General features: G+C 36.8%; 19 protein-coding genes, 2 long non-coding RNA genes and 3 other non-coding genes across 50 annotated transcripts; 12 read left to right on the top strand and 12 right to left on the bottom strand.

Annotated features, from left to right (window-relative positions):
• Nucleotides 1-80873: 80873 nt before the first annotated feature.
• Nucleotides 80874-102342, bottom strand: LOC121734722 (putative ATP-dependent RNA helicase DHX57). Its single transcript, XM_042125322.1, has 18 exons — nucleotides 102211-102342; nucleotides 101976-102132; nucleotides 101239-101387; nucleotides 100148-101114; nucleotides 99484-99693; nucleotides 97088-97367; nucleotides 96200-96301; nucleotides 95248-95432; nucleotides 94755-94909; nucleotides 93725-93907; nucleotides 92999-93249; nucleotides 92389-92636; nucleotides 92056-92130; nucleotides 91653-91859; nucleotides 89289-89363; nucleotides 87794-88037; nucleotides 82612-82700; nucleotides 80874-81906 (listed from the first exon to the last, which is right to left on the bottom strand). The coding sequence occupies exons 1-18, from the start codon at nucleotides 102276-102278 to the stop codon at nucleotides 81763-81765; spliced, it is 3789 nt and encodes a 1262-aa protein (XP_041981256.1). The 5' UTR covers nucleotides 102279-102342; the 3' UTR covers nucleotides 80874-81762.
• A 17439-nt stretch (nucleotides 102343-119781) lies between these two features.
• LOC121734622 lies at nucleotides 119782-143844 on the top strand. The gene is made up of 6 exons (XM_042125212.1): nucleotides 119782-120124; nucleotides 139066-139245; nucleotides 139856-139977; nucleotides 140327-140567; nucleotides 141099-141361; nucleotides 141608-143844. The coding sequence occupies exons 1-6, from the start codon at nucleotides 119980-119982 to the stop codon at nucleotides 143666-143668; spliced, it is 3012 nt and encodes a 1003-aa protein (XP_041981146.1). The 5' UTR covers nucleotides 119782-119979; the 3' UTR covers nucleotides 143669-143844.
• A 166-nt stretch (nucleotides 143845-144010) lies between these two features.
• Nucleotides 144011-212546, bottom strand: LOC121734623 (inositol-trisphosphate 3-kinase B). 2 transcript variants are annotated; one of them, XM_042125214.1, is made up of 6 exons: nucleotides 212022-212546; nucleotides 149428-149607; nucleotides 146866-146938; nucleotides 146484-146611; nucleotides 145286-145537; nucleotides 144011-144987 (listed from the first exon to the last, which is right to left on the bottom strand). In XM_042125214.1, exons 1-6 carry the CDS (start codon nucleotides 212379-212381, stop codon nucleotides 144640-144642), a joined length of 1341 nt encoding a protein of 446 aa, XP_041981148.1. In that variant the 5' UTR covers nucleotides 212382-212546; the 3' UTR covers nucleotides 144011-144639. The 2 variants fall into 2 exon arrangements, with proteins under 2 accessions (XP_041981148.1, XP_041981147.1); XM_042125213.1 differs by lacking the exon at nucleotides 212022-212546 and adding an exon at nucleotides 193926-194465.
• A 39163-nt stretch (nucleotides 212547-251709) lies between these two features.
• On the bottom strand, nucleotides 251710-303982 carry LOC121734823. Of its 4 annotated transcripts, XM_042125446.1 has the most exons (7): nucleotides 292650-292661; nucleotides 287427-287433; nucleotides 278733-278789; nucleotides 276837-276958; nucleotides 275964-276182; nucleotides 274863-275135; nucleotides 251710-251861 (listed from the first exon to the last, which is right to left on the bottom strand). In XM_042125446.1, exons 4-7 carry the CDS (start codon nucleotides 276951-276953, stop codon nucleotides 251784-251786), a joined length of 687 nt encoding a protein of 228 aa, XP_041981380.1. In that variant the 5' UTR covers nucleotides 276954-276958; nucleotides 278733-278789; nucleotides 287427-287433; nucleotides 292650-292661; the 3' UTR covers nucleotides 251710-251783. The 4 variants fall into 4 exon arrangements, with proteins under 4 accessions (XP_041981380.1, XP_041981378.1, XP_041981379.1 ...); XM_042125444.1 differs by lacking the exons at nucleotides 287427-287433; nucleotides 292650-292661 and adding an exon at nucleotides 303908-303982; XM_042125445.1 differs by lacking the exons at nucleotides 287427-287433; nucleotides 292650-292661 and adding an exon at nucleotides 303881-303945.
• Nucleotides 303983-307448: 3466 nt separating this feature from the next.
• On the top strand, nucleotides 307449-317314 carry LOC121734893. The gene is made up of 3 exons (XR_006036798.1): nucleotides 307449-307459; nucleotides 315931-315942; nucleotides 317233-317314. It is a non-coding gene; the product is annotated as an uncharacterized LOC121734893 (long non-coding RNA).
• Nucleotides 308624-319180, bottom strand: LOC121734890 (nuclear RNA export factor 1). Of its 2 annotated transcripts, XM_042125522.1 has the most exons (11): nucleotides 318975-319180; nucleotides 318862-318943; nucleotides 318105-318686; nucleotides 317645-317835; nucleotides 317345-317454; nucleotides 314976-315012; nucleotides 314020-314267; nucleotides 313177-313345; nucleotides 312354-312518; nucleotides 311396-311532; nucleotides 308624-310036 (listed from the first exon to the last, which is right to left on the bottom strand). In XM_042125522.1, the coding sequence occupies exons 2-11, from the start codon at nucleotides 318917-318919 to the stop codon at nucleotides 309937-309939; spliced, it is 1797 nt and encodes a 598-aa protein (XP_041981456.1). In that variant the 5' UTR covers nucleotides 318920-318943; nucleotides 318975-319180; the 3' UTR covers nucleotides 308624-309936. The 2 variants fall into 2 exon arrangements, with proteins under 2 accessions (XP_041981456.1, XP_041981455.1); XM_042125521.1 differs by having other exon boundaries at nucleotides 318862-319180.
• Nucleotides 319181-326048: 6868 nt separating this feature from the next.
• On the top strand, nucleotides 326049-489279 carry LOC121734891 (serine/threonine-protein kinase minibrain). 5 transcript variants are annotated; one of them, XM_042125525.1, is made up of 12 exons: nucleotides 326049-327045; nucleotides 359639-359760; nucleotides 361042-361143; nucleotides 472960-473148; nucleotides 475618-475765; nucleotides 476931-477104; nucleotides 477780-477892; nucleotides 478852-479061; nucleotides 480590-480675; nucleotides 481148-481277; nucleotides 482537-482666; nucleotides 486394-489279. In XM_042125525.1, the coding sequence occupies exons 1-12, from the start codon at nucleotides 326982-326984 to the stop codon at nucleotides 486495-486497; spliced, it is 1572 nt and encodes a 523-aa protein (XP_041981459.1). In that variant the 5' UTR covers nucleotides 326049-326981; the 3' UTR covers nucleotides 486498-489279. The 5 variants fall into 5 exon arrangements, with proteins under 5 accessions (XP_041981459.1, XP_041981457.1, XP_041981458.1 ...); XM_042125523.1 differs by having other exon boundaries at nucleotides 359639-359814; XM_042125524.1 differs by lacking the exon at nucleotides 326049-327045 and adding an exon at nucleotides 353321-353614 and having other exon boundaries at nucleotides 359639-359814.
• A 4169-nt stretch (nucleotides 489280-493448) lies between these two features.
• Nucleotides 493449-493520, top strand: Trnah-gug. The gene has a single exon. It is a non-coding gene; the product is annotated as a tRNA-His (tRNA).
• Nucleotides 493521-494065: 545 nt separating this feature from the next.
• LOC121735071 (uncharacterized protein CG43867) lies at nucleotides 494066-871101 on the top strand. 6 transcript variants are annotated; one of them, XM_042125746.1, is made up of 30 exons: nucleotides 494066-494355; nucleotides 544377-544404; nucleotides 582307-582611; nucleotides 589848-589992; nucleotides 790426-790488; nucleotides 842227-842322; nucleotides 843721-843909; nucleotides 844302-844412; nucleotides 844915-845082; nucleotides 846437-846536; nucleotides 847318-847469; nucleotides 847854-847979; nucleotides 848882-848999; nucleotides 849210-849401; nucleotides 851723-851915; nucleotides 852499-852868; nucleotides 853180-853320; nucleotides 857557-857701; nucleotides 858756-858868; nucleotides 859210-859383; nucleotides 863115-863234; nucleotides 864002-864159; nucleotides 865040-865217; nucleotides 865696-865851; nucleotides 866256-866430; nucleotides 866677-866848; nucleotides 867410-867539; nucleotides 868118-868249; nucleotides 868826-868906; nucleotides 869610-871101. In XM_042125746.1, exons 3-30 carry the CDS (start codon nucleotides 582460-582462, stop codon nucleotides 869913-869915), a joined length of 4356 nt encoding a protein of 1451 aa, XP_041981680.1. In that variant the 5' UTR covers nucleotides 494066-494355; nucleotides 544377-544404; nucleotides 582307-582459; the 3' UTR covers nucleotides 869916-871101. The 6 variants fall into 6 exon arrangements, with proteins under 6 accessions (XP_041981680.1, XP_041981679.1, XP_041981681.1 ...); XM_042125745.1 differs by having other exon boundaries at nucleotides 859210-859404; XM_042125747.1 differs by lacking the exon at nucleotides 844302-844412 and having other exon boundaries at nucleotides 859210-859404.
• Nucleotides 518634-519936, top strand: LOC121735072. Its single transcript, XM_042125752.1, has 3 exons — nucleotides 518634-518763; nucleotides 519295-519723; nucleotides 519829-519936. Exons 1-3 carry the CDS (start codon nucleotides 518642-518644, stop codon nucleotides 519878-519880), a joined length of 603 nt encoding a protein of 200 aa, XP_041981686.1. The 5' UTR covers nucleotides 518634-518641; the 3' UTR covers nucleotides 519881-519936.
• Trnam-cau lies at nucleotides 694422-694493 on the top strand. The gene has a single exon. It is a non-coding gene; the product is annotated as a tRNA-Met (tRNA).
• Nucleotides 871102-872454: 1353 nt separating the features above from the next.
• LOC121734684 lies at nucleotides 872455-874793 on the top strand. The gene is made up of 2 exons (XR_006036778.1): nucleotides 872455-873156; nucleotides 873573-874793. It is a non-coding gene; the product is annotated as an uncharacterized LOC121734684 (long non-coding RNA).
• Nucleotides 874794-875013: 220 nt separating this feature from the next.
• On the bottom strand, nucleotides 875014-902337 carry LOC121734804 (indole-3-acetaldehyde oxidase-like). 2 transcript variants are annotated; one of them, XM_042125420.1, is made up of 16 exons: nucleotides 902248-902337; nucleotides 894382-894551; nucleotides 893467-893627; nucleotides 892742-893127; nucleotides 892247-892467; nucleotides 891886-891988; nucleotides 888250-888377; nucleotides 887702-887986; nucleotides 886929-887213; nucleotides 885280-885767; nucleotides 883373-883556; nucleotides 881595-881790; nucleotides 880697-881481; nucleotides 877153-877345; nucleotides 875883-875996; nucleotides 875014-875193 (listed from the first exon to the last, which is right to left on the bottom strand). In XM_042125420.1, exons 1-16 carry the CDS (start codon nucleotides 902288-902290, stop codon nucleotides 875123-875125), a joined length of 3813 nt encoding a protein of 1270 aa, XP_041981354.1. In that variant the 5' UTR covers nucleotides 902291-902337; the 3' UTR covers nucleotides 875014-875122. The 2 variants fall into 2 exon arrangements, with proteins under 2 accessions (XP_041981354.1, XP_041981355.1); XM_042125421.1 differs by lacking the exons at nucleotides 893467-893627; nucleotides 894382-894551; nucleotides 902248-902337 and adding an exon at nucleotides 893337-893400.
• Nucleotides 902338-906677: 4340 nt separating this feature from the next.
• On the bottom strand, nucleotides 906678-908893 carry LOC121734970. Its single transcript, XM_042125636.1, has 2 exons — nucleotides 908590-908893; nucleotides 906678-907252 (listed from the first exon to the last, which is right to left on the bottom strand). Exons 1-2 carry the CDS (start codon nucleotides 908678-908680, stop codon nucleotides 906807-906809), a joined length of 537 nt encoding a protein of 178 aa, XP_041981570.1. The 5' UTR covers nucleotides 908681-908893; the 3' UTR covers nucleotides 906678-906806.
• A 2781-nt stretch (nucleotides 908894-911674) lies between these two features.
• On the bottom strand, nucleotides 911675-919251 carry LOC121734967 (tethering factor for nuclear proteasome STS1). Of its 2 annotated transcripts, none has more exons than XM_042125632.1 (3): nucleotides 919227-919251; nucleotides 916560-916753; nucleotides 911675-914700 (listed from the first exon to the last, which is right to left on the bottom strand). In XM_042125632.1, exons 2-3 carry the CDS (start codon nucleotides 916750-916752, stop codon nucleotides 913832-913834), a joined length of 1062 nt encoding a protein of 353 aa, XP_041981566.1. In that variant the 5' UTR covers nucleotide 916753; nucleotides 919227-919251; the 3' UTR covers nucleotides 911675-913831. The 2 variants fall into 2 exon arrangements, with proteins under 2 accessions (XP_041981566.1, XP_041981565.1); XM_042125631.1 differs by lacking the exon at nucleotides 919227-919251 and adding an exon at nucleotides 918915-918939.
• A 12425-nt stretch (nucleotides 919252-931676) lies between these two features.
• Nucleotides 931677-937131, top strand: LOC121734962. Of its 3 annotated transcripts, none has more exons than XM_042125622.1 (5): nucleotides 931677-932213; nucleotides 932782-933077; nucleotides 934269-934351; nucleotides 935200-936552; nucleotides 936865-937131. In XM_042125622.1, the coding sequence occupies exons 1-5, from the start codon at nucleotides 932102-932104 to the stop codon at nucleotides 937043-937045; spliced, it is 2025 nt and encodes a 674-aa protein (XP_041981556.1). In that variant the 5' UTR covers nucleotides 931677-932101; the 3' UTR covers nucleotides 937046-937131. The 3 variants fall into 3 exon arrangements, with proteins under 3 accessions (XP_041981556.1, XP_041981554.1, XP_041981557.1); XM_042125620.1 differs by having other exon boundaries at nucleotides 932779-933077; XM_042125623.1 differs by having other exon boundaries at nucleotides 932769-933077.
• A 35025-nt stretch (nucleotides 937132-972156) lies between these two features.
• LOC121734955 (pyruvate carboxylase, mitochondrial) lies at nucleotides 972157-1009012 on the bottom strand. 5 transcript variants are annotated; one of them, XM_042125603.1, is made up of 26 exons: nucleotides 1008939-1009012; nucleotides 995449-995687; nucleotides 994893-995041; nucleotides 993438-993578; nucleotides 990244-990359; nucleotides 989963-990057; nucleotides 989347-989515; nucleotides 988758-988864; nucleotides 987455-987579; nucleotides 987004-987213; nucleotides 986537-986627; nucleotides 986117-986252; nucleotides 985398-985501; nucleotides 985060-985138; nucleotides 982679-982729; nucleotides 981307-981556; nucleotides 980903-981050; nucleotides 980106-980365; nucleotides 979378-979592; nucleotides 978901-979111; nucleotides 978051-978257; nucleotides 977559-977667; nucleotides 976944-977069; nucleotides 975281-975442; nucleotides 974093-974168; nucleotides 972157-972897 (listed from the first exon to the last, which is right to left on the bottom strand). In XM_042125603.1, exons 2-26 carry the CDS (start codon nucleotides 995536-995538, stop codon nucleotides 972725-972727), a joined length of 3600 nt encoding a protein of 1199 aa, XP_041981537.1. In that variant the 5' UTR covers nucleotides 995539-995687; nucleotides 1008939-1009012; the 3' UTR covers nucleotides 972157-972724. The 5 variants fall into 5 exon arrangements, with proteins under 5 accessions (XP_041981537.1, XP_041981535.1, XP_041981539.1 ...); XM_042125601.1 differs by lacking the exon at nucleotides 985060-985138 and having other exon boundaries at nucleotides 985319-985501; XM_042125605.1 differs by lacking the exon at nucleotides 982679-982729.
• On the bottom strand, nucleotides 972224-972330 carry LOC121735117. Its single transcript, XR_006036816.1, has one exon. It is a non-coding gene; the product is annotated as a U6 spliceosomal RNA (small nuclear RNA).
• A 382-nt stretch (nucleotides 1009013-1009394) lies between the features above and the next one.
• Nucleotides 1009395-1032644, top strand: LOC121734959 (zinc finger protein 658B-like). 4 transcript variants are annotated; one of them, XM_042125615.1, is made up of 5 exons: nucleotides 1009395-1009669; nucleotides 1010223-1011672; nucleotides 1012110-1012263; nucleotides 1015348-1015494; nucleotides 1032281-1032644. In XM_042125615.1, the coding sequence occupies exons 1-5, from the start codon at nucleotides 1009526-1009528 to the stop codon at nucleotides 1032420-1032422; spliced, it is 2037 nt and encodes a 678-aa protein (XP_041981549.1). In that variant the 5' UTR covers nucleotides 1009395-1009525; the 3' UTR covers nucleotides 1032423-1032644. The 4 variants fall into 4 exon arrangements, with proteins under 4 accessions (XP_041981549.1, XP_041981548.1, XP_041981550.1 ...); XM_042125614.1 differs by lacking the exon at nucleotides 1032281-1032644 and adding an exon at nucleotides 1019307-1019544; XM_042125613.1 differs by lacking the exons at nucleotides 1009395-1009669; nucleotides 1010223-1011672; nucleotides 1012110-1012263; nucleotides 1015348-1015494 and adding exons at nucleotides 1025627-1025954; nucleotides 1026109-1028188; nucleotides 1031362-1031515; nucleotides 1031864-1031995 and having other exon boundaries at nucleotides 1032281-1032347.
• A 4197-nt stretch (nucleotides 1032645-1036841) lies between these two features.
• LOC121734960 (zinc finger protein 260-like) lies at nucleotides 1036842-1043425 on the top strand. 2 transcript variants are annotated; one of them, XM_042125618.1, is made up of 6 exons: nucleotides 1036842-1036856; nucleotides 1036985-1037271; nucleotides 1037478-1039005; nucleotides 1039525-1039678; nucleotides 1040653-1040799; nucleotides 1042949-1043425. In XM_042125618.1, exons 2-6 carry the CDS (start codon nucleotides 1037113-1037115, stop codon nucleotides 1043079-1043081), a joined length of 2121 nt encoding a protein of 706 aa, XP_041981552.1. In that variant the 5' UTR covers nucleotides 1036842-1036856; nucleotides 1036985-1037112; the 3' UTR covers nucleotides 1043082-1043425. The 2 variants fall into 2 exon arrangements, with proteins under 2 accessions (XP_041981552.1, XP_041981551.1); XM_042125617.1 differs by lacking the exon at nucleotides 1036842-1036856 and having other exon boundaries at nucleotides 1036915-1037271.
• Nucleotides 1043426-1046155: 2730 nt separating this feature from the next.
• LOC121734963 (UDP-glucosyltransferase 2) lies at nucleotides 1046156-1088850 on the top strand. Its single transcript, XM_042125624.1, has 8 exons — nucleotides 1046156-1046235; nucleotides 1058176-1058261; nucleotides 1080153-1080281; nucleotides 1080937-1081120; nucleotides 1081422-1081605; nucleotides 1082669-1082982; nucleotides 1084411-1084639; nucleotides 1087413-1088850. Exons 2-8 carry the CDS (start codon nucleotides 1058257-1058259, stop codon nucleotides 1087976-1087978), a joined length of 1611 nt encoding a protein of 536 aa, XP_041981558.1. The 5' UTR covers nucleotides 1046156-1046235; nucleotides 1058176-1058256; the 3' UTR covers nucleotides 1087979-1088850.
• Nucleotides 1088851-1090100: 1250 nt separating this feature from the next.
• On the bottom strand, nucleotides 1090101-1101507 carry LOC121735006 (sensory neuron membrane protein 1-like). Its single transcript, XM_042125673.1, has 11 exons — nucleotides 1101483-1101507; nucleotides 1100126-1100265; nucleotides 1099665-1099822; nucleotides 1099098-1099248; nucleotides 1097571-1097828; nucleotides 1096563-1096774; nucleotides 1095089-1095255; nucleotides 1094664-1094782; nucleotides 1092723-1092848; nucleotides 1091199-1091340; nucleotides 1090101-1090215 (listed from the first exon to the last, which is right to left on the bottom strand). The coding sequence occupies exons 1-11, from the start codon at nucleotides 1101505-1101507 to the stop codon at nucleotides 1090109-1090111; spliced, it is 1605 nt and encodes a 534-aa protein (XP_041981607.1). The 3' UTR covers nucleotides 1090101-1090108.
• Nucleotides 1101508-1102727: 1220 nt separating this feature from the next.
• Nucleotides 1102728-1121921, bottom strand: LOC121735004 (sensory neuron membrane protein 1-like). The gene is made up of 9 exons (XM_042125672.1): nucleotides 1121805-1121921; nucleotides 1120500-1120657; nucleotides 1114631-1114781; nucleotides 1109490-1109747; nucleotides 1108882-1109093; nucleotides 1106677-1106962; nucleotides 1105950-1106075; nucleotides 1104721-1104862; nucleotides 1102728-1102915 (listed from the first exon to the last, which is right to left on the bottom strand). The coding sequence occupies exons 1-9, from the start codon at nucleotides 1121919-1121921 to the stop codon at nucleotides 1102809-1102811; spliced, it is 1557 nt and encodes a 518-aa protein (XP_041981606.1). The 3' UTR covers nucleotides 1102728-1102808.
• A 19216-nt stretch (nucleotides 1121922-1141137) lies between these two features.
• Nucleotides 1141138-1153223, bottom strand: LOC121734953 (probable aldehyde oxidase 2). The gene is made up of 16 exons (XM_042125599.1): nucleotides 1153181-1153223; nucleotides 1150819-1150988; nucleotides 1149532-1149692; nucleotides 1148247-1148638; nucleotides 1147874-1148097; nucleotides 1147687-1147789; nucleotides 1147484-1147611; nucleotides 1146730-1147020; nucleotides 1146366-1146653; nucleotides 1145773-1146272; nucleotides 1145474-1145657; nucleotides 1144978-1145173; nucleotides 1144020-1144786; nucleotides 1143487-1143679; nucleotides 1142002-1142112; nucleotides 1141138-1141208 (listed from the first exon to the last, which is right to left on the bottom strand). Exons 1-16 carry the CDS (start codon nucleotides 1153221-1153223, stop codon nucleotides 1141138-1141140), a joined length of 3822 nt encoding a protein of 1273 aa, XP_041981533.1.
• Nucleotides 1153224-1153433: the final 210 nt, after the last annotated feature.

Genomic DNA, 1153433 nt, shown 5'->3' with positions numbered 1-1153433 from the left:
CTTTACCTTATTCCCTATCCCTATTCTCTTCTGCTTATTCCCTCAGCCTATCCCTTCATAAAAAGACCAAAAACGCACTTGCAACTCTTCTGATGTTACAGTGTCCATAGGCGACGGTAGTTACTTTCCATCAGGTGACATGTTTGCTCGTTTGCATCCTAAAGACCTAACAGATCCCCTCTTAAAGGCTGGCACAGCACTTGCAACTTTTCTAATATAGCGAGTGTTTGCCCCTTAATTTCATAAAAACGTAATATTATGTGGTCATTTTTATTAGATAATCCCGTAACTCAATATAAATAATATTAAAATATATAATTATTATGTTCCTTTTATTATTCATTTATTACTTTACTTTGTAGACCCTAGACCTTAAATCGTCTTAAAAATATGTAAGTTCAAAGCATAGTCGACAGTCGTAGTCTCAGCATTTCTTTCCAAATATTTAATTTTAGGATGTAAACAACATCGGTTAGTTCAAAGAAGAACACCTTCTATACAGGGTGTAACAAAATAAGTGATAATACTTAAGTGTATGTACGTGTTCCTTGTAGAGAATTCACTGTGAAAGTAGCAGCGCTAAAAGACCAAAATTTTTTTTTACTTTTGTATGGGGAAACTCGTGACGCTCAGGCCCTTGCCCGTTATATTATTATAATAACCGTTAAGTATATGTATTACTAGCTGTTGCCCGCAACTTCGTCCGCGTGAATGTATGTTATTAAAATCGAGATTTAGAAAATTGAACATACATCTACGACTATTTTAGTTGGATCTATTTATTATTACACACGAAATTGTTAATTTACATCAAAGACCCAGGAAACTTGAAGCTCAGATACTTATCGTTTCGAAAAATTCTTTCTTTGAAGACCGCTTGGCGTGGACAGGGGATGGGGGCCACAGTAGGTATAGCTAAATTAATATTGGAATTTGTTGTGGACTGTTGCCAATAATAATTGTGACCAAATCGCTTGAAGGCACAGATTAAGTTCCTATAGCGCTGTCCACGATATCACCGTAGTATGCGACATCAGATTTACACTGTAGGTTGTCTAGCAATGTTATAGTTATTTCGTCTTGGCAGAAAAAACTCTCCCAGAGAACATGATGAGAGGTTTATTCAAACATACTGCCTTCGGTCGTACATATTCTACCATTTCTACCTATGTGCGCGACTGATGCTAGTGACTTACATCCGTAAAGATTGACTTTAAAATTTCCATGGACATTCCATCCATCCAGGGTTTGGATAATCGTTTACGAATATTAGGAAAAGTTTTAAAGATCGACCTTTGCTAGAATTGGTAAAACTTTGTCGTTGTCAATTTCGAGGAGTTCCTTCAATTCCATTACTTATCAAGTCACTGTTTTTAGTTCCGTAGCCAAAGGGTAAAAACGGGACCCATAAACTAATAAAAAATGGCCAGGCCACCGATTTTGGCTAATGTGACGAGTTTTTAGATTCTTCTCGTGCGGCTGACACATTATATTATTATCAAGTATTTTGTCGCGCTTTAGTGCAAAATTTAGGATTTTAGATTTAGGGCTGAGTATGTAAGGTTAGAAACTAGACTCTACATGAGATCTCACTACTTTTTGACACCACGAAGTATATTATGTTCTCATCTTGGCAACATTTTTACATGAAAATGTTTTTGGTGGGATCTACCTTTTCTTAAAAGTACTGTACTACATTTATTTTTATATTCAGGCAGGCATAAAGTTAGAAGAAAATAAAGAATATTTAATAAACTATGTGATTTTTATTATGAATTAACATAATTCCACATATAATCCGGGAAAAATTATAATGTACCATAGCTAAAAAACTGAGCTGTCAAACTCTCTCAGTCACGCGTCTTGAATCCGGGTCGATCCAGGTATTGCAAGAATTTTGACAGGTCGCTATTCGCTAACTAAGGGGTCATTAACTGTGTTGTTGATTGGTAAAAACTTTGATGGTAGCCATTAAAAAACTCAGAAATAGATTATTGCCTATAGGTATATACAACTAACCAATTTTTTAAAATAATCTTTAAAAGTGTATCTCCGCACAAAGAGACGTTAAAAATTGTTACTAACTTGTTTATGTCAAAATCGTCATTAAATTAGCTGTACAGTTGGGTAATAATCGAATCACTGAAAAAACCTTATAAATTTCTGCCAAGCCTTGGCAAAATTCTGCTATAAACAAGTAGCAAAATTAACATCAGACTACTTTTTTAGAGTTTAAAGTCTAAAAGTTAGTAGAAAAGTGCGGCCGAAGAACCTTGATAGTTGGGATCCGTATGCAAATCACAGCGCAAGCCAAGTACCAAAACACTTTTGCTTTCGTCGAAAGTTCACTGCATTTTTCACTCTCCTCGAGGAAACTTTCGCTAACTTTGAAATACTTCAAGACGGATGACCTTATATAAATATAAGACATTATCAGCTTTGCGCAGTCAACAAGCCAAATGAATATTTTACGTTTTTGAGTAATGTACACAATATTACTGAAAAACAAAAAAATATATTTTCTATGATATTTGGATTGTATTTATTTAAGTAATACAATTTTAGCCCGTTAAATAATTCAATATATACACGTAATGCAATATTGAATTTTATACCTGGTTAAAATTGTAGTGTAAAATAAACACAATCCAAAAAATCCAATAGAAAATAATAGTACCTTAGTAGGTCTACCTACTGACTGCCGATAGATAGAATATAATAATAATTTCAAGTTTTATAACAGTGTAAACTTTGCTAAAATAATTATAATAATATTACTAAATTTATATTATCATAATATAGTACGATATTATAATAACGAAATGTTAAAATTCCTTCTGAAGCGGAACCTCACTGATTTTGCTTATGGTCTCATCAGACTGTTCTCGTTTGTTTATTATGGTACATTCATTCATAATGAATGTACCATTCTTATAAAATTTAGTATGGTACATCGTTTTTATTATCCTAGTTTATATTATTTCATTTCTTTTACAAAATTTCATAAGAATCGCTGTGCTGTACAATATACAGTTTGGTTTTTCATTTCATAAGAACAATAATTCGTAGTTTGATATACCTAAATAACTGCACCGAACGAGAAACAAAGCTGCTTTAATGTTGCTTTAAAATGTTAGAATTGGGGTACCGGTTTACGCCCGTTTCGCTTATTTGAGTTGCAACGAGCGCCATCTATATTACTTTAGTTCACTCTACTCAACAACAGATGGCGCTTTAGCGTTTTCTAATAAGAGCGCGGCATACTATGGCAGGTCCCATTGGCGTCCTTTATTATAGCTTTAAGTTTTAGTTACCAATGAGACTCATCATACTTTGGAACTTCATAGATTATAATATCTGTAATCATCACAAATTTATTAATTACTACCAATTTATCTTATTGTGAACAAGTGTAGTGTACCTTTAAAATATTTTATTTTATGGATTTCTAATTTAAGCACATAGTCGTGCTATAACTGTTAGACTTCAGCCTCGAAATCTAGTATGACGCGCGCCGCTCGCCACACCGCTACCTCCGAGGCCAGTTCCTCCAGCAGATTGTACCCATACTTACTTTTTTTTAAACTCAGCAGCTGATGATGATGTGTCCCGCAACGAGATTGTTGTCAGTGGTGTTTCCATATCGAGGCGTGACAGTTGACAATACGTGACACATCCACCGCTGGACCCGTGTCACGCTGACTGTACGTGTGTGGTACAAGGTATAGGATGTAGCGAGGTGTAAGAAGTTTTGTTATTGTTTTGATATAATAAAAAATAGGCACAAAATAAAGTTATAAAAAAGTAGGCACAGAATCAAATGAAAATTATGACATTTTATATTACGTTTTGTGACGCGAATATCCGTTTGAACTTTATCAATTTGGATTTTCAATAATTGTAATATTTCTTGTAAAAATACTAATTATAAGACGTGATATTAGTAATTTTTACAATAATTATAACATTAATTTATATGTTTTAAAATATTATATTAAAACCTGTTTTTTTTTGTCGCACATCACTTTACTACGCGCGCTATAAAATGTTGCCTCTCAATACTAAATACTCAAATGTTATAGTTCTGAAATCTGAGTACGTCATAACTCATATAAATATCCTCCCCAGCTACCTTATTTTCATGAATAACACTTCGATTGGCATAGTCGAAAACTTTAAGACCGGTTGTAACTGTCTCGTCAAAGTTTCCACATTTCTGCTAAACGTACGCGCCGCATTTTGTGTACTTTGCGGTGTGGACATGTGCGATCATCTTTACAGTATATTTTTCATCGCCACCCGCCTCTCCCTTGTATCACACCACAAGCACAGGGTTATTTCGCCGGGCTGTGCAAACAAGTCCTGTCATGTTACAGACGTATCAACCAATTTGTGGACATTTGTTTGAATATTGCTTTTTTGTTGACTCGCCGCGGCCGCCGACTTTTTACGGAAAAGTTTTTACAAGTCAAACATGTTAAAGTTTTCCTACTGCAGTACCTATAAGGGTTCTGTTAGCGATGTGTCGTTATTAATATAGAATTAAAAAACTACTTAAACACTTTATTGGGCTCTTTTTTTTTAAGAAACAGGTGGCTAAAATATTGATGGACATCTAAAAATACTTTTTTAATTTCCTCAAAAAGAAAATCAACCTGAATCTTAGTAATTGAAATTGTGTATTAAATATTACATCAATTTTTGTCTAATTAGATTTTTGTCTTATTAGAATATACACATCATAAGCGTCAGCAAAAATGGCATGAAAATAAAATTTATGAAAATCCATCCACCAATTAGCTAATATTAACGTAGCCAAAAAAATTACTTTGTCTCCTAAAAGAAGCATCAATATAATTAATTAAATGAATTAATAATTAAAACGTGCGATATAATATTATCATTTTTATAATCACTATTATAATTTAATAAATAACTAGCTGTCCCGACAAACATTTCTTTGCCATATAAAGTATTTCGCCCGTATTATTTTATTGAAGTGACTAAATAAGTATGTCACCATGGCAACGTCCATCGCTATCCCGTCGCACAAACAATAGTCGCCGTCAGTCTCGAGTTGTAAAAATTTACTATTATTTATTCAACAAATGCACTTATCAATATAAAAAGTACCCAGTAGCCGATTCACAGACCCACTGAATATGCATATAAAATTTGGTTAAAATCAGTAAAGCCGTTTCGGAGGAGTACGCGGCCTAACATTGTGACACAAGAATTTTATATGTTAGATTATACTTAAAGTACAGTGTAAAAACTAGATAATGTTTTTTTTTACCCTTGGCAATATTACATTTTATGGAAATTATAAATGATATTGTAAGAAAAACAACTTATGATTATGACCATTCTTTCGGCACAAATCTATTGCAATCAATTTTGCAATTTTACTTCAATTGTATCTTTTCTAAAAATTTTTTGAGATAAGCTATTGAAGTAAACTGTGATTTTATATTTTAAATAACGAATTGTATAGCTTCGAATCCACCATTCAATAATCGTTTTTTTTTTCATCGGTCAAATGGAAAGGGGCTTGGATTAATTTAAACAGTAACAATACAGCAAACTGGGCCTAATTCGATCCTCGCCAACGCTCAACGATATCTGCGCCTAATGTATGCACGGAGACCCTTCGTGCCTCGCTTACGTAGCTACCGATTTTAGCTAAGCAAGTGGCAAGCAAGTATACAAGGTGTAACAAAACTAACTGATAATACTTTTGTATATGTGTCACTTATATAGAGTTTACTGTGAAAGTAGCACCTCTGAAAGATCAATATTTTTTTGGGATTTGTATCCAGATCTTATAACTGGATAGCTCTTATATCTTCAAACAAAACGTTTGGAAATAGTTCATAATTTTCAAACACCATTTGTCTAAGATGTCAGTCAGGTAGGTTAACACGTTACACCAACTTACTTTAACTTTAACTTTAATCATAACAAAATGTCAAATGAACTGTCAAATTCCTAGTAAAAGTCCATAATGGACGCCATATTTGACGATAACCATAACCATCCAATTCATGAGCCATGCTTCGGCACGAATGGGCCGGCTCGACCGGAGAAATAACACGTTTTCACAGAAAACCGGCGTAAAACAGCGCTTGCGCTGTGTTTCGCCGAGTGAGTGAGTTTACCGGAGGACCAATCCCCTACCCTATTCCCTTCCCTACCCTCCCCTATTCCCTTCCCTTCTCATCCCTACCCTCCCCTATTACCCTATTCCCTCTTAAAAGGACGGCAACGCACCTGCGGCTCTTCTGATGCTGCGAGTGTCCATGGGCGACGGAAGTTGCTTTCCATCAGGTGACCCGTTTGCTCGTTTGCCCCCTTATTTCATAAAAAAAAAAAAAAAAAAATATATATATATATATATACTCGTGCCGAACTGAATAGCTTTACCGCGGTAAAGTCCGAGTGCCACACGTATTTTTTTTTATGAAATAAGGGGGCAAACGAGCAAACGGGTCACCTGATGGAAAGCAACTTCCGTCGCCCATGGACACTCGCAGCATCAGAAGAGCCGCAGGTGCGTTGCCGTCCTTTTAAGAGGGAATAGGGTAATAGGGGAGGGTAGGGATGAGAAGGGAAGGGAATAGGGGAGGGTAGGGAAGGGAATAGGGTAGGGGATTGGGCCTCCGGTAAACATATATATATATATATATATATATATATATATATATATACTCGTGCCGAACTGAATAGCTTTACCGCGGTAAAGTCCGAGTGCCACACGTATTTAAAACGAAAATGTTTTTCCACTTTTGTATGGGCAAGGGCCCGAGCGTCACGACTTTCCCCATACAAAAGTGAAAAAAAATTTTGGTCACAAGAAACACGTACACACCCTAAAGTATTATCACTTATTTTTGTTACACCCTGTATATATATTGGAGAAAAAATAATTTGAAAGCCAATTTGTCACTCATATAAGCCAGACATCATGAGTTCAAATTTTTATCTCCAACTTTTGAAAAAGAAATTTTTTCTCTGGCTTCATACTAATATGACCACCTCATCATAAGAAAATCGTTATAACTTCTAAACTATCTGCAGCATTGAAGTAAAAGAATTTTAGAAGATAAAAACTTCCTCTATGTATTTAAAATAAAAAAGAACCAGTTTAATCTGCTACATTTTCCTCAAAAAGCGATTAATAAAAAATACACATTTTTTTTTTCTTAAACTTGGGTTTTTCTATGTTTAATTCCACGAAATTTATAACATATTGCCTATGTAAGCGTAGTCCTCAAATTCAGCTATCTAATGAGACCTTTTTTTTATCTTCATAGGATATTTACATGTGAAGTACTGGTCAGATTAGTGTGAAAGCCCGAGAAAAATTAAAATGGCTGCCATTTTACAACCGTGAGAGAGAGAGAAAATTTTAGAGCCAATTTGTCGATAAAATATGCCATAGATCATGACATTAAAGGATCGGACACCGGTGTCGGGACACATTGTATATATATATATATATCATACTTTCACAGCGAACTCCATAATATAGGCCATACACACCCTAAATTATTATCACTTAGTTTTGCGACACGTTTTGATGGAAGTCATTTAAATCCTTTTTTCTGGGATTAGTCCCAGTTTTACAGTACTGTGCAATAATAAAAATATGACCCATCCACCAAAGCTGAGAAGCTCGCCCAGTTTATTAAAATAATTTGTCAATTTTTATAATAATGATATTGTTTTGAAAAGCGTAGAATAAACTTAATATTTTGTAGGTTTTAAAACCAACAAAATAAAATTTTGGTTTAACGTAAAATTGGCAAGTGCAAAAATCCTGAACCTTAACAAAATAAATTTCCATTTTATTTGCTAAAAAGTATTCAAACCTGCGTTTTCATACTATTATTATTTCTGTCATTAGCAAAGATTTAAATTAAAATAAACAAAAAGATATAAATATATTAAAATAATTTACCATTACAGCTCCTTATGCAAGTATTGTAAACGCAGCATTAGCCGACCCTTGCGGGCAGTTCTCCCCGTGGACACCCCCTAACAACCTTGAGTAGCAAAAAACATTATAACCACACACTCTCAACCCAAAATACACCCTAACACAACTACATTAGGTGCACTTTCCATTTCAACTAGCGTGATTAATGCTCATGCAATTGAAAATAAACTTTGTTTTTATTGTATAAGGTGTAATTTTGCTTGTGTTGTTCTTATGGGCAGTTCGAAGGGGGGCTGGCTAGCTCGACCCCCTATCGGCAGATTGTTTAGTTGTGATTTCGATTTTATGTCGTAATTTTTGGTAAACAGCGATTCATTAAATTTAATTTAATGGATATTACTTTTAGTATAATTCTAATTTAATTTCAAAACTTTTTATTTTAATTGATAATTATTATGATTATTTTGACATAATACGAGCTACATATTTCTTTGTTTAAAGGTATCGCAAATAGTAGTTTTTATGAAGAAGAAAAATCTACATTCACAGGTAAGTTAAACAAAATGTTTTTCTTTCTTTGTTTTATGCTTTTTTTAAGAGTTTTACTCTTTGCTTACACAGAAACAATGTTCGGAAACCGTATATTTCTGTAAACATGTTTTAATACCATCTTTAATTATTGTCTTCTTATGAAAGTACAATTTAGTCATCAAAATCAGTTTAGCGATTTTACAAAGAGCTTATAATAATAATATAATCAGACAGACAGGTATGATAGACGGATAGACTGACAGACAGATAGACATGCTTTAATTTTTTTTTTGTGTGTTAGTACACGAATGCTTAACAGAGTCCTATTATACTATGTGATAATATATAATGTGATTATAGTATGGATTTTAATTATCTTTTATTACCACACAGGTAGTCAAAATATATCCTTTCGAGGAACTTTCTATATGTCTTAAAATTTTATTAACTTTTGTATGCGGCCCTGGGGTTAGTTCGGGAACAAATATAGCGACCCGGGGACATTCAAATCGTAATAAACTGGCCGGGCCACTACCCTACCCTACCTACCCTCCTACCTAAGAAGGGACTAAGAAGGGACAGTTTTTCATTTCGCAACGTGTTTGTGTTGTGGGTATGTCTTAACTCTAACATCATCATCACTATTATTTTTAAACGTAGTCCGGTGGTTTGTAGGTCACTTTTGAATGGTCGTGGTTCCCGTGTTAGGACACAAAAAATGCTGTTGCCAAGTTTGGTTAAACAAAGGCGGGTCTCTTGGTCATCAGTCATATGAGTTTATGAGAGTTAGGAGAAGAAGTGCTACTGTTCAGTATTTACTATGAATATTATATCAATTATTATTATTAACAGCAAAATTAATTAGTCAATATTTAAAAGTTTTTCAGTCAAATGCATTTGTGAATATGCTTTTGACTGAAAGACTGAATATCTATGGACGCTTCACACCACGTGAGTCTGGCCCCGTGTCCTCCTGGTACTTAACCAGGAGGATTTGTGTTACAGGTACCAGACAACGGAAATATATTTAATACTTTTATAATAATATGTATACATATATTTAAGATTTTTATTATATCATACACATATTTAATACACATCCAGACCCGGGAACATTGAAAACTTTTTATTCCGCCGCGCCGGTGGGATTCGAACCCGTGACCCCCGGCTTGAGCTGCCACACACTCAACCAATTATTGAGCCACAGAGGTCGTCAAGGAATAGATAAACTGCAGTTAAAAAACCACAAGAAAGAGTGCATTAAGTTGGTTAAATCATATACTATGGCAAAGTTAGCGATTTTTACATTCAATTTAAATTCTCTGTTACAGTAGGTAGCCCTGCGGAGGGCTATTTATACGGGACAGTCCGCCCAAAGGGCTGTTATTGTATCGGGACGCGGCCTGGACTTAACGGGCTTACAACCTTCAGGGCATAGGGTTTCGTAGATATGTCCTAAAATAAGTAGTAGTTTGTTTTGAGAGATGAACTTTATGTTGTTAGAATAGTTTCTTATTATTGTTTTGCTTACACACTTAAGTCCGAAATATTTATAGATGAATCACGCGATCCATACTAATATTATAAATGCGAAAGTGTGTCTGTCTGTTACGTATTCACGTCTAAACCACTAAACTGATTTTTCTGGAGATACTTTTAGTGCCGGGAAAGGACATAGGATACTTTTCATCCAGGAAAATGTAATCCATACTAATATTATAAATGCGAAAGTGTGTCTGTCTGTCGATCTGTCTGTTTGTCTGTTACCTCTTCACGCCCAAACCGCTGAACCGATTTGCCTGAAATTTGGCATGGAGATACTTTGAGTACCGAAAAAGGACATAAGATAGTTTATATCCCGAAAAAATGTACGGTTCCCGCGCCATAAACGAATTTTGGCTCAACGGAGTTGCGGGCGCTTAGTCATATTATAAATTAAGTCAGTTTGAAGTTTATCATTGTTTGATCTAAACGTAGAGCTACATGTGAAATGTAGCTCTACGTTTGCCTTTTATAATTAGAGTAATGCAACGATACAAAATACAACTTAGCCTATCTTATCTTACTAATATCCACCTGAAAATATCTTTAAGGTTTGTTTTTACCCGACTTTCCCAGAAGATGTACTAAACATTATTTATATAATATTATATATTTTATTAATAAAGTTTAGTACCTCTATTTTGAGCGTGTGTTACACAAACACACACTCAAAATAGCATACTCTTTATATGTATACTGCTTCTAACAGCTCTACACTCTTTAAAGTTGACGAATTTAAAATGGAGCAATGAAGGATCAATAGATATAGAATAAGATTATTCTTGACTCATGGATTTCACATGCATCACATAATATCACCTTTAACCTAACAACTCCCAAGCGGTCGAATTCGACCGCGATAACAATTATTATAGAATAACAATAGATTTCCAAGAATCTGCGATCGAGGGATTAAATTGCAACAAACATTCAACAAACATCTAACTTAATTCGGCATAATCATAACAAAAGTATCTTAATTACAAGCAAAATAGCCATATCTACTCTACCTAGCTCTGCCTAGCACATTTACAATTGTAAGTGTGTGAGTGTCCCTTACCCACACAGCCACACAAAGGTCAGTCGCCACAACCTTCTTATATTTGTCTAACAGGACCCTGCTCGCTACCCTAAACTTATTATATTGCCTGGCCTTAAGGCGTCACGTTTGTATTTCTAATATCAAACAAGATAGATAAATAAAATATCGTAACAAGACGTCATGTCATTACCTAACTACGACTTACTTTTAATCATTCTTAGGGCCTTCACCACTTTCTAATACAGTGCCGTATAGGTTATCCACAGCTTTTTGACAGATTCTCCATACTTCATCTGTCAAGTTATGTGGTGGATAGCCTATTCGGCACTTATCAGGAAGTGGTGGAAAGGCCCTTAAACTTTTAGACGTTAATCTTTAATTTAACAATTCTAAAAATTTACCAAATAGGTAAACTATAACATTGTTATTTCGAGCATGAAACTCTCATAAGAAGAGTTTGTTAAAAGTTTCAAGTATCCATCCATTTGGTAAACTTTAATTTACACGAACTCGATCTATTGTTTCAATCTATCGCTAATAAATGAACTGTTATGAACTGTTCCTAATTGGAGTATCTATATCTATTAATTCTTTCTATATCTATTAATGCTTAAAATTCATACTTCCATACTAATATTATAAATGTGTCTGTCCGACGGTCTATCTGTTACCTCTTCACGCCCAAACCGCTGAACCGATTTTACAAAAATTTTGATGGACATACTTTGAGTCCCGGGATAGGACAAACAATACAAGCTAAGAAATTCTGCAAAGTTTCTTATATTTGCGTTCAGTAACATTCTCATTCTGTAACATTTGCGATGGCTCGAAACGATCGATCGCCTATGTACCTTTTAACTAGTTAAGGCTAAAGTAAATAAGCAAATAATTAAATCAGTATGTAGGCTGATCGCGGGTCATCCTGCGGGAACCGAACTCCGAGTCCCGGGCGATACAGGATTAATTACCGGGAACGTGCCGTCGTGCCGTCCATACGATACGTACAGTCGGACACGAAAGGCTTTATTATTATATATTTATAGGTGGACGACGTTCAGTTCGTGTAGCATCAGAGAATTCAATTAAAAAAAAAGTGAAATAGGTTATTGTGTGGGGTTTTTACAAGACTAGAACGAAATATATGTATGTAACGACATGGATCCACTCATTTTGGATTTTACCAATTATTTTGCACTTGTTCAAAATTCATTTTTTTTTTTAATTTTTAATTCTTTACACACATTATGTACAATAATATAAAATAGTATAAAATCTAGGTAGCGTACATTACGTCGTCTAATCCCATGCTAAGTAAAATCTTGTGTTATGGCAATCAGCCCACGAGACTAGTTTGTAAGGAGAGCAAATTCGATTTGTTACTTACTCAAAAATCAAGCCTACTTTCCATGCACTTAAAATGATTAAAGTATAACAGAAAGTGAATTTTACATACATTTTCAATTAAAACTATGAAGCAACTAAGTACTTATTTCTCCATAAATTAGTAATGTTTAAACATCAAGTTTTAGACAATATAATCAACTTTAAATTTACAAACATTCATAATAGTAAAACTTCTGACTATATTATCTTTAATATGTTGTGTTTATGTTCTCTTACATATTGCCATAAATAATAATATGGATTAAAAAAATATATTTTCCTGATAATAATAATAACATCAAGTTTTAGACAATATAATCAACTTTAAATTTACAAACATTCATAATAGTAAAACTTCTGACTATATTATCTTTAATATGTTGTGTTTATGTTCTCTTACATATTGCCATAAATAATAATATGGATTAAAAAAATATATTTTCCTGATAATAATAATAACATCAAGTTTTAGACAATATAATCAACTTTAAATTTACAAACATTCATAATAGTAAAACTTCTGACTATATTATCTTTAATATGTTGTGTTTATGTTCTCTTACATATTGCCATAAATAATAATATGGATTAAAAAAATATATTTTCCTGATAATAATAATAATATCTATGGACGCTTCACACCACGTCAGTCTGGCCCCGTTCTAAGTACCTGAAGGACTTGTGTTACAGGTACCAGACAACGGAAATATATTAAATACTTTTATACTACTTATACATAATACATTTAAGATTTTTATTATATTATGATACACTTATTTAATACACATCCTCTTACCCAGGAACTTTTGAAAAACTTTTTTGTTCCGTTGAAACCAACTGAGGCACGGAGGTGGTCAACAAACACATCGGTCGTCAAAATACATCTATCTCTTTATCAGACGGTTGTGTGTGCGACAGTACACACGGAAGGTCCAGCGGTGGGGAAACTGAATTACCCATCATTCTGATTGAGCGTTCGAGAGCGCCCATTAGTGCACATCTACAATTATACGTCGAATTACACGTATATTACGTTAGTGTCTAGCAAGAAACGATTCAATAGCATTTTAAGATGAGACCTGATGCTATTAAATACATCATTCAATAGCATTTTTATAGTAAAAGCAGATTTTGTTGGATTCCTATGATTCTAAATGAGCCCTCATCCGTGCAGATGACGTATCATGTTACTGTATATCCGAAGCGATACATTCAATAGCAATTTTAGGTGAAAAGATGACTCCCATTAGTGCACATCTACAATTATATGTCAACATAAGCGTATATTACGTTACTGCCTGAAGATATTATATTGATATAACACGTATAACAGACGTTTAATAGCATTTTCAGGTTAGTTCAGATACCACAACGAATGAAAGCACAAAGCGTAGGTAAAGCATATAGAAAACCTTCCAAATCAAGCGGCAAGCAGAACGCTGCGTTTACAACGTCATGATTTTTTTTCGTGTCCCATAATAAATAAACATTTATAGTTAAGGCGGGGATTAATCTCAATCCAAAACTATAACTTTGCACACAACCAAAGACCAAGCGTATACGCATCGCAATAAGATTCATTTTAGCTTAGCATAAAACTGTAGTTACTCGAGCGGATCTTCTCTATTTTTCATGTTTTTTTTTAAATATCTTTGGAAATAAACATTAAGAAACAAAATTGTTCGGTTAAGGATATTTTAATATAGATTTACTAACAATTTATTTAAATAAAATGTATAATTATCCTAGTTAATACTTATATTTCGATGAAATATATTTTTATCGGAGGTGAGTTTGTAAATTAATTACAGCCAAAGTATTACGTTTTATTAAAATGTTTATGGTTTAAGGTATCTTAAATATTGTGCTTTATATCTCATATTTTTTAACACTTCGTTATTATATTGGAACTAGGTAAACCGGGAGTCACGGAATAACAATTTTGGTTTATCGGATCGGATCATATTAAGAGTGTGCTACGCGCCACATGTAAAATGGTAAATTGGAGAATTCGTTTATGTATGATTTTTTTAAATACAATCTAATAGTTTAGAAGACTATTCAATAAAAAAAACAAGTATTTCCTCTGTTTCCTTTTAATATTGCATAAACATTTGTTCTTCATATTGCCCTCTCACACATTAATCCGTTAAGCATGAAATATTCACCAGGTATATCCCGTAATATTTTCCTTAATGAGTCCGTAAACACGCAATTAATAGTTGAGTAACACAATCGCGGGCCCACGGGATGACCTCATTAATGATGTTAATATGGAATATTCCGGATTAAATATTATCTTCATCATCATCAGCTTGTGTACCAAGTATAATTTACTTGGCGCTTTGCAAAAAAAATGTGCTTTCCGTTAATAATTTCCCTTAAAATTGTTATAAAAGTATTTATTTCAAATCAATACTTTTATAACATAACACAAAAAAAGAAAGAATATTTAATTCGTTTCTAGACTTTACAAAATTTAATGTAATTTGTTTATCTATGGCCGCAACTTTTTAATAAAATAAAACAGTACGTACCTAGTTTCATACGACGTCTTGGCCCCTAAGCATTCTCGTAGGAAACAACAGGTCGTTCAAGTAGGCAAATTGGTGCCAAATATTAAGGGTGAAGCCAAACGAGCGTAATTTTATGAGTCGTGAGTCGCAGAATTTCGGTTGGCAGAAATTCTGCTGCGCATTCAGTTTCATACAAAATTCCTACTTCATTCACACGAGCGTAATTTTGTGAGTCATGATTTGTATGAAAAATAATTTACGCGACCCAAATTCTGCGACTCACAACTCACAAAATTACGCTCGTTTGGCCTCACCCTAAATATACAGGATGTAACAAAAATAAGTGATAATACTTTAGGGTATGTACGTGTTCCTTGTAGAGTGTTCACTGTGAAAGTAGCAGCGCTGAAAGACCAATTTTTTTTTTCACTTTTGTATGGGGAAACTCGTGACGCTCGGGCCCTTGCCCATACAAAAGTGAAAAAAAAATTTCGTCTTTCAGCGCTGCTACTTTCACAGTGAACTCTCTACGAGGAACACGTACACACCCTAAAGTATTATCACTTATTTTTGTTACACACTGTATAAGTACACTTTAAAATTTATTCAGGAATCAAACGATTTAATTGTCAAAGCAATAAAACTCCCAAATTCCTACATCACAGTGTTGCCATCATACATTTTTTATCTCCCACTTAGTGAACTATCGCGGGGCGGGTGATGGATGGTGATTCAAAGCCCTGAGGCCGTATCGGTTACTAACTTGCTGTAGACTTTTATCTCTAGAGTATTCTAATATTAATCATATTGATTATGGGAAACTTGTATAAACGTGGCGACGTGAATTTGCGAAAGCGGCACGAATGGGTTTTCTTCATTGGTTGTATTAGAACATGGCGTCAGCACGAATAAGTCGGCTTGATGTACTATAAAACATATCATCGCAAATAAGTGATTGCGTCGGCACGAAAGACCGTTGAGTCGACTGGATTAACCTCGCTGACTGACGTAAAACAAATAAAAATGTGATTTTAGGTCTTCGGTTGCCTTATGATAGGGGATGCAATGCATTTTTAAATTAACTATTGAAATTCATAATTGGCAGACCAACACCTCGGCAAGTCTGACAATTTAATGGGCATCTTCGTGGTAGTAAATAAAGTTCATTTTCGAACTAACCTCATTCAATTACACGTCATAATTGAAGACGTTAGTGGAAGAAGCAGGTAAGTAACAGTTAAAAAAATACTGTTATTTCCATAAATGGAGGCTTTAGGACTGCAAAAATGATTTGAAATCAAAAACTGTAGATTCTATGTGTAGCCAGATATATTATTAGCTAGATGATGAAGTAAGTTACAAAGTTTGTTGAAATTATAAAGGAAAAATGAGTAATTGTCTTTATGTCATGTTAGTTATCTGGTTCTTCCGCACACTTTATGTTATAAAATGTTAGTTATATGATTCTTCCACTCAAGTCTTTTTACGATGTGGTGTTATAATATTTCGTGTTCCTGATCCCCAAAATCTCTTCTCTTTGGCCTACTTAGTAGGTTACCTCACTCTGTGAAACTCATTAAAATGTTCGTAGCACGTCTACGAACATTTCGTAGCACCGATATGTACCATCGAGGAAATTGATTCATACATTTTTTTTTTATGAAAAAAGGGGTGCAAACGAGCAAACGGGTCACCTGATGGAAAGCAACTTCCGTCGCCCATGGACACTCGCAGCGTCAGAAATGCTGCAGGTGCGTTGCCGGCCTTTAAGAGGGAATAGGTAAGGGTAGGGATGGGAAGGGAAGGGAATAGGGGAGGGTAGGGAAGGAATTAGGGTAGAGGATTGGGCCTCCGGTAAACTCACTCACTCGGCGAAACACAGCGCAAGCGCTGTTTCACGCCGGTTTTCTGTGAGAACGTGGTATTTCTCCGGTCGAGCCGGCCCATTCGTGCCGAGGCATGGCTCTCCCACGTACATGGCGGGCCTACGTCATTTGGTCGGGTTAATTCATTTCAACGTTAGCCGTGATATATTGGATTAGTTTAATATAACGCGACAAAATTACGTAGGTTCTACATGAATCAACTTCTCTGATAGCATTTCACATTTTCCGAGAGCCAGGTCTCTAATGATACTGACATAGTCATAAACCTCCAAATTGTCATATTATATGTATCAATAAACCGGCTCGCACTTAACTCCGGCGTTAAGGCTGTAACGTTTTACACCGCGCGGCCCGTAGCATATTTTATTGCGGGTTACCGAAATGACCCTTTGATTCCATAGATGTAAGAATGGCTCTTTTCTATGAAAATTTATTTTTGTAATGAAAATTCATCCATATCAAGCTATCAATTATATTATATTATTATTATATTACACCAGCCAGGCTGGCTATCGGTGGCGCAGGAGCGAGAACAGTGGAAGATCCTGGGGGAGGCCTTTGCCCCGCAGTGGGACACTATAGGCTAATTTAAAAAAATGCACATTGTATCATTACAAGGTGCGCAATTTAATGCTCGTTTCTCCTCCCTCACTGATGTAATGTACCGTAGACGTATAGGTAGCTTCATTTCGTGTACATGATATTCATTTTATATTTACCAAATCTAGACATACATATTATCATCCTAAAGTATCAATTACCGGGTTATATCATGTCGTGATTCTCGTTCATTAATTCTTTTTTTTTTATGAAATAAGGGGGCAAACGAGCAATCTTCCGTCGCCCATGGACACTCGCAGCATCAGAAGAGCTGCAGGTGCGTTGCCGGCCTTTTAAGGGGTAACAGGGGAGGGTAGGGAAGGGAATTACAGGGGAGGGTGAGGAAGGAAATAGGGGAGGGTAGGGAAGGGAAAAGGGTAGGGGATTGGGCCTCCGGTAAACTCACTCACTCGGTGAAACACAACGCAAGCGCTGTTTCACGCCGGTTTTCTGTGAGGACGTGGTATTTCTCCTCTCGAGCCGGCCCATTCGTGCCGAAGCATGGCTCTCCCACGTCAATTCGAAAAAAGTTAACGCCTGGTTTCATGGTTTTGAGTGCAGTGACGACTATAATTCCGCCCACTCAATTTTTTTCCACTTCTACAGTTTCTAAGAGCAAAGGGCCGGTCCCGGGAGGCTCCCGGGTCTGATGGACGGACCGGGCTACCCGACCAATATAAATATTTGACGATGGCTTGCGACCCACCTTCACGTTGTAAAATAATGGTGAGTACATAGCGTTTGGACATTTTGTTACTACTTTTATAAACGTGTCATGTTTTCGTTAAAATCATTTACTTATCTTTCATATTACTATATTTCTCACTTATATTATAAAGAAGTATAATAATAATAATAATATAATAATATCTATGGACGCTTCACACCACGTCAGTCTGGCCCCGTGCTAAGTACCTAAAGGACTTGTGTTACAGGTACCAGACAATGGAAATATATTTAATACTTTTATACTATACATATATTTAAAATTTTTATTATATTATACACATATTTAATACACATCCAGACCCGGGAACATTGAAAGCTTTTTGTTCCGTCGGCGGGATTCGAACCCGCGACCCCCGGCTTGAGCTACCAACGCGCTCACCACTGAGCCACAGAGGTCGTCAGAAATATGTTTGTGAGTTTTACAACGCAGATATGTAAAAATTAAGTGAACAGATTGCAAAAGCATGATAGTAGTTTAGGCTCTACATAAAGAAATTTAAGCTATCCTGAACAAGTATATATTATAGTTAACGTAACGTCTCCGTGGTCTAGTGGTATAGAGCGCGGCTCTTGACTCGGAGGTCGTGGGTTCGATTCCCGCGTTGGGAGCATGTTATTTCAAAGTTTGGTTAGGACAATGCAGGCTGATCACCTGATTGTCTGACAAGTAAGATGATCCATGCGTCGGATGGGCATGTAAAAAGTCGGTCCTGCGCCTGATCTCTCGCCAGTCGTGTCGGTCGTCCGTCCCACTGGGTTATGAGAGTAAAGGAATAGAGAGTGCTCTTGTGTACTGCGCACACACCTGGTCACTATAAAAATTACTCCTGCGTAGCTGGCCTGGTTTCAATGAAACCGGCCACCGTCACCGAAACCGGTGTGGGAGCTATTATATTATAGTGTGCCAGTAAAATTTTATTTTCTGTTCTACGTCTGATATTCTTTATAACGTCTTAACTATAGTATTTACAATACCATCTTAATATATGCAAATGAACATTAGTGCAACTTACTAGAAATATCTGCTTAGCCATTGCAAAATATGTAACAGTTGTAGGTTTCCTCTCCCTCTCACTCTTCTTTGCCTTCTTTCATTGTAAAGGCGTTTGTAGTGTGTATCTGTAAAAGATAAAATATTATGAGTCAAAGTAAGTAACAAGAAAACTTAATATTTATTATTTACCCTACTAAGCCCAATTAAGGATTATGTTTTTCGAGACTGTTTAACGGCTTAATCGATTTTACGCTCGATATATACGTCTTCATAGAATTATATTTACTGTAAGAGTGATATTGGGTAAACCCACTTGTTTAAAAGTGTCAATCCATATTGTTACTAAAATTAATAACGAAGCGAAATAAAATGTCATCAAATCAAATTACTTTTTTCCAACAAAATATTCAGGCTTCACTATTCCTAAGATTACTATCGCTTTAAAGTATTCCTTTAAAAAAATAAAACCAACTTTGACAAATATACGTGTGAATTACCGCCTTATCCTGGTATCAAGCTATCCCGGGTAGTCCCAGGAGATTCGAAGAGACCGGGACAGTCCAAAACTCCTGACCCTTCCTTTAAATATACAGGGTGTAACAAAACAAACACTATAATACTTTAAGGTATAATAAATTATATGAGTCCCCTGTATTAGAGTCCACTGTGAAAATAGTACTTTTTTTTAATTTTTGTATAGGCAAATTCATGACGCTTGGGCGCTTGTCTATACGAATTCAGAAATCTCTCTCAGTGCTGCTATTTTATAGTGAAGTCTATTTGTTTAACTACTATTGAATATCAGTGCAGCAGACTCGTAGTCGCTGCTAATGCTGAGCTGTGTCCAGTTTTGGCGTTACGCAATATACGGTTAAAGACTTTATTTCTCAAAAAGAATTACAATAATTCACTTACTTGAGAACATTGACTAATAATTAGCAAACTTATTCTAGCGCAAGACACAGCTTATATATAACATAAATAATACTTATACTTACAGTTATTATAATTTGAACACATCTTTCTGCAATTTAGGTCAAAGAAATTCGTTTGACACACGGCACATAGTATTAAACAGAATAAGTCCCATTTTTTGCCTTCATACGGAACCCTAAAAAGGTCGGTTATATATCTAAACATTCCGAAACGAGCGTAACTTTACAACATTAGTTTACAAAATTCCCAACTCGGTATCTCACAATGCACAGCGTGTAATAGAACAAAGTAATAATATTTTACTTTATGTGTTCCTTAAATAAGAATAATAAGTATAAGAATACGTTTCACAATCTCACAATGCAATATTATATGACAAGCGACACATAACAATATTATGCTAAGTACTCACATACGGCTTTGCTCGATAGTTTTACTCCAAATCGAGCAATAACGTGTGGACCGCAAAACTGACAGCTCGAAGGCTCGCTTCGAGCCGGCTCGACGGAATTAAATCGTCAAATATGTCATTTCCTTCGATTCGGAGTAAAACTATCGAGCAAAACCGTATGTGAGTACTTAGCATAATATTGTTATGTGTCGCTTGTCATATAATATTGCATTGTGAGATTGTGAAACGTATTCTTATACTTATTATTCTTATTTAAGGAACACATAAAGTAAAATATTATTACTTTGTTCTATTACACGCTGTGCATTGTGAGATACCGAGTTGGGAATTTTGTAAACTAATGTTGTAAAGTTACGCTCGTTTCGGAATGTTTAGATATATAACCGACCTTTTTAGGGTTCCGTATGAAGGCAAAAAATGGGACTTATTCTGTTTAATACTAGTCCACAGGATCTCAGTAAGGATTTTTAGTATAGACTTTAGAGAGGGCGCAAAGAGGGTGTTGTATCCTCAGATATATTATGGCTTGGAGTCCAAGCTCATGACGTTTGTATAACGACTTTATTGCATTATACATTCTTAAAATTGGTAGCAATTTTGGACTCCAAAAGTGGGACTCAATATTTCTTGTGGACTCAATTTATAGTTTTTTAAGAAATTACTAATACAAGCTTATTATGGTTTCACAGACCACGCACGACCTCTCGAAGAGTCAAAACGAAAAGCACGGTGGTTAGTGTTATATGTGTGTGTGGTCCATAGTATCAAAGTCTAACTATTTTGATTTTTGACCATTATTACTATTTTACTATTACATTTCGCAATTATTTCAGAATTTCAGAAAAGTACATATGGACCAATATTTGGACGTCGTATTTATTTCCAACAATAGCGTCCCTTTTTCCAACGGTATATTAACACATAGACCCTTAGTTTTTATAGAACATACAACGAGCCCTTAGGGACATACTATGTTTACGGGCTGTCAATGAAGAACTACCGCCATTGATATCAATGTTTTTTTGTTTTCCCAAAACGGCCTTACGAATTGTAATTTAGTGTTAGGTACGCAGGTAACGGCCGGTGAAGGGGGTTAAGATGTATTGATATCTGTTATAGGCTATTAACCCTTTGAGAGCGAAGTAAAAAAAAGTGAAAAAAAAACCGCTGTTTGGCGTCACTTGAACCGTGTGCAATGTGTATCTTTGACGAATAAATTATATTTATTATTCAGCTTTGTTTATTTATTATACAGCGTTCTTTTCCAGATAAAGTATAAAGAAAATTAAAATTATATCTATAGTCATAATTATTTGACTAGTTAATTTCTATAAATTATCGCTAAACAGTTTGTTAGTTTTGAAGCGCTAACTAATCTGACAAAATACTGTACCGATTTTTAAATTATACTTCGACAAAGATATAGAGTGAACTACGAGGAAGGATTTCAGGAATTATCAGATTATAGTTATCATTGATAACTATAATATGTTCTGAGCCGGTTTGTCTAAGGAAATAAATAGTTTTGGTGGGAACCTTCTTCTCGCATAAGTACCCTACGTCCTTCCTCGTAGTTTACTCTATATCTTTGTCGAAGTATATAATAATCGGTACAGTATTTTGTCAGATTAGTTAGTATCAAGAATAAAATATGACATGTATTTTATTGATAAGTATAATAATATGGTCTATTATTATAGATATTCTATAAGACTAAAAAATCTATAACTAATCTTCAACAACATAAAACCTGCACATCGACAATACTCGACAATTTTATCAATATCGCCAGCCTAGCGATATTGATGAAATTGCTAGCTGGGGGTACGCGTATGCGTTTGAAATGTAATATTACGCGGATTGCACATGCAAGCTGACCGGGATTTCAATACAATATGTCATATGAATGTTTTATTCACTAGCTTCGGATTATGTCTCTGTCTGTCTGTCAATAACTTTTTAAGACTCAAAATTTTGTAAGGTATAATACACACACTGGCAAAATTAGCGGAACATGGGTAAAAAGAGCCAAAACTTGAACTCAAGTGGGTGGGGCTGTCTGAAAGCCTTTATTATAGCTTCTAAGCTCATTCAAGAAATAAAATATTGAACAAAACTGGCAAGTTGACAGGTTTTTATAGCAATTATGCCCTAATAAGTGTTTTTCGATTATTGACGTTGTAAGTGTTCCTGATAAGAATGGCGTTTTAGCGGGGTGCAAGGTATGCTCAGCTCATTTGATTGTTTGGTTTTTGGAAGAACACATTGCTTAGATACAAAATTAGTGATTTCCCAGCATCTGCGACAGCTAGAGCTGTAACCACGATAGAGAAAGGTCACACCTACCGTTCGGTCAGTCAGGCCTTACGTGTGTCGGCTTCCGTGGTTCATCGTAACTTTCAACGCTTCAGAGAGACTGGATCTTACGTTTGGAGACGAGAACAAGGCAGATGTCGGGTGACAATGGTTCAGGATGACCATTTTGTAAGGAAACAAAACTTAAGAAATCGACCTCAAACTGCTATGCAGACACGAAACCTGTCGGAACAGGTCCAAGTTGAACGTGTAAGTGATTGTACAGTAAGAAGAAGACTCAAAGAAGTTAAATTAAACTCAAAAGTGCCAGCAAGGGCACCAAAACTTGAGACAGGACACCGAAGAGCCAGGCTAAGATTTGCGCGTGAACATCAAAATTAGACAAGTGAGTGAAATCTTGTGCTGTACAGTGATGGGAGCAAATTCTGTGTACATTGTATTGACAGGCGATAAAGAATGTGGATAAATCATAAGGAAAGCTACAGGCCATCAAACTTACCGGAAACAGTGGCCTATGATGCAGGCTTCGTAATGGTTTGGAGTTGCATATGATTTGGAGCCCGCATGGAGCTAATGATTATAGATGATGGTACTTTGACAGTACAGGGCTATAGCACCGACATCCTGGAACTGCATGGTGTGCCTTTTACACAGTTTTAGGTAGTAATTTCAATTTTATGTGCGTCCATAGAGTAAGAAAATCGGGCATTATTACCTAAACGATGCTGGCGTAGCCCAGGTGGAGAGGCCAGCGTGGTCTACGGATGTGGATCCGATTGAAGACGTGTGGCACATCAATGGGTGAACGGTACGAGTTAAAACTCCAGCTCCAAAATGTGTCCAGGAGCTCGAGTTGGCGCTACTGGAGAAGTAGGAGAATATCCCACAGGAAATGACTGACAATTAAAATGCAAGCATGGAATGGCGTATCCAGGCCCTCTTGAGATCCATAGAAGGCATTACACGCTTTTAACATGGCATTTCTTGAATAAAAATGGAGAATTTATCTTAAAAACTTACTACTGAAATTTCAAAGATTTTCTTAATTTTTTGATTTTTTTCTATTTTTCCCTTTTTTATGCCCTAAATTTATATAAAATTTATTTTTTAATAATCAATTAGTAAATAAATAAATAAATATATAAAAATCAGTGAACAATTAAAAAAAAATGAAAATTTTGTTATGTTCCTCTAATTTTGCCGGTGTGTTTATAATCTAGATATAATTTGAGATTGCGGCCGCATTCAGAGACATTTAGGGCCTGTTACACTGCTCCCTGATAAGTGCTGGATAGGCTATCCACCACTTAACTTGACAGGTAAAGTATGGAGAATCTGTCAAAATGTCGTGGATAGCCTATCCGACACTTACTCAGGAAGTGATGAAACAGGCCCTCAATAATTTATTTAAATAATGTATACAGTTTATGTGAAACTATATTCATTAAATTGAGCTTCAGTGTACATTAAGTATCTCTCTGAGCTACTGGCTATGTCGCTTATGTGAACAAATTCGAATTTCAGAAAACCTCATTTTACTGTATTTTTGTTTTCTAAGTTACAAGGCAAATATACAAACAATTTAAAAATCATTTAAAAAATCCAACGCATGTGCCAAACACAAAATGGCAGCTGGCGACTGACCAATACGAACACTGGACGCTGGGGCCGGTTCTACCCCACGTAACCCCTAACCGGCACGCGCACACAGGTTTGGACCACGGATGCTTGGTCATGGTCATTTTGACCGCTAAGTGGCCGAAGCGTGCGAGATGAAAGATGAATTTAGTTTGGGGTTAAAAGTTTTGTTTGCCTTTTAACAGGTATTTAGGATGATTCCTATACAATGGGATGAATATTTCACTTTTGACACACCTCGTTAAATACATATAGGTATAATAGGGAGAGGTGGTGTTTGAATATTTTGTGGTTACTGCTTGGTTGATTTTAAAATAAACATTGAATAACGTATTTTGTAATGAATATTTAAAATGTGTTTATTAAAACTTATCGCTACGTATATCTATCAATAGATATGCCGAATTGATAGTTTATGTGTAGAAAATGTATAAGTACCTACATAGGAAAAAAACAAAAATGAAAAGTTTTTTAAAATACTCAATATAATGAAAAAAAATATTTTTTTTAAATTGACCGAGCTTTATTTTAAACATTACAAAAATATTTTTTTTTAAGTAAGTACATAATAAAATTATTATTTTTTCTAAATTTAAACCCTTAAAGGGCCCACAATGTTTCAATTTAGGTTCTGTTCTATTTTTAAAACAAAGTCTCAAACTATCGTCCTCGGAGGCGCGAGTGCAAAGGGCCAAGTCCTCATAATCCCGCCCTAATGCCCTGTCCTCTGCAAAGGACATTTCCATTTATTATTGAGCACTTAATTTATGTGTTTTGTTATGGACCGACGGCCGAACGTACAACTGTTCACGACAAAGAAGTATCAGAATAACTCCAATCGAAAACAAACCGTTATTCATTGTAGTAGGATTGAATTCGCCTTCCCATTAACACCACATACGACGTCGTTTCGAAATTAAATTACTATTGTTCTACAGGACGTTTTAAAGTTATTCCTGGGATACGAAAAGCATTTTTAATTCAACTCTATAAAGACGATTTTCTTTCTTTATTTAATTGTCGCTTAAGACCTTTCGGCGATTCAAAAATTTAAATTTTAAAGGATTCTTCCGAAGAATCTGTTCGAAATTCAACTTTATTGTTTGGGCGTTGAGTCCAAATTTAGTTTTATGGTATAGATATAAGACCTTCTCAAAACAGTAATGATCACTTAAGAATTGTTTAGACAGCGTTCGTAGCAATCCGTTCGCTTCAGAGGCAGGTTTCTTTAAGGGGTGAAATGACATTTGGGATAAATACCAAATCCCCGGCTTTGGGGGTCATTTTTCAAAGTTATCGACTTTGGAATTGCAAAGTTGCTGCCCAGTTGGCCGAACAAATTATTTGAAAGTGGATTATTCAATTTATGTAAATATTTTATATATAAATTTCTATTAAACGTGTGTTTATCACCAAACTGCTTCTTAGCTGTTGGACTTGTTGGACCCAAATGAATAAATTTTGTTTGGGTGGCGACCCAGATGATTTAGATTTAGAAGTCAGTCATATTCAGAAATATCATATTGTAAGACAACGGGTCAGCTAGTAGATATAAAGTTTGACAATAAAGGCTACTTATTACAAATTTTAAGCTAGTGCATAGCTTTTATCACGGGTTTGGAGCGCGGCGACCGAATCAAGAAATTCCGTAACGAAAGAAACCTAACGCGCCCCACTCCGACCGGCACCCACTCCGCCACAGCGATGCGGCGTTGCATCGCCTATCGTAACGGTGTTTGTGTGCGTGCGATTAGACTTATGCGAATTATAATTGCATAAGTTGATATAAAATATAGCATTTTATATCAACTTATGCAATTATAATTCGTAAAAGCTTTACCGCGGCAGTCCCCGAATGTCATATACGTATTTTTTAGGGTTCCGTAGCCAAATGGCGAAAAACGGAACCCTTATAGATTCGTCATGTCTGTCTGTCTATCTGTCTGTCCGTCCGTACGTCACAGCCACTTTTCTCCGAAACTATAAGAGCTATACTATTGAAACTTGGTAAGTAGATGTAGTCTGTGAACCGCATTAAGATTTTGATACAGAAATGGAAAAATTATTAAAAATTTTAAGGGCCTTCATAGTACAACTGAGACAAAAACAAAATTTTTTCACCTTACCTATGCGTGTGGGGTATCTATGAATAGCTCTTGATAAATCATGTTGGGGTTTCTTATATAATTTTTTTCTAACCTGAATAGTTTGCGAGAGAGACTCTTCCAAAGTAGTGAATTGTGTCCCCCACCCCCCCTAACTTCTAAAGTAGGGGCATGATAAGTCTAAAAAAATATATGATGTACATTACTTTAAAAACTACCAACAAAAATTGGTTTGAACGAGATGTAATAAGTAGTTTTTTAGACGTCTTAAATGGTAAACCTTAAATTAACTTTCACTAAATCAACCGAAATATAAAAATAAATAAAAAAAAACCTTTTAATTTCATAAAAATAAACCTTATTGCTGCTGCGGAACCCTTCATGGGCGAGTCCAACTCGCACTTGGCCGGTTTTTTGTTTCACATTTTCATCGTAATGCAAAACACGTTTGTGCTTAAAGCTTATGCTAAATAAATAATTCTGAGGGCATTAGGTCGACAAAGTCGTACAAACAGACGGAAAAATATTAATTTATATACATAAGTGCCCTCGTAATGTTCATGTAAATAAGAACCCTTCAAACCGCACAGAGCTTATGAAAGCATAAAAAATCAAAAAATTCATGTGAACCAGAACACATGTAGAATAAACAGATGATGTAGGTAGATACTTACAAAAATATGAAATTCACCACAACATTTACTGGGGACGGAGAATTGGGTACCGACAGCAAACAAAATATATTCATCTAATAAAGTTTTTTTTTTTTTTGGTTAGGTTAAATACTTTTAATTAATTTTTGTTATTATTGACTCTATTTGAAGAAATATCAATATTATTTTGCGGGATCCTATAAGTTTGATAGCACAGCGCTGTCGCTGTGCTATTTTAAGTTCTATTTGTAAGTTCATTCTGTAATTACAATTATCATAGATGTTAAAATAGAGATAGTAAAAAATAATAAATTAACATATTATTATTATTTTCACTAAAGTTCAAAAGCATGCACCAGACGTTTTAACAACTTTATTATAGAAAAAAATATTATTAACTAACCCAACGGCCTCGTTGCATCAATCGTATAGTAATTATATTTATCGTTATAACGTTTATAAACTATAACTTAATAAAAATATATGAATTAGAGCGGGTACACATTGGGCGTTTTGAAGTGCGCGTTAGGCGCGCGCTTTGCTAATGCGCGTTTTGAGAACCCCGGATACTATTGAAGCGTACAGATGCAAGAGCGCGTTAAGCGCGCGTTTAATGCACGCTTGCATGCACGTTTTGGATACGGTCAGAGGGCATGCACCGCTGGCATGCCTTACGTGCGCTGTTGACTGCGCTATAACGCATGCCCTTGACGAATAGCAAAAGGCACAGTGTGGACAAAGCTAATGTGTAGCTCTTAAAGCTATTTTGTGTGTAATGTGACGTAGCTACGGAATTTCGTAGACATGCTACGATCTCGTAGCACAGACTGTTCTTTTAATCGTTTATGTCTTTTCTACTTCAAAAGTCTATTAAGTACTAAAAGTATTTTACGAATTTCATTGTAAGTATTTCCTACAACATTTGTCATCTAGTGCCCTCTTTATACCGCAGTCAGTATTCAGTAGTTGGATTTTTTTCGATCTTGGGCTAGCTTCAATTCTGGTTAGCTGTTGTAGTTAATTCTAATGTGCTTATATCATTGATCAATTTTCTTCTTAGTCCACCAGCAGGTATTGTAAATAATAGTGTTGTAAGAATGTTCACTTAAGTAATAAATAAATAAAATCTAATAAAATATTATAATTTCTGCCGACCGTACCTACTCGCTCGTCCATAATGCGAGTTGATAGGTAGATGTATTAAAAATAGTATACATTAGACATGAATACGACATAATATCATACATTTCGCCCATACAACCTGTAAAGTGTATGGGATTACTCGTCATGACTAGACTTAATGCGATAGGACTAGGATTTTGTTGAATTAGAATTTGATGTGATTTTATATCTGGCTTAGTGTTATATTTTATTAGTAAAGTAATTGTTTATAGCAATATTTTAAAGTAAAAATTTGTCATACGCGCTAAAAATGTATAGTCAGGGAGCCCTAGAACATTTTTTTTATTACTATCAAGCTAATTTTTTGTGAGTAGCTTCATTTTGATAAGACAAACAACATTTTTATCTGCGAAACATCTTGAAAGTGGTAGCTAACAGAGATAGAAAGGATTCCATACTTTGATTTAATGGTCCTAAAATATGGATTGATCTATTTGTAAGACAATGTTACTCTTTTATATAACTATTAACCTACAAATATACAAAAAATCTGCTGGTTAGGGTTCCGTTTTAGGGTTCTGTAATCAACAAAACTAGTCCCCAAAAGCTGATAAAGCGTAAACATGTGATTGACAGACAGACGACCAAGACGATTCATACGTGGGAGAGCCATGCTTCGGCACGAATGGGCCGGCTCGACCGGAGATATACCACGTTCTCACAGAAAAGCGGCGTGAAACAGCGCTTGCGCTGTGTTTCGCCGAGTGAGTGAGTTTACCGGAGGCCCAATCCCCTACCCTATTACCTTCTCTACTCTCCCCAATTCCCTTCCCTTCCCATCCCTACCCTCCCCTATAATTACCCTATTCCCTCTTAAAAGGCCGGCAACGCATCTGCAGCTCTTCTGATGCTGCGAGTGTCCATGGGCGACGGAAGTTGCTTTCCGTTAGGTGACCCGTTTGCTCGTTTGCCCCCTTATTTCATAAAAAAAAAACAGACCAGATACACATTCGCAGTTGTTTATTCACATATTATATTAACATAAGTGTATTCCTGTAGAAATTATGTATTATCAGGAAATCCAACATTTTTCAATAATAAAGACTAACTTCGTGTCCTTGTATAATCGCATCAAAATCGGCTTAGCGGCTTAACCTTAAGAGGTGACAAACGGACAGACACATTTTCGCATTTCATAATAATATATACGAAAAATCTACAGTAAAAAGGTTTTGGTGAATTTTCAAGACTAGACAGTTATTTATATCCCAATTTCTACCACTATTTGTAACTGAAAAATCCAACCCTAAAACGCAGTTTCGTCAAAACATTACCACGTCCCGAAAACCGGCGAAAAACCGGACCCTAACTACGTGCAATTTATATCACGGGTACGGGTACGTTTTAACCCAATATAGTCCTAAGTAAACTTTAGGTAAACTGTGTCCCTTCGTCGGCCACATTCTAAATAAATAACATCTAATGGGGTACATTCATCAGGCGTTTTTAGTCCGGACCCCTGTCTGCTATCCGGTTGAGGGTTAAAGTAGTATAGCTTCTATTTCAAAACAATAGAGGCTATATTCCTTTGAATATTTTCGGACAAATTACGTTCATAAAGTACAGAGATTAACACTGGCGAGTGCAGATATGAGGGTGGACTCACCCCCCTTTTTGGTGCGTTTTTTTGCGAGGTGGGCGAAATGCATGAAACGGTGGACAGTTTTTTTTACCTTCTGTGATGTTTGGGGGTAAAATGAAGGTAGAGATTTAATTTTGTGTGACTTTGAGTTAAGGCATTTGCTTTAACGAGTTTGTTATAACTTCCTTAGAATAAAACTTACTTACTTTTTATTAAAATTAAATACTAATTAAATTTACTTTCACCTGGACTGCCAGATTTCTACACGGTCAATATAAAAGACCTGAAAAATGACATTCAATAATTTTAAAACTATATGGGCAATGATCATGAAGATCATTTCACAGAAAAAATATGGTATGCCATGTATTGTTCAATGGCGTGCCTTCATTTTTTACTTAACTACGTATCGTCACATACAACTTTTTGTTATATACTTATATAATATTATCTAACTTTTACTGCCCGGAGCAATTCTAAATTGAGTTACTTAGGTGTAGACGTGTTTTGCTTCGACATACATTTTTATAATTCTTATACAGTATCCAAATCGCAAAAATGTTAGTTAATATTAAATCAAAGGTTTTAATTTATTTGGCGAGTGTATGCTCAAACCAACTCGTAACAAGTTATGCTGTATTTTACCAACTTCCCGATCGCTTCGGTGACAATCATGCAGATATTAATTCGGACAACGTATCTATACTAATATGTATTATAAAAATGCGAAAGTGTGTCTGTCTGTCTATCTGTCGCCCAAACCACTAAAAAGATTTTGCTGAAATTTGGTATCGAGATACTTTGAGTCCCGGGAAAGGACATAGGATACTTTTTATCCCGAAAAATGTACGGTTTTTATTATTTTTTATTTTTTTATTTATTAAATAACGGGGCAAACGAGCAAACGGGTCACCTGATGGAAAGCAACTTCCGTCGCCCATGGACACTCGCAGCATCAGAAGAGCTGCAAGTACGTTGCCGGCCTTTTAAGAGGGAATAGGGTAATACGGGAGGGTAGGGAAGGGAATAGTTGAGGGTAGGGAAGGGAATAGGGTAGGGGTTAGGGGATTGGTTCTCCGGTAAACTCACTCACTCGGCGAAACACAGCGCAAGCACTGTTTCACGCCGGTTTTCTGTGAGAACGTGGTATTTATCCGGTCAAGCCGGCCCATTCGTGCCGAAGCATGGCTCTCCCACGTATAGCATGGCTCTCCCACGTGTCCTACGCGATAAACGAGTTTTGACACAACGGAGTTGCGGCCATCATCTACTACGAAAATGAAACTTATAGTTATTTGGTAAGTATGTGAAATTAACAAATGGCTATTGATGTGTTGAAGAAAATAAAATATTAATGTGACCATTTATTCTAGTGATTTATCATTCAATATTTTATATCTGCCGACAGACATCTTTCATTCTGAGATACATTTATTCCAGCAAAAAATATTACTAAGCACGAATATTAAGTTTCTTTCGTGTATCGTTTGATACCGCTTTACACATTGTATATAATATTTTATAATAAATATATGCCTCCACATTTCACATGCGCCATGTGGATCATAATAATTGCGGCTTACGTTATTATGCGAGGAATAGGAATATGGATTATACGGGGAAGAAGCAAAATAACAAGATATTATCCAGGTATCTTTAGCTAGACAGATAAGATGACGACTAATCACAACGTAAATATCGAAAAATGTCCCAAACAATCATCAATATCACTGAAAGTGTTGTCACCGTCCAAACCAGCTGCCAAAGGCTGGAGAGGAAACGCTAACTGAATGGAACTGAATTCCTCCGTTTGTAGACCTCCACACCGGACCCAACGGAATCTACATTCATGATTATTCCGCCTCTGATATGACATCTATATCGACGGCATAAGGATCATTTCACAAGTTCCCTAACAACTTGAACGGACTATAATATTTTGCCCGCAAGTCCAACAACTAGTCCGACGAAGTCCGATATATCTACACAGAAATGTATTAGCTAAATGAATAATATAGTCCACAGTACGTAAGTCTGAGCATATTAAATCACACTCGAAAAAGTGAAGAAGCTTAGTTTTGCTTATGGGTACTTGAGTAGGCACGTGTAAATAAAGTAACCTGAGTAACATAAAATATTAAAGAGTATTCCTTTGCGGTAATACATTCAATCCTAATGAAAATCAATTTTGTATATAATTATACTAATTTACGTAACATAAGCCACTGAAAATATACTCATATATGTATTATATTATGATAAAATCTACCTTTTTTTCTGCGAAGGTGATCTTATCAAGCCGAAATAAGACACCGCCTTTTGTTTTCATTGTGCGCCAACCATTACGCGACGTGCGCTACAAAAACAAAAGAAAATGGTTCTATTATGTGAAAACAACCTCGAGACTACGGTTATACTCATCCGTGGACTGAATTTATATATTCAGTACTCCCATAACCAGAAACCGTTGACATATACATCGCCACACGTGAACCCCGATCGCCCCTTATTTTCTTCAACTCCGCGGGGCGGGGGGGCTCAATGTATAATGGATATGCGAACATATTCGGTATATCCAAAGTATAAATTTCGACGGTAAGCTATCGACTTAGTTTTTATATTCGCAGGAATCGCGGTGCGAATGTTTTGAAGACAAACACGCGATATTTTGGCCATCGAATCCACGTCAATATTTTTGGATATACGCGAAACGTGAAATGGATACATGGAATAATGGTAGGAAAACAGATGATCTTATAAAATTTATCTACAAATAATATGAAAATCATGATCTCTATTTGATAGAATGTGGTAAAAAGTAAATATTTTTAACAAGAAAGTACATTATTGGATAAAAACCAAAACGCATATTTCAAAAGATACTGGAATACACCTTCTTTTAAACATAACATATAAAGCACTAATATCGCGAATATATTAGTATAACTAGCTGTCCCGGTAAACTCTGTGTCACTTTAAATCCTTCCCTGGACTTCTACGAATATTTTAAGACTAAAATCAGCCCAATCGGTTCAGCCGTTTTCGAGTTTTAGCACGACTAACACAATTGAAAATCCATTTTTATATATAAGATGACGTATAGATAATAATTTTTCCCATTTATTTATTCCAATATTTAAATACATAAAATCACAAAACACATAAAGGTATTCGAAAACGTTCACAAAGGCAAGCACTTAATGCCTTGTACCGAAACCTTAATCTTTTTGTGTCTCTAATTAAATTAACAAAACCCAGGCGGGCGGAAACTGGACACGCACACAGCGGCAATACGCACACAGATAGAGTATACAGTGTACGTGTAGGTGTGTGAGTGAGATAGCCGTGCGTGCTGTGTGTGTGTTTTAGTTAAGGGTCGTCATTTCTCCTGGACCCTCCCAGTGTCCGCAGAAAGGTGAGTTAAGATAGATTTATATGGAGCTGCTAGTATTTTTACGTAGGTACTTGAATAATAATTTGTGAACATAATATTTTATTTTTAGAGGTAAAATATTACAAAAAAATTCAAGATAACTAGTGTATCACGAGAAGTTTTTGCAAAAAAATTACATAGAAGCAAACACAGAAATAATGGCTAACAAAGTTTAGAACTTGACTTTGTAAGCAATGTTTTTAACACTTTGCGTAAAATCAAAGGAAAACGTTAAATTATTGTAATAGCTCATGTATAATTATAACATTAATTATGTCTAGGATAAAAATAATAAGGCACATTTTCAATTTCATCTTAGTTTTGTCCAACATTTCCTTTTACGTATTTTTTCCAAATTGAAAACATAAAATTCAAGAAAATAAACAAGATGTACCTTTTCCATGGACTGAAATTAAAATCTATCCAATTCACCCAGATGCAGGCAGGTCTTATGAATAATATTTTTTTTCATATTTTAATTATTATGAATAATAAATAAAATAAGATGTGTTATCATCTCTACATAGATGTTACAGACAAACAGACAGCCCCCAACATCCTCCCTCGGACTTTAATATTGATCAGTGTCCGGCCGCGGTCAGGTAGTCTGGCCGGCGGCGCATGCGTCTTGATACTTTGTTGCACACACGTCTTGATACTTGCACCGTATTGCGTATGTTCTGATAAATTTATTTTTATTTATACAACATACTATTATTTGCAATAACGTGACTTGATACTTTATGTTTCATATTATGTCTTGATATTTGCTTCGTATAGCGTACTATGCTTTGTTATATTTTTGATAGTTGTTATTTAATATACTTATAGTTTTCTTTATTATGATGCCTGTGAATTGAACACACGTAACACGTCTTTATACTTGCAGTGTATTACGTATGTTTTGGTATATTTTAGTACTTGCTATATATTTTATACAACCTACTATTCTTTGCAGTGACGACTATAATATTATAGTGTCTTAACTCTTAACACTTTGTAAATTATATCAAGTCTTGATACTTGCAGCGTATTGCATAATATTTATTTATTTATTATTTATTTATTATTTATTTATTTATTTATTTTATTGCATAATAATATGTTTTGTTTTATTTTTGGTAAGTATTCCCATATTCATACTTTTCCTTACTACATCGTACATATTTACAGTCTTGGTACGTTGTAGCTACTATAAAGATACGTATGTTTCTAGTTTTGTTTTTCGGTAGTTGTATATTTAGTCCTTTTCCTTACAATGGCTAGTTAGGCTACTGTAATGGCCGTATTGTTTCAGTAACTGTTGTTTTCTTTTTTTTTGTTGCGTTTCCTGATTGTAATGGTGCTTCCTCACCGGGCGCATTTGCGTGTAATGTAACATTATAGATTCGACTTTGATCATTACATAACAATACTACCTCCCTAACTGATGAGCATTCGCGTGTAATGTAACATTATAGATTCGTCTTCAAAGTAAATCTATAATGTTACATTACACGGGAATGCTGTAAATAGCATAGCAAGTTGACTTCACTGTCACGTAGCATTGATGATGCGCATTGTAATGCTCGGTTCTCCTCACTAACTAATGTAATGCCCGACTCTGTAACGTTACAAATTCAAGCGAATGTTCAGCATTGATGTTACAAGTTGTAACAAGATATTATACACATTGTAACATTACAAGATGCGCATTATAATGCTCGGTTCTCCTCACTCACTGATGTAATGCTCGACTCTGTAACGTTATATTACAAGCGAATGCTCAGCATTGATGTTACAAGTTGTATCAAGATATTACACATTGTATCATTACAAGGTGCGCATTGTAATGCTCGGTTCTCCTCCCTCACTGATGTAATGCTCGACACTGTAACGTTACATTACAAGCAAATGCTCCCGGTGAGGGAGTACCTTTAGATTCTTAGATGTTGTTGTATTTTGTACACATAATATTACTATCATTCTTTTGCGGGTATAAAATATGTATACTTTAAGCTACACAATTTTTAAAAATTATATTTACTAATGCCGTAAAGTGTATTCAGATGAAATTATACAAAGAGTGGTTTTGGTGGATACGAATATTCCCTGAAACCTGCACAATATTTAGTTAGGTACATTATATATTTTTATATCAGAAAATATTCTCTACAAACTTTGTAACTAAGAAACAACTACAAATATTTAACTACATACCTAACTACCAAAACCCTACCTTCCTCCGACGAATAAAAATAAAATCATCAACAAAAAAGCCATTTTGCGAAACATCCCAAAATTAAATATACCAGAATCAAATAATATTACCTGGCCAGATTTAATATGAAAGAGTCCGTAAATTCCGTATCATGTAAGAACACTTTCAATATTGGAGGTATCCCTTTGCCGTAACAAGGTTTTATTAGATCCCACTAAAGGCACAAAGGTATATGAAACCCCTTTTTTCTACCTAACTTCAAATATATTAACTGTCCCACCTGTAGCCGATGTCTGAAATTTTGGATGAGGCTTCTAAAATTTTAGACACAATTTTCAAAAAGGAGAAAAAATAAGCTTGAAAGATGAAAAACTGTTTAACAGTAAATAAAATAACGAATTCCTATTAGATTGCACTCTTTAAAGTTTATTTACTCCCAAGTACGTAATAATATATTATAGTCAGCAACACAAATTTATAAACACTTAAGATTTAAGTATTTAACTACAAAATGATAGATGAACTACGCCAATTCTTTGTTCCACAATTTACTTTGGTTTTTGTCGAGATTACACCTTCTAAATGTTGATGTTCTAAAAAAACATGTTGTTTACGACGTATTAAAAATGTATCATTATCAAAACCCTCTAAAAATGAATGCCACATCCAAAAACATACAGTCAACGTTGGCTACGTAGCGCGGATATTTTGTTAGCCTTGAAAATGTGAGTATTCCCGCACGGGGGTTGCCCGGTTACCGGCCACGGAGCCCGGTAACCGAAGGGAAATACCATACTTGGATATTATATTTTCCGGTAAATATTGTCCTCATACTTTTAATAAATACTATACTTTTTTCCCATACTCAACAATATTATGAAAATATTGTTATAAGCTGACAAAATATATTAGATACCAGCGGGGCTAAAATGGTCACATTTAGCAATTCCTCTCAATCAATTCAGCAAATGAATTGTCAAAACTGTCAAACTGACAAAATATGTCAAATCTGTACAAAAATACAGAAATGAATTGCAAGCAGAGTTGCATTTTGCGATTTTAGAAAAATGAATCATATTATGATTCATATCATGATTCTTCAAAGCGATCATTTTAGCCCCGCAGATGACGCCCAAAACTCCGATGAGCTAAACTTCGAGTACATTTTTCCGGGATAAAAAGTTTCATTTATCCTTTCCCGGTACTCTAAGTTTATCCATACTACATTTCAGCAAAATCGGTTCAGCGTTTAGTTTGGGGATGAGACAGAAACTTTGTCATTTATCATGGGCGTACCCAGGTTCTAGGCCAGGGGGGGGGCAAATTACCCAGGTTCTGGGCCAGGGGGGGGGGGGGGGGCAAATCAGATTTTTTTTTATAAGCTAGGTGTTTATAAAGAATAAAAAATTAATAATTTTTAGTGTAGTAAACAAATGGCAAAAATTATCATAACATTCATAACATTGTCCTACAAATAGAACAATCCATATTTTAGAACCATCAATTCAAAGTATGAAATCCTTTCTATTTCTGTTATCTGCCACTTTCGAGATTTTTTGCAAATAAAAATGTTGTCCGCCTTAGCTACTCACAAAAAATTTGCTTGATAGTAATTAAAAAAAATATATCTTGGGCTCCCGTACGTATTAGTAAAATTGTATTGTACTAGTAAAATTGTATTGACAGCTTAGGTACTGCAATCACTATCTCTATACGAAAATATTTTTTACTCCATGCTCAAATTTTCCTTCATGATTTTATCAAAAAAATATTCGTACTAACAACATTATCCGAATAAATCTGAGATACATCCAATTTATTCTCGCAACATATTTACTTGTTACCCCTTTACATAATAAGCTTAATGCGTAAAAATAAATGTCCAGGAGCAAACAGGCTAACTAGACCAGTGTAACTAGATCTCCCCGCCCCCTCCAACTCCCCCTAAATCGGGTAGTTTCGGGGGAAAATAATTGTGCGGCAGGGGTCAAGTAATGCTCGATTATTGGATTCGCATCATTTGAGTTCGATGTTTCGACTTCGAATCTGTTACCGAGTTATCTTTTCCCGAAAATTCTGAACTGTAACTTTATTGCCTTAATAATCATAATATTATATCGCATTAATTGAATTAGGAGTCCGTGTGTCTTTTACTAGTAATAACTTTATGTTTTATCGTTGCTCGAAACTAAATCGTAGAGCAATTTGTTTGTGGAAATATGCATAGAGGTCGCAAAGGAAGATCTTCCGACCGAGCGAGGTGTTATGCTCGGTCAGGCCGAAGCCCACGTTATACATTTGCTGCAGCTGTCGTATATTATATACCGACGCGCTTAGAAAACTTCGATAGCGCGATGTAGGAATGTTAGGCGAATTGTGGGTACCGCCACATGTTAATCGCGCCATTTCTGAATCTCAAAGTACCTACATAATCATAATCAGTGGCTTAAGCGTTGAGTGGTAACATATAATATTAACAAACATACTAACCTTTAATTTTATCATTTTCTGACCAATTATAAAAAGCGACCTAATGTTTAACCCAAAAGAAAAATCGCGTTTATACAAAACCCCAATGGCTTTAATAAAACAATATCGTATAATTTATCGTTCGGCCGCATCTCTAGCGAGGGGGGTAGGGGGGTAGCCGCCCCCCCGGGTCGGATGACCGCGACATTTGTTGCCTGTCTGCCCCCCAGTAGTTTTGCACGCTATTACCTAACTTTATTGACTGCGAATTGCCCCGAGTGTGTATCGATTTGAGTTTGGATATATTTAATTTAATGCAGTTTGGTAGCGTCAAATTTGCTGATCTCCTTTAAAAAGGAGGTTCGAAAGTCGTCATTTCAATTCCTCGTAACTATATAAATATATAAAACTCAAAGGTGACTGACTGACATGGTGATCTATCAACGCACAGCCCAAACCACTGGACGGATCGGGCTGAAATTTGGCATGCAGGTAGATGTTATGACGTAGGCATCCGCTAAGAAAGGATTTTGATAAATTCTACCCCCAAGGGGTTAAAATAGAGGATGAAAGTTTGTATAAAATAATAGTTGTTAACGCGAGCGAAGCCGCGGGCAAAAGCTCGTTAGTAATAAGCGGTTACAGTAATTGCTAAACAATGCAAAATGCAGCAAAAACAATAGGATTAATAAGTGTAGAAATAAGGATTAAAACAATTTAAATTAAAACAATTAGGATTAGTAAGAATAGGAATCAACATTTTACAGTCTATGTTTATAGTTGTTTTATTTCACTTATAATAATATACTGTCAATTTCTTTTACTAATCTACCAGTCATGAATTATCGCCACTATACAGCCTTTATTGAATGATAAGTATTAGGCAAAATTCTTAAAAATAGTTTAATTTTTTTTTATATTTTCAAGTTTTGGGTTGCGACATAATTTCTTAAATTAATAACGTAAAAAATATTTTTTACGCAATTTATTATGAATAATTTATCAAATATTATCAGTAATTCAAAATATTTAATAATTTATTTCATTTTCTTCACATCTTGTTAAAGAATATATTTTTTGTATTCGGTTTTACCTTATTCCATGTCCAAACTCATTCCAAAACAAGTTTTACTCCATTTTTAAAGATTAGGTACGTTATAAATTAGCCCAAAGCTCGCCACCAACCCTTTAGCGTTATTTACAATCGATATGTACAGTGGGGTGTGGGGTTGTGGGGTGTGGGGATGGGGTGTAATGGGGGCGGGACTGACCACCACCCCCATGGCCGGAACACGGACACATTTGTAGCGTATTCGATAGAATGCAATATGCGGCGCTTATAATATTTTGCTTCTTGAATTTCAGCTGTTTTATTGCTTTAAAGATTTATTTTGAATACGTTATTCTGTAACCGCATTACTTATAAGTTATAAAACGTTATCCAAAAAATATCTTGTAAAAGTATGTCTTAATACATTTTAAAGACCTCATAGAAACATAATAATATATTATTATTATATTTATTATTAAACTGTTGATACGCATTGAATTTTTAAACAAATTAAAAATGCCTTTTAACACTTTACAGCTGCTTACAATACAGAATAATTTCTCTTTAGATTATTGTTTTAAATCGTATATCTTTAAACGAGCAATTTTTGTATACATATATGTATATATATAATTGGAAACTCGGAATCGGCTCCAACGATTTTCATGAAATTTAGTATATACTTAGGGGGTTTCGGGGGCGATAAATCGATCTAGCTAGGAATCATTTTTAGAAAACGTCATCTTATTCGTGTTTTATCGAATACTGAGCAAAGCTTACAATGCTTATTCGTAAATAAATAAATACATAAATAAATAAAGCTCGTTCAAATAGCTAGTAAATATAAATCAATATTTGTTTGGATTTTGGACTACAATTAAATCAGCATTCTATATTGAACTTGCCAGGCTGGTTTTAAACTTATTTTTATACAGACAGAAAATCTTCTAAAGCTTGTTATATCCTTATTTCAATTATTTACAACATTTTTAAATAAGTATTATTCAACTTAAAGTAATTATAAACATATCTAAGTTATAAGTACATTAGCCGCTGCACAACATAAACACAAATAAAACCTTTTTCTGCATTTGTAATAACAATTACACGGTAGTTAGTATATTAATCAAATTGTAGAGTTACTCTACACCTCGCAGGTACGGTGTATCACGCAATTATTTTTCGAACGCTTTTTCGATTTCCGTCATCAAATTTCATATTTAATTACAATAATTGGCAATTACGACATGTTGAAACTAACGAGCCCGACATGTTAAAAATAATTGGACCAACTCGAGTGTCTCGAGACATATCTCGAGCTATTGTCCTGAAAAACGAATATCACATAACGAAGTACGATCCCGACTTTATATCAAATATCACAAATATCACGCATGACGCCTCCCCCCTCCTCCTCCCTGGGGGGGCAATAAAAAATAATATATCGGAATGGAACCTCCGTGGATACGTCCGGCCTTATTGAGTTGTTTTGTTTGAAATTGTTCGAGACAGCATTATGCTTATTTGTAAATTGTTTGTAGGCGTAAATCGTGTTTTTGTGTTTTTTCTCTGTAGTGGAGATTTTTATCTTGTATACTTGCAAATATTTGTTTTTTGGAGAAAACCCGTAAACAAAAAATATTAATGGAAAACTCAAAGTAACCAAAGAGTTCGACTTGCTTACAAAATTATTAAAACCCAAAATAAAATAGATTTTTTTAATGATAATCACAAGTAATTTTCATAATATTTTAATATTTAGTTCAAGTAACAATTTGGAAAAAATTTACAAAAAAATTTTTGCACATAGGTTTGCAAAATTAGAATATTGCACGTGAATCGTAATACCTAATATTATAGTTATTAAATTACAGCATTAAACCAATTATTATTATTTATATGTACTTAAAAGTATGCAAAAGTTATTTCATAATATTGCGAATATTTCGCAAATTCGCAAAATAAAAAAACACAAAATTACTTACCTAAGTTTCACAAACAAAACCACTTATTAACACCAAAACTTTAAAACCATTTTTGCAAACAACTTGCTAAACTAACTTCTTATCTTAAAATCATTTTTATTTTTTTTAATATTCGGTAGCGGGTTAAGATGTAGCCTGCGCACACGCATACTTAAGACTGAGTCAGGAAATCCGACCTCACGGGTCAGGTAGCGACGAAGGGTTAACTAACAAAAGGTATTATTAGAGGGTTAAGCACAAAGACCGTCTTAAGGTTGAGGTTAGACGCGTGAGTGTGGGACTTCGTTTTATTATTTCCTTGTTAGGCTGATTATAGTTGAGAGAATCTCCGGAGCATCTATTAGTAGTTTCTATAATAGATTTTCTAATTACAAGATTGATTTTTTAATGCAGAATATTTCGCAAATTTTATGACGGCTTTTTTCAGAGAATTTCTGCAAAAAATCAAAATTATTCTTGTAGGCACTATTTTCTACAAAAATTTGTAAAGGATGGTGGGACCAAAAGTATTAGGTACTTTTGGTCCCACCATCTACTGCTGCAAAATAGCTTCTGTCAAAAAGACAAAAATAGTGTTTAATAATACGTTCTGAACCAAAGGTCTCATCTTGCCCTACCATGCGTCTATGCCAGCGCGGAACACCTAGTGCGAAATAGCTAGGAAGCTACGCGACTTATTTAACACGATGTAGGTACCTACGCGAATAGTATTTTATAATCCTTCTAAATTCTGAACCAGCTCACCTCCATTTCTGTCAACTGGTTACGCAACACTCGCGGTACCTGGCGTGGTCTCGTGAGAACTGTCAATTTTTGCAACCCTCAACCCTTCCAGCTAATGTACCTGAAACATCCCGACCCAATAATTCATTACCGACAATGCCAAACTCTATTTTTGTAATAGTAATTCCATTGTAACCCGTTGTCTGCCACCCTTGCGAATTTACACTAACGGTACGCGGGGTAAAAAGCGCCAATAAATCAAAGTTTAAACTGATTTTCGCGCTCACTGTGAAATTTTTAGTTTTAAGTAGTTAGATCTCTTTAGTGATTTGGTTATAGAAGTAAATTACGTAACGACAAACATTTAGAATTTGATCAAATTAAAAACCTTTTAGATTTTTTTTAATTATAAAAGAAATATATTTAAATATATATATTTATATATATATAATCATATTTAAAATTGAAATAAAAAATATTTAAATAAGCTAATTCTTATAACTCTTACATTATAGCCACTTTTGTACAATCAAAAACACTTACTTATATACAAAAAACCTGCCCCAAACAGAACCCTATAATAATTATTTGTTAAAGATAATATCAATAATTGCTTTTTATTCATTAATTTAGTCAAGAGCTCCCTGGATCTAAGATCAGATAAGATACAAGGTACTTGACGTACGTAGAGAGCCCTTACAAACGCCCAATTACTCCTGCTAATGCACGATGACTGATAACAGAGGTATTATTGCATGAAATGAGAATATTTGCATCTGGGGGCACGGGAGTGCCCCCGCCAAGATGAGCCAAGCGAAGCGCGCAAGGGCACTACCTACCTTTTCTCGAAACGTTTCATCGTATTTTTTAACCCTCGTAACTTTGATTTGAATAATGACAGATAGTTGAAATTTTAAAGATATAGTGACATGGGTATAGTTATTAAATGCGCAAAGTTTGAATATCGTAGCTATTATATTTTAGATTTTACAGGTGTCCAAAAACCCACAATTTGGTCACTGACTCACCGATCATCAAAACTGTTAGGGTACTTCCTGAAGTCTTATAAAGCTGAAATTTGGTATGTAACATGATATTAGTACTAAAACAACAAAAAAATTATCAAACCCAACTTAACCTATATCCGTACCATTATAGAGCAAAATTAGGCAAAAATTTGATTTTTTTTTATGGGAGCCCCCCCTTAATTATTTATTTTATTTTAATATGATTATTATATATTAAAGAAGACATATAACTAAGGACTTTGAGAAAAATTCAAGTACCTACCTGTTGCCATTATTGATATAGAGCAAAAAAGGGCAAAAAAAATCACGTTTGTTGTATGGGAGCCCCCTTTAATATTAATTTTATTTTATTTTTATTAGTATTTGTTGTTACAATGGCAATCTTAATATATATATTTCTTGTGTGCGTGTGTATGTGACTGAACTCCTCCTAAACGACTGGACCAATTTTGATGAAATTTTTTGTGTGTGTTCGTGGAGATTCGAGAATGGTTTAGATTTACAGTTTGGTCTACTGGAAAATGTTTTTTCAATTAATTTCTTATTTATAAGGAGTTGTTGATTTTGGAATGTTTTACATTAGATCCGGCGGACGGCGCTATCATCGCATTCAATATTATTCTATTTCAATTTTAGTTTGTCCTGACAGATGGTGCTACGATTAATTTGAAAAAAATTTTGTTATTCAATTCATGTGCTGATTAAAATATTAAATAAATAACACATAGGCTACAATTTTAACCGACTTTCAAAATGGGGGAGGTGTTATGTTCGTTTTCTTATATTCAACGATTACTCCGCCGTTTGTTAACCGATTTTCAAAATTTTTCTTTTAGTATATAGGGTATCATCCCAATTTGGTATTATATTCAGAAAAGTGGTGATCTGATGAAGGATCCATAAGTAATCGAGGGAACTCCTCAAAACTTATAGGGAAACATATGGTGACTTCGGTTTCGTGAGAAGTATTCTAAGCATATGCTACCAACAAGTAAGATTTTGCACCGAGATATACCTGGTATACCGTGGTTCGGAAGGTGCTGAGAGAATTCCTGATTCTTTATAGATACAAGTTTGGGAGTTTCGGCGTTGTTTTAAGAACAGAAAGCATATGCTACTATGCAAATTACATTCTTCATCATCATCATCATCATCATCACTACCATATTATACCATTTCATAATCTTTTAGATCGAGACTCGAGTTTGTCAAGCGATAATTAAAAAAAATCTATATCTACCTAATATTATAAACCTGAAGAGTATGTTTGCTTGAACGCGTCAATCTCAGAAACTACAGGTCCGATTTAAAAACTTATCTCAGTGTTAGATAGATCATTTATCGAGTAAGACTCATCATTTATCGAGAAGGTTATATTATATTATTACTCTAAGACTAATACGACAGAAGAAACTCAGGAAAATGTGGGAAAAACGGGGGAAATATTTTTTATGGGAAAATGTACCTACGGATTCTGTAAAATTTCTAATTTACGCGGGCGAAGCCGCGCGGGACATCTAGTAGATATATATAATCTGTGAAAATTTCAACTCTCTAGCTATGACCGTTTTCGAGTTACAGCCTAGAGACAGACAGACAGACAAACAGACAGATGGATAGACGGAAAGACAACGAAGTCTTAGTAATAGGGTCCCGTTTTTACTTTTTACCCTTTGGGTAGGTTGGAAGGTTAGGAACTTGGCTCTACATGAGATCTCACTACTTTTTGACACGACGAACTATAATATTATTATGTTCTCATCTTGGCAACATTTTTACATGAAAATGTTTTTGGTGGGTAGGTTACTCTAAGGATTCCTTTTTAAAATGTTTTTTTTAATAGTGCTATGGACATTTATAGAAGAAGTTTCACAAAAAACTTTTTTGTACAAGTATCCATACTAATAATTAGAGATGTGCCGACTAGTCGCCGACTAGTCGGTAATGCCGACTATTCGGCCACTTTTGTAGTCGGCGACTAGTCGGCGAAAAGTCGGCAAAAAGCGCCGACTAATCGGCTTTTTACTTTTTTGCTATTATTGAAATTACATTAAAGAAAAACCTTGGTTTAAATTATTTATAATGTGTTCCTATCACACTCAATCAGTGTTACAAAATTTAAAATTACTATAGTGAAGTGTTTCTAAAATAACTTGCTAGTAAAGAAATTATTTTTGTTATTATAATTTTAACAACAAATTATATATGTATTATTAAATAGAGATTTTATGTAATGACAACATGAAATATTTAATGAAAATCATCAACTGCATCATAAAAACAAAATAAAGTAACGTACTTACGCGAAGTAAACATAACACGATTTGACACGTTTGCAGGCGGCGTGTGCGACTTACCCGCGAAACAGCAGTGAAAAATGTCTAAGCATGTCATTGAACACTGTTAAATCTAAGAATGTTAAAATCTTTGTATCCTTTCCTCAGTATTTAACTTTAACAATGAATTATGTTTTATCTGTTTATTGCATAAACTTTTGTACTTAGTAATATTGTAAGTTCGAACTGTACTGATGATATAAATAATTAGTATTGTTAATGTCTTGTTCTCATGTAAGTGGATCAATATCCAAGAATTTATTCTCATTAAAGATACAATTATCTTTAATGAGAATAAATTCTTTAAACCATAGAAAAAGCGTTACGGAAACTTCCGAAACCATGATCGGTCTGGCCGACTAGTCGGCCGATTAGTCGGCTTCTTTGCAGCCGACTAATCGGCTAGTCGGCTAGTCGGCCAAAGTCATGATCTCTACTAATAATATTATAAATGCGAAAATGTGTTTGTCTATCTTTTAAATTTTACTAAACTTTTGTATGAAGATACTTAGAGTCTCGGTAAAGGACATTATTAACGATTATTAATAATGTCCTTTACCCTGCGCGATAAACAAATGTTGGCACTATGCCGTTGGGGGTGTCATCTATAATAGGTAATATAAGCAATATATTGTTCAACAAAAAATATTTTAATCATATTCATACGAAAATCACTTATTTGAAATAAGCTACATCGCACGCTCTGCTTCGAGGCTAATATTAAAATCGATCATAACCCTAGAATGCAATACCGAATCCCATATACAACAGCACACTAGATACTCTGCCCATCTGCCGCAGACACCTCATTATTCCCTGCATATTAAAATAGACCCCTATGCAAAACTACATACAAAATTTGGCGAACGGACCCCATTGTCGTAGATCAGGTATAAAAATTGCAACATTCAAATTAATAAAATAATAAAACTAATTCAATCCTAAGGGGTTACGTCTTTTGTTCGTTTTAGAAGGGGTAAGAGCGGCATATGCTTCGTTATGCAATAAACTCTTTGAAATGCCTTTGAAAGCCGCGAGTGCAGTTTTGAAAATTTTAGCACTCGTTGCACCTGCCTAAATAATAACCTAGAAATAGACATAGAAATTGATAAAAGAACTTTATCCAGATGAGTAAATTAAATATTATATATGTATCTATCTACTTATAACTAAAATTTTTACAGTTAACCTGAAACTCAGTAAAAACTTTGATTTACATATTTGCGCTTTTTCCAGCCGTAACGTTATTGTATCTCAGTCAAGTTAAATAATAACGAAAAAAAAAGGGAAATTATACTAACCAGCAACGTTTCTATTATGAAAAAAATAAATAATAATATTTTTCCAAAGTTATCTCAAAGGTCATGGGAATAAATCCCCAAAAATTTCACAGAGATTAACACTTAACCATAAATTCTGTCGATGGGGTAAAAAACGCGATCGCGGAATTGGGGTTAAATCGGTGTGTTTTGTCAGAAATAACTGTACTGTGATATATCACTACACTAATTATGTTTGTATGGGGTATTTGTGACCCTCGACGTGTGAAGTGTTGTTATGGGGTAAATTGATTTCCAAATAAACAAAAATAAGTGTTGAAACAAAAGTGGGTTAAATTGATACGTGCATTTAGTTACAGCTTGATGAGAAACTGCCACGTTCAGAGACATTTAATGACGATTAAACTTCAATTTAATGAAGAGTTTGACAGTATGGAGCTCATATCAAAATCTTTATTTAATCACAGTTAAGTACCGTAGTTAATATTTATCTCTAAGTGCGACAGTTAGAGATGATTTCTTGATAAAATAATGAAAGTAAAGCTGCAAAGAAATAACCATATTCTAAATATAAAAAATATTACTTAAGAATCATTTTTGTTAAGTTCTGTGTTTACGTTAACTATAATATAATAATACTTATCTTAGTCATTAAATTTCTTATTAGTTTAAAGAACCATCGCACTGATAACTAACTCTACAAATTGTAGTCGAGTAAAAGATGTAACTTTATTTTAATAATATACAGAATAAAAATTTCAAAAATGACATAACAGTACAATCAACAACAATTTTAACAATAAATGTAATTTTAAATATTAACGCTAGGTGATGTCGCTTAATTTTATCTCTATTTTTTTAAAGCCTAAAATGACTTTCGAGAAATCCAAAACACACAATTTGTATTTGTTTAAAATTTGAACAAAACCACGCCGTTATACTCTCACACGTTACCAATAGATACATTTCCGTTCGCCAAAAAAGTGTCATCATTTGTAACAAATCATAAATAATAACAAACGAATGGCAAGAGTTAAAAGGGGACTCTTCAAATAAAAAAAAATCACAATAAACTACTATTTAGTGTTTCGGTAGCTTACACCGGCCCGACACTGTTTTTTTGTCTGCCATTGTAACTTTTTGCGAGAGTCAACGAGTGCATTTTTTTCTTTTTTTTTTGAAAATCCTATTTCTCGGATTTAAAAGGATTTAGACACTTTGTTGTGGCAACAATGACGTTTGTGGAGCGATATTTGTTTTGATTTAGTGCTGTAATATCCTCACGAATCGCTTCAAATTCAAAATAAGTACACGTATAAAAGTATAATAATTATTAATAATCAACATGAAAGGAAAGGAAATGTTTTTGCATCTGATTAGCATTAAAACATCTAAACAAAAAAAACTCTACAATATCGGGGTAAGTATAAGGGTAATTATTATTACTTATCTATAGTGGTAAATTAAATGTCTGAAAGTTGCTTTATACTCTGAATGCATATTATAACAACAAAAACTCAAAATAAACGAGAGGACAAAACCCCAAACACACAATGACAAAACTCAAAATTGCCATCGCAAAATAAATCCGAAACTATATTTTATTCATAAGTAGCAAAAGTCGGATTCCAATCATATCCCCCAGCGCAATCTTCCCCAAAACTTGGCTTATCAACATTCGGACACCATAACAGGCCTTTTCTGGCCTCATACATATTTTAGGGTCTCACCCTGCCTGGTCAACTGTCAAGAATGATTTGCTGTCTTCCACCCCAGCTAACGCCCCCATACAACAGACCAGGATCCGAGACCCCCCGACGATTCGAACCTCGATAAATATTTGGCGTTTTTATCCAGGTTTGGGAGGCCAGGATGTACCGGTCGGGTGGTTAAGGCTAGGGGGCGTTAGAAAAGTTAGATTATCTATTTTATTCGGACGCACCGGTAGGGATATCTGGAAAATATGGCTTCCTATTTGTATAGATTGGGTTGGAACTCCATGTGTTGTTTATATGGCTTGCCTGTTTACGAGCACAGTTTATGGACATCATATTTCTTTCATCGGTTGCCTGTATTGTTTACAATTTCAAGGATCAATGGTCGATGTCATTTTCACCACAATAAGGCAATAACCATCACAAATGATGACAGTAATTTTCTTAAATAAACTTTCAGTACAGACCAAGCACAACTTTAAGGATCACTCGGTAAAAAAGCCGATTCCTAGCCACACTAAAAAGCCCAAAAATGAAACCTTTACGCACCTTGTGTGTGGCCTGCAGTGCTATCTACTTACTAAGTTCATTTATGTATTATGTATTTAAACATTATTTATTCCGTTGCCACTGATCTCAATCTCCTAATGAATAACAGTAATTATTACTAATTAATATGATTACTATATTTCATCTGTCGTTGGTCAAAGATGTATTATTACAAGGATAAAAGGTGTATGATGGATGCAAATACCCAGCATTATATTAAAAGCTGACAATAAACGTGACTCCTTCGATGAGTGTTCATGAAAGAAGACAACCACTTTCCATCAGGTGATCCGCGGTATCTATATAGATCCGCGGTATCTGTATATTCTGCTGCATTAAAATTTAAAATACATCTAAAAACGTAGCTTTTCCTTACCGTTAGTAACATGCATAAAAATACATGTTAACGACAGTAAGGAAAAGCTATGAGGTTCAAACTTTTAATACACAGTCACCACGACATAATGGAGCAAACATCCAACTATTAACCTACCCATTTAAGACGTCGCTACCAGATAAACGTTTTACGTGCACAAACAAGCTTCTCGATTTATTTGGGTAATGTGACACCGGCACTGGTCCACGGATTCGGCAAATAGCATCGGCTCGGCAAACAACGACCTACTTCGGTAGTAATTCTTTGCCGAAATACTGAAAGCTAGGACTCAAAGATGGCTGTCTAGTAGGTATAGACATTGTAATATAAGACATAATATGCACCTAATGAATAATAATAAAATTATGGTTATGTATTGTCTAAAATCTAAACGTCCTCGTATTTAGAATTTAAAAATTGTAATTAATTGTATTGAGATTTTAAGTCCTTATCTTGGACTCCAAAACTGCGAAAACCTTGTAATGTAATTCTCATAAGACAGGATTTTATCTAATATACAATTTTATCTAATATAAAACTCAAAGGTGACTGACTGACATGGTGATCTATCAATGCACAGCCTAAACCACTAGACCGATCGGGCTGAAATTTGGCATGCAGGTAGCTGTTATGACATAGGCATCCGCTAAGAAAGGATTTTGATCAATTCCACCTCCAAGGGGTTAAAATAGGGGATGAAAATTTGTATATAATAATACTTTTTAACGCGAACGAAGCCGCGGGCAAAAGCTCGTTAATTACTAAAATTGCAACTGCAACTTACTTAATTTTGTAGATTTCTGGGGCTCGACGATTATGATTTTGTTTCTGCTTGAAGTATTATCAGAGTACCAGCAGCTAAAAACTCACAAAGATTTTATAATATCAACTTGCACTAATCCTTTAATTTACTCCTTCTTTAATGAATTAATTATAGTTGTTACCGCCACTTCCTTGTAGGTATGGCCCAAAGAGCCCACATCCAAACAGACGGACAGACTTACCGTTGCACAAGACGAACCTAACGGATACTTCCTTGTTAACTGTTAACCCTAAAATGTGCAACCTTACCCCATATGCAGTTAAGTCAATATAATCCTTCCGCGTTCTCACGGACCCATCTGCTGAGTAACCCTTTAGAACCTGGGTCGATTCGGCAGGTGACGGCAGATGCGTTATTCGCGTGAAATTATTTCTCTTAGAAACACTTTTTATCATCTCACGATACCTGATGAGGTGTAAAAATTAATAGCCCGAGATCCGTAGATAATGGTATTAAAAAGCAATCTGTTGATTGGAAGTTTCTTCTTTTGTAAGAATGTGTAATAATTGACGATATCTTAGAACTGATTTTAATAAAAATTTTGGGATTTAAAGTCTTCGGCTTATTATTAAAAATTATACTCTTTCCAGGAGTAAATATAATTATTATTATTTACTCAGGTCTTTTACTTTTTTGTGCAGCCTATCCATACTATACTATAACCATACATACTATAACTTAGGGCCTGTGTCACCACCCGTCTGATAAAGTGCCTAATAGGCTATTCACAACTTTTTTGACAGATTCTCCATACTTGATCTGTCAAGTTAATTGGTGGATAGAGCCTTGTCAGGAAGTGGTGAAATATGGCCCTCAATATACTATCCATACTGATTACTATATAATACATGTTAGTAATAACTAATAAGTAATATAAAGTTAGGCATGCAGATACTTTCAGTCCCAGAAAAGGACATAGGATAGTTTTTATTGCGGAAAAATGTTACGTTTTCCACCACGCATCATCTAGCTAACTAACATTATTAACTCAAAGCAAACCAAAAGGGCCCATTTAAATTATGAACGTTTTTACAAACGGCCAGTAAAGGCATTCTACAGAAGCTGAGCCACCCACAATACATGTCAACTAGCACACAAATACCACTTCAAATAATTAATCCTCATTGAAAACATCCCGAGCCCTCGAAATGTCAAAGAGTCCGGAAATAAACTAACCGCCTATTCTTTGCGCTTCGAAAAGAAAAAAAAACTACAAAGGTAAAAAAGGGTTAGCGGCATAAAAAGTATAACAGCCTTAGCTGTTACGGCAATTTTGCTCGCGAGGAAATTAGATATCCTTCCACAATGAAGACGGGTCGCTTTGACCCCAACGGGCTTTGTGTGTGTGTGGGAAACATGTATTGACTTAGCGGTTAAGTTTCGGGTGTTTGATGAAAAAGTTTTTGATTAAGTTTAGGAGTGAAATAACTTAAATACTATATTAATCTCCAACGTTTTAATGTCTAATTACTAAAAACTTGCTCCTATTTACATTCATAGATATAGCAATAATTAGCGAGCCCGATGCAATATAATAATTATGTATGTTTATTGTTTATATTTGTCAAAAGCGGGAAGTAAATAATTCAATAAGGTGGTAAAGTATTCTTAAATTTACAAATTTTCCACATAATTTTATTAATTTTTGTCTCCCTAAAACCATTCTCGTACTATAAGAAATATTCTAAGAAAGAATTAGCGAAATCGGTATAGCTGTTCTCTAGATTTATAGCGACGAGCAACGTTCAGCGATTAATTTTTTTATTGCAGATTTAAATTTTTAAACTTTACACATACCTACTTATGTGGTGTTAACCTCAAATACTGGGCGTTAGTGACGAGTGTCAAAAAAAAAAAACATGCTTACTTAATTCAAATTCAAGAAAATGCACTCGTTATTTTGCGGTAGTTTAACCTTTTGGGTGTCTGACGCAACACAGAATGCGGCACATAAAAGTTGCAGTGCGGTCGCTTCGACCCCTAATTTCCCAGCGGGTACCTTTCAGCGGGGATAACTAATGCTCGCCGGACGGTACTGTTTTCCGCTAGTAACGTTTTTGCTGCATTTTATTGTTAAAAATACTTTGGCAGCTCACCAGAAACACTTCGTGTAGGGAATTAATTAGTATTTTTGCGTATTTTTTTAATAAGTAGGATAACGCTTCGTGTAGGTAATTTAATCAGTATTTAGTTGGGTATTTTTTTCTGTTTAATAAATAAGACATATTTTTCAAAGGCATTTTTTGCGGAAGCTACTAATTCAAATTAGAAATAATGAAATTTAAAACTTCAAAAGAAAAAAAAACATAAGTTATATTAATTGTTCTCCAAGCAATCTTTTGAAGTCCTCTTGGATACTCTAGCAAACCATACTTAGAGTAGGCCGATGCCTGGCTATAATAAACAATTATATTGTTAAGTTCAATTAAAATATAATAATATGCTTTATAAAAGTATATGAACGTAAAGTTATTGACGTATGATAAGTAAGTAAAAAAAAATGTTAAAAAAATTGTTTGAAATTGCCAATTCTAGGCCACGAAAAACTAATGATACCCATCGACTGAATGATAAACTGCCAAAAAAACTAGGCATAATCGAATTACTGCTACATATCGAGGAATCGCGCTTAGACGTATCTATAATGTTATATTGATGATTCTCCAACAGACTGATTAATGGTACCGCGATGTAGACTACAATGAATATCGGGACTGCGACCGATTTAGGGTTAAACTTGTGCAATCTCTTCGAACATTTCGCTGCACACTGCGCGTTTGATTAGAACTTTTATCAATACTTGTGAACTAAACCAGCAATGTATAAAATGTAAAGCAATAGTTTAGAGTATGTGAAAGAATATAGTAAAAGTTGGAGTACAGGGTTGTCGCCACAAACATGACTAGTGATTTCGTCTTTATTATGTTATATAAAAAATGTTTGATAAGCTTTAGAATATTTTATCTTTATCGGATTTTTATTTAAAGGAGTTTTTGTAGATGAAGAAATGTTTATTAACATAATTTGAAATATTTACAATCAAACTGACTTAAGAAATTCAGTAAGTTATATCAGGACTAGCGACCCGACTCGGCTTCGCACGGATATAAAATATATAGGTAGTAAAAATAATTAAAATCGATTCAGGAGTTTTGATATTCATTATTACTACCCCTCTAGGGCCGTGGCCCGCATTGGTCGGTACCGCCGCGCCGCAAAAGCTACGTCTCGCAATTTTTAAATAAGTATGTAAGGTAAAAGCACTAATGGCAGACGCTTTAAGGAAACATGGAACATTTAAATGTTGTAAAATATATATTTATCAAAATAAAAGATTGATAACTTCTGCCATGTCTTCAGTAACTCTTACAAAATAAAACTATTATGATTATTCACTGACAAATCAATTAAAACATAAATTATTGGTCTTTTTGTAAACTTAGTCATAACAACTAATAGATGACATCACAGTAAACGAACATCACTAATAGTAGACACCAATATTAACTAATAGTTGACATAGAACATTACATTACATTTAACATTTTTACTATTATTAGGTCTTTATTTGCCGTTTCTTCAAAAGATTTCATTTACTTCATCATAGTAACTACATGCATATGAAATATTATCCACGTTGTCCCCAGATTCTATCCATTCTTCTTCCATGCTAAAACTATCTTTCCTTTTATTTTTATTTTTCATATATTTTTTCCTAGCAAATTTATTTTCAGTCTTTAGTCTCCATGCTTCTTTTGCCTCTTCTTTTTTCTTCTTTCTTTTCTCAGCTCTCCTTTTTCTTCTTTTTACTGCTAAAAAACTAAAGCAATCGATTTTTAGATCAGACAAGGTCTAATATGTCAATTTTTTGGTACAGTAGTTCTAATTTGTTAGCTTGTTAATAGAATTATAATATTTTCAGAGAATATTGATGATATTTTCAGTAGAATAAACTACAAAATAACTTTAGTATGTATTGCAAAATGATGATATGAGTTCCATGTCATCTATTAGGTTTTTTACATTTTCAAGAACTAATAGTAGACACCCTTTATATTGTTAGGGAAAATGGATAAAAAATCATAAATAGACATTAATTAGTGTAAACAACATGACCATTAATCCAATGAAATCAATAGAAATTACAAAAAATCAAATAAATGTATTCAAAACCTACGTGCAAAATTTCGCCTTCCTTAACTATTTGCTAAGAAACTGCCGAGCGCGTGTTGACGCGGTCACATTTTTTACGAAAACTGATCTCATTTTGAAATTTTGTTCCCGAAGGCACCCCTAATATATTTTTTCACGTCAACAGATAGCTTGAGAAGCTTATAAAATTTATAGTGTTGAGAAAAAATTAGACTAATTCTTATTTTTATGGTATTTTTGTCGTAAGTGTCATCTATTAGTTCCGAGTCTACCATTAGTGCTTTTACCTTAATATCTTGGAAAATATTCATTTAAATCATATGCTGTATAGGGCTATAATATAGATCTTTATTCAATCAACAAAGTATTTAAAGTGTTTAATTAAGTAAGGATTAATGCCGTATTGGTTAAAATCGCTTCGAAAATTAGCCATTATTTGTCGTTAAAAATAAATGACAAAAAAACTGTTAATGTGGGATATCTATAAGAGATAGACATATACCATCGCGGAGTTTTCTGTAGACCTTTTTAATGTGTACAATACCTGGTTCATTATTTTGATAAATCTCGTAGGGTTCAGCCTGCGTTTGCAATGTAAGCGGAAAAAAATCTAATTAGGTATTTACCACATCACATTAGAAACCCTAACAATAACAGACTATTTCTAAACTATTTAATGAATGTTATTATACTTATAAACCTTCCCCTTGAATCATTATATCTAATAAAATTAGATAACGCGGGAACCGTATATTTTCCCAGGATAAAAAGTTTGCCCTTTCCCGGGACTTAAGTATCTGCAGTCTACATTCTACATACCAAACATCCAAATCTGTTTAGCGTGAAAAGTAACTGACAGACAATCACACTTTCGCAATATATGATTTTTGTATGAATAACACCTTCATTGCTTTTTCATATATCTTTAAAAAAAAAAACAAAAAGTATTTTTTTTTAAATTGTAACCCATCTCACTAGGTTAATTGAAATAGATACCAACGTTAGCAGATGACGCTACATAATGATGAAATAGATTGAATCCATTATATCAGCCATTAAGTATGATAAAACTCAGGCAAGCTGTCGCTAAAATCAATGGGTTAATGGTTAACCCTTCGCCGCTCCGGTGCCAATCGATTGGGGCCTGCGAGACCCAATACAATGCACATTTTAAAATTTAAAATCCGATATCTGTAGTGAACTTTTTTATGTTACGATGCATTTTTAACCCTTCGGCTGTCTATTGGTGAGTGGTTTCCAAAGTGTTTAAAATATTTAGTTTTTGTTTTTGAAATGTATTTTATATTAAAATTAAATCCACATATTTTATTGGATTTTTTTTAATGTAAGTATCAGACAATTTTTTTCTTGAAACTGAAGTAATAATTTAAATAGGTACATTTTATGTCTTATTCAAATGCTAACATATGCTTTATGAAATTAACTTTTTAAATAAGATACCACTGAATGAAACATGTTTTTCATATAAGGCAAACCTTTGTTTCAAAATATTAGAAATGCGAAAAATAGGATTTTCTGTATTCTAAACTCTAATAACAAATAAATGTTTAATCTTGAGTTAAATTCTATCAGACCAATTATTATTAGAGTGACAATTTTCAATTCACACACTCAAATCGTCAATACAGTTTGAAAGCTACTGGCAGGGGATTGTGTAACGCGCGGTGTCTGTACGTGACAATTTAAACAAATTCTAGGCCATTTGGCTTCTGGGGTCGGTTTTTTTTGAGTACTTATTTTGAATAAAAAAAACTGCCATTGAACGCGGCCACCCGGCCGCATACGGGTGGTACTTTGTCCCTTATTTGCGTATGTATTTTATACGTGGGAGAGCCATGCTTCGGCACGAATGGGCCGGCTCGACCGGAGAAATACCACGGTCTCACAGAAAACCGGCGTGAAACAGCGCTTGCGCTGTGTTTCGCCGACGAGTGAGTTTACCGGAGGCCCAATCCCCTACCCTATTCCCATCCCTACCCTCCCCTATTACACTATTCCCTCTTAAAAGGCCGGCAACGCACCTGCAGCTCTTCTGAAGCTGCGAGTGTCCATGGGCGACGGAAGTTGCTTTCCATCAGGTGACCCGTTTGCTCGTTTGCCCCCTTATTTCATTAAAAAAAAATGTTTATGTAAAAAAAATTGAAGAGTAAGTAACCCTGTCCGAACTTTTTGTATATCTCTACCTAATTAAAAATCATAGTGAACTCTTTACACTTAAACCACCGAACAAATTTTGATGAGTATTGACTATTGAGTATGCAAGATACTTTGTGTTCCCGAAAAGATCAAAATGAGACTGTTTTTATCCCGGAAAAATCTAAGGATCTCCGCGATATATCAATTTCGTCTAAACAAACTTGTAGGAAATATCTAGTATGAATTACCTTCAAAAGGATACCTTACTATTGATGATAGAATATAGATATCACTTAATCTAACTAGACCAAGCTAGTCTAGAGCTCTAAGTACTCAAAGCCTCAATCCAGTTTTAATATTCCATGTATCAGAAAAGCTATTGAGTATTGTAAGAGCAAAGAACGTAAATCTTTGAAGTACTCACGTGCATATTTAATATCGGTGAGTGAATGAGTAAGTGTGTGAGTGAGTGAGTGATCTCCTTACAATACGAGCGGTAATCCAGCTCAGCCCTTTTATGTCCACAGCGAGATTTAAAAATCGAATATGATTCTGTGACGTCAGCGAGGAATTAAAAATGGAATTCATCATTTTTGTAACCAGCCAGGATTTTTTCAAATAGGTACTGTACCATCGACAAAATTGATTCACAGGCAGATTGACCTCTATCATTTGGGCGGGCTGTGCCAAAACAATATTAGATACAATACTTTGTCTCCTTGAGTTAATATTATGATTCGACCAATTTAAGCAGGTCCGTCATCTGCTTATGAATAAATTTCCTATCAGTACATAAAAGAGTCACAAAGTGTCTTGTATTGTAATTGCACATAATATTTTAATATAATAACAAAACAATTATTAAACCTTGCATTTTCAAAACTTTATTAACTTTATGGATAAAACACGTCATATGCCTACAAAAATTTAGCGTAAAAGAGCCGATTCACGAGTATTCCAGTACGTAGAATTTAATATACCGTCACGAGCTAATAAATTACAGCTCAAGACAAAACTTCGATACAGATTCGTAACGATTCGAAGTGAATTCTTAACCGTATATGCCATCAGTCACGGCCGCCCATACACTGTTCTCTCGGAGACCATTTATAAGGGGCCGACAGACCAATTTATATAAAACATAAAGAGGGACACAAAATAATTGAATGTAAAAAATCGTTGGCGCCCAACGTGGGGCCGGAGGGCGTTACGGATAATTTTAATATTAAATGACGCACGTATGGATCTGATCACAATTTGATATAACTCATTGAACCGTATATTTTTGTGAGATATTTTTTTTTCTAAAGAAAAACAGTTTCCAGTTTAGTTTTTTTTTTGTCTTCACGTCGTTAGTTACGCGAAAACAAATAAGGTGAAGACGTAAACACGAAATATGCGTGTAATATCTTGATGAACGTATATGTTTACGTTACCAATTAAGCATCACATAAAGTATTACGACTAATATGAAATCGTCATTTTTTTAAGTTTTCTACGTGGTAGAGCCATGCTTCGGCACGAATGGGCCAGCTCGACCGGAGAAATACCACGGGCTCACAGAAAACCGGCGTGAAACAGCGCTTGCGCTGTGTTTCGCCGAGTGAGTGAGTTTACCGGAGGCCCAATCCCCTACCCTATTCCCTTCCTTACCCTCCCCTATTCCCTCTCAAAAGGCCGGCAACGCACCTGCAGCTCTTCTGATGTTGCGAGTGTCTATGGGCGACGGAAGTTGCTTTCCATTGGGTGACCCGTTTGCCCCCTTATTTCATTAAAAAAAAATAGGATTTTAAGAAGGAAGTCATCGAAATATATTATTATAGTATCATTATCAAAATATGATAATGTAAATCAAAAATTTGTTTTAACTAACTTATAACGGCAGTGCTCGTTTTGGCACAAAAAAAAAGTAACAGTTGTCGAAAAGTCGGGAATAGGAAAAACGCTCCGTGACAAAATCCGTAAGTGCTTAAAAATATTAAAATGATAATGATGATCAACGTATCAACATAATATTGTACACCATACCTGTATAATATTACAGTATGATATGAGGGAGTTATCCGGCCAGTCGGCTTGGCAGAGATCTTGTAACCTCTGAACTGTGAATTGGATTGGACGGTGTTATGTTAAATGTGTGCAATGTGCATGTATATTTTTATTTTGTTAACTCAAATTAATTCAATGTGTGTTATTACGTTGTGTCTTTTTATAAAACTTTGTAAGTAACTTTGATAATTCTTTGTCTTAGCAAGAAAATTGATGTTCCGTTTTATATTCATTGTTGTGATATTTATGCTTCCGTACTTCCAAATAGTAGCGGGCAGGATAAAATTAATATAATATTCACACACTGATTTTTAAATTGTACAAGATTAACACTTTAATATTAATTATAAATGCTATTGTAATATTATAAATCTAGACAATAAGAACGCACCATAGAATAAACAAAAAACCCTAAAACATAAACTCAATCCGGAACTATCTTCACAACTCTATTGGGATCAAAGAATCGCATTATGTAATGCGTTCAATCAAAATTGGAATAAAGTTATAGTAAAGCCTTTGACCCCCTCTCTTGGCCGGGCGCCGGGCTGGTTCATATCTTTGAAAAATCCCATATCCCCTACAAAATCACACGGTAGTCAGCACAAACCGTAGATACGTTTGCTGTATGGATGTAGTTTAACTGGAAGGGATATATTTATATTTAAACATATTTTTTAGGAGTTTAATGTTTTTTTTCTATATTTTGTTGTTTACTAATAAAATTGATTCAAAAATATGAGCGCTAGATTTCTGCTCATTCAAAAACTTTATTAAAAGAATTTAAATAATTTTATTTGTTATAGTGATTTCACCATCATAAATATTAAAGTAATCTATGTATTGCTAATTCATTATAGCTATAGGTCTACCAGAATCTGATAGCAAATTTTGACAGCAGATTTTCAAAAAATATCCTTGATCATTGCATTTATATATTTGCATGTTTCACACACAGAATCAGCCGCTATAAGAAAAAAAAGGATCAAAATGTTTTATTCCAATTACAACGGTAATGCTAGAGTCAATTTACTTACTCACTTTTTGCCATCAGATTCTGGTAGACCTATAGTAACTACTAGAATAGACAAAAAGATATAATTAAAAAAAAACTCTAATCGTAAATACTTATTTACATCTTTCTATAAGTTTTCTCAATAGAGTTAACGGTATATATAATATACAATATCATTCTACTTCATCCATATTTAATTTTGATATTCCGATGGCAAACGCGTGTCGCATCCAGCAACTACGAGATCCCAACTATATTGACAATGCGAAGTTTTTTATACATTTTCTGATACATTTCTTGGCGACTGCATCAGAGGGGTCGAATGTTGTTATGAATATAGAGTGCGCTTTAATAAACTACTTTATTTCACAGTTGGTTTAATAGTAGGCGTGATACTTCCTTTTTATATTTATTCTAATGTTATGAAAATTGTAAAAAGTTGTCTGTCTGTCTGTTACCTATTTAGGTTTTACGGTCAATTAGTTGAGTTAATTTGGAAGAATATGGAGGTGCTTTGTGTCATATAGTTTTTATTGCAAAATGTATGGTAAGTGCATAGTCAAGAATTTCAGAGAAACGAATCTGGCAACATCGTGTAGTTAATAAAATAGCTATTTTACTTAATAATACCCTTTGTTTTAAGCTTATTAACGATCCTTAATGGAGGTACAAAGGTAGTAAGTCTTTAGCACTTTTTTATAATAGCACTTCGACTACAACTGAGCCATTACATGTTTTTTTAAGAAGACGTTATACGTAAACGAAGGAATTCGATATTTTGTATTTTGTACCATTTACACCATGTACCGACACTTATCGTTGTAGTCTAAGAGCTGGCAATGAAAGTAAAATGTATTTTCTGATTAAGAATATTTATCTTATCTTTACTACAATATTAATAATGTGAAAATGTGTGTTTTTTTAAAGCGTTTATTAAAAAATAATACAAAAGTAGCTTACACTAATATATCGCCAAACTAAAAAGTTGTCTGTCTGTTACCTCTTCACGCTTAAACAACTGACCAGGTTTCAATAAAATTTGGTTACAGCAAGATAGTTTTATCGTAAGAAAATGTACGGTTCCCGCGCAATAAATGAATTTCTACGCAACGGAATTGCGGGCGTCATCTAGTAGCTAATTTTGAAATATCTATACATATTATAAAACAAAGTCGCTTTTTTCCCTCATGTCCCTTTGTTCCCTTTGATCTCTAAAACTACGCAACGGATTTTGATGATTCTTTCAGTGTTAGATAGCCTATTTATCGAGGAAGGCCTAATGTAGCCTATAGGCTACATTTTATCACGTTAAGACTAATAGGAGCGAAGAATTAGAGCAAAATGTGGAAATGGCTAACTTGAACGCGCTAATCTCAGGAACTACTGGTCCGATTTAAAAAAAATATTTCAGTGTTAGATAGTCCATTTATTGAGGAAGGCTATTGGCTAATACGCTAAGACTAATAGGAGAATGTGAAAAAACGGGGGAAATTATTTGAAAGGGCTTATCTCGCGAACTACTGGAGCAATTATTATATTGTTATTTGGCACAGATAAGAAGTAGACCACGTGAAGGATCATAGGCTATCGATTTTAATCATTTTTTCAGTGGCTATGTATTTTATACGCGTGCGACGCCGGGGCGGGTCGCTAGTACAAATATAAAAACTTAATTTCCTTACATTTTTACATCAATTTATGAGATCCCAACACTAGCCATAGCCTATCCGTATCTCCTGGACTACAACGTAAGAAACGTAGTGATCGGAAGGCAGTTTGTGCGTCAACTCACGTCCCTCGTATACAGCTAAAAGCCTCGTTCTTTATGGCATTATCGACGAGCGCTGTTTCGCGATTGCGTTCAGATCGTACGTGGCTATGGCCGTCTAACGCTTAGACTATATTACATTACAATGTATATAAGTAGTGATTATGATGGCTCTTGCTTAAATCGAATGTCCAAAAACACAATTGTACGGGAGAGCCATATGAAGACATAATATTTTATTTTTTTATTTATTTAATATTATTAAGGTACAAAAACAATTAATGAACTAACTTATTTACAACGAGCTTTTGCCCGCGGCTTCGCTCGCGTTAGCAAGTATTATTATTTACAAACTTTCATCCCGTATTTTGACCCCTTGGGGGTAGTTTTGATCAAAATCCTTTCTTAGCGGATGCCTACGTCATAACATCTACCTACATGCCAAATTTCAGCCTGATCCGTCCAGCGGTTTTGGCGGTGCGTTGATAGATCACCATGTCAGTCAGTCACCTTTGAGTTTTATATGTATAGATGGTTAGTAAGTTTATAGTAATACATTCATTAATCTAAATATTGTATATAGCATTGTGATATAATATTATTATATCTTCAAATGGACCTCCTGTAAATTTACGATAATTTACGTAGGAGGCATCGATTTGCTTGCTTGATGGGATAGCCCTTGAGCGGCTTGTGCCCGGTGTGCCCGGTGTGCCCGGCGTGGGGTATTCTGCCTGAAGTTATATTTACATGCGTTATTGATTGGCTAACGTCATTAATAATTAACAACGCTGTTGAATAGATAAACTCCTCTCAAAAACCTCAAAAATTGGCTGTAAAAGTACTTAATAAAAAAAACCGTAAAATATATTCCTGATAAAAAGTAGATGTATTGAACTATAATATTTTCTTAAATATATCTCACACGTAAGTTTCCTTCAAATAAAGTGGAATATAGAAGAAAGCAAAAGATCATACCGCATACGTCACATGTCTGATATCACGCATTAATATTACGAAATTTGACTCGTCTCGGGCTTCTTACCATAATATCATAAACATTGCTCAATAACCCGCAATGATTAATAAAACCTCCAATATCCGAGATGCTGGGTCAACACGACCGTAACAGAGGTATACATTATTTTATTATCTGGAGCCAGCCAAGACGGCAATATCGACATATAGATTCGATTTTCTACGTGAATTCGTCTGACGGCCTTCATAATGCGACATATAAAACTGGGGTCTTACGGACCCCAGAACCAATTTCGGGTTATGACCCGACGACTCTCTGATAATATTCTCGGGTTATTAGGTTCGGATAGGAGTTTTTACTATGGCTATTTTTTCTGCTGACTCCTTTTACGACGCAGGTACGTGTGTTTTACGCTGATCGTGCTTTGTTTTATTGTTACTGTTAAAGTTGGCTTACTGTTTATGACTTCTAATTGTGAAAGGTTTTCTTTATTTTTTGTAATAGTTTTGTGGTATCGCGTAATAATAAGCAGTTCGTAGTTAATACTCACCTTAGTGCCTTATCACACTGGCGATTAGCGAGCGATTTGAAAGCGACGCGACTGCGCAGCGCACACGCCGCGACTACGCGGCGTGCACGTCGCGACAGCGCAGCGTTGGCGCGGCGTGGCGTGGACGTCATTTTGTACACTCGTCTACACAGATTATTATTATACTTATATAGTAGACTCGTCTAGAGAGTGACGTCAGAATCCATTTTGCTGCTGAGTGTCCAAAACGCCGAAGGCAAGCTGCGTGCACGCCGAGCAATCGTGGCGTCATCGTGGCGTGTGCGCTGCGCAGTCGCATCGCTTTCAAATCGCTCGCTAATCGCCAGTGTGATAAGGCCCTTACACAGATTATCAAAAAAGAGTAGACGCCACGTCGCCCGTGGAAATAAATATGGGTCTAATAAGCCACCATTCAATCTCGATTACATTAATTAGATTAGATTTAGTTTAGTGTCCAGTTTCCACTCTTTCTTGACAGACTGTACTCAGTATAAAGTAGAAAGGAGCATAGGCTAGCATAACCCAAAATTTAGTTTCTTAAACTTATGCTTCCATACTTCCATACTAATATTATAAATGCGAAAGTGTGTCTGTCTGTCGGTATGCCTGTCTGTCTGTCTGTCCGTCTGTCCGTCTATTTGTTTGAAGACAGTACATTCACGTGGTTTTCCACGTGAATGTACTGTCTTCAAACAAATAGACGGACAGACGGACAGACAGACAGACAGGCATACCGACAGACAGACACACTTTCGCCTATAAAACACTGCGCTTAAGCACAGAATAATATATAATATTAGTAGTACCAAGCTTTAAGTAACTTTGTTGGGCGAATATTTAAGTACAACAAAGTAAGCATAAAATATTCTGTGTACAGGCAAAAATCTCTGGTAATCGGCCATTTTGCATAATAAATTCATATATTATTCACAATCCGCGCGAACACGTGAGTGTGTACTTATCGGTAATAATGGACTTCCTCGAGGCAAAGGTGCGTAACTGTAAAATTTCAACTCTTTTGTTTAATAAATTTCATTGGTTTTTATACCTGTGTAACTTCTCTGCCAATAAAACATGTAGCTTTGTTGATAGACTATGTTTTCTCTTTTCAATTTCTTTAGGAATGCCAAGAAATTTTGTTTGCGCCTTTTACAACAAATATCAAACCAAATAAAAATTATAAGTTTTATCAAATTCATCGTCATTTATGTTCATCAAATTCATAACCAACCCAAAATACGATACTAAGTAATCTTACATCTACTATTTTTATTTTGGTTTCTAACAAATCCAAAACTCTTAATTTGTTCAGTTTCATCGTCGCGTAAAAGGAGTCAATTTGAAGGTTACACAGCTTCTACTCTCCCGGGCCGCGGTCTTCGAAACGCGGCAAGTCTCCGGCAAATCCTGGCCGCCATTATTATATTTTTCCCCTTACGTTGCCAAGGTGAATGATACGCTCTATAAACGAATTCTATTTATTTTTATCTTTTTTTGGGACCCGGAAAATATTGAAGTTCACAACCACCTAGTGGTTATGATAGTCCAATGATTTTACATTCAAAACAATGATCAATAATAATTTTTATTACGGTACATTTTTCCATGACAAAAACAGCCTTTTATCTTTTTTTTTAACACGTTGAATTTTCGTTCCCAGCGTAGGAAAATCTTTAGTATGACGGGTAAAAAGTATTCATTCACAATAATTCATAGTTTCTTCGGTTTTCGTCATACATTTTCAGGGCTGATACCTTATAAATATTAATTCGGTTTCATAATTCACGCGGGGTCACAGTGCGTCGCAGCCCTGGCTGTTACATACGTAATGTTATAACTTATTGGTTTGGGTTTTCAGTACATTTTTGATACACTCCAGATGTCAATCTGGTTATTCTCGACACAACAAATATTTCACTCTTCTTTTTAATCCACTCTATATTTAGATCCCAAAATAATTTTAAATGACATGAAAAGTATCTAACAAACATATTATTGAAAGTGTAAAATTTCTCCCTAAATCAAGTTAAAAAAAATCGGCCAAGGGCGAGTCGCACTCGCGCGCGAATGGTTCCGTACCGTTCAGTACAGCAATTCTTGAATATATATATACAAGAATTGCTCGTTTTATATATATATATATATATATATATATATATATATATATATATATATATATATATATATATATATAGAAAATGTCTTTTTATTCGTGTTTTATCGATAATCGATAAACAGAAAAATATGACATCCTGACATCTATTGGCGAATAATAATACTAAAATAATCGGTTATCCAGGTACTTATTATTATTATTTATTAAAGTACAAATTTAATTAAGCATTTTGTGAATATTCCATGTGCCTATATTATGTTGTCATTATTGATTACGAGCAAAAAAAGGCCAACAAAATCACGTTTGTTGTATGGGAGCCCCCTTAAATATTAATTTTATTATATTTGTTGTTATAGCGGCAACACAAATACACAATCTGTGAAAATTTCAGAAGTCTAGCTATAGTGGTTCTTGAGATACAGCCTGGAGACAGACAGACAGACGGACAGACATCGAAGTCTCAGTAATAGGGTACCCTTTGCGTACGGAACCCTAAAAAATATATGTTTTCTGTGGAGGCTAAGAAAAGCACATATTGGAGAAAGCCTTTAAAACGCCTCACCTCGAAAAATTACTATTTATTACAGTTACGCCTATTGTAGTTTCACCTTTTAATTAATGTAGGTTTATTTTGTTCATACTTTTCTTCGGTATTTTCCTTTTAATGTTGTTCTATCTCTACATGCCAGTACACCTAATTGCCAGTAGCTGGCATCACTGGGACTGGCACGATGGGTTTATTTCCTCGCTGGCGTGAGCGTATCCGTGTTTACATCGGTAACAAATGTCTAACATCAGCTACCGACTACCCGTTACTTATCTTGCCTAGCCCGCCAGGGTTGTCGACGCTGAAAATAATAATTAAATAATGTTAATGTTAATAAAAAATATGCGTTTATTGCAGGTATCAAAGACATACAAAAATGTTATAGATATGTAACATCACCTAATACAAAATTAAACGAGTATTAGGAAATATACCCTTATCTTGAGCATAAATAAAAGTTAAAAACCCAATTGTTAGATAAAAAATACAAAGACACAAGTATTTAAAATATTTTGTAGTACATGACATTGTTTTTATTTTATGACACCTCCACATTTTTTTTGAAATGTTTGAACCTGTCACTTAATACTTGTTTACCTTACACTTGAAATAAATATAAATTCAATAGGTGCACTATCAGAATAAAAATATAAAACCAAAAACAAAATTACCATACGACCTTTACACTCCATTCACAGCATCCCCCGTTACACTTTTAATCTTCAGGTCATAAGGTCATTCCCAACAGGTTTTGTGATACAAATTTGATCTTTTCGAGTCAAAATCTCAATAAAAAAACTGGTTTTTTATACAGATTTTATCTCGGGTCAAGTAACATCCCAATACGATAATTTAAGTATTCAAAATACCCTATTTTAAGTTACAAAAGATTTAAAAATTATCTATAGGCAGCATCCCCTTGCTACAATTTTGATCTAACGTGAGGTCAATTGACCTTTGATACAGATTCCATCTCCTGACCACTTGAGTCAGAGGTCAAAACAGGTTTGACACGCGCCTATTGATAGGTAAATTGTGATGATTTTTTAAATATTTATTTCCCCTTTAATGCAGATGAGGTATTGAAGGTTTATGATAATGATGTTTTAATATCAATTTAAGCTGCATTGTAAGTATTTACAACACGATTTGTTGATAAATTAATTTGCCAAACAGTTATAGCCCTGTGAGATTAATTCTACAGGGTGTAAAATAGAAAAAAGAGTACACCTTAGGTTATGTTTTATTATGTAGGTGTCCCAGAATTTACTGTAAAAGTAGCAACATTAATTGTAAAGTTACTTTTGACTCTAATTTTATGAAAAAACACCAAAATAAACATGTCATTACTCCTTACTAATTGAAAAATAATAACTCTATTAGAGCTTATGAATTATCAATCATTTATGTTACACCCTGCAGAATTAACTCTTTACAAGAAAAACATCCACAGTCCACACCCTAAAGTATTATTATTAAAGTATCTCTTAGTTTTTTCCACCCTGCATAAAACGAAGTTCAAACCTCTTTCGCAAAAGTCTTCAGTGGCAACCCTAGGTAAGCATGTTACAGTTAAACGCGCCATATGTATGTTTCAGGCGCTGACCAAACACCCTCCCCCGCGCCCCGGGGCGACCGCCCGGACAGAGGAGTGGAGTAGTTTTACCACTAAAATTATACACATAAGATATAAAAAAATTGCAGTTACACTTACTGAAAAACTTTATTATTATATTTGTCTATTATAACCATTATAACAGTTGACTTTTTCTACTCCTAAAATACATCCAGCTTTCAGCATTCAAAATAACGTATGAGACGAATTATTTATTTTTTCTTACATACTTATTAATTTTTTCTTACATGATTCCTATCTATAATAGTCATCCAATAAAGAACAATTATTAGTAGCTTAAATGAGGAAATATTCTCTCGGCCGCTCAGTACTGACAAGTAGTTAGTAGAATTAATATTATGGGCCTCAAGCGTAGTTTTATTAATTGTGTTGATTACTTTATTTCGAAATTGGTTACAAACTAACACTATAAGTTTCCTACTTTTTTATTTCTAGCGGTGTTGGAAAGTAGTCCTGCAAAAAAACAGATATTTTCATTTAGCACTTTAATAGTAAGACTAAAAAATATCAAAGCAAGCGATTCCATGTCCTCTATTCTGATACAGTGTCCTCCGCACATTTAGCAAACTGATGTCGGGAGCGATCCGCCTAATGCACGCACCATTTCGTTATCCGCGCTAGCCCCGACCCTGGTTTCACCCGGAATTTGTCACCCGGGTACCCGGATATACGGATACCCGGATGTACGGACAATCACACTAACGTATAACCTTATAACTTAGAAGTTAAGTATAAAGTAGTATACCTAAGTTCTAAGTCGAATAGGCTATCCACCACTTACTTAACTTGAGAAATAGAAAAAATTGAAAAATAGTACCTATCTAAGTAATGGAGAATCTGTCAAAAAGTTTGTGGCTCCGGCACTTATCAGGAAGTGGTAATCATAATAAGTGACGAATAGGCTATCCAACAATTAACTTGACAGATCAAGTATGGAGAATCTGTCAAAAAAGTTGTGAATAGCCTATTCGGCACTTTACCAGAAAGTGGTAAAACAGGCCCTAGGTCTAGTAAATATTTTACACGCAATTCTAATCTTTAAGGTTGGCTCTACAGCTGTTCCATCTAATGTAGTTGGCCTTTATCTCGTGTTATAATATTTTACAGGCAAACCAAACATTTATTACTTTTTTTTTCAGATATTCCCAATATAGGTAGGTAACTGGTAAGATCTCCCTTAATTTATTGTCTAATCATAATTAACATGCACTTCGAGTATTTAAAATACTTTTCTGCAAATCGTTTTACGTATATCTCTCCCTAAATTTTATTTGTTATCATAATAAGCTTTTACATACAAAACAATATTAAATAGTACGGTACTTTAAAAAGATAAAACCGTCTTAAAAATTTTACGTAATTGAGAATTAAAACCTGTAAGTATATCAAAAACTACTCAACCGATTTTGATGAAACTAAATTATATTCCCTAAATTGAAACATAAATAATACAACAAAAAAAGAATTAAGTACTCAAATCAGACTTCTAGTTCTGGATATATGCGACCACAGACATAAAAACATACATTAGGTACATATTATACTTTTGAAAGGCACATTTGTTCAGATGCTGATATAGACTAACATATTCTACGAAAACTGGTCAGTTCTGTAAATATTACATACATCCGCGTCGAATTGATACCCTTCTTTTTTTGAAATCGGTTAGTAATTTATTTCTACAGATCTTCGTAATGTAGCCGGCCCTTAAGTCGGGTTGGAATCCGTAGCACGTATCAGTTTAAGCACCCGTCCCTAAGTTTAAGGTCGGAAGGACCGAAGCCCTCCCAACTTGTATTACCAGCAATGATCATATTTCTGACTATTTGTATATGCGTATAGAGATTACTAAGTATTTAGTAATCTCTAAACGTATGTCTTAATAACTTTGATCATGCAAAAAATCGTTTGCCGCGGTGACTTTTCTTAGATGAATTTTCTCTAAGCCAATTCCAAATATCATCGAAATCGTTTCATCATTTCATTAGTGTTATTATTTATTTTATTTTATTTATTTCCTTACATCATGAAACACATTTGACATTTTTGTTGATGTACTTGCAAGAGTTGCTAAAGGTCAAAGGTAAGGTAGTTAATTATGTTAAGTATTATTTTTTTGTTCAATGAAACAATACCACTATAGAGACAAAGAAAAGTACAGTTTGCTAAAAGCTATACCTTTAACTCTCTCAATTTTACAAGTCAAAGATTATTATTTATTAGATTAAGTACTTACCAACAGCGTCATTTTGTTACGAGTATGCATTAAAAGAGTATCTTAAGAAATATCTAATCTTTAATCAATAATAATCATAATATGTTTCTACAAACAACTAAAAACTAATCTTAAATAGGCCAGCTGCAGGCAGCAACAGACAAACTTTCTGAAAACTTTATAATATAAAAAATTGTGAATGTACCTTTTCTTCCCTAAATATTAGGATCATCTTGAATGTAGACAACATTTTAAACAACTAGACTACTTACTCGAAATCGTAGGTACAAAATTACCGTCCAATCCAAAAGGTATAACCTGAACAAATAAAATGTATAAAAACCGATAGCCAACCCCGCCCAAACACAATGTGTGTCGGCCAATGGTCAAACGGTCAGTAGAAAGAGATAGAGAGATGTGTATCACGTGTGTGGAAAAGAGATAACTGACAACCCTACTTTATTGTGTCGCAAATATTTTTATCGGAGCGAAACATGGCTGCCGATTTTTTTCTTTTGAATAATTATTATTCACACTGTCCAAAATGTTGTTATAAATAACTTATCCAAAGTATTTAAAAATAGGTGTCTTGTTCAACATAAATTTATAAGAAAAGTATTTTCACTTTTCAGGTAAGTAAATCAGAATAAGAAAAAGTTTACAAAACTTTTAGTTAGCCATGTTCGATGGATTTTTAGACACGTACCTACATTGTACAAGTCGATATTTTTGTTAGCAAATCCTAACTATGTTGGATACTAAATACTGTAAAGTGGTCTAGTGGTATATTATATAGAGCGCGGCGCTCTTGACTCAGAGGTCGTGGGTTCGATTCCCGCGTTGGAAACTTGTTATTTCCAAGTATGGTTATGACAATGCAGGCTGATCACCTGATTGTCTGACAAGTAAGATGATCCATGCGTCGGATGGACATGTAAAAAGTCGCACCTGATCTCTCGCCGGTCGTGTCGGTCTTCCGTCTCACTGGGTTATGAGAGTAAAGGAATACAGAGTGCTCTTGTGTACTGCGCACACACTCGGGCACTATAATTTTAACAATTATTTAAAAAAAAAATTACTCCTGCGTAGCTGGCCTGGTTTCAATGAAACCGGCCATCGTATTACTGTAAAGTATAGTATAAGTAGGTGGTAGGTGTACTGAGTATAGGCACAGAATATATTATTATATAGGATAATAATAACATATATTTTATTATACTGTACGTACTAAATACTACACAGTATAGTATAGTAGTGTGTAGGGTAATATATTTTTCAGGCGGGTGGGGATTACCGCAGAATTACTATTGATTCGGGAGCGCCCGCCTGCCCGCCTTTCAAATGAGCACATCCATTTACATCCACATAGAACTGATACAACTATAATAATAATATTATGTCAGAAATTGAAATTGTTATATTGTTCAGACAGTAGTAGGTACACGTCTTGAAAAGACTTAGGTACTGCGGAAACTATAATTTGGCTTCGGTTAATTCCGTCATGATTGATTATTTAAAACAAAATATTATTATCTAGGCAGTGTTCACTAGGACAAACTGCCTAGATACAAGATCTTGTGTTTAAGAAGGTGTTGCGCTAGCAACACCTTCTTAAATACACACTTCTTGAAATTTCAAAAGATACAACTTAACCTTTAAAAACATATATTTTTTTCCTAAAACAAACTTCATAAAATAGGGGTGTTTACCACCAGGTGTCGCTATGTAACTGGGTATATCGTGTCAAACAGGCATACTATCGTGACACAATATATCGTGACATATTATGACGGTATTTTAAATTAGACCCTAAGGCTACATAGCGGTGCCTGGAGCCGATAAAGCCGGGGCGAGTGAAATCGCCCCCGCTATGGAGGTGGAAGCCTAGGCCTGTGGGCGGCTGATCGGGGAATCACCGCCCACAATATAGGCCCCGAGGAGATAGGCTCCCCCGGTGCCCGGGGAGCCTCTCGGTGAAGACAGGCGGCAGCATAGGCTGCTGCAGTGATTGTGGTGTCAGAAGCGGCAAGCGCTGCGGAAGACGTGGTAGAATGCGTAGCGATCCCGCTCCTCCGCGTGTAGTGTTGACGAGGCACGGGGGGGGGTTTTAGTCGGTAAACCTCTGCGGAGGGAGTCCGACATACCCCTGCCCTTTCCCCCGAGAGGGTGGGGGATGCGTAATGCATTTCCCCTCCTTTAAAAAAAAAAAAAAAAAAAAGGCTACATAGCGGCACCACGTGGTGGCAAATAGAACATCAAATACCCCCATTCTAATCGGTCTAAGCTAATCAGTAATCATTATCGTTAATGCAGCACAGCTTTTCCAAGTATTTTCGGTAAAACGCTGACTGAACCGCTGAAAGCTTATTTGTTAACAGTCCGTGAAGTCTTGAGAAGTTAAAACTTAATTTGTTTTTTTTTTTCAATTTACGCACAACCTTAGAAAATACACATTCAAAAGTTCTATTATAATTATAGTGAAATGGGTGTTTATTTCGATGAGTAACTTCCAGCAAACCAAAAAACAATTCCCAGATGTTAGAATCTAACATCTATTACTTAGATGTATTTTAGCAGCTCTATAGAGTTCCCAATAGAAAGTTTGCGAGGCCCAACCTGAATTTATTAAGCCGGACCCTAGAAAGGTTTGCCGTATGCAGATAAGGGATTTATTTAGCGGAAAGGTCCGTCCCGGGTTATCCCCACTCCCCACGTTGCCCACTCTGCCCACGCCCGTTTGCCCAATGGCCAGGATTGGGGAAATTTATCGCCGGCTTCCGCTTGATTTATAGTGGGATAGTGTGGGTAGTGAGACATCAATGCGGTCTGATAAAGTTGTAGATTGGCGATTGTTAGATTTAATTAATTTACCGATTAAATATTAATTATGTTTTTTTAGGGTTCCGTACTCATAGGGTAAAAAGGGACCCTATTACTAAGACTTCGATGTCTCTCTGTCCGTCTGTCTGTCTCCAGGCTGTATCTCAAAAACCGCTATAACTAGATTTCACATTTAAATTTTCACAGATTGTGTATATCTGTTGCCGCTATAACAATAAATACCGTACTAAAAACAAAATAATTTGAATATTTAAGTGGGGCTCCCATACAACGAACGTAATTTTTTTTATTTTTTGCTCGATATCAATAATGGAAATAAGTAGAAGACACTTGAAATGTTCACAAAATACTCAGTAGTATTCATATTTTAATAATTGATTGTAAACTTTAAATAAAATAATTAATTAAGGGGGGCTCCCATACAAAAAACATTTTTTTGTCTATTTTTGCTCTATACTGGTACGGAACCCTTCGTGCGCGAGTCCGACTCGCACTTGGCCGATTATAGTTTATTTTTATTATAATTTAAGCTGTCTACATCAAATGCATTTTTGCTAGTAGTGCTATGTCTTCTCAGTTGTGTGACGTGTCTTGTATTGCTTAGTTTCTATTCCTTTTGATTTTCACTAAAATTTTAATTTTAAGCTGTAAAGTCTAAATAAAGTCGGCAAGAAAAACGGATAACATAAAAAATATACTTAGGGCCTAGGTTTCCCCACTTCCTGATAAGGTTAGTAGTAGTTGTTAGATAGCCTTATCAGAAAGTGGTGAAACAGGCCCTTAGTGTTTTATGCGATCATAATTCGTAACTTTTACTGTTAATATTTTAATACTTTTTTTTCTAATGCTTATGGTAATGGAAACGATGGTAACGAACGGCGAGCAATAAGTACCTAAGCAAAGTAGGCGCCCGCGAGCGTTGGCAAGCGACGTCGAGCGACGACAAGCAACGACCAGTGACGGATTAACCCTTAATCAAATTAAGCAATTGCCTAGGGCATCACGTCTGAGGGGGCACCAGAAGAAGCATAAAAAACAGTCGTCCTTGGGGCATCACGTCTCACGTCTCCAAAAACCTGTAACCTGTTTTTAGGTGGTAAAAGTTTATAGACCGATTCTAGTTTACATACGGATACGGGGGGGGGATAGCGGGCGATGGCAAGCAACGGTAAGAGTTGGCACGCAGTGGTAAGCGATGGCAAGCAACGGTTACAGTTGGCACGCAATGGTAAGCGTTGGCAAGCAATGGTAAGAGTTGGCAAGCAATGGTAAGAGTTGGCACGCAATGGTAAGCGTTGGCAAGCAATGGTAAGAGTTGGCACGCAATGGTAAGCGAGGGCGAGCGGTGTGTAGCAAGGGTCGGTAAATGGCGCCAATTACGCGCCGGCCCGAACGTGACGCGATTCAAAATGGCCGTGCGGGACGAAACTTACGCGGTTGGTGTTGTGAGGACACGCATTGCGTTATTTTGAGTCTGTCGTTTTTTACGGGCATTTTATTATTTGTGATATGCAAAATCTTTAGTTGCGGAAACAATTAATATCCTACGTCCAAATTTCATCCAAAATCCAACTAGGTGCAGCTCGAAAAGATAACAGGCAGACTGACACGCATTTTTTATAATATTATTATTAGTACTTATAGACTTTTATTAATTAATTTCCGATTGGAATCTTACATTTTTAACGACTTCCTTTTCAAGTTCCAACCAAAGATACAAAGCGGCATTTTAGGGTTGGTTTGTGACAACGCCATCTATTATTTTGAAAACAAAATACATTGATTTTTAGTTTCACGCTACTCAACGCTAGATGTCACTTCAAAGTGCGACAAAGTGACATCTATTGAGGAAAAAATATAAAAATAATAAATCAATAATGTATATGGCGCTATTTGGTAAAGATTTTGTTTAAAAACCTCAGAATACAGAACAGCTGTATTCTGAGTTAAAAACTTAAACGAGTATAATATTTCGTAGAACTTAGCTCACCAATAATTCTAGAAATAATTTTTAGTTTCCAGGTATTAATAGCCTGCTGTTTCTAATAGATAACCAAAATAATATTCATGCAGTCATTACTCTTGTTTCATTTTAATGGCGATTAGCTCAAAAAATACAATAATAAGGAATAAACCTGAAACAAGACAACTCCACACATTTCTATCTTCAACTTCGGACTGTCCTATCCCAAAAGTTGTCCCTATACACATGTACTCGTAGTCGGCAGCACGTGTACTTTACGACCGCACACTATTGTAAGCGGCCGAGAATGTTTTTGCAATTTTTTCCTCCTGTGAAAAATGTCCACACTTCGTTCTTATTACCATAGGCATACGGTCGAAAAGTAACGCCTGCGTCGGACGTTGTATTTCGGCCAATATGATTGATATACCTCATATATAACGGTCAATGTTATTTACCCTTTATAAATTGTTTGTTGATAGTAACATATTACCTATTTGTTGGGATGTTATGGCGTGCACGAGATTAATATAGTAGGTCGTTGGGTACTGAATTCGTATTATTTAACTTTCAGAAGAATTTGTTTTAGCTCTACAAGTCGTAGGCCGACTTGCGCCAGTCTGGGTTAAGTTAATCATAGATCAAAAACATGCAACTTTACGATCAGCAATAATATAGACTGATGCAAGTAGTCCTCTAACTTATTTTGTAGCTTGTTGTAAAATGTTTCTTTGGACATTTTCGCAATGTTAGGTGATGTTGTACTTGACCATTAGCGCTGACATTGAAGTATCGAATCAAACCGCTTCGACATACTTAATATTATTATTAAAAAACCGCTTACCCCCTCCGCCGTCCCTAAAAAAATGCAGTATGGCGCATCTGTCCACGTCAACGTGGGTGGTCGCCCGCGATGACGACCATCATGATGAATATGATTAAAATAACAATATCTTTAAAAAATGTATCAAAGACGTTTGTTTTTATAAATAGAATTATAATATATGTACATCTCGGTCCATCAGCGCTGGTGGTGTGCGAACGGTCGGCGTAAGGCTAAGATTAGCCCCAGGATACCCTGAAACAAAATACTTGCAAAGTACTTAGTTTGTGAAGACAAAAATGTGAAAAAATACACTCAGCGCTTAGTACTGTACAGTATAAGCGCCATCTAGTTGCCATGTTAAAAAGTTTCTAACAGCGCGCCATGCCATTGCCATTGGAAACGCACCATACGTGCGAAATAGGCCTCTTGGATATCTCTAGTGACGCGGCGAGTGGCAGATTCAGGCAATACGTGGGTGTCAGAGTGCGATCAGCTGTGAAATACGGTTTACTAGTTAAAAATGAAAACACGTTGTAAACGTTAAAAAGTGCTCTGCATAACGAAAATATGGGCGGTACCGGGTACGAGGTATTGTTGTGTTGTAGGGTGCAAAAAATCCCAATCTCGGATTCGTGAATTAACGTTTTATTCGTTTCTGAGACGGAATTGGGAAACGTATCGAAATCAACATGCCGATTATTAATCATGCTCAAATCTAAATCTCACATGAATATTTCTAAAATATCACGTGCAAGTTTTTTTTAATACCATTGTTTTATGTACGAGTAATATATTGTACTTAATTGAAAAAACGATATACTTACTTAAATAAAATTATTGTCGGTTCAATATTTATTACCAATTCCTTCAATTTTCACTTTCGCATTTATAATATTATAATACTAATATACTAATTACTGATATTACTAATTTACTAATAATATTGTAAGTGCGAAAGTGTATCTGTCTGTTACCTCTTAACACCTAAACTGCTGAACAGATTTTGGTGAAATTTGGCATGATAACTCCATAATATATTCATAAGAGTCCCGAAAAAGGACAAAGACAGTGGCGTAACTATAAGATCCGGGGCCCGTGGCAAATTGATGGGGCTCTATCAGTAAAAATCGTCACGTTTATAATATACAATATTATGTACTTAAAAATTTTTGCCCATTTGGGCCCGTGCTATATTGCCAGCCCTATATTTACGCCACTGGACATGGGATACTTTTTGTCTCGGGAAAATATACGGTTCCCGAATCCCGCGCGTTTACTCCGTTGTGCAAGAGTTATGGCACAACGAAGTTACGGGCGTCATCTAGTAAATTTATTATATTACATCTTAATCATAAAAATCAAAGAAAAATTTCTTTTATAATGAAATACATCTGCATTTTCCATTTTCATTTTGCATGTATGGTTGAAAAGTTGCTGAAAATATATTTGTTTAGTTTATTCAATACATATCTCCACTTTCACGTCACATTACCTACTCTGGTCTGTGGTATTACTTTTACACGGATGATTCGTTCTCCATCATCATGGATTTCGAAGACTTCATGAACATGATTGCTTTGGAATTAGTTTGTGCTCTATAATTTTTAATTATGTAAACAACCTGTTTTTAGTAATAAGTAAAAACTAAGAAGATGATCTTACAAATAAATAAATACACAGTAAAAAATCATATTCAATGAATTTGAAAGAATATTTCATGATCGTGTATATTTAAGTAAATATAGATTTCGATAAGTACTGATTTTCCGCGGAAAAAGTCTGCGGAAATATTATGAAGTCCACAATCAATAATAATTTGGCTCATTACTTTTTATTGTGCTAAAAATATAAACAATTAACAAAAAAGTGCAGTGACTTGTATGAGAATCATATGAGATAAAAATAAAATGAGATAAAAATAATGGAAATGTTTAAAGGATAGCCGTGGTCGTATGTATGCCCTTTATTATATTAATATAATATAATGAATCTGTTTTGCTCTAGTAGGTGGCATACGACCACGGCTATCCTTTAAACATTTCCATATCCCTATAAACTGTTTTCTTGTTTCGTACTTTTTAGAGCTTGTTTTAGTAGTCGGGTTTTAGGTTTTTAAACTTTATTTTTATTTCAATTATTTTGGGGCTAAGATTCACTCGATCTTAAACTATCCAACACCTCAAATGATCGAAGATCATGAGGATGTTTAACAATTTATTTGGTTCTGTTTCACTACCTGTTGCCCGCGACTTAGTCCGCGTTAGCATAGTATAATAATTTTAAAGGAGAAGAGAATTTTCTAAATTATTATTTTTTAACAAAAAATTAAAACCGCCTGCCAAGGTAAAAACAAAAGTAATATTCTTAAAAATAATCTAAAAAGAATCAAATAATTCTTATTCGTTATTATAGTGCCGTCTTCAGACTTCGCCTAAACCTCAACTATTTCTGTACTCAATCTTCGTACTTTTGAAGTCGCTACCAGCCCGGAAAATTTCTGAGATCCTTGACATAGAACTTACGCTAAGGTAAGCTGGTACCGACTTCAAAAGCATAAAGATTGAGTACAGAAATAGTTGAGGTTTAGGCGAAGTCTGAAGATATATAAGGAATAAGAATTATTTGATTCTTTTTAGATTATGTTTAAGAATATTACTTTTGTTTTTACCTTGGAAGTCGGTTTTAATTTTTTGTTAAAAAATAATAATTTTACCCTTTTTAGTTACCTATGAGACCACAAGGCTATATTACTTATAGCTTGTTGTCGAGTTATACATATTATTACTAGCGGTCGCCCGCGGCTCCGCCCGCGTGGATATCGGTTACGGCTGCAAAAAGCGTACCCAGGAAAGAGTCGGTCAGCAAACTGATTCTCAGGTCAATTCACAGACTGCAACACTGACGTCGACGACGCGGACGCAGTTATTATCCGAAGGGATGCATATTATAGTGCACACTGCACAGATTGTCTTCCTCCCGCACGCGCACCCCCGCTTGGTGACGCCCACTATCGTTATATTTTCATTTCGCCATAATACATAATTAAAACTAAACGTCCAATTTTAATCATTCAAAGACCAAATGTTACCTACATAAACCGTACTTAGTGATGAAATAATTTATTTTCATAAGGACTAAGTGCATAAGTAAAATAAACGCGTTGAAATGTTGTCCAAAAAAAATTCAAGATTTTTTTTTTCTTCCGAGTATTGTCTGCGACCATATAGGTAATTAAATGATCAGATATAGCCCTCCATATAGGTAATTAAATGATAGTCAAAAAGTGTATGTTTAGTTTAGGGTACAATAATTTCACATCAATTTATAACTTCGTTCCTATCAAAACTCAACACTGATGACGCGACAACATTTCCCCCCACACCATTTTGATATAAGCAACATTTACCTCCGACCCCCCCCCCTCTCCTACCACTACCCCCCCTCGATCCTCCCCTTCCTATTCCCATCCCCCCTCCAATCCCGATTTTATTATAATATGTATTTGATAGATATTGTATTGAAGTGATTTATGAATTCTTGCAATTATCAGGTGATTGCTCGTAAACCCGTGAGAAATTGATAATAATGTTTACATATTTGAAATGTGCTAATAAAGCTCTTTCTTTTGATACCCCACACGAAATTGTCAGGAAAAATATTTTTTTTGTTCTTTACTTTCAGTCCCCAGATGGTGCTACAGTCAATTTAACGTGATGTCATGTCGCCTATAACCAGCGGACAGTCAAGAGGCTTCTAACAACACCTCATTTGTCCAAATGCGTTAAGTAGTTTTAAAGTTACGAGGAACAGATGAACATCCATATCCACATACATACATAGATACATACATACATACATACATACATACATATATACATACATACATACATACAGGCCAAAACCCTCCTTTTTGCTTCGCCGTAGTCGGGTAAAAAGCGCCTGTGAGTTTCCGCCGTCAACCGACCCGCGGCTTAGCAACGATATCCAAGAGGCCTATATGGCGACGATCATTAGCTATGTCCACACTGTGCACTTTCATCTTCAATTTTCGTCATCAACTTTCATATTGGCGCATTCTATAATTGAATGCGTCAAGGAACGCAACACCAATATTGTCATTTTTGAAGTTTTGAATAAGGTCAGAAGGCATGCTTCGCGGGCATGCCTCACGTTCGCTGTTGACTGCGCTATAACGTATGCCCTTGACGAACAGAAAAAGGCACAGTGGAAATTAATTACAGCTCGACAAGGCTTTATAATAGCTTTAAATATGAACGTGGGTGACATTGACGGGAGCGCTGCTGGTAAGGGAGAACTGTCAAACACATGTCATGATAGAAGCGTTTAGTTCCTTTTCTCGCCACGTTCATATAAAGCCTTGTCGAACTGTAAATAAAGATAATTGAGGTTTAAATAAAGTTCTCTGTGGAAATAGCAAATACAAAGAGAAACAAAATTGGCCAAGTGCTTGTCGGACTCGCGAGTCACGCACGAAGAGTTCCGTGGGTACCCATTTAAGAGCAAAAACAGGCAAAAATTGTATTTTTGTATGGGAGCCCCCTTTTATTTTAATTTTATTATTATTTTATTCCCACGTTTGTTCTCCAAGGAAGACGCAAGATTTTACTTATAGGGTACCGTGATCGATTATAAGGGGCAGACAGTGAAAAAAGCTCCAGAAGATCACAACAAGACACCTTAGGAGTTAGGGTCAATTTATAATAGCGCAGAGTCGAAGCGAAGCAAATTCCCAAATACTGAATTCAACCTTAACTCCAGAGCGTAACGCATATATTACTTCTTCGAGGCCAATCAGCGTTGGTCTGGCGCATTCACGCGAATTCGCGCGCATAAATTCTCAGAAGTAATAAAGTGCGTTAACGTCTTGGAGTTATGGTTGAATTTGTTTTGTTCAGTTTTAATAATTCGCTTCGATGCGCTTGACTCTGCGCAAGTATAAATTGACCCTTACCATTCAATTTGGGGAGCGTGGCAAGATCGTGTATTTTTCTCCGAACACTCAGTGGTACAATCTTGTAGAAAATTAGTCGCTGCATGGGCTCCTATGGGAAATGCATCTGTCTGAAAAGGCCAAGTGTCTGGTAAAGTGTCTTTGAATTATTTCAATTCTCAGAGAATAGATGACATTGCATATTTGATGAAAACCTCAAGTCTTCTTCTTCTTTTAAAAATGGCCGCCTCGGTGAGTTGCCAATGTCAGAGTGGCTTAAAGGACTTTGCTCTATGTAGCGAAGGTCTGGTGAAGTAACAAGACGTGTACGGTTACAAAACAAAATTACATATTTACAGGAGTTGATTAACCTAAAACAAACACAAACACAAATGTTAGTAGAGACATCACAATCTTATATTGTTAACAAACCTCAAGTCATGGCGAACAAATTACGATATTTGACAATTAGTTTTTTTTTTATTGTTTGACACTGACAGATGATTAAATGTAGTTTTTTTTTTCTCTCTGGATAGTCTAGGAAACTTTTTTCTATTGTTATTAATGAATGTGTAGCTATCTTCTAATAAGGCTAATATAGAAAAATGATAATGTTAAATCCCTGTATTAACTAAATATTTATAATAATTTTTGCATGCTTCAAAAGCAGAGTGTTTGATACTGTATATAACTATAAGATCTTTGTAAACAACATTCTTTGCAAATAAATGATGATTATGATTATTATGATTATGAGATGATTGAGCATAGATAAGAAGGACTCCATACCGAGCTTTCGTACTCGAAGCTCCTCTGTAATTGGCAAAATAGGAATCCCTTTTTTACAGAAGTATTTTTGATTGATGATTCTGTGTTATAAAAGTTGACCAATCGTGTTATGCTATGGGTAATTCAAAGACAAAGACATGATGAATACTGACATTGAACTTTAATTCTTAGCTTTAGTCGTTGCTGAGAAAAATCGATATCGCTACAGCTAAATTATCAAGGCGTGTTTTATAAAGATTAAAATATGAAATACCAATGAAATTGTAGCAGGAAAGAAAAAATGCAAAAGACGTGAGGAAGTAGGTCACCGAAAAAAAAATAAACAAATATTTCTTATTTCAAAAATTTATTATGCATCACAGTGGTTTAAAAAAATATAAATTATTTTAGCGCATCACGCAAATTTCTCTAAACGTATACTAAATTAGTATTTATAGTAATACTATTTATATCCATTTTAAGATATCAATAAATATGGTAATCACTGCGTATACTATACATATACATTATTTAAACATTAGGCTGTTTATACACACGCCGCAGCGGCCGCTCCATTGCTCACCTTGTAAACAGCCTTACTGCGTATATTTGCTATTCGGAACTAGTTGCAAAGCTGTATAGATAAAAATTCATTATAAAACATCATCAAAGCAATTATTTAACATTGTAAAGTTAATTAACAAGGCAGTGTATTTTTTATTTGCACGTTAAACATCATACTTAGATAAGGCAAACTGTATTTAGCTTTACAAAAATTGCTTCGTAAGATAATTGAGATTCAGAGCACTTTAAGGCTGGCAGATTTGTAAAATAAGGCTTCGTTATTACTTTAGTCGAAATCATACATATCTTGCATACATGTATCACAATACTTATGATTTGTAATGAGGGTTTTAAAATGTTTTCTACCGCAACAGAGCAAACCCGACTTAAACGCAATTCAGATAAAAAAAGTCTAGAAAACAGCTGTGGTAAAAATTGTAAATGTTCGCAAAAAAAATTACTAGCAGGCACTTCATATCTATCATTTGTCACGAATATTTAAACACTGAGGGTATTTGAAACGTAATTCGTTGACGACCGTGCATAACAAATGGCGCTGTAGTCTCATAATTTTTGAAAAGCAAACTTCTTGTGTTGCATCTTCTAAAATATTAATATTATAACATAATATTAGTAACAGTTTTTACAGAATTAAGCTATTATAATAGAATTATTTATCATTATAAACTATTTAATAATTATTTATATTTACTAATCTTTCGTTATAATTTGAACTATAGTTTTTATAATCTTATTTCCCTTTTCATAGTGCAGCAGGTTTAGCGAGGGGTCGTTGATTTTCTCTTCCAGTAAGTTGATCAACTCTACTCGTATAGTTTTCAATATTTCTGCAACCTGTCAAAAATAAATAATTATTTTATAATACATAATAATATGTCGTATACTATAAGTAATATAAAAATATATACTAACTATTTATATAATATAATATATAAATGCGGTAAAAAATTTGTTTGAAAAAGATTATTATATTGGCAACTATGGGAAAATAAAACAAATAGGGATGATGACAAGGTCAGATTTGCGAATTTTGTTAATAAAATATAGAAATAACGGTAATAAATAAGTGTTAGCAAAATTTCAGCTTGATAACTTTTGTATTTTTTTTTTTTTGTTATGCGCCTTCAAAGTTGGATATTCAAGTCAATTTTTTTTCAATTATATTTCTATTTGTATACCATTCGATAACTTATTTTAAAGTAACTTTAATTGTTATAAACCCACTATCATAAACGCAATAATTAATATAGCTATCGAACAAAGTTCTCCCGCGATGCCTACAAGTAACTCTACGGTGACGTCATAATAAACATAGTAAAAGGAGGGGAAGTAAGTTATATTCATACAAAGGCACCGCGCGCGGCTTGTATGTGTGCGCCATAGTATCAATGCGTCGCCACGTACGGCACACAACAAATTCTCGGCGGTACCAGCCTCTAAAACTCGCCGAGAGCCAAATCGGTTCAGCGGTTTTCGCGTGAAGAGGTAACAGACAGACAGACAAATGCATTTATAATATTAGTATGGATTACGCCTCACCTCATGTTTTTCCACTTGAAACATGATCCATCCGTCTTCTAACGACACTATAAACGTCCCGTTGTGTAGCTCCACGTTTAAGTTGCATCCTGGAAAATGAATATTACGTGTTATTTTTTTATAAAAATAGGGAAACGAGTATACGAATCTCCTAAGGCTCAATATATACTAGTGCAGAGTCGAGGCGCATCGAAGCGAATTATTGAAACTGAATATAACAAATTCAACCTTAACTCCAAAGCGTTAACGCACTATATTACTTCTGAGAATTTAAAAAGGCGCGCATCCGCGCGAACTCGCGAACAACGCTGATTGGCCTCGCATAAGTAATGTACGCGTTATGCTTTTGCGAATTTTCTGTGTTTTTGGGAATTCGCTTCGCTTCGACTGTGTGCTATTATAAATTGACCCTAATTGAAAGAGATTACCGTCGTCTACGGACACCAACGTAGGAATCGTAACTTTCGTATGTGCATTAACGCAAATGCTTTTAAGAATGTTTACTAATTTCTCTACATCATTTAATCATATACTGTTTTTATTGTTTTTTTTTTCAAGAGCCGTTATAAGTTATAACTACACAGTCGCACTACTGCTACTGATTTCGGATTTCTTACTGATACGTTTATCCCGTACGGACCGTACATTTTGTTGCGTGGAAAAGTATCCTATGCACTGACCTCCATTGTACAAGTACGCTGGACCTATGACACCCTTTGAAATGACTGCTGTTTATTGTGTCTATTTGAAGCGAAATCAGGGCCCCCAGTGAGGGTGAAGAGTACTAAATTTGACGTAACCACAACCAATAACAGTTGTCATCACTAGTATTAGTTTCAAGTACTCCCACTACTGCTATCAGCGCCAATATGGCGACTTTCCAACGTCAATTTTACGTCAGATATAGTTCTCTTCCCCCGCATTGGGGGCGCTGATTCTGCTTCAAATAGGCACAAAAAACAGGTGAGTATCATAAGTCCAGCGTACTTGTATAATGGAAGTCAGTGATCCTGTTGTGGACACAACGATGGCAAGGGTGGCGAACATATTTTAGAAAGTTAAGTAGTGTATTTCTAAGATATTGTTAAAGTGAAATCGCCACATGTTCGGTCCCTTTGACTGTATTAGGTTCGTTAGTTTTAAAATACGTTATTGTGTTCCTTAAAAATTAGTAACGAGTAAAGCTGTTTCTCTTAAAAAGTAATAAAGCATTGTCTTTGTCAGAACAATAAATAAAGGATATTTAGGAACAGACGTTCGGCAATATCTGAGAAACTAGCGTGAGAATAGAATTTTAGAAAGCTAGCAGATGCTTAGTTTATTGTCTACGGTAGATTTATTTATTTGATTATGTGTATTGGAATATGTGTAGAGTACAAATAAATAAAGACTAGGCTATCGTATGTAATATGGAACACCTTTGGGGTTAGATACGAATGTGATTAATTAGTACACCTCTGAATTAGATTTAATTTGTATAATGTATATTAATCTAAGACTCTGATCTGTGAGTCATGATATTATGTTACGTAGATTAAGAACATAATATCATGGTATTGAAATTGTTGTATTGCATATGTATTGAATAATTATTGTGTATGTAATTTGTATTGTGTAGTGCACAGTGCCATAGCAATGGGTAGGAAAGAGATAGGTGTACGCTGAAATGGTATCTCCGCACGATAGAAATAAGGCGGGGGCTTCTGCGTATATCCCCGCACCGGGATAAGTGGGCGGGGTCTTCTCCCTCTGCGCTAGCGCATGGCGGGAGTGAAGCTTAGACGTATAAATAGGCCGGTCGGCGTTGCGTCGTGGCGTTGCGATAGAATAGTAATTGGGCATTGGACTCATACGGCAACTACGACTCGAAACTCTGACGGAACTTGGTCAGAGAACACCATTCTTATCGGACGGATATAAATTGCTCCGATAGGTCAGATTACGGGTGTAACGAGTATAAATATTGAGTAGTCCGCCCTTTGCCTTGGTACAGTGCACAAAGTTTAATTTTAATATAATAAATCGAAGTGAAGAGTTAAAAGTGATTTAATTTAAAGTCATCAAAGCTCAAATATAGATATATAAATAATATCAACAAAAATCATACAGTCCACAATATTGTCTGGTCCTTCGAGCCGGATGAAGAAGAACGAGCTGCTGGTTAACCAGGAAGAAAATCAGCCCTTCAAAGCCGAAGAATAGTAAGCAAGTTGTCGTCGGAAGAATAAGAAGAACGAAGTACTTGCCAGTGCCAGTTTACCAAGTCGAAGAGGTTTGAAGCAACGGACGTCTAGCGTTGTAACGTTGAATCCGTCGAACGACAACGTCTATTCGTTTTGCCGTTGAGTCCACGCAACGTCTGTGTGCTGACTCCGCAAAACTTCATCCGCGTCGTGAACAAGCGAGGAGGCGTGTAATGGAATAGTCACCGCAACACCGAACGGTTGCACTACGTGACGTCGAGTGCGTGAACGACGCGTCGGTGAATCGCAACGAAAAAGCGTGCCGATTATCGACTCACGTAGCAGGATGGTGGTTACACGCAGCCAGGGAAATGCAGCGGGTGAAGAGGAGTGTCAAGACACAAGGACGAGCAGGTCGGAATATGAGTACCTGCAGCCGGATGCAAGTAGAGCAGAATACGAGCGTCTACGCCCCGGCATAGAAAAAAGCCCAGTACCTGCGACAGTGAGCAGGAGTGAGGCGGAGCGCCGTCTACGGTCACCGACGCAGTCAGTGGCCTCATACAGTTCAGCGGCTAGCGTCAGAACGAGAATACAGCTAGCAAGACTGAAAGCCGCTGAAGAAATGGCAGCTATCAGGAAAAAGGAGCTGGCCATTGAAATGGAACAATTGAAAATTGAAATGGAACAGTTGGATATTGAAGAAGAACGTGTAAAGATGCGTTTGGAAAAAGAAATGGCAGGCATTCTACGTAAGCAGAAAAAAAATGCTTGAGGACGCGGCCACGAAAGAAGATCGACCACGGGTCGCCGAAACAAACTCGGTCGCCTCACGGGGGGAGAAAGCAAGCCAAGAAAATCAGCAAGTGCAGCAGTTAGCAGAGCCAGTCGCTGCTCGAAATGAATCAGATATCGAGCAACTGGACGATGTTATCGGAAGAACGGCGAGAGCGCAGGCTCTTCATAGCGACCCGCCAACGTTTACCAGTTCGATAACCGATTGGCTAGCCCCTCAGGCCTCGTATGGTGACACAACACAGACGTATAATGTGTTACAGGCTGGAAACATACAAAGGCTAAGGCGCAAAGCAGAACCTTGCGGACTCGAATTGTGTGTCCGTCCGCATCATAGCTCTCAGCATGCTGAGCTGCAACAGAGGGCACAGGAATCCAAAGATGCACCTGAAAATGACAAGGTCCTGCACGTTATCGAAAGAACGAGCCCAATCGAAGACGAAGAATTACTACAAGAGAAAAATTCTGAGATGAAGGCATCGGACGTTAGCGACCGACCACGGGTGAAGAAAGAAGACCAGCGAGCCCTGGAGATAGTCACAAGGACTATTAGACCGACCCAGGAGCGATCGGAAGCTGGACTCCCATGGCGTCAAGATGAAAAGAAACTCCCTCAGCGCTATAAAGCGACTCTCCAACAGAAAAGCACAAAGAGGAAGATAAGTGCCGATCCTGCGTTCGCCGGATATTATTTCAAGCGGCGCAAGTTGAAAAGGTTTACGTCTAAGTTGGTACCCCGACGCGAGGCGCGAAAGAACGAGCGACCAATCCAGCGTGGTGACGTCAGAAAAGTTAGCACGTCACCGCCACGCAACACCCGGTCCGAAGGATATCACCGAGAACACCGCACCGGGACCAGATGGAGAAGTACGGCCTGCTGTCGTCCAAACACGGACGAGGATGTTCCGGGGGCCTGGAAGGAAGCTGGTGCTACGGGGAGGAGAGGCTACGCAAGCTGCGCCGGGGGGAGAAATGTTGTGGACACAACGATGGCAAGGGTGGCGAACATATTTTAGAAAGTTAAGTAGTGTATTTCTAAGATATTGTTAAAGTGAAATCGCCACATGTTCGGTCCCTTTGACTGTATTAGGTTCGTTAGTTAAAATACGTTATTGTGTTCCTTAAAAATTAGTAACGAGTAAAGCTGTTTCTCTTAAAAAGTAATAAAGCATTGTCTTTGTCAGAACAATAAATAAAGGATATTTAGGAACAGACGTTCGGCAATATCTGAGAAACTAGCGTGAGAATAGAATTTTAGAAAGCTAGCAGATGCTTAGTTTATTGTCTACGGTAGATTTATTTATTTGATTATGTGTATTGGAATATGTGTAGAGTACAAATAAATAAAGACTAGGCTATCGTATGTAATATGGAACACCTTTGGGGTTAGATACGAATGTGATTAATTAGTACACCTCTGAATTAGATTTAATTTGTATAATGTATATTAATCTAAGACTCTGATCTGTGAGTCATGATATTATGTTACGTAGATTAAGAACATAATATCATGGTATTGAAATTGTTGTATTGCATATGTATTGAATAATTATTGTGTATGTAATTTGTATTGTGTAGTGCACAGTGCCATAGCAATGGGTAGGAAAGAGATAGGTGTACGCTGAAATGGTATCTCCGCACGATAGAAATAAGGCGGGGGCTTCTGCGTATATCCCCGCACCGGGATAAGTGGGCGGGGTCTTCTCCCTCTGCGCTAGCGCATGGCGGGAGTGAAGCTTAGACGTATAAATAGGCCGGTCGGCGTTGCGTCGTGGCGTTGCGATAGAATAGTAATTGGGCATTGGACTCATACGGCAACTACGACTCGAAACTCTGACGGAACTTGGTCAGAGAACACCATTCTTATCGGACGGATATAAATTGCTCCGATAGGTCAGATTACGGGTGTAACGAGTATAAATATTGAGTAGTCCGCCCTTTGCCTTGGTACAGTGCACAAAGTTTAATTTTAATATAATAAATCGAAGTGAAGAGTTAAAAGTGATTTAATTTAAAGTCATCAAAGCTCAAATATAGATATATAAATAATATCAACAAAAATCATACAGTCCACAATAGATCCTATGTCATTTCCCGGGCCTTCCATACTAAATTTCATCAAAATCGGTTCAACGATTTAAGCTTGAATATGTAACAGACGGACAGGTCACAGGGCATTAATATGGACAATGTTGGCGACTCACCTGAAAACAACACCAGCGGTAACTGCGGCACCATGGAGACCTCCCTCACAAACACTCTAGACGTCTTAACTTTTTCCTGATACACCAAGTAGGGGCTGGTGAAGTGCCTCTCAGTGGCGGCTACACAAGCCGGGTGGAGGGCAACCGTCGCGTCTCGAGTCACGAAGCGTAACTCCCGCGCGTTGGGTTGCACCGCCACTGCACCCCCCGCTGACATGTGGAAGGATTTCTCTGGGGTTAGCACCTAGAGATAGGAAATTAATGTTAAATAGCTAAACAGAAGATAATAATATAATTAATGTTTCTCAAATAGGAGTTGATATACAGGTTGTTTCAGTAAGGCTAAGCCGAACTGGGGTGACTCAGGAGGACTTTCTAAACAACTTTTGTTCGACTTTTAGAAATTCCATAGTAAAAAAGTCACGTGACCAACAAAGTTTCTACTTTCTACGGAGAATCAATTTTTCGTAAATTTTCAATTTTTTGTTGTTGTACAGGTCATTCACCTCCTTTCGGCTTAGACCCAGTTTCATCAAGCAATGTTAAATAAATAATGGCTTGTTAAATCAGTTAACGGCCTGTTAGAGCTATCGAGCGTTCCACCATACGCTAATGTCATGTCAAATTGCCTAACACGGTGTTAAATTTTAATTCCTGCTGGGGAGGTCCGTTAATATTACAACAGGCCGTTATAATAGTCAAAACAACAACTGTCAAAGACAATATCCAATATCAATAAAAGAATCTGTTTTGACTTTTGAGTGTTTCCGCCATGTTTCGCTACATCCTTACATATTATTTATTATTTTTTATGTTATGCATAATTATTTATTTTCATTTTGTCAAAAATTCAGCCCTCGGATTTTCCTTGACATTGCAAATACACTGACTTGTATCAAAATTACCAAACCGAAATAAGTAAATAAAAGTTTGTATCATGATTCATGTTTTCAGCTTTGACAGATTATAATTATGTAAATTAAAAAAAAAACTTTTGTAGTGTAACAAATGTATGCGATCAGTGATATTTTAATTTGGTCGCATTATCTACCAGATGACGTATTATACGAATAAGGTGAAAATGACACATTGCAGCCAACATGTCGTATTAAACTTGTACATTGCAATTTCGTCGCCTTATAACAAGAACGAACGAATTGAATGTTATTCACTCGTTGTTCACTTAACATTGCATTTACTAATCCGCTCTTAAATTTTTACTGTGGGACATAAGTATTTTAACAGTCTGTTTAATTTTCCAAGGTCCGTTAAGTAATGCCTTGTTAGGATTTAACAAACAGAGGTTGGTGAAATTGGGTCTTAGTATACCTTATTTGAAACACCCTTTATAAAACAAGTACTTAACTGAAAGAAAAAAATTTTGAAAGTCAGATATTTTCTTTATGAGCTGCTTCTGACTGTCTTGATAAAAAATCCAAAATATGGTTTACAATAAACTATAAAATATCATAATGTTTATGATCGTGTAACTTACCTTTACAACATTTGGATAGAGAGCTGCGCACAGTATGGCTACCAGTAACCTGTCGTTGTTCCCGTTTGAATTTAACTGAAATGAAACAATAGTTTTTTTTTTTTTTATAATTAACAAGTCACTTTATTACTATGCGATGCACCAATTATTTGTTTAGCTCAGCATTAAGCTGCGTTTCCACTGGAGATGCGTTGCGAGGAATGTGTTTTTGAGAACCAATAGAATCGCTGCGCTTAGCGAGGTCAGGCAAATGAAGACATTATAATGATTCTCAAAAACACATTCCTAACAACCGGTGGAAACGCACCCTTAAGGTCTAAAATTTATTTTATTTTGGAACGAAGTTCCTTATCGCGTGTTCGGCGTAAATCTGAAGGCTAAACAGAACGATATTTGACCTTGATTTGACCTCGACACTTTTTTATTAGTACCTGCATGTTAGGGAAAGAGGGCGTTGATAGTAAGTATTACTGTGCGTCAGCTAGATGGCGTTTTTTTTTAAAATAAACAGCGACGCGTTTTTAGTATTCCTGGGCGTCAATAGATTTTTTATTAATTTTTTGACAGGGTGCAATTAAACCTACCTGCCAAATTTTTTTGGGGCTTAGGTATCATTAGGTGAGTCCATTAAACCAAAAAAATAGGGTGTTAATTTTTTTACAATAACATATTTTATCCCAAAAAAAATCGATGCACAATGGTCACTTCAAAAGTTAATAACGCACAGATATCCAGTCGAGTCCCGTTATGCGTAGGGGTAAAGCGGGGGTGACGCGCGGAGTGGGAGGCGGGAGGCCCGCCGCACGCCGGTCGCCGACCGCCGGCGACCGTTTAGTACCACGCGCGTAGTTGTATAGGTAACACGTAATTATTTTGTTTGTCACGGAGCCCCCGGCCCCCGCGCTTTAATTAGTGTATGTTAAGCCCTGGCCACACTAACGTCAAACACCGTTAATTATCGCGTTAATTCTAAAACATGTTATAACATTATCGCCTTTAATTAGTGGCATGTAAAGGCGATAATGCTATAACATGTTTTAGAATTAACGCGATAATTAACGGCGTTTCTCGTTAGTGTGGCCCGATAGTTACAATGTACCCTAACCACGATCGAGTATTATGAAATGTGGAGGCATAGGTGGAGGTGCCACATTTTGAGTGGCGAAAGTTTACGCGGAACCCAGAGACTGTACGAGCAAGAAAGCGTTCCTCGTCTTCGTAACAGCTGATTGATGATTCTCGAATACAGCAGCTGTACCCTGAATCTGAATCGCGAGACAATCAAAGACTCGGATTATGGACAGTTCGCACTTCGCAACACCGGCACACGCCTAGCCAGCCTCGAAGACATGCCTCTGACGAGGTTAGAAGTGACAAAGTTGTGCTTAACAAACTTTTAAAGTATCGTAACAAACTTTTAAAGACAATGTGAAAACGCGCTAGACTTTGCTTAGAGCAAAACGGATTGCAGTTTGAACTACGCTAATTGTAGACAAGATGGAAGTAAATAAGATTTAGAGGTGGGTTGTTTTGTTTTTTATTTTTTTATTAGTTGTACTGTGTACATAAGTTAATTGAATTTTTAAATACGCCTAAATGCAAAGGATGTGGTTTAGATTTATTATAAATTTAAAAAGTGCTTATTTTTCGTAATTAAAAAGTTGTAATTTTCGATTCTTTTGATATGTATCAATTAATTTTATTCTAAACATACCTGTCTACGTCCTTTACATTTGACGGTCCTAAGTTCGTCAAGTATGAAGTACTTGTACTATTATCTATTCTGTGGTATGAAGGGAAAATTCGCAACTTATGATAATAACAAGAATGAAGTGACGGATTAGCCCCTAATCAAATTAAGCAATGGCCTAGGGCATCACGTCTGAGGGGGCACCAGAAGAGTAAAGGTTCAAAGACCGATTCTAGTTGAGATACGGATAGGGGGGCCCACAGGCATGGATTGCTTAGGGCATCAAGTAGTCTTAATCCGTCACTGCAAGAATGTCAATGGAAGGGCGGGGCGGGGCCGGGCCGCGCATGTGTCCATATTTTGTGCTGTTTGGTAGGATAACTTTCGGAGGCTATTTCTCAAAATTTTAGTACTGAGTGATTATAAAAGAAGAAATACTTGTATTTTTATTTTTAGCAAGGATCAATATATCCAAATTTGGCAGGAAGGTTAAATTGCACCCTGTATAATATATTGTATAAGTACAGGTTATTTGAACATAAGAAATAACTTCGTTCCATTCAGGTGTCCCTTGACACCTCTCAAGTTTTTTTAAAAGTGTTAACCAAAATACTTTATAGCGATAACAATAATTTACAAAATAGCACCATCTATTAATTATCATCAAACATTACCTCTTCTCCTGTCAAACTAGCCACACTATCTTTTCTCATCTTCTTTCTGAGGGCGGGCATGTCTGGCACGAAGCCAATAGACGCGAGTAGACCGAGCAACTGATGTTTGATGTCTCCCAGCATCATCAACGTTTTGTGTGAGAGGAAATGTTCCTTGGCGAACACGAGGGCCGCGTGAGAACTCGACTTGAGCGCTTGTTGCCACCTCTGAAAAAAATATTAGCATGTTAAAATAATGGCATTTTATAATGGAGTTAATAACAAAAAGGTTATCATAATCAGCCGACTGTTAAAAGGGTTGGTGTAAATATTGAATGAAAAGGGAATGTTATCTATGGTCCAAACAGCTAGACTCATCAAAAATGTTCACACAATTTTTGACATTTAGCACGAAGCAACTTACTCTATAAGCTCTTAAAGTTGTCAACTGGTCACTGTTAGACATCGCAAACTCTCTTCTCTTAGCATCGGCTTCAGACTGAAATGTAATATGTTACTATTATACTAAGTAATTTATACCAAAAATTATTTTCAAAGTAAGCAAAAATATAGTTTTCAGATAAAGTTTTCTACTAATTCACCATAAATCTTTTATTTAACAAAATGGGCCAAGCAAAGACAATCAGACCTTGTGTAGTTATTCGCTGAGTATATTTTTTTAATATTTACAGTTTTATGCTTTTGACCATCGAAATAATATGTTTTATATTATCTAGATTAAGCAATACAATGTTACCTTTTTTCCAAAAGGCGCAACAAACGGACTCTTGTGGCTCAAAAACGCCGCCATAGTCAACGCCGAGTCCACACAACAGAATATGGCACCAAACAACATCAGCTTGCCAATCCGGACGTCGACTGGCAACTCTGCCAAGTGTTTGCCAAGCGCCGTTAGAGCGAGTGACTTGTCCAGCGCCCCTACATCTTGAAGACGTGTTAAAGCGCCATCTATGTTTGACTTTACTGGCGGTTCTATCGTTTTTCCTGTAAATAGATAAATAAATAAAATTATACTTTATCAATTATCTATAAAACAAAGCGTTTAATGATAGAGTAGGACAGCAATAATATTATGTGGAATGCATCGTTTTTCAGACATGTGTCATTTCTATAAACAAATAACAAAAATGAGGGCCATTTTTTCCACACATAAGTAATCTATTTTCCAAACGTGTGTATGTATGTATGTACATTCATGGAATAATTATACATTGTAAGTATAGTATAAATGGCCTACGTTATTTGGTCGGGTTAATCAAATCAATGTAAGCCGATATCTTTAGACTGAGTTTGTCATAACACAACCAAATTACGTAGATCCTGCATGCATCAACTACAGAACATACCTAGCACCTCATGCACGCTCATGCCTCTAAACAGGGGCAGTATTTTCAGCTTGAGCAGCAGTTGTTCGAGCGGCACCCGGTGGATCTCCGGTACGGGTTGGTCGGAAAGATGATGGGTGTAACGGTGTGAGGTGTACAGATGCACGCACACTCCCGGCATGACGCGGCCTGCTCGCCCCTTACGCTGTTTCGCGTTGGCGCGCGACACCCACACGAGATCCAGGGATTCCATATTGCGGTTGGAATCGAATCTGTAAATGTTGAGTATGTTATATGTATAAAATATGTTGGTAACGTTGCCTGTTCCTTCGGTTAGGCACATAAAATGAAAATTACATTTTTTATGTACACACGAAGCGTTATCTATTGCCACTTATCGCGCAACTTTGTACCATCGAGGAAATTGATTCCTAGGCAGTTGACAGACCAACGTCATTTGGTCGGATCATGTCAATAATTCGATGATTGTGATCTGTTGGCTGGGTTTGACGTAACGCGACCAAACTACGTAGGTCCCCCATCTGCCTAGGAATCAACTTCTTTGATAGTACATACATTTTCGTAACGTAATATTGGAAAGTGAGGAATCTCTTTAATATAAGCTGATGATAATCTGTTGTAAATTTTTCTATCCTCTTCTAAATTTGAGTAAGAATATTGATACGCTATGATTTTACTAACAAGGCGTTGAAAGTCATATATTTTTTAAAGTTACTCATCCTTTACCTCTTCTCCTTCATGCGACCACAATCAACGACGAACACACAATCGTCGATAGTAACAGATGTTTCCGCGATGTTTGTCGACAGTACAATCTTACGGACGCCGGCACGAGGCGTCTTGAATACCAGGGACTGTTCCTCGCTCGATAGTGTTGAGTGTAGCGGCACTATTATGTATTTTCCTGTCCTGAAATAATTCAATAAATAGCTAATAAAAATTCGATAGTAACTTGAAGTATAGTCCTCCAAGAAAGTGAAGAAATTAAAAAGTGGCAACATTTTAGTGCCATCCCTTTCAAATCAATCTAAGAACAAGGGAGACACTACGATGTTGCCACTCTTTAATTTCTTCACTTTCTTGACGGACTATAGCTGTTCCGACATACAGTTGGTCTGTAGCAAGTTAATTACTTTATTGTTCAGTTTTGTAAACATTTTCACCGTTCGTCTTCCCTGAATGTACACGATTGTTTTAGACCAAATTCGCCAATTTGATTTAGACCTTCTTGACTTTTAAACATTTTAGATTGCAATCGAATTTTATTCAGAAAATAAAATATATGTTGCCCCCCGATTTGGTAAAAACTGGCAAGTACTTTCATATCGAAAGCCAAAAGCCCAAGACACTTTGGGTCGAAGCTTTTTTATATCAATTTATGAATGCTTTAACTAAGGAATACTTTTATTCAGTTTATCAAAGTCAATTTGAAAATTATTATTAAACTAGATGATGCCCGCAACTCTGTTGCGCCAAAACTTGTTTATCGCGCGGGAACCGTACATTTTCCGGGATAAAAGTATCCTATGTCCTTTCCCGGGACTCAAAGTATCTCCATGCCAAATTTCAGCAAAATCGGTTCAGCGGTTTGAGCGTGAAGAGGTAACAGACAGACAGACAGACACACTTTCGTATTTATAATATTAGTATGGATACATAGTAAATGAAAGTTAAAAAGTTTATCCCCGTGTTTTTTCGTTTATTTAAAATTACTATAAGTAACCATTTTAAACTTAAAACACAGTATTATACTTACTTGGGACTAAAAGTGTGACTATCCACCAGCTGATCATGTAGCGACATGATCTCTGCAATGCCGGGCAGGAATATCAAGATAGCACCAGTTTTCGGCCACTTGTGATCGCCGGTCACTATGTATGTCAGCACATGTTCTATTAGTTCTAGATTTATCTGAAAATATATAAAATTCATGAAAGTATATATTCTGTGGTTTTAGAAGGGAGGCCCCAAAGTTTTACATTATAAAACTCCCAAAAATACAAATATATAATATGAATAAAATATTATTATTCGTTGTCTACTACACAAAATATAATTAACACGTAGTTTAAATAATAGTAAAAATAATGTCTGTCACTAGATGGCATTTCCACCTGCAATACTTACATAATAGCTTACTCTTCTGTATTCCATAAATTAAATAAATATATTTAGCAGTATACGAAATACAGATGACCCGATCTTCAAGGAATAAAAACTCTTAACTCTATGAACGAAAAATATCATACCTTTTCAGTGTCCATCAAATACAGATTCTTACAGGTTTGCTTGCTACAGTGACTATACCGGGCCACCATCTGCGATATGCTCAGGTTCTCATCACGGATGGAAGCTTTGGGAGGCTCCGTAGACTCGGAGCGGACGTCACATGTCTCTAATTCTGTTTCCAAGTCGGATTTCTTGTCTCTGTCCGCTGTAAATGATATTTTAACTTCATTAAAAAGGCAGTTTGCCACGTGGCTAACCAATGTACAACTAACATCGTTGTTATTTTGTTAAGTCGACGCGGAAAAACATCAAACGCCAAAAAAGGAAAGAATAAAGGGCCATCCATAAACTGCGTCACACAAAATTTGGACGATTTGAGTGTGCTGCATTACGCCTGTATAATGCTTTTTAAGCTTCCTATAATAAAGTACTGTCACGTTTTGTATGACGATGTGACATAATATGGATGACTTAAGCGTGCGCCCGCGAGGCGTGCTTGTTTCAAGTCATCCCATAGAGCAGTGGTGCGCTGAGCGGGTCAGCCGTCGCACGATGAGTATGACGAGCGCACGGCGCGGGCGCCCGCGACGGGCAGCCGCACCGTGCACACGCTCAATGCAGCGAACGCCCTTAGTTTGTGCTTAGTCATCAACATAATATATTAGTTTTGAATCCTAATTTTTTTTTAACGAAATAAGGGGGCAAACGAGCAAACGGGTCACCTGATGGAAAGCAACTACCGTCGCCCATGGACACTGGCAGCATCAGAAGAGCTGCAGGTGCGTTGCCGGCCTTTTGGGGATTGGGCCTCCGGTAAACTCACTCACTCGGCGAAACACAGCGCAAGCGCTGTTTCACGCTGGTTTTCTGTGAGAACGTGGTATTTCTCCAGTCGAGCCGGCCCATTCGTGCCGAAGCATGGCTCTCCCACGTATAGATCTAACGATTTCTAATTTGTAATGTAAACAATACCTTTTTTAACTTTCCTCGCAAAGGGACCATTTTCTTCCATAACATAGTTGCTGATTTCCATAATGTCTTCTACGAATATCTGTTCTACTGGGAATGTTCTGCCTAAAACAGTTACATTAGTATTTTAAAATATATCCTTATCGCTACATATACACATAGCTGGGCATTAACTCGTTAATCCGTTAATCGTTAATTAACGAATTTAACATTTTGATTAACGGATTAACTTTTAAGTTAACTTTTAAAAATATGAACGGACTGGTTAACTTCAGTTAATATGCAGAAGTCTGTTAATCTTGATCCAATGCCTACTATTTACCGCACGGCACCGCGGCGCGGCGCGAAAACAGGTTCAGACGAAACAAAAATAATACTAGATATACATTTGCAGGCGCATGCAAGTGAGAAGATATTTGATTCGTTTTATCATTTCATTATTCAGCGCCAGTGCTTACAGAGAGAGTGATTTGTTTATCTATAATAATTATTGTATTCTAATTTCTACCTAGAATACAACAATTATAGAAGTATTTTGTTTTGTCCCTAACCTGTTAACTTCCAAAACCTTAAACCAACAGGTTTTGTATGTACACTAACGCAACGTTACAACAAGGCCATATTACACATATTAACGGATTAACGATTAACGTTAACTTGCGTTAATTCGTCCGCAATGTAACGCTTTAACGTTTAACGAAGCTAACATTTTTTTAACGGAGTAACGATTAACGAAGTTAACTATTTGATTAACGGTGCCCAGCTATTGTATCAAAACTGTTTTTCAACTAAAAGCAAAATATAATATGTATGCAAAGAAATATGATCATAACAACAAATTAAACAACCTAAAAGGAAAACTCAAGAGAAAAATATACAGAAAAATCTGACCTGGTATCTCCAACACTGGAACCTTGTCAAAGTAATCCGAGAACAGATCCGCATTCAATGTAGCGCTCATGAGTACAACTGTCAAGTCCTTTCTCACTTTGATAAGGTCCCTCAAGATGAGCAGTAGGAAGTCACTCTCTTCTGACCTTTCGTGGACTTCATCTACTATAATATGCGTGACGGATTGTAATTGAGGATCGTATTCCAGCCTTCTCAACAAAATACCTGTTGTGCAGAAAGTAAGTCGCGTTTTCGATGACACTTTACTTTCTAGCCTGATCTGGAATTGATATATGCTGTTACACAAAATCCCTTGAAACTTGTAATGAATGTATAGATAAAACCTTATTAAAATTAACACAATTTGTTTATGTTATACATTTGATCTAACCTTTTTAGTTTTTAGGTATTTAATCTTATACTTACACAACAATGTAAGTTTTCACTGAAGAGAGAAAATATAATATTTAAAACAATATTTTGCTAATAGCTCCCACACCGGTTTCGGTGACGGTGGCCGGTTTCATTGAAACCAGGCCAGCTATGCAGGAGTAATTTTATAGTGCCCAAGTGTGTGCGCAGTACACAAGAGTACTCTCTATTCCTTTACTCCCATAACCCAGTAAGACGGAAGACCGACACGACTGGCGAGAGAACAGGCGCAGGACCGACTTTCTACATGTCCATCCGACGCATGAATCATCTTACTTGTCAGACAATCAGGTGATCAGCCTGCATTGTCCTAACCAAACTTGGAAATAATATGTTTGTAACACCTCCGAGCCAAGAGCCGCGCTCTATACCATTAGACCACGGAGGCATTATGCAGTAACGCACACGTCCGCGCTGCGCGTCGTGTGCGTTACTGCATATAATTGCATACGTTCTATTTCCACGGACTAAAAAGTGCGTCATGGATAGTCTGTTGTCTGCGATGCGCCTTATTTTTTTTGTATTTTATGAATAAACTCCAAAACTATTTTTATTTATTATTAAAAGGCTAAGGCCTATTTCAATGAAATTAAGCACAGTTTATACTGATGATACATTTTACTGTGGTAAAACATTATAAATGCAACATCTATGATACATTTTACTGTGGCAAAACATTATAAATGCAACATCTATGCTACGAATAATAAAAACTAAGGAAACGTAACTCCCATACTTCAACCGTTTTAAATTTGGCCCCTTTTCGAACACTAAAATATGACAATTCAGATTTTCGCCAAGGTCGTATCCCAGGTAACGTATCATAATATGGCGCGCCGGACGACAGCCTGCGCAGTTATTGTCATTGTCATAGTTATGAAACAAATAATTGTCAAAAGCGGATAGTATTATGCAGTATACACCAAGCACATCTACTATCACGAAGAAACGAGCACATAATTATTATTTTTAAATCAAACATTTTCCTCTGTTACATAAGACATCGATAATAGGTAATTATAATATACATGTAATAATTATGAACAAACCTTGTGCGACTCGGGCGAATCTAAAACTGTCCGAGCACCTAGAGAAGACGTTTTCAGATTACAAAAATCTATGTGCTAAATTATTACAGAATTGAAATTAAAAACTTACGTAAATTTTGTACAGTTTATAACTCACAATAATTAATATAATATTTTTATAACAGTTAGCAGTTTTTTTATTAAAAAAATATTATTACATTGTTTTTTTTTTTTTGTTTTGTTATAAAAAAATACCCATATCATCTTATAACGCATTTAGTATAATGTCAGCCAGACCCTAAAATTTTATAATTAAATTGTTACATCTTGCATAACACTGTCCATGACAACTTTGTAAAAATTTTGTAATTATATAATTTTTTGATTATTGCACTTTTAGAATAACATGTAAATTTAATAAGACAAACACAAAGAGACCAGCTTAATTTTATGCAAATACCCAAGCATCCAACTTAAATAAACTAATCTTTTTTGGGTCGACAAAAATACAAGAAATTTAAGCATAGTTTTAAACAATTTACTTACAGATGAAGGGTTATTCCTGTATTAAAAGTCGTATCTGTATGACTTCTACACCATTTCACAGGGCATTTAAGCATTTTAACAAAAAAAATATTGTAAAAAGCTACATAAAAAGTAAGTATACAAACCTATGTAAACAAATTGTAAAATGAGTTTGACAAAATTGTCATGTCAACCTGGTTGAATGTCACTCGAGTATATATACACGTAAAATGTGTACCGAACACATGCATAAATATGCATGTATTCGGGTCACATTTTGTAGCCTTTTGGTGCACTTTTTTTGACCGAGTTACTCTTCCTTAGTTTTTATTATTCGTAGCATCTATGATACATTTTACTATGGCAAAACATTATGAATTCAACATCTTTGACATCTTGGTAATATCTCACCTGATATCCAACAACCTGCCCAGTCTTCTCCACTCTCTCATCAGCAACCCTGTCTGCGACACCAATAGCCGATATTCGTCTGGGCTGGGTACAGATGATCTCGACATGGTCCCGCCCACCATGGTTAAAGTGGTCCAACCAGTCGTCTAATATGTACTGCGGCACTTGGGTACTCTTGCCACAGCCCGTTTCTCCGCTGATAACAATCACCTAGAATAGGTTATACGAGGAAGGGCCTAAGTAATCAAATAAACATGCTAGCTGCGTAAGTGGACAACATTTGTGACGATTATAATCATGAAAAAAGTAAGTGCATAAAAAATTACTCTTGCGTGATATTTGTTTAAATTTTAGATGAAGCTAATTTTTATGATCCAGGGGCCGTACTACGAAACCGTTTTAAAACTCAAACAATCGTACGAGAATGCCGCGTCCTACTCTAATAAACGAGAAATGATGTTGCTAGAGCAGGACGCGGCATTCTCATTCGGTTGTTTCAAAGTCGAGTCTCAAAACGGTTTCGTAGTACTACAGTCAGTAGTAGTACTACAGTAGCCTACAGTCTTTGAGGTTAGCTTGATGGTTAATAGTAGACTTGGAAACAGAGCATTAGTGATTTACATAGAACAAATATCCACTTGTTATTCTATAACTTAAAAATTACCTGAGATTTTTGCATTGCCTGCAATATCTCCTGTCTTTTGTTCCAGGCCGGCAACTTTTTTCTGCTATTCATCATTCTATTATACCTATCATTGTCTGGTTTTTCTACCCATCTCCTGGCAATTTCCTTGTTTTCTCTTAAGATTTCTTTAAAATTAACATTTGCTCTACCATTTTGAGGCTGTTTTCTATTATAATGTGTCGGTTTTAGTTCTTCTATGGTATTATTTTCAACTAATTGTGGGAATAAAGCATCTGAGGCTTCTGGAAAAGTTCTAGTGTCGAATTTCACGAAATTTAGAAGCTCCTCCTCATTATTCAATAATTCTACTAACGAATATATACTTGGGATACCATCTTGTGCTAATGTGCGTGCTTCATCAAACAATTTTGCTGTAATTTTCAAACAAACAGTCTCTGGGATAATATTTCTATTATTTTCTAGTTTCAGGAACAAGTACGGAGGTTGGTAGGGATATGCAGTGTCTTCAGAAAACCTTATTTCTAATTCATACAAAATACGCTCAGTGTCACCATTTTGTTTGTAACTTGTGTCTTCTACATCTGTCTTAGATTCATGTAGAAATTTACACTTCGAACCAAATCTACAGGGACCTTTAAGGTACAGTTTACAGACCTCTTTCTTTTTCGTTTTGAAGTTGGTGTTTTCTTTTTTCTTTGGTATCTGTACATCCTTATTTTCATATGCTTTCGTTAAGTAGTCTAAGCTTAGTTGCACTCGCCACACATTGTTGTCTATAACTCTAAATCTGTTTTCGTAAATGGATTCTAGGACAGCTTTTTCATCTTTTCTCATCTCCAGAAGCTCATTCTTTGGAGGAATATCACTTGGCTTGTCTTGTAGATCGATTTTAAAGTACTTATAGAATAAAATCTCTAAAGCTTTGTCTACACTCTCTCCAGCTACTTGTAATGCTTCCGCACAGTGGGCTTTATGGAAATTATATCTGAAATTAACATCAAGAAGATGGTGTAAATAACATTTAAGTAAATTTAAAAAGTTGAATATAATATTAGATGTAAACCTTTAATTAAATGACAAAATATATATGGAAATAAATGAAAGCTTACTTCTCTAATTTAGCTAAAGCAAACTCTCTAAGTCGAGCTTCTGAAGTCTTAATGTCTGGTTTAATATTTAGAGAATAGTCACAGCCTCCCTGTAGCACCAGATTTCCTCTTTCCATCCAAAATCTGTTGCTGAGGCTTGAACCTTTGTCCTGGAAATGTTAATGCCAAATTAAATCAAACCAAGTTTATTAAATAAATAGACCACTTTCTAAGTAAAAAGGTAAATTATTATATAATACACTGTACAGTCTTGCCCTTGTCTGATGTTGCCTGACAAACAAGGGCAAAACATTGTAGGTACTTATAGCTATTATTCAGGTATAGTATCTTTTTTATATTTGATTCAGTATAATATTATTGTACTAGCTGTGCCCCGCGGTGTTACATGCGGTTAACAGTACCTAAAATGTAGCCTATTTGTTAATCCAGGGTATCAACTGACTCCATACACCAAATTTTATTAAAATTGCTCCAGCCGTTTAGATGTGCAGAAGTAACAAACATACAAACTTTCGCCTTTATAATATGAGTGTGATTGTATATGTCGTAGGATGATTTGATAAATCCGTGTTTTCGCGAAATCCCTAGAATTTACGCGAAAATTCGATTTATCAAATCATCCTACGATGTCGTAGGATGATTTGATAAATCGAATTTTCGCGAAAATTCTAGGGATTTCGCGAAAACACGGATTTATCAAATCATCCTACGACATATATAAGGGTTCATTTAATTACCTTGTACAAACCAGCACTGCCAAGTTTAAATTCAGGGCCATGGATAAACCTGAGCGTATCCAGTACCAACTTTTGTGAATCAGCGCTAAGGCGAATAGTTTGTAGTTCTACTTTCCGGTTTGGATGGGACTCCTCCTGTGGTTCCTCCTTTTGCTTTCTGCAACATTGTAAGAAAGACACCTCAACATCACATTGTGCAACAAAACAATTTTATAATTCAATAATATAATATTACCGTATTCGCGCGTCCACTGGCTCCCGTAGGAAAAAATCTGCTGCCAATTCTTTGCTCTGGTGGTCCATGTTTAGTGCCAAATTATGAAATGAAAATAAATAATAACAATGAATTAATAATTTACAGGTTAGAAAATTTCAATTTTGTGATGACACGTAAATGTCAAAATCTGGACAACAGCTGTCAAATTGACACAATATTTTTTTTCTCTTAACAGCGTTGAATGCCTCTAAAGTGAAAGCTGATCGGCCATAGTAGGTATCTTTGTAAAAAAAAAATTATTATTATAAGCATAGACTTAATTATAAGTGTAAACTTGTATAATACATCGAAATACAATACTATATTTCAATAGTTTAACGTTAATTACACTGGTCCACAAAATTATAACTTTTTTTGCCACACGAACTTTGTGATGATTTTTGATAAGTTAGAGCATTGGATTAATTAATTATTAAAGTACAAATACAACTGAGTATTTCGTGAATATTTCAAGTGTCTATGTGTTACTGTTATTAATATCGAGCAAAAAATATCTAAAATATCACGTTTGTTGTATGGGAGCCCCCTAAAATATTTAATTTATTTTATTTTATTATTTGTTGTTATAGCGGCAACAAATATGTACACAATTTGTGAAAATTTCAGAAGTCTAGATATATTAGCGGTTCTTGAGTTACAGCCTGGAGACACACAGACAGACGGACAGACATCGAAGCATGGGCGTATCTAGCTAGCGTAAACCGTAACTCCAAAGATGCTAATGATAATGGTAAAGCCGATAATGATAATGGAGATGACGTTTTAAATACCTTTTAGAGTACTCTTTGTCTGGAAAAGTACGTCCATTGTCCGATCAAGTCGACATCGGCACAGCCGTGGTTAATCCCTGGATTAAAAATTACACTGGATTAAAAGATTATGAAGAATGTAAGATCAAAGTTGATTGCCGGACATAACGCGTAGGCTCTTTATGCCTTTATTAGTAAAACCTTCACGCAAATATTTTGTAAACTCTAGCTAAAACGCTCTTCGTTTTTGAAGGGGATTTCCTTATCCATTTTTCCATATCACCTAAATCGAGGTAATTCCAAGTTTTGTCTCTAATTTTGAAATGTATAGGTATTGTACTGTGCCTATATTATTTAGTTACATACTTAGGTAATATTCGTGATCAAAAATTTATGCTTATAAATAACTATTTAATATTATGTTAAATCTTTTTAAACAAGGCTTCAAAAATCAAAACACGTGTTACTCAAATCAAATTCAGACGAGTAGGAAAAATTAAGGAAATGTAATAGGTATAAAAAATTAGTTACGTCACGTGCAATAGCCTCGATCTATGCTAGATCTTTCTGGATCAAATTATATTTTCGTTAATTTGATGTGACAACGTGATGTTGCAATTTACCACTCAGCTCCGTGACCATCAGACGCTTAGATAGATGGTTCCTTCGATGACGTAACTAGAAAATCTAAAATTATTGCAAGAAAATTAAGTACTTATATAATATTCTTTTAGTAAGATTTTTTTTTTTTTTTATTGTTCAACTACCTTCACCAGTTTAAAACTAAGTGCAGCTCTTTTATCCTTATAACCAAGTAACTCTTTTCATTGCAGCTACATTTTACATGAAAAAAATGCTGATTCAAATTTCAAAAGCAGGTTTTTTTTAGTCGAAACATTTGCCATCATAGCCATATAAAGTTGCTTACCTATTAATTAATATCACTGACCTCTATAATACACTGGACAGGCTATGCCGTACAAAATGACAGCTATTTCTTATGCCGTTTTGAAGCGCCGCGGTGAGCGTACTGTAAACTAATTTATATAGAAAACTAGCTGTTGCCCGCGACTTCGTCCGCGTAGACTTCAGTTTATAGCGCGCGATGTCAACAAAATTGGTGTCAAATGCTTTTATAAAAAAAACCCTGGTACCCCCTAAATCAATACAGCTGTCCAGTGTGCACACAATAAGTATTTCATTTTTTTATATTAAACTTTATATTTTATGCCAAATTTTAAAGCTTATTTAGCCCCCCAATTACACAACTTTACCCATAAACTATTTATCATTGATAGGTTTAAGGTTACGGTTATTTAATACCTATCGTAGAATAGATCAACAATCGAAAAAAATCGAAACTTAGATGGAAGATGATACCACCTCTTATAGAAAGACTTTTGAGCAAGCGTCAGCGCGATGTAGAAGACGCACGGCGCCATCTATTATGAATTTTTGGAACTAACTTAATTTGAACCATTTTTACGCATTTTCACCCCCTTACAAGCCTTTTTTTCAGTAAAAAAGTAGCCTATGTCCTTTCTCAGGCTTTAGACTATCTGTATACAAAATTTCATTACAATCGGTTCGGTAGTTTTGGCGTTTGGCGTGAAAGCGAGACTGACAGACAGAGATACTTTCGCATTTATAATATTAGTATATATTATGTGCACACTGCACAGCTGTTTTTGGGTATTTTGATTAATTAAGGGCCGCGCTACACCGGAATGGCAGCGGCGAGGCGAGCACTTTCAGCGCTGCCATTCCGGTGTAGCGCGGCCCTAAGAGGGGTACCAGTTACCAGGGTTTTAAAAAGTTTTTAAATTTGACACAAATTTTGTTGACACCGCGCGCTATAAACTAAAGTCCACGCGGACGAAGTCGCGGGCAACAGCTAGTTATGAATAAAAACAATATATAATAAAGTAGGTATGATTAGTTCTGTTACAATAATGAAGTAAAAATAAAACGCCATCTGTTTTCATATATTAGAATTAAAATGCTGATTGCATTGATATATTTTCTGGATGGAATACAGGCCAACACGGTACACTCGAACTCCTTTATTTAGCGCCTTCTGTTGTCAACTCTTCATTTTATATGTTCTTTATTTTATGTGTGTGTTTGTAACTTTGATGTGCGCAATAAAGTATATTCATTCATTCATTCATTCATAATGCATGCATTTCTAATATATTATATTAGAAATGCAGTAGGAGTTCTATAAGATAAGATAGATTGATTATTAATATACCAAGTGATAATATTATTAAACATATTATTCTAACGTATTAAAAACTATAAACAAAAACATAATAACTAATTATAAGTATGATTAGTTCTATGTTACAATGAAGTAAAAAATAAAACGCCATCTGTTGAATCGTATTAGAACTAAAATGTTCATTGCATCGATATATTTCTGGATTTTTTATAATATTATACATAAAATATATTCAAGATTTTTGAAATATTATTTTAATACACATCCAAGACCCAGGAACATTGAAAACTTTTTGTTCCGCCTGCGGGACTCGAACCCAGGACCCCCGGGATGAGCGCTGGCCACGCGCAATGCGAATTAATTTTCATCGATATTTTCATGGAAATAAGATATTTTCCCACATCAAAATGTAGCCTATGTCCTTTCTCAGACTCTAGAATAACTGTGTACAAAATTTCATTGCAATCGGTTCAGTAGTTTTGGCGTGAAAGCGAGACAGACAGACAGACAGACAGAGATACTTTCGCATTTATAATATTAGTATGGATGACAACCGCCATTTGCAAAATAGTAGTTCCAAGTACACTCACTACCGCTTTCACATAGCAATCAGCGCCAAAATGGCGACTTTCAAATAGGAATATTTTATTGATAGCGATCGCCTGTCCAGTGTATTATAGAGGTCAGTGATTAATATTCACTCATTCTAAAAAATCTCGAAACAGAAGAATCAGTACAAGGTGTAACAAAACATTGTGATAGTACTTTAGGGTCTGTATAAGTCCCCTGTACGGATTTCACTGTGAAAGTAGTAGCGCAGCAAGAAAAACTTTTTTTAAACTTTTTTATGGGAAAACTCATTGTGCTGGGGCGCGTGCCCATACAAATCTCAAAAAAATTTAGCTTTTTAGCGCAGCTATTTTTACAGTCAACTCTATACCAAACTTGGTACTAGTTATGAATATATTATGTGACCAAACCATACAGGGAACCCATACACACAATAATTTTCACTTTGTTATGTATTAGGTAGGTAAGTCATTGTAGGTGGAAGATTATTTTGTTAAAATGCCGTTCATGTCACCCATTTCAATATTATAATCTTCCCTATCAAAAAGGAAATATGTTACCGAAATGATAAATCATTTCCAGAATATTTCGTCAATGGAATATGCATGCAATGACTCTTCCGTGCATTGTATTTGTCATTTGAATGGGCATTTTCGTGTACCGCATAGGAAGAATACAGAATTCTAATTTCAAGGTTGGTCATTTGAAGATTATCGTGGCTTCAAATCGGAAGTAATCAGTTGAATCCTAATCGGAAACTTAAGATGGGAAAGTTTAGCCCAGTACCTAAGGAAAAATTACATACCCAAAGGAAAGTGTCTATACGAGAGATTTTATTTATTTTTATTACAACTAGCTGTTGCCCGCGACTTCGTCCGCGTCAACATAGTATAATAACAAAGATGGATAGTCCGCTAACAAATATAAAAAAAAGTAAAATATAACCTCCTCCTTTTTGGAAGTCGGTTAAAAAGTAGCCTAAGTTACACCTTACTACATCAGCTATCTACCAAAAAAGTCCCAGCAAAATAGCTCCAGCCGTTTCAGAGATTAGCCGGAACAAACAGACAGACAGACATACAGACAAAAATTGTAAAAAAAATTGTTTTGCTGTATGTAGCGTATATAGATTCATATGCATGTAGTAAAAAACGGTTCTTTCAATATTACAAACAGACACTCCAATTTTATGTATATGTAACTATACAGGGTGTAACAAAAATAAGTGATAATACTTTAGGGTGTGTACGTGTTCCTTGTAGAGAGTTCACTGTGAAAGTAGCAGCGCTGAAAGACCAACATTTTTTTTCACTTTTGTATGGGGAAACTCGTGACGCTCGGGCCCTTGCCCATACAAAAGTGAAAACAATTTTTTCGTCTTTCAGCGCTGCTACTTTCACAGTGAACTCTCTACAAGGAACACGTACACACCCTAAAGTATTATCACTTATTTTTGTTACACACTGTATAGATACCAAAAGTTGTTAAGACTATACGGAATTTGGAAGTCGAAAAGCAATAGGGTAGTTATAATAAGGTTAGCCGTAAGGCAGAGTTAGATTTTTGTTGTGTTTCATAATAATACTTATCTTACTTTTGGAAAATACTTACAAAATCGCGATTGTGTTGTTTGCAAAGGTGCTAAATAAGACGATTATTAACCTCTCATCTATGTGGTTTTGGGTTTTCCAAAATAGAATACCGCTGAATATGATTTGACCCCAAAGCCAAGATCTCCGGAAAAACTACGTGAACCAAAGTGACGTGTAGGCTTTCACACTAACGCCATAATCCGCGCGATAAGTCGACAAATATTTGTGACACATGACGAATCGTACGAAACTCAAGGGCAGATAGTGAATGTTTGTAAACTATTGCTATGGGTATTCATCATGATTATTATCTCTTACTGCGGCCTAGGGCAACTATATTATCAGTCTATGGGCCGGGACACATAAACACGACACGACGTCGTGTCGTACCACGATGCGGCGTCGTTTCACGATGCGACGTCGCGTCGTGGGAATCTACGACGAGCATCGTAAAAAACTACGTCGCGACATCGTAACGTGCCACGATACACGGCACTCGCGATGCGTCATCTTTGAATTTTGAATAACACCTGTGGCACTGACACAGGAACGCATCGTGAGTTTCTACGACGCGACGTCGTGCCGTGTATCGTGGCACGTTACGATGTCGCCGCCGCGCCTCATCGTGGTACGACACGACGTCGTATCGTGTTTATGTGTCCTGGCCCTAAAGGTGCCGGTTGGCTGCGGACGACATGAAGCAACCGCAGACGACGTGTCGTCGCGACACTACCGGTTTCTATGACTGTATTTCTATGAAACACCCTCCGCTGCTTGCGACACGAAGCTAGCGACACCTATTCTGAATAGAAATGCATACATCTGGGTGCACGGGAGTGCCCCCGCCAAGATGAGCCAAGCGAAGCGCGCAAGGGCACTACCTACCTTTTCTCGAAAGGTTTCGTCGTATTTTTGAACCCTCGTAACTTTGGTTTGAATAATGCCAGATAGTTGAAATTTTCAAGATATATTGACATGAGTAAAATAATTAAATGCGCAAAGTTTGAATATTGTTACTATTATACTTAAGATTTTATAGGTGTCCAAAAACCCACAAAAATGGCACTGACTCACCGATCATCAAAATTGTTAGGGTACTTCCTGAAGTCTGAGAAAGCTGAAATTTGGTATGTAACCTACTATTAGTACAGAAACAACAAAAAAATTATCCAACCCAACCTAACCTATCCCGTCCCCTTGATATAGAGGGGGGGATGTTAGTATGAGATATAAGTTTCTTGTGCTAAATACAAAATTAAAAATAGAGTATAAAATACTTCTTGTGCCAAATAAAAAAATACGTGTTAGCCATGTGAGACCACTGACTCACAGAAAACCGGCGTCAAACAGCGCTCTCACAGAAAACCGGTGTAAAACAGCGCTTGTGCTGTGTTTCTTCTAGCGAGTTAAGCGGAGACCGGAAGCCCAACTGAACTATACCTTATTCCCTATCCCTGTTCTCTTCTGCTTATACCCTTACCCTATTCCTTCATAAAAAGGGCGATAATGCACTTGCAACTCTTCTAATGTTACAGTGTCCATGGATCGTATGGACGACGGCAGTTGCTTTCCGTCAGGTGGCCCGTCTGCTTGTTAGTCCCCCAATTTCATAAAAAATCGGCCAAGTGCGAGTTAAACTCGCGCACGAAGGGTTTAGTACCACAATCGAGCAAAAATAGGCTAAAAATTGTGTTTTTTTGTATGGGAGCCCCCCTTAATTATTTAATTTATTTAAATTTTATTATTGATTATTAAAGTACAAATATAATTGAGTATTTCGTTAATATTTCAAGTACCTATGTGTTGCAGTTATTGATATCGAGCAAAAAATAGCAAAATAATCACGTTTGTTGTATGGCAGCCCCCGTTAAATATTAATTTTATTTTGGTTTAAGTATTTGTTCTTATAGCGGCAACAGATATACACAATCTGTGAAAATTTCAGAAATCTAGCTATAGCGGTTCTTGAGTTACAGCCTGGAGACACACAGACAGTAATAGGGTCCCGTTTTTACCCTTTGGGTACGGAACTCTAAGAAGGGAAAGAGAACTTTTCTCTCTAAAAAGCCGGCAACTCGGCGACGATAGTTACTTTCCATCAGGTGACCTGTTGCTCGTTTATCCCCTAATTTTATATTTAACCGATCCTGACAAGACACTTGCAACTTTTCTAATATTGCGATTTGCGAGTGTACATCCTCGTTTGCACCTTAATTTCATAAAAACGCATGTGGTAATTTTTATTAAGTACAGAATCATTCTGTAACTCTTTATAAATAATATTATAATAATTATTATAATATTATATTCGTAATTACTTCACTTTGTAGACTCTAGACCTTAAATCGTCTGAAAAATATGTAAGTTCAAAGTATAGTCGTAGTATCCGGCCTCAGCCCTCAGCAATAATTCTTTGCGAATATTTAATTTTTAGGTTGTTCTTGTTAAAACGTCTTACATCGGTTAGTTCAAATATGAAACCTATGCCTAAAAGTTAAAATAAACGGCTATATCAAACATCTTCGCGTCAAACAACAGCGCGATGTAGATAGGTGAGAATTGAAATCTGTTATTGACTAGAGTACATTAACAAGTATATGAAACTATTCGTGCTAGCTATATCGCGATGTAGACGACCAGCAGCGACATCTATTATTATCAATAGAAAAATATCAAAAAATCACGTTTGTTGTATGAGAGCCCCCAATAATATTCAATTTATTTTGTTTTTAGTATTTGTTGCTAAAGTAGCAAGGGGGCGTCCACAAATTACGTGAGGTGTTTTTACAAATTTTCTGATCACCCCCTCCCCCGTGGTTAGATTTCGTGAAATTAACGTAATTCTCGTTTATAAGGTCAATGTATGAATGAAATTATTTTCTTTGGAAACGAATTAGGGTGTGTTGCACCAGAGGCGTTGTTATAGTTATTAGCTAAAGTTAAGGTTATCGTCAAATATTAGGTCCATTATTGACTTTAACAAGGGACTTGACAGTTCATTTGACATTTTTATAGGTAGTTAAAGTTACAGTTAAAGTAAGTTGGTGCAACTCACTCTTAGGTTGGGTTGCACCAGAGGCGTGTTTAAAGTTAAAGTTAAGGTTAAAGTTATGTTTATAGTTATGGCTAAATTTAACTTTAACTTTAACCTTAACTTTGACCGGAAAAATTGACAGATGACAGCTGGTCCAACAAGGTTATAATTAACTAGCGGCCCGGCCCGGCTTCGCACGGGTGGACATTGGTTTTTAAATTATTTTTTTTAAATAAAGGTAGTCAATCTTTAAGTTAAGCAGAACATAAAAATAGTTTACATTATTTAGCCTGCAACTACTATATTATAATTATTATGTACATATAACACATTTTTATTGTATTTTTTTTTTATATTTTTATATTTTAAGTGTTATGTTTGATTATTTTATGCTTACCTACATCTACTATTATATACATTTTGAAATTTTCTATTTGTTTTTGTATAAAGTATTTTTGTTGTACTTTTGCGCTTTATGTTTTTTTACACCATACTTCTTTTTGCGTAAAAGATTCCATTAAAATTGGGTTAAAGCTTCCCTGTAAACGATATTTGATGTTTTATTTTGTGGCAGCAAAATAAATTGATTATCAGCAGCTCCAACTCGGGATAGGCCAACGTATAGTTGACCATGAGTAAAACATTCTTTTCGTAGGTCGATGCCTACTAATTTGAAAGTTTGACCTTGGGACTTGTTAATAGTCAATGCGAAAGATATTTTTACCGGAAATTGAAGCCGTTTAAATGGGATTGGCAGATCAGTTGGAATCATCGGTATCCTCGGTATATGAGCTAGTTGACCAGCTGCTGGGCCGGTGATAATGGTAGCTACAATTAAATTGTCCTTTAATTCTTTAATAAGCAGCCTTGTCCCATTGCACATATTTGGTGGGCATAAATTTCTCAAAAGCATGATTGGAATTCCGATTTTTAACGTCAGTTCGTGTGGTGGAAGTCCAGAAGGATTCAGCTCTGGTAAGTACTAATACCTGCTGATAAGTAGTTTGGCATGGTTTGTACCAGCGCAACGTTACTATTGCATATTTTTAGATTAAAAAGTAGTTATTGTAAGATAATAATAATTGTAGTAGTCAGACATACGATATCGCGGACTTTTACGTTGATATTAATGTCCTCTATAAGACTATAGTGATGTACTATTAGTACATCACTTTGCGATAAGTAAGTATAGTCTATAATTTATAAAGCATAAGCAAGAAGGAATATTTTGGTAGATTTTTCACACAATTATTAACACTTAATACGGTTCCCTTTTTTCTCTCATTAAATATAGCCTATATTCAGCAGAAATAGTGTGGATTAAAAAATATGCATTAATACTTCCATCGTGCATCGGCATCGTGGGTATCGCAGACACAATAGATCTTCAATTGTTATGCTGGCAGCCGGCTGCCGCTATTGGAGATTTATAGTTAAAGAAATTAATTAATTATAATAGTAATCAAAAATAATAGTCATTCAAAACTTATTTTAAAAAGTTCTAAAAATATTACTTTCGTAGTCATAACTTTTAAAGCTTTTTTGAAATTAGGATTATAATAATGAAGCACGATAGTCTATATCAAATCAATAAAGCAGCACCCGGCTGTCGCATAATTATTGAAAATCTATTGTGTCTGCGATTCCCACGATCGAGGTAATATTTACGTGGACTCTCCGGGCGAGTCTGTGGCACTGATAATTAAATCTCTCCCCTACCGCACGCACACCCGCGCATCGCGCCTTGACGCCCAATTCGCAACGTGCAGCAGAAATCGTAATATTTTAATTTCGCCATAACATTAAAACCAAACGTCCAATTTTAATCATTCAAAGACCAAATATTATCTACATTAACTGTACTTAGTGATGAAATAATTTATTTTGATAAGGGTCAATAGCATGATTTAAATAAACGCATTTAAATATAGTCCAAAAAAAATTCTAGATTTTTTAATAAAAAAATGGTTATTGTGCCTCACTCAACATAGATAGGTATAGTGTGTCGCGGACTTTTTTGTAGATATTTAAAAGATCTATAATTACTTAGAACATTTTATGCCTCTATCTTTTATAGTTTAGGCAGCGTACGCAAAATAAGTAACTTTTCTGGTTGATTTTTTAAACCTTGCGTCCGAAAATCCCAAATATCTTACGGAACCTTATATTTTTCCAAAATAAAAATTAGCCTATGTTCAGCAGAAATAATGCAGGATTCCAATGGTAAAAGAATTTTTCAAATCGGTCCAGTAGTTTCGGAGCCTATTCGACTCAAACAAACAAACAAACAAAAAATCAAATCTTTCCTCTTTATAATAGTAGTGTAGATAAACGTGGGCCAGCAACAGCGCCCCCTGCTGGTAAAAGAGAACTGTCAAAAATGGCGTTTTTGTATGATGACAGCATTAGTTCCTTTTTTCGCCACGTGCATTTAAAACCTTGTCGAGCTCTATGGTTATGGTTAAATATGGCGTCTTGATGGCGTCCATTTTTAACTTTAACCAAAGATTTGACATTTTGCATTGTAGTTAAAGTTATAGTTAAAGCTACAGTTATAATTAAAGTTAGTTGGTGCAACCCAACCTTAATGAATGATCTTAATCGTATTACGATTACATTTATACTCCCAAATTAATAATGCGCATGAAAATCTTGAAGTCTAGTAATAGGGTTCCGTTTTTACCCTCTGGGTACGGAAAAGTAATTCACCAAAAAAAAATGAACTAAAAGAAAAACAACATAAACCAACTTACAAAAAGAAATTAAATCCCACCAAAAACATTTTTCATCTAAAAATGTTGCCAAGATGAGAACATATAGTTCGTGGTGTCAAAAAGTAGTGAGATCTCATGTAGAGCCAAGTTTCTAACCTTACATACTCAGCCCTAAATCTAAAAACCTTAATTTTACACTAAAGCGCGGCAAAATATGTGATAATAATATAATGTGTCAGCCGTACGAGAAGAATCTAAAAACTCTACACATTAGTCAAAATCGGTGTCTTGGCCATTTTGTTATTTGTCATGCTATGGGCTTTGAACTTAATATATATTACTTTTCTGTTGTACTTACTAACTTTTATTTTAAAATGGCCACGCCACCGGTTAGTACAGTTTACAAACAGACTTTCGCATATTTTATATTTAAGTATGGGTAGCTGCAAGGGCGTTCCCTGGATTTCAGCTGGGGGGTTTAAGGAGTGAGCACACTGAGACGGGCCGTGCCGGGGCTCATTGCAAAAATCTGCCTCCATACAATTTGTATGGAAGCGGATGCGCGTATCGCACACTGTGTCGGGGCGCAGCGGATTTCCGCTTCCATACAAATTGTATGGAGGCGGATTTTTGCGATGAGCCCCGGCACGGCCCGTCTCAGTGTGCTCACTCCTTTAGTCTATTATCTTATACTACTCTACTTCTCATCACTCACTTTCTTAAAAGTCACTCTCATTTCTGAAAAGGTAAACTACCTAGTAACTGGCACTTAACCAACTTTTATTTGCCAAACGTAAGATACGTGATTCACAGGACTTTACCCCTTTATCGTAAGAATAGTTTAAACAGTTTTATGTCATAAAATTATTTGGTGAAAACTAGTTTAGTGGATAAAGCATATTTCATGTTTATAAGCCAACACGCCTATTTAAATAAATAAAAAGTAGTTTGTCTGACTGTAATCTTTTCACAGATTTTGACGAACTTTTGTCTGCACCTAGTATAATAATTTTTAATTATTAGGCAACTTTTTTTATGCGCGAGCCGCGAGAATATAGATTTATTCTATTCCTAGGTTCCTATACAGTGTGTAACAAGAGAGTTCACTGTGAAAGTATTAGCGCTGAAAGGCCAAAATTTTTTTTCACTTTTGTATGGGCAAGGGCCCGAGCGTCATGAGTTTCCCCATACAAAAGTGAAAAAAAAAATTGGTCTTTCAGCGCTGCTACTTTCACAGTGAACTCTCTACAAGGAACACGTGCACACCCTAAAGTATTATCACTTATTTTTGTTACACCCTGTATAGTAATCTGTGGTGGTTCTTAAATATCGTTCTTAAATCGTAAGTCAAGGACAATATTTATAAGTAGACATCGGATTATATTAGCACGATCAAAGTGCCGAAATATGCATGCAAGTATGCACGACAAATGGCCAAAATATGCACAAAATATGCGCAATCAAAAGTCACTTATTATTAAAATTTATTATTTTTTTGAAGAGCTTTACGTTGGTGACGTAAATAAAAGCGTCAATTTTATAATTTCATCAAATCCAGGATTTTTAATTTTTTATACAGCACCAATAATAATTTTCTACCAACATTTTCCTATTGCAATCTTAATGCCCATGGAAGTTTAAGAAATCGGTAACTAATTTATTCAAATCTTTTACTAATGCTGCCAAATACAAAGATAAATTTTGTTTCTAGAAAGATATGAGGATGGAGCCACATATTCGAAGTGTTTTGATCTATCCTACCTCTGTTTTGTGGTCTCGGTGTGTGTTATGATAGCTAGTTTGGCGACAACGATAAAACTACCGAAATATGCACTATCAACGAAAAATTGTCAAAATATGCACTACCGCCTAAAAAGTGCCATTATATGCATTTGCATATTATGCAAGTATGCAAATGCATACAATCCAATGTCTGTTTATAAGCAAGATGCTTCTGCAACTTCGTTAAAAATACTGAAAACCAAACATTTTTCGCAATTAAGTATATACTAACCGCCGTACTCAGAGTCTGCTCAGAGATATTTAATTATGATTAACCTTCAATTTAATGAAGAGTTTGACAGATAATGTACGGGGCTTATGGCAAAATTATAAATTATTTACATAGGTAGCATTTAAGTAATTATTGTTTCACTCTGAATGCAGCAGTTTAACTTTTTTTTTCGGGACACAAAGTATCTCGGCACGGAATAACATCAAAATTGGTTTAAGGGTTTAAGCATAACAAACAAATATAATATTAATCTAGTTATTCTTCATAATACTTTGTATTTGTGTTTTCTTAATGTATTATCTAGTTAATTTTTTTAACACTTTGTCTGTCTACCTAAAAATGTTATCTGCAACTTACAAGCAATTTCATTTAATATTTTCCCTCATAAATTTTTTATCTACTTACTTGTTTTTATAAATATTGCACAATTAAAATACTTATAGAAATTCTTATTAAATAAGGAAAATTCGCGTTTTATTTAGTACTTCTCTCCTTTTTATGGCATTTAATATTATGTACTTACTTAATTAAAATGTATCTTTGACGTACGTACGATATGAACTAAGTATGTGAAAATTGTTACTAAAAATAATTATTATGAAACTTTGAAATAATTATGAGTTATTTTAGGTACTTTCCAAGCACTTTTTAATATACTTACTTAATATTATTTAGCGTTGAAAATACAAAAGTATTTCGTTACTTATAGCTTTTTTCATTGACGTTAATAGTCTTCTCTATTCCTGATTTACAATATATACTTATTACCTTTGAATTTTTGAAAAAAAAAACCGCATAGGTACCTAATTGGTCGCTGTTAAGCATAATTTATAGCGTCTTAACCCACAATTGTTTTTGTTGTTAAATTTTGAATGCTGTCTTGTTCTAAATCATCTAAAAAACGTAACTGCATTCATAACACGATTGTCGATTACACGAATGCTTAACAGCGACCAATTGAAATTCGAATAAAACAAAGTATTTGTTTCACTAAAATCTGCTATTTGATACAAAAACTTAATAATGAAATACTTATTTTTTTTAGGCTAGTTAAATATCATCATCTGCAGAAAAATTGCCTGCAAATCTAAATATAATTATATAACTCAAAGGTATAAACTGACTGACATAGTGATCCATCAACGCACAGCCCAAGTCAGTGGACGGATCGGGTTGAAAGTTGGCCTGCACGTAGATGTTATGACGTAGGCATCCGCTAAGAATGGAAGGAGAATCAATTCTACCCCCAAGGATATAAAATAGGGAATGAAAGTTTGTATGAAAATTTGTCAATTATAAACCGATCGGGCTGAAATTTGGCATGCATAAAGCTACTATGACGTAAGTGTCCCCTAAGAAAGGATTATGATAAATTCCAACCCTAAACATAGGCGTCAAAAGTAACTTACAACGCTGGTACTTTGTGAGTGATCTCATAATAAGCCATAAGGGACACATACAGTATACCTACACACACTTTTTTGCGTTGAGGAAATGCGTTGACGCATCCCCGACATTCTGGGGAGGGCCACCGAGGTATGTGGGATTCCCTGGGGGGTAAAGGCCGCGCCCGGGGATACCCATTAAAACCCTTCGGTGTTCCTGCTTTTCCGCTTAAGGGGGCGACTGAAACAAAATTGTCGATTATATAATTCATTTTTATACTTGAAAATAAGCCCCGAATTTTTTCATTTTCTAAACATAAATACTTACTACATTATATTTCCAAGAATTTGATCTGAGCGAAAATACAATAACTAAAAATTTTCTCGATTGAAAAAAATCACAAAGATGCATCTAATTTTCACGAATTTTTCATATATTGCCATAACAGTACCAAGTTAATATAACACATTTTATAGAATTATATCATTTTTTACATTACCTGGCGGATTTTTAAAATGTTGTAAATTTATCGAGTTATTAAGAAAAAAATAACTTAGCGATGTTTCCGCGTCGCATATGAAAGACGGGTGTGAGTGTGAAGAGAGAAGGGCGATGTTTGATTTTTTGGGTTAGTCGCCCTTTTAAGGCGGAGCCACGAGATACGAGAAATAGACAACCAAGGGAATAGAGGAGGGTAGGGAAGGGGTAGGAGAGGGTAGGGAAGGGAAAAGGGTAGGATTGGGCCTCCGGTAAACTCACTCACTCGACGAAATACAGCGCAAGCGCTGTTTCACGCCGGTTTTCTGTGAGCCTGTGGTATTTCTCCGGTCGAGCCGGCCCATTTGTGCCGAAGCATGGCTCTCCCACAGAATCATACAAATTACTAACATAAACAGCCATTTTCTTTTGAATTAATGACCATAGGTGATCGATATGATAATACAGTTCCTACGTTCTAAACGGGCAAGGCGGAAGTAACAAGGAAGTAGAGATTGTAGAGCAAATAACATTTAGATAGGGCCATTAAAATTGGCATTATTTTATCCCTTATGGCATTGATTTGAACTTGACTAATGATGTAGTATTTGTATCATTAATCATTACAATACTATTACTAATTTAATTTAGATTAATATAATATGTAGAGTTTCATTTTTTATAAGAATTTTTACTAAAAAAATATGATAGAAATAATATAACTTATTAGTGCTTTAAGGTAAAGCCAGAGTGTATACAGAAAGTAAACTATAGCCCAGACAAAATTGACACTTTCTATCGATCTAGCTAGGAATCATTTTAAGAAAATGTTATTTTATTCGTGTTTTATTGAATAACGAGCAAAGCTCTGTCAAATAGCTAGTGAATATTTATGAGAATAAATAATTTGTAGTTTGGATGTACCACGGATTACTAAATATATCGTAATTCTAATCGACGTAATCTGTATCACATTTTTATAAGCATGCATTGCAAGCAAGCAAGCAAGCATGCATTTATAAGCAAGCACCTACATAAGGTGTGTAAGTCTTCCTGCCTATTTATCATTTAATATGCATTTTTACCATTGTTACTTCTCTCCATGTTTCGTGACAGCTTCACGGTTAGAAACAACAATTTGTGAGAAGTTACGTGGGACACTTTTAGTGTGTAAAAAAGTGCAAACTTTAAATCTCGCTGTATTTTCGACATTTCTGAGTAATTCTATGGCCCATGCGATCATTCGAAATAGATATTTACATCAAACAGCTTTTTGCAGATCAATAGTCGTAAGTCGTGGTGTGATATTATGTTCGTATATCCATTAAGTGATGGCAAAAGTGCCCTTCAAACCAATACTATGTTGACTTATGGCTCTAGTTTAGCTAAACATGATTTTTATTAGTTATAAATAAAACTTACTTAGTTTCCCCACATTATGAAACATGACGCTTACTGACGCGACAGTAATTCGGGAACATTGCTACTGTTATTATATACAGGTCAACCAGGATCATGGCAAAAAGTGAGAAAGAAATTGACTCTAGCAATACCGGGGTAATTGGAATAAAACATTTTGATCCTTTTTTTTTCTTATAGCGGCTGATTATGTGTGTGAAACATACAAATAAAAAAAATATCCAATTATCAAGGATATTTTTGAAAATCTGCCATCCAAATTTGCCATCAGATCCTAGTAGACCTCAGTGCCGTAAATAGCCTTTTTTGCGCCCTGTGCGAGCTTACTTTAGTTTTGTTTTTTAACTGGCTTCCAAAAAGCAGAAGGTTATAATATGTTCGGGAGCAATTCGAAAGAATAAGAGTCTGCCTGGTCTGGCCATTCTTGCGCCCCCCAGAGTCTACGCCCTGTGCCTGGGCACCGGTGGCACCGCCCTATTTACGGCACTGGTAGACCATACTAGCTAGTAGGCCGAGTTCTACTATTCCGGCGAGAGGAACCAACCAATTGATACCTTTAGTTTTTTTACACGGGGAAATACTTCGCGCATCTTCGGCGGATTGGGGACATCGGGTATGTGGGACTCCCCGACGTAGGCTCTACCCACTAACGCCATGGTGCTCCACTCCCCGCTTAGGCATAGTTCCAGGCACGATCAACCCATCAACTCTATCAGCGGTTGTCATGATTTTTAATCTAAAATAGACAGTAGATCGATAAATGCAAAATATCTTTAACTAATCTATTAAGTTGTGATATAAATTATAATAAACTATGGCTAAAGTTATTTGAAAATAGTATAAAGTAATTCTTAAAAAAATCTTCCTCCTAGAGCTAAGGATGTCAAACTTTTTAAATATATTTTCCTAATGATAAACTAAAAAAAAATTTTTTCTTTGTTATATTATTATGCTAAATAGGTAAAATGTAAATAAATAAGATAATGAAATTACTTATTTTGTCTATTTTATATATATTTTTATATTATGACATTGTAGCGAATTGCTGGAAATGTTATCATAATATTATTGCTATTATTTTGCACAACTAAATCTTACAAACGAAGTTTACAAATTGCTATCTCTACAACACGAGCCAGCAAAGAAAGGATTAGATGCCATTACGTCAAGCATTTAAGATATTTGGGAATTTCGCTATCTTATGATGTAACGTCACCCAGACGACTATCACAATCCTTTTAATCTTTTGTAATAAACGCAAATCTTTCTCGCATGTGTAACACACATAGCAACCTTATATATTATCCTTTGCGCTGTCATTATTTAGAGCCTTATAAAAAAGGACGCAGACGACAGCGCGCGATTCGCTTGCGCGCGCGCCGGAAAACTCATTCCGTCGCATCGATCGGCCGCGTCGAACGTTAGATTATTCGAAATTCAAAATGTCACGAACGATATGTGCTGTGTTACCCAAAAGTGTGCCATAATGTTTTTTAGCGACTGTGTGTAATTAATATACCTAGTTTATAATCACAAAAATCTTTCAAGATGATGTCCAAAAAGCAACTGGCGTGCATGCTCGCGCTGCATATAGTGTACCTTCTAGTCGGTGCTAGCATATTCTACCACATAGAGAGTCCTCTAGAACTAGCTCAGAGGGCAGAGGATAAGTTGGAGAGGCTTGAAATTCAAAGTAAGTAACAATGGACACATATTTTATATTAATTGGCGATGTTAGAGCTAACGACATATTGTCTGATGTCCGCCACCGAATCATTACCGATTTAATTCTATTTTAAAGCGATAATTATATTTTATTTATTGTTTACATTGACTAAAAAGTAATACCATTGCATAATGCAATACAGTTCATAAACGCATAATGTAAACACTCGAAAATTCTGCACTGCGCAAAATGATTATTTAAAAATTTAATATAAATATTAAATATCTTTTAAAAATATTTAAACTAAATATTACTTCAAAATAATAAATTCATAATATTATATATTTAGGAGAAAATCTCTCCTAGAAAATTTTACAATCGATTTAGAATTATGCTATACATAAAGGTACGCAAAAATAAAACCTAACTATATAAAATCGATAGATATTATTTTTATTAGATGTTTATCGTGAAAATATGTATAAAAGTGAATAAAAGGGGAAGCTACCTTCAAAAGGCTCTAGAGGCAGAACTCTTCTGTGAATTCTTTCTTTTTGTGATTAAAATAAGAGTTTACATAGAGTCATATGCACTAAGTACATAAGTTGTGTTGTTATTGTTATCAGTTTTCATAACTACTTCAGTGACATTTGTACATCGATCAGGTATCAATAGTGTTGTAATTATGTTATTTCTCAATTGATAATAAGGTTAAGATAGTATTGACGGTTTTATAAAAAAGAAGATGACGCCCGCAACTCCGTTGCGCCAAAATTCGTTAATCGCGCGGGAACTGTACCTTTTTCCGGGACAAAAACTATCCTATGTCCTTTCTCGGGACTCAAAGTATCTCCATGCCAAATTTCAGCAAAATCGGTTCAGCGGTTCGCGCGTGAAGAGGTAACAGACAGACAGACAGACGGACAGACAGACAGACACACTTTCGCATTTATAATATTAGTAAGTGCGAATTTATAATATTAGTATGGATATGGATAATCATCTACTAGTACTATGAACTCTCGTTTATACAAGTAAAAGTAGTAAAAAAGTAGTACATGTTGAGTAGGTTCAATTGTTAAAATTTAAAATAATGTATGAAATGAACAGGAATGGACATTAATTACGAAAAAATAAAAGGTTTCCTACGTTATTGAACCATAGGAACCTGAAAACAAGACTTTTTAAAATAATACTTTTATCTTGAACCTAAAAAAAAAGTACACGGTACAAACTTTTTTGGCTATTTTTTGAGAAAATGACTATAATATTATTAGCTTCGCCTTAAATTCCTCAGTTTTTAAAAGTGTAAATTTTTGAGGTTGTTGGAAAAATGTTGTAGGCTGTTGGTTAAAAAATGTTAGTAACATTTTACTAATTGCTTCCTCAAAGTCAAATTTTCCTTAAGGTAAAAGAGGCGGTTTAGCCCATTTAGTTTAAATAAACTCAAGATATAACAACAATTTCTTTTTAGTGTGTTTCCTGTGTGTGTTTTGTTTTGAAACACTTTAGCGTTTTTATAATGTACAGTGGCTTATAATTGATTCGTAAAAAATACAACAACTCAAATAATTATTATTTAAGATGCGATCAAGATGCGATAAAATCGCGCGAAAGATTATATTAAAAAAAAAGTATATCTACTGTTTATGAAAAGAATGCGAACAATATAAGAAAAGAAAAACACCTCTTCACTTAGAACCATACCAATGCACATAGTTCTTTGTTATACTTCCATGCTTCAAAGGTAAAATAAGATTAAACAAGCGAAAGAGAATAGAGATATTATATCATATTATAATCTTGTGTGACGTTACATGCTAAAGTAATAATAATTATTTATAACGTACCGTATAATATTTAAAAGAAAATTATGAGATGAAAATTGCATATTCATGAGATGAATATTTTAGTTTTTCGAAATATTAATTTCATTAGTGAACATTTTTATTATTTTATACATAATATTATATTTCTTTAAATATACGAGTTGAATAAGTATACTTACAATGTTATATTTTATTCTTAAGAGAGTAGAAGAATCGTCATTAAAGAAAACAACGGGTTTCACTGTGGGAGTGCCGACAGAAGTTAAAATGCACAGCAATATTTAAGACACAAGTAGCACGGTAAAAAGAGATAATATTATTTCTCCTACGCCGCGCCGGCGGTCTATTCTCCTTTCATCTTACGAATTTTCGATCAAGTATAATTTTACATGACTATAAACATTTAAAGCGAGTTTTCTACTCATCCCAAAAAACGCAAGTTAATAGAAGTTTTCACCTTAAAAAACTTTTTTCACCTTAAAAATTCACATCCTTCTTAACTTCTTTGAACGACGGAATGCGAGTATAATTCTATTGTTTAGTTTTTTCCGATACCTATATAAGAGCTATTGATAAATAATAATTGATACCATGTTTTTGATTTATAGCATAATAGTAGGTAAGTGTATAATTTAGTTTACGGTAAATTGTTATATACGCCTCGCTTTCATGCCATGCGAATCATTTATTTTCTATTATATTCCTCCGGCCAAGTGCGAGTCGGACTCACGCAAGGGTTTCAACTTTTATGCCATAACAGAGCAAAAATCGGCCAAAAATTGTGTTTTTGTATGAGACCCCCTTTAATTTTTATTTATTTTATTATTGATTACTAAAGTACACAGATACTTCAGGGTTTTGGGCGTGAAAAGGTAACAGACAGACAGACACACTTTAACATTTACATTATTAGTATTTATACAATATCCATATTGTATAACTATCAATTAGGTAGGTACTTATAATTTTAATTAGTGATGTTTTGACATGATCCATTGACATTTATCAATTATTATAAAAGTACATGATGCAACTGTTGATTTAACATATAGATATAAAGATATTGCACAATTAGTATATTATCCTACTGATTTAAGATAAGGATAGACAATAATTAATTATCTAACAAATACCACCTCACTCAGAGACATTCACTGTACAGGTTTACCGGAGGCCCAATCCCCTACCCTTTTCCCTCCCCTACCCTCCCCTATTACCCTATTCCCTTTATTTTTTAAGGCCGCCAACGCATCTGCAGCTCTTCTGATGCTGCGAGTGTCCATGGGCGACGGAAGTTACTTTCCATCAGGTGACCCGTTTGCTCGTTTGCCCCCTTATTTTATTAAAAAAAATTAACGTTAAGTTTATATTATACTAGGTAACTTGCGCCAAAATTCGTTTATCGAGCGACCACCGTCCTTTTTTTTGGAATAAAAAGTATCCTATGTCCTTTCCCGGGACTCAAAGAAGAACTTTAGCGTTGGTTCTGAAGAGTATCAGACAGTCAAACTTTCGCGTTTATAATATGAGTATGGATTGAGGTAAATTCTACACTTCCTTTCGGAAAGATTTCCCAAGTTTGAGGTGATTGTCGCTAATCGCCGTTATCATTACTGGCTTATGTACGACTATCGTCCAGTAAAACCTATACTATATCAGCCTTGATCTTAAAATACTTAATACCCCTATGCATTAATAGGTATAACAAGGTTGTTAACGCAAAAAACTGCCACTTTCTAAGAAATTATATGTCGTAACAACAGAAAAATCTTTTAAAATTGAGGGTGCAGCCAAACGATTGTTATTTTGTGAGCCGTCAGTCGCAGAATTTCGGTCGCGTATTCCAAAAATAATTTTATTTTTCATACAAATCATGACTCACAAAATTACGCTCGTGCGAATCAAACAGGCCTTTGTATGTAACTGAATGCAGCAGAATTTCTGCCAGCCGAAATTCTGCCACTCACAACTCACAAATTACGCTCGTTTGGCTTCACCCTTAAGTTCGACTTGAATGAGGAAAAATGTCTTCCAAGATGGTTCCTGCAGTATTTTCTTTTGCACGAACGGTTGGCGACATAGTATCTAGCGTCATTTCTTAAGCGTTTTATGAAGTTTAGTTATGACGCTTTCAGATATGTACTAAAAAGAAGTTGATCCATAGGCAGATGGGGACCTAAGTAATTTGGTCGCGTCCAACTCATCCGACCGAACACAGCTAACATTGAATTGACATAAGCCAACCAAATGACGCAGATCCATCAACTGCCTATAAATCAACTTATCTGGTTCATCATTCATGCAATGATGAACCTTGTCATTTCTATTTAGTGGATGAGTTTAAAGAAACCTTTATTTCGTTGTGGAAATGCCTCTACGCATCCCCGGCAGTCTGGGGATGGTGGCGGTGAAGGCCGCGCCCAGGTATATCCACTAAAACCCCAAGGGTGTTCCTGCTTTCCGCCTTTGGCGGAGCCCATGGCCCACGGGATACCCTGCTAGCGAATGCTTCTAAAGGCTCACGTGCCTGGTTATGAGTTAAGTAGTCCATAAAAGTTAACATCAACGTCTGACCAAAATACGAAGTAACCATGGTATTTCAATTAACGCAAAAAATGTAACATTTACATAACTTTTATTGTGCTCCTAATATAACATGTAACTAAATCATCGTTGATACTGAAATAACAAACATTTTTAAACAACAAGGACCGTAAAATATTTTTATTACTAGTTATAATGTTCAAAACTTTGATACACAAATGACATGCTAATAATTTATTATTTTGACTAGGTTTTCATTCAAGAAATTTAATCCAACATAAACTATAGGATTACATCGAAATACGGTTTTCAGTTGCCCGTCTTTTAGTAGGTAATTAATTTTCTGACAAAAGTTTTCATACTTTTTTACATTTTCTTAATTAATATCAGATTTGAAAAGTGATTAATCTTTAACGGCCACAAGACAATAATGATTACTTGATGAAGACTTTGGCATACACAAACAAACTCTATGTTAACTTAAAGATAGATATTTTTAAATTTAGCTCTATATTATTAGATTTATTTCTTTTATTTTCTTATACGCGGAAAAAGTTGCAAAAGTTATCAAAAACTTGTAAACAGACGTAAAAGTTTATTGCCACAGTAAACGTGTGTTAGTCTGTCATTTCTGTTTGAAGCAATTACGAGTATTGTCTGTTATTGTTTTATGATTCTGTAACCTACACGAAACTTGTGCAAGATTAGTTTTATACTAGTGGAAAACAAATTCACAGGTCCGATAATAGTAATAAGGCTGGATTCATACAAGGTTTAAAAAAACTTTAGGGTGCGTATAAAATAAAAATTGTTTTATTTTTGAATTTTGAAACAATTAATGTTCTCAGAAAGTCTACATGGTGCCTACCTTCGGGAACTAACCCGGCGAGAAGTACCGGCGTAAGAAACTCGCACGGGACCCACTTTTTACCAGAAAAGTGAGAAAAATTAGTCTTTTAATACGTATGTGTTCATTATATAGAGTTCACTGTGAAAGTAGCAGCGCTGAAAGAGCAAAAACTTTTTTGTGAGTTGTATGGGCAATTACAGCCCGCGCGCGGTTTGGCGGCTAAATTACGAGATGACAAACAAATGTATGTAAATGGCATTGCGAATGCGCCGCTATTTAAATAAACCGTTACATACATTTGCTTGTGATCTCAGGGTGTAGCGGCCAGTGGCCAACCATTTTGTTTGTCTCTCCTAATTACAGGAGACAATTCAAATTAGCGACAATTAAAATAATTCTAACCCATACAAACGTACAAAGTGTAATTTTCAATAATTTCCTCTGAACAATATGTATGAATTTCGAAACATGTGTAAATCATGCTTATTAACATACATAATGTTAATGTGTGGAATCTTTGTTCGTTTGCATGTAGTATGTCATATACTGAAGTAGAGTTCATAATATTTTTAGATTTATACGTGGGAGAGCCATGCTTCGGCACGAATGGGCCGGCTCGACCGGAGAAATACCACGTTCTCACAGAAAACCGGCGTGAAACAGTGCTTGCGCTGTGTTTCGCTGAGTGAGTGAGTTTACCGGAGGCCCAATTCCCTTTCCTATCCTCCCCTATTCCTTTCCCTTCCCATCCCTACCCTCCCCTATTACCTCTTAAAAGGCCGGCAACGCACCTGCAGCTCTTCTGATTCTGCGAGTGTCCATGGGCGACGGAAGTTGCTTTCCATCAGGTGACCCGTTTGCTCGTTTGCCCCCTTCTTTCATAAAAAAAAAAAAATTAAAATAGAACACCTAAGTATTAAAATGCAAATAGGTGTATGACAGACAAATCTTGAAGTCTCCATGATGGCAACAATGATTGCAACCATGATTACAAAGCTATTTGTATAGGTCTACCAGAATCAGATGGCAAAAAGTGAGAAAATAAATTGACTGTAGCAATACCGGGGTAATTGGAATAAAACATTTTGATCCTTTTTTTTCTCTTTATAGCGGCTTATTCTGTGTGTGAAACATGCAAATATAAAAATTTATCCAATGATCAAGGATATTTTTTGAAAATCTGCTGTCAAAATTTGCCATCAGATTCTGGTAGACCTATAGCTATGTAATCATGGACAATCTTTGTCGAATATGCTCTACAGTCACTGGCTCTTAAGTTCAAAACCAGGGGTTCCCAAACTTAATTTGTCTTCTTGCCTTCTATAAGAAGAAATTATGTTTAAGCGCCCCCTTTGTTTCAATGCATCCAGATGAAATAAATTACCCCCCAAGCCTCTACATACCGCCCCCATTTTTTTCTGGTCCCAACTGCAACTTGCGGTCCGTCTATGGCTAGTCTAAGGCTGGTATAAATAGTCAGTACTTAAGATGCGACCCGGTCTCAAGATGCGATTCGGCTCTGTGATTGGTCCAAATTTTGACAGCCAACCAATCACAGAGCCTGAACCGTGTCTTGAGACCGAGATGCATCTTGAGTATTGACTATTTATACCAGCCTAAGATCAAAAGAAATAGGATCGTTATTGACGCTGCAAATTGTACGGTTTGTAACTGTTTATTGTTGTTGGCCGGATTAAACTGTCAGATACGTTAGGGGAAAGCGCTCTGACCGGACAGCGACCAGACAAGGTTAATTAAATTAAATATATTAGACCCATTACACGTAGTTAAGAACGGTGGCCAGTAACGAAATAACTATGGGTTAATTGATACATGCAAGTTGCATGAGACTGCTCTCTCTCTCTACTACTCCAAGCAACGAGGACTCGGAATTGCAAAGTAAAGGTGGAAGCCCGCTACATGAAGCGGCAGCAGACGACGTGTCGTCGCGACACTACAGCCTGCCTAGCATACGCCAACGAGGTATCTCACTCTCAAAATAATTAAAAACTACTCGTCTCATAATGTTATAATTTCGACATTATTTCGACATAACTCTATAAAAAAAGTGTTATTTCGATGATAGATCTACGCGAGAAAAAATGTTTGTCATGCTCAATAGAGATGAAGAGACAAACCTTCAAGCATCGAGAAAACATGTAGAGTGAGATATCTCGCTAGGCAGGCTGGTTTCTATGTATTTCTATGAATAAGTGTCACTAGCTGCGAAGGGTATGTTTCATAGAAATACATAGAAATCAGTAGTGTCGCGACGACACGTCGTCTGCAATTGTCGCGCGTCGCTAGGTTCCAACTTGTACCTTAATTGTCAAAATTCATATTAAATGCGGCTTAACATCTGACTTCAATTGAAGGTATATTCATACCAATGATTTATAAATGGATTTTTTATTGTCTTAGTAACGCTAAAACTCGAAAACGATTGAACGGATTGGGCTAATTTTAGTCTTAAAATATTCGTAGAAGTCCAGGGACAATTTTAAAGTGACACGAAGTTCACCGGGACAGCTAGTTTAATATTATAATTATAACAAGAAACCGTTTAGCGGTTTAAGCACGATGAACTGACAAACTTTTGCATATTATATATTACAATAGAAATAAATAATACAATTGTTAAGAGAACAACATAGTTTTATTTGGTCTATCACATTAACATTCAGCTGGGGTCAACAAGAGGAAAAGTGACCACCGGAAGAGCAGCAAGTGTGTTACTTGCATGCTGATGGACAGACGGACAAGCTGAATGAACAGATTTTATTATTAGTAGAGGTCAAAGGTATAATTGTGACGGACATAAGGACATTAGCTTTGTTCACACTATGCAATTTCATCTTCAATTTTCGTCATCATCTTTTTATTCAACTTTCGTTTGGCATAATATTCAATAATTGAATGCGTCAAAATCCACCCGCGTCGGAAAGAAAAGTGTCATAGCGTCGCGGGCATGCTTCACGTGCGATGTTGACTGCGCTATAACGCATGCCCTTGATGAACAAAAAAGGCACAGTGTGGACAAAGCTAATGAAATCTACGAATGAGGTAAATATAGAAATCATAGACAGTTGCTCAATCGACAGAGCTCTACATTTTTTTAGAACAAAGGGGGGCTCCTTTATACAGTATTATCAGCGTGTAGGTTAACCTTTTCTGATGTCATAATATTATTATAATATCATAATATATTGTTACATACTAAATGTGGGGGTCATACTTCAGCACGAATAGGCCGGCTCGACCAGTCGACCACCGTCAATGGCCTATAGCCCATACAGTAAAGGCTTATAATAATGTGTATCAAAAAATTTTAAATGACTAAAAGCGTAACTCGCAACTTGTAACTTTTCTGGAGTTGCCAGGTTCCAAGGTCGACTATAGCTAATTAAGAACTCGAGAAAATGAAATGAAATTAATTTTGACATAGTTGAATGTTGTAATATTTTATATTCATAATATTTTGGCCATTAGAATTACGGAGAACAGAAAGACTTTTTTTTATGAAATAAGGGGGCAAACGAGCAAACGGGTCACCTGATGGAAAGCAACTTCCGTCGCCCATGGACACTCGCAGCATCAGAAGAGCTGCATGTGCGTTGCCGGCCTTTTAAGAGGGAATAGGTGTAAGGTGAGGGTGAAGAAGGGAATTGGGAAGGGTAGAGAAGGGAATTAATTATGGCGAACACACGAGTTTTGGTACAAAATCAAAAATTTGTTCTTAAGATCTGTGACTCTGAGTAAAGGAAGTTTTACTTCACTTTAACTAAACTAGAAGCGGTAAATGCCCTTGAGGTAAAAATATAGAATAAATAAGACAATGTAAGCGATGTGAAATCAATAATAGAAATAAATTTACATATTTAAATCCGGAAACTAAGCCGTCCTTCCCTTATACACTGCGCTCAGTGCCATTTCCTCTCACAGCACCTTATACCAACGACATAAGGATCATTATAACACACTGCGAGGTAAAATAAGAGCGAGGCCATATTGCTCAGTTGCGTCGCGTCGCGTCGTAAAGGTTTTCCACATCAGCGTTGCATTGACGCTGCGACTAAAGTATCTGAAACTAAAGCACCAATGGATGCAAGGGTCAAAGTAATATTGACTATTGACTAATAAGAGCGCAGTAGCACAACGTTTTAGCGGAATATGCTTAAAGTCTGAAAGTTTAACACATTCCTCGCTTTGGTTGTTCTTCGCCAATCCATTAAATTTTAAACCATTATATCATCCAAAGCATTCATTTTCATTTTATCACATAAAGGGCTCACGTTTGGTCCGATGGAAAAGCTTAACTGCGAAGCTGTCTATGACATACACAATTACGTCGATCATGACCAATCACAGGCGAATACTCTCTTACGTTGAACTAGTCCATCTGAATAGGCTAGGGCCTATGAACCGCATGATATTAAATTTATCAAACGCGTCGTTGTTGCTGCGACGACGCAAGGCAGGGAGGCAATGTGGCGTCAAAGAGCGGAGTTTTCCTCCACAGGACGTGCGAACTGCCATGGCCTCTGTCGTGATATCGAAATTAGGTCTAATTAGACATGTCGCCTGTCAACCCAGAATAAATATGAATAACATATTTCGTCATACATGATCATACATGATCATACAATACAATACGACCTACGCTTACACGAGTTAACACTTTGCGCTGTGGGTGTCTTTCCGGGGAAAATTTTGTTTAAAGGTTAATTTTAACCCCTTATTACCCTTTTAACCCTTTAATTTTAACCCTTGTTACGCCTTTAACACTAGTTAAACCGCTTAACCTCTAAAATTATATTATCTCATTAAATAATTAAATATATGACATAAAAAACATTAATAAATAAATAAACATAATCAAACATTATTATTTATTATGTTTATTTTTACAGTAGCATTGCCTCTTCTTTGCTGAAATCTATTTTTTTATTAGACTAAAAAACTAGGCCTTTGCATCCATTGTGGATGATTTATACAGTACTTTCAAAGCGAAGTAACCACTCCTCAAATACTGCAGTGCCTGGGACAAGATTTTTAAATGACCGTATGGTTGCCCAAGCACATACGGCACTCTCGCAACATAGTCGGCCTAGTCCAGAGGAAAGAACTAGTCAATACGTCTGGGACCAACTATGGGCGGGTTTCCTTCACCGTACCAGCGTCCGTATTATGTACTTGAGATCAGAAAATGTCTGATTGGTACACGCATCCGCCCGGGATTGAACCTGCACCCTCTAGGAGTGTGAACCAAAGGTTAGATTTAACCACGGACGCTCTTATTAGACTCATTACTAATAGAAACTATAAAACCATGTAATAAGTTATCGTATAATGTTTGTCTTTGTGTGATGCTAACTTTCTAGTTAATATGACAGACAAGACAAGGACAAAAAATTATTAGTAAGCGGGATTTTTGGTTTAAGGTTGTTCTATAATAACGATTTCATTTTCTTTTATTGATAACGTGGAAATAATAATAATTATGTATTATTGATAAATAGTAGGCATAGTTGAGAACAAAAGGTTTCGTAAGCGGAAAACTTACTTTGTAATTAACGACCGATCTACTGGCACTATAACACTTGTTCTATACTCCGACAGTGCACGGAAAAAATACGTGTGGCACTCGGGGACTGCCGCGGTAAAGACGTCGCATAGCATTTTGTATCAACTTATGCAAATCTAATTCACATACGTCTAGCTTCGGCAGGGTGTGCACGCACACCCTGCCGAAGTCTAGTAATGACATAGACATGGAACTAGATTACGTGTGTTAGGTTTTTTCGTTACAATAACCTACCTATTATATCGTACCCGCAACATCCCTGCCTTTAGCGATGAGTGAAACACCATGTTGTTTTAGTGGGTAGCAGGAGTCCCACATACCCCGGCCGATATCCCCAATTTGCCGGGGATGCGTAAAGCATTTCCCCATCTAATTTCCCCATTTAAGTTAAAAAAAAAGGTTTTTTCGTTACGGATTTTCTTGATTTGATCGCCGCGCGCAAAGCCCGAAACAAAATCAAGATTGTCAGCTAAGGGAGATGACGTGTTATTATATTATGTGTAATAATGTATTATGTATAGTTTAACAACTTTTTGATTAGTACAAAAACATTTACTTATAAACAAACTAACAAAAATAATATTTTATACCCTAGACAGAACCACAAGGATTCTTCAAGATGAACAATTTCAGCTATATTATACTTCAGCGGTTTATATTTCATGTTTTCCTACTGTGTAAGTCTCTACTTTTCGACATTTCAAGCGTCTTACGAAATTCGAAAAAAAAAATTATAAAAGCTTTAAAAATATTTTTTTTCAAATTCACTGTGTTTACACATTATTAAAACTTACTTACTTAGTGGATACTATTTATTTATGCAATTAAAATAAGTTTTCGCCATATTTATCCAAAGGGTGGACATCTGTCGTGTTGAGTGCCAAACGTATATTTTAAAGCTACAAGGTAATTCTCAGACTCTTGCGACTATAATGTAGGAATTACTTAACTACATTATGTCAATTGTATAATTATAATTAACACCAAAACAAGAGCAGTTTTAACCAGCACGACTTACTTAAATAAATTAGCGAAATTGTCGCCAAAGTTGTGAATATGCAGAAAACGATTTGAGATCACGTTTTGTCAAGCTGCTTTAAGGACGAACTTAATTGGTGACGTTATCAAATTATCTAAGGCCGAATTCATTTAAAAAGTTATTTTTTTGTATAATAATGTGAATAATTTTTTTTTTGAGGAAAATATTGTAAGAGGAAAATAATATTCAGTTCTAGATCTTATAATTATATTTTAATTTAGAGCTTAATTTTTTTTCTTAAAAAAATCTTATAGTAATTTATGACTTTTTGAAATTACTTAAATTGGGTTATAAAGAAACGGACTTGACAACTGGCTGCTGTGGTGGAAGCTGTGGAAAGTACTACATTCTTTTCATAATATATAGTATATCTAAGATACTAAATATACATAATATATTATGTACTATTTATATAAATATCTGTAAGGTACGGCAATTGTTTCTATGCGCCTATCTACTCATTGAATTAATATTTACAGGCTACTAGCAAAACACTTGTCAATTTCAAGAACTACATCAGAAGTATACACTTGTAATAAGTAGGCGTTGATAAATAATTTTATCTTTCAAGACCAATTTTATTTAGAACTCAAAGTCGAAAACAAGAAAAAAAAGAAAAATAGTTTATTAACAACTTTACATCTGTCACAAAATATACGACAAGTGCTGGCAAAAGTGCTGACTAGAGTTGTAATGGCGCCCACATCTATAGAAGACATAGAAGACATAATATAGAGATAGACACGTAAATAAATAAAAAAATATTTAAACGTAACTATAAAATTCAAAAAATAAATAAATAGATAATATAGTTTGTTATCCCCTCACCTAGGGAATGCAATCTTGATCTTTCAAGATCAAGATTCCACCAAGATCTTGAGTGATTTTCCAAGATTCAATCTTGAAAGCCATCAATCCTGTATTTTAAAATCCTGTTCGCGATCTTCACAAAATAGTCCAAGATTGTAACAAGATTTCGAGATTTTTCAGATTGTTCATACCTGCGCGGCAAAGCGCGAACCACAGATTAGGGTATATATAGTAGACAGATAAGCGTCTTAGAAGAGTTTGACGGCTCACGAATCGAACATTTGATCTATATCCTGTGGTTTGATCTAGCGTCATCTGCAGTAGTTAAAACAAGTAAACTTCACAGGTACGTATGTGTGTGTGTTAGCGTTTTGTATGTGTGTATATTGCGTGTATAGGATAGGATAACAGCAGGCCGCAGCGCAGACAACAGACTATCCGTGACGCACTTTTTAGTCCGTGGAAATAGAACCTATGCACTTGCCAAATTATATGCAGTAACGTACACGTCTGCGCTGCGTGTCGTGTGCGTTACTGCATACATATAATTGCATAGGTTCTATTTCCACGGACTAAAAAGTGCGTCACGGATAGTCTGTCGTCTGCGCTGCGCGTTAACTTGTCAGATTTTTATATTTCAAAAAACTTGAATTTGTAAAAATTGAGTTTGTAAGTTTAGTTTATATAACAATACACAATTTTCTCAAAAACAAATTCTTTGAAACATTACATAGGTAATTATTAGGGAATGCAATACCGGGATACTAATCCCGTTCGAAAATTTAGCGGGATTCCGCGGGACTGGCGGGATTACAAAGAAGCGTGATTCATACGTGTAACTCTGCGCGAGGGGATGCGAGAACTGGCTACAGGCAGCCCACTAAACAATTTACAGTCAATTCACCTATATTTCACTTTAAACGATAATTATTGGTACAATTATTATCATTTCATCAACCAGCTTGGAATCTGAGCGAACTTTTTCAGCTGCTGGCTACTTTGTGTCGAATATCAGGAGCCGTTTGGGAGGCGACAAAATTAATACATATAACTTTTATAAGCTTGGGCTGTATGTATGGAATGGAATCTTCTAGTATAATTTTCATTTAATAAAAAAATCTTTTAATAAAACATTAAAACAAATAGGCATGGTTTTTTTAGTTTATTTAAACTAGTAGCCATTTCCAAAAAATGATTAGTTTTTTTTTACATCTGAAGTCTGAAGTATTTAAAAACCCTTATAAAAAAGTGTCCGACAAAGTTAGTTTCATTTGAATTCTAAGAATAAAACGGGGTCTATCAACTAAAGTCATTATAACCATTTATTTTGAAAGTTTAAGTCTACTCTGCGGGATCCCGCAAATACCGGGATCCCGCGGGATTGTGATGGTTCAGTCCCGCAAATACCGGGATTGAAATTATCTGGCGGGATTTCATTCCCTATAGGTAATATATTACTTAATATTAAAAATACTGGTTACTATCAATTTGCAGCAAAAAATGCATTCTTTTCAATTATTCTGCTCAATCTCGAAAATCCCGAAAATCTTGATTCGAGACCAAGATCTTGACCCGAATCTTAACAAGATCTCGAACTGACCAATCTTGATTCAGAAAAAGGACGCCAAGATCTTGAGTAGTCAATCTTGGTCCAAGATTGCATTCCCTACCCTCACCAGTGGCGAAGCCCAATATGGGTCGCATGTAAAAAGTCAACGTATGTGGCGCAACCCTTTCTGGGCCGCTGTGTTCAAGTGTGCAAACACAGCGATAAAACTACTTTTGTCTTTGTTTATCATATGGAAACGCGTTTATATAGAGCAAGACAGCTAGCAAGCGTCGTTTGAGTTCTCGATAGAGAAGAAATATGTAAACTATATTATCTATTTTTTTTTTTTAATTTTATAGTTACGTTTAAATATTTTTTTTTATGATTTTCATGTTCCACGTGTGTGTGGAAGTGGAACATGAAAATCGACAAACCCAAAATTTCTTTATGTATCAGTAATTTTGTTGCACCAGAAGAAAATTTGACTCCACTGATTCTTTGTAAGATTATCGGATTTAAAGCTGGAAAATGAATCAAAGCCATGAAACGAAGAGGGATATTGTAATTTGTAATACGATGCCGAGATATTATATAATATAATAATATCCAACTAATATCCTAGGTGTAAACTCAAAAATATGAACCTAATGATACCCCATAAAATCAGACCTGCGGGGCTTAAATGGTCGCTTTGGAGAATCATAATATGATTCATTTTTCAAAATCCCAAAATGGTCACTGCTCGCAATTCATGTCTAGTAATTCGTACTAATTTGACATTCGTCAGTTTCACAGTTTTGACAATTATTCATTTGCTGAATTGATTGAGAGGAATTGCTAAATGTGACAATTTTAGCCCCGCAGTAGCTTAGACGCTACGGCAGAATAACAAAGTATATTTATTATACAGAATGTAACAAAACAACAGTGACAATACTTGAGGGTGAGTATGTGTTCCTATACAGAGTTCACTGTGAAGTGTGAACGTAGCAGTGTTGGAAAAGCAATTTTTTTAGTTTGTCAATTTGTATTGACAAACTAAAAAAATTACGAGTTTTTTTTTCAAATTACTTTTGTAAGTTGAAAAAAAAACTCGTTCAGCACTGCTACTTTCGTTAAAAACGATGACGAAATTCGTTATCAAATGTATGGGATTTGACATTAGTCTTCGCAAGCGAATTTTGATAACAAATTTCTTCATCGTTTTTAATGAAAGATGCTTTGTCTAAGGGGGCTAGGGACTCATACACACCCTAAAGAATTATCACTATATTCGTTACATTCTGTAAGTGTTGTATTCATGTAAGAACATTCCACTAAACACAAAGGGCACCAATGTACTTCAGCCGGACTTGGCAATGACCTTCGCGTTGAATCAGTCATTGTACTGATATCTATTTAATGGTAATCGAACTACCACTCCCCCTTTTCATCTATTGATGAATCCGATGAAAAACCACTGCTTCCGTAAACTACGTTAAGGTCCTGTTATAGTCAATCGATATTTAGGGCCTGTTTCACCACTTCCTGATAAGGCTATCCACCAATTAACTTGACAGATCAAGTATAGAGAATCTGTCAAAAAAGTTGTGAATAGCCTATTAGGCACTTTATCAGAAAGTGGTAAAACAGGCCCTTACATGTCTAAATTTTGACTTCGGCTTATGTTACTGATAAATAAGTTTTGATTATACGTGGCAGAGTCATGCTTCGGCACGAATGGGCTGGCTCGACCGGAGAAATACCACGTTCTCACAGAAAACCGGCGTGAAACAGCGCTTGCGCTGTGTTTCGCTGAGTGAGTGAGTTTACCGGAGGCCCAATCGCCTACCCTATTCCCTTCCCTACCCTCCCCTATTCCCTTCCCATCACTACCCTCCCCTATTACCCTATTCCCTCTTAAAAGGTCGGCAACGCACCTGCAGCTCTTCTGATGCTGCTATTGTCCATGGACGACGGAAGTTGCTTTCCATCAGGTGACCCGTTTGCTCGTTTGCCCCCTAATTTCATAAAAAAAAAACTCAAATGTACTATCAGGAAGTTGATTCATAGCCTGATGATGGACCTACATAACACGGTTGAGGTATGCAAACCTATCCGACAGATCACAACTAACTTGATTGATTGATAGGTTCGATGTCTGCCTAAGAATCAATGTCTTTGATGGTATACCTTAATATGTCTTCCACATTTCGTTAGCCAAGTCTATAAATCATTACTACTATCTATTATGAAATATCTATTACAATAACTATGGCTATAGACTTGCAGAATTGCTTTAGAATTCTGAAGACTCTTTCCTTTCCATATTGTATACTTTTGATTATTTCATTGCTAACTGAAATCACTTCATTATTCGTCAAATTATTATCAATCTCATTCATAATATCGTTTGCTTATATTTTGTATAATATTTTAATGTCCTTTGCTATCGCTCCATTTGTATCTCTTGAGATAATCATTTAAACACTTTCTTATCTTAACTAAACTACAAAGCATCTCTTTACTTAACAGAGCATAAAATTGTCGCATGAAAAACTATCAGCCTAATTATCGGCAATACAAATCGTTTTGTCGTGTTAAAGCAATTACTTCACATTGTTAACTAAATCTTCACGAGATTATAACATTGTTAAGTTTAACGTTAATGTTAAATATTTATGTTAATCGTTAAAAGCTACTGTTCGACGACATTTGAACAAACCAATTGTTGGTGGTTAAACTCGCTTTGTTCTTAACAACAGAAATTAAGTCACAATAGCAACATAATATTCTATTTAGCTTCATTCTTTCGTCCACGCTTTTGTGTATAAACAAAGCTAGATGATCAGCAGACAGTCTGCTTTAGATTAGATTAGAGGTTCCCAAAACTCCTTTGTTTTGTGGCCCACTTTGAAGGTATTGGTGCATACTGCGGAACCCCTGTAACAATATTCATAGAGGTCAAGTCGGGTCACCAAAAACATTTTTATAGACCCTCGTTAACAACTTGTGCACCCCCATTTTTTTCCACGCAAGCACCTCCCCTCCCCTGTCGGGCTTCCGTGGACCCCTTGGGGTCCACCTGGACCACTTTGGGAATCAATGGATTAGATTCTTCGTAATAGACAAAAAAATATTATTGTGGGGCTCTGACTGCTTCTCACTATGAAGAGTATAAGATTTCATTAAATTCATTATGTTCTGAAATTACTTTAAAATCTCCGCGTTTCTATTCATTTTAATTTTGTATGATTAAGTACTTACTTTAGTGTCGTAGTTAAAACCAAAATTGTTGAGATAGCTTAAATTATTATTCAGTTATATTCTGAAATGTTCCTCTTCATTATGATTTATATAATTTTTCATCCATTAATTTTAATATTTTAGTGATTTTCTAGTTGTTTCTTATATTTAATTATTATGAAGATGGTAACTATGCAATTAATAATTAAATGTGTTTTCTTATATAAACACTAAAACCTAGCAATAGAAAATATGTTATCTGGGGTTATCTCGGAATACAAGAAATAGTCTATAAGTAACTGTTTTTGTTCTTTCAGTAATTCTGTCAAACATTTAATCCGTATATTATGCTGTTCGTGGATGTTTGTTATGGCTCTATCAATTATGGCTGTGATGGATCATGGAGTACCGCTGAATTTTAGTAGGTAGATAGCTACCAAGGGGCTAGGCGGGGCAGTGCGCCGGGGCCCTCAAGTTCAAGGGGCCCTCGAATCCTTGCCAGAAATCTCGATCTAACTGAACTTTTGGAAATTTCTCCCATTTTTTTAAAATAAATATGACAGGTTGCCACCCCACTTTAATCATAACAGAATAATCGAGAGAAATTCCAAAGTTATGCCTAGGGTGTTCCCCTAAATTCTTTCTTTATGTCTTAATACCTTAATAATTCACAACACTGAAATTAGAGTTATGATATTAGGACATAATATCGAAGGTAGATTAGCTACGCATCATTGTGAGGTATGCAGTACCAGATCGGAAAATGGACAGCCAATTTGAATGATTGGCAAACAGCGTCTTTTCGACCCTAACAGCGAGTGCAAACATACCACTTTTTCTGCACTCCTAATAAATAAAACCGGCCAAATGCTTATCGGGCTACCCGTAATATAGGGTTCCGTAGTGGGGTGGACACGAAAAAAATCATCCCCGCTTGATATGTAGGGGAGGTACTATAAAAAAATGTTTTTTTAAGATTTTATATACCATTTTGTCGGCACCATTAATATATTATGCAACGTACATTCATGCCGAATTACGGCTTTGTAGGCCCTATAGTCTCTGAGCAAAACCACGGACAGACAGACGGACGGACGGACAGACCGAAATTATGTTATTTTATGGGTCTATTGCCTGAATTAAACGATTATTTATTTATTTATTTATTTATAAGGCTGTCTTTCCCAAAGTGGGTGATTGCCCAACTTCGCTCTCGTGGGCAATCGACAACTTATCGGACTTGTTGCACAATATAAAACATTTTGTATATTTCATATTTTTATTAGATAAAACCTAATTTTACATAGCAGTGGGGCCCCATTTTTTAATTTGTTCCAGGGCCCTTGGTTACCTAGCTACGCCATTGTAGAGCCTGCGTCAGTGAGCATCCACAGATGAAGCTAGTAGCACAAATTCTTATCCACCGCAGAATAAATTCATAGAACTTTTTAGTTCTTTATTCTTAGAACTTCTTAATTCTTAGAACTTTTGAATTCCTCTATTGCATTAGGTAATTCTTTTATAATATCTTATTCCAGATCTCCTATACGAGAACTACATACCCGATGATCCTGACAAGCAGGACAGTATACTCCGCAAGCTGTCTGACTACTGCGGGAAATCCATGTTCAACTACACCGCTGAAGATGAGGAGCCGCCTCTCAGATGGGACTTCTACCATTCCTTCTTCTTCTCCTACACCGTCGTTAGTACCATTGGTTGGTTTTTTTTCATCATTCATTCTACTAGACTACTGCTAAAAGTACTACAAATATGTAGAACTATGTAAGACTACATAAGATTAATTATATTATGGGCTACTCCTTTTCAATATTATAATTTATAACCAAAGACCTATGTCAATGCTTATAACCCATTGTTAACACCGAAGGGACCTAGGAGTATGTATCTAAGAATGACTATACTAGCAACTAAAGCTAAACTCCCAACAGCTTGTTAGTACAAGTTATGCAGGAGATTGATTCATATCAGTATTGAGACAGACCTTTAACACCTCCATCGCAGATAAAATAGATTTTCAATTGGTATGCGGCAGCCGGCTGCCGCTTGGAGATTGATGGGTTAATAGATGGATGAATAATATGAAATTAAAAGAAAATCTTTCAAGTATAAAACAACACTACTCCGAGAATTATTACTCTTGGATGCTTAATATTCTTCGAATGTATTAACAACATCTAAAAACTGAAATTGTCTCAAGACTCTAACTCTTCGCCAATATCAACCAATGACCTCATCTAACGTAGCACCTATAAATCTACGTTATACGTCAATCTACGTGTTAATCACGTTGTTTGTATGTTCCAGGGTACGGCAACTTGGCTCCGACGACTCACTTGTCGCGCATACTAATGATATTCTACGGTCTCTTCGGTATTCCCATCAATGGTATCCTACTCGCTAATCTCGGTGAATACTTCGGGATGCAGGTAAATACGTGATCATTTTGAGGAAGTATTCGGCAGAGTAACTAACACAACGATAAAATGCTCCTCAAACTATTTAGAGTTAGGCTTCTAAATAGTTTGAGTAATCGGATGATTTACTAGTATCAGAACAATTGATACTGGTAATTCGTAAATTAGAGGAGGACATATTGGTTTTCACATGCCAGAATATAGTGACTTTAGACAATAATCTCCTTTTATTTAAAGAATTGGCATTCGTGCATAATAAAATGTTTTAATTACTTACGGATTTTGTCGCGGATCACTTTTCTTTTTCGGCTTTAATTTTCAAAAACAAACAATATTTTTAAATTTTTCATTATCATTTCAGCTAATCTCAGTCTATCGCAAGTACAAGAAGAGAAATGAGAAGCGTGCTGACAAACTTGACTTTTTCTTCATGAACCTGGGCATGCTTGGTCAGATATTCCTCTACCTGATACCTGGGTTCCTGTTCTTCATCTTTCTCCCCGCCTGCATCTTCGTCATATTCGAAGGCTGGGATTACGTCGCTGGGGTGTACTATGCCTTCGTTACGTTGACTACTATTGGATTTGGAGATTTAGTAGCTGGTAAGCTAGGTTTTGTTATTAAGTACACATTATTATACAGTACTTTAATTACTGTAATATATTATGTAAGATAAATGTACTGTTACAAATAGGTGGTTCATTTATGTAATACTAGCTGCCCCGGCAAACGTTTCATTGCCATATAGAGTATTTCGCCCATATTATTTTATTGAAGTGACTAAATAAGTATGTCACCATGGCAACGTCCATCGCTATCCCGTCGCACAAACAATGGTCGCCGTCAGTTTCGAGTTGTAATAATTTACTATTATTTATTCAACAAATGCACTTATCAATATAAAAAGTACCCAGTAGGCGATTCTCAGACCCACTGAATATGCATATAAAATTTGGTTAAAACCTGTAAAGCCGTTTCGTAGGAGTACGCGGCCTAACATTGTGACACGAGAATTTTATATACAAGATTTTCTAGTCACAGTTTCTTTTCTATAATATTAATTTTTATTTTAGGCGTCCCTTTATTTTCACAATAGCAAATTATATTGATATCTAGCTAATATTATGTTACAGGCACCATCAACAATGGTTTCAAATACGGCTACTTCTTCGCTTACCAGATATTCCTGATCATTTGGATCACTTTTGGCCTGGGATACATCGTGATGTTACTTGGTTTCATAACCAGCGGTATGAGGTCCGAAAAGGTCCACAAGCTTGAGAGGAAGTTTGCTTGTCAACTGAAGTCCACGCAGAGTAAGATTTTACAAGGGTTCACGAGGGATTTAGCCATGATTAGAAAGATCATAAACGAAGCAAACTTGATAAAGATAAAGGTACTTATATTTTCTTTTTTTTTTCTGAATTAAAATTATTTTTTTTCTAATACACGTATTTTCGGATAATGTAGCATACTACCTGTCTTTTAATTTTTATTATAATTATTTTTGAATTGCTATAATTATTATGTATTAAAAATTGCATAAAATCTGTTTATAACAACTTTAAACTATGAAAAAATGTAAAATAGAAAGCAGTTACTTTTGTTGACAATACTTATGTTCCAAAATTTTTCTTCACAGCCGGTCTACGTTGAAAACAGATTTCCATTATACAGAAGTTCAAGTTGTCCAATTTTAACTTTCGATGTGGAACCAAGGGTGCCAGTTTTAAAGAGGAAACGTGCTAACTCGGAAAATATACAGCTAAGTAAAAAGGATATATTACGTATACAATCAGATACTGATTTACTTGGCATTGACAAGGAAAGAACCTTTACTGCATCAGCTATTGTGAAACCTGCCGAGCTGCTAGCCAGGGTAGTTAATGTCCTTGGCAATTTTGAAAATCACAATAACAAAGGTATTCACATATTCAACGATGAAGACATTTTAGCTAGTGAAAGATATCCACCGAAGTTCAGTATTGGGCAAGATTATATACCAGGCTCACCTTTTCGAACTAGAGCACTTAGCGTGGCTGTGCCTAATTACAGGAAGGAATCAGTAGATAAATTAGACCATGACTATACTTGGACCAACGGTGATAACGCTGAAAAGTATAGAATGGAAGCTAACATACGAACTGGCAAGTTATCATTGCCGCTAACTCCATTAGCCCCAGTAGACAGCACACAGACAAAGAGTTTATTCGCAAGACTGTTTAGAAAACCAAGTTCCAGTGAAAGTCCTGCTGAATACATCAAAAACACTATGAAAGGTCGTCTTAGTAACACACCTGCTTCTAATAACGATAAGGGCCAAGAAAGACGTGGAAGTATTTTCCCGAGCTTTGGGTCCAAAGACGAGCCTAAGAACGATTCAGAAGTATATAAAGAGAAAACAAAGCGTGGTAGACACAGTATTTTCCCAACTTTTGACTTTTCTGAAGACGAAGATGCGTCTGCTTTCAAGGCAAATTATAGCAGGCCTAAAAGGCATAGTATATTTCCAACATTTGATTTTAGCGAAGACACTCATGAAGCAGCAGTGAAGGAATACAAGCAAAAATCTCGATCTGGGAGGCACAGCATTTTCCCAACCTTCGATTTTAGCGATCCAGATGAAGACTCTCAACGCTACAAAGAGAAAACTCGTAAAGGCAGGCACAGCATATTTCCGACCTTTAATTTTAATGATACATCAAGCAACGATGAAGACACTATGGACGAAGATGAAGTTCGAAGCTATCAAAATCGAACCCGAAAAGGTCGACTTAGTTTATTCCCTACTTTTGGAAAGTCAAAGAAAACTGACGACGAAAATATTCCAGAAAGTTCAGATGAGCTAGTCGATTACAAGGACAGAACACGGCAAGGTCGTGGCAGTATGTTTCCTTCGTTTGGCAATTCTAGAAAAACTAGTTCACCGGAGTATCCCAGTAATAATTTAGAAGCAAGCATCAAACAATATCATGAAAAAACTAAGAAAGGCCGGAATAGTTTATTTGCTGGAGATATTGACAGTTACAAACAATCAACGTCGGGTGGCCGAGGTAGTCTATTTTCTAATGACCTTGAGAATTACAGGAACAGAACCAGACATGGTCGGCCAAGTTTATTTGACCCGGACATAAATTTAAGCAACTTACCCGAAAATGAGCAAGTGGAAGTATTAGAAAATACTAGTGTAGCTGACTTGATACGTGCTCTCGCAGTTTTGGAAACAGCAAGCGCACAAACTTCCCCGTTGGAAACGGCAGGACTGAGTCCAGAGCCTAGGCGCCGAGACTCTATTCGGCCAGAAATATCTCATACTACTAGAAGTGATATTGATGAAATGATAGGACCGAGACGAAGGAGGATTTCAGTTAGGCAAGCCGCACCTCAATTTACCCCAACACTAGCTACTGTAGTGGCTGGTGCAGAACTACAAATAACGGCAGCGGCGCAGAGAGAAAATAGGATGACGATGTTGAATCAGCCGCCTCCTCCCTATACAGAGAGCGCAGAAGCTGGATCCAGTAGTTCACCAAGAGCTAGAAAATATTCTCCAGCACCAGTAGATTTAAGCAAATCTAGTAGCGCACCAATACCTAGACTCTTTTCGAGGATACGAAAAGATAGCGCCTCCGTTAGTGAGGAGAGCTCGCGACGTAATAGTTTAACAGACATTGTAATTGAGTCGAATAAAGACAAAACATAATCGAAATGTGATTTTCTAGTGATGTTAATTTATTGTATTAGATAGATTTATTTAATGTTATTAATATTATCTAAGCCGTCCACACGTTGCGCTTTACGATTGCCATTCCTATAATGTAATCTACTTGTGTAAATTACATGTCGAATGTTAGATATAATAATAATTAATTAAACTTACATCTCTATTTCATTTGCCTCCGTTACTTTCGTATTTACAAAGTGTTTTTATCTTGGAAGTAAAAATATATTTTTTATAAATATATTAAAAAATGTAAAAATTAAAAACTAAGAAAATGGAAAGCCTATTCTTATTATTAATTAGGAAGTAAAAACAACATGTTACGTGATATGTTTTAATTAGTACCTCCAAAAAGCCTGATTCATGAACTCTTACCGGTAAACACATTAAACTAGATTTACACTAATATAGTGTACTTACATTAACAACAATAAATATTTATAAAGTACCTAGGCATGATACATAACTGGATTTAACTTCTGCATACATTTCGTGGCTTACGTCAAGATTCAGTCATTCTATATTCATGAATAGATTAATGTCAGTGTATTAAGCTCACATTGTAAATAAATTACAACTAAAATTAAGTAACAACGAAAGAAATGTAATTTCTTTAATTTTCACAAAATCTACAAACAAATCCATATCCTACAAGACTCATCCTATCCACACAACTAGATCTAATACACTTCAGGTCTTCCGACCACTTGTTAGTATTTTGTTCAAATCAGGTTAATTCACACAACAGATCCAAAATTAAGCGTCATATTCAGTTTGCTTTCACCTACTGTAGTATGAGTATTCGACATCTAATCATCTACATGGTTTACAGCAATATTTACATAGTCAGATTTATATACATTTGTACATCATCTTGTGTAGTCAGAAAACATTGCGACTGCAATTCTATCACAAACTATGGAGATTCAACCCCGTCTATCTATTGATGCGGATCAAGTCGCGAGGCTATCTCGCCTCACATTTTTGTCTATACTTAGATTGGAATAACATTGATCTATGTTTCCATTATCGTCTATAACTAAAGTCTCGAATATTGATATTAAATTATTAAGTCCAATGAGGTAGCCATCCTCGTGATTGCCAACCTTCCATGCGGATTTGTGATCGATATTAATACCGTCTGGTACTGGAATTGTTTTGGCGAAGTCGATCATCCATATTGATGCTTTCTTCTTATCGTGGACGAAAAGCAAAGAACTTCCTATGAGTTCGTGTGTTCTGAAGAAGTGTGATTCCGCAAGCGTCGCTTTGATGCTCTTCAATCTTTCCAGGTACACTGGCTGTAATATAAAAAAACAAATTAGAGTTCTAGAAATTTCCTGAATGTAATTATTATAAAGGGACATTAAGGCTAAAAATCATTTTGAATAATTGAATATCCTTTAAGGTTGAGTTATAAAACCAAAAGATATAAAAATATTTAATTAAATAAGTGTAAAGTAATTACTGAGAAAAGAAATGTAATCAAAAAATTAACAATAATAATAATCACAACAGACTTCTAAAAATAAACGATCATTATTATTTTGTTTTAAATACCAAAACAATTAAATCAGTTTGGGCGTTAGAAATACCTACCAATGCATGAGAAAAGTTGCTAGTGAATTCCTTAAAAGCTTTGAGGAGCTGCTCTTTCGTTTTGGTGGTTTTGAAGTCTTTGGAACTACTGCCATCGGCCTTCTTAACTCCGTCTATTCTGAAACCCAGGGTTGATGTGGAGCTAATGGTCTCCCTCCATATCATGTACCTTGGCTTAGTAACACCTTTACTTCTGTGCTCCTCTTCAGTCGGTGCTTTTGGGTCTATCTGGATCATTTTCTCATACATGTCCTGAAATAAATAGAATTTTGCTTTAATATTTTTATGCACGTTTTCAAAAAAATTTTAACATTCTTTGTTTCATAGTTTTGACTGCCTGCATAAGGTAAAATGTTTTTTGGTATAAGGAAAAAGGGTATATTAAAAATATGGTGTCATATTTTATCTGACCAATACGTAACGGTTTTGTAAAACTATTTGCAAAGTGATTAAAATTCTAATTATGAGGATAGAATACCTATAAAACTTATTAATAAAAATATACCACTGGAAAAACCCTCCGGTCATAGGGCGTGTGTGCTATTTACCACAATCAGTATCATTATTAAAGTCATCCACTTCTATTTTTAAATTCTTATCAATTTTGTTTTACTTTTTAGATAAATGCACAATGTTTTCATTTGATTGATAATGAGCTATTATTATAATCTGAAAGTTCATTTACATTATATAATGCGTAAGATATGTAGGAATGGTAAAACATTTTATTTTTCAATTAATTCCTAGTTAATAGTTATTACAGTGTTATATTGCTTAGGTATTGTTTAGGTATTGCTTAGGTATTGTTTTAAGATCTAACTTCGATAAATAGTGAATGACGTAAGGGTAGTAAAACAGTACGAGTAAGACAATAATGCATTAACGTTTGTTTTGTTTTTGGTAATGATATTAGTGATGACGAAAATGACCAAAATGGCGTAAAGGATCATGTTAATGACGAATTTAATTATGATGACGAAAATAATGAGACTAATTATGATAATGATAGCGATGACGAATAATGACCGTTTCTAAAATGTTTATTTATTAATGCAATTAAGTCAATAAAATGAAATTATATCACACTTAGTACGTTTGCTCCAAGCTGATATTAAACCATTAAAAAGATAAAAGGTTTGCTTAACTAGCGTTATTAATTTGTTTTAAAAATATGTTAGGTGTATTCAAGTCTACTTACTTTTCTTAACTTAGTCTTTTCTTTTGCTTTCGCTAATTCTTCTTCTAAGTACGTTCTTACTCCAATCTTGCAGTCCATCACACAGGGGCAATCGAAGTCACTTAGTAGATCTTGTAATTGTAAATAAGCTGATTTCGGTGGTTAAGGATATTTATTGTCAAATAATGTGTGTATTACATTTCAGTTATTCAAAACTAGTTTGTGATGAAAAATGATAGGCAATTTAAATGAACCTCAAACAGATAATTCAATAAAGAACTAATCAGTAATAATTTACAGTAGAAGACATTCTATGTCACATCACCAGTCATTTATTATCTAGTCATAATATTATATAATACTCGTATATGTTTAATATAATATTGTATTGAAAAAAGGATACTTTCTCCGTCATCGCAAGTGACTTGTCCCTTGTACTCAGGTACGAACGGCCTTAGCACATCCTTCATCAGCAACTGAAATAGACAAAATACTGAAATTAGTTATAGCTGAATAAATAATGAAAAACAAACTGATTCACCATGAGCAAAAATAGGAATTAGTTAAAATACTCAAGACACGTCAGCCTTGACAGAAAAGAGATTATAATCGATTCATCTGCTTAAGCTGCTTGAATTTGAATTTGAATTAAGAGCTACTATAAAATAGACAGAAATTTAGACACCGCAAACACCTTACTGTTTTTGTCGTGAGGTCAAAAAGTAAAGCGAGGGAACAAAACAATTAATAAGGGTATAATCGATAGGTAGAACAAATGATTAAGTCATTATAATAATTACAAAATAAAGATAATAGAATTATTATATTGCATCAAAGTTTATCGATATTAAGTAACGTCATTGTGAAAGATTGCATACCATTGTTTTCAATGCATAATAAATTAGAATCTTTATGAGTTGTCTATGAATAAATAGAGTAGGAAGAATGTAATACAATGCAAAAAATTAATAAGAATTATTATTTTTTTCTAAAAAATCACAAGATGAAAATACAGCGTACAAAATAAAACTTTTGAAGAATGTAACTAATGTGACACGAACTTAAAAGTGGCAATGTCTAATCGTAATATTATAGTCGATGAAAAACGAGCGGTCGTTGATCCAAAATCAATTGATATCCAAACGGTTGACGCATTTAACTATAACGGTCTGAAAGTGCCCGTCACGTTGACGTCAAAGCACACCCATTTCGAAAACACACATTTATTTACAATCATAATAATTGCAATTGTGTCGGGCGTATGAACGTAAAATTACAAATGTAAAGAGAAAATATTCGAGGATGATTCATTAAACGTGTCATACTGTTAAAAATGTAAAACTATGTGTGAACTTTGAAGTAAATTTTCAATTAAGTATTTATGTTAAAAAAACGTTTGTGTGCGTAATTTTATATAGCTATATCACCTCTATTGATATTATTTATACTAAATATAATATTGATTGATACAAGTTCTAGGTAAAATATTATTGCAAGTAAAAATTCCCGCGCTAACAACTTTGACCTATCCATACTAGTTGTAAAATCCCAACGCCTCATATGCGTTAACTGTTACAACAGCATCCGTTATAATCGCCTTTAATGATCTTATTATTGTTGGACCTTGTGCTTATTATTTTTCCTAAAAATGTTGCTTCTAGTTTTGCATTTTGTAGTAACTCTTACGTTTCAGTTTTCAGGCAACTTATTAATACCATGTTGGACAGTAAAATTGCAAGTCTTTCTGCCTTTTAGTTGAGATGATTTGAATGACTTATTTTCACTGTATCCAATATTTCGTAGGCATATCTATATTAAGTTATATCACTAATGTCCTTGGATCTTAAGGTTCATCATTTACTTTGCGAACCTACGCACTGCTAGCTACGTTACTCTAATGTGTTAATAATTGTACCGATCAGGGAAATCTAAATTATGAGAGTCATTAAGTAGATCATTAGAGTAAATCCTTGCTATTGACGTCATTTTCTAGTTAACTAAAGTTCCCCTGCGGTTAGCTTTCAGGAAAACCGTAATCTACTGTAAAATACCGACTACCGTTTCCATGAACGTAATTTATGATTTCAATGAAGAGAGCTGCATCAATTCCTTAAATGGTAGTCTTATATTTATTTTCATAATCATGTAAAAAACTTTTGTATTTATAGTACTTTAGAGAACGATTAGATTTTTTTGAACTCTTAATTTAATTTTAATTTACTTTTTTAGTAACAAATTAAATTCTACTTATTCATTCGCTTAAGTGAATGAGTAACAATCTTAGAGATCATTGTAAGGTGTAAGTACATTTTTTGCATTATTTACTATCGTGAGTCAGAACTCGTTAAGCGTTGACGAACCTTATGGCATTCCTAAAATATTTGACGCCATATTTATTTCCATTATAGCCATTAGTCATCTAAAAGACAAAACAGATGGAATATTGTGTTACATGTGATATGAGTCAAATACGGATTATATCTTTTTGGATGAACCACAAAGATATTGTGAATAAGACTTATAACTTTTCGAATGGAAGTGTTTCTACTGAAGAATATGTGTCCCAGGCACTATGCCCACGAAACAAGAAATCTACGACTTTATTTACTTTGGAGCAGGATATTTTATCCAAGAAACTATAGTTATTTCTCCTCTACGAAGACTGGAAACCAGTCATCATGCTAGCCCAGCAGGAAAACTTATTCTTTTCAACGTAATATGGGTAACAACAATGATGCATTTAATAATGATAATACCATAACAGTTGTAATAATAGATGTTATAGTTAAAACTAAATATTACGCTTACGAGAATATTATGCAATAAGAAGCGAGAACCCTTTTAAATCACAACTATAGCAGCAACGATGATGCAATGATAAATAAATACCGTAACATAATACGTAATGCAAGAACCAATACTGATACACTCTTGCCTTGTGATAAAAGAATAACCAGTAACCAACCTGAAAACATTTCTCCTCTTGTGGACTGAGTTTCTTCAGTATCGTGCCCTGTTCTGGACCTGACTTGAAGTTTCCTTGATGACCAGCCAACTGGACCCAGGGGTACCGCTGCTTCTTATACGTCTGGAAGAACGGAGTCCATTGCACGATGTTCCGAAGCTTTCTCCATCTTTCTGATTGCTGGAAAAGAGAAAAAATCTGTTAATATAAGTAACTTAGTTATTGAAGTCATATGATAAGAAGGTAAGATAAGAGGAATCATGGATAATATTCTGTTCTCTTCTAATTTTGAAAGTTCATTTATCAGAGACACTGATATCATAAGGTATTTTTGATCTGAAACAAGTAGTTCTATGATTTCAAAGAATCTATTCATCTTTTAAAATTCAAAAGGTGATTGTAAGTGAGTATGAGGATTTTGTGAATGCTTTTTGCTGCTAAATGCTAAATGCTTTGGTCTCGATAATTTAATTTACGACAGTCTTAAGACAGCCTATTGCTAACATGAGAACAAATATTTTGTATAGCAATTATAGTCTGTCAAAACTTAGGTTTCAAGTGAGCATCAGTCCTCAGCATTACAAATATTTTAAGTGACAACCCTAATAAAGGACCACAGGCGTTTTGCGTCGTCTTTAACAATATTATAGCCATCCTTGACACTTATTAATCCCGACAATCTGTCGAAGGTTTAACAAACTTGCAAGTGACGTAGGTATATAAATAATAATTAATATTGATAACATGTTGTGACGGCCGATGTTATTTCCCTGTTTGTATTATTATTATTTAACGACATTTCAATATTTATTTTTACATAGCCTTGCTGAACTAACGTAAGTGCCATTGTTATCGTAATGGTTTCGTCGATTTCTCCTATTTAAAAAACCTTCTAGAGTTTTGCATTAATTAATCGGTAAGTAATGAACAACTATTAGAGCTTATGACATTGTATACGTAATATGCATGACGAAAGGAGGTTGTATCTAGGCTAAACAGAGTTAGCAACAACAAAGTAAAAGTTTTTTATTACGTTATTGCTTGCTCAACCCTTGTCCTTATTATGAGTTCGTAAATGTAACGTTTCAGAGGACGAGGGGGTTGAAAATTGATGATTAACCCCTAGATTTTCAATCACGTAGAGAAGCCTTTCACCTTTTTTTTTATAAAATAAAGGGGCAAACAGGCAAACGGGTCACCTAATGGAAAGCAACTACCGTCGCCCATGGACACTAGCAATATCAGAAGAGTTGCAAGTGTCGGTCTTTTAGAGAGAATACGCTCTTTTCTTCAAGGTTTGCAGGCCGTTTTGGTTTCATTTTGTTTCGTTGTGTGTGTTTTAAGATTTTAAACTCTATATAGCTTGCCACCATAAAATAATTTATTAGCAATAAATAACGATTAAATAAGGAAAAATAGACAAAAACTACTATCAGCAGTGGCGACAAAAACAGATAGGTGTTAGATGCAAAACTAAGAAGTAAGAAGCAATAAGGTGCGAAAAGCATATAGAGTATTTAAACATTAATATCGCTTGGCTCATCTTGGCGGGGGCACTCCCGTGCTCCCAGATTCAAAATATCCTATTATTACTAGAAAAAATAGTCCTTTTTATTTATTTGTTGTCAATGTTTTATTTACACCATGAATATAAAAATTACACATGCAATAAGACAAATTAAAAAAACTCTTCTTTTTTTTTCATATACCCAAATAACTGACTTTAACATACAAAAATAATTATTGCAACAACATTTTCATTTAATTACCTTTTTCGGGTGTTTAATGTAAGCACAGTACACAACATCCATAAAATCTTGTATGCGGTAACACAAGTCGGCGGTATACATTGTAATTTGTAACCTTATGCACAATAACACTTCACAAAAAAAGTAATTATTCCAAATTTGAAATCTATTTCAGGCGCCAAATTCACTAGGGTTGTCACATGCGAGTTAACACTTCAAACGTCGAGGAATGACTGAACGTGTGAGTGGTTTGATATAATATACATAGACAATATTATGTATGGTCGTAACGCGAGACCGCATCGACGCAGGCGCAGTGACGTCATTAGTTATGAATCGCTGGTTATCCTGGATAAAATCGTATGTATAATGCGAATTCGCGTGATTTCATAAGTAATTGCATTTTTTGAACCGAAGTCGACTTATACTTGAAACTAAGCATGTTATTCTCATAAGTATTGTTTTTGACTAATAAGACTAAATCACTAAATAGGACTCTACTATAAATTCGTGCTAGAGCTTAGTTGATAGACGTGCAAATGTTCAATAAATATTTGCTATATAATATTATAATATGGTAAAGATATAATTAAATAATATAATAATTTAAAAGGAATTAATTGATGACAATGTATACAAGCCCTGTAAGTTATAGCTGTAATATTTAGCGGTACGGTAGAAATTCTAGAGAGTATAAACTTTAATTTTGACCACACATACTGAAATGTAAAATTAGAGTTCAAAACTTTAAATTAGAGTTTAGGATTAGAAATCAAAGGTTCAACTGGATTATAACATAAAATAAGTTTTCCTACATATTTTTAGACGAGTATTCTTGCGATCCATGATCCATCCATACGTATGTGGGAGAGCCATGCTTCGGCACAAATGGGCCGGCTCGACCGGATAAATACCACGTTCTCACAGAAAACCGGCGTGAAACAGCGCTTGCGCTGTGTTTCGCCGAGTGAGTGAGTTTACCGGAGGCCCAATCCCCTACCCTATTCCCTTTCCTACCCTCCCCTATTTCCTTCCCTTCCCTACCTATTCCCTATTCCCTCTTAAAAGGCCGGCAACGCACATGCAGCTCTTCTGATGCTGCGAGTGTCCATGGGCGACGGAAGTTGCTTTCCATCAGGTGACCCGTTTGCTCGTTTGCCCCCTTATTTCATAAAAAAAAAAAAAAAAAAGATCCTTAACAACAACGATACGATTTGCCAATTATTCTTATCTAAGTGAACTACGTGACGTTTAACATAACCACACTCAGTAAGTAACGATGTAATAACTAATAACGTAAGAGTACCTACGTAATACGTGTTCAAACTCATGCGATATAAGATATTGCGATTTGGGAATTCCGTTAAGAAGTATCAGCCGATATGAATTAGCAGAATCGAGGAAGGCAAAAGTCGAAAACGTGCGAATAATTTTCAAATTTTTTTCTGCTTCCTTCCGGTGTTGATGATGAATATTCCTTCTGGGAATTAAAAAGATGAGAATATATTATACTAATTTTTTTAATGGTTCTTTCGTCCGTCATCGGGCATTTCAAATATTATTTCATTTCAATTACTTCACGCTAAAGTTCGGTTTGTAAATTATTAATTTATTTGTGAATAATTATTATTTACCTATAATCAAGAATTATTCTCATTTTGAATTATTGTATCACTTAGTTGTTTTAAGTTTATTATCATTAATATAATACGGGACATAAGGAAGAAATATAAGTATAATACGGGACTTTTCCCTCACCAGACAAAGTAAAAATACAAAAATAATTATCGCCATCAAACATTTCAGAATTGCAATACTTATTTATTAAGTGTAATTTTTTCTTTTCATTCATTAATATTATTTATTAATATTTCTCAAACAATTAAGCGGTTTATGTTGCAGGAGATAGAATAATGGTAATTATATTTTTAATAGCGAGATAACGATCCAAATATGCACAATTTACATACATTGAATGTATAATTGTTGAGCACATCTGACAATAGGCATCTCTTTCTCACTTTCCCGCGGCCCGTATGTGAAAAAGAGACAGAAACACCCGTAGGTCAGCTGATAGTATGTCAAGAACGTTTGTGACGCACAAAATCCACAAGCCCCGGAATTTTAAGTTAGTCGACGATAAATCAAATACCTACAAGTTACTTGTGGCATGTAAATTGGGCGGAAAACGCACGTGTAAAGTGCAAACGTGCATAACAAGTAGGGTTGTCACTTCGTTAAACCTAATTAAAGCCGGATAGTAGCCGAACAAACAAGTTATGAGTCCCTAGAACGGGCGCGTTCAATATTAACCCTAGGCAGTCAATAATATTGCACAATACGTGACATTGCAGAATAAAATTGATCGTCTAGACTATAGGCCCTAGACGATCAATCTTATTGAGCACTATCACGTATTGTGCAATATTATTGACTTGACTCTAGGGGACCGTTTAGTCGAACATTTGTATAAAAGAGCGTCCTGATATTGATATCTCATGTCTATAAGTACATAGGTTTGTCATTACGTGTACTTTCTGTTGCATAAGACTTAAAATCACTAAAAATTACTAGGATACAAAGCTTTACAGTAACAGACATTCTCTACTTTGGGCCGGACACGCAATCAAAAAACCTCTTTCCGACTTTATCCGGAGACGTGGCAACCCTCTGCACAGATGTTGTCAACCATGCGCAATTTTATGACCTGCAGTCAGATCATAAACCATGTCATTTGATAAACATAATATTATGATATGAGAATTTTCCTTACCCAACCAGATTAAAACAGTTACTTTACATATTCACCATACAGGGTGTAACACAACTAAGTGATAATACTTGGGGTGTGTATGTATGTGTCCCTCACATAGAGTTCACTGTCAATGTAGCAGCGCTGAAAGAGTAACTTATTTATTTATTTATTTAAACATTTATTGCACACAAGACACTGTTTACATAAAAATTGACATAGAAAGACGACACAAAGGTACTGCTTATTTCTAAAGAAATTTCTTACAGCAGCCCTACGGAGAGAGATGTGATACAAGACATCAGATAGAGCGTGCACAATAACAAGATTATACTACATCTATATTATAAGTACACAAAACTAATAATAATAATAATAAATACTATACAATAAATATGTCTATAATACATAAATACTATATCATGTATATTTAATAACGTTACTTAACTTTCAGCGCTGCTACTTTTACAGTGACATCTATGTTTGTTTATATTTAAATATTTTTGTAAGTTTTGTGCACAATAAAGTGTATTTGTTTGTTTGTTTGTATGTTAGGGACACATAGACACCCTAAAGTGTTATATCTTGGTCTTGTTACACTCGGTATAATTATCGAGAGAGACCGATCGAATCCTGTCGGACTGATAGCAGATTGATCTAACTAGGTCGACCGGACCACATGTATGGGGGCCTCAACGCACTAAATGGCTCTTAACCATTAAGTCATGAGAGAGTTTACCTAAATTAAGGGTTGTTTCATAAAGAAAACAAGGACAATTTTATAATTAGCACTCATTTTTTTTATTTGGCAAAAATCTCAAAGTTACAGATTTTAATTAAATGTAATTTTTGTGACTGCATACTTTTTACTAACTTCTGAATTCTCACATATTATTAGGATGGCTTCACAGACCACTTGGAATGACTCCAGGGACCACCAGCGGTCCGCGGACCACCGGTTAAGAACCACTGTCAAATTAGTGGTTCTTAACCAATAGTTTGGAGACTAAACTATTATATCACTATAGTGGCATTGGCCTCCAATACGTCATAAGTCATAACAATTATCTTTTCACGCGAAATGAAGTTGTGGATTTTCAAACAATTAAAAATTAAAAGCTGCTACATTTGTAAGAAGTGTTTATTATAATATTAACACATGTTAATATTATAACAAACACTATTTAAGCTAGGTATGAATGACGTTAGAAGATGCTTTAAATACGACGAAAAACGTGAAGCGTAATATTATTATTATTATAAGTTTATAATTACGCACTTTCCCGGAACTCGAAAAATTTATCAATAATAATGTAGTATGATTATATTGATGATATATTAGCTCATTAACTTAATTTCATTGACGTAAGTATGGGAAAACCGAAAATTTCATTTACGCACATAATATTAAAATATCCTACACCTATATCCTCAAATTTCCATGGAGACTCCTATTATTGTAGCTTGTCAAAAAGAGTAGACGCTGAACATAACTTTTAAATCACGTTAAGAGTACAAAACCTTATTATTACAAATTAAAAATGTCTCAGAGCGTTCATATTTCAGGTTTCCAAACGTTCTCTCTGAAAATACAAGGCACAAAAACTACCATTTGATCGTGACTATGTTTGGAAAATTGTTTTCAGCGTCTACTCTTTTTTAACATACTGTAATTCTAAAAGACAATATTATCGTAAATAAAAATAATAAAATTTTGTCACACACACTCTAGTTATAAATATTTTCAGTTTGTTATCTTCTATAATTGTAACTGTTAACATGTAAAATCTATTGAAGAAAATGTTCCGATTGGCCCCACAGGACGGGCTACGCCTATAATTGTATGGATTTGTCTTGGAACTAAAACTGAATTTTTTTCGTAAAATAAATTATTTGTAAAGGCAAAAAATAATACGAAAAATGTCAGAATTCTAGGTTGAATAAATTGTTTGATAGTTGATTGTAAACGATGCATTATTCGTGTATTTGAACTTTTCACACTACAGCACGATATGTGCTAACTGATTTGTTTACAGCTGGCTCACAAGGCGCCGTCTATTATGATACACAATCATCATCGTTCTGCCTACAACCAGACAGAGAAATTCATAGTCATCGGCGGCCTATGGTATTAGGTCGCGTTATGACAGTCGTGAACCTTCGGCTAAGCTTGATTATTATTTGATATTATTTACCTGTGAAAAAATTATTTCTCACTAGCTGTTGCCCGCGACTTCGTCCGCAGCTATAATATTAAAGTAGTTATGTCTGCAGGCTGATATATCTCAAGCATCGCGCTAGCTAGAAAGTTGAAATTACAAAATATGTATGAACAAATATAAAAATTTAAATTATATCCTCCTCCTTTATTGAAAGTCGGTTAAAAGGTAGCCTAAGTTACTCATTACATCCGCTATCTGCCAAAAAAAGTCCCGTTAAAATTGCCCCAGCCGTTTCAGAGATTAGCCGGAACATACAGACAGATATACAGACAGACAAAAATTGTAAAAAGTGATATTTTGGTATAATATGTACCGTATGTACATTCATATGCATGTAGTAAAAAACGGCTCTTTCAATATTACAAACAGACACTCCAATTTTATTTATATGCATTGATTAGAAAAGTTGATTCATAGGCAGGTCAATGTTAGTATTGGTTTTCCACTGCCTATATTTCTGTTTCTCATCAAAGATTTCATAGGTATACATAACACAACATAAAATCAACTTGTCAGTTCTGACCGCAAGCCTTAATTGTACTCTACAGGCTACAGCCAGTTAACCAGTCGCCATCAGAGAAGTTAATTCAGATGGCATTATTGTTCTACGAAAGAGTCCTTTACTTTTTTTTCTAGATTAAGCTATCCACCAATTAACTTGACAGATCAAGTATGGAGAATCTGTCAAAAAAGTTGTGAATAGCCTATAAGGCACTTTTTCAGAAAGTGGTGAAACAGGCCCTAAAATAATAATTCAATCAGATGGTAGACCTATGTTAATTAATTAAAAATCTAAATTCAAAAAGTCTAGTCAAACAAACTTAAAAGGAAGTTGATATAATAATGTAGGTAATAATGACTTTTTTCTGAAAACTTATTTAAATAAAGTAGTTAATTGTCTTCACACGACACTAACCCTTAGTTTATAAATTGAGGAAAAGTGAGTTTACCTCGTTTTTTGGTCGGTTAACACCGCAATGACGCACATGTCAGATCGCCGCTAACCAATAACCATATCTCAGTTGGAACACATGAAATGACAAAAAGTTAATATAAATTAGGAGATAAAGTTTTTTAGAATATTTTTTTGTTAAAATTTTTGTTATGTAACACGTGCAAAATGTTTTTGTGTAAGAAATTTAACTGTTAAATACGCACGTAACGAAATTCTTGATTTATAATGTATTGACTGACGCACTGCAAGGTAGCAACTAGCAACAATGTATTTTACGTCAAGTAACTGAATTTGTAGCATGTAGAGACAAATTCAGTTACTTGACGTAAAGTAATAAAAACTAACAAAAAATCAGACTTTACCTCTTTAACTGCCGCACTGAGAGACAGAGGCATTGAAGTTTAATGATGATTATTAGCTCGTCTGTCAAGCGCCCAAAATGGGCGACTCAGACTATCAAAAGTATTTTCGAAAATGGTTTGACAGTTCGTGACAGGTGAAAGAATATACATACTTCAATTATTTTAATAAAGAGTTTGACAGATAATGTACGGGGCTTATGTCAAAATCTTATTTTAATTTTTTAACTGTATCGTAATTACTATTCGTCACTGAGTACGGCAGTTAGTAGTACTATTTGGGTGCCATTCGCAGAGTAGACAGAATGATAGAGTATGCCGACTTAGAACTGATGTTAAAAAATTTAAATTTGACGTATTATGACGATAATCGTCGCCAGGGTTGTTAAATTGTTACATACGCATTTAAAACTATGACATATTCGCTGGATGTGTTCCTCTTTGGTCGTATTGTTGTTAGTGTTTCGGCACATGCGATTAAAATTGTCAGAATCCAATTTTGAAATCTTTATTTTAAATATTTATAAATAAATTATATCAGCCAGCGCGAGGCACATTCCGTTCATAATCCTAGTGAAACCCGACGAATTTGACAGATATTGAAACCTGTCCGTTTCTTTGCAGTCGAACTACTGGTAGTTATGTCTATTGTGCCATTCGGGAACTAACTCAGCAAGAAAAACCGGCGCGCGGCGTAAGAAACTAGCAAAAAGGTTAAAAAGAAAAGAAGCAATTTTTGTTAAGAACAGGTATTTCACATTACATGTAACAAGTATATAGTATTAGCAAAGCTAACGTTACTAAATTAAAATTGCAAGAAAATTCGAACGCGGAGAGAAAGGCAGTTTTCAGTAACGATGAATACTAATATTAATGTCGAAACAACTTGGATTTTGATTGATGAGCTCAGTATGAGCGGCTTTTAAATTGGTAGCGTTACGCTACCAATTTAAATGTTGCGTATTACCTACACCATCAATAAAGGCTTTAAATGAACGTGGGCGGGGGCGCTGCTGGTAAAGGAGAACTGTCAAAAATAACGTTTGTGTATGATAGAAGCGTTAGTTCCTTTTCTCGCCACGTTAATTTAAAGCCTTGTCGAGCTATAAATACGATGACACACTTTGTTCTAGTTACGTCAAAATGCCAAAACGCAGTATACTACCATGAATGTTACCTAAATTCCTCAAACGACCTGACTAATGGATTCAACAAAGAAATTGCGTTAGATCGCGTGTTAGCAAGAACGACTCCAAAGTCCAAAACTCAAACACGTCACCATCAGACCCCAAAGCGTAGCTGATTCATTTAATAACTTCCAATAATATTTCATAACGAACTTAGCTGTTGGATCACTTAGGGTGGGTTGCACCAACTCACTTTAACTATAACTTTAACTTTAACTACAATGCAAAATGTCAAATCTTTGGTTAAAGTTAAAAATGGACGCCATCAAGACGCCATATTTAACCATAACCATAGAGCTCGACAAGGCTTTAAATGCACGTGGCAAAAAAGGAAAAAATGCCATTTTTGACAGTTCTCCTTTACAGCAGCGCCCCCGCCCACGTTCTTATAAAGCCTTGTCGGACCAGCAACGTCTTTTGTCAAATTCTGTGGTCAAAGTTAAAGTTAAAGCTAAATTAGCCTTAACTATAACCATAACTATAACTTTAACCACGTCTCTGGTACAACCCAACCTTAAGGTAAGTATATTATTTTATCATAGGGGTGTATGACTTTAAGGTTGAGTTACGTCTAACTTATATCACTGATTTTGTAAATATATTTTTAAAGTGTTTTTGCATAAAGTTTCGCTTGTGAATTGTGATACACATGGTATTACGCTACAATTTCCAGGGCCTGGTAATATTAGGGAAGGCATAATTAGGTCCTAGCAAGGGCGACGAGTGACGACACTTGCCTTACTACCTGAATCCTATTATTAACACGGCCCTGTACTAGGCCCCTTACATGAGTTTAGGCACAGTGTTACAATATTGTTAGGGCAATGTCAATTAGGATTCTATAATTTTAGCGGGCGAAAATTCTTTAAAATAATAACTTGACGGTGCATGACGTAAACGAAATGGGTTCTTTCATCATAATTAGAATAAATTGCGAAAAATGCCATTTTAAATAGGGGATTTTCTTTGACGTTTCTCTGCAGACCGCAAATTATTAATTTGTGGTCTCTGATGAATTAATTATGTGTGGTAAATCCCAGATACAATAATTTGCAAGTTTTAACATACTTTTTAATTCTCAAACATAATGTACGTGTTTGGTGTTGATTTTTGGACACCATAATTGTGAAGCACGCAAATCAGGAGGCAGCACCTGCATAGACAGTAAAAGAAAAGTTTTTTCAACGGTTGATAAAGTTTCCGTCAAATGTCAATATAACGTGAGCAACATTTCGGGTTTTGGTCAGATTATTTACTACTAGATGTTCCGCGCGGCTCCGCCCGCGTAATTTAGGAATGTCACGGAAACCGTACATTAAAAAAAATAAACCTATGTCCTCTCACGTGGTCTATTCTTCATGTGTGCCAAATAACATGAAAATTGCTCCAGTAGTTTCTTAAGCAATTAAGCAATCTATATATATAAAAATGGATTTTCAAATGTGTTAGTCGCGCTAAAGCTCAAAAAACGGCTGAACGGATTGGGCTGATTTTGGTCCTAAAATATTCGTAGAAGTCCAGGGAAGGTTTTTAAGTGACACGGAGTTTACCGGGACAGCTAGTTTTAAATAATTTCCTCCGTTTTTTCTACATTTTCCTCTATTTCTTCGCCAATTAGTCTTAGCGTGACAAAATATAGCCTATAGCCTTTCTCGATAAATGGGCTATCAAACACTGAAAGATTTTTTCAAATTGAACCAGTAGTTCCTGAGATAAACGCGTTCAAACAAACTAACTAACTAACAAACTCTTCCGCTTTATAATATTAGTATACTTAGATATTATGTGCTAGTAGCGCCATCTGCTCCGACCTTTGCATAATATTACCTATTGGCGTCGATCATGGACAACCATAGACGAATATGCCTTTTCACACATCCTTAACTGAGTGAATTGTATCCATCATTAACCAATGTTAAGGCGAGGATAAACCCCAATTTGTTATTCCGTGACTCCCGGTTTACCTAGTTCCTATATAATAACGAAGTGTTAAAAAATATGAGATTTATATCTCATATTTTGTGTACAGTGCACAATATTTAAAATACCTTAAACCATAAACATTTTAATAAAACGTAATACTTTGGCTGTAATTAATTTACAAACTCACCTCCGATAAAAATCTATTTCATCGAAATATAAGTATTAACTAGGATAATAATTATACATTTTATTTGAATAAATTGTTAGTAAATCTATATTAAAATCTCTTTAACCGAACAATTTTGTTTCTTAATATTTATTTCCAAAGATATTTAAAAAAAAACATGAAAAATAGAGAAGATCCGCCCCAGTAGTTACAGTTTTATGCCAAGCTAAAATTAATCTTATTGCGATGCGTATACGCTTGGTCTTTGGTTGTGTGCAAGGTTATCGTTTTTGATTGAGATTAATCCCCGCCTTAAGACTAGTCACTAGAGGTTACCCTTGTTACCTAGAATATGCTATATATCGTAAAACACTGTTAAAACGCCACCTTAAAGTTTTATTATTTAACACGATCTTACGTAAACTATAATAATATACATAAAATTATTATCACTTGTTATGTAAAAATTTTGGAGGACACAAAGGTAATATTATAAAATACGTTCATGTATTGCCTTTGCGGTGGGGTTTTTTCTGTTTGTAACATAATATGACAGCTGACTGACATTCTATTGGTACCGGGTGGTAGGATGGTATCAAAAAATTCATATCGACAGTTTTTGAAAACATGAGTCCACAAGGTGGCGCTTTGTTTTTTCCCCCTTTTGGGTATACCCCTAACGGCGAATGAAATAGCGAAAACTCTCATTATTAATACTCGGTTTCGGTGACGGTGGCCAGTTGGAGACCAGGCTAGTTACGCAGGGGCAGGAGTAATTTTATAGTGCTCAAGTGTGTGCGCAGTACACAAGAGCACTCTCTATTCCTTTACTCTCATAATCCAGTCGACACGACTGGCGAGAGATCAGGCGCAGAATCGACTTTTTCCATGCCCATCCGACGCATGGATCATCTTACTTGTAAGACAATCAGGTGATCAGCCTACATTGTCCTAACCAAACTTGGAAATAACATGTTTCCAACGCGGGAATCGAACTCACGACCTCCGACTTCCGAGTCAAGAGCCACGTTCTAAAGAAAACCCTCATTAATGTCTTCGTGGTCCAATGGCCAGAACTTTGCCTTTATCCACTCAAGTGGTCTTGGGTACGAGTTGGTTTGGGCGCCAAGCTTTTTCATTTAATTGATTTGTTGATCAATAATATAAAACTCAACGTAGAGATGATTTTCCTCGTTTTAACTTGCTATCGTCACCTTCGACTATTTGGGACTTATAAGGTCACGAAATCATTATCCTTGCTATGAGTTATATAACTATGTCACAGTAATCATAGGTACGAGCTATCAGACAATCAAGGCTTGCGCGTGGCCAAAATAAAAAGTGACACCGCCATCTTAAAAATAAACGGGAGAGACAGCTGTTTCATAAAATATATTACCAGTGTCATCTAAGTTTTCTGTAGTCAGCTGAACCCGGTTCAACTATCAGTTGAAGAAAATTGTGCGGTTCCCGCGCGATAAACGGATTTTGGCGCAACGGAGTTGCGGGCGTCATCTAGTAGGTACTTTATATGACTGCAAAATCGTATAAACTTCTTTAGTAACAAATTCTATTCGATTATAATCATTTCAATTTTTTTTCACAAAAAACGTTTTTTTTTTGTGACGTGTGGCTTTTTTAAACGACTTAACTAAGAGCCAGTCCACATGGCGCATTGCGTCAGCGTTGCGTCGACGCAGCGTTGCCGTTTGACGCATAGTCGGCCGTGTGGCCGACTTTGCGTCATCGCAGCGTTATTACGAAGCAGTCTTAACGTCAACACCTCCTCCCGCTTCGTCTCGGAGGCTGCTGTCTGTCATATTGTGTGCGTTGCGACGACGTGGCGCGCCGTGTGAACACCTTGATTATATTTTGTATGCAAAACAACGCAACGGCAGCGCTGCGGCCACGCAAGTCTGACGCAACGCGCCGTGTGGACTAGCTCTAAGAAGACTTTCCTCAAACTTTTTTGACCATGACGTTGAACGGTCAATTATTTTTTTTCCTATACTTCCTCAACTTCGAGCAATGAAACTTTTAACTTGATACTTGATAGTTTCCTCAAACTTTTCCTAGTCATCTAAGCCTAGTCATGATGACTGACTAAGTCAATTGTTTGTAATTAACTCGCATGCAGTGACCTAAAGGTCAGACCACTATGACCTGTTAAGGTCGTAGTGTCTCTGACCTGGTGACTTATTTGACCTCGAATCTATTGTGCCTATACTCATATTTTGAATGCCAAAGTGTGTCTACCTGTCACTTCTTCCCGCACAGCCGTAGCAAATTTAATTAATAACTAATTAACTTAAAAATCCACGAAGAAATTAAACATAATAATCTTGATCTAAAACTGGCCATAGACGAACGCAAAATGCAGTTCGCCGTGCGGTCGAACAACAAAGGTAATGTATGGTCGACTGCATGATGCGGTCGAGTTGCAGTCGTGTACGACTTCACGCGATTGCTCTAGACTCTAGAGCAGTCGTTCCCGACGGCAACTTGCGGTCTGTCTATGACCAGTCTTACAAACAAGAATGTTGTTTCGACATAAGCGTTCTCCTTATGGGTTCAATTAAGGACATTTGAAATGCAGCCGTTATGATGTTTAATATTAATGTCACTTAATGAGTGTTATAGGTGTTATAGGCGGCTCCTTATGTGGACACGTCCTTGAAGCTATCTATAGATCAGTTACTTAATATTATACGACGAACTATAGTGGCATCCATGTCGAACATCCATCCATTATACAGGGTCTAATTATCGTAATTGCGAAAACACCCGAATCTATGAAACGTAAGAGCCCCAAACAATGCACTTGAATTTTGCACCTTGTTCAAAGGAAATAGAAGTAAATATCATATAGCCGGTGGCTGTCCGCTGTCACCGCGCCGGTCCGTCAATAAGTGCTATAACTCACCGGGAAGCCATCGCGGCGTTACCTGGGTAACGTCCAAACAACGTCAGACGCCTCTACGTCACTGCAAAGCTGTGTTTTTCTCAAAGTTAAGTTTAAAACAGCTCTTGCAACGACGTCTTCCGACGCTCGGGAGATACAAACGTTGCCAAAAAATTACGAAAATTGCAAAAGAGCACTGTACATTATACACAGAATTTTGAAAGATGTTGACAGTTTACTGTAAATTTTTTCACAAGTGAATAGGAAATAGGAATACGCAAAAAATCAGAGCGGTCGAACTGGTCGAGATAAGACAGTATATATTAAGTCTATGATAAGAGCGCTCGCGCTACTAGCCCATACAGTAAATAATCCGACCAAAATCCGACACGTTGCACACGTCATATCAGAATATTGATAGAAACGTTGTCAAACGTTGGAACAAAGCTTTGTTTACTGTCTGTGCTGGACGCTGGTGCTGGCTCTAGCGTCAAAACATTGAAGTGATATATCCTACTAGATGTCCCGCGCGGCTTTGCCCGCGTAAATTAGGAATTTTACGGAAACCGTACAATATTTTCCCATAAAAAATAGCTTATGTCCCTACTCCCTTCACTTGGTCTATTCTATATCTGTGCCAAATATTGCCATAAAAATTGCTCCAGTAGTTCGTAATTTCTAATATTTCCCCGTTTTTGCCACATTTTCCTGAGTTTCTTCGGTCGTATTAGTCTTAGCGTGATAATATTATATAGCCGTACTCGATAAATGAGCTATCTAACACTGAAATAAGTTTTTAAATCGGACCTGTAGTTCCTGAGATTAACACTTTCAAGCAAACATACTTACTCTTCAGTTTTATAATATTAGGTAGGTACTTATAGATTTTTTTTAATTATCGCTTGACAAATTACTCGAGCCTCCATCTTAAAGACTATAAAAAGTACCAATAACAGGGTCATTATAGGCTTAAGTCATAATCATGGGACGATGCATGGTATAATATGGTAGTGATAATGATGATGATGAATGTAATTTGCATAGTAGCATATGCTTTCCGTTCTTAAAACAACGCCGAAACTCCCAAACTTGTATCTATAAAGAATCAGGAGTTCTTTCAGCACCTTCCGAACCACGGTATACCAGGTATACCTCGGTGCAAAATCTTACTTGTTGGTAGCATATGCTTAGAATACTGCTCACGAAACCGAAGTCACCACATGTTTCCCTATAAATTTTGAGGAGTTCCCTCGATTACTTATGGATCCGTCATCAGATCACAATTTTTGTGAATATAATACCAAATTGGGATATTAGGGTACGGGCACCAGTAGTCAGCCCCACACCAGTAGTCAGCCTTTTCCAGCTAAAAACCTATAGAAATAGCGTTCTATTGCAAATTAACCAATCAAGTTAATTTTAAAAAAAGCTTGGCCTTCTCATTGGTCAGTTCAGAACGTCACAATGACGCTAAGTGGCTGCAAGAAATGGTAATCTGATTCCAATTCGACTTGTCACTAGTCGAGTCAAGATGCGGCTTACGCGCCAAAATTTTCTTAGTGGGCATATAAACCCTATATACGAGGGCTGCTATTTATGTATCCGGAACTGGCCACTTACAAGAACAATATTTAAAAAGTAATTACAACATTTGAAAATATAACTCTTTGGTTGAAGAATACATTTTGTTTCATGTGACTGTCAATTATTTTTCCATTGTGGCGTCATTTTGAAAATTGCGTGTCTTCATTTGCCATGGATTTAACGCGTGAACATTTTCGTGCAATGATTTACTACGATTTTCGGCGTGGGCTAAATCAACAACAGTGCTTTATTCAACTCACCGCAACTTTTGGAGATGAAGCACCATCAAAAACCACTGTTTATCACTGGTACAGTGAGTTTAATCGTGGGCGGTCTATGCTCACGGATGAAAATAAAGAAGGTCGCCCAAAAACAGCTGTTGTCCCACAAAATATAGATGCTGTGCGGGAACTAATAATGCGTGATCGTCATGTTACATATCGCGAGATAGAGGCGTCCTTAGGCATAAGTATGACGAGCATACATAAGATATTACACGAACATTTGGCTGTAAAAAAAATATGTTCGCGTTGGATTCCGCACAACTTGACAATCGATCAAAAACGGGCTCGTGTCGATTGGTGCAAAAAAATGATAAAAAAATACAACCGTGGTACGTCAAAAGCCGTTTATAATATCTACACAGGTGATGAATCTTGGATCTATGCATATGACCCCGAAACTAAACAACAGTCAACGGTGTGGGTGTTCCAAGATGAGCCGAAACCAACAAAAGTTACTCGTGCAAAAAGTACTTTGAAGCAAATGGTCGCCTGTTTTTTTTGAATTAATGGAAATGTGGCTACAGTGCCATTAGAGAATCGTAAAACGGTTAATTCTGAATGGTATACGACCATTTGTTTACCAGAAGTCTTTGAAGAAATAAGAAAGGACAACCGACAACGCAGAATCATATTACATCACGACAATGCTAGCTGTCACACCTCAGCTGAAACAACTCAGTTTTTGGAGGGTCAAAAGATCGAATTGACTGGTCATCCGCCGTACAGCCCTGATTTGGCACCTAACGATTTCTTTTTATTTCCATACGCGAAGAACAAATTACGTGGTCAACGTTTTTCGAGCCGCGAAGAGGCTGTTGATGCGTTCAAAATGCACGTTTTGGAGATACCTCAATCAGAATGGAAAAAGTGCTATGAAAATTGGTTCCAGCGTATGCAAAAGTGTGTCGATCATCGCGGCGAATATTTTGAAAAGCAATAAAACCATATTAAATGATATATGTTTGTTTCTTTTTTTATTCCGGATACATAAATAGCAGCCCTCGTACCAAAAGAAAAATTTTGAAAATCGGTTAACAAACGGCGGAGTAATCGTTGAACATAAGAAAACAAACATAACACCTCCCCCATTTTGAAAGTCGGTTAAAATTGTAGCCTATGTGTTATTTTGATGTATAAGCTATGATATTGTAAAGTTTCATTAAAATCCGTTTAGTAGTTTTTGCGTGAAAGAGTAACAAACATCCATACATCCACACATCCATACATCCATACATCCAAACAAACTTTCGCCTTTATAATATTAGTAGGATTGAACTATGGGCGTATTCCTAATTTAGTGCTTAAAGGCCTTTCTTCACGTTAGACCATGATGGACAAGCTTTATTGGCCACCATGATTGCGCAGCTATCTACAGTATGAACAAAAATCATCGATCAATGATCATAGACTTTAATTATATGCCTCTCCACATAATATTCGTCATCGTCTGTATGTGTCTGCGTGACGTGTTGTTTGGCCATTATGTTTGATTATAACCTAATAAATTATTAGGTTATAATTTAGTTTAAGTTGTGTTACATTGATAGTAATAAATTATAATATTACGCGATAATTTGTAATTTTGTTAATAAAAAACGATTAATGAAATTAATATTTCATACTATACTTATTTATTATTTAATTTCTAACAATATGTCGATAGCAAACGTTGAAAAATAATAATGATCATTCATAAATCATATCCTAGTAGGTATAATAAATATGAATTACAATGCAATAAAAACTATTGGAAATTAATTAATGAACATATTTTATATCTTAGTTGAAGTTGGTGTTAAGGAATTTTTTATAATATCTTCGATTATAAAAAATTTGGAGCGTCGAAACTCGAAAACAATAGTTATGTGACGATAATATGTAATATGTCCCATAGTCGCTGGTCGTTCTTACCTCTATGGACTACTACTATAATAATAGCTCTCACACCGGTTTCGGTGACGGTGGCCGGTTTCATTGAAACCAGGCCAGCTATGCAGGAGTAATTTTATAGTGCCCAAGTGTGTGCGCCGTACACAAGAGCACTCTCTATTCCTTTACTGTCATAATCCAGTGGGACGGAAGACCGACACGACTGGCGAGAGATCAGGCGCAGGACCGACTTTTTACATGCCCATCCGACGCATGGATCATCTTACTTGTCAGATAATCAGGTGATCAGCCCGCATTGTCCTAACCAAACTTGGAAATAACAATATGTTTCCAACGCTGGAATCGAACCCACGACCTCCGAGTCAAGAGCCGCGCTCTATACCACTAGACCACGGAGGCGTTTGGGACTACTACTGGACATGTACAGAAAAACTTTTACCGATTTTGACTAATGTGTAGAGTTTATAGATTCTTCTCGTGCGGCTGACACATTATAATATTATTATCAAATATTTTGCCGCGCTTTAGGGTAAAATTAAGGTTTTTAGATTTAGGGTTGAGTATGTAAGGTTAGAAACTTGGCTCTACATGAGATCTCACTACTTTTTGACACGACGAACTATAATATTATGTTCTCATCTTGGCAACATTTTTACATGAAAATGTTTTGTTTGCTGTTCCTTGAACAACCAGATTCATACAGTTCTAAAATTGTTAGAATACAGATGAACATTCGTACCCACATACATACATACATACAGGTCAAAATCATAACCCACCTTTTTGCTTCGCCATAGTCGAGTAAAAATTGATGATTAACCTCATAAGTCATAACTAATCTAACCGGTAGTTAGTAGCAGTTACCGGCTTCTCGATAAAGTTTACTAAAATTTTTGAAGTTTTCATAAGGCCGCCTACACATAGTAGCCAAGAAGCTGGGCATCAATTAGATAAAAAGGACGGTATATTTATAAAACGGTAGGTATAAGAGAATTTAAGATCGTAAGCACGTTCGTCCTACATTACCAAAAGTGAAACATAACATAATTATTATTAACAGTAATTTTAGCAATAACAATAATAGTTACATTTGCGAAAAATAATTAAACGATATTATATATCGTGTATCGAAGTAAATATCTGTCACTATGGCATAAAAGGCACAGCACTCGCCCTCCTAAAATCGTACTTGTCAAATAGAACTCAGAGGGTTGAGATAAATGGTAAAAAATCTGCTGGTGCAAAAATTGAAATGGGGGTCCCACAGGGGTCTATATTAGGACCCTTCCTGTTTCTTATTTATATAAATGACCTGCCATTCTTAATTAAAGATAAACATGGGATAGTATTATTTGCTGATGATACATCTCTTACATTCAATATCAAACGGCTTAATGCGTGTTATGACGAAGTAAATAATGCTCTCTCAAAGATTGTACATTGGTTTAGTGTTAATAATCTTTTACTTAATAGTAAAAAAACAAAATGTATTAAATTCAAATTGCCCAATGTAAGGCAAACGGAAACCAATGTGGTGATGTTATGGAGCTAGTGGATACAGCTGTATTTTTAGGTATTACACTAGACTCCAAGCTTCAGTGGGACCCTCATATTGCTGGGTTGGCCGACAGACTCAGTTCAGCAGCATATGCAGTAAGTAAGATTAGACAATTTTCAGATGAAACAACAGCACGTCTAGTGTATTTTAGTTACTTTCATAGTATTATGTCCTACGGCATTTTGCTGTGGGGCAATGCTGCAGATATAAATACAATTTTTGTGCTGCAGAAGCGAGCTGTGCGGGCAATCTACAAGTTGGCCCGTAATACTTCACTTAGAGAAAAATTTAAGGAAACTGGAATCTTAACTGTTGCTTCTCAATATGTCCTATCAAATGTATTATATGTTAAAAAGAATATATATCAATTCACGAAAAAATGTGATACCCATGGGAGAAATACTCGTAATAAACATAAGCTTGAAATTCCGGTGACTAGACTTACTAAAGTCAAAAATTCTTTTAAAGGTCAATGTATACGCCTTTATAATAAGATCCCAGAAAGCGTTCAAAATCTCTCAATTAATAGATTTAAAAAAGTTGTTAAAGAACGTTTGTGTACCAAAGCGTACTATAAAGTTACTGATTTCATGAATGATAGTACACCATGGGAATAAGGTCGCCCCCTGCAGAGCTGTTTCATTATAATATGTATAATAATTGTACATTCGTTGTATTTTATTTAGTCATAATGACACTGTTATTTTATAATATATTTTTTGTAATTTTCCATCTTTTTAGAAAAAGATGGCCCCGTGCGAGTTTCTTACGCCGGTTCTTCTCGCCGGGTTAGTTCCCGAACCGGTGGTAGGCATCTGTGTAGCCCCGACGTTCAGAGAATATTTGAAAAAATTTATTCTGAATAAAAAATTTTGAGTTTGAGTTTGAGTATATTATGTATGTGTTGATATAATTTAAATCTGATAAGGCTAAGGTACATATTGGATACTCATTTAGTCAAACTAACCTCATTTGCATACTGTTCGAGATAACTATAAGGATCACTTCACACTCTACTGATATCGCTGCGTTATGCCATTATATTAGTATGAATGTCGTTGCAAGATGTAATAAGGCTCTTTAATAAATTAAGACAGTGCGGCGATGTGTAAAGTTCCCACGAGATAAACGGATTTTTGCACTTCTGAAGTTCTATACAAAATCTAGTACAACAATATTTGTAAAAAAAATCTATATATATAAAAATGGATTTTCAAATTTGTTAGTCGCGCTAAAACTCGAAAACGGCTGGACGGATTGGGCTGATTTTAGTCTTAAAATATTCATAGAAGTCCAGGGAAGGTTTTAAAGTGACACGAAGTTCACCGGGACAGCTAGTAATTTATATAATTGGTTTTACCGGCTCGGCGGCTACCTTGGCCCAACCGCTGTGACGACAACATTATTTCCACCGGCATAAAAATTGCGTCAGCCCTGATTAATGTTTCCTTCAGAATACCAATCTGCTAGCAATTTCCGATTTATCATACTGAATGTCGAAAAAATAGACTCAACAAAAACTGTGACAGCGCGCACGAGTCTGGAAATTATTAACTCTTTGAATATTTTTATTTTTTAATATTTTGAAAAATGAGAAATGAATTTTGGAGTTACTTATCATACTGTTTCATTATACATTAAACTTATAACTTTTATTAACCGACTTCTAACTTCTTACTGACTATACAGTATTTTTTCTCCCTTGTCAAGTGAGTTTTCTAACGGACTATTTTATCACATAAGAAAAAAACATTTTACAATATATGTAACATAATTAATAATATAAATCTGTGTGAATTTTTTATTAGTAAAGGAGTAAGAAAAGCAATTAAGGTATTAGCAATTAAGCAACAGGCGAAAATTGAATAATATCTACGGTCTGTCAAATAGTAGAGATACAAAATTTTGACAGCTTATCTGTCAGAATATTTGCTGTCAAACTCCTGCTGCATTGCTGTCGCAACTCCAACAGATCGATTTTTTTTTCTTTCAAAATTCTCGATTTTCCATAACTTCGCTTCGCTATTTTTTGCACAAAAGTTAATAAGGCCCTTAAACGTAATTAAGGTTACGTATGCAGTAGGTCACTGTCGAAAGTCGAAAGTAGATAATTGGTGATAACCAGTATCGATTATTGCAGACAACATCAAAAGATTGACGAAAACGGTAAATGAGGTAAGTATTACCACGTTGCACTTATCTCTTTTTATTGTCGAAATATCAAAATTATACTAATTTAAAGTTAAATATAACGCGGCCTTATATTTTGTAGAAATATAATAAATAAGACAATAGACTTGTGTTTAAAATGTACCTATTTCGTCTAAATTATACCCTACCTTAAGTATATAACTTAAGATATAAGTACCTATTTAAGTATTATTGATCATGCATCATTTCATTATCGTTTTATAATATTAAACTCTATCTAGAGTAGTCGCTTAAGCACTGATTTTTATTGGTATGTAACTCTATACTCACCAATATCTAAAGTTATCCAGTAACATCTTCAAACAGTATTCATTACCTGAAACAACAACATTATTATTATTTTCGTTAAACCAAATAGAAGAGGCTTACAGTAAGCCGCGAAGGAAGGAGAGGCTTTTTTGTGAAAAATATGTACAGTTTTTTCTAAATTCCCTATTTCCGCAGGCGGAGTCGAGAGGAACGTGTAGACCAGCCTTTCCCAAAGTGGGCGATAACGCCCCCTTGTGTGTGGCGTGTGCACCCCCACAGGGGGGCGGTGTGGGACCCAGAAAATACAATGGGTTGTGTAGAGGCTTGGGGGGTGAATTTTTTCATCAGGATGCATTTTAAATTGAAATAATGGGGCGCTAAAGTTCTTAAAAGTTCTTAAAAGGGTGGTAGACAAAATACAATAAGCTTAGGAACCTCTGGTGTAGACTGTAGTGGTAAAATAAAAAGATATATAGATGACTCAACAAATTCTTTTCTATAGACCTCTGTCATACATCAAGCAGGTATCTATTAAATCACCTGCCAATTAGTTAAAGATATGGAGCCGGTTCCATCTAGTTTTTGCTCAGCCGTCACGCTACGATGCGCATGAGTTGGCTCAAAAACACCGCACTACGTCAATGTTTCAGGGCTATTCTATTGGTACAAACTGTGTTCCCTTGATGACACGTCAATGTCCATGTCACAGATATAGTAACTCTAAGGCCGTGTCTTATGGCCCCCTTACACAATCAAGCAACTTTTCAAGGGATATTCCAGGGTGTCGGTTGAAACTTGGAAGCTTATCAAGTTGAGAATGAAGAAACAATTTTTATTGAATTATTATGTATAAAATATGTTGTCGAAAAACCTTCAAATCGGGGCATAAATAATTTAGTTTTGACTTGACATAAAACATCTCAAAAAGGAAAAGAGTTAACTCAGATGATAACGTGGAGCATTAGAAACTCTCTTTAGATAAAGAATAAGAATACTTTTATTTCCAGCATCACACGAAACATCATAATAATTAAACAGTATTCAGTGGTACAGGAATGGGCATTGTCCAAAAAAAATCGCATGTACTTTTTATATTTTTTTTCGTTAAAATAGGGTATTTTAAGAATATAAATTAAATAATTTTGAAATTCATTGGCTAGTTTTTTCTCAATAAATTTTTAAAGTTTCGCTCTGACGTCATCATCGGCGGCCAATAATTGACCTCTGCAGTATGTTTTTTCCTTTCAATCTTATTTATAATGGCTGGTTCGTCAAATGCAAGTTCTCATTATGTGAAAGCTGATACAAGAAGCTTACCAAAAGTTCAAAACGTAATGTTGGTCGAATTTATTGCTAATTTAACGCCATTGAAGGTCAAACAAAGGTTAAACATATTTGTTCAAAAATATAAGTAACTAATGGGTATTTTTTTCGTTTATATACAGAAAAACGATCACTGACCTTATTCCTCGAAATGTTTTTGTAATGAGCAAAATTAAAAAAAAATGGACAATCCCCATTATTAAGTTACATTAATTATTATATTATAATGCTGTGTGATGCCAAAAATTGGCCCCAGCTCAGCAAACGCAGCAAGCGAGCCCGCTGCACTGATATTCTGCGGGGGCCAATGATTAACTGTTACACTCAGAGACATTTAATGACCAATATACTTCAATTTAATGAGTTTGACAGATAATGTATGGCCTATGGGGCTTATGTCAAAATAGTAATTTAATTACAGTTTGATGATGTAATATTCGTCTCTGAGTGCTGCAGTTAGTACTGCCGAGGATTAAAAATTACCTTTAGGTAATAAATCGTGACTGCAATTATTACAGATAATAATTCGAACGATTTTTATTACAGTAATAAAATTCCATCACTCGATTTAAATAATAATTTAAATTCATTACGTTTCTACAATAACATAATTGTTATTTTTCACGTAAATAAATTATTTCTTTGAAGAAGAAATAGTTATCATTAGTTTTAATTGCATACTCGCCAAGGATTATAATTTATTCAAATAATACAAGATACATTTTATGCTTAGCAAGCAAATTCCAAAAGCAAATTTTGCCGCTACCTTGAACTTTTACACCCCGTTGCTTGTCAAACTGTTTGCTACTCGTAAAGTCCCTTCTCCACCTTGGGCTATCATGGATAACCATAATTGCAACTATAATTATTATTGCGAAGTAGATGAACAATGAACGTCGATCATGGGCGATCATATAGGCGAATATGAGGCATTCATAATTGCTTGTATTGGACGCCATATTTAAATGTGTTATAACGGTCATAACGATCTTTTGACTTGAGTCTTGACTTAGCTATTTACTTTTTGAAGATAGTATATTTTGCTAAATTGACTTTTTTTTTAATAAAAGCCCTAAAGTATTATCAAAAATATTGTGTAAATATTGTGATAATATTTTAGTTCGCATTTTAAAGCAAAAATGGCAAAAGGTAACATTTTTTTCTGTAGTAAGCAGTAGACTGACGTCAACGGCGTCCTAGATACTTCACGAGCGGTAGCACAAACACGATAGGCAAATATTATGAAGGCGATTTTATAAATAGAAATATTATAGTTAACACTTTGAAGTGTTAAAGGATTTAAACTCTAACACTTAACACTAACACTAACTTCTAACATCAAGGAGTATAGAGGCCTCTCTGCTTTTTGGACCATGATGGGTGATTGACACCATGATTGCGAAGCTATGTATAGAATGCTGCATCAATGTCAATAATTATAGGAAATAATTGACGAATATGTCGTCAGTCAGTTTGTGTTGATTATATATATTTAATTATTTAAAACTTGCGACGTTAAACTTACTAATAATTATTAAAAGTTATAATAATATCTTAATATAGTGGAAAAATTGCACGAAAAATTATGTTTCATTAGTGTACAGAGAACACGTCTTGTTTTCGAACACCCACCATTTTCAGGGAGGAAACTGGGATGGTACCATTTTCCACCCTCGGCAAAATGATAAAATGAAAATAAAATAAAGGAAACTTTAAAATTATTGCCAAAAAATATCATGAGAACAAAACAGACAATCCGTCTGACCACAGTTCATAATCCCAATTGGCTTAATTTTTGATAAATGTACTATCTCTGATAGTACATTTATCAAAAATTAAGTCAATTGATAGTTGATTCCTGAGCAGATCGCGGATTTGGTCGCGTTTTATCAAACCCATCCGACCGATCACAGCTAACATTGAATTGGCATAAGCCGACCAAACGGCGTAGGTCCGTCAACTGCCTAGGAATCAATTTCCTCGATGGTACATCGATCTTTGATCTTTGATCTATTAATGTTTGATCTTTGAAATGAAGATACCAGTTTACTGACCGCTAATTCCTAAATAATATTACCTTAAATAATGAGTTATCTTTATTCTCATGCCATGAGTAACATCATAATGAATCAATTTTAATGTAATTTTAATTATATTCAAAACGTCACAAGATTATTAGCATATCGATTTAGGTCGATTGCGCTTTATGTTAATAGTGCTAGTAATGACTACAAGTTAGTAGTTACTAGTTTAGGAATATCGATTAGGCATTGATCGACAAGATAACGCGATTACTAAATAAGAAATAGAGCCTTTTAAATACAGTTTTTATTCCAAGCACGCGAGTTACATGTTAAAATACTTTAACTAGCAATATGCGTTTATGGATAAGAAAATGCTTAACTGACATCGAATTTTGGACAAAAATAAGTGTTGCACTGATAGATCTGCGGGGCTAAAATGGTCGCTTTGAAGAATCATGATATGAATCATAATATGATTCATTTTTCTAAAATCACAAAATGCAACTCTGCTTGCAATTCATTTCTATATTTTTGTAATGATTTGACATTTGTCAGTTCGACAGTTTGACAATTAATTTGCTGAATTGATTGAGAGGAATTGCTAAATGTGACCATTTTAGCCCCACTGATTAATTCAGATATATATTTGTTGCGCTTTTCGGGGTAAGCAATAATTTTACAAATTTTATGATTGTCAATATTGAATCGTTATTAGGAGTAAATTATTACACCTAAACTGTCCCACTTTTTGGTTCTTTAAGGTTTTCCGTTTTAGGGTTCCGTAGTCAACCAAGTTTTGTTGATTACAGAACCCGAAAACGGAATATTATCCAGCTGATTTTTTGTGTATTGATAGGTAAATGGTTATAATATAATTTAAGAGTAACACTGTCCTTCAAATAGAACAATCCTAATTTTAGGACCATCAAATCAAAGTATGAAATTCTTTCTATCTCTGCACTGTTAGCTACCACTTTCGAGATTTTTTTGCAAATAAAATTGTTGTTCCTCTTATCAAAATGAAGCTACACTCAAAAAACTAGCTTGATAGTAATAAAAAAAAAATTGTTCTAGGGAACCCGTCACCCGGACCATGATAATTCATTCATCATTTATAAAAAGATAGTCACTTAAAAAACACTAGTTTTTGGAGAGAAAACTTCTTTAGCGCGGTTATGTAATGTACATTTTTTGGGATGGGTAAAAAACTATGACAGTCCATTTTAAGGCCAGCTGGTAAGGGTCGCTGGATAATCATGATTACCACCATGATTGCGAAGCTATCTATAGCGTCCATTATAGGCATTTATACACAAATTTTCTCTCTACAGGTTAATCATCGCCTACGGTTGTCCATCATGGGCAAACATTAAGAGATCTTATGCATACTAATGTTTTAAATGCGAAAGTGTGTCTGTCTGTCTTTCTGTCAGTCTGTTACCTCTTCACGCCCAAACCACTGAACTGATTTTGCTGAAACTTGGTATGGAGGTACTTGCAGTCCCTGGAAAGGACATAGGACACCTTTTATACCAAAAAATTGAACGGTTCCTGCGCTATAAAGGAAATATAGGCGTCATCTATACTTCACCCGTTTTAACTTGTCGCTAGCGGTCATTAAATCCCTGTCAAAAACTTGTCATTTTCCATATAAAACCACGATTGACAATATCTGACACTTCGTTGTCAATCGCGGTTTATATGGAAAATGACAAGTTTTTAACAGGGAGTCAATGACCGCTAGCGACAAGTTAAAACGGGTGGAGTTTAGTAACTATAAGTAATTTGTAGTTTTAAAATCATTAGTTGCATCTGTCAATCTAGCAGGTATTCGAGGTATGGCACCCGGTATGGTCTGTCGTCGATTGGCTTTCTAAGTCTCATGTAATATTTATTCAATTGCTTTATCAAGGCGGCTGTAAGTAAAATTTTCACTTGGTGTTTTCTTGTTTTTTTTTTCTTAGAAAAACATTTATTATATACCTACGAGTTTTCTAAAACAAAGCTGCATTAATGCATAATTTTGTAAAATTGAGGTACAAATCAAAAGCCGAGAGACTATTTTTGCTGCACCCTATAATCAAGACGACGAGATTAGGCACAGCATTTTATTTTAGGCACAGCATCTTCAATACTAATATTAAAAAGGTGAAGAGTTTGTTTCTTTGAACGCGTTAATCTCAGGAGGTGCTGGTCTGATTTAAAAAATTCTTTCAGTATTAGATAGCACATTTATCGAGGAAGGCTAAAGGCTATATTATATTATCACACTGAGACTAATAGGACCGAAGAAACAGAGGAAAATGTGGAAAACACAGTATTTTTTTTTTTTGAAAGTGCTTATCTCACGAACTACTGAAGCAATTTTTATGTTATTTGGCACAGATATAGATAGGACCACGTGAAGGGACAGACATTTTTTATTTGTGGAAAAAGGTACAGTTTCCGTAAATTTCCAAATTTACGCAGGCGAAGCCGCCTCGAACGTTTAGTTTTATATAAAGTTTTGTACCTTTATTCGTCGCTTAGACTTTATATGGTCGTGTCATTGACGTCACATCACGTAACGATGACCAAGTCCCAAGTCATCTAATGGAGTTGGTCACTGACTTGAATATAATGATGCTATACCATTTATTATGTAATGCGAGTTACTTCCTACATAGATACTAACAATACCTATGAGAGATAAAAAAAAACACCTTGGTATAATGGTATAATACACCACATAATTACCGCTAAAGACAAGCAGTTGACATAAACTTTACATAAAATCATTAACATAATCTGCAATGTTTTCACGCTAGAATGCGGCACCAGCATAGACAGTAAACAAAAAGTTTTGTTCGATTCGACAACGTTTTTGTCAATATTCTGATATGATGTGTATTAACATATAATAATACTCCCACTCCGGTTTCGGCGACGGTGGCCGGTTTCATTGAAATCAAGGCCAGTTGCGCAGGAGAAATTTTATAGTGCCCAAGTGTGTACGCAGTACACAAGAGCGCACTTTATTCCTGTATTCTCATAACCTAGTGGGACGGAAGATCGACACGACTGGCGAGAGATCAGGCGCAGGACCGACTTTTTACATGCCCATCCAATGCATGATGGATCATCCTTGTCAGACAATCAGGTGATCAGCCTGCATTGTCCTAACCAAACTTGGAAATAACAAGTTTCCAACGCGGGATTCGAACCCACGACCTCCGAGTCAAGAGCCACGCTCTAAGCCACTGGACCACGGAGTGCGTCATGTCGGATTATTTATTGTATGTGCCAGCAGCGCCCTCTGCTCCAACCTTTGTTTAATATTCCCTACTAGATGACGCCCGCAACTCTGCAGCGCCAAAATCGTTTATCGCGCGGGAACCATACATTTTTCCGGGATAAAAAGTATCCTAATAATATGGTCCTTTCCCGGGACACATCACACAAAGTATTTCCGTACCTCAGCAAAAACGGTTTTGCGGTTAGGGCGTGAAGAGGTAACAGACAGACAGACAGACGGACGGACAGACGGACAGACGGACAGACGGACAGACGGACAGACGGACAGACGGACAGACGGACAGACGGACAGACGGACAGACGGACAGACGGACAGACGGACAGACGGACAGACAGACAGACAGACAGAAAGACACACTTTCGCATTTATAAAATTAGTAAAGTATGGATTCACCACGTGGTCATTGGAAATTTCACCTGGTATCATTTCAAGTGACAACTGTTTCACATTCGAGCATAAAGTTAATATACCTACCCCCTTACTAATAAACGCTGTATAAGCTTTGCTTTGATTAGTTATACAGTGTTTTGCCTTCTTAAATCCAATTAAAAATGTCACTTGTGTGACAGGAACAAAACACTGTATAACTATTCAAAGCTTATACAACGTTTATTAGTAAGGGGGCTAGTATATTAACTTAATGCATTCGCGCCCACATGACAATGTCACAAGATCCTTGCAGGCCTGTGTTATTACTTGCCGTTAGCGGACCCCTAGACGATCAGTTTTATCGCGCCATATCACAAATTGTGTAATATTATTGACCGTCAAGGATTGATATTGTACGCGCCCGCCTTTCAATCTTGTTGTCAAATAAATTGTTCAATAATAATATGATTTGAATTTTTGTAATGTAAATGCCAAAAAAAATTAAATGAAATAATATTAATATTGTTCAATGATATGGCACAATAAAATTGATCGTCTAGGTGCCCACTTACTTCTCTGAGCAACTATTCCATAAAAGCGTAATATTCTATGATTCATCAACCTTTTTCCTCACTATCTTTTTCATTACAATTCTCATGACATGACGTTTTTACCATTACTGGTACAACTTACTGACGTCTTTTCGTCACCAGATTAGGTAGCTGGTGCAAATCACATTTTATTACTCAGAAGTCGCAACATCTGAGTACTGTGAGTAATACCACAGTAACACAGTATAAAAGTAGTAGAGTAACAGCCTTGTGGTTGTAATCAATTTAGTCAAGATAAAGACAAAATAAAGCACGCTATGTTCCATTGCTGCAATTTCCACTTGGAACAATTTCCACACTTTAAAGTTAAATAAAATCTCGCTAATGTATACCTACGTAGTACGTACGCCCCATAAAGTTAATATACCTAGCGGAATAGAGCAACAATCTCGAGCTGTCAAACGAAACCAAAATTGGTTTTCATCTGTGTGAAAAATATGTATACGTATACACTTATACAAGCATGGTTGAACATGAATTTGATGCGATTAACTTGTCAACTTGCGGCACATGCCGACTGGACGTCAAAAAAGAGAGCTGCTGTCATGTATCACACGTCTCTTTTTACCACGCAGTGTTACTGACATCTCTCCAGCCTTTGTTTCTCTATTCCGCAAAGTATATTAACTTTATGGTACGCCCCATTCAAGTTTAGCATAATTAATATGGTCTACTGTATGTCATGTACATTATTGTTGTATCGTCATAAGTCCTAACCTAAATAAATGGAACTCAGGATTGTTATGTTTCTAAGAAAATGTGACAAGAAACATTATTATTATTTACTTTTAGATTGCAACTAAGAAACAATTGTATTTTTTTTCGAGGGTCACTTAAACCTTCAGGGTCACCTGATGGAATGGATTCTCGTAAAATCAGAAGAGTCGCAGGTGCGTTGCCAGAATCAAAATAATATATTTATATTAAATTCCATCACCCTCAAGGCGGTTAAATTGATCAAAGTTTGTAAAAATACTACACGGGTGACGCCGAAGGCAAAACACTAGTATAATATTTTGGTACACGCTTTTATTATTAAAATAAAGAACTAAATAAATAACAATCAATACACACGTGGGTGCAGGACGCGTCGCCATTTTGTGATATTGTTCGGAAAAGGTCAGCCACATTATCAGCTGCGCAGTTTCGGCGCAAACGAAGTTTATTATTAACTAGCTGTCCCGGCAAATGTTGTTTTGCCATAAAATGATTTTCCCTGTATTTCTGCTTTTCTCTTGAAGTTTTTTCTGATATTTTTTTCTATAGACCTCACGGAGCCCGAGATCTTTCCAACGACTGCAAAACCGTGGAAATCGGTTCGTGCGTTCTGGAGTTATAGCGTCAAGAAAGAAAACCCGACAGATTTTTATATATTAGAGTAGATGACGCCCGCAGTACCGACAAAATTCGCGGGAACCGTGCATTTTTCCAGAAAAAAAACTATCCTATGTCCTTTCCTGGGGCTCAAAGTATCTGCAGACCAAACAGAAATGGGTTCAGCGGTTTAACCGTAAAAAGGTGATAGACAGACACAATTTCGCATTTATATTTAGTATGAACGCCTGGTTTCTAAATTCTGGGGAGTTACACATGAATTCATTTATTCACTAACGCTTTTCATTGGCTAACGTCGAAATTATTAATTAACCAATCAAGCAACCCATTTGAAAATATAAACTCATGACAGAAGAACCTCAGAAACAGTTAGGGGCGCTGAGAACGATCTTAGAAGTTGGTGAAATGGTGTTCTATAATACATGACCAATAAGAAATGAAAATCTTTAAGAAGAGAGCGTATTCCCTCTTAAAAGGCCGGCAACGCATCTGCAGCTCTTCTAATGTTGCGAGTGTCGATGGTAGTTACTTTCTTGCAGGTGTCCCGTTTACTCGTTTGCCCCCTTATTTTATAAAAAAAATACAATCCCACCATCTCTAGTCGTGTTTCTCATTTCTATTTTAAGGTCGTGGCCTATCATTACCTTCCTCCATAATGATAGTGACTAGTGAGCAAGCTATTCCTGTCATTGGATACTTGGAGGGCATCGAAGACGGTGGTCTCGAGTATTTTCTATCATGAATTTCCAATAGATTATTCCGTCCGTAGGAAACCACAAAAATCCTTGTATACTTTATGTCTGTCCGTCAACCGTCACACGATATATTTAAAAGTACATCAGTACATAGGCTCCTTCTATAAATAGATGTATTTATTGAGAGACCACCAACATATAGCGCCTTATTTATTAAACAATGGTGAAGCTACTTCATTTACATAGGCGAACATACATTTTTACTCGTCTTGTGCTGCCAAAAAAGGCTCAGCCTACGCATATTTTTGTAACCTCAACTTTTAGCTCGCTTGCTTCGATCGCAAAGGAAAACAAAATATGACTTTACATCTTTTACCCCAGTAAGGTTAAAACATGTTTTAAAATAAAATAAAACAATTTCAGTGAGACCTGTAGTTCTTTAAAGTGTTAGTTCCTGAACAAGTGGGCATCAATATGTAGGCATTGTAGGTCAATTCAATTCCTGGTAAAATCTGGAAACAAAATAAAATCATTTTTTGGACATAAAGGTCCTTAAAGAAAAGAATACAGTCCAGTTATTAAGTTCTAAACTTAATAACTGGGCGGTAGCCTTTTCTTCTCAAATTTTACTTAAAAATTTACGGCACACTCAGCTGCTTCGATTTATAATATCCGATACGATATATTATGCATTTTATAGCGGATATTCGGTAACAATACGTTTCCTTGTAATTACGATTAATGAGGTATGCACAGTAAGTGTTTCAATTACATTTTGTAATTAAGGCCGAAATGTCACCACAGTTTCCTTGATTCCGTAAACAAATGTACTTACTTGGAAAAATCACTGGTGGTAAAGAATTTTATTTTCCTAAACAAAAATACATTCATATATTATGCAATGTTATAAAATATTAAGATGAATGCATAATTTTAAAATAATAATATCTTGCTAATAGTACCTGACTACAGTGATTTTTAGGGATGTTGATCGGTCGAACCTTAAAGTGCAATAAAGTAAGCTTTATTTTCATCATTAAATCATTTTTTTTTGATAAGGCACACTAATTGTATTCACATTCTGTTGGTTTTACATACTCCTTCCTCCTTTCTATATAATGAACAGTATTCTTGATATTCAAGACCTTTTTTTAAATCAAAGTTATTTTTTTTAATTTATTCATTTATAAATAAAAAGTAATAATTAACAACATTTTCATGTATAAACATTATTATTTAAAGGTTTTGGTAAAGGTCTTGCAAAAAATCATCATACCGTAGACTCTACCCCATCCATACTAATATTATAAATGCGAAAGTGTTTCTGTCCGTCTTTTTTCTGTCTGTCTGTTATCACTTTTTAAATGTTGGTGCAACGGAGTTGCGGGCACCAACTAAACTAGTATTGTTACAACTTCTAAGTCTATCTAAATAACTTACAAATCTGAACAGCTGAATCCTTTATTTTTCGATCCGATTAAATTGTTAATCGGATCGGACGATGTAAAGAGGATCTGTGTCTGGTCAGTACTAACGACTGACGTCACTTTAATTAGAACACAAATTAGAGCACGTTATTAATCAACGTCAATGGTCGTTACAAGGGCATAAGGTCCATATTGGAACAGATACAGCGCCAGACGGCGACAGGGGTTATCAGTGTACTAGACAGACATGCTTGCACTTACGATGATCGATTTGAAATAATACGTTGAAGAAAATTTTGCTTTAAAATAACAAATAAAATATGAATTGTAGACTTGGTACGTGAATAAATTATAAGGAAAAAGCGACATACAAAATGGGAGAAAATGGGTTTTTTTACGGTATTACGAGTACTTTAATAAAAAAATAAGAGACGGGAATCTTTAGTTTCATAACATCCCAACTCTATATTTTGTCTAAATTCTCTCCAGACAACACGGTAACTTTTTAGCCAAGTTGCTGCAATAAGTGGTCTAATTTTCATATCAGAATTCAAAGATTAAAATGTATACACATAGAACGGAACGAGTTTTCCATTTTTTCAATCTAAAATCTAAATTTATAATGCTGGCACACAACTATTAAAGCGGGTTTACATTACTCCAATCCCGTGATCCATCGAGGGCTGGATTTGAATGTAAACTGGCCATTAATACCGAATTAATTATTTTCAGAAAATATCCAGCATTAAATTATACATATTTTGAGGAAGTTAACAAGAAAATCTGGTATGTCCACTTTTAGGGCAAAAAAGTAGTAGTGTCGAAAACGATAATTTTATGCTGTTTTTATTACCATCTCTTTACATAAATCGAGATCATGTTGATTTGCGGTTATATCTAACTGATTAATATCTTAAGCTTATTAACGTCTATTAATAGATTATTTATGATTTGTTTATTCCGAGTTATAAATAAATTACGCATTGAACTTTAATTCGAAGGCCCAATATTATCTTATGAGGAAAGTAAACCGTTTTGATTTGTCACAAGTTTTTAAGATTTAAACAATTGCTACTACTATTAATCCTTTTCCTGTCTATCTAAGAAAGTAGAAAAAAGTTATACAAGTTATAAACCACTTATTTTGTAAGAAGTAAGAGGAAACATACTTGCTAGGCTGTTTTGGCACGTGGTATAAGATAATGCTGCGATATTGTATCAATAATTTTGCATGTTTTATGTAACTTGTTTAGAAAATTGTTGAATTGTAGTGTTACAATTATTGTTGTACGAAATGTACAATTTATAAAAGTGATGTGATACAATGAAATACGATACACAATAAATATATATTCATACAACAACCGGACAACTAAACGCTTTAAAAAATGTAAACAACTATATTTTTGACGTCAAATAATAAGCTACGATTAACTATGTATTATCATTGAGCATAATATTATTATTGCTATTTATAATCTGTGACAATATTCATGTGTAATGCAATGCTCACAATTTTCTGTTTAAACTGGATAATATAAAGTTTTGGAATATAATTTTAACGATTTTCAGCTTCAACATAATTATTTTATACCCTTTATCCCTACAGCCTACAATAGATTTAAAGACAATAAAAATTGAAAAAATCTTGAATTCAAAAACCAAAAAATCTTAAAGTAATAAGACACGAAAAATATATGGAATCACGCACTCTACAAATGTATGTAAATTGTAAATTATGGTAAAAACTTCGTGCCACGGCTTTCTTTATAAAATTACCAGCTGACGCCTTTTTTTTGCCATCAAAATCGATCTATTGCTAGACCGATTTTGATAAGGCTAGGCTAAAAATCATAGAGTAACTTATATATAGTGGGCTAAAAATATCGGAGAAAAGCAGCAAAAAATAACAATGACAGTCACCAGTATAGTAAGTCGGTTAGTGACAACCAGCGTAAGTGCGTGTATCGGGGTTACTGGTTAACTGACACAGTTAACTTTTGAGATAGCGGTTAAAGCGACCTTCTGACAGCGACTTATTGCCAATTATATCGGGAGCTACACATCTTTAGTTCACAATGAACAGCAACGCATCTGTAATTTACTTTTTCCATTAGGAGCTACGAATAATAAAAACTAAGGAAGAGTAATCTGTGTAAAAAAATTTGTCCACGAGTCTACAAAATGTGACCCGAATACTTGCATACTTTATGCATGCATTCGGTACGCAGTTTTGTGTAAATATAGTAGTGACAATTAACGTCAACGGCTTTATTTCGTAAAGAGTGTTAGTGTTTCGTTGCTATTGCTATATTTTAGTGTGCAAAAAGGAACCAAAATCAAAACGGACGAAGTATGGGAGTTACGTTTCCTTAGTTTTTATTATTCGTTGATTAGCAGTCATACTGCCGCACTGAGGGACGAATATTAATTACTTAATTATTGTAAATTTTGACATCTAAAACATACATTATCTGTCAAACTCTTCATCAAAGTTTAATCATCATTAAATGTCTCTGAGTGCGGTAGTTAGAGCTTTATTTTTTTATTCTCGTTTATAGTTAGTAATTAAAGGAAGTGGTAATACTGAAGGGCGTGTAAGAGTCCCCTGTATAGAGTTCACTGTAAAAGTAGCAGTAATTTAAGAGGATACGTTTAGACGTGGGAGAGCCATGCTTCGGCACGAATAGGCCGGCTCTACCGGAGAAATACCACGTTCTCATAGAAAACCGGCGTGAAACAGCGCTTGTCCTGTGTTTCGCCGAGTGAGTAAGTTTACCAGAGGCCCAATCCCATACCCTATTCCCTTCCCTATCCTCCCCTATTCCCTTCCCTTCCCTACCCTCCCCTAATACCCTATTCCCTCTTTGAAGGCCGGCAACGCACCTGCAGCTCTTCTGATGCTGCGAGTGTCCATGGGCGACGGAAGTTGCTTTCCATCCGGTGACCCGTTTGCTCGTTTGCCACCATATTTCATAAAAAAAATACGCCAAGGGCTAGAGAAATGAAAAACAAGTATTTGTAAAATCAATTGCTGCCTCTCTAACCTCAAGCCTCCCCCCGCAGAGCGCGATAGAGACAACACGACAAAAATTCTAATAAAAGAACAGAAAATCAACGATTCGTTGTCCCCTGATTTCTTCCCCATAACTTAACCGATTTAAGTACTTTTTTCATTAGAAATTATAGCAAGGCTTGAGTTGTGTCCCTATGTTTTTTTTAATAATCTACCCAATTTTTTTGTTTGGATGATTGAATACACAGGAATAACCGGCCATTTTTTTTGGTTTTTTGAACGTTCATATCTTTTTTAATAATTAAATTATGAAAAAAACGATAACATAGGGACATGCTAATAGTGGCCATAGATATTCAGGAAAAAAAATATAACTCTACCAGCGGGAGGAAACAGGGGACAACGTTTGTATGGAAAAACGGCTCTAGCGTGTCCTCTTAAGGGTAACTTTTTTTAAACTTTTATATGAAGTAATTCATAACGTAATTCATACTTGTCCAGTGCCCACACAATTTATACAAAAATGCTCCTTCAGCATGCTTCTTTCCTTTGATTATATACTACACTGTGTGTGTGTAGTATATAATCAAAGCTTCTTTCACAGTAAACTCTATCGCATATACATAAACTACACACCGTAAACTAAATATTATTATAACTTTATTATAACAACTTTAATTTAGTTATAACTGTAGATACTACGTCATAATGGTTTAAAATAATGATCATAGTGATCAAGGTACTCAAACTTTTTATTCGCCAAGCAAGCGACTGAACTAACCAAGCCATTTCATCACTAAGGTACTACGGGCAATAACCAGATGAGAAAAACGCCAGTTAACCTTGAGTTGAGCTGTCAGTTAAACTAACCGAGACCCAGAAGCGTAGCGTACTTTATCTGGGCCCCGTATAATTTTTTTTCAAAGCCCTTAAGTTAAAACTTCTCACAAAACAAAAAATCTCAATTTAATTGCCAACTTTTCAATTCACGGTTAACGCAGGTAAAAGGAATTGCTTTTTTAACTTTGTTATTTGTGAATTAAAAATAATATTATTGGGTCACGTTGAGCCATGGCCCTAGGGCCCCATTGATACGGCGGCAGTAGCTACGCCCCTGCCGAGACCGTTCCCCGTGAGTTTTATCTCTACAAACATTTGCGAACTTTGTACACTCATTAGGTATTCTATCTCTTATCGTTTACTGAGACTGCACATATTTACTTGCTACTTTTTCTCGGCTGATCAGACACAGTTTAAAACCTACGTTTAAAGTAGTGTTAATTTAAACCTAGATTTGAAAAGGTAAGTCTTTTAAAAATATTTCTCAAAGTATTGACGTGGCGTCTAAAAATGAGGGAAAAGTGGTATTTTTATGAAGTACAAAAACTTGGCGGCTAACCCATGAAAATCCATTTTTATCTTGATGGAATGTCCACATAACAGGTTACTCCTTTCTGTAGAGGTATACAATAATATTCTGGGGTATCTTGTATACTATAATTGTTTTGATACTGCACTAACTACAGAATAGCACGAGATTTGAGGGTCGTTATACGTTAAAGAAAACGTCCTTAAAAGTATAACGACCCTCAAATCTCATGCTAATTTTAGTTTTTTGCAATAAAGGCGTATAACATAATTAGACATAAAGGTAGGTCCACAGGTAGATTCGAGAATGATGAACATCAGGAAAATTTATTAATTCCATACATAGCAAACAAGTCTTAGTTTTCATGCTAACATATTTTTGGTTTGTTATGAAGCTATGGGTATTTTTTACTTTAACTATATTATACTGTTGTAATTTGTTAATGAGGCTTAGGAAAACATAATTAATTCTTAAGTATTTTAGTTATATTTATGTATTACGAATGTTATGATATTATTATAATTGCAAATAATTTAAAACCTGAGGTTTAAATTATAATGTTGTTGAAGTTATTTGTGGTTTAAAACATGTTTAAAAGTTTTTAACTTCTTTTTAGTAGGTCATTAGTTTCGTGATTAGGTTATAAACTGTTTTATGATAGTCATAATAATATTTTTATGGTAAATAATGCACACGTTGTCCTTGTCAATCGAGTTTGTTTTTTCGGAAAGTGATCGAATCGAAATTTAATATTGTAATAACATGAATATGTATTGATTATTATTTGGGAGTATAAAACTAAACTAGCTAGAGGAACAAAGATTGCTTATTTCAAATAATACACTACTATTTATAAGGGTCTCAATGATTTTTATGAAATCAGCTCTGAAACTACTGACTACTATAATAGTATGTGGACCGCAAGCAACGAATAAAAATCCTTACACAGGTACGGTTGCAATATATTTTTTTTTAAACGAGATTTTCAGGAAGGGAATAAAATAATTTCCTTCCTCAAATCCTAGATTTTGGGCGGGGTCCTCTGTGAAGATGGTCCCTGGGACCGCGCAAGTCGCGCCCCACGTCGCAGACAATACGTGTTTAGTGTTAGTGTTAGTTTTAGTATAATTGTATGTATGTTAGTCTATAGGGTATTTATAATATGGGCCAAGATGCCTGACTTAAATAATTTTATATTGTCCAAACAAAGCTTAGACTGCTATCACACAATTTCATATTTTAGCATGAATCAAAAAATTGTCACGTGCTTTGGACGGATCTGACTGACCTTAGACTGTTTTTTATTTATATATGCACGTGAGTTTTGATCATATTTTATGTATTAGATGGAGATAATTTCTAATATAGGCAGTGATTATCTAAATTAATTGTAACATGAGCGATTGAAGAATTTTATGGGCCTCCCTCGGAACCGGTTGAACATAATTTATGATATTAGAGGTATAATGATTCAGGCCATGTCGATACGCCGCTGGTCCAGTTCTAATGAATCTAGTTTTTGTAGTATTATACTTGATCAACGATTAATTAATAACTAATTACTGTTACAAAAAATATTGAGTTACAGTTGTAAGTATCATGTCAATAGCAAAATAGATTTGTGGGAATAAGCGTGGCCGCCACAAAGGAAGATCTTCCGACCGAGCGAGGTGGTATGCTCGGTCAGGCCTAAGCCCACGTGATACATATCAGCTGTCGTGTATATACCGACGCACTTAGAAAACTTTGATAGTGCGATGCAGGAATGTTAGGCGAATTGTGGGTACCGCCACATCACTCCCCCCCGAAGACCGGAGGTCGAATCCTGAAGTTTTGTCGCTTGAGTCGCCAGTGCCCAGTGAGTTCCAGTGAGTCGGAACTGTAAGCTGCTGCACGGGATCCAGTGAGTCGGATAGCTGCCGTGCGGGGGCCGATGCTACGTGCTGACCAGGAGAGATGTGCTCTGCTTGCTGACCGGTCGGTGTAGTGAGAAAGCCCGATGATGCCGATGCGGAGTCGCCCAGGCCGCGGTACATTGCGGGTTGTGGACGATGTACCCGATGAGGCGATGCTGGCTGGCGCGGTGCGGAGGGGCGAGGAGTGATGATGATGAAGGAGGCGTGTTCTGTCGAGGGTCACCAATGTGGGAATAAGCGTGGCCAATGTGGGAATAAGCGTGGCCGCCACAAAGGAAGATCTTCCGACCGAGCGAGGTGGTATGCTCGGTCAGGCCTAAGCCCACGTGATACATATCAGCTGTCGTATATATACCGACGCACTTAGAAAACTTTGATAGTGCGATGCAGGAATGTTAGGCGAATTGTGGGTACCGCCACAGATTGATGACATGAAAAGTTCGCACGGAGTATGGATGGTTGTGTAGAACTAAACAATCAATCTTGATGCCAGGACCAAGAATCATCATATCAAGATCCAAAATACGTGGTATTAAATATTAATCCTGCTGGTTGCTTCAAAATGCTAAGTTAGCGCTTTACGTTACGCTGCAACTGCTGTTTTCGTCTAGGCAAGTTTGGTGGTCCATTGCCAGGCAGAGAATACAGCTTGTAGTGTCAGTGTCGTAGCCCTAGCATACATCCCTGTCGAGTGGATTTCTCATCTGGTAGAGTCCCAACTCTCATATTATAATACTATATGACATACCTCTGTCAGTCTATAAACCATAGAGGATAGATAGGAGGAAAAATAATGAAATAATAATAATAATCTACCTAGCCGTTTTCGGCTTCAGTGACTTGGTTACGTTTGATTGTGCATAATATCATTATGTTTTGCTCTCATATGGCGAATAATGAAATATCTAACAAGTAACACCCTACTTAACCATGTCTACGTACTACCTACCTAAAATTTATGTCTATGGCTTTACTCAATTTAACGCGTAGATCGCCAAACTCTACCAGCAATTTTCGTGTAGGTAAGGGGTTATTACTCACACATATTTCAGATAACAAGGATCGTCTTACGAGAGGAATTCACGTTAATTAAGTTATTTATGTAACTGAAAAAATATTTGTAGCACATATTTTTTTCTTTTCGTGGTTAAATGTAGAGGATTGGAAACTGGAATCAAGATTAGACTTTAAATCAGGAGTTTCCATGCATGTTTCTTCACGAATTTTCGGGAGGGCCATCGTAAAATATTATGGAAAGGATAAAACGCCGTTTTCCCCCATATTTTCGGCAGAGCTATCTAAGAGAAATGTTATGGAAGGGACATAATATCTTGTTGTTTGCATATATCTTGTTGTTTGCATAAAACTAATGGTAGATTCTTAGATTGTCAAAACAGGGATATCTTAATATTCTCCGGGCAGTGGTTTTATAACTAGTACGATTACAATTTGCATAGTAGATCGAGTTAAATCATTATAAATTTATAATTTGAACTAGGAATAAATCATGATAATTAAAATAACACCGATTAATTATATACAAAATCTCATTTAGATACACGCGGAATGAGGATCCATTGTTTTTGTCAACCGGTTTTTAAACCAGGGGGCGTGATCTGGTTCAAACTGGTTTAATATACTAGTTCAAACCGGATCGAAACCTATAACTTGTATAAAACATAGTAATTAATAATTATCATCATAACTCATACCTCCTTATCTCATCCTAATTAAAATAAAACTTACAGCATTTTAATATACAGCAAGCCTTCTAAAATGAATAGACCTCAATAAATGTACGCTCATTAATAAAGGACCTTTCTAATAAAATAATAATATTATAGAACGAATTTTTGTCATCTTCTGTGATTCACATTGAGTTTAAAAATATTTGACAAACGATCTAACAATAAAACCGCTAACAAAAGTAGCAAGTACACGCATTATTCTGAGCAACCATCTGCTAGGTATAGATTTTTCAAAATTCCACCCCTGAGTGGGGTTTACTTTAAATATACTACACATTTCATGCGGGCCAAGGAAGAAGCTAGTATTGATAGTAATTATTTAATTATTTCTTCTAGAAGCTTAGGGTGGGTTGCACCAACTTGCTTTAACTATAACAGTAACTTTAACTACAATGCAAAATGTCAAATCTTTGGTAGTCAATAATGGACGCCATATATTTTGACGATAACCTTGAGCTCGACAAGGCTTTAAATAATGTGGCGAAAAAAGGAACTAACGCTCTCATCATACAAAAACGCCATTTTTGACCGCCCACGTTCATTTAAAGCCTTGTCGGATCAGCTATCATCTGTCAAATTCTGTGGTCAAAGTTAAGGTTAAAGTTAGCCTTAACTATAACCATAACTTTGACCATAACTGTAACTATCATGACCACGCCTCTGGTGCAACCCACCCTTAGTTAACTGTATAGCTTTAGATGAAGGTAATAAAAACTATTAAAGCTTGTAGTTGTTGATGGTGATCATTGCTTCGAGAAGCTTATACAGGGTGTAACAAAAATAAGTGATAATACTTTAGGGTGTGTACGTGTTCCTTATGGAGAGTTCACTTTACGCCAGTATTATAGTACTCTGTGGTTCACTGTGAAAGTAGCAGCGCTGAAAGACCAATTTTTTTTTTCACTTTTGTATGGGGAAACTCGTGACGCTCGGGCCCTTGCTCATACAAAAGTGAAAAAAAAATCGTCTTTCAGTGCTGCTACTTTCACAGTGAACTCTCTACAAGGAACACGTACACACCCAAAAGTATTATCATTTATTTTTGTTACACAGTGTAGTGGTAATTGTGCTAATAAATCTAAAAGGTGAATTTCCATTCAAATGTCTTAAAGAGACTCCGTTACAAAAAATGAACGCAATAATTAAGCAATTAAGTGAATACAATTAAAATTAAACCTTTATTGTTAATCATCATAAATAACAATCATAGTTTACGCAAAGAAATAGGAAGTCGTGGAAAATTTTGATTTGTCAGTAAGAAACATCCATACTAATATTATAAATTCGAAAATGTGTCTGTCTCTCTCAAACCGCTGAACCGATTTTGATGAAATTTGGTATGGAGATACTTTGAGTTCCAGGTAATGATATGGCATACTTTTTATCCCTGACACAATTCACGAACAGACTCGCGGGCGTCATCTAGTTCTTGATAATCGTATGGATGATGAAATTGGTTTATTATAGGTTTTAGAAGTGGAAAAGTGGTTGAGGCCAGGTTCAGTTCATACGACACGCGAAGAGACGATGTGCCATACAACGATACATAAAGCAACAGTCAACACTAAAATATTGAAATGTCTAATAGCGAAACTGGAAACACATCTTGATAATTTAATTTTGTAGCCTCGTCTTTCGTATTTGTGTACACAGGGAGTATTCGCGTGTAATGTAACATTATAGATTTGACTTTGAGCATTCCATAGCAAGTTGACTTCTCTGTCACGTATAGCATTAATGTTACAAGTTGTATATATATTACACATTGTATCATTACAAGGTGCGCATTGAATGCTCGGTTCTCCTCCTTAACTGATATTGTAATGCTCCACTCTGCGTTACATTACAAGCGAATGCTCCCAGTGAGGGAGCACCTTTAGAGGAATATTGAAGTACGAGCTTTTGCCCGCGGCTTCGCTCGCGTTAAGTATTATTATATACAAACTTTCATCCCCTATTTGAACCCCTTGGGGTTGGAATTTATCAAAATCCTTTCTTAGCGGATGCCTACGTCATAACATCTACCTGCATGTCAAACTTCAGCCCGATCCGTCCAGTGGTTTGTGCATTGCGTTGATAGATCACTATGTCAATCAGTCAGTCAGTCACCTTTGAGTTTTATATATATATAGATTTCGTTGTCAGCAGTCACTGATCCATTCTAATAATATAAATGTCAAAGTGTGTCTGTCTGTCTGTAACCTCTTCACACCTCTGATGAAATGTTGGAAAGGACATAGTATACTTCTTATCCCGGAGCTATACAGCTCCCGCACGATAAACGAATTACAGGCGTCATCTAGTGAACAATATTAAAATACAGTGTACACAGATGCTTAATTGATCTGCATTCCTTGTATATATAGGAATTGAGGATCAAAGTATAATATACCTTTTAAAATGTTCATCTGTAATTCCGTACATATGTAATTAGTTCTTTTAAATATATTCTGTAACCGGCGTACGATCATTTGCAATTCTAATACATTTCGCAACGCAAAAAGTTGCGCATGATTATATGTATTTCGTTAAAATCTCAAAATAATGTTCCTCGTTATAAATCATGAGTAATAATTACATGTCATCAGTCAAAGGTCAAGCTTTTTGACCCATCTTTAACCACGAAAAGGCCATTTGTCTGATAAAATTTAACGACTAGCCCCTCGACTATGCGAAGAATTTTCGCGATAAACATCATTCAAACAACAAAAACCCCTTGAAAGAATTTTGTTTACTATTCAAATCGTGTTTTGAGGCGTGAAATCGGTAATTAGTCGGAATGCCTTGTTTCATAGTAACAGCTCTATGTTATATGTACTGTAGTCTTGGTGGAAATTAATGTTTAACAGTTATCAATCACTTTAACTACACTGTGTTTTATGACTGTATGAAGTCAACTGTATACCTGCCTATTTAAATGTTTCTACTTTCTTATATTAAGAGGTTCTTAAACCACATGCAGTGTTCTCATTTTATTTAGGGGAAACGAAAAAAAAGAGAAAGGTTGTGAATTAACCCTTAACTTTAAGAAGCGTCTAGTTTTCGGCTCAGGTAAGATCCTAAACGATTTTTATAGAAAGTAGCAAATGTAGAGTTAAAATGTTTGCACGATGGTACAAAGTATTGCTTGCGTGTGTTGAATGTTTATCGTCAGACTGAGATACAATAGCGGTCACGGGTTCGAATACAGTAAGTAAACAAATTGGAGGAACATCTGTTTTCGAGTCACGTTCGATCGTATCTTATTCTGTGGTTATTTCTCGTCTAAAACTATATTCCTTCACGACTAAGTTATTTCAGATGCCGATATTACAACAGAATATAACCACGAGATAACATTGTAACCCAGAGAACTTGATAATGTCTTCGTTGCAAATTACCTTTTGCGTGGGCGGCGGCTCGGAGACATCGGAGTCCCACTCGGAGCTGAGGTCATCGCTGGACGCCTCCGTAAAGTCCTCCGTCCAGGGCACCTCGGCCAGGGAGTACTGCATCTGGTCGTACCCCGGGGAGAGGGTAGACGGGCCATATCCGGGCGGCAGAGGGCTGGAGGCCCTGCAGTCCTCGCAATTACAGGGCCTCGGGCCGAATCTCTCGGGGGTCGGCGCTCGCTCCTTCGAGTGGCGTCTGGAGTCCCGCTTCCTCGCGCTCCGTGGTGATAGTCTGTTGTTGCACTGCGGCGGAATGTAGTACCTTGTTGGCTCGGACAGCCTTCTCCCGCTCTCGGGCGCCTCGATCTTGACGGGAGGCATCAGGGACATCTTCTTGGTCCGCGGCTGCTGCCTCTCCGCCTCCTGGTCGTCCGAGTCCATGGTGTAGCTTATGATGGGCACCGTGAACGGGTAGGGGTCTGGACACTCCGGCATATTGCACAACACTACATAGTGGAGCTGCGGGGAGCGACGCATGCGTCGTGCGCGCGCGCGCCGAGAGAACTGACCGCGCGCGCTGGTACAATCGCCGCAGAAATTATGTTTTAATTGTCGATTCGGGCGCCGTTCTATTAGCCGTAATTAATACAATACTGACCGGTTCCCTGAGCGCCGGGCTCGCCTATTAAGGAATATTTTGGCTACGTATTATAATAAAAGATAGAAATGTTGGTCCACACAAAATACGCAATAATTACTTGATTTGGACAAAAATCGTTCCTACATCTTTTCACCGTTCACTTTAGCAACAGCAATACAGTTTTGGATATTTGTTTGGCGCTCGTAGGCAGAGCCGAATCACATGTAGCGCCCCCTGGTGGAATTTTCAAAAATTGACAATTACAATTTTTCTCTACTAACTACTTTCCTACCATCAAGCGAAGCTAACATAGCAAGACTTATCAAACAGCTGACTTATGCCCGGTTCCTATATCTAACGAATCGTCACTGTACATCAGCTACCAAACGTTTTTCACTTACGGGTAACGAACCGTTAAAGGCGTTTCACAAAGTTATTTTAGCTTCTACCTGCTACGAACAGTCGTTAGTAACGCGCTAACCGAAGCCCTCCCGACGGTAATACTGCGTTTTGATATTAAAAACCTACTCATTTCAAATTTATGGTAACCAATGTTTATTAACGGCTCGATCACTTAATAATCACTTAAATAATCCGCGTTTTATTTAATTTGGTTTGTTACGATGAAGAAAAAAAACATTTTAGTAGAAAATGTAGTTTTACCAAGTTTTACCCATTATTGCCAAAGAGAACAAAACGCAAAATACCTATTATATACTGTGATCATTGATTTGACATTTAAAAAAATATTTAAAAATAAAATTTAAAATGCTTAAAATAATGAAAAACTAAAATTAATAAATAAATTAACATATTCCTACTTGATCACAGTAGGCTAACCAAATTTGGAAAAAAGTATAGTATTAAGTGCTTATTCAATTGGTATAAACAAAAATAATGTTACTTGATTAGTTTTTTTTAAATTAAATTTTTATGCAAAATGACCCGGATAAAGGCCAACTTTGACTCTCTTTAAAAAAAAAACTACAAAGAATATCGATCTCGGAGTTTTACTCTAATGTTATAATCAACTATAATATTTTGAAAGAAAAACAAGGTGAAATAAAATTGAGGTTTTTATCACACTATGCATCGTAAGTAGGTTCCTTTCCAGGCACCAAAAGTAAAATAATTTTGATCATTCTATTTTTAATCAACAAATGAAAACAGTCACTACATACATACCTGCAGGTTCCCTTCACTTTTAAGTAAGGGTAGGTATATTATATTTTCAGCAAGTAAGCTTTCAACGCACGGTTTATCCAGTCGAAATCTAAGCTAAAAATCTGAATGATCCTATGATTGTTACCACTATCTTCGTCGGAATCAGATTCATTTCAGTCTGATAAAATTTCTAGATCACTAAGATCAGTCTGATCACTGTCTGAATGAGACATAATGAGTATTTCTCACAATATTAAAGAACACAACAACGTTCAACCGCCTGATTTCGCGCGGTATGTAAACAACTAACGTCTAGTAAACTTGGACGTAACAAAATAATTTATAGAAACGCCACATGCTTCCATGCCCATACAATAACCAAACGGTCCGTTATAAAAGCCCTCCCTACCGCCTACCATCCGCAGGTACCAAGCATACGGTAACTTTGCTTACGAAACGTTTTTTATAGAAACACTTTCGGGTTACGCCTCGTCCTCGAATCTACCATCCGTAAGCAAAACGATTCGTTTTGTGTATATTGGAACCGGGCATTAATATATCAAGACCTTAAAAACGGAAAACCTTTATTGGGTACGCCTAGCTCATACCTGTTTCGAGAATATGGTTATTCTGGTATGTTGAAATAAAAAATCATGAATATTTACTTATAGTATAACTGAAAAATATTTTGTTTTCAACACTTTACTTTGCGCAGAGTTAGTAGGTAACACGTTTTTAATTCCCACGGAAAATTGACGTTTATTTTATTTTCCAGGGGGGGGGGGGGCAGCTACTCCCCATGCCCCTACCTGGGTACGCCCATGGTTATGACTTATGAGTTATGACTTTTATTCAGCATCAAGTCGCGAATGGTTCTTCTCGTTTCGGTGTTACCCTTATTGCTTACAGCATTTTTAGACTGCTTAACATAATAATGTATCTTTACGTTACTCATTAGATGTGGGTACTAGAATTTGTAATTTAATGTCCCAAAGTTCTAGAAATTAGAATAAAAAGGTATGTAAGTTGGAACTAAGTTTTCAAACGATGCAAATCCTTCATCGTAGTAATTAGATATAATAGTCCTTGTACTTTTAAATTATCTATATAATATATAAAAATGGATTTTCAATTGTGTTAGTAACGCTAAAACTCGAAAACGGCTGAACAGATTGGGCTAATTTTAGTCTCAAAATATTCGTAGAAGTCCAGCTCAGCGAGATATCTCACTCTCGATAACGACATAATGTCAAAATCATTTTTTGACATTATCTCGCTAGATTTTGACGACAGATCTACACGAGAAAAATATATGTCATGTTAGGGTCAATAGATATAAAGAGAAAAGCCATCAAACATCGAGAAAACGTGTAGACAAAATTTTCTCGTTGGCCTATGCTGGAAGGTTTTAAAGTGACACGAAGTTCACCGGGACAGCTAGTGTTTTATAAAAACAATATACATGTTATAACACTTAAATAAATAGAATCCTATATCTTCGGAAAGTCGTTCTTTTGAATTATATTACTATTCTTTTGAAAGTCGGTTAATGAAGCTGAGGTTGGTTCTACTAATAATATATATTCTGTGGCTGAGGTGACTCATATATTTTCTGAATCTTATTACCTTATAATGATGCACAGCTTAGCATTCATTAGTCCATTTTATTCACAAAATGCATATACTAACTTTTGTTCTCACGTTATCATTATAACGTAAATGAATTTCGTAAAAAATGCGTAAACTCTATTTACGTCAACTAAATTATGTTTAATGAGGTAGGTACTCGGATTGTTTTTGAAAGCAGACTCAGCGAACAAGGAGTTCGCTCGGAGATGCATGTTTCCTATGAAACAACTGAAATCTGCACAAGAAATCGCAAAAACATAGTGCTATTATTATGCGGATAGATCTAGATCTATAGATACCTACACCATGATTTTGGTGCACCTCGGGAGGAAATAACTAAGGATTATTTACAGAAAATATATTGTGATCGAAATGAAATGCCCTAAAACCTTATTTGATTTTATCAAAAAATTATATTTTTTGAACGAAAATCGCGACGACATTTAAAAGTAAATAGTAAAGAGCATTTATACAATTATTAATTCTTTACTCACAACAATTTGATGCAATGTGCAGGAACCGTAAATTTTTTCGGGATAAAAGTATCCTTTCTAGTTTCTTCACCAAATTTCATAAAAAATGGTTCAGCATGAATCAAAATCAAAGATGACAGACAGACTATTCTAATATTAGTATAGATTATTATTAAAGTTGAAATATAATAAGGTACATATTTCCTAAATATTTCAAACACCTACCGCTTGCCATTATTGAATTATTGATGTCAAACAAAAAAGGACTAAAATCGCGTTTTTGTTTTGAATATTCCAGCCCTCTTAAATATTCATTTTAGCTTGTTTCTATTTGTTGTTATGGTAACAACAACAATACATATTCTTTAAAATTTCAGTTCTCTAGCTACCGCGTTACTTGATATTGTTACGTGCTATCCACTGACTCTTCTACCAGTGGCTATTTATATGGGCCGAGACGAGTTCCAGAACGTACGAGAATTTCCTTCCAAACCTTTCTAGAATGTACCCGACTCCCGTAAACAAGTGTGGAATATTTCTGAAAGCCTAATGTCATCTAGTATCGAGTAGGGGTTTTATGTTGTTTGAGAGTATAATATCCCCCGATAAGTTCCATCGGTTTGACGCTAGATGGCATTATATGTCGTAAGTTCGTAACAATATACACCCTGGAGACAGACAGACGGAGCAAAGCGAAGGGTCTCTTTTGGGAACAGATTCCTGAAAATGACAAAGAAAATATGAATATGATCTGCATAACTATAATGAATATTAAAATCTAATTAAAAACTTGTCAAGCGGGTCAAAAAAGTTACCTTGCTGCAAGTAGAGTTTTAGTTTTTGAACTTCTGGAGGGTGTTATATAGATTCCAGGTGATGCTGCAGCGTCAGATACAAGTGATTGTCATGGGGTAGACCCAGGGTTAAGGGCTATTTAATAAAGCTATTGCAATAAACCCAAACACAAAAAAATATATATTTGAACCCTTCTCATTGAGGTCATAAAATAAGCTCCATATTTTCCAGCAGAGCGGGAGCTGACGATGATGAAATTATTGTAGCTAAGAACTTTTGAAACTACTTTACCGAATTTTAAATCGACTTCAGTATAAATACTTTGGGGTACGTATATTATATTATAATTTTCACTGTGAAAGTAGCAGTGCTAAAAGAGTTACTTTTGAGTTCCATGTTTCTATGGAAAATACGCCAATATGATAAATAATGTAGTATTTCTTTATAATTATTTTATGGCATATTCATAATGTTGGCGTATTTTCCATGCAAAAGTATATATATTTATGCAATGAACTATACAGGGTGTAACAAAACTAAGTGATAATAATTTAGGATGTGTACATGTTCCTTGTAGAGAGTTCACTGTGAAAGTAGCAACGCTGAAAGACCAACATTTTTTTCACTTTTGTATGGGCGAGCGCCCCAGCGTCACGAGTTTCTCCATACAAAAGTGAAAAAAATTGGTCTTTCAGCGCTGCTACTTTCACAGTGAACTCTCTACAAGGAACACATACACACCCTAAAGTATTATTACTTAGTTTTGTTACACTTTGTATAGGTATGGGTAATACTTTATGTTGTTATACATTGTATTATATGTAGGTATTATTTAGAGGAAATACATTTTTTATGTTCGTGAGTACTGAGTACAGAACAAACATCATATTTATATACCTAATACATCATTTTATTATAATACAAATTTCATTAAAGATTTCGTTTATCAAGTGGTGAACATGGCCTCTCTGCTAATCCTTACTCTGTATGTCGAGTTTACCACGTGATCACATTATTTCTGAAAATATTAAAATCGACGATGGCTTGCTATGTAAATATGTACCTTTCGAGCGCCATTTATTGAGCTAGTTGGCCTCAAATTCTAAAACGTCAGTGACCAAAAAAGTAAAAATGATCGTTTGGTGGATGTAAATTATCAAATAGCATCTTATTAGGTAGTCTCTCACGAAATAATTAGGAAAAAAAACAATATTGTAATATTTGTAAACCAAAAATGTTGACTAGGTTCCGAAAAAAAAACAGTAGACTGTACTGACTAGCGCTCAAGACGTCATATTACGGCGCTGTATTGTACTGGTATTCCACTAGTTAGACAAGTTGGACGTATTATAATTATATCTAAACATAGAGATATACGAAAAAGCACTGGCAAATATTCCGAAACGAATCAATGGTATGGGACACGGCAATTCAATACAAATTCTATACCTAAGGAGCTCTGGCCAGTATACTGGGATATATTTGTGAACACACTCTAAGTTTTCTATAATAGACAATCAGTCACTGATTGACAGATTATTGACTGATGTCATTCAATCATTATCTATCAAAACGCCTGTGGATTTGTTGTAGCAAATATTCAAAGCAAAATTTGCTTTTAAAAATCAGCAATTCGTTCGAATTTGTGATCTCAACGATTTATCATTATTATTGTTTTATTTATCAAAAACGAAGACAATGTCTGCCTTCGAAATCATAATTTAAACATTTTGGCATAAAAATATTTTTTCCTGTATTTGTTTTCGCTGAGTGCTAGAAGAAATAAAAATTTGAAAGTATTATTTTTTAACACACTTTTTTAGTGGTAAAATGGATATAAATCAAAATTTTAAGACAATGTCTACCTTAATAAGGAACGTAAGAAACCTACAAAAAATGTTTGAATGCTTATAATTACTTCTGGTCAAAGATTTATCGAAAATAAAAACATGAATTTGCATAGTATAGGGCCTTAAATAATATACGTATTTATAGTTTAAAATTATATTGTGTGCCAAAGCCATAAGCCATAAGGTCAATGATTTCATAAACGATGGCACACCTTGGGAGTAGGATGGCTTCTTGCAAGGCTACTTCTTCATTATTATAGGACTTACAATTATGTATGTGGATATTGTATATAATATTTAGTTACAAAATTGTAAACTTTATTTTAAAAGATTAATTTTTTTCTCACTTTTTTTGGTAAAAAAGTGGGCCCCGTGCGAGTTTCTTACGCCGGTTCTTCTCGCCGGGTTAGTTCCCGAACCGGTGGTAGGCATCATGTAGGACTTTCTGAAAACATTTATTTTAAATTTATTCAGAAATAAAACAATTTTGATTTTGATTTTGATTTTTTGAAAAATAGAAGTGTTCACGTGCTACCCACAGCATAGCCCAAATCTCGAGACAAGTTTAAATATTTTACATTAGATTTGACATTTAATTAAAAATTTGCTTGGTTGAGACGTAAATTAGCATACAGGCTTCTGCATTTTTTTTATCTAGATTCTAGAAGAATTTTTTCGCTTTTTTACAATTTCGTTTGTCCATTTAACCTACCACTTACTATGAATGTTTTTTTTTTTTGAGAAATTGATTTATGAGACTATGGTGCACACGTACAAATATTACTTAATAAGTCTTCTGGAAAAATAAAGAGAAGCTTATTACAGCCAAATCCTAAAACAACACATACAAAAATATGTATATAAATGCTAAATTTCATTTTGTATACTCTACAAAAATGCTACATTTCACTTTGCATGCTCTACAACAGTAATCCCCGATGTGGTCTAGGTCCAGCCCCAGGGGTCCACGCGAGACTCGAGGTCATGTCTTCCTGTAGGGGGCCTACCGGATCCACCCATTTTTAAAAAAAGGGGTCTACGAAACAAAGGACTTTGGGAACTTCTGCTCTACAAAAATGCTACATTTTACTATGCATGCTCTACAAAAATGCTACACTTCACTTTGCATACTCTACAAAAATGCTATATTTCCCTTTGCATGCTCTAAAAAAATGCTACATTCCTTTTAACTGATATTCAATAAAAGGAGGTTATCATGTATGCAGCGTGCAAAACGGATTGTGGTGATATCGTCGGGACAACAACCCGGTACAGTCGGGTGACGTACATATGACGCACGTCACCGTACGTGATAGAGAACGATAGTGCAATAGTAATTAGATGCACCTAGATAGTAGATACAAGGTGTAAGTTGTAACAAAACGGGGCCTGAACATGTTTCACCACTTCCTGATAAAGTGCCAGATAGGCTATCCACAACTTATTTGACAGATTCCCCATACTCCACATGTGTCAAGTTAAGTGGCGAATAGCCTATCCGGCACTCATGAAGTGGTGAAACTGATTTACTTGATTGATTATCACTTACTTTTGTTACACCTTGTATGCTGTATGTCAAAGATTTAGTCAGAAACGCTCCTACTCTGAGCAAAGACTTGGTATGGAAATAAGAGAAGAAACTATTAGAACGATCCTAGACAACGATAAAAAGAGAACACGATTCATGGAATACGCTGAAGAAATATTATATAGAGTTATAGCTAAAGAGAATGGGTCGAGGGTGTAAAGAAAGGAAAAAAAAACACGGAGACAAATTTGGAATTAAAAGCAACAAGAATTTGAAAAAAGATACAATGTTGCTGCAATTAAATAGCAGCAGGAAATTATGATTAAAAAAAACACACTTGTATAAAATAACGGCGACAATTTTAAAAGTAGGTAACAAATTTCAATAATAAATTGTTGATGACATTTCAACAATAAATGATGACTTTTTTTTTTATGAAATAAGGAGGCAAACGAGCAAACGGGTCACCTGATGGAAAGCAACTTCCGTCGCCCATGGACACTCGCAGCATCAGAAGAGCTGCAGGTGCGTTGCCGGCCTTTTAAAAGGGAATAGATTAATAGGGTAGGGATGGGAAGGGAAGGGAATAGGGGAGGGTAGGGAAGGGAATACAGTAGGATATTGGGCCACCGGTAAACTCACTCACTCGACGAAACACAGCGCAAGCGCTGTTTCACGCCGGTTTTCTGTGAGAACGTGGTATTTCTCCGGTCGAGCAGGACCATTCGTGCCGAAGCATGGCTCTCCCACGTATAAAGAACGGTGATGATGATGATGACTATTTAGTCATCATCATCATCACCGGGTTATTTGACCCGGTGAACTTCGTACCACATCCCTCCTAATTTAAACCTTCCCTGGACTTCTACGAATATTTCAAGACTAAAATTTGCCAATCGGTTAAGCCGTTCTCAAGTTTTACTGAGACTAACTTTTAAAATTCATTTTTAGGGTTCCGTACCCAAAGAGTAAAAACGGGACCCTATTACTAAGACTTCAATGTCTGTCCGTCTGTCCGTCTGTCTGTCTGTCTGTCTCCAGGCTATAACTCAAGAACCGCTATAGCTAGATTTCTGAAATTTTCACAAATTGTGTATATCTGTTGCCGCTATAACAACAAATACTAAAAATAAAATAAAATTAATATTTAAGGGGGGCTCCCATACAACAAACGTGATTTTTTTACTATTTTTTGCTCGATATCAATAACTGCAACACATAGGCACTTGAAATATTGTTACGTGCTAGGGTTCGAGGATTTGGAGAGAAAGACCTGGTGACTCTCTTGAAGACTTTATTAACACTGCACTAAACACTAGGTCACAACACTTAGCACTAAGTCCAAACACAAATCACTAGGTCCAATCACTAAGCACTATCACTGTCCTAGGTCGTAGCCAAGTCGCAGGTTTCACTGGTTCACTCACTATTGATCACTTGATGTCGCCTTGAAGATCGCTCAGATTGAACTGACTTGCCGGGCCTGCCTGCGGCTCTTTTTATATGGCGAGACGAATTCCAGAAATTTCCCGATTCACGTAAACAAGTAAACAACCGTGGGAAATTTCTAGGAGGCTCGGGAATGTACTACAATAAAACTGCCGTCCTTGCGATAAGTGCAGTAAGTTGAATTTAATTTAGACCTTATGGACTCAGTCATAAGGTCTAAATTCAAACACGCTAACAAATAAAGGGTAAACACGTAAACAAACATTGGACCTTCCTAGAAGGTTCGAGTATGTACTTGCGCACCACGTGTCCGTATACCATGTACCGTAACACTACTCCCCTCTTAGAGATGCTCGTCCCGAGCATCATTGTTACTGCCATGGTAACGCGCCAGACGGTCTATGTGTACCACTTTGAATGTCCCTCTTGGTTGCTTTTGAATCCTGTAAGTCACATCATTCAATCGGGTAACCACTTTGTATGGGCCGTCCCACTTGGTCTGCAACTTTGGAGATTTGCCTTTTCGGCGAGTTGGGTTATGCAGCCACACCAGTGACCCTTCTTCGAAGCCGCTTGTATTCCCGGATTTCCGGTCGTATCTGGTCTTCATGTTCTCACTTGACTGTACCCCATTTTCCCGAACCATGGCGTGTATATAGCGCATCTTTTCCCTTAAATCGCAGACATAATCTGGTACGGTCTTCGGTTCCTCCGGTGACCCTCCTGTCAAGAGGTCTACTGGTACTCGCAGTTCTCTACCGTAATTGACATACGCCGGGGTAGCTTTTATGCTCTCATGCTCGGCGGTACGGTACGACAGAAGGAAGAGCGGTATATACTTGTCCCAGTCCTTTTGTTTGTCATCTACCAATTTCGCCAAATGCCTCTCAAGGGTCTGGTTAAATCTCTCAACCATTCCATCAGACTGTGGATGGTACGCGGTGGTCCTCGTTTTATGCATTCCCAAAATTCTGCACACTTCCTGGAAGACCTGCGATTCGAAATTCCTGCCCTGATCAGAATGGATTTCCAGAGGCACACCAAACCGAGATATCACTTCTTCGACTAATTTAGAAGCGACTGTTGTAGCTTCTTGGTTTGGTATGGCGAACACTTCGGGCCATTTGGTGAAGTAATCCATGACGACCATAAAATACTTGTTTCCCGATTCCGTCACGGGAAATGGCCCAGCTACGTCAACTGCAATTCGTTCCCACGGTGCGCCAACGTTATACAACCGCAGGTTCCCACGGCTCCGGGTCTGTGGTCCCTTCACTGCAGCGCAAGTAGTGCATTTGCGGCACCAATCCTGTACATCGTCTCGACAATGCAACCAGTAGAATCGTTCTCGCACTTTTGTTAACGTCCTCTTTACTCCTAGATGGCCTCCTGATACGCCATCATGCATTTCACGGAGAACATCCGGTACTCTCGTTCTTGGGACAACTATCTGAAGATGGAACTCTCTGCCGTTGGTCTTCTCCCATTTCCGGTAAAGTATTCCGTTTTGAAGAATCAGACTGTCCCATTGCGCCCAGTACGCCTTAGTGACAGCGCCAGTGGGTGCAACCTCACTCCAGATTGGTTTTTCATCACCCCGTTTCTTCCATGTGATGATGTGCCGAAGGTCGTCATCTGTTTCTTGAGCCTCCCTCATAGCATCATTCTCCCATGGGCCCAAAGGACTTGTTTTCGTTAACTTTAATGTTACTTCATTAGATTCCTGCTTAACACAATGTTTGCAGTCTTCCGAACACGGCCTTCGCGAAAGTGCATCGGCATTCCCATGTGCTTTTCCACTACGGTGTTCCGTCTTGAAGTCATACTCCTGGAGTTGTTCAATCCATCGAGCTACTTGGCCTTCTGGGTTCTTGAATTGTAGTAGCCACTTCAAGGCTGCGTGATCAGTTCGCAGTAAAAAGTGTCTGCCGATGAGATACTTGCTGAAATGTTGTAGCGTCTTTACGACAGCCAAAAGTTCTCTTCTTGTCACACAGTAGTTTCTCTCTGGCTTACATAAAGATTTGCTGAAATATGCAATTACAACTTCTCTTTCACCCTGTTTTTGAGATAACACCCCTCCAATGGCCGTGTTGCTTGCGTCCGTGTCGACTATAAACTGACCTTCAGGTTGTGGATACCCCAGGATTGGTGTTTCACACAGATGTTTCTTTAGTTTCTGAAAAGAATCTTCGGAAGTCTCGTCCCAAATAAACTGTCGTTTATCTTCTGTCAGCCGATGTAATGGCTTGGCTATCTCTGAGAATCCCTTAACAAAACGCCTGTAGTAGGAGCATAGGCCGAGAAATGCCCGCACTTCGGTTTTGTTCTTAGGGGTTGGCCAATTTTGGACTGCTTCTAGTTTCTCCGGGTCCGTCTGAATTCCATCACTGGAGATAACATGGCCGAGATAATTCACCTTACTCCTGAATAAACGACACTTTTTTGGATTCAACTTTAACTTGGCCCCCTCTATTTTGGCGAAAACTCGTTCTAAGTTTCGCAAATGGTCCTCGAAGTCGCGGCCAACAATGATGACGTCGTCCAAATAGACTAAGCAAGCCTCTCCAACTAAGCCTGCCAGTACACACTCCATGAGTCGCTCAAATGTGGCAGGTGCGTTGCACAATCCAAAGGGCATGACGTTAAACTGCCATAGACCTTTACCGGTGGAGAACGCTGTCTTCTCCTTGTCTTTTGGATGAATTTCCACCTGCCAGTATCCAGATTTCAGGTCCAGGGTCGAGAACCATTTCATGCCACTCAAGGTATCCAGAGTGTCGTCGATTCGAGGTAATGGATAGCTGTCCTTCTTAGTGACATCATTGAGACGTCTGTAGTCCACACAAAATCTTGTGCTGCCATCTTTCTTCTTCACTAATACAACTGGTGAGCACCACGGACTGGCAGACGGTTCAATAATCTTATGCCTTCTCATCTCCTCCAAAAGGCCTTCAACTTCTTTTTCCTTTGCAATGGGTATCCGTCTTGCTCGTTGACGAATTGGGTTCTCGCTTCCGGTATCTATCCTGTGCTGAACCATCGACGTTCTTCCAAGGTCGCCTTCCTGACTGGAGAAGATATTCGCGTGGCGTTGTAAAAACTTCTTAGCTTTCATGCTCTGCGAATAAGTCAGATTACTCTTGCAGTCATCGAGTAGCTCAGTCACTATTCCATAGTTGCTGGTGTTTGCTGAGTCTGAGCCTGTGATCGAATTACACTTTCTCATCCAGACAACTTCCTCGCACTTTCCAATGACGTCACCTTTGTTCAAGCAGATCTCGCGATCACCAAGATTCAAAACTCTGACCACAGCGTAACTGCTTCCACTAACAAGGGTTCTTGCCGTCATCAATTTTTGTGCTGATGTCTTGGTAGGTGTGTCTTCGATTAACACGCATCTGTTTGACTTCTTCTTTCCAGCTGGCGGTAGTTTCACCAGCACCCGAGTTTCCGCACGTCCAGGTATTATGACTTTCTTTACACATTCAACTTTCCCGCAGGCGCCTCCAAGGATGAAAATTTCTTCTTCACCACACTTGAAAACTCCGTCAGCGACATTAATTCTGCAGTTATGCTTCTTCATGAAATCCAAACCCAAGATGCAATCATCCATAATCTCAGCCACGATAACGTCATGAGGGTATGAGGATCCCCCTACATTAATCGTAACTGACATATCTCCCAGGACGGGTATTGGCTGACCGGAGGCAGTAAGGAGCCGACAGTTAATTCTCCTCTCGTGTTTTCTTGCGGCTTTTACCAGATGTGGGTTCACTATCGTTCTAGAGGCTCCTGTGTCTAGAGTCATTTTGCAATCCGTCCTGTTAATAGTCCCCTGAATCACAAGACTGTTCCCGCTGCATGCTTGGGAGATAACAGTTATTGGGGCTTCCTCCACGTCAGCCAGTACTCGCCCCTTAGTCCTGGCTTTTATTCGTTTCCCTGATCCCGGGCAGGGGATGAAGCTCCTTGCTTCTTCAGCTCCTCTACTTGTTCCTCGAGCCTTTTCATCCTTGCCATCTGGGTCTCCTTCTGCGGGCAGTTGAGCTGAAGATGGCCCCTCTCACCGCACTTGTAGCACATGGCTCCAAAACTTCTCTTCGCGGGAGCCTTGACCTCCTTAACTTCCTCAGAGACCTCGTGGACCTTATGGGTCTGTCGTATGTCACGGCGAACAGCCTCGACCTCCAAAGCATGCGCCAATGCTTCTTTTAGCGAGGTGTGGTGACGTAGCCTCACTGCAGCTCTGACCTCTAGGTCCCTGATTCCGTCGACAAATGCTTGCACAATGTTCGTGTCGATCATCTTGGAATCGGCTCCTGGGTGTGCCTTCTTGACCAGTTTTTCTATTTCCAACGCCCATTGTTGTAGTCCTTCTCCTGGGCGTTGGACTCTGTCACGCAGTTGGGCACGGAACACGTGCTCCAGGTGTCGCTCCCCGTATCTGGATTCAAGTGCCTCCATCAGGTCTTTAAACCCATTTCCTGTATGCGCTTCTAGGACCGACAAAGCTTGCCCTCTGAGCGCAACTGTGAGAGCGGTCAGGCATTGTTCATCATTCCATCCGTTGGCAGAAGCAACCGTCTGGAATTGCTGACGATAAGCGTTCCAAGAAGTAGTACCGTCGTATGGTGGCACTTTAACTCTTGGTCCTTGTACCACTACGGAAGTTCCACTAGGCGTCGCGATTCCTGTGGTTTCCACGCGCACTTTCCACTTCTGTAGTTCTGTGAGGCCGGTTTTCACATTTTCCATATCCACTCCTAACCCCGTAACTCGTTCGTCCATTACGTCGACATCTTTTCGAAGCTTAACCACCGTGTCACTGACATCCTTTATAGCTCCAAGCGCTTTTTCTTGGAGGTCTTTTTGTTGCTCTTGTGATTCTCGAATCGCTCTGATTTCAGCACCGAGCTTGCGTTCATGTGACTCTTGCAAAGCGCCGAGCTTGCGTTCTTGTGACTCTTGCAAAGCGCCGAGCTTGCGTTCTTGTGACTCTTGCAAAGCGCCGAGCTTGCGGTCTTGTGACTCCATCATTGCCCTTTGAGAATCTTGCAAAGCGCTGAGTTTGCGGTCTTGGGCATCTTGCAAAGCCTGAATTAACTCAATTATGCTTTCTAATTGAGGAGCCATTTGAGGGGCCGTAGAAACAACGGGTATGGCTGGATGGATGGAGCTGGTCGACGGGGCCTGAGCAGGCAGGACTTGAGTAGGTGGAGCCTGGTGGGCGGGGCCAGTGGGCGTGGTCTGAGTGGGCGTGGCCTGGTGGGCGGAGCCAGTGGGCGGGGCTTCGCCCAAAGTGGGCGGAGCCTGGTGGGCGTGGTCAGTGGGCGGAGCCTGGTGGGCGGGGCCAGTAGGTGGGGCCTGTCCCTCAGTGGGCGGAGCTTGGTCCCCAGTGGGTGTGGCCTCCGCAACTCCTCTCTCGGAGTCAATGGCAGCAGCTCGCTGCGCCCTTGTCCTGACACTCCCCTTGAAGTCCTCTCTCGGAGTCAATGGCATCTCCAAATCCCACTTCTGACACCAGTTGTTACGTGCTAGGGTTCGAGGATTTGGAGAGAAAGACCTGGTGACTCTCTTGCAGACTTTATTAACACTGCACTAAACACTAGGTCATAACACTTAGCACTAAGTCCAAACACAAATCACTAGGTCCAATCACTAAGCACTATCACTGTCCTAGGTCGTAGCCAAGTCGCAGGTTTCACTGGTTCACTCACTATTGATCACTTGATGTCGCCTTGAAGATCGCTCAGATTGAACTGACTTGCCGGGCCTGCCTGCGGCTCTTTTTATATGGCGAGACGAATTCCAGAAATTTCCCGATTCACGTAAACAAGTAAACAACCGTGGGAAATTTCTAGGAGGCTCGGGAATGTACTACAATAAAACTGCCGTCCTTGCGATAAGTGCAGTAAGTTGAATTTAATTTAGACCTTATGGACTCAGTCATAAGGTCTAAATTCAAACACGCTAACAAATAGAGGGTAAACACGTAAACAAACTTTGGACCTTCCTAGAAGGTTCGAGTATGTACTTGCGCACCACGTGTCCGTATACCATGTACCGTAACAATATTAACGAAATACTCAGTTATATTTGTACTTTAATAATCAATAATTAAATTTAAATATATTAAATAATTAAGGACGGCTTCCATTCAAAAATACACAATATTCAGCCTATTTTTGCTCGATTGAGGTACGGAACCCTTCGTGCGGGAGTTTAACTCGCACTTGGCCGATTTTTTAATTAATAAATACAGATTACAGGCCTTCACCCGCGGAGGGGTTCTGGATGATTACTTAGTTTAATTCTTACATATTTAGTTACTATTATTAGATAATGTAATAATCGTCTATGAATAAGCGCTTTTTTATTTTATAAATACAGATACGAGGCTGACATTAACACTGAGTGTTAAAAGCGTCTGTAAAAAAAAAGATTAAAAAAAAATACAGATACAGATTGTGTTCATATCAAACTACTTTCTACCGAAATAGAACACTCCCTGCAACTACTACTAATTGTATGGAGGTGGATTTTTGCGATGGGCACGGCCCGTCTCAGTGTGCTCACTCGTATCGCATACTTTCCCATTACATATTTACATATTACATATTTTCCCATTATAGGAAAAGGTGTAAGTTGTAACTACAAAAATCCTAGCCTATACAATAATTATTATTACTAGAGATCGCCCAATGGTCGAAATTCGACCTTACTTGCAACGACATTAGGACTACTACCTATATTTTGTAAAAAATATTGACTTCATCATAGTTTTTTCAATTCTTGTCTCTGGGACTCAGCTGATCTCAGACTGGCCGTTTAAGCATTGTCTAATATTATCTAAAATTAAATAAAAAAAAACAATAATCCATTTTCAATTGTCAACTTGTTGTCAGCAGACTTCAACCATAAATAAAAGAGTATAATTCGTATGTATAGGCTTGTCACTAAAAAATCTGTCATTTTTCCTAGTAGTAGTGTCGTAGTGTGTGTAACGTTTTATTTGTTAAAAATATATATGATAAAAGCATAATTTCAAAATAATATTAGCTCGATGCACTCCTTCACCATATAAACTATAACTGTGCGAAATTTCATGCACCTACGTTTCCCCATTTTTCGTAAAAAGGGTTACAAAGTTTTTCTCTCACGTATTAATATTATTATTATGATCGTCAACTGACATTAACAGCTTTTCAGAAAATATAGTCTCTTGTCGTAATTTTATGAATTCTGAACTCTATATTTCCACACATTTTAACGAGAAGCGCCATCTGTGATTAACTTAACGAACTAACATAAACGATCTATAGATCCAAGGCTCTACGTGCGAGATTAACTTGTAACTAAATATAGAGTTCTCGCGTCTCTACATAGAGGTCACTAGCTGTAGTTTAGTAAACAATTTAAAACAATTGCTCTACAAAATGAGACATAGATTATAGACCTGTAGGGACGTTTTGGCACGTGATTTAACATTATTATGGAAGCATGCGAATCATCTGACACTCTAAATGACACCAGCACTTGTTCATTATTTGGCTACATGAAGAATATACTTGACATCACGAAGGCATACCACGTAACTATAAAACAGCGTCTCTAAAGTCACATTTTACATGGCATCTTTAGTACTGATTTTGGCCACGCTCCAAAACAGCCTGGTAAGTCTGTAGTAATTATTAGTCACATCAATGAGAACTAATTGAAAACAGACGTCTTTAGACGTGTTTTGAATAATAATAACCTTTAAGGCTAAAATCTTAAAAATGTATTTTTGTTTCACTACGCATGACGCAGCCTTGGGCAGAATTTTAATAATCTAATAATAACTAATGTCTATTGTAAAAAAACTGTACAATTATATATGCAGACTCACGTACGCACACGTATAAATAGCTTGAAAAATAATTTAAATATTAAAAATTTAATACTTACAAAGACCATAAAGATTTTCCTGTTTAGTCTATCAGTTCTAGAGTATCTTTCATTCATAATTATTTTGCGACGGAGTATTTTTAATGAATCAACTTTTTATTTTGTAAGATTTACATTCACATTGCGTTTACCGATACAAACCAACACCAAAATAATTGAGAAATTTTCGAAAAAAATCCACATTAATAATTATTATTATTGAAGTTAAAAAAGTATGACCCAATTTATTATTCGTAGCCCAAAAATCAATATAATAATTAATATTATTTATTCATACGTCTGATCGGTAAATAAAACCTTACCTTTCTATAGGCCACAAAGTATTTAATGAACTGAAGGCTAAGATCGACATAGAGAAGGAATCCTTATATTATAATACATTATATAAAAATCAATGTCACTTTTGGTTGTGATTTTATAAGTCAAGAATATCATCAAAGTTTCCATTTTTTTGGCAAGTTTTTTTTTATTATTTTAGCTTATACGTAGCGAAGCACGTATTGGGTGACTAGTAGGTAGATAATTAAAACCTTACATTTCCATAAGCCACAGAAAAAAGTATTCAATGAGCTAAAAGCATCAACATAATCTCATAGATAATAGTAATTGATAGATATATAACCTTACCTTTCTATAAGTCTTATTCTCCGGTCCCGGCAGGTACAGGTCCACGATACCGAGCAGACAGTCGTCACAGCGGCACACATCACTCGGCAGCGACGACATCGAGCCGAAAGAGCTACAGCTGTCCATCGAATCCGTCCTAACCAGCCTCCCCGTGCTCAGCGCCTCCATCTTCGCCACTAGCAGCGTCTCCATGAGAGACCGGGGCTTCCCCGGGGAGCGATTCCGCCGGGGGAAGTCCGGGGATAGTCGCTCTAAAAGATCCGGGGCTAAAGGTAAGTCTGGGGACAGCGCGTCCGCGACTAAATCGGACGAGCCCGCGCGCGACATTGGCGGCGGCGTCATCGTGTCACACTTCCTCATTACACTTGAACACTTACACTTATTCACTCAACACTTACACTTATACCATTATCACGTCATGTCACATTTTGGCTGATTGTCTTAACTCGTCTAATAGCTCATATAGTGCCATAACTCATACTGTTCGGTGGCATAAAGCGACTTTGTACGTAATGTACGTTTTCCTACGTTACGTAATGTAACTCAATCGTGATTTGCCGTAGATAATCGTAATTGTTTTTTTATTGTTTGTTTAACTGTCTTTTGGTTGCTTTGAACCAAATATGAGTTCTTTGTTACTAAAAATAAACTACAGTCTACACCTAAAATACGTTCATTTGTGCTCTACGCTAAAACCACAGGCTAGAACCAAATAATTTTATATAATAATTAAAAGACTTAATAGTCCATATTAATATAACAAAAAAAGGATATGGACGAACAGTCCATAGACGGCCACAATTGTATAATAAAAAATAAAAAAATATATTATAAATGCGAAAGTGTGTCTGTCTGTCCGTCTGTATGTCTGTCTGTCTGTCTGTCTGTCTGTCTGTCTGTCTGTTACCTCTTCACGACCTAACCGCTGAACCGATTTGGCTGAAATTTGGCATGGAGATACTTTGAGTCCCGGGAAAGGACATAGGATACTTTTTATCCCAGAAAAATGTACAGTTAAACGAGTTTTGGCGCAACGGAGTTGCGGGCGTCATCTTGTAACGTATTTTTACAAAGAAAAGCAGGGTGCAGAGCAAATTCATAAACATATTTGTACCAATAACCTATTTTGTTGTCAAAATAATTGGTAACTAGATTCCTAAGTAAGGAAAAACTTACACAGTGTATTGTTATCTTAATGACATATTTAATTAACCCAAATTGTTACATATTTTAATCACAATTATTCGGAACTTGAACGTCTTGGACAGGGAAAACTTTAAAGTCATGACAGTTGATTTGCATTTAAAAGTTTTAAATTAAAAATAATGCACAATAACATAGGTTTTTTCCCGCCGATTTTTTGTTAGGACAATCCAATCGACCCAAAAACCTATCAGTGTCAAAGTATTTAAGCGTGTTTTGCATAGGGAAAATCTTTTGCACACCCCGTATATATTGAGGGATGTGCATATGTGGGACTACCCGTAGGATCTACCCACAAACCCCATGGTGCTCCACTCCCCGCTTAGGCATAGTTCCGGGCACGATAAACCCGCCGCAACTCTGCCAGCGGTTGCCGCATCTGGCAGGCTCACCAGACAAATAATTACAATACATACCCTAGAGGGGAGACTGTAGGATATGTATAATAAAATAGAAAACCTTGCAAGAATAGGTTGGTACAATTGTATAGTTTGCCTCGTTGTTTTGTAATCCGGGTCTCAACATGCAAATGCTTTTAACCATTGTTAACTTTCTTAATAAATAACTCCTTTTGCATTGAATTAAAACATTCACTTTTTTAGGCAATATTTAAACTGAATTACGCACATAACCGCGGTCAACTGACAATAATGTTCCGAAGGTGCCGTTTTAATAAATTCACTTAATTATCTTAATTTCGCTGAACAGTGTCGGCAACACTTGTAATGTTTAACATAAATTTCAGGAGGTACTTATAATGAATAAAGCTTTAAACACATTAAATTATATTAAATCTCTTAAGTCTTAACACCATTTCTTGGCGAATTATCTGCTCCGCGAAGTAAACTGATGTGTGTATTTAGGGGTCACCTTTATGAATGTCAATTCGTGCTATTTGTTTTTGTAGGATAAATTCACAATTAAGAAATGTTTTCAATACACAATATAATAATATTATGTTAATAAAACTACCGATTATGCCATTTGGTATAGATTTTCAGAAGACCCCGGGAAAGGACAACTCATTACTACTTTTTACTGCTCAAAATGTTCGGTATCTCGGCGTTCTCTGGCACTTTTTTGGTCGAGTATAATTTAATACTGGATCATAAAATATATTATTTCAGCAACATTGCCACCAACGTCGCGAGTACGGCAAGGAATAGTAATCACTTCATTAATCTGTGGTATCTTAATACTTCTGTCAAAGCGTGGTTACAACTTACAAGTTACATGATTAACAACGTCAATTATGTTGTATTAAAATATGTAGATGGATATAAAATTATTTATTTCAATATATTAACAGATTTAAGGTATACAAAAATAAAATTTAAATAGCCGCATATAAAACCTCATCCTTTTTTGGAAGTCTCTTAAAACATCTAAGCTTTTAGGTCTTACGTCTTTTGCCGAGATTTAAAGCATCATCAAAATCAGTTTATCATTTTGAGCCTGTTAAGTGACAGAACTTAATCAAAAAACACAAACGAAAATAAACCCATTTGCCCATAAAATACAGTCTACATTACTCTCAGTATGTAAACAAATTGCAAATCGCAATTATACCAACAAAAGCGTGCGGAAACGTCCGGGACATTCATATCCATGATTATGGGAACACTCCTATGGTAATCCGTCAATGCGGACGTCATTATGCAACGAAAACCAACCGCTAACCCGCTTAAAATTAAACCCCGGTTAAGCCGAGTTAAACCCAGTTACGAGTACACGATAGGATCTATATTAGCATGGCTCATTTATATTTATGTATGTATACGTGGATCTCAATAAGGTATCCACTCAATATATTTTACTCAGGTGTCGGTATTTTTACAAGATGCGTGAATTTTTCAAGCGAATTAAATTAAATAATTTATAAAGAGGCTCTAACATCCATTTGCTCAAAACAGATAATTTAATAATAATATTATTCTTCATTTATAATGTAGAGAAGTAGATAGATTATAATTGAAGATGACATTTTCTAAAAATGATTCCTAGCTAGATCGATTTATCGCTATATATATATATATATATATATATATATATATATATATATATATATATATATATATATATATATATAATTGGAATCTCGGAATAGGCTCCAACGATTTTCATGAAATTTAGTTTATAGGGGGTTTCGGGGGCGATAAATCGATCTATGATATAAGATAATAACAACTTAAATTTCTACTCCTTTGCGCTAAAAGGATCAACGCAGGTTGCGTTTTAATGCTATTTGTTTTTAGCAGGCAACTTAATTCAGTTCAGACCGCAACGCGACGAGGCGAGGCGAGGCGTGGCGCGGCGAGGCGAGGCGAAGCGTGGCGAGGCATAAATGTTGTATGGATAGAAGTAGAATTTGGGGTCAAGACAATATTTTGGAGGTAGTTTTGGTAAATATATCGTATGTGATATACAGAGCAAAGATATTTAATTCATAAATAATATGGGTATTGTCTTCTTAAAACATTTTTACGTAAACAAAAAAATGCTTACGCTAATAAATAAAATAAATTATACGTGGGAGAGCCATGCTTCAGCACGGATGGGCCGGCTCAATCGGAGAAATACCACGTTCTCACAGAAAACCGGCGTGAAACAGCGCTTGCGCTGTGTTTCGCCGAGTGAGTGAGTTTACCGGAGGCCCAATTCCCTTCCCTATCCTCTCCTTTTCCCTTCCCTTCCCATCCCTACCCTCCCCTATTATCCTATTCCCTCTTAAAAGGCCGGCAATACACCTGCAGCTCTTCTGATGCTGCGAGTGTCATGGGCGACGGAAGTTGCTTTCCATCAGGTGACCCGTTTGCTCGTTTGCCCCCTTATTTCATTAAAAAAAATATATCTATGGACGCTTCACACCACGTCAGTCTGGTCCTGTGCTATGTACCTGAAGGACTTGTGTTACAGGTACCATGACAACGAAAATATATTTAATACTTTTATACTATACATATATTTAAGATTTTTATTATATGATACACATATTTAATAGGTACACATCCATGATCCAGGAGCTTTAAAAACTTTTTTTCCGTCGGCTGGATTCGAACCGCGACCCCGGGCTTGAGCTACCAACAGCCCACCAACTGAGCCCCAGAGGTCGTCAAATCGTTTAGTGTTCGCTACAACACTACACTACAACATTAATTTATATTCTCTGCAATACATCACCAAGTTTCTAAGCACTTGAATAAATAATCTAAACTGTCGATTAGACTGTTGGGCGTGGCAGCAGGCTCCGCCCATACCGCGTAACTCCGCCCACGACCAGTCATCGACTCCGCCCTTTCTTTGTACTGCCCTTGCTTTCGCTTGTAGGCTTTCATTACCTAATTAGATTTGTTGGGTGGTGACAAATCGGTATAGTGTGGAATATTATGGGGACAGCTATGTCTATCTAGCTTATGTCGCATTTTACCCGTTACATATTTTATCATATGAATTATTCAAGTGGTGAACCACTTGAATGCTTGAAGCTGAAGCTCGCACACGATGCAATACAAAAAAATTTCGCAGCAGCACATGATTCGATTTAATTTTCGCCTTTATAAAAAAGACTATCCGTCGCTTCGCGGCCCAAAATTATATTAATTATAGCAGTATTTTCAGTGTGACACTCGGAAATAAGAGCCCCCGCAGACTGCAGACTTTTAGTCGACGGATAAAAGCTTAGAGATTAGAGCGCCTTCACATTACGTCGCAAGCAGTGCGGCAGCCGCGCTGCAGCCGCACTGCTTGCGACGTAATGTGAAGGCAGCCTTAATCAGTACGAAGATATAGTATGAAGGAGCGAACACTAAACGATTTGTATCAGCCGATAATAAATACTGAAGTAATAAAAACTAAGGAAATGTATCTCCCATACTTCAACCGTTTTGATATTGGTTCCTTTTTGCACACTAAAATATGGGAATAGCAACGAAACACAAACACTCTTCACGAAATAAAGCCGTTGACATTAATAGGGATGATGACAAGGTCAAAGATTAGCGAATTTTGTTAATAAAATAAAGAAATCACGGTAAAAAATAAGTGTTCTCAAAATTTCAACTTGATAGCATTTGTATTTTTTTGTTATGCGCCTTCAAAGTTGGATATTCAAGTCGAATCTTTTTTCAATTAAATTTCTTAATATTTGTATACAATTCGATAACTTATCCAATTAAAAGCAACTTTTGTTATGAAACCACTTTCATAAAAATATTTAATATACCTGTCGAAAAAAGTTGTCTCCCGATGCGTACAAACTACGAAAGACTGACGTCATACTTTCGTAGCACTTTGTATGGAGCGTCTTTTAATGAGATATTTGAATTGTCATATCTTGGTGAATTTTTAAGCTATCAGAGTCTTTCTTTCAACGATGTTTCTATTTTTTAAGTGTCTTTCAATTACCGATAAGAAAAAAAAATAGTCATCATGCCTATTGTCACTTCAATATTTACACAAAACTGTGTACCGAATAAATGCATGAAGTATGTATGTATTCGGGTCGCATTCTGTAGACTCGTGGACAATTTTTTTTACACAGTTACTCTTCCTTGGTTTTTATAATTCGTAGCTGAAACCTCAATTTTGTCAATCGGCCGACTAAAAGTCTGTAGTCTGCGAGGGCTCGAAGAACTATATTAAAACTTAGTTAAATAAGCCTAAAAATATTAGTAACTATCTAAAGCGTCACCAATATTATAATAGTAACAAACGACCGGTCAAATTGTTAATGAAACCTAAAATCGGTTTCATATGTATTAAAATATTTTTTTAAAATTGAAATCTCATCAAATGGAGGCCTTTACCGTAGAACTCTAAACGTATACAAAAAAAAGTAATTACAGGAAACGTCATGGCGTTTCAACGTCAATCACAATTTATTGTGTGTACTTGGAATCGCACTATCCTCTTAATTATGATGCCGTTTCCAGCTACTGGCGTGCTGTGTGGCATCTTTAATTCAGCATCGATCGAACAAATACTTGGTGGCAATTACACACGGTCGACTCGCAAAAAAAAGAAGTAGGAGAAGCGGGGAAAAACATGGCGTTCCCGCCGTTTGCATTTTCGCGCGGTTTATGTGCATGTAGGTTTTATTCATTTTGATTTTTTTTGTCTTAATTGTACACAGCGATTTAATAAAAGAACAGAAATATTTTTATGTTTAATAATAATAATAATTATGACGCTTAAAAATGCCTGACGTACCTGTAAAAAATTCTCGTTAGACGCGTCGGTCTAAACTGATGTTCATCCTATCGCTCCACTAGTTTTTTTTTAAATGAAATAAGGGGGCAAACGAGCAAACGGCTCACCTGATGGAAAGCAACTTCCGTCGCCCATGGACACTCGCAGCATCAGAAGAGCTACAGGTGCGTTGCCGGCCTTTTAATAGGGGAGGGTAGGGATGGGAAGGGAAGGGAATAGGGGAGGGTAGGGAAGGGAATAGGGTAGGGGATTGGGCCTCCGGTAAACTCACTCACTCGGAGAAACACAGCGCAAGCGCTGTTTCACGCCGGTTTTCTGTGAGAACGTGGTATTTCTCCGGTAGAGCCGGCCCATTCGTGCTGAAGCATGGATCTCCTATGTATGATTATTAAAGTAAAGGAAGAGACAGTACTCAAGTGTGCTGCGTACATACTTTGACACTTCAAAATTACTCATACAAAGCTATATCTTACGTAAGAGGCACTATTAAGTATTATACCTTTGACAGTTGGTACGTATTCAAATGATCCAATTACCGCTAAAGGCCATTATATATCCAATTACGTGCAAATTACCGTACAACCTCACAAATTGACAGCTGATATGACGCTAATAACGTCACAATGATAGATGCACGTCACTCACAACGGAACATGCAAAATTACTTGCACAATATGCAATAAGGCTTCACTGACCAAATTGCATAGCTTCAAAATTGCAAACCTTCATACGTGGGAGAGCCATGCTTCGGCACGAATGGGCCGGCTCGACCGGAGAAATACCACGTTCTCACCGAAAACCGGCGTGAAACAGAGCTTGCGCTGTGTTTCGCCGAGTGAGTGAGTTTACCGGACTATTCCCTTCCCTTCCCTCTCCTATTACCCTATTCCCTCTTAAAAGGCCGGCAACGCACTTGCAGCTCTTCTGATGCTGCGAGTGTCCATGGGCGACGGATGTTGCTTTCCATCAGGTGACGCGTTTGCTCGTTTGCCCCCTTATTTCATTAAAAAAAAAAAAAAAAAAGATATTGGCAATTTTTATGAATTGTAACAAAATTATGAGATAATAAAATAATATAGTTATGTATATGTTTGTAGAGTAAACGCATACATTTGTGTTCCTTGTATACAGTTGCCTTTGCAAGTAGCAGCGACGAAAGAGTTACCTCTACATTTCTATGACTTTTGAAACGTGGGAGAGCCATGCTTCGGCACGAATGGGCCGGCTCAACCGGAGAAATACCACGGGCTCACAGAAAACCAGCGTGAAACAGCGCAAGCGCTTTAAAAAGTTTACCGGAGATCCAATCCTTTCCCTACCCTCTCCTATTCCTTCTCTGCCCTCCCGTATTCCCTTCCCTACCCTCCCCTATTACCTTATTCCCTCTTAAAAGGTCGGCATCGCAGCTGCAGCTCTTCTGATGCTGCGAGTGTCCATGGGCAACGGAAGTTGCTTTCCATCAGGTGACCCGTTTGCCCCCTTATTTCTCCAACGCCATGTTTTTTTTAAATAATTTCAGCGCTAATATACTTTTACAGTCAAAACAAGGAACAAATACATACTCTTCTTCGTTTTATTACGCCCTGTTATAAGCCAGTTGGCCGGGGCTCAACCGTCTCGCACTTTGCAGTTTTTTTAGTACAAAGTAAAAAATCTTTTCATTTCTTTTTTCTTTAAGTGTGTAAGTTAGTATTTCGAAAATATAATGTTAGAGAATAATAAAAGTCTTGAATTATACATTGAGCGATATTCATTCGAGCAGAGTTTCACCTTACATGTCTCAAAGTTAATTAGAGAATGAATCAATCAATGCAATATGGCTGGCTTTTATACCATTTTACACAAAAGAAACGAACTTCCGTTGACAATTCAAATATAGCAAAATCATAAAGAAATACAATAAAATTAAGAATGGCTAAGAATAAGTTAAGTACATAATTCTAAATATTAATTAATGTACTTCTCATATTTTAGATAATATGAGAAGAGGAAGTTATAACGGAAGTAAATAATCCTCCCGCCCATTTATAACTAACTAATTGTCAAAATCAAGTACCTTACTTATTAATATTTAAAATATAATAATCACTTATTAAAATTATATATAGTGACTAACATAATATACCGATTAAAATAAATAAATATAATATCATGTAGCTTGTCCATTGACATCCGCTAACAATAATGTTAAGGCTGCGTTTCCACCGGAGCTGAGCTAAGCTGCGTTACGAGGAATGTTTTACAAGAACCAATAGAATCGTTGCGCAGAACGTGGTCAGGCAAATGAAGCATTTCTATTGGTTCTTAAAAACACATCCCTCCGGTGGAATCGCAGTCTAAAACTTAATAAAAAGTGTCCACTTCGGACGAGCGACGTAATATGAAGAAAAAGACTTCAACGGGAGTGCTGCGCGCGTCAAAGACTGACAATTATAATATTAATTTTATTCGCAAAAAGGAGAAAGTTATTTTTTCGAATAAACGATTGTTTACAAAAAATATTTACTTTTCTCAGTTAATTTTACTTATACATCACGATCATAATAACGATAATTTCGGATTTATTTAAGAAAAACAATAATGTTACATACTATATATACCTACTTACATAATAAACATAACTTTATCTTGTTATAGCGTTTATTAACAAATTGTGCCGATTTTCTCAAGAATACCTTTATTATGAACGCTAAACGCTCCATAAAATTTTATTAACTCTGTGACAAATTCAACACAACTTCACCTTATTGTTATGGAAATAAGAATCAAAATTAATAAAGAGGTAATTTTCGCGACCGTACATTTATACCCTCTCGACGACAACGGAGCTTCAATGATGATAATTCGTATTATTTTCAATTTAATAAACAACGACCATTGATATAAAATAATAGATCCACAAGAAAATGTAACTTTGTCAAAAAACGTGGGAGAGCCATGCTTCGGCACGAATGGGTCGGCTCGACCGGAGAAATATTTTTGATTAAGTATATTTTATTTATGATATATTTTTGAAACAGCGCTTACGCTGTGTTTCGCCGAGTGAGTGAGTTTACCGGAGGTCCAATCCCCTACCCTTTTCCCTTCCCTGCCCTCCCCTATTCCCTTCCCTTCCCTTCCCACTTCTACCCTCCCTTCCATCTTAAAAGGCCGGCAACGCACCTGCAGCTCTTCTGATGCTGCGAGTGTCCATGGGCGACGGAAGTTGCTTTCCATCAGGTGACCCGTTTGCTCGTTTGCCCCCTTATTTAATAAAAAAAAAACGTAGATATTGTACCGTGCGTTCACGTGCGTGCGATATTCAGGATACTTATTAGTTTTTAGTATAGATTTAGGCTGCATACTTATATAGCTTTGGATAATAATGAATAAATTAATTAAAAACAATAATAAGAAACAATACTTAATATAACACTCATAGATTTTAAAATTCATAGATTTTTTAGTTTTAGTCTTGATATGTCATTTTGCACATTACAGCAGTATAATTTTTATATCTCAGAGATATATTAATAGTAGATTAGGCGCCTAAACTAGGTATTGTATTTTAACCACTATCTGTATTTCACTAACCACTAACCACTTTATTTTAGGGCACCACAAAAATAACACAAAGCAATATCTATAACAATTTTATATCAAAGTTTCCTCAACTCGGATTGCAGGTTGCATTTAGTTGACAATTTACAGCCGCAGTCAAAACCGCGCCCGCCGGCATACCAAACGAAGATGTCAAGGTGCCAGCGATGGCATGCTAGTATAGACGACAAAAAAGTGGACAAAAACGGTCCAAATTGATAACTGAACACAGTTGCATAGAAATTACGTTATATTATTTCACTATATTGTAAAACAATGATATTTTTAATCATATTCGGGTTTTATTCTACCAATAATATTATCATAAGTTCAGTTAAATTAAAATATATAAAAAAGGGTTTTACACTTTTTCCACATGCAACTTTTAATGACCATACAGTTTAATAGGTCTATCGAAATAGGGAAAATTATGAAAAAATGATCATGACTTTGTTTCTTTCAACTTAATACTTGATTCTTGTAGTAGTGGTAGCAAGTGATGTTCAAAAGACGTCTCTAACATTATCCCAACAATGTAGAGGTGATGCAGATGATTCTTGTAGTAGTTGTAGCAAGTGATGTTCAAAAAACGTCTCTAACATTATCCCAACAATGTAGAGGTGATGCAGATGATTCTTGTAGTAGTGATAGCAAGTGATGTTCAAAAGACGTCTCTAACATTATCCCAACAATGTAGAGGTGATGCAGATGATTCTTATAGTAGTTGTAGCAAGTGATGTTCAAAAGACGTCTCTAACATTATCCCAACAATGTAGAGGTGATGCAGATGATTCTTGTAGTAGTGGTAGCAAGTGATGTTCAAAAGACGTCTCTAACACTATCCCAACAATGTAGAGGTTATGCAGATGATTCTTATAGTAGTTGTAGCAAGTGATGTTCAAAAGACGTCTCTAACATTATCCCAACAATGTAGAAGTGATGCAGATGATTCTTATAGTAGTTGTAGCAAGTGATGTTCAAAAGACGTCTCTAACATTATCCCAACAATGTAGAGGTGATGCAGATGATTCTTATAGTAGTTGTAGCAAGTGATGTTCAAAAGACGTCTCTAACATTATCCCAACAATGTAGAAGTGATGCAGATGATTCTTATAGTAGTTGTAGCAAGTGATGTTCAAAAGACGTCTCTAACATTATCCCAACAATGTAGAGGTGATGCAGATGATTCTTATAGTAGTTGTAGCAAGTGATATTCAAAAGACGTCTCTAACATTATCCCAACAATGTAGAGGTGATGCAGATGATTCTTATAGTAGTTGTAGCAAGTGATGTTCAAAAGACGTCTCTAACATTATCCCAACAATGTAGAGGTGATGCAGATGAGACATAGGTATTTTTTTTACAAAGTGGGTATGATAGACGACGACGATAGAGATGCTGACTGTACATTTTATGAACAACGTGTTGAATGTCGATTATCATCTGAATATGTAAAACACTTGACAAGGAAGACCTTTACGTTTTGTCAATAAAAATCGATTATAATATTGGCGATAACTGACCGATTTTTAACCGAAATCGTAATATTAAGCGCAAAAAATATTGTGTATCAAATGATAATATCAACATAGTAGTTTAAATATAGTTCAATATGTGATAATAATATTATAATCTGCTTCCACTCATTATATTTTTAATTAGGATTTTGTAGGCTAATCACTTGATTGTCTTCCCAAAAGATTAAACACTAGATCCCGCGGTAATAGTACCTTTTCCCGCTACCAAAAGTGTCTTAAGTTATTGTACTTCCCCGTAGTCTACGTCTGATTAAAATTTCAATAATCGTCCAAGTGCGAGTCGGACTCACGCACGAAGGGTTCCGTTAATCAGTTCAGTGTATATAAGTGATCGAAGAGTTCAGTCTATAACGATACGGAACCTCCGTATCGTTATAGACTGAAAAAAAAGTGTATTTTTTGTATGGGAGCCTTAATTATTTATTTTATTTTAATTCAAATTCTTTATTAAGCATTCTTTATTAAGCATTTGAATTTGAATTTTATTTTAATTTTATTATTAAATATTAAAGTACGAATATAATTAGGTATTTTGTGAATACTTCATGTGCCTACCTGTTGCCATTATGGATAACGAGCAAAAAAAGCCAAAAAAATCACGTTTTTTTGTTTTTAATATTTGTTGTTATAGCGGCAACAGATATACACAATCTTTGAAAATTTCAAAAGTCTCACTATAGCAGTTCTTGAGATACAGCCTGGAGACAGACAGACGGACAGACATCGAAGTCTTAGTAATAGGGTCCCATTTTAACCTTTGGGTACGGAACCCTAAAAAGTGGAAAGATATTTTTTTTGATAACGCAGGGGAAACTCTTTATAGATGCCTCGGGCTGGAGATGCTAGGCACATCTCCACCCCGAGATGTGTCTAACATCTCCAGTCTCCAGTCGTCATCATGCTATGCCTAGTTTAGCCAAGCGTGAAAATATAATATGCTAAATCCATCTAGCCTACATCAATTCTATACGCACTGAATAAATATTCTCTGTACCTAATAAAATTACAGATAATTAAAATACAATACTGTAATTACATGCAAAACATGTATAGAAATAAAAACATGCATTTGAATGGAATTTATTGAGTGGCCAGCAGCAAATACCAAATGTTTTTGGCGAAGATATTTTCCTCGGTAAATTGTATGTAAATCGTCGACCCGGCTCATACAATGGATGTAAAGTATGTTAACTATGTTATAAGAAGCTTGGAGGCATTTTAATTATTGTCTCGGTGGAGTTTTAAGTTTTTTGAGCGCATCTTAAATGCATGCCCTTGCTGCAGGAAAAAGTTTTCATTTAGAATACTTTGTTTCCAATTAATACATTGAATTAGCTAAGAATTTAAGTTTTTAGTGTAGAAATAGGGTAAATTAATTAAATATAAATTAGCTTAATAAGTCTTAAGTCTTAAGCAACAGTCATAAATAATTTTTGCCCCAATTTTCGGATGATAAAAACTATTTTTGTAACTACCCTTTTAAGCGTGAAGAGGTACAGCGGGGCTGAAATGGTCGCTTTGTAGAATCATATTATGATTCTACAAAGCGACCATTTTAGCCCATTTTAAGAAAATGAATCATATTACGATTCATATTATTAATATGAATCGTAATATGATTCATATTCTTAAAATTGCAAAATGGTCACTCTGCTTGCAATTCATGTCTACAGATCGACAAGGCTTTATATGAACGTGGCGAAAAAAGGAACTAACGCTGCCATCATACAAAAACGTCATTTTTGACAGTTCTCCTTTACGTGCTCCCCCCCCGCTCACGTTCATAAAAAGCCTCGGCAATTTGTAGTAATTCGTACTAATTTGACATTTATCAGTTTGACAGTTTTGACAATTGATTTGCTGAATTGATTGAGAGGAATTGCTAAATGCGACCATTTTAGCCCGGCAGATACTCTTTTGTATTTATTACTTTTATTTATTTTTTATTATTTTAAAATTTATACCAAGCGTCTTGGCCTAATATACCCTACAGTGGTATTATATTATACAGTAGTATCAATATGGATAGCGAACGTAGAAATTATGTTACTATTTGAAATATCACGTTGGTGGCAACCCTAGTGTAGGTGCAATGTATTTTATCAGTAATGTATCAGCTGACACCGCTTATCTCGATACGATCTATATTTTTCTTTAACGGGAAAAGATATTTGTTGCTTCGTTAATAACACCAATTAACCTGTGGATATCGGCTAGTATGTGTGGTATTTTTTCGATGCTTGTTTACTGTATATCTGCTTATTTGTAAGTTTTTTTTATTAGTTTTGTGGAAATTGTACCTTTTTGCAATTTTAAAATATTCGGCTATATACGCACATTCCATAATAAAAAGTAATATAAATATAGTAGATTAACTCAGTCGTATACTTTAAATCAAATCTATGAAACAAAGTGACAAGGCTAAGTGATTCAATTTTGACCCTAGTTTGTTTGTCACACAAAAAATGGATCAAAACCAAATATTGGAGAGCGATCTCCTTATATAAAACTATTGTGAAAAAAGTAACGGCAAATTCTAACAAAAACTTCTGACAATACAATATTAATACAGTAGATTAAAAATGTTGCCTTTAAATCAAATCATACGGTAGATTAACAGGACAAGCTGCTCGTGCGCTACGTAATTTATTCATTGTCTTGACAGTAAAGGCACAGAATATACATATTAGTAATACCAACTAAAAGTTATCAGAAATCTTGTTAATGTGTGCGTGAGCCGATTCGGGCGATCTAGTATAACGGTGGTCTACTATATATATATTTATATTGCGCTCAGTATGTTTGACATCAAATATATTAGTGGCCAGCTAGCGTTCGTATATGTACTCAGGATCCATTAGATACACACCGATAAGATGGGCTGAACAAATAAAAATGTTAATCTTACTCGCCGTGAGTCCGATTTACTGCACACGGTACTATGTTACTGCCGTAAGGAAAGGCCTATGAGCTATAATGAACCAAAGAGTGGGGCTACCGAGAGAGCAACAACATCGCCAGACAGAGTAATTAAGTAACTTGAAGAAAATTGACGCAAAGTGTTCGTAGCTCTTCCTTACTTTCGAAACATACGACGCGCCGTAGATTTAGATCCAAAGGAAAACAGAACTCCAAGATATTATTTACCAAGTTAGATTTAAGTGTTTTTTGCTAAGATACAGTTTCTGATGTTTTTCCATCGCTTCCTATAAGGCTTGACTTGAGGCAAAAAAGTGTAAAATAAATCCTTCCCTTTTTAGCTTTGGCCTAGCACGATCCATTTTGAATAAGTTTAGCTAGTAGGTACCAACTCCTTTACTATCTATCTATCTGTCTATCTATCCTACATTATCTATCTATCCTACATTGTCTATCTATATAAATAATATGAATTTTTAATTTTGTTATTTGCTGTTTCACCACTTCCTGATAAGGTTATCCACCATTTAACTTGACAGATGAAGTATGGAGAATCTTTAAAAAAAGCTGTGAATAGCCTATTCGGCACTTTATCAGAAAGTGGTGAAACAGGCTCTTAGTCTCGCTAAACTCGAGAACAGCTGAACCAATTAAGCTAATTTTGATCTCAAAATATTTGTTAAAGTCAACGGAAAGTTTTATAAGGGAAGTGATACGAACTTCCAGGGGTCAACTAGTTGTGAAAAATATCTACAGCTGAACATATAACCTCCTTCTTTTTGGAAGTCGGTTAAAAATAATATGTTTGAATAGGCTCTGAAACTACTGGACGTATTTTAATGAAATTAGCATTATTTTAGTAGTGATAAAATATTGTTGGGTGGGACAGTCTTTCCACAAAACAAAATATCTAACGTGAGCGTAAAGTACTACGAACCTGCTTCTAATGTTTGTAGTGGTAAATGTCTCTCCGTGGGATTTCCCTTCCACAAAAACTACTAGTATTGTTTTATAGTGTAACGCATATGGGCAACATCATAGTATAATCTTTTGTAGTACACCACATAAGGTGTACTCATATTTGTTCATCCGACAACAAATCATATTCCGCGACCGGTCTATACTTGTTTTTCCTTTAAACGAACAGTCTTGATCTACGGCGGGTTGGAACTATAAATTCCAGACGCTAGCTTAGGTTAACGTATACATTACGAGGAGTTAACAACCAGCGGGCCTGGGGGGCCGCAGAAAATTGTTAGCATTGTCTAATAGTATATCGAAGATTCAATAAAAAAACTGTAATCCATTATCAATTTGTCAACTTGTTGTCAACAGACTTCAACCATAAATAAAAGAGTATAATTCGTATGTATAGGCTTATCACTCAAAAATCTGTCATTTGTCCTAGTGTGTGTGTTGTAGTGTGTGTAATGTTTTGTTTGTTAAAAAAATGTATGATAAAAGCATAATTTCAAAATAATATTAGCTCGGTGCACTCCTTCACCATATAAACTATAACTGTGCAAAATTTCATTCACCTACGTTTCCCCATTTTTCGTCAAAAGGAATACAAAGTTTTTGGTTCACGTATTAATATATAGATATTTTTTTAACACATTAACACATTTTAACATATACATATAATATTGAATCTTAACATGACATAATGTCTTAGGTTATGTATAGAAAAACTGTAATGTTCTTATTAAGAATACTAATCCATTAAAAAAAAAAACTTTAATATCTAACAACTACGAGAAAAAAAATCTCAAGCTTCATTTGGTAAAGGATAATAGGCTCTAAGATAATTGAGATAATATTATGTAGAGTAAAATGCAGTATCCATATCCATCCAATCTAATATTATAAATGTGAAAGTGTGTGTATGTCTGTTACCGCCCAAACCACTGAGTCAATTTTGCTGAAATTTTGTATGGACATACTTTGAGTCCCAGGAAAGGACTTAGGATACTTTTTATCCCGGAAAATTTTACGGTTCCCGCGCGATAAACGAATTTTGACGCAATGGAGTTGCGGGCGTCATCTAGTGTTTACATTTGAAAAATATTATGACCCTTTTACTTTGACAACAAGATAAAAATATAAGTATTATTTTTGTAATAGTAAAATCCTAAGGAATAATCCTTGTAAAAAAGGTTGCGAAACCCTTCATCATAACGATAAATGAACATTGCTTTAACACATACAACCTGAATTTGTAAATAATGTGGAGATATTAATATGTGCTTAATACTTTGATTGATATTATGGATTGAGATAATAACTGTTTCAAGTTTAGCATAAATACGACCAATAAATTGGTACTGGGAGACGTAGAGTACTTATTTCGTCGCATTCCGTCGAAAAAACTAAGTCAGTCATTGTTTATTCAAATCCATTTCGGAATAGTACCTACTTCTATAGATAATTAAGAGGATACACCAGGGGCGAGAGAAATTGAAAATAGGTATTTGAAAATGTATTGCTGTCTCACCAATCTCAAGTCTCCCACCGCAGAGCGCGATAGAGACAACACGACAAAAGTTCTAATAAAAGAAAAGAAAATCTTCGATTCGTTGTCCGCTGATTCCTTCTCCAAAACTTAACCGATTTAAGTACTTTTTTCATTAAGAATTAAAGGAAGGCTTGAGTTGTGTTCCTACGTTTTATTTTTTTGTTGTATATTTTAGCCAGTTTTGTTTTCTGGGTGTTTGAACACAGAGGAAAATCTGGCCATTTTTTTGGGTTTTTGGACGTTCTTATCTTTTTTAATAATAAAATTATGAAAAAAGGAAAACATGCTAATAGTGGCCATAGATATTCAGGAAAAAAATCATAACTCTACCGGCATTATCCAGGGAGGAAACAGGGGACAACGTTTGTATGGAAAAACGGCGGTGTGGAATCCTCTTAAAGAAATAGGTGAATATTGCTTGAGCACAGGTATATATTTTTCTGGGTTTATTTCATAAAAAATAGTACCTACCTACACTTACAAAATTGACTACGCGGGAGGATATAAATTCCAGCAGCTTTATTTCTCACGAAAAACATCATAATATTGTATAACGTTATTTTCTGTTGCCCAATTTTTCATATTATACTTTCACAGAAATGTTTTACTGTCATATTATCAAAAGTTCACTAGCGCTTAATATTGACTTGCCTAACTAATATTGTCAGAAAACTTCTGTAAAAAATTTATTTATTTATTTATTATTCGGAATAACAACAGCCATCATTCTTATATCAAAATATCATTCTTATACAAAAAAAACCTGAGAAAGCATAATATATAGACTGTAACAAAACTAAGTGATGTATAGTTCGATGTGAAAGTAGCAGCGCTAAGAGAGCAATTTTTTTTTATTTGTATGGGCAAGCGCCCGAGCGTCACGAATTTTCCCATACAAAAGTACGTTACTTTTTCAGCTTAAAGTATTATCTCTTAAATTTCTTATTATACCCTGGTCCATAAGTATGATGTTTTCTAGGACATGCTGTATGTCAAGTACCAGTATTATTATATCAGATTGTAGTAGTCTATCACTGCCATTTCTGGTCTCAGCGCCGCGGGCGACCAGCGCTTGACACGACGAACAAATAACTATAACATCATTTATATTCATCATCATCACTCGAAATCGTAAGCAGTAATTATTAGTACGTACAGAGTATAAATTAAACTACACGACGGTTGCAACTGTTGCGCCAAAATTCATTTATTGCGCGGGAATATTTTTCCGGGATAAAAAGTATCCTGTGTCCTTTCTTGGGACTCAAAGTATATCCATGCCGAATTTCAGCAAAATCGGTTCAGCGGTTTGGGCGTGAAGAGGTAACAGACATACAGACACACTTTCGCATTTAAAATATAAAGAATTTCGTATATAGAAATCTATATCTTATATATAAAAATGGATTTTCAAATGTGTTAGTCGCGCTAAAACTCGATGACGGCTGAACGGATTGTGCTGATTTTATATATGATATTTGTCTTAAAATGTTCGTAGAAGTCCAGGGAAGGTTTTAAAGTGACACGAAGTTCACCGGGTACACAGCTAGTACTATATAAAAATGGATTTTTAATTGTATTTGTAACGCTAAAACTCAAAAACAACTGAATGGATTGGGCTCATTTTAGTCTTAAAATATTCGCAGAAGTCCAGGGAAGGTTTTAAAATGCCACGAAATTCACCGGGACAGCTAGTAGAATATATTATATTGTTTTAATCTATTTCATAATGAATTATAATAGAGAAACTGATGTGTGGTTTTTGAAGTTTTCTTTAATGGAGTTTACCTTTTCAATGCCGTTACAATACCAACCAAGTATGATATTAATATAATTAGAATTTAATAAACTGACTTTCTTTGACTTACTAGTCAAAGTATCACTACTATTAAGTAGGTATATACCTACTCAATGTAGCATATACTATTTGCTAATTATTGTGTCTACATACCTAGCCTGGCTAGTTCTACCTAGATTGACCGTCGAAAACTTTGCGTGACTAGGATTCATAAAATATTATAAAATTAAATACGTAAACTCAATTTAACGCTGCATTCCTCGTGTGTCTATAATATTTGAGATCGATCCAAACCCAGTAATTTATATAACAATGTCGCCACGACTAATGTACGTTGCAGACGGGCGATTTTTGGCCCAATATTATGACACGACAGTTGCTTAAATAAAGCAGAAACGACTAAAGAAATTTCAAATTAAATTACAACGATTGCCACTTTCTGTCTTGCTCGTGCTTAGATCATTAAAACTACAGTACCGTACAAATTTTTAAGAAACTTTACATACATAATATACGCAACCAATCAGCAACCAACCAAAATGATGGTTTCTGTGGGATCTTTTTATTTCGCACATATATTTGCCGGGTACAGCTAATAGTTTATAAGAGAAAAAGTAATTGATAGAAGAAAATTGTCAGCACTACCGACGTTTCTTATCGATACTCCGTCGCGTTTCGGGTTTATTTACTTATCCATACATATTTTATGGACGCGACAAAAAAACGCCCGTCTGCACAACACCTAGAATTCCACAATCGCATATAGTTGATATTTTACCTTTGCTGGTAATATACGGCGTGACAAGTTAAAGTTTTGGCTCGTATGTGCACTGACGGAGACATATTGCTAAGATATATCGCTATATTTCATCGTAAATTGTTTATAAACTTGTTCCTATGAACAGAATGCGCAGAATGAAATAAGTACGACATATGAACTATTTTATTGTGATTAAATTTGGTGACCTCCCAGGATATTATATTAAAATTATTATTTTTAGCAATATACCCGCGAAATAAGTCTAAACCTGTAACTGTAAGTAAATGAGTGCATATTACAAACATAATACGCTAAAATCTATACGGATCTTGTTATGCTGTTTTCATTTTAGAATAAAAAAAATATTAAGTATAAGCACAGCGAAATTATCGCCAACAAACTGTTGTGCAGTTTGGCGATTTTTCATGTATAAGTTACCATTGCAAACATTTTTATTAATAAAGATATTAAAAAAAATTTGATCGATCATACTTAAGTAAGGTTTAAAGTGTAGCATATCAAGTGAGTGCGAACGTATTAATAAACGAAATTGGCACTCAAATAGGCAGTTAAAACTTGAGAGGAGTTTTTCAGTTTGGTTAAACTTTGACTTAAGTGCTACACGCTCTTGAAATCAAACGAATAATTTATAATTGAAGATCATTCAAAGACCTAAGAGCGTGTCAGCCAAGATCGATATTGAGTAGGAGTATGAGAGCGGTTTATCGATACGGGTCTTAAATATTGATTGAATCTTTAAATCATGATACGGCAAATCATAATACAATGCTGATGTATGTCATCACAAATCACCGGAATTAAAACAATGGACGTATTTGTAAACCAAAGAGCTCTATCAATATAAACGGATTGATATGTCATACTATTTTATCGGTTGTTGTATGTATTATCTGGTTTAGTTTAAAATAAATATCTTTTAAAATAATATAGGCCGCGCAAGACATTGAGATCGCTCGGCGAAATTGATGGCACCAATGTTTATTCGGAATATTTAATCTGATATCAGCTTTATACCGACAACTTGCAATATATATTGCAATAGATAACGTCCGTAATATATAGATAACGGCCGCGACTGCCTTGCGCCAAGATTCGTTTACCGCGCTGTAACCTATAATCTATATTATTTTGGAATGAAAAGTATTCTATGTACTTTCCCGGGACTCAAAGTATCTGCATGCCTAATTTCAACAAAATCGGTCCAGCGGTTTGGGCGTGAAGATGACAGATGACAGAATACACTTTCTCATTTATAATATTAGCATGGAAGTATGGATATTATGGATATAACGTGCGAAATAATCCAGTTTCAATAAGGTTTATTATTTTTAATTCACATTTTAAGATGTAGATTTTGCTCAACAAAATTTATTTAGTTTGGTTAATACGTAACTTCGCAGAATATCGTTAACAGATCATATGTTACCTAACATATAAAAATGTAAATATACACTACGTATATGCGAGAATGCGATAAATATGTGGAAAATTATAGAACTGCGTTTTCACACCCTACTCTACATAGTATTTTTTCTGTTATAAGTAATAGTCGATTTTTTTTACCTACTAGCTTTTTTCGGTAAGTGTCCTAAAATTAGTTCCGCAATTTTTGTCTAAAGAAGAAACTGGTATACATATACATGAACTTTAAATATTATTAAAACATTTCATTTTTACTACCGCTTTTTTCTCTCATCTTTATATCTTTCTTGAATAGGCGTGTATAGTGACTAATTTGTGCAATATTTTTATATTATTCTTCATGAGGAAAATCCTAATGTTTTACATCTAACAATTTCAAAGAATACGCCTTCTAAGGGTGTGTAACAGGAAAACTTAATATTACAGAGGAAAAGAGTTCAACGCTAGCGAAGCCGCAAACAAAATTAAAGTGTATTTTAAAGTAAGGCTCAATTCAGGCCGCAACGCGACGTGTAGATGCATTTCTAAATATTTTGTATGGTTTTGACAGTTTTGCAAGACATCTCACGCAATTGAAACCAGTCAATCCAGTACAAATTCGTCGCGTTGTGATCTGAATTGACCCTAAAGCTTCACTACAACAATAATATCATAATATACATACTCGTATTTTTTTACACTTTTGGTGACCAGATTTATTGACACCACAGAACTTTTAATTGCTCATGTTATGCGCAATACATTGAGTACGCTATTTTCCTTCTTAACGAGTGAAACAAAAAGCGAGTTGCCGAAAGAAGTGCCGAGTTTTCAGTCACCAAGCATTTTCACCAACATACATGCTCAAACTGCTCATCTGTAGCATGGACCGTCTTTTTCTCAGAACTCAATAACCTAAGAGCCAGTGATAGCCAGATCTTTGTCATTTTATAAAAAGCTTAATGTTTGCCCGTATACAATTCTTAAAGAAATAAGAACGTCTAGCAACTGTTGGGTTTCGTTCGCGGTTACTTTAGGAGTGCCAGTTCTGAAGGTCTACCTGACCTTGGATAAAGCTGATAGAACATTTGCCAGCACCGTACGCGCCGCAATTCGTATTTCGTGCAGAAAAATGGGACCAGCTTTAAGCAATTTTTTATGCTATTTTCTTCAAGATAACTGTAGGATGAATTCTCAAATATATCCGGTAGTAGAAGACGAGATCTTCTACTACCGGATATATTTGAGAATTCCTTCCCACTGCCAGATACAATTAAAGTATTTGAGATTACCTCTATAAGGGTTATAAACAGGTAAACTTTCAGCTTTTATAAAATTACAAAAGTCTGGCTGTCACTGGATCTTGGCTAATGAGTTCTGACAAGAAAAACGGTCCATGCATGTCTGACGACTCATCTCTGACTACTCTTGTCAGTTATTTGTCCCAATGATTAAGAAGGAAGATTTAATTTTTTACTTACAGATAGTGTTTATATAATATATTAATTTATTTATTTTATAGTTACATATTTTTATTGTAAGTTTTGTATCTAAAATGTTATAGTTACACGAGCTTTTGCCCGCGGCTTCGCTCGAGTTAAGAAGTATTATTATATACAAACTTTCATCCCCTATTTTAATCCCTTGGGGTTGGAATTTATCAAAATCCTTTCTTAGCGGATGCCTACGTCATAACATCTACCTGCATGCCAAATTTCAGCCCGATCCGTCCAGTGGCTTGGGCTGCGCGTTGATAGATCACCATGTCAATCAGTCCCCTTTGAGTTTTATATATACTTATAGATATTTTTATTGTAACAAAAATGCGCAGCTTTCAGCTTTTATAAAATAACGAAAGTCTAGCTGTCGCTGGCTCTTGGGTTACAAGTAATGAATCTGCATTACCTGCTCATTTCGTGATCGTGTAACAAAAAAATGATACCATCAAATCTCCTTTCGATTTGAATATAGATTAGTGCTTGTATCAACAAATATTATGTTTAGAATGTGTCTAAAAAATGAGACGTGCAAAAAACAGGACCAGACGGGTGGCAGACATCTATCTATAATACAAGATGTTATAAGTTATGCTAGTTATATTATTTACAACTTATGAACGGGTGAATCGATTTGGCTAAAAATCAACTACTAGATGATTTGTGAACTACGTATCACCTAACTCCTAAATTTACTTACCGCATAAACCTTCCCTGGATTTCTACGACTATTTCAAGACTAAAATTAACTAAATCGGTTCAGCCGTTTTCAAGTTTTAGCGAGACTAACAAAATTAAAGATTTATTTTCATCAATTTTTATCAATTTTTACTTTTTAAGGACGACGAATGTTTTCTTTTTACGCTTTTGTTGTGTTCTCTGTGTTGCGAATTTTTATTTCGACACTAGAAGACGCCCGCAATTCTTTTTGCGCTAAAAATTGTTTTATAGCGCGAGAACCGTACATTTTTTCGAGATAAAGAGTATACCTATAGAATAATCTTAAGATCAAAATCTACCTTGAATAGACACGTGCATATGACATAAACAAAGTGTAAAACTAGTTTGGTTTCTCCGACACGATGTCATGTCACTGCTAACCAACATTAACTCATGACATGGAACTGACATTTAGCACTTTAGCTATTTACATTGACGTGCCATTATCTCAAGACATCGCACTCTCAAAGTAGAATGAGTCATTTTATTATTACAAATATAAATTAGATGAATTTTTTGTGTCGAATAGACTGCAAGACTACTGGAACAATTTTGATGATAACATCTACATCTATAAGCACAGTATAGAATAAGCCATGGGGAAGGACATTTTATTTTGCGCGCAGGACCCTGTGGGAAACAATACTTAAATATCTAGTTTTTAAATAAAACATATTTTATTCACTTTATATTATATTCCCATTTTATTCACTTCATATTATATTCCCTTACTTTAAGGGTTCCGTACCCAAAGGGTAAAAACGGGATCCTATTACTGAGACTTCGATGTCTGTCCGGCTGTATCTCAAGGACCGCTATAGCTAGACTCCTGAAATTTTCACAGATTGTGTATATCTGTTTCCGCTATAACAATAAATAATAAAAACGAAATAAATAAATATTCAAGGGGGCTCCCACACAACAAACGTGTTTTTTTCGGCCTTTTTTGCTCTATATCAATAATGGAAACGGGTAGGCACTTGAGTTTTTCACAAAGTCCTTTATTATATGTGTACTTTAATATTTAATTATAAATTTAATTATAATATTAAAATAAAATAACAATTAAAGGGGGGCGGGCACCCATACAAAAAACACAAATTTAGCCTATTTTTGCTCTATAACGGAACCCTACGTGCGCGAGTCCGACTCGCACTTGGCCGATTATTTTCAGTCAGATTGGTAAAGTGTGTGTTTTATCCGTATACTATTCTCTCTCACTCTGTCTCTCTCTTTCCATAGATGTGTTCTAAGTGTCCTCTCTAACTTATCTATTCTGCCTTACGTGTTTAAATAATAACTAACTTATTCATCTACAAAGTTATTTTTTTGGCTAACTTCCAGTTTTTCTAGTAACATTAGGAGATTTTTAAATATCAGGATATAATACTTACAAGTCTATTTTGGTGTAGGAAAAACATAAAATATTCGGTCTAACAACAGGAATCCATACTTCCATACTAATACTATAAATGCGAAAGTGTGTCTGTCTATCTGTCTGTCTGTCTGTTACCTCTTCACGCCCAAACCGCTGAACCGATTTTGCTGAAATTTGGCATGGAGATACTTTGAGTCCCGGGAAAGGACACAGGATACTTTTCATCCCGGAAAAATGTACGGTTCCCGCGCGATAATCTAAATTTTGGCGCATCGGAGTTGCGGGCGTCATCGAGTAACTAATATGACGGGACGACATCCGTCGGGCCCGCTAGTTAGAGATAAAATATTAGTACCTTAATTTAATAAAGATTTTGACATAATATGAACTCCACATTATTTCACTGGAAACTTAAATCTGTTCATCAACAGATGCTGAGTATTCGCCAGTTTGCTAGGACTTATAATGTTGAAATTAATATGTTTGATTATGTTTAATGTACATCTATTGTTTTATCAAATAAATTTTCTTACTTTCTAATTTAAGAAAGATTGTGACATAAATTCCATACTTTTTCTGGCAAACTCATCATGAATTAAATATAGGTAATTAATCATTAAATATCTCTCAGTGCGACCGTCAGAAAATGTAGAGTATAAAGATCTTTAAATCTGATTTTATCAAAAACAAAATCGAATCCCGACTGTTGTCAGACGAAAACATTGTAACCATCAGTTTGTAGCTGTCACCACAATAAAAAGATAAAACCTTCCAGTGTTGAGATTTAAGATACCCAGTAACGAGGGATCACATATTTTGATTACCAAACAAATACGACTACTATCAATAAGCCCGATCAGTAGTAGCCCTCTGGAAGGCTTCTGGCATGAGATAAAAGATGATCAGGGCCCTTAGACAAAGTATTTTTCGTTAAAAACGATGACGAAATTCGTTATCAAGATGTATGCGGTTTGATATAAGTCATCGCTAAATGACATTTCGCTTGCGAAGACCATTAGTCTTCGCAAGCGAAATGTCATTTAGCGATGAAAATCCACAATTCCACATTTTGATAACGAATTACGTCATCGTTTTTAACGCAAGGGACTTAAGACTGGGTTGCACCAACTAACTTTGACTTTAACCTTAACTATAACCGAAAAAATTGATGTCGTATGAGAATATGGGTTGTTTGGACGCCATATTTAACTTTAACTATAACCACGACTCTGGTGCAACCCAACCTAAGCTAGGGCCTCAGGTTTTATAAAATCGATATAGACATAGACAACTGAAATTTCATTTTGTAAGGTAAGGATGGAATTAAGTGACCTACACCTATAAAAATATATACGCCTACTTATATTGCGCCTTCGCCATGTGATGTTTAACTCAATATAGCATTTCTTAACTGTCCAAATCAAACTTAATTTAAGAGGATTCCACACCGCCCTTTTTTCCATACAAACGTTGTCCCCTGTTTCCTCCCTGGATAATGCTAGTAGAGTTATAATTTTTTTCCTGAATATCTACGGCCACTAATACAATGTCCCTATGTTTTCTTTTTTTTCATAATTTAATTATTAAATAAGATATGAACGTTCAAAAACCCAAAAAAATGGCCAGATTTTCCGCTGTGTTCAAACGTCTAGAAAACAGATTTGGCTAGATTATACAAAAAAAGCAAAACATAGGAACACAGCTCAAGCCTTTTTTTAATCTTTAATGAAAAAAGTACTTAAATCGGTTAAGCTTTGGAGAAGGAATCAGGGGACAACGAATCGTTGATTTTCTGGATTTTCTGCAGTTGTCTCTATCGCGTTCTGCGGTATAGGCTTGAGGTAAGGGAGACAGCTATAGATATTACACGTACTTTTTTTTCATTTCTCTAGCCCCTGTTGTATCCTCTTAATGAATGATGATGATAATAATTTATTTGATGTACGCCAATTATAATTGGCATACAGATCAAAGAGCACGCGAAGGTTTCTCATAATCACATGCAATCGAAATCGATTATTGCCTTTTGACGAGACCCTAATTATGCAGTCGTCGAACCACAGTTAAATTAACAGTTATAAATTGAAAACAAACAACATGAACCACTTGTGAATTCCTCGTGAAACATTTTAAGCTGACTAATAAAGGCAAAATCTTAAGGAAAATACTTTTGTCTTGGTTTTATTCTTATATCAGTTTGAGATTTTTACATGTAAAGCGAAATAATAAACTTTTCTAAGTGGTTTTATAATAAACGTTTCATTTTTCGTTAAACAAGACTGTTACGTAGGTTTAATATTTGACGACCTCTGTGGCTCAGTAGAGCGTTGGTAGCGCAAGCCGGGAGTCGCAGGTTCGAATCCCGCCGACGGAACAAAAAGTTTACAATGTTCCTGGGTCTTGGATGTGTATTAAATATATGTATGGTATAGTAAAAATCTTAAATATAATTATATATTATGTATGTATATTATAAAAGTATTAAATATTATATTTCCATTGTCTGGTACCTGTAACACAAGTCCTTCAGGTACTTAGCACGGGGACAGACTGACGTGGTGTGAAGCGTCCATAGATATTATTATATTATTATTATTAGATAAACTTCTTTCGGGAAGCTGTCTTGTAAACTCTGTTTTATTTTACTTAAAATGTAACTTCTTCTTTTTCTTCTCTTACAAAGTATGAGCGGCTATAATACCACCAATTTAAATGGTTACCTAACAATGGCACAATTTTTTTTTTGTTTAGTTCTATATTATCCAAATGGATTAAAATAAGAATAGAAATTATCCAACTGGATTGAATTACACTGCAAAGTTAGGATTAGGTCGAGTTAGCCTTTTGTTAACACTTAACTAAATGAATTTTAACAGAGCATGTAGCAACGACCAAGTCTCCATAACATATAAATATTCATTGCAAAATAAACTCATAATATTATTAATTTGTCGTATAATGAATTGCTTTAGGTGCCAATATTACTAACATTTCCTTTTTTGATGTGTAGCAAAAACTTTGAAAACTTTGACTTAGATTGATCATTTTATTTAGCTTGTATATGGCAATCACTCGCAAAGTGCGTTTCGCTTTAGGAATACCCAAACTTTTAAGATAAATAATTCTAATGAAAACAAAACTCTGTTTGGGGAGCTACAAATTACAATGCTATTAACTTAAATGTGTATAAACAAAATGATGAAGATTGAGTACAGAAATAGTTGAGGTTTAACCGAATTCGGAAAAAGGCACTATTAGATAGGAAAAATTATTTAATAATTTTTAGTTCATATTATAAGGATGTTATTATTGTTTTTACCTTGGAAGTCGGTTTTAATTTTTTGTTAAAAATAATAATAACCTTTATTTTCTCTATGTTACAACTCAAAATTAATTGGAAATTGATGTAACTATCCTTCATTAGCCATGGTAATTGTAGGTCCAAATCTATTTTACTAATCAGTTAAATGATGCTCATTACGATAATGATGGCTGCCATAAACCGAACTGAGCCGATCCGTAGCGTGCCTAATCGCTGTCATTAATTTCGACCGCCTCGAATGTTAGGCTAGTACACACTGTAGTTCATTCATTCATTCCTAAAAAAACCGTAGAGCTCGTCCAATTTAAAATGATGCGCCTCTCGTACTACTAACTGTAAAAATATTACACTTATTTATATCAACTATGGAAGTGGTGGGGCGCGTCATTTAAAGTAAGACAAGCTACACACTTCGGGTATGAATATACGAAGAACGATGACACACCATGCTGAAATTACGTCGCGTTATATTGTATGCGTAGCGCATTGCTGACGTAATCATACCGAACTTCGGCCGCGTAACTTCGGCATGGTGACCAGTGGTTCTTAAGTATTAACCGGTGGTCCCTGGAGGCATTCCAAGTGGTGCGTGAAGCCATCCTAATAATATGTGAGAATTCAGAAGTTAGTAAAGAATATGCACTAAGCAGTCACAAAAAGCACATTAAATTAAAATCTGTAACTTTTAGATTTTTGCCAAATAAAAAAGAGAGTGCTAATTATAAAGTTGTGCTTGTTTTCTTTATCAAACAATCATTAGTTTAGGTAAACCAACCAGGTGGTCACCGGCTAGACAAACATTTGGTAAAATGGTCCCTCATGACTAGAAGGTGAAGAACCCCTGGTTCAGACACTTACATTTTCGCTTCGCGGAAGAAATAGAGAAGGATATAATTTCCTCTTTAACGTCGGTGGCCTAATCTCCCTCACAAGTCTTACGAATATTCGATGAAATAACGTATCCCGAAATCCTAGCACAAGTTTACCACTTTTAAAATCCAAATCCATCCAAAAACAGTTTTCTTATTCGTCGTATTGCAAAATCAGTAAATTAATTGAGATTTTTATAGTTCAAAAGAACTTAGGCAACTTTTGCCTAAATAGATACAAGAGAACTCAAAAGTATGTTGTTAACCTTTTAAAGTGCTCTTTTTATAACAGAATTGAAGGTCAATACTAGATAATTCCGGAAATATAGGCTATATTTAATGTTAATGTTTACTATTCTCGTTACGCAACAATTATAGTAATGGCGTGATTATTTTATAATCGTCTTGAGTATGACGTAGACGTACGGATTTAATAGAAGCGTGGAAACCGTTAACTTATTAGTCTTATGTTTTTATTATTAAACATAATAGAAGTAACTGAAGAACTACTAAGTACATAGTGATTACTGATTAGTGAGTATCTGCGTATATTAGTGAGTACTAATTTGCTATGGCCTAACTCGTTTGAAAATACTATAATACATTAAGTGATTGTTAATTTTTTCGTTTTGTCTTGATTATTTTTAATAAAATGAATGTCTGACTTGATCATTCATTCTCAATCGTGTACACCATTCTTAGGTACGTCACAGTACGACACCGTATTAACGTGCCGTACCTAATTATTGGTTTACGTTACGTTACGTTTTTGCGACGCGGGAGATCGCACACAGAGACCATGTGGAAATATATGACAGCTATGGTAAAATATGGCTGACACTTTCCTTATTTACATGTTAAACCGAATAGACGCTTCATAATTAAAATTATTACTTGCCTATAGCTTAGATCAGTGTTTCCCAACCTGTAGTCCACTTAACCCCAGGGTCCGCGGTGTCATCTCTGGACCATATATAATTCTATTTTTGTACTGTTTATTTTATTAAGGGGGTCCGTGAAAACTGTGCTTGACTTCCTATAGGGGCTGAAAAAGGTTGGGAAACACTGGCTCAGATTATTATTACTTTAACAAGATCTTAAGCTTAGATATTATTATATAACAAATTTTATAAGATAAAGGAAGGAGTGCGCTCCCAGAAAAAAGGTGTTTTATCCAACCATCTTTGAAACAGTTTAAATGGAAACAGTAAAAGAGCGATGCCGACGGAGATTTTCGACGTACGGTGAAAACAAGTCCAAATTTTCAACCTTACTCCATTGCAAAAAGTACCTAGTAGTTTCTGCATTTGTCTTGACCGTACAGACAGTATCAGAAAGCTTAAGGGAAATGTCGCATTCTTGTAGAGCTTATAAATTTATCTTTGAATTTTGTACTTACCTAATTTGTTGTCAAACCGCTGAACCAATTTTGTTAAATTTGGTATAGGGATACTTGGAGTCCCGGGACAGAACATACGATACTTTTCATCCCGGAAAAATTTATGGTCCTAGGGCCTTAATATTGTATCAAATAATGTCTTTATCATCTGAGCATAACCGCTGAGAAAAGCTAGTTAAGGATAACTATTAACTATAATAATTATCCTGCCGTAGAATATATGTAATTATTCCTGCTTTCATGAATCATTGACGACCTCTGTGGCTCAGTTATTGGGCTGTCCTGTAGGTAGCTCAAGTCGTGGGTCGCGGGTTCGAATCCCGCCGAGGGAGCAAGAAGTTTTTAAATTATGTATAATATAAAAGTATTAAATATATTTCTGTTGTCTGATTCCCGTAACACTAGTCCTTCAGGTACTTAGCACGGGGCCAGACTGATGTGGTGTGAAGCGTCCATAGACATTATCTTATATATAAAATTCTCGTGTCACAATGTTAGGCCGCGTACTCCTCCGAAATGGCTTTACTGATTTTAACAAAATTTTATATGCATATTCAGTAGGTCTGAGAATCGGCTACTGGGTATTTTTTATATTGAAGTGCAATTGTTGAATAAATAATAGTAAATTATTACAACTCGAGACTGACGGCGACCATTGTTTGAGCGACGGGATAGCGATGGACGTTGCCATGGTGACATACTTATTTAGTCACTTCAATAAAATAATACGGGCAAAATACTTTATATGGCAAAGAAACGTTTGCCGGGACAGCTAGTATTATATATTATAATGAATATTATGGAAACGCTGAACGTCGTCATAAACTCATAACACCGACATCAGAAGCTGTGCACCACATGTGACGTATTTGTTGATGTTGGCGTGATTCATCAGCAGTATTTCAATTACAGTACGGTCAAATCGCAAATCATTATCTACCTATATAATGCCCGAAACTCCGTTGCGACAAAATTGGTATATCTCGCGGGAACAAAATGAAAAAATTTCTGAGATAAAAAGTATCCTGTCCTGCGGGGCTAACATAGTCATATTTAGCAATTCCTCCCCATCAATTCAGCAAATGAATCGTCAAAACTGTCAAACTGACGAATGTCAAATTAGTATGAATTACTAGACATAAATTGCAAGCAGAGTGATCATTTTACGATTTAAAAAAATTAATCATATTATGATTCATAATATGATTCATAATATGATTCATAATATGATTCTCCAAAACGACCATTTTAGCCCCGCTGTCCTTTCTTACAACTCGTATCTCCATGACAAATTTCATCATAACAGTTTCAGCGGTTCAGCGGTGAGGAAGTAACAGACATACACACTTTCGCGTTTATAATGCTTATCGCACAACATCTTTTCATCATTATTTATCTAAACCAGAACTTTCAGCTATAATTTCAGCCAGTTTTACTGAGTGGTAATTGTTTGTGCATAAATTCAATACGGCCGACGGTATACATTTTATTACAATTTTCCTTAACCGAATCGTATTAAGTTATTACATAAAATATTACGTTACAGTTCATAAAAGAATACGCTAGTCAACAGTCGTGTACTTATTTTGAACACTTTTATAAACGTTATTTTTGAAAATCTAACCAAATGATATATTTTCGTATAGGCAAGGAATTAAAAAGTGTTAATTGTTATGAAAATACAGTAGAAAATCGACTAAAATATTAGATAAGTGTTATCAATTAAGTTGTATAGTTTATTTCGACTCTTTGATTATCTCTAAATCTATATTGGTAACCCATCAATGCCCATAACAATTGAAAATCTATTGTGTCTGCGATACCCACGATGGAGGTGCTACAGTTGATCGTGGATTAAATAATCTGTTATCTCTCTCGTTTTTCATGCTTATGAAAGAGAAGGCGCTTTATTTTAAGACAAGATCAGTAATAACACAGATTAGCACAAGTTGAACATGAAAATTTAGACTAATAGAAAACGGTATAGTTGACTTACAAAACATTGGGTGATGATGATGATGTTTACGGTAGACCAGTTATAGTATCAATACACTATTGCCGTAATTAACAACATGGACGGGCTAGATCTCGAGTCTCGCGAAATCCGACGCGCATTCGTCGCAATTATTAGAATCGATACAATTTACTACACAAAATCGATTTACATGCCACCGAAAGTAACGACTACTCAAATTTCTAAAGATTCCAAACACATTGACGTATTTACCTTTGGATACATCGAATTTGCACTAATTATGTAGTATTTTTACTAATAATCACATTGTTTCAGAATGTACACTTTTCGGAACACACATCGCGATTCAAAATTCGAATCTGTCTGTCACATTTGAAAATGGAATACGTGTGAGCCGCGCGAGAGTCGTTTCTCTACTGTCTTAGCGGCCAGTTACATAGCCAGGGGCATTATACTGGACTAATTCATGATTTGAGACTGTGGAAACTGTCATATCAGAAACATCGGTATTTTTTGCCGTGAGTTTTTTTTTTTGCCCGCGGCTATGGGGCTATGGACCTTGATCTTTTGCGTAACAAAAAAGTAATAGACTTTAAAAAACATTAATCAAAGTGTGATTCATCATAATGGATATTGTGATTACTTAATGTATGTGTATTGATATTTTAAAGTACCATGTACCTCTTTCATGTACCGTTAGTAATTGACCACTTTAAATTTAATTTTGTCGCGAGGGAATTGGTTAATAGGCATATTTCTACTAAACTATCCTATACTAGATGACGCCCGCAACTCCGTTGCGCCAAAATTCGTTTATAGCGCGGAAACCGTAAATTTTTCCGGGATAAAAAGTGGCCTATGTCCTTTCCCGGGACTCAAAGTATCTCCATAAGTCCATACTAAATTTCAGCAAAATTGGTTCAGCGGATTGGGCGTGAAACAGGCCCCCAGACAAACAGACAGACGGACAGACAGACACACTTCAGCATTTATAATATTAGTATGGATTCCAGGTATATCTCCAGGATTGTATCCTAGAAGGGATATAGTTTATATTATAGTAAATCCTGGATAAAATCCAAATTATCCCTACACTTTTTTCGTAACTGTCATTTATAAATATTTATACAGTTAAATAGAATGTAAACAAATGTACAATACCATATAACATCAGCCAAGCATTAGTCACAATTCACAAATATAAAAACTTTTGAACTCTACCTACACTATGTAGAGGCATTATAATAGAGAATTTAAATTTCGATTAACGAAAACCTTATGCGCTAAATTAGTACATTTTTTTCAACATTTCTGATAAGTTAGTAACAAAGAGAAATATTTTCTTATTGGAAAAATATATGCAGTTTTTTTTTCATATTTTATTCTAAATATGAAAAAAAAAACTGAGAAACCTGAACTACGAATTTCAGCGTTTTTCAAAATCATAAAGGATAAAGTAATAACCCTCACGTTCCACTTGACGTTAAAAACGATCAAAACGCTTAAAATAGGAGGCATTTTGAGCGTTTTGATCGTTTTTAATATCAGGTGGAACGCGGGGAAAGTTTAATAAATTGTGCATTGCAATCTATACTAATATTATAAAGCGGAAGCGGAACTACTGGTCCGATTTGAAAAATTCTTTCAGTTTTAGATAGCCCATTTATCGAGGAAGGATATAGGCTATATTTTATTACGCTAAAACTAATAGGAGCGAAGAAATAGAGGAACATGTGGAAAAAAACGGGGGATATTATTTGAAAGGGCTTATCTCACGAACTACTGGAGCAATTTTTCTGTTATTTGACACAAATAAGAAGTAGACCACGTGAAGGATTATAGATATGTTTTGTGGAGTAATTTGTCTGTGAGATATATAATTTTGTGAGATATATAGGAACGTTTATAATACTTTTTCACCTAATCCGCCATTACTGCATTTGGTCTAAGCATTAATGTAAAAGGCAAAAGGCAAAATATTTCTTGCAGAAAATTCTATCAAATATCTATAAAAATGCTCCTTATGTCTTTAGCGTAAAGATCTTGCATGTGGTAAAATAAGTGTAAAAGGTGCAGCAAGGCGGCCCTTTAATGTTCTATGCGGCGTAGCTGTCAGCTGTCTACATTATCACTCAAGACCATCCTAAATCGAAAGGTATTTAGGTATAAGTTAATTTTATCTCTTGTTATTATTGAAATATTTATTAAAAATTTCTGAAATCTTATTTAACCTCCTAGCGCATGTATAATTTGTCACTCAACTTTCTACTTGTCTATTTTAGTTCACACTAAACCATACTTGAGTATAAGTACCTATAGGTAGTTCTACCACTCCTACGTCTACTATGATAAGTACACTAGGGTCTCTGTCGCGTCTGTTCACACTTGAACCGCCAAAATGAAGATACTCTCATCGAACGGAAATACAGGATAATTTTTACCCCAAAAAATTTAAGTTAATTTTTACAATTTTTAATCCAGTTACAGTAAAAAAAATAAAAAAGAACACTATCGTAAGAAGCTTGAGTTATTGCCTTTTGATTTCCCCAATAAAACAGCGCGTAGACTGATTGGCGAGCGATTGACCTTTTCGCCCCAGAAAATATTCATCATTGGCATGCGAATACACAAGCGGAATGTATGTGCTTACATTTGTATCTATATAAGTTTGATGTATGATAACAATAATTAAACGCGGCATCACCGGCAAACGTTGTTTTGCTTTACAGGTGCCTTACTCCCGAAACTGATATCGATTTCAATTTGTGATTTCAACGGTTTTTTGACACTTTAGCCATCTAAAATATGTCTAAAAAATGTCAAAAAACCGTTGAAATCGAAAATCGAAATCGATATCAGTTTCGGGAGTAAGGCACCAGGGCGTAACAGAACAAAGTGATAATACTTTAAGGGTGTATCTACAGAGTGTAACAAAAATAAGTGATAATACTTTAGGGTGTTTACGTATTCCTTGTAGAGAGTTCACTGTGAAAGTAGCAGCTCTGAAAAACGAAAAAAATTTTTCATTTTTGTATGGGCAAGGGCCCGAGCGTCACGAGTTTCCCCATACAAAATTGAAAAAAATTTTTGGTCTTTCAGCGCTGCTACTTTTACAGTGAACACTCTACAAGGAACACGTACACACCCTGTAGAGTTTACTCTGAAAGATATAAAGTAGCAAAGCTTTAAGAGTAACTTTAGTTATATGATAACATTTTAAACTTTCCCGTTGCATTATAATTAAAACTTTTTAATCGGGACTTAACGCGACTTATTCTAGTAGTAATGCTACTAGAATAAGTCGCGTTAAGTCCCGATTAAAAAGTTTTAATTCGGGAAAATTTCTCATGGCAACATAAGTACAGAGCAGGCGCGGTCGCAGCCTGAAGTTTTGGAGGGGGTCACTCACTAGTCACTACACTAAAAATTTATCGCTGTAAGATAACTAGAAATTTCCTTTTATTATTTGGCAAGATTTTGAGATTTTTCAATTTGACCTTAGATTTTGGGGGGGTCATGTCCACTGTGAAACCCCCCCCCTTTCGGACCGCGCCTGGTACACTCTTTCATTGCTGCTACTTTACATACACACCCTAAAATAAATATCACCTTACCCTTCCTTTTAACCTTTTCGTAGTGAGGAAAAAATTAACCTACGAGAAATTGCGTAGCTATACGCAATAAAATTTTCCTTTACGTAGTTGCGTAGAGGAAAATTTTATTGCGGCAAAGTACTGATTTTGCACCTGAGCATTAGCTTCTAAATCCATACTAATATTATAAATGCGAAAGTGTGTCTGTCTGTCTGTCTGTTACCTCTTCACGCCCAAACCGCTGAACCGATTTTTCTGAAATTTGGTATGGAGATACTTTGAGTCCCGGGAAAGGACATAGGATACTTTTAGTCCCGGAAAAATGTACGATTCCCGCGCGATAAACGAGTTTTGGTGCAACGGAGTTGTGAGCGTCAACAAGTATTGGATAAGTTTAATGTAACCGTAAGGGTGAAGCCAAACCAGCGTAATTTGTGAGTTGTGAGTCGCAGAATTTCGGCTGACAGAAATTCTGTTGCATTCAGTTTCATACAAAAGTCCTGTTTGATTCACACGAGCGTAATTTTGTGAGTCATGATTTAAGTATGAAAAGATATTTACGCGGCAGAAATTCTGCGACTCACGACTCACAAAATTACGCTCGTTTGGCTTCACCCTAAGTGTATAAGATTTAAGAGGCTCTAGACAGAACAGTGGACGTTTTAACAAATTGCAGCCACTAATTGGCAAATAAAGTGAGTTAAATAACGACCGAGCCTGCAAGTTACGACCGTAGCTAGCGCTAGTAAGTTTTACTACAGACATAAATATTGTAGGACCGTATAGGTTATTAGTTAAATCGATACTAATCCTACTATCCTACTAATATTATAAAGGCGAAAGTTTGTATGTGTGGATGTATGTATGGATGTTTGTTACTCTTTCACGCAAATACTATTGAATTGATTTTAAGGCGACGCCTTGATAATTTGGCTGTACAGCGATATCGATTTTTCTCAGCAATGACTAAAGCTAAGAAATTAAGAGCTCACCTGACTCTAAAAATCAAACATCGTCCTTCTCTCTTCACACTCACGCCCGTCTTTCATATGGCAGGTGAAAAAGGACGGCGCGGAATCATCGCAAAGTTAGTTTTACTTGAATAAAAGACGAACTATAATGATTATGAAAAAAGTGTTTTGAGCAAATTTAGGTTTTATCAATACCTTTTTAGATATTAAAAAATATTACTCGTAAAGAAAAGACAGCAAACTTCGAAGATCCAAGCAAAAATGTGTCTAAAACAAGGTTTTTTGTAAAAAAGAAACTATCGAGCATTTTTTGAGTAATCGTGTTTTCGTCTTGAGCATTTAATCTTTATGAAATGAAGTTACTTGTGTCAAAAAATCAGTTTTCTAGACCTTACAGATTTTGAGATCTAGGTTAAAGTATGTAGTCAAGTTAGGGTCATATGGGCTCTTAAAGTTCATTGTCAGTATTCATCATGTCTTTATCTTTGACTTACCCATAGCATAACACGATTGGTCAACTTTAATAACACAGAATAATTAATCAAAAAGACCTCTTTAAAAAAAGGGATTCCTATTTTGCCAACAGAGGAGAGTGATTTAAGCTTCCAAAATTTGTACATAGATTGGTTCAAGTATACACTTTGATTTGCCCATAGCTTATATGAAATGTATTTATGGTTTTTAAATTACGCGACAAAAACCATTTTGTCGCTTACGCTCTTTCCATTTTTTGCTGTTCCATTTCCATTTTTTGCTTGTTTTCTATGAGAGGCCGGACCGGCCAGAAAACATACAATATGATGGTGTTGCGTGTAAATTACGCGACAAAAACCATTTTGTCGCTTACGCCCTTTCCATTTTTTGCTGTTCCATTTCCATTTTTTGCTTGTTTTCTATGAGAGGCCGGACCGGCCAGAAAACATACAATATGATGGTGTTGCGTGGGATAAAAGAGATAGTATTAGTACATTGTACCATCGAGGAAGTTGATTCCTATGCAATTAACAGACCAACGTTATTTGGTCGAATATGTCAATTCAATGTTAATTATTGTGATCTGTCAGCTGGGTTTGATGTAACGCAACCAAACTACTTAGGTCCCCGATTTGCATAGGAATCAACTTCTCTGATAGTACAACATAATTATTTACCTCTAATATTATAAATCTTTGCCAAACGTTATCAAAATCAATTATAATAATTAGTCCAGTGTCTTTACAAACTCTAACTTTCGGACTAACAAGTCCGGATAGTAAGCACAAAGTACATCATTTTAAATTGATCACTTTTTTTAAGGTCTTGAATGTAGATAAGTACATTGCGCATTTACAATATTAAATTAGAAGTTAAGACGTTTTTTTCGAAAAAGCATCTACATCCGAACATAGAACCTTCTCGTTTTTTGGAAGTCGGTCAAAAAGCTATGTGAACTTTGTAAATGTGATGAATTGTCGAGAACTCTACAACCCATGAGTAACCCAAGCGATGCCCTTCTATTGTTTCTCACTGATAATAATATGAAACAAATCACGCTTAAACATATCAGTATAATAAAGTTTACATGGTTGACGTATTTTACTTATCTTATGTTATACTAGACGACGCCCGTAACTCCGATAGTTTATCGCGCGGAAACCGCACATTTTTAACAATAATAAAAGGCATAAAAAGTATAATGTCCTTTCCCGGCACTCTTAGTATCTCCATAGTCCATACCTCAGCAAAATTGGTTTAGTGGTTTGGGCGTGAAGAGGCAACAGAGTAGACAGACAGTAAGACACATTTTCAGATTTATATTATTAGCACGGATGCCTACAGTTTATAAATTAATTTGTTAGTTATAACACATAATTATGTTTTAGTAGCAAAACTTGATAAGGAGGACACGAAATTCGGAAACGTACAACACCAGATGTAGAATTAAAAGATTGACATAGCAATTATCTTGATTTTATGAAAAGGGAAGGGATCTCTCCCTGAAAGTACAAGAATGTATTAGAAGTTGATAGACACCGTATAATCCGTATTTACGATCAGCGATAGAAATCTGACACACGACAGAAACTTACCAGCGTATAATTTAGGTGCTGTAGTAAATAATATCAGATGTATTAATAATACATTTTATATGACATACAGGTATACCCATTATCATATTCCTGGTACAGAATAAGACCGCTAATATCCTAGCAAAATTTAAAACAATAAGCTTTACCGAAGTTCAAAATATCCGAATCCTCTCTTATCCATACTAATATTATTATTAATACGAAAGTGTATATGTCTGTCTGTATGTTTGTTACCTCCTCAAGCCCCAACCGCAATGTCCGCACGAGAAAGCCCTAATGACCGGTTTACATTATTCCAATCCAGTACTCCAATAATGCGCTGGATTGCTACTAGAACAATGTTAACGGCCATACAAATACACTAGAATGCAATTCAGTTTATTCCTTCAGTTCATCAAAAATGCAAATGGTTAATGGAATCATTAACCATTTGCATTTTTCCCGACGCAATCCAGCCCAGGATTGGATCAGTGGATTAGAAATTGGAATAATATAAACCCGCTATAATATGCATTATGCAATCATGGAAAAGGGCTTATAAATTATGCAACAATAAGTCATGATATAGAGATTTACATTTGAAACGAGCCCTATAGGGTCCACGGCAACATCTAAATTAATTACACACAAACAGACTTTCCGTTTAGAAGTTAGGTTAACGTGGAGGTAGACTTTTCGCAAAAGATATATTAATATAAAAAAAAACTATTATTAAAAGTGCGTTATTTCTTATCCACGGTATTGACTGTTTGTTAAAATTAAAGCTTAAAGTTTTTTCTTTTTTCTATCTCTACCAAAATATTAAGTCATAAAAAAATATTTGTGAATGAATTATTGTGCTTAAAAAATTATAGAAGTGTTTATGATTATAATATTATAGTGTTGTGATCTTACTTAATAATAGTTTTAGTGGAAAATAATAAAAAATAGTTAAGGAAATAAAATAAACATAAAATGTGTGTAAAATATATTTTGTACTCATGTCAAACTCGTCAGAGTACCTAACCAGGAGTTAGGCAAGAGAGTTCTCAACGCAACAAACAGAAGTGGAAGGTGATGATGATTATGGTGATGAGGTGTTGAGATGAAAAAGGCCCTCTAGAAGTCTGAAAACAAAAAAGGGGAAAAATAATATAATACTTCATAAATAAATATAAATGAATATAAGATATAAAAGCTACGAATAACAAAAAATTAAGGAAAAGTAACTCCGTCAAAAAACATGTTCCACAATACCTGACAAAAAAGTGTACCTTAGGTACATATTTCAATACATTTGCAATATTTAGGTTTCCTTGAGCGGTACTAGGCTGACGTTACATGACAGATCAAAAGGAACCAAATTTAAAACGGTAATAGTATGGGAGTTACGATTCCTTAGTTTTTATTATTCGTAGTATAAAAGTAAGTATTTGGCTGTTGAATGTGAACGTGTGTTTACTATCTTAATTTTACTCTAAATACAAATACATTCAAAAGTATTATAAATATTAAAATTACATATAAAGAAATATTCGTATCAACATACTTATAAATAATTTAATGACCGAATAATAAATATATTCTTGTGCAAAATATAATATCTTATTTGATTTAAAAGCTTCGTAATAAAGTCCCTTTCCATACTTTCCCAACCTCACGTATACGTGAAGAAACGTTAATAAATCACGGTTTGACACGTAATATATCACCTCCATATTGTTTTTAACCGCGGTTAACCAGCCTTATTAAAAACCTGTGATCATTGGTATTCCTGGAGCGCATCGGAACCTGCTGCATATCACTGCATAATGCCGTCCACTCCTTTTTGCCATGTCATAATATGCCTTATTGGTAATCCGTACTAATATTATTAATTAGTTTGTCTGTTGTCTCGACATGCCTTAACCGCCGAACCGATGTAGATTAAATTAAATATAGAGATAGTTTTTGTATAGTTTCTCAAGAGACAGTGAACGATTTTTTTTAACCCTCGGTTGGTCACAAAACGTAAAAAAACTATATTTAAATTAATCGTAGCAACTGCTCTCTTTAGGTAGCTTCTTAAAAGGAATTATATTTCAACTAGCTGTTGCCCGCGACTTCGTCCGCGTGGACTTCAGTTTATAACGCGCGATGTCAACAAAATTGGTGTCAAAAGCTTTAATAAAAAACCCTGGTACCCCTTAAATCAAAACAGCTGTGCAGTGTCAGTAGGGTTGCTGAGGATTCCTCTTCCGCTTCCTCATAATGAGGAAGTTCCGCAATATTTTGGGTTCCTCAACCGTTACCGCATCCTCATAAATAAAAATAAAAAAATCCTCTTCCGCTATCGCTTCCTCAAAATTTAAGAGGAATTTATGAGGAATTTCACTGCGCATGCGCGTCGCGTTTTCATCTTTTTTGTGTGCGTGTGTTGTGACTTGTGTATGTTACTGAACTCCTCCTTAATTGCTGGACCGATTTTGATGATTCTTTATTGTGTGTGTTTTGAGAATGGTTTAGATTCATAGTTGGGTCCACTGGAAAATGCCCTTTTAATTATTTTTTGTGTAATGTATGTATCTAGTTATGGATAGACAGGACAAAGACTTTTGGGTTGGGTCCGCTAGTATTTATAATTTCCTAACATCCTCTTCCTCATCCGCTTCCTCATCCGCATCCTCTTCCTCAAAAAATATCCTCTTCCTCATCCGCATCCTCTAAATTTGCGCGTGAAAATTCCTCTTCCTCCTCTTCCTCATAATCACTTTCTCAACAACCCTATTAATGTGCATATAATATTTCAATTTTTTAAATTAATCTTTATATTTTATGCCAAATTTTTAAGCTTATTTAGCCCCCCAATTACACAACTTTACCCATAAACTATTTATCATTGATAGGTTTAAGCCTTTAAGGTTACGTCACTGCATAGATAAAGTACTGATTTAATAAGTAACGTATAAAAAAAAACATACGATAATACCACCTCTTATAGAACGACTTCTGGGCAAGCGTTAGCGCGATGTAGGAGACGCACGGCGCTATCTATTTTAATTTTTGGAACTAACTTAATTTGAACAAATTTACGCATTTTTACCCCCTTACAACGCTTTTTTCCAGTAAAAAAAGTAGCCTATGTCCTTTCTCAGGCTATAGACTATCTGTATACAAAATTTCATTACAATCGGTTCGGTAGTTTTGGCGTGAAAGCGAGACAGACAGACAGACAGAGATACTTTGGCATTTATAATATTAGTATAGATATAATCGCCTGTCGCCACTCGTCTGAGCTCACGTGCATGTGATGCGTTTATTCACGCTGGGGTCTTTAAAGACCCCAGGTGACCAACCGCGTCACTATATTTGATTTCATATTTCCATACAGTTTTCACACCGAAATGGATTTCTTTTGTGATTTTCATAATATTTTATTAATAAATCAATAAAAATCATCGTGTGTTGGTTCTTATTGTTTTATGTCACTTAGAACTTAGACGAAGCTTTCGAAGCAAAAATGCATATTTTGCTACCGAGACCGAAATGATGATATATAATACAATGTACGGTATGTATTGTAATAAAATATGTAATATTCGATAAACAAGTTTCTGCGCATCAAATCCATAAAATATTTTAAAATTAAACATTTAGTTACATCATAATATTTACTCCTATCATAATCTTGCATCAAAATTATATGCAATTCTCATAAGTCATAACTTATTCATATCTGTTTATAAACGCTAGATGCATTTCCAAATGGGCAACCATCTTTATGCAACCCATAGATATAAGACAGATTAGATGCCATCTGGCCGCTCCTAGCGAGCTTATCTATATGACAAATTGCCTAGCTTGTGTATTGAAAAAACAAGTAGTTATGCGAGTCCATACTCATAGCTCAGTTCCATGGTAGGGGCTTAAGAGAGTTAAAAAGACCCCTCCCCCCAAATCCAGGTAATAGTAAATATAAGTTATTAATTTTGCAATATCTGTTACTCCTATTGCTATCCATAATCCTTAATCCCTCCTAAATCTTGTTTGATATGAAGATCTACACTATGCAAAACTTTTTTATGAAAAGACTTACCACTAACACGAGAGTTGAATTCAAATACAACGTTTGAGTTGGCAATATCACAATATAATTTTTCATCAAATAATCTAACATATAAAAATAAGTCGGGTTTTCCTTCCTGACGCTGTAACTCCAGAACGCACGAACCGATTTCCACGGTTTTGCATTCGTTGGAAAGGTCTCGGGCTCCGTGCGGTCTATAGAAAAAAAATCAGAAAAAACTTCAAGAGAAAAGCAGAAAAACTGGGAAAATCATTTTATGGCAAAACAACGTTTGCCGAGACAGCTAGTGAGTTATAAAATGCTAAGCTGAGATTGTTTCATTTTAACTCCTGGTAAATTTAAAACGCAATGATTTTGAACGCCTGAATCTAACTGAGAAGCAACATTCTTATTGTATACTAGATGTCCCGGCAAATTTTGTTTTGCCATATAAAGTTTTTCGCCCATTAGATATTATTTTATTGAAGTGACTAAGTAAATAAGTATGTCACCATGGCAACGTCCATCGCTATCCCGTCACACAAACACTGGTCGCCGTCAGTCTTGAGTTGTAATAATTTACTATTATTTATTCAATAAATGCACTTATCAATACAAAAAGTAGCCAGGAGCCGATTCTCAGACCTAATGAATAGGCTACGAATAATAAAAACTAAGGAATCGTAACTCCCATACTATTACCGTTTTAAATTTGGTTCCTTTTGATCTGTCATGTAACGTCAGCCTAGTACCGCTCAAGGTCACCTAAATATTTCAAATGTATTGAAATGACGGAGTTACTTTTCCATAGTTTTTATTATTCGTAGTGAATAGGTATATAAAAATTTAGTAAAAATCCGTAAAGCCGTTTCGCATGAATAGGTACGGTAACTAACATTGTGACACGAGAATTTTATATATAAGATTATAACATTTTTGCACGGGTCTTAATATTCCTTTAGATTAGTAGTTCTTAAAGTCAGCTGTCTGTGTCAGCCACATTTACCACTCTGTGTCTAACACAAAACCTAACAGAAGTCAGAACTATAATTAGAGTTTTCGGCATCTAAAACTGACCCGGGGCAGGGTGGGCTGATTGGATACAAAAATAGCCGAAGTACGTACTAAATCTAAGTGCTTCTTGGATCACTGGATGACTGGTTTTGTTCTGCTATTTCCGTATCCATTTGGCCTGACCTGCGGCCTGCCTGCCCTCCCCTGGGTACGGAGTACTATTATATTATATTCTGTGCCCTGGGGCAGTTTATAATAATAAAATACCTAGGAAGTTTTAAATGTATATATTTATTGAATTATAAACTAACAACGAAATCACTGAAAATCTTAAACAATTACAATATATTTTTATTTCATTTATATACAAATATAATAATATTATCAAACCAACAATAAATAATAGTCTAACAACCTAAAAAATATTTTATTTTTAATTTAAAAAAAAAGGTATTTCTTTCAAAAAAGCCTATATTTTATTTAATTATTGTCCACGTTATTTTCTTACTTGGCTAAAAGATGGGTATTTTACTACTTCTACTTTACTAACTACGGCAAGAAAAATGATAATTTAACTACCTACTAATGGAAATACGAAATGAAATATAAATTATAATCAAAATCATTTCGTAAATAAACTAAATCAATTATTCAATTTAACAATTTCCGTTTGAAAATACATATTATACAGTGTGTAACAAAAACTAGTGATAATACTTTAGGGTGTGTACATGTTCCTTGTAGAGAGTTCACTGTGAAAGTAGCAGCTCTGAAAGACGAACATTTTTTTTCACTTTTGTATGGGCAAGGGCCCGAGCGTCACGAGTTTCCCCATACAAAAGTGAAAAAAATTTTGGTCTTTCAGCGCTGCTACTTTCACAGTGAACTCTCTACCAGGAACACGTACACACCCTAAAGTATTATCACTTGTTTTTGTTACACCCTGTATAGATACTAATGAAGATTAATCTGATATAAATTATATCAGTAATAATTACAAATGATATGTTTTATTCTGTTATTATTGATTTATTTTATTATCTAAAAAATAAAAATAGGTACTAATACATAAACTTTATGAATATAATATATTTGTTAATACTATATAAATTAAACTAACTTAAGAAAGGGGAGAAATAATTAATAATCATTACATTTTTTAATAATTTGTGGTTTAAATTTTCTAGTCGGAAATTATTATTTTGGGCTAGAATAAAAAAGAATTCAAATAAGGTGGTTTAGTTTCTGAATTAATCTTTAAAACAACAAATAAAATCTTAAAATAATAAAACCTATTAATACTGAATTGATTTATATTAAGTGTGCAAAAAAATGAAATCTAATTAAGTTAAAATCAACTCGTTATCAAAAATCAATGATGTTCTATGTTACTAACGTAACTAGATTGGAAGTTTACGGTAGCAACGCGTTGCCACTTCGAAGATGCCTGCAGGCATATCTCACATACATAATGACATAACGAATATATGACTTGACATTGTCTTTTGAACAAAAAAGTGGTTACGCATTTCTGAGAATCTTTTGTAAGACATTGCTACTCTAGTATTTTAGAAACTCATTGTCAAAAATATCGTAAAAAAATATTGTTTCTGAGTAAGCATGACTGACGTGTGTCAGCATGACTTACATGATAATGTTAATCATGCTGACGCACATTTTTTTTAATTCATGATATTTCTTTTATTGAACTGAAGTTAAAAATACTTTCAATTAAACATTAGCTTATTAATCTCTAGTAAAAACTTATAAATAATATTATTGAAGACAAAAAATAATACTGTAGGTAATAGCAGTGTTTCGCTAGATCTTATTTGTTAGCTTTCTAAGCAAAAAGCTGACAGAAATAGCAACCAAGTTTAAAAGATTATAATAAAAGATAAATTAATTATAATACTGAGAAAATTCAAAATTTTACCTATAGCCTTTTTCTTAGTTAAACAGATGAAACTTTTTTCTTTTTCATAAAGGAATATACAGTGTTCGTAATTTTATTATCTTAAAAATATAATAATTATTATTAAAAGATTATAACTTTAAATCCTATTCTTGTAAGCTGAGCCTCAAAGAATATCACTCGTAAAAACGCACCAGGCGAGTTATATCAAAACTACTATAAATATATAAATTGACTAATCATAAGCCTCTTTAGTTGAGTGGGAAAACGACTTACTATGAAGGTAGTCCATATATTTTTAAACCTTTAATTTATTTATTTGGACTAAATGTGGTGTAATAATCAAAAAGAATTGAACTAGAGTTACAGCTTGGCAAAAAAGAGTGCGTTTTATAGTCTATCAAGAAAGTGAAGAAATTAAAAAGCAGTGTAATCCTTTTTTTTCTTAGATCGATTTGAAAGGGATGACACTACGATGTTGCCACTTTTTAATTTCTTCACTTTCTTGTCAGACTATAAATGAGGGCGCTTTTCTTTATTATAGACATCCCTAGCTAGGTACGCTACGTTTGAATGCAATTTTGACACAATATGTACTAGAGTTGACAAGTAATGTAATGTTGCCATACAGCTGCATATACTTTATTGCCAAGCTGTACATAAGTTATTACAAAAAAAATATTGTTTTTTATAATAACTGGACTTCTATCTAGTATCTAGTATTAGATGGATTATACTCATTGGAATCATCACGCAATCCTACAAGTAGGTGGTAATAAAGTACTTTTTATCAATTCCTTTGTGATATCTTTGGTATCAGATTAAAACACTAATTGTTTTATAGGACTACCTTGAAGTATTTAAGAGCATTATAATGATGTGAAGAGCTCTTATGTCTGGTTTGCTCTAGCCTAGTCTAGTAACAAATAATTTGTATATTCTTTCGAACGATGTAGAGTCCGTTTGAAGTTATTTTACCCCGAATATAATATGTACTAATCCTTAAGTCATTAGCATAAAGGCTAGGCAGAAGTAAAATTACTTTTAACGGACTGTACAACACAATACAACAAGTAGATTTTATAGCAAAAAAAATATCTTGTTACTAGACGAAAGATCAGTGAAGATTAGCCATTAGGGCAGAATCATTACGTCAAGGCATAGGTATAATGACGTCATCATCTTAAGCCGTTATTACAACACACTTTTTTTTGGGCCCGTTAGGGAAAACGTGGCCTTTTGCAAAAGCGTCGACACTTGCATTACTCTCTAAATCCTATAACACTGTTCTAAATTAAAAAACAGTGTGGTGTAATTTCGGCTTTAGAGCTAAAATGACGTTAGCAGGTTAGGGCTAATGTGATGTCAGCAGCTTAGGGCTTGGTCATAATGACGTCGGCGGCTTAGGGCTAGGTCTAAAGTCGTCGGCTTAGGGCTAGGGCTCCTCGTCGCCGCCGCAGATCGCTCAGGAGTCACCTCAATCAGCATTTACGATCTGGAACAATAATTTACTCTTTAATTCTTTATTCTAAACTAAATCAGGGTGAGTCCTGACTCCTGAGCGAGCTGCACGAAAAACCGCGATTCGATTCGATTTTTGAAATTTGACAGTTCTTCTTCTCATCTTCTTCGATCTCGGTTTTTCGATACATTTCGCCATTACGTTATTGCGCCATGCTAAAATTATTGAAAGATAAACGTAGAATTTAAAAATAAACAAAATTTATTCAAAATGTAAAATAAAACGCAGACGAAAGTTCGATTTCTGAGGGTTTTTGTCAGAAGATTATGTATTATAATTATATGTGTAATAGCATGTTTGATTTGTTAATGTTTTGAGTTTTCACGTCAGCCAATCAAAAGCTCTCAAAAAATTTCAGAAACTGGCCATCAATATAAAAAAATACAGTGAAGGCTAATTAAAAATAGGTAAAAATATGATTAAGATTACTTATTAGTTATTACCAACTTTTAAATGATTTGTGACAAAAATTATTATAAGTTTACTTTTCATTATCGCAATTCACAAGTAATTGCTTATTGTAGTTTACGGTTCTGTTAATATTTACAGTGATGTTAGAGCCATGTTAAACAAGACTCGAAAGAGCAATATATTTTGTAAACAAACAGACGTTCGAGTATTCCGTTATTAGTTACTACTTACTGGTTACTATATATTTTAAGTGATGTATGTGCCTACATAGCGATTCTACTGTTTCTTTTATTTCATTAATGGTAATTTTATTAATTGCATGGACATTTTCTCTCATCTCTCTTCATCTCTCGTCATAAACACGTTGAACGAGAGGAATGTTTACCCCGTCCGGCCAAAAATCCCTCTTAAGTTTTATACGTGGGAGAGCCATGCTTCGGCACGAATGGGCCGGCTCGGCCGGAGAAATACCACGTTCTCACAGAAAACCGGCGTGAAACAGCGCTTGTGCTGTGTTTCGCCGAGTGAGTGAGTTTACCGGAGGCCTTATCCCCTACCCTATTCCCTTCCCTACCCTCCCCTATTCCCTTCCCTTCCCTTCCCATCCCTACCCTCCCCTATAACCCTATTCCCTCTTAAAAGGCCGGCAACGCACATGCAGCTCTTCTGATGCTGCGAGTGTCCATGGGCGACGGAAGTTGCTTTCCATCAGGTGGCCCGTTTGCTCGTTTGCCCCCTTATTTCATAAAAAAAAAACCGGCCAAGTGCGAGTTGGACTCGCGCACCGAGGGTTCCGACAGCTTAAAGGTATTATAGACCTGAGTATTTGGTATGAATTTCAATTTAATACCTCTACGCGTTTATGAGGAAATGGGTAGTAAGTTTAAAATTATTAAAAAAATATATATTATGTGATGTAACTAAAAATTTATGGTTTTCGTAATTTTTCCTTTATCTATGCTATAAGACGTTGCTTCGTACCAAATTTCAAGATTCTGAGTTCACGGGAAGCACCCTGTAGGTTTTGATTCCCTTGCAAGTGTCGAAAATTTGCGGCATAAACGGCTGTATCTTTTGATTGCGTTGGCTTAGAAGTTTGATTTTTTCACAGCTTCAAGGGACAGTAGACCTGAGTAATTGATATAAATTTCAGCTTCATACCTCCACGCGTTCCTGAGAAAAAGGGTCTTGACAGACGGACAACAAAGTGATCCTATAAAGGTTCCGTTTTTTCCTTTTGAGGTACGGAACCCTAAAAAGTCTTAACTTGGATTGTCACAATTGGTTAATTGCACAAAAAATATATATTATGTGCTACTGCACACTGCACAGTAAAGTTTGCTATAACATGTTATGAATCTTATATCTTTAAACGAGCAATTCTTGTATATATATAATTGGAATCTCGGAATCGGCTCCAACGATTTTCATGAAATTTAGTATATACTATATAGGGGGTTTCGGGGGCGATAAATCGATCTAGCTAAGAATCATTTTTAGAAAATGTCATTTTACTCGTGTTTTATCGAATACCTACCAAGCAAAGCTCGGTCAAATATCTAGTGTTGATTAAAGCGCTAAGCTATATGTTACATATTTTGACTTATTAGTAATAATTAAATGCGGACCTACGTTATTTTGTTGGGTTATGTAAAATCAATGTTGGTTGAGATCTTCAGTTGAGCATGACATTATTAGGGTCGCGCTACACCGGAATGGCAGCGGCGAGGCGAGCACTTTCAGTGTCATATGATTTTAAACTTTATCTTTATTATTGTAATTTGTAATACATAGTATCGCTTAAGAAATCGCGGCCGCCGACGGTAAATACTATGTAAATATACAATAATGAAGATAAAGTTTAAAATCATATGACACTGAAATGAAAGTGCTCGCCTCGCCGCTGCCATTCCGGTATAGCGCGGCCCTTAAGCCAAATCACGTAGGTCCACCATCTATCTGCCACTTATTTTTTCAAATAAACTTTTTGCAGTTCTGAAGTTCCATTTTCGTCTTTTTCATTTCCTCATTACTTTTGGTTCCTAAATGTAGTGACGTCCCAGTTAGTGCCGTATACCATTGAAATGGCTCGATATTATTTAGTTAATAAGTACGTCCCGTCAGCTAACATTTACGCGGCGCATGATTTAACACCCGACATAGGGCTGGGAATTTTAACTTTTTCAATATTTTTTTTTGTAAGGGCAATTTTTTGAAAGGGTTTAGAATTGGAAATTTAAATTTTTTAACAACATTTAAAATCTTTCCAAACACTCAGAAATTGGTCAAAAATCTCTCTGAAAATTTTAAACGTTATTGTGTATATTGTTATTATGTTATTATATTTGTTGTTAAAGTTTAAGGTTGAATAACTTTTAATATCTATGTTCCTTTAGTATATTTTATGTACTCAAACGAGCTATAATTAACTTTATTACCAAAAAAATATGATATAACATTAGATAAGCAGAAAATATAATTAATTTAAACTTCACCGAGGAAATATTTAAAATTCCTATAAAACGTATTGACGTCAACGAACGAATTGTACAGTTTGTTATTTTATGGAAGATTTTATTACTTATTAATATTAATGCCTTAGATATCAAATAAAAACCAGTGATAAAACTTAAAACAAACTCGATACTTATTCAGTTTTAGTGATAAAAATATTTATTTACTTCTTAGTAAATTTATTTCAATAATGAAAAAGAATATTATTATATAAATAAATTGCCTAATTATATTTCTAATAATACTTATGCAAGCCCTGCGACCCTGCAGTATGTATGTGTGTGTGTGTATATGTGAATGTGTGTGTATGTGTGTGCGGCGATTGACGTCAATGGTGGGTGGGGACGGGGACACAAGTACACAAAAAATTATCAGATTAGGGTCAGTACACACATACGTCCTTAACTAAACGCTTTTATGACTACCAATTTAAATGTTTGAGACGAGCAAATGGTTTGGAAGGACGTAATGTTACGTAAACTTTAAACTTTTCTGATGTGTTATAAACTTTTAACATTATTTTCGAAGAGAATCGTACATTTTATGGAATGAAAGAAGCTTTTCATAAGATGATTTAATCTTATAAAATACTAGCTGTCCCTGCAAACGTTGTCTTGCCGTATAAAGTATTTCGCCCATATTATTTTATTGAAGTGACTAAATAAGTATGGCACCATTGGACGTGGGAGAGCCATGCTTCGGCACGAATGGGCCGGCTCGACCGGAGAAATACCACGGGCTCACAGAAAACCGGCGCTGAACAGAGCTTGCGCTCTGTTTCGCCGAGTGAGTTTACTGGAGGCCCAATCCCCTACCCTATTCCCTTCCCTACCCTCCCATATTCCCTTCCCTCCCCTATTTCCTTCCCTTCCCTTCCCTATCCTCCCCTATTACCCTATTCCCTCTTAAATTGACCGGCAACGCACCTGCAGCTCTTCTGATGCTGCGAGTGTCCATGGGCGACGAAAGTTGCTTTCCATCAGGTGACCCGTTTGCTCGTTTGCCCCCTTATTTCATTTAAAAAAAACCATGGCAACGTCCATCGCTATTCGCTATATTATCCCGTCGCGCAAACAATGGTCGCCGTAACAGTAAATTATTGCAACTCGAGACTAGAGTTGCAATAATTTACTATTATTTATTCAACAAAAGCACTTATCAATATAAAAAGTAGCCAGTAACCGATTCTCAGACCTACTGAATATACATATAAAATTTTGTGAAAATCAGTAAAGCCGTCTCGGAGGAGTACAGGGCCTGTAGACAAGTGGCAAAGCGCTAACGCTGACGCTAACGCTAGCACTACAAAATGTATGCGATTTGACATAAGTCATCGCTTCGCTATCGAATACTAATGTCAAATCCATACATTTTGTAGCGCTAGCGCTAGCGTTAGCGTTAGCGTTTTGCCACTTGTCTACAGGGGCAGGTTACCGTGCTCCTCCGAGACGGCTTTACAGAATGTTAGCTATAATTTTATATATAAGATAAAGTGTACATTGAAATATTTTAGCATTTCTTTGTTTTTATTCTAAAAACTATGTCATATTATAACTCATAATAACATAACTATATTAGTAAAATAACCATAATAAACTACTATACAAGTATAAATTCCAGTTAACAATGCTAAACAATAGTGTAGAATATTTGCCGTAGATTTAGACTAAGGCTAGGGTTACACGATTATGTTGTAGCACGCAGTGAACTTATTAATATGAATTACAAAAGTTACGACAATATTATAGGTACTATGTAATATTAAAAATAACAATCGCGATTCTATGCACAGAATATTATACTAACATCACCTAATCTTATATATAAAATTCTCGTGTCACAATGTTAGTTACCGTACGTACTCCTCCGAAACGGCTTTACTGATTTTTACCAAATTTTATATGCATATTAGTGGGTCTGAGAATCGGCTACTGGCTACTTTTTGAATTGATAAGTGCATTTGTTGAATAAATAATAGTAAATTATTACAGCTCGAGACTGACGGCGACCATTGTTTGTGCGACGAGATAGCGATGGACGTTGCCATGGTGACATACTTATTTAGTCACTTCAATAAAATAATATGGGCGAAATACTTTAAATGGCAAAACAACGTTTGCCGAGACAGTTAATAGTTTATAAAGTTTATAAAAATATTTACTACGTTTGTCTGGCCATAATATTAAAATCATTTTACCGACTTATATGAGAATGGAAGTACTTTCGAGTCCCTGCAAGATTTCTGCGCAAACGCCACATTAATATACGCCTATTATACCATCTAACAGAAGTTATAAGTCATAATACCTATATTTTATAGTACATCATAATGTGACGCCTCCGTGGTCTAGTGGTACAGAGTGCGGCTCTTGACTCGGAGGTCATGGGTTCGATTCCCGCGTTGGAAACATGTTATTTTCAAGTTTGGTTAGGACAATGCAGGCTGATCACCTGATTGTCTGACAAGTAAGATGATCCATGCGTCGGATGGGCATGTAAAAAGTCGGTCCTGCGCCTGATCTCTCGCCGGTCGTGTCGGTCTGCCGTCCCAGTGGGTTATGAGAGTAAAGGAATAGAGAGTGCTCTTGTGTACTGCGCACACACTTGGGCACTATAAAATTACTCCTGCGTAGCTGGCCTGGTTTCAATGAAACTGGCCACCGTCACCGAAACCGGTATGGAAGCTATTATTATATTATTATAATGTGTACCAGCCTTTATCCAGATGCAGTTAGCTGCAGGCCATAATAAGGCATTGTGGTGTTTTTTGCCATACATTAGCCATGCTCTACTAACAGGTTATATACCCATTGTTTGTTTGTCTGTTGTTCACTGTTAATAGCGTATTATGTCCGTTTATCTATTAGAAAATCGCAGCTCTACCCCGGGATAAACATAGAAATTCCACGGAAAATCGGTACTTTTTCGGGATAAAAAATTGTTTTAATCCAGAGCCTAAACTACTACCTTATTATACACTTACTGCCGTACTCAGAGACATTTAATTACGATTAACCTTCGATTTAATGAAGAGTTTGACAGATAATGTATGGGGCTTATGTCAAAATTTTGAAGTAATTACATTTAAGTAATCAATGTTCTCTGAGTGCGGCAGTCACACACTTATGAGTTATGACTTAATAAATTGAAACTTCTAATTAATAATTTTTACAAATAATAATTATAATAATAATAACACTTTTTATCATGAATCAGGAAACTTGGCACAAGCCCGTACCTGAGTCATTTCCCCGGCTAATAGCCGAGACACTAACTCTTCTATATAATAATAATAATAATAATATCTATGGACGCTGCACACCACGCCAGTCTGGCCCTGTGCTAAGTACCTGAAGGACTTGTGTTACAGGTACCAGACAACGGAAATACATTTAATACTTTTATACTATACATATATTTAAGATTTATATTATATCATACACATATTTAATACACATCCATGACCCAGGAACATTGAAAAACTTTTTGTTCCGTCGGCGGGATTCGAACCCGCGACCCCGGCTTGAGTTGCCACACAATCTAACCATTGAGCCACGGAGGTCGTCAAATTTAATACAGAAATAAAATTACAGACCCTACGCAATTTTTTTGAGATAGCGATTAAAAACTTGAAATTGCTATGTCGCATAACTGCGGCTCTAAAATTCGAATGCCAATTTAAAAACAAAGTCGCTTCAGCTTTAAAAACGCTAATGTAAAATTATAATTATAGTACGGGGAGCCCTAGAACAATTTTTTTTATTACTATCAAGCTTATTTTTTGTGAGTAGCTACTAGCTTCATTTTGATAAGACGAACAACAATTTAATTTGCGAAAAATCTCGAAAGTGGTAGTTAACAGAGATAGAAAGGATTCCATACTTTGATTTAATAGTCCTAAAATATGGATTGTTCTATTTGAAGGAGAATGTAACTCTTAAATTAAATAACTATTAACCTGTCAATATAAGTAAAAAAATCAGCTTGTTAGGACCGTTTTAGGATCCAGTAGTTAACCAAGCTTTGTTGATTGAACTCTATAATGGATCCCTAACGAGCTGATATTTTGTATATTGATAGATTAATAGTCAAATAATTTAAAAGTAACATTGTCCTACAAATAAAACAGTCCATATTTTAGGACCATCAATTCATCAAAGTATGAAATCCTTTCTATCTCTGTTAACTACCACTTTCGAGATTTTTCGCAAATTAAATTGTTGTTCGTCTTATCAAAATGAAGCTACTCACAAAAAATTTGCTTGATAGTTGTTAGTAATCAAAATAAAATTTGTTCTAATGCATACAACCATAAATTAAAACTAATGTAACTTTGCCGACAAACAAACGAACACGACAAACAAAAAGACAACAAATAATAATAATCTGGGATTTTTTTTAAAAATAAATTTTTACTAACTCTTAAATAGTTTTCAATCGTCAAGATCGAAAAAGAAACCAAGGATGCACTCTGGGAGTGAAAACTTTAAAAGAAAAAAGAAATGAAAACTTAACTTAAATATAATGTCACTAGCTGTCCCGTTTTGCCATATTTTTTTTTTGTATGAAAAATAGATGTTGGCCGATTCTCAGACCTACTCAACATGCTCACAAAATTTTATGAGAATCGGTCAAGCCGTTTCGGAGGAGTATGGCAACGAAAACTGTGACACGAGAATTTTATATATTAGATTTTCACCGCACGGTGGAAAGAGGGGAGGATATTTTTTCTCTTCACCGCTGCGCCAGCTGACTATAAGTGTCTACTCTTCCTCTGCCTTGCGAATTTTCCACAATATTTCGTATCCTGTTTACGCTTTAACCACTATTTCAAGAAAGGTTTGATTTCGAGTCCCGAGAAAGGACTTAAAATTATTTTAGGTACGGTTTACTAGTAATTTAGTAATCTGTGGTACAGTTTTCAATTTCCAGGCAAATAAAGTAACTGGCTATTCTAGTAAATAACAAACGTTTCTTAACATGGTTATTATAATAATTATTATGATAACGCTATTCGCTTCGCTACAAAGTGTCAGTCAAGAATTTTAGTACGTATTCATCGAAATACCATACTATAGAAAAGTATATGAGTAAAAAAATTGTTCCATGAAATGCACACCAAGGCGTACAGTACTCTAACGGCCGTTCCCAATATTTAATCTATCTCTGGTTTGACATTCAACCGATCGCAGCTAACATTGAATTGACATAAAATATGTCTCTAATGTCTAATGTGAGCTATTTTTATCTCTAGTAGGGCCGAAGTCCGAACCAGAGATAGATCAAATATTGTTAACGGCCGTTAGTTGGTTATATACTCGGATCAGTCATGTTATAATTTACGTTGCCCTAGCTAGAATTTATTGATAACTTTTTTTATATAAAACTAGTCCCGGTGAACTTCGTGTCACTTTAAAACCTTCCCTGGATTTCTACGAATATTTTAAGACTAAAATCAGCCCAATCCGTTCAGCCGTTTACGAGTTTTAGCGCGACTCACACATTTGAAAATCCATTTTTATATATAAGATTAGAGGGTAAACGAGCAAACGGTCACCTGATGGAGAGCGCCACTACCGTCGTAATAAACACTTGCAACATCAGAAGAGTTGCAGGTGTGTTGCCGACCTTTTAAGAGGAAACACGCTATCTTCTTGAAGATTTTCAGGTCGTATTGCTCTGGAAATACTGCTGGCGACAGTTTTTACAGAGTTTTACAGTGCGTGGCAGAAAGTTACGCCAAAAAAGACTGAAGACTGCCACTCTTCAAGTTCACTGGAGCCATATTATTACAAGAGCGGTTATCATTCTATACTGTTGTATTTCGATGTACGTAGACAAGTTGCAATGTAACAAGTATATTAGTCGAAGGCTGCTGTGACGTCAATGAAACTACTTTTACTGCAACGACATTCTGCAGGTTTATAGACAGCCATAGAGCACGTACTTACTGGAGTGGTTATGTTGAGTTGTATGAAAACATAGTACACCAAAACGCTGCAATGCAAGGCTCTGATTGGTCAATACTTCTGCATTAGCGCAGCCATTGGTGCTACTGATGTAGCAAAAGTCTGATATATAATATTATGTTAGTTAACTATATATTAATACGTGAGCCAAAAACTTTGTATCCCTTTTGACGAAAAATGGGGAAACGTAGGTGAATGAAATTTTGCACAGTTATAGTTTATATGGTGAAAGAGTGCATCGAGCTAATATTATTTTGAAATTATGCTTTTATCATACATTTTTTTAACAAATAAAACATTACACACACTACAACACACACACTAGGAAAAATGACAGATATATTTGAGTGACAAGCCTATACATACGAATTATACTCGTTTATTTATGGTTGAAGTCTGTTGACAACGAGGTGACAAATTGAAAATGGATTATTAGTTTTTTTATTGAATCTTAGATACTATTAGACAATGTTTACACGGCCAGTCTGAGATCAGCTGAGTCTCAGAGACAAGAGTTGAAAAAAATATGATAAAGTCAATTTTTTTTTTTTCAAAATATAGATAGTAGTCCTAATGTTGTTGAGACTAAGGTTGAATTTCGACCATTGGGCGATCTCTAGTTGGATTAAAATGATGTTTGGGACAAACATTACACCACTATTACTGTAAAGTGTTGCATGGAGCTTGCTCAATGACAGCAGCTTATAAACATATTTTTATATGTTTACTTATTTTATGGTATTTACTATTTACTTATTCCATTTATCTGTCAAATACTGGTTACACAATATTTGCACTAGGAGGAACGGTAAAAGGAGAGTAATGATTTTAGAATTTTAGCAGTCTATGTACCGTGGTAGTAGTAATACAGTGTATCTATATTCTGAGAAATTGATTGAATAGGCAGGTTTGCGGAATGCGGACCCACTTATTTAATCGGGTTATGTCACACTCACATCAATATAAACCGTGATCTGTCGGCTAGATTTGACATAAGGCGACCAAATTAAGTAGGTCTGCCACCTGCCTACGAAGCAACTTCTCCGATAGTACAATATGTTTTGTCGTAAGTCGTAACACCTAAACGATTGCGATGTAAACTTAACGATTGTGATTAATCGAGATTCGAGAATATGGCGCTAATTGGTCAGCCACCTGAGAGCATTCTAGTTAAGGTTTAGGACAATAAGGGCCTGTTTCACCACTTTCTGATAAAGTGCCTAATTGGCTATTCACAACTTTTTTGACAGATTCCCCATACTTGATCTGTCAAGTTAATTGGTGGATAGCCTTATCAGGAAGTGGTGAAACAGGCCCTTAGTTGTTTAAATAAATTCGATAGATAATATTCTCCTTTCAGCGCCACGAAATTGTGGGTGATGTCTAGTTATTTGTGCTAACGGGTAACATATTTAGTTAAGGCCCTTCCCCTACGGAGATTCCGTAATTTACCGTATTTACAGCCTTATAAACTCATAATTTGAAAGCTTCAAAGTTATAATAAAAATACAGTAATAACCTTCAGTATATCATACACTTTACTTTCCCCGTTTTAAATTTTCTATTTTTGTTTATTATACTCATGATATAAGCTTCCAAAGTAATATCAATTTATTAAAATTGAAGCATACTTTCAGCATCTCCCTAGTATTTACAAATTACGTTTATTTGAAACACACGACAATAGATAGATAATTTAATTAACTATACATATTCCCCGTTTCAAGTTTTTTAAATCAATTTTGAACTAAGATAAGTAAAAAAATAAGATTTTTGTGCGATCTTGGCAACGCGTCAAATGTATGGTCAAGGTCGTTTGCTCGGGGGATGGCCTTAACTTGAGAACCTCCTAGCTTAAACGAGTCTGGGCGCTCTTCCCCATTTTTTTATTTGAAATAGCGCGACTCGTTATCGCCAATCTTTGTAGTTATAATATACGTTTTGGTAGTAGACTTAACTTAAGAGTCTCCTAGTTTAAGTGTTAGCAAACGCAGGGTGCTCCGCCCCATTTAACACGGCGGATGTGGGCATCCGTTATGTTACGCCGAGTGATAAACATTTTATCTAACTCGTTTTATTGTTCCTGTATACGCTTGTGGTGCAGTAGTTAGAAGTAGCGGGTTCGATCGGAGATTGAAAATGTTTTTTTTTTAATTACTTAGCAATTAGCACCTATGAATTTGCTCAAAGTTAAAAAAATTAAATAGATTTACATAAATTAATTATGTATGGCTTCCCGCGTAAAAATGCGAGAAAAAGCAGAAATATCTACCTCTCCAAAACCACCTATGTAGTATGTACATATAAAATGTTATTAAAATACTTGCAAGTTGCAACTATAGAAGCGAAAAAGTTTATTCAACATTGACTCGTCAACGGCATTCAACTTTTACGAGTTAGGCTTGGTTAACACGTCACAATCCTGCACGCTTTTTGCAGTACTACCTAACGTATACCTAATGTGACCATACATCCCGCTTTGAGCGGGACAGTCCCGCTTCAGGCAGTCTGTCCCGCTGTCCCCCGCGAGGCCGAAATGTCCCGCTTTTGCAAGCAGACCAGACAACAATAATTGAAAAGTATTTTTATGTTTAAAATGTCTGTGCAATGCCCATAAAGTTAATATACCTAGTGGAATAGAGCAACAATCTCGAGCTGTCAAACGAAACCGAAATTGGTTTCATCTTTGTGTGAAAATAATATGTGTACGTATACACTTACACAAGTATGATTGAACATGATTTCTATGAGATTAAATTGTCAATGTGCAGCACGTGCCGACTGGACGTCAAAAAAAAGAGTGCTGCTGTCATGTATCACACGTCTCTTTACCACGCAGTGTTACTGATAGTGACATCTCTCTTGCTCAGGCCTTTGTTTCTCTATTCCGCTAGGTATATTAACTTTATGGCAATGCCTCGAAGTAACGTGATTATTCTGCCATATTGTGCCAAATAACATAGAAATTGCTCCAGTAGTTCGTGAGAAAAGCCCATTCAAATAATTTTTCCCGTTTTTTCCACATTTTCCTCCTCTGTTTCTTCGCTTCGTCTTGGCTTGATAAAATATTTTAGCCTAAGGCCTTCCTCAATAAATATGCTATCTAGAACTGAAAGAATTTTTGAAATCGGACCAGTAGTTCCTGAGATTAGCGCATTCATACAAACAAGCTCTTCCGCTTTATAATATGACTAGACGTTCCACGCGGCTTCGCCCGCGTAAATTAGATATTTCACAGAAAAATTATTATTTGGGAGGGGAATTCTGTATTTGTCCCGCTCTGTCAAAAAAATGGTCACGTTAAGTATACCGTATCCGTCTTTACGAATACTAACAACTACACAAACGTGGAGGAAACGTGCAGGTTTGTGCCGTGTCAACCTTTTTTTTTATCGTTGGGGGAATACATTTACGCATCCCCGGGGTCTGGGGAGGACCACCGAAGTATGTGGGACTTCCCGGGGCGGACGTGATATCCGCACCACTGTCCACTACCCACTAAAACCCCAACGGTGTTCCTGCTCCTGAAGGTGGGACTACGGGAAACGCGTGATACACGACCGCAGATGCCGTGCGAACCTGGCCTTATACGTTTAGAACTAGCTTATTCGAGAAATTGATAATTTCAGATATTTCTACACACAAAAATTATTTATGTTTAATAAAAAAGAAATAATAAAATAATTAATTCTAATTAAAAGCATAAAACATACTTAGAAGCGTTTGGATTTATAACTCTATAAAAGTTAGTTCTCAGGCAACAATGAGACATAGTATAATCGAATTAAACAAAGACGACAGATTCCGTTCCCAAACATATTTGCATAGTGTACACACTATAAATTATATTTATACTTTATTATAATTAAATTATGTGAACCAAGAGACTAAATACTCGCCCCGGCTTCGAATTTGTAACACAAAATAACATGTAAACACAAAGACACAAAAAACGCGCTTTTAAAAAAAACAAATTATTGCATTGTTATGGCTCTTAATACGTAGGTTTTGAATTAATTAGAATACTGAAACAATTTTAATTAAATTTGGCGTTAGATATATCAGATCCCGAGAAAAATGTGGGATTCCGGTACAATAAAGCAACCATCACCAAAACAGTATAGTTTTCATAAGACTACAAAATTAAGCCAAAAGAAAGGTCATTTTTATAAGTCAGTAGATTTTCTTATGTCATTTCAGTAATATAGGCATAATAATTATAGTCCTACTGAGTCAGAACTTACAGTTTTGAATGAATTACCAAACTATAACAAAAAGATAAATATGCTACGAAAGTGCTACGCAGGTGCTACGAACGCGATATATTTAAAAATATTTGAATATTTACTATTGTATTTTATGGTTACTTTTTCTACAGCTACAGAATTAAAAAAAAATGTATATCTTATATCTTTAAACGAGCAATTCTTGTATATATATATATATATATATATAATTGGAATCTTGGAATCGGCTCCAACGATTTTCATGAAATTTAGTATATAGGGGGTTTCGGGGGCGATAAATCGAACTAGCTAGGAATCATTTTTAGAAAATGTTATTTTATTCGTGTTTTATCGAATACCGAGCAAAGCTCGGTTAAATAGCTAGTATATTATTATATGTAAAGTAAAATATTTCTTATATTATCTTATCTTATCATAATAATCGTTTTTGTATGGAAATGCCAAAGGATGTATCAAAAACGACTTGACCAATGGTCTTACTTATTGTATTCGTGTAATTAAAGTTTTTTGCTAATACTTATCTTAATAAAAACCAACTGAAGTGTCGTTTAATTGTGTTCGATATTTTGCTATTTAATTATACTATTGACGTCACATAATTAGCACGTATCGGGCTGATTGGCGTCAACTGAATAATTGCGTTTAAAACAGTTTACAGCGCAGTAAAAGTCATTGTTATAGAGATAATAGTTTACGCGACTGCGTCAGGACTCAGGAGGGTTGTGTTATTGAATCGCTTGATTTAAGCTTGAGAAGCTATCATAATTTGATTTATGTTAGGGCGAGCGCTTGCCGTTGATTAAAGACACGACAGTCCTAAGACTGTTGGCAACAGTCTTAGTCAGTGTTTGTATTGCAACAGTCTGTTGCAATACAAATTAGTTGTATCAGAGACTAGACATGTTGTATGTTTGTGCTAATCTTCATTAATTATGTTTTGTATAGCAGACAAACTAATTAAGGCTGTATTGTCACAAGTAAGCGCCACTAGCCTTAGATCCTAGTCCTGTATTATAAACCCCACCAAAAACATACCTGTTAAAATGGGTCCTATCGGCTAATTTTTGGCCTAAAAAAAGATTTGAAATCCAATCCAATACCAAGTTAAAAAATGCAATTAATCGATCATAATCATCTTCATCAACAGCCTGATCCATAATACTTCTAATAATTTGAACTTGGCAGGTTAATTCAATTATATAAATATTATTTAATTATAGAATTAATTAGTATTTACATATAGCACAAAAACCAGCCAAGTTCAAATTTAGAAGTAAAGGATATCCTATATCCAACTTAAAAAGGTCAACAACCGATTGCACAGCGTCATGCAACAACATTACTCGTAAGTCATTCTATAAATTATAAATTAGGTCTACTTGTTACTTACTTTATTATATTTGAGGAAAATTATAAGTAAATAAACGGCTTTTTCTACCAAATATATTATGTAGAGTAAGAGAAACTTTAAACCGTACTTAAAATGTTAACCGACAAGTTTAGGTCTTTGTTCGTATAATAATGTTCGCATATGCAATAATTTCATACGATTAAGATTAACTGGTCTCAAGTCAAATTAAAAAAAAAAAACATATTCGATTGCTCAGAATATTTTTACTCCAGTGTAGATAAAGAAGATTCTTATGTCGTTACCATAAAGGTATCTTGGAGGCAACATTCTTCTGAACAAACTGTAAACAGTATACACGTACTCCCCAATTTATTATATTGACATTAATAACCCGTATTTTGTAGGACGCTGTTTTGTTTTTATCGTTTGATTCTGGTCAATAACTTTAACCTACAGGGCATACATTAAAATACTCATTGGTCAAATGACCCTACCTTTGAATAGGATATATTACTGCAATTTTTCACTCTAGAAGCAGCACCAGCACTGCAATAAGCAATAGTTTTGTTCGACGTCTGACAAAGTTTCTGACAATATTCTGATACGACGTGTGTAAAATATCGGATTATTGTAGGTTTATTTACTGTAACATAAGCTAGTAGCGCCCTCTGCTCACATTTTTGCATGAAATTCTCTGTTGATATGTTTTTATAAATTCTAATAAGAGCAATTGTTATGCAAATAATAATAATTATTATTAATCTTAGCTAATGCCATCTAGAAAGGATCGAAAACCTGATCTTCCACATCTACATTTCAGATTAATTGATTGCCGTGTAGGTGGCAGGTCAGTTCAGTTCGTGCTAAAATAGTTTACGAGTTTGGTTTGCTCAAATGGATCTAGTTTCAACCATTTACTGCGGTTTTTATATCATTGTCTGATACTGCTGGACCATGGTCCATGGCGTCCTATAGAGGTAATCAGAAGTGTAAAACATTGAACAGAACTTCTTTAAAATTTCTTGTTTCAAATGAAGCTACTGTTTCGTCTTACGGTTTTGTCTTTTGACTTTAATAAACGATAAATCAGTGGTAGTCCTAAAGTACGAGAGATCATCAATAGAACTATTGTAGACTCACCTTTTTAGTCTGCGCGGGCTCGAAGTCATCGTCGTGGCTGGACAGCGTGGAGCACGACGAGCAGGCGGAGTCGGCTGACAGGGCCCGGGCTCGGAGCCATCCAACCTCCTCCGGCGACGCGCCGACGGCGTCCGACCAGTCGCTGACGACGACGCTCGGCGTCCGGACGGTTCGGCCGCGACCGTCCACGACGTGCGCCTCTACCAGCGTCCGCTCCCGGCGCGGGGACATGTCCGGCGACGCGCGGGACGCCCGCCGACGAGGCTCTTCCACCTAGAGTTGCCAGCTCTGGTTAGACTTATTCTAGGAGACATTAAGGGCCTATATTCTGTCATGAGTGTTATAATAGCGCGCATGTAGTTCGGTCCGCATGCGGCTGACATGCTCCTGGCCGCACCCGTGCCAGGAAAACATCTAAGTGTGAAATATTAGGATGCGACTTTCATGCGAACCAGATCCGCGTGCGAGCGATAACATGCGTAACAGGAAAACCGCTTTTATTCTTGTTTTTTTTCGGATAAAACAATGTTTTTTTATTTATATGACTTTTTTATATTATTCGTCCGAAGTCCGAACACACACACTTTAAAATATCTGGGCTAAGGGGTAGAAGTTACGTTAAACGCCTTGCAGTCCATATTAAAATTGAAAAAGTCAATGGATGTTTAAAACAATGACCGGCAGACCGCAGGGCGTGCTCGTAGGTCGAGTGTCGACGCGCTATCAAATTGTTCCGCTAGCGCTAGTTATCAGATTTCGAGAGAAATTTGGTTATGTTGACCACCCCCTAACGCTAAGTATGTCCTAGGCTCTAGCGGCCATTAAATTTCACTAACGTTTGTTGTCATCTACTTCCTTGGAGCCTTAGAACTTCGATGAAACATAAGCGCCTTTCAAAATGTGTTTGTTTTTTAAAAGATACATGACTAAAGAACCGCTGAGGAGCGAAAAGGAGCTTTAGGAGGCGCTTGGTGAAAACAGCCATTATTTCCTATTTGGTCCAGTCCATTTCCTAACAAACTACTTTGTATTTATTATTAAGTTTTCTTTCGGGAACTGGGACATTAACATTATCTTTGCTGAATTTCGGTGGGATCCTACCTCGACCGCGGAGTCGTCGCTCGCGTCGCGACTGCGGCGTCGCACGGCCGCTCGGTCCTCGTCGTCGGACGAGCTGATGTCGGGGCTGACGGCACGCGGTGGGCGCAGGTAGTGCATCCCCCCCTCGAAGTGCAGCAGCAGCTCCGACACGCGCGGCTGGGCGCGTGCTGCCGGCTGCGCGGGCGCCGCGCGACTGACGTGGGTGACGCTCCGACGACGCTGCGGGACGGTACGGTACAGTAGTACGACTTACTACAAACTGAACGCGAATCTACGTCCTACGAGCCTTGTAGTCTACTCTACACAGTTTACCTAGTCACAGAATACATATTATGTACAAGTTACCGAGTCTACACAGTCGTGGCTGTGCCGGACGATCGGACGCGGACAGCGCATTGTTTCTTTGCTAATAACCGCGTGACTCAGACACACAGATAGACAAACAGTGAGACAGACACGTCAAACTTATAGGCCCTACTTTTTAACCGACTTCAAAAACAGGAAGTTATCAATTCGACCCGTATGTATGTCATATTTCCAGAACTGCCCAGTTTATCTCAACATCAGCTTCTGAACAAATGTGCCAAATTTCAAAAGTGTAAGTATGTTTTTATGTTTGTGTTCGCATATCTTTGGAGTCCGGAGCTACAAGCCCGATTTAAGTAATTCTTTCTTTGTCGTACTAGGTAAGTATTGTTCAACTTAGGGAATGCTGCAAGTTTTATCAAAATTAGTTCAATAGTTTTTGGGATAGGGAATTTTAATTCTCAATTACGTACAATTTTGAAGTAGGTTAAATTATCTTTTTAATAAAATACAAATTTGTCAGTAAAAATAATTCACGCACACATCTAATATGGCGTATCTATTTACCGGGACGCTGCTGACGGGTGCGCCCGCGCCTAACTTCAGGTAGAACAGGCTGTGGCTGAGCGCCTTCTCGCGCAGCAGCCGCCTGAAGTCCTCGGGGGGCTTCTCCACGTGAGGCATCGCTCCTGAAACATTACACGGCTAATTTCAATATAGTACAATCAATAAAGTAGTTGTAGAACTAAGCGATTTCTGCAGGAAGGGGACCCCTCCCTCCAGCTCACTCGATCGATTACGTCTGAAATTGAATTGACATAAACATGACATAAACCGTAATATTGACATAAAAATAACATCTTGAATCAATTTCTCCCTCATTTCTCCATTTCGTGAATAAATTTCTTTGATGATACAAGATCGCATCTGTGTGAAACAACAAGAAATTGGTCACTGCACCCAGGAACCACGCTACCATTTATTATGTGCAATGTGTGCAATGCACACGGGCGCCATCCTCTAGGGACGCTAAATCGCCATCTTCAGGACCTAAAAAATTTGCCTAAGGCGCAGCGCAGACGACAGACTATCCGTGACGCACTTTTTAGTCCGTAGAAATAGAACCTATGCAATTATTTGCAGTAACGCACACAACGCGCAGCGTGTGGGGCTCCAAAATCCTTTTTTTGCACACAGGCGCCAGAAGCCCTTACGGGGGCCCTGACTGCACCATCACCGAATCCGGGAGTTATGATAATTTATTATGCAAGTATACGTGAGCTAGATCCTACTTAAATATTAGTTGCGATATTTTGCTATAATTCTAAACATCAATTAAAATTCAGACATAATAATTAATAAGATTAAGAGGTTTTATTTATTTCTCATCAATACAAAGTCAATCAACACATAATATTATATTCTTTGATGTCTCCACACCTCTACAGATAACTCTACAGACTGTACAGTCTACAGGAAGTAACATCAGTCTGTAACGAGAGGCTGGTGACGTACGGTAACTGTAGCTACAGTATCAGGTGTCGCTGGGGAAAGTGAAATTCTAGTCGCTACTGTATTGCAGCTCTGTCACGACGACACAATACTATACAATAGAATCTATATATTTAAAACTCAAAGGTGACTGACTGACTGACATCAACGCACAGCCCAAACCACTGGACGGATCGGGCTGAAATTTTGCATGCAGGTAGATGATATGACGTAGGCTTCCGTTAAGAAAGGATTTTGATCAATTCTACCCCCAAGGGGTTAAAATAGGGGATGAAAGTTTGTATAAAATAATACTCCTTAACGCGAGCGAAGCCGCGGGCAAAAGCTCGTGATGTATATGTGTCGTGGTCATACGAGTATCGTAGATTTGATATTCGATTTGCTTGAGTATTTCTATGAACTTGCATTTCATAAAACGTTACACCATACTGCGCTCAAAAACGGGAATTAAACGTAGGAGGAAAGACGGCAAAGCTGAAGTGGGGTTGGGCGAGACACGTAAGCCGCATGCGTTCCGACCGCTGCGCAAAGATCTCAACAGAGTGGGTACCGGAAGACGGACGCCGCCGCCGTGACCGACCTAGAAAAAGATGGTGCGATGAGCTGGATGCATACCAGCCAGGCTGGCCAGCGGTGGCGCAGGAGCGAGCACAATGGAAGACCTTGGGGGAGGCCTTTGCCCAGCAGTGGGACAGCATAGGCTAGGAAAAAAAATGTTACAGAAATAATGATAAATATGATAGCAATTGTTTTTTTTTTTTAAACAAACAAAGCAACTGTCGTCGCCATCATGAAATAATTAAAGATAATAACAATATTTTTCCCAAACATTCGGAGAAAAAACTTACATGTAGTAGCCCCAGACCGATTTTGATGTCGGTGGCCGGTTTTACTGTAACCAAGCCAGCTTAGTCAAAAATGGGTAGAGTTACTTTTCAAGCCTTAAATTACCTTTTTAATGCTTTTTCCTCAAAGTCAAAAAATATCAGACTTCGGCCGCCATACAATCTGAAACAAGAAAAGCAGTGTTTAAAAATTTGGCGAGAGTGACATTACAAAATTGTAACATATTCATTGTACAGCCAAACATAGAATCCCTTTTTTGGAAGTCGGTAAAAATTTTAAAAGACAATGTATTATGGTGGCCATACACCATCCTTCCTATCGTCCAATCGGCATGACGCTACCGATTGGATCAGTTAAAACTGACCGTGTGTGGGAGTGAACTGGCATGAGTCGTGCCAATCCACTCCCACATACGGTCAGTTCTAACTGACCCAATGATCGGTAGCGTCATGCCGATTGGACGATGAGAAGGATGGTGTATAATGGCCACCATAAGCTGATCCAATTTTGTTACCACATTCATCGATCAAAATATGATTTCATCCCATTCACAATTCTCAATTCAATGAAATGAACAATACGATTGTGTATCGAAGAGCTGATGAACGAAAATCACATTCATAATTCATTAAACAATCACGTGATGAATATAATTGTTTATTGTCTGTTTGTCTTGTCGTTTATTAAAGTACCTGGATGACCGAGCTTTGCTCGGTATAGCAAACACTCATTGACTTCGTGTTACTTAATAACGCCATCTGCTGGTCGTTAAAACAATTAGTTGCTCACAAAATAGTATTATTATTCGCCAATAGATGTCAGGAAGTCGTATTTTTCAGTTTATCGATTATCGATAAAACACGAATAAAAAGACATTTTGTGAAAATTATTCCTAGCTAGATCGATTTATCGCCCCCGAAACCCTCTATAATATACTAAATTTCATGAAAATCGTTGGAGCCGATTCCGAGATTCCAATTATATATATATATGTATATACAAGAATTGCTCGTTTAAAGATATAAGATAAGATATTGCCGTAGCTGAACCGTGGAGAAAAGAGCAAAACCTAACTCTATCAGTGATGCTACTTTAACAGTGATCTCTATACAGGGTGAAACAAAACATAGTGGTAATGCTTTAGTGTATGGGTAATTAAGTTCACTGTGAAAGCAGCAGCGCAGAGAGAGTAACTTTTTTTGCTTTTGCATCGGAAAATTCATGACGCTGGGGCGCTTGCCCATACAAATCGCAAAAAAAGCCTCTTTCAGTGCTGCTACTTTCACAGTGAAGTCAATATAAGGGACACATACACACCCTAGTATTATGACTTTGTTTTGTTGCACCCTATAGATAGATAGAAAATAGATGGTCGCTACTCGCTGCTAAGCATTTTATGTAGATACTAACCCATAAAAAAAAATTGAATTTTGAATGCAGTCTTGTTGTTAATGATCTAAAGAACACAACTGCATTCATAACTCAATATTATGTTAATTTTTTGTGGGTTAGGTTAGTTAGTTAGACTGAAGAATACAGAGATACATCATACAATACATAGTTTATTTGCCCGTCACACTGGTACCTAGGTATTTATAAAAAATGCTACCAATTTTGTGTATAATAAAGTACACAAAACTGGCAGTCCATCAGCAGCTGTATTTCCGGATCAATACGACCTGCAAACCATCAAGAAGAGAGCGTATTCCCTATTCAGCAGCTCATCTGATGTTGCGAGTGTCCATGGGCGACGGTAGTTGCTTTCCATCAGGTGACACGTTAGCTTGTTGGCCCCCTTATCCATATGAATTTATACGTGGGAGAGCCATGCTTCGGCACGAATGGGCCGGCTCGACCGGAGAAATACCACGTTCTCACAGAAAACCGGCGTAAAACAGCGCTTGCGCTGTGTTTCGCCAAGTGAGTGAGTTTACCGGAGGCTCAATCCCCTACCCTATTCCATTCCCTACCCTCCCCTTCCCTTCCCTACCCTCCCCTATTGCCCTATTCCCTCTTAAAAGGTTGCAACGCACTTGCAGCTCTTGTGATGCTGCGAGTGTCCATGGGCGACGGAAGTTGCTTTCCATCAGATGACCCGTTTGCTCGTTTGCCCCCTCATTTCATAAAAAAAATGCGAAAGTGTGTCTGTCTGTCTATCTGTCTGTCTGTATGTACAGACAGACAGACAGAGAAGGTGACAGGTACAATAGAATCTATATATATAAAGCTCAAAGGTGACTGACTGACATGGTGATCTATCAACGCACAGCCCAAACCACTGGACCGATCGGGCTGAAATTTTGCATGCAGATGTTATGAGTTATGACGAAGGCATCCGCTAAGAAAGGATTTGGATCAATTCTACCTCCAAGGGGTTAAAATAGGGAATGAAAATTTGTATTTAATAATACTTCTTAACGCGAGCGAAGCCGCGGACAAAAGCTCGTTTTACATAAAAATCAAGTCCTCATACAATTACGCCACGTTAATAACTCTTATCTGGTATTTGCGCTAGATTCAAGACGTGAGACAAACACCCAGATAACGTTTATGGAGCAGAAATTTTCCGCGTCTTCGTATGGTGTTACGAATTATAGTTATTGTGAAATGAAAGGAATTTTCATTTTTGACTTGTAAATTTGCTATCGAAACTGGCTAATGCATTTTGACTAAGCAATCAGAGCCCTTAGCCAACACGTATTCTTTATAGAGTCGCTGATCATTTTGATCGAATGGAATTGACATGATATCCAAACGACATCATACTGTCATGCTCTCGTCAATTTCATACATTTTGGTCTCGACGATTCAACAAAGATACGAACGAACTACGAATAATAAAAACTATTTATTATTCGTAGCGAACGAAAGAACAACTGAAATCATAGATTTCAGGTATTATCAGTTTTCAGTTAGGTACTTGATATTTTTGTTTTAAGCGACTATGCGAATTTTATTAGGTTTAGATTTAGTTAGTAAAGACCAATAACTTACAAGTTTACAAAATTAAAATAGCAGGGTCTACTTAATAAAATATACAACTTGGAGTAATCAAATTAACCTAGTAGTTTCAAAGCTTATACGAAGCAAATAAACAGTTGGTAACATGTTTACATTTTTTGTTAACTTTCAACCAGTTTCAAATAACGTTACAAAACATTTGGAAAAAAACGTTTTATAAACAGTAAACACACTTTCAAAATATTTACGTTTACTTACTGGATCAGGAAGATCTTCTCAAAACTGACCTTAGAGAACGTCAATCAATTTAAACTCTACGTTCTACAAGATTAGAGTTGGTTTTCCTATCGCAAGTCGGCTTCACACACCATGTGACGTCAAAGGCAGCCTTGCACGGTCGCATACTTCGGTTTCCACCATACTAAATTGTTTTGTTTGCTCACAATATAATTTAATTACCTAATTAGGAGACAAAACATTCCAAAATAAAGCGGTTGGTATAGCAGGTATTAATCGAAATTATGTAATATTTTAGCTTGCAATTAGCCCTGAAAACTTAATAAGCCAAATGTCATCACGTTTTTGTTTAATTAAAGTATGTGGGAGAAACTGAAAATCTAAGACTCTGAGAAGGTAAGTTTCTAGCCACTTGCCATCGGTTTATGCGTTTGCTCGTTTGCCAGTCCTAGACCCCCATTCATCAATGTGTAGAATGTAGATCAAAGTAAATTTTAGGGTTCAACACGCCTTCTCTTTCATAAATATTTACAACAAGAGAGACAAAACGACTTAATCCATCAACATTTACTGACGTACAACTTACAAGTAAATACAGCAAAAAGTTTACAATCGACAACTAATATACTACGCTTCATTTAGAGACCTTGTAGACACAACTGCGAGCTGCGGTAGGCCGCTTGTTGGTAAACACTGATTTGTAATTTCCAAGAACTCCGCGCAAAACAATATTTATGAATGAACGGAATCATACCTACGGTATGCATGTATGTAAGTTATAGTAGTGTTTGTTCAGGCATTTTGTAATGGCGTATGTATTTTAATGTTACATGAACATAAAATTTTGCATGTCTAGTTATTTGGGAAGAGGTGAGTGATGAAATGAGAGAAGAAAAATTAATATTTTCAAAATATTTGTACCTTTGCATGGTGCAGTGTTTCCTACCATAAAAAAAAATCTAATTACTAGATGACCAGGAAAACTTGGTATCACTTCAATCGCAATACTAAACTTTTTTTTTTATGATGCGCAGGGGTAACCCATCATGATTCATAGGTGCCCCGGGTTGGGGATGTGCCTCAGTTAGCTGAAGCACCCCGGGGGTATGTGAGACTCTTACTCACTAAAACCAGCAGCGGTTCGCCTTCAGCCGTATAAAGGAGGGGTGTCCCGGATCTAACAAACACAGGACTCCCTCCACGACCGGCCGGTCTACCTCAAAAGGGACCGGACTTCCAACAAACTGAAGCGTTCCTCTCGGCGCCGGGCCTGGCTAAGCCGGGGAGGTTCCCATCCTCTCCCGGAGCCCCACAATACTAACCTTCCTTAAACTAGCACGAACATTTCAAGACTAAAATTGGTAAAATCGGTTCAGCCGTTCTCGATTTATAGCGAGGCTAACAAAATTTTAAAATTATTTTTATTTTTATTGCTTAATTATATTCTAAGGCCTTTAGCCTTTAATAGTTTTTTTAGCTATCAACATTACGAAACTAATCACCAAAGTAAACGCATTCGCGTTAGGCAATAGTTTAATACCTGTGACCTAGTTAGCGCGATAACAGCCTAGACCGCCATGGAATTGGGACACGAGAATACCATAACTAGGTTTTAAATCTTTCTAGAATATGTAAAGTAGGTACTGTTTGTATTGTATACAGTAATAAGTAGAATAAGTTTGAATTGCTAGACTAGATCCTTTTACTATAAAAATATTCACATGTCTGTAGGCGTTTGCATAGGCATACGCCATACCGAACCGAAGTCAGCACATGTTTCCATATAAATTTTGAGAAGTTCCTTCGATTACACATAGATTCCTTCATGGTCACCACTTTTGTGAACATGATACCAAATTGGGATGATGCCCTATAATAATACACCATAAGAAAAAATTTGAAAATCGGTTCATAAAGTAATCATTGAGCATAAAAAAACGAACACGACACCTACTCCTTTTTTAAAGTCGGTAAAAATTGTAGCCTATGTGTTATTCTGATGTATAGGCTATAGGTATTATTGTAAAGTTTCAATAAAATCCATTCAGTAGTTTTTGTGTGAAAGAGAAAGAATAACAAACATCGATACGACCTCTGTGGCTCAGTGGTAAGCGCATCGGTAGCTCAAGCCGGGGGTCGCGGGTTCGAATCCCGCCGACGGAACAAAAAAGTTTTCAATGTTCCCGGGTCTGGATGTGTATTAAATATGTGTATGATATAATAAAAATCTTAAATATATGTATAGTATAAAAGTATTAAATATATTTCCGTTGTCTGGTACCTGTAACACAAGTCCTTTAGGTACTTAGCACGGGGCCAGACTGACGTGGTGTGAAGCGTCCATGGATATTATTATAGATATTATTATTATTATTAAACATACATCCATACATGATACATCCATACATCCTCACAAACTTTCGCCTTTATAATATTAGTAGGATTGGATTTCAATATCTATTTCTTAAAGTAAGGCTCTTAAAGTATAAATTTGCTCCAAATTGAATATTGATGGAAAATGGGCAATGGCAAAATGAGTGGAATTTTTTTAAAGTGAATTATAATAATTCACAATACGCAATAAATTTTCATTATTTCGTTATCTTGTGGCGTGTTGAGGAAATTATAATGAGCAATAAATAATGCACTGCTACTGCCATATTGCAATTTTACTTTCAAATTACCTTTATAAAGAAGAATTCTTAAAAAGAGCTGGCAAAATCGGAAAATGTAAGAGTTAAAGAAAAGTGTTCGATTTTGGTTTATAACTCTCTAGAGATACCAACTCACAGGTTGACTAATATTAATATATTTTAAAGGATGCCTTTAAAATATAAATAGCAAAACTATAGAAACAAATCGTCTGTTTGCAAAACAAATTCATGATATTATTATCTTTAGATGTTATCTACTCTTATCTATATTAAATAAAGAAACGATTAGTTTCCGACTTTCATAGAGTTTGGTTACTAGCTTGTTAAGAAACATAAGCTTTATCTTTTTTATTTTACAACTTTTGTTGTGAGTCAAAAAAATAAATTCCTTAATAACAATATTCTAAAAAAATTAAAACTACATTTTTTTCAATTTTATTTTCGTCTTATTTCGCAACATACACTTTCTCGTGTTGTAATTGTTGCATACATTTCACATAGTGATAGTATCGTCACGGTTTCTAACCTCTAATGCCTATTGCGACGATCTTATCCGACGAAAGTGGAGCGAAAGATTGCCGCCAAATTATTGCCAATAGGGGTTACACAGGGAGTGATGATATGACCGCAGTTTTATAATGTAGATGACGATGGATCTATATAATTTGACTTTCTCTTCTTCCAAAACTAATTAATCCGTCTTTCATCTGTTTGTCTGTATGTTGATTCTTAACGCTAACAGAATTTTGATGGGTATGGTGATACTTTAGGTCTCGGGAAAGGTCATAGGATAGTTTTATTCCGGAAGAATGTACCTACAGTTTTCTAACAATAAATAAAATTCGGCGCAACCAAGTCAAGGAAACCAGCTATTAATTGATGAAAACCTTGCATTGCTTATGCTTATGGAGGACTAGAATTGCAGAAACGGAAAGGTTTTAGTCAATAACTTATCATTTATCAAAATTGCATTGCAAGGATAGTGGTTTCACATTGCACTGGCTACTTGGCGATGCAGATGATAATATTAGCTGTTGCAAGCGACAGGCGATTGTTGCCGATAGTCTCGCTTCGTCCGCTTTGGTATTTAGGAGATTCTTAGCACATACCATATCTTACCAATAAAAAGTAACAAAATTGATAACTACACAATTTGTCTTTAGTAAAATTTTATTTGAAAAAAAGACGCAGAACCGATTTAGATGCGTATGTAATGGGTACATAATGGATCCAGAAGATAACATACGATTGTTTTCATTGCGGCAAAATGTAAAGCTATAAACTTATAGTGCGATTAACAAAATTCAGCGCAGAGGAAGTAGCGGGCAACGTTAAGGCCCAGTAGTCCCTAAAATAAGCAGGTCGATGTCTGTCAGTACGAATATCGACGTTAAGGACATTAAAATAACATCCATATCAGCGCGCCTTGTACAGTGGCTGTTACGCGCTCGCCGCGTGCCTTGATAATATAAAATAGGAGTAAAAACCTTTTGTTTTTAGTATTACACAAATCAAATATATCAAATCGTTTACGTTAGGTTACGACACATATACTACATTTTTGTTTTTTCTAGAAAGTGTGTAATTTAGCCATAAAATGATTTAATTATGAAAAACAGCGTTATAACAGTCATCATTGAGATTTTTTTCTATCGAGCAGAATTTTTCAAATTGTATACTGATATACCTTTGCGTATAGGAAATTTTCTCAATTTTAAAACGGTACTTATTTTATACTTAAATAATGACATTTCCTTTACTAAAAACGTGTTTTTGAAAACCTATTTTACGTAGTTGCAACAACCACAGCGCCTTAAGTAATTTAATATGTATAACTGCATTTTTTACTTATAAGTAACAGGATACAAATTAACATAATGTTTGTGTGCAAAACAATTAACATTTAATTTTGATTGTCATTGCCGTGGGAAGATTATAGGTACGTTAATTAATTATTATGATGCATAATCTGGCTGGCAGTTTAAATTGTTCAATCTATATTTTTTTTCCGAAAAATGTAAGAGGTTCCGAATTTCGCAATATAATACCAAGAGGGTCAAAAACGCCTTCAAAACGTCTCATGCAATTCAGAGTGCTTAGTCGAAATGCATAATATATTATGGCGAAGTCAGATGTCAAAAATGTATAGAATTTGACATAACGCATCGCCATCCAGCGCCATGACATTTACCGATACGTCATGTCAAATCCCATACATTTTTGATATCGAACTTTGCTATCGAAACTCACCAAAGCATTTTGACTAAGCACTCTTATACGACCGTAACTAAAATTAGAAGAATGCTTTCTTTGCTGTAAGCACTAAGCCATATTGTGTTCTTTATTAATCTTCAAAGAACTCTAGAAAGGTTTTAACTTTTAACTTTTAACGTGTCTTGTGAGTTGTGTATATGTCGACGCAATCGTAGCTTGCAAAAAGATAAACCGAATTTGCTATACGTGGGAGAGCCATGCTTCGGCACGAATGGACCGGCTCGACCGGAGAAATACCACGTTCTCACAGAAAACCGGCGTGAAACAGCGCTTGCGCTGTGTTTCGCCGAGTGAGTGAGTTTACCGGAGGCCCAATCCCCTACCCTATTCCCTTCCCTGCCCTCCCCTATTCCCTTCCCTTCCCTACTACCCTATTCCCTCTTAAAAGGCCGGCAACGCACTTGCAGCTCTTCTGATGCTGCGAGTGTCCACGTCCGACGGATGTTGCTTTCCATCAGGTGACCCGTTTGCTCGTTTGCCCCCTTATTTCATAGAAAAAAAAGATATAGTTTTTCAGTCATTGTAATTTGCAGTGGAAATGGATGAGACAACCTAGTAAAAGGTTAATGTTTTTGCAAAACCCATTAATCACATTCTTTTCAAACCAGTTTAACCGTTGAAACAGTAAACTTAATTTATGGTTAAATTAAATTAAGTAAAGAAATCACTTGACCTGTATGCTTTTGTATTTTTTAGCTGTAATTGAAGGCCGGGCCAAGGTTTACTTAATAAAATGGCATAGTATAAAATACATGCAGTAGACCATATTTATACTAGTAACTAGACCTTCCTAGTCGGAAGTACGCACTTAGCATGATTTTTGATAACTTTAAGGAACTAAATAATGGAGTAAGGGTCAATTCAGACCGCAACGCGACGAGGAGGGGCGAGGCGCGGCGCTGCATAAATTTGTATGAATTTAACAGATTTCGATTGCGTGAGACGTCTTGCGAATCTGTCAAATCCATATAAATTTAGAAATGCATCTACACGTAACCGTGCAGGAGATATAGGTGGCAACAATAATTAATATCAAGTATACTGTACTTACCTAAATAACATAGTTACACGTTTCGGATTTGTGACGCCTGCAATAGGCATCATTTTCTTTGCAGTTACTTACACCTGCATAAAAATGCCTACTTCCTACAGTGCACTGCATATTTTATTTTATTGGGAAAACTTAGGTACAGTACATACAAACACAACACATACATAATATTTAACAGTGATGTCAATAACAAGAATAATATATCCGATATTATGTTCCTAAGGGAAATTTTGGTGGCAACACAATAATATATTATATTATGTCTTGTAAATTGTAGGCTACAAGTTTCGATTTGGCTTCAAAGCGTTCCAGTCGTGGAGTTTTTGAGCAGCCCGCCTGAGTTATACTACTATAATATAATATTATACTATAACAATACTGACCTCAGAATCTAAAGGATGTTCGAAAATCTCCCGTTGTATTGCACAATTAATTATTGTGTGCCAACAGCCTCAAGTGCGTTTAGATTTAAGATTACGCAGTTGCAAATCTGTGAAATATGTGGGTATAATTACTGTATAATTGAAAGGAAATGTGTAAACTCTGTAACCTTTTTTCACCAAAAAGACGGTGACAAATCTTGTGCTAGTATATTTTTAGCCCCCGATGAAAAAACAGGTTGGACGAGTCCATCTATCTGTATTCTGTACATCTGTATGTATGTCTGTCCGTGACATAATAGCATCCAAACGAGTGGAAAGCTGAGATAATCGAGAGTGTTCCTACCAATCATCATCATCAACCCGCTTCGTGCTAGAAAATTTGAGTTTATGTACTTACTTTATGAAGCAACTTCCAGTAGTTCCATTGATTTCATCGTTGCATTATCATTCTTGAAACTTATCAGTTTTGAATCGGGGTTGTTTTATATAGGGCCTATTTGAACATGATTTTATTATAACCACTAGATGATACCAGTAATTCCGTTGCGTCAAAATTCGTTTCTCACGTGGAAGTCGTACATTTTTAGTTGTTAAAAGGCTATCACAACTGCCAACTTCGCAGTTACACTTTAACGCTTGTTTTTAATCGCAAAAACATCCACACTGTGTAAAACATAAAAACATTATCAACTGCCCAGTACAGTGTTTTATGTTTTCAGTCATGTGTATTGTGTACACTCTGATAGTGCGATAAGTTTTACAGTGTTGTAACTGTGATGTACTATCGCAGAGAAAATCGGTCACATATTTTATTTAAATATATTACAACCTTATTACTTTTTTTTTTTAATACGTAGTCATGTTCATATAATCCATACTTACTTATTATTATAAATTCGAAAGTGTGTCTGTCTGTCTCTTCGTCTGTCCGTCTGTCCGTCTGTCTTTCTGTCTGTCTGTCTGTCTGAACCTATTTTGCTGAAACTTGGTACGGAGATACCTCGAGTCCCGGGAAGGGATACTTTTATAGTAAATATATTATGATATATATGACATATTCTAATAAAACATACTGTTGACGACGCGACGAACTTTCTTCCAATTATTTTTAAAAAGACATTAGATCTTTAAAACTACTCAACGGATTTTGATGCGGTTTTTTTTAATAGATTGAGTGTTTCAAGAGGAAGGTTTATATGTATAACATATGCATAATATGGTAGAGAAACACTGATAATTTTAGAGGTTTCTAATGTTATGTCGTAAATAAATTCATTTTTTTGCGTTTATATTGCAAACGCTGGCTAAACCCTACGAGATAGATCAAAATAATGTACTACAGTATTGTACACCTTAATAAGGTAAACAAAAAAGTCCGCGATGGTATATGTCTATTTCTTAGGGATAACTCACAATAGCCATTTTTGTTCTTTACTTTTTACGAAAAATAATGGCTTATTTACGAAGCGATTTTAACAATTTACAACATTAACCCTTATCCAAATAAACATGTTTGGAAGCTAAGACATTAAATGTAGATTATAATTGTCTTTTACACTATACAATTTCGATCAATACTTTAGAAGTTTTCAAACGTATAAACTTACGCGGAATCAAAAAATATGTCGCGCGGCGGCGGCCGAGGGACATAGCGGTTACGGCGGAACCGGCCGGGGGCTCTCATAAGCTTCGGGCTTATGTTATTGTAGTAGATAGTGTATTTCGTCATTGTGTGGTTGTGCAGACGGTAACGCAGAGGAGCAACCACAGCGCTTTCTTTCAGATATTCATTGTTTCTGGTTCTTTGGTTTCTGAATTGTCGATAAAAATATATTTGACTTGGTTAGAAAAACGGACTTTTGTTTTTGCTTTGCGATTGGGTTATTTGTTGCTTTGTGGGTATTACTATACGATCATGCCTGGAAGACGTCGTCGTTCGAACATAGGTCGTAGTACAGTGAATGCCAAAAGAGCACGTTCAGCAAGAGATGAAGAATCGTCAACGGAACGTGAGACTCGCCTCAGCCAGAATAGTGATAGAAATCGGATACAGAGAGAAAGAGAATCGTCTGTAGAGCGTGAGGCTCGCCTCAGTCGGAAAATTATAGAATTCGGATACAGAGAGAAAGAGAATCGTCTGTAGAGCGTGAGGCTCGCCTCAGCCAGAATAGTGATAGAAATCGAATACAGAGAGAAAGAGAATCGTCTGTAGAGCGTGAGGCTCGCCTCAGTCAGAATAGTGATAGAAATCGAATACAGAGAGAAAGAGAATCATCTGTAGAGCGTGAGGCTCGCCTCAGCCAGGATAGGGATAGGCATCGAATACAGAGAGCAAGAAAATCATCCGCACAGACACATAGCAACACCGAACAAAACGAACAACCAAACAGCCACAGACCCGAGAGAGTAACTAATTCATGGGTAAATAAAGAAAATTCTGCCAATTTTTGCGAAACTTTTATCGTTTACGCAGCACAATAGGAAAAATCACCCGATTTTGAAACATTCTTCATTGGTGCTCCGCTTCTATTGGTCTTAGCGTGATAATATATTATAGGCTACATCCTACTAATATTATAAAGGCGAAAGTTTGTTTGGATGTATGGATGTGTGGATGTATGGATATTTGTTACTCTTTCACGCAAAAACTACTGAACGGATTTTAATGAAACTTTACAATAATATAGCTTATACATCAGAATAACACATAGGCTACAATTTTAACCGACTTTCAAAATGGGGGAGGTGTTATGTTCGTTTTCTTATATTCAACGATTACTCCGCCGTATGTTACCCGTTTTTTATATTCACAAAAGTGGTGATCTGATGAAGGATCCATAAGTAATCGAGGGAACTCCTCAAAACTTATAGGGAAACGTGTGGTGACTTCGGTTTCGTGAGAAGTATTCTAAGCATATGCTACCAACAAGTAAGATTTTGCACCGAGATATACCTGGTATACCGTGGTTCGGAAGGTGCTGAGAGAACTCCTGATTCTTTATAGATACAAGTTTGGGAGTTTCGGCGTTGTTTTAAGAACAGGAACCATATGCTACTATGCAAATTACATTCATCATCATCATCATCATCACTACCATATTATACCATTTCATAGTCTTTTAGATCGAGACTCGAGTTTGTCAAGCGATAATTAAAAAAAAATCTTTATTTTATTTCTAAAAATAGTTTGACGACCTCTGTGGCTCAGTGGTGAGCGCGTTGGTAGCTCAAGCCGGAGGTTGCGGGTTCAAATCCCGCCGACGGAACAAAAAGTTTTCAAAGTTCCTGGGTCATGGATGTGTATTAAATATGTGTATCATATAATAAAAATCTTAAATATATGTATAGTATAAAAGTATTAAATATATTTCCGTTGTCTGGTACCTGTAACACAAGTCCATCAGGTACTTACCACGGGGCCAGACTGACGTGGTGTGAAGCGTCCATAGATAAAAAAAATCTATACCTACCTAATATAATAACATTGAAGAGTATGTTTGCTTGAACGCGTCAATCTCAGGAACCTGACTGGATAAGTTTTTAAACCAGACCTGTAGGTCTGATTTAAAAACTTATCTCAGTGTTAGATTGATCATTTATCGAGTAAGACTATAGGCTATATTATATAATATATTATCACGCTAAGACTAATACGACCGAAGAAACTCAGGAAAATGCGGGAAAAACGGGGAAAATATTTTTTATGGGAAAATGTAAGGTTTCTGTAAAATTCCTAATTTACGCGGGCGAAGCCGCGCGGGACATCTAGTATAATATATAATATTAATTATTTATAAAGTTCATTAGTTTTTATTGTCTTAATATTGGCTTGCACAGCGTGCCGACTGCCGATTTCTCTTCGCAGTCGCTGAGTTTTTGAACCAAATAAGAAAGTGTCTTATGAGAATTATGAGCAATTTTCTCTGCATTTCCTGCATTCGCCTAACGAATAAGTTTTTTGCTGAAGTGTTTATAAAATAAATGACTTAACTACCAGAGACAGTGTTATGAAACACTCAGATAAGAAAACTTGATAGGCACATTTTAATGTTTTCTTGAGTTTTTCAGATCAAGACTTTAGTTTTTAAGCAAAATGTGATATTAGATAATTAGAAAGAAAACAATGTGCGAACAAAGCAATCACAACTTACAAGTACGCAATATTTTTCAAAAAATATTTCAATACTTAAAGTTCAAAAAAGTTTATTCAAATTCCTCAATCACAGAAATAATTGCGTACCTCCTATGAAAATGACGAAGTCATATGAACTAATTTATTCTAACTTCAATCTTAATTTAAATCATTATATCATAATATCTAGAATAATAATACATTATATATTGTAACATCAACTTGCCACTCAAGTCGCTTTTTTCTGAAAGAAAAAAAATATATATATCCACAGCCGAACATATAACCTCCTCGTTTTTTGGAAGTCGGTTAAAAAGGGTTGTATCATACTTCCAATCTCTTTTCTTCTTAGGATCCTATGAAGATCGGTGGTACCAGCATTAGATCGTTTGATGGTATGGAATATGTTGGGAATATGATGATGGCAGTCGAGGTGTCAAGCCAATTACCATCTATATATAGCACAATTGTCCCCACGTATCGGCCGCAGGAACACTTTACATACATAAGCGGTCACATCTAGATCACAGATTACTCTGGAAGAACCGTCACGGTGGTCTCACGTGATTTAAAGAATGTTAAGAAACGTAGCTGTAAAGCGGGGAGCGAGCTGACGATGACGACCTCTGTGGCTCAGTGGTGAGCGCGTTGGTAGCTCAAGCCGGGGGTCGCGGGTTCGAATCCCGCCGACGGAACAAAAAGTTTTCAATGTTCCCGGGTCTGGATGTGTATTAAATATGTGTATGATATAATAAAAATCTTAAATATATGTATAGTATAAAAGTATTAAATATAATATTTCCGTTGTCTGGTACTTGTAACACATGTCCTTTAGGTACTTAGCACGGGGCCAGACTGACGTGGTGTGAAGCGTCCATAGATATATTATTATTATATTATATTATTATTATTAATGATGAACTATACCACAGAATATACATATATTAGTAGTACCAAACTATACTGAAATCACTGGACCACTCAGACAATTTGGCAGGTGCTGACCCCAGAAAAGCTATGGGCTATCCAATATTCTCGAGAATCGAGATGTGCAAGGATCATTGTGCCCTACCAATTATCCCTTAAGGCTTAAGGAGCTACGGTACCACTGACATACAGACACATTAATTTAAAAAAAAAACCCCTCTGTTTTCATAGAAAATAAGCTTGTTTTGGCTTTACACGTTCTCACAAATGAAGGTTAAGGTTAACATGTCTTAAAATCTGGTACATTTGTAGCAGGAATTCTATTAACCTGATTGCCAATTGATTTTTCTCCTTTCAATTACATTACAAAGCATTAGGTTCATTGCTTTGTATGATGTACCTATCCTCCTACATTTTCCATGAAGATCGTGACCTACAAACATTGTATAGGTCAAGGAACAAAAACAACATCCTCAATAACATTAATTAATTAAAATATATACACTTGTTCAACTGAAATGATGCCACTTTTATATTTACCGTATTTATCCGATTGAAACGATTCATGATTCATATTTATTTTGTAGGAAAATAATATGTTCTGAATAAAGTGTTCAAGTATCCTTTGGGTTAGTTTAGGCATATATTTAGAACGAAATATGTAAGTATAGCTAGATTATGCATACTAGGGTTGCCAGATGTTCGGTATTTAATCGCACAGTCCGGTATTTTCGAGGCCTGTCCGGTAAAAAATAAACGGTCATTTTGAGGAACGTCGCGTCGGTGTTACTGGTAATTTTTTTAGAAGCTCCAACCTTTATTTCGATATGTAAGTTCGTTTCAACGTTTTTTATATTTTAGGTGCAAACGAGCAAACGTGTCACCTGATAGGAAGCAACTACCGTCGCCAGTGGACACTTCTACGAGTGCCCACTGGCGACGGTAATTACTTCCTATCAGGTGGTCCCTCGTTTCGTTCCCTCGTTTCGTCGTAGTACTAGAAGAATTGCAGGTGCGTTGCCGGCCTTTTAAGAGGGAACACGCTCTCTTCTCGGAGGTTTTAAGCTAGGACAGGTAACAGACAGACGGATTTTCGCATTTATTATTAAAGATTCGTGACTCGGTATAAACTCTAACTACATGACGTTAGTACCATACGTTACATAACCGTGAAAAGTTATGGGAACCCGTAGTCACGGAATGTTGCGATTGACGTCTGCATCCGCTATAAAAACAATTTACATTGCTCGCTAGGAAGCTCGTTAGACTGTCGGTCACAGTACCAGACACGCAATGCATCGCATAAAAACGCTTCCGTTATCTAAACCAATTAGTGGAAAGCGTGAAAGACAGTTTGTAGTTAAATTCGCATTACCTTGTTTATTTCTAAATGTTTCTAGAGGTGTTAATGTGGTAAAGAACCGTCGAGAAATACACAGAAATGGGGATTTTACACAAAGGTCGGAGCAGAGGTCGCGAATCCGACCAAAATCCAATATGTTGGAAATATTGACTGACATAATAGACCTGTTATATCCCAGAAGGATAAGACATAAACTTACTCTCTCATGGATGAAAATGAATTGTGGAGCTCTACGTGTGACACGGTCAGGTACCAGGTAAGAAAGTTGACTAAAAATTAGTCTTACTTTACTTATTTTATCATGGCTAATATTTATTAATTTGTAGATTATTGTAATACCTAGTGCAAGACACTTTTCAATGACAAAAACTTTTATCAGACGTTTTAAAAATAACTTTGTTGCTATTTTTTTTCAAAGGCTTTATTTTTATTTTATAAATTAATGTAACACCTTAGAAAACAATACGATATTGCAAGAATTTATTTTCTACTTGCTGTTGCCCGCGACTTCGTCCGTGTCAGCATAGCATAATAATAAAGATGAATAATTTTCCCCTTTTCCCTTATGGTGGCTCTCGACCGGCTCTCGACATAGGCGAACGCGTTGGCCAACGCGTCTGCAGACGCGTTGGCCCAATGTGTAGAACGGGCGTTCGCGCGTTGGCCGTAGGTATTTAGACGTTGGCCGACGCGTCTGCGAGCTTGCCGCGCGGGTCGGAAATGTCGGCAAAAGATCAAAGGACATTTGTCGCAAGCTTCGTGCTCCATCCACACATAGGCCGCGCGATCAGTTTGCCCGGAGTTATAATTATGATAATTATTATAATATGTAATAATTTTTGTATGTAATAATTTAATAAATAATAAGTAGGTAATAAAATAATTACTTATATTATTTTAATATTATAAAATATTATGTAAAAGTGAGTTTATTTCTTTGTTTGTTACGTTTTCTCGCCTTTTATTTATTTATTTCGAGAATACTCTTTAAAAACTTTTTCTTGTCCACATTTACAAAATAATTATAAGCTGTGAATAAATAAACAGCTGCAGCTGTTAGCGACTAAACATCCATTTTGAATCCGTCCGCACATTGGCGCGATCCAAAGCATACTGAACGACCTTCCTATGTGTGGATTACTCACAAACGCCGTTGCAAGCGCACTGCCAACGCGTCTGCAGACGCGTTGGCCAACGCGTTCGCCTATGTCGAGAGCCGCCAGAACGCGTTGGCCAACGCGTCTGCAGACGCGTTGGCCCAATGTGTAGAACGGGAGTTCGTAGAACGGCCAACGTCTAAATACCTACGGCCAACGCGCGAACGCCCGTTCTACACATTGGGCCAACGCGTCTGCAGACGCGTTGGCCCAATGTGTAGAACGGGCGTTCGCGCGTTGGCCGTAGGTATTTAGACGTTGGCCGACGCGTCTGCGAGCTTGCCGCGCGGGTCGGAAATGTCGGCAAAAGATCAAAGGACATTTGTCGCAAGCTTCGTGCTCCATCCACACATAGGCCGCGCGATCAGTTTGCCCGGAGTTATAATTATGATAATTATTATAATATGTAATAATTTTTGTATGTAATAATTTAATAAATAATAAGTAGGTAATAAAATAATTACTTATATTATTTTAATATTATAAAATATTATGTAAAAGTGAGTTTATTTCTTTGTTTGTTACGTTTTCTCGCCTTTTATTTATTTATTTCGAGAATACTCTTTAAAAACTTTTTCTTGTCCACATTTACAAAATAATTATAAGCTGTGAATAAATAAACAGCTGCAGCTGTTAGCGACTAAACATCCATTTTGAATCCGTCCGCACATTGGCGCGATCCAAAGCATACTGAACGACCTTCCTATGTGTGGATTACTCACAAACGCCGTTGCAAGCGCACTGCCAACGCGTCTGCAGACGCGTTGGCCAACGCGTTCGCCTATGTCGAGAGCCGCCAGAACGCGTTGGCCAACGCGTCTGCAGACGCGTTGGCCCAATGTGTAGAACGGAAGTTCGTAGAACGGCCAACGCGTCTGCAGACGCGTTGGCCCAATGTGTAGAACGGGCGTTCGCGCGTTGGCCGTAGGTATTTAGACGTTGGCCGACGCGTCTGCGAGCTTGCCGCGCGGGTCGGAAATATCGGCAAAAGATCAAAGGACATTTGTCGCAAGCTTCGCGCTCCATCCACACATAGGCCGCGCGATCAGTTTGCCCGGAGTTATAATTATGATAATTATTATAATATGTAATAATTTTTGTATGTAATAATTTAATAAATAATAAGTAGGTAATAAAATAATTACTTATATTATTTTAATATTATAAAATATTATGTAAAAGTGAGTTTATTTCTTTGTTTGTTACGTTTTCTCGCCTTTTATTTATTTATTTCGAGAATACTCTTTAAAAACTTTTTCTTGTCCACATTTACAAAATAATTATAAGCTGTGAATAAATAAACAGCTGCAGCTGTTAGCGACTAAACATCCATTTTGAATCCGTCCGCACATTGGCGCGATCCAAAGCATACTGAACGACCTTCCTATGTGTGGATTACTCACAAACGCCGTTGCAAGCGCACTGCCAACGCGTCTGCAGACGCGTTGGCCAACGCGTTCGCCTATTGCCGGCTCTTGATATAGGCGAACGCGTTGGCCAACGCGTCTGCAGACGCGTTGGCCCAATGTGTAGAACGGGCGTTCGCGCGTTGGCCGTAGGTATTTAGACGTTGGCCGACGCATCTGCGACCTTGCCGCGCGGGTCGGAAATGCCGGCAAAAGATCAAAGGACATTTGTCGCAAGCTTCGCGCTCCATCCACACATAGGCCGCGCGATCAGTTCGCCCGGAGCGGCGATGAAGAGTGCACGTTTCCTTCTTGTGGCGAATTAACATCTAACTTGACGAAATGGCGAACAATATGAGTATCGAGAAAACATTTAAATTTATTGGGCCCTATGGGTCTATACAGACGGACCGCATTTCAACTGCAATCCAACCGCAAATTGCAGTTGAAGTGCAGTTTGAACGCAGTTGACACGACTGCAATAGAACTGCAAACCGAACGCGCAGTCGGATTGCAGTTGACTGCAGTCGTGTGAACTTCATACCGACTGCATCCAAAATGCACTATCCCACCCACCCGCACGCTCCACTCTCCCGCGCATGGAATCAGTAGCAGTGCAGTTTGGATGCAGTCGGTATGCGGTTCACACGACTGCACGCCAACTGCAACTGAACTGCAATCCTACTGCGCATTTGGTTTGCAGTTTTATTTCAGTCATGTCAACTGCATTCAAACTGCACTTGAACTGCAATTTGCGGTTGGATTGCAGTTGAAATGCGGTCCGTCTGTATAGACCCTATCAGAGTAAAAACTGCCTGTGGAACCAAAAATCGTATCAAAAGTTGCAAAAAAAAAATAAGGTTATTGGACATTCTATTTTCCTCACGATGTTTTTAGGGTTCCGTACCCAACGGGTAAAAACGGGACCCTATTACTAAGACTTCAACGTCTGTCTGCATTTCTGTCTGTCCGTCTGTCTGTCTGTCCATCTGTCTGTCCGTCTGTCTGTCTCCAGGCTGTATCTCAAGAACCGCTATACTTAGCTAGATTTCTGAAATTTTCGCAGATAATGTACCTATATCTGTTGTCGCTATAACAACAAAATATACTAAGAACAAAATAAATTAAATATTTAATAAATAATAAATATATATTATTAATTATTAATCATGATAATTATAATAAGTAATAAGTAGATAATAATTTTTATATATAATAAATAATAAGTAATAAAAAAATTAAATTATTTTAATATTAGGTATAAAATATGTAAAAGTGAGTTTATTTCTTTGTTTGTTACGTTTTCTCGCCTTTTACTTATTTAATTCGAGAATACCCTTTTAAAACTTTTTCTTGTCCACATTTACAAAGTAATTATAAGCTGTGAATAAATATACAGCTGCAGCTGTTAGCGACTCAACATCCATTTTGAATCCGTCCGCACATTGGCGCGATCCAAAGCATACTGAACGACCTTCCTATGTGTGGATTACTCACAAACGCCGTTGCAAGCGCACTGCCAACGCGTCTGCAGACGCGTTGGCCAACGCGTTCGCCTATATCAAGAGCCGGCATATGTCGAGAGCCGCCAGAACGCGTTGGCCAACGCGTCTGCAGACGCGTTGGCCCAATGTGTAGAACGGAAGTTCGTAGAACGGCCAACGCGTCTGCAGACGCGTTGGCCCAATGTGTAGAACGGGCGTTCGCGCGTTGGCCGTAGGTATTTAGACGTTGGCCGACGCGTCTGCGAGCTTGCCGCGCGGGTCGGAAATGTCGGCAAAAGATCAAAGGACATTTGTCGCAAGCTTCGTGCTCCATCCACACATAGGCCGCGCGATCAGTTTGCCCGGAGTTATAATTATGATAATTATTATAATATGTAATAATTTTTGTATGTAATAATTTAATAAATAATAAGTAGGTAATAAAATAATTACTTATATTATTTTAATATTATAAAATATTATGTAAAAGTGAGTTTATTTCTTTGTTTGTTACGTTTTCTCGCCTTTTATTTATTTATTTCGAGAATACTCTTTAAAAACTTTTTCTTGTCCACATTTACAATATAATTATAAGCTGTGAATAAATAAACAGCTGCAGCTGTTAGCGACTAAACATCCATTTTGAATCCGTCCGCACATTGGCGCGATCCAAAGCATACTGAACGACCTTCCTATGTGTGGATTACTCACAAACGCCGTTGCAAGCGCACTGCCAACGCGTCTGCAGACGCGTTGGCCAACGCGTTCGCCTATTGGCGGCTCTCGACATAGGCGAACGCGTTGGCCAACGCGTCTGCAGACGCGTTGGCCCAATGTGTAGAACGGGCGTTCGCGCGTTGGCCAACGTCTAAATACCTACGGCCAACGCGCGAACGCCCGTTCTACACATTGGGCCAACGCGTCTGCAGACGCGTTGGCCAACGCGTTCGCCTATGTCGAGAGCCGCCATATGTCGAGAGCCGCCAGAACGCGTTGGCCAACGCGTCTGCAGACGCGTTGGCCCAATGTGTAGAACGGAAGTTCGTAGAACGGCCAACGCGTCTGCAGACGCGTTGGCCCAATGTGTAGAACGGGCGTTCGCGCGTTGGCCGTAGGTATTTAGACGTTGGCCGACGCGTCTGCGAGCTTGCCGCGCGGGTCGGAAATATCGGCAAAAGATCAAAGGACATTTGTCGCAAGCTTCGCGCTCCATCCACACATAGGCCGCGCGATCAGTTTGCCCGGAGTTATAATTATGATAATTATTATAATATGTAATAATTTTTGTATGTAATAATTTAATAAATAATAAGTAGGTAATAAAATAATTACTTATATTATTTTAATATTATAAAATATTATGTAAAAGTGAGTTTATTTCTTTGTTTGTTACGTTTTCTCGCCTTTTATTTATTTATTTCGAGAATACTCTTTAAAAACTTTTTCTTGTCCACATTTACAAAATAATTATAAGCTGTGAATAAATAAACAGCTGCAGCTGTTAGCGACTAAACATCCATTTTGAATCCGTCCGCACATTGGCGCGATCCAAAGCATACTGAACGACCTTCCTATGTGTGGATTACTCACAAACGCCGTTGCAAGCGCACTGCCAACGCGTCTGCAGACGCGTTGGCCCAATGTGTAGAACGGGCGTTCGCGCGTTGGCCAACGTCTAAATACCTACGGCCAACGCGCGAACGCCCGTTCTACACATTGGGCCAACGCGTCTGCAGACGCGTTGGCCAACGCGTTCGCCTATGTCGAGAGCCGGCATTTGTCGAGAGCCGCCATAACGCGTCTGCAGACGCGTTGGCCAACGCGTTCGCCTATGTCGAGAGCCGCCATTACCCAAAGGGTAAAAACGGGACCCGATCACAAAGATATTTCATTACCATATCAGTACAGCTGCCTCTTTTCACTTGCGTACGAAGTAGATCGCGGAGAATAAGAAATGACGGAGTAGCAATAAGTCCATGTAATAATTTCCACCTGCTTTGTGACTAAATATTATGTAGTGGCAAAACAAGTGGCATTTATTAGCATCTTTTAAGGCCTGCCTTTTGCAAGACTTTATTGTTTGCGAATATGGAGTTTTTTTACCAAAAGTTGAAAAAGTAACTTTGTAGTTTTTCATGTAAAAAGTTTTAGTATATCTCTTAGGCTTACTTGCGCTGTTCTAGTTAAAAACCCCTGGGAATGTCCTTCCATTTTTATTTCATTTTTAAATCAGGGTTAACTTTATCCTAAAACCGTGCAAGTGGATTTCACTCAAAAACTATGTTTGAATTAAGAACTTAGAACAAGAAAATTAGATATTGCTTAATAAGTATATCAAGAAATCAAAAAATACCTATTAAGGATTCGAATCCTTAATGTGATATGAGAGGGAAATTAGGAAGTAATCGATCACTTCCTAATTTCCCTCTCATTTCACAAACTTCATTTCTATTCATTATAGTTAAAGTTCGTTTCTATGGTCACAAAAACGAAGATTCATTTCCTTCCTTTTGTTCCACTTCCCATGATCCCTATCAAAACTTCCCATCGGTTTTTACTAACGAGATAGTATCTTTATTACAATTAAGCATTTTGAGTTCAATTATTACTGTTTTTAGGAATCGTGGAAGTATCGTAAATATGAATGAATGAATGAATGAATAAGGGAATTTGAAAGAAAATGTTATCTGGGGGCACGGCAGTGCCCCCGCCAAGTCGAGCAAAAAAGCGGCACGGCCGTACCATACTTTTCTCGAACCAATTCAGGCTCTTTTTGACCCCCTATAACTTCGTTGTGGATAAACCAACAAGCCTGAATTTTTAGTTGTTAAGCAAGCATTGTATAAACACGGTATATTTAAAATTTTATTCAATTTGAACGAGTAGTTTAAGAGCTGTAACTTGTTAAAGTTTCTTAATTTTGTCACTGACTGACTGACTGACCGATCACCAAAAGTCTAAGGCACCTCTAGCAGTCATAGAACCTTCAAACTTAGAATATAATTAGTGTTTAGTGTCTAAATCAAGGAAAAATTCAAATATTTCAAAATTTCTGTCCAGTTTTCTAGATACACTAACTTCGTAAATAACTTTGTAATCCCATATAAATGTATAGGATTACAAAGTTACATTTGCGGTTTATGAATAATTGTACCCGTACCATCAATATCTCCGGTTTATCGTCGGTAGAGAGATATCTAGCTAGTGTTTAGTGTCTTAATTAAGGGAAAACCTAATAAACATTTTATAATAACTGCCCAGTTTTCTTCTTCTTTCTCTAACTTTGTGAATAACTTTGTAATCCCATATCTATACATGTATAAGATTACAAAGTTACATTAATGGCAATTTATGAATCATTGTACCGGTTTAACGTGGGAGAGCCATGCTTCGGCACGAATGGGCCGGCTCGACCGGAGAAATACCACGTTCTCACAGAAAACCGGCGTGAAACAGCGCTTGCGCTGTGTTTCGCCGAGTGAGTGAGTTTACCGGAGGCCCAATCCCCTACCCTATTTCCTTCCCTACCCTCCCCTATTCCCTCCCCTTCCCATCCCTACCCTCCCCTATTACCCTATTCCCTCTTAAAAGGCCGGCAACGCACCCTCAGCTCTTCTGATGCTGCGAGTGTCCATGGGCGACGGAAGTTGCTTTCCATCAGGTGACCCGTTTGCTCGTTTGCCCCCTTATTTCATATAAAAAAAAAAAAACCATCTAATAGTTGTAGGTAGGTATATATATATATATATATATATATATATATATATATATATATATATATATATATATATATATATATATATATATGAAGCACTAGCTTTTGCCCGCGGCTTCGCTCGCGTGTAATTTATTCAGTCCCTACCTAGGGGACCTTCTGTCTCAAGTTAGTACGTAAGTTATTATCATATCAATATTAAATAAATAGATCGACTTGGACATCGCATGAAAACATGTATCTTACAATATATACATAATTATTATAATATTATTAGATTGTTTAGTCTATTGCGCTCCATGCGATTGATGCAGGCATGTAGTGCTTTGTGATACTGTATAGTATAATTATACTAAACAATCTAATCATGTGATGTCCAAGTCGATCTATTTATTTAAAATGTAAAAGATTTTTAATATTGAATATTGATATGATAATAACTTACGTACTACTCGTAACTTGAGACAGAAGGGCCCCTAGGTATTATAAATTAACCGACTTGGTATTGCATGGATCTCATAAATTTTTACGGTATAAAAACTGACTTGCGAGACTTGGTTCTTTTACAGGATGTTTTTGATGGGATTAGTTTTATAAATAGGTAAGTAATAAGTAGATATTAAAGTAGGCATTACGTTTACAAAGAAGAACTGTTTAATTTTTGAGTCACACTTAACAAAGAGAAAATGGTAAAAGGGGGTTTTCCGTTTTTCCAACAATAAGGTGACATGGCCTTTGTCATTTAAATTAACCTTTTATTAAGGTGACAAAGACCGATGTGACTAAATATCTGACTAGGACCATAGAAGATTAGAAACCTTCAAATTTTTAAGGTTACTCCTTTATACCTTCCTGACGAAGAACCTTCTCGGGGTAAGAGTATCTACCACCTACTTAGATTTGTAAAAATAGGAAGGTGAATAGAAATAAATCTTTAAAACAGATATGCGAAAAACAGCAATGTAGGTAGTTTAATTTTTTTTATATTCATGAGGCTGACTACTATTTTGATTGAATGTCTAAAATTAAAGAATTACGTCGATAGTTACGTACGTTGACAATAATTCACCGCATTCGCAAAACAATGCTTTAGTTCCCTCACTAGAGAGAGACCGCTATTTAAAAAAAAATGCGCTATACCTTTTGAGGTCAGACTACTCCGCTTCATCATGGATGAAATGGATTTAACACGGTCAGCGGACAAGACTTCTCCATTCATCATCTATGTTTCTGTACATACTATGTAGTAGGTACATATTATTACTACATACTGAGCTGCTAATATACCGTTTTAAGTCATTTAAAACTGAATGTAAACAAAGAAACTCGAGTAAAATGTGCTATAGTATGTCTATATTCTGCGGTTAATAATGTACTTTAAATTGGTAGCATTTTAACCGCTAAGCTTTGTTTACATTCAGATCAAAATGAACCGCACTCTCTTTATTTTACAATCGAGCTAACGTTTCTCGAATTAATAACCAATAATCATAGAAGAACAATAAGTACCGTTAAACAATCCCGATTTCCACTAACCTGCAAGTTCCAATCACTTCACAACACTACACACCCGACAAGTTCGAGGCGCGGGTACTGACTGCGAGAAATGAGAATCAAGATAGTATGCTGTATGTACACAGTACTCAGCGAAAGTGATACTAGATACGGCTATCAAATGACATTTTCATTATGTTTTAACCATTAGGTAATGTGGTTTAGTTTCCTCATTTTTTTAGGGTTAAATGAAACGGTGTAATAATAAAAATGTTTTAATATATGTTCGTTAAGTACTATGATAATTTAGTATGAATTTGACGAGATTTCATTGGTACGTACTTGCACTGGCAGTATACTGGGACTAGGAAAGGAACTCCATGATTTCAGGACATGCTTCAGTTTCGGGTTCATCGACCTTTTTAAAATTTAGCTGATAGCAAATAGCAATGTTCTCATGAACATATCTGCCTGAAAATTCAGAACATTGATAAATATGTTCAGAATTTTCTGGCAGATAGGAAAGGAAAACTAAAAATCCTGAGAAAATGGTTTAAAATGGCTACACAAAAGCTTATTTTACCTACGAATGGGAAATCTATTCAGCTTCGAAATTGCAAAAACCTTAATGTACGTAATGTGACTAGGTCAAATATATTTTGTTACCATCAATATTACCACCTTAGTAAACTGGTGGTAATATTGATGGCAATTGGCAATCGTAAAACGTGTTAAAACTGCACTGATTTAAACCGTTAGGTACCATCATGAGAACTCCATTTAAGCCCACAACTGCAACAGAGCTACTCTTGAAACCCCGTGGTAACCTGCACAAAGAAGACCAGCAGAACGAGTACATGACTCAAATCGTGGATTTTCCGGCGTATAAAGATTTTTGTGATTATTCTCTCAATTTATAGAGGTAGGTACTTATATGTTAATCTGTAGATTAGGGAAATCCGTATTTTTTTAACCCTACTCGTCAGTCGTCTGATTCAAAACGTTCGCGTTATAAACGTTAATGTAGCCGTGAAGTTAATCTAGTTACTAGTGAGTCAGTAGTGCCACAGAATATATATTAGTTGGTAGTGCAAAACTAATAAGTATCTAATAAGTTAATAATTAATAACTATACTAGATATTTGTAACACGATGAGCGATGAGGCACTGCAAACTTAATAGTAAGCATAAAATAGGAAAGGATTTTTAATATCCCGAATGTCGAACCCTGAATTTAGGATCTTGCATCAAGGACACTTATTTAATTTGCTGAATTTAGGTCCCAAAAATCAAAATGTTGCTTCCTGTCATACAAAAATCCTGAAAATGTGAGGGAGAATATGGGACCCTTAAATAGGATCCTAGGTGTAGTATTCTTAAAGGATGATGATGAATGAAAACTCAGCCTCCGATTTTCAGGCTTACAAATGTTATAATCTTGAAAATGGGAGGCTAAATTTAGGACAGGTACTGGTTTCAGATTCCATGCTGCATGCATTAAGTCCTCAATGCATGATCAAAATTCAACTTTCGATTTTCCGGATTTTAAAGTCAGTCCCTGACATTCAGGATTCTAAATTGAGGTTCCTAACTTGTGTGTCTTGACTCCGGTACTTTTATATAATATTCTGTGTCTTGACTGAATTCAGGAACCTAAATACCGTATTTAAGTTTCTATAGAGCTGATTTTACACTGAATTCGGACAGACTTTGGACTCGGCTTCAGTGGATCGTAAATACCCCTATTTCGTCTGTACCCCTAGGAAACGACCCTTGTTACCAGTTACGCTCACGGTTTTAGGTACCTACTAACTTCGTCTAATCTAAAAACCTAAGTTCATAATAAGCTAGTATTTCCGAGCTCACGGTACTAAAGCCTAGTAAACATGCTTTAGTCATCTTTTAGTACTCATATTCTATGTTTTAAAAGCTACTAGTTTGTTGGGACTTCGGCCCTAGCGATGCATTTTTAGCGACATTTTCCGTGTGCGTTGTGCAGTGCAGTAGCTGTGACGCGTCTACCGCGGTCATTGACCTCGCACCTGTAAGGTTCAAAGACCTATAAATATTGAAACAAAGAACTCAGTAGGTACCAACTACCAGCTATACTCACTCTATAGAGTACCATGTTGCCATTTAAGATTCATGTTAAGATAGTGAACCTACTTTATTTGGTCGTGATTTGTCGACTGAGCTTGGTAACCCGACCAAGTTAGGAAGATCGGCGTACGAATCAATTTTTTTTACAGTAGATCCTATTGACAAAGTTGCCGCTCGATCAGGCTCATCATAAAACTCAGTGGCGTCAATATTCATCGAAAAGTACCTACTTCAAAAGTGTATAATGGTAAATGCTCATATTTAACCCAGGGTTAACATTTAACTTTAACCCAGACTGTAGAAATTGGCCTCAGTAATAACTATGGTATAAGTAGGACAGCTATAATGGTGTCTGATAAAATCTTAATTTATATTGAGGTAATCTTGAACAAACAGCGACGGGTGACATGAGCATACATCACCCCAGCAGACGGTAAACATCTGATAGGATATTGGCCTTCCTAGAACGCCTAGAAGACGGAAACTTTCTGTTAAAACTAGAATGGCAAAATGCGCCATCGAAGAAATTGATTCGTAGGCCGGCGGACCTACGTCATTTGGTCGGGTTAAGTCATAGAGTATACATTATAGCAAGCTATAGAGTGCTTCTAACAAGGTATGAACTGTAAGCACGAGTGTGAACATATTTTCCTATATGCGTCTTACGATGGCGCATGGAACATCACTAGACTTGCGTTATACGTTTGACAAGTATCTATAGAACTTCTGCTTACGATCGGCACAACGGGAAACGAGCGATGCGCGCGCTCTATAGATTGCTAATGTATACTCTAAGGGTTAAGTCAATTCGTTCAAAGAGAGAGTTCAGACATAATACGACCAAATTACGTAAGGACCGCGCTACATCGGAATGGCAGCGGCGAGGCGAGCACTTTCAGTGTCATATGATTTTAAACTTTATTTTCATTATAATTGGCCAGCGGCCACGAGCGGCCACGGGCGGCCGTAGATTTTTTAAGCGATACTATGTATTACAATAATGAAGATAAAGTTTAAAATCATATGACACTGAAAGTGCTTGTCTCGCCGTTGCCATTCCGGTGTGGCGCGGCCCTAATGGCTGGTTTACACGTATTAAGTTGAACTACTTTAACTAAAATGTAACTCAATTTTTAGTTATTAATTGCATGTAAACACAAAATTTAGTAACAAGTAGCAAGTTCAAATTTAGTTAAGTAAGTATAAAGTCATAAGTAGACATCAAATTATATGCATTTGCATACTTGCATATGCAAATGCATATAATTATGTAATGGCACTTTTTAGGCGATAGTGCATATTTTGGCAATTTTGGTTGATAGTGCATATTTCGGTATCGTAGTCTCCAAACTAGCTATCAAGACACACACTAAGGCCACAAAACAGAGGTACGATAGATCAAAACACTTAAAATATGTGGCTCCATACCCATTTAAAGAATGCAATACACCCGAAAAGTACAATATCTTTCTAGAAACAAAATGTTTCTTTGTAGTTGGCAACATTAGTAAAAAATTTGAATAAAGTAGTTAACGATTTATTAAACTTCCATGGGCATTATGATTGCAATCGGAAATTGTTGGTAGAAAATTATTATTGGTGCTGTATAAAAAACGAAAAATCCTGATTTTAATGAATTTATAAAATAGACGCTTTTCGATGACCACCGGAAAGTTCTTCAAAAAAATAATAAATTTTAATAATAAGTGACTTTTGATTGTGCATATTTTGTGCATATTTCGGCCATTTTACCATGCATACTTGCATGCATATTTCGGCACTTTGATCGTGCATATAATCCGATGTCTATTATAGTCATAAGTTAAAATTTAGTTGACTACCCATCTACTTAATACGTGTAAACCAGCCATAAGTCCGCCACCTGCCTGTAAATCAACTTCTCTGATAAGTGAATAGTGATACAGAACATTCACAACACAATGCTGTTTGACTAAAGTCTCAAAATAAATCTGTCCCTTAAATAATTCTTATGGGAAACAGTGCTTCTTTGACTTGAGTTTACACTTTTTCAGATCCAAGCAAATCTATCAAATCAAATCATATTTTAACAGAACGAGCTTTTGCCCGCGACTTCGCTCGCATTAAGAAGTATAATATTATATACAAATTTTCATCCCCTATTTGAACCCCTTGGGGTTGGAATTTATCAAAATCCTTTCTTAGCGGATGCCTACGTCATAACATCTACCTGCATGCCAAATTTCAACCCGATCCGTCCAGTGGTTTGGGCTGTGCGTTGATAGATTACAATGTCAATTAGTCAGTCAGTCGCCTTTGAGTTTTATATATACTAGCTGTATAACCGAGCTTTGCTCGGTATTCAATAAAACACGAATAAAATGACATTTTATAAAAATGATATCGATTTATCGCCCCCGAAACCCCCTATATACTAAATTTCATGAAAATCGTTGGAGCCGATTCCGAGATTCCAATATACAGGTATATATACAAAAATTGCTCGTTTAAATATATAAGATATAAAATATATATAAAACTCAAAGGCGACATATATATATATATATATATATATATATATATATATATATATATATATATATATATATATATATATATATTATATTGGTAGAATGGATCTTCGCCTCCTAGGTCTACATTTTTAAATAAAACAAAACATTAAAAAATATCTCTCATTTATTGTATTAACTCTTGCCCTATGCGCAACCAAATCACAGTGTCATAGGCTTTTCTATTATCTCGACCTGGTCAAAACAAGCAACCACATCGCAACCACAGCTAGCCCACACCAGGGGTTCCGCTGAAGGTTTCAGCTGGTTTCAACAACCAGGAGACAAGCATTGTGCAACCAGCCGAGTAATCTACTAAGCCAACACTGCCAAAACACCCATACCCACAAACTCAGAATCAATGTTTTCAAATTTACATTTTTTTTCTTTTTTTTTTTTCAATTTCAAAATTATTTCTTTTTTTCCACAAAATATAATTGTTACAAATTACATTTAACAGTCTCAATTATATATACAAACATTTTACTTTGAAGAATTAATAATTACTGTTAGTTCTTACTATATACAGAGTTGGAAACAAAAAAGAAATTTGAATTTACATATACCACAAAGGTAAGGGTTACTTGTTTCAAGTAAAATGCTACTCTGGTAATCATAAAATTTCAAAAACAGAAATATTTAACATCTGAAGTTAGCCACAAGTCTGCATTTTTTTTTAATTCAGTTACTAACTTCAGACTGATACAACTGGATACAACCTATGTTGTAAGAAACTTTATCTCTACACTACAGATAACATTTTTAGAGCAAACATTTTGACTATTTTATATAAAACAAGGTCATTATACTATAAAGTAATTGAGATTAATTTAGATAATAAAAAATTTGTGTCTTTAGTGCATCTTTTCTTTTTTGACTTTTTTTTCATTCAATTCTGCTTATTTTTGCAGTGTCAATTTTTTTCACAATTCACACAAGAGTTTCAAAAAGTGACGAACAGTTCATTTGATTTACTTTTGCCCATACTGTTGTAGCATTGTATACAACAACCACCTATTACCACAAATTATGCTCTGTTCCTATTCACTTTGTTCTAAGCATAAACAAAATTGTAACTCAACCAAATTATGAACCATTGTGGCAAAAGGAATACTTCTTAATTGCACGATAAATTAGGGACATTTAAGTTGGTACCACAATAGCCACACATCTTTGTTTACATTTGGATCAAAATGAATTGGAACAGAGTACAAATTTCTCATATCATCATTTTCTCAAATGAACACTAAATACAACTTTAGTACAAACAAAACCTTAAATACAACTTTAGTTCAAACAAAACCTTAATTTTACTACTTAACATATATTTACAAGTTTATTCGACAAAATCTTCTCAATCTTCATCTCCAGAACGCTAAATTATATTTACAAAGGCACATCCCGCAGCAGATCAGGTTAGTTTCACTTGACGAATGCCTCCGGAGGTATTTTCCCCTCCGAGTTCAACTGATTGAAGATGAATAGTGCTCGTTGGAAATCCCAAGCGGTTTCTTGTAGGCAGCTGTAAATGATATAACGTATTATTTTCTTGCACTTAAAGTTGCGTAATATGGTATTATGAAACGTTAAAAAACATAATCGTTGATAAAAAACGGTTTTCTGCTGTTGTAAATGAACAAGAATACAAGTTTAAACCAATGCAAATGGTCGTGCCAACAAGAAATTTCATCATGATAGTGTGGCAGCAAAAAACGATACTTATAGATTTTATCCAAATACAGCTTAACAGGCGGTCACAAAAATATTTCTCATTTTTTTATAGACTTCACTCTGAAACTAAATTTACACCTCCTTATTTCTAAGAAAAATACCAACGTCAAATTCAAGGGCGTCGCCAAGGGGGGGCAGGGAGGGGCAGCTGCCCCCCCCCCCCCTAGAGACTCTAAAAAAGTTGCCAAATATAATGCAAACAACGACCACTATAATATTAAAATCTAGTAATAAATGTAAGGCTCGGAGTACAAGTGAAAAGCTTCATGTGCTGTCGACTTTACCTACAATTCATACCTACTTTTCTCATTTATAGAGAGTGAGTAAAGTATGAATTGTAGACTGTAGTAGGTAAAGTCAACTTGCCCCCCCCTGCGCCATCGGCTGGCGACGCCCTTGGTCAAATTATTGACGGCCCCATACAGCCATAAAAAAGATTGCTTGAAGCACTCCTACCTCCAAGGTGCTCCATATTAAAAACACACACCCCCAAAAGTATTATTGCTTTGTTTTTACATCCTGTATGTCATGATAATAATCATATAAGGTTTTTTGCTCTCGCATGTTGAAATAACTTGTTGCCACACCACTTCCCTCATAATGACTTCAGAGGGCGACTAACCCAAAAAATCCAACATCGTCCTTCTCTCTTCACACTCACGCCCGTCTTTCGTATGCCAGGTGAAAAAGGACGACGCGGATTCATCGCCAAATTAATTTTTTCTCAATAACTCGATAAATATACAATATTTTAAAAATCCACTAGGTCCGTTTCTCAATGATAGAATTTTTTACAATGTGTTAAAATATTAACTCAGTTCACGGTTATGGTTATGGCAATAAATGAAAAATTAGATGCATCTTTGTAATTTTTTCTATCGAGAAAAATTTAAGATATCGTGTTTTTGCTCAGATCGAATTCTTGGTAATATAATGTAGTATCAAATTTTAGAAAATGAAACAGTTCGAGGCTTATTTTCAAGTATAAAAAAGAATTATAAAATCGTAAATTTTGGATTAGTCGCCTCTTTAATGCTGTATCCACACATGCCGCCGGCTTCGGTTGCAAGGCAGGCTGAAAGCCGGCGGCAAACCCGGCGGTATAAGCCGGCGGCATGTATGGATGCGCCATAATAATTCCATTACTCACTTGATAGTCCAGTGCTCGTTCATGCCAGTCTGCTGCGCCAGCGCCACTAGCATGGCCCGCTGCGTGTCGTCGTGTGCCGGCGCGGCGGGTGCGGGCGCCGCCGCCGGTTCCACTCCAGAGGAGAATGATCGTTCCTCCTGAAAGATAAATACCGACTTGAAGTTTTTTTTCTCAGAAACACTTTAAAGCAGGCACAATGTTATTCAAACTTTTTGCTTATTGTACTATCAGAGAATTTGATTCATAGGCAGATGAGGGACCATGTAGGTTGGACCCTGTATGTCAAACACAGCTGACAGGTCATGAGTCATAAACTCATGACTAGCATAGAGTTGACATAACGTCCGCCATGTCTCATGAATCAGTTTCTTCGATGCATAATTTAGAGGAAAAATAAGATTAATTTGGAGTGTGAATATGTATATTGAATATGTCTATGACCCCAGACCCCAACCTTTTTTTCATGTGGGCCATAAACATGTTTTGGTCTTAGGCTGCGTTTTCCACCAGAGATGTGTTGCGAGGAATGTGTTTTTGAGAACCAATAGAATCGCTTCATTGACGTGAGCTTGCCATGACATCGCTCAGCGCGGCGATGCTATTGGATCTTAAAAACACATTCCTCACAACCCCACACACAACAACACATCTCTGGTGGAAACGCAGCCTTAGTGTCGCGGGCAGCAACAAAAAATTTTTAGGGTTAAAAAATAACATTCTTCAAAATTAACGATTTAAAAGTGGAAAAAAATTCACGACTTTCACGATGACTTAACATTAGTTTGCCGGTGGGCATGAATTTCAAAATGGTTTAACATCACGCGGGCCACAAATAAAGTCCCAGCGGGCTGCGGGTTGGGAATAGCTGTCAATTGTCATAGACTCTTTGCTGTGCCGAAGTTCCACTCCAAATTGGAACCATATTTTTTTCTTGATAAAATCCTTTAGAACACTTTACCTGCTCCTTAGTAGTGTTGGTGACGAAGAGCATGTCGTTGATGATGGAGAACCCGCCGCTGTTGTTGGGCACGATCACGAACGTCCGGTGAAAGGACCGCGTCGGGTTACCGTTTATATGCGTCTCCTTGAAAACTCCGTTCATCGTTAACACTATCATTGCGGGCTGAAAGAAAACATTATGTTGAACATTTTATCCATCGTAAACAAGGGTCTCGGCCAATCACAGCGAGCCAGACAAGCCAGCCAATGCCATGCCTTGCCGAGGCCCCCACCACTCGCCAACGCCAGCCAACCGTGCCTCGCTGGTGGGGGACAAGCCTTAAATACCTCATTTTGCTGATTTTTGTATTGAGTCAAATTGTTAGCAGAAACTCTGCCCAATTATTCGTGAAAGTGTGATTATTTTGTGCAGTGTGATTAAAGTGAGTGTTCAAATAGTTACTCCGTTTTATTTCACCCTGGTACTCTACACCATATTTGATATGCAAAAGATGTTTAATAAAAATCGTAAGATATGTTTTAACATGCTGTTCAGAACTTGTTTTGCAGCATAAGGCAAATGTAAAGTAAGTTTTATGCTGTGAAATTAGCAACCGTTGAGTTGCTTCGACAAAAGTCATTTTGCAAGACATACAGACAGCCCGTACGAAGCGTAAAGTCAGATTCCAATGCAATAAATCTGCAGCTTTAGGGCCTACATGTTATAAACATCTAGGGTAAGGCGAGACAAAATAAAAAGTGTAAAACAGTTCCTATGCTTTTTAATCTTTAATTCCATAGCCATAATAAAGAATATGTCTTTAAAGAATAAGAATACTCACTGTGAAGACCAATAGATCAACCGCGAAGCCCATGAGATCGTGTTTGGTCTTGGGCAGGTCTGAGAGGAAGGACACTATGTGCAGCTTCCCCGATTTGAGGTATCTCCTTCTGTAGTCTCGTTCTGTTATTCTCATAATATTCCGACTGTTTGATATGTAAGAGTTTAGTCTGCGAAAGAAGTAAAAACGCATTTAAATCTTCGGCTTTTATATAAATAAAAATGAAATTCATAATGCTTACTGCCTTACAACAGTAATGTTAGAGGTGTGCAAGACTAAGATCGCTTGATAAAATAGAATGGAAGAGAAGAGCGTACCAATTTTTGGGATCTTGGGTAGTGCGAAATATGAGCTAGCAGTACCTAAACTAGCAATTTGGTGATGCTAGCAGCTAGCAGGAGTTCCCAAACTTATTTTGTCCACTGCCCATTATGTTTTAGCGCCTCCTTTATTTCCATGGGCGTACCCAGGTTCTGGGCCAGGGGGGGGGGGCAAATTACCCAGGTTCTGGTGCCAGGGGGGGCAAATCACCCAGGTTCTGGGCCAGGGGGGGGGGGGCAAATCAGATTTTTCATAAGCTAGGTAAACACCCCCCTCGGTACGCCCATGTTTATTTCAATAGATGAATATTAGATAAAGATATAACAATATAAATTATATCACCCCCCAAGCCTCTACATAACGCCCCCTTTTTTTTCTGGATCCCACAACGCCCCCCTTAAGACCTTCAGTGGCCACAGGGGGGCGTTATCGCCCACTTTGGGAAAGACTGAACTAGCTTAAGGTAAGTTAATATAGTAGAATAGACACTACATGCACAGAAACAACACAATTTTGAATTACCTGTAAGTCGCAGCATTTCTGTTGTCATTGGTATTATAGTTTGCTGCCATGGACATTATAGCCGACTCGTGGTACGCTTCTAGTAGCTGTTGTCTTGACTCCGAGTCGTATATAGCGAAGTATTGAGTGAGGAATTCCCTCACTAGGTCCTGGCCTGATGGGTCTACGAGGAAGGATTGCTGACGAGCAGGTAAGGAGACGTCCTCTGACACGTCGAAGCCAATAGTAGGGGGTAGATCCACGCCATCCTAAACATGTCAAGATTATGTGGAACTAAAGCTTAATCATGATACCTTAAGAGCTCCCACTAATAACTACGCAAACGCGTCGCCTCGCAAATATCTGCGTCAAAATTCATAATAAAAATGACTTTGCGACGCGAATTCGCTTAAAAAGTCCATTTACAGTCTGTGTTTAATTGGTAATAATAAAATGTCAACATTGTTTCTTCTCTTTTATATAATCCAGAGGAAGAGAGACAGAACATGAGGACAGAGAGCCTTAAAACTTAGGGTCAATTTATAATAGGGAAGAGTCGAAGCGAAGCTAATTTTTAAAAAGTGAACACATAAAATTCTACCTTATCTCTAGAGCGTAACGCATACATTACTTCTGCGAGGTCAATCAGCGTTGGTCGGGCGCATTCACGCGCCTTTTTAAATTCTCAGCAGTAATAAAGTGGAGAATGGATCTTTGGAGTTAAGGTTGAATTTGTTATGTTCAGTTTTAATTCGCTTCGATGCGCTTCAACTCTGCGCTAGTATAAACTGACCCTTAGGGCTTAAATTATATGTTAAGCCCTAAGGGTCAGTTTGGAGTCAGACCTAAGATACAGTAGACATTTAACTGAAGAAGAACCACTCAGAAAAAAAATTGACAGATCAAGTTTTTTCCATAGAGGTTTTAGCAAGTTAGATGCATCTTAAAAATTAATGCAAGCAGACATAAGGACTCACCAGTCGAACGAGTTTGGGGAACTTCTTCCGGACGTCACTGGACACAGAACATGCCAACAAATAGATCATCTGAAACTCTCAAGACGATAAATAGAGCCCAACATGGAGACCACAGACCAGTACCTCGATTCTACTAAATTGCAATGTACCATTGAAGAAATTGATTCATAGGCAGTTGACGGACCTATGTCATTTGGTCATATTATGTCAATTTAATGTAAGTTATGATCTGTTGACTTGGTTTGACATAACTCGACCAATCTACGTAGGGTCGCCATCAGCATATGAATCAACTTCCCTGATACTCCTGTGTGCCTTGACTTGTTTGATCCAATCCTTGTTACATTTGAAACAGAAAAAAAAATATGTTCGTCAGATAAATGTTTTAAACATTGGTTTGACTGGATCAAACAAAGAATGAATCTACATTGATGCAATTTGCAAAAAATGTCACCAAAATAGTGGTTGGTGTACTAACTACTAAGTAAGTACTAGTACTAAGTAGTACTCGTTTGTACAAATCTTGAATCCTATTACTAAGTCTTAAGATCGGAAACAGTTGATATCATTGGGAAATAAAATTCAAAAGTACACCAACTCTGTTGGTGACTGTACAGACATCATACATAATAATTTAATACATTGGCTTGGGTTCCTGAGCAAAGTCACTTCTTACAGCTGTACACAATCAATACAGTATGTGTTAGTACACCTAGTCTAGGTGTACTAACACATAACTGAAAAAGTAGCAATGTGCAGGGCCTTATAGGAAGCACGATTTGAAATAATTAAAGAAAATATTGGCTATAATGTGCATACAGAAATATGTGGTTTGTAAGTCAATGTACTAAATTGTATTATAGATGAGAGAGTGTGTTAAAATACTTTTTGTGACATTTTCATTGACAAAGGTTCGCTTGGTCTGTAGTTCCCATGTTGTACGCCAATTCACAAGTTCTGTATCAAAGTTATATGATATACAAGGCAATAATTCGATATTATTTTTATGAAAACAAAATAGCTCAAATAGAAAGAACTTCATGACTGTAATCATGCAAATATTGGTACAAACATCATAAAATCTAAACTGAAAGTTTGGAAAACTCCCATGGTTCCCATCATGCATAAAATTCTTTCTTTTCTCTTTTACCTTACTTGACTTTGCTCATATCAGAACACATAAATAAGTTAAAACAGAGTTTTGCAAAACAGACATTAACAAAGCTATTCTTCTGTCTTCATGATGATTTGCATCATCGTGTGGCTTTGTGTAAATATGTAGTGTGCGCTTTTCTCACTTTTGTTTGACAAAGCTCTATCTAACTTTTGTATTCTTGAAAGTTAACAAAAATTTAACACTGCAACCTTGAATTCTGTAGCAATGTCTTAAGAAGCTACATTCCACAAATGTTTAATAATAAGCATTGTTAAAGGAAGATGTACAGTGGTAAATTTTTAAGTCATATAACATTTTTAAATAGTTATGATAAACATATTATAAGATGCGATGATAATTGATAACAATAAATACAAAATATAAATGACAATACATATTGAGCTTTGTTTAGGATGAGAATCAATACAGTACAGTGAGTAGTGACACAATATTAAAAAAAATTGGTTAAGAGTTTAGTAAGTTAAAGTTGTAGCCAAAATATCTTTAACAATATTTTTATAAAAAAGTATTCAACATTAAAAATTATTTACTGCTATTTCTGACTACTTTATAAAACACAAGTTTTCATGGATACAAATTACGAAATGTTCATAAAACATTAGAAAACTGATCATTTTTTTTTTGTTTTTATCTGGAATTACAGTACACACACAACAATATTTTTTGTTTTGTCTTGGTATAATAATTTATAGGTTCTTAAGTTTAGTTTTTTTAATAAAATAAGGATAAATAAATGTTTTTCGTTTAAACTTATAAATAAATATAATATTATTTATGATCTTCTTCAATCATAAACTTGGATGTCATAGAAGCAAATAAATTTAGATAGGAAAGCGTCACAGTAACATTAATAATGAATCATTGTCAATCAAGTCCCAAGTGCGAGTAACACTTGCTGTACTCATTAGAATAAAACTGCACAGTTCCATCACAGAAGAGACAAATATGAAAGGAATACTTGTATGAATGTGTCCAGTTTGAAGTAAAAAGAGACACAGGATTTATTTTTGGGACAAACTTTCACAAATAGCTATTAACTAAAACGCATCAAGCAACTGTGACTAAACTGTGCAGTCCAAGTAGGTACTTTTTCTCCATACATGCGTTTATATTGCCTACTACTTCGGAACCTCATGTGTTGCTAAATAATAAACCTTTGAAAACTATCAAGTTACATCAATCCAAACATTACCTGACGTAGATGTCATGGTCACTGAACCTGTTAACCAACGGGTTGCCTTTGAGGTACAGTTCCACCAGCGGCAGCATCTTCAGCGGATCCAGCGAACCGATGAATGGAATCTAGTAAATATAAAATCAGAATCTGTGATTTGGATACAAAGATCTACATCAGAGATAAATTCATATACAAAATAAAGATGACTAATGTTATTTCGGAGAATTTCATGTTGAACTGCACATAAGAACAAATTTGTTTCCAGTAGCTTCAGACATGATATTAGATTCAACAAACTTTTAAGCTTACACTTACCCTGTTATCTCCCAGATACAAGATCTTTAAACATTTAAGTTTTGAGCACAATATACTCAAATGATCTAATCCATGTAGTTTATTGTCGTTTAGGTTTAGCGCTTCTAAGTCTGGAATGTTCTCTGCTATTATATCAATGGCCGTTATCATCACAACTGGTCGGAAAAGAGCACAGAAGACATCTGATAGTTCTGAAAATAAATTGTAATATTAATTTTCTTATCTATATATAGGATTAAACTTTAGGTTGTTTTAGAATTTTTGACTAATTCCTTAAAAACAAAACCTTTATTGATAAAAAGTATAGAGACATAACTCCTCAAAATTAGTACATGTTTAATAGTTGTATACATAATTTATGCTGTACTGTAATAAGTATATTTAAAACAACAAACAAACCAACTTTTGAGCTTTATAATATTATATTAGTATATACATATATACATATGAACCAAATTACCTTCATCAGCATGGAATTTCGTCAGGTCCAAGGCTTTGGTGGCTGCATTGTATCTCTTCACCATTGCCATTTTCATTTTCTCTTTTAGTTCAGCGTCCACTTTCACAGTCGGTATTGAATTCTTCACAATCAAGACCAACTTGAAACCATCAGACATGAATATTTTTCTGTCAGCATAATACAGCTTTTCGGCAATCTTCACATCATCGACATAGAATATTGCAGCATTTCCGTTCACTTTGAAATAGTGCGGAATGAAAACATCCGGAGAAATAAAGCCGAGGATAGCTCGTAGCAGAACATCTTTCTCGTGCTTGGCTCCATAAGGAATTATGATCTGATACCAAGGTAAGAGACCAGGGACGAACTTCTTTTTGGTAGTTCTCGGTGCGGGGGACCCGTGGCGGCCTCCTCGCGACTTAAAGGAGCCTTGCCTGTAGGGCTGCTCCCCATTTTGGCCAACTTCCATGCTAAACGCCATGTCCGCATGGGATTCCCAGTCACGAAACTTGTTTTTGCCTTTAAAGTGCGTGGGTTTAAAACTAACCCTGCGCCTGTTATTGTGCACTCGATCATCGTGTTCTAAAATATTACAAAATGAAAATTTACACTAATAAATAAATAATAACAAATAAACATGAGGAAATGGGAAATTCCAGTGAGTAATTACGAAGTTAGATAACGTGTTTTGCCACATGAGTGCTGTCGTCATAAAATAACATGCATCTTTAAAAATATTGTAGCAATATCAACTTACCAGAGTGGTTATTGTTGTGCTTATTCCAAACATTAGGTTTACCTCCTCGCTTAGGCATGATGGCTTTTTATATTTTACAAATGACACCAAAGGATACAATCACTATGCACGAGTCACGACACTTTCTTGAAGGTTTTGACCTTTTTCTGGATCAAATGTAAACAATTGCTGTTCGCCGTCTCAATCCTTATTGACATCCAAAATTAGAAGTTTGTAGTTCACGATTCCACAATTTTATTAACTCAAAGTTAAAGCAGTGCTCTTATTATGCGCAAGATGAGCTTCTCAACAAGGATACAAAGGAACGCTCAACGCGGTCGCCATGTTGAATTTGACAGGAGTTGACAGACACAAAAAGTCAAAAAGCATCATGGCGGACGGAACTTTTGACATTGGCAGAATTTTGATAGTGTTGTTAAAAATTTTATCGATACTTTTATTTTTATTGATTAATTATAATGTTAGACGTTTTCGACACTCGAGTAATCGACCTCTGAAGCAGATTAAAATTTATACTTTCTGTTTCTATACTATGAAACATAAAAAATTGATTTAAAAATTTTTCTTTCACTAGTCAGAAGTCGGAACTCAGAGCTCTTGCTAAAAACTCTGTAAGAAAATTATTTTATCAAGGCGAGCGAAGCGAGCCCTAGTTTATCCCACAACTACATTTTGTGGTAGGTACACTTTAAAACTATCACGCCTATGGTTTTGTGCTTTAACATAGTAATTTTTATTTATATTATGCAGATGTGTTATCATTAGTCAGTCAAGGTGACGTGACGTGAGCCCTCACACAGTTTGGCTTTTAGCTAGTTAAATTAATGGAACTACATTTTATAACATTAAAACAAAAGTCACAAGAAAAAATATTTACAATATTATTTATTTGCTTCTATTTTTTACTTTGTTAAAATATTCCTGAAACTACTAGGCATCATTATAATACATATATACTACTAGATGATCCGGTAAACTTTGTATCACTTTTCTCCTAATAGAAAAGTGATACAAGTGCAAGTGGTATATCCCACACATTCCCTGGACTTCCACAAATATTTCGAGACTAAATTTAGCCAAATCGATTAAGCCGTTTTCGAGTTTTATTGACACTAACAAAATTTGAAATTCATTTTTATTTATATAGCTTTTAACACAAAATATCTACGGAACCCTCCTTTAAAAAGCTTGTAAAAGGAGGTGTGAGATTACAAGAAATGGATGTCTACAAGAACCCCTACCCAACAGATGAATTTAGACCAGAAAAACCTTGAGAAGTTACTGAAGAATAAGAATTATGTTAATCATAGGATAGTATATAAATAAATTTGCTTTTAGCGTCTAGTTATTCTTTATTAATCCTTTGATCGTGGATTCTTGGAAATCTAATATCTATTGTTATTCTATTGTGTCTCGCTCACCGGTGAGCTTATGGGGCTTGATGGGATAAGCTGTGTCCTGACTCTTTACCCCTGAGTCTCCGAATCTTGGTTAGGTTTATTAAACTCAATACTAATAAGTAGCGTTTGTTTCTCGTCACAATATTATATCGTCATTCGTTGGTCTAGATGTGATAGCTCAAATGTGCAAACTGTCAAACTTTACAGGAGAGACAACTTCGTCTTATAATAAAGTAGCAGTGCTAAGAGACATCTTGTAACAAGCATAAATAATACCTTTAATTATAAATTAATAATATAAATAAATATTATATAAATAAATAATTAAAAATATTGTAATGCTCAAGACGCTTACGGGCTATCACCAGAAACATATTATAATTTAATTTTACTAAAAATTGTTAGTAATGAGTTATCAGTTATCACGTCATCTACATCTGGTGACAAGAAATATAATGTAAAGAGTTTGAATCTTCACCAAATAAATAAAGGGGGTAACTTTAAAAAAAAAAGAATTACTACAAAAAAGTAATGATTTTCACTTATGGATATATCCATACTAATATTATAAATGCGAAAGTATCTCTGTCTGTCTGTCTGTCTGTCTGTCTGTCTGTCTGTCTGTCTGTCTTGCTTTCACGCCAAAACTACTGAACCGATTGCAATGAAATTTTGTATACAGTTATTCTAGAGTCTGAGAAAGGACATAGGCTACATTTTGATGTGGGAAAATATCTTATTTCCATGAAAATTTCGATGAAAATGAATTCGCATTGCGCGTGGCCAGCGCTCATCCCGGGGGTCCTGGGTTCGAGTCCCGCAGGCGGAACAAAAAGTTTTCAATTTTCCTGGGTCTTGGATGTGTATTAAAATAAAATTTCAAAAATCTTAAACATATTTTATGTATAATATTATAAAAAATCCAGAAATATATCAATGGAATGAACATTTTAGTTCTAATACGATTCAACAGATGGCGTTTTATTTTTTACTTTATTGTAACATAGAACTAATCATACTTATTAGTTAGTATGTTTTTGTTTATAGTTTTTAATACGTTAGAATATGATGTTTAACAATATTATAATCCATACTATACTAATATTATAAATGCGAAAGTATCTCTGTCTGTCTGTCTGTCTGTCTGTCTTGCTTTCACGCCAAAACTACTGAACCGATTGCAATGAAATTTTGTATACAGTTATTCTAGAGTCTGAGAAAGGACATAGGCTACATTTTGATGTGGGAAAATATCTTATTTCCATGAAAATTTCGATGAAAATGAATTCGCATTGCGCGTTGCCAGCGCTCATCCCGGGGGTCCTGGGTTCGAGTCCCGCAGGCGGAACAAAAAGTTTTCAATTTTCCTGGGTCTTGGATGTGTATTAAAATAAAATTTCAAAAATCTTAAACATATTTTATGTATAATATTATAAAAAATCCAGAAATATATCGATGGAATGAACATTTTAGTTCTAATACGATTCAACAGATGGCGTTTTATTTTTTACTTTATTGTAACATAGAACTAATCATACTTATTAGTTAGTATGTTTTTGTTTATAGTTTTTAATACGTTAGAATATGATGTTTAATAATATTATAATAATATTATATATATACTAGCTGTTGCCCGCGACTTCTTCCGCGTGGACTTTAGTTTATAGCGCGCGGTGTCAACAAAATTTGTGTCAAATTTAAAAACTTTTTAAAACCCTGGTAAGTGGTACCCCTCTTAGGGCCGCGCTACACCGGAATGGCAGCGCTGAAAGTGCTCGCCTCGCCGCTGCCATTCCGGTGTAGCGCGGCCCTTAATTAATCAAAATACCCAAAAACAGCTGTGCAGTGTGCACATAATCTATACTAATATTATAAATGCGAAAGTATCTCTGTCTGTCTGTCAGTCTCGCTTTCACGCCAAACGCCAAAACTACCGAACCGATTGTAATGAAATTTTGTATACAGATAGTCTAAAGCCTGAGAAAGGACATAGGCTACTTTTTTACTGGAAAAAAGGGTTGTAAGGGTCGTAAATTTGTTCAAAAAATTCATAATAGATGGCGCCGTGCGTCTTCTACATCGCGCTGACGCTTGCTCAAAAGTCTTTCTATAAGAGGTGGTATCATCTTACATTTAAGTCTCGATTTTTTTCGATTGTTATATCTATTCTACGGTATTAAATAACTCAATACTTTATCTGTGCAGGCAGTGACGTAACCTTAAGACCAAATTTCACCAACGACTGTTAAAGTTAATGATCGAATTAGTATCACGTTAGCTGTTTCGTTTTTCATATGAATGAAAGAGAAGACAGGACATTTTAACAAGCTGTTAACACTAACAGACATTGGTGAAATTGGGGCTAAACCTATCAATGATAAATAGTTTATGGGTAAAGTTGTGTAATTGGGGGGCTAAATATGCTTTGAAATTTGGCATAAAATATAAAGTTTAATATAAAAAATAAAGTACTTATTGTGTGCACACTACACAGCTGTATTGATTTAAGGGGTACCAGGGTTTTTTTATAAAAGCTTTTGACACCAATTTTGTTGACATCGCGCGCTATAAACTGAAGTCCACGCGGACGAAGTCGCGGGAAACAGCTAGTCATGTATATAAGGTCAAATTCCGTATTACATACAATTAAATTATGAAAGTACTAAATATGTCAAAACTTGGACCCCCAGACACTTATTATTAATTATAATGTATTAAATATAAATTTAAATTATAATAGATTTTAAAGAACTATACGATATTTAATTATTATTGAAAAAAAATTGTTGTAATTTGACTACTGCAAATGGCGGCCAAGAAAGCTCGGCAAAGCTTTTAATCAAAGACCACACGCGGCCCGCGGGCCACATGCGGCCCGCCGTCTGTCACCTTGTGGCCCGCGGAGCCGAGCACATTTTTATAAAGTAAAAAAAGTTGATACTAAAATTAGCTTATCATATTATTATTTACTATAAAAAGCAAACAAACACTTCTTTTCTTTTACTTTTAAAATAAAAGCTCTAACTAAGCTCTAATAGGAAAAATGAGTATCCGATTTTGACTATTATTCCACTATTATATACTCGTAGTGGAATAAAAGTCAAAATCGGATAAATAATCGGAATAAAATTTGGTAGTGCGGCCTGGGGTAAAATTCTACTTCCGAATTTTGGCCCAAGTGTCGAAAAGGTTGGCCACCCTTGCTTTAAATGAAGGTGGCGAAAAAAGGAACTAAGGACATATTTGACAGTTCTTTTTTATCAGCAGCGCCCCCGCCCAAGTTCATAATATAGTCTTGTCGCAAAAATTTTCAAATTGAAATATTTTCGCAGAGTTACCGGTGAACCCACTTTTTTGGGCTTAAAAAATCGCAAATCGTACAAAGAAATTCATAAGCAGTTTTTAGCCGTTTATCTTTGATACAAAGTTCCCAATTCTGACGAATTCTCAAAAATTGTAATACTTCCGGCAAACATTACGTATGATAAATCAAAATTTTAAAATTAATTATTTCACGTAACTTGAATGAATGAATATACTTTATTACGCACATCACAGTAACAAACACACAAATAAAATAAAAACACAATAAAATGAAGAGAGTGCATAAAGGCGGCCTCATTACTAAATAGCAATCTCTTCCAGGCAACCTTTGGAAGAAAGGAACAAATTGCTGGAGACAGGGTGTTGTGCTAATAGTATTTAAGAGCGCTTGTCGGTAACTTGTCGGTAAGGCATTGATTTTTTTTGTATCAATCGATGCAGGATGTTTTATTCTACTATATATTATTCCGAATTTAGGTCAGAATCTTTGAATTTATATATGTTATATGCATACTTAAGACAGTCTCTTCATGCCCGGTTTCTGAGGTTTTTGGACAGGACATCATTTCATTTATTTGTTAAGATTAAAATAATCTCTTGGCATACCTGACTCATCGTTGGGTTCAGGCAATTGAGTCGAAGGGAGAGGCATTGGCTGTTAGTTTGGACATTGCGAAGGCCTTTGATCGGGTTTGGCATAAAGCGCTGCTATCAAAGCTTCCATCATACGGGCTGCCCAAGAAATTATGTAAGTGGGTCACTAGTTTTTAGCAGACAGAAGCATAAAGGTCGTAGTTGACGGCGAATGCTCGGAAACTCAGTCTGTTGATGCTAGTGTCTCTCAGGGCTGTGTGCTATCGCCTACTCTATTCATACTGCATATCAATGACATGTTACAAACCAACGGAATTCATTGCTATGCGGATGATAGTACAGGTGATGCTGTATATACCGGCTCCCATAACATTTCTCGGCGAAATGTCACTGAGAGTCGAAACGAACTTGTGTCTAAGGTGGAGAATTCATTGGAGAAGGTCTCTGAATGGGGTAGACGTAACTTGGTCGAATTCAACCCCGCCAAGACACAAGTCTGCGCGTTCACCACTAAAAAGTCACCAATGGTCGTATATCCTCATTTCGAGGGCATATCTATAACCATCGCCCCTAGCATTGAGATACTTGGCGTCAACATATCGAGCGAAGTCCAGTTCCGATATCATCTAGAGGCTAAGGCCAAATTAGCCTCGAAGAAGCTTGGTGTTCTTAACAGAGCGAGACAGTACTTCAGTCCGGAACAACGCCTACAACTCTTCAAGGCGCAGGTTCGGCCTCATATGGAATATTGTTCTCATCTCTGGGCAGGGGCGCCAAAATACCAACTGCTCCCTCTGGATCGTATTCAACGAAGGGCCGCTCGAATTGTTGACTGCCATAGTGTTTCAAACAGCTTGGACCCCTTGGAATTACGCCGAGATGTAGCTTCACTCTGCATCCTCAATTGGTTGGTTGTATTACGGGGAGTGCTCTGAGTAATTGTTCGGAATCATACCACCTGCAACTTCGCTATCGTCCCACGCGAAAAACATACCATCCTCATCACCTTGATGAGTGGCAGTCTTCCACAGTGCGTTTTTCGCGTAACTTTCTGCCGCGCACTGTAAAACTCTGGAACGAACTGTCACCAGCAGTATTTCCGGACCTATTCGACCTGAAAACCTTCAAGAAAAGAGCGTATTCCCTCTTAAAAGGCCGGCAACGCACCTGCAGCTCTTCTGATGTTGCGAGTGTCCATGGGCGACGGTAGTTGCTTACCATCAGGTGACCCGTTTGCCCGTTTGCCCCCTTATTTAATGAAAAAAATATATTGTTAAGTAACTTTCTCTATCAGTATAATATAATAATTATATTTTATTAACAAGTCTATTCTGCGGAATCATGTAAGAAAATCAATCATCAAATATAAATTTTCGATATCGATATTTTATACATGCCATGTATGCCTACTTTGCCTAGTGCCTACAAGTTACAACACTATACCATAAAAGTTACAGATTAAAAATCATATTTTTTTAAGCTCTAATGCAAGCCAAAGACAACAATAACAACAATGCTATTTACATTGTTTTTAAATTCTAATTCATTTTAATATACTTATTAATTAAAAATAGACATATCACAATACAAAACTAAATACTGCTAAAACTACCCAACAAAAAATAAAAAGCTACTTTTGCAAAATAGAAAAAGGTTTTAATTTTGCCTAACAAGCTCACGGGTTTTGCTATTTGTGTTTTTAATTTTAGAGAAAGAAAAATTATGCATATTAATACCACTTTTAACAGCCATTTATATATTATAATAAATAATTTGAATAAATTTATTATAATGAACGCATTCTTACACCATAGACTACAAAAAAGTCATAGATAATGTTCGTGTGCTTTTCGAGTCTGCCATGTTTTGTCCTACTTGTCGCGCTTGATCAACGCGTTCGCGATTTCTATTGTAAGATATAATTTTACTGAACGTATCACGGGCTGTGTTTTGTTTACAAATAGTGTTGTTAAAACGTTATAAATAACATAGTCATAATTAAAATCGTTCAATTCCTTTTGATACATAAGTGTATAGTGATGTAGCTCGCATTTTATCAAAATTTCAAATCGTTTACAAGCTTGCTGTGGTATTCATTAGCAGTGTATAATATTTCGTCGGAAGTTTGTATGTTTTTATATAATAAACATCGTGAAGTCGATCGATCGAAGGATATTGCGATGCGACCCACGTGCACATAACTAGTATCTCATGCACATTTGTTATTATTTTGTTAGCGAGTTATAATTCGATTCGAGCTCAAGGATCGGATCGAAGAAGGGAAACCGCGTCTGCCGTCTTGCTCTCGCATATCGCATTTCGCGGTGCATTCATTCATTTTGATAAACTAAAATAGAATTCGGTTTCTAATTCGGATTGATCGTTTCTGTGCGCGAAAACCGGACGGCGCGTGTGACGGAGCGGGTCGAGCGCATCGAGTGCACACGTGACGACGGGCGAGTGTTTGGGTGTCAGTCTGGTAGGGTCGGCGGGCGCCGGGCGGCGGGCGCGCGCTAGAGTCTGCCTGCAGTGCGGCCTGCGGGTGAGGTGAATCACCGCGAGTGTGGTCGTGTGGTCGTGCCGTGGTCGCGAGTGGCCCCGCGGGAGTGAGCATGTGCGCGGCCTGGCACCGATGACATCGCCCGGGCGACGGCCCTCCAGCCAGTGATTGTGTTCCGATATGTCTTTTGGGTTATGAGTGTGTGACAAAGTTGTGGTGCATTGAGGACACTGGAGCCCCTAGACGGAGTTGGGCCCGCCGGGGCGGCCCTGGTGCTTCTCGGGGCTCCTCACGAAGGCAAAATGGCAGCGTGGAACCGCCACCACCATTTCAACATGCTGATGGATGAGAATGCCAAGAATAAATGTGAGTACATCGTTACTTTCTTATTTTTGTGAATGCAAATAGCTTTTATGGTCTTATTACTTTGACACACTTCTTCATCAAGAATGTTGAATATTTTGTTAGTTTTGTATATTCGAGCAACAGCTAATAAATATGAGCAGCGTGGTGTGAAAGGCGAAGTTGTTATTACAGAACAACTGAGCATTCCTGCTATGTTTACATTCGGAATGACAGTAACTTAAGCCTAAAGTTACTTGAAGTGCTTTTACACATTCATAAAAGTTTTGTTAATGACTCAGTTTATCTCTTCTGAAACATGAAGTAAATGCGACTAAAACTTGAGGCAAACCAATTTGCTGACCATGAGCAGGTATATTTACATTCAAATGACACATGCAGTGAGAAATCTATGATATCATATTAAGGAAACCTTAGGAAACGTGAAACATGGTACCTTAGGAAACATACTTGGTTGTGTCTCATTGCTAACATGATTTCTTTGAACATCATTACACAGAAGCCGTTTATAAAACTGATTCAATGATCATTAATGCAATGGCAGAAATTATAAGGCAATTATGATTGCAATTTGTTAATCAACTTTTAATATCTGTAACATAACATGAGCTTTATCAAAATTGTCATTCAGGAATGTTTGAGAGCACATTTTTTTTAAATACCATTTAGTTTGTAAATTTCATAAGTATACGTATTATGTATTATATTTACTTATTTTTGTATAATAATCCCTCAATTGTGGATTCCTAGAAATTGTTTTTGCGGTCGAATTCGACCGTTTGGGAGTTGAAGCCTTAAGACCATGATGTCAGTGGCTTTTAGGGATGTTCCTTTTCCATAGAATGTCTGTCATTTCATATTTCTACACATAAAGGAACATTGTTGTGCATTTACCAAAAGATTTTTATACAGTAACAAGTTTCTCTGAGGCAATTTTAAATAACTTGTCAGGCATGTATCGGAAATGTGAAAAAATGCAGGAACCAAATCAATAAGATGCTGTTTTTCAGAGTCCTTATATATATTTATAATATTTGGCAATAAAAATTATACAATGTACACAACTCTACATGTTAACAATTTTATCTTATATCTTTAAACAAGCAATTCTTGTATATATTATATATATTATACATATACATCTAAAAGCTCGGTCAAATAGCTAGTTGTACTTTATATGCAATACTAGAAATGTTTTCTTATATCTTTAACTAAAGGTTGATATTAAAGTTGCCTAGATAATAATGCCTTTTAAAAATATTTTAGTTCAAATTTAATTTATTGTATTTAAGTTAGTACCAGGTTTTAAGTTTTGAACGATACAATCTCTAACATTAACTCTTTGTTAAGTTTGTAATTTAATCAATTGTTGACGAGTACAAATGCCTAGAAATTCGTTTATAGCACTGGAACCATACTGTATATTTTCCTCCTGTATTATATCGAAATCGGTATGGCACAGGGGTCACCAAAATATGGCGGACCGCGGTCCGCATCAGGACCGCCGACCCATTGTGCGCAGATCAAGCATATTCTTCTTTAAAAATTAATTTCAGTCTCGATCATAAAGTTAATATACTTAGTATATTAACTTTATGGTCTCGATATACTGATGAACTTGTAGCAACAAATTAAATTGACACTTTTCTCATTGATACAAATACACCTTAGTAATTTCCGTAATTGCATTTGTTTAATTTTTTTTTTAAATGTGTGGACCGCGAAGGTCATTTTAATTCTTAAAACGGACCCCGAGCGAAACTAATTGGTGATCCCTGGTATAGCACATGAGCCGAAAGACAGGCCTACCTACATAATCATACAATTTACGTGGTAGGGCCATGCTTCGGTACGAATGGGCCAGCTCGACCGGAAAAATACCACTGGCTCTCAGAAAACCGGCGTGAAACAACGCTTGCGCTGTGTTTCGCGGAGTGAGTGAGTTTACCGGAGGCGCAATCCCCTACCCTATTCCCTTCCTTACCCTCCCCTATTCCCTCTTAAAAGGCCGGCAACGCACCTGCAGCTCTTCTGATGTTGCGAGTGTCCGTGGGCGACGGAAGTTGCTTTCCATCAGGTGAACCGTTTGCTCGTTTGCCCCCTTATTTCATAAAAAAAAATCATAAGGTACTTCTTAGAGTCCAACTGATGATGAAACCGATTAGGTGTAAACGGTCATTTCTTTGAAGTCTATTGTCGATCCCCTGTTCTGTATTGGCACGCAATAAAGCCTAGTTTGTTTGTACCCAGTAACATGTGCCCTTAATGTATCGGCCAATACAATTTTACGTCCTAGCACGTAGCGCGCGTTGTAATTGTTATAGTTTCTTGAAAAACTTACTGGCAAGAGTTACTGGCAAGTAATATTGAAATATGAATTGGTTGGATTCTTGCGTTTAACAAACTTGGGTCTTGGACCAAATGACTATCCAGAGAAATTAATATCAGAGAAAGGGTTTCCTTCGGCGGTAGAAGAGACAAAGTGACAAATTGACATAATAAATCAGTCAGTTTGTTCCAAAAATCTATATCAGTGTCTTTGCTGTTGACATGCTCAGCATGCTGCTGCTAGTCGGATTCTTTGTGGCATATAATAACCGCGCTTTTGTTGGTCGAATACGTTTTTTTTTTTAAATGAAATAAGGGGGCAAACGAGCAAACGGGTCAACTGTTGGAAAGCAACTTCCGTCGCCCATGGACACTCGCAGCATCAGGAGACCTGCAGGTGCGTTGCCGGCCTTTTAAAAGGGATTAGGGTAATAGGGGAGGGTAGGGAAGGGAATAGGGGAGGGTAGGGAAGGAAATAGGAGAGGGTAGGGAAGGGAAAAGGGTAGAGACTTGGGCCTCCGGTAAACTCAATCGCGCTTGCGCTGTTTCACGCCGGTTTTCTGTGAGCCCGTGATATTTCTCCGGTTGAGCCGGCCCGTTGGTGCCGAAGCATGGCTCGCCCATGTCAGTATATAAACAGTTGTAACTTTGATGCAAGTGCGTCAGCCATTGTGTCTAAACACACTAGGCTGAATTACGCTGGCGTAAATTCCGCCGCGTTTAAGCCGCGTTTCAAACTCATACAAAATACGGGCGGAACGCGAGAGACGACACACTATTCCGTCGCGTATTTGTATGCGTTTGACATTTACGCCGGCGTAATTCAGCCTAGTGTGTTTAGACACTAGAGTGTCGTTTTCAAGCTACTGGCGCGAGCGCGGACGCCGTTAGGCCATCCCTGAGCGCGGGTTTACATTGTTGAATGCACATTTCTACCTGAGCGTTTACACTGCCCTACATCTCTTCGACCCGATTTGTTCCGATACACATGTCATGATTTATTCGCTATTGTTAATTATTACACAGGCCAATTGGCTGTCATTTACTTGAAGAAGGTCCGCTTGCATGGATTTGAGCTAAAACCTAGGGATAAATATTTAACATTTCCTAGACCTGCGTAAGTGAGCCTAAGAGGTTTTAAGTTTAAAAACCTTAAAAATTAAAATGCGTTTTGCTGCAAGATGATTTCATGTAATTTATTCAAATTATAGCTCAAGAATAACGTCTCTTTGGTTACGGGGGCTATACCCATTGTAACAAAGTCTAATTTCTAAACCTGAGTTCTAAAGCCATTACCTGATTTGGGGCCTTTTTTGTTTTTAGATGTACTATGTGACCTTATGTCAAATTCAAGACCTGGGTTATAGATTCAAAACCTGTACGCTAGTTCAAGTATTTACTCGAATAATACCTAGGTCTATCCGGATCCGGACGCGATCTATTTGCGAGTGTATTTTGGGGCTATGACGGAACATAACCTCGACCCCAAAACGGTTTAACGCGCTCCAGTCCCCCTAACCTTTAACCCAATTTCCGCGTCCAACCCCGCAGATGAGCCCTGCATTGATGCCCTTATTTGATAATATCATCCGTTGTTGGACGTGTTTAATTATGCTTTCCTGTCCGTCCGAGTTAAGTTGCATTTCAGGGCCTGATCTTACACTTTTTTACATGGCGAAATGCTTTGCGCATTCCCGGCAGATTGGGAACATCGGGGTGGGAATCCCCGGTAGGATCTACCCACTAAAACCCCATGGTGCTCCACTCCTCGCTGGCGTAGTTACGTGCACGATTAACCCACCGCAACTCTGGTAGTGTATGTAGTCAGGTGTAATCAGGCCCTTAGCACTCTAATTTCTAGGTTTCTTTTCGATATCGTCTGTCTTACAGCGGTTCAACAAGGTAAATCACGTCTAAACCTTTTATGAATTAAAATAATATGTTTGTACATAGTAACAGTATGTTTATAGTTTCGGCGCAAACAGAACATCAATATAGGTTGCCGACCGCCCACGCATTCAATATTATAAAAATATGAAATCGATGTACTACCTCGTAAACAACGTTTTTGTGTGTCTCGTCTGGATTACGTTTATTTTGATGAAGCTATATAGGTTACCAACCATACGGACATTTAAAAATCTTGTCCAGGTACTACAGTATTTGAGGAGTGGTTACTACGCTCTGAAAAATACTGTATAAATCATCCACAACGGATGTTAAGGCCTAGTTTTTATAGGCTGTTATAATATTTAAAGAATAGTATTAGAGACAAATCAAGAGTTTACTTTATTTTATCAACGAGTTTATTAGAGAGCTAAATTGGCACAAGTTTAAAGTAATCTATATGAATTATGAAGTATGGTTTAGAAACGACTAATTAATATATTTCCTGCTAGATGCTCAAAACGCATTTTTTTATGTAATAAGGGGGAAAACGAGCAAACGGGTCACCTGATGGAAAGCAACTTCCGTCGCCCATGGACACTCGCAGCATCAGAAGAGCTGCAGGTGCGTTGCCGGCCTTTTAAGAGGGAATAGGGTAATAGGGGAGGGTAGGGAAGGGAAGCGAATAGGGGAGGGTAGGGTAGGGGATTGGGCCTCCGGTAAACTCACTCGGCGAAACACAACGCAAGCGCTGTTTCACGCCGGTTTTCTGTGAGAACGTGGTATTTCTCCGGTCGAGCCAGCCCATTCGTGCCGAAGCATGGCTCTCCTACGTTATGATTTTTTTAATTTGAAATTAAATGAATCCATAGATTCAATTTTATTAGGTACCCCGTACCCTATTGGATCAAGAAATGACTTTAGAACTATTTCTGTTTCAAATTAAATGATTTTACTCATTTAATATTTGAAACAATATTATAATTTTAAATCTTATAATTTTATGTGAGTATTCCCCTAAAATAAAATACTTACATTATTGTGTAAAACATAACCCTCTCGGCGCAGTCGTGCAAAAGGTACACCGAGGGGTTATGTAAAACGATGATGAGTTATAAAAATGTTCGGAAACAGCCCTTGTACTTACCCTTTTCGTGTTTATATTGAGTGCCCTCCAAAATAAACTTTTATAACACAAGTTTATCGCGATTCGCGACCGAAGATATGTAATGTTTTTGTACACAGAGGTAGTTGTTATGTACGTAGAATCTTGTTGAACTATTGTATTTTATTAAAAAAAAAACAGTTGTTATAATGTTTATTCTGTGGCTGTGTTTTATTTAAAAAAAAACGGTCTTATCACAAAAAACTAAACATCTATTGAACAGTCGTTTTGAAACCATTTTGTACTGAATTTTTCTCTAATCAACTGTTCAACAGGTGTTTAAATCTTTTGTAGTAAGACCGATAGTGTATAATATTTACTAATAAATAACCATATTAGTAATAATTTAAAACTAAATATAATATGTGTACAGTTAAATAATATTTATCATTGGATTAGGTATCTACCGGAGCACTTTTCCCGATGCGACGTTTCGGCTGCTTTTCAATGAACACGTAACTCCTAAACGTAAAAAAAACAATTAAGTATTTTTGACTAATAAAAATTCTTACACATAATAATCGAGTGAGCGAATAATCTCTCGCTCTAAATAGTTTCGACATCGATTTATCGTCTCGTTGAGAATACAACAACGTAAACGGTACTTAAAGTTCTCTCTCGAAAACTGTAAAATATAGAAAGTCCGCGAAATATTTCGTACTCAATGATAATGCAAGTTAGTCATTGGAATCATTTACAAGTCCGCTACACACCTAACAATTTATCGTAGCGAGTAATCAGACTCTCCTTTTTATTGCTTTGCTTTAGACTTGCAAAATCCAAACATTTTTTAGATTTACATTTTGACATCATGTCCGGTCAGAATCATTATTCACCATTGAATTTCTATGATATTTATTTGTATCTCCAAACTTAATAGTATGATATTTGATAACTTTACGACTACAGTCAAATAATCCTGATTACTGTATCTTTGGGTCCCTGGCCAATACTCATATAATACTCATGCTGCAGTACTCAAGATACTCGAAAACTCGGAGGCTTATACATGTAGAATGATTGACCATTATATCGTTCCGACAAATCGTCAGGTGTGCAGCGCATTAGCGGGACCGCTCTCTATAAGGAGTGCCGAATATCGAGTATGGTTCCGGTGCTGCATGCTATCAACTTTCATTCACCGTCGTCGCCGAGCTGTTGCCACGCGGATGTTGGCCGCCAGTGGCCGCTGAACTCGAGAGCGAATATCAGAACAGATTGGACACTTCGGAGATTCAGTGGTCACTCATTGTTTGTGTTTTGTTATGTAACTAGAGTTTTAGGTTGTCTGTGTAGTGCCTAATTTGTCACGCGTAATTTTCAAATTACGATCATGCAATAACACATACCTAATACCTATCGATCTTTGGATAAGAAAAAAATAAAGACAATAAATGTTTACGTAGGGTGTCACTTAAAAAGGTTTTATTACACATTTTTGACCAAAATCTTCATAAAATAACAACTTAAATAATCATACTTAGAAGTCCCTGATATTGTTACTTTGTAAGCAATGCAGTGGGTGACAGAATCACATATGTATATATTATTATTATTATAAGCCTAAACTGTCCCACTGCTGGGCAAAGGCCTCCCCCAAAGACTAGCTATAATAATTATTATATTATAGCTAGGTACTAAAATTAACTTAGTACATTTTATCTTTAAAATGCCATGAATCATGATTATTGACTTGCTCCACGCAGGCTGTTCCCACGCGCGGTGCGCGAATATTTTTTGCCCGATAACGGACCGGTCGGGTGAAAGTGGCACCCACGCGCGTCTGAAACCGACCCTCTGCACCGGTGTCTACTCGTTGTCGTGCAACGCGTCATGTAGATGATATCGTGTTTGGAAAGTAACTCGCTATAGTTAAAAGCGAGTAAACGTTTCCCCGATACCTTGAGAAAGGTATCCGTCCATTTGCATTTATCGACCCTATTGTAAGCGTAATATAGGCTTTTTACAAAGGAATATACTTTTCTAAGGCTAATATATAAAGGCAATACTTTTTTTAGTCTGCAAAAAACTTTTTTCATTTAGCAAAAATTAGGGGGGAAGGCACAGTATTGTTTTTAAACCTTTTTTTTAATGGGATGAAGAGTCAGTGGGGAGGGTAAGCGTACAGAAGACGCTATTGGTAGGTCAGTAATCGGATGGGTCGTGATTGGTAGATCAAGATCGGTGACACGTTATTAGTTGCTATTGTACGTTATCGGTGGATATGTCCCTTGCCCTTCCAGTTTTGGCGAATGATCTTATTCAAATTATGGCATGCGCCAGGGTCTATTAATATCAAAATGCGCGCGGGCTCACACTTATCTCACCTTTAAAAGCAGCTCTATGGTGACGAGATAAGGGTCCTGCTCGTAGAGTCCAAGGTAAAACAACTATGAATAGGCACTCTGAACATTGGCATGTTCAGGTGTCAGCTCGTTAGGGCGAAGTAAATCAAAGCCGAATGGATTTACGACTGCGAAATGGTGGGAAAGATGGTTTGCATACTTGTAGCACTGATTTTAAGTAAGTATAAACCATAGAGCAGTGTTTCCCAAACTTGTCGGGACCGCGACCCATCTACAAGAAAGTTTCAAGTTCGCGGCCCACTTTGTGTCATGAAGACAAAAAATCAATAGTTCATATTCTGAAATCTCCAATTATTAAGACATTCGATCAGTTCGACAGACATAGATTTACTAGGTTAGAACCATCCTAGTAAATCTATGTCTGTCGAAGTGATCGAATGTCTTAATAATTGGAGATTTCAAAATATTAACTATTGCTTTCTTTCGAACTTTGATGTTATTTACCTTGCGAACAACGAAAAAAACCCTACCTAATAGACTGAAAATTTTCATATTAAAGATGATTTGGATCATCTAACATTTCGTTGTTTGTTACGGTTTTGAATATATCGAAACTGTGTTAAGATTAAGCTACTGTCGATGATGATGACTACAGCATCTGGCGGTAACGGCCCCGCAGCCGGCCCGTCTCGCTGGTCACCTTTCTCCCCGCAGCGCGCTGTCTAGACGCTCGGTGAATTTGGCGCAGGAATGCGGAACGTATTACGTATGACCGTCGAGATGAAATGTGAAATTCGGTGGGAAAGGCTTGATGATTGTTGATGCCGGTGACTGCTGTTGAGCAGAAATGTCCGGTTCCTAAGGGATAAACTAATTAGTGCCGTCTATAAGGAGACAATGCTTGCAGACTTACGTGGGAGAGCCACGCTTCGGCACGAATGGGCCGGCTCGACCGGAGAAATACCACGTTCTCACAGAAAACCGGCGTGAAACAGTGCTTGCGCTGTGTTTCGCCGAATGAGTGAGTTTACCGGAGGCCTCCCCTATCCCTTCCCTACCCTCCCCTATTCTCTTCCATTCCCATCCCTACCCTCCCCTATTACCTCTTAAAAGGTCGGCAACGCCCATGCAGCTCTCCTGATACTGCGAGTGTCCATGGGCGACGGAAGTTGCTTTCCATCATGTGACCTGTTTGCTCGTTTGCCCCCTTATTTCATAAAAAAAGACTTGAAAAGAATGAAGAACGAATTGCATATGACCATAGAGACGAAATGTGAAATTTGGTGGTAAAGGCTTGACGATTGTTGGTGCTGTTGACTGCTGCTGAGGAGAAAAGTGCGGTTCCAGCGCGTAAACTTATCTTTACTGTCTAGATATTATATATGTATGTATAAATATTATGAAGAGGCAATGTTTGTAGACTTAAAAGGGATGTGGACGAATTACGTGTGACCGTCGAGATGAAATGTGAAATTCGGTGGGAAAGACTATTGATGATTGTTGATGCCAGTGTCTGCTGCTGAGGAGAAATTTGCGATTCCTAAGGGATAAACTAATCAAAACTAACTAACTATTCAAATACTACCTGTTGCCCGCAACTTCGTCTGCGTTTACACAATATGGTCACAATGATTCAGAATAGTTTTCCCCTGCTTTTGACATTTTCCCCTGATTTTTCTCTTCAATTTGACGCAGCGTGATGTCAAGCCTTCCTTGATGTATGGACTATCCAAAACAATTTGTCGTTATTTGAATGCCACAGTATCCTTATTCGATATAGGCTATTATCACGTCGTCTTTATAAGTGAAAATGTCGCACTTAAAGCCCAACTAAGTAGGCACAGGTCAACTATAAATATTTTAAATAAACTCGTAACTTTATAACAAGAACTTGTAAAAGGTGAACTGTTTTTATTTTCTTTAAAATGTTGTTATTTATTTTTCTACGAACTTGATTAAAGTACAGTTGACACTTGACCTATTGGTTCTTAGAAAGTGATAGCGTTTCAACGAGCCTAATGTGCATGCAATTTAAGCTTCCATTACACTCGTGCCAGAAACACTTAAAACTTATAAGCCCGACTGCCTGAAAAAATATTGCAGTCTATGTCGATTGCAGTGCGGAATGGAAAAGAAAAGACTCCAGTATAAACATTCGGTAATGAAATAAACGAATTAAATTAGAGGATGCTTTGTCTGCACACATTCAAATATATTTAACAGGCAAATCTATGAACTCTATCTATTAGTAGAGATCTCCACCTATAATCTATATATATAAAATAATAGATAGTAAGCATTTCTCCAATGCCCATCCAAGCATATAATATAGGCATTGGGCATTTCTTCCATCGCTATTCCCATAGCATTAGTATTCTTATTTAACTTTCGAACTGTGTACCTACTACCTACTGATCTGAAGAGTGCGTTCTGTAAATATGACAAAGTATCAATCGAAATGATAATAGGTTTAATAATCATCCACGCATCACGTGGTCGGCGTGTGGGTCCGATATTCATGAATCACGACCGACGTTTGGACCCACGAGGTCTTGTGTCAGTGACGCTGTGACGTCATCCGTCATACGTTATCAGTTCGGCCCCGCGATGTACAGGATGAGTACAAAGTGAGGCCAGTGACGTATTGTAATATTATGCTACACTATAATATTAATGTCCATAACATTTTTGATGGGCCATTCTATAAAGAGCGATAAAGGAAACCTATTGGCTAAGCCCACTTCTGTTTTCAGGACATGACAATTTTTTTTACTGTATGATATATTTTAAATTCTTTTAATGTACGGTCGCCAACATAGTACCTATAACATTACATGAAGCCAAAATTCGTTTATCGCGACGGAACCGTACATTCTTCCGAGATGAAAAATATCCTATGCCCTTTTCCGGGACTCAGAATATGTCCATACCAAATTTCAGCGATATCGGTTTAGCTGGTCGGATGTGAAGAGGCTACAGCCAGACACACATTCTTAATATTAGTGTGGATGTATGTTGGCTTCTGATATATATTCTACATTCTCCATAAAGTCATGACAGTGACGTTGATGTGGTACCATGGCAACGACACTGTCATGACTTTATGGAGAATGTACAATATATATCAGCTCTACCCCGCTATTCCTGAATGCCCTGAAATAAATTGAATCCCATCCTCGTCGCTAAATATTGTATATTTAAAACACCATTTGTATTTGTAGTAAACACTTTATTGTAAGAATAATTTATTGAAGTCTGGTAAACAACTGTGGTACCATGGCAACGTCACTGTCATCACTTTATGGAGAATGTAGAATATATCAGCATCCATATGCCGTATCCACGTGGGTGGCTCGTATTAGGTGTATGTAACCACTATGTAACTGTTAATCACTGAAACAACTGGGTTATTTTTGTATCTCATTACCTTAAAACATATTTCATTTTTATAAGTAGAGTACTTTACAGTATGCTTACTAAGTTACGTTTCGAAAATTGCTGGCCTAGAAAACTCGAAAAATTTGTTACCACATGAATTATTCCAATTTTACACGTGTAACTAAATGAAATTGAATTATTTGGTGAATAGGTAATAACTATGAGTAATAACTAATAACATACTCGCTATAAAATATTTAAGTAACACTTAATATGTGACAAAAAACAGTTCTTATTTATATTATTTATGGTTTTTATTTCAAAACTTATAGTCTGTCTGTCAAAAAGTTAAGAAATTAAAAAGTGGCAACATCGTAGTGTCATCCTTTTTTTCTTAGATTGATTAGAAAGGGATGACACTACGATGTTGCCACTTTTTAATTTCTTCACTTTTTTGACAGACTATATCTACTGTCATTAGTGTTCAAATCCGTTTCTATTTCTATTTTACTTGTTGGTAAGTACAACTATCCTTTGATCTTTCAAAGGATAGTTTTACTTATACCTTATAACTGGTGAATATTTAAAAGCAACGTGTAATGACGTTTCACGAATAATTGTTATATTATATATAGCATGAAAGATGAAAAATAAAAAATTCTTCATACTATAACCCCATATTAGCAATCTTTCACTTAATAAAAGCCGGCTGGCCGGATTTATATTTTTTATGAGTATGTACGTACGAACTCTGCCGCCATCCTAGGACGATAGGACGCCATGGGGCGCTGCGGCCCATAGGCCATAGCCCATAGCCTATACTGCCTATACATAAATTCAGAGCTGGCCTACGGTAACATTGAAACGAATGACAGCAGAACTTTAAATAGTAGACCTTTGCCCAGCAGTAGGCTCTTAAAAAAAAGCCCGCATAAATTGTGAGGAAACGTCGTGGTTTTGATTTGAGGATAAGCTCTTAAAAAATCAAGTAAATTCTAAATTCAAAAATAGTTTCGTTGTGGTTTTGATCAGCAGTCAGGATAGGTTCTTATAAAAGTTATTTCTAAATTGAAAAAAAGCCCGCGTAAATTGTGAGGAAACGTCGCCGTGGTATTAATGGGTGTTGCAAGGTTCGCCGTCGGCCGAGTCAGCGGGCATCGAGTGTGACGGGACAGCCCTAAAGTGCCCCTCGGTGTCAACGACCGGCCGCAAAGGTTTTTGCGCGGACAACGGTGGTTTATAATAATACGATAATGTCTTAACGCCGCACATTGATAAATATCGTTGGGTTTTGTTTTTGGGCGTTTTGAAAGTGGATGTTCTTTGTGGTGTCTTCTATTTTTAAAAAACCTGGTTATTGTAGTACTGTATATCTCACAAATGGATGCTGATGGACGCCTGCAATGTATTTTAAATTACCGATGGCGATGACTCACCATGCCGAAATTCCGTCGCCTTATATTGTATGCGTTTGACACCATTGACGTAATCATGCGGAATTTCAGCCGCGGAAATTCGGTATAGTGTGTTTAGACATTTAGCTTGTAGCGTGCTGACCTCAAGCCATTCAGTAGTTTTCGGGTGATGAAGTAGTAAACATAATTATATATGTATCTACATACAGATTACAGGGATTCCATTATGAAATTGTGATGTGCTGTTATGTGATCGATTATTACTTATGAGGCAGAATTCTCCTGAAGAAGTAAGGGCCAGCGGGGCTAAAATGGTCACATTTAGCAATTCCTCTCAATCAATTCAGCAAATGAATTGTCAAAACTGTCAAACTGACAAATGTCAAATTAGTACGAATTACTACAGTGCGACAAGGTTAAATATGAACGTGGGCGGTGGCGCTGCTAGTAAAGGAGAACTGTCAAAAATGACGTTTTTGTATGATGGCAGTTTTTTGGCTTGATTGCAGATTGGCGAAAAAAGGAACGTTAGGAAGGAACTTGTCGAGTTGTAGACATGAATTGCAAGCAGACTTGCATTTTGCGATTTAAAAAAAATGAATCATATTATGATTCTCAGTGTGATTCTCCAAAGCGACCATTTTAGCCCCGCAGGCCACAACAATTCGTTGCGGCGCCGCATCGTAAAAATTTACGACGTCGTAGAGCGGCGTCGTGGAAATTTGCGATGCGTCAGCGACATTTCCGATGAAATTTTTGCGTTCTAACAACGCATTGCATTTCTGTGCGATGTTGTTTTTGCGATACGACGCCGCAACGCAGTGTTGTGGCCTGGCCCTAACAAACAGTCTAAATTTCATGACATTTCTAAATAAATATCGCTCATATAATAATCATCTCTCTACACTCTATATTCTAGGTATTCAACAGTTTAAATTAAGGCTACGCTTCTCAAAATGGGCAACCTTTTGAGAAATTTCAGGAATGGTACTTACTTTGTAGGGACACGAAGGTATGTAATGATTTACCAGTTATTTTAATGAAATGTTGAAGGTTAATTAACTTCCTAGGGGGATAATTGAAGACTTACAAAGTATGTAACGGTTGGGAGTACAGGATATACGTAATTATTGTGTGTTGCTACCGAAAACCCGATGATTTGTCTATAAAATTGTAATTCCACCAAATTGTAAATATATGTAGATTTTCATTCGTCGATTCGATTTTTATCAGTCGTCATTTAAGTACATGATAATATCTACTACGATAGTAATATCACGAAAAGAGTAAGGGCCTGTTTCACCACTTCCTGATAAAGTGCCGGATAGGCTATGACAGATTCTCCATACTCTGTCAAGTTAAGTGGTGGATAGCCTATCCGGCACTTATAATGAAGGACGGGCCTACCCTTAGAATAGTGTCTTTGAGTAGTAATTTGTGGTAAAGAATGAATCCTTGTTAGTAATAGGTAAAGATAATATTATAATGTCTTAAAATGTAAGAGCTACAGAAAGACAAGGGAATGTACCTATTAAAAAATAAAGCCTTATTGCTAGATACGTCTGCAAACACAAGTTTTCTCGACGTACATCCCTTTGGCCTCATACCAGGTAAAACAGTATTATTACGTAATATCTTATAATACAACGTTAATATTATTAACTTTACCTTCAATGTTATTCGCTAACGTGCCTGAATGAAGCAAAAAATAATTTCGAAAACGCGTAGGCCATACATAACAATACGAAGCCTACCTACCGCGGTTATTGATGTTGATATAATAATACATATATAACACGACGAAACTGCTGAAGTTTGAACCGATTTTGTATGATACTTTGAGTCCCGGAAAATGACATCTTAGGATCCATTTTATACCTGTACAATGTAAATGTACTTACTCCGCGCGATAAAAGATCTGTGGGGCTAAAATGGTCACATTTAGCAATTCCTCTCAATCAATTCAGCAAATGAATTGTTAAAACTGTCAAACTGACAAATGTCAAATCAGTACAAAATTACAGAAATGAATTGCAAGCAGAGTTGCATTTTGCGATTTTTAGAAAAATGAATCATAATATTATGATTCATAATATCATTATTCTTCAAAGCGACCATTTTAGCCCCGCTGCGCAATATTAAGTTATTGGCAACAACTAGTATTTAATGATTAAAGATTTAAATAGCTATTTAAATAAAATTTACTTATCGATTTCATTATTTAGCCGGTAGTTCTAATATATTTTTGATCCTTTGAGTTATAACTAGAGTATATTATAACAGTAAACAAAATCATCAGTAAGTTCTACTTAAGTTATTGGCAACAACTAGTATTTAATGATTAAAGATTTAAATAGCTATTTAAATAAAATTTACTTATCGCCTTCATTATTTAGCCGGTAGTTCTAATATATTTTTGATCCTTTGAGTTATAACTAGAGTATTTTTTTTTTATGAAATAAGGGGGCAAACGAGCAAACGGGTCACCTGATGGAAAGCAACTTCCGTCGCCCATGGACACTCGCAGCATCAGAAGAGCTGCAGGTGCGTTGCCGGCCTTTTAGAGGGAATAGGGTAATAAAGGAGGGTAGGGATGGAAGGGAAGGGAAGGGAATAGGAGAGGGTAGGGAAGGGAATAGGGTAGTGGATTGGGCCTCCGGTAAACTCACTCACTCGGCGAAACACAGCGCAGGCGCTGTTTCACGCCGGTTTTCTGTGAGAACGTGGTATTTTTCCGGTCGAGCCGGCCCATTCGTGCCGAAGCATGGCTCTCCCACGTATAACAGTAAACAAAATCATCAGTAAGTTCTACTAGTATCGCCCCCGCTTCTGAGTCCATTGACGCATCCAAAGGTTGTTTATTGTTATGTATTAACTTGTGTCATAGTATAAAATATACAGTAGACCATCATCATTATAGACTGCTCGAATCAGACACACGAAATAATATCAAATAGCTTTAGAGTGCAAAAAAATGTAGGAACTCGACGCACGCGCGAAAAACTTGTCTCTATGTTGTACGCATTGTATTTCGATGACATGGCTGTTACGCTACTGTTTATATCCGTTTTGTGGTCGTATCCCAAGAGGCCCCGCGTCGATGACCGCTAGTTTTTGCGAGATGTAGACCACATCACAACTACCTGCAAATTTCGCCGAAAACACAAATCTATGCAAATTCGACGCATACACCGGACTCTTAAAATAACTTTTGCTGATTATCGAGGTGCATTTCAACTCAATTTACATTATAATCGCACCAAAAATTTGTCGAGAACTCGAGCTTGTGAGTCCATACTAATTAATTGCAAAAGTGTCGGTCTGTTTTACCTCTTCACGGATATGATGCTGAACAGATTTTGATGGGTGTCTGTCTTCAATGAAACTGTTCAGTCTATTTTGATGATTCGTATTCGTGTACGATAGTCGTGTACAATATCATGGAAAAGGAATATCGCCATTACTAAGTTGCGGCCTGCGGGCAACCTTAAAGAACAGAATCACATTGTAGGATGCAAATAGGCTAAGTTTTACCTGGATTTAGGACACGTTTTAGGTAACACGTAACGCCGCTAGCTCGCCCCTCGCGATCGCTATCGCCGCCTGTAATTTCTTATTACTGTAAAAGGGTTAATGTTTTATTATTTATAATTTCCACGGAGCGTATATTTTCTGAGAAATCGCGGTGAGTAGGCCTAGGGACAGGCGGAAAATTAATACCACGAAAGGTTTTATATATGTAAAAATAAGCTCGATTTTATGTACCCTTATTATTCGGCCCTATAAACTTGTTATGGCCCTAAGTAACATAGGAATGACGATAACGTTTATTGTTTTGGCCAAGTTCCTCTAGTTTGTTATCTGTTTCCGGACACTATCGCAACAGTTGCGAGAGAAAAATGTTGCTGAGAACTTTGAGTTAAGGAGGAAAACCTCGGAGTACCGTTTTTTGGGTTTTACTAAAACTGGCGAAGAAACTCAAGCGGCCTTTACTTATGGGCGGTTACCATGTCTTTATCTTTAAATACAAATGAGCATTAGGTGATCCATATCAAAGACCATTGATGCCTTTGACATGGATTACTTAAGGGTGTCACAGACAGAGCAGGTAATGTATATTATTGTACATTACATCCCGAGATGTATATCTTTACATTATATTAATGTATCACACACAACAGGTAATGTAATGTATCTTTCCCTATCATTTCAATGGTAGCCGCCCCGCTTGACGCACATTTCAGCTGCCGAGGTGTTATACAGGCTGTTCTTATTTTTAACTGTCGTACCTAAATCGTAAAACTATGGGCGTTTCGAGTTACTTGCTATTAGATTTACTAGATAGTTTATCAGAAGATGATTCGGATTGTAATTGTGATGCGCATTGTTGCATTGTTACATATTGTGCCAAAAACAGAACGATGTGGATTGAAGATATTTGATTGAAAATATAGGCTCTGGGGAATTACAGGCTGCCTGCAGTACCTGCTGTGCTAAGGTGGCAAGTGGCAACACTGTGTGTATCTGTCTATCATATACATATTATAATATAATCACAGAAATTTTTGAACATCCTATGAAGAGAAGAGATGTATAGTAATATACAGAAATATATTGAGATGTATTGAGATGTATTTAGTATTTTATGTATCAAAATATAAATGTATATTTTCATATAGCTCTGTATCTTAAGATACGAAGATGTAAATATATTCATTATAGCTGTTGTGTATGGTCTCCTGACGAATTCTATAGAAAGATGTATCGAGATGTATCGTAATATAATATACATCTTTACATTACCTGCTCTGTCTGTGACACCTTTAATGCTAAAGCCTAAATCCTGTGCCTATTTTGCGTTACATGATCTTAAAGCGGCCTATATCAATATTATGATTGCCATAACAAATCTAATTTTGAGCTGCATTGTGCCATGTAATATTATAAGCGGGGGCCTCTTGCACGTGTTGTGCTGTAATAGTTTTATTGACACCGCATCTACGATGTATCGATTAATTTCTATTACGTCGTATTCTAACCCTCACGCTTCAGGGGCCGTACTTATTGCGCAACGATGGGCAATGTTTTTTTCTACTATGACGTCACGTATGAAAATAACCTTATAAGCAGTGTAGCAACGGTGTCCCAATACGTTATTTCAGTCGAAAAACTCGGTTTAAAAATTTCAAACTCGTTATGCGCATAATGCAACTAAATTATATTTCTCTTTGGAATTATCCCATTACATTTTTGAAAGAAATAATTATAATAATTATGTTTATTTATTAGAAACGAGCAAACAAGAAAAACAATGATAAAATCTTTGAAATACATATGTCGGACCGCGGACGTCACATTTTGTATTTTACTTGTGTTTTTACACAACGAAGTCAATGGGTTTTACAATAATTTGATGTTTTTTCCAAGGTAGAGTTTAAACTTCTCTATATATTTTTTTATTTGTTTATTAATGTTATTGTTCTTTATAATATATCTACAAGCGTTCCATTCATAAGGCGAACTCGTGTCCCGACTCCCGAGCGACACGCGGTGGCTCAGTGATAAACAATTACCAATAACATTGTGTTGCTATTACGATATAATACTATCGTAAGGTCAAACGGCTCAAGATCGATAGCCGTTAACTGAATAATCACAAGCGGAAATCAATCGGCGGTGGGACGATAAGACCCAGATGAGCGTTAGAGGGTTAATTTTTGTTAATTAAGTTATTATTTAATGGAATTTTGACGTTCAAGTGAGGATAAGATAATATGTAGAACTTGCGTTGTGCTGATTTACATTGAAACATGTGGTTCATCATCGAATTTCTCTTCACACAACTGTATCATATTGTGTAAGTATGTTAAACATGTTTGAATCCAAGTTTTTTATTTCGGCCATTTTCGGCTGAACCAATGTGCTGAAATTTTGTGTGCGTATCCTCTAGGTCTGAGAATCGGTCAACATCTATTTTGACGACCTCTGTGGCTCAGTTGGTGGGCTGTTGGTAGCTCAAGTCGGGGGTCGTGGGTTCGAATCCCGCCGACGGAACAAAAGTTTTCTAAGTTCCTGGGTCATGGATGTGTATTAAATATGTGTATGTGTATACCTAGTATAAAAGTATTAAATATATATTATATTTCCGTTATCTGGTACCCGTAACACAAGTCCTTCAGGAACTTACCACGGGGCCAGACTGACGTGGTGTGAAGCGTCCATAGATAGATAGATATTATCCTCGAAAAAATTTTTAACCAAACAGCGTAAAGTTTTGAATTGTTGAAATATCTGAGACCTGCGTGACATAAGCAACGTCTCCATGACTACGTCTGAAATGACAACAGTGGCTCGAGCTTCCCACGCCGTTTACAAAATAACGCCTGCCGGATCTAGTTTATTTATAAAATAGCGCGCGAAAACCTCGCCCGCGGCCGTTAGGAGTCATCAATGATATTGCGCGGGCGCACCTCGCGGGCCCCGCGCGGGTGAACGGCCAGACGGACGCGGCGGCCGTTAAACCTGCCGTCTCTAGTTTACCTGCTGAGTGCTGACTGTTGGCCGGTTAGCGGTGTGACCAGGAAAATTACCCCGAAATTAAGATTTTGCTCTTTATTTTGGGTTAATTTTGAGCTGGAGATATCTCGTTTGCCACCCAGGGATTTAGTGTTGCCTTGGACGCTTCAAGTATGTTGTGACTCTATTTTACCTGCTGTCTGTTGGCAGGTAAGCGGTGTGACCAGGAAAATTACCCTGAAAAGTGGAGCACAATATAGAGCGCATTTTGCTTTAGTTTGAGTTTGAATTTTGATGTATGTAGGTATGTATGTATACAGATGGGTAATGGAAAAATTTCCGAAAGAAAAGAAAAGAAAAATGAAAAATTTCCAATATATTTTTCTAAGTTTTCAAATATTTTTCAAATAATTTTCCAAATTGAAATGTCAACCAAGATTATGTATCCAACAATTCCGTACCCAAAGGGTAAAAACGGGACTCTAGATTACCGAGACTTCGACGTCTGTCCGTCTGTCCGTCTGTCTCCAGGCTGTAACTCAAGAACGGTAATAGCTAGAGAGTTGAAATTTTTTGCTCGGTATCAATGATGACAACAGGTAGGCACTTGAAATATGCACAAAATACTCAGCTGCATTTATACTTTAATAATTAATAATAAAATTTTAATAAATTAAATAATTAAGAGGGGCTCCCATACAAAAAACACAATTTTTTACTATTTAATATAATTTTAATATATAATGGTACGGAACCCTTCGTGCGCGAGTCCAACTCGCACTTGGCTGATTATTACTATTTACTATTTCATTTAAACTAATAATTTCAGTAAATAAATATTTTTCCATTATTTTTCCAATTTTTCAATTTTTCAGAAAAATAAATTGAAATATTTCCGAGCTTTGAAATTTTTCGGAAAATTACCCATCACTATGTATGTAGTGGTTTGGCTCTGGTTTGTCACTTAGAATTAAGTGTTCCAACTTGTATGTTGTGACTCTAGGTTATCTGTTGCCTGTTGTCTAGTCAGCGGTGTGACCAGGAAAATTTGCCCTAAATAAAAAGCAAAATGAACTCTGGTTTGAGTTGGAGTTCTTTTGGAGTTCAAATGCTCAAGACATAACCTACTTGTTAAACTTGTAACTTTCTTCATTTTATATGTAGAGTGTTCTAAATTAAGACACAAAACTAAAGTCAGTATGTACATAATATTATTTATGTACTGCCTAACTGGCAACTGCCTAGTATGTAGTTGGTACCTCAAGGTCTACAATTGTATTTTAATACCTATATACCTTTAACTTTAAAAACATTAAAATGTCCTTCATAAATCTCGCAGTTCAGTGGTGGTTTTTATGGGGGAATCCCACCTTTAACTACGTAATTACTTCACACTTGTTATAATAGCCAACTAAGTAAATAATATGCCACAATAGCAGCATGCTACTGTTTATTTATCGATTAGTATAATAGTGCAAACCATGAAACCAGTCAACATACTATGAAACTAGCTGACCTGCTCGGCTACGCCCGCGTGGCTCGCGCCTCTACAAGACTTGCATCAGTTGCATCACGTCTTTCGACCCCTTAAAACCCCTTTTGCGCATTTAAAAGTAGCCTATAGTTGTTCCCTTAGTATATTTAATAAATTTCTTAAAGAAAATCACATCAAAATCCATTGTGTACTGTGTAGTTTAAAGGATTTAAGCAAAAATAGGGACAGACAAAATAGTAACTTTTAAAAAAAAACTATAATAATTACATAGTTATTTTCTTGTGGTTTGTACCAAAGGTAAGAAAACAATTCCTGACGGGGAATACCCGTTACGTGAGAGTGCGATTGGTCAGTAAATGTCTCAGTTATTAACGACCAGGCCCTACTTATTAAGTACCAGAAATAGTTTAATGACTCAATAAGCAATAAAACGTTAACAGCTTTATTCTGTCGGTTGGAATTATTGTATACAGTCGTAACATGGGGTCTTGCTGCATTAGAAGTAAATTTAAGTGTTCTTTAAATAAAATAGGGAAAAGTGACTATACTAGACTAGGGAATGCAAATCTCGCGAGATTGGGGCTCAAGCCAGATCCCGCGAGTTTATGAATACAATACCGCGAGATCTCGCCAATTTCGAGATCTCGCGAGATTAGCAGTTTGGTGGATTTTTTTGCAAATAATCACAATATTTAAATAAATTGCGCAAAAAGCGTAATAAATATTATAAGTAAATATAAGATTAACATTAATTTTCACGAATTTTTTCAATAGAATTTTATGCATCAAACATTGTTTGATGTATCTGTCCATAATTTTTAAGTAGTAAACTTTGACATACATATCTACTATCTATCAAATAACAATTGAAAGAAACAACCAGTTTTCTCTTCTAATGTGCGCTCTTATAATTATTTTGGAAGTGGCGGTAATATTGTGGACAAACCCGCGGTAAAACGATAATATAGGGAAGTAAAACGTATGGAAATATATGAAGACGCTTTTAAATTTCCGTCGACGATAACTTTTTAACGTGCACGTTAGAGGACATCACGACGTCTACACAGAAGTGTAGACGTCGTGATGTCGCGGTGCGTAAAATCAAAAGGGCGTTTTACGTACCCAACGTTTAATCGTGGTAGCCGGCGTCCACGATAACGTGACGTCCAGAATTATAAAAGCGCACATTATCAAACACAAATATTTTAGTAATAAAACAGTTCATTTATAACTATCAAAATAACGAGAAGTCAAAATTCAGAACCTAGTTGAAAATCACAGTGCACAGTTAGTAAGTTGCTTAGGTCAGCTCCGCTTTGTTTTTACTCCGTGATCGCAACTCCGTCCGTGCCAGTCCGCGCTTCGAATAAGACGTTTTTATGCTCAAGTGCAATCTCGTCAAACTCTCTTTCAGATCTCGCCTTTTTTCGTCCGATATCAATCTCGCAAAAAAGGCCGAGATCTCGCGAGAATGAGATTGCATTCCCTATACTAGACACACACACATAATCTTATATATAAAAATGGATTTTCAAATGTGTTAGTCGCGCTAAAACTCGAAAACGGCTTACCGGATTGGGCTGATTTTAGTCTTAAATATTCGTAGAAGTCCAGGGAAGCTTTTAAAGTGACACGAAGTTCACCGGGACAGCTAGTCTTATATATAAAAATGGATTTCCAAATGTGTTAGTCGCGCTAAAACTCGAAAACGGCTGAACGGATTGGGCTAATTTTAGTCTCAAAATATTTGTAGAAGTCCAGCGAAGGTTTTAAAGTGACACGAAGTTCACCGGGACAGCTAGTCTTATATATAAAAATGGATTTCCAAATGTGTTAGTCGCGCTAAAACTCGAAAACGGCTGAACGGATTGGGCTGATTTTAGTCTTAAAATATTCGTAGAAGTCCAGGGAAGGTTTTAAAGTGACACGAAGTTCACCGGGACAGCTAGTTATTATATAAAGTCTGTCGGTCTCTGGTCTGATGCTTGTTACATCTTCACCCTTTAGTGCACCGGGCACTTTGATATATTTTGGTAAGGAGATTTTGAGTCCCTGAAATGACATAGTCAGTCAAAAATGTACTCGTACAAGTCCCGTGAGATAAACGAATTTTGGTGCTACTTGTGTGAATCTTAAGTGTTATTTATCACATTAATGTAGACATAGAGATTACAAGAGCGTAGAGATGCGACATCGTACAACCCGCGATGCAGACGCATTACGCCCTCTAAGTGCTTAATAGAAAACTCGTTGAATAATTCACGAGTGGCGGACCGCTGATAAAACCCGACGGCGACAAGACGTTCGATATGTAAAGACGCGCGAACATCCCGGGTGTGTTTACCGAACGGATCCCTGCAGTGTTGCCAGTCGCCAGATGACCATCTCGCTTACTTCTCCGGTTTTCCCCGAAAACACTATAAAGTTCGGGTTATAAAGCAAAATTCCTTCATCTCGCTTATTTCCCAAGTTTTCCCAGAAAACACTATAAAATGCGGGTTTTAAAGCAAAATTCCTTGTCAATTCAAAATCATACTAGCTATTTGACCGAGCTTCGCTCGGTATTCTATAAAACACGAATAAAATGATATTTTCTAAAAATGATTTATAGATCGATTTATCGCCCCCGAAACCCCCTATATACTAAATTTCATGAAAATCGTTGGAGCCGTTTCCGAGATTCCAATTATATATACAGGGTGTAACAAAAATAAGTGATAATACTTTAGGGTGTGTACGTGTTCCTTGTAGAGAGTTAGCTGTGAAAGTGGCAGCGCTGAAAGACGAACATTTTTTTTCACTTTTGTATGGGGAAACTCGTGACGCTCGGGCTCTTGCCAATACAAAACTGCTACTTTCACAGCTAATTCTCTACAAGGAACACGTACACACCCTAAAGTATTATCACTTATTTTTGTTACAACCTGTATACAAGAATTGCTCGTTTAAAGATATAAGATTAACCCAAATTTTACCCTTTTACAAAATTCGGGTTTTGAAGAAAAACTACCCCAAAAATTAAAATTTTTATTAATTCAAGATTATGTCATTAGAATTTTCGAAGTGAAACTTTAAACACGAAAATCACCTGGAATTTGCTTTGTTCTTATATTTTTTTTTATGAAATAAGGGGGCAAACGAGCAAACGGGTCACCTGATGGAAAGCAACTTCCGTCGCCCATGGACACTCGCAGCATCAGAAGAGCTGCAGGTGCGTTGCCGGCATTTTAAGAGGGAATAGGATAATAGGGGAGGGTAAGGATGGGAAGGAAAGGGGAGGATAGGGAAGAGAATTGGGCCTCCGGTAAACTCACTCACTCGGCGAAACGCAGCGCAAGCGCTGTTTCACGCCGGTTTTCTGTGAGAACGTGGTATTTCTCCGGTCGAGCCGGCCCATTCGTGCCGAAGCATGGCTCTCCCACGTATAAAAGCTATCTTAAAAAAGCTTTCATTACTGAATCAGTAAAAATACTTGGCGCTGATTTCTTCAATCGTCAGATAAACTTTACCAATGTAATAAATTTGGCGTTTTGACAGATTTTATATGGAAAAAATGACAAAGTGTCATATTTATTCTATAAGGCCCACTTGCGCCAGACTGGGTTAACACGCTTAACTCTGAGTTAAATTATACTTCGAATTTAAATTCACATCATGTATTGCACCACCAAGAGTTAGGAGTTAACCTCGAGTTAACTTCTTAAATTTTTAACCCACCGATGTCGAAGGGTTAAATCAACTAACTCTGGGTTAGTAATATCAAAACTGCGATTTTTCGGTTATGACCTATACAGTACTTTGTTGTGTTCAGTAATAAGTACCGGTTTTATTTTGTGTTTAACCATGATAAATGATCAGTGGTTGTTATCTGTTGATGATGAAGAAATTATCGAATACATTAGTTTGGACTCGTATTACAGAAATATTGTAGAACGGACCGACCGATGTTTAGGGTCCTGTATTTACTCACAAAGAGACAAAGATTTCCATCGAAGATTTCGCCTAGAAAAAGAAACTGTTCTCTTTTTATTAAATAAAATTTAAAATAATTGCAATATACAAATGACCATAAAAAGTAATTCCCTACCAAAGTTTAATAATAATATCATTGGATTAGTGCGTCTTTAGTGAACTCCTTTATAAATAGGTAGACTAGATAAACATTGGACACAAGTGTTTCTTCCCAATTTTTATCATTTTCCGCTTAATTTATTTGCACAAAATATCACAATTCACAACACAATGCGACATAGAACCACGTGTCATTTCAAATCTGACATAAGGAGATAGCCTTATTTAAAGTACTGTGGAGCGAGAGAGAGCACTACACTTAAATTATTTAGCATTCGCTCTATCATATTTGGCTGGATGTAAAAAGAATGAATGAACATGACATAAGCCCGGGTTAGTTGACTCTGGGATAAATTCTTCTGGTGCAATATGTAGTATGAGTTAAAAATTAAAAACGTTAACACTGGGTAATTAAGCCCCGGGTTATTTATTTAACTCAAAGTTTTGGCGCAAGTGGGCCTTAGTATAATTAAAAGTTATCTGACAATTGAGCAATCGTCCCTAATTCATGAAATTATATACCTACAATTATGTACTCTCAACAGAAATCTGGGTTTGGAGTACGTTTTACCCGGGAGGTTAGAGTTTTCCACCCTTCATTTGGAAAAACCTGGGATTCCCCTTAAGGCCATCCCCTGAGTAAACGACCTTAACCATACATTTGACGCGTTGCCGAGATCGCACAAAAATCCTATTTTTTTACTCATCTTAGTTCAAAATTTACCTAAAAAAATTTAAAACGGGGAATATGTAGTTAGTGAATCTATTGACGTGTGTTTCAAGTTTAACGTAATTTGTAAATACTAGGGAGATGCTGAAAGTATGCTTCAATTTTTTTAAATTATTGGTATTACTTTGGAAGCTAATATCATGAGTATAAATAAACAAAAATAGATTTAAGGATATACTAAAGATTATTGTTGTATTTTTATTATAAATTTGTAGTCTATAAGGCTCTAAATACGGTAAATTACGGAATCTCCGTAGGGGAAGGGCCTTAAACCTGGCAGCCCTGCTCCTATCCACCCCGGGCACAGGTGGCGTCGCCGGGCGCGGGACGTCTGCGTCGCGTCTGCACGCTTTTTCATTCTTTGTTTGCGCCGAGGATTTGCATACAATCGGAGGAATTGCATAGTTGGCAGGAGGTATCCCTGTACGAGCTTTTCTTCTAAATGAATGTGCTCTTTTTCTTGTTAACCGTTTATTGAAAAGCCGCATGTGTGGTGCGGGATTCTGGGCGGATTAGTTTCAAGTTCGAAAGATGAATCGGGATGTTTCAATAGCGTCTGAAGTTTGGAGACTGAACTTACCTGACCTCCTAGGTTTTTGTTACTTTGTTTATGTTACGAGTTATTTTCTACTTTAAAAATATTAATTGTAGGTCCAGTGGTAAACAAAAATTAGACACATACTTCAGGGACTTCATAAATCATAGTATTATTTCTGTCTATTAATTGGTGGAAGAGATGTTTAAGTCCCTCGTCAGTAGTCAATGGCTACTAAGAGTACTAAGTACTAACTTACGAGGAAACTATAATTACATATTTCAGCACAAATACATAATGTATTAATCGTATTTGGGTTAAACAAGCGACCAACAACGCAAACTACGCCCTAGGAACAATAACAAGACGGCGAACAGTCAAGTTCGTCCGTTAAACAAAAAGATCGGACCGATATTATAAGTCACGTGGCGGCGAATCGGCGGGTCGGCGAGTTGTGTCGGCGTTAGTCGGTGCGGACGGTCCGCGCGGGGCGGCAAGCTCGCCGATTTCGCCGCCACGTGTATAAACATTGTTGCACAACAACAACGCCGCGTGACGTGCAAGGACGCCGCGATGACACGTACGACAATACTGTGGTTAGCGTTCACGTGAAATTCTGCTGGTGACTAGTGAGTGAGGTGCACGAAAGTGAAGTGTTTTGTGACAGGAGAATGAGAAGTGTTGTGTTTATGTGATCAGTTGATCACTGTGCTCTAAAATGTCTGTAGACGATGAAAATAGTCGATGTGAGTTTTGTTTATGTTATGTTTTTCATGCGTTCTGTTTATTTCTCATCTTGGTTTAATGTAATTGGAATATTTTGAATCTGAAGAGAATTTCTTTGTTACTTCAATTTAAAAAAATCACAAATAGTAGGAAAACTTTGAGTACGACGTATGCTGTTACATTTTATAAGAATAGCTTACCACAATACATTGTTGTTATCCTTATGCAAACATCCGTATAGTTACATTTTATAGTATGTGTCACTATACGAATATGTTTCTATACCATTATAACTTATATTGGACTAACATTTCCTCAAAACGACAGAATGTCGTTAAATCGATTAATTTGTAATTTTTCCCTTAACACGTCATGTCTCGATAACGAAATAACTGAAATTCCGCTTATTGTAACGAAATATACAAAGTTTGATTCAACCATTAGTAAGATATGTAGGCGTTAACGAGAACACGGTTTATGAATAGGTCACTAACCACATCTAATTATAATTGCACATTATGCAATATGTAACCGATCGGAGCGTCCCACACTAATCTATCGAGGCGCATTCCTCGCATACTCGCAGGTTGTCGGCCCGGCAACCTGGCCGGCGGCCGTGACGTAGCGACCGCAACCTGCCTCCCCGAGTCCCCGCAACCATCCCGGGCTATATTTAGACCGAAACGGAGAAACCCCATGCGATAGAGGTCACGAAATTGCGCAGTTGAAGCTTCGAACTCATCTTTGATCTCGCGCGATGCATTAATTATACACGAGCGTATCGATAATGCCTAATGAGCGTTTATTGCCCCCGCGGGTTACGCCGGCTGGTGAAATGCGAGGACAACAACCCTCCAAACCCTGAGGTTATTCACGTTCGATATCAAAGTCAGGGCCAGGTCATCGTCCCTCGAATGAAGTTTTGGGTGCAGACGCAACTTCTTTGAAATTTAAAATAAAAAATATTGTGTCTGTTGCAAGTGGCAACAACTAAATAATTTATAACACGTTTACATGTCTGCGAGACAATCCTTTCATAGAGTCTGCACGTCGCGAACATTTTTCATAAAACCTCAAACAATATTTTGTTGTACTTATTTGAATCTCGAGACTAATATGACCGTTCACTTCAGATTAATGCAATTGACTAATTGCAAAGTCGATCGCTGGCGTAATGCAATCGGAATTTGAAGTATCAACTGGCGAATGTTTAGCGAGTGTCAGTAGGCAGCTGATACGCATGACGCCGGCACGCAGGCGCAATCTGACTCCAACCGGTTAGTCATCCTAATCGGAGGTCAAACGGCAGCTGTTGTGAATGCTGAATGAATACCGATTCGGGTAATCAGCGTTTGACGGTTAAATGTGGCATGTTGTAAACAAACCCTGGTTATGGAGCTGCAGGAGGTGCTTTGAGAATCTTTCTAAAGCAGCCTTAATTAAAGGTTGAATCAATGCTGATGATTATTCAAATGAGTTGGAAGTAACCGAAATAGATGTAAAAACGGCTTTGTCTGAGCTGCTACTTTCGGCAGCACTACCTTTGTTTCAATAGGGGGTCCCTAGTAGAGACCCCCTCTGCGCTACCGTAGAGCACACTGAATATCGAGACTCTTCTCCATATCACCCACCCTGATTATTTTACAAAAATCAGCAGTTTTTCCACAGAAGTGATGATGATGTCCATACTACGCGATCGAAAATGTGCATCTCGTAAATAGTACAGTAACTACGCAGTAAATGCTCACATGTCGTAACACGCGCTTGTGTGACGTGGGAGATGCGGGCGCCGCTCTATAACGAGAATGCTCTATGTGCAGTAAGAGACCGAACTCACTAGAAATGGAAGAGTGAAAGTATCAGATCGGTTCTCTCAGGTCGCACATGAAAAGTGTAGGCTCTATGCTTCTAGGTGTTAAAGCCTTGAATGTTACCTGGAGTTGTTGCTAAAAAGCATCCAAGTAGCCTCTAGCTGTGAGGATTATTAAACGTGAACTCAGATTTGGTCCTAAAAATGTGAGAATTTAAAGCACGTTAACAAAAGTTATAACATCTTGACATTAAACGTGCAGAAAAATGAGTTTAGGCAGGTAGTTAACGAATTTAAAATACAAGAAGTGTGCATGTCATAATCAAATCGTACCCTCAGTAAAACCTTTGTACTTGGGATCTACAATAAATGTGTAATTACGTAGTGGCGTTCTCAATGTTTATATACACTTATCTGATAAGAGGAGAAGGCCGTGGGTGATAAACTACATGTCTATTATCAGGAACGTGGGAGAATGGAGCTTCGAAAGTATTATGTGCATCCTTGATTCTAGTGGTACGGAAGGCACCTCTTAAACCGTTTCCTGAAATTGCTTTAAATATAGTTCCTACTGCCATTAATTTTAAATCTAGGTTAGGAGGATTTGTTGCAGTTGTAATCTTGAATAAATGCTTATTTGACCCTGTTATAAAGTGAAAGTTCCAAAATTGGCCAAAATAACAGCCACTAAAAGCGACAGTGCCGGAAAGGTTTTTGATGCGCAACACGTAGCAAACAATAAGTTCTGTATTTTTTACTCCGAAAATTCAGTAGGAATGGGCATAACTCTAAACGCCTTGTTTAGGTCATAGGTTTACCGTAAGCCATGCAGCCGCTGCGCTCCCTACTAGGTTAACCAAAGCGGCTTGATATTGAGCACTTTCTCTTCCATTCTTCGATCTTAAAGTTTTGTGGAGCCTATACTCGGCACGCAGTCCGCCCCCGCCTCTGCACAATGTCACCTCAAGAAGTTGAAACAAATGAGTGAGCCGAAACGTTATGGAATGTCACATCGCGCCAGACGGGCCGTAAATAAGTCTGTATTAACTTGTCTGTGACCTCTGTACAGTCGCGGACACCCGCCATGTACTAATTTCGTACCGTATTGCCACGTAATAAGGTCGAAAGGTTCACCTGGTGTCCCGACTCCCGCCGACCGTACGTCACGAACTCCGCCACCTTAAAAGTGAATTAATCTTAGTTATATCAAAGTAATCTCGTCTATCAACACGGGACTGGAATGTAATTAAATTGTTTTAAGTTTTTCGAAGGTATACGAAAGGATTTTCGTCCATTAGGCGATGTTTTATTTAATCTTGAACAAGATTTGTATCATAAAGTTTAGGGTGAACTATTAAATTATTCTGGTGCCACAGATCACCATCCCGATTCACGCTGCTCCGGAAGACCGAAGAACAACACGCAAAATATAACAAGTTTTTATCATCTATCTATATATATAAAACTCAAAGGTGACTGACTGACTGATTGACATAGTGATCTATCAACGCACAGCCCAAACCACTGGACGGATCGGCCTGAAATTTGGCATGCAGGTAGATTGGCGCGCCGCGAGTGACCGTTCTGCAAAGATTTAAAATGGGATAAAATATGTCAACAAAAAAATATAACACCCAATTTTTTTTCGTTAAATGTACTCTCCTAATGATACCTAAGACCTGGGAAAAAATTGGCAGGAAGGTTTAATTGCATATATGTATAATATTCGGTTATTGAATTAGTCTAGTGGTCGCTACTCGCTACATTTTTGCGCTGTCATTGTACTCATATGGTAATGGATAAATTAGCTATCGTCCAATAATAGTGACATGTGTTCCAATAAAAGTGAACGTAAGCCGCGATGACAAAGGCGCTTCGAAACGTCGAGTCATAGTCGCGTGTGGCAAGTTGGCAACTCACAACTCACAAGACGCCAAAGACTAAAAGCCCCGGTCCCACGCTCGCAGGTGTTATTTCCACGTCGTCAGCTTCCGAGTAACTTATCAATCTAACTTGATATGACGATACATGACAGCGAGTGCCGCTAAGTGTGGCTCGACAATGTAAGCGCCTTATACTCGAACGGAGCTCTTGAATGGCTCACTTTAGGTACCGAGATGTTTTAACTCTATTTGGTCTTTTCGTGTCTCAGTAATGCAGGTTCCGGCTATGACATTGTTTTCCAAATTGGTACCGGACGCAATTCTAGGTATAGTGTGATTCATATATTGTAGTCATCGCATACGTGAGCGTCTAATTATATCATTGATAACATATCGATGCCGATCAAGGTACCATTCTATTCGGTACCTGCGTCCTTAAGGTCTTGTCACGGTGATAAATCGGTTTCCCGAGTATTTGGGATGTTTACAGCAATCATTATCAACATTATCGGAAAATTGACATTGATTTTAGTAAATAAAAGTAACAGTATCACAGTTTTGATTACGAGATAACCACCGTATAATACCTACACCCGACAAAACACACCGGCAAGGTTAAGACTTATTGTTTAAACAGAACTTAAGGTTACAGGAACTCATTAAAACATTATCATGTCATTAAAATACAATGAAGTTGGGTTTTATAGATATTTTAGAGAACGGCTATATATTATAATAACGGTAAATTGTGAAACAACTGCATCTAAACAAATGAACGGGATACAATAATTTGAACTTTTAGCCATTCTTATATCAATTCATAGTTTAAATTTAAAAACTCAGCCTATACACCACGCATTGCCATAGGTGCTTTGTGCAACTAGCACTGGACACGACTCGGGATGTATGTGGTCAAAAATGTAATTTACCACGATTCTACGAATAATAAAAACTAAGGAAATCTAACTCCCATACTTCAACCGTTTTGAATTTAGTTCCTTTTCGCACACTAAAATATGACTATAGTAACGAAACACCTAACACTCAAATTAACGAAATAAAGCCGTTGACACTAATTTTCACTTCTATATTTACACAAAATTGTGTACCGAATACATGCATAAAGTATGCAATATGCATGTATTCGGGTCACATTTTGTAGACTCGTGGACAATTTTTTTGACACTACTATACTACTACTACACTACTCTTTTTTTTGTTATTCGTAGCCACGATTATATATGTCGCAGCCGACTGGTTTAAATAGCCGTTCAATCAAACAGCTAGCCCTTTGACTGAACAACGCCATTCAATCACACGTCTAGCTTTTAGATTGAATATTTTAGTCGCTCAAAACGTTCAACACTACAGCTGATTCAAAAGCCGCCGTCTAATTGAAGTAGTTCAGCGCGCACCGCTGCGGCGCTAGGTGCGTTTTATTTACAATATGGCGTCAAATAGCAGGTGTTTGTTGGTGTTTGTGGTTGTTTTTCGGAAAGAAAGTAGTTAATAAAGTTACAAGTGTTATTAAAGAGACAAAAATTGTGGAGGCACATACGAGTGAATCAAAATTTCAACAAATATTCGAGGAGAAATTACGGGATTATGAAATGGATGGACGCAGCCCACCGGAAAGGGGGGTTCGGGGAGCACAGCCCCCCGTCAAAACAAAAACAATCACAATCCAGAAAGTCCAAAAGTAGGTTAGGTTAGGTTAGAACTTAGACCACAACACAGAGGGAGCCGAGCGAGCGCAGCGAGCGTGCTGCGGCAGCAGCCGGCGACCGTCGTCAAATAAAAGGGGGGCTCGGGGGGTGCAGCCCCTGCCAAAAGAAAAACAAACACAATCCAGAAAGTCCAAAAGTAGGTTAGGTTAGAACTGTGACTGTGCTGCGGTAGCAGCCGGCGACCGCCACAAAACACGCCTCAGATTTTTTTATTTTTACTTATTGCATTAAACTTTTGGTCACCCCTTAAACTTAATCCGAGAATAATCTTTCAATAAAATACAAAAAGTTTTCCTATTCTCCCAAATTACATATTAAGCTAATGGTCGCCCTAGTTAATTTGCCATAAAACCAGTTGGCTAAGCGTCGTCTAGCTGTAGTGTTGAACGTTGTAGTCAACAAGTCGGCTAAACGACGTATAGCCGTGTGAATAAATGGCGTTGTTCAGTCAAAGGGCTAGCTGTTTGATTGAACGGCTATTTAAACCAGTCGGCTGCGACATATATACAGTGACAAATTGAATGATACGAGTTCCGTCAGGTGACGTCATGATCGTAGGTGACGTTCATCCTGAGTGTTTTGTATGTATGGTCTATGTTCTAACATTGTTCTCTTTGATTCCAGTGGGCGCGGTCGGCGGCGGCATGCCCGAGGCGGCGGGCGGCGAGAGGCGGCACGTGCCCCTCTACGGCCGCCTCGTGGCGGAGGAGCAGCTGGCCTCCATGAGCGCGCCCTCCGACATTCAGGTGAGCGCCCCAGCGCGCGATCCAACCGCTTTCCGCCGCTCCACTCCCACCAAGGTATGCACGAGGCAGTTTCGACTACTGCAACCCCCTTCAGCCCAAAATTATTAATTAGCATGATGCGTAAAGAAATACCATTGGCCTACCCCATGTTGTGAAGGGTAACTTACCTGCACTCCAAAGAATGGCCACTAATCTAATCAATGGGAAAACGGTGAAATGCAAATTCAAAAAGCGCATCGCAGTCGCTGCTAAATATCTGAATGGAAGCGATTTGTTGATTGACGAAAATTTGTGTAGGCCAGAAGTTATGCAATTAATGACTGATAAAAATTCAGTCTGAAATGTAAATGGATGCTTTAAAAATACAACAAAATGTGCAATTATATGCAACCGGAACCAATTAAATCCAAGATTTTCTCTAAGCATATACAGTTGGATTTTGAATAGCTACAATGGTAGCCTCAAATAAATGCCAATACCCCCTCGGGATAGTATAAATTACTTAAATTTCGCCCCATGACGCCCGGGCGATGTAAAAAGAGTGTTCCTAATGGAGTTTTCATTTGGCAATTTCACTGGGATCTTTTAGTATTTCATCCCTAAACCCATTTACAACACTTGACAGACTAGACATTATGCTCAAGAAAACAAATTATCCCTTTAAATGACTCTAATTATGTTCGTGAACACCCTTCTAATATACCCTAAGATGTATTTAGTCTTAGCTACGGCTAGTATAGACTATAGACCATTACATATTTACGACCATGTAAGCGTTGGGTATCGATTTTAACTTTCCATTTTCAAGAAGCAAAATAACTTGAATGTGTCCAACCCTTTATTGTCGTCGCGTAATTTACTATTTACACTGCCTTTTCAAGAATTCCATTGAAATACGAAATTAATTATGGTAATGTGCAGTTCTCGCATGTATTCGCAGTGTTTTTGTCGCGATTTTTCTCACAAAATTGACAGTTTGTGGGAAAACATCCGTAATCTCAATAAACAACGAACTGTCTCGTGTAAGCCTTTTGCCGGTATTTATTTATTGGAATTTTATTTCATCTCTGCTTTCCCCATAAAGTATTATATTTCGGATCAAATTGTTTCGACTTTCGTTTGTACTTTGTAGTTTCGCAATATTTATCATCTAATTCCACATTAGTCCGCACATGCTTTCCTTCAGTAGTTTGCACTTTTATCTTATTGGCTTCTAGCTCTGATGTTGCTTTCGAGTTTCAACAGCTGAAAGTGGTTTTTAATGAGTGTATTATTGTCTAGGCTATGCAAGCTCGAATACCACACCACTTTCGGGACCCCTCGACGGCGCCGTTAAGAAAATTAAGTGTCGACCTAATCAAAACCTACAAACACATAAATGAGGTAAGTTAGTTTTAAATTTTAATTTAGTTATTAACGAGAGGCATATTTTAGTTATGAAGATTTAAATTTTATATTATTACGTAGTTTGAATTACAATGTGTCCTAGAACGGCTGCGGCGCAATACATCAAACTCCAAAGCCTTCAAGAAACGAATAAAAATTAAGGTCACAAAGAAACAGTCGAGATAATTATTCAGTGGCAAACACCTCATCGAGCCAGCACACGTCCACATTCCAGGGCCCGACGCTCATTTCGCACGATTGGAACAAAATGTCATTTAATTATTGTTTACACCGCCCGATACGCGGAAACGATTTCTCGGCCTTGCAGTCGACGCCATTCGAAACTGTCCGCCGCAGCGCCGCTAAAAGTCCGTCTTCTACACTTATAGACTGCCCATGCAACTTAAAAATATCCTCTGCGATTCTAATAACTGCCACTTTTTGTGACTCTGGTGCAGTATTTTTTCTCAGCCAATTAAAGATACTTAGCGTCCTCGCAAAAAGATTGTTTTGATATTTTTGCAACCGTTTGTCGGAATCAATAAGGTCGTTTATTTATCCTACACTCAAGACTGCTGATATTTTAATGCTGTTCTTCAGTTTTGATAACATCGGGTGGTGCGTCGTCTTTCTTTGTGTTTATATTAATTTATCCCTTACAATCATCGTTAATTTGCTCCGAAACATCTCATGAGATACCCACGCTCGTTGATGGCACCACATCAAACGCATTACGATGTGATATTGCATGTCATTGTTCCCCGTCGCTTCCACGCGTTACATCTGACCTCAGTCACGTGGGAGCGAGGACTGCGTAGTATGTGTCGTCACAGACTTCTCCACGAGTCGCCTACCATTCGATACACTTTCACAGTGTTTATCGCGAGTTAGCGTTTGATGTTTTACTGCCGTTTCTGCTTTTGTTGTCGATCCGCTGTTATTGTTGTCTCGAACTTATGACAGCTCGGGTCGGGGATCGTATGTCGAAAGGTCAAGTGCTCCGCCTAATTTGGTCGTATAATATACAAAAATAACCCCCAAATCCTCGGTTAGTCCAACCCAATTATCCGTTATTAAGGGGAACGTGTTCTATTTCGGCTCGGCCGAGGAGCGATCAATCTTCCAGAGAACTCCCCCACGGAATGCTTTCTCTTTATTATTTTAAAACGTTATATTAATAGTTGGACTATTTATATCTGGTCGTTGCCCTATTTGGTTGTTTACATGTGCGCCAAAATGTGACGCCCAATGTTTACTTGTTTAATTTTAGACTTTCTTTATTGTGGTTCGACGATGCGTTGATTCATGTGACCGGTGACGTCAAATGTGCATCACAAAAGATAATTTAGTACTTCATTCTGATTTCTGAAATAATTCAAGGAAATATAAATCCTCTTAAGTTCGTAGTTGACTATAGGGGAAAACTTTATTTGAACCTTATTTGAACCTTAATACTGTATGGAATTGATTATATTGCATAGTAACAGTAAATCCGATCGCGAAATATCTGTTAGTACATGTAAAATATGAATGAAATGTGGTGTCAGTGTGTCACCCACATTATAATTATATAATTTTCCGAGATACACGAAACCTATTATCAGATGTATGTGGGCGTAGCGTCGGTTCAGTAATACATTTTTCATTCAGTAAATATCTGTTGTTACTAAAATGTTATTATATGTAACGAAATATTCAATATTGACTATTATTTACTGTCAATAGTTAGTCAGTATGTAGTTGATATTCTGTTGTTTAACGATACGTGATGGCTTATTAATTTTTATGACTCCTTGGGGTTAATGTTTATCTATGTATTCTCATACATATTTTGTTTGTTTCCTTTTATGATTTTGATGCCAAAATTTCTAGAACTTGCAAAACTAAAGTTCTCTTTTAGGCTTTTTTGAAACTTGCAGATCGATGTTCCAAAAAAACTTTAAAGAGCCTTTTGGAACGTATTAGGGGGCACTGCAAACACCGGGTCCAAAGCTGGCGACTAATAATGTGAAGCAACTGCACTAGATGCAGGCGACAATGACTAACGCGAACGCCGTGGGCGGTTTCGCAAGCCGGTTATTGCGATTCGAGTCAAGGAGAGCCGATATAGATCGGTTACTGACTCCGAATTCGCTGACCTCGATCCGGGATATTTCTGCCGAAACGTTTTATCTGTCGCTAGTTTTTTCCCGAGGTTTCGCCCGCGCTAAGCTTCGATCCTCTATTTAGACCCGGGTTGGAATTTTATAATTTCGACTCATTTCTATGTGGATGATATTATCATAAGAGAGAAAAGCGACTTTAATTTATAAGTCTTGCTTTTTATTTTTAAATCACCGTTAACATCCACTATTAAGTTTTGTTTCCCTCAACGGTTAAATCAATGGTAGATTTATCAAGTTAGCATTCTCACTTATTCCATCACTTTATTTGCTCTATATGGGGAGGATCAGCTGTAATAATGATTGAGAATAATATCAATCAGCTGTATTATAGTACTACTACTTGATTTAGAATTCTAGACCAAGCATTGGCAGTTTCTTTGAGTAATAAGACTAATAACGCCAAAAGGTACATGCTACATTTGTACACATTTGGGATTAATTCGGTCACCCACTAGGCCGTTTTATCTGTGCATTAGGTATGATTTATTATAAGTAGCCCCCATACGTAACGCAATCTTATTATGACCCAGATATAATTAGTCATGTAACAGTTGCGTAGGATTGACGTCATGACAGTTGGCATCATACCGCGTCTTACTTTGCGGGTTTTCCTCCCACATAAACTTACCTATGATAACCGATAGTCAACAACCCCACGTTAAACTTCCTTGTATGGCTAATTATTTTGTTTTGTTCTATCGTATACAATCTGCATGCATTAATATATACAATCAGTTATTTGTATAAATATAATTGCCTATAACTTGCAAGTCTTGCGCTGTATTCGTAATATGAATGACGCATACATTTTCCGCGATAAAAAATTCTCTATCACCTATGTTCTTTTTCGGGACCATATTAAGTATTTCAATCCTGTGTCTATATATTATTTAATACTATTAAAATCAACATTTTTAATTATACTCATTACTACCTGTGGCCCGCATTGGTCGGTACCGCCGCAAAAGTTACGTTCCGCAATTTTTAAATCTGTAATTTCTTCGAAAATATTCATTTAAATCATATTATGCTGTAAAGGGATGTACAATAATATATTTAAAGTATTTAATTGATTAAGGATTATTGCCGTATTGGTAAAAATCGCTTCAAAAATTTGCTATCGTTTGAAGTTAAAAGTAAATGACAACAAAATGTTATGGTGGGATATCCATAAGAGATAGACATATACCATCGCGGAGTTTTCTGTAGACCTTTTCATAACACTTAGTACATTATTTTGATAAATCTCGTAGGCGGTAGGGCCTCTCGCAGCCTGCGTTTGCAATGTAAGCGGAAAATAAGTAATTATTTACGATATCACATTAGAAACCTCAAAATTGACAGTATTTCTCCACTTTTTAATGAATGTTATTATACTTACAAACCTTTCTCTTTAATCACTCTATCTATTAAAGAAAACCGCATCAAAATCCGTTGCGTAGTTTTAAAGATTAAAGGGAACAAAGGGACATGAGGGAAAAAAAGCGACTTTGTTTTATAATATGTAGTGACTATACGTCTTATTTATTAGTATTATCCATATCATTCAGTTCACCAGCCTACTTTCGCATTTATTATATTATTTTCAACCACCAAAACCTATAAAATCTTAAAGTTATCTGCGGGATATACTCAGAAGGAATGCCCTAGTCGATGTAGGATATATTCAATTAGTTTTCCAAGTTCTTGTAGCTTTTAGGCTAAAATCTGTATAGTTCTTTACTGTACTTATTCAAATATAGGCAGTTCATCTTCCTCAGATGTAGGTTGTAACTAATCAAACTACTATGTGCTTAGGAATAGGATCTTGACAGTTATACCCAATATTTACTCTGGTTGTATTTCCTTTTGTGTGGGCAAATAAGCCTGTTGGCATGTTTGCTTTTGTATCCCTTCCTAGTGCATTGATATTTAATGTATTATTGTGTTCTTGAAGTATTACCTTACTAAACATTTAATTACCCTTTTTGGTCCATCTTTTTTCTTCACAAAATGCACCAATTGCACATTTGTATTTAAGTTGCAGTTGTAAGTATAATATCATGATAAAGTAGACGATACCAAAGACAATAAAGATTTTAATGTATATCTATTTAAAAAAAATGTGTAAAAAAGTTCTTCAAATGACAATTTCTCTGGCCTCTACACTAACTGCATAGCATAGAATATTTCCTCGATGCCGCTTACTAACGCGTCCCACATACAGATGTTTTTCCTGTAACGCATACCGCACATACCTCGACATGTCATTCCGTTACATAAAGACGCGGATAATACAGTTTCAAGTGTAATTCGGGAATCAGCTGTTTCGCTCATCTATAAATATAAAGTTTATTTTCAATTGTGAGCAACGCAGTCGTTGAATTCTTTCAATGGGAGGTGTTATTTTTGTGATAATTGCGATTTTTTTCTATTTATTAAAGAAACAGTAATTCTGTTAGAGGCTTGATTTTATTGGAGCCTTGTTACCCTTTTTTGGCATCTCCCACCGTTCCTGGGAGATACCAAAAAAGGTACTAAGGCTTCTTAATGAAGCGGCAGAGGTATGTCGGACTCCCACCGGTGCACCGGAGGTTTACCGACTAAAACCCCTTTAATGCCCTTCTTACCTAGAAGTGCAAAGGGAAGGGAAGGGTTATAGAACCTCTTAAAAGAGAGAATCATTGACGGAACGAAATTTGCCTTTAATCTGGATGATCCTTTTTTTTAACATGGGGAAAGGCTTTACGCATCGCCGGCAAATTGGGGATATCGGCCGGGGTATGTGGGACTCCTGCTACCCACTAAAACCACTCATCGCTTAAGGCAGAGTTGCGGGTACGATACGAGGGCTGCTATTTATGTATCCGGAACTGGCCACTTACAAGAACAATATTTAAAAAGTAATTACAACATTTGAAAATAGAACTCTTTGGTTGAAGAATACATTTTGTTTCATGTGACTGTCAATTATTTTTCCATTGTGGCGTCATTTTGAAAATTGCGTGTCTTCATTTGCCATGGATTTAACGCGTGAACATTTTCGTGCAATGATTTACTACGATTTTCGGCGTGGGCTAAATCAACAACAGTGCTTTATTCAACTCACCGCAACTTTTGGAGATGAAGCACCATCAAAAACCACTGTTTATCACTGGTACAGTGAGTTTAATCGTGGGCGGTCTATGCTCACGGATGAAAATAAAGAAGGTCGCCCAAAAACAGCTGTTGTCCCACAAAATATAGATGCTGTGCGGGAACTAATAATGCGTGATCGTCATGTTACATATCGCGAGATAGAGGCGTCCTTAGGCATAAGTATGACGAGCATACATAAGATATTACACGAACATTTGGCTGTAAAAAAAATATGTTCGCGTTGGATTCCGCACAACTTGACAATCGATCAAAAACGGGCTCGTGTCGATTGGTGCAAAAAAATGATAAAAAAATACAACCGTGGTACGTCAAAAGCCGTTTATAATATCTACACAGGTGATGAATCTTGGATCTATGCATATGACCCCGAAACTAAACAACAGTCAACGGTGTGGGTGTTCCAAGATGAGCCGAAACCAACAAAAGTTACTCGTGCAAAAAGTACTTTGAAGCAAATGGTCGCCTGTTTTTTTGGAATTAATGGACATGTGGCTACAGTCCCATTAGAGAATCGTAAAACGGTTAATTCTGAATGGTATTCGACCATTTGTTTACCAGAAGTCTTTGAAGAAATAAGAAAGGACAACCGACAACGCAGAATCATATTACATCACGACAATGCTAGCTGTCACACCTCAGCTGAAACAACTCAGTTTTTGGAGGGTCAAAAGATCGAATTGACTGGTCATCCGCCGTACAGCCCTGATTTGGCACCTAACGATTTCTTTTTATTTCCATACGCGAAGAACAAATTACGTGGTCAACGTTTTTCGAGCCGCGAAGAGGCTGTTGATGCGTTCAAAATGCACGTTTACCTCAATCTCAAATCAAATACCTCAATCAGAATGGAAAAAGTGCTATGAAAATTGGTTCCAGCGTATGCAAAAGTGTGTCGATCATCGCGGCGAATATTTTGAAAAGCAATAAAACCATATTAAATGATATATGTTTGTTTCTTTTTTTAATTCCGGATACATAAATAGCAGCCCTCGTAGAACCTGCCGCAACTCTACCAGAATCTGGATGATCCTAACAGATTTTTCGCATTCTGCTCACAATTTAATTTTTATGACCGATAACTCCGTATCTATGTCGGTGTTCGCGACTGTACCCAGCAGGCGTCAGTCAGCACACACAGTGCGCCGGGTACACGTCGCGACAGAAGTGAGTCAAGGTGACGCGACGTCATGCTGTTGCCGCGCGGATCACCGTGTCACCTGGCGCCGGCGAGCCGAAGGGAACGGTTGCTAGTCGGTTGGGTCACCTAGATTTTAAGTCCTAGACTATTGTGTTGAGACCTAGGTGGAATGTCTAAAGGTTCCGTGGAGCTTGGAAGTTCCATAGGACTTATAGAGTTGTGATAAACATCGTGGGTATCGCAAACACAATAGATTTTCAATTATTATGCGGCAGCCGGCTGCCGCTTTTGGATTGATGGGTTAAACTTAATTTGGAAGTTGGAACCTAAAAATTATATGACTGAATCTTCGTAAATGGTGTCCGCTGCAATGTCTTGTAAATCGTACATAATATTATATTATCTTACCATCTGAAATTAATTATACATATTAACAGCATCCTCCTGGAATGGGGTTTATTCTGAAAAGATAAAGGATCTAAATTTCAGAATAAACCCCATTCCACGAATTCAAAATTTTTGAAATTTTAGATTAGTTATGAGCGGCCTTCTTTTTTTACTAAAAGTTAAAATTAGTATGAAATTGGAATTAAAATTTCTCTTATTTACACTTTTATCGACTGTTAAGAAACTACATCGAAATTGAAACTTGTTTGTTGCCTTGTACGCTAGTGGTAATACTAGTAATTAATTAAAAAGGCTTTTGAAAAAAATTATACTCATTATTAACTTCCAAATTTGGAATGCAGGTGCTTACAACTTCTTACTATAAAGTTGTATGTTAATATTTCAGTTCATAGGAACAGTTATCAAAACTTAGTAGTTTAAACTTTAAGAACAACTTTAACGACCACATATAAGAGGGCAGCCTCCGTGGTCTAGTGGTTAGAGCGTCGCTCTCGACTCCGGAGGTCGTGGGTTCGAATCCCGCGTTGGAAACATGTTATTTCCAAGTTTGGTTAGGACAATGCAGGCTGATCACCTAATTGTCTGACAAGTAAGATGATCCATGCGTCGGATGGGCATGTAAAAAGTCGGTCCTGCGCCTGATGTCTCGCCAGTCGTGTCGGTCTTCCGTCCCACTGGGTTATGAGAGTAAAAGGAATAGAGAGTGCTCTTGTGTACTGCGCACACTCTTGGGCACTATAAAATGACTCCTGCGTACCTGGCCTGGTTTCAATGAAACCGGCCACCGTCACCGAAACCGGTGTGGGGAGTATTATTATTATTATAAGAGGGATATAATAATATCAATAACTAACTTTAATATTATGAAGATTTTGACAAAAACTCCATAATTTTCCGCCAAAATCTTCATTGAAATAAAGTGGAGTAATCAGTAAATGTCTCTAGTGCGACAGTGAAAATTTCGGCGCAGCAACATTTTTTGACTGGTGCGTGGATTTTACTAAGCTGATTTACAGAATTGGTTGAGATTTTTAATGAATATAACGTAGTTCTAGAAGTTTTATTATCCTTGTACCGATTTTAAATTAGTGTGGACTAAGATATCTGCATTTTATAGCGAAACATAGGTCATACGGTAGTTCGGAAGATGGTCTATCTGTATTGGTGTCAAGGTGGCCCGTCAAGTTACTAATTGCGTTTTAAATTTACTTGACATCACAACCTTCACGCTCAAACCTGAGAATTGTGTGTTGTATCGATTCTTGAAACTGCAAATTGTGATGCGAATTTACTTAACTTTACTGCGACTGCCGCTTGTGGATTGATGGGTTAAAACATCTGAAGTATTGGTCATCAAAGTCATCAAACTATAATTGTAAAGGCGGAAGTTTGGGATTGTGTTTGTTAGTTTTTCACGCAAAAGCTAATTAAGGATTTTGATTAAACTTGTCACTTGACATGGTTGAAGTATATCTATATAGGTACAGGACTGGGTTTGACACGCTATGTATTCTCTAGGCTCCTCCGTGGATAAAATCTCATAAAACTAAAAACTGAAACTGGAGCGCCACTTCTAAAATATAGGTTCTGTGTTATGTTTATCAAAACAGACATAGACTTCAGTCATCTCCTATATTTCATGTCATGAAACAACATCCATCTCTTAAAATTGAAAAATCCTAAAATAACCCGCGTTATTCTTGCAAGTTGCAATACATCATATTTCGATTGTCTCGGAGTATGCCTGGCTATACAATGGGTAACCTCAAGTTCTCTTCATGAAATCGTTCAGGCATTTTCTCAGGTTTACGTGCGAGCGACAACCTTGTCACAGTTGCTTTGGCGGGAATTGGGACGCCTCCGTCCTTTACAATTTGTATTATAATTAACGTACTGACCATGTTCAATGTTCGGCAACAGGGTTGTCGCCATTGAGTTTTGCATTATTTATTTGAGCTATAATGCTATAATCTGTTCTGTAATGATCATCATGATGCTTGGGAATAATAATTGTTGGATATTTGAATCATTGTAGATTATGATTATATGATGTTGTTTAAAGTGTGTGTGTGCATTTGATTGGTTTAATTAATTTATCTGTATTTATTATATATATATATATATATATATATATATATATATATATATATATATATATATATATATATATATATATATATATATATATATATATATATATATATATATATATAGTGTGGAGAAACTTAACAGTTTTTTTACTTTTAATTATTTATTTTTGTACGTTAATTTAACCGGATGAGATAAATAAAATATATTTTGGGGTTGTCAACCCTAATGACGAACCTTGCTGAAACAAGTTAATTCGTTGACGCGGTGATTTATTTTTTATAGAAAAAGTGTGAGGCGAAGGTCGCTGTGTGCAGAATGCAGATACAGTGTTGCGATATTTTGCCACCGAGTGCCGACCTCGTGTTTTTTAAATATTGTAGAGTCTAGAGGTCGTCGATGAATCACAGACATAATAATATTATATGAAAATGCTAAAAATTGTGACGAAGGTGGATTTCCATGCCATTTGAAAGATGATTTTGTAGTTCTAGCCAGTTCTCGATATGATAGATATATGTATTATGATAAATCGATATTTAACCCATCAATCCCCAAGCGGCTGCCGCATAACAATTGAAAATCTATTGACTGCGATACCCACGATGGAGGTGCTACAAAGAGAATTGTAATTTACCAAATTTTCGTTACTTAAAGAATATATATACATAAATAACTCAAAGGACTGACTGACATGGTGATCTATCAACGCACAGCCCAAACCACTGGAGGGATCGGGCTGAAATTTGGCATGCAGGTAGATGTTATGACGTAGGCATCCGCTAAGAAAGGATTTTGATAAATTCCAACCCCAAGGGGTTCAAATCGGGGATGAAAGTTTGTATATAATAATACTTCTTATTAAAAGCTCGTTTATTATAAGACGTTAAACTAGGATGCCGAGAAAAAAAATCGTCAATATTCACTGGGAGGCTTATAGACTTTGAGGTAAATATTGATCGAATACAAACAGTAAACAAATAGTCGCGATTCGAATAAACTGACGAAGCCGCACAAGATCGGCCGTATGACACGCTCATATTAATACGGGAATCCCGTTGTATGTGGAGCACGCAATAATATCGCTAATAAATTAAATAATGACATAATATCTTGATCTATTCAATTACTAATTAATCCTTCGATCGTGGATTCTCGGAAATCTATTGTGTCTTGCTCACCGGTGAGCTTATGGGGCTTAATGGGTTAATTGAAAATCTTGATTGATAAACCTGGATTTCACATTAAAAATCTTGATCTTGTAAGCATCTGAGATGATGGTGCGGATCTCAGAACTGACATGATAACGGACATTCTTCTAGTTTTTTCAGTATAATATGAAGATTTAGGGCCTGTTTCACCACTTTATGATAAACTGCCGGATAGGCTATTCACAGCTTTTTTGACAGATTCCCCATACTTCATCTGTCAAGCTAAGTGGTGGATAGCCTATTCGGCACTTATCAGAAAGTGGTGAAACAGGCCCTTAGGAAAACAAAGTTATGACACTTGTGCCACTGATATTTAAAGTTACCATTTTAAAACACTTCTTTGGAAGATAGAGTGACATTTCATTGCATTTTACATATTGGTATATTTATTATACGGTGCTCAGTAATTCGTTTATCGTGCAAGATATGAATCTTGCATTTGCCGCAGAAAAAAATATTCTGTGTTATTTTCCTAAACGCAAAGCATCTCCATAATCCATAACTAACCCATTAACCCATCGGGCAAATGTATATTATCAATCGGTATCGATTGATGACATTCTTTCGCATGTATGTAAGTCAGGAATTCAGGATGGGCGGTGAATGGAAGCTTCCATAGAGCTGGTTAATGGTTGCTTGGTGACAATATCAAAGTGGACGACTGAAGCTCCTATAGGGTAGAAAAGGAAAAGTGCAATGGTTGATAATAGTGATGACACTGTTTACCTGGGGTATGTGGGTCGAGTCACTCCATGGTTATAGCAAACCGTACCAAGGAGACCATTAACTTGCATAACCGACAATTATTCAAATATTTACCACTCTTCTCGTCAGAACAAAATTCGTTTTATTGAATCTTTCTTTAGATAGATTTTGTGTATTAGGAATGTTTGGGAAGACATGTTTGCTTGTTTGGAAACTTTGTTTTAAACCCTACTGCTTGAACTTGAAAGGTAACTTAAAATTCTATAAAAACAGAATGATTTTTTTTCACATTATAGCATTTTAGGAAAGTTTTACCGAGTAGTTTAAGTTTTCTTAAGCCAACTTTTAAATTTTGTTGTAGAGATTAGAGACTTCGCGCTATGTTTCAATTAATAATCTGTTAACTGTTGCTACTCATTTTATAAAAGTGACGATTGACTGCAAACTTAACCATAATAAATAAAACTATTTACTTATATCATTGTTCTGTTCAGGTAAAGTGTAACGGTAGTACAGATATTGTGTTGCTACGAGAATCCGTTATCAGTAACACGCGTGTGCTGATAACATACCTGTCGTGACGTACCACCGTGACGTGCAGTAAAGGCCCGTTGGTAACACGCTCTTGACACACTTTAAATTATATACGGTAGACTATCGTACTAGATGCAAGGCCGGAGAGTATAGACCACTTTAATTTTGCCGCCCCTATCTACAATCCCCCCCCCCCCCCCCTCCTAGGACGCCATAGGATAGGACGCTGCCGCCCATAGGCCATGATCTATACTGCCTTAGATACATAAATCCAAAGCTGACTAGATGCGTGGCGCGCAGCGTATGCACACATATTATGTGAGTATAGGATGTGAGTGGAACCCCCAAAGGGAAATCTCCAAGATATTAGATTAGGGAGCATACCCATACTACGTGACCTACTTTTTAAGATTTTTTGATGATTGTCTTCCTTCCTTCAAAATAGAGCCTATCTAATTGTTATTTTTTTAATATCTTCAGGAATAGTGAGTCTATTGCCTCTACGTTTTTATTTGATCTTAAAGATCTTTCGTTTTGTGGTCGGTGGATCGGCGGGGTATGGAGTAGTCATTTTTTGCGATTTTTGAAGGGTCGTATTTTTTTATTTATTAGTAAATTTATAAAAAATCGAACTTAGAGCTTTAAAAGATCCCAATATTGTATTAAAAATCATTTGTCTAGAGTTCCAGACGCATTGTCCTGGGAGTAAATTGGGGAATATTATGTTTTGTATGGAAAAACAGTGTCAGCGTTCCCTCTTAATAAACGAACAACAACATAGAATAATTATATCTAATGCAGTATGCAGTAGCAATGTAATCTTTGTCCATCATTTGGCTTTATCTTAGGTACCTACTTATTCTTCATTTTTTAGGGTTCTTTAAAAAATACCGCGTGGGATCAAAAGACATGATTTTGGAATAAATGCAGTTCAAGATTTACTTTATATGATGTAAATAATGAAATAATCCCAATTTATTATTAGGCGATTGTGTTTAATAGAATGATGTCTCGAAGTATTCTCGGTATAATGAGTCTTATTCGCCCCCGGAATTATCATGACAAAGCGGTCCCTCGCTTATTGTTCCAAATTAAGTAATTGTAATTATACAAATTGTCTCCGGCTCATTTGTTAAGTTAGCTGATGCTATCGTGTAGTCGATATTTTCATTATGATTTAGACGCCTGGCCATTGGCCATATTATTTAGTATTTACCATTAATACTAATATTATAAATCTGAAAGTGTGTCTTTCACAACCATGAAGTTAATATACTTAGCGGAATATAGCAACAATCTCGAGCTGTCAAACGAAACCAAAATTGGTTTTCATCTGTGTGAAAAATGTGTACCACTTACTCACTTACTTAATGTATACACTTACACAAGCATGATTGAACATTAATTCTATGAGATTAAATTGTCAACGTGCGGCACGTGCCGACTGGACGTCAAAAAAATAGTGCTGCTGTCATGTATCACACGTCTCTTTTTACCACGCAGTGTTACCTACCGATAGTGACATCTCTCTTGCTCAGGCCTTTATTTCTCTATTCCGCTAGGTATATTAACTTTATGGTCTCAACAGATAGACACAATGTGTGTTTGTCTGTGTGGTTGAACCGATTCAGATGTTTGTTATGGAGATAAATAATAAGAGACGAGACGTATAAATTTTTTTTGCATCAAAATGTAAGGTTTCCGCGTGATATCTACAAAATGCGCAACGAATTCGTCATCTAGTATTTAAAATGTTGCAATTCGAAGCATACTCGATGTTAATTTAACGCATGACCACTGCGTGTTACGTGGACTGTTGCCGCCGGTGACTGGTGGTCGGTGAGCAATGCTGCATGTGTTTTGTCAATAACTACCAGGCAACGTTGATTCATGAATGATTGGTTGAAAGGTTGTAAACATTAGACATTCTGTTAAGTAGGTACGTTATGTAACTGTTACTAATTGTAGAGACTGAAAAAGAAAATTTCTAAAATTTAGCATAATATGGTACGGCGCATATTTTTCATATCAGTTGTCAGAAACTAACGTTTTTGTCTGGAGTACCGACAAAAGTGATAACAAAACAGCAGAGCAGGCATACATCATCACCCCTATGTAGAAAGACGGCACGAATGGGCCGGCTCGACCGGAGAAATACCACGGGCTCACGGAAAATCGGCGTGAAACAGCGTTTGCGCTGTGTTTTGCCGAGTGAGTGAGTTTACCGGAGGCCCAATCCTCTACCCTTTTCCCTTCCCTACCCTCAACTATTCCCTTCCCTACCCTTCCCTATTAACTTATTCCCTCTTAAAAGGCCGGCAACGCACCTACGAAAACCGGCGTGAAACAGCGCTTGCGCTGTGTTTCGCCGAGTGAGTGAGTTTACCGGCGGCCCAATTCCCTAACCCCTACCCTATTCCCTTCCCTACCCTCAACTATTCCCTTCCCTTCCCTTCCCTACCCTCCTCTATTACCCTATTCCCTCTTAAAAGGCCGGCAACGCACTTGCAGCTCTTCTGATGCTGCGAGTGTCCATGGGCGACGGAAGTTGCTTTCCATCAGGTGACCCGTTTGCTCGTTTGCCCCCTTATTTCATAAAAAAAAACCTGCAGCTCTTCTGATGCTGCGAGTGTCCATGGGCGACGGAAGTTGCTTTCCATCAGATGACCCATTTGCTCGTTTGCCCCTTTATTATAAAAAAAAGAAAGACACGGGGATATAATACGCCGTGCCTGCTTTCCACTCCGACGTACAAGTTTTAGATGGTCACTTTTTTTTAACGGGCTTTGGAGTTTGGCCCACCTCACATTCCCACCACTGTATCTCCCGTGTCGCCAGGATCGACAGCGGTATTCAACCACGAAAACCCTTTGATATGATCTCAGGGAGATTAGATGGTCACTTGTCCAGACGCCAGTTTCACATTCTTTACCTATCCCAAAAAAGTGCAAAACCTCGCTAAACAAATTTTCACTGCAATATTTTTTAAACGAAAAAAGTAACCTTAGCGTCACTGCTCTACTGAATGTCAAAATGGCTCTACACAATACCAATTAGCCACATTTTTTGGGCCACGTTTATTGCCATGTCTATTCTATAAGTCTATAGAGAAACAAGCTATTTTAAGTGAAAATTCTTACTGCATCGGATGAATCCCGAATCATTTATTGTTGTCTTAGGATTGTCGGGAATTTTAACCCTGCGTGGGTTAAAGTACAAAAGGTTATTTAAAAGTTGCGGGCGTGTATAATCGCTTATCAACAATTGCCTTTCTGTAATTGGATTTGGTATTGGGGAGACGGGAGTCCGGCACCGCGCCTGAGCATCGTGACGTCAGAGGATTTCTACAAGTGATAGTAGGTATTATTTTAATAGAAATAAAGTCTAAAGTTGTCTGCTATTACAACTGCCCGTCAGGCCGGAGCATTTCAGGTGTGCGCGCGATTACAAGCGTTATCCCTCTGAAAATAAAGTCGGAAACGGCCTGAAAGGGTCGGCTGTCAGTCGGTGTGAATTGAGCCTAACGCGACGGCCGGTAATCTCGTTTGTACGGTTACCGGGCCAATTAGCCACTAGCTCATGTGTCCGGCCGGTTTAAGCTATTTTAGGCGGCTTTTTGTGTCTTTCGGGGTGAAAATTTACCGCTAAAAGTGGTTAAACTCTCTTTTTTGTCATAAATATTTTGATGCCTCCTAGACTGTCACAGATTTAATGATAACTAAACTTTAATTTTATTTTGACCTAAACCATACATTTTCTAATAACTCTTCATTACATTAAGTTCTCATTAAATATCTTTGAGTCCAGTCGTAACTCGTAAAATACACAATACACATATTATTAGTAAACAAAACTAATAAAAGTAGAATGAATTAATTAAATCTGTTGCTATTTGTTACGGAACTATCAAAGAACATCGGATAAAATATTTACCTACTTAACTTTTTACAAATACATTGATAACAAGTGAAATAAATCACTTTCAATATAATACGTGAAGGTAAATAATATAAATTGTCGCTTATTTGTCAATTAATTATGTAACACGTTCTGATTATGTGTTTTGTTATAATAATTAATCACGCGGCTAAATAAATAAGCCAATTTTGTAAATTTGTTCGGTTCGGTTGTAATAAAATATATCGAATTTTGAATTGATTTAAAGACCACAATATCGCGTGGGAAGTATCGAGACAGCCTCAAATTCAAAATAAGAATAACGGCCCCGATTAGTTCATAATGCACTTTTGTTTTTGCGTCAAAGATGAAAGCTTTTGGGATGATGTACCATTTTGTACATCATCCCCAAAGCGGTGTTAATGTAGTATGAAGATACTTTTGGCCTCGGAAAACGATATTAATAATGTTCTTATGTTAGGTTAGTTAAGGTTTTTTTTATAAATATGCAAACGAGCAAACGGGTCACCTAATGGTAAGCAACTACCGTCGCCCATGGACACTCGCAACATCAGAAGAGCTGCAGGTGCGTTGCCGACCTTTTAAAAGCGAATACGCTCTCTTCTCGAAGGTTTGCAGGTCGTATAGGTCCGAAAAGTCCGTGTTTGTAGTAGTAGTAGTTAGTAGTTATTTTTTTTCGAATTTCGCTGCAACGAAGTTGCGGACAACAACTAGTGTTCCATACATTAGGACCTCACACACACACAAACACAAGTCTAGAATACTACGCCTCAATTAGTGTATAATGTTGTCCGTCGGTCGGGTGTATTACAGTAAACCGTTTTCCCAGCGTTCCGTTGCGGTTTGTAAGACGAACCGGCGAGATTTCCTTACCTCTTACCTCCGAGATACAGAATAGGCTTCATTTCTATGTTACGTCACCGCCCACCGGTCAGTTGGAGTCGCGAATTGAATGAGAAGTTTTGGTGTGAAAATAACATTAAAAGGCGTTTACGCTAATTTGTAAATGACTAATATATTGTAGCATCGCATGCGGATACATTCTTTAGTGTTAAAGTCCAAACCCCGAATCATTCCAAAATAATCGGCCAAGTGCGAGTCGGACTCGCGCACGAAGGGTTCCGTACCGTTATAGATCAAAAATAGGTCAATAATTCTGTTTTTTTGTATGTGAGCCCCCCTCAAATTTTAATTTATTTTAATACGAGCTTTTGCCCGCGGCTTCGCTCGCGTTAAGAAGTATTATTATATACAAACTTTCATCCCCTATTTGAACCCCTTGGGGTTGGAATTTATCAAAATCCTTTCTTAGCGGATGCCTACGTTATAACATCTACCTGCATGCCAAATTTCAGCCCGATCCTTCCAGTGGTTTGGGCCACAGTATAGCAATATGACATATCCCTACAGTAGTGAAACGAATGTACTTGCGCAGAGCAACGGAGGGGTACCCGCGGGGAAGCGGGCGGCGCGGGCCCGCGTACACAAACTCGCGGCGTTTGTATACCTGCGCCCACAGGGGTGACGTTGGCGCGTTGTCTACGAATTTTGTGTTGTAAAACGTTAACTTATCTTATAAACAATGGAATATTATAATAAATGTTCAGTGTACGGATGTAAATCTGATTAAAAAAACAAAAAGGATTTAAATTTTCATAAATATCGGCTCACAGTTTACACTAATATTGTGTTGGCCTTGGCGGCATTTATTTGCATCTCTGTTTTATTGTTTACGTTGTAAGAAGTGTAATAAATTAAAAATCTGTCAAATACCCTGTTACATACTAATTATTATAAATGTGTACCAAGAAATTGGTACGTCTGACGTCCCTGGTTTTGAAGTGCTTCTCTTACACCTGACGTGTGATTAATTATTGGATATTTTATATATTCGAAATTTCGAATGCATCTTTATTGTTAATCCTTCGATCGTGATTCGTGGATCCTGGGAAATCTATTGTTATTCTATTGTGTCTCCCTCACCGGTGAACTTATGGGGCTTGATGGGTTAATTAAATTTTTAAATAGAGAACTAAAAATCATTTATGAATAAAGTTTCACGTAAATATCTGGCAGTACGACATAATATGTAAATAATAAATATAACACGCTGATTAAACAGATTAAATGATAACATTTGCATTACAAGCACAATATTTTATTTCCCGTTCCGTGGCAACCCTGGCATATCTGCTAGGCTATTCTCTAAGTAACACGTTAAGGCTGTGCTCTCCGCTGTTATCACGGATGTCGCAGCCGTGACATCGTTCGCTGTTACCACGGCTGTAGAATTCGTATTCTGTAAGCTCTATTAGCTCGTCGACGATGTCTCGGCTGCGGCTGTCGGCGAGGCTGCGGCTCAGATAGTGGACTCGACTATAGATACATTTTTGTCTTAGGAATTTTAGTTATTTTGTCCCGATAAACTCTATATTATTAGAACTTTTATAGTAATAATCATTTGTATTACATATTTGAACCAATTCAAATAGACAAAATTATTAATGCATCGAAAAAATATCCAAAAAGTTGAAAGTACCAAGATATGAACCTCGTATCCATTGAGTTACTCGTCGCATAAAAAAAAAACTCGCTTGGCCTTCTACACTTACGTATGTAAACAAAATATAAAGAATGTAAACAAAAGTGCAAACCAAGGGACATGAAATAGATGAAACTTCATTTAAATACTTATAGCTTTAGTTTTACTGTTTACAAAAAGAATTTCTACTAGCTACGCGATAAGAGTAGTGTACCTCGGCTCGAGTGACCCGCGCCAACCACTTGAAATATTTCGTGGAACATAATATTTCATAAGCATTGAATAGTCTTTGTCTGAGATTCGTGAAAGTTGGATTCTTGTTTCGTAAATCAATGTGGTTTCGTATAAGTGAATAAGTAATAATCTAAATGTGCTACGTAAAAATTAACTAATATTGAATACTATGTACCCGCGTATGTTTAATGTTTTGTACTCAGTGTTCATACAAGCTCTAAGTTAAGTGTAAAAACTCGATAAAAACGCCGTTTAGTATGTAGAAGAAAGTTAGATACTAGAAAGATTTATACAAAACGTGAATTTCAAGATTTTTGTGTGTGGAGTTACAATTTTGTCATTGTCGGGACTCGGAAGTCGGGACTCGGGGCTCTAGCGACTTTTTGAGGTAAGCCGTAAGAGTTATTTTTATAGTGACTTAGCATTTGACTTTTGGTTTAAACGTAAAAAAAATTAAAACAGTGCATTAATTAGGGTGTACATTTCAGTAAATAAGTACAAAATCATACAAAATCTTTGGCGACAGCCACGAAATAGTAGCTTTTCGTTTGACATTAAAAGTTGTAGGCGTTCGCCGAGGCTGTAATCGAAGCTGTAGGCTGTTGAGCTTAGAGAATACGAATTTCTTACATGAAATGTCAAAAAGTGATTCTATATCACCCCGCTTACAGCCGCGCGGCGCTAGTATCGAACAGCCTAGAAAACATAAACAAGTGAATACCAATCTCGATCTCACGGCTGTAACAGCCGATGTAATTACGGCTGTTTTAATATTTGCTCTTAGAGAATAGCACTGCTGCTCAGTACCTGTCATCGGTGGCGGCATCGTGCGACATCAAAGGCGTTTCGTTACTGTAGGGACTAATATTGCTATACTGTGGTTTGGGCTGTGCGTTGATAGATCACTATGTCAATCAGTCAGTCAGTCACCTTTGAGTTTTATATATATATAGATTATTATTAATTATTAAAGTACACATTCAATCAAGGATTTTGTGAAAGTTTCAAGTGTCTACTTATTACCATTATTGAAATGGAGCATAAAAGGCCAAAAAATCACGTTTGTTGTATGAGTTTTGTTTTTAGTATTTGTTGTTATAGCGGCAACAGAAATACACAATCTGTGAAAATTTCAGAAGTCTAGCTATAGCGGTTCTTGAGATACAGCCTGCTGACAGACAGACGGACAGACATACATCGACGTCTCATGAATAGGGTCCCGTTTTCAGCCTTTGGCTACGGAACCCTAAAAAATCATATAAGATGTCGAAACATAGTGTAGTATAATATTTCGTCATTTTATATTTTTTGTCATAAAATAGACTCTATTTCACTGATTTCAGATTGAAACTGATAAGTGATAACTGATTGGGCCATGTTTATTTTCATCAAGCAAGTCGATAATAATTAGAACCATGGATGACTCACGCCAAACTTGTAGATACTTCAAAGTGCCCTTAGCAATAGTCTCGCTATCCTCCACGTCAGGTTGTAAAAATCTTAACGACTCAAGTAGGAAGCTATTTATCAATTAATTGTCTCATTAATTAAACTGAGATTGCTTTTAAATTGATTGCCAGGAATTTATTGCCTTAACACTCATTTTGTTTCAGTGGTTTGTGGAATTTTAATCTCATAATGATCTCGATCCAAATTAGGAGACGAGTCACTTTTAAATGTCAGAAGTTGTTTAAGAACATAATATTATGTTACTTGTTTCTCGGTTTGGACCAAGCCAGACGCAAGGCCGAATATGTCCAGCCTGCCTAGCATACGCCAACGAGATATCTCACTCTACGTTTTCTCGGTGTTTGATGAGACAAACCGTCTCTTCATCTCTATTGACCCTACCATTACAAACATTTTTTCTCGCGTAGATCTATCATCGAAATAAACGTTTTTATAGAGTTTTGTCGAGATAATGTCGAGATTTTGACATTATGAGACGAGTAGTTTTTAATTATCTCGAGAGTGAGATATCTCGTTGGCTTCATGGATCATCTTACTTGTGAGTTGTGACTTGTGAGACAATCAGGTGATCAGTCTGCATTGTCCCAAACTTAGATCGAACCCACGCGTACGAGGTAAGCGCTAAGCTCAGTGGGCCAGAGGCGTTGTAAACCAGTTACGACGTTTTGTCCACTATGAATTCACCAATAAGTGTATTATCGCGGGCAAAAATAGGGGTGGCAAACAGCCCTAACACTGTCCGGTGGGCGCTAATCTCGTTCTCCCAATTAGTCTACGTCTGTGCCAGGGTTGCCACTAACGAAGTGACTACAAAGCCACCCTTTGGACGTGTCTTTCAGAAATATCCAAAGAGGCAGCCATGACTGAATAGATTTAAAAATACGCTTTCCCACAAGGGACAGCTACACAAGAAGCTGTCAACACTACAAGTGTATTTTTTTTTCTGACATTCTGACATTTAAACGTGACTCTGACATTTAAACGTGACTCGTCTCCTAAAGACGAGTCACGTTTAAATGTCAGAAGTTGTTTAAGAACATAATATTATGTTACTTGTTTCTCGGTTTGGACCAAGCCAGACGCAATGCCGAATATGTCCAGCCTGCCTAGCATACGCCAACGAGATATCTCACTCTACGTTTTCTCGGTGTTTGATGAGACAAACCGTCTCTTCATCTCTATTGACCCTACCATTACAAACATTTTTTCTCGCGTAGATCTATCATCGAAATAAACGTTTTTATAGAGTTTTGTCGAGATAATGTCGAGATTTTGACATTATGAGACGAGTAGTTTTTAATTATCTCGAGAGTGAGATATCTCGTTGGCTTCATGGATCATCTTACTTGTGAGTTGTGACTTGTGAGACAATCAGGTGATCAGTCTGCATTGTCCCAAACTTATATCGAACCCACGCGTACGAGGTAAGCGCTAAGCTCAGTGGGCCAGAGGCGTTGTAAACCAGTTACGACGTTTTGTCCACTATGAATTCACCAATAAGTGTATTATCGCGGGCAAAAATAGGGGTGGCAAACAGCCCTAACACTGTCCGGTGGGCGCTAATCTCGTTCTCCCAATTAGTCCACGTCTGTGCCAGGGTTGCCACTAACGAAGTGACTACAAAGCCACCCTTTGGACGTGTCTTTCAGAAATATCCAAAGAGGCAGCCATGACTGAATAGATTTAAAAATACGCTTTCCCACAAGGGACAGCTACACAAGTAGCTGTCAACACTACAAGTGTAAATTTTTTTTTATAAAATAAGGGGGCAAACGAGCAAACTGGTCACCTGATGGAAAGCAACTTCCGTCGCCCACGGACACTCGCAGCATGAGAAGAGCTGCAGGTGCGTTGCCGGCCTTTTAAGAGGGAATAGGGTAATAGGGGAGGGTAGGGAAGGGAATAGGGTAGGGGATTGGACCTCCGGTAATCTCACTCACTCGGCGAAACACAGCGCAAGGGCTGTTTCACGCCGGTTTTCTGTGAGAACGTGGTATTTCTTCGGTCGAGCCGGCCCATTCGTGCCGAAGCATGCCTTTCCCACGTGGACACAGTTTGTGCACAGTTTTTGCTGAACAGATCAAGCCATGTCCGTGTTAGGAGAGGACACGTCGTGTGAATTAACCTTGTATTAGTAAAATTATTTTGACAGCATTCTTATGTATCTGTTCCTCCGTATATTTAATCTGAGCAGAAGTTGTCGATGTTTTTTCCACACATGCATAATGCTTCTCCATGGTTGAAAAATTGATTGAGAAAATATTTCGTGTGAGTTACAAGTTACAACCCTGACCGTCCGATCGTTGCCCGCTGCCGGTAAACGCTGCGTTTTATTTTCATACTTTTTTCTCATTCTGTTTACTTACACTGTCGTACCTATGTAGTCGTCTTACTATTTTTGGATTATAATTAAAGACGCTGTAGGGACCGTTTATTACTTGTGGATTATTTTCGTTGTGGTTGTTTTCTAATGTATCTGTGGTTAAAATTGTTTCTGAAAGTCCATTTTTGTAATGACTTACAGAAAATAGTATCAAGTAGGTATTGCTAACGTGTACTAGGATCTTACATTTAGTAACATGAATTAGGCTAGTTTTGTAAACGTAAACGATAAAGGCATAGGCAAATGTAGCCTGAAGCTTACTCTACATTTTTGTCGAATTTTTCTTATTCGCTCTAGTTGTTTCAAAGTATAATATTCATTACAAAGTAACAATCAAGTCATGCCTATTATCAATAATAGTATGCGATATCATGTATTAATTTCACCCACCATACCAACAACATGCTACGGAGAAAATTGGGAGTTTTTGCTCTGATTGCTATCAACTGCGTAGGTAGTAACAAAATATAGCATTATTGTAATATAGCAATAACAGTAAATTTCTTAATTTTATATCTTTTATGCTGTAGCTATCTTTTACTTTTTATTTTAATTGCTGACCTACATTTTATTATGCAAGAAGTTTTGTTTTATGGTGAACGTGAAACTTTTTAACGTTGTATGACGTTGGCTCCTAATCCTATATTAATATCTGCTTATATTAATCTGTGAAATCTATGAAAGTAAAGGAAAGACAGATGGACAAAGCAAACTTATTTCGTGTAGTTTCAATGAACCCTGAAATAAGTGTTATTCCTAGATAAAAAGTTCTACCTCAAGTTTAAATCCACACTAATATTATAAATGTGAAAGTTTGTCTTTTTGTCTGCAACCATTGACTGCGTCCCGGAAGAGGACATAGGATAGTTTATATTGCGGAAAAATGTACAGTTCCCGCCCAAAAAAAGCGTCAGCGCAACGGAGTCGCAGGCGTCGTCGAGTATTTCTATATTTTAACTCGAGAGTCGAGGCAGAGACACCTCACCCGACGCTGATGATGTGTGGTCGAGCTGATAACGTTCAGAGATTAAGAGGTAGCGGCGGGGTCGTCAAACGGCCGAAGGTCGCCCCGGGGTCGCGGGTGTCACCTTGCTTCCGAAACTTGATCGACGTCGTATCGATCCTGTTCATTCATTATTTGGGACGGATTTTATGTGGATTGTTGCCAGGACGCTTGGACACATGGCCTGGGGTGGACCAATTAGCGCCATAATCCTTAATCGCGTTATCGAAGTTTTGTGACCGAGTTAATATAGCTCAGCTGAAAATGACGGTGGACTTCGATCTTACCGAGCGCGAGCTACCTCGCTTGGTTGGGACATTCCCAATAGAATTCCTTAGATAGAACACTCATCTGAGTTCTGAGAAAGGTTTACCTGCAAAAGCTAACCAGTTTTTGGTAGAAAATTGTACTAAATGGTAGAAATTTTTCATGACGCTGACAACCCTATTTTTGTTTACCAATTATTTAAAAATTTAAAATTACCTGCACTACACCTGATGATGATTTTATCGAAACCGGTCGTGTAAAACATAATTGTTATTAATAAAAGTGCATGAAAAGTGTATATTATTACTGTGAAACATGAATTTCCACCAAGAAGTTACGGTACATTCAATATCATATATAAAAGCTAACCAGGTTTTCAATTAAAGGTAGTTAATTAACTTACAAAAGATTTATAAACGAATAGATATTATTTTAAAGCCAGCCACAAGCTAGGACAAGGATGATGATGATAATGACACAAAGGTATGATGCTTTGACAAGGCTGATGAGTGATGATGATAATGACACAAAAGTATGATGCTTTGACAAGGCTGATGATGATAATGACGCAAAGGTATGATGCTTTGACAAGGCTGATGAGTGATGATGATGATGACACAAAGGTATGATGCTTTGACAAGGCTGATGTTGATGATGACACAAAGGTACGATGCTTTGACAAGGCTGATGTTGATGATGACACAAAGGTATGATGCTTTGACAAGGCTGATGAGTGATGATGATGATGACACAAAGGTATGATGCTTTGACAAGGCTGAAAGGAATTATGCTATGACAAGGCTGATGAGTGATGATGATGATGATGACACAGAGGTATGATGCTTTGACAAGGCTGAAAGGAATTATGCTTTGACAAGGCTGATGTTGATGATGCCACAAAGGTATGAATCGAGAGGCAGACGCGGCTCGCGGTGCGCGGGGCGGGGTCCTCAACATAAACAATATAATTAGAGTCAATGACAGCCGGCGGCCCTGCTGCATGCAAGGCCGCCGTGACTCAGCTGATCGGAGATGCGAACATAGTGATATGGGAATACCATAGTTATATTGTTAGTGGGGAAAGAGTCTGAAACCTTTTTATGCGTTAATCGCTTAACTGTTTTTGATGGGTATGCAGTTGAGTCCAGAAGAGAAACTGGATAGTTTAATTGCGGAAAAATATTTTTTTTCTTCGCGGTAAACAAACTGCTGCGCACTACGCTAAAACGTACGCTTTCGGGCTACTGCCTTCAAAATATAATATAATCATTATGCATCCTCTATGGAAGTGTTTGGAAACCTTCTCTATGTCTTTTACCTGCATGTTTTTAAGTACACCTCTCTGATTGTCAATTTGGTTTGTTTCAATGACTTTAATATAACAACAACTTCTAGGTCGGTTGATAGTTCTCATCTGTTACTGTGCAATAATGAGATGACGCCACAGTCGCTATGTGACGTACAAGCACGGTCCGTTAGCGCGGATCCGTCGAGAGCGTCATAGACATAGTTCACAGCGATTAGCGGAGTGAATTACATTACGTGATGGTGTTCCTACTCCCACACTTGCGCTATCCATGTTATGGTATGTCTTCGTCATATTAACAGAATTAAAACTAATTCTAAAACCTCGACTGCGTAAAAAAATTAATGAATGCAAATATGTAAATGATGCCACATCGAGATTATTTTGTTAAAATCGGACAAGTGGTAAAGTTGTATATTCATTCGTGGGGCTAAATATACAACACACTAAATAAATCGTCTTCGACATCTGTTTGGTTCTGTTGTAATATATAATCGGCTATAAGCTATTGGTCCAGGTTGCCTAGAACAATTTTATTTTTTGTTACTTTTTTTTTATTACTGTCGAGCAAATTTTTTGTGAGTAGCTTAGTAGTAGAAAAAATTAGCTTGATAGTAATAAAAAAATTCTAGGGAACCCGGACTATATTATTGTATAAACAGTGTGATTATTAATTTTTTTTCAATAACTTAATTCACAAAAAAAATGTGTTCAAGTTATTACTAAAACCTTGGTGTTGAAAATATTTTTAGCACTAGGTCGAAGCTGTTCCTGAGTCATAAGTCATAACTCATAAGTCATTACAAAAATAATTACAAAGTTGTAATAATAAAACGTGCTGAGAATAATAACGAAATACGTAATTCCGAGAATACTGACCCTGTAATGGGAAACGCAATATTCAGTATCTACATTGTATAGTTAAAGATAGATAACGATAAGCAACGAAAATAAAAGTGGAGTGGTAAAGTATACTTTTTCAAATTTCGCAATAGCCTGTACTTGGTCACATAATATTGTAACTAGCTGTTTGACCGAGCTTTGCTCGGTATTCGATAAAACACTAATAAAATGACATTTTCTGAAAATGATTCCTAGCTAGATCGATTTATCGCCCCCGAAAACCCCTATAAACTATATAACTATAAACTATATATATATATATATATATATATATATATATATATATATATATATATATATATATAGTATATATATATATATATATATATATATATATATATATATGCGGCCGGGCTAAATTGAGTTATAAGGCGTTATACAGGTAGATGCTATTAACACAAAAGTTTTTCACTATATAAAAGTACAGGTGATGTCAAAAATATGCAAATGACTTTTCCGCGTAGTCGTTAGCTGTATTTTTCTGTGTCATCTCATGGCCTTGCGATGACAAGAGATCCGGCCGGCTAAATGTGGATATAGGCTAATGTGAACCTAGCAACAGTTAGCGGATGTAGACTCGGGTACTGGCGAGAGCCGAGAAGATTGATAAAGGTGAACGCACAGCACGCACGCGCCGACCGCGCCGCATTTTAGAATTCGTTGTATAAAATGATATAAAACCTCGCACATTCGTCCGCACCGTACGCGTCGCATGTACTATGCGGCGCGTTCGACGCTGACAAATGTGCGATTAGCTTTAACCGACCGAGACACATCCTGTTGGATGCTTCTTGCATTAGATCAGCTGGTTCTTCTGTAGAAAATGTGGGATGAGTGGGAATTATGTGTCAATTGGGTCTTACGTAATGTGAAAAGAAGATATTTTTGAAACTTTTGTAACACTATCAGGATTGATACCAGTTTGCAAAATATTATTTATGTCACAGAAACGAAAGAATACACAGTGGGAGGTCAAATTTTCTGATGCCAGAAATGGTTTTGTTTTTTTTTTAAACTGCGGTGGTAAAAAAATTAAGGCATTGGTTTAATAGTGTAATGACTGATGACTGATGCAGGATTGGGTCGCTTTTTGGTCTGCCAACTACAACTGTTCTTTCAAAAAAAGAGTAGTCCCTATGACCTATCCCTTTTCTTGTAAAATAATACATTCAGGTTCATTCAAGAAAGAGTATCTCTAAAAAGAGATTCGTCTTCCTGTCAAAGACTTTTTACATATTACAGGATGTCCGCGTTTTCGAAAGTAAAACCGGAACTCATTATAACCAAGGTAAATTGGATGAATTAGAGAAACAGCTGAGTCGGAAGGACGCGGTGAGAAACAATGGGTCTCCCATTCCCAGTGTGAGTCATCTAATGTGCCAACTACTGAGTCACCGCTGATCTCTGTACGGGTCATGGGTACTATGTAGCTATTTATCATAAGTTTTCGCAATAAAAAACTTATTCACATAATTATCGCGTTTTTGTCATCATGACTTTGAGTTTGCAATTTGTATTAGTGCAGTTTTTGAAGGTGTTTTAAAAATGAACGCGATAAATTCTACCGTTGACAGTAGTCCAAGTATCATTAGCAAAATATATAAGAGATTATAATAATTGACTAAATACCTTGCTACTTGAAATATAAATAATGATGATGAAGTTTTCCTCTATCCAAGTTCCAAACATTTCAAAGTTATTAAAGTCCACTTGATAATTATTAATGAAACTGAATTACCCTGTAAGTTTAATATATGGTTTGAATATGAGGTTAAGTTACCAAGGGCGCCTAGTGCCCCAATATAAATAATATACACTGTATATTATACGGTAGATGAGTAGACCATCTTCTGTAACACCACTCGAATCGGAGGCACGCACACATAAGCGTGATTTTGGACAACTTAAAGTAGCAATAATAACAAAAACTTATGTCTGTGTTGTTTGTTCTCAAGGACTAGCCTGCTCTACTGTATGTTTATACTGTGCCTCATGTAATGTGTATATTTAGCGCCCACTGTTGCGTTGGTAACAGACTCACGACTTGCATTATAATATTAATACGAATTAGTTCGTTGCCAACCCGAATGTTGCTTAAAGGTGTTGCTAACCGACTAGTGATAACCAAAAAATATATGTTTGTTTGTTACATGTTTTTATGTGTGACTAGACTAAAAAGATATATAGATGTTGCCCGCAACATTGTTTGCGCAGAAATTCATTCGCAGTAATATACATTTTCCATGACAAAGCTTGTCCTACGTCCTTTCACAAAACTCACTTTGAGTTTTGCGGATGGGACATTGGATATAGATGAAGTTATTCGTCTTTTACACGGATATTTTACAGGGATAAGAACTATCCTATATTCTATTCCGGATTTCCAAACATATATAAGCCAAGTGCGAACTTTCATCAAAATTGATTCCGTGGTTTCATCGTGAAGAGGTAATAGACACACTTTCGCATCTATGGTATAAGTGTCTAAACACACTAGGCCGAAGTTACGCGGCGTAAATTCCGTATGATTACACCTGCAATGTATTTTATTTAAATTACCGATGACACACTATTTCGTCGCGTTCCGTCCATATTTTGTATGCGTTTGACATTGCGGACGTAATCATGTGGAATTTACGCAGCGTAATTTCGGCCTAGTGTGTTTAGACCATAAAGTTAATATACCTAGCGGAATAGAGAAACAAAGGCCTGAGCAAGAGAGATGTCACTATCAGTCACACTGCGTGGTAAAAAGAGACGTGTGATACATGACAGCAGCATTCTTTTTTTGACGTCCAGTCGGCACGTGCCGCACGTTGACAATTTAATCTCATAGAATTCATGTTCAATCATGCTTGTGTAAGTGTATACGTACACATATTTTTCACACAGATGAAAACCAATTTCGGTTTCGTTTGACAGCTCGAGATTGTTACTCTATTCCGCTAGGTATATTAACCCTCGGTTGGTCGCGTGGGGTCTTTAAAAGCCCGGAGTTTGTGAAAACGCGAAAAAACTATATTTAAATAAATCGTAGCAACTCCGCTCTTTAGGTAGCTTCCTAAAAGGAATTATATTTCGATATAATTACCACTCATCTGAGCTCGCGTACATGTATTGTGTGTTACAGATGTTAACTCACACTGGGGTCTTTAAAGACCCCAGGTGACCAACCGCGTAACTAAATTTAATTTGATATTTTCATACAGCTTTCACATCGAAATAGATTTTTTTCGTCATTTTCCTTGTATTTTCATAATAAATCAATTAAAATGTACGTGTGTTGGTTCTTATTGTTTTATATCGCTTACTAGAAGTTTTAGACGCACTTTTCCAGAAATGCATATTTTGCTATGTACACCAAAATGATGATGATTATTTTTTGGTGATGATTAGAAACTAATTGTTAGTATATTTACCATACGTTTAAAGTATTAGAACAGGAAAATGTATAAGATATACAAGCTTTTGGTGCTGAAAATTTGTCAATGTTTAACATTCAATAGTTTATATGTTATTTGGACTTAGCTTTTTAAATTTCAATTTAAGTTACAGGAAATTTAACTATTATTTCAGATATCTACTCGTTTTACCACAATTTTAAAACTATGTTGATTTTTTTTAATTTTCTTATCTTACGGTTTCCACTTGAAACTTTTTGACTTCTATTTTTAAATTGTGAGTTTCGGTTATAAGTATTCAAAATATAATTATTTTTTTTATTTACTCTGATTAATATTAAAATAAATAACAATAATTTGCAGAAAAAAGTTAAGAAATATATAAATTTATGCCATTTTTATGTCATTTAATTTTCGGGCTTTCAAAGACCCTAGGTGACCAACGGCGTTATTTTAAAAGCGCGACCAACCGAGGGTTAACTTTATGGTTTAGACACTTAAGTATGGATGTTCATGTTGAGGTAACACTTGCATGGAAACTGCAGTTGTAAACAGCAACCGTTATCAGTAGTGTGTAAATGTATTAATGTACTAAGGTCAGTGGAGTGGCGAATACGAGTCCAAAGTCAGAGGTGAACAGCCCGACGTGTAAACATCCGTCCCGATACCACGACACCTGATAGCACGGACAGAGTATGGAATAGCGCAGTAGACATGACGAACCAACGGACAGCTCACAGTACGGAGGACGGATGATGCACAATATATAAAACTAACCAACAGGCCGACTTAGAAGAGTTCTCGTCGTTTGACGTAGTATGTCATATCGTACTGCGCGCGCCTCAACAACGCGTTGCTCAGCCGTTCCTAGCATGCTTATAGCGGACAGACGGTACCGACGACAAATTGACGAATCGACGAGGGCGTCGATTCGTCAATTTGTTTGAAATCGGCCTACTGGTTAGTTTTGTATGTTGTGCCCATAGTATGTACGTTGCCTGTGATACTCTCGTGAAAAATTGGAAGAGTCTAGACTCTAGGTCCTAGAGTCTAGACCCTACACTAATAGTCTTAGAGTCTAGGACTATCAGTGTAGGGTCGATACTCTATTAGTAGATTGGAAAAAATGATAAAATCTGTAGGTTTTATGTCAATACGAAGTTTGGGCTACGTTCGTAAGACAGAATCGCAACAAAGACAAAAACTGTCATAAAATACTCTCTATCCCGGTCAGATTCCTTTCCCCAATTATTATGACATGCGCAAGTGCATCAGTTTCACACACGAAAAACGAGAGGGACAACCAAGGATTTAGTTTGACCTAATGACAAGTTGGCCTGTCTCTGTCCTGACTCCTGACTGTACATCATGACATACGCCCAAGTCTGACTTTTGCCGTATGCCATGATGTCTCTTTGATTCATCCGCGTACAATTTTCTGACCAAATGGCTTGGGAAAGTACAAAAGTATTCTTATTGCTTATGAGTTATGATGACTTAGGCATTGTTGCCAAGCGGTAATATTTTTTATGCAATTGTAGCTTATCAATGTTGTTTATTACTTTGTTGCCATCAGACTCATATTATACTTATCAGTTCAATGATAAAAACGCAGGAAAATTTGTATGAAAGTGCACTCAAGCCTACGTCTTGTTCTTATCTAATTTATACATATTTGCAGTTAGAAATACGAATATTATACAGGGTGCAACAAAACTAAGTGATAATACTTTAGGTTGTGTACGTGTGCCTCGTAGAGAGTTAATTGTGAAAGTAGCAGCGCTGAAAGACCAAAATTTTTTTCAGTTTTGAATGGAGAAACTCGTGAGTCGTGACGCTGAGGTGCTTGTCCATACAAAAGTGAAAAAAAAAGTCTTTCAGCGCTGCTACTTTCACAGCGAACTCACTACAAGGAACACATACACAGCCTCAAGTAATATCAGTTACTTATGTGAAAAGCTTACTTTAATAGCAGTAAAGCTGCGACTGGCTTCTGTAGGTTTTTTTTTGGTATGTAAAAATGTTTGGAGAATGTATGTATAGTAATCAGCATTAAGTAAGAAGCTCCTTTTGGATTCGTTGTAGTCGGGTAAAAAGGTCTGAATTGGTACGTTGTTTCCGTGCGTAATGCGAAATCTAATAAGTAATAACTAATCGCTCTGACACCGCGAACGTAACAAATGACATTGTCTTTAAAAAATTCAGTACACGTTGTCGCTAGACGGAAGCGAACCGATGTAGACTGTTGCTAGCCGCCGGACGAGCTAAGGCTGTCTCTATGATGTTACGTGTAACGGAAACTCAACCGTATCACCTGAATTTAGGGCTCAAATTTACGAGCACTAGGGATGGCGCCACTGGATTTTAATACAAGCGAATTACAGCTTTAAAAATGGAGTGAAGGGTTTAAAATCGTTTGGAGTAGTAGTCAGAATTCTGTCAAGTGTGATCTAACCGCGAGCAGCGTGCGCGCCGGCCTCTGTGACGCAAGCGCGACCGTTGCCTGTTAGTATGCAAAATAAGTTAAATATTCATGTCGCTCGGCCCCGGTATGCAGGGTATGCACTTACCGTTGTACTTCATACGGAATACCGCTGGTGTACTGCTTATCTTGTTCTGTGATCATGGTACTTGGTACTTCTAACATTTCATGATGATAGAAGGCAGCTTTTCAGAAGATGATATTGATGTGCTTGGCATTTGTGGATATATTCCAAAAGCCGAGAATTTGAAAAACCAATAGACTTTAATAGAATAGATTGTGATAAAATTAGATTGTAAGGAGAAATAGTGGAAAATAGAGCACCATTTGAAATACGCGTAAACAAACAGGGACAAAGCATCCGCGGCGTAGGGAAACACATTTAAATATTGTGCTAATTAAGCAGTCTGTGAATAAAAGGCAACAGGGAAAACCCATGTTTACGAGATCCGCCCCATCGGCCGTATCAGATAACCGCCGGAATTCCCGGGAACAGAGGGCGGAATGAGGAAAAAAATCCGTTTATTACACAAAAATTAATCTCTGACATTGTTGGATAAATGGGAACCATAGTGGCCAAGAAACTGAATTCGCATTCGGAACTCTGTCGAATGAGAATATGGAAGTTTCTGTGCGATTGTCATCCAATCTTCGAACACGTCAATTGTTCGCGCTAAGCCGACGGACCACAAGAAAGAATTCGCACGAAATTCGTCCCCGATCGCAAAAATATCGCAAAAGACCGATGCATTCCTGGGACCGCATTTATGCGAGCAATATCTCCGAGTGAACAATGGTCAGGTGATACGCGATTTCCAACCTTTTGTTGCGTGCCCCCAAAGTGGAAATCCCCGTGAAGGGGTCTCGCCGAGGAATGGAGCGATGGCCTGCTAAGAATGTTTGCAGCTGACCTAAGTGGTCAATAATGATCTGTTATACAGTTTATACAAGGTAGTTTCCTCACTGTTTCGCGATGAAATATGGAAAGCCGTATTTTAACACCCACGGCTTGAGTTATTAGCCGTGGGATTTGAATGAGACTTTGTACTGTTCTTTGTTTATGGAAAATATTCATTTGAACCGTTTCATTATTCGTTCAATTTTCAGTTCAGTCACTTCTACATTATTGAAAAGTCTTTGCTTATAGTCCATCGAATAAAGCAATTCTAGAGTGCGTGAGCGGGATCGTGAGATTTTTTTTCGGAAACGTGTACAGAGTAACTAGTTCATAAACATACTAAAAGTCCTGGACACTAGGGGTACTGGCGGAGTGGGGGGAGGGAGGGAAAGGGCCCATTTTTGTGTTTTTCGCTTATATCTCAAAATTGGTGCGTTCTAGAGAAAAACTTTCAAAGAGTAGATAAAAGACCATAAAATTATCTACAAATAATACCTCAAATATTTTAAAAAATTTCTTACCGTTTTCGAGTTACACCTTTTCGAAAAGTAGGGGTAAAATGGGGAAAATGCCTATTTTTGTGTTTTTCAGTCATATCTCAAAATTGGTGCATTCTAGAGAAAAACTTTCAAAGAATAGTCAAAAGACCATTAAATTATCTACGAATTGCACCTAAAACATTTTTAAAATATCCTACCGTTTTCGAGTTACACCTTTTCGAAAATGAGTTTTTTTTAACTTATTAGCTGCTGGTCTATAACTTATTAGCTGGCCCGGCATACGTCATCCTGACCAGTAAATACACCTACCCTATCCCTATTCTATTCCTGCCCTATCCCTACCCTACCCTACACCTGGACTTTAACACTTTAATCTACATCTGACTTACCATCTGATCATCGGGTTCTTTATAAATTCGGTGTCTCACATGATTTTTTTCATTCTTTTAGCATGACTTTTTCATTCATCCTCATTGGTAGGCGTTTCTTGAAGCTCTTCATCATCATTATCGTCTTCTTCATTAAAAGATACGCCGTTGAGGCATTTTCCTTTACTTTGTTGACTTTTTGCCGAATTTAATTAAAAGTGTAGTTGCCCAAAGGCGAAGTTGTATGCTTGGTCAGGCCGAAGCCCACTGTAGTAGTTGTCAGTTGAGGTATATTAAACGCACGGAAATCACAGCCAGTAATGGTACCAAGACTTACTCTGATTGTGCTGAAGTAAATCAAGGTGTACCCCAGGGGTCCATACTGGGCCCTTTGTTATTTGTACTATTTAGTGCAGACTTGCCTCAAAAGGTGTTCCATTGTAAGCACCACATGTATGCAGATGATACACAAATTTACCTCAGTTTTGACCCGCAGGATACAGAGGAAGCTGTTAAAAATCTGAATGCTGATTTGGAGCGTATATTGGAATGGTCTAAGTCTTGCGGACTGGTCCTTAATCCAACTAAGACTAAATTTATGGTTTTAGGCTCGAAGAAACAGGTTGCTGACATTATAGACAAACAACCAGCTTTGTCGATATTTGGAGAAAAGATTGAACGCGTAAATGTTGCTCGTAATCTAGGGGTTGTAATGGATTCGCATCTGAAGTTCGAACAACACATATTAGAGGTTGTTGGTACCTGTTTCTTCCGTCTCAAAAATCTCTACAATTTTAGGCCTTATCTCAGTGAGGACATGCGGATCAGACTCTGTGAGACACTTGTACTATCTAAGTTGAACTATGCGGACACTGTTATAGGTCAAAACTTACTTGCCAGAACTGAAAAGCTAGTGCAGAGAGTCCAGAATGCTTGTGTACGATTTTGCTTTACAGTTCCTCCTCGCGCTCATGTAACACCTTTCATTAATAATGCGAGCCTTCTCAAGATGAAGGAGCGCAGGAAACTACACTTTGCGTCACTGCTTTTCGACATTATAATCACTCGTACGCCTTCTTATCTATATGAGAAACTATCTTGGGCTAGTGATTTTAGTAGACGAACCAGAGCCTCCCAGTACCAAATCACGACTCCACGCCACAGGACTGCAGCATTCCGTGGATCGTTCAAGTATGCTGCCTCCCGCTGCTGGAACAACCTTCCACCTCCTTTTAGGACGCTGAAATCAAAAAATTCGTTCAGTCGTCACTATAAGATCTACCTGCTTAAGACTCAAAAAGAAGTTATACATACCTGAGGTTTATGCACCACGTTCTGCAAGTAAGGTTATCCAGCGGCGGGACGATCTTCCCTGTTCCTTGTGCGTGATATGTGATTATGTTTGTCCAGTACCCACCTATTACTATCTCAACTCTTTCATTTTTATTTTTGTATTGTAAATAATTAATACATAAAACTGATTAGCATCTAAACAATAATTGTAAGCCACGTCACAAACGCTAAAACAATCCATGTGTTTTTTTTTTTTTTTTTTTTTATCCATAGATTATAGAGTATAGACCCCTGCAGCTGTCAAACATTTTTCTTTTTTTTGTTTAAAGGTACATAGGCAACAACCTTTACTATAAATTATAATATTACTTACACCTATTCGTTTTAGAGATATATAGTATTAGTTTTTTTTTTTTTTTTCTCTTTTTTTTTCTTTTTGCATATTGTTATATTATTGGTATACTTAGTCATAAGTGTTGTTTACCCTGTCTATTATGTGGTGAAGTCACTCTTTGGCCCTTGCAGAATACCAGTGCAGCGGGCTTGCTTGCTGCGTATAGCTGAGCTGGGGCCAATTTTTGACATCACATAATATATACAAATGTAGCTTAGGGCTTTTCTCTTTATTATTATTTTTTCTTCTGTTTTGTGTATGTTGTGTGTTGACAAAATAAATGTATTCTTATTCTTATTCTTATTCTTATTCACTCTTCGATAGCGCGATCCAGACTCTAATTGGCTCCCGCTAACATCTCGCTATCTATAAGCGATTACGATGTCAATAAAATAAATAAAAAAATGATGATTTACACAGTAACTATGTACATCTTAAAAACTTTTTTCATTCAACGATATTGCGCGATACCGTCATCACGGCCAAAACATTTGATAACACCGAACCGGTTTCGCCGAGTTCACCTCTTATCTGTCACAAGAATTTGTACAGCGTTGACCGTGTCATAGAACATGTTATGGCTGTTGTGCAACAGTTGACTTTGAGGTTATGTGAATGTTATGATTTTAGTTTCTTTGACTTGGAAGGACGGGAAAATGCAATATAACTCTTCGATACGCTCGAACTCTGCGCTGATACAGTACAAATAATACAATAGATCTGAAAATTACTGTAGATGGCTGATTTGGAAATATTCCGCATTCAAATTGTAGATCTTGCATTGTGTAGATTGTAGAGGCTTTAAGTTATAGTAAGTACTGCGAATACTCAAGTATACATAATATAATAAACTCTATGATGGTTCCTGTTATGCAAATACTAAAATTGTTGGTACAAAAGCTACATCAATAATATGTTGTTAGATAAAATCCTCATCATATTGCACTTGAGACCGCGCAAAAAATCAAAGAGAACCGAAGCAATACAGAGCACACAAAGAGTCACAGATCAACATAATACCTAAAACTAGTAGAACAATCGGGGGCCCGCCCAGACGGGGGGGCAATCTGGGCCCCGCGCACCGGGCCCCGGCAGGGGCCCACGACGAGAATTTACAAACTCGTTAGTACCAGCCGAGGAGCGTGGAGTGCATTTATATTATTTACTCCCGACCATCTCTTGAATTACACTTAATTAATAGTCACAGTGCAGAACAGCAGTATGTCGACGCGTTAAATTTTTAGGGATTTGGAGTAACGATTATAGATTCTTTTTTTGGTGGCCCTTTTACTGGTACTTTGGTATGACATCACCTGTCACCTGAAATTGTCTTTGCTTGGTTGTTGAAGTAATTGGGGATAGTTTTATGTTTTAAACTAATTTTGTAACGGTTTCAAATGTAAACTTATAGTTCGTCGGTACGTACTACGTAGGTAGTGCAGATTTAGATAGCAACACCGAAACGCTACTTTTTTTATTATAGACATGTTTTGTCGTCAATCGTCATTAATTCGTAAACAAACTGCGAAACGAATGACGCAAATCCACGTTTATGTGATGTAACGTTTCTAAGAAAATTTGGCTCTGTGATACTTGTAGGTATCAGTGCTTGTATACAAGCTACAATCTCTATGCGCCTGATCTCCGGTTAGGTCGTATCAGTCATATTATGACCGACTGGGAGTAATTTACTTTTTTTTTAAGTAGAGGGTAATGTACGAGAGAGTGGTACTGCGCACACAAATGGACAGTGTCGGTTTTTTTTTTATGAGTGTAGGCCACTTCATTACCGCCGCCCCGTGTACGAAATCTGCCGCCCCCCCTAGGACGCTATCGCCCCTAGGCCGCGGCCTGTACGGCCTATTTGTAAATCCTGAGCTGCGCATGGACATTGTAAGACTATAATATAATAATAATAATAATATCTATGGACGCTTCACACCACGTCAGTCTGGCCCCGTGGTAAGTACCTGAAGGACTTGTGTTACGGGTACCAGACAACGGAAATATATTTAATACTTTTATACTATACATACATTTAAGATTTTTATTATATGATACACATATTTAATACACATTCATGACCCAGGAACTTCGAAAACTTTTTGTTCCGTCGGCGGGATTCGAACCCGCGACCCCTGGCTTGAGCTACCAACGCGCTCACCACTGAGCCACAGAGGTCGTCAAATATTATAAAAAATATATAACTATAATTTTACTACTTAGGTAGCCCGGCTTTTATAGAACTGGCCACCGTCACCAAAACCGGTGTGGAACGAATTTTGTCCCACATGTTAGTGGCAATCTTGGTTTTCCATCATGGAAAACCAAGATTGCCACTTTGTTGTGGTCGCTTGATTGTGAATGCATGCGACCATAAATAAGTTAATTAATTGGATTGTAAAAGTTATAATTTCGACACTAGCTAGATTAGCGAAAATAGTTACATGTCCCTATGGATGTCGTAAAATTTGATTACTTTTAATGGATTTACATGGAAAAAATAGATTAGAAATAGCGCTATTTAGATTTATGTACGTCGTTAATTACCATCATAATACTCTAAGAGATGAAGCTGTAGTAGTAGATTAATTCAAGCTAAGCTTTAAGCTTAATTTCTTTAACATGCTGTTTAAAAAGGGCTATGTCTTAATAGAATATTAGTTTATTATCAATTACGAAATAATAATGGATTGAATATATTATATGTATTAATAAATAGCGATTATAGTAAAGCAGTAAAGCAGCCGTAGATCGTAGTCGCAGAAAGGTAATAGTTTACCCCGCGGTGACTCGTGGGCGTTTGGTTTCCTCCCACCTGCTTAATTAATTCTACATCCTACAACTGTTATATCTGGTTTAAAAGTTATTGATGTACTAGGTGACGGTCGCAACGCCCGGAACCGTACATATTTCTGGGATAAAAAATTTACATAGCATACTTTGGGACTCAAAGTATCTCCATACCAAATTTCAGCAGAATCGGTTCAGCGGTTTGGGCGTGAAGAGGTAACACTTAACAGACAGACATACACTTTCGCATTTATAATATTAGTATGGAAGTATGGATGAATCAAACTGATATTTTTAGTATCGCTCCATAATACAATGTTGAAACGTGTGTTAATTTTCGTTGGTAGAGTCGCGAGAAACGTAGGCAGTATAGCAGAAACTATTCAAGTCTTACTTAAATATAAACAAGTGTTTCAAATGTGTAATTAAGTTACTTATAACAATTAAGCAATACTCAAGATACAAATAAAAGCTTGCAAATAAAAGTTAAATGTTACTCCACTAGCTGCTCCAAGCTAATTTTCATCAATGGAATCACAATAACTCACGCGTTTTCATTGAGATGGAATTTTTCTCATCGTAAATATTGTTTTATCAATGGATTCTCTTTAAAGTTAAATCATTCAGTATTCGAGATACATGAATTATTATTCCGCCTCGAACGTAAATAAATCATCCATAAATTATAAAAAATGTGATTAATCTCTCAATGGAAATAGAATATCGATTTGCAATTTAAAAATAGAAACACGCGAAATGCTGCGTCGGCGGAGCTCCTAGCTTGTATAAATAGGGATCAGAGTAAACTGTTAACGTCTAAACACACTAGGCCGAAGTTGCGCGGCGTAAATTCCGCATGATTACGTCCGCAATTCCAAACGCATCTTCTATCTTCTATCTATATATATAAAACTTAAAGGTGACTGACTGATTGACATAGTGATCTATCAACGCACAGCCCAAACCACTGGACGGATCGGGCTGAAATTTGGCATGCAGGTAGATGTTATAACGTAGGTATCCGCTAAGAAAGGATTTTGATAAATTCCAACCCAAAGGGGTTCAAATAGGGGATAAAATTTTGTATATAATAATACTTCTTAACTCGAGCGAAGCCGCGGGCAAAAGCTCGTACAGTATACGGACGGAACGCGACGGAATAGTGTGTCATCGGTAATTTAAAATACATTGTAAGCGGAATCATGCGGAAATTACGCCGCGTAACTTCGGCCTAGTGTGTTTTTAGACACTTAGACTTTTGTGTTACTGTCGTTTTGAATTTTGATGTGTGAGGAGAAGAGGGGTATTTTGGAGAAGAAAGGTGCAAGTTAAACGACATACAATGTCAACGACGTATGGCGACATGGTTTCTATGAGTTGCTGTTAAGTTGCTGACCCATAGCTAGCAAGGGAATTTCATACACAGAAACCAGTAGTGTCAGACGGAACGACGTTACTTCGCAGTTTGGCCGTAAGGTATTCAAAATACAAATATATCTTACTACTGTAAAACTGTGTAGTACCAACTTGCACCCTTGTGTTAACATGCGTTGCTTCTGTCGGTCTTATCTGGAAAATAAGAAAACTTCTTGATCTGTATCTTACGTTCATACGAGATCGCTCGATTGAGCGTCCGTTCAAGCGTCTTTACGGGTTTTATCACATCGTGTGGAGTCCTAATTAATAAATAAGAAACTGCCTATGAGCCCGACGGCCACTCGGCTCTAATCCGTTTGCTAATCTCATTTGGTTCACGTGGCGTCTGCGTGGGAGGTGCCGGGTGGAGGGCGGAGGCTTAACTTCCGAGTGCCCCCAAAACGTGCGTCACGCCTGACGTGACGTGCCGCCGAAGGTCGCGACGTGTAGGTTGTTGCCACTTGACGATATGCGAGAGTGTTGACGTTGCGCGATCATTCCATTTTCGAAACGTTGGTATGACTGCAGAGTGCAAGCGTAACTTGTAGAAAGGCAGTGCTAAAATCTTGGCGCTTAGTCTCTCTTATTGTTTTAAGAAGTGTTCTATGAGATATGTGAGCATTTAAAGCAGTGTTCCATTTTCGAAGTGCCGGATAGAGATCAGCTGTAGTCGAAAGCATCTTACCCGGTGCGTTCCACCGAAGGTCGCGACTTGTAAGTTATTTTTTTTATGAAATAAGGGGGCAAACGAGCAAACGGGTCACCTGATGGAAAGCAACTTCCGTCGCCCATGGACACTGGCAGCATCAGAAGAGCTGCAGGTGCGTTGCCGGCCTTTTAAGAGGGAATAGGGAGGGTAAGGAAGGGAATAGGGAAGGGAATAGGGTAGGGGATTGGGCCTCCGGTAAACTCACTCACTCGGCGAAACACAGCGCAAGCGCTGTTTCACGCCGGTTTTCTGTGAGCCCGTGGTATTTCTTCGGTCGAGCCGGCCCATTCGTGCCGAAGCATGGCTCTACCACTTAAAGCATGACTCTACCACTTAAAGCATGACTCTACCACGTAAGTTGTACTGCTTTCAATACTCTTTTTGGTTTTAGTTTTTAAATCATAATTTACTTCATAGTCCTCCGCTAAATTCATTCATATTGGTGGAATTTTCATCATGACGACATCGAAGGTCACGTTGTTGTTGCTACATGACGATAATTTGCGTAGGTATTTCGTTTTTGATTGTGTGTTGTTTTCGGTCGATATTATTAGGTGTGGGCTTTAAGGTTAACTGATGAAGAATGTAGCTGAATCTACAGTTGCGACGAAACGTACGAACTAACTTAGGTTACTTAGGACTCGGTAAATTCAGTCACTATCATCGTTACGCAAAATGGAAACCCTAAGCATAAGATATTGTCGTTAAGGCGACGCCTTGATAATTTGGCTGTAGCGATACCGATTTTTTTCATCAATGACTAAAGCCAAGAAATAAAAGTTCATTGTCAGTATTCATCATGTCTGTGTGTTTGAATTACCCATAGCATAACACGATTGGTCAATTTTTATAACACAGAATATTCAAACAAAAATACCTCTGTAAAAAAAGGGATTCCAATTTTGTCAACAGAGGAGAGTGATTTAAGCTTCCAAAATTTGTACATAAATTGGTTCAGGCATACACTTTAATTTGCCCATAGCATATAATATGAAATGTAATTATGGTTTCTAAATTACGCGACAAAAACCATTTTGTCGCTTACGCCCTTTCCAGTTTTTGCTGTTCCATAGCCAGTTCCATAGCCGGCCTCTCATAGAAAACAAGCAATCTAAAACATATCCAACACGGTTTTTTACTTTAACGCGGCGTCACCTTAACCTCTCTTTTCATATGAATGGATTCAAAGACAGCTATGTCAGATATTATAGCTTAAAATATAGGCCCTAAGCGAAATTTAGCTTCACTCTCACTTCTGACAGGCGGGGTCGCAGCCTGAAATTGGGGGGGGGGGGGGGGGTCACTACACTAATATATATATTTTATCTGCGCCCTCGGACGGTTCTGGGTTGATAGCTGTCTAAGGTCGTAAGGTCGGATGCAGTGATGGTGATGGGATAGCTAGAAATTTCCTTTTATTATTTGAAATTATTCAATTTGACCTTGGGGGGGGGAGGTCATGTCTTCCGTGACCCCCCCCCCCCCCTTCGGACCGCGCCTGACCTCTGAAATCTTATATTAGAGAGTTTAAGTGGTTACTACTATCGATTCTGTACCATAGTCTTTGTTATCCTGAATTTGCATGCCTTTGCAATTCTGGATATTGGATAAATATCAGACTCAAAAGTATCTTACCTGCACATTTTGTTAGCACATCATAATATAGAGTGTTCTAGTAATACGGGCGGCGAGAATGTCACTTTAATATTTCCGGAAAGCGGTGTAAAACAAGCATCAATTAATCAGATAGCTGTGATTCTGGGAAGGCGAGTGGCCAATGTTGACGTGCGCTATTATAATGAAATACACGTTCCGGGAAGTTATGTGGAATATGTGTGTTTGGTTTGGTAAAGCTAGGATTATCCTCTACTATTTATTATATGCATACTAATATTATAATTGCGAAAGTTTTACTCGGACATTTATTCTATGTCCTTTCCCGGGACTCAAAGTAACTATATAGTTTTAATCAAAATCTGTTTGTCATTTTTAAAACATGAAAGATTAACAAAAAGACTTTCGCCAATATAATATTAGGATGAATATGGTTGCTTCGCGGATAAAAATCTTGCTTTTCAACTCATTCAGGTTTACTCATAAAAATGCAGAATATTGATTCATAGGCCTAATAGATATTAGAAAGCTCTACAATCTACATTATTTAGTCGGGTTTTGTCAAGTCCAACCTGACCAAATTATGTAGATCTACGCGTGTGTTATCTCACTGATTGGAATGGATTTGAGCTATCTCGGTTTGTTTTGGAACGTAATTTTTGTACGTGATTTATTGTGTATCGTTGTGTATCTACGTGTCACGTGTTTACATACAGTTACATTTACGTCATACACAACTATTCGCTTACTCAGCAACCTCATTTCTATTGAAACGCTGTAAATACAATCAGCAAAGTATTTCTTTTGTTACGTAAAATGTATTTTTGAAATTCATTGATGAAGTATATCGTGCTGTTTTTGTATGACATGTGTGGCATATTATTGTATGTAATGTGTATAGCCTAGCGGCTTAGCTCTTTGACGAGGCCATGCAAGTCATACGAATATGAAATGAAGTGCGTTTTAACTTTGTCAGAGGTAATATTGAATGTAGTTAATTTTATTTGGATCGATTGCAACCAATTTTCCTTTGAATACAGCCTCCAAAGCTACGGCGCCAATTCGACATTTCTATACAACAGCGATTGCCTACTATCCTCTACTGGGTGCCAGCAAGGCGATCCTCTGGGCCCCGCTATTTTCAGCCTTGCCATACATTCTACAATTACATCCCTCCAATCTGAATTTAACGTCTGGTATTTGGATGATGGCACCCTCGGTGGAGACCCGGCTACAGTTCTCCACGATTTGCAGTTATTAATAGAGAAATTTAAATCAATAGATTTGGATTTAAATTTCTCCAAATGTGAGCTTTTTTTGAATAGCCCAATCGCACAGCCGCACGACGTAATAATGTCTGAATTTAACAATTTGGCCCCTAGTATCAAAATTCTCAGTAAAGAATCCTTCCGTCCCGCCCCCATTTTCAACGACGGTTTTGAGCCTTACGTTTCGGAACAAAAACAAAAATTCGTAGAGTCTTCTGGCAAACTCGTCGCAACAAAATCCCATATGGCTTACCAAATAATTCGGTTTACATATGTCCTGAGGTGCTGCCCTCTATGGGAGTATCCCAACCTTCTTTCCCATTTAGACACCATTTTAAAAGACACAGTAGTGAATATTTTTAACTGCCAAATCTCTGACACCTCCTGGGTTGGGCCCAGGAGGTGTCAGAGATACTACTATCCCGATCGATTCGTTTCGGTGGCTTGGGTCTTAGAAGTGTGTCCAGCGTGTCTCTTCCCGCCTTCCTTTCTTCAGCTCACAGCATCCATCCTCTCTTCATTCAAATCATCACCAATTCTTTTAGAAACATAGGCATTGTATCACTAGCTGAGGCGATCGACGCATGGAAACGTGTTTGTCCCAGTGACGTTCCTGTCAACCCCAACATCCAAAAGAGTTGGGATGAACCCCTAATAAAATTGGCACAGTCAGAGATCCTAAGTTCATCGTCCACTACAGATCGCGCGCGTCTCCTGGCGTCCGCTGAGCCGGAATCAGGTTATTGGCTCCAGGCATACCCATCATCCAATACCGGAACACTGTTAGACAATCATACATTCAACTTATCACTCAGTTTGCGACTAGGAGCTAATATCAGCGAACCCCACCGCTGCCACTGCGGCGCCGCAGTAGACCGCCAGGGTCACCACGGTCTGTCTTGTCGACGCAGCGCCGGCCGCCAGTCCCGCCATGCTTCCTTGAACGACGTGATACGCAGGGCCCTTGCCTCTGTCAACGTGCCGGCCACTCTCGAACCGAACGGTATCGTACGTGACGACGGCAAAAGGCCCGACGGAATGACGCTCGTTCCATGGAGCCGCGGGAGGCCTCTTGTTTGGGAATGCTACCTGCGTGGACACGCTAGCGGCGTCACATGTGACGGCCACAACAAGGGAAGCGGAAGCTGCGGCGGCACAAGCAGAGACAAACAAAAGAAGAAAATATGAAGCACTGGGGAGTGATTACTTTTTTGTACCTTTCGGGGTTGAAACCCTGGGTCCGTGGGGCCCTGGTGCCAAACAAATGTTCAGAGAGTTATCCCAAAGACTGGTTGAGAAAACTAACGAGCCCAGAGCTAGCGCTTACCTCGGCCAACGTATCAGTCTTGCGATACAGCGAGGTAATGCTGCCAGCCTCTTGGGTACATTGCCCGCAGCCTCTGACTTAGATTTAGTTTTTTATATATAGTCTTTGTTTTATATTTTAGCATTATTTATAGCAATTATTACTTATTATTAGAAGCTCCCATTTTCCTTTTGACATATTGCAAGTCTAATTTTTGTTTATTTTTGTTCACAGGTAAGAGACATTTTCATGGATTTGTGGCCACGATAAGTTAAAATTTTAGGGTAAGATGAGTGCAATACTATTTTTTATCGGTTAGTTTAACTCTAAATGCAGTGCTTGTGAGACATAAAACAGGGTAAAGATGCATCATAATAAATTATAACGTACTTTTTCAGAGAGACTCACTTTTTAAAGCGATGTACGCGTCCATAGCAACACGATTTCCCCAAATAAAAAAAGTATTTTTAGCCGTAACCCTCGTAATAATCTTATAACACAAAAGAAACGTCCGCCATACCGGGAACAAATAAAGTTTTCGAGTTAAGTTAGGCTTTTTCTATTCGAAGGAACGGGCAACGGCCCTTGGAATAAGCGAAGATAAGAAAAAGTGCAGACAAACAGCAATTTGTTGTAGTTCGACTGGCGACAGACTCCGGCCCTTATCGGATAGAGTATCGGCCGATAGTGCCGACGCATCGGCTTCGCCCGACAAATCGGCCGACGATCGTATGAACATGTTATGAAGTATGAACACCCGCCGCGTTTCGCGAAATCGCCTACATACGGGGTGCTCAGAAAACTTGTAGAGGTGATTTCGATGGCGACGCACTGTGGTCCCAAATTCGACGCTCCATACTCATAGAACTCGGTTGTTGAAATTCGTTGTTTTTTTTGGCCAGGAACATTGTAGGGCATTGTTCTATTATAAATATTAGGATATAAAACCCCCTCGTTAATTTGTTTGCGTAATATAAGCGATTTAATTTTTTTTTTGTATGGGAGAAAATACTCAAATCCATTTTTTTTCGGACTGTCAACAACTGTAAAGTGGAGATTAACCAGGGGTTGTTGTCCTACATGAGACGCATCCTACAAGCATTTACACTTCTGCCCGTTCTCGCCCGTTTGGAAATAATTTACAGAAATAAATGAACGGGCAGAAGTGTTAATGCTTGTAGGATGCGTCTCATGTGGGACAACAACCCCTTGTTAATCTCCACTTTACAGTTGTTGACAGTCCGAAAAAAAATGGATTCGAAAAATTTCGAAAAATTCGAAAAATGGATGCATCGCGCAAAGCGCTTGCGATTAATTATTATGACAAAAGTCAAAGCCGAATGAAATGTAGCTTCGCTGTCGACATTACCGTATGCGTTTTGTCTCAGTACCCCGTCTGTAAGCGAAATATCTTGAAATGTGCATTTCGCCAAAATTATTATCGAATGCAAGTTGACCAAGAACCCAGTTCAGAGTTATTTTGCCTTTCAATTTTCATGATTCTTATGCTGTCGCTAAAAAGGATGTTAAGGAATTCGACTCTAGTAACGTGACTCATAACGGCATATTATCGAGTAGCGCCACTCCTTGTCTGATACGTGGAAATAGTGATGTCGTCACGATAACGAATATCGATTATTTATTAGGTTCTCGTTAAATTGTGTCATCGAATGCACTTGATGATTACCTGTGAAATTGATAAAATAATGATAGTTAAAGGTACTAACTAGTAAGTAAAAGAAATTCGCGATAAAAACGATCGACCAAAGTAAATTCACTGTTGCTAGACCAATTCTACCGACCAAATTTTAAATTTTGACTTAAAAGAAAAATACAATAATAATGAATAGCCGTTTTACGGCTATTCATTATTATTGTATATAGAACCTTCTCCATTTTGGAAGTCGATTAAGAATTAACAAATAAGTTTTTTATGAAATCAAAAAAGTAAATAGTAAACGCCCTCGATCTGTGCCCGTCCGTAATAATATCAAAGATATGAAAACATTTAGCCGAGAATCATTTTTCCGTCCAATTATCGTTTTTGCCTCCCGTCCCTTTGCGAATAATTTCACCGGAACAAGTGGTCTTTGTGTAATTATTTTAACAATGCGCAATTAAAAATTTGTTTCTTGTTAATTGAATTAATGGTTCGTTACTTAGACTGGTAATTGGACACGATCGTGACATGATTCATCAAGCGACATCGATGTATCCGTCGCGTGCTCCCTAATTCTACTGTTGTGATTAGATTTCACAATTTTGATTCTAGGCTCGTACGTCGAGGTTCGTTATGTCTCGATTTAATTTTATCGACATATCGATATTTTTGCACGTACCTAATTAATGCTTATTAAGTTTATCTATTCCGATTTTCTGGGTTTAAGTTTTAACTTGTAAAAGTAGCTTCACAGACCATGACAAAACATTGAATAACAAGTCACTTTATTTCCTTAGGATTTTAAAAAACGACGTCAAATTCACGTTTGTAAAACTAAAACGTCAGTTCTATGGAAGTGTTGTTTTTAGAAAAGCCTCAGGCGCTGGTAAGCTGGTAAGTTGTCCATTGTTCTTGGCGTCAAGATATTCCACCCTCACTCTTGAGGGGTCAGCTCATTCCCGATGATTCATGATTTTTTTTAATGTAATTATACATTTTACAATTCAATCTACAATTTTTACTAATTACAATTATTAGTTAAGTACAAGAGATTTTGTGTCTCTTTACTAATTTGTATTTAAGTAGTATTTGACCTGAATGTGTGTTATCGTGTTTCAAATATTATCGATGTGTTATCAAGATCATCTTCAATGCTACATTTGTTTTGTTTTAAAGTACCTTCAGACGTAGACGGTACGCCGTACGATATAAATATGGCTCCTGTCCTTTTGTTGTCCAAACTCTAATTGATAAGTGTAGTTCTTACACACGTGTTACAAAAATATTACGTTTTATTACTATCGTAAATACCTATGTCTGCAATTTGTCAACCCTTTGACTGCTACGCAAAAATAACAGCTGCTTGTTAATAAGCGTTTGTCTACCGGACGACCAAAAACTTAAAACCCCATAAATATTTGAACGAAAACAAAAGCTAAGCCTTAAAGTTTCATTGTATTAATCAAGCTAATTCGCCGCTATTTGATGTCGATGTAGTTGAAGAATTGCTGGACATAGTTGACATTCCTGCAGTAACAATGCATACGATAAGCAGTTTTATTCGTATGCCACTAGGATTTGTTTTTGAGTGCTAATATGGGCAGGCACGAATGTTATCTGGTGAAAATTATAATGCGTTGTATCACGAATGCGGTCCGTGGTGATGGGGAGGTAGTGGTGCCCAGGGGAGCGCTCGATCATCTTGGGATTGATTACCCTGGTTGACGCGAAATTAATGTGATATCTCTTCCCCCTACAACTCCCGAATGACTAATTGCTATTAAGAATTGGGGTAAAAAAATCGTCGGTCTGTTGCTTCATGCGTAGCATTATATTCTTCTGTTTTGAAGTTTTTTCTGTCATACACATAAGTAAAAAAGACTCACAAAAATTGCTGCCGATTTTTTAAAATTCAAGACAAAAAAAGCTGAAAAGATGAATACGTATAAATAGTGTTATTTTATGGCCAATATGATGCCTGCTCTATCAGCCCGCCTAGCATACCCCTACGAGATATCTCGTGAATATCTCACTCTCGAGCGTAGTGATATTGTCGATTTATTCACCATGAAAATTTTACAAACATTTATATATTATATAATATCTCTTTTTCGCTAATATGCATACGTCGAGACTCGAGAGATAAACTCGTTCGTTTAAAGTTCGTTAGTATAATACTTATAGACAAAAATAGCACATATAAAAAAAAACAAAATTATCTCTAATTTTGACGACAGACGTACGAGAAAAAATGTATCTGATGTTAGGGTCAATAGAGATGAAGAGATAAACCAGTTAACATCGAGAAAACGTGTAGGGTGAGATATCTCGTTGGCGTATGCTAGCACGGCATAAGTCATATGCCTTCTCTACATATAACATAGTAGAAGAAAGAAAATCTGATATTCAATCTACAATTAACTTTAACTAGGGACACAAGAGGGCCTAAACTAATAGTAAATAGGTCCATTAAACAGTTACAAGTCTAGAATCTAGATAATAGATATTAACGAAGGACCTTCGAGTACGCGTTCCAAACACACCGGATGCAGCAGATACTTAGCTCCATATAAAAACGTCTCAATAACAACAGGTGTTCGAGTTCTTTAGTCACAACATCCGCTTTCGACACATGGACAATTTCTTTTTTTTTTTCATGTAAACACTTTCCCGCGCGGCGTCAATGACATTGTTTTTTTCATTCGGATACATTGACAAAGAGGTTTGTGTTTTGACCTATTTGCCTTCTGTTGTAAGTCCTATATATTAATTGAAATGCGCTTTTTTTGATGTTTTAAATTAACTAGATGAGCATGCAAATAGTAGTCACGAATTTAAATAATTTGAATAGAGTTCTAAGATTAGGTATCTAGTAGCTAAGGTAAAAGCACTAATGGTAGACTCGGAACTAATAGATGACACTTACGACAAAAATACCATAAAAATAAGAATTAGTCTAATTTTTTCTCAACACTATACATTTTATAAGCTTCTCAAGCTATCTGTTGACGAGAAAAAATATATTAGGGACGCCTTCGGAAACAAAATTTTAAAATGGGATCAGTTTTCGTAAATAATGTGACCACGTCAACACGCGCTCGGCAGTTTCTTAGCAAATAGGTTAAGACCCAATTTCACCAACCTATGTTTGTTAAATCCTAACGAGTCATTACTTAACGGAGCTTAGAAAATTAAACAGACTGTTAAAATACTTATGTCCCACAGTAAAAAGCGGATTAGTAAATGCAATGTTAAGTGAACAACGAGTGAACAACTATCAATTCGTTCATTCTTGTTATAAGGCGACGAAATTGCAATGTACAAGATTAATACGACATGTTTGCTGCAATGTGTCACTTTCTTCCATAGTACTATAAAAATAGATAATGCTACCAAATTAAAATATCACTGATCGCATACATTTGTTACGCTATAATAGTTCTTATTAATTTACCAGGTTTATAATTATTATCTGACAAAGCTGAATACATGAATCATAATACAAACTTTTATTTACATATTTCGGTTTGGTAATTTTGATATAAGATAGTATATTTGCAATGTCAAGGAAAATCCGAAGGCTGAATTTTTGGCAAAGTGAAAATAAATTAAAACGTAGCGGAAACATGGCGGAAAGACTCAAAAGTCAAAACAGATTCTTTTATTGATATTGCATATTATTGTCTTTGAAAGTTGTTATTTTGACTCATATAACGGCCTGTTAAATATTTAACGGATCTCCATAGCAAGAATTAAATTTAACACCGTGTTAGGTGATTTAACATGACATTAGGGCATGGTGGAACGCTCGATAGCTCTAACAGGCCGTTAACTGATTTAACAAGCCATTATTTATTTAACATTGCTTGATGAAACTGGGTCTTAGGAAGGCGAAATTTTGCACGTAAGTTTTGAATACATTTATTAGATTTTTTGTAATTTCTATTAATTTCATTGGATTAATGGTCATGTTGTATACACTAATTAATGTTTATTTATTATTTTTTATCCATTTTCTCTAACAATATAAAGGGTGTCTGCTATTAGTTCTTGAAAATGTAAAAAACCTAATAGATGACATGGAACTCATATCATCATTTTGCAATACATACTAAAGTTATTTTGTAGTTTATTCTACTGAAAATATCATCAATATTCTCTGAAAATATTATAATTCTATTAACAAGCTAACAAATTAGAACTACTGTACCTAAAAATTGACATATTAGACCTTGTCTGATCTAAAAATCGAATGATTTAGTTTTTTAGCAGTAAAAAGAAGAAAAAGGAGAGCTGAGAAAAGAAAGAAGAAAAAAGCCTCTTGCAAGAGAAGCATGGAGACTAAAGACTGAAAATAAATTTGATGGGAAAAAATATATGAAAAATAAAAATTAAAGGAAAGATAGTTTTAGCATGGAAGAAGAATGGATAGAATCTGGAGACAACGTAGATAATATTTCATATGCATTTAGTTACTATGATGAAGTAAATGAAATCTTTTGAAAAACGGCAACTAAATATCTAGTAATATGAAAAATGTTAAATGTAATGTAATGTTCTATGTCAACTATTAGTTCATATTGGTGTCTACTATTAGTGATGTTCGTTTTCTGTGATGTCATCTATTAGTTGTTATGACTAAGTTTACAAAAAGACCAATAATATATTTTTTAATTGATTTGTCAGTGAATAATCATAATAGTTTTATTTTGTAAGAGTTACTGAAGACATGGAAGAAGTTATCAATCCTTTATTTTAATAAATATGTATTTTACAACATTCAAATGTTCCATGTTTCCTTAAAGCGTCTGCCATTAGTGTTTTTACCTTAGCTAGATACGAGAAATACGAGCAAAATCCTCCTTCACGTCTTAAAGATTTTCTTTATTCTACTCTATCGAAAAAAAAAAACGGTAGAAATAAAAAATAAAAATACATTATTATGTAATGGATAATGATATGCTTAGATTTCTTACGTCAACGCGTAAACGCTGTTTCCAGGTAAATTAATAAAAGATTAACATTACTCGGCCATTAATTCGGTTGGTGTTGCCGGCGATAAAAAGTGCGCTTATCAAAATGGCCGACTGGCGCCAAAAACGTTATCGCGAAACTAGTTCAACGTACCCATTTGTGTCCGTCAAACCGGTGGGACGCGATAAACACGTAATTATTAAGATTCTATTGATAAGGTAATACTCGGTAATGTTATTGAGATAAGGACTTGTAAATCTTGCATAGTTGCAGAGTGTGACAAGGGAAGATAAAGTTTACATGACGGCTGTCGCCCGCAACCCCGTAGTGCCTAAATTTGTTTAAATACCGAAAATGCCGTACGTTTTTCCGGGATAAAAAGTATCCTATGTCCTTTTCCGGGACTAAAATTATCTCCATACATTTGAGAAAAATCGGCTCATTCAATTGGTACACTTTCGAATTTAATTTTTTTTTAATTTATTTATTCATATCAGGCTACATAGTGTTAAGGTGACGCCGCGATAAAGTAAAAAAGTCGTTTTGGATCTGTTTTAGATCGCTTGTTTTCTATGAGAGGTCGAAGAAATGGAAAGGGCGTAAGGGACAAAATGTTTTTTGTCGCGTAATTTAAGAACCATAAATATATTTCATATAAGCTATGGGCAAATTTTAATAGTGTATGCTTGAACTAATCTATGTACCATCGAGGAGGATTGTGATCTGTCAGCTGGGTTTGACGTAATGCAACCAAACCACTTAGGTCCCCGATTTGCATAGGAATCAACTTCTCTGATAGTACAAATTTTGGAAGCTTAAATCACTCTCCTCTGTTGGCAAAATTAGAATCCCTGTTTTTATAGAGGTCTTTTGATTAATTATTTTGTGTTATAAAAGTTGACCAATTGTGTTATGCTATGGGTAATTCAAAGATAAGACATGATAAATACTGACAATAAACTTTAATTTCTTAGCTTTAGTCATTGTTGAGAAAAATCGATATCGCTGCAGGCTGCAGCCAAATTATCAAAGCGTCACCTTAATTAGGATAAAGCTTAGGCCAAACCTACGCGACTAGGTGACTGCGAAGCGGAGCGTCAAGTTGTCAAATGTGTGATTTGTATACAAAAAACACATTTGACAACTTGACGCAACTTGACGCTCCGTCACTGACGCGTAGGTTTGTTCTAAGCTTTATATAGATTTCGTGCTCTACGCATAGAGAAACTTAGATCTAGTTTGAAAATCACGAGGTAAACGGACTCCTCTGCAGGGACACTCAGGGACCAATTCCATAAGTTTTTAAACAACATAGCGCCACTTAATTTAACTATGTTATATCATTATATAATGTTGTTGTATAGGAAAATATGTACCTACGTATAACGCGTCTATTTTCACATATTGTGTTCATTCATGATGGGATAAACGAAGACATTACATTATGAGGCGTTTCCGGCACACACGGCGGAACAAACATATTATTATAATATGTTATATTATGTCAAATATTGTGCCTGTGCTGAGAAGGATTTCCCACGATGGGGAGGAAAACGGCGTTCTATGCTCCTTCTCAGATGTTTTGTAACTATGACTACGGTTAGGGTTGCCAGGTCGCTTAGCCAAAAAGCCGGACAAAGTAGCCAGCTTGGCCGGACATTTCTACAAAAAAGTCCTGCTATCGAGTACTTAGAATCTGAACTCGTGTAGGAATACGTTCGTAATTTTCTGGTTTATTGAAAACGATTTTACATTTTATTAGGTGTAAAACCTTCTAAAAATAGTAGATTTTCATATAAAATTATCAAATTCAAAGCTCTACAAAAGCCGGACTTTTCTTAATTTTGGCCGGACAAGCAATCAAAAAGCCTGACTGTGTCCTGCTTTATCCGGACGCCTGGCAACCCTAACTACGGTGATCTTTTGACATTGATGATTTCAGTCTATTGACCATAAACAAAAATGTGCCTTCAGGTTCCTTCCATGTTCCTTCTGTGTTTAATTATATTTTTTTCTTAACTTCCATAACCCAGTGGCACAGATTAGCTTCAACAGGTGATGGATTTTCTTATTTGTCAATCAGGCTTGCAATATACCTACTTACCAAATTTTTTAATTTTAAGTATTCCGACTCAGTAGTCAGGTATCTAATATACGACTTCTAAGTGGAGAGCTGAGCTTTAAAGTTTAAACCATTAGACTACGGTAGCGTGCTGAAAAGTTAAATTAAAATATACTGTCTCCCGTTAAAAATACGGGCATTTTCAATATAGTAAAAGTTACGCGTCCACAAGATATCCGCAAGAAGTGAGTTCCGTGTGTGCGCTGTATCGATATTGTGGTGTGTTTTAATAAAAAACTTTTTAAACCCCGCTCGAGCTCGTCCACAGTGTGTGCTCGAGGGAAATAACGTGCGACAGTGTGTGTTTAGTGCATGTAATAAATGTAATTACATTTTTATGCACACACACAACGGACGAGAGGAGAATGATGGAGGAGGCTTTATTGTGGTCAAAGTAGATGTGTAGATTCGATGAATAGGTGAAAATGCCGATGAATTAAATTAATTAAGTTTTTAACCCCGACAAAAGGTGTGTCGGGGGACCGCTAATGTAGGTGTTTGATTTCACATAACATTATGTATAGTTTAAGGGTCAGGTCACAGCGAACCGAATCGAGACAATCAGTGACATGGCGATACAAAATGCAAAAGACACTGTTGGCGGTCCCCCGACACACCGTGACAACAATTATGGACTAAAATATCACTTTACACTTAGGAATTATTTAAACTTAAAGTCAGTAAAATATATTATTTCATTACTTTTTAAAGTTGTTTGGCTGGGGTTTTTTTAAATTTCTTAATTTAATTTTATTAAGATCATCACATAATATGCACTATACACGATTTCAATCCTAAAGGTGTTACAGCATAATATGTTCAGTTCTACAATAGTCAATAACCAACTTAACAACACTCTAACGTAAACCTCTATTTTAAATCAGTATGTACTTGACTTTTATTAATGCTTTTAATATACTTAATATCCCACGAGGTTTGAGGCTATTAAAATGCTTAATAGATTCAAGCGACGCGACGTAACAGACCAGTATCGTCCAATATCGATAAAGCGACTCGAGTCTCGGGTCTCCAGTACTTTTAAATATCAACGACACGCCGAAGGTCGCATTATAAATAAAAAGCTTAAAATTATATAGGCTGATTACAAATGTCCAATCTTCCCATCCTGCTCATCCGCCCTAAGTCATAGTACATATTATTATCTTCTATCTCACCCCCTCACACACATGACCATTAAGATGTAACTGATCGTTTTCGATTATGTTTAATAACGTGGGCGGCTCGGAGCTCAAAATAACATACGATGCTATTTTAATTCCACATACCCTTAAATGTGCTTAGCCAATTTAAAACGTTGTCTGTTTTCGGTGAACACGCTACGGTTGACATCGGCCAGTGTTAATTGTTTAATCAAAAATACCTTTTATATTTATTTCAAAGGCGGCGACTCGGAGCAAATTAGCTATTATAAGAATGAAAAGAAAACTAAATTTGTCTCGTGCCGGTATTCACCTGAGAAAAGACAGTTCATCTAAAAGAAAATGGCGTACGAAAATTTCTCATTTCAAATGTTCAATTCGGTCGAGCCGTAACCTCTTTGTGAAGATTTGAAAATGGCCACTTTAATTTTATTTTAGTTTTTGAATTTCCTAAAACGACGTTCGCGTCTTTATTATAATGGGCTTCGGTCTGTGCCTCGAATATAGCATTTCTGACTCGTCTCAAACGAAAATATCCATCTCATAATTGCGCAATAAAAACTACCTGTCTAGCAATTCTCGTAAAATAATTTTATGCAAATTCCAATTAAAAATAAGCGGCCGGCCGGTCGTAGATTTCCATGGCAACACCGCCTGCACGACGTCCTCACGCGGATTCGCCAAACTCGGGTCACTGGCAATTCATGCTCTCGTCGGCCGTTAACTCAAAAAAAAATTTAGCTCCAAAACAGTCGCATAGATACAGAACAGGTGTCTAGGGGAAACAGGTTGGTGCGCAGCGTGCGAACGTACCTGATGTATATTCTCATAAACAGAAACCAGTTCTCACAGACGTGTGGTATTCGGTTTGTTTTTAGCAAACACTTTTTATTTGCACACCGCAATTGATCACTGGAAGTTTGATGCTGCACCGAGGCTTTTTGCATACACGACAAACAAAGGGATCGAGCCGAACCGACTATCCTCTTGCCGATTGCCCAAAAGCGAATTTCATCCCGATATTGACTTCAGTGTTATTATGAAACTCCACTTCAAAAGTTTATGAGATGTCAGATAAGTCTCCCTTTCTTTCTGTCCCGAATCCTCTTACGTATCAAGAGTACCGTTGCCGTAGCCTGTCCACATCTCCACGTCACGACGTCGTCAACGTGGAACGGTGCGGTAACGTGGCACGGTAGGTACGTTGACGTGACGTGCAAATTTACGTTAACGTAACGTAAAATGCTCATTACGATATAGCAACATTGTACGTCGCCATGCCTTGTAAAACTGCTACATTCTTCACTACTGATCTAGATGTGGACCGCACAATACATATTCTGCTTTTGCTATTGTTAAAAACGGAGACAGAGAAGAAAAAGATTTGACGTAAATTGACACGTCACGTCAGCGTACTGTGTCACGTTACCGCACCGTTCCACGTTAACGACGTCGTGACGTGAAGATGTGGAGTGCGGACAGGCCCTATAGCGGCAAGCGCTTGAAGTGGCTGCCGATTTCTTCCACGTGTAACATCTAAGTCCCTTCCCCTCGTCCGTAGGTACCTCGAGTCGTTAAGAGTCCGTATACGAAATTCTGCCGATTTTGCTGATTAACAGACTTGATTTAACACTAGAAAGACCGGAATTCTGAACTTCCTAGAAAGACCAAGATCGGTCAAATGACCCATCGTATGTTTTTTCATTTTTTTGTGTGTCTTACTATTTTGCTTTTGCATTTTATTGACCATGTAAATATTTATAAATGTAACTAAATTAAATTTTAGAATAAAAATGCAAGAAAATTATTTAAAAAAGCATTTTATAGACCAGCTGCTGATATAATGGACATTATAACGACTCCACAAGATTTATTGGTTTTGTTCCTGATTTTTGAGCATAAAACACCGTTTTTTTTTTTTTCAGATTTTATATTTTCCCATTTTAGCAATAGAATGGTAAAGTTACTCTTATGTACAGTAATTCACGTCTAGAAGCCATGAACATCTTGATGAAAATACCCTAGTGGAGGACAAAACTATTATTTTTTCGTGTCGTATTTTTGGTCACAATATAAAAATCTTTTATCACTAAAGCTAAAAAAGTACAAAAAAATATGCTTTAGAAATGAAATGTACTTAAATTTAGCATAAATGTAACAATTTTTATCATATTTTCATAGAACTACAATTCGCAACCTTTAGTTTGTTATTTGCTTCGTTTGTGTAGGTAAAACAAAAAATAAAATTAACTCAGCATTAATATTTTATCGAAATTCGAACTACTAATAAACCCTGGCTGTGTTAGCTCAACTCAGGCAACAATACTATGAAAATTGACAGGGTTTCATTAGGCAAAACTTGAAAAAGATTACAATATCAAAACAGGCCAGGCAAAAGGTTTTGTTTGCGCACATACTATATTTGTAAATATATTACCATTATTTTTATATATAAAAATGTGAAATTTTGGACCATTTATGTAAATAAAAGTATTTATCCCACTTTTGTCCTATGAGTCATTGACAAGTCTATTTCAGTCGAGTTTTTGTTTGTGTATTGTATTTGAAATCAAATTTCAAATACAATACATAAACAAAACATGATAATAATAAAAATTTTTAAAGAAAAATAAAACTGGCAAGAAAAACCCACTTTCTTTAGAAATCTTACTCAAGCGGTCAATTGACCGCTACGGTCCTTCTAGGTAGGTTGTTATTTAAAACTTTTAATTATTGAGCAATAATTAAAAACACGTTAGCACAATTTAAACAATCGTAAATTATTAAATGTCAGAGAAAAACGAATTTCATGCAACGGTAACAAAAATGTAGCAAATTACAAACGAAAATGCGGTCATTTGACCGCTCCGGTCTTTCTAGTGTTAACAGTTAAAATACAGTATTTCTATAAGTTTTAATGCACAACGTGTAAGATCATTTCAATTATAATATTCTAATGTTGGAGCTAGATTTTTGTTTTTTTTTTAAGTATTTTTAAATAATCCAACTCAAACCCTCGACAGTTTTGTGATTTTTGCTGTAAAAGGTTTAGAATATCACCTGTTTATGGATTGTATTGACGTCTTAACGGTATGAAAAAAATACAATGTACTGTTGAGAAAGTAGTCTATACAATGTTGGAATTACTTTTTACCAGTTTAATATGAAATAGTTGAGTAAAAAAATATGTAACTCGGCAAAATTTTAGAGAAAATGGGCAAAGAATTGCTGTTAATTTCGGCAACTTGGAGCTGTAATTCATAAAAAGAAAACGACAGAAATAATCTATAGATAAAATTCTATCCAATTCGAGAAAAAAGAAAAAAAAAAAGAAAAGCAAATTGTGCCAAAAAACACGATTCAAAACAACCTAAATCTCACATTAGCCCTGCTGCGAGTAATATAATGTGAGATTTAGGTTGTTTTGAATCGTGTTTTTTGGCACAATTTGTTTTTTTTTCTTTTTTCTCGAATTGGATAGAATTTTATCTATTTATATTATTTCTGTCGTTTTCTTCAAAATTTCGGAAAAATTTCGTTTACGGACTCTTAATAAGATTGCGCGTTTCGTTGCGGTCCCATGCGATTTTACACAGAAAATAAAGAAATCATTAGCAGCTAATTCCGAACCAAAACAACTCCTAAACGGGCGGTTAGTGTTTAATTCTCGTTAATTTCTAGCGCGTGTCGAAGATCATAAATGCCGTTTCCGCCGAGAAAAAAGTTAAACCTTTCTAATTGGGGTAACATTAGTTTCGCAATTATAATATGTTTACGTGCTGTAGTGTCGTTACGTTTACGGCCGAGCTTTACACACGGCGGTAACGCTAATTTCTGTATCCGTTATTTTTTCAAGTCGCCGTTTTTCAAGACACGTTCCCAGTACAGGTTCTCACGTAATTTTGCCGCATTAATGAATGGAGTGTAAACTGGGTGATAGTTTCACTTTTAGCTCCATTCAAGACGATTACGGTGTTAATGATGCAAAATTAGGTAAGCCTTCCGTCGTGGAATCCTTTCTCGATGGTTAGTTATATTTGTATCAAAAATTTTGTTTTTGAGATTCCTTCATCTTAGTTTGTTCGTCATTGAAAACATCTTCTCCTTGAAAATTAAATTCAAATTTATCTTTAATGGTTGATCATCATTATAAGCATCTCAATATAACTGCTCGGTAAAAATAGCTAATCCAACATTTGTGTATTTATACTTTGATAGAAAAGAAAACATGAATGAAGCATCTTGTTATTCTTGGCTTTACGATAGGACAGGTTAATCGATTGATCAATTTATAATATTTCTGTCTTATACCACCTTATACTTACGTATAAAAAAGGTTAGGCATGTTCTTATCATAGAACACGTCTAGTTTCTATGTTATATGGTTGATTTTCTATGGCATTGTTTTCAATTGCACACTAAGGAATTAGTATACACAGTTGTTTCACTTTTTTTCTTTAAACTTGCTTGGCATACTACGCTATAAGCTAGTGTACTCGTACCCCCGTCAGAACTTTTTTGCCAACGGAGTCACCATTTTTATAGAGGTACAATAACTAGGAATTGTCCCTTTATCGGGGCACACGTATCGTATAAATCCGGGGCGTAACAAGCAACAGCCACCTCGTTTGTTATAACGTGGCCGCCGAATGTTTAATTCCACGGGAAGCTATAAGTTTCGCGTGCGATTGAATAAGTAAGTCACGCCAGGGCCCGGCGCCGCGTCGCCCGGGTATTCCCCGCAGTACATTGTTGTGGCCTTAATTCATTTTTGTGGTGCTTTCTGCCTTCCCTGTGCTGCTTATGTTTCTTGAATGTGACTGAGCCTTTTGTAAGCAGAAATCGTTCATTTTTGTGGTGCTTCTTGCCTGCCATGTGTAGACCTGTATGTTTCTTGAATGTGACTGAGCCCTTTGTAGGCATAATTCGTGTGATTATGGTTACTGCATGCTTAGTATAGCGTAGAAAGGTAAATAGATCAAATGGACAACATCTGAATGTTCTAAATACTTCACAGACATATACGTTTACCCTGCTACTAATTAAAATATCACACTGTTTTGTCCTAGTCTGTAAAGCATTTTTTCTAACGTACAGGATAATGATTATGATTATACTTTGGATAATAACAAAACACTGCAGTAGTCTGTGTAAGTACAACGTCTGTACATAGTGTTGTTTTATTAGTAGACTACAGGATAATAAAGCAGACCGTTCGGCGAATTGTATTAGATCGTGCTTGGTGGCCATCACATCGATACCGCTGGAGGTGCAATGGCGTTGCTATGATTCATACAATCAGACATACACTCATACCACCATACATGCACTCATACAATCATACACGCTCGAAGCCCGCGGGTTGTATGTCCTCGTTGCGGAAAACCTCTGGGTACAGTTGAGTTTTATGTTGGAACGTTTGTTGCTACTTGCTAATATTGTTTACTGGTGCCGCTTGCCCGCTTGCCACCTTAACGCTTTTGTGGGTTTAGATTGTTTTGTGGTTTTTATTTTTATCCAGCTTCTTCACCTATTGTTTTTCTGTTTGGTGCCGCCATTTTTTCATAGACATAGTCATTGTCACGAAGTTTATACATGATCATTTAAAATTGTCTTTTTAGGTTTCTAAACTTCGTTGACGTGTATTTAAGCGTAGTGCGTTCACCGGTACCAGTTTCTATTTATAGGCCATTTCACCGCATCTTCCCCCTCGCCGGTCCGCGAGCGGTGAGCATCCCCCGTGGTGTTGGGTTACCGTGCTCGAGTGTCCTGCGTACTTTATGTAATTACTGCACGCGCATGCACACGCACACACACACACATATGTATGTGAGCTATTCGTGCGTTATGTATCTCACTTATCGATATTATAATACAATAAAGTATAGAGCGAAATCGCCCATACGTTAGACCGTTCAAATTTAGCTGCAATTACTATCATAGAAATCCCACCAAAACATTAAATGTAAAAAGGAGCCAAGCAAGATATTGCATAGCCATGTGTTCAGGATTTCAATAGACCAGACAGCCAGCGCCATCTGTACGCTGGCTGCGACATTGACAAGTAAACTGACAGATGACAGGGGGTGCCGAGTGACAGCTGACAGGTGTCCATCGGGTCTCTTCCGCCGGTCGGCGGGCGGGCACCGCCATATTATAATCGTCTTAACCTTTTGTAACACAAGTCGCAACTTATTTTGCAAAATATATTGTAAATTTAAAATAAACGTATCAAGCTATAACCAACGCTTTAACCAACCAATAACCAACCTGGGGTCCTACCGGAGCGCTAACACCATGCAATATATCTATCGTAAAAAGTTTTCAGATCACATTCAAGCCAAGCCTTCAACTTATTTTGTAATTTAAATCAACATTAAGTGAATTTATCAATAGTTTTCATTATTTTATAATTATTATAGTGGCTCGGCAATGAGCACAAGAAAAACAAATATAAAACTTCATATTTGGGGTAGTTCATACTTACACAAACGGCAAGCGTAAAGTGTTTTTTAGTATATAACGACGCATGTGGACGATGGTACCCAATAAATCCAATCAGTCGCTGATTATTTCTCTAGTGCTCATTGCCAAGCCACTAAAATAATTATAAATAAAGAAAACTATTGATATGAATGTTGATTTAAATTACAAAATAAGTTGAAGGCTTGGCTTGAATGTGATCTGAAAACTTTTTACGATAGATATATTGCATGGCTATGCAATATTTTGCTTGGCTCCTTTTTACATTTAATGTTTTGGTGGGATTTCATTTATTTTTTTAAGGTTTCTTTTCTTTTCAGGTCATGTTAAAACTTTTCTGTACTTAGTTTAGCACCCATTCTCTATCTCTAGGTATATATTCTAGGTCGTAAAATGAATTGATAATAACAGGTAGGTACTTCTACAAAGTACAAATTCTATGACGATAGCCCAACCACTTTTGAACTTTCAGGAGGTTATTCGTTATAAATCGAATAGGTTATAAAAAGTTCTCATTATCCCGTCTGTTCTCTAATGCGGTTGTGTAAATCCAATAATCGGCAAATTAAACATCATTTAAATTTTAGATTTCAATCCGCCACGGGTTAATTCGTTGTGTCATCGTCGTGGATAAACACATAGGCGTGAAATATTATGTGCCGGGCAAATGTTTTGTCTGTATGTGAATTATTGACTTTGTAATATGCGATAGTGTTTGAAATTTACGACCTAGAAATTTTCAAGAAGGATGACGATTCTCTGTAAAAGGCAAAGCGACCGCTTTGATCTTGTGTGTTTCGGCGAAATTAGTCGCTGTCTATTATAGGATTTGTTTGCTTACCTTGTACCATCTTGTGCCATAAAAAATCTGCCAAAGACGCCAACATGTCTTGTTAACCGACTTAAAAAAAGAGGTTATTTTAATACATATTATTATGATTTTGACTTATAAACTATAGTTTTGTGTGTCAATAATGCCGTTTTGATCGTCGGCAGTCAAAATACAGTGCGTGTCCTTGAGCTAACAGGTCGTTGACGTGTCGGCTCTTCCCCCAGTCCCCTTGCCGACAGTCACCCCACCGATCGGCCGATACGGGCGCCGGCCCTTCGGCACGCGCCGGCCGGCACAACACTAACAATGCGTTGCTCATGTGATTCTATTTTAAATGATACATCGATCGACGACTTTATTACTGTCACGAGTGTTTTTTTAGGGTTCCGTACCCAAAGGGTAAAAACGGGACCCTATTACAAAGACTTCGTTGTCTGTCCGTCTGTGTTTCCAGGCTGTAACTCAAGAACCGCTATAGCTAGACTTCTGAAATTTTCATAGAATGTGTAAATCTGTTGCCGCTATAACAACAAATACTAAAAACAAAATAACTTAAATATTTAAGGGGGGCTCCCATACAACAAACGTGTTTTTTTTTGCTATTTTTTTGCTCGATATCAATAACGGCAGCACATAGGTACTTGAAATATTCACGAAATACTCAATCGTATTTGTACTTTGATAATAATTAATAATAAAATTTAAATAAATTAAATAATTAAGGGGGGCTCCCATAAAAAAAAACACAATTTTCAGCCTATTTTTGCTCTATTGTGGTACGCAACCCTTCGTGCGCGAGTCCAACTCGCGCTTGGTCGATTTTTTTTGCGAGACTGCTTTTTGCACCCCTTTTGATTTGAAAGTGTTTTGTTGAATGTGAAAATATTAATTGGGGTGAATTGAACGTGGTCGGTGGATGATTTTAATATTTTCGATTTATAATATCTAACTAAATTGGTTTGAAGGGAGCTTTTTGTTAATTGGAATTGTTTTTTAATGTTCCTGGAAATGGGTTGATGGTAGAGATTAAGTCGTGTGTAATTAATATACAACATTAATTTTAATGGTTTAATTTTAACTTGGTGTTAGTGCGAGTTGAATGGAAAAACTTGGGGGAGGCCTTTGCCCAGCAGTGGGATAGAATAGGCTCTTAAAAATAACTTTATTTATTTACTATGGAATGTCAAAAGCTCTACTGAATATAAAACTAGCATTGATGTTCACGAAGTACCTACATTGCATATATTTCACAGATTATGTATTTTTTTATAAAATAAAATAGACAAACGCCATCAGTTCCGCGCCACAAAAGTAAAATTATGAAATAAGAGCGAATGGGATTTTCATACGTTCCTGTTGGCCTTTATTACGTTGATGAGGTGGGCAAACCACAGTATAAATATCATTCGGTAGGGTAACTCAGCTGCGTGTTTGAATTCGAACAGTTACAAGATATAGGGACGCGAACGTACGCTTGCTATTTTATCTGAACTTTGTAATGTAACATATTCTTAAGAGCTAGTTAGTTAAAAATATGGTTATTAATTATTATTATAAAACAAAATACAACTTCCATCCAGTCCATAATCCTATAAAAACAAAAAAATAGTATTCTATTACGTATGCCAAACCAAAGTCAAATGACTGATCCTTGAGTTTAACTAGTTAGAGCGCTTTTACGTTGCTTTGACAATTATTCATAACAATACCAAAATTCAAAATGTAAGATTAATGTATTACAGTGTTATTGAAAATTTGTGATTTTTTTGTGCCCGCGATTGAGGTTAAGTTTGATTTTTTTTAAGAGCCTATGCTGTCCCACTGCTGGCATATGCCTCCTCCAAAGCATGTATGAAGTTTACTGTACATTATTTATATTGTGGACTGTGAGCGATATCGATGGCGGCGGAGATTCGCAGACCTCCCAGAGGAAATTAGCGTCTTGTGTTCCACGCGTCTTGCCCCCCTCCCCCCTTGTCCCACCGCACCTCCCACTACCCCGGGCGACCCGACGACAATTGAATCTCTCTGAGGCAAATTGATATTTTTTTTGCAACCTCTAATTATGTATGTGATAAGGATAGTCTGTTGCATTTGATGTCTGTGATGTGATGAAGACTTGACTAGTTTGTTAATCTGTTGATTGTTAACTCGGTATTAACTTATTTTACATCTGATTTTCTGTCTGCCCAGAATGTAGAGACACCTAAACTTGGGTAGAGTTGAGTACTCGTATTCTTTCAATTCCCGTTTAGAAAGAGCTTTCTAAACGGGAATTGAAAGAATACGAGTAGACGGGAATTGAAAGAGTAGAGAATAGGGACTTTTTTTACTTATCAGTTTTGGCATAGGGCATTTAGGATCGATGTTATTTGTGCATTTAACAAGGAGCTGTCAGATTGATGCTGCATAGGATATTTTTAGACCGGATGTTACTCGGCTAATACTGCTATAACCGCATAATCGTTCGATTGCTACAATGTTAACTTTTTCTAATAACACACAGTAAAATGTTTTAGAGTATGCGACGAAAAGGCCGGTAATAAGTCAATTATTATAATCGCTCCAGTGGATTCCTCGGCCCGCGGTACTTTACGAGCCCACAGGCCTATGGCGTGTAATCGCTGTTTATGGGGGTATGCAATTTTGCCAAATTGCACTACCAGTAAATACTGCCACTTAGCATTAGGCACTGAGCGTTCCAGGTAGCTAGTAGGTAGCTAGGGTACTGACTGCTGGTGTAGCGTTTATGTTTTACGAGCTTTTGCCCGCGGCTTCGCTCGCGTTAAGAAGTATATATACGTCATAACATCTACCTGCATGCCAAATTTCAGCCCGATCCGTCCAGTGGTTTGGGCTGTGCGTATATATATATATATATATATATATATATATATATATATATATATATATATATATATATATATATATTGAGAATGAAACAAGCTGGCTAATGGCATTTGAGATGCTACTTTTCTATTGTATTTACTGTACATACATAATAGAAGCGACTGCTAATGAGAAGCTGCCCCCCTAGACGTATTAATCTACATACATAATTCGTTTATTTTGTTAGCCAAAAGCTTGCAAATTGCGATTGTTGACGATCCTTACAACAGGCTAGAATCTAGATTGTCATGACGTCAGAGAAGATTTTAATGAACGGATTGACTTCTGGCTAATTTAGCAGTTGCATAGCATCTCAGAACTTGGAAGGAAAATCAAAGTCCAGTTTTAATCATATTTTCAGTTGTACATCGTATTTTATTAAAAAATAAAGTAAAACCTACGAACCGACCGGATTTATTCGCTTTTCAGGTTTCCCGAAGTTTAAGAAATAAAGCCGGTAGGTACGGCGGTTTCAGACGTCTTGAACTCATAAATTTATGCCAAGAACACATACACTCTGTTTATTTAGCTGACCCACTGCCCGCTATAGCTCATCGTATTTTAATAAACGGCTCGCTCCACGTTATCTATGCGAGGTTTCAAGTTTACAGGTTTATTGTTGAGTTTAGGTGATGTTTCAGACAAATCGAAGTGTACTGACAATCATACGATTGCTCGGCTAGCATTGGCTTAGGTTAGCTAGCACTAGGTAGCTGGGCTTCCGCATGCTTTTTGCCTGGTGATCAACTATTGTCTCCCTCAGATTATAACACTGCAAACCTAAAGTATGGATGCGTTTACTAACGCCAGGCATCTGAAGTTTTTGACTGAAGTTGGAGATTGGGTAATTTTTAGGTTAGTCAATGAAAAGCATTAGTCTGCCTTGCCGTCATTTCGCTGGAGCTCGATTTCCACTTCGATTTTATTGAAATATTTTGATTAGTACCATTTCGGACCATTCATAAAAGTTATAAACGGCTCCCGGCGAAGTTAACATTCAGTCATTAAGTGCGGTATGGTATTCGGTTAGTCGGCAACAAATCGGCGTGGTGGGGATTACGCGTGTCGCATTACCATATAATGGCCGTATTTGCATTCGCCTTGTACACCCCGATATTTTTACACGAAATCCGACCGATTGTGGGTAATGTATGCAAAATACGTGATTGCAACGGTGCGCGGTGGGCCGTTTTTTGCTAACTGTCTTAGCTTTTTTATTGCAAGATAAACTATATGGACTGTAGATCATTCCGTCGATTGCAGTTTGGGGTAGATTTTTTAAATTGTTATGTTGTATTTTAGGATATTTTCCTGTAATGATATGAGGGCGTTGCCAGTATATTACGATTGATTTGATGCTTATCTAAGCATAAAACTGCATGGAAGGAAGTTTGTGTGACGGCCTTATTCTTTGTCTACTGTCATTTTATACAAAGAGCTTTGTATCGTAAATTAGAAACAAACATCTCGAAAAACCACCCCTAAAACGCACCATAGCAGAGATATGATTAAAAACGTAGGGAGTACCCTCACTCGTGGTCCGGAAAGGAATTTCAATAAGTTGTTTTCATTTGCAAATAGCGCGCCACGACGACACTTAACCGAATAGGAATCTGAGGGCGCGTGCCGGCTGACGGAGTGGGGAGGAGGGCGTATTAGATTATAAAGTGCTCTATGGTGGTTTATTTGACGATTGCGACCGTTCAAATGGCTATTATACACGCTTTGGGCGACGATTACGGCTGCATGATCCTCTTAATTCTGTATTTAGCAGGCATGGTCTTGCTAGAGCTATGTCAAAAAGATGGAACGATGCACATTTCATAAAATGAAGACTTTTTTAAAATGAAATTTTATGACTCGTCGCACCCTTTAGATTTTAGTTACATCCCTTTAGTAATTACTTTCTGGATATTTTCTTTCCCTTTTTTGTCAGCTTAATTCATGTTAGCCTATGTAAAACCAATGATTACGAATGTGTGGAGGTCGTATCTATGATTGACCATGATCATCGTCAATTGAGCATGTTAAAGAAAGCTTCCCATGTTAACCTATCGTGATTCGTAGGCCAAATATAGATTACTTTTGAAAGTATTTCGAATCGAATTCCTTAAACTCCAACCATCACAATCGTCATAATTCTCAATTCGTTGTACGCAGGCCCTAATCTCCCGGCGAGGCTACGGGTACGTCGCGATCTAAAACCGCCACATTATCACAAGACGAAATTGGTATTCCGCGCGCGACCGACTCCCAATGCTATTATTCATTTATTCATCGGGCTCTTTATTCTTGGGACCCCGAATTTGCTATCTCCAAACCGCGATTCCTGTTACGCCGTTAATGCGACGGAATATAATAATGTTTTAGCTTTATATTTTATGTTTTCGAGTTGGTCCAACTGCTGCTACGAAGTGTGGAAGTGGGAAATTGGTAGAAATGTAATTTGGGGAAGTTATAAAGTTGTGTTGGGAGTGAAGGAAATTACTTCCAAAAATTCGTTGATTTGAATTGTTTGTAGTTTCAGAAAGTGCTCTCATACAAGAATTCCCTAAAACTGCTCCGCAAGGTGATTTGCCAAATGCATGGATAAGTTTGATTTACCCTTGGTAACCCAACACTTTCTGACCTGATTAGCAGGAGCATGCACAGTAACACGTGTAAGCGTGTATGAGCTCACGTTAAAGAATGCGGAATTGTTCAATAAAGCCGATCGTAAACGTACTCGTGACCGCAGTTTTACGGCCATTCCTCATGTTTACTAAAAAGGTCCACGCACGGGAGAAATGGGAAAGTCGCAAGAGTTGATGACGTGGGGTAAGAAAGTTGCACTTAGCATCGGCAGTAAGGTTTAAAATCTTGGTATGCATTTCTTTTTCTCATCATGTTTACTTAAAACTTAAAAGGTATATGTATGTCTGAAAGTAGATGGTACTTTCAAAATTACCTATACCTTTTAAGTTTAGCTGTAATTTTGCAGAAATATTGGCGTAAACTTTTCATATTTCAAACTCTCATTACATGCAGTTCTATCGTTCCGCCTCCTTCTAACATCCTGCCTTCTGCTATCTAAATCTAAAGGTAGGACCATGCCATTATTTTGGTAGAGTTTGACCTAAAATGTCGATGCCTCCCAACTCCCGTCTCTCAGATGACTTGTTGACATCATAATCCTTTGGTTTGCAATAGAATAATTTAAGATATCCTGGTCTGGGCGGCGCACAATGGCCGGTTCCGTCCCGTATCGCGGCCAATTTCCCCCCAATCACGCCTGTCCGGTATCTGAATCATGCGATGTGGGCAGACCGTCATGCTACATCTCTTAATCGTCTATTGGTCGTATGAGATTTACTCCTTGAATTGGCTTGCAACTTGATGAATCATATACCATTGTGATTCTATTGAATGAAAGTCTTCAAGGTGCTAGTGTATGTTTTGGCATCCTACTTAAAGTGTTTGGCATACTTCATTATTTCTCTACAACTTAACACATCCTTTGTCTCTGTTTCCTAGAAAGCGTTGATGTTAATGTCCAGTCCAGAACGTAAAATATTCTTATAACCAATAATTTTGTGTGATCTATGTTTGTAAATTAAAAGGTTACATATTTTAGTTTGTATGTCACCAAGACCATTAATTCAGCAACAATTTAAAATACCGTGGCCCACGGTTTATTTATACGGTTTTTCGGTACTGTCCGAAAAGGGCCGCGGACGTATATGGAAACGGACGAAAATAGCTCCTCCACTACACGAAGAGTACATCGAAGTGTTTCCAACTTGATTGTGTAACAAGTTATAGTGTCAGTAAATCAACTATGTATGTATTTTACTAAGTAAGACATTTTGGTAGTAAATAAGGAACTTAATGTTTACTTAAAAACAGTGATATTGTATACTTCGTAATGGTAAAAGGAACAAACTACAAACAGCCACCGTACTTGAAGAATCGTTTCACAGGAGACATCTCGCCTCTCAGTCGCCGTATCCAAAACTATATTTTCGGCTGGATCGATCGGGCTATTTTAGTTAATACACAAATCCGTTCAAATTATTTTTAGACAACCTTAATTAAATGGGGCAGGAGATCGGACATTTTCAATTCGCCCTAATTTACCGTCTGAAAGTCGTTAGAGGCGTGGGTGGTTTGCACTTCGCTCTAATACGCCTTTGAGAAAACTCAATTTCGGAGCCATTTCTCGGTTTAACGGTAGTGCCGCTCGTTCGCGTAGTTTTCTCCTAGACAATCTGAGGTGTCTCACTCGATGCCGAGAGAGCGTGGTGTTCCACCTAGATTCCATTAAAGTGCTCCACGCGACAGTTGCGTGACATTCGCGGCGGCCGCTAATTGTAGCCGGCAGTGCTCCCGGGGGGCGTTGGAGGGGGGCGCTCCAGCCACCTCGGATCCAGATGATTTGATGCAACTCTCGCCCCGGCACGTGCCGTGCCCGCTCCTCTACAGACTTCTTTTTGCCTCTCGTCTAAGACGCGAGGACGTTGATCGTTTGTTCCTTTTCCCCGATTTAAATGTAAGAAAATGTGAATCTTTTGCGCGAGATTTCCTCTGAATTTTATGCTCAATTTCCCCTTTGCGGGTTTTAAAGTAGGTTGCTTGGATGTGTGGATTAGTCAACGTCGAAATGTTTTAATTAACGTAGACTTAGTATTTGAATAATATAATACGGAATCATGTCTTTAATTTAACCGCAAACATAATTTGAAAACAAATATGGGTGGTTTATCGAGTACCACATCACGTGGATGATGGAGTCCTTTGTGGGTAGTGTATTGTGGTGATTACATCAGCTCGCCGTTGCCCAATCGGCCCAGAATGCGGCGACGTCTGCGCGAAATTGGAGCGCGCCTCTATACTTGCCAATAGAACACATCTCGGCCAAACATGCGGGTTACTTTTAGATGCGCTTGCATAAAAAATGCACACAAGGCTTCGCAGTAACCTCAAATAGTTGCGATTCCGAAATGCGCCGCGTTACGTAACCGTGTTTGTTTCGAATGCGACGCAAAAGCATCATCATCATCAACATGGAGCTTTCAACCAGGAGAAATGCATGCTGGATTATGAGTAAGACTAATTGTGTTTGTCCGTGGTTTCGTGGCATTAGGAGACTGTAAAACGATTCGAATGTAGTTTTTCGTAACTGTAATTCATCATTATTATCGACTCGCTCGTTTTCATTCAAGGCTTATGATACTTTTGACTTAGCGAGTATTTGGATTCAGAATTCGGTCAGCATCTAAGTAAGTTTCCTTCGCCTACATAATTTCGTTCCTAGAATAAGCAATGAATGCACATTGTAAATAATAACAGCGGCCGATATTTACATTAATAAAATAAATATCCGTTTATTTCATGGTGGATGAGTAGAGAATCGTGTTTTTTTGCGTTCATTAAAAATGCATTCATATGCCCAATGAACCGGGCAATATTCGCAGACCGCTACCCGTTAATCTAGTTTTTATTTATAGATATACAAGTGATATATCGACGGCGTTAATCCGCAGTTTTTCACAGTTAAACAATATTCAACGCAATTAACTTATGATAATACGAGTCTTCTGTTTACGGAGGCTCACAGGGTTGCCAATGTAATTGTCCTGAATGCAACGTCTTTATTATGCCCATAAAGAGATGAATAGTCGTTTCGCGCTTTTGAACTGGGAATTTAAAGTACCAATGATTTGTGGTCTGTGAACATTGAAATGACAAAATTATGTCTCGACCCGCCTCAAAAAGTTAAAGTACCTTCGCTCTAGGACGCCAAAATATATTTTAAAAATCAAAAAAGTGACTGCAACAGATGCAGACATTGTTAAATTAACAAATTGACGCTTACTTGACCGTTAACACAATTTAACGGCATTGTAAAGCGATTTGTCATATTATAGCCTGTTAGTGCGACAACTTTGCTGTTAGTAATACAGGTAGCTAACAGGATTTAAGAGGCATATACATCAGCATAAAATGAACGTAAAATTACACCTACTCTTGAAAATTATAGACAACATACGTGCTAACTGTGTGATCATGTCACCACTAACAGGCTATGATTTTGTGGCGGTTTTGTCGCGTTTAGCACGCGTGAAGCTCTATTAATGCTATATTTACACTAGCTGACCCGTGCCCACTTAGTTGCGCGTTAAAATTGAAATTCATTAAAAAATTTACATTATTCGACTTAATAGAGCTTGACGTGTGTTGATGATTTGAAATAGCTCAATATAATATTATGTATGGCCACTCCTGTTCTTGCTCCCAAACTCAAACTCAACCCACGGGAACGGGATAAAACGTATCCCATCTCCTAATTCTAAGAAACCTCCCCTGCACTTTTCAACCAAATCGGTTCAGCCGTTCTTGAGATAGGTATAAATAGTGTAACTACACTGCTTTCTTTTCTTTAAGTTGTGACAGCCCTAGTTACGCATCACGTGATGCTCAAACCAATATTTATTATGTAATTGGAACCTTATTGCGATCGTAATAAGTTCGACGAGTACACGGAGCCAGTTGATTTCACGCTAGATGTTGCCTGCCAGACGGCTTTTTGTGTGAGTCTGGAACGGAGATGCGATGTGTTAATATGCGAGGAATAATTGCAGCACGGTTCCAACACGAGAGGTAACGAGCTTGATACATAGTAGGTACATATAAAATTAATAATACTAGAGATCGCCCAATGGTCGAAATTCGACCTTAGTTCCAACGACCTTAGGACTACCTACTACCTACCTATATTTTGTAAAAAATATTGACTTCATCATATTTTTTTTAACTCTTGTTTCTGGAACTCAGCTGATCTCAGACTGGCCGTGTAGCATTGTCTAATAGTATCTCAGATTCAATAAAAAACTTTAATCCATCTTTAACCATAAATAAAAGAGTTTAATTCGTATGTATAGGCTTGTGACTCAAAAATCTGTCATTTTTCCTAGTGTGTGTGTTGCAGTGTGTGTAATGTTTTATTTGTTAAAAAAATGTATGATAAAAGCAGAATTTCAAAATAATATTAGCTCGATGCACTCCTTTACCATATAAACTATAACTGTGCAAAATTTCATTCACCTACGTTTCCCCATTTTTCGTCAAAAGAGTTACAAAGTTTTTGGCTCACGTATTAATATATAGATAATTATTGACACGATGATATTATGTTAATAATGGTTAAATTATGTTGACATTAAGCTAAGTAGAGTCATCTCTACATTTATTCGACGCCTTGATAGTTTGGCTGTAGCGATATCGATTTTTCTCAGCAATGACTAAAGCTAAGAAATTAAAGTTCACTGTCAGTATTCATCATGTCTTTGAATTACCCATAGCATAACACGATTGGTCAACTTTTATAACACAGAATAATCAATCAAAAATACTTCTGTAAAAAAAGGGATTCCTATTTTGCCAACAGAGTAGAGTGATTTAGACCCAGTTTCATCAAGCAATGTTAAATAAATAATGGCTTGTTAAATCAGTTAACGGCCTGTTAGAGCTATCGAGCGTTCCACCTTGCCCTAATGTCATGTTAAATCACCTAACACGGTGTTAAATTTTTATTCCTGCTGGGGAGGTCCGTTAAATATATAACAGGCCGTTATAATAGTCAAAACAACAACTTTCAAAGACAATATCCAATATCAATAAAATAATCTGTTTTGACTTTTGAGTGTTTCCGCCATGTTTCGCCACATCCTTACATATTATTTATTATTTTTCATGTTATGCATAATTATTTATTTTCATTTTGTCAAAAATTCAGCCCTCGGATTTTCCTTGATATTACAAATACACTGACTTGTATCAAAATTACCAAACCGAAATAAGTAAATAAAAGTTTGTATCCTGATTCATGTTTTCAGCTTTGACAGATCATAATTATTAACCTGGCAAATTAAAAATAACTATTGTAGTGTAACAAATGTATGCGATCAGAGATATTTTAATTTGGTCGCATTATCTACCAGATGACGTATTATACGAATAAGGTGAAAATGACACATTGCAGCCAACATGTCGTATTAAACTTGTACATTGCAATTTCGTCGCCTTATAACAAGAACGAACGAATTGAATGTTATTCACTCGTTGCTCACTTAACATTGCATTTACTAATCCGCTGTTAAATTTTTACTGTGGGACATAAGTATTTTAACAGTCTGTTTAATTTTCCAAGGTCCGTTAAGTAATGCCTTGTTAGGATTTAACAAACAGAGGTTGGTGAAATTGGGTCTTAAGCTTCCAAAATTAACGCGGCGTCACCTTAAAGTGACAGTAAAGCCACAATACTATCCGTAATCGTCGTTCTTTATACATCTTAAATCTGTTACTTCCATCAATCAAAGCATTTCGCTCTTATTATTTTTTTATCAGTTTTACCTAATGTAAAAAACCTACTAGGTCTCCATGACGCTCGAGTGTCTACAAAATTAGCACCTTACCCTCCCCTACTATAACAAGTTATATCTGAAATCATGAATATCTATTATCGATATCCTATGTCGATAATAGATATAATTTAAAATTATTTGTATTGTGGTGGAACTTTTTTATTCCCTCCTGTATGGTGGTACGCTACTTGGTGGAATTGCAGTGTTTTTTTTTCCAAAGTGTTGTTTTATTTGGTCGAGTGCGAGGGTATTATGTGGGAGTGGGTGATTTGATAGTATTAGTCTGTGTAGTCTGTGGCTCCAGTGTGATATCTCTTGCCGCCCGCCCCAGCTGAGTGCCCGCTGATCTTAGCTTCTTTATTTCTTGTTTCGTTGTCTGTTACTTGTTTAAAATATTGCAGTGCTTTTGGAGATTCTCTTGAAGTATTCTGTAGCGTTGGGACTTGATATCCTATAATCGCTGTTTTAGGTCTGTTTAAACGACAAGAATTAAATTTTCTAGGTGCCAAATACTCTGTTTGTTGCCGTTCTTTGCCATCAGCAGTAAATAGGCGCCTGACAGAAAATGTATTAATCCTTAAAACTGGTATCTTTGTGTTTAAGTTTGCAAAGATTAGTGGTCATTTTGACATTTGCAATTATGAGTGGCTGCAAACTTAACACAAACATACTGACGGTGGCTTCACGCTAAAAATAATCGGTATGGATTTAAATGTCTGCATTGGTAATGTGGAAATTAGTCCGTCCGAAATCCCGGGGGCAGAACTAAGCCCCGTGTTCCGGCGGACTGAAGCCTGCAAGTTTATTCATTATACCCACCAGCCTGCCCGCATTAGATTAGACAAGAGCGAGACAAAAGATCGCGGCGTACGATGAGACAGATACGATACATTAGGGTTACCGCGTGAAGGAGTAACAACGCATAAATGGCAGTTTTGCGAGTTATTTAGGTGTAAAAAAGGCTATGAAGTATGGTGATTGGTGACATGGCAGAAAATGACAGATACGAAACATTAGGGTTGCTATTTGAAAGAACTTAGACGTAAAGGATGGCAGTTTTGAAAGTTATTTGAATAAAAAGGCTACGAAGCAATATGACAGGACAAAGAGTATCTATTAGAAATTATATTATTTTCCCATTAAAATCAGTATTAAATTTAATGTTGTCGATTTTTCCGGACGTGCCAACCCTAAAGCCAAAATACGAAGAACAGTATACGAGTATTAATAAGACTATCCATGATTTATAACACTTGTATATATGTGAATATTACGTCCCTTCATCTTTTTATGTACGTGACTCGTGTATTGATATTTTTAATTAAATATTTAGGACAAAAGAGACATTGTAATAAAGATTTAGATAGCAACAGAGGCGTATAGCGATTTTGATTATGCGACAATACGTCATAATGAGAGAATGGTAATAATTAATATTTTGTAGAGTATAATGCTAAGTACTCACATACGGTTTTGCTCGATCGAGCAATAACGTCGAGCAAAACCCGCGGCTCGGGCTTTCGTCCACACATTCAGCATTGCTCTATAGTTTTATTCTAAATCGATATATTTAATTCCATCAATCCGGCTCGATCCGGTTCCATCAATCCTTCGAGCGGCTCGATGCGAGCCTTCGAGCTGTCAGTTTTGCGGTCCACACAGTAATTATTACTCGATTTGGAGTTAAAAACTATGGAGCAAAACCGTATGTGAGTACTTAGCATTTGACAGTCTTATACTCTACAAAATAATCATTATTACCATTCTCTCATTCGACTCGCCAAAATCCCACCAGGAAAATCGTTTTTGTTTTTTTTTTCGGAGGTTTCAGACCTTTAATGTAGAATCCGAAACCTTAGAGGTTTTAATGTAGAAGCGCGTAGATTTTTATAAATATGTTATCTTAAAATACTGCATTATTATAAAACTGCAATTTCTTAAATATCTAAAGCAGGGGTCACCGATTAGTTTCGATAGGGGTCCATTTTAAGAAATAAAATGACCTTCACGGTCCACACTGTATAAAAAAATAAACAATGTAATTACGGAAATTACAAAGGTATTTTATAATCAATGAGAAAAATGTCAAGTTTTCGTTTGGAGTGAAGTTGGTGAAAGCTATTGACATTAAATCCTGGAGATGTTCATCAGTAAGTCGAGACCTACATTTATTTTTAACGAGGTTCATATTCGAACATGCTCGGTCCGCACACAATGGGTCGGCGCGGGTCCGGATGCGGACCGGGGTCCGCCGTTTGGTAACCCCTGCCCTAAAGTAAGTTTGTATATCTAAGTGGGCGGGGAAAATTGAGTGAACTCGTAAAATACCTGACACATTTTGAGGTAAATATTAAAGAGTTTTAAAAGCTCCAATATTTTGTAATTCTTGGCGAAATATTGGAGGTTTTCCGGTTTTCTAAAATTAAACTTTAACTCTGTATTTTGTGGGCTTCTTTCGTTTTTGGTATTCAAAAATCGCAAGAAGCTAGTACATATTGTTAACTGACTGCATCAAAAGGAGGGTTTTGTTTTCCGAATGCTCACTGTAGTCTGGCTTCATGGATATTAATTTAAAGGTGTCGTTAGATTAGTGTTTACTGTGAGAGTGACACTGGGTACTTTTACACTGGCTTTTTACACATATTTTACCATGGCGTTATAGGAAGAAATAAAGAAACTTTATTTATATAAAAAAAAAAACATTTTAAAACCGATTCCACCATTCTTACCTACAAACACCGCGATGGTTTTGTTTGTTTTGATCGTTCCGCGAAGGCTGCGCGGTGCGGCGCGCTGAGCGGTGACGTCACGCGCACGGTGCGTCAAAACACGGCCGCCTGGTGTTGATGACCCGCGTGACTTGCGTTTGATCGGCTATCGATCCCGGCCCGATGTTTGTTGAGCGGTGGATGTTAGCTAAGAATTAGGATTTTTGATATTCTATTCGCCACCAGGTGCCGTTATGTAGCCTATGGGGCTATCGTGTCAAACTGCTGTCATGTGTCACAATGTACTTGTCGTGTGTCACGTTATTATGCCTATTTGACACCATAGACCTTCTTAGTGAAATTTTAAAGAACATTGATCATTGAAAACATTGAATATGAATAGGTTTCGAACGTTTTATAGATAAGGCCATTTTTACGATATTTGGCATAGACATAGATGTGAAGGTGTACAGTAACCGCGGTTGGACCCGCTCACAGCTTATATATTATGGAAAATACAGAAAATTATTTCAAGTATTTAATAGGTACTTAAGTACCAAAAAAAACTGGATCATATTGGATGGAATTCAATTTGTCGAAGCTCTATTACGGATTTATGAGCAATAATAACGATAACAATAATAATTGTTAAACAACTTCTACAAATCTACACGCACGAAGCGTTGTATTGAACTATTGACAGAAAGATGTTTGTCAGATGCGTTGTTTTTGTCAAACATAATTTATTATCCAATCGCCATTTTTAGATTTAATATTTATAAAAAAACAATCTATTATTAGTTTCATAACTTTTTCGTCGAACTTCACATTGACTTCGTTATCCGAAAATAATAAAACCCGTCTAGACTTTTGTTTAACTTTAAATATTTGCTTTGAATACACCAAGTGTTTCCGAGAATAGACCATTCCGAGAGATTGCGAAATAAAATATGTCCGTTGATATCATGGTCTATTTTTATTTTTAATAGGTCCGCTTTGTAAAAGAACCTAATAAAGTTAATTACTTGGAATATCAAGTTCAAGAAAATATGATTATAATATGATATAAGAAAATATGATTATATAGTTAGTTTGTGTATTTTTTATTTCGTGTATAAAATTGTAGACCTAACGGCTGGTTTATAAAACGCTACAGGCTAACCCTGTTTGTGCTAATAATGTAGTGAATTATGCGAACATAATCACATCACATAAAGACTTAAGTGGACAATTACTCATCTTTTCCCTTATAATTTTAACAAACCTTCGAATATCCTACTTCCTACTAATATTATAAGGGCGAAAGTTTGTTTGGATGTATGGATGTTTGTTACTCTTTCACGCAAAAACTACTGAACGGATTTTAATGAAACTTTACAATAACATAGCTTATACATCAGAATAACACATAGGCTACAATTTTAACCGACTTTCAAAATGGGGGAGGTGCTATGTTCGTTTTCTTATGTTCAACGATTACTTCGCCGTTTGTTAACTTCTTTGTTGATTTTCAAAATTTTTCTTTTGGTATATAGATTAATATCCCAATTTGGTATTATATTCACAAAAGTGGTGATCTGATGAAGGATCCATAAGTAATCGAGGGAACTCCTCAAAATTTATAGGGAAACATGTGGTGACTTCGGTTTCGTGAGAAGTATTTTAAGCACATGTTACCACTAAGTAAGATTTTGCACCGAGGTATACCTGGTATTAACTCCTGATTCTTTATAGATACAAGTTTGGGAGTTTCGGCGCTGTTTTAAGAACAAAAAGCATTTGCTACTATGCAAATTACATTCATCATCAACATCATCATCATCATCACTACCATATTATACCATGTTATTGGTACTTTTCATAGTCTTTTAGATCGAGACTCGAGTTTGTCAAGCGATAATTAAAAAAAATCTATAAGTACCTACGGCCTACCTAATATTATACACCTGAAGAGTAAGTATGTTTGCTTGAACGCGTTAATCTCAGGAACTACAGGTCCGATTTATAAACTTATTTCAGTGTTAGATAGCTCATTTATCGAGTAAGGCTAAATATTTTCACGCTAAGACTAATACGACCGAAGAAACTCAGGGAAATGTGGGAAAATATTAGAAATTACGAACTACTGGAGCAATTTTTATGGCAATATTTGGCACAAATATAGAGTAGACCAAGTGAAGGGAGTAGGGACATAGGCTATTTTTTATGGGAAAATATTGTACGGTTTCCGTAAAATTCCTAATTTACGCGGGCGAAGCCGCACGGGACATCTAGTAACAGCTATAAATATATCATATTTGGCTATTATATGTAGCCAGATACATAAGAAACACAGTTTTTTGATTTTCCGGCCCTAAAGCCTCTATTTAAATGCAAAAAATCGACAACTTTTTAACTGTTGCTAATCTTCTTCTTCTACTAACGTCAATTATTTTTTTGGTGTGAACACGGCTTATATACGTTAATATCTTGGGTGAATTTAGACAATACGATCAAAACTTAAATGCTAAATCATATTGCTGTGATGGATAACCACGATTGGCACCATGATTGTGAATTGGCAACTACACGAATATTCTTGGTCATCATCGGCCAACGTGGAAAGACATTCTTTTATAGTCAGTTTTAACTTTACAACAATTAATGTTATCGTGTTCTCTACATTCTACAACTTTGTATTAACTATTAATAGATCAATAATGATAATTATTCCAAGAATGCATTTAATCATTATTTAATGACACGACATTCAAATATTTTCATTGTGGTAATTGATTAATGGTAATGATTGTTGAATGATTCATTCAGTTGTCTAATTGCAACTTTTTGTTTGTTTCAGGTGAGTTCTGCTGACATATTTGCCACAAATGGTAGTGTTAGGGCAAGCTTTACAAGGTAGGCCCAATAATAATACACTTGTAAACAGCAAGGGTACCTGGTGGGCTTCACTAAGTCTGTTCAAAAATGAAGTAGGATCTTGTCTATGGAGCGTTAAAAAGAAGCACCGCGCATGTTTCAAATTGAAGTAGATTTGTATATGTACTAGGGTGGCTCATAAAATATATTCTAGGACTCTACAACATCTAGACTTTACAAGGTTTCCATTCGTACCTTAGGACACCATCGGTAGGTTTCACTCTAAACAAGCAACCACAGTGGCTTTTGACTATGATGATGATGGACGAGTAGAAATTAATTGTAACAGAAATTTGTAACGGTCCGCGTGCCAACGGTTGGGCGAGAGGGCAGGCCAAGTTTGTTGAACAGCGGCCAGGCCCGGCCTCGTTAGCGTGGCCTCACTTGACTGTTGGATGCTGGCCCAGGCCACGTGGTATAGGTCGGGGAACTGTTACGTGGGTACACGCTACGAGGCTTGAGGTTGGGCTATGATTGATATAAGTCAGCCCTGCGCCTCATCTCTTGCCGGTTATGTCGTGTAAGGGCTCTATTCACGTCGGGAAGGAATTTAAACACCATTAGCTTTGTCCACACTGTGCCTTTTCTGTTCGTCAAGGGCATGCGTTATAGCGCAGTCAACAGCGAACCTGAGGCATGCCCGCGACGCATGCCCTCTGACCGTATCCAAAACTTTCGCTTTGTAATTAAAATAGTGTGGACATAGCTAAAAACCAATATTCCCATCATAATTGCATAGCTATGAATAATTAATAAAATTATGAATAATAATAATCGACGTCATGGGCAATTATTGTAGACGATTCATGCACCTCGTTCGTATTCGCCTGTATTTGTTCACCAGTAGAAAACGTGTAAAGGGCATGAAAGTCGTTGAGCTGTCTGTTTTCACTTTCTTATGCTGAGAACTCTCAGGATCTTCAAGGTGTTTCCTAAACTCCTAAGTTTCGTTCGCTCATTTTCTAAACACATGCATGTTTAAACCATGTACTTATGTAGAGTCGCAACAAAGTTAATAGCCTAAGTTAATGCAGCCGCAGCGGTCAGTACCTAGTACGAGTATAAAATCCCACTCCCACCCGTGGGGTGTTCACCCTGTAGTGCCAATATCGTAATGTGTCGTGCGGTATTGGCGGCGTTATCGCTTGATCTGTTTGATGCAGCGCCGCCGCCGCGCAGACTATGACTTAGTGCAGGTGCTATCAACGGTTTTTATTGTATATGGGGTGTAGAAGGTGATAGAACTGTTAAGGAGTGAGCACACTGAGACGGGCCGTGCCGGGGCTCAGCGTGCCGGGGCTCATCGCAAAAATCCGCCTCCATACAATTTGTATGGAAGCGGATGCGCGTATCGCACACTGTGTCGGGGCGCAGCGGATTTCCGCTTCCATACAAATTGTATGGAGGCGGATTTTTGCGATGAGCCCCGGCACGCTGAGCCCCGGCACGGCCCGTCTCAGTGTGCTCACTTCTTTACTGGTAGGAATTAGATACCTTTAAAGCACGTTAGGATCATTGATTCCAGGAGAAATAATAAGAAATGTGAGGGCTTGTGGGTGAAGCAAAGGTGTTAGGTACAACGCTCTACTTAACGTTCTAGCATACGTGGTATTTTATTACATCCAAATTGATTATGACAACCATAAAATATTTTCTTTTCAATGAGGCAAGCTTTTCCTAAACCTAAACACAAGTTAAAATTTGGACGGTAATTATATTCGATTTGTATTAACTTGGTAAATAATGTTTCCATTTGATAAGTTCTGTGAGCCCTGCATTAGGTTACACACTAGTGCTAATCGTTCGCTGCGATCAAAATCGTCCGACTCCAAATAAGCCAAAAATACACCCTTTCACATTGCCAATTTGTATTATCAACCCCCGTACAGGGTTGACGACTGCGAGGATTTGAGTTTTTAACAGCAGGTGTAAAATGGAGACTGAGTTAATCGTACAATGTTGAATGTTTTGAAAGAAGTTCCATCGCAGTAACTTCTATTCGCCTAATTGACATTTCAGCAGAATTTCGTTACGTACAAAACTGTCAAAATTTATGTTTCCTTTATGTGACTCTAAAATAGCTGGGGTGGGGCCATTTTAGAGTCACATGCAGGATAAAAAATGGCAAGTGGCAACCCTGCCCTTGTGTCGATGTACCGATGTCCGATACGGGTATGGGTATTGGGTGCTGTTTAATGTGGTTAGCTTTTAGAATTATTATAGTTGCTTTATTAGTCTAAGGCATCCATTACACGTTCATGCAAGCGACAGTCAATTCCGTCAATCATGAATTATGGTTGACTGATGGTGACTGATGGACTGACGAATGGTATTAGACGGTCACTAAATTCTCTTCAGTTTTATGTCAGTCAAATCCAAAATTATCAAAGGTATACGTTTCTAATTTTTTTTTCCTATTTTGTCAGATGTGACAACACTCACTCAAAATTACTGACTGATGCATGATAGTTGCATGAAGCAAAAACCAAGATATCCAGATTTTCGTCAATCAGCTTCATGCAACCGTCTGTCACGCTCTTACACGGTAGGTTATCCATCAGTTATCCATGACTGTAGTAAAACTTTGTAATGGATGCCTTAGGTGGTCATCTTGTCAATCTTGACTTTTAGAAATGTCAAAATTTCTAAAAGTCAGTCATTTTTTTTGAGGAAACATATAAACATGTTTTTGGGAAATGTAGCCGTTAAGTTGATAGGATTAAATATTAACCAACCGTAACATTAACTTTATCTACTAATTATAGAAGCGTATTACAGACGAATAATTATAACGTGTACGAATATTAATCGTGTGACATTGAGTACATACTCGTAATGAGTTTTATTTTATATTCACTTATTTTTTGTTGTAGCAATCACATTTAATTGTTAACATTTTTATTTTGCAAGGCGTTATTTTAACTTTATTGTTACTTATAAAAGCAGTCGCAACATAATATTGTATCTTCTGAATGTTGTGACTTGTGGATTGAAACACTCATACATACATATTGCTTATCGCGTTTGGCGCAGCTTGAAATTTTTGGTGTACAAGTTTTCGGGGGAGAGTCACGAATTAATAAACACAATCTTCTTATATATTCGACGACCTCTGTGGCTCAGTTTGTGGGCTGTTGGTAGCTCAAGCCGGGGGTCGCGGGTTCGAATCCCGCCGACGGAACAAAAAGTTTTCAAAGTTCCTGGGTCATGGATGTGTATTATATTATGTGTATCATATAATAAAAATCTTAAATATATGTATAGTATAAAAGTATTAAATATATTTCCGTTGTCTAGTACCCGTAACACAAGTCCTTCAGGTACTTACCACGGGGCCAGACTGACGTGGTGTGAAGCGTCCATAGATAAAAAAAAAAAAATTAAATCATCGTGTCACAATGTTAGTTACTGTACTTCTCCGAAACGGCTTTACTAATTTTTACCAAATTTTATATTATGCATATTCAGTGGGTCTGAGAATCGGCTATTGGCTACTTTTTTTATTGATAAGTGCATTTGTTGAGTAAATAATAGTAAACTATTACAACTCGAGACTGATGGCGATTATTGTATGTGCAACGGGATAGCGATGGACGTTGCCATGGTGACATACTTATTCAGTCGCTTCAATAAAATAATATGGGCGAAATACTTTATATGGCAAAACGACGTTTGCCGGGACAGCAAGTATCTATGTAGGATACTTGACGCCCGCATCTCCGTTGCTCTCGTGTAGATGTAACAGACAGACAGACTCACGTTCCCCTTAATTCATGAAGCCCTAAGCGGCCGCATCCGGCCGCGATAACAATAGATAAGCTATTGTGTCTCGTTACTCCACGATCGATGGGTAATATTAGTATGGATGAAAGACATAGCGATTAGTTAATTGTCTGTACTGTACCTCCACGGTCCGCCTGTATCCAGCGAAATGATGCTGGCCCCAGCTACTTTATCAATGTAAATCAGCACTAAAGTTTAAGGTTGGGTTGCACCAGAGGCGTGGTTAAAGTTTTGGTCAAAGTTATGGTTAAAGTTAAAGCTAATTTAACTTTAACCTTAACTTTGACCACAGAATTTGCAGAAGACGTTGCTGGTCCGACAAGGCTTTATAAGAACGTGGGCGGGGGCGCTGCTGGTAAAGGAGAACTGTCAAAAATGGCGTTTTTGTATGATGACAGCGTTAGTTCCTTTTTTCGCCACGTGCATTTAAAGCCTTGTCGAGCTCTATGGTTATGGTTAAATAATATGGCGTCTTGATGGCGTCCATTTTTAACAAAATAACCAAAGATTTGACATTTTGCATTGTAGTTAAAGTTACAGTTATAGTTAAAGTAAGTTGGTGCAACCCACCCTTAGTTGACAAAGATGAATTGTGTCGCGCCGGAAAAAGTTTAATGAGATCATTGATTCTTGTTCCCGATTTATATTTAGCGTTGAATAAGTGTTTATTTTTAGATCGCGTTTTGTGAATTACTTTGACGATCCACTAATGTTTTATGAAGCTTTTACATCGTATTAACGTTTAGCACTAAATTAAATGAGTCAACCCTAATTTATTTATGAACAACGAACAGATTTTTTTAAGAATTAATATGTAGATCACCATTAGCAAAGTAGAATATCCCACGGAAATCGTACATCAAGCGTAAAGTAATGTAAGTTCCAGAGCGTTGTCCAGACACCAGATTAATATATTTTGTTGGTTAATTTTTAAACGTGTAGCTACTTCGAAGCCTACTTAATGCAAACAAACAATAAAATTCTCGATCGTTTGAAAGCAATAAGCGAATAGCCGCGGCCGCCAGTCGCGGGAGTGCATAACGTTAATGCAAATATGATTTGTCTGTGCCGTTCTTCCATTTGAATTACAAAACGTCTGTAGCGTTAGATGCGCGTGCGCAGGTCGCTTTACCACTATAGACATAAGGTCGAAAGTGTTGCGAAATTTGAACAATAAGCGACGGCCCAGTTGCGCGCGCGCCGCGAAATTGGTGGCTAGCGCCGGCTAGCATTTGCATTCGCCTTATGACCATAAAAGATGGAACCAATGGGCCGGCACGGGACGCCAGACTATAAAAAAATATGTAAACGAGTTATTCGTCTACTGTATAGAACTGTATTTTGTACACAAGGTGTTGTAAGCTCGGGTATAATGTAAATATACTGTTGAACATCTTTACACGATTTCGGATAGCTTTAAGTATCAACTCAAAAGTTTTTATTTTGATGACAGAGTTGAGTTAGTCTACTGCATATTTAATATTTATACTGTGACGCTGGAGCTGCATCTTGTGGTAGGTACCATAGAAGGGTTTGTAAACGGTAGAGTAGACAAAGTTCTACTAAATTACAAAGGACATCTGTTAATTTGTCCCTAATCTAATAAATGTGTCAGTGTTTCTATTCTATTGCATTTTTCCATGTGACCATATTACTTTCAAGTAGTATTAATATATTGATAAATGTTAACCATAGAGGAATATAACATTTCCAAAAAAAAAATATATAGCCTATAGCCTTACTTGATAAATAAGCTATCTAACACTGAAATAAGTTTTTAAATCGGACCTATAGTTCCTGAGGTTAGCGCGTTCAAGCAAACATACTCTGCAGGTTTATAATTAGATTTTTTTAAATTATCGCTTGACAAACTCGAGTCTCGATCTAAAAGACTATGAAAAGTACCAATAACACATAATAGGCTCATAATCGACGACGCATAGTGTAATATGGTAGTGATGATGATGACGATGAATGTAATTTGCATAGTAGCATAATATGCTTTCCGTTCTTAAAACAACGCCGAAACTCCCAAACTTGTATCTATAAAGAATCAGGAGTTCTCTCAGCACCTTCCGAACCACGGTATACCAGGTATACCTCGGTGCAAAATCTTACTTAGTAGCATATTCTTAGAATACTTCTCACGAAACCGAAATCACCACACGTTTCCCTATAAAATTTGAGGAGTTCCTCGATTACATATGGATCCTTCATTAGATCACCACTTTTGTGAATATAATACTAAATTGGCATGATACCCTATATACCAAAAGAAAAATTTTGAGAATCGGTTTACAAACGGCGGAGTAATCGTTGAACATAAGAAAACGAACATAACACCCCCCCCATTTTGAAAGTCGGTTAAAATTGTAGCATATGTGTTATTCTGATGTATAAGCTATATTATTGTAAAGTTTCATTAAAATACGTTCAGTAGTTTTTGCGTGAAAGAGTAACAAGCATCCATACATCCACACATCCATACATCCAAACAAACTTTCGCCTTTATAATATTAGTAGGATAGTAGGATATTATTGTATTTCAAGAATTGCTTAATCGAAATTATGTAGCCGATATAGAATTCAAACCTTCGTCTTATTTTACATACGGAGAAAACAATTTTCCCGTTGGTTAACTTTTCCGAATTGGAATCTTAGAATGGCTTAAATCTTAACGGTATCGGGAAATTGATGGGATTTGGGAAAAATGGAAATGCGAAGTATGCGCTGTTTAGCTATACCCTTCTTTCAGTAATAGACGGGTAAAAATTAAGATGCCATGTAATGGTTAAAATATTTAGATTTTTTACGACAATAATTTCATTCGCTTGTGTCGTTTTTAAAATTAGATTCAGTGAGTAAAAGTAATTTGCTAACTTTTTTCGACAAACTTCAGTTTTCTATATGACAGAGATAATATATAAAAATACATATCTAAAAACCAATACAAAAATATTCGCACTGCACGCGTCGTTTTAAATTTAAAATCTCCTCGCGGAGCGCAACAAAAGTATTCGGGGCGTCGCAGCCGCACGCCCAACTTTCAACCCCTTAATACTTTTTCGGTATTCAATACCACCAATAAAAACTTGAGGAGTGTTTTCAATTGAGACCAGCGACGCGATAGTTTCCAGTTCGCAGATAACGATACATGCGAGTTTAAAAACTCCGACACCCTAGCTAGTAGCTATAGAGCAGTGGTTCTTAACCTTTTAGTCATGAGGGACCATCTTACCTAGGGCTGCCATCCGTCCGGATTTTCCCGGATTTGTCCTAGTTTGAAGGGCGTCCGGGGACCGTCTAAGGGGAATTTTGTCGTGCCTGACTGGCGACGGCAATTCAGGTTATGGCAGCCCTAATCTTACCAAATGTTTGTCTTGCCGGGGACCACCCGGGTGGTTTGATAAAGAAAACAAGTACAACTATAAATAATTATAAAATTAGCTCTCATTTTTCATTTGGCAAAGTTACTGATTTTGATTTAATGTGATTTTAGGGACTGCATACTCTTCACTAACTAGTAACTTCTGAATTTTCAAGTATTATTAGGATGGTTTCGCGAATCGCGGACAACTTGGAATGCCTTCAGGGACCACCAGTGGTCCGCGGACCACCGGTTAAGAACCAGTGCTATAGAGGATAATAGAACTGTTTGTTCGCAGTATAAATGTACAAGGTGTAGGAAACTCTAGTAATAACGATTTAGATGTGTAGTTATTGCATAAATTAAGATGTTTGGGAACCAAAAATATAACTCGAAAACAAAACATATCCAGGGCGAACTTGGGTTTTATGGAGTCTTCCCACGTCAACATAAACAAAATGCAGATATAATGGAATTACTATATTATCTGTATTTTTGATAATAACATTAGATATGAAGTTATAATTCGACTCTGGGCTTAAATTTTACCTCTTTAACATTTTCGAAAGATAATTTGATTTCACTTTCATTTTAAAAATTCAGTCTACTGTAACAGGTAGTTTATTGTTTAAAATATTTTGTGTTATTATATTTAGTGAACTATTCACAATTTACATGTAATGATTCATGTATCATTCAAGAGTGCGTTTTCCTCAAGTTTTCGCAACGTTGTGATATCATGATACGAAAGTATGATGCGGGTTATTTATATTGTTGTATTATTGCAAAATTGGGGCAATGCGTTTGGCACCTCTAGATCACTCGTGACGTACAAATAATTCATATTGTAGATAGCTGTGATGATGCAATGAGTGAGTCCGAAGGTCCTCATTTCTACATAGACAAGACCGTTGTTTACAGCTGGCACAGAAATATTACGAGCACTTTGAATCGCGACTGGGTGCAAATCCATACGGAAATTAAAATAACCTGTCCAAGTCATTACATTTTATTATACATGCGTTAGTTACAGGTCTCTATGTTTAAACCACTTAACCTTCGAGCTTAAACCACGAAAAGTGTTAGGATATTTTGGTATAGAAAAACTTTGTGCGCCAGAAAATAATAGTTATTTATGTTAAAATTTTAACCTTTGTATTAGTTTTTGTCGTGGAAAATTTAACGGTTGAACCCATACCAAACCCAAAGGTTCCTGTGCGATAAGAGAAATAGAAGGTTTAGGGCCTGTTTCACCACTTCCTGATAAGTGCCGAATAGGCTATCCACCAGGTATCTTAGCGGATAGAGTATGGAGTATCTGTCAAATATGTTGTGGATAGCCTATCCGGCTCTTTATCAAGAAGTGGTGAAACAGGCCCTCTAACTTTAAATCCAAAATGATTACAAAGGCCTTGGTTTTATCGCGAGGACCACAATTCACAAATGTCGAGATCACGGCCGTATGCAAATGGCACACGTGGCCACCAGCTCTGGTGTCAACGCACTGTCTGGTCACCTTGGCGTTTGGCACCATCGGAAGTTCGGCACTCACGTGGAATATCTGATGAAGTGGTTTTCCGTGTGGATTTTAGTGGTCAATGCACGTGGAAGACATGATTAACCATTTTTAAATCGAGAAAAACGGTTGAAAAGTGGTAAAGCGATATATTGCATTCGATAATTGCGTCTGTAGTTTGAAATCGAAACTGGTACATGGGATTAGACAGGTATATTGCAAGCGCCACCAGCCATCACTTAGCGATATGCTATGTCAAAACCTATACATATATACAAATAAATATGTTTCTAATTTTGCTGTCGAATTCGAATGACAGTTGTTTATCTATGTCTATTGTCTATGTCTATTTACCTGGCAGATCCAGGTAAATAGACCTTTGACTATGTATATTTCTAACCAATTATTAACTGCATAATCAGCCTGGCAAACTGGCGAATGGCGATATAATAATACACTGTTTACTTCAATCTATTTAATATAGGTTTTTTCGTTTTTTGTCAAAGGCAAAATCATTGTGAATGAGCGCCAATGAATGTGAGATGTCAAGGAAGAGACTTCGCCGTCAGTCCATCAGCGTGAGTGTTTGCACGGCTCTCAGCGGTTCCAACTGCGATTCATTGAATTTATTCATACCGCCTAATGCTTTCGAACTTTTGACGATTGTGTGATTTTTAAACGCATTCCTTGATAAATCTGATAATGATGATCTTATGCTGTGAGCGCCTGGACGTGTTGACATTAATTTGGTGCTGTTCTAGCGGAAATCCAGTGATACTAGTGCTCGCCGTACCAATGTACAAAGCTAAATCGATTTTTGTACAGATAATTTACAAGGATACACCAAATTAAATCAACATGAGATAAAACTCTTTTGCAAACATTAACCAATGTTTCTTTTTTTCCAATAGCAATATTTCACAAAAGATAATATTTCATCGACCTAAAACAATTTTGGTTTTGTTGTTCCATTTAACCGGCCCAAGAGTAATGTTTTAATATTCCCCAGGAAGGGCTAACCATTCAGCCTTAAAAATCACTGTAATTTAGGGTAGGAATTTAAAAGAGGTTGGCGTTTTATTCTGTTACTAGGTATTTCCCCCAATTTTTTATTCGGAGGATCTCCTACAAAATCCATCAAATCGGTTTGGCGGCTTAGGCGAAAAGGACAAACAGACAGACTGACAGACAAAGAGGAAGAAACATTTTCGAAATCACATTTTTTATTTATTTATCCGTTGTGCCAAAAAAACAATTAATTTCTATATTTCGCAAAAAAAACTATCCTATGCGATATGTCCTTAGCCGGGACACGAAGTCTCTGCATATCGGTTCTGGGGTTTAGTCGTGAAGAGGTAACAGACATGCAAACAGATACATTTTCGAATTTATAATATAATGAATACCTACTAGGATTGGAATGTTCATGATGAATACTAGTCGTCGTTCGTCTGAAATATTGGAACGCTAACTAGGACGGCGTCTGCGGGCTGCCTTATTAATATTTGGGGTGTACAGATCGATCGGTATTCGTATCGGAATGTCTTGCCGCCCGCCCGCGCCGCGCCGGGTCAAGCCGCAAGCAGATATAGCTGCTGAGTGCTGACCGATAGATTTATTGTGGCAACGATGCACGATGTATCGTATATTTTGGCAGCGGCGTTTTCGCGTTTGGCATTATTACTATTAAAGAATAACCGGTCTTCGAAACTGATGTGCGTGTGCCCCTTAATTTTGTGATTATTTATTTAGAGAAAAGATATTTAAATAATTATTGTTAAATCAACTAAAAGATTTTTAAACTTTCAAGTATTTAAAATAAAGTTGCGTGAACGGAGGCTAAAAATCAAAGGATTGAAGAAGAAATAAACTTCTTACTAACCGTAAAGAATCTATTAATTATTTGCAGTATTTTTCTACGAGTCAAAAACACCTTTGAACTGGTTAACCAAAAAAGGGGGAATTTAAAAGCTGCATCATGTGGCAGCGTTAAATTTCCACCCTTTTTTGTCAGGTGTGATGTCCCTAAATATAGTATCTCAACGGCAGTAGTCAGCGGCCGATATCTGGATGACTACACCGAAATGACTCACGGCGATTCTCCGAACGTCATAATCGATGGACATAAATTTGATGCTTGTTTGCGCGCTTTTTGCACGTGCCATGTGCTCTGGGTACCGATGAGTGAAACTTGTGTTTGCCAAGACGATGTTTGGAGGTAAAAGGAGAATAGGTACTACGTATTTCAATACAAGAAATAAAAGTACTGTCATAATTTTTACCACCTCTGTCTTTGAAACTCTTGCTTACTGTTGTTTGGGAGTTTTCATCGCTAAATTCGACTATGTATATGTTCGTTACTGCTCGGCACCTATTTTTCTTCCTAAATCGTTACTCTTACAATGTTCGGCCAGTTAATAGTCTAAAATCTAACTGAGCTTATTTTTAAACTACATTAGATTTATCAATATCAGATGTAAGACCGTAATTCGTAGGTGGATGCAATGGGGCGCATAATGGAGTTCTGGCTGTGATCGGCTGCAGACTCCACCCTGATCTCTATCTAGCTCTGTCGTCGGCCTGGGGGCAAACCGCTTTATTGTATTGAAATTCATTTTGGTTGCTTTAGTTGCTATATATATACAACACACCCTAAAGTATTATCACTTAGTTTTTCTAAAACTAGGAGGTTCGGTACCAGTTATTTTTTTTAAGAAATAAGGGGGCAAACGAGCAAACGGGACACCTGATGGAAAACAACTTCCGTCGCCCATGGACACTCGCAGCATCAGAAGAGCTGCAGGTGCGTTGCCGGCCTTTTAAGAGGGAATAGGGTAATAGGGGAGGGTAGGGATGAGAAGGGAAGGGAATAGGGGAGGGTAGGGGATTGGGCCTCCGGTAAACTCACTCACTCGGCGAAACACAGCGCAAGCGCTGTTTCACGCCGGTTTTCTGTGAGGCCGACGAGCCGGCTGATTCGTGCTGAAGCATGGCTTTCCCACATCTATATTTAATATAGACGTGGGAAAATGACGAATAAATAATGATTAATGTAATTAGGGAATATACTAAGATGATAGAATTGTAGGAAAAGCAAAATTTGGTTCAACAGGGATGTGAAAAAAGAATTAATGAAGCAGTGAAAATCCATTAAGATTCGCTAGGGGACGTAATAATTTGTTTACAAATACAGCTGTCTAGACAACAGTAATGTACAAATAGACATAATATGATAGTCGTGTTGTATACAAACATGACAGAGGTATTATTTAATATTAAATATGTAATGAGAAATGTCTAATGACCTTTTAAGTATAAACATTAAACAATTAAAAATTGTCACTAAGAACATACAAAAATATTTGAGTAGTTAGATAAAGAATTGCATACGCATTTGAGATTTTTTTGTGCCGAATATTAAAGCCTTTTAAAGCCATGCCTAGCATCGAAGCGATCGGGGGCAAAAGGCTTCAGACGACATTATTCAACCTCCTAATTGTAATTCTGCACTTGGCAGAGAATCGAGAAACCGTCTTAGCCACATTCGGCCCGAGGCGCCCGACGAGAGCAAAGAAAATATAGGAAATTATTCGTCGCGTCAACAGGCATCGATAGAGGCAATTCGCGAAAACGTCCCGGTAATGATAGCCCACCGCCACCTGGGCGACTTTCATATTTGGTTTACGGCGTAATGGGCGAGCTCCTTTTACTTCGCCCGCGGCCCCGACTTAATACACTCAATAATGGACGCTCGCAAATTGAACGACTTTATAGTCCGGGATACGGCATATCGTTAAAGATTTAACCATTACGATAATCCAATGCTACTATATTTAAATCCGACGAGTTAAACGCCACCGAAACGTAATAAAGCACTGGAAATATCCGAACGCCGAAGATGAATATTTACCGAGTCTTAAGTATACGGGACAAATGTCTCATCGCAATGAAAATTGAATTCCGTTTTATCTAAAGCGTTCCAAATGAAATTCCCTTTTGCTGCGTGCCCCGACGTCGAATCGTTCAGATGCTCCGCTCTTCCTTATGCATTTCCGTGTTTATTGTGTGCTGCACTGCTGCGGACATTAGCTTTGTGGCCGTCATACTTTTACAAAGAGCATTAAATTCCCTTTGTCGATGGAGTTATGGACTTAATCGTCTGGTTTGACATTGGCCATTGTTTGATGAACTCTGCTAGACTAATGTGGCTCAGAAGGGTGTAATGTCGTGATCGGTTATGCCTGAAAACAACTTAGGTCCTTTATTTTATCTATTTAGTTATTTTAATGACCTTATAGATGTCTCCTTTGAATACATAGTGTATTCAGTGAATTATTGTTTTAAGTGGCATACTCTTTAATAATATTTAATGTCTGGTATAAAAAATGTTGTTCAATTAACTCTTGTTTGTATTAGCACTTTTAATAATAAAAATAAACTTCTAAGCGATTTATTGTCAGCCATAAAGTTAACTTCCGCAAAAGGACCTCATTATAATAAGTATGTGATTTAACCTCGTGTGCACCGCGTCTGATGTCCATTAACTAATGTATTGATCCCGTTTAATCATCGGTGTGATTGCTGTAATAACTGCCATTATCCTAATTATAAACCAATCTGTCCGTCACATGGGTAATGGGGCGCCACGAAAGATTTTTGTGTCGACGATCATATCATTGTTACCATCCCTCATTTTGTGTGTATTGTGTTTATTGGGGTTGGGATTTATTTGTTAGGTGATTTGCTTTAGAATGTTTATGCGAGGGACCTAATTGGGTCATGATGAGTAACCATGATTGGAGCTGACTGTAGCATGCACAATCGACGTCGATCATTGGAAATTAATAAATATAGACCAATATGTTGCTTGTCACATGAGTAACTAGCCATTACTATAATGGCTTGTAAGTCATGGGACTCATGGGCCAATGTGGAGAGCTTATTTATATGACTTTTTATAATATGTTTGTCATCTGTTTTTTTTTGCGATTCCTCGAAATGTGTAAATAAACATGTATGACGTCGCCGTTGGCCTGAATCGTCGGTGTCTTTAATGGCTGGAGACATTTTGAGTGTAGCGCACTTAAAGAATCAACTAACCCAGTTGGAGTTCAATCAACGGGAGATGTCAGAGGATCAACCTGATACTTGTAAAGCTCAGGGCATTAAAAGTATTTTTGAAGATGTTTCAATTTTGGATACTTACTCTATAGTCTATGGTCTATATCTTAATTTTTATGCCATACCTATTTCAAACAAGTCTTAAAAATTGTAGTAGGGATTGGATGATTTTTTATTTTACTTTTTTATAAATAGTACTCTTGAAGGTTAGAACTTAAATAGAAAAAACAATGAACTGTCTGCGGGTACGGTCTTGTGGTGATGCTAATGGCTTTCGCAGAAATTACAGTCGGCTAAAAAATACAGTACAGCTGCAACGAAGGTCATTTTTTAATGAAAGTTAAACAAGACTAATGATTCGATTCCGTGGAATTCTGACATCTTATTTCTTAACATATATTCGTGTTTACCTAAGAAACTGTATGATTTTGTATCAATGCTTACGATTCTCGGTAGTAGATACTTCAAGATGAATTTATTCGTTTCATCTCTGGAAATTTATTAATCAGCGTGTATTTTCGAATCTGTTTTTATCGCGGTTGCCCCACAAACTTTAATGCTGCGGCTGAGACGCAAATGTCTCCAGATTTCGGGCGCCAGCACACTTTTTGGATGTGGTGTCGTTTGTGAAGCTATTTCCACCCGGTATGCGTTCCGTTTGCGTTTCCGGAAAAATCCTGTCAACGACCGTGCAACTCCGTTAGCCGACTGATCGAGCTGGCCTGCTGCCGAGTAGCCGGCGCCGGATAATTATATGCGAATAGCGAATCTACTCTAATTACCGCAGGGGACACATTCGCTTGAACACATCCGTCTTGTGTCGTGTTTTGTTGCTGACCTTATCGAATGTTTTGATTTGGAAATGTGGACTGTATTTTAATCACGATATGGTTCACTATCGCTCGGATACTTATCTGTCGTATCGTATTTTGGTGCTGACCTTATCGGTTGTTTTGATTTGGGAATATCGACCCTAGTGTAATGTAATGAGAGATACATTCGCTCGGATCTATTTATCCCGTATCGTGCTATGTTGATGGCCATCTTTCGCTATTTGCTGATTGATTTATTTAATGCCATCGATATTAATAAAGGCCTAATTAATTAAAAAGTCATTTGTTTTTCGATCAGAGAAGATTTAAGATAATCTAATCATAGAAAGGTTCTGATGACTAATCTGTATGTTCTAGTTTCCTCATAATATTATTTATCCCGTAGTAAATTCTGTGTCATCGTGTTTTGTGCCAGTTTATGTTATCGCACAGAATACATATTAGGTTATGGGCCAGATGGAGAGTATCTTGTACAAGAATCGAAGTGTTCAACGCTACTGACGCGACGTATTGTGTTCCACGATTCCACCGCCACTTCTCACGTGATTATTTAATAATAACGGGCAATTACATTATTTGTGAACGAAAGCTCCTCATTTGAATCTCGTTCTCTAGAGAATTGGAGGAGAATGTCGTAGCGGGTACAGCAAAAAAGAGTTGTGGCAAATTGCTATGCGATTTTTTTCATTCGCTGGATTTATTTAGGAGGGTTCTAGTTATTAATTTGATAATGAATATGTCTTAGATGTTCTGTCTTATAAGTTTAAATAATGAGAAGGATTTTGTGACATCGACAATCCCTACAAATTTTTTCAATAAAATAAAAATAAATTTCGCAATTAAAAATGCGAATGTGTCCGCATAACCGATTTTGCTGGGTATGATGATACTTTAAGTTCCAACAAAGGACATAGGATATTTTGTATCCCGGAAAAACGAATTATGGCGCAACGGAGTTGCGGGCCTCACCTAGTGTAGTCATAATTTGTGCTTTTAAAGATTTAGAAAGATTACAAATCTTTATGTAAACTTGCGGCCGCGCCAACAATACGGTGGCTGTCACTCGGACGTCGGGATGTTTTGTGTAGCGCTGTTATTCCACGGATTCCTCCGCTCTGACGTGCAGACTCCAGGCGCGCCGGCACGATAACGTGCCAGTAGCACGCCGATTATCGCGGCTGCTGGTTGTTTACGTGACGCGTGCGCGATTGGACGCGCTGAACGCTGCGCGATTTGCTACCCACCTGGAGGACAAAAAGTGTTCGTATTGTTGCTCGGACTCTATATTTGCTGCGTCTCCGAGTATTGCCTGATTGGGAGGATCTTTGTAGACAGTCGTACGAGGTCTATCCGCCAATAGTGGGATCTTGCGTCCAGTTACTGGACGTCAGTGTTTGAGGATGGTGCGCAAAGGGGAGACGTCCACGGGAACTCTGCTCAGGACGCTGTTCGATGCGCTCCGCCTGCGGTCGATCAGAGGCAGCAGAACGGTATGTAGAACAGGTGGTCTAAGTGGAATTGGGCGATACTTAAAATTTTTATATCTGAAAATCTTTGGAAAGTTTATGTTCTTGTTTAGTTTTTTTTAATATATTTATAGTACCGTGGTTGCCAACAAAAACATCTAAGTATTTATTTTTGACGATTTATTTATTTAATCGTTTTTTTGTTTAGAGATACTCAATTTTCCTAAATAGAATACAGTTTAAAAAATAACTCCGCTCGAGTGTAACAAGACAAAATATGAAGTCCCGCTAGTCTTCCTGTGTGGTAATATAAACATAAACTCTTAAATAGCATTATGATGATAATGGATGATATAAATGTATATTTTTCTTGTCGCCCGACGTTTCTATTGTTGTTGTAATGCGTCGTTTGTTTCACATAAGCGGCGTAAACAATTCCATACGATAACACAAACATAGCTGGTTGTAATACTTACTCGGTTTTTTTTTATTGGCAACAAGTCTCTGTAACATCATTCTTAATAGAGTAATTCGTGAGTCAGATATTTTTCTCAGATTCCTGTTAACTCGCGCGCACGGCTAAGTGCTTACAGAAATGCGTCCCCCACCATTTGCATTCTGCTTGATTGATTACAGATTGCAGCATATTTAAAACTGACTATTTTCTACTTTTGACTACAGGTCACAGGATTACAGTACTTACAGTGTTACACAAGAGTTGACTCATTGCGTATACTTACTGGAGGGAGGAGTCTATAATCAGAACGGGTATCTAAGGCATGATGCATAAACCGACCTAAGATTTTCATCTTCTTCTTTCTCTAAGCTCAGAATTAATCTTTAACCTAAAGAGTATTCGCTTTACTTTTTACTCCGACTGAGCAAGCCATGTCTCTACAAAAATATCAAACTTTAGGTTGAAATGAGAAAAATTAACATGCTTTTGTATAGATCTCAAAACTATTAGAGCCTATCTAGATGAGGCGTCTTACGCGCGAGTGAGCGACTCGCGCGTTTAATGTGTGTACCCGAGATACCTACTTGAGCTACATATATCGCGTCCAGATGCCTGCGCGCGTTTTCTTACTCGCGCGTAAAACGCTTGCAATGAGCGGGAACTCTCGACTCGCCCGTAAAACGCGCTAGTTACTAACTTGATTGCCATTGCAGCGTCCAGAAGTACGCGCGAGTCCGAATAGACATATTTGATTGGAGCGTGATAACTTCGAGTCCATGTTTGTAGCGTAAAAACGCGCGTAAAACGCGGTATCTGGATGCATTTAGCAATTGAAACGCGCGTATGGACTTCGCGCGTAAAACGCCTCATCTGGACAGGCACTTAGCAAGTGGCGCGACCAACACGTGTGTTTCACTTGAAATGCGTTTATCAGCGCATCTGACCTCACTGCCGTTGCCGAGTCGCTGTCACGTCGTGTGTTAACTGATAAGGGCCAGTCATAACACTGCCTGTTATACAATATAGTTTGGTGTATGTTAACACGTATTGCGCATACATTTGGGCATTGTTTTTAGTATATTTAGATTGATTTGGCACATGACACCTACAACCAACAATTTTGAATATAAAAGAATTGAATAACATGGAATACGTTAGTATTTCATCTTTATTAATTTCGTAGACGAATGAAATTCATGAATGAAGGGTAACACGTGAACACTGTTTATTTTTATTTTATAACACTTTTAGATTGTCGACCTTAAAGTATTTTTCACACTATCATGGTCATCCGTCGAACGGCGGGCGCCTTGAAGATCAAAAAGTTTTCATTAAAATTTTAAGTGTTGGTATTAAGTATTATTAGATATCCATACTTCCATACTAATATTATAAATGTGAAAGTGTGTCTCTCTGTTTGTCTGTCTATCTGTCTGTCTGTCTGTTACCTCTTCACGCCCAAACCTCTGAACCGATTTTGCAGAAATTTGGTATGGAGATGCTTTGAGTCCCGGGAAAGGACATAGGGTGCTTTTTATCCCGAAAAAAGGTACGGTTCCCGCGCGATAAAATATTTTTTGCGCAACGGAGTTGCGGGCATCATCTAGTAGACAATAATTGTCCTGGCAATGGTAAATAATACTAGGATAAAAGGTTTGTCAAGAAAACATAAAGGCGGTCCAGGCTAATGCCGCCTCTAGTTGCATTCGCGCATGTAGCGCAGCGAAAAGTAATTTTGTGAAACAAAAATTTAATTTAAAATAAAAGAGTCAATTTTTTTCTATGTGTGATTAACTGATTACTGATTACGATCTTTTTTATTGTTATGTAGATTTTTTATTATTTAGCTAAATTTTTTTTTAAATTATGACATCATTATTCTGCTAATCTAACATGTACCTACCTATAGCGATAAATGCTTGGAAACAAATAGTTGGTGCATTAAATTTGAAACTACCGTGTAGTAATTTACAAAGTGGCCATTAAGATAAATAGACTGGTCACTAATGTTGATTTTATCTTGCGGCTTCTTGGAATGAGTTTTTTTTTCTTCATTTCTTTCGCACAAACCGAATTCACGCGGAAGACATTCAGCAGGAAATTACACGGCGCTGTCCTTGTGTGGATTTATTAGCTGTTACAATCGCTTAGTTATGTTCGAATTTGCGATCTTATTTTGTTGTCATTAAGGATGATTTTGATAATTAATTTCGCTTCCTACTTCATGTGGCTAACAAAAGTAGCTGTCAAATTGATGTGAACTTATTCCTATTTTGTATTTATATTATAATGTTACGAGCGCTTTTTTACCGACTTCCAAAAATGAGGAGATTATACGTTCGGCTGTATGTATCTTTTTTTTTGTATGGATTATTTTATAATCTAAGTACCTGTTAAATGAGAGCATAAAACGATATGTCTTGATTGGCGTAAGAAGCTTGCGACCGTTTAGGCTAAGTTAAGTTTATTTTGAGTACTAAATTTAATGTGACGATGTTGACGGCGAAACGAGATAAAGCTGCGAATTGTATTACTAATCCGCAATACGCTTCATAAACCTCCCGCCTTATCTCATAGGCTCCAAACCTCGACGATTGCTGAAAATCGTCCGCTCCAAGTTAATGCCGCCGCTCGGTTGCTACCCAGACGAGAACGATGGTGAAAGTCTGATGTATAATTTTTTCCTGCTCATACGTAGCAAGAAATTGGTTTTTACTGATAAAATAATTATTTTAATGTACTAAAAATGTGCGAAGAATGTCAGGTTAGGCTTATGCCTCCGTTAGCTTTCAGCATCCTTGTGAAATAATAAGTATTATAATTTATAAAATATTATACTTATTTACTTTAACGGAATATGTGTTTAACATTATGTATTTAACTCTACAAATATCACTCCAGGCTTATGCTGCCGTTGGAGCTTTCAGCCTCATGGTCAGATAATAATGTAATACGTACCTACCTACTTACTTTAATTACTTTAAATATGAACTTTGCTATATTAATTACAAACGTTTCGTTTATGAACCTCTGAGATAATGCCTCAAATAAGAAGTGATCTCATCGTAATCAACCCCCTTTAGTGTAATCCAAGCTATTGCCGCCTCTCGGATTTCGCCTCGACCACGCAACAACGCCAACTCAGTGGGAATACACAGATTTATAAATAGTTTGGCTTTTTATTTTAGCAGATATTTGGCTCTCGGTATAATAAGGTATATAGGTTATGGAACTGATAAACTAGATTTATTTAAACTCATGCGGCTTCGAAAAAGATAGTCGCATACAAATTTTTCTTCATTTTGTGTGAATGTTTCTTAGCAGATGGGTTTTATTAACACCACGCAAATTGTTTTAAGGGGAAAATTTCTGAGGCCTAAGTATTCTCTAATTAGCATTTTGTATACAGCGAATATAAAATTGGTGGTCCATTTGAGTACTCAACTCCTAACACTACAAGCATCACCGATGTCATAATTTCGATGGTAACGGTGACATCGCTGTACTGATATCGATGATGACTATGGTGGCTATCATGAACCATGATGTTGGTGATGAGTGATGTCGTCGATGATTATAATGGCTGTCATGACCCATGTCATGATGTTGGTGACGGTGCGATAATTGATATCGTAGCCGTCATGACGTGGATCATGATGATGACGTCACTGTCATGATCCCGATGCCGGTGATGAGTGATGACGTCGCTGTCATGACGTGGATGATGATGATAGCGTCGCTGACATTGAGACGCCCCGCGCTGTGCAACGAACCCGCGCGCCGTCTGACCCCGCAACGGCTGTACTGCGATACACCCGTCGTTGCTTATTAGCTCAAAATATGTAACCTGTAGGGCCACGATTGCAAAAATAATCGCGAAGATCTATATAGTATTTACCATTATTGTCTACCATGGGGTATCATAGACTAATATGCACATGTTCGTAAACGCTTGAATTATTATCCATCATGGGTGGTCGTAGAGGCTCATCTACATCTACTTATAGATGATAAGTAGATGTAGATGATACAGTTTTGTTTGGGAATAAGATTGTTAATAGAGACAGTGCAATAAATAAAAGTATTGACTGAAGTTAGCTGTAGTTCGCCCCAAAGCTCCAAATAAACCGAAGCGAAGATTGTGTTTAGAAATCTTAAGTTAACCAAAAGTCTAAAATGTTTCAAAATAAACAGTTATCCTGGGATGTCACCAATATTGGTGCCATAAGCCAATTTGATAGATAATAAAGAATCGTGTTAACAAAAATATCACCTATTTATCGTACCTAGTTGTTTTCTAAAAATGGGTTTAATCTAATATCAGTTGTTAGTATTTATTTTATTGTGTTACTCTCATAATACTCTACCATGAGTCCAAAGTCTATTCATTATAATGAAATGTCTTATATCACGTTTGGAAGGCGGCGAATCATGCGTATGTTAAGATGTTCTTTAGTTGTCTAATTTTAACATATTTTATGCGCATGGTGTCCCGCGTATAGACTATAGTGTTATAGTCCTGCTAATTCATACTTTTCATGCGACGTCTTGCTGAGTTCACCTTACAAGTGAGCACTATTTAGGATACATGTTTTTGTCGTTTATTCGCTGAAACTTTCGCAGAATATTTTGAACTGTTACCAACGTCGACTAGATACTGGCAAAGGCCCTTGACTTTGCTTGTTGCCCTAATAATGCTTTTTGGACGCTTGTTTTCAAGGAGCTATAGATTGTTAGATTTAGAATTTGCTTTGCATTGCTCTATTTTAGAAATTGTTTTGATCTTTTATGCTCATGATGAAATCGATAGATTACGACAGGTCTCCGAAGATATTATGATAATAGAGTTTGGACTTTGGAGTAAAGTTTGCGGTTGCGTCGTATTTCTAGAGACGTAATAAAAAATGTAGTGTATTAGTCGAGTCCGAATCGAATTACCAGTCTCGATTATCTCGGAGTCGGGCCGGAGCGCGGCGGGCCGGCTCCGGCGACCGGACGCCGATCGGCCCGACGCCGGCCCGACGTCGGCCCGCAGCCGGACCGTCGCGGGCCGCGGGCCGCAGAGATGACTATGTGCGCTCTCATTCATTAGAGGGGAGTGGGGCGGGTGCAAGACGTCGCGCGCCGCCCGACGGTATCGATTTTGTCCCGCCGCCCCCTCCCCCGCGCCTCGTCCTCCCCCTGCGCCCGCCCCGCGCCTCTCAGCATCCGACCTCGAGTGCTCTCCGCTCGCGCCTCCGGACACCTCCGACAGAAACTACGCCTTAACGACACGACGCCACAGCTCAAAATTCCGGCCGACCGCCGCGCGCCGCGCGAGCCCCGTGAACCCTGCGGCCGAAAGTCACTCGGTCGAGATTGCGACGCCGCCGCCGCGCCGCCCGCGCCGCCCGCGCCGCACCGGTGGAAAAAATAAGCTTTTTGTTACAATTAAAATGGTAAATCAAACCAATTTTAGTAATTGCGAGGTCAAACTCTGGAGTGGCGCGCGCCGTGAGGACGCTTCGGCCGCGTACGATTTTAATGGGCCGCCGTGTGATTGTTAGCGGACGATCGGCGATCGGCTCGGGCGGGGAGGGGGGGCGGGGGAGAGGCGTGCGGTGCACGCTTGATTTAATTGCTACTGTGATAGGGTAGTGCAGCTGACAGCAGTCAAATATCGCGGCACACATCTGCGATAGCGGGCGAGCGCCTACCGCTCCCGCTCGTGGCTCGCGCCACCCGACCCGACTAATTAAAATTCCTGTGTTGTCTTGATATTACTTTGCACGGGATGAGGTAAACTCGGCGTACAGGACTCGAATATTATTACCGCCGAGTGTTAAATCATAATAAAGAAATATTAGCTCAGCTGAAACGGGATGCTGCGGAGCCGCTATATTCCAGCGAGTTATTTATCAGCCGCAGCGTAAAATTTGGTTTTGTTTTTGTAAGACCGAGTTTCTGAATTGGTTGTTTTGACTGACATCCAGACTGACCAGTTACTAACGATAGAGTAGATAAAGATAGAGTTCTTTATACTCTCTTCACCTACAGTCTGGCTTAAGCCTACAGTATATTTTAGACAATATACCCTAATACTACTTTCAGGATCTATACCTACCATGGCTAGAGTAAGCCTAAGTCTTGAGCCGAGGTGCCTTTCAGACACCTGAAGCCCAATGCCCCGGTACATTAGCAGCGTAACCCCGTTCCACCCCACCCCTCGCCTTAATTGTGCCCCGCAAAGTGATGGAATATTACACCTCTGAGACTCTCTCAGTCGGTCAATCTTTTATTAACACCCCAAAGTTTGCTCACCGGAAGTTGAGAGGGTAGCAAAAATTGGAGGATTGTGGGTTTGCGTTATGCGTCAATTTGAATTCAGATTTGTGGTGTGGTGGATGGGCGATGTTGATTATTAATAATGATAATGATGATAATGTTTTATTTATATCAATGAAGAAAAACCGAATCTTCGTCTAAGACACGGGAATCGTAATGGTTATCGTTATAAATCTTTTTCTTTCTGTGCATCTTGGCAGTTGGTACTCTAGGCACAGGTAATGTTTTATAACTGGTTAAGCACTGATAGATCTTTGATATTGTCTCAAAGTCGGCCATACCAAAGTAATAATCTCATGCGTTTCGTCGCAGTGTGGCCATCGTATACGTGTCATTGGCCGGTGTATTATGTCATTGTAATGTTGTCGACTGTCCGCTCCGGCTACGGCGCGAGCTGTTGTGGTAGGTCTGTTATTCAGAGTTGTTTTACCTCTAACAGAGCCCTTATGCCGACGACATAGGGACCACTCCTGTAGAATCTCCTAGGTAGTATAATCCTGAATGCTTTCATTCTGTCGCTGCTGATTGACTGCTTAAGTTTGAGTAATTATAAATACGGATGATTCACTCTACGTCGAAAAGTGAAACAATATAGTGTTTGGGTACAACTGAAGAATCACCTTAAATTAAAAGATTGATATCAAATTAATAAGTATATAATATTACACCACATTCGAAAGTTGACTAAAAAAGAACATGTATTATACGGTCGAATTGAGAAACCTCCTCCTTTTTGGAAGTCGCTAAAAAAGTAATTCACAAGAGTAGATGAAAATACAGGAGAAGAGAAATTCATACTGCGGCATTCTCAAAAAATAACATAGAAACAACATTCGCCTGGCCAGTCGATATAAGTAAAAGTTTCCAAATATTTTTATTGACAACACCTCTATAAAGGTTATTCGTTGAAAAAATAAGCCAACTGTTGAGGAAAACGGTCAAGAGTGTGCCTTCAGTCGCCTTATTCGCTCAATAACTTGTTGGCTTCCTTTTGATAGTTTTCCTTTTAATACTTACTCTTTAGTGACTGTTTAGTTGTCAGGGGTGGGGGGATAGACTTACTGCCTGTTTTGTTATCACAAAATAAAAGTAAAAGGTTGCTCGAAGGTGTAAGGGTAGTTTTTGTGTCAAAAGTAACGTGATATAAAAAAGTGTGGGGAGATTTATGCTTAGAATGGGCTTGATCAGTTAAATACCAGGGTTTTACTGGAAACATGGCCTTACAAAATGTTAGTAAGTATTTTACATACTTATATATGTGAGGGATATAAGGATAGATAGAGAGGAGAGATAGGATCTAATACAAGACGACGCCCGCAACTCTGCGCCAGTTTATCGCCCGGGAACCGTAAATTTTTCCAGGACAAAGAGTGCCCTATGTTCTTTCCCCATACAAAATTTCAGCAAAATCTTTAGCGGTTTGGGCGTGAAGAGGTAACAGACAGACAGTAACATTTTCGTATTTATAATATTTGTATCGATATGGATTGTATCTTATTGTACTTACTGTTAAGGGTTCTCACTAAAGATTGAACTTGAACGAGACAGTGGGACGTTTGCAAATTGTTTGTGCATTTAATCGCCTAGTGTCTCCGAGACGACTTCGAGCCCTCAGCAATTATTCCGTTGAGCTCCTCAAAGGTTTTAGGGTGGGCATTGTGCCGACTGTCGGCACGACTCGGTCTTTTATCATTCTAATTAGTTGAGGACTATCGATTTTTGTTATCTAATTAAGGGGATGATGAAGGGGAAGTATTTGTGGAATTGCATTGCATTAATATGGATATTGGATACGTTAATGTTTCTGGTCCTGATCACCATGACCATTAGTGTGATCATAGGCAATGAATGGTGTGAGTCGACGCAAATGAAATTGAATGAGGTATTTTAGAAAGCAATTACATAACATATGAAAGCCCTGTAAAAAAATCGTCTTGATTCGTCACAAATAGCCAAATTTGTGACGAATTAATACCTACGATCTATGTCAAAGTCACTCTTAAAACTCACCTTGGTGTTGTTTCTCACGTCTTTTTAACCCTAAAATTGTAAACGCATAATTAATTAGCAAGAAACCATAAACAATAATAGATTATGTTACCGGCGCTAAACGAAAACATACAGTTGATTCATGTCAATCATATATTGAATTACGTTAATCGAATTAATGTGTTTATAAATAGTGCACTATTAACAATGTAGTGTACGATGTGTGCGTGTATCTGTGCACTGATTATTATGTAAATGCCCTTCAAAAGCGTCTGCCCTGACCCGCCGGCGAGGGGAAGGCTTGGGGTAGGTTATGGCATTGCAGGGGCGTGCATACACTGCACCGCACTCTGCACTGTATACCTTGAGCGATTTGTGAAATTACTACGGGATAGTTGATGTAAATGGTGGGGTTCATGCGGTTTATTGGCGTTCTAGGTACCGGAAAAGGGATTTGAACAGAGTCTATTCAATAGTGTTTGGTTATTGTTTTGTATGTTAGAATTGAGAATATAGGAATCATAATATTACTATGAAAATAATATGATTAGTTAAGTATTTATGCCAGAATACAAAAAATGTAGAGTCGAGCCGCTACCACCAAAATAAGCTTAGACTTTGAGAGGCGGCGAGATATCGGCGCAAATCTGCGGCCGCTAGTGTAATTCTATTAATGTATGAGCCGACGGCGATGTAACCTATCGGACGTCCATTATAAATATTAAATGAGTCGTTGAGACGGGATCGGAGCCGGAGGTCGGAAATAAACACGGGATCAATATGGCCCGCAGCGGCCGTCTGCACTTCGGCTAATCCGCGAGCATCCGCGGGTTGATTAAAAAGCGTGCGTGCGGCGCGCGGCGTGCCCACTCGACGCACGGTGCGCGGCGCTGGCTTTTTGCGCGCCGTCGCGACGTACGCCGCCGACTTGCATTGGGTCGGGTCAGTGAACCCGGCCGCCCACTATCGGGGTAAATATGCCGAATGCACACAGATGCGCGCGCCTGCCTCCCCCGCCGCCCCCGCGCCGTCGCCGCTGCACTACACGCATACGCCCGCCCGAGTGGGGGAACCACCCCCTCTCTTAAAACTCCTAATTGATTGCGCAAATTTTCTCGCAATAACTGTCTTTTTATGGTGTTAATGATGTAAACTTGCGCAGTTGGGCCACTTTGATGCGCTCGGGTCTCGCAGACGCGACGGTGGGCGATGCGTCCCGACGCGACGCAACGCAATCAAATATTAATTTGCATGCACTCGTTAACTTTTCGGCGGGCGAATGGATTCATGAACTAAGATAGATACATACTGCTGATAAACTACCTTATGACCGCTACAGCTTACTTCGATGGATCGAAAGTATTAATTTTCTGGTTTTTATAGAGTTTCCTTATATTTGATTTCTCAGGAACCAGTTCATTAACTTTATTAAGTTACTTGGGCCATTGCACAAGAACATATTGTTACTACTGTCCAAATGCAAACCACCATCAGTATCGTCAATCACTTCGCTCAGTTATAGTACTACAGATTAAGTGTTTTATAGATATCCAACAAGAGTAACACAATGAATCACGTGTCTGTAAATCAGGAGATATAATAAAGAGGTCCATATCTGTCGTTTTCGCAGTCTGCGCTTGTTGTGGTCGTAAATAATTCTGGTCTCTTTCACTAGAGAGTAGGGGCAGGAGTCGGGCCCGGACTGGGCAATACGTGCTACCAGATCGTGACTATGACTCACTGTACATTGGAAATGGGCAGACAGGCCAGTGTTTTGGAAACTGGACAGCATCTGCTTTGAAGCTATGGATATACGTATGACATGGATAGGTTTTATTTGAGAAAATGATCTGGCTATTGCTTATTTTGTTCAGGTTGACTATTTAGCAATTAGCATCTGGCAACAGTGAGCTTCCGGTATCATTAATCCACAAGCGCATTGAATCCACAATAATTATTGTCTTTCATTTGAGATCCGGTTACCCAACGCTTGGTTATTTGTTGCCTCAACGGTTATCGGTTGACAACGTTGACTCTCGAATAAGTTGACGGCAATAGGCGACTACGTCAAGACTTCTACATTAAATGATGTCCATTGTCCTGAGCTCTATATCTAACATTACTAACTCTATATTTCTGTTCATTCCTCTTTGCATGGCCGGCACGAAGATGTGACAAGCACTAAAGCCTCTCGTCCGCCTAGCGCCGAGAAGTCGTAAAACCTCGCGACGCATGGGGACATCATACCCGCGCCTTCCGCTGGATTTACAACGTTTGACACTCGCACCGGGGGGTTAGGACTGTGAAATATAGAGATTGGATGTATTTAGGGCCTCCTGAAGCTTATATCCTAGGTTAGATAGAAAAGATTCCTAGAGTATTTTAGACCCTAGATACCTTAACTTCTTGGTGTCAGAAGTGGTAAAATGTGGCTGCGTTACTGAAATTATGTATTATGTATATTGATTTTTTGTATATATATATCCATTAATTAATGTAGGAATCCACTTTTCGTTTGACATTCAAATATTTTGTAAACGTTTAGCGTATTACGATTGCGTTGAAGATCACAGGGCCAATTTGAATGTATCAAAAGAGTCTCCGGATTGTACGACATCTTATGTTTTTCTTTTTATTTATTCAGGAAGCAATTAATAGCCAATCTCTGTAAGGTCTTGTCGACACGGCTTCGGCGCGAGCTTCTTTGAACTGAAAAACAACTTTTCTTCATCATACTTATTTTATTACTGAAAGCTGGAAATGTTTTTTAGTTCTTATAACTTTTATTAATTAAGCATACGTTTTAGTTGTGTTTCTGTGTATGTTTACAATTACAGCAGTTTTGAAGTTGTTTGTGTACACTGGACTGTTGAACCTTAAACGGAAGGTCGCATGAAGTATGGATGCCATGAAATATTAGTGTAAACTATCAACCTACTTTAGTTTTGGTCGTTTTCCGATTTCGTCCCCGCTATATGTTGGGTATTTAGTTGCGACTATTAATCATGTCGATGAGACTAGTCTGGTGCCGCTACCGCACCTGCTAGCCGAGGCGTTGTCGACACCAGGTGGCTTTTGGCCCGACTAATGAGTAATGGTGTGAGGTTCAGTTTAAAATTATATCGAAGATTGTCTTGGTCGCTGAATTATTTGTACCCCTAGATCTCTAGGGTCCGGAAGCAAATCTTAAATCTATATACCTATGTATATAAAACTCAAAGGTGACTGACTGACATGGTGATCTATCAACGCAGGGCCCAAACCACTGGACCGATCGGGCTGATATTTGGCATGCAGGTAGATGATATGACGTTGGCATCCGTTAAGAAAGGATTTTGACCTCTAAGGGGTTAAAATAGGGAATGAAAGTTTGTATATAATAATACTTCTTAACGCGAGCGAAGCCGCGGGCAAAAGCTCGTTATAAATATGCTTAAATGTGTCTGTCTGTTACGACTTGACCCCTAAACAGCTAAACTGATTTAGAAGACGTTGGGTATTAAGATGGGAGATTAATTGCTTTAATTTCTAGGAAGGGGCATAGGACAGGATTTATTGTGTTACATAATGTTTAGAAATTATTTAAATTATTAATATTGTTATTAATACCCTCCACCCTCTAACCCTATATTCCTTGTTGTCAGAACTAGTTGGTTGATGTTTATCCTTGACATGTATTAATCGGTGAAGCCTGCATACCAGTGGTTATGTATGGTGCCATGGTGTCAGAATAGTTAATATGTAGTGTCAAAATGGCGTTACACGAATTAGGGCTAGGTAACATTATAATTAATTTAACAAATGACCACCATTTGCCAGGCCGCTTCCGTGTGTATTTTTGTGAGCGCACCCTGGCCGGGGCGCGTGGGTAGACTTCGGGGGAACAAACCACCAATCATAAAGGTTAATATTTGATGGCTTCGTCATTATCGGACCCTGTACAAGCAGTTTTGGACGACTTGTTTGGCTATTTCTTTGTAACGCTGCTAGCTTTCATTGCGTTACCAACAACGCAAGTAAAGAAAGCATCTCTTCTTCTGCTATCCTAGAAGTACGCGTTTTTACTATCCTAATCATTGCTATAACAATGCAGCTTCGTTATTTGTTCTTACTACCAACTACGAGTACGTATTATTTAATATTTTATGTTGCGTAAAATAGTCGAATATCGTCATCCTTTCAGAGGTGAATTTTCTCTTCTATTTGTTATAATATAAAAGTTAGTGTTTAAATGCCGAAGCTTGATAATTCGTTTTGCATAGGTGCAGAGAAATCTGCATGCGAGTTCCATCGACTGTAACAACTGTAACACGAACTGTAACAGAAGTGTTAGCTGTAACTATACTGTAACTGAAGTGTAAGCTGTAACTAAACTGTTTGCTGATCCAAAGTCAACACCTACATCGGCATAACTTTCCACCGCGCTCGTGTTTTTGCTGTTTTTAGACAGTTCAGGAGTTGTGGTTCGAATGTTTGGATTCGATTGTTGAAATATTTGATGTTCAGTCTACCGGAATGTTAAATATCTGGTATAAAATCACCACGTTTATTAATATTTACAAATTCGAAGTTTTAGTAAAATGTACGATCGTTAAGACCTTCCTTATAAGCTTTTAATTTGACCTTCCAATTTTAATTTAACATACTTAACACCTCCATCGTGGGTATCGCAGACAATAGATTTTCAATTGTTATGCGGCAGCCGGCTGCCGCTTGGGCATTCATGGGTTAAAGCAGTAACGACTGTGGTCGGGCTTACTTCTTTTTATATATTAAGCTTCCAAACCGAATGTTAAAACATTTGAATAAATCTCCCTGTCTACGGGGTAAAGTAGGTACATGTATATTTTACAGAGATAGCGTTGTCGATTGACATTGATGATATCTGGACCGCGACCTTTCCTGGTTGTTACAGCTATTCAACTAAACTTTTTTCAGTGAAAAATATCAGGAAACATTTTTATTTTATTTGGAAAGGACTTCTAAATTACTCAAAGGACCTGCAATAATTTTCAACAATGTAGTGTTTTAAGTAATGTTCTAAGTAGTGTTCTAAGAGAGCGTCCGTGGCCTAATGGGTAGACCTTTGGTACGCACTCACTCACTCACTTAGAGGGTGCAGCCTGCAGGTTTGAACCCGGGTGGAGACGTGTACCTATGGGGCATTTTCAGATCTCAAGTACATAATATGGACGCTCGTACGGTGAAGGAAAACATCGTGAGGAAACCCGCACATAGTTGGTCCCAGACGTATTGACTAGTTCTTTCCTCTGGACTAGGCCGACTATGATGCGAGAATGCCGTATGCGCTTGGGCAACCATACGGATATTTAAAAATCTTGTCCCAGGCACTACAGTTTTTGAGGAGTGGTTACTTCGCTCTAAAAATACTGTATAAATCATCCATAACGGATGTAAAGGCCTAGTATATAATATAGTGTTTTAAGAACCTCTTGATTCCCATTGCAGGTTTGCTTTGTATAAATCACGCTTATCATCACAATCAGTAACGTACGTCGCACGAAAATGTATGCGTCCGTACCGCGCTCTATAGATGCACTAATACAGGGCTAATACTCGTATAAATCCGTATTAGCCTCAAGTGTCGATGGGTATTTGTTTTGGTTCCGTCCGAATTCCGGTTTGTATTGCTAGGGTTGTCGCTCGCCGAATAATCGGAATATTCGTCAGCATTTTGCTGATGTTTGGAAAGATTGTTTATTGCCATCATTGGATAAAGCACGCTAGATGTATAGATCCTAGATGTTGACTATCTAAGAGGATATAATGAGCTGAACAGGATAGACTCGCATTGTACGCAATACGGCAAACTGGACTTTATGCATGGTAAACTGTTTCTAAGCGTTTCTTTTTGTTTGGAATGGCAAAAATACCAAAATTAATGAAATTCTGAAGGCGGTCTCGCGACCAGCAATTAATAGTTGTAGTGAAATCAACAGTGCATTAGTCCGCGAGCCGACGCTCCATGGTAATTGTACGAAATTGCTGGAATTTAAAAATACCCACCGACCACCGGACAATTCCATTTTACAAATTGCTAATTTCTATTTATGGAAGTTTTGGTCAGCCCGATAATTTGTAGTAGAACGTAGTCATAAGTTTGATCGTTTGCATGTTAAATATCGCAAGAAGAAATAAACCTTCTCCTTCCTACCTTCATAATTATTTGTAGAATGTAGAGTACTACCTTATTTTAGTCTGCAGCTCTTTGTATTCGCGTCTAGACAGATATCGTAGTTTTTTATAATAAATACCCCAGACATCCTTCAAACAAAGCTTAATTAGTTAAACTATACAGCGAGTATACAGACTATACACACATTGACAAAATCCCATACCGCTCTCCCCGTGCGTCATTATTAAGGTTGCCTCTTGAAACTCGAGCCTCGACGTGAAATTATAAAGTTTCGATGTACAGTCTCCGCGGCGAACGTTTATTATGTATTCACGTGGTTCCTGTGCCGCGGAGTCGCCGGGCGGTCGGCGGACAGGCCGGGGTCAGATGACCGCCGGCGCCGGGCCGATCCGTCGGCACGATCAGGTGCGAACGGAATAGAGGCCGGGTTAAACATGCAAGGCGGGTGTACGGGTATAATTAAAGTTTAGGAGACGCTCACGTCGCCCGTTAACCTCGTTATCGGGCGATGGGAGCGGGCGGGGGTAGCGGGGGGGTGGCGAGGGGCGAGGCGAAGCGGGGGGCGCGGGAAAATCAATGACAGCCGCCGCGCGCCGGCTCCCCGACTCATCTCACCACGTGCCGCGGTCACTGCCTCCGCCGCGCCGCGCCGCCGTCCGTCACACATCTCACCTACTGCCGAGCGTCGACAGACAAACATAAACTAAACTAAACTAGGTACTGGGTACTGTTGAATTTGAAATAGGTATAGGCTATATTATTATATTATCTGTCACCACCGATTCAACTGACGTGGCTGACCTATCCCAATGCAACGACGACAACCATGTCTCAGGGATACAGGGATACAGCAGATAAGTACCTAATGGCGACTCTCGTTGAATCAATGACAATGGTGTCTGCTGCCTCTGAAAAGTTGTGATAACTGACCTCCCCCAAGACAGATCTCTGGTGTAATCGTATCAGCAACAGCACCATTGCACCATTAAGTTGTGCTAATGCAACAGGAGCATAACTGAGGCATAATTCACGTTACATCAAAATGCAGACTGAGGTTATTAACTAAATTGACCTGTGTCAACGTATTTATGAGACTCAAATCACAAATATGTCAATACAGTCATAGCGAGCTTCAGATGAACTGGATCAAAACATGATTAAGTACAGCTACTGGTCGCTGGATATGTTTACATCGATACGTGCTGATTCAGTAACGCTGGCGCCTGTTACTGTGTCAATGTAAATCAGCACTTAGACGTAGACGCTGCGGTGCGGGGGTCAGCCGCGGCACGGTAATATACGGGGGGTATGTAGGTCGCCACAATTTGGGTTATCGGCCGCGTCGATATGTGACGCTTCCGTCACACCGGCCGCGTCACGCCGCAGACTGCACTGTTAGTTGTGGGTCAAGTGACCGCACGGTGTCTGAATTGTTCGAGGTCAAATGACTGCATGATTTCTGGTTCATGTGGATTACATGGGTTGATTTTTTGGCCAAGTCCTGTTAATATCTAGACAGAATTGCCTAGCATTCCAAATTTTATCATGGTGGGGCTAAATACCGTTCGGCGAAATTTGACCCATGCGAATACAGTGATTAAACTCGTGCGGCGTGCCGCGTGAGTCATCTATTCGGCTAGACACGGCCGCGGGTACCGGGTGCCGCATAAAAACCGGTACCAATGAACCCGCGTCCGAATGCGTTACGTATCGGCGTCGTCGATCAATGTCAACCGCATATTTGGGTCAACGTCCGCCCGAATTCCTCCGCTAGCCTCCTTGTTTCCTGTAATTCGGCTTTTTATTGTTAATTGTTGTAGGGACGACCCTATATTCTTGTGTCTTTGTTTGTTCGCAGTTGTTTGTAAACAATTATTATGTTTCTTTTTATCTGCTGTAAATTATCTAAGATTGTACGCAGCAAAAAGTCGTTAGATCCTAATAATGATCTATACGAGATGTGTTTAATTTTTTTGTAATTGTTTATGTATTACATAACGCAAATAATATTGAATCGTTATGAGTTATGACTGGGAATTATTCATACCTCAGTAACTGTTTATTACGAAGCTTGTTTGCATCCTTCATAAAGTTCATAATACGTTTTTGAGGTTTCCTTAAATACTAGGTTTTAAAATAGTAAAAAAAAAAAACATTGACGTTTATTAGTGAACATGTCAAAATATTTTGATACTTGAGTATACACAATGCAATTCAAATTAAACGTTTATCAGAAAGCTGTTTAATAATATTAAACTGGGGAACCTGCACTGTACAGTTTGGAAGGTTATTTGGCTTTGGTAGCTCTGGGTAAAAAACATTGAGTTCTTCCTGCTGGTTGCTTGTCTGGTACCCGTTACATCATGAAACCTTCTGAAACTGCTACCCATCTTTTTGTTATATTCTTAGAGGCAGGTCCATACGCGCTATAGCGCTTCTATTGGCGTTACAACTCCTTCGCGACTCGCGTTATAATACTGGGGCTGGGTGAGGCTTGTTGTTTCTACAGTTTTAAAGAGCAGGATAGTCAAGCAGAGAGTAGAGTCGTATTAACTACTTATTATCTCGGAGATGTAGAAACATTTAATGCCAATATAAAGGTGCCTGCCTGCACCTGCACCATGCCTCATAATGGACCATGCTGGCCCACTACAAGCCATCGGCATTGTGTAGACGGGGTAATGGTGTATGATGGCAGACGATTTCTAGGCGTGGGCCATCGTGGACCATTGTGTACTGGCTACTTTAGTTTGTTGTCTATTTGAATAAGCACCTCATGTTTCTTCTCCTTGTCCGCAGGTATACTACGCTAAGAAGAAGCGGAGAGCGCAGCCGTATCTGGGCGACGACGGGTCGCACAAGAAGGAGCGCAAGCTCTACAACGACGGCTACGATGACGACAACCACGACTACATCATCAAGCACGGCGAGAAGTTCCTCGACCGGTACGAGATCTCCTCGCCCATCGGCAAGGGCTCCTTCGGCCAGGTAAGGATGTGCTGCATTTGTTAGGGCATACGGGAAGGCCGATAGAAATCGGTCGGACTGATTCATCCCTATGGGAATGCACACAGCGAGTACGATCAGGTCTTTTTTAAAATAAAATAAGGGGGCAAACGAGCAAACGGGTCACCTGATGAAAAGCTACTACCGTCGCCCATGAGCACCCGCAACATTAGAACAGCTGCGGATGCGTTGCCGGCCTTTTAAAAGGGAATACGCTCGCTTCTTGAAGGTTTGCAGGACGTATTGGCCCGGAAATACTACTGGTGACAGCATATCCGGACCACTTACACAGACAGACTTAGATTTTAAAGCCACCATGATATAGGTACCCCGTGGGATGTTAGGGAGGACCAGGCCCCTTAGACAAACTATCTTTCGTTTAAAAAGATGACGAAATTCGTTATCAAAATGTATGCGGTTTGACATAATTCATCGCTAAATGGCATTTCGCTTGCGAAGACTAATGTCAATATCCCATACATTTTGATAGCGAATTTCGTCATCGTTTTTAACGAAAGGGACTTTGGCTACGGCCTCCAATGGGCCAATGGGCCGGCTCGACCGGAGAAATACCACGTCCTCACAGAAAACCGGCGTGAAACAGCGCTTGCGCTGCAGCTCTTCTGATGCTGCGAGTGTCCATGGGCGACGGAAGTTGCTTTCCATCAGGTGACCCGTTTGCTCGTTTGCCCCCTTCATAAAAAAAAAATCTTTTGTCTCTAAACCAACGAGCACCCGACTAGAAAGTCCGATAAAGCTACCTCAGTCTTAACCAGACGAGTATCTTAAAAACCCTTTCGAATGAAAGAAACGGGGAGCCCGACTCGTGCATCACCATCATCATATTATACACGGGAATTTACAAATGGGTCCGGTCATGGTCGGTTAAATCCGATCGGTTTCGTGGCCTTTAAGAGGATACACTAGGGGCCAGAGAAATGAAAAAAAAGCACGTGTAATATCTATAGCTGTCTCCCTTACCTCAAGCCTATACCGCAGAACGCGATAGAGACAACTGCAGAAAATCCAGAAAATCAACGATTCGTTGGCCCCTGATTCCTTCTCCAAAACTTAACCGATTTAAGTACTTTTTTCATTAAATATTAAAAAAAGGCTTGAGCTGTTTTCCTATGTTTTGCTTTTTTTGTATAATCTAGCCAAATCTGTTTTCTGGACGTTTGAACACAGCGGAAAATCTGGCCATTTTTTTGGGTTTTAGAACGTTCATATCTTATTTAATAATTAAATTATGAAAAAAAAGAAAACATAGGGACATCGTATTAGTGGCCGTAGATATTCAGGAAAAAAATTATAACTCTACTAGCATTATCCAGGGAGGAAACAGGGGACAACGTTTGTATGGAAAAAAGGGCGGTGTGGACTCCTCTTAACCACGACAGTGTGCACTGTGCATGCGACATGATTTTAGTGTTAAATGCGTAAGAGAGTTCAATCTACACTGAAAACCTTTCGATCTTCTAAGCCCCTTAGAAAATTAAAAATTCAAACTTCAGTAGACTGAAATCTCTGAGATAATACAATGTATATCTGTATTAAAAATCGTGTCTATAAAATGAAAAGAGCGAGCTTTTAATAAATTAATTTATGATAATAGTATCTACAAAGTGTTTGTAATAAGTCGGAAGTCGGTAGCTCGCTGTGAATAAGGCACGCAACGGCTTTTAATATTTTTTCACGTTTAATCCCGATCATCAGACGCGGTGATTACGGTTATAACTCAAACTTAATACAATAATTAACTTAGATGAAAGATACAGACGGCCATTTTGTTTAATGAGGTCATTTTTTCGTCAATTCATTATATCTTTAAAAAATCTTGTGGAAAATGTGTATTTAAAGATGGAACTAAATCTTCCGGTTCGGGTAATGGTTGTAAAAACGGGGTAATTTAATCTGTAAAAGTGTCTAGTCTAAATTAGATATTGTTTGACGATTATAAAGGCTTTACAAATCCATTTATAAAGTTAAATCTTCTTGGCTCGTTGTCACATCCTTTAGTGATCTTATTCCGATCTTTGACATAGTCCTCTGGGTTCTAGGACGCTAGGGATTTTAACATTAAAGGTGCCGGTTGGCAGCGGGCGACATGAAGCGGCAGCAGACGACGTGTCGTCGCGACACTTCTGGTTTCTATGTATTTCTATGAAAATTGTCGCTAGCTTCGTGTCGCTAGCTGTGGAGGGTATTTCACTGCGCGTCTGCCGCCGCTTCATGTAGCCGGCTTTCAACTTGTACCTTTAGTTCCCAATTATGGTTCTTCACCACTATTTAAGATCAGGCATAAGACATGTAATGCAATATGACTTATGAGTTATGACCTAGTTACTAGACTAGACCAGTTTATAAAAACGCAACTTCTGAAACAAATCTTCAGCCCACTTTAAGATGTAGAATTTGGAATGTTACTAATGTTTTTGTTGTGATTTTCAGGTTGTGAAAGCGTACGACCACGAGGAGCAGTGTCAAGTAGCGATAAAAATAATTAAGAATAAGAAACCCTTCCTAAACCAGGCACAAATAGAAGTCAAGTTACTGGAGATGATGAATAGGGCAGATGCGGAGAATAAGTATTATATAGGTGAGTTCTGTTATATTTTTATGGCTAAGGGCCTATTTCACCACTTCCTGAGAGTGCCGGATAGGCTATCCACAAGTGATCTGACAGATACTCCATACTCCATCTGTCAGATAAGTTGTGGATAGCCTATCCAGCACTTATTAGGAAGTGGTAAAACAGGCCCTTAGTCTTTTGCAAATACCTACCACTGTTATTCTTATTAGAAGTGGTAATCATCAGGGAAATCTTTGACCAGCTTAAAGAGCATAATAATTGTGTTGTCCTATAACAAAAGTCAAAACTAATCAGCATGGTACAAAACAAAAGATGTAGGATAATCTGCTTACATAGTATATTATTTTGGTGATGAATTTTTGTGGAAGGACTACTTTTAAATTTAAAGCTTTGGGTCTTCTTTTTCATTGCAACAGTTTACACAAAGGATTACTGGGATGTCTGTCAAAACATCAACATATCCGAATAAAAACGTAATAAGGCTTATCTAGATTTAATAAAATGTCGCTTTAACAAATCTCCAAAGCCAGGTGGGAGCGGCGTGACAGATCGACGAAATATTTTCTTTTTGTTTTATTCGCCTTATTAAAACTTGGTCCACGAAAGCGGAGACGGGGGAGGGGGAACATAATTTCCCGAATATGACCTTTATAATTATTTCGGGTCCTCTCTGAATACATTAGCATTTGTATTTAACAAGCTCCGTAATCAACTTGTTGCTGACTTCGCAATGAAAGCGATTTTGTTACATTTTCGCATTTTTAAGGTTTTGGTATATTCTGTCATAATGGGGAGGCGGGATCGATCGACCTTTGATAAGGGATCCAGAGTCGAGATTCACGTTGTGATATAATTTGCTTATGAGAAGTTGGTACTCAAAAGATAATTTAGACACACTTTCAAACTTTACGGGACTTGTTGACTAGTCTGGATATTATGCTTTTAAAAAGCAATAAATCTGCTAATACGATTTCTATTCACATTCTACCTCTAAATGCTGCTAACTCTCAGGGCTACAACATATGCTTTAAAAGCTTTAATAATCCTTCATAGTCCTAAATGATCCCTCAATTGTAAAACGCTGTCCAGGTTCAATTCCTAATAACCTGCAAGTATCTTATTACTCCATATTATATAGCCTCATATTAACTGTTCCACTTTCGTTTTCCAGTAAAATTGAAGCGGCACTTCATGTGGCGCAACCACCTGTGCCTCGTGTTCGAGCTGCTGTCGTACAACCTGTACGACCTGCTGCGCAACACCAACTTCCGTGGCGTGTCGCTCAACCTCACGCGCAAGTTCGCGCAGCAGCTGTGTACGGCGTTGCTGTTCCTCAGCCAGCCCGGTGAGTACAACCACCTGTATGTTCGCGCAGCAGCGCAGCTCGGTGAGTACTTTTTTAGGAGTAGGAGTTTTTGAGGTGCTGGCGAGGTCATTGAAGTGCTGGGGAGTGGGGAGGTCATCGAAGTGCTGGGGAGGTCATAGAAGTGCTAGGGAGGTCATTGAAGTGCTGAGGACGTCATTGAAGTGCTGGGGAGGTCATAGAAAGCTGGTAACGCAGCTGATTAAAGAACGTACAATTTTGCCAAGTACTGTGTCAGAGCAATGTCAACAGAGTGACTGAGCGCTGGTAACTCATCTGATTAAAGAACCTACAATTTTCAACAAGCGCTACTACAGAGCTATGTCAATGCTCTTTAATCAGCAATTCTTAGTTTCATCAATATAAGATTTTTCACAACTTCTATGCATAAATCATGATCGCAATGTTCCTTTGATTGACCAAACATTTTTTTATGCGACAAGTGAAACTGAAAAGTTGTCCAAAATTATATTGTATTCCTTATGATACTGCAAAGGTCATTGACCCTACTAATTTTGATGAACATACATTTTTATTTTGCATATGGACACTGGACAGTCTTAAAATCCTACCTTCTCTAATCAGCTGTATGTGTCAATTACCTTCTTAAAAAATTCATTTCATGTTGACTAATGTAGTTTTTCCTTTACATTTCAGAACTAAATATAATTCACTGTGATCTTAAACCGGAGAACATTCTCCTGTGCAATCCCAAGCGGTCGGCCATCAAGATTGTGGACTTCGGCAGCTCATGTCAACTGGGACAACGGGTGAGTCCTTGGAGCTTATTTTCTACAATATACTCAGGAAGCATGTGAAAAAAAAGGACGTGGGTAGATCAATGTTACAACATTGATCTAAAGCTACTTATTTCTTTTTAACCGACTTCCAAAAAGGAGGAGGTTATTTTTTTTTTTTATTATAAAATTGTGGCCGTCTATGGACTTTTCGTCCATATCCTTTTTTTGTTATTTTATTATTTAGATTTTTCGCACCAAGGATAATTGAAATAATATTATGAATTTTTTGTAAAATTAATTGTGGTCCATCACGCCATGGACACTTTTTTTTTTTTAATATATATATACTTAGTAGAATAGACTATCATATATTATACATATAAAAAATAAATATATATTTACTGTTTTATAAATTACATAATAATAATATTAATGTTTTGAACGGTGAGATCCCAGTCGGTGTGGCGGCCAGTAGGTCCGACATTTTCCGATTTCATCCGAGGAGGTCATATTATGTCTGTCTTTTTATATTTTGGTTGTAAATATAGCACTATCTCTATTAAGATAGGTGCGAGAAAATCGATAGTCAAATGTTGAAATTCTCTGACAGTTTTACAAGTAGCATAGCAGTGACTACCATAGTCACTTTCCAATCTTGCCAAACTTGAGTCACAATGGTGACCAATTACTAAGGCCGGTATAAATAGTCGGTACTTAAGATGCGACCCGGTCTCAAGACACGGTTCGGCTCTGTGATTGGTCCAAATTTTGACAGCCAACCAATCACAGAGCCTGAACCGTGTCTTGAGACCGAGATGGATCTTGAGTACAGACTATTTATACTGGCCTAAATGTCATGTAAACATGTAAAATTGGAGTATAATAACATTGACATCTGTTGAGCTTGATCATTGAGGCTAAGGTTTCCCAATCTTGGGTTTTTGTATGTGCCCAATAACAATCAATCTCAAACCTAACCTCATTTACAGATATACCAGTACATCCAGTCCCGGTTTTACCGGTCGCCGGAGGTGCTGCTGGGTATACCCTACGACCTGGCCATCGACATGTGGTCGCTGGGCTGCATCCTGGTTGAAATGCATACGGGGGAACCTCTGTTCAGCGGCGCCAACGAGTTGGACCAGATGAACAAGATAGTGGAGGTGTTGGGCATGCCGCCTGATCATCTGTTGGACCAGGTAAGATTGGTTGCAATGTGTTGAATAGGTATAATGCTAGATGTTTCTTGCGTTTAACGCGCGGGGACCATAATATGTTTGTTTGATTATAACAAATCGAATTTTAATGTCCTTTTCCAGGATTAAAAGTAAAATTCATATCCAGCACTAAAATATTATAAAGTTAAAAAGTCGTTTTGCATTTATCTGATTTGTAAAAAAATAAGAATGCAAAGGCAGCAACGTTGTGAAAAAGGATATTTTACTTAATTATTATTAATAATGAAACAATTTGGTATGATAATTGTTAAATAAGTTTCCTGATTTAATAAAATATACGCTACATTAGTTCCCATTTACTAGATTACCTTTGTCTGGTATAACTATTACTGTTTTAGTAAATGATTGTGTAGAAAACGAATTGTATTGATAAAATAATTTGCCAGATTATTCAGTAGAGTAAGTAGTAACTTGTAAGTGTTCCTGAGGGTAAAAGAATCGTATTCTTCCTGCTTATTAAAAACTTAATAATTGGAGTGTGTGCGATGTTTTACAAACACGAACAAATGTTTGTCCAATAACGTCTGTAATGGGCGCGTTGAAAGTTTTTAATTGTCGCAGCGAATTGGCACAATATCAAGGCGAATAATTAAAGAAGATTGTGTAAGACACTAGCCGGTAATGGTGCGAGTTTCAAGTGGACGTCGTTAAATGTATGAAACTTTAGCGGATTGTTCACTTTTGACGTAGGGAATTTTAGGGTTAACTAAATGTTACTCGCGAGAGAGTAATTAAAAATGTCGTTTGGTATTGTTTGAGTAGGATCATGAAGGCAGCATTTTCACCTGCCTGCGTAGCATGGCACCATAGAAACGGTTTCTTTCTACGGAAGAATCGACATACTGACAGATTTTATCGACAAAACGGCGGATTTCCATTGTCTGTCACTTTGTCTTGTCGGATTGTCACTTTGTCTATTCTTCCGTAGAAAGAAACCGTTTCTATGGTGCCATGCTACGTAGGCAGATCCATTGACATGAGAGATGATCCATGCGTCGAATAAGCATTTAAAAGTCGGTGCTGCGATCCATCTCGGAGCAGTTGCATTGGGTATGAAAGTAATGTGTGCCATGGAAGAAATTCCCAATTCCCTACCCTATTCCCTTCCCTACCCTCCCTATTCCCTTCCCTTCCCTACCCTCCCCTATTACCCTATTCCCTCTTAAAAGGCTGGCAACGAACCTGCAGCTTTTCTGATGCTGCGAGTGTCCATGGGCGACGAAAGTTGCTTTCCATCAGGTGACCCGTTTGCTCGTTTGCCCCCTTATTTCATAAAAAAAATTTATTCATAGGCATTTGACGGACCTACGTCTTTAGGTCGGGTTATGTCAATTCAATGTTAGCTGTGATTGGTCGAACGAGTTTGACATAACGCGACCAAATTACCGGTCCTCCGTCTGCTTAGGAATCAACTTCTCTGATAGTACATACTTTGGTACTATAAGTGTATCTTATTACTTATTATAATGGTTGAAATTTGGTGTTTCAGGCGCACAAAACGAGGAAGTTCTTCGACAAGTTACCTGCGTCTGAAGGCGGTGGTTACGTCCTCAAAAAAGTCGCTGGCAAAGACGGGTGAGTTATAATAAAATATGTAGCTTTTCTAATGTTTTTGTCTTCTGGAAAAGTCTATGGGTACGAGAGAAAGTAAAGCTTAAGTATACACTAATTTTGTTCTATCCGCATTCGCTAGATGTACTTATATCCTCTGCAAGAATAGAAGGGAATGTCTTTGTGCTCGATTTGTCTGCCCACACACATGCTATGGTAGCTAATGCATGCAACATTAATTCCTTCTTTAGTCTTATTTGTTTCTTTTTCTTTAACTTAAAGTTGGGACATCCCATGTGTATGGATCGACAAGGCTTTACATGAACGTGGCCAAAAAAAGAACTAACGCTGCCATCACACAAAAACGCCACTTTTGACAGTTCTTTACGTATAGCACCCCTGCCCACGTTCATTTCCTTAGTCTTCTTTCTTTCTACCTTAAAGTTGGGACATACTACCTGTAAATCCGTATAACTGACCGCCATGTTGTTTCCAGCGGCTACCGGAAGTACCGCGCGGCGGGTACGCGGCGACTCCACGACATACTCGGCGTGGAGGGGGGCGGGCCGGCGGCGCGGCGCCGCGGCGAACCCGGACACTCCGTCTCAGACTACCTCAAGTTTAAGGTGAGTTGATGTGGAGAGTATGAAGGAAGGGCCCTGAAGGTAGCACAAGGCCGATCAAAAATAATCAGGGAACCCGAGAGATCATATCAACGGGTTTTCGTGGTTGGATACCGCTCCTGACGACACAGGAGATACAGTAGTGGGAATGTGTGGTGGGCCCAAGCCCGATAAAAAACGCTCAATCAAAGTGATGTTCTCAAAACTACCAGCAGGCTTAGACTCAATTTCACCTACGACTGTTAAAGTTAATGCTCGATTTAGTATCACGTTACCTCTTTCGTTTTTTATATTAATGAAAGAGAAGACACGACATTTTTACGAGCTGTTAACACTAACAGACGTTGGCGTTAGTGAAATTGGGTTTTAACTTTTAGCATAAAAAATTAGAAACAGGAAAGAATGGACATACTGACTGACGTAAGTGTCAAAATGGCGGATTACCTTTGTCTAACTGACATTGTCTATTCTTCCGTAGAAAGAAACCGCTTCTATGGTGACCGTGCTAAGGTTGCAGAAAGCCAACAAAATAACATATTTGTGTTAATAGAAGTAATGTTAGAGTCTCTATGCTTGTTGTATGTACCTAATATGATTTACAGGGGTGTGTCAAGACGATGCAGGGGCCGTACCACGAAACCGTTTTGAGACAATCGAACGAGAATGTCGCGTTCTACTCTAACAAACGTGAAATGACGTTGTTAGAGCAGGACGCGGCATTCTTTTTCGATTTTTTGAGTTTCAAAACAGTTTCGTAGTAGGCCTCCAGATGTGAGATTTAGTTATATAAACCCCGCTCCTCAATGAATTAACCATATATATATAACGCCTCCGTTTTCTAGTGGTATAGAGCGTGGCTCTTGACTCGGAGGTCGTGGGTTCGATTCCCGCATTGGAAACATGTTATTTCCAAGTTTGGTTAGGACAGTGCAGGCTGATCACCTGTTTGTCTGACAAGTAAGATGATCCATGCGTCGGATGGGCATGTAAAAAGTCGGTCCTGCGCCTGATCTCTCGCCGGTCGTGTCGGTCGTCCGTCCAACTGGGTTATGAAAGTAAAGGAATAGAGAGTGCTCTTGTGTACTGCGCACACACTTGGCACGATAAAATTACTCCTGCGTAGCCTTTAAATGAAACCGGCCACCGTCACCGAAACCTGTGTGGTAGCTATTATATTATTATTATTAACAATATCCTCCACCACAATGACATAATATAAACAGTATCCAACACTAAAATGACATTCTACCAACAATTACCAGGACCTGATCCTCCGCATGCTGGAGTACGATCCGAAGCAGCGCGTGACGCCGTACTACGCGCTGCAGCACAACTTCTTCAAGCGGACCGCAGACGAGGCGACCAACACGCAGCAGGCGCAGCACCATCATGGTGAGTGGACATGTGGTGATGATACAGGGCCCATACCACGAAACAGGGGCCGTACCACGAAACCGTTTTGAGACTCAAACAATCGGACGAGAATGCCGCGTCCTGCTCTAACAACGTCATTTCACGTTTTTTAGAGTAGGACGCAACATTCTCGTACGATTGTTTGAGTCTCAAAACCGTTTCGTGGTACGGGCCCTGTTTTGAGACTCGAACAATCGTACGAGAATGTTGCGTCTTACTCTTACAAACATGAAATGTCGTTGTTGGAGCAGGACGTGGCATTCTCTTCCGATTGTTTGAGTCTTAAAACGGTTTCGTAGTACTGACACAGGCTTGGAGTGTAGGTGACAGTGCCAAATACCATCAGTGAAGATAATTCATAGGCAAATGGCGGGCCTACGTTTTTTGGGTCGCATCATTTCATTCCAATGTTTATTTTGATCTGTCGCCTGGGTTTAACGTAACGTGACCAAACTACGTAGGTGGGGTACCTATCTGCCTAGGAATCAACTTCTGTGATAGTACATAGGTGTCGTGACGGAGGCCTAAAACGAAACCGTTTTGAGACTCACAATCGAATCAGAATGCCGCGTCCTACTTTAACAACGTTATTTCACGTCTGTATTAGGACGCGGCATTTTCGTTTGATTGAGGCTCAAAACGGTTTCGTTGTTCAGCCCCAGGCTTGGGAGTATAGGGCAGAGTACTAAGTTCCAACTACACATAAAGTTAACATTCTGAGGCCAACTAGGCAATAGCGCCAATACACATAACAACGGCGAGTGCAGTCACACGTTTATTCCCCTTTTTCTAATGTTGCGACTGTCCATGGGCGACGGTAGCTGCTTTCCATCGGGTGACCCGTTTGCTGGTTTGCCCCCTTATTTTATAATTAAAAAATACAGTACACATACTCATGTGCCGACACTACATATAATGAGATTACAGACTTTGAAAACAGACAGAAGTTTTGAAAAAAGCCTAATTAATGCTATTGTCTCTTTCGCTCGCGTAAAAAATAGCTATCTTATTTTCACAGGTCATCTTAAAAAATAGCGGTCTTACTACAAAAGATTTAAACACCTGTTGAACAGTTCATTAGAGAAAAATTCAGTACAAAATGGTCTCAAAACAACTGTTCAACAGATGTTTAATCTTCTGTGGTAAGACCGTAGATGTTTACGAGCGCGAGTGAAAGACACAAGTTGAGTTAGGCACGTTTTAAATTTCTCTCTTTATGGTGACTGAAATAAAATTAATAACGTGTTTTATTTATTAACATAACTGTCACTGTGTGTTAAGCTATGTATACGATCATTGACGTATGTGTGTATTATTGTGTATATTTAATTGTCATAAGGTGTTCTAGATGTAAGTCTACCATGTCATCGCTAACTCGACGCTTCATTCCATCATCGCGTCATCCCCTGTATACTAACTGTCTTTTGATTGTCTGACTGTCTCCTCATCTACTTTGTCTACTTAACTAACGGTGCTGTCAATCGATGGAAATGTCCTAAATTTTAGGCCGAACGGGGTTATTGTCATTTCGTAATAAAAATCCACCAAAAAATTATGAGGTTTGGTTTTAAAATCTTATTAAATTAATCTACTTAATTAATTTTAAAATCATCTTCCAAACGCCCAATTCGTCTGTTAAAAATAACAATGACCCTCTACGTGTTTCGATGAAGTCGTATCATGGTAACTTATTTCTTGGCTGATGGCTGTACTTTTTATTTCTCAATGTTAAGTGTGCTCTAAATGTTTTAATTTTCGAGGGATTTCGGTCAATTTGGAAGTTTATTATTACACTTATCAATGTCTTTAAAAATTGTTTATATTATTCTATTTCTTATTTAGTTTTACCTATCAGTTTCTATTAAAGAAGAATATTTATTTTAAATTATATTTAAAGGACCTTATAATTTGTGTTCTTACTTTCACATTTTATGTTTTAATAAAGTAATGACCGAAATTCCGTTTTATTCATATAGGGTTTTGAAAATGTTATTCAGGTTTCTCCGTTCATCAATAAAGAACCCAGTTTTAATAAACTTGTCAGGTTGTAAGAAAAAAAGTAATTTTGTAAAACTAATAATTGGCTGCCACAAAAGTTACATTTTAATGTTACAAAACTATGAAGATGAAATATTACACATTAAAAATTAATTTTAAAAAAATGGCGTCAAAGTTTTAGTTCCATTTTTGTACACCACGCCTGACAAGTTTATGACGTAGGTGTTTCCCACGATTGTGAGCTCTAGCACCATGTTTATAACGGCGATGTTCCCACGGCAGATCCGTCGGACCCGCGATGACTAGAGCGGTCCGGCGGCCCGGCCCCCCGACACTAGCGCCGCCATTAAATGTCAGGTCTGCCAACTTACTGTCGGAATGCTAACCGCATGGCTGCCAACTGCACCTTTTCGTATGCAATTGCTACCGCGTATAAAACAAGCTAAAAGTAAAAGAAGAATAAATAAAAAGTGGCAGTCTTAAAAAAGTCATTTTTTATGCCATTTGACATTTGTCTGCAATTTTGACGTAGCACAAGAAGTTTTACGAGAAAGGTGCGATTGTCAACCCTGCCCCTCCCCGAAATCCACTCACTTCACCCCCTGTATAGTCCGTTCCGGGTTTAAATTCGAATACCTTGCTTATTTACTTTGATAAAAAAATAAGTGCTAAAATATAAATGGGTTATTTAAATTTAAGATTTAAGGGTATTGGAATGGACTTTACTGCCTTATGATAAGCAATTACAATAATATTTGTGTTTAATATAACAGAAGACAAAATATGATTGTAGTTGCAAAAAAATTCCCACACGTTTCAACCTTTATTTTGGCATGTCATCCATCTTGCATGATATTAAGAATCATTATATTATTCATAATAATGTCGCTTCTATTTTAAATATCGGTAATTATTATAGTTTTTGATCACAACAAGATTTTATGATATATTCGCTACTCCAAGCGTAGGTACTAAACTTTTTAATGATAGGGGCCAAAACTCACCGGGACGCCATCGCGACGTGACCAGTGACGTTACCATGGCGACGTCCAAATAACGTCTGGCGTCTCTACGTCGCTGCAAAGCGGTGTTGTTCTTAAAGATAAGTTTAAAAACACCGCTTTAATGTGACGTTGAGGCGCCAGACGTTGCTTGGACGTTGCCATGGTAACGTCACTGGTCACGTCGCGATGGCGTCCCGGTAAGTTATGACTCTTACTGTCATTGTATGTTATAAATGCGTCCTACGCTTGGATTTTATCAAACTATTTTTATTTAGGTACAATATAATACAGTACTATAGGACACGTAATCCCTAAGTAGTAAAGGAAATAACCAAAAGTACTGTGATTGGTTAAGACATAGAAACCTATAGATTAGGTAATCCCCTAGTTTAGTATAGTATTATAGCTACCGTAATAGTTAGTGTAAGTGGAACTTATCGCTATACAACAACAACAACATTTTGAGAGTGGTACTCTTAAAATGTTGTTGTTACATGAATATCACGTATACTGCTAACGAAACTTCAAAGATATTAATTATTGTTATTAAATAGTGATTGAAGTCGGCTTTTTTGTTGTTGAAACAAATAAATGAACTATGTATATTGAATTAAATATATTATGAATAGTTGAGCGGTAACTTTCACTTACTTTCGATTAGTCTGACCGTAAACTGACGTGTGTGTATGTCTGTTTGTCTTTAGTGGGTGGAGCGCGGCTGTGGGGAGGGGCCGAGCGCATGGAGGTGGAGGGGCGAGCGGACGACATGCTGCAGGTGTGCGCGCACAGCCCCGTCGCCATACACTAGCGCCGCGCCCCGCCGCCCCCGCCCCCGCCCGCCAAGCGCGCGCGACGCCGCCGCAAGCGCCGCTAGCGTGCGTGCGTGCGACCGTGCGTGCGCGCGAGGACGCAGGACGTGCGAGTGTACAGACAGCGCCGCACGGCGCGGACGCAGTGCGTGCAGTGTGCGTGTACGGTGCTCAGACGCTGCGGTGTATAGCGAATAAACAGTGATTTTGTACTCTGCGTATAGTATAATTTCCGGAAGGGCGGTCTAGCTAATTCCACGACGGACGCTCACGTGACGTCGGCGAGGACTGACACATATTTATAATTCTATATTTTTATTTAATGCGATAAGTCTGACCGTAGAGAGGACGCGGACGTCGTGTATTATTTGTTGAAGCGCTTCAGTCGACCGTACTTAGTGTTCGCGTAACCACACACCCGGACATCGAGGGCATGAAAGCTAGGTTTTTTTATTGTTACGCAATGCATATCAAGAACGCAATATGGTAGAAAATAAATATTGTACATAAAGTTTTTAGGGGACCGACGTATGACGGACGGCGACGAGACCGGTCACTATAGTTTAGTTACGTCTATGCTAGTTAAGCTTACGTTCGGTTGGTTATCGCAAGCTTTATACTTTGAAGTGTCGGCAACTGATGACTGAATATAAAAGGGCCAAACGATTTTTTTTTTCTTTAACCGATACGAAACAATAATATTATAGACGTAAAAATGAGCAATTATTTTTCGACTGGACGATTTGATTGGATGAATTCCACAGTAAAAGTTAATATGTAAATGTTGCCCTCGCATTTCGAAGTTGTTGTATATTGTATATGTTTTTTATTTCGGCCGGGGGCGGGCTCGCCCTCGGCCGCTGTACATCTGTGTACTGTTTATATATAGGTTATTTTTGACCCATTGGAATATTCCGACGATATGTTAAACTGAAAGTAGCGTATAGGTAATTCTATGAAACACAAAATGTACTTGTAGGTTATGGGAATGTCGATTCATATATAAATTTTTGGGTATTTCAAATAGGAGTTAAATAAAAAAAAATAAACTGACTCATTCAACCTTTTTGGATTTGAATCTACAATAGACTAACCTCATCGCAACAGACTGGAAGTAACTTTGTATTGGAGATATTTTGTATAGCATAACACTGAATCACTGCCTTATCGTGCCGGACTAGTGAGGGCCCGCCACTCGCCCGCAACGCCAGCGACAGCTATATAGCAGGTATACGACAGATGTGACATGTACAGAGATTGTAAACTGGGTGCGAGACTCCTCCGTCGAAACAGCATAGCGCTGCTTTACCCACAGCGCCTAGTTGTTGGCAGCCACGTCGGTAAAGCAGTCCTTTGCTATGTAAATAGAAATTCGGTGGCGGAGACTCGTGGCTGGTAACAAAGCTAGCAAGTGTTTTATCCAAAATTAATTATGTAAAAAGTTTTTTTAAACATTTGACACTATTTTGTTAAAGGTGCATTCTCTCCCTTAATTTGTACTCGACTGGTGTTAATGTTCTTATGTATTCGATATCGCCCAGTTTGACTCGAAATCAATCCTCGTTTGATTGAATGCATCCTTAACTATGTAGCTTAGCACTCGGACTTGAGAACTGTTACCGAAGACTATATACTCACCGGTTTGTCTAGCAAAAACTATGGAGCTAGATGGGGTTTTTGTAGCAGTTTTCAAGTTTCCAGTGTAATTGTTAGCCACTAGGGTTGAGCCACATGCTGGAGTGACGATTGCCCGGTCGGTTTGTGTGTTTGTGTTTATACTGTGATGTAGATATGAGACGTGACACTACGGTAGAGGGCGCGTGCGCGCCTGTGGCGGGCCGCGGATCAGTAGCTTTGTACTGTAACGTCTATGCCGCATTCGACGCAACAGAAAAAAAAACATCCGTCAAACCGCTTGACGTTTGACAGCTCGAGTGACACCTGTCAGATTTGACGTCTATGATGACGCGTGAAGTTCGCTTCTGTCGCGTCGAGTGTTGCCCTAGCAAATTATATTTTTGTTCAATGTTGTTTATCGCGCGATTATCGGGCGAGTTGAGTACGGAGCTACTGACGTTTGCAACTGATAGCAGATTTTTTTGTACTGCGGAACGTTGCTGTGAATTTTTATATATAGCCCCCGAACCCCCTCTCCTGAAAAATATTTTAAATAACTACTTGCATTTGTATGGTACAACTATTTATTTTCTTACATGAAGCATGAAAGTATTCGTTCCCACATAGACTAAGCGCTGCGGCAGTTTTCGTTCATTGTGGATTTGAATCTATCGTCTCGACGCTATAAACGAGTTTTAATAACCTGTATATTTACCCGTAATGATACTTTTCTGCTTCATGGCGTAAGAGGAGTTAGGAATAAGAAATAGGTATGGGATATATGATTTTAAGGGAAGTGCCGGTGGGTTTCCGAATTAATCGATTCCGTTTACCGAATTCGACTAGATATTTTGTTTGACACGAACTGACACGTATATTGGATCACGATTCTGCGACTCCGAATATTGCCTTAGGAAACCTGCCCCGTCATACATAGCCACCGTGATAACTACACAACACCAAACCTATTACATAGTAACCGAGGCCCGAGGACGTGCTTGTATGTAATATATATTTATTTGTACTGTGACTAGGTTCAGCGAGTGTGAGAGAGTTACAGTTTATTTCCTATCGGATTGTCAGTTCGCAGGCACTGTAACAATAAAAGGATAGAGCTTTATGTCACTAAGTTTTGTATTTTAAATCAATAAACGATAGCAAAGACTTTTGTTTCAATTTCTGTATCATCCTTTATTCACCCTGTACCAATACCATAATATTAATTATTTTTATACATTAGTAGATCTTTTTTCAGCCGACATAGCTTCAATAGAAATTCAAAGATGGAATGAAATCACTGGCAGAATTCCTTTGTTAATCTGCCATTTTGAATATACTACTGAAAAAGAAACTCTAGGTGGTAATAATAATAAACGTTTGAGTGCAGTTTATCATTGACCTATTAATTATTACTAATATACTGTTCATTTAATTGATCAGATTATATTTAGTTATTTACCTTATATCGATATTATAATATTTAAACTTAGTTCAGAAAAAGGAATTTTGAAATTCAAAAAAATTTGAGGTCCATTCAAGAGTCCTTCCAAGGACTTTCTTTTCTAAGTTATTAATGTTATTATAATAATATTTTTTGCTCTCTTTTTATGGAATTAGAGTCAAAAATTATTATTGCTATTTGTTACCAATTTATAACACTATAATGCAATAAAGTCGTAAATTCAACGTAAAAATGGATTTCACGACCAAATATCAGACTACATGACAGCACCGTCAGCACCTTTGCTCTCTATGAATGCTGTTAAGTACAGATACAGGAGTACCTACTTGCTACTTAAGAAGTAAAGTAAGTATTATGATATATTACATTAAATCTGATAGGTACGTAATAAATCCGCTTTAGCAAGACCAAGCACTGTATATTTTAAAGCCTTGTTAAGCTCAATGGACTATGGTTATGGTTAAATCCATTTTTGACTATAACACGCTTTAACCAAAGATTTGACATTTTGCATTGTAGTTAAAGTTATAGTTAAAGTAAGTTGGTGCAACCCACCCAGAATAAGTAGTTCGGGAGTTAAAACTTAGCAGTAAGGTCATAGTAAAAGGAGGGGAAGTAAGTTATCTTCATACAAAGGCACCGCGCGCGGCTTGTATGTGTGCGCCATTATCAAAGCCAGTTTTACTAGGCTGGTACCGCCGAGATTTTGTTGTGTAATCGGCCAAGTACGAGTCGTACTCGCGCACTTAGGGTTCCGTAGTCCGATAGATATAGAGCAAAATTAGGCCAAAAATTGTGTTTTTGTGTGGGAATATTTTATTTTATTTTAATATTATTATTAAATATTAAACGCCTCCGTGGTCTAGTGGTATAGAGCGCGGCTCTTGACTCGGAGGTCGTGGGTTCGATTCCCGCGTTGGAAACATGTTATTTCCAAGTTTGGTTAGGACAATGCAGGCTGATCACCTGATTGTCTGACAAGTAAGATGATCCATGCGTCGGATGGGCATGTAAAAAGTCGGTCCTGCGCCTGATCTCTCGCCAGTCGTGTCGGTCGTCCGTCCCACTGGGTTATGAGAGTAAAGGAATAGAGAGTGCTCTTGTGTACTGCGCACACACTTGGACACTATAAATTACTCCTGCGTAGCTGGCCTGGTTTCAATGAAACCGGCCACCGTCACCGAAACCGGTGTGGGAGCTATTATTATTATAAATATTAAAGTACACATACGTGGGAGAGCCATGCTTCGGCACGAATGGGCCGGCTCGACCGGAGAAATACCACGTTCTCACAGAAAACCGGCGTGAAACAGCGCTTACGCTGTGTTTCGCCGAGTGAGTGAGTTTACCGGAGGCCTAAACCCCTACCCTATTCCCTTCCCTTCCCATCCCTACCCTCCCCTATTACCTCTTAAAAGGCCGGCAACGCACCTGCAGCTCTTCTGATGCTGCGAGTGTCCATGGGCGACGGAAGTTGCTTTCCATCAGGTCACCCGTTTGCTCGTTTGCCCCCTTATTTCATAAAAAAAAACATAGTTAATTAAGGGATTTGAGAAAAAATCAAGTACCTACCTACCTGTTGCCATTATTGATATAGAGCAAAAAAGTCCAAAACAATCACGTTTGTTGTATGGGAGCCCCCCTTAAATATTAAGTAATTTTTTTTAGTATTTGTTGTTATAGCGGCAACAGAAATACACAATCTGTGAAAATTTCAGAATTCTAGCTAAAGCGGTTCTTGAGTTACAGCCTGGAGACAGACGGACAGACATCGAAGTCTCTGTAATAGGGTCCCGTTTTTACCCTTTGGGTACGGAACCCTAAAAACAAACCTAACCTAACCTAACGGCCGTCTTAGCACTCCCAACCACGTCAACATCTCACCGGGACTAGCAGCAATCCTAAACGGAAGTACAACAAAGACGAACATGAAAATGAGCAAATATTTAGCTCTCCCAACAACTACCTTCGCTGGCCAACCATGCAGAATACTGAAATCAGACACCAAAACGATAATAGTAAATTGACGAACAGTTCATAGACGGCCCCAATTTTATAATAAAAAAAAAGAAAAAAAAACCTTATGGCCGAATCAGCTAACCCCACTGACCTCCAAATTCCATTATACAAGTACGCTGGACTTATGATACCTACCCTTTGAAATGACAGCTATTTTTTGTGCCTATTTGAAGCGGAATCAGCGCTCCCAATGCGGGGGAAGAGAACTAAATCTGACGTAAAAATGACGTTTGAAAGTCCCCTTAATGGCGCTGATAGTAGTAGTGGGAGTACTTAAAACTAATACTAGTTTCTACAACCAATAGCGATTAAGCGGCCATTAGCAAGTTAAATCAGATTAAGTTCTATTTCCCCGCATTGGGAGCGCTGATTCCGCTTCAAATGGGCACAAAAAACAGTTGGGTATCTTATGTCCAGACTCCAGCGTACTTATTTAATGGAGGTCAGTGGCCAACCCCAACCGGGTTGGCTGATTCGATTCTCTGACTAATTTTGCAAACCTAATCTATCCATTCATAGGTTTACTGACTCTTGAACGAATGGTTATAGAAAGAAAGAATAAATAACGCGGCATGAGTTTGGTGCACGGAGCTAATACTGCTAATACAAAGGTTTGGTGTTACCATGGTGTCGCCGCTCGCTATGATCTGCTAAACTATTAATTATTATCGAACCGCTCATTCAGTTATTGGACTGCTCAATTATTTTTAGAATTGACATTGTATGATAAAGTAACCGACTAATTGATTTTTTATTACCGTCCATGTTTTACTGTCGCAATAATTAATAAACCGCCATTATATATTTTTTTCAACTGATCATAAAAACATCTCGAATAATTAAATAACGGCTCAAAAAATTAGTTCCCTTAAAAAATGTTGGCCCATTCTCATTTCTCAGACCAACACGATAAGTACCCAAAACATCAACACAATCGGTCATTTCGGAGCTTGGGCCTTGGTAAGTGGTAACATAACCGCGACACGAGAATGAATAATAATAATAATAATACTCCCCACACCGGTTTCGGTGACGGTGGCCGGATTCATTGAAACCAGACCAGGTACGCAGGAGTAATTTTTATAGTGCCCAAGTGTGTGCGCAGTACACAAGAGCACTCTCTATTCCTTTACTCTCATAACCCAGTGGGACGGAAGACCGACACGACTGGCGAGAGATCAGGCGCAGGACCGACTTTTTACATGCCCATCCGACGCATATATCATCTTACTTGACAGTGATCAGCCTGCATTGTCCTAACCAAACTTGGAAATAACATGTTTCCAACGCGGGATTCGAACCCACGACCTCCGGAGTCGAGAGCGACGCTCTAACCACTAGACCACGGAGGCGTTCACGAGAATGATATCTAATATGAAAAGGAGAATCAAGAGAGATAGAATTAAGAGAATCAATTATTATTATAGACTCGATGAACTTCGTAAAAATCTTCCTAAGCTTCTACGAAAATTAGCCAAATCGAGTAAGCCGTAATCGTATCAGCCGTTCTCAAGTCCTAGCGAGACTACTCTGAAGTCTAAACTCTAAACTACTTAAATCGAACTTATAGTTTCGGAGATATGCAAACACAAACATAAAAACATACATAAATACGTACATAGTAGGTATAATATTATGTACTTTTGGGCATATTTTTGTTCAGACTTCAGATGCTGTTATAAGACTAGTATACGACTGGGCAGTTCTGGAAATATTACATTTACGGGTCGAAGTGATAACCTCCTTTTTTGGATGTCGGTTAAAAATAGCGAAATCATAGATTTACGTAATTCACAGACTTTCTGTATAGTAACTGTACTTAAATTTCGCGAAAATTTCCATCGCTCCGATAGCCGTGATCGTCTAGTGGTTAGGACCCTACGTTGTGGCCGTAGTAACCCAGGTTCGAATCCTGGTCACGGCAGTGTCAAACACTGTTACGGCGGAGCTCGCTTTTTGGTTTTAGGTGAAAAAGTTTACGTTTTTAGATTTTTTATTTAGTATGAATTTTTAGTTAGATTGAAAAAAAATAGGTACTATCAGAGAAGTTGATTCCTATGCAAATCGGGGACCTAAGTAGTTTGGTTGCGTTACGTCAAACCCAGCTGACAAATCACAAATTTTAACATTGAATTGACATAAGCGACCAAATAACGTTGGTCTGTCAATTGCATAGGAATCAACTTCCTCGATGGTACATTAAAAAATCAGGGAGATTTATTTTTAGTTTTCTTTCGAATGTAAATAATTTATTTTCAGATTTTTGAAATGGTTAATTTCGAATGAAAATTTTATTTTAAGCGCCATCTAGCGATTGCTTACCGTAGCATAATATGAACCGGCGATTCAACGTTGCTTGAAAAGTACTCGAACTGTTGACTTCAAATATTGTGTAGATGGCGCTACAGGTTTTGTTTTGGTTCAACACGCGTCGCAGCTGTTAGCTATCATAGGAATCTGTGTGAGAAAAGGAGTGGTGATTAGGCTGTCTTTGCCAAATATTTACGTTTTTAATATGGTTTCTTTGAGTTTTTCGATCCGCGACGGTTATATGTGAAAGACTAGGTGTGTGCGCGTGTGCCCTATCGTTTTAGGTGCTAAAAAGCGTGGTAAAGTGTTGTAATTAGCGATTTATCGTCGAATATGACATTTAGTACTGTTTTCGCGCGCGTATGTGTGTGTGCGTTCATCTGACAGCGTTGCCGCGGGTTTGTTGGAGCGAATATTGTAACGGGATGTTGTGGGAGTTTTTACTTTTGGTAAGTTAAAATGTTTTCTAGCTCTTACATAACCTGACCCGTATTCTTGAGGCTTCCTTTGAGGCTGCACGACTGTCCTCGACGGTAATGAAATGCCGCCTCGTCGTTTTGAAAGGCGAGTTTCCAAGTTTTGGACGTTCTAATTTATTCAGCTTAAATATCACTCATTATTATCAATTGCCTTTTTACAGCCTTATTGACTATTGAGTAACGAGTAACGACTAACGACAAAGACGTCTTGACTAGAAAGTTATTCCCAACTCAGTCGCCGGTAACACTCGACTCTAATCGAAGACAATTTCACGTGGTCACATGAGAATGAGGTGCATTAATTCTTTATGAGTTAAGATGGTTAAATGCTATTTTTATTGTAATTCTGGTTTCGTAGAATTCACTGTAATTATTTGGTGAGAATCTAATATCTTAGATTTGTTAATTTAAAGTAAGTAATCCTGTTCAATCATACTAGTATAATCATCGTTTGAAATTTAAAGAAAGGTTTTGCTCTCTAACAAGCATAAAATATGAAGTTAATATTTCCAACGCATCTATTAAGTCTTTAGTGTTGTAATTGAAAAGGTCAGATAGTATCGTCGACCCTTTTCGCTCGGTTGGTTAGAAAAATATAACCGGAACTGTAGTTGAGTTTATAATAGTTTCGCATGAAAGAATATTAAAGTAGGGGCTTGCACTGGACCTAGAATTACCTTAATTATTGCTTCTTTTGACTAAGATCAAATCAAATAGTTTAAATCAGGGGTTCCCAAACAGCGAATGCAATCTTGGACCAAGATTGACTACTCAAGATCTTGGCGTCTTTTTTCTAAATCAAGATTGGGCAGTTCGAGATCTTGTTGAGATTCGGGTCGAGATCTTGGTCGCGAATCAAGATTTTCGGGATTTTCAAGATTGAGCAGAATAATTGAAAAAAATGCGTAAATTGATAGTATTACAAGTATTTTAATATTAGGTAATATATTATGTAATGTTTCAAAGAATTTGTTTTTGAGAAAGTTGGGTATTGTTATATTAAACTAAACATACCAACTCAGTTTTTACAAATTCAAGTTTTTTGAAACATAAAAATCGGCGCAGCGCAGACGACAGACGTAATGCACACGTCAGCGCAGCGCAGACGTGTGCGTTACTGCATATAATTTGGCAATTGCATAGGTTCTATTTCCACGGACTAAAAAGTGCGTCACGGATAGTCTGTCGTCTGCGCTTATCTGTCTACTTATACCCTAATCTGTGGTTCGCGCTTTGCAGCGCAGGTATGAACAATCTGAAAATCTCGAAATCTTGTTACAATCTTGGATTATTTTGTCAAGATCGCGAACAGGATTTCAAATTTCAGGATTGATGGCTTTCAAGATTGAATCTTGGAAAATCACTCAAGATCTTGGTGGAATCTTGATCTTGCAAGATCAAGATTGCATTCCCTATTCCCAAACTAATTTTGTCTACTACACTTTGAGAACAAATTATATTTGAGCGCCCCCATTGTTACAATTTAAAATGCATCCGGATGAAGTAAATCACCCCCCAAGCCTCTACACAACGCCCCCATTTTCTTTCCTGATGAATCATTTTCTTCCCGTGAAGATAGTAATAGACATACAGACACACTTTCGCATAAGAGGACGACTAACCCAAAAAATCAAACCTCGTCCTTCTCTCCTCACACTCACGCCCGTCGTTCATATGGTGAAAAAGGACGACGCTAAATCATCGCCAAGTTAGTTTTTTCTTAATAACTCGATAAATATACAACATTTTAAAAATCCGCCAGGTCAGTTATACATTAACTTAGTTTAATGCACGGTTATGGCAATGTGAAAATTTCGTGAAAATTAGATGAATCTTTGTGATTTTTTTTCTATCGAGAAAATTTTAAGATAATTTCGCTCAGATAATTTTTTTGGAAATATTATGTAGTATCTATGTTTATAAAATAAAACAATTCGGGGCTTATTTTCAAGTATAAAAATGAATTATAAAATCGTCAATTTTGGGTTAGTCGCCCCCTATGGACAGTATGGAATATGGATATCAGTTTGAGATTACATGATATCTTAATTTTAGTATAATACTGGTAAACAAACAGGTCAAAACTCGGCCTTTGATAAGCCGTTCCTTAATTAACGCATTAATGTTAATTAACTCATTCCAAAATAAATTATTTGTGAAGTCTTAAAACGAAATTAATCTGTCATAATCTGAATAATAAATTCATCGCAAAATTAATACTTTGAAGCTGCAAAGTCGAAGTTTGCTTCGAGCTTCGTTGAGTGAAAGTTTACGTTTTAATAAATTGCAAATTTTTAGTTTTTACTGAATTTTAAGTAATTTATCCATACCAATATCTATAATATATAAAACTCAAAGGTGACTGACTGACATGGTGATCTATCAACGCACAGCCCAAGCCACTGGACCGATCGGGCTGAAATTTGGCATGCAGGTAGATATTATGACGTACATCCGCTAAGAAAGGATTTTGATCAATTCCACCTCCAAGGGGTTAAAATAGGGGATGAAAGTTTGTATATAATAATACTTCTTAACGCGAGCGAAGCCGCGGGCAATAGCTCGTGTATTATAAATGCGAAAGTGTCTGTTACCTCATCACGCTCAAATCACTGAACTGATTTTGCTGAAATTGGTATTATTAGGGATAGTTTAAGTTCCGGGAAAGGACTGTATAGGATACTATTTATCCAAAAATGTACGGTTCCCGCACGATAAATTGATTTTACTGTACGATAAAAGATGATGCATAATAATAATAATAATACTCCCCACACCGGTTTCGGTGACGGTGGCCGGTTTCGGTGACGGTGGCCGGTTTCATTGAAACCAGACCAGGTACGCAGGAGTAATTTTATAGTGCCCAAGTGTGTGCGCAGTACACAAGAGCACTCTCTATTCCCTTTACTCTCATAACCCAGTGGGACGGAAGACCGACACGACTGGCGAGAGATCAGGCGCAGGACCGACTTTTTACATGCCCATCCGACGCATGGATCATCTTACTTGTCAGACTATCAGGTGATCAGCCTGCATTGTCCTAACCAAACTTGGAAATAACATGTTTCCAACGCGGGATTCGAACCCACGACCTCCGGAGTCGAGAGCGACGCTCTAACCACTAGACCACGGAGGCGTCAACAGACGATGCATGCAACGGAGACAGAAAGATGATGCATGCAACGGAGTTAAATAACTATAATACAAGGTCTGATTTTCTTGTCTTCCACATTGGAAAATTGACAAATAATATCTTGATAGGTATTATAGGTCCAGAATCTGATGGCAAAAAGTGAGAAAGTAAATTGACTCTAGCAATGCTGGGGTAATTTGAATAAAACATTTTGATCCTTTTTTCCTTACAGCGGCTTATTCTGTGTGTGAAATTTTTATTTATTTATTTTTATTTCTTTGGAAAACTTACAGCTATTATCATAAATTAACTTAACTAAATAGTAACTATAAGCCATTTAAAAGTTTTCGCAAATAGTTTAAAAATGTAAGTGCATAAAAATTATTGTGAATGATTGTAAAGGGAATCAAACAAACTAACAGAGAAAAACTTAAAAATTAATATTAATTTTTTTTCACAATGCGTTCACTAATCATGGTTTAAGCAATTTAATAAAAGGTAGTCAATATTCGTGTTAGTATGAATAATGTTAATAAACTTAGTCTACGCTTATCGCTAGTTAAAAACTAAACTAGATTAGTATCTAGTTAAGTGTCAAATCATATGCTTTGAAAAAACGAGCGAGCTTGCTGAATCATGCAAATATAAAAATTTATCCAATGATCAAGGATATTTTTTGAAAATCTGCCATCCAATTTTGCGAGTGAGCGTTAGTCCTTACATTTCTAAGCTTACCAATAAACTAAATTTACTTGAGACGAAACAGACGGCAACGAAAGAAAATTATAATTCCTTAAGAATTCTCGCGACAAAAAATATCCGATAAAGTTCCACTTTATTGAAGCATTTTCCCGAGTTAAGGGGGGAATTCTGTCGCGAAATTCTGTCTGGCAATAATACTGTTTGAATGGGGGTGCAATTTCAAACGCTCTTTGATGATTCGCCCTGGTTTACTTCCAGATTTTAATATCGAGCGAAAAATTCACAAAATTCAGAATCGCTAGTGGCTCCTTTTGCAGCTGCAATTTTATGACTCGTAGTTTTTATGGTAGGCACCAGGCAATAATTTGACCAACTGCCAAATACTATATTTTAAGATATAAATATATATATACAATAATCTTTAAACATAATAAAGTATAGCTGATATTATGGTGTAGTTTACCTACCATTGACCTATTGGCCCACCACACATTCCCACCACTGCAACTCCTGTGTCGCCAGTGGTAACCAACCACGAAAACCCTTTGATATGATCTCAGGGAGTCCGAGGGACATGCTAAATCTGTCTTGGGACCCGCAACGAATTTAACCAGAAGAAAGGAGTAGGAGATTCCAGGCCAACCACACTTTCCCACCGCTGCAACTCCTGAAAAAGACCTATTTCTAAATAGGACAAGGAAGACTCTTAGCTAAAGCCGAATAAAAGGCTGTCACCACATCTTAGGATGAATATGAAGGTTCTTACCTACTTATAGTTTCACCACGCTCTGAAGTTACGACAGTGCGCCCAGAAAAAAAAACAGCAGGATTTTATTTTTTTAACTATTTTATTACAATATCCAGTTGAAGAGGTCTTAAGTTTTTTACTTCCGACCTTTGGTTGAAGAATAAGGGTTTAGTTCGTGTACTATAGTCCTAACGAGTAGCAGGGCCGGCGTCACATAATGACAGTAATTTGAGGCTGCGGTGCCCACTAAATTATACCCATTCGCCATTGATCGCTTCCGATTACCGATGATGAACTGGATTTGTGGTGGAATATCATATTTTCAACCATAATTTCGCCTGATTTTAGATAAATCGCTTTCCGAAGAGAATATTTTGCAAAACGAAAATGATAATGACACACAAAGCATACACTTATTGAACTTGCGATGAATACTGAATACTATTTACCTTTGAATCGGTGTTTCAATAGCATATATGCAGATTTTTAACCTTCTTTTATAGAACAGCCATACCTTATTATGGGGACTTTTTATTAATATGTATTACCAATGAAACACACACAATATACTAATTCCCTCATTTGTCCATAGGCCCGAAAAATCTTTTTGGTACGGCGAAGGCTTCTTTTCAGAGGTAATACATAACTGTCCTATTAAAGACATTATGAGGTAGGGATTCGGATGAAGATAGTGAAATTAGGAATTGAGTTATAGGTACCTTTACTGCTAGAGGTAGTTGGGTCGTGTCACAAAATACCTTTCAAGCTGTAACTTCGTCTTGCATTAAACTGCGTTTTGCGGTATAAATCACTTGAAGTTAGGCGGTTTCTTGGTTTTTTCCGCACCGTTTGGACGAGGGTCTGCCCTCGGGTAATTGGGCCACTAGTTCCGCGATTTATGGTCCGATTTACGGACCCATACACCCATCATAATAAACTATATAGGGATACTTTTATATCTGGACCCTTCATATTTGTACCCGCTTCAATCTTAAGCAATTTCTCCGTGAAGATTTCTTTAAGTTTTTTCAGAGATTTACAAGATAAATTGATCTAAGTAGTTATATTATATTTTATTACTTGTAGTTAAATACAATTTCGGCAGCAGTCGCTGCCGAAATTGTATGTAATTACGTTACTTAAATGCGTAGTCACGCATTTAAGTAACGTAACGCTAAAAAATCTGCCAAGTGTGAGTTGGACTCGTACCTTTATTGAGCGAAAGTTGGTAAAAAATGTGTTTTTTTTTTGTATGGGAGCCCCCCATATTTTATTTTATTTTAATATTATTATTAAATATTAAATTACACATATAACAAAGGACTTTGTGAAAAATTCAAGTGGCAGGCACTTGCCATTATTGATATAGAGCAAAAAAGGCCGAAAAAATCACGTTTATTGTATGGGATTGTATGGTTTAGTATATTTTGTTGTTATAGCGGCAACAGATACACAAAGTCTGTGAAAATTTCCGAAATCTAGCTAAAGCGGTTCTTGAGATACAGCCTGGAGACAGACAGACGGACAGACAGACAGACGGACAGTTAGAGGAACGGACAGACATCGAAGTCTTAGTAAAGGGTTTTTTACCCTTTAGATACGGAACCCTAAAACACAATTTTTGAACGCGAAAACTTTCTGCCCAAATTCGCTCAAACGAGTTACTTACTTGTTTTTAAGCCGATTTTGGGCAGATTTATGCATTGCTGTCGACAGACCGAGACAGTGGAATTCGTAAAAAGCTGATAAACATATCTACATCAAGAAGCAGCTTCATAGGATTCCATTTTAAAATCCTTCCTCCGTTGAAATTTAATTTGCATTCAAGACTGCTTCTGGAATAAAAACTGACCCTGTAGCACCCCCCCGGGACCGCTCGGCCTTGGCGGATGAATGAAACAATCACCGCTACTTACCGCGGAAAGTATCCGCTAGTTGAATTTATAAGCTACTATAAAATTATTGTCTGTTCTGTACTAGTTACATCTGTTTTTTTTTAAATATCAAATAAGGGGGCAAACGAGCAAACGGGTCTCCTGATGGAAAGCAACTACCGTCGCCCATGGACACTCGCAATATCAGAAGAGCTGCAGGTGCGTTGCCGGCTTATTAAGAGGGAATACGCTCTCTACTTGAAGGTTTGCAGGTCGTATAGGTCCGGAAATATTGCTGGTGACAGTTCGTTCTAGAGTTTTACAGTGCGCGGCAGAAAGTTACGCGAATAACGCACGGTGGTTCTGTAGGTGTTATATCTCTTTAGAGTGTAGGTCCCCTTGGATCTAATTTATGCTCGGGCCACACTAACGAGAAATGCAATTAATTACTGCGATAATGCTATAACTGATAAATAATGATAGAATTTTAATAACTTCTTAATCCATGATTGCAAGTTTTTTTATATGGTAAGGGGGATGAATTTTTTCGTTTTCATCTATCTGCATCATGCGAAACGAAAATGAACAAAAAAAATCCCGTTTTCCCACGCTTCGAGAAAACTTGTGTCCCATATTTTGACACTACATATTATTTTAATCTTTGATATAATATTATGTATGGCACCTAGTTGGTTGATTCAAACCACGAAATCTGTACTTGTATGATGATAATTTGCATTTTTCGTGACTTGCCTCTTGTCTTGGACTATATTATTACCCAAGCGCACGTTACCTGAATTACGAAAAGCATTACCCTACCGAGTGAACAATAAAAACGGCTATAAACGATGAAAATTTGATAAGCCATAACCGTTATGTGAGATTGAATAAATACCTTCGGAGACCATAAACAGGAGATAAAGTGAATTTTTGGGTTTAATTCTTATTTTAAACATAGAAAGGGATCGTATGGCCCTTTCGCGGGGCAAGATTTAGGGCTGCGCAGAAAACGGTAATCAGTTATGACTGTCATGAGTAACGACCATCTTTGATTTGTTGAGGACTGAGTAAGTAGTAACCCTAGTCGCTTGTGATAATCGGATTTTGTCGACGCCTTTTTGTTGATGCAGAACAAAATGATTATGAGGTGAAGGTGTTTATGATTCTGAGCACTTACTGCTGAATGCGGCCCCTCTACGTTGGCCTTTGAATCATGATGGTCGATGGCCCATGACAAGTAGACATTAACGTGTAGAGAGGCTTGTTCGTCTATCATTGTCCTTGACTTTGACAATCGTCTTGGTTATCTATCATCACCATAAAGTTAATAGATATACCTAGCGGAATAGAGCAACAATCTCGAGCTGTCAAACGAAACCGAAATTGGTTTCATCTGTGTGTAAAAATATGTGTACGTATACACTTACACAAGCATGATTGGACATGATTTCTATGAGATTAAATTGTCAACGTGCGGCACGTGCCGACTGGACGTCAAAAAAAGAGTGCTGCTGTCATGTATCACACGTCTCTTTTTACCACGCAGTGTTACTGATAGTGACATCTCTCTTGCTCAGGCCTTTGTTTCTCTAATCCGCTAGGTATATTAACTTTATGATCATCACCTACCATGGGAAGAGGGTCTAGATTCTTGACACTTTCTTTTTTTGCTTTATTAATTAAAGTTAGTCTGCACATACGCATGATTTTGAAAAATAGTCATAGTTTGGAAGTATTAAGGATCCGAATCCGATATGTATGAAATTATATTGGCTTCCATAAACTTAATTTGCACCAACTAGTCTAAGTCACAGTCGTCGCCTCGTGATGGGCTGCTGCAGTATTCAGAGTGTTCGGTACCCTAGGGATATCCGATACACTCAATCAACGGCATATTGCGTATTCTGTGTACTAAATAACCTAGGTTCTAAGTCTAGATCCTAGAATGTAATCTTAAGGCCTTTAGCTAGCGGAAGGTCTCTGCTGACTTTGTGTAGCAAATGCTTTTTTCAGCTTGTCGGAGAAAGCAATTATTATATATCAAAAGTAGCATTTATTATTCGCTGAGTGAAGATTTTTATAAATAAGGGAGAATCAGGTATTAAAATGACAAAAACTCATTATAATAATGGTCTTTGCTCAGTTCGCATTAGCATAAGCAACGTACAGGTCGACGAATGTGTATTTTTAAATTATATACCGTTCAAACCTAAAGTTTTTACTAGGTACTCAAGAAGATACACATAGAATTAACAGACTTGCTGCTGCCGTTGTTGCGTTGCCTGTTAAAATGTTTAAGGCATAAACCAAAATGCATAGCATCGCCTCGTCAAGTCGTCACGTTTTAATGTAAAGTGACCCTAATAATAAAAAGACTACATTCACATTCCTGTCCCGGATAACGTGACTGCACACGGACGCAAAGGCATTATCATCTTTAAGTTTTGTTTTTACCGATAGCTATCTTTATCCTTCTCGGAAACTATTTGAATCCCCATCAGGAATCCACCAATACAATATCCAACGATATTTATAGCCTACGAGAAAGCCCTTTTGACATTTAATATATTTTGAAGATGGATGTCATGACTCCCTTGACTTATGTTTTGTTGTTGGATAAAATTTTCGAAGTTTTATGATACTATGATAGTCCGCGACTCGCGAGGCTATTTAAGAAAGAACATTGGCAAGGTTCTATACATCGAACGTATTGAATCGTACCTGTATTTTTTCCCGCGTCTAAGGTTAGAAAAGTGTCCAGAAGTTAACAATTGCATTATGTAAACATAAAAATACACGTACGATTAAGTTATGTAATTTATCTCGTGGATCTCACCATAAAATCTTTTGGGCAGAACCAAATATCAATAGCCCTTACCGTATCTTTGTACCTATATAAACTACTTCTACAATTTTTAGAGATACTTAATCGTTTCTTTTAAATTCAATACCTTTGTCGTTGATAACATGTATAGCTTCTGCACATTAAGTTAAATTGCTTGAGTCCTTCTAGCCCTTAAGTAACACATTTCAGCAACGTAAGTAAGGGTGACAAAGGTGCTCCAAGGGCGGGAACAGGTGGACATTAGGGAACAGATGCGTGGCGACACGTCTGACAGGTTTTTAATGGCGGCCCTTTATGCTATTACGGATGGAAGGGCTCGTAAATATGAGCATTAACGCGGAACGTCTTATTATGATTTCTAGGGCAGTTTTTATGTGTGAGCCCTTATTGTAGGGCAAGTAAGTTCACCAGGTTACTATTTTAATAACTTTGTTACCTGTCTATTATTTTTTTTGGAAAAAATAAGGGATTAAAAATGTAAGCAGTTATGCACTACGAAATCCCAACTTTTTTTACCTCTATTGGTTAAATTAAAGCTAAAATTTTTGAAGCTACATCAAAATGAAGCATTTTAATATTACCACCGGAATTTTTGCTGACTTGCTCGTCTATCTATCTATCTATCTATCTATTGTTTCAGAAAATATCAGAAACATTCACACGTAGCAGCATCCAAGCAAGCTCGTCAGAGTATCGCGCTTATTTCCGATTTGTACCTGATCAGGTGCTATTTGTACCTGAGCAAGTATTATCCGATTTGTACCTCAGCAGGGACGTGCCGATTTGTACCTAAAGAACGTGCCGATGTACGCGGCCATTTTGTTTTTGTGCAGCACCTTTATTGACAAGCGAGTATGGTCGTGGAATTTATATGAGAGTGTTGCGAACTCTCTGAAAAGAGGACTGCTTTCGAGCGAGGATACATAGATTGTTGTTTTTTTTGTGATTTATAGAAATTAACCCATCATGCCCCTTAAGCTCACCGATGAGCGAGACACAATAGAATAACAATAGTTTCCAAGAATCCACGATCGAAGGATTAAGAAGTCTAAGTAATTACCTACTACCTATTTTAAGTAGATTAGGTAATTTTTCTTTAAGGTTGGCCTACCAAGGTTTTTACAAAATCAATGAAAACGTAAAATATATCATAATAAAAATTTCTTCTAGTAACAGTCTGCATCGATGTTCTAAAAATTGCTTACTAATGTGTAGCAATATAGTACAGGTAGTAAAAAGTAACCTACTTGCAAATCTCGGTAATTATTCTAACAATATGACTTGGGCTTTTGCGACACGTCCTTCTCTTGCGGCGGCCGGAAGCGGAGTGATGTATGTGCGGGGACAGGACACATAAACCGTAAAATTACTATCTCCAGATACCCTCATAATTCATCTGTTTTTTGTACGAAATGTCTGTATTTGTTTAGGATTCCGGGAGTTATTGGACTATCTTTGTTATGCTTTTTATGCCAACATAAAAAGCTAGGTATTTTGTATGATTTTTAACCGTTTTTTTCAATATAATATAGGTAAAATTGATCGATACAAAATTCACTTATTGTTTTAAACCTTGTGAAAGAAACGAATACAAAATAAAAGTTAATTTAAAGGGGACATACAAACAATACTTATGCCTCTTTCAAAAGGTGTGAAGAATTCTTAGCTCGCATAATAATATGATGACATGTGGCTTTATTAAAAATTCAAACTCCCTTCTCTGAAGCTGAGTGGCTCAGGAGATCAGGGGTGAACATTTATGGCGGTATTGAACGATGGTAATCTTCATCGAATTATGATAAGTAACTTTGAGTTGGCTGAAATATTTTGGGAATATTTTGTGTGATCTTCATAGAGCTTTTGGGAGTTTTGTTGTTTACGAAATGTTTGATGGTGCCCGCAACTTTGCTCCGAATTTATTTTATTTGGCGGATACTATGTCATTTCTCGGGACCAAAGAATGTAAGCGTGAATAGGTTCCTAACCACAGACATAGATCAAGATTCAAGATAGATACCGCATGTCGCTCCATTTGTATGAAAACGAGCGTGCCACTTGTTTCCTACCAACTGACGTACCGATGATAAGAAACGTGTCCATTATCTAGGTCAACGTTTCTGTTTGAATTTCTACAGCTCAATATGGCACTTTTAGGCATTTTAAAAATTCCGATTGACGTCTGATTCCGATAGTAGACTGAAGAACAGACTTTCGAAAGACGAGCATTGCTGGTCGTTTGGGAACGCGATATGGCACGTGAACACTGACCTCTATAATACACTTGACAGGCGATCACTCTCAATAAAATGTTCCTATGGCGGTTGTAATTTTCTATGTAATTAGTTCACAGTACGCTCACCGCGGCGTTTCAAATCGGCACGAAAAATTGCTGTCATTTTGTACGGCATAGCCTGTCCAGTGTTTTATAGAGGTCAGTGCATGCGAATTACATCTATCTTGATCTATGTCTGTGTACCTAAGAGACTAACATATCCACAGATAGACAGACACATTTTTGCATTTATAATATTAGTATGGATTAGCGTTTGTTGAATACTATGTTGTTCTTACGTTCTACACTGTTGCCGTCATCTACAGAGCTAAGATCGAACCGTGGCCCTATGGAAAACCGACGTCAAATAAAACTTGTTTTCAATAAAGCTTTTTACACGCACAGCATTTTAGCACAGCTGTAATTCTATTAAAAGGAGCGCAAATAAAAGCCAGTGTTTTTAGTCCAGTTGGCCAGTACACTGGCGCCAGCTGGTACATAACTTGAGGGCTCGGATTTACAAGCGAGATTATTAATTCATCGTAATTAAAATTTCGTCAAGAAAAGAAATTGCTCAGAATTAATCCGTCCAAACTTTGGACTAAGAGCAGACAATTCACAGAACGAACAAAAGTATTTAAAGGTACCTACTATTAGACAAGTGCACTTGTGGATAAAAAATCAGTAAACTACTAAGTGGATAAAAAATTACAAAAAGCAAAATATGGCAAAGAAACCTACGTAGGTAATTTGGTAAAATTATGTTCAACCACCCTAACCAACAGAACATGACCAAAAAAACCCGACCGAATGACGTAGACGATGTTACATAAAAATTTTTCGCGTGACGTGTATATATATATATATATATATATATATATATAATTGGAATCTCGGAATTGGCTCCAACAATTTCCATGGAATTTAGTATATAGGGGGTTTCGGGGGCGATAAATCGATCTAGCTAGGAAAGCAAAGCTCGGTCAAATAGCTAGTTACCTATTATGAGATCAAAATTCAAAACTCTTACATTTTGTGACCACTTCAAGGAAAAGTCTACAAAAACTTTTCGTTTACTTTGCACCTTCTGCCTTAAATGCCTTTGGATTTGTTACTCAACTTGTAGCCCTTTAAAACATGAATTACCTAACATAAAGGAACTAAGGGGCTGTAATGTCTAATTAATTCAACAATAAATACATTTTTACCCTCTCACTGGTCGTCACAATTTGCATATCAAACATTTTTTCTTCCTTGCTTATAATTAAATGTTCGTTGACCCTTTACCAGATCCTTTTTAACCGACTTCCAAAACTGAGGCTATGTGTTCGTCTGTTTATATTTTTTGTAGAGTTTCCATATCCTAAAATCAAAAATCGCTGAACCGATTTTGCTGTTTGATATGTTTGAGATACTTTAAGTCCCGGGAGAAAACATAGGTTCATTTCATCCCGAAGAAGTCTACTGTTCCCGCACGATATACGTATTTTCGTGCAGCGGAGTTGCGGGCGTTATCTAGTAAAAAAATAATCATTAATCATAAAAATGATGCTTATAAGCGCATTAGAATGTCTATTGCAATAAATAATATACGCCCGTGTTCCAACTGAAAAAAATAGTAAAAAAGTAACTTCTGCTTATTCCAATAAAAAAAAACTTGTGCTATCATCATGGAGGATAAAAAAAAATGGTTCGAGCCAGACTGCTGGCTCCCATGAGATACAGTTTAATTAAATAAAGCCGCAACAGAAAACTCGCAATCCGCTCGTGGTCGTCGGTTTGAGTCTCGCGATGGAAAAATTTATCCGGGCTTATGGACGCATAATCCTTTCAGATATTTTACACTTGATCCTTTTCTTCTTAAAAAATCGGTCAAGTGCGAGTTTGACTCGCGCATGAAGGGTTCCGTACCATTATAGCGCAAATATAGGTAAACAATGTGTTTTTTGTATTAATTATTTATTTTATTTAAATTTTATTACTAATTACTAAATAATATACACAACTGACCATTTTCTGAACATTCAAATTGCCTACTTATTGCTATTATTGTAATCGAGCAAAAAATAGCAAAAAAATTACGTTTGTTGTAAGGGGTGCTCCCTTAAATATTTAATTTGGTATTTTTTAGTATTTGTTGTTATAGCGACAACAAATATACACAATCTGTGACAATTTTAGAAATCTAGCTACAGTGGTTCTTGAGATACAACCTGGAGACAGACAGACAGACAGACAGACGGACAGACAGACAGACGGACAGATAGACGGACAGACAGACGGACAGACAGGCGGACAGACAGACGGACAGAAAGACGGACAGACAGACGGACAGACAGACGGACAGATAGACGGACAGACAGACGGCCAGACAGGCATCGAAGTCTTAGTAATAGGAACCCTAAAAACAAGGCCTTTGTATCTTCTAGCGAAGTATCTCTTCAAATACTGTAGTACATGGGACAAGATTTTCTATGTCTGTATGGTTGCCCAAGCAAAATACTAGCCTAGTCCAGAGGAATGAGCAGATCTATAATTATACATCTGCGGGGCTAAAATGGTCGCTTTGGACATATTATGATGATTCATAATATGTCCAAATATTATTATTATGATTAATATGATTCATTTTTTTAAATCGCAAAATGCAAGTCTGCTTGTAATTCATGTCTAGTAATTCGTACTAATTTGACATTTGTCAATTTGACAGTTTTGACAATTCATTTGCTGAATTGATTGAGAGGAATTGCTAAATGTGACCATTTTAGCCCCGCTGGGGGCTGGGACTAACCATGTGCGGGTTTGCTTACGATGTTTTCTTTCTCCGTACGAGCGTCTGCATTATGTAATTGAGATCTGGTAATGTCTCATCTCGAGTGCGGACCAAAGGGTTACCTACTAGCCACTAGGCCACGGACGCTGCCTCTTCGTTTTAAACCGACTTGCAAAAAAGTCAGTTCTATGTTCGGCTGTATGTGGAATATATGTTCTAATGAATATTTGATTATATTTGCATCCCAAAAGATGAACCAAAAAATAATATATTTAATGGATTTTAGCAAGCAACCGAATTATCTCAAATCTAAATCTTTTGCTTATACTTTGCTTTTATATAATTGTAAAAAGTGCTTTTAAAAAAATACTGCTGTGTTATCTTCGCATTTTTGCTTCCCCCATTCAAATTAAATCAGCACGTTTCAGCCCGGGGGAGGCTTCACATTAATTTACTGCCACGCTCTGTAGTTGGAGATAAGCTACAATAAATAAGTCATTTTTCCCGTAAAGAGATTTTTTAAAGGCATCCTGTGGTCAACGGAAATGCGCTAAGAATTATGCAGGAATGAGTTGTTTATATCCAGTTGAATCTTGAAGAATACTCCATCAACTTTAAGGGAGATCGCAGACGGCGCCCATACAGTCGGCATGGCGCGGCCGGGCGCGGCCATGCCGACTGTATGTGCGCCGCAGACTCGATCACACAAAAAGTGTGCCGTCTGCGATCTTCCTAAGATTCTTTAGCAAAAAGTGCGTGTCTACTGTCCTTTCAATCAACCAACTTTGACATGCTTGCAAACAGTTATTGTTCCGTTTTTCAGAAACATCTGAAAATGCTTCTCGATCTATGTCTGTGGTCGAAATCGTTCAAATCTTGACATTTAACGTTAAGTTTTGCGACTCGTCTCGGGGTTTCGGCCATAAAAGTATCCTTTGTCCCAGGAATTACATAAATATTTTCAAATCTTGCTGGACACTGTCGCCGAGGTCCGCATGAATTTCTCATTGGGCACATATTAGGCCTTTTCCCGTTGCGAGTTTCAGGTGTTTTCCTGCTCGACCTCTTAGAAATCATTTAGTTTGGGTACTTTAAGCGGGTCCCTCGGGAATAATTTATTTTTATCCCCCTCCGAATGGCTCTCGGAGTCCATTTCACAAACAAAGCTTATCGATAGACTAAATACTGTCCCAAGTGTTATGACTTCAGGAACATTATACATTTTTATGCGTCCGGAATTCTCGTTGTTTTGTTTCAGTTGTTTTCTTTTTGTTTTGTTTTTATATTCTTTGAGTTTATTTTATACTTTGTCATCTTAATTTGATTTTAGTATTCCTTTTCTTTTTATTAATTTTTGGGATTTAGTTGATAGTAAAAGTTTTCCTGCTTCTGAACCGATTTAATCTCATGAAATCCATTTCTCAAATCTTTTGTTTGCAGGCCCTTATTGATATTTTCCAATATTTCATAGCACAATTGTACTATTATGTCTGAGGATTTCGTCTACCTCAAGCCGAAGAAAGGGAGTATTATTCCCAAGGAAAATCTTCACGATTTTTCGCGTGCAATCACAAAAGCTATAGAATTTTTCATCCAGACTTAACTTTAGTGAAATCTGAATGCTCCCAGACACGTCTATTCAGTTCAGATTCAGCTCTAACATGAAGCTGGCTTCCAATATTTATAAGTTGGTGAAAGATATTCTACTGATTCGACATTTTTATATAACTTGAATATTGCTAAATTAATTAGGCAATTTCATCTTCAATTTTCGTCATCATCTTTTTATTCGACTTTCGTTTGGCATCCTACTAATATTATAAAGGCGAAAGTTTGTTTGGATGTATGGATGTATGGATGTGTGGATGTATGGATGTTTGTTACTCTTTCACGCAAAAACTACTGAACGGATTTTAATGAAACTTTACAATAATATATCTTATACATCAGAATAACACATAGGCTACAATTTTAACCGACCTTTAAAATGGGGGAGGTGTAATGTTCGTTTTCTTATATTCAACGATTACTCCGCCGTTTGTTAACCGATTTTCAATTTTTTTTTCATTCCAATATGGTATTATATTCACAAAAGTGGTGATCTGATGAAGGATCCATAAGTAATCGAGGGAACTCCTCAAAACTTATAGGGAAACGTGTGGTGACTTCGGTTTCGTGAGAAGTATTCTAAGCATATGCTACCAACAAGTAAGATTTTGCACCGAGATATACCTGGTAACTCCTGATTCTTTATAGATACAAGTTTGGGAGTTTCAGCGTTGTTTTAAGAACAGAAAGCATATGCTACTATGCAAATTACATTCATCATCATCATCATCATCATCATCATCATCACTACCATATTATACCATTTCATAGTCTTGTAGATCGAGACTCGAGTTTGTCAAGCGATAGTAAAAAAAATGTATACCTACCTAATATTATAAACCTGAAGAGTATGTTTGCTTGAACGCGTCAATCTCAGGAACTACAGGTCCGATTTAAAAACTTATCTCAGTGTTAGATAGATCATTTATCGAGTAAGACTATAGGATATAGTATATTATCACGCTAAGACTAATACGACCAAAAAAAAACTCAGGAAAATGTGGGAAAAACTGGGGAAATATTTTTTATGGGAAAATGTACGGTTTCTGTAAAATTCCTAATTTACGCGGGCGAAGCCGCGCGGGACATCTAGTATATAATAATTGAATGCGTCAAAATCCACCCGCGTTGGAAAGAAAAGTGTCATAGCGTCGCGGGCATGCCTCACGTGCGCTATAGCATGCCCTTGATGAACAAAAAAAAGACAGTGTGGACAAAGCTAAGCAACAATTACTTATGAGTTATGACCTTTTAAACAATGACAAAGTCGATAACGACTGAACCTTAGTCATGAAATATTTTTGGAAGTCCAGGGAAGAAACTATACATTTTGGATGGAGTGATACGAAGTTCACCGGGTCATCTAGCATTATAATAAGTATCGCTGCTATACATTATAAGTTAAAGATTGTGATTTGTGCGGTGTGCCCAATAGCTGTGACGGGCTTTTATGACACTTTGCAAGTGGTCTTCGCGCAAAAATGCAGTTTTATTCACAGTCCAATCAGTGATAATACTCGACTTTCCAGCCTTATTCATCCAAGATTACGTAAGATGGAGTAAAAAGTGCCAAAATATAAAATGACGATCACAAAATATGGTAAAAAGCGGAAAATCTGAATATTCGGAGTGTTTAGGAAATCTCGTTGAAGGTTTCAGCGCGGTTTCTGTTTAAATATGGAAATAGCATCCACTTAATACGAGTGGTCGGGGCGAGGTTGAGAGAGAATATGCGGAAAGAAGGGTAATTTCATATAAATTCTCACTACATGGAGTAACAAGTTTGCATAAATTGAGGCTTGTTACCTTCACCACCACCTAATCGAAGAATTGTTTATTAGGTTTTCGTTCAACGTAGCCTTATTTTGGTTAGGTTTTGTATACAGTGTTTAACAAAAATAAGTGATAATACTTTACGGTGTGTACGTGTTCCTTGTAGAGAGTTCACTGTGAAAGTAGCAGATCTGAAAGACCAAATTTTTTTTTTCACTTTTGTATGCGGAAACTCGTGACACACGGGCCACGGGCTACAAAAAGGGAAAAAAAAAACCTTTTAAAGATCTGCTACTTTCACAGTGAACTCTCTACAAGGAACACGTACACACAATAAAGTATTATCACTTATTTTTGTTACACCCTGTATAATATATATCGTTCTTGTAAAAGGGCCATTTTTCTTTCTCGTGATCTGTGATTTTATTTTATTCAAAACTATCATATTCTCCATGTTAAGAATACTTAATACTAATATTTTAATGAAACATTTGTATGTTTTTTGAACTTCTCGAACTAATTTGATAATTTTATTATAATAAGAATGTTACTTTGTTTCCATTAGTTATCTATGGTATTTTTCGTTTTTTTTCGTCCAAAGAAGTAGGCACGGGTCAATATCAAAAAATAAAGTGATGCGTCGTCACATTGCAATTAGATTTCTGCCTATTTACTTTGATGTGTAGTTCCTCTTCACCGATAACTGTTCTTTGAGCAGTGTGGATGTGAAGTACCCAAATAAAATATACTGATATTTTGTACCATTTTAATAATGTAACATATTTGCGTTATATTTTGTGGGTCGTATATTTTTTACGATGTTTATTACGTGTGGCATACTAATATGTCAAACCTCAAAATTTATATCTTTTAGCTTATAAAATAGAATTGCAGAATCAGATAGAATATCTTTTATAGGTGTTAGAAATACGTGCAATGTTGCTTATAAATATTTCACAGATTCCGTTAAAATTTTGCTGTTATTCTTGAAGGTAACAGCTTGGATTTAAGTTTCAATGCTGTCTAGGTGTAAAATAATGATTGGGGAATTAGAAAGAGTTTGAAACAGAGGGATCTACTAGCATTTAATAAAATGTTAAAAAACGAACAATACACACCTAATTATAACGTTGTCAAACGTCGAACAAAATTTTTTGTATACTGTCTGTGCTCGTGCTGTCGTCTAGCGAAAAAAAATGCTGTAATTATTAATTACCATATCCTATTCGTGCAGGCACTAGTTTCAGTGAGCTTTTACCACGCCTCTATATTATGCCATCGACGCACCAAATCATCCTAGTCCGACTACAGTTAGTACTTACAGTCTGACTAGTGATTATACAGTTATTGACAGTATCACCAATAATAAATTATTTCTGGTACCACGTTAACGTGAGAGAGCCATGCTTCGGCACGAATGGGCCGGCTCGACCGGAGAAATACCACGGGCTCCCAGTAAACCGGCGTGAAACAGCGCTTGCGCTGTGTTTCGCCGAGTGAGTGAGTTTACCGGAGGCCCAATCCCCTACCCTTTTTCCTTCCCTACCCTCCCCTTCATTAAAAAAATCACTGCGTGAGCTTTTACCACGCCACTTGTTTACGCACCAAATCAACCTAGCCTGACTATAGTACAATCTGACAATAGTTATTGCCAGTGGCATTACGGTCTAAGCTCCAGCTTCGAGTTAACTGGCCACCTGCTACTGGCTACAGGAGACACCAGATGTTCGCATTCCTCTTTTTATTCGCTAGATTATACGCGACGCTCTCCGGGATTCTATACTCGTATAATTAGGTTTATATTTCTTTCTAACGGAGTGTGTCGGAAGGGTTATGTTTTTAAGTGTATTGTATTTTTAAACGTATGATTTCGAGAACTGCTCAGTTTTCGTATAATATAATGTTAGTCTATATCGGGGACCGTACATAAGTATCTCCATACCAAATTTCAGCAAAATCGGTTCAGCGGTTTGGGCGTCAAGAGGTAACAGACAGACACACTATCGCATTTATATATGGATGCTAATGTTCAGTAAATCTGTGAAGTTAGATTCGAAAGAGCATAATATTTAATGCAAATGCAAAAGTTGAAAAACATTCCGAGCTATACTTTGAGCTGTATTTAAAATTGTATGTTTTCAGCTTTATCAAAGATCTGCTTTGACTCTGACAAAAACAAATATTTAGACATTGCAAAGAGAATTTGTTGTTTAGTTTTAAAACTAGCTATTTGACCAAGCTTTGCTCGGTATTCGATAAAACACGAATAAAATGACATTTTCTAAAAATTATTCCTAGCTAGTAGATCGATTTATCGCCCCCGAAACCCCCTATATAATACTAAATTTCATGAAAATCGTTGGAGCCGATTCCGAGATTCCAAATATATATATATATATATAGATATATATATATATATATATATATATATATATATATATATATATATATATATATATATATATATATATATATATACACACACTGGCAAAATTAGCGGAACATTGGTAAAAAGGGCCAAAACTTGAACTCAACTGGGCCGGGCTGTCTGAAAGCCTTTTTTATAGCTTCTAAGCTCATTCAAGAAATAAAATATTGAACAAAACTGGCAAGTTGACAGGTTTTTGTAGCAATTATACCCTAATAAGTGTTTTTCGATTATTGACGTTGTAAGTGTTCCTGATAAGAATGGCGTTTTAGCGGGGTGCAAGGTGTGCTCAGCTCATTTGATTGTTTGGTTTTTGGAAGAACACATTGCTTAGATACAAAATTAGTGATTTCCCAGCATCTGCGACAGTTAGAGCTGTAACCACGATAGAGAAAGGTCACACCTACCGTTCGGTCAGTCAGGCCTTAGGTGTGTCGGCTTCCGTGGTTCATCGTAACTTTCAAGGCTTCAGAGAGACTGGATCTTACGTTCGGAGATGAGAACAAGGCAGATATCGGGTGACAATGGTTCAGAATGACCATTTTGTAAGGAAACAAAACTTAAGAAATCGACCTCAAACTGCTATGCAGACACGAAACCTGTCGGCACAGGTCCAAGATGAACGTGTAAGTGATTGTACAGTAAGAAGAAGACTCAAATAAGTTAAATTAAACTCAAAAGTGCCAGCAAGGGCACCAAAACTTGAGACAGGACACCGAAGAGCCAGGCTAAGATTTGCGCGTGAACATCAAAATTAGACAAGTGAGTGAAATCTTGTGCTGTACAGTGATGGGAGCAAATTCTGTGTACATTGTATTGACAGGCGATAAAGAATGTGGATAAATCATAAGGAAAGCTACAGGCAATCAAACTTACCGGAAACAGTGGCCTATGATGCAGGCTTCGTAATGGTTTGGAGTTGCATATGATTTGGAGCCCGCATGGAGCTGATGATTATAGATGATGGTACTTTGACAGTACAGAGCTATAGCACCGACATCCTGGAACTGCATGGTGTGCCTTTTACACAGTTTTAGGTAGTTATTTTCAATTTTATGTGCGTCCATAGAGTAAGAAAATCGGGCATTATTACCTAAACGATGCTGGCGTAGCCCAGGTGGAGAGGCCAGCGTGGTCTACGGATGTGGATCCGATTGAAGACGTGTGGCACATCAATGGGTGAACGGTACGAGTTAAAACTCCAGCTCCAAAATGAGTCCAGGAGCTCGAGTTGGCGCTACTGGAGGAGTAGGAGAATATCCCACAGGAAATGATTGACAATTAAAATGCAAGCATGGAATGGCGTATCCAGGCCCTCTTGAGATCCATAGAAGGCATTACACCAGCATTACACGCTTTTAACATGGCATTTCTTTAATAAAAATGAAGAATTTATCTTAAAAACTTACTACTGAAATTTATAAGATTTTCTTAATTTTTTTATTTTTGCTGATTTTTTTCTATTTTTCACGTTTTTATGCCCTAAATTTATAATAAATTTATTTTTTAATAATCAATTAGTAAATAAATAAATAAATATATAAAAATCAGTGAACAATTAAAAAAAAATTGAAAATTTTGTTATGTTCCTCTAATTTTGCCGGTGTGTTTATATATATATATATATATATATATATATATATATATATATATATACAAAAATTGCTCGTTTAAAGATATAAGATACAAGTGTGCTCTGTAATGGCTGAACTTAGGTTTCATATTTTCTTTGAAAGAAAGGTTTGTTTGACGCTCTACGCCTTACGAAATCATGATGATGAGTAATGGTGATGGAGGTTGCAATATTAATAATAAATAAAGTACGAATAGCGAAACACCGTGACGTGTAGATCCTATAACTCCGAGGGCGAGCTTCGTAGCTCTACAGGCACTAGAAGTGGCTTTAAAAGAGCTACAACGTAACAATGGCAATTAGGGCATTTCTAAAGTATTGAATTGACAGACTTGCATGAAGTCGCACGCGATTAAAGTCAAATCCATACTTTAGAAATGCATCTATGCGTCGCGTAGCGGTCTACTTACCCTTAGGCGTCTAATACCTGCATTCACCAATCGCCTTCTAACGCTAAGGTGTTCGCTTGCGGCCATTAATGGTTCATTAATTATTCCTTTAAGATTTCGCTAATTGTTGTGTTTTTTGGGTACATTTCGTTCAAGATTTCACTAATTCCTTGTACTTAAGGGTGTAAAAACTTTCGTGAACTATTAGTTCTTTTAAAAACCTGTTTATTTTAAGAGATACATGTAACATGACCCTAAAAGACGAAGACGACGAAGAATTAGTGAAAACAGGCATAAAACACCTATTAATAATTTTAGGTGAAGACTTACTAACTCCATTTACGCTTTTATAACCATACGAACTTTTGCCCGCGGGTTCGCTCGCGTTAAGAAGTATTATTATATACAAACTTTCATCCCCTATTTTAACCCGTTGGAGGTGGAATTGATCAAAATCCTTTCTTAGCGGATGCCTACGTCATAATATCTACCTGCATGCCAAATTTCAGCCCGATCGGTCCAGTGGTTTGGGCTGTGCGTTGATAGATCACCATGTCAGTCAGTCACCTTTGAGTTTTATATGTATAGATAGATTACTATCCCGTTCCGTTTTGATTTATTCCGATGCCACTTCCTACCATTCCTACATCCCGCTATGGAAAGCATGGGTCTGGATAAACAGCTAATTCCATTACGGGAATAGCTCTCGCCGGGAGTACAGGGGTGGAACCTTAAGGCGGTCCGCTAATCCTGGTATAAAGGGTTCGTGGGGTTAAGGCATTAGCGACTTCTGAAGGTACACGCTTCCTCGGTGTTAATTAAGATGTACGGAACATCAACATCATCATCATCATCAAGAATATGGAAATCATCAGAATTCAAAGTGACAGTATTACAGTTTCGACCATGTCTCATAGGTCTAGAAGGAAGTAAAAATGTATTTTTTGGTAGTGTAACTGTTAAGTTGGGTACAAGAATGTCGAGATTTGGGTTTCCATATTTTTTCTTCACGAATGGCGATGATATTTAAAGGTTAAAAATGATTACAAGTATTCGGCTAGCAACTTATGCTTCCTGAAATCCCATATTCAGTTATACAATAACCTTTTCAGACTTAACCTTACATTGTCTTCTAAACCATACTTCTAAATTAGCAGAGCCATAAACCCCAATTTGTATGGCACTGCATCAAGCCCTAAGCTCCTAATTTGGTTCCGCGGCTAATATGTCTCCTCCGCGGCATTTGCGTTAAATTATAAACCTTATTAAACATTGTTCCCTCGTGTGCCGTAAAGGCAGTACCGCGTTTCATCCGAACTTGCGCGGCCCTGAATTATTTACATTCTGTATAAGTAAGGTTGTAAGACTGCTGAATAAGCTGATTAATTTCGCTCGGAATAAAAAGATTTCATAAAGTAAAAAAGCTTTGATTCAATTTTTTATTCACAGCGCATTGGAGCTATCATGGTTGGATTGGTGTAGATTTATGAAAAACAAAAAATAGGTGTAGATCATAAAGTTAATATACCTAGCGGAATAGAGCAACAATTTCGAGCTGCCAAACGTAACCGAAATTGGTTTTATCTGTGTGTAAAAATATGTGTACGTATACACTTACACAAGTATGATTGAACGTGATTTCTATGAGATTAAATTGTCAACGTGCGGCACGTGCCGACTGGACGTCAAAAAAAGAGTGCTGCTGTCATGTATCACACGTCTCTTTTTACCATGCAGTGTTACTGATAGTGACATCTCTCTTGCTCAGACCTTTGTTTCTCTATTCCGTTAGGTATATTAACTTTATGGTGTAGATCTAGATACTCTAATTTGGTATAATGCATAAAAACTTTTTATTGCTAAAGTCTTGGCACTCGTAGAATATTTTTAAATTCTGTCACTTTAACGACTTTCGTCAACAATTTGTGAAGCAAACATTTTTATTTTTTAGTCTATTTTGGAAAGAATTTATTCTGGTTTTCTTCTCAGGTAGTATAATTATTTTACTCATAAATTTTAAATAATTTTCGTTTGAAATTATACTAAATTAAAGTAAAACTTTCATTTCAGTGATTTTTATGCTGAAAATTAAACTACCTGGGAAGAAAAGCATGGAGTCCAGTGACGTTAAATCTAAACAAAGCTCATCCAGAGAAGAGATTGGGAACATGAAAAAGAAAAGTTCCGCGGCCAATGTCAGGTGGGAACTAAACACATAATGAGTAGGGCTGGGGTTGGTATATTGAAACTTAGCCTCATGGTAACGCTCGCTGATTAAATGAAAATACAGAATAGGGGCATTTAGCACCTCATGAATATTCCAAGACGAGGTTTCGGGTTCATGTGTACGTAATACTAAGCTATGGGACCGTTGACTTAATATTGGACGCCTTTTGCTAATGAAATGTTCTCTTCTTTTGACATGGACATTTTAGTGCTTCCTTTACTATATTAGAGGAGTTAAGACTCCATCGATAACATCTAGTGTACTGTCTAACGGCCGTTCCCAATATTTGATCTATCTCTGGTTTTGCCCTACTAGAGATAGGAATAGCTCACATTAGACATTAGACACATGTATTTTATGTCAATTGTGAGCTATTCCTATCTCTAGTAGGGCAAAACCAGAGATAGATCAAATATTGGGAACGGCCGTAACCCAGGTATTCTTTCCTCGGTTAGACATCGTTTTTCCTTATAATTTTTATGCAAAATTAATTACGTTTTACAGAAGCACTGGTCGTATATCAAGTATGCGAGTATTGTACGAGTATAAACCAGAACCTGAAAATACCAAAAGAAAGAAGTCAACTGAAGTATTAATAGTACTACACGATAGAAAATCTCGCAGCAAAGATGATATCAATACTAATATTAAAGGTGATACAAAACAAGGCAACGAAGGATATAATGTACTACCAAGGAAATCGCTGAGTAAAACTGTTAGTAACGCAAAAAGCCAGGGAGATGCAAAACTAGAAGCAATCGTTGCGCTACCATCGTCTAGTAATGTGACGCCATCGTCTAGTGATGCGACCAATAAAATTAAAACAAACGAGGTTCATCTGAAAACCGAGGACATTGCAAAAGCAAAAAAATTGATAAAGGCTGCTAAAAATAATAAAATATCACATGCAACTATGATGACTAGAGGTAGATTGAAAAAAATACTAGAAACTGAATATGGTGTAAGCGCTTCTGATTATCTAAGCGTTCAGAGCACAAAACACATTGTTATATATGATCTATGTAAACCTGCACAAAGGAAAAGACCTGGGAGTCCAATTAAACACCAGGTAAAGAAAACGAAAAAATAAGAATATATTCTTACGTTTTTATCACAGTTACATAATTTTATGTTTTTGTTTTTATTTTGTTTTGATGTGCTAAATAAAACTTATTTTATTTAAAGGTGATTTTTGTCTGTTAAATTATTTGAATGGCGTGATAGGTCAGTTTAGGCCGGCAACTCACCTGCAGCTCTTTTGATGTTGGGCTATCCATGGGCATGCTCTCCATCAGGTGACCCGTTTGCTCGTTTGCCCCTTATTTTATAAAAGAGGCAAACTTATTTCTAGCAATTCCAATTTGGTATTTGCCGTTGCCTAACTTTTTATCGGAGCTGTCAAAGAATGCTCAATTCATCTAAGATGGCCCCGTTTAAGTTCCAGCAGTGGGCCGTATTTCAGCAATCTCTAAGCGGATCGTATCATATCGGAAATTGAATTTCCGATTGGCTCTCGAGCACTGTCTGCCTGTAATGGATAGCTTCGGTGTTTCGCACTTCGTGGGGATGATAGATAGAACTCGCGAAGAATACCGTTAAAAGAAGGTAATTTATAGGTTGCTAGTCACCCTCTCTAAAAGCTTCATGAATATGCGGCGCCTCATTGATACGGGTTTCGCGCTGTATTAAAATATCAAGAATTGAAAAGGGTTTGACACCGAGTCTATAGCAATTGAGTTGTGAATTGTGATTCTCTTAAAATGACTAATCTATATATAAACGCCTTAGGCGATTTGTCTTATTGATGAAATATAACACGAAAATAAATTAGAGAAACATAATCTATATAATATATAAAACTCAAAGGCGACTGACTGACTGATTGACATAGTGATTTATCAACGCACAGCCCAAACCACTGGACGGATCGGGCTGAAATTTTGGCATGCAGGTAGATGTTATGACATAGGCATTCGCTAAGAAAGGATTTTGATAAATTCCAAACCCAAGGGGTTCAAATAGGGGATGAAAGTTTGTATATAATAATTCCTCTCAACGCGAGCGAAGCCGCGGGCAAAAGCTCGTTTATTTATAAGACTACGTAGTCTTATCGTATTTAAATAACTTGGAATAGCGTTTCTACTCAGTTGGTTCCAGTAATTCAATATTGCAACAAAGCATTCCCAGCAGATGCGTCGCGGAGATGTATGCATCGAGAAATTTCCACTTTTGAGAGGAAATCTTTGTTGGATTCGCCTGACGTCCCGAGTTATCGGTTATTTGTCCACACCCTGACAGATAATGTAATATGTATCGAGGAATTGAACTGGTTTGTGTCGAATCTTCTTATTCATAGTGACATATTTTTCACCTTCAACATATTGGAGAAATTGCTTTATGTCCCTTACTTTATAAACGATATTCTTTAGTGCTCTTAATATTACTTGTTAAGGACGCTATCACATTTTTTCACAAATATCAGCGATTTTCAGGTACCATTTTAAAGAATTAGGAGTCACACTGCGAGGATATTTTGGTTTCAAATGAAAGATTATATATTCATCTCCACGTCTACACTATAAAAATGTTATAGCCGCATACAAAATTTTCACATAAATACGTTTTCACCATCACAGTAATCGCAAAAGATTTAAAAAAATGAGATTTGATTAGGTAATAATAATAATAATAAATTCTTTATTTGCACACACAAAAGAAAAGACAAAAACACATAAAAGAGAAAAAAAACCAAAAGAAATAACAACAACAAAAAAGGTAAGTATAAAAAAAAATACAAAATTGTGCAAAAAGGCGGTCTTACTGCTTTAAGCAGTTTCTTCCAGACAACCGAAAACAAAATATATTAAAAATATAATGACATATAAATATTAAATATACATATTATTTTACATACATTATTAATAAGTAATAATAGTTTTTATTATTCGTAGGTAATAAGTACGGTAATAGAATAAACAAATAAACTTTACACAGGTACCATTATAGCTAAATACACTGAACTAAGGAAAATAAATATACAAAAAAAAATGTTGCTTAATTAGTCCCCTATACAAATAGCTAAATATTTTATATAAAAATAAATAACATTTTCATTCATAAGAAAAATAAGAAACGCTCTCAATCTTCCCCTATCAAAAACGCGGCGAGCGTCGTAACCGCCACAGTGTACAAGGCGCGCTGATATTAAATGTAATTTTAAAGTCTTTAACGTCGATATTCGTACTGACCTGCTAATTTTTGTTATAATTTTTGTGATAGCGTCCTTAAGTGATAATTTTTTAAGGTTGTAACTTGTAAGCGACTTCAGCCTTGGTAGCTTGTACTTTTCTACTCCATTTAAAAACGCAAAAATAATTATTGCAGATCACACACTCATCACAATCACCAACGATAATGTTAATAACATTATCGTTGGTGATTTTGATTATACACCTTTACAAAGTTTCTTTTACAAAGGAATTTTAGCTTAGCGCTCGTAAGCACTAACGTACACTTAAGTTTTTCAAGACATGCTCTGTATTTCATTAGACGAGCTAAGCGTATGTAAATCAGCTCAGCGAGGAACTTCAGCTAATAATGAATTAATGAATTTTCGAGCTAACGTCCTAGGACTCTTAGTGAACTTGCCAACTCGGGAACGCTCGGAGTAGCGAGCTCGTGTTTACAACTAAGTTTTACGACGACCATTTTGATGTATCCCTTTTAATTGAAACTTTGTAATAGATCCCGACGCCAGTTGCAGCCAGCTCACGTTAAGAGGGCGACTAACCCCAAAAATCAAACATCGTCCTTCTCTCTTCACACTCACGCCCGTCTTTTATATGCCAGGTGAAAAAGGACGACGCGGATTCATCGCCAAATTAGTTTTTTCTCAATAACTCGATAAATATACAACATTTTAAAAATCCGCTAGGTCGATCTCTCAATGATAGAATTTTACACAAATATTAACTTAGTTCAATGCACGGTTATGGCAGCAGGTAAATGAAAAATTCGTGAAAATTAGATGCATCTTTGTGATTTTTTTCTATCGAAAAAATTTTAAGATATCGTGTTTTTGCTCAGATCGAATTCTCGGAAATATAATGTAGTATCTAATTTTATAAAATAAAACAATTCGGGGCTTATTTTCAAGTATAAAAATGAATTATAAAATCGACACTTTAGGGTTAGTCGCCCCCTTAAGGTGACGCCTTGATAATTTGGCTGCAGCGATATCGATTTTTCTCAACAATGACTAAAGCTAAGAAATTGAAGTTCATTGTCAGTATTCATCATGTCTTTATCTTTGAATTACCCATAGCATAACACGATTGGTCAACTTTTATAACACAATAATTTATCAAAAAGACCTCTATAAAAACAGGGATTCTAATTTTGCCAACAGAGGAGAATTATTTAAGCTTCCAAAATTTGTACATAGATTAGTTCCAGGATACACTATAATTTGCCCATAGCATATAATATGAAATATATTTATGGTTTTTGAATTACGCGACAAAAACCATTTTGTCGCTTACGCCCTTTCCATTTCTTGCTGTTCCAATTCTTGTTTTCTATGAGAAGCCGGCCCGGCCTCTCATACAAAACAAGCGATCTAAAACCATGGAACTATTACAAAACATATCAAAAACGATTTTTTACTTTAACGCGGCGTCACCTTAAGCTATTGACTACAAAGTTGGAGGCATCAAAACAGCTCGGTTATTCTTACAGATCTGGAAAATACAAGCAAGAAAATGTTGAAATCCTCAGTTCGAATATCACACAATCTATTGAATTTTATCGGTCGTGTCCCGAGCGAAAGTGCGAATCATTCCTCCCTAGACAAAGTAAACGTTTGGAAATTGTCGCATCACGGTCAATAGGCCGACATAAATCCTTTTTACAGCGTTAAAAATGGTTTACGGCACGAGCGGGGCGGCCGAGTGTCGTAGTAAAAACCCTAATTTCCTGCACCCTTTCATTTGTGCCGGCAATCTGGAGGCCTGTACCTTATTTATGGAGGTCCCGGCTGCTTGATGGGAGGGAGTCAGAATTCGTAATGACAAAAGATGGGTCGGCGTGGACGTGCGACTAACCAACATTCGAAAAACTCTGTTTCAGCAATGATAGTACAACAAGTCTACGTATCGAAACAAAGAAACATTGTTTATAAAGTCCCCATTAAAATATCTATCCATACTTCCATACTAATATTATAAATGCGAAAGTGTGTCTGTCTGACCGTCTGTCTGTTTGTTTGTCTGTTACTACTTCACGCCCAAACCGCTGAACCAATTTTGTTGAAATTTGGTATGGAGATACTTTGAGTCCCGGGAAAGGACTTAGGATACTTTTATCCCGGAAAAATGTACGGTTCCCGCTCGATAAACGAGTTTTGGCGCAACGGAGTTGCGGGCGTCATCTAGTCATGTTATAAACTATACCTCAGTCCTACAAAATATGCTCAAAACTGCTAAAAATTGAGTAGGAATCTCCACTAGATAACTACGATTCACGCAAATCTCCCGTCTGCACAGTTTCAATGGTACTCGTATGGAAACAAGTTTACGAGTGTTAGTTCGGCCGTCTCCCGGCAATGATGCCTTATCATCGGCGGCCATTTTTCTTGCCGACTTCATGGGATCCCTGTTTACAAGTGCTCTATTGTGACTGACATTCGCGAATGTGGTGGGAAGTTATCATATTTTCTCTAGGAATTTGTTTGGTGTGCGATTTAGTTTTTGATGCTTTGGAGGTTCTTTTTATACTATTAGAGGTTAGATATCTTTGAGATCATTAAGTTTAACGAAACTGTCAACAAACTGTTGTGTAGTTTGGCGATTTTCAATATCTAAATGTAAATATTTTACGAATAAAGATAAAAAATCGGCCAAGTGCGAGTCACACTAGAATATGTTGTAATTTAGCGGCTAAGGACGTCTAGCTACAGCGCGATGGAGACAGACAGATAGATGGATAGACATCGAAGTCTCAGTAACAGGGTCCCGTTTTTACCCTGTAGGTACGAAATCCTAATAAAAAAAAGTCTTAATAATATTATAATTACTTAATTAATTTTTTTTGTTTGCTGTAGGATTATAACGCAAATTGCATATCTTAGACGTGGGACAGAAATCGTCGTACTCAAATAGAGATATGACGAATTTCATAATTAGTGTCTACAGCTTGCAACTTTGCCGTTTCTAGTTTTGGGACCGGAAGTTTCTGTGTGCAGAAGGATTTGTACGCACGTAGTTACCAACTAAAATTAAGCAGAAAACTCGGGATCCATAACTGAAGTAGAAGTTAGTGGATGAATTGGGTAACTTATAATTTGAAAATTTTCGTTCTTTTGCATAAATTGAGGTCATTCAAATCATTTCCAGCAAAAGTAGACAAGCGGTAAGCGATTATCGTCAACGCCAACGCCACAGTTTTTTTTTATTAAATAAGGGGGCAAACGAGCAAACTGGTCACCTGATGATAAGCAACTACCGTCGCCCATGGACACTCGCAACATCAGAAGAGCTGCAGGTGCGTTGCCGGCCTTTTAAGAGGGAATACGCTCTTTTCTTGAAGGTTTGCAGGTCGTATAGGTCCGGAAATACTGCCGGTGGCAGTTTGTTCCAGAGTTTCACAGTGAGGAATGAGGAATGTATGGGATTTGACATTAGTATTCGCTAGCGAAGCGATGACTTATATCAAATCGCATACATTTTGTCAGCGTACGATAATCGCTTGCCACTTGTCTGCTAGGGCTGGGAATGATTTGAAATCAAAAAATGTAGGTTTTATGTATAGCCAGATAAATTAGCTAGAGATGATGAAGTAGCTAAGTTTTCAAGGTTTGTTCAAATTATGAGAGACAACATTAGTAATTGCTCTTAATATGTTATAAAATATTAGTTATCCATTTCCACAGTATACGTCTTCAATTGCAAACTTGCACGGTCTATGCGAGTTTTTGTGTACCCTTTTAGGAAGTCGAATTCACCACCATCATGCTAGGCCAGTGTTTTTCAACCTGTAGGTTGCGATCCTCTGGGGAGTCGCAACGCTTCTGTTTATAGTAATCTCAACTTCTGGCGACCCCCCGTCAGCTTTAAGATACCTATTTCAGTAAAAAACGATAAAGATTAAAAAATATTGATATAGTAGAAAAGGTAGAAATATTGATATACTTAGTAGGAAAAATAGTAGGTAGTAGTAGGAAAATTTTAACAAAGGGATAATAATCTTTATTTATTCGATCGCGGATTCTTGGAAATGCTATTGTATTCTATTGTTGTCACGACCACCGGTGCTCTTATGGGGCTTGAAGGCATATTCGTCAAACAAACGTACTTACATGATGAAAAATCAATGGGCGTTCATCTTAAAACAGGTTGAAAACACTGTGTTGGGGGACTTTAAGAGGTGCTTAATTGCGCTTAGCGCGGATAAACTGAGCGAGATTGAAGCGAAAATTGAGTTTTTTTTTTGGTAAATTATTTTAGGCTGTGATATATATGCGTCGACTTAATGGTGGGGGTTCCTTGAACACGTTAAAGGTTTTTAAAACATTTTGATGCATATTGTTTCTAAACCTTTTTAGCTAAAACTTTTTATAAATGTAATGAATGAAAGGTCTGGTAGGTACCATCGAAACATTTTAATGGCTCAACTTGTTCTGAATTTTCTGAAAACATACTATTATCTAGAATCTAGATAATACACGTAATATACGTCAAATTAAATATCTTAGGAACTGAACATTTTCTGTAGTTAAGAAATTGACCCTTTCCTCATTTTCTACTTTGTGTCTGTAAATTTTACCAAAATCAGTCCAGTAGTTAAATTTAGAAATTGGAGTCTTGGTACTTGATATCATAATAAATTAAGCATTCAACAAATTAAACCAAAGAATAAAGAAAAGTAAATTTTACTTCTCAAATGCTAAGTCCATCCATAAAAAATATTATTTACGTAACTCACTGCCCCAATTTCGGAACACAATTTTATATCTCTTCGTTAGGGGAAGGTTTGGTCCGGGGTTTTATGTAACGTCACGTGAGCGTTAAATTAAAGTGAGGCCAGTGATAAGGCCTCGGCGATAACGCTCCACAAATCTTACAGAAAATTCCACCGTTTCAGTTCCATTTGTGTTATTGTTTGGAGCTTTAAAAATGTTGGTTAGTCTTGAGTTTAAGAGTTTGGTGGAAAAATAGGCTGTTAAGTCTAGCTTCGTCAATGATGCGTGCTCATAGACATAGTCTGGATATATCTGTAAAGCGTATGAAAGAGCTAGTTCATTACCTTGTGGCGGTACCCACAATTCGCCTGACAATCCTGCATCGCGTTATCGAAGTTTCGAAGAACGGCAAGTTATATACAACGTCTGAAATGACGTCAGTGGGCTCCGGCCTGACCGAGCATGCTATCTCGCTCGGTCGGAAGATCTTCCTTTTCGGCCGCCACTAACAACGTTAAAATCTATTTGTATTTTTCAATCGCGCACATAATAACTATAATGATACGAGTTATAGTTAAAGCTCAAATTCGTTAGGCGTTTTTCATTTTCTTAGGTCTTTTTAAATTCTATTCGTCGGTCTGACATGGGTAGATATTTCATTAGGTATTTAGTCATAGGCGCGCTACACTTTTCTGAATTAGGCGATAAAACAACTGTAAGTGGAAGTACCTACTCACATACGGTTTTGCTCGATCGAGCAATCACGTAGAGTAAAAACCACGGCTCGGGCTTTCGTCCCCACATTCAGCATTGCTCGATAGTTTTACTCCTGTTCGAAGGAAATTAGCTAGGAATAATAAAAACAAGTGTCAAAAAAAATGTCAAGCCGGCTCTTTTTCGGATTCGGATTCGAGCCTTCAAACTGGCTCGATGCGAGCCTTCGAGCTGTGAGTTTTGCGGTCCACGTGGTTTTGCTCGGGCAAAACCGTATGTGAGTACTTAGCATAACACAGCTACTTTCTTTATTAACTTAACTAATTTCTTTAAGTATACGAAACTATTCAAATCTTTAAGGCTTTTGAGGACCACAAAGAACTGTTTTTCTGCCAAACTTTTTCCGATGTTCTACGGATGCGCAAACCGCTGTAATCAGTTTTCACACTCCCGGTCGTTTGTATTCCAGCACCGTGCAGGTCAAATAGATAACCCCGGTTCAACCCGGTTACGGCATCTATAACTCCATCTTGGAATCTTTTCAATCATGTGGCGCCTCCACCTTATAAAAATACACGACCGCATTTAAATATTACCCGGCACGTGTTTAGCTCCTGGCCGGGATGCTATTACGTGAATAGCAATAGCGATTGATAACTATTTTCAATGTTTATGACTTTCTCCATACTCTATCTGTCAAGATAAGTGGTGGATAGACTATCTGACACTAATTAGGAAGTGGTGAAACAGGCCCTTAGGGCTTAGTCTCATGCTGGCAGGGTCGCGGTTGTGTATCCCGCGTATCCCGTGGCTCTGCCTAAAGCGGAAAGTAGGAACACTCGTTGGGGTTTTAGTGGGTATGCCCGGGCGCGGCCCTCGCCGCCCTGGGGAGTCCCACATACCCCGGTGGCCATCCCCAGACCGCCGGGGATGCGTAATTGCATTTCCCCAACAATAAAAAAAAGAAAAAAGGTCTTAGTCTCGTATGAACTTCTTGTAGCCTTTTTCACTACTTACTGATAAGTGCCGGATGGGCTATCCTCAACTTATCTGACAGATACTCCATACTCTATCTGTCATGTAAGTCGTGGATAGCCTATCCGGTACTTATCAGGAAGTGGTGAAACAGCCCCCAAGTCATGCAAATTAACAATTATTATTTTTAGAGGGTACGATAGATTTTATCCTCCTCACACCGGTTTTTGGGACGATGGTCAGTTTTTTTTATCAGGTCAACTACGCAGAAATAAGTCCTTAGAGTGGGTGCGCATTACTCAAAAGTTACTCTCTTTCTTTATATTACTCTTGTAACCAAGTGTAATGCTAAGTACTCACATACGGTTTTGCTCGATCGAGCTATAACGTCGAGCAAAACCCGCGGCTCGGGATTTCGTCCACACATTCACCATTGCTGGATAGTTTTATTCTAAAATCTAAATCGATATATTTAATTCCATCGAGCCGGCTCGATGCGAGCCTTCGAGCTGTGAGTTTTGCGGTCCACACAGTAATTATTACTTGATTTGGAGTAAAACTATCGAACAAAACCGCAAGTGAGTACTTAGCATAACGGATGAATGGCACAACTGGCAAGAGATCCCATCATCCTACGCATGGATATCTTTCTTGTCAGACAATCAGATGATCAACCCGCAGTGTCCTCATAAAACTTGGATATAATTTTTAGGGCTCCTTACCCAAAGGTAAAAAAAAATTACTGAGACTTCGATGACTGTCCGTCTGTCCCTATGTCCGTTTGTCCTTGTGTCCGTCTGTCTGTCTATCTCCAGGCTATTTCTCAAGAACCGCTGTAGCTACACTTCTGAAATTTTCTCAGATTGTGTATTTCTGTTGTTGTTGGGGGGGCTCCCATACAACAAAAGATCGAATGATAGATTCTGATGATTATGTAATAGCACCCTCGGTGAGACGTGAGAAGTGAGAAGTAATTGAAACTTATTGAAGTGTCCTTCGTCAGCATTGATTTTGTCATATCAAACCAATCATAGCAAAATTTACCTAGATTAAGCCTCAATTTCACCAACGACTGTTAAAGTTAACCATCGAATTAATATAATTTTACCTCTCTCGTTTTTCGTATGAATGAAAGAGAAGACATGACATTTTAACAAGCTGTTAGCACTAACAGACGTTGGTGAAATTGGGGCTATGTCATCTTAAGACACTATCTCGACTACTTTGTCTAACGGCCGTTCCCAATATTTGATCTATCTCTGGTTTTGCCCTACTAAAGATAGGAATAGCTCACATTAGACATTTTTATGTCAATTGTGAGCTATTCCTATCTCTAGTAGGGCAAAACCAGAGATAGATCAAATATTGGGAACGGCCGTAAAGGTCCAGGTGTTTACCAACCTTTACCAACAGCTACTTGCATTAGGTAGGTTAATTTTTTTAAGCTGTTCGCCATGCTTATAAGATTAAATTATTTTTTTCATTTAATATAATTAAGGGTGGGCTGCACCAACTTACTTTAACTATAACTGTAACTTTAACTATAACTACAATGCAAAATGTCAAATCATACAAAAACGCCATTTTTGACAGTTCTCCTTTACCAGCAGCGCCCCCGTCCACATTCATTTAAAGCCTTGTTGGACCAGCTGTCATCTGTCAAATTCTGTGGTCAAAGTTAAGGTTAAAGTTAAAGTTAGCCTTAACTATAACCATAACTTTGACCATAACTTTAACTTTAACCACGCCTCTGGTGCAACCCACCCTAAATGATCACAATTTATACAGACGAGACGTTATGGTAATTACTGTGAAAAGACTTATCTAAAAGTATCAAAAAAAGGACAAAAGATTGCTTAATGTTTTTATTATAAAGTTAGTAGTAAGAGGGACTTTGTTTATTTAAGGATGGTAACATATTGGTCCTCTAGTTTAGCAGGTTGCTATGTTGGTAATCCCCTCTACGTGTTATAAATGTGAAGGCGTAAAAGTTGGACCTTTTCAAACCCCATCGCTTAGTGGATCTTTTCAGTTGAAGTTGAAAAATAAAGGTGCGAACGTTAAAATATACAGTACCTCGATTCTGCTTAATGCAACATTAATGCAGCTTCCCTTCTTATTTAAATCAAGTTTCCTGTCAATGGCGTTTACTTAAAAATATGTCTATGTCGTTGGTTTGAAATATAATGAGAGTACAATTTTGTAGTTTGAGAAGAGACTTGATCAAACAAGAAACGAAGGTTCGTGGAAGCCGAGTGTTTCCTAATTTTGGTGAAAGTTTGGTCGTAAAGGGTCGTTTGCAGTGGTAGACAGATCCAGGACACTCTCTGTCATAGCGGCTGATGGCAAACTGCAGGTCTTCTCTACTATATACCCCCAGGATGTCTTTGCTTAACTGATGATTGTGTTATGCCCCAAGCTGGGAAGGGCCTGAATGGTTTATTCTGCGAAATTTTAAAAAGCAATGAAACTGCATTAATGTTGCATTAAAATAGTAAAATTGGGGTCTAGTTTTCCGCCGTATATTTTAATCAGCGAGGTTGGAGCAATAAAACACGCTCGTTATATTTCAACTACAGATACGACGCCATTTGCAATTCGCGCTAATGCCGCCCATCTGTATGAATGGGTTTAATCAAGATTCTTTCAGACTCCACTTATGAGAATTTACTTTCCCACTTCGTTGGTTTATTTCATATTTTCTAGGAAAATTGTATATTTACTTTGTAGATTTACTTAGCTAGTTACGTTTGCTTTTTCAGATTTACAGCTAGGATTTTTTTAGGATTTTAAATATTACACCGCGATGCATTTTGCTGTCGATATTAGGTCATAAATGGGTGTTTTTAGACTTCTGTTACAGTTTTTTAATGAAGTGTTGCACTGTTAGATTATATTTTTATTAGCTTCATACAACCCCCTCAAATTTGCACAGTGAATTACTATAAAAAGCCTGGTTGTCTTTATTATTTCTATTATAAACTCATACAAAGTTAGTCTATAATGTTATTCAACCGCGGGCTGCCCAAATATGGTTATAAAATGGAACCTAACATCATTTTAGGTCCATAAGTGTCTCGGACAGTGCAGCGCTCGTCCGGTCTAGACGTCATTATTTTTTGGTTCCAGTATCGTAAATCCTGGAAGCGCCTAAGGCAGTGGATTTGTGAACTGCAACGTTTCTTGGAAATACGTGTATAAGCTGGATATGCGTTTGAATGTAGGCTTATTGAGGCTTCGGTGAGCGAAAATATGTTTTGTATTTCTTTTTGTGCTATTGTACTAAATCTAGTATAGTAGATTTTCTTTTGTACTAAATCTAGTACCTACCCATGGTTTTGTTATTGGTCACCACGTGGTCACCACCTAGTTGACTCGTTAGAATTGGCGGTTTATCACTTTATAGATAAAGTGTGTTAAATATCATAGATTATAGGCTGTTTCACCACTTCCTGATCAGTTCCGGATAGGCTATCCACAACTTATCTGACATATACTATATACTCCATCTGTCACTATTAGTTGTGGATAGCCTATACGGAACTTATCAGGAAGGCGAACTGCGACTGGCGAAACAGGCCTTTAGCCAGATTATAAAGACAGAAAATAAAAACCTGTTGTAATGAAAACTACAAACGGTTTGGTGAGAGTGTAGGTAAGAGTATAATAATAATATAATATCTATGGACGCTTCACACGACGTCAGTCTGGCCCCGTGGAACGGAAATATATTTAACTAGATGTCCCGCGCGGCTTCGCCCGCGTAAATTCGGAATTTTACAGAAACCGTACATTTTCTCATAAAAAATATTTCCCCCGTTTTTCCCACATTTTCCTGAGTTTCTTCGGTCGTATAAGTCTTAGCGTGATAATATAATATAGCCTATAGTCTTATTCGATAAATGATCTATCTAACACTCCGTGGTCTAGTGGTATAGAGCGCGGCTCTTGACTCGGAGGTCGTGGGTTCGATTCCCGCGTTGGAAACATGTTATTTCCAAGTTTGGTTAGGACAATGCAGGCTGATCACCTGATTGTCTGACAAGTAAGATGATCCATGCGTCGGATGGGCATGTAAAAAGTCGGTCCTGCGCCTGATCTCCCGCCAGTCGTGTCGGTCGTCCGTCCCACTGGGTTATGAGAGTAAAGGAATAGAGAGTGCTCTTGTGTACTGCGCACACACTTGGTCACTATAAAAATTACTCCTGCGTAGCTGGCCTGGTTTCAATGAAACCGGCCACCGTCACCGAAACCGGTGTGGGAGCTATTATTATTATTATCTAACACTGAGATAAGTTTTTAAATCGGACCTGTAGTTCCTGAGATTGATGCGTTCAAGCAAACATACTCTTCAGGTTTTTAATATTAGGTCGATTTTTTTTTATTATCGCTTGACAAACTCGAGTCTCGATCTAAAAGACTATGAAATGGTATAATATGGTAATGATGATGATGATGATGATGATGATGAATGTAATTTGCATAGGAGCATATGCTTTCTGTTCTTAAAACAACGCCGAAACTCCCAAACTTATATCTATAAAGAATCAGGAGTTCTCTCAGCACCTTCCGAACCACGGTATACCAGGTATATCTCGGTGCAAAATCTTACTTGTTGGTAGCATATGCTTAGAATACTTCTCACGAAACCGAAGTCACCACATGTTTCCCTATTAGTTCTGAGGAGTTCCCTCGATTACTTATGGATCCTTCATCAGATCACCACTTTTGTGAATATAATACCAAATTGGGATTCTTCCCTATATACCAAAAGAAAATTTTTGAAAAACGGTTAACAAATGGCGGAGTAATCGTTGAATATAAGAAAACGAACATAACACCTCCCCCATTTTGAAAGAGTCGGTTAATATTGTAGCCTATGTGTTATTCTGATGTATAAGCTATATTATTGTAAAGTTTCATTAAAATCCGTTCAGTAGTTTCTGCGTGAAAGAGTAACAAACATCCACACATCCACACATCCATACATCCAAACAAACTTTCGCCTTTATAATATTAGTAGGACTAGTAGGATACTTTTCAAGTATTACAGAACGTACTATCATATAAATCCTTTGTGGGTACTATCATATAAATTGATTTGAGACAGGACACCTACATAATTTGGTCGGGTTGTGTAGCCGACAGATAACCTGACCAAACAATATGGGTCCGTCTACCTATTAACTTCCCGCCACCTTCCAGTCGACTAGCTAAATAGCTTTTAGATGAAGAGGGGAATACTTCGTCAGCGCCAGTATGACACTTAATATAAAAGGCCATTAACCCCCGATGAGTGTGTCAAAAGCATTAGTGACCTCCCCGCCCCCCCTGGAGTCCTGGCGATGACGTCACATCCGCCCGACGTTGATGTAGGGACAATTTGCGCGGAAAATGTCGAGCGCGTTTCGCGAAAAAGGAAATTATGTTTTGGTGCCAACTACACAATGTGAAAAAAAGTTAAAAAAGGTAATGTAAAGGCACTCCCGAACTCCTTAAACATTTGAATGGTGCAGCTCTTTGCTAGTTACACAGCTACATATTACACGACGATTGTTCGACGACCTCTGTGGCTCAGTTGGTGGGCTGTTGGTAGCTCAAGCCGGGGGTCGCGGGTTCGAATCCCGCCGACTGAACAAAAAAGTTTTCAAAGTCCCTGGGTCATGGATGTGTATTAAATATGTGTATCATATAATAAAAATCTTAAATATATGTATAGTATAAAAGTAATAAATATATTTCCGTTGTCTGGTACTTGTAACACAAGTCCTTCAGGTACTTACCACGGGGCCAGACTGACATGGCGTGAAGCGTCCATAAATATTATTATTATTACAACTTGCCATTGTTATAGTTGAGGGTTAAAAATACTCTTATCTTATCTTATTATCTTAGCTTAATCTTGACATGATTTTGGATCTATTTATAAAACTGTCACCAACCTACAAACTGTCTCTACAAAAAATAACTTCTAATTTTGAACCCCGAAAAAGAAAATACCCTTTCAGAAGTAACGATGCTATAGACATTTCAACAGATACAAAACTTACCCTTTTGTGGCGAATTTAAAATGTTCCAAAGCTGCGAATTGTCGTTTCAAGGTCTTACACTAAAGTCGGGTAGCCCGGGTAGATCGGGTAGCTCGGGTAGATCGGTTAGCTAGGGCAACCCTCACAATACTGCATTACCGACCTCTTTCCCCCATAATACCCAATCACATATTTTCCGCAAATCCATAATCCGGGGATTGAGCAATCGGTATTTTGCTACCTTCCTTATAAACATTCATTCGTGCCCGACTCGTATACAATTTAAATGTTCTCATTGGGAACTTATGGTTTTCCGTAAATTTTTCACCTCCTCTATCGAAGGGTTAGGGCGGGGTCAATAACTATAATGAATCCGTTCGAATGAGCCTTCGGATAAGGAACCTTGTTAGGACAGATTGAAAAATGCGTGAACGTTTGCTGTTTGCTTTGCCCTCTTGAGTTTTAACGTTGGGCCATGGTGAAATGTTTGCCATCATGATTTGCGGTTGTCTTGCAAAGTAGACGTCGATTATGGACATCTTTACGAGGATTTGTATACATTTATTTATCGTCCATGGGACAATGCTTAGAACTCAGAGATCGTATTAGAATGAATCCATCTTACTCGGTTGCGTTGAGACTTTTTTTTTTTTTTTATTTATTGTTTTAAGCAGGGGTTTTTTCCCAACGGAAAATATCACCCCCATGATACATAAATTATTACAGTTCAAACAATACAAAATCAACACAAAGAGAAAAGAAAAAAGAAAAAAATAAAGATACAAAAACAAGACATGCTAACGCCGACTTACACAATATTTAAAAAGTTTATAAAGACCTCTGGCAGCTATAGAATTTGGAGAAGACAAAGAAGACAAAACTGTATTACAGAAACCTAGAGACGACAATGTAACGCATAACACATTGTCTTAACAGAACCTACTATCAGAGAAGTTGATTCGGTAAGCAGATGGTAGACCTACGTAATTTGATCGCGTTTTGTTAAACCACGTCACGACTTATATTAAATTGCCATAACGCGACCAAATGACGTAGGAACGCCAACTGTTTCTGAATCAATTTCTTCGTTGGTACATCTACGTAGCGTTAATGTGCGATAAGCGGTAACACAATAGAAACAGAGAGTAGACAGAATAGGGATGATGACAAGGTCAAAGATTAGCGAATTTTGTTAATAAAATAAAGAAATCACGGTAAAAAATAAGCGTTCCCTAAATTTCAGCTTGATAGCATTTGTATTTTTTTTGTTATGCGCCTTTAAAGTTGGATATTCAAGTCGATTTTTTTTTCAATTAAATTTCTTAATATTTGTATACAATTCGATAACTTATGCAATTAAAAGCAACTTTTGTTATGAAACCACTTTCATAAACGCAATATTTAATATACCTGTCGAACAAAGTTGTCTCCCGATGCATACAAACTACGAAAGACTGACGTCAGTCTTTCGTAGCACTTTGTATGGAGCGTTTCGGGCAGGTCCTTTTTATGGGATATTTGAATTGTCATATCTTGGTGAATTTTTAAGCTATCAGAGTCATTCTTTCAACGATGTTTCTATTTTTTAAGTGTCCTTCAATTACCGATAAGAAAAAAAATAGTCATCATGCCTATTATGTCTATTGTGATAGAAGACTGCAAGCGAAACGCGTCATTCAGGGTAACTGACGCTTTATCTCCCGTCCGTCATTAAAACAACCGATGATGCAATTTATCAATATGGTTAGGTGTATTATAAAATAATAATATTGTGTTAGGTCAATTTTATTTTAGAAATGTATGCTTTAATTGGAAAATTAAAAACAATATTCTTTAACTTGAATTAACTAAAAGGATGTAATGTTAAGTAAACAATAACAAATTAAAATAAGACTGCTAAAATCAAGAAATGTCATTACAAAATGATGAATAATTATGCTTTATTTATTAAGGTTGTTTTTGGATTTTTGTAAAACTGTTAATTTGGAAGGAAGTAATATTGGAATTTGTATTGCAATTTCTATAAATTGTAATCAAGGGTATGTAAAAATTAGGAAGTTATTTTATTAAAAATACATATTTATTTAATATTTATTGAGAGTATGTTAGGATTTTTCTAGTGTTGTTAAAATAAAACAATGTATTAAAGGAAGTTGCATTTGACTTCCTCAGAGTTCGACGTTGATAGCAGTTGGCGGGGGTTGGCGGGAATACCTGGGTATAAAATAGAAGGTTTCAGCCCTATTTGGCCTATTCTGGTATCAACGTTGATCTCGGCAGGTTCTATTGGTAAGTCATTAATTAATTATTATACTCTTTTGATTTAACGTGCTCACATTTTATTAGACCTATTGTTATAATTGTTAATTACTCCTAATACTGTAAATTGGTGATAATTTAATAATAATTAATAGTTATGTTACGAAAATATAATATTATAATTACTGTGATCTAGAGTTTTATTACATATCAGAAGTGACACGTACACGCCTACAAAATTTGAAAACTTCAACCGTATTTTTCTTTTAGTGATATCATATAATAAAGCATTACACTTTTTGTGTGTTTGAGACGCAATGGAACACGAATCGCGAAAGAGACGACACGATGAAGACCACAGGAGAAGCCAATCAACTTCAAGTGTTGATAGCGACCATCCCCGACGTCGTGGTCATCAGCGTATGCCACGACAAGGGAGGAGGTCCCGACTCGACAGACACAGAAGTCGCAGCTGTAGTCAGGACAAGAAACGGCCACGCAGACTGCAAACACCGCGCCGTGAGCGTGACAGCCGCGAGTCCTCGCGACGCAGCAGCAGGCCACGCCGTGAGCGTGACAGCCGCGAGTCCTCGCGACGCAGCAGCAGGCCACGCCGTGAGCGTGACAGCCGCGAGTCCTCGCGACGCAGCAGCAGGCCGCGCCGTGAGCGTGACAGCCGCGAGTCCTCGCGACGCAGCAGCAGGCCACGCCGTGAGCGTGACAGCCGCGAGTCATCACGACGCAGCAACAGGCCGCGCCGCGAGTCCTCTCGCTGCAGAAGCAGAACACGCCGCGAGTATGACAACCACGAGCACTCGCGCCCCAGCAGCCGGGAGCGCGTCGACCACGAATCCACGCATCGCAGCGGTCAAGAGCGCCGGGAACGAGACGTAAACGAGTTGAACAGAAGGTCAGTGAGCTCTCGTATGTCCACAGACGATGTTTTGAAGCTAATTCAATCGATTACCTCGCAGCCACAGACACCAGCTAATAACAATAGAAGCAATGATTACAAAAATATTTTACCAGAATTTGATCCGTCATCTAACAATCAAAGAATAGATATATGGCTAAAAAAGGTCAACGAATGCGCTGCTGTCTATGGCTGGGATGAAAAGACTACTATCCATTTCGCTATGCAAAAATTACAAGGATTGGCCAAGCGTTGGTACGAAAGCCTTAGTACTATATTATTTACTTGGGACGAATGGCAAGTCAAATTAACTAGCGCATTCCCACATGAATATAACTATGGCCAATCCTTGGAAGAAATGCTTAGACGTAAGAGTAGGTTTAACGAATCAATCCAAAATTATTTTTATGAAAAATTAGCACTTGTAAATCAATGTGACATAACAGGGAAACGTGCGGTTGACTGTATTATTCACGGAATAAGTGATAGAACTATGAAATCTAGTGCTTTGGCATTGCGTTGTTCTCATCCCGATCAGTTGCTACAGTTTTTGATGAGTAATAAGGATAACTCAGTTCCCTTAGACCGGTCAATTATGAAGCCTAGAGTAGGGAATGAAAAATCATTTACACGTACGGGTACCAATCAAGTTCAAACTCTTACTTGTTTTAATTGCAAAGAACAGGGCCATAGTTACATTCGCTGCACTAAACCGTTAATTAAGTGTTCGCGATGTTCAAGAATAGGTCATACTTCTGAAAAGTGTGTTCTCAAACTTACAAATAATAAAGAAAACAATACCACTCCTAAAACTATGTGCATTTCATCTTCTTCTCCCAATGCAAAGTTTTATAAGAATGTAAAAATTAATAATTTACAAGTCAATGCTTTTATAGATTTTGGCAGTGAAGTTACGGTTATTAAACAATCGTTATTAACTCGTTTAGGCTTAAAACACGATTGCATTTCCTACCCTATGAAAGGATTTGGAAATGAGATTGTGTTAGCCCTTGGTAGTGTGAAGGTAGATCTTGTGGTAGATGGCGTTTCTGCTAAGGTTGACAGTAAGGTAGTTTCAGATGAACTTTTAGACACACCATTATTAATAGGTCAGTCGTTTACAGAGCAGCCCCACATTTTAGTAAGAAAGTGTAGTAATAAGCTGGAATTCCTTAGTTCTAAAAATGAGATGCCTTTCCCGGATATTTTTGACTCGGAAGCGAGACTCATAAAAGTAGTTGCAAATAAAACCGTTACACTTTTTGGAATTTCATCTGTTAAGGCTGTGGTTCAGGGTGATTACGATGGTTATATTTTGCTGGATAATAAAATAATAGGTAAACCAGTTCAGCAGTATATTGTTAATGGTGGCTTGTACCGTTGTGTCAATAATAAATTGCACATTGTTATTACACCAGAATCGTCATCATGTCAAATTGTTCAGAATACAGTTATCGCTCGAGCTTTTCCAGTTGAAATGATTAACTGTATTACTTCTACTTCTTCTTCCAAATTTTGTGCCAACAATATTACAAATATAGACATCCACGATCTTCACATAGGAGATTCTATATGTGAGTCGGACAAACTTAAACTCTTGCAGATTTTAAACGAGTACAAACATTGTTTTGCAAAGTCTCTTCAGGATTTAGGATGCACAAATGCAACTGAAATGAATATAGAATTAAATAGTAAAACACCAGTAGTGTATAGACCATATAGACTGTCCCATGCAGAACGTGAAAAGGTTAGGGAAATGATTGACGAAATGTTAGAGGCCGGTATTATTAGAGACTCAACGTCAGAATACGCAAGCCCTATTGTTTTGGTTAAAAAGAAAAACGGGAAGCAAAGACTTTGTGTAGATTATAGAATGCTTAATTCAATAACCGTTAAAGAACGTTACCCGATGCCTATAATTGAAGATGAAATTGCGCGATTATCCGGACATTCTTGTTTTATTACTCTTGATTTGGCTTCAGGATATTACCAAATACCAATATCAGAAAATTCTAAATACCTTACATCATTCGTCACACCTGATGGGCAATATGAATTCAACCGCATGCCTTTTGGCCTTGCCAATGCACCAGCAGTTTTCCAACGAATGATGAATAAGGTGTTAGGCTCTTCTAGATTTACTAAAGCTACTGCCTACATAGATGACGTTCTAATTTATGGCATCAATGTTGAGGATTGTTTGGATAAATTAAAACACGTTCTTTATTTACTAGAAAACGCAAAATTGACTCTTAATTTAGAAAAATGCGAATTTTTATGTGACCGAATCGATTATTTAGGGTATGAAATTAGCTCTGAAGGAGTGCGGCCCGGTAATAAAAAAATAGAAAGTGTTCAAAATTTTCCTCAGCCTGCAAATCAACACGGTATACGTCAGTTTCTCGGATTGGTTAGTTACTTCCGCAAGTTTATTCAAAATTTCGCACAGTTATCTTATCCCTTGAGTCAATTATTAAAAAAGGATGCCACTTTTGTCTGGACTGATGAACAAAACAATTGCTTTAACGAACTCAAGCGTAGACTTATTACTAGACCCATTTTAGCTATTTATGACCTATCAGCTGAAACTCAACTTCATACTGATGCTAGCAAAATTGGTGTAGGTGGTATATTAATGCAACGGCTTAAAGAAAATGACACATTTAAACCAGTAGCTTTTTACAGTCGCCAAACCTCTCCTGAGGAAAAGAATTTTCACTCTTACGAGTTAGAGACCCTGGCTTTAATCTGTTGTCTTAGAAAGTTTAGGGTTTATTTGATTGGTAAGGAATTCAAAATAATTACCGACTGTAGTGCTCTACGAACTACTTTCTCTAAACGAGATCTTATTCCAAGAATAGCGCGTTGGTGGTTGTTATTACAGGAATATCAATGCACTGTAGAATATCGACCTGGTACTCGTATGTCACATGTTGATGCCCTGTCACGTAACCCAACGGATTTAGTAATTCCGGATGAACTAGAACAATACCCTACTGTCATGTTAATAAATAACGAGGATTGGCTATTAACTTTACAGCTCGGTGATTCAGAGCTACAAAGAGTTAGGGATATATTAACTTCTAAAATAGATGCAGAACAAGTGAAACACATAAGTGATAATTACATTATTAAAGATAATAGGATTTACAAAATAATAGATGGTGATAAGAATAATTTAAGATGGGCTGTACCAAAGGGAGCGAGATGGCAAATATGCAAGCTAAACCATGATGATATTGGTCATTTTGGAGTAGATAAAACAATGGAACGAATAAAGGGGACATATTGGTTTCCCAAAATGACAAAATTTATTAAAAAATATGTGGCTGCCTGTCTCCAATGTGCTTATGCTAAAAAACAATCTACAAATTCTGAAGGATTACTACACCCTATCACTAAAATTGAAGATCCATTTCATACCTTGCATATTGACCATCTCGGCCCCTTTGTGAAGTCGAAAAAACAAAACTCTTATATATTTTTAATCATAGACGCCTTTACTAAATTTGCTTTTATTAAGCCAGTGAGAAATACCAAGTCTAAAACAGCTATTGCAATTTTGGATGAAATTTTTAATGTTTTTAGAACTCCTGACCGCATAATAAGTGACAGGGGAACCTGTTTTACTTCGCGATTATTCAAAGAGTTTTGTACAGATAGGAAAATCAAACACGTGTTAAATGCTGTGGCAAGCCCTCAATCGAATGGCCAGGTAGAGCGCTACAATAGGACTGTTCTTAACGCTCTTACAGCTCAAAACTTAAATTGCGATGAAAAATGTTGGGATGAGAAGGTGGGTAGAATTCAATGGGGTCTTAATAATAGTATTCAAAAAACTACTGGTAGAACTGCTGCAGAAATAATGTTTGGAACCCGTATGAACAGTGAGATAGAACCTATTCTTAATGAAGTGCGATCTGAAACTCGAGATAATACTACCGTTACCGATATAAGGCATGAAGTTAAGGATAGAATAGATAGTGAACAGATCAAACAAAAACAGTATTATGATAAACATAAGCGCCCAGCACGAATTTACAATGAGGGTGACTTGGTAAAAATAACAAAAACCTCTTTTAAGAACGACGGTCAAAGTAAAAAGCTGGTGCCTCCTTATATAGGGCCATTTCGAGTGGTATCTGTGCTAGGAAATGATCGGTATGAGATAACAGCAATTCCAGGCTTAACTGATAGCAAAAACAAACGTAAAACAGTCGTATCCGCAAGTCGCATGTTACCTTGGGTTAATATTGCTGCCCTTGATGTACATAATGATGTTGATGATTTTAATAGTACTGATGAAAATAACAGCATTGATGAAAATAACAGCATTGATGATAATTGAGTTAATTATTTTTAGTAATATTTTTGATTTAACATTTTTAAGAATAAGTTTTCAGAGTATAGTGATTGAGGTCGAAGGACGATCAGCGTAATCGAGAAGACCTTGTAATTGAGATTTAAATTATAGTAATTGAGGTTCAAGGACGATCAGCGTAATCGAGAAGACCTTGTAATTGAGATTTAAATTATAGTAATTGAGGTTCAAGGACGATCAGCGTAATCGAGAAGACCTTGTAATTGAGATTTAAATTATAGTAATTGAGGTTCAAGGACGATCAGCGTAATCGAGAAGACCTTGTAATTGAGATTTAAATTATAGTAATTGAGGTTCAAGGACGATCAGCGTAATCGAGAAGACCTTGTAATTGAGATTTAAATTATAGTAATTGAGGTTCAAGGACGATCAGCGTAATCGAGAAGACCTTGTAATTGAGATTTAAATTATAGTAATTGAGGTTCAAGGACGATCAGCGTAATCGAGAAGACCTTGTAATTGAGATTTAAATTATAGTAATTGAGGTTCAAGGACGATCAGCGTAATCGAGAAGACCTTGTAATTGAGATTTAAATTATAGTAATTGAGGTTCAAGGACGATCAGCGTAATCGAGAAGACCTTGTAATTGAGATTTAAATTATAGTAATTGAGGTTCAAGGACGATCAGCGTAATCGAGAAGACCTTGTAATTGAGATTTAAATTATAGTAATTGAGGTTCAAGGACGATCAGCGTAATCGAGAAGACCTTGTAATTGAGATTTAAATTATAGTAATTGAGGTTCAAGGACGATCAGCGTAATCGAGAAGACCTTGTAATTGAGATTTAAATTATAGTAATTGAGGTTCAAGGACGATCAGCGTAATCGAGAAGACCTTGTAATTGAGATTTAAATTATAGTAATTGAGGTTCAAGGACGATCAGCGTAATCGAGAAGACCTTGTAATTGAGATTTAAATTATAGTAATTGAGGTTCAAGGACGATCAGCGTAATCGAGAAGACCTTGTAATGAGTATGAGATTTAAAAATTGAGATTTAAAAGTAAAGTATGTAATTGAGGTTGAAGGACGATCAGCGTAATCGAGAAGACCTCGTAAAAGAATAAGATTTAACCAGTTATAATATTTTGTAAGATAAAATTAATTATTACTAGCAATATGAACCGAGTGTTAGGTCAATTTTGTGTATGAGGACATACACCTCATCAGAATGGCCGAGTGTTAGGTCAATTTTATTTTAGAAATGTATGCTTTAATTTGAAAATTAAAAACAATATTCTTTAACTTGAATTAACTAAAAGGATGTAATGTTAAGTAAACAATAACAAATTAAAATAAGACTGCTAAAATCAAGAAATGTCATTACAAAATGATGAATAATTATGCTTTATTTATTAAGGTTGTTTTTGGATTTTTGTAAAACTGTTAATTTGGAAGGAAGTAATATTGGAATTTGTATTGCAATTTCTATAAATTGTAATCAAGGGTATGTAAAAATTAGGAAGTTATTTTATTAAAAATACATATTTATTTAATATTTATTGAGAGTATGTTAGGATTTTTCTAGTGTTGTTAAAATAAAACAATGTATTAAAGGAAGTTGCATTTGACTTCCTCAGAGTTCGACGTTGATAGCAGTTGGCGGGGGTTGGCGGGAATACCTGGGTATAAAATAGAAGGTTTCAGCCCTATTTGGCCTATTCTGGTATCAACGTTGATCTCGGCAGGTTCTATTGGTAAGTCATTAATTAATTATTATACTCTTTTGATTTAACGTGCTCACATTTTATTAGACCTATTGTTATAATTGTTAATTACTCCTAATACTGTAAATTGGTGATAATTTAATAATAATTAATAGTTATGTTACGAAAATATAATATTATAATTACTGTGATCTAGAGTTTTATTACAATTGATATGCATGTAATTCGTCTAAGCGACTACGCTGCAACGAACAACACAAGAGAGATAGTCAAAAATGTTTGAATTTCTCTTAAATATCTTGTTTAATTCCCCCCTTCAGTAAATTTTAATGTATTTCAAGAATGTCCATATCAATACGATATTATACCCAAAGTATCAAAACATCCCATGTTTGTCCACTTAGAGATTTTATCTCAACCCTCAATAACCACGAGAGAATACGCAGATTGTACACGGCTTTAAGTGGAACCGTGCGAAGTGTCATTAGTTAAAATTACCAGTATACGGCTATCACTCCCTTGGAGACTGTCCCCGAGTTTGGGGCAGAGTTTCGACTTTTAGGGCACTTTTCACAAGTTTGTTGGGAGTTAAATTGGGGTAGGGTTGTCGTGTAAAGCATGCTGTGTAATGCATTAATTAATGTGAGGAATACTTGGGGTTTTTATGCAAACTAATGTTTTTTTTTTTCAGATTACATGCAGTGCAAGTAACTTTAAATGTAAGTATGCTTTTGCTAATTTCAGTAGCAATAAATCCTTGTAAAAATTGTTGACAATATACATTTTATAATAATAACCACAATGAAGATAGTAAAGAACAAAATCTTATAAAACGGAGCAGCAGTTTTAGTTTACATGCTTCGGTTAATTGGAGCAAACATACATCCTTAGACTCCCAAAAACACGTATTTCGCCGTAGTTGGGTAAAAATAAGTCGTGTTAAAATTGTCTTGCGTTATATGTTTATAATATAAATACGGAGCTATAATGCACTCCCCCATACAATAAAGTCAGCTACTCGAACAATTTGCGGCGAGGGACATATCTTATAATTGTTTACAAAGTAAATGGTGGAAATTTCCGGGCTCTAATGAAAAATACTCCTGGACTTCGTCTTTGTTTCTTTATGACCTAAGTTTTCGAGACCAGGGCTGGCAGAAATATATTTAATTTTCCAATCATAATTTTCGCCTCAAAACTCAAATGCTATAATATAGAGTCTTTTGGTTTCGAGACTTTTCTATTAGAAAAAAAGTTGTTGTTTTAAACAAAAGTGCCTCAGCGCCTTGGCACGTGGCTTGTTCATATTCAGAAGTGTTATATTCCTTCCACAGAGACTAAAACTGAATAAATAAAAATTCTATATTGCACTATAAGTGTCTAAACACACTTGGCCGAAAATACGCGGCTGAAGTTTGGCATGATTATGTCAGCAATTATCGGTTATTTAAAATACATTGCAGGCGTAATCATGCCGAACTTCGGACGCGTATTTTCGGCCTAGTGTGTTTAGATACTAAGTGTTAGATCATAGTTATATAAAGAAACTACAATAATTAATTCTTATTGATAAATTTGTGATGGGGAAACCTTCCTTGGACTTCGACGAATATTTCATGACTAAAATGTTTTTTTTTTTTTTTTAATGAAATAAGGGGGCAAACGAGCAAACGGGTCACCTGATGGAAAGCAACTTCCGTCGCCCATGGACACTCGCAGCATCAGAAGAGCGGCAGGTGCGTTGCCGGCCTTTTAAGAGGGAATAGGGTAATAGGTGAGGGTAGGGATAGGAAGGGAATAGGGAAAGGTAGGGAAAGGAATAGGGTAAGGGATTGGGCCTCCGGTAAACTCACTCACTCGGCGAAACACAGCGCAAGCGCTGTTTCACGCCGGTTTTCTGTGAGAACGTGGTATTTCTCCGGTCGAGCCGGCCCATTCGTGCTGAAGCATGGCTCTCCCACGTATAAAAATGTGCCAAACCGGTTTAGCCGTTTCCAAATTTTAGCGAGACAAACACATTTTGAATTCTTTTTTATATCTAAGTAAGTATAGATATTCAAATAATATATGCTTTATGTTATGTACAATATGAATCTGTAGTTCAACAACACCATAATGTTTGATATTATTTCCTATAAAATATCTGTCAAATTCGTAGTTTATCTGGTGTATAAAATTTATCCCCGTCCTAAAGGCCGCCTACAAAAGGCATTTGACTGGGGCCGTAACATTTTTCGCTCGGACTGACTTGTATAACTCAAGAACCATTTGTATGGGAAGTTATTTTCTCCTTATGGCTCCCTTTTAAATTGCCGGTTAATAAGGAATGTTTTGTTGCAAAAGGTTGTATAGAGTTTTTGTGGTGTTTTTTGGTTTGATCATTTGTGTAGACTGTATAGTATAGACTTAGACAGGGTGTCTCAAAACAAAGTTATTTCACCCTGGGATGTGTTAATTATTGTGATAGTAACAGCGTTTTTTATTTTTTTTATGAAATAAGGGGGCAAACGAGCAAACGGGTCACCAGATGGAAAGCAACTTCCGTCGCCCATGGACACTCGCAGCATCAGAAGAGCTGCAGGTGCGTTGCCGGCCTTTTAAGAGGGAATAGGGTAATAGGGGAGGGTAGGGAAGGGAATAGGGGAGGGTAGGGAAGGAAATAGGAGAGGGTAGGGAAGGGAAAAGGGTAGGGGATTAGGCCTACGGTAAACTCACTCACTCGGCGAAACACAGCGCAAGCGCTGTTTCACGCCGGTTTGCTGTGAGCCGGCCCATTCGTGCCAAAGCATGGCTCTCCCACGTCCAGCGGTGAAAGACTTCTTTCATTATTGTACTAATATAAAAGCCAAAAGTAACTCTTTCGGTGTTGCTAAATATAAAATAAGTGATAAAAGTTGTTAATCTTTAAAAATTTTTGACGTGGGAGAGCCATGCTTCGGCACGAATGGGCCGGCTCGACCGGAGAGATACCACGTCCTCACAGAAAACCGGCGTGAAGCAGCGCTTCCGCTGTGTTTCGCCGAGTAAGTGAGTTTACCGGAGGCCCAATCCCCTACCCTTTTCCTTTCCCTACCCTTCCCTATTTCCTTCCGTACCCTCCCCTATTCCCTTCCGTACCCACCCCTATTCTCTTCCCTACCCTCCCCTATTACCCCTTAGAAGGCCGGCAACGCACCTGCAGCTCTTCTGATGCTGCGAGTGTCCATGGGCGACGGAAGTTGCTTACCATCAAGTGACCCGTTTGCTCGTTTGTCCCCTTATTTCATAAAAAAAAAACTGAGATATTTCTACGTATTGTAAATAGGTAGTAAGATGTTTAACTTGACTTACCGACCCGAAAAAAAAACTATTACTTCATTTTAGCACAGTGAAGACTTCGACATAAGCTCCAAACATTTTCTCTCAAACTTCTCATTAAATTAAAGTTGATTAATTATATTTAATGTCTCTTAGTGCGACTCGACCGTAAGAAACAATCTGAAATGTCTTGTGTCAGCCCTAGTGCGTTTGCGGTATTTGATGTGCGGCCATTGGGGAGGGCGGTTATCGCCTTATGGTCGTGATGAATGTGACGCTGACTTCAGGTCTTATGTAAGCACTAGCTTTTAGGTATTACCGGGAAATACTAAGGAAACCTAAGTTCACCTCGGTCATTCCAAATGTCCAAGATTTGGTCAAAATGGTCTGAGAGGTTCTATAAAGATAGGAAGCATCCTCAATGTCTTAAAGATAAGTAGGAGATTTACGCTTTTGTTGTCTTAAGTTCAAATTATAAAACTAACCAATTTAAGATATTAGGCTACATGATTAGGTCGTTCTAAGTTATATAACTTTAGACTAGATTTCAGAAAAAATACTTATATAATTATAATGCTCTAAACAAAATATCTGATTATAATATATTTTGTTGTGAAAACTTATTTAAATCAATCGTTTTTAACTTGTAAAAATTACTAATATGTATATGCAATGTGATAATTACGAATATTTCATATTGTACCTAATTTAAAAAGTGGCATATTCCCCTGTTCCTTATAATCCTGCAGGCTGCAGCGCTATGATAATTCAAAATTAATTAAATTTCACTATCAGATGGAATTGAAAAATGAACGCACAAATTAAATGGAATAAAAATGCCGGAGGCGTTTTGTTTCCGAGTTTTTTTTAATGCTTTTATGCATATTTTTCGGGTTCCGTGGTAACAAACGAGGGTTTAAAATGTTTTAAATGCTGACATACCTTCTGATAAGGTTTTCTTTTAGACACAAAAGTTTAAAAATAGGTAAAAATTATAGAACATTACTAGCTGTCCCGGCAAACGTTTCTTTGCCATATAAAGTATTTCACCTTTCACCCATGTTATTTTATTGAAGTGACTAAATAAGTATGTCATCATGGCGACGTCCATCGCTATCCCGTCGCACAATCAATGGTCGCCGTCAGTCTCGAGTTGTAATAATTTACTATTATTTATTCAACAAATGCACTTATCCTTATAAAAAGTACCCCGTAGCCGATTTTCAAATTTCAAATTAATAATGAGTTACATAACTCCTGACATCTGAGCAGCACAATATTGTGTCCTATGGTTTAAACATTTAAACACAACATGATTTTGCCTGAAAAGGTTACGGAACCCACACATCAGTCTTATTTGCGCTTTACCTCTCTCAATTTAATGAATCGTAACAATTTCGTTTTCAGATAAGCTTGAATTTATATTTGCCACGGCTCCAATGTTTAAAATCCTGGGACTTTATGAGGGTATCATAAAGTCTATACGACGTTAATGCCTTCTAATAATATTTTGGTCCCTTAATATTTGGGAGACTTCCATTTCTATTTGCAAGGGGAAAATGATTAAATTAAAAAATATATTGTATCTGACCCCCGTTCAAAATTTAGAAAGTTTAAATCAAAACGGACCCTTTTAAATGTCTTTTAAAAATAACTTATTTTCATAACTTTTTAAGTAATGCGGAAATTTAATTTTGTTGGTTGTAAAGAAAATCAGCTGCATCATCCTTGTTAATGACCTTTTTAGGGTTCCGTAGTTTGTACATAAAAGTCATTTCAACAAATAGAAAAAAAAAGCCACAGCAAAATATGTCATAAGTTATAACCTCTTCTTTTTCGGAAGTCGGTTCAAATACGGGATTTAGTTTTACTGAAGTTTCATAATTATATTATATAGATGTGTATATAGTGTAACAATACTAAGTAATAATAGTGTGGGGTGTGCATGTGTTCCTTTATATAGTGCACTGTGTAAGTAGCAGCGCTGAACGAGTAAAGTTTTTGTGTGATTTTTATGGGAAAGTGACTTGGTGCATGAATTTTTCCATACAAAGGTGAAAAAACTTACTCTTACAGTGCTGCTACTTTCACAGCGAACTTTAGAAATCTATGCACAGTGCAAATCAAGTATTATCACTTTTCTCACCTCCGGGCGGAAAACGTCAACTTTCTTCCCGCTGCGCTTACCGATGTTGCCGTTTTCCGCCTCCGTCGATGAGAAAAATAGTATAAGCACCATAATAGACTTAAAATATACTGATAAAGGTTTATGATACGCACCATGGGCAGTAAATAGGAAAGAGGCTTTCTTATTTTCCTGCCCTAGGTGCGTAATGTACTATTGTTTTGTTACGGCTTGCATAGCTATGGCCTATGATAAATGATAATATTCGCGCCTGTGCCCGCATTTATTATTTCTTATTGCTAAAAGTTTGTTTCTTTTATTTGCGATTTATTCGAAGTTGTTTTCACTTCGGCCAACTTCGGTAAAGTTCGGCCATACGTCTGGCAACTTTGTATTTGCTGTCGACGATTTTGCATTTTCGAATATTGGAGATGAAAAATAATTTTTGTAATGCGATATTTTGTTATTTAATTTTTAAAAAACATTTTTTGTCCAAATTGGTAAGATACCAACTCCTCCAAAATTAAATACGTGAGTGGAAGAACCAGATAGCTAACATTTTATAACATACTAGCTGTTACCCGCGACTTCGTCTGCGTCAACAAAATGTAAAATACATAGGTAAAAAATAAAAAAGTAAAAATATGTCCTCCTGCTTTTTGGAAGTCAGTTAAAAAGTAGCCTAAGTTACTCCATATTACATCAGCTATCTGCCAATAAAAGTCCCGTCAAAATCGGTCCAGCCATTTCGGAGATTAGCCGGAACAAACAGACAGACATACAGACAGACAAACATTCTAAAAATTGTTATTTTGGTGTAAGTACCGTCTAAATATTCATATGCATGTAGTAAAAAACGGTTATTTTAATATTACAAACAGACACTCCAATTTTAGTCCCCCAGTGGCGGACATTTAAAAGGTTTCTAGGAAATAGTTCACTATAGAAAATAAAAAAAAAACTTTTATTCATGAGATCTTAAGAGTAACAGAGTATACAATCAATAGAAACTAACAAAACAGCAATTCTTGCTTAAACATAATTAGGAACTTAAATTGAACTTTGGTGAATAAGAAATCAGTTTCTGAAAGTGGCACCTAGTACCGGACGCATATCAAGTCAAACCCGTAGCGCCGGACATAATCAGCGAATCAAACACAATCGCAAACACCTATCGCAAACACCTATCGCAGATAATGCAACCTGCGCATTCAGGAATGTCTGCACACTCTTCGTGAGAGCCCACCCATGACAGTTGGACCACTGTATCCAATCTTCGTCGTAGTCTTCTAAACTCACTTTTTGATAACACGTTATCGATCGCTTCTTGTAAGTTCTTTGGGTCTCACTGTCCTTTCTTTTTTTAGTTTCCGACAGTAATTTCCTGAGGTATTTTCTGTAAAATAAAATTATTTTAGGTTAAAAATATCAATAAAATATCGAAGGAGCATGTTCCTGTCCGGTAGTGGGGGAAATGCCCGTGTCCGATACTAGGGGACGAGAACGTCAAAAATTAATGCAATTCATACAAATACTACTAAAAATGTTGATATATTTTTTTAGATTACATGGAATATGATGTCATGTTTTGTGTATTTAAAGGGAACGTAACATAGTAGTATATAAAAATATATAATTTTTTTTTATATAGTATATAAAAAAACAAAAGCTTATTAGTTACCTGAATATTATGCGGTGCATCGTTTTCCCACCAACACAAACAAAAACCCTCTCTAGCTTACGCTCGCGGGCCAGTGGCCTGCTGCCCTATGATGTCCGGCGTTGAAACCATCCCCCGCACCACTCTCACACGTCTTTCAAACCACCACGTTTTGAATTATCAAAATATTACTAGTGTCCGACGCTAGGTGCCGTCCGGCGTTAAGGGACTTCCTCCTATAGATGTATAGATAAGGACAATTACTAATTTTTTACTTTATAATTGAAACAAACCTTGTAACTCAACTACTTCATAATAATATTCTGGCTAATACATCTGGCAATACATGAAACCAACATTTTTTTATTTAAAATCATTTTCCCGCCCCTTAACCCTACATTTAAGAGGAATCCACACCGCCGTTTTTCCATACAAACGCTGTCCCCTTTTGCCTCCCTGGGTAATGCCGGTAGAGTTATGATTTTTTTCCTGAATATCTATGGCCGCTATTAGCATGTCCCTATGTTTTCTTTTTTTTCATATTTTTATTATTAATAAAGATAAGAACGTCCAAAAACCCAAAAAAACGGCAAGATTTTCCTCTGTGTTCAAACACCCAGAAAACAAAACTGGCTAAAATATACAAAAAAAATAAAACATAGGAACACAGCTCAAGCCTTGCTTTAATTCTTAATGAAAAAAGTACTTAAATCGGTTAAGTTTTGGAGGAGGAATCAGCGGACAACGAATCGAAGATTTTCTGTTCTTTTATTATAACTTTTGTCGTATTGTCTCTATCGCGCTCTGCGGTGGGAGACTTGAGATTGGTGAGACAGTAATACATTTTCAAATACCTATTTTCAATTTCTCTCGCCCCTGGTGTATCCTCTTAAGCAAAAAACGGAATTTTTTTGACTGGTTTTGACCTGCTTCTTTCACTCATGTCTACTATTGTCCACTTAACAAGTAAAATGTAAGATTGAAAAATAAGAAAACAAAAGAATATAGTTAGTAAAGACTTAGAGAATAAGAATATTGTAAGAAACAAAAGACAATGCGATGCGACAATGCGAAGAGCCACGAAAAGAAAAATTACATAAAAAAGAAAAGAAAAAGATATAAATGAAAGATAAAAAACAGCCCTGATCATGTTAGGGGGAGAAAAAAAAATATTGTCCACTTGTGTCTTCAACTCTACGTGGTAACTCACATGGGGCACCTTTTGCTCGATCTTTCTTCCTAGATTCTTTCTTTATTGATAACTAGATGACGCCCGCAACTCTGTTGTGCCGAATTTCGTTTTTTTTTTGCGTAAAACCGTACATTTTTACGAAATAAAAGTGTTCTTTCCCGGGGCTCAAAGTATTTCCATGCCAAATTTCAGCAAAAAAGTTAGGGCGTGAAAAGGTAACAGAAGCACTTTCGCATTTATAATATCAAGTATTAATCCTTCAAGGCCCATATGGACACCGGTGACCGCGACAATAGAATACAATAGCATTTCCAAGAATCCCCGATCGAAGGATATGGATTGATCCTAGATTGCTTTGTCTACTGTAGAGCTAAACCGTTAAATCAAATGAGAGTGTAATTTTTTGCTTCCTCAAATGTTTTGAGTATAATACTAAAATAAAAATACGAAATGTACGAAATTGAATCTACAAAAAACTCAATGCGTAGCAAGCTTTTATTTTTCCAAAGCTTCAACGTGTGTGCTTTAAAACGCCGCATTTATTTTGTATCCCGAGCTTAAAAGTTCTTCTGGTTTATGAATTGTAACTTTTTAATGTCTCGAGTGCGGTTAAAAGTTTTATCTAAGACTGTGGTTGCGGATTTCCTCCGGGCCCAAACTTCCCTCGTATAAAACTATTCCAGCCGTTTCATCATTTTAAATTAAATTGGTGCGTTTTAATATTTACCGTTGGAGGGTTGAGTTTATGTTGAATCTTTTTAGTGGGCTAAAGTTTATACTAGGCTGTTGCCGACTTGGAGATGTATAATAAAGCATAGATTAGTATGGGTTGGTAGTAAGATGACTAACTATTAAAGCTGTAAAATAAACTTGAGCAACATTATTCCTGTAATTAATACACTCACAGGCGTAAATTGTTAAGCTGGTGCTTAAAACTCATAATATTATAACTCCAGAGCCAGCGACAGCCAGTGTTTCTTCATTTTATAAAAGCTGAAAGTTTACCTGTATATTATACCCCTATAAAGGTAAGAACGACCAGCAACTATGAAGGTTCGGTCGCGGTTACTTTAGGAGGTGTCCGGTTCTGAAGGTCTACCATAGAGTCAATTTATACTAGCGCAGTGGCGAAACGCATCGAAGCGAATTATTAAAACTGAATATAACAAATTCAACATGCAAAGGGTTACGCACTTTATTACTTCTGAGAATTTAAAAAGGCGCGCGCATCCGCGCGAATTCGCGTCGATGCGCCCGACCAACGCTTCGCAGAAGTAATGTATGCGTTACGCTCTGGAGTTAAGGTTGAAATTTCTGTGTTCAGTTTTTAGGAATTCGCTTCGACTCTGCGCTTGTATAAATTTCGCTCAATTTTTATCTTATTTTCTTCGGGATGATTACTGTAGGAATCTCGTCTTCCACTGACGGGCATTTTTGACAGCTGTTGCTTTCCACAGCCAGACCACCTCAAAGTCTTACTTTAAGGAAGTTTAAGGGTGGCAAATAACGGAAATGCGGTCGCTGGCTCTTGGGTTTACACTCATATGAAATATTTGTAATTCCCCACTTTTGTATGCAGTTGGCTCGCGCGGGTTCAAGGAATAAATAACGCCACTCCAGGCCTTTATTTAAAGAGCACTTAGCATTTTCAACTGGCTAAATAGCAGTCAATTTACAGCTATAACGACTATTCACGTGTTTGCTTACTGCTATAGGGTAGTACTCTCTACAAATGTTAAATGAAATAGGCATACATAAAATAATATCTATAACTCTATGATATAGTAGATTTTATTTAAACTAATAAAAGCGTTTTAGTGAGGGAGCCCTAGAACCAATTTTTTTTATGATTACTAACAAGCTATTTTTTTGTGAGTAGCTACATTTTGATAAGACATTTTTATTTTCGAAAAATCACGAAAGCGGTAGCTAACAGAGATTGAAAGGATTTCATACTTTGACTTGATGGTCCTAAAATATGGATTGTTTTATTTGTAGGACAAGGTTACTATTAAATAATATAACTATTAACCTACAAATATACAAAAAATCAGCTGGTTAGGGTTCCGTTTCAGGGTTCTGTAATCAACAAAACTTGATTTACTACTGCACCCTAAAACGGAAGACAGAAAGTAGTCAATCAAGTTTTGTTGATTACAGATTGTTAGCTACCACTTTCGAGATTTTTCGAAAATAAAAATGTTGTTTGTCTTATCAAAATGTAGCTACTCACAAAAAATAAGCTTGTTAGTAATCACAAAAAAATTGGTTCTAGGGCTTCCGTACTATTTGTTTCCTTGTGAAAGGTTCGGACGTAAACAGTTTATTTGCAACTTGCAACACATTTCAAGCTGACGATAACGCAGTTTACCTCTCATACTATTTACTGGCTCTCGCTTAGTAGTTTACACTTTTTAGGGTTTCGTAGCTAAGTGGAAAAAAGGAATCCTTTTAGATTCGTGATGTTTGTCCGTCCGTCTGGCCTGCGTCAGAGTTGGCCGATTTTTTATTTTTATATCGTGGACGGGGGGACTAAATTGTTTCTGGTGCCAGAGACAATTTGGGCCTCCGTTTTACAGAAAGAGAGGTAGATGTATATAATGGTCAATCTCTGACTTATTCTTTAGTCATAGTAGTCAATAAGTGTATGGAATGGTGCTTCCACATGACTATGCCATAAATCTTGGTCAGACCTAATAAAACAAGGCGAGTCAAATTGTTTTTTCATTGGCAACCCAAAGGAACTTTTACCAGAAAAATTTTCTAAACTTGACTAAAGCTGAAGAGATTGTAAACACAAACCACGTGTCCCTAACTACATTTTAACACAGGAGTGGTAGTTTGAGCAGTTTTGAATAGTAGCCTAAGTTACGATGCATAAATCACTAACTCGGCGACTTTGTTCATTGTTAACACGTAACCAACTTCACTTATTCAAGGCGACTTGAAATTTCTGAAACCTCCGGGGTTTTCAGAAAATCCAAGTTGCATGATATGATTATCTCGTTTAATAAACGTTGCATGTGATAAGATTTTCGCTTATTTTAAAGGAGGAAAAAGATAAAATATATTTTGGCAAAAATATTTTCCTTTAAACGTTGCATAAAGATAAGATTAGATTTCTGTGTTTATTTTAAAATTGTTATTTTAAATAATCAAAGAAAATGTTTTTTAAACTTTCTTTTTTAAAATCCTCTATACTTAATATTATGGGAATCAAAATAATTTGCCTAATTAAATTGGGGATATGCTTATCATTCCATCCATAGCTCAAATTCGACGTGTTTCGACAAATCTGTTTTCATTCAGATGATGGCAGATAAATATTTTATCAGCAATTTACATATTGTATGTACTGTCTACATGGATCAGGTTTGATTAATGCTTATATTAAACCCGCTATAGACGGTAAAACTGTACAGTTTGGTCCAAACACATAGTATATCAATATGCACTTCTAGTGATGGGAAAATGGTCTTTGTCTTGGCTTTGCTTTGCTTGGAAGACCAATACCGAAACCAAGTTTACTTATCACTATGCATTTCCATACAAATCCTGAATTAGCACAAGTACAAAATTACAATCCTTGTTGCCTTTCATTCTAATTAAAACCGTGATTCATATTCAAAAGTTCTTAGATCCTGTCCAGATAAGGCGTTTACCCGAGATACTATAGAGCTACATGATAATAAATATTATATCGTTTTCAGATGCCTACGCGCGTTTTCTTACTCGCGCGTAAAACGCTTGTAATGACCGGGACTCTCGACTCGCGCGTTTTACGGGTGTACATAGTGATACTTGGATGTCGTTGCAGCGTCCAGAACAACGCGCGAGTCCGTTGCGACTGGACGTATTTGATTGGAGCGTGATAATTTCTAGTACATATTATGTTTGTAGCGTAAAAACGCGCGTAAAACCAAGGCCCAATCCCCTAACGCCTACCCTATTCCCTTCCCTATTCTCAACTTTTCCCTTCCCTTCCCTTCCCTACCCTCCCCTATTACCCTATTCCCTCTTAAAAGGCCGGCAACGCACTTGCAGCTCTTCTGATGCTGCGAGTGTCCATGGGCGACGGAAGTTGTTTCCATCAGGTGACCCGTTTGCTCGTTTGCCCCCTTATTTCATAAAAAAAAACGCGGTATCTGGATGCAATAGAAATTGAAACGCGCGTATGGACTTCGCGTGTAAAACGCCTCATTACGAAGTATCTGCTGTCTGTTCATGTTTTACGTCGTCATGCCCAAACCGCCGAACCGATTTAGATAAGTTTGAAGACCCGTTATTTAAAGTCCCGGGAAAAGACAGTGTAAATTGTGACGGCCTGATTTCTGCCCAATGCGACTTATGCACTTTATTGGTACTTTTCATAGTCTTTTAAATAGAGACTCGAGAGTTTGTTTCTTTGTTTGCTTGAACGCGCTAATCTCAGGAACTACCGGTCTGATTAAAAAAAGTCTTTCAGTGTTAGATTTATCGAGGAAGGCTATAGGCTATAAATTATTATCACGCTATAACTAATAGGACCGATAAAAGAACAGGAAAATTTGGAAAAACGGGGAAAATTATTAGAAAGGTTTTGTCTTACGAACTACTGGAGCAATTTTTATGTTATTTGGCACAATTATAGAGTAGACCAGGTGAAAGGATATAAGCTATTTTTTCTAATACAGAAAATTCCTAATTAACGCAGGCGAAGCCGCACGGGACATCTAGTAATTATATTAAACAATTACACCGAAATATATCGGTGGGTGATGGAAATCCAATTTACCGGACACGCGACGATATTATTTAATTATACAGACGATATCGTATCTACATGTCGCCGACTGTTAATAGCGCCATGACATGACATATTTTTTTGTACTGATGACAGTTTTGTACAGAAGACATAGTAGCCCTGATGACAACAAATGTGACAAACATATAAAAATAATATAACAATTTTATGAATATCCCAATTTTCTACTTTCATCAAAGATTCATATTTATATCAAAATGAAACGCAGGAGCAATCACTAAACATAGAAGGATAATAAGGAGTACCTACTCATAATCCATATTGTCTCTAAAGGCTCTCAACATCTGAGTTTACAATGCTCGGATGGAGTTGAAAGGATGTCGGATGAATTATTAACTTCCATCCAGCCATCCAGAAATAATTTCAGTGTTCCCGGATTTAAGAATAAAATTTCGTCGCTTTATTTTGGGTAGCGGATTAGGCCCAACATGGGTTCTAATCCTTGAATGGGACTTAACAAAAGTGGTTTTGTTTCTTCATTCACAATGCGCTTAAAAGATTTGCGTCTATAGATAGTCTTTCATACTTAATTATAAATGCAAAGGGTATGTCTGTGTGTCTGTAACCACTTTATGCTTAAACCCATATCGATGAAATTTGGCTTCGAGATACTTTGAGTCCCGGGAAAGGACATGGGATAGTTTTTCCCGAAAAAATATACGATTCCCGCGAACGAATTTCGGCGGACCCAAGTTGCGGGTGTCATCTAGTTAATTATATTACTATGTTTTTTACTTAAGAGGATTCCACACCGCCGTTTTTCCATACAAACGCTGTCCCCTGTTTCCTCCCTGGATAATGCCGGTAGAGTTATGATTTTTTCCTGAATATCTATGACCACTATTAGCATGTCCCTATGTTTTCTTATTTTTCATAATTTAATTATTAAAAAAGATAAGAACGTCCAAAATCCCAAAAAAATGGCCAGATTTTCCTCTGTGTTCAAACACCCAGAAAACAAAACTGGCTAGAATATACAAAAAAAAAAAAAAAAACATAGGAACACAGCTCAAGCCTTGCTTTAATTCTTAATGAAAAAATTACTTAAATCGGTTAAGTTTTGGAGAAGGAATCAGCGGACAACGAATCGAAGATTTTCTGTTCTTTTATTAGAACTTTTGTCGTGTTTTCTCTATCACGCTCTGCGGTGGGAGACTTGAGATTGGTGAGACAGCAATACATTTTCAAATACCTATTTTCAATTTCACTCGCCCCTGGTGTATCCTCTTAACTGCGTCAAGGTATAGTGTTTTTAGTGTTGTATATGTTATTTCTCTTATAAGCTCTACAGCCTTAACAGCTTCGAGTTTAAGCTTGAGGGATATTCTTATTCGTCCAACGCCTTTCCTCCAGTTGGTCCATGATGGAAAAATCGAGGTGATTACAAAGGTTTAGCAGTGTAAATATTATATTCATCTTTAAAATACCTACGGTCGATGAAGATGATGAATGCTGCATTCCAGCGGGGCTAAAATGGTCGTATAGCAATTCCTCTTAATCAATTCACAAAATGAATTGTCAAAACTGTCAAAGTCACGAATGTCAAATTAGTACGAATATAAACCAATTGAATTGGTCAAACTCACGAATGTCAAATTAGTACGAATTTAGACCAATTAAATTGGTCTAAATTTGACATTCGTGACTTTGACAGTTTTGACAATTCATTTTGTGAATTGATTGAGAGGAATTGCTATACGACCATTTTAGCCCTGCTGGTAGATATATAATAATGATGATTTTTATTATTTATTATTATTACCTAATTTGGTTGTTAAAGTCACAACACAAAAGAATGTCTCTTGTCTTGCGAATCCATAATTGTTATTTTAATGTAGACTAAAGACTTAGTAAAGGGTCCAACTTTTAAATTGCGGGTTGATGACCCGATAGACGGACAAACCAGACAGTTTTATACTGATGAAACGCAGTCTTTTTGTTTGCGCATCACGAAAATTGCTTGTGATTTCATTGTTGTATGTTTAATCTTAGAAAAATTGCAGAACTTTACTCTTAGAGAGATTTTAGTCTATGTCTGTGTCTTGGCAACCTGATTGGTTCTGTTTCCATAAATTATAATGTACCTTTTTAATTTACCATTTGCACGTGTTCATGAGCGCAAAGGAAACACGAACCTTTTTTGCCTTATCCTCGTGGTTTAACATCATACACTTACGTGTTAAATTACATTAAAATAGGTCTAACTGTTTCAGAATCTATTTAATAGAAACAATGGAACGTACAATAATAATATAAAAATAATTAAGATCTTATTATAACATACCCAAATTTGTTCACGTATCATTATGATGGTAAGCTATATTATCTTCATATTTCAGGCACAATATAAACTCATGAATTTCAAAAGATTTCCACGTGGTGATTTGTATGGATAAATTAATAAGGCGCCTAATGGGGGCAATTTAGAGCCCCGCGGTGTGAACACTTGCCGGGGCCCCGACGTCCATACAAATACGATGCATTCGTCAGTCGCTCGTTTGCGCTGAGCGGATCATGCACGTTTGTCATCGCCTTAACACAGAGTAACGTAAATATAGAGAATAGACTATCATTAAGTACACCTTTCACATATCACCTTTATTTTAGTGACAAACAATTAAAAAATATATTTTGTTACTTGTAATACTTTATTTTGTACGCAAAGATATTTCAAAGTGTTGAGTTGCCTGTTTCAATTTAAATGGTTTATTTAATAAGAATACATCGCATCGACGTGTCACGTTCCAAAGTGAATACAAGACTGTGTGTCCAAGACCGTGTGGTGCCCAAGACTGGTCCATACTAGATTGAAAAATAATTTTTAATACTACAAGAAATAATAAAAACTAACAGTGTGAACTGTGAAGTAGCACAAATTAAGGAAATTTCATAAAATGAAGTTAACACTTAATTACAAAATGTAATATAAAGCCGTATAAAACATTTTCTATTCATTACCCCAGAGCCGGCCGTTAATAGAAACTTACTTAAACTTTTAATAAAGCTTTCCGAGCTTTTGCTTAACAAATATATAGAGGCATAAGCTCGCCACTGCTGAGCTAGAATCAATATTTGCTTGGGAATTGTGCAGACAAATCCCGCTGCAGTGGATTTATTAAATACTTTTGTGCGTGCAGCGTGCGGTTTGTTAAGTTATATTGCGATTTATTACGGGTTTGCTTTCTACTCATAATATGGCCTCGCTAGCGCCGAAAGACAAAATCGGTGGCGGGTTTACTTTTAACTAACTCATACGACCTCGCTATCGCCAAAATACATAATCTTTTGGTGGCATTTAGCTCTAATACATCTAAGCGTAAAGAATTTTCTGTTATTATTTCTTGTACTTAGTGTTCTTACATTATTATAATATAATATTATAATATCTATGGACGCTTCAATTCACGTCAGTCTAGCCCCGTGCTAAGTACCCCAAGGAGTACAACGGAAATATATTTAATACTTTTATTTTATACTATACTTACATAATTATTATATTTAAGATTTTTATAATTTATAATATGATACACATATTTAATACCATCCATGACCCAGGAACATTTAAAACTTTTTGTTCCGTTGGCGGGATTCGAACCCGCGGCCCCGGCGTGAGCACTGACCACGCGCTCAACCACTGCGCCACAGAGATCGTCAAATTTGAAAAAAATGAGGAATCATTTTATTTTATTGCATTAATGCATTACTGACTGATAACAGAACTTTACTAACTTTAAGAGTTTTTCATAATGTAAATAACTTATACAAATAAACTGTTTTGCGCAAGCAAATTATCTCTGTGTGCACATTACTCTATGTGGCTTATAAAATATGAGAAAAAAATAGGTCGTATAAACATTTCGCGTCGTTTCCGGTTCCTTTTAATTAATTCCTTTGTTTTAGAAAAGATTTGTATTCCTCTATTTTACCCGACTTCCAAAAAGAGGTTTCGTATTTTACCACGTTCCTTTATTTGTAATTTTACTTTCTGGTGTCTGTCGTGTCTATTATGTAGCACTTTTAGGACATGTCGATAGTTCTGATTTCGACGAATACCCTTGTAACATTTTATAATACCGAAAAGCGAAAGAATAGCTGAAGAATAGATTTTACATTAACTCATTGTAGAGGTAGTTTTCATGTAAAACTTCTCATAAAATGCACTACCTTCTTGATAAACTGCATTTTTCTGTTAGGGGCCAGGTAATTAAAATTCCCTCCGGTAGAGGCAGTTGGGCAGTTGAGGCCGTATTTTCCTCGATAAGATCTGACGATTTATTCCCTGGGGGAGCTCGAGCCACCCGCTACGTACAGCTTGAAATGCAATCACGTTATAGTTATGAGTTTATGATATAACCACTGAAAGGCGATCGTATCGTTTCGATCAATCGCAAATACTGTATTGTGTTTAAGACATACAGGGTGCAATCATGCCTTGTAAGTTGTACAGAATGTACCAAAGAAAGTAATAATATTTGAGGGTGTGTATGTGTCCCTTATACAGAGTTCACTGTGAAAGTAGCAGCGCTGAAGGAGCCTAAGGTACTCTCTTACGTTAGTTTTGGTACACCCATTGATTGATGATTATAATAATATTGAGGAATGGCATGATTACAATAATATTGAGGAAAGATACGACAACAAAGGCTGCTTTATCAATATGGAGCGATTTCATCTTAAACATTTTTGACCTGATTACTATCAAGCAAATCGTGGGAGAGCCATGCTTCGGCACGAATAGGCCGGCTCGACCGGAGAAATACCACGGGCTCACAGAAAACCGGAGTGAAACAGCGCTTGCGCCGAGTGAGTGAGTTTACCGGAGGCCCAATCCCCTACCCTATTCCCTTCCCTACCCTCCCCTATTCCCTTCCCTACCCTCCCCTATTCCCTTCCCTCCCTCATTCCCTTCCCTACCCTCCCCTATTTCCTTCCCTCCCCTATTCATTAAAAAAAGCAAATTTTTCGGGAATAACCAATTTCCTCTGCAAACATTCTCGATAGTGGTAGCTAACACAGATAGAAAGGATTAAATATTATATAAACTATAAACAATTTACTAGATAACAATAGATAATATAAACCCTGTACTGTATGGGTAACTCCATAAAGAGTATATTATTTTGAGTAAGGCGCAACTGTTGCTTTACACACAGGTCATTTACCCCAACGTAAGTCATAGTGCAAGATAACTTTCCCTCCAACGCCATGCATCCATCCAATTACATCGAAGGCTCTATTTAAAAGGGTTTGGGCCCTTCGGAGATAAGTTTTTCAGCTCATTCGGTAAGTGGCCCGTGAAGATGTATATACAATAGTTTAGGGGTAAACAATTGAAGAGATAAAAAGTTGGGGATAGCGGTGTTATTTGTTGTTTGTTTTGTAGCGCTGTTTAAAGTTTATATAAACGAGCTAGGGATGGCCTGTTAAGATTGATTGCCTTTCTAAGTGATATCCCTAATTCTAAGCAATTTGTGCTAGAGTATATCTCTTAAGGAGGCAATATCACATTTGTTTAAGTTGCAGCTATTTAAAAACATTTTTATGATGAAGGAAATTTCATTATGTTCGAATTACTATTTTAGTTCGCTGTTAATCCATCAACTAACAATACTTTTGAACTGTACACATGGCAGAATGTCATTATTGATTAAATAAATAATGATTCCATCAGGCATGAAACAAAATTCATGGAAACAAAGCCTGAAATCAATTTTGCTTCGCGCCATGCATACTAATTTCATGCAAGGACCGCAAATGTATTATGCATATAAAACGGATAGCATGCATCCGTTTTTAATAATGTAGCTCATTGATTTAAGCCGATTCTAATTAAACGCGGTGATGAAAATTTTAATCGCTGTGGCGCCATTTTTCGTAGAAGATCGGTTTCGTGGTGTATTACTACTATTTAAACCCCTTTAGGTTGGAATTTATCAAAATCCTTTCTTAGCGGATGCCTACGTCATAACATCTACCTGCATGCCAAATTTTAGCCCGATCCATCCAGTGGTTTGGGCTGTGCGTCGATAGATCACCATGTCAGTCAGTCACCTTTGAGTTTTATATATTACGAGCTTTTGCCCGCGGCTTCACTCGCGTTAAGAGGAATTATTATCTACAAACTTACACCCCCTATTTGAACCCCTTGGGGTTGGAATTTATCAAAATCCTTTCTTAGCGGATGCCTACGTCATAACATCTACCTGCATGCCAAATTTCATCCCGATCCGTCCAGTGGTTTGGGCTGTGCGTTGATAGATCACTATGTCAGTCAGTCACCTTTGAGTTTTATACATATATATATATATAGATATAGAAGAAGATTGATAGATTGAAGATTGATGAATGGCTGTGAAATAACATTGAAAAATAACAAAACGTGTTGCATTTATTTAATGTAGAATATCATAAACTGTTTTTAAAGCAGTCAACAATAAGCTTAAGCTCATTTAAAAATTAAAATTCACTTCATATGAAAAACGGCCCGTATAAATAGTCTGTTCAAGGCTATTTTACCTCGGGGCTACAGAAAACTGAACCTTATATGGCCGCTATTGGAGTCATGACAGAAAATCCGGGATTTTATTCCCGGCAGAGCGCGACCCACTTCAGTTTCCGGCCTTTAATTTGCTGTCAATTTTAAAACACTACTAAATTATGTTGAATTTTATTGCTTAATATTTTAAAACGGGGTTAAAGTGGCTACGGACAATAAAATTTTGATGGTGATAGTTAGGTGTTATAGCAGTTATAATGGAGCACACTAAAACCCTCCGCTCTTCAAATAATGCTCGGCTCGGTTGCCCATCTCACCGGTCCAGTCTAGTCCATTCCTCCTTCCACGTCCAGGCTATCTTACTTTGGAACGCTCTACCTCCGGAAATCAAGTTAAGCCCAACCAGAGATAAGTTTAAACGTAGAGTCCGACTCCTATATTTAAAAAAATCGGCAGAATTATAAGTAATATATTATGTATTTTTTTACAGTATTTTATATATGTTTGTATGAATGTACTTATGTATTATGTATATGTATAAGTTATTTATCATATTATGACAATATATATTGTAGTATTATAGTATATATGTAAGCGTATGTGTAACCGGATTTATAGTAGGTCTAGTATTTATTATTATATTTATCAGTGTATAAAGTATATTTTATCATGTTTTATCTGAATGTTTTCATTTTTTTTTCTACACAAAAAGCACCTGTGATGTTAGTTTTGTATCTGTTACCACCCAATGGTTGACTGGTAGAAAATCCATTATGGCATTAAGTCCGCCATTGTACATTGTGCAAGAAGTGTAATAAATAAATAAAACATCACATTTTTACGAAGCATCACTTTTTGTCACTGCAGCTTTTACTGGGTACCTGACTTCTGAGTAAAAAAGTAAAAAATACTGTGACTCGCAAATCCGTTGCGCCAAAATTCGTATATCGCGTCGGAACAGTACATTTTTCCAGGATAAAAATGATATTATGTCCTGTCCTAGGACAATATCAGCAATATCGGTTCAACGGTTTGGGTGTCAAGTGATAGCAGAGAACACTTTCGCATTTATAATATTTATATCGATACTAGCTGTCCCGGCAAACGTTGTTTTGCCATAAATATATTTTTCGGTATGAAAAATAGATGTTGGCCGATTCTCAGACCTACTCAATATGCTCACAAAATTTCATGAGAATCGGTCAAGCCGTTTCGGAGGAGTATGGCAACGAAAACTGTGACACGAGAATTTTATATATTAGATGGATAGATTAAATTTTTTTTTTAATATAAATGGCGCAAAAGTAGTGCACTTTTTCCACTTTATTAGAAATTATTATAAATTTTAAACTTGATGCTGAATTATTTCGAAACCAGTCGTGTATTTTGTTAAAATATATAATCATTCCTTAATATAGTGGAAAAAGTGCATGGAAAATGGTGTTTCATTAACGTTTAACATGAATTTCCACCAAAATCCGACAGTAAAATCAATTACATACACATAGTGTCTGTACATTCCCTTACATAGTTTTTATCTATGCTGAGGCCTGAGTACTTACATACGGTTTTACTCGATAGTTTTATTCCAAGTCGAGCAAAGATCACCGTGTGGACCGCAAAACTTACAGCTCCAAGGCTCGCATCGAGCCGTTTCGATGGAATTAAATATATCTAATTTCCTTCGATTTGGACTAAAACTATCGAGCAATAGCTATGTCCACACTATGTATATCTTCAATTTATATATCTTCAATTTTCGTTATCATCTTTTTATCCAACTTTCGTTTGGCATATTCAATAATTGAATGCGTCAAAATCCACCCGCGTTGGAAAGAAAAGTGTCATATCGTCGCGGGCGGCAGGCATGCCTCACGTGCGATGTTGACTGCGCAATAACGCATGCCCTTGATGAACAAAAAAAGGCACAGTATGAACAAAGCTAATGCTGAATGATTGGACGAAAGCCCGAGCCGTGGGTTTTACTCGTGGTTTTATTCTACGTGATTGCTCGATCGAGTAAAACCGTATAGGAGTACTTAGCATTAGACCACTACATTTTCACCACTGACCACGCACAGACATGACGCGAACGTGTTGAGGTTAGTTTTTAATTACTAAGCTATCAATCTGTCGTGTATTCTATTTGGGAATCGACGCAGTGTGGTTTGTTGGTCGAATTGTTTTGTCTAAACCACTTTATTATACTTGCATCCTAATATTGTGTGTCTGTCTTTTTTTCCTCTTAACAGATGAACCAATTTGGTATGGAGATATTTTGAGTTCCGGAAAAGGACATAGGATAGTTTTTATTCCTGAAATATGTACGGTCCCTGCTTGATAAAGAAATTTGGAGCAACGGGGTTGCGGGCGTCATTTTGTAGGTATATTGTATATACTTTATAATCCCTTTGTCCCTTTGTCAACCATTTTAATCTATACTATACTAATATTATAAATGCGAAAGTATCTCTGTCTGTCTGTCTGTCTGTCTCGCTTTCACGCCAAAACTACTGAACCGATTGTAATAAAATTTTGTACACACATAGTCTGAAGCCTGAGAAAGGACATAGGCTACTTTTTAAATGGAAAAAGGGGTTGTAAGGGGGTGAAAATGCGTAAATTTGTTTAAATTAAGTTAGTTCCAAAAATTCAAAACAGATGGCGCTAAGAGTCATTTACATCGCACTATCGCTTGCTTTTAAAAGTTTCTATAAGATGTGGTACCATTCCAAATTATATTTTTCGATTCTTTAGATTGTTGTATATGATTTTCAATTAGTCACTACTCAGTACTTTATCTATGCTGTATGCAGTGACGTAACCTTAAACCTATGAATGATAAATTATAGCTGTTTATGGGTAAAGTTGTGTAATGGGGGGCTAAATAAGCTTTAGAATTTGGCATAAATAAAGTTTAAATTAAAATAATGAAATATTATGTGCTGTTTTTGGGTATTTTGATTTAAGTGGTACCAGGGTTTTAAAAAGCTTTTAAATTTAACAACAATTTTGTTGACACCGCGCGCTATAAACTGAAGTCCTCGCGGACGAAGTCGCGGGCAACAGCTAGTACTTTATAATCCCTTTGTCCCTTTGTCAACCATTTTATTAAACAACATTAATATAATTTTCCGCATTACTTTATGCTTAACCAACATGAAAACTGTAACGTTTCAGGTTAAAAGTTAACCTACTTCAAGTTATAACATAACTCGGTTATAACTGATGTTTATAACTGCATAACAGTTTTAATAACAAAAACCGTTAACTTTGTAACACAACTTTGAACATTTTACAACTTTTAACGAGCAGCTCCTGTATTTTATTTTCTTCGGAAAAGTGCTTTTATTTTTAATTAAATAAACCTTTAATTTTATTTTCCATACTGTGATGCGTTTTTGATCAGTATGAATAAAATACTTGATCGCAATCTCTCAAATGCTTAATATTTTTATAATAATAACTAGCTGTCCCGGTGAACTTCGTGTCACTATAAAACCTTCCCTGGACTTCTTTTACGACTAAAATTAGCCCAATCCGTTCAGCCGTTTTCAAGTTTTAGCGTTACTAACACAATTGAAAAACATTTTTATATAAATTGATTAAGTTTTTAAGCCTGTCTTTGTTTATACTCTACCAAACAACAAAGGGACAGAGTATAAATTACGTGGATTTTTAACTCAAAAATGCACTTGGATATTATATAGTACAGCCGTTGTGTAATAAAAACGCAATTAATTTCTTCCAACCAAAAACCTACAAACTCAACGGCATACTAAAATTGAGATATATTTGAAGGTTGTTTTTATACCCCAAGAATCATAATTAGAGTATCCCACATTTAATTAAGCCCTAGAATAATAATTAATTACCGCTGCCTTCTAATTCCTAGAATAATTTATCCGGTGACAAAATTTATACTCGTTAATCACTTTGTGTATTTCGTCAGTAACGGCCCCTTTGCGCTAGTCCGGGTTACTGCCAATCCCTTGTCAAAATATCTGCCTTCTCTTTCATTTGTGCAAAGAACGATACACGTCATGTTTTTTTATGAAATGAACCAGCAAATAAGCAGACATATCACCATGATAAGCTTTAGCCGGCGCCCCTGGACATTTAACGCAACCACCCAGCGAGGCAACACTTGACTTGCGAAACAATATTAAGAAACAAAGATAAATTTTAAGAACCTACCATAGACCATCTCTATTGTACGCAACACATAAAAAATTTTGATCCCTAATTTTAAGCCTCATCTACTACAATCACACAGCGTAACAAATAATTCACGTCGTTCTTTGAATCCACTTGGCTCATTTGCCAAAGCAAGATGCACTTAAAACCTCGATCAACTTAAACCCAGGTTTATGCAAGTGGGCCTCGGGGTCCGGCCATCAAATGTCGCAGTAAAGTTTACGGTTACTGCTGTTTACGTGGAGCCATTAAATAGCCGTTTTATATCCGTTAGTAAAATAAGGTTTAAACTGATAGACTTTTCCAGGATCAGCGCTGATTGCGCAAGGTTCAATCGTACCCGCAACTCTGCCTTAAGCGAAGTGAAGCACAATGGGGTTTTAGTTGGTAGACCCAGTGGGAGTCCTACATACCCCGGCCGATATCTCTAATTCGCCGGGGATACGAAAAGCATTTCCCCATGTAAAAAAGGATCCATGCTAGAGTGTGAAACTGATCATCTTCTTTCTCCTTGACTGTTCTGCTCTATTAGAAAGCAGAAACAGGCACCTTGGTTGCTACGAACGCTGCAGAGGAAATTCGCGACACCAACCCCAACCACATATTATTCGTTCAATTTATGAGAGGCATTGGGTTATGAGACGATACTCTAGGTATCTATTACACTAGGTTTTGCTGTCGGTTTTACTACAGTCATGGCTGTAACTAATGGATAACCTAGCGTGTAAGAGCGTGACAGACGGTTGCATGAAGTTGATTGACGAAAATCTGGCTATCTTGATTTTTGCTTCATGCAACCATCAGTCACGAATTCAGAGTGAGTGTTGTCACATCTGACAAAAAAGGAAAAAAATTAGAAACATACCTTTGAAAATTTTGGCTTTGACTGACATAAAACTGAAGAGAATTGAGTGACCGTCTAATACTATTCGTCAGTCCATCAGTTATCATCAGTCAAACATAATTCTTGATTGACGGAATTGACTGTCGCTTGTATGAGCGTGTAATGGATGCGAAAGAGTCACAATAGATCCTCAAGAGACGCAGCGACGTCAGGGCTACTACTCGTATTAATAAAATGGCGGCTTTTATTAGTTCTAATTTGGACACAGTTAAAATACCCTTGTAGAACCGAAAGTCTAGTCCCAGTTTAATGCTCCACCAAGTTCGTTGAAATATTTAGTTTTTAACCCGTACGTATATAGTTTAGTAAATCGTTGAAAAGTGCCATTTGCAAACATTTTAATTCACATATTATGCAAGAATGAACGGAAAACATTGAGGAATTCATACAAGTTTATTTAAAACTAATGCAGAACTGTTTCGTGCTACTTTTTGTTATGTTGGTACAAGTAATTGTTTTTGTTATGTTGGTATAATTGCTTCGTGCTTATGTTTTATTTATCTTAGATCTGATTCGAGTATTTTGCATTACTAAAGGTTTATTAAGTTTTACATTAATGTATAATGCATGATTTTGCTTAGTAAACGTTGTATGTTATTAGTCTCGGAAAATTTAATAAGCGTCGTTATTAAAAGTAAAATAAGGGTTTTGTTTGTATACTTAAGTGACTAGCCTAAACCAGGGATCAACAACATTTTGAGTTAAGGCCCAATTTCACGAACGTCTGTTAAAGTAAATGATCGAATTAGTAGTAACACGTTATCTCTTTCGTTTTTCAAACTAATGGAAGAAAATTCATGACATTTTAATGAGCCATTAAAACTAACAGACGTTGGTGAAATTGGGCCTAAAGGAGTTAAAAAAAATTGCTGTCATACTAAAATAGGTATTGCTTCAATATTTGTGGTATTAGTTTTTGGATGAAGTTATTGCTCCCAGCTTAATATATCTAATATAGGTATTTATGATGGAAAAGGCTTGTGAGGCTTGGAGTCCTGTTTATATTTTCCTCAATTTTAAGTCCTTTCCCCGCGTTTTCCTGGCCATCCTCCATCAATCATTCACAGACAAAGCCGATATTGTACGTCACTCACATCGGCTAAGCCTAAATTAATAACGCGACAAATTTAACTGCATTTTAAATAAAATTATATCTTATTTATATTTACACAGGGATCTCAATTGCTTGTTAATTAATTTTGTTTATTATAGGCTAGGCGACGTCCGCAACTCTGTTGCGCCAAAATTAGTTTATCGCGCGGGAACCGTACATTTTTCCGGGATGAAAGTATCTTATGTCCTTTCCCGGGACTCAAAGTATCTCCATGCCAAATTTCAGCAAAATCGGTTCAGCGGTTTGGCCGTGAAGAGGTAACAGACATACACACTTTCGCATTTATAATATTAGTATGGATTGAGAAATGAAAGAGTTAAATAACGTCCTTTGATATCGGGGCGGAGGTGTTTTTGTACGTCTTCCGCGTGTCGGAAGTTTTAACCGCACTTCATTGAATTACTTGTAGGAGGTAATAAGATCGATATAATGCGGTTTCGTAAGAGTTTACGGAGGAGGAGTTTACTTAACTTTAATTTATCAAAGATTTCATTATAATGGCCGGTTTATTCCAGTCCAGCAATTTAATCCGGCGCTGGATTATATGTTAAAGTAAACGGGCACTGGAATGCAATTTTGCAAAAAAGCTCTGGATTGGATAACTGGATTTAAATAGTATAAACCAGCCATAAATTCTAAATTTCATACATTATTATCGGTCGTAAATCGTAAGTCAAGTAATTATAGTGCGATAAGTATGCAATTGGTAAATAGATATTATGTAGTACTTACTGTAAGTCAGCGTGCGGGTCGTCAGCGTGTAAGTCAGTCGTGACTCGTGACCCTCTAGGGGGGTCTGCCGGAGTCTTTTTTTTCATCAGTACCAGGGTCGCATTATAATGGGTTGAAAAAACTGCTGTAAGTAATATAAGACACAAACAAATCTTGTATCTTTAGCCTATATTATTTATCTATCTACTAATAATAAAAGGGGATTAGAGAGAAGTACTTAAGCAAATATAATTATTTAGCATACGTCAATACGTCAGGCCATATAATATATTATGTAAAACCATTGTAGTAGAGCTAACTGTGCGGATGCCGGATTGCCGGTATCACGAGCGTTCAAATAGTTTCAACTGCTTACCAGTGATTTCCAAACTTTATGAAAGTTAAAATAAATGATGATGACTGATGTTACAATTTTTTTTTCCCGATGACTTATTAAAAAATAAAAAATATATGATTTATTTAATGAGGTATAAACGCAAATGTCTTATCATAACCAAGTACTATACATAGTTAACTTCTCGCCTGGTAAGCAGTAGCTAGTTCGTAGTATTGTTTGTAAAATTAATCGCGTAGGCAAAAATGGGGCGGTATTTTGTCATACTTACTGTAATATAATGAACGTGAAACTTGAAAATCAAAGAGAATTCTGGCATTTAACGTAAAGATTTCTCTATTTAAATAAAATCTAGTCAGCAGTCAGAGATATTGTCGTAACAAATAGAACATAAAATATTTAAAAATAAAAACGTATCGACTATCGACCAATAATATCCAAGTTAACAACTAGGGAATGCAATCTTGGACCAATATTGACTACTCAAGATCTTGGCGTCTTTTTTCTGAACCAAGATTGGTCAGTTCGAGATCTTGTTGAGATTCGGGTCGAGATCTTGGTCGCGAATCAAGATTTTCGGGATTTTCAAGATTGAGCAAAATAATTGAAAAAAATGCAAATTGATAATAACCAATATTTTAATATTAAGTAAAACATAACAAACTCAGTTTTTACAAATTCAAGTTTTTGAAACATAAAAATCGGCACAGCGCAGACGACAGACTATCCGTGACGCACTTTTTAGTCCGTGGAAATAGAACCTATGTAATTGCCAAATTATATGCAGTAACGCACACGTCTGCGCAGCGCGTCGTGTGCATTACTAGCACACGACGCGCTGCGCAGACGTGTGCGTTACTGCATATAATTTGGCAATTACATAGGTTCTATTTCCACGGACTAAAAAGTGCGTCACGGATAGTCCGTCGTCTGCGCTTATCTGTCTACTATATTATATACCCTTAAATCTGTGGTTCGCGCTTTGCAGCGCAGGTATGAACAGTCTGAAAATCTCAAAATCTTGTTACAATCTTGGACTATTTTGTCAAGATCGCGAACAGGATTTCGAAATTCAGGATTGATGGCTTTCAAGATTGAATCTTGGAAAATCACTCAAGATCTTGGTGGAATCTTGATCTTGCAAGATCAAGATTGCATTCCCTATTAAAAACCCAAAAATACACTTTACTTTGAGAAGCACTGTTTCCTTCAAAGCATTTTCATTCATCGATTGTAACGTGAGACGCGACATTTTGGTGGCCCAATTTCTGACTCGGTACACCTACATTTTTTCTAAGCATTTAGTACCTTATTTCCTTGTAATAAGGTTCGAATTTGGTGTCTGCTTGTCGGAGTACCTCAGGGTGTTTGTCTAGGGACGAACACTGGGGTATTCTTACAATAGTGCCAGGTGTATCAGAAACGTGTTGTGTATATTAGTAACGAATTATAGTTTTCTATGTGACTTCTTGTCTACAGCCTAGGGCTTTATAGGTTATCCTAAATTATGAGGGTAATATTAAATGCATAGACATCCAATTATGATTAAACTTCAGTTTAATGATAAGTTTCACAGATAATGTATGGGAATTATGTCAAAATGCTCATTTAATTACAGTTAAGTAATTAATATTCGTCTCTGAGTGTAGTAAAAGTCATTTTTCAGAAGGTATTTATTCAGTGGCGGTGAAAAGGCAAGTTAAATGTTAATATCAAGAAGAAATGTAAATTCTGTATGTAGGGGTTGTCCCCTGCAGGCTACAGATGATGAATGTTGGATGCTGGATGATAGTGTTGATGTTGATGCTGATAGTGATGCTGACGCTGATGATAAGTGTTAAATAATACGCTCTTGATGCTTAATAATGCTCTACTTTATTTCGATACTATTGCTTAAATTTATACAAGTAAATATTGATGATACGACACAACGTGCGAGTTCATCGACACGCTGAACCGTACACTGTACGTATTATTCCCTATTTAATGTATTATTATTCCCTCTTTAATGTCAGTAAATTGTATGAGAGGTACCGTTCTATTTATACTACTTCGATATAGTAAATAGTAAATACAGTAATACAATATTCTCAAGTAGTCACAATACCTGTGAGGCATCAGGCGGCTGATTGTATCTATTGTTCAACTTCGAAGTTCTCCAACTTCTGAATGGAGTGCGCGCGATTGATTCCGAGTTATACAACTTGTTAGCTCATGTTCGCCTGGTATCGTGTGATAAGTAGATTCTTGGGATGGTAGAGCAAAGATAACAACTTATGTCTGACTGTTATTAGTTCATATTTTATCTGTCTGTGTCTGTTACGTAAAACATTGTAATTTGTAGTTAGTACGCAGAAATCGTACATTTTTCAGAACTTAATAATCGGATCGATCGATCGATCGATCGATCGGATCGAATAAAATGTATCCGGTTTGACATAATATGTCATCGCTAAGTGACATTTCGCTTGCGAAGACTAATGTCAAATCCCATACATTTCGATAACGAATTTCGTCATCGTTTTTAACGAAAGGCACTTTGGCTACAGCCTCGGAAGTAACGGTTTGTCACCTTAAGCCTAATAGTAGGGACTTTATAATGCCTACCACCACCAAATAATATTCTTTTCTACAATTTACCGTCATATACGCAATGCCAATAGAGTTACACGAGCGTTTCGTCGATCCTTAAAAAGCCTCGTGAGACGTATGCATTCTAAACATAATATTTGGTATTTACAATTTTCGTCAAATAACTTCAATTTTGATACCAATTGACGATGCACGTGGCTTTTCAAAGGGTGTGGGAGTACTGTTTAAGCGAATAAATATCAAAATATGACACGACATACATTTTGCGAGTCGAGAAATCAAAATTCGTTTGTTCGGTCAGTCAAGTCATACTAATTGGATACTATTTGATCGTATTTTTAATTTGAATCGTCATCATAATAATATTGATAATATCAATCTGTCACATCATAATATGACATAATATTATATCATGTAAATATAATACACACCTACTTGCCTAAGCAAATAAGTCTGATTTTGAAAACTCTTTTCTTCTTTTTCTTTTGTAATATTATGCTTGCAAATAAACAGTATTTTATCGATGTATCAGTCTGCGGTCACAACTACAAAATGAGGTACGGAAATGCTTAACCCAAGACTATACTATATTATATGCGTCATGTAGCATGGCCGAGCAAACATCAGTTCAGCCACAGGAAAAATATATATACAGTAGACTAATATACAGTAGAGTAGAATAATATACAGTAGAGTAAAAGGCAACCCCGAAACGGGCGTACATATCGCTTGATTTTAGATATCTTTAGACAGCAGTACCCATGTCGATTTTTATATAATATGAAACTTTGATTCACTCCGGATTTAATATCAGACATTAAAATTAATCCTCATAATAATTATTATTCTTCAAATAAACGTAATAAGTACCAATTTATCACGCATTATGAAAGTTGACCAATTAGAATTTAGAACGCATTATGGAAGTTGACCAATTAGAATTTAGAACGCATTAGATGTTGGTTCGACATTTTATGTAACTACCATTTTGTAGCTTTATAATTCTCAGACACTGAAGCTAAGTTGAAACTTGAAACTGTTTTTAACCCCTGACAAAAAAGAGGGGTGTTATAAGTTTGACATGTCTGTCTGTCTGTCTGTCTGTTTGTCTGTGTGTGTATCTGTCCGTGGCATCGTAGCATCCAAACGGGTTGACCGATTTTGATCTAGTTTTTTTTGCTTAAAAGCTGACATGATCGAGAGTGTTCTTAGCTATAACTCATCATCATCAGCCTGCTCAGTGCTGGACAATCAGGGTTTATCTGGTTCATGAAAGGCCGTTAGCAACTTGTTGTCGTTTAAAAGGTTTTATATTTCATTCTAGTTCGTGACATTTGTGAGTATACAATATACATATACACATATTACTGGAAAGTTGACCTGGTGCTGCAGCGTCACCTGGTAGTCAATAGGATACCCAACTCCTCGCCAACTTAGAGCAGAGGTTTCGTGTTTGGGCTTATTTTAATTGCGACAACCAGTAAGATGTAGATAGACAGTAAATATTTACATGCTGCTGCTGCAGTATCACCTGGATTCTATACCTAGGAACCGAGCTTCGTATGAACCCAAAGTGGAGGTTTCATGTTTGGGCTCATATTAACGGCCTCATCGAAAAGAACATTGATAGATATGGTAATCATGAGAATATGATTTTATTGATAGGAATTATTCTGCACTATAACCAACACAAGTTTAAAAATTATGAAATAAAATTAAATTAAGAAATTTAAAAAAACCCCCGCCAAACAACTTTAAAAAGAAATGAAATAATATTTACTGCCTTTAAGTTCAAATAATTTCTAACTTGTCTAAAGTAATATTTTAGTCCAATAATTGTTGTCAAGGTGTGTCGGGGGACCGCTAATGTAGATGTTTGATTTCACATAACATTAAAGTTTAAGGATCAGTTCACAGCGAACTGAGTCGAGATAATCAGCGTCTTGGCGGTTGTAGTTTGTAGTTTACTTGGCGGTCCCCCGACACACCGTGACAACAATTATTGGACTAAAATATTACTTTAGACAAGTTAGAAATTATTTCAACTTAAAGGCAGTAAATATTATTTCATTTCTTTTTAAAGTTGTTTGGCGGGGGTTTTTTTAAATTTCTTAATTTAATTTTTTATGTCGGATTTTTGAATTGAAAAAAAAATATTATTGAATTGGTTGCGACTTGCGCTAGTCCGTTTCGCACGCATTTAATTTTATGAACCGGCGTGAGTTATGCTACTGTAAATATTTGTACTGTGGTTCAGCCGAGGGCGGTTTTCGTAATTAAAATGTGCCTTTTGGCTTAACATTGTCTGCGATTGTATACTTATGTCTACTTGTCTGTCTGTTACAAGGGGTTTTGATGAAGCTTAGCATGGAGATAAATCAGAAACTTTCTGATTCTGAAATCCAACATTTATACAGATTACAGTTTTAATACAGTATTGGTATATTAATACCTCGATTGTGGAAAAACCGGACACAATAGCTTATCTATTTATTATAATACTAGCTGTCCCGGCAAACGTTGTTTTGCCATAAAATTATTTTCCCTGTTTTCCCCGAGACCTTTCCAACGATTAACGAATGCAAAACCGTGGAAATCGGTTCGTGCGTTCTGGAGTTATAGCGTCAGGAAGGAAAACCCGACTTATTTTTATATATTAGTAGATTTGCTATCGATGTAGGGAGCTGAATGATATTCTCATAAAATGTGATACCAATTTCTAATGATTTCTGATTGGTTTAATCTCCAAAGTCAGTAATCAGTCATGGAAAATCTGAGTTACTTATTCTGAAAGTCAGACGTAATTTCCTGATAACAAGTCTCTAAAGTCCAAACGCAAAGGCGTATCGAGGAACCATTTCTTATAAACAATATTTCGTACAAAATTCCTCGTTATTTCCTAAAATCTAACCCTTCATCAAAACAAACTTCGGATGACCTAAAAATGGCAAACTCTACCCCAAACCCTGCGGAGCCACAAATCCGGTGTGTCATATAAACACAAATATTTCAACCCCAAATGAACTGCGCGAAGAATTCCGAATTATGGGTTCCGTAATTAAACATCCCACGGGGCCAAAGTTAAATGTTGGGTCGGGGCTATATTGACCCCACATAACACTAAATCCTCCGACATATAATTACGACCCTGTAACTTTCTCAGTGACATCATCATCAAAACGACATTATGGAGATTAAAAATGGCCAAGGTGAGGTTGCTGGGTGAATTTTGTTCACATTATAATGAGTAATGACTAATGAGAGTCCAGGATATTTTACGTCCTTTATTAATAAATAACCCTCCTGGCCAATGAGTTTCTAAAATACTAGAGTAGCAATGTCTTACAAAAGATTCTCAGAAATGAGTAACCACTTTTTTGTTCAAAAGACAATGTCAAGTCATATATTCGTTATGTCATTATGTATGTGAGATATGCCTGCAGGCATCTTCGAAGTGGCAACGCGTTGCTACCGTAAACTTCCAATCTAGTTACGTTAGTAACATAGAATATCATTGCTCCTGGCAGTCGGGTAATTAAAGTAAAATATATTAAACTAGATGTTACCCGCTACTCCGTTAGTAAATCGGTCATCACACTAGAACCTACATTTTCTTTGATAAAGGCTAACCCTCTGTCGGAACTCAAAGTTTCTCCACATCAAAATCAGTTACGGTGTTTTAAGTCTTACGGTGTATTTTTTTTAAGAACCTATGCTGTCCCACTACTGGGCAAAGGCCTCCCCCAAGTCCTTCCATTCATCCCGATCCATCGCCGCCGTCGGCCAACCTGTATTATAATATATTAATTTAAATGTAAATAGTTAGGGCCTTTCCACAAGACGTATTTTTTGCGCACTGACGACGCGCGTTTCTGATGCGCTCGACTTCTGCGCGTTTTCATCGCGTTTCTTTTTAAATGAGGGGGCAAACGAGCAAACGGGTCACATGATGGAAAGCAACTACTGTCGCCCATGGAAACTCGCAACACGCAAGCAGGTGCGTTGCCGGCCTTTAAATTGATATAAAGTTTAAAACGTGTCGGCTTCCTTGCGTTTGCTGAGCGTTCAACTTGCGTTTGTATCGATACAAACGAGCGTTAAAAAAACGTCGTGTGGAAGGGCCCTTAGGCGCAGCGCAGACGACAGACAATATATGCAGTAACGCACACGTCTGCGCTGCGCGTCGTGTGCGTTACTGCATATGTATACTTGCATAGGTTCTATTTCCACGGACTAAAAAGTGCGTCACGGATAGTCTGTCGTCTGCGCCCTAGTCGTGCTAAAACTTCCATTATTCCGGGGTAAAAACTATCCTCTTTGTCACAAAGAAAGTAGTTAAGAGTAAGGCTGCCTTCACATTAGGTCGCAAGCACTGCGGCTGCAGCGCTGCTGCCGCAGTGCTTGCGACGTAATGTGAAGGCACTTTTAAGAAACACACTTTCGCAATATTAGCATGGATTATTTATTATATAGCCTCATAAATTTTCATAAATCATCTTCATTTAACCCACTTTATCAGCATCTCACGTAAATAATCTAAGAACACCTTGAGCCATGATAATCAGCGGTCGATCAGTCTTGTGCGTCACAACACGTCGCGTCAGCTCGCGTCAGGACTGACAGCCGCAGTCGTCCATCTTATTCCGTCTGTTTTCCCCGGTTTTTCCCGGTTTTCGCCAGGTTTTCCGGCATATGTTTGTAAGATGTTTGTGAACGGAATGATTAATGTTGATGTTTTGGCGATTCGAATCTGTCTTCTGTAATGTAAAGTTTAGTGAAGTCAATTGAAGAACATAGGTTACAGTTCGACAAGGCTAGGCTAAGGCTCAAATAAATTGAACGTGGTTGACATTTGACGGGAGCGCTGCTGGTAAAGGAGAACTGTCGAACACATGTCAAAAATGACGTTTTTCTATGATAGTAGCGTTTAGTTCCTTTTCTCGCCACGTTCAAATAAAGCCTTGTCGAACTGTACATTGAACAAGACGTGTCTATACAAAAAAAAAAAAAAAAACTCGAATTAATATAATGGGATGAATGTATCTTTCAGGTATTAATATGTTAATTGACTAAGTAGTTACTACGTATGATTGAAACGTTTTTAAAAACTTTTTTTTGAAAAAGGTTTTATTGTGCTAACTGACATATGACTATTTCTAAAAATGATTCCTAGCTAGATCGATTTATCACCCCCGAAACCCCATATATACTAAATTTCATGAAGATCGTTGGAGCCGATTCCGAGATTCCAATTATATATTTATATATATGCAAGAATTGCTCGTTTAAAGATATAAGAAAATACAGCCTAATGACAGATAGCCAAGTCTTATTAAAATGTTCCCGATTTACCCTTTGACAAAGGAACCCTCAAAACGCGCAAATTATTTTATATTTACCTAAGTTTTAATAATAACTGCAAGATTTATTGTATGTATTGCAAACAGCCTCACAAGTCACAACACACAAACAAACAAAACTACCTTACCTCACATACACACAAATCCCAAATCCCAGCACCGTTTAGATAAGAAATGTATAATGACTTAATACGGGCTACGGCTATCTGACGCCGGTCGCCGGGGTCCCATCGACAGCTTGAAATTGGGGTCATACTACCTGAATAGCTCATATTCGGCTCGTATTAGACAGTATCACAGTATAATTTGTACACAGTAGACTATCTGATGCAAATTATTGAGCAATATGGGGTGTGCATTTAAGATTTTAACGGCCGCACTAGATTTACTTAATGATCAACTTAAATTTTATTAACATTTTACTCAAATTCATACATTTTCTCTCAAACTCTCTAGTAAGTAAATTAAAGTTAGGTAATCATGAAAATTCTCAGAATGTAGCTGTAAGTCTTTTGTTTTGTCCATCATCAGTCAAAATAACTCAGCCGCGACCGTGAAATCAAACTTTTATTCCTACGCTGTTTTGCTGCTTTAGTTAATATCTGAAATTACAGTCTTGTATATATGATGAAGTTAGTTTACTGTATTTATTTATATTATTGTGTAGTATATAATATAATATAGTAGTACTTACCAAAACTTGAAGGTTCTTACAATGTCAAGGTGATCCCAAAAGCGGTGCCCACCTATTCTGTCATTAGTAAATACTAAATACCTCTAAAGACCCCTAAGTACCTGTCACTGTGGATAGTTAGAAGCTCTGCCAAACGAATATAGGTCTTAGTATAAGATCTTAGGGGTGGAATTGGTGTAGCTGGTAAACTAAGATTTCGTTCCAGACTCTTGTACTATTAGGTCAAGAGTTTAAAGGCTCTTGCACTATTTCTTTTCTTTCTTTAAAAATAAAACTAGATGTTGTTCGCAACTTTATTGCGTAGAATTTACTTAGGAACTGTACATTTTACATGTCAACTATGTTCTATTCCGGAACTCAAAGTGTCTCAGTAGCTAATTTCGTCAAAATCGATTATGCGGTCTAAGCGTGAAGTCGTGACATACCGTCATATTTTCGCATTTATAATTATATTAGATTTTTCTTTGAGCTTTTCTCGTCATCCTTTGAGTTCCAAGAGTCTGCGATGGCCAGACCTTCCTCCGTTTCGTAAAGCTGAAAGTTTACCTGTTTGTGCTCTTAAGGGTGAAGCCAAACGAGCGTAATTTGTGAGTCGTAAGTCGCAGAATTTCGGTCATAAAAAAATACGCTCATGTGAATCAAACAAGGACCTTTTTTATGAAACTGAATGCAGCAGAAATTCTGCGACTCACAACTCACAAATTACGCTCGTTTGGCTTCACTCTTACAAAGATAAGAACGACCAGCAACTAGGGAGTTTCGGTCGCGGTTACTTTAGGAGGTATCCAGTTCTGGAGGTCTACCTGACCTTCCAGAAAGAGTAAAGCTCAATTTCATAGCTTATATTCTTCGCGGTAAGTGGAGGAATCTCGTATTCCAGTGACGGACGTTTTTGACAGTTGCTCCCCACTGCTAGACACCCTCGAAGTCTAATACTTCAGGAAACTTTAAGGGTGTCTGGCAACTGTCAAAAATGACCGGCACTGGAATACGAGATTCCTCCACTTACTGCGAAGAATATAAGCTATGAAATTGATCTTTACTCTTTCTGGAACGTCAGGTAGACCTTCAGAACTGGATACCTCCTAAAGTAACCGCGTCCGAAACTCCATAGTTGTTGGTCGTTCTTACCTCTGTAAACTGTAAAGGCCACAAACAGGTAAACTTTCAGCTTTACTAAACTGAGACATAAAATCTGTGTTTTAAATAAATAAAACTAAAATATACCAAAAGCACTATGTCAATACAAAGAGCACTAGAAACCTAAAATCTAAACCTAGGTTTAGCCTAAAAGCTAGGCCTGTAAGCCGTAAGTTTACTTTGGCAGCGTGAGCCATCCTAGTATTGCCAAGATTTGGCTCCGGAACGGTCGATGACAAATCTTACGTTTCCTGAAACTATTGGGAATTTAACAATAGTACCTCTTGCATTGCGAATCGCATATGTTGTGTTGTACTATGTAGTAGGTACTAAAATATAATAAACACATTATTATACTATGTAGTTACTGGATGCTTCCAACTCCTCCAATCTTTTTCTAATTTCATTTCTTTTAGTACACAAAAAAATATAATATTATGCGTTATTTTTCTGTTCTCAGTTAGTATAAATTAAAATAGGCTTTGTTGTATCTTAACAATGAAGTGAAAAGATATCAAGATATACTCAAAATAATGTTTACCGTTGTTTTATTAATCTTCCGGTAAATCCGATTAAAGTTTCCTCAAACAAGTTCAACAGATAAACCCCTAAATCCAGCAACAACGAAAAATAACCGCATATTTCAACAGGAATAAATGACATCTTCGGTGATACCAGAAAAAGGGTTGACCCCAATTTAAAGGGCGCAGATAACGTCCTTGATAACATTAATCAGGGCCGCATCTAGGGTCCGGCAATTTTCTGGCCGGCGACCTTTTAATTTGGCATCCTGTGAAGTAATTTTTCACTCGAGCTGTGATGAGTTTCGTGCGCCAATGGTCGTGATGATGGGCGGTCGTGCGATTTCCGACAAGATGTTTGACTTGACGCTGTGACCTGAAACATTCAGGTTGATTTTTACCCGACTAGAGAGAAAGATGGGTTACGTTTTAGATAACTGGTTATACACTATACCAAAGGGTTAGATTTGTGCTTGGTGATGATACTTATATTTGTCTTGGTTGTGAGATATAGACTTATTTTCTGAGATCAAAATCCTTAATGTAAAATATCTGTTAAAAATATTATGTGTATTTAACAGATTTTTTTTGCGCTTGCAAATGTAGGGTAGGCTATGGCAAAAAAGTAGAAATGTGCCGACTAGTCGCCAAAGCCGAACATCCGACTTTTGTAGTCGGCGAATAGTCGGCAAAAAGCGCCGACTATCCGGCTTATTACTTTTTTAATTTTTGCTATAATTATTGAAATTACGGTATAGAAATACCTTGATAATTTATAATGTGTTCATATCACACTCCATAAGTCTTACACATTTTAAAATTAAATGAAGTGTTTCTGAAGTTACTTGTATAGTAAAAAAATATTTTTAATATAGTTTTTACTTTTTTAACAACAAATTAGGTATGCATTATTAGATCAAGAGTACATGTAAGTATATGAAATATTTCCTCAAAACCATTATTTGTATCATTAATAAAAGTAACGTACGCGAAGTAAACATAACACGATGAACGATCCGACACCTTACCCGCGAATCAGCAGTAAAAAAGTGGTACAGAAACATCCGAAACCATGATCCTTGGCCGACTAGTCGGACGATTAGTCGGCTTCTTTGCAGCCGACTAATCGGCTAGTCGGCTAGTCGGCCAAAGTCATGATCGGCACATCTCTACAAAAAGGTAAAAACAAACCTTTTTTATGGTGCCAAAATGTAAAATTTCTGTAAAAGTCTACTATGTATATTATACTATAATAATTAATGTCGTATGGTTTAAATGTCGTATGTTTATTGTTCTTAAAGAAAAAAGAAGAAAGAGACTTTAGAAGTAGGAACAAGGAAGTACAAAACTAAAAGCAGCACTAAAGTTGCAAATGTCCCCGACGAGCTGCAATTTCGTCACCTATCTAATTAACTCCTTGACTAATTTCCCGCCAACTAATATTAACTTTTCTTTCCAGTTCTAATTTCAAACGTCGAAGCGTGAAGATGGCCGCCGACGCGCGCCAAAAGCGCTTTCAACTTCCGCTAGTGCAGTGATGAGAGTGTGTTGACAATGTTGATGACATAAGTGGTGATAGTGTAATGACATAAGTGATGACAGTGCAGTGACAATGTCAGAGGAGCGTTCGAGGAGGTTGTCGCAGATCTTCGACCCGCTGGCCAGGTTTACCGACCACAGCGGCGCGGGGCAGTCTGCCAGCACTCCGAACAGCCCGCGCCTGCTGCCGCGCCGCGCGAGGGAACCGCCGCCGCCCCCGCCAAGGTAAAAAAAAAGTTTCTATCGGATACGTTGATTTTTGGTCGCGTTATGTCAAACCCAGGCGACAGATCACAATGAAAGCACGGACGTAAAAAATACGGATGTAGCATTACACTATAAAGAAGGTACGACAATTTCGTTTATTGTACACGTGACCGGCACTCACACACGCAACTAGGTACTACAACCCGCTGGCATTGTACATTGAGTGACGGCACCAATGACACGCACACATCCTACACTAATACCATAAGTATGCTTCACTCGTGATTAGACTAGGTTACGCTCGTATTTTTTTACGTCCGTGAATGAAAGGTGCCGGTTGGCAGCGGGCGACATGAAGCAACCGCAGACGACGTGTCGTCGCGACACTACTGGTTTGTATGTATTTCTATGAAATATTATATACGACACTTCATAGAAATACATAGAAACCAGTAGTGTCGCGACGACACGTCGTCTGCTGCCGCTTCATGTAGCCGGCTTCCAACTTGTACCACATTGAATTGACATGATCCGACCAAGTGACGTTGGTCTGTCAATTGCCTAAAAATCAATAGCCTCGATGGTACTATCGGAGAAGTTGATTTAGGGCGAAGCCAAACGAGGGTAATTTTGTGATTCGTGAGTCGACGAATTTCTGCCGCGTAAATATTATCTTTTCATACAAATCATGACTCACAAAATTACGCTCGTGTGAATCAAACAGGACTTTTGTATTAAACTGAATGCAGCAGAATTTCTGCCAGCCGAAATTCTGCGACTCACAACTCACAAACTACGCTTATTTGGCTTCACCCTAGTGGTATGGGCATTGGGCAGTATGCTGACTGAAGTAATTTGGTCGCCTAATTGCAGGTCCTGCCGATGGATCACGAGTTCACGACTGATACGGTCCTCCTATGAATCAATTCCTTCGATGGTCTATTCAGCTTAAAATGAAACTTTGAAATCTTGGAATTAGTGTTTTAGAAGAATTAGGGCCTGTTTCACCACTTTCTGATAAAGTGCCGAATAGACTATTCACAACTTTTTTGACAGATTCTCCATACTTGATCTGTCAAGTTAATTGGTGGATAGCCTATTCGTCACTTATCAGGAAGTGGTGAAACAGGCCCTTAGTATAGACTATAGACGTAACTTTTGTCTATAATAATTTGCCTTCCGTGCAAATCAAAAATGTGTTGAGTCGCATTCACGCCACGCTAGTCTGGACGCATCCTTGTGTTTAGATTTTCTATACTCTGGAGATTATATGATATTATGAAAGTTACACATAGTAAGTGTTAAAATAAATCAGTACGCACTGCCCGACATTCCGTAATGGTTTTATATGCTCTGAACAGATACTCGTACATAAGACATACCATACCATAGCATAGACATACCATCTTATACAGGGTGTAACAAAAATAAGTGATAATACTTTAGGGTGTGTACGTGTTCCTTGTAGAGAGTTCACTGTGAAAGTAGCAGCGCTGAAATACCAATTTTTTTTTTCACTTTTGTATGGGGAAACTCGTGACGCTCGGGCCCTTGCCCATACAAAAGTGAAAAATATTTTTCGTCTTTCAGCGCTGCTACTTTCACAATGAACTCTCTACAAGGAACACGTACCCACCCTAAAGTATTATCACTTATTTTTGTTACACCCTGTATATAAAATTCTCGTGTCACAATGTTAGCCACCGTACTCCTCCGAAACGGCTTTACTGATTTTTACCAAATTTTATATGCATATTCAGTGGGTCTGAGAATCGGCTACTGGGTACTTTTTATATTGATAAGTGCATTTGTTCAATAAATAATAGCAAATTATTACAACTCGAGACTGACGGCGACCATTGTTTACATGCTACGGAATAGCGATGGTCGTTGCCATGGTGACATACTTATTCAGTCACTTCAATAAAATAATATGGGCGAAATACTTTATATAGCAAAACAATGTTCGCCGGGACAGCTAGTCATCAATATTTTTATTACTCTGGTATCGCTTCAGTCTAATTAAATGAAAACTTAAAAGAACAGAATAATAAACAGAAAAGACAAAGCTTAAACCGATTGTCTCTACCCTCCTAATATAAATAAAAAGAAAACTTCCCGGATACAAATTACCGGATATCTAATGGAGAGGAAACGGAAAAATTGAATATTCAAATTTAATGCAGAACCGTGCCATAGATTAAAATATAGGGTTTTGTGAAGTATTCGGCTTTAATGTAAAATTCATAATGGGAAACGTAAAAAAAGTGAACACTTTATTGTTAAAAACTTTTTAAATATTATTGTATACCTCTGTCCTCTAGTATCATACGAGAGCATCTTTCTTTTTGGAGATGAAAAGTAGCCTGCGTTAATCCAGAGCCCAAACTACAACCATATGCATATAATGTATGCCTTAGTTTAATAGTTTTGCATGAGGGATTAACAAACAAATACAGTAACAAACTTTAAATAAAAAAACAATATTAGTAATGTGATGTACTAGTGATGTAATAATAACATAATAATTAGGTACATGGTAATATATATTTGGTTCCTATACATACATATTTCAATTTTCCATAGAACTTGGCACTCATTTAAATCTCCATCCTTTTTACGGCGAAGTCCATAGACAAGAATAATGTGTGTATGGAAGTTGGCTCTCCATTTTTACATTTATGTTTTTGGTGGGATTATAATATCTTAAAACTGTGACCTTTTAGTGACATCTAAACAGTACCTATATCTAAAAACGGTATTTTAATATATAAATATTATTAAAGAACGTGTACGAAAATATTATCCTTCTATACCCAATACATAGTCTATGGCACAAAACAAATTGATTACGGAGTTATTAAATTATTATTCATAGATTCATTATTTTAGCGATTCTTTATGCTTCGTTAGGCTTAATTATTGCACCAATACGGAGGGAAGTTTATGCTAAATTACATTATGTCGTATAAATTCAAATTAAATTACTCAATTTAGCTGTAACTACTAAAGTTCAAACGGTGAATCGAGGCACAATAATTATACTTCGTATAAGATGTCAAAAATCAAAATGTATGTGGAATTTTGTGCCCAGTTTACGTACCTATCGTCATTTATTTTATGCTACAATCCAAGGATGTTTTGACAAGTGACCTGAATTAGAACCACAAACATAACTACTAAAGCCGCCATCTTGTGCCTATTAATGTCACTGTAGAGTTGATTGTCGCGTGTTGTCAATGTCATCCAAGTATTATTTTGCATGTTAGAACCACAATAGACTTAACTACTAAAGCCGCCATCTTGTACCTATTAATGTCACTGTAGAGTTGATTGTCGCGTGTTGTCAATGTCATCCAAGTATTATTTTGCATGTTAGAAACACAATAGACTTAACTACTAAAGCCGCCATCTTGTACCTATTAATGTCACTGTAGAGTTGATTGTCGCGTGTTGTCAATGTCATTCAAGTATTATTTTGCATTTGTGATTTTGTCGCTGGATTCATTTTGAGTGGCAGCTGTTTCGCATTCACGCATTCACAATATCATCCACACAAGACACGTCAAAGCACACTAATAGTTAATTGTATTTGTAGGTCTGTAAAACGTAACCAGTTTAGTCGTGCATATTTTGCACTAGATGATGCCCGCAACTCCGTTGCGCCAAAATTCGTTTATTGCAGGGAACCGTACATTTTTCCGGGATAAAAAGTATCCTATGTCCTTTCCAGGGACTCAAAGTATCTCCATACCAAATATCAGCCAAATCGGTTCAGCGGGTTGGGCGTGAAGAGGTAACAGACAGACGGTCAGACACACTTTCGCATGTATAATATTAGTATGGATTTTAGTTAACGAACAGGTGCCTTACTTCTAAGGTATAAAATATTTGAGACCAATTAGGCCTAACTACACTGCAGCTTAACTACGCGACACGAAACGTTAGTTCCTACCTACTATGGAATGTACAGTGTCGTGTCGTTACGCTGTAGTCCTAGTAAAATAAAATAAAAATTAAATAAAAATTGTTTTATTTCCGAATAGATTTGTAACAAATACTTTCAGAACGTTGATGCTAATGGTGCCTACCACCGGTTCGGGAACTATCCCGGCGAGAAGGACCGGCGTAAGAAACTCGCACGGGGTCCCACTTTTTACCAAAAAAGTGAGAAAAAAATTAATCTTTTTAAAATAAAATTTACAATTGTAACTTAAAATTATACAATGTCAACATCCATTCATAATTGTAAGTCATAATATAATAATGTAGAAGTAGCCTTGCAAGGAGCCATCCTACTCCCAAGATGTGCCATCGTTTATGAAATCATTGACCTTATAATAGGCTTTGGCACACAAACGTTCTTTGACTACTTTTTAAAATTTATTAATCGAAAAATTTTGAACGTTTTCTGGGATTTTATTGTACAGGCGTATACATTGACCTTTAAACGATTTACTAACTTTACTAAGTCTGATCATCGGCAAATCCAGCTTGTGCTTATTTCTGGTGTTCCTACAATGAATGTCACTTTTAGCTTTAAATTTACTTTTATTTTTTCTAACATTTATTACATTATCCAAAATGTATTGAGAAGCAACAGTTAGAATACCAATTTCTTTAAATTTATCTCTCAGAGATTCAAAAGAAGACATTTTATAAATAGAGCGTATGGCTCGCTTCTGCAGCACAAATATTATTAATGTCGCCAGCGTTTCCCCATAAAAGGATTCCATATGCCATTCTACTATGAAAATAACTAAAATATACTAATCGTGCCGCGTCTTCATCAGAAATTTCTCTGAGTTTTCTGACTGCATATGCCGCAGAACTGAGCCTACCTGCAAGATTAACAATATGAGGACCCCACTGTAATTTACTATCAAGTGTTATACCTAAGAATACAGTGGTGTCTACCAAATTCATCTTCTCATCATTCAATAGTACATTGGTTTGGACTTGCCTAACATTGGGCAAAGTGAACTTTACACATTTAGTTTTACTGGAATTTAAAAGTAAGTTATTAGCATTAAACCAATGTACTATTTTTGAGAGAGCACTGTTTACCTCGTCGTAATTTGACTGTTGTCGCTTCACTTTAAAAATAAGTGAAGTGTCATCAGCAAAAAGTACTATCTCATTATCATTTTCCTTAACAAGGTAAGGTAAGTCATTTATATAAATGAGAAAAAGAAATGGGCCTAAAGTAGATCCCTGTGGGACACCTAATTCTATTTTGGTTCCATTGGACCTGTTACCGTTTACTTCAACCCTTTGAGTCCTGTTTATAAGGTAAGAAGTCAAGAGGCTAAGAGCTGAGTCCTTTATGCCATAGTGGCGCAATTTCCTGATCAATGTAGCATGATCCACACAATCGAAGGCTTTGGAGAGGTCGCAAAAGACACCTAGAGCATCCTGCGACTCCTCCCAAGCTTGAAATATACTACAAAGAAGACCTATACCAGCATCCGTTGTGGATCGACCCTTAGTAAATCCGTATTGATTGTCATGTAATAAATTGTTTGAATTAAAATGTACCAATAATTGTTTTAAAATTATTTTTTCAAAAATTTTACTAAGAGTTGGTAAAATCGATATAGGCCTATAATTTGTTGGATCAGATTTAATTCCCGATTTAAATAATGGTACAATCTTACTGTGCTTCATTAAGTCAGGAAAAACACCACTCTTTATGCAGTCATTGAAAATCATTGCAAGATGAGGAGCTATGATGTCAATAACAGATTTAATAATTTTTGTAGACATTCCCCAGAGATCAGTAGTATTTTTGACATTCAGCAATTTAAATGCATCAACAATGTCTCTGGGGTTAATTTCCCTAAACTTAAAATTGACATCACATTCCTTTACATTGTCTCTGAGTAGCTTTTCAGCAGCTTCAGGTGAGGAATTTAGATTTTTGGTAGTTGAGACCGGAATGTCAGCAAAAAATCTTTTTATTATCAAAATATAGTTCAAAATCTGTGTCACGACAGGTGACGTTTCTAGTCTCATCAGATATAACCTTCCATGTAGTTTTAATTTTATTTTTAGCATTTTTAATTTTATTTTTTATATATAGAGCCTTAGCTGCTTTACAAAATTTTCTGAAGGTTTTAGAATAGTTTTTAACATATACTTTAAATGCTTCACTACTGTTGCAAGACCTTTCATCATACAATTTATATAATTTTTGCCTACTTATCTTAATTCCTCTAGTTGCCCATTCAATAAATTTACTTTTTTTAATGCCGTTTCTAACTGTTTTAGAAGTAAATATTGTATTAAATTGAGTTCTTATTACCTTAAACAATTTATTGAAAGCTTCATCAGAGCTATGTGACCTATCCAATAACTCAGTATTTAATTTTAATTTACTTCTAAATTGCTCAATACGTTTTGTGGTCACAGGATTATACACAAGATTTTTCTTTGCATTACTATCACATTTGATATTAAAGGAAGCTATTTGTCCACAGTGATCAGAACTTAAATAATTAATTATTTCTTTTTTATCTGGAACAAGATTTGTAAATATATTGTCAATACAAGTAGCAGTAGTCTCACAGACTCTTGTAGGTTCATGAAACAAACTAAAAAGGTTATATGATTTGAATAAAGATGTGAATCTAACAGTAGTGGAGTTTAAATCTAATAAATTAATGTTAAAATCATCACATATAATAACTTTTTTGTTAGATGCACAAATTTTTGTTAAAATTTGTTCCATTGTTTGCTCAAAAGATTCATATAACCCTGATGGAGGCCTATATACGCCCACAATTATAAGATGATTCAGCTCTATGCAGGCCACCTCTATTATTCGTTCAGTAGAGAGACTCACAATATCTTTACGTTCCTTAAATTTAAAGTCGTTTCTAATTAAAATCAAAGAGCCGCCTCTAATGGCATTTTCTCTACTGAACGAACTTGCTATCTGGTGATCATTGAAATTGAAAATGAGTTCGTGTGATCTGAACCAATGTTCTGATATACACATAATGTCAATGTTAAATTCCTTTAAAAATAACTCAATTTCAAGTTCTTTACCTACCATACCTTGTAAATTCTGATGCACCAGATTAATTAAATTATAATTTTTTGGATTTTTTAAATTGTTGGTAGGATTTTGGACATTTAAACTTAATTCATTACTGCAATAGACATCCTCCATTGTCTTATTAAATAAATTAGTTATATAATAAATTAGTGTCGCCTACTCCTTTGCCTTTACGATGATTTTTCTTCTTCCAGGCCGTTCGCTCGCCTGGACCCCCTGGGGGACCTGGACGCTGGAGCGGGGGCGGTGAACTGGCAGGAGCGGTGTCTCGAGCTGCAGCTGGAGCTACACAGGAGCAGACACCAGGGCGCCAGGGTGCGGGACATGCTGCGGGATAAGGTAGGATTAGTTGTAAGACTAAGTTGAGTGTGCTCCTAAACCATAACAATATACTGGCCAGCTGCAGGCTGCAGCAGATTAAGCTTAGCTCCTCTTAAGTCCCTACGTAAGTTACCCCCTTTTTTTTTTTGATGCGCAGGAAGGAATTCCTTTATGGGTGCCCCGGGTTGGGGATGTGCCTCAATTAAGCTGAAGCACCCCGGGGGTATGTGGGACTCCCGACGAGAAACGTCGGGCTTACCCACTAAAACAAACGGTTTGCCTTCAGCCGTATACGGAGGGATGTCATGGATCAGTCTAACACAGGACTCCCTCCAAGACCGGCCGGTCTACCTCATAAGACTTCCACCAAAGAGAGTAACCCTAGCCGATATTAGTGTAGGGATGTGGATGATAATATAGTTACAAGAAGTAGCTTTATAAGTTATAGAAACATAAAACACCATGCTAGTACTGATCTTTGGGCAGTGGGCACACGTGACCAACAGTAGCGTGGTGTTCCTAATTTTGACGGCGAAGTGACTGAGATATTAGATCGCATGGGATAGCTTAGAAACTCAACAAAGGCCGCGAATTTGAAAGCCCAGGTTAGAGCAACGAAAATGGAACTGTGGAGTTACATAATATAGTTGACAATCCATTATACGAATTGAAAAGATATTATGTATTTTATTCAGGCGCGGTCCGAAGGGGGGGGGGGGGGGGGTCACAGGGGACATTATCCCCCCAAAATCTAAGTAAAATTGAAAAATCTCAAAATTTTGCCAAAGACTAAAAGGAAATTTCTATCTCCCTAACCACCACTTCGCCCGACCTTAAACAGCTGCTGTGAACCTAGAACCGTCGGAGGGCGCAGATAAAAAAAAATAATTGTGTAGTGACTACTGAGTGACCCCCCCCCCCCCAAAAATTTCAGGCTGCGACCGCGCCTGATTTTATTATTTGTTTTTTCTAGTCTTTAATCATAGAATATACTTCGAACGTACTTTCGGATACACTATATTCTTAGACCATTCTAATAGTGATTTCCTTCCAGCAGCTATATTTAATTATTTTAGGCTACCTATGTTAGAGACCAAGCCGAAAATTGGAACAATAGTCGTTCAAAATTATCAAACGGCAAAATGAACGAGCACTATAATGGTCCTGTCTGTATGGTAACTGTCAGGAAATTCCAGTCTTTCTCTGTTATATACGCATAACTATAACTATAGCCATTACAAACCAGGAATAACATTCAAAAGTGGAGTAATAACATTAAGAAGCGTCGAAGTTGGTCGCGGCATCTGCGCTTAATGGGCGCGGGTTCAATTCCGGGGGACATTACTCACGGAGTTTTTGCGGAGTGCGTGATCGATGGACGATTCATTTTTCATATTGTGGACTATTTATAGCATTTTACTGGGAGTGGAAGGCACGAAAATGTATGAGACAGTATGAAACTTTATGACAAAAGCTAAAAATTTCATACAAAAAGTATTGACACAAGATAAAAATTGTTTTGAACATTTTAACATAATCGTTAAATGTCACATGACGTAAGTTTTGCAGGACGTAAACGTCAATTCAGATTGAGATAATTTCTTGTAAATGTTAAGAATTGTTAAAAATTTCAACGGAATATCATTGTTATAGCATACACTTACGTAAAATTTATAAATGGCATTTTTAGACGCCTCCAATATGATCCTAATTTAATGGTGACTCCACTACAATGTTATTAACTGTCAGTGTCATAGGGATCAAGGTTCGCCGCGCCGAGTATAAGTACATTTTTCCGGGATAAAAAGTATCCAAATTTCAGCAAAATCTGTTTAGCGATTTGGGTGTGTAGAGGTGATCGATAGACAGACAGATACACTTTCGCATTTATAATATTTGTATGGATAAATTTAACGTCTAACTTGAATACTAGAATTGGCGCTTATCATTAAGCACAGGCGATCTCAGGGCCTCCGGGAACAATATAGTAGATTTCATTACCATAATAAAATCATAAAGGCATAGCACACGCCCCGCGCACCCGACCGGGACTAATCCTCCGATATCCCATAAAAACCTTCCATCCTGAAAACTAACCTGATTAGGTTACATAGGAACCTTCTGCGAAATTGCAGAATTTTGTTTTTTTTTATGCTAAAGGGCCAAAGTGAATTTTTAAAGTGGAAATGTCTGTGTCGTGAAATCTTTCGTGGATGATGGATAAAAAATGTGAAACTCGCGTCGAGCCATGTGATCTGAACGAGAATTCGTAAGACGGAAGGAGAGTATCTAATATCTATCTTACAAATTTTATACAGCGCTGCACAAAATGTCTGCCTGCTCTGCTCTTTAGCGTAAGGAGGTAAACTGTAATCACAGACATAGATATTGCTCTATGTCTGTGACTATAATAAAGATCTGTATAGGATCGAAACAGCGTACCTATTGGCAAAAAATGGTAACTAAAATTAATCGACGCCAAACATTGTAAGAAGTTACTGAAACCTAACTTAACTTAACAACTTTATTGCACCCCGAATTTTACTTTCAGCTTTACCCACTTTTATTAAAATTTCGAAACTTGCTGTAAGTGTACAAATATTTAAAATTTCACATTGTTTGGAGTGTCATTTTAAAAGTTTGTCAAAATATAAAAGCAAGTCGAAAGCTAAACAGTGATCGTTTGAATGCCGACTAACGATGGCAGTTCCAACTTTTAATTGAGCGCAGTGAAGTTGCCCACTGTAGGGGCCAATTTGCGAACTCAAACAACTGTCAACTCGCAATTCGCCGCTCACTTAATTGTGGTCAATCGAACTTTTTAACTTTTAGAACGTCATTATTTTTAATTATTTTAATTTAGCCATATTTGATGCTGTTCTCAGTTCCATACTATTGTTATAAATGTGGATAATATGTTTGTCGTTGCCACTTCACTCTATTATGGGCTCATACCTTCGATCACATAATAACTATAATATTATGATCGAAATGAGAATATTTGCATTGTATCACAAAAAAAATGCGAATCCTACTTCCTACTAATATTATGAAGGTGAAAGTTTGTTTGGATGTATGGATGTGTGGATGTATGGATGTTTGTTACTCTTTCACGCAAAAACTACTGAACGGATTTTAATGAAACTCTACAATAATATAGCTTATACATCAGAATAGCACATAGGCTACAATTTTAACCGACTTTCAAAATGGGAGGTGCTATGTTCATTTTCTTATATTCAACGATTACTCCGCCGTTTGTTAACCGATTTTCAAAATTTTTCTTTTGGTATGTAGGGTATCATCCCAATTTGGTATTATATTCACAAAAGTGGTGATCTGATGAAGGATCCATAAGTAATCGAGGGAACTCCTCAAAACTTAGAGGGAAACATGTGGTGACTTCGGTTTTCGTGAGAAGTATTCTAAACATATGCTACCAACAAGTAAGATTTTGCACCCAGATATACCTCGTATACCGTGGTTCGGAAGGTGCTGAGAGAACTCCTGATTCTTTATAGATACAAGTTTGGGAGTTTCGTCGTTGTTTTAAGAACAGAAAGCATATGCTCCTATGCAAATTACATTTATCATCATCATCATCATCATCATCACTACCATATTATACCATTTCATAGTCTTTTAGATCGAGACTCAAGTTTGTCAAGCGATAATTAAAAAAAATCTATACCTACCTAATATTATAAACCTGAAGAGTATGTTTGCTTGAACGCGTCAATCTCAGGAACTACAGGTCCGATTTAAAAACTTATGTAATTGTTAGATAGATCATTTATCGAGTAAGACTATAGGCTATATTATATTATCACGCTAAGACTAATACGACCGAAGAAACTCAGGAAAATGTGGGAAAAACGGGGGAAATATTTTTTATGGGAAAATGTACGGTTTCTGTAAAATTCCTAATTTACGCGGGCGAAGCCGCGCGGGACGTCTAGTTATATTATGTTTGCCGCATTTGAACCGCTAAACCGATTTAGTGGAATAGTATACAGAAACAGACTTGGAATAGTTTTCACAGAATAATATACGATTTCAGATATAATAATTTCTGCACAGTTGCCGTAACATCTATTTCTAGTTTAAAACGATTCAAACTGCCATATTTATCTTTGTATGCAAGTTGAAATCTTATTTTTCTCACTTTAGGTGTTATTCAACAAGATGAATTGTTGTGAAGAACATTCAATTTCCCGGTAAGTAGAGACCGGAGTAGGCACCTGGGATGTGTACAGGTTTCCGAGTAACTTCGTATGATAAACGATTTCTGTTGTGCGATCTTTCCACGGTATGGAGGCTTTATCACAGGGTTTTTTTAGCATTTCTTTGAATAGATAATACTTGAGTGAGAATAAATAGAAACAGCGTTGCTTAGACAAATCAAAAAAAAAATAGAATATCAATATTTTTAATTTTCAAAAAAAATATATGTAAAAATATAATTGATTTTTTTGTTACATGATAAGTATATAAATTTTTAGCGTACTTACATGCGTAACCGCACCGTTTTGGCCACGTGGCCGGTTTAATTGAAACCAGGAATCCAGGCATTACGCAGGAGTAATTTAACGGTGCCCAAGAGTGTGCGCAGTACACAAACCGGACGGACGTACGACCGACACGACTGGTCAGAGATCAGGCTCAGGGCCGACATGGCCATTTTTTTCATAAAGGTACCATTGTTTTGCAGGAAGAAGACTAAAACTATATTACGTACTAAGGTTGTATTGAAAGTTGATTCGGGTAACATAATATTATCACAGTCGTTAATATTCGCAGCTAGTTTTCCTGAAATACAAAATATCTCGTTCAAATATGTAATTCAAACTATTGATCAAAACAAGCATAAGTTTACACAAGTCGGATGTATTTAGAGTGGGGAATTCTCGCAGGGCCATACATCAGCCCATAGGCTGTATATCAATCCGACAAAAATAACAGCCTATCAGATAGTTTAGCCGAACTAATATTATCGCACATGATTTGTGATGTTTAGATAACGTGTTTATTTTGATCATGATCAGCGTTTTAATATTTAAGAGTTTTATAATTTTTTGTTTAGACTTGATTTGACTTTACTAAGAATTATACAATTGCAATGATCACATTTAAATAAGTACTAATACTTATTTAAATACGATCATTGCAATTGTATAATTCTTAGTAAAGTAACATCAGAAGAATTGATTCATATACAAATGGCACCTATTTTTTTGGTTGCGTTTTGTCTAGTCAATTTTATTCTTGATCAAAGGCTGGACTTGCCTTGCTTGGACTTGAATCTGACTATGAATCAATGTCTCTGAGATTACCTAAGAGTATTACCCAATCTACCCATATTTCATGCACTAACATGGTACCTAGCTATACCGTTTTCACTAGCACGCGCTATAGGCACGGTAGCAATATTTTCGTGAGCGAATGGGATGTGATTTAGCTATGGGTCAGTGTACTTACCAGAAAGTGACCACAGGAAAATGTTTTTCATAACTATTTTTTACCATGGTTTACCTTAGTTTCTGTTACAATAATTCGTAGTTTCATTAAAAAAATCCACATTAAGGTAATTTAAGGGATTTCAAGTAAATATTAACATAAAAATAGCTGAAACCTGCTGAACAAAACGGAAATGGAAGGTAATAGAGAATGTTCAGCGGCGCTCGACACATTGAGTGTGCGAAGTCGGTGCTATAGAGATACTGCAAATGGAAGTGTGTCCATCGCTTCATAACGTAAGGCGGAACGCACATCAGTAGAAATACCGAAGAATTATTAAATACTAGATGTCCCGCGCGGCTTCGCCCGCGTAAATTAGGAATTTTACAGAAACCGAACATTTTCCCATAAAAAATATTTCCCCCGTTTTTCCCACATTTTCCTGAGTTTCTTCGGTCGTATTAGTCTTAGCGTGATAATATAATATAGCCTATAGTCTTACTCGATAAATGGTCTATCTAACACTGAGATAAGTTTTTAAATCGGACCTGTAGTTCGTGAGATTGACGCGTTCAAGCAAACATACTCTTCAGGTTTATAATATTAGGTCGATTTTTTTTAATTATCGCTTGACAAACTCGAGTTTCGATCTAAAAGACTATGAAATGGTATAATATGGTAGTGATGATGATGATGATGATGATGAATGTAATTTGCATAGTAGCATATGCTTTCTGTTCTTAAAACAACGCCGAAACTCCCAAACTTGTATCAATAAGGAATCAGGAGTTCTCTCAGCACCTTCCGAACCACGGTATACTAGGTATATCTCGGTGCAAAATCTTACTTGTTGGTAGCATATGCTTAGAATACTTCTCACGAAACCGAAGTCACCACATGTTTCCCTATAAGTTTTGAGGAGTTCCCTCGATTACTTATGGATCCTTCATCAGATCACCACTTTTGTGAATATAATACCAAATTGGGATGATACCCTATATACCAAAAGAAAAAATTTGAAAATCGGTTAACAAACGGCGGAGTAATCGTTGAATATAAGAAAACAAACATGACACCTACCCCATTTTGAAAGTCGGTTAAAATGTATTATTGTATTTTTCTGATGTATAAGCAGAGGAGCTGGGGAACAAAAGCGGACTTGTCCACTGTACTCGAATTTTTCATTTTTATTTTTTTGCACTCTTTAAGCTCATATCTATCGAACCCCGGAGTATTGTGTATTAAAAGCGGTCCGATCTTAGAGAAAAAAATTGTTAAAAATGATGATTTCGTTCAAAAGCGGACTTGTCCTGTTAGAAATTTATTAAAATTCTAAGGGATTTTTTCTCCAATCAAAACCGGACAAAAACGTAAGGAGAATTGCCGTTAATACGAAAAATGTCAAACAAAACCGGACCAGTCTAAAAAAAATCATTGTTTTTTTGTTATGATATCCCTAAATCAGTTGTGGCAACACTGCTAAATTAAAAAAAAGATAATCAGCTGTGTGACGGTCATTGCTTTCGTAATTTTGAGAAGAATTTTCCTAGAAAACCGACAAAATTATGGACGGAATCGAAGAAATAGTGGCCAATATAAATGATATGCAAAGAGAATAATAATAGAAAGAAAGTCAACCATCATCCAAACAGAAACTCCTAGTCAATCTCAACAATCAACACGAAGAAGTCAGGGCCGTAGTCGTGGCAGAGCACGTGGCCGAGGCACTGCAAACATACGAAGAGATCCTACTGCACGTTTAAATCACGTAAACTTTGGTGTGAAAGTCTTAAACACCTATTATGGAGATGAATCATCAGAAAATGCTGTATCATTGTTAAAAATGACAAAAAACCATCCGAGTTTACTACAAAGATTTTCAATGGTTAATGAACTAAAACCAAACAAGAAAAAAGATGTTGAAACACTCTTAAAGAAACAATTCGGAGATAATTGGATGGATAATCAAGAGCTTGATTGGTTTAAAAACAATATATTCCATACCTCACCAGTGGCAATTGCTGAAACAAGTCAAATAAATGACGAAGACGACGACCACAGTGACGATTGTGACTGTTGCGAACCAGATGTGGGAGAGTTCATATAATTTTTAAATAAAAAAATACAATAATAGAATCTAGTTTTCTTTCATAACCGGACATGTCCATAACTCTTTCAATCATAACCGGAGTTGTCCACCTTTTGTAATCAAAACCGGACTTGTCCATTACAAAAAAATAAAAAAAAATTGAAAACGCATAGTTTTATGACCAACAAGCAGGCTATTAGTTATGTTGTATTAAATACTAATTATACTGAAATGCACAAAATTACAGCCCATATGCATATACCTATTTCAGTTTTTTTGCTCTAGTGTAAAATTTGATTAATTGGACAAGTCCGCTTTTGTTCCCCAGCTCCTCAGCTATATTATTGTAAAGTTTCATTAAAATCCGTTCAGTAGTTTTTGCGTGAAAGAGTAACAAACATCCATACATCCACACATCCACACATACACACATCCACACATCCATACATCCAAACAAACTTTCGCCTTTATAATATTAGTAGGAAATAGTAGGAAATATTAGTAGGATTAATGTTAAAAACGGTACTGAAATTACAGCTTGATATGTGTTGTATATTATGTTGCAACTTGCAGTCATCCGGTAGTAAAATAGCAAATTCAACCTGACGACGATGCGACCTGACATAATCTGTTAGTAGGTAGGTATGTCTATTTTTCTGGATGTCATGAACTCAACTAATGTAATGTATTTTTTTTTTGAAAATTAAGTGCCTATACGTATAATATAATATATAAAATTCTCGTGTCACAATGTTAGTTACCGTACTCCTCCGAAACTTCTTTACTGATTTTTATCAAATTTTATATGCATATTCAGTGGGTCTGAGAATCGGCTATTGGCTACTTTTTATATTGATAAGTGCATTTGTTGAATAAATAATAGTAAATTATTACAACTCGAGACTGACGGCGACCATTGTTTGTGCGACGGGATAGCGATGGACGTTGCCATGGTGCCATACTTATTTAGTCACTTAATAATAATATCCAGGGCGAAATACTTTATATGGCAAAACAATGTTTGCCGGGACAGCTAGTAATATATAAATTTATATCCTATTTAATAATTGGTATCTCAAAATAAGCCTGTTGCTTACATATTTTTCATTTATAACTTGGTAACGATAACATCGAAATGCTATCCCGAAATTCACAGGTGGTTTTTTTTTATTTTTATGAAATAAGGGGGCAAACGAGCAAACGGCTCACCTGATGGAAATCAACTTCCGTCGCCCATGGACACTCGCAGCATTAGAAGAGCTGCAGGTGCGTTGCCGGCCTTTTAAGAGGATTCCACACCGCCATTTTTTCCATACAAACGTTGTCCCCTGTTTCCTCCCTGGATAATGCTAGTAGAGTTATAATTTTTTTCCTGAATATCTACGGCCACTAATACAATGTCCCTATGTTTTCTTTTTTTTCATAATTTAATTATTAAATAAGATATGAACGTTCAAAAACCTAAAAAAATGGCCAGATTTTCCGCTGTGTTCAAACGTCCAGAAAACAGATTTGGCTAGATTATACAAAAAAAAGCAAAACATAGGAACACAGCTCAAGCCTTTTTTTAATCTTTAATGAAAAAAGTACTTAAATCGGTAAAGTTTTGGAGAAGGAATCAGGGGACAACGAATTGTTAATTTTCTGGATTTTCTGCAGTTGTCTCTATCGCGTTCTGCGGTATAGGCTTGAGGTAAGGGAGACAGCTATAGATATTACACGTACTTTTTTTTCATTTCTCTAGCCCCTGGTGTATCCTCTTAAGAGGGAATAGGGTAATAGGGGATGGTAGGGATGGGAAGGGAAGGGAATAGGGGAGGGTAGGGAAAGGAATAGGGTAGGGGATTGGGCCTCCGGTAAACTCACTCACTCGGCTAAAACGTAGTGATTATATTCTCTTTGCACTCGGCGAAACACAGCGCAAGCGGTGTTTCACGCCGGTTTTCTGTGACAACGTGGTATTTCTCCGGTCGAGCCGGCCCATTCGTGCCGAAGCATGGCTCTCCCACGTCTAAAGTTAGTGGTTTTCTAACTTTTTTAAAGTTATGAGTTTCTCTAAGCGTAGATATATGTTTCTCGCAACTTTGATCGGTGGTAAATTCGTTATTGTGCGGTAATCGTACATTTCTCCGCCATAAAAAAAACTATCCTGTGCTCTTTCCCGAGACTGAAAGTTTCTACACGTGTACTAATAAGAGAGAATAAGAGAGTTTGTCTGTTACACAGTAACAAACAGACAATCTCTCTTAATTAATGTTAGTTTTCTTCTTCTTCTCCTTCCTATTTAATGGCAAGGCCTTTGTTGACGGAGCTGCACTTCTCCGTTCTCCGCCAGCACTTTCAGTTCTCTATAATATGACATGACATGACATTATCATAGTAGACTAACATAGTTTTTTTCCTGATCTGCCAAAATTTAAAAATCTTTTCTTAAATTTTGGAAGACTCTTATGAGATGGCCTATAATTTTAATGTTAGTACCGAACATACATTTTTTCTGAAAATATTCTCAGGAAATTCCAGTGTGCGTCCTTCGTAGCTCGCTATCGGACCGTTCAGTTCGACTCTAACAATAACATCGCGGCCATTTTGTGTCACTACCTCAAATATTATAGGCGTTGTATAATATCGACCTTAGGCAAACGACATAAGGGCCATTATTATAGAGCCCCAGGTAATATAACGCACTTCTTGTTTATTCGTATGCTGACGTTTGTTCAACATTTTCGCTCTTTGCAAAAACAATGGTAGAAAGTTTGACACTGGAAAGAGGAAATGTTTTTAAAACGGGGCATATTTTTGAGTGAAATTGTTAGCACTTTGCCTGCGACATAAAAATGTTATTGTGTTTTGTCAGTATCTTAATATATATATTTCTTGTGTGCGTGTGTATGTGACTGAACTCCTCCTAAACGACTGGACCAATTTTGATGAAATTTTTTGTGTGTGTTCGTGGAGATTCGAGAATGGTTTAGATTTACAGTTTGGTCTACTGGAAAATGTTTTTTCAATTAATTTCTTATTTATAAGGAGTTGTTGATTTTGGAATGTTTTACATTAGATCCGGATGGACGTTGCCATGGTGACATAATTATTTAGTCACTGCAATAATAATATGGGCGAAATAAGTACTTTATATGGCAAAACAACGTTTGCCGGAACAGCTAGTAATATTATAATTTATTACACTCGGCTTTTTACGTGTTAACTCACGTTTGAGTCAAATCATGGATTAAAACGTAAAAGTTTTTCTGCCAAAAGTCAAAACCTAATTGTCTTGCCAATGACAAGAGCCACACCATGTATTCAGACGTTTTTTCTATAACTATATTGAAAAAAAGGGAATTTAATCTACATAGATTATGCCATTCCCATCACATTCCCATAGGTACATACAATTATTAGAAAATATATGATATTATTACACTAAGTATTAAGTAACATTAATTCTGCGTTTTATGTTTAATTCTACTAGTTTGTATAGCATCTTCTTATTCAGACGTTAAAGTTAATGTTACAATTTTTTATCCCTGTCTTTCAAGACACTTTTCCATTGTATTCTATCGAGAAATTTTCATGCCATTTTCATCAAAACATTGCATAATTATGTCTAAATATACAACTACTATAAAAAGTGAACACGTTATTTATTTTTTCAAAAGTAGGAGAGAGCTTTTGTGATGCAAAAACCTCCACCCTTTTATCTTGTAAGAACTGTATGTTAATTAAATACTTAGGAATATAATATTATTATTATGATATTTTTGTTAAAATGCTCCTACGTATGTCAATATTTTAAATTAGAGATGTGCCGACTAGTCGGTAAAGCCGACTATCCGGCCACTTTTGTAGTCGGCGACTAGTCGGCGAATAGTCGGCACTCGGCAAAAAGCGCCGACTATCCGGCTTATTACTTTTTTAATTTTTGCTATAATTATTGAAATTACGGTATAGAAAAACCTTGATAATTTATAATGTGTTCATATCACACTTCATAAGTATTACACATTTTAAAATTAAATGAAGTGTTTCTGAAGTTACTTGTATAGTAAAAAGTATTTTTCATAAGCCTTACACATTTTAAAATTAAATTAAGTGTTTCTGGAGTTACTTGTATAAAATATATAAAAAAATATTTTTAGTATAGTTTTTACTTTTTTAACAACAAATTAGGTATGTATTATTAGATCAAGAGTACATGTAAGTATATGAAATATTTCCTCAAAACCATTATTTGTATCATTAATAAAAGTAACGTACGCGAAGTAAACATAACACGATAAACGATCCGACACCTTACCCGCGAATCAGCAGTAAAAACGTGGTACAGAAACATCCGAAACCATGATCCTTGGCCGACTAGTCGGACGATTAGTCGGCTTCTTGCAGCCGACTAATCGGCTAGTCCGCCAAAGTCATGATCGGCACATCTCTATTTTAAATCTTTATAGTTTTTCAATGAAATAGTTTTCTCGGAGAAAGGGTCGCGACCTACCGGTTGAAAAATACTGGTGTAGACTAAAAATGCTGGCTATATTGACGGCTCGACATAACTCGCGTTGCTAGCAGGACCAATATTCCGAAAATTCGTATACCATACGCATGTTCCCACAACCATTGACCAAAATATCCTACCTTTTCCAAAGCCATATTTCAATTGCCTAAAATATTTGATGCTATCAAACGATTAAATGGCCAGCTTTTTCGAATAGCGTTTTTTTGGAATAAAAGTATATTCGATAGAAAAAAAACTATTTGATAAAAAATGTATTGGAAAAATCTTCTCGATAAAAACATATTGACTGCTAACAGCGTTACAATTTCGTTTTGAAATGGATGAAATGTATTTGATTTGTTATGAAAAAGGTTTTTACAAGTATTTGCACATCAGTGATTGATGTTCAATCAGAGTTTTTACTGATTTATTTATATTTGTTTGGGTTAGTTCGTATGATATATCTTTCGAGCAATTATATTTTTCTTCTAGCCCTCACCCATTGAAACCAAGACGGCTACGCAGGGAGGCGCTGCTTTATCGATGTTCAAGTTTGTAGGCTTATAGTCCATCCAACTCATGGGTCATAATATTCTTAGGCTGCCTTCACATCCGCGCGGCTCGTTTTAGTATAGAAGTCGCGCGGCTGCCGCACTACTCGCGACTGCAGGCATGTGAAGGCAGATTAACATGTATAATAATAATAAAAATAATAAATTTATTTATTTCTCACCACATAATATTAAAATACAGAAAGTAGGTACATAATTATAGACACAAAGTAGTATGATTATAGATAATTGTAGATAAAGTAGTATATAATTGTAGACACAAATAGCTCGACAAATAGCACATTCTCGAGGTTTCATGTGGGAGACTGGTGCCTAAACTGGGCGTGAGCCTGTATTTCAGGACACCAGGCCTCTGTCCCAGATTAAGAAGCTCTACAAAAGAATGATTACGTTTAGAAGCAGATGTTCCAGTTTTAGATTACATAAGAAAAAATATTTTTAAAGGTAGTGATGGTGAAGTCAGGTTAGTATGAATATTGTGTAGTATATAAGATGTAAAGAAGGTGTGTGTGCGTGCGTGCGTGTGTGTATGTGTGTGTGTGTGTTTGTGTGTGCATATGGTGTGTGTGTGTATGTGAGGTGTGTATGATGTATGACAAATGGTTGACCTGAAAAGGATTGAATTAGTTTCAACCATAACCATTTTGCTGCTAAAATATCTTCATAGTCCATACAAAATATATCCAAATAAGTTCACTAGTATAAGTGTGAAGAAGTAACATTGAACGAAAAGCTTTGTATTCGCAATATTAGCATGTACTATCAGAGAAGTTGATTCCTAGTAAAGACATAGATCTGTGATTCCTAGATTTCCTTGGCAGATGGCGGAACTAAGTAATTTGGTCGCGTCACTTCAAACCCATCCGACCGATCACAGCTAACATTGAATTGACATAAGCCGACCAATTCAATCAATTTCCAAAAAATCAATTTCCTCGATGATACCAGCAACTTGTTTACTACATCGCATTAAAACTATATTTGTTCTCAATTTAAACCTACAATCAATGTACCGAATAGATATTTAGTTACATGTGAATAGCCCTACAAGTCAAGCTACACCGCAGGCAGGGCTGGCGAACACCGGACCGCTTAATTACCGCTCTAAATGCCTTTTCGATAACCCTACGAGATTCTAATTGTAAAGAGTTGTAAATAAACACCCTTAGAGATCCACACTATGCAGAAGTTATGGAGTGAGATAATACTCTTATGGATAAAAAGGAGATGATTTAGACGTGGGAGAGCCATGCTTCGGCACAAATGGGCCGGCTCGACCGGAGAAATACCACGTTCTCACAGAAAACCTACGTGAAACAGCGCTTGCGCTGTGTTTCGCCGAGTGAGTGAGTTTACCGGAGGCCCAATCCCCTGCCCTATTCCCTTCCCTACGCTACCCTATTCCCTTCTCTTCCCATCCCTACCGTCCCCTATTACCCTCTTCCCTCTTAAAGGGCCGGCAACGCACCTGCAGCTCTTCTAATGCTGCGAGTGTCCATGGGCGACGGAAGTTGCTTTCCATCAGGTGACCCGTTTGCTCGTTTGCCCCTTTATTTCATTTCAAAAAATTATATAGCATATTGTAAAGTAGTCTGTACCATAGATTTATGCATACTCATTATGAAAATAGTTGACAGTAACTGCCGCACTCAGAGACAAACAATATTTATTAACCCCCGATAAAAAAGAGGGGTGTTATAAGTTTGACGTGTCTGTCTGTCGGTCTGTCTGTCTATCTGTCTGTCTGTCTGTCTGTCTGTCTGTGGCATCGTAGCATCCAAACGGGTGGACGATTTTGATCTAGTTTTTTTCGTTTGAAAGCTGACTTAACTGAGAGTGTTCTTAGCATTTTACACATTAATGGAAAGTTGACCTGGTGCTGCAGCATCACCTGGTAATCAATAGGATACCCAACTCCTCACCAACTTAGAGCAATGATTTCGTGTTTGGGCTCATTTTTATTGCGACAACTAGTAAGACGTAGATAACCAATAAATTTTTGCATGCTGCTGCTGCAGCATCACCTGGATTCTATAAGAGCCGAGCTCCATATTATGAACCCCAAGTGGAGGTTTCATGTTTGGACTCATATTGACGGCCTCATCCAAAGGGACACTCCTAGATGGTATTCATTGGGATATAATATGATTTGACATGCCCCATACATAATCAGTCAAACTATTTAACGAAGAGTGAAGGTTAATCATAATTAAATGTCCGACTAATTATTTTGGGGGCTATCCCAACTTCCGTAATAGATAGTCTTAAACTATCTTTGGCTAGCCAGGGCATAGGATTTAAGAAAAGGGATTTCATAGTTCTAAATGTAGCTGAACAAATGCGTATATTTTTACTGCCTAAACCAAAACATTCTGTTTCACTATGAAAATACCGGAACCCGTTATTCCATACACTTTAATCCACACAAATCTTTAAAATTCCATTTGAATACGAAATAACTGTCACAGAGCATGCATGTGACATTGTAAAACCACAATACATTGATAGACAGTACCGTAACTCAGAAGTTTTAAATAAAATAGATAAAAAACACAGAAGTTTGAAATAGTCCATAGAAAATATTACGCGTGTGACCTAAGACATGTTATATTGTTTTGAGGCTTAGCATGAGTTCGTGTACTTAAAGTGATCGTATGTAACGTTTTTGAAAATCATTTGCACCTATAATTTTTTATAGCTTCATATAAATAACGTTCAAAATATGACTACGTAGCTGATTTTTTGAGAAACTCATGTTCTCTTGCACTCTAAAGTTATTTGAAAGTTGCAAATTTGCACCCAATTCGGGCAATCATGTATCTAAGATTCAGTGGACATTCTACTAGATTGTCCAGTGGACTCTACTGTATTTTACTTATACTGTGGTGAAATGTATTGGTCAGTAGTATAAAAAATATTCCACAGTATTCGGGCGTGTTGGTATTCCAGTGGCCTGTAATTTTAGTTTCCCTTTGTACTGTTACATACGTTATGAAGTGGCTATTTCAGGGTTCCCTAAGTGCATGATAAAATAATTTGTCGGAAGCGCTAGAACAGACCATATCTCTGCCTCAAGGATATTTTTTGAACACGCTTTGATCCCATTTTCAAAAAGTGTTAAATAGGGGATCAACGTGGGTTAAAAAAAAATATTTTTTAATTGGGTGGAATTAAAAAAAAATCTTTTTTGGGCGCTTATATCATAAGAGAAACATGCTGCAAAAAGCGAGTTTTTGTATAAAATATGAATATTGAATAAGTTTATTGATATAATATGCTACAAATTAATAGGGCTGGTCTTCATAGTTTCTTTGTTAACATTTTTCTTCGTATTTTATGGAGGCTTCTTATAATAAAGGGAATTGATAAAGCTGAACCTCTTACTGGCTATAAGAGGATTATTTCTTATTTGACGATGTTGATAGTATTATAACTATGTTAAGGTAATATATATTTTGTATTATATTTTATTCAGACCCAAATAAAGATTTTTGTAGTCAAGAAGACAAAACAAAAGGTAGGTACTTATATATCTTACCAATACGTTTCCTGGTAAAATAAGGACGTAGATAATTCTGTGAAAATTTTGACATAAGCTTTTCTATTAAACTCTGGATTAAATTTAAGGCCACTTAATTGTTAAATGTCTATAAGTGAGGAATTTAAGGTTTAAAAATAAACTTAATTGTTAAAATATGTCTATAAGTGATGCTGTATATTTTTAGCTACAGAACCATAGGAAAAGCCTAACAATAAAGTTATAGTTGAGTGAGTTACGTAGTTTTCATCAATATTTCTATGTTGTGGGGATGTCAGACGTTTTTAGTATTCCGCCAGCGAACTGACCGAATACTAATAATTGTTGTAAAGTTTTAACAATTGCGGTACGTGTAGTTTGATGGTTCATTTTGTATAGCATATTATTTTGTGATAAGGCTACATAAAATACATTTTATATGATAGATATCTACCCCAAATCAAATCATGTAGTAGATTAAAGCTGAGGCTTAACCTACGCGTCAGCGACGGAGCGTCAAGTTGCGTCAAGTTGTCAAATGTTGTATACAAAAAACACATTTGACAACTTGACGCAACTTGACGCTCCGTCACTGACGCGTAGGTTTGTTCTAAGCTTAACATATAGAAGACTTTCTGAACACGTTTGATTAAAATTATTCCAAAGCAAAACAATTTTTCATTTCATTTTATGGTTTTATAGATGTTACTTAATTACGAATTAATAGTGCACACTAAATGCGCATGTGGATTTTAAAAACAATAAAATGAAGTATCATTTACGTTGTATCATGCTTTGCTTAGCATGATACAATATCGAAAGGATGGTTGAAGAAAAAGAAACATGCTTTGAAAATGTAGATAATGAATTTAAAAACACACTTGATATTAATGTAGCTTTGAGCGGTTTTTTCAGCACTTTTCGATACTTGTACATCATATCTGCTGACAAAAAGGTTAAAAATGACGTCATCATTCGCCGACAAAGAATTAAATCTTAACTTCGCCGTAATTCTTTTTATAAAATCCTTGGGGAAGTTTCTTTTATGAAAAGAATCTGATTACAAGCTGAGGACAAACGTTAAAGTTAAATGGGTCATAGCAGGGGGGCCTAGGGTTGCCTACTTTATAAGACCACTAATTCTTTTAAGACTAACTTTTGTTGAAGTAAACTTTCTTTGTTTAAAATTATAATAACGAGATGTTGTTTAAAACGACATAATGTCAGAAATTCGTTATTCGTGTAAGATACATACATTTTTCATGATAAAACTATCATATTAGGATAGTTTTAGTATGGAAAATTGTGTTCAGACAAATGGGCAGTGGGCAATACGTAGGGACTTTTTTATTATTATATTAATAATATAATTATCAGTTCTACTTAGTTTTCATTTTTTTTATCTTTTAACACTTTACCTGACAGCTTCTGTGTCATGTTGAAGTGCTGATTTCTTCCGAATTCGTGTACTTCAATATTATAGGCACAAAAATTAGTTAAAAACTTTCAAATAACTTGTACGGTGAATTAAGGTTGCGTTTGCACTGAAGCGGAGCGGAGCTTAGCGGTGCCGAATTGACCAATCACCATGCTCAAAATCTTCGCTGTCATTCCGCTGGAATAGCACGATTGGTCAATTCGGGCACCGCTAAGCTCCGCTCCGCTTCAGTGGAAACGCAGCCTTAGACATGTGAATTATGTTATGTGACATGTAGATGAATATCTGACATTAGAGACATAACACGTCTAAATAATGTAAACTGGCACTGGAATGCAATTTAGTCCATTCTATATATTTTTACATATTCCAGTAGCAATCTAGCGCCGGATTGGATTACTGGATTGGAATAATATAAACCGGCCAATTCTATTTATCATTATATTTCATAACAAGACGCTGTACGTTTTCCTAATAAATTAAATAAAATTAAAATAACACTCTAACTTCTTAGTTGTGGTCTGAATGGCAATGTGGCACTTAATAGCTTTGTCCACACTGTGCCTTTTTCTGTTCATCACGGGCATGCGTTATAGCGCAGTCAACAGCGAAAGTGAGGCATGCCCGCGACGCATGCCCTCTGACCGTATCCAAAACTTCAAAAATGACATTATTGGCGTTGCGTTCCTTGACACATTCAATTATTGAATGCGCCAATATGAAAGTTGATGACGAAAATTGAAGATGAAAGTGAACAGTGTGGACATAACTAATTGATGTTAGTATTAGAAGTTGACAGCCCTGGCGCGTAGAATGTCATTAGGAGCGTTCATCACAGCACCATTGTTCGTCTTGTAATGATTTCGGACATGTTTTTTTACTTTGTGGAAGTGATGTATTACTTGTAGGAAGTGCAGAAAATGTTCGTATACATGTATGTAATGGTACATAGTAAAGTATATGAGGATATTATTTATGAGGCGAAAGAGCTAAAGTCATTGTTTTTCTATAGGATCTAGGCAATGATATAATAATAAAAAAACTCAAAGCAGATACGTTACTACCGCGCGCATTGTGAAGCTTCAAATACGACCCAATTGGGTCGTCTTTATTTAGTGTGTCTCTTTTATGTAAATGGTATTTCGTATCTTTTGATTCACTTATCTGTCAAATTTGTCAATGTTGTTCGGAAGTGATTTAAGCCGTAAAATATTATGAACGTAACAGATCTGTATAAGTAGAATATCATTGGATCTAGGTATCACGTATTTACTTATCTCAACCAGTAGTGAAAATAGGGCTTTAATTATGCTTTATGGATATTTTGAATCAAAATGTATGACAATATTGATATATTTTGCTCATTTTACATCTTAAATAGTTGATAGATATAACGGTTTATTAATGATGAAAACCAAATTAAAATAAATTAAAAAGTTCTCTTCTGTCTACGCTTATGTGATGTAAATATTTTGTGTTCTTGGCAGACGTCAAGAAAACCATCGTAGCCGGAAACGGCTAGGTCGCCATAAAACTAAAAAAATATGTTATTTTCAGCTCACACACTGTCATCTTCACAAATAAACGAATAATAAAACACGCGTAAGAGTACTATCAGAAAATATGTTGAACTATGCAGATGACGCCCCCAACTCCGTTGCGCCAAAATTCGTTTAAAGCGCGAGAACCGTACCTTTTTCCAGGATGAAAAGTATCCTATGTCCTTTTCCGCGACCCAAATTACCAAATTTCAGCAAAATCTGCTCAGCGGTGTGAGCGTGAAGAGGTAACAGACAGACAGACAGACAGAAAGACACAATTTCGCATTTTTAAGAATTAGTGTGTTGTATGTATTGTATCTATGGATTAGTGTGTTGTCTTTGCACAATGATGTGCCAAATGTATGGTTAGTTGAGTTATGAGGACTCAGTCTCTTCTCTCGCAGGCTGTCTCTCTCGCGCTGACTCAGGGCCCTCTTCTGATGCCTCGATTTTTCTATGAGAATAGCGCGCAGCTTACCCTGCGCTTATGCATTTCGTGCCTGCAAGAACGTGCTTTCTAACCACAATTACATTCAACACAGCGATGAAGACCGAAAACAGCATCAAATTAAGTCGTATTTAATTTTGTTTAAACGAATGTCATATTTTAATTGAATTTATTGAATTTCCCTTTAAATATGTATCTTGAAATATATTTTAATGGCCACATTTACCAAATAATAACTCTACATAGAAACATGCCTTTGACCATGGTCTCTGGGGTGTAAAACGTTACTTTTCACGGGTATCGGGATATTGAAAATTCCACTTCCCCTGGAAAATAAGCCGGCCACTTCCCCCGGAAAATAAGCCGCCCCGCTGATTAAATTAACGCCAAACTTTTTGGCTTCCTGACAAATTTATCGTCGCGAAATTCATAACGACGCCCGATGTACGCCCACGGAAAGTATATGTTTAGCAGTTTGAGCACCATCGTGGTTAAAGGTGAGACCACACTAGGCGTAACGCAGCGGAGCGATATTTCACATCCAGTAGGTTCTGGTGTTTTTAGTGTGTGCGGCTTGGCTTCATAGTATTTCATACAAAGAACGTAAATACGTGGGATCGATTCCCGCGGTAGAAACAACAAAAGTTCCTGAGGTAGAAGAACAACAGTCGTCCGTCCCACTGAGTTAAGACATGCCTTAAATATATTGCGAATATTTTTTGGGCATTACGAAAAATATTATTCGTACGTAGCGCGCTTAGTTTAATGAAATCGGCCAGCGTCACCAAAATCGGTTGGCTATCACGCATATAAATGCGGTCTCACCCTTATCAACGTGTACCGTCGAGGCACAGGGTGACCGCTAGCGGAGCTACACTGATAAACGTGTATTTCCCGGGCCGCACGCAGGGAGATTACTCTGGAAAATTGCGGCCGGCTATTCAATTTACACTTTTTCAATTTGTTATTCGGCGGTGAATATTGTTTACGTCGCGTCGCCGTACTCGCCACGTAGTCAGAACTACGTGACGTAGTTTTGATGTGGCTACGTCAAACTGGGTTTAAATATTTTCCAGTTATAGCAGTCAGTTTCTGCTTACAAGGTTTCTGTTTCTAAGGCTTTTTGACAGTACTTTATCTATTCAACAACTGTTGATTGGCCAATACTTTGCCGTTAGCCAATCCAAAGCGTTATTGAATAGATAAACTTTTGCCATAAACCTTAGAAACGGGGCATACCACACAACAGATGCAATCTACAAAGGTTATGCTAACTGTATCTGCAGGTATGTCTGGAATTTGGCCAATCTGATATGAAGCCTTCATCGTTATTGGCAACAGATAGTTTGGCTGTAGACTGGTTAGTCGGGACGCTGATATAGTCAATTTAGTGTAGGTATGTGGAGCAAGCAGAATCCTCTTCAATATAAGTTCTGATCGTTGATACGTAGGAATGAGTCTACCTACAGGAGTCAAACGGCTTTAAAGTTATAAGTGTTTTGAATTAGGGTTCATTTCATAAGTTGTAGTGATGCAATGTTGTAAAACGGCTAAATTTAAGACGAGTTAAAATACCTTTTACAGTATTTAATAGAATGACATTGGTACCTTGGAAGTACCTACTAGTAAAATTGTGTTCATTCTTATTTTCATTTATTTATTTTAAAATTGTGTTTCGCACTGGTTTTACCCAAAAGACAAACCAAGCGTCTTAATAATTTACCTGTATAAGGTTAATTATGCCTCGACTAAATATGTTTTATTTGTTCCAAACACCTCCTCAAAATTTGCCATCAGCTCTCTAACTATGCAGTCTGTGTGAATGGCATGCAGCGTATTCGAGATTAAACCGTACTGGCTGGAGCTCATAGGTTAAAGTTTTTCAATGTTTTCAATGTTAAAGCCTAAAAGCACTGACTAACTTAAAACATTTGAAGCGTGAAGAGGGAACAAACATATAATTCCACTTTCGGATTTGCAGTATTATGAATATGATTTTTTCCCTTATGCTATGCTGCCCCATTGCTGGGCAAAAGTCTCCCCCAGTGTCTTCCATATTTCTCGATCCCGCTGCACCGTTGGCCAGCCCGGTTAGGAATGCCTCCAGTTTGTCGCGCCATCTCTTCCTTGGCCGGCCAGGGTTGCCTTGTGCCCCTCCGGGTCGTTAACTTTGCCCAGCTTTCGGGATGCATGCGGCTATAAACGTGGCCAGCGCAATCCCATTTTAGTTTTGACACCTTGACTCCTACATCCTGGAATATTACTAGAAACGCCCGCAACTCCGTTACGCCAAAATTTGTTTATCGCGCAGAAATCGTTTAAGTACATTTTTCCGGGATAAAAGTATCTTATTGACATTTCCCGGGACTCAAAATATCTCAATACGCAACAAAATCGTTTCAGCGGTTTGGGCGTGACAAGTTAAGAGACAGACAGACTGACAGACTGAATTTTAGAAATTTTAAGCTAAATCGTACGACGCCAATTTTATCGTCTTCGTCAAAATATGCAAAATATCTTTAAATTGTCTAGAAACATTTCTTTCTCAACAATTCAAGTTATCTTTCAACATTTGACGAAGACGCGAATTCTTACATTCCATTCCAGTCAATCAAAATTTAACGGCAAAAGTATTGCCAAGTAGCGAGGAGGGTTCGTGAGGGAATTTTTAATTCAATTAGTAATGCCATCATAATGACCGGTCTGCGCCCGTCAGATGACAGAGCGCTTTTTAATTTTCCATAGATATTCAGGTCATATTTTTGAAATTGGAATGAGTTCTTTAGATATCTGTGACCTAAAAAGAATATACGCTCAAACTAATCCATTAGTACACACTTTTTAAACTTAAATCTGACCAGCCATTTGGACCCAAGTTTGGGCCAAAGAACAACTACGTTACATAATGTTTAAATATAACCTTTCTTTAAGAGCAGTTGAGTCAAAACTTATCAAGTAGTTTTGTGCCCATAATAGGTCTTGAGTTTAAGACCACTCTGTCACAACATCACAATAGGAAGAGGGTTTGACCGATATTCAGTCACACTCAAGTTTCAACCATCCTTGTAAACCTCTTGTATTGGAATTTCAAATTCTATATCTCGTTGTTATTGAGCTAGAGCTAAGTGAGTAAAAGTCTTCGTTTTGAGAAACCGTACATTTTTATTCGAAATCGGTTCAGCTCTTTAAGCAAGAATTAGAGTTTACAGAAAAATACAAATAACCAGACAGACAAAAAGATATATTTATGTCTTATTTTGTTACTTTCTATACCTACTAAAAATATTAGTATAAACGTATGAATTTTTAATTCAACTCAACACAAAGAACAAATTAACGGATCAATATTCTCGGAATTGTAAGACTCGGGAAGACTTATAGAAACTGCGAATTTCATTAATGGCGGACTTCCAATTAGACATACCTGCTTGATGCTCGAGATTTCCAGCCGCTCCGTAATCGAGATGGATATGACGTACGACGGATACGGGTGCGCTGTTTTCAGGTTTTGTTAATTTATTATTGTTTTTCTGTAAGTGAACAATGTCACGTTCTTAGAGAAAACATTGACGCCAGTCAGATGGCCAGTTGGATAACATTGATGTAAGAGTAGTTATTAATAAGGAGTACTTATCATTTTGAAATCAATAATATTTTTAAAGCAACGCACCTGCAGCTCTCCGGCAACGCACCTGCAGCTCTTCTGATGTTGCGAGTGTCCATGGGCGACGGTAGTTGCTTACCATCAGGTGACCCGTTTGCTCGTTTGCCCCCTTATTTAATTAAAAAAAAAAAAAAAAAAGCTTCAATAATATGTAACGTTATACTTACGACAATTCTACGTATCTCTTTTCTGTGTGTCTGTAGTTTTCCCATGTCATCAATCGCATGTAGAAACAATTGGATCAATCTATCATATTTTAAAAGTTTGACTTTGCTTACTGTACTGCTGGATAATGTAAACATTTCTTTTTTTCAAACCAAACTTAAAAGCGTGCACCCTCACCTCTCGCACCACCAACCCTTTCCTCTGAACATCCATGCACGTGTAATTTACGATATTGAAGTGACGTCACAGGCTCACGACGGAGTAAAGCCAGACTAATTTATCCGCTAATACCTGGCATAATGTACGTGAGTTAGGACCTGGGTGACTCGGAGGCTGATGTAAGTTTTAAGTCTAGATGTAATTCGTTGAAATAAGAGGCGGGACTGGCACAAAATTTCCTTGGAAATAGGTACTTTACGCAGTTTAAATATATATAATACTAGCTGTCCCGGCAAACGTTTCTTTGCCATATAAAGTATTTCACCCGTATTATTTTATTGAAGTGACTAAATAAATATGTCACCATGGCAACGTCTATCGCTATCCCGTCTCACAAACAATGGTCGCCGTCAGTCTCGAGTTGTAATCATTTACTATTATTTATTCAACAAATGCACTTATCAATATAAAAAGTACCCAGTAGCCGATTCTCAGACCTACTGAATATGCATATAAAATTTGGTAAAAATCAGTAAAGCCGTTTCGGAAGAGTGCGGTGACTAACATTGTGACACGAGAATTTTATATATAAGATAGTAAGATAGACTGTAAGTAGATTCAGATAACATTAGAAAATTTTAGTGGAATTTAATTTGGATACACTAACTGAGCAAACAAGCGTTGGAAGAATAACTAAGCAAAAAAGCGTTGGAAAAATAATTATACCATGCCACTGCTAAACACATTATATTCATGAATACAATAGAAAATTCTATGGTTTTCCAACAAAATAGGTTGTGCAGTATCGGAAAAATTGCCATTTTCTAAATATTATCGCCGTTAGATTAAGAGGATACAACACCCCTGTTGTTTTTATTACACGTACTTTTTTTTCATTTCTCTAGCCCCCTAGAGAAATGAAAAAAAAGTACGTGTAATATCTATAGCTGTCTCCCTTACCTCAAGCCTATACCGCAGAACGCGATAGAGACAACTGCAGAAAATCAACGATTCGTTGTCCCCTGATTCCTTCTCAAAAAATTAACCGATTTAAGTACTTTTTTCGCTGTGTTCCTGTTTTATTTTTTTTCTATAATCTAGCCAAATCTGTTTTCTGGGTGTTTGAACACAGCGGAAAATCTGGTCATTTTTTTGGGTTTTTGAACGTTCATATCTTATTTAATAATTAAATTATGAAAAAAAGAAAACATATGGACATTGTATTAGTGGCCGTAGATATTCAGGAAAAAAATTATAACTCTACTAGCATTATCCAGGGAGGAAACAGGAGACAACGTTTGTATGGAAAAAAGGGCGGTGTGGACTCCTCTTAAAATGTGCAGAAAATTGTATTTTTACCAAAGCGGGCAAGTAAGGGTAGTCCAGCACGCAACCCTAAGGCTTGACTGTAACGGTTTACAAAAATCAGACCATTAAAAAACCCGGCTGCAATGTAACCGGTGCCTCTCATTCACACAACCAAGATGAATCTGATGATACCTGTTAAACTCATATTCTGTCAGTTCCTTAGGCAGAACAGAAGCTAAAATGAAAGGTTGATATTGATTTCCCTTCTACACTGTGCCGCCGGTCGTGTACAAGGAAAGTATCCTAGTTACCTTTCAGTCATTATAGTCAGGTGACACGATTTTAATTTTTTTTTGCCCATCCCAAAAATGCAACATAAGAACCTCATGAACACCTACTGTATTTACCACTTTTAGAGCAAATAAATGAATTGAAATTGAAAAAAAAAAGAAATTGAAATTGCACAACGCCACAAAAGTTTTCATACAAACTTATAACTTCCTCCTTTTTATAAGTCAGTTAAAAAACAAACCCTGGCGTATACACCAAAAAGGCCTTCATATTTTACCATATTATACGAGCATATTACGGAGGTATTCGATAACCGACACACAAAGAACCGTACCGATAGTTTACGCGGGGGGTGCACACCGGAATTCAATTTTGTATGCTAATATCGACGCTGCGCGAATACAGCGCCATCTGAATACCGTTAAGTGTAAAATCATGGTGTTATATGGTTATAGTTTATAGCTTTGGGGTTTCGAAGAATATTGAAAAACATGCTAAATGTTAAAATCTATATCTATATTCTATATATAATATTATAAAGTGGAAGAGTTTGTTTGTTTGTTTGAACGCGCTAATCTCATGAACTACTGGTCCGATTTGAAAAATTCTTTCAGTGTTAGATAGTCCATTTATCAAGGAAGGCTATAGGCTATATTGTATTACGCTAAGACTAATAGGAGCGAAGAAATAAAGGAAAATGTGGAAAAACGGTGGGAAATTTTTTGAAAGGGCTTATCTCACGAACTACTTTTTTTTTACGAGCAATTTTTCTGTTATTTGGCACAGAAAAGAAGTAGACCACGTGAAGGATCATAGGCTATTTTTTGTAGATTAATTATTTTGTCAGTGAAATATCTAATTTATGCGGGCGAAGCCGCGCGGAACGTCTAGTTCATAATATAACCCATACTGATATTATAAATGCGAAAGTGTGCCTGTCTGTCTGTTAGCCGCTGAATCGATTTAGCTAAAATTTGTTATAAAGATACTTTTACCCCAGGGAAAGGACATAGCATACTTTTAATCCCGAAAAAATGTACGGTTCACGCGCCATAAACCAATTTTGGCGCAACGGAGTTGCGGGCGTTATTTATGTTGCACTTGAATAATGAATTACAACATAAACTTATTAAGTACATAATATGCTACTGCTTCGCAAGTTTTCCTTTTACCCAAAAAGTCTCATCTGGTAAATCTAAAATAACTTTTTACAAACGGCATCCTTCAATAAGATAGCGAAGTTCGAGATATCAAAGAACGTTAAATCATTCGTTAATCGAATCGAACGTTCGTAATAGCCCCCTCCCCCATTCCCCTTCTCTCGTCTGTTTTTGTCACTTCAATTACTGACTCGTCTAATTAAATTATCCAATGAATTACCGACGTGAAGGTTCGATTACCGAGATTTGACCGGGTTTTGTTCGTTTATTCCTTTTGGGAAATAAATACAACAGCCATCCTTCGATATCTTATTTTTGTGGCATATTTTTGGTGCCGAAATATAATTGTTTGGTTTCGGCCTTTCAGAATTGATCTCCTTGAGTTTTATACATAGGTATTGGTACATAGCTAAAGATTCGTAATTAAAAAAAAATCATTGACAGACAAATCTTCAAACATGCAATTATAACGCCCTTTATAATTTAAATGTTAACTTTTTATTACTGAAAAATTGCTGATACAACCTCAAACCCACACTTTTTGCCTCAATAAGTGCCGGATAGGCTATCCACTACTTAACTTGATAGATAGAATATGGAAAATCTGTCAAAAAAGTTGTGGATAGCATATCCAGCACTTTATGAGGAATTGGTGAAACAGGCCCTACGTTTAGACGTATTAGTACCACTATTGTGGTATTAGTACCACAGTCATACTTATCAAAAGCATATTAAGTGTTGTCATGAGAATTCTAATGACATCCTCTCCTATTATATCATAAACTGAACAGGAAACAGTTAACAGTAATAAGCATGTAAATCTGCTCTGAGTGTCTGACTCTCGGGCACCCTCGTAATATGCTGACACAGTGCAGTATTGTTTACAGTAGATCCAAGTCTTGTACTAACATAGCTAAGTAGTAACCGTTTTCAAAACAGCAAATATTGTTAGATAATATTTTCGTGCTTTTGCTTCCACTAATATATATGATAAAATCTAAACACTAATTTTTAATTAAAACTTGTTATTTATCACCGTTAATCAAACTAACCAAAGAATAACTCGTGTCCCAAAACTTAGTAGGTACAACAAGATCTTACCTGCACTGTACATTTTTGTAATAAAAGCCTTTGTTTTAATCCAGAGACTAAGCTACTACTATGACAAAAATTAAAAGTCATTCAGATATTTTTTCTTTTCGTGCAATGAATTTTGATTTTAGTAGCAAATAGGTATATCTACTAGCAGTGTTTTACCTTTATAATACTGCCTGAAAGCCGAGCTTTGTTTGAGCTTGCGTCGTCACACCTTGATTGACTGATGATAACACCTACATAAAAATAAAAATTACTATGTTAAAGCACAAATTAATAGGCGTGACAGTTTTTCCGTAGAGTGTACCACAAAATGTACAGGTACAGGTTGTGGGATATATTAGGGCTCGCTCCGCTAAATTATTTATATAGCGGAGCTATATTTTTTATACACATCATACTCAAAATATAATGCTAATGACAGACTACTGCAGTAAACCTCTCCACTGTGTCACCCTTCAGCCCCAGTCATTATGCAGCGGCACGAGCATAGTTTTGCTGCGACGTGTCGGAATGCCGTTTGATTGTGAATTTAATTCCGGGTGATGAGTTTTAGTCAAATGTTGCCTCTCGCTTACACATACGGAGTAAGAACGAAATATGCGATACAATTTAAATGCCCAAATATTAATGAAGCGTTGATATTATGTTCCTTTAAATACTTACTAGTGTAAAATAAGGGGTGTTTTTTTGACAAAAAAATTATTATATCCTTTGTCCTTTACTAGGACTAAAAGTATCTAGAGTCTTCGTGGACATTGATTTAGCGATTTAAAGTAAATAGTTATTAAATAGACGAAGTGAACAGAAAGATACAATGGTAACTGGTACATTTCTGTCACTGGTAAAATTATATGACTAAAGACATCAAACATTGATCATGGCCATGGGCAATCATAGATGAACATAATATGTCTCTCTGTTCGTTATCGCTTGTTTGTCCATCATGGCCCAAAATTAACCTGAACAAACATTTTTTACTACCCTACTAGATTCTTTACTACCCTTACATAAGATCAGATAAGCCTCACCTAACCCAATAAATATCGCGCACTATCGGTTTACAAATGCACAACATAAATATTACGGGCGATGGGTTGCAACTGAAAAATCAAGTGTATTTGGGGTGGAATGGAAATTTCCAGACGATTTACGATCCCGCGGTGACGGATGGCCGGTATCCCGGGGACTGCATTATTGATGCACCGGGATTGGGATTGGGTGGTGGGACTGATTACGATGATTTAGTTGATATTATGATAAACATGGCATACTGTTACGTATATTACATTGTGGTATTGTGTGTGATTATGAAAATAGAAAACCATAAAATTACCTATTCATATCCTGGATGTTAATTTTATGGCCCTGTACAGTATGTACAATGTCTGGGCCAGTGAATTAAACACAGAAATAACGTATAACTAACTGGACACTAGTACTCTGGTGACGGCTGGTGTAGAAGTGATCATCAGACCGAAGTCGAGCGACCACTCCCACGCCAACTACCCAAGTACCTAAGCGGCCATCTTGATTTATTCTTATATACTACAGGCCCGACAAAGTTGTTTTGCTATAGACTACAAAGAATAAAAAACTCTACCCCCAAAAATTTTCGAAGGAGATTTTTTCTGATTCTCAGACCACAAAATTTTATAAAATCGTTTCAGCCGTTTTTTAATTTGTATCATGTCATATTATTTAACAAAGAGGCTTTTAAGCACTAGACGATATCCGCAACTACGTTGCGCTAAAATTCGTTTATCGCGCGGGAACCGTACATTTTTCCGAGACAAAAAGAATCCTACGTCCTTCCCCGGGACTCAAAGTGTCTCCACACCCAACAAAAGCGGTTCAGCTGTTTAGGCGTGAAGACACACTATCGGATTTATAATATTATTATGTATTTATATAAAACCAAGCGGTTAAATAACCACTTAAACCGAAACGATAAAAATAACAATCCAATAAAGTAACCGCAGCAAAATGATTTATCCGCGAACCGTTTAGAACAACTGGATTTCCGCCGCTTACAAACGGCTCCCTTAACACTATTTGCCGTTTGGGAACACTTTTTAAGGATATATTTTATAGAATAGGTATAATAATCGCTTCTGTGTATGCTTGTGTACCAAGACTTTGTGCGAGTGAATATTTGATTTTCGTTTTAATCTACAACGTTAAAATTTGACGTGGGAGAGCCATGCTTCGGCACGAATGAGCCGGTTTGACCGGAGAAATACCACGGGCTCACAGAAAACCGGCGTGAAACAGCGCTTGCGCGGTGTTTCGCCCAGTGAGTGAGTTTCCCGGAGGCCCAATCCCCTACCCTTTTCCCTTCCCTACCCTCTCCTATTTCCTTCCCTACCCTCCCCTATTCCCTTCGCTACCCTCCCCTACTACCCTATTCTATCTTAAAAGGTCGGCAACGCACCTGCAGCTCTTCTGATGCTGCGAGTGTCCATCGGCGACGGAAGTTGCTTTCCATCAGGTGACCCGTTTGCTCGTTTGCCCCCTTATTTCATAAAAAAAACAAAACGAACCCTTTGTGATCTGTGTATTTGTTGACAAGCTTTTTTACCATTGAAGTTCAAATATCCGTTCCAAACTATTTTGATGGAAAGTTCGAGAATATTTAGGTATAAGATACTAGCTGTCCCGGCAAACGTTTATTTGCCATATTATAATAAAGTATTTCGCCCGTATTATTTTATTGAAGTGACTAAATAAGTATGTCACCATGGCAACGTCCATCGCTATCCCGTCGCACAAACAATGGTCGCTGTCAGTCTCGAGTTGTAATAATTTACTATTATTTATTCAACAAATGCACTTATCAATATATTAAGTACCCAGTAGCCGATTCTCAGAGAATATGCATATAAAATTTGGTTAAAATCAGTAAAGCCGTTTCGGAGGAGTACGCGGCCTAACATTGTGACACGAGAATTTTATAATATAAAATTCTCGTGTCACAATGTTAGGCTTATTTCGTCGCTACAAAATAAAAATCTTACATAATATATATTTATATCACAGCGACGAAATAAGCGTAAAAATTATTTGAGTAAACGAAGATACAGAGGTAATTTGTTTTCATAATTTAATACAATTTAATAGATTCTCCTTGGCACTCGGCTGTAACATCTAAGGTTTTCACTACATCAAGCAAACGTTTCCAAAAGTATGACAGTTATTACTTATTTCTATTTACTACCACAGTATGCTAACAATTCCTACTAAATTAAAATTAAATCGTATTTCTACTTTATTTTGCACAATCTGAAACATACAAATGTAATACACGTAGAGGAGGAAGTATTTTCAAATCAAATTAGAAGATTTCATCCAGATATTTATGTATGGGCAATAAAATTTTATGTGGAATCTCCGACAAGAGTTTAGTCCAAATTTCTTTCAGCACTCCGCAAATTTTACATTTGAGCAATAAAAACAACTTACGAGTGAGTAGGGATGTGCTTCGTTAGGTATCGATGATGATTATTTGATTTGTTATTCTGATAAAGAAGAAAGAAGCTCTAATAATAATCTGTTTAATGTAGTTTAAACCAAATGAGTTTAAGACGATTACTGCTTAATAATTCTATGTAGAGCAAAACAGTAAAAAGAAGTTCTAATATTTGTTTTTGAAAAAGGAATTCTTTATGAATTCCCTATAAATGTTTAAAAATGTGAAGAAAAGAAACTTATACAGGGTATTACTTACGTCTCAATTAGGCATTTTAAAATAAATATTCAATATAATATGTATTAAAATTTAAAATAGAAGGGAATGAAAAGTACTGTAAAATCTTTGTTTTTAATAATAATAATAATAATATCTACGCTTCACACCACGTCAGTCTGGCCCCGTGGTAAGTACCTGAAGGACTTGTGTTACGGGTACCAGACAACGGAAATATATTTAATATTTTTATACTATACATACATTTAAGATTTTTATTATATGATACACATATTTATAATACACATCCATGACCCAGGAACTTCGAAAACTTTTTGTTCCGTCGGCGGGATTCGAACCCGCGACCCCCCGGCTTGAGCTACCAACGCGCTCACCACTGAGCCACAGAGGTCGTCATAATCATTAATGATTATGAGCAATCATGGTTCATATATTTATCGTTTTATGTTCTATGCTCTGTATGTTTAACTATCATTCTTTTCACTCGTCGTTCGTTTTAAGGTGTACGATATGAAAAACAATTAAATAAAGGTACCTAATATAACAATGGGACCTAATATCGGACTGTGTCACTGAGAGCGGTCACGCGCTCAAGTGTTCTGCGTTCGCATTCTGCACTCAAGCGGTCAGTCACACAGGAGGAATTCTGACTCGGTCAGAACGCCCCCTGTGTATCACTATTTAACGTTATACGCAACGCAAAACTGACTCTAGGTCCCAATGTCATCACAAAAACTATCGACAATCGAGTGTCAATATTTCCCATCCCTAGTGCTACTGTATAGGTTGCGGTGGATAAACGAGCTATAAAGTTGAGTGCACTTGTGTCAGATACACTGTTTAGCTCGCTCACTTGATTCACTGTCAATTCTATTGTTTTCGATTATTTCCATAATATTGTGTGTAATAGATATTACAATAATAGTTGTGGCTACCCTAGCTGTCTTGTTTTATTTTGATCAAATTTAATGATATAGATTTTAGGACTAGAACGAAAGCGGAATTCCTATTGCTAGCTACCTACCATAAAGTCCTATAGGTAAAATAATAACATTATGTGTTTAATAGCGGATGGATAGACAATCCCTTGTCTCTGTAAAATGTATAAAATATTTTGATTTTATTATGGCTTTCTGTTTAGGTTAAGGATTAGTACAAATGCTATTTTTTATCCTGATAAAAAACACACTATGGAACGTACTGCATATTGCATAATTTATTGTTGCAAAAGTCTATTATTATAATATAAATAGCCTGAGCGTTTAGTTAAGGTAAGCGTTAATTAGGGCTAATTAGGTCTCGGGTTAAGTAATTACGTCGTTATAGTTTACTGGGAGCTGTTTACATGAGTTATTCAAAGCCTAGGACTCTGTATAATCCCTAACTCGTTATTTAGGTTAGTTCAGGTTTCTAATTTTTCTCAGATATATTCTACGTAGCAAAATACTCCCGACTAGGTAAAATATCTCTGTTAGTAATAATTAATGAAAATGCCAAATCCAAAACAAAATAAATAGAGCAGAATACCTCTGGAATATCTACTCATTTGTTATAAACGAGTGGATATTATGAAAGCGGTAGGTATAGACAACATGAAATTAAATTTTCTATCGCAGCTTTTGAAATGAAGTTCCTTATCGGGCGTCCGGCGTAAAGGAGGCTAGACAGAACGATATTTGACCTCGACACTTTTTTATTAGTACCTGCATGGTAGGGGCAGACGGCGTTGATAGTATTCCTGTGCGTCAACTAGATGGCGTGATTAGAGAATAAACAGCGACGCGTTGTTAGTATTCCTAGGCGTCAATAGATGGCGTTTTTTTAATATTTTTTGAGTGTATACGTATATATACAGGTTTTTTGAACATAATAAATAACTTCGTTCCGTTCGGGTGTCCCCTGACACCTCTCAAGTTTTTTTATGTTTTTCTATAATTTTACACTAAAATCATCGTCATCAATTTAATGCAGACTTAAGTGTCATTTTGACAAATTCTAGTCACTTACAAACAGATAAGCAACAACTGGGGTGCTCGCAGCGACCCTTGCGGTGAACCCTAAGCAGATTCATGCACTCAATCCAAAAACAATATCGCTAAAGTATTCATGACAAATCGTTGTCTAACGAAGAGAAATAAGTTGGTAAACATTGGGTGTCTTTAGCGCGGGGAGTGTTTGGGGCGTGGTCCCAGTTACGGCGGATTCAAGTAATTTTTGGGTGCATAAAAATAGTGAAGAATTCGGATACAATTAAAAATATGTTTCAATGTAAAATGTAGGCTAAATGCAACTCAATCATGTTGAATTATGAAGTTGAAAGTTTGGGATTGTGTGCATCTTCACGCGAAAGCTATTGAATGGACTTTGATTTTTCCATTTGAATAACACATTTTTTACCTTGTCTCTAAATGGAATACTTACCGAAATAATATATTCCCTTATTGCTGGTTAAAAGGAGTCCACACCGCCGTTTTTCCATACAAACGTTGTCCCCTGTTTCCTCCCTGGATAATGCCGGTAGAGTTATGATTTTTTCCTGAATATCTATGGCCACTATAAGCATGTCCCTATGTTTTCTTTTTTTTCATAATTTTATTATTAAATAAGATAAGAACGTCCAAAAATAAAAAAAAATGGCCAGATTTTCCTCTGTGTTCAAACACCCAGAAAACAAAACTGGCTAGAATATACAAAAAAAGTAAAACATAGGAACACAGTTTAAGCCTTGCTTTAATTCTTAATGAAAAAAGTACTTAAATCGGTTAAGTTTTGGAGAAGGAATCAGCGGACAACGAATCGAAGATTTTCTGTTCTTTTATTAGAACTTTTGTCGTATTGTCTCTATCGCGCTCTGCGGTGGGAGACTTGAGATTTGTGAGACAGCAATACATTTTCAAATACCTATTTTCAATTTCTCTCGTCCCTGGTGTATGCTCTTAACCTTATAAAAAACTTAGAAGTCCTTACATTTCTCTTATGAGAACACCTTTATGGCTAATTTTATAACCTTTTAACTTTACGCGTTGTTTTGTCGCTAGCTGATCAGCTAAGCGCATCGGTCCGCTCGAACTGGCGGCACCTGGCGTGACGGAGGGTGCGTAACTAAGTAACGCCAGATTGATGGCAGATGCAATTTGCGAGTCCGTACCATGGAGGTGTGTCTGTGGCGCCATTATAAGACAATCGATTCAATTGCTTATGAAAATTGACACGGAGAATTGCATAGATAAGTGGTTAGGGTGGTTAGGAGGTAACTGTAGCGTATTATGTAAAAGTGTAAGTTTATGGTATGCAAAAATGTTTTTATTTAAAGGATTTGAAGCTTAATTTTCCCATATCACGTCTTTCTCCTACCTACTAATTAGATTTTTGTCGAAGTAATCAAAAGTTAAAAAAAGACGACTACGCTAATTTAGACTAAGTTACTCGAGTCATCGGAAACTCGCATTGATGGAACAAACGTACATACTTCTTGGGGTCAATTCAGACTGCAACGCGACGCCTAAATGCATGTCTAAATTTGTACTAAATTGACAGATTTCGTGAGCGTAAGACGTCCTGAAAAACTGTCAAACCCATACTTTAGAAACGCATCTACGCGTCGCGTTGCGGTCTGAATTGACCCATAGACTTCATATTGCCATCATTTCCATGTTCGGTAAGAACAAACATACACTGGTTAGAGAAATATAAGCCTAAGAGATTTATGTGGTTTATACGTTCCCTTTTGTAGCTTAACCGTTTATTCTACGTACCTAATACATCACTACTTTACTTCCAATAAAAATCCCCAGTTATAATAGTTAAACTCCCTCAGCTGAGTCACGCGGGCAATTCCTCACTGTTAGACAAATTGCCGATACACCGACTTGTGGGATGACGCCCAAGGGACCGACTGTCCCCTGTCTGCTGCATACAGACGCAAGCGATACGCGGGAGCGGGTTTATTTTAGAAAATAAAGATACATTCTTAAATACGCAGCAAAACACGGCATGCAATTTTCCAGAGTGCTAATTCCGGTTAAGGTGCTTGAAGCTGAGTTCTTAACATACGAGCGGATTGATTTTGGCAGTGTATGTTAAATAACCTAATTTTTGTGGTTTAAATTGTTCATTATTAAATAGTTGATTACTCGTATATAATACGTATCGACGGTAACTATCAGCCTTTAATAAGCTGGAGTTATTATTTACTACTAGCAGTCCCGGTGAACTTTGTGTCACTTTAAAACCTTTCCTGGACTTCTACGAATATTTTAAGACTATAATTAGCCCAATCCGTTCAGCCGTTTTCGAGTTTTAGCGTTATTAACACAATTGAAAATCCATTTTTATATAAAGACTAGCTGTCCCGGTGAACTTCGTGTCACTTTAAAACCTTCCCTGAACTTCTACGAATATTTTAAGACTAAAATCAGCCCAATCCGTTCAGCCGTTATTCATTCTTATATATTATAAGATATTCCGCCATTGCCTTGCCTTGCCTAGTACTTATGCCTTGTACCACACGCTAAAGACAACTGCAAACAACGGTAAACGACTGTGACGCTGACTGATATATCTTGCACCTAATAAACTAATGCGCTGCGCCCCTTTCGATAAGGCTCCCCACAATATATTGTTGGAATAATTGATTTTTTCTCATCCCGCAAAGACACAAAGCAATCTTTGTCTTGAAGGGGGATAGGTAATACGTATGATGTGGTTTTAGAGGAAATCTGTTGTTATGTTCCTGGATTGCAACAAAAGAAGGATGTATTTTCTATTAAAATCTTACTGAAAATTGTTTTTTTTTTTGCCTAAAAAGGAAAATATTTAAAATATGGTCATGATGTAGGAAGATTTTGGATCTAATTCAAACTACATGCATCATTCATTACAATGAATGCGAAAATATGTCTTATCGGATTTAAATATGAAATTTGGTATAAAAATGTTATAAATCCCAGAAAAGAACGTAAAATATTAAGCTTTTATCACGAAAAAATGTACGGTTCCAGCCCATTATTAAGCGCAACAATGTCGCGGGAAGCATTCATTGGGCTATCATTCATTGTAATTACATAAGCAATACCTTAAAAGCTTTACTCTATTTGCACTCACACGTCCCTTAATTCATATAACCGAATCGTGCCGATGAATACACACATTAAGCATCTGCTTGACGCACAAAGGGCTTTAATCCCGTCACTAGACACCATTCACCTCAAAAAGAGCGCATCAGCGAGTGAAGGCTGTATAAAACGCGCACGTTATAACGAGCCGCACAAAAATATGCTTTATACGTTTTATATAATAAGCGTCGAAAACTCTGCCCGATGTAAATATTGTAAGAAATATAATAATATGATAAACTCTGCCAGGACTAAACCGTTCGTAGTGCTTATTTCCGTAATCTCCAGTGATTGTTACCTGAACACTGAAAAAATACTACCTTTTATTTTTTATGATAACGTATCTTGGAGATTATCATAGACGGTAGCGCTTAAATTAAGTAGGTACAGACCTTTTAGCCAAGACTTCTTTTGTAGCTTCTTTATAGAATCGCCGATCAAAATGTGTGGAATTGACATAATATAATTACGAGTTTGATAATAATTATGACGTTGACGTTCGAACTTCGACTCATCTAATGTCAATTCTGTACATTTTGAACGGCGATTCCATAAAGAAGCGATAAAGAAAACATCTTGGCTACAGGCTCTAATCAGGCTTTAATGACGACAGTTAAAGGTACTCTACCCACTGAAGTATGCCAAGTTATACAGTGTGTAACAAAAATAAGTGATAATACTTAAGGGTGTGTACATGTTCCTTGTAGAGAGTTCACTGTGAAAGTAGCAGCGCTGAAAGACCAAAATTTTTTTTCACTTTTGTATGGGCAAGGGCCCGAGCGTCACGAGTTTCCCCATACAAAAGTGAAAAAAAATTTTGGTCTTTCAGCGCTGCTACTTTCACAGTGAACTCACTACAAGGAACACGTACACACCCTAAAGTATTATCACTTATTTTTGTTACATCCTGTATATTTCGTAATTGTACACTGAGAGTATCGGCTTTTACCAATGTGCTAAATACACATAATAATAATAACTAGAGATCGCCCAATGGTCGAAATTCGACCTTAGGGCTACCTACTACCTATAATATTTTGTTTGTAAAAATATTGACTTTATCATATTTATTTCAATTCTTGTCTCTGGGACTCAGCTTATGTCAGACTGCCCGTGTAAGCATTGTCTAATAGTATCTCAGATTCAATAAAAAATAACTATAGTCCATGTTCAATTTGGTACCTTGATGTCAACAGACTTCAACCATAAATAAAAGAGTATAGTTCGTATGTACTCAAAAATCTGTCATTTTTCCTAGTGTGTGTGTTGTAGTGTGTGTAATGTTTTATTTGTTAAAAATTTTTATGATAAAAGCATAATTTCAAAATAATATTCGCCCGATGCACTCCTTCACCATATAAACTATAACTGTGCAAAATTTCGTTCACCTACGTTTCCCCATTTTTCGTCAAAAGGATTACAAAGTTTTTGGCTCACGTATTAATATATAGATATTAAATATAGAGTTGCGACCCACTGCAGTCCAACATAATGTGCGCATACCTTTAAAGCTATATAAAGGCTATAAGCCTTATAAACCTCGTATAAAGGACATGTATGGAAGACTTCAGCGATATAAAGGTTGAATATAGAATACTTGCAAGCTAAAACCTGATAGAAAATTGGATTCTCATGGAGTGAATGTGCCTTGTAGAGCCTTTATTAAATTTTCAAGTCATTTTAAAATTCGAATTTCCGCACACGGCGCTCCCCGGTGCATGCACTTCCGTTAAGGTCTATTTACATAAGTGTGCTTAGTTTTAGTGTGATTATGCACGGTTTACTCGATTTTAGTAGTCTTTATGTTTTTACTACCGGCAACATTGTCTTAGATAGTAAAAAGCGATTTGGCTTTGTAAAGTTTTTATGTTTAGATACATAAAGTGATAGTTTATTTGCTATAAATTAAAGGTAATTTTTTTCTTGCTTATTTTGATTTTTATAAGGCGTCAAAATGTTCATAATACTTTAAATCAGTGCTTTTCAATCTGTGGGTGGCGACCCCTACGGGGGTCGCGAAGCCTTACTCGGGGGGTCGCCGACAAAACGTTGAGGTATAAATTAAAATAGATAAATATACCAAACTAGGAAAAAATCAATACCTAATAAATAATATCCTTTTAATAAAGTAATTTCTTTGGCTTTCTATGACACGAGGGGTCGCGAGTATATTTCAATCTGTAAAGGGGTCGCGAAATCAAAAAGATTGAAAAACACTGCTTTAAATCTTGTGTATAAACAGAAATACCCTAATTATTTTTATTATATTATTACAACCAAAAAATATTTTTTTATTTAAAGTATATAATAAAGTCCTATGCGATAGATCTCTGCGCTAGACAGGAGTTAAAGAAACTTAACTCTACTTTAGAAAGCCATTGAAAGAACGGAATAAATCTCCCAGTCCTATACCTGCCTGAGTCTACGAAGTAATTAATAATGGAACTTTGTCCCTGCGAATAATTCGTCAGGCGAGCGACATATTGCAAGGTAGTAAAATCTTAAGCCGAGTTTAGCTCTATTCCTGGGGTACGATCGGCCCCTGGAGGCACTTTGAGTCCGCAATTTCGTTTTAACGATTTATTAATGGGTTAATTTCTATATGTCACTACATAATGGGATCGTTTGAATATAAATTTCAACTTCGTTCGTTAAAGTTTATGGGGTTAAGTGTATTAGCACTGCGTTGTAAAGGTTAACCCTTTGACTGCGCTGAAATATTGCCAAAGGAAATAGAGGAAGTGTTAAAGGAAAGTGAGGTCAAACAAAGTTTCTTGATTATATAATAAACTAGCGACCCGCCCCGGCTTCTCATCGGGTATAAAATATATAGCCACTGAAAAATTTATTAAAATCGATTCAGCAGTTTTGACTTGTATTCATTATTACTACCCGTGGCCCGCATTGGTCGGTACCGCCGCAAAAGTTACGTTCCGCAATTTTTAAATCTGTAATATCTTCGAAAATATTCATTTAAATCGTATACTGTACAGGGCCATATAGATCTACATTAAAACAACAATGTATTTAAGTTATTTAATTGGATAAGGATTAATGCTGTATTTATTAAAATTGCTTCGATAATTAGCCATTATAATTTGTCGTAAAAAGAAAATGACAAAAAATGTTATTGTTGGATATCGCTAAGAGATAGACATATACCATCGCCGAGTTTTCTGTAAACCTTTTCAATGTGTACAATACTTGTTACATTATTTTAATAAATCTCGTAAGGTTCTCTTGAATCACTCTCAAACCGCATCAAAATCCGTTGCATAGTTTTAAAGATTAAAGGGAACAAAGGGACATGAGGGAAAAAAGCGAGTTTGTTTTACAATATGAATAGATTTTAAAACAAACTCGCTTGAGAGCTTAGTGTATGTTAAAAAGTTCAAAAGCCTTAACATAATATAATATTTCAGAATTAGATTCTAAAAATAGTTTCCGAAAACATTTACGGCTCCGTGCCAAATTTCTTTTCGTTTTTAGCGCCAAATAGTCAACTAGACGTATAGTTGAAAAACGAAGCATTAAAAACATGTTATTCCCTGGTCTTTGCGCGTTGTATAATGGTTTTCTTTGTTCACTTGTGGGCGAGTTGCCAGCGCGAGATACCCATAAATTGTGGGAAATTTAAATATGACTTATCTCGCCTAAATAGAAAGTTTTTGGTTAAGCGAGAGAGAAATTTGTCGCGGATGTCTGCATAAATAGAATTTATTCTAATTATACCACCATTATTTTGCTGCATATACAGAGCTATATAGATAAAAATAGGACAGGGTGAACTATTATTATTATCTATATATTATATAAAAATGGATTTTCAATTGTTTTTTTTTTTATTTATTTATTTAAGGTCGTTTTAACATCAGGGTCATTAGCGACCACAACAAAGAATACATTACAGAAGACTTAAATACATTTGTATAAATTTATCATTTTCAAAAATTTTAGAGTTTTAATACATCCATTTTCATCATTTAAACATTATTTTAGATGTCAGTAACGCTAAAACTCGAAAACGGCTGAACGGATTGGGCTAATTTCAGTCTTAAAATATTCGTAAGTCCAGGGAAGGTTTTAAAGTGGCACGAAGTTCACCGGGACAGCTAGTTAATACATAATAATAAAACGATAACATTGTACATAGTTTTTAAGCAATAAGTAGTGCTTTGTCCTTGTCTGTCTTTACTAAGAACAGTTACTTTTGGAACGAAGTTCCTTATCGCACGTTCGGCGTAAAGGGGGCTAGGCAGAACGATTATTGACCTCGACACTTTTTTATTAGTATCTGCATGGTAGGGATCGAGGGCGTTGATAGTATTCCTGTGCGTCAACTAGATGGCGTTTTTGAGAATAAACAGTGACGCGTTGTTAGTATTCCTGGGCATCAATAGATAGCGTTTTTTTTTTTTAATTTTTTTTGAGTGTGTACAGGTTTTTTGAACATAAGAAATAAATTCGTTCCATTCGGATGTCCCTTGACACCTCTCAATTTTTTTTTATCGTAAATGTTTTCTCCATTAATGTTTCATTTTGTCAACAATGTTGCAAAAACTACGCTGTTGGCAAGTTTTTACCCTAGCAACCCCGCAGAACTAACAACGCAGATTCCCATGGACAAACATCGTCTTATTGAAAGCAAACAATATTAGAGCGCCCCCGGACATCTTGTAAGGATATTTTTTACGCGCTGATATATTTCCACACATAATGTTGGTACAATTTGTTTGAAAACATGGTAGCAAACAAATAATATACACACGAAACTATGTTAGCAGTTTTGAACCTCATAACAGTACAGATTTCAATGAAAATTGTACTTACAACCGCCTGCGAAACCCGTACACCTGCCAAAGTAAACCATAATAGGTGTCTACGAAAGGTGAAAGGTGTATAGTGTTCGTAGATACCTGCCCTAGTAGACAAGTGGCAAGCGATTATCGTAAACGCTAACAAAATGTAGCGATTTGACATAAGTCATCGCTTCGCTAGCGAATACTAATGTCGAATCCAATATATTTTGTGGCGTTCGCGTTGGGGTTTACGATAATAATCGCTTGCCGCTTGTCTAGACCCTGGCCTAGAGACAATTAGTGTCAAGCGATTATCGTATACGCCAACAACATGTATGCGATTTGACATAAGTCACCGCTTCGCTAGCGAATACTAATGTTAAATCCCATTCATTTTGTTGGCGTTTCCGATAATCGCTTGACACTTATCTCTAGGCCCAGGTATCTACGAATACTACACCTGCCTTCGAAAACCGTACAAGTGTCTACGAAAACCGGTCACCTGCCTACGAAATCCATACAGATGTCTACGAAAACCCTACACTTGCTTACGAAAACCGTAAAGGTGTCTACGAAAATAATTGTTCACCTGCTTACGAAAGGCGTATTGATATTTAATGAGAATACCACCAACTTACAGTCTGTCAGGAAAGAGTAGTCGCTGAAATCTTAAACATTGGTACAATGTGATTTATTTGTTTCAATACGAAATTACAAATATCTCACATGAAAATTGAAATATTGAAACAAATAAAGTGTGGTAAAACAACAAAAACCGATAACATTTTTGAAGCAAATAGTTTATTAATTATGATGTAGATATCTGTTAAGGTTCACTCGGCTTAACTTAGCGGTAGCGGTCATTGACTCCCTGTAAAAAACTTGTCATTTTCTAAACAAAGCCGCAATTGACAACATCTGACAGCTTATTGTCAATCGCGGTTTATATAGAAAATGACAAGTTTTTGACAGGGAGTCAATGACCGCTACCACCCAGTTACGCCCAGTGAACCTTAGTCCTTCTTAAAATTTTGCCACCAGCTTCCAAACCTGTAGATAAAAACTCTTTATACAGGGTGTAACAAAAATAAATGATAATACTTTAGGGTGTGTACGTGTTCCTTGTAGAGACTTCACTGTGAAAGTAGCAGCGCTGAAAGACTAAAAAAATTTTTCACTTTTGTATGGGCAAGGGCCCGAGCGTCACGAGTTTCCCCATACAAAAGTGAAAAAAAAAGTTGGTCTTTCAGGGCTGCTACTTTCACAGTGAACTCTCTACAAGGAACACGTAGACATCCTAAAGTATTATCACTTGTTTTTGTTACACCCTGTATACGATCGGAATTAAAAGTAAACTATACTACTTCTTATTAATTTCAAATTCAAAGTGCCATGTAGTCAGTTTCCACGACTGTACATTCCATTTGGAGTTATTACTTTTCGTAGCAACTATAACATTGAATACACTTCAACTCTAAAATTCTGAAAGTTACCATCGAAATACAAAGGTCTGAGTATGTGGGCAGTTAGCCATTATGTTGGGGGTTTGGGGGTTAGGGGGATATTCGGGATGGGGGATGGGGGTTGGGGTTTTTGTGAATAGGCCTGCAAGTAACGACTTCTGCGTTTAACGTCCACATAAGATCGGTCTCATATTTCCAATTTTTAATGCTACATTTTAATGGCTTTCCCGTTATAACTGGCAAACCGGTTAAACCGCCAGGCTCATGCAATCATATAAAATATATTTTATTTTGTAACTATGTCTCTTTGTACTGAGTTTTGTAATATGGGAAAAATTAATACAGATTTTAATGGATTGCATTTATTACGTTGCTAAAAATGATAAGCTAAGCCTATAAGAATGTAAGACTGAATTTTATTTGAATGTGCTGCAGACTATTTCAAATTATAATTTTTAAAACTTGAAAATAAAATAAAACCGTAGCCGTAAACCGTAGCACCTCTACGTCGCCGTAGCACCCGCTACGAATTCGTAGAGGGTGCTACGCTGATATGCTACACGGATGCTTTATTGTTGAAGCTCATGATTGTACTGTATTTTAACTAATCTTATATATAAAATTCTCGTGGCACAATGTTAGGCCGCGTACTCCTCCGAAACGGCTTTACTGATTTTAACCAAATTTTATATGCATATTCAGTGGGTCTGAGAATCGGCTACTGGCTACTTTTTATATTGATAAATGCATGCAACTCGAGACTGATGGCGACCATTGTTTGTGCGACGGGATAGCGATAGACGTTGCCATGGTGACATACTTATTTAGTCACTTCAATAAAACAATACGGGCGAAATACTTTATATGGCAAAGAAACGTTTGCCGGGACAGTTAGTTTTAATATACATTTTTCGCTTTTTTGAAGTTTCAACATCTCGCCAAACGATAACCGCAGCAAAGTTCACAAAAATTTTAGCGCCTCGAATGAATATTATAAACTAAATTGTAATAATAAAAATGTACTTTATTTACCTTCAAAACAACGCTTACACTGAATCTCTTTGAAAAATACAACTTCTTCATAAACTTTTAATTTACACTTCTAAACTTTCAATTGATCTTGTACCTCGACGGGATACTAATACATAATGCAAAGTTGTCTGTCTGTCTAAGCAGGTGTAATTTGAGTGTCGGAGCCCATTAAAAAACCCATCAAACTCGTCACTGATGGTATCACCCAATCAAACTTATGCGTCAGATGTAGATCTACTGGATGTGACTTGGTATGCCCTTAATATAGGGCTCAAACTTTATTTTACTCTTTTGTACTTCAACGCCTCCGTGGTCTAGTGGTATAGAGCGCGGCTCTTGACTCGGAGGTTGTGGGTTCGATTCCCGCGTTGGAAAAGTGTTATTTCCAAGTTTGGTTAGGACAATGCAGGCTGATCTAGGTGATTGTCGGTAATGTGCCTGATCTCTCGCCAGTCGTATCGGTCTTCCGTCCCAGTGGGTTATGAGAAGTAAAAGGAATAGAGAGTGCTCTTGCGTACTGCGCACACACTTGGGCATTATAAAAGTACTCCTGCGTAACTGGCCTGGTTTCAATGGTGTGGGAGTTATTGTACTCTTTGTTTGTCTGTCGTGGTGTTGTCGGTCCTCAATGAATAAACCGATTTTGATTTAGTTTTGCTGACGTGATCGTAAGTGTTTTTAGATTTGATTTATTACCATTAAATCTCTATCTTCTTGGAAATTCGTCAGTCTCATAAAAATTATTAAAAATTGCTGTCTTCGTCTTTTGTACAATAACCGTACATTTGACCGCAACAAAACCAGGGCCCCAAAGTATTTACATGTCTATCAAAACAGCTAAGTGTCTTACCGCCGTACTCAGAGACATTCAATTATGATTAACCTTCAATTTGATGAAGAGTTTGACAGATAATGTATGGAGCTTATGTCAAAATTTTGAATTAATTACGTTTAAGTAATTATTCCACTCTGAGTGCGGCAGTTAGACGCTAAAGCAGCTAACCCCAACCCGCGGCCCGCCGGGACTTTATTTGTGGCCCGCCTGATAAACCATTTTGAATTCACGCCCACCGGCAAAATAATGTAAAGTCGTCGTGAAAGTCATGAATTTTTTTCCACCTTTAAATCGTTAATTTTGAAGAACGTTATTTTTTAAGCCTTACATTTTTTTTGTTGCGGCTCACGACACCAAGACCAAAACATGTTTGTGACCCGCATGAAAGAAAGGTTGGGGACCACTGCGCTAAAGGTAACAGACACATATACTATCGCATTTCAATCTAAGTATGAACGTGTTAACACATAAAAATTGTTTCGTCTGTGTCCGTTTGGTATCATTATTTAAAAAATAGGCTCTGTGTTTGTTCATCTGTTTGTATGTTCTATTACGGCAACCACCACCTAACGCTAAGTGTCCCCTAGCGGTCATTAAGTGTACCTATCTTTTTTCAAGATATAATTATTGTATAACTGTCACCTACGTCCTTAGATCCTAAGAATATTGGAAATAAGGGATTTTGAAAACATGTCTGTGTTAAGAAATACATGACACTAAAAGGCCGCTAGGGGATACTTAGGGTTGAGGGCGGTTAGTGAAAACGGGCAATTTTAAAATCAAAGTATATCCATCAATACATAGATCTATGGTGTGCCCGATGGAGTTTTATGGCAGACTTCATTATGGTAATGAGGGTACAGTTTCACTAGTGTACATGTAGCTGATCCGTTATGTACATGCTCCAATATACAGATTGAAGAATGTGGCAGAGTTTATGTGGAATATTTCTTTTTCTCTTAAAATTGGGCATCTGAAGTTGAAACTTTTTTATCATCGGCGCGGCATAAATTTGTATGGATTTTTGACACATTTTAATTGCGTGATACGTCTTGCGAATCTGTCAAATCCATATACATTTAGAAATGCATCTACGCGTCAAGTTGCGGTCTGAATCAACCCTTATGCGTAACTCGAAAAGGCCAAATGTCGAAAAAAGGCGAAACAATAGGGAACGCTCGGAATGTCTTCATACTCATAAAAATATCGGTTTAACGTTCGAAGCACAAAAAGTGACAAACATACAGCGTTTCGAATCGGTAATATTAGTAACTCTGACCGTGACATTTCTCTACAAAGTATTTGACTTTGACTTTGACCGGGCATATTAACTTTCATTACTATTGGTCGTTAACTCGACTATGAGGTAATATCGTTATATAATAATGTTATTGCAATCGCACGCTTGACCTTCTGAGGTCAATATAATTAGAGTGACCTCTTACCTTGATATATTTAGTACAATACTGTGTTAAAAGATTTTATGTTTGTTTCAGGTAAGAAAATTTCCATGTTCAACTGTCACAGGATCGTCCCACATGGAAAAATCAAAGGCAGTGACGGTTTTAGCGCTATGGGCGAGAATTCTTCGGCGCCCAGGGTGCTGGTAGTGCTATAAATTTCGCGCCCCTTTCGTTTGCCTTCAGCATCCCTTTTTATCCGCCCTGGGCGGTCTCCCAGCGTCGCCCCCCCCCCCCTCCCCTAACGCCGCTACTGATCAAAGGTAAGTGATTACTATCATCAAACTATTGGTCAGTTTTCTTTCCTATATATCACTGAAAATTTAAATACATACCTTATCTAAAGCTGTAGGGTATCACTTTTAATTGACCAATGTCAAACGGTTAACCTACCAATAAAGCTATAAAAGGATAAAGTTCAAAAAAACTCAGAAAGAGTATTAGGACTATGACAATCTTACGGAACGATCAGACGGTGACGACATAAAAACATTGCATATTCAGGTCACAACAGTTTCCCCTGAATCGAAGCCTATCCGAACACAGATGGCCGTATTACCTACAAGTCTAGACTCGCGAATAAATCTAGTTTCTGGAATATTCGCCAAACCGCGAACACACTGTAAAACAAACAATAACTCAAGCCTTTAAAACTTGGCTCCGTTTAAAGCTGTGTTTATACGGAAGTAACTTATAAACTACGTTTTATTTGTTTACTTTCCGTACTTTCGTTGAGCTTAAGTGTTGAGATGTTTTAAGGTTTTGTTTAATCTATGCTCTGAAGTACTTACATAGGGAAATATACCTGTAATCTCTATTTGCTTTCTGGATCATTCTGAGACCAACTTTTCTTATGCCTGTACATTGTATGGATATAATAAATGTATTTTTATATCGGGCAGACTGTTATAACCAGAACTTAACGCCATAAAACATATTCCTATATTCCTGAACTAAAAACGTCGTGAAAAAAAAAACAGTTTCTCTTTTATTCATCTCTATTCAAGGACAGGCGTGGTTAGGTTTAATTTATTGCTAAACCTATTTATACTGACTATAAGAGTATTTTACTCCAAAATTTGAGTGCTTTATATTTTTAATTCCTCGTGCGTGCCCTGCCCGCATAACTTAAATTTTGTTGCTAATAAACTCGTAAATATTATCAACATTTAACTGTTAAGTTTATACATAAATAACATTAATACAACTTAAAATATATAGTGTGATAAGGCACGCAGTTTGTGCGTAAAAGTGACCGTAAGAGACCTTTCTCACTTAAGCGATGGAGGCGCCACCTTAAATTCCTGCAAATGATGATAATTCAAAACTTTTTTCGATATTTAAAGGCATATATCGGGCTTTTCTCTAAATGAAAAAATAGCAACCGCTGGCTTATGTATGCCAACTCGCGAAGAAAAATAGGCAAACCTGTGGCAAATTATTATTACTTTTTCTTTTCTAGCTTTGTTAGTCGTTGTTAACGAGAAAACAACCAAAAGTATAGCACACTTTGCAGCTGTTCACACACGGTTTTACTCGTCAAATACTAAACGTCGTGAAATTACTTTACGTGTAGAAAAACACATATTATTCTTTTACTAATAAGAAAGTGGTGCACTCCAAAGTACCGGTAAAAGTGAAAACGCTGTTTCGTTGTACGTGATAAGCGGACATGGCGCTGACCTATACCAAAGTCAACGCCGCAAAAGAAGTTTTAACTTTGAGCATCTAAGCTAAACCAACAAAACTTTGTCGACTACTGAACCCTAAAACGGAACCCTAACAAGCTGATTTTTTGTACATTGATAGGTTAATAGTTATATAATTTAAGAGTAACATTGTCCTACAAATAGAACAATCCATATTTTAGGACCATCAAGTCAAAGTATGAAATCCTTTCTATTTCTGTTAGCTACCACCTTCAAGATTTTTCGCAGATAAAAATGTTATTCGTCTTATCAAAATGAAGCTACTCACAAAAAATTTGCTTGACAGTAATAAAAAAAATTGTTCTAGGGCTCCCGTAGGTACTATTGCCCTCACCTTACCTTGCCTCCAGTGTACAAGGGCTGTAACGCTATCGCTAGCCTTTGGGTTTCAGTGAGTTATTGAAGGATGTCACGCGAGCGTGACTCGGCGCGGTCAATCATCCCCAATACTAATTAAACGAAATCTTCAGGGTTGGTGGACGAGTCTTAATTGCTAATTGAAGTTGGCAGGTTCGTCAATTGCGGCAAGTCCATTGTGAGTTGTGAGGGACGTTGGTTTAAAAATATGCCAGTACCTACAAGCGATGCAATATGTGGATAATATGCTGGTTACACAATATAATCGACGTCGATAAGTATGCTTTGAAAGCATAGTGGCTTCTTAGTGAGCTACAACGTATAATTACTGAATTTAGCATGACATGGCTATAAAGATGAATATTATAATATTTCGTACTGGTAAAATACTCCAAACCTCGACTGATTTAGGTGCACGTACATGTACATCGATGGAGATACTACTTATCACTACAGACTACGACAAACAACAACTACGACAAAGAACAAAATTCATAGAATTATAATTGACAATGTATTAGCTATAATATTTTTCTTTACTTTGAAATATCATACATACGACGCGCGTCGTTGGGGGTTTAAATTGTCAGTTGTAACGCTACGTTTCGATAAAAATATTGAACAACATTACATTTTAGTTACAGCTTTTGATCAAGCTGATATTTCTATTTTATTGTCACTTCGATGGTAGTTTGATAAGGAAAACCATTTTAAAGCCACTAATTTAATATAATAGTTTTAACCTGAAAACAACCCTACCGTATTTTACACGCGTAGTTTTTACTCGCGTACAGAGCGTGGCCAAAGGAATTTTTTTAGCTATTGTATAGCTTTTATTTTTAAACTGCGTCGTGTGGTGGCCTGCTTTAGAATAGCACCAACCTGACAAGACTGGGGTGTCGTAAAAAGCGACTAATGTCTTCTAGCGAGCGCTCATACATCTTTGACGCCTTGCGACGAGAGGAGATGGGCCTCTAAGCATTGTGCTGCAAGCCATCTAGGAGAAGGAAAACTCCAAAATTTAACCCGGAATGGGGTTTCCGTGAGGTGCAAGTAGAGTTGAACTTGAAATACGCGGCAGATTCCTGCAGCCGACCTGGCTCCACACGTATTGGCTTGCCTTTCCTGTGGATACGGCCGGTGAGGCCGAGAGGGTAATACAGGCCCTGGGCAACCCTGTGTTTCCTTAAGTCCGTCTTAGGCGGCGTAGTCTATGGAGAGGTCACTCCACCTACCAGATTTGTCTGCGTGGGTAACAACACAGAAAGTGGCAGTCTATCAGTAATTCGTAAATCGTCTGACACAGACGTAAAGGCCAATGATGATGATTTTTAACCTCCGACAAAATAGAGAGGTTGAGGATATTGACCGGTTACGAAATCACCTGATGATTTAATAATAATTGACAGTGTTTATAATTTTCTCTAATTAATTATTCATTCAGAATTTGTCACTTTGACACTCGCACATTAATCATCGCAGTCACATACAAAGTTAATTAAAAGATTTCTAATAAACGAAGTTAGCAAAGGGTTCAGTCCCTACCCGGCAGATGTTTGTTTAGGTGTACTGTTCAGAGCGATAAGGTATCAATTTGAAATACCCTTCAGCCCTTTGAAACAAGTCTTATTAAGGAAATATTATCATATTCATATTCAACATTCAATAACAAGTCTAATCAAGGAACTATTATCATATTCAATATATTTTAATTTAGAGTACGTTTAAAATCTGAATTTAAAACAAATAATTTTATTTATATTATTGTCTACGATTGATAAACCAACTCTACTTCTACATTTGCATACATTTTGCCACTGTAAAGTCATGATACCTTAACTAGAGAATTGGTACTAAATCTTTTTTTAAATCGATCAAACAATGCAAATAATATGCACTTAAATCCGGTATTGCAACTGACTTACTTTTCGTATTGTACCTTCATAATAATAATAATAACTCCCACACCGGTTTCCGTGACGGTGGCCGGTTTCATTGAAACCAGGCCAGTTACGCAGGAGTAATTTTATAGTGCCCAAGTGTGTGCGCAGTACACAAGAGCACTCTCTATTCCTTTACTCTCATAATCCAGTGGGACGGACGACCGACACGACTGGCGAGAGATCAGACGCAATACCGACTTTTTACATGCCCATCCGACACATGAATCATCTTACTTATCAGACAATCAGGTGATCAGCCTGCATTGTCCTAGTTAGGACAACTTGTTAATAACATATTTCCAACGCGGGAATCAATCCCACGACCTCCGAGTTAAGAGGACCTCTTAACCACAGGACCATGCTTCCATGGTCCTGTGGTTAAGAGGTCCTCTTCATGTATTACAAAGTATTATAACAATGTTTTTCCACATAACACCGCTTAAGCTATCACCAAAGTTGGCAACCGTGAAGATAAAAAACTTAATAGAAATGCCACAAAGAAGGCAATACCTATTAAGTGCGCCATGGGAGATAAAACCTTTGTGCAGAGGCTATTAAGGGCGTATATCAATTTTATGGCCCCGGTAAATAAATGGTGACCGTAGAATTAATATGATATACAAGTAATGTTCGGCCAAGCCCACAGATATGTAGCGGGCAGATGTGTCTACAGAAATAGGCAGTTCTAGACGTAGCCTTATGTTATCAAGAGCGGCGTAATCCATACTAATATCATAAATGCGAATGTGTGTCTGTCCGTCTGTCTGTCTGTTACGTCTTCACGCCCAAACTGCTGAGCCCATTTTGTTGCAATTTTGTATGGAGATACTTTGAGTCCCAGGAAATAATCCCATAGGATACTTTTATCCCGGAAAATTGTACGGTTCCCACGTGAAAAATGAATTTTGGCGAAACGGAGTTGCGGGCTTCATCTAGTAAATAATATTTCCTTCCACATTGCTTTCGATAACCGTGGTTTCAGAGTAGGTAAGCAGAAGTAGATTATTTTGCCTAAGTGTGTGCGCAGTATACAAAACCACTCGATTCAAGAGACAAACTCTAAAACGTTAAATGCCATTGACAAAACAAATTGGAAATATGCTGTGCATACAAAAATGACAGATTGTGATGGGAAATGATAGATTTTCTTCATCAATCATTTTCTCTACGCTTCAATAGAAATGCTTTCCTTTTTGAGAATTTTTGAACAACAGCTTAGTTTCTAAAAATCTTCTTCTTGTTGATAATTTACCAGTAGAAAAGTGATGGTTTTATTTAATTGTTATAACTTATAAATCATCTAGTAGATACAAAGTTTCTATCTCTAAATAGCGCTTATAACAAGTTACAACAGCTCAATAATGTAAATAATAAAATGGTTTCTTTCTACGGAGCAGTACAAATTAATAGATGGGCAAAAATGGTATTTTGCAAAGGCTAGGTCATACTAAGGTCACATCTTAAACCTTTAACACTCTATGGTGAACTCAACGACCTCTGGAGCAATGCCAATTTAGATGTAAAGACTCGCAGACTACAAAAGTCATTGGAGTCATATTCATAAAAATTTTATTATAATCGCGACCAGCGTTCGCAGCGTGGCTATTGCGGTTTTCGTGGTTAAAATACTCTATAGATATTTATAGGACTCAAAAGTTTAAACTCCTTACTAATAAAGAGATTCAGACACTTTTGTCAATGTCCGATATGTTTAAATTATTGATTGAAACATATCGGACAATGCCAAAAACAGCGTCTGGATCTCTTCACAAAAAACGGTGCAGATAGTTGAAATAAAACGCTACATGTTGTGGTTGTTTAAAATGTATGAAGCAACTTAAAATAATAAGACATTATCAATGTTCAAATTATTGAAATACATAAAGTATAACACAAAAATGCCAAAAAACCATCCAACAATGGGCGAAAATAACTTAAACAACTGTCAACCACATCAATTTACCTACTAGCCAAAAACAATGTAGTCCCAACCTCTCTCAAGTTAGCTTTTAAGAATTACATTAATCTATTGAATATTCAAGCTTACCTTAAACCTGAGCATTTCTCAGTGTAAGTATTCCGGGGCCGTCTTGATAATCCTCTGCATCCATCTGAGAGGATCAGAGCATCTATCCGTCTCTGTCACTCCAGGAGTCTCTATTAATAAGGCTTTTCCGGACCCCGTGAAAACCTTAAGCTGCTGTGATTGTCAACTTATTTACTGTGTGGAGGGATGCCTAATTTATTCGATAGTTATGGAAGGATTAGGTGGGGTTCTTTTGTTGGTAAAGACACGCGAGTTTTGACTCTAACTTCTAAGTAAAGGGGAGTTTAGGGGAGTATGTGAATAGGTATAATGCGAGAATGGAAAGGTCTAAATATTTATTTCTTTTATTTTCTTCCTGTTATTTTGGCCCGTACAGTAACTGGCATTCTTATTTTGGAATTAAATCGACAATATTCTATTTGTGATTTTTAGGGTTCCGTACCCAAAAGGTAAAAACGGGACCCTATTACTGAGACTTCGATGTCTGTCCGTCTGTCTGTCTGTCTCCAGGCTGTATCACAAGAACCTCTATAGCTAGACTTTTGTAATTTTCATAGATTGTATTTCTATTTTTGTAATTTTCATAGATTGTATTGTATTTCTATTGCCGCTATAACAACAAATACTAAAACCGAAATAAAATAAAATATATTTAAGGGGGGCTCCCATACAACAAACGTGATTTTTTCGGCCTATCTTATAACTTTAAACGAGCAATTCTTGTATATATATATATATATATATATATAATTTGAATCTCGGAATCGGCTCTAACGATTTTTATGAAATTTAGTATATAGGGGGTTTCGGGGGCGATAAATCGATCTAGCTAGGAATCATTTTTAGAAAATGTCATTTTATTCATGTTTTATCGAATACCGAGCAAAGCTCGGTCAAATACCTAGTTTTGCTCTATATCAATAATGGAAACAGGTAGGCACTTTATTTTTTTACAAAGTCCTTTATTATATTATGTGTACTTTAAAATTTAATTATAATATTAAAATAAAATAAAAATTAAATGGGGCTCCCACACAAAAAACACAATTTTTGGCCTACTTTTGCTCTATAACGGTACGGAACCCATCGCGGGAGAGTCCGACTCGCACTTGCCTGATTATTTTATTTGGTGTGAATCTGTACATTAGAATGACATCAAGTGGAACAAACTTCTTCTAAAGTTTCCTTTGCTGCTTTGTGCTCATTAATTCTTATTTTCTCTTTATTGTATTCTAATAAAATATTTATTTTTTCACTATGTATGACGTGTTTTCCTCCTACCAATGTTAAAAGTCCAATAAATGTAATATATTTACCTACAGGGTGTTACAAAACTAAGTAATAATAAGTGTTATGGGCGTGAATCTGTTCCTAATTTAGAGAGTACAATGTGAAAGTAGCAGCTTTAGCAGCAGAAAATATTAAAATTTTTTACACTTTTGTATGGGCAAGCGTCTAAGCGTCACGAGTTTTCCCATACAAAAGTGAAAAAAAAATTGGTCTTTCAGCGCTGCCACTTTCACAGTAAACTTTCTACGAGGAATACGTATACTCCTTAAAGTATTATCACTTACTTTGGTTACATCCTTTTATCTTATTAGCGTTCGAAATATTTCCACCAGCAAAAAAAAGGGTTTCACTCCGAAGTGCCAGCAGAAGTAAAAGAGATCTCCTTTGTCGCTCCGGCGGTCGCCTCTCTCTCCCCCTTATGAATTTTCGATCATTTAGATCCTAAAAATGATACACAACGCCGCTAAAAGGTTTTCACTTGAGCATTTAAACCGGGTAATTCCACAATACCTCTACCCTAGGGCTGCCAAAAAAGTTCACACACATTAGTCGGCGTTCCGCACGGCACACCTATCGTCCGTAAATCAATCGCGAGCGTTTACAGCTATGGCCGCGGTGGGACTATCGATTGTTCTTTCCACTTAAATTATAGTATAGAATTGAAGACATGAGTGGATGAACCGGGTAACATTTTACAACATAAGAACGATTGCTCCTTTTGTCGCCTTATAATCTGAACAAACCTTGTAACTTACCTACTCCATCATCTAGCTAATAACTAGCTTTACATGGAATCCACATTTTTTTAAATAATTTTCCCGGTCCTAAGCCCTTTATTTATGCAAAAAAACGATGTTGTATGCTTATTGATTATTATTTATTACTAAATATTAGTGTCTGATATGCTTTTTCGTGGTAGATGATGTAAAATAATTTTCGACTTAGGGCTCCCACACAAAACTGCGAATTCGCATCGCATCGCAAATATCTACGACAAAACTCATACTAAAAATGACATTGCGATGCGAATTTGCACGAATTCGCAGTTATGTGTGGGAGCCCTTATGCCGGGTTTCGGAGGGTTTTTGACAGGAAGCTAACTTAAAACTATTTAAAACGCTGTTCAAATATACATTAAAAAAGAGTTTTTCAAAATCTAAGGAACTGGGCACTATTAATATTCTAAAAAAAAATGTTTTGTTAGACCGAACTTAATTCGAAACTGTGGTCTTAAAAAAACCTCATTATAAGGTTTTCTTTGATAAAATAAAGCCATCATTATTCTTTTAATAAATGTTTCATGTTTTATTAATAAATAGCTAGCATATCCCTCTGAAAAAAACAACACGAAACTTGGGACTTTCGACACCCTGAGGGCACATACTGGTGTGTGACAGCTCTCGTCTAAGGTACAGTCGCGCTCACTTAATATGTAACACGATTACTAATAATTTGGTAGTCTGCCCTGTATATAATATAGGGTAGACTAGCCAATCATAGCCAATGGTATGTGAATTTCATATTAAGAGAGCTAAGGTCATACCACGCATCACTTCTTACAGACCTATAAAAAATATTTCTGTCGATAACTTTAATAATGACTTGCAACATATACGGTGGGATCTCATTGCTCAGCACACAGATGTGAATGTAATGTTAAGAGATTTTAATTACTGCATGCTTTGGCTCTTTGATACTTACGCACCGATAAAGACGGTGGTAATTAAAGATCATTCCTATCCATGGATCACTGATACTATCAAGGACATGATGAGGGTAAGAGATCAAGCAGCTTTGGAATATCAGAAATCTAGAAGTGAAGGAAAAAAACAATATTATCAAAGTTTAAAAAGCGCTGTCTCTAAGGCCTTAGTGCAAGAAAAAAAAGCTTATTTTAAATTTAATATTAATAACAAATTGCATGACCCTAAAACTCTCTGGAAGAATCTAAAAAGTAATTTGCTGCCTAAAACCTTTGGAGAGTTGCCGTCTTTTTTTAATGACCCCGACCTTATAAATAAACACTTCATTAATGTTCCCGGTACTTCACAGAATTCACACTCCTACATAACATATTTTGAAACCCATAAATATACTGACGCTGTGTTTAGTATTAATAATATTAACTTAGAGAATTTAATTACTATATTGAAACAGTTAAAATCAAATGCAGAAGGATATGATTCAATTACATTAGATATGATCTTTATGACGCTACCATATACATTAGATACTATACTTGCAATTATTAATAGTTCTATAGAAACTACGACCTTTCCAGATGTATGGAAACATGCAATAGTGCGTCCAATACCAAAAATTAATAACCCTAGGGAACTTAAAGATTTGAGACCCGTTAGCATTTTACCTTGCTTATCTAAGGTTTTAGAGAAGGCGATATGCATAAAACTTACTAAATACTTAGAGGCAAACAATATACTGCCCACATTACAATCCGGGTTTAGGAAAGGACGAGGTACTGTTAGTGCGCTATTGGATGTTACAGATAACATCCTTAGCGCTCAAGATCAGGGTATGTGCACCATTCTGGTACTTTTAGATTTCTCACGCGCATTTGATTGTTTAAATTTTGATATTCTTCTGTCCAAATTGAGTTATTATGGATTCGACGAAGAAGCTGTAAAATGGTTTAGGAGTTATTTGAGTGATCGCTGTCAATGCATCAAAATTACTAGAGACGATGGTACAGAGGTGCTTTCAGATTTTATTACTATTGACAGAGGAGTGCCACAAGGTTCTATATTAGGACCAGTTCTATTTATTTTATACCTAGCTGATATAGTAAATATTATTAAATATTGTAAATTTCATATATACGCTGACGATATACAAATATATATCTCGTGTAAGCCTAATGAAATAAATGATACTATCGTTAAACTTAACCTGGATCTGTCCAGCATCGCAGGATGGTCATCTAAAAACTGTCTTGTACTGAACCCAATCAAAACAAAGTACTTAATTTTCGGTAACACATTCCAATTGTCTAATATTTGTATGAAGACGGATGTTGAGCTCATGGGAGTGCCAATTGAAAGAGTGTACGAGGCCAAAAATCTCGGTCTTCACATGGACTGTGGGCTGAGATTTGAAAGTCATGTAGCAAACTGTGTACGTGACTGTTTTTATAGACTTAAAATTTTGTACAAGATGAGGCCTTATCTTTGTGTGCCATTACGCGTCCAGTTGGTAGAATCGATTGTTCTGTCTAAATTTAATTATATGGATGCAGTCTTCGGTCCGCGATTGTTCGCTAAAACTAAGAAGCTAGTGCAACGTGTGCAAAATGCTTGCGCGAGGTTTTGCTTTGATATTCCCAAAAGGGCTCACGTGACTCCTTATCTCAATGAAAACTTTATTTTAAAAATGCGACATAGATGCAAGCTTCACTTGGCGTGTCTTCTTTTTGGCGTTATGAAATATAAGGAGCCAAGTTATCTTTTTGAGAAACTTACATGGAAAACGCGACAATATGTGTCAAGACAATGTGTGCCCCAGCTGACTTTGGAGCGACACAGAACAGCCGCCTTCAAAGGCAGCTTCCGCTATGCCGCGACCAAATGTTGGAATAATATTCCACCCCCAATAAGGAACTCGCAGAGTTTTAATACTTTTAAAAAGAAACTCAGGAGATTTATTCTTGATCACCAAATGGCTGAAGCGTCCTTGAAAATAGACACTAGTGCAATATAATAAGAATGTGTTTCTTTTATTTTATTATATATTTATTATGTTCACCTATTCACAATATTTATTAGTACAGTTTAATGTTGCATGATATTATACATAATATTATTATATTACACCAATTTTATATTTTTTATTTTATATTTTTTATTTATTTATTTTTTAACATTATTTATTTATTTTTACCTACTACGTAATAATTTTTTGAAGTTACGTTATTCAATGAAATTCTTGTTTTTAGTTTTAATTTTATTATTATTATTTTAGATTAGTTGTTGGTTTATTGATTTAGATGTCGTTTTTCCCCTTTTTACTGTTTTAACTATACTTTTTATTTACACTGGTTTTAAATTTCTAATTATAAAATGCTATGATTAATATTGAAGATATAATATTTTTAGGTACATTCCTGATATTTGTGTCTTTACTCTTTTCATCTTAAAAATAAACTTTTGTGACTTGCTGCTTTCTATATTGTTGTGTCATAAGTTATATAAACTTGCATCTGTGAACCCGGATTGATGTCCGTGACGTCACCTGTCGGCCCAGCGGAAGATCAGCGCTGATTGCTTACAGTCAGCATATGCTGAGCTGCGTCGGCTTGTGCTCGAAAACATTTTATGATGTATGTATTATTTATTGTAACTAAACTATGTATGTTTTCCTGCACAAATAAACATTTTCTTTCTTTCTTTCAATCGTTGGCAGTCATCCTATTTTTGGCACTATCAGATTTTTTAAATACTACAAATGTCCTTAATAATAGGGCCTTCTGTAGTAAGAAATAAGTACCAATTATTTAGTGTTTTCCTTATATTACTTTTGGAGTCAAACGGTTGCTTCAGTTTACTCGGAAAAATCGAAGTAATTTAACGCGTATCGAAAATTGTCGCCCTGTACTTCGATGGACTAATGATTGAAGTTTTAAATTGCGGAGGAATGAGGGCTACCAAAATTGAGATGGTTAGTGGTCCTTGTTAGTTGTTCAGCACTCAGCAGTGGATGGCAATAGGCTGATGACGATATAGAAATTCTACTTGCGACTGTACTTAGCGTTACGTACCTGTGTGTAACGTAGAAACGTAGCTCCAGCCTCAGGCCTCTACAGACGAAATTGTGAAACATCCCGTAACAATGTTTGTACCTTATGGGCATGTTATGTAATACTTAGGATCTGGTTTTGAAAAAACTTTAAGTATTGTCGGCGAAGTTGCTGCTTGGCAGGACAAAGTACGATTTAGTCTGTAGAACGTTTAACGCCGTTGAATCAGGCGTACATTTTCTTAAGAGGAGTCCACACCGCCCTTTTTTCCATACAAACGCTGTCCCCTGTTTCCTGCCTGGATAATGCTAGTAGAGTTATAATATTATTCCTGAATATCTACGGTCACTAATACAATGTCCCTATGTTTTCTTTTTTTTCATAATTTAATTATTAAATAAGATATGAACGTTCAAAAACCCAAAAAAATGGCCAGATTTTCCGCTGTGTTCAAACATCCAGAAAACAGATTTGGCTAGATTATACAAAAAAAAAACATAGAAACACAGCTCAAGCCTTTCTTTAATCTTTAATGAAAAAAGTACTTAAATCGGTTAAGTTTTGGAGAAGGAATCAGGGGACAACCAATCGTTGATTTTCTGCAGTTGTCTCTATCGCGTTCTGCGGTATAGGCTTGAGGTAAGGGAGACAGCTATAGATATTACTCGTACTTTTTTTTTCATTTCTCTAGCCCCTGGTGTATCCTCTTAAGTTCGAAGTTGACGCGGACATTTTCCTACGCTCATTTTGAGGTATCATATTATATCATAAGACAAAGTTCAAAAATTGGCCAGACAAACAGGAAAATTATGTTTATATCTCGAAGGTTTCAAATGAAGGTATAGCGAAGAATATTGTAGACGACCTACATCCTATTATGTTTAGGCCTTTAATTGAGATAAACAGCGGTGAAGTCTAAATTCAGATAATAATGATGAATAAGTAATATCTAAATATCGTCTAGTCACAAAGTTGTGAAACTGCGACTGAACTGACATTAGCGTGTAAACTCATCTTGTTAAGACTAACTTTGGATCTTACTTCGGTTTATGCAAATTGAAATTTGCATGCAACTGCATTGGCTAACTGTAAGGATAGGCTCGTATTACTCTATTGTAAGTGCCCTATTAGGGCCAACGAGACTTCTCTTGTCAGAAATTTTGCGAGCGTGCGAAGTGCGGACAATAAAAAAAATTGGAAGGCAATTACTTGCATAAGTTGCAGCTTTACGTAAATATTTGGGTATTTTTCTTAAATTACTATTAATAGTCATATGCCATAAACAAAATCTACAGCCGTAAGAAATTTCGTTAATTTATGTTAATTATTTCTGAAATTGGGCCGACGGACGGGCGGATAGAGCTAAATTATAAAGGTTCCTTTTAAATACTTATCCTAAGGAGAGATCGCTGAAAGAGAAGGTGGTCGTACTAATGTGGGTTCGTGCAAATCAATCTAAGGGATTCATCCTTACTTTCATAACCATTCTGAGACTGCGTCTTATTATTTAATTATTAATATCCATGAACGGAGCTCCAAACTTAGTTTTAATCCGATTTGCTGTTGCAGAACGAAATATGTTTTAACAACTTGTAATAGAATTGAAATTTGATTGGTGTTTCTAACAAGCTCTATATAGATTTCTGGTCTAAGTATAACGTCTTGAGACCTACAAAAAGACGAGTAATAAGAAATACATTCTAAAGCCTCTGCCACGTGTCGGACACATCAGCTAATGCGCTCTCTTCACTTCAGCAGGTGATGCAGAGAACGTCTGTAGTTCAATACAGTGTAGAAGCAGCATTTATATATTTTTGATGGGATGTCAGTCAAGAATCAACCCTACATATATAGGTAGAGGAACTATCTCTACAATTCTTTAGGTCATTTAGAACACGATACGACTAGATAAAAAATGTAGATTAAAATCTAATGTTATCTGAAAGTGTAACTCTCTGTTTGTAACCTTTTCAAGTCTAAACCGTTGAACTGATTATAACGGGTATGGAGATACTTTGAGTAACTGGAAAAAGACATTGCATAGTTTGATCTTGAAAAACTGTAAAATTTACGCGCGATGAAAATTTCAGCACAAACTCTTATGTTTTTTTTTTTATAAAATAAGGGGGCAAACGAGCAAACGGGTCACCTGATGGAAAGCAAATTCCGTCGCCCATGGACACTCGCAGCATCAGAAGAGCTGCATGTGCGTTGCCGGCCTTTTAAGAGGGAATAGGGTAATAGGGGAGGGTAGGGATGGGAAGGGAAGGGAATAGGGGAGGGTAGGAAAGGGAATAGGGTAGGGGATTGGGCCTCCGATAAACTCACTCACTCGACGAAACACAGCGCAAGCGCTGTTTCACGCCGGTTTTCTGTGAGAACGTGGTATTTCTCCGGTCGAGCCGGCCTATTCGTGCCGAAGCATGGCTCTCCCACGTATAAATATGAATGTCAACAATATCTTGTCTTATAATAAAATACATAGCTATTTTCCTGAACCTTGATTCCTCGAAGATCTTGTCAGATCCTTATCTTTGATGTATTGTAAGTCAATTACAAGCCGTCGTGAGGGCAAGGTGATAAAGCCCTTTATCCCCAAGGGCCGTTTAACAGTTAGGGCCTCAGCCCGTGTAATTACAAGGGCGCCACAGTAAAACAAAGGCTTAGGATGTGCGGAGAAAATTGTTTCTGTAATCCTTCAAGAAAGCTTTGTTACTTTAGGGTTCTGTGAAAGCATTTTCATAATTTTCCTCTTTATTTACTAAAATTTTGTAAATATTTGCCGAGTTTTAAGCATGTGCATAGTAAAACGATGCATTTTAATTGTATAACGAGAACTGAATTTAACTAAGAATCTCTAGTCCGACTAGAAAAGAATCGGATCGTAGTTTACATATTGTTTAAATGACTATTTCTCATTCAGAAACCTAATACTTACAAAATAACTAATACGAAAAGAAAATTATAACCTTTTTTTATTATCTGACTGAGATTATCAACTTTACTTACTTACTACGATGATTCAGCGACCCAAAGGTGGCCTTCGATGTAATAAAAAATAGAATAGCAAAGCTAAATTTATATTTGTAATGGGTAGAAACATTATCAATTTCATGTAAATAGTTAAATACACATTTCAGCAGAACCTCACATCTGTAACACCAACTCCGCTTGACCGTTTCTCAGAAATCCAACTAAGACAGTATTAAGCGAAGTCTTGTAATACCTTGAAGGGCGGATGATAAAAAGGTAGTAAAACCGCCTCCTAATTGTTGGCCGAGAAGCGGCCCCTGTTATTATTGCGGCCCCTGTTACTGTTGCGGCCCCTACAGCTGAAGGAAACGGGCCAATTACAGCAGCTGAGGAAAATAGGCCTTGTAGTTATAGTTCCGTACTTAAGATCAGGGGAGATCTTTAAGGATCAGGAACACGAAATTCCTTTGTTTTCATGAAACTCCGTATGTAGTGTTTACAGTGATAAAAAAATATCATATAAATATCAGGTAAAGCTATTTCATAGCATTTTTTATCAACTTATGCAATTATAACTCGCAAACGTCTAGTCGCACGCACACGAAAACCGTGCCGAAGTCTAGCAATGCTGCACCACTGTTCCGGTCAGACTACCGTAGGAGAAGAACTACCGTAACGAAAAAATCTTAACACCCTTAGTGTTAAGATTTTTTCGTTACGGTAGTTCTTGATTCGGTCGCCGCGTTCAAAGCCCGTGATGAGGGATATGCAATAGCTTAAAAAATAAGAAACAAGGATAATGATTTAACTTGGCGGAACCCTTAATCCGAGAGACACTGTTTGTATCTTTTTATTAGTAAACAGGTAAATCTACAGATTTCTCATAAAATACTAAGCCCAAATTGATATTCTTTGCGGTACATCTGAGATGATATTGTGTAGCTCACGTGCCACCAGTACGGGAATCTCACCACGTAGTTGAATTAAAATGCCTCCTGACCCTTTTTCATTAATAAGAGATCTTTGCACCGCTCTGAATATTTATAACTAAACGGTGCAAGTGATATACTGAAGAAATTGGTATTAAAAGTACCTTAGCCGATTTTTTAACCCCCGACAAAAAGAGGGGTGTTATAAGTTTGACGTGTCTGTCTGTCTGTTTGTCTGTGTGTGTATCTGTCCGTGGCATCGTAGCACCCAAACCGGTGGGCCGATTTTGATCTAGTTTTTTTTGTTTGAAAGCTGGCATGATCGAGAGTGTTCTTAGCTATAATAATTCATCATCATCAGCCTACTCAGTGCTGGACAATCAGGGTTTATCTGGTTCATGAAAGGCCGTTAGCAACTTGTAGTCGTTTGATGGGTATATTTCATTCTAGTTCGTGACATTTGTGAATATACAATAATATACGTAGACACATAATAATGGAAAGTTGACCTGGTGCTGCAGCATCACCTGGTAATCAATAGGATATCCAACTCCTCGCCAACTTAGAGCAGAGGTTTCGTGTTTGGGCTCATTTTAATTGCGACAACTAGTAAGAAGTAGATAAACAGTAAATATTTGCATGCAGCATCACCTGGATTCTATAGGAACAGAGCTTCGTATGAACCGTAAGTGGAGGTTTCATGTTTGGGCTCATATTAACGGCCTCATCGAAAAGGATGGTAATCATGAGAAAGTGATTCTGTTGATAGGAATTACTCTGCACTATAACCAACACAAGGTCCCCCGACACACCGTGACAACAATTATGGACTAAAATATTACTTTACACAAGTTAGAAATTATTTGAACTTAAGGCAGTAAAATATATTATTTCATTACTTTTTAAAGTTGTTTGGCGGGGGTTTTTTTAAATTTCTTAATTTAATTGGTCTTTGATATTGAAAAGTAGTATTTCAGTCATAATTAATAATGAATATTTTAATGAAATGTCTGTCAGTGCGGCCGTAAGAAACCTAAAAATATTTTCATATGGCTATAAACTGATAAGTGATAACAAACTTACTTCCAGACAATGTGTGGTTGACAAAACTAAAGATTATTAAGTTACCACTTATTTTTTTCAGTTAATGAAATATATAATATGTGAGATGAATAAGTAGATTTTAAGCAGAATTTAAAGTATTTTAATTGAAAACATATACAATAACCAAAACTTAATACGCCTAGCGGAATAGAGAAACAAAGGCCTGAGCAAGAGAGATGTCACTATCGGTAACTCTGCGTGGTAAAAAGAGACTTGTGATACATGACAGCAGCGCTCTTTTTTTGACGTCCAGTCGGCACGTGCAGCACGTTGACAATTTAATCTCATAGAAATCATGTTCAATCATGCTTGTGTAAGTGTACTGTGTATACGTACACATATTTTTCTCGTTTGACAACTCGAGATTGTTGCTCTATTCCGCTAGGTATATTAACTTTATGCCAATAACATACTAAAATTTAACCAAAATATTCCCAGTGCCTATCTCTTATGTCTTACACCACAGCAATAAGGTGTGGTTCCTTGATTTTCCGATACATTTTCATGAGAGTCGGGCCGAACTATCACACGTCGTTTCATCGACATCACCGCATACAGATTTGAGTGATTTATACGTGGGAGAGCCATGCTTCGGCACGAATGGGCCGGCTCGACCGGAGCAATAACACGTTCTCACAGAAAACCGGCGTGAAACAGCGCTAGCGCTGTGTTTCGCCGAGTGAGTGAGTTTACCGGAGGCCCATTACCCTATTCCCTTCCCTACCCTCCCCTATTCCCTCCCCATCCCTATTCTCCCCTATTACCCTATTCCCTCTTAAAAGGCCGGCAACGCACCTGCAGCTCTTCTGATGCTGCGAGTGTACATGGGCGACGGAAGTTGCTTTCCATCAGGTGACCCGTTTGCTCGTTTGCCCCCTTATTTCATAAAAAAAAAGAATAGTTGGCAATCCAGACGTTATGGACGATGATGATTAACATTACTATGATTGCCATTTTATTTTATTTTTTATTATTTTATTTTTTATTTGCTAACATGATTGTCGTAGTGAAGGACAATCATGGATAATACGAGTATGCTAATAGACGAATATTATGCTCCTTTAACGTTTAATATTAATGGAACGCTCCACACACCACGTCAGTCTGGCCCCGTGGTAAGTACCTGAAGGACTTGTGTTACGCGTACCAGACAACGGAAATATATTTAATACCTTTATACTATACATATATTTAAGATTTTTATTATAATATGATACACATATTTAATGCACATCCAGACCCGGGAACATTGAAAACTTTTTGTTCCCTCGTACCCGCGACTCCCGGCTTGGGCTACCAATTACAGCCCACCAACTGAGCCACAGAGGTCGTCAAATTTTCTCAAAGAGGTTGTTGCTTTTCGCCTACAATTTTAAACGACAAATTGTATGATGCGCAACTTAATTGACTATAATATTTCAGTTTCCTTCATAGTGTGAACTAAATTAAAATATAATAACCACTTCTTTCAAAGTCTCTTATTTTTCAGCTATTTCCTGTGGTAACACCACTAATTTTACAATTTCAAAGCTTAAAATGAAACAATACGTATTATTTTTAATCCCATTCCTAACTTAACAATGAACTCCCCGTGGAGCCACAGCGTAAATAATATACAGTAGATCATCATATTAAATGCTCGAATCGACGCATAAATAAGTGTAATTATTTTGTATATGATGATCTTATTTTGAACTGCAGCAACTTCTGTACGCAATCATCGACAGTGGTAACCAATCACAATCCTTTGATAATAAACTTAGTGATGCCCAAAGGGCATGCTCAACTGTCATGAACACCGCAACGAAATTTATAAATTTCAAGGATTACGAATAGAGTAGGTGGCAAGGCAAGGCAACTTCAAGGCACTTCAAGTTGGTGCATAACATTACAATGACCAAAAAGCTCAACGACAAGGTTAACCTACTGTAAAAATATATATTGTGACAACGAGGTGCCCGTGAACGGAGCTAATCGGCTTTTGAACAATACGGCTGACCCATTTAGCTATCGCGACAAACCTTTATGCTGCCATGTCATATTTTCAAGGCCATTATCAGCTTGGAAATTATACGCTTTGTTTGAAAATATCATTATATCGATATCGATACTTATCTACCTAGGTTTTTGTCTTAAGTTTTTACTTTTTATCGACTACAAGATGACTATTATGATTTATGAGTATGTATTCTTTTATCGCGTGGACACTGTATACTTTTCAACAAACAACAACAACAACAAAATCTATCTCTATAAAGTAAATAAATCTATCTATTAAATATATAGCTATCTAAATAAATCTATTCTCCAGGCCAAATGTTATCTAAATCAGTAGAGCCGAGGTAACAGACGTTCTTTGGCATTTATATATTGATGAGGATCTATATTTAAACTAATTTAGTCTACTTCGCTTTATACAAAAACTAGATGACGCCCGCAACTCCGTTGCGCCAAAACTCGTTTATCGCGCGGGGACCGTACATTTTTCCGGGATAAAAGTATCCTATGTCCTTTCCCGGGACTTCAAATATCTCCATGCCAAATTTCAGCAAAATCGGTTCAGCGGTTTGAGCGTGAAGAGGTAACAGACAGACAGACACGCTTTCGCATTCATAATATTAGTATGGATGTAAACTTATTCAAACTTTTTATATTCACTCCGTACGAGTAAGTTCTGATATTGGAAACAACAACAAAACTAATATTTTCCGTAGCTCTCCTAAGACCTAAGTTTGTGATATTAAAAATATCTTAAATATTACTTATCTAGGTCACCAGGGATTGGAAATGTAATATGGAAAGTTCGACATTAATATTGAGATTGCTCGCAGACCTCAAAGATTTAAATCGCTAGATGTGTTTGCTGCTAATAAAACCAAGTTCTAACCAAACTGATCCTTACTAATATTTTGTGAAATGTTTGTCTGTCTGTCTGTTATATCTTCACATTAAGAATGCACCTGACCTCCTACTAGAAGTATGGGAAAAATAATAACGGTCACATTTTGTCAAATACTTTCCAAAGATTCAAATACAATACTGGTACAAATCGTTTGGCGAAAAGAAAAAAAATCACTCTTTTGCGGTGGTATGGCGGCCATTAGGCGCTGTCGGAAAAGTGATTGGCTAGGTGATTTTCGTGAATGGCTACTCGACGATGATTAGCTATGCAAAAATTAGCCTGGTACAAATGGTTGAATTGTTTTATTTAAATTAATGTATTTGCGTCGGTATGGCGGGCTGTAAGTCACACCCGAGAAGTATGGCATTACGCTACCGCCTACTTATTTTTTTTCGACTATCTGAAAATACAAGCATTTTTGTGGAACACTCGTTTCTTTTGACACTCGTTATTTATCCGACGCGTTTGATCAACGCCCACGCGTTTGGGCCGCCGGTGCGAGCACGACTTATGACGCTATGATTTCCTTTTTGCCTTTACGTAATTAGACTCCTGAAGAACCGCCATACTGGTACAAATGACCAAGAATTTTGTGTCACCATCTCCCGGTTTAGTACTAGTAAATATAATTTAAACCGCTGAAACAGTTTTGATGAAAGTTTGATAAAATAGTATATCCTTTGAGTCTTGGGGATAAAGAAGTTTTCACGGAAATATGTGTGTTTACCGGTCATGTTACGGTTCCTCTAAAAATAAATGTCTGCGCTATAAGGATATGTTTATTTTCTAAGTGTAGAATTTTTGTAAGAAGTACCTTTAGGATTACCTGTTATAGATTCAAATTATTAGATAAGTCTTTAGACTTATCTAATAATTTGAATCTATGGCTGTATTGCTACAATGTTTTATATCTTAAGGGATTTATGTCGGAGTTTTTCTTTGATAATATTGCCTTTTTATCGTGTAGGGTCACTTGACAATAAACTCCATCTGGGTATAATCTTATTTCTAAGAACGTAATCTAAGAAATTTCCTCTTTTTTTATGAAATAAGGGGGCAAACGAGCAAACGGGTCACCTGATGGAAAGCAACTTCCGTCGCCCATGGACACTCGCAGCATCAGAAGAGCTGCAAGTGCGTTGCCGGCCTTTTACGAGGGAATAGGGCAATAGGGGAGGCTAGGGAAGGGAAGGGAATAGTGGAGGGTAGGGAAGGGAATAGGGTAGGGGTTAGGGGATTGGGCCTCCGGTAAACTCACTCACTCGGCGAAACACAGCGCAAGCGCTGTTTCACGCCGGTTTTCTGAGAGAACGTGGTATTTATCCGGTCGAGCCGGCCCATTCGCGCCGAAGCATGGCTCTCCCACGTATAAAATCCTACATTTAATAGTTTGCTACATTATATTTTATCTTTGGAAGGATTTTTTTTAGAGTTTATATTGATCAATTATTTCTTTCACCATTTTTTGTAAAAAATTACCAATATGATTTTTGGCAACATTCAAAATCATAATCTGAAATCAACGTCTTATTTCGCATTGCATTATGCATACTCAACTCTACCTAGCGCCTCTCTGATATAGAACCTGTAATAGAATAGCATTTATTAATTTACCCAATAAAGATTGACTTCGCAATACAACTTACCAGGTACATTGACCCCACGCTGGCAACATGTGCGCAAACAAAAGTTTTCTAAGTCGAGTTAGTGAGTTTGCGGTAAGTGCGATACTTACCTTGTTGGCACTGTGCGCTGTTTATATGCTGCTGTTTGCATAGTAATCATGGGCCTGATATTTATCTATTTTTAAAATAACATTTTTAAAGGTTGTGAGAGGAATGTCTCATTTCTCTCATGATCATAAAACTTATTACAGGCACGGCATGTAACATGTTGAAGTAAAAAACTTGAATAATGTATGGATACTTAGAATTCTTTTGGATCATTATATGTTTTTAACTGGAAATTGAATTTAAAAGCGTATCTTTTCCTCGTACGAAGATTTTCCTGACATATACGTCGTGCGACATCCTGAGTTTTTTTGGCCGCGGGGGTCGAACCTCGACCTCTAAGTCAAGAGCCACTATCTAAACCACTGGGCCACGGAGGCGTTAAACACACACACACACACACACACACACACACAAACACACACATTTAAGTATGTTTTCAGTATGTACGCATGTTTGGAGGCTGTAATTGGCTAAGCCAATCTTGTGTCATCAAAGCTTCATTCTTGGTCGTTCATTACGTGGAACATGCTGTTGAATATTTATGTGACGTCATTTCCGTGACGTCATTTCCTCATCCCGCCTTCTCATTTGCCCTGAGCCCATGAAAGTCAATTTTGGCTAAACGGCTCGTCAAATTATAGGGCGGATGTTTAAAATACCGTAAGCTCTTAGATGAAATATTCGTTTGAATAATTCTGTTTGTTATTGTTTTTTTTTGGTAAAGAGAACCTCGGAACTTGATTTTTGTATGCCACATCGTATAGCAGCACCACAGCGGTATTGTCGTGTTTGAATCGCGATGTGCAAGAAATAGTAATATTATTTTACGTCATATTTTTACATATATTATAAAACTGAAGAGTTTCTTTGTTTTGTTTGCTACTTTACTTGTTTGAACACTATTCTCAGGAACTACGAGTTCAACGGGCAATATTTAGTATGCAATAAAGTGGCAAACCAGAAGTAATTTTTCATAATTAATTTTTTTACAACTTCCGGGTGTTGGGGTGAAAAATTTTACGACCAAAGGGACCATGTTAACCCTTCAAGAACACTGCTTACATTTTTGAGATCCTTCTACCCGCGAGACCGTAAAAAGTTTTAAAATGTACCCGCAGGTTGTGAAAATTATACGTATAAAATTTTATGTCTTTACTATCTGTCGCCCGCGGTGCGCCTAAAACGCAAGATCGTCCCACGGGAGTCGGGAACCGTACATATTTCGGCTCAAAAATGGCCTATTGTTTTTTTTACTATTAAAGTTAAGATTTTTATGACAAGTTTTAATAAATGTCATGGATATTAGGAATACTAAAAAAATCAAGCTAACTCAAACAAAAAAGTAGATTTAGATATTATATTATATAACAAACTACTCCGTTAGGTACCTTTTATTACTTTTTAAAAGCTTATACTATAGAAAATCCTATTATTGACATTCCTAATAAGTACCTATTTTTAAACTGAAATCTAAGGGGCCAATAACAGGAGGACTGTCAATAATAAGGCAGTTTTCCTACGTTTCATGAATCTAAATTTACTTCAATTGTGTTTGCAAAGCTGTCATTGTTTGCCGAAATCATTGGGGCAGTTACACTGTATGATGTTTGTTCAATATACAGTGGGCAACTGTGGGTAAACGTGGGGAAATGTGGACAAACGTGGGGTGTGATTAACGTTCTGTATTTACGAGATAGGCTTAGGTGTTTATGAATCAGTGGTTATAACAAAACAACAGTAAGCATTCAGCATCGTTTTATTTAGTCAGAGAAGGTTTTAACGAAATATTGTTATAAAAACCATTAGAGACTCATGACTAGACGTTGCCCCCGACTTGCCAAAGAAAGTCTCGTGGTAACCGTTCATTTTTCCGTGGTAAACGGTAGCTGTTCTTCCCAGTCATCAATTCCATGTCTCTACTCTCTGACAAACTTAAAATGTGTCTGAGCCTTATATCCATCAAGCAATCAAGCAAAGCTTTTCTCTTAACCTTATTTAGATGTTTCATGCACCTATGGCTACCGTAGATTATTGACACTAATAAAATTACTACTGTTAAGACATTTTTTTTAATCTTCTTTTACTTGTTTCAGGGCCTATTCGATTCAAAATTACAAACTAAAATCCATCTATGTTCTCCTAAACAGTATCTTTACACTCATGTTTTATAATTAAAAGTATCTTTGAAGATTTTGTAATGTAAAAACTGAACATAAGACGGGTAAAAGGTATGCTAACATTATGAATATAACAGACGTTTCAGTGCTCTGTTCAGGTAATGAATGCACGAGACAATGTCGCTGGCTCTCGGCTTTTACATTTAATTACATACTCATTTAGAGCTTATTATGTAGCAGTTTCACTTGTAAGGTTTTTAAGAGTTAACTTTTAAAGCCGTATATAGTCTGTCAAGAAAGTGAAGAAATTAAAAAGTGGCAACATCGTAGTGTCATCCCTTTTTTCTTAGATTGATTTGAAAGCGATGACACTACGATGTTGCCACTTTTTAATTTATTCACTTTCTTGACAGGCTATATAAAACGCTATTGACACGTATAAACGTGTTTTTAATATATTTTTCTGAGAAGTAACTAAGACCTACCAGTCTGAGATAAAGTTAGTTGATTTCGTTTCATATTGTTATCTCTTTCCAATACAGTACTTTATCAAATGATATTTATATTGGATTAGCGAAAACATCCGTTTTTAGCCGTACTCAGAGACATTTAATTATGATTAACCTTCATTTTAATAAAGAGTATGTTAATATATTTATTTTGTATAATATAATTATATTTATAACATAGTTGACAAGAATCACAACAGAAACGTGAATGGTTGTGTGAAGAGTTGTAATTTAGTAAATTGTGTATTTTGTACGGGAGCGCAGCGGGCTGAGAGCTGCAACAACTGCGATTAGGGTTGCCACCTGGCTAGAACAACGTTATATAGTTTATAATTAAAATCAAGTTTTCTATAGTTTCTATAAACATATTCATAAAAAACAAGCTTATTTCAATAATTTGCAAATGAACATTAACAATATAGTATAGTTTATATCCCACAACCTGTACCTTTTGTGGTACACTTTACGGAAAAACTATCACGCCTATTGATTTGTGCTTTATTATAGTAATTTTTATTTATATTTAGATGTGTTATCATCAGTCTTTCAAGGTTTGGTTACTATGAAAATATTAAAAAAAACTGCCTTAAAGATTATAAGACCAAGCAGAAAAACGACGCGAGCCCTCACAAAGGCTTTTAGCTAGTTTTATATTATTACGTTCTGTTTTGTACCGTATGATAGAATATGTTTACACTGTCCTAGCTTAGTCAAAATTTTGATAAACGTTTATTTGTCAATGACAACAAAAAACTCCGATGTGGCAGCCCTACTATACAGTATGTTCCGGAAAACAGCGCATATTTAGCTGCAGCGATAGCGCGGAGTGAGTTGTGGAGCGTTTGGGAACACGGCGCTAATTTAAATGACCGTATATTGTCGTATCTACCACTTCCTACTTTTTACGTCCTTATTTTTTATGCAAAAATCGCATTTTTTACCCACAAAATTATGTTCGGCGCGTTTTCACGGAAAGAGCATTTAAAAGTAAACTTTTTTGTCATTTCTGACTGGGCGAAAGCCTTTTCTTTTTATAATTTCGCGCAAAACTAAAGTATTGTCAGACTCATCTTTTTTTTTCTTATTTTAACAATATTTACGATGTGTTCCTTCGTTGAATGTTTTCCATGATTGGCTGTGTTTGTGTCTCACACCCATCAGGGACGGTAAATATTATTATTTGTATAATTTTCTTATCCGTCGCTCCCTCCATAATTTGAACAAACAAACTGTGCATTTCCCGACGCCATGTTTTTTCCGTAAACATCTGAAGCTCGATTTATTTACATTTTTGGCATTTGCTTAAAATGATGGAAAATTCTGAAAATTTGCTAAGCAGCAGATTTATACGTACAGTGTATACGTATAGTGTATGTACTTATAGAGTGTACATTATGTTAAATAATTAAATGTATGTCATAAAGGTAATTTTTTGAGGATTCATTTTTAGTGCGTATTTAATATTAGATATTATGTTATGCGAAATTTTGCTCCAAAGTTTGGCCTATGCATAGAATCAGCTCTGTTCAGTAACAGCTCACACATAAAACTTCTGATTGAGATAACACGAATAATGTCGTATATTAGAACAATACACATGTAATCGAAGCGCCACGAACAACAGTTGACAAAACTGGCGCACGGGGGAATACTGCAGCCGGTTTCATTTAACTTGTGCCGTCAGACTCACCTGGAATACCGTGTAATGCATATTTTAATGGAATGTACGAGTACACATCATGTAATTACAGTTTTGAATATCATATGCAAGGTTCATATTTTGTGTCCTTTCGACACTTTTGTGTGGTCCATCACTTTTTTTTAAACAGGAAAGTTGCTGATTACTCTATTCTTCTGCTAAACTTTACTAGTTTCTGTGAAGCAATAGTAGCTTACAATCAGGATAGAGATATATTAAATCTACGAATATTTAATACAAAATTAATGTTTTTTATTCACTCCGTATTTTCTAGTAGTATAGTATAGTGTAGTAGATGCATAGTGTTCAAGCTTATGAGATAAGACAATGATATAAAATGAAATATGATATTAACTTATGTTATAGCTTGTATTTAAAGTAGTAATTGTCGAGTAGTGAGAAAAATGCAAGAAAAATAAAAGAATGTGTCTTCTTTCTTTTGTATCTTCCTGAAAATCTGAAGCATGTAATGGCGGTAGTATCTAATTGTACGCTAAATTAATACAAAAGCGTTTGTTTTCTTTTCTATTTTTCCTCCGCTCATCCCCGTTCGTGACTAGCGCCATTTGTTGCATCCAACTACGTTAATAGACAAACTTCAAAAGAAAAGCGCTTCAAATGAGTAAGCATATTTGGCCTTTATGTGATAGACTTAAGGTATATTTTCCAGTGCACAAACATCTTCCCCTATCACGCTAGAGTGTAACAAATTTGGATCTTATCCCCTTGTGTTAAGATTGGTTTTTGCATGTGTGTATGTCTGTCTGTGTTAATTGAATGCGGTTTGATCTGTAGATACAGCACGCGGTGATTGTTGGGTGAATTATCAACACTACAGTAAATACTGATCGGTTTTTCTGATTTACGAATCACTGGAATGCTGTGTCCATATTTTATTGTTAAAATATTTGAGTTACTGTTAAATTGTAGTGAATTTACATTTACGGTAGTTTGCTATAGGAATCATTTCGAATACATTAATTATAGTTTGTGCGTTTTAAGATGATATGGGTGACACTTCTCATATTCCTTGCTACGGGTTTTTTTTACAAGAAAACAAAAAAAAATCAAAATGTAATAAATTATATTCCATCTACAAAAACAAATGTTTCCTATAATTGTAAATGAATAAAAATGAATAGTTGCTAAATGCCAACTTATTAATATAAAATTATAAATTTTAACTGTGAAAATTATTGTTACGAAAATATTTGAAAAATGTCAGATGCATGAAATGGAACTTATGCCAATAGAGATTGACACTGTTGAATCGAAATCAAATCGATAAAAAGGGCGGCCATTTTAAATCGCCGGCGCCACTCTGAAACGTCAGTACGAAATCGTTAATTTCGATTGCAATTCCTTTACGAAGTGATTCGATATTTTTAAATTATCGATTAATTTTCTTAGGTAACTTCCCTACTATTGCCAATTATAATGTGTCACCCATATCATCTTAAAACGCACAAACTATAATGTAATAATAGTATCAAATTACTTCTTTGAAATATTATTTAAATGCTTTCTTCCTGACCTTCTGATCTGGCAAACGTGGTTGTGGGGAGATATTTCGATCGACGAGAGTTGTCCGATAAAAGCAGTGTCTGATGGTGATGATGATGATGATGTAATAATAATATAATGACACACAAAGCTCAGGGAAGTAACTGCTTGCGGTCTGTGGTCGACAGTTACATTACTTATCAGTTACCTGTGTAACTTTGCCGTAAGTATCATTTCTATCCATAATTATTATTTGTTACTATAACCAGCATCGAATAGTGTAAGAGTGTTTTAATTTTTCCGAAATTAGCTATTCGATTCTCGGCTAGAAATATTATTTTTATGAAAAAACTACCTGCAACTTCTTTCAGCATTTTTAGCTATTGTGGCGGTACCCACAATTCGCCTAACATTCCTGCATCGTGCTGTCGAAGTTTTCTGAGCGCGTCGGTATATATACGACAGCTGAGATGTATCACGTGGGCTTCGGCCTGACCGAGCATACATTTTTTTTTTTAATGAAATAAGGGGGCAAACGAACAAACGGGTCACCTGATGGAAAGCAACTTCCGTCGCCCATGGACACTCGCAGCATCAAAAGAGCTGCAAGTGCGTTGCCAGCCTTTTAAGAGGGAATAGGGTAATAAGGGAGGGAAGGGAAGGGAATAGGGTAGGGGATTGGGCCTCCGGTAAACTCACTCACTCGGCGAAACACAGCGCAAGCGCTGTTTCACGCCGGTTTTCTGTGAGAACGTGGTATTTCTCCGGTCGAGCCGGCCCATTCGTGCCGAAGCATGGCTCTCCCACGTATAAATTGCATTTGCATTTATTGTTATAATTATAATATTATGTAATTTTAAATTTATAATATGGACCATGTCTGAAATAAACGATTTGAATAACACCTCGCTCGGTCGGAAGATCTTCCTTTGTGGCCACCATTCATATGCCACACTATCTTATAGTTCGAATTTAGCCTGTCATGACCATCCATGCTAAAATAATATCAATGCGAAAGTGTATCTATCTTTTCACGCCTAAACCGCAGAACCGATTTTTCTAAAATTTGCTACGAAGAAACTTTGTTCCGGGAAAGGATGTAGGATACTTTTTATCCCTGGAAAATGTACAGTTCCCACGCGATAGGTAATCAAATTTTAGCTTAACGGAGTTGCGGGCGTTATTTAGTTTTATTTAATACTAGCGACCCGCCCCGGCGTCGCACGGGTATAAAATATACCTATAGCCACTGAAAAAAAAATCGATAGCCTATGCTCCAGTGGTTCGCGAGATAAGCCCTTTCAAATAATTTCCCCCGTTTTTTCCACATTCTCCTATTAGTCTTAGCGTGATAAAATATAGTCTATAGCCTTCCTCAATAAATGGGCTATCTAACACTGAAAGAATTTCTCAAATCGGACCAGTAGTTCCTGAGATTAGCGCGTTCAAGTTAGCCCTTTCAAATTCTCTCCGTTTTTTTCCACATTTTCCTCTATTTCTTCGCTCCTATTAGTCTTAGCGTGATAAAATATTGCCTATAACCTTCCTCGATAAATGAGCTATCTAACAATGAAAGAATCATCAAAATCCATTGCGTAGTTTTAAAGATTAAAGGGAACAAAGGGACATGAGGGAAAAAAGGCAACTTTGTTTTATAATATGTATAGATTCACAAAATAGCATCGTAGCATGCACGCTGATAATGATATTTCCAAAATTCTCTCGACTTGATTGTCCTAATTTTCCGCGCACGTTTATACATCATGTTCCAATTACAGCGTGCACCCTGTAGCTGAGATTCCGCGCCGTGTTGTTCCAGCAAATTGTGTAAATATTGTCCTCGAGCGCTCCGCAAAGGAAAATATTAAAAATACAATGTTACAAAATACTACCTAAATTGAGTTATTTCGGAAATATTAATGACTAATGAGGAATTTTGAATAATGTTCTGTGGTGTACTCAACTTATGAGGTGCCGTCAGATAAATTGATTCATAGACAATTTTTAGGTCTATTCAAGTCTATGTTAGTGATATACCATCTGCGAATTAGTTAATCTGATATAGTAGGTATCCAAATGAATCTGAAAACATAGCTACATTTTAGTAGATACTACATAGGTCAGACGTGTTCTTGTGAATCAATTTTGTGACTAAATATATAAAGTGAGGCCCACTAATGGGTACATTAAAATATCGGTTCTTTTACTGTTGTTTCCTGGTGTCACCGGCGGTAATCACTTACCATCAGGTGTCTGTTTGTTTGTCTATAAATCGATGGCGAATATGACATCTCGCATTCGGCCGCGCTGGCGTGCGGCATGCGATGGGAGCGGTTAGTAAATTATTTCCCGGATAGTATAAACCAGCTACACTCAACCTGCGGCCCGCCGGGACTTTATCAGCGGTCAGCTCGAAGTTAAACCATTTTGAAATTCACGCCCACCGGCAAAATAGTGCAAAGTCGTCGTGAACATCTTGATAATTTTTCCACTTTTGAATTGCTAATTTTTGAGTACTTACGTTATTTTAACCCTAAAATGTTGGTTGCAGCGCGACACCAAGACCAAAACGTGTTTGTTGCCCGTATAACAAAAAGGTTGAGTACTACTGTTATAAACTCTAGGAAGCGAATAAAAATGTCGACGGAAAGTTTCTCACGAATCTCCGCTGTTTACGGTGGGGTAGAAATGATTTATGTTTCAGAAATTCATAGAAACCTTATGTAGAGTTGTATCGTTTAAAGAGTAGTAGTAGAGTAGTAGAGCAGTTCTTTGAGTAGTATATTATGTAACTACAGCCGCTAGACAGCAATGGAAAGCAATACTTCGGAAGTTATTCAAAAAGTATTCCGCGAAAAATCCGTTATTTCTAAATGCTAGAGAAATATCTTCATAATTTCCAGTAAAAGTATAAAATTATATAAAACCTCAAAGTAATTTTTATGTAAATGTATTAAACAATATCCTCCTATAGAAGTATGATAAAAAGAAGTTTTCTTCGTAATAATAATAATCATTGTTCACAACAGTAGGTAGGTACAGTAATACCTCGCTTTACGCGAGGGATACGTTCCAGAAAAAATCGCGTTAACTCAAATTCGTCGGGGTTTATGATTAAACTAGTCAAAATTTAATAAAAAAGTTCGAATCATTTTAATTCATCATTTCAATTCTAAAGGCACTTTATTGCAAATACATACCATATTTTATAATTTTTTAGGAAAAATATATATTGTATTGTCTTTTACGTAGCGTTTTTTTAAGGTTTTTGTAAAATACCATAACACCCAACACTGTTTTCAATTGTTTGACACACGGTCAAGACACAGAGCTTAACATCATTGTCGTGTTTGTTGACGCCTCCGTGGTCTAGTGGTATAGAGCGCGGCTCTTGACTCGGAGGTCGTGGGTTCGATTCCCGCGTTGGAAACATGTTCTTTCCAAGTTTGGTTAGGACAATGCAGGCTGATCACCTGATTGTCTGACAAGTAAGATGATCCATAGCACTGCGCACACACTTGGGCACTATAAAATTACTCTTGCGTAGCTGGCCTGGTTTCAATGAAATCGGTGTGGGAGCTATTATCATCATTGTCTATACTGATGAGTGATGACTACATTTATGTTTAAACGCACTTTTTAAAGCGGGGTATTACTGTACCAGATACAAACCTGGAGGCTGAGAGCGCAACTCCTTGTCTTCTCTTTGTTTTATTATTGTTGTATTTTTGAGATATAACTAATATTATTCAATATAAAGTTCTAATTTTTCATACCCTTAGTTTAATAACAGTTTGTTTTCCCTGAAAAATCAATTACAATAAAATAAGGGTGACCTCAAAAATTATCAACACGTAATGGTGTTTCTCTGATATTTATTACTTTGGTTTCCACTGAGCGTCATGCGACCAACATGAATAATGATACCCAAAATATACAACTTAATTTGTATATTGTTTTGTATATAAAAGTAACAATTACCTCGATGTTAGATTACTGTTAATGCTAATTTATTTTGCGTGTTACATTGTAATAAAGTATAATACGTGTAACGATTTTCATATCATTACGTAATAAAAATTAATAATTAAAGTCTAATAATAGTGGCGATATCAACAATAAAGGAGTATGGAAAAATTTGTTGAGTTTGAGATGCAATAGCCGTACTCAGAGAATTTTAATACAGTTTACATTTTACTTCATGTTAATATTTTAATGAAGGGTTTAACACGCAGCGTATGAAGTTAATGTCAAAATCTTCATTAAATTAAAGTTAACATCATTAAATGTGTAAGTACAGTAAAAGTTTGTAAGTTTTAAAAAGGCGATATCTTTTCATCTCAGTCTAGAGACTAACGGGCATTCCCAATATTTGATCTATCTCTGGTTTTGCCCTACTAGAGATAGGAATAGCTCATATTAGACATTAGAGACATATATTTTATGTCAATTGTGAGCTATTCCTATCTCTAGTAGGGCAAAACCAGAGATAGATCAAATATTGGGAACGGCCGTAAGTCTACTCATATGAGTACAGTTAGTCTTCACTCAAAATTCTGACTCGTCTTTGTTTTCGTTGACTAGAAATTACCCACAGAAATTTCTACTTTGATGTCAAGATCTGCTAGTAAGTATCTGCTAACGGCCGTTCCCAATATTTGATCTATCTCTGGTTTTGCCCTACTAGAGATAGGAATAGCTCACATTAGACATTAGAGACATATATTTTATGTCAATTGTGAGCTATTCCTATCTCTAGTAGGGCAAAACCAGAGATAGATCAAATATTGGGAACGGCCGTAACTCAATCACTAATATCTGTACTGTTTTTTTTTTTTTAATTTAGTCTACTATGTAAGTATGTTTTTACTTTTTAGTTACATTTAATTGTGGTATAATTTGATTGCTGTCATCATTGAAAATTATCATTGAGTGAGAACCAATTTGGTAAAAAAACAAACAGAAGTACAAGATTCACTACGTCTATTTGTTATATTTTACAGTAAGCTTAAACCAAAGATATATTTTTTTTATTAGATTCTCTTTTATTTTATAACTATTTCAGGCCCTTAGAATCCCTTTAAAGCATTACAAATTAGAACTAATATCTTTATTTCCATAACAAGATGATTTAGATAATATAAGTCAAGGCAAAAGTATTTTCGACCATTCTAGTTTAACCGAAACTCAGTTCAAATCATAAAAGTAACCCAGACCGACTAGATAATAAAATCGATTCCATATTCACAGGCCACGTTTGGGCAATAACGGCCCCATTCACGTTAGCAGCCCATTCGCTGCCCATTCCCTGTCTATTTAACTTACCTTGTTATAAGGTTCCACTTTAAATGGGATAGTAAAGGGGTGAAACTTTTAGTATTGGTTTTATGTTTATCTAACTGGGGGTTTTCTGCGTTATTTAGTTCGGCCTATGGTACGTCATTATTGGCCTTGATGTGTCGTGATAATATTATTATAATCCGATCAAATTATGTTAATCAGTTATTTACTTACCTATAACCAATTTCCTGACATAAGTTTCATTTCTTATAAGTTATAACTATATGAAAAACCTAATCCTTCTTGGTGCCGTCGGGTAAAAGAGATAACAAATCCGATTCTATAGATTGTTGCTTCTTGCTCTACCTAATTATTACAGATTGTTGGACAAATCTTTAAATCATCAGTGTGGCATAAATCTTAACGTTAAAGCTCTTACCCCCTCAATTAGGTCTCCGGGATTCCCCGGCAATTATGACGACAAATATTATCCCGGTGTTCTGTCCAACAAACTTTAATACCGCTATTTTACTTGGCAGCAAACTTTCCTCCTAGTTTGCAGTCAATGCTTTGGAAAGTTATGCGCGGAATCACAGAGAAATATTATACTTTTTGTATATAAAGTTTATAACTTTTATAAGTCTTGGTGACTTTGAGTTTAACAAGTTGGTAGTTAGTTGGTCCAAACCAGAAGACGACAGAAAAATTATGTTGATGAATCATTTTGTATATATTGATTATGAATTTATAATCAACATACAAAATAAACGAAACTAGATTGAGAAGACAGTCCTACTTAAAGCTAATTTTAAGTACAAGTTAGCCTGATTAAAATTTTTACTTTACAGGCAAAACCATTTTTTTCTATCGATAAGAAATAGCCTACGTTCTATTTGACCTCAAAACAACTAAGTGTTGAATACGAACCAATATCTTCTAAAGCTCTTGAAACTTACTTCAAACGATATAGGCACTCTGACTGACTCTAGTACTACAACTCGTCCAAGATATGTTTGCACTTCGTACGGAATACGTCATATTGCCGGGAGGTGCAAACTCAACTTGGTCGAGGTAGACCTGAAAATAGGGTTGCCAGGCGTCCGAATAAAACCGGACATAGTCATTAGTCTGGCTTTTTGATTGCAAGCCCGGTCAAAATTAGAATAAGTTTGTTAAGGCAGCTCTAGAATTTTATATGAAAATCCTACTAATGTGAGATAATACTAAGACTGGGAATTTAAAGCGAAATGTCGAACTTCGTAATATACTAAGATAAAATAATAAATAAATAAAACTTTATTGAATTCCATACAGTTTTGAGTTTACAGAGTATACTGAGATACTAAGGGTCTGTTTCACCACTTCCTGATAAGGCTATCCACCTGTGGGATATGTGTGTGGTGGCCAAAGGAATACGTGATGCATTTCAGCTGTCGTATATATACCGAGGCGCTCAGAAAACTTCGATAGCGCGATGCAGGAATGTTAGGCGAATTGTGGGTACCGCCACATCACTACCCCCCGAAGACTGGAGGTCGAATCTTGAAGTCTTGTCGCTTGAGTCGCCAGTGCCAGTGAGTTCCAGTGAGTCGGAACTGTTGCAGTGAGTCCCAGTGAGTCGGAACTGTAAGCTGCTGCACGGGATCCAGTGAGTCGGAAAGCTGCCGTGCGGGGCCGATGCTACGTGCTGACCAGGAGAGACATGTGCTCTGCTTGCTGACCGGTCGGTATAGTGAGAAAGCCCGATGATGCCGATGCGGAGCCGCCCAGGCCGCGGTTTGCGGCTAGTGGACGAGGTACCCGATGAGGCGATGCTGGCTGGCGCGGTGCGGAGGGGCGCGGAGTGATGATGATGAAGGAGGAGGCATGTTCTGTCGAGGGTCACCAATGTGGGATAAATGCGTAGTGGCCAAAGGAAGATCTTCCGACCGAGCGAGGTGTTATGCGCGGTCAGGCCGGAGCCCACGTGATACATTTCAGCTGTCGTATATATGCCGAGGCGCTCAGAAAACTTCGATAGCGCGATGCAGGAAAGTTAGGCGAATTGTGGGTACCGCCACACACCAATTAACTTGACAGATCAAGTATGGAGAATCTGTCAAAAAAGTTGTGAATAGCCTATTAGGAACTTTATCAGAAACTGGTGAAACAGGCCCTAAGTCTTTTATAGCAGGGTGTCCGGGCTTTTTATACGAATGTCCGGCTAAGCTGTCCGGTTTGTCCGGCTGTTAGGTGGCGATCTGGCAACCCTACCTGAATATGGCTCTAAGCATGTGACTGTGAATGGTGTATTGAAATATGAATGCCCTGTTGAATCGATTGAGCTCAGAACTACAGTCAAAGGCTCGATTCGATTTGAGTACAGTCAAACAAAGCCATAATTTGTGACTAGCTTCGTTCAAATGATTTAAAGCTCGTATTTCGTTGCTGCTGACTGTGTGAAGCTATGTATAAAAAAACTTGAGAGGTGTCAAGGGACACCCTAATGGAACGAAGTTATTTCTTAGGTATGTTCATAAAACCTGTATATAAATTCACTCAAAAAAATAATAAAAAAAACGTCATCTATTGACGCCCTGCAATACTAACAACGCGTCGCTGTTTATTTAAAAAAATGACATCTAGTTGACGCAAAGGAATACTTACTATCAACGCCCTCTGCCCCTAACATGCAGGTACTAATAAAAAAGTGTCGAGGTCAAAATATCAAGATCAAATATCGTTCTGTCTAGCCTTCAGATTTACGCCGAACGCGCGATAAGGAACTTCGTTCCAAAAGCTGCGCGTAAAGTCAGGGAAATTATGCAGGAAAACGAAACAGCAGAGTTTCAGAGGAGTATATTTAAAATGTGTTTTTTTAGAAATTACTATAGAAATTCGACGCATTCTTCTTTCTGCCTAATCTCAGGATTCTGCTATGGTACTGGCTAGTATGATAGCGATTTGGAGACAAAACTAACAATATTTAAAATACAATACTAGGAACGAAATATTTTCATCTATTTTTCTCATGTTTATCGATTAACATGGGTGTAGCCGTCTATTCTTAGAAAAAATAACAGCTATCTATTACCTATTCAAGGTACAATAATACATGATATTTACATCTTTTCTTCCTATGGAAGTATGTCACCCATGTAAATGTCCTCTACAAATGATTTTTGCAGCACAACGGAAATCGAAACACAATAATTTTGTCATGAATTTCAGGTAAAACAGCCAAGCGACACAAAAAATCGATACAACTGTAAACTCCACATCCCATTTCGCATGTTAACAACTTTAACAAGCTATGAACAAATTTAACAAGCGTTAAGTTTAACAAGCTATGTTCGCATACGTGAGCCCGTGTCCAGGACCATTTATCATAAATATCAATATCAGGCGGGCCGACAGTTATAAATGGTGCTGACTCCAAGGAAATAGGCCAATCTTGCAAGGTTACGTGGATTTATTTTGAATACGTATTTGAGTTTTTACGGGGTATAATGCATATTCTGCTCGTTTAGATAACGTTTTATTGATAGTGTGAAATGTTATCTGTATTCATGTGTGTCATTCGTAATTATGAAAACAGCAACAATCATTTTTGAGACCTTCTTATATATAAAGGGGGCAATTAAACCTACCTGCCAAATTTTTTCCAGGGCTTGGGTATCATTAGGAGAATCTATTTAACAAAAAAAATGGGTGTTTTTTTAGATGACATTTTATCCCATTTAAAATCGTTGCAGAAGGGTCACTTCGCGGCGGTGAGTATGAGCGGGCTGCGGGGGTGACGCGCGGGGGGGGCACGTCGTGTCCATTAATTGTGGTGTTTTTAGGATAACTTTCGGAAGCTATTTCTCAACATTTTAGTACTGAGTGATTATGAAAGAAAAAATATGTGTATTTTTATTTTTAACAAAATATCAATATATCAAAATTTGGCCGGAAGGTTTAATTGCACCCTGTATTGTGTTATCGTAAAACTGTAATTACATCATCATTCATCAGATTGTAATAATATAACCTTGTCTATTTACAATTTTATGTACACAAACGTTCTAAAAATGAAAAAATACTTATATAAACCGGATAACCTTTAGGAAAAACATCGCTTATCCCCAAGTATCTTTAGATGTGAATAAAAACAAAAATAACATGATTATCGTGTGCCGTTTGAACCATAACATAAGTAATGGTGTGTGAAAGCCATAAGTTGGGAAGTTTTCGAGTTTCCGAACTCCAGGCTAGCGCTGGAGGCGTGGCCGCGTGGATAAATCACTTCCATCCAACTGACAAACAAAACCGCGCGCGAGTATCTTGCTCGATATTGTTATGATGTTCTGATTATGCTTGTTTTATTGTTAAAGTAAATATATAGTTACTATAATTTCTATGACTTCCTATAATCCATGTTACTATTTTTTATATAATATATCTAAATTTGAAAGTGTGTATCTGTTACCTCTTCACACTTAAACGGATCAAGATTCAAGTGGTAGAGACATGCTTTGGCACGAATGGGCCTGCTTGACCGGAGAAATACTACGGGCTCACAGAAAACCGGCGTGAAACAGCGCTTGCGCTGTGTTTCGCCGAGTGAGTGAGTTTACCGGAGGCCCAATCCCCTACCCTATTCCCTTCCCTACCCTTCCCTATATTCCCTTCCTTACCCTCCCCTTTTCCCCCTTAAAAGGCCGGCAACGCACCTGCAGCTCTTCTGATGTTGCGAGTGTCCATGGACGACGGAAGTTGCTTTGAGGTCAAGTGACCCGTTTGCTCGTTTACCCCCTTATTAAACAAAAAAAAGTGAATCAAAAGGTAGGGACATTAATTATTATCGTGGAAGAATTTAAATTCGCGTTTGAAACGAATTTCCGCGCGACGATGTTGCGGGCAATATCAATTACCTACCCCTTGTCATAACTGTAAGCGAGAAATTCATACCAAAAATCATCTAAATGTCCAGAATCCAGATTTAGCAGACCTACTTTCGCATTCATAAGTATTATTGTCCAGTACACTTACGCCTGTTTTCACCGACCTCCTCCTCGCTCAGTGTTCCCTAGCAGCCATTAAAGATTTCCTTCAAGATTTATTTAATTTTAGTATGTCACCTACGTCAATAATAACTTATGAGTAAGAACTTCTATTAAACAAAAGTTTTTATAAGCGTATTTGTTTTATATATAACCCTAGGGAACACTTAGCATTAGGAGGCGGTTGGTTAAAACAGGCATTAGTCTCCTAATCTTATACTACCTAATACGTGTATGGGTCTGAAATCCCATGTATAATATATAGGCGGCTTACCCCGTACATCAGTAACGTATGATTCCGATTAGTTATTCCGTGGCCACGGGGCGATGTCGTGACATTAATTATTCACTTACCCCGAGATGCAGGTATTAATTTACCATCATCATGTCTGCAGTTTGGGTACAGCACTAAATACTACAAGAAAACCTTTCGCTGCAACTCTATTCCCATATGTTTTTTTACCTCTTTAATTCTATAAGATTGTCATTTTAATCTTCGCTGGCTGGTTCAGAAAAAATATCTTTGTCTTAATGGTTGTACAATTTATAGCAAAAATTTTAATAATAAGTAATCATTTTTGTTGTTCATATACAGTGAATTCACCTAAGTTAAAACAGTTTGCCAAAGCATAAAACTGCGCAATATGTACAAGATGTCAATATGCATCTCGGAAGGAAGGCCCTGTCTCAATTATTTTCGATAAATTTGATCACAATTTAGAAATAAAATTGCACTACGACAATTTAATTTTCCCTCTAACCCTCAACAATTTTTGAAACCGTAATATTGTATTGTTTATGTATTAAAGTGTCAACAATTACAATAGTTGACCGAACTCGATTGTTCACCGAAACCGCCGAACCCTGATAACTTGTGCCTTTGACACTTTCTGCCTCTATAACTTGGAGATGTAAACTATATTAAATGTCATTTTGGGGTTAAAAATAGATAAACAAACTATATTTTATTATATAGGGGATAACATATGAATAATGACCTTGACGACCTCTGTGGCTCACTGGTGAGCGCGTTGGTAGCTCAAGCCGGGGGTCGCGGGTTCGAATCCCGCCGACGGAACAAAAAGTTTTCAAAGTTCCTGGGTCAGGATGTGTATTAAATATGTGTATCATAAAATAAAAATCTTAAATATATGTATTATTTATATACCTATAGTAGTGTACCTGTAACACAAACCCATCAGGTACTTACCACGGGGCCAGACTGAGGTGGTGTGAACGCTTCACACCACGTATTATAATAATATTATTATAATAAAAACTGAGGAAATGTAACTCTGTACAAAAAACATGCTTTACAATACTTTTCAAAAATGTGTACCTTAGGTGAACGGTAATAGTATGGGAGTTACGTTTCCTTAGTTTTTATTATTCGTAGGGGACAACTAAATATAAAAAGCTTTAGTTGTTTAACTTATTCTTAAATTTTTCTGTCGTCAGACGGTACAAAATACAACGTGACATTTAGTGGTTGTTTTCCCGCAGCAGAACGATTTACCTATAGTAGTACTATCGAATAATGCATGTTATTATTTGACAATAAAAAATATTTTGTATGACGTACTATGGCAACTTTATGCCGATAGGCGCGAGCGGCTATGACCCGGCCGAATATTTTTTATGATTTGCATAAAAAAACTTCATAAATCTATTGTACTACTGAGATAGAATCATTTTACTGCGGTAAAACAACCATTAAAATTTCACGCACTATAAGGCAACCATAAGTTACCAAATTCAGGCACCGTTTAAGGGATTAAGATCCTATCACGTATGTGTTGAGGAAGTGCTTTCTCTACAACCGCACCAAATATCACCAAAACCCGTTTAGTACTTCATCAATTGATCTTCCAAAACTTTTACTTATTTTATTGTAGAAGTAAGCTTATTATTATAAGTTATTATAATATAAATCTAATTACACCTAACTCCTTTACAGAATATTTAAGCGTTAATCCACAGCGGCTAAGCCTTATTGAATAGTCGGGGATTTGGAAGACAATTACCTTTCCTTCCTTTTAAGCCTTTCCCTTAGCTGAATTATATTAGAATTTTCGTCTGAGTTCCAACCGAGCTTCGTATTTCTTCGACATTTTTCGAAAGATTTTTTTTTGATGAGTAACGCGTAACTTTCTGCCGCGCACTGTAAAACTCTGGAACGAACTGTCACCAGCAGTATTTCCGGACCTATACGACCTGCAAACCTTCAAGAAGAGAGCGTATTCCCTCTTAAAAGGCCGGCAAGGCACCTGCAGCTCTTCTGATGTTGCGATGGGCGTTGGTAGTTGCTTTCTATAAGGTGACCCGTTTGCTCGTTTGCCCCCTTATTTCATAAAAAAATAAGATTAAATTACCAATGTATAGACACAATTTTGAAGGGGTAAAATACGGTTGTGAGTAGCCATACATCCATACTAATATTATAAATGCGAAAGTGTGTCTGTCTGTCTGTTACCTCTTTACGCTCAAACCGCTGAACCGATTTTACTGAAATTTTGTATGGAGATACATTGGAGTCCCGGCCCCCATAAAAGGCCATAGTTTTCCGGAGAGATTTACGGTTGCCGTGCAATAAACGGATTTTAGCAAGCAAATATAAAGAAACCAACAAACATACAACCTTTCCCATTTTCAATATTAGTATGGATTACTACTAAAAAAAGTTAATCCGCCTAACTTTAAGTTTCATTTTTCATTAAAATCTAATCCCATGTCTTAAAACTTACCCTAACTGAACCTTCACAATGTTTCACATTTTGAATATTTTAAACAGTGTGTCAATTTAGTTAAAACCCCTCAACTTAAAGCTCGGCCGTCCCGAAACCACAATTTTGATTGTATACAGTAGACCATGTTTATACTAAACGGTCAGAATCAGGCGAACCCACTTAGGTGTATTTGAGACTAGCTTTTGCCCGCGGCTTCGCTCGCGTTAAGAAGTATTGTTATATACAATCTTTCATCCCCTATTTTATCCCCTTAGGAGTGGAATTTATCAAAATCCTTTCTTAGCGGATGCCTACGGCATAACATCTACCTGCATGCCAAATTTCAGCCTGATTCGTCCAGTGGTTTGTGCTGTGCGTTGATAGATCACTATCGGCGGTTCCCAATAATTGATCTATCTCTGGTTTGGCCCTACTAGAGATAGGAATAGCTCACATTAGACATTAGGGACATATATTTTATGTCAATTGTGAGCTATTCCTATCTCTAGTAGGGCAAAACCAGAGATAGATCAAATATTGGGAACGGCCATAAGTCAGTCATTCCAATATAGTATCGCAACGTATCTTGCCAGTTGCCTTTGTGTTTTCTATCGTAATCCTCAACCGGACTCGTTTCTTACTATTTCTTTTATTTTTTCTCACTTTCTCTTATTTATTATATCTGTTTTTTCCTCTATATTAATAGAGAAAATTATACAATTTTCTGATTCTTTTGTTCTATCTTTGCCCCAATGTTGGGCGAGTTCCATTCCTTATTCCTGGTTGAGTTGCTCTACTAAATTATAGTATTTATATTGTGTCGAAACATTAAACTTAAAAGGGAGCTGTCGGCTTTGAATTTACAGCGTTGTTTTGACTAAGTGAAAAAGTTTGGACCCGTACTTTATAGGGACAAGCTCCGGCCGAAAGCTATCAATAATTTTGCTGTTATTGCTTACATAAACATTGCGCTTTTCATTTTTTGCAGATATAAAAAATGAAATCAACGAGCAAACGGGTCTTTTTTTTGCATGTGTAGGTTAATATAATAGACATTAAGCGACTCAGTGGCGCTTAATGTCGAATTATGCTGAAACTACTTTTCTGTCAGAGTTGGTATCCATAGTCCATTGCACGCATCAAGCGAAAGCACTACTTTTGATAGTGCTCGATTGTGCGAAGCGGTGTTGTTGTTGAAACATTCAACGTTAAGCATTATTTCGCATAGCCGCCGTATAGCAGGACCATAGCTGTCTTTGTCATAAAGTGGCATTATATTTGATTTTTTGTCGATCGCGGCTAGCCGCTGCAAAGATCGGAGCGGCACCTTCAGTTTATCTCCGCTGTTTGTCTATACTTTCATATTTCTACTGTAGCCATGCTACGGGTGCTGGTCGGTCTTTTGTCCCACCGTCTTACGAATTTTATAACAGGTCACATGTCAGTCGAGTTGAACATACCTGTAGGGGCGAGGACCCCTACACTACAACGATGGTCAAGAAGGGAAACTGGGGGTTACCTGGTGGTTATGTAGCTGGGCAGATGAGCTGAGATGAGATGAGCTGATGTGTGGATTCTCGTGGTCACACGACACTGTCACCTTGTTTTTAGTCTATTTCACTGAGCTGAGATCGCGATTCACGGGAACGGCTAGCCGATATTTTCGTATTTAACGATCGCGCGCCGGTAATGGACTGTGTCGTACTGTGTCACTTGTCAAAAAGCTTGACGTATGACATCTGACAGCGACTCATGCGCAGTGTTGCCAACAGCCACATTCGTCGCGCTAAAGTTTGGCGCGAACAATACCTATTCCAGAAAAGTGCACAATGCCGCTAAAGAAGGTTCCACTTTCCACTTCAATTACAAAGATTTTCTTTGCATGATGCTTCCGTGCCATTTAGTAAGGGAAATGGTAAACAAAATATGTACGTGTTAACCCTACCGCATCGGAGTTTTTTTCCGAAATATGTTTATTGTATCCGAAATACCCCAGACGTGTAAACAGTCCCGTGCCGTGTATAAAATAAACTCACGCGAGATACTGTTATTGCGGTATTGTCACCTTACATATTCCCCGTCTTACAAACGACCAGCGTAAGCTGAGCCGTGTTAAAGATTCGCGGTAAAATCCTGTTTTGTTGATGATGAGTTTTTTGTGTAGTTGTTGATATCAAGATGTACTGAAATTAAATTAGAAAGCTTACATACATTTCTAATGTTTTTTTCAGGCAGTAATTTGAAAACATAGCTGAAATAGTAGGATAATTAATTAGATAGCTGTATGTTACAAAACTCTGACTGAAGCTTGGATTAAATAATTATTATTTAATAAATTAGGCTGTAAATTAATATTTTCTGCTGCAGGCTAACAATGTTGCGATTGTCAAGTGGCTCATCCAACGTATCACATAATTTCAGCAACGTAGATTAGCTGGGAGTAACAGCTATCCTCATTGATATTTAGTTTAGTTCTGTAGTTTTAGCATATTGATATATTTTTAGTACAATTCCGTTGCCCCAAAATTTCACCGTACGTTTTCCGGGATAAAAGTATCCTATGACCTTTCCCGGGACTCAAAATATATCCATACCAAATTTTAGCAGAATCGGTTCAGCGGTTTGGATGTGAAGATTAACAGACAGACAGACACTCATTCGCATTTATGATCTTAAAATGGAAATGGATTTAGTCTGTAGTTTAAGTATATTGACATACATTTTGTACAATTTTATTGTTCAATTACTAATCCTCACATCCCATTTATATCTAAATCATCATTTTCCAGCAGCTCAAGTTACAGTGGTCGTTACTCAATAACTAACCATCATCAGTCCCATGCGTGGCACGGCTCGTTACCCTGTTAGCACTAATCTCTCCTCAGTGCTGACGATCCTGTATGTCCTGTACTACCTCTTACAAACCCTTATGTCATATACATAAGGACTATTATAGAAATGATAACTATAAAGTATAAACGATATTTGATGGGCTCACCAAATGTCTTTCAAATACTTGGAAGACGTGATGATTTATTACGTGGGGTCATGTTATCCCGGTATTGTTAAGTTAATGTTGAACCTTCAGTTAAAAGTACGTTTGGGGTCGAAGACGATATCTTCATATTTTGCAGTAGGTATATTTAATATTTATATTTGTAGCGAAACAGCGAAGCCATACAAGCCATACATGTAGAATTTGTTGGAGTAAGGGTCGATAGAGTTAGGCCCAGATTCAGAAGCTTGACTCTACATAAGATCTGATGTCTTTTTCACAGGCCAAACCTTTTGTGGTCGTCGAGCTAACATTTTACATGAAATGTTTGGTGGGATCGTAATTTTTCACGCCGACATCAAAATTATTTCCGCTACACTAACCCTCTGCATTAACATAAGAAATAGTGTAAACCCCAAAGGATTAGGGCGTGAGAAATCACCGTCATATTATATGTTGGCAGCATACAATACGTTGCTATGTTGCCGACGTACAGGGCCGGATAGTGGGTTAAGGGGGCCCTGGGCTCCTACTACTACTAAGGGCATTGAAACTGTTAGCTTGAAGTACGAATATTTAACGTAGTCTTAACGAATAGGATATATTATTGCAATGTTTTAAAGCTATGTGTTAAACGAATCTATATATATAAAAATGGATTTTTAAATGTGTTAGTCGCGCTAAAACTCGAAAACGGCTAATAAAGAAATTGGGCTAATTTTAATCTTAAAATATTCGTAGAAGTCCAGGGAAGGTTTTAAAGTGTCACGAAGTTTACCGGGACAGCTAGTAGGATATATTATTGCAATGTTTTAAACGTGGGAGAGCCATGCTTCGGTACGAATGGGCCGGCTCGACCGGAGAAATACCACGTTCTCACAGAAAACCGGCGTGAAACAGCGCTTGCGCTGTGTTTCGCCGAGTGAATGATTTACCGGAGGCCCAATCCCCGACCCTATTCCCTTCCCTACCTTCCCCTATTACCCTATTCCCTCTTAAAAGGCTGGCAACGCACCTGCAGCTCTTCTGATGCTGCGAGTGTCCATGGGCGACGGAAATTGCTTTCCATAAGGTGACCCGTTTGCTCCTTTGCCCCCTTATTTAATAAAAAAAAAGCTAGAGGCAGCACCAGCACAGACAGTAAGCAAAAAGCTTGTTCGACGTTTGACAACGTTTCTGTCAACATTATTATATGACGTGTGCAACATGTCGGATTTTGGCCGGATTATTTACTGTATGGACTAGCAGCGCCTTTTTCTGCTACCGTTGAGTAATATTCCCTATTAAATTAATCCTATAATTCGCAAGACTACGAACCACACGATCCCTATTTTTTGTTTTGTAATTAAAAAAAAAATATATAATACTTTCGCATTTATATTCTAGCATAAATACACGGGGCTCTACCGAAAAAAAGCCGAGGGTCCCTTGAATTCGCGGAGCCCTGCGCCCTAAAAGCTATATCCGGCCCCGGTCATACAATATGTTGCTTCTGTTATACAATATGTCGGTGCTCAGCCGTGCACCTGCGTCAGATGTACGGTTATAGTGTATATACTTTCTACAGCTCGAGCTGTTTACGACTCATTTTAGATCTTAAACTTTAAGAGCGATTTCGCGAAAATAATTCGTGTTATAGTAGTAAAGTTATTTTACTTTTCTACCATACAGGATGTAGCAAAACAAAGTGATAATATTTGAGGTTGTGTATGTGTACCAGCGTTGCCAGACGTCCCGATTTTTCCATCAAAATGAAATGTCCCGCGCGGGACAGGCTCAGTCCCGCTTTTCTGGCAAAGCCCGAACGAACACGTGCAGCGTACTGAGAAAGAAAGGTGCGTAATGAAGATAAGAGTGTGGGAGGTAGAGGGGTAGATTGTCTTTGGCTACTTTAGCTATCTATTGTCACGTAAACATTATTTTAACGCAAATAAAAAGATAAAAATTCAAAAAACTTTTGAATTTATATCATTTTTTACTTTGTCCCGCTTTTGACTGAAGAATCCCGCTTTTTCACTCAAAAAGTTCCAATATCCCGACTTGGCACAAAAAAAATCTGGCAAGTGGCAACGCTGATGTGTACCCTGTATAGAGTTTACTGTGAAAGCATCAGCCAATGAGGTGACAGAAGTTTCTAGTCTAGGGGCTATCATATTTTAAATACTTGATGAGAATTCAGTAGATATTATGTAGATATGAAGTATTTTACTTCGTATATAAAACGTTGAAATATTCATTCTAAAAGGTACCAAGAGGTTTTCCGATGAGTATAATACTGTTTTTTTACACTTTACTTTAAAAATTTACACTTTTTGACCAACACTTATTTTAGTACCTGCAAAGTATGGGGCAGAGGGCGTTGATGTGGCGATGATGTCAACTGGCGAGAAAATTCTACCATTCCTCTATGGCGGGAAATTCGTTCCATCAGTGTCCTTTGACAGTTTTGACACCTCTAAAGTTTTTTTTCTTAAGTTCAATAAATTACAGTGCGATAATTTTTCATATAGCTCCTAAACTGAAAATCTCATTGACCGCGAACACCTTATTTCAATTTGACTACTATGATAAACACAAAGCTTTTGCGTCAGTTGTATCACAAATACAACCTGTTACATTATGTCTATTCGATAATGAACAATGCAAGAACAAACCCCCCAACCACACTATCAACAATACATTACACACGATTAACAAATATAGACCTTATATTAATGCAGTACGAGCTATATTTGCTTGTCAATATTCCTTATGATTAATTGTTAAAGAAGTCGTTATGTCGATGCATTAAGAGCTATATTTGTGTGCACATTGTGTTATTGTTATAGGAATCACGGGCGGGTACGTTTCAATTGCGGTGTACCGCTTTATATTTAAGGGTCATCTATACCTGTTTGCAGGTTTGAATGACATCCATACTAATATTATAAATGCGAAAGTGTGTCTGTCTGTCTGTCTGTCTGTCTGTCCGTCTGTCTATCTGTCTGTCTGTCTGTCTGTCCGTCTGTCTGTTACCTCTCCACGCCCAAACCGCTGAACCGATTTGGCTTGGAGTCCCGGGAAAGGACATAGGATACTTTTTGTCCCAGAAAAAATGCACGGTTCCTCCGCGATAAACGAGTTTTGGCGCAACGGAGTTGCGGGCGTCATCTAGTATTTTTATATGAGCTTTAAAACATATAATTACTTACTAAAGAAATCCTAAAACAAGGAAATTTTTCTAAAAGCAAATAATTTGGGAGGCGATTTACAAGGCTTGTGAGTACAGAGGAATGTGGAATTCGACACAGATAAGTTGAAGGGTTAATAATATGTAATATAATATCTTCTTTTTAATATATATAATTCTCGTGTGCCAATGTTAGATAGCGTACTCCTCCGAAACGGCTTTACTGATTTCAACCTATATGCATATTCAGTGGATCTGAGAATCGGCTACTGGGTACTTTTTATATTGATAAGTGCGTTTGTTGAATAAATAATAGTAAACTATTACAACTCGAGACTGACGGCGACTATTGTTTGTACAACGGGATAGCGATGGACGTTGCCATGGTGACATACTTATTTAGTCACTTCAATACAGTAATACGGGCGAAATACTAACGGCAAAGAAACGTTTGCCGCAGCTAATTCATTTCCTTATACATTTAGAAACTATAAATAATATCAAATAATATTTCTTTTAAGTACAGATTTTAATGCAACTTTTGCCTTGCATTTCCAATGTACAGCAAATAAACTAATAAATTAGTAATTACACACCCTTCATTCACAGCTATTTAACCTCGGAGTTACGTGAAAATGAACCTTACCCCGTGTACATAGAGGTCATAAAATAGCTCTAGGGACCCTATGCCATAACTCACAGGACACAATTAGGTTTAGGTGATAACGCCCAGACGAATCTGGCTTTCATTATACTGTATGATGAATAGCTGGCTGGAACTGATCGCGGCACCGACTGCGAAAAAGAGGGTGTTGTGGATCGAATTTAAGATAATTTTTGTCGACTATTTTCACAGCGTCAAACATCAAATTTGGTATAGTAATTTTAGGTCCTATTCAATGGAATAATCACCATAGAATCTGAAGAATCAAGAACATAAACAGTAATACACAAAAGGCAAAGAAACAAAACAAAATCAAAATTTAGGCATATAATAATATGATGTGCTTTATTCATAAATCATAACTATAGCATATTTTAAATATTATTCAGTAGAGTAAGCCTTAACATCAAACTGTCTTCAAACGACCAACTTTAAGACGTTTGATGAAAAGACGCACGTTTTGCTTGACTTTAACTTAACTGAAATGACGCTATAATTAATTCGCTCAATTTAGGCGTTCTAGTATGAAGACAGTTTTATGTATAATATGATATTGTATCTAAGTAGGCCCTTAAGTAATGAGGTGCATGGCGCAGGTGTTACCCGTCAAATGTGTGAGGAAGTTACATTAAATTGCACTGAAGGAGTTCCCCACCTCCTTACTTTGTCAGCGCTATAATGTTATGTAAGGACTAGAAGGAGGGCCTTTTACCGTATAAGTATGGTGATAACTCGATCTTAGGTACTTACTTGCTCGTCAGTATATAAGGAAAATTCGAGCTTAGGTACATAATATATTAATTATATTTCTTGTCATGGCTGCTTTCTTAGATATTTTAAAACATAAGAGCAATACCTATTTTAAATTTCTTGAATCGTCAAAAGCTAAATTGCCATTTAGTTTTTTTTCCAAAAGGATATTAATACCAATAAAATAATTACGCCTAAACGATCAGTAATGGATTGAAAATGAAGAAAATATAATATGTCTTTATTATGCAAAAAGAACGCCATGCTATATATTATAATTACTAGCTATTTTACCAAGCTTTGCTCGGTATTCGATGAAAATGACATTTTCTACAAATAATTCCTAGCTAGATCGATTTATCGCCCCCGAAACCCCCTATATACAAATTTCATGAAAATCCGATTTGGAGCCGATTCCGAGATTCCAATTATATATATATATATGTTACAGTCAAAACTCATAGCCGGTCAAAACCACTTTTGACTGCAAAAATCAGTCAATAATGGTTTTGACCGATGTCGTTAGTCAAAAACAGTTTTGACTGATTTTGGCAGTCAAAAGTGATTTTAACTGAAGACATTGGTCAAAACCACTTATGACTGCAAAAATATTGGGTAATAGTTATTTTGACTAAGATGTATCGGTCAAAAGTGGTTTTAACCAAAAATGTAAGTCAAAACTACTTGTAACTGAGAATATTAAATAAAAAAATCATAGGAAATGTTTTCGAAATCGTTTATTATTAAAAAATGTAATGAACATTTTAACTAATTGTTAAGAATATTATCTTGAAATAAAACAAATTAGACAAAGCTTTATTTGTCTACTACAACACAAGTAAGAAAATTAAAAGAGAAAATAAAAAAAATTATAACTTATAACTGGTGGACTTCGGAACCTATTTGTTTGCACATCCAGAACTGTTATGACACTTCGAATTGCACAGCAAACCTTTTTTCTTGCACAGACATCTGCTGCTCTTACAACCCTTAGAGCACACACATCGTGCAAAACCCTGCCCGGTTCCAATAGCAGATTTCCTTGCAGCAGTTCTTAATGTGATGTTGACGTTTGGCACTTCGTCCAGGCAGATGAATTTTTCACTACATCCGTCAAATTCAGACCTGTAATAAAATATAAAATAAATGTTGTGCTTTTACACCTTCACTTACACTTAAACTCACTCAAACACCTACACACGGGCTCTCTCTCACGCTCCCAAGACTCGCACCCGCACACGTACCCGCATATCCACACACGCACACACACACATCCACACACGCACCTTCATACTCACCCACGCACGCGCTCACACTCACCTACACACCCACACACGCATACACACGCACAAATACGCATCCGCGCCCCACACTCCCATCTTACCCACATACTTACACAACACACTACAAAACACACACGCACCCGCTCACTCTGACACACGCTCACACGCACATACACACATCCACACACGCACCTTCATACTCACCCACGCACGCGCTCACACTCACCTACACACCCACACACGCATACACACGCACAATCCGCGCCCCACACTCCCATCTTACCCACATACATACACAACACACTACAAAACACACACGCACCTGCTCACTCTGACACACGCTCACACGCACATACACATACTATCATACACCTTGATATAATAATAGGTATTTACCTGCAGTATAATTTATCCAATATGCCGTTCCTTGTTCCAATCTTATATAATTGCTCAGAAGTGATTTCTAGTACTACTCCAAGAATATTACGTAGATCAGCTTTGCCTTTATCTACGTCTGGGATTGGTACGATGACACTATCTCCAACTTTCAATGGCGGATGTGACTGATCACTTATCTTTTTCATTCGTTTCGCCTGTTTTGCCAAATTATAGTGCGCATTTTGTCTGGCGGTCAGTATCAATGATTCCTTGTTATCAAGGATTTTTTCTTGGTCAACGTTGTTCTTCCCTTCATTTCTTTCTTTTTCTACTTTACTCCTTTCATTTTCATCTTTTTCTGCTTGGTTTTCTTCATTTTCATCTTTTTCTGCTTGATTTTCTTCATTTTCATATTCTTCTGGTTCGTGTTCTTCATTATTGTTTTCGTTTTCATTTTGCTCTTGCTCACTTAGGTTGTCTCTATCTTCAAAATTATGACGCATCTCTTTGATTGCTTTTTCCAAGTCCTCCTCATTATTTAGTTTTGTAAGTAATTCAAATGGCAGATTCGATGTTGTCAACCCCACTTTAGGTTCAGTACCAAACATTGCTTGATACGGAGATTGCTTTATTCCTGAGTGCAATGCTCTATTTTTCATGAATTGAACGAACCTCAAGCCATCTGACCATTTAGTTGTTTTGTTATCCTGCATCCAGGAAGCCAGCATCTTTTCCACGTCTTGATTCGCCCTTTCCACCGAACCTTGGCTCTGGCTGTGACGCGGCTTTCCATTTACAAGTTTCAGTTCAGGCCAATAAGATGCTAACTCTTTTATTATCGAATTCACGAATTCCCTTCCATTATCGGAATGAAGAATACATGGGGCTCCAAAAGTTAAAAAAATATCCATCAAATGATACGCCACTTCCGTGGCTCTTTTTGTGGTAAGAGCTCTTAGAATCACAAACTTGGTGAGGTGGTCCTGATACACCATGATGAATTTATGTCCCCGATCATCTTGAGACTGCATGTCTATGAGGTCGACTTGGCATCGACTATTCATTTCAGTGTGCAAGATTGGCTTTGAAACCAACCCTCTCCTTTTTTTGCTTTTATTTCTTTGACACACTTCACACATGGAAAGAAAAATATTTATCATTTCTTTTGTGATGTTGGCATATTTCTTTGATGTTTCATTTTTGAGTCTGTCACGGCCTCCATGACCAATCGAAATATGAGCAGCATCAATAATATCGTAGATTTCTTCAGCGGGTACGTAATATTTCATTGGCTCGGTATTCGTAACTAATTTCTTGATACCACATACTTCAATGACATTAAAGCGTTTTAGTCTATTATATTGTACTGGTGTCTTTTTTGCCGCGAATTTTGCCTCTTCCACTTCAGTTAGAAACTTTTCAAATTCTTCTTTCACCATCACATTGTAGTGACTATTTTTCATATCTTCTATAGTACGAAGTCTCAATAAAAAGCGTTCATTCTTTTCATTTCCACTCATTTTGTTTATATTTTTATATCACAAGTCTAAAATTCACTGATCAAATTTAAGAGTCTGATTCTTTTGCTAAAATAAAATAACTTTTATTACACCTACATCAAAATCTCAAAAAAAAAGAAGCCATTGTTTAATTTTGATGTAGATGTATAAAAAGTTATTTTATTTTAGGAACAGAATCAGATCCTCAAGTTTGATTGATGAATTTTGGACCACCCTTTAAGATAAAGGGTGGTTCAAAACTCATCTACAGTATCCATGTGAATGGCTAAGGCTACTTAAACGCATTTTCTCTGATGTCAGGGGAAACACGTTTAAGTAGCCTTAGTCATTCTCCTGATGTGGACCTGGGCGATACGAAGCGGTATTTTCATACATTTCACAAATTGTATAAAACCCACTTCTCCATCTCAGCTCCACATCAATTGCTGTTCATTTAGCATTACCCAGGGGACACGTGCAGGTATCAGACCCACGGACGCGAACAGCTCTATCCCCCATAAACTAACAATCTACCAATGAAAAAAAATCTAGCTCCTATTTCTACCTGTTTACAGACCACAGGTTTCATACAATGGCAATAAATTTTTAAATAAACAAAAAACTTTAATATTACACCTCAAAAATAGTTTAATTTAAACTTAATTAATGATTTCTAAAGTAATTTTCACTACCGTTATTAACTTTTTATGAGTTTTGACCGATAGTCTGAACTTTAAGTCAGTCAAAACCACTTTTGACTGCAAAAATCAGTCAATAATGGTTTTGACCGATGTCGTTAGTCAAAACCACTTTTGACTGCCAAAATCAGTCAAAACTGTTTTTGACTAACGACATCGGTCAAAACCATTATTGACTGATTTTTGCAGTCAAAAGTGGTTTTGACCGGCTATGAGTTTTGACTGTAACATATACATATATACAAGAATTGCTCCTTTAAAGATATAAGATTCAAAACTTTGCGTCTTACGTTGCTAATACAAAACTATCTTATTTTGTTTATTGCTTGTAACTTTCTTCTACCATATTTCGGAAACTGCAGCCAGTATACGAATTGAGTTTTGCGACGTAACTATGAATTTTGGCCACTGAATGAAAGCAGTCTTTAACTAGGTGTATATCAGTCCAGTTTGTTTCAATTCCATTTGAGTCCAGTTGGTGGTTCATATCAAGAACATTTGCTACCAGATTTCATAAGCTTCAAGAGCTTCAACGCCATTCTGAAATGAAAGCTGTTATAGGGTTGCCACTATTAAGTTTATTCTGGTTATGATTTGTAATTAATCCTTGTATTTCTTATTCCAGGTCCAAAACAGTTTTGTAACAAACATAGCATACAATTAAGAAATCACACTGATCATCTAGGATTTTTATTTCATAAATTCTAGTCGTCTATGGACCTTTCGCCCATATGCTTTTGGCTCATTTGTTTTTTGATGTTCTTTATACCAAGGATTATTACATTTTTTTTGTAGCTTAATCTAGTTACTTTTTGTCTCTCACGCCATTAGACTTTGTATTTACAGTCATAAAGCATTTAAATGGTAGTTTATATAAATGATTTTCTTTTGTGACAACCCTAGCGTCTTATGGGTATGACGTCACGTGGTCCCATCTGCGACAATCAATATGGTAATACGGCTTACTCGGACACCGGTTACTCACATACAATTTAATTATACTGTTTTAAAATTGGAATTTTATGACTTTGTAATTGGATTTTGAATTTGGAATTCATTTGGTCCAAAAAGCTATTAAGTACATAGGTACTTACTAGGCATAGGCCTAGTTAGAACAAAAACTGTTTTTATTATAGTGTGAATTTTCCCCGCTGTATTTCTATAATAATAATAACACAATAATAAAGGTCAGTAGCAGTCTTCCGCTTACAAAATCATTCTCTCTCTAATTTGCAATTCCTATCTACCTAAGCACTATAGATACTGAAAAATCTATATTCGATGTCCATAAATTTTTAATCAGCGTACTATTTAATTACTGTTTTGTTATAAATTACAATTCACACTAAGTGTCTAAACACACTATGCCGAATTTCCGCGGCGGAAGTTCGGCTTGATTCCGCCTGCAATGTATTTTAAATTACCGATGATACACCATGCCGAAATGCGGAATGCGGAATTTCCGCCGCGGAACTTCGGCATATTGTGTTTAGACACTAAAATCATCCTGTATATTAGAATTACTATATTAAGGAGTGAACACACTAAGGCGGGCCGTGCCGGGGCTCAACGTGCCGGTGCTCATCGCAAAAATCCGCCTCCATACAATTTGTATGGAAGCGGAAATTCGCTGTGCCCCGACACAGTGTGCGATACGCGCATCCGCTTCCATACAAATTGTATGGAGGCGGATTTTTGCGATGAGCCCCGGTACGCTGAGCCCCGGCACGGCTCGTCTCAGTGTGCTCACTCCTTTATAGTACATCCCCAATTTACTAATACAATATCGTATTCAATGGTCTGTACATCTGTTTGTTGTTTACGAGCTTCCAGTCAATTATGTCTACATTAAATTTAATTGAGAATTATGACCAGCATAATTATTAATGTGACGCAAATACTAAATTATTATCGTACAATTAATTTCACAATGATACATTTTGCGGTCGAAGCGCGCCTATGTTATCCATACTAAATACTAATATTATAAATACGAAAGTGTGTCTGTCTGTCTGTTACCTCTTTACGCCCAAACCGCTGAACCGATTGCTGAAATTTCTCCTACCTATCAGAAACTAATGTGTTGCCATTGCTGTTTCGTTTTCGCTTCTGATGGAACTCATTGATGTTTTAATAAAGATAATCTTAGGTCTATAATCGTATGAACATAAAACAATATTTTAGTGCTACACTAGAACATATTACCGCGTAGAGTGCACGGGATTTTCGTACATTTCGTTCTGTAAGTGTACTGAAGTCTTATCCGAGTTTCCGTGGATTTTCGTAATTACACAATAAGAATAACATTTACATACAATTCTAGATTCTGCTTTTTCTTGTTATCTGAGCGAGAATTAAATCGAGACATCTAACTGCCTAGTTAAATGTCTCGATTTAATTCATACCTGTAATGACTTTATTTTGTTAAAGGATTTCTTAATACAAGTATAATTTTAGTTTTTAATTTCTACATGTAAGTAACATGCTGTCAAGCAATATTTATATTACTTACCATTATTAAGGTTAGCAGAAGTTTATAATATTAAAGGATATTATATACTTTGGTAGGTACAATAAGAAACATTGCATTACTAATATTATAAAAGCTTTTCTGTTTACAAGGTCTGTTACTTCATCAAGCCAAATCGTAAAACCAGTTTGAATGAAATTTGGTGTCGAGTTTGAAAGGACATGAAATAGTTTCTGACGCCGAAAACTTAACGGCTACCTAGACGATCAATTGTGTAGTGCAATATCACGCTTCAGTTTTATTGTACAGTTTATTTGACAATAGATTGAAGGCGCGCAATGTTCAATAACAACCCTTTTTTTATACATGGGGAAATTCTTTCATCCCCGGCGTATGTGGGACTCTCCGAGGAACTACCCACTAAACCCCCATGGTGCTCCACTCCTCGTCTAGGCACAGTCACGGGCACGATCAACCCACCGCAACTCCATCAGCGGTTGTCCGCGTCTCGCAGGCTCATCAAAGCATGTAGACTTTTCTAGGTCGTCCCACGGGGTGGCCTAGAAAAGCCCACACGTGGGCCGCGATGTGCAGGAGCACCATGCGCATCACGGCTCTCTGGAACTCGGCGCAGTGGTCAATATAAACCCTAAACAGACGATAGTATTACGCAATACTTGATAAAATAGCATGGCAAACAATTTCATACAAGTTTTGACTTTTTATATGAACTTTTATGCCTCGATTTGCTGCTTGAACTATGAAAAATCAATTTAAGTGATGTGCAAGAATTTAATTTATCACTGCCGTAGACCGCTACTGTTTAACTAAGATTCCCTTTGGTAATTCCTTCGGGGGGTAATTTTATGCGGAGTCATCTGGAAATAATTTAGCTTCACTTACATTATCTGAGGATTCCGAACCAGTGGCTCGTGTGGCCAGTCTCCTAGACCCCTCAGCTTGCTTACCCTGTTGAAAATTTCCCTCGAACTGGAGAGGTCAGCAACACTGGTCGCCTTCATTCCAAATGACCTCTATCATAACGAAGAGTTTAAAGCGAATAGTGAGAAGAAATAATTTAAAAAATCATCCAATATCCTCGCTAAATAATGCTTTTGAATTTAAATGATAATTTTCTAACTAGTAGAAAGGGACTGTGGCAAATAAACCCCCTTACTAATAAAAATATACAACGAATCTATCTATACATAAAAAAAAGGTGACTGACTGACTGATTGACATAGTGATCTATCAACGCACAGCCCAAACCACTGGACGGATCGGGCTGAAAGGGGTTTGGGTAATATTGGCGTCATTTTCAAATTTCGCGGCCACTCACCAAACTGGCATATTATGAAAGAACATATCAAGGGGAGTAAACTTTTTTATGGAGGACACATAGCTAAACTATATCGGAGCACAGATATTAGGCGTTTTAAGTTCGTATTTTCAACTAAAAGTAAATTCAATCATGACATGAATACTCAGGAAAATAAAAAAAGACATTATTTATTAGCTTAAAACCTTCCTCGATATATGGGCTATCCAACACAAAAATAATTTTTCAAATCGAACAAGCAGTTCCTGAGACACTTTCAAACACACAAACACTTCAGCTTCATAATGATAACAAAACTAAGTGATAATAGAGTATATAATATTATGTGTCTCTTTTATAGAGTTCACTGTGAAAGAAGCAACGCTGAAATACATTTTTTTTGTGATTTGCCCATGCAAACGTTGTTTACGCCAGCCCCTCTAGCATAGGCCAACGAGAAAATTTTGTCTACACGTTTTCTCGATGTTTGATGGCTTTTCTCTTCATATCTATTGACCCTAACATGACATAATAAATATTTTTCTCGTGTAGATCTGTCGTCAAAATCTAGCGATATAATGTCAAAAAATGATTTTGACATTATGTCGTTATCGACAATATAACTACACACGAGAGTGAGATATCTCGAGGTTTTCTCGTTTGCGCATCTTAGGCCGGCAGGGCGCTTGCCCATGCAAGCGCCCTGGCGTAAAGAGTTTCAGATAAAGTACAATTCATTTCATCATTTATTTTTATTTTTAGCTATGACTTAACCAACATACAACTACGCGCCGTCATTTAATGAGTTTTTAGGGTTCCGTACCCAAAGGGTAAAAACGGGACCCCATTACTGAGACTTCGATGTCTGTCCGTCTGTCTCTCCCCAGGCTGTAACTCAAGAACCGCTATAGCTAGATATCTGAAATCTTCACAGATTATGTATATCTGTTGCCGCTATAACAACAAATACTAAAAACAAAATAATAGTAATATTAAAGGGGTGCTCCCATACAACAAACGTGATTTTTTGGCCCTTTTTTTCTCTATATCAATAATGGCAACAGGTAAGTACTTGATTGTTTCTCAAAGTCCTTAGTTATATTGTGTAGTCTTTAATATTTAATAATAATATTTAAATAAAATAAAAAATTAAGAGGGGCTCCCATACAATAAACACAATTTTTGGCCTAATTTTGCTCTATAATGGTACGGAACCCTTCGCGCGCGAGTCCGACTCGCCGATCTACCGACCGATTATTTAACTATTTATTTTTCTTTTGTAAAAAAATGCAAATCCATATTTTCTCGAATATCTTAAAGATAGATTAAGCCGTTTTGATTTTTTTTATATATGAGCCGGGAAGTAGATTAAAAGCTACACTAAAAATTCTGCCGTAAGGCGGCGTCCGGCGTCATAACTCATACTGAACTATGGCCAAAATTCGCTAAATAGTGGAAATAATCGACATTATATTATGGGAATAATACCCTAGAGTCATTTTACCCACAACACATTAATACACAAGAACAATAATTATAATTGCCTTATATTGCATCCGGCCCTTTCAAAACCACTGTCTAGTCAAATATAGTCTCAAGTCTGGCTATATTTTAGTTGGGCGAGAGAAGCCAGTGTGAAAATATGTATGAAAAATTATTCATATATTTGACGCGGACGAAGTCGTGGGCGATAGCTAGTGAGAAATATATATCCAACAGATTATTTATTTATTTATTTATTTATTATGGTACAGTTACAGACCACAGAATAACAACATACAGTAAAATAACATTAACAACACACGGCATTTAGACTGAGATCCAATTACAACTACACCAGCATTGAAGGTAACAATATTAGTATAAGATTTACTTAGAGAAAGACAGGGAAAACACAAAACAAAATAGAACTAAAAACTAGAACTAGACATCAACTCGCCACAATAACAACAAAGTATAAAATAAATAAAAATATATCCTACAGTAGGTAATACAATTCTAATGACTTAAAAACTAATTAATATACCCTTTCTTTACCTGTTTGTTAAGGATAGCTCCATAAATTAACGTTAATTACTATTGATTTTGTGAAAATAAGGCGCAAAAATAAATATACTAAAATAATCGTAGCTCAGCTCCGATATTATTTAGAACAATTTTTATTACTAATATATGTTTCTCTAATGTAGTGCTACAAAATAGTATTGGTTTAATCCCTGGCCGCTGGAAAAAAAAATGACGCCACAGGTCCATACAAAGTTACTCAATGCTCTTTGGCATGCAGGTAGATGTTATGACGTAGGCATCCGCTAAGAAAGGATTTTGAAAAATTCCAACCCCAAATAGGGGATGAAAGTTTGTATATAGTAATACTAAACGCGAGCGAAGCCGCGGGTACGAGCTCGTTACTATATAAAGTTTGCTTGTCTTTTTCTAGCATATTGAAAAAGTCGCATGACTGCGGACAAAGCCAGGGAACTTTGAATAGTTATACGCTACGTACTACGTAACTATCTTTCTTATGCTAAGTACTCACATACGGTTTTGGTCGATAGTTTTACTCCAAATCGAGCAATAACCACCCTGTGGACCGCAAAACTGACAGCTCGAAGGCTCGCTTCGAGCCGGCTCGATGAAATTAAATATGTCAAATCTGTCATTTCCTTCGATTCGGAGTAAAACTATCGAGCAAAACCGCATGTGAGTACTTAGCATAAGAATTTCTATTCCTATGAAATCATTGTGCAAGAATGACGTAATTTTGCTGACTGGCATAATTGTTAGTTTTATCTGATACTAAATTTCGCTAACCCGGCATAGAGCAGAGTGGCGCAGTGGAAGCGTGCTGGGCCCATAACCCAGAGGTCCGTGGATCGAAACCACGCTCTGCTAGAATCAATTTTTAATTTTTTAATTCTTTTTTAGTTCACACATAAGAAATTATTGTAGAAACATTTCTGTTGGACAAAAAAATGTTAGATACAGAAAATACACAGAAAATATTATATTATGTACGGTCTACGGATTAACTTTGAACTTACATGTTCAACAGCGTAGTTACAAGCAACATCTAATCATTATAGTATCATCTCTAATCTAACATTATCATATTTATCACAATGCACAATATGACATACTGTTAATGCAATATTGCAGGCAATTACAGTACCTGAGATAAGCTTACATTAGATAAGAGAATGATGCAATAGCAGTAGGAATTAGAAACAGATTTGTTAGATAAGGGATGCTCGTTAAGCTTTTAATATAAATTGTTTTTATTTTGTTTCAGGTAACTACAAATTTTGGATTTCCGGGTGTGTTATGGTAACATTATACAATTCGCCGGTCGCCCCATAATATTGTTGTAAGCAATTAGTAACTAAAAATATTTTTTCTTTGTAATTTATTAAATTTTGAAGTTACTTGATCGATTTTGACTAAAATTGGCACTGATAAACTATCTCATCAGTGCCAAATTAAGTCAAGGTCCTTTTTCCAGGTAAAAGAGTATTCTATACCTGAGTATATACTTTTTCACATTGCAAGCGGGATTATTATCACGTGCACGATGTCTTTTGAAATATCTAATCCTACTTCCTACTTCCTACTAATATTATAAAGGCGAAAGTTTGTTTGGATGTATGGATGTGTGAATGTATGGATGTATGGATGTTTGTTACTCTTTCACGCAAAAACTACTGAACGGATTTTAATGAAACTTTACAATAATATAGCTTATACATCAGAATAACACATAGGCTACTATTTTAACCGATTTTCAAAATTTTTCTTTTGGTATATAGAGTATCATGCCAATTTGGTATTTCATTCATAAAAATGGTGATTTGATGAAGGATCCATAAGTAATCGAGTGAACTCCTCAAAATTTATAGGGAACGTGTTGTGACTTCGGTTTCGTGACAAGTATTCCAAGCATATGCTACCAACAAGTAAGATTTTGCCCTGAGGTATACCTGGTATACCATGGTTCGGAAGGTGCTGAGAGAACTCCTGATTCTTTATAGATACAAGTTTGGGAGTTTCGGCGTTGTTTTAAGAACGGAAAGCATATGCTACTATGCAAATTAAATTCATCATCAACATCATCATCACTACCATATTATACCATGTTATTGGTACTTTTCATAGTCTTTTAGATCGAGACTCGAGTTTGTCATGCGATTGATATACATTAAAAAAAATCTATACCTACCTAATATTATAAACCTGAAGAGTATGTTTGCTTAAACGGAATCGGAGGAACTACAGGTCAGATTTAAAAACTTATTTCAGTGTTAGATAGCTTATTTATCCAGTAAGACTAAGACTAATACGACCGAAGAAACTCAGGAAAATGTGGGAAAAACCGGGAAATATTAGAAATTACGAACTACTGGAGCAATTTTTATGGCAATATTTGGCACAGATATAGAGTAGACCAAGTGAAGGGAGTAGGGACATAGGCTATTTTTTATGGGAAAATGTACGGTTTTTGTAAAATTCCTAATTTACGCGGGCTAAGACGCGCGGGGCATCTAGTGTATCATAATTTTAACTGCTTGTAATAGCGTCTATAGTCTTAACTCTTAACTGAAGCTCAAAACTTGTTTGGTTCTAAATGCCACGTTTCAGACTTGACTATACTATCATCATCTTGAAATGAAATAATCTATCCGGGTTTGAACAATATTGTAGCTAATTCCTAATGCAATTCCATTCAAACGTCTCAGACCAAATTAGCTCGCTCAGCTAGCTCTGCGTACTACCCAAATACTAACTTATTAAATTATGTTAACTTAATACATTTGAATTTCACGGTAAGTTGACTTATGAAAATTGGTTAGGAACAATAGTTGAACATTACTTAACGAATAAAATGTTTATTAAGTAATGTTTAACATGTTTAACATAGTTAAATCATTTCTGCAGTTTACGTTGCACACGGCAGACGGCACTTGTCGACAGCACGAGTTGAAGTCAACGCGTGCCGTCGACATGTATCGTTCGTATGTAAAAGGACCACACATGAACAGTTAGCCGCCAGGCCGTCTGGCAGTTAATTGGAAAAGATCACAGACTCACAGTTCCCCGGGCCTGACGATTTTTTATCGACGGTCAATGACTGTCAGGCAGCCTGCCGACCAGAGCCTGCAGGCGGACTATTAATGTGTGGGAACCTTAAGAAGCCTTAGGTACATGAGAAATAAAAAATTAAATTATTTTTTATTTGTCAAGTACTTCTTACTAATTTCCAAAACTCTTACCACTCTTTACATACAGTAATGTCAGTAATCCCTTGTAAAGGGCGGGCTAGGCGAGCGTGCCGTTGCCTAGCAACCGCGTCAAAGGGTTCCGTAATCCTGCCCACCTGGCATTCGGTAATTAAATTATGGTAATTGACGACTGCTGGCTTGTATTAATAATTGTGTGGCCGCGACTGTGGAACCGTACATTTTGACGAAACAAACCTATAGTATGTCCTTTCCCGTCTCCCTAAGTATCTCGACACCAAATTTCATCTAAATCGGTCTAGTGGTTTTATCGTAAAGCGGTAACAGACAAACAGATAGACACACTTTCACATTATAATATTAGTAAGGATTTAATGCTGGCTGCGACTTGTGCTCGTGAAAGGAAAGGGAAGTACCTTTTGCCGTTATAAGTTTTTTTTTTTTTTATGAAAAAAAAAAAACGAGCAAACGGGTCACCTGATGGAAAGCAACTTCGCCCATGGACACTCGCAGCATCAGAAGAGCTGCAGGTGCGTTGCCGGCCTTTTAGGAGGGAATAAGGTAATAGGGGAGGGCAGGGATGGGATGGGAAGGGAAGGGAATAGGACAGGGGGTTGGGCCTCCGGTAAACTCACTCGGCGAAACACAGCGCAAGCTCTGTTTCACGTGAGCGTGGTTTTCTGTGAGAACGTGGTATTTCTCCGGTCGAGCCGGCCCATTCGTGCCGAAGCATGGCTCTCCCACGTCTCAATGTCTATTAGCAGTAGACAGGTTCAGAGTAAAACTGTGCCTTTCATTGAAAATGGCTTAGAAATTTTACTACTTAGAAGATCGTAATATGCTTAAAAATTTTTTGAAAAAACCTACCTAATTGATACGAGTATTGCACACTATATATTATAAGTTTCTCTCTCTAAAGACCCTTTTCCATGTTAAATTGCATTTAACTGTATTTAAAAAGGCTTAACCAAGCACTTAAATGCTAACCATTATGCAGTTAAAAGTGAACCTAACCTGTATGAAACTAGACCAAACAAATTACATAATGGCCCAAGAGCCGGTGACAGCCAGACTTTCATCATTTTATAAATCTGAAAGTTTTCCTGTATATGACCCCTATAGAGGTAAGAACGACCAGCAACTATGGAGTTTCGGTCGCGGTTACTTCAGGGGGTATTCAGTTCTGAAGGTGTATGGAGGTAAGACTCGTGGTCTAATTTTAGGGGTAGTTTTCGGGATGTCTGGCAGTGGTAGGCAACTGTCAAAAATTTCCAGCAGTGGGAGACAAGATTCCTACAGTTATTGTGAAGAAAAAAAGATAAAAAATTAGCTTTAGGGTGCGTTTCCACCGGAGCTGCGTTGCTAGGAATGTGTTTTTGAGAACCAATAAAATCGCGTCATTTGCCTGACCTCGCTAAGCGCAGCGATTCTATTGGTTGTCAAAAACACATTCCTCGACACGCATCTCCGGTGGAAACGCAGCCTTATACTTTATTGAAGGTTAGGTAGACCCTCAGAACTGGGTACCTACCTCCTAAAGTAACCGCAACCGAAATTCCATAGTTGCTGGTCGTTCTATCTCTATAAAGGTCGTATACAGGAAAACTTTCAACTTTTATAAAATGACGAAATTGCTTTCGCTGGCTCTTGCTCTATAATACAGTTCGCCCACGACCGTATTATCCAATACAAAGCTATTGTTTCTCGTAATACGACTTTATTATCTGGATAGTTAAGTTTAATTTTGTTTGGAATAACGTTGTCAAAGACCTTGGTAGACAATTTCGAAAGCTAGATTATGAAATGCCATTTCAACCGACTTCCAAAAAAGGAGGATGTACTATGTTCGGCTGTTTTTATTAATTTTGTTTATTACTATCTATTTTACATGATGATACATCATTTTTTTTAAAGTTGAGGCTATGGATTTATAAAAGAATGTTTTTTTCCGAAAAAGTACATTATTTTCGAGGGATACCATACTAGGATTTTTAAGCCGAGAGCGATAGCTAGTTATAATATAAATTCATATTAATATCATAATTCATAAGTAAACATAAAAGTGTGTCTGTCTGTCTCTTACCTCTTCACACTTTAACCGCTGAACAGATTTTGATGAAGTTTCGTCTGCGTCTGCTGACACATTGAGTCCCGGGAAAGGATATAGGATAGTTTTTATTGCGACAAAATGTATGGTTCTTGCGCGATAAACGGGCACCATCTAGATTTTTTTTTATAAAATAAGGGAGCAAACGGGTCACCTGATGGAAGGCAACTATCGGCGAGTGTCCATGGACACTCGCAACATCAGAAGAGCTGCAGGTGCATTGCCGACAAAATTCCAGTCCCGAGCTAGTATTAATAGAAACTTTAACCAATTAAAATAGCTTTTACCTAAGAAAACTTCTAACTAATATTTTACTGAAGGAATTGCAATTTTCCTTTGAAAAGCAATATCAGAAGTGATCAAAAGCTTGATAAATGTAGCACAAAGTACTGGGGACCGCGACGGACTCGTTCTACAGTTTTTATATCAGAACAGCTGCGAGTATTTACAGTGCTTCATAGATTAATGATATTTCATATATTTATATTATAGAAGTGATAGAACTGCTGGTTTATGTAACAGTGAAATTAGAAATATCGTTTTATTTTAATACTAGATGACGATCGCAACTCCTTTGCGCCAAAATTAGTATATCGCGCCGGAACCGTAAATTTTTCCGGGATAAAAGTATCCTATGTCCTTTCCCGGGACTCAAAGTATCTCCGTGCCAAATTTCAGCAAAATCGGTTCAGTGGCTTGGGCGTGAAGAGGTAACAGACAGACAGACAGACACACTTTCGCATTTATAATATTACATAGTATGGATTGATTGATTGTTAATATAGTTTTGTGATTTTAAACTCACCGTCTTTATTTATTACAATTTAGATATTCTATAAAATATTATCGTCGAGGTAAATATAATTATGACAAACTATTTTAAAGTTAATTGATTTTGCGTTATGACGATTGATTTTATGGTAGCGAACTGCCTTTGACGATGTACCAAAACAAAAATAAATAATTTTTATCCTGAACCTGCAATTCAACCGTGCAATATGCAACATTATCGCAATAATATATCAGCGTCGTATTAATTATAAGTTATAAATCGGATGTCTGCGGCGCACCGCGACCCATTAAATTGATTATGCCATCATGGGTAATACTTTAGATGTAACAAAATTGATTTTGTAATTTTGTGAGGTTAAAAATGTTGAAGTATCATGTGTTTGTTAAAGACACATGCATAACTTAGTAGAATACTACGATACAATATAGTTAATCAGGGTAAGTTCGGATGCAGGGTAAGTGCGGATAATTCAAGTTGACGCTAAATTAAACTACAGTTACTGTATAGTACTACAGTTTCCGGTTGCAGTGCAGTATATGCCCGTAGTGCCAGGCAAAAAAAACACTGACTAATTTAATTATCCGGATTTAGCCTGTGTCCGAACTTACCCTGATTAACCTTATAATATCTGTGCTGTATTGTAGGTACAGGCGTGCAAATATCCTTTAAGATCTTTACCCTACCTAACTGTCTGTCTGTACTTATTATGGTGAACCTATTTTACTTGCGTTGCTATACAGCATAATATCCTTATACCGGTTGTAACAAAACAAAGTGTTAAATAGAGTTCACTGTGTACCAGAGTTAAAAGAGTTACTTTGGAATTCTGTGTTTCTATGAGAAATGTCCCAATGTCATGAATTTGCCCATAGAATACTTAAAAAAAAACTTTGTCCCTGTTTTTTCTACTGACTCTATAAAATGGAAAAATACACACCCACAATCAGTATACCACCACTAAAAATTTGTTAGAAAAATTGATTTTATTGCTACAAATAAAATCATTCAATTGGTATTTTTTATTTATTCATTGGTATTCAATTGGTCTCTTGTTCTAGTCGTCAACAAGATCACGATGTGTCGCCCCCTTCATTCATCACCGCTACTATGGTGTGTAGCCGTTTTATTTAATATATGACCTAAATGAATTGATTACATTATTAATATTTATTGTGTTACAACATTATTATTACTTATATCATATTATTATATCTACTCGTATTTAAGGAAGTTACATTAAAATTCACTTTATAGATATATGAAATTTAAGTATACTTATTAGTTTATTACGTATAATTCAATTCTTTATCATATATTATGTAGAACAATAATTATTATCAGTATTATGTGTATAATTACCATATGATAGGAATGGGTGGTGTTACATGATGATGTCAGAGCTCGGTCGTTGTTTTTTCTTTCACTCGAGCCACAGAGTTGACAAACAACCTTTCTTTGGGTCGTTGTCAATCATTAACAATAACATAATACAGCTCTGCGCGAGGGCCGCGCTGAAGTGAAGCGCACGCGCCCGTTCCCTTATCTTGCCCGGAATCCCGTCAAGCTGCCGCCTGTGGCTTTACTTAGCCGACGCGGCGGCGCCAGCCTCATATCAAATGTTGCTTTCTGTAGCCCCGAGACTGGACATTTCAATAACTAATGTTTTTTTTTTTAATTATTGATATTATTAAATATGCTATTATTATCCATATTTATTATTTATATAAGTAATTACACTTCCATTACCACACATATTTAATAGTTTTTTTTTATAAGTACTTATTCTAAGATTATGAATTATTATATTTATGTAAATTTTTATCTAGTTTATGTAATATATTATATGAGTATTATTATTATGCTGTGTGTTGTGTGTCTGTCAAACGCCTGGCAATCACAAGGATCCACATAATACCAGGGATCGTGGTACAGTATCCTGTGTCATGTTCATTTACCTGAGTGGAGTCCTATTCGACAACTTTTCGCAATGCACTGCTTTTCACCAAGGCACTCAATCCGCGCCGCACCACAAAGATACTTATATAAATTAATTGTGCGTAAAATGTACAAGGTATGAGCCGCACCGTTGTAACTAAGTGTTCTCAATAGTTTTTTTTTCTGTTACCTTATATTATGTGGTTAGGCTTAGTATGTATTTTTGTTGTTTTGTTTGTGCGTTTTTTGTTCTTGTAGCACAGCAAGCACAACAAGAGACAGAGAATGTCTCTTGTTGTGCTTTGTTTTATTGTAGTGTGCTGTGAAATTTGTTGAATAAATGTCTATTATTATTAGTATTTCTGGCACAAAATGTATAAACATTTCCTGCAACTTCGTTTGCGGGAAATTCGTTTATCGGTTGGAAATAGAAGATTTTTCTATCGCATGTCCAGGACTGAAAATTCGTAACGAATTTTATCTAACTCAGTTAAGCCAGAGTTACTTTTGTTTTCAAAATATAGTATGTATAGGAGTATGGATATAATATCAAGTTCGCAAAATTTCCATTTTAACATCGCAATCAGCTTAGTGGTTTGAGCGTATAGGTAATAGACAAACAGATACTTCCATATCCATACTAATATTATAAACGCGAAAGTGTGTCTGTCTGTCTGTTACCTCTTCATGCCCAAAATGCTAAAACCGATTTTGCTGAAATTTGGTATGGGGATACTTTGAGTCCCGTGAAAGGACAAAGGATACTTTTTATCCCGGATAAATATACGGGTGCTGCGCAATAAACGAATTTTGGCGCAACAGAGTTGCGTGCGTCATCTAGTAGAAGATTTTTCTATCCTAAGTCCAGGACTGAAAATTCGTAACAAATTTTAATCCAACCTAGTTAAGGTCGAATACCAATCTAGAGACTTTCATATATTTATAATATTAGTACGGAAGAATTGATAATATTATAATATTATACTATGTTTGTGTTAACCTTTAAGGAGTGAGCACACTGAGACGGGCCGTGCCGGGGCTCAGCGTGCCAGGGCTCATCGCAAACATCCGCCTCCATACAATTTGTATGGAAGCGGAAATCCGCTGCGCCCCGACACAGTGTGCGATACGCGCATCCGCTTCCATACAAATTGTATGGAGGTGGATTTTTGCGATGAGCCCCGGCACGCTGAGCCCCGGCACGGCCCGTCTCAGTGTGCTCACTCCTTTAAGCAACATGCTAATAAAAACTAACTTATTTTCTTTATTTTCTTTCCCGAGACAATAAGTATCTTCATTCCACATTTCATCGCAATCAGTTTAGTAGTTTGAGCGTATAGGTAATACTACTATAATATAGTTTTAAAGTATTATAATAGTATTTAAATATAATATTATTATAATAGATATGGATATTATATTATTTCCAAGCTCATTTATATCACATATGTGCCGTTTGTGGCGAGCATTAATAGCGCCACTTCTGTATGCCATGTTGTGGCATACATTACACTTTACAGTACAGGAGTGTGGCGTGGCTATTCGCCACAGTGTGTGGCAATTACAGTGACAAAGTGTAAAACGCTGCATCTGCGCCAGTGATATTACCGCTGGGCTCATTACTGGCCCTCTGCTTTTTAGGGTTCCGCACTCGAAGGATAAAAAACGGGACCCATTTACTAAGATTTTGATTGTCCGTCTGTCTGTCTTCAGGATTTATCTCAAGAACTGTGATATCTAGAGTGTTGAAATTTTGTGTTTCTGTTACTGCTATAACAACAAATACTAAAAACAAAATAAATTAACTGTTTAACGGGGACTGCCATACAAACGAGTTTTTTTTGGCCTTTTTTGTTCTATTGAAAAAAATGTTACGTCTCGAAATATTTATAAAATACTTATTTGTATTGTTCTATAATAATTTATAACAAAATAAAAATTGATAAACTCAATAATTTGCTTATATTTGCTAATGACACGGAACTCGTCGTGCGTGATTCTGACTCGCACTTGGCCGTTTTTTCGTTGTTTTAACTTTAAGGTGGCTGTTTTTTATGAGGGTAAACGATCAGATGACCAACTGATGTAAAGTTTGTTTAGGAGGTATAAGAAGTTATTATGCACCCCTGAGTATAGACAACTTTTTTTAAGGAAGTAGCTTTTCTATGAGAAACCCGATACCCCGGTAACCCGAACACCCGATAGCAATTTTGTATGAACTAAATTTCATGTTTTTCATTGCTGCAAATGTTAAACATTTTATGATATTTAGGGCCTGTTTCACCACTTCTAATAAGTGACGAATAGGATATCCACCACTTGACAGATGAAGGTTAGAAAATCTGTCAAAAAAACTATGAATAGCCTATTCGGCACTTTATCAGAAAGTGGTGAAACAGGCCCTTAGAGAATTTGCTTAGATTCTGTTAAATCCCGGAATGGATTTTCGGTTTTAGATTAATAAGCAGGTTCTTTTGTCAAAAGTATGGTAGGATATCTTCTCGTTCAATAAAATAATAAAATAAATAAAATAAAATATCTTTTTATTCAAAATGGGTATCATGATACACTTTTTGAAAGTCGAACGAAGAAACTACGTTGCCTACCACCGGTTCGGGAACTACCCCGCCGAGAAGAACCGGCGTAAGAAACTCGCACGGGACCATCTTTTGCAAAAAAAATAGAAAATTACAATGTTATGGCTTACAGCTATGTAACAAAATTAAAAGAAAAGTAACCTGCATGGAGCCACCCTATTCCCAAGGTGTGCTGTCCTCGAAGAAATCATTGACTTTATAATACGCTTTAGCACACAAACGTTCTTTAACTGCTTTTTTAAATTTGTTTAAAGGTAGATTTTGAACATTTTCTGGGATTTTATTGTATAGGCGTATACATTGGCCTTTAAAGGATTTGCTTATTTTGGCTAGTCTGAACATTGGTATTGCTAACTTGTTCTTATTTCTAGTATTTACATTATGATTATCACTTTTCTTTTTGAAAATATTTATGTTCTTTCTAACATACTTATAAGAGATTTTCCAAAATGTATTGAGATGTGACGGTCAGAATTCTTATTTCTTTAAATTTTTCTCTTAGAGATTCCAAAGACGACATCAATAAAATAACTGTATTTTTAATCGAGTATAACAGAATTCGTAATTTTTTCGTGTTCATGATTTAAGTCTCGTGTGTGGAATATCTTAATTATTTTGTCTATGGTAGACAATGTTTGAGAAACTTTTTCAAAAAAACTTTGTTAAATGTACAAGTTGTACTTAACAAAACAAAGTGATAACAAATACTTAAGGCGCTCCCCCTACGGAGATGCCGTAATTTACCTGTTTTAGAGTCTTATTAACTCATAATTTGAAAGCTACAAAATTATAATAAACATACAGCAATAATCTTCAGCACATGAACATTCCTTTCTCCGTTATTAATTTCCTATTTTTGTTTATTATACTCATGATATTAGCTTCTAAAGTAATACCAATTTCTTAAAATTAAAGCATACATTCAGTATCTCCCTAGTATTTACAAATTACGTTTATTTGAAACACACGCTAATATATCGACAATTTCATTATCAAAATATTCGCCGTTTGAATTTTTTTAGGTCAATTTTGAACGCGGTAAATGTCAGGGTCAAGGTCGTTTACTCAGGGGATGGCCTTAACATACACACTCTAATATTATATTAGAAAGTATTTCACATAGATTTGTTACAGGGTATTTGGTAGAGACCCTCAAAACTCCTGAACTCTATGCACAGATTCCTCGTATAATTTTCCTCGGCGAAGTGAAACTTACGCGACGCCTCAAACGCCGTACTCGGGAATTCACTTGATTGATAATAACGTGCTCCAACTAATAAGTGAGAACTTGTGAGAGTATTTCATAGAATAGTAGTGTAGTTAAAGTTTAAGTGTTAAAAATTGCAGCAAAAATGGTTTTTCTTTTCAAAGGTTACCAATTTTATTTTTGACTAGCTGTCCCGGTGAACTTTGTGTCACTTTAAAACCTTCCCAGCCTGCCTAGCATACGCCAAAGAGATATCTCACTCTCGAGATAATTAAAAACTACTCGTCTCATAATGTCAAAATCTCGACATTATCTCGACAAAACTGTATAAAAATGTGTTATTTCGATGATAGATCGACGCGAGAAAATTTTTTGTCATGCTAGGGTCAATAGAGATGAAGAAACAAACCATCAAACATCGAGTAAACGTGAAGAGTGAGATATCTCGTTGGCGTATGCTAGGCAGGCTGGACTTCTACGAATATTTTAAGACTAAAATCAGCCCAATCCGTTCAGCCGTTTTCGGGTTTTAGCGCGACTAACACATTTGAAGATCCATCTATATAAAACTCAAAAGTGACTGACTGATTGACATAGTGATCTATCAACGCACAGCTCAAACCACTGGACGGATCGGGCTGAAATTTGGCATGCAGGTAGATGTTATGACGTGGGCATCCGCTAAGAAAGAATTTTGGTAAATTCTAACCCCAAGGGGTTTAAATAGGGAATAAAAGTTTGTATATAATAATACTTCTTAACGCGAGCGAAGCCGGGGGCAAAAGCTCGTTTTTATATATAAGAGAAGATATATTCTGTATTTTTGGTGTAAAATCATAATTAAAGATAGTATAAGGCTCCGGAAGATGCTGAAAAATTATTCACACGAAAATCATAAAATTCCCTTTTGTCGTAGTCGAGCAAAAAGGAAATTAAGATAATGTACAAAGTCGAAATCCGCAAAGTTTTATAATCAACATCCGTATTGTTTATTGGTCTTAGTCGTAAACGCCTGACGCAGTGTTTCCCAACCTGTAGTCCGCGGACACCTGGGGGTTTGTGATTATGCATATGGGGATCCGGCCGCGCTGTCATCTCTGGACCATTATATGCTACTATCGCTACGTTTATAAATTGCTCTTACGGTGGATCCGATTTGTTTTTCTTGTTATTTATTAACGTCCGTAAAAACTGTACTTGAATTCATAGGGGTCCGTGGCTGAAAATTTTTGGGAATCACTGGCTTAACGTGTGCTACGGCGTAGCGGTCTACGGCGTAGCGCTACGCCGTAGGCGGCTGCTATAGTAACGCTCAGTTGCCTCGGCCGCCTCGCACCGCGTAGACGGCTACGAGGGAATATACCGTGAATATACTCGTAGATATATCGTGAATATACTCGTAGATATATCGTGAATATACTCGTAGATATATCGTGAATATACTCGTAGATATATCGTGAATATACTCAGATATATTGTGAATACACTCGTAGTATACTGTGAATATATCCTGAAGTGTGCTAGTCTTGTATTGTTATTGTGATGTTTAATGTGCAGTGTTTTGTGATGTGAAGTGTTATTAGTATCATGTAAGTCTTTGTTGATACAACAATTAGGGATGAAACAACAGCCTGTTAGTTGTTAGATAAGATATAGCTTTTAACTGTGTTTTTCAATTAAACTTAGGATCGGAATTGCGAATAGAAAAATCTTAAATTACTTTTTAATCTTACATCTAACCCGGACATTTTAGTGTGTGGTATCTTCGTCGCTTCAAAAGGGATGAACCGGTTTTGATATAGTTTTGAAAGCTGATGTGTTCGAGAGTGTTCGCTAGTAGTAAAAAGTATTTTTCGTCTGACTAAGGTTGATAATTAGAGCTTTTTCCCTCTACTGATTATAAAAAAATAAAATAATTTTATTTAATACGAGCTTTTGCCCGCGGCTTCGCTCGCGTTAAGAAGTATTATTATATACAAACTTATATCCCCTATTTTAATCCCTTGGGGTTGGAATTTATCAAAATCCTTTCTAAGTGGATGCCTACGTCATAACATCTACCTGCATGCAAAATTTCAGACCGATCCGTCCAGTGGTTTGGGCTGTGCGTTGATAGATCACCATGTCAGTCAGTGACCTTTGAGTTTTATGTATATATATAGAATATATTCTAAATGAGTACTAAAAGTTTGTTTCTGTGCAAAAGGCTCTGAAGGACTAGTTAAATGATAATAGGCACAGACTGAAACTCAAACTTTAATGAAAAAAATGGGAAATATTTTTGAAAAAAAGTTTCCGGAAAGGACACGGGCTACTTTTTACAGAAAAAAAAAAGACGTTTACTGTTACTGATTCTGAAAACATTTTGTATGTAAATAAATAACTACCTACTTATGTCGTATTCTCTTAAGTAGTTATTTTTTAACGTATAAAGTACTCACAAATGGATAGAATGATTCAACATTTACCACAAGTTTGGTATAAATCGTTTCGCACTTTCGTACTTATACCTTTTATATATCATTTCTATATTCCTAATGTAGGCGTAATACGAATGACAGTTGCATCATTACTCATATTATGCTAGTAGGCATCACTACTATGATATATTATACTATGATGAGTGATGACAATGATATACGTTATCTATCTTATATTATATATAAATAAAACTCAAAGGTGACTGACTGACATGGTGATCTATCAACGCACAGCCCAAACCACTGGATGGATCGGGCTGAAATTTGGCATGCAGGTAGATATTATGACGCAGGCATCCGCTAAGAAAGGATTTTGATCAATTCCACCTCCAAGGGGTTAAAATAGGGGATGAAAGTTTGTATATAATAATACTTCTTAACGCGGGCGAAGCCGCGGGCAAAAGCTCGTACATATAATATGATTGTTATTTGATGGCACTATTGTTGTGTGATAACTGATAAGTAATAATTTAATATTTCAAAGCGCGAAAAATAAATGTCTTTGCATAGTTTAGGAGTTTTGTAAAGGGATGTTTAAAAAGTGGTAGAATACAGTTTTTCGATGTAGAAGGCAGGAATAAGTTTTCTTTTGATATAAATATTATTATATGGCAATTTAGTTCGTTTGATCTGTACTTCAATAGAAATATGTAAAGAGAAGTGGTGTGTTTGTGTGTGTCGAATAGGCTCCGAAATTACTAGATTGATTGCAATGAAATTTTGGACAAACGTAGAGCTAGGCAGGTTCTCGCAAGATTTTTCACACAGAGGGTTCCGTACCGTTATAGAGCCAAAATAGGCAAAAATTGTGTTATTTGTATGGGAGGCCCCCTTAAAAGTTTATTTTATTTTAATTTTATTAATGATTATTAAAGTACAAATATAATTAAAGATTTTGCAAAAGTTTCAAGTGCCTAGCTGTTGTCATTATTTATAACGAGCAAAAAAATAGCAAAAAAATCACGTTTATTGTATGGGACCTTCAATATTTTATTTATTTTATTTTTAGTATTTGATGTTATAGCGGCAACAGGTATTACAATCTGTGAAATTTTCAGAAGTCTAGCTTTAGCGGTTCTTGAGTTACAGCCTGGAGACACACAGACAGACAGACGGACAGATGGACAGACATTGAAGTCTTAGTTATAGCATCCCGTTTTACCCTTTGGATACGGAACCCTAAAAAGTATCTTAGTAATTTCAAATTATCCACTCCTATAACTTTAATGAATAATTTAAAATATATAAACAGATACCTGTTGGGCTTCAGTCTGCTTAATTTTCATATTTAATTTTCATGAAACACTTAGAAGTTGCTGGAACTCCGTGAAATAATATCGTTACCCTCAAAAACCTTACCTTCCAAGAATTGTGTTTATATCATTAAAAGAAGCCGAAAAAACGTTCAGAATAATTATTCTATAAGATATAACATCTTTAAACAAAAGAATAAAGATAAGTCAAGGTAAATTAATCCACTACGTACCTAATTTCACTCGCAGATACTTTTTGATATTGGCTTCGTAAATACGAAAACCCTTTTAGAACCATAAAATGTATTTTATCGCTGAAATATTTAATATTCCATCGATAAAAAGCAGTCTATGTCCATCGTCGTTGGCCATTCGCGTCATATTCCATCAAAATCGGTTAAGACTGGGTTGCACCAACTAACTTTAACTTTAACTACAGTGCAAAATATCAAATTTTTGGTTAAAGTTAAATATGGTGTCCTTACCTCCGATCATACGTGAATTTCTCCGGTTAAAGTTAAAGCTAAAGGACGCCATATTTAACTATAAAAATAACTTTAACTTTAACCACGCCTCTGGTGCAACCCAACCTAAGTAGTTAGCCCGTTCAATTCAAATATTACCTTCACTTTTGATAACTTGACAACGAGGTAAATAAAAACCATTCATAATTCATTTACCTACTTCCTTACTAATAAGGACATTAGCGAAGCGAATAAGCTAAGCAAGGACTACTTGTGTTTGTCTGGCACATTGGGAAAATCCAATGACAGACAAATAATACTTTAAATATACTCCGTATCTTTATTATTAAGGGGAGGGAATTTAATGTGAACCATAGATATATTTCAGTTGCGTGCCGCAACATTATATTAAAGTATAATTAACATATTCATAAAAACGTAATATTTCATAAACATAATAGTCGGATTATAATGTCAAAATAAAATACTTTTATGAATTTGTAACGTAGATAATATTATGGTGTTTATTGTCTAATGTTTCTAATAATAACTAGTTATCATTTTTTATGTTTTAACACTCGTATAATAAGATGTTTGTTGTATTTAGGGAATGCAATACCGGGATCCCGAAATACCGGGATCCCGCATGTATTTTGCGGGACTAATCCCGTTCGAAAATTTTGCGGGATCCCGCGGGACTGGCGGGATTACAAAGAAGCGTGATTCATACGTGTAACTCTGCGCGAGGGGATGCGAGAACTGGCTACAGGCAGCCCACTAAACAATTTACAGTCAATTCACCTATATTTCACTTTAAATGATAATAACTGTACTAACCAGCTTGGAAGCTGAGCGAACTTTTTCAGCTGCTGGCTACTTTGTATCGAATATCAGGAGCCGTTTGGGAGGCGACAAAATTAATACATATAACTTTTATAAGCTTGGGCTGTATGTATGTAATGGAATCTTTTAGTACAATTTTCTCTATACTTATTTCGAATTTTTTTTTTTCATAAAACATGAAAAGAAATAGGCATGGTTTTTTAGTTTATTTTAACTATTATTATTATTACGTAGCCATTTCCAAAAAAATATTAGTTTTTTTTTTTTACATCTGAAGTCTGAAGTATTTAAAAACCCTTGTAAAAAAAGTGTCCGACAAAGTTAGTTTCATTTGAATTCTAAGAATAAAACGGGGTCTATCAACTAAAGTCATTATAACCATTTATTTTGAAAGTTTAAGTCTACTCTGCGGGATCCCGCAAATACCAGGATCCCGCGGGATTGTGATGGTTCAGTCCCGCAAATACCGGGATTGAAATTATCTGGCGGGATTGCATTCCCTAGTTGTATTGTATACGTCCTGAGCTTAGTGTATAGTAAAAATAAGTTCTTCTTTTACCTCAGAAATTAAGCAGCAAAGTCTCTTAAATTATTGGTTATTGTGTATTTAATATCTGTCCTTAAAACTACTAACTTTCTCATGTTATGAAACAATAAAACCTACGAAATGGCCTCAAACACCTACAAGTTGAACTTAAAAGTGTAACCGTGGTATACGAGAAATTATGCAAATGCAAAGGTTACGAGAGTTTGGTAAGGTTCGTTTAGACTACGCGACCGGTTGAATGACAAATCTGTTGAGAGTTTGCGACCTGGTTTATAAAGGTTGTCGGGCATTCTTATTTTATCTATTTCATTTGTTGTATCCGAAGACAAGAATTGTTGAAAATTTTACTATTTTACTATTACAAGCGATTTTCAAATTATCATCAGCAAATTCTAGTATCACCTCGTGATGTGATGATTATTATTATTTGTGACGATTACCAATGACAAATATGTTACATTACAAAAGAAATATTGCAAAAAAGCAAGAGTTTCATAATTTTTTTAAGTAATAAATACATAAATACACGTTGGCTGCACCTAGACATGTCGCATAGTGCAAACGCCGCTTAACACTCACAAGGCTGTCTAACGAACTCCTTATTAGCATTTATGTATAACACATCCTTAATGTTATGTAAAAGCATGAATTAATCATCAAGTTAAAAGTAACGACTATTGAATAATGCATTTTCAATTGGTGCAAATATGAATGAAAGTCCCTTTATGTTCTTTAAATGTCTGGGTTTTAGTAAAGACTTTTCCCAATTTGCAAGTTACAAAATAAAATATAACTAAGCTTCGCAGATATTTTATTTTGCACTAAATTAAATTATTTATTCCTTGTTGTCCAAAATATATACATAACGAGCTTTTGCCCGCGGCTTCGGTCGCGTTAAGAAGTATTATTATATACAAACTTTCATTCCCTATTTGAACCCCTTGGGGTTGGAATTTATCAAAATCCTTTCTTAGCGAATGCCTACGTCATAACATCTACCTGCATGCCAAATTTGAGCCCGATCCGTCCAGTGGTTTGGGCTGTGCGTTGATAGATCCTATGTCAATCAGTCAGTCACCTTTGAGTTTTATATATATAGATTTACCTAAATATGCAATTTTTTTATATATTTGAGTGACTACACAAATAGCACCCTCCCCTCCCCTACTTTTAGCCTGAATTCTGATTGAAGTACCTAAACCTAAACCTAAACAACGCACTATTATGTCATATTATGCGCATCTCTATGATAAGCGTGTTTGATTTTAATTAAAATGGTCACTGGTGATAAGTAATGACTTTCCATTCAAAAGTTAATTAAATTAATCTAAATTAAAGGTATTGTTAACTTTTGCTTCTTCCTCTCTTTAGGTAGGTTATAAAATCAACCAGCCATGTTATAGTAAACTATTTCAAAGAGTATCTTAGAAATGTCCAACTTTTAAGAAATATATTTCAAAGTTGGAATATCACACAAGTGAAAATCAAAATGTTACTTCGGAAATTTCGTAAATAGTTGTCCCGCCGGGCTCTTCCTTCCTATATAGTAAAATCCTTTTGTTAGGATTTTACTATAGATCTAAAGAAACTTAGATATGTCGATACTTATTATAATTATTGTAGAATTTTAATATTATTTTAAAGTGAAATAAGAAATAAATTTATGTAATTAAAAATATAAGCACTACGAAGACGTTTTGTCGCGTGAATTGCGTTGTCATGACTCATAAGTAGACATCGAATTATATGCATTTGCGTATGCAAATGCTTATAATGGCACTTTTCAGGCGATTGTGCAAAATTTGGCAATTTTTCCGAGGCCAGAAAACAGCATAGATCAAAATACTTCAAATATGTGGCCCCATCCCTATTTAAAAACTTCCGCAATACACCCGACACTAACTTTCTAGAAACAACATTTTTCTTTATAGTTGGAAACACTTGAAGAAGAATTAAATACGGCACCAATGGAAAACTCTTCAAAAATTAATAAATTTAAAATTTCGGCCATTTTTTGTACATATTTGCATGCATATTTCGGCACTTTGATCGTGCATATAATCCGATGTCTCCTCATGAGCAATGCAGCCATCACTCATGGTGCGCTACAATTCGGTCACATGCAAAATGAAACTTACTTTCCTGTAAGTGTCATTTGGGAGTTTTTTTTTCATTTTTTTTTTGTTTCTGGTTGTTAAACAGCTGTCTCTTGAGTGACACTTTACATTTTACATGGTGGCGACGTTAGCTTCTATTTGGACCACGTACCAATATATTCTTCAACTAGATGGTGCCCGCAACTCCGTTGCGCCAAAATTAGTTTATCGCGCAGGAACCGTACTTTTTTCCGGGATGAAAAGTATCCTATGTCCTTTCCCAGGACTCAAGGTTTGGGTGTGAAGAGGTAATAGACACACAGAAACACTTTCGCATAATATAATATTAGACTAAGTAAATATGGATGCTGTATTGTATGTCTAAACTCTAATGGTAACTTTTTGTAACATTACTGTTATCAAGTCATAACGGTGACTTATGGCTGAACTAATAATGCGGAAAACGATAAATTATTTCGGCAGTTTTCCCTATGATATTATTGTTACAATAAATTCGGTGACTGTCACATAACATACAGCGTATGCAACGCGAAAAGTATTTAATAAATAATAATAACCTTTAAGAATCATGTTATAAATAAATAATAATAACCTTTAAAAATTAACTAGTTATTTGACCGAGCTTTGCTCCGTATATTTCGATAAACACGAATAAAATGTCATTTTCTAAAAATGATTTCTAGCTAGATCGATTTATCGCCCCCGAAACCCCCTATACCAATGATATTCTATGTTACTAACGTAACTAGATTGGAAGTTTACGGTAGCAACGCGTTGCCACTTCGAAGATGCCTGCAGGCATATCTCACATACATAATGACATAACGAATATATGACTTGACATTGTCTTTTGAACAAAAAAGTGGTTACGCATTTCTGAGAATCTTTTGTAAGACATTGCTACTCTAGTATTTTATAAACTCATTGCCCTATACACTAAATTTCATGAAAATCGTTGGAGCCGATTCCGAGATTCCAATTATATATTTTAAAAGAATTGCTCGTTTAAAGATATAAGATTCCGTCAGATTCGAACCCGCGACTCCCGGCTTGTTCGCCATTTCGCTCAACCACTCCCAGTTTCGGACTTTTTTTACCAGAGTTTATTTTTTTACAATTGCTATTGATTGGCTAGCGTCAAAAAATGTTAATCAACAAAGCTAGGGAAAAGTTAAACTCTTGTCACAGATAAAGTCACAGAAGTTTTGATCGCGGTATAATTATATTTAGTTCTATCTCCACAATGACAATGTCTATGGCATCTGCGCCGGGGAGCCGCGGAAAGGCCCCGGTTTCGGCGCCATTGTAAAAGTCTTTTGTCTTATTCGCTTTATAAGGAGCTTAATGTGATTGGAAGTTGGGCAATAAATTCACAAAATGATTATAATCTTTTTGCCTAATTTACTCCATTTGTTTCCGGCTTAGATTTTTTTGAAGATTTTGACCCAAAAGTTAATTTAAAAAGGCTTAAGGCGAGGATAAAGCCCAATTTGTTATTCCGCGACTTCCGGTTTACCTAGTTCCAATATAATAACGAAGTTTTAAAAAATATGAGATATAAAGCACAATATTTAAAATACCTTAAACTATAAACATTTTAATAAAACGTAATACTTTGGCTGTAATTAATTTACAAACTCACCTCCGATAAAAATCTATTTCATCGAAATATACTTTGTTAACTAGGAATAATTATACATTTTATTTGAATAAATTGTTAGTAAATCTATATTAAAAATTCTTTAACCGAACAATTTTGTTTCTTAATGTTTATTTCCAAAGATATTTAAAAAAAACATGAAAAATAGAGAAGATCCGCTCGAGTGACGACAGTTTTATGCTAAGCTAAAATTAATCTTATTGCGATGCGTATACGCTTGGTCTTTGGTTGTGTGCAAAGTTATCGTTTTGGATGGAGATTAATCCCCGCCTTAAGTACGGTAATATTTTTTGCTCTAGCTTATGTCTCCTACTTTGCTCGCTTGTTGTGTTTACACCAAACTTACAGTTCAGTTGATGAGCAAGCTCACTAGCTCAGCTCAATAAGATAGCGTAATAATGTAGTAAGGTATGAACGAAAAAGTGAACGTGTATGGAAATACGTGGGAGAGCCATGCTTCGGCACGAATGGGCCGGCTCGACCGGAGAAATACCACGTTCTCACAGAAAACCGGCGTGAAACAGCGCTTGCGCTGTGTTTCGCCGAGTGAGTGAGTTTACCGGAGGCCCGATTCCCTTCCCTATCCTCCCCTATTCCCTTCCCTTCCAATCCCTACCCTCCCCTATTACCCTATTCCCTCTAAAGGGCCGGCAACGCACCTGCAGCTTATCTGATGCTGCGAGTGTCCATGGGCGACGGAAGTTGCTTACCATCAGGTGACCCGTTTGCCCCCTTATTTCATAAAAAAAAATACCATAAGAAACTTACCACGCTCACTCTCTTTCGGCGGGCGACTGTCAGTCACCTATGACTCAAACAATGGAACGAATAAGGAATATATTTTAAATGCAAAGGTCGGAACAGAGGGCGCTAGCACATACAGTAAATAATCGGACCAAATCCGACATGTTGTACATGACTTATCAGAATATTGACAGAAACGTTGTGCTGGTGCTGCCTCCAACGTAAAACATTGTAGTATTATATTATCCTATTATCAAATCTTATACTACTGGTCATACATCTTCGAAAAATTCTCGTTACTCAAGTAAATTATCAAAAAATGTAATGTATGTAACAAGGTCTAACAAAACTAAGTGTAATAATACTTTAGGGTGCGTATGTGTCCCTTATAAAGAGTTCTATGAAAGTAGTAGCGCTGAAAGAGCAAAAATTTTTTGTGATTTGTATGGTCATGAATTTTTCCATACAAAGGTGAAAAAAAAATTTATTCTTCCAGAGCTGCCACTTTTACAGCGAACTCTATACAGGGGGCCCATACACACCCTAAAGTATCACTTAGTTTTCTGACACCCTGCATAATAACTAGCTGAAAATAAACTTTGAATCTTCTACGAATTCTCTTTCGTCTAATTTTCAATGTTTTTATTAAATCTGTATTTCGTCTGCGAGTTGTTTTAACTATTCAAATAATTTAATATTAGCGAAGAAAACATAGAAGAAAATGAAAACTGTCTCGAAATTAACATAAAAAGACAAAGCAAATTATTCAGAAATTGTGAAAACTTGGAGTGAAATTAATTTTTAAAACGCTGAGAATAACTTAACAAAGTATTCTTATATTCGTTATGTGGACACTGTTAAGTAAATATTATATTAAGCAATTCCATTAGCCTTATTGGTACTGAGAACCAGCCAGTGAGGCAAAGAAATACCTATAAGAAAAACATTTTTAGCACACTTTTTGTTCTTACAAAATTTTGAAACACTTCGTTTTGCTTTGGTGGCCTAAGTGTGTGCCAAAATTAAACTCAGAAACTGTATATTAATCGGTATATTAAGTATACTTCGACTAAGTACCGAGAAAGGACTATTTTGAACCGAAGGATATACGGTTCCCGCGTCATAAATTCATGTCAGCACAACGGGTATTTTTTTTTTTTTCATGAAATAAGGGGGCAAACGAGCAAACGGGTCACCTGATGGAAAGCAACTTCCGTCGCCCATGGACACTCGCAGCATCAGAAGAGCTGCAGGTGCGTTGCCGGCCTTTTAAGGGGTAATAGGGGAGGGTACGGAAGGGAATAGGGGAGGGTAGGGAAAGGAAAAGGGTAGGGGATTGGCCCTCCGGTAAACTCACTCACTCGGCGAAACACAGCGGAAGCACTGTTTCACGCCGGTTTTCTGTGAGGACGTGGTATTTCTCCGGTCGAGCCGGCCCATTCGTGCCGAAGCATGGCTCTCCCACGTCAAAAATTTGTGATCGTTTTCGTTTTTCGTAAATGTTCCAGTATCTTACATTTCTGTAGAAGCTTGAAGTTTGTAGATGATTCAGGGTTATTTTACCGCTAACAGCACCTTTATACCAACGATATAAGGTTCTATTTTGTACCTCAGTAGAACTGTAGCATGAATTGCGAAGCTGTTCGCTATTTATTCTCCGGTATTAAGTAGTTTTGTTCTTAACAAACTTTCCTCATTGTTTCGGTGCCGAGTTAATATTAAAATCTCTCGCAAGTTTTTGTTTGTAGATGTTTTGAGAGTCTTTGCATTTCAATAGTTTTATTAAGAATATAGACTAATAAAAACGACTTGACGACCTCTGTGGCTCAGTGGTGAGCGCGTTGGTAGCTCAAGCCGGGGGTCGCGGGTTCGAATCCCGCCGACGGAACAAAAAGTTTTTCAAAGTTCCTGGGTCATGGATGTGTATCATATAATAAAAAATCTTAAATATATGTATAATATAAAAAGTATTAAATATATATCCGTTGTCTGGTATCTGTAACACAAGTCCTTCAGGTACTTAGCACGGGGCCAGACTGACGTGGTGTGAAGCGTCCATAGATATTATGTTATAAAAAAAAGGTTTCCACTGTGCACAGAGACGTTAATGTTATATATTCATCAAAATCGGTTCTGCGACTTAAACATGAAGAGGTAAGGGCCGGGACACAAAAACACGATACGTCGTCGTGTCGTACTACGACGCGGCGTCGTTTCACGATGCGACGTCGTGTCGTGGGAATTCACGACGAGCATCGTAAAAAACTACGACGCGACATCGTGACGTGCCACGATATACGGCACGACGTCGCGTCGTAGAAACTCACGATGCGTTTTTGTGAACTCAAAAGACGGCGTTTGTCTGTCCTCACAATAATTATAATATTAGTTTGAATAAATATCTTCTATATATATAAAACTCAAAGGTGACTGACTGACATGGTGATCTATCAACGCACAGCCCAAACCACTAGACGGATCGGGCTGAAATTTGGCATGCAGGTAGATATTATGACATAGGCATCCGCTAAGAAAGGATTTTGATCAATTCCACCTCCAAGGGGTTAAAATAGGGGATGAAAGTTTGTATATAATAATACTTCTTAACGCGAGCGAAGCCGCGGGCAAAAGCTCGTTAATTAATAAAAATGTTATATACTTACATGCAGAATACCAATTTTAAGAAATAATTTGTACTTAATGCGTCAAGACATTTTATTAAAATGATTACTTTTTCCAGAGCAATTTGTTCCTTTAGAGAATTTAACATATAGAAAGGACGCCTAATAAGTCTACAATTCTACACGTTAAATCGCGTAAGAGAAGTCACAGTGGCGTTTATTAAAATACCTCCTTCCGAGAGGACTTCAAAGGCAAGTCAAATAACTGCCTTTGTAGAGAGGGGTGAGGTTTATTAGGTTAGAAATAAATATCATTAAATATTAAATAAAATGGGGGTTGGGAATTGCAGCGGTCTTCGCTCGCTGAGAGCCTTTTATGGAAACGGTGTTTAGTTTGACTTTATTATAATTTGATTGGAGAATTATTCTAGACTCATGGAGATAGCAGACTTTGGTTTTTGGTCGGGACAAACAAAGAAAGTAAAAAGTTATATAGCGGCGTTGGGCTATTGTTTTGGGATAGGTACAAAATGTTAAAATTGCGTCAGAACACATTGTCTGGTAAAAAATTCGTAAGACGGTAGTAAAATCCCTCTCTATATGTCTGTGTTTCTGTTTCCACTTATGTCGACATTTCCAGAGATTCAGCAATCTTAAAATTAAATTTTTAATAAGGCTACATTCCAATTGGCTTTAAAAATTGGAGGCAATATTATGACATAATGAATTTTATTCCCTGGGCGTTTGTCGTTTTATATTGTCGTGTCGAGATCTTACGACTCTGCTACGACTCCGTTACGACCGCGTCTAATGACTTGTCTAAATATATCGGTACAATCAGTAGAAAAAGTTGTCTGATTTATTATTTTTAAGGACCATTTGTCTTTTTTTGTAATATATTAACCCTCTGGTTTATATCTACTGGCTAGTAAGTACCAAAAAAACCTATCTAGTTAATTTAGCTATATAAAACTGAACTTTTTTAAAACTACATAATTTTTTTTATACTATACTACACGAAATTTTATGTAGTATATAATACTATATACTACATAAAATTTCGTAATAAGGGCCAGCCACAACACTGCGTTGCGGCGTCGCGTCGTATAAATCTACGACGCCGCAGAACGCATCGTGAAAATTTCCGATGTAAAGAGTGCATATAGTATACGAAATTTTTGCGTTGCGACATCGCATCGCATTTCTGTGCGATGTTGTTTTTGCGATACGACGCGACGCCGCAACTCAGTGTTGGGGCCTGGCCCTTATTCCGAGATCCGAGTCCACACGACCATGCCTTTGATAAAGATTGTAGAGTATTTGCATAAAGAAGTAAAACACACGCAGACTTACAAACTTTTGCCAGTATAATATCAGGCGCGGTCGCAACCTAAAATATGGGGGGGGGGGTCACTCACTAGTCACTACACTAATATATTTTTTTATCGGTGCCCTCGGACGGTTGTGGGTTGACAGCTGTCTAAGGTCGGTCGCAGTGGTGGTTAGGGGATAGCTAAAGATTTCCTTTTATTTTTTGGCAAGATTTTGAGATTTTCCAATTTGACCTTAGATTTTGGGGGGGTCATGTCCCCTGGACCCCGCCCCCCCTTTGGAGCGCGCCTGTATAATATAAGTGTGACTATGCACATACAGCTTATATATAAAATAAAATACCAAGGGTCTTACTACAAAAGATATAAACACCTGTGGAACAATTGATTAGAGAAAAATTCAGTACAAAATGATCTCAAAACAACTGTTCAGTAGATGTTTAATTTTGTGGTAAGACCGCAAAAGTCTAGGTGGCAAAAATGTACATTACACAGTTAATAATAATTATTATTATTCTTTATAAAAAAACAATATTATGGTCTTTCACAAGCACCATTATACGAGCACTGTTTTGCTGACGCTACTCACCTAGATTTTGTATTACGTAGCTTAGTAATAGCAAAGCCTCTTAGACTTAGAATCTCTTTGATGTTCACATGTAGTACTTAGTTTTGACCTTAGAACTTAATAACAGCGGTGTACTTAACTGAGTACTGAGAACAGTTACCGTACTTAGCTAATGGAAGAATGTTTCATCTAATGAATATTATAATTTACTAGCTGTCCCGGCAAACGTTTCTTTGCCATATAAAGTATTTTGCCCGTATTATTTTATTGAAGTGACTAAATAAGTATGTCACCATGGCAACGTCCATCGCTATCCCGCAACAAATGCACTTATCAATATAAAAAGTACCCAGTAGCCGATTCTCAGACCTACTGAATATGCATATAACCGTTTCGGAGGAGTACGATGACTAACATTGTGACACGAGAATTTTATATATAAGATATGTCGAATATAGGATATTTTGTATTTTTAAATACGTCAATATTATCAATGAAATAATTTGATAGTATAAAATTCCCGTGTTAGTAGTCTTAAACATATTCCCAGAGCCTTAATGGCAAAACAACATTTGTCGGATCAGTTAGTAAAAATCTATAATGGTATTAATTGTATACTATGTAAATTTTGCGATTGCCAAGCTAAAAAAGATAATGGTTTTGTGAGTACATTATGTAGTAGAATGTATGTACGTTTGTTTCATCGAAGCACCCAAACTGCTTTGATATTATAGTACTGCAGTACGGAATCACTTACACTGTATAGCTTACGCGGTAGTAGCCAGTAGGTCTTATCTTCTGCTTTTGACTATTCATAGCATATGAAAGCTTATACCCTACCTTACCCTAGAGTAAAGTCAAATCCAAAGCCCTTAAACCTAAGTGCACTGCATTGTAGACTAGGTCAGTGTAGCCTTTCATCTTAAGCCATAAAGCCCTAGACTAAAGCCCTTAATATAAGCGTTCTAATTTCTAACAATCTGACCTGCTTACATTTTTGTGTTATACTTATTATATGCTAATGGGTTAACGTGAAATGTTTTTTTTTTTTTTTGTTTTATTTACATATTTTAATATAGGCCTGAAAACTACTGGGCGGGATTTGATAAAATTTCAGGTTTAATCAAGTCAATGTTAATGGAGATGATCCAGAATTCCAACGTCCATAGATCTGTATACTGGGCTTGATATAACCCAACCAAACGACGTAGATCCGACATTTGCCTTTGTAACTAAAAAATCTACTGGGCGGGTTTTGATAAAGGTTTAATCAAGTCAATGTTATTCGACATGATCCAGAATTCCAACGTCCACATATCTGTATACCGGGCTTGATATAACCCAACCAAACGACGTAGGTCCGCCATTTGCCTTTTACTTTCACGGGACTCAAGTAATCTTCATATCAAATTTTGCCAAAATCGATAGACACAAAATATAGTCCTTTTGATCTTGTTTGATTTGAAGGGATTGCCTGGACCAAATCGGTGTTAATGGGTTCATATACTATCAGAGCAATAGATTCATAGGCAGAGTTAGTCGTGATCTGTCGGCTATGCCGGCTTACGTCAATACGTAAGCCGGCCAAATGATGTAGGTCCACTCTGCCTATGAATCTATTACTCTGTTATATATACTACGTAGTAAATACTGCTATCGGTTCCTAAGGGTCAAATCAGACCGCAACGCGACTCGTAGATGCACTTCTAATTTTGTACTGAATTGACAGATTTCAATTTCATGAGCTGTCTTGCAAATCTGATCCATACTTTAGAAATGCATCTACGCATCGCGTTGTGATCTAAATTGACCCTAAGACCTACGTGTGTGGCTAGCGTATACGACATAATAAACAACATGCACAGCATAATATACAACATATCAGCATTAATCTTCAGTGCGCGTGTTAGTCGGATGGCAGTCGGCCGGATGCACACAACCCATCAATATTTATATCTTAGGCTGGTTCTACATTTGCGACATTTACCATCTGAGTTACTAGCTTTTTACCCGCCTGCTTCCCTGGGGTTGTGTTTTCCAAGTGTATTTTATGACGTCAGGCACGCTCTAGCTTGTACGACTTGTCGCATTAGAATTTGGCGCTTGCGACATTCTCTACACTAGATTGGTCGTAGTTGGGACAGTGGTATTATAAATACGAAAGTGTGTCTGTCTGTCTTCCTGTATTTCAATCTGTCTATAATTTCTCTATGGTTAGATCCACAGAAATAAATCAAGATAGAACGGCTAAGCGGGTGGAGTACGCGTGTTTCAATCTTGCTCTGTCGTGCAAGATTCATTGAACGTTCATTCAGTCAGCGCGCACGTCTCGAATTGATTACACCGGAGCTGCGGTTGTGCAAAAATGTCTCATTGTCGTAGACACTGTCTAATTGTAAAAACAGAAGGTATAACAGAAAAGGAGGTATATTTCTTGCCACGGGTAAGTTATTTGTTTTAACTAAAAGCAAAGCAAAAATTGACACTAGCGGTTCCTTAGTAACGGACGCACGTCGCTGTTCTATCGTAATTTATTTCTGTGATTAGATCGCTAAACCGATTTTGATGAGTGGACTTGGATACCAAAAAACGATAAAGGATAGGTTTTATTCCGCGTGGTAAACGAATTTTTGGGCAACGAAGGTGCGGGCAACTATTTTAATTTTTCAATAAAACATTATTTATGGATATTATTTTCACTACATTGTATGTAAGGCCTTATACCTAGACGTAGGGTCTATGCCCTATACCCTAACACACAATCCACGTACCTAGCACGTGTCACACTCATTCACAACACTCAATGAATTATGCATCGTGCAGGTCTTTAAGCTGATATCTAAATACTATTAACAGGTCTTATATACAAAAACTCAACTGATTTGAGTCTGAATTTTTAATTTCTTATGGAATGTAAAACCTTATATTTGACGGAAATCAATGGATTTTAAAATACTTTTCATTGATTAGCAAATTTCGTTGTTGTTCTGGGGAACGTACCTATACAACGTGCAACATAATTAAATACTTGTGGGTGTTTTAACTCAGAGTTCACTTTGAAAGTAGCTGCGTTGAACGAGTTACTTCTGACTCCTATGTCATTGATTTCAAAGATGGACACTCACAACATAAGTAGGTGCGTTGCCGGCCTTTTAAGAGGGGATACGCTCTCTTTTAAAAGGTTTGCGTTAAGTCGTATTGGTCCGGAAATATTGCTTGTGACAGTTCGTTCCAGAGTTTTACAATGAGCGGCAGAAAGTTAGGGGGGTAGGGGATTGGGCCTCCGGTAAACTCAATCAACGAAACACAGCGCCGTTTTTCTGTTAGCCCGTGGTATTTCTCTGGTCGAGCCGGCCGTTTTTTTCGTCCCCTCTTTGACTGTCAGTAATATTTGATGCAATATCAGAGATGGACGTAGCTAATGCGAATTATAATTCAAATAGAACATCAATCTATTGAGCTGTTCAAAGATTGGACGTAGCTAATGCGAATTATAATTCAAATAGAACATCAATCTATTGAGCTGTTCAAAGATTTTAAACGCGAACTTAATTATTAAGGAGCGTGAGTTTGGAAATTAATGGACATTTTAATGCCGTTAATATTAATGGCGTATCCCTGGAGATAATTATTAATTAGTGCGTGCGTTATTACCGGCAAAATGTTAAATTACATTCATTAATTGGACGCAAACAAAGAGATAAAAAATTTCATTTAAAGGTAAATAAATTATATAAACTTCGTAGTGCCTATATCTTATTTTATCTTATCTTGTATAAATGTACACTAGCTGTTTGACCGAGCTTTGCTCGGTATTCAATAAATCACGAATAAAATGACATTTTCTAAAAATGATTCCTAGGTAGATCGATTTATCGCCCCCGAAACCCCCTGTATACTAAATTTCATGAAAATCGTTGGAGCCGATTCCGAGATTCCAATTATATATATATACAGGGTGTAACATTTCACTTTTGTATGGGGAAACTCGTGACGCTCGGGCCCTTGCCCATACAAAAGTGAAAAAAATTTTTGGTCTTTCAGAGCTGCTACTTTCACAGTAAACTCTCTACAAGGAACACATACACACCCTAAAATATTATCACTTATTTTTGGTACACACTGTATATATATATATATATATATATATATATATATATATATATATATATATATATATATATATATATATATATATATATATATATATATATATATATATATATATATATATATATATATATATATATATATATATATATATATATATATATATATATATACTTCAAAATGGTTGGGTAGCCCTGCTATACTGCATCGTAGGAAGCTCCTAGATATCGTAAAGGTCGTCCACACGTGTGGGATGTGACGGGAACATCCTTGACCCAGTGTAATGACGTGGGCCGGACTAGTTCAACGATCAAGACAGTGTGGGTCTCGATACTCTTGATACTTGCTCTACATTCAAGACACTAGTAATAGTATAGTGACCTACGTGGCTACGTCATATAAAAGACTATAATATTCTTTGAAATAAAGCGATTTAGTTTAAAAAGGTACTAAGGTTTTTTATGTTAAAATTACTAAAATGTAGATTGCCCGCCCATACTAATATTATAAATTGGAAAGTGTGTATGTCTGTCTGTTACCTCTTCACGCGTAAACCGCTGAACCGATTTAGGTGTTTGGTACTTACGCATTTCGTCGTTCCGTTAACGCACATCGCACACAACGGTCGAAGATAACATCTTTTAATAGTCTCCCCGAAGCCTGCACCATTGCACTATGTCCTTTCTCGTATTTCGGCAATTCTTATATGACGCTTACGTCACTACATTATTTCTGGTTGCTAGACCAAATCTAAGAAACATTGCTGAATAACAGCAGCAGAATCGTAATACTCAAAGGACTGTATATTCCGATCTGTCTCGAGCTACGGCCTTTTCGAGCTGCAGCCTGCAGCTAGTTAGTACGGAGGCGCGAAACAAAACCCGGGTAACAATGAGAGTTCGTTGCACCCGCATGCTTGATACTTGACAGTCGCCACACTTTTGACGAATGTAGGACTAGGATATTATGTCGTAACTCGTATTCTATTAGTATTATTATTAAATTTTTTGAGGATGAATGGATGTTTATTTCACTAGAGAAATACTGAACTTTTTGATGACATTTGGTAATAGCTTTTTATTTAGGTAATTTTGATGAAATTTGAGCTTTGGATTGAAAATATGTAGGACTTTTTTTCAAAAAGTACAGTGTTACCGTGTGTTATTTTGGGAGATTCCGCAGTCTAGCCGGAAAAATGTAGAGACATTAATAAAATAGTAACTTATGAACTCTATAAATTAACTCTACAAATAGTTATTTAAATGAACCATACAGTATACATGGTAAATTTACTATTGCTATTTGAGTAGCTCCTAAGTGTGAAATTAAGTTGTCTGCATTTTAACCTAAATTATGGTATCCACAACACGAGTGCTCAGTGGGTCATAGAACAACAGTGTCGTGTCAGTACCGTTTGATGTTTGTAAATACCACACTCGTGAAAACCCTTTGTCCTTATGATTGTGCACGTAAGGGTCAAAATACCTCATTTAATTTTGGTAGCATGTCAGCCTTATAGTTTTAGCCGTAAGGTTTTAAAGGTAATGATAATAGGTACGTTCGTTGCATACCAATGTGTCTAGCAGATCTACATAATATACAGGGTGTAACAAAAGTAAGTGATAATACTTTAGGGTGTGTATAGGTCCCCTGTATAAAGTTTGCTGTGAATGTAGCAGCGCTAAAAGAGCAAATTTATTTTTGTAATTTGTATGGGCACTGGGCAGCCGCAGCGTCATGTATTTTCAAATTTTACAAAGTTTTAAAAAGTTACTCTTTCAGCGCTGCTACTTCTACAGCGAACTCTCATATGGGAGACTCATACATACCCTAAAGCAAAAAGTGTTATCACTTAGTTTTGTTACATCTTGTATCTAAGCTTATGAACTCAATTTATTGCAATAACGTGATAAGACATAATATTTCAGTGTGATCAAACTCATTCAACAAAGAAAACCGGATTGGAAAAATCTTGCGTTTTATCATATTAAATGATAAATTTATATTTATCATATTATTGTATTAAAATTATGGGTGTCCATAATATCACTCACTTCAACAATCATAATATCACACACTTGTCATCAAGAGTTTTTTCAGCTCGTTTCTCAGTTCCATAAAACAGTTCTATAACAGTTCCCTAATTCAACAATTGGAAAAACGAGAAACTATAAAACTGTAAAAGCGTGGATGTACAGTGTACATACATAGAGATGACCTTTACGCCAACGAAATAAGGTTAATTTTTAACAACTCCGAGGTAAAACAACTCCGAAGGATTCGTAAAAGAGAATGTACATAGAGTTTTAGTTTGAGTATCTTATGACAACGTCATAAGGTTCTTTTTTGTATTATTCAAAGGTAGAATAACTCCGAATGCACCGTAAAAAGTGCAAAAAGCGAACGAAATAGTTGAAAACCTTTATTAAATTCAGCGCACAGATAATTGCGTTGCGCAGACCTGGCCCCAGGGTACCGTTCACTTCTACGATTTCATATTCTACATTATAATTTATACTATACTGTTTCATTTTATAGTGGTCGAGATTGGAATATTGGTAGAATATTAGCTTTTGACTCATGTGGCGTATGTCTTACTCCTATACAGTATGTTTGTGTAAACACCGTTATCCTTGAAACCATCAAATGAGCCCGTCAAAATGAACAACTTTTTCTATGAGAACAATGCTGGGAACTCAAAAAAATCCGTCTTCATACCCATACAAATTGCCGATTCGGGCATCCGGATGCGGTATGGGTATGAAGACGGCATTTTTTTTTAGTTCACATTTTTTTTAGTATACACGGTCGTACAGACATACACAGACAGACAGAGACGTGTTAAAAAAATATCACGCTTTAATTTAAGAGAACAAAAGTTATTAAACGAATTTGTTCGTTTTAGGATACGATTTAACCCACTCGCACATTTTAGTCAAAATTATCCTTGGGGTAACATGACGTGATGACTCTATAACATTAAACTTAAACCAAGGTTAACTTTAACCCGAATCTGCGTCTGTCGGCCTGAGGTAATTAAAAAAGTTAAATCCACAGCCATAAGCGTGTCTCAAATAACTTTGCAACTTTGCACATAAAAACTTTTTACAAAAAAGCACGGCAAATAGCAAAAATTCAATTTGCCAGTGTTTGTCGAATCGCGCTCGTGTGGCCGTTCGTTAAGAGCCGTTTAAAATGGCGCTCGAAACGATACAGAGGCAAGTTACTGGAATTCGGTTTTTTGTTTAAAATTGTAATAAAATATTTAAAGAAGTTTATGGCGTAACGGCCTGCGATCAATCCAATCAGATTCAATCGGCCTTCCCAAACTGTAATTGTCGAAACGTTAGAAATTTTTCTTGATAGACAGGGGCAAAACTATAACGTCTGTACACAGCACGTTTTTAGGGTTCCGTAGCCAAATGGCAAAAACGGAACCCTTTTAGATTCGTCATGTCTGTCTGTCTGTCTATCCGTCTGTATGTCACAGCCACTTTTCTCCGAAACTATAAGAGCTATACTATTGAAACTTGGTAAGTAGATGTAGTCTGTGAACCGCATGAAGATTTTGATGTGTGAATGGATTTTTTTTTTAAATTTTTAAACCTTAGGGGTCCCCTTTTAGGATAGGTACAACTGAAAGAAAAAAAATATTTTTATCTAGCCTATGCGTATGGAGTATCTATGAATAGGTCTTTAAAAATCATATTGAGGTTTCTTATATCATTTTTTCTAACCTGAATAGTTTGCGAGAGAGACTCTTCCAAAGTGGTAAAATGTGTGTTCCCCCCTCTAATTTCTTAAATAGGGGCATGATAATTCTTAAAAATATATATAATGTCCATTACTATAAAAACTAGCAACGATAATTGGTTTGAACGAGATCTAGCAAGTAGTTTTTTTTATACGTCATAAATGGTAAACCTTAATTTAACTTTCAATAAATCAACTGAAAAATAAATAAAAAATCTTTTGATTTCATAGAAATAAACCTTATTTCTGCTGCGGAACCCTTCATGGGCGAGTCCAACTCGCACTTGGCCGGTTTTTTTTCTTAGTGAGGGAGTGAATATATTTTGAACCGTAATATAAAGTAATCTAATATATAAAATTCTCGTGTCACGGGGTGCGTGGTGGAACTCAGGCTCTGAAACGGCTCGACCGATTTTCGTGAATCTTGGCGAGCATATCGGCTAGGGTTGAGAATCGGACAACATCTACTTCTTATATTGATAAGTGCATTTGTTGAATAAATAATGACTGACGGCGACCATTGTTTTTGTGACGGGATAGCGATGGACGTTGTCATGGTGACATACTTATTTAGTCACTTCCATAAAATAATATGGGCGAAAATCGAATACTTTATACGGCAAAACAACGGTTGCCGGGACAGCTATTAATTTTATACTACTTACGGCTATTGTTAGATAGTCGGGTAACTAAATTTATGCGAACGCACGACGACCCGCGCTCCTATCTGCGTGTGTACAACAGGGGCTTTTATTTAATGAACAGCTATAATATTATGAACATTTCTGAAAATAGTATAGAAATTAATATAAGTATCTATTTCATTCGATTTTGATGGAAATCTTTCTTGTATATTCAAGTGCGTTCGAGAATGGTTAGATTCGCAATAAGGTCAGTTATGTTAAATGTTTATTTTTATTTTATGGTCTAGACTCTGGAGTCTAGACTAATATATTTAATCTTATTTCAAAAAGTTTCTTTTTAAGATCAGTATAATGCTAACAGGCTGTTGTTTAAGCTCTAGTCAAGCTAGTCATAAAAAGGTGCTGGTTGATATTAAAAAGTGAACACAATAATTCAAAGACAGTATCTTAAATAATGTGAACCATTATTAACAGTCAGCGTGAAGAGATTTCTGTAACAACCAGCGATGTGATTGAAAAACCTGTAAGCTTTCAGCATACTTTCAGTATTAAGTCGTTCAAATATAAGTGCAGCCTCTATATGGCGAATTGTGATGTAAACGCCAGTGAAAAGTACAGGCTAATAACGGCGAATATGTGCATGACTCCGGTATAATCGTGAGTCATAAGGTGCGGGTTCATAACGTCGAATGGTTATGTAAAGTCAGTGAAAAGTGTAGGCTTATAACGGCGAATATGTACGTGGTTCCGGTATAAGCGTGGGTCATAAGGTGCGGGTTCATAACGTCGAATGGTGATGCGCAGCGCGACTCTATGACGAACAACAATAACGGCGTGAACGCGGGCGTGCGCGCCGCCGCCGAGATGGAGTCGCTAGAGGAGATGCTGAGGAAGGTAAGGGAATTCTTCTATTTCTTCTTCTTCTACTACTTCTTTTTAGGTTGTTTTCATGCTGACTTCTAGAATTGAGAAACAAATCGGCTGCCCCATTTCTAAGCCTAGTAAGGGCCAAAAACAAAAATTTACAGGAGAGCGCATAAACGTATCATAGTTCAGTACAAGATAGTGAACTTACTCCGTACTTATATAAAAAAATGTATATCTATTTTTGATTGAGCTTTTAAAGCCGATGTTTTTGCATTGGGTGGGGAGCTAGTAGGTTACGAAGTTTAAATGCAATAAAACGATTTTTATAAAAAAAACCCCCGCCAAGCAACTTTAAAAAGTAATGAAATAATATATTTTATTTACTGACTTTAAGTTTAAATAATTCCTAAGTGTAAAGTGATATTTTTTAAACTTGTGTTGGTTATAATAATTTCTATCAACAGGATCATAATATTATATCCTACGAATAATAAAAACTAAGGAAAAGTAAGTCCGTCAAAAAACATGCTCCCCAATACTTGTTAAAAAAGTGTACTAGGTACACATTTCAATACATATTTAGGTGACCTTGAGCGGTACTAGGCTGACGTTACATGACAGATCAAAAGGAACCAAATTTAAAACGGTAATAGCACAATGTAATAGTATGGGAGTTACGATTCCTTGGTTTTTATTATTCGTAGATTATATCTCAATGAATACCATCTAGGAATGTCCTTTTGGATGAGTCCCTCAATATGAGTCCAAACATGAAACCTCCACTTTGGGTTCATATAGAGTTCGGCTCCTATAGAATCCAGGTGATGCTGCAGCAGCAGCATGCAAATATTTATTGGTTATCTTACTAGTTGTCGTAATTAAAATGAGCCCAAACACGAAACCATTGCTCTAAGTTGGTGAGGAGGAGTTGGGTATCCTATTGATTACCAGGTAATGCTGCAGCACCAGGTCAACTTTCCATTAATCACGCGTCACGAACCCGTCACGAAACAAAAACAAAAAGTCACGAACTAGAATGCAATAAAGCCCACCAAACGACTGCAAGTTGCTAATCGGCCCTTCACGAACCAGATGAACCGCGATTTTTCAGCACGGAGCAGGCTGATGATGATGAACACTCTCAATTAAGTCAGCTTTCAAACAAAAAAACTAGATCAAAATCGGTCCAACCGTTTGGATGCTACGATGCCACAGACAGACAGACAGACAGACCGACAGACAGACACGTCAAACTCATAACACCCCTCTTTTTTTGTCGGGGGTTTAAAAGTGTCCCTTACTAGGTTTTGAAATGGGACAGCAATCTATTCGTCGCTTTTCGCGAATTGCCGTGTGACGATATCTCTAATGGTCGATTTACACGGGTCGATTTTAGTCACCCGGCAAGTCACCAGTCGAATCGCCTGTCCAAGTCGAATCGCCACCCCATTTACAAGGGTGACTAACGGGTCGATTTTAGTCACCCGGCAAGTCACCAGTCAACAGTAGTATTCGCAGCAAGCGATCGCTTGCGACTGAGCGTTTGCACGGTCGATTTCAGTCACCAGCCGCATGCGGCAATTGGCCGCACGACTTTGGGGCTTGCGACTTTAGCCGCATGCGGCGTAGTCGAATTGCCATTTACACGGTCGATTTTCGCCGTGCGGCGTAAATCGTGCGGCTTTAGTCATCCGTGTAAATCGGCCATTATGCATGTTAATCATGTACGATCTTAGATCTATTGTTTAGATTAATCGTAAACAATTGTAAAGTCGAATGGGTTTGTACTGGTTTCTTATGCATATACTTCATGAGAAACCAGTTCATACCAGTGCATTTTATAATGAGTAGATATGAAATATAATGTGACAAAGATTTCCAGAAGTTCAGTTAAAAAACCTGGTATAGCTATCACATAAACAGTGGCTAAGCTTTAAATAATATTAATGAAATCTGAGTTATGTCTGTCAAAAGTGAAGCAATGAGGCCCAATGGCCGAGCCCTGGGTCACGCCACCACAACACAGTACACATGTAAATGCCACACGTCATGACTAATTTATAAAGTTACTCATTATAAATTTACTGGTCACTGCTAATTAGACCTAATGAACCCCGAATAGGTTATTTCGACGTTAAATTTTCTGTTAGAGCTTGTAATATTATGACGAAGACCAACTAGCGCCACAATCCATCGCACTATCAAAGTTTTTTGGCTGATCTGATCTGGTTCATTTGACTGGAAAAACATATTTTTAATGAAAGATATGTGTGATGAATGTTAGTCTCTATTGCTTGAAAAACTTTCAGGCTTCACTGTAAATTCTCAGATTTCACTATATTTAGTTTATTAGTACTAGTTTGCCTATATATCATCGTTATTTGTTGAAAACAAGCATTTGCCCAGCAGTGGGGCACGATAGGCTGTAAATAATATTAAAACTAAAATATTTAAGCACAAGCGTAACCCCATGACATAAAGCAATTTTCTATAAACCATATTTTATATTTCCACATAAACTGATAACCGCGGTACCCCTTATGAAAATCTCGTGTGAAGATTCATTAATACACTTCAGCGCGGCGGGCGATGGCGCAAAATAAATTGCGCTAAGTGTAACATATTAAACGAGCTGCACTTGCACACTTACCCCACTCTTGACAAGAGAGGCACGAAAATATGAGTATCGTTCGATTTTAATGGGATTCTTCAAGTAAATTTGACATTTTTTTCTATTGAATTACGGAAAACTACGAAACAAAAGTGAAACTAAATTTGAATGTTTCAAATTATTTTTATAGTTATGAGTAAAGACTTTTTATTGTTATCTTTACAAAATCGTTTTGCACCATACTCCTTAAAGTATCGGTTACATGTCTATGTACTTCTTTTTCTATTTTTCAGTTTTCGAGACTATTTCAGAAAATATAATAGGAAATAAGTTGTTCTGGTGGAAAACAATTCCTTTTTTCGCTGCGCTATTATGTATTGACCCTAACACACTTACCCCGCTGCACTCGCTAGCCTGCACTTGGAGTTCAGGCTAATTAACACTTAGCAGGCTAAGCGTGAGCCTGATATTTATTGCACTACCTCATTATTAACTTTTCTTATATTAGAATCCATAACTTTTAAAAACAAGTGTTTTAATAACTGGACTGAGTTTTTATTTATTGCTGCAGTTTTTTGAGATTGAGAATTCTTAGCTAAAACTATTATTTTGTTAATCACACTAATATTATTAAGTTTGTTATTTTGGTTGTTACTTTGGTTTTTTTGTTACTTTTTCACGCAAAACTGCTGAACGGATTTGGAATTCTTTGACAGAAAAGAGTAGGAGTAAAGGTTTGTTTCCTGTCTTAACCGACATAACATGTGAAGTATCATTTTTTGTTTCTCTCTGGATCGTGTCGTCCCACCGTCTGCGATATACACGGGTGTATTTTTATTAATGGTGTATCTGACATGTAGGGATGTCACCTCTAAGATTTCCCTTATATTTTCCTTAAATTTTCTCCTCACTGATAAAGTTGGATTGTGTGTGAAGTGAAAGGACACATTGGATAAGTTTGATAATGTTTTAAGCGACTTTTTCGATGTGGTAGTCAAGGACAAATCCATTGTATAATAAAATATTATTAATAGCGGTAAAAGTATCTTTGTGCAATAATAAATATTTGTAACAACCCTGCTACAGGAAGAAACGACAAGCTAAAATGTTTCTCCTATTTCTTGTATGATGGTAAAGTCTTTGTCGTTGAATTGTAAAAGATAAAAGATGTCTTAGATGTAATATTATATTTTCAAGAAAATAATCTGCAATTTCCTTTATTTTTAATGCTATTAACCATTATAGAGGTAGAGAGAAGCGTAAAGAGATACTGATTAAACATGTTTATTTTTTCAAAAATAATTAATTTTGTTTAAAAAATGGCGGACCTTTTTTCGTAAAACAACAAATCCTCGCAACAAATTCGTCTCCAATAAATTTGATCGCGCCGATATTAAAGTCCGAAATTGTTGGCAATAAAAATATATTGGTTACGGCTAAATTAAAAATTAATAGCTACACGTATGACGGGGCGGAAAACAAACAAAATACACCGGATCAGGAGTTTACTCGTAACAAAAAACGTATTCTGAATGCATAAACAATATCGATGCAATAGTCCGCTCAAAACTTTAAGATCGCGCTGGAAGGGAAGGGACAATTTTTAAGGCCTCTTTGGTGGTGGAGTTAATGGTAGTGGAGGTGGTAGGTGGTGGAGTAAGCTTGGCGGGTGCATATGCACAACCTTTGGTAAATCAGTGATGATTTTGTAGATCTACGTAATTCAGTCGTATTGTAGCAAGCCCAGCTAATACATCATGATTAACTTTTAGCTTGACATAAACCGCCCAAATAAAGAAGGTCTACGATCTGCCTAAACAAATCAATTTATCTAATGGAACATGAATTGGTAGATGCAACATGCACCGTTCGCTTCTCCAATTTCGACAGCGATCGCGGAATACATCCCGCTGTCAATGTTACGGACGCGGTGTCAGTGTCACCGCCATTGAAAAATAATATTGTTGTACTAGCTGTTGCCCGCGACATCGTCCGCGTCAGCAAAATGTGATAACAAAGATAATAAAAAAGAAAAAAATATACTTTTTAGGATTCCTTTATAAAAAAAGTAAAATATATCCTCCTCCTTTTCGGAAGTTGGCTAAAAAGTAGCCTAAGTTATTCCTTACTACATCAGCTATGTGCCTAAAAAATCCCGTCAAAATCGCTCCAGCCATTTCAAAGATTAGCCGGAACAAACAGACAGACAGACAGACATACAGACAAAAATTGTAAGAAATGTTGTTTTGGTGTCTGTACCCTATAAACATTCATATGCATTTTGTAAAAAACGGTTCTTTCAATATTACAAACAGACGCTCCAATCTTATTTATATGTAAAGATGTATATTACTATAATGCTAAGTACTCACATACGGTTTTACTCGATAGTTTTACTCCAAATCGACCAAAAACCACAGTGTGGACCGCAAAACTCATAGCTCGAAGGCTCGCATCGAGCCGGCTCGATGGAATTAATTATCTAATTTCCTTCGATTTGGAGTAAAACTATCGAGCAATGCTGAATGTGTGGACGAAAGCCCGAGCCGTGGTTTTTACTCTACGTGATTGCTCGATCGAGCAAAACCGTATGTGAGTAACCGGATGCGTTTGCTCTCCACTTAAGCCCGGCCGCACATTATCCGAAATTTCTGATCAGAAAAATTCGGACGCCCGCCGGAACGCTCTCTGTTCATACATTTTATTGTAGACCCCGCACACTATCAGAATTTCTTACGTGTCAAAATGTATGAGCGGGGCGCGGGCGGGGCGTCCGAATATTTCTGATCAGAAATTCGGATAATATGCGGCCGGGCTTAGCCGAACGATCTTTAAATTTTGCGCAGCCTATGTTGTCGATGTTATAAATCAGTATTGCATCATAAAACAGCCGGGATTAGCGTAATAGATTCCCAAGTCATCCAATTCACAATACATAATTATAATACTAGCTGTTGCCCGCGACTTCGTCCGCGTGGACTTCAGTTTATAGCGCGCGGTGTCAACAAAATTGGTGTCAAAAACTTTTTAAAACCCTGGTACCCCTTAAATCAAAATACCCAAAACAGCCATGTAGTGTGCACATATGTTTTTTTTTTTAATTAAACTTTTTTATATCAAATTTTAAAGCTTATTTAGCGTTACACAACTTAGCTGCATAATGCATTACACAACTTTAGCTTTGCCCAATACCTATTTAGTATTTATTATTGGTAGACTTGTTTCTGATATCTATGTTGGTAGGTGAGTTATTTAATAACATGTATAACAATCAAAAGAATCGAAAATATTAACTCAACATGGTACCACCTCTTATAGAAATACATATGAGCAAGCGATAGCGCGATCTAGGCGACTCTTGGCGCTATCTGTTCCAGTTTTTGGAACTTAATTTGAACAAATTTACGCATAAACACCCCCTTACAACCCCTTTTTCCAGTAAGAAGTAGCCTATGTCCTTTCTCAGGCTTTAGACTATCTGTGTACAAAATTTCATTACAATCGGTTCAGTAGTTTTGGCTTGGCGCTGTTGTTTTTGAATTTGATATCTAAGTTGGTCGGTGAGTTATTAGTTAATAACGTGTATAACAATCGAAAGAATCGAAAAACCTATTCCAACATGGTACCACCTCTTATAGAAATACGCATGAGCAAGCGATAGCGCGATCTAGGGGACTCTTGGCGCCATCTGTTTTGAGTTTTTGGAACTAACTTAATTTGACCAAATTTACGCATTTTCCCCCCTGACAACCCCTTTTTCCTGTTAAAAAGTAGCCTATGTCCTTTCTCAGGCTTTAGACTATCTGTGTACAAAATTTCATTACAATCGGTTCAGTAGTTTTGGCGTGAAAGTGAGACAGACAGACAGAGATACTTTCGCATTTATAATATTAGTATAGATTCTGTGACAATACTATCGGAAATGACAGATGACTTATGCCCGTTCGCGTTATAAAATATGTTCGCTCGTGACGGCGATTTAGAGTAACTTTTTACATATTTCAATGTCAAATGCAGGCTATTTTTATAGGCTTTTAATGGCTTTTAGCGACGTTTTCCTCAATTTTGCAATGCAATGTCCCAATCCAGAGATTACTGTTGGATACTATTGGAATAAAATAAACGGGCACTGGAATGTAATTTTGCAAAAAAAAGCTAAAATAATGTAAACAGAGGGCCTAGACAAGCAAGCAATAATATTTAAATAAAATAAAAAATTAAGGGGGGCTCCCATACAAAAAACACAATTTTTGGCTTATTTTTGCTCTATAACAGTACGGAACCCTTCGTGCGCGAGTCCAACTCGCACTTGGCCGATCATTAATGTTAATTTTTGGATATAATATTATTCAAAGTAACTTCCAAAAATATAAAGCCTAGACTTTACATTTTAGTGGTTAAATTCAAATATCTGTCTCTCTCTGAACTAAAAGCTCTACTCGTATCTCATTACAATTCATTACAATATCCGATTCCATTCTAATTAACGTAACGTAATAATCTCGCATCGGAACGTAAATATTCAATTAAACTCGTAATAAGTACGCATTTAATTATCTTCGATGAGCTGTTTGTACGATAACTTATTAATGATAATTAATTTTACATCACTAATAAGTAAATGCTCGTTAAACATAGTAGGTGTAGGAATGTTCTATGGGTTTATGGGACTAAAAGTATACTTCAATACTTACTTAATATTAATTATTATATTATAATATTATAAATGCGAAAGTGTGTCTGTCTGTTGCGTCTTCACGCCCAAACCGCTGAACAGATTTTGCTGAAATTTGGTATGGAGATACTTTGAGTCCCGGGAAAGGACATAGGATACTTTTATCCCGGATAAATGTACGGTTCCCACGCGATAAACGAGTTTTTGCGCAACGGAGTTGCGGGCGTCATCTAGTGTGAAGATTATTTTAGTCCGGAAAAAGGACACAGGATAATATTTATGCCGAAAAATTTTTAGATAATAGAATTTTGTTGCAAGAAAGTTGCGTGCCATCTCTCTTTGGACACTATTCATTGTAAACAAAATCGAAAGTATCTTCTTGGTGCATGTCATAGATAATAGAATTTGGCACCCCCTTGCGTGCAGTTTCTACTAATAACTGTAATAGAAAACGTAAAATTGGCTATTCATTATACTCTGTCATTGCTAGAGAAACCGAAAAATGAGGAATCTAAAGGTCTACCAGGTCTACCAGGGTCTGATGGAAAATTTTGATGGCAAACTTTCAAAAATTATCCTTTATCATTGGATAAATTTTTATATTTGCATGTTTCACACACAGAATAAGCCGCTATAAAGAAAAAAGGGATCAAAATGTTTTATTCAAATTACCCCGGTATTGCTAGAGTCAATTTATTTTCTCATTTTTTGCCACCAGATTCTGGTAGGTAGACCTATTTATTATATTATATTGCTAAAAGGACTCGCGTGGTTTTTCTGCGTGGTACTTATCTTCAAGGAAAGGCTTTTTTATATTTTTATAGTAACCAAACCTTATCTGAGTGATGAATAAATAAAAATTACTATGTATGAGCGATGAGCTTGACAAATACGAGCCAGGTTGGCCTACGGCTGCGTTGGATCGACAGAACTGGAAGACTTTGGGGGAGGCCTTTGTCCAGCAGTGGGACAACATAGGCTCTTAAAAAATGTATGAATATAAAATATTATTATATTCTCTTCCAATTACAAGTTACAACCCTTTGATATATTAGACCCGCATAATATTCTAGAATCTAGGGCAAGTGAGCAATCCTACCCAAAAGACCTCCAAAGTTATCAAGACCAATAGTATTTCAGGACTTGATTGTATAACTTTTCTTGTTCGTGCTAGACCTAAATTAGACCTAAACATTCGAATTAGACCTTGAAGATATCTAGATCAGATGCAATATGTATTCATGTTATATTTAGATATCACTGTTCCTTTGTAAAAATATTTTGAATATTAAAAAGTGATCATAATAACGTAGGTTTTAAATCCCAAATCTCGTAATTAACTTTTTAATTACTGTCATTAAAATTTCAACTGATGGTTTGTAAATTGTTTTAATTTTTAATGCTATTTTTGATGTTATTCATTGTTTTTGGATGATAATATAAAATGCTGTAAAATTTTCAAACGCGACGTTTGATACTTTATAAGAATAATTACACTTATATCAGAGTAAACAGAACTAACGTGATTGCATTGAAGCCATAACATTATGAATGTATTATTGTTCTTTTATTTTGTAAAATTGACCTAAGTTTTCACCTGCACATTAGACAAACATCAAATTTTCATAAGCCTTACTAATGCTAAACATTTTTCGGGTTTAAAATGTTACTGAACCATTCAATACAGCTCGTCCGACGACTGTGCCTGTTTTATTATTTATGGTGGTGTAATAACGCGGTTTATTTGTTCCCAACTCGTTAGAGATTTGGCCGGCACCTAACTACATTGTTTATTCAGGCTCCTGAGCGGTATTGCTTTTTTGCGTATCTACATAGATTTTATAATGGCAAAAAATCCTTACTAATATCATAGACTAAGGAAATGTATGATTTCTCTATGCTAATGCTAATATTATACATGCGAAAGTTTGTCTGTGTGTCTATTACGCCCGAACCGCTGAACTGATTTTGGTGAAATTTTATATGGAGATACATTGAGTCCCGGGAAATTCTAAATAGTATCCAATAACGTTTTGTCGCAAAAAATGTACGTTTCCCGCGCGACAAACGAATTTTGCCACAACTTAGTGGCGGGCGTTATCTAGTCTTCTAAATAAAAAACTCCCTCGCTGCTCGAAATATCCAAAAAAATTTTTCGATTATAAAGAATTGTGAACCATTTTGTGTGTATTAATGTGCCCCTTTTTAATGATTTTCTCTTTGTGCTCTACGGGTGGAAGCCGAAAAAGCCCGGGGTTATATTATGACGACTTGCTGGGTTAAAGCGAAGCCCTTACATTATACATTTACAATATTTAATATTATGTTTTTATGTGATTCCATTGTATAAAATGTTAAATATATATTTTTTGGACAACCAAACAAAATATACTTGGAGAACCTTTGAGAAATTGTTGGAAAGAATACGTATTTTATGACGAATTTAACATTACGTTTTATTAACAAAAAAAACATATTATGAATTCATTCGTAGCCAAGAATAAACTTTATCGTACACATATTAAATCTATACTAATATTATAAAGCGGAAGATTTTGCTTTTTTGCTTGCTTGTTTGTTTGAACGCGCTAATCTCAGGAACTACTGTTCTTTAAAAAATTGGAACTTTGAAAAATCATTTCAGTGTTAGATAGCCCATTTATCGAGGAAGGCTAGGCTATATTTTATCACGCTAAGACTAATAGGAGCGAAGAAATAGAGGAAAATGTGGAAAAAAACGGGGAAAATTATTTAAAAGGGCTTATCTCACGAACTTTTGGAGCAATTTTTCTGTTATTTGGCACTGATAAGAAGTAGACCACGTGAAGGATCATAGGCTATTATTTGTGGACTAATTTGTCTGTGAAATATCTAATTTATGCGGGCAAAGCCGCGCGGAACGTCTAGTTAACTTATAACTCGTTTCTATATTATGTAGAGATTCTTAAGATCGAGGTGCCTAGTTAACTTCTGCGTGCTATACCAAAAAGTTACGTTTCTTTTTAGGGTTTCGTACCCAAAGTACTAAGACTGGGCTGTCTATCCGTCTGTCTCTTTTTTTGTCCTAAGGCTGTATCTCAAGAACCGCAATAGCTAGGTACTTTATTATTTCGTCACCTATCAAGTGATTAATATAGTTTACCAAACATTTAACGAGTAGCCAGCGGTAACAGTTTGGTAATATTTGGTTAACAATTATCACAGTCTAGCGGCCTGATTGTCATAATTGATCGTCGTTCAACTGGGGACCGCTTAATCGATTGTTAAACGCAGTTTAAAGTTTACTGTTTGTTGAAGGTATATTATGTTAGCATTTTAATTACTATGAAGAGGTGCCAATAGAGTTATAATTGCGGGTAATAACTCTATTTAATTTTCATTTACCGAATTGGTGTTTCGCTTTGCTCCCAATAAACAATGGATACTATGTATTTCCATAAAAACAATAAGTACAGAAACTTAACTGTTTTCGTGATTTGGACAGTAATATTATTATTGAATTTGATTTTTTTACTCGTTTCGTGGTTTGGACGTGGGCCGTGGCGTATTATAAAACTTACAAAACATTTTCAAATTTTTCATCAGGCTTTAAGGGCTGCGCTACACCGAAATGGTAGCGGCGAGGCGAGCACTTTCGGTGTCATATGATTTTAAACTTTATCTTCATTATTGTAATACATTATACATTATCATAGTATCGCTAAAAGTGCTCGCCTCGCCGCTGCTATTCCGGTGTGGTGCGGCCCTAAGAATTGCCTTGAAACAATATTATTAATTGAGTTGGCTTCTGGCAAAAAAAGCAAAAAAAATCTAAAGAAATACTTCCATTACCACTTTTCATCCCGACTGCACATATGCGTACAGTCGGCGAAAAAAGCCAAAGGTACAGTTGCGTGAGAAAAGCACATTAATAAGTATTAACTGCTGGGACGATGTATGCGAGGCGCTTTTAAACTGCAATGCAGATCGCGATCGGCATTAAACAAATTCGCACTTTATCCCAATGTCGCACAGTTCCAATTTGCATAACGCGATTTTCATATATTTTTCAGTACGATACGATTCCGTATGATTTTCGTACGAAATACGACGTGTGAATGTGGAAACGAAAATAAACATGTTTAATGTGAAATAACTTTATTTCTTACCTTTACTGAAATATACTTATTTGATAAAAAAAAAACTTCATATCCTGTATCCATGCTTTATAATCTTATATATAAAAATGGATTTTCAAATGTGCTAGTCGCGCTAAAACTCGACAACGGCTGAACGGATTGTGCTTATTTTAGTCTTAAAATATTCGTAGAAGTCCAGGGAAGGTTTTAAAGTGACACGAAGTTCACCGGGACAGCTAGTCTTATATATAAAAATTGATTTTCAAATGTGTTAGTCGCGCTAAAACTCGAAAACGGCTGAACGGATTGGGCTGATTTTAGTCTTAAAATATTCGTAGAAGTCCAGGAAAGGTTTTAAAATGACACGAAGTTCACCGGGACAGCTAGTATTAAATAAATGTAAAAGTGTGTCTGTGTATCTCTTCACGCCCAAACCTCTGAACCGCTTTTTGCTGTTTGGTATAGATATACTTTGATGTGATTAAAAATATCCTCCTTACCAAAGTCAAAGGATATTTTTACCCCGGAAAAGTGTACGGTTCCCGCGCGACCAACGAATATTTTGCGCAACTCCGTTAATTGCGCAAAATATTCGTTGGTCGCGCGGGAACCGTACACTTTTCCGGGGTAAAAATATCCTGGTTCGTGACTATTTCAAACATATTTCTTATCCTTATCACTTTAGGTACGAATGATATTGACCTATATTAGCATGTTTTAGGTTTTATGCTAAATTACATAAAGCTTATTTTCATACATTTTCACAGACCGCGTACGCGCTGAAAACGCACACGCAACGTCTGAACGCGCCATAATACTTATTCTCAATACACCCTCTATACGGTAACTCGATATGGGACAGATTTCAGGAGATTGCAAGAGCTACTTCATATTAGTCTTATCTCAATCTCATAAGAATCATTTTCTGAAACTACGAGGTAAAATAACTGTGTACTGTGATTGAAGTATTGTCAAGCTGCCAAGTTACATGTGATATCTACAGTATATCGGCTAAGTGATAGTAAAGATTGAAGAATATTGTATTACGATAGTGAGTCAGGATATCTATATCTAATATCTATATCTATCTACTTATGAGGGCGCGAGTGAAAAACTTTGGAACCGTTTTTATGAAAAATGCGGAAACGTAGGAGCATGAAATTTCATACAGTTATGGTTTATATGGAGAAGGAGTGCATCGAGCTAACATTGTTTTAAAATTATGCTTTTATCATACATTATTTCAATACATAAAATATTACACACACTACAACACACACACTAGGAGATTTTGATTGACAAGCCTAAACACACGAATTGTACTCATTTATGGTTGAAGTCTGTTGTCAAATTAAAAATGGATTGTTATTTTTTAATTAAATATGAAATAGTCAATGCTTTAAACGGGGAGCCAAAAGAAGAAGATAATTAAACTTAAGAGAGCGATTAACCCAAAAAATCAAACATCGTCCTTGTCTCTTCACACTCACGCCCGTCTTTCATATGCCAGGTGAAAAAAAACGACGCGGATGAATCCGCGTCGTTTTTTTTTATTAGTTTTTTCTCAATAACTCGATAAATATACAACATTTTAAAAATCCGCTAGGTCGATCTCTCAATGATAGAATTTTATACAACGTGTTGAAATATTAACTTAGTTCAATGCACGGTTATGGCAATAAATGAAAAATTCGTGAAAATTAGATGATTTTTTTTCTATAGAGAAAATTTTGAGATATCGTGTTTTTGCTCAGATCGAATTCTCGGAAATATATAGTATCTAATTTTAGAAAATGAAACAATTCGGGGTTTACTTTCAAGTATAAAAATGAATCATAAAATTGTCACTATAGGGTTAGTCGCCCCCTTAAGGCGAGGATAAACCCCAATTTGTTATTCCGTGACTCCCGGTTTACCTAGTTCCAATATAATAACGAAGTGTTAAAAGATATGAGATATAAAGCACAATATTCAAAATACCTTAAATCATAAACATTTTAATAAAACGTACTTTGGCTGTAATTAATTTACAAACTCACCTCCGAAAAAACTCTATTTCATCGAAATATAAGTATTAACTAGGATAATTATACATTTTATTTGAATAAATTGTTAGTAAATCTATATTAAAATCTCTTTAACCGGACAATTTTGTTTCTTAATATTTATTTCCAAAGATATTTAAAAAAAAACATGAAAAATAGAGAAGATCCGACCGAGTAGTTATAGTTTTATACTAAGCTAAAATGAATCTAATTGCGATGCGTATACGCTTGGTCTTTGGTTGTATGCAAGGTTATCGTTTATCGGGCGATCTCTAGTTTTGATTAAAGGAAAGAAGTAATGTTGCACATTACTATTATATGAAAGCCTATAAAGAAATAACAAAAATTACTGCATACTTTATATGGGTCTTCAATAGAGTTCACTGTAAAAGTAGCAGTGCTGAAAGACCAATTTTTTCACTTTTGTATGGGGAAATTCAAAAGTGAAAAAAATTGGTCTTTCAGCGCTGCTAAGTACTTTCACAGTGAACTCTCTACAAGGAACACGTACATACACAGGTTTTTATCTATTAAAAAAACTTTAAAGAGTTTCATAAGCGAATTGAAAATCGAAATATGATAGAAATGGCATTCTATTCGGTGACTGCGCTGTATCCAAAAGTTGGAATATTCGCAAGATCACCTGTATCGAATCCCACCGTATGTAATCATTTTTTCGGACGAACAGACAGACAGATTAAAGTCGGATACGGGTATTCGGAAATCAGATATTTGGAAGGCTTCCAAACCGATGGCTACATGTGTCGCATGAATACACGAGAAAGTGACAGATATTGTACTGTTTATTTTAACGCTCGATGGAAACGGATGGTTTTTTTATAAAAAAACTAATTGCCACACTCAGAGACGGATATTAATTACTTAAACAGTAATTAAACGAAGATTTTAACATTAGTCTTAAATACATTATCAGAGCTGTCAAATTCTTCATTAAATTGAAGTTTAATCATAATTTCTCTGAGTATCTTATTTATACGTGGGAGAGCCATGCTTCGGCACGAATGGGCCGGCTCGACCGGAGAAATACCACGTTCTCACAGAAAACCGGCGTGAAACAGCGCTTGCGCTGTGTTTCGCCGAGTGTGTGTGAGTTTACCGGAGGCCCAATTCCCTTCCCTATCCTCCCCTATTCCCTTCCCTTCCCATCCCTACCCTCCCCTATTACCCTATTCCCTCTTAAAAGGCCAGCAACGCACCTGCAGCTCTTCTGATGCTGCGAGTGTCCATGGGCGACGGAAGTAGCTTTCCATCAGGTGACCCGTTTGCTCTTTTGCCCCCTTATTTCATAAGTAAAAAAAGAGTATCTGTAAAGACTCTGAGTGTAGCCGTAAGTTACTATAACAGTCCTCTTAAAGCAGCTGTTGTTTTTTGTTGCGACTTAATCCAGCGTAAATTAGTCTTTGATTAGAACTACATAAAACTTATACACCGTGTAAATAAAGTGCCTTATACAGAATTCACTGTGAAAGTAGCAGCGCTGTAAGATTTACTTTTGAACTAATATGTGTTTCTATGAGAAAAAGCTTCATGAATTTTCTCCTAAAATAATAAAAAACCAAGTAACTCTTTTGGCGTTGCTACTTTCACAATGATCTCTATAGCGGGGACTCATACACACCGTAAAGTATTATCACTTTATTTTGTTACATCCTGTATAGTGTATACTGTATACCTATTGTAAACGTTGCAACTCAACATTTTGCTCGCTGAGAAATCAACTTTGACCACACACAAAAATTGGGAAAAGTTACCTATGTCAGAGTAGACAGAATGATAGAGTATGCCGACTTAGAACTGATGTTGAAATTTTGAAATTTGACGTATTATGACGAAAATCGTCGCTAGGGTTGTTAACTTGTTACCTACGAATTTAAAACTATGACATATTCGCTGGACGTGTTCCTCTTTGGTCGTATTGTTGTTTGTGTTTTGGCACATGTGATTAAAATTGTCAGAATCCAACTTTAAAATCTTTATTTTAAATATTTAAAAATAAATTATATCAGCCAGCGCGAGGCACATTCCATTTATAATCCTAGTGAAACCCGACGAATTTAACAGATATTGAAACCTGTCCATTTCTTTGCAGTCGAACTACTGGTCGTTATGTCTATTGTGCCTATGTGCTAAAGATTTTGTTAAAACAACGGAAGCGTACCGTGCATAGGCAGGGCCCCGTATAAAGACTTCTCTTACTAAGGGTAAAAAATTCTCACTATATCCTAAGACCTAAAGTATTAAGACGAAAAGCGATATTAATTCATGATATGAAAGATTTTTGTTCATCATTTGTGATATAAAAAAAATAGGAAGTTTTCAATAATGTTTGCTAACGCACTAACCTCTTGGCCGGGGGTCCCGTATAATTCATACAGCAGATACGTTAGCTACGCCTCTGAACGAACACCATAAAACGTTAATAGCGAATTCCATCACCATTTTACGTGACGGCGTTGTCACGTCGTCAAATTCAGTTACACATCACTCGCCGAACTTATCTTTGACGATAAATATTTTATGTATAAATCCATACTATTCTGGATAAATACCCCGTTCTCATATACGTGGGAGAGCCATGCTTCGGCACGAATGGGCCGGCTCGACCGGATAAATACCACGTTCTCACAGAAAACCGGCGTGAAACAGCGCTTGCTCTGTGTTTCGCCGAGTGAGTGAGTTTACCGGAGGCCCAATCCCCTAACCCCTACCCTATTCCCTTCCCTACCTTCCCATATTACCCTATTCCCTCTTAAAAGGCCGGCAACGCACTTGCAGCTCTTCTGATGCTGCTATATATATATATATATATATATATATATATATATATATATATATATATATATATATATATATATATATAATTATATATATATATATATATATATATATATATATATATAATTATATATATCATATATCTCACCTCTTCACGCTCAAACCGCTGAACCGATTTTACTGAAATTTGCCATGGAGATACTTTGAGTCCCGGGAAAGGACATAGGATACTTATTATCCCGGATAAATGTACGGTAATAAACGAATTTTGGGCGCAACAGTTGCGGGCGTCATCTAGTATGTTATAAATAGAAGTGCAGAGAACACGCTTAGACTCAATATATTATAATTTATAACGTACTAGACCAGGGGTCCCCAAACTTATTTTGTCTACTGCCCACTTTAAGAAGAAATTATTTTTAGCGCCCACTTTGTTTCGTAAAAAAATAAACGTGTCTTTTGTTATAATTTGTTAAAAAAAGTTAGACCAAAATGTTATCTAACGTTATATAACCGCTGTGTGGTTTAGCACCTTACACAGAATAATTTAGTTCCTGTGATTAGCGCGTTTTAACTTATAAATAAACTCTTCAGATCAACCTTAACGTTTTTAGTTTTCTTTAGTGTTCTACAAACTACGTAGACACAGAAATGAAGTAACTACGTTTTCAACAAATGCCGAAATCTTTGATTTGAATTTGCTTGTGTTATAATGTTATATTATAATTGGTATAAATTAACAACAAAAATACAGTAGTTAAAAGGTATAGTAACTTCTGGTATTAGACTAATTTCAGTCGAATTACCATAAAGTATCTAAATTTAACGAGACAAGTCACAAGGCTGATCATGATTGACGATGTATTTTCAGCCTCACTCGAAACTTGTACTGGATGTCTTTATTGAGTACTTGTTTTAGGGTACTTCAAGTTTGTGAGGGAAAGATGAGGGAAAGTATAACATAGATGATAGACTACAGAGATTGATTAATTTAATATAATTTGACTTCAAGGCGAAAATTCTTATTATTTGTATATCAATGTTTTTTTAAATCAGCAATATAACTTTATGTAATAAAGTTAGAAATGATGCAGAATACATCATACGGACATAATTAAAGACCTGAATGGATGAACCAGGTACAACTAAATATTTTGCAACAAGGGTGATAAATATTTAAGGTGTATAACCGTTCTCTGTGGAAATACAAAGAGAAAAATTACAAGTTTTGAGCGTGATAACGTTTGGAAAATTTTGTACTGCGCCTACTCTTTCTTGACAGACTGTAGCTACAGATAGAACACATTTTTTTAATTTCAAATCATTTTACCGGTCGCCTCCATTTATGCAAAAAATGCAATTTTCAAATTTTTAGTTACGTTGTTCATCCACTCATGTCTTCAATTATGTGCTTGAGATCTGAAAATCATTGGTACACTCCACCAGGGATCGAACCTGCACCCTCTCGAATGCGAACCAAAGGTCTGCCCAACAAACGGTTCAACATCAGTAGCTCCACCATGAAAATAAAAATAATAATAATAAAAAATAAAAATGTTTTATTTCTGAGTAAATTTGAATCAAATTTTTTCAGAATGTCTACCTGATGCCTACCACCGGTTCGGGAACTACCCCGGCGAGAAGAACCGGCGTAAGAAACTCGCACGGGTTCCACTTTTTACCAAAAAAGTGAGAGAAAAATTATTCTTTTAAAATAAAGTTTACAATTTTGTAACTTAATATTATATACAATGTCAACATACATAATTGTAAGTCATAATATAATAATGTAGAAGTAGCCAAGCAAGAAGCCATCCTACTCCCAAGATGTGCCATCTTCTATGAAATCATTGACCTTATAATAAGCTTTGGCACACAAACGCTCTTTGACTACTTTTTTAAATTTATTAATGGAAAGATTTTGAACGTTTTCTGGGATTTTATTGTAAAGGCGTATACATTGACCTTTAAAAGATTTACTGACTTTACTAAGTCTGATCACTGGCATGTCCAGCTTGTGCTTATTTCTAGTATTTCTACAGTGGATGTCACTTTTAACTTTAAATTTATTTATATTTTTTCTAACATATATTACATTATCCAAAATGTATTGAGAAGCAACAGTTAGAATACCAATTTCTTTAAATTTATCTCTCAGAGATTCTAAAGCAGACATTTTATAAATAGAACGTATGGCTCGCTTCTGCAGCACAAATATTGTATTAATGTCGGCAGCGTTTCCCCATAAAAGGATTCCATATGACATCCTACTATGAAAATAACTAAAATATACTAATCGTGCCGTGTCTTCGTCAGAAATTTCTCTAATTTTTCTGACTGCATATGCTGCAGAACTGAGCCTACCTGCTAGATTAGCAATGTGAGGACCCCACTGTAATTTACTATCAAGTGTAATACCTAGGAATACAGTGTTATCTACCAAATTCATCTTCTCATCATTTAATAGCACATTGGTTTGGACTTGCCTAACATTGGGCAAAGTAAACTTTATACATTTAGTTTTACTAGAATTTAAAAGTAAGTTATTAACATTAAACCAATGTACTATTTTTGAGAGAGCACTGTTTACCTCGTCGTAGTTCGACTGTTGTCGCTTCACTTTAAAAATAAGTGAAGTGTCATCAGCAAAAAGCACTATCTCATTATTATTATCCTTTACTAGATAAGGTAAGTCATTTATATAGATGAGAAAAAGAAATGGGCCTAAGATAGATCCCTGTGGGACACCTAATTCTATTTTGGTTCCATTGGACCTTTTACTATTTACCTCAACCCTTTGAGTCCTATTTTTAAGGTAAGAAGTCAAAAGGCTGAGAGCAGAGTCCTTTATGCCGTAGTGGCGCAGTTTCCTGATCAATGTAGCATGCTCAACACAATCGAAGGCTTTGGAGAGATCGCAAAACACACCTAAGGCATCCTGCGACTCCTCCCAAGCTTCAAAAATACTACAAAGAAGTCCTATACCAGCATCCGTTGTGGATCGACCCTTAGTAAATCCGTATTGGTTATCGTGCAGCAAATTATTTGAATTAAAATGCACTAGTAATTGTTTTAAAATAATTTTTTCAAATATTTTACTAAAGGTCGGTAGAATCGATATAGGCCTGAAATTAGTGGGATCCGATTTAGTCCCGGCTTTAAATAAAGGAACAATCTTGCTATGCTTCATCAAGTCAGGAAAAACACCATTTTTTATGCAGTTATTAAAAATCATTGCTAGATGAGGAGCTACGATATCAATTATTGATTTAATAATTTTTGTAGACATGCCCCAGAGATCTGCAGTATTTTTAATATTCAACAATTTAAAGGTATCAATAATATCTCTGGGGTTAATTTCTCTAAACTTAAAATTGACATCACACTCCTTTACATTGTCTCTGAGTAGCTTTTCGGCAGCTTCAGGTGAAGAATTTAAATTTTTAGTCGTTGAGACCGGAATGTCAGCAAAAAACTTTTCAAAGACCGTCGCAACTTCTTGATCATTAGTAATCTTTTTATTTTCAAAGTATAGTTCAAAATCAGAGCTGCGACAGGATACATTTCCAGTCTCACCAGCTATAACCTGCCATGTTGTTTTTATTTTATTTTTAGAGCGTTTAATTTTGTTTTTTATGTACAGGGCTTTAGCAGCTTTGCAAACTTTTCTAAAGGTTTTTGAGTAGTTTTTAACATATGCTTTAAATACTTCACTATTGTTAATACACCTTTCATCATATAGTTCATATAATCTTTTTCTACTAATTTTAATCCCCTTTGTTGCCCATTCAATAAATTTAGTTTTTTTATTACTGTTTCTAACTGTTTTAGAAGTAAATATTGAATTAAATTGAGTTCTTATCACCTTAAATAATTTATTAAAAGCTTCATCAGAGCTGTGTGACCTATCCAATAAATGGATATTTGAATTTAATTTACTTCTAAATTGCTCAATACGTTTTGTGGTCACAGGAATAAACACAAGATTTTTCTTCGCGTCACTGTCACATTTCAAATTAAAAGAAGCTATTTGTCCACAGTGATCAGAACTTAGCTTATTAATTATTTCTTTTTTATCAGGAATAAGATTAGTAAATATGTTGTCAATACAAGTGGCTGTAGTCTCACAGACCCTTGTAGGTTCCTGAAACAAACTGTAAAGGTTATACGATTGAAATAAAGATGTGAATCTAACAGTAGTGGAGGTTAAATCTAATAAATTAATGTTAAAATCACCACATATAATAACCTTTTTATTAGATGCACATATTTTTGACAAAATTTGTTCCATTGTTACTTCAAAAGAATCGTATAACCCTGATGGAGGCCTGTATACGCCCACAATGATTAGATGGCTCAGCTCTATGCAGGCCACCTCTATTATTCGTTCAGTAGAGAGACTCACGATATCCTTACGTTCCTTAAACTTCAAATTGTTTCTGATTAAAATTAGAGAGCCTCCTCTAATGGCATTTTCTCTACTGAACGAACTTGCTATCTGGTGATCATTGAAATTGAAAATGAGTTCATGTGATCTGAACCAATGTTCAGATATACACATAATATCAATGTTAAATTCCTTTAAAAATAACTCAATTTCAAGTTCTTTACCTACCATACCTTGTAAATTCTGATGCACCAGATTAATCAAATTACATTTATTTTTCCTCAGTTTAATTGAGTCTATCAAGTTATTGGTAGGATTTTCAACATTTAGACTTGAACTTAATTCATTTGTGCAAGAGATGTCCTCCATTGTCTTATTATCTAATTTAAATAAATATTTGGAACATATTCCAAATCGTTAACACTATGACTAATATTCTGCTCAATAAAAGCAGTAGTCGGGGAAGCCAAAAACTTGGCTGGGTTTATATATAAAAAGTTAAATAGCAACTTGGCTATACGTCGTTTATAAAAATTAGATAAGAAGAACTTATCTCTTTTCATTGTGGATACCTTAAAATCTAAATTATTGATATCTATAACCTGACATTCCTTATGTGAGTCATTCAAAATTATACAATTATTATTTACAGCAGTATACATAAGGCTGTTCAGCTGATATCTAGCAAAATTTTCTTTATTATCACTCTTTGGCAACATTTGTATATAAGGAAAAGTAAACAAGATAACTTTTTTAAGATTTTCAATACTAAATAACTGGTCCAAAATTTCAGTCATCTGTTTCCTATTTACCTTTCCTTTCCTCCCAACTAAAATTATTAATGTAGTATTCGGACAATAATTCATAGTTAAGGCCCTTTTTAAAATTTCACTGTATGTAGCTCCGGGCATACAAAAATTAGAGATAGATTGTCCGATACACATTCTATTCAAATATACACCCAAATCTTTACCTAACTCATCACTGAACAAAGTAATGTGTGTTGGGCATTCAGTATGCACCTTCTGACTGGAACATATATCTGCTACTTTATTTAAGACAGAGCGATCTGTTTTATTTGAGAAGCCGTTGACCCTCAATAGAGAGTAAACCCGCTCCTCATTGTAATGAGTCACTTCCAGCAGATCATTCATAGCTGATATATGCCCCTGCATTTCTTGCTGTGACAATTCATATTTCTTTTTCAAATTATCCAAGGAGTCGAGGAGTATTGAAATTTCGGCCTGAAGGTTGCATACATCGGCCTCATAGCTACATTTAATTTGCTCTAAGTCAATTTTACAATTTAGCAAATTATTATTCAATTTTTGGTTTTCTTTAGCAAGTTTTGATAAGTTATTTATACATTTTTTATTTTTCAGTGACAGTTTACAGTATTGTTTGATGCACTTTCTGATTTTAATGTATTTCTTTAATTTTTTCTTACTATTCATTTTACACAGTGGTAATGTATCGTCACCCGTCAAATCAATAGTAGAAATGTCAACGTTACATGATTTTCTGTTAGAATCAAACTTACTTTTGTTACAAATGAGTTCATCAAATAAAGTTTGTGTTTGGGTGGCACTTTGAACATGGATCTGTTCTTCAAGCTTTAAAATATAGTCCTCAGCATTATTCAGTTTGATTTTTAAGTTAGCCGAGTTCTTGAGAGTGTTTTCATACTCCTCCCTGCATTGGTCGAAGCCGTCGACGATGCTCTGTAGTTCCATGTTTTGTTTCTGAATGTCATCAAAGTCCAAGCTTAACTTGTTAAGTTCTAATTTTAACTCTTTATTCTTTTGTAATACAGATAGCATTTCTTTTTCATTATCATCTCTCTCCCTTAACAGCATTTGGCACTGGTCCTTATATTGTTTTAGTTCTGCGAGGGCCACACGAAGTTGCTCCTCAGTACGGCGGGCCACGGCTGAGCGAGTCATCATTTTGCTGTCCATTCCCAAGCACTGAAATTGGTTTTTTGGTATGTTAGGCTTAAACGACTTTGGTAGTTAATATTGCAAGTCACCTTTTACTTTATAAGCAAAAGCCAGCCTCAATATTTTAATGTAAGTAATGTAATTTATGTACAGTTACAAAGGAAATGGAAAGACTAAGCAAAATGATAAGAAAGGAATAGAATTGAAATTGAGAATTACTAATAAACAAAGAAACAAAGAACAAGGTGCGGAAGACAGTTATATAGACAAATTGAATAGTTTATATGAATATAACTGTACAACTCAGAATTTGCAAACTTAAATTCTGAGTCTTTTTGAGGATGTCTCTTTGCTTGTATAATGTATGTAAAGTATTTGGGGTTTCTGTTTGTCTGAGCTTGTTGTTTTTATCTACAACTTCGCTTCCACGTCTTGTCAAGCCAAGAGAGAAATAAACTTAGCCAAGTGTGATTGTGGACGTATCTCACTGGGGTGAGAGGTGTGGAGTGGATTTATTGTTACAATTATCGTAAAAAGTGACTTAAAGATTTAAAAAAAAAGCAATACTCCCCGGGATTAAGCAGTCCTTGAGAATAATCCAGCTCCAATTATTTGAATTCGTCCAGTCGTTGACAGGTGCACTTGACTTGAATTTTATATTACAAAATTACACAGTTTTACACAAATACTGCTAAAGGTTGAAGAGTAACAATAGTTTTTAACACTTAAACTTTTGTTTTTAAGTATTTACAATGCAAAATATAGCTTAAAACCTAATTATTTTGATTAAAATAGTCGGGAGGTGATAATTTTACATGTAGCTACAAATGTTGCCAGCACAAAAAAAAAACATGAGTTTAAAACTACGTAAATATTTAGTATGGCGATTTTATTTCCGGAAGTAACCGCTAGAGGCGCTATAAAATTTGCCATACTAAATATTTACGTGGTCTGTGTCGAGTATCGATAAATACTATCGCTTTAAACTCATGGTAGAGCTGGCAACCCTACGGGGATTCCCCCTGGAGCTCTAATATAACTTTACGTTTTTTTGTGAAATTTTATTAGAGTTCTATTGTCGCGATCAAGGGGTAGGTTGTAAAGTTGCATTTTATACATCTTTTACCCCCGATAGAACGATTGCCGTTTTATTGTTAATTGAAATCGATAAAAGCTTTATAGAAGCTTCAAATAATACGTATTTGGTGTATAAAGTTTAATTTATAATGGATTCCGCATTAAGCCGAATCGAGTCGTAAATTAAAAAAAAACTTTTTTAATTCTTTATTAAACTGTTTATTGTTTATTCTTTAAAATTTAAAATAATATTTGACGTCATAGTTATTTAATGTTGTCCTTGTTCGATACGTTAATAAAGAAGCTAGACAGACAGACAAAACATTGTACTACTAAAACGTGAATTTTTACTAGTAACTAGTAAGGAGCTCAATCGTTAGTTAATTAGCACTCGTTCCAAAGGATACTAAACGAAAGATTACTGCAGTTGAGAGTTTATTTAGTCTGCCAAGTGCTAAGTGTCTGATCACTGGAAGCAATTCAATTAAGCAAACAAAACAGTAAAGTCTTAACTCAAATGGCCTATACAGAATACAGGATGGTGCATTTTCAATTCCATTTTACAAATTACCATAATATGTATGTAATTATCATTCATATCATCAACTATTTTAACGTTAAAAATTTCATCAAAATTACCAAATTAAATGCTTTGATAAATTTTAAGCCATTGCATACAGCATAGCTTTTATCGTGGGTATTGAGCCTAACACCCCCCCCCCCCCCCCCTCCCCACTCCTATGTCCTAACACACCGATGTGCCGGTTGGTGCGGCGTTGCCAGTTAGGCACGATGTTTGTGTGCGTGCGACTAGACGTATGCGGATTACAATTGCATAAGTTGAGAAAAATGCTATGCAATAGCTTTACCGCGGCAGTCCCCGAATGTAACACGTTTTTTTAATAAACGTGGGAGAGCCATGCTTTGGCACGAATGGGCCGGCTCGACCGGAGAAATACCACGTTCTCACAGAAAACCGGTGTGAAACAGCGCTTGCGCTGTGTTTCGCCGAATGAGTGAGTTTACCGGAGGCCCAATCCCCTACCCTATTCCCTTCCCTATCCTCCCCTATTCCCTTCCCTTCCCATCCCTACCCTCCTTTAAATTACCTATTCCCTCTTAAAAGGCCGGCAACGCGCCTGCGGCTCTTCTGATGCTGTGAATGTCCATGGGAGACGGAAGTTGCTTTCCATCAGGTGGCCCGTTTGCTCGTTTGTACCCTTATTTCATTAAAAAAATAAAATATTTTCAAATATGCCATGATATTAAAAATCTATTCTGTATACAAGGTAGATCCTAATTTTTAATTCTTATTCTATGATTTTCAAATTTTGCCTACCATGCTATGAAAAATTCACCCCATCTAGATCTTAGTGCTCTCGTTTCGTTTTAATTGCCCTAGCTGGGGCCTAGCTCTTTCCGGCTGTCGACGCGTCAATGGCTCGTGCTGAGCGCCTTCGGAAAAACGATAACAGGATGGGTCTGTAGTGGAAAACACTTCAAGTAGGTAAACTGGCTTGGTACCTGGATACTTAGTCATATTGCATTCGATAATGGAACATTAATGATATGATACTAAAAATGACACAGCGCGGGTGCTTGCAATGCGTTATGTAAAATCTATTACAATTAAAAGAACTAGAGATCGCCCAATGGTCGAAATTCGACCTTAGTTTCAACGACATTAGGATTACTACCTATATTTTGTAAAAAAAATATTGACTTTATCAAATTTTTTTCAACTCTTGTCTCTGAGACTCAGCTGATCTCAGACTGGCCGTGTAAGCATTGTCTAATAGTACTTATCTAAGATTCAATAAAAAAACTAATAATCCATTTTCAATTTGTCACCTTGTTGTCAACAGACTTCAACCAAAAATAAAAGAGTAAAATTCGTATGTATATTGTATAAGCTTGTCACTCAAAAATCTGTCATTTTTCCTAGTGTGTGTGTTGTAGTGTGTGTAATGTTTTATTTGTTAAAAAATGTATTATAAAAGCATAATTTCAAAATAATATTAGCTCGATGCACTCCTTCACCATAAACTATAACTGTGCAAAATGTCATTCACCTACGTTTGCCCATTTTTCGTCAAAAGGGATACAAAGTTTTTGGCTCACATATTAATATATAGTATTAACGCAAGATATTAAGAATATTAATTGATGAAAGAAGAACAATGATTTGATAATGAAAGAATGAATATTGTGTTCCGTATTATTCATTCATTCATTCATTCATTCATATTACAATATTCATACTTGGTTTGTCTGAAACTGTTACAACCATCAATTTCTACAACTTCTATACTAGTAACTGTATTTTTCATGGGTTTGCAAATACAGTGTTTTCTATTCTATTCCATAGTCTTTTACACCTATTTCAACTTCAATCATGTAATATTAAATCTACCTTTATAGCCTTTATAATAAGATCCCAGAAATCGTTCAAAATCTCTCAATTAATAGATTTAAAAAAGTTGTTAAAGAACGTTTGTGTACCAAAGCGTACTATAAAGTTACTGATTTCATGAATGATAGTACACCATGGGAATAAGGTCGCCCCCTGCAGAGCTGTTTCATTATAATATGTATAATAATTGTACACTCGTTGTATTTTATTTAGTCATAATGACACTGTTATTTTATCATATATTTTTTGTAATTTTCCATCTTTTTAGAAAAAGATGGCCCCGTGCGAGTTTCTTACGCCGGTTCTTCTCGCCGGGTTAGTTCCCGAACCGGTGGTAGGCATCTGTGCAGCCCCGACGTTCAGAGAATATTTGAAAAAATTTATTCTGAATAAAAAATTTTGAGTTTGAAAAAAATAGAACGCTACCGTCTTATACTATGCTACAGAGAAGATAAGAGGTTTACAAACACTATAGACTGTAGTATTCTTATTGTCCATCCATTTCCAGTATTGTCTGCATCCAGGCAATCAAATCCAGTCCACAATGGAGCTCAGTTATCAGGTGAACTGCGAATGTGTTCGGAAATCGCACAATATTTCTTCACGAATTGGATTCTTTTGTAACGTTATATATCTTGTCGTTTGTGAAGGATACTCTGAGAAATAATGCTAAAGGCTCGATAGCCTGATAGATCATGTTTGCTATGATTTGCTTTGTTAAACCTGTTGGCTGTTTAAGATTTTGCAGAATTGCAAGCGACTTGTTACTTATACTAGAGATCGCCCAATGGTCGAAATTCGACCTTAGTTTCAACGACATTAGGACTACTACCTATATTTTGTGAACTATTACCTATTTTTTTCAACTCTTGTCTCTGGGACTCAGCTGATCTCAGACTGGCCGTGTAAGCATTGTCTAATAGTATCTAAAATTCAATAAAAAAACTATAATCCATTTTCAATGTGTCACCTTGTTGTCAACAGACTTCAACCATAAATAAAACAGTATAATTCGTATGTATAGGCTACTCAAAAATCTGTCATTTTTCCTAGTGTGTGTGTTGTAGTGTGTATAATGTTTTATTTGTTAAAAAAATGTATGACAAAAGCGTAATTTCAAAATAATATTAGCTCGATGCACTCCTTCATAATATAAACTATATCTGTGCAAAATTTCATTCACCTACATTTCCCCATTTTTCGTCAAAAGGGATACAAAGTTTTTGGCTCACGTATTAATATATAGATTAGCGATATGCCGAAAATGTTTGTGATTTGTCGTATCAGTTATCCTACTTTACTGAATGAAATATTTGAATGTAATTTGACTAAAACACCCTGAAACTTTAATTGTCAAAAATCATGAAATGCAAAATACAGCCTGTATAATTTAAATTAATTTCTTGTATTCAATATAGGATAACAAAGTAAGAAAATTAATATCAAACATTCTACTTTATAATAATGTTAAACAATATTAAATGTTTGCTCAATTCCAACCCCCCAGCGTCTATCGATACGTAACTGCGTATATAGGTTTCGCCGGTCGAAGAGACCGCATTAATGAACAGCTTCTGTTCAGATGCAAATCGAATAGAATTGAGAGTTAAACGCCTCGGGGTAACCGAGGAATGAGGAAGGAATAATATATCCCAGTTGTTTACTAAGGTATTAAACAGTGAATTTGCATGCTTTCGTTGCGATATTGCTTTGTTACTGTAAAGTTATTAGTATTTAAGGAAATATGACCGTAATAATAGTGTTTAAATACAAAATTAAATAACTTCAATCATGCTTTAATTTAAACTACGTTATATATTTTGCTGTCATCCTCGTAAGTCACAAATAAATAAAATACTAAATGTATTTTATTTATTTGTGTTTACAAATTTACCAATATTTTTAAATACTCTGAAATGTGCCTGTATCTGGAACATAATTGTAGTAAAGAAGAAAACCGGATCAAAACTGATGACGAAACAGATATTCTTCATCCGATTTTCGTTTGTCTCGATGGGTTTAACAAAAGAAGCGACGCGACGATAATCGTGTGCACGGATATCCGGATAAAGTCCGCCCGGGGCGAATATCCGTTAATGTATTCGTGCCACGTCGGACGACATCCGGCAAATCCGGTCGGAGTTAAGGTGAAGATATGCCCCGGTTAATCGGAGACACTTGATTTATGATCCGTCGTTCTCGTCCGTAATTGAACATTACGCGTTTCTCATTAGTGGGGTCGTTTTGACCCACTGATCGCTTTAAGGGGTTAATGTAGAATGTAGATGTCAACTGATTACATTTAACTTTAATTTTGGAGACAGAAAATGTGTGTAGCAAATAAAATAAAAGTTAAGTAATCGTTAAAATATATAAGTTTGGCTGAGACCAATGCTAGCTTTTACCGCGATGCTACGGGCCGTCAGTTTTAATTACCGTACTTAAGTAAGTAAAGTTCAGAAGACGGTGTTTTCTGAGAGGTTATGTTATATCATCATCATCATCATCATCATCATCATCATCATCACCACCTTTAACTACTAGGCACTTTATAATGTGAAGAATAATAGTCTAGTCTACTAGGTATAACAGTTGTTAAGTTTTTGGAGCCTTTGACTTTCTCTGCTTAATTAGAAACTCCTCTGCTCCAATCACTCATTTTCTAGAATTGAAATGATGCCTTAGATGTAGGTTATTAGAGAATCCCACGTACATCGTGCACTTTTCAGTAAAAAGCTCATGTTACGAACGTAATCTACGGTATGCTTACTAATCTTAAGATCTACGAGCACCTCATAAATCCGACGTTTTGGTTACTCTGAGTTTTTTTGTCCTTGCACTTAAGGTACTCGTAAGAGGCTTGACAAGCAAGGATGAATTGTATAACTACGATCTACTGTAGAGCTTAACAACCTGATCATTTTGTTGTACACTTTACAGAAAAACTATCACGTCTATAGATTTGTGCTTTAACATAGTAATTTTTAGTTATAATATGTAGATATGTTGTCATCAGTCATTCAAGGTTATTTTTATATGAAGATATTGTGTTATCAACTTATCATCAATCAGTCAAGGTGTGACGACGCGAGCCCTCACAAAGCTCGACTTTTTAACCGACTTCCAAAAAGGAGGAGGTTATATTATGTTCGGCTGTGGAGTTTTTTTTTTAAGCAAGTTAAGATTATTAAACGACATAAGTACATATCCTATCACTATCATTCGTTTCCGAAACCCAAATCTTTCTCTCGGTACATCTATTTTCGTTTACCTATAAATACCCAATCAATTACCAGTAAAATAGAGAAGATATTCCGGTGGTAAATCAATGGGCGATCTCGCGATAAACTGCCTTCCGAATTAGGAGGTTGTATTAATGGTGATGCGGAGTTGATAAAGACAGTTCATTACTTTGATTATTCATTAGATTTACGCAGACGGGAATCCGGTTAGGGAATGGTTTAGATAAACTTGCATTCAATTTTATAATATCTATGATATCTATGGACGCTTCACACCACGTCAGTCTGGCCCCGTGCTAAGTACCTGAATGACTTGTGTTACGGGTACCAGACAACAGAAATATATTTAATACTTTTATACTATACATATATTTAAGATTTTTATTATATGATACACATATTTAATACACATCCATGACCCAGGAACTTTGAAAACTTTTTGTTCCGTCGGCGGGATTCGAACCCGCGACCCCCGGCTTGAGCTACCGACAGTCCACCCCCTGAGCCACACAGGTCGCCTTTGGTGGTGAAGTTCGAAAATGTAGGAGATTTGAAAAATGGTTTTCGCAAACGACTGTAAACAGCGATGCGTTATGCCAAATCCCATACATTTTTAATATATAACTTCATCGTCCAACCTAGCGAATGCAATATGACCAAGTTAAACATTTAGTCAAGTTGCATATCAATGGTCTCAAATGCAAACATTTTGAAATAGACGGCAAAATGCTAAATTACATAGAGCATTTTTCAAATCTCATACGAGTACACGCACTCAGAGACGAATTTGACTGTAATTAAATGAAGAGTTTGACCAATAATGTATGGTGGTTATGTCAGAATCTTCATTTAATTACGTTAAGTATCCGAGTGCGACAGTTTCACTTAATCCAATTTTTTTTCTTTGCCGTCCATTGTTAAAAAAAATAAAGCACAATAACATTTTTCCGCGATGAAAATTTAAAACTATCCTAATCTTTGTTTCCTGCCCTACAAGTACAACTCACCCTTTGTGGTAAGTTCCAAACTTCTGCCCTTCAAGTCCAATAAATTAATTAAAATCTTGTGCAACTTAATTATTGTCTGATTTACAACTTTACCTGTTACACAATTAAGAGTTTGGATTTGGATCATGAATAAATTAGGCCGCCATAACGAATAAACAATTTTTTAGGGTTCCGTACCCAAAGGGTAAATTCTGCGCTAACTAATTTGCGAGCAACATCTAGTAAAACATAAAAAGGATTTTTATCTCTTTTGGTCCGTTTTCAATCTAATATCCGTCCGCAATGTTTCAAACATGAAAACTAAAACATTTCTGTCTTATTGCTGTCGTTTTCTTTTTCCGTGTCATACCCAGCGGCAAGTTTCATCCGGACGCAAAATGTTGCAGATTTTCCCCTGTTTGTATAACTAAAAGTGTATATTTCAGTGACAGCTTTTTTGCACAGTTCTGTCGATTGACTTTAAACTTTAAGCTTTTGAGAGCTTTCCCGGATTGCTATTGCTAAGTGTTATCTAAATAATTGTGGAATTTTAAAAGTAGTATCTAAAGTAACAATAAATTTTAATTCGAATTGTTTTTGCATACAATTTCCTTTTTAGAGTTCCGTACCCAAAGGGTAGTCAACGAGGACTTGTTGATTACAGAACCCTAAAATTACAGAAACCAATCAAATTGACATTTGATAGGTTATATTTATTTTTATAACTTAACAGTTATAACATTGTAACATAGAACAATAGATATTTTAGAACCATTAGCTATTTGACCGAGCTTTGCTCGGTATTCGATAAAACACAAATAAAATGACATTTTCTAAAAATGATTCCTAGCTAGATCGATTTATCGCCCCCGAAACACCCTATATCCTATAAATTTCATAATCGTTGGAGCCGATTCCGAGATTCCAATTATATGAGATATTTTAGGACCATTAAATCGAAATATTTAATCCTTTCTAGATAGAAATGTCAGAGATCTGGCTACCACTTTCGACAAATTTCGCCGAGGAAATTATTGTTGTTCGTCTTATCAAAATGAAGCTGAAATCAATCAATCAATATCAAAAAATGTTCTAGACCTTTGAGGTCACGTGAGTACTAATAGATGAAAAACACTTTAAACATAGTATAGGAAATGCATCAACCTATATGATATAACATCACGAATGTCCCCACGCGACCCGACGCAGCCCGACGCGGCCGGCTCCGGGGGAAATTGGCCAGGAAATGGACCACGTGACGCAATCGGACGCCACGCCACCCCGCGCCACGTCACACGCCCAATCATATCTCATTCTATTACTGAGATTTTCTTATTACGATTTAGAACGATCGTGGACTAGAAACTTGGCAATTGAGGTGAAAAATTCTTTAATGTTTTGCTCTTTTTTTGGGGATGGGTGAAAAAATTTTAATCACGACAGAAGTGAGGATTTAAAGCGACCGGATCGAAAATAATTCTTAAGACGGTGGAAAGTTAGAATGGCGCGGCATAGAATAGGAACTAGGAAGTAATCCTCAACTTCTATCGCACGGCAAAAGTATAATACGCCTGCTACGATGACCTTTTGTTTTTTAACCGACTTCCAAAAAGAAGGAGGTTATAAATTCGGCTGTGGATATGATTTTTATTTCTCTCTTTGTATTGTGTATTTGTACTGTCAATGTGTAAAGGGGCTATACTGATGAGATGTTTTATTGTTACAGGTATGTTGGAAAATCTGGAGTTACAAAACAGAAAATGTTGTCATCAAATATCTACCGAAAGTATGTATTTTATTATAACTTGTTGCTATAATAAGTGTAAGTTATTATAAAATAAGTAATAACAGTTATTATACGTATGCTTGCCCAAATAATCGTGACAATATCCATGCGCTAAGGCTCAATAATATCTCCATGCCGAATTATATCCAAATCGGCTTAGTCGCTTGAAGAAATAATAGTCTGCCTGACAGATGCATAGACAGACATACTTACACGTCCTTGTAGGATTGTAATAAAATAAATAATTATTAGATTAAATCCTAAATCCATCTTGAATCAAACACGAAATTTTCACAATTGCTCATGAAAAACACGTTTCCATATAATATAATGTTTGTTACACCTCTTCCACACGACCGCATCCGAGCGTCGCTAATTTTAAAATCGCCATTTGTCTTTGCAACTTGAAAGGAATCCATTTTCTAAATGCGGGGCGAAAATTTTCAAGTCGTTGGGAAAATTTTCAAGTCGTTTGGAATGCGCGCCGAATCCACAATGCACGTTGTTTATTGGCTAAGTTCTAGAATGGACCTAGAGTTTACTTTAGTGTTTGATGAATGACCTGGAATCTATTGTAAGCGGTATTAACTGAAGTTTTTATTAGTAAAGTTTGTTTTAAAGTTGGACTTTTGTATTGAAAAGAATGTAAGAATAGTGTTAGAATATTTTTATTATAACCCCTTTACTGATAAAAAGATCCGAACTTTGTATGTGACGTTATAGCTATGCAATATGACGTTGTCTGATACGTTCGAAAAGTCGTTTTAATACAAGGATTGTAGACACATAATATGATATTTTAGGTGAAAAACAGTGACTATCCTAAGTATATCCTCTTCCGTGACACTTTATCAATACCCAATTTCTTTCAAATCGGTTCATCGAAAGCGTACAGAGGTATCAAGACCATCTAAGACACTTTGACTTTCGCATTTATAGTATTAATAATTATGGAACTGCCAAAACTAGCGAAAGACATTGTAAACAGTACGCCAGCTGTGAGCTGTAGGATGTTTGTCAGACGTGCAGCGCGCCGCGGTCACATGCAACAAATGTTACGTCTGTACAATGTTATACTAATTTGTCTGATGAAATAGTTCTGTTATGAGTTATGGCGTGGCTGCTAACTTAACTTATATCTAGTATACGAGAAATTAAACGTTAAAATATATGCTAAGACCTATGAGGACTATGTAAAGCCAAACATCCCTGTTTTTGGTGCCATGTTGACATTAATTGATCATTGCCGTAAACAGTATTTTTTGCGCCCTGCCCCTCTATCATGAGCTCTTAAAGCCAGCCAGAATACTGACTGGCTCGCATTTTGGTACCATGACCTCTATTTTCCAGCCAGTCAGTGGTCACGTGACACAAAACTCACTTCTCCATTGTTAACTGAGTAATAATTTCGTATCATGACAACACTTCTGACATAAGCTCGCTTGCTTTTACGTCAAATACAGCAATTCAATAAACACCAACCAACGAGTAGCTTTTACTGAACAGTTTACATTTTAGTAATTTTATTTATTAATATTACATACTTTTTAGTCTTAAATTATATTGCTATTTAGTTGGTTAGTTACTTAATAAGTTATATTTTAGTCTATAGCATATATTTTAGTGAAAATAATTCGTTATTAAAACCAAAAAACTAAACATTCGAAGTGTCCAAATTTTTGGAAAACGATTAAGTATTCTCAAGTTAATCACGAAGTGATACATAAGTAAAGACGTAGAGACCTTAGTAATCCATTTAGTGTTAGTGAGGTTTCAGAATAATAACATAAGTGAGGTGTAGTATAATAATACAATATACCTATATGTCTAGTCAACAATAAGGTTTGCATTTGTGTGATGAGCTAAGACTGCATTGATTTAGTACACAAGAAACACATACAAGGTAAAAGGAACACAAGTGTTGTGTATAATTACCTACTGTAAAACAAGTATGAATTTTCACCAAAAACCTACAGGTACAATCTTATAGTTGCATTGTAGGTTTTTGTGTTATTTCACAAACTATTTCCTTGTAAACCTGAAGTATTATTGGTATATGCATGATAAACACTGCACCAAAGAGGTAAATTCAATATTACTTACTTTTAACAAGAATTTTCAGAACACAACCTTTTAAACTTTAGATGTATGTATAACATGCTCCGGATAAACATTGACACACCTAAACCACTAGAAAAGTTAAATAATTGATAATATCATAGAATCCCAATTAGCTAAATTCTCATATGAGCACTTTTTCATTTATAACTTCTTCTCTTGACTACAATATGGTATTATATGATGGGAATAGTGTAAATCACTAAATTTTACTCAAAAACAAAAACCTACATTATAGTACTTTTCCAAAAAAGACTTACTTAATATTAATTGCATAACAAACATATGGAACTTATTGTTCATAAAACATAATATTATCATAGGAACATATATTATTATGTATTACCAAAAATACTTTTGTACTTAAGTACCTCAATAATAATAATAAGTATTAGTTTTATAATTAATTAAAATTTAAAATACATGAGGACTTACTATGTACTTCTTAGGAACCTATCTTAGGAGCATTTCGTACAATCTTTTGATTGCAGTAGGTCTTTGTGTTATTTCACAAACTATTTCCTTGTAAACCATGCATGATAAACGCTGCACCAAAGAGGTAAATTCAAAGGTATTACTTTCTCAATAACAAGAATTTTGAGAACACAACCTTTGAAACTTTAGATTCATGTATATTCACGAATAAATATTGACACACACACATACACCTTAACTACTAGAAATGTTAAATCATTGATAATATAAAATCCAAATTAGCTAAATTCTCATATGCACTTTTTCATTTATAACTTCTCTTGACTACAATATGATATAATATACAATGGGAATAGTCACTAAAACTCAAAAATATAATCCTACATTACTTATAGTACTTTTTCCAAAAAGACATAACAAAAATTGCATAACAAACATACTTATTGTTCATAAAACATAATATTTTCATTGGAACTTATATTATTATTACCAAAAATACTTTTGTACCTCAATAATAATAATATTAGTTTTATATTATTACATTAAAATTTAAAATACATGAGGACTTTAGTAAGTCCTCATGTATTATACATTTTAAAAAGATGTGGTCGTTTTAGGGACCTATCAGACAGAGTGGTCATGCGTTGAAGCATTTGCGTTGGAGCAGTCAGTGTGTGACTGAGGAGCAATTCTGACACATTCAGAACTCCTCCTGTGTGAGTATATAGAGATACTCACACGGGAGGCATTCTACAACATAATACAACACAAAGAACACAAAACCCTTGACCGCTCTCTGTCTGAGATATCCCAGGCAATTTCCCATAGTTGCAACTTGCAATGCAGTTTCTAATTGTTATTGGTTTACCAAATAAAAGTCTGAAATTATAATATTGTTTTTATCTTTCATCAAAAGTTTGTATTTGAACTCCTTTAATAATAATAAATTAATATTTACACAAGGGATATTTGATTCATCTTCTTTGATTTTAAGTGACAAGACCTTGTTTAAGATTTCCGCTGTATAAATATTTTTATAAGTATAATATAAAAGAGATTTACCACTTGCCTATCTGATACTAGGTTGATAATAAGATGTAAAACAAATATAGTACCTATTGATAAAAGCTGTGTATGAATATGTATCTAAGGTAGGTATATTTAAGTGAGAAAATAAATGAAAAAAACATTTAAAAACGAGTATTTATTAAATTTCTTTTAATTAAAGCTTTTGAGTGAATATATATTATCTTCCTAGGACTTTGTCATCATTACACTTGCAATTCTTTATTATAAAATGTAGTACTTATAGTATCTCAGCGTTAGCAATCATCCTTTATCCTGAAAAATATTTGGTTCAGCGTACACAATACTAATAATGTAAAATGCCTTACAAGGCACGAAAAGGGGATTATTAAACTTATAAATTGCCTGTTTATGTTACAATAATACCTATTTGAAAGCTCAAAAAAACGTAGGTGTTCAAGAATGAGTTCAAGTTCAACAAACTATGTTCAACTCATGACATCAACTCTGTTGTAATGCATGTAATTGTAATCCACAAGTTTGATGCATTTCTAAGACTTTTTTATGGTAGATTATTTAGCGTAGGTATCAAATAGGTATAGGATATAATAAACTTATCAATTTCTTGCATAATATAACATAATCTCTATAAACTTAATAACAATATTTATCTTTTTTTTTGTCTCCTTCTTCTTCTTTTTTTTAATTGCCGACTCAGTTGCCAATGTCAGAGAATTCTTTCTCCTCTAGATCGCCATGCTTGTGATAATATAAACATGAAGGAGTGTTATTTTCTCAGTGTTTTCATAAAGGGCTTATAAAATACCAAAAAAATATAAATAAAACCATTTACACATTTATAATAATTACCTTTAAATACAATAAATCGGTGCAAAAGTAACTATTCCTACATTGACCACGTTATATATTAGAAAATAGTATATTTTATAATAAAAAATATAAATTTTTTTTTAAACTATATTTTCATCTTGATTTACAATTTTTCCGTTAGTCGTTATGGCTAAGCCATTTCAATTCCTAAAAAAAAAAACAATTCCGATAGTCAAATTTGACGTTCGTGTTTGACATTTCTTAATCCAGTTCAGAGACAATTATTACAGGTTACAACCATTCAGAAGTAAAAGTTGTTATGATGCGAAAAAAGAACAATTTATTTTACAACTGTTTTCTGAGCTGCGCGGATTAGCTCAGGTTTTGACAAAGTTAATGATAAGGCCCCTGTGCGAGCTTTTACAACTGCGTCCTTGCTTTTTAGGGTTCCGTAGCCAAATGGCAAAAAACGGAACCCTTATAGATTCGTCATGTCTGTCTGTCTGTCTGTCTGTCTGTCCGTCCGTATGTCACAGCTATACTATTGAAACTTGGTAAGTAGATGTAGTCTGTGAACCGCTTTAAAATTTTGATACAAAAACGGAAAAATTATTAAAAATTATATTAAAAATAAATTAAATTATAAAAAAAACGGGCCCCATAGATACAAGTTGTATCTATTTTGTTTCAGTTGTATCATACAACTGAAACAAAAAATTTTTTTTTTCATCTAACCTATGTGTGTGGGGTATCTATGGATAGGTCTTCAAAAAGCATATTGAGGTTTCTAATATAATTTTTTCTAACCTGAATAGTTTGCGAGAGAGACTCTTCCAAAGTGGTAAAATGTGTGTGCCGCCGCCCCCCCCCCCCCCCCCCTCTAACTTCTAAAGTAGGGGCATGATAAATCTAAAAAAAAATATGATGTACATTACTACAAAAACTACCAACGAAAATTGGTTTGAACGAGATCTAGCCCGTAGTTTTTATTTTATACGTCATAAATGGTAAACCTTAATTTAACTTTCATTAAATCTCTATTTCATAAAAATAAATCTTATTGCTGCTGCGGAACCCTTCAGGGGCGAGTCTAACTCGCACTTGGCCGGTTTTTTAGATATTATAATATTACCCAAAGCAATGTATAGGTCTATTTTACTGTTCGGAATCGTGCTCTAGGGGCGCAGCGGGAACTATTATCGGGAGCAAATCGAAAAATAATACTCCTGCCTGGTTTGGCCATTTTTGCGCCCCCCCCAGAGTCTACGCCCTGTGCCTGGGCACCGGTGGCACCGCCCTATTTACGGCACTGTAATTGATGACATGAAATTAATGTATTATCACAGAATATATATTAGTAGTACCAAGTATTATTAACTTTTTCTCATAATATGAGAAACTTTCAGTCTTAGCCATATTTGTTAGGGCCATGTTGTAATTGGGAAGTGAAATTAACGTTTAATAGAGTTTATAAAGTTTTGGGCCTGTTTCACCACTTTCTGATAAAGTGCCTAATAGGCTATTCACAACTTTTTTGACAGATTCTCCATACTTGATCTGTCAAGTTAATTGATGGATAGCCTTATCAGGAAGTGGTGAAACAGGCCCTTAATCTTGTATTAAGATCTTTCAGATAGTAGCAAATATTGAGTTTAAAAATCAGCCAATACTTAAAGATTACTGAATAGTTTGTTTTAGTTTTAGATCAATAATGATTAACAAAGAAATACTATACGCAAAAGGTTGTAGGCTTGAAGAGCTTTTCAAGCCTTTCAAAATTTCTCGAAAAGTGTAGAAACAATGAACGTGAACAGCTTAATCTGAACACCGAGTGGTAAGATGCCTCTTGTAGCCTTCTCCAACTTGACTTGCTTCAACCCTTACTCTAATTACTTGGCAATTTATATTTTTACCCGCCTAGAGCCTACGAACGTGAACGAGCGTTTTATTGCTATAGAAAAACAATTATTCTGACTTCCGATATGACAAACACAAAACTTCTATATTTAGGTACTTTCTGTTCATCTAAAATATACAAGTCCAAATCCATACTTCCATTCTAGTATTATAAATTGCGAAAGTGTGTCTGTCTGCTGTTCACTGCACGGCTGAACCGATTTTGCTGTAATTGATATGGATAGTCTTTGAGTCCTGGGGAAGGACATAGGATACTTTTTATCCCGGAAAATGAACAGTTCCCGCGCGATAGAAGACGTTTGGTGCAACGGAGTTGCGGGCATCGTCTAGTTTCAAAATATTATAAATGTCTAAGCTGTGCTTGTATGTTTTGTCTGCTGCCTCCTTACTCTTAAATTAACAAACTGATTGTGACGTAATTTCCTATGTAGGTAGTATTGAGTCCTGAGAAAGGACGTAGGACAGTTTTGATCCCGAAAAACATTTACGATTCCAGTTTCAAATACTTTCAAATTTCAATACATTCAATTCAATATTTCACCAATACGACAAATCAGCACCAAAATTCAAGTATCCACCAATACATCAAGCAAACTCAACCATGTCATACGCACAAAAAGCCGTCACCCAACAAATGTGGCGCACAATTTGGGGTTTCCCTTCTAATCAATCCCTTTGACAGTTCACATGAGAAATCCGAAGGGCTGATTGAGTTATGATTTTGCCCTTTATTTATGTCGCACTAATCCAATTCTTCGCACATTTTTTTGGTTTGGCACTTTGGAGACATATTTTTTAAGTTTGGAAGCGTACTTAAGTGATATTTTTATTGAAAATTTTAGTATTTTTGTAATATTTTGCATTTACTGATCTAAATATAGTATAATAAAATCGATAGCATACAGAATATGCTACACATTGTGGCATACCCTTCTTTGGAATCCTTTGGAATCGTTTTAACGTATGTAAAAGATTAAAAACGTGTGATCCGAATTCCGATGTGTAGAATGTAGATGTAACGTAATTTTCTCTTCTGTGAAAATTTGTCTTACCTCATCATCGCATTAATCCTGTGTAAGGAATAAGGATGCATGTGATGAAAATATTATTTTGATCCAATCTTGTAATCTTGATTAAGCACACATTTCAGAAACCTATTGTAAGTTTAATTTTTTGTCGCGTGTCTTTGAGTTCGTACTGTATTGTATACTTATAGGTAATTTATACAGTTTACCTACTACAATAATTAATGAATATAGTATGAACATAACAGGCCTAAATGAAGCGTGTAGTACATAATTCGTAGTAAATGTTACAATTACGATACTATGGGGACTGGCTAGCGTGCTGCGGCTACTGGACTATAAATTATAACTCACTAGGCGTTACGCGCGGCTCTGCCCGAGTATAAACCCGCGGTTATCGCACATTTTCCCGTTCATTTTCCCGTTCATCGTTTCATCAAAATCGGCCCAATAGTTTCGGAGCATTTTCGTTGCAAACAAACAACATTCCTTCATAATTCTCCTATTAGTATACATAGTATAAAAGTATTAAATATACTTTCAGTTGTCAAATACCCGTAAGCCGTAACACAAGTTCTTCGAGTAGGTACCTTTGGAGCCAGACTAATGTGGTATGAAGCATCCATAAATATTATTATTTATTTCTATCATAATATTATATCAAATCATTTAATTTGAATAACTTGGCATTAACATAAGCAATCACATTGATATTCATAGTCTCAAATCCGATCGTAGATTTTGAGGTAGCATTCAGCCAGATTGCCTCTTCAGACAGTCTTCAGACTTGTTTTGAGACCTAGGTCTAGCTTAGTATTAGCTCCGTGGTCTAGCTCCATTGTACTATCGAGTATTTTCAAGAACTTGTGCTTATAGAAATTTTGTTTGGGGCTGAAATTCTATTTAAGTTGTTACGATAAAAACGCTACTAAAAAACTTATTTTTAATAATAATAATATATATGGACGCTTCACACCACGTCAGTCTGGCCCCGTGGTAAGTACCTGAAGGAATTGTGTTACAGGTACCAGACAACGGAAATATATTTAATACTTTTATACTATACAATATACATATACCTATTTAAGATTTTTATTATATGATACACATATTTATGACACATCCATGACCGAGGAACTTTTTAAAACTTTTTGTTCCGTCGGCTGGATTCGAACCCCCGGCTTGAGCTACCAACAGCCCAGCCACAGAGCTACAAAGGACTTGATGTTGCTCGCAACATTATTGTGATATAAATTATTTATCTCGCCGATACCGTGCATTTTTCCAGGATAAAAAATACTGTATTTTTGCCCGGGTTTCAAACTATATCCATCAAAACCAGTTCCGTGGTTTAAGCGTGAAGAATGAAGATGTTAAAGATTAAAGACACTTTCGCCTACAAATGCTCATGTCTTACCAAGTGTGAAAATATGTAGTAGCCATGTTTTGACTCATACGGCATTATATCGGCCCAGTAGATGAGGATCACATCCATAAACCATATCTAACATAAATAGTATTGATAAATAAAAAAACATCTGATTTGAATCTGATTTAAAACTATAAAGTAGAAGGACCTCTAATACAATAAGACGGCAATTTCCTCAGTGATACGCCCCGCCCACTCACAGTACTACTGATGGACTAATTCAATCGAATTAAGCCCTAGACGCAGACTATAGACATAGACCTAAGACTTAAGTGCTAAGAAATGCTGGGCTATAATGCAATCAATTGTTTGGAAAAGGAAGTAATGAAGAGTGACTATATTTATTTCTTTAGTTAGGAAAACTAACAGCATGGTCACCGCGTGTCTTGAATGGAGTTCAACCTTTTTTTTTATGAAATAAGGGGGCAAACGAGCAAACGGGTCACCTGACGGAAAGCAACTTCCGTCGCCCATGGACACTCGCAGCATCAAAAGAGCTGCAGGTGCGTTGCCGGCCTTTTAAGAGGGAATAGGGTAATAGGGGAGGGTAGGGAAGGGATGGGAAGGGAATAGGGGAGGGTAGGGAAGGGAATAGGGTAGACGATTGGGCCTCCGGTAAACTCACTCACTCGGCGAAACACAGCGCAAGCGCTGTTTCACGCCGGTTTTCTGTGAGAACGTGGTATTTCTCCGGTCGAGCCTGCCCATTCGTGCCGAAGTATGACTCTCCCACGTAAAATCCTTTTTTAGTGTTCCGTCCTAAAGGGTAAAAAAGGTGACCCTATAACTGAGACTTCGATGTTTGCCCGTCTGTCTGTCTACAGGCTGTATCGCAATAGCCGTTATAGTTAGACTTCTGAAATTTTTACAAAATAAATTAAATATTAATTAAATCCCATACAATACCATATACCATCACCCCATGTACACAATGGCGATGGCTTGTAGTGGGCCAGCATGGTCCATTGTGAAGAGGCACCTTTGGCGAGAACGTTTTGAATCAGTCCTAATAGCTATCAGCAGCCCTACCATGAGTTTAAAGCTAGATACTCGATACCGACTACGTAAATTTTTAGTATGGCAAATTTTACAGCGCCTCTAGCGGACACTTGCAGAACTGAAATCGATATAGACGTAGTCGGTATCGAGTATCGATAAATACTATAGCTTTAAACTCATGTTAGAGCTACAGGTGAGCGGTGTGTTAATGCTACTAAAACAAAGTCCAAAACAAGCTTGAAACTGTTTTATTTAGATTCGGGGGCATCATATAGCTTTTTTTAATATTCACAATCAAAAGTGCTGAAAGTTGTAAAAGATTGAAAGCACGAAAGCCTTATCACTCGCGTAAAGGGTGTTTTACGGCATCAGGTTATAAAAGTCCGCCATTATTTTATTCTTTATGATATAATAAAGTTAATAATAAACGACCCACTAAAACCGTTGTAAAACTCATATCACGAGTAAATGCCTACTTCCAGCTGAAATAAAAAAGAAAGTTGAAAGCTATTTTATTGCGAGCCTGCTTTATGGTTTTCCAAAACTATGCTTTCGAAAGCTTTAAGCGATCTCTCACTTTTCCCATCGAGAATGAGATTTGTAAATTTTTTTAAAAAATAGTGTTACTTATATTGAAAAATCGGCCAAGCGCGAGTCGGACTCGTGCATGAAGGGTTCCGTACCATTATAGAGCAAAATTAGGCAAAATTTTGTGTGTTTTGTATGGGAGCCCCTCTTAAGTACCTACCTATTGCAATTATTGATATAGAGCAAAAAAGGCCAAAAAAATCACATTTGTTGTATGTGAGCCCCCTTAAATATTAATTTTATTATGTTTTAGTATTCGTTGTTATAGCGGCAATATATATATACATAATCTGTGAAAATTTCAACTCTCTAGCTATTACCGTTCTTGAGTTACAGCCTGGAGACAGACCGACGGACGGACGGACAGACGGATAGACATCGAAGTCTTAGTAATAGGGTCCCGTTTTCACCCTTTGGGTACGGAACACTAAAAATGGTGTTATATTGAAAAAGAAGCCAAAAGTGATGAATTTTAAATTTATGAAATTATAAAGGGAGTAGGTTTTTACAGTTCAGGCATATAAAGTTCTTACCATCAGGCAAAACTAACGTTGCTGCTCAAAAATGTTCCAAAGTTATATTCGAAATGAATGATATTAAAATCGGTCATTTTAGTAAAGCTAGGAAAAGTTCGATGTCTATAACTCGATTAAAGTTCAAAAGCTTTATTCGAAAATGATCGTTCTAATTTTCAAGATTTCTCATAAGTTGAATTGCCTCTGAAATTTTTGCTATTCTTTTGAATTTTTAAAATAGCTTTATGCTCCGAAGGGTATAGTTATTAATAGTTATGTTATATTATGATATAGTTCTCTTTTTGTTTTGAAAGCGTCGTAATCAAGTTTGTTCTTAGCTGACGATAACAAAAAAGTTCTTAAATTAAAATGTATGGTTGCTGATATTTGACGACCTCTGTGGCGCAGTTGGTGGGCTGTTGGTAGCTCAAGCCGGGGCTCGCGGGTTCCTGGGTCATGGATGTGTATTAAATATGTTTTTTTTTTTATGAAATAAGGGGGCAAACGAGCAAACGGGTCACCTGATGGAAAGCAACTTCCGTCGCCCATGGACACTCGCAGCATCAGAAGAGCTGCAGGTGCGTTGCCGGCCTTTTAAGAGGGAATAGGATAATAAGGGAGGGTAGGGATGGGAAGGGAAGGGAAAAGGGGAGGATAGGGAAGGGAATTGGGCCTCCGGTAAACTCACTCACTCGGCGAAACACAGCGCAAGCACTGTTTCACGCCGGTTTTCTGTGAGAACGTGGTATTTCTCCGGTCGAGCCAGCCCATTCGTGCCGAAGCATGGCTCTCCCACGTATAAAATTAAATATGTGTATCATATATAACAAAAATCTTAAATATATGTATAGTATAAAAGTATTAAATATATTTCCGTTGTCTGTTACCCGTAACACATAACGCCTCCGTGGTCCAGTGGTTCAGAGCTTGGCTCTTGACTCGGAGGTCGTGGGTTCGATTCCAGCGTTGGAAACATGTTATTTCCAAGTTTGGTTAGGATAATGCAGGCTGATCACCTGATTGTCTGGCAAGTAAGATGATCCATGCGTCGGATGGGCATGTAAAAAGTCGGTCCTGCGCCTGATCTCTCGCCAGTCGTGTCGGTCTGCCGTCCCACTGGGTTATGAGAGTAAAGGAATAGAGAGTGCTCTTGTGTACTGCGCACACACTTGGGCACTATAAAATTACTCCTGCGTAGCTGGCCTGGTTTCAATGAAACCGGCCACCGTCACCCAAACCGGTGTGGGAGCTATTATTACTGACGTGGTGTGAAGCGTCCATAGATATTATTATTATTATATAGATTATATTATACTTAATGCTGCCTTTTATTGAGCAAAAACATGAATAAACTCTATACATTTTCTATCGAACTCTTCATTAAAATTTAAGCTATGTACCCTACTCTCAAACGCAGCATAACAGGTAAATGATTTTCGCCTAACTTTTAGAGTTTAAAGGTAATATTTTACCGTTATTTTCTAAATAATATTAGAATATTCTAGCATTTCTCACTGTTCACTGTAGGGTGTATAAATCTGCGGCCCGCGCCGGCTCCATGTAAAATTCATCGCCGCATAATCGGGGATCGGATTCGCTTTGTGCCTTGATTTAGTGTGGAAGGTACGCGCACGTAAGGTGAAAAGAGGCGAGCCGCATTTCATAAGCAATTATGTGTAGCGGATTAGGTGAAATGTAAGGTCCGGTCCGTCACACTGCGTCGTAATGTGCGCATACCATTACACTTTAAAAAAATACATGCGCCACTCGGAGACTGCCGCGGTAAAGGTATTGCATCGCAATTGCTAGTCTAGACGCATATGTCAAGTCAGACGCGCACAAAAACCGTGCTGAAGTCTGCCACCCTTAAACGACGTTAGATGAGTGTTAGGTTTATTTTCGTTACGGAATTTCTTGATTCGGTCGCAGGTGTTGAGGTCTGCGATAAAAGCTATGCCATAGCTTCAAACCTAAATTGGACACAGCATGTAGTTCCCGAACCGGTAGTAGGCCTCATGTAGACACGACGTTCTACGGTTCTAAAAGTGTTAAGTTTATTAACCTATTTAGAAATAAATATTTTGATTTTGATTTTTTAATTCTTCTAAGATGAAGATTTCTGTGAAATAAACATCGTAGACTAACCAGAATCTTGAGTTGGAATCTTTTATCGGAATTTACAAGCCAAGGCTTTACTCTCTACAATTCATTGAATGGCATGTTTTTTTTTATAAATTCAACATTCAATACAAGCCAAACAAACCCGCTCTCTTTTTATAGCCCAAAATCCGTTGTAGAATTTACGCACAAAACATTCATTCAAAAACATCTGTACACACCTTTTATTCTTATTTTAACTAAAATATATATATATATATATATATATATATATATATATATATATATATATATATATATATATATATATATATTCATCGCCGCATATATATATATATATATATATATATATATATATATATACATATATATATATATATATATATATATATATATATATATATATATATATATATATATATATATATATATATATATATATATATATATATATATATATATATATATATATATATATATATATATATATATATATATATATATTTGTCGTAGTATACGTATATATATATACGTATACTACGACAACAGCGACTTTTGCATTTTGTATCGCCAAGTCACTGATTTCCTCGATTCGGGTCGCTGTGAACTGATCCATAAACTATGTGAATTCAAACATCTACATTAGCGGTCCCCCGACACACCTTGACAACATTTATGGACTAAAATATTACTTTACTCTTAGGAATTAATTAAACTTAAAGTCAGTAAATATTATTTCATTACTTTTTATAGTTTTTTGGCGGGGTTTTTTTTTTAATTTCTTAATTTAATTTAATGTTATGCTTTTTAAACTTGTGCAGATATGTCCCCTTGGATGAGGCCGTCAATATGAGCCCAAACATGAAACCTCCATTTTAGGTTCATACGGAGCTCGGCTCCTATAGAATCCAGGTGATGCTTGCAAACAAAAAAAACTAGATCAAAATCGGTCCACCCGTTTGGATGCTACGATGCCACAGACAGACAGACAGACAGACCGACAGACAGACAGACAGACAGACAGACCGACAGACTGACACGTCAAACTTATAACACCCCTCTTTTTTGTCGGGGGTTAAAAATCCCATTAGAATTTAATACAGCCCATAATCCCCATACCTAAAAACACTCAACGAACCCAATCATAGCATCAAAGAGACAGAGTTTGTTAAAATTTTGTCTTATTTGTTAGCGAAAAAAACGCTGGGTAACTCTCAAAGGGATCTTATGATGTCTTTATATTTGAATATTTTTTATTGAGTTATTTAGAACTTTGTGAAACATCTCCCGGCGTTATGTTTTGTTTGGCGATTATGTCTTTTGAATTTTAAAGCTTAGTTTATGCATGGATTATAGAACTTAATATCAGATTTTAGGGTTCCGTAATGAACAAGGAACCCTTATAGTTTCGGTCTGTCCGTCTGTCTGTCTGTCTGTCTATCCGCGTTTTTGCTCAGAGACTATAGGACCTACAAAGCTGTAATTCGGCATGAATGCACATATTAATGATGCCGACAAAATGGTACTTAAATAAAATCTTTAAAATATATTTTTTATGGCACCTCCCCTACACATCAAGCGGGGATGATATTTTTTTCGCGTCCACCCCACCGTGTTGGGTGTCGTTGGATAGGTTAGTAGTGCAAAAAACATTACAAATGTACATTCATTGATCATACAAAAATTATCAAAAACTAGCGGTACTACGGAACCCTAATCTCTATATTACGCGTGCGGCGTGGCCCGACACCGCAGCCGGGCCGGTTTTTACTTTTATTATTTTTTATTTGTACAGGCTGTGCCTAGTTTGAGTAATTCCACTGTAATCAGTGTCATAATATCCTTTCTCAAAACTCAGCAAATACGAATTTAGGAGCTACCAAGTTGTAGACAACGATTATAATAATTACTTATTATGATAACGTCAATATTTTTCTATCTTTGGAAATTATTCATGTCGCGTGGTTTAAATTCTAGCCAGTATAAACCATAAGGTATACCTAGCGGAATAGAGCAACAATCTCGAGCTGTCAAACGAAACCGAAATTGGTTTCATCTGTGTGTAAAAATATGTGTACGTATACACTTACACAAGCATGATTGAACATGATTTCTATGAAATTAAATTGTCAACGTGTGGCACGTGCCGACTGGACGTCAAAAAAAGAGTGCTGCTGTCATGTATCCCACGTCTCTTTTTACCACGCAGTGTTACTAATAGTGACATCTCTCTTGCTCAGGCCTTTGTTTCTCTATTCCGCTAGGTATATTAACTTTATGATATAAACTAATATGACGTCATTGTTAGAAAGTCCTTGTGTAAAATTAATACCGCATTATTTAATGTTAAGGGTAGTCAACAAAGTTGCGTATCGCTACGCGATTTTCGACTGTTACACAATAGCTTAAGCGCCATTATCGTGTTTACAATGTTGCACGTCAATTTAATGCGGAATTATGTTGCCATCAACGAAATAAAAACTTGCCACTGTAAATTAACTGAGCAGTTAATATTTTATTAAGTAGGCTAATTACTGAAGTTTTACTACAATTTTAATCATGTTATGTAAGTACAAATAAATTTTGTTCCTTTTATGAACATACCTTTTTACCCTTGTAAGAATATTATATTTTTGTTGATTTTTTTTGTTGTATCTTTTGATTTGTAAGCACAACTCAAATACATACCTATAAGTCACTGTATTTCAGCTGCAAATAAAACATATTTTGACTTCTAAAAATTTCATAATTGAACTCACTAGTTCAATTATTAAATTTTTACCTAGATAACCTAGATAGATTCTATACACCTTAAAAATATTGTATATTGCGATTCTTTTTAGAATTATTTTACCCTTGAATACACTTTGAAGGCAATGAAATAAGGATAAATTTCGTAGGGAATTCGAAGTGAAATATCCCTGATCATCCTATAGGAACTTCGGTAAAACTCATTTATCATGTCAGTTCTTTCATTTCGCTCCTGATGGAGTTTAAATCGCCAAAGTGACATAATCCGGCACATCGTATTATTTTAAATGGCAACACTGGCTACGATTCGATTGGCTTTTAACGCTTTGGCTCTGGCGCTTTCGAATCAAATTAAAAAGATAAAATTCGAAATTTGAATATTGCTTTTGAATTTTTATTAAAGTTTAGCAGTTTGCACAATAATAATTTGAAAATGGAATGGGTTTTTACTTTTTAGATTAAAACAGATAAAAAATTAATAGTCCAAATAAATTTTATATTTCACGTATCATTCAATTTGAGACAGCAATTTTGGCACTATGCGCTAACAAACAAACTATGAAATTACATACATGGATTCTGTCTCTATCCATAGTTTTATTTTTAATCTCAAAAGCGATTCTTCTAGAATATTCCGGATGAAGCCGGATAAAATGTGGGTGCGCGGCGGTTAGACAGATCATTTAACGATGAGATTCGCATGCTAAGACGGCATTCAATTACCTGATACCCGGATCGCATAATCGGATACCCGGGTATCCGAGTGCCCGGATAACCGTCTGGCAGCGACGGGTATATAAAGTTTAAAATTTCAAATATGGAATTCTAATGGAACGTTGAGATGTGAAGAATGTAGAGGCTACTCTTTAAAAATCTAAATATGAAACACATCATAGTTGAAAGCTAATATAATAAATCGAAAAGTAAATTTCATCGATAAATATAATATTATTTTTAAGTCTAATTGTCACTAACACTATGGATCACTGGTCTGAAAATAAATTATTATTTTTTTTTTTTTTTTTATTATTATTAGTATTTAAATATTATTAGACTCTATAGTCTATAGTCTCTACTGAGATAGTTTTTCAGATTAAAGGTGGTCGTAAATGGAGTAAAGCCTTTTTTGTTTGTCAACTAAGAACAATTTTTACTTACGCTATGACCTATCTTGATGTTTAAAATCTTTGCACTACAACAGTAATACATCTCTTACAGTGAAATATGACTGTAACTTCCACAATACGAGTACCTGGCCGCAGTTACATTCAACTTAAATTCATGATAAGGTAAGTTATTGTACTGTGATTTAGGGGCAGTTGTAAAGTATCCTTTAATATGAAGTCTGGCAGCCTGCCAAGTTGCCATACCTGGCACGCTGTACCGTACTTATCAACGTGTGATACAATGCCAGAGTTGCCAGAACTAATTGTGCCGAGAAACGGGGAAATTAAAGTTTGATGTGCAATGTTAAAAAAGTAATTATTTAACTTAATAGGGTTAGTATTGGTAAGTATTTTTTTAGTGTAGAGGTGCCTCAAAGGTGATAAAATATTATTTCAAAGAAAATTTTGCGTAGGCTAAGTACAAAAGTAGTATTTTGGCTAAATATTATAGCTAAGTAAAATCGGATATACCGTATATTATATTTGTAACTACATCGATAAAATAAATGCGACATAATTTTAAAGCGAGAGAAGGTTTGTTTGAATTTGCTCTAAGCAGGCTTCGAAACTACTGGACCGATTTTGAAGAAACTCTTCAACTACGGTAGTCGCGGTCGTGGAAAATATCTACTAATATGTACCATCAAATAAATTGATTCATAGGTAGTTGACGGATCTACGTCATTTGGTCGGTACTCGGGATCGGGACTGGGTTCAAATCCAGCCCGACCTACGTAATTTGGTAGCGTTATGTCAACATAACGCGACCAAATTACGTAGGTCTACCATCAACTTCTCTCATAGTACTGTGGCAAGAAATGGATACTTTGGGCGAAATCTTGCATCTTGCAACTCAAACGGAAAAACGGTTTACGGTATAAGGCTTGTAGGCTGTTTGCCAACATCCTATGAGGGAATCAAAGATAAACAATATCTCTGTATCAATCTCGCTTGGCTCTACATTAACTTTAAGTACTTAAAACAGTGGTTCCCAACCTTTTTTTCATACGGGCCACAAACATGTTTTGGTATTGGTGTCGCGGGTTGCAACAAATTTTTAGTGTGAAAAAATAACGTTCTTTAAAATTAACCGTACCCCGCCAATCCACCGACCATGAAACAAATTTGAAATTTTTAAGATACTTAATTTAAAAACGTAGAGGCATAGACTCACTCTTCCTGAAGATATTTAAAAAATGATAATTAGAATGGCTCTATTTTGAAGGAGGAATCAGAGGACTACGTTACCTCGATTTACTGTATCTGTCTATATCACAATACACGTGCCTGCGTAGGGTGAATCGTGATGGCAATAGTTTCTTCGTTTAAATTCTACTGCACCCGCATTCCCTCTTAACATCACGCGGGCCACAGATAGAGTCCCGCGGCCCGCGGGTTGGGGATCGCTGACCTAGAAGCTAACAAGTATCTACACATCTACTAGGAATTACTTCGAAGATAATGCAAATGAATATTGTTGAATAAATTTTAATTTGTATTATCTTTGATCAATCATCTATTTTGCTTTAGTAGCCCCCTTTATTATTGCGGAATAGTAGAAGCAAAAAAGTTTACGTGAAAATTTTTTGCTTTTACTTACTTGCTTACTGTATTATTTATTGTTGCAAGAATAATATATTCCCCAGTAGAATACAGTACAGACTACAGACAGGTATTCAGTTTAAATGGCAATGAAATATTACTCCCGCGGAGACCATCCATCGATTTGTTTTCTTTTACATGAGAATATAACATACATAAATTTTCACTATCCGTTCTAATATTATAATTGTCAAAGTGTGTCTGTCTGTCTGTCTGTCCTTCTGTCTGTTACCTCTTCACTCCCAAACCGCTGAGCCGATTTAGCTGAAATTTGGTATGATGCATGATAATATGGCATAGGATAGGTACTTTTTATCCCACAAAAATGTATGGCTCCCGCTCGATAAACGAATTTTGGCGCGACCGATTGCGGACGTCATCTAGTAGGAATATACAGGGTGTAACAAAAACAACTGATAATACTTTAGGGTGTGTACGTGTTCCTTGTAAAGAGTTGACTGTGAAAGTAGCAGCGCCGAAAGACCAATTTTTTTTTTCACTTTTGTATTGGGAAACTCGTGACGCTCGGGCCCTTGCCCATACAAAAGAAAAATTTAGTCTTTCAGAGCTCTCTACAAGGAACAGGTACACACCCTAAAGTATTATTACTTATTTTTGTTACACACTGTATATGTTGTAATTAAAGGTAACGACTTTGAATCATACCTTTTACGCTGTTTTCGGTGACGGTAGCCGGGTTCATTGAAACATCAAGTCAGCCATAAAATAGCACGACGGGTAATCATGCCTGGATTGGTGATTTTGGTATCTTTGTTTATGATAAAATCTGTCACAGATTAGTAAAACTCCGTGGCTTTACTAATCTGTGTGGCAAAAGGTACGATTACCGTGAGATTTCCTTTTCAATTTAACCAGTAAACATTGGCGTGCGGTTTCTTTAAATATTATTTTTATCAGCTGAACTTTTTTTGGACTTACGTTTTGAAAGTCATAATTATTCTAAATGTCTACCTTTTATTATACAAGCTAGGCAGATTAGAAGAAAACCCTCCCCCATCGCCATAATATGGCAATGGGCTTATATATAAGCTAGCCATACAATACTCTGGCCATGCAATAATCTGGCCATCCAATAAGCAGGCCACTCAGAAGCTCAGTGAGTCCACAAGAATGTCCAGTGACGCGTAAAATGGAGCCACAACAAAATGACTGACGACGCCCACTGGGCGTAAGAGTTTTTTCAAGTGGATTAAATTAAAGATTGGGGATTTTGGATACAGGGAAATGGATGTTTGATGTTGTTTAAAGAAAAATCTTTACAAGAGAAAATTGGGTTAACCAAGTTGATTTTTGGTGGAGACGCATTGGTTGAATTAATTTTCGAGATATTATGGTTGCGAAGAGGTTTATTATGGTTTACGTGGGAGAGCCATGCTTTGGCACGAATGGGCCGGCTCGACCGGAGCATTACCACGTTCTCACAGAAAACCGGCGTGAAACAGCGCTTGCGCTGTGTTTCGCCGAGTGAGTGAGTTTACCGGAGGCCCAAACCCCTACCCTATTCCCTTCCCTACCCTCCCCTATTCCCTTCCCTTCCCTCCCCATCCCTACCCTCCCCTATTACCCTATTCCCTCGTAAAAGGCCGGCAACGCACCTGCAGCTCCTCTAATGCTGCGAGTGTCCATGGGCGACGGAAGTTGCTTTCCATCAGGTGACCCGTTTGCTCGTTTGCCCCCTTATTTCATTAAAAAAAATGTACAAGGACAGCTCATATCATAATAAGAATGCTGAACTCCGTTTTTAATTCATTTTGATCTCAAAATAAACAAAACATTTAATGGCGTTTTAAATTAACGTAGCAATAAAATGACAGCCTTTACGCTTAGCCGCTACGATTGCAGTATACACATTCACAATACACATAATACTAAGTATACAATATATTATATGTATAGACTGTTAAAATCATTATCCTTCCTTTTGACTTCGCTGTCAGGTAAAAAGAATATAAACCAGTAGGTAGCCCCAAACGATATCGCAAAATTTTAGAAGGCATTTTTTATAATCACCGCAAGTTCCCTCACAGGTGTGAGCAACCGTTAGTGCCCTAATGTTCCCTTCAGTTATCCTTATCACTGCTGATAACGCGCTAATGGCGGTATTTACGAGCGAAAATAAACCAAATGTTCGGCGCAATAAAGTCTATTTTATCTTAAATCGATCGGTCATTATCGCAATGTTTTTGATGAAGATGTTAGAGGTTAAAGTTGGCTGTGATGGATGGCCAAGATTGCCATCATTGTTAAGCTTTATGTAGCTTGGACAACCGACAAGGATGCACACATACATTTTTCCGGGAACCGTAAATTTTCGGGATATAAAGTATCCTACGGTCTTTCTCGGGACTCAAAGGATCTCTATACCAAATTTCAGCAAAATCTGTTCAGCGGTTTGGGCGTGAAGAGGTAATAAACAGACAGACGCATTTATAATATTAGAAATATGGATCTTGCTCATAATCCGAAGAAGAATTCATACATTTTGGCTCGGCTCTTAAATTTGAATTTGAAATTTGAAGGAAAAATTGGCATTTGCGAATTTTTCCTTCAAATTATGGAAAATTCAAAATAATATTTGTGTTTCAAAATTATATTCGAGCCGAAAATTATATTAACTGAAATCTTGTAAGAGGTCGAGAGTTGTTTATAATTTGATCCCTGTCAATAACTTGAGTAATGGCTGGAAGATGATAACTGTAATTGGTTTTAGAGTTTAAGGTGACTTTCCGATCTTTGCCGCGAGCGATCGCCGAAAATCGACCGACAAAAATTCAAATAAAATGCTACTTTATGACCTAGGCTACAGGTTTAATTTTCTACCGACATTGGTTAGCGCAGCCTTTCTCAAATTGGGCGATAACGCCCCCTTGTGGACGCTGAAGGTCTAATGCGGACGGTGTGGGACCCAGAAAAAAAAGGGGGCGTTGTGTAGAGGCCTGGGGAGTGATTTGTAATTTTATTGCATCTGGATACATTTTAAATTGAAACAATGGGGGGCGCTGAAACCACAGAATACATATTAGTTTAACAACTGAAACATAATTTGTACATAATTTCTCAAAAAAGTTTTGTAGTAGACAAAATAAGTTTGGGAACCCCTGGTCTAGCGACCCATGCAGCCACGGCTTTGTAGTGGCGAAAGCAAAAGAAACCTATAGCGCCTATGTCATAAAGTGGCATCTTATTTGGATTCTTGTCGGTCGCGGACGCTTACCGTGAGCATCGGAACGGTACCTTTAAAGTTTTAGAGTTTTCGGCATCAAACTGTAATCTGTGTGTTGATAGATTGGCACTTTGTTGATTGGCGGGGCTTTTTCCTCTATCCCCATTTGGGTAAAATGGGGATAGAGAATTTCCCTTTGTCACCCCCTTTTCCCTCCCTCTGCAGACAGATGTTCAATGTTCATGGCATAAGTGAGATTGGTACCGGATTTTTTAGGGTTCCGTACCTCAAAAGGAAAAAACGGAACCCTTATAGGATCACTTTGTTGTCCGTCTGTCCGTCCGTCCGTCTGTCAAGACCCTTTTTCTCAGGAACGCGTGGAGGTATGAAGCTGAAATTTATATCAATTACTCAGGTCTACTGTCCCTTGAAGCTGTGAAAAAATCAAACTTCTAAGCCAACGCAATCAAAAGATACAGCCGTTTATGCCGCAAATTTTCGACACTTGCAAGGGAATCAAAACCTACAGGGTGCTTCCCGTGAACTCAGAATCTTGAAATTTGGTACGAAGCAACGTCTTATAGCATAGATAAAGGAAAAATTACGAAAACCATAAATTTTTAGTTACATCACATAATATATATTTTTTTAATAATTTTAAACTTACTACCCATTTCCTCATAAACACGTAGAGGTATTAAATTGAAATTCATACCAAATACTCAGGTCTATAATACCTTTAAGCTGTCGGAACCCTCGGTGCGCGAGTCCGACTCGCACTTGGCCGGTTTTTTGTCTATTACAATTTACAAAACATGCTTCAAAATATAATTTTGTCATTCTGCTTTTGTGTTAATTCTTCTTTTCCTCTTGTTAAAAAAGTAAGTTATAATTATGTATATCGTATAGAATACTTACATAAGATAATTTTTATCCTATAAAAATGAACGGTTGCCTCCCCCCTAAATGATTTTTTTTTTTTTTTTTTTTTTATGAAATAAGGGGGCAAACGAGCAAACGGGTCACCTGATGGAAAGTAACTTCCGTCGCCCATGGACACTCGCAGCATCAGAAGAGCTGCAAGTGCGTTGCCGGCCTTTTAAGAGGGAACAGGGTAAGGGGAGGGTAAGGATGGGAAGGGAATAGGGGAGAGTAGGGAAGGGAATAGGGGAGAGTAGGGAAGGGAATAGGGTAGGGGATTGGGCCTCCGGTAAACTCACTTACTCGGCGAAACACAGCGCAAGCGCTGTTTCACGCCGGTTTTCTGTGAGAACGTGGTATTTCTCCGGTCGAGCCGGCCCATTCGTGCCGAAGCATGGCTCTCCCACGTATAAATTTAATTTCAACCTTTAGGTTTACGCACGGCAACATTAAGGTCTAAAAGAAAAATATACAAGAGCTTATACTTACAAGCTGACCCTAAAGTGGGTAATGGCATGATAATGGAATCTATTGTACCCCATGCTCACAAAAATTCTCTAAATTGATACGGATAGCCTCAAAATCCATGCTGATAGTATTTTACTTAAATCGGATCAGACACTAATTGCCACTAAACTTAAATATTTTAGAGGCGTCGTACTATCTTCCCTCGTGAAATATCCACAATAGTACGAGTTTAAATCGTTTGAGAGCTGTAGAAGTTAATATTTGAGTGAGCCGTCTCATTCTGCGATTCGAACCATTTATCTCTAAGGAAATAAATGTTGAGGGCGTGAAAACGTTCAGTGTGCTCTGAGAAGGCATCCGTTTTATTGTTTCAGATTGTGGGGGCCTTAAACTTTAAACTTTGGTTAGGTACGTGAAAATTATTTTTCATCAAAAGTATAACATACAAAAAGCGTTGTCTATTTTGAAAAGATTCTGACAGATATATTAAAATTGTATCCTTCATTAGTGCAGCACCCAAATGATATACACTTTTTTCTTGGTTTTGATCGAAAAGCATAGCAGAAAATAAAGGCACTTTGGCCTGTCAGTCCCTGACATGACAAGAACTTTGTAAATACGCAACAGATTTCGTTACGGTTATTTTAATAGATAGATGATAGTAAGTTAAAAGGTGCAGGAATGTAGCCATAATATAGTGAGACTGAGCTTTTTAAAATCATAAATGAATCCGAGCACAGTGAATCCGGAATAAATCACTTGTTTCTTCGCCAAAAAGTCAAGAAACCATTACGTTTGAAGGGTAACCCCTCATGTGGACAATCAGATGGTATTTTCCACCTAACGGCCTTAATGACCGCTAACGACCGCTGGCGAATGTCGCCGCTTCCGTGTCACTCGCCAATTTATACCCCACGCCCCCGTTTGAGGGTTAATATTTTTTGTAATGAGATATTAATATGACGTTCTAACTTTGAATAATTGATAAAATAATATAAGTAAACTAGCTGTCCCGGCAAACGTTGTTTTGCCATATATATATTTTTTTGGTATGAAAAATAGATGTTGGCCGATTCTCAGACCTACTCAATATGCTCACAAAATTTCATCAAAATCGGTCAAGCCGTTTCGGAGGAGTATGGCAACGAAAACTGTGACACGAGAATTTTATATTTTAGATTATATTTCATACTAGATAACCCGGTAAACTTTGTACAACCTCCATCCTAATGATTTCATGACTAAAATTAGCCAAATATGTTCAGCCGTCCTCGAGGTTTATCGACACTAAAAAAACATTTTTATTCGTTAAATCAGTTACTGAAAATTAAAATACCTTCCATTATATTAATTAATGAACAACAACAAAAATCTAAATATTACCTTCTGCGAAAAAGGAAATTCCCTAGAAACCCTACGTTTGTGAAGAACTTAGAGAAGCGTATTAATGAGATTTAACTTTGATTTCCGAATAGTAACAGGTGATGTAGCATTAAAGGTTTGATCACGTGACTGTCACGTGCACGACGTAACGTTAATTACGGTAAGGTAATAGGAAGGCTACCTTGGGTCTTGGGAGGTTTCAGGGGGACTATCCTTTGATGTTGGTTAGTTAAAAGTTTCAATGATGTTGTGAAATTAATTAGCTGTTAGGTAAATGGTAATCATATCACAGTAAGTAGTATACTAACCGCCGTACTCAGAGACATTTAATTATGATTAACCTTCAATTTAATGAAGAGTTTGACAGATAATGTATGGGGCTTATGTCAAAATTTTTTATTAATTACATTTAAGTAATTAATGTTCCATTCTGAGTGCGGCAGTTGATACCGAAAGACTATTATAAGCTTGTAGTCAGAATGGTAAAAAAGCTAATATAAAGAAATACTAGCTATTTGACCGAGCTTTGCTCGGTATTCGATAAAACACGAATAAAATGACATTTTCTTAAAATGATTCCTAGCTAGATCGATTTATCGCCCCTGAAACCCCCTATATACTAAATTTCATGAAATTTTCCATTCCGAGATTCCAATTATATATTTATATACAAGAATTGCTCATTTAAAGATATAAGATAAACTTGTAGTCAGAATGGTAAGAAACTCTAAAATATGGCATGCGCCTTATTAGATTAAATTTAAAACTAAGATAGCACACAGCAAAACTACTATGGAAACTTTATTTAAATACAGTAACACACACAAATGCATAAAACTATGTCTCTTCCGTACTTTCGTAAGTGATCTGGCGACTGTGTGCGGTAGCGTAGAATCTGATCTCACTTTGTTGTTCGTAGAGCTCTTCTATACTTGTGATTCATATGTGTGTGTAAAAATTGTTCATAGGCTTAAATTTCCTGTTTCTAACTGTACCTCGCTAGGAACTTGCTTGAATAGGCTCAAAAATCAATAACGCAGACAAAACAAAATGTCTGGACAGTCGACAGACGACGGAAATCCACGCTGAAGTTACACCACAAACTACAAAGCCAGGGAATGACGACTCTTGTGTAGCTGGAGCTCGAGTCTGCTAATCGTGTTTGTTGGTATGGTTTTGATGCAGTCTCGGTTATCATCATCATCATCATCATTATCATCATCAGCCTATTGCCGTCCACTGCTGAACGTAGGCCTCCCGCAATGAGCGCCAACCATCCCGATCTTGGGCAGCCCTCATCCATCCGCTGCCAGCCACTTCAAATCTTCGGTCCACCGTGCTGCGGGACGTCCTGCCTTGCCTAAGCGTGGTCTCCACTCTAACACTTGTCTGCTCCATCTACATTCTACCGTCTTCTCGTCTACAGTCTTGGCAAAATTATTTCCTCTTATTAAATAGCCTGACAAATATAATTATATTTACATAAGAAAATGTTGCTTTACAAGAAATTGTTGGCAACTTTTTTGCGTCGACAGTCGAGACGGGAAGAACAACTGAAGATGAGAAAGAGACATGGGCAAAATATTATAATAATTACTAGCTGTCCCGGCAAATGTTGTTTTGCCATATAATTTTATTTATTTTTTTGTATGAAAAATAGATGTTGGCCGATTCTCAGACCTACTCAACATGCTCACAAAATTTCATGAGAATCGGTCAAGCCGTTTCGGAGGAGTAGGTATGCTATCTAACATTGTGACACGAGAATTTTATATATTAGATTATTGAGGTGCCCGTTGCGCCAAATTAGTTTATCGCACGGGAACCGTACATTTCCAGGGTATAAAGTATTTTTGTCCTTTCTCGGGACTCATAGAATCATCATCGAGATACGATGCCTTAAATTTCATCAAATCGTTAAGCGTGAAGAGGTAACAGGCAGACGGACAGCTACAATTTCGTATTTATATTATTATTATTATTATTGGCCCACTGTGTCCCACTGCTGGGCAAAGGGAAGCCTCTTTTATTCCATATGGCCAAGAGTGGCCAGTAACATCACAAGATCGCGAATTATGGAATAAAAGACTCCAGTTTGGATTAAATAAGGATTTTTTCTTAATCCTTAAATAGTCACTTTTATAGGCCAACGGATGAGAAGAGACCTAGAAACCTTAAAATATAAGGTGTCAAAAATTATATGTTTGTGCCTCGTGTTGTCTTTTTAACCGAATTCCGAAAAGGTGATTATTATTATAATTTTATTGGTTTGAACCAATATTTTTACCACCCCCGTGCCCTTAGCACAAAATTCTTTTCAGAATTAAAATAATATAAAACTGAAGTCCTTTACGATCACGTTCCATATTAAATATTTGCGATTCGATACAAAAGCATGTGTCGTACAATGTACATAAATATGCACTGTACATAAAATATACACTGCACATAAAATATACATTGTGCATATTTCATGGCAAAGTCGATTTAACTTTGTACATTATACAAATATGACAAATATTGTTGTACATTTTTAAACGGCAGTTTTGATTTATTTTACGTGGCTACACTGAATTCAGATGTTTGTTAGAGCACTGGAACGTAACTTTGTTACGAAGAATGGGAATTTTAAAAATATTGTTGAAACATTTTGGGGTTCCGTAGCCCTTTAACGAAGAAATACTGTTTATACTGTCTACAGGGTATAACAAAACTAATATGATAATTGATAATACTTTAGGGTGTGTATGTGTGATGTCTCCCCTGTACCGAGTTCGCTGTAAAAGTATCAGCGCTGAAAGAGTAACTTTTTCTACTTTTGAATAGGAAAATGACGCTCGGACACTTGCCCTGGATACAAATCACAAAAAATTTGGTCTGTCAGCGCTTCCCTTTCACAGTGAACTCTTTATAAGAGACATATCACACCATAAACTCTAAAGTTATAATAATAATAATAATATCTTTTTTTATGAAATAAGGGGGCAAACGAGCAAACGGGTCACGTGATGGAAAGCAACTTCCGTCGCCCATGGACACTCGCAGCATCAAAAGAGCTGCAGGTGCGTTGCCGGCCTTTTAAGAGGGAATAGGGTAATAAGGGACGGTAGGGATGGGAAGGGAAGGGAATAGGGGAGGATAGGAAAGGGAATTGGGCCTCCGGTAAACTCACTCACTCGGCGAAACACAGCGCAAGCGCTGTTTCACGCCGGTTTTCTGTGAGAACGTGGTATTTCTCCGGTCGAGCCGGCCCATTCGTGCCGAAGCATGGCTCTCCCACGTATAGAGATATCTTTATTAAAAACCAAAAATGTTGTACATAAAGAAGCCTCTGACCCCTGCACTAGTGTTAACTGTAAAGTATTAATCACTTCGTTTCGTTACACCTTGTTTATATAAAACTGATTTTTTTTAGTATCGCTAAAACTCGATAACGGTTGAACCGATTTAGCTGATTTTTGTTTTGAAATGTTCGTAGAAATCCAGGGACGGTTGTCTGATAACTCTACACGCTTTAACCGCTCAATCGATTCGGAAGATTACTTAGTATGAAATAATTTGAGTCTCGAGAATGGTCGCTGGATAATTTTGTCGCGAAAAAAGAACGGTTCCCGTCCGGTAAATTAACTTCTACAAGAACGATGAGATGATGAGAGCAGCGAAAACAATATCTATTTATAAAGTTGTTATTTTATGAAAAATGTAACTGTCCTCCTATATTGGTTCGCGAAATAAAGCCTGGTTATAGACAGACTGACGAATAGACAAAAAGGTTTAGGTTATATAGGTACGGTCCATAACTCATAATAATAATATAATTATGATTTAAAGATAAATGAATCAAAAGACTGAAACCATTTTATATCTCTCATTTGAATGTAAATAACCACAGTTAATCATACCCAGCTATTAAACAAAACAGGATTAAATGTTCGCCCATTTTAATATGAATAGTTAATTGCTTTATCAGCTAACAAAAGTTAAATTTCATAACGCTTAATTTACTCCACAACGACAAAGGATATTGAGACTTGAGAGTCCTTTGAGAGTTGAGAGGTTTACGGCATGTGTGAATTCCTACACTATCCTCATACGTCCTTTCATCAAAACCGCATGAATATATTTTACAATGCCTATACCTATAATATTTATATGCCTATGCCACGTGGTTCAATAAACATGCGCGCTCGAGGCAGCGCCATCTAGCGGGTGGTGTGCGAGTTACGTCGTGCGCTCCTTGGCTAAACGAAGTTCCTGTCGAAGTAGGATTGTTTTAGTTCGAAAAGTTCCCGATAGGTGGCGCTAGGAGCTACGTTTGTAAATTGCAAATTCTAGTAGACTTGCAATTTTTACTAGACTTACCATAATAATGTCTAATCTTATATTTCTTTTTGTTTCAGCTCTCGGAGCTCGAGCAACGAGTTCTGGAGGCGGAGGGTCGGGCAGAGGAAGCGGAAGACAAGGTATGTTTGCATGTGGGTAGTTATAATAACTATGGGGCATGAGGTGGGCGATACAACAAGATATTTATCTGGGCTGGTATTTTAAAAGCAAGGTTAATTATGGCTATTATTTTATTAAATTATGGAAGCTACCCACAAATTACAATCGGAAAACATTAATGAAAACTTAAATTATCATCAATTCTGAAGTTTTATGAGTAGAAAAGATATTTTCGGGAAATATAAGCTTTAACAAGTCCAAAGTTAATACTTTACATAGTAATTTCATTGAACAATCACTTTACTTACAAGGTAAATCTGATGATGCATAAGATGATTTACTTGTTGTATCTTTAAATAAGTTATAAAAAGTATCTTATTACTAAATATAACATAATAAAATCTGTGATAGAACACGGGTTTCAACTTTAAACTAGTTGTTGCATAAAGTTCATAAGCTTGTATCATAAAAAGTTGTGCGACAGAACATCAAGAGTAGGGTCAGCAAAAACTATTTTAACCCTTCTTTACAAGGTGTAACGTGTGTAATAATACTTTAGGGTATGTATGTGTCCCTTGCACTCCCTTGTATAGAGTTTACTGTGAAAGAAGCAGCGCTGAAAGATATTTTTTGTGATTAGTATAGGCAAGCGCCTCAGCGTCATTCCCATACAAATATAAAAAAAGTTACTCTTTCAGCGCTGCTACTTTTACGGCGAAATCTATATAGGGGACCCATTCACACCCTAAAATATTATCACTTGGTTTTGTTACACCCTGTATAATTATGTTAAAAAAATAATAATAATAAAATAATTAAACTTAAAATTTAATACATATTTTATTATACAGTTAACAAGTTTATTTGGCAAGTGTAGCAAAATTTTTCATTTCGATTAAAATCGGCACGGAGTATTGTTATTCCTTAGGTTGTGTTATATATGAAATAATATTCACATAATTATTATTTTTAACAAAAAATTAAAACCGGCCTTTTAAGAGGGAACAGGGTAATAGGGGAGGGTAAGGATGGGAAGGGAAGGGAATAGAGGAGGGTAAGGAAGGGAATAGGGTAGGGGATTGGGCCTCCGGTAAACTCACTCACTCGGCGAAACACAGCGCAAGCGCTGCTTCACGCCGGTTTTCTGTGAGAACGTGGTATTTCTCCGGTCGAGCCGGCCCATTCGTGCCGAAGCATGGCTCTCCCACGTATATCCCTCGGAAACATGCATGTACTTGTATTATCGAAGCAGCTTACTTCTCAGAAGTAATGTCAAATGTGTGCCTTACGCTCTGGAGTTAAGGCTGAATTTATTATGTTTAGTTTTGGTGACATTGGTGACCCTGACGTGGTAATGATGATGATGATGATGAATGTAATTTGCATAGTAGCATGCATGCTTTCAGTTCTTAAAACAGCGCCTAAACCCGCGAACTTGTATTTATAAGGAATCCGGAGTTCTCTTAGTATCTTCAGAACCATAGTATACCTTGGTGCAAAATCTTGCGTTTTGGTAGCATATGCTTAGGATGCTTCTTATTAAACCAAAATCACCATATGTTTCCATATAAATTCCGAGGAGTTCCCTCGATTACTCATGGATCTCATCATCAGGTCACCACTTTTGTGAACATGGTACCAAATTGGAGTGAAACCTAATATAACAAAACAAAAATTTCGAAAATCGGTTCACAAACGGCGGAGTAAACGTTGAACATACACAAATAAAAATAAAAAAAAATATCCACAGCCGAACATTTATAACCTCCTTTTTGGAAGTCGGTTAAAAAAATAAAAGCATATTTTGGATAAGCACATATATATTTTGACTAGCTTCAAAGTTTTGCTTGAAAGTTACTGAATATTTTACTTTTTATATCAAAATGTAAACTTTGTTTTGTATAAGAATATCTATTTTTCCAACTATTCTTTTCCATTTCAATATTGGTGAAGCATTTTCACTCTAAAAGGCCTATAATATTACCGACTATTACTGTGTGTAGAGATGAGAGCTGTTCAAATCATAACAAGTGAACAGCAAATATAGGGAGAGATGTACTCAGTGCAACACAACTACTAAAGCCCTTTTTGAGTGTCAAAAATGATTACTTATAGGTATATCAGAAAATTATTTTCTACCGATAATTCAAATGTAATGGAATACTCATTTGTGAAAGAATATAAGATTTTTCTGAATGTAATTTTTAGAGCAGTGTAAACCTTTATTATATTATCAAGTTATAATATTGAAAATACATTTAATAAGTATTATTTCATTAATTGATTCCGAACTTTTAAAAAATATTTACAGTCGAACGTAGAATCTCCTCCCTTTTAAGGTTAATTAAACAGAATAATTACTTCTGATTAAATTGTAAAAACAGAATCACAGATGGAAATTGACAAAACCCTTTTACCCCTAGAAATAGATAAAAATATGTTGTTGCTGTCTCTACATCGGGAGCAGCGCGTTCAGAGCTATCCTATCTCCGATATAGCCTTTATCCTAACGTCCTAAGGGTCACATCTCTCTCAAGCTATTATGTACAGTACTAAACACAGTCGTATTGATTTTCCCCCGATGACTCACAAGTCCAAACTAAGCGCTTGTGTCATTTCGCTAAGTGTTTAAACTTTACAGCGCTCTTTGTAGATGAATGTTTAGAGAAAATCGATTTTAATTGAAACTATTGTTTAATAGAGCAGTTTCAAATAAAGAGATGGATTAATAGAGACTAGAGTCGTAAATCTATCTTAGGTATGATCATTTTTCATGTTAAATGATCTTGTTATTTAGGTATATAACCTGGAATATTTAACTACATTGCTTTTTTTTTATGAAATAAGGGGCAAACGAGCAAACGGGTCACCTGATGGAAAGCAACTTCCGTCGCCCATGGACACTCGCAGCATCAGAAGAGCTGCAAGTGCGTTGCCGGCCTTTTAAGAGGGAATAGAGTAATACGGGAGGGTAGGGAAGGGAAGGGAAGGGAATAGTTGAGGGTAGGGAAGGGAATAGGGTAGGGGTTAGGGGATTGGGCCTCCGGTAAACTCACTCACTCGGCGAAACACAGCGCAAGCGCTGTTTCACGCCGGTTTTCTGTGAGAACATGGTATTTATCCGGTCGAGCCGGCCCATTCGTGCCGAAGCATGGCTCTCCCACGTATAAACGCTTTTGTATCCATACTTACTTACTAATATTATAAATGCGAAAGTGTGTCTGTCTGTCTGTGTGTCTGTTACCTCTTCACGCCCAAACCGCTCAACCGATTTTGCTGAAATTTGGCATGGGGATACTTTGAGTCCCGGGAAAGGACATAGGATACTTTTTGTCCCGGAAAATGTACGGTTCCCGCGCGATAAACGAGTTTTGGCGCAACGGAGTTGCGGGCGTCATCTAGATTGTAGTTGAACTATAAAACAGTGATATGAAAACTATTCGGAAATTTTCTCATACTGAGCTTGTACTAAAGTCAAAACTCAATACAGAAACTACAAACGTATTATAATAATCTAGAATTTAGATACTAAACTATACAAAATTTGGGCTCGTTCTATATCCGTCTCTATTTTTTTGTGTATATAACGTCAACAAAAGTTTAATTTCATCAAACAATTTCTGGTAACACTGTATGTCTTACATGATACCTACATCTCCATAAACTATTTTTTGTTTTTAACTTTATATTTAAGTAGTATAATCGAATATATTAACTTATATTGTCTATCCCATATCGGTATTTCACACCAATGCATAGAATTTGTGCAACATGTATTGCGGTTTGCGGCTTTCAGACTAGTGTTACAGGAAGTTCCAATTAAATTGTTGCATGTTGCAACACCAAAACATGGCGCTTAATTGAATTAGGTTTTGGTAGAAGCTTGCCATTTTCGTCTATTTTTTTTTAATGAAATAAGGGGGCAAACGAGCAAACGGGTCACCTGATGGAAAGCAACTTCCGTCGCCCATGGACACTCGCAGCATCAGAAGAGCTGCAGGTGCGTTGCCGGCCTTTTAAGAGGGAATGAAATAGGAGGGTAGGGATGGGAAGGGAAGCGAATAGAGGAGGGTAGGGAAGGGAATAGGGTAGGGGATTGGGCCTTCGGTAAACTCACTCACTCGGCGAAACACAGCGCAAGCGCTGTTTCACGCCGGTTTTCTGTGACAACGTGGTATTTCTCCGGTCGGGCCGGCCCATTCGTGCCGAAGCATGGCCCTCCCACGTCTATACCTAACTCTCACTCAAGTTTTACATGGCATAAAATGTCCTGAACATTAACTTAGTCTGTCGTCATGCGCTGCGCCTAAGTCCTACGTAAATTATTATCGTATGTCCATAATTCAATTATTACAGGAAAGCCATTTAAAGACAGAATAATTATTTAAATGTCTTCAAATGGCTCTCCTGCAAAATTCGATTTTGGACATATTCGATCACATAGGCATCGAAGTCCTACGTCCATGATAATTAATAACTTGGATAAGTTTATATAAAACTAGATGACGGACGATGCGGCAAAATTCGTTTATCGCGCGGGAACTGTACATTTTTTCGAGACAAAAATATCCCATGTCCGTGGGTGGCTCTCCCAGGGACATGGGATATTTTTGTCTCGAATGGGCCGGCTCGACCGGAGAAATACCACGTTCTCACAGAAAACCGGCGTGAAACAGCGCTTGCGCTGTGTTTCGCCGAGTGAGTGAGTTTACCGGAGGCCCAATTCCCTACACTATTCCCTTCCCTACCCTCGCCTATTCCCTTCCCTTCCCATCCCTACCCTCCCCTATTACCCTATTCCCCCTTTAAAAGGCCGGCAACGCACCTGCAGCTCTTCTGAAGCTGCGATTGTCCATGGGCGACGGAAGTTGCTTTCCATCAGGTGACCCGTTTGCTCGTTTGCCCCCTTATTTCATTAAAAAAAAAATGTCCTTTCCCGGGACTCAAAGTATTTCCATACAAAATTTCAGCAAAATCGGTTCAGCGGTTTGGGTGTGAAGAGGTAACAGACAGACAGGCAGACACATTTTCGCATTTATAATATTAAATTAGTAAATTATATTATTATATACTATCTATTGTCAATTTTTTTTTTGCGTTCAGTAAGCTCTGAAATTACTGGAGCGATTTCAATGAAAGGCAGAGTGGACCCTGTAGAGTGTAGAGTATACCTAACTAAGCAGAAAAAAACGTATTTAAAGGAAGCTCTTTCCCCCGACGCGGCGTTTACAGTATCATATGATAATATCATAGAAAGCTTATGACTGATACGTTCTTTAAGTAAAATAAATAAAATTTGTGTATTGAATTACTTTTATTGATTTTTTTTTTTTTTATCGTAAAAGTAAAATACTAAAGGATCGTACCATCTGCTGTGTGTTTAATTATGTTTAATTATGTATAATTATTTTTATATTGAGTACTATTTGCTTCATTAGCTAACAATTTTTAATCTCTCAACCATTTCGTGTTATATAAAATTTAACAAATTTGGTAGTTTGCTTAAATAGTAATTTACATTTTAATTGATTTTAGATTACCTCAATTCATGTAAGTTCTTATTAAGTAAGTAAGTGATTTGTATCTCGTCAGGATTTTATGTTTGAAATGTTAATTTTAGCTTAGATTTATTTCTTACCAGCGAAAACTTGTTATTGGCATATCGTTATATAATTTGTATCATTACCATTATAATTATGTGCTGTAAGTTTTCCCAATAAAATAAAATAAATCCTACGGAAACTATGTAACTACAATGCATGTGTAACTGATGGGCTTAAACTACTGTCGTACCTAAAATACTAGAACTCGGTATCCCGAGAAACTATCATAGGATATTGTTTATCATGGAAAAGTGTAGGTACGTTTCCACGTCATGTCAATACGAATTTTCGTAATTAACAACGTTGCTAGCTAATTAAAGTACTGTATAAAACTCGAATTTTAAAAATTTGTTGAAAATTTGTTCGCTCTCTAAAGCACTCAAAAGCTATAGAATTAAGTATACCAAAGTTTACCAAAACTTGCGTATCTTTTAAAAAAAAAACTATAGATATTTACCATTACTTACCTATTTACTTTGAACATAGCATATTAGGAGTAATTATGAGTTTTACGTTATAAGTAAGCATGTGGTGAACATAATATTATGTGATAATTAAGCAGTGCAGTGCACCCCAGCTGTTTGCACAAGGGGTGCCCTGTTGCACACACAGGGTCACTACAAGGGTTCTTGGAAACGCACATAGAGGGCATTGGGTCATGCAGATTGTTTGCTACTTTCTTATTTCTAATACGAACCTTCACATTTTTTAGTTTTAACGACGTTTAAAATAAAGTGTTTTTCCTAATGTCGTTCTGCTTATTTTAGTTCCCACTTTATCAGCCTAGTCGGAAAATTCTTTTTAATATACTAATGAATTGTTGATGTAAATTTTCTTAAAATTTGAGACGATATTGTATCAAAATTGGAATATTATCTTTCTCAGACTTAGGAGGTTCAAGTATTATGACAAAAGTTTTCGGAGATTCGTCCTTGAATATGAATCTCATGAGTCGTCCATTGAGTAATAAAATCTTACGTAACATTGTATGCCCTGTGATGTCATACGTCATAACCCCTCAGCTTCGCCCTATTTATTTAAAAAAACAACCCTTTACTACACAAAACTAACCCATAAAACTAGGACGATAAAACACAAATTGGAATACATGTAGTATTAGCTTTTTCGAACGTCTGGTATTGGCAACAATACAAACTCACCCTCGCGAGTGGTCCCGTACGCATGCGCACATCAACCCCTAACTTCAGGGCGCTCGGGCCAAGCTTTAGACCGCTGCAACTTCACACTATTGTATATACATAAAAATCTCATATTATTTTAAACAATATAAAACAAATCATCCAACCGATCCATCTCGTAACATAGAATTCTAATATATCGATATTTAACGTACACCTACCGAACGCCGCGAAGATATGTTGACGTTTTCAATCAATATCTATTAATTATTTGTGTTCAAAGCGTTGCTTCTCATCGGTGTTGGTAAATACGTGAAGGCCTACACTTTTCAACGAATTTTCAATAGTTTACTAGTTTAAGTGACAGTCAGACTTAGTGTTGTGAATATGTCGAAGCCAAACACGCTGAAAGCGCACAGAATAAGTGCAGAGTTTGCTGAGAAAAGACAAATGAGAAAAGGACAGTCCACATCATAGCAGTCACCTGTAAGTAATTAATTGATTTCTTTGCTATCACATCTGGCTGGAAACAAAAATTTAAAAAAAAAACAACATTCGAAAATCGAAAATGTCAAAATTGCGTGCTTAGATTGTTACTTGTTTCGAGGTAAATGAAATGCTTGAACTTGCGAAGGTAAAACTAATGAGGCAGTAAAACTAAAGCCATTACAACTGCGGTATGAATTGCTATAATAATAGTACATTACTCCCGTAGCACTACGTAGCTGAATAGCAGTGAATCGCGTAGTAATCGCGTAGAAATTAATGAAACTTTACTACTATTTTATTATTCTTCGAGCTAGGCTATGAGCTGAAACTAAATTAAAATTGCTGTTTTATTGCTACTATTTACGGTCAAAAGTCATAAAACAGCTTATTACTCGAACATTCGACTGTAATTTGTACATTCTAATTTTGAATGTGAATATGGATTCATTTGTTTTTTAAACGCTGATTAAGGGTTGTTAATAAAATATGTTATGCTTTGAAGATCATAAGACATTTTCATTTATTCTTTCTTTTACATAAAACTAATAAAACCTTGGCATTTTTTCATGATTGTCTGTAGCATTTGGCATTGTTTTCATGGCTGTTTGTTGTGAGAGACCATAGAGAATGTAAAGCATAGAGTATAGACTACTTATAGACAAACAAAAGAGCATGTGAGGTGGCTTATCGACGTCGGCACACCAAATCATAGAGCGTCGACCTGTCTGCTAGGGTCGTTACCACGATCTAGTTCAATATCATCATTATCGTCTAAAAACTTTGAGTAGGTAATAACCTAACGTGTAAAGTGTAAACCCTTTCTGATCGATGTCGAAACAAAGTAAAGATAGGCGGCTAATATAATGCTGTGAACTTAAAAAGACAAAAAACATAGGCGAGAAATAAAACTGTACATCAATTCGCTGTTTTGGTCGAGGGTTAAAAAGTAGCGCAAAACTTATGGCTAGGAACAAAATGGCAGAATTAGCTAGAGGTCAGATTTAGATATAGAATTTATATGGCACATTCGTGTAGGTTGCGAACGATAAATAATTTATTGTTTATATTATTTTTATGCATAGTTTTAGATAAAACTAAGTATACAAAATATATTAAATAATTTATTGTGCTTACTAGATTTTATTGATATTGCACTTACTTAAACTTGGAATAAAGGAGAGTTTGCTCTACAAATGTGTTAAGCACATTTTATTTTATGTTTTCCTTGTATTTTCCCCCCATTTTGAACCCCCAATACCGATGAACGAAATCTGATATGTTTTTGCTTCGCTTTTAAGGTTTACCGAATATGCCATTTTTTCTGCCTAAGCGTCGAATTTAGGCAACATAGCAGATAAGTATTAGAGTACTAGAAGTCGTTGATTGATTTATAACACCTTATATAACTACTTCCTTTATCGATCATTAATCCTTAATCGTCAGAATAAATATAGCAATAAAGTTGCTGAGTGTTGTTGTGTCAATATATTATCAGTATGCGGCAAGTGAAATCTCAGTTTTGGCACATCATCAACTGGCCGCAATAGCTACAAAAATTATGTATTGATCGGCTAACATATACTTAGCAGCTAGCTTATATATTAGGTCACAAGTCGTGGGAGTTCTTATGTTCCCTTTGCCAACGAGTTTTATTATAAAGCAAGTCAACTTGAACTAATGTCTGTTTTTACAACAAATATTAAGTTAAAAGCTACCTATCACCTATGTTATTCAAATATTGTGAATCATCTAACACGATTTAAAATTGTAGTTCAGGCTTAAACTTTTATAATATTATTAAGTACTAACTGTCCCGGCAACGTTTTGCCGTATAAAGTATTTCGATTTTTTATTGAAGTAAAAGTATGTGACCATGGCAACGTCCATCATCACTATCCCGCCACACAAACGATGGTCGCCGTCAGTCTCGAGTTGTAGAAATGTACTATTATTTATTCAACAAATGCACTTATCAATAAAAAGTAGATGTTATCCGATTCTCAACCCTAGCCGATATGCTCGCTAAGATTCACGAAAATCGGTCGAGCCGTTTCAGAGCCTGAGTTCAACCACGCACAACGTGACACGAGAATTTTATATATTAGACTAGACTAGATGACTCCTGCAACTATATCGCGCGGGAACCGTACATTTTTCCTGGTTAAAAAGTATCCTTTATCCTTTCCCGAAACTCAAAGTACCTCCATACCAAATTTCAGCAAAATCAGTCGAAAGGTTTGGGCGTAAAGAGGTAACAGACAGACACACTTTCGCGTTTACATTATTAGTATCGATATGGTTTGGCTTTGCCGTTAACTATGAAATAGAGCTAAGTACCAAAGCTAACATAGTGCCTCTATTAAGCTATAAGTTACAAGATACAACAGAGCTTCGAATTTTCGATTTAAGAGTCCGGGTGCCATCGCAGTTCTCATAAACGTAATACCAAGATCATTTCCCATACGAGAATATTTACCATGTTTGAGTTATTATTCAGCTTAAGATAGTAAAAACCTAGGTTCCTGTACAAAGATTCACTGCAAAATATTTACATACCAAAAATATGAACGATTACAATATTTACATACTAAATTGTAATCGTTCATATTTTTTGGTATGTAAATATTTTGCAGTGAATCTTTGTACAGGAACCTAGGTATTATTATAGTTCTTAAGCTAAATAATAACTTAAATATGGTAAATATTCTCGTATGGGAAATGATCTTGGTATTACGTTTGTATGAGAATTGCGATGGCACCCGGACTCTTAAGGTGTAACGATTCTACAATAGTTGCACTTGCACCTACGAGTATCAAACATCAAGAGAGTAGAGTATATAATACAGAAGGAGCAAAATCAAAATATGAGTTGAGCTCGTGGCCCTGTCTGCAATGAAAAGTAGCTCATATCGTTATCCATAGTCTACCTGCGATACTGCCTGCTTTATTACAAAATGTCATGAAAACTGTACATTTTCCCGCTAAAAAATAGCTTCTATCCTTGATGATAGGTTGTTTCTAAAAATTTATTTGTTTTGTAGAACAAAAACCAGTCAAGATCCTACTTCCTACTTCCTACTATCCTACTAATATTATAAAGGCGAAAGTTTGTTTGGATGTATGGATGTGTGGATGTATGGATGTTACTCTTTCACGCAAAAACTACTGAATGGATTTTAATGAAACTTTACAATAATATAGCTTATACATCAGAATAATACATAATACAATTTTAACCGACTTTCAAAATGGGGGAGGTGTTATGTTCGTTTTTTTTATATTCAACGATTACTCCGCCGTTTGTTAACCGATTTTCAAAATTTTTCTTTTGGTATATAGGGTATCATCCCAATTTGGTATTGGGCACAAAAGTGGTGATCTGAAGAAGGATCCATAAGTAATCGAGGGTAGGGAATTCAATCTCGCGAGAACGAGATCTCGCGAGATCTCGGCCTTTTTTAGCGAGATTGATCTCGGACGAAAAAAGGCGAGATCTCGCGAGTTTGACGAGATTGCACTTGAGCATAAAAACGTCTTATTTGAAGCGCGGACTGATGCAGACGGAGTTGCGATCAGTGATCACGGAGTCAAAACAAAGAGAAGCTGGCCTAAGCAGCTGTGCACTGTGATTCTCAACTAGGTCCTGAATTTTGACTTCTCGTTGTTTTGTTAGTTATAAAAGAACTATTTTGTTACTAAAATATTTGTGTTTGATAGTGCGCTTTTCTAATTCTGGACTTCACGTTATCGTGGACGCCGGCTTCCACGATAGAATGTTGGGTGTACGTTTTAAAATGCCCTTTTGATTTTACGCACCGCGGACGTTTTGTGCGGTTCAGAAGTGTAAACGTTGTGATGTCCTCTAACGTGCAGGGCCCCCGTAAGGGCTCCTGGCGCCTGTGTGCAAAAAATGGATTTTGGCGCCCCTTTAGGCAAATTTTTTGGGTCCTTGGTTTTGGTGCCCCTAAAGATGACGATTTGGCGCCCCTAGAGGATGGCGCCCGTGCATTGCACATATGGTAGCGGGGGCCCTGCTAACGTGCACGTTAAAAAGTTATCGTCGACGGAAATTTAAAAGCGTCTTCATATATTTCCATACATTTTACTTTCCCTATGTTATCGTTTTACCGCGGACGTCCATGATATTACCGCCACGTTCAAAATTATAAAACCGCATTAGAAGAGAAGACTGGCTGTTTCTTTCATTTGCTATTTGATAGATAGTAGATACGTATGTCAAAGTTTACTACTTAAAAATTATAGACAGATACATCAAACAATGTTTGATGCATAACATTCTATTGAAAAAAATCGTGAAAATGAATGTTAATCTTATAATACTTATAATATTTAGTACTTTTTTTTCGTAATTTATTCAAATATTGTGATTATTTGCAAAAAAAAACCCATCAAACTGCTAATCTCGCGAGATCTCGAAATTGGCGAGATCTCGCGGTATTGTATTCATAAACTCGCGGGATCTCGCTTGAGCCCCAATCTCGCGAGATTTGCATTCCCTAATCGAGGGAACTCCTCAAAACTTATAGGGAAACATGTGGTGACTTCGGTTTCGTGGGAAGTATTCTAAGCATATGCTACCAACAAGTAAGATTTTGCACCGAGATATATCTGATATACCGTGGTTCGGAAGGTGCTGAGAGAACTCCTGATTCTTTATAGATACAAGTTTGGGAGTTTCGGCGTTGTTTTAAGAACAGAAAGCATATGCTACTATGTAAATTACATTCATCATCATCATCACTACCATATTATTTCATAGTCTTTTAGATCGATACTCGATTTCGTCAACCGATAATTTTAAAAAATCTATACCTACCTAATATTATAAACCTGAAGAGTATGTTTGCTTGAACGCGTCAATCTCAGGAACTACAAGTCCGATTTAAAAACTTATCTCAGTGTTAGATAGATCATTTATCGAGTAAGACTATATGCTATATTATATTATCACGCTAAGACTAATACGACCGAAGAAACTCAGGAAAATGTGGGAAAAACGGGGGAAATATTTTTTATGGGAAAATGTACGGTTTCTGTAAAATTCCTAATTTACGCGGGCGAAGCCGTGCGGGACATCTAGTATTATATAAGTTACATATGGACGCTGTTAAGCATTAGTGTACTATTCCCACAAAAAATGACGTATTGAGGTATGAATGCAGAACTTATATTCTTTAGATCATTTAGAACAAGACTCAACAACAAAAATGTATGTGGGTTGGTACACAAATACTTAACAGCGACCAAATAACGTATACTTACTAAAATATATTTAATAGTATTGAAACCTCCTTTTGCCTATTTTAATCTACCATTACCTCTGTACTTTACTAAGCTCTAGCAAAACTTTGAGCTTTGAATGCACCATCAATAGAAAGCTTTTAGAGGCTACGTCTAAAAACTCCCTATAACAACGGTTTTGTGAAGCATCCTTTCTAATAACGAAAAGGGCGAACCCTTTTTCAGGGATAATTATCGCCCTTTTTGTAATACTTGTGGTAGTGAAGGTATCTTGAATGTTTTTGCTAAAATATTTAGTGAATAAAAAAACAATTCCTGGGATACTTTTAAGTATTTTTTAACAAAAAATAAAATGCCGATAATACTTTAGTATTTTTAACAAAAAAAAAAATATAATGACAAAGATTTTAATAAAAAAAGGAAAATGTTAATTGAGACACTAACTTTTGTAGAGGCCTATTAGAAGTAAGGGTCATTGAACTAATTAAAGCCTTAGGTATTTAATCAGAAGTCTGGCTAGTTAGTTTCTAGGGTTCCGTACCCAAAGAGTAAAAATGGGACCCTATTACTAAGATTTGTTTTTGTTGTCTGTCTGTTGTCCGTCTGTCCGTCTCCAGGCTGTATCTCAAAAACCACTATAGATAGACTTCTGAAATTTTCACAGATTGTGTATTTCTGTTGCCGCTATAACAACAAATACTAAAAACAAAATAAAATTAATAATGAAGGCGGCCTTCCATACAAGAAACGTGATTTTTTGGCCTTTTTTGGTCAATTTCAATAATGGGAACAATTAGACACTTAAAATTTTTATTATAAAATGCTTTATTATATGTGTACTTTAATGATTAATAATAATAATTATTGAAATAAAAAAAAATGAGGGGGGCTCCCATACAAAAAACACAATTTGTGGCTTACTTTTGCTCTAGATAACGGTACGGAACACTTCGTGCGCGAGTCCGACTCGCACTTGGCCTATTTTTTATTTTCAATAATTGTGTTCTTTTTGCATTTGCAAAATGTCCATCTGTTTGCCAAGCACGGATTCAGCAGGATATCTGCTTTTGTGATAAAAATATGTATTCTTCTAATAGGGAACATAACGCAAAGGACGGAGTAAAGGACGTTACTAGCACATACGGTAAACACCCCGACATGACCCATGCTTCGGCACGAATGGGCCGGCTCGACCGGAGAAGTACCACGGGCTCACAGAAAACCGGCGGAAACAGCGCTTGCGCTGTGTTTCGCCGAGTGAGTGAGTTTACCGGAGGCCCAATTTCCTACCCTTCCCTTCCCTATTCCCTTCCTTACCTCCCCTACCCTGTAATCCTATTCCCTCTTAAGGGGGCGACTAACCCTAAAGTGTCGATTTTATAATTCATTTTTATACTTGGAAAAAAGCACCGAATTGTTTCATTTTCTAAAATTAGATACTACATTATATTTCCGAGAATTCGATCTAAGCAAAAACACGATATCTAAAAATTTTCTCGATAGAAAAAAATCACAAAGATGCATCTAATTTTCACGAATTTTTCATTTATTGCCATAACCGTGCATTGAACTAAGTTAATATTTTAACACATTGTATAAAATTCTATCATTGAGAGATCGACCTAGCGGATTTTTAAAATGTTGTATATTTATCGAGTTATTGAGAAAAAACTAATTTGGCGATGAATCCGCGTCATCCTTTTTCACCTGGCATATGAAAGACGGGCGTGAGTGTGAAGAGAGAAGGATGATGTTTGATTTTTTGGGTTAGTCGCCCTCTTAAAAAGTCGGCAACGCACCTGCAGCTCTTCTGATGTTGCGTGTGTCCATGGGCGACGGAAGTTGCTTTCCATCAGGTGACCCGTTTGCTCGTTTGCCCCCTTATTTCATAAAAAAAATGTTACATGCTTCTTATCAGAATTCAGAATATTGATAGAGACGTTGTCAAACGTCGATCAAAACTTTTTGTTTACCGTCTATGCGGGTGCTGCCGTCTATCGTGTAAATATAATCTGTTCAGACTTCAGGCTAATTAAGATGTCTTCATATTATCTGCTATTGAGTTACTTTGTAACCTATTCGTAAAAAAACTTTATTAATCTATAGCAAAGCTATTACGCGGCGACCGAATCAAGAAATTCCGTAACGAAAATAAACCTAACACCCCCCACTCTGACCGGCAATGCGGTGCGACGTTGAAAGCCGCCTAACGTCGTTTCGGTCGGTAGATTTCGGCACGGTGTTTGTGTGCGTGCGTCTAGACAGACATATGCGCATATGTCTAGACAGACATATGCGGATTATAATTGCAGAGGTTTATAAAAATGCTATGTAATAGCTTTATCGCGGCACTGCCTGAGTGCCACACGTATTTTTATTTTAAATAAAAAAATAGTTGTAACCTGTAAAGCGTGTAGCCCCGTTTCTGTGGTAGTAGCCACATGGCATTCTCACCAACATGGCCGCCCCAGCGTGCCCCAGCTGTTCGATGTACAAACGGTACACAGATATACTACCTCTGGCAGAACCTTACGGCATTGACATAAGAATCACCCTCAAAATACTTAGCGTAAAATAATTTTGAACGGACGACACGCACGCGCGATACTTCCCGCCAAGGATTTCGTTTGAATTTGGAATAAAATGCTGTTCTTGAATAGTTTACTGGTTGGTTCGCTAGTATGATTTAAAAAAAGATATTAATTATTAAACGCCTTAAACACCAATGTCATACTTTCACTGCCACACTCAGATACGAATTTGACATAAGCCCCATACATTATATTCTGTCAAACTCTTTATTAATTTAAGTTAAATCATCATTAAATGTCTCTGAGTGCGGCCGTAAAATATGACACAATAGTCCGAAACGGAAGCATGCTATGCTGTTTTGTCTCTGTGTTTCATAGACAAGACTCTACATTTTGTTCGCTCCACAAAGTTACATTACGTTTTTCGTTTTTACTATGATGACAATATTTTAAGAACTTTTGTAACCATTTACCTACATTCAAATCAAATAAATGATTATGATTACGATGATTATGAATCCTAGACTCAAGACTCAGGCAGATTTACATTGAACGGTAACTTGTTAAACTACTAGGTGCTCGATATCGCAGTGTCAATGTAAAAAAAAAACGGTTGTCAATTTGACATTGTTTTTTTTTAATAATTAGATAAAAGCAAAGGAAATAATAATTTGTCTTCACTAAACGTCAAAACTTAGCTCAATGGTAACTGGTAAGTAGAGATGGGCGATGGGTAAATACCCAATCTACCCACCTGGGTATTTACCGGGTAGATTGGGTATTTACCGGGTAGATTGGGTAAATACCCAAAAATGGTGGGTATTTATAATTCAGCGTACGTTTTCACATATATTTTTTAGTAAATCCTTAGTAAAACCTAAAGGTTTTACTAAGGATTTAACTAATTTAAAGGTTTTACTAAATAATGCAAATTTGGTCACTAGTTCGTAACTGTTCGAATAAGCCCCTTTAAGTCTTAAACTAATGTATGTTTGCAATACAAAACCATGTTTTTCATGAATTTCGGCCGCATGTCACGCTGTGTTTTTGAACTTTTTTCCTAAATTTTGGTTTTGTATGTGTGATATTAATATTCTTTAAAGTATACTGCCTTTTAATGGTGATAAAGTTTTGGGAATTGAGTAAATCGTCTTAGTGGACGCCTTCATCGTTAAGGGAAACACGCGTGCGAAATTTCAAAACATTCATCCCTCCTTTAGGCTAAACTTTCAAAAATTCTAATATACATAGGTTCTCGTAATTCAATATTTGTTAGTAATTGTAGGCACTTAATACGAAATATTGTTGTGTAATTGTGTCTAAGAAATTATAAGGTTCCACTAACTAACCTTGAGCCTATACTATTACAACCTCAAGGTATAAAACCTCTTTGAGGTAAGAATTTTGTGAAATACAATTATAGTGGATGCCTACTTTATTAGAGGAACACGTGTGCAAAATCTTGTCTCCTATATAACCAGTACACAATGTCACGATGACCCACTGCAGGCCACGCCATTACCCGCCACGCCTGAAAATCGTCCGCCATCATACACCATTACTCCGTTTACACAATGGCGATGGCTAGTAGTGGGCCAGTATGGTCAATTGTGAAGAGGCACCTTTACAGTCTTGACACCTATATATTATGTACATGCAAATTAATGTATTATGTAAATGAGTACTGTTTTTGTATAAACGCAACTAATGATCAAATATAAAAAGTTCTTGGCCTGTGCGTTACTTAAAAGAAAAAAAATCCCTTTTAACCGTGGGAGAGCGATTCTTCGGTACGAATGGGTCGACTCCGAAAAAACCGGCGTGAAACAGCGCTTGCACTGTGTTTCCTTCAACACGCAAAAGAGAATGCCGATCTTATGACATGTCCTCATGTCGTCCAACTCGACCCTTTATGATGAGGGCGGAAACCGCCAACCGGTATGGTTGGTTATGGTAACGAAGTATGAGCGTCATGTCGGATATTCGGTTTTATCAGCGCTCAGTGCAAGTAGCTCCAGTGAGTGCTCCAGAGTTGGCTCCGGTCTTTACGCGTCTTTTTTGGCTCAGCTATCCTACTCACATAGTTTCGGCTTCTTGAAAGACAGCTTTTTGAGAACCCGATACTTAAAAAATGTGACTGTTCCAATTCTCCCAACAGCAGATCAATCGCTATAACCTTCTCGAAGATGATGGACTCCATCATCAATAGCCAGCCCCTTCGACACTTGGATGCTCAGGGATTACTAAGGCTCGGCTCGGCTCTCTTGGCGTACCTAACTCATCGTTGGCTCAGGCGATTGAAACTATGGGTATTAGCTGTCAGTTTGGATATATACAATTTCACTATTATCCAAGATTCCATACATCCAAGAAATAATGCAAGAGGGTCACAAGTTTCTTAGCAGTCGTAGTTGATGGTGAATGCTCTGATACTCTATCTGTTGACGCTGGTATCCCTCAGGGCTGTGTGCTATCGCCTACCCTATTCATACAGCATATCAATGACATGTTACAGACCAACGGCATTCATTGCTATGCATATGATAGTACAGATAATGTGACTTCTCGCATATTTCTCGGGGTGGAATGGGGTAGACGTAACTCAGTCTAATTTAACCGCAACAAAACACAAGTCAGCGCATTCACCACAAAAAAGTCACCAATGGTATATCCTCGTTTAAGGGAACCACTTTAACAATCTTCCCCAGCATGAAAATTGGCGTAAACATTTCACCAAAAATACTAAAAGAGCTACCAGAAAGTAGAATCAAATATTTCACACAAATCCGCGTGTATTTAAAAAAAATTGTCCCCCCTATATAGTTGTAAAGTAGAGATTATAATATTAATCCCCAAACCCGGAAAATTCGGGCAAGCCAAGCGCATGGGACCGTGGAGCAGGTACACAGACTGGTAGAAGAAATTCAAAAAGCTTTTGAAAGCAAATCTTACTATTTTTCTGGACATATCACAGGCCTTTGATCGATTATGGCATCTTGGACTGTTGTATAAACTTGAATTGTTCGTAAAAAGCCACCCTTAAACTTCTACCTCTTTATAAACGCATACCTCAGCAATAGATATTTCTATGTTGAGTACGGAGATAGTGTCACATGTCTCCATGAAATCGAAGCAGGAGTGCCGCAAGGCAGCATATTGGGCCCTTATCTCTACCTTCTAAACACATTAGACTTCCAAGTACTGATGAAGCTCTGACATATACATACGCAGATGACACAGCAATCCTCGCAGTAGACCAAACAGCCCATGGAGCATCGGCAAAATTGCAAAGAACCTTAAACGAAATATCATAGTGGTTAAAAGATTGGAGGATAAAAGCCAACGAGAATAAATCTGTCCATGTAACTTTCACATTAAGACACGAAACATGTCCAGAAGTAGAACTTAATCGGATAAAAATACCACAGTCAAACGATGTTAGATACCTAGGACTTTATCTCGACAGGCGATTAACATGGAGAACACATATATGGAACAAAAGAAAGGCTTTAGACAAGCAGCTACGAAAGCTTTACTGGCTGATAAAATAAACTTATTTTGTATAAAAGCATACTCAAACCCATCTGGACCTATGGGATGCAGTTGTGGGGCACAACCTCCATATCAAACACAGAAATTCTACAACGATTCCAATCTAAAACCCTGCGTTCAATAACTGGATACCCCATATTATGTTACGAATAGCCAAACCTACAATGATCTAAAAATCAAGTATGTAAAAGAGAAAATTAAAAACTCCCTTCAAAACTATTGTAAAAGGATAAAATGACATCCCAATATATTGGCAAAAAAATTGATGAAAACTCTACCAAACCAAACATTCAAAAGATTAAAAAGACGAGCCCCACAAAATCTTCTGTAAATAAAGATAAATAGTAAATATATAGACGCATCAATGGATGCATGCCATACAAAGAAGAAATTCAAAACGACTAGTTCAATGTCTAGAAGTCAGATCGCTAGCAGAATGAGAAGTTAAAAAAATCAGAAGCAAATCAAAGCAAATCAGATTTTATATAAGATAGGACGTGTTATATGTATAAATAATAAAAAATTATACCTACATATTTTTTTATATAATTTCTTTAACCAGGTACTTATACATTGTCTATTTTAAAAGTAATTTTCAAGGGTCTTCTAATATTTTTTCTAATATTTTTTTAAATATTTTAAAGGTTTTTCAAATATTTTAAATTATTAATAAAATAATAGAATGTAAATAAAAAAAATCGGCCTAGTACGAGTCGGACTCGCGCACGAAGGGTTCCGTACCATTATAGAGAAAAATTAAGACAAAATTTGTGTTTTTTGTATGGCAGCCCCTCTTAATTTTTTTATTTTATATTAATATTATTATTAAATATTAAAGTTAACATCCATCTAAAGACTGTGTAAAAATTCAAGTACCTACATTTTGCTATCATTGATAAGATAGCAGAAAAGGCCAAAAAAAACACGTTTGTTGTATGGGAGCCCCCCTTAAATATTAATTTTATTTTGGTTTTAGTATTTGTTTTTATAGTGGCAACGGATATACACAATCTGTGAAAATTTCAACTCTCTAGCTATTACCGTTCTTGAGGTGGTTGTGACTTAAGTATTGAATTTTATCTACCCGCCCTTTTGGGTAGATACGGGTATTTACCGGGTACGTGAGGGTAAATACCGGGTAGATGGGTAAATACCCAGGTACGTGCCCATCTCTACTGGTAAGCCATTTATTAACCTCGTAAGGGTTATTGCTCTATGAGTCACCTAAGGCGGGACTGGCGAAAACGCCATACCTACCGTAGTCTTATAGATAGCCATTTTCTTTATTAGACTCTCCGTTCTCGAGACTTCAGTAGTATTCTAGCAACTGTCTATGTTCCTTATAAAAAAGTAACACTGTATTATCCTTGTCATGCGCAATGGCCAATGGTCTATTCCAGTTTTCGAAAACGCAAAAAAGTTTTTCTCAATGCTTATTTAGCTGACCCCAGTAGGCTGAGCGTTCCATATAAGATAAGGTTTATTTGTTTTCTTGGGGTTCTATTCTGAAAGTTTATAAACCCTTGATCTTGAATCTTGATACATAGTAAATTAAAACTAACAAATTTAATTCATTAATCTTTACCATTACTGACAAATTAGGCAATTATTAATATATTTATATTGTATTAAAAATTGGGTCAAAATCAGTCCACCCGTTTTAAAATTACGATGCACATTGCACGAACAAACACACAGACATTAAAAAATAACTCATTACTGAACATTTTACACTTCCTAAAGCAAATACATTCGGGTAAATAGGACGAGGTTGTCCTCGATAAGGGTTAAAAGGATTTATGATACGGAAGGAGCGTTTTTGAGTCACATAAATAATACCTTGCGTGGAGGAAATTATTGCGTGTTCTACTGTAAAGTTGTATTTACTTTGCTTGTACTATGAGAGAAGTTGATTCATATACAATCGGCGGTCCTACGTAAGTTGGTGGCGTTATGTCAAAACTCAAACCCAACCGGCAGATCATAACCATAAAGTTAAATAGCGGAATAGAGAAACAAAGGCCTGAGCAAGAGAGATGTCACTATCAGTAACACTGCGTGGTAAAAAGAGACGTGTCATACAAGACAGCAGCACTCTTTTTTTTACGTCCAGTCGGCACGTGCCGCACGTTGACAATTTAATCTCATAGAAATCATGTTCAATCATGCTTGTGTAAGTGTATACGTACACATATTATTTTTCACGCAGATGAAAACCAATTTCGGTTTCGTTTGACAGCTCGAGATTGTTGCTCTATTCCGCTAGGTACTTTATGATCACAACTACTGAATAGTGAAGTTGATTCAGGCCGCAACGCGACGAGGCGAGGCGAGGAGCGGCGGCGCGGCATAAATTTGTATGGATTTTTGACACATTTTAATTGCGTGAGACGTCTTGCGAATCTGTCAAATCCATATACATTTAGAAATGCATCTACGCGTCACGTTGCGGTCTGAATCAACCCCTCAACCAAATTATGTTGGTCCGTCAACTGTATATGAATGAATTTCTTCGTTAGTACGTATTATAAAAAATATGGTCTTTAAGTCGGTGGTATAAAGGTGATGTATACAGAAGTGTAATAGCTATAGGTTTAGAACAGACTACTGTTCCTGTAAAGAATATTTCCACTAGTAAGATTCTATACATTTAGAGAGCGTCAAATCCCCTATAATTCTTCTCACTGTGCCCATGTTGGGCCGGATTAACCGACTAGTATAAAGAATCGGTACAATAATTTCGAAGTGTATTAATTTTATTGGCAAACAATAGTAATCTCTTTAGTTGATAATAGATGACGTCCGAAACTCCGTTGCCCCAAAATTCGTTTATCGCTAGGGATTACATTTTATTTTATTTATTTATTATTAAAATCGATAACCTATGATCCTTCACCGTGTGGTCTACTTCTTATCTGTGCCAAATAACATAAACATTGTTCCAGTAGTTGGCGAGATAAGTCTTTTCAAATAATTTCCCCCGTTTTTTTCCACATTCTCCTATTAGTCTTAGCGTGATAAAATATAGCCTATAGCTTTCCTCAATAAATGGGCTATCTAACACTGAAATAATTTTTCAAATCGGACCAATAGTTCCTGAGATTCCATCCAAAATCCGTTGCGTAGTTTTAAAGATTAATGGGAACAAAGGGACATGAGGGAAAAAACAACTTTGTTTTATAATATGTATAGAAGAATTAGTAATTTAGTATGGATTCGTATCGATAAACGATAAAGTAATGCTAAGTACTCACATATGGTTTTTTTGCGGTCCACATGGTAATTTTTACTTGATTTGGAGTAAAACTGTCGAGTAATGCTGAATATGAGGGCGAAAGCCCAAGCCGTGGTTTTTACCGTACGTGATTGCTCGATCAAGTATGTAAGTAGGTACTTAGCATAACTCGTTTGAGTCGAATTTGGTTGCTCATGATTACCGTTAGCGAGGTCGAAAGTTCTAAACACACTTATCTGAGCTAACCTGATCCTACGTGGTTTAAGCTAACCCAAGTTTGGAACATTAGACTCTAGGCGCTCCAACTTACATCCAACTCCATCCAACTTACATCCAACTCGGAGTATCTTTATTGTTGCACCAACTTTTGTGCAGATATCTAAATTGGACTATTCCGAATTCGAATAGACCTTCGATTCGATATAAAGTTAGAACAGTCATGCGTTTAAATGGAGGAATATTAATAATATCTCTAGTAGAGAGAAAGAGAGAAAGAAAGAGACCCAGAAAATGGTAAAAGGAATTTAGAATAGCTAACTATGTAATTCTGTACGTATTCATTATTTTTACATTACTTGTAAATTGTAATAATTTTTTATGAAATCCATCACGAATTCGACGATAAGTTGAAAGTAAATTATTTCATGAAAAACAGTTCTTAGCAAAAATAGATAATTCTACTTCATTTACCTTTCCTTGATTATTTCGTTGATCCCTAATTTAAGGCTAGCAAATCCTGAGAGAGCTATATTTGAGTAATGATGTAATTCTGAGGTTAAGGCAAAATTACTCGCTGAAAGAAAGATAATTAACTTCAATACCTTGATTCTACTACATTACTATAATCGTTCCTTATTCGATCCAGTTCATTTTCTTATTTTTTTATTTTCTCAAACCGTTTTCAATTTTTTTTTTCTTAATCCATCACGAAAACAAAAGCAGTATGTGACGTAGTCAGCGCTTAGTCAGTCAGGACCCCCGCTACCATATTATGTTCAATGTGTGCAATGCACACGGGCGCCATCCTCTAGGGGCGCCAAATCGCCATCTTTAGCCAAAACCAAGGAAGGACCCAAAAAAATTGCCTAAAGCTAAAAGGGGCGCCAAAATCCGCCGCGCCAGTAGCCCTTACGGGAACCCTGCGCTTAGTTTTGTGTTGCAGAGAAAGAAAAGTACTTAATTTATGCATTAAATTATGAATTAGGATGTTACAATTAATCATGCAGTACAATATACCCAACTTTTCTATACATATCGCCAATAGCGGATAGCCATGGTATTATAATGCACATATTATGCAAAAACCCCCAACCTTTTCCAACAAGGTTCAAGTCACGGTGATGGGTATAAAATACCCCCATCAAATACGTATCACGGCCAGCTGTGGTGCCCTTTGGGGTATTTTATAACCCCTTTGCTATTTTTTCTACGAGAATACCGGTCTTTGATATTTTACTGTTCTAAAAAAAACGTAAAAAGATGCTATTGAAACTAATTAAAAAGGTAGCTTGCATTCAATTTTGCACAAGTTAGACAAGACCTAGATATCAAAAGGAATGGCATAGTAGAGTTCTTTGTTCTTGAATTGACTCTTGACAAGTCTTGACCCCAAATAAATGGAAATAGAAGCGAAAGAAAAGAATTTCCGCAAAAAAAATGTTGAAAAAGCCTTCACATTGTTATGTAGGTGTTTTCCTTTACAATGTTACGTATTTTTTAACAAAATTCTTAGCAAGATAGAAAAAATATAGAAACTATTTTACTTGCATTTTACCGCAGAATTTAAAATGGCGAAGGAAATAGAGGAGTGCAGGAATTTTCTCGAAGTAATGAGGTGGTGTAAAATGGTATGGTCCATATAATGTGCTGCTGCGTTCAAAAGTGTCAACACTATAGGGTTTCTCTATGTTTTAAAATGCGAAAAGGTATTTTAAATAGTTTTTACTTAAGTACATTTTCTGTACGTTAAGTAAAATTGTTCTTTGTGCCCCTATTCAACTAATATTTCTACTAAAATTAAGAATTCGAAAGTGTGTATGCCTGTCTGTCTGTCTGTTACATCTTCACGCCCAAACCGTTGAACCGGTTTTGCTGAAAGGCATACTAAATTATCTCAATAGGGATACTGTTATGTAGTTTATATCCTCTTTGAGGGATACTTTGGGTCTCGGGAAAGGACTGAATTTGGGTACTTTTTAGGAAGGAATTAGGATACTTTTTATTCCAAAAAAAATACGGTTTCCGCGTGATTAACAAATGGCGCACCGCGCAACGGAAGAGCGGACGTCCCGCGTCATCTGGTTTTTATTAATCCTACGATTAATAAAAACCAGATTACGTCGGGCCAAAATTCGTTTATTGCGTAGGAACCGTACATTATTTTTTCGGTATAAAATGTATCTTTTCTCCTTTCACGGACCTTGCAGCATCTCCGTACCAAATATTAACGTAAAGAGTAAAGACGTAACAAACAGACAGATATACACACTTTCGCATTTATAATATTAGTGTGGACTTAACTGTGCCTAAGTCCCGAAGATCATAAGGTTTAACGGGTGGACTAGCTCCACACGAGCACGAGTCCACCCTGTCCACCCGTGACCACGGCCGCTGTACAGCAGCCGAAACGTCGGGATTAATAAAAGTGCTCCGCGACAAAATCCGTAAGTGTATAAACATTATAATATCATGAGTGATACTCGCGTATAAGAAATCATTATCCTTAAGATCATGTCAAGGACCTCATACAAGTAACGATCCGCAGGAAATCACGTCCGAAATTGTCACAGGAAGCTTGTCACGTCGTCATCTATATTCGTCCGCCGTCTGTCCGTCCGTCACATAGCAATTATACGATTACCGCATTGACATTAAGACGCTCTCCCTACGGAGATGCCGTAATTTACCATTTTTAGAGCCTTATTAACTCATAATTTGAAAGCTTCAAAATTATAACAAAAATACAGCAATAATCTTCAGTAAGTATATGAACGTTCCTTTCATAGTTATAAATTTTCTATTTTTGTTTTTTATACTCATGATATCAGCTTCCAGATTAATACCAATTTATTTAAATTCAAGCATACATTCAGTATCTCTTTAGTTACAAATTACGGTTATTTGAAACACACGCCAATAGATCGACAATTTCATTAACTGCGTACTGGACGTTTAAAATTTTTTTAGGTAATTTTGAACTAAGATAAGTAAAAACATAGGATTTTGGCGCGATCTTGGCAACGCGGCAAATGTATGGTCAAGGTCGTTTGCTCAGGGGATGGCCTTAAAGAGAATACTTAGGAGGTTTTCTAAGAAAATCTGCATTTCATTTGGCACAAATGAAATGCAGATTTTATTTACGACAGTGAAATAAAACACTTGGCATAAATGACTAAAATGTATGTGTGGCGTTAAATTCGTACCAAACGAAGCAAATAGTTAAGTTAGTAGCGAAGAAAATTATTATTTTAATAGTCTTACTATTAACAATGCCTTATAAGTTTGCTAACAACATATTGTAGGTCCTTGGACAAATAGTCGAATCGTACGTTTTATATTATACAGTGTGTAACAAAAATAAGTGATAATACTTTAGGGTGTGTACGTGTTCCTTGTAGAGAGATCACTGTGAAAGTAGCAGCTCTGAAAGACGATTTTTTTTTCACTTTTGTATGGGCAAGGACCCGAACGTCACGAGTTCCCCCATACAAAAGTGAAAAAAATTTTTGGTCTTTCAGCGCTCCTACTTTCACAGTGAACTCTCTACAAGGAACACGTACACAACCTAAAGTATCATCACTTATTTTTGTTACATCCTGTATATTGTGTTTGTGAAACACATTACAGGGTAAAACCCATATTTTCCTGGTGCTGTTGTAGAAATAAAAACATTTTCTACCACACCACCTGTAATCTACGTGTCCTACCGTAAAAACCATGCAAGCATACATTAATTGTATAAAGGTCAGGTCATAACCAGATGGAACGCGACGGAGCTTTTGCTATTAGTTGTAAGTTAAAAGTTCAATTTTGATTTATTTTAGATATTACCATTTCAGCTTGAGTAAAAAATAAATTCGTCTTAATAATTAATTGTAAGAGAATCTAGTCACAAACTCACGTCTAGTGCAGTTCGTTTGATATTTCTGAACTATTAATTGGCCTAAGGTAAAAGTAAACCACTGAGATGTTTTAATGGGTAAAAAAATATTTCACTCATTCTCGTCTACCATAAAAATCTCACCTTCTTATAAAGATTTTCCATACTCGAAAAGTACTGCCAGGTTTTTGATATGACTAGCTTATTTCAGTTCACCAAGTTAATAAGTTCAATTTTTTAAATTAAAAATCGCTGCGTCGCGTTTTACCTAATTCGAAGTTTTTTACCCTAAGGGTCAATTCAGATCGCAACGCAACGCGTAGATGCATTTCTAAATTTGTATAGAATTGACAGATTTATATTGCGTGAGACCATAAAATTAACATACCTAGCGGAATAGAGCAACAATCTCGAGCTGTCAAACGAAACCAAAATTGGTTGTCATCTGTGTGTAAAAATATGTGTACGTATACACTTACACAAGCATGATTGAACATGAATTCTATGAGATTAAATTGTCAACGCGCGGCACGTGCCGACTGGACGTCAAAAAAAGAGTGCTGCTGTCATGTATCACACGTCTCTTTTTACCACGCAGTGTTACTGATAGTGACATCTCTCTTGCTCAGACCTTTGTTTCTCTATTCCGCTAGATATTAACTTTATGCGTGAGACACCTTGCAAATCTGTCAAAACGAGTCGCGTTGCGGTCTGAATTGACCCTAAAACGAATGTTTACATGTAGTATGTAACATTGGCGCCTTGGCAGGACGCCAGAGTCCAGACCGGAGCCTGGCAGATCAATTTTAACAAGCAATTCGACATAACGATATTGCATTAGTCACAAGTCACAACTCCTGTTATAGTTTGTTAAACATATATTATTCATAACTAGCTATTTGACCGAGCTTTGCTCGGTACCGTATTCGATAAAACACGAATAAAATGACATATTCTAAAAATGATTACTAGCTAGATCGATTTATCGCCCCCGAAACTCCTAGATACTAAATTTCATGAAAATCGTTGGAGCCGATTCCGAGATTCCAATTATATACCTATATACAAGAATTGCTCGTTTAAAGATATAAGATTCATCAAGAACATCATCGCCATAGAATAAGAGCAAAACAATACGTATTCATTTCGAGAAGTACATAGAAATATTATATGGCGCTTGTTGCATGTTTAAAACGAAGAAAAACCTTGTTTTACTTGGTCACATAATACATTAAAAGTTATTCCAACAATCTTTAAAGTATTTTTGCCTGTTTTTACTTTTTTAATATTATACCGCGTGAAATTTTAATGGTTGTTTTCCCGCAATAAAATGATTCTATCTTAGTAGTACAATAGATTTGTAAAGTTTTTTTTTAAATCTAATCATAAATAAAATTCGGCCGGGTCATAGCCGCTCGCGCCTATCGGCATAAAGTTGCCATAGTACGTCATACAAAATATTTTTTTATTTTCAAAAAATAACTTGCATGATTCGATAGTACCACTATACAGCCTGTCAAGAAAGTGAAGAAATTAAAAAGTGGCAACATCGTAGTGTTATCCCTTTCAAATCAATCTAAGAAAAAGGGATGACAATACGATGTTGCCACTTTCTAATTTCTTCACTTTCTTGACAGATTGTAGGTAAATCGTTCTGCTGCGGGAAAACAACCACTAAAATGTCACGTTGTATAAAAATAGGACGAAGAAGCGCATAAGAGTTTAGACAAGGAACTCTACATATCAAGCGAAATAACAAGCTTATACTCCCGAGAACCCCAAAATGTTCGTATCAATTTTTATACGTTTCCAACTTTGCCATTCCGATGTTCTTTTTGTGGTGAAACATTTTACTGTGGGTTCAAACTTGAGTGAGTGCTCTTAAAATGCTTTAACGTCCCAGACGAATTGAGGTTCAAAAAATAAAATTTTATCTGTAAAGAAGGTGGGTATTTTGCTCATTTTTGTCACATCTTTATAATATTAAAGTATTATCGCTTAGTTTTGTTACACCTTGTTTAGTTAAGTGGTGTGGTTTAAAATATTTTTATACTAGCTGACCCGACAGACGTTGTCCTGTCTTAACGATTTAACCATGATTAAAATTAGTATAGCTCCATGCCAAATTTCATCAAAATAGATTAAATGGTTAAGGCGAAAATCATAGTTTATTGTGCGGGAACCGTACATTTTCCGGGACAAAAAGTATCCCTTGGCCTTTCCCGAGACTAAGTATATGTTTAAAAGTTGCCAGGATTAAAAACTTAGTAAATTGTGCTATTATGATGACAATCATGATGATTATCCCATTTCATCACACATGTATCCCACGGATATGTTTAAGAAGCGTTTTACAGACGGAATAAATCTCTGAGTTAGGTCGTTATTCGGCATTAGCATTTGCGTCGCAGGAAATAGCTGTCAGACTTAAAAGGCGTAACTCCTAATGACTATTTATCACTGTTGCACCCGCACTCACAGAAGCTTCATGATAACTTAAATTTAATTTGATGAAGATTTTGACTTAGGCATGGATCCTAAGATTTTCTGTAGAACTGTTTAGTATTTTAAAGTTAAGTAATGGTTAAATTAATGGCGCAATAAACTAATTTGTTGCGAACGTTATCTAGTTTTATAATATAACTTGAAACATTAACTTCGTTTATAGCATAATAATCAAACCTGTAAGTACTCCTCATTTCAAGTTTAATAGTACGGGAGCCCTGGAACAATGTTTTACGCAAATAAAAATGTTGTTCGTCTTATAAAAATGGTAAGGTACTCACAAAAAATTAGCTTGATAGTAATCAAAAAAAAATTGTTCTAGGGCTCCCGTACTATAAACGTAGAACTAGAATTGGACTTGAATGCTATAAAGTAGCAATTTAAAAGATAATAATTGTTCGCGAGAAAGCTTAAAAGCTCAAAAGTGAAGCTCCGCTGAGTTTAATTCCCTTTTCTGGCAATCAAGAGCTTTTGACGCGAGCTTCCAGCTTTTGACTGATCAAGTGCAGTTTTGGCTGAAGTGTAAGTTTGTTTTGGTGAAAATAGAAAGAAAAACTTTTATGCATTTCATAGAGATGCAAAATATTTTTTAACTAGATGTCACTTGCTTTGTTGCGACTTACCCTAAATTATCTTGTGGGATATATTATATTGTGTGGAGGCCGCAAAGGAAGATCTTCCGACCGAGTGACGTGTTACGCTCGGTCAGGCCCAGCCGAGTAATAAATTTCAGCTGTCGTATATATACCGACGCTCTTAAAAAACTTCGATAGCGCGATGCAGGAACGTAAGGCGAATTGTGGGTACCGCCACAATCTTATCACGCGGAAACCGCACATTTTACACTCCGGCTTGAGCTACCGACGCGCTCACCACTGAGCCACAGAGGTCGTAATAGGGGAGGGTAGGGAAGGGAAGGGAAGGGAAAGGAATAGGGGAGGATAGGGAAGGTAATAGGGTAGGGGATTGGACCCCCGGTAAACTCACTCACTCGGCGAAACACGGCGCAAGCGCTGTTTCACGCCGGTTTTCTGTGAGAACGTGGTATTTCTCCGGTCGAGTCGGCCCATTCGTGCCGAAGCATGGCTCTCCCACGTGTAAACTACCTCTCCTCCTCCTCTAGTCGTGTTCCTCATGTCTAAGGGTCAAGACCTCCTCTATGACCTTCCTTCTTATGGTGTTACGTCAGATATTTCTATCTTCGGAAACTCGAAGAGCGTCGTAGACGGTGCGACTCAAGTGTGGTGCGGGTCGGACGAACTCAGGGGACTCCGGCCTCGCGGTCTTTTTCCCATCATGGTCATACTCTTCGTGGGCATACTACACGTGCATATATAATTAGGTTTGGGCTGTTTATTATCTGTGGTTTGGGCATTTACCTCCTCTATACACACGTATAAGAGGAACAATTAACGTATATCGTAATTGGATCTGTCGCACAATGGTAGTCACCCGCCACGCTCTGATTGTCACCCTGATGACACTACCGATTGTTCTCCGAGATGCAAGACACTCACAGTACCTAATGAATAGCTTCATCACCTCTCTACTCATCTAAGACCATAAAGTTAATATACCTAGCGGAATAGAGAAACAAAGGCCTGAGCAAGAGATATGTCACTATCAGTAACACTGCGTGGTAAAAAGAGACGTGTGATACATGTCAGCAGTACTCTTTTTTTGACGTCCAGTCGGCACGTGCCGCAGTCCGCACGTTGACAATTTAATTTCATAGAATTCATGTTTTATCATGCTTGTGTAAGTGTATACGTACTCGTACACATATTTTTCACACAGATGAAGCCAATCTCGGTTTCGTTTGACAGCTCGAGATTGTTGCTCTATTCCGCTAGGTATATTAACTTTATGTCTAAGACCCAGCAAAGTCTTTCGACTATAATATCATTATGAATTTGTCTTGTATTATGATCAAGACCTCGTGGTCAAGACTGCGGCCTGTCTACTGCCTTGGAACTATCGACACGTCATAAACATCAATAAATTACATTTGCAACACGCTCACTGATGTGATGCATATAAAAGTCTAAAAGAATGATTTTAATTGCAGTCATGGAAGATGTCTGGATATTATTGGAGTATTTTTAGAACATTTTGAGTAAAAAGTTGTTATTCGATTAGGCGCGAAAATACCGCGCCCTTTTTCGGTTGACAAGTGACAGCGAATATTTTTAATGTTTTCGAGCAAAGTGGCTCGGAAGCTGTCATGACGTTTTCCCAAAACAAAATGACCTTTTTTTTGCCGCTCGGGCCTACATAATGTTTAAGTTGGAACTTCTTAAAAATCGAGGGAATGTTTTATGGAAAAGTGGCATTTTTCTTGGGATTGCTTAAAAATTAAAATCTTAAACCTCGGACGCGTGAATAAGGAATTCGGAGGGAGCACAAACCGCCGGCGCTGAATAAGGGAGGAAGTAATCACTCTCTTTCTGCCGCTCATCATAAAATGTTTGTCTGTATTGTTGAACTTATTATATATTTTTAACATAATAATTATTACCAAGTTAAAATTTACTTTATAGAGACATAGAGAATATAGCATAAGTTAATGTTGTGTAAGATGGCGTCTAGCCGGCGCCATGGTGGGCGGAGGTGTACTGTATGTCACTGGTATTTATAGAATATACACTTTCTATACAATACAAGGATAAAAGGATAGAGGAGCCTTCTGAAATGATACTTTGTTAGGACAAAGAGTTTAAGGGGCGTACTCATAGACAGTGATTACTTAAGTATACTGAGGTGTTGTAGGATAGCCCTGATAAGCACTATAGGAATTGACTGAAGAAATGCTTTGGATGAAAACACTATGTGAAAGAGGTGACATCGCTAGTGTAGTAATAGGCCCAAAGGGTCTTAAAAGATGAAAAACTAAAAACATTGTGATAGATAATAATTAGAGCAGTACTACGAGTAATACTAATCTTTAATATAAAAATGAGTCGCTGAATGTGTTGCTAAGCGCAAAACTCGAGAACGGTTGGACCGATTTCGCTAATTCTTTTTTTAAAATATTCCTTGAAGTTCGAGGATGGTTCTTACGGTGAGAAAAATTCTAAAAAAAAAATTAAATTTCCTGAAAATGTCTAAAAACAACACTTTTCTATACTCCCATACAAAAGTTAAAGAATCGACTGTTAGGCGATACGAAGTTCGCCGGGTCAGCTAGTAATATATAATAATAGAATAAGATAATGTTGTACAGTGTCTTCAATCTTTTTTTACTGTTTCTTTTTTACTTCCAGGAAATCAAGTAGTTGTTTTCCGGTCTTTTTAATGAAAATTACACATATAACTTACCACTTAGCTGGCTTTTACTTACTGCACTTATTATGCTCCTCGGAGTTAGGACCAAGACATTATTCTAGACGAGGGGTCACCAATTAGTTTCACTCGGGGTCCATTTTAAGAAATGAAACGACCTTCATGGTCCACACATTTTAAATTTAAATAAAAAAATATTTATTAAACGTTAAATTACGGAAATTACAAAGGTACATATCAATGAAAAAAGTGATATTATTATCTCTTTGATGTTTGAAGTGAAATTGGTGGAAGCTATTAATATTAAATTCTGGAGATGTTCATCAGTAAGTCGAGACCGAAATTAATTTTTAATAAAGTTCATCATCGAAAATTATTCTTGGTCCGCACACAATGGGTCGGCGGTCCGGATGCGGACCGCGGTCCGCCATTTGGTGACCCCTGTTCTAGAGTCTAGACTAACGAAATGTTACTTCACTAAGCTCATCTCTTAAAAAGTTACTTTTAGATTTAAATATTAATGTTTCCGCTCTTAAGCGTCCGTGAAGAATGTAAAAGTAAAATAAACCGCGATAAAGTCAGTAAAAGTAGTTTTATTACAATGTCTCGGGTATGTTTAAAATTGGACGTGGCGCGTCCTAAAAGGGATTCTAAAGATGAACATACACATGATGGAATCTTAGTTTTGTTTAGTAAAAGACAATCCTGGGGAAACCGTGCATTTTCGTGTAAAAAAACCCGTTTTCCGCGTCGCGTCGTTGTGTCTTACTTTTTTTTATGAAATAAGGGAGCAAACGAGCATACGGGCCACCTGATGGAAAACAACTTCCGTCGCCCATGGACACTCGCAGCATCAGTAGAGCTGCAGGTGCGTTGCCGGGCTTTTAAGAGGAAATAGGGTAATAGGGGAGGGTAGGGAAGGGAATAGGGTAGGGGAATGGGCCTCCGGTAAACTCACTCACTCGGCGAAACACAGCGCAAGCGCTGTTTCACGCCGGTTTTCTGTGAGACCGTGGTATTTCTCCGGTCGAGCCGGCCCATTCGTGCCGAAGCATAGCTCTGCAACTTCCAAAAAAGAGGTTATAATTATTAAATATGTTCGTCTTTATCTGTAATTTATCTTCTGTTAACCGATTTTAACAAAAATTGGTGTAGATAATATGTATACTTTGAGTGCCAGGACAAAGGATTTTATTTATACTGAAATATACGGTTTCCGTGCGATAAAAGAATTTCGGTGCAATCAAGCTGTGGGTATTATCAAGTAATACTTATCTAATAGATACACTAAAACATCTAAGTTTCGTGAACACATGTTTGTTCTACAAAATGCTCATAAAACAGCAACTTTAATAAGAAGTTTCATCACGTAAATGGTCAAATATTTGCATATGACCTACCCTCGTCATGCCACGTGGGGACAAATTATGGACTCTATCTCCAGAATATTAAAATTCGAATTCCCTTACAACATTTTGTTGTCCCTATATAAGTCAGTGAGCCATGGGCAAGGGTCCCTAACCCTTGGTCAAAGGAGAATCGATAATTTACCCCAAATATTAATGTACGAAACCTTTCAACCGGGTCGCATTGTTAACCGCGATTTTGTTGCTGTCATTAGATTTAGAACAAAAGAAACGATGATAAATGACGAGGAATTAAAAAAACAAGAAATAATATGTCGTTTTCAAAATAATACGCTGGAAAAAAATTATAACTAGGAAATCTAAATTTTGAATTAAAAAAATATATTTTTTGTCTTTGTAAATGGTTTTGTAGAATTTTTCAAATAAAGACCGTGCTACGCCAAAAGCTTTTTTCATGTTAATTTTAAAAGTAAAAAAAACAAGCATTAAAAACTAATCAAAATCATTCCATATTCAAATTGCAAAACCGGTTTTCGTAGATTTCCGTATTCAAAATATTATGTTAGACAATAAAATATGTTGCATTTCATAGAACATCCCGAGCCATGAGAGGGTTGTAAAATATGAATATTCAATGTTGCCTTATGCATAATTAAATATTATTACAATTTCTATGTCTGGTTATAACTGTTAATTTACTGTAATTATAATTGTAATGTCGCGAATAATCGCTACGTAGCCATTAATTTACATGGTTAATTTACTGCTAATTTTGATTAGTTTCTAATGTAACGACCATGACAATATTATAATTTCAATTTTATATTTACCTGTTAACAGAGTAGGACTGATAATAGAGCAGTACCTGGATGACCGAGCTTTGCTCGATATAGCAAACACTCATTGACTTCGTGTTACTTAATAACGCCATCTGCTGGTCGTTAAAACAATTAGTTGCTTACAAAATTGTATTATTATTCGCCAATAGATGTCAGGAAGAGTCATATTTTTCTGTTTATCGGTTATCGATAAAACAAAAAGTTCATAAATATTAACCCTGTCACCCCTAATAAAGTTTAAATACAATAGACTAGAATAAAATTAAAAATCCTCGACGAAAAGCCGCATTGCATATGAAAAGCGACAGCAGACGCACAAATCACAAAATAAGACATAAAACAAACTACTTTTATTACTTGGCGGGCGACGAGAATGGAACATGATGCACGATTCCGCTAAGAATGAGGGATCACTAGAAATCGCCAGTTGGTCAATGTGAACGCAGCTTTAGCATATTTTTTTAATTTTGAAATATATTGTGCCAATTGTTTTATAGGGTTCCGTAGCCAAATGGCAAAAAACGGAACCCTTATAGATTCGTCATGTCTGTCTGTCCGTCCGTATCACAGCCACTTTTCTCCGAAACTATAAGTGCTATACTATTGAAACTTGGTAAGTAGATGTAGTCTGTGAACTGCATTAAGATCTTGATGCGAAAATGGAAAAAATATTAGAAATAGGGGTCCCCATAAGCACAAGTTACAACTGAAACAAAAAAAAATATTCATCTAACCTATGCGTGTGGGGTATCTATGAATATGTCTTCAAAAATCATATTGAGGTTTCTAACATCTTTTTTTTCTAACCTAAATAGTTTGCGAGAGAGACTCTTCCAAAGTGGTAAAATGTGTCCTCTAACTTCTAAAGTGGGGCATGATAGTAATCTACATCAAACATTTCTTTTAAACTTAAAGAAATATTTGATGTAGATTACTATAAAACTACCAACGAAAATTGGTTTGAGCGAGATCTAGCAAGTAGATTTTTTTATACGTCATAAATGGTAAACCTTTAACTTTCATGAAATCAACGAAAATATAAAAATAAATCAATAATATTTTAAATTCATAAAATTAAACCTTATTGCTGCTACGGAACCCTTCATGGGCGAGTCCAACTCGCACTTGGCCGGTTTTTTTAATATTAACATAAATAATTTCCTCCTTAGGGTCTTGTCACTAAAAACTTAACACGGATATAACCGTTTCGTCTGTTCATTCTGTAAACTTTTAATTTCCAACCATTCTTACGACGTCAAAACGGATTTGTTTCAATTTTAGTTTATTTTATAAACAAAGATACTTTGGATCTTGCGATAGGATGACAAAATGTACAGTAACGGTGCAATAAACGAATTGCTAGTTACAACTACAACTTAAATATTATTTTGCTTAAAACTTCAATATTCTTTGCTTACAACTTCAATATTCTTTGCTTAAAACTTCAATATTCTTTTTTAACAACTTCAATATACTTTGCTTAAAACTTCAATATTCTTTGCTTACAACTTCAATATATTTTTGCTTAAAATACATGCATAGTTTATATAAGTTGGTAATGATGATGAAAGAATTCCCATTTCAATGAAATTTATCGAACCGTTCAATTCCGAGCACCTGGATCTGAAATACCAATACCATTCCTTGGAGATGGTATTGTGGATTCTCCATTGGGACTCCGTCTATAATAGGCATACCATCGAAATACTATGCTACAGAGACGTAACTGTCTCAAGAAAGTGATTTCACTAAAAGCACCACAGTAGCACATTTGACCTTGAATTTTTTTTTGCATAAAGGGGATTGACGGGACTTTTGAGGGATCTTTATATTAATTTATAATTATGTATTTAAGGTTTCTAACAATTTTTAGATGTATGTACGTACCTACAGGTCGTTGTCAACTATCTTGGGAAACGGCGTTGGCGATATCAAACGCATTAAAAATGCACTGAAGAAGCGCAAGTGTTTTGTTGCCATTATAGTACATATATAATATTATTTATGTGTGGGTCAAAGGAACTACTGTAAACGTGTGACTACTGCAACTGTAAAGTGCCGCAGTCAGAGATGAATATTAATTACAGCTATAAATGAATGAAGATTTCGACAGTTATTAATGTATAGCGCTTATGTCAAAATCTTCATTTAATTAGTAGTTAAGTAATTAAAATTTTACTCTTAGTGCGGCAGTGAGAGTTACGTTTCCATTGTATTGTATTTCGACGAGGCATACTTTGGCATCCGGTGAAAATATCCGGATTCTCCTACAAAGTTTTCGAATCCATTAAGATCCGTCCATAGTCCATTTCGGCTTATTTTACCTTTAACAGTGCCCTTATACCGGTGACATAACGATTACTTTGGATATCCCGAGGAAACGAAGCGATCTCATGAAATTCTAATCAGGGTTGAATTTGTACCTTTGTGGATAAGACAGCGGTATTATCAAAAACACTGTGATTAAGTATAGAAGACTATAATTTACTATCAACTTCGTTGCACCTAAAATTGCACGGGAGTCGTATGTTTTATAAAAAAAAAGTAACCGTAGAATCTATTTTGATTCAATTTTGTACGCTAACAAAATTTAATCAAAATAGATTTTACGGTTTAAGCGTTAAGTCATAAATGGTGTCAGACAAATAGACAGACATGCTTTCGAAATTATAACATTAGTATTACGATGTATTGAAGAGTATTTTAAACTTCATATTATGTGATAATAAGGGGTTTTATAAAAATACTGATTCGAGAAACCATTCTCAGTTGTAAATTTATTTTGTACTCAAAAAAATATTTGAGCATTTTACTCCAAATAGAGTTTTAAGTAAAACACACACCAAGGTATGAAAACCTATTTTAAAGCTAAGAATATTCCAATACATAACTGTCATGGATAAAATTGGATAATATTTTACTAGAATATACCTGGGAAAGATTGAACGAAGTTTTGCATTTATAACTTGTTAGGGTCATGGATAATTTACATAATGCCTCTACCCCTTCATAAATCATTAAGCATTATTATCGTGTAATATTAATTTTGACATCCGTTAATTTTAATCAAAGTGCCATAATATTTCACGAAAATGACTTAGCCAGGTTAGATCTAGCATTTGGTGACAGAGTCTCTTTTGTTAAGGCAATAATTGCGAAAAAAAATAAGGAGGATATTACTTATTTTTAAGGCCCGCTCAGCAATGTAAGATATAATTTTATTATTAAGCTGATATTATCAAAAATATAGAAGCATTACATATGCGTGTTATTCTCTATTGTATCTGAATGTTTGTTTGTCAAAATATTAAGTAGGTACAAATTTTAGAGCCTGCAGTGTATGAAGGTAAGGATTTTTGTCCGTAAAATAAGCGCCATACTTCTCAGCTGCTACTTTCGCTGTCCTGAAACGAAAATAATAATTTAGTTTACAAGAAAACTTTTTTACAGAATTCATCGGATATCCGATATTCGATAGTATCCGTTTGGTTTCATTACTAAAATCACGGTTCGTTAGCCATTACAGAGGTCGTATCTTCGAAGCGATAGCCATAAAGATAAAAATAAACAAGTTAGCACCAGAATATTAAAAGCACTATGTAAATATCGATCCATAGAGCGGCACGTCCTGACTCCTACAGGACAGCTCAGTTGGTTAGCTTCCGCGCCGCGGGGAGCGCGCACGTCGCATTCCGTGTTCCAAATTTAAAACGGCCGGATTTGTGAGCGCGCCTTTATGTGCATTTTGTGACAGTTGCATATTTTTTTTCAAAATAAAAATAAAGTGCTAGGACTGTGGATTATACTTCCGTGGATTGCGTTGTGTTGTGAATAATTGTGTGATTTATTTATACTTACTTAATTTAAAAAAAAAAAAATTACATTTATAGTAAATATGTGGTATTTTAGCAATTACGACTGGAAATTCTATATTTTAAATTTTTAGCGCCCATTTTCTCTCAGAAATTGCATTTTCACTGCAAGCCGTGCACGATGCTCGAACTAAAGAGTTACTAAGCTGTGTAAAGCTGCCTAGATTTATTGGTCAATTCTTCTTAGAATTTAGAACTCTTTATTTCTACAATGTAAAAGATAGACATACTTTACAGAATTTTACAATTTTCACAGACATTCTTTGCAGAATTCGAATCTCTAATGCAACGAGAAGATATTTTACAATTACCTAATTAATATTATCTAAGTTACTTAATTAATTATTAATATTTAAAAAATATGACATAATACCTATAAGTTCAGGTAATTAGATATGATCGCAGTATACTGCGTGATACATATTAAATTACAAATTACTATAGTCTTTAGTTATCTGTAGACTGAAACCCAATCCACATGATGGGTCTTCACTCTTCACACCCCCATTATCGTGTTCGGATCGACACCAACTTCAAGTTAATTACAAGTTTCGCATAGAGTAATTGACTTGCAGAGAATTGACGGCAACACACTTAAAGTACTACTGTTCGATATTCATGGACAACTGCAATTGCTAGTGCAGCTCTACCAACCTACTAATAGTGCTTGACAAACTTTTCTTTATGTTACTGTCGTGTCATTTACATTTAAGATAATCGGCCAAGTACGAGTCGGACTCGCGCGCGAAGGTTTCCGTACCAGTATTGAGCAAAATTAGACCAAAAATTGTGTTTTTTGTATGGGAGCCACCCTTACTTTTTTATTTTATTTTAATATAATAATATTAAAATAAAAAAGTACATATATAACTAAGGATTTTTCTTGCCATTGCCATTATTGATATAAAGCAAAAAGGCCAAAAAAATCACGTTTGTTGTATGAGAGCCCCCCTTAAAAAAATATTTTATTTTGTTTTTAGTATTTACTGTTATAACGGCAACAAAAATTTCAGAAGTCTAGCTATAACAGTTCTGGAAATACAGCCTGGAGACGGACAGACAGACGGACAGACAACGAAGTCTCAGTAATAGGGTCCCGTTTTTACCCTTTGGGTACATATCCCTAAAAATACGTGTGGCACTCGGTCTGCCGCAGTAAAGCTGTTGCATAGCATTTTTTATCAACTTATGTAACTTTAATTCGCATACGGCAAGTCGCATGCACACAAACACGACGTCAGACGAATGTTAGGTGTTTTTTGTTACGGAATTTCTTGATTCGGTCGCCGCGCTCAAAGCCTAGCGATAAAAGCTATGCAATAACTTAAGAACAAAGGACGAAAGTATTGCCGAGTAGGTATAATTCTACTATTAACAACTTGGCCGCGCTGTACCAGCAACCACAAAGCAAATTAATGTTCTCTTGTTGGCCTTTAATCTCTATCTGTTCAAAAAAAAAATGAATGCACAGCAAGAATGTAATTATGTTACAGAGACTTCTATGAAATCGAAATCACTATTATGGCAGATTTAAAGCTAATATAGCACCAAATTTATTTGAACCTCATAAATGTCTTCACCGCGTGATATTTATTGATATTAACTTTGCTGGCTTCCGGCGCCTTCCGCTTTTGGAATTCCAAATTACTTGTGCAAAGGTATTTTAGGTAGATATTTTAAAATATTGAAAGGATGAAAAATTATAACATTGTGTGAAATGCTCATGCTGCATTTTGTTTCTTATTTAAAAAAATAAATATATCTAGTTGTAAGAAGACTAGAAACAACATTAAAATCTCGCTAGTATTCCGAGTTCTAAAGTACTCAGTAAGAATGTTGGAATATATTTTTATACTACAACATTTTTGCCCTTATCCTAAAGTCATCTTCATGAAAAAGTGAATAAAAATGCTCATGGAATACTTTAAAAGTATATTCCCGTAATAAATTCATGGAAGATAGCGTGAGCGACAAAGTTTTCGCGTTACAGGCAAAGTTTGATCCAAAACTTGATGGAAAAGACTTAGACATATTTTTAATACGCTTCCGTATTTTAATTTAGAAGGACTCGTTAGGTATTACTTAAGGCTACTAAAAACTGGGACCATAAAATATATAGATTTATGAAGTTTTTAACTTTTTGGTTTAAATAAGAATATAATCAGCTTAGTTTAATTTAAATAATTTAATATTGGTCTTGCATGTAAGTTATATAAATACTAACTATCCATATAAACTTTTAAACTTAAACCATTGCATAAAATAATAGTAAACGTATTAAATTGATTTTGTTATAGACAATGATATTCTTTTGAGTTTTTCATATTATATCATTGGTTAAAGTACATAATAATTAACAAGAATGACTTTTAAAGAAAAACATAAATTATATTGCAAGACTTAATAACATGATACCAAAAGCAAATTGTTTATTATCTATGAGTTGGCGACTCTCAGTCCCTCGTGTGTTCATATTACAAGATAGTGACAAGACAAATATGCCTTTGGGACACATACCCCCGAATATTGCTCGCTAACATGTTTCTATCGTCAAATATTATGGACCATAGGGCAGTTTGTAAGCATACATAATGAATTCTTCTAATAAGTTGAGGAAAAGTCTTTTCGCATTATAGTATGTATGAACATGTCATAAAATCTCTTGGGTTATACCAATTGTACCTGGCTGATGTTGGTATCGTTAAAAAGTTTTAATTTTACAGAAGACAAATTCAAATTAGGTAAATGTGAGATTTTCATATGTTTTTCTTATTGTTAAAATTGAAAGATATTCGATACATTTTAATATTTTATTACAAAAAATGTAAAAAAGCAACACAAGCCGCGAAAAAAAATTGTGATGTTTATGGACCTAATGCAGTATCTGTGAGAGTAGCGCAAATTTGGTTTAAACGTTTTCAATCCGGAAATTATGATATTGTTACGGTACACGGTATACGGACATGTAGTGCCATCTAGCGTCGAACCAGCGAAACTTATCGAGGGAACACCGACAACATAAGTCCTCGTCTCGCCATATAAAAGCCGCAGGTAGACGGCCCGGAATTCAGTTCAGTTTCGACTTCGGAGTGATCAATAGTGAGTGAACCAGTGAAACCTACGACTTGGCTACGACCTAGAACAGTGATAGTGCTTAGTGTTTGGACTTAGTGCTTAGTGTTTGGACCTAGTGATTAGTGTTGTGCTAGTCATAGTGTTAATAAAGTCTTCATGAGAGTCAGCAGGTCTTTCTCTCCAAATCCTCGAACCCTTGCACGTAACAACTGGTGTCGGAAGTGCGATTTGGAGATGCCATTGACTCCGAGAGAAGACTTCAAGGGGAGTGTCAGGACAAGGGCGCAGCGAGCTGCTGCCATTGACTCCGAGAGAGGAGTTGCACTGGCCCCGCCCACCAGGCTCCGCCCACTGACCACGCCCCCCAGGCTCCACCCACTTCGGGTGAAGCCACGCCCACTGGCTCCGCCCACCGGGACCCGCCCACTGACCACGCCCCTCAGGCCCCGCCCACTTTGGACATGGCTCCGCCCACCAGGCCACGCCCACTCAGGCCACGCCCACTGGCCCCGCCCACTGGGCCCCACCTGCTGAGGCCCCGTCGACCAGCTCCGTCCATCTTGCCACGCCCGTTGTTTCTACGGCCCCTCAAATGGCTCCTCAATTGGAAAGCATAATTGAGTTAATTCAGGCTTTGCGAGATGCCCAAGACCGCAAACTCGGCGCTTTGCAAGATTCTCAAAGGGCAATGATGGAGGCACAAGACCGCAAGCTCGGCGCTTTGCAGGAGTCTCAAGAGCAACAAAAGGACCTCCAAGAGAAAGCGCTTCTGGCCATAAAGGATGTCAGTGACACGGTGACTAAGCTTCGTAAAGATGTCGACGTAATGGACGAACGGGTTACCGGGTTAGGATTGGATATGGAAAATGTGAAAACCAACATCACCGAACTACAGAAGAAAGTAGTGCGCCTTGAAACTACGGGAGCTGCTGTATCTAGTGGAAACACTATAGTGGTGCAGGGACCAAGAGTAAAAGTACCGCCATACGACTTATCGTCAGCAATTCCAGACGGTTGCTTCTGCTAACGGATGGACTGACGAACAATGCCTGACCGCTCTCACTGTCGCGCTCAGAGGGCAAGCCTTGTCGGTCCTGGAAGCATATACAGGAAATGGGTTCGCTTCTAAGTTAGTCGAAGAAGTGATATCTCGGTTTGGTGTGCCTCTGGAAATCCATTCTGATCGACCGATCGATCGTCTTCCAAGAAGTGTGCAGAATTTTGGGAATGCATAAGACGAGGACCACAGCGTACCATCCACAGTCTGATGGAATGGTTGAGAGATTTAACCGAATAGTGTTTGGACCTAGTGATAAGTGTTGTGCTAGTCATAGTGTTAATAAAGTCTTCAAGAGAGTCAGCAGGTCTTTCTCTCCAAATCCTCGAACCCTTACACGTAACAATATCAAAGATGCACGTCGCTCTGGTCTCACTGTTACGGACAAAACTGATGCCAGTTTTGAAAAAGTGGAGCAAAGTCGGCATATTAGTAGTGACGATGTAGCTGAAGAACTGGGGATTGACCACAAAATGGTTTTGGCGTATTTGAAAAAAATTGGGTACACAAAAAAGCTCGATTTTTGGGTGCCTCATGAGCTTATTGAAAGAAACCTAATGAACCGTGTACTCATTTGTGATTCTTTATTACGACGTAATTAAACCGAACAATTTTTGAAGTAGCTGATAACTGCTGGATGAAAAGTGGATCACGTACGACAAGAACGTGCGAAAAAAATCGTGGTCAAAGGCCGGTCAGGCTTCACAGACTGTGGCGAAACCCGGGTGAACTCGCAACAAGGTGATGCTGTGTGTGTGTGGTGGGATTGGAAGGGCATTATTCATTTTGAGCTGTTACCGCCAGGCAGGACCATCGATTGACTGTACTGCGAACAACTGATGAGATTAAAGCAAGAAGTTGAGAGGAAACGGCCGGAATTAATTAACAGAAGGGGTGTGGTTTTTCACCATGATAACGCTAGACCTCATACATCTTTAGCCACTCAGCAAAAATTACGGGAGTTTGGCTGGGAGGTCTTAATGCATCCGCCGTATAGTTCTGACCTTGCACCTTTAGATTTCCACCTGTTTCGGTCGCTGCAGAATTCCTTGGGCAGTGTCAGGTTGGCATCACAAGAGGACTGCCAAAACCACTAGTCGCAGTTTTTTTTTTATCAGAAGTCCCAAATTTTTTATAGCAATGGGATCATGTCCCTAGACCCTACCAACAAGATAGCAAAAGTTATCAAACAAAATGGCACCTATATTCTGTAGTTAATTGTAAATAAACTTATTAAAAAACCTTTTGAATTTTTATATAAAATGCGAAGAAACTTTTTCCCCAACCTAATAGATCAAAGGCTTACAAATTAGGAAACCTATTTTAAATTTTCCTATGTCAATTTCTATGTGTGCCTAATTATTACTTATTACAGTACCGTCGCTCTGGCTGCGTAAAACAGTTCATATTATAATAATATTTAATTAAACATAATGTAAGAACTATAATCAAGCTTACTCATAATCGTATAAAGCGCATATATATTTGTCATCATCATAACACGATATAGTATATTATGTACCATAAAATAAGAGTACGTGATGAACATACACATTTCCAAATAATACACTTCATTTACGAACGAACGGCGAAGCCTTTGAGGGAGAGCCATTTCGTGAGTGGCTAGTCTATATTCAAAATTACACTACAAGCGCTTGACTAATGAGTAATGACAGTGTTTCTGGGATTTAAAATAGGATATTCTATATTTGTACAAACTTAAAACAAAAAATATTATAAACTGGATGACGTCCGCAACTCTGTTGCACCAAAATTCGTTTATTCGCGCGGGACTCGTACATTTATACGTGGGAGAGCCATGCTTCGGCACGAATGGGCCGGCTCGACCGGATAAATACCACGTTCTCACAGAAAAACGGCGTGAAACAGCGCTTGCGCTGTGTTTCGCCGAGTGAGTGAGTTTACCGGAGGCCCAATCCCCTATCCTATTCCCTTCCCTTCCCTACCCTCCCCTACTACCCTATTCCCTCTTAAAAGGCCGGCAACGCACATGCAGCTCTTCTGATGCTGCGAGTGTCCATGGGCGACGGAAGTTGCTTTCCATCAGGTGACCCGTTTGCTCGTTTGCCCCCCTTATTTCATTTAAAAAAAAAATCTGGGACAAAAGTATACTAGTTATGCCCTTTCCCGTACCAAATTTCAGCAAAATCGGTTTATTGGTTTGGGCGTGAAGAGGTAACAGACAGACAGACAAACAATTTCACACTTATAATATTAGTAAAGTATGGATGTAAATGAGCTGTACAAACAGGAGGTTTTACTGCTTTTTCAAAATGATAATGTTATTGTCTTTTCTTTTTATATTAATACGACTTTTATGATTAATAAAATGTTAATGAAAGACTCTCTTATTACGTAGCTAGACTGAATTACAATGTCACTGCTAAAGTATGTACCTACTTTCAGGAGCATCATAATACCCTTTTTAACCGACTTTCAAAAAGGAGGAGGTTATATGTTCTTCTGTTTATATATTTTCAAAATACTGAAAAAAGTATTTAAACAGTACCTAGCTGAAACTTTACATTAAACTAAAGATTAATAAGGATTGAGAGATAAATCTTAATAACTTAAGTGTACCTATACCTACCATCCAGTATCCTCCTTATAATTTACGCTTCTAATGACCTATGCCTATCATAATGAAAAATAATGTCATTTTTAATCGCGTGTTCCTTTTTTTTAATTTTCTTTTTTTAATACGTCCGGATACTTCACACACTCAAATTCAGACTTTGATCTATTCTTGGCGGCAAATGTTCCGTGTCGTTGGTAAACATTTAGATTGATAGTATGGTAGTGTGACTAGTGTCAATAAACTGAAAATGGAAACGAGCCTGTCGGGTCGCTTCGGGTGCTCCGTGGGTGTGTGACGGATGTGTTACTGTTTATTATCTGTCTGTCAAAGATACTTTGAATTGATTTAGCCTCAAATTACTTTTCGTGATATTGGAATATTATGTATTGAATTATTTAATTAAAATTGTTTTGATTAGTAACAAAACATAATACTAATAAACTGAAAAATAATTACTCTATGTGTAGTTACTCTACACACAGGCTCAAAAAACATGAATCAAAAAGTGTGTTCCATGTTCAAATAAGACTCAAACGTCATAATGTGTTCCAAATTTAAATTACGTAAGAGCGAAGAAAGTTTGAAACGCTAAGCGAGTGTGGATGAAAGATGTATGGACTTAGTTTATAGGCTCGTTGCAGTACATTAATTGGTTTTAACGTAAATAAATGGTTTCCTCACACGTTTAATTATAAACTTTGCCGGGATAAACGCGGAAGACAAACAATGCGCCGCCGGCTACGGCTTAATTAAGTATAACTTTTTTTATTTGTATCTAGAGCAACGAGCAATTAAACGTAGCATTCAGCAATTGTTCCGGGAAAATATTTTCCCCGCAACCATTATCTTGATCATCGAGAATTAAAGTATTAAAGTTACCGGATTACTGTCACAGTACCTATATTAAAGTATTAATACCTCAGTCACTCTTGAAGCCGAAATTATTAATTCAAGTTCAAAATCGTAGCAAAGTGCAGTAGCTACTACCTAGTACCTACTAGTCATGTCATGTTTAGTTTTTTTTTTTGTTGGCTTTTGGCACTGACACCGGGGGTGTACTTTGCCACATACAAGGGTAATATTCTTCTATACAATATTTTCATCATCGTTTTACAATATCGTCAAGCAGCGACCACATAGCCTCTAGACGCCTAATGCAAGGCGAATACTTTCAGAGAATATGTAAGACTTATAGGTCTTACTTTAGATAATGACAGCGAAATCTGTCTTAGTATCGACCACATCCGTGACCCGTGTACATCTCGTACGTTTCATACAAAATATTTTTTACTGTCAAGAATCAATTTATTCAGAGCTCAAATTACACTGGTCTGAATCCATGACGAAAGCATTTGACATAAGTCATATCCTTTATTTATATTAGGTCGTATTAAGACGCCGATTTTGGGCTACTTTAAAATAAAATATAAATATGTACTGTTTTTTTTTTATTTCTTTTGACAAGCGCTACTCGTACTTCCCATCACTAGTTCTGATTTATGACATGCCGTGAATTTGAATTGGCCAATCGTAATGCATTTTTTCCCTCTCCCCCCGCGTCGCTTACCTCAGCACATCGACACAATAATTTGATAGGAGAAATCAAAACATTTGTCGTCAAGTCTAAAGTCTACTCAAAGTCTATGTAAATGTCAAAACAGTCTAGGAGTCAAGTCGGTCAATTCAAAGTGGTAGACGCTTTACTGAAACTTTCGTCGGAGTTTTGGAGGGAAAACAACGAAGCACGTTTCTGGAAGTTGCAGTATTTGCCTACACTTGTGCACGATAACGAATATCTAATAGTTAATATTCCACCAATATTACACATTAAAAACCCAGTTTACACAATTTTAGGAAAACAATACAAAAACACAACGTCACTCTTTCACATTCCCGGCAAAACCCCTTTAGTGTAGTTAAGTTTATAAAACTCATCAGTTATAATTTAAAAAAAGACTTTGCCCATAATATGACAATTTTGGTTCAAAACTAGTGTTTGGAATTTGGATCATTGAATCATGATGAGTCTTTTGTCATTTTCCTAATAAACCTATTACCTAACCCTATAGGTATTCATGCTGATATCTCGCTAGATACTTCACGTGAACAGTCAATAAACTAAGGTTGGGTTGCACCAGAGGCGTGGTTAAAGTTAAAGTTAAGGTTAAAGTTATAGTTAAGACTAAATTAAGCTTTAACTGTAACCTAAACTTTGACCGGAGAAATTGACAGATGACAGCTGGTCCAACAAGGTTATAAATGAACGTGGGCGGGGGCGCTGCTGGTGAAGGAGAACTGTCAAAAATGGCGTTTTTGTATGATGACAGCGTTAGTTCCTTTTTTCGTCTTGTGCATTTAAAACCTTGTCGAGCTCTATGGTTATGGTTAAATATGGGGTCTTGATGGCGTCAATTTTTAACTTTAACCAAAGATTTGACATTTTGCATTGTAGTTAAAGTTAAAGTTACTTATAGTTAAAGTTACAGTTATAGTTAAAGTTAGTTGCAACCCAACCTAAGGAGAATGTCTAGAACACATCTAGAATTTTATAGAAATCTCCAGAGATCTCCACGTTTGGAAAACGTATCTGACATTTCAAATGAAACTGATTTATTTCTGTACAACAAAGTTTAAGTTGAGTTTTCAACGCGACACCTCGGGGAGTTGCTCAGGACTGCAGTAATCACTTAGGTACTGTCCAGTTCTAGATTTCTAGACACGCTATTTCTAGACCTAACCTAAGTGGTCTTGGTTTTACAGACGATTTCGAGAAAGCTACGCATTGTTTTTAGCGCCAGTTGCACAGAATATTTCAGTGGGTAGACAAACGAGATGCGACTGTAGAAAACAATGATAAAACATACTTTCTACCAGCGGGGCTAAATGCAGGTCGCTTTTAAATGTAATCATGTTATGAATCATAATATGATTCATTTTTCTACAATCGAAAAATGCAACTCTGCTTGCAATTCATTTCTGTATTTTTGTACTGATTTGACAGCTGTTGTCAGTTTGACAGTTTTGACAATTCATGTGCTGAATTGTTTAAGAGGAACTGCTAAATGTGACCAGCCCCGCAGTTTTATTTGATTACTAAAACGTAGAATAGCACATTATAAAGACGAATAATATAGAGTTCCGCCGATACTAACGATTTTATTAATAACTAGCGGCCCGTCCCGGCTTCGCACGGGTGGACTTAAGTTGGAAGTTTTAGTAAGGATCCCTAATATTTTCTTGCAAAATTATAGCCTATGTTACTCAGGGTAAATGTAGCTTTCCAATGGTGAAATAATTTTTGAAATCAGCACAGTAGTTTTTGAGTTTATTCATTACTAAACATCGGATTATATGCATTTGCTTTTTAAAGCGATAGTGCACATTTTGGCATTTCTTCGTTGGTAGTGCATATTTCGGCCATATTATGCTCTCGTTGTCTCCAAACTAGCTATCATAATACACATCGAGGCCACGAAACAGAGGTATGATAAATCAAAATCCTTCAAATATGTAGCCCACCCTTGTTTAAAGACTTTCGCAATACACCCGAAGTACAATATCTTTATAGAAACAAAATGTTTCTTTGTAGTTGGCCACATTTGAAAAAAAATGAATAAAGTCGATAATTAACTTCCATGGGCACTAAGATTGTAAGTAAGGAAAGAAGAAAAAGTCCTGGATTTAATGGAATTATGAAAATTAGTGCATTTATCATGAGCAACACCGGAAAACTCTTCCAAAAAGAATACACTTTTATAATAAGTGACACACCACGTCAGTCTGGCCTTGCGGCCCCGTGCTAAGTAGCTGAAGGACTTGTCACTTGTGTTACAGGTACCAGACAACATAAATATATTTAATACTTTTATACTATACATATAATTAAGATTTTTATTATATATGATACACATATTTAATACACATCCATGATCCAGGAACTTTGAAAACTTTTTTGTTCCGTCGGCGGGTTTCGAACACGCGACCCCCGGCTTGAGCAACAACCCACCTACTGAGCCACAGAGGTCGTCAAAGTTGGAAAAACGACAACGAATACATTATATTTATTTGCACTAACATAATAATAACTAATATTATAATTTAATATTTTCACTCGTGTCATATCAATGATGCAAATAGGATTACGACTCAGAGAAATAACTCACGTAGGGAACGCTGTAAGACTTTAGTGTCACCACTCACCGCAGACTTACAATTTAAAGTTGGCCGACTATCGTACAAACCACAGAAATAGATCAAGATAGAAGCGCCATGTCGCTCCAATTTGTATGAACACGAGCGTATGGCGCTTCTATCTTGATCTATTTCTGTGTTGTACGATAGTCGGCCAACTTTAAATTGTAAGTCTGCGGGGACCCTTATACTCCTCCGTTGTATATTTTATGGACTTGGAGTCCAATAGGGATGATGACAAGGTCAAAGATTAGCGAATTTTGTTAATAAAATAAAGAAATCACGGTAAAAAATGTGTTCCCAAAATTTCAGCTTGATAGCATTTGTATTTTTTTTGTTATGCGCCTTCAAAGTTGGATATTCCAGTCGATTTTTTTTTCAATTTAATTTCTTAATATTTGTATACAATGCGATAACTTATGCAATTAAAAGCAACTTTTGTTATGAAACCACTTTCATAAACGCAATATTTAATATACCTGTCGAACAAAGTTGTCTCCCGATGCGTACAAACTACGAAAGACTGACGTCATACTTTCGTAGCACTTTGTATGGAGCGTTTCGGGCAGGTCTTTTTTATGAGATATTTGAATTGTCATAATTTGGTGAATTTTTAAGCTATCAGAGTCATTCTTTCAACGATGTTTCTATTTTTTAAGTGTCTTTCAATTACCGATAAGAAAAAAAAATAGTCATCATGCCTATTCTATGACGTTGGAAATACGACCTTACTGCTGTGAAACTAGAACTTTTTTTTTACTATCAAGCTAATTTTTTGTGAGTAGCTTCATTTTGATAAGACAAACAACATTTTTATCTGCGAAAAATCTTGAAAGTAGTAGCTAACAGAAATAGAAAGGATTTCATACTTTGACTTAGATGGTCCTAAAATATGGACTGTTCTATTTGTAGGACAATGTTACTCTTAAATAATATAACTATTAACCTATAATTATACAAAAAATCTGCTTGTTAGGGTTCCGTTTTAGGGTTCAGTAGTCAACCAAGTTTTGTTGATTACAGAACCCTATAACGGAACCCTAAAGAGCTGATTTTTTCTATATTGATAGATTAATAGTCATATAATGTAAGAGCAATATTGCCCTGCAAATAAAACAGTCACTAATTTTAGGACCATCAATTCAAAGTATGAAATCCTTCCTATTTCTGTTAGCTACCACTTTCGAGATTTTTCGCAGATAAAAATGTTGTTCGTCTTATCAAAATGAAGCTACTCACAAAAAATTAGCTTGATAGTAATAAAAAAATTGTTCTAGGCCTCCCGTATTAATAATAATATATTTGGTTTCTTATAAGGGGAACACAAACCGTTAGATAATGCGATATGAAATAATGGTCTATACTCCATCGTGAATGTTAGTGGGTGTGCGGTGTGCCTAGTTTATGTTTCGCCATTCAGAGAAACACTCATAGGTTATTCACATTATGAATCATATTTTGCCGTCCATCTATTTAGTTTTCAGCGTTGACGGATTTAGAAAGTTATTAGTATGGCTCTCCCCTAATATGATTCATACAATTTTGTTTTGGTAATCTATTCTTACCTTTTATTCAGTTTGCGGTTTACATTTTCTAAGGGAACTTTTGGCGCCTTGTTGCAATATTTTTAACCGACTTCAAAAAAAGGAGGTTATCAATTCCATCCGTATCACAGAATATATTATATTAGTAGTACCAACCCGTATGTATGTTTTTATGCTTAGATAAATGATTGGTCTCGCCAATCATTCATCTAAGTTTTTATGTTTGTGTTCACATATTTCCGGAACTACAAGTCCGATTTAAGTTATTCTTTTTTTGTTATACTAGGTATTGTTCAAGTTAGGGAATACTGCAAGTTTCATCAAAATTGGTTCAGTAGTTTTTGAGTTAGGGAATTTTAATTCTTAATTACTTACATACAATTTTGAAGTCGGTTTTATCTTTTTAAAATAATATTTGCTTTAGTATAAATTACTTGATATTCCATATTTTTTACAAGTTTAGTATCTAAGTCGTAACTCGTAAATATTGCTAAAATACCTTAAAACGATAATATACTCAATATTTATAATTTCTTTTATATTTTAAGGCTAGTCTTTTACCAAGTACTAAAGTGAATTAACGTGTCTAGAGAGTTGAGTGCGAGTGCATTATAACTGTGATGAGTCAGCGAGAGGTGGAAGCCATCAAAATGCAGCATCTAAGTGCGGACCCCTGTAAGGAGGTTTTATTGATCTTGAGTATTTCTAGAACTAAGAAGGTTGTGATGAACATTTATTGGGAAATACTTATGTATTACGCCGTAGGTATAGGGCCCCCCTAAAATAAGAAAACAAGACTATATAGTAATATTACTATAAGTATTCTGGTCACAGTCATGGATAGCAAGATAACCTAAGTAACTAGCTTGTTTCACTTGTGCCGATCTAAATTTACTTTTTTTATTTATATCTACCACGTAATTACTTACGAGGAAAGACAAAAATTTCGTAGAGTTACCGTCATTGATAATAAATAGTAATAGAGCTGCCACAATGATTATTAAATATAGAGTACCTAGGTATTTACGAGTTACTTTGTGGAAAAGCGAGCAATTGCTGTTTACATTTTGTTCACTGTCTCTACTCTCTATGTTATAAACGCTATAAACGATAAGATAGTGTGTAGGCAGCCTGTGTATCTACATTCTACAATGATATCTAGGTAACCGACATTGTTCCTAGCTATACCTACCTAGATTTCAAAGGCTGCGGTTGAGTAGCAATGCGTCGTATGCAGTCTCAGGTTATTAAATCGTGTTGTGGTTACTATGTGTGATATAACGATCTCATGCTAAAGAGACTGATCGATGAATGAGCGTAAATATCTAAGCATTTGCCACTAAGAATTATTGTCAGTCTGTCTTGAACTCTAGAATTATTCAGAACGTAGGTACCTAAATATAGTATTATCTAGCTAGAACCAAAATTTAAAAACATTGTGTTACTGATTTCGTAGCCCTTTTGAGGTGCGTGTTTAAAATTTAAAAATTCATTGACATTCTATTTTCTTTTTTCAGGTCCGCGCCATGGAGCAACGACTGTGCGAATGGCCGGCGGGCGCTGAAGGCGCTCCGAAGGCCATCACGCGATTAGAAGGTCAAATTGAAGAACAGGTAAATTTCAGGGCTTGTTATTCTAGTCTTGCTATACGGAGGGATGTCCTGGATCTGTCTAACATAGGACTCCCTCCACGACCGGCCAGTCTGCCTCACAAGGGACCGGACTTCCTCCAAAATAAGGGAACGCTTAGGCAAACTGAAACGTTCCCCTCGGCGCCGGGACTAGCTAAGCCGGTTAGGTTCCCATCCTTGCCCGGAGCCCCGGATTAAACAGAAGTTTGGAGGTTCGCGTAAAGACGCCTCCGCACTCCCGTCATACGCCGGCGGAGCGGAACGGAGGATGGATTATCCTCTCTGTTCCGCTCCGCGGCCTCTTTCTGCGAAAGGACGGTTCGCAGAAAGAGACCGCCGCCTGCCAGGCCTCATCGCTCTCGAGCATCCCGCCCAAGCACCGCCATGAGATCATGGCGCTGCACGGGTGTGTGCTGGGCCGTATCCTCCGCAGCGCCGTACTCATGGCAGGGCGGCAGGCTGGCGTAGGCGTACCTGGATCTTGAACCCTTTAGTCCAGTGATACTCAACCTTTTTTATACGGGCCACAAATACGTTTTGGTCTTGGTGTCGCTAACCGCTACCGAAATTAAAAAATATAATATAGGGTAGATACTGGGTACATACCTAATATTCTTCAAAATTAGCGATTGCTCAAAGCTATCAAAAGCTCCCATTTTCGATTTCCATAATAAAGCCACGAACAAAACTAAATTATTTTCTACCGTTCGAGTACTTACTACTTTTTATAAGTAGGTACCTTTAGGTACCTACTTATAAAAAATAGTATACTTATAATACTACTTCTACTACTACTATATTATAATAAAATTTCTTTTGAAATAAGCAGTTCCTTTGTGTCGTCTTTCTAAGTCAATTTTTATGTAAATAGTGTCTTGTGTGCAATAAATGTTGAATAAAAATAAATAAATATTCTCAACATGCATCCGGCATCCCATAACCAAATATTGAGGTCGCGAGTGCGACCCGCGTTCATTCCTTTGTGACGTCACGGGTTTCGTAATGTCAACTGTCAAGTGTCAACGTGACATTTTCAAAGAAAGAAGTGTTGTTTTTTTGTTTTGATTCGAAATTCAAGTTTTGAAATTAACAATTTACGTAGAAAACAAGGCTTTATCTCGCTTAAAAGTTACGAAAATTAAAATATTTAGTTGCTAAGATGTTGCTAAAGTTTTACATGAAGCCTTACAGTTTTGAGGAAACGTAAAAATAGTTTGAAATGCAGGTAACTTGTTACAACTTACAAGTGTTTACAAGCTCTTGTTAGTTCTAATCTTGTCTAGTTGTGTAGTGTGTGTTTTTACTATAACGTAAGCAGTAAAGCAGAAAAGTATAAAGTCAAGTATGACTCGGTTCCCACAACGTTTTGTTTATTTTCAGAAACAACTAAGACTCCAGGACGCGAAGCAAGTTGAGGCGAAGGCAGCTCGGATAAAAGAGTGGGTGACGAACAAGCTGCGAGAATTAGAACAGCAGAATCAACTACTGCGAGAACAGAACGACCGGTGTAACCAACAGCTTGAGCTGCTGAGAAACCACATAGCGGCACAGGGCAGCAGGAATTGTGCTGTAAGTGTCATTTAGGTATACTTACTTTATTGCAGCAACATTTTGGTGTATGTTTAGGCCAAAAAACATGCTGTAGAGATTTAGACTTCTTTCATCATAAATCATGCCCTTATTGTAGGGATATAATCAGTAAACACTTTAAATATTCCTCACATTATTTGGCCAAAATTAGTATTATGAGCATCTGAACAAAGTTAGCAAATTTAGTGATTTGATTTTGCTCTATTCTAACTGCAGGCTCACAAAATATTTCCAATAGCTACATAATGTAACTAGTAAAATAACAACTTTGTGTTTTCATTAAAGTTTTAGATCATTATTATATATTAAAATAATCTGCTAAGACTGATTCTAGGTAGATAGTAGGTTTAATGTCCCAATATGTCCTTCAGTTCCTTCCCTCGAGAGGAAGCCTATCCCTCGAAGTGAGATCCGAAGACACTCGGTCAGCAAGCCTTTTGGCTGCCAGCCGGAGACGATCAGAAAGCCTCGAGGGGCCGCAGGTAGCCCGTTGATGTGAATGTTGTATGCTAAAGCACTTCAGCACTTGTAAACATGGCCTCTCTTTTGGAAACATTAAACTCCAATAAATGGATGTAATTATTTCTTTACTTCCACTTTTGCTTGTGCACTGTCTTTTCAGTTGTAGACAAACCTTTTAAACACAAGATAAAAATGTATTGTTTATTTTGAAAGATCTAATACCTTTTTTTTACTTTCTAATAACTTTACACTGTAAATATACTGTAAAAGTTGCATGGAATGCATAAAAAACTTTTATACCAAACAAGAAACGACTCATAAATCTAAAAAAAAAATCTAAATAAATTTGAATAAGCATGATGTTTAAACTTTCTCGTTGTAAAACATTTTGTGATTTTAAAAGGTGCCTGTTATGTTAAAATATGTATATTAATTTTGAAACTTCAGTTATTTCAGTCATATGTTCCTTTTGAGAGTAGCTTAAGACACAACAGATAACAGACATTTATTCTCATGTTTCAGCTGCCAATAGTATCATCTGAGCCACACTACAGTACTCCAGTGCGGCACAGAAGAAACCTGTCCATCGGCACAACAAACCCTAGTCAGTCAAGTGTTTCACAGCTGACCACCATGAACAGGACGATGGATGAACGGACCACTGCTAGTTTACTGGCTGATGATTTAGCAGTAAGTTTTACTATACTAAGGGCATAGCTGGGCACCGTTAATCAAATAGTTAACTTCGTTAATTGTTAATTCGTTAAGAAAAAAGTTAGCTTCGTTAAACGTTAAAGCGTTGCATTTCGGACGAATTAACACAAGTTAACGTTAATCGTTAATCCTTTAATATGTATAATATTATGGCCTTGTTATGACTTATATCATTGCGTTAGTGTACATACAAAACCTGTTGGTTTAGGTTCTGGAAGTTAACAGGTTAGGGACAAAACAAAATACTTTTATAATTATTGTATTCTACCTAACTAAATTACACTGCACTCTTCTTTGTCAACATGCAAACGATTTATAATAACAATAAATAAATCACCTTTCACTCTATAAGGACCGGCGCTGAGTAATGAAATGATAAAACGAAACAAATCTCTTCTCACTCGCACGCGCCTGAAAATGTATCTAGTATCATAGAGTAATAAATATATTACGTTTTTGTTTCACTCGCTGTTGCCGTGCCGCGGCGCCGCGGCGCGCTGCCCGCCCGCCCGGGCGTCGCAGTCGTCGTATGTCGTTTCATACTAACTGTCTGAACCTGTTTTCGCGCCGCGCCGCGGTGCCGTGCGGTAAATAGTAGGCATTGTATTAACGATTAACGAACTTCTGCATATTAACGGAAGTTAACGAGTCCGTTAATTTTTTTAAAGTTAACTTAAAAGTTAATCCGTTAATCAAAATGTTAACTTCGTTAATTAACGATTAACGAGTTAATGCCCAGCTATGACTAAGGGCCTGTTTCACCACTTCCTGATAGGATAGGCTATCACAACTTTTTTGACACATTCTCCATATTTGATCTGTCAAGTTAACTGGTGGATAGCCTATCCGGCACTTATCAGGAAGTGGTGAAACAGGCCCTAACTATCATTTCGGTTGCTTTAAATATATCTTCAACCAAGAGCAGGGCCTATGCCGTGCAAGAGTAGGACTAAAACCAACTCAGTAATCATTTTAGCAATCTTTTTGGAAGTTTTATAGTACAGTACTAATAAGTACTAGAAAGTAAAGCGAAAGGTACTAATAATATTTATTATTATTTATAACTGATTTTATAGATGAGGTGTCAAAGAATTTCTCAACTGCATATCTTTATGTTTCTTATGTACTCAAACGTTTTAAGTAATTATATAATACATTTTATGCAATGTTAAATTGATTGCCTGTTATTCTTTAGTCTTTTTATAAACGCTGACTATTGTATGTTTAATAAGATGTTTTTATTTTATTTTTTACAAGAGCTTAAGCTTGTTTGCTTAATAGGAATATAAGTTTTATGTCAAATAAGTCTATGAAACGTTTATTATTTCAGACGGCGGTAGAGAACCTAGTAGTGCTTCCGACGACACCAAACACCTCCACAGACGGTGACACCACGCACGACTACGCCGAAATATACACACCCAGTAGAGGTACAACTATACTATGTGTTAGTGTAAACACCGTTATCATTGAAACCATCAAATGAGCCCGTCAAAATGAACAACTTTTTCTATGAGAACAATGCTGGGAACTCAAAAAAATCCGTCTTCGTACCCATACAAATTGCCGATCCGGGCATCCGTATGGGTCTGAAGACGGCATTTTTTTTTCGTGTTCCCAGCATTGTTCTCATAGAAAGTTGTTCATTTTGACGGGCTCATTTGATGGTTTCGAGGATAATGATTAATGGTGTTTACACTAACACACTGTATTTTACTAGATGACGCCCGCAACTCCGTTGCGCCAAAATTAGTTTATCTCGCGGAAACCGTACATTTTTCCGGGATGAAAAGTATCCTATGTCCTTTCCCGTTCAGTGGTTTGGGCGTGAAGAGTTGACAGACAGACGGATACATTTTCGTATTTATAATATTGGTATGAATTTAAAGCTTGTGTGTTAATAATGAAAGCTTGTAAACTGTATGCTTGGTTGTTGTTTCTTTACGCAAAAACTACTGATTTTGAACAAAGGCAGTAGTTGAGGTTCTAGATTAACACACACTGCATAGGCTACTTTTTATCTCGAAAATTTTGCCTATGGGGATACTGTAGAAATACGACAGTAACTGCAGCAAAGCCACGGCTATAAGCCAGTAACATTTAAAAGCCAAAATTCATTGTTCAATATAATAACTACTGGACCTATTTTTATAAAATATTACCCTGATCATAGGAAGAAAGGAGAAAAACTTTGAAATATTATTTTTACAGAACGTACCCCAGCATGGCAGGGTGTGAATGTCATCGTCCAGGGCAACAGCCGCGGGGGATCCTCCACGGGGGAGAGCTGCGCCTCCGACCAGCCGCGCCCGCCCACGCCGCCCCTGCACCGCTTCCCTAGCTGGGAGGCCAAGATATATCAGGTGTGTTGATCCGCCCCTGGCAGGGCGTCTATGTCATCGTCCAGGGAAATAGCCACGGGGGACAGCTACGCCTCCGACCAGCCGCGCATAGCATTGCATAGCCACCATAAAAAAGATTTCTTCCTCCAGTAGGATAGACAAAGTGACAGATAAAAAAAATTAATCATTCTGTGCCTTAAATCTGTCAGTGTTTATATTTCGCATTTCTAAAATTGTTGCCATGCTACGAACAGCCTACACATAATATTATTATTTACATTTTATGCCGACATAGGTACTATAGGAAAATTCGATATCGCGATGTGCGAATGTGGCGCTAGTTCTATCGCCACATAGACACCTTTTCTACTCAAATTTTATTATTATTCGTATTTTATGTGACAGGTGGCAGACGACGGCCTCCAACAGTCGGTAGAGGAGGAGCTAAGTCCGCCGCCCTGCCCGCGCCCCATGCACGAGTCCACCAGCTACCAGGACATATCCGTTCCTGTATACGCCACTGTGAAGGGGGTAAGCAGTGATGCTAGATTATTAAATACAAGCAGTTATGGTGCTCTGCTTCATTCCATACCGATATTGGCATTTTTATGAGAGTACTAAACTACAGTTAAAACTAACCGACCACCATTTGCAAACCGCGACATAAGTTGCCAACAAAGTCCAAAATATATTGTGTATAATACTGAACATGCTTAAGTAAATCACATTCCAATAATTGCCTGACAATACGAATTAAGCTCTAACCTAGTAGATCAATTTATTGTGTAATATTATTGACCGTTTAGGGTTAATATTGAAAGCGCCTGCCTTTCAATCTTATTGCCAAATAAACTGTTTAGTAAAACTGAAGCGTGATATTGCACAGTAAAATTGATCGTCTAGAGCAGGGGTCACCAAATGGCGGACCGCGGTCCGCATTCGAACCGCCTACCCATTGTGTGCGGACCAAGCATGTTCGAAGAGGATCTTCGTTCATCTTAGGACTTCAACTGTCAACATGTCCAGGATTTAATGTCAATATCTATAGCTTGCACCAATATTTCTATCCATACTTCAGAGAGATAATTAGCTACAAAAAATGGTTACTTTTCTCATTGATATCTAAAAAATACCTTTGTAATTTCCGTAATTACCTTCGTTTAATTTTTTTTATACAAAATGTGTGGACTGCGAAGGCCATTTCATGTCTTAAAACGGACCCCGAGCGAAACTAATTGGTGACTCCTGTTCTAGACCCTAGCCCCGCTACAGTACTTTCCAGGCTAAAATACCTGACTTTTAATGTTGAGTCCATTCTCATTGCAATGGCGTAGTATTATGGATATTGATTTCCAGGAAATATTTGCACGTCTACCTACTTATGTATAAATCAATCTGCAAAGTTGTAATTCAATTATATTTTTATCTTTCAGCGCGCAAGTCAAATTCGTTCTATGCCTTTCACCGGTGATTCTTCGGACGATTCCTCGGAGGGCGAAGAGTCTATGGGAGTGACTGTACAGAACACGCCTCATCATAACCCCACTTATGGTAATATTTATTGTGCTTGTATATAAATCAAACCTTCTTTTGTTTTACTAGAAAAAAAACAAGAGAAATAATATAACATATTTTAATGAATATTTAGCATTCGCTTGTAATATACATTACAAGCGAATGCTCCTGGTGGGGGAGCACCTATAGGTATTTACATGACAAACAATTTACACAGTCAGTAATAATTATACTTTAACTCACCAGCTCCCGGCCCACTACCCATCAACAACGTGAACCTGACTAGCGCGTTACCGGCAGCGCTCACGCAGCACGGCTGCAGCTCATCTGATACCTCCCTCTCCGCTTCATCACCGTCTAAGAGCTTGAAGACGTCGTCGAGTCTATCACCAGCTAAGAGATCGAGTAGCGGCTCGCCGAGCAAGAGTAAGACTAGAGGTGAGGGTTTGATTAGAAATAAATTAAAATATAAGGCCCACTTGCGCCAAAACTTTGAGTTAAATAAATAATAACCCGGGGTTTAATAACTCAGTGTTAACGTTTTTAATTTTTAACTCATACTACTTATTGCACCAGAAGTATTTATCCTAGATTCAACTAACCCGGGCTTATGTCATGTTCATTCATTCTTTTTACATCCAGTCAAATATGATAGAGCGAATGCTGAATAATTTAAGTGTACTGCTCTCTCTCGCTCCACAGTACTTTAAATAAGGCTATCTCCTTATGTCAGATTTGAAATGACACGTGGTTCTATGTCGCATTGTGTTGTGAATTGTGATATTTTGTGCAAATAAATTAAGCGGAAATTGATAAAAATTGGGAAGAAACACTTGTGTCCAATGTTTATCTAGTCTACCTATTTATAAAGGAGTTCACTAAAGACGCACTAATCCAATGATATTATTATTAGACTTTGGTAGGGAATTACTTTTTATGCTCATTTGTATATTGCAATTATTTTCAATTTTATTTAATAAAAAGAGAACAGTTTCTTTTTCTAGGCGAAATCTTCAATGGAAATCTTTGTCTCTTTGTGAGTAAATACGGGACCCTAAACAGATCGGTCCGTTCTACAATCCTTCTGTAATACGAGTCCGAACTAATGTATTCGATAATTTCTTCATCATCATCAGATAACAACCACTGATCACTTATCATGGTTAAACACATAATAAAACCGGTACCTATTACTGAACACAACAAACTACATAAGTCATAACCGAAAAATCTCAGTTTTGATATTACTAACCCAGAGTTAGTTGATTTAACCCTCCGACATCGGTGGGTTAAAAATTTTAAAAATTAACTCGAGGTTAACTCCTAACTCTTGGTGGTGCTTGGTGGTGCAAGACATGATGTGAATTTAAATTCGAAGTTTAATTTAACTCAGAGTTAAGCGTGTTTACCCAGTCTGGCGCAAGTGAGCCTTAGTGTAGTATAAGAAATAAAAATAATGATAAGTGCCTACTTTATTTACACGCGTATCTAATAGTCAGTCAATAACTGCGCTTTCTTCTTGCATTAACCTATCAACTCCCAAGCGATCGAATTCGACCGCGATAACAATAGAACAACAATAGATTTCCAAGAATCCGCCATCGAGGGATGGGCTACATATAGGCTACTTAATCACTGGATCAATGTAAAGAATGGATACTGGATTCTTTAAGGTAGCCTTTCGAAGCGAGGCGCCGTGCTCGACTTTAAGTGCCTGTTCAGATGAGGCACTTTACGCGCGAAGTCCATGCGCGCGTTTAATTTTCTATTGCGCCCAGACACCGCGTTTTACGCGCGTTTTTACGCTACAAACATGGACTCGAAGTTATCACGCTCCAATCAAATACGTCCATTCGCAACGGACTCGCGCGTAGTTCTGGACGCTGCAATGGCACCCAAGTATCTCGACTTGCGCGTCGCTCGCGCGTTTTGCGGGCAAGTCGAGAGTTCCGCTCATTGCAAGCGTTTTACGCGCGAGTAACGAAACGCGCGTACACATCTGGACGCGATATATGTAGCTCTAGTATCTCGGGTACGCGTGTAAAATGCCTCATCTGGACAGGCTCTTAACCACTCCAAACCATACAATTTTCATTGTCGCGGCGTCACTGACGCTATAGACGCTCGCTTCGAAAGGCTACCCTGGATTGAATTTATCCAGTGGGGACCAGTGGTGCTACCGCTACCTATCAATATAATAATTGTAAGGTAAACAAAGCGTGATGGTATTAAAGTCTTAAGTGTAGGGTCTACGGCCTGTTAACTTTGTCGACAGATACTTTGATATTTACGTATTATTCACGGTGTAAATATTTTCCTTAGTAAAGGGGAAGGCTACCGACAAACTACGGTAGCGATTTTATTTATAAATAAATAAATAAATAAACGTTTATTCCACGGAAATTTAAACATTTTTTTTAAACACAAGATTTTTTTTAGAACAATAATACAGAATACAGACAAATACTATGAAGGTAACTGGGTAAGACAAAAAGCACAAAAGAACAACAAATTCACAAAATAAAATAAAATAAAAAACAAAAAAGAAAATAAAAGACAATAATGCTAAATAAACAAGGCGCATTTAGAGGTAAATTGGTAGGTAGTGTAATGCTCAAACCGTCGAAATGGAATCCACTCAGGTTCATGACTGTGGGTTTCACAGTCCCTGATATTCTGTGGACCCATTTTTTTGTCAGCGTTGGACAGACTAATTAAACCCAATATAATACATAACATTAACAAATCCTATTTTCCAGACACGTCCTTCGAGTCCGGCGCGTCGGACGACTATGCCGTGCCGCCGGACGCGCTCAGCGAGATCACCGGCATGACTACCGGGCCGGCCGGGCCGAGCGGGCAGCGCGACTCCCCGCGCCGACACGACGCGCTAGAGAAGAGCGGACATCTCGCCAAGTTGGGCGGCAAGCTGAAGACGTGGCGGAAACGATGGTGAGCACATGGCCTTTTTACACACGTCATTCGAGTTCGGCACGTCGGACGTCTAGACACTTCCGGCGCTTCAATAGACGTGGCGGAAACGTTGGTAATTGGTAACACTGGACCTATATTAGTAAACGAAGAATAACACAAGACTAACTTTAGTGTAAGTTCCGAAATATACCCAGTATTCTGGCCGTTGTTCTTGACGCCATGTATACGCTTTATTATTGTACTAGTGTAACATGATCCCAACAAAGCTATGTATTAACGTCGATGCACTGGCCAATATATTTGAGAACGAATCAATAATGTAGCGTTGATTCATGACGTCATGAGCACTGGGTTATATTTCGGAACTCAACCCATACTGCTGTCTTTCATCTTTGTCCTAAATCTTAATACATAGGAAGTCACTTGACAGGTAATGACAGACATGAATTAGTTTTACTGCTTAATCCTCGTTTATTGTGTCTAACAGTAGTGAAAAACCTTTTGATTTTTACACAACTGTTGAAATGATATTTTAAGATCGTAATCTGTGTTCTTTATAGTTAAAATACAAAGTTCTAAAACTTCATACAATTGTTTTCAGGTTCGTCCTGAAAAATGGCACGTTGAGCTACTGGAAATCCCAATCTGAGACGCACAGGAAGCCTCAAGGTCAAATCGGACTTGGCGAGGCCTGCAAGATATCACGTAACGACGGCGCTGCGACCTTCGAGATTTTCACCGGGACTAGAACCTACTACCTTACAGCTGACAGCATAGCCACTATGGAGGACTGGATTAGAGTCCTCCAGAACGTCCAGAGACGAAATGCGACGAAGCTCCTGCTGAGCAAAGAAGACAATAAGCCGACGATTCAGGGTTGGTTAACCAAAGTCAAGAATGGACATGCGAAGAAAAGTTGGTGTGTGCTGCTCGGCAAAATGTTCCTGTACTTTAAGACGCCAGGGGATCAGGTAATTTGTCTAATTTATCCATGCTTTTAAAATATATTCTAAAAGATAGTCGTTTTTATATTAGGCCATAAATAAATACAGTCTGTTCGCGTTAAAAATATTGTGAATATTGTGTACATTTATCACAAGAAAAAGGTAACACCATCGAGTCATAGAGTTGATATGTCACAGTAAACACGAATATAACGACACGTTCAAGCTATATACCATCAAACCGTTCAGCTTCGTAGGCTGCCAGACAACATACATACTCTCGAAAACATAACCTTTCTTCACAGTCGGGTAAAAATTTCACAGTCAAAATTTTCCAGAACCCTAGCGGCCAGATCAACATGCGCGACGCGCGAGTCGAGGACGTGGAGCACGCGTCGGACTCCGACTCTGAGGAGCGCGCGGACGACGCAGCCCGTCACCTCACCGTCGCCATATACCCGCAGCACCAGGCGTCCGCGGTCAGTACCCTGTTGTGATAGTGTAGTGTGTGTAGTGGAGCACACGTCGGACTCCCGACTCCGAGGAGTGCGCGGACGATGCGGCCCGTCACCTCACCATCGCCATATACCCGCAGCACCAGGCTTCTGCCGTCAGTATCCTGTCTAATTTTGTACTGTATAAGCGGCTGAGCTACTTAAAGTGACACTATACTATAGAGTCCAGCGCAATGATCGCACACTTACAGGAAGATCTTAACTCACTAAGCGTCTGGTGTGTTGCTAATAAAATGATACTCAATCCCTCAAAATGTTTTTACATGAAATTTACTCGGAAAAGAAACAACGACAACAGTCATGTTTTTTATGCAATCAACAGCACACCGATTAGTGAGGTAACGATCGTTCGCGATCTTGGTGTTATCTTGGATCAGAAGTTAGACTTCCGTCATCACATTGACCATATTATTAAGAAAGGGGGAAGGCTGGCTGGTTTTGTCACCAGACAAACTAATACTTTTAGAGACCCTGACATCCCCATCATCCTATTCAATTGTTTTGTCCGCAGCTTGTTGAAATACTGTAGCCCAGTCTGGAACCCTATCTATGCTGCTCACATTAATAGAATCGAAAGACTCCAAAAACATTTCTTTACCACCTCACCTACGCGAACAACCGTTGCAATGATCTCGTCACATACGACTCTAGACTTAATTATTACAAAGTAATTTCACTCGCAGATAGACGTAAGATAGCCGATATTGTTAGTCTACAGAAAATTCTTACTGGAAAGTTGGAAAGCACTGAGCTACTCGAAAAAATGCAAATCCGCGTACCGCGCCCCGGAAGTCGACTATGCAACATATTATTATTTTTAACAAAAAATTAAAACCGACTTCCAGGGTAAAAACAATAATAATTTATAATGAACAAAAAAGTGTTAAATAATTCTTACTCTTTAATGTGCCTTATGCATAACTCTCCTAAACCTCAACTATTTATATCTACACAATCTTCATTATTTTGAAGACGGTACCAGCTAAGAATGCTGAGTTCTATGACAAAATATTTTTAATATTTAAGACTGGTACCGACTTCAAAATAATAGAAATAGTTGAGGTTTAGGAGAGTTATGCATAAGGCACATTAAAGAGTAAGAATTATTTAACACTTTTTTGTTCATTATAAATTATTATTGTTTTTACCCTGGAAGTCGGTTTTAATTTTTTGTTAAAAATAATAATTTCACTCTTTTTAGTCATATTTAATAAGTTGGTTTTTTGTACAGACTAATGTGTTATGCTTAGTGACTGGATCCGACAGCTCGCTCTTGATCAAGCAATGATAAAATTAATATTCATGTACGCCTGTCTTTAAAGGCTCTAAAGTACTGTGTGAATTTATTTCTATTATTACACTCATGGAAACTTATCAGCTCAACATAATATAATATTATGCTCAAATATAACTATAATCGTCCTTATAAATTTTAAGGAGAATAAAATACCTCATAGATCTTATAATCAAATTGCTAACTTGGTACCCTAAACACCAAGCTCGAATTATTTACATTGAAATAACATTATAATTTTGTAAATCGTTCAACAAATTCGGGTTTCGTTCTTAAAGACGATTAAAAGTACCAATAATAAGGGTTATTATAATTAGATAATTCATGGTGTGGCGACTGGTGGTAGTGATAATGATGATGATGGATGTAACTTGCATAGTAGCATATGCTTTCAGTTCTTAAACCAACTCCGAAACGCCCAAACTTGTATTTATAAGGAATCCGGAGTTCTCTTAGCACCTTCGGAACCATGGTATATCTTATTGGAAAATCTTGCTTTTTTGTAGCATATGCTTAGGATTCAAATTCAAATTCTTTATTAAGCATACAATAATATACAATAGTATAAAAGCTAGGTAGCGTACATCACGTCGTCTAATCCCATACTAAGTAAAAACTTGTGTTATGGCAATCAGACAACAGATGCACGCCGAACAATTTTATCCTAATATATATTATTTACACATTCACACACACAATCACACTACACTTTATCACGTAAAGTCTCTTTCGGCGACGTGATGCGCGCTTCGTTCGGGAGCCTCCCCCGGAACCTCCGGTAAACTACACCGGCGGGCCAGAACTCCTCCACCTCGAAGATGGATAAAACTTGAGTCGGCACTCTCACCACAAAGGAACTGAAATTCACTTTGTGTCGAGAGTGCAGACGCTCCACCCTCAAGGTGTAGGTGGTCTTCTCGCGGATGTAGTTTACGACGTCTTCGACCGTCATGGACCAGTGCAGGCGCGACACGTAGAGCGGCGTCGCGGGCACCTCGCTCCGCAGGCGCAGCTCGGGCACATAAGGTGCGGTGCCGCGGTGGTTGCGGACGGTGGGCTTCCTCTTCTCCCTCCTCATCGCACCTCCTACTCTCGTCCCTGTCGAGTCGAAGATGTTCAGCCTTGCGGCCCTCCTTTGCACCCCTCGCCTTTGCCCGCGGGGGCGGAGCGGGGCAAGCAGCGACGCTTGCATAGTTTTTCGCTTGAGTGGATACTTCTTAAAAAAGTGAAATCACTATATGTTTCCATATAAATTTTGAGGAGTTCCCTCGATTACTCATGGATGTATGGTGGAATGGTGGTGATGATGATGATGATTAATGAAATTTGCATAGTAGTATATGCTTTCAGTTCTTAAGACAACGCCGAAACCCCCAAACATGTATCTATAAGGAGTAAGGAGTTCTGTTCGCCACCTTCGAACCATGGTATATCCTGGTGCAAAATCTTATTTTATGGTAACATATGCCTAGAATACTTCATATGAAACCAAAAAAATCATATGTTTCCATTTGAATTTTGAGGAGTTCCCTCGATTACTCATGGATCCCATCATCAGGTCACCACTTTTCTGAACATGGTACCAAATTGGAGTAATACCCTATACAACAAAACAAAAATTTTGAAAATCGGTCCACAAACGGCGGAGTAATCGTTGAACATACATAAAAAAAACATATCCACAGCCGAACGTATAACCTCCTCGTTTTTGGAAGTCGGTTAAAAAACCTTCAACTTACCTGTGCACCGAACTAATTACGGTCAACACTCGCCACTCTATCGTCTTTGCTATGCATATAACAATGTCTGCCATGAACTTGATATATTCAATGCATCGATCAAATCGATTAAACACCATTTCATGTCTCCTAAATTATTGTGACCACTTTATTTATATTATTATTGTCAATTGTAACTTGTAACCGTTTTCGTGTTTCTTTTTATGTTACTGTTAAATTCCATAATATTGTGTTTACCTACCAAAAACTTCTTAAAATATTTTTTGTAAGAGCGTAATTTATATTGCATGCTGTGTTCACTGTAGAAGGTTGTACACTCAGTTCTACTAACATACTATATTATTTTATCAAATTGTTCTAGTGATACAGCCAGTTTGTGAACCTTTCAATAAAAAAAAAATTATTCAGATTTTCCCTTCCCTTTCGATTTGAATTCGAAGCTTGTTGGTCAACGCTACGTTTTCGAACCCGAGTCGAACAAGAATTGTAAATCATCACACACCGCCCTTTTTTCCATACAAACGTTGTCCCCTGTTTCCTCCCTGGATAATGCTAGTAGAGTTAAGAAAACTTTCCTGAATATCTACGGCCACTAATACAATGTCCCTATGTTTTCATTTTTTTCATAATTTAATTATTAAATAAGATATGAACGTTCAAAAACCCAAAAAAATTGCCAGATTTTCCGCTGTGTGCAAACGTCCAGAAAACAGATTTGGCTAGATTATACAAAAAAAATCAAAACATAGGAACACAGATTAAGCCTTTCTTTAATCTTTAGTGAAAAAAGTACTTAAATCGGTTAAGTTTTGGAGAAGGAATCAGGGGACAACGAATCGTTGATTTTCTGGATTTTCTGCAGTTGTCTCTATCGCATTCTGCGATATAGGCTTGAGGTAAGGGAGACAGCTATAGATATTACATATTACACGTACTTTTTATTCATTTCTCTAGCCCCTGGTGTATCCTCTTAAAAGGCTACAACTTCTTGACTACTAAATGTTTAATGCTAGGCAATACTGATGAAGGGAAATTCCTGTCGAAATACCTTCGAAAGTGGGCATGAGTTAAACACTCCTTAAATGTAGCCAATTTAGACGTCCAGAATTTTTTAGTCGTGCTATAGTAACAAGTCGGTAAATCGTCACTAAATAAATCTACTTCCAGGGCCCAACATACCTGTTATTCGAGAACAAAGCGGACAAGGACTCATGGCTGTACCACCTCACCGTGGTGAGCGGCGCCGGCCTTAGTCGCGGGACGCACTTCGAGCAGCTAGTACAGAAACTGATGGAGACTGACGGAGATGCTAGTGAGTATAGCTCCCAATGTGTACAAAAACGTTATAGTTATTCGTACAATGTAAAAGTGCCAGCGCTGCATGAGCGAAAGAGAGATGATTTTTATGGTTCCGTAGCCAAATGGCAAAAAACGGAACCCTTATAGATTCGTCATGTCTGTCTGTCCGTCCGTATGTCACAGCCACATTTCGCCGAAACTATAAGGGCTATACTATTGAAAATTGGCAAGTAGATGTAGTCTGTAAACCGCATTAAGATTTTGATAGAAAAATGGAAAAAATCATATTAAAGTTTCTTATATAATGTCATGATAAGTCTAAAAATAATATATAATGTACATTACTATAAAAACTACCAACGAAATTTGGTTTGGACGATATCTAGCAAGTATTTTTTTTTATACGTCATAAATAGTAAACCTTAAACCAACAAAAAAAATTTTCATCTAACCTATACGTGTGGTGTATCTATGGATAGGTCTTTAAAAATCATATTAAAGTTTTTCTAACTTGAATAGTTTACGAGAGAGACTCTTCCAAAGTGGTAAAATGTGTGTCGTCGTCGTCGTCGTCGTCCCCCCCCCCCCCCTCTAACTTCTAAAGTAGGGGCATGATAAGTCTAAAAATAATATGTGATGTACATCAACGAAATTTGGTTTGGACGATATCTAGCAAGTACTTTTTTTTATGTGTCATTAATGGTAAACCTTAAATTAATTTTCATTAAATCAACTGAAAAATAAATAAAAAACCTTTTAATTTCATTAAAATAAACCTTATTGCTGCTGCGGAACCCTTCATGGGCGAGTCCAACTCGCACTTGGCCGCTTTTTGTAATTTATATGGGCAAACACTCCCGTGTCATGACTGTTCCAATATATAATATAATTCAGCGCTTACGTTATAAGCGCTGAATAATAATATATACGCTAACTTACGTTCTCGTTGAAGCCGTCGCGCACGCATAAGTCTGATACAAGGCCTCTAAATTAAAGATATTGACAAAAACAATTAATTTTATTATATTAAAGTTAATTATGTATTCAATAATGTTTTGTAATTACAGATTGTGTTCTATGGAGGCATCCCACGCTGCTTTACTCTAAGGAGAGTATAACGTCACCACTCACGTCGCTCAACTCTGAGGCACTACAAGCTGAGGCATTAAAACTCTTTAAAGTAAGTAGTAATTTATTAACTAATTGACGACGAAAGCTCAGTCGACTCGCTCGACTCTTTCACTGCAATTCATTGAACGCGCGGTTACCGTACTGGTTTCAGCAACAAAACTGTCCTTTATTGTCTCCCGAAATGTGTACCAAATATTGTTAGGATCTGCCGTTTTGCAAGAATATATTTTTTTTACTAAAGTACTGTCACAAAACAAGCAGTTTCGAATGATACGAAATATTAATGCCATGGCTATATATTCGTGCGTAAATAATTGAGACAAGCGAACTATTTCTACATGCTATCGTAATATTTTCTATGCAATTTATTGTATAATTCCCCTGTTTCAGTGCGTCCAACTATTCATGTCTGTAGCCGTGGAACACGCGGGCATAGATTACCACGTGGTGCTAGCGCAGAACGCACTCCAGCAGTGCCTCGAAGTTCCCGAATTGCAGGACGAGCTGGCGTCCGCGTTATGCCGGCAGACCGCCCCGCACGCGCCCGCCAAACTCGGCGTGCAGGTACACCGCCGGCTTAACGCAGTAAGTGCCGCACGCTTGCCGGGGTTGTAGCGTGGGAGGGGACTGACGTGATAGACTCTTCCTACACTCAGTCCGAGTGTAGGAAATGACAGGCGACTGTATGTAGTGATGGCATAGCATAGTTATGTAACTGTGTAGGGACTGACAGAGGTATTTAGGGACTGACAGAGGTATTTAGGGACCGCCAGAGGTATGTAGGACTGACAGAGGTATGTAGGGACGACAGAAGTATGTAGGGACTAACAGAAGTATTAACTGTGTAGGGATTGACAAAGGTAGGAGAAACTGACGTTCGCGTTGTGCGACCAGACCGACGACACGTGGACTATATAGTGACAGGGGACTGTTTTATATAATGTATCACGCGACTATACGATGACTATCATGACTTTACATTATTTTTTACTCAGCTAATAAAAATTTGACTGACTGTTTTCTTTTTCATATTTTCTTTTTCAATTCAACCACCATCTACTTCGACTTGACATCAGATGAGGTAAAATGGTCCTAACCACGGGTATACGTTCCCCGGCGCTTGCATTTTTAATATTTATTTGGAACATAATAATATAAAAATAGGTAACTGAAATATAAAATTACAAAGACATAAGAAATATTATGTTTCATCTCAGCACTAGCTAACATGAAAATTAGTTATGGTATTGTTTGTCCCTATCATTCATTTGCTATTTCCTAGAAAACATTAATTAATATAATATGACTAAACAGAACCATAACATGCCCTAACCCTCTTACTAATAATAATGAAACAGATGTTTTGCCATTGTCTTTTGAGCGACTTTACAATACATTAGACAAGAACAAAACATTGCATGGCGTGTTTATTGTATAAATATTTTATTAGTAAGGAGGTAAGTGTTTAATATTTAAGGTGACATTAAAAGGCATGGCTTCTGGTTCATAATGACTGTACAAAACTACGTATTTGCCAGCATTTGCAAACTATTTCTTGTAAATACTGGCACAATTTGATTTCGCTTTTTACGCTGAAATAGCTTCAAAGCGATGCTTGCTTTTCTCATATGTAAAACCACCTTTGTATAGAAAGCATTCACCCGTAGAGTAGACATAGCGCTCTATGGTGTAAGCTTCTGGTGAAACCTTGGTCGACTGAGGGTATATATCTGTCTCTTTCTTTTCTATGTAAATATTGGTAGTATACAGAGACAAAATACCCTGCACAGAACTAATAAATTAAGTTAAAAACCTTTGCTTTAATCTAAAAGCAACGCTAACTAACGCTTTGTCCATAGTAGTGGACAAACGCGAATCAATAAAATTGAACCTTTAGTTTATACCGTAGCTTAACGATAAAAACGACTGACCGGAAAAATAGGATCTACTATTCGATTTTTTAATATTTTGACTCGATGAATCTTAAACTCGATTTATTTTATTTTAGCAGTTGTTTTAATTTCAATATTAGTTCTGTGTCATGCGATCGAGGTAAAGTACTCACGGCTTAAGTTTAAATATACACTAACAAACCATATTACAGCTTAGTGTGTCGCTGTAAGTAGCTTTTGTGTGATCAATTTGGAAACGTGGACGTGGTTATTGGCTTCTATAGTAATGATAAAAAAACAGGAAAAAGGTATTATTCCAACTTGATCGGCAAGCTGGCAACATTTAAAAAAATGAAAAAATGTTGCCAGTGCAGTGCGGTTTCAAATGGAATGTTGGTGTAAATTTTATCCCTCATTTTAGCCCAGGAATGCCCCCTCCCTTAGTTTTAGGGAATGACTCATATCATAGCTAGTTCGCACTGCATCTCCTATAAGGTTGATGTTGTTTTTTTTTCTAAGGTAAGTTTTGGTGTTCAGTATGACTGTATAATCGCCTTTCTACCTTCTCATACTATCGCTAAATTTTTATCCCAAATCTATGTGTTTTGTCTACCTTAGTTCATAAACATAATATGGTTAGATATCATGTTACATATTTTTTTTCTTTGACCTCTTAATTTTTTTCATCTACTTGTCACAAAAAATGACATATGCGGTCAATAGATGGCGCTTTATATGTTTTTTTTTAATGTTTTTGAAGCATTTTGTTTAAGTTACATAATTCATACGCAACTACTAGCTGCAAAAGTTCCAAATTAAAGAAAACAAAGAGTCGAGAGGTCAGAAGTCAGAAATAATTCTAGCGATCTGTAACAAACAACAATCATAATAAACTTACTGATAACGAGAGTTTTTGGCTTGTTTTGGCTCTGACAGTGACTAAAATCAGCATTAAATGATTAGAAATAACAAAGAACAATTTAGAATCCAGAAAGGAGTTGATAATTTTAGTAAATAAAAAGAAAAGAGTTGCATAATAAAATTTAGAAAAAAAAATATTATGCACCTCTTTTCTTTTTATTAGTAGTATCTGATTTCCGTTAAGTAGTTACTTAACGGAAATCAGAATAAAATAAGTGAGATGCTAGTATATTCGTAGTAACATTTCGAGGGCGACAGGCTATGATTTGCAGAAGTCAGAAATTTTTAACTATGTATAAATAAACTTTTCTGGTAACTTTAACCACGGCATTATACAGTCTTACTATCTTACGAGTATCACACTGTACCATACCACACCACTTTAGGGAGCAGCACATAGGGCTTACTGTCACAAATATAATGGTGAGGGGTTTAGATCACATACAATATACAATAATAAGGGGTAACATCTAATACAGACACCCTATCAATCATTACTTTTTTAATGTATTACATACTAAAGTCCGGCCTCAGAACACGCAGAATTTCTTATATTCACCCCTTTTCTCGCGCAGGAATATGTGAATAGCAATATAATATTCTTGCTTGAGAGTAAGACAATCAATATTAATAGGTAAATATACGAAAGTCTCTGTCCTCGACGTTCGGACTTTATATTTATTTGTGTGTTATTATTATTATTATTCATCATAATGGTTGCTAACATTTAAAACTTCTTAAAATCGCAATCACTAATTTGGTTATGGTTCCTATCTGTGTATTTTTTTTTTGTAATTAAAAAATAAGTCCATGTTGTAGTATATTTCTTTGTTTAATGGTTCGACTTATAAAATGTAGTATAATTAAGAAAAATATCGAATATTATATCATGTGTAGTTTAATCATTGCTTAAGTTTAAAAAATATGGCTTTGGTGATTTATCTTTAAATAAAATCTCTCTAGTCTCTTTGGACTGGAAAACTGTTGAGAAATGAAATAAAATATATTATAATATTACAGTACACGATAAACAGAAAAACATTGCATTTCAAAACTATATTGCATTCACTTACAAGTACAAACTCTATACTTCACATTTTACCCCAAGTAATTATTAGTACATTGACAAATATTTACTTATCTCTTTTACTCGCGCACGAAACTATTGCTAATGTGTGCCATTGGAAACAAGATAGCAAGATATTCGTGCGCAAGTGTAAGAAATAAGTAGCAATGGATCAGTGAGTGAATTTTACCCACCCATTTTACCAAACACATTTTAAATCTACAGTCAGAGAACACCATACACTTTACACGCTGCTAGCCACTATCTACAACTCACTGGACACAAACCACAAATTACAAAAAAAAATGTATATCAAGCTGCTGGCCAATATCTACTAATCACTGAACACAAACCACAAATTAAAAAAACGAATAGCAAGTCCCCAGTTCAGGCACACCAACATTTCATTTGTACAGCAACTGCTACTGTGTGCGACGCAATCGCTGTTCACGTGCGATTCCGGCGCGTCATCAGTCGGCGGCGACAATAAGGGCGACCAGACGCAGCACTCCGCCGGCTCGCCGAGCTCCATACAGGTAAGAGAGAGACAGACATGTGTGTAGCTGACGTGCGAGAGGGACGCATGTAGCTGTACTGTGCGTGTCGTCAGTCGGCGACGAGTGGCGACAATAAGGGCGACCAGCCGCAGCACTCCGCCGGCTCGTCGAGCTCCATACAGGTGAGAGAGAGAGAGACATATACGTGTAGCGAGAGAGATGCATGAAGTTGTACTGTGCGCGACGCAATCGCTGTCCACTTGCGATTTCGGCGCACCTTCTAACGCATTCTCAACACAGGTAAACGACGAGAGAGACTTATGTGCGTAGCGAAAATACGACAAAGATGCATGCAGTAAGGGAACTGAATAGCAATCGAGTGTTCATACAGGTAAGTAAAAGTATCGGGATTGAAAGAGATTTATTATGGATGGTGTAGCATAAGCAAGAAAGAGTCGCAGCTGCAGCAGCTATTATAACTAGCGAAAAACCAGCCGTAAGAGCCAAGCTCTATACAATTTTAATAAGAAGCCAATAATTGTGTCCACAGCAAATATTTTTATTATATGAGAAAGGCAAGTAAGTAGTATGACCTAAATTATGTTAAAAAAGTCTGTATTTTATTCCAAAAAAATATAAAAGCATTTAAGATTTCAGGAAAGAAAAGGAAATATTATGCCACTGCCTACTACTTAAAGTGCCTCTTTTTTCTATCTCCTACAACTGTATGATTAAAGAAGACCTTGTAACCATAGATTGCCTAAGGTGTCAGTAGAATAAGTAAAACTAATCAGATCAATTTGCAGGCGCCTTTAATCTCAGTGGATTGTAAAAGCAACCCGCCCACCTACAGCTTCGTGCAGGGTTGGCAGCTGCTAGCTCTGGCCGTCAGTCTGTTTGTCCCACGGAATAACAGGCTGCTATGGTACCTTAAACTGCACCTGAGCCGGCATTCGGACTCAAAGTAAGTAGCAATGAATTATGGAAAGGGGGATGGCCAGGTGATTGTCTATCTATATACTAATAGTATTGACATATAAATTTTAATTATAAAAAAACAAAACTCATCTCATTACAGAAATCACATTATGTGGCTACATACTCAACAATAAATTATTTTAAAAGAATATTTGTAATTGAAACTCTTAAAAAGAATAAAGATGGCTTTCCAGGGGACTGATTTATCTAACAGTAGTATTTTACTATAGGAGAAGCTTACCAAACTACGCACCAGAACAAACTTCACACTGATTGCTTTCAGTTTCATGATATAAATGTTTCGGGCTTATACAAAATTTCACTTAAACACTGTTTTTAAATATAGTCAGGGGACTGTTTAAAAATTCGAGAAAAACATTCACGTATATATTTTTTAAAATATTGTAGTAAAGAAATTATTGTTCACTGTTTTTAGAGAGAGAAAGATATTAACATTTCTTACATAAAATTTGCCTCTGACAACTTTGTGTTAAATTTACTGTGAATCACCCATATCAGTAAACAGTACCTTTATAAGCAAATAAAAACCTTCGTACGTTATTTAGATACTAGATGACGTCCGCAACTCCGTTGCGCCAAAATTCGTTTATCACGCGAGAACCGTACATTTTTTCGGGATAAAAATATCATATTATGTCCTTTTCCGGGGCTCTTAGGTATCTCCATACCAAATTTCAGGAAAATCGGTTCAGCGGTTAGGTCGTGAAGAGGTAACACACAGACAGACACACTTTCGCATTTATAATAATAGTATGGATCTATGTAAACAAAAGAACATAGAAATCTTAAGTAAATCTAACTAAAAGCATTAACCTAGTTATTAATAATCATGACTACTTTTTCAGAACGGAATGCGGCAAGTACGCGGCGTACTGCGCACGCGCGTTGGAGCGTACGCTACGCAACGGCGGCCGCACGGACAAACCGTCGCGTATGGAAGTCCTGTCTATACTCCTGAAGAACCCCTACCATCACAGTCTACCGCACGCCATACCTGTCCACGTGCTCAATAATACTTACCAGGTATGTTATGTCATCAAATCTAGTAATTTATGCCCAAGATAATTAAGACAAAAAGCTATGAACTGGGACATGTCGGCGATTGCAAGCTATTTTATAGAAAAGTGGTTACAAAGATGTAATATCAGTATAGGTTCTACTTTTTAATAGTAAGAAGAATATATTTAAAAACGTGTGTTCTTACATATGTACGCAAAAACGCGTACACAATAAACACGTATACGCACGCACAAGCGTGAGTGTGCTTACAGTTACGCAAACAATATTGCTCTCTCTGAGCTATGAATAATTATTTGCAAACAATATTGCTCTCTCTGAACTATGAATAATTATACAATTTATTTATAGCTCAGAAATTCGCATTATGTTTATTTTAAACGCCCAATATCACATGTATGCGCTTTTGTCTATATGTATAATGTATCAACTTTATTTAGACTTTTACACAATTTTTATCCTATAATCTATATTTTTCATCCAGGTGGTGAGTTTTGACGGATCGACGACAGTGGAGGAATTCCTCAATACGCTGTCCGCGGAGCTCGGCTGTCGCGAGCCGGCCGCGTCGGGTTTCTCGTTGTTCAGCGACGATCCGATAGAGAAGGATCTAGAACATCACATCAAGTCTGATAAAAAGGTTGGTGTTGTCTGGTACTTCGTAATTGTAGAGTAATAGCGTGTTTCAAAACTTAAACATTATATTTTCGCAAGAACCAAAATATTTTTCAGGGATTACGGCTGCCTTCACATTAAGTCGCGAGTAGTGCGGCAGCCGCGCGACTTTTATACTAAAACGAGCCGCGCGGCCGCCGCGCTAAGGCAGCCAAAAAGTATCCTATGTATAATATACTTAAAGTATATCCACACCTTTCGACAAAATCGATTTGACGGTTTGGACATTAAAAGATAGCAGACCGGCAGCCAGAAAGAAGAGACTTATAATATGAGTATGGATTCTCGCACATGATGAACCATCAATCCTAATTCGACCTATTAAATGTGTTAAATATTTAATTATAATATTTCTTTATTCCATTCCAGCTGTGCGACATAATATCCAAATGGGAGACGGCACTCCGCGAGAAGGGTTCGGGCAAGTTTGAGAACTCTCGCGTCATACGACTGACGTTCAAGAGCCGGCTTTACTTCCGATCGGCCGTTCGCACGGAGACCGACAAGGAACGACTGTTGCTGTGCTACCAGGTTAACCAGCAAGGTAGGTTTGATGCAGTTTTAAGTATAAAACTTAAGTTATATTAAAGGTAAAAATTTAAGGCTATATAGTGTACCGATATAAAACCTTTTGAAATCAGTTGTAACAAAATAAGGTGTTGTTTTTTTGAAAAAAATTCGCAAAAGTGCGCCTTAAATTTTGCAATTATTTTACCAAACTTCACATCAATTTCTTCTAATCTCAATGGATTATGTACATAATTTTAACGTTACTCATTTTTTTTTTCAGTGGTAGCAGGTCGGTTCCCGGTAACTCGTTCCCTAGCTGCGGAACTCGGCGCGCTGATGGCACAACTTGACATGGGCGACTACTCGCAGTCGGCCGCGGCGCACGCGCAGCCGCTCGCCGCGCGCTTCTACCCGTACAGATACCGCGCGGGACTCACTAACGATGAACTCAGGTGACGTCTCGCTCACACTGTATATACCTCTCGCTCACACACACGCGCTCGCTAGCTGCGGAACTCGGCGCGCTGATGGCACAACTCGACATGGGCGACTACTCGCAGTTGGCCGCGGCGCACGCGCAGCCGCTCGCCGCGCGCTTCTACCCGTACAGATACCGCGCGGGACTCACCAACGATGAACTCAGGTGACGTCTCGCTCACACTGTATATACCTCTCGCTCACACACACGACCACTACATATTTTTGATGGAGGGTTTTAATACAATTAAGTAAACAAAACTTCAACGATGTTCGGAACAAAAGTCTTAGGCATTTGGTTCAAACCTTAACCTTAATAGCCTAACCAAAGGTACTAACTACACTTTGGCTCCCACAAGACACAAAATTAGATGGGGCGTTGCGATATAGTTTGTAAAGTTCATGATAAAGCCTGTTACATCTACAATCTACATAATATAAGACTAAAGTTCATGAAATAACTTTCAAATATTATATTAATGTGACAAGATCTAAACCATTACAGCACATATTATTCTAATTTCCTTTTTTTACAGGGAGGTGGAAGAAAAGCTCAAGGCTAAGTGGGTGGCGTTGAAAGGACGGAGCGCGGCGGACTGCGTGCGGATATACCTCAACTGTACGCGCAAGTGGCCCTTCTTTGGCGCCACGCTATTCCAGGCCAGGGTACGTACAGACAGACAACTTTAAAATATATAGTTGCCTGTGTCGATATAACTAGCGCCACAGTCCTTAATCGACACCGGAAAAATTCCGGTCTTCTTAGGCGATGGTACATTCACAGCTTCATAAGTTGCCCTTTCAAGTGATGGCAGTATTTTTGAACTCCAATGCAGCTCCAATGAACGGTTTGATGGATTTAGCTTACACTCTACAAGTCCAACGTACTTGTATAATGGAGGTCAATGGTACACTGTGAGATTAACGCGGGGCATTATATCACAATAAAAAAATACATGTGGCACTCGGGGACTGCCGCGGCAAAGCTATTTCATAGCATCAAGTCTACACGCATACGTCTAGCCGCACGCACACAAACACCGTGCCGAAGTCTGCCAAACTGAAACTACGTTAGACGATGCGCGGCTTTCAACGCCGCACCGCTGTGCCGGTCGGAGTGGGGATTTTTCAAGTTTTTTGGTTACCGAATTTCTTGATCCGGTTGCCGCGCTCGCGATAAAAGCTACGCAATGGTTTAAAAAAACGAAATGGCAGATTTTTTACTGTATTTTTTCTGTTTCCAGATCAAACAGCCGGAGTTGTCGTTGGCGTGGCTGGCGGTGTCGGAGGAGGGCGTGGCGGCGCTGGAGCTGGCCTCCATGAGCGTCATCGCGCGGTATCCCCTCGCCTCCATCGGCCTGTTCGGCGGGCTGCAGGTGCGTCATTTCTGTGTACTGAGATAAGTGTGTCCCGAAATATAACCCAGTGCACTGACCAGTGATCATGACGTCATAAATTATTTCGGAACTTACGCTATAAGTATAATACATATAAGTGTCTAAACACACTAGGCCGGAAATAAGCGGCAAAGTAAGTGTAATAATTTAAAATATATTACAGGCGTAATCCTGCCGAACTTCGGCTGCGTATTTTCGGCCCAGTGTGTTTAGATTAGGTCGTGTCGTGTCATTTTCACGATTTGTTTATTGATGATTACATGTCCTATTTTTGCCCTTCATACCAGCTCGATACGCCATAACAATAATATATCGCTTTTACATTTTCACTCTGTATATCATTTTCAATCTTCTATTGTAAAATCCCCGAGTCCCCGTGAAAATGCAAAAGCGATCGAAAAGCGAGAAATGGATAAAATGCCCTTATTTCTAACATTACTTACATTAATAAATTAGCAGCAGGGCACTGTTAATTTATTAATGTATTGTTTTGACTTTTTGCAGCCACTTAAAAAGTTTTTAAACTACCTTAAGTCTTATTTAATGTAATTTCAGGATGATCTGATGATGCTGATCGACGCGGACGACCCCACCAGTCCCGTGCACAAGATGTTGATCAGTCTCAATAAACCTAAAGTAAGTCGGTTATTAAAACATTTTTCAGCATTATTTATAAAGTAAGTGGCAAAGACAACAAGCTGTCAAATCTCATTAAATTCATTGAAAAGTATTACAGAAGTTAGTTTTCTTTACAGAGGGTACATTGTGAGTTTTTTTTTTTTCACTTTTTACTGAAATAAGTTACTATTGTTGGCCACTAGAGGTGCCACTTAAGGTACAATTCCGTGCATCGCGACAGTCGTAAGCCGCGGCGGCTCGCGACAATAGTCATTGTATGAAAATGTATGGCACCGTTTCTAACTTTGACAGACGCGCGCGGCCGACGACAGTCGTAGGCCGCGCGCGGCTTACGACTGTCACGATGCACGGAATTGTACCTTTACTCATACAAAATATAGTTTACTTCATGGTGAGAAGTGACAAAAACTTAAATTCAAACTTTTGGAAAGGACGAAAATATCGCTATTACTCTTCTACGTAGAAACGAGTATTCCTGTCTCACTTCTACTGATATATTTTGAAAGTGAAAGAAACAAATCAACAATAAGGGCCTGTTTCACCACTTCATGATAAGGCTATCTACCAATTAACTTGACAGATTAAGTATGGAGAATCTGTCAAAAAAGTTGTGAATAGCCTATTAGGTACTTTATCAGAAAGTGGTGAAACAACCCTAAGTCTTTGTTAGAATTTTAATTACAAAGTATCGAAATTACAGATGGCAGAGCTAACGCATCTAATAGCGGACTACAAGAACGCGATACTACGGAACGTGCCGCAGGGAACGCCACAGAACTCTCTGCCCCGGCGAAAACCCCCCCACTCGAGCCCCTCCACTTTAGCCCACCACGGAACCCCCGCGCACACACTCAACTCCAACGCAACCTTATCCGCAACCCTCACATCGCACACATCAACATTCCCCCAAGACAGAATAACCCACGGACAACCGGACATCCTCAAATCGACCCCAGACCATAGACACGAGAAAAAAAGACACGCCCAAGACAGCGGGGTCGCGTGAAAATGGACCCTAATGCGACGAGATAAGACTAGTGAAATACAACTGCCAAATTAGTCGGTGCTAGTTGATTAATGTTAAGCCAGCTTTATGTTCGCGTACCCACTTGATGATTTAGTAGTATTAAATAATCTTTACCACAGTAAACATAAATTAAAAAATACATTATGGTAAACTAAAGAAAAACCTGTGTCAAGTTTCAACTCTCACGCAACTTTCATGCATATAAAATACTCATTAAAACAACATTTAAATTGTAGTTGCAATTTCGTTGTCGTCTGTTACAAGACAAGCGCATTACTTTAAAAATAACGTGTTTACTTTGTCGTTCTTCGTGTAAAAGATAAGGCACGAACTCGAAATTTAGACAAATTTACAGGCGTAGATTAAATTTAAACTATCAATTCAGAAATAATCATCATCACCATTAATTTGCCAGTTGTATTATAATAACATATAACAGTAGCGGAAACTTAAAGATGTTACCTCATATTTTGTAGACTCCGCCTTATAGGCTTGTTCTTTGTACAATAGTAGCGCCTGAACTTTAAACCTGGCACGGTAAATACCACATTGCTGCTTTGCGTTGTTGTCGCTGCGTCAACGCTGATAAAAGTTTTTAATGGCCACACCCATTAGTTCGATCATGCAACGTATATATGATGAAACTCAGAGAGTTGTTATATCGCAACGCTGCAACGACGACGCAACAGAACGGAGTTGTCGCTACGTCAACGCTGATAAAAGTTTTTAATGGTCACACTCTTTAGTTCGATCATGCAACGTATATGATGAAATTCTGAGTTGTTTTATCGCAACGCTGCAACGACGATGCAACGGAACGGAGCAACGTGGTCTCAAAGTCCGATCTTAGTCAAAAATATACTCCGAGCAACTTTTTATTGCTTTAAAGGTGTAAAAATATCTATTATAGAAATATACACGGTTACATAAGAACAACTTCACTGTACAGGACTTATTCCGTGCTGGGCAGTGACTTTGCATTAAAAGTAAATTTACACAGGGTTTAGTAATGGTCATGTTGAACTTACAAAATCGGTACCCAAATTCTAGTACCTTAATGCAATGTTTAATCCAGTTTCGTTCTTTGTTCGATGCAGTTTTCTTACAGAATGTAAAGTTGTTTTCTTGAAATGTCAAACTAACGGCTAACACGTTTTGATTGGTCAAAAATCAAAAAGCTTCAGTTTACTGTTTGTCAGAAAACGGACTAGATAAAACAAAGAATAATCCTGCATCAATGTTGCATTATAGTAGAATTATTGTCGTACTGACTTAAAATAACATAAAGGGACAAAATTCACAAAATTGTCAGGAGCTTATTTTTCACATTTTTATTTGAATATGACCGCAAAATAAAATTATACATAAGTGCAGGGTATACGCTATGTAGAGGAGTAGTATAGTACAGGAGGCACATCAAGTAGGTGTAGTACGAGAGTTAAGGTGGCTTTCCGATCCCCGCGGCACGCGACCCCGACCGACAAAAATGCCAATAAAACGCCACTTTATGGCCTAAGCTATAGGTTTCTTTTTGCTCCACACCACTACAGAGCAATGGCGGCTTGGGTCGCTAGATCAATGTCGGTAGAAAATGAATATAGCCTAATTCATAAAGTCGCGTATTCCCTCTTAAAAGGCCGGAAACGCACCTGCAGCTCTTCAATAGTTGCCACTTGCGAATGTCCATGGGCGACGGTAGGTGACCCCGTGACCCGTTTGCTTGTTTGCCCCCTTATTTTATAAAAAAAGTCTCATTTTATTTTAGTTTTTGTCGGTTGCGGTCGCGACTTGCGAGGATCGGAAGACAACCATTAGACGCGAATGTTCCTCGTCTAAATTATTGCAAAATGTCCAATCTAGAGTTATGATGCCGAGTATTTTTTACCTATAGTATTTCTCATAGATGTTTTATTTCTGCTACCAATCTGCAACTGTGATCTGATTTTTACTCGCTTAGTGTTTACAATGTAGTATAGCAATTTTGCGATATATTTGTAATATTAGAAAGTACCAAATGTAATATTGTTTGTTACCTACTACATATTTTGTTCCCTGTGAAATATTGTAGAAATATTTTTACGTTCCATGAAAAGTAAGGAAAATACACATTCCCCCGTACTAATAAAAATGGTTAGTAAAAACGCTACTTATACAATATTTTCTCCTCATTTGTGGGTATTTTCCAACGTCCTTAATCAATATTGTGTATAGTCAATAATCAATATTGTAAAAAATATTGTGTAGCTTTGTATAACAATTTTATTAGTAAGGGGAAAACAATTTTAGCAATATAAGAGAAAGAAAACTTCTTAATTTCGACCTAAGTCTTCGATACATCGAATACTAAAACGATGACAATATTTATTTCGTTTTTTCATGATAAATTGATTAAATCATAATAAGTATGATGCATTTATAACTGTAATAACATAACATTAGTAACACATGGTATTTGGTAACACTATATTTCGATGATTTCTAGATTTTTTTTTTGTATATTTTGTGTATTTATTTTTTACACAAGGTAATTTTTTAATCTGATTTTCTCAAGATCTGATAATGACATCTCATATTATCTTAAGTAGTTTTAATGAGAGTTGATTTTAATTTATTGATTTATTAATGATTTAACATAATTACAATGTATTTTTATTTATTATGCAATAATACCAAGACACTGTCAAAATGTTGATTCATTTTATACATTATATCCTATATCCTAGACCAGTGGTTCTTAACCGGTGGTCCCTGAAGGTATTCCAAGTGGTCCGCGAAGCCATCCTAATAATGCGTGAGAATTCAGAAGTTAGTAAAGAGTATGTAGTCACAAAAATCAAATTAAATTAAAATCTGTAACTTTTAGATTGCCAAATAAAAAGTGAGTGTTAGTTTTACAATTATTTATAATTGTGCTTGTTTTCTTTATCAAACCACTTTTAGTTTAGGAAAATCAACAGGATGGTCCCGGCAAGACAATGATTTGGTTAGATGGTCCGTCATGACTAAAAGGTTAAGAACCACTGTCTTAGACCATTAAAAAATCCATGCTAAAGCCGGTAAAATTATATCTCGGGGAATAATTACGAAGTCACACTACTGAAACTACGCCTTATTTTGTAAGACGAGCTATCGTAGTGTGTAGTTATTGTATGTTTGATGTATCGCTGGCACACATGCATAGCATGCATGCCTAGACCGGCCTCAATTTTTGTTTCACAAAGTTCTGTTACAGCTTTTCTATGCAACGTGACATTTTAGTGGTTGTTTTCCCGCAGCAGAACGATTTACCTACAATCTGTCAAGAAAGTGAAGAAATTAAAAAGTGGCAACATCGTATTGTCATCCCTTTTTCTTAGATTGATTTGGAAGGGATGACACTACGATGTTGCCACTTTTTAATTTCTTCACTTTCTTGACAGACTGTATAGTGGTACTATCGAATCATGCAAGTTATTTTTTGAAAATAAAAATATTTTGTATGACGTACTATGGCCACTTTATGCCGATAGGCGCGAGCGGCTATGACCCGGACGAATTTTATTTATGATTTGAATAAAAAAAAACTTCACAAATCTATTGTACTACTAAGATAGAATCATTTCACTGCTGGAAAGTAACCATTAAAATTTCACGCAGTATTATTCGGTCTATTAAAAATACGTGAGACTCAAAACTTGAATATTATTGTAATCAACAAAAATTACGTGAAACCTACCGTGAAACTCTAATGTGTGAATTATATTTTGATGAAATTTGTAACAATATTTTTAAGTCTCGCCTCTATAGACCAACTAGGCGATAGTTAATGACTGACTTTATGACTTAATGTAATATTAGGGTCATTTAAAACGGTATTTTAGATTAAATTAATGTAAAATAAATTAACTTTTAAAACAACTGTCAGTAACCAATGTATAACTCCCTGTTGGCTGTTTTATACTTATTTATGAATCATCATCAATTATCAGAAAAATTAATTCATTGATAGACCTACGTAAATTGGTCGGGTTATGTCAAGCCAAGACTACAGCATTGATCATCCAACCAAATGATGTAGCCTGACGCCTATGAATAAATTTATGTGATGGTACCTAATAATGAAAGTAGGCAAATTGTATAATAATTTGTTTAATGTAAAGCTTCAAACATTGATGTTTTCAAGTCATATCTGGGGCAATATGTTTTCTGCTCCCAATGTCGAGCCTTGTAAAATATCATTTGTATGTAGTTATAAATGTCAATGTCGACTTTGTATCTTTGAAATAGAATCGAATTCACAATACCATGAACTGATGCTACGGGTGTGACTACAGTTGCGGCGACTAGTCGCGTTTGAGCAAAAACGATGATCCTTTGCGTTGCAGTGCGTACATTCATAAAATATGTATGTATCGACAATGCGTTGTTTTGACATCAAAACGCAGACCGTTTTGTATTGTATTGACGTGCGTCGCCGCAACGCAGATTGCTTTCGTTGCACATCTGCTTAACAACGCACCGCATCGGAGCATCGTGGTTTCGCTCTTTGCAGCTTTGGTCGCTCACTGTATTAGTGATAAGGGTTAAGATATTATGGTCGCGCGTTATGTCGCGCGACATGTCGGAAACGGTTTGCACTTTTTGCATTACACATACTGTTAATATAATTGTGTATAGATAAAGACTAAAGTATTTTGTGCAGTTACTGAATAAGATTAATTTATAGTAATTTATTGTATAATTTTTGGAAATTTTGAATATTTTGTTTTTTTTGGTGTTCAGTTTGTAAATGGCCTACGTAGGAACCTAATTTGTTAAGGCCTAACTTTTATGATTGGCTGATTTTCTATGACGCAACAATAAAGGTGTATGAAGAGATTTTTTGTGTTAATTATTCTGTTTACAAAATTTTCCAATTTTCTTGTGACTCCTGACTACCCCCAATATTTTGTTTAAATTCTTGTGTATTGACACTACCGACCACCGACCAACTCGGTCCAAACATTACAGCATTTTATTCACATAGCAGCTTATACTAAATAAGGAAGGAAATAAATAAAAGACAATTTGAAAACATTCCATATTTTTTTTAACTTAGAAAACGTTTATAAAATTGCATGCAACAAAACACTGGAAGAACTGACTGCAGGTAAAGCAAAATATTTCTTAAGTACTGTGTGGTCATTAATTTCGACGAAAAATATATTTCATGATAGAGTAAACTCCTTGATGTCCACTTCTAACGCCTTCAATATGGATTCAGTCGTGTAGGGAACATCTAGAAAATAAAATGTTTATTTATTATGTATTGGGTATGTACTAACCCCATAAGAAGTGGCGGCTCTAGGGGAAAGAGAACAGGGCAATCGTCCGGGGCCTCGCTTTTGCAGAGGCCTTGTATTTCGTAAGACAAAGGGCCTCGCAAAGACCTGCCGCCCAGGGCCTCGTAAAGACTTTCAACCGGGGCCTCGCAATGATTAAGGCCGCCATTGTCCAGACAATCTGTGCAGTGTGCAGCCTGCGTACAATGATGTGCGTCGTCGATGTAGTGTCCGAGTGAGTGAATTGACCTGGGAAACATTATGCTGACCGAGTCGTTCCTGGGTAGGCTTTTTGCAGCGGTAATCTACATCCACGCGGGCGGAGCCACGAGCGACCGTTAGTATAAAATAATAACGACGACGACGTAATAAATATAGCGGTGTAGAAAAATGATTTTTATTTTTTATCTTAAATTTTCTGTACTTAGTGTCGTAATTCAACAACAACGAGTGGTAAAATTTTCTGTATATTTTCTTAACGCATGCACTGTTTCCGATATACAAGTTATTTTACAAAAACTATAACTACTTAATATACGACCGAACTTACTTATAATCTTCTCCTTGAGAAGGTGAGAAAGTAGTTTAAAAATATACTAATTTTATGTAAATTGTAATATTATTTGGATTTTGGACAAGTTCTTACCAATATTGATCCACTGGGTGACGTCGTATCCGGAGTCCTTCCTGGACTCGTAGATACATTGTCGGAGTGCGTGAATGATGCTGTGCGCCGTGCACACACCCATCTCGCCCACGGCTGGAAATTTATAATATTGATTTAAAATATGCTAAATAACAAATTAAAATGCCTAATTCCCACATCGATTTTAGCGACCATGGCTGAAAAAACTGCCATCTATAAATAGATGGCAGTTTTTTCAGTCATTACCAAGTACATGTGCAATACGCAGGAGCTCTTGTTAGGATAACGTATACCAGCCTCGAATCCGCGGCCTAAGGGCGACAGTGTCCTAACTCCTAGGGTGGTAGCGTCCATATAGGGGCCGGTAAACTTCGCATGGGGCGGTGGAAATAATTATTAAAGTGACTACATACTTAAAGTGACTACGCTCATAAAAAACATAAAATTGGCACTAATACGAACCTTGAGATCTCACAGCCCAGTGAGTTGCAACAGTTTATACTTTATAGATACCTACGTCTGATGATTTTAATTTTTAGACATTAGGTATCTTAAATGTTGCTTCGATACTCACGCGAAAGACATCTTGAGATCGAAATGACAAAATGCGAAAATCAGGCCTTAAGGCCCCAAATTGTTATTCGGTGACTCCCGGTTTACCTAGTTCCAATATAATAACGAAGTGTTAAAAAATATGAGATATAAAGCACAATATTTAAAATACCTTAAACCATAAACATTTTAATAAAACGTTATACTTTGGCTGTAATTAATTTACAAACTTACCTCCGAAAAAACTCTATTTCATCGAAATATAAGTGTTAACTAGGATAATTGTACATTTTATTTGAATAAATTGTTAGTAAATCTATATTAAAAATTCTTTAACCGAACAATTTTGTTTCTTAATATATATTTCCAAAGATATTTAAAAAAACATGAAAAATAGAGAAGATCCGCCCGAGAAGCCTGTAGTTTTATGCTAAGCTAAAATGAATCTTATTACGATGCGAGTACGCTTGGTCTTTGGTTGTGTGCAAGGTTATCGTTTTTGATTGAGATTAATCTCTTTTGCCACACGTCAGTCCACCTATTCCAATTAGGCGAAGAGGTCGCGTTAATCTCATCTAAACACGAAATCATCTTTCTTATAAGACAATCAATCTCTATATTTCAAATCTTTTTGGGTCTTCTCATAAATGAAAGAGCTGCCACATTTTGGCAAACTATCAGCAATAACCCTCCCTAACGCTAGACTTAAGTACAATACCTTTAGATCCCAGCACCCCCTTGGGATTGTCAGAGTTGTATCGCAGCTTCACTCTCATGTCGACGGGTATGTCTCTGCACAGGAACACGTCGTAGTTAAGCCCGTTGTTGGTCAGCAGTTTGCCCGTTTTCTGGTCGTATACGAACTTTTCAACCGTGTAGTAGCTCAGACCCTGGATGTAGCCGCCTTCCACCTAAAAATAGTTGCAGAGCTGAAGAGGAATGGTTTGATTCATTTATGTTGCACTATGCAGTATGCCGCTACAATCAGCAAGCTGGCATTTTTTCATAATCGTGATATAGGGATTAGGATGGCCCAAAAAGTGTGTGTATATCCCAGTTTGTATATCCATACTAATATTATAATTTATGCGAAAGTGTCTGTCTGTCTCTCTGTCTGGCTCTTCACGTCCAAACCGCTCAACCAATTTTTTTCTGAAATTTGGTACGGAGATACTTTTTTTTTTTTTTTTTTTTTTTAATTATTTATTGTGCACAAGAAATATTAACAAAACAACAATTCACACAGTAAGACGACACAAAGGATCTGCTTATTTCTAATAGAAATCTCTTCCAGCAGCCCTACGGAGAGAGATTGGATAAGGATAGCAGATAGGACGTGCACAATCATGAATGTAATATTATAATATAAACAAGTACTTCTACAATAAAACTAATAAAATAATAGTAGTAATAATAATAATGAACAGATAAGATAATATTATATGAATGACAAAATAAATAAATTATAAAATATGAACCAAAAGCTATAGCTACAACATACAATAAAATATAATAAATAGTATTATAAGTATAATAAATAAATACTATATGTATATATAATAATGGTATTTAAATGGATAGAGATTCAAGGTAGTGCTCTTTCAAGCGTCTTTTAAAAACAGCAATGGTGGGACTGTCACGGATGGTGTGAGGAAGCGAGTTCCACAATCTGACAGCATGAACAGTGAACGAGTAGGAGTAGAAGTTGGAACGATGGGAGGGGAGGGAAAGATTAGACCGGACATTGGACCTACAAGGGAGATCAGGAGATCGAGAGAAGTTGAATGTCGGGATACTTTGAATCTCGGGAAAGAATATAGGATAGCTTATGCTGCGGAAAAATGTACGGTTCCCACGTGATAAACGAATTTTGGCGCAACGGAGTTGGCGCGGGCGTTGTCGCGTCTAGTATCTATATATACAGGGTGTAACAAAAATAAGTGATAATACTTTAGGGTGTGTACGTGTTCCTTGTAGAGAGTTCACTGTGAAAGTAGCAGCGCTGAAATACCAAAAAAATTTTTTACTTTTGTATGGGGAAACTCGTGACGCTCGGGCCATTGCCCATACAAAAGTGAAAAAAAAAATTTCGTCTTTCAGAGCTGCTACTTTAACAGTGAACTCTCTACAAGGAACACGTACACACCCTAAAGTATTATCACTTATTTTTGTTACACACTGTATAACTAGCGGCCCGCCCCGGCTTCGCACGGGTGGACATTGATTTTTAAATAATTTTTTTTCAATCTTTATTTCTTAGTCAATCTTTATGTTAAGCAGAACATAAAAATGGTTTACACTATTTAGCCTGTAACTACTATATTATAATTATTATAGGTACACATTTTTATATTGGGTTAAAGCTTCCCTGTAAACGATATTTGATGTTGTTTTATTTTGTGGCAGCAAAATAAATTGATTATCAGCAGCTCCAACTCGGGATAGGCCAACGTATAGTTGACCATAGGTAAAACATTCTTTTCGTAGATCGATACCTACTAATTTGAAAGTCTGACCTTGGGACTTGTTAATAGTCAATGCGAAAGATATTTTTACCGGAAATTGAAGCCGTTTAAATGAGATTGGCAGATCAGTCGGAATCATCGGTATCCTCGGTATATGAGCTAGTTGACCAGCTGCTGGGCCGGTGATAATGGTAGCTACAATTAAATTGTCCTTTAATTATTTAATAAGCAGCCTTGTCCCATTGCACATACTTGGTGGGCAAACATTTTCTGTCTATTGTGTCTGCGATTCCCATGATCGAGGTAATAATAATTAATATTTACGTGGACTCTCCGGGCGAACACACCCGCGCGGCGCGCCTTGACGACGCCCGATTCGCAACGTGCAGCAGAAATCGTAATATTTTAATTTCGCCATAACATTAAAACCAAACGTCCAATTTTAATCATTCAAAGACCAAATATTATCTACATTAACTGTACTTAGTAATGAAATAATTTATTTTGATAAGAATTAATGCCATGAGTAAAATAAAGGCATTTAAATGTAGTCCCAAAAAAAATTTCAAGATTTTTTTAATAAAAAAATGGTTATTGTGCCTCACTCAACATAGATAGGTATAGTGTGTCACGGACTGTTTTGTAGATATTTAAAAGATCTACAATTACTTAGAACATTTTATGGTTCTATCTTTTATAGTTTAGGCAGCGTACGCGAAAAAAGTAACATTTCTGGTTGATTTTTTACACCTTGCGTCCGAAAATCCCAAATATCTTACGGAACCCTATTTTTTTCCAAAATAAAATTTAGCCTATGTTCAGCAGAATTAATGTAGGATAGGACCAAATATTATCTACATTAACTGTACTTAGTAATGAAATAATTTATTTTGATAAGAATTAATGCCATGAGTAAAATAAAGGCATTTAAATGTAGTCCCAAAAAAAATTTCAAGATTTTTTTAATAAAAAAATGGTTATTGTGCCTCACTCAACATAGATAGGTATAGTGTGTCACGGACTGTTTTGTAGATATTTAAAAGATCTACAATTACTTAGAACATTTTATGGTTCTATCTTTTATAGTTTAGGCAGCGTACGCGCAAAAAGTAACATTTCTGGTTGATTTTTTACACCTTGCGTCCGAAAATCCCAAATATCTTACGGAACCCTATTTTTTTTCCAAAATAAAATTTAGCCTATGTTCAGCAGAATTAATGTAGGATTCCAATGGTAAAAGAATCTTTCAAATCGGTCCATTAGTTTCGAAGCCAAACAAACAAACAATCAAATCTTTCCTCTTTATAATAGTAGTGTAGAAAATGGATTTTAAATTGTGTTAGTAACGCTAAAACTCGAAAACGGCTGAACGGATTGGGCTAATTTAAGTCTTAAAATATTCGTAGAAGTCCAGGGAAGGTTTTAAGGTGACACGAAGTTCACCGGATTAGCTAGTAATCAATATTTATTTGTTTTGTGTGCTGTCACTACCACAAAAATAAATGTCAAATTTTTATACCAACCATGAAAAGATTGTCAAGGCTTCGAGTGCCCTTATATTTTAATAGGACAACCATTACCAATTATGGGACTCTACCTAATTAAGGAACTCCTTAAACCAAGTTGAAAAATGTATCTAGAGGTACTTCCCTATAGTACCTACTTAGTGTGTATTAGCAATATTAAGCAAATAGCAATGTAACATCTGGGAGTTACTATTTAAAAGTATGAACCTTTTTCAGGCTTTTAAATATTCAAGGTTAATACGTCTTTAACAAAAGATTAATGGCATCTTACCTGGCCAATATCCACATTAGGGTTCGCGCTCAAACCAACGTCCTCCAGTATATCCACTCTGTCTATCTGAAACTTCCCGGTCAGGACGTCCAAGGTCACCTCAATGACGACCACCGCGAACGCCGGGTAGCTCTGGAGGTCAGGTTCCTTCTCATTCATCATGTACGTCGCTGTCAAGTCTATCTCCTCCTCCCCGGCTTTGGTAATCAGCTCGTGCCAAGTCGGATTCTCCTTGCCTTCCTTCTTCAACAACTCCCTTATTGCCTTCAACCTCTCCAGAAGAGTACCACAGCATTTTATAGCCGAGTAGCAGACACTTTCGCTGACGATACTGGATCCGGAGAAAACGTTGTTAGCAGCCACGAAGGAGAACGAAGCTAATACCGTCACGTAGCTCAAGGGTATACTTAGCTGGTGAGCGACAACTTGAGCCACCTTCGTGTTGACTCCCTGGCCCATTTCGATGCCACCAGTTGTCACAGTGACGGTTCCATCGCCTCTGTAAATCGACACCATGGCGGAGTAGTTCCCATAATACTCGACAGGGAACGCCATAACGCTGAGTTTTATCGCCTTCTTCTTCCATCTGTTCTCGCGATTAAACTTCTTGATGTCTTCTTGTCTGCTCTCGTAGTCCGTTTCCTTCTTCCACGTAGCTATCATGTCGGGGAGGTCGTTATCCTCTTTCCTCATGTTGATGAGCCGCACGTCTGTTGGGTCCTTTTGGACTGCGAAAGCTATGTGCTCCATTATTTGTTCTATGCTGGCGATGCCTTCCATGGTTCCTGTAATTTTAGTTTCAATTTCAATTATCTGCCACTGAAAACTGCGTAGGCCATTTCTATCAAATTTTTAAGCTGATTTAAGAGTTATTTTGTTCAAGCAAAGACCAACTTACCTGGTGCTCTAGCATACGTATTCGAAGGTAGATCGGTGGTCACAGCCCCAGTGGACAGATTGATATAGTCTTTATCATAGCAGTTGGGGAAGCCGCTCATTGTGAACGAGAGAATATTTTCGTTGTGGGTGCAACCGTCGTCTTCAACAATCTTCGCGTTCAAGTATTGGATTTTACCATCATCATCTACTCCTACCTGTGAAGCGATGAAGGATCGTTCATGTAGGTATTGCGATTTGCGATAATGTGTGCGATAAAGCACACAGGCGCGTTATTATCGGACGATAAAAACGCATGCGTTATTGCGATAATGCGTCCCGATCCCATGTACACAGCTGCGTTTTTATCGTCCGATATTTCTTACAAGAGAGCGCCGCGCCGCCATGGCACTATAATTATACCATCTCTCTCTGGGCCTGTAGACAAGTGGCAAAGCGCTAACGCTAACGCTAACGCTAGCGCTACAAAATGTATGCGATTTGACATAAGTCATCGCTTCGCTAGCGAATACTAATGTCAAATCCATACATTTTGTAGCGCTAGCGTTAACGTTAGCGTAAGCGTTTTGCCACTAGTCTACGGAGGCAGGTATGCAGGAAAATTGCGTTATTGCGATATACTTCCATTGCGGCGTTACTATCGCAGCAGTGTGTAACTACATGATCATCCTAATACAAAATGTACTGAAAACATATATCGCAATAACGCATGCGTTTTTTATCGACCGATAATAACGCACCTGTGTGCGGGAAGGCTTAAACCTTTATAAGACTGGACTTATATGCGTCCGCGCGAACACGCGGTCTGGCGGCTACTCCGCAAATATTGTAAATAATTTTATGATAATGAGAGCGTTACCGCGCCGCTATTTAAAGAAATCGTTACTCGTCAAAATGTAGAAGATTCACATCGACACATCGCTAAAGTGTCGGGGAGCTTGCGATGTAACGCTACTTGAGCCTACGTCAAAACTTAAATCCCATACATTTTTTATAACTAGATTTTTATATCTAACTACGTGATCGAAAATAGCGAATACAAAATTTTCGCATGGAAAACAAGCTTCGCTATCGAAAATAGCGAATACAAAAATTTCGCATCGAAAATAGCGAACAAAAAACTTCGCATCGAAAATAAACTTCGCTATCGAAAATAACGAACAAAAAAACTTCGCATCTAAAATGCGAAGCGAAGACAACTTCGCTATCGAAAATAACGAACAAAAAACTTCGCATCGAAAATAAACTTCGCTACTTATTGAAAATAGCGAACAAAAAAATTCACACCGAAAATAGCGAATGTATTATGATTTATGACTATGGAGGGTAGATGGAGGAGAACTATCTTATATGGGGGATATTTGAAAAAGTGTCCAGCTGTACGCAGTAAATAACAGTTGAAAAATCCTCCAAGAGTGGCGCTAGCTGCAGCAAAGGGTATGGAATGAATGTAGCCGTTGGTGACAAAATATAAATTGAAGTTAGCCGAATAGCCGAGTCACAGAATTACTGGGTTAATACCAATATATTTTGAAAAATATAACCTGAAATAGCTGAAATAAAAGCTGCTAAATGATTTAAAATTAACCCTGTTGCTACTGTAGCGCCACCCTAATTTAACGCATTTCAGCGGACACTTTTTACATACAAAGATAAGTAGTTCTCCTCCATCTACACTCCATATTTATGACCAAGCTCTGATACTTTTTTTGTTTTCAATAAATTAGACAAGGTCAGTAATATTTAAGGACTAAAAGTACCTTTACATCTTCCACTTACCTCATAGTCAGTATTACAAGGCAGCCTCCTGCCTGCTATGGTGAGGTTGGTATTCAGCGGCAGCACCATCCGGCACGGCACGTTCAGCAACTTGGCGACCAACGCACACGCTGCCGCCACTTCGCAGTTGCGGCTGATTTTACCACCAAAACCACCACCCAAACGGCTTACTGCTACATGGATGCTGTAAAACATGAATGAATTAATGAAATATACAAAACACATAAAATGATGAGAGTTCACAAAGGCATTAGACAACTTTTAATAATATTATGGAATATAAGTAGATATAATATAAATAAGTAAGTACATGCACATAAATCAATGGTGCTGCTAAGCGATTCTTATGTTGAAACACAACTTGGTGGATAATAGGTACTAGTACTGTTACATAATTAATTATACCATGGGCGTAGATAAGGGGGGGGGGGGGTCCCCCAGGACCCCCCGGTTATAATTGTTGCAGGATGGTCACACTAGAGCGTCCATAATTGTTAGGATAACTTTCAGAAGCTATTTCTCAACATTTTAGTAATGAGTGATTATGAAAGAAAAAATACGTGTATTTTTATTTTAGCAAGGATCAATATATCGAAATTTGGCCGGAAAGTTTAATTGCACCCTGTATACAAAATCTTTTCGGAAGCGCTGAGAGTACAACTCTGCTTTAATAGTAAAGAGACAAATAGATGGACTTTAGAATGAAGAGTAACAAGGGCGTCGCCAGCCGATGGCGCAGGGGGGGAGGCAAGTTGACTTTACCTACTATGTACTATGTATGTAGTATGAACTCTAGTTCATACTTTTCTCATTCTCTATAAATAAGAAAAGTAGGTATGAATTGTAGGTAAAGTCGACAGCACATGAAGCTTTTCACTTGTACTACGAGCCTTACATCTATTACCAGATTTTAATATAATAATAATAATAATAATGCTTTATTTCAGGCAATAAAATATAGTGGTCGTTGTTTGCATAATATTTGGCAACTTTTTTAGAATCCCTAGGGGGGGCAGGGAGGGGCCCTGCCCCCCCTTGGCGACGCCCTTGAAGGGTAACATACACTTTGAGTTAAGCTAATGTTCATCCATATTACCTAAGTGCCCTTCCACACGACTTTTTCTTACGCTCGTTTGTATCGATACAAACTCAAGTTGAACGTTCAGCCAACGCAACGAATTTTAAACTATAAAGTTTAAAATTCGTTCAGCTATAAAGCTGCCAAAAGGCGCAGAAGACGAGCGCATCAGAAACGCGCGTCGTCAGTGCGAAAAAAATACGTCGTGTCGTGTGGAAAAGCCCATTGTGCGTACTTCGACAGCTTGATACTCTTAGTTTTTGTTTTATTCGTAATAATTGCATAATACTCGTTTTTGTTGAAGTGCTAAATTACTTATTATAAATTGACTGTAATTTATTTGTTAGTCAATTTGGTTTGTACAAAAACTTGTAATACGAGGTCATTCTCGCCTTGAATAATGTGGTCATTAATCTGAGATTCTCGTAGTTATCTCTATACTTAGCTTTGTTAACATGTGATATTATTACACACAAATTTTTACTCTGCTACTTATTTATACTTAGTTTTGAAGTATTTTCTTCAAACGTTTAAAACCAATTTATGTAAGTTTTACGCATCGCAAATTACAAGAAAACCGATATTCACACATTCTTCCATAAGGTGGCCATATACGGGACAATTATCGTAACGATTTATCTCCTCGATGTTAAATTCGAACGACAAATTGTACGTGTGTAGCAATATCGCAAACGATTTTACGTTCAAAAGATCGATTGGACGATTTTCTTGACGATCGATCGAAATGACAAATTGTCCCGTGTAGCACCTTTACTTTCCTCAAATCTCAAAAAACTGTTGTATTTGATAAAAAATATAAAGTACTTACTCGCTCTCCTTCATCTTCAAACAATTCGCTACAACGGTTTGCGTGAGGTCCATCCATTGAGTCGTATCATACACCTGTAGCCCCTGGTCTACTGGGATTACCACACAGGATAATGGCTCCATATAATAATGGTACTGAGCTCCAGTAGCAAAGGTACCCTTGACGATCTTCGTAATATTGTCACCTTTTTTCGTCGCCACTATGGAGTCACCCGCTAGATATCTATTAGCGTCCTTTGTTGCTTGCGTAATTTGGAGCACAGGTTGCCCTTTTCTCACATTAGTGTAAGTCACTTTAACTTTCTTAACGCAGTTGACTGCTAGTATTTCGTTGTCTGCTACGACTATGGCGACCGGTTGACCGTAGTATTGGACGGTTTCGGCTAATATTTGCTCGTCTTCAGTCTCTAGCTGGTATCCAGGCATTGCGAAGGAGTTTTTACCTGGGATATCTTTTGCCGAGTACACGGCTATAACGCCCGGAATTTGCTAAAATGAAAGAGAGAGACCTTAATTAAATACCTTAGTAAAGAATTGAATTGGATCAGCGAATGTTTAAGCTAACTTTCCTGGAATGTCAAGGAAATTTAATCAGTAATCACAGATAGATTTACGTAATTTGGTGGGCATGATACCTAGGCGATATCAACACAACTCATAACCCGACCAAATTACGTTGGTAATTGGTTCGTCTTCTGCCAATGAAACAATTTCTTCAAAACAACTAAATGGCTTGAAAAATTTATTTAAAATCCAAAATGGTAAACTATCTATACTAATATTATAAATGCGAAAGTATCTCTGTCTGTCTGTCTGTCTCGCTTTCACGCCAAAACTACTGAACCGATTGTAATGAAATTTTGTACACAGATAGTCTTAAGCCTGAGAAAGGACATAGGCTACTTTTTAGGTATTTTGATTTAAGGGGTACCAGGGTTTTAAAAAGCATTTGACAGCAAGTTTGTTGACACCGCGCGCTATAAACTGAAGTCCACGCGGACGAAGTCGCGGGCAACAGCTAGGTAGTACTTTATATTTTATTGTTTACTGCATAAGTGAATACATAAAGAGAGCAATAAGTACGAGTAGCGGACCTAATAGCATGTGTTTTTCTAAATTGCTACATCATAGTGTCATTTGTCCTTATTCAAGGCAAGATCTTGACACGATAGGGACCGAACATTTCAGGCAATTTGTAGTTTATTGCTTTTTATGTGGCTAAATGTGCCCTTTGGCTTTGTTGGACTATTTAAATGTTGTCCATAACAATCATGCTCACAAGGACAAATCTCAGCATTAGAACCTATCAACCTACACCAAAATCGGTATAAATATTTTCTGAATAGTATAAGCCACTGGCATCTTTAGATTGGAGCCAGCGACAAAGAAATTAGAAACTTCTTTCAGGTAGAGCAAGCTTTGAAGCATATAAAAACTGCAAAAATTGAGTTTAAATATTTATCCAGTGGGTAAAAAAATATGCATCTCTGTTACAAAAGTTAGAAGTTAAACCGGCTAATTTGGACATAATATTTTTCGTTGTGATGGTAAAGTTAATTTTAAGGTCTACAAATAATACATTTTCTATTGTATTCTATTCGAATAGAATATAGTATAAAGGGAGTTATTATAGAAATCATAATTAGGTACCAAAACCTCCGAACCATCGACTTCACTGACAGTTCCGTTGAAGACCGTGGACAGAACGAATGCCGCAAACACTTCGTTCTTCATCGGAGGAATGTCGTTCACGTAGCGCGCTTCCCCAGAGCTCTGTATGATGGCTTCGTACTTGGGTACCGCTTCGTTCAGAGGGTACAAAGTGGGATTTGTCTGGAAACTCTGGGTACCCTTCGACACTGGACGGTATATTTGGGTGCCGCCTGATTTGTATTTTGACGGTAAATCGGCGTGCGGGTAAATGCCGAGGATGTACTGAAATGAAATTGAGGATTACCTTCGATATTGATTTGGTAATTCAAAAAATAACTTCCTATACACGGAATTATAGTACAATAAAATTTTATAAAAAAAAAACCAACCAAAATAATGAAAAAAAACCACTAATACATCGTAGCAAAAGCATGCAGATTGCAGTCTTCGATCTTTTTTTTTAATTCTAATATTGACTAAAAGAGGGAGTCAGAAATCATGCCTGGCTTTAGCGCTAAGCGTTGTAGTGTATGTGCACTGTATCTACATAGTAGATACTTAACATTGTCTCATAAACACCTGTTGTGGGGATGCAATCTATATAAGTCATTGTCAAGTAGTCTAGAGTTTCAGTTGCATAGTGATGGTAGGTATCGGGGAAAAATTTTAAATCTTCATCAGCATCGATACGTTATGTCTGCAAAAGTTAGAAACTTTCCCGATTTGAGAATAAAAAATCATTAGTTTAATGTGACAAGTGACAACCATACCTTGTAGAACAGTCCAATCGCCAACTTCTTTCTGTATTTCGGCGATACTTCAGGCGGCTCATCGTCTGGTACAATCTCCTTGTCAAGTATCGCGATGGCTTCTTGTAGGGCAGTATTGTTGAAGACATTTTTACCTGCCAAGTATTGCTCGGTTCTACTTGGGTGGTTGAAAGTCCCAGATATGTTGCCGTACACTATAGTCGCATTCTCGACATTGTTGCCGTTAAATTTGAAATTAAATGCCGCGTTTACTATGGCTAGAGCATTTTGACTTCGTGGCATTATCTGAAAGTATGGTTCGGAGTTACTATACACAACTAGTTACTAATACATTTACTGATATTATAATTGGGAAAGTGTGTCTGTCTGTCTGTGAACCACAGAAGTCAGAACTGATTTAGATGAAATTTGATATGAAGATTTAGTCCCGGGAATAGACGTAAGAAAGTATTCATCTCGGAATAATTTACCCTATACACAAATTGTTACACAACAATGTTGCGGGCAAAATCTAGCAAATTAAAAAAAAATGTATGTCTTTCTGTTACCTTGACGCTCCTAAAGACATGCGAGGTGCTGAGAGGAGGCAGCATGAAACTAGTGATCAGTTTTTTGGTCATGTCGTAACTCAGGAACTTGGTTAGAGGCATAGAAACTGTTGTTCCGCTGCTGTCCCCTGAAGTTGGAAAAAAATATTTTCGTTGTAGGTAATGAAAAAGTTGTGGTATCAACATGTATTTTGCATAAGTGTAAATCACGTTTATAACATTGTCATTGCTTTAGTCAATGTAACGCCGGTGTGAGGCCAACCGCCAGCGGTGCGGCGCGCGCGCCTGTATAGTGTATTATAGTACGTAGGTGTTTACCGCCAGTCTGGCGCCGCACACCCTCGCACTCCCCTCGTCATCGCCCGCCACCCTTTGTTTAAATCTCACCAGTCACCGGTGAAGCTAAAATATAAATTATTATTATAATTAATCGGCCACTCGATATTTTATTGTTTAATTGCATATTTTTTTTTTATTATTTATATAAAGGACGTCAAAATAAAGGAATTAGAACAGCAACGAGTTGAAAATATATCTCTTAAAGCTCGAATATCGGACTTAGAACAGAAAATAAATGAGCGAGAGCAGATGGCCCTTGGATCCGACCTGGAAATATTGGGCCTCTCTGAAACTACAAATGAGAACCCATACCATGTAGTGAAAACTGTCGCTAGCAAAATAGGAGTCACTCTCGATGAGCTGGACATTGATCATGTGTCGCGAGTTGGTACCCGATCTAACGCTGACGGTAGTGCAAGAGACCAAAACCAACCACGTCCCTTAGTGATCACATTTACACGTCGCATGAAACGAGTGGAATTTTTGAAGAATGCTAAAAGTCGCCGCACTCTTGACAGTCAAGATATAATTAATAGCGGGCCAAGCAGAAAAGTTTTTGTAAACGAAAGGCTTACAAGCTCAAACCGGCAATTATTTCGGATCTCTCGTAATTGGACACGCGAACATAAATTCAAATACTGCTGGGTGCGAAGAGGTTTTATATATATCAGAAAGATGGAAAACTCTCGCCCTATCCAAGTCACCTCTGCAGAAATCTTGCTTAAGCTTGAAAATGAAAAAAAGGTTGATACCGAAATCTCTTAGCCGGTTTTTCTGTAAAAAATCACTTCCTACTTTCTTTTTCATAGTTAACTTGTTCAGCCTATTGAAGATTTATCTCGTAAATGAAATTATTGTACCCCAAAACTTTTTTTGTACCAAAATAACTTACACTATCAAGCAACACATCCATTCTTACACGACTTTTATACACTCAAACATGACTCATAACCAGCCCAGCTTAGAGAACTCACATACGTCATATTGCTGCAATCCACGTTACCATACTGTTGATAATAAGATAATTAATAAATCTGCCTTAAATGCTAAGCTTAATGGCTCAGTCGCTTGACCTATTATCAAACATAGACAAATCCTTTAGAGTGGATTGCCACAATATTCCCTTTCCTGAAAGCTGTGGCAAAATAATTAATAAATATGGTTTCAAGCTGCTTCATGTAAATATTCGAAGCATAGAACGTAATTTTGATAGCTTCGTTGTAATCCTTGCCAGACTCAATATCAAATTTGATATAATAATTTTAAGTGAATGTTGGCTACGTCAGTTACCAACAGTGAAACATCTAAGCGGATATAGTTCTTTTCACACTAATAAATTTATAAATAGATCGGGAGGTGTGGTTGCCTTCGTCAATAACAAATGGTCCCCAAACGTTTACGAACCAGACACTGAAGAGGCAAACGCTTTAGTAATAGAAATCCCCAACGTAATTACAGCGCTCGGCATTTACCGCTCACCTTCATTTCATAGTCCTAGTATATTTTTAACTTCCTTAGAACGCACTCTAAGCGCTCTTTCACCTAACACGGGACTGCTAGTCGCAGGTGACTTAAATATTAACATTTTAAATACCATAGATGAACATGCATCATCTTACTTAAATTTACTTGCGGAATTTGGTCTGGTCTCAGCAATTGATCATCCTACGCATGGCACTTCCTTAATAGACCATATTTTTGTATCTGCTCAAAATCACTCAGAATCAGTTATATGTTCTGCAGCACTAACTGACCACGACTTTATTATGTTAGGTACATACGCCAAGCTAACTAAACGTACTAAAGTCAACAGAATGGTAACTAAAATCGATTACAATAATTTAAAATTGGAAGCGGCACAATTAAATTGGGATACAATAACCAGTGAAGGATCTGTAAACGACATTGCCGACAAGTTTACCTCTACTCTTTCGGAACTAGTTTCAAAAAACTCACGTAAAATTACGCTTAGTCACCCAAATTTATAATTCAGCCCTGGATGACACCTGGATTGGTTCGATGCTCCAAACAAAAAGATAAACTTCACGCCGACTCAAAAAAATCTCCCCAGGACGATATAAAAAGACTTATCTTTACTCGGTACCGTAATTTTTACAACTCATTGATCCGAAAAGTTAAAACTGCATATGAAAAAACAGAGCTTTATAAAAATAAAGATTGCCCTAGAAAACTTTGGAATTCCATCAACAAAATTTCTCACCGCTGCTCAAACGACTTTTCCCGGTCTCAACCTGAATTAACAAAAATTAAAAATTCTGTAAGAGAATCCCTAAATGAATGCAACGCTTATTTTGCTTCAATAGGTCAGACACTTGCACACTCTATATCTACAAAAACAAGCAGAACATCAGCTATACCACAAAATAGAATATTTGCAACGACTAACTCGTTCTTTATCTCACCGACAAACCAAATTGAGGTTAAGAGCTTAATCCGAAATCTAAATAACTCTAGCTCCCATGGACTTGACGGCATAAATAACAGAGTATTAAAAAGTTTAGTGGACATCATAGCTCAAAAAAAACATAAAATTATGTAATTATCGTAACTTCGTCTCGTCCCCACAGGACAGGCATCGCCTAGTGTGGGGATCCACTATCGCATATTATGTTAATTTTTGTTTTTTGGCCAATAAATATTTGTATTTGTATTTGTATTTGTATTAAACACTTTCGCATATACTAAATCTCAATGTTATTTCATTTAATTCATTTTATATTATTAATATTTTGCGCATTATTATATGTAATTATTGTATTTATTTACTTATTTATTTCTAATAGGTACTGCTTGTTGTCTGTCAGTCGCTTGACAACTACTCAGGATCCACAGAATACCAGGACCAGGGATCACGGTGCAGGACTATAACCTGTACCGTGATCATAGCCTGAGTAGAATCCCTTTCGACGGTATATTCGCATCGCACTGCCTTTCACTACTACGACCTAGCGATAGTGTAGCAAGGTAAATTTTAGTTTTTATGTCCTTATTATTATTATTTTTCTTTTTGTGTTTGTAGTTTAGGTACTTACTTTGTTTTTTAATGTTAAATATATTTTTATGTATTTAAGTTTAGTGTGGTGTGAATGTGTGTTGAATAAATGTTTTATTATTATTATTATTATTATAATTTCCTACGAATTGATAACCTCCTACTCCTCCATGAATTTTCAATTTTTACTATATACTGTGCGGACTTCAAGTTAAAGGCCGGTCAGCTTTAGCTTGTACTATTATTATCTATTCTGTGGCTTTAGCTTAACAGATTCTACTTACGAATTTCTATCGTAGCCCCAACGGATTCGAACAGCAAAAACAGATCTGACTGATAAGAGTTTTTGGTGTACTTTATCATGAAGTTGCCAGCTAGGGATCCGATCTGAAAACATAATTAAATACCCATCAAAAATCGTTAGCAAAACGCTTGCTCGTTAGCGATTGCAGTCAAAAACCTGCTAGTTTTGAGCACTTATGGATTGAAATCCTTTCTTGGGCCTGCGGAATCCTCGCTCAAGTAATCAATACGTGAGCGTCATTCTAGCTTGCTTTCTGCGAAGCACTCAAAGGCAGGTTGGTATTGTGCCGGCCTTGGCTCTCCTAATTCTAGTTACATTACTTAGATACAATTTATACTTACACTTCTGACAGGATAATTCGCTACCAGCTGCAAATGACTGGCAAATTCTACTAAATATTTAAACTCGTCGGTATTAGAAACGTTTTTGAATATCTGTATGCAATCTTCTAGAGAAATGTTAGCTCCTAGCACGAGGTTCTGATCAAATGAATACTTCTTTAGAGACGCGACATCGCTGATATCAACCACCAGAGGTGGATATTCAAAGTCTTGGAATACTCCTAAAACATTTAAGTTATTATTATATTTTTTTTGTCTAGACTATTCATTTTTGAGAAGACTGTTTTAGTATTATACCTAAACTTCAGTGACTACCACAGCACTACATATTTTAATGCAACATAATAAATAACGTCGTTATTTGATCGCTTCAGTCCGTTTTCCTATCAAAAGTCAAAACCAATAATTCTAATCTGTTGTTAGGACTTGCATTAATGTTGCAATAAAGTACTATAATTAGGGTACTCGTAGTATGAAATAGATTTCTAAAGTTACCTTTACTTGTATCACCATCGATCAGAATATAATTAGTATTATATTTTTCTATGGCACTAAATATTTGGTTTACATCAAAAACCTTCACAAAGTAACCGTTTCCAAAATCCAAAGTTATCATTTCAGTATCATCGTTCAAGCTTAGGTCTTCCACGACACTCCAGTCGCTACTTCCGCTTGCTGTAGAGCATTTTCTCTGGCAGTCCTTCTTGCACTTGAATTCTTGGACATCTTCTATGTCTCTTATCTTCTGGCAGAGGTCAGCGCTGGTGTCAACAGCGAAAGTCTTGATGGTGTCCAATATTGGCCTGTAGCCGGTACACCTGCAGGTGTTACCAGCGAAACCCATCTCCAGTTCTGCCATTGTCATGTTTTTGTCGCGGTATCTGAGAATCAGAAACAAAAAAAAATTGAGTTCACGCGTCATATAACAGCAGTCTGTAGTTACTAATATTTAAGTCTCGTGCCTGATTTTTGTCAGTTGAGATATTTCTTCCGTCGCATTTATTAACATACATAAGTATGTCGCGTGCCGTTGAGCGCGGCTATCCTCTCCCCTGCGTGTTGCGCACACACTCGGGCACTATATACTCACACGTTCAGTTGGTTCACCCAGCCCGGGGTGCAGTAGCCACACTGCGTGCCGTTGAGCGCGGCTATCCGCTATACGACTTCATAGCCGTTGCGCCACGTGTTGCGCACACACTCAGGCACTATATACTCACACGTTCAGCTGGTTGACCCAGCCCGGGGTGCAGTAGCCACACTGCGTGCCGTTGAGCGCGGCTATTCGCTGCTGTATGACGTCATATCCTTCGCGCCTGTTGCCAATCCCCTCAACTGTAGTGATCTCCCAGTTGTGGCAAGAGAACACCAGGACTAGGCACTAAAACATAGTACGGTATTGAGTATTCTATATCCCCCCCCCCCCCCCACACACAGACTAGAACTAGCTGTTCATGTTAAAAGGACAGCTAGTCTGTCGTCTGCGATCTCCCTTACTGTGCAGCAGTCTTTCCCAATTTGTGATTTCCCAAAAAAATGATTTATTTTCTCAAAGTGGGCTGTAAACAAAATAAGTTTGAAAACCCCTAATCTACATAAATACTCAATTCGTTGTCTTTTTTTCTCTTTTTTTGTCTTTTACGCTCATATCCCAAGATATCTCATATCCAAGCCAATTTACAATAATTTTCCAGTGTATTGACCTCTTTAGCGTCAGGACCCGATCTAGCCATTTAGCCGCTCAAGACAAAGATCATTTTCGCCGCCCTTTACATATACAGGAAACATATTTGTTGGGGGAAAATGGGAGAAATATTTAAGTAAAATACTCAAATATTTCCACTAGCAGACTTAAGGTAGGTTAGCTGGTAAAATTCTCAAAGTTAAGTGGTGAATGGTTGGAAGATAGGAATAAGTCAATATCGCCGCCCCTCATTTCTGCCGCTCTGGGCAAATGCTCGGCTCGCCCCCCCTTAGATCGGGCCCTGTATAGCGTAATAAAACATTTTTTAAATGAAAATAAAGATTTGTTCTAAAGAATGACTAGCAACTAGCTATAGAGTTACGGCCGTGGTTACTTTAGGAGTTCTGAAGGTCTAGTGTCTACCTTAAAAAAGCGTTGGTCATTAACTCACAGAATTGACAGTAAAAGTCTGCACGGTTTCCGTGGTGTGTCTCCTGACTTTGACGGTGACGATGCAGGAGCCGCAGACGCCCTGCTTGCACATGGCCTTGGTGCCGGGCAGGCCGAGCGTGTACCGAAGGTACGCGTACAACGTCGTCTCCCGGTACAACGACGCGTTCGCTGGAAATGAAAATTTATTCAAAACAAATCTCTAAGGGCCTGTTTCACCATTTCCTGACAAGTGCCGAATGGGCTATCCACCACTTGACTTGACAGATAGAGCATACTCTATGAAAGATTCTCCATAGAGAATCTGTCAAAAAAGCTGTGAATAGCCTATTCGGCACTTTATCAGAAAGTGGTGAAACAGGCCCTTAGGATAGTAAATTCTAACGGTCTTACCACAAAAAACTTATCTGTTGAACAGTTGTTTTGAGACCATTTTGTACTGAATTTTTCTCTAATCAACTGTTCAACAGGTGTTTAAAGTTTTAATCTTTTGTAGTAAGACCGATAATCTCTTGTCGTAATTTATTCGGAGTTAAGGCGGGCCGCATACATACGTAAACGCAAACGGAAATACGCAACAAAGATATTTATCTCTTAGGCAGACCGCAAACGTACGTTTTCCGTATGCGATTTCCGTATGCTACTTATTTCCGAATTCGTTTTCCGTATTCGGAAATCCGAAGGCATGTAATTAGTAAAAATATTGTCCTACAGGCCCTAGCATCTAGTACAAATGTGGGTTTAAAATTGTTGTCGTAAAAAGTGGAGCATCCTGATTCCTGGCATCAGAGCAATCCTCATGTTTCAACTTTCAACGGTCTATTCCCGAAACTTTTAGGCGAGGATTGGAGCGACATGGGGTTTAGTAGGCGCCTGAAAACTGAAAAGTCTTTAATTAGATACTCTTGACGATGTCCCCAATCCGCCGGGGTTGTAAGCACTAAGAAAAAAGCGTTTGACCAGGATGGGAAGGCATGATCGCCATAGTGACTGTGCAGCTGTTATCAAGATGATCGTAATGTTATGCTTTAATTTGTTTTAACCCATTGGCCATTACTGTAGTCTGTAGTATCACATCTGTGACCCTGAGAGTTGAGACGTTACGCACTTTTATTATGAAAACTTTAATTATAACAACAATGCAAAGAATAAATAAAACCAATAACCATATTTGTATAAGATTTCGCCTGGTGAAGTTTCGTGAAGACCACTTGTGCAAACAGGTAATTATACCAAGCAAAGAAACCCAAAATTGTTACTACCTGTAACCTTATACTTAACAGATATTAATAGATTTTAGACCTAGTAGTACCTACTAGGCCTAGAACATTTTTTTTTAAATTACTATCAAGCAATTTTTTGTGAATAGCTTCATTTTGATTTATCAAACGTTTTAATTAACGAACAACATTTCTACGAAAAATCTTGGAAGTGGTAGATAGTTAATAGAAATAGAAAGGATTTCATACTTTGACTAAAATATGGATTGTTCTATTTGTAGTCCAATGTTACTCTAAAATTATTATATAACTATTAACCTATCAATATACAAAATATCAGCTTGTTGGAGTTCCATTTTAGGGTTCAGTAGTCAACCAGGTTTTATTGATTAATAATAATATATTAATAAGCCCTTTTATTCCGAAATATATGTTTTACATTTTGGTTAGATTAGTAACTTTCTTAAGTTAGATTATATCTCGCATTTCGGTGTGCCTCTTGGCATAGGCCTCCTCCAGCTCTCTCCGATGAGCTCGGTCGTCCGCTCTGGTCAGTTATGGTCCTAGAGTTAAGTGGATATCGTCACTCCATCTTGTCTTCGGACGTCCCTGTCTTCTGGTGTCTCCTCATGGATACCATAAGGTTACTTGCTTACTCCACTAAAATAATTTCCGGTCCAACTACATTTTCAAAGGATCTATGCGTGCTATTATGTTTGTTACTTTTGTCTTTTTTCTCATTCCTCCACTCCTTGCTCTTTTAGACTCCGCCAGATAAATTTATGTTTTATGCTATCAAAATTTTTGTTTTGTTGTATTAGGTTTCACTCCAATTTGGTACCATGTTCACAAAAGTGGTGACCTGATGAAGGGATCCATGAGTAATTGAGGGAACTCCTCGAAATTTATATGGAAACATATGTTGATTTTGGTTTTATAAGAAGCATCCTAAGCATATGCTACCAAAACGCAAGATTTTGCACCAAGGTATACTATGGTTCCGAAGATACTAACAGAACTCCGGATTCCTTATAAATACAAGTTTGGGGGCTTAGGCGCTGTTTTAAGAACTGAAAGCATATGCTACTCTGCAAATTACATTCATCATCATCATTACCACGTCAGGGTCACAAATGTCACCAAAATTAAACATAACAAATTCAGCCTTAACTCCAGAGCGTAAGGCACACATTTGACATTACTTCTGAGAAGTAAGCTGCTTCGATAAAGTAACATGCATGTCTCACTTCGATACAAAGTAATTCAAACTGCGCGAAATTGCCGAGATATTATTTACCTACTATTCTGGAAAACAACCTAATTCCAACCTTATGCATTGCGTTTAGCGTTCATTAGTACAATAAGACTGGATTGCACCAACTAACTTTAACTTTAACCTTAACTATAACCGGAATAAAATTAAGTAAATTAAGAAATTTAAAAAAACCCCCGCCAAAACAACTTTAAAAAGTAATGAAATAATATTTACTGCCTTTAAGTTCAAATGATTCCTAACTTGTGTAAAGTAATAATTATTTTAGTCCATAATTGTTGTCACGGTGCAGGTGTGTCGGGGGACCGCCAAGTAAACTACAATCTACAACCGCCAAGTCGCTGATTACCTATCTCGATTCAGATCGCTGTGAATTGATCCTTAAACTTGTTAAGTGAAACTAAACATCTACTAACTAAACATTATGGACTCAAATAATTATTACTTTACACAAATTAGGAATCATTTGAACTTAAAGGCAGTAAATATTATTTCATTACTTTTTAAAGTTGTTTTGGCGGGGGTTTTTTTAAATTTCTTAATTTAATTTTATTTCATACTTTTTAAACTTGTGTTGGTTATAGTGCAGAATAATTCCTATCAACAGAATCATATTCTCATGATTACCATCTATCAATATCCTTTTCGATGAGGCCGTTAAAATGAGCCCAAACATGAAACCTCCACTTTGGGTTCATACGAAGCTCGGTTCCTATAGATTATAGAATCCAGGTGATGCTGCAGCAGCAGCATGTAAATATTTACTGTTTATACTTTATCTACTTCTTACTGGTTGTCACAATTAAAATGAGCCCAAACACGAAACCTCTGCTCTTAGTTGGCGAGGAGTTGGATATCCTATTGATTACCAGGTGATGCTGCAGCACCAGGTCAACTTTCCATTATTATGTATATACGTATATTGTATATTCACAAATATCACGAACTAGAAGGAAATATAAAACCTATCAAACGACTACAAGTTGCTAACGGCCTTTCATGAATTCCCTACTTACTTATAAGTTAATGTGTTTAAAAGAAACTATTTATAATTTCGTTAAATTAGAGTAGCTTGTACAAATGTATATTCTGTGGAGTTTCTGAATTAGACTATTAAAATTTTATCAGAACTTTTGTTCTATTAAGTACATAAAAGAACAAAAGTTCTGATAAAATTTTAATAGTTAGTTTATATACGTTTTAGGATAATTACGTTTATTATAATATGGGAAATAATTTTTTGAGCGGTTATTTAAATATTTGAGATGTTATTATGATCAGTTTAAAAAAATATTGAGCAGTTATTATTGCGACTGTAAAACATGGACAGTAATAAAAAAATAATTGGGCAGTCCAATAACTGAATGAGAGATAAGAATGATGGAATGAGCGGTTCGGTAACGACTTAACAGAAGGCCTACTTTACCAAGGATATCGTAGAAAGGGGGGGTTCGGGGGGCGCAGCCCCCCACCAAAACAAAAACAAACAATCCAGAAAGTCCAAGTGTAGGTTAGGTTAGATTAGAACTTAGACCACAACACAGAGGGAGCCGAGCGAGCGCAGCGAGCGTGCTGCAGCAACAGCCGGCGACCGTCTTACTTTCGCTTTATAACGGTACGGAACCCTCCATGGGCGTGTTCGACTTGCACTTGGCCGATTTTATTATATTTTATTATAATAATAATAAAATATAATATTATCAACAATGAGGTATATAATATATATTAGTTTTAAAGTTTTAACTGCTAAACTAGTTATTACACGTGCCATTTATAATTTTTAACTTACCAAAACTGCAATTTACAACTGCCCCTTTAAATAAGTGCTATCTTATATCTTTAAACGAGCAATTCTTGTATATACTTATATATATCTCGAAAAATTTCATGAAATTTAATATATAGGGGTTTCGGGGGCGATAAATCGATCTAGCTAGGAATCATTTTCAGAAAATGTCTTTTTATTCGTGTTTTATTGATAATCGATAAACTGAAAAATATGACTCTATGGGCGAATAATAATACTATTTGTAAGCAACTAATTGTTTTAACGACCTGCAGATGGCGTTATTAAGTAACACGATTCTGGCAAACTGAAGATTCAGCTTTCTGGTACTTACCGACTTCAAAAAGATGAAGATTGAGTACAGAAATAGTTGAGTTTTAGCCGAATACGGAAAAAGGCACTATTAGATAGGAAAAATTATTTGATACTTTTTAGTTCATATTATAAGGATGTTATTATTGTTTTACCTTGGAAGTCGGTTGTAATTTTTTTTTTAAATAATTTAGGTGTATATTGTAAAACATAGTTCAGATATACGTATGAGCGGAGGGTAAATATGGCGCCCTTGGACGCCATACTTAACTTTAACCAAAGATTTGACATTTTGCACTGTAGTTATAGTTAAAGTTACAGTTAAAGTTACAGTTAATACACGTAATAGTAATATTTGACTATAACTATTAACTGTAACTATGTAAGGTTGGGTTGCACCAACTAACTATTGTTAGTTGGTGCAACCCAACCTTAATGTACGGTCTAGGGAATGCAATCTCGTTCTCGCGAGATCTCGGCCATTTTTAGCGAGATTGACCTCGGACAAAAAAAGGGCGAGATCTCGCGAGTTTGACGAGATTGCAATTGCATAAAAACGTCTTATTCGAAGCGCGGACTGACACGGACGGAGTTGCGATCACGGAATAAAAACAAAAAGGTGCTGGCCTATAAGCAACTGTGCACTGTGATTTTCAACTAGGTCCTGAATTTTGACTTCTCTTTGTAAAATAACTGTTTTATTACTAAAAGATTTGAGTTTCATAATGTGCGCTTTTATAATTCTGGACGTCACGTTATCGTGGACGCCGGCTTCCACGATAAAACGTTGGGTACGTTAAATGCCCTTTTGATTTTACGCACCGCGGACGTTTTGTGCGGTTCAGAAGTGTAGACGTCGTGATGTTCTCTATCGTGCACGTTAAAAAGTTATCGTCGATGGTTTAAAAGCGTCTCCATATATCTCCACACATTTTTCTTCCCTATGTTATCGTTTTACCGCGGACGTCCACGATATTACCGCCACGTCCAAAATTATAAAAGCGCACATTAGAAGAGAAGACTGGTTATTTCTTTCATTTGTTATTTGATAGATAGTAGATACGTATGTCAAAGTTTACTACTTACTTAAAAATTATAGACAAATGAACAATGTTTGATGCATAAAATTCTATTGAAAAAATTCGTGAAAATAAATGTTAATCTTATAAAACTTATAATATTTATTCCTTTTTTTCGTAATTTATTCAAATATTGTGATTACTTATTTGCAGAAAAAATCCACCAAACTGCTAATCTCGCGAGATCTCGAAATTGACGAGATCTCGCGGTATTGCATTCATAAACTCGCGGGATCTCGCTTGAGCCCCAATCTCGCGAGATTTGCATTCCCTAGTACGGTCTAATATGTTTAAGGACAAGCAAACACATAAAGTTTGCCTAAGTCCAAAACTGTTTGTTACCGTACCTCTTCCAACCTGCCGCTGAATCGATTAATGAATGAAGATACTTTTTTACGTAGAAAAGCAAACGAACAAATAGGTCACCTGATGGGAAGTAACTACCGTCACCCATGGATACTCGCAACATCAGAACAGGTGCGTTGCCGGCCTTTTAAGACGGAATAAGCAGATAATTTTATTTCGGAATAATTTAAACGGTTGCTGAAAGCTTCAGATAAGTTAATTTCGGCAATAATTCTTATTCCGAAGTAGTTCCTTTGAAGTGTTCGGAATACGCCATAAGTTTTTTAAATTAATATTTAATACTTGCCTTAAAATAATAATTTGTGTGACATGCTCGGTTTTGAAGCCGCGCGCGCCAACGATATCAAAATACTACCTAAATACGTTCTAATTCTATGGCGCGCGCTACCTAAAAATGCCGCGCGGAGGCCTACTTTCAGCGGTAAATTAAAATAATAAATACTAGAGATAGAATAGGGATGATGACAAGGTCAAAGATTAGCGAATTTTGTTAATAAAATAAAGAAATCACGGTAAAAAATAAGTGTTCCCAAAATTTCAGCTTGATAGCATTTGTATTTTTTTTTTGTTAAGCGCCTTCAAAGTTGGATATTCAAGTCGAATTTTTTTTCAATTAAATTTCTTAATATTTGTATATAATTCGATAACTTATGCAATTAAAAGCAAATTTTGTTATGAAACCACTTTCATAAACGCAATATTTTATATACCTGTCAAACAAAGTTGTCTCCCGATGCGTACAAACTACGATAGACTGACGTGAGACGTCATACTTTCGTAGCACTTTGTATGGAGCGTTTCGGGCAGGTCTTTTCTATGAGATAACATTTGAATTGTCATATCTTGCTGAATTTTTAAGCTATCACAGTCATTCTTTCAACGATGTTTCTATTTTTTAAGTGTCTTTCAATTACTTAACGATTAGAAAAAAAAATAGTCATCATGCCTATTCCGGGAGTCGAGGGTTTTTTTAAGGAAACCTCCTCTTAAAGAATCTTTTTTTTTAATTTCTTAAATGTTAATAGTTTCGGAGTTTTTAACAAAAAAAGTTATACCTTTTTTTTGCAACCTAATTTGCTTATAACTTTTGCAATTTTTTGTGTGCTAGTACACGCTTCCGATACATTTTTCTAGACGTCTTCCCGAATCTAATAAGCTATCGCACGTATTTTTAGGACCCTTATCTCTATATTTCGCCATTCTCAACTTATCGCTTAGACTATTTGATCCCTTCAGATTTTTAAAACCACTAAAAACAATCGATTATTTGCTAAGTATGGAAGTTTTTACTTAGAATTTTTCAGAAAAGAAAGTTTATATTTCAAAAAAAAATATGTACGGCCAGTAAAAATATGCGATAGCCGATAAGTAAACTAAATTTCACGCAACGAAATTGCCGGTAACATATTTTATGTTATAAGTACTTATATTAAAAAAATGTACACCCGAGCTCTTGAAATTAAGCTAAATATGTAAATCTTAACTATTTTAAAGTTTTGTAGAGTTCTGTAGAGTCTCAGGAAAAAGTTTAGCAGAAACCAGGCGCGGTCGCAGCCTGAAATTTTGGGGGGGGCACTCAGTACTCAGTAGTCACTACACAATTTTTTTTATCTGCGCCTTCGGACGGTTCTGGGTTTTATTTTATTTTCAATTTTACCTTATATTTTGGGAGGGGTCATGTCCCCTTCGGACCGCGCCTGGCAGAAACCTCCTTAGAAACATGGTAAAAACTAAAAATATGTATTACGTATCGCTACATGGTTTATCTTCCTAATTAATTCCTTTTAATTCATCAAGACGTTATCATATGCGATATAATTCACAAAAATACCTGAACATTTTTTCCCATTGACTTTAAACTGTATGCTACACATCCTATTGGTTTAATTTTACTTCAGAGACTGACCGTCTGTACCAAAGTCTGTACAGTAGTGTACACTGTACAGTTACAGGCGCGTTTTTTGCGAATTTACGTAAGACTCGTGAGAGCCATTATATTTAAGTAATGGACACATTTATTGCAATATTAAATTCACAACAATGTTTATAATTACCGCTTTGGAGTTTGGCCATATTGTACAAGTTTTAGATCCATAGACATAATATATACTTAGATCTAAGCATAACATAGTTAATCAGGGTAAGTTCGGATAATTCAATTTAACGCTAAATTAAACTACAGTTACGGTACGGTAGGTACCGTACGGTACTAGTGCAGACTGCAGTATAGCGTATAGGTATTATTAAGCGCGTAGCGGCCGCGGCAGGCAAAAAAAACACTGACTAATTTTAATTTTTTTACATCTACAAGCTTAGAGATACTTCATATTTTTGAATGAATCCATTTCACCCGCGTGTGCCATATCGGTCATATACAAGAATTTTGTATTTTTTGTACTACGAGGGCTGCTATTTATGTATCCGGAATTAAAAAAAAGAAACAAACATATATCATTTAATATGGTTTTATTGCTTTTCAAAATATTCGCCGCGATGATCGACACACTTTTGCATACGCTGGAACCAATTTTCATAGCACTTTTTCCATTCTGATTGAGGTATCTACAAAACGTGCATTTTGAACGCATCAACAGCCTCTTCGCGGCTCGAAAAACGTTGACCACGTAATTTGTTCTTCGCGTATGGAAATAAAAAGAAATCGTTAGGTGCCAAATCAGGGCTGTACGGCGGATGACCAGTCAATTCGATCTTTTGACCCTCCAAAAACTGAGTTGTTTCAGCTGAGGTGTGACAGCTAGCATTGTCGTGATGTAATATGATTCTGCGTTGTCGGTTGTCCTTTCTTATTTCTTCAAAGATTTCTGGTAAACAAATGGTCGTATACCATTCAGAATTAACCGTTTTACGATTCTCTAATGGCACTGTAGCCACATGTCCATTAATTCCAAAAAAACAGGCGACCATTTTCTTCAAAGTACTTTTTGCACGAGTAACTTTTGTTGGTTTCGGCTCATCTTGGAACACCCACACCGTTGACTGTTGTTTAGTTTCGGGGTCATATGCATAGATCCAAGATTCATCACCTGTGTTGATATTATAAACGGCTTTTGACGTACCACGGTTGTATTTTTTTATCATTTTTTTGCACCAATCGACACGAGCCCGTTTTGGATCGATTGTCAAGTTGTGCGGAATCCAACGCGAACATATTTTTTTTACAGCCAAATGTTCGTGTAATATCTTATGTATGCTCGTCATACTTATGCCTAAGGACGCCTCTATCTCGCGATATGTAACATGACGATCACGCATTATTAGTTCCCGCACAGCATCTATATTTTGTGGGACAACAGCTGTTTTTGGGCGACCTTCTTTATTTTCATCCGTGAGCATAGACCGCCCACGATTAAACTCACTGTACCAGTGATAAACAGTGGTTTTTAATGGTGCTTCATCTCCAAAAGTTGCGGTGAGTTGAATAAAGCACTGTTGTTGATTTAGCCCACGCCGAAAATCGTAGTAAATCATTGCACGAAAATGTTCACGCGTTAAATCCATGGCAAATTAAGACACGCAATTTTCAAAATGACGCCACAATGGAAAAATAATTGACAGTCACATGAAACAAAATGTATTCTTCAACCAAAGAGTTCTATTTTCAAATGTTGTAATTACTTTTAAATATTGTTCTTGTAAGTGGCCAGTTCCGGATACATACCTAAATAGCAGCCCTCGTATGTATTTGTTTATGAAATTACAAAATATGTAAATAAATAAATAACAAATAGGAACATTTTGCATCCAAACTATCCAAATTTATCATGTTTTTTTGTTATTTTTTTGCACCACTTGTTAAAGATTTTAAAAACTCCTAATTGGTTTTGGAAAAAATGTGATTGACATCAAATTAAAAATTTTGTTTCCTGATTAATAGATTATTGGTGGTTAGTTTTTTGTATCTGTCCTTTTTTATACCCTTTGGTGTATAGCAGGCTGCGGGGGTCACCAAACGCGGTCCGCACCCGGACCGCCGACCCATTGTGTGCGGACCAAGCATTTTCGAAGATGAACTTCGTTAAAAATAAATTTCGATCTCGGCTTACTGATGAACATCTCCAGGATTTAATAGCAATAGCTTGCACCAATTTCACTCCAAACATCCAAGATAATTAGCTACAAAAATTGACACTTTTCTTATTGATATGAAACCTCTGTAATTTGCGTAATTACCTTCAATGTTTAATAGATATATTTTTTATAAAATCTGTGGACCGCGTAGGTCATTTTATATCTTAAAATGGACCATGGGCGAAACTAATGGGGAAGATTTTTGCCATTTTTCTCCGCTAGGTGTCGCGATTCCTATGATCCGCTATGCCTATCTGTGCATCGTTACATTTGAGATCTTTTTGACGTTTTTATAATAAATCTAATAAAAATGACAAAGTGTGCAGTGCCGGGATGCAAGGAAAATGGTTATCTTTTGTTCTCAAAAGATAAAAATAGGAAAAGGTTGTGGGCTAAATCAATAAAACGGCCAGAATTGGCGAAATCGCAATCTTCATATTTACGATTTATTATAACAAAGTTTTATAAATTTATTATAAAACTTTTCTTCTAATTCTTTTGTATGGTAAATTTTGTGCTTTCAGAGGTGAGGAAGAATATTTTTTCTTCGGGCGATGAAAACTCTATAGCTTTTGAGTGGACACTTCCTCTAATACTACAGTTTTATGTTCAATCATATCAACTGTACCAGACAACACAGTAGCAACATGCTTGCAATGTGAATTAACTCCAGATCCGGCTGTTCATTCACAATTAGTCTCTTCTAATATACCATTTTTGTATAATTTAATATTAACCTCATACTGAGTTTTTTTCATTGCTGCTTTACAAAAACCTTTTATATATTATGTAAAATCATTTATCGAGACAGCTCTTAATATAAGAAGGTATCTATTCTCGTATAAACTTTTCCCCTTTATGAATGATTGACTGCATCTGAAAGAATTAAAATTATGTAAGTAGAGTAACACAGCAAACTTTTTTCCTGATTATGAAAAATGATCTTTTATAGGCACAAAAAGTTTATTAAATGAATTAATATACTCACTCTCCAAAATACTCTTGTATTTGATGTTTATTTAATGGTGGCAATGGGGTATTGCTGTTTATATCTTTATAATAATCGTCTTTTGGTATGACCATAACTTCGGTTTGTACTGGTTCTGAGGGACATGATTTATCAGTGAAGTTAAAATTTCTATCATACGCTTCTTAAACTTACAAAAGCAGAAGATAGCTCAGAACTTGTTTTTCACAAACAATAATAAACGAAGTGAATAAAGGTTCATAGAATTATGGTCAAGAGTTTAATGTTAATCAGTAAAAACATTCACCAAGAAAATATAAAGTACTGTAGTAATTTATTTACTTTTATTTACTTACCTCTCTACAAGGTCTGCCTTTCTTCCACTACAGGAAGCACCCCTCTTCTTTAATTCTTCTTTGAGCTGATTTAATTTCCAGGTACAATACATTGCACAGGTAAACATCAGACAGGTAAACGTGGCACAGGTAAACGTTATACAAAAATATTTCGTATGAACCGCTCCGAACCATAGAATGTAAATAGATCATACGCGTGGCGCCCTCTGACTATGAAATCTTCCCCAATTGAAATAAAATAATAATATGTCCTATTTCGAAATTTTTTGGCACAAAGAAACTCTTTCTAGAAAGTCTACGATGCGCAGGTACGAAAGGACTAAGTTCACTGGAAGAACCTAGAATTGACCAATCTTAGGCTCTTCTTTCTTTTTACTTTACAGTAACATCAAGACAATCTTCAGCGGTTGCCTGTTTCATACAATTAAATGTTTCATATTAATGAGACTTTTGTATGAAACAGATTCGTAGGTAAAAAGTAAATAACAATTAGGCATGTTGACATTGAAAATAAAACAAAATAAAATATTAGATCCTTTTAAATATATTAATTTTAAATAAACATAATACTTAACTGAGAAATAAATTAATCAATAAATAATTACTTAAAAACTAGGTAAGTACTTATCACTATTTTTACGTTTACTATAAAATTTGTACATACAAACTGTTCAACAAAGTACTAACAGCATCAATATAATATACAGGGTGCAATTAAACCTTCCTGCCAAATTTATTCAGGGCTTAGGTATCATTAGGAGAGTCCATTTAACCAAAAAAATTGAGTGTTATTTTTTTTTATTACATAATTTATGCCATTTGAAATCGTTGCAGAACGGTCACTCGCGGCGCGGGGAATGAGCGGGGGTGAACAAACATCAAGAAACTTCAAGAATTACCTTGGAGTCTATAGTGGCGTAAGGGCACTATTACATGTAAAATTACTCACAGACCTCTTGAGGATATGCTTCAATATCTTCAAACATCGCCGTTAATTTCTTCATCGGAATCTTCGAAGACCAGCGCTCTGGGACGAACAGAGAATCTGCCGCGAATTTTACTTGGAGTTGGTCGCATAGGCGGATTTTGAACACGTGGAGTAGTCCTGGCACTGCCGAAAGTATTTCTGGCACTAACCGGGCTTTTTCTGGCACCAACGGGACTATTTGCAGCATCAACCGGCTCATTTCTGGCACCAACCGCAGTGTTCCTGGATTCAACCGGCCCATTTCTGGCACTAACCGGTGTGTTTCTGGTTTCAACCAGTGCAGAACTGTCATTTAAAACAGTATTTGTTTGCGCTGGAGTATTTCTTGCATATACGGCAGGAGTCGGTGAAGCTGTTTTTATTGGCGAAACTTTGAAATTGAACTTAACTCTTGTTCTCAAAGGCGTACTGGTTTTAAACTTCTTCTCGGCAAGAGCTGGAAAGAAAAATAAAATCAGGTTTTAACATAATTTTTTTTTTATCTCAAATCTTTCAACTTTCAAAATTAGTATAGTGAGTGTGGCAAAGCGTGCCACCCGTGGGCCGTGACCCGGCAAATGCGCCATACAGCAACAGCTATAATTCCATACTGCTGATTGGAGATATCCAATCCGTAGTTTGGAATTATATCTAAGTAAGTATATAATATGTAGTCTTTATTACAAAAATGAGTCGCTGAATGTGTTGCTAAGCGCAAAACTCGAAAACGGCTGGACGGATTGGGCTAATTTTAGTCTTAAAATATTCGTAGAAGTCCAGGGAAGGTTTTTAAGTGACACGAAGTCCACCGGGACAGCTAGTAAGTAATAAAAACATATACTATATATTAATATAATATTATGTCCTAGATTACTTACATTGCAACAACGTTGCATTGCTACAAATTGGAAATTTTTAACCGATTTCCATAAGGAAGAGATTAATGGTTATATTATCTTATCGGAAAACAGTAAGTACAAAACTTAACAAACAGCAATCAAGATAGTAATTAACTTTTACACTATATTTTACACTAGGTACACTGTTACTCATAAAAATATTTACGTGGCGTATTGCTATTTAAAGTCTAACTGCCGCACTCAGAGTGGAACATTAATTACTTAAATGTCATTAATTCAACATTTTGACATAAGCCACATACATTATCTGTCAAACTCTTCATTAAATTGAAAGTTAATCATTGTTAAATGTTTCAGAGTACGGCGGTAAGTCTGCAAATTGACTTTGTCTTATTAAATGTCGGACAAAGACAACTGACAAGTAATTCTTCTGTTATAATTTGTAAAATATTTTTATCAATGGTGAACATACAGGGTGGTGTAACAAAATAAAGTTATAATACTTAGGGTTTGTAATTTCAAATTTGTATACATTGTCCCTTATATAGAGTTTATTGACAAAGTAGCAGCGAAAAGAATTATTTTCGACTTCTATGTGTCTATGATGCCGGCCGCACATGTGTCTATCGATCATACGAAGCTTCGTGCTGTGAGACGATACCATTGGACGATACACGCAGTTCGTCCAATGCATGGTCTAATTTAAGCACGAAGCACTACGCAGGTGCGGCCCGGGCATGAGAAATACCCCAACCGCCAACGTTATGAATAATTTGCCAATAAGCAATACGTTAAAAAAAGTACATGACATTTCTTTGATAGTAAACTCTGTATTTGGGACACATACACGACCCTAAAGTATTATCACTTAGTTTTGTTATAATATAACAGTAAGATAAAAATATAATAACAAAAAAATAAAATTGTTACATACCTGCACTCATCATTTCAAGCTTCCTCTTCTGCCCATATTTTTCCAATTTCTCAGCGAGCATGTCACAAATCTCAGACAAACTAAAATCCATTTTCACTCTGACCTTCCTTGTCTAGGGTTGAACGTGATATAATAAACTAAACTCATATCAATCGACTTATATTTGACCAAATAGTCATTAGCTAACCTATTTGTTATTCAAATACCAAGAAATTGAATGCACTTTGTCTAACGACAGTAATTATAAAATTACTAATCCACAATCATTAAGATTGGTGTCCAAGTTGTTTACGTGTTTTTCGTAGACAATAGACCATACGAGATACTATCTACAAATATTTTTTGTTTCTGAGATAAGGACTTTCCAAATGTGGCTGAGAATGACTTACCTACCAGTGACGTCATACTTTTGTGTGTGCTATCAGAGAAGTTGATTCATAGGCAGATGGCGGACCTAGGCAATTGGATCGCGTTATATCAAACCTAGACGACGATGGTATGACTAGTGACTACCATTGAATTGACGTAACTTGGCCAAATGACGTAGGTTTCGTCAGGTGCCTACTGCCTATGAATCAATTTCTTTGATGGTACATTCTTTAACGTAATTACAGTCTGTCAAGAAAGTGAAGAAATTAAAAAGTGGCAACATCGTAGTGTCATCCCTTTTTTCTTAGATTGATTACTATTAGAGCATTATCTACTATCAGAGCAGTTGATTCCTAGGCAGATGGGGGACCTAAGTAATTTGGTGGCGTTACATCAAACCGATCACAGCTAACATTGAATTGACATAAGTCGACCAAACGACGTAGGTCCGTCAACTGCCTAGGAATTAATTTCCTAGATGGTACAAGAGACCTTATACTCCACTCGGGCTAACTTTCGATAGAGGTCATTGACGCCCTGTCAAAAACTTGTCATTGTCAATCGTGGTTTATATGGAAAATGACAAGTTTTTGACAGGGAGTCAATGTCATCCCTTTTTTCTTAGATTGATTTGAAAGGGATGACACTACGATGTTGCCACTTTTTAATTTCTTCACTTTCTTGACAGGCTATATAATTAATATTTATAAGGGTCAAGCTATAAGTCATAACCACAGCATCGCAGTGTCATATAATGTCTAAGAAATGCTAGATATAAGACGTGCCTAAACACACCATGCCGAAGTTACACGGCCGAAATTCCGCATTCTTACGTCAGCTATGTCAAACGCATGTAACAATATAACGCGACGTAATTTCGGCATGCTGTGTCATCGCCCATCGGTAATTTAAAATACATTGCAGGCGTAATCGTGCGGAACTTCGGCTGAGTTTTTTCGGCCTAGTGTGTTTTGACACTTAGACCTAAGAAATGCATTCTGGTAGAGTTCAAGTACCTTCTAAGTTTAAGTTAGTATTCCTAAGGTCTAAAAGCACACCAATATAGATTTTTACGATGCGACGCCGTAACGCAGTGTGGCTTGGCCAATACTCATTAGTTATATTTGCGTTGTGAGTCAGCTACTTATAATACCTTATCAGCTGTGTATTTTACTTAGATAGTGGATGGTTATAACTTATATTATTACGATTTACGTTGTTTCAATTTGTTTTGAACCTATAGTCCAAATGCGATTAAATGCTGTTTGTGACATTGAAATGGGGAGCATTAATCATTATAGCTTACAGTTCATACCAAAGTTTCAAACCTTATTTGCAGTTAGATCAAAATAAATTGAAATGGAGTTAAGCGTCTAATACGCATCACCACCGCATCACTCATCAGCTATATTGTAAAGATGTATAATATTATAAGGTCAGGGATGGCGAACCTTATCTTATCAACGTTTCAGAAGAATTCTTTACCGATGTCATAGGCGTAACATCAAATAATATTTTTCTTTGTAATCCTGATTCCTGACGCGTATATAAAAATATTATAATGTCCCAAGCCTAACTTGGCGCTTTTGTACAATAATAACTACAATAATTTTGTGATCAGTAGCGTGCTCAAAATTTTAAATCGCGTGCCATTTCTGGCACGCGTGCCATTGGTTCGCCATCCCTGTTATAGCTGATTGCATGGTACAAATTATCATTCTTATACATGGAAAATTTAGTCATAACCCATACATGGTATAGATTTGGTTAATAAAACTAAATATTATTAAACAATCCAAAATGTATTTAAAACTAAGTAATACAATGGAGGCACATAAATTAAAAGTAAAATGGCAGTTTTATAAGTAAGCTTATGTTAAATTAAAAGAAAAAAATTACATAGAGCTATCGGAATAATTTATTCAAAGGCAGATGACGAACCTACGTTATTTAGTCGGGGTATAGCCAACGATGCGCCAACAGAATACCAAGACTGAAGTATGCTGTGTACTGCTGGCTTAGTAATATTATGTCAAGTCATAATATTACTAAGCCAGCAGTACACAACAGTTTTTGTATACGGGCCACAAAAATGCTTCTGTCTTGGTGTCGCGGGCCGCAATCAAAATTATTTAAGGGTAAAAAATTACGTTCAAAATTATCGATTCCTCGCGGGTCACTGACAAAGCCTCCGCGGGCCGCAGGTTGAGCATAGCTGTATTAAACCGACCATATAATAGTAGGTCCGCCATAGACCTATAAATCAATTTCTTTGACCTACATAAAATCATTTAATCAGTAATTAGTTCATGTAATTATTTTTTAAACTGAAGACAAAGAAAAAGGCGAGTTTTAACCACACAGGAAGTTCAAAACTACGCTTAGCCGTGTAATAAATGTTAAAAAACCACGCCTTTCTGTTTAACCAAATTATTATTATGCATCACATCTTTATTGCTAGGATCATGGGCGTACCCAGGTTCTGGGCCAGGGGAGGGCAAATTACCCAGGTTCTGGTGCCAGAGGGGAGCAAATTACCCAGGTCTTGGGCCAGGGGGGGGCAAATCAGATTTTTCATAAGCTAGGTGTTTATAAAGAATAAAAAATTAATAATTTTTAGTTGTAAAAATATTGTATTGCAAACAAATGGCAAAAAATCGTGTTATTTTTTTTTAATAGATAGTACTAGATAATATACTTAGTAGGGACGTCAACATGATCCAGGGGGGGGGGGCAGCTGCCCCCCACTCGGTACGCCCATGGCTCGGATCATTGCATTTAAATTGGCAGCATTATACTACTAAACTTTGCAGTTAGATCAAAACAGATTGAAAAAGAGTATACAAAAAAAAAAGATTTGTATTGTCAACAAAAAATCGTTATTTTGTATTTGTTGTTTGTTTGGTCTGAGCTTGTAAACATTTTTTTTAATATTGTTGCTGTGGTTTCTAGATGCAATCAAAATATTACAAAGTACTTAAATAAATACCGTATCTACTGGGTTATAATTTTTATCAGCAAATTCTAAAATGAAAGGAAAATGAAAGTTGTACTTAACAAGAATAATATGAAGGCACTTAATCACAATTCACAAGTTCCTTAGAGGTAGTTTATAACAGCCAAATACAAAAATATATCAATTTAACTAACCTTTTGTTTCCTTACTTAAAACAATTAAACAATTATTGTTTTTCTTAAAAATATTTACCTAATTTCATATTTAAACTAACAAGGCATTTTGGAAAACGGCCATGAATTTCTTTAGGTCAAAACCAACATCCTAATTAAAAATTTCGTATTTTGTGCTATCAAAAAAATTGATTCATAGTCATGACGTCAAGCCAGAAAGATCACGAATATTTTGACTTGTATGTCAAGTCAAAAGTCAAAATTATTCGTGACCCGACCAAAATAGGTGGTCTGAAAACTGCCTATGAATAAATTTCTTTGACGGTACTTTTTCATACACAAACAACAATTGTTGAGAACCATTGATCAGACTATACTAGAATTGGGTTTACTTGAAACTTAAAACTTGGAGATCAAATTTTTGACCAGCATTATTTCACTGGGTTTATTTTCTGTGCTTGGTCAAAATATGTAACAAGTTATTAAGCCAATTTACTCATTAGGCATTTACATAATATTATTATATGGTAAGCTGGGTAAATATTCAGTCACACATTCAAAAGTCTTGAATTTCTAATTATTTTTCTAATCTAATTTTTATAAACAAGTTTCATAAAAAGTAATGATAGATCCATTACTAATAATGAGCCTAAAATTACTTAACATTTTTAAATGCTCACCCTTACTCAAGCAGTCATTAAGCTAATTACATATTTGCAAAAATATTTTTTTAAATTCGTGGAATAAAGAACTTACTTATATTAAAATATATATAATGACCGCTAATAATGTTATGCATATTTGGAAACTTCTTAATAATAATTCAATAACTTAGCTTTGGCTATGTTTGAGCTGACTAAAAATTTTAGTACTTATCAAAAATATTGCAACAATTGCATAACTTCAAACCGTTATTCCTAAGTTCCAATTTAAACTTTCATGTTTGACTATTTTAGCAAAATATGATCTAAACCAGTGTTTTTAACCTTTTTCATGATGTGACCATTTATGAAGTGGTATGAAAAAACTATGGACCCCCAAACACTCTTTTATCGTGTATGTTTCCCCACATAATATAATATGTCAATCGCTTTAATATTTACCGTATTTTAAAGAAATAAATAATAATCTTGACCTCTGGCGACCAAGAGCTTCGTGAGCCACAGGTTGAATAGCACTGACCTAAACAATAAATATCATAATGGTTAACTCTGTTAAAAAACTCGTCAGATGCGAGTCGAACTCGCATCGCCATGCAAATAATAATTTTCATACCACCTAAAAGTTACTGTATTTGCGTAATGCGCAAAATTTTGTTCCGTTTTGCTTGCTTCTTAAAGTTTTCATATTGCCTTAGTAATATATTCAAGTAGATATACAAAAAGTGGTAATGTACGTTTGTCAGCGACCATACAACGGTAATTGTTAACTTGTCAAAGTTCGCCTAAAGGTGAATCACACCAAGGTCCAAGACGCATGAGAGTACAGCTGAAAACGTATTTTCAGTACGCACAGTAACATCCTCATTTGCGTGTTCCGGTAAGATTGACCCTAATATTATGCTAATAGATTTTCTCCTTATAAAAATATCCACTCTGTATAGACGTTTTACTCATACAGTGTTTTGTCCTAGTCTGAAGGGGCTTGTAAGTTTTCACAGACAAAGAAAAAACATTGTACAACGTCTGTATACAAAGTGTGGATCTTTTCATTGCTAAGAGAACAGTTTATAGAGCAATGGATATTACACAATGCCTAAAAGACCGTTCACATGCGTCAGGCAGGACTGTATGTCGTCAATATCAGTTTCCATGCCCCGCAGTTTGTCGTGTATCTCCATCATAAACTCCTTCCGAAAACTGCCCTTCTTTAGAGCCGTCATACAGAACTTAGCTAGTGCCTTAAAACATTGCTTCCTTTGCGTATTGTGCGACTGGTTGTCCCAAACCGGAGTCGATTTCACATGCTTCCAAGCGAGGAACACATATTTCATAACGGACTCCCAATGCTGCGATTCCACTAGGACCTTGCCCTGCTCGATTAAACACTTTTTGAAGGAAGCCACGTGCGTACTCGCCCTAGAGAAGGCCGGGGAATCGGTTTTGGACATCAAGCGAGACGTTGGTATGCTTCTGTAGATGTTCGATTTGAAATAGTTGAGTTTCTCGTCCAAAGGCTCCAGATCCGGGGAGGGCATGTCCCTTCTTATCTCCTGCTCGATTTCGGGATGAGTCTGCGTTATGTTCTTTATCATGCGGATGAGCTGGGTCGGGCTAAGTCCCTTTAGCGCCGTGTCGATAGGGGTAGATGTATCGGCGTCCAGGATTTTGTCGAGTCTGCACCGCTTGATGGGTGGAGTGCCCTTGATGGGGCTGTTAATTTTGAACTTCTGTGGGGTGCTGAGGTCGCTAAAGTCGATTTTCTCCGGCGAGAGTGGTATGCGCTCGTCGCCGAGTAGAAGACGTTTCCTCGGTGTGGATCTTAAAGTGACGCCGAGTTTGGGTGGGGAATGGCGATCGGTTGGATTTTTGGGCGGAGTGCGAACGGTGGATTGAAATGCGGTCCGCTTTAAATCGATGTCGGGAGACCATGTTACCGGCAAACGCTTGCGACCTGAAACATAAATTATTTTATTTCCTTACAATCATTCAATTACAATACATAATAGGCCTGGAGATACTGACACAAAATTCTTGGTAATTTGTACCAGTATGGCGGTTTTACAGGGGTATAATTACATAAAGGCAAAAAGGCAAATGATGGTCATAGCGCTCGCACTGGCAGCCCAAACGCGTGGGTGTTAATTGAACGTGTCGGATAAATAATGAGTGTCGAACGATTTGTTCCAACAAAAATGCTTGTGTTTTCAGATAGTCGAAAAAAAATAAGTAGACGAAAGCGTAATGCCATACTTGTCGGGTGCGGCTTACAGCCCGCCATACCGACGCGAATACGTTAATTTTAATAAAAAATTGAACCATTTGTACCAGGCTAATTTTTGCATAGCTAATCATCGTCGAATAGCCATTCACGAAAATCACCTTGCCATACTTTTCCGACAGCGCCCAATGGCCGCCATACCAAAAAAAAAATACGCAAATTTTTGTGGAACAAATCGTTCGACACTCGATATTTATCCGACACGTTCGATTAACGCCTACGCGTTTGGGCTGCCAGTGCGAGCGCTATGACCATCATTTTCCTTTTTGCCTTTACGTAATTATACCCCTGTAAAACCGCCATACTGGTACAAATGACCAAGAATTTTGTGTCAATATCTCCAGGCCTATAATATGAATAAGCGACAGTTCAAGTCTGTCTTTCCGTTACCTCTTTATTTTCATAAGGCTTAAACTGCTAAACCAATAGGCTACTTTAGCCTATATTCAATTTCATTGAACAAATGCAGAACTTGGCCTAGGAAACCGTATTTCACTCTTATCATCATAATATAAAAGCTTATGATCGATAAATAAAGTCGATTTGACAGTATGATTTTATAAAAATAGGATTTGTACTGACGAAAACGCTTTTGCGGTACTTCCGATTTGGATGTGACGTCATCACACTAGTAATTTAATATCTTTTATTTATCACGCTCGTTATATGCAAGTTTATTTGTACTTACATAAATAATAAGAATAAGCCTAGAAAGATTTGTAAATTATATTTTCTTGAATAATTCAAATAAAACATCAGTTTTATATATTAATATATACCTACACTTATTGTGGACGGGAAATGAAAATGCCAAAACTTTTCTCCAAAAGTTTTCAACATTAAAAATGATTTCTAATTTCTTATTTAATTCTTTTATAATTTTTAGGCACTTTCAGACTCGTACATTTAGCACATAAAAAATGTTCAATAAAGAGAGTTTCAAATACAAAACGGATGACGTCACACTATGGCGGGCAGTGTTTTCGGCGCCATTTATAAGGCATATTTTTCAATCAAAATTTTTATGGGTTTCTACTGTGTAAAATATTTGAATATTAGTTTTTTTTTTGTGAAAATGAATGATTACGAAGCGAATAACATGAAGAAAAAAAAGTAGGTCAAGTAGCCTATTTTTCTGGGTATGAAAATATATGAATATAATTATTTAGAATCACAGGAAATAACCTATGATAAATCTTATCCAGGAAAAACGTACGGTTTCCACTCATAAACAAATATCGACGCAACGAATAAGTGGGCAACATTGCGCACTACGAAATAGTCAACAAGCAATATTATTATAGTTTCTCTGGAACAAACAGCAGAATTTCCGGCCAATACGACCTGCAAATCTTCAGGCTGAGAGCGTATTTCCTCTTAAAATGAAGGCAACGTATTTGCAGCTTCTAATGTTGCAAGTGTCCATAGGCGACAGTAAGTAGTTGTTTTCCATCAGGTGACCCGTTTGCTCGTTTGCTTCCGTATTTTATAAAGGTAGATTGTGTAAAGTAAATGTCTCTGGTCTAACAAACCTCTCTGCTGTATCAGGAACTCCTCGGGCGAGGGCGCCGGGCTGAGGTACCCGGGTGGTAGGGAGGGGGACAGCTCCCGGTTGTTGGTGATGGCGGTGAGGGGGCGGGGGGTGACGCGGAGGCGGTCCAGCCGCGCGGGGATCTCCGCCAGCGCGGCGCGCGTGCGCGGACCCTCAGGGGTCCCGGCCTCCATGCTGGAATATTGTCAGATGGTCAAAATGTGTAGACCAGTGGGCTTAGCATGGCCACCATAGAAAGGTTTATTCTTACGGTAAAGTAGACCAAAGTCATGGATTGACAAAGGAAATCTGTCAGTTTGCCCACAAAAACTGTCAGCGTTTCTATTCTTTCGAATTTCTACTGTGGCCATGCTAAGCCGTTGACTAGAAGTGAGACCGCACGTCTAGGAGTATGCACTCCATCACATCATGATAAAATTTTGCATGCCGTAAGGTAGAATGTATAAGGCTCTGAAAAATACTGTTACATCTTATTATTGTACCTGCATTCTAAGCAAATAAATTATCTATCTCCATGTTGCATCGAAGCGAAGCTATAGGTACTTTACGTATACAATATACATAGCACTGACTTTGTGCCGACTGCCGCGTAGCTCCATCGCAAAGTTCATATTGTTATACACAAAACGTATTTGGCAGTGAAGTTCCGTATGGCTCCGCTGCAGCGCAGTGTCGCTCAGTGCGGTCTCGCTTACTACGGAACTACGGGACATTTCACTTTCCATAACTGGTCGCGTAGCTCTGCTGCCGCGTAGAACGAATTGAGTCAATTTTTTTTAAAGAAGGCAAGTCGCTGTAGCCCTGACCCATGAGGATCTATTGTGACTCCTTCGCACTAGAGTATCATCCCCAATCCAATAGGTACTGCTTATAAATTGAATGATATGGTTGGGGTTGGTGCCACGAATTTCCTCTGTGTTTTATTCGTGGCGACCAAGGTGCCTGTTCCTGCTCTGTAGTAGAGCAGGGCAGTCGACGAGAAGGTGAATAGGTGTTTCATCCTCCTCCTCACAGAATCTGCAAGTCGTTATGCTACAAATACTGTTTAGGTTTTTGTGTACATTCTGTTTAGGTGTTTGTTGAGCTTGCAGTGCCCAGTTATGCTTCTGGTAAGGATTCTTAATTGGTTCCTACCTAAGGTGAGCACTAATTCTGATAGTTTCTTGTTGAAGTCAGGAATTAGTGCCTTGGAGTGTTCAGTCTCTCATTTGAGTCATACAATATTTAACAAAGAATTTTAGGCCGTGACTGGACGCGTCGCTCCGCTGTAGTAGTTACGACTAGTGCGGTTTTGCCTTACAGCTGAGCAATGCGACATGCCACGGCCATGTTTTGTTTGCGTTAAAATGATATCTCTACGCGCCAGCAGAACTAAGCTACGTGACACTTTTTATCTTAGGGATGGCGAACCAATGGCACACATGCCAGAAGTGGCATGCGACGTAATAGTTTGAGAACACAACTAATCACAAGATTGTTATAGTGATTATTCTACAAAAGCGCCATGTTAGGCTTGAGGAATTATATATTTTTAAATATGCAGGATTGCAAAGAAAAATATTATATAGATAATATACACATAGCTGACATCACAAAAAATTCTTCAGAAAAGTGGCATGTTGATAAGGAAAGGTGCGCCATCCCTGCTCTAAGTAGTACTATTGGACGTAAAGTGTAATGTATGTATTGCTACACTGCAGGCTGCAGCATAGTTTCGCCTAGTGTGGTCACACCTTCATCACACAGTGAAAACATAGCCATGTTGACGTCACATATTTATGATTATGATTCAATATTTATGATCTACAGATATTTTAACCAGGTAGCCATAGATAATAATTTATGAAAAAAGGATTATATTATAATAGACCAAAATGAGTTATTGGTGTTCATGATAGAAACATTCAAATTCAATTTCTTGGGTATTTATGAACAATAGCATTGCTGACCTAGCTCTTTGTTTTCGCTTAGAAATGGATTGCCTATTGTATTTTTTTTTATTAGCAAATAATTAATATTTTTAGTCAGTCCAGTTCAGTTCCAGAATTTCTGATTAAAGAATATAATATTATCCTTTTCTAAAAATTAACCCACCCAACAGTTGCTTTGCGACTCTCCCAGATATAGAGACCCACAGGTTAATAAGCACTGATAGTGATAAATTTTAAATATTAGGTCATAATAGATAAGTAACAACTTTCTAGATCTCAAGATGTACACACCTAATAACAAAACAAAAACATCAGAGCTTTTATCTTCAAAAAATTATAACATCAAACTTATAACACCCCTCTTCTTTGTCAGGAGTTAAAAATAGTAATACTTAAGTACTTACCACTTTTATACGACTTTGATAAACTCGAGGTATCTGCTATGTAAGTATAAGTAAATGGATCATATTTTTTAAATGCAGATTTGTAAATTGTACGTTAAGAATTATGATAAATTACCAGTCATTTTCCCAGAGGTAGCCGGAAAATAGGTAGTTTTGCTAGCCAACAGAATATGTATACTTACAGGTAAATTATTATGGTTTCTGGAAAGCTAGTTTTACAAGGCGTCCTGTTTGGCATCGCTTTTCATTTCATGTAATTCAATGAAAAAACATCCTATTTTAACATAAATACAATTTATATTTTTAACTTACCTGTATTTTATTTCATTAACAAGAATGTTCGATACAAAATATAAACACAATACAAAATCACAAAAAATATAATTTGGCACAAATTATGACAGTAAACAGAAAATAAAACACAAAAAAGGCGCCAACAGCAAATGGCAAATGCCAACAGCCAACGGTCGAATGTCGATTTGACGTTGACAAAACATGACATAGGCAATCTCTTTTTTTGTTAAAATCAAGAAGTTTACACCCTAATGTAAACTTCTTGGTTAAAATCGATTGTGCCAAAGCAAAAGAAAAAAAGCGTTTAACTACATTTTGAGTCGAACTTCCTGAAGTTCTCGTTAATTATAATATTCCTGAATCTTGACTCTTGAGTCCCAACCAATATATGTCGCAGCCGACTGGTTTAAATAGCCCTTCAATCAGCCTTTTAAAAGTAAAAGGTTAATTTTTTATCTAATTTCCTCAGTAAATACAAATAAAAGATAGAAATACAAATAGATAGAAACACAAATAGAACTATAAAGATAGAAGGTTAGGTAGACCTTCAGAACACCTCCTAAAGCATCCACGATCAACACTCCACAGTTGTTGATCGTTCTTACCTCTGTGGCGGTACCCACAATTCGCCTAACATTCCTGCATCGTGCTATCGAAGTTTTCTGAGCGCGTCGATATATACCACAGGTATGTACCAACGTGCTGTTTGAATGTTCGGTTATTAAAATTAACCTAATTTATAAATCAAACTGCACTTTAAATATATCTAAATTTTATCCAATGTTATACATCAAATATTCAGGCCAAGGGCGTCGCCAGCCGATGGCGCAGGGGGGGGGGGGGGGGGGGCAAGTTGACTTTACCTACTACAATTTATACTTTTCTCATTCTCTACGAATGAGAAAAGTAGCACATGAAGGTTTTCACTTGTACTACGAGCCTTACATCTACACTCTACAGCGATTGTAAAAACAGTATCTTAGTACTATATAAATATATATTCTGTGACAGTACAGAGTCCAATGTGTAAAGCTACGAGCACGAGCTCTTGACTATGCAATAAAAAACTTGTAAATAAGTTACAATAACATTGAATATTTTTCAATTATCAGATTTTAATTTATAGTGGTCGTTGTTTGCATTATATTTGGCAACTTTTTTAGAATCTCTAGGGGGGGGGCAGCTGCCCCTCTTTGCCCCCCCTTGGCGACGCCCTTGATTCAGGCAATTAAAGTTATTTTAAATACGAAATAATTAATTTAAAATCACCGGAAAACTGTTTGTTTTCCGGTGATTTCATCACTTCGTCATATTACAATCTCGCGGTTTTTACAATCTTACGATGACATATTATATACGACAGCTGAAATGTATCACGTGGGCTCCGGCCTGACCGAGCATAATAAAATAGCAAATACCTAGCTCGGTCGGAAGATCTTCCTTTGACCTCCACGCATCATATCCCACACCTCTTTAAAAATTAAGAGTCATATCAATGAAATCAAAAAAAGTTTATATTTTCATTTTCATTGTAAATAAATAGAAATTTAAATTCATGTGCGTTTTATTTATTACTAGCTGTACCCGCAACGTCGTTCAGTCATATTTTTATACGTGGGAGAGCCATGCTTCGGCACGAATGGGCCGGCTCGACCGGAGAAATACCACGTTGTGTGAGTTTACCGGAGGCCCAATCCCCTACCCTATTCGATTTCCTACCCTCCCCTATTCCCTTCCCTTCCCATCCCTACCCTCCCCTATTACCCTATTCCCTCTTCAAAGGCCGGCAACGCACCTGCAGCTCTTCTGATGCTGCGAGTGTCCATGGGCGACGGAAGTTGCTTTCCATCAGGTGACCCGTTTGCTCGTTTGCCCGCTTATTTCATAAAAAAAAAAAAATATATATATATATATATATTTAAAAGTCTGACCCCTCTATTGCCCCTTAACTTAAAGACGACATAATATTGTATATTTTGTTATAAGTTTAACGAGGATGATAAAGATTTAAAGCGTTTATCAACTCTTCTTATGTTGCGAATATCTATGGGCAACGGACAAAGGTTGCTTTTCATCAGGTTGCCCGTTTGCTCGTTTGCCCCCTAATTTTTTTAAAATAAAAATATGATGTTTCTAAAATAGTCTATACGTCATTACTTTCTTCTTACTTGGGAAATCCTTAGTATAGATCAATCATGGTCACCTCAAAGAGCGAGACAAAATACATAAATGACGTCACCCAAGGCCGAATTTTTGGTCTTCAAAATAATGTTCTAAGCGCAGAATCCATGTATATAAGATTCTTGGTCCCAACTCCGGCCCCCGGGTCCTTCCCGGGAGCCTCCTAATCTCATTTTAAATAATGTCCGTGGTCCGAGTAAACAAAAAAGAGCTCTGCTTGATGGCATGTTAAGTGTTGACATCTCTGGTTGACATCGTTTTCTTTTTCTTTATTAACATCGCATCACTTCTTATAGCCCTAAAGGTGGCTTTCGGATCTTTGCCGCGAGCGACCGCGACCGACGAAAATTCAAACAAAATACTACTTTATGACATAGAATATAAGTGTCATTTTCTACTGACATTTTGGTGGCGACCCACGCTGCCGCCGGCGGCATATGTCATAAAGTAGCATTTTATTTGAATTTTCACTGGTCGCGGTCGCTCGCGGCAGAGATCCGAAAGCCACCTTAACAGACCATTTGGTCGGCCCAATTTCGTCGGCCCCGACCAAATTCAGCCAAATTGGAGCGTCTGTTGATAATTATTATTGGTCGGACGTTGTCGGATCGCCGGCGCACCCGAGTCCCGACAACCGACCAAATCGGCTCAGTCGCATTCGTAGCGCTGCCGCAGTTGTTAAACGTCATTATGAACGCCGAGGGAGTGACGGTCACAGAACGTGAAATGAATAATAAAGATATTAGAAATGATCTATATATATAAAACTCAAAGGTGACTGACTGACATGGTGATCAACGCACAGCCTAAACCACTCGACCGATCGGGCTGAAATTTGGCATGCAGGTAGCTGTTATGACGTAGGCATCCGCTAAGAAAGGATTTTGATCAATTCTACCCCCAAGGGGTTAAAATAGGGGATGGAAGTTTGTATATAATAATACTTCTTAACGCGAGCGAAGCCGCGGGCAAAAGCTCGTAATTGATAATAAAGATAGTAGAATTAAAATATAACTTTATTTTGTTTTTAGTATGGGGGGCAGCCTCTGAATATTCTGTGAATTGAAAAAAGTAGGGGCCGTCAACCTTTTTTAAAAGGTGCATTCATTGCGGATTATACGGCAGCCGCGTCTTATGGGTTTTTAATGTGTGGCGTATGACACGTGAGCCGTGTCATTTAGAAAGCGATTGTATCTCCCTCAAATTACACTTTAGAAGGTTCTACTCCGAACATACCGTCTTAATTTTCCACGTAAAACAATCCTATAGGCTTCGTTTCTGAATATTCTGTGAATTGAAAAAAGTAGGGGCTGTCTTCTTTTTTAGCCCGAGCGTACGCCCACCGGACACCCGCCGGAACGCACTCTGTTCATCTTCATACATTTTGTTGTGGACAGTTCGCATGCTATCAGAATTCTGACGTGTCAAAATGTATTTTTGAAAATCGGTTCACAAACAGCGGAGTAATCGTTGAACACAAATAAAAAAAATATCCACAGCCGAACGTATAACCTCCTCCTTTTTTGGAAGTCGTTTAAAAAAACTTAACAACGAACTTCTTTAAATTCATCTACGAACGTATAATTTACATCGGAAACCCAGATCAATTTAATATACCTACTCATTTTTCTAACTTTGAAACCTACAAAAGGTTTGCAACACCTGAATAAAAAAATCGCTTACTTATTTCAGGTTAGAACTTAGTAAAACTACTCGAAATCAACTTAAAACAACGTAGCCTTCCGTTAACATCAATGGTTTGGGTTAAATTAAATAAAAAAGTTAATAAACACGTAAAAACCAAGAAAAACAATAAACCTTATTGAACGTGGTGAGTGACACGGTAGCCGTGTCATCTACTTCTATTGCGTATGACACGGCTCACGTGTCACGAGAAAATTGTATGCCACCACCACTGAAAGTCTTCATAAACGAGCGCCGCATTGAATCGGTGAATAGCGGCTGATTCTGTGTGTTAAACATGCAAGTACTTATAAAAAATTATCAAATGATCAAGGATATTTCTGCATGATAACGAATATCTAATGGTTAATCTACATTCTACACTTATCTATACTAATATTATAAAGAGGTAAACTTTGCTTGTTTGTTTGTTTGTTTAAATGTAACGAATAGGCTCAAAAACTACTGGACCGATTTTAAAAATTCTTTCACTAATCGAAAGCTACATTATTTACGAGTAACATAGGCTACTTTTTATTTTGGAAAATATAGGGTTCCGTAAGATATTTCAGTTTTTCGGAAACAACCAGAAAATTTACTTATTTTGCGTACGCTGCATATACTATAAAAGTTAGAACCATACAATGTTCTAAGTAAATGTAAATCTTATAAATATCTACAAAAATGTCCGCGACACACTATACCTATCCACGGACGTAAAAAACTATGTTAAGTGAGGCACAACAACCATTTTTTTATTTAAAAACCTTGATTTTTTTGGACTACATTTAAATGCATTTATTTTACTCATGCTAATAATCCTTATCAAAATAAATTATTTCATCTCTAAGTACAGTTTATGTAGACAATATTTGGTCTTTGAATGATTAAAATTGGACGTTTGGTTTAGAAGTTATGGCGAAATTATGGTTTAGAAGTTATGGTTTAGAAGTTATTGCGATTTAGGGGAGAGGGGGGCACCTTTGAACACTTTTTAGTTATTAAATTATATTTCTCATATGGTGTTATAAATCAAGATGTATTATATTTTATAAATAATTATGGGGTTTATACTAAATAATAAAAATGATATTTATTTATTTTGATCCATCAAACTAACGTAATTTCCATTTTTTAAAAACCATATTTTGTTCAAATCCGCCCCATCTGCGGGGCACATTTGAAACCCCTAGGGGCAGTATTGAAAAACCAGGATAAAATAAAAACCACGTCACTTAGAATTTAATCAACACTACATTTATGTTATTTGCATCTTATATTATCATTGAACATAGCCATATATACCTACACTAGTTATTACTTATATAAATTGTATAAAACTCTATACAGTCTGGGGCAGTCTTGATCAAGATTTAACTAACTTACAAGTTATAAAAGAGATCAAAATGAATATTGCAAAACAATCTTACAAAATATGTACCTTTGTGATACCTATCTTAAAAATATGACTTATGAGTCTTAGGAACGTACTTTAAAAGCTTTAAATTATAAAATACACAATCAAAATAGCCTTAAAGGCCAGTAAGAAAATAAATACTGGGGGAATGGTATTCCCCACAGCATTAACAATGGCACACATAGTGATAAGTTGGCCTCGTTTGGCTGAAACTCCTTGTCCTACTTGTTTTGTCCTGTTTTAGCTATTACATTAGGCGCTTGTACAACCGTCATTATGTTAGTTTCATCCAAGTTATAAATGCGAGCTGGAGTAAAATTTCCTCGTTGTAATACTTTTTCATAGTTATTATAAAACATCATAACGTTATGTCTGTTAAAACAAGTAGATCTAGAAAGGCTTGTATTTTCGGGTTTTCGTAATGATAAAATAGGATGCCTCTTCATGAACCCTTTCATCCATTCAATACCCGCCATCTTATTGCATATCCACTTCTCAGGACACTTGAATAATGCATTAGCATATTGGTATGCCAATTCTCTCCCTTGCACGTAGGTCAGGCCGTAGTTCATTTTAGACATTCTTAAGAAATACTTTTCGAGCATATATTCCTCATCGTTTGTAAAAACTTGACAAACTGTGTGTTTGCTACTATATTCTTTAGATTTGGGAGTAATATTCTCTTTAAAATTTTTAACTCTATAGTATAAGGTAGTTGGTTTTATGTTATATATAGCAGCAGCAGTTCTCAGCTTCATACCATTGTTGACAACACACAAATCACAATACAGCTCTTTCCGCATCGTCTTCATTTACAGAATTTTCTTTTTTCTTTTTGTAATTTCTTACCATGATGACTGAAACAAGAAACCAATAAAAAATTAAAAATCTTATGATGGATTCGTATTAACTTGGTTAGGTACCAATAGGGGCACTTTTGAACATTTTATTCAAAAGTGCCCCAACAATTTTGTTCAAATCTGCCCCAACACCATCTTGCTTAAATAAACATCTCGGGACGAAAAACTTACTTAAGTTCAAATTAATTTTCATTTGTAATACTCGGCATATACTTTAAACAACACAATAAAATAATAATAACTTGAAAATAATACTTACCTTGTAATTAATTTGATTACAAATAAAAAAATATTTATTTACTATGGCCTTCGTAAACAAACCGGCGAATGATTTTCAAAATGACATTGACATTGACGTTAGTTGGGAACTGACAGACGTTTAGGACGGTGTTACCAGTATTAAAATGGTTTCAGAGCTTAGGAATGGTAAAGGATTCGTTCATAAAACAAAGAATTCAAAACTGCCTCTGTTCTAAACTGCCCCCTCTCCCCTACGCCCGTTTCGAAGTTGGCGCTATCAAGGCGGGGCCGCGGGGGTGCGCTCGCGGGAGGGGAGTTTAGATCTGTGGATCTATGAGTATTGAGTATTGACTATTGAATAGTAATGTATCTATCAGTAGTATCGACGGAGAGCTGACGACCAAATCAGTCATGTTGCATGTAGCTTCAGCCCCTCTATCATGAGCTCTTAAAGCCAGCCAGAATATTGACTGGCTCGCATTTTGGTACCATGACCTCTATTTTCCAGCCAGTCAGTGGTCACGTAACATAAAACTCACTTCTCCATTGTTAACTGAGTAATAATTTCGTATCATTTGGTATCATGACAACACTTCTGACATAAGCTCGCTTGCTTTTACGTCAAATACAGCAATTCAATAAACACCAACCAACGAGTAGCTTTTACTGAATAGTTTACATTTTAGTAATTTTATTTATTAATATTACATACTTTTTAGCCTTAAATTATATTGCTATTTATACAATATATAATATACAATGGGAATAGTCACTAAAACTCAAAAATAAAATCCTACATTACAGTACTTTTTCCAAAAAGACATAACAAAAATTGCATAACAAACATACTTATTGTTCATAAAACATAATATTTTCATTGGAACTTATATTATTATTACCAAAAATACTTTTGTACCTCAATAATAATAATATTATAATAATAATAATAATAATATAATAATAATATCTATGGACGCTTCACACCACGTCAGTCTGGCCCCGTGCTAAGTACCTGAAGGACTTGTGTTACAGGTACCAGACAACGGAAATATATTTAATACTTTTATAGTATACATATATTTAAGATTTTTATTATATCATACACATATTTAATACACATCCATGACCCAGGAACATTGAAAAACTTTTTGTTCCGTCGGCGGGATTCGAACCCGCGACCCTCGGCTTGAGTTGCCACACACACTCTAACCATTGAGCCACGGAGGTCGTCGAAGTCACTTTAGTAAGTCCTCATGTATTATACATTTTAAAAAGATGTGGTCGTTATAGGGACAGAGTGGTCATGTGTTGAAGCATTTGCGTTGAAGCAGTCAGTGTGTGACTGAGGAGCAATTCTGACACATTCAGAACTCCTCCTGTGTGAGTATATAGAGATACTCACATGGGAGGCATTCTACAACATAATACAACACAAAGAACACAAAACCCTTGACCGCTCTCTGTCTGAGATATCCCAGGCAATTTCCCATAGTTGCAACTTGCAATACAGTTTCTAATTGTTATTGGTTTGCCAAATAAAAGTCTGAAATTATAATATTGTTTTTATCTTTCATCAAAAGTTTGTATTTGAACTCCTTTAATAATAATAAATTAATATTTACACAAGGGATATTTGATTCATCTTCTTTGATTTTAAGTGACAAGACCTTGTTTAAGATTTCCGCTGTATAAATATTTTTATAAGTATAGTATAAAAGAGATTTATCACTTGCCTATCTGATACTAGGTTGATAATAAGATGTAAGACAAATATAGTACCTATTGATGAAAGCTGTGTATGAATATGTATCTAAGGTAGGTATCTTTAAGTGAGAAAATAAATGAAAAAACATTTAAAAACGAGTATTTATTAAATTTCTTCTAATTAAAGCTTTTGAGTGAATATATATTATCTTCCTAGGACTTTGTCATCATTACACTTGCAATTCTTTATTATAAAATGTAGTACTTATAGTATCTCAGTGTTAGCAATCATCCTTTATCCTGAAAAATATTTGGTTCAGCGTACACAATACTAATAATGTAAAATGCCTTACAAGGCACGAAAAGGGGATTATTAAACTTATAAATTGCCTGTTTATGTTACAATAATACCTATTTGAAAGCTCAAAAAAACGTAGGTGTTCAAGAATGAGTTCAAGTTCAACAAACTATGTTCAACTCATGACATCAACTCTGTTGTAATGCATGTAATTGTAATCCACAAGTTTGATGCATTTCTAAGACTTTTTTATGGTAGATTATTTAGCGTAGCTATCAAATAGGTATAGGATATAATAAACTTATCAATTTCTTGCATATAACATAATCTCTATAAACTTAATAACAATGTCTATTTTTTTTTTTTTCTCCTTCTTCTTCTTTTTTTTAATTGCCGACTCAGTTAGTTGCCAATGTCAGAGAATTCTTTCTCCTCTAGATCGCCATGCTTGTGATAATATAAACATGAAGGAGTGTTATTTTCTCAGTGTTTTCATAAAGGGCTTATAAAATACCAAAAAAATATAAATAAAACCATTTACACATTTATAATAATTACCTTTAAATACAATAAATCGGTGCAAAAGTAACTATTCCTACACTGACCACGTTATATATTAGAAAATAGTATATTTTATAATAAAAAATATCATTTTTTTTTAAACTATATTTTCATCTTGATTTACAATTTTTCCGTTAGTCGTTATGGCTAAGCCATTTCAATTCCTAAAAAAAAAAACAATTCCGTTAGTCAAATTTGACGTTCGTGTTTGACATTTCTTAATCCAGTTCAGAGACAATTATTACAGGTTACAACCATTCAGAAGTAAAAGTTGTTATGATGCAAAAAAAGAACAATTTACTTTACAACTGTTTTCTGAGCTGCGCGGATTAGCTCAGGTTTTGACAAAGTTAATGATAAGGCCCCAGCTGTGTTAAAACTCCGTTAGCTACTTCCCTGCTTAGCCCGTCAAAAAAGTCACGACATTAATAGAGTCCTAGATGGCTAAGCCATTTCAATTCCTAAAAAAAAAAACAATTCCGTTAGTCAAATTTGACGTTCGTGTTTGACATTTCTTAATCCAGTTCAGAGACAATTATTACAGGTTACAACCATTCAGAAGTAAAAGTTGTTATGATGCAAAAAAAGAACAATTTACTTTACAACTGTTTTCTGAGCTGCGCGGATTAGCTCAGGTTTTGACAAAGTTAATGATAAGGCCCCAGCTGTGTTAAAACTCCGTTAGCTACTTCCCTGCTTAGCCCGTCAAAAAAGTCACGACATTAATAGAGTCGCCACTTGTTTCCGGTGTGGCCTCTTATGGCCACACTGTATCCAGTCACTATAAAAGATTTTGATACTTTATATTAAATACAGTTTAAATATAGTACAATACAGTGTAAATATTATTATTTATATATATTATGTAGTTAAGAAAATTCGAAATAATTATGATGTATTTATATTGTGTGTTTAATTTACGACATTACAAGAAACAATCTAATCTATGTAAAGTACCTACCTATTATAATCTTTGTATATTGTCTGTCAAGAAAGTGAAGAAATTAAAAAGTGGCAACATCGTAGTGTCATCCCTTTCAAATCAATCTAAGAAATAATCGGTCAAGTGCGAGTCGGACTTGCGCACGAAGGGTTCCGTACCGTTTTAGAGCAAAAATTGTGTTTTTGTATGGGAGCCCCCCTTAAATTTTTATTTTATTTAAATATTATTAATAATTATTAAATAACAAAAATGTTTGAAAAATTATGTTTGTTGTATCGGAGCCCCCCTTAAATATTTAATTTATTTTGTTTTTAGTATTTGTTGTTATAGCGGCAACAGAGATACATAGTCTTTGAAAATTTCAACTCTCTAGCTATTACAATTCTTGAGTTACAGCCTGGAGACAGACGGACAGACGGACAGAAATCAAAGTCTCAGTAATAGGGTTCCGTTTTTACCCTTTGGGTACGGAACCCTAAAAATAAATGACACTACGATGTTGCCACTTTTTGATTTCTTCACTTTCTTGACGGACTATATAAAAAATGCAATAACTCGATTAAACGGTTGAACTGATGTGGCTAATTTTAGTCTTTAAATATTCCTGGAAGTCCAGGGAAGGTTTATAAGTGACACGAAGTTCACCGGGACATCTAGTCACTAGTGCTACATATTATTATGAATTTATAACACCTGTTATTTAAGTACCCTCTCCCTGAGAGCTGCAGAGCAACTTTTTTTTATGAAATAAGGGGGCAAATGAGCAAACGGGTCACCTGATGGAAAGCAACTTCCGTCGCACAGGGAATAGGGTAATAGGGGAGGGTAGCGAAGGTAAGGGAAGGGAATAGGGGAGGGTAGGGAAGGGAATAGGGTAGAGGGGGATTGGGCCTCCGGTTAACTCACTCACTCGGCGAAACACGGCGCAAGCGCTGTTTCACGCCAGTTTTCTGTGAGAACGTGGTATTTCTCCGGTCGAGCCGGCCCATTCGTGCCGAAGCATGGCTCTCCCACGTTCAACTTTGATTACCAGTGAGAGCTGAGAGAAGCTCACTCCTTTTTTATTATGGAACTACTTATTTAAGAAAATACCAAAAATAAATAAGTGAAAAACAGGGTTTTGTTATTTTAATAAAATATGATCATCCAAATAATATTCTACAATGCAGCCGCAAACAGAATCATGGCCACTTTCTAGGTCCATGTAGTTATAGCAGTGGTGTCACAGTGAAGAGGGACTTTCATCTTCAATAATCAGCTCTTCAATATCGAATTTAGGATATCCTAATTAAGGGTTAATTCCCACTCCTTGTATTTATTTTCAGTTTTTCAAAATGATAGCATAAATTCTCCCAGTCATTTCGGTTATTTCGTTAAACGCTTTTTCTGCTACCTGTAAACATAAAACGTAATAATTATAATATTATATAACGCTGCATCAAAGTGTTAAAGGAGTTAAGCACATACACTGTGACACGAGAATTTTATATACCTACGTCTAAAAACGCAAAGCACCTAAGTCAAAGTATCAATCATTGTTAGGCGCGTTATATGAATAGATTTCTTTGACAGTTCATTGTTTACGTAAACGGTTTAAGTAAAATTGTTGTTTTATTATACCACATAATACTTACTCAGGCTACTTAGAATTGCATTATACAATAAAATAAACAAATAAAATTGATAAAACAAACGCTTAATTACCTGCTACTATGGCGATTGTGCGATCAGAATCGGAAATGTGGACGCGAGAATTTCAGTGATATTTTCGCGTATTACTATTTTTCTTCAATGAAAATCTTCAAATTTTCAGCACTATGACACGTCTTTCACTTTAATTATTAATATTAATCACAGTAACATGTAGTTTTCACATTGTAAAACTAAATTTAAACAAATTAAAAATCTTTGTTTTGTAAATTTTATGTCATAGAGTATTGATACAACAAAGGGACAAATGTCAAAAGAGTGTTGCTATTGCTTAAAAAAAAAGTTTCGCCTAGACATTCTTGACGCACTGTAAAACAGAGTAATAATTACTCTGAAAAGAGTATTTATTCTCATGCTCATTCTCATACTCATTATTATCACTACCCCATTCTTACGCCAAAACTGAACGCGTTTTCAGCCAAATGAATAAAGTTGAAACTTCGCAACCGTTTGTCAGTGATGCTATTTTATAATTTTTAGAGAGGCCTAGAGAGGACAAGGAAATGCAGTTATTCTAACTCAATTCCGGATAACATTCCGCTCTATAGGTACCAACTACTAAGGAGAGTTAGAGTTTACATGATCAGCAGCATCAGCTATCGATGAAGAACAAGATATTAATATTTTGTTCAATAACGTAATTAATTAAAACATAAAATAAATTGAGATTTTGTTGAATATTTAAGATTTAAAATTAATAATAATTTTTTTAGACTTTGAAAAGTTTTAGCAGAATTTTTTAGCATAATGGCATAATTTTGGCAAATTTTTAACAGCAGTTTAGAAAATTTTGTATGGGTCGTGTTCTTCTTCTTCTTCTTCTTTTGGCGTAAGCCTCCCCATTGGCAACACTGGCCTGTGCTGTCAACAACTCAACATTTTTTATTGTTGTTCTAACTTGTGATTTTTCATTTTACTATAATCTTATTTTAATCTCGGGATAAAGTGTTATTAGTGAACGACAAAAATTAAGCATTTAAACATAAAATATGTGGGAAACAATTTGGTTAATTTTCGACGGAAAGTTTATTACCTACTCGTCTGCCATTTGGTATTGAACTTTTTATATATAAATACTTTCATTGTCGATTCGTAGAAGTTGAGGTATTTACATAAATAATTATTTCTGTAACGCTTAACAGTATACGCTAAAACGAGCTGTAGCTAAGATTGTGAAAGGCCGTCCTAAAAGTAGGACAAAGGTGTAAAGAATTTTCTGCCGGGCAAATAGTACCTTCGAGAAGGCAGCGCGTAGTTCGCACAAAATGTGCGTCTAGATCTGCATCGTATACAATTATGGAGAGACTTTTTCATGACTTCAATTTGGCTTTGGAAGAAAGTAATTGCGGTAAACAGGAACGTCGAAAACTCGGAATGCGACGACGCACTCGATCAGCAGGGAATTTACGTAAGTATACAATATTTGTTGTCCAAAACTGGTTTATTTACATTAGTGAAAGGAAACTCGGACATAGTATTTGAAAATGGCTAAACATCGTTTTCTTACCATTTATTGCTTTTGCCTGAAGTTATGGTGCTCAACATAGCATTATTTACCATAGATGCTGTTATAAAAAGAATATATTATAAACTATAAAAATTAAACAATGGATTTTATGTAGGGCTGCCATCCCCCTGAATTTCCCAGGATTTGTCCTAGTTTGAAGAGTGCCCGGCTGGGTTTTTGAAGGGTCCAGGTGAAATCCGGACACTTTTATTGAGAGAAATCCATGTACGGTTTCTTCTCTCATCAAAATCAAGTACAATTTCAAGGACTTAAGTTTATCAGATTTTCACAAATTTTTGTTGGAAAAAAAAAATGTTTTAGCAGAAATTGGCAAGACATAATCTTAAATTTCTTTTAAGAGGTGTCTGGGGAAAGAACCACCTTTCGGCAAAATGTCCGGGTTTTTTTTGTGTTTGACCGGCGATGGCAACCCTAACTATCTCTTTTTATAAGTAGCTCATTTCAGCAGCTGCAGTTACTGTAAGTCTGGTGGAAGATGGCAGTTCCAGCAGTCCACCCCAAGCTCCTGTCATCACTCAGCCACTGTCAGACTCGGATGATCCGCACCTCAGCGTCCACAAATCCAACATTAAATCCAGACAATACTGTCAGATTGGCAACTTTGAGTCTGATTCTTTCAACGAAAACTTCTCTCCGAGAAGGCCCTCAAATGCAAGACGTAAACGGAAGTACAAGAAGACCCCAATGGATTACACAGATGGCAAAACATCACCACCAATAGAGATTCTAAGTGTCACAACTGAGGTAAGTTTTTATTTAAATATTAAATAATAATGGAGTAGTTGTTTTTTTTTTTTATGAAATAAGGGGGCAAACGAGCAAACGGGTCACCTGATGGAAAGCAACTCCCGTCGCCCATGGACACTCACAGCATCAGAAAAGCTACAGGTGCGTTGCCAGCCTTTTAAGAGGGAATAAGGTAATAGGGGAGGGTAGGGATGGGAAGGGTAGGGAAGGGAATAGGGTAGGGGATTGGGCCTCCGGTAAACTCACTCACTCGGCGAAACACAGCGCAAGCCACGGAGCTAATACTAAGAGGAGGTGTTGTAATCAAGTTTCCTTATGAAACAACGCGTGACAATTTGCGGGGTGAGGGGGTGTCAAGCTCCGCCCACTTCTCAATATTTCATCTATCCGCTAAAAGCCAAACTACTAGCTTAGGTCGATGTTGATGTTTCTACGTAGTTCAACTATCTTACACTAGATGTCATTTTGTCTTGAATATTATGTGACGTACTACGGCCCTGGATATTTTTTACGTTTCAAATAGTTATCATAGGTGACTACAGATGGCGGTTTATAAGTAATATCATAATAAAAGCTATATAATCACGGTTTTAGCTATTAAATGTGTTCAAGACTAAGTGTATAACGGTTTTCAGTATTCAAGTATGATTATTGTAATAAACTTATGCAAAATTATACTAATTTACATCTGTATTATCTTTCAAAGGTTTGGCCACCTAGTGTCAAGTAGTATAATTAACGCTGAAAGCTGAAATGTTCTAGAACTTTTATATTTAAATTACATTTAAAATTATTTCCAAATGAAATGTGATGGTATTTATATTATCAGAACGTCTGTCTGAGTGTTTTCGACATTGTAAAACACAATACTTCATCCTTTCCTTGTTAAAAACGCAGAAAACACCAATTTATTGGGAGTCTCGTTACGTGTGCACCTGACAAACGCTCCTCTTTGTATTAGCTCCGTGGCGCAAGCGCTGTTTCACGCCGGCTTTCTGTGAGAACGTGGTATTTCTCCGGTCGAGCCGGCCCATTCGTGCCGAAGCATGGCTCTCCCACGTATATGTTGTTCAATGATAGTAATTCTTGATTCATATTATGAATTTTTAAAGTACCTTCTGTAGGATTATAATAAAATCTTAAATTTGCTGCACCCGCCGAGACTATTAGTTAAATATCCTGTTACAGCCTAACTCCTTGGGAAGCAGTATCACTTTGCAAACACAACCTATCTCACCGCTGCTACTCACAAGCAAACCCAAACAGGAAAGGTAATATATTGATAGGAGAGGAATCTAAAGTACAAAATTAAAAAAAAAATCGGCCAAGTGCGAGTCGGACTCGCGCACGAAGTCGGTTCCGTGCCGTTATAGAGCGAATAAATAGTGTTTTTTGTATTGGACCCCCTCCTTAATTATTTATTTTAAATTAATTTTTATTATTAAATATTAAAGTACGAATATCATTAACGATTTTGTGAATATTTCAAGTGCGGTAGGCGCATGTTGCTATTATGGATCACGAGCAAAAAAATCCAAAAAAATCATGTTTGTTGCATGGGAGCCCCCTTAAATATTAACTTTATTTTGTTTCTGGTTACAGCGGCATCAGATGTACACAATCAGTGAAAATGTCAGATAGCTATAGCGTTTCTAGAGACAGACAAACAAACAGACAGACATCAAAGTCTCATTAATAGGGTCCCGTTTTTACCCTTTGTACCTAAACCCTAAAAAATGAATAAATAATTTTTTTTTTCTAATTTTGTACTTTACATTCTATTACTTCAAGATAAATATATTTCTGCATAATATGTGATAATAGTCAGGGAGCCCTAGAACGATTTTTTTTTATTACTTTCAAGCGAATATTTTGTGAGTATCTTCATTTTGATATAAGACAAACAACATTTTTATCTGCGAAAAATCTTGAAAGTGGTTATGAAATGTGGAACAGTATGAAATCCTTTGTATCTCTGTTAGTAGCTAACACTTTCAAGATTTTTTGCAGATAAATGTTGGTAATGTTGTTTGTCTTATCAAAACATTAAGTAATTGAAGACTAGGTTAGGTATTTTAATCTTTAATGATAAAAACACAATATTCACATTGATTTTCAGGAACTTATTTTGTGGAAAACGAAAGTGGTCTCATAGGGATAAGAGTGATATGACTTGTGAAATGAGAGAAAGATCATTTAGTGGAGGTTGCTCTTCAAAATCCGCATATTTTAAAAATGATATTAAATCCAAGAAACATGACGAGAAAAAGAGAACATCTGTGCTGCAGCCAGGCAAAATTGTACTCAAATCTCAAAATGCAGAAGGTTCTAAACCATCTTTGATCTCAAGTTCACCTCTACCAGGCAGTTCAAGTTTTAATTTCGTGTACAAGAACCTATCTAAAAATGGAACTCCTACGTTATCTAAAATGACGGGATACAGAATAGCAACAGATCTCCCACCATTTTTTAACCCAACTACGAGTACGGGAAAAAACAGTGATGGCAAGTACCACCGAAAAATAAAGATACTCAACAAGACTCATCCCCAGAGCTCCCTGAGGAATCCCTTAAATTTTGACGACTCAAACAGCGGCATGGACTGCACAGGCAACGAGAGCAGCTCACTCAGCAGTAGCGATTCTGATGGAGTAGTCACAAATGACAGCGATAGAGAAGGTGATGATGAGCTCACAGACTGGCCCGGTATAGAAGAATTGAAGGTCTTCAATAAAAGCCTAACATTTAAATCTTCTAAATCTGTAAATAATAACTGCACGAAGTCTATTAGCAACATGCCCCCACCGAAACGATTGAAGAAAGAAAAATGTTTAGTCAAAAGCGGCTGGGCGAGTTGTAAGAATAGGTTTAAGAAGAAAAGAGTGAAAGTGGACTCAGGTAACGAAGACGACGGTATGCTGTCCGACTCCAAAACCGTCGTAGACCCCCACGACGAGGTCCTAAAGGAGAACAAGCATATAATGCCTCACTCCTCGCTGTCGAGTTTCAGTGACATAAAAAATGCTGGCATATCAGGCCAAAACGCCGACCAAAGGTTTTTTCAGTCCTTTCAAGCATTTCAGGAGAAAACAGAGAAGCAGGAGGAATTTAATTCGGTGCCGCGCACAAATTTCACGTTACAGAAAACGTCCTCGAGCGATTTGAACGTGAGCGAGAAATCTCCACAGAGTGACCATTACTACAGCGAACATTCCATGGGTAATACCGGGGTGACTGAGGTGAGAGAGATCCGGGCAGGCTGTAGGAGGATAAGGGAGGAGAGACCAGGGTTTCTCATACTCAGTGCAGCTAATGAGCAGCTGTCCAAGTTCCTTCAAGACTCCTGCCAGACTGAACTGAAGCTGCCGAGTTTCCAAGACCCAGATGAAAAGGAAAAATTGGAATCTCTGGCTAAACTATACTCCCTAGAATTACAAGTCGAAATGGGGAGGCCTACTTTAAGGAAAACTAGGTATGATTATTTAATATTTATTACTATAAAAAAGCAGTAGAAAAAAATTCGCTTTATATTGAATGAATATCAGAAAGACTATAAACAAATTTATACATACAATGTAAATTACTGTATGAGAGAATATTTTATAAATAAGACCTATTGTATTTTAAGAGTATGTTTATATTCTTGCTGTCTATAACTGCAATTTGTGTTCCTAATTAACATTTGTCATTGTAGAGAGAAACATTTTATTTTGATTTTCACAATTACTAATTTAACATACGATTGTATGTTAAATTAGTAAAAATAAGATTTTATTTATTACAGTAACACAATGCAAGCTGTACGTGTAGAACATTCCAGTCACAACCTTCCATCGGATCACAAGCGACGGTGTTACGGAGAAGATGCTGACACCAGCTTTAGCCTCAGCGACCACAATTCAGCCAACGATTTGGACGAAGACGATCACATAGGCAAGATACTCGATCCCGGGGAATTGGATTAAGCCAAGGGTAACGTAACATAGTATATTTTATGGAGTAGGGGTCGGTGAGGCATTTTTTTTTTTTGTGCTGAAGGCAGGTCAAGTAGCCCTGATGTCACGGTGTGTCTTGAGGATCTATTGTGACTCCTTTGCATTAAAGTACCGTCCCCAACCCAAATTGGGTGAGGCATTATACGAAAAAACTTGTAATGATCTGAATTTAACATTTTACCTCATCGTCCCATTTACAATAATGTAATATGTGTAGATAAAATGATAATTAACATACAAAAGTATGGTTTAAGCTTTATAGTTGATGTCTGTCAACTATAAAGCTTAAACCATACTTATATAGTAATATTATAGTAATATTCTGTCATAGTTATATAAGTTTTTGAGAGAAATTTGCTCAATGTCTTATTAAACTGGCTAGATGATAAAACAAAACAACTTCCGAGCGGTAGAAGCATAGGAATTATTACTTCCTATTCGGAGTCCAATTTTCTTGGCATAATTTTTGAGTGCTTTACCCACCTAACATGATAACACTTACTAGTGCAGATTGTGTGAAAATTATTTTAAAACTCGATGTTTGATTATTTAAACAAACAAACAAAACAATTATCCACAATAGTTTATTTATTGAATTTTACAGAAATAAAATCCCTTATATTTTTTTTATAATCTTTTTTTTTTTTTCTATGAACGCTTCACACCACGTCAGTCTGGCCCTGTGGTAAGTACCTGAAGGACTTGTGTTACAGGTACCAGACAACGGAACTATATTTAATACTTTATACAATTTATATTATTTTCCTCCATTTCTGTTCGCTAGGACGTGGGAGTTTCGATGTAATTTTTTGCAATGACAGTTTTTTTCCTTTCCTCCATTTCTGTTTACTAGAACGTGGGAGTTTCGATGTATTTTTTTTTGCTATGACAGTTTTATACTTTTTCCTATTCCTCCATTTCTGTTTACTAGAACGTGGGAGTTAGATGTAATTTTTTTGCTATGACAGTTTTATAATTTTTCCTTTTCCTCCATTTCTGTTCGCTAGGACGTGGGAGTTTTAATGTGATTTTTTTGCTATGACAGTTTTATAATTTTTCCTTTTCCTCTATTTCTGTTTACTAGAACGTGGGAGTTAGATGTAATTTTTTTTGCTATGACAGTTTTATAATTTTTCCTTTTTCTCCATTTCTGTTCGCTAGGACGTGGGAGTTATGATGTAATTTTTTTTGCTATGACAGTTTTATAATTTTTCCTTTTCCTCCATTTCTGTTCGCTAGGATGTGGGAGTTTTGATGTAAATTTTTTTGCTAGGACAGTTTTATAATTTTCCTTTTCCTCCATGATTTCAGAATATCGGAAGCGCCGTATCTAAGTTTAAACAATGTGTGAAACTCACCTTGTAGCTTGCGAACTACAATTGACAAGCTTAATGCTAAATAATTAAGCTTGTCTTGACGGATTTTTGTTCTTTGCGGGTTTTTTTAATCTTTTTAGTTGTGAGAAGGATCGTTCAGCAGAGCAGTTAGTACTTAGTAATCATTATGCTGTGAAAGATTCTAAATGCCACTTCTATATTTGGGAAAACGGACTTTATTTTATCTTTAATAATCGTTTTTTATTTTATTATATTTAATAATCATCCATTTATTTAATCAGACAGCGTTACGTATCTCAAAATAATACTTAGTTGATCCGTATGTGATAGGTCAGGCGTGGAGTCCACTGAAACTGAGAGGCTGAAGTACCCAGCTGATTGTATTTCTTCGACAATCACTTTGTGAACTTTACCACTCATTAAATCGATAAGCTCGTCGCATACTGTTTTCGATAGAAATGTGACATGTTAACGTAACATCCATGTGACTAACTAGATCCTGAATATTGAAACCACGGTCACCAAGAATAATATCACCTTTTTGAAGTAGATTCATTATACCATTTGATCAATGTTTTTGTCTGCCACCCTCTGTTTAACCAGATTCCAAATAATATAATCTATTGGATAGTGGTAGGGTGGCAGACGAACGACTTCGTGACCATGTTCTTTTAATAGCTCATCCACGACATACTTTTTTGTGGCTTATTTGCTCTTATTAGCTGGTACAGCTCAGGGGGCCTACTACAACCTCTTAAAGCAGTATTATTTTAATCTTACTTTATGATTTCGTACCATCACCTCTTAAAAGTAAGATTACTTTATGATTGTTCCGTCAAGACGTTTTGTGACGTCATGTCCCAATATCATTCGCTCTCAGCGTACCACGAGCTCCATTTTGACACCGTTTGACAGATGAGCAAGATTACTTTAACGTCAAACTAGCGATCTTAAATCCGCTGTGAAATATCAACTTTTTTAAGATTGTTTTGCATTTTTTTACTGTTTTTTAGTAAAATTATATTTGAAAATTGAGTACGGTACGACTTTAAATTACGCATATTATGTATTAACAAGAAAAGTCTTAACTTTATTTGTATTTAAAGTTAACCATGTACATAAAAAAACGGCTTTTGCTTTGAGATAACCAAAGAATTAAATATTTACGTACCTTCTATTTACCTTATAATAGAAAATATCGAAACAGTTTTCAAAGTCGCGCAACTCACACACCACTTAAAACTTTTTTGTTTTAGCGTACCACAACAACACTTCACGTCTTAATTGGGTTTCAGCATTGGTTTTTCAACAATTTCACTATTTGATTTAATTCTTATTGTTAACAATTTAGCGCTGAATCGGTTTAATTTATTGAAATATTTAGGTTTAGTACCATTCAAATTCTCTACAGTCACTAATAAGTTTTTTCTACATTTGTTTAGACTAATTAGACACTTCATTTGTTTACACAATCATGTGAGAGTGACAAAAAGCTTTATAGCTGCTATTTCGCTTCCACCTATGACAATTCATTTGTTTACACAAACGTGTGAGAGGAACAAAGCGCTTCATAGCTGCTTATCTCGCTTCCACCCATAGCAAAATGTTCGTTCTTTCCCATCCCTAAGCAGGAATAAAACAAGATTGTTTTCATACACTTTAAAAAGTTCATGGTACGAATCAAAGTAAGGTTATTGTAATCTTACAACAAAGTGTTCTGGAAACATGATAGTTTTAGGAAAGGTTGTGGTAGGCCGCCAGGTCTTGTCATATTAATTTCATAATATATATTATTTGTTGCCTTTGCATTTTGTTTTTTAATGCTGATTGATGGGGCACTTTTTCTGACTGCGTTGAGTGGTACGGTGCATTATCATTTACAACTATGCCGTTTGGAGGCAGATTGGGTAACAATTTTTCTTTTAACCACTTTCTAAAATTTTTGGTGGTATTTTAGGTTTTCTGCTTCGTGATGGCTGTTTGTGGTTTGGCTATTGTATTCTACGGATATTACTTGCCATTTCGCGAGTTTTGATTTGATCGTTACGCCATCCGTTTTTTTATTTTCAATTATATTAAAACGCTTTTCTACCAGATCTAATAAAAGTTGTTTTTCTGATGGAAGCCAATTTGGACTTCGTTTTCTTTATATAATATAAATTAATATTAAATATTAATGGATATAATTTTTTTTTACATTCTTTTAAATTTTCACACGAACGCCATGTGTATGAATACATACGCGTTCTAAATGCTGTGTCTTTGGAAATATATCATTATTCGATAATACAATACACGGTGTTCTATTAACTATAGCGTCATCTAAAAATTTAACTTTTACATTTAAAGTATCTCCGCCGAATAACATTTTTATAGTTTCAAATGCACTAGTTTCACAATGAGGTTCATTCCATAATATTATTCTTCGATTAACACAATCCATTAATGGGAAACTGTCATGTCTATTATAATTTGCTATTTGCTAAAAAAATGAATAACAGCATCAAAGAAAAAAAAGCATTGGGTTGACTTAAAATAAACATAATTTTTTTTTTTTGTATTATCTTATCCAAAATATTATATAGGTTAATTAAAAATTCTCTTACTCTATCTTCAGAATGATTAAATTGATACATTAATAATTCAATAGTAATTATCAGTGATTGATCTGTAGTATAATAATAATCGTTAACATCTCTTACACCACAATTGAAAAAAAGAGATTCACTATCTTTAAAATTATTTACAAAATCAATTATTGTCATGTCACATATTTGTCTTAAAAAAACGGCTTTTATGTGAGTATTATTCAGTGGCAAATATTTCCATTTCGAATTAAACCACACTGAATTATTGAATATATTGTTTTTTGGCGATGTTGGAAACCGCCAAAAGATTTCCAATAATTGATCTCCTTTACTTCTTTTTGAATTCCTTTTATTTTTCCCACTTGCTTAATTACCGAGTTCTGCAATTTGATCAACTGAATTTGTATCGGATCGACATTTGAAGTCGTCAGGAACACCATTTTCGTATCCGCATGTTTCCACCAATTTTTCTTGTCTAAGCCGCTTATTTTTGCGAATGGATAAGTCTCGAGTTTTACTACATTTAGACCACATTCTCCCGGCGATTTCAAAATGTATTGCTTGCCGTTCGCCTGTTTCGAAATAGACTGCGAGATTGATCCAGTGTTCACTTGTACATTCTGAAGACCGAAGAAGTCTTCTATTAAGTCTGGGGTTTCCACATTCGTATCTAATTTCTTTGATGCGTTGACATCTGCAACTGTTTCCATTGTAGGAGCAATCGTGCACGACGTGGAGGTGGTCTCCTGCATGGTTGCACACGAAGAAGATGGACCCTTTGCAAGCACGACCTGAGTTACTTCCCTGCTCATATATTCGTGAAATATTGATATTGCTACATCGCTCATTTTGAATTGTAAACACGTCATGTATAACTCTGAATCTGAGAGGATGGTTTTGAATGCATTCCATGATAAATCTTCGCACGCGTTCTGTCTCAGTTTGTGGACTATCAATTTCAATATTGTCTTCCACAATGAAATCAGATTCGTGAATTCGCGTTTCAAATTTAGATTATTTAGATCTTCACAAAGGGGATCCTATAAACGACGCCGATTATATACTTTTTAAATATTATGCCATGGGTCATCACATTATGACCCAATTATTGATGCTTTTCGTGATATTTTGCATCGAAGCAGATGTTTTTGATGATTATTTCGCTGTTTGTGGACCGATTTTCAAAATTCTTGTGTTGTTGTATAGGATATAATCTTAATTTTTGTATAATATTATGAAAGTGGTGAGCTGATGATGGGATCTATGAGCAATCGAGGGAAATCCTTGAAATTTATCAAAAGACTCATAGTGGTTAAAATGTTGTTTCTAGTAACTAAGTATAAGAGAAAGTTCATACGAAGGTGTCTCTTGGTCCAAAGGCACTGAACAGAACTCCTGAACCTTTAAAGATAAAAGTTTTTAAATTGCAGCATCGCTTAGATAACTGCAAGCATTTACCACAATTTCGCTTACAGTAACATAATGTGAATAGTTAACATTCGTAGTGGTTATTTACGCATAAAGCCTTGTTAACAAAAAAATAAAACCGACTTTCAAGGTAAAAACAATAATAATATGAACTAAAAAATATTAAATAACTCTTACTCTATAATAGTGCCTTTTTCAGAATTCGTCTAAATCTCAACTATTTCTGTACATACTACAGTATTCATTACTTTGAAGTCGGTACCAGTCCCAAAAGCTTCAGATATTCTGACATTGACTGAACTCACGATAAAATTAGCTGGTACCGACTTCAAATAATGAAGACTGTAGTATGTACAGAAATAGTTGAGATTTAGACGAATTCTGAAAAAGGCACTATTATAGAGTAAGAGTTATTTAATACTTTTTAGTTCATATTATTATTGCTTTTACCTTGGAAGTCGGTTTTAATTTTTTGTTAAAAATAATAATCCTTCATTTCTGTTCGCTAGGACGTGGGAGTATTGATGTACTTAAGTATTTTGTGCTGGGACAGTTTTATATTTTTTCCTTTTCCTCCATTTCTGTTCGTTAGGACGTGGGAGTTTCGATGTTTTTTTTTTGCTAGGACAGTTTTATACTTTTTCCTCTATGGATATGATGGGTTGCCAGTATGATCATCACATGATGACGGTGATAGCACAGGACCGTAGAAAATGAAAATCAGACTTACAGTTCAAGCAGACTTTACTGTCCCAAACTCACACACACACACAAAGTTCATACCGAAATAATGATAGAAGGTGTAGAAATGAAGATGATATAAGCACAGAATAGTGTCTCTGCGTAATATTTAAAAGCTTGCCGCGAAAAAGCGAGCGACATAGCTCCGCGATAATGTCGGGGAGTGACTGGCTAAATGCAATGGTTTCGAACAAGGAGCTTACACCCTAATGGAGGTATAATAGTGAACAATAGATTGAAGACAAAAAAATATGTCCTTGGATGACGTCACTGTTATGAGCTATTCCTTTTCTTTAGGGTAACCAAAGTTTTGAATGTTCTAGGACAAACAAGTAGCCCTATTTTTTGCCTTAACTATTAGTACGGGGGCCCTAGAACAAATTTTCAAACAAATAAAAAAATAATTGTTCTAGGGCTTCCGTACTATACAGGGGGAGAGCCTTGCTATAATTTACTAATTATTCTTATGCCCGGGCCGCACCTGTGTAGTGCTTCGTGCTTAAAACGATACCGTATCCAGGACGATCTACGTGTATCGTAATCAGCTTCGTACGATAGACGCATGTACGGCCGCGGCATTAGTCATACACTACGAATAATAATTATTTTTAACAAAAAATTAAAACCGACTTCCAAGGTAAAAACAATAATAACATCCTTATAATATGAACTAAAAAGTATTAAATGATTTTTCCTATCTAATAGTGCCTTTTTCCGAATTCGGCTAAACATCAACTATTTCTGTACTCAATCTTCATCATTTTGAAGTCGGTACCAGATAGCTGAATCTTTAGTTCTCTGACAGAATTCGGAAAAAGTCACTATTAGATAGGAAAAAATATTTAATACTTTTTAGTTCATATAATAAGGATGTTATTATTGTTTTTACCTTGGAAGTCGGTTTTAATTTTTTTGTTAAAAATAATAATTTCACTCTTTTTAGTTATCTCCTAACCATCGCGTACGAAATGTGACCCTCGTTAGTATGGCGAAAATACTTCAACCCCTTAATATTATCTTAATCTTGGTAAATGTTTACAAACCTACCTATTTCTAGGTGTTGTGGTCTAAGTTCCAACCTAACCTAACCTACTTTTGGACTTTCTGGATTGTGTTTGTTTTTGTTTTGGCGGGGGGCTGCGCCCCCCCCCCCCCCCCCCCCCCCCCCCCTTCGGTGTCCGTGGCTGAGTAGTTAAGTAAGACCCACTCATCACAGCCTTGAGATGCCTTAAAAATACTTCGTAAACATCAGAAAACAGATGATCTTATCTGAAGCTTACGAAAATCTCAAATGCGAATTTCTTCTAAACGGAGAGTTTCCACTTTTTTTCCACTGGCAGTGGAAACGGTAAGTAGGAGTTTTTCTGACCCAAAACAATCCTCCTTAACCCATGTCACCAACATTTAATTGACGTAGGTTCCTAAACCTTAGCCAAATTTTTCTCCGTATTTTCGCCATACTAACAAGGGTAACATTTCGGCCTGTCATTCGACAGGGGTTGATTTTTGAGAAAAGTTTATCTGAGCTTTTTTGCTTCCCTTGGGGCCCCCTATCGATTGGTATAATAAAAAAAGGGGTGGTCATAGGGGGTTGTATTTTTGTCGTCAAAAGTATTTTCGCCATACTAACGAGGTTCGTATATCGGCCTGTATCTGGCCGGGGGTTGATTTTTGAGAAAAGTTTATCTGAGCTTTCTTACTCCCCTTGGCGCCCCCTATCGATTGGTATATTCAAAAAGGGTGGTTATAAGAGGTTAAAATTTTGACGAAAAATTTTTATGTCTTTTTTCCATAGTGCCCCGTTTCCTTCAGTCCAACCCAAATGTGTGCCTTACGCTCTGGAGTAAAGGTTGAATTTGTTACTTATGTTCAATTTTGTGGTACTTGAAATATTATGTACTTTGAAACAACATTAAGTATATATTTTTTTGTATTAAGAGGATACACCAGGGGCTAGAGAAATGAAAAAAAAGTACGTGTCATATCTATAGCTGTCTCCCTTACCTCAAGCCTATACCGCAGAACGCGATAGAGACAACTGCAGAAAATCCAGAAAATCAACGATTCGTTGTCCAATGATTCCTTCTCCAAAACTTAACCGATCTAGGTACTTTTTTCATTAAAGATTAAAAAAAGGCTTGAGCTGTGTTCCTATGTTTTGCTTTTTTTTGTATAATCTACCCAAATCTGTTTTCTGGACGTTTGAACACAGCGGAAAATCTGGCCATTTTTTTAGGTATTTGAACGTTCATATCTTATTTAATAATTAAATTATGGAAAAAAAAGAAAACATAGGGACATTGTATTAGTGGCCGTAGATATTCAGGAAAAAAATTATAACTCTACTAGCATTATCCAGGGAGGAAACAGAGGTATATTTTCGTACAGCCGAATACAAGGAACGAGGGGAACGGGTGCCACCAGATCTGGCAACCCGATGGCGCCGACAGGCACGCGTTATATTAATGCGCACCTGGCAGGACCAAATGGCGTCACCGACTGCCGGCCGTCAAGTGGTGGCAGCAATCCGGCCCATACTTCAACAGTGGATGGCACGTCCCTGGGGCACCCTTACCTACCGTATGGTGCAGATGCTGACCGGGCATGGCTGCTTCGGTCATTACCTGCACCATACGGCTAGGAGGAAACCAACGCCCCGTTGCCACCACTGTCCGGACACAGACGATGATACGGCGCAGCATACGCTCGTGGATTGCCCAGCTTGGGTCGAGCAGCGCGCGCGGAGCTCTGCGCCGTACTTGGACTTGACCTCACTCTCCCGGCCATACTGTCATCCATGGTCCGGTCGAGAGAAGCTTGGGAAGCGGTCTCCACCTTCTGCGAATCTGTTTTATTGCAGAAGGAGGCTGCCGAGAGGGTTCGAGAGGCCCAAGAGGACGCCGACCCCATGAGAAGAAGGCGAGGAGGGCGTAGGCGCGCTCAATACGAGCGCCAACTCCCGCCTTAAATGGGCTCGGGCGACGGATTGGGGAATCCGCCGCCCATTGCACGAGCTCGACCGGTTGAAGAGCGTCCGGTGCCTCGGACTGCTCTCCCGGAGATAGCGGCAGCTGTCGTAGACAGGCAGTCGCACGGCGGATGTTGCTGTGAAGCAAACGCCGCTAACTGGGCAGCTGCAGTTTCGCCCCTGGCGGGTCCGGCGGCCCAGCAACAAGCGGAGGAGGAGGCACCGGTGGGTTTTAGTGGGTAAACCTGGGTGCTCTTCCTTACCACAGCACCTGGGGAGTCCCACATATCCCGGCGGCCTTTTCCCCCGGGCCGTCGGGAATGCGTAACGCATTTCCCACTGTCAAAAAAAAAAAAAGGGAGGAAACAGGGGACAACGTTTGTATGGAAAAAATGGCGGTGTGGAATCCTCTTAAAATCGCTTTGAAATGTACCAAATAAATAAGGACATAACGTGATGACTGATGATATTTTATGGTGTTGTGTGTATATTGTATTCATATATGTACAACCATGTGAGTTGTGACATTGATGACCCTGACATGGTAGTGATGATGATGATGATGATGAATGTAATTTGCATAGTAACATATGCTTTCAGTTCTTAAAACAACGCCTAAACCCTCAAACTTGTATAGTATAAGGAATCCGGAGTTCTCTTAGTATCTTCGGAACCATAGTATACCTTGGTGCAAAATCTTGCGTTTTGGTAGCATATGCTTAGGATGCTTCTCATAAAACCAAAATCACCATATGTTTTCATATAAATTTTGAGGAGTTCCCTCGATTACTCATGGATCCCTGATGGGATCCATGAGTAATCGGTGATCTGATGATTCAGATCACCACTTTTGGGAAAATGGGACCAAATTGGAGTGAAACCTAATATAACAAAACAAAAATTTTGAAAATCGGTTCATAAACGGCGGAGTAGTGGTCGAACATACAAAAATAAAAAAAATATCCACAGCCGAATATATAACCTCCTCGTTTTTTGGAAGTCGGTTAAAAAACTAAGGAATCGTAACTCCCATACTATTACCGTTTTAAATTTGGTTCCTTCTGATCTGTCATGTAACGTCAGCCTAGTACCGCTCAAGGTCACCTAAATATTGCAAATGTATTGAAATGTGTACCTAAGGTACACTTTTTGACAAGTTTGGTGTTTTGAAGCGCGCGTAAGATGCGCGCTTTGCTAACGCCCAATGTGTATTTTTAAAATCAGCCCAGTAGTTTTTGAGTTTATCCATTACAAACAAATCTTTCCTCTTTATAATATTGGTATGAAGTATGATATTTTTCTTGGCTTTGTATATGAAATGGAGTAGAATTAAAAGACAGCTTCATATGAAAGATTTTTTATATTAAAAGTCAAACAAAAAATTGGGGATTGATGGGTTTTAAGTAGTATTCTGATTTTAATAAACCTTTTTATCATTGGTTTTAATATATTTCTGTTATTTTTAAATAATGAGCAAACAGGTAAAACGATAGCTTCTTGCACTTCCACAATTTGTTACTTTTTAGGTGGTTCATTTTCATCGAGCTGAAAGAGGTAGCAATGTGAGATGAAAATGTAAATGATAATCTAAGTCTCAAAGTCAGCCATAAAATGTTAATGCTTACTTACATATTTTTAAGTATCGGCATTGCTGACGCTTTAGCGCAAGGAGTTTCTTGTGAGCTTGAAGGAATATTAAGACATTCCTGAAAAAATAAGTGATATTAAGAAGAGGAAGACACAACTTTAAATGGTTAGTTACCTGAAGTAATCTCATTTCTTTATTCATACTAATGTGAAAATCTTCATCGTCTGTGTGTCTGTCTTTCTGTCTGTTGCATGCTTTACAACTGAACCGATTTTTATGAAATTTGGTATAAACATAGATAAGATGTTGAGAAAGGACATAGGTTACTTTTACTGTATCTAAATACATAGTTCCCATGGGAAACGGTACAACCTAATTTTGCCACAAGGAAGCCGCAAGATACCTCTAGTATTTAGTAAATTAATTCACTATTAGAACTTACCAATGTTTCGCAAAACCTACAAATCTTTGGTATACCAGATTTCAATAAGCGGTCAGTGGGGCTAAAATGGTCGCTTTGAAGAATCATATTATGAATCATAATGTGATTAATTTTTTTTTAAATCGCAAATTGCAAGTCTGCTTGCAATTCATTTCTAGTAATTCGTACTAATTTGACATTTGTCAGTTTGACAGTTTTGACAATTCATGATCTGATCGAGAGAAATTGCTAAATGTGACCATTTTAGCCCCGCAGGTCTATTGACATCATAATCTTCAGATCGAAAGTGTAGGCTAAAAATTCTGGCAGATTTATAATAATTTGATTTTAATTGTATTTTAGATAACCAAGCTTGCCTCAGGTCAGGGTCACTAGGGAACCTGTAACGTAAAATAGGTGCCATAAATGTAAAATGCTAAGTAAAGTATTACCATTGAAATACAAAGACAATCTAATCCAAAGTAACTAATAGTCATCCTAGCCTAATATATAAAACTTTTGTCCATACCACCTTTATCGGGTAATAAATGATTTGCAGTTATATGTTCGAACTACGAGGACAATCCAATCCAAAGTACAGCTAATGGTCACCCTAGCGAAGTGTAAAAAATATTTCATTTAACTTACCCGTGAAATTTCACACCACAATTTGGATACCATACACTTTTACAACCTCGAACTACACAACTCATTGTATTTTGTATAAAAATAATATGCTTTATTTACTTTATGTAAAAAATCGAACAGAGATGCTGTCAACAATCAGCAGCCATAATGTTTTGACTACGTTCTGATATTTGCTTGTGTTGCTATTAAAAAAAACTAACATTATAAAATGGGAGTAATGTGAATAAAAAAAAAACAAGTTTATTTTTCTTTTTGCTTTTAATGTTATGCAACCAAAAACCACCCTTGAATTATTATTTATTTAATTGTAAAGTTTTTTAAACGTGTATATGGGACGTATTTTAGGCTTAAAAACTAAAATTGATTTTGTTAATAGGGAAAATATAAAATGCTTTGGCAACTCTGTGTTTTACAAGTGAGCGAGTGAGAACTATCAAAAGAAAAGAACAGGACATAACAAAAAGGTCAACGGAGTTCAAATATTTGATCTTCACTTTTTTGTTCTGTAGGAAAACTCCATTAGGCTATAAACTTCTTGGTTTTGAACGTCATAGTCAATATGACAACCGTAAGATATACAACCGTAAGGAAATTTTTAATAAAATACGGACATTTGTGTCGAATTTGGAACGTGATCGTTCGATCGTTAACAGCCTCGTCGGCCATCGGGGCGTTACAGTACATTGCAATATTGTAATTCCTGCACGTATACAATACACAATTATTACAAATTTCGTCGCATCTGTCCTTATATTTTACATCCGTCGACATCGGCAACCCCGAGGCCAACGATATCCACTGCTCGAATTGGTCTTCCGTCAATTTACATTCGTCCATGAAGCACGCGTTCGTGTGTATCAGCCCGCTAACTTGAGTTCGGAATCAGCCCCGTCAATCGGCAATAATTAGAATGATATTTGACCAACGACGTCATGATCATCGTCTTTCCGGTACTCGGTGGACCCACGAAGAAGAGATTGTTCTTTTTCTTCGTCTTTCCCACAAAGTGTTCGAACGTCATTCTGAAGAATCTGTCCACCTCGATGTTGTTTCTTTCCAATATGTTAATCAATTTCAGTCTGCATTCGTCTTGATATTCTTCCGTCATCAAATGTTTGTTTTGCAACTCGAATTTTAGGTTGGCTCTCTCGAAACGCTGCTTTACTGATTCTTGAAATACCAGAATTCTTGCGATCCCGATGTACGTCCTGATTTTTACATGGTATTATTTGAGCAGGTTAATTCCTTGATTTGATTTTGCAAATATTCCCATAGCTTCGCTTTCTGTGAAATCACCGTTCTTGCATAAAACGATAATAATATATTTGCGTTTCTACTATTATCGCAGTCAATTTCTCCTGAGTTAATCCCGTGAATACCGGAGATAGTGGCTTTCCGTCCAACCAAAATTTTCCCTGTTTCGCTGCATATTTCATGTCTATTCCTTCTATTGGATCCTAAAATGAGATCGTCATTGGTTGGATATCGTCATTGGTTTGAATATCTGCATCCACCATTCTATCGTTCCTTTTTTCAAATGACTCGATTTCATACCCAAATATTGGATTTCCGCTTTCGGGACAGTCAATTTGATTACATGGTATTATTTGAGCAAATATAGTTAATCCCTTGATTTGATTTTGCAAATATTCCCATAGCTTCGCTTTCTGTGAAATCACCGTTCTTGCATAAAACGATAAAAATAAATTTGCGTTTATGCTATTATCGCAGTCAATTTCTCCTGAGTTAATCCCGTGAATACCGGAGATAGTGGCTGTATGATTCTCGCTGGAGAGGCAGCTGCATTTCCCTGAAGCTTGTGCTTCAATACCTAGTGAATTCCCAGCAGTAGAAAAGCATAAACACTCACCTGGAAAGGTTTGGACTGGAGGAAGATTCTCTTGAACTCGGGGCGTCGCCTGGTTGCCGGCCGGCAAAGGAATCCCTTCGAAGACACCTTGGTGGGTGTGAAACTATAGCACCACAAATTCACCACGTAGATTGAGCGCAATTCAGTCAGCAAACCTCTAACGAGACTGTTAATTCTTTAGTTCTAGATTTTTAGATCACAGACGCGCACACGCGATATCTTTCAGGCGGCCATATATATTTTTTCTTGCTCGCGCGCAGTGATTGGCGGGCGGCGATACGCGCGGTTGGCGGGATATTTGAAAGAGGGAGGAATTAAAGGAATAGGCTCATGTCTATACATTTTCCCCCCACTTGAAATTCACAAGGATTTCATAAGCAAAGTGATATTAATAGGGGATAGCTGTGCTCGAAATATAATAAACTTAAAAATAAATTAAGAAACTAAAGCTAATAAGGAAACACCATCTACCTTCTACGTGCTTGACAGTATTTCCCTAGCGAATACAGCATTAAGAAATTAATTAATAGGTAAAGGACAGACCTTTACAACTGGTCTGCGTATAATTCTTCCGTTAGCAGTTCGGAGAGTAACTACTCGAACTACTTTATCTGAACCAGTATGAACCTGTTCAACGCGAGCTAGTTTCCACAATAGAGGTGGAAGATTAGGTTCATTAACGACCACTAAATCATCTTTCTTTAAATTAGGGGATTCTGAGAACCACTTATTTTTCTGTTGGAGCGTGTGGAGAAAATCACGCTGCCAAACGCGCCAAAAACTCTGAGTGATCTTTTGAATCATCTGCCATCGAGAACGTGGACAACGGTTTTCATCCCGAAATTCTTCCGGTAATGAAACCAAAGGACCTCCCGTCAAAAAGTGTCCGGGAGTCAAAACGTCAGATTCCTGAGGATCTGGTGACAATAGGCAAAGTGGCCGCGAATTTAATACTGCTTCTACTTTGGTTAAAACCGTTATAAATTCTTCTAAAGTGAGCACTTGGGCACCGACAACTCGCTTAAGATGATATTTTGTCGATTTGATACCGCTTTCGAAAATACCTCCGAAATGAGGTGCACCCGGAGGATTAAATTTCCAAGTTATTTGACGATTTGCCAAGCCGTCGGATATTTCTTGATTATGTTTACTAAGTTCGTTTATAATTTCGTTCAAATGCCGATTTGCTCCTACGAAGTTAGTCCCACAATCGGTAATAATAGTTTGACACATTCCCCGGCGAGACACAAAACGGTCTAATGCGGCAAGAAATGCTTCCGAGCTAAGCTCGGTTACTGCTTCTAAGTGAATGGCCTTAGAGCTTAAACAAACAAAGAGACAAAGATATGCCTTATAAGTTTTAGCGCCTCGACGGCGACTTTCCTTCAAACAAAACGGGCCACCAAAATCAATTCCCGTGGTTTGAAAACAACGAGAAGGCCTTAGTCGAGCCGCGGGCAATTTACCCATGATTGGTTGCCTAGCAACTGGGTTTACCTTGAAACATCGCACGCACTTGGATAGTACAGTACGGATAAGAAGTCTTAATCCAACTATCCAGAATTCTCTTTGGATTAAAGACTGAAGGGTTCGAGGACCACAATGTAAATATTTTAAGTGGAAATGTTCGACAATGAGTCGAGAAAGATTACATGCCTTAGGCAAGAGTAGAGGATGTAAAATTGATGGAGAAAGGTTCGCGTCATCAATTCGTCCCCCCACTCGCAATAAACCATCCTGATCTAAGAATGGAGATAATTTTTGAATAGATTTTTCACATTGCTCGTGCCTTTGCACTTGACTGACCTGGGAAGTCATAAAATGACCTTGAGTGAATTTAACTAAAGTTTTCATTGAATTATCAAGCTCAGAACTAGTGAGCGCGGAAATTTTACGGTCCGACCTACGACGGCACCTAGAATTTGAAATGAACCGTAAACACCAGGCTAAGGTTCTTTGAACTTTAGTAAGAGTTGAAAACTTTGAAGTTAAAGTCAGAAGTACGTTTTCGGTTTGCACAACGTGAAAGTTTTCTGTAGCTAGAGTCTTTAATTCTGGTAACTCTTCTTTAGGAAGGAGCACTTGTTTTGAAGACCAAAGATTAGGCTGCAACCGCAACCACGGCGGACCGGTAAACCAGAGTGGGTGGTCAATGAGATCTAGACATGAGACACCACGACTGCTACAGTCAGCCGCGTTGTCTTCAGTAGATACGTAATACCACTTGTCAGGGCTGACCAAATCAGTAGCCTGAACTACACGATTTGCGACGTACATTTTAAGCAAGTGCGGTGCTGTGTTTAGCCATGATAACGTAGTCGTGCTGTCGGAGTAAGCTCGAACCGAACTAATGTCGACCTTGTCCTTAAGAAGATTATACATATGATTCAAGACCTTTGCTAGAAGCACTGCTGCGCTTAGCTCGAGTCTGTTCACTGTTGTCGGCTTCAACGGAGCTACTCGGGATTTTCCTATCAGTAAGCTAACAACTGTGGAACTGCACGCATCAGCAGGAACGACACACATATACACACAACAACCATACCCTTTTAATGAACCATCACAGAATCCCACTAAATGAACTTCTTTCGGTGTCGAAGGTATTACAAGCCTTGGAAAAACAATTTTCTGTAAATCCGCTAAATTTGCAGCTATTAGATGCCACCTTTTGGCGAGCTCTGGAGGAATATCTTCGTCCCAGGACAAGTTTAATCGCCACATGTCTTGTAGCAATGACTTAGCGGCAAAAACTACTGGACAAATCCAACCCAAAGGATCGAAAATTCGAGCAACAATTGAAAGTATTGATCTTTTAGTAAACCTGACGTCGAAAGAGTCCGAAAAGTGATATGAAAAATTATCGTTAGATGGGTTCCAACGGATTCCTAAAATTTTGACAAATTCATCTCCTGATATTTCGAAGGATTTGGAAATTTGACAATGATCCAAAGGAACATCAGATAAAAGACTGGGCTCATTTGAGCTCCACTTGCGAAGCTCAAAGTGGCCTTTAGACAATAAAGACGTAAGATCCGCCTTTAACTGCTTGGCTTCCTCGAGAGTTGAGCAGCCCGTGGTTACGTCATCCATGAACGTCTCTTTGGTTAGCACTTCTGACACACGACTTGGAAACTCAGAATCGTGGTCTTCTGCTAACTGCCTAAGAGTTCGGATAGCCAAATACGGAGAGCTACTAACTCCATAAGTTACAGTATTAAGTTCATATTCCACCAAATTATCGTTTGGATCATCACGCCATAATACATGTTGGTAACGCCTGTCTTCAGGTCTTATTAAGATTTGCCGAAACATTTTAGAAATGTCGCACGTGAAAACAACCTTATGTAGGCGAAATTTAGTAATTAAGTCGATAATATCGATTTGAAGCTTTGGCCCAACATGGACAAAATTATTTAAAGAAACATGGCTAGAAGTCTTGCTACTAGCATCAAAGACTACTCGTAGCCGTGTAGTAGCGCTTTCCGGACGCACCACACAATGATGTGGAATTATATAACGATCAGTAGACGAAGCATCTGCAGGCTGCATGTGTCCTAGGTGTTCGTACTGATTCATAAACTCCTTATATTCCCTTTTTAATTCGGGCTGTTTATTAAGACGTTTTTCCAAATTAAAGAAACGATAAGACGCGTGACTATAAGAATCACCCAAAGGCGGAGAATCACCCTTCAACATAATAGGTACTACATAACGACCATCGGAGGTGCGATATGTACCTATCTTATATTTGTGTTCACAAATATCGTCCTCGGGACCGGAAATTTTACATTTCGGCGGTTCCTCGGACTCCCAGAACCGTTGCACGATATTCTCGAGCGCCGAGGAAGACGCGAGAAGTGACGTAACAGGTTGACTAGGAACGTGAGATTTCGTGTTTTGAAAATACTTGCCGGTAACGACCCAGCCGAACACACTAGACAAGGCGCACGGTAGTCCGGGGCCGGGCGAAAAGCGCGATCCGGTATATATTTGATCAAAACATTCGACACCTAACAAAAGATCGATCGGACCCGATTTATCAAAATCGCAGTCGGCGAGATCGAGGTGCTTAAGATGATCCTTGACCGACAACGGCAACGTAGCGGAAGGCATTTGAAATGTAATTTTAGGTAAAACTACAAATGGTAAGTTAAACTTTGGTGATTCACTCGAACGAGGTATTATCGAACCAAAAGTATAACCTTTTATATTACAAACACTATTTTGTCCTAATCCGGTCACACTTAAATTACATTTTTTAATATTTAAACCTAATCGACGCGCACACGCAGTCGTAATAAAACAATCCATCGACCCGCTGTCTATAAGGGCGCGCGCATACTGTAGCGAACCGTCGGCGCGGTAGATGCGCACAACCGCCGAACCTAATATCTTAGCGGTAAGGCCCTGATCGACAGGAGACTCTGTGCTGGTGGCGCCTGTCAGAACGGTACTAGCACCGTCCGACGAGTTCGAATCATTCGTACAAGACACCTTTTGTTCAACATGTAACATCGTATTATGTCTACCGTTACAAACGAAGCAAGTCGATTTTGATTTACAATTTTCTCTAGTGTGACCCGGCCTTAAACAATTTATACACAATTTTAATTCGCGTACGAAGTTTTGTCTTTGTTCTAAACTCATAGAATGCATTTTACCGCATCTATAAATTGAATGACCTTCATTACAGCATGAACATAACATCTGTTTATTACTATTGATAAGATGCGTAGGCTTATTGGAAGCTACCAACGACGATCCCTGCGAGCGACTACCGCCGCTAACCCTATTGACGCCACGCGATTGTTTACTAATTATTATGTTCGATGGGGCGGTCATAACATTAGGTTGACTCACCTCCAGAACCTTTACATAACTTTGTAAGTATGATATTAAGTTATTAAAGGTCGGAATCTCGTTAGTATTTTGTAGCTCAAACCGCCTTTTAGTTTCGATGTCGAGAGGTCGAGAAGCGATATAAAATAGTATAAATTCAGACAAATCCTGAATACCTAAGGCGCGCAAGGCGTTGACACTTTCATATAAAGTATTTGTAAATACTGATAAGTTATTAAGAGACGGCTTTTGTATCGGTGTTAATTGAAATAACTTTTCTAAGTAGGCCGTCGCTAGGACGCGCTTATTGTCATACCTATCTAAAAGTGCATTATAGACAACATTATAATTAGCTTGAGTAATCGGTACGCCCTTAGCCAATGTCAACGCAGCTCCGGACAGGCACGATAGTAGATAATGAAACTTCTCGATATCCGACAACGATTCATTTTTTTGTATAAGCGGAACATAACTATCTATAAATGTCTGCCAATTCTCAATACGACCGTCAAACTTAGGAATTTCTAATTTAGGTAATTTAACGCGAGTAAAGGAAGAAGACTGATGTCCAGATTCCGTAGGCTTCGAGGCAGTATTCGAACCGAGCGAGTCGGCAAATTCAACCGCGGCGTAATATAATTCGTCAAAGGAAAACAAAACACTATTATTGAACTCGTATTTTGAATTTAAGCTCAATTCCAATTTATTTATCTCTTCGTGTGATTCAATAAAATTAGCACGAATTCTTTCTATATTTTTGTACCTCGCTTTAAATGACGCGAGTTTTGTAGAATCCTTGCTAATCTCTTGTATTAAATCGTAGATGATTTGTACATTTTTAAACTCGAATTCGCGACGTTTAATGAAAGATTGCAATTTGGCTTCCGCCATTTTGTTTTACCTTTATGACTTGGAAAAGACTGAACAAACACTTTTCTCAATTTACGAATGTAAATACCTAGTATTTCACTATCTAGACATTGACGTAATTAAAAAAAAATAATAATAAAACCTTTACTCCCTAGATTTACCTAAATATTTCGAGCACAACCACACCCACATAACACTACAAAATTCAAGTCAATGCAGTGCCAATTTCACTATCTAAGTACCTACTAAGATAAGTTTAATTTTGACAAAACTCCACTTATGTCTCAGATGATTATGAAATTATTTTATTTAATGAAGAATGAATTTCAATGCAAAATTTTATAAATTGTAGGTGTAGGTAGTAATGGCGGACGCTTGCTGCGACCGTGGCAACAATGATAGTTAAGTTACTCAGTTAATATTTTGAAATAATAAGTTTTAATGCGTCTGAAAGACGGAAAATGTTATCTAATTTAATTAATAAGCGAGGTAATTGATCGGCCTTAGTTGGCGACGAAATTAATCCTCACAGGAGGCACCATAAAAAATGTATGATTCTCGCTGGAGAGGCAGCTGCATTTCCCTGAAGCTTGTGCTTCAATACCTAGTGAATTCCCAGCAGTAGAAAAGCATAAACACTCACCTGGAAAGGTTTGGACTGGAGGAAGATTCTCTTGAACTCGGGGCGTCGCCTGGTTGCCGGCCGGCAAAGGAATCCCTTCGAAGACACCTTGGTGGGTGTGAAACTATAGCACCACAAATTCACCACGTAGATTGAGCGCAATTCAGTCAGCAAACCTCTAACGAGACTGTTAATTCTTTAGTTCTAGATTTTTAGATCACAGACGCGCACACGCGATATCTTTCAGGCGGCCATATATATTTTTTCTTGCTCGCGCGCAGTGATTGGCGGGCGGCGATACGCGCGGTTGGCGGGATATTTGAAAGAGGGAGGAATTAAAGGAATAGGCTCATGTCTATACAGTGGCTTTCCGTCCAACCAATTTCCCCTGTTTCGCTGCATATTTCATGTCTATTCCTTCTATTGGATCCTAAAATGATATCGTCATTGGTTGGATATCGTCATTGGTTTGAATAACTGCATCCACCATTCTATCGTTCCTTTTTTCAAATGACTCGATTTCATACCCAAATATTGGATTTCCGCTTTCGGGACAGTCAATTTGATTACATGGTATTATTTGAGCAAATATAGTTAATCCCTTGATTTGATTTTGCAAATATTCCCATAGCTTCGCTTTCTGTGAAATCACCGTTCTTGCATAAAACGATAATAATATATTTGCGTTTATGCTATTATCGCAGTCAATTTCTCCTGAGTTAATCCCGTGAATACCGGAGATAGTGGCTTTCCGTCCAACCAAAATTTCCCCTGTTTCGCTGCATATTTCATGTCTATTCCTTCTATTGGATCCTAAAATGATATCGTCATTGGTTGGATATCGTCATTGGTTTGAATAACTGCATCCACCATTCTATCGTTCCTTTTTTCAAATGACTCGATTTCATACCCAAATATTGGATTTCCGCTTTCGGGACAGTCAATTTGATTACATGGTATTATTTGAGCAAATATAGTTAATCCCTTGATTTGATTTTGCAAATATTCCCATAGCTTCGCTTTCTGTGAAATCACCGTTCTTGCATAAAACGATAATAATATATTTGCGTTTATGCTATTATCGCAGTCAATTTCTCCTGAGTTAATCCCGTGAATACCGGAGATAGTGGCTTTCCATCCAACCAATTTCCCCTGTTTCGCTGCATATTTCATGTCTATTCCTTCTATTGGATCCTAAAATGATATCGTCATTGGTTGGATATCGTCATTGGTTTGAATAACTGCATCCACCATTCTATCGTTCCTTTTTTCAAATGACTCGATTTCATACCCAAATATTGGATTTCCGCTTTCGGGACAGTCAATTTGATTACATGGTATTATTTGAGCAAATATAGTTAATCCCTTGATTTGATTTTGCAAATATTCCCATAGCTTCGCTTTCTGTGAAATCACCGTTCTTGCATAAAACGATAATAATATATTATTTGCGTTTATGCTATTATCGCAGTCAATTTCTCCTGAGTTAATCCCGTGAATAGCGGAGATAGTGGCTTTCCGTCCAACCAATTTCCCCTGTTTCGCTGCATATTTCATGTCTATTCCTTCTATTGGATCCTAAAATGATATCGTCATTGGTTGGATATCGTCATTGGTTTGAATAACTGCATCCACCATTCTATCGTTCCTTTTTTCAAATGACTCGATTTCATACCCAAATATTGGATTTCCGCTTTCGGGACAGTCAATTTGATTACATGGTATTATTTGAGCAAATATAGTTAATCCCTTGATTTGATTTTGCAAATATTCCCATAGCTTCGCTTTCTGTGAAATCACCGTTCTTGCATAAAACGATAATAATATATTTGCGTTTATGTTATTATCGCAGTCAATTTCTCCTGAGTTAATCCCGTGAATACCGGAGATAGTGGCTTTCCGTCCAACCAAAATTTCCCCTGTTTCGCTGCATATTTCATGTCTATTCCTTCTATTGGATCCTAAAATGATATCGTCATTGTTTTGAATAACTGCATCCACCATTCTATCGTTCCTCTTTTCAAATGACTCGATTTCATACCCAAATATTGGATTTCCTCTTTCGGGACAGTCAATTTGATTACATGGTATTATTTGAGCAAATATAGTTAATCCCTTGATTTGATTTTGCAAATATTCCCATAGCTTCGCTTGCTGTGAAATCACCGTTCTTGCATAAAACGATAATAATATATTTGCGTTTATGCTATTATCGCAGTCAATTTCTCCTGAGTTAATCCCGTGAATATCGGAGATAGTAGCTTTCCGTCCTACCAATTTCCCCTGTTTCGCTGCATATTTCATGTCTATTCCTTCTGATCCTAAAATGATATCGTCATTGGTTGGATATCGTCATTGGTTTGAATAACTGCATCCACCATTCTATCGTTCCTTTTTTCAAATGACTCGATTTCATACCCAAATATTGGATTTCCCCTTTCGGGATAGTCAATTTGATTACATGGTATCATTTGAGCAAATATAGTTAGTCCCTTGATTTGATTTTGCAAAATATATTCCCATAGCTTCGCTTTCTGTGAAATCACCGTTCTTGCATAAAACGATAATAATATATTTGCGTTTATGTTATTATCGCAGTCAATTTCTCCTGAGTTAATCCCGTGAATACCGGAGATAGTGGCTTTCCGTCCAACCAAAATTTCCCCTGTTTCGCTGCATATTTCATGTCTATTCCTTCTATTGGATCGTAAAATGATATCGTCATTGTTTTTAATAACTGCATCCACCATTCTATCGTTCCTTTTTTCAAATGACTCGATTTCATACCCAAATATTGGATTTCCCCTTTCGGGATAGTCAATTTGATTACATGGTATCATTTGAGCAAATATAGTTAGTCCCTTGATTTGATTTTGCAAAATATATTCCCATAGCTTCGCTTTCTGTGAAATCACCGTTCTTGCATAAAACGATAATAATATATTTGCGTTTATGTTATTATCGCAGTCAATTTCTCCTGAGTTAATCCCGTGAATTACGGAGATAGTGGCTTTCCGTCCAACCAAAATTTCCCCTGTTTCGCTGCATATTTCATGTCTATTCCTTCTATTGGATCGTAAAATGATATCGTCATTGTTTTTAATAACTGCATCCACCATTCTATCGTTCCTCTTTTCAAATGACTCGATTTCATACCCAAATATTGGATTTCCCCTTTCGGGACAGTCAATTTGATTACATTGTATTATTTGAGCAAATTAATATAGTTAATCCCTTGATTTGATTTTGCAAATATTCCCATAGCTTCGCTTTCTGTGAAATCATCGTTCTTGCATAAAACGATAATAATATATTTGCGTTTATGCTATTATCGCAGTCAATTTCTCCTGAGTTAATCCCGTGAATACCGGAGATAGTGGTTTTCCGTCCAACCAAAATTTCCCCTGTTTCGTTGCATATTTCATGTCTATTCCTTCTATTGGATCGTAAAATGATATCGTCATTGTTTTGAATAACTGCATCCACCATTCTATCGTTCCTCTTTTCAAATGACTCGATTTCATACCCAAATATTGGATTTCCCCTTTCGGGACAGTCAATTTGATTACATGGTATTATTTGAGCAAATATAGTTAATCCCTTGATTTGATTTTGCAAATATTCCCATAGCTTCGCTTTCTGTGAAATCACCGTTCTTGCATAAAACGATAATAATATATTTGCGTTTATGCTATTATCGCAGTCAATTTCTCCTGAGTTAATCCCGTGAATACCGGAGCTAGTGGCTTTCCGTCCAACCAATTTCCCCTGTTTCGCTGCATATTTCATGTCTATTCCTTCTATTGCATCCTAAAATGATATCGTCACTGGTTGGATATCGTCATTGGTTTGAATAACTGCATCCACCATTCTATCGTTCCTTTTTTCAAATGACTCGATTTCATACCCAAATATTGGATTTCCGCTTTCGGGACATGTTCACTATTTCTTAAAATACACCACTCTGTATCAATTTCCTGGAAATCATTGCTTTGAATAATAAGCCTACTCACGGGAACTATCGAAGCAGTTTTGCCAAATTTAACATTTTTTTACAACAATTATTCAACAATTATGCTTAAACCTTTTACTGGATTATTTTTCAGTGGAAACCGCGTGGTTATTTGCTTACAATCTTCGATATAAAAATATAATTATGCATTTTCGTGTGTTCTGCTTGCATTTCTTTATTTAAATCGGTAAATATTTCACCGAAATGTTCTCTAACGTATGCGTGTCCCGGTCCAGGTAGGACCGGTTATATGTTCTTCTTTTCCCTCCATAATTTGTCACTAATTTTGGTGGTAGGCATTAATACTATTATTATTATTGTTAAATACTTTGCTAGAGTGGGTCTCTGTTGTCCTAAAATCTAATTTAATTTATTTGAAATAATCCAAACTCTTATTAATGACAATAATTGTCAGAATAAGAACATTATTCAACGAAAGCAGTGGTTGGCTTAGCCAATTTTTTGGCTTGTTTTTAAACTATATAATTATATGACCGTTTAGGTAATTGTCGAGTAAAAGTGTCTTTCTCGCTCTGTATCAGAAAATAAAATATACTTCTACCTCATTTCTGTGGAGTTGAGGCAGGCAGTAACTTGTTTTATGCAAGAAGAAACTGTCTGCTGGGCCATTGAATGTCCTTCGATATTTCCAGTAGGGTGTTAATATGACTCTCTCTTATATGACTCAATTGCATAATGTAATGTATTAGATTATTTACTTATCTCTATAATTACACAGGATAGTAGCAGGTCCCAGGCACACATTCGCCCTTGCCCGTTGTGTGCCCCTTTCCACATACCTTGAGCACGGGACCGTGTTATAACTATTCTGATAGTTATATACTACACATTAAATGGCAATGCAGTCAACACCATTATTTTGTTAAAGTTATTTGCCTGGTATGGCTGTCTTCAAACTCTCTACATAGTATGAACAAACTGATTGCACTTTTACGCTGCTTTTACTTTTAATATAATAGTTAGTATACAAATGACCTATTTTAAGTTAAGTTGTATTCGTTGATGTTTGTGTGTAGGTGACCCAGTAATTCTGCTACTCCGTCGCAGAATGTTCCGATCCTGCTGGCGTTTTGGGGTCTCATTTGAGTGCGAGTTCTTTTGCTCGTTCGAGTCTTTCGTCTGTTGTTTCCCGAAATACTAATGTTTTTGCAATTTATACTGCTTTTTTAATTCGTGGTGTTCCGCAAAGTAATGTTTGTGCTTCTCCTTTTTGAACATTACTACTATTACATTACTCTCTATTTGAACATTAAGTGAATGTTAATGTTTTCGGCAATAATACCGCTTCATTTTCAACAGCGCAAACTAATGCATCATGTACAATCTATGCACCCTAGAACTCCAGGAATTTTGAATATATGTACAATCTTAAACATTTTTTTGGAGATTTTTAAAATATGTCAAAGAAATAAAGTGTTACTAATTATTAAAATATTATATTACATTTATTTGGCCATAGTTCTTCAGTCTTCTGATATTTCTTTTATGACCTATTCTATTTCTTTTATCGGTCTGTAGCAGGAAATGAAATATACTTCTGCCTTATTTATGTGGAGTTAAGGCAAGCAGTAAGTTTAGTCATTTTCTTTATTGCAGCGCTTCTCTTGTTTTTGTCCATGTAATCCTTAGCTATTTTTTTTCTACAAAATCTCCGTGTATAATTCCGGGAAGCTCTCGGTCCTCTGTCGCTTTAGAAATATTTAGTTTTTTTTAATCTTATTTTTCTTTATTAAAGAAAGAAAATCTAGATAAGAAGAAGCATTTTGTTAAAAGGGGAAGCCACAATTTGGCTTAATTCTGGTAAATTCTAGGGCCAGAATTAGGAGTGTAGCTTGTAGATTAGCTAAGAGCTTCTAGAATTTCGGGATCTAGTGCTCCGCTGTCTCGTCATTGAATCAAACTATTTCCGGAATCGATTCTATAGATTTATTCAACATGTTTTCTGATAAGTTCTCTGGCTCCAGTATGGGTTCGCGTTCCGGGATAACCTCGGTCCTGCAATACACAGAAGTGTGATGAAAGATTACGTGTTGTTACTTGTGCATTTCAACTAACGATTTCATAATTAGTGTTTTTCCTCTACTTGGCGGGCCCCAAAATAATAGATTGTTTTTCATGCCAGTCAGTCCGACAAAGTGTCGCCGTGTCTCTCTTACGAAATGGAATTCGGTAATATGATTGGCTTGTAGATGGTTTAGTAGCTCTGTTGCTCCGTTGTAGATGATGGCGAAGCTGTTTGCGTCTGGGTCTCTTTTGAGTGCGAGGGCTTTGGCTCACTCGAGTCTTTGTTCTGAAGTCTCTTGAAATACCAGTGTCTTTGCAACATGTACTGCGACTTTCAAGTCATTCCTCAATATCTTTAAATCACTCGGTTGGGGAATATTTAGATGTGTTTTGCGATCAGGACCGGAAGTAATGTACTTAACAATACACTCAAGACATGTAATTGTACAACATTTATATTCTTTTGTTTTGATAGCTTGACCAAGTTTTGAATTATGGCCCCAGTTCTTGGCTGTGCTGATATAAATGATATGGTAATGGAGGCGTTTTGGTCCTGTATGCTCAGCGATGACCTTCCAAGGAGAGTATTTACTATTTTAATGTATGTGTTAATAATATTGATGAGCATTGCTCGCAATCATTTATGAACTTTTTTAATAAGAAACCACTCACACAAGCACATGCTTGCAATTCATTGCTTTCTTGCAAAATATTTTCCTCATCAACTGTCGTTTGAAATTCATTATTATGAAAATGCTGTCTGTTTATTATGTTGTTCATCTTCCAAGTTGTTTTGCAATAGCAAATTAATTTTTTTTACTATAAATTTGTTCTTATCCATCTCACAATTAGCGCCTAACCCAATGTGAGCGATATTACTCAACAGTACCATTTTCAGGGCACCAATAAACTGCCCCGTTGTTGGGTTACAGTTTGCTCCGCAATTGGCTCGAATGCAGCCAAATAAATTTTCTATTGGGTCTTGCTGCAACCTTCTTATGGATAAACTTTTTATTTCTTTATGCTTTCGGTGGAATGTTTGTCACTGCCACTATCTTTCTACACCATTTAACGTCCAAACCCAGCCCTCTTGTGATGGTGGGGTACCTCTAGCACCAATAAATTTCATTTCTTAATTTTTTTTTTCATATGATGCATAAAATTTAAATGATGTTTAGTTTATGAGATGTTTTTTTTAAGTTTGTGGAAAATGGTTTTCCTCGGCGTAGTTTTGGAGTGTCACTGTTGAGCGTATCAAATATTTTGTCTATTTTTGATAAGAATCAGATCAGCTGTGACTATGGCATCGGTAGTTAAATGACCTGTAAAAATGTTTTTTATTTTGTAAGTATTATAGTTAGGCACTGATTTAAAGAAGCAGTTGTAAATAGCAGTTTTGGTAAGTTTAATAACTAATTTTTACATAAGTTTAACAGCAAATAAACGTTCTTATTCTTAAAATAAGCAGCAGTCCTTTTTGTTTATTTTACTAAGCAGTAAAGTAAACAAAAAGGAGAAATAAAACAAAAGAAATGGATCAGTATTTTTATAAATGAGCAGGAAAATAATAATTAAATGGGCGGTAAAAATTATTGAACGAGCAGTTACGAGTGGTCAGTATCCTGAAGTCTTTTGAAATACCAGATTATTTCCCCTTTCGGTACTAGAAGCCGGATTGTGTTGGTCAGTGCTAGGTTCAATTCCAAGGCGATAAGTGACGTACTTGAATAACTTGGTTGGAGAATATTTAGAAGGTATGGGGTTAGCCACTATATTTGAAGGTTCTGTGCAACTAGGCATACCAAAACTTTCAATAATGCTTGGGCTCGACGTTCGAGATGCAATATTAGGAAATTCAACACAGCTGCTAGGGACCAACGCATCGGGCTCCTTAGAAGCACTTTCATGACATAAGATGTTTTCTGAACTTGCCTGTACAACAAAAAAAAAAATTGCAAAGTTTGCCATTGGCCACCTAATAAACTTTGTTTATAAAAAACGAAATGGATACATGCCAGTGGATGATTCTGTCCAAACATTTCTTCATAATCTTGTGCAGTAGGGTGTCTTAGTTTTGTCACAATATGTATATTTAGGTTATCCAACATTTTTCTTCCTCTCACACCTTGATAAAGACGGTCGTTGCGTGACATGATACTGAAAACATAACAATACGTCTTACAGGTAATGAATTTGGTAAGTTAGCAATATCTCCTATCTCACAATAATATTTTTAACAGTAAGTGTAAGCTCAAAACAAATACTCCTATCTCATTTTTAGGCTGTTATTCCAACAAGAAATACTTTTGTCAATGAAATAATACCTAACTAAGCTATAAACACTTAGTAGATAACTATATTTATTTGTAAAGAATTTGACATAATAACACAAAATATAGAAAGCAATAATTCATAAAAAAATTATAAGAACTTTTAAAGTAACTTCCACAAGGAAAAGTTACATCAAAGTAGCAATAAAAACGTAGTTACACTGGCACCTCACTAATAAGTAATAACTAATGTATAAAATTATTGAAAAATATACTCACGTCTTGATTTGTACCCAATTTTTCAACAGTCAAAATATTTTTTGCGACGTACCTATACAAATAAATAAACACAACCTGTTCAAACAAGTTCGTTGTGGCGTGTGCGCGGTCTTTGACGGTGATGAGTGATCCCCTCCCTCCACCCTCGCAAAGTATGCTAACTAACTTCACGCAGCACAGCACGGCCGCCGCCTGCCGTGTTTGTTTCATTATTCCGAGTCCAACAAGACGGAATGATGAAGAAGACATGAGATAGAATATTTTTCAATTTCAGCAGCAAAATTTACGTACCTACGTTGAGTTATTAGGTATTGTTATTCATGTTTAAGTCGTAATCCAACTAAATATCGAACTAGGTGTTTTTGTCACTACATGCGTCTATCTTTCATCAGTCCAAATATGCAATAAACCGAAAAACGCAAAAAACGTTAGAGGTATTAGAAATTGCCAATTCACCGTCGTTATGCAATTTTAGTGTATTAGCACACATGCTCGCAAGCATCATAAATTGTATTGATTATACTCAAATATGTTTATTTATTACATACTTGTACAATATACATGCCTGAAACTATTAACCCTCCTCTTGCAACCACCAAGGATTAAGTGGAGATAAAAAAACAACACAGAAAATCAAAATTATATACAATTGTTTTTATTGTTTAATCACTATATTCAAAATCTGATTCTAAAAATTCTATCTCAAGTGAGGAATCCGAATCTGAAATGCTAATTATAAACTGTTCCATGTCTGCAGTGATCTCGTCTCGTCTTTTATACTGCTCCTCAACATGCATCACATGATCCGTCGAGGCTCCAAGTCAAAACTGATTTTATATATCTTTTTTTTTTTCTTCAGGAATATTTTCTATGTAGTTTTGTTGGGATGAACACGTAGCTAACATAGGATGCTTATTTCCTTGTGTTTTCAAAACCAGTCTCAGGAGTTCTAAGTATTTCTTTTTTTATCCGCTTCTCACGAATTTCAAATTGTACAAAATGCTTTTGAATTGGCTAAGGGCAAATCTCTCTCAAAACAAATAACACGACAATCTTGTCTTGTATTCTACAATATTGTATTCTCAAATAATTATTTAAACAAATATGAATCGTACGTTGAATGCTCCATTATATTATGTGTTGATCCTCTAATTAGCGTTAACTTTAAGTAAGCGTTTAATTTTAAGGTAAGTGTATATTATGTACAAGTGTGTAAATGGTTATTTTGTAAGATTTTGTTACTAAGAACCTCAAGTAGATTTAAGAATTTGTATATAACGTTGGTAAAGTAAATTCATGACTATTTAATATGATGAATCTTAATTTTTATATTTAAGTATCTATATGTTTATTTTTGTCTGTGTTTAACCACCTATAATGTAGGCAAAAAATTATAAACTGCATGCTATTAGGCATGCATAATATTAAGTGCCAAAGCAGTGATTAGTTTGAACAGTAAAAGAAAATTAGATCGCAAATCACATAGTATTGTTATTTGTTATGTAAGTATTTAATCGTAAAATGTAATTTGTATTATAATGTCCAGTAAAACTATATTATTAGACCGCCGCGGAATATAATGGAAGCGACGTTTTGTAGCGAAACTGTACATAGCACAATGAGTTTTATGTCTGCAGTACATACGAGCCAAAAATTGGACGCGCTTCTTCCGCGGAATTCTCGAGAGTTCTTCGTTAGTCATTACCAATTTCCGCGACATGAGGCGAAATTGATGCTCCATTCCGCGGCGGTGAACCCAAGTGTCTAAACTCGGTCTTTTCTACGAAAATGAAAAAATATAATATTGTCAAAAATTATTCAGTTCCGTTGTAGCAACGTTTGAAAAAAAGGATTTCAGGTCGGCTGATTTTGTGATATTATGTCATCATTCTTGCTCTTCTGATTACAGTTATCTGTCAGCTGTCAAAATTTGCATTTTTCCTACATGTCAAACCATCTCCCGGTATGCGTGACACATGGTCCTGTCAAAACGTGGTCCTGTCAAATCCGGTCTGGGTTTGACAGGACCATGTTTTGAGATAGAATTTGATTTTAATTAGATTTTTCCAGATTCTAATTGGAATAATGTTAATTCACTATTACAATCTTAAAGTATATTAAATATTCTTTATTTTATTCTAACTTCGTGTATGCATTAATTTATTAATAAACTAGAACCACCACTTGTCAAAATACGGTAGCGGTCTGGCTGACGGTAGTAGTTGCATTCATTAGTGCGCAACGTTTTTGTCCATCCTGGATTTTAATGTGATTTTAAAATCATTTTAGTAATCACGGAGTGCTTAACACAAACGTAGGTAATAATTATGACAATAATAATAATAATTGTTAAAGCTGTTTAACATGACAAGAGCCGGAAGCGAGATATTGACATTTCTTTTTATCAGGCGCGCCTTATATTCATAGCATCACCTGGATAAATGAAATGCGCACTAATGAATGCAACAACAGTACTACCGGCAGCTAGACCTCCCGGACCCGGACCCTAACCAGAAGAGCAAGAATTACGACATATAAAATGTTGCTACCTCCTCTACTAATTTGTTGTAGCCTGTATGTAAAAAATATTGTAAATACATATTTTATAACTTATTAAATGTGTAAAATTGTAAAAATTGTTATTTGCACTACATCAACTGGAATATTATTAAACGTAAAAAAACTCATGTGATTGTTTCATTTGTTTAGAATTTTAGAGCATGTTTAGAGGCCATTCACAATTTATATAGTAATGAAAATATATTTTAAACAATGGATTCGCTATACTTACTATACTTTGTCCTTAAGTTAAGAACAGTCGCTAATCTCTTAAAGACAATACATTGCATTAGCTTATTCATAGTGTACTGGTTCTACAGGGTGTAACAAAAATAAGTGATAATACTTTAGGGTGTGTACGTGTTCCTTGTATAGAGTTGACTGTGAAAGTAGCAGCGCTGAAAGACCAACATTGTTTTTCACTTTTGTATGGGGAAACTCGTGACACTCGGACCCTTGCCCATACAAAAGTGAAAATTTTTTTTCGTCTTTCAGAGCTGCTACTTTCACAGTGAACTCTCTACAAGGAACACGCACACACCCTAAAGTATTATCACTTATTTTTGTTACACACTGTATAATTAGTAAGGAGGAGTGTTAATTTTTTTCGTTTTTTATTTTTAAAATGATATGCGCCATTGTATTTCTTAATTGGATTTAGGCAGTAGATTGGGCCGTTAAAATGTGACATTTAACTTGGGAACATGTAACTATCCACTGAGCTTTTTGTATTGTAAAATTAATTGAAAAGAGGGCATTTCTTGCAGCAAGATTAGCATGTTCATACGAATCCCTTGAGACAGTGCCGAGTTTATATTTTTTTTGAGAGTAGCCCAGTTTATTTTCGCCGCCCCATGTACGTAATCTGTAGGGCCTATATGGACGCTGCCGTGGCCTGTATCGGCATTCGGCCTATTTATAAATCCGGAGCTGTTGAACACTTATTATCATCAAAATAAAATATGTAAGGTTTTATTCAATAAAAAAAACATGAACAATGAAAGTTTTTAATAAAAAACACTAGCACCAGCGCAAACAAATAACCGTTTACAGCATTAAAAAGCGTTAAACAATGCAACTTGGAGAAAAATAAAATTTAAATAATTCTGTCTTTTGTACGTCTTATTTTGAGCTAAATTGTCTTTAAAAAAAATGGCGAACTACAGTCACTGAGATTTAAAATAAATTATGACTGAAAAACAATACTTTCTATTTACTTTCATTCACTTTTTCGTACATACAACATTTTAACTTTTAGATAAATTCTTGTTTATTTATATAATTTTTCTTACAATCTTTCACATTTAGTAACATAATACATTTCATAATATAATATGCTTTTAAATCATCAACATAAAAATATATTTTTAGACTAAAATTTTTGACCCACAAACGTAATATGGTCGGCATAGTAAAGAAATGATCAGTCCGTCAATTAACTGGTTAGACATTTAGTTTCGCGTCAATCTTACCAGATTGATGGATTGTACTGATGAGAAACTGAGCGTGTAACCTACAACGTCTTACTTTTTTGTAGTGCTGACACATCGACGCCTTAATCTGCAATCGAGCGACATGCAACATTACGCATTGTCGTTTAGCGCAAGAAATAGTCTGCAGTACTAACTATTTTACGTGCACGAGCGGTTTTGGCCGCTACACAACGACATCACAACCAATTGTATGTAACTATTTATTTAAATAGCGGACCGGTCGCGCCACTTTTTATAATTGCTTGTGATCTCGCGATGTATCTCGCATATCATAAATAGAGCCTAAGCCGCTCTAAATTTTATCACAGACTCGTTTGATCCAATCGCACCGAATTACCCTCATTTACCATCTTTTCAAACTGTCCACCGGTATTGCCACAGCAAAATATTAAAATAGATTTCATTAATAATCGTACCTCTAAAATTTTCGGTACTATTTTACCACACAAAGCTATAATAACAATCAAAAAAAAAACTTAGTTATATTGTTTGCTGTGACAATTTATAATATTATAATTACACAGTTCGACAAACCTGGAACTGGAACCGAATAAGGGCCAACGCTAAAACTCGCGCGGGCCCATACTAGATATTTATCATTTATACACACGCGAACGTGCTCCCGCGCGAGTAAAAACGGTTTTCATTTGACCTAACATAATATATATTTTTAAAATTTCATAACGTAGAAGTTAAAATTACATTGTGTATAACAAATAATAATAAAATTATACATTTGTGATTATTTTTAACTTAATTAAATATATTCAAACGCGAAACAAGAATAAAATATAATCTTTTTTAAATACGGTTGAAAAGTGACATTCACACAAAATGCTCATTTTTGATTTTAGAAAATTGTGTATGAGATTCATACAAACTCGAAATGGGTACAAAAATAACAACAAATACATCAATAACAACATAAACATTGTAACAAACGAATTTAATATAAATACAGTCTGTGCGTTTATTCATAATCTCTATCGAAATTAAAGTTTATTGATTTTTATGTTAGGTAGTTGCGGCTGCACTCGGAGACATTTAATAATTATTATTTAACTATTTATGAAGAGTTTAATAGAAAATGGATGGAACTTATATTTGTAATTTAAAATTAAGTAATTATTCAATTTCTCTGAGTGCAGGCTATCTATGTTTGCTAAACATAATTTTTATCTAATTAATTTCCTAAGGTTAAGTTTCTCTTGCAAAAATATACATTTATTCGAATTTTACTCCTATTAAGTACCTCTAAAAGCACTTTAACTTAAACGTTTACTTAAACTACAATTTTAGGTCTCTAATATTACCGCAGCATAAAAATCAACAAACAATCGTATCCAATGACATACCATGTTTTAAAGAACGGAACCTGGGAGAGGGAAGGTAAAAAACATGCAGCCGTCGCCGAGAAACCGAATATGTATTCTTTAACTAAGGCTTAATTATTTATACCGTTGCGGAGTGGAACGGAAGTGAATTTTTCCAATGTAACTGTACATAGCATAATGAACTTTATTATATCAATAGTATAACATACAAATTCTCGAGAATTCGCCGGTGCCGTCTGTGGAATCCGCGGGCGGGAAGTGACTCAACAATGGGATGACGCGGGAATTCCCGCGTTATGAGGCGAAATTGGCGCTTCCATTCCGCGCCGGTGTAAATTGAGCCTTAGGGAAGATAATCTTTATTTAGGACTTAGAGTATTTTTGTCTTTTCTAAACAAACTATAATATATTGCATAGAAATGAACCAGTGGCCTCGGCCAGTCGCCAGTGGCCACACTCAGACACATTGAACGATTAATTAACTCTAATGAAGAGTTTGACAGAAAATATATAAGTGAAAATCTCTTTTAAATTAAAGTTAAGTAATCATAAAATGTTAAGTACATTCTGTTAAGAAAGAGTAGACGCTGAACTAAATTCTAAACGTAATCTGTAATCACGAACGAATGGTGGGTTTTTACCTCAAATTTCCACGTTTGTACACTTACAATATTATTTCCAGACACATTTTTAGTAACGTTTATATTAAAAAAAAAATCCTTACCTTTTCGTATGTTAATTTTTATGTGAGTTGCGTTTGTTTCATTTTTTATGCGCATGTTATAATAATAATAATAACATGGGCGTACCCAGGTTCTGTGCCAGAGGGGGGGCAAATTACCCAGGTTCTGGGCCAGGGGAGGGGGGGGGGGCAAATTACGCAGATTCTGGGCCAGGGGAGGGCAAATCAGATTTTTTATAAGCTAGGTGTTTATAAAGAATAAAAATTTAATAATTTTTAGTTGTATTGCAAACAAATGGCAAAAAATCGTTATTTTTATAAATGAAAGTACTAGATAATATACTTAGTAGGGACGTCAACATGATCCAGGGGGGGGGGGGGGGAGCTGCCCCCCTCGGTACGCCCATGAATAATAATAATGTTTATTTTTCTCTCCACAATAATCAATTTACATATTTTATAACATTTACAATACAATGCACATATGTTGTGGGGAGACTGACGTCTTAAACTAAGCAGTTTCCTGCTTGTATTTCAAGACACCAGGCCTCCAACCCTCGTACTCTAATAAAAAAAAAAAGTGGAACGCTTCACGATTTTGCGTGTCATCCTTGCGCAGGGGCCATGTTAATCTTCTCTGTATCGTTCCAATTTTAGTATATGTACTGCCGAAGCGAGTACAAAGTAAAATCATGTCAAGTCATAATAACTCAACTTGACGTGTAACATATAAAATTTAATAACTTGTTTGTGGTGTCGCCATGACATGATTTTGACATGCGTAATAAAAGATTTGCGATAAAAATATAATACGTGTGGGCTGTGGCACTCGGGTACTGCCTCGGTAAAGCTATCGCATAGCATTTTTTAATCGACTTCCAAAAAGGAGGAGGTATTTTTTAAAGTCTAGCAACGTCGCATGGAGTGAGCGAGTGGCTATTAGGTGTTTTCTGTATGAAATTTCTTGATTGCGCTGCGCTCTACGCGCGCGATAAAAGCTATATAATAGCAAAAAATATACTAACACGGTTGTGAAAATTATGTTCAGTGTCTACTCTTTTTCGACCTGGCTTACTTATTCGATGGTACAAATCAGGTCATCCCCTTCCAACTTCTGTCCGTTAGTGATGGCGACCGACTTGACGGTTCCCGCGCGCGGCGCCTGCACTATCATTTCCATCTTCATAGCGGACAGTACGGCGATGGGCTGTCCCTTCTCCACATTGTCTCCCTCTTTCACTTTTATCGCTGAAAATATAAGAGTGTTAAATAATTTATGTTTTAAATGTATACAGGGGCCGTATCACGAAACCGTTTTGAGACTCAAACAATCGAACGAGAATGTCGCGTTCTACTCTAACAAACGTGAAATGACGTTGTTAGAGCAGGACGCGGCATGCTCGTTCGATTGTGTGAGTCTCAAAAAGGTTTCGTAGTACCTAGGCCTACAGATTACAGACAATACAGGGTGTAACAAAACTAAGTGACAATATTTTAGGGTGTGTATGAGTCCCCTGTATAGAATTCACTGTGAAAGTAACAGCGCTGAAGAGCAAAATTTTTATGTGAGTATGGGCAGGCTCCCGAGCGTCATGATTTTTTTCAAACAAAGGTGAAAAAAAAGTCTTTCAGCGCTGCTACTTTCACAGTGAACTCTTTCTAAGGAACACATACATACCCTAAAGTATTATCACTTAATTTTGTTGCACCTTGTATACTGTCACAGTACTTTTGGTAGATTATTTTATTATTAAGCGTTACAATTTGGCAACTTAGGAATTAATAACCAGAAAAATGTAAAAAAAAAAAATCTGGACTGAAATTTTTAGGCAACCCACTTGCAATTAATTTGTTGACATACGTAATTGAATATAAAATACAAGGGGAAGGTTTAATTATTATCACCAAACGCGATTATCACGACGACCGTACATTTATCTGTATAACGAACAATATCCTTAATCCTTTCCCATGACACAAAGTAAATCCATCATTTCATGCAAATAAGTTCAGTGGTTTCAGTATGAAGAGACTTCAGACACATTCTTATTAAGTTATTACCAGAGCCCCCGCTACCATATGTGCAATGTGTGCAATGCACACGGGCGCCACCCTCTAGGGGCGCCAAATCGTCATCTTTAAGGGCGCCAAAACCAAGGACCCAAAAAATTTGCCTAAGGGGGCGCCAAAATCCTTTTTTTGCACACAGGCGCCAGTAGCCCTTACGTGGGCCCTGATTATTACTGACTAGTGTTTACAGTTGGAAGCTGTGAAGCCACTAAGTTGTTGTATTAACCCACAAAAAAAATTCGTATTGAGTTATGAATGCAGTTATGTTCTTTAGATCATTAAGAACAAGACTGCATTCATAACTTAACAAAAAAATTGTGGGTGGTGGTAGGTAATACACAAACTCTTAATAGCAACCAGTAATTATACTCACTTAAAACAGTGCCGGGCATCGGGGCACCGACTTGATTCTTGTCACCCTTGATGGCCTTCGGATGTATCTTCATTTCCTGTAACAATAAAAAGTTATGTGTCATGTTAAGTTACATAAGGCGACAGACATAAGAATAAAAAACACGGCTATTTTTATACCAATGAAAGAGAAAGGTACTTACATCTCTACGCTTTTCTCTCAGGTTGTACCTGTTTTGGAGTCCATTTTTACTATTTATAAGCTTATTCTTAGAATTTTGAAATAAATATCAGCCATTCAGTTGGATAAGAGCCAACGAACAAGACGACTACTGCCATGGCTAGTCAAATCACTTGGCGGGCCTCTTAGTCGCGTACGAAGACGCGAGCCCGTCCTTCCCAAATGACCCCTCCCAACTCCTGACTCCACCCCTTTAACTAGTCTGGTCAGCCTTAAAACTCTTCAAAACAGATGATGGGAGGGCCATCTCCCGACCCCGCCCCTTTACTAACGTGGCTTCTCGTCACATTTAAAGTCCGAACTCCTCCTCCCCAAAACTTATGACTTCCCATCTAGTGACCCTTACTAGTTAAGCCATCACGCTGGGCGGCTAGTCGACTCACCTGGCTGGCCTTCTCATCGCGTATGAACACGGAGCGCAGCTTGCCGTTGAGCTCGAAGAACACCTCCCTCTCGCCCGTCAGCCATCCAGCTGGGCGGCTAGTCGACTCACCTGGCTGTACTTCTCATCGCGTATGAACACGGAGCGCAGCTGGCCGTTGAGCTCGAAGAACACCTCCCTCTCGCCCGTCAGCCATCCAGCTGGGCGGCTAGTCGACTCACCTGGCTGGCCTTCTCATCGCGTATGAACACAGAGCGCAGCTGCCCGTTGCGCTCGAAGAACACCTCCCTCTCGCCGACCGTCATCTCGTCCGTCATCCAGCTGGGCGGCTAGTCAACTCACCTGGCTAGCCTTCTCGTCACGTATGAACACGGAGCGCAGCTGGCGTTGAGCTCGAAGAACACCTCCCTCTCGCCGGCCGTCATCTCGTCCGTCAGCGATCCAGCTGGGCGGCTAGTCAACTCACCTGGCTGGCCTTCTCGTCGCGTATGAACACGGAGCGCAGCTGCCCGTTGCGCTCGAAGAACACCTCCCTCTCGCCGGCCGTCATCTCGTCCGTCATCCAGCTGGGCGACTAGTCGACTCACCTGGCTGGCCTTGTCGTCGCGTATGAACACGGAGCGCAGCTGGCCGTTGAGCTCGAAGAACACTTCTCTCTCGCCGGCCGCCGTCATCTCGTCCGACACGGCTAACGTCCGAATGTCCAACGTCTTGCCACGCTCGATCTTAACTTCTAGGGTCTCGCCAACCTAGAGACGAGAAAGGACTCATAACATAACGTAAAATAAGGTAAATAAGATTCGAGAGACAATGTAGCAGATTTCTTTTCTTAATCTGTAACTTTATCTATTCTTCTGTCGACAGATCCACAGATGGCACAGAAGTATACTGTTACATGCGCGCAAGTTAAATGCAGTTGGGGCCTGAGACGAAGGGCGGGGCAACCCACCCGCCGACCGCACCCCGCGTCTCGCACGCCTGCAGTGTAGTGTTGTACGGAACTTCACAGCTATCATTCGTGTAGTATGTTATCGCGTTACTATTTGTTGAAACAAAATATATTTTAAATTAAAAAAAATAAAATAAAGAATAAATTGTATTAAAAAAAGAGTTTCAACAATATTCAAGTTACAGCCGCGTGTAATTGTTGTTCATGATAATGACTGAAACGAGTCCAGCAAGTTCTGTTAAAAAAAACATTTTTTTTATTTGATTTTGAATTAATAAAGTGTGATAATTACTTTCTTGTTTTTTTTTTTTTCGAAAATTATAATGTTAAACTAAAATCCTATTTTGAAATGTATCGACATACCGAAATTATTAATTCTAATGAGGTCACAGCACTACCGCATTTCCGCGTTCAACTCGCGCGCTAACAGTAGATAAGGTGGTAACCCTATAGCTTTGTGCACACTGTGTCTTTTTTTGTTCATCAAGGGCATGCGTCATAGCGCAGTCTGTTGACGCGAGGCATGCCCGCGACGCATGCGCTCTGACCGTATCCAAAACTTTCGCTTAGTTCTATTTTTTCTGGAATTTCTTATGACCAAATAAGCCGCACATATTCCACCCAGTTAATCGTTCTCGTTATAAGTAAGTGTAATAATAAGTAATCATGTTACAAAGCTGACAGACACTGCAACTGAACAAAAATTAAAATGTTGGCGTTGCGTTCGTTGACGCATTCAATTATTGAAAGCGCCAAACGAAAGTTGAATACAAGAAGATGACGAAAATTGAATACGAAAGCGCATAGTGTGGACATAGCGAAAAGGAGTGACAGACGTGCGAGTAAGAACGCGAACTTATGGCTCGACGATCTTAATCGCCCGTGTGTCAGCAAAGAGCCGCGAGCCTGAGGGCATGGTAATCCAGTGTGAGCGATTCTCGTGTGTCACCGCGCGAGCCGAGTAAGTTTGCGAACTTAAATCCACTACGTTCGTACGTCTATCAGGCACTTTATGGTAGTCGTGTATTATGCTAAGTAAGTAAGTACTCACATACGGTTTTGCTCGATCGAGCAATATCGTCGAGCAAAACCCGCGGCTCGGCCTTTCGTCCACACATTCAGAATTGCTCGATAGTTTTATTCTAAATCGATATATTTCATTCGATCAAGCCGGCTCGAGCCTTCGAGCTGTCAGTTTTGCGGTCCACACAGTAATTATTACTCGATTTGGAGTAAAACTATCGAGCAAAACCGTATGTGAGTACTTAGCATTAGAAATGTTAACTGAACATCGAACTTACCGTGGGTCCAACGAGGAAAGTTTTGGTATCCAGATGTTTGACGGGTCCGTACTTCTCTCGGATGCGGAAGAAGTCGTTCGCCACTTGCGGGTACATTGCCGTTGACATCACGTCCTGATCTGTCACCTGAAAGACATTTTTTATTTAAATACACTGCAGCGAAGCGACGCGATATATATCATGGGAGTGTATAGTGTTTTGTTTAACTGAATATTATGACTTAGGGCCTGTTTCAAAACTTCCTGACAAGTGACGAATAGGCTATCCACCAATTAACTTGACAGATAAACTATGGAGAATCTGTCAAAAAAGTTGTGAATAGCCTATTCGGCACTTTATCAGAAAGTGGTGAAACAGGCCCTCAATGTATTGTATTGTATAATATTATGTAAAGGATATTTAACCTATCGTTTAAAACACAATTTAAAAGTTCAAATGTCAAAATTCTGACATATTAACTTGTTAAACCTGTTAAAAGGTTCAAACGTCAAAATCAAGGCAACGGCCAGCCATCAGTTAAAACAAGTAACATTTTTAAAGATATTAGAAAAAGCATTTTGAATGTCAGACAATACCAGGTATCTGGTAGTTGAAATAATAATACAAAACACTTACATCTGGGTACGTTTCTTGCAGTTCGCTCTTCAGTTTGTCGAAGTCTAGAGGCGGTAGTTCTTGGCCGGGCCTGCCTTCTATTCTTGGCATGTCCTTTAGAATTTGAGATCTGAAACGAACTTGTATTGAAACATCTACACTAATATTATATTATAATATTTAGGACCCTTTAACTTTTGTGAACTTTTTGTTTATTTATATAAAAGGTAAAACGATACCGTAAGTCTTGGAAAATAATTCCTTAAAATCCATATTTTTGTCCACTATGTGTACGGAACCACAAACTTATTAAATATGAGTAAAATCCGAACACACGTTTTATCACGACAACTACCTTTGGGTTACGAGACGCAACATGTATGTCTTCCACGGGGTTTTCCGCTGGTATTTTTGCTTTCGACGATGGTTTGGGGACAAATTCCCTAAACCTCGAGACAGACAGCACGCGGACATACTGAAACGCTACATAACTGTTTTGTGAGGAAAACTCACCTCAGAGGCTCCGGGAATCCTCCGTACGGTATACCAATAGCTCCCTGGAAGAATTCCACCACACTCTTCGGGAATGACAGCTCTTCTGCCCTGGCCCTAATATCATCAGCCGTCAGTTTGTTCTGCACCATAAACTGGGCTAAATCACCCACCACCTTCGATGAGGGAGTCACCTTGATTATGTCTCCGAGTAGGAGATTCGCCTCTCTGAAAGTGGAAAAATTGTTTATGGAGACATTAAATAGACGAGGCACATAATAATGTTTGATGTATATTATTAAAGAAAATACTAAATAGATTAAAGGATCGTACATATTTTGTCCAAACCGTACGCGCCGCATCCCAGAATTCATTGTAATTTGTATGAAATGATATCACAAATTGCGGCGCGTACAGCGCGTGCGGCGCATACGGTAAATGGTAACAAGAACGAGTAAACGCTAAACAAAATTTTCAAAACGTAGTCACGATCGGATAGTTATTATTATTAGTTTACTTTCTGCCGCGCACCGTAAAACTCTGGAATGGGCTGTCACCAGCAGTATTTCCGGACCGATACGACCTGCAAACCTTCAAGAAAAGAGCGTATACCCTCTTAAAAGGCCGGCAACGCACCTGCAGCTCTTCTGATGTTGCGAGTGTCCATGGGCGACGGTAGTTGCTTACCATCAGGTAACCCGTTTGCTCGTTTGCCCCCTTATTTAATAAAAAAAAAAAAAAAAAAAAAAAAAGTTATTATTTTGCCTCGTATTTCCATATTGTTGGAAAAAATTGAGTTTATCTCTTACATAAAATGTCGTAAGCGACTTTAGGAAAATTAAATATTTTATATTGTTATTTGGTTATTTACCTGTAAGCCTTCTTGACCTGTTCAAACTGGCTGCCAAGTCCGAGAGAGAATGCCTGGAACTGGAGATTGGTGTACTGTCCTCCAGGTATCTCGTTGAGGTAAACATCAGCGTTGCCAGACTTCATAGTGGCGGTGCACTCGAACGGCCCGTAAAGCGTCCTAGCCTGTTCCCAGTACGCGGAATACTCCGATACCGTCTGTAGCGGGATACCTGAAATGATTAATGGGTATTAAAATCTTAGGACAAAAATATGAAAGCTGGAAAAAGATAAACCGTGAACAGCTATTTATACAGCTATATGGAAAATCCATAAGACTGAAAGAGAAACATTTTATCTCTTCGTTTTTTAGGTTGTCCCAGTTATGGAAACTTAAGTTACTTTTGCGCACTCTGTATACGACCACGCACGCCAACCGTGCACGCTAGAATGGCGGCTGCGAACTCAAGAGTCTCTCTTTATAGCGCATGCTACATACCTGTGTCTAACGGGGTGCCTTGCAGCGAAGCAACAAGCGCTCCCATGCTAGGCTGGCTGGTCATGCCGGACATGGAGTCCACGGCGACGTCGACTACGTCCGCGCCCGCCTCCGCGCACGCCAACATGGCGGCCACGCCAGCACCGGATGTATCGTGAGTATGAACGTGGATGGGCACGTGCGGGTGGCGATCGCGGATCGCCGATATCAGCAATCTAGAATACAAAAGGAATTATGAGAAATTCCGATTTAATTTGGCATTGCAGTAGTTTAGGTTCTGGATTAACACATAATTTCCTTTTTAACACGCTTAATTAGCTTAAGCTGTATGTTCTTATGTAACGGAATCTTCGAGCATGATTTTTACCTATCTCCAGTAGTCTAATTATGTAATGCTTCGTCTCGGGGGCTGCTGTCCGTCATGTGTGCGTTGCAACGACGCAGCGCGCCGTGTGAACACCTTGGTTATTTGTATGTAAACGGCAGCGCTGCGTCGACGCAACGTAGACGCAACTCGCCCTGTGGACTGGTTCTTAGGGTTGTTTAACTATACTAGCTGTCCCGGTGAACTTCGTGTCACTTTAAAACCTTTCCTGGACTTCTACGAATATTGTAAGACTAAAATCAGCCCAATCCGTTCAGTCGTTTTCGAGTTTTAGCGTTACTAACACAATTGAAAATCTATTTTTATATATATATATATATAGATAAGTTAATTTCCCACTTACTTAGCCGACTGCGGTTTCAGCAGCCCAGCCATATCCTTTATAGACAGGACATGGGTGCCGGCTTTGACGAGCTCATCGGCCAGGTTGGTGTAGTATTTAAGGTCGTATTTAGTTTTGGTGGGATCCGATACGTCTCCCGTGTAGGATATAGCCGCTTCGACGACGCCGCCCGCCTTGCCTGCCGCTTCCATGCCAAGGATTAAGTTAGGGAGATAGTTGAGAGAGTCGAACACACGGAATATGTCCATACCGGCTTTTACCTGAAAGAAAAGTAGTTAGTTTCAAATTTTTTTAGCTAACCGAGGCGAGAAATTCCGTAACGACAAAACCTAAACCCTTCCCATCCCCCCACTCCGAACGCGGCAGTCCCTGAGTACCACACTATTTTTTATAAAGATATCTGTATAGTCAATTTGTTATAAGACAATTAATAGGCAAGTTTGTGGCATTATGTCAAACTCATCCGACCCATCACAATTATTCACATCTAACATTGAATTGACATAAGCCGACCACATGACGTAGGTCCGTCAACTGCCTAGGAATCAATTTCCTCATGGTACCATCGAGGAAGTTGATTCCTATGCAATTGACAGACCAACGTTATTTGGTCGAATATGTCAATTCAATGTTAATTGTGATCTGTCAGCTGGGCTTGACGTAACACAACCAAACTACTTAGGTCCCCGATTTGCATAGGAATCAACTTCTCTGATAGTACATACATAGATTTTCTACTCTGACGATGTATCAACGAACAAAAAAGATGTTTCCGCAACTACTTTAGGTGAACTTACAGCCATATCACAGAACTTGAACACGACGTTATCGGGGTAGTTGGTGTAGCCGACGGCGTTGGCGCCTCGCAGCAGCATTTGGAACGGAATGTTGGGGATGAGCTTGCGCATGTCTTCCAGCCGCTCCCAGGGACATTCGTGGAGGAATCTGGACAATTTAGTTGATTGGTAAAATAAGGTGTATGTACTTTATTTTTAGCAGATACGGGCATACACATGACATAAAAATATTGCCTATAAGAAAACACTTGAGTCTAGTCCAAAGTCTGGGTAAAAGATTTCTTGGGTATATTATTATCTCTCGCGTTATTTGTTTCTTTAAAGGTATTACTTCTACAACCCTAGGTTAATTAAGCCCACATCTACCCAAGTTGGCATTAATTTCGATTAAATTACACACTCACCTGAGTGCCACATCGAAAGTGGCGCCACCCCAGTTCTCCAGCGAGTACAGATTGCTGAAGTTGTGAGCAACGTACGGCGAGACCGCCAACAGATCGTGCGTACGCACACGCGTCGCAAGCAACGACTGGTGTGCGTCCCTGTATGTCGTGTCCATGAGGAGCAAGCCCTTATTCTCCCTTACGGCCTTAGCGAACGCCTCCGGGCCCTGAGACTTAAGTATCTCACGGAAGCCTCGCGGCGGTTTGACAGCTGAAAACAAGATGGCCGACGAACTCAAAATGGCGGACTTTTATAACACTCCTCTCTTATTATGTAACTTTGATGAATATGAACTTTTTGCTCATGATTACAATTTTAATGTTTGAACTTTTTAAAAACAATTTAAAAGTTGTATTTCGACTTTTATACATTTTAAAATTGACTTTAAAAAAATTCAAACGCCAAAATTGTGACCATAAGTAATAAAGTTCATGTTCATCAAAGTTAAATAAAAGGGGTTTGCCACAGTTAGAAATTATTAACTTGAATTATTATTGTTTATTACAACAAATTATTACTTGAATATCCTCTCCGGCGTCGCGCGTCACCCGTGCCCGCAGCGGACTGGGAGATTTATTTTTTTTCTCATTTAAAAAGTTAAGCTTGTCCACAAGTGTTAGGTGTTCTGTACTGTGCCAAATACATCGATGAATAATTAGTCTATGCCTGTTTCATACTATATCTATGCAAAGTGAATTCATTAAAAGATATAATCTGGTTGTTGTGTACAGTTATTGTGAGTGTAAATTATTCGGGATAAAGATAATAACGTAAGTAAATCATATATTTAACTAAATAAACAGTTAATTTCTTGCGCATGTATTAAGTTTTTTCCATAAATCTTTTTCAAATACAAGTACTCGAAAAATTGAAATGCACCAAGATTCCCTTTATTCATTTAGTATTAGTAAAATTACAGTTACGTCATCATATAGGAAATTTATTCTAGATTGTAAACATATATAATATATACAGGTTTTAGTAACAATTTATTATTATAATCTTGAAAAACCCAAGCGCGCGAACACCTTCGGCGAAGTTCCCAGATGCGGCGACACCGAACGGCGTTTGAAATTTTGACAGTCCGACGCCTGAGAGGATATACATTCATTTGTTTTGTAAGTTGTAAAATTGTGAGTACTTAATAATATTATTTGTGTAAGTTACTTTTAATAATATAATATTTTTTTAATTTTAATTTTTAATAATAATTTCAGTACAAAGTTATTCAAATTTAAAAACTTTTAAAGACGATTCACTGTGCATAAGCCAAATATTTCAATGAGACACATAGTTAGATACACCCAACATGCGTAAAACAAAGGGGCTTACCTGTGTTTTCACCTGTCATTTCTTTAATTTTTATTGCCTCGGGCGAAAGGTCTGAAAATTTCATTAGTAAATGACGACGTTATAATATGATGAAATGGAACTAAATGTATCTTATAGGTGACCCCACACCGAAGTTATATTGTTAGCATTTAGTTTTAAAAACGAGCTATTTTCTTCAAAATATGTTTAACCATCGTATTCTGTACACTATTGAAATATGTTGAAAAAGAACTGTAATAAATTGTTATCAGGCTAAGACTGAAGCCACACTGTTCCAGTTCGTTGCGGTAAGTTGCGTTGTTGCCACGCATTGTATGCCACATAGCTTTCGTTGGGGTGACGCGCGACAGCAATGCCCCTCCCACTTTATGTCTTTTGCTGTGTCGTTGCTAAAACGCATCGCAAGCACAGCGGAACAACGTGGCCATTAATGTCATGTTATATAACTCCAGTGTGGGCACATTGTGAAGCGGAAATATAAGATAAGGCTTAGGTATTTAAAAATAACTAAGAATGAATATCACACTTTTTAGAAGTTTAAGTTTACCACTAACCAAAAAAAAAACAATTTTTATATCAACCACACAAACCAAACAGTTAGTAATAAGGATGTTTAAATGTTAATATCCATTCTTAGCCGTGCATAAAAATATTATAAATAAAAACATTTTAATTAAAAAGAGGAAAACAGCAATACAATAATTTTATAAAGAAACTTTTTAGTGTCAATTTATACTAGCGCAGAGTCGAAGCGAATTCCCAAAAATTCAACATAGAAAATTCAACCTTAACTCTAGAGCGTAACGCACACATTACTTCTGCGAGACCAATCAGCATAGATCGGGCGCATTGGCGAGCGCCTTTTTAAATTCTCAAAAGTAATGTGTGCGTTAACGCTTTGGAGTTAAAGTTGAAATTTTTATGTTAATTTTTCGTAATTCGCCTCGATGCGCTTCGACTCTGCGCTAGTATTTAAATTATGACAGACCAGACAGACAGACAAGATTGCAAAATAAGATTCCTAACCATTTTAAGCAATACCAACTAAGGCTGCGTTTCCACTGAAGCGGAGCGGAGCGGAGCTTAGCGGTGCCGAATTGACCAATCACCATGCTCGAAATCTTCGCTGTCATTCCGCTGGAATAGCACGATTGGTCAATTCGGGCACCGCTAAGCTCCGCTCCGCTCCGCTTCAGTGGAAACGCAGCCTAATAGTCCTTTCTCGAATGTAATAGTAAAGCATAGAAATATTTATTGTTTATGCAAAAGCCGATACCACGCGAAGAAAAATATAAAGTTTAAAATAAAACTTGCAATATTTGCAATACCGCGTGTGAATTTGCCACTAGAGGCGCCAGTGTCGCGCGAGGTCCAAAAAAGGCTATTTTGTACTAGTTTAGCGGTCTTCGTGTCATAAATTATTATTTATGCAATGTACCTGTTGAAAAGCGATATCTTTCGTAAAATTATCTCTAAAAGTATTATTTGGCGATTAATGTAAAAGCTTTGAGAGCGAAATTAAAAAAAGAAATAATAATGATATTAAAAATATTTGGTTATTAAAAAAAAATAGCAAACTAAGTAAAGGAGATTAAACTATTTAATTTTAATGAAATAAATAAATGGGGTTCTAGACGATTATAAAGTCGACTTTAATAGCTATACTTCAGACCTTAGTCGACAGTTGCGCCCGCCATCTAGTGTACAAATAAGATCGTGAAATTTTGGTGACGATTTCTACAAGAATAATTTACAAATTCGAGAAAGATATCAGTTGGTAAGAAAATACACCCAGTTATTCTACAAGATTTGCGTTGTGCCCAGAAGGTGCTAAAAGCTTGTGCCAAAATTGTAGACACATACCACACCCATCGCGAACTGAAAATATTGATGATGATTAATACGGGCCCAATAGCATTTAGGGTTCCGTGTGCGACCAAACTTTATGTGTTCTTCGTGAAATGATTACACAGAAATGGTAAATTTTGACACAGTTTGTGGTAATTTTTTTATGTTATGCTTTATTTTTTATTTAAATTTATTTTCTAGAGTTATGTTATCTATAAAAATATTAACTATAAAATATTCATCTACCCCAGTTACTTATTAAAATGTTTACACAATAGATACACTATACAATGTTTGGTTATTGTCTGTCAAGGGTTTTCTGTAACTTATCACACAAGCCCATTAATATAACATTTTACATAATATACCCATTGTGTAAATATTTCATTACTAAGGGGGTGTAAGTTTCAACTAAAAATACATTATCAATGTGTGCACATATTATGTTCGTACTTACACGACGAATGCGAATGTGTGTGTAAGTGTGTGTAATGTCCGTAGATGTGTGTGTCTTGTGTTTGTGTGCGTTTCACCGAGCGACACGAGCGGTATCTGCGGCTTGGCGTCTGACGGCGGTATGTCCGTGGCCAGTGGCGTGGCCGGCCCGTTAACCAGCACGTAGCCGAGATAGTTCGTATAATGTACTTGCGTGCGTGCACGTATTTTGTGCGTGTACAATGTACATGTGTAGTGTGTGTTCTTATGTTGAACTGCAGGTGTGTTCGTGTTATGTTCGTAGATGTGTGTGTGTGTGTGTGTGTGTGTGTGTGTGTGTGTGTGTGAGCGACTCACCGAGCGGCACAGGCGGTATCTGTGGCTTGGCGTCTGACGGCGGTATGTCAGTGGCCAGTGGCGTGGCCGGCCCGTTGACCAGCACGTAGCCGAGATAGTTCAGTATCTTCTGAGCTCTGTTCTGCGATGCCTTGAACATGAAGAGTTGGGGGTTCTCGTCGATAAAGTACGTGTCCACGGAGCCTGGAGGAAATGATTTTTTTTTTATTTATTAAAAACTTTCTACACAATGTGGCGCAAACTCGGGCCAGTATTCCTTATAACATTTTCTTCCATGCAACCCGTAGAGTGATGCCAGTTTAATTTCTACGTGCTCCGCGTCCATACTCTAGGGACCATCCAATCATACATGCTCTAGGATGACATCATATTTCTAAGACCTCTAGTGTGACGTCACAAACCACCTCCAATATTTTAAATTTCGCTGTTCAATTTATTAAATTTAAAATTTGATGTCACAAAACATAGGACCCCCGCCCTCCTTGTCACACATGACACAATGACACACTTCGTCGACTCTCTCCCCCTTTAGGTGTGACATACTGGATGGCCTTCTAGTATAAGTGACATACTGTTGCGGCTACACCGCACCGAGGCGCGCAGGGCGCGTTCACTTAGCTGCGCCGGCGCATGCGCCTTATGCGCGAGCGCACACTATACAGCTAGCTATAGATATAGTTTTGACTACTGCATTCGATCACTCAGTCAGCATAAGCGACCTAAAATTGAAACCTTAAATACAGTCCACTTAATCTCTCAACCTTTCATTTAATAAACTGGTAGCCGGCCTACACATACCATTCAAGAACTTCTGGTTTTCAAGCACGTTCAGTAGGAAGGGTATGTTGGTTTTTACACCGCGGATACGGAACTCGCGTAACGCACGGTTCATCTTGGCTGCTGATGAAGCCAGGTCGGACGCGTGGGAGATCACCTGTGAATAGCAGATGTTACAGGTTAGTTAAATATGTGAGTGAAAGAACTAGTTAATGAACATTTTATAACACAATGACAATTACTCATTTTTCCCTTATAATTTTAACAAACCTTGAAACTTACCTTTTCCATGATCTAGATTATGATATATTTATCATGGCTATACATTAAATACACAGTTTTTGATTCCACAGACAGTAAAAATGTGCTAAGGCACATTTTTACTGTCTGTGGAATCAAAAACTAACAAAACTAACAAAAATATAGATTTTAAATTCTGACCTTGACGAGCAGTGAATCGTAGTACGGTGAGATGATGGCACCCGCATAAGTAGACGCCGAATCCAAACGAATACCCATACCCTCTCCTGAACTGAAATATACAAGAATGACGTATGTAATGTCAGTAAAGTTTATAGGGCCTAAGACGCTTCAAGAGATAAATGGTATTTTATTTCCTAACTGTTATAAATGCAAATACATATTTTGAAATGTAAAGAGGTTACTAACGACCGCACTCAGACATTTAATTATTATTATTACTTAAATTCAATTTAATGAGACATTGACATTGAAAAGTTTGGCAGAAAATATATGGCATTTATGTCAAAACGACTATGAGATGACCAGTATGTCCATTTGCACCTCCACTCTTGACGCTGGCAACTCCTAAACGGGGAGGCAAACGCCAAAAGAAGAAAAAGAAGACCAGTATATCTTAATCTCTCCATCATTGGTAATATACTAACCGGAACACCTCAATCCTTCCCGTGCTCGGTTGGAAGTTATTAGCCGGGTCTTCAGTAGTAACTCGACATTGTATCGCGAACCCGTCGGCTCTGATTTTGTCCTGGGTGAGTCCCATTTCCGGGAGAGTCATACCCTCGGCGATCCTAATCTGGGACTGCACTAGGTCTATCCCAGTCACCTCTTCTGTAATCGTGTGTTCCACTTGCAACCTGGGAAACAGTTATACAAGTTGTTAGGTGTAACAGCTTTATCCTTAAAACCATCAAATGAGCCCGTCAAAATGAACAACTTTTCCGTCTGCCCGGATCGGCAATTTGTATGGGTATGAAGACGGCATTAATTGTTCTCATAGAAAAAGTTGTTCATTTTGACGGCCTCATTTGATGGTTTCAAGGATAACGGTGTTAAACCTAACCCAGCGGAAACATGCGCAAACAAATGCAAACTCACCTAGCGTTGACCTCAATGAAGTAGAAGTTGCCCTTATCGTCCAACAGAAACTCCACAGTGCCGGCGTTCTCGTACCCGACGTGACGGGCCAAATGGACCGCACAGTCCACCATGCGTTGACGGGTCTGAAATGATAGTCATAGTGCTATCACAGCTTAATGCTGGCTTCTCACGGCGCGTAATATCACGAGCCGCTCGAGCCTCGCCGAGCCGCGCCTTTGAAGTTACCGACTTCAATCGGATCGCACGCGCCATTTTGAGCCACCCCCTTCACACGGAGCGGCTCGTGATATTACGCGGCGGCACAGACGTAAATCTCTTTCGGTTTCGTTTGACACTTCGAGATTGTTGCTCTATTCCGCTAGGTATAGTTATAGTATATACTATATTTATAGAAATAGAGTATGTATATAATATGGACATACTTTCGAGTGCCGGGAAAGGACATATCACATAGGATACTTTTTATCCAGGAAAAATGTACGGTTCCCGCGCAAAAAAAACATGATTTGGCGACTTCTCAACTACTTTTATGTCTATACATATTATAAAACAAAGTCGCTTTTTTCCCTCATGTCCTTTTGTTCCCTTTAATCTTTAAATTTTAAAACTACGCAACGGATTTTGATGATTCGAAAAATTCTTTCAGTGTTAGATAGCCAATTTACTGAGGAAGGCTATAGGCTATATTTTATCACGCTAATGCCTTTTTTCACCAACCGTCTCCTAACGCTAAGTGGTCCCCTAGCGGCCATTAAGGGTACATATCCTTCAAGATTTCACGAATTTTTGTGTGTTACGTTCGTCCTTACTAGGGCGTAAGAACTTTTGCAAAACATTACTTTTTTTTAAATGTGTTTGTTATAAGAGATATTTGACCCGCAAAGATCGCTAGGAAACACTTAGCGTTAGGAGACCGTTGGTGAAAACAGGCATAAGACTAATAGGAGAATGTGGAAAAACGGGGGAAATTATTTGAAAGGGTTTATCTCGCGAACTAGGTACTGGAGCAATTTTTATGTTATTTGGCACAGATAAGAAGTAGACCACGTGAAGGCTCATAGGCTATCGATTTTAATCATTTTTAGTGGCTATATATTTTATGCCCGTGCGACGCCGGGGCGGGTTGCTAGTAATATACTGCCGCCATAAGAAAAAAGGCCGCTAAGTGATATTTGAGTCCACTGAACTTAGTTCAGTGGACTCAAAACCATAAAATACGCGAATATCAATTAGCGGCCTTTTTTCTTATGGCGGCAGTATATACGTCAGGCCCGCTAGTAGTAAATAGATCAGTGCTTACCTCTGGATCTAGTTTCGGCGCAGGCGCAATCTCCACGACTTTCTGATGCCGCCGCTGCACGGAGCAGTCGCGTTCGTATAAATGCACCACGTTACCAGCCTTGTCACCTGATTATACACAAATCTTTGATTAATTTTCATGTCATATTAATATCATATTGCAGGTAAACTCGTCCGTTTCTCGCTTAGGAATCGTATTTTTAGTTTTAGTAGGCAGTAATAATGAAGCCGAGACCGCACTAAGCGACACTACGCTGCAGCGACATCATGCATCACGTCAAGGTCAAACAAACTGTGTATAGCTTAGTCCACACTGTGCCTTTTTCTGTTTGTCAAGGGCATGCGTTATAGCGCAGTCAACAGAGAACGCGAGGCATGCCCGCAACGCATCCAAAAAACAAAAATGACAATGTTGGCGTTGCGTTCGTTGACGCATTCAATTATTGACTGCGCCAAAACGAAAGTCGAATGAAAGAAGATGACGAAAATTGAAGACGAAAGCGCATAGTGTGGACATAGCTTATGGAATGGCTTGGGCTTCCATTTTCCACAAAGTTGGGGAGCCCCTGGTCTATTCTATGGTATCTCACCCAGCAGCTGCACCTCGATGTGTCGGGGCCGCTCTATGAAGCGCTCTATGAACATGGAGCCGTTGCCGAACGCGCCGAGCGCCTCGGACGACGCGCGCTCGAACGACGACGCCACGTCCGCCATCTCGCGCACCACGCGCATGCCCCGCCCACCACCACCGTACGCCGCCTGTGGATACATAAATTAACGTGTGTGAGTGAGCGTGAAAGATTTAATCCATACTAATATTATAAATGCGAAAGTGCGTCTTTCTGTCTGTCTGTCTGTCTGTTACCTCTTCACGCTCATACCGCTAAACCGATTTTGCTGAAATTCGGCATTGAAATACTGGAGTCCCGGGAAAGGACATAGGATACTTTTTATCCCGGAAAAATGTACGGTCCCCGCGCGATAAACGAGTTTTGGCGCAACGGAGTTGCGGGCGTCATCTAGTGAAAAATAATGTTAAGTAATAATTAAATATATATCTTGAATGTGGCCGCGATACAAGTACAGCGAAATCATTCCTCTAAAGGAATTTCCTAACCATTTATGAAATCGCATCTATCATTACCATACCTATAAGTTAAGAAACTTTTCGGGCAGCATTATAAACATGATAGTTCTGGAGTTTACCTTAAATATAACTGGGAGACCGTGTTGTTTGCAGAACTCGAGCGCCTCCTCTTTAGTCGTTATCGGTCCGTCTGTACCGGGGACGATTGGCACCTCTGGAAATAACAAATAATTAAATAAAGGAAATAAAAACAAAAGAATTGTGTAGGGTCGTTTAAAATCAATCATGGGGTTTGGCATAATATGATATACTGCTTAAGGCCGTATGGTTATACAGTTAATAATAATTAATAATCAGTAATTGATTTAACAAAACCCTACTAAGCAGCAGTGACACTTACTGGCATCAATGGCGGCTTTTCTCGCGGCCACCTTGTCTCCCATCTGCTGCACGACTGCAGGCGAGGGACCGATGAATCGCAGACCGGCGTTCTGGACTGCTTGGGCGAAGTCTGATCTGGAAAGTGGAGAAAAATAAGTTTGTGTAGACACTTACCGCCATACTCAGAGACATTTAATTATGATTAACCCTACGAATAATAAAAACTAAGGAAGAGTAACTCCGTCAAAAAAAGTGCACCAAAAGGCTACAAAATGTGACCCGAATACATGCATATATTTATGCATGTGTTCGGTACACATTTTTCATGTATATATACTCGAGTGACATTCAACCAGGTTGACATGACAATTTTTTCAAACTCATTTTACAATTTGTTTACATAGGTTTGTTTACTTACTTTTTACGTAGCTTTTTACAATATTTTTGTTGTTAAAATGCCTAAATGCCCTGTGAAATGGTGTAGAAGTCATACAGATACGACTTTTAATACAGGAATAACCTTTCATCTGTAAGTGAATTGTTTAAAATTATGCTTAAATTTCTTATATTTTTGTCGACCCAAAAAAGATGGTTTATTTAAGTTGGATGCTAGGGTATTTGCATAAAATAAAGCTGATCTCTTTGTGTTTGTCTTATTAAATTTACATGTTATTATAAAAGTGCAATAATCCAAAAATAATATAATTACAAAATTTTTACAAAGTCGCCATGGACAGTGTAATGCAAGATGTAACAATTTAATCATAAACGAAATTTTAGGGTCTGGCTGACATTATACTAAATGCGTTATAAGATGATATGGGTATTCTCATATTTCTTGCTACGGATTTTTTTTACAACAAAACAAAAAAAAATGTAATATATATTTTTTTTATGAAATAAGGGGCAAACGAGCAAACGGGTCACCTGATGGAAACCAACTTCCGTCGCCCATGGACACTCGCAGCATCAGAAGAGCTGCAGATGCGTTGCCGGCCTTTTAAGAGGGAATAGGGTAATAGGAGAGGGTAGGGATGGGAAGGGAAGGGAATAGGGGAGGGTAGGGAAAGGATTAGGGTAGGGGATTGGTCCTCCTGTAAACTCACTCACTCGGCGATACACAGCGCCGCTGTTTCACGCCGGTTTTCTGTAAGAACGTGGTATTTCTCCGGTCAAGCCGGCCCATTCGTGCCGAAGCATGGCTCTCCCACGTATCAAAATCTTAAATCGAAAAATTATGTTCGATCGACAAAAACAAATAAGAATTTCCTTTAATATTGTAAATGAACAAAAATAAAAAACTGCTAACTGTTATTAAAATATTATATTAATTGTGAGTTTTAAACTGTACAAAATTTACGTAAGTTTTTAATTTCAATTCTGTAATAATTTAGCACATAGATTTTTGTAATCTGAAAACGTCTTCTCTAGGTGCTCGGACAGTTTTAGATTCGCCTGAGTCGTACAAGGTTTGTTCATGATTATTACATACATGTATATTAATATAATTATTATCGATGTCTTAAGGATCACAGGAAAATGTTTGATTTTAAAATAATAATTATGTGCTCGTTTCTTCGTGATAGTAGATGTGCTTGGTGTATACTGCATAATACTATCCGCTTTTGACAATTATTTGTTTCATAACTATGACAATGACAATAACCGCGCAGGCTGTCGTCCGGCGCGCAATAATATACGTTACCTGGGATACGACCTTGGCGAAAATCTGAATTGTCATATTTTAGTGTTCGAAAAGGAGCCAAATTTAAAACGGTTGAAGTATGGGAGTTATGTTTCCTTAGTTTTTATTATTCGTAGGATTAACCTTGAATTTAAGAGGATACACCAGGGGCTAGAGAAATGAAAAAAAAGTACGTGTAATATCTATAGCTGTCTCCCTTACCTCAAGCCCATACCGCAGAATGCGATAGAGACAACTGCAGAAAATCCAGAAAATCGACGATTCGTTGTCCCCTGATTCCTTCTCCAAAACTTAACCCAATAGTGCCCAAGTGTGTGCGCAGTACACAAGAGCACTCTCTATTCCTTTTACTCTCATAACCCAGTGGGACGGAAGACCGACACGACTGGCGAGAGATCAGGCGCAGGACCGACTTTTTTACATGCCCATCCGACGCATGGATCATCTTACTTGTCAGACAATCAGGTGATCAGCCTGCATTGTCCTAACCAAACTTGGAAATAACATGTTTCCAACGCGGGATTCGAATCCACGACCTCCAGAGTCGAGAGCGACGCTCTAACCACTAGACCACGGAGGCGTTCAATAAAGATTAAAAAAAGGCTTGAGCTGTGTTCCTATGTTATGCTTTTTTTTTGTATAATCTAGCCAAATCTGTTTTCTGGACGAACACAGCGGAAAATCTGGCCATTTTTTTGGGTTTTTGAACGTTCATATCTTATTTAATAATTAAATTATGAAAAAAAAGAAAACATAGGGACATTGTATTAGTGGCCGTAGATATTCAGGAAAAAAATTATAACTCTACTAGCATTATCCAGGGAGGAAACAGGGGACAACGTTTGTATGGAAAAAAGGGCGGTGTGGACTCCTCTTAATGAAGAGTTTGACGGATAATGAATGGGGCTTATGTCAAATTTTTGAATTAATTACAATTAAGTAAATAATGTTCCACTCTGAGTGCGGCAGTAAATGTCACTTAATTTCAATTATGAATTTACTGTATGTTTTCTTATACCGAGTTATATACTTTAAAAATTTAAATATTATATTAGAAAAAAATTTAATTAAATTATAAATTCGACATTTAATTAATTTATTAAACTAAAAAAATGTATTAAAACAAAAAAATGTAATTTTATTATATTACTTATCATGTATATTGTATTAATTAAGGAATAAATGAGGCTAAATAAATAAATATACTTTAACATAAGCGGCCTATTTCATTGTATGAAAACTACACTGCATGTGTCTGAGAAGAGCCACGACACCGATATTTTAATTTTTAAGCCACCATTAATACAACTTCGCTTGGAAGTTGGGTTGTAACTTGTAGTCTAGGACCTCTAGGTAAGTATAACCGCTGAACCGATTAAGTTGACTGATGTAAATTATGCGTACACATTTTGCTGTCGCGAAAAAGATATGGTAAAAAAGGAAACGGAGTTGCGGGATTCGTCTAGTTTCTTACTAATGTAAGTTACTTACAATGTAATTGCACTCACCTCTCAGACAGCAGGCCGTATCCAGGATGGACAGCATCCACGTCATTCTCCTTCGCCACGCGGATGATCTCCGGGATGCTGAGGTACGCCTCCACGGGGGCAAGACCTTTGCCAACGAGGTACGATTCGTCGGCTTTTTGTCTGAAAAATATTGAGAAAAATTTAGTACCATCGAATAAATTGGTTCGTAGGCAGATAACAGGCCTACGTCATTTGGTCAGACTGTGTCAATTCAATGTTAGACATGATGTGTCGGCTGGGTTTGAGTTTAAGCTGCCAAATTACGTAGGTCCGCCGTCTGCCTATTACTCAACTTCTCTGATAGTACTATCACAGCTAATGCATTAGCTGTGATAGTACTATCAGAGAAGTTGAGTTATAAGGTATAACACCAATAAAAGGTATTAGTAGTACAGTTAATGAAGGCAAAAATCAGGCACAACTTCCGATTTCGTTGAACCTCCACCGATTTGGAGGAAAATGATACTATTTTGTTAGCAACGAATTGTTTTAACGACCAGCAGATGGCTTTAATAAGGAACACAAAGTCAATGAGTGTTTGCTATACCGAGCAAAGCTTGGTCATCCAGGTACTGTCATATAAAATGCATCAATTTTCCGTTATTTGTGTATGAATGTTTAGATAAAAGTACTCGCCGAAAAAAAGTATACATATAATCACCTATATTTCACTTTAAATTAAAATTAGAAGGTGATTAAAATTAGGGATTTATTTGTTTTTTAATTGACTTTAATTTAAGTTATTAACACATTTTTCGTTAAAACTTATAGTTTTTGAGTTATTCATGAAAAACCGCTTTAAAACATGTAGTTTTATCACGAAAAATCACTATCTTCGATCTTTAATTACTCAGAAAGTATTGATTTATTCCAAAAACTTTATAAAACAAATTTTGCTTAAAATTTGTCTGTTTATCGATTTCTGCGGTTACTTTTATTTAAAAATATTTCACCTCCGAGAAGGGTTGGCATCCACCCCCAGGGCAAAAGCGCAAGTTGGCACTATGTCACTTTTGTTTCTTAGAGTATCCCCCACCTACTCACCAATTTTCATGAAAATCGATGGAGGTTCAACGAAATCGGAGGTGAACACCTTCAGTGACTCCACTATAGGTGCTGTAAGAGTTCATTCTATGAAAAATTCTATTACTGGAGTAGTATTTTCAAACAAAATCTGAGATGCCAATAATGTGACTGCCAACGATGTTTAGTTTCTCTCTATTCAAATTTACTTTCTTTATTTATTTCTCTCTGAACTGGTGTCTTGGAGTCCTGTGTCTGTTTGATTACACTTTGGATTTGTATTACAGGCTCTTGTTCTCAACTCTCTCAGCGTTGCACAGAAAATGCTACATAATATGGGACACATAGACACCCTAATATGGTATTATCACTTTGTATGGTTACACCCTGTACATCTAGATCATATGTTACCTGTGCATCTGCAGCTTATCCTGCTCGCTGTATATAGCGACGGATCGAATGCCCAGTTCCGTGCATGCTCGGAACACTCTTATAGCAATTTCCCCGCGATTCGCGACTAGCACGCTGCGAATCGGCTTGTATTCCACGCTCTTTGTGTTCTGAAAATAATAGGAATAATAGGAATAAATATGAGTTTAGCGTGGAAATGCATATCATTCAATTCAGAGTGGAGCATCAATTTAGAGTGGAACATGCATGACTCTATGTGAATTGTGAAATAACAAACATTAATTCATCAAGACCCATACGGTCACCGGTGACCGAGACACAATAGAAATTATATTGTGTATCTTTTTCCACGATCGACGGGTTCTTAAATTAAGACTGTAAGGGTGCGTTTCCACAAAAGCTACGTGGCGCGAAATGAGGACCACTAAAATCGCTTCATATTTTGCCTGACCATTAAGCGCAGTGATTCTACAGAATCTTAAAAACATTTCTCGCACCCCTGTCCCAGCGGAAACGCAGTTTAAATCACAATGCACCATTATACAGGTAGACTTACAGTGGTGGCAGTGCGACTCCTTGCGGTACTCCAAGCTTGGAGCTGCGAAGCGGATGCCCGCAGAGCAAACCTCGCCTTCAAGATTTGCATTTTAAAGTACTCACGCTTACAAAAGTATAAAAATAAGTAAAAAAGTTATATAAGTACTATGCTTATTGCTTAATATAAATAATTATTTCATTTTGTGATTTATATTGTACAATTGACTAGAATTTTTCGTGATCTCGGTCGGTTCGTTTCTGAAACAATGGAAAGGTTTCTATTAGTTATTTGTAAGGGAAAGAAATGTTTAAAGCTTTTAAAGAAAACGTGAGTGTAATGTATAGTTACTGTACAGTGTACACTCACACATAGAGTAGTCCCTGTCACACATGTCAAAGACAGTACATACTTCTAATAGCGTGCATAACGCACACATAGCACCAGGCACACGTTTATGGGCTTAGTTGTGTGTAAAATTTTCTCCGTACACTCCGTTTAGGTATAACAAAATTATAATTCGATCAAATCAAAGTGCAGCTATTCTATTTTTTAACTGCGATTTACGTGACATTCACATTGGTAGCATAGTAGCAATAAGCAATATTCTGTTTACATTAAGATCTAGGACAATAACTAGAATGAAGAAGGATAATATAGTAGCATAAATTTTCCTTAATTGTCACCAATAATATACTGTTACACATGGTCATATTATGCCATTGCAAAAACTTATCAAAGTTTATTTTTAGTAGCGTTATAACACGTGTTTATGTCAGCACCAGTTAGTGATACGATATTCTAATTGCCACTTGTTAAGTACATAAAAGGTATAATATACATGTATGGTAATTATGCATTATGTATGCAAAATCCAGCGCTTAGTACCTACTTAATATTAATCTTCACAGAGGATAAGTTACGGTATTAAATTTTTAGCATTTGTCTGCTGAAAATAAAATGTCTGCGTTAGTAAATAATTAAAATCCAGAGTGTATAGTATAGTCCATTTTAATTCGAAACAGCTCAGAATAATAATGTTGCAATTCAAAATCACTTAGTTAGGGTGGTGGTTCAGTTACAATTTTTGTTTACATTTAGATCAGAATGAGCTATAAAACTACATTCAAGAAAATACCAACGAAATCAATCAGAAATCAGAATAAAGTAAAATACGTTGAAGCCATAAAGCTGATGATAAGGAACGGTTTCCAATTAACTCATTCTAGTCTTAATGAAATGAAACCATGTAAATTTCCTGTAGAATTAGTGTGTACAGCGGCTATTTGTCATAGTAAATAGGTGTTAATTATAATATAAGGCGGTCGCAAATACGAAATAGATGAGAAATTGTTTATAATCCTACTAATATTATAAAGGCGAAAGTTTGTTTGGATGTATGGATGTTTGTAACTCTTTCACGCAAAAACTACTGAACGGATTTTAATGAAACTTTACAATAATATAGCTTATACATCAGAATAACACATAGGCTACAATTTTAACCGACTTTCAAAAAGGGGGAGGTGTTATGTTCGTTTTCTTATATTCAACGATTACTTCGCCGTTTGTTAACCGATTTTAAAAAATTTTCTTTTGGTATGTAGGGTATCCAATTTGGTATTATATTTACAAAAGCGGTGATCTGATGAAGGATCCATAAGTAATCGAGTGAACTCCTCAAAACTTTTAACGGAAACATGTGGTGACTTCGGTTTCGTGAGAAGTATTCTAAGCATATGCTACCAACAAGTAAGATTTTGCACCGAGGTATACCTGGTATACCGTGATTCGGAAGGTGCTGAGAGAACTCCTGATTCTTTATAGATACAAGTTTGGGAGTTTCGGCGTTGTTTTAAGAACAGAAAGCATATGCTACTATGCAAATTACATTCATCATCATCATCATCATCACTACCATATTATACCATTTCATAGTCTTTTAGATCGAGACTCGAGTTTTGTCAAGCGATAATAAAAAAAAATCTATACCTACCTAATATTATAAACCTGAAGAGTATGTTTGCTTGAACGCGTCAATCTCAGGAACTACAGGTCCAAGGAGTAAGACTATAGGTTATATTATATTTTCACGCTAAGACTAATACGACCGAAGAAACTCAGGAAAATGTGGGAAAAACGGAGGAAATATTTTTATGGGAAAATGTACGGTTTCTGTAAAATTCCGAATTTACGCGGGCGAAGCCGCGGCGGGACATCTAGTATAATATAATTATTGTAATTGAAAATCGTAATTTAAAGCCGTACAAGAATGTAAAAGCAGTATAAAATTGATTTAAGAATAACAATGAACTAAGTGATTGAAAATTGAAATATAATAAATGCAATAGAAATAATGAAATAGAAATTAAGTACTTATAAAGAACATTATTATACCACAAAATTATAATAAGAATTACATTTATCTTAAATGTATACTATTAATATTATTGTTTCATTTTACGATTGTCAATAACATGATGATGATAATGATGAAAGTCATAAAGTTGAGCGTATAACATAGGACATTGAACTGTACCGGTTCGGCAATGACACTGGTTTAGCAAAGGCATTTACATAAATTCTGTTATTTGAAGCTACAATCCGTGAACTTCAATATTTTAACACTTCCATAACTTGTGGTAAGCGAAACCTAGCCTGTGCAACAGAAGTAATAAGTTCTACTTTATTTGTACCAATTATTATTGATAAGACTGATGAAGATGGCTGGGAATTCAGAACGACAAAATATTTATTTACCATATCAGTCCTATAAAACAAGTTACACAAGTTTATCCGGACTGAATAACATTTGAATGTTAATCATAAAACAAAAAATGCACCTCCATTTTGATAATAACTTTTATAAACCCTTTCTAAAGTAAAAAAAAAATAAGAACGATCAATTTGTTAAAAATAAAATGCTCTGTAAACTGGCCGACTCAATCGTACCTTTGCAATGATAACGACGGAACTGTTAAGATTCATTTAATAGATTAAACTCTTACTCAAACAACGCTTTAAGCAAATATTTCTCGTTACATTCTTGACTTTCGACTTAGATTAGATCATAAATTCGTATGATAACATTTATTATTCTTTTCAAGCAGTCGTTCCCTATTTTCTAAATATTATGAGTGTAAATAAAAACGTACAAAGTCAATGGTACTACAAAAGATCCTTGAGGTACTTCGCTGAAAAAAATTTAGACAGAATTACTAACTGACTACCAAAAGGATTGAGATTACTTAAACGTGCAAAGTCCAACTTTTTATGCCGACCATCGTGATAAAAGTTATACAATGGATTTTGATCTTCTTATCACAGAAAGATATGACATGAAAGAGTCTTTTCTAATCGTATCAATATGGGATTAAAGGCAATACTGGTAATTGATCGTGTACATCAAGAAGATAACGCAATTCATGCTATATATTCCATCGAGGAAACCATAAAGATAAGAATTTGGTGACAATTATTACGATGTTGAACAATGTAAAATATCTTATATCTTTAAACGAGCAATTCTTGTATATATATGGAATCGGCTCCAACGATTTTCATGAAATTTATTATATAGGGGGTTTCGGGGGCGATAAATCGATCTAGCTAGGAATCATTTTTAGAAAATGTATTTTTATTCGTGTTTTATCGATAATCGATAAACTGAAAAATATGACTCTTCCTGACATCTATTGGCGAATAATAATACTATTTTGTGAGCAACTAATTGCTTTAACGACACAACAACAGCTGACTGATGGCGTTGTTAAGTAACACGAAGTCAATGAGTGTTTGCTATACCGAGCAAAGCTCGGTCATCCAGGTACTAATTATATATAGTTAAATATCGCAAGTTGAGTCTAAGTTGGTTCTGAGAGCTATTCGAAGTTTTGTATTATTTGTAAAGTCCATTGGAAGACAGAGGCTGCAGAGGCAAAGATGTTAACGTAAAACATACAGTAGCTCTTGTAATTTTATTATATAGCGCCAAAATCATCTCTACGAATATCTTTTACTATGATCGATTGCAAATTGCTGACACCAGCAAACACCAGACTAGAAACACGTTGATGTAGATAATTTTGACGTCGAGGCTTACAATTCAAATTAAAGTTTCTAGCTACGCTAACTAGAACGAGAGCTTTTCTTGATATTTTCCTCATTACTATGAACACAACGATGCATTATCATGGCAGACGCTAATACATCCACAATCACCTTCACACATATAATTTCCAGTATGATTTTATATAAGAGGAAACAATAGAATTGTTAAGTAAATAGTTATTATATTATTCATTGAATGTTTACGTAGATCGTAGAAATTATTTTCAAATACAATTATACCTCATTGATTCATGTCATTTTGTTTTGCCTATGGCTAATTAGAAATGGCTCATCAGTCTTCGCTCTACATAACTTTGTTAGTCCTGTCCATAAATTAAAGAACCCTTAACTATTACCATGAAAAATTATTGTTTTATTCAGTCATGTTGATTGTAATCCAAGCAATATAAACATTCTTTTGCAGCATCTTATCTTATCCATACTTACGTCTTTTGGGCAAAATGTTTTGTAAATTATTATTTTGGTACAACAATTTGAAATAGTAAGCGTTATTACAGGATTAGGAGCGTGTACATTTCTGTAGCTTTTAAAGTTATTTTTTGCTAATAAGGCTTAGTTTGAGGCTTTTCACCAACATTTCTAGATTAAAAAATCAAACAATTTCTAAGTACCTAATTAATAATTATTGGTCCACGATACATAACATTTTGACACACTAGCGTCTAGAAGGAATCCAAAAATAACTTAAAGATAACAACACAGAGATCTCATAAGAAGATACTTTAATATAATTGGTCTCGCTAAGAAACATCAAGGTTAATTTCGTAACAGTACTTAAATTATGAAACTTTACGTTGAGCGGTATAAGACTACAAGCAATTCTCAAGCTAACTAATATAAGAGAAACTAAAAGAGATCTATGATTCTAAACAGAAAATATAACCTTATCATATTTATAGCATAAGGGTAAAATATACGAATTTGATTGTGAGCCAGGACTCTTAGGATTATTTTTCCTCGCGACAGATCACAGAACCTTCTGAAGCCTTGGAAAACAAAAGATATATTATTTAAATTCATGCTAAACAGCTACCTATTGAGGTTGAGAAAAGAACGAGTAATTTTCTTAATGTTTAAAGAACATGAGGTAGAACGGCTTCCTATAATGATAGCTATTACTACATGCGCATATGGACGAGGTGCTGAAAAAAGGTACGATGGGAAGTACATATTTTAATAGGAAAATAGCAGAATAAATTAACATAAAAATTATGCCAACGTTTGTATTTTCATTCAAGAATGAATTTGAATTAGGTATTGTATCGTTTAACAAAAATGTAAATTTGAAGACAATCAATGTGACCAAATAAACAATTGGGACCTTGAAAACGTTTTCGACTAACTGTTTAAGACAAATACAAACGGTGATTAAAACATAATGTTATAATATTTGCAATTTAAATCAGTATCATTGAAAGGACTATTATGTAATTTAAATAGAAATAAATCACGTCTTATCTCAACTTCTCGATATGTATTTAATTGCGACGACGCGACGTTAATGATCATAACTCAATTGATAATGCTGAATCACGTTTTACGCTGAAGGTCGTTCAAAGTCGAATTTTTTCCTCGCGAAATAAATAAATAAACAAATATTTCGGATTACCTCAACAAAGCGTGCACACGTCCGCACTGTCTGACTACCGGCACTATACTGAGCACTACGGCGCTATGCTTTATTTGTTTTCGTAAATGGAACAGCAGTCAGCAGGTCGCAGTGACCTCTACGAGCTTATCGCGAGTTCAATGTTAGTCTGTCGTGTAGCTGGCTCATGGGTTACGTACATTTTCGTCATTTCCATCAAGTTACTCAATAAGTCAACCACAAGAGTTGCCAAAATTCGCTACATAATTGCAGAGCGTGTCTACCGGAATTATCATAAGTAAATAGCATTGACAACGTAAATACATTGAAACAATACTGCGACAATGAGTCTTGGATGCGCATCCAAAACACGTTGAAACATCCAAAATAAGGATGCTAGAGGTAAAAACTACTTTAGGAAAAAGTTTTCTTGGAAGAATTTTCTAAGCGACAGAGACACATTTCTGTGTTTTCTACAATAACTTTAAAGGTAAATAACTTTATTGTCAAGTCTCTAGATACATATTTTTATGTAGATGGCTTGACATGATGAATAGGAGATGTACAGAGTTCCTGTAGACATAATATATTGTATTCTTGACAAAGTATTCTCTATTTCTGACGCGTTTTGGCCATAACCTGCTTGAACTTTTCGAGATATTGAACTAGGCGATAATACTATTTATTCAATGTATAAATGAATGTCGTTTATGGTACATGTAGGGCGAGGACAGTTGATAATTGATATGGCTTTAAGGCTTGTTATAATGAGGCTATAGCAATAGTGTTATTAAGTACTTGAAAGTTAAAGAGAGAAGGAGAAAGAGCTTTTTACGGTTCCGTGGTCAACAAGGAACCCTTATAATTTCGGTCTGTCCGTCTGTCTGTCCGCGGTTTTGCTCAGATTTTTTATGGTACTTCCCCTACACATGAAGCCGGTATGACTTTTTTTCTCCCGTCCACCCCATCGTGTGCGGTGTGGTTGGATAGGCTTCTTAAAAATATTATGAGTATTCAAAGATCATTTTCCGATTTAGTGATCCATATGAAGTTTTAAAGTGGAAAAAATCCAAAAGTTAGAGTCCAGTGTCCGGTGTCCCCCACCAGCTAAACGGTTGTTTCTGGAAATGTGAAAAATTCACGGGAGTAGGAAATATGCTGAATTTAAAAGGAAAATTATCACAGCTAAGAAGACTTCAAAAGTTATTGAGTAATAGTCGATCGACTAAAAGAAATGTATTCGGCAAAGTATAAAGGAATTTTCGTTCAAATTCCTTTGAACGGAACTGCAGATGATGATGAATGATGTTGTTAGTAGTGTAAAAGTAGCACGTTATAAATGTACATTCATTGACCATACAAAAATTATCAAGAACTAGCAGTACTACGGAACCCTATATTGCGCGTAGCCCGACACGCACTTGGCCGGTTTTTGTAATAATATTTTATTTAGTCATGGCTGAACCTCGGAGCAAATAAAAAGTCTTACTTTTTATTTGGTCTGAGGGCTGAACACTGATTTTCCTCAAACTTGTTAGTCATAATAATCATGGGCTGCTGTCTGTAGTAGATTTACCTCGAAAATCCCAGATAATTATGTGGTCGGAATAAAAGTTTTGTTAAATATAATACGACGATGAATGAACTGTACTTATAACATATATTACGCTCAAAGACCGAAAACGCTCAGTGAGCGAAAAAATGGCTCACAACGCGAACAACACAATGGTTTCATTGAAACCAGAGTGCTCTTGTGTATTGCGCACACACTTGAGCACTATAACATTACTCCTGCGTAACTGGCCTGGTTTCATTGAATCCAGAGTGCTCTTGTGTATTGCGCACACACTTGGGCACTATAAAACTACTCCTGCGTAACGTGCTCTTGTGTATTGCGCACACACTTGGGCACTATAAAATTACTCCTGCGTAACTGGTCTGGTTTCATTGAAACCAGAGTGCTCTTGTGTATTGCGCACACACTTGGGCATTACAAAATTACCCCTGCGTAACTGGCCTAGTTTCATTGAAACCAGAGTGCTCTTGTGTATTGCGCATACACTTAGGCGCTATAAAATTACTCCTGCGTTGTTACGCAGGAGTAATTTTTGGCTGTTTTTGGCTGTGGTAATTTTCGGCCTGGTTTCAGAACGCGCCGTGGCCGTTTTCATTAGGGCCACAACACGAATTCGCGTCGTGGCTGTTTTTAAATGCTCAGAACGCGTCATGGCTTTACTCGATTACTACAACGCGTTGTGACATGGTCGAATAGCACGTCAGCCACGACACGAATTTCGCTTTGTGGTATTTCTGTGATTACCAGAACTCGTCGTGACCGTTTTCACTAGGGCCACGACGCGAAATTCGCGTCGTGGTCGTTTCACTATTACCACAACGCGTTGTAAGCCATTTTTTCGCTCATTGAGCGTTTTCGGTCTTTGAGCGTAACACATACATAATAATATTGCGAGGAATCAAAAACCGACGGAACAAATACTGTTATATTATATCAGTGAGTATAGTCAATATAATTAAAGATAGGGACTAGGGTTATCAAAGTACCTGAAGGTCAAAGTTAATTGTGATAATGAAGAAGAACTTTGGATCAGCAATTATTAATTGAGCCAATAAGAACTAATAAAGTACCTAATCCGTAATAATAAAGAGGGCACTATTAGAAGATACAAATTAAAGGCAGTCGCACGAATCGAAATAACTATAAACCAATTAGGTATTATGTTATGGCACTTATGGCCAAGTTAGTCTTGGAGTCAGTGCAAAGCGAACATTTGAATAGGGATGATGACAAGGTCAAAGATTAGCGAATTTTGTTAATAAAATAAAGAAATCACGGTAAAAAATAAGTGTTCCCAAAATTTCAGCTTGATAGCATTTGTTTTTTTTTTTGTTATGCGCCTTCAAAGTTGGATATTCAAGTCGAATTTTTTTTCAATTAAATTTCTTAATATTTGTATACAATTCGATAACTTAAGCAATTAAAAGCAACTTTTGTTATGAAACCACTTTCATAAACGCAATATTTAATATACCTGTCGAACAAAGTTGTCTCCCGATGCGTACAAACTACGAAAGACTGACGTCATACTTTCGTAGCACTTTGTATGGAGCGTTTCGGGCAGGTCTTTTTTATGAGATATTTGAATTGTCATATCTTGGTGAATTTTTAAGCTATCAGAGTCATTCTTTCAGCGATGTTTCTATTTTTTAAGTGTCTTTCAATTACCGATAAGAAAAAAAACAGTCATCATGCCTATTCAGAACACTTGAATTTATTTTTTGCAATAAGGATAAACATGTAGCCGTCTCACTAGTCACTTGATAACAATTTGAGACTGCATCCAAAGTTCACTGACTTGTAAGTCATAATATCATGCATTACGAGTATCTTTTTATCAAGTTGATCCTCGTATAGAACTCCTCTAAAATGCAAATGCAAGATAAACGCTGATGGAGTCAGCGGTGATTTGAGCGGCAGGAAAAATCGGTAAGCATGACGCGGACCGAAATAATGCAGCGCTCAGTACCTACATACATATTTGTTTTGGCACAGAATAAACTTTTTTTATTTTTTCGTTTATGTTGCATATTTGCCAAAATACTTGTAAATTAATTGGCGTGCTTTAAATTTAGCATATCATGGAAAATATACCTATCTATAAGCAAACAGTCTGAACGGACTTCATTAGCACAAATTCAAGTGTTTTTCCAATTAGAACGTTTTAACATATTGCCAGGATATGTGACCGGTGTAGCTCCATAAATATGGTTTTTGCTGAACCCCTTATTGGTAAACGTCGGGGTCAAATAATTGTTTATGAAAATTGTGAACATTGCACGTTCTTTGCGTGCGCATTCGATGAGGTTTCGCAGGACTTCTATCTGATGAAACTTAAGCAAATTCCTTGGCAAATGGAAAGGATTTGGAACTTCCGTCTTTTAGATTTCTTTATGTTTTTTTTTTTCATTTGTAGCCCTGAGAGCTAGACGAGAATTTTATTCAAACGGGTATTGTCCAACCAAACATTCCAACCGCTACTATTCCTGTAAACCAGAAATAACAGCGGTATCCAATTACGAAAAACACGAGGGACATGCTAAGCTGAAAGTAAAGATTGTATGGACGGGCTGGCCTTTCAGCGTTGGCCGTTGGCACGATGTTAACGACAATTTATTTGGTAATTGGGATTGCTTTTGCAGTCCCAATCGATCTCGAAACTCATGACCTAACTTCCGAAACTACAAACATTTTTGTATCATAATTCCATTCAATGAATTAGTTGTCCTACATTACGACTGCCAACACGCTGCAATTGCCAAACATGTGGATGTACGTGGTGAAACGCACGTGTATCTTATCTCGATATCAATGTTTGGTCTGCTTTAGTAAGGGGGCGTCCACAAATTACGTGAGGCATTTAAGGGGGGGGGGGGGGGGTCGTAAGTGTAATTGTAATACGGTTACGTAATACATTTACTTCAAACAAACAAACGCGTTCCAACGCGTTGAGAAACCCACATTTTGAAAAATCTCACGTGAGATTGGGGGTGGGGGAGGGGGTTGAATAAAATCTCACGAAATCTCACCAGGGGGGAGGGAGGGTCAGAAAATGTAAAAAAACACCTCACGTAATTTGTGGACGCCCCCTAAGCTGTTAGTGGAACACTAAGTCAAAGGATCCACAACGGATGGAAAGGGCTTAGAGCGCTTACAGACGAACGGCACGTGTCGGCGGCAGTCGGCGGCAGTCGACGGCAGCCGTCGACAGTTTATCACGCTTGCAGTTGTGACGTACCGCGTAAAGGTAAGCGTCCACAGGTCGGTGTCGTACGCAACGGACGACTCGCATCAAACGGATATTTTTTTACAGTACGTTCACTGTATCGGCAGCGTACGGATTACCGACTAGCCAGTATGTTTATCTTCAAATCAGTCCAAACAAAGATCCTAAGTCGAAATTTCTGCTTTCGACTTTTCCATCCACACCGCCCTTTTGAGCATTCATTTACTAGGCTAGTCGGTAACGCTGCCAATTCGCGTTACCTCATTCGTTTTTCACATTAATGAAAGAGAAGACATGACATTTTAACAAGCTGTTAACACTAACAGAGGTTGGTGAAATTGGGCCTTAATACATTATACTTATATTCTACCGTCTCGCTCGTCGTACGATAATTCGTCATATTGTATCTCGCGTTTTTCGTCACCTTTTCACCTTTCGCAGCGTCTCAGCGACTCTACAATTAGATCCCTGCGGTCGTTAACATGGCATAAGGCATTGACGGTAGCCCTACCAACTAAGGGTGGTCTATAATTAAAATTGCCTTTTTGGTCATCTAGTGTTTTCAAAATCTGCTGGCCGATTCTGTATCGTACATTTGTGAGTTAATAACTGAGTTAGTAACGAAATGGAGGAGTGAGTAACGGAAAGTGCCACTTTTTGTATTCACTTGCATACAAAAGTGAGACTTTCCGTTGCTTACTCCTCCGTTTCGTTACTAACTCAGTGATTAACTCACAAATGTACGATACAGAATCGGCCAGCTGAAGGCCACTACCAGAACATTTAACAACTAAGCCAAAGATTATTCAATAGGATCAGTTAGGCTGGCATGTATTTTTAATGAATTAAAAATTGTAATTTTGTGTTGATACATTTTTATTTACAAAATTCAAAGCATATTCAGTTTCAACTTGATTACAAAAATTTAAGTAAAGTGTGATTATTTAATAATCATGATTAGACAAATTAGTAAATGCAGAAAAGTAATACAGCATCAAAGTTAAAAAACGGCCAAGTGCGAGTTGGACTCGCCCATGAAGGGTTCCGCAGCAGCAATAAGGTTTATTTTTATGAAATTAATTTTGATTTATTTTCATATTTCAATTGATTTAATGAAAGTTAAATTAAGGTTTACCATTAATGACGTATAAAAAAAACTACTGGCTAGATCTCGTTCGAACCAATTTTCGTTGGTAGTTTTTGTAGTAATGTACATCATATATTTTTTTTAGACTTATCATGCCCCTACTTTAGAAGTTAGAGGGGGGGGACACACATTTTACCACTTTGGAAGAGTCTCTCTCGCAAACTATTCAGGTTAGAAAAAAAATGATATTAGAAACCTCAATATGATTTTTGAAGACCTATCCATAGATATCCCACACACATAGGTTAGATGAAAAAAAAATTTTTTTTGTTTCAGTTGTATGGGGACCCCTAAAATTTTTAATATTTTTTCCGTTTTTGTATCAAAATCTTAAAGCGGTTCACAGACTACATCTACTTACCAAGTTTCAATAGTATAGCTCTTATAGTTTCGGAGAAAAGTGGCTGTGACATACGGACGGACAAACAGAAAGACAGACAGACATGACGAATCTATAAGGGTTCCGTTTTTTGCCATTTGGCTATGGAACCCTAAAAATAGGCATAAGTTATGACACTTATGACTTATGAGAATAATAAGTGTTATAAATTAATATTATCACAGAGGTTATAGGTAAATTGTCATTCAGAAGTCATGTGAAAATCATCTTGATAAGGAATTAAAATGATTTTGAAATGTCACTTATCGGATATTACGTACATACTGAATATGGACTCCTTGTAAGTATAGGCATGACGAAAATTTTTTTTCTTGTTGGTAAGTGAAAGACCATTCAAAAATAGGAATATTGGTGAAAAAATTACTTTGATAGCTTAAAAACTCTCCAAGATATCCATACAATATGTTACCTAACTGTGATGTCACGCTTAGGTAGTTTGTTCGATAGCTATGTTAAATATTGCGTTTATGAAAGTAATTTGATAAGAAAAAAAATTATAAATTGCATAACTTATCGAATGGTATACAAAAATTAAGGCATTTTGTAAAAAAAATCTACTTTACTATCCAACTATTTTATTGCTGTCTTTATTTTATTTAAAGAATCAGCTAATCTTTGACCTTGTCGTCATCCATAATCTCTTAAAAACAAGAAGATTTTTCAGATAAGTTATATATCCATTATTTTTTAAATACAGAGCATTTAGGAAATATTATAAAATATTCCATAAAACAATATTCAAACAACTTGTTTAAGGTAGATGATTCTACAAGTTTTATTAATTGTCTTTCAACATAATATTTTAAGTATATTATTAATAATTATGATGTTAAAAAATATGGTACACAACAAACAATGTTGTGATCCAATAGAATTATTCTTGGTTACTTCCAATTCTTGTTTATGTAAATCACTGCATTAAAACTGAGACTAAATAAAAAGTGAAGACAGCAAGAGGGAATACAGGGTTAGCCAAATACAGTATTTTATAAGCATGAAATGAGGATATATTCTGCATAGTTAACTATGTAGAGTGAGTTCTTTTGAGTTGTTGGTTTGCATGTACTCTAGTAAAAAATATAGTACACATTTCAATGTTGCATTGAATTATAGAGCATACAATGTAAAGAGGACTGTCAAGTAAGTTAAAATGTAGTCACAAGTAGAAAATATCTGCTAGTCTTGAAAATCCCAAAATTCTGAGCAAGTTTTCTCGAAGCCATTGCGGATAGTTAATACTAAATATTGTAATAATTTAGACCTCCTAAGTTTAAAAAATGTTGCAATTATATAATTAAATAAATAATAAAGACTCGGACAGGCGAATAGGACGTATTTTTTTCTGCTGGGAGGATCGTATCTACGCTTCATAAGCAATGGCTTATGTATTTACAAAATCCAATGAACAAGGTTAGTTACCTATTTAGTAATAGTTGTACTTACCTAACTATTATTCTTAAATCTAAATAAAGCCACAACACTTTCGCAATTCGCAACCTGCCACTAAAAATTTCAAATTGAGTTTTGCGAATTTGCGATTGCCATTTGCGGCTGTCATCGACGTGACTTTGACAGAACAATGACAGCTGGACAGCTGATGTAGTTTTTTTTTTATATTAGCTCACAACTTGGGACTTGGGTTTTGTGACTTCCTGCTTCCTCGGCAGGACTCCTAAGTCCTAACTCCTACCAGGCGGACCAGCTCCTACCACAGTTATAACTTATAAATTATTTGCATCTAGGCACTAGGCAGTAGGCAGTCTAGGCACTCTTATTAATGGTGATTGTACTAAATAAGGATTAAGGACTAAGGTATACTGCCTACAAGAAGAAGAAGAATATTTAAAAAAACTTTTTATAAATCAATAAACAAAATGAAATTAACTTCTGAAACAAATAAAAACTAGTAATCTGTGTTCTGAAAATCATAATAATAATACGTCCAGCAATGTAAATTAAAGTGGTAATTACTGATTTTATTTTATTCTTGTTGTGAATAGTGATCGAAACTTGTGAAACCAGCTTGATCAATGGATAACCAGCCCAATGTGAATGACCGCTGTCGAACATGTATGATGAAAATATTTACTGAAATCACTGCAGTTAATATTTTTGAGCGCAACATACAGAACATTAGTGTAGCTGAAATTCTTCACTCGTTTACTGCTCTCACTGTAAGTAGAAGTATGCAATAAGTATTTCAAACTCAAAAAATTATACTTAGTCTTGATAAGGTCTTGTTAATTTGTAATAATATTATGTTTAATAAATTTCCAGGCAATAATATAACTTTCCACCCAAGTGAAGTTAAAGACACACCTTTCTAATGAAAGGTCTTTCCATCAAGCCCCATAAGCTCACTGGTGAGCAAGACACAATAAATAACAATAGATTTCCAAGAATCCGCAATCGGAGGATTAAAATTGAATAGTTCCTGTGTACATATATTTTTCTTAGTATAAGCCACATATTTTGCTGGATAACTTTCCTCCCTTATTTCTAGAAAATAAATATAATTTGATCCAATAAAGATAAAAATGATGTAGTGACACTTACATTCAAATACAAGTTAAAAAAAACCCAAAGATGATGTTGAACGGATGGATATAGCAAAATTATAAGAGTACCTTGTAGTTCTTTGGAACCCTAAAAAGTAAATTATTTTTAACTGTGAGTTTAGTAACAGACATACCTTTTTTAATATAAGGTTTATCACTCTCTTTACAGTTTGATGCAAATGACGAACTTCCAAAAGTTGTCTGCCACCTGTGTTATGAGAAGCTCTACAGTTTTTATCAATTTGTACTACACATAGAAAATGTTGACACAAAATTCCAAGAAGAACTTAAAGACAAAGATCATTCATCTTTCAAAAGTGATGAAATCATGAAAAAGAATTTTAATTTTCAAGTGGTACCTGTAGAACACACTTCAATACAAGAAGATGAGGGAAGTCTGGGTATTAAGAAAGAAATTTGTGAAGAAGAGAATGGTGCACTAGACACTACAATAAAATTTGAAATAGTACAAGAATATGTTTGTAAAATATGTTACAAATATTTTAGTAACAAGGGAAACTATCAAAGACATATTAAGAAACATTCAGTGAGTGATCTGAATAATAGAATAAGCCAAGCAAAACATTCTAACCATAATGACTCCTGTCTGACTGGTTCTATTGAAATAGAAGTTAATCCTCTAGAAGACAACATAAATTCAGATAATGAAGCAGATGAGAATGACATTAAACAAGGTTTCCAAGAAAAACCTGCCCAACACATTACAGACACCTCAGGAAAGGAGGGTATTGTTTGTAAAATTTGTAACAGATGTTTCCGGAATAAAAATTCAATGTCTGCACACATGCGAAAACATGTTGTAAAAGGAAGGGTACTATCATGTCCAACATGCGGTAAAGTATTTAACAAAGTTCACCATTTGACACGCCACCAGAACTTCTTACATAAAGATCATGATGAGACAAGCACACATTCGGCAATGAAAAACTTGTCAACTGCTGCAACAAAAAATGATTTTATGTGTATAATTTGTACACGGAGATTTAAAAGTCAACATTCAATGGCAGCACATATGAAGATTCATGTTCAAATGAAGACTGTACGAGACTCCAATGAAAATATCAGTAAGGACGATGAGAAAATTACAAATTGTAAAAGAAAAAATGTACGTGACAATTATAATGGTACTGAGGAAGCAAAAGTTCTCTGTGAAATTTGTCAAAAAAGATTCAAAAGTAAAAATTCATTGTCTGCTCATATGAAAATACATGTTAATAAAGAAAGAGTGTTAGCATGTTCAAAATGTGGCAAAGTATTCCCCAAGGTTAACAATTTAAAACGACACGAGTTATCACATGAAGAAAAACGTAAATATAAGTGTGGTTTCTGTAGTGAATCATATTTGACTGAAGAAATATTGGAACAGCATTTAAAACAACACGGTGAAACAAAAATTTGTTCTGTCTGTCAGAAAACATTTGCCGATATGCTTGCACTGAATACACATGTTTTAAAATTACATAGATGTAAACTGCACCTGTGTTCATACTGCGGTAAGAAGTTTGAGTCTCGTCGACAGTTACATCAACACCACCAAAGGCATATGGGCATTAAAAGATTTGCCTGTTCTTTGTGTCCGAAAAAATTTATTACCAATGGTGAGTATGGCTACTTTTTCATTTATATGGTTAAGTTTTTAACAGTAATGCTTAAAAACTTAACCGTATAAATATATGTTTATGAGTTTTTTTTTCACAAAAGTTTACCTTTTTTGATGCGTGTTGCAATCAGCAATGTTAACGGCAGACAATCAAAACTGTGAAGAAGTCGGTTAAAACCCCCAGATATGAGATAGTGGGCATGAGACAGTCTAGAAGCTGATGGCGCAAACCTCGAAAACTGAAGCAATGGAGCGAAATGCTATTGCATAGCCGTTTGACGCACTTTTCGGTTTGCAAACAGGGTTAAGTCAACACTGCGTTGCGATGTCTTAATTCAAAAACAATTATTGCACTGAAATGTAGATTTATACGATGCGACGCCGCCAGTCGTGTTGTTGTGGCTTGGTCCTAACATTGAACCTTGCGTTTTACAGGAGAACTAAGAGCCCACGCATCAACTCATACTGGGGAGAGGCTGCACAAGTGTAAGCAGTGTAACGCAGCATTCACAAACAGCAGTGCGCTCGCCCAACACACCTTTAGACATCTAGGTATCAAGCCATACCACTGTGATGTATGTCCTAAAACGTAAGTATGGAAACATTTATTACTGTTATTAGATTGGAATCTTCTGTAATTCCATGCACCAAAAGCGACAAACAAAGGACATGGGCGAAAAGCCCATAGACGACTCTAATTAATGCAATAAAAAAACTCTTAACATGTTTACTTATAATTTGTGTGCTGTGTAATAATTATTATATATAGGGGGTTTTGGGGGCGATAAATCGATTTAGCTAGAAATCATTTTTAGAAAATGTCATTTTATTCGTGTTTTATCGAATACCGAGCAAAGCTCGGTCAAATAGCTAGTACTTATATATAGGAGTGGCGTGTGCGCTCGTCGTTTCTGGAAGCCGGCGCGCTCGGCGACCGGTTGTAAGGGAGACGGACACACGCCGCGCGGAAGCGATAAGCGTAGCGATTTTGTACACATAACGAATATCGCTACAATACACATCATACCATTACATTGGTGTGTGAATATTGTCACCGTAATAATTATTTTCGTTTTACTAAAATATGTCAAATACGTGTTAAAAATTACATTTTTATTTCTTCTTATAATTAATCATTTTGAGTTTATTACATGATAGATAATATTATTATTGTCAGCACTTACTTTAAATAATGTCAAAAAATAAATAAATCTAAATAGCAAATATACTTAATTCATTGTCAATAACATAAAAATAAAAAATGAAATTATTAAAATTCCTACTTAAAAATAAAGAATCATATTATGTTAATATATTAAAAATTCAAAAAATCCAATAAATATATGTGTAAAATAAAAAAATAAAAATTTTTTTAGTACTTAATAATATAGTTATTGTGAATTTAAAAAGTCTCTAACAGAGTAATAACATTTGTCTATCAAATATTCCTTTAAAAGTTTTTTGAATTGTCCAATATGTAAAAGGACGATTCCGCTAGAGACGACCCTCAACACGAATTTTTAAAGTATAGCATTTGTTAAATTTTTTTATTGAATTATAAATAAAAAGATGTATATTTACTTGCAAAAGAACTTTTATGACTAAAAATTGTAATTTGAATGATTTAGAGCATTTTGAAGTGATATCATCTAACGGCGCGAGAAAAACTGCTTATGCCACACATGATCATTTTTACTCTAAATCACTATCTCGAAGTTGAATTTCATTACATAATATTGACTGTATAATATAAGTTTCTATTTCGGTGCAAAAAAAAACAACAATTTTGAAATAGTTTTCAAACATTATTAAAGGAAAATTGCCATGGTTGCACCCGCGATAAAAAAGGTACAAAAGTTTAGTTTTCTGGCTAAAATATGTTGTTAATAATTTAAAACTTTGTGAAAGTAAGGAGAAATGTGAGGGAAATTAAAATTAATCATTGGAACAAACTATTTTATTATTTTTAATAAAAAACAGAACCTTTAAAGTGGTTGCGCCCGCGATCGAAGCAGAACAATTGAAAATGCAACAAATTATTTTTTTACTATTCTAGTGATTTTCGTCTTATTTCATATTATTAAGGTAAACAATAACGTTAGATTATATTTGTTATTATTACTTTACATGTATTACAAGATTTATAAAAATTTGAATGGAGTCACATATATTTTATATTTCTCGAAATATTTCATGTATTACTTAACAGATGTTTCAAATGATGATTTATATTCTTTTATTTTTAAATATTTTAGAAATCATAAATATTTAATATTTTTCTATGAAAAAAATATTTTTATTTATAACTCTCCCATATTCTTTTAAATTATAAATATTAATTTTGAATTAAAAGTGTGCTGTAGTTCGGTTTTATAACAATACATCGAAAAAGGTTTGCTTAAGTTACATTATTGAATTGTTTTAGTGATTTAGATGATTTCTTATCTCAGATAGATAAATGACTGATAATTAAAAAATAATAAAATTTTAAATAGTATTATTACAAAGAGGACCAATTTGGTTGCACCCGCGATAGTACTTCAAACATGTTTTGTGGCTTTTCTTAGATTTAATTTTAGTTTTCATTTACAATTTATGATTGAACTAGTCAAAATGTATCCCTTCTAAAGATAATTTATTAAAAAATGTGTTTTATTTTGTCAGTAGGACGCTTTAAATGCGTCAAAATGTTGCACCCGCGATAATGAAATCGCCGAAAAGTTTTATTTGCTCCGGTATTTTATTGAATATTTGAATTGCCATGCAGAATACAATATACTTCTGTGCATTAAGTGCATTAATTCAGTATTGGCCTTAATACTTCTTAATCTATTATTGTGTCTTCGATTCCGTGGAATAGAAGAAAAAAGGTCTCAAATAATTCAGGATTATTTTTAACAAAAACCGCAACTATATATATATATATATATATATACATATATATATATATATATATATATATATATATATATATATATATATATATATATATATATATATATATATATATATATATATATATATATAATATATATATATTAGTATTATATTATGGCAAAAAGTCATCCAAATTATTTTCAATTAATAGGCGACTTGCATTGATCCGTTACGTCGCCGCACGCGACAGCGACAAAGACGTGCCACGAACCCACGATGACGCGCTGTATAGGACGCGCGATATTTTGACGGAACAACGGACAGTAGATTAAGTGGAATGGCCAAGCCATAGTCCAGGGATGCCGAACCATCAACCAATAGCACGCGTGCCAGAAGTGGCACGCGGCATAAAATTTAGAGCATGCTGCTGATCACAAAATTATTATAATATTATGTGTAGTGATTATTTTACAAAATGCTCAAGTTAGGCTTGAAGAATTATTTTATTATTTTTAGTAATATTCTGCGAAATAAACCTCAACCTTTAAGTAGATGAGTGAGTGTACGCATAGGCATCTGTACAGCACCTCCCTCCTCCCCGACACTGCCTATGCGTACACTCGCATGCAAGAACCTGCAAACACCAGCAATAATATTGGCAAATCCGTGCAAGGCCCCTCACCACCATGCAGATTGAACACCTCGACGCGCGTTTCGCCTCATCACCGGAGCATCCTCAGGATGTGGACTCAAGGATGGAATAATAAAGCCTCTGAACCTAATCTATCTTTTTCAGGTTCGCAACAAAGAGTTCCCTGAAATGCCACAACCGTATCCACACGGGTGAGAAACCATACTCCTGTGACATCTGTGCTCAAGCCTTCGGAAGCAGTTACAACCTCGTCAAACACCGCAGGAGACACCTTGGGGAAAAGTTGTTCAAGTAAGCTGGCCTCAATTTTTTTACATAATAATCTAACAGCTGATTCTTTTAATTTTGTATGGTCGATGTTTACCTTGTTGTGCCCAAAATAAAATCCTCTGAGAATTGCTTATTTTTCGTTGAAAAAAAGTAACCCTTCTTTCTTTTGCCTTTTTTTCGGAGCCTTTTCTGTGCAAATAATGAAATAAACATATTTCTCTGGCTTGGCTTGCGAGTTGCGTGAGCTTGTGGACGCTTGTACCCGATCCGGTGTAGTGTCGGTTTTTAGACACAGATCAAAGGGCGCTTGCTTGGATGTATGTACGTAATACACTGGCGCATTCACAAGCGTGTAAACGACTGCCTTGTGGATGCTTGCTAAGCCTTGGCAAGCATGGAAACCCAGCATCATATATTTGTGTCCCATAGGGAACATGCAAATATAATATTTATGAAAATTTTGCTATTAAAACGTTGAAAAATATAAAAGAAGGGCCACTGCAAGGTTAATATTTTATAAAATACTAGCTGTTGCCCGCGACTTCGTCCGCGTGGACTTCAGCTTATAGCGCGTGATGTCAACAAAATTGGTGTCAAAGCTTTTATAAAAAAAAACCTGGTACCCCTTAAATCAAAACAGCTGTGCAGTGTGCACATAATATTTCAATTTTTTAAATTATACTTTATATTTTATGCCAAATTTTTAAGCTTATTTAGCCCCCCAATTACACAACTTTACCTATATACTATTCATCATTGAATAGGTTTAAGGTTACGTCACTGCATAGATAAAGTACTGATTTATTAAATAACGTAAAAGAAATAACAATCGAAGAAAAGCAAGACGGATAATACCACCTCTTATAGAAAGACTTTTGGGCAAGCGTTAGCGCGATGTAGGAGACGCACGGCGCCATCTATTATGAATTTTTGAAACTAACTTAATTTGAACAAATTTACGCGTTTTCACCCCCTTACAACGCTTTTTTCCAGTAAAAAAGTAGCCTATGTCCTTTCTCAGGCTTTAGACTATCTGTATACAAAATTTCATTACAATCGGTTCGGTAGTTTTGGCGTGAAAGCGAGACAGACAGACAGACAGACAGAGATACTTTCGCATTTATAATATTAGTATAGATTGTGTTTTTACAAAAAAATACGAATAAAATGTAACTTGAAACAGACCAGATTTCAAAACACCAATCAGCGTTCAGTGACGTCACACATGATGCTATCCCCGCGTTCCATTTAGCGTTAAAAACGATCAAAATTGCCTCCATTTTGAGAGATTTGATCGTTTTTAAACGCTAAATGGAACGCGGGGCATGACAACTTTCAGGTGGGGGTGGGGGCTGGGGCCATCCATACTAATATTATAAATGCGAAAGTATCTCTGTCTGTCTGTCTGTCTGTCTGTCTGTCTATCTTGCTTTCACGCCAAAACTACTGAACCGATTGCAATGAAATTTTGTATACAGTTATTCTAGAGTCTGAGAAAGGACATAGGCTACATTTTGATGTGGGAAAATATCTTATTTCCATGAAAATTTCGATGAAAATGAATTCGCATTGCGCGTGGCCAGCGCTCATCCCGGGGGTCCTGGGTTCGAGTCCCGCAGGCGGAACAAAAAGTTTTCAATTTTCCTGGGTCTTGGATGTGTATTAAAATAAAATTTCAAAAATCTTAAACATATTTTATGTATAATATTATAAAAAATCCAGAAATATATCAATGGAATGAACATTTTAGTTCTAATACGATTCAACAGATGGCGTTTTATTTTTTACTTTATTGTAACATAGAACTAATCATACTTATTAGTTAGTATGTTTTTGTTTATAGTTTTTAATACGTTAGAATATGATGTTTAATCTATACTAATATTATAAATGCGAAAGTATCTCTGTCTGTCTGTCTGTCTGTCTGTCTGTCTGTCTCGCTTTCACGCCAAAACTACTGAACCGATTGCACTGAAATTTTGTACACAGTTATTCTAGAGTCTGAGAAAGGACATAGGCTACATTTTGATGTGGGAAAATATCTTATTTCCATGAAAATATCGATGAAAATTTATTCGCATTGCGCGTGGCCAGCGCTCATCCCGGGGGTCCTGGGTTCGAGTCCCGCAGGCGGAACAAAAAGTTTTTAATGTTCCTGGGTCTTGGTTCTGTATTAAAATAATATTTCAAAAATCTTAAATATATTTTATGTATAATATTATAAAAATCCAGAAATATATCGATGCAATGAACATTTTAGTTCTAATACGATTCAACAGATGGCGTTTTATTTTTTACATTGTAACATAGAACTAATCATACTTATTAGTTATTATGTTTTTGTTTATAGTTTTTAATACGTTAGAATATTATGTTTAATAATATTATCACTTGGTATAATAATAATCAATCTATCTTATCATAAAGAACTCCTACTGCATTTCTAAGGAGTTCGAGTGTACCGTGTTGGCCTATATTCCATCCAGAAAATATATCAATGCAATCAACATTTTAATTCTAATATATGAAAACAGATGGCGTTTTATTTTTTACTTCATTATTGTAACAGAACTAATCATACCTACTTTATTATATATTATTGTTTTTATTCATAACTAGCTGTTGCCCGCGACTTCGTCCGCGTGGACTTTAGTTTATAGTGCGCGGTGTCAACAAAATTTGTGTCAAATTTAAAAACTTTTTAAAACCCTGGTAAGTGGTACCCCTCTTAGGGCCGCACTACACCGGAATGGCAGCGCTGAAAGTGCTCGCCTCGCCGCTGCCATTCCGGTGTAGCGCGGCCCTTAATTAATCAAAATACCCAAAAACAGCTGTGCAGTGTGCACATAATCTATACTAATATTATAAATGCGAAAGTATCTCTGTCTGTCTGTCTGTCAGTCTCGCTTTCACGCCAAACGCCAAAACTACCGAACCGATTGTAATGAAATGTTGTATACAGATAGTCTAAAGCCTGAGAAAGGACATTTGCTACTTTTTTTACTGGAAAAAAGGGTTGTAAGGGTCGTAAATTTGTTCAAAAAATTCATAATAGATGGTGCCGTGCGTCTTCTACATCGCGCTGACGCTTGCTCAAAAGTCTTTCTATAAGAGGTGGTATCATCTTACATTTAAGTCTCGATTTTTTTCGATTGTTATATCTATTCTACGGTATTAAATAACTCAATACTTTATCTGTGCAGGCAGTGACGTAACCTTAAGACCAAATTTCACCAACGACTGTTAAAGTTAATGATCGAATTAGTATCACGTTAGCTGTTTCGTTTTTCATATGAATGAAAGAGAAGACAGGACATTTTAACAAGCTGTTAACACTAACAGACGTTGGTGAAATTGGGGCTAAACCTATCAATGATAAATAGTTTATGGGTAAAGTTGTGTAATTGGGGGGCTAAATATGCTTTGAAATTTGGCATAAAATATAAAGTTTAATATAAAAAATAAAGTACTTATTGTGTGCACACTACACAGCTGTATTGATTTAAGGGGTACCAGGGTTTTTTTATAAAAGCTTTTGACACCAATTTTGTTGACATCGCGCGCTATAAACTGAAGTCCACGCGGACGAAGTCGCGGGAAACAGCTAGTTGTCAATAATTGTCAAACAGTAGTGACGTCATACAGACTATATATCCGTCTTGGCGCCAAAATTTAAATTGACAATTTTGAACCGCATTTTTTGCAGTAAATTCTAGTGTTTTAATTTTTTTAATATACTTGTGTTCTATTTTACATGGAGTTATTTGAAATAAACAGAAAAATAAAAATATAGCATCTTCCCTCCTACTTCATAATAATTATATTAATTTCAGATGTGACCATTGCACAGAGAGTTTCCGTCTCAAGACAGAGCTGACACATCACATCACTCAGCACTATGCCGCTAAACTACAACAAACTGACATGGCTGCAGAGCGAACAGATGTCATACAAACCAATGCTTTGAATGGTTAAGAAGATTCGTTATGGAAATGAGAAAGAGTGGTTATGTGCAGAGAATAGAGTTATTTACTATATCTGTATATATATAAAACTCAAAGGTGACTGACTGACATGGTGATCTATCAACGCACAGCCCATACCACTGGACGGATCGGGCTGAAATTTGGCATGTACGTAGATGTTATGACGTAGGCATCCGCTAAGAAAGGATTTTGATCAATTCTACCACCAAGGGGTCAAAATAGGGGATGAAAGTTTGTATATAATAATACTTGCTAACGCGAGCGAAGCCGCGGGTAAAAGCTCGTTAGTAATAAAAGCCAAAATCACGCTGTCATTTTTTGAATTATGAGTTATAAATTATAATTATTTTTAACAGCGAGATTGTACTATCAACTATGTTATACCGAAATTAAATAAAAAGCTACAATTTCACGCAAATAATGATAATAGGATTTTGGATGTTATAGTGAACTGTGAAGTAAGATGTTGTATTCTTATTTTAATAAAATTAAAAAATTATATCATATCTTTTTTTTATGAAATGAGGGGGCAAACGAGCAAACGGGTCACCTGATGGAAATAGCAACTTCCGTCGCCCATGGACACTCGCAGCATCAGAAGAGCTGCAGGTGCGTTGCCGGCCTTTTAAGAGGGAATAGGGTAATAGGGGAGGGTAAGGATGGGAAGGGAATAGGGGTGGGTAGGGAAGGGAATAGGGGAGGGTAGGGAAGGGAATAGGGTAGGCCGTAGAGGATTGGGCCTCCGGTAAACTCACTCGGCGAAACACAGCGCAAGCGCTGTTTCACGCCGGTTTTCTGTGAGAACGTGGTATTTTTCCGGTCGAGCTGAGCCATTCGTGCCGAAGCATGGCTCTCCCACGTCCCACTATACATCCCTTCCAGTTGAACCCTATGTCCTTCCTACTATCCAGTGCAATAAATGTTTTTGGCTTAAGAAGAGGGGCGAGAGAAATTGAAAATAGGTATTTGAAAATGTATTGCTGTCTCACCAATCTCAAGTCTCCCACCGCAGAGCGCGATAGAGACAACACGACCAAAAGTTCTAATAAAAGAACAGAAAATCTTCGATCCGTTGTCCGCTGGATTCCTTCTCCAAAACTTAACCGATTTTTTTTTTCATTAAAAGTTAAAGCAAGGCTTGAGCTGTGTTCCTATGTTTTTTTTTTTTTTTTGTATATTTTAGCCAGTTTTGTTTTCTGGGTGTTTGAACACAGAGGAAAATCTGGCCATTTTTTTGGGTTTTTGGACGTTCTTATCTTTTTTAATAATAAAATTATGAAAAAAAAGGAAACACAGGGACATGCTAATAGTGGCCATAGATATTCAGGAAAAAATCATGACTCTACCGGCATTATCCAGGGAGGAAACAGGGGACAACGTTTGTTGTAACGTACAAACGGCGGTGTGGACTCCTCTGCCGTTCACAGCCTAGGTGCTTTAAACGCGGTCAGTCACATGAGGGTGCAACTTGTGAGGTTTCCAATCTGTCTTGTTCGCTTTGTTCAGGCTCTCATGCAGTTAACAATCCGTCCTGTCCAGAACACACGACAGAGGGAAATCAAGCTAGTCATGTCGCAGGAGAATGTCTCGTACTTTGAAGCTTCAGCTCGCTTTCGTCCGGTGAGACGTTCTTTTGCAGATTCGACAAAGACCTCTCCCACTGTGATCTCCGCAAGCAGTAACTTCTAGACCCCGCCCAAATCTCCCGCGCTACAACTTCCTACAGACCGTTTTTATTCCCCGCCGTCCTATCACCCCTGTGCTACCTGGTTATGATCATCAGGCACACAGAAGCATTATTGAAGAACCTGCTTTTCAATTACCTAATGGTAGTGCATATCCCTCACCTTTAGAAATCTCCCCAAATGACAACTTTATTGACTCTCTCATTTCCCTTTTCCAACTAATCTGCCGTTTCAGTGATACCGGCCTACCGAACAAAACTCGTGCTAAAACGCTTATTCCACTTATCCTATATCGCTAGGAAGTCCTAGCTAGGATCCTAAAAAATTTAGTCAAGTGGAATAACATTTACAAAGCTAGGGTCCTAGCTAGGATAACATTTAGAAAGCTAGGATCCTAGCTTTCTAAATGTTATTCCACTTGACAAAATTTTTTAGGATCCTAGCTAGGACTTCCTAGCTAGGATAAATGGAATAAGCGCTTTATTTGACTCAGCTTCTTAATACCGTCTTAAGCCATGGATCAGTTCCCGATGATCCAGTGTAACTGTCGTAGCGTCAGAAACAAAAAACGAGATATTATTTTCTTAGCTCATAGATATATAGGCCATCAATTATTATTGCCGTCCAAGAGACGTGGTTAAAGCCTGGCTCATGTTTTCGTGTCCCGGGCTACTCATGTTTCCGGGATGACAGAATGGATCGCAAGGCTGGAGTGGCTATTTTGGTCTCCAGCCGGTGTATATATTCTTTGTTACTTACTTATTACCTCTATTAACCCTCCCCCGGGTTGTATTGGGGGACTTCAATGTTCAACATACATCTTGGGGCTCCTATTTTAACGACTCCAACTCCTCTCTACTAATGGGAAAAACTAAACATTTTAGATTTTTTTTCTTATCGGTAATTGAAAGACACTTAAAAAATAGAAACATCGCTGAAAGAATGACTCTGATGCTTAAAAATTCACCAAGATATGACGATTCAAATATCTCATAAAAAAGACCTGCCCGAAACGCTCCATACAAAGTGCTACGAAAGTATGACGTCAGTCTTTCGTAGTTTGTACGCATCGGGAGACAACTTTCTTTGACAGGTATATTAAATATTGCGTTTATGAAAGTGGTTTCATAACAAAAGTTGTTTTTAATTGCATAAGTTATCGAATTGTATACAAATATTAAGAAATTTAATTGAAAAAATATTCGACTTGAATATCCAACTTTGAAGGCGCATAACAAAAAAAATACAAATTCTATCAAGCTGAAATTTTGGGAACACTTATTTTTTACCGTCATTTCTTTATTTTATTAACAAAATTCGCTAATCTTTGACCTTGTCATCATCCCTATTACCCTAAGGCAAGGCAGGGAGGGTCCCTGCGATCATATACATTCTCGCTTAGTTCAATCGCAGTTATGATCCAACGATCGAACGAACGAAGAAAGATATCATATTTAATTTTATTTCTCACAGATAGGTAATGACTGATAATGACGTTTATTATTGTTATTTTTCTGTTCTGCACTGTCTAGCGGCGCGACTAGTAGTGAAAAACACGAGAGTGTACAGTAATGCGCTCGCTTTCCTCGCGAGGCCCTTTGTCTCGGGCGCAAAATACCGACACCGGACCGAGAGGGTCCGAGACAGGCGAGACGAGGCGAGCGCACCCATCTACACTCTCGCACTCGGGCTGCCTGGCTGTGTCTCGGCGAGAGTGTACAGCCGACATTACATATAATAATAATAATATATATGGACGCTTCACACCACGCCAGTCTGGTGCCGTGCTAAGTACATACCTAAAATACTTGTGTTAGGTACAATTGAGGTATATAGACTGGAGAGAGCCGTAATCGGTGTATTTAAAGCGTCAAAAGCGTGTAATGTTATGTCCTACTTAGAAGGACATAACAAGGGAGTCCAGCCAGTCTGCATATGTCATGTAATAGGCCTCTTGGATATCTCTAGTGGCGCGGCGAGTGGCAGATTCAGGCAACACGTGGGTGTCAGAATGCGATCAGCTGTGAAATACGGTTTACTAGTTATGAATGAAAACACGTTGAAAACGTTAAAAAGTGCTCTGAATAATGGCGGCTCTCGACATAGGCGAACGCGTTGGCCAACGCGTCTGCAGACGCGTTGGCCAACGCGTTCGCCTATGTCGAGAGCCGCCATATGGAAAATATGGGCGGTACGAGGTACTGTTGTGTTGTAGGGTGCAAAAATTCCCAATCTCGGAATCGTGAATTAACGTTTTATTCGTTTCTGAGACGGAATTGGGAAACGTATGGAAATCAACATGCCGATTATTATCTTTTTTACGTCCGTGCCGATTATTAATCATGCTTAAATCTAAATCTCGCATGAATATTTATAAAATATCACGTGCAAGTTATTTTTAATATCATTGTTTTATGTATAATAATATTATATTGTAATTGAAAAAACGATATCAGTAAATAAAATTATTGTCGGTTCAATATTTATTACTTACTAATTCCTTCAATATTCACTTTCGCATTTCTTTGATAATGAAATACATCTGCATTTTCCATTTTTATTTTGCATGTATGGTTGAAATGTTGCTGAAAATATATTTGTTTAGATTATTCAATACATAGCTCCACCTTCACGTCGTACAATCGATTACCTACTCTGTACCTCTAGCACGAACTACTATCGAAAAAACATTCGTATCGTTAACGTAAGCATTTTGTATAGAAATTTGAACAGCGCCTCTGGTGTGCGTAAATGAAACAAATTTCTAGGTGGTATTACTTTTACACGGATGATTCGTTCTCCATCCTCATGGATTTCGAAGACTTCATGAACATGATTGCTTTGAAATTAGTTTATGCTCTATAATGTTTAATTAGGTAAACAACCTATTTTTAGTAATAAGTAATAACTAAGAAGATGATCTTACAAATAAATAAATACAAAGTAAAAAATCATATTCAATGAATTTGAAAGAATATTTCATGATCGTGTACCTATATTTAAGTAAATATAGCTTTCGATAAGTACTGATTTTCCGCGGAAAAAGTCTGCGGAAATATTATGAAGTCCACAATCAATAATAATTTGGCTCATTACTTTTTATTGTGCTAAAAATATAAACAATTACCAAAAAAATGCAGTGACTTGTATGAGAATCATATGAGAAAAGCGCCCGTGAGTTGCCGCCGTCAACCGACCCGCGGCGTTGCCGTAGCTTAGCAACGATATCCAAGAGGCCTATAAAAGTGTTAATGTAGGTTTTTAGTGAACATTTAATTTAATGCTAGATATTGTTGAGTTCTGTGGTTCCGCTAAATAATAAACCATAAGAATGGTCAAAGAATGCCTCAAACACGTGGATTTAACATTAAATACTTACGTAAGTTTTCAACAACGTTTTTTGGGCTTATCAATCGGTATTTTTGTAAGTTAAAAAGAAAATTTATAAGTTTTATAATTGCTTAATCATGCTGTTTATGCCATTAGTGACAAAAATGTCACATCAAGTAATAATTTGGCTACAAATATGGCATAGATTTTTACGTGTGCTTTAGGGATGCACCTTGCTTGAAGTACAAATTTATATCGATAAAAATATTGTAATGGACACAGATTTTAGAAGTAAGAGATATGTTATAGAGCGTGTGGTGTCACATGTCGAAAATGAAAGAAAATATCGATATATCGATACATCGATATTTAAAAAAATATCAATATCGGTCTCGATATATCGCGAAAGAAATATCGATATATCGGTCAAATTTTTCGACCAATTTGCTTTTTTTTAATTTATTTATAGTTCGTCAAAAAAGTGAAGAAATTTAAAAGTGGCAACATCGTAGTGTCATCCCTTTTTTCTAAAGTTGTTATTCCATTTGACTAAATTTAGACATCTAAATGATTTAGTAACTAAATTTAGTCAAGTGGAATAACATTTAGAAAGCTAGGATCCTAATTAGTGTACTAAATCGGAAAAAGTGGGGCTTCTGACTGACTAAATCAGTGTTGCCAGATGGTTTCAACCTTTTATCTGTAGTGGGAACTGCTAAATCTGTATTAAATTGATATATATTACGATATGGAATCAATTCGTTTATAATTCATAATTTTTCGCGGAGCAAAAATTCTTTCATCCATCTTTTTCGCCTTTTATTTATTTTGATTTTCATTGAGCCAACAGCTAAGCCTATGAGAAGACCAATTTTTTGTTGCTTTGGCAGAACTGGACCCATTAAGAAGACGTCTGGCCAAAATCGCAGCAGAAAATATCGTTTTTGATACAATTTCGATATTGGATATTTGATATCGATATATCGTAACAAAATATTTCGCCCAAAAATATCGATATATCGATGTATCGATATTTATTCGACAAGCCTAGCCGGAAGCCGTTTCCGGCGTTTCCATTAGCATTCTATTTAAATATAGTTTGTGGGCGTACGTAGTGATTATATTCTCTTTGGTGGGCGTTTCGTCTAAAAATAGTTTATAAATTAAACTTAAATACTTATTTTGCAGCAAGATTTCAAGTAGTTTTATAGTCCGTTAAACAAATTTTCAATACCCTGCCCAGCCAAGTGTACCGTTGGGATTGATATCCTACTTTTTACAATATTAGAATTTGGGAAACTTATTATTATTTTTCTTATCAATGGATTTGCTGGCTGCTAAAGACCTGCCGTGTATAAATGACCGCTGTCGAACATGTATGATGGAAATATTTACTGGAATCACTGCAGTTAATATTTTTGAGCGCAACATACAAAACATTAGTGTAGCTGAAATTCTTCACTCGTTTACAGCTCTCACTGTAAGTAACAATATGTAATATTTTATTAATGCATTATAGATTGTCTTGATATGTTTGTAATTATACTCCCAGGTAGTAATTATAACTTTCCTCATTGAAGTTAGAGACACAAGGTAACGAGTTGAAATATTAAATTTTATCACCCTTTTTACAGTTTGATTTAAATGACCAACTTCCAAAAGTTGTATGTCACCTGTGTTATGAGAAGCTCTACAGTTTTTATCAATTTATACTACACATAGAAAATGTTGACACAAAATTCCAAGAAGAACTCAAAGACAAAGACCATTCATCATTCGAAAGTGATGGAATCATGAAAAAGGATTTCAATTTTCAAGAGGTACCTGTAGACCTAAATTCATTACGAGAAAATGAAGGAAGTTTAAGTATGAAGGAAGAAATTTGCGAGGAAGAAAATGGTGGGTTAGAGAATTTTATAAAATTTGAAGTAGTACAAGAATATGTTTGCAATATATGTTACAAATATTTTAGCAACAACGGAAACTATCTAAGACATATTAAGAAACATTCCTCGAGTGATGTAAATAATAGAATAAGCCAAGCAGAACATCCTAACCAAGAATCATTTGACTATAAGACTGGTTCTATTGAAACAAAAGTTAATCCTCTAGAAGACAACATAAATTCAGATAATGAAGCAGATGAGAATGACATTAAACATAGTTTACAAGAAAAACCTGCCCAACACATTACAGAAACCTCAGAAAAGGAGGGTATTGTTTGTGAAATTTGTAACAGATGTTTCCGGAACAAAAACTCCTTGTCAGCACACATGAAAATACATGTTGTTAAAGGTAGGGTATTGTCATGTCCAGCTTGTGGCAAAGTATTTAATACAGCCTACCATTTGAAACGACACCAGAACGAAGTACATAAAGATCATGATGAAACGAGCACAAATTTGGCACATATTAAGAAACATTCCTCGAGTGATGTAAATAAAATAAAACATCCTAACCAGGATGACTCATGTGACTATAAGACTGGTTATATTGAAATAAATGTTAATCCTGTAGAATACAACATAAATTCAGATAATGAAGCAGATGAGAATGACATTAAACATAGTTTACAAGAAAAACCAGCCCAACACATTACAGAAACCTCAGTAAAGGAGGGTATCGTTTGTGAAATTTGTAACAGATGTTTCCGGAACAAAAACTCCTTGTCAGCGCACATGAAAATACATGTTGTTAAAGGTAGGGTATTGTCATGTCCAACTTGTGGCAAAGTATTTAATACAGCCTACCATTTGAAACGACACCAGAACGAAGTACATGAAGATCATGATGAGACGAGCACAAATTTGGCACATATTAAGAAACATTCCTCGAGTGATGTAAATAAAATAAAACATCCTAACCAAGATGACTCATGTGACTATAAGACTGGTTATATTGAAATAAATGTTAATCCTGTAGAAGACAATATAAATTCAGATAATGAAGCAGATAAGAATGACATTAAACATAGTTTACAAGAAAAACCTGCCCAACACATTACAGAAACCTCAGTAAAGGAGGGTATCGTTTGTGAAATTTGTAACAGATATTTCCAGAACAAAAACTCCTTGCCAGCACACATGCGAATACATGTTGTAAAAGGTAGGGTATTGTCATGTCCAACTTGTGGCAAAGTATTTAATACAGCCTACCATTTGAAACGACACCAGAACGAAGTACATAAAGATCACGATGAGACAAGCACATATTTGGCAAAGGAAGATGCAGAACACTTGTCACCTACTTCAATAAAAAATATGTGTATAATTTGTAAACGGAGGTTTAAAAGTCAACAATCAGTGGCCGCACATATGAAAATACATGGTTATAAAGAAAGAGTGTTAGCATGTTCAAAATGTGGCAAAGTATTCCCCAGGGAATATAATTTAAAACGACACGAGTTATCACATGAAGAAAAACGTAAATATAAGTGTGGTTTCTGTAGTGAATCATATTTGACTGAAGAAATACTAGAACAGCATTTGAAACAACACGGTGAAACAAAAATTTGTTCTGTCTGTCAGAAAACATTTGCCGATATGCTTGCACTGAATATGCATGTTTTTAAATTACATAGACGTAAACTATACCTGTGTTCGTACTGCGGCAAGAAGTTTGAGTCTAGTCGACAGTTACATTCACACCAACAAAGGCATATGGGCATTAAAAGATTTGCCTGCACCCTATGTCCAAAAAAATTTATTAGCAAAGGTAAGTAGACCCGAGGAAATCGATTCCTAGGCAGCTGACAGATCTACGTCATTTGGTTGGATTATGTCAATTCAATGTTAGCTGACTAGTTGTGATCGGTCTGATGAGTTTGACTTAACGCGACCAAATTACTTAGGTCCGCCATCTGCCTAGGAATCAACTTCTCTGATAGCACTTTAACAGTGATATCAACTTTATTTGCAATATAGACCAAATAAACAACATACACTTTTACGAAGCGATGCTGCCACGCAGTGTTGTCGCTTGGTCCTAGGTCTTCAGTCTCGAAAAAAATAAAAAATTACAAAGAAAAATATTAGTGGGGCGGGAGCGACGGGGGCGCGTTCTAATGTATATATTCTATATATTATACAAAAATGGATTTGCAATTTGGTTGAACTGGAGGAAACAGGGCACTATGACTGAAAGACTTAGAAAAATTTTGCGTCAAAATTTTAACCTCTAATAACCACACCCTTTGAATACACCAATCGATAGGGAGTGCCAAGGGTAGCAAAAACGCTCAAATAAACTTTTCTCAAAAATCAACCCCCGGCCAGATAAGAGGCCGATATATACGATATCTCCTCGTTAATAATAATATTATGAAGAAAACTCTTAAAAAAATTATTTTCAGGGTTCCGTAGTCAACAAGGCACCTTAATAGTTTCGGTCTGTCCGTCCATCTGTCCGTCTGTCTGTTTGTCTCACAGTGTAAATCGGAAATTTTCTATTTTCTTCAATTTTGAATAGGCGTTAATATTATGATTGCAGGAGTAGAACACCCGCGTGTCAATTCGAAATAGTTTTGATGCTACGAGCTACCAAAGTTTAGCGTTTTTTTTGCGGCCCGGAAGGGAAAAATCCATATTTTTCCAAAACTTTTACGTAATAAATAAAATTTTGTATGTAATTTTGTATATTAGTGGTAGTAAAGGGATCTCACCCATGAGACCCGTTTACTACCACTGCTAAATAAATTTATTTAATTTACAAACTTAATTGTCAACAGGGTTATCAAACGACGCAACGCTGTATTATTTGTAGTCTTTTCGTTTTCGCGTGACCATCACTTACCTTGATTTTTTAAGTAAATACTAGAAATAATATTAATTGTTTGAAGTATTACGAACTGACATCCGATTTTTTACCGACTTCCAAAAAAAGAGGAGGTTTTATATTTTTTCTAAGACTTATTTTTGATAATTTTAAATATACTCATTAAAAGCGTATGTAACTTTCATACTATAAATGTTAATATATTATGTGACTAATTATATTGCATTATTGACAGCCATCCATTGAAAGATGTATGGTGGCAGGCGGCAGCCCTAGCGTAGGATTTCACGATCAAATATCTCCAGTTGTAAACGGATCTTACAGGTGTTTTTTTTGTGCGTATAGAATGCTTGTATACCTTTAATTTGTCGATATTTTCGATTGCATCTTTCGTTTGGTTTTGGATTAAAAAAATAAAAACCTAAAAATGAAAACTATTTTATTGTAGGTAAAATATCGACACGGCGGATCAGGAAAAAAAAGCTTGAAATATACCTTATTTAATAGGCTTTCAGGTGGAATACAAAATTTTATTTATTACGTAAAAATTTTGGAGATTTATGGATTTTTCGCTTCCGGGCCGCTAAAATCGCTAAACTTTGGTAGCTCGTAGAATAAAAACTTGCGAATTGACATGCGGGTGTTCTACTCTCGCATTCATAATACTAATGCCCATTCAAAATTGAAGAAAAAAGAAATTTTCCGATTTTACGTCTCCTCCGTACACTGTGTGTCTGTCTGTCCGCGGTTTTGCTCAGAGACTATAGGACCTAGGACCTACACTACAAAGCTGTAATTTGGCATGAATGCACATACTAATGATGCCGACAAAATGGTACATGAAATCTTAAAAATATATTTTTTTATGGTACCTTCCCTAGTCCCTACTCCCTACACGTCAAGCGGGGATGAATTTTTTTTTCGGGTCCACCCCATCGTGTGAGGTGTCGTTGAATAAGTGTTTTAAAAATATTATGAGTATTCATAGATCATTTTCCGATTTAGGGATCCGTTTGTGAAATATTAAGTTTTAAAGTGAAAAAAATCGTTAGAGTCCAGTGTACCCCCTTGTACCAGCTAAACGATTGCTTCTGGAAATGTGAAAAAATTGACGGGAATAGGAAATATGCTGAATTTAAAAGAAAAACTATCACGGCTAAGAAGACTTCATAAGTTAAATCGAGTAATAGTCGATCATCTATAAAAATGTATTCGGCGAAGTATAAAGGAACTTTACGTTCATATTCGGTTTTTTAATACATCAATCGAAAGAAGGTGCTAAGGCAAGAGAAAAAGCTAGGATAAACTTTTCTCAAAAATTAACGCCTGTCGAAATACAACCCCAAATGTGAGTATAGGTAATTAATAGCAGTGTTGGCCCAATACGACTTGATTGGGTTAGGTCCGTCGACATATAATTATTGTACCAAAAAATTGGGGTAGGTTTGTAAACCTTTAGGTACTAGGTTGAAGTGTTTTTTCCATACTAACGAGGGCCACATTTCGGCCCGATTTCGACAGGGGTTGATTTTTGAGAAAAGTTTATCTGAACTTTTTTGCTCCCCTTGGCGCCCCCTATCGATTGGGGGTGGCCATAAGAGGTTGCATTTTTTCGTCAAATTTTTTCCCAGTTTCCGTTTTTTTTTTAAGTCTTTTTCCCATAGTGCCCCGTTTCCTCCAGGCCAACCTTCAATTCTGTTAGTAACGCTATAACTCGATAACGGCTGAACCGATTTGGCTAATGTTGGTCTTATAACAATCCTGGAAGTCCAGGGAAGGTTTTTAAGTGACACGAAGTTCACCGGGACAGCTAGTAGGATTTATATCATGGAGAGGCCACGAAAACCGAGCGGCGCGCGGCCCCCTAGACGGTTTACCCATATACTTAAATCGCGAACGCGCCGCCGTCGCTCCTACCCGTGTGCCCGGCGCGGACGCCCGCGCCGTGCGCTCGCCATAATAATATCGTGCGACGGCTGACCCGCTCAACGCAGCGCTGCTCTATGGGATGACTTGAAACAAGCACGCCTCGCGGGTGGCCGCGCTGGGCGCACGCTTAATGCAGCGAACGCCCTGAAGCCTTAGGACTTAACATTTAATCTTGCGTTTTTCAGGAGAACTAAGAGACCACGTAGCAACTCATACTGGGGAGAGACACTACAAGTGTAAACAGTGTAATGCAGCGTTCAAAAACAGAAGCACACTCGACCAACACACGTTTAGGCATCTACGTATCAAGCCATATCACTGTGATGTATGTCCAAAAACGTAAGTATGAGAAGATATTGCATGACGTCATCCAACTTATTTTCAATCAAGAGCAATGTGCCTTGTTACGTTGCGTCACTGAATCCGCAAATATCTATAAATTAGTTAATAAATTAAATTCATATTTCGACGCACATTTGTTCGATTTTCAAGATGCCGTGGCCCAGTACAATGTGACAAATTAAAAGGTTAAATTCGTGGGTTAACTTCTGTTTATCTATTCTCTGGGAGCCCTATTCTCATGACTCGATTTCGAGCCCAGGTTGTCTCACTCGCGAATGTGAAAACCTGCGATCGAAGTGACATTAGACGCATAAAAATAAAGCCCCTCAACCTGTCCTTTCCCAGGTTCGTAACGAAGAATGCTCTGAAATGCCACAACCGTATCCATACGGGTGAGAAGCCGCACTCCTGTGACATCTGTGCTCAAGCCTTCGGAAGCAATTACAGCCTCGTCAAACACCGCAGGAGGCACCACTGGTCATATATTTTGCATTAGTTCAAGGGTTTTCAAACTTCAGATAATACAACCTAAGCTAACCTAACAGATCCTTTAAGGTTTATGGACTTGATGCTTCTCTTGGTGCCCAATAAAGAAACCTCTGCGATTTTTTTACGAGATTAAAAACAAACCTTTATTTTTTGTTTCGCACAAACAAAGACATTCCTTTTCATAATATAATTGAAGTATATAATTTTACCCACATAAAGACCAGACATAAAGTATTATAAAGTATTATAATTTATATTTGTATGTAATTTCAGATGTGACCATTGCACGGAGAGTTTCCGCCTCAAGACAGAGCTGACACATCACATCACTCAGCACTATGCCGCTAAACTACAACAAACTGATATGGCCGCAGAGCGAACAGATGTCATACAAACCAATGCTTTGAATGGTTAAGAAGAGTCGTTATGGAAATGAGAATGAGTTGTGCAGAGAAGAGACTTATCTACTATAACTACTATATGTCTACCAGGATCTGATGGCAAATTTGGATAGCAGATTTTCCAAAAATATCCTTGACCATTGAATAAATTTTTATATTTGGGCCATTCCGCTACAGACGGCCGTCAACGAGAATTTTTAAAATGAGCATTAGTTACATTTTTTAATTGGAATACACGTAAGAAGATGTGTATTTACTAAAAAAAACAACTTTTATCGGTAAAAAATGGAATTCAAATAATTTAGAGCGTTTTTAAACAATATCATCTAAGGGACGCGATGTTTTTTCCCATATTTTTAAATTAAAATAGCGTTTATTTCAAATCAATGTTTAGTTGTAGTATAGTTATACAGCAATACGTAGAAATCTTTTATAAAAATTACACTATTCAATCGTGATTTAGACGATTAATTTTGTCTGGCCAATAAACAACTGAAAAAAAAACTGAATTTTGGTGCAGTTTTATTACAAACTTACTAGTATAATTATATATTCCATGTCGAAATTTTATTAATTTGTTAGAGAATTACGATTTAATACACCTTTAACATATTTGAGAATTTTGATGTTGCGCCCGCGATCGTAGAAATGTTAATAATTTCTAGTACTTATTACTATAATTACTTTTATCTAGTTACATAGTTTCTTTGTTTTATGCTATTTTGAAATATAGGCAATTTATTTTGTAAAAGTTTCGCACTAAACAGTATTCACATATGAACTCGTCGCAGTTCTTAATGGAGGGTCAAATTGGTTACACCCGCGACAGCACTTCAAACCTGTTTTGTGGCCCTTCATACATTTGATGAGGTTTTCATTTATAAATCATTGTTAAACTAGTTAAAATGTATCCCTTCGAGGGATATTTTATTAAAAAAATATGCTTCATTTTGCCTGTAGGACGCTATAAATGTGTCAAACTGTTGCACCCGCGATAATGGAATCGCCCATTTGTATGTTTCACACGCAGACCAGGATCATCAATATTAGTAATAAAAGCCTAAATTATCATTTTAAATGAGATATGAATTATAATTATATTTTGTAACAGCCAGACTGTATTATGTACCGAAATATATTATACCGAAATTAAAATAAAAAAATATCATGTTTTTTTTATTTATAAACAATGCCTGTATAATACCTATCTATTTTTACCGTCATTGAAACTCGTGGTAAGTCGCAAATCGCGCGGCGCTGCCCGGCTTCGTTGTCGCATGGTTGCAGACTAGTAGGTAGTACCTAGTCTGCTATTGCAACTCTGCAACTTTACTGACTGTGTTTCCATAGCAGCTTAGCTAAGTTGCGTTGAAGCGATTGTAACACTGACTTATGATACCCACCTGCTTTTTGTGCCTATTTGAAGCGGAATCAGCGCCCCCGCTGCGGGGGAAGAGAACTAAATTTGACGTAACTTGCAAATGGCCGCTTACTGCTAATAAGGGGGATATAAGATTATCATATATATTGGATCCGAGATCATTGAGTCAATGATATTGGATAATGTAATATTGACATGATTTATTTCTTCCTTGATCATAGATTTTTGACATTTGCTGAGAGATAGGATCCAATACGGTCATAGAAATAGGTGTTGCCAGTTATTTAATATAAAAAAGAGTTTTTAATTTCTTGTTCGTTAATAAGTTTCAAATAATGTAATTATTTTTCTAATTATATACTTGGATAATCATGCTGAAATAACAAAAAACAAGCCATATTAAAAATGATGATGTCTTTTTACAAATCGAATTCTCTGAGATCTAGTAACCCTGACGTCAATACCTGTTAGCGTTAGCGCTCTCCATTGGCTATTGAAACCACATATGACGTAAAATAGGATCAATGAAATATGATAATGTAATATGCAGATATGATCAAATGATCATCTATATTGGATCCTATAAAATATGATCATATAAATGATCCAATATAAATGATAATGTAATACCCCCATAAGGAAACATTTTGGTATGGATTTACTTTGAGCCCCGGGAAAGGACAAACGATACTTTTTATTCCGGGAAAATGTACGCGTACATTTTCCCGGAATAAAAAGTATCGTAAGTATGTCCTTTCCCGGGGCTCAAAGTAAATAATTCTCGCGCGATAAATGATTTTTGGCGCAACGGATTTGCGGGCGTCATCTAGTCTTTTACTTTAATCCTTCGATCACGTATGTGAAGCTAGCATGACAAAGTTAGCAAAACAACTCGGGATTGCGTTATTAATTAGGTGCTAATTGAGTGCTATTTTGGTGCAAAAACCGCGAATTTAGTGCTCCTCAAAATTCGGAATAAATGCTACTACCTACTGCTACCTTCACGTGAAGCTAGCAGTGTACATAGCCAAAAACCTTTAAAATGATGATATAGCTTCGTAATAAATATTTAGCTAATAAGTGCTCATTATGTGCTCTTTCAGTGCACAAACTGCGAATTTAGTGCTCTTCAAAATAATTTGCCATAAATACGAATATCTACTGCTACCTTCATGTGCAGCTAGCAGTGTACAAAACCAAAAACCTTAATAATGATTATCTGGCTCCTTGATAAGTATTTTACTAATAAGTGCTCATTAGGTGCTCTCGATCTACGTGCAAAAAAAATAAAAAATGCATTTTTTTTTTCATACAATATACCTACTGCTCACTTCACCCTTCATGGGCGAGTCCAACTCGCACATGGCTGGTTTTTTTTTAAATTGCCCTGGCGCGGGCGCGGTGCGGAGGGGCGGGGAGTGATGATGATGATGAAGGAGGCGTGTTCTGTCGAGGGTCACCAATGTGGAATAATGCGTGGTGGGAAATTGTGGGAAAGTGATGTAATAACCAGAAACGTGCTCTTTTGTGTTCCCTCCAAAACTCCATCGAAAGTTTCAATAAAGCGTCTACCCAAGGGCATCGCCAAGGGGGGGCAGGTAGGGGCAGCTGCCCCCCCCCTAGAGATTCTAAAAAAGTTACCAAATATAATGCAAACAACGACCACTAATTATAATATATATTGCCAATAATAATATTAAAATCTGGTAATAGATGTAAGGCTCGTAGTAAGTACAAGTGAAAAGCTTTATGTGCTGTCGACTTTACCTACAATTTATACATACTTTTCTCATTCATAGAGAATGAGAAAAGTATGAATTGTAGTAGGTAAAGTCAACTTGCCCCCCCCCCCCCCCCCCTGCGCCATCGGCTGGCGACGCCCTTGCGTCTACCACTTTTATTAACTGAATCGACCCACTTGACTTCTTGACTGTATCGACTTTATACTTAGATTTTAGACCTGCTGGCCGATTCTGTATCGTACATTTGTGAGTTAATAACTGAGTTAGTAACGAAATGGAGGAGTGAGTAACCGAAAGTGCCACTTTTTGTATTCATTTGCATACAAACGAAACGGAGCAGTGAGCAACGGAAAGTCTCACACTTTCCGTTGCTCACTCCTCCGTTTCGTTACTAACTCAGTGATTAACTCACAAATGTACGATACAGAATTGGCCAGCCGACTGACCTGACGATAATATAGAAAAAATTGTAATAAAGAATATTGTTTTCCCGCCATAATATTATTATACTCGACACTGGCCATGGTTATGGCCGAAGTGCCATTATAAGTAAAAAAAATTAGACAGATTGACAGCTGACACTTGACAGTTGACACAATTTTTGCAGTGTTGCCAACTATGGGGATTTCCCACTAAATTTAGTGGGAAAAAATAAATTTAGTGGGTTTTTTAGGGGGTTAAATATTTTGGGGATATTTTTGGGGATAAAAATTTTGAAGAATGGAATATTTTTTTAATAATAACCTTGAAGTGGCTCGGAACTTTGCCGCGAGCAACCGCGACGGACGAAAATTCAAACGAAACGCCACTTTAAGACATAGGCTATAGTAGGGTTTCCCGTTTCATTTTACTCAACCACTAGCTTTTACGCCGCCGCCGGCGGCAGCATGGGTCACCACGCAAATGTCAGTAGAAAATGATACCTATACTCTATGTCATAAAGTAGCATTTTTTTTGAATTTTTACCGGTCGCGGTCGCTCGCGGCATAGAACTGCCACACAAAGCACATGTCGCCTAGTCGCGTAGTCTTTTGAGTCGTACCAGCTGACAGTAGGCAGACAGATTATTATATTTGTTGTCGTTGTATGTAATGAAAAAAAAAGATTGAAGTATGTATTTAAAAACTGCTAGCCTGTTTGTTTCTTTGTTTGGCCTGTTGAAGATGTATTTCAGCGTTTTGAGCGCTTAGTAGAACATAGCCCAATTTTTTTTTTAATATTTTGATTTTTTGGGGAGTTTTAGTTGAAATTTAGTGGGTTTTGAAGTTGCTTTAGGGGGAAAACGTTTTGAATAGTTGGCAACGCTGAATTTTTGGGATAAAATGGTAGGTATTTTCAATTTCCATTTTCCATTGTTTGGATTTTTGGAAGCCGTTTCCAGCCGTTTCGTCTAATTTATTAACGCTTATTAACGAAATAGTATATAAATTAAACTTAAATACTTAATTTTCAGCAACATTTCAAGTAGATAAACAAATTTTCAGCACCCAGCAAAGTGTACCGTTGGGATAGTTATCCTACTTTTTAAGTATTTTTTGTTAGAATTTGGGAAACTTGTGTACTTAATTATTTTTCTGAACAATGGATTTGCTGGCTGCTAAAGACCTGCCGTGTATAAATGACCGCTGTCGAACATGTATGATAAGAATTTTCACTGGAATCCCTGCAGTTAATATTTTTGAGCGAAACGTACAAAACATTAGTATTGCTGAAATTCTTCACTCCTTTACTGCTCTCACTGTAAGTATGATACGAGATGCATACTATTTAATCATTCTACTCTCAAATGATGATTCTGAAGCACTTAGTAATACACTAATTTTTACCTAGTGTAATAGGAAATATCCTATTACACTAGGTAAAAAGCACAATATAATCATTTGTTTACAAAGATATATCTTAAAATTACCTATTTAAATTATGAGTTTTATTTATTTTATTTACAGTTTGATGCAAACGATCAGCTGCCGAAAGCAGTCTGCCAGCTGTGTTATGAAAAGCTCAACAGTTTTTATCAATTTGTACTGTACATAGAAAATGTTGACATAAAATTTAAGGCAGAGCTCCAAGGAAAAGATAATTTGCCTTCTAAAGATATAATGAAAAATAATTTGAATTTAAAAGATGTATCAGCAAAAGATAACTTATCACAAGAAAATGAAGGAGATTCAATTAAAAAAGAAATTTCTGAAGATTATGTTGGCTTAGGTGCAGAAGACATTCTAGTAGGCTTAGGTGATGATACAGAATTGAATAATCCATGTGCTCCAAAATGTGAAATAGTACAAGAATTTGTGTGTAAAATATGCTACAAATACTTTAGTAACAAGGGAAACTATCAAAGGCATATTAAGAAACATTCAAATTTTTCACAAAATATTGAAGAATCTATGTTTACTGTGCCTACCAGTAGTGTAAGTAATAGAATAAGCCATGAGGAACATTATTCCGAGGAAAGTTCTATTGTAATAGAAGTTATTCCTCCAGAAGCCAACATAAATTCAGATGATGAAGAAGCTGATAATCATATTAAATATAATTTAAAAAAAGAACAAATAGAAACCGCTGGTAATGAGGGTACTGTTTGTGAAATTTGCAAAACACAATTCCAGAACAAATATTCTATGGCTGCACATATGCGGAAACATGTAGTAAAGGGAAGGGTACTGTCGTGTCCAACTTGTGGCAAGGTATTCAGAAAAGTCAGCCATTTAAAACGGCACCAGCTTTCCGGACGGAAAAAAGGGACAAAATGTCATTCAATGCAAACAACGACATGTGGTAATGTGAACAATGTCACCTCTATAGATATTAAAGGTGAATTTAATTGTGAAATTTGTGGACAAAGTTTCAAAACTAAAGTTGCAAAGTCTTTGCATACGCAGACACATGTTGAGAAAGGGACAGATCTGTCGCAGTCAACAAGCAGTGAAATGATCAAAACAGAAATTGAAGTTGAAAGAAATTATGAAATTCAAGATGCGAATGACAAATTAGACGGTGCTGAAGAAGGTGATATTCCTTGTGAAATTTGTAAGAAGATATTCAAAAGTAAATTTTCATTAGCTGCTCATTTGAGAAAACATACTGAAAGGAAGAGAATGCTATCATGTTCAAAATGTGGGAAAGTGTTCAGTAAAGTCAGTCATGTCAAACGACACGAGCTAACACACGAAGAAAAAGCTTATAAGTGTAGTTTATGTAAAAAGTCTTTTGCCACCAGAGAACTCTTCCGACAGCATTTGACACAGCATAACGAAGCAAAAGTGTGTCCTGTATGTCAGAAAAAATTTGCCACCAAGTCAACACTCAATGCACATATTTCACAAGTACATAATCATAAAAACATGTATCTATGTTCGTACTGCGGCAAGAAGTTTGATTCTACTTCTAATTTAAATCAACACCACCTAAGGCATATAGGTATAAAAAATTGGGCCTGTTCTCTTTGTCCAAAAAAATTTGTTAGCAAGGGTAAGTTTTTTTATGTAGCTATTTTATTTTGCTAAGACCTCTTTATAGCTGTCTTCATGCTTTAAAATTATCAAACACCATTCGAAAAGTTGTCATGTCATAATTTTTTTTATATTACTCATAATTTTTTTAATTGCATTTTAAAACAAAATGAGGCTCTGATAACTATCATGTTTTCAATGTTCAAGATCTGGGCGTTGGTTATAAGTTAAACTTTATGTCCCATTATGTAATAACTATTATATGCCTATTTTTTAATTTTCTGGAATTTGCCTAGACTAGTGGTTCTTACTTTCAGAACAAATTATGTTTTAGCGCCCCCCATTGTTTCAATTTAAAATGCATCCAGATGAAATGAAATTACAAATAACCCCCCCAAGCCTCTACACAAAGCCTCCTTTTTTTCTGGGTCTTACACCTTCAGACCTTCAGCACCCACAAGGGGGTGTTATCGCCCACTTTGGAAAAGGATGGTCTAGACTCTAGACCAAAATAATGCCTAAAATTGTTGTGTTACAGGAGAACTAACGTCACACGGTAGTATCCATATTGGGGAAAAGCCTCACAAATGTAAGCAGTGTAATACAGCATTCACCAAAAAGAGCTCGGTCATCAAGCACATGAAAATACATCAAGGCATCAAGCCGTTTGAGTGTGACACATGTCATAAGAAGTAAGTGTGAAGATATAGTTGCAACGACATTAGTAGTCGACAACAAATTTCGACCATTGGGCGATTTCTAGTTTACATAATTATACAAAAAAAATTATTTCCTTGTTGATTGTCTTAAGACATAGGCCTCCTCCAGATTATGCCACATAGTCCTGTCTTTGCAATCCCTTCTCCAGTTCTTTCTTTTTCTTTCACCAAAGAACTAGAGAAGAGAAAGTGTTTTATTAATTCGAATTAAACATTATAAAACTTTATATTAAACTAGATGACGCCCGCAACTCCGTTGCGCCAAAATTAGTTTGCCGCGCGTAAACCGTCCATTTCCCGGGATAAAAAGTGTCCTATGTCCTTTCCCAGGACTCAAAGTATCTACATACTCATCAAAATCAGTTCAGTGGTTTGGCTGTGAAGAGGTAACAGACATACAGATGGACAGTCACGTCACGTTCGCATTTATATTATAATATTAGTATGGATATGGAAGTATGGATTTAATATAAAGTTTGCTACAAAGTCAAAATTGTTATCTAACATATTGATTATTGATATTTTAGATTTGGCAATTTCATATTTCTAATGGCGCGCTTATACAGGCAACTAAAGTTGCTCAACTCCAGTCAATTCTCTTCAACTTTGACGTCACGACTACATCAAGCAATTTGCGGCAACGAGCAGCAATATTGCGCAATACAATATTGAGTGATGTAGCCATCAAATATTTAAGCGATATGACATTGGTCGATATGAAATAAATTGCTCCATATTGCTCCACTAATTGCTCCAGATCGCTCCATTCGTGTCGCCGAGCAATTATTGCCCGTGTAAGCGCATCTTAAATAAGTGTCATCTATATTTTTTCTCTATAGTCTATGTGTTGTCGGGTTTCTCTGCTTTGTGACAATAACTACTAACTACATAATTGGTACTAGAATAAATTTCATTTATTTAATAGTATGTATTACTAAAATTTTCAGATTCAGAACCAATTATTCTCTAAAAACCCACTACCGTATCCATACGGGGGAGAAGCCGTATGTATGTGAAATCTGTACTCAAGCGTTCACACAGAGCAACGACCTGGTCAAACACCGTAGGAAGCACCTTGGTGAAAAGTTGTTTAAGTGAGTAGTAAATACAGTTCTTGCAATCTATGAGCGCGCAGCGCCCTTAGTTCTGTTGGTGACCATATCTATACACGCGTACATGGCTCGCTCGCTACTGACTGCTCCGTCAGGTACGCACACTAGCGAAAATGTTTTTTGTATTTCGAACTACAAATAAGGGCTACGCGCGCTCGTAGATTGCAAGAACTATACTTGTTATAACGATCTGTTTATGTTCGGTGTGACCCGAACCTAAGAATAAGTTATTATAGTCTTTCAAGAATGTGTAGATACTAAAAACCTTTTTTAATCACTATTGAATAGTGTTTTTTTAAGGGAACAAATATAATGATCACCAAAAAATGCACTGATACCCTAAACTTGTTTACCAAAAAAAGATATTTACCACCAAAAAAAGAAAGTCTAAAATTGCAATACTACCAGCTATTTTAGTCACGGCTACACTTCAAATTGTAATCGAACGCCAAATATAGTATATGATCACCAAATATAGTAAATGATAACCAAATATAGTAAATGATCACCAAATATAGTAAATGATCACCAAATATAGTATATTATGAACAAATATAGTAAATGATCACCAAAGCGAGTAAACCAATGCGATATTTCTGTCCAAATAAATCACTATGATTGACAAAAAATGTATTACGTAAGCATATTAACAAAAAAGCATAATAACTCCACATTATGTTATATTCAGTAGTTTGGACCTGAAGAGTTAACAGACGGACACCTACTTATACTGAGTCCCGTTATCATTATTATATTATTATTATTTATTTACGATAGTTAAGTAACATTTCATTTTCAAGTTCATTTTTCTTTAATAGGATAGCAAAATGAAAATAGTACTTTGGTTATAATTTTACATTAAAATGCTAGTATGATGTTGGTGATCATTTATTAATTTTGGTGATCGTTTACTACTTTTGGTTTATCAATAGTTTATTTGGAGTCATTTTGCATAAATAGGATAGCGAGATGTTAAATCTTTGGTGATCATTTTACATTAAAATGCTAGTATAATGTTGGTGATCATTTACAAATTTTGGTGATCATTTACTATTTTCTGTTTTACAATGATTTATTCGGAGTCATTTTACATAAATAGGATAGCGAAATGTTAAATCTTTGGTTATCATTTTACATTAAAATTGTGGTCTATATTTTGGTGATTGTTTACTATTTTTGTCTGTGAAATGTTACTATTTCTGGTGATCAGTTAATTATAAGCCTTTTTTTAATATCGATAATAATCGATCTTGACACACGAAGCGTCGCCTGGTGTTGTATTTCAAAAACTGTTTCCGACACTTGCCAAACAACCACCGGCCACCAGGCGTAGCTATGTAGCCATAGGGTCTTTCTTCTTCTTCTTAATTTAATGGCACCCAAAGATGCAGGGCCAATTAGGGTCTTCCGTTGTCAATTCCCTGGCAATCAGCTGTCATATGTCACAAATTGAAAAACTGTCAATAAAACAGGATATAAATACTGCAATGTTTTTACGTTACACTGCAGCACCAGTACAGGCAGTAAACAAAAAGTTTTGTTCGACGTTTGACAACGTTACTGTCAATATTCTGATATTATGTTGTGTGCAACCCTTAGAGTATACATTAGCAAGCTATAGAGCGCGCGCATCGCTCGTTCCCCGTTGTGCCGATCGTAAGCAGAAGTTCTATAGATACTTGTCAAACGTATAACGCAAGTCTAGTGATGTTCCATGCGCCATCGTAAGACGCTAATAGGAAAATATGTTCACACTCGTGCTTACAGTTCATACCTTGTTAGAAGCACTCTATAGCTTGCTATAATGTTTACTCTATGGTGCAACCTGTCGGTTTTTCGTCGGATTATTTACTGTTAGGCTATGAGCGCCCTCTGCTCCGAGCTTTGCGTAATATTAGGCTGCGTTTCCACTGAGGCGGAGCGGAGCTTAGCGGTGCCGAATTGACCAATCACCATTCTCGAAATCTTCGCTGTCATTCCGCTGGAATAGCACGATTAGTCAATTCGGGCACCGCTAAGCTCCGCTCCGTTTCAGTGGAAACGCAGCGTTAGAAGTGACCAATCTCATCATTATACGAATTGCCATAAGCTAACTTATTGATGTTAAATTATCGTTTGTATGTAATTTCAGATGTGATCATTGCACGGAGAGTTTCCGTCTCAAGACTGAGCTGACGCATCACATCACTCAGCACTACGCTGCTAAGCTACAACAAACTGACATGGCCGCAGAGCGAATAGAAACTAATGCCATGAATGGTTGAGAAGATTTTAGAATTTTATTTATTCTTTGTTTTGTTTTTCTATTATTAAGGGGAGACCGCACTACGCGACACGTGACGACACGACGCGACACTTAATTAAGGTGATCGTCTATATATCAGCACGCACGCACCGTACGCGCCGCATTTCGTGTACTATGCGGTGGGTTCGACGCGTACGGTGCTGACAAAATATGCGCGATCATCTTGACATAGAAGTGACGTTTTAGAAACGTGAATCTGACTTTCTACAAACGTTTTCCATAGAAGTATGTGAAGTGTCGTGTCGCTTTAGTGCAGTCTATGGAGGGTAGATGGAGGAGAACTATCTTATATGGGGGATATTTGAAAAAGTGTCCAGCTGTACGCAGTAAATAACAGTGGAAAAATCCTCCAAGAGTGGCGCTAGCTGCAGCAAAGAGTATGGAATGAATGTAGCCGTTGGTGACAAAATATAAATTGAAGTTAGCCGAATAGCCGTGTCACAGAATTACTGGGTTAATACCAATATATTTTGAAAAATATAACCTAAAATAGCTGAAATAAAAGCTGCTAAATGATTTAAAATTTACCCTGTTGCTACTGTAGCGCCACCCTAATTTAACGCATTTCAGCGGACACTTTTTACATACAGAGGTAGTTCTCCTCCATCCATACTTCAATTTAATGAAGAGTTTGACAGATAATGTATGGGGCTTATGTCAAAAATTTTGAATTAATTACATAATATGTAATTATCTATTTGACAGTAAGATTTTTTTGTGATTATTTGCTTTAATTGCATAAAATGATGGTTCATTATGTGATTTAGATAAGTTTTAATAAAAATTACAACAATCAATATATCCAAAAACAAAAAAAATATTTTTGTCTCTCGCGCCACTTATTCGAAAACGATGCGGATTGCCGATTGGCTAATGTCATGATGACGTTATAGGCGCGTTATGCGTCTCCCAGTCAGACGCGGCCTGCGGTGGCGGTGGCGGTCAGCTGGATAGCGTGGCCGCGTGGCCGCGTGTGTCTGTGTCGTTCCTAGAACTCTCAAGTCATCCAACTGGCCGCCACCGCCACCGCCACCCCAGGCCGCGTCTGTCTGGGAGACGCTTAATGTCGTTTGCACAACAGATTAAAATATATTATATTGGTTTACACGCTAGTGACGTCACTTATAAAGCGCGACGCCATATTGTTGAATAAAGCGTTTCGGCGGCTTATTTGAATTTTGAATATTTATTTACATGTTTCTAACGAAATACAAATATTTTAAAATAAAAAAAATATACTTTCGATGAACTTTTAGAGCGTTCGCTGCGTTGAGCGTGTGCCCGGCGCGGCCGCCCGTCGTGGGCGCCCGCGCCGTGCGCTCGCCATAGTAATATCGTGCGACGGCTGACCCGCTCAACGCAGCGCTGCTCTATGGGATGATATGAAACAAGCATGCCTCACGGGTGGCCGCGCCGGGCGCACGCTTAACGCAGCGAACGCCCTTTATCGCAACCAAGTAATTTAAGATAGAAATAAAAAATCTGTCAAATACCCTATTATCACTAAGAACTTTTGAGTTGTTATTATTATTTTTACTAAATGTATAGAAATAATGTATTTATATAAATAATAGTTTTAATTACTTATTAATATAAAACTATAACTATCGTATCTTGTGTTTTAATATTAATGTCTGTTTCATACAGTTTACGTGTCGATGAAATTGTGAGATGAAGAGAGTGTTGAGCATTTACATTACTTCTTGGCTTACTTTTTAGTCCAAAAAGTGTTCTGCTTTTTGCTGCATAAAGTAAAACACATTCGATTCCACTCAGAGAGATTGGCTCACTCACACTGCACTCAGATATACTGGCTCACCCACACTGCACTCAGACTGGCTCACCCACACTGCACTCAGAAGACTAGCTCAACTCTCACTGTTCAAGAAGAGTCGAAGCGACGCGACGCATCATGACATTTTCCTACACCCAACCTACATCATATTCACATCTATAAATGTTCTATTATTTAAGTATCTGCTGCGTATTTAATATGGAAGCGCAAATGAGTGTGGAATAGCAAATGCGCGGTTTCATATTTTCATTGTAGACATTTTTGTACTTAATCGATTGAACTATGCTGTAGGTGGAAAAAAATAATAATATGACGATTCTGGGCTTGTACCATGAAACTGTTTTGATGCTCAAACAATCGGACGAGAATGTTGCGTCCTACTGCAACAAACGTGAAATGACGTTGTTAGAGCAAGACGCGGCATTCCCGCCCAATTGTTTGAGTCTCAAAACAAGGCCTACTGGCCGCTGCGACTCTACGCCGATTTAATTTTTGTTTATAGAAGATTTTACATTTATGTCTCTGAGTTCGGAACAAGAACACAAAGAAATAGGCACAACAACGATTTGGCAGCACATAAAACCAGGTAAGCATACAAATCGCTAAAGAACATACAATTATATGCAAGAAGATAAATTCTCTATTTATTAAGTGATCTTCACACGATACTATTATTCGTAGGTTCGTGCTTTGACTTTCAAATGATGGACGAAGCTAACAATTATCAAACGGGCCACAAACATGTTTTGGTCTTGGTGTCGCGGGCCGCAACAAAAATTTTTTAGGTTTAAAAATAACGTTTTTCAAAATTAATGATTTAAAAGTGAAACAAATTTCACGACTTTCACGACGACTTTATATTATTTTGACGGTGGGCGTGAATTTCAAAATGGTTTAACATCACGCGGGCCACAGATAAAGTCCCTATAGCTAGTCTAAATTGTACTGTACTAAAATATTATACAATATCGTGGTGATAGTATTGAGGCCGTTTTGGGTATTTAAAAACCAGGATTTGCTGGTAAAATATCACAATCAAGGATGCAGCATTTTTACCTTAATCGAATTGCTAGTACCGCCTACCGTTTATCGAAAGTATTGTGTCAATCACAGTTTAACCTCCGGTTTGACATAACGATGAGGAAAACGAAAACCTTAGTTTGGCTACTATAACGTAGCACCGGGCCGTGGTGACTTATTGGTGATAATCACCACCGCGAAGGTCAGTATGGTGGTAGTGGTAGCGTGTGGTAGGGTTGTTACAGTCGGTTCGGCGCGGGAGTCGCACGCGCATACCTATTTAAAATTCGAAATTCAAGTGAGTTTATTTATTTTTTTTATTAATTTTTTAAATAAATAATGACCTAGGTGAAATAGACACCAAGAGAAACATAAGAAAAGAAAAGCAGTTAATTTTTTATGTGATTTTATTTGTGGTGGACTGGTGGTGATCGAGCTTTTTTTGTTTATTTATATTGACAAATATTTAAGTAAGTTGTTAAATTGTTTTATACTTATTAACTTTGCTGAATTGCTTGCTTCTTGAGTTCTTAAGGGGGAGAACACTGCATTTCGTAATAAAAGTAGCCTATCTAGAATATAGATTTTAGGTTAACTAGAGTTTAAAGTTTAAACGACTAGGTACTTACCTTAACTGTATCGTTTACAAAGATGAATGTTTTTTTCTGCCTTTCTATCAAAGATATCTGATAAGTACTTACGGCCGTTCCCAATATTCAATCTATCTCTGGTTTGACATACAACCGATCGCAGCTAACATTGAATTGACATAAATTATAATTATGTCTATAATAATGTGAGCTATTCCTATCTCTAGTAGGTAGGGCAAAACCAGAGATAGATCAAATATTGGGAACGGCCGTTAAACGCCAATCATATTATAGTCCCTTAGTAAGAGTTTAAGTTTGTTTACACACAAATATTGGTTGGGTAATTATTACATGATCCAGTACCCTGCGACCAGGAAGCGAACCGGTCGGTTGTGCAATGATTCATCTACGGTATTGGTACACCGTACACAAACATTTCATTCGGCTCCAATAACCATGGGTTAGGAGAGAGGCGACGAAAACGTGGTGAGCGAATGTCACTTGGCTAAGAAAAGAACTAGATTAGATTACTGCGTTACCTTGCCCTTTGGCCAAGCCGTTTTCGTTATAGCTTCTATAAAGAATCGCCGATCAAAATGTATGGAATTGACATATTAAGCGTTCGATAATATTATTATGAAGTTGACGTTCGACTCATGTAATGTCAATAAAAGAAAATTAATTATTGTACATACTTAGTTAAATTAAGATTTTAAAATAAGCCAAATACGTTATCTGTCAAACTCTTCATTTTGAAGTTTAATCATCATTAACTTTCTGAGTGCGGCAGTATTGAGGAACAAAAATCCAAAGCCAAACATAGAACCTACCCCTTTTTATTAGGAATCGGTTAAAAGAGCTTGATCAGATAACGCAGAGCCATAACATAATATTATAAGTAGAGGTCAGCGGTGAAGGAATATTTTGTAGTGCCCAAGTGTGTGTACAGTAAATATTTTAAGTAATCTCTTCTTGACTCTATATCTCGGAGATTATCAAGTGTAAAGTGTCCTAAAACAGTAATCCAGTAGTTAACTTTAATAGATGGTTAAAGTAGTTAGAAGCCACACCTTAGAAACCACAAATTACTCTTTTGAAACTAGTCAAGTATTCTCTTATTAAAATATTTTACTAGCTAAGGACCGTCAAGTGCGAGACGTATCGTGCACCAAAAGATTCCGTACCTACATACGCGGTACAAATTACAATTAATGGTTTATGTTGAGTGTACTTTATGAGAAACACCGTTCTGCCAAAATTCGTTTATAGCACGGGAACCGTACATTTTCCCAGGATAAAGAGAACCCTGGGACCTTTACGGGACCGGAAACTTTATGTGTGCATCAGCAAATGTATTTTATACTGATTCCCAGTCCGAATACGGAAAATTAATTCGAAAAGCGCATACGGAAAACGAGTGTATGTACTATGCGGCCAGCCTTATAGTGAACTGTATTACAGGGAGTAATACACACCCTTAAATATTATCACTGCTTTGTTACAACCTGTATAAATTGATCTCAATTATAGTTTTATAAAAAGTTGCGATACAATAGTCAATATTTAATTAAACATTTTCCAATCACAATAGCAAAAAGCTCGAGTCATTCGCTTGGGCAATATAAGTTTACAACACTAGCAATACCTAATTACGAAAGTACTTGTACCAACATAGTCAACGGTGAACGAACCTAGGTATTGAGTAAAAATCTAGATAGGTCTGGAAATTTCGTGAAACGTTTAGGTACTTTTTTGCTAATGTAACCTTGGAATTATTATAAGTTTCTTCTCAAACCCGTGAAGCTTACCGTTCTCAAACTGTTTTGGTGGCGGAACCCTTTTAAGAAGTGAAAAAAGAACTTCGTCTTAGATAACTACATAAATTGTCGCCATGCTGGTGTCTGATGATATTTCTAAAATAATTTATGTATTGCTTGCGGAGACCCATAAGGTTTTTGCGAATTGCGGAGCCCCAGGGGTCCGCGGATTACATTTTGAGAATGGCTTATATATTATATTGACGACCTCTGTGGCTCAATGGTTGAGCGAGTGGCGGCTTAATCTGGGGGTCGCGGAGTCGAATCTCGCCGACGGAACAAAAAAGTTTTCAATGTTCCTGGGTCATGGATGTGTATTTTTGTATATGATATAATAAAAATGTTAAATATATGTATAGTATAAAAGTTTTAAATACATTTCCATTGTCTGGTACCTGTAACACATAGGTATAAATAGTCCTTCAGGGGTGACGCCATGACGTGGTGTGAAGCATCCAATAAATCCATAGATATTATTATTATTATGTTTGTGTAAAGCACTCCTTGCAGGCGCGGTCCGAAGGGGGGGGGGGGGGGGGGGGGTCACAGGGGACATGACCCCCCCCCCCCCCCCCCCAAAATTTCAGGCTGCGACCGCGCCTGACTCCTTGCTCACGGAGTCACGGGCAATTAAATCCCGGACTTTTGGAAGGCATGCGTGGCGCCATAGCCAACACGTAAAGGCCCGTTACACAGTTTTAATCTAGATGTAATACTGTGACACCGTCTGGCGACGTGATGGGATACTCTGTGGGTGCACCCTCACGTCGCCCACTCGCCACTTACGCTTCACATCCTCCCTCCGAGCCGAAGCTCTTGCGACTCCACTCTGACCGACCGGCTAAGCCAAGGCAGAGGTAGATCCTGATTCTCTGTCAGTGTTCACTCCGGCCGGCCAGTGAAGGCAAGCCGGAGATGGAGAACATGGAGCTACACTGGGAGTACTCGGCCCGGGTACGTGGGGTCGCTACACAACATTATTATATACAATCTTAAAGGATGCTTATCTTGTCTCTTAGGTGCTTAAGAGGATACACCAGGGGCGAGAGAAATTGAAAATAGGTATTTGAAAATGTATTGCTGTCTTACCAATCTCAAGTCTCCCACCGCAAGAGACAACACGACAAAAGTTCTAATAAAAGAACAGGAAATCTTCTATTCGTTGTCCGCTGATTCCTTCTCCAAAACTTAACCGATTTAAGTACTTTTTTCATTAAGAATTAAAGCAAGGCTTGAGCTGTGTTCCTATGTTTTATTTTTTTATATTTTTTAACCAGTTTTGTTTTCTGGGTGTTTGAACACAGGAAAATCTGGCCATTTTTTGGGTTTTTGGACGTTCTTATCTTTTTTAATAATAAAATTATGAAAAAAAAGAAAACATAGGGACATGCTAATGGTAGCCATAGATATTCAGGGAAAAAATCATAACTCTACCGGCATTATCCAGGGAGGAAACAGGGGACAACGTTTGTATGGAAAAACGGCGGTGTGGACTCCTCTTAATGCTCAGTAACTCTAGCCGTTTTGCCCGGATTGGCGTTTCTAAGAAATCCGTCGTATAAGATGTAGATATTTGGTAACTCTTATTACGTTAAGCATATTATGAAAAAGTCATTAAAGTCCTCTATATAATGCGTATAGAGGAAGCTAAAGGTTCTTTTTCATCATCAGTCTTAATCTCAGAATGCACTTTCAAATGACCTAATCGCCCCATAATGATCTAATTAATCTCACAAGCCCTTTATTACGAATATGTTGCAAATGTGACGTTAATGTAATAACCGCAAAAAAACGTTTGTTAAGTATTGGAACCATTTTAATTGGCTATGTTGAGCTTTTAAAATTGTAGAGAGAAGAGATAACTCTACAATTAGTTAATAGGGAATACTAGCGCTAGCACACTATACTAGCGTCTAGCACACATAATCAATAATCCGGCTAAAATCCGACATGTTGCACACGTCATAATATCAGAAAAATGACAGTTCAAACGGCAGCTGCCCCCTCCTACAAAAGCGATCGGTCGTTAATGCTCACGAGTTTCATACCTAACCGTGAAGTGGAGAGAGTTGCGGGGTGAGAGGGGAGGCATTCAATCCCAGTTCGTTCGCTCATATTTTGTTAAAAACCACGAATTCCCCCCCCCCCCCCCCCTCCCCCCAACCTGGCTACGCCCATGGCGGGCATCATCTAGTATCACAATAAAATACACTTAAAATTGTCTTAACCGATTCAATGCGGCGCACCTTTTTGAAGACTTTCAGTCGTGGCGGCATACAATTTTCCCGTGACACGTGAGCCGTGTCATACGCCATAGGAGTAGATGACACGGCTACCGTGTCATCCGCCACGTTCAAAAAGCTTTATTGTTTTTTTTGGTTTTTACGCTTGTAATAACTTAATTTATTTAATTGAACCCAAACTATTGTTGTTGACGGAAGGCTACGTTGTTTTAAGTTGATTTCGAGTAGTTTTACTAAGTGTAAACCTGAAAATGGCAGGTAAGCGATTTTTTTATTCAGATGTTGCAAACCTTTTGTAGGTTTCAAAGTTAGAAAAATGAGTACCTACCTATATTAAATAGATCTGGGTTTCCAAAGTAAATTATACGTTCGTAGATGGACATACCGGGATTTGATATTTGCCTACACATTTGTTCCGATTGATCCGGTTCCGAGTTGGTATCATGTTCACAAAAGTGGTGATCTGATGATGGGAGCCATGAAGACTCCCAATATTACTTCTTTATTTTCTTAAAAGTTTACTATTAAAAAGCCCGGCCGCACATTATCTGAATTTATTATCAGAAAAAGTCGGACGCTCATACATTTTGACACGTCAGAATTCTGATAGTATGCGGGGTCCACAACAAAATGTATGAACAGAGTACGTTCCGGCGGGCGTCCGAATTTTAGTGATCAGACATTTTGGATAATGTACGGTGAGCTATAAAAGAAGACAGCACCTACTTTTTTCAATTCACAGAATATTCAGAGAGGAAGCCTATAAGCTTGTTTTACGTAGAAAATTTAGATGGTTTTGTTCGGAGCAGAACCTTCTAAAGTGTAATTTGAGGGAGATACAATCGCTTTTTAAATGACACGGCTCACGTGTCATACGCCACACGTTAAAACCCATAAGTCGCGGCTGCCGTATAATCCGCAATGAATGCACCTTTTAAAAAAGGTTGACGGCCCCTACTTTTTTTCAATTCACAGAATATTCAGAGGCGAAGCCTATAGGCTTGTTCTACGTGGAAAATTAAGATGATTTTATTCAGAGTGGAACCTTCTAAAGTGTAATTTGAGGGAGATACAATCGTTTTTCAAATGACACGGCTCCCGTGTCATACGCCACACGTTAAAAACGCGTATGACACGGCTCCCGTGTCATCCGCACTGAATCGGTTAACTAATAATATTATGAATAATAATTAGCTACATCTTACTCACTAATTCCACAAAAACAATAACTTCCATTTTCCTCCACCTTCACCCACTTAGAAATAGATTAATTAATTCTCATAACTAATAAGAATCCTTGGTCTTTCAGTCGATGAACTAATAAAATTACATAATATAAAACTTTTAAATAAATTTTATAGGTGCCTTTTTGACAATGACGCCACAGTTTAGTAAATATTTGATACCGGATTTCCTTTTAAAGTTTTGTTAAAAGACGTAAAAACAATGTGGAAAACCGCCAATGCTATAAAAAGTCAAATCAACTACAAAAGCAGGAAGTTAACTACTTAACTAGTGGGATACTAATGTTTGGTACCATTGTATGGACAAAAATACTGAGTTAATTTTATTTCACTCCGTGTTATAAATTATTATTATTGATTACTTTTTGAAATTTTATATTACCTAGGCGACTGATACAGCGAAATATATATATCTAGTTTTTAATAAAAGACTACCACTCCCGTCTCCCTAAAAAAATGACTGGGGTCATTTTTTTAGGGAGGGAGAAGGATGGGTCCTTTCCCAGGATTCAAAGTATCTTTATACCAAACGTCTTACTACCGCACTCAGAGTGGAACATTTCTTAGGGTGGGTTGCACCAGAGGCGTGGTTAAAGTTAAAGTTATGGTCAATGTTGTGGTTATAGTTAAGGCTAACTTTAAACTTTTAAGTGGTCCACAGGATTTGACAGATGACAGCTGGTCCGAAAATGCTTGACATGAACGTGGGCCCCCTGCCCACGTTCATGTCAAGCATGAAGCGCTGCTGGTAAAGGAAAACTGTCAAAAATGACGTTTTTGTATGATGATTGATCACAGCGTTAGTAAAGCCTTGTCGAGCTTCTTAGATGGTTATGGTTGCATATGGCGTCCATTTTTTACTTTAACCAAAGATTTGACATTTTGCATTGTAGTTAAAGTTATAGTTAAAGTGAGTTGGTGCAACCCACTCTTAAATGTAATTAATTAAAAATTTTGACATAAGTCCCATACATTATCTGTCAAACTCTTCATTAAATTGAAGGTTAATCATAATTAACTGTCTCTGAGTACGGCGGTAAGTCCGGACGCCCTTCAAACTAGGACAAATCTGGGGAAATCTGGACTGATGACAGCCCTAGGTTAGGTTTAGTTTGTTTTTTTTATGTCTATTTTTTTAGTTAGGTTATGTTTGTTTTTTTTTATTTCGAATTTTAAGTTAGTATAGGTTTGTTTTTTATATAAAATTTGGCATATAAGTTCCGTTTTTTATTTTATTTTACTACTTCATTGCTTAGAATGAGATTTGTCACTGACAAATTCCGATAAATTACTGCCCACACCAGGGGCGGATCTACTTAAAGGCTTTTTGGGCTGCAGCCCAGGGCCTCGCGAATACAGAGGGCCCCCAACCGAACTGAAACCAATAGACGATATTGTCAATATTAAAAACTATCTAGAATTAAAAAAAATCCGATCATAAGGTTGGCAACATTGGTTGCGATCAATCAACCCGTATGCGCATCTACCTAACGGAACGGGGAATGAGGCATTTTCTTATTTTTTAATTTGATTATCAAAATGGCAATTAGTTGAGTAATTAGGTAGGGCCCCTAAGAAGTATTAGTTCAGCCCCCACAAATTTAAGATCCGCCCCTGGCCCACCCGTAACCGCTCGTTCAGTAAATTTTACCGCTCATTCAATTATTTTTCCGCTCAATTATATATTATGCACTGATCCATTTCATTATTTTTTATTACTCATTTTTGTTAAGGTACTTTACTGCTTAGTTTTAACTGCTGAACTAGTTATTAAACGTGCCATTTATAATTTTTAACTTACGGAAACTGCTATTTACAACTGCCTCTTTAAATCAGTGCCTTTATTTAACTCCTCACAAACACAAGACTAGGTACATAAAAAACTCCTAAAGTATAAAATTGAATAAATTTTCTTAGTCCTTTCAATCCTGGATATAAGCGTATTAACTTGTAAGAAGCTTTAAAAGTTATCTGAGCTATTTTTATCAAATTTCATTAATGAAAGCTTTGGAGCATAATTGGATCAAAACCAGTTAAGGCTCTTTAGCAAGATAAAGATATTTTGGGAAAATATCGTTATTCTAATCGTATTAGGCAGTCCACGCACTTTCCACGTCTACGGTGTTGCGGATTATATTTTATTCGAGTGTACAAAATCAAAAATGTACCTATGCTAATAAAAAAAAACAAATAATCAACTTGGTTATAAAATATATAAAAAAAGTGTATCGGTGGCTATAATAATGCTAAATGCTACCAACTCCGATAGCCTGTTTTAACCACGCAATATAGCAATACAGTGGCACATTAATTTAGTTTTTTGTCATTAAATTAGGGGGCAAACGATCAAACGTGTTACCTGATGGAATAAGCATCTACCATCGCCAGAAACGTATTTTAAGTACAACTTAATATTATAATATTTTTTACATTTAAAGCGATTATCTTTGGTAAAGTTCAAAATAAACCTTTAAGTTAAAACACGATTTAAAATTATTCTAATCTGCATACATTTTGATGTTTATTTAACCATTAGATAATTATAAAAGAAGGCTGTGACCCAGTTTCTTTGCTTTAAGATTTTAAAATGCATTTATTAAAATTTTAATTACGTGCTCGTGTTTAATACCAAAAATATTATATAGTTTATACTTTATACGAGACATAATAAAATAGCCTTTTTGGTTTATTAATCCGAGCCAAGGGGAGTATAATAGTTATTTTTATCAAAGAGAATATATTTTTATTATAGCAAGTTCATTGTCGATTTTTCAATATCTACGATTATTATCAATGTCTATTAGATGTTGCCGCAAGTCGCAACTTATTTCTAGAAATTCCTGTTTTGCGAAGAACTTCATTTTTCCAGGATAAAATATATTAAACTTAGACGTCTATACCGGGACTCAAAGTGCCTTCATACCCAATTTAAATTTTCTGTGTATAAAGTGAATCTCCAAAAACTTTCATTGGTAAAAGTATATTGTTTGTACCAATGATATATTATATAAAAATTCAAATAGAATATCATTGGTTTGTACGATACCTGACCGTGAAAATCAGCATACAGTAATGCCATTTTGTAAATGTTTACCGAGCGTTACGTGGTTAAGCGTGACTGACATACTGACATAGTATTTCGTTACTCATACGTAATTTTGGATAACGGTGCCTAAAATCTAGATGTTATTTGATATAGGAAGCGATGCGAAATTTTGTAGGTGACCTACCCCAGGCGCGGTCGCAGCCTGAAATTTTGGAGGGGGTCACTCACTAGTGATTACACTAAAAAAATATGCTGTAGGATAACTAGCCTTTTATTATTTGGTAAGATTTTGAGATTTATCAATTTGACCTTAGATTTTGGGGGGGGGGGGGGGCATGTCCCCTGTGCTTTACACACGTTCGCTGCGTAAGCTAATTTGCACGATCTGTCAAATTGGCATTACGAGACCGTAAAGTATTCGTATTTTTCCTTTCGCATTGACGTACCGAGACTTTTTAGATCTCGTTCGGAGGGATCGCTAACACTGTTTTTCTATACAAACGTATTCCCCAATTTACTCCCTGGGGCTTGGACAATACGTCTAGACAAATGATTTTTATACAATATTGAGATCTGTTAAAGCTATGCCTCTACGTTTGATTTTTTCTAAATTTACTAATAAATAAAAAAATATAATCCTTCAAAATCGCAAAAAATGAATGCCCCGTACCCCGCAAATCCACCGACAATAAAACAAATTTGAAAGATATTTAAGATAAAAAAAAAAACGTAGAGGCATAGACTCACTCTTCCTGAAGATATTTAAAAAAAATAGATAGGCTCTATTTAATTGATTTTGAAGGAGGAATCAGAGGACTACGTTACCTTGATTATTGTATCTGTCTCTATCACAATTAAATACACGTGCCGGCGCAGGGTGAAGACTGAAGCGTGATGGCAATAGTTTCTTCGTTTAAATCATAAAGTTAATATACCTAGCGGAATAGAGCAACAATCTCGAGCTGTCAAACGTAACCGAAATTGGTTTTTATCTGTGTGAAAAATATGTGTATACACTTACACAAGCATGATTGAACATGAATTCTATGAAATTAAATTGTCAACGTGCGGCACGTGCCGACTGCACGTCAAAAAAGAGTGCTGCTGCGTGGTAAAAAAAGACACACGTCTCTTTTTACCACGCAGTTTTACTGATAGTGACATCTCTCTTGCTCAGGCCTTTGTTTCTCTATTCCGCTAGGTATATTAACTTTATGGTTTAAATTCTTCTGCACCCGCGTTCCCTCTTTAACGCACTCCGAGACGAATATTAAATACTTGATTGTAATTAAATGAAGATTTTGCCATAAGCCCCATACATTATCTGTCAAACTCTTCATTAAATTGAAGTTTATTCAACATTAATGTCTCTGAGTGCGGCAGTTACACAACAAGGTTGTAGAAACTATACGGCTTCAATTTTTATAATTTAGTACTTACTTAATTTTTTTTTTATGAAATAAGGGGCAAACGAGCAAACGGGTCACCTGATGGAAAGCAACTTCCGTCGCCCATGGACACTCGCAGCATCAGAAGAGCTGCAAGTGCGTTGCCGGCCTTTTAAGAGGGAATAGGGTAATAGGGGAGGGTAGGGAAGGGAAGGGAAGGGAATAGTTGAGGGTAGGGAAGGAAATAGGGTAGGGGTTAGGGGATTGGGCCTCCGGTAAACTCACTCACTCGGCGAAACACAGCGCAAGCGCTGTTTCACGCCGGTTTTCTGTGAGAACGTGATATTTATCCGATCGAGCCGGGTCATTCGTGCCGAAGCATGGCTCTCCCACGTATAAATAATAATACCTAAGTATTAATACCTAAGTATAATAATATGACTAAAAACGAAAGTGAATGCACATGTAGGTTAGTGTCTATAACCATAAATATGTCATGCTAATGTAGTGACAGACAGAAATACACTTTTTTTTACAATTACTCTACAATGCTACCAAATTAAATGTGCCTTATGGGTGAAGCCAAACGAGCGTAATTTTGTGAGTTGTGAGTCGCTGAATTTCGGTCGCATAAATTATGTTTCATAATAATCATGACTTACAAAATACATATCCATACTACGTGAGCAATTTTTTCAGATTTTTTGACCCCCACCCCCCTTAGTGACCACGCGTAGTATTATGCCAAGACGCCCCCACTTTCAAGTTTTCCCGTGGTATTGACAATTATAGTGATTTTTAAACAAATGTGAAGATAGGCAGAACAATATGAATAACGAAATAATCCATGTTCATGTCAGATAAAGGCTGGAAATCATAAATCATAATTAAGTTACTTGCCTCGCACTATGAATTAAGTACATCTTACTTGAGCGCCAGATTCGATCATAGTCAAAAAGCGTGACGTCTATCTCGGTGAAATCGACTACGTGACAAAAATCTAAACCCCCTCCCCCCTCCTGTGACCGATCGTAGTAAGTATTTTTAAGGCCTTAGGTATTTTCAATAGTATCTAATTTAATTTTAGGTATTTTTATTGTAGAAATATTTTTTCATACCAGGGGGTCGCATCTTAAAATAAAAAAGGTTGAAATCACGGGATAGAGATATCTTGAGTCTCGTAGAAGCATCGGAAAAATGTACGTTTACGGCCTACGGATTTTGGCGCAATGATATCTAGCCGCAGATAATATTATAATTATTTTATTTGTTAGTACGTACTTAAATCATAATAATATTATTATATTTTAAGTTCCTATGTTTTTAGAATCTCTACCTTGCGGTAGAGTTAGGTAGTAGGTACAGAAAGAGTAAATGTTTATTATTATTATTATTAGTAAAGAGTAATAAAGTTTTAAATAAGGTGTGATTTCCATTCATATTTACCAAACAAAAATATAAAATGTAATTTGCAAAGAGTGTCTAATTAAGAAGCTTGATGGGCCAGGAGCCCGCTACCAAAAATATCACATAAAAATATTACATTTTATCCCCCTAAAAAATCCACAGAAGATATTATAAAGACAGATGTTATATCATAAAATATGCACTGCTTTGCCTTTCTGCCGCTTAACGCTTTTATAACTTATCAAATCAAATATAATATTATGTACATACAGAAATCATATTTAATAATAAGTACTTAATCATTTTTTTTTAATTATTATTTTTAAAGTTTTGCACTTCTCTATCAATCCACTTTTGTAACGTATTGGAGAAGGACCAAACATTATTCATTAACATAGCCACTGTATATTATGCTTTTTTTGTTTGCAAACATGCCATTGCCAAAAAATCTACGATAAGTCTCGCCATCGGAGCCACATTAACTTTCACTGTGATTTTTGCAGGTGTAAGCGGTCAGTGCTTGTGGTGACTGGTGGACCGACAGTGGACTGTAAGTGTAGTGAAGTGTTAGTGATAAGTTTATAATGGTAAGTGATTTTTTTTTTTGTAAGTTAAAAATTTGCCGTTTAAATTACGGGCGGCGTTCTAACGCAAAACTTTTGCATTTAAATATAAAGGATAAAAGGATGTTGCGATGAATACGAAACACTTTTTTCACGTACACTTAGTTATTTTAAAAATAAGAGAAAAATTTATTTTTGTGGCAAAAATTTTGGCGCCAAATAGTTTGGTGTTGAATTTAAAATTTGCATTTAAAAATAGAACGAAGAAATTACCTTTTAAATAATTTTTAGAGAACTATCTCCAAACTAAATTACTTGAGAGACATTATTATGTATAATCTAATATAATAAGAAATTATAATCATACTAGCTGTCCCGGCAGACGTTGTTTTGCCATATATATTTTTTTTGGTATGAAAAATAGATGTTGGCCGATTCTCAGACGTACTAAATATGCTCACAAAATTTCATGAGAATCGGTCAAGCTGTTTCGGAGGAGTATGGCAACGAAAACTGTGACACGAGAATTTTATATATTAGATTTTGTGTACTATAGCTTACGTCACGCATGTTAATTGTTACGTCAAAAGCTATTGAATAACTATGAAATAACACTGTCAAACTTGATTGAGCGCCAGACATAAACGTGACAAAATGTACGGATTTAAAATGACTTCCATTTTTTAAAAGGGTATATTAAAACTACATTTGGACGTTAATTTATAAAAAAATATATATTTTTTTGGTATTAAGTAATTGAACGTTTCTCGTAAGGCAATGGGAATTATTAAACACAAGGAAAATGAAACCTTATTAAAATTTAAAGCCTACCATAAAATCAAGAGGTGCTCTTGTGTAACCATCTTTAATAAGGCTATAAAGCTAAATAATTAAAAGGCCGCATCAGATGTTGTGTTATGTCAGAGCGGAACTTTACAGATTGTGGATACCCACGTGAGGACTTCATATTATTTATATAATTTACATAATTTATAGACAACTAGCTTTTGCCCGCGGCTTCGCTCGCGTTAAGAAGTATTATTATATACAATCTTTCATACCCTATTTTAACCCCTTGGGGATAGAATTTATCAAAATTATTTCTTAGCGGATGCCTACGTCATAACATCTACCTGCATGCCAAATTTCAGCCCGATCCGTCCAGTGGTTTGGGCTGTGCATATGTGCGTTGATAGATCACATCAGTCAGTCTGCAGTCACCTTTGAGTTATAAAATATTATATAATTTAGATTGACATAGTAAGTATATGTATTAGTTAGTAGGTTAGTTGTTATAAGTTCTTTCGGAGCTTTTATATCATGCGTAGGTACCATCATAAAAGCGAAAGTGTGTATCTGTCTGTTACCTTATTCACGCAAAACTACTGAACCGATTTTGATGACATTTGTCGAAATATACATTTTATCCCGCAAAATGACATAAAATCTACGAATAATAAAAACTAAGGAAAAGTAACTCCGTCAAAAATCATGCTCCACAATACTTGTCAAAAAAGTGTACCTTAGGTACACATTTCAATACATTTGCAATATTTAGGTGACCTTGAGCGGTACTAGGCTGACGTTACATGATAGATCAAAAGGAACCAAATTTAAAACGGTATTAGTATGGGTGTTACGATTCCTTAGTTTTTATTATTCGTAGCATAAAATAGTATTTATTGTGCCGAAAAATGTCTTGTCCGCGATAAACGGATTTCGGTGCAACGAAATTGCTGGCAACAATAGGTCTTTTATATTATGTCAACTTTTATTGTTTATCTGTTGAATACCTACGTGATTATTATACGTATAACGTATGTCAGGTTATGACAGTGTAACAGGCACTAACAGGGTATATGTTGTGGTGCGTATTATATTATACATAATATATTATGTCAGGTTATGACAGTGTAACAGGGTATGTTGTCCACAACATACCCTGTTACACTGCTGGCGGTAATTTTGTTTTGAAAAACTCCAGCTTTTCAAACCAAAATTACCGCCGTAGGAAGGTCTTATGTCATTCTTGTCCAATTACATGATTACATGCCATGTAATTTATTGTGACAACTGCTTCCGAAAAGCGTTAGCTAGGGCTTGAGACTTGTCCAACTTAAAATGACGCGCCCCTCCCTCGTATTCACAGTACAAACATTTTCATTTATATCAACTAAAGGTCTACCAGAAGCTGATGGCAAAAAGGGAGAAATTAAATTGACTAGCAATACCGGGGTAGTTGGAATAAAACATTTAGACCTTTTGTTTCTTATAGCGGCTTATTCTGTGTTATGCAAATATAAAAATTTATCCAATAATCAAGGATATTTTTTGAATATATTTGCCATCAGATTCTGCTAGACCTATAGTGAATTTCAAATTAGACAAGCCCTACATACATGTTATTACAGCTTTATTGAAGTGTCTTTGAACATGCTACATATTATTTGATTAACAATGTTCCAAATAGATTAGGTAGGTATGTAGTTTACTCTGGATAGCTTCGGAAGTTTCTTTATATTCAGTGTCAAAGACAAAACATGCAAAACTATGGCAAAACCATTACAAACTTTCACATTTACAATATTCGTAACTTATTAGTAGGATAATGTCAAAACGTGTCACGTGTTCATAAATACATTAATTATTAAGATCAAGAAAATGTGTCAAGACTAAACGTGATACAGATTACTTCTAATAATAAATACAAGACATTGAATTTATGTAAAAGACAAACAAACAAATTTCACAACAGACCTTAAAATACAAAGTCATTGCCAGCTTTATTACGTTTTTAATTTATTTATTGGTTAACAATTAGTAGCCTCAGTGGTCATGTGCAAATTGCAATGAATAATGAAATATGAATTAAAAAAACTTTAATATATTTTAATATTTTTGGTAAAAAGCGCGCACTTCTTGATCTCTCCATTATTCATCTAACCAACTAGAAAAAAATAATTGTTAAGTAAGTACAGGTCTACCAGAATCTGATGGCAGTTTTTAACAGCAGATTTTCAAAAAATATCCTTGATCGTTGGAAAAATCATTTTATATTTGCACTCAGAATCCTCTGCTATAATAAGAAAAAGGACCAAAATCTTTTATTTCAATTACCCCGGTAATGCTAAAGTCAATTTATTTTCTCACTTTTTGCCATCAGATTCTGGTAGACCTATAAATATTATGTTTAAAATGTTAAAAAAAACATCCAATTAACAAGTCATAATGTAAAAGAAACAATAATTTCAGCTAAGTAAATTTTCTACCGCGAGCTCTTCGTCTATTCGGTGACCACATCGCCATTTTGACCTTGTGATATTGATTTTGGGAATTATCTTTGCTATGTCAAGGCAAATATCCTTTTAAAGGTTATTAAACTATAGAATAACATTTGTTTTGGTCTTCTGCTCAAGGTGAATTTGCAAGTTTATGTTAATACTATTAGAAAGCTATGTTTTCGTCAAACAATAATTGTTAAAAAACTTTTTCGTAATAATTACTTGCAGACTGCAGTACCTATTTAATTTAATAGAAATTAATTAAAAGTATTATAGTCAATTTAAGGTGGCACCAGCGGTCATTGACCTTTCTAATCTAGGAGCTATGTGAAAAATACTCGCACTGCATTCTGTAAACTTAAGAATAAAATTGAATTCTTGTAAAGAAACAGCAACCATTAAATTATTTTCATCGGAAAACGATTTGATTACCTCTTCGTACGATACTCTCCAACTATAATTTATGACTATGAGTTTGAAGTGATATATATAATTCATAATGTGTTCACATCGTGTATGCAAAATACGATATCATCGTCCTGACTAGAAACATTTGTCACTTCATTGTCAATCGTGGTTTGTATAGAAGATGACAAGTTTTTGACTCCCTAGTCACTGTCAATGACCACTACATTTTTTTTATGAAATATGGGGGGCAAATGAGCAAACGGGTCACCTGATGGAATGCAACTTCCGTCGCCCATGGATACGCATGGATCGCAACATCAGATGAGCTGCAGGTGCGTTGCCGGCCTTTAAAATGGGAATAGGGTTACAGGGTAGGGGAGGTAAGGAAGGGAATATGGAAGGGAAGGGAATTTGGGCCTCCGGTAAACTCACTCAATCGGCGAAACACAGAGCAAGCGCTGTTTCACGCCGGTTTTCTGTGAGCCCGTGGTATTTCTCCGGTCGAGCCGGCCCATTCGTGCCGAAGCATGGCTCTACCACGTAAAATATTACAATACAGATTTCCGCGATTTGAGAATAATAAAATATAATATCATGGAGTAGAGACCCGATGAAAATTGTTTTGAAATGTTTAAATCGTGATTCCAAATGATTTGTACACTATTGATTAAAAAAGAAGTGATTTCTTAATACAAAGCAAGAGAAACTAAAGACCTTAGACAGACAAAAAACATTTCCAACGCGCGCCAAACTTGCCCGATCAAAAACGGTGAGAGAATTGATCAAACTCTATACTTTATTTGTTTTCACCGACATCTGTCTAGTTTTTATTTGAATAAAAAGCGAGAAAGCCAGCGAAGTTACATAAATTGATTTATTCACAGTAGTTGAATTGAAAATGTTTTTATTGGTCGAATCGTTCGCATTTAAAATTCGGAACAGATTGTTCCAAATTTGAAATGCGAACAAAATGGCGCGTCGATGTCTTTCTTTTGACGGCGCGGGCGACTCTATCTTTACGTTTCATTGTTGATGATAGAACTAATTTAGGAAATAGTTTGTACATTATTTATATTTGAAAATCAGGCAAAAGATATTTAACTGTTACTTAAAAGTTAAATAGCTTTTGCCTGATGTTTTTTTAGAGGGAAATTATTTTCCACTATCTATGGCAAGCTGCGTTCTATTACAAAAAAAAATATATCAATAACATATGTTATTTGCATACGTTTGGGCAAATTGATAAAGATACAGAGTACATACTATAGCCAATGATATACTATAGCATATTATCTAGTATTAGTTTCGTTTTGGTAAAATATATCTTTTTGTGTCTGGATCGCATTGGTAAGGTATATAATATTATGGAGAGCCGTAGCGCAGCGGGCTTGTTTTCCATATAAATAGATAAAATCTAGACATATCACAAGACTTATTACGCTGTGTGTTTACATTTAATTAGCATTTCTTTACAATTATCGCGTCTATTGTATGAATTATATACATAAGGTTAAGTATTAGGCACCCAAATAGAGTATCACGTGATGGCCAAATTTGGTAGAACGTCCTAAAGCATTTCCTTGTCTAATTGATCGTTAGATCGAAAAACAATGGGTCATCTATGTTGTTTGTTCGCCCTGTATAGATATTATGGTGGATTGTTTGTCACGTATGCCGTCATCAGCTTCCCTGTAATTTTAGTGGCGACCATAAAGTTGAAAAATAAAACAATTTAGAGATTGTGATGTGAAAATTATAAATGAGATAGAAATCCATACTAATATTATAAATGCGAAAGTGTGTCTGTCTGTCTGTCCGTCTGTCTGTCTATCTGTCTGTCTGTCTGTTACCTCTTCACGCCCAAACCGCTTAACCGATTTTGATGAAATTTGGTATGGGGATATTTTGAGACCCGAGAATGGACATATAATACTATTTATCCCGGAAAAATGTACGGTTCTGCCGCGAAAAATTAATAATTTTGACGCAACGGAGTTGCAGGCGTCATCTAGTATACCATAATCACGTAACACTCACATCAATTACGATTGAACCACATAATAATAGCTCCCACACCGGTTTCGGTGACGGTGGCCGGTTTCACTGAAACCAGGCCAGTTACGCAGGAGTAATTTTATAGTGCCCAAGTGTGTGCGCAGTATACAAGAGCACTCTCTATTCCTTTACTCTCATAATTCAGTGGGACGGAAGACCGACACGACTGGCGAGAGATCAGGCGCATGGCCGACTTTTTACATGCCCATCCGACGCATGGATCATCTTACTTGTCAGACATTCAGGTGATCAGCCTGCATTGTCCTAACCAAACTTGAAAATAACAATAAGACCTGGGCCCTGATTTACAATGCGTAATTCGACTTGGATTCGGAAACTTAATCGCGCGGCATCAAATAATTAACGCTCGCCGCAATATGCAATGAAATGACCGCACCGTAAAGTTTCCGAACCCGTGTCGAACGGGAATCGTGATTCGTGAATCGCCCTGCTGATTTAATTAAGAAAAAAATCTAGCGTTCTCAATTTGAATATTAAACGCTTTATTAATGTCATTCAATGGTTATTCACAAATCCTAACGACGCGATATTGAGATGAGGCGCACGTACTACTGAGGTTAAGCTGGAGGTTAGCCAAGTTTATGGGCGGGAAACGAGATTTATATTTTGACACCTGTCACGCGTATAGTGCTATAAGGATATTTTGGCCGTTGGCCGAAACTCGAAATCAAAACTAACTGTTTCCTCGTTTCGTAGCCATGTTTTTAAATTAAAAAGAGACAGCTACGTCATACAAGTGTCATCTTGCATCTTATTGGAGTGTAGATAGAGGAGAACTATCTCTGTATGTAAAAAGTGTTCGCTGAAATGCGTTAAATTAGGTTGGCGCTACAGTAGCAACAGGGTAAATTTTAAAACATTTAGTATATTGGTATTAACCCAGTAATTCTGTGACTCGGCTATTCGGCTAACTTCAATTTATATTTTGTCACCCACGGCTACATTCATTCCATACCCTTTGCTGCAGCTAGCGCCACTCTTGGAGGATTTTTCAACTGTTATTTACTGCGTACAGCTGGACACTTTTTCAAATATTCCCCATATAAGATAGTTCTCCTCCATCTACCCTCCATACTATACTGTACTCGGCGAAACATGGCGGTAGCAGTCATTGACTCCTTGTCAAAAACTTGTCATTTTCTTTAATAAATTATTATTATGTGATTATATTTTGTGTGCCAGCTGTTTTGCATTCATGCCCCAATGTTGTGCACAATTTTAGATCGTTCGGCAAAACTGAAAATTGAATACAGAGGTATTGTTACAACTTATTCAAAAAGTCAATTCGGATTTCGGTCTAAATTTTTTTAATGAAATAAGGGGGCAAACGAGCAAACGGGTTACCTGATGGAAAGCAACTTCCGTCGCCCATGGATACTTGTAGCATCAGAAGAGCTGCAGGTGCGTTGCCGGCCTTTTAAGAGGGAATAGGGTAATAGGGGAGGGTAGGGAAAGGAATAGGGAAGGGTAGGGAAGGATATAGGAGGGGGTAGGGAAGGGAAAAAGGTAGGGGATTGGACCTCCGATAAACTCACTCACTCGGCGAAACACATTGCAAGCGCTGTTTTACGCCGGTTTTCTGTGAGCCCGTGGTATTTCTCCGGTCGACCCGGCCCATTCGTGCCGAAGCATGGCTCTCCCACGTCAAGTCTAATTTGTCAAGTCGTCTAATTTGTTGTGCCAAAAATTTAGAATTTCTTAAAGGAGGTCGCTTAAGGAAAAAACAGTATTTCCCGACCTGCAAACCTTCAAGAAGAGAGCATTTTCCCCCTTAAAAACCCGGCAATGCACCTGCAGCTCTTCTGGATGTTGCGAGTGTGCATGGGCAACGGAAGTTGCTTTCCATCGAGGTATTTGCTCGTATGCCCCCTAATTGTATGAAAAAAGGGGCTACAATTTTTTACTTCAAGTTGTATGCTTATTTGCAACTTATTGTTCCTTCCGGAGAAAAGATGTGATCTGTGCGTTGACAATTCCTTTGTGTGACCAATTCTTTTGTTTCGATGAACGGAATTGAATACAATATGAGTGGAAGAAGTTGGTAACTATACTGTGCTCGGCGAAACGTGGCGGTAGCGGTCATCGACTCCCTGTCAAAAACTTGTTATTTTTTATATAAACCGCGATTGACAATGAAGTGTCAGATGTTGTCAATCGCGGCTTTGTATAGAAAATGACAAGTTTTTGACGGGGAGTCAATGACCACTACCGCCATGTTTCGCCGAGTACAGTATAACAATTTGAAAACTGAAGTTTTTTCGCATAAATGGAGGCTTTAGGACCGGAAAATGACTTGAAATGAAAAAGTGATGAAGTAGGTAAGTTATAAGGGATTTTCAAATAATTGCTCTCATTTCGTAAAATATTAGTTACCCACTTCATCCACTCGTGTCTTCAACTCCGGAATTACTTATCCGAAATACATAATCCTAGTTACAACTTATGCAAGAAATCGACCGGGTTATGTACGAAATATACAACAGTTATTTTGGACTGTATCACGGGGGATTAAGGTCTAAATTGGAAGGTGGTCGGAAGTGATAGGCGAAAGTCATCTACTCTCACTAGCGGTCACGGTCGGGGGTTCGAGTCCGATTGTTGCGCGGACTTACGTAACTTCCGTCATGGTCTAGTCGCGCTGTGATAGTGAGTCATCAGTGCGATGTACAATGTTTACGTTGATGGGTCAATAAGACCGCAACGCATTTGCATTTCTAAATTTGTATGGATTTGACAGATTTGCGAGACGTACCACGCTCACGAAATCTGTCAATTCAGTACAGAAATACATCTACGCGTCGCGTTGCGGTCTGAATTGACCCTTATAATGTAGTAGGTCATACAGCATACTTTTAAAGGCCGGCAACGCACCTGCAGCTCTTCTGATGTTGCGAGTGTCCATGGGCGACGGAAGTTGCTTACCATCAGCCTATCTAGCATACGCCAACGAGATATCTCACTTTTCATGTTTTCTCGATGTTTGATGGTTTGTCTCTTCATCTCTATTCACCCTAGCATGACAAACATTTTTTCTCGCGTAGATCTATCATCAGATAACACATTTTTATAGAGTTTTGTCGAGATAATGTCGAGATTTTGACATTATTAGACGAGTAGTTTTTAATTATCTCGAGAGTGAGATATCTCGTTGGCGTATGCTAGGTAGGCTGGTGACCCGTTTGCTCGATTGCCCCCATATTTAATAAAAAACTATTGGTAAATGGTGCTGGTCCGTTCGCCAATTCTTCAATTGTATGATGTAATAATAAGGTGTCTAAACACACCATGCCGAAGTTCCGCGGCGGAAATTCCGCATAATTAGGTCAGCAATGTCAAACGCATACAATATAACGCGACGTTATTTCGGCATGGTGTATCATTGGTAATATAAAATACATTGCATGCGGAATCAAGCCGATCTTCCGCTACGGAAATTCGGCATAGTGTGTTTAGACACTTATAGGTTTGACGCGTCGGTCTGTGTGTGAGTCCAAACTCCAAAGGCATCGTAGCATCCAAACGGGTAGAGCGATTTTGATCTAGTATTTTTGTTTAAAAGTTGACGTTATCAAGAGTGTTATTGGCTATAGTTAAGAGGATTCCACACCGCCCTTTTTTCCATACAAACGTTGTCCCCTGTTTCCTCCCTGGATAATGCTAGTAGAGTTATAATTTTTTTCCTGAATATCTACGGCCACTAATACAATGTCCCTATGTTTTCTTTTTTTTCATAATTTAATTATTAAATAAGATATGAACGTTCAAAAACCCAAAAAATGGCCAGATTTTCCGCTGTGTTCAAACGTCCAGAAAACAGATTTCGCTAGATTATACAAAAAAAGCAAAACATAGGAACACAGCTCAAGCCTTTTTTTAATCTTTAATGAAAAAAGTACTTAAATCGGTTAAGTTTTGGAGAAGGAATCAGAGGACAACGAATCGTTGATTTTCTGCAGTTGTCTCTATCGCGTTCTGCGGTATAGGCTTGAGGTAAGGGAGACAGCTATAGATATTACACGTACTTTTTTTTCATTTCTCTAGCCCCTGTTGTATCCTCTTAATAAATAATAATCATCAGGCCGCTCAGTGCTGATATCTATAAGTATGTATAATATTTGAATCGGGGGATTTGTTTTTAATGTTAAATTGTAACACACTTTTATTGGCTTCATATTTTATGCTTTAGATGTAATAAATGTTCGTTTGCATGTAAATATTATGTTTGCATGTAAATAAATTCTCTTTAGGACTAAGCGTGTGTATTAAATATCAAGTATTTTACCGTCTCGTTGATCATATAGAGACCTACCGTACTGTACAACATCTCAATTTCCACTCCTAATACGTATAATAAAATAAACACTTCGTATTTTCATTTTGTTTAGGAACACGTATTTTGTAATAAAACAATAATGGGCATTGTCCCAAAAAAAATCACATGAACTTTTTATATTTTTTTTCGTTAAAATAGGGTATTTTAAGAATATAAATTAAATAATTTTGAAATTCATTGGCTAGTTTTTTCTCAATACATTTTTAAAGTTTCGCTCTGACGTCATCATCGGCGGCCAATAATTGACCTCTGCAGTATGTTTTTTTCCTTTTAATCTTATTTATAATGGCTGGTTCGTCAAATGCAAGTTCTCATTATGTGAAAGCTGATACGAGAAGCTTACCAAAAGTTCGAAACGTAATGTTGGTCGAATTTATTGCTAATTTAACGCCATTGAAGGTCAAACAAAGGTTAAACATATTTTTTCAAAAATATAAGTAACTAATGGGTATTTTTTCGTTTATATACAGAAAAACGATCACTGACCTTATTCCTCGAAATGTTTTTGTAATGAGCAAAATTAAAAAAAAAAATGGACAATCCCCATTGGTTGCATTTTGTTTTGTTGTTGTTTAGTTTCATGTTAATATATTTTATACTTGCAAATGTGTTATACCGTAGCTTTCCAGTAATTTCATAATATTTTGTTAAGCTAGAGCAAATACTGCCTTGTTTATTATGAATACGTATGAGTTAAATCATAATTCGTTTATATTACAATTAACATTAATAAAATTTGTAATATGAAGCAATTCATTAGGTAGGTACATCAATTCGTACTCTTTGTACTTAATAATAAGCCACGATTTGATTATTTCTTTAAATATAACTAACTTATATATTTGCGAGGGTCTCTACTAGCAAAAACACGATGACCAGAAAATTTTCTCGATAGAAAAAATCTTAAAGATGCATTTACTTAATTTAATTTTCCTATTATTTCAATTTATTTCCAGATCGGTGCATTCAACTGAGTGCATAATGTAACAACTAGGAATTTATCGCGCGGGAAACGTACAATATGTCCTTTCCTGGGACTGATGCTATGCTCATACCCAACAAAATCGGTACCGAGCGGGCTGCCAAATTTTGCTGTGTTTTCTAATAAGTATTACGATCTCGGAAGACGATTGACTTAAATGAAATTTAAGATTTATTTAATCATTGTATATTTATCTGATATTTGCCTAACGGAAAACACGATTCACTTATTTCGACTCGATAGTTATATTTTCGAAATTATGAATCTTTCTGGGCTTTTCAACAAATACTTATCTGTAACACTTATTGAGTTACTATCATTAAATAAGTTGCACTACTACAATCACACACTTTATAAAATAATGGCTAAAGGAAATATTTTTATTATTATAATTTTTAAGTAAGGTCAATGTGTCGAAGTCCGTCTGGGAGGTAAGTCCGTCTAGCGGCAATAACTTCAATATTTGAACGACTAGTTTCACATGGCTCAGTGGGTAAAACGATATTGCAAAGTTAGTTTGACCTAAGAAACAGACATGTCGCTACTGCAGTTACGAAAAAAATGATCTCAAAATTTTTTCCCGTTTTGTACTCGCAGTCGGAGTGTAAGTCTCTGCCAAAAAAATAAAAAAGTGGGAATACGAAGGAGTTTTTGGGGTTTCTTGGATTACATAGTAACATTAGTGATCCTTTTACTTATTACTGGTGTTCGATTCGTTAATATCCCTTTAATTTCGTTATTATCACCTGCAACATGTGTCTCACCTAAAATTGCAATAATTGGGAAGTCCGTCTAGTTTTCATAAGGAAAGGCCGTCATATGGCCGGTCTTGCCTCGAATCAGATATTGTCAACCTTTCAAATATACATGTCTTTATTGTTAATTTGCTCAAATTTTCCTGCACGAAAAGAGCATACAAGAGGGGCTGATAAAAATTGCAAAAGTTATAAACAATAAAGTAAAAAAAGAAGGGTTTGGTTTTTTAATATTCCAAAAACAATAATTGTTTGAGATAATCAAAATTTGAAAAAAGATCCTTAAAGAGCAGGAAATTTCCTTAAAAAATCCTACTTCCCGGACCAACAACCCTTATAATTTTAATTGAGCGGCGAAAATAACGGTAAAAACGCGTAACTTTCGCGAGCATGGCCCCAATCTGCCACGTAAACTAAACAGTTATTTTAACTAACTAAATATTAATATGACGGAATAAAAAAAAATTGGTACTAAGTATGTAACATAATATCAATAACAATAATCAAATCAATATTAAGTAGGGGAGTATGTTGAAAAATGTCTTATCCCATAAATGATGATGAAGCGAAGTTGTAGATTTTACCGGCACTAGTTATTATAATTTTGTTGTAATAAGCATTAATTATGTTTATACTTAGTGTTTAATTTTTCAAAAAATTCACTACAATTTTAATGAAAATGTTTGCAACCACTTAGACTCACGATATTTACTTGCCTTAAAATGATATAAAATTAATTTTCTCTGGAATGCGAACCTTATTACTGACACCTTAAACACATATTTGAATGGCCGTTTTGCGGCTTTGCTACAAACTGTTCCCATGCATTTTACTTCACAAGTTAGGGCTATACTGCTGCTAGACGGACTTACCTCAAACTGTAAGGGAAGTCCGTCTACACGCCGAGATTTTAAAAAATACCACGTAAGTAAAAAAATATAGCAACTAAGATTATTTTTAGATCATTATAGGTCTAATTAATATATATCCTGTAATTTCCGATGACACAAGTTACTTTAAAAAGCGAATCTCGTAACAATAAATTATGTAAAACTTTAATTTTAGAAAAGTATGCCGGACGACACATTGACCTTAATCATCAAAAACAGTTTTGGGACTTACGACCTTTACTTTCGTGCTATAATGCGCGATATTGTTACGCGATTTGTTCACTATTAGCTGCAGCGTAAAGCACACTGCTCGGGGGCACGATTCACGGAATCATCACGATTGGAGGACAGCGGGGAGTGTAGGCGGGGCCAGCGTGCTTTGATATTTTTGGCAGCAGGCGCTTAAGCGTGAAGACGTAACAAACAGACACACTTTCGCATATATGTATTAGTATGGAGTTAATAATAATAATATACTTTATTCCATTTCACAAAATAATACAAAAAAACACTAAAATCATTTTTATTTACTTTAAAATCGGATGGAATGTAGATATGTATTGAATAATAAGTATGGTCATCAAAAACAACATTAATTTTCCATTTGCGTAGTTCAAAGAATATCAAGATTCAAGATGCACTTGTTAATGATCCCCATACCTTAGTCGTAGTATTCACAAGTGCTGAACAATAGCAGTCATTAGTTCAACCGTATAGGGTAGACCACCATAATGCTAAAGAATTCCTTGTTGGTATAAGGAAAAACATTACATTGAAGTATGTTAGCTTAAAGAAAACTTTGAATACTTAGGGCAGCACTGAAAATGATTAATTTACTTAACTTTATATTAATGAAGATTTTGAAAGAACGAACCACAAAAAGATTAAACAACAAAGTAAGCTTCACCGCCTAGCTTCGGTTTTGGTAATAAAATGTTTGGCTAAACCTTTTCAGTTTCGATTTTGTTTTATAATATGTATTATAGAAGATAGTTATAGTTGTTTTGTTTGGGTAATAATGACAAGCGCTGTTTATTAAAATCATTCGAATAGATAAATTTTGCAAAGCTCTTTCTTCATTGATTCAGACGATAACCGATACTTAATAGATCTGTTTCACTCTACATGTGTTTTCGCTTTCATTACGTCTTTAATTATGGCAAGTTACCACTTACCACCTAACTTACAATTTATAGTGATTTCCTATAGTTAGTGGATAGTTTAAAACTTTAGAGAAAGAGATCTTATCATTGTTCTTATTGCAACTTCTTGTGCTTCTTAGATATTGTTCTAAACTTTACAAATACTTACATATCATGTTTTCTGTTATGTTAATATAATTAAGAACACATAAAAATCAGGTGCTAACTTAGCATGGACTAAACTTTGGCACAGTGAATGGTAACTCAGTTTATAAACAATAATAATAAACAATCGGCAAAGAGCGAGTCGGATTCGCGCACAAAGGGTTCCTTACCGATATATTGCAAAATAATTAAGCCTCCGGCTTAGGAATTGCACTCTAGGGGTTGACAAGCTACTAAAGAAAAAAAAAGAAAAAACAACTGGCTTCAATTATGAGTCAACGGAGCCCCGCTTCGCGGGGCTCCTACTTCTGGTTGGTTCACAAACTACGATGGCTAAGGCGGGAGCGTATCCCGCCTTAGCCATCTAACCTAACCCAATCAAGTCGTATTGGGCCAACATTGCTATTAATTATTTAAGAATCATTAATAAATTGTTATATTAATAAATTTATTAACCCATACAATTACAATACAGTAGAGAATTTTGATAATTTTTCTTAATTTTTATCAAGAAACCTTGAATTATATAGTTTTGGAATGATAAAATCTTTCACCATATCTCATCATAATTACCAAAAATCTTTGTCGCTAACACAGAAATAGATCAAGATATATCTGTGGTCGCTAAAGAGTAAAGAGCGAGCGCAAATGAGTGAGTGCGGCGTTAGATGAGGAGGCCCCAACATGTTTTTCAGTAAAACAGAGAAACAAAAAGATAATAAAGTTAGGTTAAAAATATTTTAGTTGCACGATTTGTCAATTTGTAGACTTGTTTTGATAATAGAAATTGATTTTATTGTGGTGCACCTTTCGATATCGTTTTTAGAAATTTCGTTGTAAGATTGTCCAATTTAGAGTGCAAGTTAGTATTTTTGATAAACAATTTAAATTTTAGTTTTACAAATAATATATCCGATGTATGAACCATATTTTTGGTGTGAATTCGGTTATAAAGGTCGTCTCGTTTTGTATGATGTTTAAGTTTTTTTGGAAGGACATGTTCAGTTAATCAATTGTTTTTTTTGATCAGCATTAGTTTTTCTGGTATGCATTCAGTTAATTAGCGGAGTTAAGGTAGTGTGCTGAAAAAATATTCTGATGTGCATTTATATCCCCTTACTTACTATATTTTGACTATTGAAACATTTTTTTAGTAAACTGTGTTAAGTCTTTAGTAAAGTTAATTAATGCATTTTGGGGGACTTAAGTTTTGAAAAAAATGTTTAGAAAAATCATTAAATTGTCAATAAAAATAAGTTCTGTCTTCTGTGTTAATAATTATTAGAACACAAGTTGATTGGACCGCGCCATATATTTCGTTGACTAACAATTTATTTAGCATTTTAGAAAAGTTTTATCAACGATTAACTTTAATGTGCGTTGGTGAATCTAAGCTTGAATACGAAATACGAATTCTAATAAACTGTCCTTACCTACTCCTTACCTATCAGAAAGTAAACTTAGATATTGCATTTTGAAGTGCAGTTGGACCTTTCTCAACTAATAAAGTCTCAAGTTATGCGACGAAAAAATATTTTATTAGTATTAATAAGATCTTATATTTGGGATTTTTATAATATTCTAAAGAGGTATTAAATAGTGGGAACTAAAAAGATTTTTTTCGAATATTATATATTTACACATAAAAATTATATAATATATTTTTTAGGGTTCCGTACCCAAAGGGTAAAAACGGGACCCTATTACTGAGACTTCGATGTCTGTCCGTCTGTCTGTCTGTCTGTCTCCAGGCTGTAACTCAAGAACCGCTATAGCTAGACTTCTGAAATTTTCACAGATTATGTATTTCTAGTGCCGCTATAACAAATACTAAATCAAAATAAAATTAATATTTGGGAGCCCCATACGATAAACGTTAGTTTTTTGGCCTTTTTTGCTTTATATCAATAATGACAACAGGTAGGTACTTGAAATTTTCTCAAAGTCCTTAATTATATTATGTGTACTTTGATATTTAATAATAATATTAACATAAAATAAGGGTCCCATACAAAAAAACAACTTTTTGGCCTAATTTTGCTCTATAATGGTACGGAACCCTACGTGCGCGAGTCCGACTCGCACTTGGCCGATTTTATTTTATATTTCCGTCTTCAATTAATATACGTATGAATTAAGATATTATGCATTTTAAAAAAGCCAAAATTGTCTGATTATGAGCGAGCTGATGATGACGAATTATAAAACTTAGTACGGGCAGTTCAAATGCGATAAAAACTAGCAAATTGCATAAAGTTTAGTTTCATAGTAGTACTGCAATATCATTGCTCTGTCACAATATTTGTTGATGTGCTAAGTATTGCTTTAGGTTTTTAAAATAACAAAGCCTTTCTAAATTATACTCAACGCAATTGCATACCGTTGGACGAAAATATTTAATTAGTTACTTCAAGTACCTATGTATAGAGAAATATGTCAATTTTAAGTTTAATCTTCTTTAAAAAAAACAGCTGTTTTTTAATATGTGCATGATTGTTATACTAATTACTGTATAATATGTATAGCAGAATTGAAGCACATTATAGTACCTATAGTTATAATTAAAAATTTAAGACCCACTTAGAGATGCCTACTTAGGTTAACGTGAGATTAAATACTGTGGTCTGTGTTGTCTATCTCAATTCTCACCTATACTGTTATACACCTTCTCCTTGACTGTCCTGCTCTACTAAAGAGCAGAAACCTTGGTCACTACGAATACTCATCCACAGAGGAAATTCGTGGAACCAACCCCAACCACATCATTCAATTTATGAGCAGCAGCACCAGAGGCTGGGGACAGTACGCTAATGCGAAGAAGTCACAATAGATCCTCAAGGGTCGCAGTGACATTAGGCCTTAGGGCCACTTGACCTGCCTTCAACAAAAAAAAAAAGTTGTCTATCTCATTCTTTATACTTATTGTAAGTATAAAGAATGACGAACGATTAGGTACCTACCTACTTATAACGGAGATTGGTGAAAGTGGCCTTAAAACAATGTGTAATAGACTAATAGTATTTTATGAAAAAGATAAAACCGAATTCAAAATTGTACGTAATTGAGAATTAAAATTTCCCATCTCAAAAACTACTAAGCCGATTTTAGCCGAACAATACCAAGTACAACAAAAAAAGATCGGACTTGTAGTTCCGGGGATACGCGAACACATAGAACTGCCCAGTTTTTGTAAATGTTAGTCTATTTTAGTGTCTGAACAAATGTGCCAAATTTCAAAAGTGTATGTATGGTATATATGTATGCATGTATGTATGTAATTATGGATATTGTATGTGTGTATGTTTTTATATATATTGTATAAAAACATACACACATACAATATCCATAATTACATACATACATGCATTATCATAAAATTACTAAATAATACTAATTATCCTAAAATTCCTAATCAATCTGTTTCAAGTTTAAGTAAACTTGAAATAGATTGATAGTTAAGTAACTACTAAGTACTTAATTATTATTATTATAATTAATGAAATAGCATACATATATACATACATACACTTGAAATTTGGCACATTTGTTCAGACACTGCAGAAATAGACTAACATTTACAAAAACTGATCCGTTCTGGAAATATTACATACATATGCGTCGAGTTGTTAACCTCCTTTTTTTGAAGTCAGTTAATTAATAGTTAAATTAAAGTTTAATTTTAAGTTATGGTGTGAGGACATTTGTCCAAGTCGTTATATGGAAAAACGTGTCGTAATAATGTTTTGGTTGATGGATTACGGTTAAAATGTCGAAAGTTTACGACGTTAACCAACAGTTAAGTTCGTTATTTTTCACGTGTTGGACTAATTAACAAGATTAGGTAACGTAAATGTTTACGTAATGTTACTTATCTTAAGATTTTATCTCATAATCATTTAAACAGCGACTGTATTTACTCTTCGAATCGCTCTCTCTATCTATTGGTGAAAATGTCTTCATTTTAAATATGTAAAGAAAAAGCTATTTTCTTCAAACTTTATTTAATACCAAATAGGGAGGAAATGATTGGGAACAATCTTAAATATTAGTTTACACTACATAATATGTAATTCAAAAATTTAATGAATCAACTCTAGAATAGTTATATCGCCTATAGGTAATGGTACATTTTTGCCTTTGATAGCCGTTCGTAGCTCTGGCAATGCCAGAATTTATCTACTACATACAGATCTATGCTCTACGCAAAAGTTCTTTTTAACCAACATAGAATCTAGACATCGACCATACTTCTATTATAAATGCGAAAGTGTGTCTGTTACGTCTTCACGCCCAAACCGCTGAACCGATTTTGATGAAATTGAGATAACTACTTTGAGTCCGAGGACACTTTTTATCCCAGAGAATAGTTCGGTTCCCGCGAATTAACGAATTTTGGCGCAACGGAGTTGCGGGCATCATCTAGTTATACTAGTGTGTAACAAAAATAAGTGATATTAATTTAGGGTGTGTACATGTTCCTTGTGGAGAGTTCACTGTGAAAGTAGCAGTGCTGAATGACGAAAAAAATTTTTCACTTTTGTATGGGCAAAGGCCCGAGCGTCACGAGTTTCCCCATACAAAAGTGAAAAAAAAATTGGTCTTTCAGCGCTGCCACTTTCACAGTGAACTCTCTACAAGGAACACGTACACACCCTAAAGTATTTTCACTTATTTTTGTTACACCCTGTATAGAATAAAGATACATGAGCATGATATTTCTCGTCTCTATGAGGTAAACCACAATTTTCCACTTAAGTCCTTGTTGCTAAACTTTTGTGTGCGCACGCGCGGTGTAAAATTAAATGACATGTAATTACCTAGGTTATGTTTATCTACTTGTAAAGACTACCTACGCGAATCGAAAAACGAGCTTGAGTTAAGCCAATATTTGGCATTATTTCGGTACTATGTAAGATGAAGTGTAGTAATGCTTGTTATTAACGCTAGGAAGTCAAATATTTTGGCCAGTTTTCTTATTTGATTCACACAATGGTCTATGAAGACCCAAAACATATTATTTCAAATTTGTAGATGGGCATATTCATCTATAATTACCTATGGTCGACGTCAATTGTGCATGCTATCGAGCAATGTTACTTAACCTCTTTAGGTATGTTACCCATATGACCTAACTAGGATCAGCAATTTACACATATCGCCCAACATAAAATATAGTGAGGAATTTCTCATAAGACATAGTAAGCACTACGTTCGCATCAATAGGTACCGTACTCTACAGTAAACAGTATTATAACGACGCTAATTATAGAGTCTCTAGTTATAAAATATTATAATGATTAATGTCCAAGAATGTATATTTCTAATTTCTAATTTCGCAGTCAATACTATCGAATACAATTTGTCTAAGTACTGATTTTTATGGTTATTGAGCCATAATAATTAAATGTCACAATAGGTGGTAAATAGTTGTTGAAATGTGTGTAACATAGTATTTTACTGCATCGCCAATGTAATTGATTATGACTTGCTGCCTTGAACTCCGGGGTTCTCACATAACAATGTAAGGTTTTATGGATGTTTGTTAAGAAGACACGCGAATTGCTGCTTACTCTCTCCATAATGTTATGCGACTTGAGGCTCGATTTTTAAGCCTCGAATGTTTATTCGATCGCAGGTTGTTTTGCTTTGCTTCAAGAACAGAGTGTATTCCCTTGAATAGGCCAGCAAAGCACCCTAAATATAAAAAATATGAACTCTCTTAAAATGCCAATTAAGATTATCAATTCAATCGAATATGAATAATCATTTTCGATTTTTGAATTTAGAATCTCAATTCTAAGAAATGTATGAAATTATTTTTACCTCCTTCCTATAAACACAGCTTAGCTAAAACATATAAATCTAAGACAATAATTAACTTGGTACATTTCGATTTCACACCATTCTTTAGTTTTTGCTGAGAAAAGTCACAGTAACAGTTGGTCGGTAATAGCGAAGAAATCAATAATAGATTCCAATTACAAAGAACACGTAGCAATAGGAAATGGCGTTTATAATAAAGTGTTAAAAAACTGTTACGTATACTGTGTGCTAATCTGTTACTTGCAATCAGAGTAAGTAAGTTGGCCAAGTGTGAGGTTCGCGCATGAGGGATATTAAGTAAAAACTAACAACGGTCTTACCACCAGGGCCCCGTAAGGGCTACTGGTGCCTGTGTGCAAAAAAAGAATTTTGGCGCCCCTTTAGGCAAATATTTTGGGTCCTTGGTTTTGGCGCCCCTAAAGATGGCGGTTTGGCGCCCCTAGAGGATGGCGCCCGTGTGCATTGCACACATTGCACATATGGTAGCGGGGGCCCTGCAGTTACCACAAAAAACTAAACATCTGTTGAACAGTTGTTTTGAGACCAGTTTGTACTGAATTTTTCTCTAATCAACTGTTCAACAGGTGTTTAAATCTTTTGTAGTAAGACCGATAATATTTGAAAAAGTATTTGAAAGACAATTCTATTTTCATACATATAAGATTATATAGTTAACGAGATTGGTGATAAACAGTTTTTACTCTTTGGGTACGGGACGCTAAAAGTTGACTTAGAGATAGAGTTATTGCTATGGGTGGATAGCTTTAAGAGAGCTTACGCCTAAATGGTTTGTTGTAGCAATACAATGCAGTATCATGTAACACGTTACTCGTATTAAACTTTTGTATTGAGTAAATTTATTTTCAAGGAGCTAACTTACTATTATACTATCAGGAAACTCTCTTCTCGTTGTGTTTGCCAAATAATAATTATCCCGTCATGTTTTCCTATTTACGAAACAATTTGGATGTAAAGCGCCCTGGAACTCTCCGCATTGCGCGCAAATTGTTCACTTCAATTTTATGAAGTTATTTACTGAACTATTTAGGGTTGCCACATGATAGTTTGTAAGGAAATATTCCATAAAACTAAAACTACAAGTGTATGCTGTTTTGATTAAACTTTTGGGGGTATTTTCAACATCAAACCATGTCACTAGAAGATATTATAGAATTTGATGTTGTATTTTACTACTAGGATACTTTAGGAATAATAATCGCAAATGTCGACACAATAATATATTATTGTAATTTTTCTCTACTTTAAGGAAAAAGATAGAGGCATACAGGCCGCTCTAGGCAATGGTGGCGCGGGCGTAGGAGCAAGTACCAAGGCCCCCGCTACCATATTATGTGCAATGTGTGCAATGCACACGCGCGCCATCCTCTAGGGGCGCCAAATCGCCATCTTTAGGGGCGCCAAAACCAAGGACCCAAAAAATTTGCCTAAAGGGGCGCCAAAATCCTTTTTTTGCACACAGGCGCCAGTAGCCCTTACGGGAGCCCTGGCAAGTACCTAGTACAATGGCAGACTTTTGCCCATTAATGGGGTAGTATAACAAAAAAAGTGAAAAGTTTGCTAAAAAGTCGTTCGTGACAGCCCTACCAGAAGTGCAGTGTCAATCGGAAAGCACGAGGATGTTGCGACACGGCGATCTTGCGACAGCCGATCGCGGTTATGCAAAAGTTCATTGCATGTTCTAGAAAGATAAGGTCATTGACATTCGTCAGAATCCTTTTGTAGTAGTGAGAGAGGTGTCAAAGTAAACTTTATGTTGCGATTTAAAATCTTCTAGGCACCATATATTATTATGTAGGGCTGGCACCAAATGGCAAAAATAGGTATTTAATATAACAATGATTTGAACAAAAATATTTATAATGAAGTCTTGACTTATAGCTATAATTGCTTTTGCAAAAGTGCCAAAAATGAAAAAGTATTTTTTATTAATTACACCTATAGAAATATGATCCTTTTAATGCAATTGGCAAAACAATTTTTGTCGGATCACCTACTTCATTATAATATGTATTATTTCTCAATACATGATAATATTTCAGCAGCTGTGGCGATGCGGGCTGCTGCTGCTGGCGTCGTGCGCGTGCGCCAGCGACATCCTGATGGTCACCATGGGCGGCACCAAGTCACACAAGATACCCTTCCTGGAGCTCGCGAGAGGGCTGGTTAGACGGTAAGGGTTATAGTTACTTAAGGACGCTATTACATTTTTTCACAAATATCAGCGATTTTCAAGTACCATTTTAAAGAATTAGGAGCCACGGGTCGGGTTTGATTAGGTACCATTATAGCTAAATACACTGAAGTAAGGAAAATAAATACTAATACAAAAAATTGTTGCTTAATTAGTCCCCTATACGAATAGCTAAATATTTTATATAAAAATAAGTAACATTTCCATTTATAAGAAAAATAAGAAACGCTCTCAAATTTCTTCGTACATTTTCGCCCTATCAAGAAAGCGGCGAGCGTCGTCACCGCCACTGTACAAGGCGCGCTGATATTGAATGTTATTTTAATGTTCTTAACGTCGATATTCGTACTGACCTGCCAAAATTTGTCATAATTTTTGTGATAGCGTCCTTATCCAAAGCGTGCAAAGGCTGTTAATAAATCCATCTATCAAACGCAAAATGCTGCCTGTCTGTTACCTCTTCATGATAAGGTAGGGTAATTTTGATAAGGGTATATTGAAGAGGCCATCGCAAAGTTTTTCACTGTACCTGCGTGATAAATGAATCTAGGCGCAACATTCTTGCAACTTGCGGGCAATATCTAGCCACTATAATTATGGCGGTAAGGTTACAGTTGCCCTTTGTTAATTTCAGAGGTCACAACATCACCCTTATCAGCCCGTTCGCTGCCGACTTCCACTTCGAGGGAATGGAGCAGATCACCCCCGAGGGTCTGGCGAGCTTCGTCCGCCGCTACATGACCTTCGACCTGGTGGGAGCCAGGATGAGGGGGGAGGAACCACTGCCGTACATGGATATAATCAGATATGGATACGAGGTGAGAAGGTAGTTTGAAAACAATGATGAAACTAAGTGAATAAAGATGACAGCCATTGAAGAGGCCGCGAAGATTTGCTATTTGCTTCTAAAAGGTTCTGAAACTGTTTTACCGATTTCGATAAAATTTGGCATATTATGTTAAGTAGATTACATAGAAGAAGTCACATATTGTAAGGGAAAAGCGTATGATTCCCGCAGAACTATTTTTGGTCGGCAAAGTCGCGTCGTGATGTTGTGATCATAATAAAAGGATTCATTCGGAAAAAGGTGTTATATTTTTTAAAGATGTGTTCTTGCAGGCTTGCGACGCGTTTCTCAACGACATCGAAACGAGGGCTCTGCTTCGTTCAGGGAAGAACTACGACCTGGCCATTTTAGATGGAGCATACCCTGAGTGCGCCCTCGGCCTGGTCTACCGGTTCAAGCTGCCCTTCATGTACATCAACACTGTGGGCTTCTACTCCGCTCCAGCGAGCGTTTCAGGTATGGAAGAACTGGCCCTTTAGCCAAGGCCATTTCTTTATGGCTTCTTTGTCGAACCACCGATGGAATGGAAAATGTATGGAATTGACATTAGCTTTCGATAATATGCCGTTGACGTTCGACTCGTCTAATGTCAATTCCATTAATATTTTGGCGATCAGGATTCTATAAAGAAGCGATAAATAAAACGTCTTGGCCACAGGCTCTGTATATTCAAATTGCAGCAATCGCCGATACTATTGATTAGTCACTTTGTACTAGCTAGTACAAAGTTAGTTAGCTAACTAACTTAGTAAGTGTAAAGTGAGGATATTGTTAGTTACAAAGCTTGCACTACCCAGTTTCTCTAGCAGCCATCAATGATACCACCATGACATAGTTGACAATTTGCCTTAGAACTGTGCAAGTGGAATTCTTGTGCTTTACTCTTTAATCTGATGGTGGAACCCTTTAACACACTGATATGCCAAGCCCGGCCATAGACGGACCAAATATTGCAGTCGAAACCTACTGCAAAATGCGGTCGCCGCACGGCGATCTGCAGTTTTCATACTCAATTCATATCCGCAATACACGGACCGCTCGAGTAGTTCTTGAGCGGTCGGTGCCAACGCGACCGCTCTAGAGCAGTCGCTCCCGACTTGTAGTTCGTCTTTTTTTTAATGAAATAAGGGGGCAAACGAGAAAACGGGTCACCTGATGGAAAGCAACTTCCGTCTCCCATGGACACTCGCAGCATCAGAAGAGCTGCAGGTGCGTTGCCGGCCTTTTAAGAGGGAATAGGGTAATAAAGGAGGATAGGGACGGGAATAGGGGAGGGTAGGGAAGGAAACAGGAGCGGGTAAGGAAGGGAAAAGGGTAGGGGATTGGGCCTCCGGTAAACTCACTCACTCGACGAAACACAGTGTAAGCGCTGTTTCACGACGGTTTTCTGTGAGCCCGTGGTATTTCTCCGGTCGAGCCGGCCCATTCATGCCGAAGCATGGCTCTCCCACCTCAAAAGTGTCAAAAGTCTATGGCCAGTCTAACTTCCAACTGTAAATTTTCTTCTCCTTGGTTTCAGGAAGTCCAGCACCGTACTCCGTAACCCCAATCTTCGCGAAAGCCTTCACCGACAACATGGGCTTCGTGGACCGTGCTGCCAACACCTTCTGGCATTTGGGTGCTCTGCTCGGCCATGCCATCAGCGTGACCATACTCCAGGGTATCCTGAGGAGACATTTTGGCAGCGACATGCCTCATGTATACGATATGGGGAAGAACGTGAGCTTTATACTCCAGAATGGGCATTATTCGGTGTCGTATCCAAGGCCATTCCTGCCGAATGTAGCTGAGGTGGCGTGTATACACTGCAAGGAACCAAAGATGTTGGATCCTGTAAGTATATTCTGTGCCTGACTATTTGTCATTTATTGTTATTCGAATGTGTATGTTTGTGTTAATATTTCTTTAGCATGCTCTAGGGTCTTAGTAGGGTTTAAATGTCTAGTTATTGTCACGTATGACTGTAAAGATTAACTTCTTACTTAACATTTCAAAAAGAACACAGTCTTCTTTATACTTTGACTTGATAGAGCCTGCCATGAATTCTCAGTTGGAGCTGACTACATTTTTTTAATGAAATAAGGGGGCGAACGAGCAAACGGCTCACCTGATGGAAAGCAACTTCCGTCGCCCATGGACACTCGCAGCATCAGAGAGCTGCAGGCGCGTTGCCGGCCTTTTAAGAGGGAATAGAGTAATAGGGGAGGGTAGGGAAGGGAATAGGGGAGGGTAGGGAAAGAAATAGGGGAGGGTAGGGAAAGAAATAGGGGAGGGTAGGGAAGGGAAAAGGGTAGGGGATTGGGCCTCCGGTAAACTCACTCACTCGGCGAAACACAGCGCAAGCGCTGTTTCACGCCGGTTTTCTGTGAGCCCGTGGTATTTTTCCGGTCGAGCCGGCCCATTCGTGTCGAAGTATGGCTCTCCCACGAAATGTTAGATACTGCCGCTTTATAATTTATTTTCTTAAGAAATGGAAAAGAACCAGCTATTTATTAAACACGTATACGAGTACTTATTTAAAAACAGCCTACATAAGCAACACGGCGTACGTTGCATGTTTATTTTCTTTATTTTTTTAATAACTTGAGGGGAAAGTACCGGTGGAAGTGTTACGCAAAGGTTTATTTTTTCTAATATCTTTAATGACGTGAAAGCGTTGTTTTGAGGACATAAAATATGTAATTTATATGAAGTATGTATGTAATAATACATTACGGAGTGTTACTGGGATATTTTACGATGTCTTGAAGCTTGGAGGTTTTTGAAATAACTAAATTCTAAAGTTTAACAGATATAAGCAATATGAAAGCAAAAAAGCAAAAAAAATCAAGTTTGTTGTATGGGAGCCCCTCTGAAATAATTAATTTATTTGGTTTTTAGGGTTCCGTGTTATTATTTGTTGTTATAGCGGCAACAAAAATACATAATCTGTGAAAATTTCAACTTTCTAGCTATCACCGTTCTTGAGATACAGCCTGGAGACAGACAGACATTGAAGTCTTAGTAATAGGGTCCCGTTTTTAACCTTTGGATACGAAACCCTAAAAAGCAAAATATGAAGAAAATGTTCCTTTTGTTTTTTCATTTTCAACGAAGGCCCAACGAAAACTACGCAAGTGATCAAAAAACTTTTTTTACTGAAATGTGTTTTACATTTGTACCTACCACGTCTGCAATCCAAAAATTCAACTCAAGCCATCTATGAATGAAATCCGCAATCACTTAGTTACCAACCCAATAATAAGTATCATGCAATTTCAGGACCTAGAAGACTGGATCGCCGGCGCCGGAGAGGCGGGCTTCGTATACGTCTCCATGGGTTCCTCAGTCCAAACTAACAAGATGCCGCTGGCCGCTCACCGCCTCTTCGTCAGCGCGCTGGGCAGACTTCCACAGAGGGTGCTGTGGAAGCAGGATGGAGAGCAAAACATGACGAACATACCGACAAACATCAGGATATACAAGTGGCTGCCGCAGCAGGACTTGTTAGGTAAAAACGTACTAATACTTGAAAATGTGGTCTATCTGTTACCTATTCAAGGTTAACTTGAATCGATATTATGATATTAGATAGTTTTTATCGTGAAAAGATGTTTAGTACCCAGCGAGCAACAGAACTTGAATGATGTTTATCAAGCAGCAACATTTGATTCAAATGAGTTAAGGGCTCCCACCTCCCACACATAACTGCGAATTCACATCGCATCGCGCATCGCAATGACATTTCTATTAAGAATTTTGTCGCAGATATTTGCGATGCGATGCGAATTCGCAGAACTTATGTGTGGGAGCCCTAAGCTGTTATGACAGATAGACATACCTATTCTCAATTTTGCATTTATGTTATTACTTTATGGCTCATTTTCATTGGTCGTTAACTCGTTCGTTATACAGCATGCGGGCAGTCCCCGCAGCCGAGATAACGACCAATGAAAGTTACAAGTCGATACGTGTTCGTTACACCGCCTGCGGGGATTGCCCGCATGCTTTATACCGACCGTGATATCGACCAATGAAATTCATCGGTCGATATACAGCTTGCGGGACGCGAGTTGCCACGTTTCCGACAGTTCCATACTACTGCAAAGGATATTTTTTTTATTTGTACCACCCTGAAACTTTTTTTACCAGTTCCCTGTATGATCATAAAAAGAAGTCTGATAATGCCATACCTGTGGGAGGTCGTGAATGTGAACAATATTTTTTCAAAATCCTAAGATTTCATTTGTAATTCGAACGATTTGTAACAGTATGGCACTAATTTATGTAAGTTTGAGGTTTAACAAAATATATTTAAAATTCAAAGTTTCAAACACCTAGGTGGCGGCAATCTTGTCAAAGCAGATGCTATGTTGTATAATATTCTGCGGCTCCCACCGCTCGAAAGATTTCTCAAGATGTCTTCCACCCCATAGGTATAGTATGGTTACATACTTTTTTTAAGGTTGAATTTTATCCAAATGAACCGAATACAATGATGCCTAAGGGTCTAAACACACTAGGCTGAATTACGCCGGCGTAATTTACGTGGCCGAAATTACGTTCAGCCGCTTACGCCTGATGCGACACACTACAAATTACGCGACGCAGTTACTTCTGTAACTGGCGACGAACACCGAGGTTCTCCCCAGCCCTGCGGGCCCTATCGACTAATGAAAACGGTACCCCGCATGCGGGCCCTATCGACTAATGAAAATGAGCCATAAGTGTGTTGCTATATAAAACATGACCGCCGAATCGCTGCCGAACTTTACGCTCGACTCGGCTCGACGGAAATTTGGCTGGCGACGGAATTTCAGCATAGTGTGTCGTCTGTCGCGTTACGTCCGTATTTTGTATGGGTTTGATACGCGGCGTGAACGCGGCGGAATTTACGTCGGCGTAATTCAGCCTGGTGTGCTTAGACATATACTGTAACAATTGATTTTATGTCTTGTACCTTGAAATCAGGTTGTTGTTCCATGGCAAGAACGTCTGTAACTGGCGACGAACACAGAGGTTCTCCCCAGCCCTGCGGGCGCTATCGACTAATGAAAACGGTTCCCCGAATGCGGGCCCTGTGGCACGCGTTCCAGAAATCTCCCGCACCCCGCATGCGGGCCCTATTGACTAATGAAAACGGTTCCCCGAATGCAGGCCCTGTGGCATGCGTTTCAGAAATCTCCCGCACCCCGCATGCGGGCCCTATCGACCAATGAAAATGAGCCATTAGGTTATAAAATAAACGAGGCATGTCGAAGCAAAAAGTGTCAACACCTAAATTCCACTTTTAAGGATGTGTTGAAACATTGTGATAGAACATCAGCCTCGTTCAAATCTAAATTTCCGCTGATAGAATCTTTAATCCAACGACATAAAGACTCTTATCGCATAAAGACACAAGGTAAAATAACTAGGACTATACTGGTGAAACCATGCACAAAATAACTTGATTTCGCGAACTGATAACAAAACTGGCGAACTAATCTCAAATCTTGAGTTACGCTAACTTTCTAAGAATGGACGCTATTAACATATTAAGTTATGCAATATTTGCAAGTTATTATGACATGGAATTACATGGAAGTCCAAAATTTTGCTTACTATGCTCTGGCCATATTTAGAGTTAAACATTTAGTTTGGTTTTATTTTTAGCAATATTCCGCGAAGTAAACCTCCACCTTTAAGTAAATGAGTGAGTGCATAGGCATGCGTGGATCACCTAAATTTTAAGCTATGGATTTCCGCAAAGTAACGCCTGATTCCATTAACTATTACCCATATTAATAGAGTTTTAAGAAAGAAAATACATAACGTCAAAAATGCGTAGTTTTCCCAAGTTTTCCAGACCACAGAATATAGAACCCATAATATTTAGTCGTTTATACATAGGTATTTAAATTTCATGAAAATACTTACAGTTACAGCCGTTTCTGTTCAGTTTCCAGTGTTGTGTTATGCTGATTTGGATGAAATCTCATTTTTTTTTCTCTCCAGTTGTATTAACTAATAAACCTTTGTGTCGTCTTTCCATGTCAATTGTGTTAGAATAAGTTTGTTGTGTACAATAAATGTTAAATAAAAATAAAAAAAACTATTATTATTATTGAATTCATATAAGTAAGTCAAATATAGTTTACCCATTCACAGCTAAACCTAAAATATACGGTTTCCGGTCGATACAAGAAGTTATATAAATAAAATGTCTTATTTAGAAGTAGTTCTTTATTCATCCATTTTAACCTAAAGCCAACCAAAAGCTCTAAAGAAACTTCTTTTTACAGGTCACCCCAAGATCAAAGCATTCGTCACGCATGGTGGTCTACTCAGTATGTTTGAAACAGTCTACCATGGAGTACCCGTAGTCAGCATCCCCGTCTTCTGTGACCACGATGCCAACGCTGCTAAAGCCGAAGTAGACGGGTATGCCAAAAAACTTGATCTACAGCATCTCACCTCAGAGAAACTGTACAAAGCCATACAAGAAGTAATAGTGGAACCGTCTTACAAAATAAACGTGGAGAAACGAAGAATACTGCTGAGGGATCAGAAGGAATCTCCATTAGAACGAGCAATATATTGGACGGAGTATGTTATTAGACATAAAGGTGCCTACCATCTCCAATCACCAGCGAAAGACCTGAACTTTTTCCAATACTACCTTCTAGATATTGCTCTAGGATTCTTTTTAACGCTAATTTCATTTATAGTTCTTGTTACCTACGTAGCAAGAGTGGGTTTGCTGTGGCTAGCCGAGCTACTGAACGGGCAGCCCGTGCATAAAGCGAGATTTAATTTGCTGAAGAGTACAAAGTTGATAAGTACGACAGAAAAAGTTAAGTTAAGCTAGGATAAGAATGTCTGGGAATCAGACTGGCAACTAAAGACTAGCAACTCGACTGCGATAGTTATTATATTAATCAATTTTATCTTAATGGTGTTAATATTAGAGCGAGGTTACACTGCTCCGTCGCGTTGCTTCTTCGGTATGGAAAAACGCAGTTTATGTCATGTTATGGCGTTGCCGCGTTGCGGCGACGCATGTACATAATATAAGAAGTTTATAGCACAGCGTGTAATTTACCCTCCCATTTATCTCCTATACATCGTTCCGTCAAAACAACGATTCCGACAACGCTAAGTATCAGTGTGGGTTGTCGAATATCACACAATAATTAAGACGGGTCCAAACGAGTGTAACGTGTAATGTAATTCACCGTGTAATGTAACACGAATTCTACTTGTGGACGGCACTACGAGCATTATATGTAACGTTCGGGGTTTATCCATCGGCTGTCGGTTTTCGCGCGAGTACAAAGGCTCGTTTGGACAATTCGCTTTGAGTTTATGTGCCGTTCACACTGTTGACGCTAAATTACACGTAATCTTACATTACACGTTACACTCGTTTGGACTCAGCTTTATTTAAAAACATCGTTGCATCGTCGCTGCGGCGAAATACCCCATCTCAACGGAGCAACGGGTGTAGTGTAGTGACTGAGCTTAAGAATTAGTGATAAATCATTCGTAATTTGTTTTTAATTTTTGTTGTTTTTCTCAGAGAATGTATTGTTACCGTGTAAGTAATACCTACCTCTTTTTAATGGTTATTTTTACACACATAAAGTAAATTAAAAAAGTAGTTTATATGTTTTTAACAAAATTGTGGGCCACAGATTTTAGCGAATTAATATTTTTCCAGTTACCAAACAATGTTATAAGTACATAATATTATAAGTAAAATTGTAGAATATTTTAAGGTTATGAGGATAGGTTTGACGTTCCAGTCGACATGTAAATAAAATTATAGTGTCTGTTTGTTGTATTGAAAGAACCGTTTTTTACTAAATGCATATGAATGTATATTGGGGTACAGACACCAAAACAACATTTTTTATAATTTTTGTCTGTATATCTGTTTGTATGTTCCGGCTAATCTCTGAAATGGCTGGAGCGATTTTGACGGGACTTTTTTAGGCACATAGCTGATGTAGTAGGGAATAACTTAGGCTACTTTTTAACCGACTTCCGAAAAGGAGGAGGATATATTTTACTTTTTTTATAAAGGAACCTTAAAAAAGGGACTTTTTCTCTCTTTTTTATTATCTTTGTTATCACATTTTGCTGACGCGGACGAAGTCGCGGGCAACAGCTAGTGTAAAATAAATGTGTTACAAGGAAGCTTACTTATATTATGTTACATAGTTTAATATAGTTACCACTCGAGAGTGCTCGAGCTGTGTGATAATATATGTAGTGATACATAGTATAAGATGTAAATATATTGTTATTTATGTAAAATAAACGTTTTTGTATTATCTATTCTGCTTTTTGTCTATGTGTGCGTGCGAGTTTTGGTTACAGTAGATCTACCATGAGTTTAAAGCTATAGTTTTTATCCATACTCGATATCGACGACGTAAATTTTTAGTATGGCAAATTTTACAGCGCCTCTAGCGGAGCACTTGCGGAACTAAAATCGCCATACTAACAATTTACGTAGTCGGTATCGAGTATCGACAAAAACTATAGCTTTAAACTCATGGTAGAGCTACTGGTCGCCTTGAAGAAATAATACTACAGCACCTAGAAGTAAGGAGGTAAGTACAGTAGATATTGTAATGTGTGACATTTTATTGCACATCACAGAAGGTAGAGACAGAATCAAGAAGGAGAAAAGTGGGTACGGATTATAGACTGGTACATAGGAAATTAAAACTAAAATATTTTTTTTTTATGTAGCTTTTCCGGCTAAAACACAAAAGGAATAAAATTGTCGAGAACTTTAAATTTTTTTAGATGTATCTCAAGAAGTGAATAAATAATATTATTTTTAATTGAATACAAGTACCACAATATACCAGTTGCCTATAATAATTTTCTATTAAATTAATTTTAAAGAGATAGTGAAAGTTTAAGAGTTAGAAGAATATGAGAACTGATGTGTTTTTATAAGCTACAGTTATGTGCATGTTAGGTATTATTCTATCTTAGATGGTCTATCCTCTTGGGCATCCATGCCCTGTCTAGGGTTGACTTTTGGGGACGATGGCGACCATTTCACATCAGCGAAACGCATGATGGTGTCTGAAAAGAAAAGAGTTGACAATCGTACAATGCGCGTGTGACTCCTTATGGAATAATATTTTTATTAAATTTTATCACGTTTTTCGATAACTAGGAAATTACAAGTTTTTCTAGTATCAAAAGAAAATTATAAGTTTAGTAAATCATCATATTGTGAAGTATCGAAGTCTATTAAAAACGATATAGGATCGTGTATAATGTACCATCGAGGAAGTTGATTCCTATGCAATAGGCTTGATGACTATTTTTTTTTCTTATTGGTAATTGAAAGACCCTTAAAAAATAGAAACATCGCTGAAAGAATGACTCGGATAGCTTAAAAATTCACCAAGATATGACAATTCAAACATCTCATAAAATAGACCTGCCCGAAACGCTCCATACAAAGTGCTACGAAAGACTGACGTCACTCTTTCGTAGTTTGTACGCATCGGGAGAGAACGTTGTTCGGTAGGTATATTAAATATTGAGTTTATGAAAGTGGTTTCATAACAAAAGTTGCTTTTAATTGCATAAGTTATCGATTGGTATACAAATATTAAGAAATTTAATTGAAAAAAAAAAAACGACTTGATTATCTAACTTTGAAGGCGCATAACAAAAAAAATTAAAATGCTATCGAGCTGTAATTTTGGGAACACTTATTTTTCACCGTGATTTTTTTTATTTTATTAACAAAATTCGCAAATCTTTGACCTTGTCATCATCCCTATTGACAGACCAACGTTATTGGGTCGAATATGTCAATTCAATGTTAATTGTGATCTGTCAGCTGGGTTTGACGTAACGCAACCAAACTACTTAGGTCCCCGATTTGCATAGGAATCAACTTCTCTGATAGTACATTAACCAATAAAACGTCTCCGAAAGCTGCGTACAAGCAACGTTCTAGCTACTTGACATTTGCAGTACTCATTCTCTGCACTCACAAATATACTAACAATATTTAATTAATTATAATATAAAGTTAATAGAAAACTGACCTTTAAAGTGATAAGCCATAGAGCCCAGCATGCCGTACACGCAGCAAAACATGATGAACCAGCGTAGCAGCCCCACTGCCCGTTTCGGATAAAAAAGCTGAAACTTCAGCATGTTCACGAACGTTTTGTTCAGGGCCAAACCCTGGAATGTAAACTCAGCTTTATTTAAAAAAAATATTTTATCAATGATGATAAAAGTTAGGACAGGCTACGCGTTGAATAATTCTACGTCTTAGTAAGTCTTCAACGATTTGGAGTCTGAAGAGTGAAACTCTTGTACTCTTATAAATTGTTATACGTTATTAAATTAAGATCGAATTAAGTAGGAGTAAGCTGTAAGAGTCACAAGAATTAAAGGGTTTGATACTACGCACAGGATTTAATGCTATGGAGGGCTTAAGAATCAGCATCTTATAACTCCAGGTACCATCGAGGAAATTGATTCCTAGGCAGTTGATGGACTTACGCCATTTGGTCGAGTAATGTCAATTTAATGTTAGTAGAGACCTGTTGGCTGGATTTGACATAACGCAACCAAATTAGCTGGGCCCGCTATCTGCCTGATCAACTTCTCTGATAGTACCTAGTCTAAGCTTATACAAATTAAATAAGGTTCAATACAAAATACTTCAAAAGCCTCATCTTTGTTTTGAAATCATCGTATATTTTTAACAATTTACATCAAAATACGTCTCTGTTTTTATTTACTCTATTTACATTTCGTTACCAGCATTTGAGTGTTCAGTGTAAAGGAAAAATAAAAAGATTTTTACCGCTGCGGAATTGTTTGGCTACTTTTTTGATGACCTGTCACGAAATAAAGCAGACGCTCCACAGATAAGGTGGTAATTGACAGAATTAAATTATTTGGTTAAAAACTTCAGCAGAAATTTTAAGTGAAATGTAGATAGTGACTTTATTTCCAACATAAAATTATACGTAATTAAGAATTATTAAAATTCCGTATCTTGAAAACAACTGAAGCGATTTTGATGAAACTTGCAGTATTCCCTAAGTTGAACCATACCTAGTACGACAAAATAGAATTACTCAAATGGGACTTGTATTTCTGATATGCAAACATAAACATAAAAACATACACACGTACCGTACAATACATACATAAACTTTTGAAATTTGGTATATTTGTTCAGACGCTGCTGTAGACATAATAATTATCTTATATCTTTAAACGAGCAATTCTTGTATATATATTATATATAATTGGAATCTCGGAATCGGCTCCAACGATGTTCATGAAATTTAGTATATAGGGGGTTTCGGGGGCGATAAATCGATCTAGCTAGGAATCATTTTTAGAAAATGTCATTTTATTCCTGTTTTATCGAATACCGAGCAAAGCTCGGTCAAATAGCTAGTTATGTATTGTACGAAAATTGGGTAGTTCTGCAAATATTACATACATACAGATCGAATTGATAACCTCCTTTTTTGAAGTCGGTTAAAAAGTGTGATGTAGGCTGGTTTTAAAAAAAATAAAAATTGTGTGACTCTTATAATTACCTCTTCCAACCAGAACAGGGGTACGAGGGTGTTGGTGAGGTTAGCACACTGTTCCACCTTGTCCGTCTTCAGCAAGTTAATGTTCAGCTGCACGCGTTGTTTAGCCACCATCGGAGTACCGGAGACCTGGCAACATAGAATAGAATAAAATAGAATATATTTTATTGCGTTCAAGATATTGTACTATCAGAGAAGTTGATACCTAGGCAGATGGCGGACCTAAGTAATTTGGTCGCGTTACGTCAAACCCATCCGACACAGCACACAGCTAACATTGAATTGACATAAGCCGACCAAATGACGTAGGTCCGTCAACTGCCTAGGAATCAATTTCCTCGATGGTACAAATATAAATACATTCAGCAAAGAATAAAGATACAAGAACGCAATGGCGGCTTTATTGTAACTGAGCAATTTCTTCCAAGCGACCTATGGCATCTATAGGAGTACTATAAACATAATAATAGCTCCCACACCGGTTTCGGTGACGGTGGCCGGTTTCATTGAAACCAGGTCAGCTACGCAGGAGTAATTTTATAGTGCCCAAGTGTGTGCGCAGTACACAAGAGCACTCTCTATTCCTTTACTCTCATAACCCAGTGGGACGGAAGACCGACACGACCAGCGAGTGATCAGGCGCAGGACCGACTTTTTACATGCCCATCCGACGCATGGATCATCTTACTTGTCAGACAATCAGGTGATCAGCCTGCATTGTCCTAACCAAACTTGGAAATAACATGTTTCCAACGCGGGAATCGAACCCACGACCTCCGAGTCAAGAGCCGCGCTCTATACCACTAGACCACGGAGGCGTTACTATAAACATACTAATATTATAAATGCGAAAGTGTGTTTGTCTGCTACCTCTTCACGCCAAAACCGCTGAACCGATTTTATTGTTCGCTAATCAATATGGATTATGGAGATATTTTGAGTTCCGACAAACTGAAGGATACTTTTTATCGCGGAAAAATTTACGGCTCTCGCGCGAAATACCCATTTTGGCGCAACGAATTTGCGAACATCCTTTAGTATCAGACTATGTTATCTATCTTTTTTAAAGAAGGGAATCTCGCATGAAACATTGACCTGAGCCCCAGCCAAGACATTTTCTTAATCGCTTCTCTATAGAATCGTGGATCAAAATGTATGGAATTGACATAACCTGAATTGAATCTCGACTTTATTTTACCGAACGCTTTAAAATGTTAATCGATGATTCTATAAAGAAGCGATTCCGATAACGTCGTGGTTAAAGGGCCAGAAAACATACCAAAATGCATATTATTTTGTTAAGAAAACTTGGCTTGAAACATTAATTTTGCCGCGAAGAAAAATGTCTTTTCCACGGCATTCGACGTCTGCCGTACTATGTCAAACATTTTAATCCTTCTTCTGTTTTTTGACCGTACGGTGCAGATTATATTTTTTTATAACAAAACGCCGGAGAGAATTAATGGTGATGATAATAACTTGTAAGATCGACTTTTTCCCTACCATAAACCCCATCTAAAGATATGAAAGTTTTTGCACAAAATGAGGAAAATCGGACTGAAAATTAAATCGTACGCGGAATATTCCCAAACAGCCCTTAATTTAAGGCGTCGTCTCGCTTTTAAACTCACCACGCCTTTAGTATTATACATTTAGAGCACTTTAGCATTGTCATTGGGAAAATTCCGGCAAAAAAAGAAACCGCATACAAAAAGGATTTTTAATACAATACTTTTGTATCCACGTGAACATTGACGTGAGCTGGAATTGTTTTAAAAATTCTCACATTCGCAAAAACGCGAAAATAGTTTTCTTGAAAGATTGCTATAAATTTTCCGGGCTGAAAATTTTATGCCCTTTAATGAGGTTCAAATCGATTCTACGGCAGTTGTGAATAGGTAATAGATAAATTATCAAATACTCTAAACTATTGTTGTTGCTTACCGGTTCAAAGTCAATATAGATTTCGTGATCTTCCATATTTGGGTGTAGACCATCCACCAAATTCTGGAGGGAGGGGTCTGCGTCGTAGAAGTGTGGTGGGGATACTGCGAATGGAGCACCTATAACAAAAAAATAAAAGCTGCAAAGACAAAAGAGCTAAGTGCATTCCTGTGGGGTGAGCCAAAATCTTTTCGTTTTCGCTTCGATATAGAATCGCCGATGATAATGTATGGAATTGACATATAAGCGTTCGTTAATATGACGTTGACTGACTGAGGGTGCTTCCAATGTTAGACCATTTGTGACATCTGGTGTGCTAAAAATAAAAATAAAAAATGCTAATGGTCTTTCACCAGCTATATTCTGTTATAACTCTAAATAATCTTTAAAGATATTAATTTGATCCTCAATCTTCAAAGCCTTACCAATACATTCCTCGAGATACATCAGTCCCCTCAAAGGACAGGAGCCGGGTGGGCTGCAGTAACAATGAAGCTCAGTATCATTAGCCAAGTTCCCGATGTTGACGATATATCTGTGAGTCGCAATGCCGCGGTAGTACGACTTCCTTTGATACCAGGGTTTAAAGGTTCTGAAAGAGATATAAAGAACTAGATGGTGCCCGCAACTCCGTTGCGCCAAAATTCGTTTACCGAGTGGAAGCCGTAAATTTTACCGGGATAATAATAATAATAATATAATAGCTCCCACACCGGTGTCGCTGACGGTGGTCGGTTTCATTGAAACCAGGCCAGCTACGCAGGAGTAATTTTTATAGTGACCAAGTGTGTGCGCAGTACACAAGAGCACTCTCTATTCCTTTACTCTCATAACCCAGTGGGACGGAATACCGACACGACTGGCGAGATCAGGCGCAGGACCGACTTTTTACATGCCCATCCGACGCATGGATCATCTTACTTGTCAGACAATCAGGTGATCAGCCTGCATTGTCCTAACCAAACTATGAAATAACACGTTTCCAACGCGGGAATCGAACCCACGACCTCCAAGTCAAGAGCCGCGCTCTATACCACTAGACCACGGAGGCGTTACCTACCGGGATAAAAAGTATTATAAGTCGTTTCCCGGGACTCAGAGTATCTTCATATTTACCAAATTTCAGCAGAATCGGTTCAGCGGTTTGGGCGTTAAAAGATAATAGACAGACAGACACACTTTCGCATTTATAATCGTATTGATGGATGTAGGCACTTTATCGCTGTGAGAATGAATTTTTAAGCTGTTAGACATTTCTATTCGATGTAATATATCTTTCTTCTAAGTAGAGTAAGTAAGAGACCATCGCGTTACTAAAGACTTCATCATCATCATATCGACGTGGGAGAGCCATGCTTCGGCACGAATGGGCCGGCTCAACCGGAGAAATAACTCGTTCTCACAGAAAACCGGCGTGAAACAGCGCTTGCGCTGTGTTTCGCCGAGTGAGTGAGTTTACCGGAGGCCCAATCCCCTACCCTATTCCCTTTCCTACCCTCCCCTATTCCCTTCCCACCCCTACCCTCCCCTATTACCCTATTCCCTCTTAAAAGGCCGGCAACGCATCTGCTGCAGCTCTTCTGATGCTGCGAGTGTCCATGGGCGACGGAAGTTGCTTTCCATCAGGTTACCCGTTTGCTAGTTTGCCCCCTTATTTCATAAAAAAAAATCAAATATTCGTATTCACTATTCCAATAATATAATTATTATAATCGTATTTATTTTATGATCATCTATCATCCATACTTATGTTGCAAATGCAAAAGTCTGTCACCTTTTCACGATTGTTCCACTATACCGATTTTGTTATTCAGATACAGCCTTAAAATATATTTTTAACAAAAATATCTGATTCACGGGCGATAAACGAATTTCTACCTAATTGCAGGCCAAACTTACCGACACAAATCCAAAGAGAACGACTCCAGCCTGTCATGTTTGGTCAGGAAAGGTGGGAATATTGTCCCATCGGTGCCTTCGTACTGCTTGCAGTGGCCTGACCACCTGTCCTGCTCCTCCTTACCATCGACAGCTATCACCTTACCCACGTCCATTATGTTCTTTATCCCACGTAAGACAGTTATTACTTGAGGGTTTACTGAACCGTTGCGCTAAAAGTGCTCAATTCTAATATTAGTTTGAGGTTATAAATTTTAAGTAAACGACGAAATTTCACAGTACTTCTTATTCATATTTGATCATTAGCGATAAAAAAATCCTATCTTCCTTTTGATACATCTTACCAGATACGGCAAAGCCTTCTTGCCTTATTTGTGTAAAACTAGAGATCGCCCAATTGTCGAAATTCAACCTTAGTTTCAACGAAATTAGGACTAAAAATATTGATTTCATCATATTTTTTTCAACTCTTGTCTCTGGGACTTAGCTGATCTCAGACTGGCCGTGTAAGCATTGTCTAATAGTATCTAAGATTCAATAAAAAAAAACTAAAATCCATTTTCAATTTGTCACCTTGTTGTCAACAGACTTCAACCATAAAATATAAAAGAGTATAATTCGTAGGTATGGGCTTGTCACTCAAAAATCTATATATATATATATATATATATATATATATATATATATATATATATATATATATATTCTTCGTTCTTATTTAATCAAAACACTTTGCCAAAACATCTCCAGAAAAAAGTGGATTGTCCTATGTGTAGCTATGGTGTGTCCTAAAACTGAGCAAAGGCCTCCAATCTTTGCTACCACAGTTCACGATTTTATGTGTAAACTTATTATGTAATTTCTTGTAAATCCACAAGCTTCTTACAGACGAACGGTACCTACTTATCGACGGCACGCGTCGATGGCAGTCGCTGGATCTTTTTCACTGATTTTTTTGAAAAGCTCTCGACTGCCGTCGACAAGTGCCATTCGTCCGTAATCTCTTACCGGTCCAAACAAAGAGAACATGAGCTGGTTATTCGGTTGGATCACAAAACTGTTTGCTGCTTCCTTCTTCAGGGCCGTGCATACAGCCTTCGGCGCGAACTCAGTTCTGTCACAGTTGATCCGGACTCCATGGAACAGTAGGTCTATAGCCTTCGCAGTTATGAAGAAGGTTGATGGGTTCTCGAATATGCCATTGATTGCTTTGGATATCATACTCAGCATAGCGGGTTTGGTCGAGTGTATTTTGTTTATCATGGCCTAAAATGAAAATAGTGTTATTATCACCAAAATTAGTGATAGATATAACCTTTGTTAAAAATATTTCTAAACGTAGACATTATTATAATATTGTAAAAGTATTACTAATCTAATATAATAAATTTTCGTCTCACAGTGTTTGTGTTCGAACTCCTCCAAAGCGACTCAACCGATTTTTAATGAAATTTGTAATGTACATTCGTTAGGCCTGAGAATAGGTTTTTATCTACTTTTTATGTTGATACTAGAAATAATTTATAAGTCATAACAACGTTAGGCGGGTCATCTAGTGTTCTTTATAGTATTGTAGAAATTTCTACATTACTAGTTTTTTAGGGTTCCGTACCTCAAAAGGAAAAAACGGAACCCTTATAGGATCACTTTGTTGTCCGTCTGTCCGTCCGTCCGTCTGTCAAGACCCTTTTTCTCAGGAACGCGTGGAGGTATGAAGCTGAAATTTATATCAATTACTCAAGTCTACTGTCCCTTGAAGCTGTGAAAAAATCAAACTTCTAAGCCAACGCAATCAAAAGATACAGCCGTTTATGCCGCAAATTTTCGACACTTGCAAGGGAATCAAAACCTACAGGGTGCTTCCCGTGAACTCAGAATCTTGAAATTTGGTACGAAGCAACGTCTTATAGCATAGATAAAGGAAAAATTACGAAAACCATAAATTTTTAGTTACATCACATAATATATTTTTTTTAATAATTTTAAACTTACTACCCATTTCCTCATAAACGCGTAGAGGTATTAAATTGAAATTCATACCAAATACTCAGGTCTATAATACCTTTAAGCTGTCGGAACCCTCGGTGCGCGAGTCCGACTCGCACTTGGCCGGTTTTTTTTTTTTTCATCTTTTTAGTAAAAGATGGCCCCGTGCGAGTTTCTTATGCCGGTTCATTTCGCCGGGTTAGTTCCCGAATTGGTGGAGTAACCTTAGTTTCGACGTTCATAAAAATGTTTAAAAAAATTAACTCTGCATAAAAAATATTTGATTAAGATTTTTGACTTCAGAAATCCGATCTAACCCGAACCCGCGGAGATTCATACATGAGTGAGATAATATCTGAAGCCAGTTCTACGTTTATTATTATTTACTTTACAATAATTATTTATTATATTTATATACATAATACATATACGGACCAAATTCGGATCGGACGTAGTACTAAAGTGTTTCGAAGAGTAGATCTGGCATAGGCAGCTGATTTGCTCTTGATTAATAAAATAATCTAGAAATGTAATAGTGAAAAGTCTTACGAATAGAAGTGGATGAGGCATGACAATGATTTCATCTCCCGTCAACCCCGGTCCTGATAGTTCTGGTTTAAAGTAGAAAGTATCCTTCCTCTTGTATGTTATAGTATCTGTGTCTTCGTGATCTTCTATATCTACCTTTTCTTTCCATTCTCTGACAACATTAAAAAATTATTAAACCATACACCTTTACGTTTCGTACTAGATAATATTATTATTTAGGTAGATTACAGGATTGTCTATTATCGTTTCCGGGGCAGGGTGGGCCGACAGGATACGGAAACAGCCGAAGTTTAAATTAAGAACATAAACTACGTATTGCACTAGTACTATGAAATACGTAATTTATGCAATTTATGTTCTTAATTTAAACTTCGGCTGTTTCCGTATCCTGTCGGCCCACCCTGCACCGGGGCAGTTCAGATGCCGAAAATTTGAGCTTATATTATTTTCTATCATATGCCTATTATAGAGGTATATACTACTATTATAAAAAATACTATTATAAAAAAAATTAAAAACACAGTACCTAGCTAGTTTTAAGATTTTCATCCAGCACCCAGTACTCACTCAAAATAATAAGGTCCTACTTCTTTCACGATAGGTTTAGCACCTTTCTGTATGTCATCAACATTGGTGTAGTTGAAAAAGTATATCTTGAAGTCCAGAGCAAAAGGTATCACCTCCCACATTTGACGCACATCCGTTTTTTTCGAGAGTGCCATTTGCTAAAAAATATTTCCGAGCTCTTTTAAATTTAATTGCGTTCTAAATTTAATTTTGAACGCCCAAACCGAATAAATAAAAAAAAAACAAAACTAACAAACTTAAAATTCGAATTCAAATTTTTTAAATTTAAAACGTCGGCCATTTTCGCATCTTTTACATTTTAAGTTTCTGTAGTTTTATGTCGAAAATGTGATATGATTTTAGACTGCTCCTTTATATTTCTAACGGTTTCCAAGTTGTATTTTACTTTAAATAACATATTCAAATTTTAAAATAAAATATACAGTTTGTTATCTTAGTACCTTCTTAATTTGGCTTTTGATGATGGCTGGCACTATGACCCAGCACACGATGAGGTTACCAACAAACACCAGAAAAGAAATTAGGCCAATCTTCAAATGCTTTGGTAGCATCAACATTTTAATACCAAAACAAAATATGCCTGAAACAAATTCTTAAAAATGTACGCCTAAGAAAATGTAGATATGGCCCAGAAGATTTTAATTAGAAGATATTTTAAAGAGGGGATACTAATATAAGTATAATAATTATTTTAATATAGATATAGTATATAACTTGTAAGTCATTTCTATATTCATCTTATCCTATCTACGCCATATTAAGACACATGCAATCACTAGAATTTTTCAACCTCTAATGAAAACTGATTTCTTGATCACTTGATAATTTCCCATAAAATTCCGACATTAGTCATAATGATAGAGAAGTACCACAATTAAAAATTACTATGAAATTACCTTTTGATGTCTATAATAATCGATTAAGCAGAGATTGAGTAGACGACTCAAGTCGTACTGCAATGGATGTCATAACATAATCACCTACCGACCTTAGTAATTTATGCAAAGCGCTATTAATGTGATACTTTTTATTACAATTTTATAGTGACATCATCGAGGCTGCAAATTGTAAGTAGTTTAAATTATAGTTCCGTTCGAAAATTGATTGGACTGGTTTGGATGTGTGTGTTACGAATCTAATATATACATATTTTAAAACAAAGTCGCTCTTTTCCCTCATGTCCCTTTGTTCCCTTTAATCTTTAAAACTACGCAACGGATTTTGATGATTCTTTCAGTGTTAGATAGCCCATTTATCGAAGAAGGCTAGGAAGGGCTTATCTCGCGAACTACTGGAGCAATTTTTATGTTATTTGGAACAGATAAGAAGTAGACCACGTGAAAGATAATAGGCTATCGATTTTAATCATATTTTTTTCAGTGGCTATATATTTTATACCCGTGCGACGCCGGGGCGGGTCGCTAGTTTACCATAAAATACGATGCTTTTTAAAACCCCGACAAATAGAGGGGTGCTATAAGTTTGACGTGTCTGTGAGTCTGTTTGTCTATCTGTCTGTGTGTGTGTGGTTATCCGTGGCATAAAACGGGTGGACCGATTTTGATCTAGTTTTAGCTACATGATGCCCGCAACTCCGTTGCTCCAAAATTCCTATTTCCTTTCCTGGGACTCGAAATTACTCCATAGCAAATTTTAGCAAAATCGTTTCAGCAGTTTGGACGTGAAGAGGTAACAGCCAGACAGACACACATTCGCATTTATTATATTATAGTATAGATTCTACCCCAGGGTCCCTACCATAACCTCAAGTATAAGTATTACTTACTTTAATATTACTTTTGAATTTCGCATAAACAAACATGATCTCTATTTATATATAAACATAGCTACGTTTTTTTGTTTGTGCGAAATCTTAAAGTAATGTTAAAGTAATATTGCTATAAGATGTCATGGTAGTGGCTGGTCCAAACATTGATACTTATTATATTTTTAATACGCTGTGTTTTAAAAATCAAATAATATTAAAGGTTCTCATGTTGTTATTATTTCTTTGAAACTTTAGTAAGTTATTAATGTATTTGTTTAGATATTGATAACCAAACAAATACCGTCCTTTTTAGGGTTCCGTAGCCAAATGGCAAAAAACGGAACCCTTATAGATTCGTCATGTCTGTCTGTCTGTCTGTCTGTCTGTCTGTCTGTCTGTCTGTCCGTCCGTATGTCACAGCCACTTTTCTCCGAAACTATAAGAGCTATACTTTTGAAACTTAGTAAGTAAATGTAGTCTGTGAACCGCATTAAGATTTTGATACAAAAATGGAAAAATTATTAAAAATTTTAGGGGTCCCCATAGGTACAACTGAAACAAAAAAATTTTTTTTTCATCTAAGCTATGCGTGTGGAGTATCTATGGATAGGTCTTGAAAAATCATATTGAAGTTTCTTACATCATTTTTTTCTAACCTGAATAGTTTGCGAGAGAGACTCTTCCAAAGCGGTAAAATGCGTGTCCCCCCCTTCCTCTAATTTCTAAAGGGGCATGATAAGTCTAAAAAAATATATGATATACATTACTATAAAAACTACCAACGAAAATTGGTTTGAACGAGATCTAGCGAGTAGTTTTTTTTATATGTCATAAATGGTAAACCTTAAACCAACCAAAAAACAATTTTTTTTTAATCAACAAAAAACATTTTTTTTCATCTAACCTATGCGTGTGGGGTATCTATGAATAGGTCTTCAAAAATCATATTGAAGTTTCAAATATAATTTTTTTCTAACCTGAATAGTTTGCGAGAGAGACTCTTCCAAAGTGGTAAAATTTTACTAAGTATAAATTAAACCCAAAAAAGTACATTAAAATAATTTATTTAATTACTTATCTTAACAATGATTGTAACATTTTAAGTCTTAGTTCTTCTAAGTACTTAGTACTTAGCGCCTGTTTTATAATCTACCGAATCCAATATAGCGGTAAAACTCGTAAGCGAGTTTCGGCGCTAGTTATGTTTTTCCGAACTCTCACTTTTTTATTTCTTTCCGTTCAGCGACCTTTACACAATATGCTCAGGTTGTAAAACAGGCACTAAATCTATTTATATGATTATAATCTTTAAGTTTTCCTACTAAATATATTACATTAAGCAGCTATTTTGTGCATTACGACTCTATCTTAGTGGGTCCCAGGTTCTGTATCATGCCGTCGTCCGGGTTGACCTTGGTGGTGGAGGCAGAGCCGGGAGAGTCGGCGAAGCGCATTATGTTATCTGAAAAAAAAAATATAAGTTCACTTAGAATTGGTATAGCCATACTTCGGCATCTAGGGGTCGGCTCGAGCGGACATTACATTACATTTACAGATAATAATAATATATCGATAACTATAGTCAAAACGTAATAATCCAAAAACGGGTCTCCAAGAATCTCCTCTATACCAAATTTCAGCAAAAGCAATTCAGTGGTTTGGGTGTCAAGATTTAACAGACAGACAGACACACGTTCGCATTTTTATATTAGTATGGATAGCTAATAGCTGTAATACAGTTATATCATGTCCTCCGTCATATTATCTATAGGGCGACCCCTCTTTCGCCTGAGCGACATGATTGCAATTCCACATTCTTTTGAATGTTGTTTGTCACACTCAGAATTTTTCTATTTATTCAAATGAAATTCCCCTCTGCATTGTTTCTTTTGTGTGTGAGCAGTGAGGGTAAGAACATTCCAATTCTATCTTTGCAAAAAAAAAAAAAACAGTTCGGAAAAGTTACAATTGCACAAGGTTACTTTTCCGAGTGTTAATAATTATTGAATTTAGATCCATCTTCCATCAGCCATCTTGAAAAAAAACTTAAGTATAGCGTTTTCGGCATCTAGAACTGCCCCGGGGCAGGGCAGGCAGGGCGGGCCGAACGGATACGAAAATAGCCGAATTTTTAATTAAGAACATAAACTACGAGTACGTATTGCACTAGTAATAAATCCACGTGCTTCGTGGATCATCGGTTTTGTTCGGCTATTTCCGTATCCATTCGGCCTGCCCTGCCTGCCTTGTCCCGGAACAGTTCTAGGTGCCGAAAACGCTTATAGTGACAGTTTAAAACTATTCAAATAAATTGAACAATTAGGTGAAGTGACACTGCTTGATATAAACATTTTGTATCGCTATAGCCTACGAATAATAAAAACTAAGGAATCGTAACTCCCATACTATTACCGTTTTAAATTTGGTTCCTTTTGATCTGTCATGTAACGTCAGCCTAGTACCGCTCAAGGTCGCTTAAATATTGCAAATGTATTGAAATGTGTACCTAAGGTACACTTTTTTGACAAGTATTGTGGAGCATGTTTTTTGACGGAGTTACTTTTCCTTAGTTTTTATTATTCGTAGGCTATAGCTATGTCCACACATCATGTATCTCATTAACTTTCATATTGGCGCATTCAATAATTAAATGCGTCAAGGAACGCAACGCCAATAATGTCATTTTTGAATTTTTGTATACGGTCAGAGGGCATGCCTCACGTTCGCTGTTGACTGCGCTATAACGCATGCCCTTGACGAACAGAAAAAGGCACAATGTGGACAAAGCTCAAATGCATCGTTGTTTCTCGTCTAGTTTTGGTGTAAACTTTCTTTTAAATAATATTGCTTGTGAGTGATTATTATGTATAAGGATTAGGTAGCTCTAACAGGCTATGTTGGTGGAATTGACACTAATCCTATAGGCTTAGATTAGTTTGACTCTTGTTAGGCCTTTTCTGTCTAACCTAGACAGAAAAAGCTAATAAAGGCTGGCTAGCTACAAATACGTTGGTATGATATTTAATCTTTTGCATTCCAAGTAAATATTTTAAGATCAATAATGGAAAATAAAATTTATATAATGTAAGTGAACGGCAGCGTTCTAAAGATATAACTTGTTGAAATAAAAGAAAAATGTTTACTTACCTGACTTTTCCAGAAAAAGCTTATTTGAGTGGATTTCATCAACTTGCATTTTTTATCTTAAAGGTGGAAGGAAGTTTTTTTAAACTATTATTAATGAATGGGTTAGGTTATGATTCTCACCTTTGAAGTGGTATATCATGCCTCCCAGAATCCCGAACACACAGAAGCTGACCATCAGCCAGCGGAGTATGCCGACCACGCGCTTCGGTATGAAGAGTTGATACTTCAGCATGTTCACAAATGTCTTGTTCAGCGCCAGACCCTGAAATAAAGCGAGGCTTGAATCGATCTTTTCAATTACTAGTCTTTAAATGGAGCTTCGGCGTTTAAAAAACATGACTTATGTAACTACTTTACTCTACTTTTTTTTTTTCAACAAAAAGAAGTATTTGTGTTCTTGATTAACACAGATACTTCTTTTTGTTGCCTGAGCTAATACTACGTCAAATTTAAAAAAATAAGGGATAGGACTGGGGACAAGTAGTGACTATTTTAAAAACAAAACTTGATATATAAAGCTTTCGCGTCTACCAAATCCTCTGCTTCTAATCTAATCTATGGACGCTTCACACCACGTCAGTCTGGCCCCGTGCTAAGTACCTGAAGGACTTGTGTTACAGGTACCAGACAACGGAAATATATTTAATACTTTTATACTATACATATATTTGAGATTTTTATTATATCATACACATATTTAATACATATCCATGACCCTGGAACATTGAAAAACTTTTTGTTCCGTCGGCGGGATTCGAACCCGCGACCCCCGGCTTGAGTTGCCACACACTCTAAACATTGAGCCACGGAGGTCGTTTTTGCTTAATTGACTATTTGATTTAGATACGAGTAGGATGCGAGGTGGCTTATTAGATGACAGTTAAAATTGCTATTTATTACCACACAAGTAAGCTATTTAATTAAATAAATTAATCAATTCCATTATTTGTAATTCGTCTCGCTTACGTCAGAGTTTGGGATCATTCCGAGAAATTCCCAAAACCGACAAGGTGACTTCTAAAGATAGAGATTGGTCATTGGCCTAATATTGGTATAGTGTATACTGGTTTTGGGTTTAAGGACTGATATTAATATTATAATAGAGCCTAAAATATCTGTAGACACAGCCGACCCATGACATTTTCAGAGGCAAAATGTCTTTTCATAATATCATGATTCATGTCTCAAACACTAAACACAAATATTTTCTCAAAGAATTTTTTGTATCCCCATATTTTCTTTTGAAACTAAAGTAGGGCTCAAAAATTAGTTCAGAATATAAAAGAACGTGCACACATTCAATCTCATTCTTCTTTGTCATTTAACAGTAAAATTGGAAAAATTCTCACCTCTTCAATCCAAAAAAGGGGTGCCAGAGTGTTGGGCAGCTCCTTACATTGTTCGATTTTGTCTGTCTTCAGCAACACTACGTTAAATTGTACCCTTTGCTTTGCCACCATTGGTGTTCCGCTTATCTGTAAATTTAAAAAATCATAATCTATCACGCCCTTATTATAATAATATTTTCTTCACGCTTAATTTAACATGGATTATCAAGTAGCATGTGACAGGTATACAGACGAATATAGTTAGTACAAGATAGATACTGCCTATCCCACCATTTGTATGAAAACGAGCGTGCCACTTTTTTGTGAAGTACCGATGATGAGAAACGTGTCCATTATCTAGGCCAACCTTTCCATTCGGATTTCTACAGCTCAATACGGCACAATTAGGCATTTAGGCATTTTTAAAATTCCGATTGACGTCCGATTCCGATAGCAGACTAAAGAAAATACTTTCGAAAGACGAGCATTGCTCGTCGTTTGGGAACGCGATATGGCACGCGAAGTACATAAAAATCCGGTATATTTTATCTTGATCTATATCTGTACTCTGTGGTTAGTACTTAGAGCTACAGAGATTAGCGAGATGGGCCTTCTCCATTTTGGATCATAATAATAGTAACCATGATTGCGAAGCTATAAACGAATATTCTTCACGTTCGTATTTTATTCTATTTAACCATTATGAGCCAACAAAGTGCTAAGGGCCGCAGGTGATACAAAAACTAACCGGCTCAAAATCAATATAAATCTCATGCTCGTTCACATCAGGAGTCAAACCCTTCACTCCATCATGAAGCGAAGGGTCTGCATCGTAGAAATGGGGTAGGGACACTGCGAAGGGCACTCCGACACACTCCTCTACGTCCATCAGGCCCTTCAAGGGACAGGAGCCAGGAGGCGAGCAGTAGCACTGAAGGTCGGGGTCGTTGGCGAAGTCTCCGATGTTGACGATGTATCTGTTGGTCGCAATGCCGCGGTAGTACGTCTTCTTTTGGTACCAGGGTTTGAAGGTTCTGAAAATAGTAGGAGTGATGTAGGACTTTAAATATATAGACGTGTTAATGTTATTTTTCAGACTTTTAAGAGAGAGTTTGCAATATACAGCGATTCAAAAAGAAGTGGTTTCTAGTGATACATTTCAGCCAGTAGCCTGACCTGATGTTTACTGCAAGACTGCATTTCCACATCGTTTCTTATGTCGTTATCAAAATGAGTATTATCAAAACCACACACATATATTCTAAAACTAGCTTTTGCCCGCGGCTTCGCTCGCGTGGAATTCGAAAATCGTGTACGATACGAATATTCTTGCAAATCTCCTTTAGAAACATGATGTTTTTCCAAGACCAAAAGTAGCCTATGTTACTCTCTATCCTTTCAACTAAGTCGATGCCAAAAATCAAGTCAATTGGTTGCTTTGTTAGGCTGCGAAGAAAGGACAAACAAACAAACAAACAAATACACTTTCGCATTTATAATATTAGTATGGATAGCTGTTTCCCGCGACTTTACCATAGTATAATTTTAACGGAAATGGATAATTCTCTCCTTTTTATGGTCCCTTACTCAAATGGTAAAAAACGGAACCCGATTACAAAGATATAATATCAGCCTGTCCGTCTGTCCATATCCAGGCAAAGCCTCCCTCATATTAATCAAATGACACTCGAAATCTGTATGTTTCACATGTTTCACTATTAATTAATAACTTAAAACTCAACACTAACGACGCAACATGTTTTTGCTTGGCAACATTACCAGGAGGGGGAGGGGGGTATGGGGGGGCCCAGCCCCCCCAAGTACCGGCCGGAGGCAAAGCCTCCCGCATGTTAATCAAACGACACTCAAAATCTGTATGTTAAGTTTTGGTTAGATTGTTAAGTTAATCTTAATAAATTACTTTGTATGATCCTAAAGGAGAATTAAAACTCAACACTAACGACGCAACACGTTTTTGCATGGCAACATTACCAGGTGGGGGGGGGGGGGGGCGGTTTGGGGGGGGTGCAGCCCCCCAAGTAGGGGCAGGGGCAAAGCCTCCCACACATTAATCAAACGACACGCAAAATCTGCATGTTTAGTTTTGGTTAGATTCATTTCACTTTTAATAAATAACTTACTTTGATTCTAAAGAAGGAGGAGTAAAACTCAACACCCCCAAGTAAGGGCAGGGGCAAAGCCTCCCGCATATTAATCAAACGACACGCAAAATCTGCATGTTTAGTTTTGGTTAGATTAATTTCACTTTTAATAAATAACTTACTTTGATTCTAAAGAAGGAGTAAAACTCAACACTAACGACGCAACACCATTTTGCTTAGCAACATTACCAGGCGCAGCCCCCCCAAGTACCAGCCGGGGGCAAAGCCTCCCGCATGTTAATCAAACGACACTCAAAATCTGTATGTTTTGACATTACCAGGCGGGGGGGGATTGGGACGGCGCAGATGTTAAGTTTGAACAAGGCATATATATCTGCGAAAGCCGTATTCAAATCGGATCAGTAGTTTTCGTGTTAAAGAAAAAAGTTTAGAACAAAATCTTACCCCCTCTTTTGACCCCTTGGAGAGGTGGGGGAAAAATTTTTGTACACCAGATGTTAAGTTGGGAGAAGACAAATATATCTGCGAAAACCGAATTCAAATCAGATCAGTAGTTTTCGTGTGATGCTGGAACAAACATACAGACAGACAGACAGACAGACAGACAGACAGACAAAAAACTAACCACAGTTTTGGCTTCTATAGCGATGTAGTAACAGCCCCCGCTTATTATTTTTTGGATATCTTTAATGTACAGAATTGTCATTTCTACAGTTTTATTATATGTATATAGATATATAGATAGAAGAAAAAGAAGAAAAATAAAGAAAGTAGATCTAGCTATTGAACTAATGTTCCAAAATAACACAATTTTCTTTTAAAAACCTTACCGACAGAGATCCGCAGAGAACGACGCGAGGCGGTCATTCTCAGTCAGGAACGGAGGGAATACCGTCGCGTCAGTGCCCTCGAAAAGCTTGCATTGACCAGTCCAAGGGCCCTGCTCCTCTTTGCCGTCGATGGCCACCACTTTGCCAACATCCATCACGTTCCTGATGCCTCGTTGGACAGTTATCACGTGGGGGTTTATTGTTCCGTTGCGCTGAAATGTTAAAGTTACTGATCGATAACTTATAAGTTATAGCTAAATTCTACTGTTCTGGGTTGCTATAAAATACTATTATGCCTTCTGTTTGCTGAATATGAAGAAAGAGAGGAATATCACGATATTACTCCTGCACTGGCGCAAATAGGCGCATTATAGAGTGCCAAAACAAATACAGGATATTTTATTCTCATTGCAATCAAGAGTTTATTATAAAAGGTAACCTGACTACGTCATATTATGTAGCTGTCCTAATAAGGTTAGATTAGACGTTATGGTGATACCTATGATGATATAAACAGAATACCAAAATCTTACTTGACTCTTTAGCGATTGACTTAACTTTTGAAACTTCATCTTCTTTATTCAGTACCCACAATGTGCAATACTTACAGGCGCAAACAGAGAGAACCACAGCTGATTATTAGGTTTTATTATAAAGCTATCCGCTGCCTCTTTCTTCAGTCCCGTGCACACAGCCTTTGGAGCGAATTCAGTTTTGTCACAGTTCACCAGAACTCCATTGAAAAGGATATCTATTGCCTTTACAGTCAGGAAGTAGGTTGGGGGGTTTTCAAATATTGCGTTAATGGCTTTGGATACCATGTTCAGCATTGAAGGTTTAGTTTTATGTAGCTTGTTGACCATTCCCTGAAACAAAATTTTTTGGTGTAACAACTTTCTATGACTATTCCCTGGACCGAAAGTATCTAAAACTGACAGTAAACATTGTAAATAATTCAGACTAAAATTATAAATGTGTAAGTATGCTTGATTGTTACCCCGCTGAACCGATTTCGATGGAAATATAGTACGATATGGAGATACTTTGAGTTCAGTGCAAACATATTGTAAAATTTTTAGTGGCGAAAATGTACGGTTCCAAATGTTTCAAGAATTGTGACTAGGGGCAACATATTCTATAGTCTTGCACACTAGGCCGAAAATACGCGGCCAAAGTTCGGCATGATTACGCCAGCAATGCGCTACGCATACAATATAACGCGACGTATTTTCGGCAATCTGTGTCATCGGTAATTTAAAATACATTGCAGGCGTTATCATGCCGAGCATCGACCGCGTTTTTTCGGCCTAGTGTGTTTAGACACTTAGAAAACAATATTAATATCTTTACAGTCGTGTTTAGGTTAGTTTGAACTTACTAGAAAGTTGAAGGTAAAAATGATGATGATACTGCTTACAAGTACAACCCATGGGTACAACCCATAATATGTTGAGATTAAATTATTATGTAAAATCGAACCCCACGAGCGTGTGAAAGAAATCTGTGTACCCTTTTTAATCACATTGTGTAGGAATAAGGAAGCAATTCCATTCCGTTTTCAACATGGAAAAGGAGGGTGGAATGATAAAATTTATTCCACATGTTAACATGCATTTAATTAAACAAATGCTTGCTAAATACATTGTTAAGAGGAGTCCACACCGCTGTTTTTCCATACAAACATTGTCCCCTGTATCCTCCCTGGATAATGCCGGTAGAGTTATGATTTTTTCCTGAGTATTTATGGCCATTATTAGCATGTCCCTATGTTTTCCTTTTTTTTTTTCATAATTTTATTATTAAAAAGGATAAGAACGTCCAAAAACCCAAAAAAAATGGCCAGATTTTCCTCTGTGTTCAAACACCCAGAAAACAAAACTGACTAAAATATACAAAAAAAAAAAAAACATAGGAACACAGCTCAAACCTTGCTTTAATTCTTAATGAAAAAAGTACTTAAATCGGTTAGGTTTTGGAGAAGGAATCAGCAGACAACGAATCGAAGATTTTCTGTTCTTTTATAAGAACTTTTGTCGTGTTGTCTCTATCGCGCTCTGCGGTGGGAGACTTGAGATTGGTGAGACAGCAATACATTTTCAAATACCTATTTTCAATTTCTCTCGCCCCTCTTAATCTAATCTCAGTATATATTATTAAAATTGTATATTAACATTATGAAGAGTATTTTTTTTATTTGTTTGATTGCATTAAATAAATTATGACCACAAAATGCCATTCGTGTACTGTCTTATTCGTCTTATCGCGCATGTGACTAAAAACACGCGTCTTCTTCTGTAAGCAATGTTTGGGGCAAAATTCCGCTGTACTCATTGGACCAACGCGCAACGTTGGGCCAGTGCATTAGGCCAAAGCTCGCCGTTAAACAATTAGTTTGGCGAGATTTAAAATGTAAGACTATTATGTAGAGTTTTATGAATACTAGCTATTTGAAAACCCCGTCAATTACTCGCTCGTAAATGGTAATGCTTATAATAATAATTATGTAAAGCCCGCTCTACACACTCTCTCTCTCTCTCTTTCTATATATATATATATATATATATATATATATATATATATATATATATATATATATATATATATATATATATATATATATATATATATATATATATATATATATACACACTCTCTCACTCTTTCTATATATATATATATAGAAAGAGAGAGAGAGAGTGTGTAGAGCGGGCTTTACATAATTATTATTATAAGCATTACGATTTACGAGCGAGTAATTGACGGAGTTTTCTGAGTGACGTAAATAAATATCACACAAAGACAGCGACAGAATATTATGTTTGATAAAACCCAAAAAAGTTCTGATACTAATAGACCGGAAGATAATTACTATCGTTATTATTAACGATAACAGCTTTTCCAAACAAAAATTTGACGCAACTAAGATTGATGGCTAAAATTTATTTTGAGACACTACAAAAGAACTTCGAGGTTGTTTTGGCGCGTGCACTAATCAAGCCGTATTGTTTATTATTTATTTATTTATAAATTCTTTATTTGCACATAAGCATACAAAATAAATATATACATTGGAACGCGCCGCCACCGCTCCCGCCCCGCTGCCCGCTGATTTAGAGACTAAAGCGTTACAAGGAAAGTAACGTGATATTTAGGCAAAGTTTAACTTTTAACCCAAAGTGGCGCCTAACTTTTTCAACGTGACACACGGTCTACTTTTATGACGTATAACCAGAGTAGACAGAACTAAGGGTTGATTCAGACCGCAAAGCGACGCGTAGATGCATTTCTAAAGTACTGAATTGACAGATTGGCATGTCGCCTCGCGCAATTGAAATCTGTCAAATTCATATAAATTTAGATATAGCATCTACGCGTTGCCGTCTGAATCAACCCTAAGGAGTACCTCGACTTCAAACAAACGGGGGAATATACGCGAGTTGGGCGCGAATGTCACTTTCAACATGTTTAAGGGAGATCGCAGACGGCACACTTTTTAACCGACTTCCAAAAAACGAGGAGGAACGAGGAGGAACGATTTTCAAAATTTTTGTTTTGTTATATTAGTGAAACCTAATATAACAAAACAAAAATTTTGAAAATCGGTTCACAAACGGCGGAGTAGTGGTCGAACATACAAAAAAAAAATATATCCACAGCCGAATATATAAATATTCGGCTGTGGATATTTTTTTTTTGTATGTTCGACCACTACTCCGCCGTTTGTGAACCGATTTTCAAAATTTTTGTTTTGTTATATTAGGTTTCACTCCAATTTGGTCCCATTTTCACAAAAATGGTGATCTGATGATGGGATCCATGAGTAATCGAGGGAACTCCTCAAAATTTATATGGAAACATATGGTGATTTTGGTTTTATGAGAAGCATCCTAAGCATATGCTACCAAAACGCAAGATTTTGCACCAAGATATACTATGGTTCCGAAGATACTAAGAGAACTCCGGATTCCTAATAGATACAAGTTTGGGGGTTTAGGCGTTGTTTTAAGAACTGAAAGCATATGCTACTATGCAAATTACATTCATCATCATTATCACTACCATGTCAGGGTCACCAATGTCACAACTCACATGGTTGTATATGGATACAATATACACACAACACCATAAAATATAATCATTCATCACGTTATGTCCTTATTTATTTGGCATTTCAAAGCGATTTTAATACAAAAAAATATACTTAAATGTTGTTTCAAAATACATAATATTTCTAGTACCACAAAATTGAACATAAGTAACAAATTCAACCTTTACTCCAGAGCGTAAGGCACACATTTGGGTTGGAATGAAGGAAACGGGTCACTATGGAAAAATGAAAAAATTTTCGTCAAAATTTTAACCTCTTATAACCGGGTGGTTAAAGTTAATCTGAGCTTTTTTGCTCCTCTTGGCGCCCCCTATCGATTGGTATTTCAAAAAGGGTTTTTTGAAATACCAATCGATAGGGGGCGCCAAGAGGAGCAAAAAAGCTCAGATTAACTTTTCTCAAAAATCAACCCCTGTCAAAAGACAGGCCGAAATGTGACCCTTGTTAGTACGGAGAAAATACTTGGAAAAATTTGGACAAAAAAAATTCAACCTCTTATAACCACCCCTTTTGAATACACCAATCAATAGGGGGCGCCAAGGGGAGTAAGAAAGCTCAGATAAACTTTTCTCAAAAATCAACCCCCGGCCAGATACAGGCCGATATACGAACCTCGTTAGTATGGCGAAAATACTTGGAAAAATTTTGACGACAAAAATACAATCCCCTTTGACCACCCCTTTATATTATACCAATCGATAGGGGGCGCCAAGGGAAGCAAAAAAGCTCAGATAAATTTTTCTCAAAAATCAACCCCTGCCGAATGACAGGCTGATATGTGACCCTTGTTAGTATGGCGAAAATACTTAGCAAAATTTGGCTAAGGTTTAGGAACCTACGTCAGTTAAATGTTGGTGACATGGGTTAAGGAGGATTGTTTTGGGTGAGAAAAACTTCTACTTACCGTTTCCACCGCCAGTAAACTCTCCGTTTAGAAGAAATTCGCATTTGAGATTTTCGTAAACTTCAGATAAGATCATCTGTTTTCTGATGTTTACGAAGTATTTTTAAGGCATCTCAAGGCTGTGATAAGTGGGTCTTACTTAACTACTCAGCCACGGATACTGAAGGGGGGACGGGGGGGGCGCAGCCTAAAGGGGGGGGCCAAAGCAAAAACAAACACAATCCAGAAAGTCCAACAGTAGGTAAGGTTAGGTTGGAACTTATACCACAACACCCAGAAATTGGAGCCCCGCTACGCGGGGCTCCAATTTTGAAGTCGGTGCCAGTTCCAAAAGTTTCAAATATTCTGTCAGAAAACTAAAGATTCAGCTATCTGGTACCGACTTCAAAATGATGAAGATTGTGTACAGAAATAGTTGAGGTTTAGCCGAATTCGGAAAAAGGCACTATTAGATAGGAAAATTATTTAATACTTTTTAGTTCATATTATAAGGATGTTATTATTGTTTTTACCTTGGAAGTCGCTTTTAATTTTTTGTTAAAAATAATAATTGTGTGATCGAGTCTGCGGCGCACATACAGTCGGCGTGGCCGCGCCATCTCCCTTACAAATTACAAGCTGAACGCAGTACGGCGCGCGCCGGCCGATAATATGACATACTACGCCAAACGTATTAAAAATTTCGAGATCTCTTCTGAGAAAGTTTTACTTTATCTATTTACTTTGGTATAACTTACGAAGAGCAACGGATGGGGCATAGTAATCATCTCGTCCCCCGTCAGTCCGGGGCCGGACAGGTCCGGGCGGAAGTGGAAGGTGTCCCGCCGCTTGTACGTCACAGTGTCCGTGTCTTCGTGGTCCTCTATCTCCACCTTCTCCTTCCATTCCCTGGGGAGGAAATTCCTTTAATGGTTATAGGGTAATTCAGACAGTAACGCGACGCGTAGATGCATTTCCAAAATCCATACAAATTTAGACTCTGAATTGACCCTAATTTTGTATGGATTTGACAGACTTGCATGACTAGACGTCTCACGCAATTGAAATCTGTTAATTCAATACAAATTTTGGAAATGCGTCTACGCGTCACGTAACTATCTGAATTGACCCTTAGAAATGCTTCTATACGTCGCGTCGTGGTCTGAATTGACGCTATAGTGTAGTTATGTCTATTGTGCTATAGTCGGTAATAATTGATATCGTCTCTTTAACGTAATAAGTAGCTCTATCTTAGAAATAAAAAAATAGCTCGTTGAAGTAGCCGAGTGCTCGCAGATATTAAAACGATATAGCAGGAACAGAAGAGAGAGGTACCTACTTCTCAGTTCTCCGTCTTACGAATTTTAGATCAGAACATGACGTGTCCTGAATCCTGACGCGAGTTTGATATTTTGAACCCATCAAGAAAAAAGCGGCCAAGTGCGAGTTGGACTCGCCCATGAAGGGTTCCGCAGCAGGAAAGAGGTTTATTTTAATGAAATTAAAAGTTTTTGATTTATTTTTATATTTCAGTTGATTTAATGAAAATTAATTTAAGGTTTACCATTTATGACGTATAAAAAAAACCTACTTGCTAGATATCATTCAAACCAATTTTCGTTGGTAGTTTTATAGTAATGTACATCATATATTATTTTTAGACTTATCATGCCCCTGCTTTAAGAAGTTAGAGGGGGGACACTAGGGAATGTTATTATTCGACAAATTTACTATTCGAATAATTCGAATATTTTACAAAAGTTTTCGAATAATTCGAATATTATTCGAATAATTCAAAAATTTTGAAAAATGCTGAAAACTCTGAACAAAAGTAACAAAAAACTTCGTACAACCATGTACAACCTATTTTGTTACTACTACGAAGTAAGCAATTCTAATTTTTACTTTTATCAACATAAATCTTTGTAAATGACATAGTTAATTTTTATCGTTAAACACTTTAAAAAATTATATTTTAAGGCTATAGCTGGGCAATAAAAGAAAGGCTGTAAAATGTAAACCGTTTTCGATCGTAGCACCTTTTACTTTTCTCTTGTGATTATGCTTGAAAGAAGTCAATGGATACAGATCGTTAGCGACTATTACTGACGATACTGAAATCCATGACTGAAAGGAGTTTATAATATCTTCATTTTCATGTCTTTAGGCAAAATCGTTATTTTGCCTAAAACATGCAAATTAATTTATTAGACGTTTCTAAAACATGGTCAACGGCGACGATGAATGGTCGTATACTCATTAGTTAGACTAAAAACTAGGGGTCGCAAACCGGGATCCCGAATTTCGAAAATACCGGGATACCGGGCCAAATTTAGGTCTTCTTAATACCGGTATTCATTTTACGAAAACCGGGATATTCGGTATTTTCGGTTTTAGTAAAATAAATGAAAAACAAGTGATTTAGTGATAGGTAACCATAATTATTAAATAAGTACCCACTTAATACTTAAGTACGTTTCAAAAATATTCGTATTAAGTGGATCTTTTATCAGCCACAGCTTTATACTACTTCAAACACCATATTTTACGTCCCCAAATGCCGAAATTTTCTCGTGTCTATCTCGAAAGCCTCAAGAGCTATGTTCATAACTTCGGATTCATTAACAACTCTTGAACTCATAAAATTCAAATGCTTACAATTATTATACATATGAGGAGCGCCAAAATTTTTATAACGCTTATCTTAAAAGATTCAATTTTTCAAAACGCCTATCGAAAAAGCAATGATATTCGACCAAAAACATAAATGATCCAGTTCCTGAAAACTGATCATGCTGGGAGATCTGTCTGTGACTTTGCCCTTGCGAACGACTTAACACAACTGGTTGCTACGCCTACGCGAATCCCAGATGTAGACGGTCAGAATCCTTCCCTGTTGGACCTTCTGCTGACTTCAAATCCTGATGGCTAGTATCCATGACCGCACCACTTGGTTCATCGGATCATTGCCTTATTAGGAGTTCTGTGCCACTTACGGCGGTATTGCGACAGCGTACTGTTAATTACCGTCGTGTGTGCAAGTTAGCAGACTGGGATGGGATGCGGTCATTTTTTGCATCCCAATGATCCCGACGAGCTTTTCATTCCGTCCTCTGTAGTGCCAACCGGTGGCAGATTTCGTCCCTGGTTTGGTTCATCCTCCTAAAAAAGCTCCCCAAGCAGGAGGTTTACCAATCCTGGGCCAATGCAGTGTCTGCTCGGGATTTAAATACCAGTACATATAAAATGGATTACAACCTTGCCTCTAGATCTCTCAAGAGAGAGATCACTCGGGCAAAGAAACAGCACGTCAATAGAATTAGTAAGAGACTCGAGTGCCTCCCCTCGGGAACCCGTGCATTCTGGTCGTTGGCCAAAGCTATTGAAGGGAAAGGTCACTAGCAGTATTTCCGGGCCAAGACGATTTGAAAACCTTCAAGCAGAGAGCGTATTCCCTCTTAAAAGGTCGGCAACGCACCTTCAGCTCTTCTGATGGTGCAAGTGTCCATGGGCGACGGTAGTTGCTTTACCAGGTAACCCGTTTGCTCGTTTGCCCCCTTAATTTAATCTAATAAAGGTCTATAAAAATCGAAATATTATGTATTTGTAGAAATAAAATAACATTATAAACAAGTATTAAACTCTAGTTCTTTGCTTTACCTATTGGATACCTATAATAACAGTTCATGTTATTTAAAATATCTGAGATCTTAAAAATTTTAGCTTAAATCCCGGAAATATCGAAAATACCGGTATACCGGTATTGGTCTGGAGCCAATACCGAAAATACCGGTTTTGCTTAAATGACCCGGTATTGCGACCCCTACTGAAACAGATTTATATGTTATAATATTAACATTAAAGATGTAGAATATTCATAAATAATATTATTTTTCTGAAATAAACTTAATTGTGTTCTTATTCCATGTTAATTTTATGTTTGATAGCATTTTAAACAAAAGTAAAAAATATTTTTACTATTCGAATTATTCGAAAAATAATTTGGCGAATATTCGAATAATAAAATCGTCGAATATTCGAATAAAACGAGTATTCGAATATTCGAATAACATACCCTAGGGGACACACATTTTACCACTTTGGAAGAGTCTCTCTCGCAAACTATTCAGGTTAGAAAAAAATGACATGAGAAACCTCAATATGATTTTTGAAGACCTATCCATAAATACCCCACACGGATAGGTTAGATGAAAAAAAAAATTTTGTTTCAGTTGTACCTATCCCGGGGACCCCTAAAATTTTTAATAATTTTTCCTTTTTTGTATCAAAATCTTAATGCAGTTTACAGACTACATCTACTTACCAATTTTCAATAGTATAACTCTTATAGTTTCAGAGGAAAGTGGCTGTGACATACGGACGGACAGACAGACAGACAGACAGACATGACGAATCTATAAGGGTTCCATTTTTTGCCATTTGGCTACGGAACCCTAAAAAGGCAGCTGTTAAATGATCCCTTGGGTAATTCGTGCTGGCAATTCATGTTTTCTTGTTACAAATTACGACTCGAAGGAACGTATTATTTTATCCGCGCGATCTTCATTTCATTACAATTAAATAAACTAGGTTTTAGGTAATTAATATTATAACGCAGGTTGGCTCGATTTTAAATAATTAGTATTATTTTAACGGATTCGTATTTAAAACAGATGTTAAATCTTTCTTAGTTGATTAAATTTCTTCATGTTATATTTTATACCTATTAATAAAAAATGTAGAAATAACAGACAGTCAGACACACATTCGCATTAATAAATTAGTTTAATATGGATAGAATTTTTTTCTTCAGCAAAAGTAAAACTGAACTAAGTTGCGAAATGAAAAGTAACAACAATTTTATGGCCTCGAAACACCTGGTAATTTTCTCAGAAAAAGTCCGACTTATTTTCGCGTAAGTACAAAGTACTTAGAAATCTGATTGTGATTTTTCGATCAATCGCCATAAATGCTTTATTAGGGTGGCGTAAGTATAGTGCGGGTATGAAGTGATACAATTTGATTGATAGGTAGACTTATTTGCCGCGTCAAAGGCGCCCCTCATAAAAGGCCTAAGTGGTAGCTAAAATAGAGTGGAATAGTCTATAATCTACTTGATTCTAGAAAATAAATCTGACCTTAGCCTCAGACTGAAATTTGAGCCTTCAATCTACGCAATAGCGTGTAATTATACAGAGTTATGCACACACATGTAAAAGAACTACGCCTTATAGTCCATGCAATCCACGAAGACGCGCCCCATCACTTTTTGGGTGAGCATTTTTCCCTTTGACCGTGACGCTTTTTCTTAATAATTGGTATATTTATTGTAGTGTGAGCGTGCACTCATAGGTAATTAGTGTGTACCGATAACACTCAAACATTGGCGAAATGCACACATATACTATAAACGATTAGGGGGAGTAGTGGGTCGCGTCTTCGTGGATTGCGCGGACTATACAGAGGTAGGCGACAAATTAAATGTTTTTTATGTATGCAGTGCATCGCTTTTTGCTTGACAAATCTCTGTCTTCATTTAAATAATATATGTTCCAAGAAAACATCAAGGCCATCGCTATAAGCTACTTAGTTATGATTGAACAACTCAAAACCCTGAAATTAGGGTATTGCCGAGAAAAAATATGATGAAGTAAGCTTGAAAATTAATTTTTCCAGAATTTACAAATTCATGAAGCTTTAAATTATAGGTAATCCAACTTGCGGTATACAGGATATAACAAAACTAAGTGGTAATACTTTAGGGTGTAGAGAGTTCACTGTGAAAGTAGCAGCGCTGAAAGACCTTTTTTTCACTTTTGTATGGGCAAGCGCCCCGGCGCCACGAGTTTCCCCATATAAAAGTGAAAAAAAAATTTGGTACTTCAGCGCTGCTACTTTCACAGTGAACTCTCTATAAGGAACACCGACACACCCTATAGTATTATCACTTAGTTTTGTTACACCCTGTATAATACCTAACACTGTCTATACAAACTAATAGCGTTTTCGGCTTCTAGAACTGGCCCAGAAGGCAGGCAGGGTGGGCCGAATGGATACGAAAATAGCCGAACAAAACCGATGATCCACGAAGCTTTAAGACTTAGTACTAGTATTTACGTAGTTAATGTAGCAATTTAAACTTCGAATATTTCCGTATCCATTCGGCCCGCCCTGCCCCGGTGCAGTTCTAGATGCCGAAAACTCTATAAAAGACTTTACTAATAATTACACTCACACACCGGTTTCGGTGACAATTGCTGGTTTCATTGAAACCAGGCCAGTTACGCAGGAGTAATTTTATAGTGCCCAAGTGTGTGCGCAGTATACAAGAGCACTCTATTCTTTTTATTCTCATAACCCACTGGGACGGAGGACCGACACGACCGGCGAGAGATCAGGCGCAGGACCGACTTTTTACATGCCCATCCGACGCATGGATCATCTTACTTGTCAGACAATCAGGTGATCAGCCTCCATTGTCCTAACCAAACTTGGAAGTGACACGTTTCCAACGCGGGAATCGAACCCACGGCTGCTTAAGGTAGTCGCCTATTAAAATTTTGATGACTCCTTGTCAACGACAAAAGTCATCATGCTGCAATCTTTTTAAGTGGCCCGATGACTTACTCGAAATAAAATGGTCCAACTTCCTTCACAATGGGTATAGCCCCCTTCTGTATGTCGTCGACGTTGGTGTAGTTGAACAGGTAGACCTTGAAGTCCAGCGCGAAGGGGATCACCTCCCACATCTTGCGGACGTCCGTCTTCTTGGACAGAGCCATTTCCTGCAAGCATACAAGGTTGGTGGGACCAAAGTAAAAATTGGTTTGGGGACCAATAGAAGGTCAAGACCAAGATTGTTCACAACAGAAAAAGATTGACTTTTTATTAATTTTGTCTTACTGCGCGTTAAGGGCCTTGGTCTTGAAACGGCAGATACGGTAGTAGGTGCCTCTGAATAGGCCGTTTGGCCATTGTCAATTGTAATTTGTAATAGTCGCAGGACGTTAACGAAAACCGTCATAATTATCAGTCTTTCAGGACGATTACAAAGTTCGTATACAACATTTTGAAAAGACAGCAGATATTGTGCAATATGCTGTTGCATAGCTGTCAGAAGCAATTACGTACGCTTAACGCTACCATTGGTAGATATTATATTTCGACAATTGCACTCTTATGTCTGTTTGTTTACGGCGGCTTCTAAATTATTATGTTTTTATCCCTAAAATTTATAGTCTGCTCTCATTGTGCTGATGCTAATGATTCTAATTTCTAATTGACATTATTACTAGGCAATAGCCGCTTATTAAACGTTGCTTTTTAATAGCCGTTTTTAAAGGGAAATTGAAATGAGCTTGTTCTAATAAGGGCTATTCTTTACAGACTATAATTACAGGAACGGTCAAAATATTAAGTATTTTTTCTACGTCTTGAAATTGCTATTGTTTTGGTACGTTCCGCCCATCTTATTTTTCTGTATTCTTTTTCATTAGTAACCTATTATTTGGGCTTCGATATTAATGGCTAAAAAGTTATCAACATGCGGATTAAATAATATTTATTTTCAATTGCCGTCAAAACTCAAAAGGACCTGATAAATACTTTTATCAGGTCCATTAGGCAGATCAATTATTGGTACAGTTTACATGATTATGGCACAGGTGATATTTGTTTAAAAATACCTCTGGGTTGGTACCCTTATCAAGTCTGGATGCGCAATTTCTTACATTTTCAATGTAAATAATATCATTTTATGTGTATTTAACTGTGATTTTGCACAGTAAATTACAATTCATTAATTCCCAATGAAACCCGGTGCACTGACAACGCTATGGAAAAGTAACGTGTGACATATTACAGTCTTTTACTGTGCCATATCTTACCATATCTTACTGAATAGCACTAGCAGCCATTTTGTGACCTAATTACCTTTCTCAGCTGGCTCTTCACAACAGTGGGGAAGATGACCCATCCAAACAGCACCGAGAAGATCAGCCCGAGACCACAGCCCAGGGCTATCTTCAAGTGCTTTGGCAGCATCAACATGGTGGCTGGAACAATGAGGGTTTAACTGTTTGGATTCTTCAAATATCTTATAGTAGGGGATCGGAAGGTGCTAATTTTGTAGACACTCGAGCGTCATGGAGACCTAATAGGTTTTTTACATTAGGTAAAACTGATAAAAAAAAATAAGAGCGTTTTTTATTTTAGCGGTGGGTTCAGAAACTGCGGCCATTTTAAAGTTTTGAAAAATAAAAAATATATTCAGAAAATTGCTTATTTCAGTCAGTTATTATTATATTTTAGACAACAAGGACTAAATCATTTAGTTTATTGCAAAATAAAATATCTGCGAAGTTTAGTTAGGAAAATATGAAGCTTTATATTTTTATATTTTAAAATGTCCCTACAGGCTTACCTAACCTTTGAATCGTCAGTGCTTTATATGGAAGCTTCTTCGGGGTATACTTAACATTCTCTATCTTAATCTGACAAATCCGATGACATTTCAATATTAAAAAAAAAATTAACCCACCACGTGAGAAATCTGATTTCTGTACCATGATGACTAGACACATGTCGGAAGCCTATACAAGCTTAATCTGACACGCTCGAGCTAGTCACGAAATCCCCTCTTCCCCTCCCCAACTATTATATTATGCTATCAAAAAGAGGCTTATGTTTTGCGTGTTAGGCTGGTTTCATTGCTAATCGTTTCGGCAGCCGCGCCGTTGGAGCGCGCGCTTTCGAAGATGTTAGGTTTGACCTTTTTTAAGGTTTGACCTGCATGTTTCTTTTTTCCCTCTCCCTCATCTTTAATGACATTACACGCTTAAAGAATGTGAAGAAATAATACTATTTAGGTTACATTACAACACGCTTTTATTTATAGAAAAATATAAAAAGGCAAATTAACGTGACTATACAGTTTAGGAACACAACGTGAGCGAACACACGTGGCGCCGTACATCGGAGAACAGAAATTACCCAAACTTTTAGGACTCCGTACCTAAAGGGTAAAAACGGGACCCTATTACTAAGACTTCGATATCTGTCTGTCTGTCTCTAGGCTGTACCACAAAAACCGCTATAGCTAGGGTTCTAAACTTTTCATTAAAAAAGATTTTTGTCTATTTTTGCTCTACATAATAATATTATAATGGTACGGAAACCTTCATGAGTCCAACTTGCACTTGGCCGATTTTTATGGCATATTTCAGCTAGGGTCTTTATTCTTCCAAAAGAATATACAGATGCAAAAAAAAATCATAAAACTTTCTCCACGTGCAAATCAATAATTGCCATCGGAGCTATTATGTTAATGGTGCCCTCTGGACGTTCGCGACCCTGTTTATATTTAATCGTCCATCGCTATTAACGTTTTAAATCGATCATGTTTCGAGCAGGCAGCTGGTAGTTCCCACGCAATGCACCGCACATGCCTCAAGTTCACGACTGGCCCAATCAATTACTTGCAATTACTGACTAATGACTAATCAATCGCTGACGTAGTCAGTTAATCATCAGGTTATTAGACTGCACTTGGATATTATTAGTAGGGCTCTTTTAGGGATAATACTAATTATAGTTTTCTGTTTTGTTTGGTAGCTGATGCTCGCAACTACGTTCCGCCAAAATCCGTATATCGCGCGGGAACCGTACACTTTTTTGGGATGAAAAGTATCCTATAGTCCTTTCCCGGGACTCAAAGTATCTCCTGGATACAAAAATTCAGCAAAATCGGTTCAGTGGTCTGGGTATGAAGAGGTTACAGACAGACACACTTTCGCATTTATATTTATAACCTCCATGTGTTGCAGACACAAAAGATTTTCAATTATTATGCGGCAGCAGGCTGCCGCTTGGGGATTGATGGGTTAGTACTTAGTATGGGTATGAAAGTATGGATATTTAAATAAATAAATAATAAATGTTAATACTGGGTAAATGTTAATAATAAATGTTAATATGTCCTTAATAATATAGAGTTCACTGTAAAAGTAATAGCGCTGAAAAAGCATTTTTTGTGATTTGAATGGGTAAGCGCTCCAGCGTCATGAATTTGCTGATACAATAGTTAAGAATATAGTCACTCTTTTAGTGCTGCTACTTTCACAGTCAACTCTTATCCAGGGCACTCGTAAATGGTCGCTGTTATGTTGTCAAATTTTGAATGCAGTCTTGTTCTAAATGATCTAAAGAACATAGCTGCATTCATAACTTAATACGTAATTTTTTGTGGGTTAGTACACGAATGCTTAACAGCGTCCAATTTAATGTCCTAAAGTATTTTCACTTTATTTTGTTACATCCTGTATAATCAATAGCCTGATGATATTAAATGTTTCCTTTATTGTTTCTAGATGTTCGAAGTCTGTAAAATACCGTATTATCGCCAATTATAAAAATAAAATGAATTTTACATCAAGAAAATTCCTTGTTCATTTAGTTAGCAGGTGCCTTTTTCTCGAGAGCACTTCTATTGAAGATCAAATTGTTTTCTCAATATTCAATAAATACTTAAATACTTAAGAGGACTACTGCTTAGCAAGTTATTAGTAAGTTATCGAAATATTTTAGTACCTACTGCCCACTTACGATAATACTTTTTAGTATAAACTCCCTTGGCGCCTTGGCACACTTTTTTGGGCAGGAAAAAATGTTAATACTCGCCTCAGCCTAGGGCATTTGACCCGAGCGAAGATGTATGGCTACTCCTGCGATTTCCTTGTCACTTCTGCCGAATCTTCCGAAGTATAACCAGTATTTTAGCAAAAAAAATCATAAGCCACACAAAGATTTAAATACTGGCCACCTACCTGGCTACTAAGTACTAAAAATTTATTCTTGAAAGTAATTAAAGCTAAACGACTACTTATCGTCTACTTATGTCTATTGATTTAATTAATTGTTATTAAAGACAATAATTGGGATCGTATCCATTATTGAAGATACGAACATGTTTATTTATTTAATTACAGTACCTATCCCAAGGGAACATCGCATTTTTAGGCAAAAAGTTTACTTGTTCAAATTTAGTCAAAATGCGTTCTGTATTTTGTTTTAATAGTTGGAACTTGGAACTCAAAAAACGTCGTTAAAATACCAATACCTTTTAAAGTTCGAACAAAATTTAAAGAAATCGACTTCTAGATCAATATCTTAGGTAATTGATGGTCTTACAAGAATATGTGATACTAGCTGTTGCCCGCGACTTCGTCCGCGTTAGCATAGTAGATCACATCCCAAATATTATTTATTGTACAAAAATATTCAATGTACAGAATTGACTTTCCTACGATTTTATTATATTAATAGATGTTCTGCGCGGCTTTGCTTGCGTAATTGAGGAATTTCACACAACCGTACATTTTTCCGCAAAAAATAGCCTTTGTTCCTTCACGTGGTCTATTCTTCATGTTTGCCAAATAACATAAAAATTGCTCCAGTAGTTCTTAAGATAATAAGCAATTTCAAATAATTTTTCTCCGTTTTTTCCACATTTTCCTCTATTTCTTTGCTCCTATTAGTCTTAGCGTGATAAAATATAGCCTATATCCTTCCTCGATAAATGAGCTATCTAACACTGAAAGACTTTTTCAAATCGGACCAGTAGTTCCTGAGATTAGCGCGTTCAAATAAGCCCTTTCATTAATTTCCCACGTTTTTTCAACATTGTCCTCTATTTCTTAGCTCCTATAAGTCTTAGCGAGATAAAATATAGCCTATAGCCTTTATCAATAAATGGGCTATCTAACACTGAAGAATTTTTCAAATCGGACCAGTATTTCCTGAGATTAGCGCGTTCAAATAAGCCCTTTCATACAATTTCCCCCGTTTTTTTCACATTTTCCTTTATTTCTTCGCTCCTATTAGTCTTAGCGTGATAAAATGTAGCCTATAGCCTTCCTCACTCAATGGGCTATCCAACAATAAAATAATTTTTTAAATCGGACCAGTAGTTCCTGAGATTAGCGCGTTCAAACAAACTGCAGAATTATAATACTAGTATAGATCATTTAAATCGCATTTAAAAAAATAATAAGTATTTTGTAATAATTTTTATTTTAAACTAAAGGAAAATTCTGTAAATAAAACCTAAAAAGTTAATAGTTTTTTCTTTCGCCTGTAAAATAAGCACCAATCACCTACAGTAATTAGGAGGTATTGGTGTACCTACTTGAACGAGTGTCAACGACGATAATTTAACTCAATTTTCGTTGTGTAGTTAAGTGACAATATTTTTGCATAATCCTTTTGGAACGAAGTTCCTTATCGCGCGTTCGGCGTAAAGGAGGCTAGACATATTATTTGACCTCGACACTTTTTTAATTAGCACCTGCATGGTAGGGGCAGAGGGCGTTGATAGTATTGTTGACGCACAACGTCAACTAGATGGCGTTTCGAAAAAACAGCGACGCGTTGTTAGTATTTCTGAGCGTCTTTAGGTGGCGTTTTTTAATTATTTTTTAACCGACTTCCAAAAAGGAGGAGGTCATATGTTCGGCTGTGGATATGTCGCAGCCGACTGGTTTAAATATCCGTTCAATCAAACAGCTAGCCCTTTGACTGAACAATGCCATTCAATCACACGTCTAGCTTTTAGATTGAATATTTTAGTCGCTCAAAACGTTCAACACTACAGCTGATTCAAAAGCGAAGTAGTTCAGCGCGCACCGCTGCGGCGCTAGGTGCGTTTTATTTACAATATGGCCGTCAACTAGCAGGTGTTTGTTGTATTGTTTGTGGTTGTTTTTCGGAAAGAAAGTAGTTAATAAAAGTTACAAGTGTTATTAAAGAGACAAAAATTATGGAGGCACAAACGAGTGAATCAAAATTTCAACATATATTCGAGGAGAAATTACGGGATTATGAAATACATCACGAAGGTATTTATTGGAATTCCATAAATAATAAATCAGCTACAATTATTGTATGTGCTAAATATGTTCAAAATTAGTTAGAATACAGTTTTTTCAGCCACCCCCCCCCCCCCCAAAGAGGGGTTTGGGCGGCACTGCCCCCCGCCAAAACAAAAACAAACACAATCCAGAAAGTCCTAAAGTTGGTTAGGTTAGAACTTAAACCACAACACAGAGGGAGCCGAGCGAGCGCAGCGAGCGTGCTGCGGCAGCAGCCGGCGACCGTCATCAAATAAAAGGGGGGGCTTGGGGGGCGCAGCCCCCCGCTAAAACAAAAACAAACACAATCCAGAAAGTCCAAAAGTAGGTTTATTAATTATATAACGTAATTTTTCCTCGAATTTTGTTGACATTTTGATTCACTCGTATGTGCCTCCATAATTTTTGTCTCTTTAATAACACTTGTAACTTTTATTAACTACTTTCTTTCCGAAAAACAACCACAAACACCAACAAACACCTGCTAGTTGACGCCATATTGTAAATAAAACGCACCTAGCGCCGCAGCGGTGCGCGCTGAACTACTTCAATTATACGGCGGCTTTTGAATCAGCTGTAGTGTTGAACGTTTTGAGTGAATAATATATTCAATCTAAAAGCTAGACGTGTGATTGAATGGCGTTGTTCAGTCAAAGGGCTAGCTGTTTGATTGAACGGCGATTTAAACCAGTCGGCTGCGACATATGTTCAACGATTACTCCGCCGTTTGTGAACCGATTTTCGAAATTTTTGTTTTGTTGTATGAGGTTTCACTCCAATTTGGTCCCATTTTCACAAAAGTGGTGACCTGATGATGGGAACCATAGTAATCGAGGGAAATCCTCGAAATTTTTATGGAAACATGGTGATTTTGGTTTTGGTGATTTTGGTGAGAAGCATCCTAAGCATATGCTACCAAAACGCAAGATTTTGCACCGAGGTATACTATGGTTCCGAAGATACTAAGAGAACTCCGGATTCCTTATAGATACAAGTTTGGGGGCTTAGGCGATGTTTTAAGAACTGAAAGCATATGCTACTATGCAAATAACATTCATCATGATCATCATCATTACCACGACAGGGTCACCAATGTCACAAAAATTGAACATAACAAATTCAACCTTAACTCCAGAGCGTAAGGCACACATTTTACATTACTTGTGAGAAGTAAGTTGCTTCGATAATATTTTTAAATGTAAGTAAGTATTGTTTATTAAAACTATCTGCAGCTGATATTATATTTTGTATGTGTGACCTGCATATTATGTATATATATAATATGCAGGTGTATTATTCTACGTAAGTATAGTACGCGATGGTTTACTAGGTAAGTAACTAATTCTGTACTCAATGTTCATAATTTTGAAGTCGGTACCAGATAGCTGAATCTTTAGTTCTCTGACAGAATATTTGAAACTTTTGGACCTGGCACCGACTTCAAAATTATGAAGATCGAGTACAGAAATAGTTGAGGCTTAGCCGAATTCGGAAAAAGGCACTATTAGATAGGAAAAATTATTTAATACTTTTTAGTTCATATTATAAGGATGTTATTATTATTGTTTTTACCTTGGAAGTCGGTTTGAATTTTTTGTTAAAAATAATAATTTCACTCTTTTTAGTTACCTACTAACCATCGCGTAAGAAAATACTTCAACCCCTTAATATTATCTTAATCTTGGTAAATGTTTACAAACCTACCCCAATTTATTTGACAAACTACTACAAAAGAAAGTCGACGGAGCCCCGCTAGGCGGGGCTCCTATATCTGGGTGTTGTGGTCTAAGTTCCAACCTAACCTAACCTACTTTTGGACTTTCTAGATTGTGTTTGTTTTTGTTTTGGCCCCCCTTTGGGGGGGCTGCGCCCCCTCGTCCCCCCCTTCGGCATTCGTGGCTGAGTAGTTAAGTAAGACCCACTCATGACAGCCTTGAGATGCCTTAAAAATACTTTGTAAACATCAGAAAACAGATGATCTTATCTGAAGATTACGAAAATCTCAAATGCGAATTTCTTCTAAACGGAGAGTTTACTGGCGGTGGAAACGGTAAGTAGGAGTTTTTCTCACCCAAAACAATCCTCCTTAACCCATGTCACCAACATTTAATTGACGTAGGTTCCTAAACCTTAGCCAAGTATTTTCGCCATACTAACAAGGGTCACATTTCGGCCTGTCATTCGACACGGGTTGGTTTTTGAGAAAAGTTTATCTGAGCTTTTTTGCTTCCCTTGGCGCCCCCTATCGATTGGTATAATAAAAAGAAGTGGTCATAGGGGGTTGTATTTTTGTCGTCAAAATTTTTTAAGTATTTTCGCCATACTAACGAGGTTCGTATATCGGCCTGTATCTGGCCGGGGGTTGATTTTTGAGAAAAGTTTATTTGAGCTTTCTTACTCCCCTTGGCGCCCCCTATCGATTGGTGTACTATTCAAAAGGGGTGGTTATAAGAGGTTGAATTTTTTCATCCAAATTTTTTTAAGTATTTTCTCCGTGCTAACGAGGGTCACATTTCGGCCTGTCTTTCGACAGGGGTTGATTTTTGAGAAAAGTTTATCTGAGCTTTTTTGCTTCCCTTGGCGCCCCCTATTGATTAGTACATTCAAAAAGGGTGGTTATAAGAGGTTAAAATTATGACGAAAAATTTTTCTAGTATTTTTTCCATAGTGCCCCGTTTCCTTCAGTCCAACCCAAATGTGTGCCTTACGCTCTGGAGTATTTTGAGTTGAATTTGTTACTTATGTTCAATTTTGTGGTACTTGAAATATTATGTATTTTCAAACAACATTATGTATATTTTTTTGTATTAAAATCGCTTTGAAATGTACCAAATAAATAAGGACATAACGTGATGACTGATGATATTTTATGATGTTGTGTGTATATTGTATCCATATACAACCATGTGAGTTGTGACATTGGTGACCCTGACATGGTAGTGATGATGATGATGATGATGATGAATGTAATTTGCATAGTAGCATATGCTTTCAGTTCTTAAAACAACGCCTAAACCCCCAAACTTGTATCTATAAGGAATCCGGAGTTCTCTTAGTATCTTCGGAACCATAGTATACCTTGGTGCAAAATCTTGCGTTTTGGTAGCATATGCTTAGGATGCTTCTCATAAAACCAAAATCACCATATGTTTCGATATAAATTTTGAGGAGTTCCCTCGATTACTCATGGATCCCATCATCAGATCACCACTTTTGCGAAAATGGGACCAAATTGGTGTGAAACCTAATATAACGAAACATAAATTTTGAAAATCGGTTCACAAACGGCGGAGTAGTGGTTGAACATACAAAAATAAAAAATAAAAAATATCCACAGCCGAATATATAACCTCCTCGTTTTTTGGAAGTCGGTTAAAAAGAGTGAAATTATTATTTTTAACAAAAAATTAAAACCAACTTCCAAGGTAAAAACAATAATAACATCCATATTATATGAACTAAAAAGTATTAAATAATTTTTCCTATCGGCTAAAAATAAACTATTTCTGTACTTAGACTACTTACTCAATCTTCATCATTTTGAAGTCGGTGCCAGTTCCAAAAGTTTCAAATATTCTGGCAGACTGAAGATTCAGCTATCTGGTACCGACTTCAAAATGATGAAGATTGAGTACAGAAATAGTTGATTTTTAGCCGAATTCGGAAAAAGGCACTATTAGATATGAAACATTATTTAATACTTTTTAGTTCATATAATATAGATGTTATTATTGTTTTTACCTTGGAAGTCGGTTTTAATTTTTTGTTAAAAATAATAATTTTGTGTATTGTATATGAGGTTTTTTGAACATAAGAAATCACTTCGTTCCATTCGGGTGTCCCTTGACACCTCTCAAGTTTTTTATTATTTTGTAAACAAGGCCCTAACTGACTGCAGTGGGTACTGAGTACTGACCCAGTGAAGAATTTTATTTACTTAACTGTAATTTCATGAAGATTTTGAATTAATTGTAATAAATAATAATTATTCATTTATCATTTTGATGATTTGTAATAGGTTGCAAATAAAGTTATTAAAGTTTTTTCAGTTTAAAGATTTGTTTATCCGTTTGTGTATTTTCAGTATCGGATACAATACTATTAGTATTTTAAGTTGGTGCCCCAGAATTAATCTAGCTTATTTCTGGGGCACCAACAATAGTAACAACACAAAGTCAGGTTGCCCACGCCTGCCTACGCCACTGACTATAATAACAAAAACAATTATTCTGTTTCATATTATATTATAATATCGATAAAATAATTGCCAATTACACACAGACCAAGCGACTAATTATATTATTATCGTAGAAATCGTATTGCAGAAAGGTGTATTTGCTTTTTCGCATGAACAGGCGAGGATATTGCGACGTTTATTTGAAGTCTCTTTAAAAATACACAATATTGTATAGTGAAAAAGTCATGACGAAGTTTAGATAGATAGGATGATGGGCGTATGTAGGCGTTGGACAAAAAATGATTACATTCGTAAAAATGTGTACTTATTTAAATTGCGGGTGCGCTTGTTTATAATATATTACGAATATAATTATTAATAATAATATATTCGTAATATGTAACTCGTATTTCGTTTTCCGCATTCGGAAAATTCTGTGAGGCTAGCGCAAACGTTTTTTTATACGCCCAGCCCCCCTAGACAAGTGGCAAAACGCTAACGCTAGCGCTAACGCTAACGCTACAAAATGTATGGATTTGACATTAGTATTCGCTAGCTAAGCGATGACTTATGTCAAATCGCATACATTTAGTAGCGTTAGCGTGTTTGCGTTTTGCCACTTGTCTAGGGGGGCAGACCCGCCGCCTGGCACTTGAAACGAACGTGAGGAAATCGTTCAGTTCGAAAAAAAACGAAGGTATGCACAGAAGTGGCCTTAGGAGGGGGCAACGCTGGGCAACCGTCCAGGGCCCCGGAAAAAGGGGGCACCGAGCCAAACAAAAAGGGGCGCCGCAAGTCCCTGGCCACTACCAGTATCCTGGGCACCGATGAAATCTCGCCCAGGGCGCTGGGTGTGCGCCAGATAATGGATTTTGTATGGATTCTATGCCATCGGAACTCTGCTACTCTTCTTCTATGAAATCGTATGCGGCCGTGTATATGCGGCCAGCTTTATACTTATTTAGATAACCAAGATTACAACGACGAAGATACATCTATGTTATGCATAGAATCTATGTTGCATTAAAATCAAAAGTAGAATCGAGGTACTGTCAGAGAAGTCGATTCATAGGCCTTCAATAGAATGGTATGGAAGAATAGCTATGTCCATTGTTCACACTATGCGCTTTCGTCTTAAATTTTCGTCACCTTCTTTCATTCAACTTTCGTTTTGGCGCATTCAATAATTGAATGCGTCAACGAACGCAGCGCCAACATTATCATTTTTGTTTTTTGGATACGGTTAGAGGGCATGCGTCGCGGGCATGCCTCACGTTCGCTGTTGCCTGCGCTATAACGCATGCCCTTGACGAACAGAAAAAGGCACAGTGTGGACAAAGCTAACCGAGTTATATCAAACCCATCCGACAGATTACGACTTTCATTGAATTGACATAATCCGACCAAATGACGCAGGTCCGTCAACTGCAATGAATCAATTTCTACGATGGTACATGCTTAACTATAGGAAATCGAAGCGCAGCTTTAGTATAATTAATTAGCAATTAACATTAATCATGATTATTCACATGTTACATAATATTATATTTACTAGATGACGGCCGCAACTCCGTTGCGCCAAAATTCGTTTGTCGCGCGGGAACCGTACAATTTTCCGGGATGAAAAGTATCTTATCTCCTTTCCCGGGACTGAAGTATCTCTATGCTAATTTTCAGCAAAATCGTTTCAGCGGTTTAGGCGTGAAGAGGCAACAGACAGACAGACACACTTTCGTTTTTTATAGTATGGATGCCATAGTAAGGATTTGTCGAAGTCTTGATCATCTCTAGACAAATAGTGTCCACATAAATCTAGGTGTATTTACTTACCTAGACGTGGTAATAGGTCTCAGTGACACGTCGTCTGTACAAAGACAGCTGCTCTATTACCCGAGGCTGCAGCGGTTGCCGTGGGAGGGGTGCATAGTACACTCCGTGACAAAAGTGATAACATTGAATACACATGTTTAAAAGCATACTAATATTATAAATGCGAAAGTGTGTCTTTCTGTCTGTTTATTACCTCATCACGCTGAAACGGTTTTGCTGGGAATGTCAGGAAAAATCAATTATACGAGGCCCTCGGGCCCCAACGTGAGCAAAATTATTAATAACCATTCCTTAAAGTTAAAAAAAAGGCAACCATACCTTAGGGCCTCCTAGCATCATATACTTTATGCCCCGCCAAGGCACGCTACGCTTCTGGAATGGAGGTACATTGAATTCAGGGGAAGGACGATAGGATATACTTCTTATGCCGAAAAAATGATCGGTTCCCGGGCGATAAAAATTTTTGGCGCAACGGAGTTGCGGGGATCATCTACTTCTTTATAGTAATTACAGTAACACTTACCTTCTTAAAAAACTAGGCCTTACATCCGTTGTGGATGATTTATACAGTATTTTTCAGAGCGAAGTAACCACTCCGCAGATACTGTAGTGCCTGGGACAAGATTTTCAAATGTCCGTATGGTTGCCCAAGCGCATACGGCATTCTCGCATCATAGTCGGCTTAGTCCAGAGGAAAGAACTAGTCAATACGTCTGGGACCAACTATGTGCGGATTTCCTCACGATGTTTTCCTTCACCGTACGAGCGTCCGTATTATGTACTTGAGATCAGAAAATGTCTCATAGGTACACGCCTCCACCCGGGTTCGAACCTGCACCCTCTAGGAGTGTGAACCGAAGGTCTGCCCATTAATTTTTTTATCGTGAATTCTTTTCTGAATCGTGATTCACGATGGACCAGACGTGGTAGCATAATATTATATTACTCGTCTATGATTGTCCATCATCGACCGCGATTGTCAAATCTCAATGCTATAGAAAATACTCAATAAGTAGTACCTATATATAGTGTATAGATAACAATATTATGTTAAATGTTTAGTTAAATACACAATTTTCTATCCTCGCCTATCTAACTGCTTTATAATATATCAGGCATTTATAAAATATATTGTCAATAATATTATTTCATTGATTAGTAAGAGTTATATATTAAAAAATCAGTTAAACAAACAATTAACAAATTAACAATTTGTGCTTGTGACTGTACAGGTACCGCCCATTACACCCCTGGCCGTGGTTTTCCCACGTCACTCTATAAAAACTGTTTCCTCTATCGACCTTATTTCAAACATAATGGGGTCCAGTATCGCACGAACCTCAACCCTGAAAATAGGGTTGCTACTTTTTTGTAAAACGAATATTTTAAACTAATTAACTTTTAGTTTATTTATTAATTTTACTCGTAAATAAAGGAGTTATGACCTAGTTTTAAATTCTTATAGGGACAGTACGCTTTGTACTGCAACAGTTTCATAAATAAGGACTAAGATTATATCATGAACGCTTAAATAATGGAAGAAAATGTAGTGTGGAATTGTGTTTTTGACATGATCTTATTGAAATGTTTCGCAATAGTTTAATTTAAGTAAGAGCTGGCGCGCACTACGACTTTTTGTCGCGCGATTATTTTAGCGACCGACCAAAATTGAAATAAAATGTCACTTTACGACATACGCTATAGGTTTCATTTTACTCTACGCCACTAAAAAGCATCGGCGGCATGGGTTGCTAGATCAATGTCGTTAGAAAATAAAATCTGTAGCCTATTTCATAAAGTGTCATTTTATTTTACCGACCTATAAAAATTAAAATAAAACGCCACTTTATGACCTAGGCTATAGGATTCATTTTGCCCTACGCCATTGAAAAGCAGCGGCAGCATCTGTCACTAGACAAATGTCGGTAGAAAATAAAACCTATAGCCTATTTCGTAAGGTGACATTTTATTTGAAATTTGGTCGGTCGGTAAAATAATCGCGCGACAAATAGTCGTAGTGCGCGCCAGCTCTAATAGAGGAGAAAATACAAGATCAAAACGGCTCTTGTAGTGTAGAGAACCGGAGGGAGATTACTGATTAGCGATTAGTATTTTGCGACAGCAATGCTACAAGTGAAAATTGTACAATATACTGTCAAATGTCTGTTGAATTGCTGTCGCATTATCCTGCTGGAGGAGAGTGTTAGTTAAGGCTTGCTTATCAATTAATCAAGTTGGTTGGAGGCTGAAGTTTATTAGACCCATTTGTTGAATAGTAAGAAGGCCTTGGCTGACGATATTGATGTGAGGGATAGAATTTGAGGAAAAAAAACTTTTTTTTTTAATGAAATAAGGGAGCAAACGAGCAAACGGATCACCTGATGGAAAGCAACTTCCGTCTTCCATGGACACTCGCAGCATCAGAAGAGCTGCAAGTACGTTGCCGGCCTTTAGAGAGGGAATAGGTTAATAGGGGAGGGTAGGGATGGGAAGGGAAGGTAATAGGGGAGGGTAGGGAAGGGAATAGGGTAGGGGATTGGGCCTCCGGTAAACTCACTCACTCGGCGAAACACAGCGCAAGCGCTGTTTCACGCCGGCTGTGAGAACGTGGTGTTTCTCCGGTCGAGCCAGCCAATTCATGCCGAAGCATGGCTCTCCCACGTCTAAATAAAACAAAATCATTGTGACTTAGAAGGTTTCCTGAAACTTCGTTGCTCTGAAACCACATAATATCTTTCCAGTTTCCGAGATAAAAATCATATTCACAAAATGTATCTCCATTTCATCAAAATCGGTTCAGTGGTGATAACCATACTTTCTAATATTATAATGCGAAAGTGTGTTTGTTTGTCACTTCCTCACGCCCAACCCGCTGAACCGATTTTGCTGAGCATGAAGATACCTTGAGCCCCGGGAAAGGACATAGGATACTTTTATCCCGGAAAAATGTACGGTTCCCGCACGATAAACGAATTTTGGCGCAACGGAGTTGCGGGCATCATTTAGTCTCTAGTAAAACTACAAAAAAAAAAACCTCATAATAATGCCTGTAAATTCTAACTAACTCTAAGCCCTAGCATGACTTTTTTATTAGAGCTAAGTGTAAAATGACACGGATTGGGCGGGACCTGAATATTTAATTCCGGTTGTTTTCCAATAAAGTTTCTGCTACACGCCCACAGTTTAAACCGAGGTAAACTCTATTGGAATACCTAATTATAGACAAAATTTTGAGTTTCAGCAGTATATCATCGGAGAAGCGGGAAGATTTTGTTTTTAGTATTTCTTTTTATAGCGGCAATAGATAATACACAATCTGTGAAAATTTCTGAAGTCTAACTGTAGCGGTTCTTGAGATACAGCCTGGCGACATACAGACATACAGACAGACAGACAGACAGGCAGACAGACGGACAGACAACGAAGTCTTAGTAATAGGGACCCGTTTTTACCCTTTGGGTCGGAACCCTAATAAGGGAATAAAATGTGTAATTGCTTTTATGTTGTAAAATTTTAGTTATCTACTTCCACTCTGCACTCATGGCTTTAAGAGGAGTCCACACCGCCCTTTTTTCCATACAAACGTTGTCCCCTGTTTCCTTCCTGAATAATGCTAGTAGAGTTATAATTTATTTCCTGAATATCTACGGCCACTAATACAATGTCCCTATGTTTTCTTTTTTTCATAATTTAATTATTAAATAAGATATGAACGTTCAAAAACCCAAAAAAATGGCCAGATTTTCCGCTGTGTTCAAACATCTAGAAAACAGATTTGGCTAGATTATACAAAAAAAGCAAAACATAGGAACACAGCTCAATCCTTTTTTAAATCTTTAATGAAAAAACTACTTAAATCGGTTAAGTTTTGGAGAAGGAATCAGGGGACAACGAATCGTTGATTTTCTGGATTTTCTGCAGTTGTCTCTATCGCGTTCTGCGGTATAGGCTTGAGTTAAGGGAGACAGCTATAGATATTACAAGTACTTTCATTTCTCTAGCCCCTGGTGTATCCTCTTAATATAATGGCTTTAATAATAAGAATATATTCTAGCAAATGTCGCCCTCAGCTTGGTTGCACTGAAAAGAGTGGTGATTTATTCTGGACAAAGAGTTTTCCGGATTCAAAGTATTTTCATACTGTACATGAAAATCGTGAAGAGAAGAAATTTACGATCACAGTAGCCTAATCTTAATATATATATTTCTTGTGTGCGTGTGTATGTGACTGAACTCCTCCTAAACGACTGGACCAATTTTGATGAAATTTTTTGTGTGTGTTCGTGGAGATTCGAGAATGGTTTAGATTTACAGTTTGGTCTACTGGAAACTGTTTTTTCAATTAATTTCTTATTTATAAGGAGTTGTTGATTTTGGAATGTTTTACATTAGGATGGACGGACCGGATGGACGTTGCCATGGTGACATAATTATTTAGTCACTGCAATAATAATATGGGCGAAATACTTTATATGGCAAAACAACGTTTGCCGGAACAGCTAGTATTATATAAAAACTTTCGGCGCAAGGAACTTGTACACTAAGCTGTGACTTAAGTGACTTAACTTGAAGAAAAAGTGACTTAAGGCCCAGTGGTCCCTAAAATAAGCAGGTCGATGTCTGTCAGTACGAATATCGACGTTAAGGTCATTAAAATAACATTAATATCAGCGCGCCTTGTACAGTGGCTGTTACGCGCTCGCTGATAATAGGAGTAAAAACCTTTTGTTTTTAGTATTACACAAATCAAATATATCAAATCGTTTAGGTTAGGTTACGACACATACTACATTTTTTGTTTTTTCTAGAAAGTGTGTAATTTAGCCATAAAATGATTTAATTATGAAAAACAGCGTTATAACAGTCATCTTTGAGATTTTTTTCTATGGAGCAGAATTTTTCAAATTGTGTACTGTACCTTTGCGTATAGGAAATTTTCTCAATTTTAAAACGGTACTTATTTTATACTTAAACTAGCTGACCCAGCAAACGTTGTTTTGCCATATAAACCGGGGATGAACAATGATTAAATTACTAAAATGGCTATAAAAAAATAGGGGTTAGTGACAAAAAAGTAAAAATTTAGGATTGTATGTATATTTGCATGTTGTATCATAAAAAAATAGAAATTAAAAATTTTGTCTAAAAAATAAAAATTTAGGGGTGGACTACCCCTAACATTTATGGGGATGAAAAATAGATGTTGGCCGATTCTCATAGATACCGGATAAGCACAAAAAATTTCATCAAAATCGGTCACGCCGTTTTGGAGGAGTATGGCAACGAAAACTGTGACACGAGAATTTTATATAATATTAGATAATGACATTTCCTTTACTAAAAACGTGTTTTAAGAAACCCATTTTACGTAGTTGCAACAACCACAGCGCCTTAAATTCGACTCATTAGCTGTTTAATGTTTCGAAATATGTATTTCGAATGCAAACTTAATCACGTATGAAAAGTGTATACCTATTTATCTAACTTTTAACCAATATCTTTGGAATTTGGATTTTGGAGCCTTGAACAAAAACGTATCATTCATTTGGATAATACAGGCTTATGTCAAGTACTTTATGATAATTTGCTTGCTAAGCAAAGGTGGATATTATAAATGCGAAAGTCTGCAGTCTGTCTGTTACCTCTTCTCGCCCAAACCGCTGAACCGATTTTGCTGAAATTTGGAATCGAGATACTTTGAGTTCCGGGAAAGGACATAGGATACTTTTCATCCCGGAAAAATGTAGGGTTCCAGCGCGATAAACGAATTTTGGCGCAACGCAGTTGCGAACGTCATCTAGTATTATATAAACGACTAGCTGTTGCCCGCGACTTCGTCCGTGTCAACATAGTATAATAACAAAGATGGATAGTCTGCTAACAAATATGAAAAAAGTAAAATTTAACCTCCTCCTTTTTGGAAGTCGGTTAAAAAGTAGCCTAAGTTACACCTTACTACATCAGCTATCTTCCAAAAAAAGTCCCGGCAAAATAGCTCCAGCCGTTTCAGAGATTAGCCGGAACAAACAGACAGACAGACATACAGACAAAAATTGAAAAAAATGTTGTTTTGGTGTATGTGTCGTTTATATATTCATATGCATGTAGTAAAAACGGTTCTTTGAATATTACAAACAGACACTCTAATTTTATTTATATGTATAGATGTATAGATAAACTTTTGGAGCAAGGAACTTGTAGACTATAAGTCACCTTAAAGTCATTTTTTCGACTCATTAGTTTAATGTTTCGAAATATATCGAATGGAAACTTAATCGCGTAAAATTAGGGCAGGGATCACCAAATGGGGAACCGCGGTCAGCGTCCGGACCGCCGCGGCGCCGACCCATTGTGTGCGGACCAAGCATGTTCGAAGATGAACTTCGTTCAAAATATATTTAGGTCTCGACTTACTGATCTCCAGGATTTAATGTCAATAGCTTGCACCAATTTCACTCCAAACAAGCAACAAACTGACAGTTTTCTCATTGATATGTAAATAAATACCTTTGTAATTTTTGTAATTATAATTACATTGTTTATTTTTTTATGTGCGGACCGTGAAGATCATTTTAATTCTTAAAATGGACCCCAAGTGAAACTTATTAGTGACCCCAGGGTGTGTATCCCTTACATAGAGTTCACTGTGAAAGTAGCAGCGCTGAAAGAGCAATTTTTTTGGGATTTGTATAGGCAATCGCCCCTGCGTCATGAATTTTTCCATACAAATGTGAAAAAAAGTTACTCTTTCAGCGCTGCTACTTTCACAGTGAACTCTCCACAAGGAACACATACACACCCTAAAGTATTATCACTTACGGCCGTTCCCAATATTCAATCTATCTCTGGTTTGACATACAAGTTACAACCGATCGCAGCTAACATTGAATTGACATAAAATATATGTATCTAATGTCTAATGTAAGCTATTCCTATCTCTATACAGGGTGTAACAAAAATAAGTGATAATACTTTAGGGTGTGTACGTGTTCCTTGTAGAGAGTTCACTGTGAAAGTAGCATCGCTGAAAGACCAAATTTTTTTTTCACTTTTGTATGGGGAAACTCGTGACGCTCGCGCCCTTGTCCATACAAAAGTGAAAAAAATTTTTCGTCTTTCAGCGCTGCTACTTTCACAGTGAACTCTCTACAAGGAACACGTACATACCCTAAAGTATTATCACTTATTTTTGTTACACCCTGTATAGTAGGGCAAAACCAGAGATAGATCAAATATTGGGAACGGCCGTTAGTTTTGTTACAACTTACACCCTGTATATAAGTACGAATTTTAGAGCAAAATCTAGTTCAATTTATACCCAATTAGTACACAGACTACAGTCTATATTAATTTAATTAGTCTGACTCTATAAATATAAAACACCGCACATTTTTAGTAAGGGCTACAAAGGGAGCAGATGTAGGGAATTGGGTCGTTTAACTTTATAATAGCTAATAAAGGCCCAGCCCTTTTTGTTTTTATAATTAAAGCTGATACACTTCTTGTTTCACCTTCATAAATAAAGGCGTTCGCTCTCTAGGGCCCGATTCTTATATTTCGAATGTTGCTTGCGGCGCGAATAAGAGAGTGAGATATATTTTTGAGACTTTATGAGAATTAGGTCCCTGAAGCCCAATTCTGGTAACTTACATTCGTTCGATTATAAAGTCTTTCTGCCGCACTCAGAGTAGAACATTAATTACTTAAATGTAATTTATTAAAAATTTTGACATAAGCCCCATACATTATCTGTCAAATTGAATGTCTATTAAATTGAAGGTTAATCATAATTAAATGTCTCTGAGTACGGCGGTAAGTATATTTTTGGGGCTTGAACATAGACACTATCCAATAATAACTGCACTTACAATAAAAATGCGATAGACTGCTTGTCTGTTACCTCGCCACGCACCGCTGAACCGATTTTGACGAAACTTTTTATGGAGTACTCTATGTCCCGGGAAAGGACATGTAATAACTAATAATGTATGAGAATATGCGTGGTAGCCGCAAAGGAAGATCTTCCGACCGAGGTGGTATGCCGACTGATCAGTGAGGCCGAAGCCCACATGGATAATGTCACCTGTCGTATATACCAACGCACTTAGAAAACTTCGATAGCGCGATTCAGGAATGTGGCGCTAATTGTGAGTACCGCCACAAGTTTAGTCCCGGACCGAAACGTTTTCAGGGGTAAACAAAATTCGCGCAACGATGTTGCGGGCAACACGAAGTTAATAATAAAACAATAATAGTCGGAAGTATTCTTTCCAAAAAGGATCTTGTATTTGATCTCACAGATTTTATTAATATGAAATACAATGCAAAAACAACACGTCAGCCACATTTGATATCACTTGAGCTTGTAATGTTCTATTTTATGTTCGACCGCCATGAATATATTCTCAGTAGTACACGGAATATCTGAAACAATCAGTAGCGGCGTTAGTATTCCACGCTGGGCGACTGCCAGGGCACCGGATAAAAATGGGGCGACGAATGCAAACAAAAAGGGGCGCCCCTTTTTTAAGAACAACCAGCACCCTGGGTGCCGAAGAAATCTCGCCCCGGGCGTTGGTAGAGCTAAAACCGGCACTGGAAACAGTATCGGAGTTGGATAATAAAAATATGATTCTCACGTTCCACTTGTGATCTTGTGAATCCTTTAGGATATTTTATATGTGAGATGAAAACGTGTGTCAATAGTTTTTTGTAGTTTATATTATGTTAGGGCCTGTCCACATGTCCGCGTCACGACGTCGTTAACGTGGAACGGTGTGGTAGCGTGACACGTTACGTTGTCGCGTGCAAATTTACGTCAACGTAACGTGAAAATGCAGGTCACGACGACGCAACGTTGCACGTCGCCGTGCCTTGTAAAATTATATCTATTGTGCATTAAGTATTAACTGAGCAAGCGTAACGGTTCGAGCCATGTCGGCCGACGTGACGTGCAGTTTTACGGTGATGTTGCCGTACCGTACACTTTTTCTATTCGAATAACATACGAATAGATAGAATTTTACAAGGCACGGTGACGTGCAAAACGTTGCGGCGTCGTGACGTGCATTTTCACGTTACGTTGACGTAAATTTGCACGTCACGACAACGTAACGTGCCACGTTACCGCACCGTTCCACGTTGACGACGTCGTGACGTTAAGATGAAGTTCGCATCTATGCGTCGCTTTGCGGTCTGAATCGACCCAATGTCTCACCTAACTGCACCCACTGGTCTTCATACCCCGCGTCGAGGCGCGCCGCCCGCACCGCCTCCCGGAGAGCATGGGTGATCACCACAGCCATGCACAGCGCCGGTTCACCAGTTGCTGAAAGACGAGTAGGTACGTAACATGTAAAGGTGAGAGGTATATCACTATATGAATGAAACCCAAAGTGTGGCTACGTAGTACACGGAATATCTGAAACAATCAGTAGCGGCGTTAGTATTCCACGCTGGGCGACTGCCAGGGCGCCGGATAAAAAGGGGCGTCGAAGGCAAACAAAAAGGGGTGCCCCTTACCCACTACCTAGTTTTAGTCGGTCGGAACTAGTCTAGACGTAGCTAAAACTCAAACTACATAATATTATGTTACATAAGTAGTTAAGAAATTACAATCTAATTACTATTTTATAATCAACCGCCTGTACAAGGTGCTGAGTTTGTATATTGTATTGCAATGAATGGCTTAGGGGAGACTGATTAAAAAAGTTGTCACTGTGAAATATGTTTAATTACTGACTTAATAACTAATTACTTTAACTTATATAGCAGGGAGGTGAGCCGCACACTACAGTATACTATACTTGGATGCTAATAAAGTCTTTGAATGTTTGAAACCAGGTGTTGCTGCATTTTTGCGGGTTCTAGCCGCAACTACAAGGTGTAACAAAACTAAGTGATAATACTTTAGGGTGTGTACTGTGTAAGTGTTCATTGTAGAGAGTTCACTGAGAAAGTGCAGCGCTGAAAGACCAATTTCTTTATCACTTTTGTATGGGGAAACTCCTGACGCTGGGGCGCTTGTCCATACATAAGTGAAAAAAAAGGTCTTTCAGCGCTGCTTCTTTCACAGAGAAATCTCAACAAGGAATTCTTACACACCCTCAAGTATTATCAAGTTTTGTTACACCCTGTATATTATTTGGATTTGGGTAAGACGAGTACACGAGACATTGCGACAGCTCGCCATATTAAATGAAAAAGTTTCGTTTAAAATCGTGAGTGGAAGAACCACATAACTAGCATTTTATAATATGAGGACAGTTACGCATTTTTCCCTTATAATTTGTACAAACCTTGTAACTTATCTACATCATTATCTGGGTAATGTATCTGGTTACACATAAAATCCACAGTTTTTTTTTACTTCAAATCATTTTCTTCAATTTATGCAAAAAACCGCACTTTTATACTGTTAATAATTACCCGATTCTTTCCCTCACGTCTTCAATTAATACATACTAATATTATAAATGCGAAAGTGTGTCTGTCTATCTATCTGTCTGTCTGTTACCACTTCACGCCTAAACAACTGAACCAATTTTGCTGAAATTTGGTATGGATATTGGATATACTTTGAGCCCCGGGAAAGGACATAGGATACTTTTTATCCCCGGAAAATGTGCGGTTCCCGCGCGATAAACGAGTTTTGGCACAACGGAGTTGCGGGCGTCATCTAGTACAATATAATTAAATATACCTTTCGACTGCAAAACCCCGGATTCGTTGGTGGAGTTTCTGCGGAAATATATTCTGAAATCGGCGGGTACGTCCTTGATCCCCGGGGGTTTGTACGTCCAGGTCCGGTCGGTCAGTAATTTCCCCGTTGTCTGGTCGTATATCAGCTTCTCCGATGTCCAATACCCCAGGCCCATTACAAACGCGCCCTCGATCTGAAATTGAGTTTTTGAATGGCAAATTGCTTGTTTAAAATATGCAATATCATTTTCAAAATTATAAAAAGGACGATAACTTTCGTAGAGAGAGATGAAATGAAAAAAGTACAGATACTTATTAATTTATATCTTAAAAAACAACACAATTCCAGTAAAACAATTGCCTCCTAGTAATGAGAAATGGTTTATGTCGCAATACTCAGAAAGAACTACAGCTGGAGGGCAATCAACTTACAAATTGTTTTAATAACCTTTCTGAAAATCCCTTACGGGTAGGCTTAATTGCGTTTATTGCCAATTTCTCAACCTTTCTAAACGTTTAAAAAGAATTAATTACCTGTCCAACGTCAATCGAGGGACTCAAACTTCTCCCAGTATCTTCGAGGAGATCTACTCTCAAAATCTCATGATTCCCCGTAAGAATATCAACTTCTACTTCTAGAACTACGACACCAAAAATATCATATGGTTTTATTGGTCCATTCGTAGTAAATTGATATGATGCTTGTAAGTATACTCCCGATTGATACGCCTGTTTCACTAGTTCCTTCCATGTTGGATTATCCATTTTCTTTTTTACTTCTTCTAATCTTTCTTTGATGATTTCACAGGCTTTTAGGGTCGCGTAGCTTACACATTCGCTGCCTACGCTGCCTCCTGTAGCCATGCAATTCGGAGATGTGACACTGGAGCTTGGTTTGACACTTATGTCTTCTAGCGGTATACCCAAAGCGTAGGCGGCTACTTGGGCTACTTTAGTGTTCACACCCTGTCCCATTTCAGTTGCTCCATGGGTTATAGATACTGTACCATCTCTGTGATAAACAGACACTATGGCATTGAATGGACTTAAATAAAATAGATCGTATGTCATTGGAAGCAATTTGATTGCGCGTTTTCTCCAACGGTTGTTTTTATTGTAATCGACTACTGCTTTTAGCCTGGTGTCATAATCTGATATTTTTTTAGTATAGTCTATCAGCTCTGGTATTGGGTTATCTTCTTTTTTCATATTCTGCAGTCTTACGTCAATTGCATCTTTCTTTATTTCGAAGGCAATTCGCTCCATTATGTATTCTGTTGTTGCTATACCCTCTGTAGTTGCTAAAAAGCGAAGTGTGCATTAATATGTTTTCACAATTTAAATTGTAATGGTTATAAAACTTATCTTATTCGGCTAATAAAGAAAATTGTATTTTATACACTAGATTAATGCATTGTTTTCAGTACGTACGATGCGCATTATTAAATTATTTTCAATAGTTTTTAAGGGGGTAAACAAAGTAATATCTTACCAGGTGCTCTACACCAGGTCATAGAAGATTTATCCGTGATCACGTTGTAAGATTCAATATGCCACCTACTGGAGTTGTAGCAGCTGGGGAAGTGGTTCACGGTGATGGACGTGAAGGAATCGTTGATGGAGCATCCCAGATCCTGATAGTACTTGTTCTTCAAGTACTGTATCTCACCTTCTGCGTTTACTCCAACCTTTTAAAGGTTTTAGTTAAACGAAATCGTAAATTAAAAGTAATTAAAAATAAATTTAGGAGGGTTTGTTTCTAATTTTGAAATTCTAACTTCTAAGCTGTTGATGCTTGCCACTTTCTTTAAAATAATTACTTTATTTATATCTTTGCTATATTTTTAATTAATTTTATCATATTCGTAACTTTTACTTTGAAATTGTTTATTTCTCTTGTAAAATTATAACTGTTCCGCTTAATATTTTTAACATTTGGATATTTAGCATACTATTTCAAGGGTAAGACTCTAGGCTTTTATGCTTACCTCAAAATTGCAGTACGTTGGTGATCTATTTCCCGATATAGACATGTTCTTCTCAATTGGTAGAATTAATCTGCAGGTTCTTCCTTGTAGATAAGATACTAAAGCCGCCGCACATGCTATCTGACTTGCTCTACTAATTTTACCCCCATAGGCGCCACCTACTCGTCGCACTATGACGCTTACACTGAAAATGTAAAAAAAATGTTTAAGAATTTAGTACTTTCTAAAAATGTATTAACAGTTAATAGGACCCGCAGCAATGCCCAAATACTAAAAAACGACACAACAACGAAACCAACCTGTTTACTGGAACATTAAGACACCCAGCAATAGCTACATTAATTAAATCCATCCATTGAGCAGACGCATAAACATCTAAACCGTCTTCTGTTGGTTTTACTACACAAGTTTGGGGCTCCATATAATAATGGTATTGTGAATCGAAGTACACTTGATCGTTTATTTTTGATTTGACGTCATTACCAATATCAGTTGGATCCACTACCATACTTGTTTTTACTCTATCACTAGCCTCAGAAGATTTTATAGCATCGTGAACGGTAAGCACAGGATTTTTAACCGATATAAATTCATAATTGATTTTGACTAGCCTAGCAGCAGCAATCGCTAGTTTTTCTCTGGAGGCAACAATAATGCCTGCTGGTTGACCGTGAAACGCAACTTTTTCGTTGCATAGTATTTCTTCGACTTCAGTCACGAGAGGAAAATCGAGTGGGGCAAAGGTGTTACTGCCAGGAATATCTTTTGCTGTGTAAAATGCCTGCACTCCAGGCAACTCCTAGAAAAGCAAATAGTAACAATCGAAATTTTTTGATATAGTTATATTTATTTTATTGTTATCAGTTTTATTGTTTTGAACTAAATCACTTACAAGAGCTGCAGTTGCATCGAAACCACTTATGATACTACCAGGGAGTACATCAGCAGTAACAAAAGCTGCAAAAACTTCTCCGATTTCAGCTGGCAGGTCGTTTGCAAATGTAGCCTCACCACTGCACTGAACTAATGCCTCTAGCTTAGGAATTGGTTTATTAAGAGGCCACACACTCTCGTCCGTATCAAAAGTCTGTGTGCCTTGGGAAATATTTCTCTTGATCACATTTCCACCAGATACATACTTTGGATTTACTTTACTTTCAGGACACAAAGATAGAATTGCCTGGAAGTTTGTTACCATTACATTTTTATTCACAGTAATTAATATTTTAATATGATAACTCTATAAAAATATTTACCTTGTAATATAGCGCTAGAGCTAATTGTTTTCTGTATTTGGCAGAAGGTTCGGGGGGTGCATCTTCAGGTGCGATTTCAGCATCCAGACTTTTTAAAGCTAATTGTAAGGTTTCTTCTGTAAAGGGATCTTTGTCTATTAGAATTTTTTCAGTCTCAGTTGCATGTATAAAAGATGGTGAAATATTTCCATAAACAATATTGACTTTCTCAAGTATATTCTGATTAGGTTTAAATTTGAAAAGAAACCCAGCATTTACAATTGCATGGGTATTTTGAGATCTAGCCATAATCTAAAAGAAAAGGAAAGTTTAACGTGCACGAAAACTTAAATATACAAAACATTGTATAACAATAAATATAATACTCCCCACACCGGTTTCGGTGACGGTGGCTGGTTTCATTGAAACCAGACCAGGTACGCAGGAGTAATTTTATAGTGCCCAAGTGTGTTCGCAGTACACAAGAACACTCTCTATTCCTTTACTCTCATAACCCAGTGGGATGGAAGACCGACACGACTGGCGAGAGATCAGGCGCAGGACCGACTTTTTAAATGCCCATCCGACGCACGGATCATCTTACTTGTCAGATAATCAGGTGATCAGCCTGCATTGTCCTAACCAAACTTGGAAATAACATGTTTCCAACGCGGGATTCGAACCCACGACCTCCGGAGTCGAGAGCGACGCTCTAACCACTAGACCACGGAGGCGAGGCGAAAAAAACATTGTATACCATAAAATAAAACATTACCTTATAAGTTTTAATCTTACATAGGCGTGGTAACGGTGGAAGCATTATGTTAATGATAATTTTCCCAGTCATATTGATTGTTAAGAATTCGGAAAAAGACATAGTTTGCCTGTTATTAACCCCCGAACCTGAAGATTGAAAGAAATAAGTTAACATAAACGTAATCAAAGAAACATGGAGGTTGTTGACAAAAATCAAATTACCTATTGTGATCATTGCATCAATTGTTTCAAACAGTAGAAAGAGATCGGAAGGAAAATCATTGTTTGTATATTTCAAAAATAAGTTGCCAGCAATGGTACCAATCTAAAAATATAATAATTTGTTCCAATAGTTTATCTTATAATTTTGTCGATTACATAGATGTTTGTCACTAGGAATTATACTAACATTTCTGACTGGCACATGTGCTACTAAATCCAAGTGTTTGACAAATTCACTCAAATAAGAAAAGTCTTCGTTTTCCACTGATATTCTTGTAAATAGCTCCATCATATCAGTAAGCGTCGTACCAGCACCTACTATTAAATTTATATCAAGAGTGTACCCCTTTAAATCCACAACATTGAAAATGTCTATAATGATTGGTGGATATTCTGTAACATGATAAACACCTAAAAAATATAATAAGTTTATAAAATATCGCTTTTATGTCTCTCTGAATTATCATTTTTATTTTTGTTTAAGAAGTCCTACTTTTAAGAGGTAGTTTAATGATGAATATAATAATTTAACATTGACTTTATTCAACTTAATTATTTACCTTGTCCCGTGTTTCCAGCAATAAATTTGTAATCCACATTTTGAGAAATAATCTTGAACACTTCGCTCAAATTATAAACTTTAAACCATTTAAATACATTGTCTCCGAGTGTTAAAGTATTGTTAGATGTTTTATTTACAATACACCATTCACTATCACTTTCAATGTTATTTTCCTTCCATCTGGTAGCATTACATTTGACTCTGCATTTACTAAGCAAAGCTAAATCTTCTATATCATTAACTTTGCTCAGTAATCTCTCATCAGCATCGACTGCAAATGATTTGAAAGCGTCTGCAATAGGCCTATATCCTGTACATCTGCATATATTACCAGCAAATGAGTTCTCTACTTCTGATGACATCAGTTTTCCATTTTTAGATGTATAAAGACTGAAAGAATGAATTATGTAAGTTTTATCAAGGTAAAATAACTTTGTAAAATATACGATGAAGATCTTAGGACTGAGGTAAAATATCACGACGAATATTGAATACGTAAATGAACTGTGAACATAATAAAAATGGAAAAGTTAGAAATTGCATGAAAATTCTGCATATTTTAATTCCACGTCTTTTACCTATTGCAGGAGACAAAAATATATTAAATATATTGAAGCAAGTTGCTCATGAAGCAAGTTGATTTATGATAAAATTGTATTACGTAATTCTTAAACATTAACTTTGAGTGAACAAAAGCTTCTTAAATATATTATACTTATAATTATTAATATCTAATACAAGATATTGTTTCATAAATACGTAAACGGGAATTTTTACTCATATTGTATGATCAGAGAAGTTGATTTATAGGCAGACGAGCTTTTTCCCGCGGCTTCGCTCGCGTTAAGAAGTATTATAATATATACAAACTTTCATCCCCTATTTGAACCCCTTGGGGTGGGAATTTATCAAAATCCTTTCTTAGCGGATGCTTACGTTATAACATCTACCTGGATGCCAAATTTTAGCTCGATTCGTCCAGTGGTTTGGGCTGTGCGTTGATAGATCACCATGTCAGTCAGTCACCTTTGAGTTTTATATATATAGATAGATAGATGGCGGACCAACGTAATTTGGTCACGGTATGTCAAACCCAGCCGACAGACGACTAACACTGAATTGACAAAGCCCGACCAAATATCATAGTCTCGCCATCTGCCTATAAATCAATTTCTTTGATGGTACATTCCCGTATAGGTGCACGAGTCGGTCGGGACAGCCTGCGATCAGTCCGAACTCCGAACGGATTGATCGGCCTCTTACGATGGTGATTTCAACCTTACCTGTACATATTCATGATCCATCCCGGTGTACAGTACCCGCATTGAGTGCCGTTGAACTGAGCAAGTCGGTTCTGGATGTCGTGGTATCCCATTGTACGGTTCCCGACTCCCTCCACTGTGGTCACCTCCCAGCCGTGGCAGGACAGCACGGAGACAAGGCACTGGATATACAAATTAGAGAAAAATGTTGACCAGAAATGTTTGATCCCACCAAAAACATACCTGTTAAAAAGGGGGCTACTTTATTGTAAGTACGGAGATAAAATTCTCTTCTTTTAGGTGAACAATTAGGCGATAGGAACTTGGCCCCCTTTTTAACAGGTATGTTTTTGGTGGGATCAAACATTTCTGGTCAAAATTTTTCTCTAATTGGCACTGAGCTACGGGTGGTCAAAGGTGTGTCGAAACGGTTCGTGTAAATAGTGCACGACGCGCGGCATGTTGCTGGAACTTGGCCTGCGCACTGCCGTGTGCTTAGATTTTTTTGGAAAATTTTCACGAAGAGCAGGGTGATCAATTCAAAGACGCAGTTAAATGATCGTCTAACGTTATTCGAAGAGTTACTACCTCACTCAAAGACGAATAATTAATTACTTGATAGTTATTATATGAAGATTTTGACTTGATCTCCATACATTATCTATCAAACTCTTCATTAAATTGAAGTTTAATCATCATTAAACGTCTCTGAGTGCGGCAGTTTTATAAGCTTTTGATCCGTTGTCCGGCGCGCTGGCCCAATGTGTAGGACAGGCGAAATACCTACCGCCAACGCGCGAATGCCCGTTCTACACATTGGGCCAGCGCGCCGGCGAACGCGTCGGCCAACGCGTTCGCCTATTATGTAGTGCCGACATAACACGATTCAATCCTCGAGCGGTACTCTACGGAGCTACGCAGTGAATGAAGTTCAAAGAGATGCTGCTTAAGAAGATGAACGCTACGCAACACTGGTAAGGGTTTATTCCATAAAGTATGTCACACCTAAAGCACACTACTAAATAGTTACTACGTAACCTAAAGGGTCGACTAAGTGTGACAAAGAGATGGGGGGTCCTAAGTTTTGTGACATATTTAGATAGCGAAACTTTAAATATCGGTTTTTAATTTTAAGATAATAATAGCGATTTTGTGACGTCACGGGGGTCGCACAAATATGACGACAAGAGTCTAAAAATCATGACAATCGTGTGACGTACTTTATCGCTAGTCCCTAATTGTAATAATTAAAGTAAAGTAATAATTATTGAAAGTATCCGCCGTCAGCCGGCAGACCTCAAAACTTACAGAGTTGACAGCGAACGTCTTCGCCTCGTTGTCCGGTGGCAGGGCAGCCTGGACGGCGACGACGCACGCGCCGCAGCCACCCTCGTGGCACATGCTCTTGGTGCCGCGCAGGTTGGCGACGTTTCGGATAAACTCGTTCAGCGACACGTCGGGGCTGTAGGTGCCGTCCGCTGAAAAAAAACATTCATATTTTCCTGCTGAAAAAAAACACCAAAACAGGGATATATATTTAAATGGATATATTTTTTCGTTGCTAATAATTTATTTTTATTGCTACAAGAAGATGCTATATATTTTGTATGGGTCTTCTGATATCTCACGGGATGGTATGATTAGTTTGCTCTCTATCTCTCTGAAAGCGCCGTATTTACGGTTTAAGACTTTATTTCTCACAAAATAATTTTACAAATTGTTATACACGGCGAGAAACACGTGTTACAAAAATAAATTGAGTGATACATTTGGCAAACACTTCCTAAGTATATACATTTACATTTTTTGTCTTTTACATGTTTTCACAAAACATGACATTTATTATCACTACTATTATATTACAATCGGACTAGCAATTTGGAAATAATAATTTATTTCAATGCAAAGAATAATATTATTATTTCTTTCCTCTATACTTTTACATTTTACATTACTATAACAATCAAAGACATAAGTGAATGAAGTGGGTAACTAACAATTTAAAATTGTTCGTTTTTTTGCATGGATGCTTCAGTGTCTAAGCACACTATGCCGAAGTTCCGCGGCGGAATTTCCGCATGATTCCGCTTGCAATGTATTTTAAATTACCGATGAGCGATGACACACCAAGCCGAAATTCCGTCGCCTTATAATATTGTATGCGTTTGACATTGCTGACGTAATTTCCGCCGCGGAACTTCGGCATAGTGTGTTTAGACACTTAGGGCAGAGAAATTTTCTCTGGCCGATTTGAAATAAAAAAATGTGTATTTTATGATTAGCTTGGTACTACTAATATATTATATTTTGTGGTATAGCCAGATATATTAGCCAGATGTCGAAGTAGTAAGTTACAAGGTTTGTTCAAATTATTAGGGGAAAAAAATTAGTAACTGCCCTATGTTATAAAATGTTAGTTGCCTACTTCTTCCACTTACGTCTTATATTATTATAACTTGTATCTAGAATCCAGGTTGTGCAAGTTAGTAGCTAAACTAATTTCAATATTTAAATTGAAATTATATTGCCTGAGGGAGGGAAAGAAAAAGTTAAAGAGGTCAACTATATAAGTCCTAAGTAAGCTAAGCTCAGAAATCAAATTATTTTCTTTGATAAATAACAGTAACAATTAATCATTATTTAAGTAATAAATACAAATCCATACTAATATTATAAATACGAATGTGTGTCTGTCAGTCCGTTACCTCTTCACGCCCAAACCACTGAACTGATTTTGTTGAAATTTGGTATGGAGATACTTTTTATACGTGGGACAGCCATGCTTCGGCACGAATGGGCCGGCTCGACCGGAGAAATACCACGTACTCACAGAAAACCGGCGTGAAACAGCGCTTGCGCTGTGTTTCGCCAAGTGAGTGAGTTTACCGGAGGCCCAATTCCCTTCCTCCCCTATTCCCTTCCCTTCCCATCCCTACCCTCCCCTATTACCCTATTCCCTCTTAAAAGGCCGGCAACGCACCTGCAGCTCTTCTGATGCTGCGAGTGTCCATGGGCGACGGAAGTTGCTTTCCATCAGGTGACCCGTTTGCTCGTTTGCCCCCTTCTTTCATAAAAAAAAAAAAACTTTAGGCCTGGGAAAGGACATACGATATTTTTTGTCCCAGGAAAATGTAGGGTTCCCGCGCGACAAACGAGTTTTGGTGCAACAGAGTTTTTGTACCCAAAAGTTCTTGCTCTCTTTGGGGTTGAATGCGAATAGTATTTAGGGTAAAACGTGGCCTGTTGGTCTTTTTTTTATGAAATAAGGGGGTAAACGAGCAAACGGGTCACCTGATAGAAAGCAACTTCCGTCGCCCATGGACACTCGCAGCATCAGAAGAGCTGCAGGTTTGTTGCCGGCCTTTTAAGAGGGAATAGGGTAATAGGGGAGGGTAGGGATGGGAAGGGAAGGCAAGGGAATAGGGGAGGGTAGGGAAGGGAATAGGGTAGGGGATTGGGCCTCCGGTGAACTCACTTACTCGACGAAACACAGCGTAAGCGCTGTTTCACGCCGGTTTTCTGTGAGAACGTGGTATTTCTCCATTCATGCCGAAGCATGGGTCTCCCACGTATATCTGGTTGGTTGAACCTTAAATAATAAAAATAAATAGGTATATTTCTTTATAGAATAGTCTTTCTTTTACCTAAATAGTTTATCTTTTCTACATACCTTCATACTGACGCCCGTTGATTTTAAACAAAATCTTCGACATTCTTTGAATATTCACTTATTCCCTAATTAATTATTATAATTTGTAAGAAAATCAACAATAATTTATTCGGTCTTATATTCTAAAAAAGAAATTCTCTTCCAAGCTAAAACAATATTTGCGATTCAAAATTGAAATAATATTTTCATTTCAATGTTGTTTAGGTTTAAATCTCAGGTAAGAATAAATAAACCCTTTGGAATTACACGTCTA

The sequence above is a fragment of the Aricia agestis genome, chromosome 16 (genome assembly GCF_905147365.1).
Source record: "Aricia agestis chromosome 16, ilAriAges1.1, whole genome shotgun sequence".
Lineage (NCBI taxonomy): Eukaryota > Metazoa > Arthropoda > Insecta > Lepidoptera > Lycaenidae > Aricia > Aricia agestis.
This window is presented reverse-complemented; position numbering and strand designations above follow the sequence as displayed.

Coding starts and splice junctions, on each gene's coding strand:
- LOC121735072 (XM_042125752.1), top strand. CDS start 518,642: ATGCTGAAAATTAAACTACCTGGGAAGAAAAGCATGGAGTCCAGTGAC. Junction 518,764..519,294: donor AGTTCCGCGGCCAATGTCAG/GTGGGAACTAAA, acceptor TACGTTTTACAG/AAGCACTGGTCGTATATCAA. Junction 519,724..519,828: donor ATGATGACTAGAGGTAGATT/GAAAAAAATACT, acceptor ACCTGCACAAAG/GAAAAGACCTGGGAGTCCAA.
- LOC121735004 (XM_042125672.1), bottom strand. CDS start 1,121,921: ATGTTGATGCTGCCAAAGCACTTGAAGATAGCCCTGGGCTGTGGTCTC. Junction 1,120,658..1,121,804: donor TGAAGAGCCAGCTGAGAAAG/GTAATTAGGTCA, acceptor GTATGCTTGCAG/GAAATGGCTCTGTCCAAGAA. Junction 1,104,863..1,105,949: donor CCCTTTTTTGGATTGAAGAG/GTGAGAATTTTT, acceptor GCTTTATTTCAG/GGTCTGGCGCTGAACAAGAC.
- LOC121734722 (XM_042125322.1), bottom strand. CDS start 102,278: ATGGACCACCAGAGCAAAGAATTGGCAGCAGATTTTTTCCTACGGGAG. Junction 101,388..101,975: donor GCAGTGCTGGTTTGTACAAG/GTAATTAAATGA, acceptor TAACATTTCCAG/GACAAAGGTTCAAGCCTCAG. Junction 93,250..93,724: donor GGTCGCATGAAGGAGAAGAG/GTAAAGGATGAG, acceptor CAACATTTACAG/ATTCGATTCCAACCGCAATA.
- LOC121734804 (XM_042125420.1), bottom strand. CDS start 902,290: ATGTGTAGCATACAGTTTAAAGTCAATGGGAAAAAATGTTCAG. Junction 885,768..886,928: donor TCGATGGTTCGGAGGTTTTG/GTACCTAATTAT, acceptor CTTTCATTTTAG/CAAATTCCGGGCGTTATAGC. Junction 875,194..875,882: donor CACCCAGTGGATCAATATTG/GTAAGAACTTGT, acceptor TTTATTTTCTAG/ATGTTCCCTACACGACTGAA.
- LOC121734622 (XM_042125212.1), top strand. CDS start 119,980: ATGATGTCCAAAAAGCAACTGGCGTGCATGCTCGCGCTGCATATAGTG. Junction 139,246..139,855: donor CACCGTCGTTAGTACCATTG/GTTGGTTTTTTT, acceptor TGTATGTTCCAG/GGTACGGCAACTTGGCTCCG. Junction 139,978..140,326: donor GTGAATACTTCGGGATGCAG/GTAAATACGTGA, acceptor TTATCATTTCAG/CTAATCTCAGTCTATCGCAA.
- LOC121735006 (XM_042125673.1), bottom strand. CDS start 1,101,507: ATGTTTGTTTATGCGAAATTCAAAA. Junction 1,100,266..1,101,482: donor TGTTTATGCGAAATTCAAAA/GTAATATTAAAG, acceptor AATTTGTTTCAG/GCATATTTTGTTTTGGTATT. Junction 1,095,256..1,096,562: donor TTCTCTTTGGATTTGTGTCG/GTAAGTTTGGCC, acceptor TATCTCTTTCAG/AACCTTTAAACCCTGGTATC.
- LOC121734959 (XM_042125613.1), top strand. CDS start 1,025,796: ATGGATTTGCTGGCTGCTAAAGACCTGCCGTGTATAAATGACCGCTGT. Junction 1,025,955..1,026,108: donor ACTCGTTTACAGCTCTCACT/GTAAGTAACAAT, acceptor CCCTTTTTACAG/TTTGATTTAAATGACCAACT. Junction 1,028,189..1,031,361: donor AAAAAAATTTATTAGCAAAG/GTAAGTAGACCC, acceptor TGCGTTTTTCAG/GAGAACTAAGAGACCACGTA.
- LOC121734963 (XM_042125624.1), top strand. Junction 1,081,121..1,081,421: donor TAATCAGATATGGATACGAG/GTGAGAAGGTAG, acceptor GTGTTCTTGCAG/GCTTGCGACGCGTTTCTCAA. Junction 1,084,640..1,087,412: donor GCCGCAGCAGGACTTGTTAG/GTAAAAACGTAC, acceptor TTCTTTTTACAG/GTCACCCCAAGATCAAAGCA.
- LOC121734823 (XM_042125444.1), bottom strand. CDS start 276,953: ATGCCTCACGTGGAGAAGCCCCCCGAGGACTTCAGGCGGCTGCTGCGC. Junction 276,183..276,836: donor CACCCGTCAGCAGCGTCCCG/GTAAATAGATAC, acceptor ACCGTCCCGCAG/CGTCGTCGGAGCGTCACCCA. Junction 275,136..275,963: donor GCGACGACTCCGCGGTCGAG/GTAGGATCCCAC, acceptor TGGCAACTCTAG/GTGGAAGAGCCTCGTCGGCG.
- LOC121734967 (XM_042125632.1), bottom strand. CDS start 916,752: ATGGAGGCCGGGACCCCTGAGGGTCCGCGCACGCGCGCCGCGCTGGCG. Junction 914,701..916,559: donor GTTCCTGATACAGCAGAGAG/GTTTGTTAGACC, acceptor TTTATGTTTCAG/GTCGCAAGCGTTTGCCGGTA.
- LOC121734962 (XM_042125620.1), top strand. CDS start 932,102: ATGGAGAGACTTTTTCATGACTTCAATTTGGCTTTGGAAGAAAGTAAT. Junction 932,214..932,778: donor TCGATCAGCAGGGAATTTAC/GTAAGTATACAA, acceptor AGCTCATTTCAG/CAGCTGCAGTTACTGTAAGT. Junction 933,078..934,268: donor TTCTAAGTGTCACAACTGAG/GTAAGTTTTTAT, acceptor ATCCTGTTACAG/CCTAACTCCTTGGGAAGCAG.
- LOC121734970 (XM_042125636.1), bottom strand. CDS start 908,680: ATGGATTTTAGTTTGTCTGAGATTTGTGACATGCTCGCTGAGAAATTG. Junction 907,253..908,589: donor GCTTGAAATGATGAGTGCAG/GTATGTAACAAT, acceptor TTTTCTTTCCAG/CTCTTGCCGAGAAGAAGTTT.
- LOC121734890 (XM_042125521.1), bottom strand. CDS start 318,919: ATGCCTAAGCGAGGAGGTAAACCTAATGTTTGGAATAAGCACAACAAT. Junction 317,836..318,104: donor GAAATTCCATGCTGATGAAG/GTAATTTGGTTC, acceptor ATTTATTTTCAG/AACTATCAGATGTCTTCTGT. Junction 313,346..314,019: donor AGAAATGCTGCGACTTACAG/GTAATTCAAAAT, acceptor CTTCTTTCGCAG/ACTAAACTCTTACATATCAA.
- LOC121734891 (XM_042125523.1), top strand. CDS start 326,982: ATGGCAGCGTGGAACCGCCACCACCATTTCAACATGCTGATGGATGAG. Junction 327,046..359,638: donor TGAGAATGCCAAGAATAAAT/GTGAGTACATCG, acceptor CTTTGATTCCAG/TGGGCGCGGTCGGCGGCGGC. Junction 482,667..486,393: donor GCAGGCGCAGCACCATCATG/GTGAGTGGACAT, acceptor GTTTGTCTTTAG/TGGGTGGAGCGCGGCTGTGG.
- LOC121734953 (XM_042125599.1), bottom strand. CDS start 1,153,223: ATGTCGAAGATTTTGTTTAAAATCAACGGGCGTCAGTATGAAG. Junction 1,147,612..1,147,686: donor TGATGCAATGATCACAATAG/GTAATTTGATTT, acceptor TTCAATCTTCAG/GTTCGGGGGTTAATAACAGG. Junction 1,145,174..1,145,473: donor CAACGTACTGCAATTTTGAG/GTAAGCATAAAA, acceptor AACCTTTAAAAG/GTTGGAGTAAACGCAGAAGG.
- LOC121734960 (XM_042125618.1), top strand. CDS start 1,037,113: ATGGATTTGCTGGCTGCTAAAGACCTGCCGTGTATAAATGACCGCTGT. Junction 1,037,272..1,037,477: donor ACTCCTTTACTGCTCTCACT/GTAAGTATGATA, acceptor TTTTATTTACAG/TTTGATGCAAACGATCAGCT. Junction 1,039,006..1,039,524: donor AAAAAAATTTGTTAGCAAGG/GTAAGTTTTTTT, acceptor GTTGTGTTACAG/GAGAACTAACGTCACACGGT.
- LOC121734955 (XM_042125601.1), bottom strand. CDS start 995,538: ATGCAAATCTTGAAGGCGAGGTTTGCTCTGCGGGCATCCGCTTCGCAG. Junction 987,580..988,757: donor CGCCGAAACTAGATCCAGAG/GTAAGCACTGAT, acceptor CTATCATTTCAG/ACCCGTCAACGCATGGTGGA. Junction 972,898..974,092: donor GATGCCCGGCACTGTTTTAA/GTGAGTATAATT, acceptor TTATATTTTCAG/CGATAAAAGTGAAAGAGGGA.
- LOC121735071 (XM_042125745.1), top strand. CDS start 582,460: ATGTCAGAGGAGCGTTCGAGGAGGTTGTCGCAGATCTTCGACCCGCTG. Junction 844,413..844,914: donor AAAGCCTCGAGGGGCCGCAG/GTAGCCCGTTGA, acceptor CTCATGTTTCAG/CTGCCAATAGTATCATCTGA. Junction 859,405..863,114: donor TACACCGCCGGCTTAACGCA/GTAAGTGCCGCA, acceptor TCATTTGTACAG/CAACTGCTACTGTGTGCGAC.
- LOC121734623 (XM_042125213.1), bottom strand. CDS start 194,453: ATGCGTCGCTCCCCGCAGCTCCACTATGTAGTGTTGTGCAATATGCCG. Junction 149,608..193,925: donor AGCCGCCGCCCACGCAAAAG/GTAATTTGCAAC, acceptor TCTCTTTTCCAG/CAATCAGAAAGATGGAGAAA. Junction 145,538..146,483: donor AAAAGACTAAGTTAAGAAAA/GTAAGTAGACTT, acceptor TATTTATTTCAG/GACATGTATGAGAAAATGAT.